We start from the raw sequence: 970524 nt of genomic DNA, 5'->3' as shown, positions 1-970524 counted from the left end.
ATGACTGAAATAACCCCCTTTGTTGGTAGGGCGCATATAAAAACAACACTTCCAGGAGAGTCATTTATGTTGATACAAGTATTTCTTCAGGGTGTTTCTAGAGACCAGCGGCAGTGGCCATGTGACAACCTGCTCCTCATTTTCTCCTTTAAACCGAAATGTTATGTTGCTTTGTGCAGACGACCCTTTGCACTAATCGCTTGATTATTGGATTTTGTATGTAGTAGCTTCCCCAGAGAGGTACTCCTTTTAACATGATAATGGGTACTGACCACTGGCTCTGGACAATGATCAACTGCCCAATATTGATTATTAAAAGCAGTATTCCCTTTACTATTACTACTTTCACCATGCTCTGGTCAATGATTAACTACTGCTGAGGATTGGGTGATAGTATTTTTTTCCCCTACTCGCTCTCCCTGTGTTAATCTGTGAAATCTGCTCGCTTTGGCCTCTATCATTAACTGTGAAGTATCTGCTGTGTTGTAGTGTGTTTGGGTACATGTGGAGTCAGGTGCCCAGATTGCCGTCTTCCCTTGTTTGTAGTTAGCCCCCAAGACGTATGGCGCCCCCTAGAGATTGATCGGCTCCTGTCTCGCTTCCTTGTCTGCCTCCTGTTCTGCTCACCTACTCCCCTCCCTGCAGAAGCCATTGTGAAGCCACATGTGTGTATCTGATTTTGAAATCACATCCACTGAATGGAGTGGAAGGATCTCATGTTCTAGCCTGACTTGGAGGAAGCCAGTTCCAGCCGGCCAGCCTGCGGCCAGTCAGAGCCACCAATTAAAAACCATGGCCAACTGCATGGCCAAGGCTGTACACATGCGGCATTCTTTTACGTGGTCTAACCCCAAATGTTTGCCTTGACTGGTCTTGGTGGCTGTAAAACTCTGTACACCTTACCTTTGATAATTGGTGGTAAAGTGCCTGTGCTCCCCCTTTCAACATGATGATAATGCATACCCAGGGCCTGTAAACTAAATGTAACGAGTAGGGTACAGCACCTACTGTGCCACCCACTCCGGTGACAGTGCAGACATGACTGCACGCCTGTGATGTGTAGCCAGACAGTGCAGGTTTAAACTGCAAAATCAAACGTTCCACTTTTTTGCTGAATTTGTTTTCCTTGGCTTTTAATGCGGCTAACGTGCTGCTTCTGCTCTCTCCCTAAAACATGGTTATATTGGCTTAAACCCCACTGCAATATTTAATTTACTTATAAATCTCTTGTAGAGGGGTATACAACATTCCCAGTGCCTGAAATTCAAATGCCAACAGCTGGCCTGCAGCACTTATTATGCCACCCACTTGAGTAGCACCTAAGACATGTGCCGGATCTGCCCTTTCTCGAATATGCCAATCTAAACCTAGCTGTTAATTTACCCACTCATAAAGCAGGGCATATCATGGACCTCGTCTTTTCTAACATACCGTCTCTAAAAAGCAAAGCCCCAAGAGAGCTGGTGGGATCTGATCACTTCCTTGTGCCCTTTTCCTTCAACCTGGCCAAATCCCATCTTGCAGATAGCTCTCGCTATTTTGTGAAAAGGAACTGGAAAAAGCTCACGGCTGAGTTTCTGGACCCTGTGCTGCTAGACAGCCTACCGAATAATCAATATAGGGTTCTGGCCTGAAATCAGCAAGGCTGGGCCAACTAAATAAACAAAAACACAGGAGAGCCAATGCTGATACCACTGATACAGACAACTCTACCAATCACTCGTGCCACTCATAGAGATCGAAAATAATTTTTCAAATTATTTTAAATTGATTTCTTTTTATTTAATCTTTTACATCTATTATTTGGAACCAACCTGCACTTTCTAGGGACCCCAATGCTGATTCTGCAACCCTTCGTGAATGGATTGCGGAAGCTGCGGAGTCCACTGCTCCAGCTAAAACTATGAAATCTTTTAGAAAACCACCCTCCGCCCCATGGTTCTCGGAGAAGCTAAGGAACATGAAAAGCAGATGCAAGCAGCTTGAGAGAAAGAAGAGTGAATTATGACAGTTTAGCGAAAGCCACCTATAAAATGTCATTAAAAGAAATACATAAATCAATAAAGAAAGCCAGGAGATATTACATAGTCAAATGCATAGAGGAGGTCGATAAACCCGACAAAGCTATTTTTAAAGTTGTAAATGCCTTTCTTAAACCTCGCGAGTTGCTGATTGGGGTCCAACCCTCATTGGCGTTATGCAAGGAAATATCAGATTTCTTCGATAATAAAATCAGGAACATTTACAACTCCTTTTGTACCCCAGGTGAAGCAGTTAAATCTGACGTAGCATTAAGAAAAAACTCCTGGCCCCTTCTCTCAAATTTCCCTCTGATCTCACAGAAGGAGGCTCTGGTGGCTAACAAGGGCTGCAAGTCAGGATCTCCCGAGGACCCTTGTCCTCCAAAACTTTCGAAGGAGTTTAACTTTCGAAGGAGTTAGCCAACTCCTCCTCTCACATGCTGTTTGAAATATGGAGCATCTCCCTGACCACAGGCATCTTTCCGGATCTATGGAAGCATGCAACGCTCCTCCCTCTTAAGAAGAAACCAAATGTGGATTCAAGTGAACTCAGTAAGAAAAAATAGTACAGGAGCAATTAGCCATCTTTATTGAGAGCTACAATATCATGCACGATACACAATCTGGATTCCGTGCGGGGTTCAACACAGAAAACGCGCTAATTGAGGTGGCGGAATCAAGCAAGCTGGAGTTAGATTCAGGGGCATCTGTCATGCTGGTGCTCCTGGATCTATCAGCAGCATTTGATACGGTTGACCACTCCATCCTGATTCAGCGCCTCCGGAACTTTAGGATTGAAGGCAAAGTTTTGCTGTGATTTAACACAATCATGGAAGGTCCGAAAGATATGACCCCACCTAGGCAGCCAGACCAGATGAAGGGTGACAGTTGTGACAGTTGGGACAAGGACATCTGCCCGGTAGTTTCTACGGTCATCATGGATATTTTTCCGATACCCTCGAAAGAGGAGTTCACCTGAACGGTCCTGGGAATTGCATCTGGGTCACCCTTGGATCCCATCCCCCATAAGATAATGAAAGCACTCGAATTAGAGCTGTTCCCCATTCTGCATCAACTGTGCTGCCAATCGCTCATCAATGGATTGGTACCGTTCATTTGGAAGCAGGCCATTATCACGCCACTTCCGAAAAAACCTACCCTAGATCCTGGATGTTACAGGAACTACAGGTCCATCTCCCTCTTACCTTATCTGACCAAGATCGTGTAGTGTCTGGTCAGTAGGGCACTGTCTCTCTGTTTGGAGACAAATAATAAATTGGCTGAGGAACAATTTGGGTTTAGACCGGGTCATGGAATGGAGACAGCCTTGGTGACCGTCTTGGACAATCTCCAAATTCGCATTCGATACGGTCAACCATGATATTCTTCTGACAAGGCTGAAATCCCTAGGAGTGACAGGTGTGGCACTAGGGTGGATGCGTTCCTATCTATCTGACAGGTGGCAAGGAGTAGCACTCCCTCCTTCCCAATCACAATTTGTAAAAAACGAATCTGGAGTTCCACAGGAATCCTCCATCAGTCCAATTTTGTTTAATGTGTACTTGCGACCATTGCTGGGGATCATCAAAATGTATAATATCAGTGTGATTAATAACGTCGATGACACCCAGCTCATTGTGTCCCTGGATGGTGACAAAGCAGATTCATTGGAAAGCTTTCATGCGTGCATGTCTAAAATGGCAAAATTGCTGAAGGGCAAATCGCTTCAATTTAATTGTGAAAAGACAGAGATTTTACACTGCAAAGTGGGAAAGATCTCTTGAGGATTGCCGAATGATTTCTGGCCAACAAACACAAATGGCTCGCTGGCACCAGTAAGCTCTGTACGCAATCTGGGGGTCAGTTTTAATGAGAAAATGAACTTGGAGTCCCTCGTTAATAAAGTAGTAGGAGCTTGTTTTACTGTTATTCGAGGACTGCGCAAAATACTACCATTGCTGCCTGTCAAGGCAAGAACTACAGTAGTCAGGAGCATTATTTTAAGCCGTCTAGACTACTGTAATGCCCTGCTTCTGGAATCCCCGGGGTATTTGATTGCCAGACTCCAGAGTGTCCAGAAAGCTGCAGTCAAGCTTGCACTGAGCCGCCCACGTCGCTCCTCGACAACACAGGCTTTAGCGGAGCTTCATTGGCTTCCAGTGGCACAAAGGATTTTGTTTAAATCCTTGTGCGTAACGTTTAAAGCACTGCATGGACAAGGGCCAAAGCCAGATTTCAATGGTACGTATCCACTCTCAACCTTCACTCTGCATCTGCCTATTCTGTGAGGATACCAAGGACAAAGAGAGCAACTATGGGGGGGGAGCCTTTAGTGTAGCGGCTGCCCGCAGATGGAACAGCCTTCCCTTGGAAATTAGGAGCACACAGAACCTAATGCCGTTCCACAAGAAGGTAAAGACTTGCCCTTTTCCCAAAGTTTGCTCCCCGAGTCTTTAACCCTTATCAGTGGCGCCCAGCTAGTTTGTCTGTCTAGCATTCCGGTCCTTTTTTGCTCTCTCAGTGGCAGGATGCCCGCAGGGTTACAGTTTGCTCTACAAATGGTAAAAATAAATAAATAATTTAAATCTTTTCTTAATTAGCGCCCACAGAGAGTGGCGCTCCAACCACACAAATCCAATCATAAGCCCCTATCCTGTGGGGGTCCCACAAGGTGAGGCCCTTAGCCCACAGCTCTTCAACATTTATTTGGCCCCATTATTTGCACTGATATTTCCTTTTAAAGATTTGTTGAGTGCCTCGTTTGAGAATGTTAAGAGCTACTTAAAAGATATAGCTCACTGGATGAACAATAACAAACTCAACTGAATGTCGACAAAACTGAGGTGCTGTTCTTTGGTAACAGCCAACCCCCCCGTAGACCTCTGATGGCTGGAGGAAATGGGCTGCCCTCCCACCCCAACAGACTGCATAAAAAACCTGGGTGTAAAATAGCAGGCGGACCTACCTTGCTTGGCCCAAATTCAACAGGTGACAGGTGCATGCTTTGGCAGTTTGATAAACTTGCGCAAAATTCTACACCTTCTGCCAGAGAACTGCCATGGAAGTTGGTCCATGCCTTAGTAACCTCTCGTCTGGATTACGCGAATGTCCTGTATTTAGGCCTCCCAGCATACCAGATTAAGAAATTACAGATGGTCCATAAATGCGGACGTAAGATTGATTAAACACGTCTCATTTAAGCAGCATATCTCTTTGTAACTCAGGGAACTGCACTGGCTGCTGGTCACCAATAGAATAAAATTTAAGGCCCTAACCCTAGCCTTCCGGGCATTTCACGGATCCTGCCCCTGCTATTTAAAGAAGAGGCTTGGCTCATAATAACAGCCTTGTTCTCTCCAATCAGGTTCCTTGAACCTGTTGTGCACCCCAGGACTTAGGAAAGCCCGGTTAGGGGCCAGATCCTTTCCACTCAGGGCTGCCATGCTCTGGAACGCCTTGCCAAACACTTTGCGACAAATTCCCTCTGAAACCATTTTTAGGAAAGCAACCAAGACTTGGCTGTTCAATTAGGAATAATTTCTTGTACTCTGTGTTTAACGAAGCTGCCCTGCACACCACCAGTCGCTACAGCGCCGGGACACCTCCTAGGAGGTAGCTGTTTGCGCTCTACAAATGACAGTATTAATATTATTATTATTTTTATTATGATTAATATTATTATTATTACTATTATTATTATTATTATTATTATTATTATTATTATTATTATTATTATTATTATTATTATTATTATTACTGCCTGAATGCAGTTTTAAAATGCTGTTATCAACCTGGCATTCACCCCCCTTTGCCAAGCTTTAAACTCTCATATTATTTATATAATTCACCCATGAGTTAGGTCCTAGGTAGCCCATGGGGCAGGGTGGTGTGACAGTGAGAGATTAGGCATGTACTTTTAAGGTTTACATATCCTGGTAGTGAAAACTTCCTAAATTCACTTTTCAGTGCTTTGAGGCCTACCCTTCCCTTAGGATAACACAGGGGATTACTTACTACATTCAATATGTTGCAGTTGAGAGCAGGTAGATATGTCATGTTTGGTACCTTACATTGTAATGATAAACCTCTTTAATGGTAAAGTCAGATTTTTCATTGCAATTTTTGAAAATGCCTCTGTTTCAAAGTTGGCACTTTTCTGGCCTAAACTCTTTGTGCCTGCAGCCTATCTTGGGTCACGTGACTGGGTATAGCTGACAAATAGACGTTGTGAATTCCTCCCAGACAGTTACACCATGGAGGAATTAGGTGTGCCTCACTGGGCCATCTGTATGCAGAATTCGGGGAAGCTGAGCATAGCGCCACTGAGACCTGAAGAGCATGTGCTCTGCCTTCTAACAAAGGGCCGAACAACCCTGCATTGTCATTGCAGGGAGCTTGGTGCTAGGACAGGAAAGTCAGGGAATTCCTTGAACTTCAGGGAACCTTTCCAGAAGATTCTTCCACCATCAGGAAAAAGGCACCCTGGTATCAAAATAGAACCTTCAGACCCACTCCTCAGTTCACTACTGGATGTGTGGAAGGACTCTCAGCCTGTTCACACAGTTGGTCATGGCCTGCTGCCATGACCAACTGTGCACTGTGCCGAATGGATGCTTTAACTGGAAGGAATGCTTTTCTGCCTGATCTTGCCTTGACCCCTCAGTGGCCAGCACTGCTTTTAAACCCTGTAATTTCAACTGCACCCAGGACTATCAGAAGTGACTTCAAGCCCTAATTTGCTGGCCTACTTTTCAGAGCTAGTGGGACATAAAAATCTCCCATGAAGGCAATCCATCGAAAAGCTAGGTCTTGAGGCCCTTTGTGAACTTGGAGTATGTTGGCATCTGTCTAATGTCGAATGGGAGGGTGTTCCATGCCTTGGCCGCGAGGGAGGAGAATGAACGGCATCCTAGCAAGGGAGAGCTGGACAGAGCAGAGGGATCTTTGGGGTGCGTGGAATGAGAGGGTGTTTTTCAGGTATGCAGGTCTGGTGTACAGGGCTTTGTGGGCATGGGTGAGAAGCTTGGAGGCGATTCTTTTCTCTATGAATGTAGTGTCTGCAGGTGTTGGGGGATGTGGCAGGGGGAAGGTAGGTTGAGGACTAGTCCTGCGGATGCATTCCGGATGTTCTGGAGTTTGCTGGTGAGGTTCTAGTCGAGTCTGCTGCTGATGAGGGCAGGGGTGATGGTTTTTCTGCATTTGAGGAGGATCCATTTGAAGGTCTTTCATAGGAGTCAGAGGGTATGGAAACAGGAGGTTGAGACAGCATTGATTTGGCAGTCCATTTTGAGTTTGGAGTCCAGAATGATTCCAGGGTTATGTGCATGGTCCGTGGGGTAGGGCAGGTTCCCGATGGCGGGGGGCCACCAGGAGTTATTCCAGGCATTGGGGTGTTGGCCCATGATGAGTATTTCGGCTTTGTCCATGTTGAGTTGTAGGAAGCTGTTCTTCATCCACCTGGCAACTGCTGACATTCCTTCTTGAAAGTTGTGTTTGGAGAGGTTGGGTTTGTTGTTTATATTAATGGATTTATAAAGTGCATAACTGCCCAAGGAATGTAATAATTACTTTCCTCCGTTCCATCGTAAGTCTGAGTTTACTATCCCTCTCCCTGCCCCACCCCACCTCCCCAAAACATGCTCTTTGTGAGCCGCCACTGGGTGATGCTTAATGTAGCACACAAAGAAGGAGGAACACCCACAGCAACGCCCATGGAATGCCCTTTTCATGCAGCATTCTGCGTGAAAAGGAGACATATTCACGAGGCAATTAAAAGCCACGGAGAGTGCCTTTGAGTGGTCTCTCAAATAGCGCAAAGGTGCCACTAGGGGCCTCATAAATAAAGCCCATAGCTTTTAGACTGACATAGCACTGTGTTTGTCTCTGTGACCAGGCTATAGACCAATCTCCTATCCGCATTTTTAAATAGAAGAAGCACATTTGATAACGGCTACAATGCTTTTGTTTTTCAAGTGAGAAAACAAAAAGTGTAGTTGCATTTTAGTCACTGTTCTACTCCAGTCAAAGATCTACTATGAAAATTGCTCTTTGCCCTTCTTCAGTATTAACACTGTAGCCTGAACTGCCACGCGATATCCACCCTGAATAGGACCCCAAGCGACCCTATGCCGATATCAGCCTGTTGTGCACCATCATGAGTGAGGTGCAACTTGAGTCCAGTGGCATATTCAGCACAAGGTTTATGTCTGATGTTACCTGTTGCTCTTAGCCTACTGCCTAGATTAAAGCCCACCTACTCGATAAAAATGAAAAAGAAATGTCTAAGCTATGAGGTTAGGTATTAGGTAATATGCTAACACAGGGCAAAGATCATTTGTGTACGCCTGTTGTATATATGCGTTAACATGTTAAAGTCAGATTAAATGCCATTGCCAATGATTGTTTCATAAGGCACTGAATATATTTCTGAAAATCGAATTTGCTTAGGCTACACCATTCCTGTATAACTCTTGTTAGATGGACCTGAGTCGCATGAGAATGTAAGCTCTCTCCAGGGAATTATTGGGTCTTCTGGATACAGCAGTGGCTTGGATTAGATTCTCCCTAGTCTCATCCATGTGGTGGGTAGGTTGCACTATATCACTCTGCAAGCTTCACCACCTCGGAAAAAAAGAGGTGATATCTTGCAAGCCCACCCACCTCTGAATAAAAAGATGCGAACGGTGGCCGTCTTACTAGGCTGGGAGAGGTCTGATGAGCTCAACTTTATTTGAATTCCAAGGCGGCCAACTAGCAGGTATTCTGTTTCGATGAAGAAGGCCCACCAGCTTCAGAAAGCATGTTCAGCCACGCAGCGTGATGACCATTTTGTACAGTTGGAATTGGTTCGTCCGCTTTGTATTGCCTGTGGATTTCAAACATAGTATGCTTAATTGGTAGTGTAGGGGAAAGAGGCTTTACAATCTTAGTTGGAGGGTAAAACTGTGCCTGCCAGAAGCATATTCTCTGATAGGTACACCTAATTCTTTGTCTTCTGTAATGTATACAGTGACAAAACACACCTGTGTGTCTTATAAATGTTAGAAAACAATAATGGTGACAAACACATCTTTATTTTTTCACATACACCTGTGTGCTATACACATATTTAAAGAACAGCAACAATGACACACACATTTATTTGTTATCATACAGACACATTTGGTGACATTGGTGTTCATTTTGTGTTCTTAGATGTTCTTGTCCTTTCAAAATATTATTGCTACTAAATCTACATTTTGTTTTGGTATCGTCTCAAAATGCAGTCAGTGAATTCACCACCGCTATTATTGGAACTGCTTGGGTCACCACCTGTTGCCTGGAAGCAATGGTTTCATGCGTGTGAAATGAATGTAGGATCTATTGGTGCCACGCTTTTAAGACCTGAAAGAAAAGAAATGTGCTTCATTTGTTAGCTTTTCAAGGTTGAGAGATGTATAAACATCTACTTGCTTTAGTAGTAAATGAAAGTGAGTAATAAGACGAAATCTAGAAGGTGGTGATGAAAATGGAGTTACGTTTTGACGTTGAGCCAAGCTTGATAATGTTAGGATACACATTTTTCTAAGGTTCGCAAACCCAAGGTGAAAATGTTGATGCTTTTAATTGTACAGTTGATGGAGCAAGGACTCGCATACGAAGCGACATACTCATGAAACTCGCCTAACGTTAACGAAGTAACCAATCTGTTTGTTTTACTAATTCCGCACATCTTACATTTACATGGGGTATGTCCTAGTGAAGCTTGCTTATGTGTTTTCTAATCCTAATACGCTTGCGTCTAAAATGGCTGCTGCAACGCGGGAATTTCTACTGCGCATGCGTCTGTCATACCCACGTGAAATGACGTACTCGCAGTTGTGGAGGGAAGTCTGTCGCATCTGCGCACTAGTGTTAAAATGGCTGCTCTGTGTTCTCACATGCTAGAAGCTTGCACTGCTGCTTTTGCTAAACTGTTCGTCCTGATTAATCCTAATGCTATAGTTTATTTAAAAGTAATGGGTATAGTGTAGAGATTCATGGTATACAGTGTAATTATTTATTTCTGTGTTCTAAATTGTTTCCTTTTACTTTTCATGTATTGTATTCTTTGGGCCTGGGAGGTGCTTTTTACTTCATCTTGGACGTCCTTTCCGCGCATGACAGTCTGCAGCGGGAAGTTGAAAACATTTGACATTGAATGGGATCCAAGAAAAATCCCAGCCAAGATGCGCCTGGGAAGATGAACCCTAACCCTGCTAGCAGAAGCTGAACTGTACTGAAATTATTACATTGTATTTTATGTTAAATTCAACATTGTTAACTGGAAGGCATATGTCATGAGAACATGACATTTATGGGGTGTAGATGAAATTTGAATAAGGAGACTGAGAAAGTCCAAAATTTAGGTGGTGTGATGACCTGTCCAATCAAAATTGGGGATCCTTACACTTGCAACATTGGGGGGTGGTACAGTGATCTGAAAAACAGTATAATTAGCGTAGGTTTAGCTAGAGAAATCGTCCGACTTGTCTGAATAGCTGACCTGTCACTGACCCAACACACTCAATAGGTGACTAAGAGCAGAGAGCTGCGGAGCACTCTTTCGGGAGGTTCGAGAACCCAATCGGGGTTTTGGGGAAGTAAAAGTGCTGGCGAAGCACTTTGTTGGTGAAAGTTGTAACCCAGTCGGGGTTTTGGCAGATTCCTTGCAGAGAGGGAGTAGCGCAGGCATTGCAACCGAAACTTCGGGTGCTGGTCTTAACCTCTGGTGATCCAGTCCTGATCCAAATTCTGGGGTTATCCTGTCCTGATTTTCCATGAGCTGCACCTGCTTGCCTACTGGCACTGAAGTCTTTGGGGTTTCTCCTGTCCTTTCCAACTGACCCGTGGCCAGGGTTGGTCTTCACACTGTTCTAGGTAAATATAAATTTGTGTGGGTGATTGTCTTTCTAAATCGCATCCTCATCTTTACCCTCCCTGAAATATTTGCAAAGTTTTGATTGCATATGTTCCTTTTCTTTCCCGTCCCTTGGTAAATCAGATTTTCATGTATTACTGTCTATTAGCATGTTCCAATTTTCGACCCACCTTTAGTCAATGATAAATGTTTATATAATAGTATATGTTCCTTTTCTCGCCCTCCCTCCCTTTGGAGATAAGCTTAATCTATAGTGTGTTCCAACTCTTACCTTCCCTATAGTTATTGTGCTAAATCTGATTTTTGAATTGCATAATTGTGTTCTCTTTTTCAAAACTGCCAATGAATAACGAAAGTTCTTTGGTTTAGTATGTTCCCTTTCTTTACCCTCCTTTAATCAAGTTGCGAAAGTCTGTTTTCTAAAATTAGCATATTCCTTGTTTTTACCTTCCCTTTACTTTAAGTTTGCTATATGGTTGGCATAATCTATATTTTACATAGCTATATGCTGTTTCTGATCTTGGTTATTGATAGTTTAATTGTTTTCTATCTGTGGCTCATGACTTTTGATGTTGATTAGATAAAGAGTTTGAACCAACCCTGAGTCTGTGGTTATTATATAAATGCAAATGTTATGGTATTTTGAGTGCCTTTCTGTAATAAGCTCCCTGATTCATCGTGTTGAGGTATCTAGTGACAAGGATTGGTAAGTTACTGGTATAGGAATTAGTATAAACACAAACTGGTGGTAGAGCTTGGGTTACCTGTCAGAGGTAACAAAATTGATATCTTTTGGAATTATGGGCCCAGGTGACTATTGGTAAGATCCTAGTCGGGTGACCTGCACGCTCTATCAAATATAATAATATAATAAGCTTGATAATGTTAGGATACAAATTTTTCGAAGGTTCGCAAACCCAAGGTGAAAATGTTGATGCTTTTAATTGTACAGTTCACAATGCCAGTTCGAAAATTGTACAGACCAGTTGATTAGAAGGCAGTTTATTGGGGAATGCCATAAAAAAAAAAAAAACGAAGCATAAAGCTATTAACCTACACCAGGCCTGAAACCCCCTGGACAGAGTCTTTGCACCTCCTCTGAACCTCCTTTTCTTCACCCAATCTCTCCAGAAAGCTTCAACATCCTTTGAATTACCAGACCCCACCGAGAATATATTCATGTCCTGTTCCCTGACTTTATTCATTTTCTCCCACCAATCAGCAAACCAGGGTATGAGGTCAACCGCCATCCAAGAAGAATCAGGGATCAACCAGCAGCATAGTACTACACAACAATTTCTGAGTTCTTATTGGTATACCTGACATTGGGCTTACACTAACCAGGGACAATGCTTCATTTTCTGGTAATTTGATCCCACAGGTTTTCTTAAATCCCATAAATACCTTCCAAATAATGGCCAAGTTTACTGCAGAAGCAAACTAAATGGGCCCACCCTCCCCACCCTGCCACTCCACACCTAAAGCACATATTCAGGCAGTTCTGGTTCAATTTATGTATAAATTGGGCAGTCTGATATACCAGCCATTTTGTGAAATACTGCATCTTACGGAAATTGTCCCTCCTCAAGGCTAAGAAGTTAAACTAATTGATTTTTTGCCACTGCCCTTTTAATATTATCACTTTCTCTTCCCTGAGCCGTTTCATTGAAATCTGTGGATGCAGGTATGCACTCTCATAGGACACCAGGTAGTGGTACCACTGACCTATGTTACTAATCTTTGAGTTTTTCACCTAATTCAGTAATAGCTCCTTCTTGTTTAGTATTCCTCTCAGATCAATCTTGTGTAAGCCATTGATGAGAGTACTATGAGATCACTGCAACATTCTTATTTTCTAAATCACCAATGGCTCTATCTCATCCAAACGTCCCAGACATCATTCTGTACAAAATCACCCAACTTGACAAATCCATTCCTGCCCGATCTGGCTAAAGTAGCTGGATCCAAATAGACCTGTCCCTCTAGATCCAGGTGGCTCACCAGAGTTTCCAAATTCACATAAGGAATATCAGAAGCCTTATAAAACTGTGCTCTTTCATGAGGAGACCTTGCATGGTCTTATATTAAACTTTTTGGAGGGATTTTTTACATCTTGGCAAATCTCTAATTTGATATTCCTATAGCATCTTATCCACTAATCATCCTGAAAGTAACTAGATGAAGCATTTGTCCAAATAAATCTGAACATTAGCTGTACCAAATGAGCAAAATAGTATATCCTAAAGCAAGAAAGGACAAGTCCCACTTCCTCCGTACTAGGATATATAGTGGGTAGTGCTATCTGTTGTACCTGGCTCATGCTGCCTCACTGTGTCTCGTGGTAATGGTGTGTTCTTTGTAGAATCTACCTGATGATTCTACAATGAGAGTCCATTGCTAGAGAGGCGGTTGAGGAGGACGGCAGGCGGGAATCCCTGTACCTCTGGAGACAATGAAATAAACTACTCTCTACTAACCTTCACTTCATTTTGGCGACGATTGCCTGTGACCTCCATGTTCTTCGAAGTCTCCATTGGCAGTGGATGAATTCACGACGTGCAGTACGCTTTTATCTATAAGCGCATCGACGACCTTCCTTCTCACGGTCATTTCATTTCATTCCTCTCTCCTAAACTTGAGGTACTGTACTATTCATTTATTAAAACTTTTTGTTTGCACTGGAGCCGTTATCAGCGCAAGCATGATAACTGTGGTGCTTCAGTTTCGAAAAGAAAACATTTTGGCAATATTGAAGTTGGTGATTATATTAAGATAAAGTATGGTAGAAGAGAAGATGGTCCAAATAAATGTTCTGATCTGATGAGATAATACACGAAGTGTCTAGAAAAGAAAGAAATAAACTCATAGGAAAGGGACAATACAAAGTAATTGTAAGAAGACATTAGGTCTTTCCAGTGGGAACCCAGTGATGAAGCATGTCACCACTAGGTTGGTGAGTGAGGGTTCTTAAAATTACTTTGTATTGTCCCTTTCCTATGAGTTTATTTCTTTCTTTTCTAGACACTTCGTGTATTATCTCGAGGTTGTCCTTTATTTACTCTTCACTCTTCTGTTGTTTAAAAATATTAGGAAAAGGGGTGCAAGAGTGAACATCCATACCCTTTCTCTCTTGTTGTTCTTGGCTGATCTGATGAGAGTCAGGGAAGTTCATAATTGGCATGTTGTCTTAGAAAATTGACAGAAATTGAACTTCTGTAGGCTAGCTTTGTATAAGAAAAGGAATGATATTGTTCATAATGATTCACATTTAGGAGCTTGTTCTTCTGTTGGTGCCAAAGAAAAGGGCATGGGTGGTGTTAGTGATGTCGACATCAAGCAACTGAGGTTGCGTCAAACTCCAAGAAAATTTCAGGACTTTGTGATGTATTGAGTACATTATATGCTATTGTGTTTTTATATTTCACATTACTATTTCAGGAATTGTATGAATCCTGCTTTTATTTAATTTTCCTATTTTCTAATTTATTGTTCTTGATTCACAATGTATTATTGTTTGCATGTATGCATATTAGTTGTGTTGTGTTTCTAGTTTGGAACAATAGGGGATATGTTTTACCTGGCTCGTGCTGCCTCACTGTGTCTCGTGGTGATGATGTGTTCTTTGTAGAATCTACCTGATGATTCTACAATGAGAGTCCATTGCTAGAGAGGCGGTTGAGGAGGACGGCAGGCGGGAATACCTGTACCTCCGGAGACAATGAAAAAAACTACTCTCTACTCACCTTCATGTTCCGAGTACCTTCACTTCACTATCCTTGTGATGGCTTCGTTTTATTATACAGAAGACATCATGGAGTTTATTTCAGCAAAAAATGTAGAGTTAGTAGTGCATGGTGCTGCGACGAATAAACAAATAAGGGGAGGATTGCCATCTTTTTTTTTTTTGATTTTGAAAAGTTTTTATTATAAGTTACATTGATTACACAGCGTTTTGCCTACAATCCAGGGGCCGGCCACAGTAAATCAAGCACCGTAGGTCTTTATAACACAGCCATTTCGCCGACAACACGGGGGACCAGCAGCAATGTAAGAGCACATAGATGTGTACGCACCAATTCTTATATGTTAATACAATGCAATCAACATATTATGATTTGTACAACCAACCAACTTACAGAAAACCAACAACTCCCCCACCTCCCCCTTGCCATGTCACAAACGCAAACGCAACATCTTCCCATCCCGCAGCCCGCCATGCATGTCAGTTGAAATTCTCGCACCCAGCTACGCATGGTTTACCACAATAAAACTCACCAGTAGGAAACAGAGGACGCATCACATATACATTCGCAAAAGAGTTCATGCCAATTTACCCTTGCTCATCCCTGTCTGTCCAGAGGTCCGATCCCCCCTGGGCCAACCGGCTCACGAAAGGCCCCCATATACTTTGAGGCCTAGAACCAGTTGGCATTAATTCCCAATACTTTGACAATTGATCTTTACAGTATGTGACCGCAGTAACCCAACCTGCTATATCAGGCGGACGGGTCTTTTTCCAGTGCATTGACACTTGACGTTTCGCAAATAAGAGCAGCGTAGCCACCAATTTCCGAGAAGTCTTTGGAATCTCAAACACAAATCCCAGCAGTGCCATCAGAGGACTAACCTGCAAGGTGGCGTTAATAATGTTGCTAATGTGCCGAAAGATTTCCCTCCAGTATTGCGCCACCGGCCTAAAATACCAGGAAAGATGAGCAAATATAGTGTCTGTGGCTCCACATCTCCAGCAGCCTGCGTCTGACAGTATACCCATGCAACATAATTGTAGCGGTGTCTGAAAAACCCTATGTAGGAAAGTAAAGTGTAGGAGTCATACCCTATAGTTTGGCAAAAGGTGTTCCAGCTGTGTACAACAAAACTGCCACTGATTGTCAGCTTTTGAAATATCTATCTCCCTCTCCCAGTCTGCCATTGATGTGTCAGAGGTGATGGGGGCCGTCTCCTGAGTTATATTATATATTTGCGTTATTAATTTACGAGGGGACTTGTTTGATATAATATTTTCCAAACCTGGAAGCGGTTCCAGAGCAGTCGGGAATCCTGCATATCTTGCCCGACATGCTGCCCTAAGTTGATAGTATAGTGCGTCACACATCTGCTGGAGGGTCATGAATTTGTCATCTGGGTATAAATCTCGGCCTTTCGTCAGATTATGTTTCTTCGCTCTTTCAGTAGTAGCCCTATCCATCAATGGCCCCAGGAGTGGGTTACCCCTCAATGGCATAGATGGTGCGAGTAGCTCCCTGCAACCTGCCCTCTTTGCAATGCGTGTCCACGCCCATATCAGCGTTTCCACTGTGTCTATTTCCGAATGCGGACGCTTATAAGGGTGAAATACTGCTACTTCCAAAGGGGTGGGTGCAGTCCTGTCAATCTCTATAGTCATGTGCGGTTGGTATGGTATCAGGTGCTGCCAATAATGTAGATATTGTGCCTGAGCACCATAGGCATATAGCTCTATATCTGGGGCCGCCAGACCGCCCTGAGAGAACGGCAGTGTTAACAAATTCCAAGACACCCGAGGCTGTCTTCCCGTCCACACCAACTCAAGAATACTTGTACGAACACGTTTACAAAAAATGAGTGTTTAGTGGCATAGGTATGTTCACAAAAAGGTATGAAAGCTTATGGAGGATCACCATCTTAGTGATTGCAATACGACCTGTAAGGGATGATGGGAGCTGTCTCCACCTTTGCACTTTTCTCTCTATCCAGTCTACCACTCTCCCGTAATTGGACGGCCACAACTCATGTGTTGACCTGCTTACCCAGATCCCCAGGTAACGTGTTGCTTCGTTACCCATTGAATGGGGAACTCAGTATCGCATTGCTCAGTGTCGTCCATAAGAGGCATCAATACACACTTCGACCAATTAATCTGTATCACCGTAAGCACCTCATATCGGATCAGTTCTCTCATGACGATATCAAAGTTATCCTTCGGATTAACTAAATAAATCATCATGTCGCCCGCATACATGGATATCAAGAGCCCACTAGATGGGAATCCTATGCTAAGCTGAGTATGGTGTTGTCTAAGTCTAGCCGCCAAAGGCTCAGTCGCAATGGCAAACAGCAGCGGCGACAGTGGACATCCCTGTCTCGTTCCCCTTGTGATACTAAATGAGTCTGATATTTTTCCATTCACTTTCACTCTTGCCCATGGATTGGTATAAATTAACTGAATCTGTTTAATAAAAATGGGGATGAGGCCCATCCTGGTGAGCAAGGCAAACAGAAACTTCCACTCCAAAGAGTCGAACGCTTTTGTAGCGTCGAGTAGAGCCACCACCGTCTGAACAGGTGGTGCCAAATATTGTAACAGACCAAAAATGACACGAAGATTATGTGCTGTTGACTTTCCGGTATAAAACTTGACTGGCCCGATAGTGCTATCTGTGGAAGCATGGGTCGCAATCTATTAGCAAGGAGCTTGGCATATATTTTTGCATCCAGGTTAATCAATGACAGTGGACGATATGATTCTGGCTTGGTCGGGTCCCTATTGGGATTTAATAATGTTATTATTGTGGCTTCTCTCAGGGTAGGGGAAAGCTCGCCTGTCTCTATTGCTTCCTGAAAACCTGCAACAGACGGTGGCTACAATGTCAACATATTCCTTATAAAAGGCCGCAGTGAGCCCATCCCCGCCCGGGGCCTTATCTGCGGGCATTCCTGATATCACTTGTCGCACATCCTCCACTGTAATGGACAGTTCCATATATTTCCTAGCACCATCATTAAACCATGCCAGCGCCACAGTGTCCAAGTATTCAGAAATGTCTGAATGAGACGGGTCAATATGCGAGGCGTACAGTGATTTATAAAATTGAGTCATGGTTGCTAGGATAGCCTGCGGAGTTCTAGCCATCCCCCATCCTATGTGTGAAGTTCAGTGATATATTCTGATCCCTTAGGGGGACGGAGCATATTCGCCAACGTTTTCCCAGCTCAATCACACTCACTTGAGTATATTTTTGCATATAGGCTGTTTACCGTTCTGCCTCCTCCGGAAATTCCGTTAATTTGGACCTCAGTGCAGCCTTAGTGACAGGGGAGGGATCGACTCGGAGGATCGATTCTAGCTTTTTAATGTTGCATTCCAGTTTCTGAAGGGTAGTGCATATGTCCCTCAATACTCCTGTTTTTAGTGCCATACAATGCCCTTTAGTGACCACTTTAAATGTCTCCAATAGTGTCCCTTGTGAATCCACTGTACCCTCGTCAGCTCAAAAAATTAGACTAGTTTCTCTCTAAGCTCTTCTCGGAAAACCAGATCTAAGAGTGCTCTTGATGGAAATCTCCAGCTGAATAGCTGTATGTATGGTGGCGGAATTTTCAATGTGATCTACACGGGCGCATGGTCAGAGAAGGTGCACGGGTCGTGTGTAGCGTCAGAGACCCAAGTATGCAAGCCACGAGATGTTAACCAATAGTCTAATCTGGATCAGACATTCCGATGTTGTGTTACACATGTGCCTTCCCAATCCGTTGGGTGTAACGTTCTCCATGTGTCCACCAATTTTAAATCATTAATGATGCCCAATAGCATCTCAGCCGCCCTAGGATGGTGTTCCCGACCCGCTCCCCGTCTGTCAGCAGTAGGCGACAAAACAACATTGAAGTCCCCTCCCCAGAGTGTCGCCACCTTTGCCAGTGATTGAATTTTATGCCACACATGCTGAAAAAATGTTGGACACTCAGTGTTTGGACCGTAGGTATTTATAATCAAGGCTGGAGTGTTGCAAAGTGTGCCCTGAAGCAGTGTATATCTACCTTCATTATCAATCACTGAGTGATGTGTCTTCCATTGCAGCCATCTGCGTATTAATATTGCTACCCCTGGAGTAATTAGACTAAGTGGCCTCCACTACCTCACCCCATCTAGCATGCCTAAGTATGTTGGTAGCTGGTGATGCGAGGTGAGTTTCTTGCAACAAATATATTTGCACCCCATGTCTGATTAAATAAGAGTGAATCAGTCTGGCCTTCCTCCTATCATTCAAGCCCCTAACGTTCCATGAAAGACAATTAACAGCAGTCATAGTTGCCATTTGTGAACCATATACCGTTGGGCGTCTAAGCTCTCCAATACACACGGCTGTGCCATCATAATGTATTTAGGTGTAGAGTGTTGTGTGACCTTCGGTAAAGAACTGTAACGCAAGAGGGCAAAAGAGGCATAAGCAACATATTGACTAAGGTATGTGACATGGCAGTAACAACTAGTAAAAACACTGTCCCTTTCCCCCACCTCCCACTCCAGCCCCCAATTAGGTTGTGACCAACCCACCCAGTTCCACCCCACCAAAAACTCTCAAACCACAATAACAAGCACAAGGGTATCATCCCACAGGGTATGTGAGGCCACCGGCATACAACCCCACACTCTTGGTAGGGTGGCCGAGGCCAAGACATGTAAATTCAATCTATTACTTCTTGTCGGTTTTACCTGCACAACCGACCAAACAACAGTGATCCACCGGCCGTTAATGGGGGAAACGGTGAACAAGATACAAGTGGAAGCGTCCAAAGCACAGAGTACATCCAAATCTGAACAATACATATTTAACACATTTCCACTTATCTGCGCCTCCGATGATCAGGATCTGCTATGTCAATCATTATCACTCAATGTCCTTTCAGAGTGTGAGTCAATTTGTGGAGCTTGCTTCTCATGTTCTTTCGCCATCTGCTTCGCAAACGCAAGTGTTACCTTAGCGTCCATGAAAAAGGTTCCCGTGGCCCTGGACCCTCAACTTGGCTGGGTAAATCAAGGCATACCTGGTACCAATCTGCTGGAATATTTTCCTTGCAGGAATTAACTCACGCCGAGCCGCTTGCACCTGGAGCGTGAAGTCAGAGTATAGCGCTATGTTGTTTCCTTTATATTGGATAGCCCCCTTCTCCCTTGCAAGCCAGAGAATCGTGTCCCTATCTCTGTAATTCAGTACTCGTACCAGAATGGGTCTCGCCGGTGCTCCCGGCTTTGCCGAGGGCCCAGGGTATGGTGAGCACACTCAATCAAGAACATTGCTGACAGATCCGAGCCAAACAAATCACGCATCATCTCCTCTATGTACTTCTCCATATTCTGAATGTCTGTGGATTCTGCCACCCCGTAATACGAATTATGTTCCGCCTTGATCTGATTTCCAAATCCTCATTCTTCTGTTTAATGAGTTGCAAAATCCCATCCATACCGCGTAATTTCCTGTCCATTTCAGTTTGAACCTCTTCCGTTTCCGTGATTCTCATTTCAATCACACTCATGCAGCTGTCGTGTTTTTCTACTTGTTGCGTTATTCTATCTAACCTCTCTGCCAACAAGTCCATTTTCGAATCTATCCCTTGAAGACTGGATTTTAAGTCTTTGAACATCGATCGAATATCATCTTCAGGTGGCTGGACCACAGTGTTCTCCCCCGGCGGTTCCTGTCGGTCAGCATCAGTATTCGTGGGTTTGTTAGACTTTTTGTCAAAGTTAATTTTCGGCTGGCATGTTCCCGGCTTTCCCATGGTGGCACATCACTCCTGTCCGAGATATTGTCTGATGGTACCAGCCCGCAGGTTGTGAGGTCCTATCTCATGGACAGTGTTTCGTGAAGAACAGTTCATAACGCCCACTCCAAGTTTTCCGCTTTCGATGTTTAGCCTTGAGAATTCAAGCAGCCACAATGCACCTCATCATATCTGGGCATATGTTCCAAGGATTGGCCAGCAGTCACTCTCACTCTACTGGACTCCTCTGTACATCTCTACTTCACACCGCAAGTGCTCGTCGCGGAATTCTCAAACATAGTATGACCCCTAACTCCAGCGCACTACATGGGGCCCCTCATCCACAATACAGCAGTCTGGCCAATTGTCGTCTCCGTCCCCAGGACTGGGCCCGTACAATTAAAATACACAATGGGGCACGAGGACGGCCAAACCCCTGTCCAATTTCACTACGCCACAATCCACGACTAGGGAAATGGAACGGTACCAGCAGTGCACCATCTGTCGCCTCTTCACCCCACTATGCACTTATGAGTCTGGGGAGGAGGGGTGTACCATGACACATATAGGCCCACATAAGGAAGGGCGCTTATGTGCAAGCTTTATGGGGGCACAGCCGTTGCTTGTTATAAGGGGCACAACTCGGTGTCATCTGCTGCAGCAATACCTTCAATAAATTCCCTCCAATCTGCTGCAAGCAAAGCGGCCGGATCGCGTTTCCCAAATCAGCTGCCTTCACAAAATGGCGATCTCGCAATTACACTAGGGACAAGGTGTGCTTTAATGAAATGGAGCTGGTGCCCACCTCGTCCTCCAAACATTCCTGAGAGCTACGGCCCGCGTGTAATATCCCAGGCTTCACCGCTCGCTCCGAAATGCCGCCTCACCTCACGGGCGGTGTAGACGCTCTCAAGCGGCACCTCCCGCTCCAGTAAATGCGCCTTCTTACAGTTTAAGGGACCGGCTCACACTACAGTCACGGCTTCCAGCTCCCATCTGGGTCCGCCAGATGTGTCCCCTCTGTGTTGGAGTGCTGCGGCCACTCTGCCTCCTCGGCGGCCCAAACTTCCGGTGGCGGCTCCCCGTCAGCCTCGCTCCCAGCGTGGCTAGGCTTCTTACTTGAGGTCCTGGCATCCTCTCTGCTGTGACGGAGGGAGGCCGCTACATTGGACAGTTGGCTGCAATAATCAGGCAAAAGATCCCAATTTTGCACGTCAGGTTCGGATGTTTAAGCCTCGGCCGGCGGAGCCGCTCTAAAAAGTGGCCATTTGCAGCCCAGCGAAGCCACGCCCCTCCAGGATTGCCATCTTAATGGAGGCAACGCATCCCAGGAATGGAAGAGGGAGCAACATACCTCTAGAAAATTGATTTTCAATCTTTATCAGTATTGGTCTATAATTCAAGTTATATAAATTATTCACCTCTCCCGAAAAATAGACCCCGAAATATTGCTTGGTTCCGGCATGAACATGGTAGCTAAATTCCTGAGTAAAATCAGCGGTAGAACAATTACTCAGTGTTAGACCTGACATCATTGGTGTGAGTCTCCCTTCCATTTTTGACGGATTGCCTCCTCTGTTTTCATATGTTTTTGCTGGATTTATGCTTTGGGCAGTGCGCCACTGCTAATCAGTGCCACAGTTCAAGTGCTCCCTATGTTAAATTGATGTACTGATTGGTTATTCCATGATTGGGGTAAATGGTTTACTGTCAGACCCTAGTACAGTGCACCATGTGTGCCCAGGGCTTGTAAGTCAAATGCTTCTGGTGGGTTTGCAGCACTGGTTGTGCCACCCACAGAAGCAGCTTGTAAAGGGTGTCTCAGGCCTGCCATTGCAGGGCCTGTGTGCAGTCTAGCACTGCCATGTCAACTTGGCCAAGTGCACCCACTTGCCAGTCCCTAAACCTTCCCTTTGCTTCATATTAGACACCCCATGGTAGGCCTTGGCAGGGCGCATCGTAAGTATAAGGTAGGACATGCTCTGATGTGTGTAGCATGTTCTAATAGTGAATTACAGCCATTTTCGTTTTTCACTATTGAAGGCTACCTGTTCTCCATAGGCCAGAATGAGCAGCTAGATTATTACATTCTTATAATACTAACTGACTCAGGGAACATGGTAGAAATTCGAATTTAGTATGCCTGAACTCAGAATAATAAAATACATCTTTTATCAAAGTTTATTTTAATATTCTGTGTTTGCAAATACCACTTTTAGAAGGTAGGTATTTATTTGCCTATTCATTTGAGCCTGCTGGGTTGTGCATTCCTTGTCTGAGTTTGTGTGTGACAGGGCTGGGGGATTCCAGGAGACAGGCTGGGGCAGCCCGATAGTGAATAGAGAGATATGCATCTAGATGGGAGGGAGGTGTTGCACCTGGGACCCGAAAAGGGCTGGTCCTTCCCTCTACAATGCTGGCTCCACCCCCTGTGGTTTGTCTGATGTCTCTGCCCTGCACTGTGAAAGGAGAGGAGGAATCATGTCAACAGAGTTCTCCAGAGCGGTATCTTCCCTCCCCTGTGCTGGCTCCACCTCCTGTGGGACGGCTAATGTCTCTGCCCTGCACAGTCAAAGAAAGAAGAGAGTCATGTAAACAAAGTGCTCAGGAACTGGTTTGGACTAGGCAGAGGCCTCTCTGCCTTCAGAGAACAAAAGATTTTAGGGTGTAAATATTGGGACCCTGATCCCAAGAAATTAGATCACTTCTGGAACAAGAAACCTTTCTGCCATGGAGAAGAACCAAGGAAGCTGCAGGAGTTTGGACTGCCCCTCTGCCAATGTGCTGTTTGCTGGGTTGGCCTGCAGTGGTTGCTTCATTGCCAAGGGAAAGGAGAAGGAAATTTGTAAAGGACTTTCATCTATAGAATATGCTCCAAGGGCTTGAACTGTGCTTGCCTCCTGCTGAAGTCTCAGGGCCAAAAGACTTCACCTCCAGCTCCCCCCTGAATTTCCATGCTGGGAATTCTGACTCCAGTCACTTGCGTGCCGCTGGGAGCTGGAAGCGTGACGCATCGAGAAGAAGCGGGTCGCTGCCGCAGCTGAAATCATCACAACGCCGGAGAAGCGAACCTTCGCCCCATCTCCCTGGAAGCGTATGTTCATCGAAGCTGCCTGCTGTCGCATCACCGGAGCCGTGTGACGCCATCGAGTGAGTCGCCATCGCATTACCAGAGAAGCGTGTCGCAGGGCCTGTCACGGCTCTAAAGTACAGAGTCGTCGCAAGGCTGCCAGGGGGTCATCGCATCGTCATCGCATCCCCGCATCAAGCGTGCCATCTTCTCGCATCACAACCAGATCATCGCATCGCATCAAGGTGCCATCTTGCGCACCGCAACGGGCCCATGGGCCGAGAATCTACGCATCACCTTGGCACCGGTATGGCTCACGGCGAGTCCTCTACTCTGCACAAGCATTGAGGAAGGACGCAACCGTTCCACCGGGTCACGGAACAGAGGCATCTCCTCTTCTGCGAGCCTTTTGTTAAATTTGCGTTACACATCCAGGTACTTTGTTGAGAACTTTGTCGCATTTACTATCAACTTGAACTAAGAGACTTTAATTATCTTTTAAGTAATCTTAAGTGTAGCTTTGAGGATTTTTGTGGTCTTGTGATAAGTCTATATAAAGAATACTTTTTATGAAACCTGTGTTGTGTCCATCTGTAGTGTTTTCACTGTATTACTTTGTATACTTACAAATGCTTAACACACTGCCTCTGAGATAAGCCTGCCTGCTCGTGCCAAGCTACCAAGAGGGTGAGCAGGGGTTATTAAGGAGTGTAGTCCCCTTATCCTGACTTAGAATTAAGGGTCCCTATTTGGAAAAAGGTGAATACCACTGCCAACTAGAGACCCCCAGATCTTACATTGGTGGTCAGCGGTGAGGATTTGGACTTTGCATTTGTGTTTCATATACAATCATTGGTGTACACTACTAGTGAGTACAGACCAAACGTGAACATATACTTTTTTTTGATAGAATCAATTTCTTTGGAACTGGTATTTTTTTATTGAAGACTCCCAATTGTTACTATCATGAGTAAACCAGGATCTGTTGCATCTATGGATCTTGATTTTGAGGAAGAGAAGTTGGAAACCTACACTGTGAAAGAGCTCAAGTATCTCTGCAGGAAATTGAAAGTTGCTAAACCAGGCATTTCTAAAAAGGAAGACTACCAAAAGGTGCTGAGGGCCTGGGTAGAAGCCAGAAATGTCCCGGATCTTGTGGTGGAGCCTGTTGGGGATGCAGATGGGCAAATGGATGGGCCAGAGTTTCCAGCCACGAGAGGGGTGCCATCCCCACCTGGCAGCAGCATCTCTTCCAAAGACCTGTACCCCAGATAATTGGAAGACAGGGAGAGAAATAGGGCACTGAAGCTGGAGTTGGCTGAGCTTAAGATGGAGGGTCAGAGGGAAACAGAGAATAACAGGTTGTCTTTGGAAAGAGAGAGAATGAGAATGGAGCATTAGAGAATGTTGAGGGAGTAAGGGATCAAGGCCAAGGGCTTAGAGATCAATTCCTCTGTTGGCAGTGCACCATCTGTGCTTTCAGAAGGCAGGGTACATATTCCCAAGGATGTCATCAAAAATGTTCACAAGAATGAAGATATTGGGCAGTGGTTTGCAGCCTATGAGATAGCAATGTTGGCCCACCGGGTCCCTGAGAAGGATTGGGGAGCGGGGTTGTGGGGCTGCTTTTTAACTGAAGGTAGGGATACTTTGTTAGACTTGCCCAGTACTCATAGGATATCTTATGTCCACATGAAGGAGGCACTGATGACAAGGTATGGGTTAACTCCAGAGCTCTATAGACAGAGGTTCAGGAATTGTAAGAAACTGGAGAGAACCACTTGGGTAGAATATGTGTCTTTCTTTTGCAGAGCTATGGATGGTTCGGTGAGGGGTAGCAATGTTGATAATTTTCAAGCTCTCTATGATTTGATTGCTAGGGAGCACTTGATTGCTAATTGTTTTCCAGAGCTATGCCAGCACCTTATTGATAGCAAGTTGACTAACCCTAGAAAGCTTGCTGAAGAGGCAGCCTGCTGGGTCAGTACCAGGGTCCACAAGGGTATTGTGGGAGACTCCGCTAAAGGTGGGCAGGGTCCCCAGCAGAAGAGTGGGGGGGACAAGGGTAAACAGAGGGAGTTCCAAAAAGGTCCCCAAAGTAATTCCCAAGGGAACCAGGCTAAGGGCTCCCAGCCTCCCCCTGAGAAGAAGTCAGGACCCCCGACAGGTAAACCTGTTCATAGGTGGCCTGTTACCTGTTCAGTGTAAGCAGGTGGGACACCGTTGGTATGATCCTCAGTGTCCCCAAAAAGGACAGTATGTGCCACCTCATGCACCACCCTGTCAGATAGCCAGTGTAGCCCTGGGTGGAGAGGAGACGGGTGCCCAAGGTGGGTGGGGTCCCGCAGAAATGTCCCTTGTCTCATTAGGAGACTTTGAGATGGTCCCTAAAACTCAGCTGCCTGATAACACTAAGAAATACATGTAGTGGGTGACCATCAATGGCCATAGAGTGGATGCTCTCAGAGACACAGGAGCAAGTGTGACAGCTGTCAAGTGTCACTTGGTCTCTGAAGAGCAGGTAGTCCCTCATGCATTCTTTCCAGTTGTTGCCGCTGACAACAAAGAGAGCCATTGCAAGGTAGCTCAAGTTGCCTTTGAGTGTGGGGGGGTCTCTGGTACTCTTCAATTAGCTGTGAGGCCATCTATGCCTGTTGATTGTCTGTTAGCCAATGATTTAGAAAGCTCCCTTTGGGCTAAGGTGGAATGGAAGGCGCATTTAGAGATGTTGGGTCTGCCTGAGTGGGAATGTGTGACCACTCGGTCTATGGCAGCTAAGGGTGTTCAAGAGACCCTGGAGCCTGAAAGTATGGCCCAGGGACCTGCCTTAAAGAGAAGAGGTAGGGGGATGGGAAACCAGCCCCCATTGTTCCCACGGTCCAGGAGGAGGCAGACTTTGAGGGGGATACCCTGGAACCCACTAGTGAGCAAGTGAGCCTGAACCTTAAATGAATATCAGCGTCTTGCCAGCATTTTCACCAGCGTGTCAGCACACGTTTATCTTATCCAATGACATGGTTTTCAACAGTCCGATATGTTTTGAAGAAGAAAACAATTGTACCGTAACTGACACTTGAGATGTTGGAAAGAGCATTTTGGGGAAAGCTTTGGGCTTGCGCCGGGAACCTCAAAGGAGATCCACAGAGTTTGTCGGTGTGAAGTTAGGGAGTTTGGTAAAAGCCAAAAGTGATCATTTTTACGGAATCATCAAAGAATCTAAAGCGCGACTTTGTTGGACAAATTGAAGCCCCCAAAGAAGGGCTCATCGCCCGAAATGCATTGGGCAAGAATTGAAACTCAAGAATAATATGTAAAATTATTTGCTTGGTATGAAGAAGTTTGGAGCAAGATATTTCAATCGCAAATGGATTAATGTTCTCATAAGCATTTTTGAGAGCATAAATGTGTCTAATGAAATGTAAACATTGTTCAAAAGTTTTATAGTTAAAAGTGAAAACTGTGAAAACGAACATTGCAAAAGCTTTAGCTAATGTGCACAATGGTCAAGACGAATAAACTTGAAATAGAGTGTATGTAAACAGGCGTGTATAGGCAGCACGTATCCCATTGATGCATTAAAATATACAGTTAAAAAACAAGGGTTAGGTTGTGGTAAAAAGAATAAAAAAAAATAGGTGTGCTTCACTTATAAAATATTGTTTATTCATTTTGGAAGGCTACCAAACCCACACATTTCTGAAAAATAGACACCTTGTGGAGTCCAGCGAGGTATGGCTTGTGTGAAACCCCAAAACTTTTCCTACCCAGAATCCCCTGCAAACCTCAAATTCAGCAGAAAAAATAATTTTTTTCTCAAATTTCTGTGTGGGATATTTGTGGTAACACCAGGCTGACCACATTTCCTACCACCTGATTAAAATGGTACTTCACTCATGTGGGTGTTCCAAATAACCGTGACAGGCAAGGGCCCGAAACGTATTGAGGATACCTCAAAATGACGTATCACAAAACAACCTGGTTTTGCAAGAAGGGTCACTTGGGTTTTTTACCTCAAACTCGGCGGCCATCTTGGGAGACTACCAAACCCACACATATCCCAAAACTAGACACGAGGGGAGTCCAGTGAGGTATGGCTTACATGGACCCACCAACGTGTTTCTCCTATAATCCCCTGCAAACCTCAAATTTAGCTGAAAATATAATTTTTGTTTCTCAGATTTCCGTGTGGGAAAGTTGTGAGATCTCTAAGCTGACACAAATGTCCTACTACCTGCGTTCCGCCATGTCTCCTGATGAAAATGGTACCTCACTCATTTGGGTGGGCAAATATCTCACGACAAGCAATGGCCCAAAACATATTGAGGAGACCTCAAAATTGCCTATCACAAATCAACCTGGTTTTGCAAAGGGGGGGTCAACTGGGTTTTTGGGGACCCCCAACATTTTCCTACCCAGAATCCCCTGCACACTGCAAAATTAGCTAAAAATTTATTTTTCTCAAATTTCTGTGGGAAAGTTGTGGGATCAACACGCTGACACAAATGCCCTACCACCCAGAGTTCCCCCAAATCTCCTCATATCACTTGCATGGGTGGTCCAAGTATCCGTGACAGGCAAGGGCCCAAAATATATTGAGGATACATCAAAATTAGTTATCACAAAACAACCTGGTTTTGCAAGAGTGGTCACCTGGGTTTTTGGCCCTGGGCTCGGCGGCTATCTTGGGAACCTACGAAACCCACACATTACTGAAAACAAGACACCCGGGGGTGTAGTGTAGTTCCTATTTCCACAATAGGCTCTGAACATTGGAATAATATACTCTATAGGTTTGGCATTGGACTGAGGTCAGTATGCCCCTATTGAGTATATTAAACTGTATTTACTTTGTACCAACTAACTCAGAGGCCACTGGAAACTCCTTGTAAACAAGAAGGGAGTAGTTTCTGGCAACCGCATAAACATGACAACTTTGTTTCCCTTTTAGAATCGAAACATGTCTCAGAATCGTGGAAACAATACATAACAGTTTCACTCAGCTAATCATGCATGCTTAGTTTCTTCAGAGTTACACAGAAAGAAATAGACGTGCGTTTCAATAACATGATTTATTGAACAGTCTTGTTTCTTGTGTAAGAGATATGAGCTGTAACAATCATAAGACAGTATGCGAGATATATTATGGAAAGCGTAAGCAGTAAAACGAAATAATACTGCAATAGCATTGTCTTATAGCTATGACACATATTCATATAGATATACATAAATAACACAAGCTAAAAAGTGAGTACTCTTATGATGGTTCTCTAACGAGTTCTACACCAGTGTACCTAATTTAAGTGTAGTACAAGGTAAGAAGTAGGTGCTGTATTCTATAATATGGTATGCTATAGTTTGGTATGCCAAGAGTCCCTCTAGGTTCTAGTCAGCTCTATACCTTAGAATGAGAGCGGTGGGAATCTCGTTCCCGGTCTCTAACACCCCGAGAAGGGAGTCAGAACACTGGAAGCTGGATTCTCTGCGAGCAGGGATGACAGTTTCTCTTGTCAGTGCGTCAGGCTGGGACACAAACTCCTCTAAAGTCGTGGTCTCCTCTGAACTTGCCATACTTGCTGTGGCCAGGAAAGGTATATTTATACCTGGAAGGTGCTTAGGAATGTTTGCATTGACGTAAAGGCGGGTAGAGGAAGATGTCATGAATGAACCCTTAAGGAATAGCGGTTCATGCATAATAAATGCGTTCCTGGAGAAATCAATAATCCTGGGGCTAGAGAAACTCCCAACAGCTTAATGGTTTGGTTTTTAAGAACTCGTTCTGACGTTGGGGTGGACAGTTGTAGGTGACCATGCCTGTATTTGAATAGCATGGCTAATGCCTAAATAAGGACTGAGATCTTATGTCTATATAAGGGCAATGCAAATTGTGCCTATATAAGGACATGATTCAGGAAAACCTATATACAGACACCTAAAGCGGAATATAACACCCAATGAACAATGAACGATAGTACTAAATGCTAAACAATAAATGCTGAACATTTAAACTAAGTACCACATGTTGCTAAAAACAATTGTAAAAGCATACTAAAAGCTTTAAAAAAAACGTTTGCTAAACATGAAATGCAAAGGTTCGGTACATAGTAAAGCAGCGTTTCATTCTAAGCATGTTTTGACAGTAAATGCTAAATGAATGAACATAAATAGATACATATGACGAAATGGTTGACAATTATTCAAAACCCAAAGCCATTTCATGTCATGGTACTTAAATGAAATTGTGGTAATCAAAGGTGACAATGTGTCCCAGGAAGTATTCAAAGTAATCCGTTCTATATGAATAGTTCTACTGCAAGCAGATAACATTGCCATGAAAATTCAAATTTGGAAAATGGCAATTTTAGGAAAAAGTTCCAAGGTTTATTTTTGTTTTGAAAACAATGAAGGCCAAATTCATAGCTGTCCCGGTACACTGTGAGCCGAATCAAAGTCAGTGTATAGGTCTGGTGAAAACATGAAATCCTCTATTCCTGTACACAAAAGATTGTCTACCGATGTCGGTGACAGTTGGAATACCTCATTGTTGCGTCTGTGAGATCTCAACGAATGCCGTCATCATGATTGGTAGCCTCTGGGGACAATACAGCGCATGGGCCGTTATCGGGTCCAGCAGGGTATCGATATCCATTGGGTTGACTGATGTGAGTGTTAGACAGGTGTCTAGCACGCATTCTTCACTGCAAAGCAGGCAGCGTAGAACAGATAAGATGCAATTTTGCCAGATTGGTCTGAATGACAGAAACCATGTTGTATATAATTCTCGTAGACGAGGTAAGCCCAAAAGTTGTACAATGCTCTCACGACACTTCCGTTCTAGGAGAGCTTTTTCCAAGTTGCTGGGAGTGACGCCGGTGGATTGGCTTGTCATAGCGTAGTAGTAGGAATAAAAATAGGATTCCTTCAACGAATGCTAGAATTAAGGGCAGACCACCAAACACCGAGTGCACGAAGTTTGGAATGATTCCGAGGACTGCCTGAAAATGTGTTAACAGTCCTGAACATATGGTCTTAAATAGATGTACAATTCCACTCGTATCAGACGTGTTTAAGATACGTCCCATCATTTCCACAAAATGTATAGAACAGTTTGTACGTACCAGAGCCTGTATCTCAGCCAAAGTCCTTGCAATTTGTAGATCATAGGTTTCTTTGGCCGAGGGCAAAGGCACGGTTTGTTTCAAAAGCAACGCTTTCAATCGGCTTAAAGTATCAAACTTATAAAAGAAACATTCAATAAAGGCCATATAGGCGACTACCTGACTGTGTCTATTTGGGGGAACAATACTTGCATGCAACAAGTAACCCTGGAGCTAACCGTTACCAGATATGGGATTCCTGGAAACATGCCACAACAAATCTGAACATTCAACATGAGGCAACTCCCATTTGAAAGTTGGCCAAACGTTGGATCAATCACAGCAGCCGATGAACCTTGCAGGTGGCAGGATGAGTTTGCCACTGAACCATTACAAGCCCCGGTTAAATAAATGTCCGACATATGAGTGAAACGGTCAGTGCATTTTCACAGTGTGTAGCGCTAAGAAACACTTCACACCCCCCCACTCCAACATCTGTGTGTGTAAGGTAAATCTCAGGATGTCTTAATGTATTATTTACCCAACCTTTCATATTTGCCTGCTTGCCTTTGTTTGAGGCAATACTGAAAATGGAAAGTTGAGACAGGACAGAGTTATTTTGTCATGAATGATCCATTCAGTAGCTGTTTTTTCTGCTACTGTAAAAGGCAATTTATCTAGTTTTTCAATGCTCAGCACATTATAATGTTCTCCCCTTTGTGCCAGTTTGATCTGTTTATCAGTGAGATTGTATTCTGAAAACAGAGACGACGTGTTGATGAAATGCCAAGCCACATGGCCAGCATGCAAGGATTGCAGCGTCCAGCCTAATAACATTATAGAACGTAACTTAGATTGGCCTTGTTGCAGCATGAACAAATCTTGTTCCAGTATGTCCATAGCAGAGGATACAATGTTGCCCAGTGAATATATCTTGGATGACAGAGTCGTCAACCCATTGTCGACCACAGCAAGAGATTTCTCTAAATCAATATGAACAACTTCCTGTATTCTTTCTGCGGCTTCTGCTTGTGTAACCTTTCATATTTCATTTTAAGCAGCATAGATGTCAGCATATATGAAACGTTTCTGATATGGTTTTCTTGGTCCTAGCAAGAAATCCCTAAGGTCTGCGCCTTCTTTAAGTAAAGATAAGTGTTGTTTCACATCCTCGAGTGTAGATTTTTGTAGCCAGTCAAGGCATAATTTTCCTACATTGTATGTTGCTGCTACCCATGGATGCCGTCGTTCAACATAAAGTGGGTCTGGCCTATTGATAGTAAAACCCTGTATTCTAGTCAGGAATATTTTGTGACAGATGTTTGTGTCTGTGGACCAGAGCAACCATTTTCCCATTCTGGATCTGATCTGTTGTTTTAAAATATTTTGTCTACTGTGACCGCTCCCTGTTTAGTGGTATTACTTACAGGTGTTGGTACAGAAGGTGTGTTAATGTCTTTGATCTGGGCTAATTCAAAGCTAAACGTTTGTTGGATAGTGTCATTCAAAAACATTATTTGCTGTGGGATGATACAGTGCCGAGACGCCCCTGGGCATTTGCACGCTTTACAAGTATAAAAAAGTAAATAAATAAATAAACAATGCTTCTATCCCCTGCACTTGCCAATCTTTTGAACCCCAGACAGATTTTGTGTCAATTGTGTCTTTCCAAAAGTCGAACCCTTGTCTAGACAGTTGGGCTATAAAGGCTGCCGAATAAATCTGTTTCGTATTAGTCAACATATTTTTAGTTCCTGTTTTGTTTATATTTTTTAAAGAAAACGTTTCTGGATTGGTTGTATTATACAATAAAAAATATGGAGGCTTATTTGCAAACATTTTTGAACTACCCCTTGGTGGTGTAGGACAATGTTCTCATTAGTTAAACATAATATACATTTCTAGGTGTTGCAGAATTATGCATGAAATGATGACTATAGTGGTTGTAACATTAAGCTGTTCATAGTCTGATGAACCCCCTAAGTTGTCATTGTTAGAGAATGCAGCAAACCTTTCTAGATCAGACATCATGTTATTAACAGTCTCAAAGTCCCGATCATCTGAGTAGGTACTTGAGGTAATAAAGTCACTTAACGAAATTTTAAATAAGTGTGGAATCTTCAAAGGTTCTGACGGGCCGAATATATCATAATCCGTTTTGTCCCAAGCTATACTATCTTGTGTAGGAACGGCAGTGATGCTCACTGCTGACAAGTCTCTTGCTTCACATTGGGATGATTTGTGTGGTTTCAAATGTAAGTTGTGTTGCGAGAGGGTATGCAGTTCCTTACTTACACCTACTGAGGTGAACCACTTACGAACTATATGTACCAGAATCCTTAGAGGGGATCCGGAGGAGGGGCTAGCGGTGTGCGATCCATTGCAGTTGATCCTACAAATGGGCTCCCTTGAGTCTTTAAGCTGACGAGCTTCTGGATGACGTACCTGCGTGCCGGTTAGGCATCTAGGCCTGTGACGGTTACTTGGCGGCTTTCTTTTGCACCCTAACTACGTTCTCTACTGATGAGGGAAGATATCCCGAAACCCGGGCCATGTCTCGGGTCTAGAGACCTTGAGAACAACAAGTACTCACTTGCACCTACTGAGGTGAACCACTTACAAAGTATATGTACCAGAATCCTTAGGGGCGATCCGGGGGAGAGGCTAGCGGTGTGCGATCCATTGCGATTGATTCTACAAATGGGCTCCCTTGAGCCTTTAAGCTGATGAGCTTCTGGATGACGCACCTGCGTGCCGGTTAGGCATCGAGGCCTGTGACGGTTACTTAGCGGCCTTCTTTTCCACCCCAACTACGTTCTCTACTGATGAGGGAAGATATCTCGAAACCCGGGCCATGTCTCGGGTCTAGAGATCTTGAGAACAACAAGTACTTACTTGCACCTAATGAGGTGAACCACTTACGAACTATATGTACCAGAATGCTTAGGGGCGATCCGGAGGAGGGGCTAGCGGTGTTCGATCCATTGCGGTTGATTCTACAAATGGGCTCCCTTGAGCCTTTACGCTGAGGAGCTTCTGGATGACGCACCTGCGTGCCGGTTAGGCATCAAGGCCTGTGACGGTTACTTGCCGGCCTTCTTTTCCACCCCAACTACGTTCTCTACTGATGAGGGAAGATATCCCAAAACCCGGGCCATGTCTCTGGTTTAGAGATCTTGAGAACAACAAGTACTTACTTGCTCCTACTGAGATGAACCACTTACGAACTATATGTACCAGAATCCTTAGGGGCGATCCGGAGAAGGGGCTAGCGGTGTGCTATTCATTGCGGTTGATTCTACAAATGGGGTCCATTGAGCCTTTAAGCTGACGAGCTTCTGGATGACGCACCTGCGTGTCGGTTAGGCATCGAGGCCTGTGACGGTTACTTGGCGGCCTTCTTTTCTACCCCAACTATGTTCTCTGCTGATAAGGGAAGATATCCCGAAACCCGGGCCATGTCTCGGGTCTAGAGATCTTGAGAACAATAAGTACTTACTTGCACCTACTGAAGTGAACCACTTACGAACTATATGTACCAGAATCCTTAGGGGCGATCCGGAGGAGGGGCTAGTAGTGTGCGATTCATTGCGGTTGATTCTACAAATGGGCTCCCTTGAGCCTTTAAGCTGAGGAGCTTCTTAATGACGCACCTGCATGCCGGTTAGGCATCGAGGCCTTTGACGGTTACTTGGTGGCCTTCTTTTCCACCCCAACTACATTCTCTACTGATGAGGGAAGATATCCCGAAACCTGGGCCATGTCTCTGGTCTAGAGATCTTGAGTACAACAAGTAGTTACTTGCACCTTCTGAGGTGAACCACTTACGAACTATATGTACCAGAATCCTTAGGGGCGATACGGAGGAGGGCCTAGCGGTGTGCGATCCATTGCGGTTGATTCTACAAATGGGCTCCCTTGAGCCTTTAAGCTGACGAGCTTCTGGATGAAGCACCTGCATGCCGGTTGGGCATCGAGCCCTTTGACAGTTACTTGGCGGCCTTCTTTTCCACCCCAAATACGTTCTCTACTGATGAGGGAAGATATCCCGAAACCCGGGCCATGTCTCAGGTCTAGAGATCTTGAGAACAACAAGTACTTACTTGCACCTACTGAGGTGAACCACTTACGAACTATATGTACCAGAATCTTTAGGGGCGATCCGGAGGAGGGGCTAGCGGTGTGCGATCGATTGCGGTTGTTTCTTCATGATGGCCTCACACACCCCGAGAGGTGTCATGCTTCATCATTGGGCTTTGCTCCTCTGCGGGCCGGCGCTGCAATGCATGATGGGCTCACCGTAAACGGGGCTCTTTGCCGTCACCTTCCCAATCTTAATATTAGAGGTCGACTCCCCACCTGCGCGCCAGTTTCACTGCCAATGGCACTTTACTTTATAGTCTCACTTGATTGAAGTGTAGGGAATTCACAATCCATATTTTCAAGTGCCAATTTGAATGCTTGTAGTTCTGCTCGCTGAGCTGGACAGTCTCCTAGAGATTGTGTTTTAGTGACCATTGGTGGGAATTTACCATCTCGCATGCGACCTTTAACGATTACACACACTGCACTGTAAGCTTGCTTACTTCCCGTAGCGGGTTGTGCTGTTCGGTCAGTATAAATTATAAATTCGTACTGACAAGAGGGAGAATCTCAATAGAAAGAGGACATTCATGTTCATATTGGAGGAATGCTTGTGTTTTTAAATAAGGATCAAAAACATATTCAACGTCCGCTGCAGCAAAATAATAAACTTATTGTATCCATCTTTGATGTAAAGCTTTTGCATTTTGAATGCTCACTTTTGTAACAGCCTCTAAGGCTGGCACTGGAGTCACGACAATAATGCGTTTCTCCTGAGCTTGAGCTCTTTCTTTTGCTACAAGGGTTTGAACTGCTGTCAGGATTATTTCTGTTGAAGTGAAGCACATTTCTGCTTGTCTATACGAATGTGATTTGTATGCAATTGGTACTTTTTCACCTTCATTAAAAGTTAAATAGGTGAATCCGTATTGAACCAAAATCATTTGGATGACTAAATTGCATTAATTTACACGTGTTTGTTAGTGATTTGTGGCTAACATGTTAGCTTGGAGTGAACACAGGAAATCTGTGTGTCCCTGTTTCCAATGTTTTGTTGAAAAATCAGGGTTGATTAATTCTTAGAGAGGTTTAACCCTTTCTGCGTAATTTTGAATTTAACTTCTTCCAAAATTTAGGAAACCTAGAATCACCTGTAAATTTTCAAGCATTTTTGGAGGTTGGAGCAGCGCACACTTTTCTAAAAAGTTAGCTGCCAGGCTTTTGCCTTCAGTTGAAAGCTGATATCCTAGGAAAAGGACATTGAGATGGGCAATTCTGGATTTTTTAAAGTTGAATTGCAGCCCTCAATAGCGAAGCCCAGTATAATGGTATTCACCCTGTTTAAGTGCCAATCTAGGTAATCGTCTGTCAGATAGATGTCATCGACATATGACAATGCCCCGTCATCATACATTTGTAGTAACTCTGTTACCCTTGCTGAGAATAACCCCTGGCTGTTTTTGAACCCTTGTGGGAGTCAACAAAATTGACTCTGGGTTCCCGTTATTGAAAAAGCTGTTAAGTACCTACTTTCAGGTGCAATGCTTTGACAAAAGAACCTCATTTCAATCATCTAATGTGGTTTTATATTTTTTACGTACAATGTTATTTTTGAATGCTGCACTATGTGCATTTTGCACTGCAAATGTGTGGAACAAGTGTTCAGGTGTCTGTAATCCAAAACTAGACAATATGTATTGCCTGGTTTGGATACAGGAAACTAAGGATTGTTCATTGAGGAGGTGCATGTTTTAATCGCCCCTTGGTATTCAGGTTGATCTAAGATCTCCCAGACCAGTTTTTTTAGCTTCTGCGTTAATTTGGTACTGCCTTTGTGCAGTAGGTTTATTTGTTAGTTGTATTTTGTGGTGAGGTGAGTCCTCATCCCATCCTCCATGATTTTTATATAATGCTGCTCCTGGGCAACTGCCCATTTCCTGGCTTAAGTATATTTTAAGTGAATTGGAATATGGTTGGAGAAGGCTTGCATAATGATGTCCTTGCCAAGTGGGTACTCCCTGACAAATTCTGGTGACCAGTCCTGTTCTGCTAGAAGTATATCATTACCCCTTGGAAGTTTCTCCCAAAAGGCTGCTTTCACTTTTCTTGGTATGTCTCCCTCCACCCGGAGAGTTATTTCATATAACTTTTGTTGGATTACTAACCCTGGTGTCTACAGTCTCTACTGTTATGTACTCATTCAAGTCCACTATCTCCAGAAGTTCCTTCAGGTTTGGGCGAGCTATTGTTACTTCTGCTGCACTGTCCAGCATTGTCTGAGCTTATTCTCCATTCTTGAGTTGTGTTCTCAGTATTCTCGACATGTCTGATCTCAGACCTGCTACCTTCTTTTTACAGAATTGAGGTTTTGATTTGTTTTTCTGAATGTGTTGATCGTCTTCGGACTCCACGTGTTCTTCTTTGTGATCTGACCGTCCTCTTCTTTTTAATGTCTGTGACGATATCTGAAAGGTACCAAAGGAATGTGTATCAGTATCCTGATACCTGTCAGTTTTTTGTAATAAAAAAAAATAAAATTCCAGTCCTCATCTCACCTTATCAAGCCGCTGCGGAACTTGTACAGCCATGTTCACTAACTGGGTACCCCTTGGCTTACGGCCCTCGCTTGGGTCGCCTGACTCATCCCCTTTTTTTGTACGGGGACGTGGTGTAATCATTGGACCATCTAGATCAGTCTTAAGCTTTGTCCCCAACTCATTAGAGAATGTCAGATGTTAGTCGGCTTATCCTCTACGCCCCCGTACTCTAGCCTGGCCATAACAAACGATGCTTTGAGCCAGTCTTCTCTTTTTGGGGGGAAAGGGTCTTTCCATCTTCTACAGATCTCTCTCCGCGCCAATAGGATCATATATAGTAAGAGACCTTTATCCCGTCGTGAGGCAGTCTGACAAAAGAGACCATTATCACAAAATAAAACTAAGGAGAGATTAACCTCCACCCTTGATTTAAAAACATCCAAAAGAGTGTCCCCCACCTCTTTCCAGAAATGTTCCAACACTTTACATTCGTAAAAAATATGGATGTCGTTGGCTAGTGGAGTGTGACATCTCGGGCATTTAGGTGGAGGTGTGGAGTGGTGTGGCTCACTGGTTAGAGGCGGCAGACCCAGAAGCAGAGAACGGCCCGGGACCAGGGTTCAAATCCCGACGCTTCAGGGTCAGCGGACTCGATAATTCTCGCCTCGGTGCCTACTCTAACCAGGGATCACACTCGGCAACTCTGGGCATTAGCTTGCCTCATCTCTACAACGGCCTCCCACATTCGCCGGGGATGCCTGGTTTCACCTTGGAGATACCCAGTAGGGACCATCTCACAGGGATAGCCAGGACGGGTTCCCCAGCGGTCTACAGCGCCACAACACCTCAGGGCAGCGGTGCGCTTTACAAGACACATACATTACAAGACACATACATTACAGGTGCAGGGGCAAATTTTGCTATCTTGTAGGGGGTGTAATAAAGTCTGTTAATGACAAAAAAGTGATTCTTTTTCAAACAGGCAGGCTTTATATACTTATATATTAACTTTAAAGATGGCTCAAAAAGGGCATCTACTCGGGATCCCATGGAGGATAGATTCCATACTGCCTCTGAGGGGGGGATCGCGAGATCTTCAACTTTCAATAGATAATTGTACCACATCGATATTTCCTTTTAAATGGTAGGGCGGATTGGCACAGCTTCTCGATTTCACCATTTCCCTTTATCTCCTCCCGTTCCGCGCCATACCAAGATACTAACTGAAGATACTTGAATCTAGATAGTCCAATCCCGCTCTTTGCCCTCAGATATTCCCATGGATGTACTCCTTCTGCGTCTCTCAATTCCATCCAGGTGGTAATTCCCGCCCTCTTTATTGGAAGTGCCAAGGAATCCCTCAAACATTCTGGGGTTCCGGGCGAGTCCCAGATAGGAGCCAGATCTGAGTAGTAACCTATCCCCCAACTGAGCCTTGCCCTGTGCCACAACTCCAGAGCTGCCCTTTGAACCTTCAAACGGACCAGTTTGAAAAATCTGGGTAATCGAAACATATACATAAAAGCCTCGCCTTCACCTCGCCCTTCCTCTATTACCATTTCTCCCAGCAGGCTGCCCCCTGCAGACCCATCTGGTTTCACAAGTAGCATTTGAATGCTCTTAAACTGGAATGCTACTGCATATAGACTAATATCTGGAAGAGCCAACCCTCCTTTAAATCTCCGTCTGAGCTTTTTCCAAGTTAGTGTTACCTCTTTATCCCCCCATATAAAGCTTCCTATCTTACTCTGCACCTTACTGATATTCTTTTTTGGAAAGGTTAGAGGTATAGTGGAAAAAAGATAGGAAAGCTTGGGGAGAATGACCATCTTCACGAGGTTAATTTTCCCATAGATGGTTAAGGGGAGATTTCTCCATCTACTAAACAGAAGTTGTATCTCTCTGGTCACTCTATTCAGGTTTAGCTGGGGGATTTTCTCCAGGTCTTTCACAAAGTATTTCCCCAAATATCTAAACTCTGAGCTCACTGGACCTCCATTGGTCCAGATTCCAGCACATGACCTCAGTTTTTGATCTGTTTGCCGCATGACCTGATAAGGACCCGAATTCTGCCAACAACCCCTCAACCCGTGGAATCATGGCCACTGGATCACTTGTATATAATATCAGGTCGTCTGCGTAGAGGGCCAGTTTAGAACTGTAAAGCCCAAACTGAAAAGGGGCAATTAATTCATTTAGCCTTATGGCCTGTGCCAGGGGTTCAATATAAACATTGAATATTAACGGGGAAATAGGGCACCCCTGCCTAGTACCTCACTGTAAACTAAAACTAGATGTTAATAAACCATTCAGGAGGATCGGCGCTGAGGCTCCCTGGTAGCAATTCTGTAGAGTCTGGATAAAAACAGGACCAAACCCCATTACCTCCAAGACCACCCATAGGTAGGTCCAGCAGACACTATCAAATGCCTTGGCCGCGTCTAATGCGACTACGGCCAAGGCTTCAGATCATTGTATGGCGAGATCTATATTCCCAATTAAGAGGTGGGTCTGATCCTCAATGTGTCTTCCAGCCACAAACCTCTTTTGGTCTGTATGGATCAACTTGGGTGCCAGTTTAGCTAATCTCCCCACGAGAATGCCCATAAAGATTTTATAATCTGCGTTCAGCAGGGAGATTGGTCGATATGAGTCTGCCCTTAACCCCTTCAGCGCGGCGCGAATTTTCGCGCTGTGCTGAAGGTTCTAATGAGCCTATCGGCTAATGACGCAACGGTTCGGTCATGAGCGCAGCTCAACCGACGCTCATGACGGAACCGTTCCGTCATGAGCATGGAAGGGGTTAAGGGGTCTTTACCCGGATTCAGAATTAAAATAATTATAGCCTCTTTCCATTAATTAGGGACTCTGCCCGCGGGAGAGTAAACCGAGTTGAAGATTGTGGCCAAAACAGGAGACAGCTCTTCTGCAAGGTGTTTATATACTGCACTTGGAAATGCATCCGGGCCAGCAGCTTTTTTATTTTTTTATTTCTTAATCTGTTCTGCTATTTCCTCCAGTGTAATGGGGGCATCTAGGCTATTCCTGCCCTCCTTGGACAAAATTGGCAGAAATTTGTTGCGCAGCCATAGACGAATGATGTCTGGGGATGGAGCAAGATCTTCTTTATAGAGATCTGAGAACAGCGAGAGAAACATGTTTGCATATCCTCAGCTTTATTCAATGTTTCCCTGTCGTCATTTACAATAAGTTCTTTAATATTGTTCTTAGCTCAGTCGGCTCTGGCTTTCCAGGCTAGTAATGCTCCTGCTTTTTCCCCATACTCAAAATGTTTCATCTTTCTGGAGTTCCATTGTGCTGTACACCTTGAGTCAAGTTTCCCTCTATAATCTTGTCTTGCCTCGTCTAGGTCCTGCAGGACTTGCAAAAGTCGCTCTGAGTCTTCACTGTTCAGCCCAGTCCTTTCCAGCTCTAACTGACCTATTCTTCCCTCGATGTCCTTTAGCGTCTTGGCCTCAGCCCTGTTTTAAGCACATATAATGCCATGTAATGTTCCCCTTAAGTAGGCTATTTAGGCATCCCATATAAAGTCTAAGGTTGCAGAGCCAATATTTTGTGTGGAAAAATTCCAAAGAAAAGGACTTAATGGATTCGATAACATCAGAGTTAGGAAGCATTACCCTCTTTAACGTCCATCTTGACTGTGCCTGCTGGCCTTTGTTCAAGAAGACAAACTGTAATGGGGCGTGATCTGAAAGGGGACTAGGCATAATAGAAATCTCCTCTATGTCGATAAGAGATTGTCTATCAGTAAAGACATAGTCTATCCTGGATGAATGGCCACATTTCTTGCTATAGAATGTAATGCCCTGCTGCATACCTTTCATAGCTCTCCAAACATCTGCCAAATTTAAGTCATGGATCATGTTTGACAGTGTACGACGTATCTTGGGAGCTCCTATATGGTGGCTCAAATTAGACCTATCATTGGTAGGGTTCAATAAGACATTGAAATCGCCACCAAGAATATGGGGCGGTGGCTCCAATGTCAATATTGATTGTACCTTGAGCAAATAAGAATCATCAACGTTAGGACCATAAAATGAGGCACATGTTATCTCTATATTATTTAATTTCATTTGAGCCACTAACCATCTCCCAGAGGAAATTGTTTGAGTTCTCCCTAAGGAACAAGAAGTACCTTGTTTCACCAGTATTGCTACACCTCTGCTATGTGAGGTCTGATGAGACACACTAAAGTCTTTTATCCAGTGAACTTTAGAGAAAATTGAGCTGCTTTATGATATGCTCAGATGGGTATCCTCCAGGAAACAAACCTGGGCACGAGAGAGTTCCAAGTATTTAAGGATTAATCTCTGCCTTCTGGGGCAACTCATTCCATTAACATTTGATGAGGTGAAGATGGTCCGTCTACCACTCAATCCTTGGTCTCCCGCCATCTTTCCTGTCTACCTATGTAACCCATATATCTAACTCCTTGACTTAACATGGCACAATGTAAAATAGGATGAGATGAGATTATTTTTTTATTTTTTACCCTATTCTCCCCACCCAGGTGTTCCCCCCACCCGACCCCCTCCCTGGACCCCAGTACCTGTGCCCCTTTGCCGCATGAGGAGCTAATATTGCCATCTACAGCACTATGTGATCTGCTAACAAAAGAGAATAGCTTTCTGCTTAATCAGTACTTATCACTATCAAAAGAAAAAACATCCACCTACTTCTTCACCCCCTGCTCCTCTCTGATCTTTACAATGAGGTCATCGGCCTCTTCTCCTGATTTAATCTGATGCATATGATTGTTTTAACATCACCCGGAGCAGTGCAGGGAACTTAAGCTGCGCCTTGGCCTCCATCTGCTTCCCCAGCTCCCACTGTCTAGTGGCTGTTACATGAGAAATATCTGATCTAATTTGGAAGGAAAAGGGATTGGAGCTAATGAATGTAATTGACCTTTCTTTCAGGGCCAAAGACAGGATCTGTTCCTTAACTGAGTACGTCAAAAAATTGAGCGAGATCTTCCTTGGCTTTTGCCTAGTGGGGTTCCTTCGAAAGGGGTCATGGTGGACTCAATCTACATCGTCAACACCTTTCAAGACTGTTCCCTTCAGCAGCGAGATCACATATCCCTTTAGATCGGCCCCTTCTAGAGCTTCAGGAACATTTAATAATTTTAAATTGTTCGGCCAGGAATGATTTTCTAGGTGTTCAATGTTCACTTTCAGCTTTCTGTTCTGTACAGATAGTTTAGCTACTTCCAATTCAGTTGAACGTATCGAATCCCTCATTTTCGGTATTTCTTTCTCCATGACTTCGGTTCTTAATGTAACTTCATCTAGTCTCTTAGTTAACACTTCGCATGAGGCTTGGATTACTGCCTGATTTGCTTCGGACGTTGAAAATCTACTTGCCATCTCGACTTGATTGTTCTCTGAGACAGTGAATCTATTAGTTATTTCGTCCTTCATTGTCAAGAGGATGTCCGCTAATGTGGATGAGGTTACATCCGATTTACCAGTTATTTCCTTAATCGATGGTAATGCCAATGTCTACCGCTTCTCCTGACACTCCTTGTTTTTTCCGCACATACGCACCAGGTCGGACCGTGACACAGCCCTCTGAATTGTTAAGTTCCAAAACTGAATATTTATTCGACAGACTTACTTCTGGGTGGACCGTCATCAGGGCTTCTACTGCATCCTGCTCACTGGATATTTCATTAATCGTTCCATCTGCAGGGGTGATATATTTGCCTGTGCTACCACTATCTGTGATAATGAGTGTCACCTGTTCCTCTTTTGAGTAGGTAGGGGTAATTGCGGCAGTACTAGTGGCCATGACCTTGTAATAGGATTTTAGTGAGGGCGTAACTTTTAGCTTGGGTGGGGTGCCCTTCTTAGCTTTCCCCTTCCTTCTATCCACTACAACGTCGCTCTTTTTTGTTCTGGCCTCAGCACCCTCGTCGGGGTTACAGCCTTTAATTTTACCCTGTCTATTAGTGGCTCTGACCTCTGAAATGGGAGGAGAGATACGCGGGGATAGCCTGTTCTTTCCTGCACTGGGTCTAAAACCAACCGGGCTCGGAGGGCATACCTGTTAATTTTAAGGTTCTGCCCTTGATCTTGAACCTTCTTTCGCGATGACCCTTCAGTGTTTATCGCGCCCTCCAGCCCTGCAAGACTATCGAAATTCAGGACACCATCTACATCCATCCATCCATCAATACCTCAGGGACGCTTTCCTCTTTGTCTTTAAGCCCAGTAAATCGCTCTGAGCGCAATACACTCCTGCAGACGTTTATCAGGGTATATCCTCTAATCTTGCGTCGACTTCCCACCTTCACAATGGCACTCGCCCCGGTTTTACCTCCTACACCGAGACTCACGGTTCTCTCCTTTGCTCTCACCACCACTGTCGAGATGATGCACAATGGGGTGGTCATGCCAGCTCCGCTGCTGTCACTGCTACTCACGACCCGGAACAGAAGGAGGGCCGAGTCGCGTCTCCTTCGTGCTCGGGCTGCCTCCGCCCAGCGCGCACACCAACCGCGTCTGTTGCTACTGTTGCTTCCACGGCCCTCTTCGCTGCTCCCTTCACTCCTCTTGCAGAACGGGGAACTCTCCAACCTCATAATAAGTAAGGATAAGAAGAAGGGGGGTTTGTATATTCTTCTTAACGAAGAACGTTTCTTTTAATCTTTAAATGTCATAAATATCCGCCATAGCAGGAATCGCATTAGATAACTTTAGCTGATGCATCTATCGGGGGGAGCTGAGCCGCAGCTGTTCAGCTCGCGGCCGCCATGTTCCTCCTCTGTCCGGTTCTCTCAAATTATCCCTATTCCTGAGGTGATACCTTCTTTCAGAGGGCTCCTTTTGAGGAGACCTACCTCAGGATTGAGAACATTTCTCTTTTGAATGTTGTTTATTAATTTCCCACTTCTTTTTAGAAGATGTAGGATTTTGTTTAATAGAGTCCTTCTCAGGACCTTCAGACAGTTGTGGCTTCGAAGGTTTTCCACCCAAACTGTCTCTACCTAATTCTGCATAACATTTTTCTATTATTCTGGGTAGTTCTTGTTGATGTTCTGTTACATCAAATTTCCTTAAGCGTTGGCGGATCGCCACTGATGCTGCCTCCCCTTTAATATTAGAATATTATTGTTGAGACCTGGTCGAAATTTTTCAGTAATTTCATACCTAAGCTCAGAGCAGTCTCTGCCCTTTATTAGTTTTGAATTTGTTCCAGGGTATCAGGTATTACCGCAATTGATGGAACCCTTATGTTTCAGTATAGATGGCAGCAAAGACTGTGCCCCAAGTGGTGCAGTCTTCCATTTGTGGTGTGATCCCCATTGGTAAACAGATTGTTAGGATTCTGTGTTTCTCATAAGGGCTAGTATTTGGAAAACCTGCTTCGATTTGAGCTATTTTTTAAGCTAACCAGAATGGAATTTGTTCATGTTTTGTGGGCATTTTACCCATGACTGGTTGTAAAGTCTGTGGAGTAATTCTTTCTGTTTTCCCCTGTTGAGGGGTTTGATTTGGAATGGTTAATGGTGGTTGGACTGTGAAAGTCTGCATGACATATTGGACTAATTCTCTGTAAAGTTTTATTAACTCTTTGAGTTGAGTTAGTAATTCCTCGTCTAACATTGCTTCAATGTCAGGATGAGGTGCGTAGGTGGTTAAAATCTGCTATGTTGCTCCTGGTCTACCTAGTGGACCGAGCCCGGTAATGAGATTGTAATGATTTTAGGCACCTTTAAACCAGAGATTATGCTCCTGGTATGTGAGTGGAATTTCAATACACTCGAAAGAAATATGTTCCTCAGGTGGTTCATCTTCTTTAAAAAAGTGAAACACTTTTGTTACTGGATTTGATTCTGGGAATACGATCCATGAATAGAATACCTGTGTCTGAAAGGATTTGTGTACCTCTATCACGAAAATTGCTCTACAACCTTGGTGTTAGGCCATGTTTTATACGTTTTAGAGTGATGGCTCTCCTTAAATTTGGATGGATGTTTATAACACCCTCATCGGTTTCATTTAAACCTGAAGGATTAAAAGCTGTTACGACTTGGTCAGCCGCAGCTTCACCGGTCACAGTATTAGTATCCCCGTTAAGGGACATGGTTTTTCACCTACTACTGACAGCGGCAGTCAAACTAGTGCTAACGAACAGGGAGGACACCACCAAAACTATCTACAAAGGCTGGCTCAACTGGGTCATCCACCTCAGAGGATGAAATCGATTAGCGCTGCAATACTCCCCCTGGAAAGCATCATCAAGGGAGCTTTGAGAAATTATGGACAAGGCCTTGGTCTCATATGAACCCCCATAAGATACCGATCCGAAAACTCTTGCTGCAGCACACAAGACCGTACCTACCTCGCTAGGAGGGGGAACAAAAAGCAACGGATATGTCGGAAACTAAGAGCTTCTCTTTTGTTTAAGTCAGGATGGTATTCCTATAAATGTCCTTCCTACTCCTATGAGCCAGCAAGGGGAGAACCACACAAAATGTACTGTTTAAATGAAAAAATATATATGTAAAAAAAAATGTAGAACAAGTTTCAAGGAAACAAAGATAAGGTGCACAATATTTTGGAACACTGTATCCTTCAATGTTAAAAAAACCAAACAGCTAATATATAGGATTTTTGTCATATCCAGCTATGGCGGATATTAACCCTACCCACTCCAGACGTCTTATGGAGTATGTGAGTAGGGGTCTCTGAGAAAAGCATGACTGAGTTACTCAGTATCTAGCGTTAAATTAGTGCCTTACCAAACCATTGGGTGTTATGTAGTGTAGTTCCTATTTTCCTTATAGGCTCTGCGTATTGGAATAATATACCCTATTGGTTTGGCATAGGACAGAAGTCAGTATGCCCCTATCAAAAATACAAACCTTAATTTACTTTGTACCAGCTAACTCAGAGGCCACTAGAAACTCCTTGTAAACAAGAAGTGAGTAGTTTCTGGCAACCGCATAAACTTGACAACTTTGTTTCTCTTTTAGAATCGAAACATGTCTCAGAATCGTGAAAACAATAGATAACAGTTTCACTCAGCTAATCGTGCATGCTTAGTTTCTTCAGAGTTACACAGAAAGAAATAGACAGGCATTTCAATAAAAGGATTTATTGAACAGTCTTGTTTCTCGTGTAAGAGATATGAACTGTTACAATCGTAAGACAGTATGCAGGATATATTATGTACAGCGTAAGCAGCAGGAAGAAATAATACTGCAATAGCATTGTCTTTTAGCTATGACACATGTTCATATACATACATAAATAACACAAGCTAAAAAGTGAGTGCTCCTATGATGGTTCTCTAACTAGTTCGACCCCTGTGTACCTAACGTAAGTATAGTACAAGGTAAGAAGTAGTTGCTGTATTCTTTGTATTCTATAGTATGGTATGCTATAGTTTGGTATGCAAAGCGCCCCTCTAGGTTCCAGCTCCATACCTTAGAATGAGAGATGTGGGAATCTATTTCCGGGTCTCGAACTCTAACATCCCGCGAAGGAAGTCAGAACACTGGAAGCTTCTCCTGTGAGTGCATCAGGCTGGGACACAAACTCCTCTAAAGTCGTGGTCTCCTCCAAACTTGCCATACTTGCTGTGGCAGGGGAAGGTATATTTATACCTGGAAAGTGCTTAGGAATGTTTGCATTGACGTAAAGTCGGGCAGAGGAAGACTTCAGGAATGAACACTTGAGGAATAGTGGTTCATGCATAATAAATGAGTTCTTGGAGAAATCAATAATCCTGGGCTAGGGAAAGTCTCAACAGCTTAAGGGTCTGGTTTCTAAGAACTTGTTGTGACGTTGGGGTGGACGGATGTAGGTGACCATGCCTGTATTTGGACAGTATGGCTAATGCCTAAATAAGGACTGGGATCTTATGTCTATATAAGGGCAATGCGAATTGTGCCTATATAAGGACATGATTCAAGAAAACCTATATACGGACACACAAAGTGGAATACAATAGGGGAGTCCAGCGAGGCACAGCTTGCGTGGACCCCCAATGTGTTCCTACCCATAATAATCAGCAAATCTCAAACTTAACTTGAAAAAACACAATTTTTTTCAAATTTCTGCGAGAGAAAGTTGTGGGATCACCTCGCTGACACAAATTTCCTACCACTCAGCATTCCCCCAGGTCTCCCTATGAAAATGGTACCTCACTCACGTGGGGGGGACAAGTACTTGCTTGCATGGACCCCCCGATGTTCTCCTACCCAGAATCCCCTGCAAACCTCAAATTTACCTAAAGAAATCTAATTTTCCATATATTTTTGTATGGGATTTCCTGTTCCGGCACAATTATCCTACCACACAGCATTCATATCTTCGGCAGACCCACCCCTGGCCTCACCCCTAAAAAAAAAGACATATAATCCCTGGCATCTAGTGGGCTTTCTGGCCCCCCAGGGGCAACTGCCCACATCTGCCGACAAGGGGGCAGAAAGGATGGAATTATGCTGGGGGTCCATACCCCTAAATCAAATTTTAAAAAATCCCTAGTTTCTAGGGGACTTTCTGCCTGCGAGGGATGGTTGATTGGGGGTTACTGCCTTGATCTGCCTTTCAGGGGGCAGAAAGACTAGAATTGTGCTGGAGGGGTTGGGGCATTGTCATGCCCATCTTGGGCAGCCTCCACCCCTAAATCATATTTAAAAAATCCCTGGCTTTTAGTGGGCTTTCTGTCCCCCAGGAGGGGCGGATTGGGGACTACTGCATCATCTACCCCCAGGGAGGGGCAGAAAGGCTGATTTTTTCACAAATATTTTGGGCAGAGCAAAGGCCCTTGCTAAGGAGCCCCCTCCCTAGTGCCTAGTAGATGGATCACTAGCGAGGGATACCATTGGAAAGGGGTGATTGTCCCTTTTCCAATGATACCTCTCCTGGTTTTCTAGGTGCTCGGGGGCTGAGATAGCCCCCTGAGCACATAGAAAGTGAAACTAAAATTAGCTCATTTCAGTTTTGGTTTCTGTGTATCGAAGTCTGTGTGATGTGCGTGCTGATCGTCATTGAACAGAGACCAAAGCGACAGCCTCTGGAGCCACAGCCACATTTCCCAGCTCCGGAGGCTGTTTGGGAGAAAAGGGAAATCTCTGGTGCCTGCAACAGAGGGATTTCCTGTGCCTGGTGATCGGACGGAGGGTGCCTTCCAAGTCACCGAAGGGGTTCAAGATAGGTGGGTTGCAAAACTTGATCATTCTAAAAAGCCGGTCATGGTTCTAAGAAGGCTGGGAAACACTGCATTACAATGAAAGATCCCACTAAAGCTGTATAGGCATTCTTCAGTCTTGAGCTATGTTCTGCAAGTTTAGTCTAAAGGGTGGTTGATCATATATATATTATCTTATAAACCAGTCAGACATTTTTAACCAATTTTGGCCATGAGTGAGATATAGTGTTCTAGCCCACTATTATTATAGAAATATATTTAGCATAGTATTAGAGGGAACTCTTAAACAAAATATTCTTGAGGCACCCAAGTACTACAGGAAGTCAACAATGTCTTTATACGATTGGATGACTTCCCAAGTTCACTTAAGGGAGGCACGAGGTGCATAAATCAGAACAGCAAAAGATCTGTGTCTCATAAACTAGAAACTAATTTGACCACATGCTGTATTTAACAATATCTACAACTAAAGATGCTAAGGTGGTGTAGAGCACCTGTGTAAAAAATATTATTTGATTTGCAGCCTTTTCCTACTGATACATGGCAGGAAGCTAAGTAGGAAAGGCAGCAAATGGAAGCAGTAGATCACTTGTTAATGAAGCCGAATGGGTGTATTAATTTATATGTGGAGAGATTCACATGGCTCTGAACTTCTTCCTCAAGTTCATTTATAAGGGTATTGAAAAAAAGAGCCATAAGGGATGTCCCAGCTGAAAAGTTCAAAGTTTACTTTTGTATGGGTCACCCCGTGAATAAAGTCATAATATAGCCTTTGAGCCCAAAGTAGCGATCTCTAGCGGCCGTTAACGGTTCGGCTTGGACCTTTAACAAGGCAGCATGCCTTTAATGGCCAGTAGAGCCCGCTACAGAGGTAGCCAAGAACATTCTTCCCCTAGAGGGCAGACAGTCCAAATTTGTATAACAATGTTGCTGCTCCGGGCTTTTACAAGCCATTAGAAGCATTGCACTCCATTGTCTTCAGTGGAGTGGTCAACATTCCAATGTTCTAGTTTGTATTGTAATATCTCTCAACAACCTATCTCTCAAAGGATTGAACTTCCTATAATTCCTACTGGATAAAGAGAACTCTCTTTTCACTGAATGCCTCTATAAAAGATGCACAGGAGGTCTAGGTGGACCCTATTTTGTGGAGACCAGAACACAGAAATGGGAAGATGTCAACTTTGTTATCTTCCAATCATTCTTTATTTGTTTTGCATTGAAAAGAGTGATAGTTTGGAAATTTAGGAGCATTACAAAATGGCTAAAATAATCACAGAAACTTTGCATGAAAGTTATGAACATGAACTCAAGAACACAGATTATGGGCCACTGATCCAGCTCCTGGGTATTGTTCACCTCCCTGGTAGGTTTATTGCACTGCATCTATTCATTCGTTCATCAATGATTTCATAGGCACCAGGTGTCGCTCGCAGTCCCTCTGAGTGTTCCAAGTTTATTTGCTATATATGGAACCTTTAAGAAAAATGACATGGAGAAAATATTAAGAGAAACATTCATCCACAGCACTGAGGAAATGAGATATGAGAGAAAGCTGTGAGGTGGTCAAGGCTCATAGGATGTCATCTTCTCATAATGGCAAATTCACATAACCTTAAGTTTGAACTTTTCTAATTTTTGCCTTATAGCAATTCAGAAAGCCTGTCCAGAGTACTCCTGGAGAGATGTTCTAAGTCTGTTTGTAGGATTGCAGAGTTGCAATAAATTCACATTTTTGTAGGTGGAATGTGACACAACTAGTGTTTTTGTACCCATGGTTCTTCCTTTTACTCTAAGACAAGGAACACATTCTTCTCTATGGAGAAGCATCTTCCTCTACTATTTTGACCTTTTCAGGTCCAATCCTGAAAAACACTGCTGCCTTTGCCCTGAGAAATATTTTTTTTAAAAGATGCAGAAATTCCTAAAAACGATTGTGGGTGTTCACATTTTTTTTGGTTAGGTTTGACAGAGCAGTTTTCGCCTGACAAAATTGTGTGAAAATGATCAGGTCAGGGGCTTTGGCTCATACAAATGTTGTGAGACAGGAGTGCATGTTTTGAAAAGGCAGAATTTTTGTGCTTTCACAAAAAAAGTATTTGCTCTCCACAGAGTGGTGATCATTTTGTTTATTTATCCAGCTGACAGAGCTTGAATTTTCAGGGGCAGACACATGACACGATACATGACACTGTAATGGTATTAAAGAGTTTTGGATAACTAGATAATTTATGGTGTTTTTCTCTGGCAGCAGCACAGATGGGAGGAGGGCAGTCATTGATCAACATGCATTTTTAGCTCTAGCAAGACAATGCAACTGTCACCTGACCTTTTAACCTATACCAACATTATACTAGAGTTATTAACTTCTACACATATTCATTCCCATGGTATTTATATATAATGATTCATATTGCAATGCACCATTCTATCAAAGCCTGATCTACTGACATAAAATGGGCCCAAGTGATAACACTAACAAAATCTGCCATAATACATGCATGCCAACCCTCTTGATTCAGGCAGAGACTACTGATTCCCAGGCTACTCTCCCACCTAACGATCAAGGCTAGTATCCCGTCTCCCAATTCCTGCATGCGGAAAGCCGATTTGGAGTTTTGTAAAACTGCCAAATATATTATGTTTATGCTGTAAGGCACGCTCCATTTCCCCCTTCCAAGAATTACCTCTCACTACAAATGTTGATATTTTGTCCTTAATTCTTGGACAGGGAAAGAAAAGCATGGACAATCCTTTACATTTTACTTTTGGCAGTCTTACATAGCACAAACAAAAACAGAATTTACAGCTCTACTTTTGTTTGACAGAGTCTAGAACACTGTTTTTGTTTGTGATATGGTACGGTATTAAACTGCCAAAAATGAAATGCTGATTGTCTGTCAACAGACATACCATGCATACCAATAGACCTGATTCAGGTATATTGCCTCTGCTCTAGTATAAGTTACTGAGGAAAATACATTGGGTCTTATTTATGAGCCCATGCGTCACTTTTGCGCCACTGGTGCGTCACTTTTTGTGAGGCACCAGCAGCGTAAAAAATGTGCCATATTGTGTCATATTTACAAAGTGAAGCATCTAGGTAGATAAGTCAGTTTGTAAATCCTTGCGCTGCATTATACCTACGTCAGGCATAACGTATGCAGGGTGGGCGTTCTGACACAAGTAAGCCTCGTAGAAGTGACGCAGTGAAATCTATGAGATTTCACTGCGCCACTTCTAGGACGGAAATGCGTCAATATCTTATGCCTGCTGCGCGTAAGACTGATGCAGGCACATTCTAAATGGGACTTGCCCATGTGAAATGACCCATTGCTGGAGTTGCGTTATTTTTTGACACACTCAAGCAATGCATAATTTTTGTGCCTACAGATATGTCAGAAATACTGACGTATCTGTAACTCCTTGCAACATGATGCGTCATACTGTAAATATGTTGCATCATTCGTGTCGCAAGGAAGGTGCAATGAGTGGTGCATCGCTGTTTTCACGCAGCGATGCGTCATTTTTCATAAATGAGGCCCATTGTCCTGACTATATTTTAGGTCTCGTCTGCTTGGGCTGCACATGCGCAGTCTCGCTGGCGAGATTTTATGTTTTTTGGTCAGCTTCAGTATCGGGCTTTAAGCCCCGCCCCTCTTTCCCATTGGCTGGCATGATCATTTATGCTAAACGGTGGCCAGCCATTGGGAAAGAGCATTCTGTGAAGTAGACTTCTCTCTTTTTGAGACGGCTCACTTGGACGGGCTCGTCTGACTTCCTTTTGGTGTAAAAGGTTTCTTATCTTTATTGGGCCATGTTAAAAAATTGTCTATATTGTCCAAGCATCATTTATTAGCAGTTCCTATGGAGATAATAAAAACAAATGTATAAGGGTATTTTAGAGGTATTTATCTCGCACCCCTGGAGGTGGGCATGTTTCAGGTATTTTCGTAGCTCCTGCGTGGTTTAGTGCTGTCACACAGTGTGTTTTAAATCAGTGATCTTGGGGCTACCAGAAACAAACACATGCACACACAATCTTGTGCGCACAAATAATACATACGAGGTTGAGTCATCTCTGCTTAGGAACCTATACAGAGATATATAATGAGCTGAACACAAACATATAAACAGAGTTATTTCAAGTACACGGAGGATGGTAGCAGCTCTGTGTATGTGACATTGTGCCCAAGATTTCATGCTCCAAACAAGCAACAGAAGCATCAGAAAGTTTCTGCAAAGGAACCTTTGTTGTGAATGGTCCAACCCTCTCTGCTCACATCTGCTTTTATCCAGCTGTCAGGACGTATGTATAATTGCCATGGCCCTCAACCCCTGTGCTACTCCTGGCTTGGAGGCCCTGACACTAGTACTTTGGGATACCTTTGACTGCTCTTGCGATGCTTGGTATTATCGACAGTCATGAAAACAGAGGCAGGAACAGCAAATTAGTATTAATTGCTCACTAAGCCCTGATTAGATTCTGTAGTTTCTACTTTTTGCCCATTTCTCTTGCAGCCCATAGCAAATAGGAGGGCAATTAGTGGTTAACTATGGAATAATTAAGTGTACTCCCGGAAATGTTGGTGAATCCCAAAAAACTAGAAAAGTATATTCAAGCAGAGGCCCAGATTTCTGCCTGTACCTTCCCAGCCTTTTTGTGAATAGGGCCCTTTATCATTTTTGCTTTGCAGTTGTAGTAGATCACATTTTAGTGTGATTTTGAAGTTATGGAATGAGTAGGTTTCATGAATATCAGGTGAAAGTGCGTTCTAGAGTAGGGCGCAAAAAAGACTGAAGGATCAGAACATGGAGGCACCATATGCCTAATGGGTCTGGACCTTTCCCATGAGGCCCAGGGTCAAGGCTGACTTGCATATGGACATGTCTGAACTGGGGTGGTGTGGAGTGCATGGGACTCACGTCTGAGCATACCCATCCCACTCGGGGTGACAAATTGCAAAACAGCAGTTGATGGACAGAATGCATAACAATATCATACATTCATCCCAGTACAGAGATATGGGCCTAAATCCATAGTCTTTTTGTACTCCACACCACCCCAGTTCAGACATGGCCATATGCAAATCATCCTTGACCCTGTGCCTCATGGGAACAGTCCAGCCCGAACTGCCAAACCATGTCTTTCCTGGACCGGAATCAAGCATCCTAGGACCGGTTTCTGGCTATCAGCCGTCTTCAGCCAGGATAGCTTGACTCCAGTCGTGTGGAGAGCATGGGACTCACGTCTGAGCATAACCATCCCACTTGGGGTGACAAAATGCAAAACAACAGTTGATGGACAGAATGCAGAACAATGTCATACATTCACCCCAGTACAGAGTTCTGGGCCTAAATCCATCGTTTTTTTGCACTCCACACCACCCCAGTTCAGACATGGCCATATGCAAATCAGCCTTGACCCTGTGCCTCATGGGGACAGTCGAGACCGAACTGCCAAGCCATGTCTTTCCTGGACCGGAATCAAGCATCCTAGGACTGGTTTCTGGCTATCAGCCGTCTTCAGCCAGGATAGCTTGACTCCAGTGGTGTGGAGAGCATGGGACTCACGTCTGAGCATACCCATCCCACTCGGGGTGACAAAATGCGAAACAACAGTTGATGGACAGAATTCAGAACAATGTCATACATTCACTCCAGTACAGAGACCTGGGCCTAAATCCATCGTTTTTTTGCACTCCACATCACCCCAGTTCAGACATGGCCATATGCAAATCAGCCTTGACCCTGTGCCTCATGGGAAAAGTCCAGCCCGAACTGCCAAGCCATGTCTTTCCTGGACCGGAATCAAGCATCCTAGGACCGGTTTCTGGCTATCAGCCGTCTTCAGCCACAATAGCTTGACTCCAGTGGTGTGGAGAGCATGGGACTCATGTCTGAGCATACCCATCCCACTCGGGGTGACAAAATGGGAAACAACAGTTGATGGACAGAATGCAGAACAATGTCATACATTCACCCGAATACAGAAATCTGGGCCTAAATCCATCATTTTTTTGTAATCCACACCACCCCAGTTCAGACATGGCCATATGCAAATCAGCCTTGACCCTGTGCCTCATGGGAACAGTCCAGCCCGAACTGCCAAGCCATGTCTTTCCTGGACCGGAATCAAGCATCCTAGGACCGGTTTCTGGCTATCAGGCTTCTTCAGCCAGGATAGCTTGACTCCAGTGTTGTGGAGAGCATGGGACTCACGTCTGAGCATACCCATCCCACTCGGGGTGACAAAATGCAAAACAACAGTTGATGGACAGAATGCAGAACAGTGTCATTCATTCACCCCAGTACAGAGATCTGGGCCTAAATCCATTGTCTTTTTTGCCCTCCACACCACCCCAGTTCGGACACGGCCATGTGCAAATCAGCCTTGACCCTGTGCCTCATGGGAACAGTCCAGCCCGAACTGCCAAGCCATGTCTTTCCTGGACCGGAATCAAGCATCCTAGGACCGGTTTCTGGCTATCAGCCGTCTTCAGCCAGGATAGCTTGACTCCTGTGGTGTAGAGAGCATGAGACTCATGTCTGAGCATACCCATCCCACTCGGGGTGACAAAATGCAAAACAATAGTTGATGGACAGAATGCAGAACAATGCCATACATTCACCCCAGTACAGAGATCTTGGCCTAAATTCATCGTTTTTTTGCACTCCACACCACCCCAGTTCATACATGGCCATATGCAAATCAGACTTGACCCTGTGCCTCATGGGAACAGTCCAGCCCGAACTGCCAAGCCATGTCTTTCCTGGACCGGAATCAAGCATCCTAGGACCGGTTTCTGGCTATCAGGCTTCTTCAGCCAGGATAGCTTGACTCCAGTGGTGTGGAGAGCATGGGACTCACGTCTGAGCATACCCATCCCACTCGGGGTGACAAAATGCAAAACAACAGTTGATGGAGAGAATGCAGAACAATGTCATACATTCACCCCAGTACAGAGATCTGGGCCTAAATACATTGTCTTTTTTGCCCTCCACACCACCCCAGTTCGGACACGGCCATGTGCAAATCAGCCTTGACCCTGTGCCTCATGGGAACAGTCCAGCCCGAACTGCCAAGCCATGTCTTTCCTGGACCGGAATCAAGCATCCTAGGACCGGTATCTGGCTATCAGCCGTCTTCAGCCAGGATAGCTTGACTCCTGTGGTGTAGAGAGCATGAGACTCATGTCTGAGCATACCCATCCCACTCGGGGGGACAAAATGCAAAACAATAGTTGATGGACAGAATGCAGAACAGTGCCATACATTCACCCCAGTACAGAGATCTTGGCCTAAATTCATCGTTTTTTTGCACTCCACACCACCCCAGTTCATACATGGCCATATGCAAATTAGCCTTGACCCTGTGCCTCATGGGAACAGTCCAGCCCGAACTGCCAAGCAATGTCTTTCCTGGACCGGAATCAAGCATCGTAGGACCGGTTTCTGGCTATCAGCCGTCTTCAGCCAGGATAGCTTGACTCCAGTGGTGAGGAGAGCATGAGACTCACGTCTGAGCATACTCATCCCACTCGTGGTGACAAATTGCAAAACAACAGTTGATGGACAGAATGCAGAACAATGTCATACATTCACCCCAGTACAGAGATCTTGGCCTAAATTCATCGTTTTTTTGCACTCCACACCACCCCAGTTCAGACATGGCCATATGCAAATCAGCCTTGACCCTGTGCCTCATGGGAACAGTCTATCCCGAACTGCCAAGCCATGTCTTTCCTGGACCGGAATCAAGCATCATAGGACCCGTTTCTGGCTATCAGCCGTCTTCAGCCAGGATAGCTTGACTCCAGTCGTGTGGAGAGCATGGGACTCACGTCTGAGCATAACCATCCCACTTGGGGTCACAAAATGCAAAACAACAGTTGATGGAGAGAATGCAGAAAAATGTCATACATTCACCCCAGTAAAGAGATCTGGGCCTAAATCCATCGTTTTTTTGCACTCCACACCACCCCATTTCAGACATGGCCATATGCAAATCAGCCTTGACCCTGTGCCTCATGGGAACAGTCCAGCCCGAACTTCCAAGCCATGTTTTTCCTGGACTGGAATGAAGCATCCTAGGACCGGTTTCTGGCTATCAGCCGTCTTTAGCCAGGATAGCTTGACTCCAGTGGTGTGGAGAGCATGGGACTCACGTCTGAGCATACCCATCCCACTCGGGGTGACAAAATGGGAAACAACATTTGATGTACAGAATGCAGAACAATGTCATTCATTCACCCCAGTACAGAGATCTGGGCCTAAATCCATCGTTGTTTTGCCCTCCACACCACCCCAGTTTGGACATGGCCATGTGCAAATCAGCCTTGACCCTGTGCCTCATGGGAACAGTCCAGCCCGAACTGCCAAGCCATGTCTTTCCTGGACCGGAATCAAGAATCCTAGGACCGGTTTCTGGCTATCAGCCGTCTTCAGCCAGGATAGCTTGACTCTTGTGGTGTGGAGAGCATGGGACTCATGTCTGAGCATACCCATCCCACTCGGGGTGACAAAATGCAAAACAACAGTTGATGGAGAGAATGCAGAACAATGCCATACATTCACCCCAGTACAGAGATCTGGGCCTAAAATCATTGTTTTTTTGCACTCCACACCACCCCAGTTCAGACATGGCCATATGCAAATCAGACTTGACCCTGTGCCTCATGGGAACAGTCTATCCCGAACTACCAAGCCTTGTCTTTCCGGACCGGAATCAAGCACCCTAGGACCGGTTTCTGGCTATCAGCCGTCTTCAGCCAGGATAGCTTGACTCCAGTCGTGTGGAGAGCATGGGACTCACGTCTGAGCATAACCATCCCACTTGGGGTCACAAAATGCAAAACAACAGTTGATGGACAGAATCTTTGGTTTGCAAAAGTGATTCGCGTGGGGTCTATCTGGCTCTTTTATATGAGTGCTTCAACATCTTCTTTGGGTACCCTCGATGGAGCATTTCATTACAAAATGACTGGGCATGTTGATCATAATCCCCTAGTTCAGAGCAATTTCTGCGAATGCGTAGCATTTGCCCATACGGTAAATTTGCCTTCAGGCTTCTTGGGTGGTAGCTCTTGGGGTGCAAGATTGTATTCTGGCCGTGGGTTTTTTTTTAAAGATGTTTGGAGGACGCCATCCGCACAGGACAGTTCAACGTCTAGAAATGTCATTTTGCTGGTACTTGTCTCAATAGAAAACTGAATGTCCCTGTGCCTGGAGTTAATCCATTCATGGAACGCCAATAGTTCGGTGTGGCTCCACTGCCACAGGAGCCACACGTCATCTATATAGCGCCACCATTGTACAATGTTCGCAATGTATGGATTATTATTTTCCACAAACATGGACTCGTATTGTGCCATGTAGAGACCCCATGGCAGTGCCCTTAATTTGCATATAGAATTGATCATTGAACACGAAGTAGTTCTTCGTCAATGCTATTGCTGCAAGTTGTAATATAAATGAAGTCGGCACTCTGTGAGGCCTGTCCCTTTTGTCTTGGTATAACTCAATTACCTCAAGAGCTTCCTCTTGAGGAATCTGTGTATACAAGGACATAAAGTCCATAGTAGCCATAATTTGATTTTGTGGGTCAAATCTAGTTCCCTCCACCTTCAAAAGGAAATCCGTAGTATCTCTGAGGTATGAATTTACCTCTTTCAGGAATGGTCTTAGAAAGAAATCCACATACTTGGATGTAGGCTCCAAGCAGGAGTCGCATCCCGACACAATCGGGCGCCCTGGTGATTCGGCTAGGTTTTTGTGGATTTTTGGTAGGAGGTATAGAACTGGTATCCGGGGACATTGTTTGTTTAAAAAGTCAAATTCTTTGATCCCCAAAAAACCTTCCTCTTTACCCTGGACCAACACTTTATTGATTATTCCCTGGATCTCAATCGTGGGATCCTCTTTTAGTGCTCGATACCATGTGGTGTTACTTACTTGTTTTAAACCCTCAGCGACATATTTTTCGCGAGGCCAAATCACGACTGCTCCCCCTTTGTCGGCCTGTTTTATGACTAGGGAGGAGTGTGAGAAGTTGGCCCGATATGCAACGTTCGCTATTCTAGCGACCGCTATGTATCGTTCCAACGACCCTTATGGTGTTTGGTTGTAAGTCAACCTATAGACCAGCTATCCTAGTAGCGTGGATACGAGCAGTCTAAGGCTAAAGACTCGAGAGGGCGCGTTAAGCCAGCTGTTTACCACACATGTACCCCTTGAACACCCAGTGAAAGGACACCACACAAGTGTTATGAAAATAAACGGTATATTTATTAAGAATCACAACAGCCCTGTACTCTTTATGAGGACAGGGTACTAAGCACAAACCAAATCTCTTTAGCAAATACTTCAAGTGCACAGTTTAAAACAAGTGTCCGAGGACACGGAAAGTTTAAGGTCTCGGGCGGACCCGATAAGGCAAGTCGGAAGCGAGGGACTCGGGACCCTAGAGTAAAGAGACAATGCAGGCACCGAAATGCCGAGTTACCTAGCCACGAGGGCTGCGGCTGCACAAGTCTTACAGGCGTCGGGGTCTTCGCTGACGAGCCAGGAGCCGGAAGAAAAGGAGTTGCTGGCCGGCGACCAGTGCTGAATAGTTCGTAGAGATCCAAGCCTGGATCGGAGATTGATGAAACCTGAAAGCAGAGGGGACCAAGTTCGTACTACTAGCCAGTAGTCAGAGGGTACCAGGAAGGTACCGGTTGGCCGTCACCTCGACCAGGTGAGTGGGCGACGCTAGGCTCTGCAGTCTCACGGACCAGGAGGCGTTGTCGGCGACCACGGTGGAGGTGCGAGCTGTCCCACGAAGGATGATGCTGTCGGCGTCGCTGGGCCCAGGATGGGGCAACAAGCCTTGGCAGATCTCAGGGCCACGTGGTAGGCCTAAGATGGCGTCTTGAGTGGACCAGGAGGGTCCGGGGTGCTTCTCGCAAAGATGGAAGCAAGGGCCGGTCTGGAGCAACCAGACCAGCAGTGATGATTCTCGGATGTCGTCACAGAAGGGCACAAGCCAGCGGCTAGTGACCAGACAACGTGCTGAGCAGCGAGCAGAAGGGCCCCACGCAGATCGTGGAGATGCTGGGAGACTGCACTTCGGTGCTAGAGCGGCTCAGGGTCGGGGCTTCTCGGACCCCAGAGCACTCACCAGAGAGTTACCTCGATGGTCGTGCTGGTTTTTAAGAGCGTGCAGGTTCTGATGATGGCCGGTCCCTCGAGGTCTCGTCGCACCCACAGATCACAGCTGAGCTGATGACGTGGGTAGAGGTCAGAGGTGCCAGGGAAGCCGGTTCTCGTCGAGCTGGGCCGTCGGATTCCTTGAGGAAGGACTTACAGCAAACCGCAGAGTTCTTAGTTGGTGCCCGCTGATGCAGGGTGACTACTCCTTAGTCACAAGGGAGAAATCTTGAGAAGAGTCTTGAATGTCCTTTCGTAGAAAGTAGTTCTTGAATCAAAGATGATCTAATTTGGAAGGGTCCCCGCTCCGGTCTTTATCCTAAAGAAAGGGGTGGGTACATGACTAGGTCCTGCCCTAAGGGTGGGACCAGGAAGGGGGGTAGTTACACCCCTCTCCCCTGCCGGACTTGCCCCAGGCCAGGGCTGTCGCCCCTGGAACTGGTTCTAACCGGCAGATGCGTAGTGAGCACCGGGGTGCCACTCCGCAGTCACCTTCTCGCCAAAGCCCTACCTACCCAGAATACACAAACCCTGTCTGGGACGGTGCGAACACCGCCCTTGACAGGAAACCCTTTGTCCAAGCGCTCCTCGCTGGAAGGACTCCCAGCAGCAGGAGGTCAGACTCGTGTCTGTGGTGGCAGCATCCATTTTGTGGAGCTGAGGCTTTCGTTAACTTTAACCGGGGTTCACAGTTACGTACATGTCGTGTCCCTCTAGAAGGGCGGAATGCTAACCTCATCGCCAGAATTGGTGAGAGGGCAGCACCCCGATTCGTATGACACCTTACTCGACATGTCTTGATAACGCGACACCGAAGTTACCGATGTGGTACGCGTTATCATGGAACAGCCATTGGGTCTTGATTCCGCAAGCTGCAACCGGGCTCGGCTCGGGCCAGAACACAGTTCACACGAGCCCACGCACTCTGCCTTCAGGATTGTCAAGGCCTGCCATAGGAGTGACTGATAGGAACTCGGGTGTCCATTGTATGGTTAGATATAGAACTACTATACCTAAAGCAAAGGGTGATTACACGACTTCGCCCCAGCTGTCATGCAGCCAGTTGTGTCAAATTTAGGAGGCCAGCCAGGGGTGGCATAATACATGCTGCAGCCCCTGGCGGCCCTGGGTACACCCATGCCCTGAGTTACAGGGTCTGATAAGGTGGCCCAGTACCAATTGGTAAACGCACCTAGGGTACATCTCGTAATTTAGAAAGAGAACAGCCAGGCTGTGGGTCTGATTGGCAGGCCCACAGCCAGAGAAAGTCGTAAACCAGTGAAACAAAAGCAAAAAATCTGGGTGATCATAGGATTGCAGACCCTACTCTCCTACATGACCCCCCCCCAAACGTCGGAACAATAAGCTAACCTTGACCAGGTGAGTCTTCTTGTTCTAAGTGGAAATATCTGGAGAGCCCATCGGCATTGCCATGATCAGTACCAGGTCTATGTTCCACTGTAAAGTCCATCCCCTGTAGGGAAATGGACCACCTAAGCAGTTTGGGGTTTTCACCCATCATCTGATTTAGCCACAAGAGGGGCTTATGGTCGGTCTGAATCTTGAAGTGAGTGCCAAACAAATATGGCCTCAGCTTCTTCAGGGCCCAAACCACAGCAAAGGCCTCCCTCTCAATAGCTGACCAATTCTTCTCTCTAGGGGTCAGCCTTCTGCTTATAAAAGCAATGGGCTGGTCTTGACCATCAAAATTCAGTTGAGAAAGAACAGCTCCCACACCCAACTCAGAAGCATCTGTTTGGACAATGAATGGTTTGGAGTAGTCTGGACTCTTCAGGATAGGCGCCGTGCACATGGCCTGCTTTAGGTCATCGAATGCTTTTTGACAGCTCGCTGTCCACTGAACTTTTTTTGGCATTTTCTTACTTGTCAGCTCGTTTAATGGTGTCACAATTGAACCATAGTTCCTGACAAACTTCCTATAGTAACCAGTCAGGCCCAAGAAAGCTCGAACCTGAGTCTGGGTGGTTGGAGGAGCCCAGTCCCTGATTGACTGTATCTTGCTCTCCAGTGGCTGAACCTGACCTCCACCTACAAGGTGGCCCAGGTATACAACCTGTGTCTGCCCTATCTGGCACTTGGTGGCCTTGATAGTGAGACCTGCTACTTGCAGTGCCTCTAACGTCTTCCGCAGGTGGACCAGGTGATCCTCCCAGGTGGAGCTAAAGACAGCAATATCGTCAAGATACGCCGCACAGAAGTCATCCAGCCCAGTAAGGACTTGATTCACCAACCGTTGGAAGGTGGCAGGTGCATTTTTCAGACCGAAAGGCATCACCACGAACTGATAATGCCCACCAGGGGTTGAAAATGCGGTTTTAGGCTTGGCGTCCTCAGCTAACCTGATTTGCCAATACCCAGCTGTCAGGTCAAACGTACTTAAGTAGTTGGCCGAAGCCAATCTATCGATAAGCTCGTCTGCCCTTGGTATTGGGTGGGCGTCAGTCTTAGTGACTGCATTGAGACCCCTGTAGTCTACGCAAAACCTCATCTCTCTCTTACCACCCTGGGTGTGAGGTTTCGGCACTAGAACTACGGGACTAGCCCAAGGGCTATCCGAGGGTTCAATGACTCCCAGCTCCAACATTTTCTGCACTTCACTCTTGATGCAGTCTCTAACGTGATCAGGCTGCCTGTAGATTTTACTCTTGACGGGCAAGCTGTCACCAGTGTCAACCTCATGGGTGCACCAATCGGTCTGACTGGGTGTTAGAGAAAACATATGTCTGAACGACTGAAGAACCTGTTTACAGTCGCTCTGTTGACGTTCGGAGAGGCTGCCACAAAAGACAACACCATCTACCGAGCCATCGTCAGGATTCTGAGTGAGCAGGTCAGGGAGAGGGTCACTCTCCTCTTCCTGTCCCTCATCTAGGGCCAGGAGCAAACTCATGTCCTTCCTGTCGACATATGCTTTTAGCCTGTTGACATGAAGCACCCTGTGGGGGCTCCGGGGAGTTCCCAGGTCGACCAGGTAGGTGACCTCTCCCTTTTTCTCCAGGATGGTGTAGGGCCCGGACCATTTGTCCTTGAGTGCTGCTGGGGCCACTGGCTCCAACACCCACACCTTCTGTCCGGGCTGATAAACAGTCAAGACAGCCTTTTGGTCATGCCAAGCTTTTTGGAGTTCTTGGCTGGCCTTAAGGTTTTCCGATGCCTTTTCCATGTATTCAGCCATCCGCGAGCGGAGGCCAAGCACATAGTCCACTATGTTGGCTGCAGGCTTTTTGAGAGGCCTCTCCCATCCTTCCTTCACCAAACACAGGGGTCCTCTTACAGGATGCCCGTACAGAAGTTCAAAAGGGCTGTAGCCAACCCCCTTCTGTGGGACTTCTCTGTAGGCGAACAAGAGGCAGGGGATCAGGACGTCCCATCTACGCCGAAGCTTTTCCGGTAGTCCATGAATCATCCCTTTTAGGGTCCTGTTGAATCTCTCAACAAGCCCATTGCATTGTGGATGATAGGGTGTAGTGAACTTGTAGTTGACGCCACATTCCTTCCACATAGCAGTTAAGTAGCTCGACATGAAGTTTGCACCTCTGTCGGAGACGACCTCCTTAGGGAAGCCCACTCTGGAGAATACTCCACTTAGGGCTCTTGCCACAACAGGTGCTGTAGTGGTCCTAAGGGGAATAGCTTCAGGATACCTGGTGGCATGATCCACTACCACCAGTATAAACTTGTGCCCTGATGCTGTTGGTGGTTCCATGGGACCGACGATGTCGATCCCCACCCGTTCAAAGGGCACCCCCACCACAGGCATTGGTATAAGGGGGGCCTTTGTCGTGCCACCTGACTTACCACTGGCTTGGCAAGTGACACAGGAGCGGCAAAACTCCTTGGTATCTTCGTTCATGTGAGGCCAGTGAAAGTGTGAGACGTGTCTGTCCCACGTTTTCGTCTGGCCTAAGTGACCTGCTAAGGGAATCTCGTGGGCCAAGGTAAGTAGGAAACCACGCTGAGACAAGGGGACGACCAGCCTCCTGGTCATGCCAGGCTTGGGGTCTCTTGACTCAGTGTACAGGAGTCCATCTTCCCAGTATACCTTGTGGGTACCTGTGGCGTTCCCAGCAGCCTCAGCAGCAGCCTGCTGTCTGAGGGGTTCAAGAGAAGGGCAGTCTAACTGGTCCTTCCCCAGGTCCTCCCTTGAGGGTCCCCCTGAACCCAAGAATTCAACTTGATCAAGTTCGAATTCCCTAGGCTCAGTTTCCCTCAATTCCTGTAGGTCAGCCTCCTCTGAGACTTGATCCTCGACCTGGGGCAAGGGGGAAGGCGCAGCCTTAACCCTACCGCTCTTCTTCTTGGGAGGTGTCTGGTCCGTTGTTCCAGGATCCAGCACCTGTTCAGTGGGGCATTTCCTGACCTGTGACCTAGTCACCGCGAACACATGTGCTGGCAAACCTAACATTTCCATGTGAGTCCGGTGCTCCACTTCTGACCATTGTGATGACTCCAAATCATTGCCCAACAAACAATCCACTGGGAGGTCTGGACTAACTACAACCTTCTTTTGGCCAGTTACCCCTCCCCAGGAGAAAGCTACAATTGCCATACTGTGATTGGTAGTGACATTGCTTGCATTGGTCACCAGGAATTCTGTACCTGGCATGATCTGTCCAGGGTCCACAAAGTTAGGCGTCACCATGGTGACGCTGGCACAAGTGTCCCTATAGGCCTGAGCCATCTTTCCATTTATGAAAGGCGTCTGTCGGTATTTGCCCAAAGAATTGGGGCTTACGTCAGGGGATACGTCCACGTCCCCTGTACTGACAAGAACAGCCTGAGTGAGTGTGCCAACTAAGTTGTCACGCCCCTCAGAACCCAGGGTTAACCCTACTAAACCCTTGGGAGGCGCACTACCACTGCTGACTGTACTAGGGGGCACAGGTGCCTTAGGGGCTGCAGTGGCAGGAGTCTGCCCTCCTCCTTTCTTGGTGCACTCACTAAACCAGTGAGATTTACTTTTACAGTACTGGCACCATCTTTTGGAGTGGCCTTCTTTCTTCTTTTGGGGAGCCTGACCCCCACCCTCTTTGGGTTGTTGGGGACCTGTCGAAGACTTCTGGTCATTTTGTTCCCCTTTAGAATCTTTACCCTTCTGGTCTGCTTTCTTCTGACCACCTTGATTCTGGCCCTGGTTCTGTTTAACTCTTGTACGAACCCATCTGTCTGCCTTCTTTCCCAATTCTTGGGGAGAGGTCAGATCCGAGTCGACAAGATGCTGATGCAGCAACTGGTTCTGACAATTGTTTAAAATTTGTTCTCTCATCATCAAATTATACAATCCTTGATAATCAGTAACCTTACTGCCCAGCAACCAGCCCTCAAAAGCCTTAGTGGCACAATCGACAAAATCAGACCAATCTTGAGACTGCGTTTTCTGGGTATCCCTGAACAGCACCCTGTACTGCTCAGTGGTTAGGCCGAACCCTTCAACGAGTGTATTTTTCAAGATTTGGTAATTGTTAGCATCCTCCACCCTTGTGGTGAGGAGCTTGTCTCTTCCTTTACCTTCAAAGGAGAGCCACAAGATAGCTGCCCACTGACTCTGGGGAACACCCTGCACAGTGCAGGCCCTCTCCAAAGCAGTAATCCATTTGTGGATGTCGTCCCCTTGTTTAAAGGGGGGCACTATCTTACCAAGGTGTTTCGTATCGAAACTCTTTTCCCTATTACTAGGTACATTGCTGCCACCAGTGGGGATTGCCCCACTTAACTGTTGCTCTCTAGCAAAGGCAAGCCTCTCTTTGGCCAGGGCGAGTTCTTCCCTTTCGATCCTCAGATTAGCTGCCCTTTCCTTAGCTTCGTACACTCTCCGCTGAGGGGACGTCATCCCTCTTTGAGAAGAGTTGTGAGAGCCATTGGTTTGAAGGGATCTGCCAGAACCTCTTGACAGAGATCGGGCTCGTCCATTCCCAATGTTAAGCTGACCTGATAGTGGCCCCAGGGGTCCCCCAGTACCGCTATCATGTTTGCTTAAGTTGGACCTGCTTAGTCTGACGACTTCTACCTGTCCCTTATCTGCCTCATCCCCAGAGAGATCCTCATCCTCATCTTCCTCCCCATCTTCGTTCTCAGTTGCGAGGTGGATGAGGTCAGGATCGTCCCGGGTTCCCTCGAGGGGAGGCATGTCTCCTTCTGGATTAGAAGAGCTACGAAGTTTCTCCGCTCTTCTGGCATCATAAGTCTCCAAGAGACCAATCAGAAAGGACGTTGTGGGGTTAGACCCCTGCTGAATCTTCCTGGAGTGACACAGTCGTCTTAACTCCTTGAAGCTCAGCACAGTATATCCTGAAGGGATGACCTGTGGAGGGTCAACTGACACAAGGGGAGACCCAGAGTTTCCTCCTTTGTCCGACATACTGTTTCTAGTGTGGTGTAAGTGATGCACCTACCTACACTATGTGTTTACCTACTGTTCCCTTGCTAAGAGTTGTAGCCAAGGTGTGCTAAGCCTTGAGGAGCTACAACAGCTGGTTCAGTAGAACTCAGAGTGTTCTAAGCTTTTAGTTATATGTACTAACAGTACTTGTGCGATCTTTCAACAAGATATTCTTAGGATACGTGTGGTAAAACAACAGCAAGCTCAAATCCCAACCGCTGCTCACCAATGTGAGAAGTTGGCCCGATATGCAACGTTCGCTATTCTAGCGACCGCTATGTATCGTTCCAACGACCCTTATGGTGTTTGGTTGTAAGTCAACCTATAGACCAGCTATCCTAGTAGCGTGGATACGAGCAGTCTAAGGCTAAAGACTCGAGAGGGCGCGTTAAGCCAGCTGTTTACCACACATGTACCCCTTGAACACCCAGTGAAAGGACACCACACAAGTGTTATGAAAATAAACGGTATATTTATTAAGAATCACAACAGCCCTGTACTCTTTATGAGGACAGGGTACTAAGCACAAACCAAATCTCTTTAGCAAATACTTCAAGTGCACAGTTTAAAACAAGTGTCCGAGGACACGGAAAGTTTAAGGTCTCGGGCGGACCCGATAAGGCAAGTCGGAAGCGAGGGACTCGGGACCCTAGAGTAAAGAGACAATGCAGGCACCGAAATGCCGAGTTACCTAGCCACGAGGGCTGCGGCTGCACAAGTCTTACAGGCGTCGGGGTCTTCGCTGACGAGCCAGGAGCCGGAAGAAAAGGAGTTGCTGGCCGGCGACCAGTGCTGAATAGTTCGTAGAGATCCAAGCCTGGATCGGAGATTGATGAAACCTGAAAGCAGAGGGGACCAAGTTCGTACTACTAGCCAGTAGTCAGAGGGTACCAGGAAGGTACCGGTTGGCCGTCACCTCGACCAGGTGAGTGGGCGACGCTAGGCTCTGCAGTCTTACGGACCAGGAGGCGTTGTCGGCGACCACGGTGGAGGTGCGAGCTGTCCCACGAAGGATGATGCTGTCGGCGTCGCTGGGCCCAGGATGGGGCAACAAGCCTTGGCAGATCTCAGGGCCACGTGGTAGGCCTAAGATGGCGTCTTGAGTGGACCAGGAGGGTCCGGGGTGCTTCTCGCAAAGATGGAAGCAAGGGCCGGTCTGGAGCAACCAGACCAGCAGTGATGATTCTCGGATGTCGTCACAGAAGGGCACAAGCCAGCGGCTAGTGACCAGACAACGTGCTGAGCAGCGAGCAGAAGGGCCCCACGCAGATCGTGGAGATGCTGGGAGACTGCACTTCGGTGCTAGAGCGGCTCAGGGTCGGGGCTTCTCGGACCCCAGAGCACTCACCAGAGAGTTACCTCGATGGTCGTGCTGGTTTTTAAGAGCGTGCAGGTTCTGATGATGGCCGGTCCCTCGAGGTCTCGTCGCACCCACAGATCACAGCTGAGCTGATGACGTGGGTAGAGGTCAGAGGTGCCAGGGAAGCCGGTTCTCGTCGAGCTGGGCCGTCGGATTCCTTGAGGAAGGACTTACAGCAAACCGCAGAGTTCTTAGTTGGTGCCCGCTGATGCAGGGTGACTACTCCTTAGTCACAAGGGAGAAATCTTGAGAAGAGTCTTGAATGTCCTTTCGTAGAAAGTAGTTCTTGAATCAAAGATGATCTAATTTGGAAGGGTCCCCGCTCCGGTCTTTATCCTAAAGAAAGGGGTGGGTACATGACTAGGTCCTGCCCTAAGGGTGGGACCAGGAAGGGGGGTAGTTACACCCCTCTCCCCTGCCGGACTTGCCCCAGGCCAGGGCTGTCGCCCCTGGAACTGGTTCTAACCGGCAGATGCGTAGTGAGCACCGGGGTGCCACTCCGCAGTCACCTTCTCGCCAAAGCCCTACCTACCCAGAATACACAAACCCTGTCTGGGACGGTGCGAACACCGCCCTTGACAGGAAACCCTTTGTCCAAGCGCTCCTCGCTGGAAGGACTCCCAGCAGCAGGAGGTCAGACTCGTGTCTGTGGTGGCAGCATCCATTTTGTGGAGCTGAGGCTTTCGTTAACTTTAACCGGGGTTCACAGTTACGTACATGTCGTGTCCCTCTAGAAGGGCGGAATGCTAACCTCATCGCCAGAATTGGTGAGAGGGCAGCACCCCGATTCGTATGACACCTTACTCGACATGTCTTGATAACGCGACACCGAAGTTACCGATGTGGTACGCGTTATCATGGAACAGCCATTGGGTCTTGATTCCGCAAGCTGCAACCGGGCTCGGCTCGGGCCAGAACACAGTTCACACGAGCCCACGCACTCTGCCTTCAGGATTGTCAAGGCCTGCCATAGGAGTGACTGATAGGAACTCGGGTGTCCATTGTATGGTTAGATATAGAACTACTATACCTAAAGCAAAGGGTGATTACACAACTTCGCCCCAGCTGTCATGCAGCCAGTTGTGTCAAATTTAGGAGGCCAGCCAGGGGTGGCATAATACATGCTGCAGCCCCTGGCGGCCCTGGGTACACCCATGCCCTGAGTTACAGGGTCTGATAAGGTGGCCCAGTACCAATTGGTAAACGCACCTAGGGTACATCTCGTAATTTAGAAAGAGAACAGCCAGGCTGTGGGTCTGATTGGCAGGCCCACAGCCAGAGAAAGTCGTAAACCAGTGAAACAAAAGCAAAAAATCTGGGTGATCATAGGATTGCAGACCCTACTCTCCTACAAGGAGTCCTCCTTTAGACTTTGTATCGCTTGCACCTGTCCCTTACTTAGGTTAGTGGGCACATACTTTTTTGTTCGCTCCATCTTATTGATGGAGGATAACAAAATTTGCTCGAAAGCCTGTATTTGCTTAGGAATGTTTTTGTATGGAACGAATTTCGATTTGTTCTTGAGCCCTGTTACCTCAGTATTCATAGGGGCCGGTTGATTGAAAAAGAAAGATTTTAATCTTAATTTTCTACAAAAGAGGAAGGTTTTTTGGGGATCAAAGAATTTGACTTTTTAAACAAACAATGTCCCCCGATACCAGTTCTATACCTCCTACCAAAAATCCACAAAAACCTAGCCGAACTACCAGGGCGCCCGATTGTGTCGGGATGCGACTCCTGCTTGGAGCCTATATCCAAGTATGTGGATCTCTTTCTAAGACCATTCCTGAAAGAGGTAAATTCATACCTCAGAGATACTACGGATTTCCTTTTGAAGGTGGAGGGAACTAGATTTGACCCACAAAATCAAACTATGGCTACTATGGACGTTATGTCCTTGTATACAAAAATTCCTAAAGAGGAAGCTCTTGAGGTAATTGAGTTATACCTAGACCATAGGGTCAGGCCTCACAGAGTGCCGACCTCATTTATATTACAACTTGCTTCAATAGCATTGACGAAGAACTACTTCGTGTTCAATGATCAATTCTAAATGCAAATTAAGGGCACTGCCATGGGGTGTCCTTATGCTCCAGAAATGGCAGTGCTCTACATGGCACAATACGAGTCCATGTTTGTGGAAAATAATAATCCATACATTGCGAACATTGTACAATGGTGGCGCTATATAGATGACGTGTGGCTCCTGTGGCAGGGGAGCCACACCGAACTATTGGCGTTCCATGAATGGATTAGCTCCAGGCACAGGGACATTCAGTTTTCTATTGAGACAAGTACCAGCAAAATGACATTTCTAGACGTTGAACTGTCCTGTGCGGATGGCGTCCTCCAAACAACTTTATACAAAAAGCCCACGGACAAGAATACAATCTTGCACCACAAGAGCTACCACCCAAGAAGCCTGAAGGCAAATTTACCGTATGGGCAAATGCTACGCATTTGCAGAAATTGCTCTGAACTAGGGGATTATGATCAACATGCCCAGTCATTTTGTAATGAAATGCTCCATCGAGGGTACCCAAAGAAGATGTTGAAGCACTCATATAAAAGAGCCAGATACACCCCACGCGAATCACTTTTGCAAACCAAAGACAAGAAAGAACTAGATCGAATGGTTTGCGTGACCACTTTTGGTCCAGACACGCATAAGTTGAGGCAAGCTGTGTTAAAAAACTGGCACCTCTTAGAAGATCTAGAATGCCCTTTTCCGCGTCCCATCTTCGCGTACAAAAAGAACAAGAGCGTGGGACAGCAGATAGTGAGAGCTGATCTCCCTAAGCCCAAACAGAAGCATGATCTCCTTGCTCTTTGGAATTTAAAACCAATAGAAGGACTTCATAAATGTGGCAATTGTGTTTCATGCAGTAGTACCATCGAAGGAAGTGAATTTGAGCATCAGGGAGTGAAATGGAAGCATCTTGGTTTTTCAAACTGTAAAACAAAGAATGTTATCTATGTAATAATCTGCCCCTGTCACAGGATTTACATCGGCAAGACAAATCAGCAGGTTAACCTCCGCATTTGCCAGCACAGGTCTAGAATTAAGAAAAAGGTACTTACTGCCCCTATGATCGAGCACTTTGTAGAAATGTCCCACAACGAGAACGACTTTAAATGATCTGTTCTGCATACACTGAGTAATGTGCAGCGCTCTGTTGATATTGACAAAATGCTCCTGGAAAAGGAAGCCTACTTGATACTAAAATTCAATTGCATAACGACCGGCTTGAACAACATGTCGGAGTTGTCACGAATTTGAAACTTGGCGTCATACTGTCAAATCGTTTCCGCTTACATAAGTAACAATAGCGTCATGACACACATCGAGATCCTTTTAACATGATAGTATGGTAATTGATCTATTCATTCAGAAAAAACGCCCCATGTGCCCTGTATGTAATTGATCTATTCATTCAGAAAAAACGCCCCATGTGGCCCGTACGTCCGTATTAATTACCCTTTTAAAACAATGTAATCGGGTAATGTTGACAGTATTGGGTTATCCCTGAACTACAGTCCCCATAATGCCTCATTTACGATCTGGGACTTCTTATCCATCCAAAATGGCGACTTCAGTAAGATACGACCGGCAAGGGAGCCAGTAGCACCGGTCGCATTGGGATGAGTGTAGCGGGAAAAAGAATCAGGTAAGCGCATCGCGCTAAGCAACATGCGATAAACCTTCACAGAGGGCTAACGGGTCTGAACGCGAGCAATAACTCATCGCGCTCCCGTCATTTTCAGATTGGCTGGATAGTTACCGAGCCCCGGCTGGGAGCTTCAGCACACGGACACGAACCTACCCCTTTCTTGGCAATTACAGAGAGAAGTAAGGTAGGGGGCGATTTATTTAAACATGCACTCGAAGCAATTTCTAGGCACCTTTGAGCAGGATCACGGTTGTTCACATTGGACTTAACGGCTGTTTTGTCCATACTAGGTGTAAGGGACTCATGCGTTCAAACAGACGAGGCAGCATGCTTGCAGCGTCACATTGGATGATTTAAAAGGTAGGCGTTGTTCAGTTCATAGGTGCACTATTAGTGATTAACTGCATATCCATAACGCGGCTACAAATAGTATGTGTCCTTTCACTACTAGGACGACTAAACAAGTCAGAAATTCCTCCACTCCTTTGGCAAAGCCAGCCTGCGCATTTGGAGGTAGGAACTTTTAAAAGTAATGATGCTCTTTCTCTCTCTTTTTTTAAAAATGCGTGCACACCTTTATGGGAAAAAAGTGTTAACAAAGACAACATGTTGTTGTTGATCCCTAGACACCCCCTTATTATTGACGAATGAAGCTCAGTAACCAACAGAAGTTATTAATGGCGAACTACTGAAAATACAGGTACATATACATTATGGCCAGGCGGTATACAAGAGGAATGAGGCATTGTGAAGGGTCATTAAAACTTTATGTTTTTCTGCATCCTTAACAGATTACTAAAGAGCCCTGATGAGGGTTCTGGGATTCATTACCCGAACCTGAAACGCGTAGGCATATCCATCAAGAGCAAAATATCGCATTTTATGCCTGTCTTTGATCGATTGAAATGGACATTGTAGCTCTTGTTTCAAAATCTTTTTCTGTTCAGTAATTGCAATTAAATAACTGATTCAGTGAACTGTATAAACTACAAAATGATGAATTGTTACGTTTTTCTGGATGTTTTTATGTTTTTGAGTCATTTGTGAATATTATTTCTTGTATAATTTTTAATTTAAAATGTATTTTGGTAAATAAGAATGTAATCACTTTTTGATATGTGTATTCCTCTTTGTCAATTGAAAACTTCTTTCCTAAAAAACAAATAAGTAAAAGGTATAAATAAATATACTAGACTGGATTTAATGAATGTGTTTATTCAGTCGGCTTAAAAGATAGATTGTAAATAAGGTGAGATGAGGGCCCCCTTTTGTTGATATATTGTATAACGGTCCAGCCCTCCCTCAGCCCCACTACGGACCTAACTCCCCCCTTTTTTTCTCCCTAGGAAAACAAAGCACCTCTTCAGCAGTGGAAAGCAAAGCGCTCCTCAGGACAATGAAGATGTAGCGCTTTGCAGGCGCTTGGGGTGCAGAGTCCAAAGAAAGTATGTCACAATAAAGGGGGGGGCAACGGCTGGGCCCAGGGGCCAGCTCACAGGGCCCTCCAGCAGGGAGGCAGTCTCCAGTGGCAGTACCTCCTGGTGCCCAGCAGCAGCAGCATGCCCCCCTCAAGTTAGGAACACAGAGAGAGAACATTTTCATGGGGTCACAGCCCCTTCTTATATACACATTTCCTTTGTCACAAAGGTGCAGGGCAAGGGGAAAACCAGATGCAACTGGTTTGGGGGAGCTATGGAGCACTTTGTTGTGCTCAGCTCCTCTCTCCTTTGTCAGGTGGGAGCCAGGTGCTCAGATGCACCACAGAGGGCAGAGCCAACATTGTGGAGGGAAGAAACAGCCCTATTCAGGTCCCAGGTGCAACTCCTCCCTCCTATCTACATGCAGATCTCCCTATTCACCACCGGGCAGACCCATCCTGGCTCCTGGAGCCAAGCACACCATCCAGCCCCTGTCATTCACAAGCCAGACATGCACTCCACATCAAGCCGGCAGACACACAGCACACAGAAGTGCCAACATCTAAAAGTGGCACTTCTCCACCAGTCACAGTAAATCTACGCACACCTTTGCGCAGCATTTATTCTCACGAGTTCCCACATACCAAACTCGCCCCTGCACTCCTCTCATACCAGGAATTACCATGGACACACATATCCCCCATGCATTTCTATGGGAGGGCAGGCCAATCTCACCACTCAGAGTGCGCATGCACTTTACACTGGGACACAGTGATAAAGTGCGCAAAGGCCAAAAACTACTAGTATCAAGTCACATTAATAGGCAAAAATTTTAGGGGTGAACCTGCCAAAAGGACCAAGTCCAACAAAGAGGTACTACACATGGTAGTTTCAGCACAGTTGGAAACCATACTTGAGATACCCCAAAAAGTGTTAAGAAAACTATCTGACATCTCTCTCCCCTCACTTTCAACATCACTTTCTGTAACATCGCAAATGGTGGAAATGCATAACCTCTCTTTCCTTTCCAATCTTGTTGGAATGCATCTACTGCACTTGTGTCTGGATCTGGCATCCAACATTGCAAGCTGGCAAGTCCTCCTGCTCTCAAACAGATTCACTTCAACTGGCCCCCACATCTCGTTTATCTTGCAAAAACAACTGTGATTCAATTGCCAGTTGCTGAAATCCCTCAAACGCTTTGAATTCCAGTCAAATACTTTGCCATCTCCGCCAAACTATTCATCAAAGCGATATGCTCCCTCCTAACCTGTTGATATACACTACAGCTGACACAATGCCCATTTTCCTCAACCCTCTCTGCCCCTTCAAATCCTCTTTGAACATTTTACAAGCATACAATCCTACTGTTGACTCTAGGCAGTTTATATGTCTTCTCCTCTCCTCCTTTGCCCACATTCCTCCCGTCTCCTGAGCTCCCAACGAAGCCCCCAACCTCGTTGGCTTGCATCTGTTTCTAAAACAAAACTAGGGACACATCCAAAAATGGCTTACCCATTCAAGGATTGCATATTGTCCAACCACCATAACAATTCCTCCTTCACCTCTGAACCCAGTTCTATCCTGTCTAACTACTAAAGTCCTTTTCTCACAGCCTCCATTTTTAACCTATGCAAGGTATGATAATGGAGAGGTCCTCGAAAAATAGCCTGGTTAGAAGAAGATTACAACCCTAGCATCCAAGCCAGTTCCCTTAGAGATAGAAACGTCCTTTTTAAAACCTGATTAGTCTCCTCCTTATTATCTTCACCTTCCTTTCTGGAAGCTGTAAAATTAATTTCTTTGTGCCAAGTTGGAAGCCCAAAAACTCCAGCTCCTGAATTGGCTCCAATATAGAATTCACTATGAGACCTAAACATATCACCATGCCCATCACCTGTGTTAAATCTCTCTTTAGATCCTCCATATCCTGAGACATTATCAAGATGTCGTCCAAAAACACACAATCAACCGTACTCCTATCTCCCATAAATACACAATCACTACTCTAATGACCTTCGTAAAACACCATTGTGCTGATCCAGGCTGATGAAGGCTGATAGCCAGAAACCGGTCCTTGGATGCTTGATTCCGGTCTGGGAAAGACATGGCTTGGTAGTTCGGACTGGACTGTTCCCATGAGGCACAGGGTCAGAGCTGATTTGCATATAGCCAGTGTCTAACCCAGGGTGGTGTGGAGTGCAAAAAAACGATGGATTTAGGCCCAGATCCTTGTACTGGGGTGAATGTATGACATTGTTCTACATTCTGTCCATCAACTGTGTTTTTTGCCGTGATATCAACAGCACTGAGAGCACAGGAGTGACCACAGGCCTGGAAGGGACGTGGGGCCAAGGGTCGCGAGGCACATCACAGCCACACCCGCATACACAGCAGACAGTTGCGCTAATTGGCGGGCCAGCTCGTACATGGGACATCCTCTGTACCAGTGACACAGTGCGTGCAGGACCTCCCCCCTGTGCCCATATGTTGAGTACCTGGTTGTGTGGTGTGGCACACACGAGGAAGACAGGCCTGCGTTGGTAACGCTTTCAGAGAACCAACAACTGGGAGTATTGCGACATACCCCTGCAGAGAGTGTCAGACACAGGGATAGGAGGTGGGCCCAGATTTCCTGCCGCCCTGGTCGTGGACCCTGGGCAGCGAGTACCTATAAGGAGGAGCGGGAGCATTGTCCCCCTGTTACCACTACGCTGAAGGGTTTGAGTGTCGCAGAAACACCAGAGCCAACAGGTACAGTCAGAATAACACTAAGGCGGGCGGACGTTGCTGGGATCTGGACTAGACAGGTGCCACAGTCAACCTTTGCACAGCGGGATGGACTGGGGGTCCTAACCTCAAATGGTGTGCGCTCCGGAGGCTCTATAATTATCGCATACATGGACTGGATTGCTTCTAATCAGCATCATGGGTAAACCAGACTGCAACCAACCCAAAATCACCTTTGAACAAACTAAGAAACAACAAGATCTCAGCACTGACGAAAAACCGGCGGCCCAAACAGCGACAGGAGCCACAGGCGGGGTGACGAACGACGACATACAGTCCATGTTTACCACAATTCAAACCGCACTTTCGAACAATGATGGGAAAATTGACACCCTGACATATAGAGTGGATAGGATGTAGGAACGGATTGATAAACACACAGAAAGACTGGACATGGCGTAGCAAAGAATATCCGAAGTCGAAGACGGCCAAATGCAGATAGACACAAAACAGTCAAGGATGGAGAAGCAATTGGCAGCCATGACGGTGAAGACTGACGACTTGGAAGCTCGGTCCTGCAGAAGCAACATCCGCTTAATGGGAGTTTCAGAGATGACAAACACGGGTCCAATGGACCGCTACATGGAGGAACTGCTCATCTCCATGCTGGGTCGTGATATGTTCGAGGAGGCCTTTATTGTGGAGGGAGCCCACAGGTCACTGGCACCAAAACCACCTGCTGGATCCAGGCCGATGCCGATTATCGCCAAAATCCTAAATTACAGGGACAGGGATGCGGCACTTCGTAAGGCCAGAGAACTGCGCAAGTTCTCCCATGAAGGTATTGACATATTCCTATATCCGGATTTCATGTCATCAGTACAGGAAGTGCGGAAGAAATTCACAGCGGCGAAACAGAGACTGAGAGACTTGAATATCTCATACGTCATGCTGTACCCGGCCAGACTCAAAATCACTGTCGATGGCAAGACGTGAATATTCGCTGAACCTTCGGAAGTACTGAAGTTTGTGCAGCAGATGGGGCAGACTGGAGCGCGGAGATGATCGCCAAGGAGCATACATGGGGAACAGTCCACCTCTTCTGATGTGGAGTGAACAATATTTGTGGGACACATGTTTGTTAAGACAATGAACCACCAACGTATTGTGCTGTGCTGTGTGGGACACCTCATAAGTGGCCAGTCAGATGGGATGCCTGAAGCCTGCGTTCTGCTGGTCCAGATAAGTCGATGCTCAACTGTTATAATTGATGCTTTATTTGTGAGGTCCTACCCTTTAGTAATATAATTCAGGACAGGGACATTGGCCTCCGCTTTAGAGGGATTTTTCATAGCTTTGTTTAGTAATATTGTGCAATGTTGGAATTGTACTATGCATACTTGGGGCTTTTACCCATGTGGCTTATGCCACAAGCAACAGGTGGGCAGCTCTGATCCCCAGGTGTGTACCACACAAATTGTTGTATTGGGTTCTCTTTTTTCATTTTGTGGGGTAATGTTACTTGTTAATGCTGGGAATGTCTCCACTAGAATGGGGATAGTGGAGTGGGAGGGGGTGGGGAAGGGAGATAATCAGAAAACACTGACCAGCGGCAAAGTAGCACACAGACAATGGGAGACACTTTCAATTATTGTAGACAGATGCACGGGATAGATGGCGGAGAATCGGCACACGACTAATGTCTTGAGCCAATGCAGACCGCTGGCGTTTCTCACATGGAATGTTAGGGGGCTACACAACCCACAGAAAATACGCAAGGATCTAGCATATCTGGACAGATATCAACTAGACGTATCCTGCCTACAAGAGACACATCTGACCGAACTGAGAGAGACACAAATAGGGGCCCGATGGGCTGCATACAGGATGACATCGTCCTATTCCTCCTATGCGAGGGGAGTTCTGATCTGGGTGAAACGCAATACACCTTTCACACACATTAAATCGATGAAAGACAATCAAGGGCGCTATGTTATAGTACAGGGTTGTTTTGGGGGCACAGTCATAACAATCGTGAATGTGTATGGCCCGAATAATGACGACCCTTCCTTCTACCCACAAATCTGGACGCAATTACGTGGATTCCAACCCGGCACTCTCCTCTGGGGTGGTGACTTCAACACCTGCTTAGACCCCACACTGGCTAGGTCAACTGGGATTGATAGATACGGTAAACTTTCGGCCAAAGTTTTGAGGGATGGGATGGAGGACTGGGACATAGTGGATATATGGTGGCATAGATACCCGGACCGGAGAGAGGGTACGTGCTTCTCTTCTAAGCACCTCACGTGGTCCAGACTTGACTATTGGCAGGTAACTCGGGATGCATGCACGTGGGCTACTGACATTGAACACTTACCTAAAACACTCTCAGACCATGCCCCGGTCCGTATCACACTACAAGTCCCGACACACACCCCAAGGCAGTTCACGTGGAGATTGAGGCAAACGGCACTACAAGACCAGGTGTTTCGGGAAGAGCTTCGCCAAGCTATAATAGCCTTTTTTTAACATAACTCTGGATCAGTGCAGAGCACAAGAACACTATGGGAGGCTTTCAATTTCACAATAAGAGGACATTGTATTAGTAAACATGCGGGTATACTAAAGGACATACAGGGACAATTGGGGAGAATAGAAGCTGAAATCACTAGTATGGAATGCAAATTCGAAGACACACATGATGACAAGCTATTGGCTAACATCAGAACACAGATTGATAAATATAATGAGTATGCACAAGATGAGATAAAGTACATCTCGCGAAAATACACTGCGAGAAAATATGGGCCGGGAGGGAGACCTGGCAGAGCGTTGTTACATAAAATTAGGCCCACTTTCACTTTGACGTACATCACAGAGATCCAGGATGAGCAGCACAAAACAGTATACGAGCTATATTGGAGTGCTTCACTAAATACTACACCAAACTGTACACTACCCAGGCACAGTCTTCCACATCAGAAATTCGAGATTACCTAGAGGATGTGGCAATGGCATGGTTATCAGACACCCATCGTGAATACTTCTATCACCATATTACCAGAGACGAAATAATAGAAGTCAATAACTCCCTCCCTAACAATAAAGCACCCGGGCTAGATGGCCTTCCGGGCAAGTTCTATAAAGTATACAGCGATCTGCTGATCCCACATCTCGCCGACATGCTTGAAGAAGCTTACGAAAAAGGCACACTTCCGACTTCATTGAGTGAGGCACTCCTGATAGCACTTCCGAAACCGGGAAAGGATCCCACTGAATGCGAGTCATACAGACCCCTATCCCTGATAAACATAGATGCTAAAATTTTAGCTAATATAATAGCAAACAGTATATAACCGCTCCTTTGCAACCTGGTGCTGCCAGACCAGGCAGGCTTCATCCCAACACAATTCACCACCCACAATATTCATACAAGTTTTGCACTTTACCACCAATTAGACCTGGATATACCGGCGGCTGAGGCCCTTCTCGATGCTGCCAAGGCATTCGAATCGGTGGAGTGGGATTTTATGTTCATCACTCTTCGCAAAATGGGGTTCCCAGAGCCATTCCTAAAATGGATAGCGCTACTATACGCCGCACCTAAGGCACGGGTTAGAATAAATGGTTACACGTCCAAACCCATAGAGGTAACGCACGGCACTAGGCAGGGATGCCCACTATCACCAATGCTTGTCACACTAATCCTAGAACCACTGGCCTATAAGATTCCCCAGAAACACTCTGACTCGGCCTTGCAGTTCGGCCTCCGCCCCATCAGAATAGCAGTGTACGCCGATGACATGGTCCTCTATACCACACACCCAGATAGGAATCTAAAGCCACTTATTAAGGAGTACGTTAGAAATTAACAATATGCCGGCCTCAGTATATACTGGGACAAATCAGTTGTAGTACCTTTAACTGAGGAGACAGCGGAGCCCCAACTAAAATACCCTCTACAATGGCGGACGGATCCAGTTAAATATTTAGGGGTCTGGATGCACCGTGACCCAGAACTGGTCATTAGGGAGAACTATGGAAAGGCACTGGCGAGATTAGAGGATCAGGTAGATAAATGGATAAAAATGCCTCTTTCAATGGCGGACAGAATAGCATTACAGCAAATGATTATATTACCTAGGTTTCTGTACCTATTCTGGAACATACCGATATGGCTGAATACAGCATTATTCTACAGACACTAACATGGGCAGGTGAGCAGGCTAGAACTAGCTAAAAGGTCTAAACCCAACTGTACCACCTAGAAGGTTTTGGGGCACGAGATTTCCACTTATATTATCTCTGCGCACAGGCACAACATGCCCACTATTGGACAAAACCACATGCATACATACCACAAATTGCGGTGGAAACAGACAGCTTGGCCCCTCTGCCACTGTCCACGCTCATAGCTGACCCGATAAGACATACACCATGGGACGAGATTCACACAGCCAAATGCACCTCAAGGGCATGGCATGCGCTAGCACGCAGGGCACGCAAGCTGCCGGTGTATATTCGGGGGCTGCCCACGGCAAGACACCCTAAAATCACTGTAACACAAGAAAAGAAAATGCAAACACTACTGACAGAAATGGGACTGATCTCTATGAGACAACTATACCCTCATAATACTTTCATTGAATGGACGGACCCCTCACTTTGCACTCATCAACTCCCACTGAAGAAATTTTCATATATACGCTTACGCAGGGCGGGTCGGTCCTTATACACCACATTCCCGGACGAGCCCCCACAAATGCAAACAGTACAAATATTGTTAACAGCTCCCAACCGTAAGAACCTGGTAACACGCTTATATAACGCAGCCCAGGAGGAACAGGCTGAGAAACCTACTGCAGCTCTGGGTAGATGGGAGGTAGCGCTGGATGAGACAATAGATGAACAAGATTGGCAATACAGCTGCACACAAATCTCCCTCCTCACGTCGAACTGCAACCTGTGTATCATCCACTTTAAATTCCTTCACCAACTATACTATATGCCAGCCAAGTTACACAGCCTAGGCCTAAGAGAGACAGACACCTGCCAGAGGTGCAAGGCACCAAACGCCAACTTCTTACACACTTCATGGTCATGCCCACAACTGCAGATATACTGGGACGAAGTCCCAACCACACTATCTGAAATGCTATCGGAACAGATCCCCAACACCCCTTTGGTGTGCATACTGGGCGTCAGGAGACTCAAACATGCTAGACGCAGGAAATGTTTAGTTGTAGCATTACTGCTTGCGAAAAGGTGCATAGCGATGAGGTGGGGGAGCAAGAGACCCCCCAGACTTAAAGACTGGATCACGGACATGACCTATTGTAAAACTACACTGTAGACTTATGCAGAGGACATTCCCCACGCTTTGCGACCCAGAGACTTCTGAGAGCCGCTTGTCCGCTACCTACAAGCAGCACAGGAATCTGACTCACGATCTGATTTGTGAAGTAACCAGTACTTAAAATAACAAGGCTAGGGCACCCCACATATAGCGGATGCTGGGAAATATGGAGAGGTGGGCTGTCGGGTGGGAAGTGTAGACACATATACAACGAGTTATCACCTGTTGATGCGGATACTACACACAGAGACAATTGATATGTGTATGTTTAGGACTATAACATCAATTACAATGTGCTCCTGAATGATGTAGATTGCAATATTTGTATGTTATGTGCTGCTGGTTGGTTGACAAATAAAATGAAAAAAAAATGGCAAACATCAGATTAGTTGAATCAAAAGTATGAAATCTTAATGATTCAGGTAAGAAATTGTACCAAGAAGCACAAAGTCGCAATCACAGGATCTTGTAGTGCTGGATTTGTTCAAGGTCAAAGGTTCAGGCCAATTGCGATGGAGCTCAGGTTGGATAAAGGGCCAGATTTGTGCCGGTGGAGAGAATACCTGCTACTCAATCTTGTTCCATGCAAGGAGTCTCAGTTGGAGCTTTGTGTTGGCATGAGCTGTGAGTAGATTGTTGGCGGTTGTTGCTAATGCTAAGATTTGGACTTCGATGGAACTTCACATTGATGGGAGATGCTTGCTGCTGTTTCTGACATGAAGAACCCAAAAGTTCTGGATTTTCACCTACAGTTCAGTTATTGCAATTTTGAAGTAGGAGTACACTCTGACATCAATCAAGTTTCCAGGACATGGTGAGGAACCTCTTGGGGGGCAGTACCAGCAGAGGCCAGCAGCAGTGTCCAGACAGGTTCAGTTTGTGCTGGTCATCTGGGCAGATGCAGGAGAGGCCCCTGCCAGCTTGTTGTGTCTCTGTAGCTCAAACAGGAGGTCAGCCAACTGACCATTAGAGTCACTTCTGCAATCCTGGATTTAAGGCAGACAGTCTCAGTCATCCTTCTACAGACAGTGTTGTTGAGATTCTGCACATACACAGAACTATGTGCAGGACAACAGGACCTTGGTGTATAGGGGTTGTACCTTCCTACCACCTTAGTGCCTAAAATCCCGAAACCGACTAGCTATAGTGTCTCATTTGTTCTCTGACAAAATCACAAAGCTACAAATGATTAGACAACTCAGAACACAACGATCCAGACTCTCTCAGGGATTGCGGTAGCAAGACATACCCTTTCACTCACTCACTCGTACTTGTCCACAATAAGGGTTGTCAGAGTCACTGTATAGTTTGAAATCTTTATTTTAACTTTCGTGCTCTAAAATGCAGTATACGAGCCACTACCAGCAACAAAATGCGCAAACTTAACACAGATAGCATTGTTACAATACCATAAAATATGAAGAGGGATGTCATTATATATAGACAGAGGAAAAAGGAATTCAAAGGCCTAACCACACTCCTCTTGGTAAGCTAAGGTTTATTATATAAAGGATGATCTCTGGGCTTTGTCAGCAGACCCCATACCTTGCAGCCTAGATGAAAGCTTTACATCATAGGGACAGCATAGCTCTTCTCCCCGGATGCAGCCACATTACACCCCACCTGAGAGGCCTTCACTGGTCATCAACAAGATCACCTTAAAACTCCTCATCCACGCACACAAAGCCCTACACAGCACCGGACCAACATACCTCAACGACCATCTCAGCTTCTAACCCCCCACCCCCTCACCCGCAGACTCCGCTCCGCCAACCTCGCCCTTGCCACAGTTCCATGAATCCGGAAAACCACCGCCGGTGGCAGATCCTTCTCCTACGTCGCGACCAAGACCTGGAACACTCTCCCCACTGGCCTACGGCAGACTCAGGACCTGCTGGCCTTCAGAAGACTCCTCAAGACCTGGCTCTTCGAGCAGTAGCAGCCCCCCACCCCAGCGCCTTAAAACCCTCACGGGTGTGTAGCGCGCTTTGAAAATTTTATGATTGATTGATTGAAAGAAAGGTTTCCCTCCAAGTGTGTGTGAACAACATCAATCCCTATGATATGAAAGCACAAGTTTTCAACAACGCAGCTATGTAGCATGTTTTGTCTAGATGCTAGGGACTGACCAGAACAGAATAACAAGGGGCATGTTTATCGACCTTGCACATTGTGTGCAGAATAAACTCCAGGAATTGCAGAGAACGCAGACAGTAGACAGTTCTCATATGAAAGGCACAAACAAAGTCTTGCAAAATAACGTTATGGAGAAACATGCGCAAAAGCAGCATCATGGCAGCAGAGCTCATGCTAACTTAACAATGTCGAGAATGACCCTAATAGACATATAACACCCTCTCCTTGGCAAGGTCGTAGTATATAGACAAAAGACCAAAACAGAGTTCAAAGTTAAGCAGAGTTCAAAAGTGCTTGAAAAAAACAGATTGGAAGAAAAAACATTTTTTGTTACATTAATTTCGTTGTCTCATAGAAAAGGAGATTAAGATGGTGGTGGAAAGTCCATGATATTACGTGAACACAAGAAAGCAATACGTTCCAAAAGTTCATCCCTATCATTAGTGGAAATAAGGGATGCCATCCAATTGAGTATGTCAAAGGAGCAGACATGCTCTTCGTATTGTGATGCTTCCAAGAGCATATTTGGACAACTTGCGTATTCAATGAAACTTCGTTGTAGCGGTTGTGCGCAGCCACACAGACATCCAATTCTGCCAAGATCCCAAGTGCAGAAGCACGCGCCATGTGACCATTCCCAGAACAGGCCTGATCATGGGCTTCTAAGAGACCCATTAACTGGTTAGTATCCGAGACTGTACATGACGTATTGGACAGGCATAGATCCATAGCCCAATGGAACGGGCAGTGCTGACAGTAGGATACAGGTTGCACGCAAGTGAAGTAGGCAAAGCAAAAAGTTAATCCATAACTCACACTAAGCGTCGCTAATGGCAAGCATCCAAAAATGTGTTGTATTCGATCACAGTACAGTTGCAACTGGTCAGGTCTGTGCATTACCACAAGATGAGCAGCCACTGCGGAGTGGAAGCAGAAGGATCAGTATTCCACCAGCAAGTGGCAGTAATAAAGAAAACTCTACGAAGACGCTAGAAAAAAAGAAATGAGTAAAAGCTGGTATTACTCCAAATATCATCTGAAAAGAAGACACAAGGATAGATCTCAAAAGTTTTTAAAAATGTGCAAGGTCTGTGGTATCAGGCGCATTAAAAATGTGATGTATAAGCTCCCCAAAATGAAGTGGGAGGTTAGTGTTCAGAAGGGGCTGAATCTCGCTAGATGTTCTAGCCACTTGCAGCTCGAAGGTCTCGCAGGCCGAAGTGATGGCCACCTCTTGTTGAAATAATAGCGCTTTGAGCCTGCTCAATTTGTTGAAATCTGTTTTCTAAGTTAGACTGGAAGGCCAAATTAAACTACCTACTTTCCCATGAGGGGGTGGAAAAAACACATTGCTACAACAAGTGACGTGTTGTAAAACTGTTACTAAATACGGTATCCCAGCCCGCAAACCAGAACAGTTGTGGTTGTTCAAAATAAGATAACTGCCTTTAGAAAGCAAGGTAAAAGCTGGAATTATAGATGGGACTGGAGGTCCTTTTAAAAAACAAGCAAGATTAGGTGCAGATACATTACAGGCGCTGTGCAACTTAACATGTTTACAAACTAAGGAATGTCCTACTGTGGAGTCGCATTCCTCCCCAGTTAGGAAAACGTATTTTCCTACTGTTGACATCTGTAAGTAAATGGAAGGGACCATAATTATTGTGGAAATGCACAACCTAGGGGTTCAAAGTACCCTATCGGAAAATGTTTCATTCATGATTTAAATTGAAACAGAGGGAAAGGGAGAGATATAACTCAATGAATTAATCAAACTGCCGCATCCGTTTCTGCCACAGAAAGTGGCTAAGGTTCCAACTGTTCAATGTGTAAAGGGTGTATGCAGCATCTTTCATGGACATACATTTCTGTTTATCAGTCAGATTTAATGGTAAAAACAAAGCAGAGGCATTCAAGTAATCCGTAGGGACATTTCCCATTTTGAGAGTCTGTAATGTCCATGCAAACTGCCCAGCTGATCTTATTGATTTTGACCATGGTACAACACAGATACATCATTCTGAACAATATCGATAACAGATGTTATCCAACATGTAAATACACGAGGACAGTGTACTGATGCTATTATAGACCACAGCAAAAACTTTTGCTAAATTTGTCTTAATAATTTGACGCAGACAAAAAGCTGCTTCCATCTGCGAAAGTTTTGAGATGTCATTGTATGCCTAATAAATAAATCTTTTATTTCTAGGGGTTCTAGGACCCAAGATAAAATCAGCCAAATTGATGTAGCTTGATAAGAGTGACAAGGGTTGTTTTACTGATGACAAAGAGTAATGCTCCAACCATTGTTGGCATAATTTACCCACAGAATCTGTTGTTACTGTATGTGACTTGTGAAAATGTGGATCAGGTCCTGATTGTGTGAAACTGTGTGTTACATTATAAAACGTAATTGAGATGCATTTGAATTTGTTTGCCATACCGACCAACTGGATTGGTCAATCCCAGAGATATTGAATGTGTCATTTTGAAACAAAGCTTGTAATACATCATTGGTATAATTGGTCTGGGCATACCAATTGTCATATTCCGCTAAGGCCGGGATTGATGGAATGTTCAAATCTTTAGCAGTCGCCAAGCCAAACCAAGGGGTTTGGTGTAATGTATCATTTAAAAATAAAATTTGAGTCGGACCAGGCAGGCATGATGCAGAGCTTCAGTTCCCTGAACCTACCAAGTTTTAGTGCCCAAAATGGATTTTAAATCAATGGTATCTTTCCAGTGATCATAAACTTGTTTTGACAATTCGGTTCTGAAGGAAGTGGTATAGATCAATTTAGTATGGGTAAGAATAAATTTAGGCTGTGATGTTGAATGAAATTTAAAAAGATATGACTCCGAATTAGACGTGTTGCAATCGGTAAAATAGACAAACTTATCCCGAAGTGCTTTAGAACTCCCCTTGATAGGAGTCGGACTATTTTCCCATTGAGTGTAATCAAAAACAGGTGGTAATGTGCTTGTTTTGTGTAAGTAATGATGCCCTTAATATTGATAATACAATACATCAGCATAATTGGCACAATTTAAATGCAAATCTTCAGCATCAATAGCAGCCTTATATTTAAAATCAAAAAATAATGAATGTACAGCTTGCACATCCCAATCATCAGAACGTAATTCCTGTATTACCACATCTCCTAAGGAGACCCAAAATACGTATGGTATCTTGAGCACTTCCGTTGGATGGGGACTTAAAAATTGACCCATACGATGCCATCTGCAACTGGGAAAGCCGAAATGTTAACAAGAGCTTGATCATGTTTCATGATATCAGACAATGTATGAGATGCCAGAACTCCGTCGACCAAGTTCACAGCTGAGCATTCTGGCAAATACTGACCATTAATCAGTAAGAAAAATACAGTCATAAATCCAATCGACATGAACAGCAAAATCAGGATAAGCACCAACCATATGGAGGTCCAGGGTGGGATCAGTTAAGTCTATTTGAACCAAGAGATGACAATACACAAATTGGAAGACGAGGATGCGAAGCTGGGATTATCTCCGAAATAACCACTAGCACTCATGTTAATTAGAGGTGGTCAGGTAGGATCATCATGATGTTGTTGAGGACTGTTTGGCTTTTCACTATTAGACTCATCTGTAGGGTATGTATACTCGATGTCTGTATTGGAAGACGATGGAGGCAAAAAAGGCGTATGGTCAACAGCAGTGTCTGTTACTCCCTCAACCACATGGGCACTGGTGGAATAGGATGAACTCATTGGATTTAATGAAATTGTGTTGCACAAAACTGCAGGCGTGACACTATTCAGAATCGGCCCGATGGTGTAACTTGACATTTTCCACTGAGATGTATCTGTTCTCTTTGCGGCCAGGGAGAGGGGGAAAAATTACTGTACAAGTTCCCTTCAATCCAAGCACTGGAACTGGTGCACAATAAGAGGGACCAAATTCTATTTTGTTCTCCAGCTTTTCTCATCCCAGAACTCCAATCGTAGGAAGCCAGCCGGCCACTGGAACCAGCAGTGTTGCATTACTGGAAGAAGGTAAATGTTCAATTGCATAGCTGTCACAGGTCATTTGTAGGTCCTGTAACATAGTAGAATGATTATCTACATCAAAGGTTGTGGCAGCCGCCACGACGTCTAGACCATCAAAGTCTGGCACAAACATTTTAATGCCAAAGAGCATTTCGTAAGTGGTCTGCCCACCCATAAATCTTCTAGGGAGATTATTAAGTGCACGTTGAACCCCATACAAGTGGGCAGCCACTTTCCGATAGTACCTAAGACTCTAGCTGTTAAAGATTGCTTTAAGTCACAGTCATTTACTCCATTATGGAATTGCCCTGAAGTCTATATAAAGACGAAAACTACATCTGCCCCATTAACATCATCAGGTCCTTGTACGCCTTAGAGGCAAACGCGGGATCTTGGTCAGAATCGAAGGTGCTACAGGCAAACATTTCAATAAAGACACGCAAATCTCTGATGACATTCTGAGCATCAGCACTGCGTTGTGGCCAAACCCAAAGTAATCTAGAGCCCGAATTAACAGAAACCAAGAAATATTTGTATGCAGTATCAGAAGAGAATGGACCACAGTGATCAAGATACACATAGCCGAATGGCTGATTTGATATACATAGCTGTGTTTGTGGTGGGCGCGAGACTGTACGGAGCTTAATTTAATGACAAATGTCACACGAAAGTACATAATTATGGGCCTGTTTATATAAACCACACCACCAGTAGCGGTGTTGTAAAATAGAAACTGTCGTAGACACCCCAGCATGGGCTGAAGCCATACCTTTGTATGCAGTAATGATCAAAGCAAGTCTTTGATCTTTGTTGGGAATCAGCCGATACCCAACAGTTGTAATTATAGCATAAGTAACTTATTTGGTCGATACATGATAAGAATACTTCGAAGGGAAACCTTGCAGAGGAGCAGTTCTATCCTTCGTAGCAGCAATAGCTGCTAAAATGTCATTATCAATCTTAGTCATGGACTGTGTAACTGCTGCAACAGAACACATGACTACTGCAGACCTGGCCGCTTCATCAGCCAAGGATTTACCAAGAGCACGTGATCCCACACGCTGATGGCCAAGAGTATGGATAACTGCGTGAGTTGGAGATGTTTTTAAGTTCTGACACTCGAACCCAAAGCCATTTATGCTTTACTGGGCTGACTTTAGAGTCTCTATAGTCATATTTTGACCAAAAGAACAAGTTGTCATTAAACGATTAAACACAGTAGTAAAAATTGCATACAATAAGAGTATTCACATTAGGATCTGCAAACTCAAGAGCGAGAACAAGAGCATGCAGCTCCGCTAATTGTGCAGTACAGTCCCCAAGCGCACTATGGAAGACTTGAATTCCCCATTGACTATCGTACCAGACACAATCGCGCAAGCTGCTGAATAAGCATGTTTAGAACCGACGGCCGGTTGATCCGAGCCAAGGGTATAGATTATACTTTTGTACTCATCTAAAGGAAGCAACAACAGTGGAGGTGGATGAATATGTTCATACTGTAAAAACTCCTGTGTCTGAAGCGCAGAATCAAAGGTAAACATGACATCAGACGATGTCAAAGAAGTAGCCCATTGTATCCAATGGGGATGTAATGTCTTGGAGTTTGGTACACTTGCCTTAGTCACCGCTTCTAAAGCAGGGAGAGGCGTGACCATAAGAATGTGCTTTCCCTGCACCAGCGAGCGTTCTTTGAGAATCGCTATGTGGACCACTGTCAAAAGTTTCTCAATATTTAGTCTTGTATGCAATAGGTACTGTGTCTCCCTCATTGAACGTCAAGTGAGTAAAACCCACCGTACCTGGTACAATGCGCATCACCAGGTTGGTGGTTTTGTCACGTGTCAACAAGAAGTTAGTAGCAAGAAAATCAGATTGCAGAATTGAGGTATGTTCCAGAAGCCAGCTGGACTAAGAAAAGGTTGGTTGTATCAACATATATAGTATTTTGTTACGCTGGGCATAATTGGGAATATATGTCCTCCCAAAATTCAAAAATCCTAGCAAAGATTGAAGTTTTTTCAGTGTAGAAGGAGGTCGAAATTGTGCACATGTCTCCAGAAAGTGGGGGGCTAACCCCTTACCTTCATTGTTTAGCTTGTAGCCCAAAAAGAGCACCGCATAATGCGCGATGTGTGGTTTTGCGAAATCGCATTTGTATCCATAGTCAGCAAACGACAAAATAATGCGGTTGACACGTACAAGATGTGGCATAGTTCAAGTTCAAGTTCAGGAATTTGTATAGCGCACTACTCACCCAGAGGGTCTCAAGGCGCTTGGGGGAAGGGGGTGAATTATTTATCGAATAGTCAGGTTTTAAGTTCCTTCCTGAAGGAAATGTGGTTCTGGGTAAGGCGGAGGTGAGTGGGGAGAGAATTCCAGGTTTTGGCCGCCAAGTAGGAGAAGAATCTTCCTCCCATGGTGGATTTTTGGATGCGTGGAATTGCAGCGAGGGCTTGATTGGAGGATCTTAGTTGGCGGGTCGGTGTGTAGAATGACAGTCGTGTGTTGAGGCATTCGGGTCCTAGTTTGTAGAGGGCCTTGTGTGCGTGGGTGAGGAGACGGAACAATATTCTCTTGTTGACGGGAAGCCAGTGGAGGTCTTTCAGGTGACCGGTAATGTGAGCTTGACGCGCGATGGTCAATATTAGTCTGGCTGATGCGTTTTGGATGCGTTGGAGTTTTTTCTGTAATTTGGAAGTGGTTCCGGCGTAGAGGGTGTTTCCATAGTCCAGTCGGCTAGTGACCAGAGCGTGGGGGACAGTCTTTCTTGTTTCGGTGGGGATCCAACAAAAGATTTTTTTGAGCATACGAAGTACGTTAAAGCAAGAGGATGAGACGGCGTTGACTTGTCTGGTCATCGAGAGGGAGGAGTCTAGGATGAAGCCTAGGTTACGTGCGTGGTCTGTGGGTATGGGTGCCGTGCCCAGGGCCGATGGCCACCATGAGTCGTCCCAGGCAGAGGGGGATGATCCCAGGATGAGGACTTCCGTTTTGTCTGAGTTAAGTTTTAGGCGGCTGTTTTTCATCCATTCGGCTACTTCTTTCATGCCTTCATGAAGATTGGTTTTGGCGGTGTTAGGGTCTTTGGTAAGGGAAAGGATCAGCTGGGTGTCGTCAGCGTAAGAGATGATTTTGAGGTTGTGTTGTCGCGCGATGGATGCGAGGGGACTCATGTAAACGTTGAAGAGGGTGGGACTGAGTGATGATCCTTGTGGTACGCCGCAGATGACTTCGGTGGCCTCTGATTTGAATGGGGGGAGGCGGACTCTCTGGGTTCTTCCGGCGAGGAACGAGATGATCCAGTCCAAGGCTTTTCCTTGTATGCCGATGTTGCTGAGGCATTGTATGAGGGTGTTATGACAGACAGTGTCGAAGGTGGCGGAGAGGTCGAGTAGGATGAGGGCAACTGTTTCTCCGTTGTCCAGTAGTGTTCGGATGTCGTCTGCCGCTGCAATAAGGGCGGTTTCGGTGCTGTGTTTGGCTCGAAAGCCGGACTGTGAGGGGTCGAGGGAGTTGTTGGATTCAAGGAAGGCGGCGAGCTGTCTATTGACGGCTTTCTCAATGACTTTGGCAGGGAATGGGAGGAGGGAGATGGGGCGGTAGTTCTTGAGTTCAGAGGGGTCCGCTGTGGGTTTCTTCAAGAGGGCGTTGAGTTCGGCGTGTTTCCAGCTTTCTGGGAAGGTAGCGGAATTGAAGGAGCAGTTGATGACATCACGGAGATGGGGTGCGATGATGGAATCTGCTTTGTTAAAGATGTGGTGGGGACAGGAGTCGGTTGGCGAGCCTGAATGGATGGAGTTCATTAGGCGGATGGTGTCTTCAGTGGTGATTGGGTTCCAGGCGTTAAGGATGTTAGAGGGCGTTTTAGGTTCGGAGGTGGGTGGAGTGGACTGTTCTTTGGAAATGTTCTCAAAGCTGTTATGTATGTCGGCGATTTTGTTATAGAAGAAAGAGGATAAGGAGTCGCAGAGTTCTTGGGAGGGAGTAATGTCGTTTGAGGCTGTGGTGGGGTTGGTAAATTCTTTGACGATGTTGAATAATTCCTTGCTGTTTTGGGCGTTGTCGTCAAGTCGATCCTTGAATGCTGACTTCTTGGTGGATCGGATCAATTGGTGGTGTTTGCGGGTGGCTGCCTTGAAGGTGGTCATGTTGTCGGTGGTTGGGTTTTTTCTCTATGTTTTCTCGAGAGTACGGCATAGTTTCTTGGATTTCTTAAGGTCCTCGTTGAACCAGGGGGCTTTTTTGCTACCCTGTTTGGTTTGGTGGTTTTTCAAGGGTGCTAGTTCGTCAGCACTGTGAGTGATCCATTGTTTGAGTTTGGTGGCCGCTTGGTTTGGGTCCGATGAGAGGGCGGGAGGGTTTTGATTGAGCGATGTGAGGAGTTTGTCGGTGGTGATTTTGTTCCAGTTTCTTTGTGGAATAGGTTGTGGGGGGTTGTGGGTCGAGGTGGTTTTGTAGTTGAAGTGAACACAGCTGTGGTCCGTCCAGTGGAGAGCTGTGGTGTGATCGAAGGAGATGTGCTTACTGGAGGTGAAGATTGGGTCGAGCGTATGTCCGGCTATATGGGTGGGGGTGTCAACAAGTTGTTTGAGACCCAGATTGGCTAGGTTGTCCAGAAGGGTGGTGGTGTTGCTGTCGTTTTTTCTTTTCCAGGTGGAAGTTGAGGTGTCCCAGTAGCATCTAGTTCTCGGAGGCGAGGGCATGTGGGCTGATGAAGTCAGTGATGTCTTCGCTGAATTGTTTACGTGTTCCTGGTGGTCTGTAGATGAGGTTTATTGTCCGTTAGATAGATATCATCAACATACGAGAACGCATCAGGGTCTATCATATCTAACAATGATACAACACGTGCAGCAAATGCCCCGGGGCTATTCTTATACCCCCTAGGCAAACATGTACATTTCTTCTGATTGCTGACGGTAGTGAATGCCATGCAGTCACTGCTCTCAGGAGCCGAGTTGTGACTATAGAAATCATTGGATATGTCCATTTTAGTTTTGTATGTTTTTGCAAATTACTGATTCACTACCGCAGAGCTGTGTGTGTTTTGTACCGCAGATGTACGAGAATAATACCGGGAAAGAGGATTATTCATTGGTGATACACAGGATTCAATCACTGTTTTATTATCCAACTGAGTCAGACTATCACAAACAGGAGCCTTATCTTCTCGTTTGATTGCCTATTGCAGTTGTGGCTGTGGCATAGACAATAGTGGGATCTCATGAGCCGGGGAATCTCTATACCAGCCCACTTAATAATGGTACATTGCAAGGGCAAGGGCGAGAGCCCACTCAGCTGCGAAACCTGTTGCATGTTCCTCAGGCACATAAGGTGAAAAACTTGGAAGTATCAAATATTCCCCTCTTGGAGCAGCTAAAACAAATGGTGGAGACCAATCCAACTCAGCCAACAAAATGTCATAAGAGAAGGGCAGTTTTTCCCCAAAAACGCTGAGCTTGTACGCTGTATATCACCTCAATTTGGAAGAGAATTTTAGAGTCTATCCGGGGGGGGGGGCAACTCGTGTATCTGCTGTTTCTACTGTAATGAAAGTATCAGTTGCTGTCACCTCCAGACAGGGACGCAGGGCCTCCTTCACTATGGTAACCTCTGAAGCACTGTCGAGCAGAGTCACCACCCAAGTCCGATTTAGAACATGTGTTCTCACCGTCTGGGGCATACTTTGCTGTTAAAGCAGCAACGTTCTTCTTCTAAAATAGTGGTCTAAAACAAGGTAGGTCCTCTTGTTTGGCTTTAACATCAAACTGTCGAGGTAGATCTCGTCCCTCTTGAGTGGGCTGACCTTCGCCATGATCCTGGCGTTCTTCACCACTGACTTGTGAGCCTGATTTATCCTGTAAAGAACTAGGAGAGCTCTTATTAGGGACTTGAAATCTATCAGGAGTCTTAATTTTTATGCGATCCTGCAAGTCATAAGTACGCTCAGAAGACTTGGATGTTGGTGAACCAGCATGTGAACCCTGCTTCAGCTGTTGCTGCCTCTTTTTTCTATTACTCCAGTTGCTTTTAGGAAAGAACTGGTGCCCATCTTTATCAGTCTGGGCCTTTTGTTGACCTTGAATCTGAGTTTGAATTTGCAGTTGAGTAAAAGGTTTGACTCCCATACTATTATGCCCTATGGTTTTATAAGCTTCAGCAGTAATTTTTGGCAATTTGCGTTCCTTGTCTGCGTCTGCCACAGTGTGGACAACATCCATACCTCTAATTTGAAAGCACGAGTTTTCAGCAATACAGCTGTGTATCATGTTGTCTCTAGATGCTAGGGACTGACCAGAACACTATACCAAGGGGCATGTTTATCGACCTTGCACATTGTGTTCAGACTAATCTCCGGGAATAGCAGAGAACACAGAAATTAGATAGTTCTCATGTGAAAGGCACAAACAAAGGGGCATATTATCAAGGAACTGCATTAAAATTATCGCTCCGCTGAAACTGCGATAATTGCCTTGATAATATGCCGCAGAGAATTCCAATAGAAGCACATGTTAACACCAGAACATGGGCTTCTATTGAAATTCTCAAGGGCATATTATCGAGCCCATTATCGCTGCTTTAGCGGCAGTTTCCTGCCGCTAAAGCGGCGATAATTTTAATGCTGTTCCTTGATAATATGCCCCAAAGTCTTGAAAAAAAATGTCATGTAGTAACGTGCGCAAAAGCAGCATCATGGCAGCAGAGCTCAAGCTAACTTAGCAATGTCAAGAATGCCCCTAATAGCCATTTAACAACAGTAGGGTAGTCCTTCTTCTGAATATTCTCAGGCCAGGAGTGTCCTGATGAGAGGTTCTGAGGCTGCCCCTTATATACCCAGTTCCAGCCTGTTTAACCATAACTGGTTCTGCTTAGTTCTTCTCCTTCCCCTCAGTCTGGCTCTAATCTCTCTAGGACAACAAAGGGCAGGTTGGTCCATGTGTGGGCTGCGTTTGTCAGTGACATGCTAGCCAGCTTCAGAAGTCAGGAAGGGGGAAGGCACAGGTCTCAGGCTACTTGTTGATACTTGGAAACGGCTGGTACAAACGAAAGACCACCCTGCTCAGAGGAGGACCACCCTTCCCCATATCCAAGGTGCTTTTGTTCCATGTCTGAGAGAACTACATATCACACCACAGGAGATCCATTCAACTTTAAAGTATTTGTACTGTCAGAACACTGTCAGAACACTTAAAACTTAACTACACATTTCCTACTTCCTAAGGGTGACTTATAAGCATTAGAAAGGGAGTTTTAGGCCTGTCAAAAGTTTCATTATGCTAGGTTGAAATGGCAGTTATAAAGCTGCCCTCTCAGGATGCAGATGCAGACCTAGAGACATGTTTTGCAGGGCGACTTTAGTGGGTGGCACAAGGAATGCTAAAGTCCACTAGTAGCATTACATTTACAGGCCCTAGGTACATGTAGTACCATATACTAGGGACTTAAAAGTAAATTAAATGGACCGACACAGTGTGTACTGTAGAAAATGCATCCTTTTTGCCCTGTTCACCCCCATTTCTTGGATTGATGCTGGTGATTTCTGACTCTGTTAACTATGTCCAGAGTCAGTCCTCTATCATCTAAAGGTATGTGTATTTATGTGGTAATTGGTATCATTCTAATTGGCAAAAACAACCTACCTGTAAGTCCTTAGTTAATGGTAGGGCATGTCGGTTTATAGACCCAAGTGGGAAATAATGCATTTAAGTGTGAAAGTGTGGAGTCTGGTATCATTTTAAAGTCAGGCCTGCATTGTAGGATGCATTTAAAATAAAACTATTTCCAAATCTGACTTTGGAATGAAATGTACTTGCCAAGTCAAAAACTACCTTTCTATTGCTTATGCATTACCCCCAAGGGCTACCCTGGGTGCCCCAATATTAGGGTGCATAGTTATAAAAAGCAGGCACAAAATAAAATATGTTTTGTATGCCCTGGTAAGGAAAAACAGACCGACTCATGTTTCTCAATGGGAGGCCTGCTAGCCCCATAGGCAAACATTGTGAAGGCTTTCTTAAATTTTAAAAGGCTGTCTTGGCATTGGAGCTAGCTAGCAATATCTTTCAATGTATCAAGCGTGCCAAAGTAAATTTAATATAAATATTACAGAAAAGTAGGTTTAGAAATCATATGATTGGTCAGACTGAGACAACTGCTCCCTGAGTAGGTGTGAAGAGGTCTAGGGCTGCAACAATACATTCTTTTGGTTGGCAGAGATGTTCTTCCTGGAGAAACAAGGGAGAGGAAGGAGACTGGGGAAATGAGCTGGATTTCAAGAACGGATATCACAGGACCCAGGCAAGCCACTACATCCCTGATCCCCAGACAGATGGAAGCCAACCTAATTAAATTAGAAGGTGGGCTTGAAGGGGAGTGTAGTCAGTAATTAGCAACAGGTCTGGGTTGGGTTACACAAGCACACACACACCAAAGAGAGACTTTCTAAATCTCGATTTTGTGGGACAATAGTGAGGTCTGATATTCAAATGTGCTACACTTCCTAGAAAGTGGTTAAACTAGAGGGAGGCAGGTGTACAAATAAGACCCTCAAGACCACTCTTCATTTCCCTTCTGGACCTACGGAAGAATCTCAGAAGACTATCATGCTTTCTTTGGCCTGCTGTGTGCCTCAGAGAACTTTCTGCTGCTTCAAGAGGACTGTCATGCTAGCTGAAACCTACTCTGTGACCTCAGAGGACTGCCCTGCTGCTTCACTGTTTTGCTTGAACCCAGGATTTCCAGAGTGCCAAGGGCTTGTTGGCTGGCCTCCTGATCAGAGCCTCCAGAGCAGAAAAAGCTCCAGCTATCTTAAACCCACACCTAGACCCAGCCTGAGTACGTCCTGGTTTCATCCACATGGATAGAACATTGGAAGTGGTTCTACCCATGTAAACCTCGGCATGAGACTCAGATACTTCTCTGCCAAAACTTGCTCAGAAAACCAAGAGGAGACCAGAATCTACCTGCTCAACTATCGCCGGTTGGCTTCTCCACAGCAGCAAATCCTGTTCAGCGACTCCCTTCCGGAAGAGTATGCAGCTTCCTGTAGCCCTTATCTCGTACAGCCTGCAGCTTTGTCTTGCTGGAGATTTTCGACTTCCAAAAAAGCACTTAAGTCCTAACTTGGAAAAATTCACAGCAACTTTGTCCATTATCACCCCGTGACAACACCTCCTCCTAGGACACCGCTAGCTGCCTTGTGTTGCTGAACCATACCTAGTTATGTTATGTTAAAAATAATTTACAGGGTGTATGTACAACATGAGGTTTCTTGGTCCTGAGGTACAAAAGAGGTAACACGATCAGAAGCTACAAAGGGAAATACAACTGACCGGTATGCTTGCTGAAATAGCAAGCTCTTTAACACCTGTATAGACTTCATGGATTCAAAAGAATCCTGAATAGCGAGGGGGAAAGAGTTCTAAGTCATAGGTGCCTGCACAGAAAATATGCCCGTAACTTTCTTGTTAGAATTAGGGATCGACAAGAGGAAGAAGATCAAAGTCTCTGGACTGGGATATACTTATTGAGTCTAGATTTGATAAATTAGGGATCTTCATCAGAAAGTCACTCAAATGAAATACTGTCAGGTTCCGCGAGCGCAGCGCGCCTACCACAATGGGAAACTACATTTCCCATGAGCAGGTGGGGTTTCACAGGAAGCATATCACCGATCCCGACGCGCTTCCTGTTGCGCTTTATTCTGATCTTTTGCTGTCTTCGGCGTGAGAGCGGACGCTCTGCACGCCATCCTTCCAGTGCCTCTCCAGCCACTTCCTGACTCCTGTGGGCTCCTTGTTTCCCGTGGGCCCGTAGGGAGTCCGTCAGTATCCTATCCTGGCTTGAGACGGAGTCCACGCCCGCCAGCAGGTACTGTTGTCCTTGCATCGACTGCTCCAGCGGTCAGCTGTTCGTTAGCCTGTTTCCTGGGGCTCGGAGCCTGGGTACTATACCGTTGGGCATTTCTTGGCTCTGTAATCTGATATGGGCAATTAGAAGTGGCGGAACACAGTGGCGGTCGAAACCACGTGTTACCGTCCACTCGGCAATATTACTGAAACTGCACTAGCGGGGCGCTGTGGTGAGGAAACCACGCGTTCCGTTATATACTGCTAATCTCTGTGGAAACAAGGATCAGGGTGTGTAGTGAGGAAACTACAAAGGTTCCCTGGTCTTGTGTACTGGCTTCCAGTGGGGTTATTGTGTGACAGAATACTGTGGTGGTCGCAACTACGTGTTACTGTTTGCATTTTCCATGTACTTCCTTTTTGAGTTGTTCTATTGAGAGCGGAGTGTTGTAGTTCTTGCATCCTACACACTACCGTATCCTGATTTACTTTTGGTGGAGATCTTTACTTCCAGTGGATGCTTTGGACCCCCCTTGTACATTGAGTCCGCTGACATATTCTGTGGTATGTTGTGAGTGTTGGGTTGGTGTCTCAGTACGGTGTGTATGTGTATGTTAACATAGGACTGTGTTCATTTACCTTATATCTATGTGTTCCTTAGGCCTTCCTCACAGATTATGGCAGAAGGATTGTAGATGTTTTCTAACCAAGGTCGGGTTTTCTTTCAGCCCAGGTACTTATTCATGTGCATGTTTTCTTAGTGAGACCATATGAGAGTAGTGGTTCATACTAATAAGCACTTGACTGAAATCTGTCTTGTCTTCTGTTTCAGGCGTCCTTTCCCTGCTGATCCTACCTTTACCCACCCCACATTTTCTATTTTAGTTTGTTATTTTTCTCCCTCGCCTAATGGCTCGAACACCCTGTGTTTATACTTCGGGGTGTTGGTGACATTTGGAGGTGGAACCATCTTTGCATCGGCTGGATCCCGCGGAGTAAACCTGACAAATACAGCCTATTTTAAAGATGATCCTTTTCTCTACAGGCAGCCAATAAAGGTCTCAGGATCTAAAGGAGTGATGTGGCAATTTCTAGGATGTATGTACAAGATGTGTGCTGCTTGAATCTGAACTGTCCGGTGAATAAATATTTCGGTAGACTGATATGAAACAAGTTGGCATAATCAAGTTGGGAGATCACCAAGGCTATAACAACTTGGATCAGAGATTTGAGGGTGAAGGATCTGGCTATTTTTTTTAATCTTTTGAAGATTTAGAAAGCATGATGCAATTAGTGACCCTAACTGCCATCTTAAAGAAAGCACATTCTCCAAGCATTTAGCTTCTTCCTTAGGGGATGGAGGGTTTCACTTTTCTGTGGACCAAAGGGAATCACTACATATGCCTTATTTATTACCCAAGATGACAATTTCTGTTTTATCTGCACTGAGTTTGAGATAGTTTCTACTCATCTAATCAAAGATGAAATGCATCATGTTTTGAAAATTCTGCCCGTAAGCCAAGGAACCATCCACCTGAAAAGTAGCTGTGAGTTGTCGGCATAGTCGTAGAGTATGCAGTTTATATTGCTTAAAGCTTGGATGAGAGGACAGATATAGATGTTAAAGAGATGTGGGGAAAGAGAGGAAGCTTGTGGTACCCTACAATCTAATTGCCCTTCTGTTGCCTTACACAGGGTGAATCAGACTGACTTAGTGAAGTTCTTTAGGAAAGATTTTGTTCAGTTCAGAGCTGAGCTGCTATGCCCAGGTGTCTCAATCACGTCCAAGACAGAGGAGCAGCCTTACTCACACTCCTGCCACGATTCATCTAGAACATACGTTGTTATCACGCATGTGATACATCGTATACCATTACAAGGCTGTCATTGCAACAACCACATTGTTTCATTGCATAGGATTACATCGCGAGGCATTACCACATTCTGCCCCTTACAGGAAGTCGTAGTAATCACTTGTGATGTAATTGTATGTGATGTAACAACACAATCGTTGTAATGGCATGCGATGAATCACATGCAAACTAAAGGATGTCTTCCTTCATCTACAACTGAAAAGATTGCTGTGGCCTAAATCCGGCTTGACAGCAGATTTAAAAATTGTGACTCCTTCAGAAAGAAACACAGACACTGTGCTATATGAACTTCTAGTAATTTTATTAGGAAAGTTAACAGGGAAATAGGACAATAATTTTTCAGTACTAAGGGGCCTTCGTCAGATTCCTTCTGAGGAGGAATTACAACGTCATTCTTAAATGATCTTATAGGCATCCTTGGGATAAAAAAGAATTAAGTAAAGACAATGCAGGACCTTGTGCAACAGAGAGGACAGATTGGAGAATTATGGGTGGACAGAGGACTTTTTGAGAGCCTGACTTCCCTGTAGCCAGTCTACAGTCAAGCAATCTTCACTGATGGAAGGAAAGGTATCTAAAATAGCAGAATTCAAGTGTTCTGATTTAATGAGCTTTTCGCATTTCCCATCAGATATACTATATGTTATGGTTTTTATTATTGCAATAAAGAAAGATTTCAATGTATTACAAAAATCCTGGGAGGGAAAGAAAGGAAGAGAAAGTTTGTTGGGTTTATATAATTCAGACACAATTTAAAAAATGTCATTCGACTTATCTGTAGATTGTTAGACCTGCCATCCTTGGCCTGGTTACCCCAACCTTTTTGCATTCTGACCTCCAGTTTTTGACTGTTTGATGACTTACTTTTTGCTATTTTAGGACTGTGAACATTTTACCACTGCTAATCAGTGCTAAAGTTTATATGGTCTGTATCTAAAATGTTTTCGCATTGGCTAACCCACAATTTCCATATTTGATGTACTTATAAGGCCCTAGAAAAGTTCACTACCTGCTTCCAGGGCCTTGGAATGATATATTACTAGTGAGCCTGCCCTGGTGGCACTAAACAAACATTTCATAGGAGATCGCTCAAGGGCGGCAACTTTTCACAATTCACTATCTAATACCAGAATTCAACTAAAGATAGCATGTATCACCCACAGAGCACTCCACTACAATACTCCTAGATACCTATCCAAGAAAATTGAGCTATCAGGAGGCAACAGACCGGCCAGGAGTGCCAAAGAGTAGGTGCTGCGCCCAGCCATATTCAGAATGAAAAAAACTTATGACAGAGCGTTCTCAGGAGCTGCCCCCAGGATTTGGAATTCATTGCCTCCAAGCATTAGGAAGATTCCTAATACCTCAAAATTTAAGCGAGAAGTGAAGAGCTTCTTAATGAGTAAATACCTTATATAGACAAGGTTATGTCTCACTATGAGATCGAATGCTAGCAGAAAGGGAAGGACTGCAGTGAATTAGATGCAAGATAATGATGGTCTGATACTGTCGACTTTCCTTTTGTAACTAAACTGTATACCAATTGCTACCTCTTGTCAAAACTAATTCATACAACTATCTCACATCCTGAAACTATATAACCGCTACCTCATAGGTATGACAAAAGGGACAAATGACATAACCTCATGTTGTAAAGTTAATTTGTATTATAATGGACGAACCTGAGTGGAATGTAATTACTTAAGCACTCACTATAGCCATATAACTATCTACCTCATATCTATTTGTTTGTTTAATGGTTATCTTCTTGTTAATATTTAAACTACTTTTATGTGAAGCGCTCTGATACCCACGGGTCTTGTTCGCGCTATATAAAACTTTAAATAAATAAATAAATAAATAAATAAAATACAACAATAGATTATACCTTTGTATCATTGTCATTGGCCAGTAAAATTGCAGACTTTTGGGTAGGAATCACAGACATTACCGATCATCTACCTCAAGAGATTACTCTGTACATACAAGGTGCAACATTAACCCAGCCAGTGGGGAATCCAAGCATGATGTACCCAGCCAACAGCAGAAGAATCAAATGCAAACGATCCACCTGGAAAGCTTCCTGGTCGAGGCAAAAAACCTATGCGAGGAAAACAAATTGACGAATACAAGTATTTGAATCTGCTGGGAAACCTTCACCAAAAGTCGCAGGGCAGCCCACACAAAAAGAGAAGAGTCCAGCGTAACAGTAGCAAATTCACTACAGAGGATACTTCCTGTGTCACAAAGCCTGAAATGTATCCAACTTTCAATTGAACAAAAGACCCAACTAAGGCTCCGTAAGAGAGAAATAATAGAGCAGTGCAGAGGCTCCATCAAATGCACCCAGATGATGCCATCCAAGAGAAACAAAGAAACCTAAAAATCACCAAGAAGAAACTCATATGCAATCAAAAGGGGAAACAGAAGGTCAGCTGTAGGCAAAACTTATACAAGATGCAAAAACAAACAAAAGCATACAATTTTTCCGCACAGTGAACAGCTTACAGAACCCAAGGGCACCTGGAATTAATTAATATCTTACAGAAGAAGCCTGGGCTAATTATCTCTGGCATCACTTCAATACAGATCAAATCGTTGTTACGCATACAGTGCAATTTTGCTGCACAGTGAACAACTTACTGGGCTAATTATCTCTGGCATCACTGCAATACAGAACAAATCGTTATTACGCATGCAGTGCACGAAACCAATAGTCACATATCCAATTCGGCTAAACCGCTGGAGGAAGATCTCATTGTCTTCACGAACAAACAGATCATGAATAGGATAGCGAAAGTCAGGGCAGAGGAAGCGCTGGGTCCTAATGGTATCCCACCAATCTTGTACAAGCAAGACCCAGAATACTCAGCGGAAGCAATATTAAGACTTTTCAAAGAGATTATAGAAGTGGAAAGAATACCAGACTTCTGGAAGGGGTCAATTATTTCGCCAAGTCAAAGAAAGGCAGTAAATATTAAGCAAAAAACAATAGGCTTGTCGCCTTTATAGAAAACAACGCCAAATACTATGCTGGCCTTCTACTGCAATAACTCACAGATTGGGTGACCGAAAAGGCAATAATCCCTATCAATGAAACTGCATTTCACAAACTTACCGGAACAACAGCAAACATACTCGCCTTACCTTTCTGATAGAAGCTACCAAAAATGTCAACCAGCCACTCTTTGTTTGTTTAATTGATTATTCATCTGCCCATTGATAATATCAAAAGGAAGAAACTATGGGGTAAGCTATCCAAAAGAAACATTCCACTGAGACTCTTGACTCAGTTGATTCTACTCCACACCGACATATGGGTACAAATAAAGCTGGAATCTGGGGACAGTCTATCTAGAAAGATGACCAAAGAGCGCAAACAAGGCTGTGTTTTGGCCCAGTCTTTGTTTAATCTTTTTATGTCAGATCTTACACCTGAGCTACATAATTGCAACCCCAATGCCCCCAAACTTGGGAGGTCATACCCTTTCAAATTTACTGCACGCAAATGACATTTTAGTAATCAGCTGCACTCCGATTGGTTTACAACATCTAATTGACATCACGCACAACTATTCGGCCCACAACGAATTACGTATAAATCTAGATAAAACAAAAATGATGGGGATAGACCTGTAAAAGAATGCCAGACATCGCTGGCAACTGGGAGGGCTTCCATTGGAAACTGTAGAAGAGTACGAGTACCTGGGTGTAATAATGGATACTAAATGTACGTTCCTGCAACAAAAGGAAGCCATAGCAAAAGGAGGTAATGCAACGGCAGTTGCACTAAAAAATATCCGGCTTAAGTCTCACTCCTTTTCTACAGTTGATTCAAGTGAAGCTCCTACCGACTATCACCTATTGGAGTGAGTGCCAACGAGGAAGAGACACAGGGATCTTGGACCGCACAGTAGCTAGGGCATTAAGAATAATATTCAAGCTACCCTAATATACCTTGCGGGGGCAAATAAGACTGGAATTCAGCTTACCGGGTCAACAAATAGAGCAAAAGGGCACCTTCGTTGAATGCTGGCACAAAATCAAGAGAGCGTAATCTAGGACTCTGAACGCACACCTCTGGATTCAGCTTAAGTCAAAAAAAGACAGCGCGGCCATGACCTACCTTCAAGATTCAATAGACTTTCTGGCCCTATGAGATCTTTGGGAGAGTGCTGGGTCCCAGGAAAGCTTAAAAAAACTGGTAAGGGCACATGGATGGTTTGTCCTATAGAGCTACTCAAGAGTCTCTCCGCAACCATACTTAGGCTCTGGCCTCAACAGAGAAAAAAGGAAAAATACCTTCATCTGTGCCTAGGCATCCTTCCATCATCGCTTCATCTGCCCCCATGGAAACATTCACAGACAACAATCAACTTTTGATTATGCGGAGAACCAAAAGAGGACATGATACACCTATTATGCATATGCAGCAGATTAGACAAGGAACGAAGACTCATATTAAAAGCTGCCCTGAAAAAAATGAGGACAAGAACTTTTAGGCAGGCAGTGAAAGCCTGTTTTGAAGGTGGGAATGTCCAGCTAGCCTTCTGTCTGTTCCAATTTATATGCAAAGCAGAAAAAATGCTGAACTCCAATTCTTAGCTGGCCAATTGGTCCATCACACTAGGCACTTAAGATTCAGCCACTGCTATGTTAGCAACCATGAGAACTTGCACCTGTTTGCTGCTTTAGGTGCTGCTAGCCACACTCAAGATCCCATGGTACCTGAATGTGCTACACAGGAGGAAACATTCGGAAATGGCAAGTTTTACATACTGTCTTCAATCCTGTTTTGCAATAGCACAGCCGTTTTAAACCCTTCACTGTTAATAAACACCTTTAAATAACGTCAGAACGCCACTCTGGCTAAATCGAACTGTAAGCACTGACACATAACTAAGGGTTTTTAATTCGGCCAATTTTACCATTACTGTTTTACCTATGCTTCAGCTAAAGTATGGTTTTACAATATGGAATCATTTGATATGATGTTTTATAGCTGGCTTGGTTTTAAGTAATCAAGCATGTATAGATATTCCTATTACTAATAGTGAGCCTACAGCACTGATTGTGTCACCCACTCAAGTAGCACTTTAAACATTCCCAGTGTTAACCAGCCAATTAACTTGTAAGCTACTTGCCAGACCCAAACCTCCCTTATAACTGCACATAGGGCAAGCATTAGGTAGGCCCTGGGCAGTCCATGGGCAGGATGCCATGCATTTAAAAAGTAGGACATGTGCTTTTAAGTTTTACATGTCCTGGTACTAAAATACAATTACATTTGTTGTTCACTATTACAAGAGCTATCTCTCCCATAGGTTAACATTGAGACTGACTTATTACATTCTAAAGTGCAGTTTCCAATGGGTAAAAGATAAGAAAAACAAATGTAAAAAACAAAAACACAAACACAAAAGAGCAATGCAATGATAAGTTAGCACAATCTTAACCCAACAAAACCCAACATAAAGAAACATGCCAAAATGCAAACCTCAACTGAAAATACAGTAGCACACTGGTGGTGTGTCTTCCTGCTGTGTTGCTGTTATATTGTTAATTGGGTGGGATTTTTTGATTTTCATGCGTAGTAATGTAGTTGTGTTATTGTAATTTAGTGTTGATGTTTAACCTCCACTGCAGCCCCTATACTTAAAAAGTAACACAGTCTTATTACACAATACTCTGGCCACAAACCCATGTTAACGATACAGCAATAGAAACACTATGCTATTTATCACCTAGTTCATATAACTGCATCCAAGATGTTTTTGAGTAATGCTCACAGGTTTAAGCTCATTTCAAAGCATTCTATCTCCCAGCTGGAGCCACTGTGGCACATGGACTAGGTGTGCATCTCCTACCAGCGTGAAGCATTTTAGTAAAAGCTTTTAGATCTTCTGTCTATAGGGCCAAAGTACCCCTTGAACCATTAAAACATCTTCCTGGTAGAGGTCAGCAGGAACATTACCTCCTGTGGTTTGGGTTCTTGTTTTCCTTTTTTGTATTATACTCACCTTATAATCTTACACTGGAAATAACTGCGATGTCCTCATACTGAAAGAGACAACATTACTGATTTAGACCAGTACCATATCAATGTAAGAGTAAACATACTAATACAAAAAATATACCACAGACAATGTACTTACTTTGCAGCTGAACAGAACAGTGTTGACAAAAAAGGAGATGGTGTATAACACCCTTAACATTGACACTACTCAATTCAATTGAATTTCAACTTTAATCGGTTTCAGAAATATAAAACCATAAAAGTTATCATCATATAGAAATTGAATAAAAATAAAAAAAATTCATCACAATTAAAACACATTTTGCAGCAATCCATAAAAATCAAGGATTTAAAATACAAATTTCTTATACCAATGATAATAGGCCATAAATGATAAGCCTGCCAACATTATTGCACCATCCCAGCCCTTTGACTGAGTTTAAAAGCAAATTCAAACCCTGGTGCATGTTAGTATTTAATTGAGACAGGCCCTAGATGTTTTACCACAGATTTCAGGTAACAAAGAACGAAAAACAGTTGTAAATACAGGAGAGCTGGGCGAGCCTGTTTAAAATCCATCCTCTTCAAGATTGGCACAATAAAAAACTTATGGGGGACCTCATAAAATCTACAGAAGAATGCAAAGTGTAGCAAATCCTGGGGGGACACTCCGTCGCAGCCACATGGTACTATCTCTTGCCCTCTACTGCTCCCCCTTGGTTTGGCAAGCAGGAGGTGAAAAAGATCCAGTCGAAACCTGGGCAAGAAAAAACTTTCATAAATAGTACAAAACCCCACGAGATAATGCTCAGCTAATAATTTTGTCCTTAACATTATCAATTTACATATACTAAGTTTACGCAGTTCTAGCTATTCCCTCTCCAGTTTCCTGAGATTCCCAAAGGACTCCCTTGTTATCCCCACAGCCTGTTTGGTTATTAGGTCAGGGTTAGAGTACAGTTTGCCTTGGCCTAACCTGGTTGTAGTGCAACCAGTTGTCGCTGTGGTACTGCGCAAACGCAAGTCCTATCCCACCGCTGCCACCAATGCTAGAAATGGGATTTCTGGTTGGCATGCGCCAAAGCCAGGCAGAAACCACCACTCTAGTCAGGGCCAAAGATAACCCCTGCTTACCCCCTTGGTAGCTTGGCACGAACAGTCAGGCTTATCCCAGAGGCCATGTTATGTTATAAAGTTCTGTTATAAAGGGATTTGTATCGGACACTGCTACTCAAGAGTGTCCTGGCGCGTAGGGGAACAGTTACCTAGGAGGCAGCAAGAACTAGAAGGACTGTTTGAACAGATGAGTTTTTAGAGGTTTTTTGAAGGTGGATAGTACCTTAGTGTGCCGAAGATCATCTGGCAGCGCATTCCACAGGGTAAAGCATTTGCGCACGCACACAGCAACAACATACCAGGCACACCACAAAAGGAACTCAACACTAGGTAATATAAAAATAACCTTTGTATTGTCATAAATACATTAGAAACATAATCACATAATATACACTGGGGCCAACGAGCACTAGGCAATATTCACAAGGGAATTATATCCAGGACAAGGCCAAAATAAACTTGCGCATGAATCATCTTAGGCATAAACTACATTAGGACCAAACCTCATTAGCATACCACATTATGCGATAGGCATCACAGTAGGCATCTCAAGCATCAGTACATTATGTCATACCTGTACGCGTGAGCACCATCATTTAAACACATTGGGCATCGCCTTTGCATAAACACAGTGTGCCCCAATTGGAGGCACCACACACTGGACCTGGCCGCAGGCCAACTAGCCTCTCTCCGGGGCTCAAATGCTCTATGTCCAACAATGTTAGGGCATGCAGAGGCCTCATGCAGCTAAAGAAAAACAATGCCCTCTAGTTGCAGCTGTCGCACTCTGGCGGTGCAGCTATGGCGAACCAGCATAGCACTGGCACCTGCAGTGCCTTGGGGGCCCCACTCCAGGGCTGCTCTCAACACATTGCCCCCAAGTCCCACTTGAAAAAGAAATGGCCCTCAATGTTGCAGCTGCCCAACGCTCCCGCAGGGCAGCTGTAGAACTACAACGGGCACTACGATGCTTTTAGAGGGACCACAGGGCACCGACAATGTTCACTGACACTCCCTCCCAACAACCTGTTTGCCAATGAACCCCACTCACCGGGCTCTCTGCTGTAACGGCTCCTGTAGGCTTCTCCCTCATGCAGGTGAGGCTTCCGCAGCTATCCTGGGATGCGGCGGGGCAGGCGCCGACAATGCGCCTCGGGTCCCCCCTCCACCTCACTCCTTGGCAGCTGCGCTTGTAGGGCTCTCTCCACTTATGAGAGCCCCGTGCCACCATCAAGCCTCGCTTCACCCGGTCCCCCTTCTCGGGACTGGGACTTCGTTCTGGAGCTCGCGAGGCTCCCGGACTGCTTCCGCCTCACTATTTTTGGTCACAGGAACGCAGGTTAGGCTCCCGTCTACTTCCTGTCTTCTTGTGGGCACAGGAGTGAAGGCCACTCTGCCTGGCTTCCGGGCCACCGCGGGCAGCGCGGCGGCCCTCCGCGTTCTCGTGGCTCCTCAATGCAGCGCAGGGTGGGGTACCGTGTCTGGCCACAAAGGGATAACTTAAGCAATTGCGGGGTGGGCACTCACTCAAGTTTATAGAAAACAACAAGGCAGAGATGTGGGGTGGGCTCCCGCGAGGCACGCAATGCAGGGTGGGCACCGGCTCAGTTTCACAGTCATGTGGCGGAATCCATTGCCCAGGATTCCCTTGAATCAAAGGGCAGCTCAGTGCTGCAGAGCACACATGCTCCTTCTCTGCTGTCCAGAGCAAAGCGCTTTTAAGGACTAAAAATACAGCGCTCACAGGGCGCTAGAGTTAAAGTCCAGCAGAATCCTTTGGGATGAAGGGGCAAATGCTGGGCCCAGGCTGGCCAGCTCACAGGGCCCTCCATCAGGGAGGCAGTCCCTAGTGGCAGTTCCTCCTGGAGCCTGGCAGCAGCAGGCCCCCCCAAGTCAAGAGAACAGCAAAACATTTTCATGGGATCACAGCCCCTACATTTATAGGACATTTTCCTTGGTGTCACAGCACAGGGCTTGGGAAACCAGATGCAACTAGTTTTGGAGCACTCTGTTTACCAGGGTCCTCTTCCCTATTGTTAAGTGGGACACATCACAGGGGAGCGGAGCCAGCATTCACTAGAGTGGTGTGGCTCACTGGTTAGAGGCGGCAGGCCCGGAAGCAGAAGTCGGCCCGGGACCAGGGTTCGATTCCCGACGCGGCAGGGTCATGGACCTGCGTCAGCGGACTCGATTATTCACGCCTCGGTGCCTACTCTAACCAAGGGTCCCACTCGGCAACTCTGGGCATTAGCTTCCCTAATCTCCACAATGGCCTCATCAAGGGATGCCTGGCTCCACCTTGGGGATTCCTAGCCGGGACCATCCCAAAGGGAAAGCCAGGACGGGTTCCCCAGCGGTATACAGCGCCAGGATGCCGGCTGGCAACAGTGCGCTTTACAAGTATACATTACATTTACATTACATTTACATTTACATTATATTACATTCACTAGGGAAGGCACACTCCTATTCAGGGCCGGGGACTTCTCCTCCCACTACTCAAAATGTAGATGTCCCATTCAGCCTAGCGCTGACTCATCCTGCCCCTCCTGGAACCACCCACACCTCACCAGCCCCTGTCACTCAAAAGCCAGACATGCAAGTCACATCAGGCCGGCAGACACATAGCACACAGAAATGCCAACTTCTAAAATTGGCATTTCTAAAATAACCACCATAAATCTGTGCACATCATTGTGCAGCATTTCTTAATACCATTTCACACATACCTGACTTGACCATGCTGCGCCTCTCATATCAGGATTTACCTCTGACCCACATTCATCAGGGAATCCCGCATGCATTCCTATGGGAGGACAGGCCAATCTACACTACACAGGGAAAAGGCTAGGAGACAGGAAAAAAGTTTAGGGGTTAACCTGCCAAAAGGGCTAAGTCCAACAGTGGGTGACATGTGAAATGTTATGTTATGTGGTCTTTCATAGATTCTCATGCTTGAATCAGAATAGCAAGCAGTTACTCTATGTATATACTTTTTATAGCATTAGCACAAATAGCGAATGGTGGATAGAAAGATAAAGGCAGAAAATAACCTTATGCAAGTCAATAAGCATGTCATATACTATATTTTGTATAAATACATGAGCAAGCACATGCAACCAAAAGAGGCTCACCTTATTGAAATAAGTGCCGTACTACGGCTGTACAACAGCTGCATCACTGCGCAGCACCAATTCCAGGCAATAATGCTGTGTGAATGTAGGCACAGTCTTCCAAGTTGCAGCACAACATATTTTCCACAGAGTCACTCCCATAAGCAAAGCAGTTTAGATGGATACTGTTCTAGTTTCTAAGCATTGGTTTTCACTGTGAGTGGCTTGCCTGTCTTTGAAAGGCATAACTGGATTGGGGCTGAGATCCATTGATCGATGGTTGCTGTCGTGACTGGGGAACCCTTATGAGTGTATCCATATGAGACCAACAATTTATCAGGTCTCATTACTTGTTTAATGTACTGTAAGTCGAATTTTATGTTTTTCTTAATATCTAGTGTAGGTAGAGACTTCTCTGCCGGTGATGTTGAATCTGGGAAGAACATTTGCAATCTGATAGATTCATTGAGTTTAAAATCCAAAGGGACCTTTGGGATACATTTTGGATTGGTTCTGAGAATTACAGAATCATCTGTAATCTGCAAGGAAGGTTTGTGAGTTGTGAAAGCCTGTATCTTACCTTCCTGGGCAAAGTCACTGCTAGTTGCAGTGCGACCTTCCATGAGGGAAACTTGTGGTCTTCTCTGTGCATGGGTTCAAATGGACTCTTCATGAGTTGAGACAGACCTATGTTCAGGTGCCAGTCACTGGTAGGAGCCCTTACCGGAGGAAAGACTATAAAAAATAATTTCATATATTGTTTTATGATTCTGCTTGAGCACAAAGCGACAGTATCTGGATGAGCATTTATATCTTGATATTGCAGCAAGATGCAGCTTTATAGATGCATGTACCAATCCTGAGTGAGGTAGCGAGAGGAGATAGGATAGTATCAGCTCAAGTGAGCTTGTAGAGGATGTAAATTTGATTTCTGGCACAACAGGGAGAAGCATTTCCATTTCAACCTATATTTTTATTGTGGCAGACACCCTTGCCTTTGAGAAAATATCCCAGTGGTCCGGAGGAATATGCAGACATTCTAGTTCATGGAATTCCAAAGCCATGTGCATAAGTGGAGAGAAGTGTGGTCTGGATGAAGGACCTGGCTTTGGCTCTTTATTAAGAGTGTCATGGATGTTTGCAGGTGAATTTGGTTGGATTCTGATAGTAGGAGTAGCTTCATGAACCAATTTTATCTGGGTCACCTGAGGGATATAAGGATGACACGACAACCCTCCACTTTCATTTTGCTGAGAATGTTTGGTATTAGAGGTATCGGGGGGAAAGCTTATGCATGGATCCCAGACCATCTGTTTGAAAAGGCATTCCCCCACAACCCTGATGTGGATGAAGACGTGCATAGAACTGCCATTTGCGGTTCTTGATTGTTGAATTTATTAATTAAATTCATTACAGTAAAAGTATAAAACATGAAGATAAAACAATAGTCACCAACGAAGTATAAAGGCATCAGATGGAATTTAGTTTGTGTGCCCTCCCCATGACTCCCACTCGTCAGCCAGTGCCAATAGTCATTGACGTGAGTCCTTGCACAAAGTTTCTGAAGCACCTACGTAGACTTTGGTGGTTTCTGCATCAGCAGTCTGTAGGCCAGATCTCCTGTGCAGGGTTCTGTGCTTGTTTGCGTGTAGTCTGCTTCATCCCCCTTATTTTTCCGTGCTGGACGCCATGGTTTCAGTGTTTTTGTTTGCAGCCTTTAATGCAATCCTAATATGATGGATACATTTCCCCAGTTTTGCCAAGGTCATCGTGTTTGTATTAGAGAAGCACAAGGCTGACGCTTCGCTACATGTCTTGGTTCCTTTAGTGATACAAACTGGGCGAAGAAGTCATTTGCGTTTGTTCCTAAAGGCGGGGCAGCAGCATAGGAGATGTAGCAAGGTTTCCCTCATGTAGGAGCACATTCTGAAGGTTGTGGATTTGGCCTTGAGAGTCAATGCATGGTTAAAGTCTGTGATTCCTAATACACATAGTGCCATAGAGAGAATGTTGGTTCAGGTTTGTGGTGTCGGTGCCTTGCTTATGTAAGGTTGTGCTTTGCCTGCCATATAGGAGCTGTTCAGCGGGGCTAAGTGGGGGCTAGAACTAAGAGATTTAAGGTCCTGATCAAATGAAATTTCGCAGACTTGTCTATCTATGGCTTTTTTCCAGGCATTTAATAGAATTTCCGGTAATGGTATACTCTTCTACTCGATCTTTAATGTGCTGAGCGCTTTGCCGAGGCTAGAGTGCCATGCTGATCTTGGCCCCTCAAAGATGACTCTCAGTTGTTGCCTTAAGAAATTTGTTGGGGACCTTGCCGACCTTGAGCTGAAGAAAACAGATTTATACGCTTTGGCTTGGGCTGCAATGAGAAGGGCGTCCTGCTATCCCAGGAAAGCCAGGTGGCCATAACTAATGGTTGGTAGCAGTTTTGCCTTTAGGGCAGTCAGTAATGGTTCAGCATCGGTGCTGGTCTGGTGTACGCTCAATTGTTTTAACAGAAATATGATCTTATTAACCTTAAAGGACTGCTGTTTCAGGTATACTTTTGCCTTGGCCCGTTCCAAGAGCCAAACCCCTAGATAGTTGTAGGATGCAACTGTACTAATTTGCAAATGTCCCATTAGTCAATTCGCTTTTTTAGGTGGTAGCGCCCAAAAACTCTTGCTTGTTGCGAAGAGATCTAATGCTGTTTTCCCCACAGAAAGAAGATCCTGTCCAGAGCCGACTGCCATTCGTGACAGCTGTTCTTGGTTCTACTTAGCATGCCTGCCAAGAGACTGCTTGTCTTGGGAATATGTTTATCCTGAAGAGTTATCTTGTGTGTTGCTAGCGAGCTCCAGATTACCAACTTCCTTAGAAAGAGCCAGTGATCTTGTGCCCCGTTGTTTGCTTACGTAGTGCATGCTGGTGGTATTGTCTGTTCTTACCAACTCTAGAGACCCTGCTTTCCTTGCCAGGAAAGCTTTAAGACTGAGATAGATGGCTATGACTTGCCTCACGTTGGATGTGCATGCTCTTCTGGGATGGAGACTCTCCTCGAATTTGTAGGTCTTGCACATGATAGCCCTCACCCTCTCAGGAGGCATCTGTGGTTATTATGAAGTTTGGTATTTGAGGTAGGTCCGTGAGGCCCTCTGACTGGTGGGTGGTTTTGGAACACCAGGTTAGTGCTTCCATCATACCTAGTGAGATATACTCGCTCTTTGAGCGATCCTTCTGTTTGAATACATTGTTTTTGTAGCTCTTCCTATAAGGGTCTCATCTTTATGCATCATTGCTGAGGATATCATGCCTAGGAGCCATTTGAACAGATGCATTAAAACTGACTTTTTCCACAATAGTTTGAGAGTCAGTTCCTTGAGCCTTCGTTGTCTGTCCTGGGATAAAAAGGTCTTGCCTTGGATAGTATCTAAGGCTGCGCCCAGGAATATTATTCTCTTGGATGTAATAGTTGACAATTTTTGAAAATCTACATTGAGACCTATTTTGTGAAACAACACTAGGCAATCTTCTGTGGCCTTCGATGCTTGAGAAGCCGTTGGTGCTTTTATCAACTTGTTGTAAAGGTAGGGGAATACATGATGACTGACCTTCCAGAGAAAAGCTGTAACAAGGGATGGACTTTTCGTAAAAATGGAGGAGTTGACGTGAGGCCAAATGGGAGGACTTTGAATTGGAATGAGTGCCAGCTACACCAAAAAGTAGGAATTTGTGATGTTTGGGGTGTCAATGAGGTTTATGTAATCAATGCCATCATTGACATGGCTGTGGTAACTCTTGTTGTTATCAACAACATTGTTGCTCTCGATGGTGAAGTGGAAATCAATGCAGAGTTTCAAAGCAGTTTGAGGCTTGATCACAGACGGTCCAGATGAGGACTTTCGAGGATGAGCTCCATGTTTTGCATATGGAGTACTGAGCTCAGATATGACAGCCTCTAAAGAGATTTTTCCCTTTTTCCCCTTTTTCAAATGTCCTTCGCATACCCATGATGAGATTTTTTTAAAGGCCTTTCCGCCTTCCTCTGACATTCCCTTGCCATGGAATCTATCCCTCTTATGGAATCTCTTCTGAGATGTGGAAGAGGTGTTACTATCTTCCTGAAAGAGGGAGATCTATTTGACTTAGCCTTCTGTAGCCATAGAAGAAGCCTCCCCTCCCTGCCCTTCAGGTTTTGGTGGAAAAAGTATGACAGACTTTACAGTCTTTTTTCTTGTGCTGAGGGGAGAGGCGGAAAAGACAGTCCTTTTAGAAATCCTCCACACAAAGTCTTTCCTTTCCACATGTATTGCAGGGCATCAAGAGCTTTTTTTAGATGTCCCAGGCATGACAGAAGTAGTAGAGTAGCTTTCAAAAACTGGTTTTGAAAAATATGGAGCAGAAGTCAGGGAGACTCCCTCCGCAAGACATGCAGAACAAAATCTGAGGGACTAAGCCTCTCTTGGGAGTAATCTAGATGGTGCTTTCACCTGATTGGCTGTAGTTATGTTCCTTTTTTGAAAGGGCACAGATAGGCTATTTAAGTGATTGTTCATTGCCATTATAGCCTATGATAATGACACATACTGCTATGTTATGGTACTGTGGGGTCTCCCACTTTAACAACAGGGAATAGATCAAGCAAGTGAATTGATGCATCTCCCAAGAGTATTTTTCAGACATAAACATCTCACCACCCACACCTCAGATCTCATTTGGACTGGAGAAAGAACCGAAGAAGGACTGCCCTTGTGTTACCTGTGTTGTGTAGTTCTTATAAAAGGTATACAGGATCTGCACGTTTAGGCAACATACACTGTAGGATTGTGTCAGCCGAACTCTGATCACCCCCACCGGTTATGCTGGCCTTCTTGTACCAACTGGCTCACAGTGCCACTATACCAAGGAGGGAATAGCTCTTGGCAACCATCAAACATGACAATCCTGATCCCTCAGGACCTTGGAAACAATATATTACCTTTCGCTCAGACATCTTGTGCTTACTTAGTCATTCTCAGAGATATACAACGAATGAAAATAGCTGGGTGTTTTCAATAATCATTTATTGAACAGTCATTATTCTGGTGTAGAATAGATGTGCTGCAACCGTTAGACAGCATAATATATCAATGATTAACAGTACTATTAAGGTACAATGATGGCATAGTTATACCATCTTACTAAAATCATGAATACATTCAAGTATATAAAACTTATGATAAAAGATGCATACGCCTACGATACCTACCTAACTAGATGTACCTGAGTGTACCTAGCATGGATGTAGGTGTTAAGCCAAGAATTCCTCTAGGATTTAGTCAGCCCCATTACCTGAAGTGAGACAATGAGACCCCTTCCTGGTCTCAAGCTGGACATCCCGCAAGGGATGTTAGACCACTGCGAGCTGGAGTGTCTGCATGCAGGAATCTCAGCGCCTCTGGACAGTGTGCCGGCCTGGAAGTCTCGATCTCCTCTAGCTATCTTAACAAGATGTGATGTATATATATATATATCCATAGGTCTTCCCCGGGGTCCTACCTTAATGCATTACTGTGTTGGGCTATGGATGATGTCAGGCATGAACTTTGTACATAGATTTTATACAGGAAATGGCAGTCCTGCTGTGTTTCCAAGAACCCTCATGCATAATGAAGGAGATTTTGGACTAGGGAAAGCCTGCATTCTGAATGCAGTGTGATATCTAGTTAAAAGGCCAGTCCCTGTAAACTGTGATGTAGGGAGAGAATGTAGGTGAAGGGTAACGAGTTTACAGAGGCCTATATTATAGTACCTTCATGGAATATAACACCTGAACCTGGCAAGATGTGCTGCACCAAAGACTGGAGTGCACCTGCTAATCCTTGGGCTAGCAAAGAGAGGCCTTGACTGTGGTGCCGTCTTATGTAAAGCTTTCTCCTGCGCCCCTAGACAAAAGAGGTGAACTCCAAGACAAAGTTGGCTGATTTTCTATTACAGCTCCAGGGCCACAAAAGCTGAAAATGTCCGTTTTGGCAAGTTATTAGTCACAATCGCTTGACCGCCACTGAATGCCAGTGTGGCCCCTGGGAAACCAAGTCACACTGCTCAAAAGTTGCACCATAGCCTGTTGGACCTGGGAGTGTTGTCTGAGTGCAGTTTGGTTGCCCAAGACGGACACTAGCTTTTACAAAAGGGAACCATTGGTTTTACTGTGACCAGAGACCAGTGGCCTGATTCACATAGGTAAACGTACACTTTTATGTACGTTTACAACTAATTGCTGTTCACAAAGGTTTTTTAGTATTATGACTGTGGAGTCTCCGCACATAAATATATAGGTCTGTTAGATCTTTTTATGTGGGAAAATCATGCTTGACCCCTGGCCTTATGCTGAAACTGTTCCTGCTGCGGTCTATTTTCTGTTGGTGGGCCCTTTTGCCTGATTAATCACTTTTGCATGAGAATGCCCTGACAGCCTCTGATCGCTCATTCCTCCATACAAGGTAAGCTGCCTCTTCCTTCTGGACACCAGATTCCCATGTGTACCTGGCCTGTTAACTTCATTGCTTTGAGCATCTGGCTGATGGTGGGGCACTTTCATGTTCCACAATGGGGAATTATCCCAGACTGAACTGTACTCAATCTTCTTATCCACTAAGCTTTTGCTTGGCTTGCACAGGAAACCCATACGTGTTGCTGCTCCTTCTAATGGATATGCACACACATGCCTGTTGTTGTGCAAGGCAACTTATTGTTTGATTGGAGTACTCATCAGTTTTAATGAGACTTGCTTTCATCTTTTCCACTAAGGGCACAGACCGCCAGAGTGTGTCAGCATCTTCTCCTCTTCCTTCCTCAGACTTGAAAAATATAACATCCTTTGAACTGCAATATGGCAGGTGTGGATCATCTTGCAATGACTGAGTGATGATTTATGTGCAAACAGAAAGAGCAAATGTTTCTAAGGTTTTTGTTGGACATAGTAAATATAATTTTTTTTAAATGCACACCTTCCTTTTAAGTTACCTTCCATTGAATATCACTGTTGAATCCTGTTATACAGGCATCAAAAGGTGTAGAAAATTGTATTGCAGAAGCAGCACAATATACGTACAGTAAGGTGAACAGCTCCAGATCTAACTGTAGTGCATCCAGGGATTCCAAGATCAACATTCACTTGGAATCCAGAATGCACTACAAAGCATAACAGAGCATGTGCCAAGAATGTATGCTAATTCATGTTAATACAGTGGAATGTAACACATCTCCCTCATTATAAAATAAAAGATAACAAAACTAAAACAGGAGAAATAAAATGTAAGTACAAATATAGGGGTCGGAAAATAAAAGAAGTCTACTTAAATAAAATATGTATGTAATAATCAAACATTCCTATTTGACAAAATCAGTCAATCTTGTCTCTCTCTTCCAGCCCCTTTAAATCTAGAGGCTACAGAATCTCTTAATGCATTGAGAGGGTCGCTACATTCATGTGACAATCTCACTCCCATGTTTACCAGTAAGTGATCATGGCTCATTTCCACGTTCTCCCTCCCATCCTCAGTTCTACCTCCCAAATCTCCACCTGTGTACTTAGCAGCCCTCTTCACATTCCACACCTTCCCATCCTGGGTAATTACACTATTAGAAAATACCTTTAGAACCTTCATGGCCTTGCCAAACTTAGCCAACCCCTTATTCATAATTTTAGGTTTAAGAATCCATTCCTTACCCAATAACCAGGTTTTATATTGTGAGGTTTCACCTTCCATTTGTCGTCATACTTGTTTCCTTTTTACCCTTTCAACAACATCAGTTATTTTACAACCTTCCTCCTTACCTCTCATTGAACCACTGTGGACACTGGCTAGAAGCAGGATTTCTGCCCTTTAGCGACTTAAAACGAGTGACTTTGGTGGTGGAGTGAGGAGTATAGCCATAATCTCTCCCTCAATTTGTTCCACCAATTTCCATTTTGGCGATTAGCTTCCATCACATAACCCTTCAACACGTGGTTGAACCTTTCTACCTGGCCATTCTCAGGTGGTTCGTATAATGCAGTTGTAGTGTTTTTAATATTGTAATGTTTCAGGAAATGTTCCATCTCTATACTAGTAAGCTGGACACCATTATCAGTAACCATGCCAGATGGACATCCTTCACGGACAAAAATAATTCAACAACTTCCCCAGTGGTGGCCTGTGGCACAAACGTGACCTCTGGCCATTTTGAGTGGTAAGCAACTAAAACTAAAGCGGATCTAGAATCTATGGGCAGAAAATTGAAAGGACCAGATATATCAAATGCCACCTTTGTCCACGGCAACTCGGGCCACTCACAGCTTTTCATGGGTGGGGTGCTGACCTTCCACATCTTCTCACCATTCTATCAATCATCCTATCCATTCTACACCACCAAAAATGGACACAAACTAAGTGCTTCATGGCAGACGTTCCTGGATGTCCTTTGTGAGCTAACTTAAGGATGGTCTTGCGCACCCCAACTGGTGGAACAAATTCCCCTCTTTAAATAAAATATCCCCTTCAAACACCAATTCTTCTGCTACTTTGTACAATGGCAACCATGCTGGTTTTGTTTCACTCCTTTCTGGTCCTCCTTCCAGAACATTCTTCTTGGTGAATTGTCATGTCTCATCTGCTAACTCACACTCACTCCAGAACTCTTCTGAAATCCCTCCAAATTCACTTTTGGCACTTACTACTTTTGGCATTCACATAATGCACTTACTACTTTTGGTATTCACAGAATGAACTTACTACTTTTGGTATTCACAGAAGTTAGGATTTTGTCTTAAGTTTGTCTTAAGACAAATTTAAGACAGACTTAAGACAAACTTAAAACAGACTTAAGACAGATTTAAGTTAGGATTTTGTCTTAAGTCTGTCTTAAGTCTGTCTTAAGTTTGTCTTAAGACAAACTTAAGACAAAATCCTAACTTCTGTGAATACCAAAAGTAGTCAATTAATTCTGTGAATGCCAAAAGTAGTAAGTGCATTCTGTGAATACCAAAATAGTAGTAAGTTTAGGATTGAGTCTTAAGTTCATTCTGTGAATTGGGCCCAGAGTCAGTTGTTTTTCCCCTCTCTGTGGCAACTGAAACAGCGGTTCCAGAAGTGGTACCCAGAGGTTGGTGAAGTCTTCCCAGTCCCTGAGACTTCAGAACAGGAGGCAAGCTCTTCTTCAAGCCCTGGGAGACACTCAGCACAAGTAAAGAAAGTTCAGTCCAGTCCTTCTTCTGCCCAAGGCAGAAGTAGCAACTGCAGGACAACCCAACAGAGCAACAACACAGCAAAGGGGCAGTACTCCTCCTGGCAGCTCTTCTTGCTCTTCTTCTTGGTAGGGTCCTTGATTCAAGCAAGTTCTAAAGATCTGGGGTCTGGGCCCCAATATTTGTACTCAAAATCCCTTTGTTCTCTCAGGCAGAGAGTGTCTGTGCTTAGTCCAAACCAGTTTGGCCCTCTCTGGTCCAGATTCCCTGCAGGAGGTGTATACAGCTTAGTCCAAGGCAGACAGGGCCTATTCACATGAAAGGGACATCTTCTTCCCCCAATCTAAATTCAGACCAGCCCCATTCAGGTGCTAGTGAAAACACCTTCCACTACTCTGAATGCAGCCCAAGTCTATTAAGCCCAGGTCTGACTCATTCAGGAAAGGCAGGACACACATGACCCCCCCCCCCAGTGGCTGTCTGAGGGAATGCACATCCCCAGCCCCTATCACTCCACAAACCCAGTAGAGGCCCACAGGATGGCTAAGCAAGAAAATACCTACTTTCTAAAAGTATAGGCATACTAAACTCAGTTTCCCTATGTTGTCCCATTGGGAAGTTATGCTTATTAAATATTATAGGTAAAACTCTCATTCTATCCTGTGGGACAGATAGCCTTTCCATAGTGAAAAACAAAATGCACTAAAATTCACTACCAGGACATGCCACACACGCCAGTACATGTCCTACCTTTCACATACACAGCACCCTGACCACAGGGGTGCATTGGGCCAACCTTAGGGGCGGCTTATTGTAAGAAAAATATAAATTAGGGCTCGGCAAGTTGGTGCACTTGCCACATCAAAGAAAAAGAAAAATGGAGGAGGCCCCCTTATTGTCGATTCAGGGACAGGGGAGAATAGATGAAAGAAACAGGGAAGTCCCACTAGTAACCCTAATTGGTTAGTGTTATATGGTAGGTGCCCAAAGTCTTGTTTTTTACTAATACCAATCACACAGTATTATTACCAAACCTTATCTACAGCTACCTTAGATTACATATCGGCCAACATGGTAATACAACAAATATCAGATGTATTTGATACCTACTAAGCTCACACTCTCCTTATATTTTTGTCAGACTTAAAGAGGACAGGACATATGGATTTAGAAAAATATAACATTTGTATGTTTATTTCAGAATCGCATGTAAATCGCAATAATCACAGTTAATAAAAACAATTTATACAGTAACATATTAAAAAACATTCAAAATCATTGGTATACACAATAAACAAACAGTTTATACATTATTAAAAAGTTCACAAGAACTGGGGTCGACGCGGCGTTTCGGTTTTGGAGAAACAATTAAAACCTTCTTCAGGACCAAGTTCTAGAAGGAAACATACAATTACTTTTTTTGCGTTTACAAGTGTTTTATGCATTTACAAATCATTTTTTGCAACAGCCATATATTCCTAAAACATTTCCTGTCATCTAAACAAAACACATTATCGCTATTTACAGTTGGCACTAGTCTGTTTTCAGTTTTTGGTAATGTTATTGGTATATGTAAAAGACTTATCAGTTGCTGGAAAGGTCACCGCTGGTAGATACCAGTGATTGGTTTCCTTGGAAATAGTCTTGCTCTGTTCTCATTTAGTCTATGTATTAAGACTGGCCTTGGATGCCCTAATTAAGTAAATCTAATTCTTGGTAGTATGATTAAGGTTCTCAAAGCGTATTGGATACTACGGCTATCACCATTATTCTCTGGTTTGTGGGCAGATAGTAACACACTCTTATCATCCACCAACTGTAGAAAAAACATTTTTGGGACTGATTACCTTAGTTGTCAGAAACTGTCATCCAGATAAATCATGGAGGACTGGCTGCCCGAATATACTTTCCGGGTCTCAACAATGCTGCATATTACCAGGTATAAGGGTATGTCTTTACGTGATTTTGATACCTGTGAGTAAATAGCAACAGGACCTATATAAGTATCTAAGCAAACATGATTTATGAAATGTTTGACAGATAGTAGAGTAATAAATCTATATATTGTGCAGCTACCTTGTAGTTTCATGGAATGAATTCGCGCTCTGATAGTAGGAGCCACCGATATGGGTTTTCTGTAAAGCTGTAGATGGATGGAAACAGAATACTGTCATCACTTTGCTAAGGGTGATTCCCCAAGGTCCAGAGGGGCTATATTATATTCACTTACCCAGAGTTTGGATTATTGGATCCTTAACTTAACACGACCTTTTCAATTGGCTTGTGTTAATGGTTGCTTCCTTATATTAGCAGGATACTTCTTGCACTGTAAGTGGAAAGAGGGGTAGTCTGTGAAAAAAATAACCCCAAAATGCAATTGGTTCTATATTAGCCTCATCTGGTATTACTTTTAGTGTTATGTTTACATTTTAACTGCAGTTAAGTTTTTGCTGTTCTGGCGGTATTGCTTTTAATATGTAACCCTCGCGCTAATGCATACCCGACAAAAACTAGGAATCCTACAAGCTAGTGCGCTGAGAGTAAGCGAGATTTTCTTGCGCTGGCATATTTCCAACATTAACTATGCTGTTAGGACAAATAGCACCTAACAAAATCAGCACTCCTGCACAAGATTTTTTAAACGCAATGCCGTGACTGACTAAGCGAGAGATATAAATAACACCTACACTAAAAGCCTGCTACACAATATTGCAATACTTAGTTGCCCAAGCTGCAACATATATGCAAGGGGTAGAAATCAATACATTTAAAAAGGGAACCAGACTGCATGTCGTTTTGTTACATATTAAAAGCAATACCGCCAGAACAGCAAAAACTTAACTGCAGTTAAAATGTAAACACAACACTAAAAGTAATACCAGATGAGGCTAATATAGAACCAATTGCATTTTGGGGTTATTTTTTTCACAGACTACCCCTTTTTCCACTTACAGTGCAAGAAGTATCCTGCTAATATAAGGAAGCAACCATTAACACAAGCCAATTGAAAAGGTCGTGTTAAGTTAAGGATCCAATAATCCAAACTCTGGGTAAGTGAATATAATATAGCCCCTCTGGACCTTGGGGAATCACCCTTAGCAAAGTGATGACAGTATTCTGTTTCCAGATGCGAAAAATTCCTAGGACGTCTAGGTATGTCAGTGTACATTTAAGTAAGGCCAGCTATCGAGAAGGAACAATGGAAGTGAAATGGCAAAAGTATATAAAAAACATATTTTTATTTTTTATGTATTAAAAAATAAAAAAAAATTATGTAAAAAAAAAGGCATAATCATCCAAAAGATATGTTCGGCATGAAGATGTATATTTCATGTCACATTTCTCTATAAGTATAACACTCTGCAGAGCTATCCACATGTTATGAACAAGACGTTGAGCCAATATGTTCGTATATAGATTATCAATTCGGTATATCCACCCATTACTAATATTGAACTATCTCATTAGGCATCTGCAAACTACAAAATATTGAGTAAAGGAAGAATCCCCTTCGGTTTTTTTGCTGCATGGATAGAGTCTTTCCGTTGTGAGTATATCTATGTTACCTGAACACTTATGCTGAAAACTGAGTAAACACACCCTTGTGATAAACAGTTTTTTTCAAAATGTTATCTGCAACTGTTATATAACCTTTATATGATTATTGTATGCTAGTAGTACTAAGACTAAGTTCAAACGTTACTTAAAAAAGAACCTACTCTAATCCTTAAATGGGAGTCTGATTGTATTCCTCTCTGCTGTAGAAAGGTACTAGCGAGCACTACTTGTAGTGAAGTCAGTTACTGTACAATCGACAGATATTATTTGGCTTAGTAGAGGCCTTCAGTGTATAAAACAGGAGTCATGGTCAGCTTTTTGAGTTAGGGATAAAGGTTGTTTATCATGTTAGTAATAATATTGATTGTACTAATTCTATGCACGTCGTGATAATAGAAATATTCTTTTTATAACTGTGTTTCAGGAAGTAAATTGTGTCTCCTGAAGAAGGCGGTCCCCTGCCGAAACGCGCGTCGAGTTTTTATGCTTGTTTCATTTTTATGATTAACTGTACATTTTTGTTAATATATTGTGTTACTTTGTATATTTTATAATTTATGTCAACTTTTTATGATTTCTGTATGTAATGTTGTGATAGATATATTTTTACTTATTCATCATATTATGTGACCGTTGGTCAGCTTCAATATGGTTTTTAATACATAAAAAATAAAAATATGTTTTTTATATACTTTTGCCATTTCACTTCCATTGTTCCTTCTCGATAGCTGGCCTTACTTAAATGTACACTGACATACCTAGACGTCCTAGGAATTTTTCGCATCTGTTGCTACCCTGCCCTAGGAGTCTATAGATTTTCACTACCCAGGGGGTCCTTGTTATTCTCAGTAGTATTCTGTTTCCATCCATCTACAGCTTTACAGAAAACCCATATCGGTGGCTCCTACTATCAGAGCGCGAATTCATTCCATGAAACTACAAGGTAGCTGCACAATATATAGATTTATTACTCTACTATCTGTCAAACATTTCATAAATCATGTTTGCTTAGATACTTATATAGGTCCTGTTGCTATTTACTCACAGGTATCAAAATCACGTAAAGACATACCTGGTAATATGCAGCATTGTTGAGACCCGGAAAGTATATTCGGGCAGCCAGTCCTCCATGATTTATCTGGATGACAGTTTCTGACAACTAAGGTAATCAGTCCCAAAAATGTTTTTTCTACAGTTGGTGGATGATAAGAGTGTGTTACTATCTGCCCACAAACCAGAGAATAATGGTGATAGCCGTAGTATCCAATACGCTTTGAGAACCTTAATCATACTACCAAGAATTAGATTTACTTAATTAGGGCATCCAAGGCCAGTCTTAATACATAGACTAAATGAGAACAGAGCAAGACTATTTCCAAGGAAACCAATCACTGGTATCTACCAGCGGTGACCTTTCCAGCAACTGATAAGTCTTTTACATATACCAATAACATTACCAAAAACTGAAAACAGACTAGTGCCAACTGTAAATAGCGATAATGTGTTTTGTTTAGATGACAGGAAATGTTTTAGGAATATATGGCTGTTGCAAAAAATGATTAGTAAATGCATAAAACACTTGTAAACGCAAAAAAAGTAATTGTATGTTTCCTTCTAGAACTTGGTCCTGAAGAAGGTTTTAATTGTTTCTCCAAAACCGAAACGCCGCGTCGACCCCAGTTCTTGTGAACTTTTTAATAATGTATAAACTGTTTGTTTATTGTGTATACCAATGATTTTGAATGTTTTTTAATATGTTACTGTATAAATTGTTTTTATTAACTGTGATTATTGCGATTTACTTGCGATTCTGAAATAAACATACAAATGTTATATTTTTCTAAAACCATATGTCCTGTCCTCTTTAAGTCTGACAAAAATATAAGGAGAGTGTGAGCTTAGTAGGTATCAAATACATCTGATATTTGTTGTATTACTATGTTGGCCGATATGTAATCTAAGGTAGCTGTAGATAAGGTTTGGTAATAATACTGTGTGATTGGTATTAGTAAAAAACAAGACTTTGGGCACTTGCCACATCGACATTGCGTTTACAAACTGTCCACAGACCCTACAGTGGCAGGTCTGAGATACCTTTTCAGGGCTACTCATGTCGGTGGCACAATCAGTGCTGCAGGCCCAACAGTAGAATTTGATTTACAGGCCCTGGCACACTCAGTGCACATTACTTGGAGCTTACCAGTAAATCTAATTTATTTTTATTTATTTATTTTTGGCATTTGTACAGCGCTCTGTTACCCATAGGTGTCCTGGCGCTAATATGCCAATCATGGAAACGCCAATTCATAATAACAATGTACAACAGGAGCACTTGGATTTTAATACTGAACACTAGTGAAAAAGTGCACAGAGACACTAAACCAGAAAAAACAGAGTCAAAATCGGAAGGTCAGAAAGCAAAATGACAGGAGCAACACGCCAGGTCTAACAACATTAAGTTCTCATGTTGCTCTAATGCTTTGGCTGTATCAATAGTATCTTGTAATTTAGGGTCACCCATAACTGTTCTTGAGTTCTCTTATTTTACATATGTACTATGATTTGATCACGGATCATTTCATCAGTAATCTTGCCAAAATTGCAATTCATGGATAACGCGCTTAGTGCAGTTAAACACTCATCAAATGATTCTTTCTATGCTCAAGTATAGAATTTAAATCTGTTCAATGCTAAACATGTGGTCGGTTCAAATCCTAGTTCCATCCTTAATACAACTTCTTTGTATACATTCAACTACTCTTGACAATGAGGTGGTCTTATTTGAGGTAATGTCTTCAATACTACTTGGCCTTCTGAGCCCAAACAATGTAAAAGTATATTTGTTTTACATTCTGCTCCCATACATTCCCCATCTATAGCGTTCATGTAAGTAAAACATTCTTCTTCCCATCTAACCCATTGAATACCCGGTTCTCCTTAGATTATGTTATTTAATGAGTCTAATAATGATTGAGCAGCAAGTGAAGTATAATGTAGTTTGTATACCTTTATGCCCTACCACTGTACTGAGAATAAAATGGAAAACCCAAAAAGAGTTAAAGTGGAGTTACTGACAGATTTGTAAAGTTTGTTGTTACTTCCTTTAAAATGTTTCCTTTAAAATGAACTGTTTTCCAATTTGAATATTCGCAGCTCCCTCACCGATAAATGCTTCTGACCTCTTTACCTTACTTAACATGGCGGCCATGTAGCATAATGATGTAAGCACGCTACGCGGATGTCTGACGATGTAAGAAGGCGTCATCTATTAATAGCAGGATAGTCTGAGCCGCGTTGCCGTGATGAAAGCTATTTATTTATTTGCACTTATTTATTCAGTGCAATTTTATATAGCGCTGACCTTACCTGAAGGTGTCAGAGCGCTGTACAATAGAGCTAGTAACATTACAAGAGAAAAGTGGTATAAAATAGAACATTACAAAGAAAAACAGGAGACTAAAAATGAAGGGTACACAAACTCAAAATCCAACACCCACCGACCACGCACGCAACCTAGGGGTCATCCTCGATTCCACCCTCTCCATGACTGAACAGGTCAACGCCGTCTCCTTCTCCTGCTTCAACACCCTCTGCATGCTCCGTAGGATCTACAAGTGGATCCCCACTGAAACAAGAAGAACAGTCACCCAGGCCCTTGTCCGCAGTAGGTTGGACTATGGAAACGCCCTCTACGCAGGAGCCTCGGCCAAACTCATGAGACGGCTCCAACGCATCCAGAACGCCTCTGCATGCCTGATCCTCGACATCCCTCGCCGCAGCCACATCACACCCCACCTGAGAGACCTGCACTGGCTACCGGTCAACAAGAGGATAACCTTCAAGCTCCTCACCCACGCACACAAGGCACTCCACAACACCGGACCAACGTACCTCAACAGACGACTCAGCTTCTACACCCCCACCCGCCAGCTCCGCTTGGCCAACCTCTCCCTCGCTACAGTCCCTCGCTTCCAAAGAGCGACCTCAGGCGGCAGATCTTTCTCCCACCTCGCCGCAAAGACCTGGAACACCCTCCCCATCCACCTACGGCAGACCCAAGACATGCTGACCTTCAGAAAACTCCTCAAGACCTGGCTTTTCGAGCAGTAGCAGCATTCCCCACCCCAGCGCCTTGAGACCCTCATGGGTGAGTAGTGCGCTTTACAAATGATATGATTGATTGATTTTGAAAATAGATCTTGCATCGATCGGAAGCCATTAAAGAGAGTACAGGATAGGAGTGACATGATCGCTTCCTTTAGACCCTCAAATTAAGAGAGCTGCTAAATGGAGGATGGATTTGAGAGAGGAGGGTGGGATTTGGGTGTGCCCGTCAGAAGAGAATTTCAATAATCCAGTCAAGAGAGAACCAGCCATTGTACCAAGGTCTTTAAGTCTTTCTCCGGGAAGAACCGACAGATCCCACAGAAGGTGCCACTGGTACTGTGCGTTCTTGGCAATAGAGTTGATGTGGGAGATTAGGTTAAGTCTTTTGTCTTTTGTCAAGAATGACACCTAGGGATTTAGCGCTGTCACAATGATGGGTTTATTGATGAGTAAGTTCAGCTGATCCATCCACGATTCAACGGGAGGAGGTGAGAGAGAGGTAGAAAGGCCAGTGGTCGGTGTTCAGAAATAAACAACCTCCGACGGCCGCTTCCTAGTAAGATGATGATGCCGGTATTTCGTAGCGAAGCTCCTCTCAATGGTATTCGTACCGGAATACCTATTGCGGTTTCAGGATCCACAGTAGCCGGAGTAACAAAATTCAAGTAGCACAAACCAATCCAAATTAACATTTTTCCTGTTTTACAGTAAAATTTCCCAAAACATGGGTAGGTGAGGAAATCCACTCCTGTGCTGCACAACAAATGGCAGGACACCTCACCATTTGTTGAACCGTTATATGCAAGCTTCCAAAGTTGTAGAAATCTTTATTGCAGAAGCAGCACAGCATACATGCAGAAAGTTAACATCTCCAGATCTAATTGCAGTGCACCCAGGGATTCCAAGATTAACATTCACGTGGAATCCAGAATGCACTACAGAACACAACAGGGCATGTGCCAAGAATGTATGCTTATTCATGACAATATAGTGGAATGTAACAATCACCTTTCCTGTGGACTACTGTTTCCCAAGTACCACATGCAATAAGATCATCCATAATTCATTTTTGAGTCACATGTCTACATTTGGCTGTGCCTAGATTGAAGTAGAACTTGGTATCCAAGGCTCATAATTCCGACTATCAGACACTGTTATGATCATGAAATAGGGATAGGCAGGCTGTTTCAAGTACCTGTAGGTGCTAATTCCATATATTGAATGACTGTTTCTTCAGAGGTGATAAGAACAAATCCTAACATTTTAGAAGAAATATCAAACTTGACAGTAAACTCATCCTAATGTTGTTGTTGTTGTTGTAATACTTTATTCGATATATACATATCATAAAAGTACAAACAATTCAAACATAAAAACACACATATCTAAAATATCATATTCGATTCATTTCATGATTTAAAAATATAAAAGGATATTTACATATAAAACACATAGTTATATAAAAGGTCATATAGGTCATATGCAGTAGTGGGTTTAAGTGCCACGGTCTAGCTTTTGACAGTTTTTAGCAGCCTTGTTCGTATGAACCATGCATTTTGATAGATACTTAGCAATCCCACATACGACAAACAGAGATGTAGTATCTGATGAGAGAATACGCAGAGCAATCCTAAAATCTCTCACTCCCAACTCTCTACACACAGGTTTAAACCATCTTGTTCTGGGTTTTTTATATGCAATACAAACAAACAAGAAATGGGGTTGAGATTCGCTCATACATGGGCACCCAGGGCAGGTATGAGAATGGGTCCTCAATCCTTTCCATCCCTCCATGAATGTATTCAGAGGAAGTACTCTGTATCTCATTTTCATGAAGAGCGACCTATCTCTTGGGATTTGGATGAAATCTAGGAAGGGTTCGAACTTCTTAGTGGGTTTGTGTTCCAAAAATGTTGTAGATAGATTCCCCCACTTTGTGCTTTTTAATTCCTCCGCCTGAACCCATTCCCAATAGATTTTTTTAATAATTTGCTTATGGGGAGGGGATTGGGAGATCCAAAATTCTCCCAAACCTAGATTTAAAACCAACTGCTTTAGTTTGTTTAGTCAGTGGATCTTATTTGAACTATTCAAGATAATCAACTCATCCAACACCAGGGCATAGTTAGCCAGGTCTGGCGTCCTTCGCAGGCGCACCCAGAACAGCAAGGGACGGGGCGCACTACGTCTGCAATTGAGTGTTTTCCCATGTCTATAAAAAGGGGTTTAAGAGGATATTATTGGCTTTACATTATCTCTTAGCAGCAACAAACAGGATCTGTGCTTTTATAGAGACTAAATGTTGCTCTCATCATCCAAAACCTCTATTAGCTTACACAATTAGATACATAACATCACAGAGAGGCGAAGTCCCAACAGCGTTTGGACGTGGCTGGGGGAGGTTTTTGGTCCTTAGGATAAGAAAATATGTGACTCCATTATTGGCATTTTTCTAATTGTGGTTGCCACATATATTGCTATTAGACTACTATTGTGCTTCCTTCGGTGAGCTTGCAAAAATAAAGGTGCTGCAAAGTTCTTTGCGGTTGCTACTTCTAAGAATGGGAAGTAAAGGATAATGTTGAGATTAATAATACCACAAAGAACTGAAGCCTTTGTTGTGGACTTGTTTCTGGCTACTGCAAAGCAGTAGCAGCAGATCGGAGATATTAGCTTAGGGCAATCAGAATATATCTTCAAAATCTCTGGAGATTTTTCAGTGCCAAGAGGTGTATTGCACAAAGTGAAAAGGGAGTCACGGCTCACCTGATGCCCCAAACTGGCAGCGTGTCTGGCTTGGACGAAGGCCCAGACAGGCACTGATAGGCTTGCCTTTGGCACACCACAGGCATGTGCGCATTGAAATAAGGATCCCCTTTTGAAATACTATGGGGTCAGATGTGTTAAACCAGCAATGCATTATACCAGATGATATAAAAGTGGGTACCTCTGTAGCGTTATATTTATGGGTTGCGTGGCACTCCCTGAGAGAGTTGCCCTCCACTCTAGGATGATGTTTAAGTAGGCAAACTCTATGAACCTGGTTATTTCCTATTACGGAACACACTGTTACTTTATGCATAAATAGCACTATTTCCACTATTTTTATGCACTGCACTTTTACTCTCTAGGTGGGTTGACAAACTGTTTACAATTGAAAAGAAGACAATTCGCAATTGTTCTTATGTTTTTCAATTAAAAGTGATGCATATGTTGTTTTCTTATCCAGGAAGTAGTCTCTGAAGGTAATATGTACAATTCCCATTGCACTCATTGCAATGGGAATTTAAACATGCGCTTTTACTTAGTTAATATGCCTTCTATAAAAAGACACTTTTCTAGCATTTTATTGTATTTTTTTATTTTTTTATTGTTTTACATTTTTTATTTGCAGTGACCAGAGACAGTACAGAGGTTTGATATTTAAACCTCCCACCCCCCGTCCCCCACACCATTAGACTAGCGATACAGCGACAAAGAAAGAAGAAATGAGGGGCCAAGAGTAGATAGAACTTTGATAAAAAGAGAAGGGCGAGAAAAGAGACAATGTGATACGAAAACACTAGGTCAGAGATGCTACACTGAATGGAGGCGAAATAAAAGAAGAAGAGTAGAAGTGTTAGGAGCCAAGAGAAGAAAGCAAGCAGGGGAGAAGTCGCAGGACGGACCACCCGGCTGCTTCAACCAAGACGTGAGAACGTCCCAGACGTCTAGACCCTTCTTCCGCCCTTTACGGCCTTTGCTGGCATAGACAGCTTTCTCTAGATGGTAGGTTGCAACTAGCCTAGCCAGCCACTGAGAGAATGGTGGGGGGTTGACATCCAGCCACGCAGAAGCAATACAAATCCTCCATACTGCCATTGCAATAAAGATTAGTGCCCCACCTTTGTTCTTATTGGTTTCGGGCTGGGTCCCCAGCAAAATGACTGTGGGGGTTAGCGCAATGGCCTGAGTGGTAAATTTCCCCAGGAATTCCTGTACCTTAAAGAGGATTGAAGTGAGTTTAGGTCAGGTTGCAAACATGTGTACTGAGTCGGCACCAAATTCCGAACACCGGGGGCACAGTGTCCCTTTGCTGACTCCCCATTTGGCAATTTTACTGGGGGTAATGTACAGAAAAAAGATGGTTTTAAAATGTTGTGCCTGCAGTTTGGCTGACAGTAACATTTATGAGAAAGTTCTAAAGAGTTATAAAATGTGCTGTGTAGGGCCTCAAGTTTAAAGTGCCACTTGTCAGCTATTTTCGGTAGATCGTCTGGGGTTTGTCTGTTTAGTGCGTTGTAAATATGATCTATCCGAGGAGTAGTGGAGTCTCGCAGTCTCTTTCAGTGAACCCTGCGGTACCCCAACCTTTCTGGAAAGAAAATCACATATGGAAAGGTACTTGAAGGCATCTTGGCATTTCAGACCGTATTTATATTGCAGGTCTGTGAATGATTTAACTCCTTCACTGGTGATTAGGTCCCACAGCTCCGTGATGCCTGCCTTATGCCAATCTGAGAGATAGGACCTACCAAAGATGGCGGGGATGTTACAATTTGCAGTGATAGGAAAATAATAATTGAATCTCCCCAGCCCAGATATTCTGCGGATTAAGGTCTCAAATCTCACACGTTTGTAGTATCCGAACGATGTAAGCCGGAAGAGGCAGCCACGATGCTCTTCACCCAGTAAAAGCTGAAAAGGTGAGGCAAGCCCGGATGAAGGGGAGGGAGAGTGTTTCCTCAGCAGTACAGTACTGTACTGCAGGACTGAAGCCCAGTAGTATAGCATAATACTAGGGAAGGCCCAACCGCCCGCTCTCTGGGAAGAGCCAGCGGCCTTAGAGCCCACCTTGGTTGTGAGTAGGCCCAGGTAAACCGTATAAATATTTGCTGAAATTTCTGCAGGTTGGTTTTGCTGAAGTCCAGGGGTATGGTATGGAAAAAGTAGAGCAGTTTTGGGAAGTTGGTCGTTTTAATTACGTTACATCTGCCAACAAGAGTCAGGTGAATGTGGTCAAAATGTTTAAGGGCTTTCTTGGTTTTTTGCTACAAGGGGAAACAGGTTCTCCGTAACATTTTATCAATGTTAGCAGAAATGAAAACCCCAAGATATTTAGCCTTTGGAACTACCCGGGCGACGTTCCAGGTGATTTTCCTTGTTTATAATTATTTGGGTTTTCTTTTTATTCAGTGCATACCCCGAGATTATCCCACATTTTTGTTCCTTCAATTCCAATGTCAGTATAACATTCTCGGGATTAGGGGAAGTTATGGCCAGGTCATAATTTTAGTGCTGCTGCCCTGCATGCTTGTTGCCATAATAGCGGGATTCTTTTTAATTTTCTTAATGAATGGGTCTATATAGAGGGCAAATAGCAAGGGGGAGCAGGGACAGCCCTGCCTGGTGCCCCGGGAGGTATTGAATTGATCAGTAAGTCGCCCGTTGATAGAAACACAGGCCGTCGGCTTTTGATATGGAGCCCGTACTGCCGTGTAAGTTTTGGCCCAAAACCCATCCTGCCCATGACACCCCACAAGAACCGCCAGGAGACCCGGTCAAATGCTTTTTCAGCATCTAGTAGTATTAATGACATCGGGTCTCCTGCTACCTGTGCTGCGTCAAACAGGGTAATAGCCTGCCTGACGTGCTCTGTAGTGCCTTTTTTGGGGATAAAGCGGTGTTGCCATTCTGAGACTAGGGACTCGGCCACAGAGGATATTCTAATTGCCATTATTTTAGAGAAGACTTTGGAGTCACAGTTAATGAGTGTAATAGGTCTGTATGAGCCCATTTCTAGCGGCGATTTGTCCTTTTTGGGGAATATGGATATTTTCGCATTAGACCAGGAGGCAGGAGCGGGAACCCCATTAAAGATAGAAGTTACTATGTCGATAAAAATGGGTTTAATTTGAGGAGCGAAAATGATATAGAATTCTACAGGAATGCCGTCCTTTCCTGCGGCTTTCCCATCTGGTAGACTAGACAGGGCTTCCATGATAACGTTCCAGGTTGGGGTGAGATCTAATAGCTCGCTGTTATCAGAGGTGAATTGTTCTAGATCGACCTCATTCTGGTAGCTAGTTATCTCGCTTTCTATTGAATCAGCTACCCTGCCGTCTTCTGTGTATAGATCAGGGTAGAATTCTTGGAATCCCTTTTGTATTGTGCTAGGATCGTTAGTCTCAGTCCCTGTTACCAGTTTAATTACGAGTATTTCGCTACTTGTGGACTGTTGCCTGGTTTTGACGGCAAGGTGATGTCCAATGCAAACACTACACTCATAGTTCTTTTCCCGCAATGTGGCCCATTTTGCTGTGGTTTTTTCTGCAAATGCTACCCCTATTTCTGCCTTTGCAAAAATTACTATCTATTAACATTCTCAATATCCTGTCCAGAGTTAACCATTTGGACCAATTACATTTCTGCTCTCCTTATTTTTTCCTGAAGATCACAAATTAGCAACTTCTCCTTCCTATTTTTCCTAATTGAAAACCTCAAAGTTTCGCCCCGAACACCCGCCTTTAGTGTGTCCCAGACAGTCATGGTTGAGGCAGTTCCAGTGTTTATTTCCAGGAACTCCTGAATCCATCCTTGCATGTGTATCCGATAGTCCGCATCTTGCAAGAGGGCTTTCTAAAAGCTCCACCGTGGTGCCTCCTTCCGGTTCCCTAATCCTTTGATGTTTAATGTAAGAGGATTTTGGTCTGACATGAAACGAGGTGCAATGTCTATGGTGCATTTACAAAGTAGTGAGGATGGGATAAAAAAGTAACCTAATCTGGCAAATGTATGATGCGGGCAGAAAAGTAGGTGTAGCCAGGTTGAGCAGGGTTTAAGCTAGCCCAAATGTCGCTTAGCCCATGAGTCTGAGCTAAGTTGGCTAGTGCTTGGTATACTAGGGTCTTTCTGCCTTTATACCTCCATTTGTTGTCTATATTCCAATCACTGGGCAGATGTATGTTAAGGTCGCCACAGAGGATGATTGGGTTGGGCCAGTGGGCTACCTCCCCTGAGATCAAGTCGATGATCCCGGGGTCATCTTTATTACTTCCATACAGTGAACAAAGGGTGAAAGGGAGATTAGGAGGGAGGTGGCATTCGGATATTACCCATCTGCCCAGTGAGTCCGATTTGACATGGGGATTTTTAAGAGAAAGTCTCCTGTCAATCATGATTCCTACCCCTTTCATTTTGGCGCCCCGTGTAGTGGCCCCCACAACCTTAAACCCCAGTGTGTCTAATAGGTGTTTCTGTGAGCCCTCTATATGGGTCTACTGGAGACAGATGATGTTACCCCCCAGAAAGCGCAGACCTAGCGCTACATTTTGTCTTTTTGAGGCATTATTCAGCCCGCAAATGTTGGCAGAGACAAACCTAAGTGAATCTATCTTGGCCATTTAGGTATTTTAAGAAAACATAAGAAAGATATATCTCAAACTTTAGAATGTGTTTCACCTAGTGAGTTCTTTAACCTCCCCCAATGTCTCGATAAGTGATTGTGTAAGTGTGTGCATACAAGAAAGTGCCCTTGGTTCTTCTGTGTCATTTTAGGTGCCCGTCCCCGGCCCGCCCCCTCCCCCTCTTCTGAAAAATCAGGAATAACCTGAATGATGGTGGTCAGTCATGAGTCCCGACTGCCGACCACGCCTAAAAAAACAATTTAATCATTCATTTGGCTAGTGGCCCCTTTTTAGCAAAGAAAGAAAAAAAAAGAAGAGCTGCCTGCTCGGTCAGCCATACATTTTAAATAGAGCTGTCCTAGTGTAGCCAATGCCATAACCCCAGGAGGCTTGAAGAGTTGAAAAAAAACTATAAGAAGAAAATAAAGACATAAAGAAAAGAACAAGGGCCGGAGGGCCCTAAGTGGTGAACTTTTTATCTAAGGCTCTTCTTGGATTTCAGCTCATTCAGGTATTGAACATTACTTTAAGTCTGGCGGGGTTCATTAGGTAGACTTCTGCCCCCAGCTGCTGAAATGGAGAAATTAATTGTCATCTCTGCTCCACTGTCTGGTGGCAAAAGTCGGGTTTTGCGAAGAATGTTATGCCCTTAGCCCCTTTTTGGAGTTTGGGTGAGCCTGGCCGTAAATTAGCTGCCTAAGGAGAAAATTGCTAAAGTATACCAGAAACACCCTTGGCTAACCCCCGGCTGTGTTGCTGCCATTGTGCTGCCACCTCTGATTTAGGTAAAGCGTTGCGCTCTCTGCACCTCATGGTCCCAGTCCCAGCCTGGTTGTTCAGGGAAGGATTCCTGTAAGGTTTTTATGATGAAGCGCCTGAGATCGTCATCATCCTTCCCCTCCAGAATTCCAAGCAGGCGGAGATTATTTTTGCGCTTGCGGTTCTCCTGCTCCTCCGTCTTAGACATTAGATCTTCCAGGCAAGCAGTGTTGGACTCACTCTGCTGTTTCGCTGCCGTGGATTTTGTTTCCAGGTGCTCGGTGCGTGCCGCAACCATGGAGACAGGATCGCTTATATCTGTACAAGTTTTGTTCAGCCACCTTAGGCCTTCCTGCAGTTTCTTAGCAGCGCCTTTGGCTACGATTGTCTGCCCAGACCTCCTCCTGAAACTCTTTAATAGAAGCTAGGATAGAAGCTAAGGAGGGTTCAGCAGTGTCTACAGGCAGGCTTTTTGCTTTTCCACACTGTGTTGTGCTGGGATCATCCTCATCCAGGGGGTAAGACATTTGTGAGTCAGAGTAGTCCCATTTCAATTGGCTGCGCATCTTGCCCTTGCTTCTGGCTTTCTTTGATCGCTGAACCGTACCAGTGTCTTTAGTTGAGACCTCAGTATCGCCCTCGCTTGTGTCGAACCCCCCTCACCCGATGAGGTAGGTGTGCCATCGGGGACTGAGTAGAAGTACTCAGGCCCTGTTTCTGGAGTCCAAGAATCTTGTGCACCAGCGCCAGCTTCTAGGCTCTGGATGAAGTTGGCTATGCCAGTCATATTAGCCGGCGGGGCTGTGAAATGGGTGTCAGGATTGACAATGTCGGAGCCATCACCCAGATTGCCTGCTACAGAGGGCAGGGTTGAAAGAATTTGTTGCTTGGTTGCCCCATGTAGAGGATGTGCAGCAGGAGCACAGGGAGAGATACCCGGGTTCATGACAGAGTAAAATGGTCCAGCTGAGGTACCTGTGTCAGTGCACAGTGCTTCCCCTGGTGCAGCTGCTACCGGGTCAGTCTCTTGGTTAAGTGTTGAGCCGGCCTCTTGCTTCAAATCAGGTGCAGGTGCTGGTGTGGTCAGCCTGGTCAGTGGGACCAAGGGGGCATTCTCAGGGGGAGGCGCGGGCGCAAGGGTTTTGGAGTTAATGCCCGAGGATTGGACTTTAGTACCTAGAAACATTTTCGCTAGAGGTAGCAGCATAGCTGCTGAGTTTTTTAAGTCATTAGGCAGCCCACCTCCCCCTGCTTTCCACAATGATTATTTACTGCCACTAACCTCTTGCCTGGCTTTTTGCAGTGCCCTCTGTGGATGCAGCGTCCATGGGTTCGCTGGGCTCGGGGATGACTGCTGTCTTCTCCTTGCCACCCCGCCTGGCTCCCCGGCTGTCCATGCTGGAGTTACTGCCCAAGTGCCCAAAGTGCAGCCGCCGCCGCGTCCCGCCAAGTCTGTGAGTAAAAGATGCTGTCGGTATCAGTAGATGAGAGTCCGGGTCCAAGAACGTTGTAAGGAACACAATCCAGGTCAGGAGGAGGATCAAGCACCAGGTGGGCAGCACACGGAGGTCCGCCGGGAAAATATCGAGGAAAGAAGCCTCCGTGTCAGTGGCAGCGCGCCGCCAACGATGAGAAGTGTGGCTCAATGGTTAGAGCGGCAGACCTTGATGCAGAGCGCTGGCCAGGGACCAAGGTTCGATTCCCGCCTCGGCGGGATTGGGCTTAAATTCCTCTGACCGGATATTCTCGCCTCAGTGCCGAATCTAAGCATGGGCCCCACGCTGCAACTCTGGGCAATAGCTTGCTTAGTCTCCACAACGGCCCCCGATACACAAGGGATGCCTGGTTTCACCATGGGATGCCCAGGAGTGGACACCTCACAAGGAAAAGCCAGGAGGGGTTCCCTTGTGGTAGGAGTACAAGCGCCGGGATGCTTACGGGTTACTGTTCGCGCTATACAAATACAACACATTTACATTTACATTTACATTACCTCCCGCCAGCAGCCTCTGGGTCGGAGCGAGCATCCGTGCCAGCATCGCAGGGCGCAGAGCGACTAACCGATTGTCAACGCATCTGGCGTGAGCAACCGAGCAGCGCTGACTCCATCTTGCTCCAAAAGGTATTTTATTTTTTTAATTTTATTTATTGATAGACTGCTGCGCTCACATATTTTTAATGAGTTGTTCTTATACTGCATGTTTTTAAACTATTGTTAGGCTGTCAGCCAAAACAATAAATAAAATAACCTGATCTAAATGAGGATCTGTGAACATGGCCTAAGGAGGCAGCCACACGTGTAGCCCGGTATGCTCCCAGTATTGTCAAGGGTACAAAAAGAGAAAAGACTGCCACATTGAAGGAAGGTTTGGGAAAAAGACCATGATCACTCACCTCAGCAGCAGAAATATGGTCGCCTCAAAAAATGAAACTAAAATAAAGTGCAAGTGCTTAATATCAACAGTGCCCCCAATACAAGTAAAGGTAAAATGAAATGCAGATGTCCCACTCGCATCAATCAATCAGAACCAAAACAGCAAGAAATGTGCAGCATCCTGGTTTAAATGAGGATCCCTAAAAAAGTCCAGAGTGTTGATCAACCCTACCTGCAGGATGGTATACTCCCTCTTTGCAGGGTTATCCCTAAACATTTTGCTTCTTCCTCCTATTTTTTCCTGACCTGCTGTTATTAGTTTTAGAACTCTGGGCACTTTATCACTGCTGATCAGTGGTAAAGTGCATATGCTCTCTGGGTAAATTGTGTTATGGATTGGTGTTTCCATGATTGGCATATTTGATTTACTTTATAGCCCCTAGTAAAGTGCACTGAGCGTGCCAGGGCCTGTAAATCAAATGATGTTAGTGGGCTGCAGCACTGGATTGTGCCACCCACTCAAACAGCCTGAACATCTAACTCTGGCCCGCCATTGCAGAGCCTGTGTGTAGTCTGGGACTGCCAAGTAGACTTGGCAGGTGTACCCACTTGCCAGGCCCTAACCTTCCCTTTTCTTACATGTCAGATACCCCTATGGTAGGCCCAAGGTACTCATGTGGGCAGGGTGCAGTGTATGTGAGTAGTAGAACATGCCTTGGTGTGTGTGGCATTTCTTGATAGTGAATTACTGCCAATTTCGTTTTTCCCTATTGCAAGGCTACCTGTTGCCATAGGATGGAATGGGGAGTTTTTTAATAACATCTTGTAAACATAATTGGCCCTGCGAACTAGGTAGAGAAATAAAGTTTAGTATGCCTGAACTCAGAATCTAAAGATGCATCTTTTAGTGAAGGTGATTTTTACATTCTGTGTTTGAAAATACCACTTTTAGAAAGTAGTTATTTTCTTGCACAGGCATCAAGTAGACCTCTGCTGGGTTTGTGGATTGACTGTCTGGGATTTGGATGACAGGGGCTGGAATGGGGCAGTGGCTCCAGATAGTGTAGGTGGGTCAGGAAAGGGTTGAATAGACCTGGGCTGCATTTAGAGTAGAGGGAGATTTCCTTTCATCTGAGTGGGCCTGGTCTGCCTCTGACAATGCTGTCCCATCTCCTGCCAGGAAGATATACCAGAGAGGACGGATCTGGTTCTGGTTGGGCACAAACACTTTCTGCTTGAGATGACAAAGGATTTTGGGCTATTAAAAGGGAGGCCCAAACCCCTGAACTTTTGAACTCTTTTGGACCAAGAAGACTGCAGAGAAGAAGAGCTGGAGAATCTGTGAGGCGGAACTACCACTTTTCTGAGTGCTTTGCTGTGTTGGCCTGCAGAGGCTGCTTCTGTCTTGGGCAGTGAAAGGACTGAACTGAACTTACTCCAACTTCTTTCTTTGAGTACCTCTAAGGGCTTAAGGTAGCGCTTGCCCCCTGTGAAAGAAGTCTCAGGAACAGCAAAGACTTCACGTTATTCTGAAATCAGCACTGGGGACTGTGTGTTTGTGCTACAACAGAAGAAAAAGCAACCTGACCCTGTCTATGATGCTGCTGCCGACTCTGTGTCCTGAAGGCACCACAGAGGGCACCGCCGCAACACTGCACTGCGACCCTGGTCTCAATGATGACGCCATCTGACACCACCTCCGATCCGCTGCCCGCACCGTGACCTGTGGGCACTGCACTTTGCATTGCCTCCCCTCATGACGCCACCTTGGTATCCACGATGTCGCCGCTCTATGCCAAAATCCAGGCCACTGTTTGCACCGTGATTTAAGGGAACCGCTTGTAAAGTTACACGATGCACCGATTTGGCCTACTGACACCAGCGCCCTCTACTCCAGTTCATCAGTCGACGACAGCGATTCAGCAACATCGACACCGTTGTTTGAACCGTGACCTTCCAGCACTGTGATGAGCAGCGCATCTCTTCCCACCGCTACCCTAGTCTCACCAATGACACCATCTGATGCTGCCATCGAGCTGCTGCTTGCTCTGCGAACTGAAGGCTTCGCATGCTGCACTGCTGCACTTCACACAACAGCACCCGAAGCCTGCCGACGCCAGCACTCCTGACTTCAACCACGAGGTTTTGATCTGCAACGCGTCTGACTTCAAGGGCCTGCCGACTCCTGCACTGACCTCCGGAACTGACGCCTGCAGACACCATTGTTTTGTAAGCTTAACGAGAGGGCGCTGATGCCCTGCATTTCTAAAGGTACTGTTTTGTGGGTCTTCCCGACACCGTAGCTGGCCTGCAACTCCACGGTCAGCCAGAACTGTTTGGACCTGTTTGTTCATGAAGCCTTGATAGCCCCGACCGACTGAGCTATCGACTTCAAGGAGCTGTACTTCAAGGTAATTTTGATAACTGAAAATTTCTAAATACTGTATTGTGGATTTGTGTAGTTTTTGGTCTTGTCTTGAGTATATACAAATATTGGTTATTTTTCTAAACTGGTGTGGTGTCCTTTTGTATTGCTTACGCTGTATTACTGTTGGTTATGTGCAGATGCCTTACACACTGCCTCTAAGATAAGTCTGACTACTCGTGCCAAGCTACCAAAGGGGTGAGCAAGGGTTGTTTTAGGAGTGTGTCTCCCTTACCCTGACTTGAAGAATGGGTCCCAACTTGGCAAGATACCTACCTCTGCCAACTAGAGACCCCCATTATGGCAGAGAGTAAAAAGAGAAAACAATACCACTTTAGAAGAAGGCTCCAAATATTATCCTGACTGTTACCTCATGTCAGGCATCCTGTCCTACCCCTTTTAGGAGCACATGCTACCTAGCAATGGGATCAGAAGACTCTCTTTGTTGAGGATAAGGCTCCACTTGTTATTACGATGGGAAGACATATACTATAAAGTAGCCCAGACCAGTGGTATTTAAAGTCTAGGGGTCGCAGATCCAAACCTGATTATCAGGATATCAGCTGGCTATGTAAGTTCCCATCAGATTAAATGCATGTTACTATTACCTTAAAGCTGTATGGTGAAAATCTGATGTGGTTGTGGCCCTCTTTAGACTGCATTAGGCAACTTTGGCTTCCACCACAGATCTATTTATCTCTACATTTGGGTTGCAGATAGGTCAGCCTGATACATTTCTGACATCACACATTACTAAAGTGTTATTCTTCGCATAAAAGTACTCTGTCAATTCTCTCATCAAATATAAGATGCCTGTAAAGGGCATTAAGCTTTCAAGACCAAAAGGTCAAACTTTTAATTGAGCAGACTCTGCCCCCTAAACATGGAAGTATCTATAGAGTAATGGTATTCTGTGCCTTCTGCAATCAACTATTAATCATCCAGGATATTGATTTGCAGGATTGAGGGACTTATGTAAGTAAGTAAATTCTTTATTGCATGATTAAAGTAATTGCTCTAAAAATACATAGTTGAGCACTTTTGCAAAGCACGTAGAAAAGAAAAAAACAAGTCATTTCATTACAATAACATTAATATAAAAGCCTTTCAAAGTTTGCAATATTAATATATGAATGTGTACATATGTACAAAAAGATTCTTAAACATCTTAAAACACTCCTTAGATAAAAAAGTTAGAACCCGAAGTTTCCTGTGAGACACTTGTCAGTTTGTGCTTTTTGTGCTTACAATACTGTAAAAGGTCTCTGACAAACTTGGCAAGAGGAAGTTCTTTATGGGTAAGGATTTTTGCACGGATCTGATTTTTTCCAGTTCAGGTACTAGCAACTGGGTTTAGTACTGTATTCACTGATTTCATAAATGTACCAGTCTGCAGGCTAATTAAATGTCTCCTCACATAAAGCTTGCCAACAATGCCTATCGGTGGGATCGCAGACGTCTTTGGTTCCAAAGCTGTGTCAGTTGTCACCTTCGTTCACTCTCTAGGGCTTTACAGCTGCATAGCAAGTGCAAAACGTCCTCCTTTGGGTCTCTGCAGAGTCTACAGTTTGTGTTGGATTCCGAAGGTCTCCATGGGGGAAGATGTTCTTTTGATGGTATTACCCCCATCCTCAACTGCAAAAAGGATTCCTTTGCCGCTCGTGAGAATCCGGTGCCTAGGTATGTCTGTGGTAGGGACCTGGTGTAGCTCTGGATCACGAACCACCCGTGAGTACTCCTGGCAAGTGCTGATTTATCTTCTTCCAAGGATAGTATCTTCACTGTTTTATTTACGAGCCGCTTGAAACATTTGTGTGTACAGTTCGCTTCCCAGAGATCTTTTAGCACAAGGGAGTTTATTGCTGCTTGGAGATAGACCATTGCAGGGCTGTCCTTGTTTCTTTCCAGCTCTTTCCATAGATAAGTGTTCAAGGTACCTACCTCAGGTCTCTTTATTTTGTGCCAGCATTGACGTAAGCACCCTTGCGTGCTATTTGTTGTTTCTGTAGGCCTTAATTGTGCTGGCGAGGTGTAAGGTGGGAGACTGAAAAGTATTCGCATTGCTTTGGATACTACTTTGTCTAAGATGGACTCGTCTCTCCCTTTCATGCTTTCGCTGCCATAAGTTACCAATGGCAGTAGTCTTGCTTGTAGCACATCTAGCAGAAGGATTAGGTTTGGGCCTGCTATTTTGTTCTTAATGCTCTTTAATGCAAAGGCCAATGATATCCCTCTGTTTCTAATTTCCATTTTTTGTTGTTCGAATGAGCCTTTCGTATCAAAGATTATGCCCAAGTATTTGTATTCTTTGACTATTTCCATCTTCTGGTCGGGTAGAAACCACTGTGGGTCTTGCTTTTTGAATTTTTGATTTAATATCATCACCTTCGATTTTTCTAAATTATACTTTACCTGTTCTTTTCTGAGAAGTCACTCGTTCTGGGTTTTTTATATGCAATACAAACAAACAAGAAATGGGGTTGAGATTCGCTCATACATGGGCACCCAGGGCAGGTATGAGAATGGGTCCTCAATCCTTTCCATCCCTCCATGAATGTATTCAGAGGAAGTACTCTGTATCTCATTTTCATGAAGAGCGACATATCTCTTGCGATTTGGATGAAATCTAGGAAGGGTTCGAACTTCTTAGTGGGTTTGTGTTCCAGAAATGTTGTAGTTAGATTCCCCCACTTTGTGCTTTTTAATTCCTCGGCCTGAACCCATTCCCAATAGATTTTTTTAATAATTTGCTTATGGGGAGGGGATTGGGAGATCCCAAATTCTCCCAAACCTAGATTCAAAACCAACTGCTTTAGTTTGTTTAGTCAGTAGATCTTATTTGAACTATTCAAGATAATCAACTCATCCAACACCAGGGCATAGTTAGCCAGGTCTGGCGTCCTTCGCAGGCGCACCCAGAACAGCAAGGGACGGGGCGCACTATGTCTGCAATTGAGTGTTTTCCCATGTCTATAAAAAGGGGTTTAAGAGGATATTTTTGGCTTTACATTATCTCTTAGCAGCAACAAACAGGATCTGTGCTTTTATAGAGACTAAATGTTGCTCTCATCATCCAAAACCTCTATTAGCTTACACAATTAGATACATAACATCACAGAGAGGCGAAGTCCCAACAGCGTTTGGACGTGGCTGGGGGAGGTTTTTGGTCCTTGGGATAAGAAAATATGTGACTCCATTATTGGCATTTTTCTAATTGTGGTTGCCACATATATTGCTATTAGACTACTATTGTGCTTCCTTCGGTAAGCTTGCAAAAATAAAGGTGCTGCAAAGTTCTTTACGGTTGCTACTTCTAAGAACGGGAAGTAAAGGATAATGTTGAGATTAAGAATAACACAAAGAACTGAAGCCTTTGTTGTGGACTTGTTTCTGGCTACTGCAAAGCAGTAGCAGCAGATAGGAGATATTAGCTTAGGGCAATCAGAATATATCTTCAGAATCTCTGGAGATTTTTCAGTGCCAAGAGGCTTATTGCACAAAGTGAAAAGGGAGTCACGGCTCACCTGATGCCCCAAACTGGCAGCGTGTCTGGCTTGGACGAAGGCCCAGACAGGCACTGATAGGCTTGCCTTTGGCACACCACAGGCATGTGCGCATTGAAATAAGGATCCCCTTTTGAAATACTATGGGGTCAGATGTGTTAAACCAGCAATGTATTATACCAGATGATATAAAAGTGGGTACCTCTGTAGCGTTATATTTATGGGTTGCGTGGCACTCCCTGAGAGAGTTGCCCTCCACTCTAGGATGATGTTTAAGTAGGCAAACTCTATGAACCTGGTTATTTCCTATTACGGAACACACTGTTACTTTATGCATAAATAGCACTATTTCCACTATTTTTATGCACTGCACTTTTACTCTCTAGGTGGGTTGACAAACTGTTTACAATTGAAAAGAAGACAATTCGCAATTGTTCTTATGTTTTTCAATTAAAAGTGATGCATATGTTGTTTTCTTATCCAGGAAGTAGTCTCTGAAGGTAATATGTACAATTCCCATTGCACTCATTGCAATGGGAATTTAAACATGCGCTTTTACTTAGTTAATATGCCTTCAATAAAAAGACACTTTTCTAGCATTTTATTGTATTTTTTAAATTTTTTTATTGTTTTACATTTTTTATTTGCAGTGACCAGAAACAGTACAGAGGTTTGATATTTAAACCTCCCACCCCCCGTCCCCCACACCATTAGACTAGCGATACAGCGACAAAGAAAGAAGAAATGAGGGGCCAAGAGTAAATAGCACTTTGATAATAAGAGAATGTGGAGAAGTGTGGCTCAGGGGTCAGAGGCGGCAGACCCGGAAGCTGAGATCGGCCCTGGACCAGGGTTCAATTCCCCGCCTCGGCGGGTCTTGGGCTCAAAAATTCCACGGACTCGATAATTCTAGCTCCGGTGCCTTCTCAACTCACGGGTTCACACTCTGCGACTCTGGGCAATAGCTTGCTTAATCTCCACAACGGCCCCTCGCGGCGGGATGCCTGGCTTTCACCTTGTGGATACCCTGCTGGGGTTATCTCACAGGGGAATACCAGGACGGGTTCCCTAAGCAAGCGCCGGGAAACCCTTTGTGGGTAGCTGTGCGCTATATAAGCTCAAATACATTTACATTTACAGAAGGGCGAGAAAAGAGACAATGTGATACGAAAACACTAGGTCAGAGATGCTACACTGAATGGAGGCGAAATAATAGAAGAAGAGTAGAAGTGTTAGGAGCCAAGAGAAGAAAGCAAGCAGGGGAGAAGTCGCAGGACGGACCACCCGGCTGCTTCAACCAAGACGTGAGAACGTCCCAGACGTCTAGACCCTTCTTCCGCCCTTTACGGCCTTTGCTGGCATAGACAGCTTTCTCTAGATGGTAGGTTGCAACTAGCCTAGCCAGCCACTGAGAGAATGGTGGGGGGTTGACATCCAGCCACGCAGAAGCAATACAAATCCTCCATACTGCCATTGCAATAAAGATTAGTGCCCCACCTTTGTTCTTATTGGTTTCGGGCTGGGTCCCCAGCAAAATGACTGTGGGGGTTAGCGCAATGGCCTGAGTGGTAACTTTCCCCAGGAATTCCTGTACCTTAAAGAGGATTGGAGTGAGTTTAGGTCAGGTTGCAAACATGTGTACTGAGTCGGCACCAAATTCCGAACACCGGGGGCACAGTGTCCCTTTGCTGACTCCCCATTTGGCAATTTTACTGGGGGTAATGTACAGAAAAAAGATGGTTTTAAAATGTTGTGCCTGCAGTTTGGCTGACAGTAACATTTATGAGAAAGTTCTAAAGAGTTATAAAATGTGCTGTGTAGGGCCTCAAGTTTAAAGTGCCACTTGTCAGCTATTTTCGGTAGATCGTCTGGGGTTTGTCTGTTTAGTGCGTTGTAAATATGATCTATCCGAGGAGTAGTGGAGTCTCGCAGTCTCTTTCAGTGAACCCTGCGGTACCCCAACCTTTCTGGAAAGAAAATCACATATGGAAAGGTACTTGAAGGCATCTTGGCATTTCAGACCGTATTTATATTGCAGGTCTGTGAATGATTTAACTCCTTCACTGGTGATTAGGTCCCAAAGCTCAGTGATGCCTGCCTTATGCCAATCTGAGAGATAGGACCTACCAAAGATGGCGGGGATGTTACAATTTGCAGTGATAGGAAAATAATAATTGAATCTCCCCAGCCCAGATATTCTGCGGATTAAGGTCTCAAATCTCACACGTTTGTAGTATCCGAACGATGTAAGCCGGAAGAGGCAGCCACGATGCTCTTCACCCAGTAAAAGCTGAAAAGGTGAGGCAAGCCCGGATAAAGGGGAGGGAGAGTGTTTCCTCAGCAGTACAGTACTGTACTGCAGGACTGAAGCCCAGTAGTATAGCATAATACTAGGGAAGGCCCAACCGCCCGCTCTCTGGGAAGAGCCAGCTGCCTTAGAGCCCACCTTGGTTGTGAGTAGGCCCAGGTAAACCGTATAAATATTTGCTGAAATTTCTGCAGGTTGGTTTTGCTGAAGTCCAGGGGTATGGTATGGAAAAAGTAGAGCAGTTTTGGGAAGTTGGTCGTTTTAATTACGTTACATCTGCCAACAAGGGTCAGGTGAAGGTTGTCAAAATGTTTAAGGGCTTTCTTGGTTTTTTGCTACAAGGGGAAATAGGTTCTCCGTAACATTTCATCAATGTTAGCAGAAATGAAAACCCCAAGATATTTAGCCTTTGGAACTACCCGGGCGACGTTCCAGGTGATTTTCCTTGTTTATAATTATTTGGGTTTTCTTTTTATTCAGTGCATACCCCGAGATTATCCCACATTTTTGTGCCTTCATTTCCAATGTCAGTATAACATTCTCGGGATTAGGGGAAGTTATGGCCAGGTCATAATTTTAGTGCTGCTGCCCTGCATGCTTGTTGCCATAATAGCGGGATTCTTTTTAATTTTCTTAATGAATGGGTCTATATAGAGGGCAAATAGCAAGGGGGAGCAGGGACAGCCCTGCCTGGTGCCCCGGGAGGTATTGAATTGATCAGTAAGTCGCCCGTTGATAGAAACACAGGCCGTCGGCTTTTGATATGGAGCCCGTACTGCCGTGTAAGTTTTGGCCCAAAACCCATCCTGCCCATGACACCCCACAAGAACCGCCAGGAGACCCGGTCAAATACTTTTTCAGCATCTAGTAGTATTAATGACATCGGGTCTCCTGCTACCTGTGCTGCGTCAAACAGGGTAATAGCCTGCCTGATGTGCTCTGTAGTGCCTTTTTTGGGGATAAAGCGGTGTTGCCATTCTGAGACTAGGGACTCGGCCACAGAGGATATTCTAATTGCCATTATTTTAGAGAAGACTTTGGAGTCACAGTTAATGAGTGTAATAGGTCTGTATGAGCCCATTTCTAGCGGCGATTTGTCCTTTTTGGGGAATATGGATATTTTCGCATTAGACCAGGAGGCAGGAGCGGGAACCCCATTAAAGATAGAAGTTACTATGTCGATAAAAATGGGTTTAATTTGAGGAGAGAAAATGTTATAGAATTCCACAGGAATGCCGTCCTTTCCTGCGGCTTTCCCATCTGGTAGACTAGACAGGGCTTCCATGATAACGTTCCAGGTTGGGGTGAGATCTAATAGCTCGCTGTTATCAGAGGTGAATTGTTCTAGATCGACCTCATTCTGGTAGCTAGTTATCTCGCTTTCTATTGAATCAGCTACCCTGCCGTCTTCTGTGTATAGATCAGTGTAGAATATTTGGAATCCCTTTTGTATTGTGCTAGGATCGTTAGTCTCAGTCCCTGTTACCAGTTTAATTACGAGTATTTCGCTACTTGTGGACTGTTGCCTGGTTTTGACGGCAAGGTGATGTCCAATGCAAACACTACACTCATAGTTCTTTTCCCGCAATGTGGCCCATTTTGCTGTGGTTTTTTCTGCAAATGCTACCCCTATTTCTGCCTTTGCAAAAATTACTATCTTTTAACATTCTCAATATCCTGTCCAGAGTTAACCGTTTGGACCAGTTACATTTCTGCTCTCCTTATTTTTTCCTGAAGATCACAAATTAGCAACTTCTCCTTCCTATTTTTCCTAATTGAAAACCTCAAAGTTTCGCCCCGAACACCCGCCTTTAGTGTGTCCCAGACAGTCATGGTTGAGGCAGTTCCAGTGTTTATTTCCAGGAACTCCTGAATCCATCCTTGCATGTGTATCCGATAGTCCGCATCTTGCAAGAGGGCTTTCTAAAAGCTCCACCGTGGTGCCTCCTTCCGGTTCCCTAATCCTTTGATGTTTAATGTAAGAGGATTTTGGTCTGACATGAAACGAGGTGCGATGTCTACGGTGCATTTACAAAGTAGTGAGGATGGGATAAAAAAGTAACCTAATCTGGCAAATGTATGATGCGGGCAGAAAAGTAGGTGTAGCCAGGTTGAGCAGGGTTTAAGCTAGCCCAAATGTCTTTTAGCCCATGAGTCTGAGCTAAGTCGGTTAGTGCTTGGTATACTAGGGTCTTTCTGCCTTTATACCTCCATTTGTTGTCTATTTTCTAATCACTGGGCAGATGTATGTTAAGGTCGCCACAGAGGATGATCGGATTGGGCCAGTGGGCTAGCTCCCCTGAGATAAGGTCGATGATTCCGGGGTCATCTGTATTGCTGCCATACAGTGAGCAAAGGGTGAAAGGAGATTAGGAGGGAGGTGGCAATCAGATATTACCCATCTGCCCAGTGAGTCCGATTTGACATGGGCATTTTTAATAATTCCTACCCCTTTCATTTTGGCACCCCATGTTGTGGCCTCCACAACCTTGAACCCCAGTGTGTCTAATAGGTGTTTCTGTGAGCCCTCTATACAGGTCTCCTGGAGACAGATGATGTTACCCCCCAGAAAGTGCAGACCTAGCCCTACATTTTGTCTTTTTGAGGCATTATTCAGCCCGCAAATGTTGGCAGAGACAAACCTAAGTGAATCTATCCTGGGCATTTAAGTATTTTAAGGAAACATAAGAAAGATATACCTCGAACTTTAGAATGTGTTTCACCTAGTGAGTTCTTTAACCTCCCCCAATGTCTCGATAAGTGATTGTGTAAGTCCATGCATACAAGAAAGTGCCCTTGGTTCTTCTGTGTCATTTTAGGTGCTTGTCCCCGGGCCGCCCCCTCGCCCTCTTCTGAACAATCAGGAATAACTTGAATGATGGTGGTCCGTCATGAGTCCCGACTGCCGACCACGCCTAAAAAAACAAATTAATCATTAATTCAGCTAGTGGTCCCTTTTTAGCAAAGAAAGAAGAAAAAAATGGATGAGCTGTCTACTCGGTCAGCCATACATTTAACATAGAGCTGTCCTAGTGTAGCCAATGCCATAACCCCAGAAGGCTTGAAGAGTTGAAAAAAAACTATAAGGAGAAAATAAAGACATAAAGAAAAGAACAAGGGCCGGAGGGCCCTAAGTGGTGAACTTTTGATCTAAGGCTCTTCTTGGATTTCAGCTCGTTCAGGTATTCACTTGCCTTAACTTCGGACAAAAAGACTTTGGTGGACCCGTTGGAGATTACTTTAAGTCTGGCAGGGTTCATTAGGTAGACTTCTGCCCCCAGCTGCTGAAATGGAGAAATTCATTGTCTTAGGTGCCATCTCCGCTCTACTGTCTGGTGGCAAAAGTCGGGTTTTGCAAAGAATGTTATGCCGTTAGCCCCTTTTTTGAAGTTTGGGCGAGCCTGGTCGTAAATTAGCTGCCTAAGGAGAAAATTGCCAAAGTATACCAGAAAAACCCTTGGCTGACCCCCAGCTGCGTTGCTGCCATTGTGCTACCACCTCTGATTGAAGTTAAAGCGTTGTGCCCTCTGCACCTCAAAGGTCCCAGTACCAGCCTGGTTGGTCGGGGAAGGATTCCTGTAAGAGTTTTACGATGAAGCGCCTGGGATCGTCCCCTTCCTTCCCCTCCGGAATTCCAAGCAGGCGGAGATTATTTTTGTGCTGGAGGTTCTCCTGCTCCTCCATCTTAGACATTAGATATTCCATGCAAGCAGTGTTGGACTCGCTCTGCTGTTTGGCTGTCGTGGATTCTGTTTCCAGGTGCTCGGCGCATGCCTCAACCATGGAGACATGATCGCTTATATCTGTACAAGTTTTGTTCAGCCGCCTTATACCTTCCTGCAGTTTCTTAGCAGCGCCTTTGGCTACGCCATTGTCTGCCCGGACCTCTTCCTGAAACTCTTTAATAGAAGCTAGGATAAAAGCTAAGGAGGGCTCAGCAGTATCTACAGGCAGGCTTTTTGCTTTTCCCCACTGTGTTGTGCTGGGATCGTCCTCGTCCAGGGCGTAAGACATTTGTGAGTCAGAGTAGTCCCATTTCAATTGGATGTGCATCTTGCCCTTGCTTCTGGCTTTCTTTGATCGCTGAACCGTACCAGTGGCTTTAGTTGAGACCTCACTATCGCCCTCGCTTGTGTCGAATCCCCCCTCACCCGATGAGGTAGGTGTGCAGTCGGAGACTGAGTAGAAGTGCTCAGGCCCTGTTTCTGGAGTCCAAGGAACTTGTACACCAGCTGCAGCTTCTAGGCTCTGGATGAAGTTGGCTATGCCAGTCATATTAGCCGCCGGGGCTGTGAAAGGGGTGACCGGAGCCACCGCCGCTTCCCGCCAAGTCCCGCCAAGAGAGTAAAAGATGCTGCCGGTATCAGTAGATGAGAGTCCGGGTCCAAGAACGTTGAAAGGAACACAATCCAGGTCAGGAGGAGGATCAAGCACCAGGCGGGCAGCACATGGAGGTCCGCTGGGAAAATATAGAGGAAAGAAGCCTCTGTGTCAGTGACAGCGTGGCGCCGAGGATGAGAGCCTCCCGGCAGCAGCCCCTGCGTCGGAGCGAGCATCCGTGTCAGCTTCGCATCGCGGGGCGACTAGCCAATTGTCCATGCGTCTGGCGTGAGCAAGCCAGCAGCGCGGACACTCACGCTGACTCCAGCTTGCTCCAAAATGTATTTTATTTTTTTCAATGAATTTATTGATAGACTTCTGTGCTCACATTTTTATTGAGTTGTTCTTATACTGCTGTCAGCTGAAACAAAAACTAAAATAACCTGATCTAAATGAGGATCTGTGAATACGGCCTAGGGAGGCAGCCACATGTGTAGCCCGGTATACTCCCAGTATCGTGAAGGGTAGAAAAAGAGAAAAGACTGCCACATTGGAGGAAGGCTTGGGAAAAAGACCATGATATCTCACCTCAGCAGCAGAAAGATGGTCCCCTCAAAAACTGTAACTAAAATAAAGTGCAAGTGCTTAATATCAACAGTGCTCCCAATACAAGTAAAGGTAAAATGAAATGCAGATGTCCCACTCGCATCAATCAATCAGAACCAAAACATCAAGAAATGTGTAGCATCCTGGTTTAAAGGAGGATCCTTAAAAAAAGGCCAGAGTGTTGATTAAGCCTACCTGCAGGCTGGTATACTCCCTCTTGGAGATGACCTTTTTTGCAGAGTTATCCCTAAACATTTTGCTTCTTCCTCCTATTTTTTCCTGACCTGCTGTTAGCAGTTTTAGGACTCTGGGCACTTTATCACTGCTGATCAGTGGTAAAGTGCATATGCTCTCTGGGTAAATTGTGTTATGGATTGGTGTTTCCATGATTGGCATATTTAATTTACTTGTCAGCCCCTAGTAAAGTGCACTGAGCGTGCAAGGGCCTGTAAATCAAATGTTGTTAGTGGGCTGCAGCACTGGATTGTGCCACCCACACAAACAGCCTGGAAATCTAACTCTGGCCTGCCATTGCAGAGCCTGTGTGCAGTCTGGGACTGCCAAGTAGACTTGGCAGGTGTACCCACTTGCCAGGCCCTAACCTTCCCTTTTCTTAAATGTCAGTCACCCCTATGGTAGGCCCAAGGTACTCATGTGGGCAGGGTGCAGTGTATGTGAATGGTAGAACATGCCTTGGTGTGTGTGGCATTTCCTGATAGTGAATTACTGCCAATTTTGTTTTTCCCTATTGCAAGGCTACCTGTTTCCATAGGATGGAATGGGGAGTATGTTAATACCATCTTATAAACACAATTGGCCCTGCAAACTAGGTAGAGAAATAAAGTTTAGTATGCCTGAACTCAGACCCTAAAGATGCATCTTTTAGTGAAGGTGGTTTTTACATTCTGTGTTTGAAAATACCACTTTTAGAAAGTAGTTATTTTCTTGCTCAGCCATCAAGTAGACATCTGCTGGGTTTGTGGATTGACTGTCTGGGATTTGGATGACAGGGGCTGGAGTGGGGCAGTGGCTCAAGATAGTCTGGATGGGGCAGGAAAGGGCTGAATAGATCTGGGCTGCATTTAAAGTATTGGGAGGAGATTTCCTTTCATCTGAATGGGCCTGGTCTGCCTCTGACAATGCTGTCTCCACCTCCTGCCAGGAAGCTACACCATAGAGGACAGAACTGCTTCTGGCCGGGCACAGACACTTTCTGCCTGAGAGGACAAAGGATTTTGGGCTATAAAATGTGGGGCCCAAACCCCTGGACATTAGAACTCTTTTGAAGACTGCCAAGAAAAAGAGCTGGAGAAGCTGTGAGGCACCTTGCTGAGTGCTGTGCTGTGTTGGTCTGCAGTGGCTGCTACTGTCTTGGGCAGTGAAAGGACCGGACTGAACTTTCTCCAACGTCTTTCTTTGAGTATCTCCAAGGGCTTGAGGTAGAGCTTGTCCCCTGTTCAAGAAGTCTCAGGAACAGCAAAGACTTCAAGCTCTTCTGCCATTAGCACTGACTCAACGCTGCACCTCACACTGCTGCACCCAATGCCTGCTGATGCTAGCACTCCTGACATCAACCACGAGGAGTTCGATCTGCAAAGCAGGTGACTTCAAGGGCCTGATGACTCCTGAACCGACCTTGGGAACCCACGCATGCAGGCACTGTGCTATCGAAAGCTCAAAAGAGGTCGCTAATGCCCTGCATTTCTAAAGTTACTGTTTCGCGGGGCTTCCCGACACCGTAGCTGGCCTATGATGCCCCGGTCAGCCAGAACTGTTTGGGTTTGTTTGTTCATGACGCCATGATAGCTCCGACTTCAAGGAACTGTAGTTCAAGGTTATTATGATAACTGAAGATTTCTAAATACTGTATTGTTGATTTTTTAAAATCATTTTTGGTCTTGTCTTGAGTATATACAAATATTGATATTTTTCTAAACTGGTGTGGTGTCCTTTTGTAGTGCTTACACTGTATTACTGTTGGTTATGTGCAAATGCTTTACACACTGCCTCTAAGATAAGCCTGACTGCTCGTGCCAAGCTACTAAGGGGGTAAGCAGAGGTTATTTTAGGAGAGTAACTCCCTTACCCTGACTAGAAGGAAGGGTCCCTACTTGTCAAGGTACCTACCTCTGCCAACTAGAGACCCCTATCTCTTACATTGGTTGTTAGCGGTGAGGATAGGACTTGCATTTGCTCTTGACTTACATTGATTGGTGTGCACTACTACCATATCAAAGACCATTACGTGCCACATACTGGTTCTTGTTCTTTCTGGCCTATTTGTATCTTGCCTGTTTGAGCTTGCTACTTCATCATGCCTGAATCAAGAGCATCATCTGCTGCATCGCTGGAAGTTGCCTTTGAGGAGGATAGGTTGGAATCCTACAATGTGAAAGAATTGAAAGGATGTGCAAAAACCTAAAAATCCAAGTCGGAGTACTCACTAGGAAGGAGGTGCTACAAAAGGTGCTGAGGGCCTGGGTAGCAGCCATACATGCTAGTGGGCAATCTGGAGATATCAGTGGAGAGGCGGAGGAGCCAGGGTGGATGTGATTTTCGGGAGGAGGGAACCCTCTAGACCAGGCAGCAGTGGCCTGTTCCTAGAGGAAGTTCGAATTGGAGAAAATCAGGTTGGAGAGTGAAAGGGAAGACAAAAGAATAGCCATGGAGGAAATGAAGATGATCTTTGATCATGAGCTTAAAATGAGAGAGCTGGACTGGGAAGCCAGTAGGGCTAGGTCCAGCCCAGATGGTGGCAGCAAAAGTGATAGGTCCAGTACTGAGGATGAGGTACACACACAGAGAGACTTGGTTCCCTGCTTCAAGGAGGGGGTTGACATACACCAGGTGGATCAGGATTGTGAGGTGACTCCAGGAGTGCTAAGTGTCCCCAAAGTGGATTGGGGAACTGGCACAGAAAATCATATTCCTGGTAGTGGGAGGGACACTCTACTGACTCTAGATGAGAGGTGAAGGTTGAGGGTTCCCCTATGATAGAAGCCCTGTTAAGGCAGTATGGAGACCAACCAGAAGAGTATAGGTTGAAGGACAGCAACAGTCAGACCCTCTCTCACCAGTCTAGTGAGAATGATGTGGGGTACTTTTCTGAGGCACTGGACGGTTGGGTGAAGGGTAGTAAGAGAGCATATTCTAAGCACTGTTCCCAAGAAGCCGCGCGGCCGCGCGGCCGCGCACTTCTCTACCCCAGAGCGCGCAGTCCCATGTGTGGAGCACGCAGAGAGAGCACATCCCGCAAGGGAAATCGTGTCACCGCCGCTTTTAAAAGGCGCACGAAAAGCGGGCATTTCCAGATGGCAGGAGACGGCGGCGAAAGCAGCAGAGGTGTTTCCATGTGGCCACTTGCGTTATGTATTTCCCTGAAGCACCTTTCTTTGCTTTAATGTTTTAGTAGTAACGCGAGGCTGCGGGAGTGCTTTTATTTAAGAATCCATGTTAATTGCAGCCCCTTCAAGAGCGGCCATTAACATGGATATTTAAATAAAAGCACTCCATCTCCCCCGCAGCCTCGCGTTACTATCAGAACAATACAGCAAGTTTAAAAACACTGCGTGTATTTCTAGGCTAATCTGCCTTGTTTGCAGACTTGCTGTATTGTAGTAACGCGAGGCTGCGGGGGAGATTGAGTGCTTTTATTTAAATATCCATGTTAATCGCCGCTCGTGAAGGGGCTGCAATTAACATGGATTCTTAAATAAAAGCACTCCATCTCCCCCGCAGCCTCGCGTTACTACAAAACAATACAGCAAGTCTGCAAACAAGGCAGATTAGCCTAGAAATACACGCAGTGTTTTTTTTGTAAAATTTTTATTTTGAGTTACATAGAAGAACAAACAAAGGGCTGCGGGGGAACCGCACAGTTACTCACAATCAAGGCAAAATGCTAGTATGCACAACAGCAGTGACCCAAACATTACATCAGAAGCATGTCCAGTCCAGGCTCGAGACAACATATCAATTAGGACCACTGTGCACAGTGTTCTACTAGCTTATCATTAGATCGGCCCAGCTAAGATAACCAGCGCTGCAATGTGCCGGACCCCAGACCTCCAAGTTCCATACATGCGGTGCAGATATGCAATTCGTGGATCCTCCACAGCCCAAAAAACCAAACCAACCAACAGCCCTGTCCCACCCCCTCCCTCCCCCCCGGTGGTGACGCCATTCATTCAACACTCAATCATATCCACATTACACTTGAAAGAGGTGCATCGACCTCAAGGAAGCCGGGCATACGGCCGAGGGTAACCCCTTAGAAAGAAACGTAACCAGAGGACCCCACTGATATCGGAAATTCTTATACTGGCCCAGGAAGATGTCCGCCACTCTCTCCAGACTGAGCAACCTCCATAGCCGCGCATGCCACAACGAGACCGCCGGTGCCTCCTTCTTCTTCCAGGCCGCAGCCAGTGTGAGCTTCGCTGCGCCGAGGCATAGCCACAAAATCTTTTTATCCGCCCTGGTCTGATAACAGAGTCCAGGGTCACGCAGCCCTAGTAGGACACAGGCCATAGATCCATCAATGGGATAAGTCAATATGTCCTTCATGTGGGAGAGGATTTCCTCCCAGTACGGACGGATCACCGGGCAGTCCCACCAGATATGGCGGAAGTCCCCCAGAAGTCCGCAACCCCTCCAGCACTTATCTGAGGCCCCCGGAAAAATGCGGTGAAGCCTAGTCGGGCACATATACCATTGCATGACCGTTTTGAGGTGGGCTTCCCTCAGGTGCAAGGAATGGTTAAAGGTCGTCAAGTCGCGCCATAGCGCCGACCATTCCGCGTCCGAGACATCTCGCCCCAGCATTTCTTCCCATTGCCCCATATAACGTGGTCGAGGAGCTATTGTCGATTTAAGCAACAGCTGGTAAAGGAAGGAAATGGCCCCCTTCATGGCAGACGTCCGCAATATAAAGGCTTCAAACGGTGTCGGCGGTCTCGTAGCCGCTTCCACCACTCCAGGTGACGTAGCCCAGTGAAGCAGCTGAACATGCCGAAATTGTTCAGTCTGGGGGACCGCATAGTCTCTCATACAGTTAGCGAAAGTGAGGATGTCCAGGCCGTGGAACAAATGGGTCAACGCCCGACACCCCCCCTCCCTCCACACCGCAAACGGCCCTTCATGTAGCGCCGGTGGGAAAGCTGGGTTGTAGTGCAAGGGCGTAAACGGTGAAGGGAACGTGGTCCAACGGTCATCTCCCGCTAGTGAGTCCCACACCTTCAGCACCGTGCTGGTGGGGGTGCTGATATATGCATTGAGAGGGCGGTCCTTCTTCGGTTTCCAGGCTAGGTCCCAGATGGACCTGCCGGCAACGCATCGATCCATATGGAGCCAGTGTTTCTCGGAGGTCTGTTGCGACCACTCTACCAAGACTCTCAGTTGCGCCGCTTTGTAATATAACTGCAGGTCCGGGAGCCCAACCCCACCCTCAGATCTCGGTCGACGGAGAACTGCATAGGAGACCCGTGCCTGACCCCCCTGCCACACGAAACGCAATAAATAAGTCTTGAGCCGCCGAAAGAAATCGCTGCCCATGGGGATAGGCAAGGCTTGGAACAAATATAAGAATTTAGGGAGGAGGACCATCTTTACAGCATGAATTCTGCCCAGCCACGACAGAAATTTTGGCTTCCACCTGTCCAGTTCCGTCCGGGATTTTGCCAGCAAAGATGGAAAATTGGCCTGGAACAGCCCGCTCACCGTCGGAGTCAGATGGACCCCCAGGTAGACAATCGAACCTGTGGCCCAGGCCAACGGAGTCAGCGGCCGCACCCGGTCCCTCTCGGCCTGCGACAGGGTAAGATTCAGGATGTGCGACTTGCTATAGTTGACCTTAAAGCCTGCCACTCCCTCAAATTCCAACAAGACCTCCCTGATGCAAGGTAGCGAGCTCTCCGGGTCAGCAATAGAGAACAAGACGTCGTCCGCGAAGAGCGAAATCTTATGCTGTTCCCCCGCGAATGGTAAACCCCGGATCCCGCCATGCTCACGCACCGCCACCGCCAGCGGCTCGATGCTCAGCGCGAAAAGCAGGGGGGACAGAGGACAACCCTGTCTAGTGCCCCGAGTGTGAGCAAAGAACGCTGACATATGACCATTCACCGCAACCCGGGACCGGGGGCAGCAGTAATTAGCCCTCACCATAGCGATGAAGGTCTTCGAAAAACCAAAGGCAGTCATGGTGTTGAATAGGAACCCCCAGTCCACCCTATCGAAAGCCTTCTCGGCGTCCAGGCCCACTAGGACCGCCGGTATACGAAAGCGTTCCGCCTTTTCTATGAGATGCACCACCCGACGTGTATTATCATGCGTCTGGCGCCCCTTGATAAAGCCAGACTGGTCTGGATGGATTAGCGCCGGCATGAGGTCTTGTAGCCTACGTGCTAGGATCGCCGAGTATAATTTGGCGTCCAAATTAAGGAGCGCTATCGGGCGAAAGGAGGCGCATTGGGCCGGATCCTTCCCCGGCTTTGGCAAGACCGTAATCATCGCCTCCGCCAGGGAGCCAGTGGAGGAACCAGAGGTGGCCATGTCATTAAAAAGGGTGACCAAGAAATCGCAGAGCTCGGAAGCGTAGGATTTATAAAACACAGCAGTGTAACCGTCTGGGCCAGGCGCCTTGTGAAGCTTCAAGTTCTTAATAGCAGCTAGCACCTCCTCCCTGGTAATCGGTGCCCCTAAGAGCTCGTTCCATTCCTTAGACACCTGCGGAAGGGGCAGACGTCCCAGGTATTCTTTCTGGGCAGCCGTGTCCAGCTGTTCCCCCTTGTATAGGTCCGAGTAAAAGCGACCGAAGATGGCCGCCTTCGTCTCGTCCCGATGCTGCAGCTGACCAGCAGAGTCGCGGATCCCTCCAATGTACTCACGTTCCCGCCTGTCACGAAGCTGTCGGGCCAAGTGCCTCCCCACCTTGTTACCACAAGAATAGGACTGTCGGCCCAACCGCAGTAGGGTAAACTCTGCCCTGTTACTGTAGTGGGCCCTCAGTTTCCCCCGTACCGCCGTGAGAGGCCGGAGGGTCACCCTCGAGGGGTTGAGTTTATGCGCCTGCTCGAGAGAGGCCAGCTCGGCCTCGAGAGCCTCCCTCTCCTTGCGTCGCATCCTATTGAGCTGTGCGTTAAGGCCCAAGCAAGTGCCCCTGATGGACGCCTTAAAGGCATCCCACGTATTGGGTACTGAGGTATCAGACGGTGGATTGAGGGCAAAGAACTCCCTAATGGCCACTCGCAGCGCCTTGTTAGAAGCCTCGTCCCGAAGCACCGAAGCCGGGAAATACCATTTCCGTTGCCCGGCGCCCGCCGACGACCAGCGCAGAGTTACTACCAGCATGCTGTGGTCCGAGACCGAGAGGGGCAGTATGGTGGAGTCAAGGACATCTCCTCTAAGAGCCTGGCTAAGGAATATATGGTCCAGTCGTGAATATGAGCGGTGCACATGAGAAAAAAACGTGTAATCCCTGGATGTTGGATGTAGAAACCGCCACCCGTCCACCAACCCCATTTCCGCAACTTTTTGCCGTGACATCTCTGAGAACACACCAGTATCCGCCCTGCGGGTGCCAGAACAATCCAGCGCCCCGTCCCACACCAAATTACAGTCCCCCATGAGGAACAACTGCCCTTCAACAAAATCACCCACTTTATGCAGTAAGCCTTGCAAAAACTTATTCTGGCCAGCATTAGGAACATACAGTACAACAAAAGTACATAGCTTCCCCTGAACCATCCCCTTCACCATCAACCAGCGGCCCTCCCTGTCCGTGCGTATCGCCACTGGCTGAAAACGCAGCGAAGCATGGAAGAGGAGGGCCACCCCTTTGTGCTTTGTGGACGCAGAGGATCTGTATATTAGGGGATACGCCTTATGCTTAAGACGCAGCTCATCCGCGCGTGTAAGGTGAGTTTCCTGCAGGCCCACAATGTCTAATTGGTGGTCCGTTATATATTTCCACACCCTTTGCCTTTTCTGCGGAGAGTTCAGTCCCTTAACATTCCAGGTCCCTATGCTAACAGGCATTGTGAAACAAAAAACAAGAACCCTCTATGGCTCGGGGGCACGCCCCCCACCCCTGCCGGAAGATGCCCCGGTCACAACACACGTTAAGATCAGGCTCTCGCCAACCCTCCGCCCCACTGCCCCAACCCAGAGTCCCCTGCCTACCCGCCTCGCATCTCCCATACCAACAGCACCTCCCATCCCCCCTCTCACCACCACACAACATCATCCACAACACGACCGCGTCACCACCAACACCCCCCCTCCCCCAACCCCAAAACCCCAAACAGCCCCCCCAAGACCCTCCCCCCCCCGGAACCCCCCTCACAAACCATCGAAAGTCCAAAAGAGTCCTCCACGGGACGGCGAGGAGACATCGGCCGATGTCCCCCACAAATCTCGTACCTGGGCGTCTTCTCACAAAGTACATATGAACCCACGGTACCTGCAGGGGTGCGCCCCTCCGGCGCCAGCCAGATCCTTCTTCAGGAATCACGCCGCCCCGGAACCAAGCTGAGAGTCAGACAGCGTGGCGGTGACAACCGAGGCCACCGCGTCGTCCCGCTCTTGCATGCTGGTGGCCCTGTCAGGCACCCTCCTCCCCCCCTCCCCGCCCACCCTGTGCCAGGAGGGGGACCGTCGCCGGCCCCTTGCAGAGGGACTCCTATCGCCAGGCGAAGCATCCGGTCCGTCGATCCCCAGCAGATCCATTGCCACTTGGAGGGACCTGATCTGTTCAAGCCTGTTGTTCCAGCGAAATATGATGCGAAACGGGTGGCCCCAGGAGTAAGCAATGTTGCGGTCCCGCAGAAAGGCAGTCACTGGTCTGAACTCACGCCGTTTCCGTAGAGTAGAAGCTGCCAAATCCTGGTACAGCTGCGGGTGGTGCCCACGAAACTGGATAGATGTCGCCTCCCGGGCCTTCTTCAGGATGCGCTCTTTCAACTGAAAATCGTGGACGCAGACCAGGATGTCCGGTGGAGGCCCCCCCCCGCGCCTAGGAAGACCAACTCTATGGGCCCGGTCCATCTTGACATCAGTAATTTCTTCGTCACCCAAGATCTGCTGGAACAGCGCCAGGACATAGCCTCTCAGATCGCCGGACTCCCCGTCCCACGGCACCGACTTAATACGGACGTTGTTCCGCCTGGAGCGGTTCTCCAGGTCCTCCGCATGGGACTGCAGGTCCAGGTTCTGTTCCCTAAGACGCAGCATATCCCGTTGCAGCTGATGGACATCAGTAGCCAGATTAAGATCATGGTCCTCTAGGGTGGCTACCCTCTCGCCAACCCCATCCAGGTCTCTCCTCACCTCCCTAAGGTCCGACGCGAGCTGGGACCTCAGCTCTGAGATGTCATCCTTAATGGAAGCAAACAGCTCAGTCATGAATGCCTTGGTGACCGGCGCCTCACCATCCCCCGACGTGGAGGAGGAGCTCGCCCCAGGCGATGATGGAAGCTGGGAGCCCCTGGTCAGGCCATCCTTGTTAGTCTTCCCCCTCCTCTGGTTGTTCGCCATCACAACGTCGGTCGTGTCCAGCCCTTCAAATCGTGCGAAAGCCCCCACCAGGTCGCCTTGAAGTTGTCGCGTGCCCCCAAAGACCAGAGAGCACCTCACGTGTCCAGGCTACTGCTCCCCGATGTTATGGCGCTCAGGTTCGCTGATCGGCACAGGCCCTCCAAGCCGAGCCTCACCAGGTTGTAGGCCGCAGCTGCGACTCCAGGAGCCTCGCTTCCTCCTCCACTATACACCGCCGCCGTCCAGGGTGCCCTGTGTGCGTAGGCTGCTCGCGGCCGCAATCCTCAGTTGCCCCACTCAGGGGGGGACGCCCAACCGGCACCAGGCCGTCCTCAGCTAGAGCTCACTGCCGTCCCACGCAAGTCCTGCCCAGCAGCCCGGCTCAGTCGGCGCCCTCCGCGTGCCAGCTCGTGGTCCAGAGCCCCCACCGGCTGCCTCCAGGCGCTCACCTCCTTCCTTTCCGCAGGGCCTCCGCTCCTCCGATTCTCACCCAGCCCCCAGCTCCGCCGCCGCTCCACACAACGTGACACACGGGAAGGGGGCAGCGGGGCAAATGCTGACCTCCGGAGGTCCCGCCGGCCACAGCGGCGCCGCTCCAGGCAGCGGGCCGACCTCTTCCTCCGCACGGCGTCCGCCCTGCCCGCACTTCCGGTCGGCTCCCCTTCTACGCCAGTCCGGCGTCGGCCAGGCCCTCCACCGCTTCCGCTCCACGAGCGCGCCTCTCCTCGCGGGACGCTCCGAGGAACGAGCTCCGCCACCAGAATGCCGCCACTACGCTCCGGAGCTCCTCGGCAGCAGAATCACCGGTCAAAGCACGGTCCCGGGGGTGCTATTCGGAGCTTTGCTGAAGTCGGCGCCGGAGGGAACGCAGAGAGCGTCTCACTCCGTCGCCATCTTGGCCACGCCCCCCACGCAGTGTTTTTACATTTACTTTATATGGTTTGGTAGTAACGCGAGGGGAGATAGAGTGCTTTTACTGGCAATGGGGACATGCAACATTTCTCAAATATCTGGACCCCAAAATGAAAATGCCTCGAGGAGGTGCCTAGTGAATCGCCAGATTGCCATCTGAGAATTATTACTTCCCTGAATGTATTTCCATCACTGGAGCAGACTCACATTCTGAGAGGCTGAGCAAGAGCTGCAAATATGTCAGACATTTTAAACTCTGGCGGGATCACGTTCCCTCTGCCCAGCTGTCAGTGTTATTCAGTGTTCCACAGAGAATTGCGATAATATAAAACCTGACACTGTCAAGGTTTCAGATTGCATATGTATGACATTTTCATAATTTTATTGTAATTATGAGTGACATTCGACCACTATGAGTGACATCTTTTCGCGAGCAAAATCAAGAAATGAAGACAAGGGCAACATATAAATATCCTAAATCACACACTTTTGAGAAACAAGAAACTCCTACAAGATCTTAAAACTGTTTTAAATCACCAGAAATTGATGGGCACTAACCTAGTTAAAAAGCAGTAACTCACAGCTAATTCTCATTAAATACAGTTTTGAGAATATGCAGGGCTCATGCTCTTTCGTGAAAACTGTTACCAAACAAAACGCTAATCTTGCTCCAGCACTACATTATTCACAAGAGTGATCGTGACGTTTTTATTGGTGCATGAAAACTCTAGGACACACACATAATTCTGCCCCACAATTGACAAACTCCTAGGAGTGTGATGGTCAGTAGTTGCGTGGCTACTATCATTGGCAGCATAAAAGGGGCAATGGGTGGGAAGTTCCTCGCTGCCTGCGCGTTGTTTTTGGACTCGGTACAGCCGTTCAGATGGTTTTGTGGGGGGTGGGGTGTTCACATGATACTGGGTGAAAAGGATCACTCTTGCTTAACCCCATCACGCCCACTAATCATCGCTCTCTTACAGATACCTAGTTTTTTCCTTGATAGAAAGGCGCACTCAATCGATGCTTCTATCCATGCTGCTGAATCCTTCTAAAACACAGGTGTCGAACGGGCACCACTGCACGCGCTAGTGCTATTAATATAATTTAAAAGCACATGATTTCACAGAGAGATACCTCACGAGGCACAACTTACTTCGTTTGCGACGCAACTCTTTATATGGGCCGCATCCAGCCGCAAGGACAACCGCCACAACAAACACCGGCCTGAGCATGAGTGTGTGGCTCAGCAGCAGCTACATGGGACGGGCTTCAATCAATCAATCAATCAAAGCATTTATAGCGCGCGCTACTCACCCGTGAGGGTCTCAAGGCGCTGGGGTGGGGGGGGAGCTGCTACTGCTTGAAGAGCCAGGTCTTGAGGTGCTTCCTGAAGCTGAGATAGTCCAGGGTCAGTCGTAGGTGGGTGGGGAGGAAGTTCCAGGTCTTCGCTGCTAGGTAGGAGAATGATCTTCCTCCGGAGGTGGTTCTGCGAATTCGTGGGACAATGGCAAGGGCGAGGTTGGTGGAGCGAAGCTGGCGAGTGGGGGTGTAGAACGAGAGTCGGCTGTTGAGGTAGTCGGGGCCCATGTTGTGGAGCGCTTTGTGCGCGTGGGTGAGCAGTCTGAACGTGAATACAGGAAGTCACAAAATACTTATCAACAGAGGACGCAAACTCGCGGCAGTAGCGATGAGAGCCTGAGCACACTCACGAGGAGCTGTGCGATGCGTGGAGCGCCGGCCCTTCGGCAGGGTCAAGGTCACAGCTCACCACCACGCGGTCTCCACCATAAATGGCCAAGTGGGAGGGAGGAGCAGCTGGGAGGCGGGAGCGGGCAGCGAATGGGAAGGGGGAGAGGTTACAGAAGAGAAAAGGGGGCGGGCAGTGGCGGGCAGCGGGGAGCGGGGGGGTGCACAAGCGGGAAAAACTGTCCCAAGGGGAAGCGAGGAAGAGGAAAACACAATCACAGTAACAGTGGCAAAATAGCAGTCACAGGGCCAAAACACAGTCACAGGGCACAAAATACTTATCAACAGAGGACGCAAACTCGCAGCAGCAGCGATGAGAGCCTGAGCACACTCACGAGGAGCCGTGCGGTGCATGGAGCGACCGGCCCTTCAGCAGAGGTCAAGGGCTTATGCCGGAGCCCTGGAACCAGAGCAGCAGCGTCACTAAACTTTAAGGGGATTACCCCCGAGCCATTCAGGAGTTCCCAGGCCAGGGGTCCACCGCCAGACCCTAGAGCTTGTGGAGAAAGAAATGTGCCGGTACCTTAGGTGGTTTGTCGCAGATCGTTGAGCCGCTACATAGTTCACAGCAGGGCTCTTCGGAGTTGTAAATTCCTACTGCGAAAATAAACAGAAATTGCCAGATTCTCCGATAACAGTGCTGCACTGCTGGGATTCTTACTTTGCGCAGACAAGTAAGAACTCAACAAGTCCACTCCGAACCATATAGGCGCGGCGCAGAGCGAGCTCAACTGCGGTTTCTGCTGTAATAGCTGCAAACGTGGTCCCGCCCACCCAGTATCTAGTCAGACTATGTTGATTTGCCAAATTAAACTCTGGCTGAGACTCAGCCTCCATGACGATGAAGTCAATATTTTTGCCGTACCGCTCGGTAATTGAAACAATGTAGCCATCCCTGCCAGCTACAGAGGGAGCTACCTGAGCAAGCCCCCAAGCAGGCCACAGCACAACACAGGATGCTCTCTAATACCAAATAGTCAGTGGTCCTTAAGAGCGCTCCTTGAAAGCTGAGGAGGCACTATAATGCGTGACAATGCATTTCAGTGCAGTGATGCGGACCACCACACTGAAATGCATTAGTCTAACGCATGATGCATGCGTGATACTTGGCAGGGCTGACACTATAGTAATGAACAGCATCATGCCCCATAGTTTGAGTTCTGCTTCGAGAGCAGACACACAGCGTCCAATGAGGTTTGTAAAGTTGTTGTGCAGTCCTCAGAGGTCCGATAGGGCTGCAGAGTCTGTAGAGGAGAGCACAGCATGGGTCCTACTTACATTTCTTCACCTGGTCGTGTTAATAGTTCTTGGAAATCAGAGTTTCACTAGAAAACAAAATATGGCCCGCTGTGAACATTATTAACCCTATTCACTTCTGCTAAAAGAAGCAAAGCCTAGTTTATGCCAGTTTACAGTTAAATGTGTAGGAATGCATTAAAAATAGAAATCCTGTAAAACAACAGCCAATATGTGGAAATAACTACTGGAATTTAGTGAGATATGTTACGTTAACAACATTTATAAAGTGTACATTGTACTATTAATATGGCCTTGCAGCGTTATCGGGGCCTCGTAACACCTCCCCCTCCTTCCAGGGTTCCACCATAGACCAGAGATTGGTGGACATGTGACCTATGACGCCCATAGTATGATTCTTGTGTTCTTTACCATAGGTATGTCTCAACATTTGTTGGGTCCACTGAATGAAGTCTGGTGGCTTTCAAGGCATTTTGCAGTTGGTGCACTAATTCGGAATTACGAGGCTGTTCTTAAGTACTTTGAGCATGAGAAAGTTGAAGAGAATGTTCCAGTTGCTAAATATTGTTACAAAAAGCTATCTGACTCTAACTACCATATTTCCCTTGCAGTACTTAATGACATGTCTTGGTCCTGGGTGATTGTGAAACACCAGAAGATGTTGTCCGACAATACAGAGACTATAAATATGTGGTGGCAGAACATGTAACGGTGGGTTATTTACCACATTTCAAGACATGGGGAATTTCACTGTACGCAATGCTGCTCAGTATAGTGTGATGTCTCAGCTTGTTGATGTCTGTGCAACATTTCAAGCATCTAGTGCAGACTGTGAGGGAGGAGTCAGCCTCATGAATACTATCAAGTGTAAATTGAGGAATAGACTAGAGCAGAAGCATTTGGTTATGCTGATGAGGACAAAGGCCTACCTCCTGAATGGGAAAGTTGACCTTGATAGAGTTTATCAGCACTGGAAAAATGGCAAGGATCGCCGTGAGAAGCAACCCTGTCACCCATCTGGTGATGCCACATAACGGCCCTCTTCTGCAGTCCATGTTTGCCTGGATGTCAGAGTTTCACAAACTTTCTCTGGTGGGATAGCCCAACATTACTCAGTAGCTTTCAGATCAAATTGTAAATATGTTATGTAATTGTGTAACTTATTGGTCATATGTGATATTGTATATGCTCTCAACATTTCCCAACCCAATGAACAGTGCTCCAGTTAAGAATATTTAGTAAAAATCTTATGATTGTACCACCGTTGGAGTCTTGTGCTTTTGTAAACCTGAAGTGTACTTGCCTGTGTAATCAATTCATGTCATGGCGTGTTTATCCAATTTGCAAACCGGCCTAAAGACATTTAACGTGGCGCTGTATGTGTGAAAATGCACCATCTTTTCACTTTTTTAAGTAAACGTTTAGAGTGACATTTGGTGCTGTACACGCACGTTGTCTGGTTCCTGGCGCACATAGCCATAGTTGCAGCGCACAGAGACCCTCCACTGCCGCACACAGAGGAAAAAAATTAGAGGGAACATTGATTCTAAGTCCCTGTTTTCCAGAGCTATGCCAACACCAGGTGGCGTGTGAGTTATCTGAACCCATGGAGCTTGCCCTGGAAGCAGACCTATTGGTGGATTCCAGAGGGTCTGGAGAAACATCTGGGGGTGATCCTCAAGGAAGTGGCTTTGGTATTTCCCAACCAAGGGTGGTGCGAAAGGTTTGTGGTAGCCCAGATAGGTCTTGGTGTTGTGGAAAATGTGTAGGGACTCATGTCCTGTCTCCGTAGAGAAGGAGTAGGAATGGGCTGCCGCCCAAGGTGCCCGAAACCCGGTCCCAGAGCCTGGCTGATTCCATGAGGGAACACAAGGGGGGGAGCCTGGGCTGTACTGGAAACCCACCCATGGAGGGGGTTTCCCTAGTGTCTGGGGTATTGGGGGGACTGCTGTAATGAGAATCTCACCCTTCTAGTGTCTGGCAGCACCACTTCAGTTGGGAGGATGCATGAATCCAGAGAAAAAAGTGAGGGGAGGACGCCTTCCCCAGTGGAAGGACCAGTGGGTCAGGCGCTGCCAGTTCGGAGGTTAGAGCACCCCAGGACTGACCCTAGTGAGGCCATTTCTGGTCTGCGGGTCCTCATGCTCTGTCAGGTGGACAGGCGGCTGGATATCTGCGCCAGGCAGACTCTTGCACAACTCATAAGGAGTATGTTCCCCTTGGGGGGTTGTTTGCCCCCTGAAGTCCTGGGTTGCGAGGCACAGGTTCAGCCTTAGAGTACAGACCCTGGGTTGAAAGACCAGGTTCAGGGTATTACTAACAGTGCCCCTACAAGTTTGTCTTCTAGAGTGCTGCTCCAGGTGGGAGGGTAGAGAGCCCCAGGGAGGAGAATCGGGTGTGGGAGAGCCAACCCAGTCCCTTTTTCAGCCACAGGGTAAAGACCCTGGGCTGGTGTACCAGTTGCAGGATAGCACCCCTGAACTGGTGGGCGAAATGTGCAGGACATTTGCCACAGGTGCCCTGACAATTCCGGAGTGGGGTACTGGTTCTGGCTGGGCACAGACACTTTCTGCTTGAGATGATAAAGGATTTTGGGCTATTAAAAGGGAGTCCCAAACCCCTGAACTTTTGAACTCTTTTGGACCAAGAAGACTGCCAAGAAGAAGAGCTGGAGAAGCTGTGAGGCGGAACTACCACTTTGCTGAGTGCTTTGCTGTGTTGGCCTGCAGTGGCTGCTTCTGTCTTGGGCAGTGAAAGGACTGGACTGAACTTACTCCAACTTCTTTCTTTGAGTATCTCTAAGGGCTTGAGGTAGCACTTGCCCCCTGTTTAAGAAGTCTCAGTAACAGCAAAGACTTCACGTTATTCTGAGATCAGCACTGGGGACTGTGTGTTTGTGCTGCAACAGAAGAAAAAGCAACCTGATCCTGTCTATGATGCCGCTGCCGACTCTGTGTCCTGAAGGCACCACAGAGGGCACCGCCGCAACTCTGCAATGTGACCCTGGTCTCATCAATGATGCCATCTGACACTGCCACTGAGCCGCTGCCCGCAGCGTGACCTGTGGGCACTGCACTTTGCATTGCCTCCTCTCACTACGCCGCCTTGGTATCCCCGATGTTGCCGCTCTATGCCAAAATCCAGGACACTGTTTGCACCGTGATTTAAGGGAACCGCTTGTAAAGTTACACGATGCACCGATTTGGCCTACTGACACCGGCACCATCTACTCCAGTTCATCAGTCGACGACAGCGATTCAGCAACATCAACACTGCTGTTTGCACTGTGACCTTTCAGCACTGTGACGAGCACCGCATCACTTCCCATCGCTACCCTAGTCTCACCGATGGCGCCATCTGATGCCGCCATCGAGCTGCTGCTTGCTCCGCGACCTGAAGGCATCGCATGCCGCACCGCTGCACTTCACACCACCGCACCCGAAGCCTGCCGACGCCAGCACTCCTGACTTCAACCACGAGGAGTTCGATCTGCAACGCGTCTGACTTCAAGGGCCTGACGACTCCTGCACTGACCTCCGGAACTGACGCCTGCAGACACCGTGGTTTCCTAAGCTTAACGAGACGGCGCTGATGTCCTGCATTTCTAAAGGTACTGTTTTGCGGGTCTTCCCGACACCGTAGCTGGCCTGCAACTCCACGGTTTGCCAGAACTGTTTGGATCTGTTTGTTCACGAAGCCTTGATAGCCCCGACTGAGATATCGACTTCAAGGAGCTGTAATTCAAGGTAATTTTGATAACTGAAGATTTCTAAATACTGTATTGTGGATTTTTGTAGTTTTTGGTCTTGTCTTGAGTGTATACAAATATTGGATATTTTTCTAAACTGGTGTGGTGTCCTTTTGTAGTGCTTACACTGTATTACTGTTGGTTATGTGGAAATGCTTTACACACTGCCTCTAAGATAAGTCTGACTACTCGTGCCAAGCTACCAAAGGGGTGAGCAAGGGTTGTTTCAGGAGTGTGTCTCCCTTACCCTGACTTGAAGAATGGGTCCCTACTTGGCAAAGTACCTACCTCTGCCAACAAGAGATCCCCTTTTCTAACACTCCCAATATGACAGAGAGTAAAAAGAGAAAACACTACCGCTTTAGAGGAAGGCTCTTGAATATTACCCTGACTGTTACCTCATGTCAGGGATCCTGTCCTACCCCTTTTAGGAGCACATGTTACCTAGCAATGGGATCAGAAGACCCTCTTTGTTGAGGATAAGGCTCCACTTGTTATTACGATGGGAAGACATATACTAGAAAATAGCTCAGACCAGTGGTATTTAAAGTCTAGGGGTCGCAGATCCAGACCTGATTATCAGGATATCAGCTGGCTATATAGGTTCACATCAGATTAAATGCATGTTACTATTATATTAAAGTTGTATGGGCAAAATCCGATGTGGTTGTGGCCCTCTTTAGTCTGTATTAGGCAACTTTGGCTTCCACCACAGATCTATTTATCTCTACATTTAGGTTGCAGATAGGTCAGCCTGATACGTTTCTGACATCACACATTACTAAAGTGTTATTCTTCGCATAAAAATCCTCTGTCAATTCTCCCATCAAATATAAGATGCATGTAAAGGGCATTAAGCTTTCAAGACCAAAAGGTCAAACTTTTAATTGAGCAGACTCTGCCCCCTAAACATGGAAGTATCTATAGAGTAATGATATTCTGTGTCTTCTGCAATCAACTATTGATCATCCAGGATATTGATTTGCAGGATTGATGGGCTTAAGTGCTGAATTTAAAACAGTCTCTGAGGACACTTAGTTTTTCTAGGAGATACAGTTAGCTCACCAAGGGACAAATAAATGCAGAATATATACATATTTTGTAAATAACCTTATTTTTCTCAATCTATATCAGGAGAGTTTGAGACTGAGATTGATTTTCTTCAAATGATTAGGTATAACATTGTGTATTACACTTACCACATTCTCTTCCACTCTGGCAGTGGTCAAATTTGTCATTGTGTCTAAAATAGATACAAAGCAAGTGTTATGTTTCAGTCATTTCTCGAACAACTTCCTCTTGGCTGTTGCCCAGACATTAAAACACCACTTTGATTTCCATACTTTTGATTAATTAAAATGTAATGCATTAATGCATATAACAGTTCATATTTTTTTATTAAGACCTTCAACATTCAACAATGTGCTATATCATAATAAAGAAAAAAAGTGATATTTGACAACTTACTCTGGACTTGTTTTATAACAGAAATCTAAAATGATTATTAATTACAAAACAGTGCAAATTCAATAAAGAAATCCCGTATTTGCAATGTAAATCACTACATATTTGATATTTTGCACTAATTTATGATGTTAAATCCTACACACCTCAGAATGAACATTAACACTGTTATAATTTGAACATGATCTTCATTTCCTGAATGCTTCCAGTTGTTTTACAATAACAAACCTTAAAAAAAGTGCCAATAAAAATGATTTTCTGAGCAAAGAACTTTGGGTAAAGTAAAAGCAATCGAGTGAGATCCAGTGATGCTCCAATCTAGCTATCACATTCTAATATTAATTTGACAGTTCATTAGTTGAGCCAGCCTATTTTAACATTGCAATAGCTTTTTACGGTTTGGATTAAATGTACACTTTTTTTGTCTTTGATCTTTAAGTTTCAGCAGATATGTGTCCTACGGCGTACCCACACTTCCAATGTACTGTAGTGTAGTTCCTATATTCCCAATAGGCTCTGTGCATTGGAATAATATATCCTATAGATTAGACGTAAGACTGAGGTCGACTAGGTCTCTATCGAATATATTAAACTTAATAGTGAGTGCCAGCTAGCTCAGAGGTCACTAGAAAGGTTCTCGAATGCACAAGAAGGGATTAGTTTCTGACAATCGCATAAACATGACAACTTTGTTTCCCAAGAATAAGAAATGTATCTCTAGAGTCCTGGAAATAATAGGTAAGTATTTCACTGAGTCAATTGTGCATGCTTCGTTTCAACCGAGGTGCAGAGAATTAGAGAGACAGGCGTCTTCTTTCTCATGCAAAAGAAATGAACTGCTACAATCGTAATGCTGGCTGTAAAGTATAGTGCGTGCAGCGAGAACAATAATATGAAATAATACAGCGAGAGCATTGTATGATTTCTAAGCCATATAAAAATACATACATAAATAATATTGACTAAAAATACTCAACTGGTGCTTCTAAATACGCCTACTCCAATGTACCTAACCTAAGTCTAGTGCGCGGGAAGAAGTAAGTATTGTGTTGCATAGGTTTAGTTGTTTTTGCCAAGAATCTATCCAAGATTTCTCCTAGGTTCTAATCAGCTCCATACCTTAGGTTAGAATGAAGGAGGTCTGGTATCTCTGTCTCGGTACTCGATTTCCCAACACCCTGCAAGGGGAGCTTGAAAACACTGGAGCTGGATTCTCAGCGAGAGAAAGGACAGCTTCTCGATCAGTGCGTCAGCTGGAGGGTCGGCTTCCTTCTGCACTTGCTGTAGCGAGCTGCGTCGGGCAAGTAGATAGTCGAACTGCTCTGTACCACTGTGTCTTACTAGAGCAAGTGAAGGCATATTTATACCTTGAAGGTGTCTATTTTGACGTAAAGTTGGACATGATAACGTCAGGAAAGAACCCCTAGGAAATAGTAGTTCTTTGCAAAGTACATGGGTTCTAGGACAAATTTATAATCAAGCAAGGGGAACTTCCCTAACTGCTTAAGCCGATTTTCCTAGAAATTGTTGTGACGTTTTTTATGGGTGGAAGTAGCCATGCCTGTATTTGGTGTGCATGGGCTATGTCTAAATAAGGGAATGATTTCTATGCCTATATTAGGGCAATGTTAATTGTACCTATATCAGGGCATTAATCGGGAAAATTAACTCAGAGCCTAAAACGCCACGCAATAGTACCAATTCACTACATATCACTCCACCAATGGATCCCCCACATACCACAGTAGCATATAGTATAAAGAGCTGGGTGGAGCAAAGGTGTACAGTAGACAATTGGAGGTTATCAGAGACAGCAGCTGTTATATCTGCATGACCTTCAATATCATTTCCAAGGGTCTTTCTAGGTTTTGTATCAGCGGTCAGGAAGACAATGGCAGGAACAGAAAGTAGCAACTCTGCATGTGTGCCATTCATCGTCTGTCTTTTCTACTCCCTGTCTGTTTCCTATCCCTATTGCAATAAATGGAGCTGTTGGTGTGTTAAGGGTACAACACGGAGGGTAAATCCTTTACAATTAAGTGTAATGTGTTAAAAAGCTACAGCCAACATAAGGTCTAACACTCAGGGGCCAATTCCGACCCTGGTCGGAAATCGGTCTGACCGACACGGACCGGGACTGGAGTCCGACCGACACGTACACGCACCGTACGACCATCTGAGAACGATGCAATTCAAGTGAATTGCAAACGGCCCGAATGGAGCACAAATCTGCACAACTGAAATGTACAGAAAATTGGGATTCGGCCATAAACTGACCGGGAACCATTCTGAACGACTCGGAGAGGAAATGGGTCCAACCAACACATACAAGCGCTGTGCATCCAGCCAAGTATGATGCAATGCGTGTGAAATACTAATGACTCGCAGGGAGCACATTCCACAAGACCGAAATGTATGGGACATACTGACTACCACGTAAAAGAGCCCGTCGCGATCGACACGTACGTGAATGCTGTAACATAGCATAATATGAGTGCGACAGACTCTAAATAGCCCGCAAGTGCCGCTGTCCCGGACAACTGAACGTGCCCGTCATGCTCACCAAAATGACATAGAAACAAACTGAAAAAGACCAAACAAGCATTGTCAAAGTCAGTAAATAAACACACAAAAAATAATGGAACAAAGACACACCCACAACTCTACCTACATAAAGGGCCAAAATGCCTACCATGATCCTTTGCAAATTCCACATCTATGACAGCAGAAAACACCACCACCCTGCATTCAGAGACACACTCACAACTCACCAACCACCCAACCGCCTCACCATTTGCACCTGTCAAAAACACACTCACAAAAACCCACTCACCCTCACTTTCACCCTCACACACACACATCAATCGCCACAACCACCCATCACCATGACCCCAAAGAAGAATCCAGTACTTCACAGATACTGAGTTGGAAGTCTTGGTTGATGAAATCCTCAGAGTAGAGCCACATTTATTTGGCACATTGGTCCAACAGACCCCCATGACACAGAAAACAAAGATGTGGGAGAGGATTGTCAACAAGGTGAACGCACAAGCACCTTGCATACGCACAATGCAGGATATCAAGAACAGATACTACGATGTGCAAAGGAGGGTCAAGAAGCTGCTTGCCAGAGACCATGCCCTGAGCCAGCGGACCGGTGGTGGCTCTCCTGCAAAAGCAACGCACTTCGCTTCCTGGGAGGAGAAGGTGCGGGCCATCCTTCCACAGGAGGGCATCCATGGATTAACAGGAATACCAGAGCCTGGTGAGTACATAACCAACTAGCCAATATTTTGAGGCAATCACTGTGAAACAAATCACTGTTAGCAAAGTCAAAGCAACCAATAGCGAATTATCCTGCAATGTGTATGCCACTTAAACACAATACCGGCAATCTCTTAGTAATATCTAACTATGTCATAACATGTACAAACATACTAACAAATACAGCAAGGCACAGTGTCAGTCATTTTGTCAGCACTATTTCACCCACTCACAGGGAAGAAGAGTCAAAAGGAAGGAAGGGTGGGTATGCTGGGAAGGTGGGTGTAGCCAAAAGCATGATGGGAGTCGTAGTCACAGACAACAGTCCTCCTCCCACATGACCCATCGAGTCCAACCTGACCCATGCTCACCTCACAGGGAGTGGAAAGAAGCTGACAAGATGGCTGACACTGGGCTCTGATGTGGGGAGCACCAGGCCCTGGTGGGGTTGTGCTCCAACAAACAACAGGACCCCACTGCCTGACATTATGATTGTCAACTGACTCCCTGCAATGGAAGCATGCTTCATATTGGCCCATCTGGCCCGGTGGGGAAGAGGAGTGCTAGCTCTGACTACAACTACCAGCAGGCCCTAACACACACACACACCTCTCACCAACACCAAAAAACAAACCTGAGAATATGCTCTCCAAGAGAGTGAGTCAAAACCCCACTTCCAAGATGTCTGTCACTGGGCTCTGCTGTGGGGAGCACAAGGCCTTGCTAGGAACTCTGCACAAACAAACACCAGGCCACCACTGTCAGACATCGTGCCAGCAGTGTTACACTACCTCCCAGGAAGCTGATTCACAGGAAGCAAAGTTGGATATGCTGGGAAGGTGGGCGTAGATAACAGCATGATGGGAGTTGCTGTCACAGCCAACAGTACCCCTCTCACATGGCCCATCAAGCCCACCCTGAACCATGCTCACCTCCCAGGGAGTGGAAAGAGACTGACAAGATGGATAACACTGGGCTCTGGTGTGGGAGCACTAGGCCCTGGTGGGAGTACTGCTCAACCAAACAACAGGACACCACTGTCAGCCATCTTGCCAGCACTGTTACACCACCTCACAGGGAAGCTGAGTCACTGGAATTAAGTCTTGGTAATCTGGAAAGGTGGGTGTAGCCAATAGCATGATGGGATTCGTAGTCACAGCCAACAGTCCTCCTCCCACATGGCCCATCAAGCCCACCCTGAACCACGCTCATCTCACAGGGAGTAGAAAGAGACTGACAAGAGGGATGACACTGGGCTCTGCTGTGGGAAGTACTAGGCTCTGGTGGGAGTACTGCTCAAACAAACAACAGGATACCACTGTCAGCCATCTTGCCAGCACTGTTACACCACCTCACAGGGAAGCTGAGTCACTGGTATTAAGTCTTGGTATTCTGGAAAGGTGGGTGTAGCCATTAGCATTATGGGAGTCGTAGTCACAGCCAACAGTCCTCCTCCCACATAGCCCACCAAACCCACCCTGAACCATGCTCACCGCACAGGGAGTGGAAAGAGACTGACAAGATGGATGACACTGGGCTCTGCTGTGGGGAACACTAGGCCCTGGTGAGGGGTGTTCCCCAACAAACAACATGACACAACTGCCTAACATCCTGAACGTCAACTTTGACTCCCTGCAATGGAGGCATGCTTCGGGGAGATTAGCTGGGCTCGGTGGGTGAAGGATGACCTGCAATGACTCCAAATACTCCAGATCAACACACGCCTTCTCAGCCAGAACAAATAGCACCCTTGGGACTAGTCACTCTGAAAGTAAGTGTCCTGGCAGGATGGCTGAAATATGGGCCTGATGTATGACTTGGCTGCAAGTCAAGCCTAGGCACTGCCCCCCCCCCCAAACACGATCACACCCACAGCCATCACAAGTGTATGTTTCCACTCACTGTCTTGGAAAGAAGTGTCCCAGGGGTGACCCCTGGTCTGGGTGTGAAGGTGTGTGGGCTACATAACAATTGGGGAGATGTAGAAAAAGCACATATCCAAACACACACACAAAGCTACACGTACATCATTGACAGGGGACATATGACAGTGAATGGAATGTCCACAGCATGATTGCTGACACTGTTGCATGGTGTCATGTACACAAGGTGCTGTTGTGAGCTGCAATCCACTCCTACATCATGCAGCGTTGTCAGCATCCTTGACACAACACTCCCCTCACGGTCATTTACACTTGCAACACAAGGAGTAACCTGGACTGGGTAGGAAGAGGCATACAACTAACAGCAGCATAACTCGAACACACACACCGCTGCTGGCTCTAACTGCAGAGAAAATCACAATAGATGCATTGGTTAACTCCTCTTACCATGGAGGACATTGACAAGATAAATTACATAATCACGTACAACGCTCAGCAGCAACATAATTTGCTACGGTAACACCATCACCGGTGTGCAATGAGATGTAAACAAGGAACATGTACATCAATATGCTAGCTCATATGAGATCTCAGACATACCAGACTGTGACCATGTTGTTCAGGCACACTAATGTGACTCAAATAAACATGCACGAAGGCCAGCACACATGCCACAATCTTGCAACATATCGTAAGAGGAAGTGCATGTATGTCTTTGTTAAAGCACAAATTATGATAAGGAAAACACACCTGTGTCAGGAATGGCCAAGCCGGGCGCATGCATTGGCTCTTGACTGCTATGGAGACGGATGCGTGTGAGTTTTCAAAAGACATGTCGTACATTTACGGGCCGAGCCGGGCGCACGCATTAGTTCTTGGCTGTAATGTTGACAGACGCGGGTGAGATTTCAAGAGACGCGTCGTACATTTCTGGCCCGAGCGGGGCACACGCATTGGCTCTTGACTACGATGTAGACGGATTGGTGTGAGTTTTCAAAAGACGCGCCGTACATTTCCGGGCCAAGCCGGGCGCACACATTGGCTCTTGACTGTCATAGAGACGGACGCAGTTTTGATACTTGTACGAATCGCGTTCTGAAAATTCTGTTGCCACCCAACAACAATGTATGAAAGTCAATGGTGTCATGATGGGGAATATTTGAACGATGCCGAAGGCATGTACGAATCATGCAACGCAATGGATTGGCCAATTTCATAAAAAGCAAACGTCTCTTACCTATCGCTTTGGACGCATGGGACAGATACTGCCTCTGCAGCACAGATATTAGGCTGTCTGTTCCCCAGAGACTTCACTAGCCTGCAATACATGCTACAGGACTACATGTACCACTACTGCTGCTGCTGTCTCTGCATCCTCTGGCTACTGCAATGGCACGTACTGTGGAGATTGCCCCAGCATTCACTGAAGAGAAATACCAGGCCCTGCTGCATAGCCTCCTGCCACAGTACAGCAAGCTGTATGGGAAACCAGGGGAGCAGGTGAGTGTGCAGTCCACTGCCTTTCAAATTGTGCATGTTGTCTAACTATTATTATTATTATTATTAAAAAACATTTGTAACGCGCTCTATCACCATTGGTTTCTTGGCGCTGATAGACAAATGGGGGACCGAAAGCAGGAGGTTTAGTCAAATGCAGCTTGGAAGAGCAGAGTTTTTAATAGTCTGCGAAAACAGTCTAGCTTTGGACAGAGACGAAGGGAAAGGGGAAGGGAGTTCCAAGTGGAGGGGGCCAGGACGGAGAAGCTCAGACCACCGTGCTTTTTCCTTTTAAATCTAGGCACCACAAGGAGGTTTGATGAGGCTGAGCGAAGGGCTCTCGTAGGGATGTGACGGGTCAGAGCCGAGGAAATGAAAACAGGCGCTGCATCAGAAAGGGCTTTAAAGGTGGTACATGCCAGTTTAAAGGTGCAGCGTTTGGATACCGGGAGCCAGTGTAGGCTACGAAGGAGGGGAGTGACATGTTGGTGCTTAGGCTGGTGGTAGATCAGGCGAGCGGCCTGATTCTGCACCAGCTGCAGCCGTTGAAGGTGGCAGGCTGGAATCCCTGCATAGAGAATGTTGGCGTAATCGAGCCTGGAGGTGATAAGAGCAATGACCACTTGGGTCAGGGCTTCTTTACTGAAATACCTGCTGATCTTGCGGATCCGCCTGAGATGGAAAAAACAGGCCGAAGTGACCGCGTTGATCTGGGGTCGCATTGACAGGTCCTCAGAAATAATCACCCCCAGGCTTTTAACAGAGCTCACGGGAGAGGGTGCTAGCCCCAAGGAAGTTGGCCAGAACGTAGGGTTCCAGGGATGATTGGGGCCTCCTACCAGGACGAGCTCAGTTTTTGTGGGGTTCAGCTTTAAGTGGCTGTGGTGCATCCACTCCGCGATGGTCATCATGGTGGTCTGAAAATTAGTGCGGGAAGAAGGAAGGGAGTCTATGGGGAAAATTAACTGAAGATCATCGGCGTAATTAAATATTTTGACCGGGGAGTTGCGGAGGGAAGCTAATAAAGGTTGGAGGTACAAATTAAAAAGGAGGGGAGAAAGTGCTGAGCCCTGAGGGACTCCGCAAGGAAGGGAAGTGTAAGGAGCGGAGAAGGAGGATAAGTGGACAGACTGAGAGCGTTGATGGAGAAAAGATTTGAGCCAATCAAGGGCCACACCCTGAATGCCAGCGTTGTGGACACGGTCGATCAAAAGAGTGTGATCGACCGTGTCGAAAGCTGCCGAGAGGTCTAATAGGACAAGGGCTTGAGAGGTGTCTCTATCCGCACCTTTCCTAAGGGTGTCCATAACAGCTACGATGACCGCCTCGGTGGAGTGGAGGGGTCTAAATCCTGCTTGTTGGGGGTCTAGGAAGGAAGATTGCTCTATAAAAGAGCTCAAACAGCGAGTGACAAAGGTCTCCAGGATCTTTCCTAAATAAGGTAGGAGAGAGATAGGTCTGTAATTGCTAAGTGTTGAAGGATCTGCGGTAGATTTCTTTAGTATCGGTAAAACTGCAGCTTGCTTAAATGAAGATGGGACCTTCCCGGTGGCAAGGGAGTTGTTAAGTAGTGCCAGAGGGGGACCTGGGCAAGCAAGGAAAGCTTCTTTTAAGACCTGCGGGGGGCAGCAGTCGTTAGGAGAGCCCGAGCTGACTTTATGGAGAAGATTAGTGAACTCTACTAGCGTTGTGTTCAGCAAGGGCAAGCATGCTCACTGAGTATTTGTGAGTCTCCAAGTGTGTAGAAACATGTAATGTATAAGTTCAGTTTCTAAGAAATAGCATTTTGTATTTGCTTTGGATTAACATGCACTGTTATTATGTTGTCAATGCTGGTTTGCACACAGGACAACTGCCCTTGTCCATAGTTGCACTCCCTGTTTCCATCATATGCCCTTCAGCAAATAACATCTATGTACAACTGTGTGGTGAACAGACATGTTGCAAGTGAGGCAATGGTGTTTAACTTTGTCATCCATGCAGGTTGATGCCCATCAGAAGCATGAGATTTGGCAGACCATCGTCCCGGCAGTAAGATCGGTGGGGGTCTTCAAACGCTGCATCCATCACTGTCAGAAGAGGTGCAGGACCTTCATGGCTGGACCAAGAGGATAGCGAGAGACCAGCTGAAGCCGTCGCCTCCACGCAGACGGGGCAGACGATGGACACTGGCCCCCTACATGGGGGTCAGTATGCTCCGGATACTGACGGTGGTCTTCCCTGACCTGGATGGGCAATTGAAGGACAGAGAGACACAAGGAGGGGGTACGTTCATGCCTTTTTGGTGAACTATGTCTCACATGCAATTTGCACCCCTTCAGACTGATAACACACCCACAGTTCATCTGTCTGCTGAGACAGGAGTCATGTGGCTAAATTTGGTGATGCACCGTTTTCATCTGATAAACAGGTGTGTCCCTTTCGGTCTGTGACTTGTGTCACTTGGATTGTGTGTACTTGCTGTTGTCCAAGGTTGATGTTGGGAACAGCATCTGCTACAGGTGCATTTATTTGTGCTTCATGAGTGGGGCTATTGTCTGAAGTATTTCAGCACATTGACAGACATCTGACCTGTACTCTTTGTGGGCCATACCTAAATGTTCTAATTGCTGACCTGTGTCACCATGATTGTCTGAGGTATTTAGCACACACCCATGCAGCAGGTAGGACCAACGTTGTGGCCTCAGAGGGATGAAATTCATAATTCATGCATGTAACTAATGCACAGCCACCTGCCAAGTGTTCCTGGTAATCCCATGTTGCACATGGTCCAGGACAGGTATGGCATCTCCAGCCATCGAAAACACTCTGCCCTCCTAATCCTGGGTGTCATCCAACATCATGACCATTGCGAAATGTGCAATCAGGTGTCTGACTCAATCATATTGTGGACTGGCATAGCCTTTGGACTTCAAGAGTGGTAAAATGGTCATAATGTACTAGCATCTGATTTGTGTCTGTTGGATATGCACATAGGGTAAAACATATGTGTGTAATCACTGGACTGTGCTAATGGTGCATTCCACATTAATGTGCAAGCAGCTTTACTTTGTTCTCATCAGGCTGTGATGTGTTCATGTATACTGATTTGTGTTATCACACACTCAAATGTCTCAATTGGATAACGTGTAATCATCAGATTCTTTCAAATGTGGATAGCATGGGGAGTACATGTGTACTAGACCACTATAGAGCTTGCATTCCCCACAAAAGCATGAGTGTGACACGGTGCAGACTGTTGGTTTTGGATGCACTGCCCCTATGACAGGAGCCAGTAAGGACTCATTGGCCAGACAGGCATGTGACATGGTGTACCACAAGGCAATCTGGGGCCTGCAGTGTTGTCAGTTGTCCTGCATGAACTCCATTGTAGCAACTGACTATCAAGATATGAGGCCATCATGGTGTCTGGGGATGGAAGCATATGCATCATATCAACAATGACTACAGCCAGCCCATTTACTCACACAAGTACCGAGCCATTGGCAGGAGATGGGATATGTATGTAATGACACATTACACTCACAATCCTTGCAGATAAGAAAACTGGCAATGTGGTGCATGTTTGCACATATCCTTATTGACATCATACATGCACCAAACAGATGGGTTTGTTGCCGGGATAGGTACAAGGAGCATGGTTGACTAGCAGACTGACAAGTGCCTGGTTCACATATATGTTATTTATTTAAGCAATGATAATGCCAGGGCTTGCTCTGTGATGTGCTGCAATTACAGTCATGTGTCAAGTCAGCACAGTTGACTAATGTGATTCTGTTTTTCCTCCTTGTTTACAGCACCATCTATGACTTCTGGAGGAGATAGCTCCATGGACCAAGAGGAGGCGCAGAGCCAGGCTGGGTCCTCTGTGGATGAGGCAGAGGGACCCAGTGGCACAGAGGGTGAGGGTAGCCACACTGAGGGACACTCAGTAACAGCCACCTCAGCTGAGGAACACTCCAGCTCCAGTGAGGACTCCCTTGTGGAAACAGGTGTTACAAGACCATGGGCCACAAATAGCAGGTCTGTCCCTACCACCACCACCTTTTCCACCCTGCCAGCTTCTCCCATCCCAGATGTCTGCGGAGCCTTCCGTGTTAGGGAGTATGCCTCCTTCATTCCAGGAACCATACCCCCTGCCTCCGTCTACCCGGCTGCCCTGAGTGTGGAGTCTGTGGACTTCCTGAAGCATGTGGGGGAGACATCGAGGCTGAGTGTCCTCCATGCTCACACTGGTCTATTGACACAATTGGTGTCATTCAAGGAGGGCTTCTCAGCAAACATGTCTGCCCGACAGCGGATCACTAAGTCCATGGCCTCCTCACTGACAGCAGCAGTGTCCCTCCTCCAACAGTCCCTCATCCTTCCTCCTACCTCTGCCCCATCTACAATCCCCACTACCCTACTGGACCAACGCACCCTCACACAGGCACCTGAACGCACAATAACAGACACAAGCAGCACACAGCAATGTGAGTCCAAGGCAAAATGCACAAGCACGCACACTCAGGGGACTGATGGCACACACACAGGGGATAGGGTACAGACACTCAGAGAGGCATTCACAACCACTCCGCAGTCGTCAGATACCTCTCCCTCCAAAACCCCTTCCCTTGACTCACCTGCAACCCCCGCTTCCCAGAAGCTCTGCCTCTGTGAGCTTGGCCTCTTCCCCACAGATCTATCAGGTCCAACTCACAAGGGGAAGAGAAATTCACCACAAACAGAGGGTAGACCCCCCCACATGCACACCCTCCCCCAGGAGCAGGAACACTGAGGCCCCCACCCGCAAATCCCCTAGGACCAGGAAGAGCAAGACCCCACCACAATCCCGCACTCCCACCACACAGTCTCTGTCCTTCAGCACCCTGGCCACCACTCCTAGGGATCCAATGCCACACCCTGCCCCAGGTTCACCTACACACAGATACAACATCCCAAAAATGATTGGGCCCTTCCCCCCTTCCACATGCACTTCCACCCCAACCTCACACCATTAGTCTGTTCCTACGACTGCTCTGGAGACTGTGTTTCCCCATCTAACCTACACACTTCATCTGAGCCCCAAACAACACCTTTGGACATTGGCACTGCAGTGGACCCCCGTCCACTCCGTCTGACTTGGGCACTGCAGTGGTGATGGCGCCCACTGTATCAGACACATCCACTGCAGTTGACACCGACACTCCTGCACCCACGACACCTCCCCTGCCCCATACTGCTATCCCCTGATCCTGTCCCTGTGGTGCCTGGCCTGCCCCTATGCATGCCCCTCCAAGGGAAGATGTCTCCTGGCTGTAGCAGTGCAGGCAAGCAATATGTGATGAGTAGTCTCATGTCACACGAAACGGACAATTGCAATGGAATGGCCATTGGCCTTTAGATTGATCATGGTATCAAAATGTTTATTTTTGCAAGCTGAATAAAGCTAATTTTAGTTTTTTGCTGGTTTTGCATTTCATGTACATGATATTGCTGATGAGTGTCATTAAGTTGCTGTTGCTATTGTGTTTGTTGAAAATAAGGGATTTGATGATGGATGGACTGCATGTGGTCCATGGTATATGTGTCCTATTACAGTGTGTAGGCATGACATCCTATGCTGCAAATTGAGGTAGTCATGATCCCAATTACTTGGCACAGGGAGTGTCACCTTCTTTTCACAATTTCACATCTTTGGCTTACACTGTTACACATATGTCGGGCTTAGATTCATGCACATTGTACTTTTTCCTGACTGTGGGCCCATCTCCACTGGACATGCAGATTAGCACATCAATGATGAACAAGTATTCTGTAACATCAGTGATACTTGCTATACATATGTTTTGATGTTGTGCAGATGACTTAAGAGTTACTCATGTAGACAGGCTGATGTGACCAGAGCTTTCAGGGTGTTGTAATTGGTGGCTCACTGACCAAGATTTATGCTGACATGACAGAGCCCTGCACAGACAATGTTTGGCACAGCTGACCTTACACATGATTGGAGTCACCTCATGGCAGTGTGTTATTCCGTGACATTGACACATTGACAGAGCATGTCTCTGTAGGTTACCTTCCCTTTTTCTACACAGCCTATATTCCCTGCAGATGTTTCTGTTTTTGATGCTAGCTGAGCTGTCCTGTGTGTATTCAACATCTTTGAACTAAGTTTTTTGAGATGTAGGTGCATGGAAAACTATTAGTCATTTGGGTGTCATTCGTGGGTGTGTTTGATGTAAGGCCCTGGAATGTGGGCAAACGCACATGGGACATATTCAGTATTTACCAACACACTTTTGTGTTTCCAACATCAGGTTGTTTTCAGTATGTGGTTGTTGGACTGGGCCTTTCCCCTGAAATTTTTCGCTTTTGCCCCCCTAATCTGAAAATGTCTCCCCCATGGGATTAAACCTGAATAGGCCATGAGTGGTGTGAGACACCTTGTTAATATGTGAAGTCATGTAATGGTGTGAGCACTTGTAAATTCCCCCATTGTAAAATGCACCTCACTGAAATGTACTGTGTTTAAAATGGATGCTAAGGCCATGGGTTTTGCCAACGGACTGGCATAGGTCAGCGGTCTAGATAATATTGCCCAGCCACCCCTAGCTTTTGGAGGTAAAGACTGGCACCCAGGGTGCTCTCCCCCTCCCCTTGAGCCAGTTTAGGCCAGCTTTGCCAACATTCTAGAAGGTTTTGGCACTGCCTGGGAGGAGGGTATAAGGAAGGGGGATGTGCCACCAGAGTGTCAGTCAGAGCTGGGACAAGAAAGAGAGGGGACCTGCTGCGAAGTGCTACCGCCACATGGGCCTGTGAGCTGGGCCCTGCACCCCTAGAACCCTCCCTCTGCTGTGCCCACGGGCCCCTGACAAGGGAGGGCCCCTACCCAGGTCACTGACGCTGTTTGGACCGGGTACCACGCCAGCACTGCATGTAGAAGCGCCCAGGAGGTGAGGAGTGTGCCCCTCAGGCTGACTGTGGAACTGTTCGCCCCCCTGTGAGGTGTGCTGCCAGGTGCTGTGCGGCAATAGCGCTGTTTTGGGGAGGTTGATGCCCCCATGGAAGCTGTGGCCCCCTGTGGAAGCTCTGCCGCTGTTAGGCACTGCCTGTCAAGCGCTATAATTGGGAAGAAGCGCTGTGTGAAGTTAAGCGCTGATCTGAACTGTACAGCTGGGGAAGCGCTATAATTGTGAAGCGCTAGAAACTCAAACTGTGCCCTGCATAGCGCTGTGTGTTGAAGCGCTGGAGAAGTGCTAAATTCCTGCCTCCTCTGCGTGGCCTGAGAAAGGAGCTGAGAGCGGTGGGCAGAGGGAGGAGCAGTGCGCTGTGAATAGCGCCATCTGCTGAGGAGAATCGCGCTGTGTGGCCCGAGGAGACTGTGAGGGGAATCGAGCTGGAGGAGCCTACCCTCGTTTTGGCGCGCTGTCCGCCATATAATTAATTAATTAAAAAGGGAGCCTACCCCTTACTGCCGCCGAGGAGACTGTGACGCTGCTGGAAGATTGCGCCTCGTTGTCGCCGATCTCACCGCCGCGGACCGGCGTTTGAGGGACCCCCCCACTGCTGTGGGCATCGTCGCGGCGGCCCCCGGTGCCAGGAGAGGGCCGCCGATGTGAGGTGAGGGCCGCGCTAGGCCCTGAGGCCGTCAGGTCCCCCATCACGTGACGGGGGCCTGGCCGCGCCATCGGCCCGCCCTCGCCAACGCCGCGCACGGATTGGCCTGCACGGCCGTGACCCTGGAAGGCCACGCAGGGATTGGCTGCCGGCCGGCAGCCAGAGAAGAGGAGCCGATGCGAAGCCCTGGGTCCCCGTGAGGGAGGGGGACCCGGGTGAAGTACGGTTGTGGGGCTCCCGTGGTCAAGGAGGAGCCCCGATCGGGAGCAACCGGAGCGGGAGGCCACCCCTCCGGTCTGTGACCCTGAGTGAGGGGCCAGTGAAATAGGCGGGGCCGGGGCACACTGTCGGTGCCAGCCACTCCTCCCGTAACGATGCAGGCCGGAGGAGCAGAGTGCCTGCGGCGCTCCCGTACGGACGAGGGAGCCCTGATTGTGCCGCCCAGAGGCCGGGTTAAACCCCCCCGGGGCCCCGTGGGGAGGAGCGGACCGACTGATGCAGCAGAAAGGGGGGCCTCGAGGCACATTGCCCCCCTCCGCCTCAGAACCGCAGAGTGCCCCGTGTGTTGCTACCGGCTGCAGGAGTACAGAGGGGAGGGCCTCGAGGCACGTGGTCGGTGCCTGGCCCCCCTCCACGGAAAAGAGAGTGAGCCCTGCAGGGGAAGAGGACCCCCGGAGTAGCCGGGTGAGTGGGGCCGTATGCACACTGTGTAGAGGGCTGGTGAGGGCGAGTCGGGGCATATGCCGGTGCCCGCCCCCGGGACTGCTCCTGATTTACAGGTGCCCCGTCGGGCAGTGGGCACCTGTCGCCGAAGAGGTCTGGAGTCGGGGCACAGGGTCGGTGCTCGCCCCCCTCCCCTTCTCTTGGAGTGACTGTTGCCAGGGCCTCGTTGACCCTAAGGGTCCTGTTGAGACGTCCTGGACTGGGCAAGAGCCTGAATTAAGCCCCTATAGACTGGGCTGAAGGAGGAGTAACCCCCAGCTGGGTAGGGATCCTTGACCTATTGTGTTTGTCCCAGGAAATCATGCTAGGGTGTATATTGGCCTAGTGTTAATGCCCCTGGTTATTCTGGCCAACTGAGTAGTTATTGCTGACTAAGGAACCTTTGTTTGTCCCTTTGATGGAATGGGTAGGCCCCCCTAGGGAAGTGTTATTCGCCTGAGGAGACCTTTAGGTTGCCTTAATGAAATGTTTATTCCTGCACAGTGACCGGGTTAGAGGAAGTGCTTCATTATCCCTGCCCATGAATGGTTGTGACCTGTTACTAGTGTATGTTGATGTTACACGCCTGCTAGGTGATCCTACGCTGATGCCAGGCTGTTAGACAACTAAGGTTGTGGTCCCCTGCGGATGTTATATGCCTGCCTAAGTGAGCCTAATGTACGCACTGGTGAGGGGCACAATGTTTTAGATGCTAGGGTATTGTTTAGTGATAATGCTCCAGTGTTGAAATGCTTACGGTTAAATGCCTAATGCCACAGCGTAATGTGTATGCCTAAGGTTCAATTGCATACAAGGTGCCTGCTACCCTGATGAGATGGTCATCTCCCTGGCCTAAGGTGATGAGACCGATATCTAATGTTAATGTGCCCTTTTACTGCAGGTGTTCTGCCCCGGTGCTGGCCTGACGTATCATTCCAGGCCCCTGGTTATATCCCACTGCTGATTTATTACAGGTGTTCCTGTTTGTTGGGATTTACTGTGATGCCCTGAAGTTTTCCTTTACAGGGGTTGGGTTGGAGTCAAACTGCTAAGGATGAGAGTCTGAGTTGGCCCCGCCCATGTGACCCCAGGGTTAATGACAATGTAAACATTCTTCTTTATTTTCAGCTATGGACTTACAGACTCAGCCCTTACTTCCCATGTAAATAATCCCCCCTTGATACACTTGGCTCTGGTGCCAGTTGGCGCCGTGTGTTGATACCACTGTTGATGCATTTTTGCCTTGCAGGTTGGAGATACTAAACTTCTTAATTTTCCAACTCAAACTGGTGTCCTATCTCTTTTTTGGTGTGCCTGGTGTGTTGACTGTGGGTACTGCGTGAGTGCTTCACATGTCCTCCGAAGCTTGGCCTGCCCGCTTGGTTCCATGCTACCCCCTTAGAGATTTGGGTAACCCCATTTCCTACAGTGGTTCTTTCTGTGACTGGATCACTTGTATGTGTGTGTGACTGCTCACATTCATCAGATCCTAGCCTTCAATGTTGAATGATGTAAACATATGTTCTTTGTGGGTCCCCTAGGGCTCTTCATTGGTCTGGGACTGTGACAGTGATCCCAATGTGTCAGATACGTTTTACGTCATGCATATGTACCTCAATACAAAGCAGCGTGGAAGACATTCACAAGGTTTGTTGACTGTCCATTTGTGATGAGTTTGTACACCTTGGATCCCCCCTCCACCCCTGGGATTGTCATAGGTGCATGGGCAATGTCACTAGTCCATGTGGGCTTAGGTGATGCACAGTGGTGCAGATCAAGGTGTGTGGTATTGAGAGTGGGCATATGTGAGTTGTCTCATGTCTAGGCCCCTACCTACATAGTGGCCCTAAACTGTAGGCCATGCCCAGTGAGTTTTCTGTGTGTGAGTATGATGGAAGTTGGTCTGTCACAACATGACACAGTGTGCACATGTGGCTGTGCTCCACAGTATGGGCAACATTTAAATTTGTCATCACAGAGGGATCATCATACAGGCTACTGTCACCACCATGTGGGGTCCTTGTGGGTACTGATGGAGTAGGTCTGTCTCTTGCTGTGTTGGATGCTGTTCCGCCCAGCTTATGTCACATGAGTCTGTTGTGAACCCACTCATCTAACAATGCCAGTTTGCCCACAGAGAGGTACCCAATTCATGTGAAACTTCTGGATTGCACTGTGTGCACATATGTCTCATTGGAGTTCAGCCCCACACCTGGGCACGCTCTTGGAGCAAGGTAGATGTGGCCTCTCTGGCCACCACACTCTCTTCCTCCAGTCCGGGTTTACTCGGGCTACCAACTTCTGCACAAGCCGACTCTATCAACTCCTGGCTTCTGTCTGGCTGTAACTCGGTCGCCCCTCTCAGGCGAGTGTCCTCCAGACGAGCGAACGATGCCAACCGCTGGTTCAACGATGAACTGAAGGCCTTAAAACTTACAGTCCGTCATGCTGAGCGAGCCTGGAGATGTGATTACTGCCCCAACCTTAATGCTCAGTTCACCACCCTCCTCTCTCAATATAAAAAATCGATTCTGACTACTAAAACAGCCTATTTCTCTTCAAAAATCTTGGCCGCTGAAAACCAGCCCAGAAAATTTTCTCCATTGTCCATGACCTCGCCTACTTTGATAGAGCTACCCTTAAACCCTCCCCTACCCAGGATCTATGCGATTCCCTTCATACTTACTTTTTGGACAAAATTGCTAAGATCAAAGCCAATATTCCCCCCCCCTCCTCTTCTTTTCTTGACCCCCGGTGCCCATCAGTCGAAGCACGCCTTGACTCGTTCCCCCTTCTGAGGGAAGAGGCTTTTCTCTCCCTCCTCCCCTTGGTCAAATCAGGTTCCCCTTTAGACCCTTGTCCTGCTCACATCCTCAAGCACATCTATTCGATCTGTGTGCAACCACCTCTTACTTTTCTTGACAGCTCCCTGTCTCAGGGCATTGTCACTCCATCTCTTAAATCAGCCATCATTGTCCCCATCCTCAAAAAACCTGGCACCGATCCATCCGCTCCTGTCAACTATCGCCCCATCTCTCTACTGCCCTTTCTGCGGAAGGTATTGGAGCGACATGTGACCAGAGCCCTTACCACCTTCGTGGAGCAAAACGGGGCGCTAGCCCCCCGTCAGGCCGGTTTCCGCCCCGCACACTCCACGGAGTCGGTGATGTTATCGGTCCTCGACAACCTCAGAGAGGGCATGGACACCAACCTCTCCCAGGCCCTGGTCCTCCTCGACCTCTCCGCCGCCTTCGACGCGGTTGATCATTCCATCTTACTCTCCCGTGTCAGGACGGCCGGGGTTGGAGGTTCTGCCTTGTTTTGGCTGTCGTCCTTCCTCAGGGACCGCACCCAAGCAGTGCGCCTGGGTGACTTCTCGGCGGATCCACGGATGGTACAATGTGGGGTCCCTCAGGGCTCCTCCCTTTCCCCACTCCTTTTTAATCTGTACATTGCCCCCCTTATTTTTGCCCTTCAGCAATTGGAGGTCTCCGTCTATAACTATGCGGATGACCTCCAGCTTATCTTTTCTTTGTCATCATCCCCTGAATCCATGGCCAAATTCCAATCTATCATGATCTTCATCCGGGACTGGATGAATCACAACCACCTGAAATTAAACCCAGACAAAACCGAGCTGGTTTTGACAGGTGGTTGCTCCAGTCCCTGGACCCCCCTCTTTTGGTCCACCTCCCTAGGTTCCCCTCCTTCTCCATCTTCCTCCGTGAAAACGCTTGGGATCAAGCTCAACGATCAACTTACCTTGCACTCCCAGGTTAGTTCAGCGGTGTCCTCTTCTTTTTTTGCACCCCGCACAATCCGTAAGGTTTCTCGCTTCTTCTCTTTCTCTGCCCTCAAACTTATCGTCCTGGCTATGGTTATTTCATGGTTAGACTACGGCAACGCCCTCTACTGTGGCCTACCTGCATACAGTATGCGGCGACTACAGCTGGTCCAAAACCAGGCTGCCCGTCTAGTCTACAACCTGGCCAAAATCCACCACGTCACCCTGCTCCTCAAGTCTCTGCACTGGCTTCCCATCCGTGAACGATCCCAGTTCAAGATGGGATGTATCACTTTTCAGGCTCGGGTCGGTTCCGCCCCTGCCTTTATCTCCTCGGAAATTAAAATCTATGCCCCGCTAGGGAACTACGCTCATCCTCCCAACATCTGCTGACAGTTCCCCGCTTCAGGCGCAAAAAATGGGGAGGCTCGAAATTCTCCACCCTCGCCCCTACCTTCTGGAACTCTCTACCGATCCACCTCAGAACTTCCACCCATTACTCCCACTTTCGGAAGGCGTTAAAAACCTTTCTTTTTCTTCAAGCTTTTCCACTATAAACCACTCTCTTTTTCCCTACCTTCCTGCTCTCTGAGGTCCAGTACACCACAGCGCCATGAAACCGCCAGGTGAACGTGCGCTCTATAAATATTTTAAACTCAAACTCAACTCACACATCATGTGTGTCGTACTAGCCTGGGTACACTGCGACACACTCACACATGTTGTGTTCGATATGCAGTTTGAGGCTGGCTGGTTGTGTTTGTGCATCTGCACCCATGCATTGGTATAGCTTGTGTTGGCCTTTGGCTGGATGTTGGTTGTCCCTGGGACTCCTACATCATCAATCTACACATTCATCATGGTTAGGATGTCCTATTGCTGCCCAGGTATGGGTCTTGATCACCTAAAAGCTGTAGTCTACAGAAGATTCCTTAGAATGGTTGTCTGTTTGCGAGAATATGTGTGTATGCATTATAATAGTCACTTCTTACATTGTCTAATTGGACACTGGAGGCATGGTCAGCCTTCATGTGTGATGCTTCTCTGCACATGACAGAGGGTTTTTAGACGAGACAAACATCTTTCACTCAACAGATCTATGTTTGTTTGCAACACAACCCCTAATTTGCCACTACATTGTTTGTGGTATTAGGACCAGGAATCATACATGCTGGTTTGCAGATGCTGGTATTTTAAGCCCAAACTCACCTTTTGGTCACTGTAGTGAGGTGGGGTTTAACCCCATTACCACAATGTTCCTTATATGCTGGAGTTTTGTACCCCAAACTCACATTTTAGTCACTGTAGTGAGGGGGGGGGGGGTTAAACCCCATCCCCACAAAGTTACTCAACATGCTAGGGGTTTGAACCCCACATTCACCTTTTGGTCACAACTGTGATGGAGTTACAGTATGTGTTCCCTTTCAGTGTCACTGTTGCAGGCAGTTTCCACAGAATACACAATCTTGCCATGATAGTAGGGAGGTTGTGTTTGGCCTACAACCCCTAAGGGTGGGAATGCTAGTGGTGTTAGCCACCTCACCATGAGTAGGTACTACTGGTAGTGATGGTAACCCCCCAATGACTGGAAGTGATAGGCATCAAGCCTCCAATGGACTGGACAATGCTGGTCGTGGTGGCCATCCACCCCCTATGGATGTGGACTACTGGTAGTGATAGCCTTCCCCCACCCTATGATAAGGGACTACTGGTAGTGATAGCCATCAAGCCCCCTTTGGGATGGACAATGCAGGTAGTGGAGTGGTGGCCATCAAGCCCCTAGGGGTGGGGACTACTGGCAGTGATAGCCATCCTCCACCCTATGGGTAGGGACTACTGGTAGTGATGGTAACCCCCCCATTAGTAGGGACTACTGGTAGTAATAGCCATCTAGTCCTTATGGGCTAGACAATGCTGGTAGTGGTAGCCATCCACCCCTATGGGTGGGGACTACTGGTAGTGAGAGCCATCCCCAACCCTATGAGTAGGGACTGCTGGTAGTGATAGCCACCAATCCCCTAAGCTTCTCTTCTTACTTACAAATTGTGTATGCTTTATTCTCTTTTTAATAAAAAATATCTTATCCTTTTTCTACTATTGTTATTACTCAATAAAGCTGTTTTTCCTTAAAAAAAGTTGTTTGTTACTTCTACTACAGGAGGGTTGTTGTATCAACATTAAAGAATCGCCAAGGCAGACCCAAAAATGAGTTAGTCATAGAACAGGCGCTTGATAAAATTAGCAAATATCCTGACAATGACGAGAAAATTATAACTTAATTAACTATGTGTTAATTAATTCCAAGAACATCATCAGAAATGAAGTAGTAAGCAAATGTTGCCTCATACCTATAAAGGATGTTTGCAAACATATATTTTAAGCAATTGTACACAAATAACAAACATAATACTTGAAACTTTGTGGAATACATGACTTTGGACAACTTCTTACTGAACAAAACATCTGCAAAGGGCATGTAGCACATCAGATGTGTGCTTGAAGCATCACAGGAATGCATGTGTGAAAAACATCCCCAATGGGCTTCAAATCAACAAAGCAAGGAAATCAAGAAACATAGTACCCGTTAAAGTGCATGTAGTTTAGCCCAGTTACAAGCAGTCACCTGCTCCCCACTGAACACTCATGAGTTCAATTGCATCCATTCTTGGCACTTAATGTCAAAAAACGTGTCTGCATGTGTTGAGTCTCTCTGCAGGGTCATCCCCAAACTTTGTCTTTCCCCCTCCTGTTTTCAGAACCTGATTTTGTGGATTGTTATGACTCTCTGCACTTTACCTAGTCTAACCAGTGCTAAAGTACTTGTGCTCACTACCCTAAACATGGTAGAATTGGCTTACACCTAATTGGCACATTTAATTTATTTACTTATAGGTCCCTAGTACAGTGGTACTAAATGTTTTTAGGCCTGTAAATTAAATGCTACTAGTGGGCCTGCAGCACTTTTTGTGACATTCATTTAAGTAGCCCCTTCATAACACGTTGTAGGCCTACTATTGCTGCCTGTGGGCAATTTTAAACTGCCAGTCCGAGTAGGCAAAATAATTTTTTAGCCAGGCTTAAACATTCCTTTTTGACACATATAGTCACCCCTAAAGCAGGGCCGAAATACCCCATTAGGTCAGGCTGCAGTGCACTTAAAAAGTTTGATATGTAGTTTTAGGTTTTACACGTCCTGGTAGTAAAAGACTCTTAAATTTGTTTTTCACTACTTCAAGGCCTACCTTTCCCATAGGATAACATTGGGTTGCCTTATTACATTGGTATAAACATCGGAATTTGTGGCACCAAGATAAAGTTTTGTACTGCACGCCCTGCTTTGAAAGCGCAGGTAAGACCGGCCACTAGATGGCGGCGGTTACCTTAAGTAGATTGATAAATAAAGAAAATGAGTTATATAAACGTACTCAGGCGAGCGCATACCTTTATTTTACTTTGTTGAATGATTACGGATCCACTTTACATTTTTTATGAACCCTCAATGAAATAAGGACACTGGATAGGAAGTCATTTCCGCCTAGGAGGTAGGGGATCGTCCTGTTAATATTCAAATTACTGAACAAATGCGCAATGATCAATTTTTGCCTTTTTTGCCAGAACTATAATGATGTATCAAATCGATCTTGTTTCTGTATTAGGTACTAAAGAGTGACATAAAGTCGAGGTAACTACATTCTTGAATGAAGTTTTGTTTACCACACATGGGCTATGGAATGATTAATAACACGAATGTTCTCTGCTGAAACAGAGCACTTTCACACTATGCAACTTTTGGTGGGGCTTGAGTATGGAAGTCACTAACTTTGGAAACTTTATAATTAATTGTTTTCTGAAACTTTTACCATGGGTGAATGCTTTCCTTATAAAGAGTGTATCACAAGGTGTAATTCTTTTGCAAATCTGGTGTATGTTTTCACAGAGTTGTAAGACATCAAATGCACAGGGTTGTTATGGCTACGTGGGGCTCTGCATTATAATTTATCGCGCTTGGAAATGTTATTGTAAAAAGCGCCTTTTGTATCATTTCCAGCCCTGAGGAAGTGGGAAATGTTTAACCACGGCGAAACGCGTTGGCAAGGGATTGGAGTTGAAAATTAATTAAAAAAGAAGCAAGAAATCTTCCAGAGCCTATTGGATTATTTAATGCTTTTCTAGAACGAACATTACTGTTGTGATAAGCGGTGTGCTGCGATTATTGTGATTATTAGGTGTATTTAGCAGTTGACCTTTTTATATTCCACCCAGACAGTATCATGAAGTAGGACTGGGTGATGGCAGATGGGCCATCTAGCCAGATGGGAGGGGAAGTACTACGTACTTCCCTACTTAGATTTTAGGAGTTGCCTCTGCCCCTTCATAAAGGATTTCACACTGGTCCTTTCTGACCCCAGTCATCTTGGGACCAGGGCAAGGAGAAGGAAACTTCTGAACCATCAGTGGGGTTTAATCATAGAAGTTTATTCCACTTCAAAGCTGGTGCCAGGTAGGAAAAATAAGACCCTCAGACCTGCTCTTTAGTTCACTTTTGGACCTGTGGAGGACTCTCAAAGGACTGCCTGAGGCCTCCTGTGTACTTCAGAGGATTGCCCTTTGCTCCTAGAGGGCTGTCCTGCTGCATGAAGCCTGCCATGTGGCCTCCATAGACTGCTGTGCTGCATGAGACCTGTTTTTCTGCTAGAACCCAGGACTACCAGATTGGCTCCATGGGCTAGTTGGCTGGCCTCCTTTTCAGAGCTACAGCACAGAAAAGGCTCTAACTTTCTCAAATCCGCACCTGGACCCAGCCTGAGTGAATCCAGACTCTCCAAAGGGCGGCCATCAGCCATGGACCCTTGGAACTGGTTGTGCATGTGCTGAAACAGTCAAAAAACAAAGTTTGGAACTTCAAACATTTTAGCCCAGAAATGCTCTGAGAGCCGACAGGAGATGGACACCTACGTACTCACCGATCCACCCAAGGTGCATCGCCAGTCAGCCTGACTTAAAGGTAGCAAATCCTGTTCAGGGGCTACTCGCAGAAGGGGCATCCTGCCTCATGGAGCTCTTGTCAGCTACATTCTGCACACTTGTCCTGCTGCAGATCCTTAGACTTCCGAAAAAAGGGAATAAGTCCGAATGAACAAATCTTTATCACAACTTTGTCCAGCGCTCCCTGGATGACACTTCTGCCTTGGACACCAACAAATGCCTTGCAATGTTGAACTTTACCTTCACAGTCATTTTTCATCAAAAATGTCCTAAGGTAAGCTGAGCACACAATGTGAATAACAAGGACCCCCTGTTCAGAATAACGATTCTTAAGGCAGGGAAATACAAAGTGTGAACATCATGGGGGAGGTAGGTACATAAAGGAACCACATTGATTGCCACTGTTTTATATTTTTTATTAATTGATTGTATTGCATGGAAATTGAATAATTTGTCTTTTCTGTAATTTTTGTTTTAATTTATGTGGAATTATTGTTTAGTTTTAACATGAATATTTGTATACCTATTAAATGAAACAAAGTTATTTTTTATAATTGCTTGGTATTGTGGTTCCTTTATGTACCTACCTCCCCCATGTCTTGTTAATATTATGCCATGATGTTCACACTAAGGTAAGCTGAGACCAGGCCCAATTTCACTCCTTGTAGCCGAATTGTGCACATTCACAGTTGGCCTTACTTTCCGACTTAGCCCTGGTCTCGCACAACCAGATACCTGTAGTTGGCTCTTTGATCTTTTTGCCACTCATTTTTACTTTGAACTTTAATATCTTCATACCCATAAAGCCCTTCACACCGACAAACCCGAGTACCTGGTGAAAAAAACTCATAAAACCCCTCCTACTCATCCCACCAAAAACCAGAAGAAAAAAAACTGCGGACCGATCTTTCACTGGAAGCGCTCCCAAAATTTGGAATTCCATTCCTCCTCACATCAGAACCATTCAATCCTTCGTAGAATTCAAAAGCCAACTCAAAACCCTGTTCCTTAACCACTCCCTAGGAAGTGAATAGCTTGGGACAGACAGAAAACATTGAGCTCTGCTCCAACCCTAAGACTCAGAAGAACCTCGAAGCCAAAAATTTCCTGCACTACAATGTGTTGCTCTTTATTTTTGACGCTCGTCGGTTGATATGTCGCTCCTCTATTTGGTATCTGACGATTATATGTTATGCACCTACTGTAAAGCGCTTTAATACCTTTGGGTCTGGACAGCGCTATAGAAAACATATTTAATTTTTTTTTTTAAACTCTGATTCAACTGATTGGATTTTTTTATTTTGGTGGCATTTCGTGTATTATATGTTACTCTGTTTTTTCTATATTGGTGTGGCATTTTTCTTGTGGTGTGTTATCATTTCATTACATTTTGTGTGCAGCATAAATACTTTACAGATTGCCTTTAAGTTAAACCTTACTGCTTTTGTGCCAGGCTACCATAGTGTTAAACACAGATTATTTAGTCACATTTGTGGTTCACCCTAAGAAGGATTGTGGCTGTTGCTTGAGAAGAACTTACACCCCTCTCATCCAACAACCCAATTTCTCACAGCTAATGGCAAATGGAAAGCTTATTCCAGATTGAATGGTGACTTGGCAAATGCCTGGATATTTGCACTACAAACATGGCCACATTAGCTGTTGAGACTGTCAACAGTCAACAGTGTTTTTGCTGACATCTAAATATGTCCAAGACAGTGTTTATGTGACACTTAGTGGAGTTCTTGGAGCAGGGCAACCCTACAGTCTCCAAGGAGCCTCGGAATACATTAATTACAAGAGAAGTGTTCATCTAAGGGCTGCAGTTCCAAGCCTAACAAATAACATCTAACATCAATTTGTAATGTATTTGAGTTCCTCGATGAATCTTGAGGTATGAATATTATTTGAACTAAGAGCTTATGTTAAGTTATTAAAAGTGGATTGGTTAAAAGTGGTTTATGTGTGAAATGGCCAAGAAGATGTGTCATACAGCAAAATCTTTTATACAAACTAATCAGTCTGAGCTCATTTGATAGTTATATTTTTAATGAAATGGAAGTCCAAATTACTTTGCATATATTGCTGTGTTTGTAGCTTTGAGTAATGACTCATGAGGCGTTCACAAATGTCCTGATGATGGCACTGAATGACTCCAAGATCAAAATGTCAACGCTTTATGACTGGGTCTGGTGGCTTAGTGGACTAATGGTTCCATTCTACAGGCATGTGTTCGACCACATGGTCACAGGTTTAAATCGTGGCCGGTCCACACAGCCTTTCACCCTTTTAAGTTGATACAATGAGTACCATTCAGTTGGGTAACAATAAACATCTGTTTTTCAGCACCAATATACCCTTCTGGGTAAATGTGCACTTTACATATACACGCTATGTTATGTTTATGACAGTCTCACGTAGAATTTGTAAATATGTATAATGGCTTTTTTATCTCCAGGAAACATGGTTTATTAACCCATGGTATATGGACGGTAATATTTCTTTTTTCATGCTGCCTACATCTGGCTTTTGTGGTAGGCATGGGGGCATGGGGCTATTAACTCTAATCTCGACAACATTCCCGGCAAATTCAACGGCACCGACCACAACTCCGCTACGATCACACCACAGATATCCGACCCAACCACCTACAATGCATCTTGCTCAGCACCCGATCGGTCCACAGGCACGCCATCGACCTCTGGAATCTACTAGACACCATCTCTCCGGACGTCGCCTTCCTAACAGAAACATGGATGAGCGCCTCTTCCGCCCCAGACATCACCACTGCCATCCCAGAAGATTATAAGATTATACGCAAGGACCGTACCGGCCACACAGGAGGAGGAATCGCTATCGTCCATAAGAAATCCATCCACATCTCAACCAGCTCAGACGTCAATCTCGCCAACTCTGAACACCTTCACTTCCAGATCCACATCGACCCCAACACCACACTCAGAGGCACCCTCCTTTACAGACCTCCAGGACCCTGCGCACAATTTAGTGAGGACATCACGGACTTCATCACTCCACACGCGCTCCCCTCCAAAGATTACATCCTTCTGGGAGACCTCAACTTTCACCTTGAAAACAACAACGACCGCAACTCCACCGCCCTTTTGGACAACCTCGCCAACCTCGGACTTAAACAACTGGTCACTTCCCCCACCCACATCGCAGGTCACACACTCGACCCTATCTTCACCTCCAGCAATCATGTCTCCTTCAGCCACACCACGGCTCTCCTTTGGACTGACCACAGCTGCGTTCACTTTACCTACAACAAGCCCAAACCCAACAACCACCCCCAACCAACTCTGCAAAGAAACTGGAACAAAATCACCATCGACCAGATCTCCTCATCGCTTCTTCTAAACCCCCCAGCCCACTCCTCAAACCCCGACCAAGCCGCCACCAACCTCACCCTATGGTTATCCAACAGCGCCGACATCCTAGCACCACTGAAAAAACGACAAATCAAACTTGGCAGCAAGAAGGCCTCCTGGTTCAACGATGATCTTAAGAAATCCAAGAAACTCTGCCGCTCCCTTGAGAAGGCCTGGAAAAAAGACCCAACCACCAGCACCAAGGACGCCTTCAAAAACGCCATCTGCATACACCACCAACTGATCCGAAATGCCAAGAAAGCAGCTTTCAAGGACCGACTAGATAACAACGCCCACAACAGCAAGGAACTATTCAACATCGTCAAGGAATTTACCAATCCCTCGGCCAACTCCAACGACATCACCCCCTCTCAAGCCCTCTGCGACTCCCTAGCCTCATTCTTCCACAACAAAATTGCAGACATCCACAACAGCTTCGACAACCAACCCGAAGACCAACCCACCCATCCCCCTGCAGGACCCCCACCTCCCTTGAACACCCTCAATGACTGGAAGCCAATCTCCACTGAGGACACCATCCGTCTGATGAACTCTATCCACTCAGGATCCCCCACAGACCCATGCCCTCACCACATCTTTAACAAAGCAGACTCCATCATAGCACCGCACCTCCGAGACGTCATCAACTGCTCCCTCGACTCCGCAACCTTCCCGGAAAGCTGGAAACATGCCGAACTCAGCGCCCTCCTGAAGAAACCCACAGCTGACCCCACCGAACTCAAAAACTACCGCCCCATCTCGCTCCTTCCATTCCCGGCCAAAGTCATCGAGAAAGCGGTCAACAACCAGCTCGCCGCCTTCCTCGAAACAAACAAATCCCTCGACTCCTCACAATCCGGCTTCCGAGCCAAGCACAGCACTGAAACCACCCTCATCGCAGCAACAGACGACATTCGAACTCTCCTGGACAATGGAGACACAGTCGCCCTCATCCTCCTTGACCTCTCCGCAGCCTTCGACACAGTCTGCCAGAGCACCCTTCTACAGCGCCTCAGAAACATCTGAATATAAGGAAAAGCACTGGAATGGATCACCTCGTTCCTCACCGGAAGAGCCCAGAGAGTCCGCCTCCCACCATTCATCTCAGAGGCCACTGAAGTCATCTGCGGCGTACCCCAAGGGTCCTCACTCAGTCCCACCCTTTTCAACGTATACATGAGCCCCCTCGCGGCCATCGCACGCCAACACAACCTCAACATCATCTCCTACGTGGATGACACTCAACTGATCCTATCACTCACCAATGACCCTAGCACCGCCAAAACTAACCTACACGAAGGAATGAAGGAAGTAGCCGAATGGATGAAACACAGCCGTCTGAAACTGAACTCAGATAAAACAGAAGTCCTTATCTTAGGTACCTCCCCCTATGCCTGGGACGACTCTTGGTGGCCGGAAAACCTTGGAAAAGCACCCATCCCGACGGACCACGCACGGAACCTGGGCGTCATCCTGGATTCCTCACTTTCGATGAACAGACAAGTCAACGCCGTCTCTTCATACTGCTTCAACATTCTTCGCATGCTCAAAAAAACATTTCGTTGGATCCCCACCGAAACTAAGAAAACGGTCACCCACGCTCTGGTCACGAGCCGACTGGACTACGGAAACACCCTCTACGCCGGTACTACCGCTAAACTCCAGAAAAAACTCCAACGAATCCAGAACGCTTCAGCCAGGCTCATATTAGACATCCCGCGTAAAGAACATATCTCTGGTCACCTGAAAAACCTCCACTGGCTCCCCGTCAATAAGAGGATCACTTTCCGGCTCCTAACCCACGCACACAAAGCACTCTACGAAATCGGACCCGAATGCCTCAACACACGACTGTCCTTCTACACCCCCTCCCGCCAGCTACGATCATCCAACCAAGCCCTTGCCACTGTACCTCGCATCAACAAAACCACCATGGGAGGTAGATCCTTCTCCTACCTGGCAGCTAAAACCTGGAACTCACTTCCCACTTACCTTCGCCTTACTCAGAACCACCTAGCATTCAGAAAGCAACTTAAAACGTGGATATTTGACAAGTAATTCCCCACCCCTCCTCAAGCGCCTTGAGACCCTCTGGGTATGTAGCGCGCTATATACATTTTTTGACTTGACTTGACTTGACTTGTTAAAACAGATCTAGTTTTCCAGTACTTTTGTCTCATTTGGATTGATTTCCAATCTAAAACTATTCTGTTAATTAACTTTCCCAGCAATTGTTTTGATGTTTGTAGCTGAGAAATTATCAATGATGTGAGTAAGAGAGAGCTCACATTAACTATGATGTGTTTTTCTCACTATTGTGGATGGGTGACTTTAACACCTGAAGTTGTGAAATTCCTGGCACAGGGGTTTGTGGACTGAGGGACTAATTTACAATATTTTGGTAAAGGGCTCAAGCTTTCTTGATGCGCTGCCCTCCATCAAAAGAAATTGGCAGGAATGCATCACATATATGAGAAGCAGCAAATTGCTGTCCTCTTTTTGAGCGCTGGCACACAATTGGCTGCCATGTGCCAACGACACCCTTCCACCATGGTGCAAGGGTGCATACGTTGTGCGAATGCTTGTTTTTGAGCAGGAAGGGAGCCCTCCCTGCACACAAACAATCAATAGAGGCAATTTCCTGCTTCTATGTGTGCTACTGAAGATGTGCGAGAACAATTACATGCTTAAATTGTACACACATAAGGATCACGATTTGACAGATATGTGGGACATCACATACAAACAGCATCCCACGCTGAAAATTTTGCACACTACTGCCCGGATGGACGCTGTCATGTGGTCAGGTCAGCATCCCACAAACAATTACATACACAAACCATTAACTATGTCAATCAATCAATCAATCAATCAATCAATCAATCAAGCAGGGGAACTGTAAGCGTGCTATTCACCTGTGAGGGTCTCAAAGTGCTGGGGGGTTGGGACGGAGTCATCTTTGAACCTAGGACAACTGCACAGAATGCTATATGCCTAGCCCTTAGACATTGTTGCCAAACTGACCATGAAGAGTGTGTATAGATGTCTGACTCAGAAACAAGTTGCCTATGCAGTAAGGTTCTGACACCATGTCATAGTTACTGGTCAATGCCCATGAAAAGGTCAAACTGTGGAAGACGATCTCCCGAAATGTGCACTCCAAGGGATTGGAGCTTCGGCACATCGGTCATTGCCACATGAGGTGGCAGGACCTTTGTGGCTGGGCCAAGAATATGACTGTGGTTCAGCTGGGCCCGTCATATCCTGGCAAGAGGGACGGGCACCGTGAACCCCCTACATGCTCCGCATCCTAGCTGTGGTCTTCCCTGACCTGGATGGGCAGTTGAAAGCCAGACAGCAGCAAGGAGGGGGTAAGTATGTGCCTTTTCACACACCTTTGTTAGACATGCATGGTACCTTAGCCTGCTGCCCCTTTTACTTGTTGTAAGTCAGGCAAACCACTGATCCGTTTTGTAAGATGCATATGCACAGGGATCATTTGATGCCCGGTTATGCCCCTTTCATCAGGGAGATGTGAGTCAGTTATGTTCAGGGAAGTGACCGTGGTGCCATGCTCATGTGGTCACCACAAATCACAGAAACATGTGCATGGAGGTGAAAATCTGGAGTAATGCAAATGCCCAACATGTGCCAGGACATTGACAAATGTATGACCTGTTCTCAGTGTGGTTTCCACAAATGTGTGAGTCATGTTTTATTGGAGTACACAAGTGTGAATAGGCCATGCTATACATCCCTGCAGCAGGTGACATCAAAATCGAGGCATTGGTGAGTTTTGCTTGCTCATTGTGCCACTGTTAGGTCCCAGCTGTGCTGCTCAGTGTCATAAAATATATCCCATGGGCCAATTTCAAGTATGCTAACACTGATCATCTGTCACACTGGCCTGTCACATGATTGTGTGGAAGATTCCATTATCTCCATTCAAAGGAGTGAGTCCATGTGTCTGACTCTGTAACACAGACAACACATATCATTCACTACCAAACACAGTTGGTCACTGGTTGAAACATGGCTGAAAATGTGAGGTCTGATGTTAGATACACATGTACAACAGTTGCAATGTGTGTAAATGCTGTTGACTATAAATATGTTGGGCTTTGTAAACCATGTGTATGATGCATCACTGTCAGCCTGAGAGGTGTAAAATATACATCATCTTGAAGTGAATCAACAAAATGAGATGAGAAATTTTAGAAATGGGAGTCTCTATCTGGCAGAGGTAGACACCTTATCCAAATAGAGACCCTTACGTCTTGTCAGGGTAAGGGGGATACACTCCTGAAATAATCCCTGCTCACCCCCTGGGTAGCTTGGCACAAGCAGACAGACTTATCTCAGAGGCAGTGTGGAAAGCATTTGTGAACACACACAGTACCACAGTGAAAACACTACAAATGGACACCACACCAGTTTAGAAAAATAAGTAATCTTCATTTAAATCAAAAATCCATAACACAGTATAAAAATATGACTTTCAGATGGTAGAAATAGTTCAGTTCAATGCAAGTTGTAAATGAAACACTTTTCACAAAAGTACCTTAGATGCGTCATGCAAAGCAACCAAAAATGGCCGCAGGGAAGGTGATGCGTCTGTTCCTTACACTCAGAGGAGGGAGTGCGTCTGTTCCTTCCATACAGTCTTGGCACCTCGATGTGATGCATTGATCTGGTACGGCACAGCAGACTTGCGACGGGATCGGTGCGGCGGCGGCGAGTTCTCATGCCATGGCAGGCGCTGTAACGGTTTCTTTCGGTGATGCGTTGGAAAACCAGTGCATATGTGACACACTTCTTCGGTTTCCCAGCTCCCAGCAACAAACAGTCTCCAGAGGTCCCAAACATCAGCAGGCACCTCTTTGCAAGTTGGATTTCCCAGGAAGGAAATTCAGGGGAACTGGTGGTGACGTCTTTGTGTCCATAAAACTTCAGAACAGGAGGCAAGCTCAGTTTCAAACCCTTGGAAATCTTCCTCAAGATGACAAAGCACACAGTAAAGTCCTTTTCCCCTTTCCTTGGTAGCAAGCAGCCACTGCAGGCCAACCCCAGACAGCAAAGAGCACAGGGGCAGTATTCCTCCTCAGCTTATCTGGCTCTTCTCCTTGGCGAAGGTTTCTCTTGGTTCCCAGAAGTGATCTAAAAGTCTTGGTTCTGGGTCCCACTTTCTATACACAAAAATGTTTTGTTCTCTGAAGGCAGAGAATGTCTGTACCCAGCCAGAAACAGTTCTGTCCTCTCTGGTGCAGCTCCCTGGCAGGAGGTGGAGACAGCATTGTTGAAAGCAGACCTGGCCCAGACAGGTGAAAGGAAACCTCCTCCCCCTACTCCAAATTCAACCCAGGTCCATTTAGCCCAGCCCTGACTCATCCGACTGCCAAAGCCGCTGCCCTCTTCCAGCCTATGTCATTCAAAAGCCAGACCTGCAATACACAAACCTAGCAGAGGCACACTGGATGGTTAGGCAAGAAAATAACTACTTTCTAAAAGTGATATTTTCAAACACAGAATGTAACAATAACCCACACTAAAAGATGCACTTTAACATTCTGAGTTTAGGCATACTAAACTTTATTTTCCTATCTTGTTACTATGGTCAGTTATGTTTGTAAGATGTTTGAACTAACTCCCCATTCTGACTTAAGGAAACAGATAGCCTTGCAATAGTAAAAAACTAAATTGGCAGTATTTCACTATCAGCACATGCCACACACATCAGAGCATGTCCTACCTTTCACATACAATGCACCCTGCCCCCAGAGGTACCTTGGGCTTACCTTGGCGGTGGCTAACAAGTAGAAAAGGTTTAGGGACTGGTAAGTGGGTGCACTTGCCAAGTCAACATGGAAGTCCCAGACTGCACACAGGCTCTGCAATGGCAAGCCTGAGCCACATTTTACAAGCTGCTTCTGTGGGTGGCACAATCAGTTCTGCAAGCCCACCAGCAGCATTTGATTTACAGGCCCTGGGCACACATGGTGCACTGTACTATGGTCCGACAAGTAAATTAAATAAAGTAAATTAAATACCCAATCATGGAATCACTAATCCATACAAAAATGTACAAAAGGAAACACTTGCACTTTGGCACTGAGCAGTAGTGGCACAGTGCCCAAAAGTATCCAGACCAGCAAAAACAGATGAGGCAACAGCAAAAAAAGTGAAGGGAGACCAAACCCAATGGTGCTAAGTCTAACAGGTAGGAACAGCAATCTAAGCTATAGGAAGTGCGCAATATGTCTAATGGAAGTGAGGGACATTCAGACTTGGCCATACAAATGGGAACCTCTGCAGTCCGGACAGGATTGGTACACAGTGTTGACTGGACTCATGAAGAATGGATGTTCAGTACTAATAGTCTGTACAGACAGTGCACCCATGTGGCATGGTGTCCCACTTCACCAGAAGCATTGTGAAGATGCAGTTATGGGACTAAGAAGTATGTTGACCATTGTCCATATCTGAACATGGTGAGCTGTTTACAATGTGCACATCATTCTGATTCATCCTCATGACACTGTGCATAGATGACACGAGATAGTGGGCCACGTGCCTTTCACCCTAGCTATGCCTACTACCTTGGTGAATCCTCACTCAGAGCCAGATGTGTGACCTGACAGTAGAGACCCTAACTTACAGGACAAATTAGCACAGTCACTGTTATCTGTTTGACATGATTCATGCAATGAGTCAGCAAGCTTAAAGGTGGACAAGGATTTAATTTGACCTATGACATTTGAGCCAATGTTTCTCAATTTGATGACTAGGGTTTGCAGAATGGATACCATGGATACCATCTCTCAATCCTATTCCCATTGTGAGCTCTGTACTCCCTTGCAGGAGATGAGACAGGTATGTCAGCAAATGAGACCAGCAGGAGAAAAAGACAATACATCACCTGCTACTTAGTGAAGTAGTTGACAATGTGGTTGTCTCAACTGATATTGATAACCTCAATGTTGCAGATAACCAGGCGTGAAGGAGCAATGGTTAACTTTCCGAATGGAAAATGTCATGTATGTAAATGTATGAAAAGTCGATAGTACAAGTCAATATGATGTAGTTGTTTGTACTGTGAGGATTTGAGATGGTTAAATCAAGCCCCCCCTCCACTCCATCGAGCACTCCCACTACAGCTGCCCCCCACCTCATTCTGAGCCTCTAACTGCAGTGGTCCCACCGCCCCCCTCAATTGGACACAACCACCTCAATGGAGCCAATGCCCCCTCAATTGGACACAACCACTGCGGCGGACCCAGCCACCTCTCCTGGTTACATCCCTCCCAAAACCCAAAAGTTTGTTCCCTTTGGTGTCTGGCATGCACCATAGATGCCCCTCCCAGGAGAGGTGTCCCTTATCAGAAATTGTGCAGGCAAGACTTGAAAGCCCACGTGTCAGAGATTTTGGGACTGACCATTGGCCTATTGTTATTTATTATCTTTAGTTCTCATGCTGAATAAAGCAAGTATAAAATTGTATTTGCAGATTTCTGTATCGCCCAGAATGGTATTTTAGTTAGCTGCAAAATATGTGTAACGAGTAGTGTAAGTATACAATGATGTTAGTAAAGCATGGATTGCATATGGTCCATGGGGTATGTGGACTTTGACAGTATGTAGTCTAGATTTTGGTGCCTACATTTTCTGGGTGTCAATGTCAAGATTAGTTTTGGCTGAGTGTGACATGAAGTCACAAACCTTTACATTTTTTTATTCACACTTTCACATAGTTTATGCTTTCAGATGTTAACATAGTGCAAGTGTTTCAAAGTGCAGCATTTTTAGGAGAAGCATTCTGCATTAGTTTGTAATGTGCAGAAAGACGCCTGTCTGATCAATGCACCTGGGTACATATGGAGTGTGACTACATGGTAGTTACTTTGAACACACCTATGTACAAAAAGTAATGGTACAATACTTGTATGTGATTGATAGTGGTGGATCCTTGTCTGTGTCTTCTTTAGATCTGTAAGACTAGTTGCAATGACAACTTTTCCACATGTGGCACGCCACTGTAGGCAATTTCCCATCATGGCTGTGTATTCATCTGATACATTCCCTAAGCCCATGGTGAGTGTAAGATGAGCAGTATTCTCACAGTCTTCAGACCCTGTTTCCTCCTAGGACTTAACTTTCTGCAGATATTCCAGTTTGGCAAGGTGTCTGTGGTCTTAATAGTTCCGTTGTTTCTCATTCATATGTGAGTCAGGCCATCCTGCTTTGGTCTGGCTACATCATGTTGATGTTGTGTTTTGCCTGTCCAAACTTGAATTTCAGATGTACTGCCATACATCATTCGTAGTTGAGCATAGGATTTGTCTGTAGGTTGTCATCTGTGCATGTCTATAAAGTAATAGAACACGCACTACAAAGAATTCAAGTTTATCAAGTTGTAGCGTGCCTCGGAGGTATCCCTCTCTGGTCATTTGAGTGTATGCTTGAACTCAATCGGTAGCGTTACCTAAATTTGGGAATGTCCCTCTGGGCACTGCTGTATGGGATCGCTGCAGGTGATATTTAAATGTTCATTTGAGCAAGTGTAATCCAAATGAAACTGTCCAAATGGACGTGGTGGTTGCTTGAATTTTTTCAATTAATGTTGCGTAACGTAATTCAACATTTAATGTTCAATTCATCTTATACATGAGTTTAAACTTTTGACCATGCATTTCGGGCTTTGATTTGCCCTTCATCAGGGGTAATCTAAACAAAAAACATAGAGCAACGTAAACACAAAGAGGATCCACCAAGTATGAGGTTTCTCTACCACCTATGACCAGGTGTATGCGGACTGTGTCCATGCGTGTGCATTAATATAAATCACTACAAGTTACTGTCTTGAAAGAATCTCCAGTTCAATACATTCTGGAAAAAGGATTGTCACCTCTTGGGTGCTCGAGAGTGACAGAATGCAAAAGGTAAACAGCAACTGGTAGGAGCATTATATATAGTGTACATGCAGATTGTATCAGTATAGTGCAGAGGCAGGGCCAAGTGTGTGTTATATCAGGATCAAGTGTTATTAAATTGGGAAAACCAAGTAAAGTCAAAAATATTTACAAAGCGCTCTGTGATCTTAACCTACGAAACTGAATGCACGCTCGATACTGTATAGATGCTTTGTGAAAGCTGAGTGCCGAACGTGATTGGAGGAATACAAATTGCAACATGCATCTTGTTTTAAACGCAAGGAAAAACGGAGGCTGAGGCATAATTTAACCGCAAAAAAAGCCTGCTGGTAGTTTATCCTCATGTTAAGAATATCAATACGATATTCTCTTACCTTTGGCGCGTTGCAGGTGGACGCGTGCTGGTGCCCGGAGTGAATCGAATCTAGTGGCTGTGTAGAATGCCATTAGGACGTGTGTGAGGCACACAAACGACAGATTTCGTTTGACGTCCCGCAAATTCCATGCTTGAACGAGCGCCATCTTTAAAGGTGGTGAAAGCTTTTTGGAAAAACTGCTTCCAAGATGGTGAATTTCAACTGTGGGCCTCAGAAGCAAAAGCATAATCATGGCACACATTAGCCACAAGAGCCTTGACACGTTTAAAAACCTTGTGAAAAATGCTATTCGCAAACTCATCTTCAAAAACCAATCAAAACTACATAACTCAAACACCAAGGAATGCAGCATCTTAAAGAATATGGCCAACAACTAGACCATCATCTGCCAAAAGGCGGACAAAGGCGGCACACTTGTCGTGATGAACACTGTTTTCTTCAAAACACAAGTTTCCAACCATGTCAACGATCCTGAGACCTATTGCAAACTGACACACAATCCTACAGAACAATTCTAGAATCACCTTAACAACATTTTGAAGATGGCAACTGATGATGGCATTATCAGTGACAAAGTTAAAAAATTTCAGATGCAGCCCAATCCAAAATCACTAACCCTATACATGCGCACAACAATTCATAAGGAATTGAAAAATCCACCTTTCTGTCCAATCATATCCACCAGAGGGAGCTTGCACAAACCAATAGGTAAACATTTGGATAAACATTTAAAACCATTCATCATTAACATGCGCACTTACATCAGAGACACAACTGATTTTTTTTAACAAAATCAACCAATTCAGTTTGCAACACAATGAGGAAATTTGGTTGTGTACAATAGACTTTAAATCTCTTTACACCTCTATACCACGCAATCTGGGTATAGAAGCCATTGAAGAAATTCTTCTACACTCTCAAATTGATCATGAGTTTCAACTATTTCTCATGGAGCTTTTGAATTTTACCCTGTATCAGAGTTACTTTAAATGGGAAGAGGAATACTATCTCCAACTAACAGGAATTTCTATGGGCAAATGTGCTGCCCCAGCAAATGCAAAAATCTTTATGCACACATTCATCTTGAGCTCAGAAACATGAAAAAAAACGGGATGATATTTTTGCGATATAGTGACAATATTTTTGTCTTATGGAGGGGATCACACTCGTAACTGGCATCTGCATTGAACAATCTTAATACCATCAAAGATCAAATTCAATTTACCTTTGATATCCCAAACCTTAAAATAGCATATCTAGTTGTACAGCTAATCAGAGGCAAAGAACGTCTGGAAACAACCATGTACTAGAAGCTAACCGACAGAAACAACATGTTGCATTATCAAAGCTTTCACCATTCACTGAAAAATCACATACCGTTCTCACAACTCTTACGAGTAATAAGAATAGTCTCTGACCCTGTTGACCTACAGACACAAACAGACAACATGCTATGCAGATTCCAACAACGCGGATATCCCACCAAGATCTTGGACCGAGCCAAAAGGAGAAGTACAGCCAAATCAAGAGTGGACCTACTTACACAGTCTAAAAAACCTGATCACACACTCATGGTAGTAGTATCCAAATACTCTACTATGAGCAATTGCTACAAACAATCAATCAGTTCTCACTGGTCGATCTTAGCAATTGAAGCAGATTTTAGAGGCATTTTCAGTGATACACCCAGGTTTGCATATACCAGGGGCAAGAACATTCATGAACTAATCAGGCAAACTCTGGTAAAAGACTTCAAAACAGAAAAGTGCGCTTTTCAGCCTCTTGAGGCAATAGCCAGGAGATCTCTCTTTCCCTTTTAATTTTGTTATATTTGCCTATTTTAAAAAGACATTTGAGTTCATTGAACCTTGCGTGTTTCAGCTTGATTAATAAGCGTTTTTAATTCAGGACACTCTGTGGAGACCTCCTAGAGATCTCTCTTCCCCCTCTTGCTACCGGGCCACTGTCAGCCGAGTATCGACGCTGAGAGCCGGTCTCGGGTAGCCGATCCCAAATTAGCAGCCATATTGGGTGTGGGCGAGCGCGGTGACATGCTCCAGCTGCAGATAAAAGGCTATGGACATGCCTCCGTGCAGCGGACACGGTCAGCGGACGTGCCAGACCTGCCCCGGAGTCGTGCCAGAGTCCTGCCCGTCTGCGCCCGTCCGCTGCTGGATGGGGCAAGGGTCCATTACTCCTAGTCCTTTAAACAAAGATCCTATAAACTACAATAACACCCCATTACACCTGTTACGACCTATTGAGATGGCGAAATGTCAACATACATTGGATCCTGCTAAGCCTCTATCATTATGCCAACACTGTCATAGGCATTTTAAAAAGTACGACCACCGGGATAGAGACCACACATCCACCACACAATACAATTTGGCGCTTCTAAATTGTAGATCCCTGCCAAAACATTGCACAGAAATAGGACTTCTAATAGAAGAACATAATTTGGACGCCTTATTCCTGACTGAAACCTGGCTTCAAACAGGAAATGAACCAGATATTGTTTGTGCCCTTCCTCCAGGGTACAATATCTGTAGAATAGACCGTAGTACAGGAAGAGGTGGAGGGCTAGCCATTATTTACAAGGACAAGTATAGCTGTCGCCTCCTGCCTTCAACCTTTAAAGAAGGAGAAAACCTCCCCTTTTCTCTAGAGCTATCTCCTACTGACTGTCTATCGGGCACTCTGATATATCGTCCCCCTGAGGCGCTAAATGATTTTGTTCCAAAATTGATTGATCTAGCCTCAGAACAGGTGATAGCCATGGCTAATTATACCACCTTAGGAGACTTTAATATTCATCTAGATGACTCCTCTTTGTCCACCACCAATAATCTTCTATCAGGCCTCCAAGCCTTAGGTCTTGACCTAAAGTGTCTACTTCCTACCCACGGTAAAGGCCACCTACGAGATCCCGTTTTCAGTAACTTGCAAAATCTTACTTCAGGAGATCCTATCCCTCTACCCTGGACCGACCATGTCTTAATTCCCCTGTTCTGGGTCACTAAAAATATACGAGGGGCACCTCTCCCCAATGTAACATACGACAGAAAGTGGGGCAAGTTACCCTTGGATAAATGGCAGGCCTCTCTTAAAGCTACCCAGCCTGTAATAGGAACTAACATTAAAGAGGCAAATACCAACTTTAACACCTGGATCCAAAACACGTTGGATTCCATTCTTCCCAAAGTCATCACACAGAAATGCAACAGGAAAAACACTGCACCCTGGTATAGCCCTCAACTATGATTGCTAAAACAAACATGCTGTACACTTAAAAGAACCTGGAGAATTACTCCCTCGAAAGACACAAAAGATACATATAGACAAGCTATCAGGAGCTATAAAAGGGAGATAAAAGAAACGCAGGCTAAATTTTATGAGGAAAAAATAGCCACTGCTGCTAACTCTCCCAAAGAGATCTTTCGAATAGCGAAAACTCTGATCACCCCGGCACAAACACCCCCTTCCAGGGAAGGAGCCCTGGAACGCTGTAATAAACTTGCAGTGTTCTTCAAAGAAAAAATAGAGATGATATATAACACCTTTGCCTCTAATCAAACCAACATAGATGGCCAGCATCTCACTGATTGAACCGGAGTGCCCATTTTAGATCACTTGGACCCTTTGACGTTAGAGACACTTGATACAATCATTTGTAAAGTAGTCTCAGGTTCTCCAACAGATGCTGCGCCGCCCAAACAGTTAAAATCAATAATTAAATCTGTCCAAACTACCATAATGCAGATATTAAATCCATGTTGACTGGTATAGTCCCTTTATCATGGAAGTGTGCAATGGTGAAAGCACTAATCAAAAAGCCCAGTCTGGATCCTTCCATTCTATCTAATTATCGACCAATTTCCCTCCTGCCATGGCTTAGTAAATTGGTGGAGAAACACGTAAATAACATTCTCACCAATCATCTGGAATGGAACAGTCTGTTGGATGACACCCAGACTGGGTTTCGACCAAACCATGGAACGGAGACTGCATTGTTGTTAGTAACAGAAGAGGCAAGGTAATTGGTAGACGAGGGAGGAAGGGCGGCTATCATCTTGTTGGAGCTCAGTGCAGCCTTCGACACGGTCAAACATTCCATCTTGATCAACCGTCTCAGAATGAGCGGGGTGTCGGGCGCTGCACTGAATTGGATTACCTCCTTCCTCAGTAATCGCCATTTTCAAGTCTTTGAGGGAAATGTAGTTTCATCTACTCAGTTGCTGTAATGCGGGGTTCCACAGGGTTCGGCATTGAGCCCAACGCTCTTCAATGTTTATATGAAGCCGTTGGCAGCCGTAGTACATCCATTCGGCATTAAGATCGTCAGCTACGCGGACGATAACCAACTAGTGGTATCGCTGGGCCAAGACCTGGGTTCTTCTGATGAGCTGACACCATGCCTTGAAGCAGTGGCCGGATGGATGAAGGACTCCTACCTCCGTCTTAACGGAGAAAAAACTGAAATCATGTTGTTAGGCAATGCCGCCCCTGCTTCCATCATGCCCCCTTGGCCCACATGTCTGGGTCCAGCCCCGCTACCCAAACCGCACATAAAGAGTTTGGGAGTGTGGCTTGATGACAAATTGACCTTCAATCACCAAGCCACAATACTATCATCAACATGCTACAGCCTGTTAAGGATGATACAAAAAGTTTCCCTCTCCTCCCTTTTGTAGCACGAAGGATTATGATTCAGGCTCTAATACTTTCCCGGATAGATTATGAGAACTCCCTATACTTGGGAGCTCCACTGTCCACCATTAACAAATTACAGGTGGTACAAAACAGTGCAGCTAGACTGCTCCTCCTGGTCCCCAGGAGACAATCGGCCAAACAAGCCCTCCGTCAGCTACATTGGCTACCCATGAATGCCAGAATTCAATTTAAAACACTATGCATAGCCTATAAAGCTATTTAGAAAACAGGCCCTAACATTCTTCACCCCTTAATACCACTCTACCTACCATCTAGGTCGCTCCGATTCAGCAACCAATTCTTAGCCTTCACCAGAAAGAAAAAGAAAGTAAGATGGGGGGCGCTCTTTCTAACATTCAGCGGCTAAATTGTGGAATGCCCTTCCCCAGTCTTTAAGGGAGGTACGTAGCCTGACTGCCTTCTGTAAACACATGAAGACATATCTTTTCAACAAGTAGTCTTCACTGAATTGACACTCTTGGTTCTGAAGCGCTACGAGGCCTCCGGGTAGTTAGGCGCTATATAAATATTCTTTCAATTCAATTCAATTCATCATACAAAGGGACAATACCCTGTTACAATTGCAGTAACTGCAACTACCTTATCAAAGACATGATGATCACGCACCCAATTAGAGGCATCCCCATTCGTCTACAGATAACAGAGAATTGTGATACCAGTGACGTCATTTATTTGCTCAAATGTCCCTGTGGCCTGATAAACGTGGGCCAGACTAAAAGGAAAATAAAAGTTTGTATACATGAACACAAAAGCAATATACGCACCAAAAATGCCAAATCAGTGAGAGCCACTCACTTTAATGAAAATAGCCATAACATTTCATTGTTGAAATTCACCATCTTGGAATCAGTGGAGAAAGTAGAAGGGAGAGTTTAGTTGGTCCTTGCAAGAAGTCCCTCAGATCAACACCATATTTAAGTAGAGATAAGTGTTGTTTTACTTTCTTTAGGGTAGATTTTTGTAGCCACTCAAGGCACAGTTTCCCTACACTGTATGATGTTACTATCCCTGGATGTTGTCTCTGGACATATCTTGGATCTGGCCTAGTGAATGTGAAGCCTTGTGTCTTATTCAGGAATCTGTCTTGACAGTTGTTTGTGTCTATGGGCCAGATTAACCATTTTTTCCAATTAGGATCTGTTCTGTAGAAAAATAGGATGTACGTCAACCACCCCCTCTGTAGTGTTGTTACTATCAGGTGTAGGTGTAGGTATGGACGGTTTGTTTAAATCTTTTATCTTAGCTAATCCAAGACAAGATGTCTGTTGAACAGTGTCATTCAAAACAATTATTTATTCAGGGATGATAATGGCTCTAAATAGTGCTTCCAATCCCTGCACCTGCCAGTCTTTTGTGCCCCAGACAGTATTCGTCTCAATGTTGTCTTTCCAAAAGTCAACGCCTAAAGTAGACAGCTGAGCATAAAAGGCAGCAGAATAAATTTGCTTAGTATTAGTCAACATACTTTTCATTTGTGTCTTATATACATTTTGAAATTTGTCATAAAAATATTTTTGAGCTTCCCTTTGGTGGCATAGGACAATGTTCCCTTTGGTTACATTTTAACACATTTTTTGGGTTTGCAGATTTGTGCAAGAAATGATGACCATAGTGATTATAACAATACATTTGTTCATAATCTGATAAACCTTCTAAGTATTCATGATTTGTAAGTTTTGCAGACATTTCTAAGTCTGACATCATATTATCAACAGTCTCAAAGTCCCAATCATCAGAAAAGGTGTTAGATGAAACAAAGTCACTCAAGGAAACCTTGAATTGGTGTGGAATCTTCAACAGCTCTGCAGGACCAAAGATGTCATAATTAGTTCTGTCCCAAGCTATACCACCAAGTAAGGGTGGGTGTAAAATCCGTTTCGCGGGCGAATTTGCGGATTTCCCGCGATTTCGCGATCCGCGAATCTCGCGAAATCGCAGTAAAATCCGCGAATCAGCGGGGACAAATTTTCAGCCAAGCAAGGGTTACAGCAGCAGGTGCAAAAGTTGAACCTAATTTCTTTGTAACCTTTTACAAAAGGGTTACAAACAAATTAACTTCAACTTGGACACCTGCTGCTAATTGCTTCCTGGCGCCTCGTTGCCTACTTGCAACTATTCTCTGACCCTGCTCTGACCCTTGAAGCAGGGCCAGAGAATAGTTACAAGTAGGCAACGATACACCTGTCCAAGGAATTAAACCTCATCAGGAAGCACTTACAGATATAAAAAACAGGAAGAAGGGAGAGGATGGCAAATACACCCATTTTGAGTTGTCAGGAGGGGTTAAACTAAAAGAGACCTTTACAGCACAATTTTCATATGCATTTTGCTAAAAATTAAAAGCTGTATTTTCTGTAGGGGCAACTCAGGAATCTGGCCCTTCAGAGATCCGGCCTCTCTTTCTTTCTCTGGTTCTCTCTCTCCCTCTCTCTTTCCCTCTCTTTCTCTCTCTTTCTATCTATCTATTTATCTATCTCTCTCTCTCTCCCTCTCCCATAAACGACTGCATGGGTAACTTCGCTATGCAAGCGGCTCGCGAAGATGCAAAAAGCCCCGCTAACATGCAAAAAACCCCGCGAACACGCCAAAAACCCCGCGAACACGCAAATAAACAAAAATCCGCAAATTCGCAAATTTTGCGGATCGCGAATTCGCAAATCCGCAAATTCGCGGATTGCGAATTTGTAAAATTCGCCCATGCTTACCACCAAGTATAGGATTGGCTGTGATATTCACTGATAATAAGGCTTGTTGTTGACGATGGGATGATTTGTGTGCTTTGAGGAGTAAGTTGATGTTCTTACTTGCTGTGTCCTTTTTACTATATCTCCCATTCATCAGCATTCCCAAGGTAAATACAAGGGTCAACCATAGGAGAAGAAAAAGTACACCTAACACAACCCAAAGTTAAATCCATGGTGAAGGTTCGGGGGAAGATGGCGGGCGAGTAGGACGCTCGGTCGGGGAGCTCCTCAAACAAGAGACCTGAAGAGCACAATGCACGGCACGGCGGAATTAGCGCTAACTCACCATTGACACCGAAGAGGTTTCTAATTCTAATAGAAAAAACACAGAAAACAACCTGGTCATATAAAATCTATCACGGAGTATGGAGGCGGAAACCTGATATCAATGGGAACATGAGCAGATTGTAGCAATTGTAACGGAAAAGAAAAGAAAGCTTCCTATCAAACCTTCGGGGGATCGAAGTAAGAAAATATTGACTAAGGAATGGTCGGTTACCTGTTCAGAGGAGGTTTTGCGGTGAGAGGGAAATCCGACGAGAAAACTGTGCCATCGGCGGGAGAGACGGGAGATACGTCGGACTGCAGCGCGAGCTTCCCCGGAGTTTGGGCGGAGGCTGGAAAGGCGAGAGCGGTCCACAGGAAGGTGTTCGGAAGGCTTGGCTTCCTGTTCCGGGGCATTAGCGGCAGCGGCAGCGGCAACTGCGAAGGTGAGCAGGGTCCATTCTCATGTTGCTCTGAGACCCGTGAGAAAGTGTCTCGGGAGGTCTTGACAAACAAAAGAAGTCAAGGCAAGAGAGAGGGGTTCCTCAGAGACTTAGTAAGAGTAGTGAAAATAGTGAAATTAAATATAAATACAGATTGCCTAAAAAAAGAGGAAAATACCATAATTGGACATCACATGAATGAAAAAGTGCCAGAGGAGGAGGGAGACATTAAAATAAGCAGGGAAGATAAAGATAAGGGCACAGATAAGGACACAGACATTCATCAAAGGAGCACAGAATGAAAAAACTCAGCCAGCCAGAGAGACACAGAGAAAAAAAGAAGCTCGGTAACTGTGGTCTCTAACTATAGTCTCAGAAACAGGAACTTTCTCAAACAAGAGCAATATCACAAAAATATTACTCCTAGAGAAGTTAATAGAAGGAAGGCAAAAAAAACATCTCTAGAACCCATAAAAAAATTTAAAGAGAAAGTAAAGTTACCCGGAGACAAACTTGACACAACTCAGAAAATAAAAATTACACCTTCACTAAGAACTTTCTTTAAGGTCCAGAGGCAGCAGACAAATCATGCAAAGGACGATACAAATCGACCAGCATTATTAGCAGAAAAACCTGAGCTAGCCTTACCACAGCAAAAAGATCAACCTCCACAAAAAGAACCTCTCTATAGTCCACCGAACAAAAATCCAAATATCCCTTCAAAAACAATAATTAAAGTTGGACTAGAAAGCAAAATAGTTGACAAACCTAGATCTCATCTCGGTCCTCAAGATATGGCCGAAGTAGCCATAACAACAGACACAACAGTCACAACAGGAGAAACAGAAATCATAGAAAAAGCTCAGAACAGCAATAACGAAGAGAGGGAACTAAACAAAGAGAAAGAAAATGATGAGACGAAGAAAAAACAAGAAACCGGGAAGGAAGGAATATCGTGTTTCAAAAGTCCCAGAAGTCAGACAGACGAGTTTCTTGAGAAAATATGGATTGAGATTAGAGATTAATTCGCCATATCTGAAGCAAAACAGGATAACATTCAAGAAGTGTGCGAAAAATTGGACTGTAAACTAAATGCTTTAGGAGAGAGAGTCACAGCTATAGAAGGGGAAGTGAGTAGATTGAACAGTAGGGTGGAAGGTAACAGGAAGGAGCTATACACGCTGAGACAGGAGGGGAAATCTATGAGTGAAAAAATGGAATCTCTTGAAAACCAAGCAAGGAAAAACAATATAAGAATTTTAAATGTTCCTGAAAATCAAGAAGGTACTGACATTAAGACATTTATTGTAGAGCTTTTAGTGGAACATTTTCCATGGAGCGATGCTGAGACGCTGGGAGAAGACATACAGAGAGTACACAGAGACCCGTTCGGAAAGGCCAAAGACAGGAAAACACCCAGGAAAATCCTTATAAACTTTTAGACGTACACATTAAAAGAGAAGATCCTGGGTGAAGCCCTGAAAAAGGGAAATTTCAGTAAAGACTCATGGTCCTTCAGAATCAGATCTGATATGTCCAAAGCATCTCAGGATAGACAATGGGAGTTGGGGAAATTCATGCCAGAATTACAATCTCTAGGAGCCACAGTACAAATGAATTTCCCACCTTCTTTACAAATCATGTGGCGCAACAAAATGAGGAACATTAGAGATCCCGAAGAAGTGAAAAATCTGCTCAGCCTAATGAAAGACACCGTTCAAATGGAAAACTCTACAATCTGAAATGGATTCAAAATATATATATAAAAAAAAAAAACTATTCATAAAAATACCGGAAAAAAAAGTGAAGGCGCTAAGTAAATAAAACATACAATCCAGGTCCAATGTTGAGGAGCGAAAAGGGGTTAAGATGGAAACCCCAAGAAAGAAAGAAGGAGGCTTCCCCAGGGAGGGTAAGAACAAAACACTAAAACAGAAAAGTAAAAAAAAACACAAGATAAAAAATGGGTGGGGAGCAAAATGGGGGAAAAAAAACAAAAAAATAAATCCTTGATATTGAAAGAAAATTGGAAAAGAACAGAACACCAACAATTCACTATCAATGTTATGGAAACCTGCCAAATAAAGACAATAAAAAATAATAGGAGACTCCAGTAGAAACATAAAAATATTATGCTGGAATGTTAATGGCATGAGAACCAAAAGTAGAAGGAGCAAATTCTAGAATACCTTAAAGCATCTGAAAGCGAAATTATTATTCTTCAGGAGACACACCTATTGAAAGAGGAATGGGATCAGATGATGAAAAACCTAGGATGGTAGGATATCCATATTTGCACAAATCAAGGGTGCAATATTAAAGGTGTAATAATTATTCTAAAAAAATCCTTAAATGCAAGTATGGAATCTTCGGAAGTGGATAGTAAAGGAAGATGGGCACTGGCAAAAATAAAACTGGGGAACACCGCCTACACAATAGCAGGCTATTATGGCCCAAACCTTGATGACCCTGAGCCCTTACAGAACTTGTATACTCATTTGCTAACAGCTAACACTCCAGTAATTTTAGGAGGAGACTTTAATCTCATCTTAGACCCTAAAACGGATAGGTCTCCCCTAGGAAGAAATCTCAACTTACCTAATCTACCAAAAATGAGGGAGTGGATTGGTATATACAAGAGAGACTTAAAATTAATAGACGTATGGAAAGAAAAAGGAGATAAGAGTCAACCCTTTACACTACATAATGAAAGACTAGGACATAGATCTAGAATCGAGTTTTTCTTAGTTGATAGAAGCCTACTGGGAAATGTAACAAGCTTAATCCACATTCCAGCCCATCTATCAGACCACTCCGCCGTACAGTTAACATTACAAACTAAGGCAACCCAGATACATAAAAGATTTACGGTGGAAAGAGCCATGTTTTCAGATCAGGAAATTGTACAAGCACTTAAAGAAGAAACAGAAGCCTTTTTTGAAAATAATAAAACGGGAACATCAAAACAAATGGTATGGGACACGTATAAGGCCGTATTAAGGGGCAAGCTACTTAGCATCGGAACATACAAATCAAAGAAAGCGAAACAGGAAATAACAGATTTAGAAAATGCTATAAACACCCTAGACACCCAAATACTAATGGAAAGAGATCCGGACAAGAAAGAATGTCTGCAAAAAGATAGGCAAAGGCAGAAGGACTCCCTAAGTGATATTCTTGAAGAAAGAGTAAAAACTAAGTGGGAAGCAAGCAAGCTGGCATATCACGAATATGGGGAAGGATGTGGAAAGTGGCTTGCATGGAAATTAAAGATTGACTCAGTAAGAAATAAAATAAAAACTTTAATAAAACAAGACCAAACAAGCCCGACCTCAGAGGAAGAGGAAATTAGAAATGAATTTACGACTTTCTTCTCGGAATTATATACTGAAGATGTAAACCCATCTGAGGAACAGATAGATGAATATTTAAGAGACATGCCAGTGTTAAAACTATCTGAGGAGGAGAAAAACGAGTTAAATAGGGAAATTACATCTACCGAGGTTAAAAACATAATAAAAACATTGAAAAAAGGGAAAGCCGGAGGCCCAGACGCATTGCCGAACGAACTGTACCTGTCTTTAATGGACACACTAGTCCCACATATAACAGAATTAGTAAATTTGGTATTTAAACAAAAGGAAAAGCTGCTGGATACCTGGAATGATGCAATAATAACAATTATCTTAAAGCCAGGAAAGGACCCTAAAAAATGTGAATCATACCGGCCGATATCTCTGCTCAATGCAGATTATAAAATTTTTACTAAAATAATGTCAACAAGATTGGGAAAGCTTACACCCCAACTCATACACTCAGACCAAAAGGGCTTCTCGAAAGGAAGGCAATTATATGAACTGACACATGAACTCATAAGCACCATAGACATAGCTACATCAAAAAATATTCCTCTCACAATACTAACCGTCGATGCCGCTAAGGCATTCGATAGAGTAAACTGGGCATTCTTGAACAGTATAATGATTAAAAATAACCTAGGGGATTCCTTCCTACACGCAGTAGGAGAAATTTATAAAAATCCTAGAACAAGAATTCTGATTAATGGCAGCCTTACGAGTAATATCAAAATTGGCAGAGGTACGAGACAAGGGTGTCCTCTCTCTCCCCTGCTTTTTAACTTATATATAGAACCCCTAGCAAACAAACTCAGAAGCTGTAAGGAAATAACTCCCTTCAAATACCAGGGATGGGAGAAAAAGCTAGCACTCTACGCAGATGATCTGATGCTATTCACGGATAAATATGTACAATCTAAACCAGCTATAGAAAAAATCATTAGTAATTTTGGTCAAGTTTCAGGATATTCAGTAAACAACACAAAAACAGAAATAATGACATGGAATACACACCTTAATAGTCCCAATATAAAAAAAAGAGATAAGATACTTGGGCATCTTGGTAAATCAAAATTTAGATAAAATACCACAAAACAATCTAAATAGAGTAGCCCGAGAGGTAAGAAAACTACTTAAAGTGTGGTCTAGCCTACCTTTAAGCTTTATAGGGAGGTCTAACATTATAAAAATGACTATACTCCCAAAATATACCTTTCTGTTCAACACTATTCCACTGGAATTTAAAAAAGCCAAATTGAAAAAGCTACAGGGAGAGCTTGCAAGTTTTATATGGGCCTCCAAGGGAACCAGAATATCATGGAGAAAGCTCAGGAGGAAAAAAGAGAAAGGAGGGATTGCAAGTCCGGATTTGATAGAATACTACAGGGCTTTTCAATTTAAAAATATACGGGCTCTCATAGGAATACACCAATATTACCCTGAATACTTGCAGGTGATGACAGAATCCGAGGACCATTTTCTCTTCAAATTTGGTCACCAAAAATACTTTAAGAAAATCAAGCTAAAGGTTCTAAAGGAGGCAGTAAAACTTTGGATACAAATTAGAACGATCCTAAAAATTCCTTACTATAGTGCAATGGCACCGATATGGAACTCTCCCGGAACTCCGGACTGTCTGAAAGATGTCATGGCCATCCCCTTAAAACAAAACAATATTAATTATTGGGGTCAACTCCTAAATGGGTCAACATCGATCTCATGGGAAGAAATGCATAAAATCTCCAATGGAGCAATATCAAAATTTAAGTTTTATCAACTAAACAGCTGGGCAAAGACAATACCAACACATGATAAAGATAGTAAGACCTTGGAAAAAGAAATGACAAAAATCTTACCCATAAACAAGGAGGTAGCAAAATGGTATTGGACTCTTATAATGGAAAAAGATGAAAGCTCCCAGATAGTAGACCAAATCTGGGGGAAAGATCTGGCTATAGAAGACCTGGTAAATCTATGGGAAGATTCAATAGAGAAATGTTGGTCAACATTAAAATCCGCGGCATTGAAAAGAAATCATCTTTACACTTTGCATAGAGCCTATTGGACACCGAAAAAACTTTCAAAATTTAAAAACGCAGGAATCAAAAAATGCCCTAAATGTGGGGAAGAAAGGGCAGACGATGTTCATATGTTCTGGAGCTGCCCATCCCTGAGAATATTTTGGGAAGAAGTTGGTAAGACGCTAAGTTTGATATTCCGAAAACACCTAAAAGCAAGTACAACTCTTATTCTTTTTGGGATTGGTAACACAATAGAGCAAGTTAAATTAACAGTAATGGAAGCAAAGCTACTTTTTGTATTAATGGTGATAGCTAGAAGGGAGATATGCATTAAGTGGATTGGTCCATCACCCCCAACGCATGGAGAGTGGATGAACTCAGCTATAAAGATAAATAAACTAGACAGAAGGGGTAAATTTAGTAAGATGTTTAATTATTGGGAAATCATGGAAAAACATCTGACCTCTGAGGAAAAGGTATAATAACACTGTCCTATGATTAAAGCGAAAGAACAATCTGGTATATGAGTATGATACTCATAGAGTAGCCAAGGTGGCTAGCTCCCCTCCTCTCGACTACAGATATGTTTATATGTAAATGGCAAGGATCTCCTCTGACCAAACAAGATAAGGGAAAATTCCCATGACAAGAGAGACCATTGGGCAGTGACGGTACAAAAAGGCTTCAGAGGTAGAAACCAAATTTTCCATACACATAACATTTTCGCAATATGAGGATTAAAAAAAAAAAAAAATCCATGGTGAAACCAGATGTCTTTTCCAGGCGATAAAAAAGTACTGTAGCTCGGTCTTTAAAAGTTCTTTTTACTGGTGTCATTTCAGGTTCACTGGGATCCTCGGAAAACGTATCAAAGTTTATGAAATAGCCAGACACAGTTCTGTTATTTGTAGGGATTGCATCAGGATTCATTGAAATAGCTGGAACCACTTGATCACTTGTCATATTCGTATAGTCAGATGCTATATCATTGTAGACAGGCATTTCTTGACGAACTGTTATTTGCGTTTCAAGAGGCACAAGTTCCATGGCTTTGTTGCATAGTCCTTTATTTTTCACTGTAGATTCTTCAAAGGTGATTAGTCTCTCAGTTTGAACCTCTTGGATAGTAGCCAAATTCGGGCATCTGCTACATCTTTGGAGTCCTGTTGACCTACAACTTATGATTGGCCACTTGATGTGGTTTGACCAGGTTGATGGACACAAACCTGTTCTCCTTTTTACCAGCAAGGGGCGGCAGTATTACTGTTCTTGATCCGTCGATTGCTAGGACAGGTACTGGTTGTCTGTAAGAAGGCCCAAATTCCTTCTTGTCCGCGATTTTCTCTCTGACTAGATCCCAAATCTCTGGAATTCAGACAAGCCTTGCTGGGATGGGTGGTTTCTCTTCAGTGGATATTGGCTTCAGTAACATGTTTCTTTGGCTTTTTCTTATTTCATTTAAGTCCTGCAAAACGATATTTGATATCAAAAGGTTTTTGTTCTACCACGGAAGTGTGACGATCGAGGTTCTGCACAATCATTCTAGTTTCAAAAAGGATTTCATATGGAGTGATTCCCCCTAGAGAACTTCTTGGCAGATTGTTAAGACTATGTTCTACACTTATTAGATGTTTGACCCACACGTCACCCGAGCCTAATACCCTAGCTGTCACAGATTGCTTTATGTCCCGGTTTTTTCTCTCCAACCGAATTTCCCTCAGGATGGAAAGGAGTAGAATACCGCAATGCAACGCCCAGATTGGCCATGGCCTCCTTGTAACCTCTTGAGCTAAACGCAGGACCCTCGTCAGAATGTAGCGTGCCGACTACGTATGTTCCGATAAAGACTCGCATATCTTTTATAACAGTTCGAGCATCAGCCGAGCGCAGAGGCCACATCCAAATGAATCTTGAGCATGAACCCACTGCGACCATGATATATTTATAGTTACCATCCCCCTGTAAGTGACCGCAGTGGTCCAGGTAAATGCAAGCTAATAGTTTATCTGAAATTAACAGTGGTGTCTGCGCAGGACGTTTCACTGTAGAGACTTTAATCTTTTGGCAGATTTCACATTCCAAAACATAGTTTCTGGTCTGTTTCCTCATGCGCGGCCACCAGTATCTCCGTTTTAATAATGACACTGTGGGGGAAACACCTGCATGTGCAAATCGAGCCCTTCATGTGCTGCTAAGATTAGTCGTTATCTTTGTTCCGTGTTTGGAATTACTCTATCCCCCACTCCAGGGATTGGAGCAAACAGAACATTATTTGCATCAGTTATGTATGAGTATTTGAGTGGAAAGCCTTTTGGTAATGTTTTACCACTATCTTCGCTTGCAGCATTGACAGAGAGCATTATCTCTCCATCTATTTTTATTTTTGAACAAGTGATTGCACCTATCGAAGCCATTTGCACAGCTGCCTTAACTGCTTCATCAGCCAATGAATTCCCTGCAACATGAACGCCATTACGCTGATGACTCAGTGTATGTATCATGTGAGTCTTTTGTGGTTCTTGTCGTAACTGAACTACTCATACCCAAAGCAATTTATGCTTGATTGTGCCAACTTTTGCATCTTTGAAACCATTTTGAATCCAGTTCTGCAAGTATTCATTGTAAGATTGGACGCAGTAATTGGAATAGCACACTATGAGTGTGGGGAATTCGCGATCAGTATTATCAAGCGCCATCTTGAATGCTTGTAGTTCGGCTTGCTGAGCTGTACAATCTCCTAGAGATTGAGCTTTTGTGACCATTGGCCGAATTTGCCATCTCGCCAGCGACCCTTAACGATCGCACGCAGCACTATAAGCTTGTTTACCCCCAATTTCGGGTTGTGCTGATCCGTCAGTATAAATTATACATTTATACTGTTCTAGAGGCAGAATCTCAGTAGGCAGAGGACATTCTTGTTCATTATGTAGAAATTCTTGTGTTTTCAAATACGGGTGAAAAACGTATTCAACGTCTGTTGCAGCAAGAGAATTAACCCATTGTATCTATCTCGGATGTAAAGCCTTTACATTTGGAATGCTCGCTTTTGTCACTGCCTCTAAGGCAGGTACAGGAGTAACGACCATTATGCGCTTACCCTGTGCGAGGGCTCTCTCTTTTGCTACTGCAGTTTGAACCGCTGTCAGAATTTTTTCTGTTGAAGTGAATTTCATTTCTGCTTGTGTGTACACGTGTGATTTATAAGCTATGGGTACTTTTTCTCCTTCATTAAAGGTTAAGTACGTGAATCCGCATTTTCCTGGAATGATTCGGATCACTAGGTTACGTACCTTTCCTCAGATCTGTTAATGTGTTGTAGATAACATGACTATTTGCACTGAATGCAAAATTTCTGTGTGTTTTTGAGTCCTTTCTGCGTAATGTAGAATGTAAGTTCTTCAAAAATTTAAGAATCCTAGAATCGACTGTAAGTTTTTCAGCGTATTTGGAGGTTGGAGCAGCGCACACTTTTCTAAAAAGTTTGCTACTAGGCTTTTGCCTTCACTTGATAACTCGTAGCCTAGAAAAAGGACGTTGAGGTGGGCAATTCTTGATTTTTTCAAATTGAATTTGTACCCTTCAGAGGCGAATCCAAGTATAATGGTATTCACTCTGTTCAAGTGCCTGTCCAAGTCATCGTCTGTTAGATAGATGTCATCTACATTTGATAATGCGTCATTAACATATGTTTGTAGTAACTCTGTTAATCTGGCTGAAAATAACCCTGGACTATTCTTGAATCCCTGGGGGAGACGACAGAAGTAACACTGTGTCCCCATAATTGAGGAAGTGGTCAAATACCTACTTTATGGTGCAATGTTTTGACAGAAGAAACCGTTAAAAATATCTAATGTGGTTTATATTTTTTACGGACAATGTTCTTCATTAGTGCTGCACTGTGTGCATTTTGTACTGCAAAAGCTTTGCAACAAGAGTTTAAATATCTGTAATTCAAAACTAGACGATATGTACTGTCTGGTTTGGAGACAGGAAACAAAGGATTGTTCATTGACGAGGTGCATGTTTCAATCACCCCTTGGAATTCAATTTGATCTAATATCCCCCTGCCCGTTTTTGTAGCTTTTTGCTTAACTGGGTACTGCCGTTGTGCAGTTGGTTGTGTTTTCAATTGGATTTTACGGTGAGGAGAATCCTCATCCCATCCTACAGGATTTCTGTATAATGCAGGAGCCTGGGCTACTGCCAATTTCCTGGCATAGGTAAATTTTTTATGAATTGTAATATGATTGGAGAAGGCTGGAATAATGATGTTGTTGCCATGTGGGCACTCCCTGACAAATTTAGGTGGCCAGTCTTGTTCAGCTAGTAGAATGTCATAACCCTGAGAGAGCTTCTCCCAAAAGAGTGCTCTTAGTTTCCTATTTATGTCCCCCTCCATCCAGAGTGTTACTTCATATAACTTATGTGGGACACTAACCCTGGTATCTGCAGTTTCAACTTGGATGTACTCATTCAAGTCCACTATCTCCAGATGATCCATCAAGTTCTTGTGAGCTATGGTGACTTCTACAGCGCTGTCTAACACTCTTTGAAATTTCAAAAGAATAACTACAAGTTAAAAAAGGGAAGTGTCAAACTATATCAATGATTACAATCCACTCATTTTAAAAATGTGAAATGCGAACATGGACATTCAGTATGTTGCAGATAACTCAATTGCTGTCGCATGTTATGTTACTTCGTACAGAAACAAATCAGAAAAAATAGAGATGAAAGAACTGTGGGAAGAAATTACACAAGAGAAAAGTCTTAGTAAAGAATTGTACAGCTTTACTTTGAAAATGCTTTCCTACTGAGAAATTGAATTGTATGAATCTTCAGACTGATTGTGCTCTTCAAGTTTAAATTCAAAGTCACAAGGAATCATTTGGGTAAGCTTAGGTTTTGCCTGCAAACGAAATGGAGTCTTGAAATCATTTGAAGAAATCGAAGAATTAGCAGTAAATGAAGCAGACAGTACAGACAATCTTAAAACTAATATGTTGGGCACGTACTAACCGAAAAGGAGTTAACATCTGGAACAGCTATGTCTGTATGAAGTACTTCGAAAAACCAAAGGAAATGATAGACGGAGTGTTGACAATACAAGCACTCACCCCCAGTCAACTGATCTGGGTTTAATCCATCACTGTTCTTTAGCCCACTCTGCCACCCCAGTTCAGACATGGCCATATGCAAATCAGTCTGACCCTGTGCCTCATGGGAACAGTCCAGCCCGAACTGCCAAGCCATGCCTTCCCTGGACCGGAAACAAGCTACTGAGGACCGTTTTCTGGCATTTCAGCCGTCTTCAGCCCAGCTTGCTTGAATCCAGTGGCAAAGTGAGCAAGGGACTCACGTCTGAGCATACCCTGCCAACTTATAGCGAACAAAGAAAAACCAAAGGATTTGATGGACAGACTGTTGACAATACAAGCACTCACCCCCAGTCAACTGATCTGGGTTTAATCCATCACTGTTCTTTAGCCCACTCTGACACCCCAGTTCAGACATGGCCATATGCAAATCAGTCTGACCCTGTGCCTCATGGGAACAGTCCAGCCCGAACTGCCAAGCCATGCCTTCCCTGGACCGGAAACAAGCTACTGAGGACCGGTTTCTGGCATTTCAGCTGTCTTCAGCCCGGATTGCTTGAATCCAGTGGCAAAGTGAGCCAGGGACTCACGTCTGAGCATACCCTGCCAACTTATGGCGAACAAAGCAAAACCAAAGGAAATGATGGACGGAGCGTTGACAATACAAGCACTCACCCCTAGTCAACTGATCTGGGTTTAATCCATCACTGTTCTTTAGTCCACTCTGCCACCCCAGTTCAGAGATGGCCACATGCAAATCAGTCTGACCCTGTGCCTCATGGGAACAGTCCAGCCCGAACTGCCAAGCCATGCCTTCCCTGGACCGGAAACAAGCTACCGATGACCAGTGTCTGGCATTTCAGCTGTCTTCAGCCCGGCTTGCTGGAATCCAGTGGCAAAGTGAGCAAGGGACTCACGTCTGAGCATACCCTGCCAACTTATGGCAAACAAAGAAAAACCAAAGGAAATGATGGACGGAGCGTTGACAAAATAAGCACTCACCCCCAGTCAACTGATCTGGGTCCTGGGAAGCTTGATTCCGGTCCAGGGAAGACATGGCTCGGCAGTTCGGGCTGGACTGTTCCCATGAGGCACAGGGTCAGACTGATTTGCATATGGCCATGTCTGAACTGGGGTAGCGGAGTGAGCTAAAGAACGGTGATGGATTAAACCCAGATCAGTTGACTGGGGATGAGTGTTTGAATTGTCAATGCTCCGTCCATCATCCCCTTTCGTTTTTCTTTGTTCGCCCTAAGTTGACAGGGTATGCTCAGACGTGAGTCCCTTGCTCACTTTGCCACTGGATTCAAGCAAGCTCGGCTGAAGACGGCTGTAATGCCAGAAACCGGTCCTGGGAAGCTTGATTCCGTTCCAGGGAAGACATGGCTTGGCAGTTCGGACTGGACTGTTCCCATGAGGCACAGGGTCAGACTGATTTGCATATGGCCATGTCTGAACTGGGGTGGCGGAGTGAGCTAAAGAACGGTGATGGATTAAACCCAGATCAGTTGACTGGGGGTGAGTGTTTGTATTGTCAACGCTCCGTCCATCATCCCCTTTGGTTTTTCTTTGTTCGCCCTAAATTGGCAGGGTTTGCTCAGATGTGAGTCCCTTGCTCACTTTGCCACTGGATTCAAGCAAGCCCGGCTGAAGACGGCTGTAATGCCAGAAACCGGTCCTGGGAAGCTTGATTCCGTTCCAGGGAAGACATGGCTTGGCAGTTTGGGCTGGACTGTTCCCATGAGGCACAGGGTCAGGCTGATTTGCATATGGCCATGTCTGATCTGGGGTGGCGGAGTGAGCTAAAGAACGATGATGGATTAAACCCAGATCAGTTGACTGAGGGTGTTTGTATTGTCAACGTTCCGTCCATCATCCCCTTTGGTTTTTCTTTGTATGAAGTACTTCAACATTACAGCTTGAAAATAAATGTTTAAGAGAATGTAAAAGAAGAAAAATATGCAGTAGTTTGATGTCATGGTTGTTTAGTAAAACATGCAAAGAGTAATCTCTTAAACCACAAGAAAGTTAGCTGTGAAAGTTTAGATAAGGGAGAATTTTACTATTTAGCACTTCTGCAACTGTTTAAGCCATGGTGTAGTGAAAGTGAATTATTTGGAGACTTTGACTGTTACGATGATTCTTGTAATACAAGTAAAAATAGCATTGCATGTACAATTTTTGCTATATATTTAAAAATGTTGAATGATGAAGTTGAACAGAAAAAGTCTATTACAGCTGAAATTAATAATGGAAGTTCTCAGGATAGTGAATCTAGTGGTCCATGTAGTCATGATCTTCTTGGACGATCAATACTGGAAAATGAAGCAGCCATTTCTATGCATGAAGTTGAAATTGCGATGCAGTACAGTAGGTCTGAACAGTGAAACGGGGTCTTGATTCTAGGATTAAGGATGTCAGAAATTAAAGTCTGTGATAATTTCAGTGTATCCCCTCTGACCAGGTGCAATCAACTCTAGGTCCCAACAGTGGAATGGAGTCCTGATCCCACAACGGACGATGTTACAACTGAATCTTAGAGTGGAGATGAAGGTACTCCCTTTGACTGGGTGCAACCAACTGTAAGTTCCAATAGTGGAACGGTGTCTTGGTCCCAAAATGGACGATGTCCGATATACCTTGCTGCTTGTTTTTCATATAACCCACTCTGTTGAGGTGCATCACAGTGTGTGCTAATGAAGGTAACTGTTGTACAGGATTATTGGGTTTGGTTGACTGTAGTCGTTGGAGTAAACTGTGGTAGAGCAGATCCGAACACTGAAACAGGATCTTGATTGTATGATTGCGGATGTCAGAAGTTAAAGTCTGTGATTATTTCTGTGTACAACCTCCGACCAGGTGCAAGCAACTTTAGGTCGCAACAGTGGAATGGTGTCTTGATCTCACAATGGAAGATATCTGATATTACATGTAGTTTGGTTTTCATAGAACTTCCTCTGTTGAGGTGCATCAGACACTGTGCTTGCGTAGTTAACTGTTGCACATGATTATTGTGCTTGGTTGACACCAGTCAGTGGAGTACACCTCGGAACAGCAGGTCCATACAGTGAAACGGGGTCTTGATTCTGTGATCAAGGATGTCAGAAGTTAAAGTGTTTGATGATTTTGTGTACCCCCTCTGATCAGGTGCAACGAACCGTAGGTTCCAACAGTGGAACGGTGTTTTGATCCCACAATGGAGGATGTTAGAACTGCATCTCAGAGTGGAGATAAATGTACTCTGTTCGACCAGGTGCAAACAACTCTAGGTCCCAACATTAGAACGGTGTCTTGATCTTAGAATGGACGATGTATGATATAACCTTTTGCTGGGTTTTCACAGAACTGTCTCTGTTGAGGTGCATCACACTTTGTGCTTCTCTAGTTAACTGCTGCACATGATTATTGGGCTTGCTTGACTGCTGTCACTGGAATAGACCGTGGTATAGCGGGTCCGAACAGTGAAACGGGGTCTTTATTCTATGATTGAGGATGTCAGAAGTTAAAGTTTGTGATGATTTCTGTGTACTCCCTCCAATGAGGTGCATCAAACTCTAGGTACCTACAGTGGAACAGTGTCTTGATCCTAAAATGGACGATGTCCGATATAACATGCAGGTCAATTTTCAGAAGTCCTTCTGTTGAGGTGCATCTGTTTTTGTGCTTCCGTAGTTAACTGCTGCAAATGATTAATGGCCTTTGTTGACTGTAGTTGATGGAGTACATCATGGTACAGCAGGCCCGAACAGTGGAACAGGGTCTTGATTCTATGATTGAGGATGTCAGAAGTTACAGTTTGTGATGATTTGTGGTACCTCCTCCGATGAGGTGCATCAAACTCTAGGTCCCAAAAGTGTAACTGTGTCTTGATCTGACAATGGAGGATGTTAGAAATTCATCTAGGAGTGGAGATGAAGGTACTCCCTTTGACCAGGTGCAAGCAGCTGTAGGTCCAAACAGTGGAACAGTGTCTTGATTCCACGATGGAAGATGTCCGATGTAGGAGAGTAGGATCTGCTTAAAATGGTTACCCCCACTTTTTGCTGTGTTTTACTGATTTATCAACTTTAGTCTGGCCTAGCTGTTTCCTCTCTAAACTGATTTCATGTACATTAGGTACACTCCAAATTGGTTACTGGGTTACCCTTGTGAGTCCCTGGTATATGGTACCTAAGGTACCAAGGGCATAGGTAGCCCAGTCGCCTACAAGGGGCTGAAACAGGTATTATGTCACCCCTGGGAAGCCTTCCAAAATGGCACCTCAGGTCTGATCTTGCAGCCTGTGTAAGGTGGTGTAAGCACCCCTTACTGAGATATAGTATACCTATATCTACCTTTTAAAACAGACACATATAAACCTATAAGTCACTCCTATGGCAGGCCTTGAAAATCCTGGAGGCAGAGTGATTGGTTTTGTGTGAGAGGGTGCCCAAGCATGAGCTGAGCCCCTCTGCAGCTTTCGGAATCCCTTCCTTTTTTCAGTTCTGTGATACAGCTATACCATATACTCTTAAGTGCATTATAACCTTGCGGTAAATGCTAACTTTGGAATGGTTGCATCAAAACATGTTGTTTTTGGTGTCAAACACTTTGGAATCCTTCCCACCCGCCAGTCCTGGCGCCAACACCCTCGCCCCGATCAAGAAACCTTCCAACAATCATACCAACAAGAAAGCCAGCTGGTTCACTGAAGACCTCCGGACCTCCAAGCAAACCTGCTGAAAGCTGGAGAAGATCTGGCTCCGTGAACGAACACCGGACAGCCATGCCGCCCACAAGAATGCCACCCGTAGACACCATCACATCATCAGATCCGCCAAAAGGGCCTCCTTCAAAGACCGCCTAGACAATAACGCGCAAAACAGCAAAGAGCTCTTCATCATCCTGAAGGAACTCTCCAACCCCAGCTCCAACACCAACGACATCCCACCCTCACAAGACATGTGCAACTTGCTGGCCACCTTCTTCCAACGCAAGATCACAGACATCCACAACAGTTTCAATGCCACGACCGCACCAACAACCACTGAGACCTCCACCACCACGACCACCATCCGCACCAACCGCCTGCTCTACTGGAAAAACATCAACAACAATGACACCATCAAGATCATGAACACCATCCACTCCGGATCTCCGTAATATCTATGCCCACACCACATCTTCAACAAAGCCAGCACATCCATCGCACCCCATCTCCGGAAAGTCATCAACACCTCCTTCGAGACAGCAACCTTCCCGGAGAGCTGGAAGCACGCCAAGATCAATGCCTTACTCAAGAAACACAAGGCGGACCCCGAGGACCTCAAGAACTTCCGGCCCATCTCCCTGCTCCCGTTCCCGGCAAAGGTCATCGAGATGACCGTCAATGAACAACTGACCCGCTACCTCGAGGAGAACAACATCCTGGACCCTTCCCAGTCCGGGTTCCGCATCAACCACAGCACCAAGTCTGCCCTCATCGCCGCCACCAATGACATCAAGTCCCTGTTGGACAACGGAGAAACGGCGGCCCTCATTCTCCTGGACTTGGCCTTCGACATGGTCTGTCACCACACACTACAAACACGCCTCCACAACGCTAGGATCCAAGAGAAGGCCCTCAACTGGTCCACCTCCTTCCTCTCCAGCAGAATACAGACCGTCCCCCTTCCCCCCTTCCGCTCCGAAGCCAACGAGATCATCTGCGGCATACCCCACGGCTCATCCCTCAGCCCAACTCTGTTTTACATCTACATTGCAGTCCGATGATTACAATGTGGATAAGGTTGTATTTCTTATATACATGCCTCTTCCCTCACAGCCTACTCCCTAGCCCAGCTAGATGTCCATCCTGGAGGATCGTAATACTTCAGAGACATCCAGTTGCTCTGACATTTTTATGTGAGTTCCAACCAAAATATTTCCTTTTCCATTTAATTCCTAAAATAAGACGTTAGACAGGGCAACTCTTGATGTACCCTCTCCACCTATCCTTTGCTTAATGTCATGCACTTATTTCGTCTATGCTTTTCCCAATCTTTACTTCTTGTCACGTTTTCTATTTCTTTTCCAGTTCCTATTAGAGATTGCGAAACCGAACCCTATTTTCTGGTCTTCAACACATGACTACAAACACCGCACAATAAGTTTACCTCTTATTTTTGGTAGGTGTTGTCATATTATACATACCTTATCTCATGGTGGCGACCATATGTGATTTCACTTGTCATTCCCCCCTTTTTTCTTCCCCGCTTCCAGCAATGAATTATTGTCGATTGTTTGTTTTGTAATCTCTGTATTAATCAGCAAATTGTCCTTGATGTATATTTGAAATGTGCTTCATCCGCATTATAAATGATATTTTCTGATGCGTTAAGTTTTCAACTATTTTTTCTAGTACCTGTTTTTATCCTGATCTCTTTGGGGATAGCCATGTTCAGATAAACTCTATGAACTTAAGAATGTAGCAACCAAGACTGTTCTTTGTAGTACATTCACATTAATGTATTTTTTTTTAAACTTGTGACTATTTTTGCTCGGCTGAGTTGTTCAATAGTCCATGATTTTAATTGTATGTTTATGTGTCTTTTTGTAAATACAGCCCTGAAGAAGTCCTTTCCAGGACGAAACGCGCCGGCTGTTAGTTTTTCTACTGTTGACAAATAAATCAATCAATCAAACCAGATCTCTGGACGTCACCATTTGTGCCTTTACAATTATTGTGTTGTGTTTGCACATTTCAACTTATGGTGCACCTGAGCTGTTTTTCATTATATGTTTAAGTCCGGTATAGGACTGTCATTGTGATGGCGGGTGCTTTACCGGTGTGCACATAATCCCCCTTTCAATTTCACATATTGGAAGGGTTAAAATACAATAGAGGGAATTTTTGATCAGGTGCATTTTTATGAAGGTTCCGCCATCTGCCACGTTTTAGCATCTACATGGCACCGCTCACCCAAGTCGCCCGTCGGCACAACCTCAACATCTTCTCCTTACCCGATGACACCCAGCTGATGCTCTCCCTCACCAAGGACCCCCACACCTCCAAAACCAATCTTCACGAAGGAATGAAGGCCGTTGCTGAACTCGGACAAGAAGGAGGTCCTCATCCTCGGATCCAACCCTTTAGCCTAGGACAACTCCTGGTGGCCGACCGCACTGGGAACCACTCCAACACCCACTGACCACACACACAACCTAGGGGGTCAACCTCGACTCCACCCTCTCCCTGACTAAACAGGTCAACGCCGTCTCATCCTCCTGCTTCAACACCCTCCGCATGCTCCGTAGGATCTACAAGTGGATCCCCACTGAAACGAGAAGAACAGTCACCCAGGCCCTTGTCAGCAGCAGGTTGGACTATGGAAATGCCCTCTACACAGGAGCCTCAGTCAAACTCCTGAAACAGCTCCAACGCATCCAGAACGCCTCTGCATGCCTGATCCTGGACATCCCTCGCCGCAGCCACATCACACCCCACCTGAGAGACCTTCACTGGCTCCCGGTCAACAAAAGGATAACCTTCAAGCTCCTCACCCACGCACACAAGGCACTCCACAACACCAGACCAATGTACCTCAACAGACGACTCAGCTTCTACAGCCCCACCCACCAGCTCCGCTCTGCCAACCTCGCCCTCGCTACAGTCCCCCGCTTTCAAAGAGCGATCTCAGGCGGTAGATCGTTCTCCCACCTCGCCGCCAAGACCTAGAATACCCTCCCCATCCACCTACGGCAGACCCAAGACCTGCTGACCTTCAGAAAACTCCTCAAGACCTGGCTTTTTGAGCAGTAGCAGTATTCCCCACCTCAGCGCCTTGAGACCCTCACAGGTGAGTAGTGCTCTTTACAAATGATATGATTGATTGATTGATTGATTGATTGATTTATGATGTAACACAGGGCGTGGCAGCGTGCATTCGTGGCATTCGCAATGTGCAGTGGGCACGACCCCATTCGTACATGACGTAACACACGGCTTGGTAGTGTGCACCTGTCGCATACTAAAGAAGCAGATGGTGCAACCTCATACATACATGTTGTTATGCGGGACGTGGTGCCACAAACCCGTTGGATGTGAAATTCGCATCATTTAAATGTGGTGGATAGGATTCGCGTGCTAATTGAGGTTGGTAGACTACCGTTACAAGACTGTAGTTTTCTCAACAAAATAAAAAAGTTTGATATGCATATTTTTGGGGGAAGATATAAACATTACATAATTTTTAAAGTTAAAAAAAGGATAAAAGAGTTGCAAAATATTATAAAAAATTAGAAAAAATATAGATTTTATAAATATTAAAATATGAAATTATCATTTAAAAAAAACCTTTGAAATTCAATGAAAAAACCATAGGTTTCAGGGATGTTATAGTTAGTTGGACATTTGACTCATATAAAACCAGAAAAAACTATGATACACGCACTCTAAAATACAGACTACTATTTTTGAAACCATACACACAAGAATGCCAGATACGACATAGCACCGACTATTTCCTAGGTCTATACGCACATTCAGTGTCTTACACATACAGTTACTCATCAATACAGTACTATAATATGTACTGATACACCTATACATACAGTCACACTCTACCATTTGTCCATAGAGTTAGTCACACACCTAGTCAGTCATGCAAACAACGAATTACATACTCATTTACTCATGTATACAGTTATATACAACAACTGAGTTATTTATACACACACCACATCACTTATTTATGCCGATACTAAGAAATACTTATTGTCTTATACAATCACTGATACAGGCAGACACTCATTTATACACCCACTCTTCAAATAACTTACTCTCACATATACTCATTTATATACTCCAACACTCACATATACAGCCTTAAAACATATACAGTAGCTCACACATATACCACTGAGACATTCATTTATTCACCAACACACCCAGACACACACTAACTCACCCATACAGCCCTTCCCATATGCACTTTTGAATCCATACAACCAATGAATTACCCACTCAGACACCTGTGCACAGAGTCACACCCCCTCCACCGACCCACACACACACTCAGGCACTCGTACAGATACTCAGACAAGAAATCAATAACCCATATAGACACCTATGTAGCTACTTGCCAACCAATGCAGCCGCTTACACACCAACTGAGAGATTAATGCAGACTTTCACACAGTTTGGACACTAACCCATGCATTCATTAAGACACGTTCGGATCCACTCACTTATACAGTCAGTCACACACCTACTAAATAATCCATTCAGGCACTTGTAAACCCACTCATTCTTCAATACACCTTGGCATAGATATATATGAAAAATATTTAAACTTTACAAAAACACACATTCACTGGATGATGTCATCAGTGATGTCATCAGTGATGTCACTGACCATGTCATGAGTGATGTAATGTGTGATGTGATCAGCAGTGCATTGCCGGCGTGCGAGTTATAGTTAGGTCAACTAACTATAACTGGTGAATTTCTCTGGTTTTATATGAGTCAAATGTCCAACTAACTATAACGTCCCTGAAATCTATGGTTTCTTCAGTGAATTACTAAGGTTTTTTAAATGCTAATTCCTAACTACAACGTCTGTAAAACCTATGTATTTTTCAGTGAATATATATATATATATATATGTAAATATATATATTGATGCTCATCCCTTCATTAAGCCAATAGGTATTTTTTTGTGTTGCAGAAGGTCGCGAGCAGCGTAGGGTTTTTTGCTAGCAGGGGGTTGACCCTGCAGCTAGTGCCCTGCTGTGCATGGCTGAAGGGCGTTTGCAATGGGGTAGGGTTGGCCTTATGTATGCTAATAAATTATAACTTTAAGATTTTAAAAAATTATTGAGAAAAAACAAAAGTAAAGTGGCATTATAGTTATATGAACATTTCTGTGACAACGTAACGTTTAAAAAAAAAACACTGAAATTCCCCAGTTATATTGATTTCTACTGCCTATATCTCGTGCCATAAGGTAACGATAACTCGTACCCAGGTATGGACAGCAAATTACCCCACATATTACAATACTCATGATATCTTCTATGACATCATTGATAATATCACTGCAAAATTGGCTGTGGACTACCCTCAAATTGATGGCGCCGCAGTCCCCATCCTGCTCTATGCAGATGATGCGGCCATTATGGCAAGAACCCAATTAGACCTCCAGAAGGTGTTAGTTAGCTTTTCAGAATATATGGGATCTAGGGGCCTGAAAATTAATATTGGGAAAACCCTCACTATGTGCTGCACATCAAAAAATAAGGTTGCTTGTAATATTTTTTTAAACCAGTCAAAGATAGAAAATACTTACACCTTCTCTTATTTGGGGGTTGTTTTTAATAAAAAAGGGACATGGATCACAGCTAAAACTACTAGGTGTTTAGCATTCTCACATGCTATTGGGGCAATTATACAGTTCGCCAACAAGCTGGGAGGTAGGCCGACACGCATTCTGCTTGATATCTATAGAGCTAAATGCGTGTCGACTGCTACCTATGGAGCTGGTATCTGGGGTATTTCAGACTGCCAGGAAATTCAGATGAAGGAAAACAGTTTCCTCAGATATTTGCTGGCTGTTCCCAGATCTACCTCAACTTATGCCTGCCACGTGGAACTGGCTATCGCTTATATTTCTGATATAATCAGGATTAGCCCTGTGCTGCTTTGGCATAAAATTTGGATCTTCATTGAAACTGATTTTAATAGGGAGATTATCATGAACTGTATGCGGCATGAGGGGTCCAAAAATATACAGTGGCTCTCTTATGTCAAGGAATTCTTAATAAATATAGGGCAACAGGAATTTTATGACACGGCCGTATCCCTATCCTCCATATCCAGAAAAATGCTAAAAGAACAATGTTTTGTCTTTTTTGGTCGACCGAGGTTGGTCTATTGAGGGGAAGAAGACCTCTGTTCTGCATCATCATTCTTTAATGAAGGATTCTGGCTAGCAGCTTTATCTGTCTCCTGAGCTGGCCAGCTATGACAGAATGCTTCTGGCTCGGTTGAGAATGGGTATCTATTTCAGGTTGGTTACTTTTCCAGCCATAAATGATTGGTCCAAAAACGTAATTAATTGCCCATGTGACAATCATTCTGTACAGTCTACAATTCATTGTATTCTTTTTTGTAACTGTTTTGGATGGGGAAGAAAAAGATATTTAATTCCCCTGTTAATGCTCTGGGGCTTGAGACAGTGTAGACCGGCACTTTTTAAAATCCTTTTTCTTCAGGATGAATTGACCATATTACCTAATTTTTAATAGTCATTATTAGATGTAGATCCTCTATGGACTGAATGAATTTTGCACTGCGTACTAGCACTTTATGTGTAATTGAACTATAATTTACTGAGGTTAATGAACTTGGATAGAGAAAGCTTTAGTTTGCACCCACTTCCTGTCCCTGCCTTTTTATGATATTTGCTTGTATTTTCTTTTAATTGTAATCTATCTTGTATTAATTCATAATTGAATTTTAAACTTGTATGCTTTTTTATGCTGTACTTATATGAACCTTTTATTGGTATCGAATAAAGCTATCTTTGATAGTTTGACACTGCAACATCTGAAATTACATCATTAATGACAAGACTTTTATGATGAGGCCGCGAGTAATAGTTTTCTTAGGCCACAAGTTAGAGTTCCAAGAGATAACTATCCTAGAAGATAAAGAATTACAAGAAACCATTTTCCAACCAGGGCTGAAATCAAGATTCCAAAAGATACAATGAATCACAAAGAAATCATATATCCAAGAAGGAAGTGACTCACATAGTGGACTCACATAGAACAAAAACAGCAAAGAACTCAGAGTAGTTCCCATGTTTAAGTGGAGGGCGGCTCCTTTATACGGAGCACCCTGCAACACCAGCAACACTCTGAACCTGCTCACCTCAAATGTCTGTTATTGTAGCAGAGTTTTAAATCATAGGAATAGCACAGTGCCATCCATGCCAAGCTAGAAAGGGACAAAGCCATTTTTAAAGCAGTCTTTAAGCATTTTATCACTGCAGACACAGTATTACAGCATTGAATTGGTATAATGTCAACAAAGTCAACCTGAAATGAATACGAGCAACCACTGACACATAGTTAACTCTAGTTAGAGCTCATCAGACAGGTACAGCATTGTCTTGACATAGAGGAGTATCCAGAATAAGTCAAAACAATACTCTTGTAGGCCTAGAATGCTTCATAAATTATTGCAAAAAGGAAGCAAAGAATTCTTGGCAGTGTACAAGTGTAGGTGTAGTGCAGTTACTGCAAATGGAGCACCCTATAACACCAGTGACACTCTGAATCTGCTCACCCAAAATGTTTGTTACTCTAACAGAATTGTAGCAGAGGATTAGCATAGCACCATTCAAGCCAAACCAAAAAGGATCAAATCCATTTTTACAGCAAAGTCTTTAGGCATAGTGTTAACACAGTGCCCTTTATGCCAAGCTGAAAAATGACAAAGCCTTTACCACTCCAGGCACAGTATTTTAACTTTTGATTGGTAAAATACCATCCAACCCAACTTGGAATAAATCAAAGCACTCCTGTGACTCATGTTCTATTCTACTTAGAAGACATCAGAGAGATACAGCTTTGTCCAGACACAAGGGAATGTCCAGTGTAAGTCAAAACAATCCTGGTATACTGTTCTGGATACAACAGTGTCAACATAATGAACTGCTTGATCCATATGTATATTTCTATTCATACTTTGGAGTGTACTCTGCAAAGCATGCCTTACACTGTAAGCATAATGCAACAAACACATTGATGTATACCGCATAGGGATAATGTACATTATGCTAAGGTTGGAAATGTGCAATGGCATTATTTATGAAAAAAAATGTCATCCTGTGCCCTGGGCAACCCGCATTTGTTGCTGACTAGTACTGGTAGTAACTGACTGACCGTCCCTGGTGTTTGCCTAACCTGGTCCAGGGCAAGTGCTATTCCGAAAACACACTTACAATACAGTGAAAACAACTACATACACTAGGGTACATTATGGGTTATGGTACCCGTATGATTAGCATGATCTCCCCTATAAGCTTGAGAACATAATAGGGCAGGGGTTTGAAACTATCTTTAAGTCCCTAGAATATATAAAAGGGCATGACAGATTAGAAGCCAACAGTGTTTTTGCACAAGCATGTGTGCACTGCTGAGTACCGGTGGTCAGTTTAAAAGCAACCCTTTGATGCAGGACTGCTTTTAAAATGTAAATTGTGCCCAAAGAAGTCTTTGGTGTTTGGGGCACTTCAAAATCAATAAACTACAATATTGTGACATATTAGGTACCCACAGGGCTTCAATAGGATCCCAGGAGTGGGATGGGGGAGGTCAGTTACTTATAAGGAGGACCCTTATAAAATAGGTTTTCTATGCCCTCTGGATATCAAAATTGTATTTTCATTTCCCAAATTGTAGTTAAGTGCTTCCCAAAATAAGAGCACTGTAGAGTGAGGATCTGCAATATTTGTACATATTCAGAACCACTAAAGTCTCCTCTAGGTGTTACACGGGTAAGAGCTTCTGTAGATATAGGCAGGCTCCTTATAAATGATGCTTTATAATCACTGATGATGGGGAAATTGTTGAGTTCATTTTCTACATCCCCAGCCACATAGGTTAACATGGAAAGAAGTTATACATTAATAACTCCCACTAAAAATTACCTAAAAATATCATTGACAGATTTAGGAGAATGGTATTGATAAATCCAAACATGTGGTATTGTTGACTTTATCCTAACATGTACAGAGAAGTAGTTATACGACTTTCCTGTCTCCATGCCGAAATCGAGCATTCTAGTGTTTTGCCCTGATTGGCGAGAGTAAAGTGCATTAACCAGGCTGCTTTGAATATGTGGTAAGTGACGATTCAGAAAAGGGGGTGGTGATGAACAGAGTGTCTGAATTAAGCAGACCACTCTTACCCAGTCCAAAGATCAGGGCTTGATCCATCACCGTTATTTATCTCACTGCCCCATCCCAGCTCAGAACCTGGCTATATGCAAATCAGTCTGTCCCTGGCCCAGTGCATCATGGGAACAGGGCAGACTAAACTACCAAGCCAATTCTTCACCAGAAAGGAGACAAGCTACCGGGGACGGTTTCTGGCATTTCAGCCGTCTTCGGCCCGGCTTGCTTGAATCCTGATGGAGCAGTGAGAAAGGGACTCATGTCTGAGTATACCCTGCCACACCTATAGTGGCCAAAAACGATTCAAAAAAGGGGGTGGTGATGAACAGAGTGTCTGAATTAAGCAGACCACTCTTACCCAGTCCAAAGATCAGGGCTTGATCCATCACCGTTATTTATCTCACTGCCCCATCCCAGCTCAGAACCTGGCTATATGCAAATCAGTCTGTCCCTGGCCCAGTGCATCATGGGAACAGGGCAGACTAAACTACCAAGCCAATTCTTCACCAGAAAGGAGACAAGCTACCGGGGACCGGTTTCTGGCATTTCAGCCGTCTTCGGCCCAGCTTGCTTGAATCCTGATGGAGCAGTGAGAATGGGACTCATGTCTGAGTATACCCTGCCACACCTATAGTGGCCAAAAACGATTCAGAAAAGGGGGTGGTGATGAACAGAGTGTCTGAATTAAGCAGACCACTCTTACCCAGTCCAAAGATCAGGGCTTGATCCATCACCGTTATTTATCTCACTGCCCCATCCCAGCTCAGAACCTGGCTATATGCAAATCAGTCTGTCCCTTGCCCAGTGCATTATGGGAACAGGGCAGACTAAACTACCAAGCCAATTCTTCACCAGAAAGGAGACAAGCTACCGGGGACCGGTTTCTGGCATTTCAGCCGTCTTCGGCCCGGCTTGCTTGAATCCTGATGGAGCAGTGAGAAAGGGACTCATGTCTGAGTATACCCTGCCACACCTATAGTGGCCAAAAACGATTCAGAAAAGGGGGTGGTGATGAACAGAGTGTCTGAATTAAGCAGGCCACTCTTACCCAGTCCAAAGATCAGGGCTTGATCCATCACCGTTATTTATCTCACTGCCCCATCCCAGCTCAGAACCTGGCTATATGCAAATCAGTCTGTCCCTGGCCCAGTGCATCATGGGAACAGGGCAGACTAAACTACCAAGCCAATTCTTCACCAGAAAGGAGACAAGCTACCGGGAACCGGTTTCTGGCATTTCAGCCGTCTTCGGCCCGGCTTGCTTGAATCCTGATGGAGCAGTGAGAAAGGGACTCATGTCTGAGTATACCCTGCCACACCTATAGTGGCCAAAAACGATTCAGAAAAGGGGGTGGTGATGAACAGAGTGTCTGAATTAAGCAGACCACTCTTACCCAGTCCAAAGATCAGGGCTTGATCCATCACCGTTATTTATCTCACTGCCCCATCCCAGCTCAGAACCTGGCTATATGCAAATCAGTCTGTCCCTGGCCCAGTGCATCATGGGAACAGGGCAGACTAAACTACCAAGCCAATTCTTCACCAGAAAGGAGACAAGCTACCGGGGACCGGTTTCTGGCATTTCAGCCGTCTTCGGCCCGGCTTGCTTGAATCCTGATGGAGCAGTGAGAATGGGACTCATGTCTGAGTATACCCTGCCACACCTATAGTGGCCAAAAACGATTCAGAAAAGGGGGTGGTGATGAACAGAGTGTCTGAATTAAGCAGACCACTCTTACCCAGTCCAAAGATCAGGGCTTGATCCATCACCGTTATTTATCTCACTGCCCCATCCCAGCTCAGAACCTGGCTATATGCAAATCAGTCTGTCCCTGGCCCAGTGCATTATGGGAACAGGGCAGACTAAACTACCAAGCCAATTCTTCACCAGAAAGGAGACAAGCTACCGGGGACCGGTTTCTGGCATTTCAGCCGCCTTTGGCCCGGCTTGCTTGAATCCTGATGGAGCAGTGAGAAAGGGACTCATGTCTGAGTATACCCTGCCACACCTATAGTGGCCAAAAACGATTCAGAAAAGGGGGTGGTGATGAACAGAGTGTCTGAATTAAGCAGGCCACTCTTACCCAGTCCAAAGATCAGGGCTTGATCCATCACCGTTATTTATCTCACTGCCCCATCCCAGCTCAGAACCTGGCTATATGCAAATCAGTCTGTCCCTGGCCCAGTGCATCATGGGAACAGGGCAGACTAAACTACCAAGCCAATTCTTCACCAGAAAGGAGACAAGCTACCGGGAACCGGTTTCTGGCATTTCAGCCGTCTTCGGCCCGGCTTGCTTGAATCCTGATGGAGCAGTGAGAAAGGGACTCATGTCTGAGTATACCCTGCCACACCTATAGTGGCCAAAAACGATTCAGAAAAGGGGGTGGTGATCAACAGAGTGTCTGAATTAAGCAGACCACTCTTACCCAGTCCAAAGATCAGGGCTTGATCCATCACCGTTATTTATCTCACTGCCCCATCCCAGCTCAGAACCTGGCTATATGCAAATCAGTCTGTCCCTGGCCCAGTGCATCATGGGAACAGGGCAGACTAAACTACCAAGCCAATTCTTCACCAGAAAGGAGACAAGCTACCGGGGACCGGTTTCTGGCATTTCAGCCGTCTACGGCCCGGCTTGCTTGAATCCTGATGGAGCAGTGAGAAAGGGACTCATGTCTGAGTATACCCTGCCACACCTATAGTGGCCAAAAACGATTCAGAAAAGGGGGTGGTGATGAACAGAGTGTCTGAATTAAGCAGACCACTCTTACCCAGTCCAAAGATCAGGGCTTGATCCATCACCGTTATTTATCTCACTGCCCCATCCCAGCTCAGAACCTGGCTATATGCAAATCAGTCTGTCCCTGGCCCAGTGCATCATGGGAACAGGGCAGACTAAACTACCAAGCCAATTCTTCACCAGAAAGGAGACAAGCTACCGGGGACCGGTTTCTGGCATTTTAGCCGTCTTCGGCCCGGCTTGCTTGAATCCTGATGGAGCAGTGAGAAAGGGACTCATGTCTGAGTATACCCTGCCACACCTATAGTGGCCAAAAACGATTCAGAAAAGGGGGTGGTGATGAACAGAGTGTCTGAATTAAGCAGACCACTCTTACCCAGTCCAAAGATCAGGGCTTGATCCATCACCGTTATTTATCTCACTGCCCCATCCCAGCTCAGGCAAGCCGGGCCGACGATGGCTGAAATGCCAGAAACCGGTCCCCGGAAGCTTGTTTCCTTCCCAGTGTAAGAATTGGCTTGGTAGTTTGGTTTGCCCTGTTCCCATCATGCACTGGGACAGGAACAGACTAATTTGCATATAGCCAGGTTCTGAGCTGGGATGGTGCAGTGAGCTAAAAAACGGTGTTGGATCTAGCCCTGATCTCTTGACTAGGTGAGAGTATTCTGCTTAATTCAGAAACTCTGTCCATCACCACCCCTTGTTGTTAAATATTTTGTCCACCCTAAGCGTGGAAGGGTATACTCAGATGTGAGTCCCTTGCTCATTGCACCATCAGGATTCAAGCAAGCCGGGCCGACGACGGCTGAAATGCCAGAAACCGGTCCCCGGAAGCTTGTTTCCTTCCCAGTGTAAGAATTGGCTTGGTAGTTTGGTTTGCCCTGTTCCCATCATGCACTGGGACAGGAACAGACTAATTTGCATATAGCCAGGTTCTGAGCTGGGATGGTGCAGTAAGCTAAAAAACGGTGTTGGATCTAGCCCTGATCTCTTGACTGGGTGAGAGTATTCTGATTAATTCAGAAACTTTGTCCATCACCGCCCCTTGTTGTTAAATATTTTGTCCACCCTAAGCGTGGAAGGGTATACTCAGATGTGAGTCCCTTGCTCATTGCACTATCAGGATTCAAGCAAGCCGGGCCGACGATGGCTGAAATGCCAGAAACCGGTCCCCGGAAGCTTGTTTCCTTCCCAGTGTAAGAATTGGCTTGGTAGTTTGGTTTGCCCTGTTCCCATCATGCACTGGGACAGGAACAGACTAATTTGCATATAGCCAGGTTCTGAGCTGGGATGGTGCAGTGAGCTAAAAAACGGTGTTGGATCTAGCCCTGATCTCTTGACTGGGGGAGAGTATTCTGCTTAATTCAGAAACTCTGTCCATCACCACCCCTTGTTGTTAAATATTTTGTCCACCCTAAGTGTGGAAGGGTATACTCAGATGTGAGTCCTTTGCTCATTGCACCATCAGGATTCAAGCAAGCCGGGCCGACGATGGCTGAAATGCCAGAAACCGGTCCCCGGAAGCTTGTTTCCTTCCCAGTGTAAGAATTGGCTTGGTAGTTTGGTTTGCCCTGTTCCCATCATGCACTGGGACAGGAACAGACTAATTTGCATATAGCCAGGTTCTGAGCTGGGATGGTGCAGTGAGCTAAAAAACGGTGTTGGATCTAGCCCTGATCTCTTGACTGGGTGAGAGTATTCTGCTTAATTCAGAAACTCTGTCCATCACCACCCCTTGTTGTTAAATATTTTGTCCACCCAAAGCGTGGAAGGGTATACTCAGATGTGAGTCCTTTACTCATTGCACCATCAGGATTCAAGCAAGCCGGGCTGACGACGGCTGAAATGCCAGAAACCGGTCCCCGGAAGCTTGTTTCCTTCCCAGTGTAAGAATTGGCTTGGTAGTTTGGTTTGCCCTGTTCCCATCATGCACTGGGACAGGAACAGACTAATTTGCTTATAGCCAGGTTCTGAGCTGGGATGGTGCAGTGAGCTAAAAAACGGTGTTGGATCTAGCCCTGATCTCTTGACTGGGTGAGAGTATTCTGCTTAATTCAGAAACTCTGTCCATCACCACCCCTTGATGTTAAATATGTGGTAAGTGACACCTGGAGTGAAGAGCCATTCTGGGAGTCAAAGGTTCTGCTGAACAAAAATGCCAGAGCTAGGGGGATCTCCACAGTGAGGAGAGGGACAGGCAGAAGAAGCCAAGCCCACCTACCCTCATGCCCTTTGAGCCCATCCAGATCACAGGCTTAAGGGAGGAATGTGCAGATACCAGCGGGAGGGAGTCCATGGAGTTTAGCCATCCTGGAGGTTGGATTAGCTAGTTCTTGCCTCTGTTGAGAGTTCGGCCATATTGAATTTTGGAAGAATAGTGCTTTCTAGGAGGCCATAGTGCCACACTTTGGAGGAAATGCTCATACTCTGGGGTATTGCCCTGCACCTCATTGGACAGGGGTGCCCTCCTTTTTAATCCAGGCAGAGCCTCTTAAATCTGCTGCTTGAAACAAGAAGAAGATGGGTCCATACTAGAAGTTTGATTTGCACCAACCAGGCCCTGCAATTTGAGGACTGCGCCTCCTGCACAATCTGGAACTACAACCCTGTGGACCTAACTTGCATTAAGAGGACTAAAACATTTACTACTTGCAAACTACAGATTAACAGAGCTCAACTCGACCATCACCTCCATTAATCCCCGGCCTGAAGGGACTCCAGTGGAATTGTAAGGGTTTTGTCCAAGTGGATTGTGGGAACTCGAAGTCCCAAACTTTCAAGGACCATCTTCGAGTTTCCAGACCCTTGGAGTAAGGTTTTGACACTTTGGGGCACTCAGAGTTCCAGAGGTGTGGAGAACTTTGGCGCAAAGCTCTGTAAGTGGACCGACTCGACCTGGCCACCCAAACCGGTGGCCCTCAACTGGTAGCCAGCCTGCCCTCCTGATTGGTCCGGATGAAAAATTCTGGCGGTCCGACTTCCTGAGTTTGACCGGGAGCTGGTCAAAACCAAAGCCGGTGAACCCTTACCGAAGCCAGCCTGGTGAAGAGCATTGAGGGACCACTGAGGTAAAGGATCAACCACAAGAGTCAAGTCACTGACCTTCAACCACACATCAGCTTGTATCCCTGCTTCATCCTGCCTGAAAGATCCGGAGGCCTGACTTCCATAGGTTTGACAAGTAGCTTGTTACAAGGCAAGGCGGCAAATGCTTCCAAATAGTTTCAATAACCCTGGGAAGGTAAAAACTTTGACTGAGGCCTACCACGCAGGGCTCCATCGTGGTTGGCTCGAAACATTGACTTGGTCCCTGTGTAGCGTGAGCAGATGTCCCAATAAGCGTTCTGGTTTCTATGTGCTATATAGTGCTAAAGCTTTAAAAATGTATATCTCCTGTTCCCTACATTGTATAATTGCCATTTATGTGTCATTTTAAAGATACATTGTCTTTCTATTTTTATAAATTGGTGTTGAAGTTTGATTGTGAGTTGTCTTAATTATTTACAAAATTGGTGTTTTAAATGCTTTAAAAACCTGTCTTGCAAGTTAAGCGTGCTTGCTTGTTGCTAAGCTATCAAAGGTTGACTATGGGAATAACTTTCTGAGACCTATTCCAATCCCTAGTTTGTGCTAGTGGCCTTATTGCCAGAGGTATATGTATATTTACACCTACTGATCATCCACTTCCCAACTCAATACTACTAGGTCCGTCTTGGCAAGCCTTTGATTTTATTTTCATTTTTATTTTTTGCACATCAATGTAATTGGCATTACAATTTAAAAGTAATCAAAAACTAGAAATGCTGCTTTCTAAAAGTATTGCGAATAGTATAGGACGACTAACAAAGCATGGTCCTCTACAACCCAGATGAAATGATTAATAAAAGGCAATTTTCTTACCTCTCTTGCAACACTTATTACACTTGCAACATCCTGAAAAGTACAAAATGAAAACTTATCAGCAAACGTTTGCAAATGACTTTTAATGCACCCATCAACTCTTTTAATAATGCCAAAATGATATGCTTCTTTACCAAAATGAAAATGTCAGAATGGCAGGCGGCACTTGATGTTATTCATCCAGTGAATGATGTGTGATGCAACAACATTCTAGTGACAGTTTACTTAATGCATTACAAGAAATAGAAAAGAAACACAAAGGGCCTAATTACGATGTGTTCAGACTGATTTCCGACCGTCCAATTATGATGGAGTTGGTTGGAAAGGAATGCGGCCGGTCATGCCGACTGGTTTCTGCTTGGAGAGCCCGTCCACAAGTTGGAATGTGGCCAGTAATCCCAAGGGCGGCTCTTTCCGCCCTTGGGATTACGATGTTGGATTTATTTATTTATTTTATGAAATTTGATAAAGCGCGAACAATTGCCCGAAGGCGTCTCGGCAACCGTTCTGTTCCGGCCTTTCCGGTACAGAAAGGCTGTCAGAACTCAACTCTGGGGGGGCCCAGCAGGTCCCCCTTATGTGCTCCTGTTAATCCCTGCAACCTGTGGTAGGCACCTTGAGGTGCCTGCCACGGGGTGCAGGGGTGAACTGCATTCCGTATTTTACAATGAGAGCATGCATTCCGGCTACAATGCAGGCTCCTATGGTAAAGTATAGGAGTGCAACCGAAAAGTGTTCAGTCGCATCTTAATTAGTCGGTCGGGACCGCCGATCGAGTGTCAGTGGGTCCCTTGACCAAGACGATGTTGGGCGGAGTTTCCTCGTAAGGAGGCCTAAAATATATAAAAACAAAGAAAATTGACCCTCCTCCTTTTAATTTTTGCCAAAAGAACATTTCAAGGAACAATGCTTGAGAAAGTTTTATCAAAAGAATTTTAAAGATTTCTCTTTCACAGGAGATAGCCAATCATCCATAGCAGTGGTGCCGTACCCTGCCATCTGTGAGCCCTATGGCAGGGGCATAACACAGGCCCCTGCATCCCACATGGTGCGGGTGACCCCCAAGCTGCAGTGGGCCCCCTCAGCACAGTACTCATACCTGAGCACTCCAGATTTAATCCAGATCAGGGGCCCCTTCGTGTACATTGCTGGGGGTCCCTGAAAATTTCATAATGCCACTGCCCTATGGTACTGTCCCTGCTTAAATGGAAAGACAGGCTGTCACAATAAGCCCCCCACACAGACCGCTAGAGCCGCAGGAGTTGAATGTCAAACCCCTTGGTGGCGGTGCATAGTTAAATGCACCAATATGAATTAAAACATCAGTTTGACTACAACCCATACACAAGCCACTGAACATCACTGTTTAGGATATCCTTTCTGATTTTTATCAGTCCCACCAGATGAGTTCAGGAACACATTGGACCTCTAAAGCCTTTTTTGTAAATAAATACCACTTCTAAAAGCTATAAGAAACAAGACTAATGCATAACTGGCTAACAAAAACAATATGAACATTCCTAAAATGGTTAGCAGTTTTGTAGTATATTCCTACTCTATCCCTACTGAATTTTAGCAGAATCAGAAAATAGTAGGGCTGTAAATCAAATTTTTGGGGATGAATTGCACAGCATATCTTCTACCAGTGAAGTGACCTCTGGCCTGATAGTTCTGTTGTGAGGCCCCTTCAATTAATGGTCTGAAACCTGGTTTTAATGGTCCGAAAGTTTGGTTTTTATAGTATATGCTCACTGATTTTTTCTCATGATTTAAAAATAATCCATATCATACAGCCACTGAATCTCTAGCAAAACTAAACAAACTTGGCAAAAAAAGTCATCTCGGGAACATATAGATAATATTCTTTTATAACTAAAACAATAAAGACATGTCACATCTACTGTGAGCACCCCTGATGTTAATAACAAAAGCAAAAATAAATATTTCAGCGTAGATAGGAGGTAGGCTTGTTACTAACACATCTACACATGAATAAAGCTTCACATTCCCTATTAAATAGTGGTAAAGATTCTGCAAAGAAGTACATGATAAATAGAGGTCTAAATGGTGATTGTGACAGTGTTCACAAACAATATGCCTGGAACTGGCAGAGCTCATAAAAACAATGATGAAAATATGTAGGTATGACAATGCATCCTATTTTGGGATTCACTGACACAATATCCGCCTATATTAATATCAACACACTTAATATTGCATACAAAGATATCCACTACCTATACTCATAATTGAAAATACACAAACTATCGAAATATACATTTTGTAACATAAAATGAATACTAAAAACTTTTAGTACAAAATTATTGGACACATAAATATTGACAAATTTAATTTAACATATCGACATACACAATATAAACAACATAAACATTGCTTAAATACATTTTACTTTAACATAAACACAAAATTAAAACATTTAAATAAATCTATATAGCTAACCTTTAAAGATACCACAATAAAAATCTACAGGGCTGATTACGATGGCGGACGGATGTATTGGAAACAGAACCATACAACATGCTGTTGGCGGTCCCGTAAGAGGCATTACAATGTGACCACCACCACGTCGGGTACAGTGCCTATATTTTGCATCGCGGGGTGTTGCTGACTCCAGCACCCGCCTCAATGCAAAATAGGGACACCTGACATATCCCTGCACTACATGGCAGCCTCCATGCGGTACCTGCAACAGGTGCAGGGATATGCGGGTGCCCCGGAGGGCCGCCAGCTTAGGGCCTGGAGGGAAGGGGGGCCCGCTGTTCATGGCAGGTTAACCGCCATGAACAGGCGGGTGGAAAGGAACATCATAATCCATATGGCAGTGCCTTATAGTCACAGTTTACGGATATGATGCCCTCCAATGGTCCGACGGGCTCCTTGAGCCTGTCAAAATCGTGGCAGTCGATCTTTCTGACCGCCAAAAAAATGCCTGCCATTGTAAGATGGCGGGCACAAAACCTGCTTACTAGGGCAGTGATACTGGCGGTCTCACCACCATTGTAATAAGACCCTACATTTCAAACAAAAAAATATGTATAACAATTAACAATCATAAGATTTACAAATAAATAAACAACAATAATATTTAAATACATACACAGGGGAGGAGCTTCGCGGGCGACCAAGATGGCCGCGTAAGCTCGGAGCTCCGTGGACCGTCCGACCCACCGCAACTATCCTGCCTGAAATCCTGGTCCACATTGGTGGAATTGTGATGCTGGTGGCCTGCTGAGGTGGGGACTGCAATCAGCTTCCGAATCGATGGCTTCTGAGCAAAGTTACGTCGAGCTGAACTCCGCTCCGTGACGGTGCCATTGTCCCTCCGGACTTCGTCACTTCGCACGATCGGACTGCGTAGTGCCCGCCTGCCGCCCTCGTTGGTGAAGTAATTGCGCTCCTGCTTGAGCCTTCTACACCCTGGTCTTGCCTCCTTGACCCGTCTGCCTTTCGGCTGTGGACCCGGACCTGTTGCCACCTTTCCTTTGTTCTCTTGTACCCATCATGGCGGGCAGAGGTGATCCGGACAGGGCATCTAATAAAGGTGGTCGGGGCAAATCGCAAACGCAACACAATCGCATGGAGCGATATGTGAATCTCAAGTCGCCACCTACATCTGGGGCCGTCTCTAAAGGGACCCCATCGACGAGCCCACCGGATGGATCGGACCCCACCCTCATGGACATCATGGGTGCCATCACGAGCCTCCGGGCCGACATGCAGCAGCAGCACGAGACCCTGACCCACAAAGTGGACTCCATGGCTGTTGATATCACCCTTATAAGGGCCGATTTGGGCAAGACCAACGAGCGTGTGAAGGCTCTCGACATCAAGACCTCCAGCCTAACCTCGGACGTTTCCGAGTTACAGACTGAGGTCCGCAACTTGCGGATGACCGCTGATCTATTCTCAAGGCGGCTGGAGGACTTTGAGGGGCGAGCCAGGCGGCAGAACGTCCGCATAGTAGGGGTACCGGAGGGGTCCGAGAATGACGCAGCTGACCTATTTGTGGAGGACTTGGTTAAGACTCATCTGGCGCCCTCTGGGCTGAGTAATTTTTTCTCAGTGGAACGTGCCCATCGTGTACCGGGGGGCCCGCCGAAATCGGGAGCGACGCCGCGACCGATTGTGGCGCGCCTCCTCAACTTCAGGGACCGGGATGCGATCCTTCAAGCTTCCAGATCGCATGGACCACTTCATTACCAAAATGCGGAGGTGCACTTTTATCCGGACTTCACCAGGCTGGTGCAGCGCCAGCGCTTGAGCTACGCGGGGGTGAAGAGACGCCTCAGGGACTTGGGTCTCAAGTACTCAATGATGTTCCCTGCGAAACTCCGTATTGAGCACAAGGGACGTGCCCTCTTCTTTGACTATCCTGAAAATGTCAGTGAGTGGTTGGACACTGTTTCGCCAACTCGTAACGAACAAGAGGATGAAACTGGAGGCGCCTCTGGCGGAGCGGAGCGGCAAGACTGAACAAGGAGCTGATGCTACCCCCGCTCGAATGACCGCCGGACTTGTGTTTCGTTATTTAAAGGTCTCTCCTTCGTCTACATGGTGGGTGGCGGGACGTTTTCACGGGGATTCCTTACTCCTCTGGGTCTTTCGTAGAGTAGTTAATGGGGCGACAGGCACACTGCTGGTTGGGGGGGCTTTTTAGTCTGCTGCAGGGGTGCAGGGTGGGGGGTATGTTGGGGACAGTTACTTTGTATGTTGATTTTTCCTTTCTTTCTCTTGTGTGGCAACGGGACATTGGTGCTCTTGAACTGTATTTGATGCGGGTGTCCTTGGGCATTGGGTGGGGCGGGCAGTGGGGGGATGGGGGGTAGAATGTTACGAATTCTCAGTTGGAATGTTAACGGGTTGGGTGACCGCATTAAGAGAGGGGTGGTGATACAACTGATCAAACGTCACATGCCAGATGTTGTCCTTCTTCAAGAGACGCACTTGGTGGGCAACGCCTGTAAAGCTTTGAATCGCAAGGGATACAAAATGGTGGCGCACTCGGGGTTCTCTTCCGGTTCCCGGGGGGCGGGCATCCTCGTGCGCGCGTCCCTTCCCCTAGAGATAGATGTCACCTTGATTGACGACAGGGGGCGGTACGCTGCCGTGGCTGGTAGATGGGAAGGGCGTTCCCTCACGTTGTTTTCTGTGTACGTCCCCCCGGGGCTTCAATCCAGTACCTTTCAGGACCTTGGTGGTGCCATCTTGTCTATGCCGGCTGGCCGATTGATAGTGGGGGGTGACCTTAACTCAGTTTGCTCTGGTCTGCTTGATCGCCAACCGCCCCGCGACCTACGTAGCCCGCAGATGTGGCTGCCCTCTTTTCTCGAGTCCATGGGTCTGGTAGACGGCTGGCGGCTTCTACATCCCACGCTCCGTCAATTTTCCTTTCTATCGGGTGCACACGGGAGTCTCTCTCGCATTGATTATGTCCTCACACTGGCTTCGGACGCACTGGCCGTTTCCGAAGCCCGCTTTCTGGCACGAGGCATTTCTGATCACTCCCCGTTATGGGTCTCTTTCGACTTTGGGGTGGTCCTGTCGGAACGACCGGCCGTGGTCAATCCGTGGTATTTTCGTAACATCAAAACCCGCTCCCTCCTGGCCAAAGCCATTGATCTCTACTTTTCCGAGAACGTGGGCTCGGTTAGGTCGGCCATTACGCTCTGGGAGGCCTTCAAGACTGTGCTCCGTGGGGAGGCCAAGGCGCTCATCGCTGAGGCCCGCCGAACTAGGGATTCTGACATGATGGTTGTTGAGCAGGAGGTCCTGCGTCTCGAGGCCCAGTTGGGGCCCGAGCCGGACCCCTCTGTCTTGCACACCCTCTCGCTGAAACAAGCGGAGTACCATGACTTGGCCGCGAATGCCGCACTCGTTCTAGCCAAGGAACAGCAAGGCCGCATCTACGATGTGGGCGATAAGGCAGGGAAGTTACTGGCTTGGTTAGACAGAAGGGAGATGGCCAGCCGTGTGGTGCCCGAACTCCTTGGAGACGACGGTGTGGTCCTTACGGACCCTAGTGCCATCGTCGACTCATTTGCTGGCTACTTCCGGGGGGTCTATGAGTCTGCCTCGGATTTTTCGGAGGCGGACTCATCGGCCTTCCTTTCGGATATTGACCTACCCTGCCTTTCCGAGGATGAGAGAGCGGACTTGGATAGAGATATCACCGCCGACGAGATTGACCTTGCGATCCGCTCCCTACGGACCGGAAAGGCCTCCGGGCCTAACGGCATACCGGTGGAACTGTACAAAATCCGCTCGGACGCGGTTTCTCCGCACTTGCGGAAAATGTTCCGAGAGTCCTTGGAGAGGGGCTGTCTCCCTCTGGATCAACGACTGGCTACCATCGTGGTCATCCACAAGGAAGGTAAACCACGGGACGTCTGTCGTTCGTACCGTCCTATCTCTCTCCTTAACGTGGAACCCAAGGTCCTCGCCAAGCTGCTTGCCAACCGGTTGATTGGAGTTATTGGCGACCTTGTACACCCCGATCAGTCGGGATTCATCCCCCACCGGAACACCGCGCTCAATCTGCGACGCCTCCACGGGGTCATGGCTAGGGCCCACACTCTCGAAGAGCCGGCTGTCCTCGCGTCCCTCGATGCCACTATGGCCTTCGACTCTCTCGAATGGCCGTACCTCTGGGCAGTGCTGACCAAACTCGGATTCGGACCGGTCTTTGTGAGCTGGGTGAAGCTACTGTATGCAGAACCGATGGCTAATGTCACGGTCAACGGCCGCCTGTCGGCGCCATTCCCCCTACATCGGGGTACTAGACAGGGTTGCCCCCTGTCGCCCCTTTTGTTTGCCTTGGCTCTTGAACCGCTTGCAGCTTTACTGCGAGTACATCCTGACCTGCGAGGCATTACGTGGGCCCCTGGCTTCGAAGACAGGGTCTCCCTGTACGCCGATGATATCTTACTCTATCTGACTTCCCCCTGCAGGTCCCTCATTGTGGCCTGTGATGTGATCAGACTTTTCGGGCGGTACTCCGGTCTGGTTATCAACTGGGCCAAGTCCTCCCTATATGTTCTCAAAGGAGATACTCCACGTCTCCCCAGAGGCTGCAACATTCAGATTGCCACACGCGGCTTCAAGTACCTGGGCATCTACATCTGTGGTAACCCCAAGTTGAGACACGACAACAACTTACTCCCCCCTCTCCAGCGGTTACGGCGTGATGTGGACAGCTGGCGAAAACTGCCGCTCTCCCTCCTTGGCCGTGCCGCTCTGTTCAAGATGATGTCCCTGCCCAGGTTCCTATACGCACTCCAAAACGCCCAGGACCCGGTCCCGGCGCGCTACTTTCGTGACCTTGAAAGTCTCCTCCGGACCCTCCTCTGGGATGGTCGGCCTCGCGTTGCCATCCACAAACTCACACTCCCCTGGTACGACGGTGGCATCGCCCTCCCAGATGTGCGCCGCTACTATTGGTCTTCGCAACTTGCTGCCCTCAACCACGGATTCTATGGCCCTGTGGGGAGCCCCGGATATGCCATGGATAGATGGTTGATGGGCGATGGTAACTATTATCGGGCCCTTTACTCGAAGTCTTTCGACTGGCGGTTGACGGGGCCCACCCGTACGACGGTCCACACTTGGCGGGTGGTTACTAAGGCACAAGGGTGGCAAGGCAGACTCACAAGGTTCACTCCCCTCTTTGATTCGGACATCCTGGGTAGACTATGGCACACCAAGGGATTTGATAAGTGGGACCTTATCGGCATCAGCAGGGTTGATGACATGCTCTCCAGGGGCTCCATTAAGACCTTCCCCCAGTTACAAACCGAATACCAGCTGGGCGCGACGGAGTTTTTTCGTTATGCTCAACTGAGACACGCGCTGCTTTCGGCCTCTCCGCCGGACGGCGTCATTCCTGAGAGCTCCCCTCTGGAGGACAGGATACTAGATGGGCACATGCCGGACAGCGCAATCTCCCTCTCCTATAAAAAATTGATCAATGTGCGCACAGACCTCCTCCTTAGTTTGAGAAACCAGTGGGTGGCGGATGGTCTTGAACTGGACGATGAGGATTGGCAGAGTGCAGTTTCCTCCCCTAAGGAGGTTGCCATTTCTTCCCGTCTTCGCCTCGTGCAGTTTAAGATCCTGCACAGGGTGTATATGACTGGACCCCGACTAATGCGCATGGGATTCTCGCCTGACGGTCTCTGCCGTAGGGGCTGCGGAGCTCTTGCCACTTTTTTGCACATCCTTTGGGAATGCCCAGTAATCGCCTCCTACTGGAGGAGAGTTCACCGAGTTATGGAGGAGGTGACTGGCGTGGCTTCCCTCGCGGAAGCCCGTAGGTGCCTTTTGAACGTATGGGAGCCTTCCGACCACAATGTAGCGCAGACTAGATGGGTTACCCTTGGGAACATGGTGGCTAAGAGGGATATAGCCCAGAAATGGGGCGCGTCCGCGGCTCCCCTGCTGGTACAGTCGAAAGCCAACATGGACTGGTGCATGTTCCGGGAGAAAACAGTCTATGTGGCCAGAGGGAGACCTCGAACTTGGACTAAAATTTGGGGAGCATGGAATGAGTACAGGGGAGATGTGTGCTTACCGCCTGAATCAGTCAGCCTGCATGATAATGTGTCTCCCTAGCCTGTGACACCAACTGAGCTCTATTGCACTGTATTCTCCTGTTTACCCTCCCCCCCTCCTCCTTCCCATTCTGGTAACTTATCCTTGATGAACATTTCCCTGCCTTCCTCCCCTACCCATCCCTGACACCCAGCGTCACACTGCCCCCATTGCCACTTTCGCGCCCTCGGGCGCCCTTTTGTTGTACTTCCTCTTAATATAAAATTAACCTTCGATGATTATGTCTAAATTGTTTGACACTAATTCTCTCCTGCTACCACTGCTGCCTTGCCTCCGGGGTGTCAGGCTGAATAGCTGTGTGTTCTGATTTCAATAAAGGTTTTAAAAATTTTAAAAAAAAACAAATACATACACAAAGTGGAGTCTAACAAATATTTATCATTAAAAATAAAAAAATAAACATTTATTGAAAATATTTATTTACAATATAGTATATGAAAACATATAAATTCAAAAGTTTTTATAATATAAAACCAAGGCCCACATGCATCAAGCACTTTTTCATTCGCAAACCGTGCGATTCCTTAAAATCGGCCGTTTGCGAATGCAAAAGTGCTTTTTGGGATGCATGAAGCAGTTTTAGAATTCGCAACATTGTTGCGAGTTCTAAAATTGCGGGTGCTTTTAAGAAGTCGCAGATGTGCGACTTCTTAAAAGCAATGCATCATTACTTTGACAAGTGGAAATTCGCAATTAGGGTTCCAAATTTACCGAGTGGTTGAACCACTCGGTAAATTTGGAAAAAGTGTTTAAAATGCTTTGAATGTTTTTTTTTCAACATTCATGTTTCACACACACATGTCCTTAGGACATGTGTGTGTGAAACATGATGCGAAAAATACATTTCAGGGGTGCATGGGGGGGTCCTTTGGACCCCCCCCTGCACCCATGAAATTTTCTAAGTGCCACTCGCAATTTGCATTGACTCCTATGGGCCTTTTGGCCCATAGGAATCAATGGGAATTGCGAAAATTAACTTAAGAATTCGGTATTTCTTTGGGATTCGGTAAAAATTGCGATTTTTACCGAATCACAAAGAAATACCGAAAAAAATGATGCATAGCATTTTGCACTTCTTAATTTGCGATTCCTTAATTTTCGCAAATTAAGAAATGCAAAATGACACAATGATGCATGTGGGCCCAAATGCACTTTTAAAAAAATACATAGAACATAATATCCATTTCCATATAACTGAGAAAATAATTAAACAGACGCTATTTCTACCAATAGAAAATAAGCAACAACAACAAACACCAATAGAAAACTACAACTAATTGAACAACTACAACTAATTGAACTAACACTATAAAAGTAGCCGATTAACTAAGCAAAAATTACCCTCACACATACAAAGATTGAAGAAGGACGAAACTCTGCTGGATCGACAACCCAACAAAGCACCTTTAAAAATGCTACATCAAGAACTTTAAACCAAAGTAAGTACCATACCTAAAAAATAACTAAATTACCCTAACTAAACATACAATAATATATATAATATACAGATGAATGCATTTCCTTTCGTTATTCCTATTTTATAGACTAAACAAGCAGATTTACAAACCTAAGCAAAAATCCACACTGCTAATAAATTTACCGTGCAACATTCCTCCAAAGAAATCTCAAGAATAAAACAACATTAATCAAAGCTAAAAAACAAAGTAAGTATATCCATTAATTATTTCTAAAACTTAGCTAACTAAACTAAAAACCAATCCTAGCCAACAAAATTAAACTAGTTAACATTCACAACTTTTTTTCTCTACCAAAGGATACAAGATTATCAACCAAAAAACTACATTAACCCCTTGCATGTTGCCGAGATTTTGCGCCTGTGCGGCAAAATCGCAAGTGGGCGGGTTCATGACGGCCCCCAGCCATCATCAGCACACAAGCACTGTGTAGTGTAGTGCATGACGGAAGGGGGCCGTCATCAGCATACAAGGGGTTAAATAAGCAAACAAAATCTACCAAAAATAGTAAGTATTTTTCCAAACATAATTAAAATTAAAACCAAATAAACACTAACTAAGCTGAAATAAACTAAAATGTATAACACTTCCATCATACTAATAAATTCTTGTTTTACCCAACAGTAACAAAAACTTTACAGCAGAAAAAAACCATTTGTATGAATATATTCACAATAGAACTAAGAAAGACTGACGAAATTAATTTCCCCACAAAATGGAAAAGTATTACTGTGTTACATGGGCTACACTTATACACAAGAAAGAAGATCAACTAATAATATACATTGGAAATGTACTAAATAGTACTCTAATTCAAGCTATAGTAGGACAACAACCAGGGAAACAACAGTAATTAATGTAAAATAACATAACCCCCACCCCATGTTACAGAAAATGAGATCAGCGACGTTTTGGAGAACATTAAAGAGGAAAGCAGTAGCTCCCAGCAACCAAGTACAAAAATCTTTTAAAATGTCCTAACCCATGTCCCAGGGCATGTTACTGCTTATTTACCTGCAATCCCATCCCTAAAAGGCCTAATAGCCAGAACCAAAAAATCAACCATCCAAACACCACCAACCCCAAAATCATTTTTAGAAATAGAAATACTACCTGAAGTCGCAGTCAAAACACAAAGATGAAAACTAATTCTTCATGACCCCGAGAGTCATGAAAAAATTATTCTCATGTTTGCCCCCACTACTAACATCTTAAAAATTAAACCACTTTTAAACCTGGATGATCGATGGGACATTAAAAATATGTCTCACACCATTCTAATAATATCCATGATCAATACAAAGAAACCAACATCCCTTTCATATATGCTCTACTCCCCAATAAACAATCTACAACCTATATAGAACTATTAACAGAAATAAAACAACAGACAGAAAATTACTTTCCCCAAATATAATAATAGACTTCGAGTAAGCAATGATCCAAGCAATTCTTAAAACCTACTCACATATAGCAATACAAGGATGCTACTACCATTTAAAAAAAGTAGATGAAAGCGTCTACAAAAATCTACACTAAGGGCCCGGTTAGAAGTTTCTGTAGGAGCGGGTGCGAGGGGTGCAAACCACAGTGTCACAGGTCCCAAGAAACCAGCGCAGCCTGCCTACCCTATTCTGACTATACAGTAGTCCTCCAGGAGGGCAGTGTGGCGGTTCCATGACAGTGCCTCTTTTAAAAGAGGCAGCTTCATTAAAAGTAATGCTGGGCTACACTACACTAACGGAGCATACATAGTTTGTACAATTCGCACTCCACAAATTGCATGTAGTACAGTACAAAAAATGAGCTTAATCATATAGCGTAGCAGCTAAATCAACAACATCCTCAGATGCTTTGAAAACGCAATTTTACATGCTAAAAAGCATACAACCAATTCACAAAAGTTACCCTTTTGAATACAAAAATTAGGCTGTGAGAGAGGTGATGATTTTGGGGTACCCCATAACTTAGGGGGGAGGACCAAGTAGATGCCTTAAACACAAAGAGCATAAACAAAAAGCACATCTTGTTGAACTTCGGTGGTGGTCCCATCCTCTTAGGACCACTACAAACACAGTTATTGGCAAATAACAATCCCAACCAAAGGCCCTGCAAAGCATTATGGTACGAGATTAGAAGTGGGCAGTGAATATTATGGTATACTATATCAAAATATTTCTACAAAGAGCTGCAATTCAACTAGTCATTACTAGATGTCCCTCAAGAGTCAAATGCAAAGTCATTGAAATTATTCTTACATCGAGCTGCAGTTCCACTAGTCGTTACTAGATGTCCCTCACGATTCAAATACAAAAGCATTGAAAGACCCTTTCATGAAGCTTTGCACTTGACTTGTGAGGGACATCTAGTGACGACTAGTGGAACTGCACCTTGATGTAAGAATAATTTCAATGCATTTGCATTTGACTCATTGTAAAAAAAAATGTATACGTTTACCCTGAGCGGATAATGTATTTCTGCTTATGCTTACATCTTCTTTTAACAGTATGAACTGAATACTTATGTATGTTTTGTGCAAATGCTTTTATGGATCTCTTTTCTGCTTCCCAATAAAATTACTAAAGTAAAGTAAAGTAAGACCGGGGTAGGAGTGGAGATCCTAATGAGGAATACCTTTGCAGAACTGATCTTGCTTTTCACTCACACTGTCTTAGTGTACTCTAATATATGCCAATGGCAGAAATTGAAGTGGTCAAACCAATTCTGTCCACAGATTGACAAAGACAGTAAACCTGTTAATAACATATTTCTGCTTTCCTCAGGACCATAATATGGGCTCTATCTAAAACAACAATCTGTTTTGACATGCATGTCATATATAGAAGTGATGGAGTGCACTTTACGGACAAAGGGAACAGGGTGCTTTTAAGCAACCTGAAACTCTGCATACAGTCTTATCTGTAGCTATCATATTGATAACTAGATAGGATGTAGTGGCTCACTGGTTAGAGGCGGCAGACCCGAGAGCAGAGGACGGCCCGGGACCAGGGTTCGATTCCCGGCGCGGCAGGTTTCTGGACCAGGGTCAGCGGACTCGATAATTCTCTCGCCTCGGTGCCCACTCTGATCAGCGATCACACTAGGCAACTCTGGGCATTAGCTTGCCTCATCTTCACTAACGGCCCCACCAGACCGCCGGGGATGCCTGGTCTCACCCTGGAGATACCCACTAAGGGACCATCTCTCAGGGAAGCCAGGAAGGCTTTCGCAGCGGTCGAAGCGCCTTGGGACCCTCCGGGTAAGTAGTGCGCTATATAAATGCCTATACAAACATACATACATAGATACATACGTGAAATTAGCCCTGTAAAGTTGTGGCGCTTACTAATTCTGGTATATAGTTGTGTATAGTGTGCCTATCTGTTGGTGCTCAAGGGAAGAAGGGTCATCCACCCCTCAACATAAGTGAGAATCGACAGCCAGTACTGCGGGAAAGACGCATCCAGACGCACATCTTAGTACGAAAGTGGTATTCTCTTGAAATTTGAATGTCAGAACTGATTCGGTCTAACTTGTGATACACGGTTAGTAACGTGGATAGCGCAACTATTGATGATATGACAATTAGAAGTGAACAGAAATGCCAATCATCCCTGCCCTCTTGGGCGGGACGGAATTATAATCGGTCTAATGGCTGACCGATCTATTACAAGGTCAAGTAGCCATGAGGAAGTCGTGGGTCAATCCCGGCCAAAGAAAATTGTGTTGGCTGGACCAACGGAAAAAAGAACATTAAAGACTAACAATGATACATTGTTGTTGTACATTATATTGCTGTGTGTAATCTCTAATGATATTGTATGTGTGCTCGTGCCTGTGGAAAAAGGCTTTCATAGGGTGCCCTGATGCCAAAATTGTGTCCATTTTCTTGTCAAATACATTTTTCTTGAATCTTTGAAATCTGCAGGGATCGCGTTGTGCAATCACGAAACAAAAGCAGGCATTCAAGGAACACCACATCATTCAAAAAGTTTACATTTGGAAATGTATTTTATTACAATACACACTACTAACCACATCACTGCTTTAAAAACATATTTGGGCACATATATTTTTTAGTAAATTTTTTAAGAAACTGTTTAAACGCTACTTCCCGTTTTCATGATTACACCGAGAGTCGGAAGGACTTCGGTAACAGTGACGATCGCAGCCTTTTTAGCGGATGCAAAACACATATATGCACATATTTAACAGTGATTGGATATATACATTTGACAAAAGAAATTGTAATTTCTGGAGAAAGATGATAGATCTGATTTCTATGCATTGGCTCACTTTTTTATATTTTTATGTTGCATAATATTTAACATTCCATTGTGTGAATAATATGAATGCACAATATGTATATGTATATATATATATATATATATTCACTGAAAAAAACCATAGGTTTCACACCAGTTGTAGTTAGGTGGAAATTTTACTCGCATAGAACCATTGAAATTCCCACTTTATAGTTAGTTGGACTCACTATAACTTGCGCGTGCAATGCACTGCTGATGACGTCACATATTACATCACTCATGACATGGTCAGTGACATCACTCATGACATCACTGATGACATCTCAAATCTAAAGCAGAGGTTCTGGGAGAATGTGAATGTGTGATAAAAGTAAAAGGAAGGAGAGTAAAGGATGGGGAATGACAGGTAGTGACGGAACCAGAGAAAAGGAACAGTGGTGACGGAGGGAAAGAAAATAGCAGTGAGTGTAAGTAAAGAGGAGTGAAATAGGGTGGATAAAAGTGAATAAGGGTAAGACATGGGGAGGGACTAAGTGAACCAGAAAAAAAGGTAAGTGAGGGAGTGTGGATGAGCAGGGGCACTGAAAGAAGTTGAATGTGGTAGGAAAGTAGGGAAAAGAGAAGTAAATATGGAGGATAAGAATAAGTGAGGGAAGCAGAGTAAGGAAACAGGGGTGAGGTAGGGTGAGAGAAAAGTAGTGAGGTTAAAGCAAAGGGTGATGACAAACTACATTTTGTAGTCACACTTACCATATAATTAATGAAAACTTACTTATATGTTTAAACTACACTTTGTATCTGTGAAAGACAAAAGAAAAAACAAGTTATAATTAGTAACATATATAATTAAAAAAAGAAGAAACAGGTCAAGAGGTAAAAAATCAAAATACGTGTACTAGGAAATAAAGCAATAGTGAAGGCTACAAAAACAGAAATAAAGTAAAGTAGAAAGACAAAAAAGAGGGAAAAAAATATATAGAAGGAGAACAAATTACTGAAGATAAGTAAGATACTAAAAGAATGTGAGATACCAAAATGAAATCAGGAAAGAGAAGAAAGTAGAAGGAAAATGAGTGAAAGGGAAAGGAGTCTAAATGAGGATCCATTAATAAGAAATAGGAATGGAAGATGACTGAGAGTGAGTGAAGGGGAGTCACAGAGTGAAGGGATGAAAGGAATGAGGTTAATATAGAACGATAGAAGAAAAAGGAGTGAGAAAGTAAGTACACAGAAAGACAAAGGGATGGACTGAGTGAACTGCAGTACAATGAGTGAAAAAAGGAAAAAGAGTAAAGGAGCAAAAGAAGGAAAGAGAGGGGAAGAGAACTAAAGCAGTGGGATGTGAGAAAGCTGAAAGGTGGTGCAAGGGAGAGAGGAAATGCAGACAGTTGAAATTGGATTGAGGAGTTGTGAAAGAGGTGGAGTAAAGGAACAGCGATGAAACAAAGTGAAAGAAAGGCAGTGTAAGTGAGTAAAGAGAGCTAAATAAGGGTGGAAAAAGGAAAATGAGTGTGAGACAATGGGAATACAATATAAATTACACAATGCAAATTATAGAATGACTTATACAATATGTTACATTGTTTATTTTTGCTGTTCTCAGAATATATTGAATTTCACTTAAATTAGTGAGTTCAAACTCTTCGTCATATAACAGCGGGAAAAAAACACAATCTGAAAGATTGTGTTTAAAAAAAAACATAAAAACTTACAAATCATATATGTACACTAATCTTTGATTCACTTACTTTCCTAGATAGTGAAGGTCCTTTTGGTGGAAAAAAAGTCTGATGTTCTCCATAACTTCCATTTCATCGACTTCCTATGAAAAAGATCTAAGAACATCATACCTTACACTTTCCTTACGGCCAAATCGTGTCAGATATATGAGTATTTTTTACTATGAGATCCACTTACAGTACCTATATGAGATAAATAATTTTAAACATTAGACTAACTAACTAAATAACTTTTATTAACTACTCCAGTCTTCAAATGCCAATTACCTTTACTAAAACTTTGGTTTTAAAAACACTAGGTAAGAATTTTTAAAGTCATAAGGCAAACGTTGTTTATAAGTCAAATGAGAATCATTGCAGTAACTCCAACCTTTTTGACATTTTAAGTAGCATGTATAATGTCCTGATGTTGTCGAAGGACCGTCATGATAAATAATAGCTACAGTTGTAAAGGTTCTTTCTGAAATTGATAACTGAGGAGCCACAACATTTTTGATACAAGTTGTCAATTTAGTTCCATCAGGTCTACATCTTTGGAAAACTAAAATGATATACTGACCATGACTTTGTATAAATAATGTGGATAGCATTGGACACTTACATTGGGTACACACCATATTATGATCTGCTGCTTTATCTAGATTAATAAATGGCACTGATTTACAGTCTGGTAAAGTCAAATATATAAATATTTCAGTGTCTATTCTAGTAGTACTTGATAAACTACAATTCTCGCAGTCATGCTGCCATTGATAAGAAAGGCTAAAAAGATTATCTACATCTACACCTTCATCTTCCAAAACACCAAACATATACATTAAAAATTCCTGACAATCCTGCTGAATGTTCTGTGAAAATTTATCTTGACCAGAACACATATCTAAAATATTTCGAATTTCTGTTACACTTTCTATTTTTGCTCTATCACTGCTATATTTCTCAAACACAGAATTCAATAAACCACACAATCTTTGATCCCGATTTTCAACAATCTGTTCTTGTAGAGTTTGAAGAAAAAAAACAACATTAACCACTACATTAGCATAGCAGTTGACACCAGAACTGTTTTCAAACTGAAATCCAACAATATTTTCATCAGAATCCTTTCTGTTTTGAATTACAGTTTCATCTACTTTTTGTCTTTTTGCTACTACCTCACTGCAATTATTCTCATTTCTTCTTTTTCGGCCTACCACACGTTTTTCAAACAGAGGATATTGAGGCAAATGTGGAGCACACTCTCTTCATAACCTATTGTATTCTTTAACACAATCTAGATCTGCACAAATCTTTGTCTCATCAAACTCAATCAAGTACAATCCTGATAAAGTTCTGACTCGTGATAATGCCACATATGCCATACCCTCTTTAAACACAGATCTTCCAATGTTCACCAAAGCATTATCTACACTTAAACCTTGAGATTGATGAATTGTCACCGCATATCCCAAACAAACAGGAAACTGTTTTCGGCGCACATATAAGTCTTTTACAAGCAAAAATCTAGCAGAACAACGACTGATTTGTTGTACTTGCTCAATGCCATCAAATTTTATTTTTAAAAATTCAATTCCATCTCTATTTCTATAATTCACAAAATCAACAACATAACCCATTGCTCCATTTACCAGACCTCTTTCAACATTTAAATTCCTTCTCAAAATGATACGACAATTTAAACACACAATCAGAGTCTTTTCAAAACCAGCTGTTTTAGAAATACTTTTCTCTAATGAATCTAATTTTGTTTTCAAATTTTCTGACAAAACAATTGTTGCACCCATATGCTCTATTTTATCTATTGCTTCCAGTTTCACAATTTCTTCATTTTCTAACTTTAACATTTTGTTGTTGAAGATGGAGCATTCTTGCAGAGTTGGCATCAAACATATCCCAGATTTCTTCTCAGTCATTTTTTTAAAAATATTCTCTGGAAGAATGTTTTCATTTGGATACAAATTTGAAATTAATCGAGCATGTAAAGCTTCTTTTCCAAGCTCACTTACTTTTCCAATTCTTATATCTTGTAGAATATTTTTATAATCTTCATCCTTTGATTGTCGCATATTTTGAAGCAGTTCAGCATATTTAAAATGTAACCATATATTAACGTTTCCAATGCTTCCAAGGGACATGCTGGTATCTTCAGGTGTAAGCATTTTAAACACTGGTTGTCCTTTTACTGGAGTCAACTGCAGTAGATCTCCAAAAACAATAATGTGTCTTCCTCCAAATAACACATCATACTCTGTTCTAAGAATTTCTTGCATTCTCAAATGCACAAAAGCAAGCATTAGATTTGAGACCATGCTTACTTTATCAATGTTAAGAAGTTTCATTTTCTTCAAGACTCTGGAAACTTCAGAACACGCATCTCCAGATAGCTTGTTGTAATGCAATTTATTATCATGCTCAACTGGCAGCATCAGTAAACGATGTAGAGTAATCCCTTTAATGTTATGTGCTGCCAGTCCAGTTGGAGCAGTTACAACACAAGACAGCGGTGATTCAGTCCTTTTCTGCAAATAAGTTGCAATGGCTTTTATCAGAAAACTTTTTCCTGTTCCCGCTTCTCCACTTACGTACAGTTGAACAGGCTTAAATGATGTACACGAGCACACTTTTTTCTCATGTCTGAATCCATGTTCAATCTGTTCTGTAACTTCGTCATATATCTTTTTCTGCTCAAGGTTTAGTTGCGTTACCAAATCTTCTAAGTTAACTCCATCCTCTTGAGCTTGTTCCATAGCTCTTTCCTCCTCATCCATGGCAATTGCAGCTTCATTTTCGATAATTGGTCCTCCAAGTGGATCCTGACTCAATGAAGTAGAACTCTGACTGTCTTGAGAACTGTCTCTAGCAATCTCTTCTCCAATTGTGGTTTCTTGCTCTATTTCTTTGTTCAACATTTTCAGATAATTTGGAAAAACAGGACATTTTATGGTTTTCTTAGTTGCATTAAAAGAGTCTTCATAACAGAGAAAATCTCCAAGTAGTTCCTCTTCTGTACGCCATGGCTTAAAGAGTTGCAAAAGAGCTAAATAGTAAAATTCTCTTTTGTCTGGAGCTTCGCAACTCAATTTTCGATGATTAATCAAATGGCTTTTTCTCTGCTTCACTAGACATCCTTCATACCCAATGACAGCATATTTTCCATTATTGATATCTTCTGTGATGTTCCTCTTATAACTGTAGTTTTGCAGAACTTCATACAAACAAGTGTTCTAAAGGTGAGTACTTCTATTTGGATAGTATGTATTTAACATGTTTGTCTTCAAAATATCTGTACTGTTTGGTTCTTTCTCCGCCAAATATTCAATTTCTTGTACAGATTTCAAAACTCGGTTTCGTGTTGCAGCAAGACCTAGACTCACCCAAATGATTGTTCTTGATTTGGCATAGAGACTTGCTGATGATAACCGATCAGAACATTCATATGCTCCAATTTCTCGATGCGACAACATCTTCCGACTGAAACTGTATAATTTCTTGCTTACACTCTTTTCATGTGAAATGTCCTCCCACATTGCCTTCAGTTCTGTCTTTTCTTTTTTTGTGATTTAAGATGTCACATATCAGATATCTCCATTTATTTCTAATAGCGACCCTCGTTTCTGTTACAATAGATGCCGCTTTGAACATCCATGGCCTGAATTATCTCGCCAATTCCGCCCTTGTATAGGTGACTGGTATGTGCTTTTTTTCTGAGTGTTTCTTTTAATGTCCTCTTTCATATAATACTGCACAAGTAGTAATAGTTTACTCTTGTGTTTCTCTCTCTTTAGATTTTCATTTGCTGATCCCCTCTTCGGGCAGGAGGTTTACTGAGAATATTGTCCATATGAGATTACGTTATGTTTACCAGATACGCTAGATTTGGTGAGGGTAGTACAATTGTCTACCATTTTTTATGTCCCCTTCATGAAATACAGGAGAAGCAGTGATAGCTTACTCTTATGTTCCTTTCCCACAGACCTGCTGATTCCTTCGCCACGAAATATATGTATCGAGACCATTTTCCACATTAGAGACTGATTTGTTTAACCAGGTATGCCAGATTTTTAGAGGGTATTACGTTAGTCTACCACCTTGAACAGGGGACCGATATGTCTTATTTAATTGTCCGTTTTTTTTAGATGTCTTTTTTTGAAATGTCTTTTTTCACACAACACAGCAGTAGTTTACTCTTGTGGTTCTTTCTTTACATATTTTCAATTGCTGATCCCTTCTTTACGTAGTATGTTTACCGAGACCATTGTCCATATGAGATTACGGTCTGTCTAAAAAGGTAGGCTTGATTTTGCTAGGGCAGTATTATTGTCTACCACTCTAAATCACCCCTTTATGTAATACAGCACAAGTAGTGATAGCCCACTCTTGTGTACCTTTTCCCACAGACTTGCTGATTCTTCCACGAAATATCTGGACCGAGACCATTGTCCACATTAGATACCGATTTGTTTAACCAGGTACGCCTGATTTTGAGATGGTTTCACCTCAGTTTACCAACTGGGCATGGCCACGCCGTATCTCACAATATCGGGCTTAACGAGCGGTGACTATTTTCTCACAGTCTGGTGTTCACCCAACCACAGGGTGTTTGATATTAACGACCCAATTAATTTGGAACCAATACTGGCTCTGAAATCAATTTCTCTTACCGAATAATTTTTGCTACCTCTTTGTACCATCATATTTATGTCAATGTTTTGTCCCCATTCAGAACGACGTTCTTTCCAGTACTCTTCAGTGGTTTTGAGACCAGATGTTTGCCTTTCTACTTAGGCCTTACCTAGCCTAACTATTCTGCTTTGTGGGAGCTACCACTCCCTCTCCGCCTACGATAACAAGCATCTACGGTATTATGGCTGAGATACCCGCCACCCCCTCTCAACACAATCCCCAAGAATTGGGAAACTGGAAACAGTCTGAACTTTTGGAAGGCGGGAAGGGAGTTACCCTTCCCGGCCGTATTTATTAAAATATGAAACAAAAACAAAACATTAAAATAATAGTTTCATATTATGTACAATTTCATATTCACATTACGATGTTTGGCTAACCTTAACCATATCTAATACAACGGTTCTCCTAGCCGATACTAAACATCCTTACTAAAATGCATTTCAAATTGAAATTGTACATCCTAACGTTAAGGGCCAACGGCAAGGTCGTAACCGGTGTCAGATCCCTAAACCAGAACTCCCCCCTCACTTGTGAGAGGCGGTCGCACAGAGGACTGCACCTCATGTGCCATACCAATTTCCCTTGTCTTGATGGGGGCCCCTGTTAACTCAACGCCATGTACGTGGTCGTCCGAGGACTCGTGTGAGGTGTCTAGAAGGTAGCGTAGACCCCCCTCCCCACCCCACACAACTTACCACATCTGCCGTCGCAGATGTCCTGGCCCCGGGAAATTCCCAGGAGGGGCCCGTAGCCCCTCCTATCCAGGGAGGGGCCTTGACCGCCTTCCCTTTCCTTTAGGCGTCCCGTCCTTAGAAGGGACCGCCTCCCCGTTGAGGGGCCAATGGCCACCTCTCCCCGGGCGCTCCCATCCGTAATGGGTGACACCCCCCCCTAGGGATCTTCCAATGACTGCTCACCGATCATGACCTTACCGCCCGACCAAACAATAAATACGACGAGACTATGACTAAGAGAAAGAGACATTCCTACCTTAACAGATAAAGTATCAACGCTCTAAAACATTACTAATCACTCTGATGCAAATCTTTAATAAAGCTTACTGCAAAGAATTATTCACTTTATTGCAACCGAATCACAAACTTTATTCAGAAACAACCTGCAAGAAAAACAGCTACTACGTAAAAACGACTTTATACCACAACAACTTGCTGTCCTCAGGGGATGGTGGGTGGGTTTCAAAATTGGCTCTTCGTTCCGTCTCGAGCTCACTTGCAGCGAGGAGGTGCAGCTTCAGAGCACAGGAACAAGAGGATGCTTCCTTGGATTGTTGCTCCTTTTATTCTTCTCTGGGCGGGCGTAGACCCGCCTCATCCCGCCTCCAGGGGCGTGGCTGGCGGCTTCAGTGTCTAGGACAACCCACTCTTGGGCGGGAAGCAGCGCGCCCCGGCTACGCCACTTCGGGCATACCAGCCGAGACGCGCCTCCCGCCCAAAATGGCTTCCCGGGGGGATCGGGGTACTCCACCATACGTTCGGGGGGACCGAGTGGTCGCCCCTTTCCATATGGCTGAGATACCCGCCACCCCCTCTCAACACAATCCCCAAGAATTGGGAAACTGGAAACAGTCTGAACTTTTGGAAGGCGGGAAGGGAGTTACCCTTCCCGGCCGTATTTATTAAAATATGAAACAAAAACAAAACATTAAAATAATAGTTTCATATTATGTACAATTTCATATTCACATTACGATGTTTGGCTAACCTTAACCATATCTAATACAACGGTTCTCCTAGCCGATACTAAACATCCTTACTAAAATGCATTTCAAATTGAAATTGTACATCCTAACGTTAAGGGCCAACGGCAAGGTCGTAACCGGTGTCAGATCCCTAAACCAGAACTCCCCCCTCACTTGTGAGGGGCGGTCGCACAGAGGACTGCACCTCATGTGCCATACCAATTTCCCTTGTCTTGACGGGGGCCCCTGTTAACTCGACGCCATGTACGTGGTCGTCCGAGGACTCGTGCGAGGTGTCTAGAAGGTAGCGTAGACCCCCCTCCTCACCCCACACAACTTACCACATCTGCCGTCGCAGATGTCCTGGCCCCGGGAAATTCCCAGGAGGGGCCCGTAGCCCCTCCTATCCAGGGAGGGGCCTTGACCGCCTTCCCTTTCCTTTAGGCGTCCCGTCCTTAGAAGGGACCGCCTCCCCGTTGAGGGGCCAATGGCCACCTCCCCCCGGGCGCTCCCATCCGTAATGGGTGACGCCCCCCCCTAGGGATCTTCCAATGACTGCGCACCGATCATGACCTTACCGCCACAGGCCGGATAGTTGACCGGCTATCCGGACCCCCCACAAAAAACTCCTACCTAAAGGTCATGCTGTAAACTCCTTAACCAGGCTACGAAATCTCCTATGAGTAAAGAATTCCCCACCCGGGACAAATGGACCCCATCCTCTAGATACATATTGTCCCCCCTGATACAACCATGAGGAATCGAATGCAATGTACTGGTACGGAACAGCCTAGCAAGCTTGTTATTCACCTTTTTCACAGAATGATTTATAGCAGACACTGAATTAGCCCCCCGCCATACCTTTCGTGGAATCATATGGGACCATGCAATCGTGCACCCTGGAACTCTTCTCGCCAACCAACTTACTGTGGATAGTATCGCCTCGAGAAGTAGTCGTCTACCAGTGGTCACCAAATCATTGCCCCCAAGGTGTACTATGAGTATAGATGGCGGTGACCTTGTCCGCCCTAACAAATCCTCGTAAAAATGTTGAAACTGGTCAATACAGAGCCCGCCCCTTCCGTAGAAGGTCACCCTGTACCCGTATTCCCCAGCTGCGTGAATCATGTCACCTGCTTTGAATACGTCCGCGGCACGCCTCACGTATGAGTGGCCCACGACCCACACCACTCTTTCCTCAGCCGGTGATCTCTGACCGCTGGTTCCCAGGTGTCGGGTCGACTGCACAGTCCGCCCCGCCTCGTAGGTTTGCGAAACTGTAACCAAACAAAGACAAGAAGCATGAGTACATGATATCAGCTTCACAACATGTGCAACCGCACATACCTTTTGTAACAATTCGAGGACCAACGCCCCAACTGTTTCACTTTTTCCACACTCAGACCCCTGGCTGTAGCCTCTGTAGCAGCCCCTATCCGGAAGGAATGAGTCCCAAACTCGCCCGGGTTCAAGCCAGCGGCCGAGACTGCCATTGCAAACACCCGCTGGAACTGAAATCTTGTCAGTGGGGTGGCATCTGCGTGCCTCAGCAATGTCCCCCCCATGATGCCGCCCTCTGCGCCAAATACTCCTCAACGCATGCCACCGGGCACATGGGAGATCCGGGAAACCGCTGGACTACAATACTGTCCCCGATCGCCCCCTGATCGGTCTTGGACCTGACAAACGAGACAATCATCGTCTCCCCTTTTACTTGAATGTGCTCTCGGCACAAACCCCCCCCGTATCCCGCTTGTTCCTTGCCACCAGCTCGCTTACCCGCATAGCCCCATGGAATGCTAATGCGAAAGCGGCCTGGAATAACACTGTTTCCGACTGGGATGAACATGTTGCAGGGAGTACGGACAGTAACAGGGCCAACCTATCCAGACCTATCGGGTGCCTTTCATCTAGTCTGCGACCCTCAAGGGGTTGCCATCCCCGCAGCGCTTTCTGTACTACGAAAGACGCTGTAGGATCCTGGATACCATGGGCCCGCGCCATGAAGGAAATGGCGACCCGATGCCTCTGGGCCGTAGCCACCGATTTGCCTGTCCTGCGTAATGACAGCAAAAATTTTATGACAAATTCCTCCTGGCCCCAAAACTCCCTCCTAGCAGAACCCAAAAAGGACCAATAGGAACGGAACGCCCCTTCATATGCCTTCCTTGTCCTGGGTGCTAAACTCTCTCCCACGAGGTTCTGTAGTTCGGGGCACCGAGAGACCAGAGAGCTTCGGGAAATGGTGCCGCCACTGGGTCCGCTGTGGGCAGAAAACCCCAGAAGGCCTGCATACAGAAACGAGAAAGCGCATCAGCAGCCTGATTCTGTACCCCTGGTACATGCCTCGCTCTAAAGAGCACGTTCAATTGCATACACAGTAAAACAATTTCCTTCAGCAACCTCAGGATCCATTTGCATCGTGCTGCCTGACTATTGATACACTCAACCACGGTCATGTTATCAGACCAGAACACCACAGAGTGATCTCTAAACCCCTCAGGCCATGTTTTCAAAGCCACCAGAATAGGGAACAGTTCGAGAAAAGCAATGTTATTTGTAAGACCACACTCGTGCCACCATGCCGGCCATGTTTGTGCTGACCAGTGATTGCCAAATATGGCGCCAAAGCCCATACTCCCCGCCGAATCTGTCCACAGCCCCAACTCTTCGGAGGACACAGCCGACCATTGAAGTCCGCCAGGAATGCCAACCAAATGCGCATGTCCTGGCGAATCTCAGCCGAGAGCCTCGTTCGGTGGTGCCCCTCTTTAAGACCGACCATGGCTTGTGCAATCGAGCGGGAAAAAGGGCGAGCCATTGGCATTACCCTAAGGGCAAAATTCAACTGACCCACAGTCTGCTGTAATTGATGCAAGTTCACCTTAGCTTCCCTAATGCATGCCTCCAGCGAAGCTCTCCGCACCTTTTCTCCTGGCAACCGGAAGCAACCCTCTTCGGAATCGAGCTCTATTCCAAGAAACTCGAGCGAAGTTGATGGCCCTACAGTCTTGTCTGGCGCCAATGGCACACCAAACTGCCTCATCAGATCACAAAATTCATTTAAAGCCTGCGCACATTCTGTGTCCCCGGCAGCCCCCAGGAACAAAAAATCGTCAAGATAATGCATAACATGCTGAAAACCCGTCATTCTTGTGAATGCCCACTGCAGGAAACAACTGAATTTTTCAAAATAAGCACAAGATATGGAACAGCCCATCGGCATACATTTATCCATGTAATAGCGCCCCTGAAACGTGAAGCCCAGGAGACGCTGATCGTCCGGGTGTACCGGGAGCAACCGGAACGCTGACTCGATGTCGGATTTGGCCATCAGCGCTCCGGGCCCCAGGAGATTTAACATGGCGACTGCATCATCGAAGGATGCGTACCGCACCGAACACACCTCTGGGTCTATCGCATCATTAACTGACAAACCTCTCGGGGCTGACAAATTATGTATCAGCCTAAATTCACCCGGGTCCTTCTTGGGGACCACCCCCAAGGGTGAACAAACAAAATTAGGAACTGGTGGCATGTCGAATGGTCCCGCAACCCGACCCCGGGCTACTTCTTTCTCAATCTTCGCTTAAACCACTGCCGTATTATGTAGGACCGATAGTTGATTCCTACATCGCGCTTCACCCTGAAAATTCCCCACCGGGATGCGGAAACCATAGGAAAAACCGTCTCGCAACACCCGAGCGGAGACATGATCAGGGTATGCACTGAGCCAAGGAATCATCGCCATGGTATCAACTGGTGTAGGTAAAGCCGCCCCTCGGCCTATGTCAGACCTGTTTGGCGCTTCCCCTACTTCCGTTTTGGCTCTGCACATGGTCTCGGGATGCGAGGACTGCCCACACCCCCCACAGTCGTGCCGAAACTTGCATGACCCCTGTGGCCTTGTACACTTTCCCCTGTTAAAGTTCCAGCATACCCCTTTCCTACCTGTATTACCATTCGACCTTGGGTGATGCTCATTACTTGCCCCCGCCCGAAAGGGCGCCCCGGATGGTTGGCGGGAAAACTCACCCCCGCCCCCTCCCAACAATGGCGCCTTTAACATGCCTGAGTTCTCCATTTTTTGCCAAGAAATGGCGTCGTAACAATCCCACGTCAGGCATGTGTCAAACTCTTTGGCCTTACGAAAGATATTATCATAGCAAAACCACTCATTGCCCGCATATGACTGAGAAAATTCCATAATACGTGACTGGTACACAGGTAACTCGGTCAATAGGTCAGGTCTCTGTTCCCCCATAATTGACGTGAATATGCCAAATGCTCTACCCCAATTACCTATCGTCTCATCGACTCTAAAGGCGGCCATTTTTGCGCGCCAAAAACTCGGGTGCATAAGTTCTTTCTGTACTTTCACATGCTCAATCTCGTAATGATCAGTTAGCAAGGAAAACATGTTTACATATTTCTCAGCCCATATCCGTTCTTTGATTTCCATCGGGATATGCTGAGCCAATTTTTCCCTTCTCGAGGGTACAGACCCCTTCCCCGCAATGGGCATCAGCTGCTTACCTGCGCCAGAAGCTGTAACCGCCGTTGCTGCCGAACTCGTGCCAGCTGCGGGTTGCTCTACTGGAGCCTGCGGAGAAACAAACGGACAAGGTGGTTTCGCGGCCGCCCAAGACTGCCGCATCTGTCTCATTAATTGCTTGGCCTCCGCGGCCGTGTCCCCCGGAGCCACAGGACCCCCGCTGCTCTTACCCAACCATGCCGCTAGCTGGGCGGCCAACTCCGGGGGCATGTCCCCATCGTTCACTGGGGTAACCACAACGGGGATCCGCTGGCCCTCGGCAGGAGCCGGCGCGGGAATCTCCGCTGGTCTAGGAGGGCTCGCCGGGGGAGCCTCCGGAACTGGGACCTCGTCCCCATTTGACCCATTCCTGGCCCTCTTCCTTCTTCCAGCCGGGGCCTCCGCCGGGTCGGATCTTTTCGGCCTTCCCGCACCGTCCCTGGCCGCCATTTTCCTCTTCATCTCTGCCATGTCTTTCACCAACATCCGGAGCATCTGGTCGGTGCTGACCTTTTTTGCGACTCTTTTGCCCGGCATTTTCCCCACGTAGGTGAAAAGGTCCTGACGCGATTTGCAGCGCTAGAAGAGAAAAGAGAGAAATTACAAATTTCAAAATTGGCTCTTCGTTCCGTCTCGAGCTCACGTGCAGCGAGGAGGTGCAGCTTCAGAGCACAGGAACAAGAGGATGCTTCCTTGGATTGTTGCTCCTTTTATTCTTCTCTGGGCGGGCGTAGACCCGCCTCATCCCGCCTCCAGGGGCGTGGCTGGCGGCTTCAGTGTCTAGGACAACCCACTCTTGGGCGGGAAACAGCGCGCCCCGGCTACGCCACTTCGGGCATACCAGCCGAAAATGGCTTCCCGGGGGGCTCGGGGTACTCCACCATACGTTCGGGGGGACCGAGTGGTCGCCCCTTTCCAGTCTTGTTGTTTTATCTTTTGATGTGTCTATTTGTTTAATTTTGAAATTTTGGATTGGTTCCTAATGAGAAAATCCTTTTGTACTTAATAGGTTGTGCCGCCCCCCTTTTCTTCTTGTCCTGATGAAGACCCCAATGCAAGGGATCAACTTCTACCTGCCTTTACAATAGGGGTCGAAACGTCGACTATTTTTTGTGTGTTTCTCAGCTTCATTCCATGAACAACGATATTCAGCACATGTATGAAGCATGTTATGTTGCAATAATGATTTGGAACTTATGGTCACTAATAATTTGAATTAGCCTAATAATCTTTGATTGATTGTAGCCTTTGGCTCTGTTTTTATGTCACTTACCCTTCCTACACTCACTGCACCAATCCAACACCCCCTTTACCAGAGCACTTTATAAAAGCTATAAATGTTACTTTAATTGCCTGAATAAGTGGCTGAGCTACATTGTAAATAAAAACAATGTTAGCAGACTGTTGTTAATTTATTTTTGTTGATTGATTGTGTATAATTCTTTGTCTGTTTACTGGGACCCCTCTTTCTCAGCAACATATCGAGCCACAGCAATAGAGTTTTCAGCAACAAACTGAGTATCCATGTTAGCATTCCACATGGCCAAAATCACTGGGTTGTAGTCGTTGATGTACTTGGAGTCTTCGTTTCTTTTTAAATTATATGTATTTTTGGGTGATTTCCTCGTCACAGTATGTCATCAAATTATTTACTCTTCCCTTAGAAATCACTGGTCGTGGAAACGCAAAACGACATTTCGTGTAGTACTTTTCCTTGTTTTTGAATTTTCGACGACAGTACTTTCCACAACGATGAGATTGAAAACGTAAAACTTGTTGCCTTAAACTGTTTTCTTCAGTAGTTTTCGGAACAGCACATGTTGAATACTCTTCAATGAAACTCATCACTGTTTCATCCGAATCTGATCCAAATTTGGGTGCATCTTTAATCCATAACAACATATGTATATGAGGAGCACCTCTCGCTTGATATTCCTTCCTCCAAAAGAAATCCAAAACCTCTCCAAGGGGAGGATTTTTTTGTTGGTAATAAAAGACATCATAGCTTCAAATCTATGATTAAAATATCTGCAAACACAGTTCTCCAGGTGTTTTCAATTCTATATTTTGTATGTTTCCATTTGCGTCTCGTAGAAATTGAAGTAAGTCGTCCCATGCATACTCAGCACAGCTAAGAGTGAGGAACCATGAAGGAGTTCCTAAGTTTCTTAGCATACATTTCAATTCCCCATGACGACGGAACCAATACTCGTTTGTTCCACGCTGACAAGCCATGAGATTGATTAGCTGAGATTCCAAAATACTGTCTTGCATATTGACTTTCTCCATAAAGTCCCTCGCCGAAACATTTTGCAGATGAGCTCCACTTTTCAATATATGATTAATATATGATTAACTGCATAAAAAAAGCCCAGACAAATCACTTTCATACAGTCGATGAAACAAATACGGAATGCATTGACGAAACCTTGGATCTTCAGCATATAATCTTAAAGTCCGGTATTCAGCTGCAGGAATTTGAACTGGTCGATCGTCATATCGTCCACCTCGACCTGTTGGAAATAACTGTGGAAAACAACAAGCTTCCAGACTTTCTTCCCATACACTAATAGAACTTCCTTTTGCTGCTTTCATTTGAAACAAGTCAATTGTATTCCCCATTGCTTCTTTGGAATGCAAAGGATGAACAGTATAATGTTCATATATTTCTTCACTTCTAGACACATCAACTTTTTCAATTTGGCCAACTGAACAATCACTGTCTTCTTCTGTAGCTGTTTCCTCTGCTCCAACACTTACATCTTTATAGTACTCATTGTTTTTGACCAAATACAACGTTGCCTTTTTGACTTTCCTAACATCCACTAAATCTTGCCAGATTTTCTTACTCTTTGTCGGAACTCCATTTACTAGAATAACCAGAGGATCCTCTTCTACTCTTTCTACACCAATTGTATCAATATTTTTCTTGACATCTAGAGGCAAATAAACAACGCTTTCCTTTAATCCTCTTTGTAAATCTGTAGGAGGTAATTCCCCTATCTTAGGCTCCATGCGAACAATAGCTTGAAAAGGATGGACACATTGAATCAAAATTGATTCATAAGTATTTAAATCCATCAATTCAGAAGGAATATCTATCAACTGAAGATTATTATGAGCAGGCTTAGCAGGCATTCTATTTTCATTTCATTTTTTCAAACAATAATTACAAATACGCTGATCAAAATTCAAATCAAAAGAATTCTCCACCAACAAATAACTTACAAAATCCTTCCATTCACTATTATTTTCCAATTCACATTTTGCATATAAATCAACTAACCTAGTCTGAATCCTAAAATGAGTCTGTCGACAACACACACAAGTTAAATTGGAAAGGGGCGACCACTCGGTCCCCCCGAACGTATGGTGGAGTACCCCGATCCCCCCGGGAAGCCATTTTGGGCGGGAGGCGAGTCTCGGCTGGTATGCCCGAAGCGGCGTAGCTGGGGCGCGCCTTTTCCCGCCAAAGAGAGGGTTGTCCTAGACACCGACACCGTTAGCCACGCCCCAGAGGCGGATTTGGGGTGGGTCCACGTCCGCCCGAAGAAGGATAAAAGGAGCGACAAGCCAAGGAAGCATCCTCTTGTTCCTGTGCTCTGAAGCTGCACCTCCCCGTTGCACGTGAGCTCGAGACGGAACGAAGAGCCAATTTTGAGAATTTAATTTTTGTGTTTCTTCTTTCAGCGAGTCCGGAGCTTCCTGACCTAGGACCTTGAGGAGTATACGGGGACGATGCCTAGCAAGAAAGTCGGAAAGAGGGTCGGGACCGATCAGATGCTTCGTATGCTGGTGAAGGACATGGCGGACATGAAGAGGCAGATGGCGGCAATGAATGGGGCAGGGGGACCAAAGAGAGTCGTCGGACCAGCATTGCCGGGAGTGGTCCCTAACGGGAGAGGTAGAAGGGCCAAGAGGGGAGCGTTGGGTGGGGAGGCCCCGGTTCCCGAAGCACCTCCAACGCACCCGGTCACCCCGATCGAGGCCCCGACTCCGGTCCCGAACGCGGGGCAACCAATCCCTGTGGTGGTCACTCCTGTGAACGGGGAGGATATGCCTCCTGAGCTGGCTGCCCAGTTGGCGGCATGGTTGGGCAAAGAGAATGAGGGGGCCACGGCTGAAGAAGCCAGGTCGATAATGAAGCAGTTGCGGCAATCGAAAGATGCTGCGAAGGCACCGTGTCCTTTTGTTTCCCCGCAGGCTCCCGTGGAACAACCAGTATCGGGCGTTGGTTCGGCAGGGACTACGGTCACAGCTACCGGTTCAGGTAAGCAGCCATTGCCGATGGCGGGGGAGGGATCGGTACCTTCAAGGAGGAAAAAAGTTGTTCAGCATATCCCGATTGAGGTGAAAGAGAGGATATGGGCAGATAAATATGTGAACATGTTTTCCTTGTTGACCGATCACTATGAGATTGAGCATGTAAAAAATCAAAAAGAGTTTTTGCATCCTAGTGTATGGCGCGCCAAGATGGCCGGTTTCAGAGTTGAAGAATCGATAGGCAATTGGGGCAGAGCGTTTGGAATGTTCACTGCAATTATGGGGGAACGTAGGCCCGAATTGTTGGTGGAATTAGCCGTGTACCAGACACGTATCATGGAATTTTATGAAACATATGGTGGTAGTCAATGGTTTTGTTATGATAGCATATTTCGTAAGTCCAAGGAGCACGACTCATCCCTGACGTGGGATTGTTTCGACTCCATTTTCTGGCAAAAAATGGAGAAGCCAGGCACGGCGAAGTCGCCATCTTTGGGGGGGGACGTGGTCGAGTATTCCCGCCATTCGTCAGGGGCACCCTTTCGGGCGGGATCAAGCAATGATCGGAACACAAGGAATAATGGCAACTCAGGTAAAAAAGGGGTCTGCTGGGGCTTTAACAGAGGCAAATGTACTAGGCCACAGGGATCTTGCAGGTTCAGGCATGAATGTGCAGGGTGTGGGCAGTCCTCGCACCCCGAGACTATGTGCAGAGCCAAGACTGGTGATACGGGAAGTAGAGTAGGCGCCAAACAGGTCTGAAATAGTCCGAGGGGCGCCTCTACCTACCCCAGTTGATATCATGGCACTGATCCCTTGGCTGAACGAATACCCGGATCATATCTCTGCTGGGGTGTTGCGAGATGGTTTTTCATATGGTTTCCGCATCCCGGCGGGGGATTTTCAGGGTAAAGCACAATGTAGGAACCAACTATCGGTTCAGCAGAATACGGCGGTGGTACAAGCAAAGATTGGGAAAGAGGTGGTCCGAGGTCGGGTTGCTGGACCATATGACAAGCCGCCAGTTGCTAATTTTGTTTGTTCACCTCTGGGTGTGGTCCCCAAAAAGGATCCAGGGGAATTCAGGTTGATACATAATTTGTCAGCTCCAAGGGGTCTTTCGGTGAACGATGCGATTGACCCGGGAGTTTGTTCGGTGCGGTACGCATCTTTTGATGAGGCCGTCGCCATGTTGAATCGCCTGGGGCCCGGAGCGCTGATGGCTAAATCAGACATCGAGTCGGCGTTCCGGTTGCTCCCGGTACACCCAGATGATCAGCGTCTCCTTGGTTTCATGTTTCAGGGACGCTATTACATGGATAAATGTATGCCAATGCGTTGCTCCATCTCTTGTGCGTATTTTGAGAGATTCAGTTGTTTTTTGCAATGGGCGTTCACAAGAACAACGGGGTTTACACATGTTATGCATTATCTTGACGATGTTCTATTCCTGGGGGCAGCTGGGGACATAGAATGTGCACAGGCTTTGAATGAATTTTGTGATCTCATGAGACGCTTTGGCGTGCCTTTGGCACCAGGTAAGACAGTGGGGCCGTCTACTTCGCTCGAGTTTCTTGGAATAGAGCTTGATTCTGAAGAGGGGTGCTTCTGTTTGCCTAAGGAAAAGGTAACGAAATTTAAGGCATCGCTTGAAACATGTATTAGCGAGACGAAAGTAAATTTGCATCAGTTGCAGCAGGCTGTGGGTCAGCTGAATTTTGCCCTTAGAGTGATACCGATGGCTCGCCCCTTTTCCCGCTCTATTGCTCAAGCCATGGTGGGCCTTAAGGAAGGGCACCACCGCACAAGGCTCTCGGCAGAGGTTCGCCAGGACATGCGCATATGGTTGGCATTCCTGGCGGATTTCAACGGTCGGGTCGTGTGGAACAAACCAGCGGTTTCCTCCGAGGAGCTGGGGTTGTGGACTGACTCGGCAGGGAGTGTGGGTTTTGGCGCCATCTTTGGTAATCATTGGTCAGCACGAACCTGGCCGGCATGGTGGCATGAGAGCGGGCTCACAGGTAACATTGGGTTTCTCGAACTGTTCCCTATTCTGGTGGCCTTAAAAACATGGCCTGAGGGGTTTCGTGATCGCTTTGTGGTGTTCTGGTCTGATAATATGACCGTGGTTGAGTGTATCAATAGTCAGGCAGCCCGCTGCAAATGGATCTTGAGATTGCTGAAAGAAATTGTCCTGCTGTGTATGAGACTGAACGTCCACTTTAGGGCAAGACATGTGCCAGGGGTGTTAAATCAGGCAGCTGATGCGCTTTCTCGTTCCCGTATGCAGGCCTTCTGGGGTTTTCTGCCCTCAGCGGACCCGGTGGCGGCACCATTTCCCGAAGCTCTCTGGTCTCTCGGTGCCCCGGACTACAAGACCTCGTGGGAGAGAGTCTAGCACCCAGGACAAGGAAGGCATATGAAGGGGCGTTCCGTTCCTATTGGTCCTTTTTGGGTTCAGCTAGGGGGGAGCTTTGGGGCCAAGAGGAGTATGTCCTGAAATTTTTGTTATCATTACATCAGGCAGGCAAATCAGTGGCTACGGCCAATAGACACCGGGCCGCCATTTCTTTCATGGCACGGGCTCATGGCATCCAGGACCCCACAGCGTCTTTTCTGGTACAGAAGGCGCTGCGTGGGTGGCAACACCTTGAGGGTAGCAGAGTTGTTGAGAGGCACCCGATAGGTCTGGAAAGGTTGGCCCTGTTACTGTCCGTACTCCCTGCGACATGTTCATCTCAATCAGAGACAGTGCTATTCCGGGCCGCTTTTGCATTAGCATTCCATGGGGCTATGCGGGTAAGCGAACTGGTAGCAAGGAACAAGCAGGATACGGGGGGAGGTCTGTGCCGAGAGCACGTTCAAATTAAGGGGGAGACAATGGTAGTCTCATTTGCCAGGTCCAAGACCGATCAGAGAGCGATCGGGGACAGCGTAGTAGTTCAGCGGATTCCGGGATCTTCCATGTGCCCGGTAGCATGCGTTGAGGAGTATTTGGCGCAGAGGGTGGCATCATGGGGGGGAAGCTTGCTGAGGCACGCCGACGCCACCCCACTGACGAGGTTTCAGTTCCAGCGGGTGCTAACAATGGCAATCGCAGCTGCGGGCTTGAACCCGTGCGAGTTTGGGACTCATTCCTTCCGGATAGGGGCTGCTACAGAGGCTACAGCCAGGGGTCTGAGTGTGGAAAAAGTGAAACAGTTGGGGCGTTGGTCCTCGAATTGTTATAAAAGGTATGTGCGGTTGCACATGTTGTGAAGCTAATGTCATGCACTCACGCTTCTTGTTTTTGTTTGGTTTACAGTTTCGCGAGCTTACGAGGCGGGGCGGACTGTGCAGTCGACGCGACACCTGGGAACCAGCGGTCAAAGATCACCGGCTGAGGAAAGAGTGGTGTGGGTCGTGGGCCACTCATACGTGAGGCGTGCCGCAGACGTATTCAAAGCAGGTGACATGATTCACATGGCTGGGGAATACGGGTACAGGGTGACCTTCTACGGAAGGGGCGGGCTCTGTATTGACCAGTTCCAAACTTTTATGGAGGGTTTGTTAGGGCGGACAAGGTCACCGCCATCTGTAATCTTGGGGGCAATGATTTGGTGACCACTGGTCGACGAGTACTTCTCGAGTTGATATTATCCACAGTAAGTTGGTTGGCGAGAAGGGTTCCGGGGTGCACGATTGCATGGTCCCATATGATTCCACGGAAGGTGTGGCGGGGGGCTAATTCTGTGTCTGCTATAAATCATTCGGTGAAGAAAGTGAATAACAAACTTGGTAGATTGTTCCGTACAAGTACGTTGCATTCTATTCCTCATGGATGTATCAGGGGGGACCAGATGTATCTAGAGGATGGGGTCCATTTGTCCCGGGTAGGGAATACTTTACTCATAAGAGACCTCGTAGCTTGGTTAAGGAGTTTGCAGCCATCACCTTTAAGTAGGAGTTTTTGTGGGGGGTCCGGATAGCCGGTCAACTATCCGGCCTGTGGCGGTAAGGTCATGATCGGTGAGCAGTAATTGGAAGATCCCTAGAGGTGGGGGCGTCACCCATTATGGATGGGAGCGCCCGGGGGGAGGCGGCCATTGGCCCCTCAAACGGGGAGGCGGTCCCCTCTAAGGATGGGGACGCCGAAAGGGAAGGCGGCCATAGGCCCCTCCCTGGGGAGGAGGGGCTACGGGCCCCTCCTGGGAATTTCCCGGGGCCAGGACATCTGCGACGGCAGATGTGGTAAGTTGTGTGGGGTGGGAGGGGGGTCTACGCTACCTTCTAGACACCTCACACGAGTCCTCGGACGACCACTAAGATGGCGTCGAGTTAACAGTGGGCCTCCGCTAAGACAAGGGAAATTGGAAGTAGGCACAGAGGTACAGTCCTCTGTGCGACCGCCCCTCACAAGTGAGGGGGGAGTTCTGGTATTGGGGATCTGACACCGGTTACGACCTTGCCGTTGGCCCGTAATGTTAGGATGTACAATTTCAATTTTGAGAAATGCATTTGCAGGATGTTTAGTATCGGCTAGGAGAACCTTTGTATTAGAGATGTGTTAAGGTCAGCCAAGAACATCGTAATGTGTAAATGAAATTGTACATGATATGAAACTGTTATTTTAATGTTTTAATTTTGTTTCATATTTTAATAAATACGGCCGGGAGGGTAACTCCCTCCCGCCTTCCAAAAGTTCAGAACCGTTTCCGTCTTCCCATCCTTGGGGATTGTGTTGAGAGGGAGTGGCAGGTATCTCAGCCATATGGAAAGGGGCGACCACTCGGTCCCCCCGAACGTATGGTGGAGTACCCCGATCCCCCCGGGAAGCCATTTTGGGCGGTAGGCGAGTCTCGGCTGGTATGCCCGAAGCGGCGTAGCTGGGGCGCGCCTTTTCCCGCCCAAGAGAGGGTTGTCCTAGACACCGACACCGTTAGCCACGCCCCGGAGGCGGATTGGGGGTGGGTCCACGCCCGCCCGAAGAAGGATAAAAGGAGCGACAAGCCAAGGAAGCATCCTCTTGTTCCTGTGCTCTGAAGCTGCACCTCCCCGTTGCACGTGAGCTCGAGACGGAACGAAGAGCCAATTTTGACCCACCCACCAGCCCCTGATGACAGCGATTTGTTTGAATAAAGTCGAGTGACGTGATATTGTTTCTCTTACAGGTTCTTCTGAATAAAAGTTGGTAATTTGGTATGTAATAAAGTTGATAATTTTTTCTTTTTCAGCATGTTTTATTCAGCAAAGTAGTTGCAACAGAATTGAACAGTTAGGCTCAGTAGAGATTATACTTTGAATTGCTTAAGTGTAATTGTCTTTTCTCCTCTTTAGTCTTAGATTGTCGTATTTATTTTGGTCGGGCGGTAAGGTCATGATCGGTGAGCAGTAATTGGAAGATCCCTAGAGGTGGGGGCGTCACCCATTATGGATGGGAGCGCCCGGGGGGAGGCGGACATTGGCCCCTCAAACGGGGAGGCGGTCCCCTCTAAGGATGGGGACGCCAAAAGGGAAGGCGGCCATAGGCCCCTCCCTGGGGAGGAGGGGCTACGGGCCCCTCCTGGGAATTTCCCGGGGCCAGGACATCTGCGACGGCAGATGTGGTAAGTTGTGTGGGGTGGGAGGGGGGTCTACGCTACCTTCTAGACACCTCACACGAGTCCTCGGACGACCACTAAGATGGCGTCGAGTTAACAGGGGGCCCCCGCTAAGACAAGGGAAATTGGAAGTAGGCACAGAGGTACAGTCCTCTGTGCGACCGCCCCTCACAACTGAGGGGGGAGTTCTGGTATTGGGGATCTGACACCGGTTACGACCTTGCCATTGGCCCGTAATGTTAGGATGTACAATTTCAATTTTGAGAAATGCATTTGCAGGATGTTTAGTATCGGCTAGGAGAACCTTTGCATTAGAGATGTGTTAAGGTCAGCCAAGAACATCGTAATGTGTAAATGAAATTGTACATGATATGAAACTGTTATTTTAATGTTTTAATTTTGTTTCATATTTTAATAAATACGGCCGGGAGGGTAACTCCCTCCCGCCTTCCAAAAGTTCAGAACCGTTTCCGTCTTCCCATCCTTGGGGATTGTGTTGAGAGGGGGTGGCGGGTTCACTTGATTTCACCTTAAAGTTGGTAATTTCCTCGTCAAACTTTTCTGTACTTGAAATCTGTACATTGTCTTCCACATTACCATCCATTACTATAACCATTTCCTGTAATCCACTATCATGACATGCCACACACACCAGGGCATGTTCTACCCCTCACAAACAATGCACCCTGCCCTAGGGCCTACCTTAGGGGTGACTAACATGCAGAAAAGGGAAGTTTTACGGACTGGCAAGTGGGTGCACTTGCCAAATCGACATAGCAGTACAAGACTGCACACAGGCTCTGCAATGGCAGGCCTGAGACACATTTTACAGGCTGCTCCAGTGGGTGGCACAACCACTGGAATAGCCCACCAGCAGCATTTGATTTACAGGCCCTGGGCACAAGCAGTGCACGGTTCTAGGGTCTGACAGTAAATCAAATAAGCCAGTCATGGAGTCACTCATCCATCCATCAATTTACCATAGGGATAACTTGCATTTTGTCACTGCATAGAAGTGGCAAAGTGTCCAAAGCATCCAAACCAGCAAAAACATATCAACAACAAATGAGGCATAGCGCAAAAAATGAAAGGGAAACCCACCCCAATGGTGCCAAGTCCAACATTAGGTATCCAGGAATACCATTCAGCATAGTGCACACACTTTTGTTGCCCTGGCCCTTGCTTCTATGAAATGAAATGAAAAATTGCATTTGTATAGCGCATAACCGCCCTGGGGCCTCGCAGCGCTTGAAGATAAAATGGTTTTAGCGCAGGCTCGGGGCAGATCAGAGAGATTTAGCAAACAAATGCGTTTTTAGGGCCTTTCTGAACGAGAGGAGGTTGCTGTTACCCCGGATGGCAAAGGGGAGGGCATTCCAGAGTCTGGTCGCCGAATGGGAAAAAGAGCGGCCACCCCAACGGGCTTTGTTAATATTAGAGGAGGTGGCCAGCTGCAGGGTACCAGACCGAAGGGGGCGTGTTGGAACATAAGGCGTAACCAGAGGGTGCAGAATCGCTGGGCCTACACGGTGGAAGGATTTGTGCATGATGCACAGAGCTTTGAACTGCACTCTGGCAGCCATTGGGAGCCAATGAAGGTCCCTCAGAGCCTTCCTCGCCAACTGCCGACGGGACAGATTGAACAATAGGCGGGCCGCACTGTTTTGTGTGACCTGGAGCCTCTGAAGGACCGAAGCCGGTGCTCCCAGGTAGAGAGCGTTCCCGTAATCCAGGCGAGAGAGAATGAGGGCCTGGACCATGATCCTCCTCGCCTGGAAAGGGAGCAAAGGGAGCACCCGCCGGAGCATCCTCATTAGTCCGAAGCAAGTGGCAGCAGTCTTAGTAGCCTGGACAGAGAAATCAAGGGCAGTGTCAAGCCAGATCCCGAGGCTCTTTATCTGGGACTTGGGCGCAGGAGGAGCGCCAAGACATGGTGGCCAGACGGGTGCAAGAGCAGACGGGGAGGGATTTCCAAGGAGAATGATGTCTGTCTTCTCCCCGTTAAGCTTGAGACAGGAGGCTTGCATCCAACTGGCAACAGCCTCTAGACAGGGGCCTAAGGTGTTGGATGATCCATCTGCGTGGTCTAACGAGACCACCAGCTGCGTATCATCCGCGTAGGTGACTATGCGCACACCAAAGGGTGGACTATCCTGTCCAGAGGTTCCATGTAGGCGTTAAAGAGGGTCGGGCTCAGGGAGGAGCCCTGAGGGACCCCACACCTGAGAGGATGTTTAGGAGAGACTGTCTCACCCTCAAAGACCCGGAAAAAGCGCTCACTCAAAAAGGAGGTGAGCCAGTCCAGAGCCGCGCCCGACACGCCCATGCCCACCAGTCGGTATACTAGCGTGGCATGGTTCACCGTGTCGAACGCGGCACTAAGGTCTAACAGGATAATGGCCACCTTTCCTCCCCGATCCAAAGTCGTTCTTGCTTCCTCTGTGACCGCCAACATGGCAGTTTCTGTGCCATGTTGAGGGCGAAAACCTGTCTGGGAGGCACGCAACAGACAGTTGGACTCCAGATAGTCTGTTAAGATATTGTTGGTGTGCCTCTCCAGCAGTTTACTCAACCAGGGAAGCAACGAAATGGGGCGGTAGTTGGACAGGTTGTTCTGGTCCAGGGAGGGTTTCTTGAGAAGCGCCCTCACCATGGCACACTTCCAAGCAAGTGGGACCGACCTGGACACAATGGAGGTGTTTAAAGCTTCCAGGATCACAGGACGAATAACGTCCAGTGCCTTGACAAGGATCCGGGGGGGTGCCGGGTCATTGGGGGAGCCAGAAGAAACTTTGGAGATTAATCTATCCAGGCTGGCGGCATCAAGAAGCGGAATTGTGTCCAGTTTGCAGGGAGCTGAGGAGTCAGCTGGCCTAGGAGGGACGGAGGGGGTATTGACTGTAGGATTACTAAAAGATGAATATATGGTCGAGATTTTCTTGGAAAAAAAGGCAGCTAGCTCATTACATTTGGTCTTGTGCCCCTTCAACAGAGGGACGCTCAGCCGGAGCTGAAATGAGGGACTTAGCTATCCTAAAGATTTCTCTAGGCGCATTTGCTGCAGCACTAATTTTACCTTCATAGAAGGAGGTTTGCGCCATTTTAATCTCTGATTTATGGAGCCTCATTGCGGACCTGTATTCGTCTTTCCTAGACTGAGAATGGTCCTTCCTCCACGCTCTTTCTAGTTTGCGGCAGTCAAGCTTTAATAACCTCAGAGCAGGAGTGTACCAGGGTGTAACTTTAGGTCTTCTGATGAGATTACAAGGGTGTTTGGGAAGGACTTGGTCTAAAGTGCTGGAGATCCAGTGATCAAAGTTGCTAGAAGCTGAGGCAGGGTTCAAGGCCTTTCTCGGGGGGTCTTGAGTAAGGGCCGTTGTCCAATCGGTGAGGGGAAGTGAGGACCATTTCCTGCCCATGTACTTTATAGAGGCTTCAGGAGGGGGACAAGAGTTAGAAAGCCAGGTGAACGGTATCAAAAAATGATCGGTCCAAGGCAGAGGAACAGGGGACTCTACATTAAGGTTGATATTACTGTATATGTGATCGAGAAGATGTCCCTTCTTATGGGTCGCCTGATAGCCTCTCTGGCAGAGGTCTAACGCTTGCATGTTGGCCCGCAAGTTATTAGCTGCCGTATCCTGGGGGTCATCTGAATGGATATTAAAATCCCCAAGCAGAGTGAGGTTAGATGAGGTCACGGCTGCGTTAGCGGTGAGATCAGTAATTTAAGTGATAAAATTGTTGAGGGAGCCTGGTGGTCGATTGAGAAGAATACCAGAAAAAGTGGTGGTAGGGGAGAGATCAAGTGCAAAGTGTAAGCTCTCACAGGTCAGCAGGGAATTAGAAGTGACCCGACACTTAAAGGTGTCCCTATATATAATAGCTAAGCCCCCGCCTCTCCCCGATTGGCGGTCGAGGTGCTTAAGGGTGTAGCCTGGAGGAGTGGCCCATATTAAGGACGGGTCGTTGTCAATCTGAAGCCAAGTTTCCGTTAAAAATAGGGCGTCAGGATTAAGCTCATCAATCAACAAATGCAACTCTGTGGAGTGTTTAGGTAGCGACCGACAATTAAGGAGATACAATCTCCAAAACTCTCCCAACGGGGGGGAGCCGCTACATGGGCGGGAGGTGCTCCATGTACAGTGCTTGCAGTGATGGTCGGTGCTAGCTGGAGAGACGGAATGGCAGCAGGAAGGACTGACAGGGGGGCGTAAGGAGTGTAACCACAAAGAGTTGTAGACAACCTGATTACCGACCATGATGCCGGTCACCACCCCAGACCAGGACCAGCGAGAAGCGTCTGGACGCGGACTGGCGCAGACTGGCTTCTCTTTGGCGCCTCTTCGGCGCGTATACGGCGCTACCGCAGCGCGTCACCGCTGCACGGGATAGGAAGAGGTCATATAGATTAGGCCAGGGTGGAGACTAGCCCGTCAACCTCCCCAAGATGGCTGCCCAGAATGGGACAACCAGGAAGTGGTGTCGCTTAAGCCTCCCTCCACACAATCAGCACAAGCTGTGGTGGACCGGGGAGTAGCGACCAGAAAACAGGTAAGAGGCACAGCAATGTAATTTAAAAACACATATTCTTCAATCAATAGGTTTTTAAATTGTTAAAACGAAGTAGCAGCAATCTAATTTTAAAAACACATATTCTTAGCCAATAGGTCTTTAAAATTATTAAAAACGAAAGTAGCAGCTTGCAGAACTCCTGGTCGCATTCAAGCACTAGCGCTATGATCTTTGTTGTATGTATGAGAAGATTTTAATCAGCTGTGGTAGATTGGATATATATGTGAGTGGACATCATACTGCATGGACAGCATCGTATGAGCACATGGTGAGGGATGGGGTTGGAAAGAGTAGGCTATCTTGGCATAGAGGGTGGAGAAGATTGGCTTTCAGACGTATGACTTATGACACTACATGTAAATATGGGAGACCACTGGTGAGGGAACCGAAGTGGTTATGAGTAAGGAGATAAACTATTAGCACCTGGGAATCTGCTGGTTCTGGTATCCTTGTCTTTTATAATTGGAACAATGTGCAGATTGTGGATCTGACCATTATGTAACAAATGTCTGTATTGTACCTGGAACGTACCACATGTCCATATTGGAATGAAGATAGACTGATTTCGGTCCTGAAGAAGGTGGTTGGAAATCAATATCTCCACCGAAACATGTGTTGACGGTGATCGTTTGCTGAGACGCAATACCTGTAGAATAAAGACTAATAATTGCCTTATTGGGTCGTTAAGGTGTTTTGGGGGCTGCATGGCTGAGTCTGTTTGAGTATGCCTGAATGGTTTGTATATGAGGTGTGGGCGTTGAGTCAGTAGGGGTTGTAAGGAATGAGTAATTGAATTTTATTGGGTTTTTGATTGTATACAAATATATATGATTCATTTTTTAATATGATGTAATGAAGCACTTTACATTGAAATTTGCTAAAAATATATGTAATTAGGAAAAATGTATAAATGTACAAAAAATAATGTTGAATTATTAATTATCTTTTCATTAACTTAGGGCTTGAGTGAATACAAACTAAGCTGAAATCGTTTTTGTCATTATTATGGTCTTCTGTGCTTTCATAAACTTAGCAAAGTTGGAGCAGGTTAATGTATAAAGGGATGTTTTTGCAGATTTTGGGGCTCCCCAGCAAAATGTAGTTATTACACTCTGAAGTTACACTTGCCATGGCCTCCCATGGACATACAGAGAAATTGGCCAATCCAAGAAGGGAAATATCGTTTACAATGCGTGGATTACATTGCGATGCTATTACACTGCGTTTTTTACAATGCAAAACGTTACAACAACTTGCGCTGTATCTAGGACAAGGAATAGTATAATTTACTATCCAACACCTTCCCTACTGTATGTAGACTGGAGTTGGAATAGTAAATTAAACTACTCCTAAGTCCAGCACCCCCCAATGCAAGTCGTTGTAACGACTTGCGTTGTAGAAACCGCAATGTAATGTACAGCGATGTAAATGTATGCATTGTAACGTCATCCATCCATCCAAGAACCCTGAGATTTAGGCCCCACAGAGATTTAAATTCCAGCACAACAAAAGCTACTGGTGTTTTGCTACTAAATCAGGGACACTTTAAACATTATATTACAAAAATGTAGATGACAAAGAAAAACCATATCTAACTATAAAAATTGCCACTTATGAAAAATGTCAAAACTAATGCAAACCGTCTTTAGACTTTGGTGCAATTTAGTGAATGTCCTCCCCTCCCTCCCCTCAAGTGTTTTGTGGTGTGACAAGGTACTATCAACCCCTTTGTGGGCAGATATTTTTAAGGTCTCCATTTGTGCATCCTTATTTTTATGAAGCATATTTTTATATTCTTTCTAATAAGACTCTGCTTGGGGCCTGTGTTATGTGCCTTGACTGAATGCATTGGTGTTAGGATTGTATAACCTACGAGGGAGTGTGTGGGTGAGAAAAACAGTGTCTTTGGTTAGAATAAGTTTTTGGAATAGTGTGCCAGGGTAGGTGTGCCCACCTCAATGCCGGATACAATGAGTGCACCTGTGTGGAACAGGAAGTGGTGCCTAAGGAGCAGAAACTTGTGAATGATCTACCTTAGATCAGTGGCAACAGAAATTAAAAGGCATCTTACTATTTTCACCTCTTGTTTGATCAGTGGCGGTGCATCCATTAGCAGTTGCGGTGCGTCCATTAGGGCGCTGGGACATTGCCCCACAAGCCGCCCGCGCCCACAGCTCCCTCTGCATCTGTGAACTTAAGTTAAGTGGCTCAGTTTACTTAAGTTCACAGACGCCAAGGGAGAACTGACTGACAATCATGTCAGTCAGCATGACGTCGGACCACCCACCGGTTTGAAGTCATGTTGACTGACATGCATTGTCAGACCATCACCAGGGGCAGCAGGCAGCACCACAAGTGCGCATTACTGGTGAAGGTCAGCTAATTTCTTTGCCGTGCCCAGTCATGCGACTAGTGTCTGTTCTGGGTGGCGCATGCCCATTAGGAGAGCGAGGGTGGATCAAAGGCTCAACCCTCAATCTCCTAATGGGCAGGCAGGCAGCGAGTAACCCTGCCCTAAGCCAATATTGGTGCTGCTGGAGCAGCCATCACAGAACAGGAGAAAAGAGGGTAAAGGGGCGCAGGTTACCCTCCACTCACAGTACCATCAACAACAAAACCCGCCCCATCTCTGATAGGCTCTCTCTAACAGCACCTGCCTCCTTAACTAGTGAGAATCTTAACAGTACGCAACAGTTCTGCAGTACTAACAGGGTGTACCTATCTCATTTCTAAAATCAGTTCAGTTCAAAGAAACTTTATTTCGGTCAATGTGACCTAAAAAATTGCAGCATATAAAACATTCATTTATGCAAATACAATTAGAGAGTTTTAAAACATAACAGTTCAAGGGAGTTAAAAACATTACAGACTTGATTTAGAAATTACATTAATTCCATATTAAAAAAGATAGGGCTAAGCAGAATTGGGCAAACATTTCACAAACACATTCTAATTTGTGGAAAGTGCATAGTGCAATAAATGAATAAATAGTTTAGGAAAAAAACTTTGATAAAATGCAACAGGGGGACCCTTCATTATGAAACCGTATACTAAGTTACAGAAGGAGATTATACCAAATAGCAATAATAACCTTATCGTTTGCTATAACTTATTCACTAGATCATTAGATGCTTTCAAGAAAACCCTTCTGGTGCACCACATAGAAAAAAGGAATCCTGACACTGAGTAGACAACTGGGATACTGAGATCGTACTTCAGAACCCTAAACACTTCGATACAGCGTCAGCTGCCCAGGTTCCTGCAAATCTGCACCAACCATCTCTTCCTCGCTTTGTTATAGCCTGGGCAGATGAAAAAGACATGCAGCTCTGATTCAGCGTGGTGATTACAAACAGGACACCGGAACACATTCTGGGTTCTCCAGTTCGATGTAAAACATCGAAGAGGCAAAACCTCAAATCTAAATTGTAGATAAAGCTTTCTTGCAGTCACAGGTTTAATAAGATCTAGCACCTTCTCAAAGTTAGTACTGTCCTTTATTTCTAGGAAGGCTTTAGTTAGTTTGCCTATTTTAGGGCTAGTATGAAGTAAAGCCATTCTATAGTTCTCGTAATGAGCCATCATTTTATTCCTGGAAATCAATGGGCAGGCCAACTCCAGTTCAGTCCAACAATCCCCCAGGCCCATGTCTATTAACAAATGCTTGATGTTGGCAAACCATGGAAATTTGGCAGCACCCCTCATCTTCAACACTTCAGACACTTATTCCTTATAGGAAGGAAGTTCGGGAGTCGACAGACAAAGCCAATACAGTAGGGGCTTAAGACTTAACACCTCTGCTATTGCCATTAATCCTGAATCTAATCTAAGTAGTATTAAAGGGGTACTGCGCAGGAGCCTAAACCGATTCCTAATATAGTGGTTCTCAACCTGTGAAAATGGCTCGGAGCTGAGATGACCCCAGAGCTCTGCGCCATATAATGCGCCCCCTCATGCCTGAGCCCTGTAGATTTCCAGTGCCGGGCTAACAGCACTCTTGCCTGACTTGTTGAAAACCTTCATGATGCCCCCTGTCGACTGAGCCAGTTTTAGTGTCGACTTCAGACATGAGTCCCTTTCTCACTGCTCCATCAGGATTCAAGCAAGCCGGGCCGAAGACGGCTGAAATGCCAGAAACCGGTCCCCGGTAGCTTCTCTCCTTTCTGGTGAAGAATTGGCTTGGTAGTTTAGTCTGCCCTGTTCCCATGATGCACTGGGCCAGGGACAGACTGATTTTCATATAGCCAGGTTGTGAGCTGGGATGGGGCAGTGAGATAAATAACGGTGATGGATCAAGCCCTGATCTTTGGACTGGGTAAGAGTGGTCTGCTTAATTCAGACACTCTGTTCATCACCACCCCCTTTTCTGAATCGTTTTTGGCCACTATAGGTGTGGCAGGGTATACTCAGACATGAGTCCCTTTCTCACTGCTCCATCAGGATTCAAGCAAGCCGGGCCGAAGACGGCTGAAATGCCAGAAACCGGTCCCCGGTAGCTTGTCTCCTTTCTGGTGAAGAATTTGCTTGGTAGTTTAGTCTGCCCTGTTCCCATGATGCACTGGGCCAGGGACAGACTGATTTGCATATAGCCAGGTTCTGAGCTGGGATGGGGCAGTGAGATAAATAACGGTGATGGATCAAGCCCTGATCTTTGGACTGGGTAAGAGTGGTCTGCTTAATTCAGACACTCTGTTCATCACCACCCCCTTTTCTGAATCGTTTTTGGCCACTATAGGTGTGGCAGGGTATACTCAGACATGAGTCCCTTTCTCACTGCTCCATCAGGATTCAAGCAAGCCGGGCCGAAGACGGCTGAAATGCCAGAAACCGGTCCCCGGTAGCTTGTCTCCTTTCTGGTGAAGAATTGGCTTGGTAGTTTAGTCTGCCCTGTTCCCATGATGCACTGGGCCAGGGACAGACTGATTTGCATATAGCCAGGTTCTGAGCTGGGATGGGGCAGTGAGATAAATAACGGTTTTGAATCAAGCCCTGATCTTTGGACTGGGTAAGAGTGGTCTGCTTAATTCAGACACTCTGTTCATCACCACCCCCTTTTCTGAATCGTTTTTGGCCACTATAGGTGTGGCAGGGTATACTCAGACATGAGTCCCTTTCTCACTGCTCCATCAGGATTCAAGCAAGCCGGGCCGAAGACGGCTGAAATGCCAGAAACCGGTCCCCGGTAGCTTGTCTCCTTTCTGGTGAAGAATTGGCTTGGTAGTTTAGTCTGCCCTGTTCCCATGATGCACTGTGCCAGGGACAGACTGATTTGCATATAGCCAGGTTCTGAGCTGGGATGGGGCAGTGAGATAAATAACGGTGATGGATCAAGCCCTGATCTTTGGACTGGGTAAGAGTGGTCTGCTTAATTCAGACACTCTGTTCATCACCACCCCCTTTTCTGAATCGACTTCAGAATGCGGGCCCCCCAATCCATAGATTCAGTAATGGTGATGCCTAAATAAGTAAAAGATGAGATTCTTCCAAGGGGTATACCGTTTTGTAAAGGATTTGGGCAAGTGCTCTTTGAGTTATAAAACACCATAAATTTCGTTTTCTGCAGATTTATTTCTAGGGATCTTTCCCTACAGAATAGCTGAAATCTACCCAACACCCTTTGAATCCCCATAGGTGATTTAGCTATCAAAAGGGTGTCATCTGCAAACATCATTGCTGAAATTCTACGTGAGGCTATATTTGGGGCATCTAGATCTTTTTCTGATGACAGGGCGTCTATCAGGCCATCAATATAAAGGCTAAACAGAGTTGGCGCAAGAACGCAGCCCTGGCGTACGCCACGTTTAATTGGTATCGGTGCTGTAAGTTTTCCGTCCCTACCATATCGTATTTGCGCATAATTATTTTTGTGTAAGCGCCTAATAAGTTGAATTAAATACACAGGGGCCCCCATCTCATATAAAACTGACCACAGTTTTTCCCTTGGCACCAGGTCAAAAGCTGACCTCAGGTCTACAAATATTAGGTAGAGGCTACCCCCCTCCAGGCAGACCGTCTTCCAGTACAGCAATTGTAATCTTATTACTTGGTCTAGGGACGACAGTTTTTCCCTGAACCCTGCCTGGAGGGGGAAAATAACCCCCTTATCTTCCATCCAAGATTGGAGCCTGAGGAGCAAGACTCATGCAAATATTTTTTGTGGGATATCGATTAAACTGATTGATCTATAGTTATTAGGTAATAATGGGGAGCCCTTTTTGAAAATTGGAATTATCTCCGCACCGGCCCAACTGGCAAGAATTTTCATACCCATCATTATTGCATTAAAGAGGACCCACAAATACGGGGCCCAGATAAGTGGTTCACTCCTAAAAAGATCCCGGGGGGTCTTGTCCAAACCTGGGGCTATTTTTGCTATTGCTCCCTTTATTTCCTGTAGGCTTATACTCAGGCCCGGACTACCATAGAGATAAGGATCTGTGTCCCTTGTAACTAGGGGTTGGTCCACTACTGGGGAACTTCCAGCCATTGGGGGTTCCTCAAACTCCCTTTCCTCCATGTAAAGGGATTTGAAGTGCTCCCGCCAAACCTCTTCGTCTAGATTTGGTTTTACCACTTTTTTTGGTACGGTCGAGCCGAAATTTTCAACTTCCCAGAATGTTCTCATGTCTCTATCCCCATGTCATTTTTTAGTAAATCCCAATTTTCCATTTCCCACCTATGTTTTGCTTCTTGGACTACTAATTCATAAGCCCTTCTCAAATTTTTAATTTGAGAGCGATCCTTTGTTTTAATAGAAGCCACTAATGCACCTTTGGCCTTACGGCAAGATGCATTATACCAAGGGTGGGGCGCAGACTTACCCAGCCTACTTGTTTTTTGGGGAAAAATACATTTAATAAAATTTCTTTTAATTTATTGTGATCTAACCCGATCGCTTCGTTGTCCAGGAGGTCCCTATTATAATTATATATGGTAGAGGCTTCTTCAAATATGGGTAATAAAGCATCAAAGAGACTGCTCATGTTTTCTTGTGATTGGTTAAAATTTGCCCAACGTACTTTCTTCCTGCAATTTGAAACAGTTAGTTTGGGATCACTAGGAATATCAGAAAGATGGGCACTCTCTGGATTCAAAATTTGGAGATCCACTACTAGCTCATCATGGTCACTATCTACACGTGGGAGAATTTTAAAATCAACCATCTTGTCCCAAAAGATGTTATTAATAAAAATATAATCTAATAGAAATCCTCGGTCCTTACTGTGGAATGTAAAACCATTTGATGTTTCAGACACTGATCTTCTGTTGCATGCTCTTCACGAATATTTAAGGGCAAGACATTTCATCTGAATTACCAGAGGGGACCATTTACTTACTTTTGGGCATCTAGATTCCGGTATATTGAAAAGGAGGTCCTCTTCAAGTAAACTGTCAAGAAATACGCCCTCAAGAGGCTCGAACTAACAGCTGAAATCCCCTCCTACTATGACCATTTGTTTTGAAGTGATGCTACATAAAAATGTATCTAGTTCCTCCACAGTAGTGGACTCCTTCTAAAATCATAATTGTGTTTGTGTCTCCACAAATTCCCAACACCCTTTACAATTATAAAGGTGTTCTAGAAAAGTGTGTGCAAGGTGGGAAGGAACCTCATGGAAACAACCACCAGGTAGCTTCTAACAGGTACTCGTCAGTGTGTTCCACTTATCATCATCGGCGCCTTCCCACCCAAAAATATAAATAAACGTGTAAGTAATGCGTGTGATTTAATAGTGAAACTAACTACACAAAACCTACTGCAACCTAACCCCTGGGTTAGAACACCTACGGACACTGTTCGAACCAGCTAAAACCGAGCTACACACCACTAGCACTGTGATAAACTTTATTCGCTGCTAGGTGTCTGCTTGCATTAAAAACAAAAATCTACTGTTGAGCTTCGTTTTAATATATATATATATATATATATTCACTGAAAAAACCATAGGTTTCACACCAGTTATAGTTAGCTGGAAATTTTACTGACATAAAACCATTGAAATTCCCACGTTATAGTTAGTTGGACTCACTATAACTTGCGCGCCTGCAATGCACTGCTGATGACGTCACATATTACATCACTCATGACATGGTCAGGGACATCACTCATGACATCTAGTCTAGGAGTAAAGGAACAGCGATGAAACAAAGTGAAAGAAAGGCAGTGTAAGTGAGTAAAGAGAGCTGAAAAATGGTGGAAAAAGGAAAATGAGTGTGAGACAATGAGAATACATTATAAATTACACAATGCAAACTATAGAATAACTTATACAACATGTTACATAGTTTTTTGCTGTTATATATTTAATTTCACTTAAAACAGTGAGTTCAAACTCTTCATCATATAACAGCGGGGAAAAAAAACACAATCTAAAAGATTGTGTTTAAAAAAAAACATATAAACTTACAAATCATATATGTACACTAATCTTTGATTCACTTACTTTTCCGTGAGGCCAAATAGTAGATAGTGAAGGTCCTTTTCGTAGGAAAATACTCTGATGTTCTCTAAAACTTCCATTTCATCGACTTCCTATGAAAAAAGATCTAAGAACATCTGAAATAATTCTCAACGTTTTCATTTTCCTCCTTGTGTTAAGTTATGACTTATTACTCATACCTTGAACTTTCATTACGGCCAAATAGTGTCAGATATATGAGTATATTTTGAATTTTCTCTAATTAAACTCTGAAATTACTGTTTACCCGAAGTTTTCAAAGAGAAGCTCATATGACATTTTCACAACGTTTAAAAATTCATATTCTCTTTTTTGATCACTCATGTTCAACATTTCCTATAAAACTGATATCACTTACTATGAGATCCGCTTACTGTACCTATATGAGATAAATAATTTTAAACATTAGACTAACTAACTAACTAACTTGTATTAACTGCTCCCGTCTTCAATGGCCAATTACCTTTACTAAAACTTTGGTTTTAAAAACACTAGGTAAGAATTTTTTAAGTCAAAAGACAAACGTTGTTTATAAGTCAAATGAGAATCATTGCAGTAACTCTAACCTTTTTGACATTTTAAGTAGCATGTATAATGTCCTGATGTTGTCGAAGGACCGTCATGATAAATAATAGCTACAGTTGTAAAGGATCTTCCTGAAATTGATAACTGAGAAGCCACAACATTTTTGATACCAGTTGTCAATTTAGTTCCATCAGGTCTACATCGTTGGAAAACTAAAATGACATACTGACCATAAGTTTGTATAAATATTGTGGACAGCATTGGACACTTACATTGGGTACACACCATATTATGATCAGCTGCTTTAACTAGATTATTAAATGACACTGATTTACAGTCTGGTAAAGTAAAATATATAAATCTTTCAGTGTCTATTCTAGTAGTACTTGATAAACTACAATTGTGGCAGTCATGCAGCCATTGATAAGAAAGGCTAAAATGAGTTTCTACATCTACACCTTCATCTTCCAAAACACCAAACATATACATTAAAAATTCCTGACAATCCTGCCGAATGTTCTCTGAAAATTTATCTTGACCAGAACACGTCTAAAATATTTCGAATTTCTGTTACACTTTTTATTTTTGCTCTATCACTGCGACATTTCTCAAACACAGAATTCAATAAACCCCACAATCTTTGATCCCGATTTCCAACAATCTGTTCTTGTAAAGTTTGAACCACTACATTAGCATAGCAGTTGACACCAGAACTGTTTTCAAACTGAAATCAAACAACATTTTCATCAGAATCCTTTTTCTTTCTGTTTTGAATTACATTTTCATCTACTTTTTGTCTTTTTGCTACTACCTCACTGCAATTATTCTCATTTCTTCTTTTTCGGCCTACCACACGTTTTTCAAACAGAGGATATTGAGGCAAATGTGGAGCATACTCTCTTCTTAACCTATTGTATTCTTTAACACAATCTAGATCTGCACAAATCTTTGTCTCATCACACTCAATCAAGTACAATCCTGATAAATTTCTGACTCGTGATAATGCCACATATGCCATACCCTCTTTAAACACAGAACTTCCAATGTTCACCAAAGCACTACCTACACTTAAACCTTGAGATTTATGAATTGTCACTGCATATGCCAAACAAACAGGAAACTGTTTTCGGCAAACATATAAGTCTTTTACAAGCAAAAATCTAGCAGAACAACGACTGATTTGTTGTACTTGCTCAATGCCATCAAATTTTATTTTTAAAAATTCAATTCCATCTCTATTTCTATAATTCACAAAATCAACAACATAAACCATTGCTCCATTTACCAGACCTCTTTCAACATTTAAATTCCTTCTCAAAATGATACGACAATTTAAACACACATTCAGAGTCATTTCAAAACCAGCTGTTTTAGATATACTTTTCTCTAATGAATCCAATTTTGTTTTCAAATTTTCTGACAAAACAATTGTTGCACCCATATGCTCTATTTTATCTATTGCTTCCAGTTTCACAATCTCTTCATATACTAACTTTAACATTTTGTTGTTGAAGATGGAACATTCTTGCAGAGTTGGCATCAAACATATCCCAGTAATTTTTTTTAATATATTCTCTGGAAGAATGTTTTCACTTGGATACAAATTTGAAATTAATCGAGCATGTAAAGCTTCTTTCCCAAGCTCACTTACTTTTCCGATTCTTACATCTTGTGGAATATTTTTATAATCTTCATCCTTTGCCTGTCGCATATTTTGAAGCAGTTCAGCATATTTAAAATTTAACCATATATTAACATTAACATTTCCAATGCTCCCAAGGGACTTCCTGGTATCTTCATGCGTGAGCATTTTAAACACTGGTTGTCCTTTTACTGGAGTCAACTGCAGTAGATCTCCAAAAACAATAATGTGTTTTCCTCTAAATAACACATCATACTCTGTTCTAAGAATTTCTTGCATTCTCAAATGTACAAAAATGTACAAAAGCAAGCATTAGATTTGAGACCATGCTTACTTCATCAATGATAAGAAGTTTAATTTTCTTCAGGACTCTGGAAACTTCAGAACACGCATCTCCAGATAGCTTGTTGTAATGCAATTTATTATCATGCTCAACTGGCAGCATCAGTAAATGATGTAGAGTAATCCCTTTAATGTTATGTGCTGCCAGTCCAGTTGGAGCGGTTACAACACAAGACATCAGTGATTCAGTCCTTTTCTGCAAATAAGTTGCAATGGCTTTAATCAGAAAACTTTTTCCTGTTCCCGCTTCTCCACTTACGTACAGTCGGACAGGCTTAAATGATGTACATGAGCACACTTTTTTCTCATGTCTGAATCCATGTTCAATCTGTTCTGTGACTTCGTCATATATCTTTTTCTGCTCATCGTTTAGTTGCTTTACCAAATCTTTTAAGTTAACTACATCCTCTTGAGCTTGTTCCATAGCTCTTTCCACCTCATCCATGGCAGTTGCAGCTTCATTTTGGATAATTGGTCCTCCTAGTGGATCCTGACTCAATGAAGTAGAACTCTGACTGCCTTGAGAACTGTCTCTTGCAATCTCTTCAGCAATTGTGGTTTCTTGCTCTATGTCTTCGTTCAACATTTGCAGATAATTTGGAAAAACAGGACATTCTATGGTATCCTTGGTTGCATTAAAAGAGTCTTCATAACAGAGAAAATCTCCAAGTAGTTCCTCTTCTGTACGCCATGGCTTAAAGAGTTGCAAAAGAGCTAAATAGTAAAATTCTCTTTTGTCTGGAGCTTCGCAACTCAATTTTCGATGATTAATCAAATGGCCTTTTCTCTGCTTCACTAGACATCCTTCATACCCAATGACAGCATATTTTCCATTATTGATATCTTCTGTAATGTTCCTCTTATAACTGTAGTTTTGCAGAACTTCATACAAACAAGTGTTCTCAAGGTGAGTACTTCTATTTGGATAGTATGTATCCAACATGTTTGTCTTCAAAATATCTGTACTATTTGGTTCTTTCTCCGCCAAATATTCAATTTCTTGTACAGATTTCAAAACTCGGTTTCGTGTTGCAGCAAGACCTAGACTCATCCAAATGATTATTCTTGATTTGTCATAGAGACTTGCTGATGATAACCGATCAGAACATTCATATGCTCCAATTTCTCGATGCGACAACATCTTCAGACTGAAACTGTATAATTTTTTACTTATACTCTTTTCATGTGAAATGTCTTCCCACATTTCCTTCAGTTCAGTCTTTTCATTTTTTGTGATGTAAGATGTCACATATCGAGCCACAGCAATAGAGTTGTCAGCAACGAACTGAATATCCATGTTAGCATTCAACATGGATAAAATCACTGGGTTGTAGTCATTGATATACTTAGACTCTTCGTTTCTTTTTAAATTGTATGCATTTTTTGGTGATTTCCTTGTCACAGTATGTCGCAGAGAAGACATCAAATTATTTACTCTTCCTTTAGAAATCACTGGTTGTGGAAACGTGAAATGACATTTCGTATAGAATTTCTCCTTGTTTTTAAATTTTCGACGACAGTATTTTCCACAACGATGAGATTGAAAACGTAAAACTTGTTGCCTTAAACTGTTTTCTTCAGTAGTTTTCGGAACAGCACATGTTGAATATTCTTCAATGAAACTCATCACTGTGTCATCGGAATCAGTTCCAAATTTGGTTGCATCTTTAATCCATAAAAACAGATGTATATGAGGAGCACCTCTCGCTTGATATTCCTTCCTCCAAAAGAAATCCAAAACCTCTCCAAGGGGAGGATTTTTTTTGTTGGTAATAAAAGACATCATAGCTTCAAATCTATGATTAAAATATCTGCAAACATTCACTGGATCCAAAGAACACAGTTCTCCAGGTGTTTTCAATTCTATATTTTGTATGTTTCCTTTTGCCTCTCGTAGAAATTGAAGTAAGTCGTCCCATGCATACTCAGCACAGCTAAGAGTGAGGAACCATGTAGGAGTTCCTAAGTTTCTTAGCATACATTTCAATTCCCCTTGACGACGGAACCAATAGTCGTTTGTTCCACGCTGACATGCCATGAGATTGATTAGCTGAGATTCCAAAATACTGTCTTGCAGATTGACTTTCTCCATAAAGTCCCTCGCCGAAACATTTTGCAGATGAGCTCCACTTTTCAGTATATGATTAACTGCATAAGAAAGCCCAGACAAATCACTTTCATACAGTAGATGAAACAAATACTGAATGCATTGACGAAACCTTGGATCTTCAGCATATAATCTTAAAGTCCGGTATTCAGCTGCAGGAATTTGAACTGGTCGATCGTCATATCGTCCACCTCGACCTGTTGGAAATAACTGTGGAAAACAACGAGCTTCCAAACTTTCTTCCCATACACTAATAGGACTTCCTTTTGCTGCTTTCATTTGAAACAAGTCAATTGCATTCCCCATTACTTCTTTGGAATGCAAAGGATGAACAGTATAATGTTCATATATTTCTTCACTTCTAGACACATCAACTTTTTTAATTTGGCCAACTGAACAATCACTGTCTTCTTCTGTAGCTGTTTCCTCTGCTCCAACACTTACATCTTTATAGTACTCATTGTTTTTGACCAAATACAACGTTGCCTTTTTGACTTTCCTAACATCCACTAAATCTTGCCAGATTTTCTTACTCTTTGTCGGAACCCCATTAACTAGAATAACCAGAGGATCCTCTTCTACTCTTTCTACACCAATAGTATCAATATTTTTCTTAACATCTAGAGGCAAATAAACAACTCTTCCCTTTAATCCTCTTTGTAAATCTGTAGGAGGTAATTTCCCTATCTTAGGCTCCATGCGAACAATAGCTTGAAAAGGATGGACACATTGAATCAAAATTGATTCATAAGTATTTAAATCCATCAATTCAGAAGGAATATCTATCAACTGAAGATTAATATGAGCAGCTCTAGCAGGCATTCTATTTTCATTTAATTTTTTCAAACAATAATTCCAAATACGCTGATCAAAACTCAAATCAAAAGAATTCTCCACCAACGAATAACTTACAAAATCCTTCCATTCACTATTATTTTCCAATTCACATTTTGCACATAAATCAACTAACCTAGTCTGAATCTTATAATGAGTCCGTCGACAACACACACAAGTTAAATTAGGCCTTTCACTTGATTTCACCTTAAACTTGGTAATTTCCTCGTCAAACTTTTCTGTGCTTGAAATCTGTACATTGTCTTCCACATTACCATCCATTACTATATCCATTTCTACACTGTCCTCTTTGTTCCCAAAATAACAAAACTCAATTTCTTCACAAATAGTCTTCACATCTACTTCAGATCCATGCAAAAGAGCACTGTTTAACTGTTTAAGCTTAAGTGCTGGACTTTTTGCATAATACAACCTTCTCACTAATTTCCTCACCGTATTATGATGCACTGCTAACATCCTAAAATGATGAAAAACACTCTGACATACTTTTCTTGAAAGACAAGCCAGTGAATGCCCATGCAAACTTGTGTTTTCTCTCACTCTGCAAGGATCTAACTCTTGCAAGATCTTCACTTTCTGTTTTACACTTTTCTTACTATATGTACGTAAGAAATTTCGAAGCAAATCGATTGAATCCTGTCGCACACTACAAATACTACTGCACTTCCATGTGTACACTGGACCCTTAGTACATCTCCCTAAAACTTCATCAGCTAACACCTCTTCTGCATCTCTAGACACAAGTTTTTCTTTTTCTTTTTCCATCAGACAACCATCTTTCACCTCATGTGCTTGACCACTGGTATCAACTGCATGCACCAAATCATTTTCCTGAAAGTAACTCTCCTCATTAAAAAATGGCTCAGAACTTGAACTATGCATCCATTTTCCAGAAAATACTTCACAAAAGTTAGTCCGATTAATTATTTTCCATCTACTGTTCGATTTGAAAACATCAATTGCCTTGTTAAGTATCCTAATTCTATTGATTACTAAAATAAATATTTTTTTCTTAACTTCAAAAGCCTGATCAACAATCTTCTCTACACTTTTCTTTTTCTTGTAAAAAGCAGCTCTCTGTTTACCTTTCTTTTCATTTTTTAGCAAATTTAAAACTACCCTATTGCGAAACATTCGTCTACGAATGTCCCTAAATTGATTTTGCCTTCTATTGCTATCCATACTCTTCTCTCCTGCTCCAATAGAGAAATTTTTTGAGGGCCTCTCCTTCCTTTTCAAATTTGCTCCCTCCTTCTGGATCTTCACATTACCGTTAACATTTGTTTTTGTTCTACATATGTTGCGAAAAAAAGACTTAGTTGTCTTACCAGGACTTTTTTGGGTGTTTTTTGAAGTACTTGTTGTAGAGGATTCCTTTAATTACGTTGCTGATTTTGTTATTTTCCGTATGGTATTTTTTCTTCTCCTTTGCCTTGACGGCATTTTTCCTTACTTTTGAAATGTTGATTTCAACCTGTGGTAAAGAAAAAAGTAACACATTATAGACCACTATTAGCAAACAACAAAGCAATGACAATAAGCAAACGATATAAACACTAATTTGCAACATATCTAAGTTTATACCACAGCAACTATATAACTAGGAGTAAGACAAAGAAAAACAGCTAGAGGGAGTAACACAAAAACAAAGAGAGACTCAAAGAAACAGGTAGAGGGAGTAAAACATACAAAAGGACTAAGACAAAGAGAGTGTATAATATGTTGAAAGACAGAAAAAGGATGTAATAGGGAGAGGGAGTAAGTCAAAAAAAGGGAGTAAGTCAGAAAAAGGATGTAACAGGGTATAAAACAGAGAGAGGGTGTAACAGGAACTAACACAGAGAGAGGGTGTTAGAAGAGAAAAGGTTGTAAAAGAGACTAAAACAGAGAGAGCCTGTAAAGGAAGAGACAGAGAGTAAGTTTGAGAGAGGGTGTAAGAGGAAGTAAATCAGAGACAGGATGTTACAAGAAGTAGGTCAGACAGAGGGTGTAACAGGAAGAGCGATAAAAAGTCCGAAAGAGAAAGAGAGACGTATAAAACAGACAAAAGGTGTAATAGGGAGTAACTCAAGGCTAGAATATTACAAAGAAAAATGTTGATTAGATAGTATCTGCATGATTCAAAAAATATATTAACACATTTCACAATCATGTCATCTATGTTTCCTCAGATTACTCATATTTTTGGAAAATGCTTGGTTAAAACATTTTGCTGCATAGAGAAATTGTCTTTTGTGAAATAGTGAAGTTTCAGTAGTGAAATTGAATGCTTGTACATAGGGCCTGTGCTGAGTTTCTAAAATGTAACTTTATAAACGACTTTGGGGTAATTGAATGGCTTTTATAGTTTTTGATAAGGAATTAATAGTGTCATCCTCATTAAATAAATATATTTGAACCTTTTACAATGATGTCATCTGCATTACCTAAGATTAGAAAACAGATTGAGCTTCTTTCTTGTTGGTTTGAGGAATTGTATTATGTAAAATTGAGAAGTTTCACCAGTGACCTGGAATGCTTGTACATAGGACCTGTGCTGTGTTTGAAAAATCCTCTATATTGCGTTGCGCCACGGGTGCATCACTTTTTCCCATGTTAAAAGTGACGCACCAGCCGCACAAGGCAATCATAAATAAGGCCTAAATGTAAATACCATTGATTTGCCCCCAAAATCGTTTTTTGAATAACATTTTAGAAACACAGCGCAGGTCCTATGAACAAGCATTCAATTTCACTACTGAAACCTCACTGTTTCACAAAATACAAATCCCCTTTCTTGAAAATGTTGATAGCAAGCATTATCAAAAAGCAAGACACAAACCAACAGCAAAGAAACTCAGGGCCTTATTTATGAAGGCCTTGCGCCACCGGTGCGTCACTTTTTTCCCATGTTAAAAGTGACGCACCGGCGGCACAAGGCAATCATAAATAGGCCCAAATGTAAATAACATTGATTTGCTCCTAAAATCGTTTTTTGAATAATATTTTAGAAACACAGCGCAGGTCCTATCTACAAGCATTCAATTTCACTACTGAAACCTCACTGTTTCACAAAATACAAATCCTCTATCTTGCAAATGTTGATAGCAAGCATTATCAAAAAGCAAGACACAAACCAACAGCAAAGAAACTCAGGGCCTTATTTATGAAGGCCTTGCGTCACCGATGCTTCACTTTTTTCCCATGTTAAAAGTGACGCACCGGCGGCACAAGGCAATCATATATAAGGCCCAAATGTAAATACCATTGATTTGCCCCCAAAATCGTTTTCTGAATAACATTTTAGAAACACAGCGCAGGTCCTATGTACAAGCATTCAATTTCACTACTGAAACCTCACTGTTTCACAAAATACAAATCCTCTATCTTGCAAATGTTGATAGCAAGCATTATCAAAAAGCAAGACACAAACCAACAGCAAAGAAACTCAGGGCCTTATTTATGAAGGCCTTGCGCCACCGGTGCGTCACTTTTTTCCCATGTTAAAAGTGACGCACCGGCGGCACAAGGCAATCATAAATAAGGCCCAAATGTAAAAACCATTTATTTGCCCCCAAAATCGTTTTTGGAATAACCTTTTAGAAACACAGCGCAGGTCATATGTACAAGCATTCAATTTAACTACTGAAACCTCTCTGTTTCACAAAATACAAATCCTCTATCTTGCAAATGTTGATAGCAAGCATTATCAAAATGCAAGACACAAACCAACAGCAAAGAAACTCAGGGCCTTATTTATGAAGGCCTTGCGCCACCGGTGCGTTACTTTTTTCCCATGTTAAAAAAGAAGCACCGGCGGCACAAGGCAATCATAAATAAGGCCCAAATGTAAATACCATTGATTTGCCCCCAAAATCGTTTTTTGAATAACATTTTAGAAACACAGCGCAGGTCCTATGTACAAGCATTCAATTTCACTACTGAAACCTCACTGTTTCACAAAATACAAATCCTCTATCTTGCAAATGTTGATAGCAAGCATTATCAAAAAGCATGACACAAACCAATAGCAAAGAAACTCTGGGCCTTATGTATGAAGGCCTTGCGCCACCAGTGCGTCACTTTTTTCCCATGTTAAAAGTGACGCACCGGTGGCACAAGGCAATCATATATAAGGCCCAAATGTAAATACCATTGATTTGCCCCCAAAATCGTTTTTTTTTATAACATTTTAGAAACACAGCGCAGGTCATATGTACAAGCATTCAATTTCACTACTGAAACCTCACTGTTTCATAATATACAAATCCTCTATCTTGCAAATGTTGATAGCAAGCATTATCAAAAAGCAAGACACAAACCAACAGCAAAGAAACTCAGGGCCTTATTTATGAAGGCCTTGCGCCACAGGTGCGTTACTTTTTTCCCATGTTAAAAGTGACGCACCGGCGGCACAAGGCAATCATATATAAGGCCCAAATGTAAATACCATTGATTTGCCCCCAAAATCGTTTTCTGAATAACATTTTAGAAACACAGCGCAGGTCCTATGTACAAGCATTCAATTTCACTACTGAAACCTCACTGTTTCACAAAATACAAATCCTCTATCTTGCAAATGTTGATAGCAAGCATTATCAAAAAGCAAGACACAAACCAACAGCAAAGAAACTCAGGGCCTTATTTATGAAGGCCTTGCGCCACCGGTGCGTCACTTTTTCCCATGTTAAAAGTGACGCACCGGCGGCACAAGGCAATCATAAATAAGGCCCAAATGTAAATACCATTGATTTACCCCTAAAATTGATTTTTGAATAACATTTTAGAAACACACCGCAGGTCCTATGTACAAGCATTCAATTTCACTACTGAAACCTCACTTTTTCACAAAATACAAATACTCTATCTTGCAAATGTTGATAACAAGCATTATTAAAAAGCAAGACACAAACCAACAGCAAAGAAACTCAGGGCCTTATTTATGAAGGCCTTGCGCCACCGGTGCGTCACTTTTTTCCCATGTTAAAAGTGACGCACCGGCGCCACAAGGCAATCATAAATAAGGCCCAAATGTAAATACCATTGATTTGCCCCCTAAATCGTTTTTTGAATAACATTTTAGAAACACAGCGCAGGTCCTATGTACAAGCATTCAATTTCACTGCTGAAACCTCACTGTTTCACAAAATACAAATCCCCTATCTTGCAAATGTTCATAGCAAGCATTATCAAGAAGCAAGGCACAAACCAACAGCACAGAAACTCAGGGCCTTATTTATGAAGGCCTTGCGCCAACGGTGCGTCACTTTTTCCCATGTTAAAAGTGACGCACCAGCGGCACAAGGCAATCATAAATAAGGCCCAAATGTAAATACCATTGATTTGCCCCTAAAATCGTTTTTTAAATAACATTTAAGAAACACAGCACAGGTCCTATGAACAAGCATTCCATGTCACTAGAGAAACTTCTCAATTTAACAATATGCAATTCTCCTATGCTGCAAAACCTATTTACCAAGCATTATCCAAAAACATGACACAAACCAACCAGAAAGAAGCTCAATCTGCATCCTAATCTGAGGTAAAGCAGGTGACATCATTGTAAAAGGTTCAAATATATTTATTTAATGAGGCAAACACTAATAATTCCTTCTCAAAAATATAAAAGGCATTCATTTACACCAAAATCTTTTTTAAAATAACATTTTAGAAACACAGCACAGGTCCTATGTACAAGCATTCCATGTCACTAGAGAAACTTTCCAATTTTACATAATGCAATTCTCCTAAGCTGCAAAACCTATTTAACAAGCATTATCCAAAAACATGACACAAACCAACCAGGAAAAACCTCAATCTGCATCCTAATCTGAGGTAAAGCAGGTGACATCATTGTAAAAGGTTCAAATATATTTATTTAATGAGGCAAACACTAATAATTCCTTCTCAAAAATATAAAAGGCATTCATTTACACCAAAATCGTTTTTTAAATAACATTTTAGAAGCACAGCACAGGTCCTATTTAAAGCATTCAATTTCACTACTGAAACTTCACTATTTCACAAAATACAATTCCTCTATGCAATAAAATGTTTTAACCAAGCATTATCAAAAAACATGACACAAAACAACATTAAAAAAACAATCTGCTTCCAAATCTTCTCCATAGAGCATACAAGTTTCTATCTAAATTAAATGAATCATTTCTTACCTTTTCAAATGCTTTGGGAGATAGAGAACAATGTCAGACACACACACCAATTTTTCTTTAGCAGAGCAAAAGGTATGCACTCCACACATTGCAACCATGACTGGCACAGAAAAACACTAATTCTACACAGATATGCCTCATTTCAACCAATCAAAACTCTTCCCTCACTATTTTCAAACCAACACCCTCCCCCCCTCAGCCCTTTCTATCTGTTACCATAGCAACTCCCTCCTTACTTAACTCTCAGGTTCAAAAGTTTATTCTACAATGTTGCAAATGCACTAAGCAAGCATGTTTGACCTCTCAATACACCAGCTTATCCGATGAAATTTATCTTTAAATGACTTTTTCTGAACCATTCAAATTGCTTCTTTCACAAAACACAACCATGCACCCTAACTTTTAGTTTTCAACTATCTGAATCCACCAATCATTGCTTGTGATTCGAGAGCAGTGAAACTCCACAATTATTTTTTTGTAAACTCCTACTGTTCCAACTGCCATTTCATTCCAACACTTCATCTGAGTGCACCAGAACCTTCTCTCACCATGTATTCTGTGTGGATTATTGGACATAGCTACATCCACTGGGCTCAAAGGTATGCAGCTAGCAGAAATGTTCACAACCTTGATTTAACAAATGTGGAAATCAAGTGGATTGGCCAGAGAGGATTGAGATGTCACCAATTGATACCATTGGTGAAAAGCTTTTTGCATCTGCCAAACCCTGACCTCTTAATAGTGCACTGTGGAGGAAATGACTTAGGCACTTTGACTGGGGTAGGTCTGGAAATGCTTTTGAAGGACACCTTTGATCAATTGATGACACTTTTTCCACAAACTGACTTGGTATATTCCAATATATGTCAAAGACAGAAATGGAACTGGTCCAACCAATTTTGTCCACAATTTGAGAAAGCACGGAAACATGTGAATAAATCTGTTTCTGCTTACATGAGAGACTATGAAATGGGTTCAATATACAACAATAACTCGCGTTTCAACATGCAAGATATCTATAGAGGAGATGGTGTGCACTTCTCAGATGAGGGGAATAGAATATTCCTCCTGAGTTTAAGACTGTGCATTGGAACCTACTTGTAGGTACCTAAATCAGCCACAGAACCCAAAAGCTCTTTTCAGAGCTACCCTACCTCTGCTCACTCAAAAATGATTATCTTTCTGTAACTTTTTTCATGATTTTTCACCAGAGTACGCTCCCCGGTACGCTCCCCGGTGCGCGTACCGGGCGCTCCCCCCGCGAAATTTAAAAAAAAATTTTGGGGCATATTTGCCCCTCCGAAACTCCCCTCAGCAAACCTAGAGGGTCAAGGGGTGTCTACTGTGCCCCTTTTTACCCATTCCCAACATTGTTTGTCCTCCATCTTGTGTCTCGATTCGACCGAAACACAAAATGGCGGAGTCCCGTAGCACTCCCGGTACGCTTACCGGGGCGCGCACCGGTGAGCGCTCCTCAAAAAAATGTGGGAAACGAAATCACATAAAAACTACTGGACAGACTTTCACCAAATATAGCATAGACCCTACTATATACCGCTCCCTACATTATCCCACATTTGATAGTATTCCATTCAGCCATTTGGGCTGTAGCCCTGTCTAAATATCCGGAGGTAAATTACATGACAAAAACACATATGAAAGTGTTGGAATTTACAACCAATTAAAATGTTTCTTTCATTTCCTACTTTTTTTTCCTAACATTTGATTGGTTATGTACATGAATATAAATGAAAAATGAGAGGGAAACACGGCTATTTTGACTACAACTACCTGAGATACATCTTTAAAAGATTTAATCATTTATCTTCATCACCTTTCTATAAGGTAAGTTATAAATTTGTGAAGGGGCACTTTAAGTTCATTTGTAAAAACGTTTAATGAAAGTTATTTACTGTCCCTCTGTTATAATTACAGATTGAGATAGGCTTCTCTATTATAGTTATAGATTGAATTAGGCTTCTCTGGTATAATTATGAATTATATTAGGCTTCTACACATACACTTTTTTTATATTTCTACTTCCTACCTCATACCATACATTGCCCAAAGATAACTTCACTGTTAAAAACTCACAAGTACCTGTCTGAACTTAAACCCAACAGTGCCCTATCTCTACTGATATATTTATTTTTTATGCAATTTACAGCAAGAAAATGGAAGGAGAACAAAATAAAATTAATATTTCATTTGAAATTGATATGGAAAACAATTCTAAGGAAGACATTGATGAATTAGACTTTTTGGATCAGTCTCTGGACCAAGACTTACTTAATTGTGTAGAAGAAATTGAATCATGGAATCCAAATGAGGACATACCTGACGAATTAACGTTGGAAATTCTATTAGATTTTGAAAAATCACAGCAATACATTTTTATTTAAAAATTAAAAGTTGTTTGAGACATTATTCTTTTTTATATGTAAATTATGAAATAGTACCAAAATAGATATAATATAAAGTGAGACTTAAAATATACTGTGCAACTTTTTTATGTTACATAGTAATTTTGCTCATAGTTACTTCCTTTCTTCCACTATATTATCTCCAAAGTGTATTTAACATCTCTTTATCATCTCCTTCCTCCATGTTGTTTCTGCTTTCCTGACAGACTATGGTATGAATTCCATATACCACAATAACTTCTGTAACAACATGCAAGATATCTACAAAGGAGACAGTGTATATTACATTGGTACCTACATGTTGGTACTTAAATAAAAAAAAAAAACAAAAAGAACAATTAATAAACATACAATTTTTGAAAAGTCTGTCATTCTTTTTCCCCATGGTACCCTCCCCGGTGTGCTCACCGGTGCGCGTACCGGGCGCTCCCACCGCAAAAATGGCGCCTACCATCAATGTTTGTAACATTGAGGAAGGCGGAGCACCGAAACGCGTCTGTTGCGAACTTTTCGCAGGATTTGTAGCTCTGAGGTTGACTTAACAAAGTGCCAAGCAGAAGCATTTGACAGATTCTTAGCCAGAGGCTATGACTCCACGGCCCTCATGGCGGCAATGACTAAGGCTAATGAGCTCAACCGAGCAGAATATCTTAAAACAACTACAGCCATCAGAACTAGACAGGAAGGAGCATCTGAGGTCCCTGAGAGATTGGGATTGATCACTACTTTCAATAGTGAGGAGAAAAAATTGAGAGGCATTCTCAGAAAACATTGGCCCCTCTTGAAAACTGACATCACGATAGCACCCTTACTACCTGAAGAGCCTCTTTTAACTTTCAGGAGGACACCCTCGATGCGGGATGCCCTGGTAAGATCTAGCCCGGAGGTTATCCCCAAAAAGGAGGGTCTATTTGATAAGTCAGGCTTTTATAGGTGTATATCTTGTAGGGCCTGCAAGTTTGGAGTCTCCACTAAGGAGTACAAAACTGCATTTGATGCCTCCCCCATTTCCATCAGGGGGCATTATACATGCCGGTCCGAGTTTGTAGTTTATGTGCTCCAATGTACTTGTGGGCTCAGGTACGTTGGGAGCACTAAACTACAGGCCTTCAATCGAATACTCCAGCATCTCAGGGCCATTATAAATGCAGATGACAAATATCCTGTGGCTCGTCATTTTGGCCTAGTACACCAGAAAAATGTAAGTCACCTCAGCTATTTCATAATTGATGGAGTCCCCAAAAGCATCAGGGGGGGCAATAGGGAGAAATCCCTCAGACAGTTGGAAAGCAGGTACATTTTACTTTTGGACACAAGGATCCCAAATGGACTGAATACCGGGGAGGACCTTCACTGCTTTCTGTGATATCATGGCAGAAGAATTAGCTTTGCTGATTATATTCTATGTAATATTTAGTCTCACCATATGTCCATTCATCAGCTACCTCTATCTCTGGGAAGAATAGCTTAGTTATACTGTGTATGTAAATAATGGGATCAATCTACTGTTCAATCTTTTCATTGTGCATAGGATAAATCTTAGCACTTTATCGCTGTCTGAGTGTCTTATCCCCTACCGATAGATCATTTCCCTTCTCTTATGTTTACACCTCCCATCAAGTACATCATTGAGTGTAATTTAGACAAATTTGATTGATTCCATCTCGAATATTTTATGTGTACCAGCTAAATAAGATTGTCCAGACTATTATGTTTTGGTACCCTTAAGGCACTATGTCTTAATGTTTTCTCCAATGATTGAGATTGTTCATATATTATGGTACTTATTTTTGAGGGGTACTTATTTGCAAAGCACTTGAGTCACATTTAGTGTTGTGGACTAGGGTGAGTAGATATATCAACTCTTGCACATGTAAACCTCCTAATAGGGTATAACATGGTGAAGCATGAGTATCTCCCCATTTTTATAATTTTTGACCAGTGTGTTATTTATATTAATAATCAAGTCTCATAATAATCACATTTTTTGATTAATTATCTGAATCTCAGGTTGGTTCAGATTACACCTTGATTTTTTCTTTCCCCTCTTTTTTCACACTAGGTGGTCACGTTAGGGGTTTTACACGCCAATCGACTTGGGTTTGTGAGCGGGCAGAGTTTATAATTAATAATGAATACGATTGCACATCATCATCTGATTTTTCAAACAAACGGAACGTAGAATCTGTTCAGGATTTGTAAATATCAGGAAACAGCAATTTTGATGGGTTTACATGTATATATTGTACATAATAGCATTATAAATTGACCCATTGTACATAGATTGTACATATGAATATTGTGATCAGTTTATAGAATGTAAATGATCAGGCATGTTTATTTCCATTTTTTGATCTGTTTTTTACTCCTGGATGATATGCATAGTGTGTTTTCTCAGTTTCTATCATTTTTTCCCGCCCTTCTTGTTGATTGGTAACCCTATATATACATTTTCATTGGTTTTGTTCGTCATGTGATCAAGGTCACCGTGGAGTGACCGAAACGCGTCATGCTGGCGAATTCGTGTGAATAAACCTTGTTGATATTTCACCCTTGCGCTGTGGAGTGGTCTGTACTTGTGGTATCCGTTGTGGCAGATTGGATCTTGGTCCTGGTTTGAGGCAGCGGAACAGGACTGTGAAGTGCATATATATATATATATATATATTTGTGCAAGTTCCATATCAAAGGACACAAAACCACAATCCTCGTGGCAATGAAGATACAGACACGGTCCTCAATTCTGTGCTCAAGTTTTATTTTCGGTGCTCAAGCGTCACGACGCGTTTCGGTCCCACCTTGGACCTTGATCACATATATATATATATATATATATATGTATATCGCTCAGTCCCCTGCAGGTTGTGAACAACATCCAATATGGCGTATGATCTAGTCCCTTGTTTGTTTTTACCACTAAATCACACGAGAACGCTGTTAAAAACATGGCGCCTACCATCAATGTTTGTAACATTGAGGAAGGCGGAGCACCGAAACGCGTCTGTTGCGAACTTTGAAATAAACAACATCTGAGAACTGCCCCCGGAGTGCGTGGTTTCTTGGGCAAATCTGGTGGAAACCTTGAGCTGCATATATATATGTATATGTATATATATATTCACTGAAAAAAACATAGGTTTGACACCAGTTATAGTTAGCTGGAAATTTTACTGACATAAAACCATTGAAATTCCCACGTTATAGTTTGTTGGACTCACTATAACTTGCACGCCTGCAATGCACTGCTGATGACGTCACATATTACATCACTCATGACATGGTCAGTGATATCACTCATGACATCACTGATGACACCATCCAGTGAATGTGTGTCTTTATGAAAAATAAATATGTTTTATATATGTATATGTAAAGGTCGATGGAAGAATAAATGTTTAAATAAGTGTCTTAATGGATGTTTTTTTTTTTTTAAATTGATTGGTTAACTGGCTTATTAAGTGTATCTTAGTGAATACATATATTAGCGAGTATTGTTTAAATATTTAAATGTTTGTATCAGTGTTTCACTTTATGTATAAGTGGGTACATGGGTTGGTGAGTAGCTACATGTGTGTGTATATGGGTTATTAGATGTTTTTTTAGTATCAGTATGAGTGTCTGTATGGTTTGGTGGGAGTGTTACTTAGTACATAGATGCATCAATGACTGACTGACTGTTTGTATGTGTTTTGAAAACAGCATATGTGCAGGACTGTATGGGTGGATGAGTGTGTATATGTGTGTGTTAGTGAGCGAATGACTGTCTCATTAGTGTCTTTATCAGTAACTACATGTTTTAATCTAGTATATGTGAGTATTGATGTATATAAGTGAGTATATGTGAGAGTGAGAGATTGAAAGAGTTCTTGTTTAAATAAGTATGTGTTTCTATAAGTGATTGTTTAAGAGAGTGGAAAGGGAAGACCACTCGGTCCCCCCGAACGTATGGATGGGTGCCCCGATCCCCCGGGAAACCGTTGTGGGCGGGGGGCGTGGTTCGGCTGGTATGCCAAAGCGGCATAGCCGGAGCACCCCCTTCCCGCCCAGAAGGGGTTGTCCTAGACACCCGCCTGGAAGTCCGCGCACGGATGGGCGTACCCGAGGCGGGCCCCCGCCCTCCCGCAGACGGATAAATAGAGAGGGAATCCAATGAAGCTTCCTCTTGTTCCAGTGCTCGGAAGGCTGCACCACTCGTTGCTCGTGAGCCCTCGAAGGAACAAGCGGCAATTTTGAGAACTTGTAATCTTTGTTGTTTCTCTTTCAGTGTCAGGCGTGTTTAAGCTCTAGTACCTTGTGGATCGAGTTGGACGGAGTAACCAAGATATGTCTGGCAAAAAAGCGGGAAAGAGCTCCGAAATGGAGAAGATGCTATGCACCCTCGTGAACCGAGTAGCGGTGATGGACCGAAAAATGGGTAAAGTGGATGCGATCGGTCGGGGCTTAGCAGATGTCAAGAAGCAGATAGCAGCGCAGAACAACCTCTCGGGGCGGCCTTAAAAAGTTATAGGGCCGGCCTTGCCGGATGTCCGCCCCAGAGGGTAAGGGGAAGAGGAATAAGAGGAGGGCGGGTTCCAGGGAGGGCCCAGCCCCAGAGGTGCCCCCAGCAAGCCCGGGCGCTATGAACCCAGTCGCACCGGTAGATAGCCCGGTACCAGGTCCGGACGTGGATTTACCAATCCCCGTAGTGATAACGCCAGTCGAGGATGATCAGATGCCCCCGGAACTGGCCCTTCAGTTAGCGGCAGTGTTACCCTGGCTGAAGAAGAAAGCGGGGGGGGGCAGTGGCTGCGGGGGATCCGGCCGAGGAAGCCAGAATAATAATTGAGCAGTTGCGGCAGTCAAGGGAAGCCGGGACGGCGAATGTTCCTTATATTCCCCCACAGGTAACAACGGGGGTCACAACGGATGGTCGAGCGAAGACAGCGGACACGGCGGCTGAACCCGGTAAGAGCCCATTGCCATTGGTGGGGGAGAGTGCAGTGCCTTCAAGGCGGGAAAGGTTGTCTCAGCACATCCCGGCGGCCACGAAGGAAATTATATGGGGGGACAGATATATTAATATGTTTTCACTGTTGACCGACCATCGTGAGATAGAATATGCGAAGACCCAGAAAGATTTATGGCACCCCAGCGTATGGCAGGCCAAGATGGCGGAATTTAGGGTCGATGAGACCATGGTAAACTGGGTCAAGGCCTTTTCTATTTTTACGGCAGTAATGGGGGAGCGTAAACCTGTAGTGTTGCCCGAATTATCATGTTACCGGAACAGGATCATGAATTTTTATGCAATGTACGGGGGAAACGAATGGAAGGGTTATGACGTTAACTTTCGAAAAGCTAAAGAGTTTAACGAGGCTTTAACGTGGGATTGTCTGGACACGGTGTCGTGGCATAATCAGCTTTTGCCGGGACCGGCGGGTACGTCGTCGCCAAGCACGAGCGGGTCTGGGACATTCCAGCAGAGACCGGCACAGCCCTTTCGGGCGGGCGCCGGGGGGGAGTCACATCCCAAGACCGGCGGGAATGGAGGCAAGCATGGGGTTTGTTGGGGTTTCAACAAAGGTAACTGTAACAGGCCTCAAGGAACATGTAGGTTCCGGCATGCTTGTTCGGGCTGTGGGAACTCCTCACACCCAGAAATTAGCTGTAGATCCAAGTCCGGTAGTTCGGGAGGAAAGGGGGGATACAAGCAGGATTGAAGTGGTGCCTTGGAAGCAATCATCTTCGCCCATCGATATCTTAGCTTTGACCCCCTGGCTGAACAAATACCCTGATCATGTATCCGCCGGGATTTTGAGGAATGGCTTTCTGTATGGCTTCAGCATCCCAGCGGGAAATTTTCGGGGGAGCCCCTTCTGTAAGAACCAACTATCTGTTCAACATAACCCGGTGGTGGCCGCCAAGAAAATTGCCAAAGAGGTCAGCTTGGGACGGGTAGCAGGGCCGTTTGGCTGCCCGCCAGTGGCGGAATTTGTGTGTTCACCTCTAGGAGTCGTTCCGAAGAAGGACCCGGGGGAGTATAGACTCAATCACAATCTGTCGGCCCCGAAGGGGGCCTCGGTGAATGAGGCTATTGACCCTGAGGTATGTTCAGTTAGATATGCATCGTTGGACGATGCCGCCGATCTACTGAATCGCCTGGGCCCCGGTGCTTTGATGGCGAAATCAGACATCGAGTCGGCATTCAGGTTGCTCCCGGTACACCCTCGGGACCAGCGCTTGCTGGGATTCACGTTCCAAGGGAAGTATTACATGGATAAATGCATGCCCATGGGTTGTTCAATTTCATGTGCCTATTTTGAAATGTTCAGCTCCTTTTTTTGGGTCCGGCAGACACTACGGAATGTGCACAAACACTGCAGGACTTCTGCACACTCATGTGGGAGTTTGGGGTCCCATTGGCACAGGGTAAGACAGTGGGGCCATCTACCTCACTGGAGTTTCTGGGAATTGAGCTCGATTCAGTTGAGGGGTGCTTCCGTCTGCCAATGGAGAAGGTGGCCAAGTTCAGGGCTTCCTTAATACAATGTCTTGGTAAGGACAAGGTGACCCTACACCAGTTACAACAAACAGTGGGCCAGCTTAACTTTGCATTAAAAGTGATACCGATGGCTCGCCCCTTCTCACGTTCCATTGCACAAGCGATGGTAGGCCTCAAGGAGGGACACCACCGCAAGAGACTGTCGGCAGAGGTTCGCCAGGAAATGCGCATTTGGTTGGCATTCTTGGTGGACTTCAACGGTCGAGTGGCGTGGAACAAACCCCCGGCAACATCTGACGAACTTGGTTTGTGGACCGACTCAGCTGGGAGCGTGGGATTTGGCGCAATCTTTGGTAACCGATGGTCAGCGCAAGTATGGCCAATGTGGTGGCATTCCAGCGGCTTAACAGGTAACATCGGGTTCCTGGAGCGATTTCCCATTTGGGTGGCTCTATTGGCATGGCCGGAAGACTTTAGGGACCGCTCAGTGGTGTTTTGGTCAGACAACATGACGGTGGTCGAGTGCATTAATCACCAGGCAGCACGCTGCAAGTGGGTCTTGAGACTGTTGAAAGAAATTGTATTGCGATGCATGAGATTGAATGTACAATTCAGGGCAAAACATGTGCCAGGTGTACTAAATAATGCAGCTGATGCACTCTCTCGTTCACACATGCAGGCTTTCAGGGGTTATCTACCCGCAGCGGAACTAGTGGCGGCACCGTTCCCCGAAGCACTATGGCAGATCGGTGCCCCGGATTACAAGACCTCGTGGCAGCCAGCTTAGCGCCCAGGACGAGGAAAGCTTATGAGGGAGCGTTTTGTTCATACTGCGCCTTTTTAGGGCCGGTAGGGAGACATAGCTGGGGGCAGGAGGAATCCTTCCTAGGGTTCTTAGTGGCGCTTCATAAGGAAGGCCGATCAGCCGCAACTGCCAACAGACATAGGGCGGCCATATCATTCATGGCACAGCTCCACGGCATACGGGACCCGACGGGTTCCTTCTTAGTCAGGAAGGCACTCCGCGGTTGGCAGCGCCTGGAGGGTCGCAGACAAGATACAAGGCACCCGATTGGTTTAGAAAGATTATCCTTGCTACTAGCAAAACTTGATGAGGTAATTCTGTTCCGAGTGGCTTTCGCATTGGCATTCCATGGGGCCATGCGGGTAAGTGAACTCGTAGCAAGAAACAAGAAGGATGTGGAGGGAGGTTTATGCAGGAATCATGTCCAAATACTGGGTGATTCTGTGTTGATCTCGATAGCCAGGTCCAAGACAGACCAGGAAGCTTTGGGGAGTAGTGTTGTTTTGCAGCACGCCCGAGGGAACCCCAGTTGTCCCATAAGGTATTTGAAGGACTACCTGGCACAGAGGTCGGCGACTTGGGGGGGGGGGCCTGCTTAGACACCAGGTCGGCACCCCGCTGACGAAATTCCAGTTTCGGAGGGTGCTGGCAATTACGATTGCTGCGGCGGGCTTGAACCCGTGCGATTTTGGGACCCACTCATTCAGGATAGGGGCCACTACTGAGGCTACGGCTCGGGGTCTGGGTGCGGAAGAAGTGAAACAGTTAGGCCGTTGGTCCTCGAACTGTTTCAAGAGGTATGTGCGGCTGCACATGTTGTAAAAGACTGATGAAATGCACTCACGCTTGTTGTCTTTTGTTTGGATTACAGTTTCGCAAGCCTGTGACGCGGGGCGGAATTTGGGATTGACCCAACACCAGAGGACCAGCGGTCAAGGATCACCGACTGGAGAGCAAGTGGTATGTCTCGTGGGCCACTCATACGTGAGGCGCGCCGGGGACGTATTCATGGAAGGTGACGCGACTCACGCATCTGGGGAATACGGGTTCAGAGTGACCTTCCATGGGAAGGGAGGCCTCTGTTTTGACCAATTTCAAGCCTTTGTGGAGGGACTCTTAGGGCAGCAAAGGTCACCGCCATCTGTAATCATAGTGCACCTGGGAGGCAATGACTTGGTAAGACTGGGAAGACGGGTGTTAGTTGAACACATATTGTCGGCAGTCAGCTGGTTGGCTAGGAGGCTCCCGGGGTGTACGATTGCATGGTCCCACATGATCCCCAGGAGAATCTGGCGGGGGGGTATCTCTGTAACGGCCTTGAACCACTCAGTAAAGAGGGTCAACAACAAAATTGGGAAGTTGTTTCGCTCCGCGCATTTGCAAAGCATTCCCCATGGGTGTATTCAGGGCGATCACTGTTACTTAAATGATGGGGTTCACCTGTCCAGGGCTGGGAATGATTTACTCATAGGAGACTTCATAGCATGGCTAGTGGGATTAAGGAGACATGACCTTTAGGAGGTGTGGGGGGCCGGATAGTCGGTCAACTATCCGGCCTGTGGCGGTAAGGTCATGATCGGTGAGCAGTGATTTCAAGGTCCCTAGGGGGGCGCCACCCAGTACGGATGGGAGCGCCCGGGGGGAGGCGGCCATTGGCCCCTCCCAAGGGGAGGCGGCACCCACTACGAATGGGTCGCCTAGGGGGAGACGGCCATAGGCCCCTCCCAAGGGGGAGACGGCTATATGCCCCTCCTACGAATTTCCCGGGGCCGGATATCCGCTCCGGCGGAAGAGAGTGTGGGAAAGGGGGGGAGTCCACGCTGTCCTTCTTACGGATACCTCACACGGGAACTCGGACGACCTTTAAGAAGGCGTCGAGTGAAAGGGGGCCCCCACGACAAGGGAAGTTACAGTTGGCAACGAGGGTAAAGTCCTCTGCGCATGCGCCACTCACATCGTGAGGGCGGGAATTTGGTAGTAGGGATCTGACACCGGTTAAGACCTTGCCGTTGGCCCTTAATGCTAGGATGTACAATTTTATTTTAGAATGTTATGCATTTTCAGGATGCTAGACTCGGCTAGGAAACCTTTGTATTAGAGATCTGTTAAGGTTAGCCAAAGAACTTGTCTTCATCAAAATGTAATGGAAGTAACATTGTACATAATTCATGAAACATTTTAATTTAAAGTTTTAAATTTTGTTTCATATTTTAATAAATACGGCCGGGGGGGTAACTCCCCCCCTCCTTCCAAAAGCTCAAACTTGTGTCTGTCTCCTCCCATGGGGAATTGGTGTTGGGAGGGGGTGGCGGGCATCCCGGCCCATATGGAAAGGGAAGACCACTCGGTCCCCCCGAACGTATGGATGGGTGCCCCGATCCCCCCGGGAAACCGTTGTGGGCGGGGGGCGTGGTTCAGCTGGTATGCCCAAAGCGGCGTAGCCGGAGCACGCCCTTCCCGCCCAGAAGGGGTTGTCCTAGACACCCGCCCGGAAGTCCGCGCACGGATGGCCGTACCCGAGGCGGGCCGGCGCTCTCCCGCAGACGGATAAATAGAGCGGGAATCCAATGAAGCTTCCTCTTGTTCCAGTGCTCGGAAGGCTGCACCACTCGTTGCTCGTGAGCCCTCGAAGGAACAAGCGGCAATTTTGACCCACCCACCAACCCCTTTTTTTTTGTAATGTTTGTTTGAATAAAGTAATTGTTGGTGATATTCGAATGTATTAAAAAAGATACAGTCAATTTTTGCAGCATGTATGTATGCCTTTGATTGAATAAATGTTTGTAGGCCTTTTTTCCTTTGTAGAAAAGTAGAGGAATGTATCAAATAATAAAATTGTCTTGTGCTTTAGGACTTTTTTCCCTTTGTAGCGATGTGAATTGATGAATTATCAAGCTGTTGCAGATTAGGTGTATTTTCTTTCCTTAGTAGGTAAAACAACTGTCGTATTTATTTTGGTCGGGCGGTAAGGTCATGATCGGGGAGCAGTGATTTCAAGGTCCCTAGGGGCGGCGCCACCCAGTACGGATGGGAGCGCTCGGGGGAGGCGGCCATTGGCCCCTCCCACGGGGAGGCAGCACCCACTACGAATGGGTCGCCTAGGGGGAGACGGCCATAGGCCCCTCCCAGGGGGGAGACGACTATATGCCCCTCCTACCAATTTCCTGGGGGCCGGATATCCGCTCCGGCAGAAGAGAGTGTGGGAAAGGGGGGGAGTCCACGATGTCCTTCTTACGGATACCTCACACGGGAACTCAGACGACCTTTAGTAAAAGCATCGAGTGAAAGGGGGCCCCCACGACAAGGGAAGTTACAGTTGGCAACGAGGGTAAAGTCCTCTGCGCATGCGCCACTCACATCGTGAGGGCGGGAATTTGGTAGTAGGGATCTGACACCGGTTAAGACCTTGCCGTTGGCCCTTAATGCTAGGATGTACAATTTTATTTTAGAATGTTATGCATTTTCAGGATGCTAGACTCGACTAGGAAACCTTTGTATTAGAGATCTGTTAAGGTTAGCCAAAGAACGTGTCTTCATCAAAATGTAATGGAAGTAAAATTGTACATAATTCATTAAACGTTTTAATTTAAAGTTTTAAATTTTGTTTCATATTTTAATAAATACGGCCGGGGAGGTAACTCCCCCCCGCCTTCCAAAAGCTCAAACTTGTGCCTGTCTCCTCCCATGGGGAATTGGTGTTGGGAGGGGGTGGCGGGTATCCCGGCCCATATAAGTATGTGTAAGTTTCCTTAGAAGTAAGGTGGTAGTGTGTGTATAGCTGTATATGCAAATAAATGGATGTTCAATAGTTTATTTTCATGTGTGATTATGTGTGTGAGTAACTTTTGGATGACTGTCGGTGTGTAACAGGATGTATAGGTGTTTCAATACATATGATGAGTGAATATATGTATGAGTGACTATATAGAACTGTTGGTGAATGAGTGGCTGTGTATGTAGATGGTGGTATAATCTGGTGCTTTCTTCATTTTCCACACAAGCCTCTGAGGAAGAAGTTATTTCAAAACGCGTCAGGCAGTGGGAATCTGATTGTGAAAGGTGGGCAGCAAGACGCTTCTGTATCAGTAATTAAAGGCTTATGCCTGAAGCCTTGTGTGTGTTTGTGTGCCTTTCAATAACCGGAACAAGCCGGAGCATGATATGTGTATATATGTATATAGATATATATATATATATATATGTATATTCGAACCTGCTTCCCATCCACCTCAAATAGCTGGACACAAAAAAAGGCACACCAGGAAAATCCAGCACAAATCCTTTTATTGTGCACTTATGGAACAAGGACGACGCGTTTCGGCGTCTGCCTTTATCAACTTAATAAAGGCAAACGCCGAAACGCGTCGTCCTTGTTCCATAAGTGCACAATAAAAGAATTGTGCTGGATTTTCCTGGTGTGCCGTTTTCTGTGTTCAGCTAATGGAGGTGCATGCTCAATTAGCATAGAGAAAGCAGCGCCGAGATGTCAGGTGCAGTCCCAACGGCGACCGCTCTCAGCTGTTGATTTCCGTGTTCAGCAACTGGTGCTGCTTTCTATATGCTAATTGAGCCCTGCATACTCCGTCCGTGACTCACTCAGAGTAATTATAAAATAAAACACAAGTAGATCACAAATGAACTTATTAAAGGAGATTTACGGTATGTGAAACTCCATCCCCCATCATGCACCAGTGGGAGGTGGATGTCAACACGCCCCTTGGAGGTGGGATGGATGACTAATAAAATCAGAAATCACTATATGCTGGCTTCGTTTGTGTTTCTTCAGCCCAGGAAGAAGGGGCGTCAAGCCCTGAAATGCGTTGGCAGCAACTATTCAAACGGAGGAAATTGGAGGGTTGCATCTTGAATGCCGGAGGGCAGAAAGCAGCAGTGTGCGATTTCAATGCTGGGGGCATTTTGTATGGATATATATATATATATATATATATATATATATATATATATATATATATATATATATATATATATATATATATCCAAAGCCTCCTCGCCACACGCCCAAGCGTTTCCCAGCAATTATCTCCGGAAAAGAATGACGATGAGCAAAACCCAGGTCTGGTGCAATTATTTCAGTGCTTTATTTTCGTGCATGAAAATCGCCAGCATGTTTGCCACAACGCGTTTTGCCTCTCTCCAGAGGCTTGATCACATGACATGTTGCATAGCAATGGGGAGGGTACTTATAGTCCACAAAAGAGCGGGCTTCCATCACCACGCTCAAACTAATTAATCATGAACATGGAAAATATACGTGCATGGAATAATTTATCAACGAATGTAAGACACAGTGTCTAAAATTCGATAAAGACTCCCATATTAAAAGCAATATATACAGGTAATAAATATGTGCAAATATACAAAATGTATCTAAGTATAAATACTTTACAATTTATATACATTCCATTGAGTTTTCCACGTGTATCGATTAAAAAAACGTAATATATATATATATTCCCACCTTGCACACACTTTTCTAGAACACCTTTATAATTGTAAAGCGTTTTGGGAATTCGTGGAGACACAATTATGATTTTAGAAATGAGATAGGTACACCCTGTTAGTACTGCAGAACTGTTGCGTACTATTGAGATCCTCACTAGTTAAGGAGGCAGGTGCTGTTGGAGAGAGCCTATCAGAGATGGGGCAGGTTTTGCTGTTGGATCAGCTCCAGTATTGACTGAGGGGTTGCCACTCCAGTGAAGGTGCCAAGGGCCCAGCAGAGGCAGCGAGGACCGGTCGTCAGGTAAGTTTTCTTTGTGTTTTTTCTTTTATTCCTCACTCCCGCGCGACCCACCGCCCCCATATTGTGATGCTGCTGCGACTTGTATCTGATCAGTGACTAACTGTAATACTATGTGAACAGTACATATGACAATCTAGACTAAGGGGCAGATTTATGATACCGTTGCGCCTCTTTGCGCCGCAATTGCGTCATTTTTTTGACGCAACTGCGGCGCAAACAATGCACCCTATTTACAATGTGACGCATCTAGGAGATGCGTCACTTTGTAAAGCACTGCGCCATAAGGAGGCGTTCCTGCGCAGGGGGGGCGTTCCTACGCAGGAACGCCTCCTGAAAGTGGCTGAGTGAAATCTATGAGATTTCACTCAGTCACTTTCAGGGCAATGCTGCGTCAAAACCCTGCGCCTGCTTGAAGCAGGCGTAGGTCTTGATGCAGCATTAGTAGAATGGGGCACCCACGAGCCTTGCTGGAGCTGCGTCGCGCTTGCGACGCAACTCCAGCAATGTGCCACATTTCCGGCACAGATGCGTCACGCATCTGTGCCGTTTTTGCACCATGGTGCGCCGCATTATAAATGCAGAGCACCCTGGGTGGCGGAGCTGTGGCGCACTGTGGCGCATGTTAACTGGCGCATCCCTCGGGATGCGCCAGTTAACATAAATCTGCCCCGAAATCTCCAGCTTTCCATGCCAAAAAGTGTTCTTTTCATCTGGCACACTCAGATTTGCCTATCATCTCCTTTTAGAAATGCCCAAAACGCTCTCTGAAAGCTTTGGAGACGCCGCTTTCTTGCTCACTGCAGCCAGACAACGGAATAAGCTGCTCCTGGCTCTCCGTGCTAAAAAAAATATCTGTACTATTCCAGGTGATCACAAAAACGTGGCATTTTAACCTGTAAATGATCTCTTTGTTAAGTTTTATTAGGCTTTTATGCTTGATATGTTGATTTTCACCCTTAAGAAACGTCGGTGAAAGCTTGCGCTCTAAAAATAAATACAACGTAACTTGAGCTGTCCATACTGGACACAGTACTCCAGGTACAATCTCCAGAACTAAGTGCAATTCTCCAGAAAAGGACACGTCAGTGTAGATGATGGCTTTCAATTTGTGCACCCGTTTTATTCCTGTTTACTCCTGTGGTGTGCGCTCTAGTCTATGGGCGTGTACGCGATGACGCGTCACGCCATAGACTGGAGCGTTAGGAGCGCGCGCATGCGCAGAGCGAGAGAAAAGCGAAGGCGCGAAAGGAGAACCGGCAGTTGGCGACCGGAGCTAGGCACAGTAAGACGCTCGGCGCCCTGGCTCAGTAGTTTGTATCTTTAAGGCAATAAATACCTGTTACCACTACACAGGCTCCAGTGTGTACTTGCAGGGGGAAGAACCAGACATTACATTGGCGACGAGGCTGGCACCTAGAACATCACCGTGCACACAGAACTGGATCTACATCCTCCTAACAGCCCCACATCAGCCAGAGGGACAGGACAACAACCAGCACGAGCACAGGGCGTGGCAGCAGCGCAGAAACCACGAGAAAGACCGGAAAACAGCGTAAACCACCAGGTCAGTGCTGCCCAAAGTACAGAACTAATAGCCAGCACCCTGGCAACCAAGGGCATCACCCCCAAGTCAGAGGAAGAGACACAGGAAGATAACCTCACGCTGCCCATAAGGGATAGTACCCCAGGCAGTCCCAGGAGTCAAGGGGATGCAGCAGGGAGTGCAGGAGCATCCAGGGGGTCCAACCAGCCCGGTGCCCAGGAGGCAAACCCCAGAGGTGAAGCCAAAATGGCAAACCAAGCCTCAGCCTTGATGGCACCAGTACCATTCCTACCCAGACCGGGTGAGCTGCAGTTAAAATGGGAGGACTGGAAAGAATACTTTCTAAACTACATTGAAGCCCTGGAAGATGAGGGTGAAGTGGAATACACCCCAGCAAGAAGGAAGAGATTGTTGCTTCATAATTTAGGCCCAGAAGGGGCGAGGGTATTCAAGAATCTAGTACCCAAGGAGAGGGGTGCAACAGAGACAGACGTCTTCAAGAATGCACTCGATGACTTGGACAGCCACTACCGTCCAGCAGTGTGCGTCTCCATAGATCGCTACAACTTTCAGCAGAGAAAACAAGAGGTAGGCGAATCCGTTGATGATTATGTGGCAGCCCTACGACGCTTGGCCATCACGTGTCAGTATGGTGTTCTCCAAGACGAATACATAAAAGATCAGATCGTGATGCACACGACCAGCAGAGCCGTCCAAGACAAATTATGGGCAATGAATGAAACGTCTCTCAAGGAAGTGGTGGCGATGGTCAAGAAAGCAGAAATGTCCAAGCGAGGAGCCGATGCAGCAAAACGGGAGAGCGTGCCAAGGCAAATGATCAACAAGATTGACGAGGTACCTCACTCCAGCAATCCCAAGGGCAGGTATGGAGACATGAGGAAAGACACCAGAGGACCGGGAAAGCAGATGAGTCGCCCCAGCCCCGGCAGTAAATTCGCGTGCTACAGGTGTGGCAGCACGGCGCACACGGCTCAGGACCAAAGATGTCCCGCGTTCCGCGCCAGGTGCGCGTTCTGTGGTTTGACCGGGCATTTTGAAAAGGTATGTCGGAAGAAAGGGTCGAAATCCTCCGTCAAGTGTGTAGAAGCAGCCACCGTAGACGTGAGCGGAGAAGATGATCTGGACGAGGGTGATTTGGTGCTGTGCATCGAGGACCAAGTGCTGGAGGTGGCAGGGAAGCGAAGTGATAAGCCCCGCACGGACATGCTCATTGGAGGGGTGAAAGTACATGTGGCGGTGGACTCAGGATCCCCCTGGACCATCGTGCAAAGGTCCATCTGGGAAGAAGATTTTGCTCCGGTTGTAGGGCCAGACTTATGGCCTCCGGACATCAGGCCCATATCGTACACAGAGAACGCCATTCCCCTGGTGGGGTGCCGGGACTTCGAATTTGAATTCAGAGGAAGGACGGCCACGTGCACCCTGTATGTGGCGGAAAAAGGCCCATCTGTGCTGGGATGGAGAGACGCTGGGGACCTGGGCATCATCCTCAACCCTGGGGGGAAGGAACAGATACTGTTGACGGATGAGTGGCCCCTCCACAAAGACGAAGATTGGAGATCAGCATACCCGAAAGTCTTCGAGGGCACAGTGGGCAAACTGGACAAATTCGTGCACAAGATGGTCCTCAAGGAGGGAGCAGTACCAGTGGTGCACAAGGTCCGGAACATACCCATTTCCACGAGTGAATTGGTACAACAAGAATTGATGAGACTGGAAGAACAGGGCATTATAGAGCCGGTGGACAGTGCGGAGTGGCTCTCACCCTTGGTGGTGGTCAAGAAACCTAACGGCAAGGTCCGCCTCTGTGTGGACCTTCGTGAACTCAATAAAAATCTCATCGTGGAGAGGTTTCCACTCCCCAGAATCGAGGAGATGCTGGCGAAAACAAAAGGTGTCACTCATTTCACCACCATAGACCTCACGTCAGCGTACTACCAGATAGAGCTGCACCCGGCGAGCAGGAAGTACACGGCCTTCATTACACCCTTTGGGTGTTACCAATTCAGGAGAATGCCCTTCGGCCTAGCATCCGCTGCGGCTGTGTTTCAGAAGCTGATGCATAGATTGTTCAAGGACATATCAGGGGTGCAGTATTTTCAAGATGACATCCTGGTGATGGGCTCATCCAAAGGAGATCACGACAAAAAGCTGCATAGGGTCCTTGGGGTGCTGCAGAACAAAGGCATGACGGCGGAATGGAGTAAGTGCCGGATTGGGACACAGGCCGTGACGTACTTGGGTCACGAAATAGGGACGCATGGCATCACACCGAAGGTACAGAATGTGGAGGCAATCAAGAAGGCCAAGGCCCCATGCTCCAAGGAAGAAGTGCGGTCATTCCTGGGAATGGCCGAGTATTATAGCAAATTCGTGAGACACTTCACCACCCGAACACACAAAATGAGGCAACTAACCAGGGACAAGACCAAATTTGAATGGGATGCGGAAGCCCAACTAGAATTTGACACCGTCAAGGATTGCATCAGCCAGGCCATCCCACTGCAAGGATACATGCCCGATGGCAAGACCATAGTGACTACAGACGCGAGCGACAAAGGCTTGGGGGCGGTCTTGGCGCAAGTGAGAGAAGATGGGTCCACGGAGACGATCAGCTTCGCATCGCGAGCACTGTCCCCAACGGAACAGAGGTACAGTGTGATCGAAAAGGAGATGCTGGCGGTCACCTGGGCAATGAACAAGTTTCGCCAGTTTATATGGGGCACCAGATTTAAACTCCAGACAGATCACAAGCCACTCGTGAAAGTCTTGACTTCCTCAGGCCATGATACAGCGACCCCAAGAATTGCTAAAATGACTTTAAAACTGCTGGACTACACATATGACGTGGAGTATCTGCCTGGGACACAAAACAGGGTCGCTGATTACCTCAGCAGGGCTGCGGCCATGGAAATGGCACCGGAAGATGCCCAGGACAGGGAAGAGATGGTAGCCAGCATGGAAGACCATGAGACAACGATCAGTGCTCAGGAATGGAAGGCCGCCTACGAAATGGATGTGGAGAAGACGGAGGTAAAAAGGCACCTCACCTCCGGCTGGCCGAACAAAAAGGAGCTTGCAGAAGGAGTGCGGAGGTTCTTCGAAATGAGGGAAGAACTGTCCATAAGTGATTCAGGGATATTCTTGTATAGAGGTGAAAGGGTCGTACCCCCGGATTCCCTAATACCCAAACTGTTGGAGCAGCTGCATGAGGGTCATTTGGGCATAGTGAAAACCAAGGCACGAGTCAAGCTGATGTACTGGTGGCCGGGTATGGACGCACAAATTGAAAGACAAGTGAGGGAGTGTGGGCAGTGCCAGGGAGCAGACAAAGTGTTACGACCACTTAGACCAGCACTGGGGAAGTTCGACACCCCTCAAGGCCCCTGGGAAAATGTGGCTATAGACATTTTAGGGCCCATCCTGGACAGCAGAGGAGTGAACAAATACATATGTGTCATGATGGATAAGTACTCCAAATGGCCCGAAGTGGACATACAAGAGTCCATGGAAACGGAAACAATTCTGAAATTTCTGTCGTCTGTCTTCTTGAGAGAGGGCATACCCAAATCTATTCTCAGTGACAATGGTCCGCAATTTGTATCGGACAAATGGGTCCGATTTATGAGGAGGAACGGGATTGAGTCGAGGCACACGGCGGTGTACCATCCTGCCTGCAACGGCCAAGTGGAGCGGTTTAACCGCGTGTTAATGGGATCCATACAGGCAGCTATCTCGCAGGGAAAAGACTGGGAGACAGAAGTGATGAGCATGCTGTGGGCCTACCGGATCACCCCCACGGCCGTGGGGTACAGCCCCTTCCAGGTACTAAGAGGCCGACATCCATTCACACGGGACAACGTAGTGTGGAGGGAAAAGACCATCACCAGCAAGTGGTCTCCTGCAGTGGTGCAGCACAACCTGGAGAAGGCCCAGAAGATCTATGCCGCCCACTACGACAAACGACATAATGTAAAGGAAACAGGGCTGGAAGAAGGAGAGTGGGTCAGGGTCAAACTCCCTACCATGCAAAGGAAAGGCGAAAGCAAGTTTAGCCAGCCCCTACAGGTCAAGGAGGTGCGAGGCAGAGCGGCCCTCCTTAGCGACGGGAAGGTGTGGTCCCAAGACCGCATGGCCAGAGTTAACAAGATAATAGTGTGGCCCAAGTCCGAGGAGGAAGAGATACGGATGGACTGCCAAGTAGCAATGCCCCAACCAGAGTACAATGCTGTAGACCAGTGGGAAGGAGCAGAAGTGGACAATGAGATAGATGCGTCCAACCAAGAGTCTACCGACAGAGAAGAGGCACCAGCGAGTGTAACACAGAGAGGAGATTCGAGAGATGGTGAGAAATCACGGTGTGAGACAGAGGGGGAAGAGAACATGCCGGTAAGACACACCCGCAGTGGCAGGCCTGTCACCGCGCCCTTGCGATACAGGGACTTTATAATGGATGGACAGTAGAGAGAGGTCACTCCCTGTGCCCTCCTAGACTCTGACTCTGTCCACCGGACACCCAGCATGCTGGGGGGAAATGTTGTCTTGTTTATATTAAAAGGGGGGAGATATGTGGTGTGCGCTCTAGTCTATGGGCGTGTACGCGATGACGCGTCACGCCATAGACTGGAGCGTTAGGAGCGCGCGCATGCGCAGAGCGAGAGAAAAGCGAAGGCGCGAAAGGAGAACCGGCAGTTGGCGACCGGAGCTAGGCACAGTAAGACGCTCGGCGCCCTGGCTCAGTAGTTTGTATCTTTAAGGCAATAAATACCTGTTACCACTACACAGGCTCCAGTGTGTACTTGCAGGGGGAAGAACCAGACATTACAATTCCCTTCCACTATTCTTGCTGTGCCTTTCTCCACATGAGCTTACAAGGTGGAACTGTCAAGTGAAGGTCCTAAAACCCCATCAACATTCCTGCACGCCTCCCTGCCCCCATATACATGCTTTTTCCCATCGATCAGGAATTGAAATGCATGTTTTATCGCGGTGATACACATCTAAGCTGTCTGTTTTACTCAGTTTGCCCCTGCTCAAAGCATTTTTCAGATTTTCTAGAGCGGCATTGCCTAGTTTTGAATGAGCGCAGGAAGAGGGGTTCTGAATTTGCTGCAGTTCGATCACAGCAACATCTTGTAGCCTGCTTAAACAGATGTCAATATAATTTAGTATTAAAATGTCACTTTAGTGAACGAGCCTGTAATTGTAAAGTCTTGTCAGCGACGCCTGGATTGTTTCAGTTCATTATTTCATTTTTATTTTAAAACTTCTCTCCGTATGTATGTCACAGAATTAGGCCAAACCAGTTTTGTCATTTTAATTTAAAAATAATTTTCTGTGTTTTTCTAGCAGTAGGCAAAGGCTGACTAATGTCATGCATGTGAGCTGTAGAGATCACATTCTAGGGCTTGGCTGCCTGTAGGTTTGCAGAGACGTGTTGGAAAAATATTTTTACTGTAGATCTGGCTCGTTCATGGCACAGTTCCAGTCTGACAGGTGCTTCACTGTTCATGTACTATGAATGCTTTACCACAGCCCTGCAAAGAGGGAACGCAGGGTCATATGGTTAAAATGCCCGAAAGGTCAGGCTGTCGTTATTGGGGAATGTGTACATGCAAAACTGTGGTCTCACTATTCGGTGGTATCACAGCAATCTTAGGCTTGGCTTTTGTGTCTCTGTGTGGAACAACTTTCTTTGAATCACAAAGTTCATGTCTATTCGCAATGCTCTCTGTACATCATTTCAGCTAAAGTGTTTATTGCATTTCAACCTCACTACGTGCAAAGTTCACATTCCTCTGATGAATGGGAGCTATTTGCATCGGTTTACCAATCATTGTGTGATAGGCACTGTCGTGCCCACACAATGGCACTAGGACCCTGGGGACTCAGTGCTTGGGGACAGGGACACCGGACACCACATCCGGTCAGGGGAGGGGATGAGGGCAGTCGGGACCAGGACCTCGGGGCGAGAGGTCAGGGGCCCAGGGCACGCTGCACGACAATGCTATTGTCGCAATAAAGGAACCACTCACCATAACCTCTTTGTCTCCTGTGTGGTCTGTACGGGTCAGCGACGTGACAGGCACCTCCTCCTAAATCAACTTCTTCAGCTAATCTGGCGACCCCTCCGTGTCGCTTTAGGAATGCAATGCTTGTAAGAAACAAATAAATGATGTGTGAATGAGCACGGTTGCCTATTACTGTTTACGGGTGATGAAATGCTGTTGCTTTAGTTCCCTGTGATGAAATATATGATCATGTCCGGGTGATTAGGAGGCTAATCATGTCTGTTCTTGTGCTTGAGGTCATCGTCTGTGCATGATAGCTGTCCCCTCAGCTCTGAGGGTGTACTGTGGATTTTAAGGACACCTCTTCTCTACTTCTGCTATGCCTCATATCTGCATGCCTTTTTAGGTCTCGGCTAGGCAGCGCATTCGCTGTCTCGTCAAGAGGTGATGTACACAGTATAGAGGGGGAAGCTCCACCCACTTTCCACCTATCATTTTCATTGGCCACAATTCTAAATGCTGGATTTTGATTGTTTTTCGGGAACTTAATCCCGCCTCCTGACGACCATGTTGTCATTTTCCTCCTTCCGAAGCTATCAGCCCTTTTACTTTCAAAACTGTTTAGTCCCGTAGTCCGTAACTTCTTGGACCATCACCGATTCGGTAATTGGGGGAAACATTGAAGGGTGGCAAGTTGTCACTTTGACACCCTCTTGCACCCCTCAATCGTGTATGGGTGCACATGTTGCAGACATACATGCCCTAAGGGCATGTATGTCTGCAACATGGCAGCGTTTGAAAAGCAAAAAAAATGCTTTTTCAAGGCTTTTCATTATTTACCACCAACTTCTAGTTGGTGGTAAATAAAGAATTCTGAAAGCCCTGTAGCACTGATTACAGTGCTACCTACATCACAAAATACAGATTTGGTAATTTTACTGATTCGTAAATTTTACCGAATCGGTAAAATTACCGATTCGGTAAAATTACTGAAACTGTATTTTAGGTGGCCCTACATCTCATTTTCCAAATACCGGTTGGTAACGGCCGAAATTACAGAATTTCAGCCGTTACCGACCGGTATTTGGACACCTACATCTGGCCCATATTCTATTAAATTGCATTATTTATATTATTTTATTTTATTACCCTTTGCACCCTAAAAACTAATCCCACCCTGCTCCGTTTAAATACCCCTGAACCCCATAATCATAACCCACCCTTACTCCTTAAAATACCCCAACACCCTTAAACACTAACCAATCTTAACTCTATAAATATACCCTGTACCCCAAAACCCAAACCTATCCCTAAACTCTAAAAATACCCCTGAACCCCAAAACCCAAACCTAGCCCTGAACTCTATAAATACCCCTGTACCACAAAACCCAAACCTACCCCTGAACCCTAAAAATACCCCTGTACGCCAAAACCCAAACCTACCCATGAACCCTAAAATACCCCTGTACCCCAAAACCCAAACCTAGCCCTGAACCCTTAAAATACCCCTGTACCCCAAAACTCAAACCTACCCCTGAACCATAAAAATACTCCTGTACCCCAAAACCCAAACCTAGCCCTGAACCCTAAAAATAACCCTGTACCCCAAAACCCAAACCTACCCCTGAACCCTAAAATACCCCTGTACCCCAAAAACCAAACCTAGCCCTGAACTCTAAAAATACACCTGTACCCCAAAACCCAAACCTGCTCTGAACCCTTAAAATACCCCTGTACCCCAAAACCCAAACCTACCCCTGGACCCTAAAAATACCCCTATACCCTAAAACCCAAACCTAGCCTTGAACCCTAAAAATACCCCTGTACCCCAAAACCCATACCTATCCCTAAACCCTACAACTACCCCTGTACCCCATAACCCAAAACTATATCTGAACCCTTAAAATACCCACACACCCCAAAACATATACCTCAGTACCCCAAAACATATACCCCTATACCCATACTTACCTTATCCAAACATAAAAGAACATGCTTTTACCATTCATGCATTTACAACGAATTTCGTTGTAAATGTATGCGTGGTAAAAGCATATAAAATGTAATGCCATGCGTTATAATGGCATTGTGGAGTCATGGTACTTTTGTAATGAAAGCATGCGGAGTGATAGTATGCGGAAAGAAAGTTGCGGAACAATGGGTGTTTACCCTCCCCCAGTAAGTACATTGGTGGCACGGCGGCCCACATCTCCAGCAACATACTCATATTTTTTCACCACCCATTTGAAAAATGCACAGGTCTCTCTCATTGATGCCCGATATACACTTTTAGACACACCTCCCGCCACAAGTTCTAGAATTGCGAACTTTAGAGCTGGGGAGCTACGTTCGAATCTCGGCATCAGCTCAACATCCTGTGATTTCAGGCAAATCGCTTTGTCTCTCCGTGCCTACCACAAATGAATGTTTTCTTCTGTAATGTAAATTGTGTCATGCCATGTTGCCGAGTTCGCGCTATATAATATTGCAAGAAAAAATAATGTAGGGAAACTTGAGTTCACACACTACTGAACGCTCACTCTTAAGTGCATCAGCAGTGCACTGTGAATCGGAGCGTTTCACAGGCCTGTCACAGATAAGAAATGCTATCAAAACGAAATCCTACAAAACAATATACTACTGTCCGGCAGCAATTCATACCCGGACAACGTCGGGACGGGCTGCTAGTTATGAATAAAACAACTACTTGCGAGGCCAGAACTGATCGGATACCTTGCACTGTAGATATCCTTTACCGGAAGAAATAGCTCAACCCATGGCCTCCTCCCAAATCGTTTTTAACAGTGTTTTTTTTTTTAAATCAACTTTATTACGATTATTAAACGCTGCTTGTTGCCAACGAGCAGTTTCGGAAAAGGGGAAGCTACATTTGGCACTGACATCTGTCCGGACAGAAAAATACCCATCTGGTAAGAAAGAGGGGCAGCTCTTTCCATCTTATACCTCAAGTGTTTTTACAAGAATTGAAAGAGCCTGCCATGAATTTCCAATGCTGAGCGGTGTAATTCGCTTTGCTTTAAAAGTTGGTTTTGCAGTTGAGGGCGGGCTGGCAAGGCCCTGTGGTACCTGGAGCATCGCATCTGCGCTAAAAGAGGTTCCCAGGAATTAGGGGAATACACGCAAATCAATGACCATTCTGATATGGACATAACAGGCTCTCATCTGTCAGGCATCAAACGCAATATTACAAGGATGTCTTTTACATGCTGTTTTAACCCTCTGATAATGATGGTGTCACCCTCTTTTCCTCTAACTCTTACCACTCTTTAGCGCCTTGAGACCCTACGGGTATGTAGCGCGCTTTACAAATGTCACTGATTGATTGATTGATTGATTGATTGGTTACGTAAAGCACACGTTTCATTTATCTTTTGCCGAGGCCTTGCTTCATCCTAAAATGATCTCTTGGCTCAAAAAACAAGAAATCTGGTAGGAATAAATGTGATTACTCAATACATGTCTATTTCAAAACGTTTAGTCTGTGCGCACTTAAATAGTAAACACGCTAAACACATGATAAAACACTAAACAGACTCTGATATCTATAGTGTGAAGACTCATATGTTCCTCAACAATTCTCATTTTTTTTCGCTAGGCATCAAAACTAAATATTGAAGGGGATCTATAAAATTGCAAGTAGCGTAAATTAAAGAAAACATAACTGAATGCTTCCGATGCCCGGATCTGCGAAGTGGATCGCTGGAGGTGCTTTTAGCATACGTCAATACCTGTACACGTAAACGTTATATTACAGAAACTATATACATTACAGTATTCCGGCAAACAAGTTGCCCTGGCAGTGTGGGCCTGCCCATGCCCACAAGGACCCCCTCGTAGCGAACAGGGGTACAACCGGCATTAGGAAAAGGTCCAAGTACTTGTTAACGTTTTTCAAATATTTTATCTTGCTCTGCAATTTATTTTGGCAATAGCATGACAAAATTAAGGAACAGTTCAAAGAAATACATCTGGGTAGTGGCTGTAGAGCAGCGGATGCAGCGACATTTGAAACCAGGGGTTGAAGGGGCAATTGCACCTCTAATTACTTCTATATTAGGGCCCCATTTATCTGGCTAGCATTAGGGCATGTAACATGCCCTCTACACTACTGTAATATAAACAACAGATATCCCAACAGGTATCATTCATAGGCAAATATTAAGGATATGCAAGCAACAATATCCACAAGGAAAAACAAGGAGCCTCTATTTAGTTATAGTATGTGCTCTTGGCATTATTTATAGGAGCAATTTAAGGAAAATTGGTAATGGAAACAAGTTGGATAATACAGTTATAACAGCACTGTAGTACATAAATGAAAGTAATTGAATTAACCCAAGTGGCACAAGGTGCGCGTGGTTTGTGAGTGAAAACCAAGGTAGCAGCTCTGGTGACAGTGTGAGCAGTGTGAACGGCGCATCTTCGGAGACCAGTCCACCCCACCCACCTCCGAACTAAAACACCCCTCCAACAACCTTTGCGCCTGGAAACCAATCACCACTGAAGACACCATCCGCCTGATGAACTCCATCCACTCAGGATCGCCAACCGACCCTTGTCCTCACCACATTTTCAACAAAGCAGACTCCATTATCGCACCCCATCTCCGAGACGTCATCAACTGCTCCCTCAACACCGCTACCTTCCCGAAAAGCTGGAAACATGCCGAACTCAGCGCCCTCCTGAAGAAACCCACAGCAGACCCCACTGAACTTAAGAACTACCCCCCCATTCCCTGCCAAAGTCATTGAGAAAGCTGTCAACAGTCAGCTTGCCGCCTTCCTCGAATCCAACAAATCCCTCGACCCTTCACAGTCCGGCTTCCGAGCCAAACACAGCACCGAGACTGCCCTCATCGCAGCAACAGATGACATTCGAACTCTACTGGACAACGGAGAAACAGCTGCCCTCATCCTACTTGACCTCTCTGTAGCCTTCGACACAGTCTGTCATAGCACCCTTATACAACGCCTCAGCAACATCGGAATACAAGGAAAAGCATTGGACTGGATCATCTCATTCCTCACCGGAAGAACCCAGAGAGTCCGCCTCCCCCCTTTTAGATCAGAGGCCACCGAAGTCATCTGCGGTGTACCACAAGGATCATCACTCAGTCCAACCCTCTTCAACGTATACATGAGTCCCTCGCATCCATAGCGCGCCAACACAACCTCAACATCATCTCCTATGCAGACGACACCCAGCTGATCCTCTCCCTCACCAAAGACCCAAACACCGCCAAAACCAACCTACACGAAGGGATGAAAGAAGTAGCCGAGTGGATGAAGAACAGCCGTTTAAAACTGAACTCGGACAAAATGGAAGTCCTCATCTTAGGATCATCCCCCTCCGCCTGGGACGACTCCTGGTGGCCATCGGCCCAGGGAAATGCACCCTTACCAATGGACCACGCACGTAACCTGGGCTTCATCCTGGACTCCTCCCTCTCGATGACCAGACAAGTCAACGCTGTCTCATCATCATGCTTCAACATCCTACGTATGCTCAAAAAAATCTTCAGTTGGATCCCCACCGAAACAAGAAAGACGGTCACCCATGCACTGGTCACAAGCCGGCTGGACTACGGAAACACCCTTTACGCCGGAGCCACAGCCAAACTACAGAAAATACTCCAACGCATCCAGAACGCCTCAGCCAGACTCATCCTAGACATCCCCTGCCATGCTCACATTTCCAGTCACCTGAAAGACCTCCACTGGCTCCCCGTCAACAAGAGAATAACTTTCCGTCTCCTCACCCACGCACACAAAGCCCTCTACGACCTAGGACCCGAATACCTCAACACGCGCCTGTCCTTTTACACCCCCACCCGCCAACTACGATCGTCCAATCAAGCCCTCGCCGATATTCCATGCATCCAAAGATCCACCATGGGCGGAAGATCCTTCTCCTACTTAGCGGCCAAGACCTGGAATTCTCTCCCCAACTACCTCCGCCTTACACTAAACCACCTCTCCTTCAGAAACAACTAAAAACTTAGATATTCGATAAGTAAAGTACCCCCTCTCCCCAAGCGCCTTGAGACCCTCTGGGTGAGTAGTGCGCTATACAAATTTCAAACTTGAACTTGACGGCGTTTCGATCCATACAACTCAGGATCATCTTCAGGACAAGGATGGGTTGAAGACAGTGCGGTGGTGACAATGGTCCGCTGTGGAGTTCAATGGCAGCGGAGGTTCGCTGTGGACCAGCCGGTGCGTACCTCAAAGGCCGATCCTGCCGTTGTGGCAGGCCGGTGGAGGATGATCGCGGTCCGTCTCTTGGAGGAAGTCCATCCCGAAGTGATCGATCTCAGGGGAGTGAATCTCTCCTCTGCGTGTGATCGGCTGAATGTTCGATTGCAGCAGCCGGTTGATGGGTTACGCTCCTGTTGTTTGTTACTGTACACCACTGAGCACGGCCCGTGACTTCATATGTTGTGATAAAGAAGGTACCCCCAAAAGTGTACCTTGAGTGGAAGAGGCTTAAAACAACTCTAAAATATCTTTTTATTTTTATTTTAATAATTCACTTCCCTTTTATTATATATGAAATTGTGCATAGATTATTTCTATTTGCACTAATTAATGCACTTTTCAGGGTGTCCTCTGTAACGGTCTGTCACTGCAGAGGCAATTTATTATATTACAAATATGCTAATTCGGACTTTGGGTCATGACATGGTGCTCTGTTGTATCACTATTCTACTCTGATGTAATGTGTCAGAGGCGCTTGCCAAATGCAAGAATGAGTGGCCCACCAGACAGCTTGCTTATCGTGTTAAAGGGTTGTGTGTGTATATTTATGCCATTGCATGTTATACCTCAGTGCATACACCTGAGAGACCTGGTGCCACTGCGGTCAGTGGCCACCATGTGATATGCATAAAAAAGAAATGTGCATCCAAGAAAGCCAGTATGCATTCCCGTGATCCTGCGTAATTTATTTGCAATGTCACAGTAAATACATTTCAGCGATAGGCGTTACTCACAACAACAAAAACTAAGAACTAATGGAAACTGAAGAAATCCTAACAGTGGTAAAGGCCAGGCCCTCCACAAAACTCGCTGCTTTGTGCATGTATCCTTTGGCCAAGCACGACTGACAGATGCTGCTGGCAGCCAACCTCCCAGTCCCAAATTGACCATGCAGTTTGCAAGTAATTACCAAATTTAAGAACTCTACTTCTGTGCAGATATGTCAAATGGTGCCAAACATATTGGCATATCAAAGCTTTTTTGACCCTTCCCCATTTATTCATTGTATTCGCATTCAAACTGGAATCCCTGATCTGGCCATAACCTGATATGGCACCAGAAAACAAAACCTGTAAATTCCTGTCACCCGGTGTGCAGTTTTAACCAAGGGTGCCAAAGTTGATAGCAGAATATTTGTTTTGTCCCTGCACTATAACGCTGGCCCCACTTTACGTGCCCCAGTCTGTGCTGTATTCCTCCTGTGACTTGGTTCTGTATTGATGCAACCCTGGAAATGTGCGGTGTTGTAAAGGTTCTTGGGGACCAGTGCAAACAGAAAGACATGCCTTAAGTACCCTGGTTGGATAGTACATGTTTGTCATATTTAGCATGCTGTGGGTGCTTTTTACCCCTGGGTCCCAGTTCCATTGCACATGCTGCACTGATCATACCTATGCCCCTGAATTCAACACAACTTTAACTGTAACAGGCCCTTTGCCACCTTGAACGGCATCTTACAGTTGAGCCTTTTGCAAGTTACAGGTGTCAGGCATAGCGGGCGCCGCAGGCCGACGATCAGATGTCGGTGTTAAAATGTAGGGCTAGATGGCTGAAACAGTTGTATCAGCCTAAAAGCACTGTGATAATGTGCCTATTAGTGTCAAAGCTTCCATGTTAAAGAACAGTAGATGTTGCAGCACCCAGGATAATGTGCAGCATGGCTAAATACTTATAAGGTCCCAAAGGCGAGACCGGTTGCATTGCAAATGCTTGTTATTGTTACCAACACAGCGTTCGAGCTATGCAGTTTTAACAAGCCTACCTCTGTGAGTATGGCCTAGATGTATAAGGGTTCCAATTTGCGATTTCTTAATAGCGATTTTTACCGAATCGCTATTAAAAAATCGCAATGACACGCAGCGGGCGGCTGGTGGCGCGCCAAAGGCAAGCCCGTCCGCGCCCAGGAGCCAGGGACCCTGGTCATTTTTTCCAAGCCATGGTCCTCCTTTGAGATTGGTATACTCCAACAAAGAGATGGTAGTGATGAGATCTAATCCTGCTGGCAGGTTGGACTCTTGGCCTTCGTTTGAGGGTCTTTTTTCATGCTTAACTTTCTGATTTCAGGGCACTTTTAGTAAGAAGACACCTATTAATTAAACCACTGCTAACATTCTACATTATGCCCCCACATTTAACATAGGTAGACCCCCAACCAACCCTCAGCAGGGGTGGAGAAGTCTACTATGTAACGTGCGATCCCTCCCTAAGCATTCTGCCGAGGTTTGGGATCTCCTCTCCTCGATGCAGCCTGATCTCGGGTATTTAACAGAAACTTGGCTGAAACCTCATCCAGTCCCCTCCATAGCCCTTGCTCTGCCTGAGAGATATAGACTTGTTCGTATGGACAGACAGAATAAAATGGGGGTGCCATTGCGCCTAGAGACAGTATTAAGATTACCATGTTGGAACAACACAGCGACTCGACTATGGAAGTGATGGTTTTTCGCATAGACTTCTCGCCTCAAGTGAGCTGGAAGGAGGCGTTGGTTTATTGGCCACCTGGACCATTAATTGGTTCCCTCTTCAAATCACTGAACTCATTGCACCAAATTCGATCGCAAGCAGCAACTTTTTGCTGCTTAATATACACAGTGAGTGTGGCTCCAACGTGGATACAGGGTAATTCCTTACGAATTTGGCTACTCTGGGGCTAACCAAACTTAATGAGGGCCACACACATATAGCTGGTCACACCATAGACATTATTTTCTCAAACTCTCCTAATGTCTCCTGGAAATCCCCCCAGTCACTTCCATGGTCTGACCATGCATCAATTGATTTTTGCATTCAGGCCCCTAGGAAGAGAACAAACACCATCCATGCCACCCCTCATTTTTGTAGACAGTGGAAGAGAGTTACCCCAGAGGGCTTTAAAACCTCTTCTGTCGAGCCTCGGATAAAGATTCAGATAACATCGAAGTGGCGCTCCCCAAGTACAATCTGGCAGTCTCTAGCCCTGTGGATCAGCTAGCCCCATTGAAATCTTTCCCTAGTACATCTAAGCATCCCCAGAATGCCTGGTATTCCCCCAACTGCATGCCCAGAAACGCATTTGTAGGAAGCATGAAAAACCCTTGATGAGGAAGACAGGGACCGGTTTTATACAGCTGTGACCGGTTACCACAGGGAAATCAGGGCTGCACGTAAAGCCTATATAGCTTTACAATTACCCTAAGGTGCTATACCGTGAATTACAGTCTTTTACCAATCCTGAAGCGTGTTAAAATCCAGTGGCCCCTACACAAAAATTGTGCGATGACATCGTCACCTTCGTCACACAAAAAATGGAGATAATTTATGACAAAATAGTCCGATCAGAGGAACACTCTACCTCTACTTCCCGAAGTGCCTGTGCAGATAACCACTCAACAGTTGGAAAGTTTTCCCCCAGTTATGCAGGGAGAGTGTATAGTGACTGATCCGCTTAGTAAAATAAGGATCACCTCTGGGCCACATACCAGCAAAAATCGCTACTTCCCTTGCCTGTTACCTGTCCCCCTTCATTACACATCACCTCAATCTCTCCCTGCAAGAGGGCCTGGTCCCTTTGGAATAGAAAGAAGCACAGGTTATGCCTATCCGTAAGAGCACCAAGGCCCCGCTAACTGAGTTCTCCAATCTCCGTCCTATTTCACTCCTCCCTTTCCTGGGCAAGCTACTGGAGAAACACATAAATATACATCTTTCCAACCATGTCAAACGTACGGGTAGTCTTGACCCATCTCAATTAACCCTGGGCGAAGAACTACGCTCCGTTCACGGAGTTTGCGGAGTTTCGGCAACTCCGCGCTCCGCGGAAAATGCAAAGTTGTCGAATACTCCGCAAACTGCTGCGTAGCGTAGTTCTCGCGCGCTCAATAGCATTTTCGCTTGCGCGAGGATGCTTGTCGGTAAGATTGAGTTGCCGAACACGCAGAAACTGCAATCTGGCACAGAATAACTCGCAAACACGTTAGTAGTGACCGGAAATAAGGGGACGCGAGCGGGCGGGACAAACCTCATGGGTAACTTCGCGCGCTACACATCCCGAGCATGCAGGCAATCAATCAATCAATCAATCAGGATATTTGTATAGCGCGCTACTCACCCAGAGGGTCTCAAGGCGCTTGGGGGAGGGGGGTCCGCTACTGCTCGAACAGCCATGTCTTGAGTTGCTTCCTGAAGCAGAGGTGGTCTTGGGTCAGGCGGAGGTGGATGGGGAGGGAGTTCCAAGTCTTGGCTGCCAGGTAGGAGAAGGATCTTCCTCCCATGGTGGATCTTCGGATGCGTGGCACGGCGGCGAGGGCGTGGCTGGTCGATCGTAGCTGGCGGGTGGGAGTGTAGAAGGTCAGGCGGTTGTTGAGGTACCTGGGGCCCAGGTCGTGGAGGGCCTTGTGTGCATGGGTGAGGAGTTGGAACATGATTCTCTTGCTGACGGGGAGCCAGTGAAGGTCTCTCAGGTGTCCGGAGATGTGGCTGTGTTGGGGGATGTCCAAGATGAGTCGTGCGGAGGCGTTCTGGATGTGTTAGAGTCTTTTCTGGAGTTTGGCTGTGGTTCCGGTATAGAGGGTGTTTCCGTAGTCCAGTCGGCTGGTGACGAGTGCCTGTGTGACCGTCTTCCTGGTTTCGGTGGCGAGCCATTGGAAGATCTTTCGGAGCATGCGTAGGATGTTGAAGCATGATGATGAGATGGCGTTGACTTGTCTGGTCATCGAGAGGGAGGAGTCCAGGATGAAGCCCAGGTTGCGTGCGTGGTTCGTTGGTTTGGGTGCGCTGCCCAGGGCAGGGGGCCACCAGGAGTCGTCCCAGGCGGAGGGTGATGATCCAAGGATGAGGACTTCCGGTTCAGTTTCAGGCGGCTGTTCCTCATCCACTCGACAACGTCTTTCATCCCTTCGTGTAGGTTGGTTCTGGCAGTTCCTGGGTCGTTGGTGAGGGAGAGGATCAGCTGGGTGTCGTCGGCGTAGGAGATGATGTTGAGGTTGTGTTGGCTTACGATGGCTGCGAGGGGGCTCATGTAGACGTTGAAGAGGGTGGGGCTGAGTGATGATCCTTGTGGTACGCCGCATATGACTTTGGTGGCCTTGGATCTGTACAGGGGGAGGCGGACTCTCTGGGTTCTTCCGGTGAGGAACGAGATGATCCACTCCAGTGCCTTCTCTTGGATTCCGATGTTGCTGAGGCGCTGCACTAGGGTGCGGTGGCAGACCGTATCGAATGCTGCGGAGAGGTCCAGGAGGATGAGGGCCACTGTTTCCCAGTTGTCGAGCAGTGCTCGGATGTCGTCAGTGGCTGCGATGAGGGCGGTCTCGGTGCTGTGGTTGGCGCGGAAGCCGGACTGCGAGTGGTCGAGGCTGGTTGGGCGAGCGCAATTGGTGATCCACTGGGTGAGGTTGTTGGCTGCTTGGTTGGGGTCCGTTGAGCTGGCGGGAGGGTTCTGGCTCAGTGAAGTGGTGAGCTGGTCAGTGGTGATCTTGTTCCAGTTCCTGCGGGGAACCTGTTGTGGGTGGTGGTGAGTCGTGGTCTTCCTGAAGCTGAATTGGACGCAGCTGTGGTCTGTCCAGTGGAGTCCGGTGGAGTGGCTGAAGTAGATGTACTTGGTGGAGGAGAAGACTGGGTCAAGCGTGTGTCCGGCGTAGTGGGTGGGGGTGTTCACCAGTTGCATGAGTCCGAGGTTGGCGAGGTTGTCCAGCAGGGTGATGGTGGTGTTGTGTTGTTGTTCTCCAGGTGAAAGTTGAGGTCCCCTAGGAGGATGTAGTCAGCGGAGGCGAGGGCGTGCGGGCTGATGACGTCTGCGATGTCTTCGCTGAATTGTGTGCAAGGTCTGGGGGTCTGTAGATGAGGGTGCCTCTGAGTGTGGTCTTGGGGTCGGTGTGTATCTGGAAGTGAAGATGTTAAGCGGCTGTGAGGGTGTCGTCTGAGTTGGTCGTGATGCGGATGGTGTTCTTGTGGACGATGGCGATGCCTCCTCCTGTCTCGTTGACGCGGTCTCTCCGGGTGATCTTGTATCTGTCCGGGATGGCGACGGCGATGTCGGGCGCTGAGGAGGCGTTCATCCATGTTTCCGTGAGGAAGGTGACGTCTGGAGATGTGGTGTTGAGCAGGTTCCAGAGTTCCACGGCGCTCCCGAAGACTAAAAAATGGCTCGCGAACGGGTCAAGCAAGCTACTACGCATGCTCGCGGAGCTATGCGTAGTTCGCGGAGTGCAAGTACATCTTCGCGCAGCTCCGCGGAGTGCGGCTACGCGAACTACGCCCAGGCTTAATCTCAATCAGGTTTTCAACCTAAACACAGCACAGAATCTGCCCTACTAGAGGTCACCGACAACATCAGGATGACCCTAGATAGAGGCTCTACTATTCTGTTGCTGTTGGATCTATCCACCGCGTTCAACATGGTTTCCCATAAGATTCTGCTCAGGAGACTGGAGGAGATCGAACTTAGAGATTTGGCCCTTCAGTGGCTGCGAGTTTTCTATCTTCTCGTTCACAGGCGGTTAACCTTGGTCCCCATTGTTCTGCGGCAACAGAGTTGTCCAAGTGAGTACCACAGGGCCCTTGTCTGAGCCTGACTTTGTTTAACATCTATGTGACTCCCTTGGCTAATCTGTTAAGGAGCTGTGAGTTTGTTCCCATCTCCTACGCTGACGATCCCGAGCTACTTTTTCCATTTGCAAAGTTCACTCCATCAGTGCGGGCCGCCTTCTCTTTGGGAATGAGAAGCATCTCACAGCGGATGAAGAGTAATTTTCTCCAGTGCAATTTAGGAAAGACGGAGATAATGCTTTTTGGTGAGGCTCAACTGTTGTGGACCCCTGATTGGTGGCCCACTGACCTAGGTACCTCTCCCATTCCAAAGACCTGTGTTAAAAACGTAGGCGTTCGCCTTGAGCAGGCTCTTACCATGAAGGAGCATGCCGCTCAGATAGCGGGCTCCTGTTTTCATGTGCTGGACCTGCTGCGCCGCATCTTCCCTCTGCTCCCTGATTCGCCTTGATTATTGTAATGGTCTATTGCTGTCCGCCAACGAGGCTGTACTCGACAGATTACAGGTTGTCCAGAACACGGCGGTACGTCTGATCCTGAATGCTTCCCCCAGGACTGCCTCCTGGCCTCTGCTTCATCAGCTCCACTGGCCCCCGATACGGGAGCCAGTACAGTTTAAAGTTTTCCTTACCATACACAAGGCCTTGTCGAATTCCGGCCCTAGATATCTTGCTGATAAATTTATCCCCTATATACCTCAGCGGGCTCTTCGTTCAGGATCTAAATCCCTTCTTGTGGTGCCGGAATTAAAAGGTCCAGACTAGGTGGGAGGTCCCTATTCTATCTAGGCCCCGGCTACTGGAACAAGCTACTCTTACAATTAAGACAGTGCAGGGAACATCTCCACCTCGGGAAACAGCTTAAGACCTTCCTCTTTTGTTTCTGATTTTCAGCAGACAATTTCTCCACATGCTGCCCATTTCGAGCACTGAGATACCCCTTCGGGGGTCGATTCTGGCTCGTTACAAAATGAACAAATACATTGTTGTTACTCATTTATCTTAAACAGCTAACACCCAGTGACAAAGCCAATCATACTGACAGGCTTTAGGCGTATGTCAGTTGCTGTGCCATTTATCTGGATAAAATTACATCTCAGAGAGAAACCACATTTCTGGTCTGATGGCACTCTATGGGAATCACAGAAATGTATTTGGCATGTTCCTTTATAGGGAGTAGTCACTATTTTCATCTCACTTAAAGACCTGTCTGCAACATTTCTATATGACTGGTTACAGCCAGCAGCTGCGGGTGCTTCCCGAAGTTTGGTTAGAGCATATTTTTCCAAAGTTAATGCTGCATGCAGTGCAAGACACTGGGCAAGCATACATTTTCATGGGCTAAAGTTGTCATGCAGAACAATTTACATATTACAGTGACTGTTGAACAAATTAATGCAAGAAGATACGGGGCAGTTTTTAATGTGTTTAATATTTCCTTTGCCGTGCCTTGCTATATCACTGCATTAATTTGCTTTAAAATGCACCATTTGCCAATATTTTTTGAATTTCTTTCTCAGGCGAGGGACTCTCCCTGGACCCCAGGTTTGTCCATTTAACTTGTTCGCATCACTAACTAGTGTTTTCTAAAGGGTAGAGCAAATGCAGTCTTGCTTAGTATCCTAGCCGTCTTCAGAAGTCAGACTTGCTTGGCAACACGAAAATTCTCTGAAATAATGTATGAGTTTTCTTTTAGAAATGCCTACAAGAACTGAAGTTTAAGTCCATTTATCACAGAAATTGTGCTGAAAATTGCACCAAAAAGATGCAATTTTTTTTTTATTTCTTCACGGGGGAGAACTCCCCCGAACTCCTCTTATTGCCGTCGGCCTCGCTCGCTGTGCTCGCTCGCATACGTTGATTCGTTCTGCATGCACCTCACCAGGCTCAAATTCCACCAGCCACCACTGCTTTTGATACACACACAATAAATAACAGAGCAGCAGGTTACCTTCGCAGCAGCACATCCAGCAACAGAGAGCAACTAGGAGGATTGCAAAAATCCCCATTGGGATTCCCATTCCTAGTGGTACGCCCAAATAAGAATTCACAGATGATGAGCCTGAAAAAAATAAGTAAGCGTTTTATGTTACAACCAGTATGCTCTGTTAATATGTGTGATTCTCATAACATACATACATTGGTATGAACGACTGATTTTAAAATCTACTCTAAGATAATTAGCAACTCATATATATATATATAACATTGTTGGAATATATTCAAACATTGTGACTCAAGTAGCATTTTAATCGGTCATGTAAAAAGTTTATTCTGTCCATACAAACAATATTCAGTGCCTATATATAATGTAAATCTGTGCTTTTTATGAGGTATGTAAGATTCTTTTAGGGCGTGACTCCTGTGCACAGTTCCACAAGGACCCCGGCTGTACCTCACTGACAAGGCCTCAGTAGGGTGGACCGGTCTGAGGATGCCTTTGTTCCCATCTGGAGAGGACCACAGCCCAGCAGTTCACGGTGCACTGGTCTTATTGAACTGCTTTGCATATTGGGGTCTCTGTCTAGAGTGTCATAGTGAGTGAAATGTGGCCTGTGCAATCGACCGAGGCGCCTGTGATTCCAGGCATTCCATCCATCACATTGTACTTTAGGTGTTTGGACAAAATATTGGATGAAAAATATATACGGAGGCAAAAATATCATAAGATAAATATCCTGATACAGAAATATTATGACGCGCAAATATCATGGCAAGAATTTCGTTTTTGTAGTTAAGTAATATTGTTGTTAGTAATATCAATGTTCGTAATATGTTTTCAATAATGTAGTGGTAAAAATATTCTTTGTTACTTATTTGAATGTGTTTTAGTTGATATATTCATTTTATTTGTTACTATTGCTTATAAAAACAAGTATTTGCAATGAAATAGGTCCCGCATTTACGCAAGTTTAAGCAATTGGCATTGTAAATGACAATGCGTTACATTTATGTTTTAAAACCAAAACATAAATAAAACACATTGATAATAATAATAAGTATAACTTTATTTGGATATAAAATATCGATAAAAGTACAGGGCTGAAGATACAATGCCAATAGCTCAATCTCACTTAAATGCGAGACCTATTGCATTGCAAATGGGGAGAGGATGTAGCCTTACAGCAAGAGCTGTCGAATTTGGAGCTGGGGAACCAGGTTCGAGCCTCGGGTGTCAGCTCAACATCCTGTGATTCTGGTCAAATCACTTAATCTCCCCAAGCCTACCAAAATATGAATGTGTCCTTGTGTAAAATAACTGGTACTCATGTAAACCACTCCAGTACTTTCGGGTTGCGGTCGCGCTATATAAAATCTGTAACTAAAAAAAAAAATAGGTCGTGCGGACACCTGCCTTGTCAAGTCTGACTTAAAAATAAATAAAATATGCACAACATCACTTTTACTTGATGAGCTGGGGAGGGAAAAGAAACGGGAGAACAAGGGCGGTGTGGGTAAGTAGGAGGAAGCAACACAGTGACGAGGGGCAGGAGTAAGAAAACCCTTGCACCCCCATGGAGTGCTAAGGAAACAAGTTGTTTACAAGGAATTAAAACAGTGGAAGAAAACAACTCAAAAAAAGTTGGTAAAGCGGCTATGCTCCACTGGAAGGATTAGCACAATAGGACGAAAAAAGCCATCAAACAAGTAGCAAGAAAATGAGATTAAAAAGAAAGTCAATCAATGGTAAGCAATGTGCTGGCTGGACGCCCACTGTGAATTCTAGTACAATACGAATTAAGGGCCCCATTATGATGGCGGGCAACGGAAAACGGGACCAACCGCCAGAGATGCGGCAGTCCCACGAGGCCAATTAGGATGCGACCGCCACCCTGGCTGTCACATCCCGCATCTTCAACATTGCGGCAGGCGGTGCTGTAAGCAGCACCCACCACAATGTTGAATTGGCATGCAGTGCATTGACATGCACAACGTGACAAGCACCACCTTGTGCGTGGCAATGAAGGGGTACCCCCAATGCAGCCACCCCATCCCCCCAAAGGCCCGCAACGGCCCCTAAAGTGATTTACCTTATGCCTTGGAAAGGCATACCCACGCTAGCATCCTAATATGGATGACAGTGCCAGCAAGACATCGCCACCATATTGGGGGCCTTTCCGACTAGCCGCCGATCGGCGGGAAAAGCGTCGGACAAACTTTCCATCCGCCGAGGTACACCCGCCATAGTAATATGGAGAGGGGGTAAATTGTGATGTGATCGTGTGCGGATCACCACCGCCCGCCACCATCAGTAATAATGACCCCCTTAGTATTTGCGACAAGTAGCAGCTAAGGTTTGTTGTAGGTGAGATCTATTAAGCATGCATTAAGTGTTGTGAACCTTAAAATCCCAGTCCAACACTAATTCTGTGTGTGGTTAAGAATATTTGGCGCATTGCACATTTTTTTGTCGTAGCTGTTTCATCTTGTGTAAGTCCCTAGTGTGTGTAAAAACAGTAATTCAAGACTGTTGTCAAGCTCTACAAGATGTTTTTCTTCATAGTACAGAGGTGGCCTAAAACGACCAAACTATAAAACTAAAATGCATAATAAAAATAGCATGGATATGCTCCTGGAAGACGGTTCTATTTTGGAACTGAACTTTACATATCCTCTTCCGTGCGGTGCAGATTCTTCCCCGGTGCTGGACATTCCAGAACAGGGTGCGGTCATGACGGAACCATTCCGTCATCAGCACAGCTCAACCGTGACTGATGACGGAATGGTTCCGTCACCAGCATCGAAGTAGTTACTTTAGTGCCCTAGGCAATTTGTAAGGGAATAATGTGTACACAGACTGACAGTAAAATGAATTTCTGGTAATAACCAATCATGTAGATAAACAATACAGCATATTAAATGCATAGAGGCACATTGGAACAGCCGAGCCTGTGTTGCAGAACATTGAAAAGCTTGTACAAGTTTGGGATTCACAAATAGTAAAACACCTCTCAGAGAGACAGTAGATCCGCCACCAATAGCAAAAAGAAATGGTTCCTTTTCTTACTGTCCAAGACATTTGCGATCAAGAGATACCAACAACAGAACGGAAAAAATGTCTGATCACAGCAACCGAATAGAGGACTCCTAATGCATCTGTGTAGAAAAGATCCTTCACGCTCCACCTTCTAGAACTTGAAGGAGAGTGGGGTTAGATGTTTTTGAGGAAGTGAATCCACTGGTGATCACTCATATCTAGGAGTGTGAGGAAGGACAATTTACAGTCAACTAAAGGTACACAACTTAAGTCTAAGGGAGGCAACTAGCTTACATAGGGGATGCAAAAAAGTCAATTGAGGGTGACATTAGCTATGGGGGCGGGGTGGGGGTCATTTGCGAAATATGTGTGGTTCCACTATGTTTGATCCAGTCAGGGCTATAAGTGGGATGAAAAAAACTGGGGGGGGTCTCTCAAAGAGGCGTGGCCGATGTAATTAAGGACTTGGCTTAGAAACAAGTACGCAGAAAATCTGGGCTTAGCATAAGGTGCAGCTCGATTGGTATTTTGATTCTTCTGTTATCGCTTCCAGATAAATAATACAACAAGTAACAAGCCAGGGTTATTGCTTTTGTAAATGGCTGTTAGTTACATAAGATGAAGAAGCAACAATCATGGCTTCGTTGTAGAGCATATTGAAAATGTGTCAGTTCTGAAATGATGAGACTATGAAAGAACTATAGCGAGTCTCTGAAGTTACATCTAAGGTAGTGGAGGGTGGTCCTGCTGCAGAGTTAATATATTTTTTTTAACCGGAGTGCAAAAATGGAGAGCCCGATAGGGACCCGTCTCAGAACCTGCTTTTAGCACCGACATGGCCAGGTCAACTTAAAGCTCTAGATCCAATGCACCTCCCCACCGCCCCCTGGAACCCACCCCCAAAATAGGCACGCACATCTGCGGCTCCCAACATTTACCATAACAGACGACACTAGAACACTTACTCCCCAGCCCTTTGGTTTGGCTCAGCAGTGCCTCCTGTCATCGGGGTTTCCTGGGTGCTGAGAGTATCAGTTCCCCTCCTCTTCGGGCTGCTGCTGCTCAGGAAAGTTTACCCCGCTATTAGACTACACTTGACCCGGGCTGTGGGCAGAGTGATCCTCTGCTTCCAAACTGAGCCATCTGCCCAGGTTACGCAGCATCCCTGCGGTTTGTGAGCGTCATGCCCGTGCCTATTGCAGTGTCTTCTTGTGGTTGTTAATGTTGATTCCACTTCCTCATTCACAAGCTTGCTGTGTGTATGACGTGGCAGCAGGATTCAGGAAGTCACAGTAGGAAGTGAACAGTGCATGAACATAGAAGATGGACATGAGTAGAAGCGAACTGTTCAGCGTCCATCTGTCTATCTAATATGGTGGCGACCATCTTAACAAGCATTTGCAATGCAATATGACTCGCATTTAGGTGAAACCTATTGCATTGCAAACAGCAGTGTGTACGAGCGGGGGCGAGAAGTCACAGATGTCGGAAGTGCGTGGGGGTGCGAGAAAGCAAGGACATCGGGAGTGCGGGTGGTGGAGAGGGTAAAAATAGTGTTTATAAATAACACGTATGGTACAGTGTAACACTCCAAGTAAAGGGGCCAATAGCCATGGGAGGGTACAAATGATGACATGGACATAAAAAGGCAGGACTAACAAGCCTCACAATCAGTCAGAAGACAGAATTTACTAAGGACAAAGACAGAAGCCAATGAAAATATGGGCGGAGAATGAGGGAGCTTGTCTCCCCTTACTGGACTACTGCATGCCTCGCAGAGCGAGCAGTTCTTGTGTGCTGCAGCTAAAGCTCGACTTAAAGATATTTAGCTAGTAATTTTAGATGATTTAGATGTTTTATTTAATTTTTTATTAATTTAAAGTGTAGCGAGTTGTTCAATTTATAGAGGAGAGTCTGGGAAGTTAACCAGTTAAAATTAATAATAAATTAATAAATACATTTATATGATTGATATTTATTATGTACATTATTTAATAATGATTTATTTTCATTGTATGGTATTTGCGGGCTGCAAGGTTTGTAGGGTTATAGGGTAGGAAGCAAATTAAGTAATACTTAATTAGATATTAATTGTTATTTAATTATATAATGGATCTTAATTATGTAATTTTTGGAATACTGATTTATTTTACTTATATTTTAGTTGCCGATACTAGGTTTGTAGGGTTCCAGGGTGAGAAGTCATTCAAAATATAATTAATTAGTATGTATTATTTTTAAACGGAATTTTAAATATTTAAATGATGTAATATTTAACTATTTTAGCTTGTTTTAGATGCGGGGTGCTAGGTTCCTACATTTCTAGGCTGGGAATGTAATAAAGTAATAATTGATTATTAAATAATAATTAATTATTTAAAGCATTTTAAAAACGCAAATTATGTAATACTACACTGCACTTGGGCTGCTGTTTTTTTGCCATGATCTGGCAGGAGTTCTGTGGGATTACTGCAAAATCCTCCAATTTATTTAACATTTTGGCCTTGGGATGCATGGCAAATCTAACCTTCCCCCATACATATATCGCTAACAGCAAACATTTTCTCATGTTGTTGGCAGCCATTCAGAGCCTTTGCTCCCACAGGGGTATATCTTGAGATGGCCAAAGAAAAAAAGATCCCTGGACAATCAGAATTCTTTATTTATTAAAACTGGATTTGGGGGACTCATGTGCAACTCCCTCGAACCCAACCATCAAGATATACAAATGGATTTCAACCTTAAATTTTCAAAAGCTGCTGAACGGATTGAAACTAAATCACAAAAAGCACAATCTGTGGACCAAGATCTAGGTTCCTTATAAATTGGGTATAATTTCATTCAGGTAGTGCTGCCTAAAGAAGTCTATGGAAAATGCATGGTGATGGGGACTCTCCTTTTGTTCTCAATCCTTGCTTGATGGATCATTCTGAAACTTTCAAGGCACAAACTAGTCAAGGAGTAGCACTTTTTTGGAATGATTTGTGGGGATTTCTCAAATGGGGCCAAAATTAATACCAAAAAACAAAGCATTTCCTATGGAAACACTGACCTAACTACTATACCTACCCAGTGGTGACTGCATCCAAGAGGACTTTATTCATCAACCAGCAGTGCACCAGCCCGCACGTTTGCAGAGGGGTGGAAAAAAGGTGTGTGGCCTCCAGAGACCTCTCAGCAGTTTCACTGTGTGAGACTTACTGGAATTGACAGGAAGGTGTGTTGGCTCACAAGCATCCAAGGGGATTTCATCCCCCAACCAGCAGTGCTCCAGGAGGTGCGTTTACAGAGTGGTGAAGAAAGGTGGCAGCACCTTCAGTGACTACCCGATCTTTTTTTTTTTACTTATTCAGGGAGGGAGGGACCTGGGCCAGGCCTATTTTAAATAGTGGATTGGAGGACACATGCCCCCCTCCAAGGCCTGATTTTGACCCCAGGGACCCCATCCCACGGGGCCCAGCCATTTGTAAAAAAACAAGTTTTAATGAACTTGCAGGTAGGTGGGCCGGGTGCCTCCCCGGAGGATTTTGGCACCGGGGACCCCATCCCCCAGGGTCCTGCTTTTAGTGTGGGTGATTTGGTCCCACCCAGGGCACCCACATTGTAGTGCTGGGGACCAAGGGGGGTGCCTCATATATATATAAGCCAAGGTTAGGCTGAAACACATTGGTTTGAGTGCAAGAAGTCTCATTAAACTAAGCTAAAATACCAAGTCTCGAGTGCTGCGTCCTTGGTTTGAAAATTGATGGTATTGCGCCATAGTCCGGCCCCCACGCAGAGCACCCGTTGCGGAGCACGCAAGATCTGAGGATCACATTGTTTGGAAATATATATATACATATATATACATATATATATATGACTTGACATTTTAATATGGTAAATAACATGTACCCTCTGATTGTAGGCAGTAAAAGCCTATCTGTAGGTGGAATATATCAACAACATGTTGGCAATGTTATGTCACTCATGTACACTCAAAGATGGCGCCTGTGGTGTTTCAGAGAGGTTTTGTCCTTTGTCTATGTCCAGTAATGTTAAGAAACTTTATTAACATGTCAAACACTAAGTGTCATTGACACTGACTAAGGCAGTACGCTGAATCGCGTTTGTGCGGTTCCTAACAATAAACTTGTGGATCGATGATTTACCCTCCTGAGTGCTGTGATTTCTGGTAAAGCAAACGGAAATAGTGAGCAGAATATATATAAATATTGCAGCTTGCTTCTGTCCCTATCGTGCACCTCAGAGAAATGGCAGGCCACCGGGTAGCTGGATCTGCTTTTTCAATGGCCCTAAGGTGTTCTAAAATCCTCATTTTGAGTTGATTGATTGTGCTGCCAATGTAGCGTAGGCCACATGGACAGACCAGGCAAAAAACTGCATACGGGGTACTGCAGGTGATGAATTTCTTGATATGCATTGTTCTCCCTGTACCAAGTATCTCGTACGATAGGACTCTCCTGCTGCCTGCACAGGCCTTACAGCGACCACAGGGGAAGAAGACCCTCATTTCCCGTAATGTATTGCTCTTGGATGCTGGCCCTTCTAAATGGCTGGTTACAAGCATGTCCCCTAGTGACCTAGCTCTGCTAAAGGTCACCAAAGGGTATGTTGGCAAATCATTCTGTAGTACACTATCCGTTTGGAGGATGTGCCAGTTTTTCTTCAGCATGGTTCTTAAATCTTTTGCCCCCGTTGAAAAGGGAGTTATCATTCTGAATGTGCCTTTACTCATGTCGCCCTTACTTTCTGGATGTTTCTTGGAGGAATTGGCATTAAGTAGTTCCCTCCTCTGGATCTTTCTCACCTTACTTAAGGCATTTTACAGCAACGTCTCACCATACCCTCTTACTGCGAAACGTGCTAAGCACTCCGCGGTAGCCAGCTCGAAGTGCTTATCTCTTGAGCTATTCCTCCGGAGTCTCAATAACTCCCCAATACGGAATGCTCTTCACTAGCTGGGGTGTGTGACTGCTGCTGGCAAAGAGTATTGAATTGCCAGCAGTCTCTTTCCTGTATAGTGCAGTCTGCACCTGGCCATCCTCTATGAACACCCTCAGGTCTAAATACTCTGCTGCCACCAGACTAATAGTCCCAGAGAAGTGCCGGTTGTACTAGTTTTTATTCAGTACCCTGATATATTCTTCCACTGTATTTGCTGCCCTGTGCCATACAATAAATAAGTCATCGATGTAACGATGCCAGCACACTGCTTCACCCCTATCATGCCCCACCGCACAGCTCCTGGGCACCTGCTCCTCCCACCAGCCAACGAACAAGTTCGCGTAGCTGGGAGCAAAGCAGGTGCCCATCGCCGTTCCAGACCTTTGCTTGTACAGTTGATCCTCAAACAAGAAAATATTATTATTGAGGCAAAACTCTACAAATTCCAGTATCATAATATTATGCTGTGCAAACCGCATTTGTCGTTGCTCCAGGAAATGCCAAACCGCCTCCAGACTGTGACTGTGCTCTATGCATGGATATAAGCAGATAATTAGAGTCCCATCTCATATCCTGGATCTTCCGACCACTTCTGTAACAATAAAGGGTCAGGATTCTCATAGGCAGGGATCGTATATATCCTTAAGCCCCGCGGGACCCTCTTCACTTCTACGTAATTCTGCAGGGATGTACCTTCCCACCATTTACGTATTTCCCGCTCATAGAGTCTCTCCAGTGCCATGAATTGTGTTGCCAGTGTTGTGGGTTTTTCGTTGGCTACCCGGGGCATCACTGTCCCCGACAATGGTTTCTTTTTAAAGGCTTCAAGGGCAGCCTCTCCGCGCTCCGCCTCACTGTACATAATTCCTCGGATGTACTTTTCACCCGAATACACTTAACCAAAGGGTATCAGCCCCCCTCACACTGCCCTGAGTATCACAGTTCTGTTAACACGGTCTCCTACCTGAGACAGAAGCCTTCTCATACGGTGCAAATACTTCACGGCGGTTCACGGAAATGTCTCTCACTGCTTCCTGTTTCACCTTGGCCGTGAAATATTTAGTTGGATGTCGGCTAACCAACTTAAATTGAATGGAGAGAAAACAGAGATCCTCCTCCTAGGGAATAGTAAAGATCTTTGGAGTGATTCCCATTGGCCGACGTCGTTAGGTAAGCTCCCGCCACCAGCTTCTCAGGTCAGAAACCTTGGGGTCATCATAGATGACAGTTTATCTATGACACAGCAAGACATAAAAAGTGGCAGGCATATGCTTTACCATCCTTAGATGGCTACGCAAAATTGTCTGGATGTTACCATCTACCACCCAGAAGACCGTAGTCAATGCCTTAGTGACATTTCGGCTTGACTACAGTAACATCCTGTACCTGGGCTCAAACAAAGCAGTAATAGGACGCTTGCAACTCGTGCAAAACGCTGCTGCCAGACTGCTGTGCAAAATCCCCAGATCCGCCAGGATCACCAAACATCTTAGGGACCTGCATTGGCTCAGGGTTGAAAACCGGATTCGCTTCAAAACCCTGAGCTATCTATTTAAGACCAAAGCTGGTACTGCCCCCAAGTATCTACAAGACCTTGCCAAGCCTTACCTCCCCAATCGCAGTCTCCGTTCTTGTACATCAGCGAATTTCGCGGTGCCAAGGTACAAACGGGCTAGAATGGGGGGGAGATCCTTTTCATACTTGGGTCCAACTCTTTGGAACACATTGCCCATTCACATACGCAAGGAAGAAAATTATATGAGATTCAGGAAAAATGTAAAAGCCTGGTTGTTCGACAAATAATTGCCTTAGGTTTATACTCTCTCCAGTTGTGTTCTGTGCTCTGCTAATTCTGGCGCCGGGAAACCCTTTGTGGGTAGCTGCGCGCCTTATAAGTGCTATAAAATAAAATAAATAAACTCTCATGTCGGTGCTTCTCGCGGGTGATGCGCCCGCATATATTACTGCTCCACTCTCCAGCTTTAAACAGATTTATACAGCGGAAAAAGCATTGAAATTGAAGCCCATTAGAGGGCTCGATGTACAAACGTAGGCTTTTTTCTGTGGTCACATGAGTATTCTGGGAATTGTAGTTCTCATAGGCTCGTCTGACAATGTTGTCGATACTCATAAAACTATTTGTGGTTTTAGAATTGAATGTTAGACAACGGATATGGATGTTATATTGATAAAAGCAAGATAATGTATGTTGTCTATTTGAAAAGTATTGTGGTAATGAATTTGCACATTTCAATATGTCTGCCAACTTTGGTTGCAATGCCGCTCTCCATGTCGAGTAAAGTAATAGACATAAAAGAGGGCCGTTTCGTGCACGCTGCATCACCATCGACAAAGGCGACGGCCAAAACGCGTCTGGTTACCGTGAGTCCAAATAAAATAGTTTCTGGACTCGCCCGAGAGTGCTTTTTCTTTGTGCTGTGGAGTAGCGTGGAGAGTGGAGCAGTAATATATATATATATTTAAAAAGGAAAAAATGAGGGGGTTCATTTTGCCATAGACAGTATGATTAATGCTTCAAAAAGAAAAATTAGGGCACATTTTGAGTGACTTCTCAAATATTCTTCTACTTCATTAAAAAAATTCAGACACGCAGACTGATACATGCACTTTGAATACCAGTAGCAGACTTCCCTGGTGAGCAGTAGCTTTACTACAGTGATCTAATGATCAACTAGAGTGCTAACATTCAGAATTTATGGCAAATGTGTGACACATCTGAATGCCTTCTTGATGGAACCAAAGTAAACAAGCATTGAAATTAGAAATGCTAATTCCTAACTATATAAGGCCTGAAACCTATGTTTTTTTCAGTGAATATATATATATATATACATACATATACAAACATATATAATCTGCATATCTATATAAATACAAATATAAATGCATGCATACATATACATATATGCATACAGATGCATGTTATTTACATGAAAGTTTTAAAAACACTAATACAAGCAAAGCTAAAAAGCCACCTCATTACAAACAGAATGGCTTTAACTTAAACGAGGGCGAGATCTAATTTCAATGCTTGTTTACTTTGGTTCCATCAAGAAGGCATTCAGATGTGTCACACATTTGCCATAAATTCTGAATGTTAGCACTCTAGTTGATCATTAGATCACTGTAGTAAAGCTACTGCTCACCAGGGAAGTCTGCTGCTGGAATTCAAAGTGCATGTTTCAGTCTGCGTGTCAGAATTTTTTTAATGAAGTAGAAGAAGATTTGAGAAGTCACTCAAAATGTGCCCCAATTTTTCTTTTTGAAGCCATAATCATACTGTCTATGGCAAAATGAACCCCCTCATTTTTTCCTTTTTTAAATTAAATGTTTTCAGACTTACCACTTCATTCCAATCAAGATGGCTTCTGGTGTGCCATACTTCTGTCATAAATAAGACTATAGCGCTGCTCTAGTTGTTCTCTAGAACACTCTGGGACATTCTGTCATTGGGCTACACTTGGGCTACATCTGGGTGATATTTGGGCTACATTTGGGCTCTTTTGTCTCTGGTGGCCATCTTGGGAGACTGCATGTCAGAATTTTTTAATGAAATTGAAGAGGATTTGAGAAGTCACTCAAAATGTGCCCTAATTTTTCTTTCTGCACCACTAATCATACTTTCTATGTCAAAATATACCCCCTCATTTTGTTCCTTTTTAAATTAAATGTTTTAAGAGTTGCGACTTTATTCCAAAAAGGATGGCTTCAGGTGTGCCATACCTTTGTAATAAGTAGGACTGTTAGCGCTTTAGTTGTTCTTTCGTACACTCTGGGACATTCTGTCATTGGGCTATACTTGGGCTACATCTGGGTGATATTTGTGCTACATTTGGGCTCTTTTGTCTCTGGTGGCCATCTTGGGAGACTGCATGTCAGAATGTTTTAATGAAATAGAAGAGGATTTGAGAAGTCACTCAAAATGTGCCCTAATTTTTCTTTCTTCAGCACTAATCATACTTTCTATGGCAAAATATACCACCTCATTTTGTTCCTTTTTAAATTAAATGTTTTACGAGTTACCACTTTATTCCAATCAAGATGGCTTCAGGTGTGCCATACCTTTGTAATAAGTAGGACTGTTAGCACTCTAGTTGTTCTTTAGAACACTCTGGGACATTCTGTCATTAGGCTATACTTGGGCTACATCTGGTGATATTTGGGCTACATTTGGGCTCTTTTGTCTCTGGTGGCCATCTTGGGAGACTGCATGTCAGAATTTTTTTATGAAATTGAAGAGGATTTGAGAAGTCACTCAAAATGTGTCCTAATTTTTCTTTCTGCAGCACTAATCATACTTTCTATGGCAAAATATACCCCCTCATTTTGTTCCTTTTTAAATTAAATGTTTTAAGAGTTACCACTTTATTCCAATCAAGATGGCTTCAGGTGTGCCATACCTTTGTAATAAGTAGTACTGTTAGCGCTCTAGTTGTTCTTTAGAACACTCTAGGAGGCTGCAGTAGAACACAAAGGAATCAACTGACAGTCTCTGCCCTTGTTGGATGTACATGTTTTACTGAGAATGTCAGACTTCATTCTCACATGACTGAGAAAGATAATTTGAATTTACAGAAAATATGCTTTCAGTTTAGCTTTTATATCCCCTTCAAAACCACTGTGGGAAAAGCATGAGATAATAGTTTTCTTTCAAACATGATTCATAATATCCTATCAGAAGGCTTTTTCACATGGTAAAATCACCTTAGAACACACCACAATTCCTAAAATGAGTATGGTGCCATCAACAAATGATTTATAATGTAACTAAAGACCTAAAACCCTCTATTAACTACAACGTTTTTTAATGAGGTGCTATCATGTATATTGGTCCCAAGATGGCTGCCAACACTTCTTGGATGAAGTGCTGACAGCCAATCAGATTTCACCATGAGATGTGTGGTTAGGCTCCACCCAGATATTTATGTGTTTTTGAAGTTGATTTTCATAAAAACTGCTTCAGCAATTTTCACCAAATATAGCAAAGGCACTTCTGCGTACCAGTCCCTACAATTTTGCCAAGTTTGGTGTAATTCCGTTCAGCGGTTCGGGCTGTAGACTTGTCAGAACGTCCTATGGAAATTAACATGTGGAAAACACGTTTTGGGACCCCCCTTTTTTCTCAGCCCCCACTTCACGAATCCCCCCGAAACTTTCAGGGAAGGAGCGCAGCAGAGCTGGCCAAAATTTTGGAAAATTATAAATATATATATATATATATATATTCACTGAAAAAAACATAGGTTTCACACACGTTATATTTAGGAATTAGCATTTAAAAAACCATGCAAATTCATTGGAAAAACCATAGGTTTCACACGTTATAGTTAGCAGAACATTTCTCTCATACAAAACCTTTGAAATTCCTCCGTTATAGTTAGCTCAGCTAACTATAACTTGCGCGCCCGCAATGCACTGCTGATGACGTCACATATTACATCACTCATGACATGGTCAGTGACATCACTCATGACATCCCTGATGACATCACTGATGACATCATCCAGTGAATGTGTGTCTTTCTGAAAAATATTTTTTTTTACATATGTATATCTAAAGGCCGATGGAAGAATAAATGGGTAAATAAGTGTCTAAATTGGTGTTTTTTTTTGTAAAATTCATTGTATAACTGACTTATTAAGTATATCTTAGTGAATAGGTGTACTAGCGAGTAATCTTTAAATATTTAAATATCTGTATCAGTGTCTCACTTTGTATATAAGTGGCTGCATGGGTTGGAGAGTAGCTACATGAGATTGTATATGGTTATTAGTTGGTTTTTTGAGTACCAAAAGGTGGATGAGTGTGTGTATGGGTGTGTTAGTGAGTGAATGACTGTCTCAATAGCATCTTTATGAGTAACTACATGTGTTTTAAACTAGTATATGTTAGTATTGATGTATATAAGTGAGTATATCTGAGAGCGACAGATTCTAAGACTTCCTGTATAAATAAGTATGTGCTTCTACAAGTGATTGTTTAAGAGAGTAAGTATGTCTACAATTCTGTAGAAGTTAGTGTAGTGGTGGGTGTATAGCTGTATATGCAAGTAAATGGATATTTGATGTGTGAGTATGTGTGTGACTAACTCTATAGATGAGTGTTGGTGTATAACAGGATATATAGGTGTATGAATACATATGATGAGTCAGTACATGTATGAGTGACTATATAGAACTGTTGGTGAATGAGTGGATGTGTATGTAGATTTTGGGATTACTCAATAGGTTGTTCTAACTGGAATTGGTATCTCCATTTTTTGGAAAATGTTAGTTTCTATTTTGAGTGTGTGTATCAAAGGTTATATATATATATATATATATATATATATATATATATATATATATATATATATATATATATATATATATATATATATATATATATATATATATATCAGTGATGTCATCAGGGATGTTATTTGAGATGTCATCAGCGATGTCATGAGTGATGTCATGAGTGATGTCTCTGACCATGTCATGAGTGATGTAATATGTGACGTCATCAGCAGTGCATTGCGGGCGCGCAAGTTATAGTTATAGCTGAACTAACTAAAACGGAGCAATTTCAAAGGATTTGTATGAGAGAAATATTCAGTTAACTATAACGTATGAAACCAATGTTTTTTTTTAATGAATTTGCATGGTTTTTTAAATGCTAATTCCTAACTATAACGTGTGTGAAACCTATTCAGGGAATTTCATAGGTTTTGTAAATGATAATTTATAAATGTATTGATTATTATGTCTTTCTTTTCATACTAATTTCTTATATTTTTAATATAAATATTTATATTTATTTTATTTTTTAGATTATATTTCATATTCTTATTATAAAATAATAACAAAACTAAATTGCAAAGTGATTTTTCGATGAATTATTGCTTGACGTCGATTGCAAGTATAACACAGCTCCAGCCATTCTCTTGGGGCCCTATGCTCACATTGCTGTATCAATCCTTACACCTGCTTCAAGCATGTGCAAGGTTTTGACGCAGCATAAGCTCAAAAGTCACTGAATAAAATGTTATACATTTCACCTAGTCACTTTTAGGAGGCCTTGCTGCACCCCTTTCTGCACAAGAAACCCTCTTCTGGTGCAGCGCTTTACAATGTAATACACCCTCTAGATACGTCACATTGTTAATGCCACACACCATGGCACATCTTTTGCACCACCGCTATGTCACAAAAGTGACACAACGGCTATGTAAAAGAGGCACAAGGGGATTGTAAATCCACCCCTAAGACATACAAATTCACCCAGGCACTTTCACCAGCAGCGCAAATTGAAACATAGACTTGTAACATATTTATGTACATATGATACATTCAAGTGCTTCGGACATACTACAGTATACTATGGATAAACACCTTATAGATTTATGCTGTAGCAGTTCCTTATAGTTCTGCACTTTCACATTCTCCATACACTAGTAACATATTCATTCATTCATTTATGAACTACACATTCATTCTGACAAACTTTTACACACTAACATAGAAATATAGTTCTTTCTTTGACCAGTGAAGGTAGTTGTAAAAAGAACAGGTTTTTTTGTTTTGTATTTTTTTTTGTGTTTTCTCAACAAATTCCTAACGGAACAAAAGAATGAAAAAAAGAACAACTAATGTCAAAGACAGCAATGATCCAGCATCCTGCGTTTCATCAAGTCTATAGACTGTTCCCCATAACACAAAAGTTTATCGCAATAAAAACATAGAATTTTAACTTTAGCAAAGTCAGAATCAATATGTGGGTGTGGACTGCTTGCTGAAAATGCTGCTGCCGCAGTTGATGTGCTTGGTGTAGCAGCAGATGGGTTTGCGTTCAACCTCCGTCTTGCAGCTCGAGCAAAGTTCTTGGGGTGCAAATTCTTCATGTGTCGCACCATATTTGCTGTGCCAAAGGAGTATTTTTTACATGGATCACCCCTTGAGAAAGTTGTTTCGCAAATTTTACAAGTTACTTTTGGAGCATTAACCTTTTTTTGACCTTCTGGAAAAGTGAAAAACTTCCAAATTAGAGCTGCTTTCCTCTTCTTTGGAGGTTCTTCAGGAATGAAATCTCCCTCTGAAGAACTGCTGGAAGATGACTCCATTGCTCTTATTATTGTGATCTTCCTTCTATTTGAGAAGATTCTCAGAACAAATGCGTCTTCTTAGAAAGTCAAAGTCGAATCATTATAATGGGACGGAACTTTCAACAGTCGCAATAGGAAAAGTTATGAACCAATCAAATCTCTACATTTTAAGTCACATGGCTTTGCGTACGCTTATGATGCGCTTGCGCATTTTTTTCAATACGAGTACGCATGATGTTCAGCCACGATTTGTGTAATTCTTTTTAAAAGTAATATATGATTATTACAAGTATTAAAAAAAAATCATAGTTATCCCAAATTTTCGGCCTTTAGTATGTACATTAAATACATAAATGTTTTAAACCAAGTAGAAACATTGCCCCCTTTCGCATACAGAATGCCGTAGATGATATCACACCGAAGCTTTAATGCGACGCGTAACGTCAAAGCATATTCGTACTGTATGCACGGGTACACGCTGAGTATGATAAGCAGTACAAACTATGGTGCGATCGCCCTCTCAGTGACAAATCAGAGCTCAGGGCGCGCTAAGGAGAATGATTAGAAGTGCTGACTCATTGAGGATCCGATTCTGGGCCTGACTCTGCGTACAATATAACACTGCCCCATAACTCTATGTTGTTAATTGTTAGTGCACACACTCATACTTGCACATGCGCGGCCTATCGAGCAACAGCAATTGAATTCTCTGCAACTTATTGAATATAATTTGACGTATAGAAGCAGAGTTCAAGTGGAGTGGTGAACTCCGGTGGCCGCACTCTTTATACAAGGTAAGCACAGCAGCCTAGATCTACAAATCCTTCATAGGAATGCATTAGAAATAAGTCGCCATAACGGGCGTCAGTAATGCAGTAGGCACTTCCATATAGACACCACTTGAACGCGGCACTATAACAACTGAAATATACCAGGTACACCTTACTCGTAAAACTGTAGTGTTATCTTTATTTGTGAAACGAGAGAGGGCCATATTATCAAGCCTGGGTGACAAAATTATCACCACTTTATCGGCAGGAAAGTGGTGATAATGGGTTTGATAATATGCTCTATAGCAGTGGTTCCCAAACTTTTGACTCCTGAGGACCCCCATTGAGTTACCACTGGAAGCCGGGGACCCACAAGCAATTTGTATGAGTTAAATTTCAAACATTTAAACAGTAATTTTAAATGAAATACACACGTGTGCACACAAAACAAATACTCAAAGTACTAAGGATTTTGGGGCGAGATGTACGACCATTTCATTTAGCGCCTCGCAATTGGCGACACATTGCGAGTGGCAAATTGCGAGTCGCTAAATGAAATGTACAACAGTGTGTTTAACACTGTATGGGATTCCCAATGGGGTCGCAAATTGCGAGGTTCATTAATATTATTGAGCCTCTCGCAATTTGCAAGTCCATTGGGAATGCCAGCCCTCCCAGGTATGGTGGCCTGCTGGGCTCTGCAGGCCACCATGTCCGGGACTGCTTTTAAATAAAGCAGTTTTGAAAAAAATGCAGCCTGTTTACAATGCATTTAATAAAAAGAAAAAAGAAAATGAAAAGTTTTCTTTACATTTTCTAAGGGCAGGCAGAGGTCCCTGGGACCACTGCCTGCCCTTAAAAAATAATTTTGCATGCATTTGCAAAGGGGAAGGGGTCCCTTGGGGACCCCTTCGTATTTGTGAATGCATTAACATCTACTTGAAGTAGGTGGTAATTGTGATTGTTTCGCAATCACAAACATTTGTACATGGTTTTGAGACTTGCTATTTGGAAGGGAATGCCCCTTCCAAATAGCAAGTTGCAAAACCTATTTAGAGAGTTGCAAACAAATTGCAACTCGCGAAATCGGCTATGTACATGGCCCAATAGGTTTTTGCATGCGCAAACAGGTTTGCAAACCCGTTCGCGTATATTAAAACCGATCGTACATCTGGCCCTTAGTGTTTTATATGGAAGTAATAGGCCCTCTGGCAAATGTATTTCATTTGTTTTATAGCATCTTTCATACCAATGTAGAAGGTCAGAGCACTTTAAATCACACACATATAGAGACATTGAATCGTACATGTAAATCAGTGTGTATATAAAATGTTTAAAGAGTGCTTGGTCTGGAAAAGCACAAACTTAGGATTCAGAACATAACACAGTGGCTAGCATTGACTTTAGCATAAAAAATGTTTTTCCACCCAAATATTTCTTTTTAGCAACATCAGGATAATTAATAACTGGGACAAAATATAAGTTACTAACTGGTACCATGCAGTTTGCAAACAGCTCTTTGATGACAGTTTATAGGTCCCTCTGCTAGATTACGATTGTCACTTATGAAGTGCACAGTAACAAAAGAATCTCTGTGACAAAAGCAGTAACCACAAACCAAGGCACATACAATACTGCTTTTTAAGATGCATTTTATACGTTCTTTGCAGTAGGCACATTAACTCTCTGTGCTACATTAGTTAAATCAAAGCTGCCACTGAACACAATTCTCATCATGCTCCAGCAGGTACATTAATCACTGGCATTCTCTTGACACTTTTATTGTTGCTGGAAAGCTGCTAATTATACAGGAAAGTTTCTGTGCTTTTAAAACTGTTGCCTACGGACCCCCTGGAAATGTGTCACGGACCCCTGGGGGTCCGCGGAGCACAGTTTGGGAAACACTGCTCTATAGAATTCCAATCGAAGCTCATGTTAGATGTGAAGGACATCAGACATGAGCTTTGATTGGAATTCCATAGAGCATATTATCAAACCCATTATCACCACTTTAGCGACACTTTCCTGTCCATAAAGTGTCGATAATTTTGTCGCCCAGGCTTGATGTTATGGCCCAGAGAGCGTACTGTACAGCAGCTTCTTTTTAAATTCTATATTTACCTCCGAGCAGTGACAACAGATAGGTTACAACAGTCTGACAAACAGATCTACAACCTTATTACGCTACTTTTGAGTCACTTTTAACATGGTTAAAGTGATGCAAGGAAAAAATCTCAACTCCAGACTCTGCGACACAGTTTTAATGTTGTTGTCTCTCTCTCTCTCACTCTCTGTGACATCATTTCTCTTTCTCTCTTAAACTTAGACACTGCTGTCTGCTTAAGCAAGTAGAAGAATTGTTGAAATCAAGTTGTCAATCCAACTGCCTGAAGTGTTTGGCCGCAAGGTTTATACAACGGTAAGCACAGAGGCCTAGATATAAGAATCCTTCATAGGAATGCATTAGAAATAATACGGCATAACGGGCGTTAGTAACGCAGTAGGCACTTCCATATAGACACCACTTGAATGCGGCACTATAACAAATAAAATGTACCAGGTACACTACACTCGTAAAACTGTAGTGTAACTTTTATTTATGAAAGGAGAGAGGACCATATTATCAAACCTTGGAAAAAAACTATCGCCACTTTATCGGCAGCCAACTGCCTCTAAAGTGGCCATACTATGTTTGATAATATGCTCTATGGAATTCCAATCAAAGCTCATGTTAGATGTGAAGGACATCTAACATGAGCTTTGATTGGAATTCCATAGAGCATATTATCAAACCCATTATCGGCACTTCAGGGACACTTTCCTGCCAATAAAGTGGCGATAATTTTGTCGCCCAGGCTTGATGTTATGGCCCAGAGAGCGTACTGTACAGCAGCTTCTTTTTAAATTCTATATTTACCTCCGAGCAGTGACAACAGATAGGTTACAAAAGTCTGACAAACAGATCTACAACCTTATTACGCTACTTTTGAGTCACTTTTAACATGGTTAAAGTGATGCAAGGAAAAAATCTCAACTCCAGACTCTGCGACACAGTTTTAATGTTGTTGTCTCTCTCTCTCTCTCACTCTCTGTGACATCATTTCTCTTTCTCTCTTAAACTTAGACACTGCTGTCTGCTTAAGCAAGTAGAAGAATTGTTGAAATCAAGTTGTCAATCCAACTGCCTGAAGTGTTTGGCCGCAAGGTTTATACAACGGTAAGCACAGAGGCCTAGATATAGAAATCCTTCATAGGAATGTATTAGAAATAATTCGGTATAACGGGCGTTAGTAACGCAGTAGGCACTTCCATATAGACACCACTTGAATGCGGCACTATAACAAATAAAATGTACCAGGTACCCTACACTCGTAAAACTGTAGTGTAACTTTTATTTATGAAAGGAGAGAGGACCATATTATCAAACCTTGGAAAAAAACTATCGCCACTTTATCGGCAGCCAACTGCCTCTAAAGTGGCCATACTATGTTTGATAATATGCTCTATGGAATTCCAATTGAAGCTCATGTTAGATGTGAAGGACATCTAACATGAGCTTCGATTGGAATTCCATAGAGCATATTATCAACCCCATTATCAGCACTTTAGCAACACTTTCCTGCCAATAAAGTGGCGATAATTTTGTCGCCCAGGCTTGATATTATGGCCCAGAGTTGTAATGTTTTCTCTCTCTCTCACTCTATGTGACATTATTTCTCTTTCTCTCTTAAACTTAGACACTGCTGTCTGCTTGGACGTGTGGAAGAATTGTTGAAGTGAAGTTGTGAAGTCTACTTCCTTATGTTTTTTGCCCGAAGTTTATACAACGTTAAGCACAGAGGCCTAGATCTACAAATCCTTCGGAGGAATGCATTAGAAATAATTCGGCATAACAGGCATTAGTAACACAGTAGGCACTTCCATATAGACACCACTTGAACGTGGCACTATAACAAGTGAAATGTAAAAGGTACACTGCGCTCGTAAAACTGTAGTGTTAGCTTTATTTGTGAAACGAGAGAGGGCCATATTATCAAGCCTTGGCGTCAAAATTATCGCCACTTTATCGGCAGCAAACTGCCGCTAAAGTGGCTATAATGGGTTTGATCTATAATTACCTCTGAGCAATGACAACAGATAGGTTACAACAGTCTGACAAACAGATCTCAACTCCAGACTCTGCGACACAGTTTTAATGTTGTTTTCTCTCTCTTTCTCTCTCTCACTCTCTGTGACATCATTTCTCTTTCTCTCTTAAACTTAGACACTGCTGTCTTTGACGTGTAGACGTGTAGAAGAATTGTTCAGAATAAGTTGTGACACCAACTGCCTGAAACGTTTACTCGCAAGGTTTATACAACGGTAAGCACAAAGGCCTAGATCTACAAAGCCTTCACAGGAATGCATTAGAAATAAGTCGCCATAAAGGGGGTCAGTAACGCACTAGGCACTTCCATATAGACACCACTTGAACGCAGCACTATAACAGAACTGGAATGTACGAGTCACACTACACACCTAAAACCGTAGAGTTAGCAAAACTTGCAGGGGCATAGTATCAAGAACGGCGATAAAATTATCGCCGTTTCAGCGGCAAGAACCTGCAGCTAAAGTGGCGATAATGAGCTTGATAATATGCCCTTGTAAATTCCCATAGTAGCCCAGGTTAACACCAGAACGTGCACTGCTATGGGAATTCACAACAGCATATTATCAATCTCATTATCGCCGCTTAAGCTGAAGTTTCCTGCAGCTGAAACAGCGATCATTTTATCGCCGTTCTTGATAATATGCCCCCTAATGCTTCAGCTCATTTACTCATATCTACATAATTCTAAACTCTAATGTTCTTTGTTCTTTTGCAGATTAACAATCGGACACCTTTTAGAATGCATTTCACAATTTGTTTATAACATTGTTTAAGTTATTTTTCCAGTTCTAATATAGTTATAATTGAGTTTCGTTTATATGTATTGTTTAATAAAACTTAATTTAAAAAAACTACATACTTCTTTTATTTTGTGGGGGAAGGGTATGACGGCCCATAATAAAAATAACCTTGAAATACTATAGTAAGATAGTCAAGACTAGGATTGAAAACTTCTGAGTTCTACTAAAATGGGGATGGACAGAGTACGTAATCAACGTTTGGCTCCTCGGCACTACCTTTCAAATAAATATATAAAAAAAATGACTATTAATAGTGTACAAAAGTACAGCAGCGGATGACACACGAACCGGGAAAAGAAAGCAACAGATTTACTAACTGATATAAAGAAAGGTTTGCTTGTTAAACTTGAAGAAAAAGAAAACGTGGGCTTCGAAACGACGCTGAGCATGCAAAGACCGTACAACTGCTACACCAAAAAAAAAGGAAAGCTTTTCACACTATCATAGAAATGAAGGAGCATATTATCAACAAAAGACAATACATTATCACCGCTTTTATCGACAGGAAACTGCTGATAAAGCGGCAATAACGTGCTTGATAATAGGCCCTTGTAACTTCCCATAGCAGCCCAGGTTCTGGTGTTAACCTGGGCTCCTATGGTTTTTCACTAGGGCATATTATCAAGCCCATTATCGCCGCTTTATCAGCAGTTTCCTGCCGATAAAAGAGATGATAATGTATCTCATTTTGTTGATAATATGGCTCATTGCTTTTCTTTTGACCAGTAAACTTAGGTGCATATTATGAAAGACCGGTGTTAAATTATCACCATTTTATTGGCAGGAAACTGCCGATAAAACGGCGATAATGAGCTTCATAATACGGCCTTGTTATTTCCCTTAGAATATGACTATTAATACTGTACAAAAGTACAGCAGCGGATGACACACACGAACCGGAAAAAGAAAGCAACAGATTTACTAACTAATATAAAGAAAGGCTTGCTTGTTGAACTTGAAGAAAAAGAAAACGTGGGTTTCAAAACGATGCTGAGCATGCGAAGAGAGTACAACTGCTACACCAACAAAAAAGGAAAGCTTTACATACTATCACAGAAATGAATGAGCATATCATCAACAAAAAGCGATACATTATCGCCGCTTTTATCGACAGGAAACTGTCGATAAAGCGGCGATAATGTGCTTGATAATAGGCCCTTGTAACTTCCCATTGCAGCCCAGGTTCTGGTGTTAACCTGGGCTCCTATGGTTATTCACAAGAGCATATTATCAAGCCCATTATCGCCGCTTTATCAGCAGTTTCCTGCCGATAAAAGCGATTATAATGTATCGCCTTTTGTTGATAATATGGCTCATGGCTCTTTTTTGACCAGTAAACTTAGGTGCATATTATCAAGGACCGGTGTGACAATTATCGCCGTTTTATTGGCAAGAAACTGCCGATAAAACGCCGATAATGACCATGATAATACGGCCTTGTTATTTCCCATAAAAGCCCATGTTAACACCAGAATGTAGGCTTCTATGGCAATTAACAAGTACGTATTAACAAACCCACCCTCCCAGCATTAATAAAAAACCATAGGCGCTTGTAAATTCCCATAGCAGCCCAAGTTCTGATGTTAACTTGGGCTGCTATGGTTATTCACAAGGGCATATTGTCAAGCCCATTATCGCTGCTTTATCAGCAGTTTCCTGCCAATAAAAGCGACGATAATGTATCGCCTTTTGTTGATAATATGGCCCATTGCTTTTTTTTTTTGAGCAGTAAACTTAGGTGCATATTATCAGGGACCGGTATTAAAATGATCGCAGTTTTTTTGGCAGGAAACCGCCGATAAAACGGCGATCATGAGCTTCATAATACGACCTTGTTATTTCCTATAGAAGCCCATGTTAACACCAAAACATAGCCTTCTATGGGAATTTACAAGGACGTATTATCAAGCCCACCCTCCCAACATTAATAAAAAACTCCAGACAATGCAGATACCCGGAGCTGGATGGTCATTTTACATAGTACTGCCCCAGAAATATGGTGTTCCCCGTGACGTGTACGGGGAGAGAGAGAGAGCTCAAAACATTTTTTTTTTTCAAAAGACCGGAGGGGTGCCGCTCACCGAGACTGCGGGGAGTACGACCGTAACCCCCCCTGCATACTTCAAAATAAAAGCAGAGGATTTCCGTTCCCCAGTGCTCGGGGCACCTTACAAGCCCCCATTTAGCAGAAAAATTGTCCCCGTAATTTGCCGACCCGGGACCTAATGAATTAAAAAGGACTTCTACTTTTTTTTCACCTTTTCCAACGCGTACAACTACTGCAAGTGTACCCCGCCATTTTTTATTTTAAAAAAAATAAAAATTGAGCCTAAAGATCCATGTACCACCCCCTGACCAAGACTATAGGCTCAGAATGTTTCTACCCTGCCCGTTTCCTTATTTCTCAACTTTGTTTTACTGTTTTCTTCTGACTCTGCTCTCCCGACAAACAACATGGCTGCCGACACATCCTGGTTTGGAGTATTAACAGCCAATCAACATGCAGCTCCTGCTCGTAATTGTACGTATGACCATACGCGTATGCCACAATTTTTCTTTTAAAAAAAAAAATAGAGCCTAAACTTCCATGTACGACCCCCTGAGCAAGCCTAGAGGGTCAGAATGTCTCTACCCTACCCCCTTCCCTTATTTCTCAACTCTGTTTTACTGTTTTCTTGTGACTCGGTTCTGGCAAAGCACAAGACGGCCGCCAACACTTCCTGGTTTCGAGTGTTGACAGACAGTACACAGCCAATCAGCATGCAGCTCGCGCTTGTAATTGAACAGATTTCAGTACGCGTGCTGAACTCCGTCTCTAGATATCGCTATGATTTTACTTGCAATTTTCTCAGAAACTACTAAACAGATTTACACCATTCAACAAAAAGCACAATCTGCGAACAGAACTCTACCTCTCTGCTAAATTTCGTGTAATTCCGTTCAGCCGTTCGGGCTGTAGCCCTGGCTAAAGGTCCATATGAAAAAATTGCATGGGGAAAATATGTTTTGGGACCCCCCTTTTTTCTCGGCTCCTGCTTGACGAATCACCCCTAAACTTTCAGGGAAGGAGCAGAACCGAGCAGGCCAATTTCTTTGAGAAATTCACAAAGATTCGTCCACCAGAGCCAAAGTTATTCCAAATAGAATGTTGTGGATTTCCTATGGAAACTAGGTCCTAACTATAACTACCTACTGGCGACCGCCAGTAGGTAATATATATATATGTATATATATATATATATATATATATATATATATATATATATATATATATATATATTTTTTTTATTTTTTTATTTTTTTTCACTGAAAAAAACATAGGTTTGACACCAGTTATAGTTAGCTGGAAATTTTACTGACATAAAACCATTGAAATTCCACGTTATAGTTAGTTGGACTCACTATAACTTGCGCGCCTGCAATGCACTGCTGATGACGTCACATATTGCATCACTCATGACATGGTCAGTGACATCACTCATGACATCACTGATGACACCATCCAGTGAATGTGTGTCTTTCTGAAAAAAAATATGTTTTATATATGTATATGTAAAGGTCGATGGAAGAATAAATGTTTAAATAAGTGTCTAAATGGATGTTTTTTAAAAAAAAAGTTGATTGGTTAACTGGCTTATATCGTAGTGAATACATATATTAGCGAGTATTGTTTAAATATTTAAATGTTTGTATCAGTGTTTCACTTTGTGTATAAGTGGCTGCATGGGTTGGTGAGTAGCTGCATGTGTGTGTATATGGGTTATTAGATGTTTTTTTAGTATCAGTATGAGTGTCTGTATGGTTTGGTGGGGGTGTTACTTAGCACATAGATGCATCAATGACTGACTCACTGTTTGTATGTGTTTTGAAGAGAGCATATGTGCAGGACTGTATGGGTGGATGAGTGTGTATATGTGTGTTTTAGTGAGTGAAAGACTGTCTCACTAGTGTCTTTATCAGTAACTACATACGTTTTAATCTAGTATATGTGAGTATTGATGTATATAAGTGAGTATATGTGATAGTGATAGATTGAAAGAGTTCTTGTTTAAATAAGTATGTTTTCTTTAAGTGATTGTTTAAGAGAGTAAATATGTGTAAGTTTCCTTAGAGGTAAGGTGGTAGTGTGTGATAGTTGTATATGCAAATAAATGGATGTTCAATAGTTTATTTGCATGTGTGAGTATGTGTGTGAGTAACTTTTGGATGACTGTCAGTGTGTAACAGGATGTATAGGTGTATCACTATATATGATGAGTGAGTATATGTATGAGTGACTATATAGAACTGTTGGTGAATGAGTGGATGTGTATATAGATGGTGGAATTACTGAATTGGTTGTTGTAACTGGTATGGGTATCTCCATTTTTTTGAAAATGTTAGTTTCTATTTTTGAATATGTGTTTCAAGGGTTACATTACACTGAAAGGAGGTCTGTCACTCTGTCACAAGGATGGTGTCATCAGTGATGTCATGAGTGATGTCACTGACCATGAGTAAAATTTCCAGCTAACTATAACTGGTGTCAAACCTATGGTTTTTTCAGTGAATTTAATAGGTTTTTTAAATACTAATTCCTAACTATAACTGGTGTGAAACCTATGGTTTTTTCAGTGAATTTCATAGGTTTTTTTAAATGCTAATTCCCAACTATATCGAGTTTGTAACCTACAAATGTTTTTTTAATATGCTGTTTGGTGTGAGTATTAATTAGTATTTGTTTTCATAATAATATATATATATTTTTTTTAAACTATTTTTTCTTGGGGCGCTCTGGGTCCGCGCACATGGAAGCTCTCCGGAGAGCGCACCCAGAGTGCTACCTGTGTTCGTGTAAAAAAATATGAATGAAAAGTAAATAATAACGCAAGACATTTAGTACCATACACATAAAAGCAGTTTTTTTGAATAAGGAAATTAAAATAATTTTGCATTTCCGTGAAACTATCAAAACGTCACTTCGGCGCGCCGCGTAAGCGCCCCCGGAAGCGCCTACGTTCGCGTCGCATATGCGCCCCAGGAAGCGCCTACGTTCGCGCCGCGTATGGGCCCCCGGAAGCGCTCTGGTGCGCGCAGCGTCAGCGCGTCAAGTCATGTGACCTTAAAATAACACTTTTCATTGGTTGCTAACAGTTTTTTTTACTAAGAATGAAATTCACACCCATTTCCTTCACTTCTTCTTTCACTTTTGTGACTGAAAGACCTGCCTTTTTTCTCTTCGATCTTGCTTGGTTAATCATGGCTGCCAGACCATCCAGTAGTGAAGATGAGCCTGAATTCATCGATGAAGAGACTCCTCAGCCAAAGGTGAAAGAGCATTTCATCTGCAAAAAAATTTCCATACCAGATGACCAGAAAAAGGTGAATGCTCCAAAAGTGGAGTGCAGTATCTGCCATACAGTCCTGTCACGGCGTGACCCCCCAAAAAAATATTCTTTTGGGAACTCTACAATGCTTCGCCATGTGGAGAGGAAGCACCCCCAGAATTTTACCCGGGAAAGTGTCAGGGCTCTGGCACAAGAGGTTCCCAGTGATGGGGCCTCTACATCCACCGGAGGAGCAACTACTTCTGTGAGGGGGCGATCGCAGGAGCTGGTTCCAAACATTCACCCTGCATTCAACAAAGGTGTCCTGAAATGCAGAACTGCGATCAACTTCTTTCCTTTGGGGAGCAAAGTGTCCTGCTCATGGTTCGAGCATTGGAGAACCCTCAATGCCGTTCTCAGCCCTAATTGTTTTTGTTTTTTTTGCTCCTGTTCAGCAGTTTCCATTCCCTTTTTTTGTTTCTGTTCTAAAAGAAGAAAAAAGAAGAAAAAAAAAGTTCTTTTCAGAACTACCTTCAAGTCTCATCAAAGAGCTATATTCTTAAAAAAATGAAAAAGAGTAAGTGAAGTGGAGTGCATTGATAATGGAAAGGAAAATGAGTAAGAAAGAACAGAAAGGTATGAGAGGAGAAAGGAAGTGAAGTAGGGGGACTGAAAGAAGGTGAGTGTTGGGAAGGAAAGTAAGGAGAAGGAGAGTGAACATGGGGAATGTGGATATTCAAAGAAAATGTTGAAAAGGAACGGGGGTGTGGAAGGGTAAGAAAATATGCATTGCTGGAGTTGCATCATTTTTGTGACACACTCCAGCAATGCATCACTTTTGCGCTTACAGATACGTCTGAAATACTGACGTATCTGTACGTATGCAAAAGGGACGTATGGACGCAAAAAAAGGGTCGTAGAGGTGACGCAGTGAAAATCTATGAGATATCACTGCGTCACTTTTATGGCGCTGTGGCGTCCAAATCTTGCGCCTGTATCACAGCAGGCGTAAGACTGATGCAGGCTCTTTCACATGGGGCCTGGCCCCATGTGAAAGGATGCATTGCTGGAGTTGCATCATTTTTGTGACACACTCCAGCAATGCATCACTTTTGCGTCTGAAATACTGACGTATCTGTAAGTACTTGCGACATAATACGTCCTATATTTAATATGACGCATGACTAGAAGACTGAAGGCCTCATTTATGAGGCCATGCAGCACTTTAACGTCACCGGTGCGTCACTTTTTGTGACGCACCAGTGCTGTAAAAAAATGCACCTTATTCAGTCATATTTACAAAGTGACGCATCTAGGTAGAGATGCGTCACTTTGTAAGCCCCTGCACCACATTATTTCTACGTCAGGTGTAATGTATGCAAAAGGGACGTATTGACGCAAGAAAGGGTCGTAGAGGTGATGCAGTGAAATATATGAGATATCACTGCGTCACTTTTATGACGCTGCTACGTCTTTTTGCACCGCAGGGCCCTTTTATAGCCCCCACATCAAACCTAGGGGGTCGGGGGGGTCTACCCTGCCCCCTTATGGTCATTTCCCCCTTTTTTTTTGCCACCTCTTGTGTCTCGATCCTACCGAGACACAAGATGGCGGCCGCTCCGGCCTGTTTCGAATGTTTACAGACACCTGAGAGCCAATAAGCTTTCCGTACGCAAGTCGCGTGGCACGGCCGGTGCTCTCCCCGGTACCGGGGCGCGCCTATAGATCCACTGGAGCACATATCTTGAGACATAGCAAAGGTACATCGGCTACCAGTCCCTACAATTTTGCCAACTTTGGTGAAAATCCATTCAGCCGTTCGGGCTAAAAGTGAGTTCGACCGCCCTATGGAAATTAACATGGGGAAAACACGTTTTGGGACCCCCCTTTTATCTCGGCCCCCGCTTGACGAATTTCCCCCACATTTTCAGGGAAGGAGTGGAGCGGAGCGGGCCACGAAGTTTGAGAAATTCGTCCACCGGCGCCAAAGTTATTCCCAATAGAATGTTGCGGATTTCCTATGGAAAGTAGATCCTAACTATAACTACCTACTGGCGACCGCCAGTAGGTAATATATATATATATATATAGTAGGTATATATAGTTAGGATTGGCTACCATAGGAAATCTGCAACATTCTACTGGGAATAACTTTGGCCCCGGGTGAGGAATTTACGTGTAATTTTCCAAAATTTTGGCCAGGTCCGCTGCGCTCCTTCCCTGAAAGTTTCGGGGGATTCGTGAAGTGGGGGCTGAGAAAAAAAGGGGGGTCCCAAACCGTGTTTTCCCCATGTTAATTTCCATAGGAAGTTCTGACAAGTCTACAACCCGAACCTCTGAACGGAATTACACCAAAATTGTAGGGACTGGTACGCAGAAGTGTCTTTGCTATATTTGGTGAAAATTGCTGAAGTAGTTTTTATGAAAATTAACTTCAAAAACACATATATATCTGGGCGGGGCCTAACCACACATCTCATGGTGAAATCTGATTGGCTGTCAGCACTTCATCCAAGAAGTGTCGGCAGCCATCTTGGGATCAATATACATGATAGCACCTCATTAAAAAACATTGTAGTTAATAGAGGGTTTTAGGACTTTAGTTACATTATAAATCATTTGTTGATGGTACCATACTCATTTTAGGAATTGTGGTGTGTTCTAAGGTGATTTTACCATGTGAAAAAGCCTTCTGCTGGGATATCATGAATCATGTTTGAAAGAAAACTATTATCTCATGCTTTTCCCTCATTGGTTTGGAAGGGGGTCTAAAATCTAAACTGAAAGCATATTTTCTGTAAATTCAAATTATCTTTCTCAGTCATGTGAGAATGAAGTCTGACATTCTCAGTAAAACATGTACATCCAACAAGGGCAGAGACTGTCAGTTGATTCCTTTGTGTTCTACTGAAGCGCTAATAGTCCTACTTATTACAAAGGTATGGCACACCTGAAGCCATCTTGATTGGAATAAAGTGGTAACTCTTAAAACATTTCATTTAAAAAGGAACAAAATGAGGGGGTATATTTTGCCATAGAAAGTATGATGTGCTGCAGAAAGAAAAATTAGGGTACATTTTGAGTGACTTCTCAAATCCTCTTCAATTTCATTAAAAAATTCTGACATGCAGTCTCCCAAGATGGCCACCAGAGACAAAAGAGCCCAAATGTAGCCCAAATATCACCCAGATGAAGCCCAAGTCTAGCCCAATGACAGAATGTCCCAGAGTGTTCGAAAGAACAACTAGAGCGCTAACAGTCCTACTTATTACAAAGGTATGGCACACCTGAAGCCATCTTTTTTGGAATAAAGTGGTAACTCTTAAAACATTTAATTTATAAAGGAACAAAATGAGGGGGTATATTTTGCCATAGAAAGTATGATTAGTGCTGCAGAAAGAAAAATGAGGGCACATTTTGAGTGACTTCTTTAATCCTCTTCAATTTCATTAAAAAATTCCGACATGCAGTCTCCCAAGATGGCCACCAGAGACAAAAGAGCCCAAATGTAGCCCAAATACCACCAGATGTAGCCCAAGTATAGCCCAATGACAGAATGTCCCAGAGTGTTCTAAAGAACAACTAGAGTGCTAACAGTCCTCCTTATTACATAGGTATGGCACACCTGAAGCCATCTTGATTGGAATAAAGTGGTAACTCTTAAAAAATTTAATTTATAAAGGAACAAAATGAGGGGGTATATTTTGCCATAGAAAGTATGATTAGTGCTGCAGAAAGAAAAATGAGGGCACATTTTGAGTGACTCTCTGAATTTGACCTGCAGTTTGCCTCCCTGCCCGAGGACGGGCTTGACGTTGCACTTTCCCGCACTTCGGCTGTACCATCGGAAGGCTGACCGGCCGGGCTTCGCTCTGCCGGTCAGCTAGGGAACTACAGTCCCCAGCAGCCCTCAGGGCAAGAGACCCGTCACCGGAGCGTGCCAGGAGGCGCATAAAGCGGTGACCGGTGTAGAGTCCTTCGTGATCTCTGAATTTGACCTGCAGTTTGGCTCCCTGCCCGAGGACGGGCTTGACGTTGCACTTTCCCGCACTTCGGCTGTACCATCGGAAGGCTGACCGGCCGGGCTTCGCTCCGCTGATCAGCTAGGGAACTACAGTCCCCAGCAGCCCTCAGGACACGAGACCCATCACTGGTGCGCGCCAGGAGGCGCATAAAGCGGTGACCGGTGCAGAATCCTTCGTGCTCTCTGAATTAGACCTGCAGTTTGGCTCCCTGCCCGAGGACGGGCTTGACGTTGCACATTCCCGCACTTTGGCTGTACCATCGGAAGGCTGACCGGCCTGGCTTCGCTCCGCCGGTCAGCTAGGGAACTACAGTCCCCAGCAGCCCTCAGGGCACGAGACCTGTCACCGGAGCGCGCCAGGAGGCGCATAAAGCGGTGACCGGTCCATCGTCCGCGAGGACGTGCGCCGGACGCGCCGGGCTAAGCCCGGGCAAAGGCCGGGCCGTCTGTGGCCGTCAGGAGCTGCAGGAGGCTGGGCTGGGCCCCCTCTCTGACTTTTTGCCCCAGACTCTATCTCCCAGCTGGGAATGCATGACAGTAAACTGTGCTCTGCACGTATTTCACACTTTGTTTAGCAAACAACCCAGTTACTGGGTCCACCTCATATCTGTCCAAGACAGGTTCATATTAGAATATTGTCTGTATTTTTATTGTATTGAGGACCCAGGATGTCTACAGGTGTTCCAAACTCCTTACCATCCATTGTAGGGGTGTCTATACTTGGGGAGTTAGATAAATACTTTGCCAGGGCCACTAGAGAAATAGACAAGGAGACTACACAATTAAATAATATCATGCCTGTTGATGCAGAAGCAGAGCTGTTTAGTACAGAAAATATCCCGCTAATATTTCAAGACAGGTCAACATTGTCACATGCTACGGAAAACACTAATGATCTTATTACTAATGAGCCGCCAGTCACATCAAATTCCCTAATAGATCTAAATTCCCCTATACTCTTAGACGCAGTCTCCCAGTCCAACAGAAATGCACCTTCTTCTGTTTCTAATCCTTCAGTAGAGGTGTTGTATCGTTGGAGACACAACCGCCTATAGTGGTCAGTGGAACCAAAGATAAATTACAAACTAAGAAGTACACGGGAGTACATCGTTCTCCACCAAAAAAAAGAAGGAGAAAGGGTGGGGTCAGGAAAGGGGATAAAACCTCATGTATATCATCACCCCTTATGGATCCAATACATAAGTCACCTAAGGAAAAAGGGAAGGATGTATCAATAGGGCCTCCAACAGTAATAACTTCTTTTTCTGAAGCCTTGCCAACTAAAGGGCTAATGGAGGCTATTGAATGCCTTCTAAAATCTCTCATACTCCCACTCACAGAGAGAGTTAAAAGGCTGGGGGAAAAAATGGATTGCATTTTGGCAGCCTCTAATCTAACTGAAAACCCTAAACTAACCAATCTAAGTGAAGCCTGCTCTAAAATCAAACATTCAATACAGAAACTATAAAGGCAACAACTGGTTACATCCGTACCCAATACCACGCTTGCTGACACAAATTCTACTAAATCGGCGGCCACGAAAGACACATGTAAAGAGAAGGTTAAACCAGGTGCCCCGAAAGTCCTTCCTACCAGAAATGACCCTCCAACGAAGATAAGTCAAACGACTAGAGTAAAATCTAATTTTAGAAATATAGCAGACTTACCCCCAGAATCATCCAACTTTGTCATTATTTTAACAGGAGTTCCGGTCGTGCCAGTAGGAAACATTGAATCTAATACTAGCCTTAAAAATAAAGTTATCCACTGGCTGCGTAACAACAGACCTCTCCCATTACATCTAAATAGAGACATAGTATCGGTGAGACGGTGTAATTGGGTGGGCTTACGCCCTAAAGACATTGAAGGGGATGTGGTGATAGTAAATTTTAGGGATCATAGGGTGGTCACGTACATCAGTGATTGGTTCCCAGGGAGAAGTGAGGGTGGAGTATCATCTTGTAACTTGAGCTATTTTTATCCTGAAGCTCTGAGGATGCCCCCAAAAAACTCTCCAACCTTGCGCAGTTTTGATGCTCCTCATTTTCCATATCAAATCCCACACTCTACCGCCCTTGAACAGGACAATAACAAATATATCCCTTTTCTTCCACCTCAACGCTCAAATAGGTACTCCATTCCTTTTGGCAATAACTATCACCCGATGAATCCAAATGAGTACTTGAACATCCCACTACACAATTTATTCGAACCCGTCTCTGGATTAGACGCAAACGAATGACTTACCTCATCTACTTCTTATGAGGGATTCACCCGTGAGCACATGATTAATTGCAATGCTTTAGTAGAACCTGATAATCTTGTGCCAGGGATGGTTCTTCCTGTAAATTTGGATGGTGCATTGACAAGGGAAGAAATTCGAAGTGGGGGGAATATTAGTCATAATTCTGACCACGGGAGAGCAGAAACTAACAGGTCCTTTATTGATCCTGTATCCCCTGAAAAGCCCAATGTAACCAATGTAACCACTGTGAGGAAGGTAAATGCGGGGGGGGTCCGCTGAACTCCCTAAAGAAAGTGCGGTGTGCCATAATTCAGGTTTAAATGGAGGGCCTGGAGAAAAATGGTCCATTACATTTTGGAACATAGCTGACCTTAAGGCCAAATAAATAACCCAAACTGGCAAAAATTAATTAATAACTACAATGTCATATGTTTGCAAGAGACATGGGCTACGTAAGAATATCATATGAGTGGTTTTTAAACTATATTCATCCCAGCCATAGGATCTGTACATGGCCGAGCAAAGGGGGGATTATGCATGTACATTTCAAATTGTTTTCTATGTAAAAAAATTGAGCTGTATTTCCATAACTATTTTTATCATATTGTCTGGTTACATATTAATACCACTGTTTGTATATTGTTAGTAAATTTCTACAATAATATCCCTGTATTAGATATACCAGCGGTGCTTAAAACCTTGAACTCGAAACTTTATAGCATAAACAACAGTTCTCATAAACAGTTCATTGTCATATGGGACGGCGATTTTAATTGTGCCCTGTGTGATAGAGCAGGAACAGGAAATTGTGGGTTAACGGTGGATAGGGATACCGCTTCGTCACATTTGGAGCACTCAGTAACGGGGACTGCTCTAAATGAGATCATGTTTAATAATGATTTAGGGTTCTCGAACGAATTATGTAGCACTGAGACCTCCTTCTCTCCTACTTTTAACGGTAGAGGTTTATTCTCTACAATTGACTTTATCCTAATTTCCTCTTGTTATAGGGATTGCATTACAAGTTATAATGTTTTAAAATCTCCTCTAAGCGACCATTTCCCCATCAGGGTAGAATTATCCGACCCACAATTGATAGTGCATAAAAGAGCTGAGGTTTTTTCTGAAAACGTAGAAATTGCCACACAGAACGGATACGCTTTAAAATGGACTAAGGTGGTCCCCGAGGAGTTTCTTAGCAATTTAATTAATGCGTGCAACACAAGTTTTACTGTTTGTTTGGATTTGGCATCTGATGATGCAGACATTATAAGTAACTTCAGAGAAATAACTGCTTGTATAAAGAGGGGTCTGTGGGTAAACGTTAAGGAAAATACGACTCAAAGGAAAACAAGAGGCTGGTTTAAATCAGCATGCAGTAAGGCCCACAAGCAATTAAAATTGGCTTTGCATAGGCATGACAGAAACCAGACCCTGATAAGGGCCCTACACAAAGAATATAAAACTGCACTTAAAGTTCAAAGAGACCTGATGAGGAGGGAAGCATGGACAGCTATTATGGAGGCCTCTGAATTAAAGGATATGATGGACTTTTGGAAAGCAGTGAGTGCCCCATTTTTTAAAGATAGTACAAAGGCTCGAATTGAGATAGCTGTTACCGAGGACGAATGGGTCAAGCACTTTGAAACACTTTATAGCCCAGTATCAACCACCACAGATACACGGAGAGAACCCACGTTTAAGGGGAAGGGCACTGAAGGGTTGCAACTTAACTTTTCCTTGGATGAGGTAATTAAGGGTATTAACTCTAGCCTAGGGGGAAAGGCGCCTGGCCCCGATGGTGTCCCAGTGGACATTTTTGTAAAAAATGTACTCCTCTAGGCACCATTGCTTACCAGAACTTTTATTGCTGCTTGCACAATAGGATTGATTGGTACTTGGTATAAGTCGATCATTATCCCTATTTTCAAAAAGGGAGACAGAGCAAGCTGTGTGTGCTATCGGCCCATATCCTTGCTTGACTCCACCATCAAAATCATTGGCAGAGTCATTTTAGATAGACTGCACTCATGGGCAGACGAACATAACATTATCAGCGACCTCCAATATGGTTTCCGCGAAGGAGTTGGTACCATTGAACAAGCACTTAATTTATCAATATTAATAGAGATATATACTAAGGCTAGGGGAGGAAGACTGTTTTTAACATTTTTAGATTTGACATCTGCCTTTAATTATGTAAATCATGGCAAATTATGGATAATTTTAACCCGGTTGGGAGTGGAGGAAAATATCATCAAATTTCGGAGAGAACTGTATAACGGGGCTAGTGCAATGGTTAGATACGGTAAAAATGGGGAGTGCACAAGAGAGTTCAGCATAGGGAGGGGCGTTAGGCAAGGGTGCGTCCTCGCACCGTTTTTATTTTCTATTTATATTAACAACTTGGAGGAAACCCTATTACAGGATTGCACTGATATGCCAATTGTTTCAGCCCGTCGTATACCTGCTATTATTTATGCAGACGACACTGTTCTCATGGCAAGAACCCCTATAGCCATGCAGACTCTGATTACCTCTTTTAGCTCCTTTATGACCAGATTAGAACTACAAGTAAATTGTACCAAAGCTTTCTCTATGAACTGTTACAGCAACGCGAAACAATAGAAAAAAAACATGTTTATAGGATCGATTCCTTTAGACCATACCCCAACATTCCCATATTTGGGGATTTTGTTTGATTGCACTGGTAAGTGGAGCAGTGCGATCAAAGCTAGGGATTTACTATTTTCTAAAGCTATAATGGCCCTTAGGTTGTTCAGCAAAAAGATGGGAAAAATGCCAGATAAAGAGCTTTTTCATATATATAAAGCTAGTTGTGTTACGGTGGCAATATATGGGGCAGGAATCTGGGGAGATTCTAATGTCAGTAGCTTACAAGTAACTGAAAATGGTGTCTTGCGATATCTTCTAGCTGTCCCAGAGAGTACGTCCAGTTATAATTGCCACACCGAATTGGGTATTACTTATCTGGAAGACTTAATTAAAGTGCAACCGATCCTTCTATGGCATCGGGTATGGACTACCGAAAAATGCCACCTAAATCGCCTTATTCTGGGGGATGTACTGAAATTAGATGGTGGGAATAGGATAAAATGGCAATGCTATATTAAGGCATTCTGTGACAATATCAACCAGCCGGAATTTTATTTAGACCCTATGTCGATGTTTAATATCACTAGCAAAGCATTGAAACAGCTAAGTCTAAACTTCATAGAGTATCGAAGAGAACAAACAGAACTGCTAAAAAAGACAGTAATCGCCCATCAAATGATAATAAAACCAAGGGTTATCCAGCCTTATTTAAACCTTCAAATGAACGATCAAGAAAGGTTCTTGTTGACCAGATTTAGATTTGGGATACTGTTTAGACTGCTGAGCTTTCCTGTTATAAACGATTGGTCAAAGGAAATTTGTAAATGTCCATGTGATAACGTCTCCACTCAATCGGATATCCATATTTTATTTTTTTGTAGATTTTATGTAATATCTAGGAAAAGATGGATTATGCCTATTTTAAAATATATGAACATGAGACAGTGCCGCTCAGCTTTTTAGCTATACAATTCTTGGATGATATTTTCTCAATGGCATCTGTCTCGACATTTCTTAAAAGTATTTTTTATCTACGTAAGACATTGATTACATGAAATCCATTATTTTACATTCTGGCCCATGTTAAATACTGTGTTTACTGATTTTATAATATTAATTATGACGATGTAATAGTTGATGTACTTTTATGGTTATTTATGAAATATAACCGAATAAAGTCTTTTGAATTTGAATTTGAGTGACTTCTGACATGCAGTCTCCCAAGATGGCCACCAGAGACAAAAGAGCCCAAATGTAGCACAAATATCACCCAGATGTAGCCCAAGTATAGCCCAATGACAGAATGTCCCAGAATGTTTGAAAGAACAACTAGAGCGCTAACAGTCCTACTTATTACAAAGGTATAGCACACCTGAAGCCATCTTTTTTGGAATGAAGTGGTAACTCTTAAAACATTTACTTTAAAAAGGAACCAATTGAGGGGGTAAATTTTGCCATAGAAATTATGGTTAGTGCTGCAGAAAGAAAAATTAGGGCACATTTTGAGTGACTTCTCAAATCCTCTTCAATTTCATTAAAACATTCTGACATGCAGTCTCCCAAGATGGCAACCAGAGACAAAAGAGCCCAAATGTAGTCCAAATATCACCCAGATGTAGCCCAAGTGTAGCCCAATGACAGAATGTCCCAGAGTGTCCTAAAGAACAACTAGAGCAGCGCTATAGTCTTATTTATGACAAAAGTATGGCACACCAGAGGCCATCTTGATTGGAATGAAGTAGTAAGTCTGAAAACATTTAATTTAAAAAGGAACAAAATGAGTGGGTTCATTTTGCCATAGAAAGTATGATTAGTGCTTCAAAAAGAAAAATTAGGGCACATTTTGAGGGGCTTCTCAAATCCTCTTCTATTTCATTAAAAAAAATTCTGACATGCAGACTGAAACATGTACTTTGAATACCAGCAGCAGACTTCCCTGGGGAGCAGTAGCTTTACTACAGTGATCTAATGATCAACTAGAGTGCTAACATTCAGAATTTATGGCAAATGTGTGACACATCTGAATGGCTTCTTGATGGAACCAAAGTAAACAAGCATTGAAAATATAATAGAGCTCGCCCTCGTTTACGTTAAAGCCATTCTGTTTGTAATGAGGTGGCTTTTTAGCTTTGCTTTTATAAGTGTTTTTAAAACTTTCATGTAAATAACATGCATATGTATGCATATATGTATATGTATGCATGCATTTATATTTGTATTTATATAGATATGCAGATTATATATGTTTGTATATGTATGTATATATATATATTCACTACAAAAACCATAGGTTTCAGGCCTTATATAGTTAGGAATTAGCATTTAAAAAACCTTTAAAATTCACTCAAAAAACTATATGTTTTAAGGGTGTTATAGTTAGCTGGACATTTCACTCATACAAAACCATTGAAATTTCTCCTATATAGTTAGTTGTACTAACTATATTTTGCGCACCCGCAATCCACTGCTGATGATGTCACATATTACATCATTCATGACATGGTCAGTGACATCACTGATGACATCTCAAATGACATCACTAATGACATCACTGATGACATCATCCAGTGAATGTTTAGGCAGTGTATGTGTCAGTTGTATATAAATAAGTATACATACGACTCAATGATTGTGTGAGTGACTGTATGGATAACTTTATACTTGTAATAATGATTTTATAATTCACTAAGTATGACTTACTATCTAAATGAATAGATGAAGTTGTGTTTGTATAAGTCTGTAGCTAAGTAAATATGTAAGTATGATCCATTGTTTGCATAAGTGAGTAGGATGACTTCATATGTGAATAGGATGTGTGCTGGTGTGTAATGTCGATTTAGGTGTATAAGTATTTTTGATAGTGTGCTATTGTTCATTGTTAGCATGTATGAGTGAATATACAGGTAAGTGATTAGATGTGTGTATACATCTATGAATCACTGAGTGGGTCTTTAGATACTTGTATTACTGTAACAATGGATTCAAATATGATACTCTGTATTTTACAAAGAGTGATGAAAGATTTTACTAGTGTATGAAAAGGTGTATGTGATTGTCACGTGGATGATGTCATCAGTGATGTTATCAGTGATGTCATTTGAGATGTCATCAGTGATGTCACTGACCATGTCATGAATGATGCAATATGTGACATCATCAGCAGTGGATAGCGGGTGCGCGAAATATGTTTAGTACAACTAACTATATAGGAGCAATTTCAATGGTTTTGTATGAGTGAAATGTCCAGCTAACTATAACACCTTTAAAACATATAGTTTTTTGAGTGAATTTTAAAGGTTTTTTAAATGCTAATTCCTAACTATATACTGCCTGAAACCTATGGTTTTTTCAGTGAATTTCAAAGGTTTTTCAAATGCTAATTCATAACTATATAAGGCCTGAAACCTATGGTTTTTTCAGTGATATATATATATATAAATATATATATATATATACCAGGGCGATCTTCTTCTTTCGAAGTAGAAGAGGTGACACAGCAGGGATTTGTAAAAAACATTTATTTAAACTGGCATGACTCGTTTCGGAGTTCATCCTTTATCAAATGCCTTTCAGTTTAAAAAGTTCCTCTGGTGCTAACAACTTCTCAGTAAGTCTCTTAATGGCTTAGTCACTGAAGTAGGGTTGAGTGCACCTGGAAAACGTTGCACGGAATCACCGGGGCCTCCGCTATTCGGACTGCATTACCCAGCATGCAGTGGATCCGACTTGCTGGTTGGTGGATCCGTTCAGTCAGTATTTGCTTCATGGTCCCAATTGGAAATCCGACTTGCAACCTGGCCATGTTAAGGCTGTGGCACTTGTACGGGGCTAAATGGAATTCGCATCCCTCACTCCCAGCCTCACAGTTCCATCGGCAGCAGAGTCGGAGACACCGGTAAAGTAACAACGTCTCTCCATGAAGCTATGGACTGCCATTTGGCAGCGTTTTTTCTCTGTTGCCTCCGTTGTGCGAGGCGGTCCGGGAAAGAACAATTGACTCCCTTCTTAGGACGCATGCGGGAGGGCCATCCTCGCGTGTCAATGGGAACACACAATATATACCAGGGCGATCTTCTTCTTTCGAAGTAGAAGAGGCGACCCAGTGGGGATTTGTAAAAACCATTTATTTAAACTGGCATGACGCGTTTCGGAGTTCATCCTTTATCAAATGCCTTTCAGTTTAAAAAGTTCCTCTGGTGCTAGCAGCTTCTCAGTAAGTCTCTTAATGGCTTAGTCACTGAAGTAGTGTTGAGTGCACCTGGAAAACGTTGCACAGAATCACCGGGGCCTCCGCTATTCGGACTGCATTACCCAGCATGCAGTGTATATATATGAATATATATATATATATATATATATATATATATATATATATATATATATATATATATATATATATATATATATATATATATTATATATATATATATATATATATATATATTCACTGAAAAAACCATAGGTTTCACAAACGGTATAGTTAGGAATTAGCATTTAAAAAACCTTGCAAATTCATTGAAAAAACCATAGGTTTCACACACGTTAAAGTTAGGAATTAGCATTTAAAAAAACCATGCAACTTCATTGAAAAAACCCTAGTTTTCACACGTTATAGTTAGCTGAACATTTCTCTCATACAAAACCTTTGAAATTCCTCCGTTATAGTTAGCTCAGCTAACTATAACTTGCGTGCCCACGATGCACTGCTGATGACGTCACATATAACATCACTCATGACATGGTCAGTGACATCACTCATGACATCACTGATGACATCTCAAATGACATCACTGATGACATCCTCCAGTGAATGTGTGTCTTTCTGAAAAATAAATATTTTTATATATGTATATCTAAAGGTCGATGGAAGAATAAATGGGTAAGTAAGTGTCTAAATGGATGTTTTCTTTGTAAATTTCATTGAGTATCTGACTTATTAAGTGTTTCTTAGTGAATACATGTATTAGCGAGTAATGTTTAAATATGTACATATCTGTATCAGTGTCTCACTTTGTGTATCCATGGCTGCATGGGTTGGTGAGTAGCTACACGAGTGTCAATATGGGTTATTAGTTGGTTTTTTGAGATTCAGAATGACTGTCTGTATGGTTTGGTGGCGGGTATTACTAAGAGCACAGATGCATGAATGAAGGACTCACTGTTTGTATGTATTTTGAAGACAGCATGTGTGCAGGACTGCACTGGTGGATGAATGTGTGTATGGGGGTGCTAGTGAGTGAATGACTGCCTCAATAGTGTCTTTATGAGTAAGTACATATGTTTTAAACATGTGTGAGTATCGATGTATATAAGTAAGGATATATGACAGTGACAGATTCAAAAAGTTCCTGTATAAATAAGTATGTGTTTCTATCACTGATTGTTTAAGAGGGTAAGTATGTGCACGTTTCTGTAAAAGTAAGTGTAGTGGTGTGTGTATAGCTGTATATGCAAACAAATGGATGTTTGATAGTTTATTTGCATATGTGAGTATGTGTGTGAGTAACTGTATGGATGAGTGTCGGTGTGTAACAGTATTTATAAGTATATGAGTACATATGATGAGTGAGTACATGTATGAGTGACTATATGGAACTGTTGGTGAATGAGTGCATGGGTATGTAGATGGCAGAATTACTGAATAGGTTGTTGGAAAGTGATATTGTTATCTCCATTTCTTTTTTAATTTTTACTTTCTATTTCTGAAGATGTGTATCAAAGGTTATATTACGCCAAAAAGAGGTCTGCCATTCTTTCACAAGGATGATCTCATCAGTGATGTCATCAGTGATGTCATTTGAGATGTCTGCAAAAACAAGAGTTGATGGACAGAATGCAGAACAATGTCATGCATTCACCCCAGTACAGAGATCTGGGCCTAAATCCATCGTTTTCTTGTACTCCACACCACTCCAGTTCAGACATGGCCATATGAAAATAAGCCTTGACCCTGTGCCTCATGGGAACAGTCCAGCCCGAACTGCCAAGCCATGTCTTTACTGGACCGGAATCAAGCATCCTAGGACCTGTTTCTGGCTATCAGCAGTCTTCAGCCAGGATAGCTTGACTCCAGTGGTGTGGAGAGCATGGGACTCATGTCTGAGCATACCCATCCCACTCGGGGTGACAAATGCAAAAACAACAGTTGATGGACAGAATGCAGAACAATGTCATACATTCACCCCAGTACAGAGATCTGGGCCTATATTAATCGTTTTTTGCACTCCACACCACCCCAGTTCAGACATGGCCATATGCAATTCAGCCTTGACCCTGTGCCTCATGGGAACAGTCCAGACCGAGCTGCCAAACCATGCCTTTCCTGGACCGGAATCAAGCATCCTTGGACCGGTTTCTGGCTATCAGCCGTCTTCAGCCAGAATAGCTTGACTCCAGTGGTGTGGAGAGCATGGGACTCACGTCTGAGCATACCCATCGCACTCGGGGTGACAAATGCAAGCTGGAGTCAAGCTACACTCAAGACATCATAACAAAAGCTGAGAACCGGGTATCTCTAATTTCAAGAGAACAAACGCTGAAAAGAACAACTCAACTGAAAGACAACAGAATGGTACTGGTGTCAAAATTTTCAACTCTAAGCAACAGGTACAAAAAAATAAGCATGAAACATTGGCCCATACTGACGGCAGAACCTGAATTCAAACAGTTATTTACACATCCCCCGATTTTTGCGTATACACGTCATAACAACATCAAGGAGATACTATCTAAAGAACAACCGAAACAGGGAGAATGAAAAGGTACACGTCCATGCTTGAATTGTAACAGTTGCAATAACGTAATCAAAGGCAACACTATCGCCCACCCTATGAAGGGTCACAACATCAAACTCAATGTTAATGCCACATGTGACTCATCAAATCTAATATACATGTTAAAGTGCCCATGTGGGAAAATTTACATCGGTAAAACTGAAAGAAAAATAAAAACCCGATTAAATGAACACAAATCGAACATTCTAACCAGGAATGAGAAATCTAGTATCGCTATACACTTTTTGGAACACAAGCACAATATTGCGCAATTGAAATATCTAGTTCTGGAAATAATTGAGAAACACGAAGGGAAAGACAATAACACGACATTGCTACAACAGGAGATATCATGGATATATCGCCTTCAAGCAATGAAGCCCTTTGGGCTTAATGACAGGACTGAATTTAGTTGTTTTCTTTAACCACCTTTTGGTGGCTCTCTGATGATCATGTCTTGAATTGTGGCCTGTTTAATAATACCATCATTATTTTGTTCATGATTTTATTTATGTCAACTGAACACATTGTGATACTAGTGTCAACACAACTTTATTGTAATCATAACTTTATTGAAAACACAAATTACTCGTGCACTTTTTGGCTCCTAAGATGCACAGATGCATGAATGACGGACTCACTGTTTGTATGTTTTTTGAAGACAGCATGTGTGCAGGACTGCCCTGGTGGATGAATGTGTGTATGGGTGTGCTAGTGAGTGAATGACTGCCTCAATAGTGTCTTTATGAGTAAGTACATATGTTTTAAAAACATGTGTGAGTATCGATGTATATAAGTAAGGATATATGACAGCGACAGATTCAAAAGGTTCCTGTATAAATAAGTATGTGTTTCTATCAATGATTGTTTAAGAGGGTAAGTATGTGCACGTTTCTGTAAAAGTAAGTGTAGTGGTGTGTGTATAGCTGTATATGCAAACAAATGGATGTTTGATAGTTTATTTGCATATGTGAGTATGTGTGTGAGTAACTGTATGGATGAGTGTCGGTGTGTAACAGTATTTATAAGTATATGAGTGCATATGATGAGTGAGTACATGTATGAGTGACTATATGGAACTGGTGGTGAATGAGTGAATGGGTATGTAGTTGGCAGAATTACTGAATAGGTTGTTGGTAAGTGATATTGTTATCTCCATTTCTTTTTTAATGTTTACTTTCTAGTTCTGAAGATGTGTATCAAAGGTTATATTACGCCAAAAAGAGGTCTGCCATTCTTTCACAAGGATGAACTCATCAGTGATGTCATCAGTGATGTCATTTGAGATATCTGCAAAAACAACAGTTGATGGGCAGAATGCAGAACAATGTCATAAATTCACCCCAGTACAGAGATCTGGGCCTAAATCAATTTTTTTTGCACTCCACACCACCCCAGTTCAGACCTGGCCATATGCAAATCAGCCTTGACCCTGTGCCTCATGGGAACAATCCAGTCCGAACTGCCAGGCCATGTCTTTCCTGGACCGGAATCAAGCATCCTAGGACCGGTTTCTGGCTATCAGCCATCTTCAGCCAGGATAGCTTGACTCCAGTGGTGTGGAGAGCATGGGACTCACGTCTGAGCATACCCATCCGACTCGGGGTGACAAATGCAAAAACAACAGTTGATGGACAGAATGCAGAACAATGTCTTACATTCACCCCAGTCCAGAGATCTGGGCCTAAATCCATCGATTGTTTGCACTCCACACCACCCCAGTTCAGACATGGCCATATGCAAATCAGCCTTGACCCTGTGCCTCATGGGAACAGTCCAGCCCGAGCTGCCAAACCATGTCTTTCCTGGATCCTGGACCGGAATTAAGCATCCTAGTACCGGTTTCTGGCTATCAGCCGTCTTCAGCCAGGATAACTTGACTCCAGTGGTGTGGAGATCATGGGACTCACGTCTGAGCATACCCATCCCACTCGGGGTGACAAATGCAAAAACAACAGTTGATGGACAGAATGCAGAACAATGTCATACATTCACCCCAGTACAGAGATCTGGGCCAAAAGTAAACGTTTTTTGCACTCCACACCACCCCAGTTCAGACATGGCCATATGCAATTCAGCCTTGACCCTGTGCCTCATGGGAACAGTCCAGCCCGAGCTGCCAAACCATGTCTTTCCTGGACCGGAATCAAACATCCTAGCACCGGTTTCTGGCTATCAGCCGTCTTCAGCCAGGATAGCTTGACTCCAGTGGTGTGGAGAGCATGGGACTCACGTCTGAGCATACCCATCCCACACGGGGTGACAAATGCAAGCTGGAGTCAAGCTACACTCAAGACATCATAACAAAAGCTGAGAACCGGGTATCTCTAATTTCAAGAGAACAAACGCTGAAAAGAACAACTCAACTGAAAGACAACAGAATGGTACTGGTGTCAAAAATTTCAACTCTAAGCAACAGGTACAAAAAAATAAGCATGAAACATTGGCCCATAATGACGGCAGAACCTGAATTCAAACAGTTATTTACACATCCCCCGATTTTTGCGTATACACGTAATAACAATATCAAGGAGATACTATCTAAAGAACAACCCAAATGTGGAGAATCAAAAGGTACACGCCCATGCTTGAATTGTAACAGTTGCATTAACGTAATCAAAGGCAACACTATCGCCCACCCTAGAAGGGTCACAACATCAAACTCAATGTTAATGCCACATGTGATTCATCAAATCTAATATACATGTTAAAGTGCCCATGTGGGAAAATTTACATCGGTAAAACTGAAAGAAAAAGAAAAACCCGATTAAATGAACACAAATCGAACATTCTAACCAGGAATGAGAAATCTAGTATCGCTGTACACTTTTTGGAACACAAGCACAATATTGCGCAATTGAAATATCTAGTTCTGGAAATAATTGAGAAACACGAAGGGAAAGACAATAACAAGACTTTGCTACAACGGGAGATATCATGGATATATCGCCTTCAAGCAATGAAGCCCTTTGGGCTTAATGACAGGACTGAATTTAGTTGTTTTCTTTAACCACCTTTTGGTGGCTCTCTGATGATCATGTCTTTAATTGTGGCCTGTTTTATAATACCATCATTATTTTGTTCATGATTTTATTTATGTCAACTGAACACATTGTGATACTAGTGTCAACACAACTTTATTGTAACCATAACTTTATTGAAAACACAAATCACTCGTGCACTTTTTTGCTCCTAAGATGGCTGCGAGTTTAGTCCAACCTTTATGTTGGTCAGACACGTGACACCCCGCCGATCCAATCGTGATCATTCACTTCTTCACGTCGTTGTAGTTTAAACACGTACGGTAACCCTACCGCATCACCCCTATCATGGCCGACAGCCGAACATCGGTCCGGTCACCAGGCAAAATAGAACACACTACGTATACTTGGTAAGTCGGCTTTTCGGGCCACCATGCTATCATTATTCCAATTCGTTGAACTCACCCGAGTTCTGATAGCGTCTTTCTACTTTTCGTTATAGCTACTCTTAAGCCCTTGTGAAATTCAGTCACGTAAGTTTTTTCTATTTTCGTTTAGCACACGCTGCCCCTCACGTGTCGGTTACATTTCACAAGCACTTTTTTAAACACGTCGCATTCACCCCGGTCACTTGTACACTGACAGCATGAAATCAGGTCACTCATGAACAATTATGTGCATGCTTTCTTGTATTTATAAAGTAATTGGCTATATCTCATTTTCTTAAACCGTAGACCTCCTTGATAAAGGGCTAGATGAGCCCGAAATGCAATAATGGCTTAAACGTATAGCTGGTGGATTTGATATGAAGTAAAATATCCCACATGAACTTTTGACAAACTGCAAATAAATGACAACATTCAAATAGAACGAAAAGGAGTCTGTTATATAGAACCCAAGAAGTGCCCTATATCAGGGATGCATTCACAGTTGATGTATGCACTTATGATAATCAATTAATAGCGTAACACGGACGAATACGTTACCTGCAGGCAGCACCCTACCTTTGGAAAATACAAACAAAAAACCTTAAAACTAGTTGATGAATACTGGCTGTGCACCTAACCGACTTCAGAAACTTCTACACACTGACATAAAAATATAGTTCTTTCTTTGACCAGTGAAGGTAGTTCTAAAAAGAACAGTTTTTTTCTGTTTTGTATCTTTTTTGTGTTTTCTCAAAAAATTCCACGCGGAACAAAAGAATGAAAAAAAGAACAACTAATGTCGAGGACAGCAATGATCCTGTATCCTGCGTTTTATCAGGTCGATAGACTGTTCCCTATAACACAAAAGTTTATCGCAATAAATGCAAAGAAATTTAACTTGAGCAAAGTCCGAATCAATATGTGGCTGTGGACTGCTTGCTGAAAATGCTGCAGCAGTTGTTGTGCTTGGTGTAGCTGCAGGTGGGGTCTCGTGCAACCTCCGTCTTTCAGCTCGAGCAAAGTTCTTGGGGTGCAAGTTCTTCACGTGTCGCACTATATTTGCTGTGCCAAATGAGCATTTTTTTACATGGATCACCCCTTGAAATAGTTGTTTGGCAAATTTTACAGGTTACTTTTTCAGCATTAACCTTATTTTGACCTTCTGGAAAAGTGAAAAACTTCCAAATTAGAGTGTCTTTCCTCTTCTTTGGAGGATCTTCACAAATGAAATCTCCCTCTGAAGAACTGCTGGACGATGATTCCATTGCTCTTATTATGGTGATCTTCCTTCTATTTGAGAAGATTCTCACAACAAATGCTTCTTCTTAGAAAGTCAAAGTCGAATAATTATAATGAGACGGAACTTTAAACACTCGCAATAGGAAAAATTACGAACCAATCAAATCTCTACTTTTAAAGTCACATGGCTTTGTGTACGCTTATGATGTGCTTGCGCAGATCTTTCAATACGAGTACGCATGATCTTCTACCGCGATTTGTGTTAATTATTTTTAAAAGTAATATAGGATTATTAAAAGTATTTTAAAAAAATCATACTTATCCCAAATGTCTTCCCTTAGTATCTACATTAAATACATAAATAAATGTTTTAAACCAAGTAGAAACATTGCCCCCTTTCGCGTACAGAACACCAGACATGACGTCACACCGAAGCTTTAATGCGACACGTAACATCAAAGCATATTCGTACTGTATGCGCGGGTACATGCTGAGTATGATAAGCATTACAAACTATGGTGCGGTCACCCTCTCAGTGACAAATCAGAGCTCAGGGCGCGCTAAGGAGAATGATTAGAAGTGCTGATCATTGCATATCCGATTCTAGGCCTGCCTCGGCGTACACTATAACACCGCCCCCATCTCTCTCTGTTGTTAATCGTTAGTGCACACACTCATACTTGCACATGTGAGGTCCACGCCCGCCCACACTACCCACATGCCACCACCAAGCATGCTTGGTTATATTTAGCCTAGAAACCAATACATTAGCCAATGTGATCTCCCCCAGGGCCATCATTCTTATAGACCGTGAAAACGCTACCAATGACGGCCCTGGGCTTGGTTTGGTCAGCCCCCGCGGTTCCCATATAATGCGGGCACCGACGTGAGCACGCTCTCCTTTGCCTGCCTCTGCTGAGATGAGACACAGACTGTTGTAAACACCTCAGACTCAGCGAAACCACAGCCTTTCAAGACACGACAAAAGACGACAGAAACAAAGGTAAGAGAAGACGTCACAACATCAGCCTCCACTGTAAATTGTATATGCATAATACTATTTTTTTATCCTTCATATGGCTTTCCTACCCCTCAATGGTTTTAAATTGTACTTACATAATTGAAATATTTCTTTATAAGTCACGAGGTCCTATACACCTCTAATCTTAAAAATTGTGCGTGCATAAATTTCTGTGTCATATTTTTGTACTGCGCCACGTGCTTAGGCCTCTATTATTATTAATTATGCTTCCATGATAGTTTTTTTTTTTTGCGTCACGACGCCGTCCCAGGCCTTTATGAACTTATTGAAATTCCTTTGTTTGCTGGAGCTGCAACAGTCTTAACTACAGAATATTAGGAACCCACATTAAAATTCACTTTTGATAGTAGTTACAGAACTCAGTTTTAATGACTAATTAAAATCTCCTTTTGTTTCCTTCACCAAACATCGTTCAGAAGCAACTACGGCCTATCGAGCAACAGCAATGGAATTCTATGCAACTTATTGAATATACTTTGACGTATAGGAGCAGAGTTCAAGTGGAGTGGTCAACTCCGGTGGGCGCACTCTTTATACAAGGTAAGCACAGCAGCCTAGATCTCCAAAGCCTTCATAGGAATGCATTAGAAATAAGTCGGCATAACGGGCGTCAGTAACGCAGTAGGCACTTCCATATAGACACCACTTGAACGTGGCACTATAACAAGTAAAATGTACCAGATGCACTGCACTCGTAAAACTGTAGTGTAACCTTTATTTATGAAAGGAGAGAGGGGCATATTATCAAACCTTGGCAACAGAATTATCGCCCCTTTATCGTCAGGAAAGTGGTGATAATGGGTTTGATAATATGCTCTATGGAATTCCAATCGAAGCTCATGTTAGATGTGAAGGACATCTGACATGAGCTTCGATTGGAATTCCATAAAGCATATTATCAAACCCATTATCGCCACTTTTAGCAACACTTTCCTGCCGATAAAGTGGCAATCATTTTTGTCGTCCAAGCTTAATATTATGGCCCAGAGTGCGTAGTGTACAGCAGCTTCTCTGTAAAATGTATAATTACCTCCGAGCAGTGACGACAGATAGGTTACAACAGTCTGACAAAGAGATCATCAACCTTATTACACCACTTTTGAGTCACTTGTAATATAGGTAAACTGATGCAAAGAGCTAGTAAATCTACGTCTGGTTCAACAAAAAAATCTCAACTCCAGACTGTGCGACACAGTTTTAATGTTCTTTTCTCTCTCTCTCACTCTCTGTGACATCATTTCTATTTCTCTCTTAAACTTAGACACTGCTGTCTGCTTCGACACGTAGAAGATCTGCTCAACTAAAGTTGTCAACTCCACTTCCTAAATGTTTGGTGCAAAGTTTACACAACGGTAAGCACAGAGGCATAGATCTACAAATACTTCATAGGAATACATTAGAAATAATTCGGCATAACAGGCATCAGTAACGCAGTAGGCACTTCCATATAGACACCACTTGAACGCGGCACTATAACAAGTAAATTGTACCAGGTACACTGCACTCGTAAAACTGTAGTGTTAGCTTTATTTCTGAAACGAGAGAGGGCCATATTATCAACCCTTGGCAACAAAATTATCGCCACTTTATCGGCAGCAAACTACTGTTAAAGTGGCCATAATAGGTTTGATAATATGCTCTATGGAAATCCAATCGAAGCTCATGTTAGATATGAAGGACATCTGACATGAGCTTCGATTGGAATTCCATAGAGCATATTATCAAACCCATTATCGCCACTTTAGCAACACTTTCCTGCCAATAAAGTGGCAATAATTTTTGTCATCCAGGCTTGATATTATTTCCTAGAGTGCGTAGTGTACAGCAGCTTCTCTGTAAAATGTATAATTACCTCCGAGCAGTGACAACAGATTGGTTATAACAGTCTGACAAACAGATCATCAACCTTATTACGACACTTTTGAGTCACTTTTAACATGGGTAAAGTGATGCAAAGAGCTAGTAAATCTACGCCTGGTTCAACAAAAAATCTCAACTCCAGACTCTGCGACGCAGTTTTAATGTTTTCTCTCTCTCTCACTCTCTGTGACATCATTTCTCTATCTCTCTTAAACTTAGACACTGCTGTCTGCTTGGACGTCTAGAAGATCAGCCCACCTATAGTTGTCCATCCCAGTGCCTGCAGTGTTTGGCCGCAAGCTTTATACAACGGGAAGCACACGGGCATACATCTACAAAATCCTTCATAGGAATGCATTAGAACTAAGTCGTCATAATGGGCGTCAGTAACGCAGTAGGCACTTCCATATAGACACCACTTGAACGAGGCACTATAACAGAACTGGACTGTGCGAGTCACAATGCACATGTAAAACTGTAGAGTTAGCACAACTTGTAATGCTTCAGCTCATTTACTCACATCTACATAATTCTAAACTCTAATTTTCTTTTTTCTTTTGCAGATTACCAATCGGACACCTTTTGGAATCTATTTCACAATTTCTTTATAACATTGTTTAACTTATTTTGCCAGTTCTAATATAGTTATAATTGAGTTTTGTTTATATTTATTGTTTAATCAAAGTTGAAAAAAAAAAATACATACTTCTTTTATTTTGTGGGGTAGGGGTATGACGGTCCACAATAAAAAAAAAATTGAAATACTATAGTAAGATATTCAAGACTAGGATTGAAAACTACTGAGTTCTAACTAACTGATATTATAAATACAACAGTGAGAAACTACTAAAATGGCGGTGGACGGAGTACGTAATCAACGTTTGGCGCCTCGGCACTACCTTTCAAATAAATATATAAAAAATATGACTATTAATACTGTACAAAAGTACAGCACCGGATGAATCACATGAACCAGGAAAAGAAAGCGACAGATTTACTAACTGATATAAAGAAAGGTTTGCTCGTTGAACTTGAAGAAAAAAACGTGAACTTCGAAACAACGCTGATCATGCGAAGAGAGTACAACTGCTACACCAAAAAAAAGGAAAGCTTTACATACAAAAAGCGATGCGCTATCGCCGCTTTTATGGACAGGAAACTGCTGATAAAGAGGCGATAATGTGCTTGATAATAGGCCCTTGTAACTTCCCATAGAAGCCCAGGTTCTGATCCTAATCTAGGCTGCTATGGTTATTCACAAGTACATATTATTAAGCCCATTATCTCCGCTTTATCGGCAGTTTCCTGGCAATAAATGTGACGATAATGTATCGCCTTTTGTTGATAATATGGACCATTGCTTTTTTTTTGACCAGTAAACTTAGGTGCATATTATCAAGGACCGGTGTTAAAATTATCGCCGTTTTATTGGCAAGAAACTGCTGATAAAACTGCGATAATGAGCTTCATAATACGGCCTTGTTATTTCCCATAGAACCCCATGATAGCACCAGAACATAGGCTTCTATGGGACTTTACAAGGACATATTATCAAGCCCACCCTCCCGACATTAATAAGAAACTCCAGACAATGCAGATACCCGGAGCTAGAAGGTCATTTTACATATCACTGCCCCAGAAATGTGGTGTTCCCCGCGACGTGTACGGGGACAGAGAGAGAGAGCTCAAAACATATATTTTTTTTAAAAAGACCTGAGTGGTGCTGCTCACGGAGACTGCGAGGAGTAGGACCATAACCCCCCCCCCGCATACTTCAAAATAAAACCAGAGGAGTGCCCTTCCCCAGTGCTCGGGCACCTTACAAGCCCCCATTATGCAGAAAAATTCCCCCCGTAATTTACCTAAATGAAACCTAATGAAAAAAAACCTTTTCCAAAGCGTACAAGTACTGCATGAGTACTCCGCCATTTTTTTTCAAAATAAAAATAAAAATTGACCCTAAAGATCCATGTACCACCCCCTGACCAAGACTATAGGCTCAGAATGTTTCTACCCTGATACTCATGACTAAGGTGCGATAGCACTGAAACGCGTCGTGTGTACGTTTGCCTTTGTGTTAAAATAAACAACACGCTTACGCATTTGGGCTCAAGTTGGCTTTCTTTTGAAGGAAAAAAGGCTGGTGAGTTTAATATATATATATATGTTTTTATTTTTTTAATTTTTTTTATTTAGGACAGGGACTAAGGGGCAAATGCATCAAGCATACCTTTTGCGATTCCAAAATAACTCTTTTTGCCGAATCGCTATTTTGGAATTGCAAAATGCAATTCATGTAGAAATCCCAAAATATTTTGCAATTCGTTTACATTATCTAATAGCGATTTAGTAAAGGCTCATAGGAATAAATGGTTTTGCATTTGCTAATTTGCAAATACCAAATTTGTAATCGCAATTAGCGAATGCCAAGCCAAGGTTGCCTAGGGGCCCCCTGAATCACCCCAAACAGAAAGTGTGCACATGTAAAGCACACACATGTCCTAGGGGCATGCGCACGGTACATGGAACTATGAAAAATGCATTTTTGTGCTTTTTTCAAAGTATGCACATGGTTACCATTAATTTAAAGTTGATGGTAATTAGCGTTTCCTAAATGCACAGTTCTCATTTAGGAAAGGCGTGCTCCATGTGCATTAGGGAATTGCAAATTGCAATTCCCTATTTGCATTAGCAATTTAGGTGATCGAAAAAAATGTGGTTACCTAAATTGTGAATGTCAAGCCTGTGATGCATTAAAAATTTCCTTTTTCCATTCGCAAACTGGTTGATTCTGGGAATTGGCCTGTTTTAGAACAGAAAATAGTTTGGTGCATCTGGCCCTAAGTCCATGAGTTCTATAATGGCTACCAGCAAACATTTTCTCATGTTGTTGGCAGCCAGTCAGAGCCCTTGCTCCCACAGGTGTATTTCTTTAGATTGCCAAAGAAAAAAAGATCCCTGGGACAATCAGAATTCTTTATTTATTAAAGCTGGGTTTGGGGTACTCATGTGCAACTCCCTGGAACCCAATCATCAAAATATACAAATGTTTTTTCAACCTTAAATTTTCAAAAGCTGCTGAACGGATTTACACTAAATCACAAAAAGCACAATCTGTGGACCAAGATCTAGGTTTCTCACGAATTTGGTGTAATTCCATTCAAGTACTGCTGCCTAAAGAAGTCTATGGAAAATGAATGGTGATTTTGCGTTTTGGGACTCCCCTTTTGTTCTCGATCCTTGCTTGATGGATCATTCTGAAACTTTCAATGCACAAACTAGTAAAGGAGTAGCACCTTTTTGGAATGATTTGTGGGGATTTCTCAAATCGGGCCAAAATTAATAACAAAAAAACAAGCATTTCCTATGGAAACACTGACCTAACTACTATACCTACCCAGTGGTAACCACATCCAAGAGTACTTCATCCCTCAACCAGCAGTGCACCAGCCGGCATATTTGCTGAGTGGTGGGAAAAGGGGGTGTGGCCTCCAAAGACCTCTCAGCAGTCCCACTGTGTGGGACTTACTGGAGGTAACAGGAAGGTGTGTTCGCTCACAAGCATCCAAGGGGACTTCATCCCCCAACCAACAGTGCTCCAAGAGGTGCATTTACAGAGTGGTGAAGAAAGGTGGCAGGGCCTTCAGTGACTTCCCGATCTTTTTTTAAAACTTATTCAGGGAGGGGGGCCGCGGGCCCCCTTCCCTGGGCCAATTATGGCCCTGGGGACCCCATCCTCCAGGGCCAGGCCTATTTTAAATAGAGGATTGGAGGACACATGCCCCCCTCTAAGGCCTGATTTGACCCCAGGGACCCCATCCCACGGGACCCAGCTATTTGTAAAAAAAACAAGTGTTAATGAACTTACAGGTAGGTGGGCCAAGTGCCTCCCCCGGACGATTTTGGCACAGGGGACCCCATCCCCCACAGTCCTGCCTTTAGTGTGGGTGATTTGGTCCCACCCAGGGCACCACATTGTAGTGCTGGGGACCAAGGTCGGGTGCGTCATTTCCCCTTCGGTCCCTGCATGCACCCCACCTCCTGCTGGAGCCAGCTATGCTTTGACAGATAGGGAACTGCTAACATGAAGCTCCCTCACTGTCTAAGTAATTGTGGTCACTTTCAGCAAGAGAGAGCTTTTTCAATGCTCTCACTTGCTGAAAGTGACGACAGTTTGCTATTGGTTGGCACCCCGGGAGTAGGAAGGTGGAATCTGACTGCATGGTTGCCCCTACTTTTTTCCTGGTGTTTTGATGGTTTTTGACTTAGTTGTGCTGGGATCCTGCTATTCAGGTCCCACCCTATCTGTTTCCTTGGCTAAATTGATTCCATGAACCAAAGGTACACTCCAGTTTGGTTACTGGGGTACCCCTGTGAGTCTCTAGAATATGTTACACTGGGTACTAAGGGCATAGGTACCCCAACGGCCTAACAGGTGCTGCAGCATGTATTATGCCACCCCTGGGAAGAATTCCAAAATGACACCACAGGACTGCTACTGCAGCCTGGGTAAGGTGGTGTGTGCACCCCTTACTGAGATATAGGCTCCCTATATATACTTTAAATCAAGGCACATAGAGACCTATCAGTCACCCCTATGGCAGGCCTTATCTATCCTGAAGGCAGGGTGCTTGGTTTCGTGTGAGAGGGTGCCCATGCATGAGCAGGACCCCTCTGCAGCCTTCGGAACCAGTTCTCTGGGGCTGTTCTGTGATGCCACCAGACCATATACTCTTAAGTTCGTTATAACCTTGCGGTAAATGCTAACTTTGCAATGGCTGCATGGAAACATTTTGCATTTGGTTTCAAACACTTTGGAATCCTACCCCTCCACCAATCCTGGCAGTGGGGGTAGAATTCCATCGTACTAGAGGGAGAGACATGTCCACACCGGTATATCCAGTAAGAGTTTAAAAGAGCCCTGGCATCACAAAATGGATGCTGCAGCCACAGACACGAGTCTGGCCTCCTGCTGCTGACCAAAACTCTGGCAAGGGAGGTATGGAAAATAGGTTTCCTGTCACAGGGAGGTGTAACCACCTCCAAGACAGGCTTTAGTGTATTGGGGCAGGGTGGGTGCACACTGAGAGTGCTTTGAAGTCTGCACTGGAGGCGCATTTGGTGTCCCTGTGCATAGCCCAATTCAAACCAGTTGCAGGGACAACCAGCCACTGCTCTGGCGCGAAACTGGACAAAGGAAATGGGTGTAGCCGACCCTCTTTCAAAACCCTCCCAAAAGTGGTTCCCCAGAGTTAGTCCAACTCCTTTCTAGGGTATAAGTAATGAACCCCTGGCAACAGCATTTTAGATTACATCTGGATGAAACTCTGCTACAGATATCCTGGAACTTTGACGCTCTACTAAAGACTAGAGGACGGTAGGTCGCTCCCCCTCCACACAGCACTGCCTGTGTATCCATGCCCCAGCTGCCGCAGCAGATTAAGCTCTAGGCCGTAAGTCAAGTGCCATTTATTGCCTTCATTGTCTCAGTTCTGTGACTGCCGTTATCTGTCCTTCCCCGCTGCCTTACATGGTCTGTGCCCGTTTTGCTTTTTGTTCCTTCGTTGCCTCTGGTTCTGTGCCCGTTTTTGATTTCTGCTACTTCGTTGCCCCGTATTCTGTGCCCGTTTTTTGCTTCTGTTCCTTTGTTGCCCCTGTGGGTCTGTGCCTTTCTCATACTGTTCCTTTCACTGCCCCTCACCGCTCCCACCCCAGCCACTGTGTCCCCTTTGGCCCCACCCCCTGACTGCCCATTTGCTGCCCCTGCCTCCCGCCTCCCACCTCCCAGCAGCTCCTCCCTCTCTCCTCCCCATATATGCCAGCCAATGCATGGCCGCACAGTAGACGCGCGCAGTGGGTACACCGCTGGTGTGCTGAAGGTGTGCCTAAGGCAAGCCCGTCTGCAGCCATCCACGCCTGGACTGCGCCCAGCACCAGAACGCCTGGTCCTCGCACACCCACCACAACGACTGCCGCCACTACGATGCCAGCACACTGCACCCTCTCAACTCCGGACGGATGCACACCGGCTTCAAGGCCGCCCGAAACGCACACACAGTGCCTTCACCTGCCGGAACTTCAGCTACACCAGCCTCAGAGCCAATGAACCACCCGCCAAGAAAGACCGCAATCACCTCCGATGCATCCTACCGAACGCCTGCTCCGCACGCAAACACGCTGTCGAGCTATGGGACGTGCTCGACACAACAACCCCGGACATCGCCTTCCTGACAGAGACGTGGATGAACGACTCCTCCGGACCCTACATCGCCATAGCCATCCCTAACGGTTACAAGATCACCTGCAGAGACCGCACCAACTAAGTCAGAGGAGGAATCGCGATCGTCCATAAGAACAGGGTCTCGACCAGCACAGTCGACACTCTCAGCACCGCTAAAACACATGCATTTCCAAATCCACACAGACTCCCCGGAACCCAATCCCAGTTCAGCGACTCCATCGACAACCTCATCAGCACAAACACCCTGACCTCCACCGACTACATCCTCCTCAGAGGACTGAACATTTTCCCCTTGAGAACAACAACAGCAACTCCACAACTCTAATCAATAACCTCACCAACCTCGGACTGAGGCAACTCGTCACAACGCCCACCCTCTCTGTCGAACCCGTCTTCTCCTCAAGCCCGCACATCTCCTTGAACCACACCACCGAACTCCCCTGGACCGACCACTGCTGCATCCACTTCACCTTCCAGAAACCCACCACACAACAGATCCCCCAATGTTGCTGGAGCAAAATGACAGAACAACTACATGCAAACCTCGCTCTCAGCCCACCCACTGAACCCTCCAACACTGACGATGCTGCCCTCAGCCTCAGACGCTGGATCAACTACTGCGCCAACACCGTCGCTCCGCTAAAGAAACGCCCCCACAAAGACACCAACAAGTGAGCCAGCTGGTTCACCCCAGAACTCCTAGCCTCCAAGAAAGCCTGCCGGAAACTAATGAAGAAGTGGCATTGCGAACAGACCCCGGACAGCCACGCAGCCCACAAGCACGCCATCCGCAACCACCATCACCTCATCAGGACTGCCATGAAGACCTCCTTCAAAAACCGTCTCGACAACAACACACACAACAGCAAGGAGCTCTTCAATATCATGAAAGAACTCTCCAACACCAACGGCATCTCGCTGTCCCAAGCCCTGTGTGACTCCCTCACCACTTTCTTCCACCACCAGATGTCAAATTTATAGTTTATAAGTGCTTGGGTTTTCGTAGAGTGATTGGATACACACTTGGGTACTTATTGGATGATGAGAGTATTGTAAGAAGGGAGCATGGTGAATTTATAGGTGCTTATATTTTCGAAGAGTGATTAGAGAAGTACATTGTGCTGACTGGGTGATTAGAGAAGTGCAAGGGTACTGACTGGAAGAATGGAGTACTGCAAGGAGAGTGCATGGTGTATTTATAAGTGCTTGGGTTTTGATGTGTGATTGAATAAGTACATGGTGCTGGCTGGGTGATTGGAGGAGTGCATAGGTTCCGCCAGGGTGATGGCTAAACTGCATGGGTACTACCTGGGTAATTGGAGGAGTGAATCAGTAGTGTGTAGGTGGTTAGAGGACTGCATGGGTAGTTCTCAGGGTAATTGTAGCAGTGCATGTGTTACTGCCTGGGTCATTGCAAGAGTACATGGGATCTGATTTGTTGATTAGAGTACTGCAAGGAGAGTGCATGGAGAATTTATAACTGCTTGGGTTTTGGCAGATTGATTGGATAAGTACATGGTAGTACATGGGTAGTGCTCATGATATTGTAACAGTGCATCAGTGAGTGCATGAGTCATTGCATGAGTGCATGGGTAGTGACTGGATGATTAGAGTGCTGCAAGGAGAGTGCATGGAGAATTTATAGGTGCTTGGATTTTGGTGGAGTGATTCGATAAGTACACACATGTCACATCAGGCCTCACCCCTTCCCTGCACCACTGTGCAATCCTGATGGTCCCTGGGGGCCAACTAGCTCACCAGGTACCTCTAGTAAGTGCCACAGAGCTGTGTTGCAGAGAGGTGGTCCAAGGCCATGCCCCTTTTAACACCTCTCTTCAATGCAGCTCTCATAATTCAAGTGGACTTAATCTCCCAATTGCAACGAGCCAGAGGTCCCGTTTGCACAGTGGTGAATGGAGGGGTGGGGCCTGATGTGACAAGTGTGCAAACGCACCCTGTGGCACATTTTAAGTTGAGGTATTAAGTCCCCTTGAATTCTGAGGGTTCATTGGGCGCAACTAGAACTCCAGGTTCCTCCAGTAAGTGCCACAGAACTGCGTTGCAGAGAAGTGGTCCAAGGCCACGCACCATTTTACACCTCTCTGCAACACAATTCTGTTGTGTTTACTGAAGGTTTCTGGTGGGTACCTTTTTATATTTGGAGTGGGCCACATGGCCCCCCTCCTCAGGCCATCTATGGCCCTGGGGACCCCATCCCCCGGGGCCGGCCTTTCCTTTTTATTGTTTTAATTTTTACATGTTTTTAGGGGAGGGGGTCGCATGCCCCCTCCCGGGCAACTTCTAGCCCCGGGGACCCCATGCCCCAGGCCTGGCCACTCCGTTGGGGACCTTGGGAGGAGCCCCAATTCCCCCATGGTTCCAATGGTTCCCCACCTCCTGCGGGAGCCGGCATTGCTTTCCCAAACTGTGAGCTGCTAACTAGCAGCTCCCCTTGTGGAAAAGCAATCTGGTTTGGATTTTGGAAGAAAGAGCAGAAAACCTGTTCTTGCTTCCAAAATTCAAATTAGTGTTTGCTTTGGCAGGGCAGGAGCCGCTCGGCTCCCACTCTGCCATAACAAATAGCAGTGCCCCGGGGTGGGCACCCCAGGACACTACATCAGCCAGCCCTGGGAGGTGACAGTCCCCAGGGCCATTAAGAGCACCAGGAGGGGGGCCATGCTGCCCCCTCCCAATGTGTTTGAGACCCCCGGGTGGTGGTGGTCCCGGGGCTCGGGGTCCATAAATACCCCCGCATTTACATTTTTAGTGCCCTGGGGAGGAGGCAGTCCCCAGGGCGTGTGGGGGCTCGAACCCCCCTTAAAGGTTTTGATATTGAAAAAATATGCCCTGGGGAGGTGGCAGTTCCCTAGGTTACGGGGAGGCATGTGCCCCCACACATATTTAACAAAACCCCTGGGGCTGTGGGGGGCATGTGCCCCTGCGCATATTTATCAAAATCCCCGGTGTAGGGGTCCACAGGGCTGCGGGGGGTGTGTGCCCCCAAACATATTTAACAAAAGCCCAAGGACTTGGCCCACCCGGGGGCTTTGAAAATGAAGCGCAGGAGACTGTGCTTCGTTTTTTAATTTTTTGGAAGGATTTATGCACCAGGCGTGACCCCGCCTGAAAATTAAAAAAATAAATGATTGTTTTTTGCCTGGGGGGTCCCTGTTGGACCCCCTGAGCAGACCTGGGGGGTAAGGGTGTTTTTACCCTGCCCCCTTTTCTTGTTGGAGAAGTTTGGCTCACTGGTTAGAAGTGGCAGACCCTGAAGCAGAGATCAGGCCCGGGACCAGGGTTCAATTCCCGACGCGGCAGGGTCTTGGGCTCAATGTCCGCGGACTTGATAATTCTCGCCTCGGCGCCTACTCTAATCATGGGTCCCACGCTGCAACTCTGGGGAATAGCTTGCTTAATCTCCACAACGGCCCCAACAACACTGGGATGCCTGGCTTCACCGTGGGGGTGCCCAGGAAAGGAATCTCACAGGGAGAGCCAGGAAGGGTTCCACAGCGTTATACAGCGCCGGGACGCCCTGTTGCTGGGACAGCTGTGCGCTTTAAAAGTATACTACATTTACATTTATGTTTGTCTTACCTTTTTATTTCTCCCTTCATCCGGGGCACAAGATGGCTGCCAACACTTCCTGGTTTGAAGTGTTGGCAGCCAATCTGAGGCAAGCTCATGCTTGTGTGGTTAGGCTCCGCCCAGATATCAAAACTCAGGAACTACTGAAGGGATTTACACCATTCAACAAAAAGGACTCTTTTGGTGTAATTCTTCTTAGCAGTTTGGGCTGTAGCTTTGTCGTTAATTTCCAAATTTACATGACGAAAACGAGTTTTGAGACCCCCCTTTTTTCTAGGCCCCCGCTTGTTGAATCACCCCAAAACGTCCAAAATAAGAGCTGACCGGAGCGTGCCACTGGTTTTGAAAATTTCATGATAATTTGTCAGCCGGCGCCAATAAACTATTCACACACCCATACCAGTACTTACACAGCTACTCACTGATTCATAGATCATAGATCAACACACACTTCCAAGGCACTAAATCACACTTGCCCAGCATACCTCACCAATCACATGTGCTTGAGCCTTTTCCTTAATCACTCATAAAGCATGGAATGACTTGCACTACATATAAGTGCCCCCTCCTCACTTCATGAAATTCCACCAAAAAATGAAGAAGTCCCACTAGGCCCTACGTTTTGCTAGACTCACACCAGCTCAGAACCAAGATACCCTCCCGAATGATAGTGTGCTCTATTAACCTGCATAACATAACAATATAACAAGTCTCCTCCACCTGCTCCACTCTGAGCAGACTCATCTGGCACAAACTTAGTCACTCATAAAGCATGGAATGACTTGCACCACATATAAGTGCCCCCTCCTCACTTTATGAAATTCCACCAAAAAATAAAGAAGTCCCACTAGGCCCTACGTTTTGCTAGACTCAGAACCAAGATACCCTCCCGAATGATAGTGTGCTCTATTAACCTGCATAACATAACAATATAACAAGTCTCCTCCACCTGCTCCACTCTGAGCAGACTCATCTGGCACAAACTTCAGAAGTCCTTTAGACTACATTTTCCTCTAACAAAAGCAAAACGCAAGGTCTGTGGCACACCAGATGCATCCAGGACGGACCCAAAAAAGCATTACCAGAGCCAATACATCTTGCCTTTGAGCCCCACTGGCTTCGGCAATAATTTTGTAACACTGCTGTGCAACATTTTCGATGCTGTGCAGCAAGGCTGAAGCATTATAATAAAATTTGCCTAAGACCTGCCCCTGCTCATCATTTTGTAGGTAAGCACACCTTGCATGCATAAACAATTATGTACCAATATGTTTTTCTCTTTTGTTACCGATCCAAATTGAATCGATAATTAAAATAATCATTGGTAATGTCAATGTTCTGCACCCTCAAACAAGCACAACTCTCATCCTGCAAAAACACAAAACCACTGGCACCATGACGTTCATCAACTCAGGGGCCCCATCGGACTCATGCCCCTCCCACGCCAACTCCAGAGAACTACAACCCATAAGTGCCATCCTCTCACCTGTTCGTGGGGCCCGATGTAGGTAATCCCACATTACCGATTCTTAAATACCGAATCATACCGAAAAGTGGGTAAATTGGTAAGAATTGGATCAGAGGTGGTATGGGAAGTAGTGATATCATGGTTAAGATTATTGAATTTTGAATAAATGTCACAAACTTTGTCTTGAAAGTAAGTGGCCAAGGCATCGCACATGGATTGAGAGGCCTCTATAGAAGTAGCTTTGTCCTGACCTGTAAGATGTGATACAACCTGGTAAAGTTGTTTAACTGAGTCTTGTGCTGACTCTATTTGGTTGTTAAAGAATAAACTTTTCTGAGTAATGATCATATGTTTGTATTTAGTTAATTTCTCTTTGTAGCAGATCTTTTCAAGAGGGTCATATTTTTGACACCATTTACGTTCTTGTCGTCTACAACTTTGTTTTTCCAGCCTGAGACACTCAGTGAACCATGGGGCAGAGTTGGATTTTCTATTGGTAGATTTCTTTTAGTAGGAACAGTAGTGTCAACTAGGCTTTGAATGCAATTAGTGTCAATGATGGCTACAGTGTCGGGATTAAGGGTGTTAATATCCTGCATCATGTGTAATTTATTCTCAAAGTCATCAATATTGATACTTTTCCATGATTTGAAATTATTAGTATTATAAGATTTGGTGGGAGGGGACGTGGACGGGGGAATTTTAAAACATACAGCTGAGTGATCGGTCCAAGTGAGGGGTAGTATTTTCTCTATGGAGAGAGATTTGAGTTTGGAAAAGATTCCATCTAATATATGTCCTGCCTTATGCGTAGGAGAATGGATAAGTTGATTTAATCCTACTGCATCCATTTCAGTAAGAAGGGTGATGGTTTCAGGATCGTCACAGAGATCGAGATAAAAATTGAAGTCACCTAAATTGGTGAAATTGTTTTCACCTGCTACAGGTTCAAGGAGGTGACTCAGAGAGGATAGAAATGCTGAGCGAGAACCGGGTGGGCGGTAAAGCAAAACACCTCAAAAGGAGCTAGAGTATGGGGTGAAAAGTGTGAAGTTCATAGCCTCACATGTGTTAGTTATTATTGGCTCTATTCGTATAGCAAAGGTGTTGCGATATATTATTGCTATTCCGCCTCCTTTTTTTAAAGGTCTATCATGTCTGATATTTGAGAAACCCTCCGGCGTAGCCGTTGTAAAATCAGGATCGGAGGACTGGTCACCCCAGGTTTCGGTTAGAAATACAATATCTAGATCCCAGTTATCAATGAGGTTGGCTATTTCGTACCTATGTTTGGGGAGAGATCGGACATTAAGAAGTGCCACTTTAATAGTTTTGATAGACTTTGTATGTTTAAAATTGGTGGAACCCTGTGAATACAAATTATCCAGAGTTTGGAAAGAGCAGTGGGGGCAAATGTAGGGAGAGTCATTTAAAAGACACAGGTCTGTGGGAGTACAGGATTTGATAGTTGTGTTAAGCGTTTTGAGATAAGAAGCTTCATACTGGATTCGGGGGGATGGAAGGCAAGAAGTAAGGGGAGCAGGGGGAGTGGCCCTAGGCCCGGAACTGGCGCGGACGGGCGCAGACGGGCTCGCCTTTGGCGCGCCTGCTGCGCCCGCCCGCTGCGCGTCCGGGATGGGGGAGTCATTTTATGCTGGTGAGGGTGGGAGGGTCGAGCAAGTAATCTACTCTCCCTCTGACTCACCCAAGATGGCGTTGAAAGTGAATTGGTCCAATGCCGCGCTTCATCGGCTGCTGTTGGCTAAAATGAAGAAACAGGCGTGCGTGCAGATATTGCAGTGGGTAAGTAAGTGCCCAAAGTAAAGTTAAAAATGCAGATTTGTGATTTAAAAATTCGGTAATTACAACGTTCCCGGCTTCCGCCTCAGGAACCTAGACTCTGACTGTCAATACATATGCATGTAAGGGCATGTATGTCTGCAACATGGCACTGTTGAAAAGCAAAAAAATGCTTTTTCCAAGGGTTTCATTATTTACCACCAACTTGTAGTTGGTGGCAAATAACGAATCCTAAAAGGGGAAAAACACTCATTTGAGTGCTCCCTACATAGCAAAATCAGTAATTTACTGATTTGGTATTTTAAGGAATCAGTAATTTACCGATTCCTTAAAATACCGATTCGGTAAATTACCGATTCAGTAAAATGCCCACCTACATCTCATTTTTCAAATACCGGTCGGTAACGGCCAAAATTACCGAATTTCGGTCGTTACCGACCGGTATTTTCCTACCTACATCTGGCCCTGAATGTCTCCAAAACTTCCACAACTTTTGCAAATTCTTGGAAACAAACAACTGCCCTCCAATTGATAAAGAAACCCTCATTTAAGCTGCAACACTGACAGGATCAAAATCACAATCTTTCTGAAGTGTACTTCACTGTGGGACACCACTGGTGACCACTAGAGCTAGGACCAACACCCACCCCCACTACCCATACCAAGAACCTCTGGATCACCATTGATAGCAAACTTGACTCGACTTCCCAAGTCAACACCTTCACCGCTTCCTTCTTCCAAATCCTGAAGCTGCAGAGGAAGATTGTCAAAAGTCTGTCATGCACACCTTTTTCACAAGCAAGCTGAACTATGGGAAAAACATCTATGACAGATCAACAAAAAACTCACCAGAAAGCTGCAGGCCATTCAGAACTTGGTGGCCAGGGTAACTCTCAACCTCCCAAACTCACATCACACCTAAAGGAGCTCCACTAGCTCCCATACATACACTAGGACAATTGTAACACCTTACTCACACTTTCAAGGAACTACATTACACTGGCCAACATACCTCAATAATCGCATCTGCTTTCAAAAACAATCCAGACAACCTCTGCTAACCCAAACTCCTACTTGCACACATCCCACACATATGGAAAGTCAAGCTTTCTCCTACAATGCTCCTAAAGTTTGGAACAGTCTGCCACTACATCTAAGAGCCTCCTCCTCACTTTTGAATGCGGCAAAAAGCTGAAGAACTGGCTTATCGAATAGTCCCACTAGGCCTTAAGTTTGGCTAAACTCACAACTGCTCTGTACCTGGATACCCTCCTGGGTGATAGTGCACTCTAAAAATACGCAGGACATTGTAGGAAGCTGGCTCTTCATATAGGGGACAAAAAGAGGTCCACGGTGTAAAGAGTCCAGGCAAACCCCAGGCACAATTGACACGCCGACATCTCTCTTTGGTGTAGGTGTGGGCAAGCAGTACGGCATATCAGAGGGTAGTGTTAAGCATCTATTGCAAACACAAAGGCAGTAAGTGAGACACATACTCAATGAAGATATTTTAAACCAATTTATAAAAATAACACAGATTATTTTATGACTTTAGATACCAAGATCAATGGCATATGGTAAATGCTTTTTGAGTTATGAATGTTAACAGTTTTTACAATACGACAGTTATTTTGGTAATGATGTCTTTTGGGGGAAAAACATGTACTGCTTTCGGCCACTTAAAAGGCAGCATTGACAGGTCACTGTGGGAGGTACTGGGGTGCCATGGTCATTGTCCCTATTTCTGCCGTATCACATCACAGTAAAGTACCTGCAACCATCCCAAAGTATTGTTTGATAAGACTGTGAATACTAGCGCTTATGGTATGAAGGCCAATCAATGTGCTTTGTTTATGGACGCTGCATATATCATGTACACCAACATGCTTTTGTTTATTATATGCGGCATATCATGTTATGAATTATGTATTTGTGAGCCATCATGCATGTACTTCTGAACCCTTCTGGCAGTGGTAGGTACTAATCACGTGTTTAATGTTTATACACACGTGAATGCCATTTCCTATTGGGTACATGTGAGCATGTGCAAAGTGTCTGCACATACTTACCCCTTCTGGAGCGGCACTTGAAAACGTGCACCGACTGCTGGACACGAACACGAGTATTGGACACCTGCGAAAGCGGATATCGAAACTGCATAATCTAAGGCTCGGGTTTAGTAGTCTGCAATTACCTGGATCTGGGTCTACTTTGGTAGTGCTCCTCTCCTCGGGGCGAGTCCTCACCAGTGGCTGCACCTGCCCTGCCAATCTTCCGTCTCTTCTTCCTGCATCAGGCATAATCACTGTGGTACCTGTGGAGGAAAGCGCAATAGATTAGAGCCTTCATCTCGATAGAACTTACAACACGCTCTTTGCGTAGGGATTGGCGAAGCTCTGAAAAACAAGGTAAAAACAAGCATTTACAATGCAATCGGTCTTGCCTTTGGGACATTATTAGTATATTTAGCCATGCAGCATATTATCGCACAGTATTGCAAAGTAGCCTATCTATGGACTGTGTGGCAGTTAGCATGGGTCTTGCAGTAGATTTGGCAACAGACAAGTGTGGCGACATCCACGCGGTAATCTAGAAGCATGAAATCTGAAGGGATGGGCCAATGACATTGGTTGGTGCAAGGAGGGGCAGAGTTTGGAACAGCACTTCCCTTTATAACGAATATGTGACGTTTTTCCGCAAACAATTACCCCGCATACCAACACTCCGCAATTATTATTCCGTAATTACAATCACTCCGCAAATTATAACAACGCAAACTTTTACAACGACTATGCCTTTACCACGCATGCCATTACATTGCAAAGGCATGCATGTTAAAGGTATACTCATTGTAAAAGTTTAAAAGGTAAGTGAGAGTACCCTACTCTACCCTACACTACACCATAATGTAGTACCCCTGAAAAACCCACCCTCGACACACAGTCATTTTCCTATATTTACACTACCCAGCACAAAACCACCAAGACTACCATAAACCACTTTTCTTCCCTACACAAACACTACAACACTACCTTAATACACTACCCCTGCACGACCCTACACTACACAAACACAACATCACTACCCTACACTATATAAACACTACCCTAAACCCTAAAACACTACCCTACACTAGGGTATGACCCTACACTACACAAACACTACAACACTACCCTAAACCCTAAAACACTACCCCCAGCATGACCCTGCACTACACAAACACTACAACACTACCCTAAACCCTAAAACACTACCCCTGCACGACCCTAAACTACATAAAACACTACAACACTACCCTAAATCCTAAAACACTACCCCAGCTTGACCTTACACTACACAATTACTACAACACTACCCTAAACCCTAAAACACTACCCCCAGCATGACCCTACACTACACAAAAACTACAACACTACCCTAAACCCTAAAACACTACCCCTGCATGAACCTACACTACACAGACACTACAACATTACCCTAAAAGACCAAGGGCCAGATGTAGGTAGCCTAATACCGGTCGGTAACGGCCGCAATTCAGTAATTTCGGCCGTTACCGACCGGAATATTGTAAATGAGATGTAGGAGTTAAAAATCTACTGATTCGGAAAATCTGAGTCGGTATTCTTCCGATTCGGAAATTACCGAATCATTAGTTACCGAATTCTTATTTACCGGTAAATAAGAAATGGTAAAAAATGTCTATGGAGATGTAGGTAACCAAAAAAAAATACTGAATTTCATGAAATTCTTTATTTAAGAGTCAGAATTCACCATGGATTGAAAGCAGGTGGTAACCAGGTGCAGGCTATAAAATAAGGCTCCAAAATGGAACAGTGTAACCAGAATGGCGGCATTCTACGTCATAGCAAGGCGGCTACGGCTAGAGGCAGCAGTAGAGAGGGAATGGAGAAGGGAGGAGCAATTGTAGAGGCAGAGGATAACACTCTTCCAACTGACTGAAGCAGAGATACTGCAAAGGTACAGGCTACACCCCCAAACCATCCTGGACCTGATCAGGGACCTGCACCCACTCCTGGAGCACCCAACACCAAGGGCGCACGCCATCCCACCCCATGTGCAGGTGTTGTGTAGCCTACACCTGCTTGCCTCTGGTAGTTAACAGAATGTGATTGCTGCAGTAGGTGGTGTGTCCCAGAGCTGCCTGTCCCATTTCGTCAGGAAGTTCCTTGAGGCCATGATGCAGAGGATGCATCATTATATTAATTTCCCTGACACACCCGCGGAACTTGCGAAGACCAAAACAGATTTATATCTGGCATACTTCCCTCACGTTATAGGCTGCATAGATGGCACCCACATCCCACTCTGCCCACCTGCAGTCACAGAACACATATACCGGAACCGGAAGTCAACACACTCCATCAATGTGCAGGTGATATGCAACGCTGGCAACATCATTACAGACATTGTGGCCAAATTCCCTGGGAATACCCATGACTCGTACATATTCCAGAACGGTGGGATTTACACACGCCTTGTTGCTGGAGAGTTTGGGGACGGATACCTGCTAGGTAAATGACTGTGACACACCCTGATAGTAATAGCAGATGAATGTATCATGAGTATGAAACTAATGGCACTCTCTTTTCCACCTAGGCGATAGTGCATTTGCCCTGAGGTCCTTTGTGCTCACCCCCTACCTCAATCCATCTAGCAGGAGTGAGAGGCGTTACAATGTGGCTCACAGATCGACTCGCAACATTGTTGAATGCACATTTGGACTCCTCAAGAGCAGGTTCCACTGCCTCTACAAGAGCAGAGGTGCACGCCAGTATACTCCAACCCTGTGCTGCAAAATGATAGCGACCTGTGCCATGTTGCACAATCTTGCCACCAACGAAGGCACAGAGGTGGAGATCACACATCATGAGGACATTGATGATGACACAGAGCAGGCAGAGCCCTATGCAACAGGAGCAGCACCAGCAACAGATGGGAGACTGAGACGGGCAGAGATCACTCGCCGATATTTCTAAGTAAGGAGACACAGACAGGCTTAGTATTTTGAAGTACGTAGTTTAATTGTCTCTACGGAATTTAAATATTACAACACCATGGTACTACAGTGTCTATTATCAGGAGTGGGTGGTCACATTTAACCTCACTGTGACCTGTCCTGTGGGTTGAGGGCATGTACAACGTTTGCGCCCACTCACTACAGTGCGGGATGCAGGAGGCTGGGTCTCAACGCTTTCGGTGGTGCCTGGGTCAGCAGATTGGTGCCTGCTGCTCCTACCCATTTCAGGGACATGAGTGCTAGAACCGCTCCTGCTGGTGGAGTCTTCTGTTTCCCCGACACCTGTGCCTCCAGCAGTGGCTACTTGTTGTGTGAGCATCAGCTCCATGGCAGAGGTGACTCTCCCCATCCCCCTTGACAAATCCATGCAACAGTGCCCAATTGTATCCTGCATGGCGACAAAACACCAGCACAGCAGGGAGGTCGCAGTAGCAAAGCGGTTCATTGCTTTTGTCTGTTGCCGCATACACTGGCGATCCCTGCACCTCTCTGAGTGGGCTATATCTAATTTATCGCAGAGAGCACTCATGTAGTGGGTCAGTCCGTCATCTCCTTTGCCATGGACTGCATTGCCTCTGTCATGTTGCCAATACCCTGGTCTATGTTTGACATCTTGCCATTTATACTGCAAACCTGCCTGTGTACTGCTAATATTGCCTTTGCCTGCAGGCGCTGAACTTTTACCATGGTGGCCTCAATACAGCAGAAGACCCCCTCACCATCATGGCCTTCGCCTCTCTCCGGTGCCCTTCGGCCTCGGACACTGGCCCGCACAGCTCCTGAAGTAGTCTGCTGCCCAGTGTTGTCAGACACAGGTGGATTACTTGCCATGACACCCTTCTCATCTTCCTCCTCTGTTGTTTCAAGAATCCTGAGAGGGGGCACATCAAGCCTCTTTGACCTTCCCTGCACAGATGACTGTGATGTTGGTGTGGGGGATAGTGCTGCTGGTTCAGGCTCTTGTGTCCCGAACAACAGAGGTGACTGAGGCTGTGGTGTGGTGGGTCGCTCAGGTGTAGTGGCCACCTGCGCTGTGGTTGTGTCTTGATGAACAGCGCTATGACCTGCTCTGTTTTTTGTCTTCTCCCTCCTCTCAGTTGTCGGTGGCCTCTCCTCCCTCTCCTGTGCTGTACTGCGCGATGACTCTCCTCTGGAGAGATATGGACATTGGGTCAGTGGTGTAGTTCACCTGTGTGTCATGATTAAATCACATTCCTATCACACAATTACCTAGTCTCCCTCAGCTTCTGGAAGTAGTGTGTCGCATACCTTGCTGAATTCTATGGTGACTGCATTGATGTATGTACCTATGACTACATCTCCCATGATGAATTGCTGGACATCAGTGAAACCTGTTCTGGAGTGTGATGCAGACACACACAGTGGGGAAGGGGGACAGGGTAATGGGTGGGGATTTATGTCCATGCATCTTACCTTGTTTCCTTGCAGCTCTGGCAGAGCTGTCAGTGTCCCCAATCCCAGCGATACTTTCCGGATCCAGGGTGGATTCAACCAGCTCCTCAAGGTCTGTCAGTCTTGGTGCTCTGTTTTTACCTCCACCTGTGGCTGCAGCTTCTTTTTTATGTGCCAGAAAAGGGGGTGGTGATGAACAGAGTGTCTAAATTAAGCAGACCACTCTTACCCAGTCCAAAGATCAGGGCTTGATCCATCACCGTTATTTAGCTCACTGCACCATCCCAGCTCAGAACCTGGCTATATGCAAATCAGTCTGTCCCTGGCCCAGTGCATCATGGGAACAGGGCAGACTAAACTACCAAGCCAATTCTTCACCAGAAAGGAGACAAGCTTCCGGGGACCGGTTTCTGGCATTTCAGCCATCGTCGGCCCGGCTTGCTTGAATCCAGATGGTGCAGTGAGCAAGGGACTCATGTCTGAGTATACCCTGCCACACCTATAGTGGCCAAAAACGATTCAGAAAAGGGGGTGGTGATGAACAGAGTGTCTGATTTAAACAGACCACTCTTACCCAGTCCAAAGATCAGGGCTTGATCCATCACCGTTATTTAGCTCACTGCACCATCCCAGCTCAGAACCTGGCTATATGCAAATCAGTCTGTCCCTGGCCCAGTGCATCATGGGAACAGGGCAGACTAAACTACCAAGCCAATTCTTCACCAGAAAGGAGACAAGCTTCTGGGGACCGGTTTCTGGCATTTCAGCCGTCGTCGGCCCAGCTTGCTTGAATCCTGATGGTGCAGTGAGCAAGGGACTCATGTCTGAGTATACCCTGCCACACCTATAGTGGCCAAAAATGATTCAGAAAAGGGGGTGGTGATGAACAGAGTGTCTGAATTAAGCAGACCACTCTTAACCAGACCAAAGATCAGGGCTTGATCCATCACCGTTATTTAGCTCACTGCACCATCCCAGCTCAGAACCTGGCTATATGCAAATCAGTCTGTCCCTGGCCCAGTGCATCATGGAAACAAGGCAGACTAAACTACCAAGCCAATTCTTCACCAGAAAGGAGACAAGCTTCCGGGGACCGGTTTCTGGCATTTCAGCCGTCGTCGGCCCGGCTTGCTTGAATCCTGATGTTGCAGTGAGCAAGGGACTCATGTCTGAGTATACCCTGCCACACCAATAGTGGCCAGAAACGATTCAGAAAAGGGGGTGGTGATGAACAGAGTGTCTGAATTAAGCAGACCACTCTTACCCAGTCCAAAGATCAGGGCTTGATCCATCACCGTTATTTAGCTCACTGCACCATCCCAGCTCAGAACCTGGCTATATGCAAATCAGTCTGTCCCTGGCCCAGTGCATCATGGGAACAGGGCAGACTAAACTACCAAGCCAATTCTTCACCAGAAAGGAGACAAGCTTCCGGGGATCGGTTTCTGGCATTTTAGCCGTCGTCGGCCCGGCTTGCTTGAATCCTGATTGTGCAGTGAGCAAGGGACTCATGTCTGAGTATACCCTGCCACATCAATAGTGGCCAAAAACGATTCAGAAAAGGGGGTGGTAATGAACAGAGTGTCTGAATTAAGCAGACCACTCTTACCCAGTCCAAAGATCAGGGCTTGATCCATCACCGTTATTTAGCTCACTGCACCATCCCAGCTCAGAACCTGGCTATATGCAAATCAGTCTGTCCCTGGCCCAGTGCATCATGGGAACAGGGCAGACTAAACTACCAAGCCAATTCTTCGTGGTTCAACTCTCCTCCTGGTTCCATCTTCATGAAGTCTGTTTTTTTCACAATGCGTGCCCATTTACCATACATGCTTTTACAGGGAATTCGTGGTAAATGCAGACGTGTTTTGAAAAAATGCATAGTGATGGTATGCGGGGGTCAAAGACCTCGTGGAGTAATGGAATACGGGCTCAAAGTCTGCGGAAAAATAGATTTGTTATAAATGTGGATTACCCTTAATAACACGTACCAATGTTTCATAAAAGAGGGTTTTCAATAAGCGTCTCAATGCTTAAAAATTTGCTTTTTAAACCTCTGTGGTATATGAGGGCCAAAGGCTCACAAATGGGAAGTGAGATTCTGCGTTGGAATACTGTTGAAGCAGTCAAGTGCATAGAACCCTTCCTATATATAGTGGAGTGGCGTGGCTCACTGGTTAGAGGCAGCAGACCCAGAAGCAGAGAACAGCCCGGGACCAGGGTTCAATTCCCGACGCGGCGTGGTCGTGGACCAGGGTCAGCGGACTCGATAATTCTCGCCTCGGTGCATACTCTAACCAGGGATCACACTCGGCAACTCTGGGCATTAGCTTGCCTCATCTCTACAATGGCCCCCCACATTCGCCGGGGATGCCTGGTTTCACCTTGGAGATACCCAGTAGGGACCATCTCGCAGGGATAGCCAGGACGGGTTCCCCAGCGGTCTACAGCGCCACGACGCCTCAGGGCAGCAGTGCGCTTTACAAGACACATACATTTACATATATGGGCAGGGACAAGAGGCTGAACTGAAGCATTTTCAAGGAAGCCTTATAACAACCCAAATTCGAAAATCTAACAATGAGCCGGCCCATAAAATCAATTAGTCAAATGTGCCTTTTGTTATGACAACCTGTATTTCACTGGTAAAGATCACAGAGAAATAATGTGGCCTGGAACTTCCCACCTCGAGAGACAGACGAGGTGAGGTCTTCAAAGTTCCAGAACCCTCAGACAGTGATTCCTGTGTCCAAGAAGCGACTAATGCCTTGTCTGGGCCCCTACTTGAAGTTTCCTTCACTGTATCTGAATGGATTGTGTATTATGCAAACATAAAGTTCTCCAGAAAATGCATTGAAAAACTGGACTACACGATCTGGGAAAAATCCATATAGGCCGAAAATGAGCAGTTTACATTATTCAATCCCAACCTGTGAATGACCGATTCATGAAACAGACTGTAAAAAATAGAAAACCTGGGTGGTCTTAGCTTTTCTGCTCAACCTATATTGTGTGATCTTAGGCAAATATTTCACTGAACCACGTTTTTCTTCATTATCACATATGAGAGCACCTTCAAATACATGAGTTTAGTGAATGCGTTGCCCCAAAATCTATTGTATTTGCTGTAATATGATGCTCTATATATAATAGGAATATAGGTCAGGAATTGGGTGTACATGACAACGTACGCGCCTCTTAGTTCACTAATGGGATTGTTGTAAGGGGGAGGACATGAATGTTTCCAAAGAGCGCATGTTTAAAAACTAGCATTTTTTTTTATAAAAATCACTGAATGCAGTGAAAGAAACTGATTTACTAAGGTGAAATGCTTAGGTATGTTAAAATAATTTAAAAATACACTTATTTGAATTTTGAAGAGGCTACATCATGTGTGTTATTATTTTTATTATTATTCTTAATATTAAGCTTTTATTTTTCGAATACTTAAAATCATTACAATATACTAACAATATTAAAAGAAAGAGAGTTAAAATCTCATGCATGTTACTACAACCTGGTAGGGCATAAAACCTTAAAACTAATATCACAATCTGGTTATAAAGTACAAGTGCAAATGCATTAGACTTAAAAGGGAGAATTGCCCGAGACTCTATTTCTTGATAGCCGACTATTTTCTTTTTACATCATGTGTGTTCACGATTTACATTGCACTGAATTTCAATGACTATGTGTTAAATGGCTTTCGATATTCCCAGAGAATTCATATGTGTATAGACTTTTGTCTACAGGCTGCCTGAATTCCAGCCCAACGACTGCTCAAGTAGTATCCTCTGTCACTGCTTGGTTAGCCAGAGAGATGAAAGACACATTTCACTCTAACTAAGATTTCACTGCCCATGATCATTACGAAGGTTGAAAGCAGCTGCCTCTTCAAAGTCAGTATTATTGTGTTTTAATTGACTATCTAAAAAGAAGAAAATGTTCATGAGATTGGCAGATAGTTTTTTGTTTAAAATAATTAAGGTGTTCTGTTATCTGACACACAGATGGAGTGATTCAGTTTTCAAGAAAATTATTGACTATCACACACTGAAGAATGAGCAGCAGCTTAAGCGACTCCCAAAAAAAACCCAAACTGCAACATCATGCAATACATCTCACCCACATCCATGCAGATGCAGTAGAAGCTGTGATAAAAAAAGGCAGCAATTATACTATTATGCTTCATATGAGGCCTTACCCACCCAGTTTTGGCATAAATCACATTTATTTCAATTACATTTTTACTTAAAAAACATTACCAATTGGTCCGGTACTTAGCCAAATATATGTTACCGAAATTGCTTACTTAATACATTTAAAGTTAAAGTGATATTTTCGCATCCCCGAACTTACCATCATATCTCACCACTAAGTATATATATTTTAATTAAATAACTTTTAGCTTTATTGATTTTAATTATTGGAACCTTGTTCTAAATGTAAAAGTAACCCTAAAATGTGCCATAAAGAAAAATAAATATTTCATTCAAATAAAAAATGCATTAATTTAATTCAATCAAGGGTTTATAATGCACGCTACTCACCGGTGAGGGTCTCAAGGCTCTAGGTGAAGGGGGGGTGCAGCTCCTGGTCAGTCGAAGAGCCACGTCTTGAGACTCTTTCTGCAGGTGTTTAGAATGGTGGAGCATCTGATGTTGACTGGGAGCTCGTTCCAGGTCTTTTCTGCGATGTAGGAGAAGGCCTGCTCTGGTTCTGCGTATGCAAGGGCTTTCTGCTAGGGCGAGGTCGGTGAAGCGGAGGTTCCTCTTGGGTACGTGGAATGAGACTCTTTCATTGAGGTATTTGGGCCTGATGTTGTGGAGGGATTTATAGGTGTGGGTGAGTAGATTGAAGGTTACTGTCTTCTCGATGGGGATCTCGTTGAGGTCTCGTAGGTGTTGGGTCATGTGGTCATGTTGTAGGGTTCCAAGGACAAGTCTGGCCGCTGTGTTCTGGATGGTTTGGAGCTTGTGTAGCAGGGATTTGTTGATCCTGGAGTAGAAGGAGTTGCCATAGTCCAGTCTGCTGGTTAGAAGTGCATGTGTGACGGTCTTTCTGCATTCGTGGGAGATCCAATTGAAGCTTTTACAGAGGATGCAGAGGGAGTTGAAGCAGGTCGACGTGATGGCATTGATCTGGCAGATCATGGTGAGGGATGAGTCCAGGATGAGGTTCCGGGCATGGTCTGTCAGTGTAGGAGGGTTTCCGAGAGCAGGGGGCCACCAGGATCTGTCCCACACCTTGGAAGAGGGTCCTTGGAAGAGGAACTCGGTCTTTTCCAAGTTCAGCTTGTCTTTTGTATTGGTTTTACCTTTGCACTGTGTTAAGTTAGCATGTGCTGGTTAGAAGTTTAAACACCATTTTTCCTTTCTTGCTGCCTCTGCACACAACACATTTTGTTATTAATGCTTTTCGCCTAGTTAGGTATTTTGCTTTACACGAGAATAACATGTTTGCTTATAATATCAGTCTTGCTTGGTAAGCTATGTCTGTACAGTGAGTGCAGAGGCCTTCAAGGTTATTTCAATACAGCGCTTATTGTTTGGATTGAACAGCGCACAGAGTAGACATAATATGGATGCAGCTGTGGCCAACTTTGGATTTAGGCGCAAATAATAATGCACTGCGCAAGGTAGAAGACACACACTTGATGAATATCCGTATGTAGAGAGTTGGTGCAGGAGATGATGTCATCCATTTCTACTGAACCCAAAGGTATGAGCCCGCCCTTCTAAACCCAAAGAGACCTTCTGTAGATATGATATTATATACTAGCTAGGGAGGGTAAACTGAGGTTCTACTTAGACCTGTTTCCTATAGCATTTTAACATGCTTTCACCTTTTGTATTTTATGGAATAGTAACCATGTTGTTAACCTTGTTCCTTATAATACGTTTGCCTGTACTAGCTAAGATACTGCGTTTGAGAACACTGCATTAGAAATAAAGATTTCAAACTCGCACGTGTCCTCATTGACTCCTCGTTCTGGATTGATATGTTAGTATAACTAAAGAGTGTTCATGTGTTCCACGTTACCTGAGGTGTTCTAAGTCCATGTTCTGGTTTGTCTAAATCATTGGGGTTTGTAAGTACCAATGAGACACTGATAGCTAGTCTGGTAGGGGATTTTGGATGCTGAGGAGAGTTTTGGCACACCCTAATTCACTAAAGTTCCAAGTCTCTATGCACAGTTCTGTATATGCGGTACAAAAGGGGTTGGTAATGGACGGAGCATCTGAACCAATCAAACACTCACACCCAGTCAAAAGATCTGGGTTTAATCCATCACCCTTCTTTAGCTCACTCTGTCACCCCAGTTCAGACATGGCTATATGCAAATCAGTCTGAACCTGTTCCTCATGGGAACTGTCCAGGCCGAACTGCCAAGCCATGCCTTCCCTGGACCAGAAACAAGCTTCGGAGGACCGGTTTCTGGCATTTCAGCCGTCTTCAGCCCAGCTTGATTGAATCCAGTGGCAAAGTGAGCAAGGGACTCACGTCTGAGCATACCCTGCCACACTTATGGCGGCCAAAAGCGGTACAAAAGGGGGTGGTAATGGACGGAGCATCTGAACCAATCAAGCACTCACACCCAGTCAAAAGATCAGGGTTTAATCCATCACCGTTCTTTAGCCCACTCTGCCACCCCAGTTTAGACATGGCTATATGCAAATCAGTCTGACCCTGTGCCTCATGGGAACAGTCCAGCCCGAACTGCCAAGTCATGCCTTCCCGGGACCCGAAACAAGCTTCCGAGGACCGGTTTCTGGCATTCCAGCCGTCTTCAGCCCGGCTTGCTTGAATCCAGTGGCAAAGTGGCAAAGGGACTCACGTCTGAGCATACCCTGCCACACTTATGGCTGCCAAAAGCGGTACAATAGGGGGTGGTAATGGACAGGGCATCTGAACCAATCAAACACTCACACCCAGTCAAAAGATCTGGGTTTATTTAAATCACCATTCTTTAGCCCACTCTGCCACCCCAGTTCAGACATGGCTATATGCAAATCAGTCTATTTGATCTCGCTGCTCCGAGAGGGGAGGAGGTGATCCTCCCTAGCTTCGCGCACACAGTCCCAAAAGAGCATGCGCTGAATTTTGCAGAAGAATGAGCTAAGGCCCTTGCGCCAGCTCTGTACCGTACACATTGTGGATGGGACATTTTTTCCCCACACCACCAGATTCCCTTACGGTCTATGCCACAGCCTCAACCTCAATATCCCATACGGCGTGAAGTTAAGACTTCCGTTGCGGAAATCCTTGAATAATTGGAATATCAAGGTGTAATTGAAACTAGTGTGTCACCGATGAATAACCTTCTTTTTACTGTGACCAAGCCTGACGGCTCATATTGTTTGGTATTGGATTACCGGCATTTGAACTCGCTTTGCAGTACCTGTGCAGTACAGAATACTCACGGCTCTGCTCTTGTGGATGGTCTTGTACGTAAACGGTTTAAAACCACACTTGACATATCCAACGTTTTTTTTGCCCACAATTTGGACAGACTGAGTTCCCAGTGGACTAGTTTTGCCTGTGGCGGCAAACAATGCCAATATAAACGTTTACCTATGGGCTATAAGAATAGTCCAGGTGTTTTTGCTGCCCGTATAGTCTCTCTCTTGGAGAGGATTGACACGGATGCGTGTTTGTATGTGGATGACATTTGTCTCACAGATGACGAACTTTGGGCGCATCTGTGTCGAGTTGACCGCATAATTTGTAACACAGTGTTGTTCCTGGGCTATGAGCTCAATAATGAAGGTCGAGGATTGACTCCTCACTTCTTGGAGAAATGCGCACAACTGCGCGCTCCGACAACTCTGAAAAAATTACAGTCCTTGCTGGGATTTTTGAATTTCGGGCGTACTTATATGCCCAAATATGCCCAGCGTAACAAGCCTTTGTATGCATTGATACAACCAACTTTTACCAAATCTTGCTGGCTGCCGGAACATTCAGCTATTTTGCAAACTTTGCAGGCTGATCTTCTAGAATCTAAATTCTTACTGACCCGTGATAACCATACCAACCTGGTGATAAGAATCATCCCTGGGGCGGTGGGTTTCACATACCTTACTTTTAACGAAGGAGACACAGTACCTATTGCTTACAAGTCACACTTGTACACTTCAACTGAAATGCGGTTTTCCTCTGTGGAAAAAGTTTTGACAGCAGTGCAAATGGCGATTCTCAAGGAACGTGCGCTGTCACAGGGAAAACGCATGTTGGTTGTAACCCCGTTTCCTGCAATAGAGGCAGTGACGAAAGCCAGCGTGCCAAATTCTAAAGCTTTGCACCATTGGTGGATACAATAGGAAGCATCATTGACGTCTCCGGATGTCACGTTTATTTTTGATGCCTCCTTACAGTCGCAGGAGTTTTTGCAGTATGAATTTGTTCATCCTGCCCCTTTGGCTATGCGTCCTTTGGAGGACTTCCATTGCATCATATACACTGATGGTTCCGCTCAGGTTGCGCATGGGTCTAAGCACGCATGCGTTTCCGCTTGCACTATTGTGGTGGTTGCCATGGTGAATGATGAGTTCAAGTCCAGAGTCGTGCACACGCAGACTCTAGGGGACTGCACTGCACAATTGGCAGAGCTTCGTGCTCTGATGCTTGCATTGGAGTACACTGATCCTGATGTGACAACTCTTATTGTGGGTGATTCTTACTACTGTGTCCAGTCTTACAATGAAAACCTGTTCTTTTGGATTCAGAATGATTTTCGTGATTCCAAAGGTAGCACAATAACACATAAAATAATCTGGGTCCGAGTGGCTGAGCTTAAAGAGCAGTTGCCCCTCGTGTTTGTGATTCATACTCTCGGCCATCAGCGTGTAGGAGTCCACGCTGTTGGCAATTCGCTTGCCTATGAGGCAGCAAAATCAGCAGTATCGACATATTTGGTTGCTGCGGTTACTCGTACCAAAAGTAAGGTTGATGATGATATCTTGGCAGCTGTTGCTGCAACTGAGAAGGGAGGTAAATATCCAAAAGGATTCGCTTCGAAGTATTCATAGCACTTAAGTCCTGATAAAGTTCCTTATGTGAAAATTCCTGACGTTGGTGAGAGGTTACTTCCCAACACGGACCGCAGGCCTGCTCTGATTACCGCAGCCCATGAAGGTGTTGCGTCTTACGCATGCGGGAGCTTCAGGTACTGTAGCTCAGTTACAACAACGTTTCTGGTGGCGGGGGCTGTACAAACATACGCGTGATTATGTCCTTCAATATCACATTTGTCAGCAGATTAAGCCTTCAACTGCTGCGCGTCCGCCCCAGACTCAGTTGTACACTTCTAATAAACCCCTTGGGTGTGTTTATTTAGATCACTGCGGTCCCTTTTCTTCTGATACTGCGTATAAGTACATCTTAGTAGCAGTTGATTCATGCACACGCTTTGTGTGGGTCTGGCCTCACCGCAGCTCTGATTCACAGACTGTCATAAGAGACTTGCGTATCTTTGTAGGGATTTTTGCCTGTGGTACCTTCCATTGAGATCAGGGTCCGGCTTTCGCCTCCAAGGCGTATAAGGATGCCATGACTTTGTTAGGGGTCCAAGTCAAGTTTGCGTCTCCATACAGACCTGTGGGTAATAGTGTTGTGGAAAGGATAAACCGAGATTTAAAGCAGTCTTTGACGGCTCGAGTTATAGGCACTGGCAGGAATTGGCTGGCATATCTCAATTGCGTGCAGCGTGCTCTTAATAATCTCCCTCGAAGGTCTCTGGGTGGGCAGCCCCCATACGAAATGCTCTTTAATATCAAGATGTATGTACAGGACCTTGACGGTCTAGACTCGGTGGCTCAGGCTGCCTCCTTTGACGTAGATGAACATTGCAATGTTTTACAGGATCTACAAAGGAACATTTGCCCTCCACCTCGGATGATGCTTTGCAGATCCCGGTAGTTGGCCGGCTACCCAAAGTTGGAGAACTGGTTCGTGAGAAGATCGATAACAAGAAAGAATTTGGTCCCTCTTATCGAGCTCCGATTCCAGTGCTTGGAGTGAAGGGCACAAGACCAGTCATTTTACCACCACTTCCAGGTCATTAGGAGAAAAGGTATAACTCCATTGACAATGTCAAGATACACAGAGTGGCCGATTCTTCTTAGTATGACACCAGCAGTCTCATGTCCTTCGATTTTGAGAAATTCTGTTTTGGCCCCGGTTTCCAGTCCTGTGCCTGATGTTGCTCTTGCATTGCCTGCAATTTCCAGTCCTTTATTGAGTATACTGCCTGGTACTCAGCATGATGATAATAACTATATTTATCCTAATGACTTATCGATGCCTGATTTGCAAACTCGCTTGGCTACAGAATCCAGATTTTCATTTGACACTGTTTCCCACACATCTAAAAAGCCCTCTAAGGTTTCTGTTTTGGCAAGACTGTTTAAAAAGCTTTTTCTGAATCCACCTTGGGCTTATATTTGGCTGGTGCTTTTTTCAATTTACATTTTTATGACAATTGGTTTTGTGTTTTATTTTTTCCGTCTCATCAGTGGACACTATGTCGAGGAGAGAACTTACATTCGACATCTCAATGGAACTTTGGCACCCCATTCCTCATCACACATATGGAAGAGAGACTTGGCCTTTGTTAACATCACTGATTGCCCTGTCTTAGATGGGATTGTATGGGATGCTGTTCGATTTCATTTTCATGGGCCCACTGATGTTATAAATGTCCCTAATGTGCTTAAAGTGCCTATGGGGGATGCAGTTAAACAAAATATACGTTCTGATGATTGGGATGTTCAGGCCGTAGAATCATTGTTTTCTGATTTGAAATATTATGCTGCCTTTGATGCTGAAGATTTGTACTTGGAGTCTGCTAATTATGATGATTTGTATTGTTATCAACATTTTGGCAATCACTAACTGCATAAAGCTAATACCAGGAGACTCACTGTAAATTACACCCAGTGGGAACACTGTCCAGCTCCTATACAAGGCAGTTCTGCTACCTTCTTGAAAAGGTTCACTTACTTTACAGATTTTAATCAACCTAATCCCAATGCATTTTATTTTAAAATGACTGAAAAGTCCATATCCAAATTTAGACTTACTAATACTAAATTATTGTATTCAAAGTCCTTTCTTGACCAGTTGGCTATTGGGGGCTACGAGTTGTGGAAGGATACCATTGACCTTAAATCAGTTTGGGGTTCTGAAAGCTGGCAAGTGCAAGGCACTGAGGCTTTGCACCGTGCATGCCTCATCCCGAACCATATGTTGCTTTTGAATTCTACTATTTCACAGACAAAATGCTTTGGATTGGCTACTCCTAAAAGATTGAATGCTCCTTCTTTTCCTGATTTAGAGGAATATTCCGGTTGGAGTAATACTACTAAATTTTCCATGAGAGAGTTACAAACTCTACTGGTAAATTCCTCCTTTAACATATCCAGTTTGGATCCCGAAGGCTGGTTGCTCTGGCACAGAAGTGCTGACTTATGCCAGCATCATTTTCTGGGTTTAGCACATGGCTTAAGACTTGGTCAGGGTAGATTCCCGTTTTGAAAGTGACCACCTATTCTGTCTCAGCTTTCTTCTCCTCAGATTCTATCTTTTACTCCATATGTAGCTTGAGTTTCCTCTCCTGCCTCCTCTCAACCAGCTCCCCAGTCGATAGGCCATGGAAAGAGACACACTGCTTCCTTCTCTTGCACGGAGCTCAAATTCAGAGACGTCTCCCTTATCTGCTACAGGTAGTTCGAGAGAGCTATTTCCTGAATCTCCTACTCCATCACTCTCCATGGAGCTGGTCACTGCCCAGGCGCTGAGCGCCTTTTGAAACTTAACTGTTTTGATGGATCCCTTAGCAAGCATTCCCATCTCCTTGCAAAAGTCTTTAAGTAGGACCACTGTATATGGCCAGCTCGAATGCCATGGCTCCAGTTGCAGAACAAGCTTGAGAACTGATGGTAGAGGATAACAATTAAAAATACAATTGAAAGAATATTTGAAGAAAGATCTACAATGGTCTTCGGTTGTGGATGGTGGTGTACACCAAATTACTATATGTTGTGCAAACACAATACCTATCTCCACAGCTGATCACCAGTGTTTGAAATTGGGGGCCTTATCTACAAGACAGTGATACAGTGTGCACTGCAAGCATTTTGACTGTCCCGTGCTGCCTCACTTTCATAGTACTTCACTCACCTCACTTTCAAGTATAGAGATGCGTCAGATTTAAAAGCATTTTGTTTCATCCGTCTGTTTTCCCCTGTGCTGGTGCACAATTGGCTATCATGCGCCAAACTCAGGCAACGTTGCACCATGGTGCAAAGGTGTCTGTATTTTAGGGGATGTCGTTTTGTGCTGGAAGGGACACATTCCTGCACAAAAACAATTGCAAGAGGTGTTTTCCTCTTTCTATGTGTGCTGCAGAATGCAGCATGCTTAGAAAGAGGAAATAATATGTGGAGAAATAAACGTATTTCTCCTTGTTGCGCCTCCTTAAGCCTCCCTTGGCGGATGTAGGATTCCGACACATTCCCAGGTTTACTAAATGTTGTAATTCTGGGAATGTGGCAGAATCCACCCACAGCAACACCCCTGGAATGCTATTTTCACGCAAAGTGCTGCATGATAAGAGGTCATTTACAATGCCACAAACAGGCACACAGGGTGGTTTTACCTGGCTTTGTAAATATGGAGGACTAAACTGCACCACCGGTGTGTCAAACAAATGTGACACATCGGGGGTCAAGGGATTGTATATATGCCCCTGGGTTTCTGGTCATCAGATGTGTGCACTCTGACCAAGCAGGAACCACAATACTAGTCAGGGTAAGTCACTACACATCCTAACCTATCATGTGTTCACCCTCTGGTAGCTTGGAACAGAGCAGTCAGGATTAACTTAATAGGCAATGTGTAAAGTATTTGTGCACACAAAAAGTATCCACACCAGTATAGAAAAGGTAAAGTTATATATATATTTGTATGAGTAAAATCAGCGTGTAGTTCCCAAAAATACACAGGATCTGCTCGTTTGTTGGACACATAAATTGAGGGCTTAGTGTCAAGACTGATTCTGGACAGCCCCACAGGATATGTCGGCCTATAGACCATCTAGCTCACAGTCCCAATATAATACCACAAACTCTACCAAGGAGCGAATAGTAAATGGCAACCACTGAACATGACAACCCTTACCCCTTCAGGGATCGTGGAAACAGTACAGTACTTTTCGCTCAGTCGCTCTTGCTCACTTCGTCTCAGAGAGCTACACAGAATAAACGTTGGGGAAGTGTTCAACAAGCAATTATTGAACCAGTGTCATTCCAGTATAAAATATATTTGCTGCGACAATCATTAGACAGAAGCAAACGTAAGAGATTACAAGCATCAAGCAACGAATATATGCAGTCATATATAAAATCAGTAATCCTTGCGTAGAGGCAGACACTACCTAAGTGTACCTCTATGTACCTCGTATGTGTGTGGGTGTGGAGACAATAATCCCCTAGGAAACAGCCAACCCTATTACCAGGTGGGAAAGAAAGTAGGACCTCATCTTGGTCACAAGTTGGACACCCTGCAAGGGATGTCAGACTACTGTGTGTTGAAGCTTCGGCATGCAGGACCTCAGTGTCAGCAGAGAAGCACCTGCTCTAATTACCTAGTGAAGGTGTAGCCTCAGGGGTTCTACCACAATCGATATGATCTTAGTATGATTATGTAAATGAGCTTAAATCAATAATTATAATTATGAAAAGTAGACCTGTTGCCCAAAGATGAAAATAGTGACGACTTTTGGACGGAGTATATTAATCCTGTTATGCATGTCATGTGCAAGGGATTAAAATATGATGCTATGAATCCTCATTAGGCAAGTTTCAAGGAAACCAATCAGCATTTATTTAACACGCATCTGGATAAAAGGTTATTGCTTAAACCGTTATGTAGGACAAGGTAGGTACAATGTAGGTAAAAAGTCACTTTGCTACTTAGGCCTGGGTTAGGGAACATAACACCCCCTCTTCATCTCAACATCTAAAAATATATTATATGTAAAAAACGTTAAAAGGGTGCTATTAAAAATAAAAAGCTCTATTAGTCCACTAAAGAGTCAATATAGGATTAGACTGACTGAGCACATAGAACGCCATTGTGGTTAGTGAGAGCAGAAGAGAAAAAATGATGTTTTTTTTCATTCCAATTTGATTTGTTTTAAAAACAGGCTCAATTGTTCCCATCACACGGAGAGCCAAATATTTATGTGTCCTGTTTGTGAGACGCAACTTCACTGTTGCACACATTCTCAGACAATAGTCCCTCTAACACCTCATGTATCAGGTCAATGGAGCAAAGATGATCTTCTCCGGTTCCCACAGAAGCCGCTGAGGAAGCACTCAACACCTGTGAGCCTGTTCTAGAGCTGGTGTTCATTCAACCAGGAGCTGAAGCATCCTGTGGAGGGCCTAAGAATGCCGTCATCAACATGGGAATACTCTGAGGTCATCGATACATATGGGCCTGTAAGGGGTCCTATAGTACGTCTATTTCCGGTGACGCAACTGATGAAAGGGTCAGACACAGCTCCAACACACAATCATAGCTGCAGAATAGGCAGCAGAACACAGACAAGATGCAGTCAAACCAGACTGGGCTGAAAGATAGGATCCAATTCTCGTTTAGCTCCCAAATCCGAGGTATGCCCAGATGGAGCACCATGCGTTCAAGACAATGTTGCACCAGTAGTGCTTTTTCTATCTCTCAATGAACTGGGATGTCTATTGCGAAGCAGAAAAATTAAAACCAGGATGCCCACTATAAGTAGTAGTACCAGCAGAAGGCCTCCAAAAAAGCTTCACAGTACAGAGTGTATGAATGCTGGAATTGTTCTAAAGTCTGAAAGGTGCTCAATAGTCCAGAACCTATATGTTTAAATAGGTGCTTGATCCCCCTCATATTAGACATGTTTAAAATACAAAGAACCACTTCCCCGAAATGGAGTGGTAAGTTCTTACGGACTAGTGCCTGTATCACAGATGAAGACCTTGCAACCAGGAGATCATAAGCTTCTCTGGCTTAGGTTAATGCCGCATCCTTCTGGAAAAGCTAGGCTTTCGGTCTGCTCAGTGTATCAAACCGTAAAAAGGAAGTATTCAATGAAGGCCATAGCATTGCCTCCCTAACTGTGTATGTGGTGGAAACAATACATGCATACAAGTAGCCATGGAACTTACGGTGCCCAGATATGCGATGCCCGCCACCATCCCACAACATCATTTAGCATCAAATAACTCCCATTTGAGAGCAACGCAAACTGCAGATGAATCATGGGACCTGAGGAACCCTTCAAGTAACAGGAGAGGTTAGCAACCAAAGCGTTAAAGGCCCTGTGAAGCGAAATCTCTTTGCAAACTAAGGACTCACTTAAAGCACTTCCAGAGTTTGAACTGATGAGAAAAACTCCAATGTCCTCCTTCCTGCATCTAAATCTGTATGGCATTTCCCTACTCATGTATGTACCCTTCTCCTAGTGCTTCATATCTGCCTATCTGATGGCATCTGAGACAGTTTTGGAATTGGAATGTCGTGACTTGCCATTCAATTACCCCAAAATCGTTTTTTAAATTACATTTTAGAAACACAGCACAGGTCCTATTTACAAGCATTCAATTTTACTACTGATACTTCACTATTTCACATAATGCAATTCCTCTATGCAGCAAAATGTTTTAACCAAGCATTATCAAAAACATAACTAATCTGAGGAAACATAGATGACATGATTGTGAAATGTGCTAATATATTTTTTAAATCATGCAGATACTATCTAATCAACCTTTTTCTTTGTAATTTTCTGTCCTTGAGTTACTCCCTATTACACCTTTTGTCTGTTTTATACCCTCTCTCTCCCTCTTTCTGACTTTTTTTCTCTCTTCCTGTTACACCCTCTGTCTGACCTACTTCTTGTAAAATCCTGTCTCTGATTTACTTCCTCTTACACCCTCTCTCAAACTTACTCTCTGTCTCTTCCTTTACAGGCTCTCTCTGTTTTAGTCTCTTTTACAACCTTTTCCCTTCTAACACCCTCTCTCTGTCTTACTTCCTGTTACACCCTCTCTCTGTTTTACACCCTGTTACATCCTTTTTCTGACTTACTCCCTTTTTTGACGTACTTCTTCTCCTTATTACATCCTTTATCTGTCTTTCAACATATTATACACTCTCTCTGTCTTAGTCCATCTCTATGTTTTACTCCCTCTACCTGTTTCTTTGTCTGAGTCTCTCTGTGTCTTTGTGTTACTCCCTCTAGCTGTTTTTCTTTGTCTTACTCCTAGTTATATAGTTGCTGTGGTATAAACTTAGATATGTTGCAAATTAGTGTTTATATTGTTTTCTTATTGTCATTGCTTTGTTGTTTGATAATAGTGGTCTATAATGTGTTATTTTTTTCTTTAACACAGATTGAAATCAACATTTCAAAAGTAAGCAAAAATGCCGTCAAGGCAAAGGAGAAGAAAAAATACCATACGGAAAAGAACAAAATCAGCAACGGAATTAAAGGAATCCCCTTCAACAAGTACTTCAAAAAACACAACAAAAGATCCTGGTAAGACAACTAAGTCTTTTTTTGGAACATATGTAGAGGAAAAAAATGTTAACGGGAATGTGAAGATCCAGAAGGAGAGAGCAAATTTGAAAAGGAGGGAGAGGCCCTCAAAAAATGTCACTACTGGAGCAGGAGAGAAGAGTATGGATAGCAATAGAAGGCAAAATGTATTTAGGGACATTCGTAGACGAATGTTTCGCAATAGGGTAGTTTTAAATTTGATAAAAACTGAAAAGAAAGGTAAACAGAGAGCTGCTTTTTACAAGAAAAAGAAAAGTGTAGAGACCCCTGAAGTGCCTACTTCTTAACTGTCGCTCAGCGACGAAACATGCATCAGACATAGCTGCCTATATCATCAACAATGAAATTGATTTGGCCATCCTCACCGAAACATGGCTCAATGAATCATCATCGCCTACCATGGATCTCCTAATACCACCACAATATAACATCGTCAGGTTAGACAGACCATTGAATGTAGGAGGAGGCATAGCGTGCATTCATCGCTCAGAGATCGAGGTCCGTGAATTCCAGTCTGACCCCCTAGAATCCTGTGAATACCTTGGTATTAATGTGAGATCACCAAATAATCAAAGTTGCAACTTGCATGCATTTTACCATCCACCAGGAGACAACGCAAAGTTTTCAGAGCAATTGATAGAGATCATAACGACCAACTCTAACTCGGAGGCCAATAACATTTTCCTAGGCGACTTTAACCTCCACTGGAACGACGACAATGACAAGCTGGTCAACTCGCTTAAAGACTTCCTTTGTGAGCTAAAACTTACACAAGCATGCAACCAACCCACTCACACACAAGGAGCGACCTTAGACTGGATTATTTCAAGAAATACAGAGACATCAATCCTCGCTATAGAACCATGTGATTGGTCCGACCATCACATCATAACATTCACGATACCTACAATGAAAAAGGGAAAGACCGTTCAACCACGCAAGCTCAAGAAACTGATCCGAGACACAAAAGAGGCTAATATTGAACTACTGGTTGAAAGGTGTGAGAAAGACCTGAAGCCTCCCATTAATAAGCAAAATGTCAATGCACTGACCGATCACTACACAACGGTGATCGGTAATATCGTTAATGACACCATGCCCCAAAAACTGAAAAACTGCTCAGAGAAGCCAAAAAATCCTTGGTTTAGTGAGTCACTGAACGAGGACAGGCGCAAATTGAGAATGGCCGAAAGGAAATGGAGACAACATCCCGCCTCACCCGAGCTGAGAGCGCTCAGGAAAACAAGAAAAGATTACAACAAAAAGATAATCAACTCCAAAAAAGAATTTATCAGAGCTGAACTGGACAATGCCAGAAATAGACCACGAAAACTCTTCGAGATCTTAAAACAACAATCAAATAAACTAGCCAAAACGGTTCGAGAGAACACAAAAATCCCCATAAGCTGCGAGGAATTCTCATCATTTTTCACAGAAAAATCGAAAATGCTTGATGTTGAACTCACAAACGCAGCAGCCAACCTTATGACCCCTCCTCCATCGATATATGAGACCAATGCGGCAACAGAGGGTCTTCAAACAAAAAACAAGGCAAACTGGGACACATTCGAATTATACGACCAAGAAAAGATCGCCAAAACGCTGGCCGAAATGAGACCTAACAACCACTATCAAGACCCTCTACCGGGAAAATGTGTAAGAGAAATCAGCCACACGCTAGTTCCAATTTGGACCGAGATAATAAATGCCTCACTTGCGCAAGGGATCCTTCCTGACTGCCTAAAAACAGGGCAGGTAGCACCCATCATCAAAAAACCGACAGCTGATGCAACAGACCTAAACAACTATCGACCAGTGACTAACATCCCTCTACTGGCCAAGGTCATTGAGAAATGTGTGCAGGGCCAACTAAGCCAACACATCACCAAGTTCTCGCTGCTAGATGATTGCCAGTCAGGTTTCAGAACAGGGCACAGTACTGAGACTGCGATTCTGCATATCGTTTGATGTAAATAAATAATTTACTCTTAATTTCTATGCAGGTAAGTACTTAATCAATAATAACTCAGTTCGGATGAAAGAAGACAGAGTCCGTGGTGTTAGAGTTCTAAGGGGTTTTATTCCTTAAAAAGGAATGGTCTGAATCAGAGTATCATGTTCTGAACACCACACAGGGTGTCAGAAGGGATAGAGCGCGCTACATTTTATTTACAGTACATAGCTTATATACTTATTGTACAGCATTAGAAACAGTATAGGAGGCGTAACAGCTGAGAGAAGACAAGATAACAGTATACACGTGGTACAATTACGTAGGCAGAAGGCGTAAACTAGGCGTAACTGGAGGTGTGTTCTAGAAGTGTCACAAGTAGGTGACACATGTGGGTGGCACTAAACTAGTAATGTTGCAATGTCAGCAGAAATCTGAGGCTTGGATGCGCGCGCAGCTGCATGACGTGAGATGCACGTGGGACTGGAGGGTGCATGGGGACTTGACATTTACACTGACGGAAAGAGACAGAAGTCTGGCATGTCAGATCAACTTGTGCTTCTATCATATCTGATATCTGATGTTTAGGAACTAAGCTATCTGGGCGGAAAGGTCTCTAGAGCAGAAGCTATTCTATACTAACTGTGAGTGCGTGTATAAGCGCCTGGGTGTCTGCATGAGGAAGCGTGGGGGCCTGGACCTTCCATGGAAGCATGGCAACGGAGGCTATGAATTACTTGAATTAACTGCATAAAGACAGGTCGGCCCTTTGGCCCTGCAGCTGAGGAAGGATGTTTACTGAAGCTAGCAGACAGGAATGTATTTTCAGGGAACGGAGCAGATAACTCGAAGGTTATAGTCAATCTTGGCAGGCAGCAGGCTGAGCTGAGCACGGAGGGCCGCGCTAGAAGTAAGTCAGAGTTCACGGGTACGGGGGGCAGCCTGGGCTGCTTGCTCTCAGAGTCAGAGAACAGAGAGATCTGGATGGCAGAAATTCAGGCCTACTTGGTCAGAGCTGAAAAACGTGTAGGGTACACCTTAAAAAGACGTTGGCAAGGCATACTTCGGAACGAACCATTGAACCCATTCATGGTGGGTCTGAAAGAAGACATGTTAACGGTGGACGCAAATGTATCTGCGTCTTCACAGCTGGCACAGGAGGGAAGTTACATGCACTTTAATCTCGTACATGGAGTCGGTGGGGTACGCGCTAGGGAACACAACTTGACCATAAAATTTATATTACCTCATTCCCTCCTTGTTCCCTACGGACCCTTCATGATATATCGATCCTCATGAATCGATCAGTCTGTTCTTGTAACATTATTTGTTCATCTTTCTTTCTTTGACTGTTCAAGAGAGAACTGGAATGCTCAATACATGACGTGGCACACAGTCCACATATCGCTGGCCCACACTGTAGGCACAGGCAGCAACTGAATACTATGACTAGACCAATGCCTAGGAAGGATAGGATCTTCCATCCCCAAGCGGATAACGTTGTCCAGAACCAACCGGACCAAGTCCAGGTGCCTGGATCCTGATGTATCAGACTTGCAATTTTATGAAGACGAGTAATAGCTTTGTATACAGATGGTGCGTTTTGTGGAATGAAAACACAGCAACTTGACCCGATGACCTTACAGGCTCCACCTCTATCTGCCAAGATGACGTCAATCACGAGACGATTTTGAAGGACAACAGTCCGTATAGCAGACTGTTCCTCTGTCAAGTTACCTAAAGCGGAGGCAGTTTCATTCACTACTGCTTCAAAGGTTCTGGTTAATCTGCGTATCAGTTTACTATTAGTAACAGTACCTAAGTAAGGGAAGAAACCTTTATTGAAATCTGTGTATTGCTCCCATGCCGTTTCAGTATAGTCGACAATCGGGAGATCTCTTCGGAGTCTGCTCTTTACTAGATTAGTATTTCTGTGATAATCTGGAGGAGCTAGGAAAACAGGTGGCAATAGGAATGCAATGTAACAGGTACCATCCCAATCTGGGGGCAAACGTATGTATGCGGTGTGACCACAAACAAAATAAGAATGACGGATGGCTTTAAAAGACGATTTACCATGATCACTGAATTCGACCACAGTAGTGCATTTACTATGACCTAAGTGTACTGAACCTTTCTTGCTAACACATAATTCACCGGTGACTGGTAATACAGACATAGCGGGCAGAACTGGTTCGGCTTCGGATTCTACAGTAAGAATCATAAGGCTAATTGTGTAATTACCTAATCCATATACTTCATTTTCTAGATCAGTTCCTATTCTAATGGGGAGTCCCTCCTGGTCAGGATGACAGACGTTGAGCAGAACTAAGTTCAGGTTTCCCCAAACCCAGCTCCCATCGAAAACTGCAATATCAGGATCTAAGGAATTAATTATTTTAAACCATGCGCCACATGAGCCATTGTGAGTGAACGGGTACGGAAAGAGAGGCAGAGCTCCCTTGTAATTCTGGTAGGGAGGGAGTCGGCCACATATCCAGCAGTTTGTAGCGTTATTAGTCTGATGGGAATGATGCAGCATACTAATGAATGTGTTATTGCGCAGCGCCAATCTGTAAGAGAGTTCATGATGCGGTAACTCACTAAAAGAGTGTTCAGCAGAGACATTATAAACAGACTGTTCATGCTTGAAGATAGGACAGTATATAGGAAGCAGTAAACTGGCAATGATAACTAGAACACTTAGAAAAAACATTATTAACAGTGTCACTATACAGTGACTACGCAGTGATTTGCAGTATGTACGTTTCTTTGCTTCTCTCTCTCTCTCTCTATCTCGATCTAGGGGATACATGTCAGAAACTATTTAACCGATTCACCTAGGGGAGGACTTAAACAATTAAACTGTCTGACTTGCTAGATCGGAGTTTCATACGATATATTTCTTGGGGAGTTTTCTCCCGTTCGGAAACTGTAAAGTCTTTCGCTTTAACACAGTCTTTGGTGGGGGTGGGCGAGTCAGAGTCCTGTTTCAATTCGGTCTTTAGTTCATTACAAAGTTTTATATGACTCGAGTGGACCCACCCCTTTCTTCCTTCCAATTTAACGGCGGTCCTGGTGGTAAGGAGGACGATCTTCGGCTCCTTCCAGCGGGGCTCCAACGGACTTTTCCTGTCGAAATTTCGGACGAGCACTACATCTCCAGGGCGGACATCATGAGGCTTTACATCAGTGTTGTCAGGGAAGGCTGCGGCAACCTGTGAACGACATGATTGGAGTGCAGACATCAAGGAGGCAAGGTAATCTGTCAACATATTACTATCAACATCAGTTATTTTTCTCGGACTGGGCGTCCCCCACATATTCGGTGGTCTGCCAAAAACCACCTCGTACGGGGATAGCCCTGATCTAGAATGGGCGACCATTCTCATGTAGAATAGTGCCACGGGCAGGGCGACTATCCAGTCGACCCCTTTATCCTGACATATTTTAGCAAGGCGTATCTTTAATGTCTGGTTATGCCTCTCTACAAGGCCAGCTGCTTCGGGGTGTCGGACACAATGGAACCTCCACTGATATCCTAACAGTAAGGAAACTTCTTTCATTAAGGCAGATGAGAATGGCTGACCGTTATCTGAGTACACGACACGGGGCAAACCGTACCGTGGGAAGAATTCACGAACCAGCTGCTTGGCAGTGGTCGGAGCAGTGTAATCTGATACTGGGTATGCTTCCGTCCAGCGGGACAGAGCACAGACAACTACGAGAACATATTTAAAACCTCGACAACGGTCCATCTGGATATAATCCATCTGGAGGACTTCAAAAGGGTGATCGGGAGGATGAAATCCACCTTGCTCTACAGGAACGCTTTTACCTGGATTGAACTGACAACAGATCATGCAAGTACGCACTTTCTGTTTTGCGGCTGCTCGTAAGTGTTTGTTACTCCAGAGATTCTGTAAACTGTCTAACATGGCCTTCTCTCCTAGATGTGCCGGGCTATGTGCTGTATTTATCATGCTTTGAACCATTGAGTCGGGGAGAAACCATTTAGATTTTTCCTTCGTCATCCAACCTTGATCTGTCTGGATCCCTCCTAGTTCAGTCCATTTCTTTATTTCATCTGGAGTAGCATGTGTCTGGATATCGATTACGTCTAGGGTGGGATCTCTGACTGCCATACACTGTGACGGTACTATTGTCTTTGTCACATCAGTAGTCTGGGTGTGAGTCAATGCTGTATGTTTTGCTGTCTGGTCTGCCAGGTCGTTACCCTGGGAAACAGAATCTGTAACTTTAGTATGTGCTTTACACTTCATGACGGATATGCCCGAGGGCAAATGTATTGCTTCTAACAGTGCTTGAATGAGTGGACCATGCTGAATCTTGGCACCATGGGAGGTCAAGAAACCTCGCTCTTGCCAGAGGACTCCGAAGTCGTGTACAACTCCGAATGCATAACGGGAATCTGTGTATATGTTAACATTTCTGTTCTTGGCTAGAATACAAGCTCGGGTCAGAGCGATGAGCTCTGCTGCTTGAGCAGACAGTGTGTCAATACGATGTGTTTCTTTAATTTCAGTTTCAGTGGTCACGGCATACGCGGCCACTAATTCTCCTGTACTTGTTCTCATGCATGAACCGTCCACATAAAGTGTCAGGTCTGGATTTGTCAGTGGGACATCTGTTAAGTCTCGTCGGGGTTTTGTTACTGCATTAATGATCTCTATACAGTTATGCGGGGCTGGATCTGTCATATTTGTAGGTAACAGTGTTGCTAGGTTCAGAGTACTGCAGCGTCTGATTTCTATGTGTGGCTGGAATAGCGTTAATTCATAACCTGTCAGTCGTGCTATAGTCAAGTGCTGAGTCTGGGTTCTGTTTAACAGAACCTCTACAGAATGTGGAACTTGAACAGTTAACTGATGTCCTAAAACAATTGAGTCGCTTTGTCTGATTGCTAGTGCTGTTGCTGCTACTGACTTCAAGCACGCAGGGAGTGCCTGAGCTACTGAATCCAATGTACTAGAAAAATAAGCGCAAGGCTTATGTGAACCTGCTTGATCTTGAGTGAGGACAGACAACGCTGTACCATCACGTTCTGTAACAAAAAGTGTAAACGGTTTGCTGTAACATGGTGTCGCTAAAACTGGTGCTTGGCATAAAGCTTTCTTTAATTCTTCAAAAGCCTGTGTATGTTCTTGAGTCCAAGGGAGGGCAGTCGATGTTGCTGCCTCCTGCGTTGTTAACTGAATGAGTGGCTTGGCTAGAAATGCATACTGAGGAATCCATTGTCTGCAGTACGAGGTGAGGCCTATGAAGGCCCGCACTTCCTTTTGTGTCTGGGGCTGCGGCATATTTACAATTAACTGAATGCGATCGGGAGTGAGCTGTCTCCCCACTTTGGACAGCAAGTGACCCAAGTACACAACTTGCTGAACACAGAATTGTAGCTTCGAAGGGGACACCTTATGTCCCTTGTCGGCCAGAAAGTGTAAAACTGTCAGTGATGCTTGTTCACATTCGGGCTCACTTCGTGCGGTGATCAGCAGATCATCGACGTATTGCAGTAAAGCTGTATTAACTGGCATTGTGATACAATCGAGCTGTCTTTTCAGTGCTTGACTATAGATGCTGGGGCTTTCTGTGAATCCTTGAGGTGCGCGTGAAAATTTGAAACTTCGTCCATTTAAACTGAATCCGAACAGATATTGGCTCTCTGGGTCAATAGGTACACTAAAGAAGGCGTTCTTGAGATCGATTACAGTAAAGAACGTCGCTTCGGAATCAATAGCAGTCAATAAGGCTGATATATCGGGGACCACAGGATACTGTGGAATAATGCATTTATTCAGTTCTCGAAGATCAATCACCAGCCGATATACTGGCGGTGCATTGGGATCAGTACGTTTAAGGATCGGAATGATGGGTGAATTACAGATGTTGGAGTCGGTCTCGACGACCACTCCTTGGGCTATGAGCTCTTCAATGATTTTCAGTAAAGCCACTACAGCATCGGGTGGTAACTTGTATTGTCTGATTCTGGGTAAAACTACACCTACTTTGAGTGTGACCCGGTATGGTGTAATGTGCATACAACCTACATCAGTTGGGCCTTTTGCCCACAAATGATCTGGTACATTTTTCAGTCTGACATCGAATTCTCTCAAGACATAGTGTCCCTTGAAATCCTGCAGAAAGAGTCTAACTCCCTCTGGGGAACAGCATATTATAGCTCCTAAAGCCTTTAATGTTTTAATTCCTAACAGATTTTCTGGACATGATTTCGTAAGTAACAAGTCTGTAACACGTGATAATGGACCTACAGCTAGGGGAACTGGTTGCGATACCTCATTTACAATAGGCTGTCCTGAAAAACCAAGGGAAACATTCTGTGAGCCTGAGAGGGGTGCCCCTGGAACTTCGTCATGGCTGATTGTTGTGCGACTTGCCCCTGTGTCAATTAAGAATTTTCTGTCTTTTCCTAATACCTGACTATGTACATAAGGACCTTCTTGATCTACAGGAATCTCAATAAGAGGCAAGTCACCTTCCCTCTCTAGGCTGTTTCATGTATATCGGGGATAATCGGGATAAGCAGACTGGGCATACTGATACATCTGTTGTGAAACTTGCTGAGTTGCAGCAATGGGCTGTGGCTGTGGTACCGCTACTGTCTGTGCTGTCTGTGCTGATGCATGCATAGGCTGTGTATTCTGTATGTGCTGTTCGCTCTGCGAAGACTGATGCTGGTTGTGGTCTTGTCTAGGCGGATGCGGTCTTTCTTTAGTTTTACCTGTCGCTATGTTATGTTTCAGAACTGGGCATTCATGTACATAATGACCTGGCTGTTTACAGTAATTGCATGTCCCTTTAACGGGAGCTGCAGTGTGACTTGTCTGGGTCCCACCCTTTCTGTGACCGTCGGATGGGACCGTCTGGGCTACTAACATTTTCATCTTTGTGTCTTTCATGCGTTTCTGTTCCTGATCTTGTTCTTCTCTAATTCTGTTCTGATGGTATTGTAACATCTGTAACATCTGGGATGGCGTATTTGCTTGCCAAGTACTTTCAACCTTGTACACTCTATTTTTAACTAACGGTAGGGAATTCTCGACTAACTTAGATACAAAAAGATGCGGATATGACTCGCTACTTGGTTTGAGGCCACTATTAATAATGAAACATTTCTCGAATCTTGAATAGAAGTCACTAGTATCTTCATCATGTTTCTGTTTACAGGACGAGATGGCGTCCCAATCCTCCTTTCTAGTTGTCAATAATCTGGGCAGGACCTGTACTATCAAACCTGGTAATGCTTTAGTTTTGTCCCCAAGGCCTAACCCTGGCACCCGTTTCTTTTCTTCGTCCTCTATTTCTGCCCATGCAATCTTTGTGTCCCCCACCTCCCATTCCTTTTCCTTTAATTTCTCGAATATGCCCGTGGGCAACAGTACCTTTAACATTTTCATAATATCATCATACGTGTAATCCCCCATCAGTAACATGTCTTTAAGCTCTCTGTGGAAACCTGCAGGATCTTTATCATGACACGGAACTAGTTTCTTCATTTCTAACAGTTCTAACTTAGTCAGAGGCGTGTGTACATACACGCGTTTCAAGATTTTATCCTCACCCATAACTGGGTGTACTTCCCGTAAGGGGTTCTGTCTTTCAATGACACCCCCGCATTGCATGTGGTACATTTTCCTTTCTGGAGGCGGGGCGGGAACATATTCAGACTTTATAGCAATTTCATATCTACGGCGTTGTTCTAGAATTATCTGAATCAATTTGGTACTTAAACCTCTCCATCTATCCATAAGTAGGGCTTCTAATGTTTCGTGTAAGAGACCTGGATCGGAATGATGGTTTCTATACTTGATGAGGAGGTGCTGAATCATATATACACCTGCTAATTTCTGCTCGTCTGGAGAGAGGTTCAGGAATGTCTGTGCTACGGTATCATCGTTGTACATGTCTGGATTTTCGGCCCATAATATGGCGGACCGAGCTAGTTCTTGTTCATCCATAGAATTGAGTACATGGTACCCCATTCGGTCTCAGAGTCTTCTATCTGTCTCCTGAAACTGATGTTCAGAAGAATTCGGGTTCGTTAAAGCAGAGAGAAAAACTCTCTTGCTTTCTGGACGGATGCCCTTCCTAAGGTAAGTTCCCTTACCTACATATGCTATAGTGCCTGTAGTCTGTTCTGGTTCTTCAGGTTCTTCTTCCTCCTCGGAGGAAGCTTTTTCTTTGTCTTTCTGGTGTACTGCTATCACTGTTTTTCTGATTTTCTTATACATACTGGCTATACAAGTCCCCTTGTCATGTTTTCCATCGGCTATATTTTGGCCCCACTTATTCAGTGCGTCTAATTCACTCTGATCTGTTCCAGGTCTATCTCGTTCTCTTATTAAGCAATTTATGAAAAATCTTAGTATCTGTGCTTGAATGTCAACTTTCTGTTTCTCCATGGCATCCCTGATACTGTCAGGGTCTTTCCCTGTCTGAACAAACTCATATATTCTATCTAGACGGTCCTTCATTCCTGCATAACATAGCAACGTGTCTGTGGCAGATCTTATCCGTAGTGATGCCAATAACATTAGGTCTTCTTTACCAGGTACTGGGTCATATCTGCAAACGGAGATGTTTTCTCTGAATGCGTCAAAACGGGGTGACTTGAACGTGAGAGGGCTCTGTGTACCTCTGAGATTGAATCTGTGAGTTGGTGGCGGGGTCCGAAAACCCGCGGTCGCACCTCCTGAAGCGGAAGCTTGGGCATTACCTCCCTGTGGAGTCTGTATCTGAACTTGTCTTTTGGTATGATCTGATTGAAGTGATTTCGGTAAGTCAGTTTTGGTTGCGGGAAGTGGTGGAGCTGGCGGAACAGGACTGGTCTTTTGCGGTATCGGCTGAACGTGATCTGGGGGCGGAGTACCACCCCCGGCCCTGTCAGTAGGCAGGGCACGAACAGGCAGATTGGTGTAAGCTGGAGCTACATCTTCAAGATAGGAATTTAGGAATATATCTTTAGTAGTCTTGTGCATTACTTTAGTTGGTACTAATGGCGGCGGCAGATTTTTCGGTATTTCTGAAATGGCGTCGGGTGTACCCTCGGCCATAAGATACATGCCGTTTACCTGACCATGTCGGATACGATCTATTTGTTCTGATTTTACTCGGATTCCTTCAGTAACTAACTCGTTTTCTTGAGCTTTATCTGATTCTCTAAGTCTGTCTTCTCTACGGAGTTCTTTTTCAGTACGCTTGTGTGATTCTTTACGCCAAAATTCTATGGCGTCCTTCTGAGATTGTCTGGCTTTCTTTTTCCATAGTGCTTCTTCTTCTCTTCATGATGCACTCGGCATCCCATGTTCCATTGACTGGCCATCTGTGCCTTTCGTCTAGATGCTTGGTGTAATCGGTCCATAATTCTAGATACAGGATGGCATCTAAGCCATGCTTATTATACATAAAGTGACCTGGAGTGTCCCTAGGGGGAATCGGAATTTCTTCCTCAAGTACCCCTTTTCTGGTTCTTATTTGCTTTAACTTACTGAGGAACGGCATTTTGCTTTACTTAGTACTGAACGTCTGATTCTTAACTGCTTAGTTCTAGACACAGCTAATTTCACGAGAACACAATAATACACATTAGAACAGTCTCTCATACAACGACATTGATCACATAAAAAGACATTTAAAACATAGATAACTACCCCCTATACTGGATGTACTGCTCAACAGTACAGATACACTGGTGTAACAGTGCAAAAATTCAGAATACTAGATATACTGCTAAACAGTACAGATACACTGCCCAAAAACAGTGCAGACCGGACTTGTGTACCCAAACCCGTACAGATACGTCCCAGCAATGGTACTCACCGGGAAGCACGGAAACAGAAGGCCTCGGAAAACTCGACTGGACTGGACTCGGCTCGACTCGATACTTCGGAAACTTCGGAAAACTTCGGAAAACTTCGGAAAACTGGTGGGCCTCTTGACACCTCGGACCTTGCTTCTTTCGGCTAGGCTCTGGTCGGGATCCTCCGCACTCCTTACCGCCTCGTCTGGGTACTGATCGCAATCTTCGTCACCTCCGTGGGCCAGAGGGAGATACAGGAAATCCTGCCGGTACGCGTAGGTTCCTTCTAGCTGATGGCAGGGGACAGAGTGTGCAATGCACCAACCGGCGCGTAAGGTGGGGGAGGGGTCCCTATTCGGGCGCCAAAATGATGTAAATAAATAATTTACTCTTAATTTCTATGCAGGTAAGTACTTAATCAATAATAACTCAGTTCGGATGAAAGAAGACAGAGTCCGTGGTGTTAGAGTTCTAAGGGGTTTTATTCCTTAAAAAGGAATGGTCTGAATCAGAGTATCATGTTCTGAACACCACACAGGGTGTCAGAAGGGATAGAGCGCGCTACATTTTATTTACAGTACATAGCTTATATACTTATTGTACAGCATTAGAAACAGTATAGGAGGCGTAACAGCTGAGAGAAGACAAGATAACAGTATACACGTGGTACAATTACGTAGGCAGAAGGCGTAAACTAGGCGTAACTGGAGGTGTGTTCTAGAAGTGTCACAAGTAGGTGACACATGTGGGTGGCACTAAACTAGTAATGTTGCAATGTCAGCAGAAATCTGAGGCTTGGATGCGCGCGCAGCTGCATGACGTGAGATGCACGTGGGACTGGAGGGTGCATGGGGACTTGACATTTACACTGACGGAAAGAGACAGAAGTCTGGCATGTCAGATCAACTTGTGCTTCTATCATATCTGATATCTGATGTTTAGGAACTAAGCTATCTGGGCGGAAAGGTCTCTAGAGCAGAAGCTATTCTATACTAACTGTGAGTGCGTGTATAAGCGCCTGGGTGTCTGCATGAGGAAGCGTGGGGGCCTGGACCTTCCATGGAAGCATGGCAACGGAGGCTATGAATTACTTGAATTAACTGCATAAAGACAGGTCGGCCCTTTGGCCCTGCAGCTGAGGAAGGATGTTTACTGAAGCTAGCAGACAGGAATGTATTTTCAGGGAACGGAGCAGATAACTCGAAGGTTATAGTCAATCTTGGCAGGCAGCAGGCTGAGCTGAGCACGGAGGGCCGCGCTAGAAGTAAGTCAGAGTTCACGGGTACGGGGGGCAGCCTGGGCTGCTTGCTCTCAGAGTCAGAGAACAGAGAGATCTGGATGGCAGAAATTCAGGCCTACTTGGTCAGAGCTGAAAAACGTGTAGGGTACACCTTAAAAAGACGTTGGCAAGGCATACTTCGGAACGGACCATTGAACCCATTCATGGTGGGTCTGAAAGAAGACATGTTAACGGTGGACGCAAATGTATCTGCGTCTTCACAGCTGGCACAGGAGGGAAGTTACATGCACTTTAATCTCGTACATGGAGTCGGTGGGGTACGCGCTAGGGAACACAACTTGACCATAAAATTTATATTACCTCACGTTGATGATGCCCTTCAGGCTCTAGACCGAAATCAAACATGCCTACTGATCCTCCTAGACCTGTCATCAGCATTTGACACGGTAAAGCACGAAATACTAATGACCAGGCTACAAGATAGGATGGGCTTGTCCGGAAATGTGTTGAAATGGTTCAACTCTTTCCTACAGAACAGGACTCAGCGATTCCAGGTTAACCAAGTAATATCTTCCCCGACACCCAACATAATCGGGGTCCCACAAGGCTCAACGCTATCCCCTGATCTATTCAACTTGTATGTTGAACCTCTCACAGAGATCCTTCAAAAATCTCAGATATCCTATCATATGTATGCAGATGACACGCAAATATACATGAAGATCACCTCCCTTGAGGACATTGACCGAATAAACGAGACATTAAAGAGAGCCCTGAGATGGTTAACAACGAACCATTTGAAACTAAACACCCAGAAAACCGAATTCCTTCTAATCTCACCGACAAGGATCCAATCTGAAGTTAAGGAATGGACTAAACTGGTGACGTTGCTAAATTGCACCCCGACCCTAGTTAACTCAGCTAAATCACTAGGAATCACGCTAGATGAAAACCTCGACATGAAACAACACATTAACTCAATGGCCAAGAGCGCCCGCTTCCACCTGAATTACTTAAGAAAACTGAAACCCTTTATCTCAGTGAGGGATCTAAAACTGGCTATCCAATCATTAGTGATCTCGAGGATCGAATACGGCTGCACCACATTATCTGGCCTTCCGAAAACATCCACAGCACCACTAAAAGCCTGCCTCAACGCTGCGGCTAGACTCATCACGGGATCGAAGAAATTTGATCACATATCTCCACACCTGAAAGCACTAAACTGGCTACCTTACGAGGCCAGAATTCAAATGAAGATGGCCTGTATTACTCATAAAGCGGTCCATTACAACACGCCTAGTTACCTAGCCAAGAAACTTAAGCTATCAGGAGGTAACAGACCTACCAGAAGCACAAAAGAGTTACTATTGCGACCAGCCTTTTTCCACAAGAAAAAGACCTACAACAGAGCATTCTCAGGAGCTGCGCCCAGAATCTGGAACTCACTCCCGCCAAACCTCAGGAAGATTCAAAATACAGCAACATTTAAACGAGAACTGAAGTCCCACTTGATGAGTAAATACCCTACCTAAAAGAAGCCGATGGACTATTGGGATGATCATTTTCGCTACCAGAGGGTTGGCCGCGGCATGAAAATTGGAGGATCAATAACTGATATCGAACTGTATTTCCATGGTCAAGCCGAGGCTAGACACGTTATTGCTACTTAGTATTTTGTGAACCTATAACTACCTCACTTGTTTGAACTTATAACTATATCTCACAGATATAATATATGTAACGGCTTTCTCACCCTATTTACTAATCCATCTTATCCTTGATATGCACTTGATGGCCATATAACCCTACCTCATCGAGCTTGTTATTGGTTCTAGGACACAAGCTAAACCTCGTGCGTCACCTAATGCTAATTGCACAGACACTAGTAACTATATATCTAAACATGTCCTTACGGTATATTACCCTCTACCTCATATCTATTTGTTGTTGTTGTTATTACTGTTACTATAATGTATACCTGGAACTCTTTTCCCTGTTAAGCGCTCTGATACCCACGGGTCTTGTCCGCGCTATACAAAACTCTATAAATAAATAATAAAATAAATAAATAAATAAATAAATAAAATAAAGATTGTTGATCAGACTTTTGAAGTTAAGAAAAAATTATTTATTTTAGTAATCAATAGAATTAGGATACTTAACAAGGCAATTGATGTTTTCAAATCGAACAGTAGATGGAAAAGAATAATTAATCGGACTAATTTTTGTGAAGTTTTTTCTGGAGAATGGATGCATAGTTCAAGTTCTGAGACATTTTTTAATGAGGAGAGTTACTTTCAGGAAAATGATTTGGTGCATGCAGTTGACACTAGTGGTCGAGCATATGAGGTGAAAGATGGTTGTTCGTTGGAAAAAGAGAAACTTGTGTCTAGAGATGCAGAAGAGGTGTTAGCTGATGAAGTTTTAGGGAGACGTACTAAGGGTCCAGTGTACATATGGAAGTGCAGTAGTATTTGTAGTGTGCGACACGATTCAATCGATTTGCTTCGAAATTTCTTACGTGCATATAGTGTCACGAATTAGGCTCCTTTATGCAAGACTACAGTTCCCAGAATGCCTGGTGGCTAGTCTGTTATCACTTTGTCTTGCTTTTCCTTTCTTACTTCCTATATCTGCTTCCGTGTGTATGCCCTCGGTGCTTCTCACCTGTGTTTGGCCGCTTCTCTGAATCTGGACCTTGCTGGAGAAGACGTGTTTGTTTTCCGACTTGCATCCCGATTTTGGTTCTTTACACTCGGAATCACCACGCTTCCTGGAGGCATTTTGCTGTCGGCGTGTTGACTGCTGAGCCGCGCTGAGAACCACGCCTTCCTGAACCCTGTTAGTCCGGGTGAAGATTTGACTTCGGATTTTTCGCACCTCGAGCATTCCCGTGTTATGGGAGCTGAGGCTTGCTGTTGTGCAACAGTAGAGAGTGCCTTATTCTCTATTATTTTTTCAGTTTAGTTAACCACTTCCTGGATTGTTTTTGGGCCGAACATTTGGATTTCCTCAGAGCAGTTGAGAGGCTCAGAAATCTTTCTTGAAGAACACTGCAGCAAGACCTAGGACAGGTCGTATGGAATAGACTGCACTAAGATAAGTAGTGTTCTTAATTGACTGTGAGTGACTACGGAGACAGTATCCTTCTCATTCATGAACTGGGGTTCTTGGGCAGTTCCCTGCATCTTTTTCTATTTTACTTTATTTTTGTTCTATTTTGCCCTTGTTTTTGATGGAGTGACTGTGGGAGCCTTATTGTGTAAGTGTACTTTACTAGCATTGCATATACATATAGAGGTGATACTGGCATTCTAGAAAGAGTGTGATTTTCGTGCCTTTGTGTTTCCATACAGGAACCAGTATACAGATCCACGACTTGGTGTCTCTCCTATTGTCGAGCCCTGTAGATGGTTTAAGGCTGCCAGCTCTTTCTGTTTTCTTTATCCACTTTTCCCCTTCCCTGGGTGGGGTCCTCCTAGGTGAGTGTTATACTAGAACTCGCTTGGGGTGCCGCATCTAGGGAGGAGAGAAACTAGCAACTACATCGCTCCCGCTGTACCTGAAACATAAGGTTAGTCAATCTGCATAAGGCGTGACATATAGTAAGAAAAGTGTAAAACAAAAAATGAAGATCTTGCAAGAGTTAAATCCTTGCAGAGTTAGAGAAAACACAGGTTTGCATGGGCATTCACTGGCTTGTCTTTCTAGAAAAGTATGTCAGAGCGTTTTTCATCATTTTAGGATGTTAGCAGTGCATCATAATAAGGTGAGGAAATTAGTGAGAAGGTTGTATTATGCAAAAAGTCCAGCACTTAAGCTTAAACAGTTAAACAGTGCTCTTTTGCATGGATCTGAAGTACATGTGAAGACTATTTGTGAAGAAATTGAGTTTTGTTATTTTGGGAACAAAGAGGACAGTGTAGAAATGGATATAGTAATGGATGGTAATGTGGAAGACAATGTACAGATTTCAAGTATAGAAAAGTTTGACAAGGAAATTACCAAGTTTAAGGTGAAATCAAGTGAAAGGCCTAATTTAACTTGTGTGTGTTGTCGATGGACTCATTATAAGATTCAGACTAGGTTAGTTGATTTATATGCAAAATGTGAATTGGAAAACAATAGTTAATGGAAGGATTTCGTAAGTTATTTGTTGGTGGAGAATTCTTTTGATTTGAGTTTTGATCAGCGTATTTGTAATTATTGTTTGAAAAAATTAAATGAAAATAGAATGCCTGCTAGAGCTGTTCATAATAATCTCCAGTTGATAGATATTCCTTCTGAATTGATGGATTTAAATACTTGTGAATCTATTTTGATTCAATGTGTCCATCCTCTTCAGGCTATTGTTCGCATAGAGCCTAAGATAGGGAAATTGCCTCCTACAGATTTACAAAGAGGATTAAAGGGAAGAGTTGTTTATTTGTCTTTAGATGTCAAGAAAAATATTGATGCAATTGGTGTAGAAAGAGTAGAAGAGGATCCTCTGGTTATTCTAGTTAATGGGGTTCCGACAAAGAGTAAGAAAATCTGGCAAGATTTAGTGGATGTTAGGAAAGTCAAAAAGGCAACGTTGTATTTGGTCAAAAACAATGATTACTACAAAGATGTAAGTGTTGGAACAAAGGAAACAGCTACAGAAGAAGACAGTGATTGTTCAGTTGGCCAAATTGAAAAAGTTGATGTGTCTAGAAGTGAAGAAATATATGAACATTATACTGTTCATCCTTTGCATTCCAAAGAAGTAATGGGGAACGCAATTGACTTGTTTCAAATGAAAGCAGCAAAAGGAAGTCCTATTAGTGTATGGGAAGAAAGTTTGGAAGCTCGTTGTTTTCCACAGTTATTTCCAACAGGTCGAGGTGGACGATATGACGATCGACCAGTTCAAATTCCTGCAGCTGAATACCGGACTTTAAGATTATATGCTGAAGATCCAAGGTTTCGTCAATGCATTCCGTATTTGTTTCATCTACTGTATGAAAGTGATTTGTCTGGGCTTTCTGATGCAGTTAATCATATACTGAAAAGTGGAGCTCATCTGCAAAATGTTTCAGCAAGGGACTTTATGGAAAAAGTCAATCTGCAAGACAGTATTTTGGAATCTCAGCTAATCAATCGCATGGCATGTCATGTGGAACAAACGAGTATTGGTTCCGTCGTCATGGGGAATTGAAATGTATGCTAAGAAACTTAGGAACTCCTACATGGTCCTCACTCTTAGCTGTGCTGAGTATGCATGGGACGACTTACTTCAATTTCTACGAGAGGCAAATGGAAACATACAAAATATAGAATTGAAAACACCTGGAGAACTGTGTTCTTTGGATCCAGTGAATGTTTGCAGATATTGTAATCATAGATTTGAAGCTATGATGTCTTTTATTACCAACAAAAAAAATCCTCCACTTGGAGAGGTTTTGGATTTATTTTAGAGGAAGGAGTATCAAGCGAGAGGTGCTCCTCACATACATATGTTGTTATGGATTAAAGATGCACCCAAATTTGGAACTGATTCGGATGACACAGTGATGAGTTTCATTGATGAACATTCAACATGTGCTGTTCTGAAACCTACTGAAGAAAACAGTTTAAGACAAAAAGTTTTACGTTTTCAATCCCATCGTTGTGGAAAGTACTGTTGTTGAAAATTTAAAAACAAGGACAAGTTCTACACGAAATGTCGATTCGCGTTTCCACGACCAGTGATTTTTAAAGGAAGAGTAAATAATTTGATGTCTTCTCTGCGACATACTGTGACAAGGAAATCAACAAAAAATACATACAATTTAAAAAGAAACGAAGAGTCCAAGTACATCAACGACTACAACCCAGTGATTTTATCCATGTGGAATGCTAACATGGATATTCAGTTCGTTGCTGAGAACTCTATTGCTGTGGCTCGATATGTGACGTCTTACCTCACAAAAAAAGAAAAGACCGAACTGAAGGAAATGTGGGAAGACATTTCACATGAAAAGAGTATAAGTAAAAAATTATACAGTTTCAGTCTGAAGATGTTGTCGCATCGAGAAATTGGAGCATATGAATGTTCTGATCGGTTATCATCAACAGGTCTCTATGCCAAATCAAGAACAATCATTTGGGTGAGTCTAGGTCTTGCTGCAACACGAAACCGAGTTTTGAAATCTGTACAAGAAATTGAATATTTGGCGGAGAAAGAACCAAAGAGTACAGATATTTTGAAGACAAACATGTTGGATACATATTATCCAAATAGAAGTACTCACCTTGAGAACACTTGTTTGTATGAAGTTCTGCAAGACTACAGTTATAAGAGGAAAATCACAGAAGATATCAATAATGGAAAATATGCTGTCATTGGGTATGAAGGATGTCTAGTGAAGCAGAGAAAATGCCATTTGATTAATCATCGAAAATTGAGTTGCGAATCTCCAGACAAAAGAGAATTTTACTATTTAGCTCTTTTGCAACTCTTTAAGCCATGGCGTACAGAAGAGGAACTACTTGGAGATTTTCTCTGTTATGAAGACTCTTTTAATGCAACCAAGGATACCATAGAATGTCCTGTTTTTCCAAATTATCTGCAAATGTTGAACGAAGAAATAGAGCAAGAAGCCACAATTGCTGAAGAGATTGCTAGAGACAGTTCTCAAGACAGTCAGAGTTCTACTTCATTGAGTCAGGATCCACTAGGAGGACCAATTATCCAAAATGAAGCTGCAACTGCCAAAGATGAGGTGGAAAGAGCAATGGAACACGCTCAAGAGGATGTAGTTAACTTAAAAGATTTGGTAAAGCAACTAAACGTTGAGCAGAAAAAGATATATGACGAAGTCACAGAACAGATTGAACATGGATTCAGACGTGAGAAAAAAGAGTGTTCATGTACATCATTTAAGCCTGTCCGACTGTACGTAAGTGGAGAAGCGGGAACAGGAAAAAGTTTTCTGATTAAAGCCATTGCAAGTTATCTGCAGAAAATGACTGAATCACCGCTGTCTTGTGTTGTAACCGCTCCAACTGGACTGGCAGCACATAACATTAAAGGGATAACTCTACATCGTTTACTGATGCTGCCAGTTGAGCATGATAATAAATTGCATTACAACAAGCTATCTGGAGATGCGTGTTCTGAAGTTTCCAGAGTCATGAAGAAAATGAAACTTCTTATCATTGATGAAGTAAGCATGGTCTCAAATCTAATGCTTGCTTTTGTGCATTTGAGAATGCAAGAAATTCTTAGAACAGAATATGATGTATTATTTGGAGGAAAACATATTATTGTTTTTGGAGATCTACTGCAGTTGACTCCAGTAAAAGGACAACCAGTGTTTAAAATGCTCACGCATGAAGATACCGGGAAGTCCCTTGGAAGCATTGGAAACGTTAATATATGGTTAAATTTTAAATATGCAGAACTGCTTCAAAATATGCGACAGGCAAAGAATAAAGATTATAAAAATATTCTACGAGATGTAAGAATCGGAAAAGTAAGTGAGGTTGGGAAAGAAGCTTTACATTCTCGATTAATTTCAAATTTGTATAAAATTAAAACATTCTTCCAGAGAATATTTATAAGAAAATTACTAAGAAGAAATCTGGGATATGTTTGATGCCAACTCTGCAAGAATGTTCCATCTTCAACATCAAAATGTTTAAGTTAGAAAATGAAGAGATTGTGAAACTGGAAGCAATAGATAAAATAGAGCATATGGGTGCAACAATTGTTTTGTCAGAAAATGTGAAAACAAAATTGGATTCATTAGAGAAAAGTATATCTAAAACAGCTGGTTTTGAAAAGACTCTGAATGTGTGTTTAAATTGTCGTATCATTTTGAGAAGGAATTTAAATGTTGAAAGAGGTCTGGTAAATGGAGCAATGGGTCATGTTGTTGATTTTGTGAATTATAGAAATAGAGATGGAATTGAATTTTTAAAAATAAAATTTGATGGCATTGAGCAAGTACAACAAATTAGTCATTGTTCTGCTCTAGATTTTTGCTTGTAAAAGACTTATATGTTCGCCGAAAACAGTTTCCTGTTTGTTTGGCATATGCGGTGACAATTCATAAATCTCAAGGTTTAAGTGTAGATAGTGCTTTGGTGAACATTGGAAGTTCTGTGTTTAAAGAGGGTATGGCATATGTGGCATTATCACGAGTCAGAACTTTATCGGGATTGTACTTGATTGAGTGTGATGAGACAAAGATTTGTGCAGATCTAGATTGTGTTAAAGAATACAATAGGTTAAGAAGGGAATATGCTCCACATTTGCCTCAATATCCTCTGTTTGAAAAACGTGTGGTAGGCCGAAAAAGAAGAAATGAGAATAATTGCAGTGAAGTAGTAGCAAAAAGACAAAAAGTAGATGAAACTGTAATTGTAAGCAGAAAGAAAAAGGATTCTTTTCAAGATGTTGTTGGATTTCAATTTGAAAACAGTTCTGGTGTCAACTGCTATGCTAATGTAGTGGTTAATGTTGTTTTTTTTCTTAAAACTTTACAAGAACAGATTGTTGAAAATCGGGATCAAAGATTCTGCGGTTTATTGAATTCTGTGTTTCAGAAATGTAGCAGTGATAGAGCAAAAATAGAAAGTGTTTCCGAAATTCTAAATCTTTTAGATATATGTTCAGGTCAAAAAAGAATTTCACAAAATATTCAGCAGGATTGTCAGAATTTTTAATGTATATGTTTGGTGTATTGGAAGATGAAGGTGTATATGTAGAAAATCTTTTTAGGCTTTATTATCAATGGCAGCATGACTGCGACAATTGTAGTTTATCAAATAGTACTAGAATAGACACTGAAAGATTTATATATTTGACTTTACCAGACTGCAAATCAGTGTCTTTTAATAATCTACTTAAAGCAGCTGAACATAATATGGTTTGTTCCCAATGTAAGTGTCCAATGCTGTCCACATTATTTATACAAACTTATGGACAGTATGTTATTTTAATGTTTCAACGATGTAGATCTGATGGAACTAAATTGACAACTTCTGTTAAAAATTTCGTGGCTTCTCAGTTATCAATTTCAGGAAGAACCTTTGTAACTGTAGCTATTATTTATCATGACGGTACTTCAACAACATCAGGGCATTATACAGCATATTTAAAATGTCGAAAAGGTTGGTCTTTCTGTAATGATACTCATTTGACTTTCAAACAACGTTTGCCTTTTGACTTAAATCATTCTTACCTAGTGTTGTTAGAACCGAAATTTAACTAAAGCTAATTGGCCTATAAAGACAGGAGCAGTTAATAAAAGTTAGTCTGCTATTTAAAATTATATTGTGAGTAAAATTAATGAACATACTATAAAAAATGCAGTTCTAATATAGGTACTGTAAGTGGATCTCATAGTAAGTGATATCAGTATTATAGGCAATGTTGAACATGAGTGATCCAGAGATGGGAATATGAATAGTTATACATTGTGAAAATGTGGTATGAGCTTTTCTTTCAAAACATCGGGTAAATGGTAATTTCTGAGTTTGAAAATATACTGATAAATCTGACACTATTTGGCCGTAAGGAATAGTGTTGGAATTAGGAAAGAGTCATAACTTAACACAACGAGAAAAAGAAAAAATTGAGACATATTTCAGATGTTCTTAGAGTTTTTTTTATAGAAAGTCGATGAAATGGAAGTTTTAGAGAACAGTAGAGTATTTTCCAATGAAAAGGACCTTCACGATTTACTATTTGGCCTCATGGAAAAGTAAGTGAATCAAAGATTAGTGTAAATATGTGATTAGTAAGTTTACATGGGTTTTTTTAAACACAATCTTTTAGATTGTGTTTTTTTTCCCCGCTGTCATATGATGAATAGTTTGAACTTACTGTTTTTAGTGAAATTCAATACATTCTGAGAACAGCAAAAGTAAACTATGTAACATGTTATAGAAGTTATTCTATAGTTTGTTTTGTGTAATTTATATTGTATTCCCATTGTCTCACATTCACTTTCCTTTTTCCACCCTTTTTCAGCTCTCTTTACTCACTCACACTGCCTTTCTCTCACTCTGTTTCATCCCCATTCTGTTACTCCACTTTTTTCACAACCCCTCATTCCCATTTCAGCTGTCTGCATCCCCTCTGTCCCTTGCACCACTTTTCAGCTTTCAGTCACTCTGCTTTATTTGCCTTTTCCGTCTTTCCCTCCTTTGCTCTTTTACTAATTTCTCTTTACTCACTCATCTCTTTTTTCGTACTCTGTCACATTCTTTTTGTATCTTACTTACCTTCACTTCATTTCTCTCATCTTCTCTTCCTCTTTGTCACTGAATTTATCTGCCTTACTCTTAGTAATTTGCTTTTCTTCTATTTCTTTTTCACTCTTTTTGTCCTTCTACATTACTTTATTTCCTTTTCTGTATCCTTCACTCTTGCTTTATTTCTTTATACACTTTTATGATTTTTAACCTCTTGATCTGTCTCTTTCATTTTACATATATATATTACTAATTATAACTTATTTTTTGTTCTCTCTTTCACCGATACAAAGTGTAGAAAAAAAATATTATGACGTTTATATTAATTATATGGTAAGTGTGACTAAAAAAATGTAGTTTGTCATGATCCTTTGCTTTAACCTCACTACTTTTCTCTCACGCTATGTTACCCCTGTTTCCTTACTCTGCTTCCCTCACTTATTCTTATCCTCCATGTTTATTTCCCTTTTCCTTACGTTTTAACCACATTCAACTTCTTTCAGTCTTCCTGCTCACCCACACTCCCTCACTTTCCTTTCTTTTCTAGTTCACTCAGTCCCTTTCTGTCACTCCTTCCTTTTCTCTCTCTATTCTTTCTCTCTGTCACTCCCCATGTCTTTCCTTTTCTCAGTTACTTCCTCTAACACCTTTTTTTTGTCTTACTATCTATTACACAGTCTCTCTGTGTTCCTCCCTCTAGCTCTCTTTCTCTTTACACCACTCTTTCTGTCCCCTTTCATTATGCTCACTCCTTCATTATTTTTTTGTTTTTTTTAAGGGGGTGCTCTAACGGGACGAGTCCCGGTACGCGCATCGGGGCGCGCCGGAATACTGCGCTTACCGGCCCTCTTACCGGTACGCGCACCGGGAGCGCTCCATGGCAAAAAAAAATAATAATAAAAATATGAACAATATACATAAAAAATAGTATTACATAAATATACAATATAGGATTCTTTTTAAAAAATATTACATTTCATAGCTATAAACATTTGCTATTAAAAAACCTTTTAAATTCACTGAAAAAAAACATAGGTTTGAGGCCCTATATATAGTTAGGAATTAGCATTTAAAAAACCTATGAAATTCACTGAAAAAACCATAGGTTTCACACCAGTTATAGGTAGGAATTAGCTTTTAAAAAACCTATTAAATTCACTGAAAAAACCAGAGTTTTCACACCAGGTATAGTTAGCTGGAAATTTTACTGATATAAAGCCATTGAAATTCCCACGTTATAGTTAGTTGGACTCACTATAACTTGCGCGCCTGCAATGCACTGCTGATGACGTCACATATTACATCACTCATGACATGGTTAGTGACATCACTCATGACATCACTGATGACACCATCCAGTGAATGTGTGTCTTTCTGAAAAATAAATATGTTTTATGTATGTATATGTAAAGGTCGATGGAAGAATAAATGTTTAAATAAGTGTCTAAATGGATGTTTTTAAAAAAAAAAAAAGTTGATTGGTTAACTGGCTTATTAAGTGTATTCTAGTGAATACATATATTAGCGAGTATTGTTAAAACATTTTAATGTTTGTATCAGTGTTTCACTTAGTGTATAAGTGGCTGCATGGGTTGGTGAGTCGCTACATGTGTGTGTATATGGGTTATTAGATGTTTTTTTAGTATCGGTATGAGTGTCTGTATGGTTTGGTGGGGGTGTTACTTAGCACATAGATGCATCAATGACTGACTCACTGTTTGTATGTGTTTTGAAGACAGTATATGTGCAGGACTGTATGGGTGGATGAGTGTGTATATGTGTGTGTTAGTGAGTGAATGACTGTCTCACTAGTGTCTTTATTAGTAACGACATATGTTTTAATCTAGTATATGTGAGTATTGATGTATATAAGTGAGTATATGTGAGAGTGAGAGATTGTAAGAGTTCCTGTTTAAATAAGTATGTGTTTCTATAAGTGATTGTTTAAGAGAGTAAGTATGTGTAAGTTTCCTTAGAAGTAAGGTGGAAGTGTGTGTATAGCTGTATATGCAACTAAATGGATGTTCAATAGTTTATTTGCATGTGTCTGTATGTGTGTGAGTAACTTTTGGTTGACTGTCGGTGTGTAACAGGATGTATATGTGTATCACTACATATGATGAGTGAGTATATGTATGAGTGACTATATAGAACTGTTGGTGAATGAGTGGATGTGTATATAGATGGTTGAATTACTGAATTGGTTGTTGTAACTGGTATGGGTATGTCCATTTTTTTTTAAATGTTAGTTTCTATTTTTGAATATGTGTTTCAAGGGTTACATTACACTGAAAGAAGGTCTGTCACTCTGTCACAAGGATGGTGTCATCAGTGATGTCATGAGTGATGTCACTGACCATGTCATGAGTGATGTAATATGTGACGTCATCAGCAGTGCATTGCAGGCGCGCAAGGTATAGTGATTCCAACTGACTATAACGTGGGAATTTAAATGGTTTTATGTCAGTAAAATTTCCAGCTAATTATAACTGGTGTGAAACCTCAGGTTTTTTCAGTGAATATAAATATATATATATATATATAAAAATTAACAATCCATAAATTTAATATATCAGGAGATGGGAGAGGTATGGTTGAATTTGACCAAATGGAATATTCCTTAGATTTGTAAAGTGCACCTTATGAACATGGTGATCGAAAAGCTTCTGCTTAAATAAACACCGTTATCTACAACCTCTAGTTTTTTATGTCCCACTTGCAAATTATATGATAAACCTCTTTGAACCTTTGGTTTTGCAATACAAAAACATACCTGCACCATAATTACCTAATCTTCGCAGGTTTCTTTTGATACCCAATTGGATTAAATCAAGCAAGATGATATTATCAGTGTGCATGAGAGAATACAATGATTAGGACCCCAATTGAGGTCAAAATTATTCAGTTGGAAGTTTTTTAGTTGATCGGGACGTTTAAACTCAGGGTGTGGATACGTAACGCCACTTTGCTTCACTCCAGCTGCCTTAGTTGCCCCATGCCCAGCATATATCCATATGCACCTGTCAATCACTTTATACAGAGCAGGCTGCATGTCCCTGCCCAGCTGTACGCAACACAAAAGGGGGTAGAAAAAAACAGAGTGACTGTCACATACAGGCAGAGTTTGGAAAGCTGTATTTTGCGCCCCCACCTACCCAATAGAATCAAATGTCAGAAAGGAATACAGCCCAGACTCTGCTTACAGCGGGCACTGTGGCAATGCCAATGTAAATCCTCACTGGGCAGCGTGAGATTTTAGTGTTACATCACATTGCTGCAACAATGCTGCTCTCGATAAACCAGGCCCCCAGTAATTGCTGCTACAGCTCAGCACTGGTTGAGTTAAATTACAGGAAGACCGATGCCTGTCTTCGACCTACGGAACTTGACACACAACTGCCTGTTCGTGCCCTTCCATTACTGGTGCTTTACAGCAGTTAAAATCTTCTTTGGGTTTATGTATGCAGTCTAGTCATCTCCTCAGGTCTTGTCATTCTACAGGGCCCTCCAGCGTCTTCCAAACCCTGCCACTTGAGTATTTGCAGCTACAAGAACCATCTTTACTGAGGCCACCACCTATAGACCTCCCATCAAGCGCTATATAAATACAATTGCAACGTTGAATTCATTCAGAGGAATTACAGCAATTCCAATAACATGCTACACGTAAAGACAGATACCGGGAAGAAATCCGTTAATGTAATGATGAACAAATAATGTTTTGTTTCGAAATTGTGTTCATCACAAACATGACATTAACGTATCTGGCAATTTCTTCCATTCTTCCGGATTTAACAGCCAGCACTAGCTTGGGTACTGACGTAGACCATTACGTCAAACTCTGGTTTCACCTTCTAGTTTCGGTCGTCAAAAGCAACACTGGACTCAGACGGACAATTCAACCACAATTGTGGCTGGCGATTCGTTTCCATTTAAAGCTGTACCTAACATGTAACGTAATACGCGGCACACAAATGAAAGGCAGCAAGTCTACAAGCACGACGTGGTTGTAGACATGCTGCCTTTCATTTGTTAATAGGGCACAACACTGAGCAGCCGGGCAGATTGTGTGCCTTTGTTAAACTAATCATGTTAATCGCAGCGCTTGACAGGCGTCGTGATTAACATGATTAGTTACAAAAAGGGACAATCTGACCATTTTTGCGCCGCACACATTTTAAAAGCTGCGGAGCGAAGTTCCTCAGCTTCCTGTGCGCGGTTAGTAATTTACAATGCGCGCTCCAGGCAACAGATGTGCGCGGCCGCGCATCCACGCAGCTTGGAGGGATTAGTGCTTATAACCAATCGCTATTACAAGCAAAAAAAAGTTATTTTCAACACAAATAGCACAATCCAAAATGAATTCAAAAGAACGTTTTTAAAACTATAAAAAAAGTATTGTCTACCCCGAACGCTCCTAAGAGCCAGGGCAACACAGAATTCCGCAATAAAATTGCTGACTTCTTTAAACACAAAGTTGAAATCATATTTTCTTCTTTTATTAAAGCTAATGAAATGACACAGATGAGCTCAAATTCGAAGGGGCAGGACAGTCGCGGCCCTCCACTGGTACTGACCAATTTTCACCTCTGGAGTTGTCAGAGACATTTAAGGTCCTGAACTCGATCAGTTCAGGAGCCCCAAATGATCCTTGCCCTGTCTGGGTTATTAAACAACTTCCAGAAGTGATTGGAATGGCACTGACCCCCCTACTGAACACTGTTTTTGCATCTGGCATATTCCCCAAAAACTGGAAGAAAGCTTCTGTTCTTCCATTGTTGAAGAAACAGACGTTGGACCCTAAAGATCCCAACAACTACAGGCCGATCTCACAGCTTCCTTTTCCTGCCAAAATCTTGGAAAAGGCAATGCACATCCATCTCAGTGCATTTCGTCATCTTAACAATTCTCTGGACCCATCGCAATATGGGTTCAGAGCATATCATAGCACTGAGCTGGCTCTGTTGAAATCCACGGAGGAAATTAGAGAGGCTGTAGACGAAGGAGGCAATGCCGTATTGATCTTACTGGATTTATCTACTACCTTTGACACGGTCCATCATAAAGTATTGATGGACTGATTGTCTGAGATCGGTGTTGAAGGCTTAGCATGGAAACTCATACAATCCTTCCTGTCTGATAGGTTCCAAACCGTGGATATCACCAGACAGAGGTATTCTATTCATGGATAGTATTCCAAGAATCAAATCCAGTAACACCTTTGTTTCACTTCTACAAAGAAGTTGAACCATCGGATGAATATATTCCTTTCGAGGATATTGAAATTCCACTCACATACCAGGAGCATGAACTCTGGTTTAAAGGCGCCCTAAAACGTATAAATCACATTAACAGGCTAGGTCCCCTAGGTTGACCAGGAGCAACATGGTTGGTTTTAGCTGGCTATACACCACATCCTAACATGGAAGAAATATCAGACGTAGAGTTACTAGCTCAACTCAAAGAGTTAATCAAAATCTACAGACAATTGGTTCAATATGTCATGCGGACTCTTGCAGTCCAACCTCCTATAGTTATTCCACAACAAACCTCTCACCAGCGGGAATACACTAAAAATAACACCACAGACTTTACACGCAGTCATGGGTAATTACCCGCAAAACGTGAACAAATTCCATTCTAGGTAGCTCAAAAAATTACTCAAATAGGAGCAGTATTTCCTAATTCTAGCCCTCATGAAAACACAGAATTTTAACAATCTGTTTACCAATGGGGATCACACCACATCTGGAGGACTGCACCACTTGTGGTACAGTCTTCGCTGCTATCTTCACTAAAACACATGGTGTTCCGTCTATGGCGGTAATACCTGACATCCTGAAACAGTTTCAAAATGAATACGGGGCAGAGCCTGCTCTAAATTTGGGTATGAAATTACTGAAAAATTTTAACCAGGTCTCATCAATAATATTATCTAATATTAAAGGAGAAGCAGCATCAGTGGCAATCCGCCAGAAATGAAGGGAATTTGATGTAACAGAACAACCACAAGAACTAGCCAGAATAATTGAAATATCCTATGAAGAATTAGGCAGAGACAGTCTGGGTGAGAAACCAGTGAAGCCACAACTGTCTGAAAGCCCTGAAAAGGTCTTTACTAAAAACACTCCTACCTCTTCTAGAAAGAAGTAAGAGAATAGCAAACAAACTTCCAAAGAGAAGAGTTCTCATTTCCGAGGTAGGTCTCCTCAAAAGGAGCCCTCTGAAAGGAGTTATGATCTCAGGAATAGGGATAATTTGACAAAACCTGATAGATATCAAGATAATGATACAGGTTTCTCTTGTATCTTTCAGACTTCGTCACAGAAATCCGAAAGAAGAGGATGGTCAGGAAACAAAGAAGAACGCGTGAAGTCCAAAGACAAACACGTTCAGAAAAGTAAACCAAAAACTCAATTCACCAAAAAGAAAGTAGGTCTAAAAATCAGACATGTAGAGGATCTTGACGACACACCTCAAGAATGGAGAAAGGGCTCAGACAATGTTGGACAGTGCAGCAGAAGTAACAATAGCTCGACTGAACCTGAAGGGACTTCTGGAGACAGTTTACATGAATGAGGACAATCAAGTTGAAACTGTAGATACCAGGGTTAGCTCTACACATAGGTTATATGAAATAACACTCCCGATGGAGTGAGACATACCAAGAAAAGTGAAAGCACTCTTTTGGGAGCGACTTTCTAAGGGTTATATATACTTCTGGCAGAAAAAGACTGGCCATCAGAATTTGTCAGGGAGTGCCCACATGGTGAAGCCATCATTATGCCAGCCTTCTCTAACCATATTCCAATTCATTTAAAATATACTAGTGCCAGTAAATGGGCAGTTTCCAAGCACCAGCATTATACAAGAATCATGTAGGATGGGATGAGGACTCGCCTCAGCATAAAATAAAGTTTAAAAAAATCAATCAACTGCACAAAGGCAGTACTCAGTTAAGCAAGAAGCTAAAAAACAGGCCAGGGAGATCTTAGATCAACTTAAATACCAAGGGGTGATTGAAACATGCACATCATCAATTAACAATAGTTTGTTTCCTGTTTCCAAACCAGACAATACATATTGTCTAGTTTAGGATTACATACACTTAAACTCATGTTGTAAAACATTTGCAGTGCAAAATGCACACAGTACAGCATTAATGGAAAGGGGCGACCAATCGGTCCCCCCGCACGTATGGCGAGGACCACGATCCCCCCGGGAAGCCATCTTGGGCGGGAGGCGAGTCTCGGCTGGTATGCCCGAAGCGGCGTAGCCGGGGCGCGCCTTTTCCCGCCCTAGAGTGGGTTGTCCTAGATACTGACGCGGCTGGCCACGCCCTCGGGGCAGGCAGGGGCGGGTTTACTCCCGCCCTGAAGACGGATAAAAGGAGGATCAAGACCAGAAAGCATCCTCTTGTTCCTGTGCTCTGAAGCTGCACCTCCTCGCTGCACGTGAGCTCGAGACGGAACGAAGAGCCAATTTTGAGCGTTGTAATCCTCTTGTTTGTTTTCTAGATACTCTGCTGGAGAATGCCGAAGAAGGCGGGAAAGCGAATGACTACCGAGCAGATGCTGCGTGTTCTCATGAAGGAGATGACCGACCTAAAGAGGCGAATGGATAAAAGCGAGGAAGGGGGGCCGAAACGTCCGTTGGAGGGATCAGCCCCGGGAGGAAAAGGCAAGAGGCCTAAGAGAGGTGCGGCTGGGGGAGATATTCCGGGTCCCAGTGTCCCGCTCGAAGCACCCACTCCCGTGCCGGAGAAAGGGAATCCGATTCCCGTTGTGGTCACCCCCGTGTCCGGGGAAGATATGCCGCCCGAGCTGGCAGCACAATTAGCAGCGTGGTTGGGTAAAGGTAGCGAGGGCGCCACGGCTGTCGACGCGCAGGTATTGATGAAACAACTGCGTGAGACTCGAGAAGCAGCGAGGGTGTCCACGCCGGCTGCGGTCGTAGAGAAGCCACAGGGGACGGTTCTTGTCGCAGAGACAGCGTCCGGTTCAGGTAAGCGGCCATTGCCGATTGCTAGGGAGGAGTCTGCACCCTCTCGTAGGGAAAAGTTGGGTCAGCATGTCCCTTTAGCTGTTAAGGAAAAGATATGGGCAGGTGAATATGTAAACATCTTCTCGTTGCTTACTGACCATTATGAGATGGAGCATGTTAAAAATCAGAAGGATCTAATGCATCCGAGTGTTTGGCGCGCAAAGATGGCCGCCTTTAAGGTAAATGAAAACATTGCCAATTGGGGCAAGGCTTGGGAGGTTTTCACATCGATCTTGGGTGAACGAAGGCCCGAATTACTGCCCGAATTGCCGATTTATCAGTCACGGATCATGGGGTACTCGATATCACACGAGGGTAATCATTGGTTCTGCTATGATAATCTTTTCAGAAAAGCAAAGGAACATGATAAAAGCTTAACTTGGGATTGTTATGACTCTGTGTCCTGGTCCAAAATGAAGGATACTGGTATGTTGAAATTGCCATTAGTGGGGAGTAACGTGGGCGAATCCTACCGTCAGTATGCGGGGACGCCCTTTCGACCAGGTACGAGTACCGACAATCACTCGAGACCTACCGGTAATGCAGGTAAAAAGGGGGTTTGTTGGAACTTTAACAGGGGTAAATGTACTAGGCCCCAGGGGTCGTGCAAATTTAAACACGAATGTAGTGGGTGCGGGCAATCATCCCATCCTGAGTCCACGTGCAGGGCAAAAACGGGTGATAACGGGGGTAGAGGAGGTGCCAAACAGGTCTAACATAGTCCGAGGGGCGCCTTTACCTACCCCGATTGATACCTTGGCAATGATTCCCTGGCTCAGTGAATACCCGGATCGTGCTTCTGCTGGGGTGGTACGGAACGGGTTTTCATATGGTTTCCGCATCCCAGTGGGGGACTTTCAGGGTGTGGAAAAATGCAAAAATCAGATATCGGTCTTGCAGCATACGACTGTGGTACAGGAAAAGATACGGAAGGAGGTTACTCGAGGTCGAGTCGCCGGTCCGTTTAGTGTACCCCCGGTTGCTAACTTTGTTTGTTCGCCTTTGGGAGTGGTCCCCAAGAAGGACCCGGGTGAGTTTCGGCTGATACATAATTTGTCAGCCCCACGTGGTCTTTCCGTAAACGAAGCGATAGACCCGGAAATGTGTTCGGTGCGGTACGCATCCTTCGATGAGGCCGTAGCCATTTTGAATCGCCTGGGGCCCGGTGCGCTGATGGCAAAATCTGATATCGAGTCAGCGTTCCGGTTGCTCCCGGTACACCCAGACGATCAGCGTCTACTAGGTTTCATGTTCCAGGGTCAGTATTACATGGATAGGTGTATGCCGATGGGATGCTCTATTTCTTGTGCCTATTTCGAGAAATTCAGTAGTTTCCTACAATGGTTCTTCACTAAGAAGACGGGTTTTCAACATGTGATGCATTATCTCGATGACTTTTTGTTCTTGGGGGCAGCCGGGGATCCGGAATGTGGGCAAGCTTTGGCTGCATTTTGTGTTTTAATGAATCAGTTTGGCGTGCCACTGGCACCAGGTAAGACGGTGGGTCCTTCGACTTGCCTAGAGTTTCTGGGGATCGAGTTAGACTCCGGAGAAGGTTGTTTCCGTTTACCAGGTGATAAAGTAGTAAAGTTCAGGGCATCCCTGCAAATGTGTATGAGTAAATCTAAAGTTACGCTGCATCAATTACAGCAGTTAGTGGGACAGTTGAATTTTGCCCTAAGAGTTATACCAATGGCTCGCCCCTTTTCCCGTTCGATCGCTCAAGCCATGGTCGGACTGAAGGAGGGCCATCATCGCACAAGGCTCTCGGCAGAGGTCCGCCAGGACATGCGCATTTGGTTGGCATTTCTGGCGGGTTTCAATGGTCGAGTCGTCTGGAACAAGCCGGCCGTGTCCTCTGAGGAGCTGGGGCTGTGGACAGATTCTGCAGGGAGCATAGGTTTTGGTGCCATTTTCGGCACTCGATGGTCTGCACAAAAATGGCCGGTATGGTGGCATGACAGTGGACTGACAAGTAACATTGCCTTCCTGGAACTTTTCCCCATTTTGGTGGCCCTGAGAACGTGGCCCGAAGGGTTCAGAGATCACTCTGTGGTGTTTTGGTCTGACAATATGACCGTGGTGGAGTGTATCAATAGCCAGGCAGCACGATGTAAATGGATTTTGAGACTGCTCAAGGAAATTGTATTACTGTGTATGCAATTGAATGTGCTATTTAAAGCAAGACATGTCCCGGGGGTATTGAACAAGGCGGCTGATGCCCTTTCTCGTTTTCGTATGCAGGCTTTCTGGGGTTGTCTTCCCACATCGGACCCGGAGCCAGCACCCTTTCCCGAAGCTCTTTGGTCTCTCGGTGCCCCGAACTTCGTAACCTCGTGGGAGAGAGTTTAGCACCCAGGACGAGAAAGGCATATGAAGGGGCGTTCCGGTCCTATTTAGCCTTTTTGGCGACTGCTAGGGAGGAGCTTTGGGGCCAGGAAGAATGGGTAGTGAACTTTCTGATGTCATTACATCTGGCAGGAAAATCGGTGGCCACGGCCCAGAGGCATCGGGCTGCCATTTCCTTTGTTGCTAGGGCTCATGGGTTTCAGGACCCGACAGCGTCTTTCGTTGTACAAAAAGCGCTACGTGGGTGGCAACGCCTTGAGGGTCACAAAGTAGATGAGAGGCGCCCGATAGGTTTGGATAGGTTGGCCCAGTTACTATTCAGACTCCCTACAACATGTTCATCTCAGTTTGAGACAGTGTTATTCCGAGCCGCGTTTTCGCTGGCATTTCATGGGGCTATGCGAGTAAGCGAATTAGTGGCGAGGAACAAGCAAGATGTGACGGGAGGACTGTGCGCAGAGCACGTTCAGATCAGGGGAGAGGCAATGACTGTCTCGTTGGTGAGGTCCAAGACCGATCAGAGTGGGATGGGTGACTGCATAATTATGCGCAGGATTCCCGGGTCGTCCATATGCCCAGTGAAGTGTTTAGAGGATTATTTAACACAAAGGGTGGCATCATGGGGGGGGACCTTGTTGAGACACGCGGACGCCACCCCACTGACAAGGTTTCAGTTTCAGCGGGTGCTTGCGATGTCGATTACGGCTGCGGGCTTGAACCCGGGCGAGTTTGGGACCCATTCCTTTCGGATAGGGGCTGCTACGGAGGCTACAGCCAGGGGCCTGAGTGTGGAACAAGTTAAACGGGTAGGGCGTTGGTCCTCCAATTGTTATAAAAGGTATGTGCGGTTGCACATGTTGTGAAGCGGTAATGATGAACTCACGCTTCTTGTTTTGTTGGCTACAGCCAGGGTTCCGAATGTGGAACAAGGTAAACGGTGGGGCATTGTCCTCCAATTGGTATAAAAGGGATGTGCGTTTGCACATATGGTGAAGCTGTAATGATGTACTCACGCTTCTTGTTTTTGTTTGGTTTTCAGTTACGCAAGCCTACGAGGCGGGGCGGACTATGCAGTCGACCCAACACTGGGCCAGCGGTCAGACATCACCGGCTGTGAAAAAGGAGGTGTGGGTCGTGGGCCACTCATACGTGAGGCGTGCCGCGGACGTATTCAAGGCAGGTGACATGGTGCACGTAGCTGGGGAATACGGGTACAGTGTGTCCTTCTACGGAAAGGGCGGTCTCTGTATTGACCAGTTTCAATCATTTTTCGAGGGTTTGCTAGGGCGGATGAGGTCACCGCCGTCTGTAGTCATAGTACATCTTGGGGGCAATGATTTGGTCACCACTGGTAGACGACTTCTCCTGGAGGCGATGCTTTCCACTGTAAGTTGGTTAGCGAGGAGAGTTCCAGGGTGCACAATTGCATGGTCCCATATCATCCCACGAAAAGTGTGGCGGGGGGCCTTTTCGGTTTCCGCTTTAAATCATTCTGTGAGAAAAATTAATAATAAAGTGAGTAGGTTGTTCCGGTCCAATACACTGCATTCTATCTCGCATGGGTGTATTAATGATGACAGTATGTACTTGAGGGATGGTGTGCATTTGTCTCGAATGGGGAATGAGTTACTCATAGGAGACTTCGTAGCTTGGTTGAAGACGTTAAAACATGACCTTTAGGTAGGAGTGTGGTGGGGGGTCCGGATAGCCGGTCAACTATCCGGACCTGTGGCGGTAAGGTCATGATCGGTGAGCACTAATTGGAAGATCCCTATGAGTGGGCGTCACCCATTACGGATGGGGGCGCTCGGGGGAGGTGGCCATTGGCCCCTCAACGGGGAGGCGGTCCCTTCTAAGGATGGGTCGCCGAATGGAAAGGGAAGGCGGTCAAGGCCCCTTCATGTGTAGGAGGGGTTACAGCCCCCTCCTGGGGAATTTCCCGGGGCCAGGTCGTCTGCGACGGCAGATGTGGTAAGTTGTGTGGGGTTTGGGGGGGGGGTCTACGCTACCTTCTAGATACCTCACACGAGTCCTCGTACGACCTTTAAGTGGCGTCGAGTTTTATTGGGGCCCCCGTCAAGTCAAGGGAAATTGGTAGTTGCACTTGAGGTATGCCTCCGTGCCGCCCCTCACAAGTGAGTGGGATATGTCTGGGTTAGGGATCTTGACACCGGTTACGACCTTGCCGTTGGCCCTTAAACGTTAGGATGTACAATTTCAAAAATTAAGTAAATGTTGGTAGGATGCTAGTTCGGCTAGGATAACCTTTGTATTAGAGGATATGTTAAGGTTAGCCAAACATCGCAATGTGGTAATGAAATTGTACATAATATGAAACTGTTGATTTAATGTTTTAATTTTGTTTCATATTTTAATAAAATACGGCCCGGGAGGGTCACTCCCTCCCGACTTCCAAAAACTTCAGAACGGTTTCCGGTTTCCCATCCTTGGGGATTGTGTTGAGAGGGGGTGGCGGGTATCTCAGCCATATGGAAAGGGGCGACCAATCGGTCCCCCCGCACGTATGGCGAGGACCACGATCCCCCCGGGAAGCCATCTTGGGCGGGAGGCGAGTCTCGGCTGGTATGCCCGAAGCGGCGTAGCCGGGGCGCGCCTTTTCCCGCCCTAGAGTGGGTTGTCCTAGATACTGACGCGGCTGGCCACGCCCTCGGGGCAGGCAGGGGCGGGTTTACTCCCGCCCTGAAGACGGATAAAAGGAGGATCAAGACCAGAAAGCATCCTCTTGTTCCTGTGCTCTGAAGCTGCACCTCCTCGCTGCACGTGAGCTCGAGACGGAACGAAGAGCCAATTTTGACCCACCCACCAGCCCCTGAAGACAGCGAGTGGTTTTAAATAAAGTTTGATGGTTAATTCTGAAATTCGTTTACAGGTTGTCGTATTATCGTGAAGAATTTTGAGTATGCAATAAAGAATGATCGTTTGGGGTTATGTTTTGCAAATAAAGTAATTCTGCTTTAGTGTTCATCAGTAAGCATGCTTTGAATAAAGTGTTATTGCTACTGTCTGTTATATTTAGTCTTAGTTATTTATTTAGCATTGTCGTATTTATTTTGGTCGGGCGGTAAGGTCATGATCGGTGAGCACTAATTGGAAGATCCCTATGAGTGGGCGTCACCCATTACGGATGGGGGCGCTCGGGGGAGGTGGCCATTGGCCCCTCAACGGGGAGGCGGTCCCTTCTAAGGATGGGTCGCCGAATGGAAAGGGAAGGCGGTCAAGGCCCCTTCATGTGTAGGAGGGGTTACAGCCCCCTCCTGGGGAATTTCCCGGGGCCAGGTCGTCTGCGACGGCAGATGTGGTAAGTTGTGTGGGGTTTGGGGGGGGGTCTACGCTACCTTCTAGATACCTCACACGAGTCCTCGTACGACCTTTAAGTGGCGTCGAGTTTTATTGGGGCCCCCGTCAAGTCAAGGGAAATTGGTAGTTGCACTTGAGGTATGCCTCCGTGCCGCCCCTCACAAGTGAGTGGGATATGTCTGGGTTAGGGATCTTGACACCGGTTACGACCTTGCCGTTGGCCCTTAAACGTTAGGATGTACAATTTCAAAAATTAAGTAAATGTTGGTAGGTTGCTAGTTCGGCTAGGATAACCTTTGTTTTAGAGGATATGTTAAGGTTAGCCAAACATCGCAATGTGGTAATGAAATTGTACATAATATGAAACTGTTGATTTAATGTTTTAATTTTGTTTCATATTTTAATAAAATACGGCCCGGGAGGGTCACTCCCTCCCGACTTCCAAAAACTTCAGAACGGTTTCCGGTTTCCCATCCTTGGGGATTGTGTTGAGAGGGGGTGGCGGGTATCTCAGCCATATGAATAACATTGTGCGTTAAAAATATAAAACCACATTAGATATTTCTAACGGTTTCTTTTGTCAAAATATTTCACCTGAAAGTAGGTATTTGACCGCTTTCTAATGGGGAAACAGGGTCAATTCTGTCACCTCCCTCTAAGAATTCAAGCATAGTCCAGGGTTATTCTCAGCGAGGGTAACAGAGTTACTACAAATTTATGATGACGAAGCATTGTCATACGTCGATGATATCTATCTGACAGACGATGACCTGGATAGGCACTTGAATAGGGTGAACAAAATTATACTTGGCTTCGCCTCTGAAGGGTCGAAATTAAATTTTAAGAAATCGACAATTGCCCATCTCAACGTCCTTGTTCTAGGATATAAACTATCAAGTGAAGGCAAAAGCCTGGCAGACAACTTTTTAGAAAAGCGTGCGCTGCTCCAATCTCCAAAAACACTGAAAAACTTACAGTCAATTCTAGGTTTCCTAAATTACATTCTGAACTACGCAGAAAGGGTTATACCTCTCTACGAATTAATCAAACCTGATTTTAAAACACTAAATTGGACGCAGGAACACAGAGAAATTTTGCGTTCACTCCAAACAGACATGTTAGCAACAAAACATTTGCAAACACGGGTAAATGTACGCAACTTAGCGATCTGAATCATTCTGAGTTAATGCGGATTCACCAATATAACTTTTAATGAAGGTGAAAAGGTACCAATCGCATACAGACCACATTTGTATACACAAGCAGAAATGAAATTCACTTCAACAGAAAAAATTCTGACAGCTGTTCAAACCGCTGTAGCAAGAGATAGAGCTCTAGCACAAGGGAAGGCATTATGGTCGTAACTCCTGTACCTGCCATAGAGGCACTGACAAAAGCGAGCAATCCAAATGCTAAAGCTTTACATCCAAAATGGATACAATGCGTTAATTCTCTTACTGCAACTAATGTTGAATATGTTTTTGATCCATATTTAAAAACATAGGCATTTCTACAATACGAAAAAGAATGTCCTCGCCTACTGAAGTTTTCCCTCTAAGCCAGTATGAATGTATAATTTATACTGACGGACGGGCTCAGCCCGCTACGGGGGGTAAACAAGCTTATAGTGCTGCATGCACGATAGTTAAAGGTCATATACGCGAGGGCAAATTCAGACCTATGGTGACAAAAACGCAATCGCTAGGAGACTATACAGCTCAGTGAGCTGCACTGCAAGCATTCAAACTGGCACTTGAAAATACGGATTGCGAATTCATAGTGTGCGATACTTTCTATTGTGTTCAATCTTACATTTAATATTTAAAGAATTGGTTTCAAAACAGTTTCAAAGATGCAAAAGGTGGCAAAATTAAGCATAAAATGCTTTGGGAACAAGTAGTTCAGTTACAAGAAGGACTACAAATTACTCACGTGATATACACACTGAGTCATCAACATGATGGTGTTCACGTTGAAGGGAATTCATTGGCTGATGAAGGCGTGAAGGGGGTTGTGCAAACGGCTTCAGTAGCTGCAATCACTCGTTCAAAAACTAAAATAGACAGTGAAATAATGCTGGCTGTCAATGTTACAAGCAAAGGCAGCTGTAGTATGTTACCTAAAGGGTTTCCACTCAAATACTCGTATATAACTGATGCGAACAATGTTCCGTTTGCTCGAATCCCTGGAGTGGGGGATAGGGTAATTCCAAACAGGGAACGTTTAGCAGCTTTGATTTACGAAGCACATTTGGAAAAGGGTATAATACATCAAGGGATCTCTAAAACAGTATTAACTGTAAAAGAGATGCGCTGGTGGCCAGGAATGAATGCACACATTCACATTTTTTAAATTAATCGCATAGACTGCAATAGAGATCGCAGCACAGAACGCCGCCAGATACATGACTATAGAATAGCCACCCAAGTACAGACACCATTGTTAGACAGCATTAGACTTTCTACACGCAGACGTCCCGGTGGATAAATGCGATCCCACTAATATTAAGAGAAGGTTCCTTTGGATGTGGCCTCAGCGCTCGGCTGACGCTGGAACTGTTCTAAAAGATTTGCAAGTCTTTATAGGCACATAAGCAATTGGTACACACATTTCTGACCAGGCTCCTGCGTTTAGCTTTCGAGCTTACCAAGACGACATGGCCAGTTTGGGCATTGCATTGCGGTACTCTTCTCCATTCCAACCTGAGGGAAATTCGGTTGTGGAAAGAAAAAACCAGTACATAAAGCAGTCTATAAAAGCTAGGGTATTAGCTTCGAGTGATGGGTGGATTAAACATCTAAACATCTAATAAGTGTCCAACGTAGTCTTAACAACTTTCCAAGAAGTTCTCTAAGGGGTATCACTCCATATGAGGTCCTATTTGGGACAAGAATGTTGGTCTTGGACATTGATTGTCACACATCAGTTGTGGAACAAAATAAATTTGATATCAAAGATCGTTTGGCTGTTTTGCAGGACTTAAATGAACTAAGAACAAAACAAAGCAACGTGTTCCTGGAGCCAACCACCTCTGGGGAAAAACCAACCGTCTGAGCAAGGCCTGTCTGGATCCCAAAGCTTGGTGATCTAGTCAGAGAAAAGATCACGGACAAGAAGGAATTTGGGCCTTCTTACAGGCAACCATTATCTGTCCTAGCAATCCATGGATCAAGAACAGTTTTACTGCTGCCGCTTGCTGGTAAAAAGGAGAACAGGTTTGTGTCTATCGACCTAATCAAACCACACTATGTGGCCGATACTAAGAAGTAGGCCAAGTGGACTCCGACCAAGTAGCAGACGCACTCCTCTAGCTACAATCCGAGAGGTTCAAACTGAGAGACTCATCACCATTGAATAATCTGCAGTGAGATAAGAAGGACTAAGCAAAAAAGCTTTGTAACTTGTTCCTCTTGAGACCCAAATAACAGTTCATCATGAAACATCTGTCTACAACGAAGTAACAAGTGATCAAGTGGTTCAGCGATTTCAACTAATCAGGATGCTATTCCAACCATTGACAGAACTGCCTCTGGCTATTTCATTAACTTTGATACATTTTCTGAGGATCCCAGTGAACCTGAAACAACGCCAGTAAAAAGAACTTTCAAAAAACGAGCAACTGAACTTTTTCATCACCTGGAAAAGACTTATCTGGTTTACCATGGATTGAACTTTGAATTGTGTTAGGAATATATTTTTTTCTACTTTAAATGGAAGCTATGTCAAAATAGACACAACAAGTAAGAATGCCAACTTACTCCTCAAGCCACACAAATCATACCATCATGAACAAAGAGACTTGTCAGCAGTACACATCACATTCGTTCCTATACCTGATAGTTTAGCTTGGGACAAAACAGAATATGACATTTTTGGCCCGTCGGAGCTGTTGAAGGTTCCACACCAGTTCAAGATTTCATTAAGTGACTTTGTTTCATCTTGTACCTTTACTTTCTACTTCGAGACTGTTAATAATATGATGTCAGACCTGGAAATGTCTGCAGTATTCACAAATCATGAATATTTAGAAGGTTCTTTAGACTATGAACAAATGTATTGTTATAACCATTATGGTCCTCATTGCACAAATCTGCAAATCCTAGAAATGTATTTACGTGGAACCAATAGGAACATTGTCCTACGCCACCAAAGGGTAGCTCAAACACTTTTGGGAATAAGTGTCCATACTTTTCAGGCTTCAATGTATCCAATCCAGAATCATTTTACTTTAGGAATGTAAACAAAACAGCACTGAAAAGTATGTTAACAAACACCAAGAGATTTATTATGCAGTCTTTTCTGCCCAACTGTCTAGACTAGGTTTTGACTTTTGGAAAGACAACATTGAGACAAAAACTGTCTGGGGTACAAAAGATTGGCAAGTGCAGGGGGAAGAAGCTTTGTTTAGAGCATGTATCATTCCTGAGCAAATGATGTTTTTTGAATGACACTGTTCAACAGACGTCTTGCCTTGGGTTAGCCAAGATCAAAGACATGAAAAACCCATCCATACCTACACCTACACCGGAGGGTGATAACACTTCAGAGGGGGAGGTCGACGTAAATACTATTTTGGCTTCACAACAGAACAGATCCAGATTGAAAAAAAATGTTAATCTGGCCTACAGACACAAACAAATGTCAAGATACATTCCTGAACAAAACACAAGGGTTTGAAATCAATAGGCCAGACCCAAGACATTTACATTTACAAGATATGTTCAAAGAAAGCATCCTGGAATAGTAACAACATACAGTGTAGGGAAGCTCTGATTTGATTGGCTACAAAGATCTACACTAAAGGATGTAAAGCAAAACTTATCTTTACTTAAAGATGGCGCAGATCTAAGGGAATTCTTGCTAGGATCAAGAAAACCGCATCAAAAAACGTTTCATATACGCCGGTATATATGCTGCATATAAAGAAATATGGAGATTACGCAAGCAAAGACTGCAGAACGAATACGAGAAATTGATCGTATTATTTGGAGAAATCTCTTTCTGTAGTTGACAATGGGTTAACAACTCTGTCATCCAGGATATATTCATTGCACAGTATAGTATCTTCTGCCATAGACATCATGGAACAGGACTCGGTCATGTTGCAACATGGTCAGTCGCAACTACATTCTATCATGCTATTAGGCTGGACGTTACAAAACCTTTGTTCAGGCTATGTGCCTTGGAGTTTAATCAATACCACCTCACTGTTTTCAGAATTAAATCTCACTGATAAACAGATCGAATTGGCACAAATGGGAGCAGACTATACGGTGCTGAGCTTTGAAAACTGGAAAAATTGCCATTTATGGTAGCAGAAAAAACAGCTCCTGAATGGATAATACATGGAACAATCACTCTGCCTGTTACAATTTTTCATTTTCAGTATTGCCTAAAACATATACCAGAAGGCAAATATGAAAGGTTGGGTAAAGAATACATCAAGACATACTGGGATTTATCATACACACACAGATGTTGGAGTGGGGGACGTGAAGTGTTTCTTAGCAGTACAAACTGTGAAAACACACTAAGCGGTTCTTTCATTTGACAGGGTATTAATTTACACGGGGCCTGCGATGGTTCCTCTAACAACTTATCCTGTCACCTGCAAGGTTCGCCAGCTGCAGAGATTGATCCAATTTTTGGACAACTTTGGAATGGGAGTTACCTTATGTTGAACGATCACAGCTGCTGTGGCATGTTGCCAGGTATACCATATTTAGTAACTGTGTCATCCAGGGTCACTTGTTGTATGCAAGTATTGTTTCCACAAACCAAGACCGCCAGGGAGCCGCCTCTATGGCCTTCACTGAACATCTCTTCTATACAAATTGATACTCTAGGCAGAATGAAAACAATTCTTTTACAAATATCTGTGCCATTGACATTGGCCACAGAGACCTATGATCTACAAGTCGCAAGGACTTATGCCGAGATACATGCCCTTTTGAATACAAACTGCCCTATTCATTTCTCATAAATGTTAAGTCGTATCTTAAGCATGTCTGATATGAGCGTTATTGTACATCTATTTAGGATGTTCCAGACTGTTAGCACCTTTTCAAGCAGTCCTCGGAATATTTCCAAACTTTGTGCACTCTGTGTTTGGAGGACTGCCCTTCCTTTGAGGACTCATTGCAGGGATACTATTTTTTCTCCTGCTGCTACAATATGGCAAGCCAAATCACCAGCGTCACTCCAAGCACCATAGAGAGAGCTCTATTGGAGATGAAGTGTCGTGAGCGCTTTGTCCAGATTTTAGGGTTACCTCCTCTACGAGAATTAAATACTATATAGTTTCTGTCATTCAGACCAATCTGGAAAGATTGCAACATACCTGTTCTACGCTAAATGCTATGTGGAGAAGAATGCATGCTAGACATCTGTCTAACATTCCCATCAGTCATGCCAAGGGATGTTGATACTTTGCTTGAACCGGTAATGGCCCATGATCCGTATTGTCCATAGAGGCTACCAATTCTGATGACGGCATTCATTGGGATCTCACGGACTCAAAATGTTGATGCTGAGGTATGAAAGGAAATAATAGGCACAAAGGTAACATCCGCTTGGAACATTGCTGATGCGACCAATGCTGACACTGGAGCAGAAATTAAATGGTCGGTATACCCCGCTACAGTGGGATATTAGCCAACACTAGAACACCCCACCAGAACAGCTGCAAAACTGTGTGAAAGATCTAACCAGAACATACATGGAAGAATACACACTAGAAGTAAATTCTACATGTTTATAACAAACATACCAATATCAAAATATAATATATGTTTATACTATTACATTACTTTCGGATACATTGGCAGGGGTAGCAAAATGTACCACCTCACAAAAATGGAAACAGTTACTAAATCACAAAAATAAATTGTAATGCATGTAAGAGCGCACAACCACCCTCCAAATGTGGCAGACATCGAAGTAATGAGAAACTGCAGGATATAAGAGAGGCAAGCACTAGCTCTCAAAAACCAACAAGAAAAATCCCTAAAGATATACTGGCTAAAGTCCCCGAGCACATAACAGGCCAACCTCTACTGACACCCACTTTATAGCACAAACTAAAGAAAAACCCCACTGATACTAAACCTGCCCATAGAATATAGCAAGACATAAATGTACCTGAACATTTAACAGTTACACATATTGTAGTACCTTTCCTTTTAGATGGTAAACTAAATAATGAGAAACACATCAGAATATTCTCTACAACAGATAACTTAGAAAAACGTAGACATTGTCAAAATTGGATGATGGATGGTGCCCTCAAAATTGGTCACAAATCATTCTCTCAGATATATGATACATGGTGAAAAAACAAATATTCTTTTTTTATGTGTCCGAATATCAAATAAACAAAGCAGCCCTTACTACAACCTCTTAAACAATATAAAACATAAACAAATTAATACTACCTGCAAAAAAATAATCATAGATTTTGAGGAAGCCATGATTCATAACCATTTAAAAAATGTACCCCACAGAGCCATACAAGGTTATTAATATCATTTCAATCAAAGTATATGGAGACATATACATTGAATAATCAATAAATATCCAAAAATATGTTGAATATTCTACAAGTATCCAATTTGCCTTTGAAATAAAAATAATTATAGCACTAGCCTGTGTCCCTGTCATGGAAGTAGCCAACCAGTAAAATGTACTAATAGAAATTCCTTTCTGCCAACAAAATGAAGACGAACTTAGGGGCTCATTACGATGGCGGACGGACTGGCTCCGTCCGTCATGGTGGTGTAAACCGGGACAGTCCGCCATGCATGCGGCGGTCCCGCATAGCCGATTATGATGCGACCGCCATCGCAGCAGTCGGAATCTGCACCTTTAATATTGCAGCGGCAGCCGCACCGCCCAATGTCAAAAAGAGAATGTTGTGCATTTCACTGCACTACTTGGCAGGCACTACACTGTGCCTGCCACTTGGTGCAGTGAAATGACCACCCCAGTGCACCCACACCTCCCCCAACCAAACTCTGCATGCCTTTCAACAGCAGTTGCACCTCCGCGGAAAGGCTGGCTGGAGACCTCATCCTAATTTGGGGTATGGTGCTTGGTATGGTGCTTACTTGGCACCGCCACCTTTTCATGGATGCAGACCGCCTTGCCAGACAATCATAATGATTGCCCGTGGTGGTTCCTTGGCGGATGGGCTTTGCCTCCGCCGTGGTTACGTTCTGGGTGCCACTGCTATTGTAATCTGGCGGTGGGAGAATCGCGGTCTGCAGGGCCGGCAGACCGCACCGCCGGCCCAGCGGTGGCAGTACTTCCGCCATCGTAATGAGCCCCTTAGGGACATATTCACAAGAAAACTGCCAGAGTGCGGCGTTAAGCCAAAATTGCTAACACCACACTATGACAGTTTCCAAGCACTGAGGTGCACCGCACAGTATATACAAGAATGCGATGCACCCCTGGTGCGGAGGTTAGATTTAGCTGCCTAGCGCCAACGCAGGCACCCTTGCACAATGGCAGGGTAAGATTGTTTATGTGCAGGAAGTATCAGTAATGTTATTAAAGTAAAGTTATTTGCAACTTCTTTGTGTGCTGCTTTGCGCAGCACACACAAAAGTTGTAACTCGCCATTATTTAATGATTGTTCATGTGGAGTAAGGGCAACCCACCTTCAAAAATCACTAGTGATTATTTACTGAGTGCAGCACACAGAAAAATAGCAAAAACGAGGAGCCAGGTTAAGACTAGGTTTCTACCTGGTTTTATTTTTGGTGCCCCCCCATATATACACCACACTTGTAAATGGGGGCAGTGTAAAAAAGCAATGGGTGTTGCGGCAGAATGTCTACTGCAATACCCATTGCTCGTCTCTTTCACGTAAATGCTGTGTTGAAAGGGCCTTATTTACAATGCTTCAGAAAAGGGGGTGGTGATGAACAGAGTGTCTGAATTAAGCAGACCACTCTTACCCAGTCCAAAGATCAGGGCTTGATCCATCACCGTTATTTAGCTCACTGCACCATCCCAGCTCAGAACCTGGCTATATGCAAATTAGTCTGTCCCTGGCCCAGTGCAACATGGGAACAGGGCAGACCAAACTACCAAGCCAATTCTTCACCAGAAAGGAGACAAGCTTCCGGGGACCGGTTTCTGGCATTTCAGCCGTCGTCAGCCCGGCTTGCTTGAATCCTGATGGTGCAGTGAGCAAGGGACTCATGTCTGAGTATACCCTGCCACACCTATAGTGGCCAAAAACGATTCAGAAAAGGGGGTGGTGATGAACAGAGTGTCTGAATTAAGCAGACCACTCTTACCCAGTCTAAAGATCAGGACTTGATCCATCACCGTTATTTAGCTCACTGCACCATCTCAGCTCAGAACCTGGCTATATGCAAATTAGTCTGTCCCTGGCCCAGTGCATCATGGGAACAGGGCAGACCAAACTACCAAGCCAATTCTTCACCAGAAAGGAGACAAGCTTCCGGAGACCGGTTTCTGGCATTTCAGCCGTCGTCGGCCCGGCTTGCTTGAATCCTGATGGTGCAGTGAGCAAGGGACTCATGTCTGAGTATACCCTGCCACACCTATGGTGGCCAAAAACGATTCAGAAAAGGGGGTGGTGATTATTTACAATGCAACATTAAGCCACGTTAAGTGGCTTAACACTGCCTTATAAATAAGGCAAAGGGCTTATCACCACCAGAATGCCGTAAAAAGTGGCGTTCTGGTGGTGATAAGCCCTTGAAAATATGGCCCTTAGTCCCTTTATGGACTACTTGTAGGACACTTGTGTTGTCAGACTGCATCACTCTGAAAGCAGACGACAACTCAAATTCCAAATACCATGGAAATATATACTGATTCCCAAAATATCTTGTAATGCAATCCAAAGTATGTGAGAACGATAAAAAAATAAGTGTTTTAATAAAGGAAAGGCTCCAGGAAACCCTTAAAAAAGGAAATTAAAGTTACAAAAAATTGGTTTCTCATATGTCAATTCTCAATGCCATAGGATACGTTTGTATACATAACTTGAAAAGTAAATAAAAAGATTCACTGGCAAAACACATAGGGGCTGATTACAAGTTTGGTAGTCCTTCTGTCATCCCTCCACCACTACACCAACAGGACGACTGCCAAGCCCATTGATACACTGCCTGCCAGAATACAATTCTAATCTAGGGCAGGTAGATTGGAAACTTGTAATATGCTTGGCGGTGTCACATCGGCACCAGCAGAATATTGATTCCCCTCTCTGCAGTGTCTCCATCGCATGGGATTCTTGATCTTGTATGAGCCAGCGGTGTTGTGGTGGCCCGACTACCACACGTAAAATACTGAGGGTGGTCCCGCAGTGTGGCGGGGGTTGGACCGCCACCAGAGGCATGATTAGGTCCATGCATTCTCAAAAACAGATATACATAAGAATCATCAAAATATAAGTACCATCATCCAATATAACATTAAATACTGAGTAAAAGAGTATACAACAATCTAAAATGACAAACTAGTGAAAAACATTAATACTTATGCATATAAACATACAAAAAAAACTGAAATATATTTTAACTAGCGCCTAAACCTCCACCCTTGACTTCCCCTACTTTCAAAACCCTTCCAACCCACAGCCTGGTTCTGGGGAAATCGACCCAAAAAATAAAAAACGGTTCCAAATAGAAGGTAGTGGTAAACAATATGGGTACTATACTAATTTTAAAAAAAGACTTTCCCCCATAAAAACAAATGGGTAGTATTGCCCAAATGTTTAATAAGTGTATACAAATGTTAAAAAAATATTAAACATATAAATCCTGTCTGAAATGTTATATATGTTATACTTAAGTGTGAAAAGACTATAACGTATATATTAAATAATAGTATAAAATTAACACAAATATTTAATTTATACATAAAAAAATTATGTTAAAATAAAGTTGAAAATATGTATTTAAATTATTAATATTTTTTTAATCTGTTAAACAATGGGAAATAAATGTTGAAAATATACAACATACAATTGTATTTAAGTAAAATGTACACATTTTCTCATCTAAAAAAAGTAAAAATGATGTACTCACTTACCTTTATATAGAAATGTATGTGTATCTTGAAATATATGTGATTAAAAATGTACAAATATACAATAAATAAACTTTGGAAACATAAATAAAAGTAATATGATTAATAATAATATTGATGGCAAGCATAAAACTCACTCTATATTGTTTATATTTTCAATCACCAACAATACCAATAAAGTAACACAAACCATTTCTACTCCATATAAATCAATCAATCAGTCAATCAATCAGGGTTTTGTATAGTGCGCTACTCACCCGTGAGGGTCTCAAGGCGCTGGGGGCAAAATTAAAGATTTTGAATAAAATGATCTCACTTGAGAGATAAACCTTTTAAAAACAGTTGTTAGACAAATAAAGAGGTGACACTTACTAGTGTCATTCGAATCTAACCATATTGGGAGAAACTGGGGACACTATAGCGGTGACATTTACTATTCCCACTCCAATCATACTATACTGGGGGAAGGTGTAGGACACTGAAAAGGTGACATTTACTTTGCCCACTCCAATATAAATTATTTTGGAAAGGTGTTGGACCGTAAATGGTTTATATTTACTATTCCCACTCCAATTGAGACCAATTTTGTGAATACATTAGACACAAAAGAGGTGAACTTTACTATTCTGACTCCAATCTAAACCAATTTGGGGAAGGTGTTGAACACATAGGGGCCGATGACAATGGCGCTCGGAAAACCTCCGACCTTTTTCTGTATGGTGGTCTGATATTGTGAACAGAGGTGCTCTGTAGTCTTTGCTTCCATTCATGGCCAGGAGTGATCTTTAGTGATGGCCTGCAATTGTGGGCAGGTGTATGTTGTCATAATTGCGTGCAAACAAGGCTAGCAATAAAATCCAGCAACAAAGTAGGGGATGACCACCCAAACAGGGCATTTTCTTACAGCATACAAATAAATGTGATTTGTTCGCCCTAAAGTATGTCAAAACACATGCTGATCATTCACTGAGGCAGATTTTTCAACTTAATGTGATTTTACAGCTTAATGTAAATTTGCTTTAAATCTGTTAGTACGGTCCAGCTTACTTTTCACAAATGATGATTTTGCACCGCTAAATGTGTTTGCTATGATGCTGTACTAAGAGAATGGTATTCTGTCACACATTCCTCCTCAATTCCTTGCAGTCAACAACCTACTACAACATTGCACTTTCCCTATCCAGAATAAGGAATCCGTGGTGAACCTAATTTTCATAAACACTGCATTCTAATTTTTAAACATCTAAATTTGTATTGGTCCGCTCCCCTGCGCTTGTCTGCCAGCGCCGCTCTTACCTGTCAGGAGCACCGCATCTTTCGCCAGCAATTCCCGTGGGGTGGACTCTGAACTTTCCCTTGACTGGCTGCCCTTCCTCCCTCCCGCCGCCGCCGAGGAACACCAGGTGGCCGCTGCGCGGAGGGAAAACTACTACTCCCGACATCCCCTGCGGGCGCTGACGCCCGTGACGCGCCTGGAGGCGGTCAAAAACACACGGGAGGTCCGGCAGAGCGGGCTCCCCTGCGCTTGTCTGCCAGCGCCGCTCTTACCTGTCAGGAGCACCGCATCTTTCGGCAGCAATTCCCGTGGGGTGGACTCTGAACTTTCCCTTGACTGGCTGCCCTTCCTCCCTCCCGCCGCCGCCGAGGAACACCAGGTGGCCGCGGCGCGGAGGGAGAACTACTACTCCCGGCATCCCCTGCGGGCGCTGACGCCCGTGACGCGCCTGGAGGCGGTCAAAAACACACGGGAGGTCCGGCAGAGCGGGCTCCCCTGCGCTTGTCTGCCAGCGCCGCTCTTACCTGTCAGGAGCACCGCATCTTTCGCCAGCAATTCCCGTGGGGTGGACTCTGAACTTTCCCTTGACTGGCTGCCCTTCCTCCCTCCCGCCGCCGCCGAGGAACACCAGGTGGCCGCTGCGCGGAGGGAGAACTACTACTCCCGGCATCCCCTGCGGGCGCTGACGCCCGTGACGCGCCTGGAGGCGGTCAAAAACACACGGGAGGTCCGGCAGAGCGGGCTCCCCTGCGCTTGTCTGCCAGCGCCGCTCTTACCTGTCAGGAGCACCGCATCTTTCGCCAGCAATTCCCGTGGGGTGGACTCTGAACTTTCCCTTGCCTGGCTGCCCTTCCTCCCTCCCGCCGCCGCCGAGGAACACCAGGTGGCCGCTGCGCGGAGGGAGAACTACTACTCCCGGCATCCCCTGCGGGCGCTGACGCCCGTGACGCGCCTGGAGGCGGTCAAAAACACACGGGAGGTCCGGCAGAGCGGGCTCCCCTGCGCTTGTCTGCCAGCGCCGCTCTTACCTGTCAGGAGCACCGCATCTTTCGCCAGCAATTCCCGTGGGGTGGACTCTGAACTTTCCCTTGACTGGCTGCCCTTCCTCCCTCCCACCGCCGCCGAGGAACACCAGGTGGCCGCTGCGCGGAGGGAGAACTACTACTCCCGACATCCCCTGCGGGCGCTGACGCCCGTGACGCGCCTGGAGGTGGTCAAAAACACACGGGAGGTCCGGCAGAGCGGGCTCCCCTGCGCTTGTCTGCCAGCGCCGCTCTTACCTGTCAGGAGCACCGCATCTTTCGCCAGCAATTCCCGTGGGGTGGACTCTGAACTTTCCCTTGACTGGCTGCCCTTCCTCCCTCCCGCCGCCGCCGAGGAACACCAGGTGGCCGCTGCGCGGAGGGAGAACTACTACTCCCAGCATCCCCTGCGGGCGCTGACGCCCGTGAAGCGCCTGGAGGCGGTCAAAAACACACAGGAGGCCCCGCGACGCGGGACGCGCGCGGGACCGAGCTCGGGGCTAAGCCCGGGCAAAGGGCGGGCCCTCTGTGGCCCTCAGAGGCACAAGGAGGCCGGGACGGGCCACCCCTCTTGGCTACAACGAAGGAGGAGGTACCGAGCTGGTATATTGTCCTATCTTCCACTGGATACAGGAGGTAAATCATATTGACTCATAATCGTGACTGCCTTGATACCCTTTCCGCCTAACAGAATTGGACTTATGACATTGTACACTGGTCCAGTACTGGTGTCTGTCGTTGCTACCATATTGCTGCTTTATTCGAAAGCTATCAACATTATGGATGGTAAAGGGGTCATAAATAATACTAACTCCCGTGGGGGGCTTGGAAACGGGAGTTTGGATAACTTAAATTTCTACCGTCAATCCCCTTTAGTAACAACCAACTTCTGCCAATCGCTATCACTATTGGAAGAACTTAATGCGCTTTGCAAAACTAATTACATCCTGTTTCAAGAGGGTAACGAATCAACTGGTGCCCCATTAAATATAAGTCCTAGTCCTAACAAACTACCTAACACCCAAGTAACCCACCAGGGAAACCACTCCTCAATTACAGTTAAAGATAGTATTTTTATTACGAACCCTCAGATACCCCCCACCAAAAGAAAGCGGGATGCCAATCCCCCTTCGGTCTGTACTATTTCTCCGCAATCATTCAGGGCATGCTCTACCTCTGATTCTCCCCAACCTTCAACACCAACTGACCCTTTGACCCTGATTGAACACATCATTAAATCTTTAATATCCCCTTTGGTTAAAAAAATCATGGTTATCGGGGAAAAAGTTACCTATATAGAAGAAACAACGAAGGCGAACGCTATCGTCTTAGAAAGTCCAGTAAGTGCTAACAAAGCTGAACTCACAGCCACTGCCGATCTACCTATAATTATGACACAAAGCAGTACTCCCCCAACCAAGCCATCTGCACCTAACAAATGTAAAAAGTCATTACCATCTAATACTCGGCAAACTACACTAAACAGAAGTAGTCCAAAAAAGGTAATACCACTGAACTCTGATAAAGGAGTAGGGTCATCCAAAGATTCAACGCCCTTAGTGGGGACTCTCTCAAAAAATGGTTATAGGCTAAGAAAAAATAATCAAATTGACCTACCGCCGGAGGCAGCTCCATTTGTCTGCATTCTATCAGGCGTGCCTGAATTAAGCAATGGAAAAATCGAGGGACAAACCGAGCTGGCAAACAAGGTATCTTTTTGGTTAACAAAGAATAGGCCCCTTCCACCAAACTTAGACGGGAAAATACTGAATGTCAGAAGGGTGAAATGGTTGGGTCCTCTAACCAAAGACATAGCGGGAGATCTGATTCTTGTAAACTTTAGGGATCCTTGGGTTGTCCATTATCTTCTGGGCTGGCAGCCTCAAAGGGGGGACGGCCCAATAGTTGTAAGGGAATTGAGAGATTTTTACCCCAGAGCCGCATATGTGCCCCATGTAAGATTTAAGACAGGAAATAATTACTGTAGGGGCAACAATACACTCAGCAACCATAAGCTACCCACTTGGAAACACTTTTTGCATTGATCTGATAATTCGACCCTTGAAAGGTCTGATAACAAATCTCTGATGCCTGGGGCTGCTTAGAATTGCAGAGGAGGCGGCACTAAGTGGGGGAATGATGTTACGTTTAGACCGGTTACATGCCGACTGAGTTAGGGTTGAATCCCCCTTTTTTATATGAATGAAATTCCTTGTTAACGCACTTTGCACTTTTCTTGTATAATCTAAAAACTGTTTGTTATATTTTTGTAAACTTATTGTATGTATGTGCATATTTACTCTTTGGCATGGTATTTCCTTTTAATGTATAGATATGAATGTATTTTAATAATTGTACTGTGCTTTTATGGTTGCTTTGTTTCAACCGAATAAAGCTTATTGAAATTGAAATTGAAATTGTGTATTGGTCAGACCACTTCCTCATTACTTTCAAAACCTTGATCATAAAATACCCTTTACTTCCTAAAAATCTACAGACCTCAAACACTTTACAGCAAGCATTGATACAGAAAAATGTTTTAGGTTTAATGTCGTAAAACATGCAAAGATAGGCATGCATCCTGCACACATACTATTTGGTCTATGGTTCTGTGTAATCTGTCTGTTTCTGTGCTTCCTATGTCTGTGTGTTGTTTTTAATCCCCAAGCTCGTAGTAGAGCTGTTTTTTGTACTCCCTGGGCATGTGTTTGCTGGTGCCATACATCACTGCAAGCTTGAACAAAAAAACTCATAGTCCAGACTTGGGAGGGACAGAAAAAGGCATATTGTGCTGAAAGATGACAAAAATAATATGTTTGCATTTGTCCATGCTTGTATTTGCACATTAAAACCAGACCTGTAAACTAGAGACTGATTCTCATTATGGAAGCACCAGCATGTAATCATGTGTTACTAACATAACATGATCCTTCAATGATGTGGAAATGAGTTCAAATTTCCTTTAAACAGAGAAAATGTTAGGCCAGGGATGGGATAGTTCCAGGGCTGAATGACATTGTTCTATGTGTAGCACCACAATCTGGGGTAAGACAGGATTGCATACATCGATCACTGTGTTAGGGCACCAAGGTGATGTTGTATTACCTTTCAGTTTAATGCGTTTAACTTCTCCTCGACTCTCATTGTGGTTAGATCTTCGACGAAGGGATATACTCCTGGAAAATTGAAGGACAGACTTAAGGTTCCATAATATTATAAATATCAGACTGCAAATAGAGAAACCTTTGCAGGTTTCCCAACAAGCACAATTTGAAAGACCAGAGGTAGTGGTGGACAGTCAAATACAACATATTATCAAATCTATCTATGTAATTAATCTCCATCCACAATTCTCGTCAAATACATATGCAACAGTGTTAGGAAATGTATATCTGTTTCTGGGGTGAAAAAGTGAATCAAGAATCTTTGTGGCTGATGTTCAGTTGTTGCTAGCAGGAATACCTCCATAGGTTACAAGCAAACAGACTCTGAGGATAGGTAGGAGATCTTTATTTGTGACATTGGATCGGGCTGTGATTGATACACTACGGTCTCTTTGTGCTTACCTGCATATTAAAAGCTATAAATAAAAAAAAATACTTTATACTTTGAATATTAATTGAAAAATCAGGCCTTTTCACTGCCCCTTGCCAAAAACAAATCAGTCCATGTCCCTGCCTCTTATTCGCTTGCATTCTTCTTTTGATTGCTACATATACCCATACACTGCTTCTTGGTAAGATGTAATGGTCTGGTCATTGATAGTGGGGAGTGTAGCGTCCTCTCCAGCCTGCGGACCCGACAATGACTTTGCCACACATGACGCATGGTACTACATGTCTTTATTTGTTTGTGACTAAGCGCAAACTCAACATTTTAAACCTACATTCACTTGACTACGTTCTAACACTTACATCTCAGTCCTATAGAACCCATCAGGAACCAAAAGGGTTCTGTCATTGCTAACTTACACAACACTACATATCCCCTTCTGTTAAATTACAAATTTAAATATTTTTAGAAATATATACACAATCACGCTCTTTGATGAGCCTTTGTGGCACTATGATTACTTATCCAGATCTGGTCTTTGGAAACTGGGAACTGGCAGTAGATCTCCTGTGACAAGGCAGAAGCAACAACAGAGAGTCTACAATTGTCCTTCCAGAACCAGTCTCTACATTGACATCAGTACCTGACAAGTATTGAGCCGCGTGTCAGACATGCGAGGAGTCTCGCATAATGGACTTCCCAGGATGCCAGGCAGTCACCATTTGTCCTTTGGTGGTCACGATGTGGGATGGTTCAGCATCGCAGGGAGCATCAGACTTTACTTTTCTCAACTGATGAACAAGCACTTGATCTCATCTAGTGAAAACAATGTCTTTTGCATTTCAGTCCTTGTCTTCATTTGCCTTCATTTCCCTTTTACAAAACAACTTCTTTTGTATGGGTTTCTTCCTCAATATTTGATCTTTTGTTGGTCCAATGAGCTAACTTGGTCATCATTGCTCTCCTGGACATCAAGGATGTGGGTCTTTCACCTGTGGTTGAGTGAGGGTTGAATAATAAGCTTACAGAGTAGAATTCAACACAGTTTTAAGGTCGAGCTTTTTCAACATAGCACACTGAACAGCTTTCTTTAATGTACTCATGAAACGTTTGACAAGGCCATTGGGCTGGAGCCATAGAGGTGTATTTTTCTGATGCTACACATTATGATGATCAAGAAAGTCTCTGAATTTTTGACTGTTGAAAGGTGGGCAATTGTCAGATTTTAACATAGCAGGAACTCCTCATGTCGCAAAGATGCCATCTAATTTTTCAATGACTCTTTCTTGAGTGATAGATGAAAGATTTTCGGTCAACCGAAAAATGGGAGTAATCGCCCTCAAGAACAGTTATTACATACATTACGACCTGCGCCCACTCTTGCATAGTTTGACACTGAGTAGTCAGGCTTGTCACATAGGCAATGTGTAAAGCAAAGGCACTGTGCTCATCTACGGTAAATCCACTTCCCACAGAATGTGGATAAAGTATTGTTTATATTCAACTAACACATTCATCGATGCAACATGAAAATCATGTATTTCTGGGCCTAAATCATGTTTGGCAATCCTATTACTAGTACTAGGAACAATTGTGTTGATAAGATATCATTAGTATGTACACATGGAATAATTCCCATTCTAAATCCCATGTCTGCACCAGGCACACCCACAAAATTCTCATAATTCAATGTAACTCAGTTATAGGCTGCAACCTGGGTCACAACGACATCAGACATATGTACATACAAAAAATGTTAACACTTTTTAGCAGCACTGTGTGCCTGGGCCGTGCAGATAATAACCAATGTTAAATGTAAGGTGCTTTTGGCAAAGAATAATCTGTTAACCACACTTGCCAACCAGTGTCATGAATCATAGATGGTCCACTGACTGTCACTCCCATGCACACACACTCTTCTCCGCTATATGGTGCCACAGGTACCAGCCTGGTCCATATGGGACACTCATTCACACATATGCACTCTACACCTTCATGTGGTGAAAATGATACACAGCAGGTCAATGGTCAACATGCTACAGACCTCATGTCTCCAAGTCTCCCACCACCCTCCAATTCACACCTACTTTCCCAAAACCCTCCAGATGGAATATCACCAGCCACCCCCTACAGACACTAATCCGCACACAGCCGAGGTCACACTTAGTCTGGGTCCCTGGAAAGAATGTGGGGATAGGTAGCAAGAATAAACACGAGGCAGATGTAAATAAGAGGGAATCTGGCCCCACTCAGGAAGTTCACTAATAGATTATGAAGCAGAAGTCAGCTGAGGCAATACAAGCAGGGGTTCTGCAAGGCCTTCTGGCACCAGCACTGTTCTGTGAAGCACAATGGGGTCAAGCAGTTTCTTGACCTGCTCCTGAACTTTCTGGGAAGTGTTCCCCAAGCTTAGTCAATCGTTCTCACTCATACCTGGCACCAAGAAGCCTTCGGGAAGGGCCAGGTGAGGAGGAGGAAAGTGGTCCACTGTGATGGGGCCAGAAAGATAACAATCAATGGATGAGTGTGAACCAGGGCTTCTATGGGAATTCACAGGGGCATATTATCAAGCTCATTATCACCGCTTTAGCAGCAGTTTCCTGCTGCTAAAGCGGCGATAATTTTAACGCCGTTCTTGATAATATAGCCCATAGTTTGTTGCAAAACCCCCAGAGCCTTGCTTAGCTGTTTCTCATTTCAGAGAAAGGAGGTGCTGAAGACTGAGGTGGCCTGCCTCTCATTATTTGTTTTAGAAGCCCAGGAGTGCAACAATGTATCACGTTGCTGGAGTCACGATCTGCAAAATACTTTCCTGTCTGTTGTGTTGTTCTAAAAAACTCAAGATATTCTACATTTTGGAGGCAGATATATGCATTTGTGTTTGCTGAACCACAGGATCTGTATAATTATTACACAGTGAAGTGCTCATATTCTACATAATCTTCATTTGCTGCCTTATCAGAAGAGACTTCTATTTTATGGGGATGCAAAGACTTTATTTACTTTACTTAAGCCTGAACCACAAGGTTCCAACCTTCAGTCATAATTGTGAGTATGTGGCGGTGCAAAATCAGAGTACAAATAATTTTGTTAGGTTGTTACCACTAACTAAGTTTAGAGTTTCTGATAATAATTAATTCTTCTTCTCTTCTTTATTATTTTCTGTTTATGCAGTGCCTGGGGAAAGGTGTTGAGGAGCATTACTGCATCTAAACCTGTCCCACTTATTGGCATCCCCTGGTGATCCATTCCTTTGTCTCTTCCCTCCAGGGAGGCAGTATTCAATACTAGAGTGATTAATAATACTCTATTTGGCTCTACCTTAGGGGAGAGTAGGGGTACATCTTCGCTTCTGTGGATCCTGGCTCTGTCGCAAGCCTGAAGTAAGTCTTGACACTGAAAAGGCCTTGCCAATGTCCCGCAGGAGGTGAGCATAATAGAGTGTGTAGACATCCCACGTAAGGGGTCCATTGGCCACTATCTGTCACTTCCTTATAAACATCCCTAAATTTAGTTTAGATGTGGCACCCCAGACCCTGAACAGTAGAGTCCAACACAAATGAAGAAACGCGGTTGAACTGAGAACTGCAGACCCCTGTGGTGGACTTTGGGAGCAAAATCCTGCCTGCCACCACAAAATCAATAATTGCCATCTTGCAAATCATCATTGTGTGGCCTTCACAAACCCTGGAGGGTCATTAGCAATTGGTAAATCACCAAAGAACTCCCTCAAGATGGAGGTACTATCTCTTTGCAGCTGTAGGTCTCCAAAACAGCAACGTCTTGTCCAGTGTCATCCAGCTACCCAGTCCGACCAACATCTCTGAGTCCCAGCCAAAGGTATGCCTGCTCTAGAGGGTCATCTCGGTCTCTGCATCTAGTCTTGAGGCCCCAGGTGCCACATGAGCTGCAAGACACCAATATCTGGGATACTGGACCCCTTGCTGCAAAAACCTACAAATCCGATTCCAGGTGGACTCCATCTTCACAGTAAACCAGCACCTGATGAGGGACTTCAGGACTCCAGTGACCCACCTCACCAGGAGCCCAACAGCTACAGAATGATCATGCCAGTGTGCCAGCTCCGGACCGCAAGATGTTTCTTTGCGCTACTTTGTCCAGCTGCAAATGTTCACTGCACCTAGCCCACCCAGCCAGGGCATCTTCAATCCAGCTGGGCTCCTACGGCCCCAGAGCCCTTGTGATCCCCAATTTCCCTTGAGAGCCTTTGAACTTACCTACAAGTCCACCTGTTCTTTGCTTTTACAGGTGGTTCCCTGTCTTTGTAGCATGTCAGCTACAAAGTACCCCCCTTTTCCCTGCTCCTGAGAAGCCCTGGGAGCTCCCTAGAACTTGGTCTTGGAACTTTGGACCTTCGCCCCCGAACCTTTTGATTTTTAGAGATGATCAACCAAAGTGTTTTTTCATTGCGTGGATTTTCCAATACACTTTTTTCTTTGATAGGAATCATCTTGAGTGTAATAGTGCACAACTGTGATTACTGCGTTTTACTATGATTTTTGGTATTGCAAAAAGTATTTACCTTGTACCTGAAGTTCTTGGTCTAAATATTAATATAATATAAAAGTACTACTTATTTTGTCTCTACTTGATTCATTGAATGTGTGTATCATTTCTTGCCCCTATGAGTACAACAAATGATTAGCACTACCCTCTGATAAGCCTAGCTGCTCACTCAAACTACCACAAAAATAGAGTATTATTTACTTTCACCTCTGTAAACCAATAAGGGTCTTATCAAGCTCTCTGCACATCAAGATGAGGAAACCAGACTCTGTCTAAGAGATCTTGTTTTGTGGCAACTATTCTACGATGACCTTCATTGGACACTTCAATTATCTTGTGTCATGGGCTTTCTGGAATGACAATACTCAAACCTCTCAGGATAATGCCTTCCTGAGTCATGGACAGTTCATCTTTAACATTTTTAAACTTCTGGTATTCACTGTCACTGGCAAGAGGCTGAGTATGATGGTTCCAAGACTTATGTGCAATACTTCCCTTTAACTTTAACATGTCACTACATTGACTCATGGCAGTGACAATGTGTTCTATCGAAATAACAGTTGATGTGTTTGATTTCACAATAAAATTCATGTAGACTTCATTTGTCTTAAAAAGGGTACCATGATCTTGTATAGGCACTCGGGAAAAGTACTCAGCAGGGTTTTTATCTTTCCCGGACAGTGCACAACAGTGTAATTGTATTCTTGTAATCGTAGAATTCATGTGACCTATGAAATGAAACATCTCTTTTTGTACATGTCTCTCAACAGAGCACTTACAGTGGCAAAGTCTTGGATGTATCTAGAACAGTAACTGGCAATGCCTAGGAATGAATGTAACATATAAACATTTTGTGGGGGACTGGCAGTTGACAACGCTTGGGGTTGTACTGGGGAATGATATCCTCCAGAGTGTTCAGGACCACCTCTCCTCTCTCATTAACTGGGGCTTTTATGGAGTCCAAGGATGCGACTCTATTGAGCCTTTCTTGGACAACATAACAAAGCCACTGGACAGAAAATTCTACTTCCAACTGAGACTATGCAGTATCCCTGTCAGAGTATTTACATATAGGTGGTCCAGTGGCGGAAATGCCTCATGCCCATGTTGCCCAGATCCAAAAGAAACAATTAGTCATCTGATCTTTGGATGCCCCGCATACTCTGCCCCGCGTAGAGTGTGGTTGCGTCCTATGGCCAAATTGCTGGGCACACGGAGTGGAATGGTGGCCGTTCGAATTATTTGCACAAGTCCAATTCCCTTTATATACATTGCAGTGGCAAAATTTTTAGGATGGGCGTGGGTCATCAGAAACAAAAGTGTAAATGTATGAGCTACAAAATGCCTAACTTCCCATCACTTTGTGTATTTAAATATGATGAAATTTATTCTTATTGTGATTTTATCTTTTTATGTATTTATCTAATTTTATTGTAAATGACTAAATTGTAATTGTTATGCTTTTATGACAATTGTCGAATGAAGCTTGTTTTGACTTTGACAAAGCTTGCACTTTAGCTGGATTGGGTGTCATAACGGCATCAGAAAAGATATGACCTAAGAATTTTAGCGTGTTCACATTTATCATCATTTAAAGTTAAACCTACATCAGCAATTAAACACGCTTGAGTGAAAGCTTTTATCATGCCCCTCCTGAGTAGCTCTGAAAACTAATATGGCATCACTATAATTGAAAGCATTCATGACAGGCTGTATATTACGTCGAATGACATATTGAAAAAGCTCGTCGGCACAAAAACTCAGTCTTTTATATCAGAACAGACCAATATGTGTAGAAAAGGTTTCACTGTACCTACAATTCTCCTAGAGTACCAACTGATGATGTCCTTTATTCAAATCAAGGCAAGAGAAGACAATTGCACATTTCAATTGTGTTATCATGTCGTCAAACTACGGACCTGGATGTCCTTCTATTTCAATTGACTTGTTCGCTTAATGCATGTCTACACAGATGCATACAGCTCCTTCACTGTCCTCGGAACAACTACAATGGAAGAAACCCATGGCATTCGACTAGTGGAACGCTTAATGATATCATGTTTGAGGAACAATTAAAGTACTTTTTCAGCAGTTTCTTGTAAATGAAAGGCAATATGTCTGTCCTCAGTAATATGCAATTGTACTTTCATAGTTTTCCTAACCCATGAAACAACAAAGGGAACTGACTTAATATTTTATGGGGAGCATACATGTTGTAGTTTATCTGATATCACTCTCATATCAGCAGCTTTACTGAAACTGAGCAGACAGGCACTTGATGCTGTACCTTGAAGCACATGAATGGTTGTTTTTTTTCGGTTTTCTTGTGTTTCATCATTGCTACAAAGAAATATTGACTTTTTAAAGGCGTTGATTCAGCCTTTGAAAAAACTTTTGGTTTAGCAAGATGACAGTTCATTGTTTTTTTCCTCAGGTTTATTGATGCACCACTGTCAATAATGAAAGGTATTGAACTACTGTTTATTTTCAATGTAATCTTCAGGCAAGGTTTGAATGACTTTGGTGCATTTTAATTTGTTTTTCTTAACATGCAGCTAGTCCATCATGTGCATATTTTTCTGAGGTAAGCATCAATATATCACAAATATCTTCTTTACTTTCACTTGTTATTGATACTGAAGAACTTTTTAACAATGATTGAGATGACGATAGACTCCGGTTGGTGGCGGATTTGCGTCCTCTGGTGTTGTCGCTTGGCCTTGTGAGCATGCGCTGTATGCAGCTTTTGGAAAGTTCAGTCAGCCATGTTATCTTTGTGACATGAAACACAAAGTTTTTCTTTCTGCAAGGATGGCCTCCTTTACAGTGAGCCTAAAGTTCCGGTGCATGGATCCTAGAGGGCCTTAGTGGTCCCCCAATGCTACAGGGCCTTTTTATTGGAACTGGTGCATGAAATACCCTTGGCTGGACACCTGGGCTAGAACAGGACCTTTGCGAGACTAGTCCCCCATTTTTATTGGCCCAGGAAGAGAGTTGCCCCTGACACCTATTGCAAGACCTGCAAGACTTGCCAGGCAAGTGGCAAGACGGGGACCAAAGTGAAGGCCCCGTTGGAACAACTCCCGGTGGTCGGGACCCCTTTTGAGCAGGTCGGTTCGACATCGTTGGGCAGTTGGACCCTCCGACCTCTGCGGGGCACCGGTTCTTGGTGTTAGTGGACCATGCCACTCGATACCCAGAGGCTATTCCACTGAGGACCGTCACTGCACCTGTGGTGGCGAGGGCCCTGATGGGGATATTTACCAGAGTGTTATTCCCCAAGGTCGTGGTGTCAGACAGGGGCACAAACTTCATGTCGACCGACATGCAGGCCATGTGGAAGGAGTTCAGAGTGACCTATCGGTTCTCCACTCCTTACCACCCCCAGACTAACAGCCTCGTAGAGCGCTTCAATAAGACCTTGAAGGGGATGATCCGGAGCCTGCCAGAGGACTTGAGGCAGAAATGGGACATCCTCCTCCCTTGCCTGCTGTTTTCATACCGCGAGGTACCATAGAAGGGAGTCGGGTTCAGCCCCTTCGAACTGCTCTATGGCCACCCCGTGAGGGGGCCCCTCAGCCTTGTCAAGGAGGGGTGGGAGAAGACTTCGAAGAAGCTTCCCCGTGATGTTGTCAGCTAAATGCTGGCGTTCCGCAGCCAGATGTCCAAGCTGTGGAAGGAAGCCTCAGACAACTTGGAGGCTAGCCAGGCCGTCATGAAGGAGTGGTATGACCGCAACGCTCGGAAGGTGGAGTTGGACGCTGGACAGAAGGTGTGGGTCATGAAGCCTGGGGAGCTTAGTGCCCTCCAGGACCAGTGGACTGGTCTGTACTAGATTGTGGAGCGTCGAGCCAGACCACCTTCATCGTTGACTTGAAGACCCCCCTTCAGCCCCATCGGGTGCTTCACGTCAACCGCCTAAAGCCTCACCATGAGCGATCGGAGCTTGCTCTCCTCATGGTGACGGATGGGAGCGAGGAGGAGGAGCGTGAGCCTCTTCCTGACCTTCTGGCGGCCCTGGAGAAGGATGGTTCAGTGGAGGGAGTTGTCCTCTCCCCATCCGTGACCCCAGAGCAACAGAGGGACTGCCGCCAGGTATTGGCGCAGCACGCCTCGTTGTTCTCCCTCACGCCTTGAATTACACATCTGTGTACCCATGATGTGGACACAGGGGACAGTCCGCTAGTAAAAACCAAGTCTTACCGGCTGTCCAAGAAACTGTAGAACAGCATCCAGGGTGAGATGGCCAAAATGCTGGAGCTGGGGGTGTTCCAACCTTCCGGCAGCCCGTGGGCTAGTTCGGTCATGTTTGTGCCGAAAGCGGCCCCACCGGGCACCACATCAGAACTTCGGTTCTGTGAGGACTATCGGGGATTGAACTCAGTCACCAAGACAGACGCTCACCCGATCCCACGGGCAGATGAGCTGATTGACCGGCTGGGAGCAGCCAAGTACCTCAGCACCATCGACTTGACATCAGGGGGATGTACGTTGTTACAACGCTTGCTTTTAGCACGCATGCTGTAACAACGCAAGTTTTAAAACGCATTCCATGACAACGCATTACACTAAGGGGTGTTGGATAGTGAATATTTTAATTTACTATTCCAACACCAGTCCCCGTGGACACTAGGGAAGGTGTTGGATAGTAAATGAAAATAATTCCCTATCCTAGAGCGCCCCCCAGTGTAATGCGTTGTACTGGAATGCGTTTTAAAGTCTGCGTTGTAATAGCACTGCGTGCTAAAAGTTGCGTCGTAAACGACATTTCCAACATCAGGGTACTGGCAGATTGCCATGGCCGATGGAGCGAAGGAGAAGACAGCGTTCTACTCCCCCGAGGGCCACTTCCAATTCAGAGTGATGCCCTTCGGGCTCAAGAATGCTCCGGCCACCTTCCAGCGGTTGGTGAACCAGGTGCTGTCTGGCCTGGAGTCCTTTTCAGCGGCGCACCTGGATGACATAGCTGTCTTCAGTAGCACCTGGGAGGACCATCTGCAACATCTCCAGGAGGTGCTGCAGGCTTTGCAATGTGCTGGTCTCACCATCAAGGCTTGCAAGTGCCAGATTGGACATGGATCTGTCGTGTACCTGGGACACCTGGTGGGCGGGGTAAGGTAAAACCCCTTCAGGCCAAAATTGAGACCATCATGGCCTGGGAGCCCCCCAAGACCCAAACGGAGGTCCGAGCCTTCCTTGGCCTCACTGGCTACTACGGCAGGTTCGTCAAGGGATATGGCACCATCGTAGCCCCCTTGACCGAGTTGACGTCCAAAAAGCAGCCACGCAAGGTGATATGGATGGCTGCTTGTCAAGAGGTATTTGAAACACTGAAGTGCGCGATGTGCACCGCTCCGGTGCTGGCCACTCCTGACTTCCAGAAAGAATTCATCGTGCAGACGGATGCCTCAGAGCACGGCGTAGGCGCTTTGCTTTCGCAACTCAACAACGACGGCCAAGACCAACCTGTGGCATTTATCTCCAGAAGACTCCTCCCTCGGGAACGGCGATGGAGTACCATCGAGCGAGAAGCCTTCGCTGTGGTCTGGGCCTTGAAGAAGTTGAGGCCATATCTATTTGGCTCTCACTTCCTGGTTCAAACTGACCACCGACCCCTTCGCTGGCTCATGCAAATGAGAGGCAAAAATCCCAAGTTGCTAAGGTGGTCCATTTCCCAACAGGGGATGGACTTTCGGGTGGAACATCGGCCGGGAGTTGACCACGCCAATGCTGACGGTCTCTCCCGGTTTTCCGCCTTAGGGGCGAGAACTCCCTAGAGGTTGGGTAGCTCTCCCCTCTTTCGGCTGGGGGGACGCATGTTAGACCTGTCAGCCCTAGGGTAGTCTGTCCCTATTTATTTTTCACCCTTGCCTTATTTTTCCCACCTTTTTTTTCTATTGGCCTTAGGTCTCCGGGCACCTACCAATTGCCAATCAATGCGAAGGTGCAGGTGCTCTCTACTTCAAACATGGCTGCCACTGGCCCCTGCTACTGCAGCGTGGTCTTTTTCTAGTAGCACCCTAGTTGCCAGGAGCTGGCTGGGACCCCAAACATTGTTGCAATGCCAGCCTTCCATCGCCTGCCCATAGTTAGAGTGAGGAAGCTCCTGGAACCTTCCAGAATAGAGGCAGAGCCTATTTTTGCCACCTTAGGGAGTAGTCACCTGACCTGGGCATATATAAGGAAGGGAGGGAAACATTTTAGTCAGTTGGGGCATCACTGACCTGGGGGACCCACGCAGGAGATTTAGGCGGTAGGGCCTAGTCAGGGACCTATGCCACTGGGAGTGACAGAGCTTAGGTGCTGCCTTCCAAGTAGAGTGAGGAACACTGAGCTAGCCCACTGTTCTGGCCCGGCGGGAGGGGAACTCAGAGACCCTCTTCAGTGACCTTCTGAGGGAACTTGACCAGCATTCAACTCAACCTTCCGCCCCCCCTCTCCCAGCAACCAAGAACCACCTCCTAAGGGTGCCAGAACAACCAAGTGCCGAGAAGACTATTTTCATGTGTTACCAGGACTACTGGGGATCAGCCAGGTACTGTGCTGTGCCACTTCTGCGCCCCTCTGTCTTCATCTGGGCCTGCATTGTCCTACCTTGCTTCCATGCCTAACTGCCTGGACTGCCTGCTAAGCGCTTCCCCTACTTAGCGCTAGCCTCCTGAACTGGTTGTCCTGATAATTCGAACTGTGCCCTCTCCAGCGCTCCCCTCTGTGCCTGGAGAGCGCTCAATCCCTGCCTCCTGGTGCCTGCTGAGAGCTCCCTTCCTCGCGCTCGAACTCTATACTTTTGTACCCACGAGGCACTATACGTATCAAGCGCCCTCCTGCCTGCCAGCTGCGGGCCCCACAAAGTGTTGTGCCGGGGAGCGCTGCCAGGGAGATCTCACCTCTGCGGCCCGGGAGTCCGTGGGGCCTCTGCGACATTGTCGTGACATGCCGCCCTTTAGTGGAGCCTGCACCGGCGTCCTAGCCCACCCACGGCGGCCCTCGGAGCCAGGAGAGGGCCGCCGCATCGTCGACCACCGGTAGGCCGCACTAGGCCTCACTAGGCCCGACGAGGCAGGGAACCACCATCACGGGACGGGGGCCGACGGACGCGTCACTAGGCCACACCCCACCGCACATTGATTGGCCGCGTGGCCGAGCCCCTGGCAAGCGAGCCTCGGATTGGCTCTGGGGCTCGGCACACGCTATTGCGGCCCCGCCATTGGCACAAATCACCGCACCCCTTCCCTGACGTGCCGAACTGGTCCTGAGGCCGGAGGAGACAACAGGAGGCCCAGGACAGGCCTTTCAGCAGCGCTTGGCCCCTAGATATCTTCACCAACCTGGAGAGAGCGGGTCAGTGGGCCAGTCACCGAAGGGCTCTGTGAGAAGAACGAGGGCCCTTCCCTTCCGAATTACCGCTGCAAGGGCCCGGGAAGGGCCGAAGAGTAAAGGTAAATCACTGGGGGAGGGCGGAGGACCCAAGTAGACGCTGGGCCTCCCAGGAGTGAGGAGGAGGCCACGGAACCGCCCCATCCCTGGGGAAGATTATCGCTGGGCCCCATTGGCCCCCTATTAGTCCTGGGACTGGGCCAAGGCCCCCAAAACAAAAACCACCGGAGGGAGGGCTGCAATTGATAAAAGTTAACCCCTGGTTGGGGAATGGCTCCTGACAGGCGGGGACAATGTTTATAACTGATGAAATGCTTCATTCCAGGAGAAATATTGGGATCTGAAGAAACATTTTGATACCTGTTTATTCCTGCCTGATGAACGGGCCATTACTGCTAAATGAAATGTCTTTATTTGTTCAAGGAGTTGGTTATTCCTATGTAATGAAATGGTTAGCCCTGATTTAGGAAATGTTCATTACCGGTGAATGAGATTAATGAAATGCTTATTCCTGCTTAAGGAAACGTTTTATTCTGGCATAAGTAGTGTTATTCCTGCCTAGTGTGATGTTGCCTGATCTTTAAGGAAATGAGTTCCTGCTATTGTGATTTTTGAGGGCTCTACCTGAAAAATACTTGAATGTCGCTTCAATTACTTCCTTGCAGGGGCGGGCTTCATGGAATGTTCATGGTGGTAAGCTACAGTGAATATTGAATTGCACCCCTGATGAAATGTTTTAATAGGGGAAGAAATGAAGAAATTGAGTGATTGACTACCTTGCATTTTATTCCAGATAAAAGCATATTGTTTTAAATCACAACTCAGTGGTGTGGACCCAGTTATTGCATGCATTTATTGTCTCGATGGATGCGTGTGCTGTGTAGTCACTTAACACCTGAGCTTTCGGGTGCCTACCTGCTCGTGTCAGGCTACCCCCGGGGACCTGGTGACACCAGTTCCTACACTGGGGCACCTGGGGGATAGAGTCCTATGCTGTTTCCCTCACGGCACTTAGAAGTCAGGAGTCAGCTCCGCCGCCGTTGCCCTCATGGCCGAAACTCAGACCAATGGTTTGTTTGCTTTCTTTGCAGAGCGATCGGCGCTCCGGTGTAAAGTAGCACCTCCGGGCGCAGGCTATGGTGTCACCGGTGCGCGGGTGTTCGCTGGGGCACCTGGGGGATAGAGTCCTCTGCCGTTTCCCTCACGGCGCTTAGAAGTCAGGAGTCAGCTCCGCCGCCGTTGCCCTCACGGCCGGAGCTCTCACAAGTGGTTTGTTTGCTTTCTTTGCCCCCCAGAGCGCTCGGCGCTCCGCTGTAAAGTAGCGCCTCCGGGCGCAGGCTATGGCGTCACCGGTGCGCCGGTGTTTGCTGGGGCACCTGGGGGATAGAGTACTCTGCCGTTTCCCTCACGGTGCTTAGAAGTCAGGAGTCAGCTCCGCCGCCGTTGCCCTCACGGCCGGAGCTCATACGAGTGGTTTGTTTGCTTTCTTTGGCCAATGAAACAATAAAACTGAACCTAAGGTTCAGTTTTGATGTAATGACGTCAGCACACCATGCGCACGATCGTCGTTACATTGAAGGGAAAAAAAGCCTCAGGAGGTTGGGGAAGCTCTTACTCATCTCCTGAGGCAAAAATTAAAAAAAGGTCATTTTGTGCGCCTCTGCACATGACGGAATGGTTCTCTCATGAGCACTGAAGGAATTAAATTGAAGTTTGGGAGTCTCTTGTTTGATAATGTAGTTTGAAGTGTGATGTGTCTCCCTTTTGGGCTTGACTTGCTCTTCTGATCTTTGTTCTGACCATCCGCCTCTCTCTGGGTGTTTGTCGGACAAATTGTGTAAGGAATGAGAGGAAGGTGTATCAGTATCCTGATACCTGTTAGGTTTTCTAATGTTAGCACGGTTTCTAAGGTTCCTGTTGAGGAGATCCACCCATGACTGTGTTTTGTTTTGTTTATTTTTTTGTTTAATATCTTATTTGTTTTTTTGCGGAATCTGGTGTTTGCTTAGAGTTATCCTTTTCAACCTGTGGTTTCCCAGGTCTGGCCCCAGATTAGCTCTACCCAGTGAAACAATGAAAGAAAAACGTTGCAGCCTGGATGCAAGATGGTTGCTTGAAGCTCAAATCAGAAAAGTTCGAGGTCCTCATCCTCGGACCCTGCACCTCTGCACGGGACAACACCTGGTGGCCCTCTGCATCGGGAACCCACCCAACCCGACAGACCACGCTCAGAACCTCAGCATCATCCTTGACTACTCCCTCTCCATGAGCCGCCAAATCAACGCAGTAGCTTCCACTAGTTTCAACTGCCTTTGCATCATCCGTAAGACCTTGCAAATGGATCCCCCGACTGCAGAAAGAACTGCCACACACGCACTCATAACCAGCTGACTGGACTACGGCAACGCCCTCTATGCAGGATTCAACTGAACTCTTCTACGCAAACTCCAAACCATCCAGAACGCTGCAGCCAGACTCGTACTCAGGACTCCGTTTCACAAGCACATGACCCAACACCTATGAGGCCTCCACTGGCTCCCCGTCGAGAAGAGGGTCACCTTCAAACTCCTCACCCACGCCTACAAATCCCTCAACAACATCGGACACAAATACCTCAATGAGAGAGTATCCTTCCACATACCGAAGAGAAACCTCCGCTCAGGCCCTGGCCGTGTTCTCCCGCATTCGCAAAAACAGAACCGGCAGGAGAGCTTTCTCCTACATCGCAGCCAAAACCTGGAACATGCTCCTGGTGAACACCAGATGCTGCCCAACCCTGAGCACATTCAGGAAGGACATCAAGATCTGGCTGTTCGACTGACCCGGAGCAGATCACTCCCTCCCCCACCCCCAGCGCCTTGAGAGGCCCTCATGGGTGAGTAGCATGCTACACAAACCCCCTGATTGAATAATTGATTGAAACATAGGTTTCTTCGATAATCTTTAGTAATTCTCGCTCCTACTGTGCAGGAGGGAATTCCATCAGGTGTTGACGTATAGCCACTGCTGCTGCCTCCTCTTTTATGTTAGTTAACATATTAGCTGAGACTTGGTCAAAGTTGCCCATCAGTTTCATCCCCAAGTCCAGGGCAGGCTCTGCCCAGTACTGATTCTATATTTGTTTCAGTACATCAGGTGAAACTGCACTTGAAGGGGTACCATGAGTTTTGGTATAGACAGCAGCAAATGATGTACCCCATTGGCAAGCAAATGTTAATACTATGGGTTTTTCCTGTGGGCCCATATGGAGAAAAACTGCTACTTTCTGTGCTATCCAGAACAGGATCTGTTCCCAACTGGTGGGAATGTCTCCCAATACTGCGTTCAGCATTTGTGGGCTGACATTTGGTGTAGCCAATTGAGGTCCTGTAGCTTGAGCATTTCACTCAGGTTGAATTGTTAGTATTTGCATTACGCACTTTGTGAGACTTCTGTAAAGTTTTACTAAATCTCTGTAGAGTGAATATATTTCTGCTGCTGTTAATCTAGAAATGTCTGGATGTGGTGTGTCCGTAGCTAGGACCGGACAGGTTGCTCATTCTTTAATGAGTGAACAGTTTCTGCTGGGAGTGGGAGGGCGCCTTTAAACCAATTAATATGCTCTTGGTATGTTAACAGGACTTCTATGTCCACATATGGAACATTTTCTTCAGATGTTTCATCTTCAATGTAAGTGTGAAACAGTTGTATGTGTGGATCTGTAGGTGGGAATTTAACCCAAGAATAGAATACTTCTGTTGTGAAGGTATTGTGTGCCTCACTCACGAAGGTAACGTCACCACCCGTAACATTTAGAGAAACTTCCTGCTCTTCCTTCTCATGACTCTCAATGTCTACTCTGTTATTAGACATTGTTTGAAGGAGGTAAGAAAAGGAAAAATAAATTGTAAATAAATGTGAAATAGGGTTTACACAGTGTGGGAAATTTTAATCCTACAAGCTTGAATAACCTACAGCCAATTTTTTCAGTATACGTACTCAGCTGAGGTGGATTTCCCTTCCCAATACTGACGTCTCTGGTTTAAATGTGAGTAGGGGTCTCTGAGAAAGCATGACTGAACTACTCAGATTTGACGGTTATATAAGAACCAAACCAACATTTGCGCCCCATGTTGTGTCTTTCCTACCAATCTGTAGGAGCTGCACATTTGTTGGAAAACCTAAACTAAGGGCTTGGTGTCAAGACTTATTACAGACACCCCCACAGGATATGTTGGCCTATGTACCAGCAAGATCACAGTGTGCCAGTAAGCGCCCCTAACCTTACCAGGGAGTGAATGGTTTCTGGCAAGCACTGAACATGACAACCCTGACCCCTCAGAGATCGTAGAAACAGTACAGTACCTTTCGCTCAGTCACTTGTACTTACTTATTCGCAGAGAGGTATACAGAATACACAGTGGGTCGGTTCAATATATTTATTGAGCCAATTTTATTCATGTGTAAAATATATGTGCTGCAATAATCAGGAGGCAGAACCTGATGAAGTGATCACAAGTACCAAAAGCGTAAATAGCAGATATAGTTCTATCATGGTGCTAAAAACAGTGTATATATGCAAGCATAAAACAAGGCAGTTGTATAGTGTACTCCTACTATCCGGACCCTACTATAAGTGTACCTAGAGTGTGTGTATGTGAGAGCCAAGAATCCCGCCAAGGGACGATCCAACCCCCTTATTTGAAGGGAGAGAATGAAGGAACCCGTCATGGTCACAAGTTGGAGACCACCCAAGGAATGTCAGACTGCTGCATGGTGAATTCTCAGCATGCCAGGACCCTCAAAGTCAGCGGAAGTGCCTCCTCTGCTAATCTATCAATTGTGTTGATCTTTTATAACAGAAAAGTGCCTTGTGATGTGTATATAGATTAGTGATGTTATAGATTGTAGTCGATAGCCCTGTCTCCTGTGGATGAAAATGGCAATGACATTTTTTCATGGTGAGGCCAGATCTTATACATCATGTACAGGGGATTATGATAATGTTGTGAGGAGCCTTATGCATAATGAATTTAGTTTCAAAGAAACCAATCAACATCGCCACCTATGTAACTGAGCAAAAGGTCACAGCTGAAAATGTTATTATGAAAAAGGAAGAACAATGTAAGCGATTAGCCTCTTCGCTACATGGGCTTCCTTAGGGAATATAACAAGGTGTGGTCTGTAGTGTGATCTGCATTGTGGGCAGGTGTGTTTTGTAGTAGTTGCAGTGTGTAATCTACGTAGGTTGCCTGCAGTTGTTTGTTGGTGTGTTTTGTAGTGGTTGCGTACAGTGGTGCCAAGGTGAGATCTTTAGTAGAAGCTTTCAGTTGTGGGCAGGTGTGTTATATAGTGATTGTTTGCGGTAGTGGCTAGGTGTGATCTACATCGTTGCCTGCAGTTGTGGGAAGGTGTCTTGTTTACTGGTTGCTCACAGTGGTACTATGTGTGTTCTGGAGTGATGGTCTGCAGTTGTACAGGTGTGTTTTGTAGTGGCTACTTGCAGTGGCATCCAGGTGTTGCTTGCAGTAGTGGTCAGATGTGATCTGCAATTATATTTTGCAGTTGTGGTAAGGTGTGTTCTGTTGTGGTTGCCTGCAGTGGGGCCAGTTCTGATCTGCATTGGTGGCTGGTAAAGCCAGAGCAGTGTGATTTTACATTTGAGACCCCACTATTCAAAACAGAAAGCCTATACCTCTGGGCACAATATGCTCTCCTGGGTGCCGGCTGTCACCCTGAAAGGGTATATGTGGTTTATCACTCTCCACTTGGATTCGCTGCAGGAAAGATGCAGCATGGTGGTGTTTGGTGCTGTGTGACCAGCCTCCACTGCCGAAAAGTGGTTTCCGGGCTGGGTGAAGACCTCTTTGACCTAAGCCATTCAATGAAAAGTTGAGTACTGCATCTCGGAAGCCCATCCCTCTTTCCAGGGAATTTAGTTGCAGATCATGGTCTACTGCGTCAAATCCTTCCACAAATTCCAGTAATACTCAAAGGCAGGATTCACCTTCATCTAGGATGCTAAGAATGTCACCCAGTACCTTCAGCATAACTATTTAAGTCTTGGTCTTTTTGTGAAGCTTGATTGTGAAGAGTCTAAGAGGAATATTTGTTTGCAACTGTAGCTTCAGTGCCACATATTTCTCTATTGCCATACCCAGCATTGAGAAGTCTGAGATAGGCCTAACATTGTTCGTGAGACCGAATCCACATTAGATTTCTTTAAGATCAGAGATGTCCGGTCCACTTTTTGGTGGTTGGGATAAATTCCTTGAGACAAGGATGCACTGAAAAAAATCAAGCTAGTAGTGCCAAACAAATGGAAATTTGATTTGGACCTGGAGTTTGTCCTTGCTGCTAAGGGGGAATTGTGTGTCATAGTTGGGTCAGAATGTTCTGCTTGCATACCTAACACTTGACTCCGCATATGTGAACAAATAGGCCACATCAAGAGTAGCGTGAGTGACTTGCATGAGAATAAAAGAGTCTTTGAAATTAACAATGGTATCATCTGGTAGTGGATAGCTGGAATATCTGGATATTGGGGAAACATTTTGTAAAAATAATACTAGACAAAATGCTTGCTGTGATCTTTTGGCTCTACTAAGCATAGCCACCATTCAACGTATCAACAGAAATAAAGCAATTTCCCCTACTTATCCACTTGCTCTAACTATAGAGGCTAACAGTTGTGTAGAAGATGAAAACTGTCATGATGCTAATATTCATGGTATGTTATGTTATGTTATGTTAATAACCTTTTATATAGTGCACGTACACCCAGAAGTTTCATGGCGCTGACTAGCAGGGCCCCAGGTGGATAGAAGGGTTATGCCTAGGCCTGAGGGAAAAGCAAGGTCTTAAGCTGTTTCCTGAACATTAAGAGGTCGGTGCAGGAGCGGATCCCGAGAGGAAGGGAATTCCAGAGTCTGGAGGCAAGGGTCGCAAACCTGAGTCCTCCCTGAAGTTGCAGTTTGAAAGAGGGAGTAACCAAAAGATGAAGATTGGCAGACCAAACGTTACGGGAAGGGATGTACCTGGGCAGAAGAATGTTAATGAATTGGGGACTGTGAGCATGGGGAGATTTAAAAATGATACATGCAGTTTTAAGTTCTACTCGTTGGGAGATAGGGAGTCAATGGAGTTGTTTTAACAGGGGCCTGGCTGATTGCTAACGAGGTTGCTGGTGGACCAATCTGGCTGCTTGATTCTGCACCAGTTGAAGGCGTTTACTGAGAAAAAGAGGGAGGCCCAGATAGATGGAAATGGCATAATCCAGGTGTGACAGTACTAATGCTATCACCACCTGGATCAAGGCCGACTGGGTTAGTATACAACTGATTTTCTTGATCCTGCGAAGCTGGTAAAAGCAGGAGGATACCACCGTGCCTACTTGAGTTTTCAGTGACAGATCCCTATCAATGACTACTCCTAGGCTCTTTACTGAGGTAGAGGGGGTGGGGGGGGACCGAGTTCGGGGGGCCAATAGTGTGGACCTCAGAATATTTGGCTTTTGCCGATAAGAACTAATTCGGTCTTGCCGGGGTTAAATTTTAAGTGATTAGAGTCTATCCAATAACAAATGTGCAGCATGGTATCCTGGAACTCCCTGATAGATTCGGGAGAATGGTCTATGGAAAAAATAAGCTGAAGGTCGTCTGCATAATTGAATGTGACAGCCTTGAACCTTTTCAGGGACTGGATCAAAGGGACAAGGTACAAATTAAACAAAAGGGGAGACAACGAAGAACCCTGAGGAACCCCACAGGGGGTCCGAAGTTTGGGGGCAGTGAGGGGGCAAGGCGGACCGCTTGAGTGCGGTCGCTAAGGAAGGACCTAATCCAGCTGTAGGCTGAGTTGCAGATGCCGGCCTGGTCGACACGGTCCAATAAGATGGCATGGTCGACCATGTCGAACGCGGCCGAGAGATCCAATAGGACCAGAGCCTGAGGTATTCCCTTATCTGCATTGTCGCGAAGAGAATCCATGACAGCGGTGATAACAGTCTCGGTGGAATGAGCAGGGCGAAATCCAGCTTGATGAGGATCCAAGTAGTTAGATTGTTCAATAAAATTGGAGAGATGGGTGGTTACATGGGCTTCAAGGACCTTAGCCAGGTAGTGGAGGAGAGAAATTGGTCTATAATTGGAGAGGATTGAGGGATCCGCAACCGTTTTTTTTAAGAGATCAGACCGGACAATATTGATTTGTTGTGAGTTTTCATGATGAAAAAAGAGGGAACTGCAAAATTATTTTCATACCTGCTTAAAGTACTAGTAAAGTCCTTGTATAACTGCACATTAAGACACATTTTAAATATCTTGCCTTCTTGTTTTCTGATGTTGTACATCACACATTTAGCCTAACTGTTCAAGTTAGGGTTGCCTTGTTTTGAAGTTGGAATAGAAAAGTGAGAACTATTAGCTCAGAGAAGTCAGCTTCTACTGTACTCCACTGTGGTAAGTCATCAATGTCTTCACACATTATTCCCAAGAGAAGAGCTAGGTACGTGCTTGTTGGCTGCATTATAGTGGGCCACATATATTCACGCGCCCTATCCTCTGCTTTCTGCTTTGTAGAAATACCATATAAGAAGTGTGTAATCGAAGTGAATTTAGAATTATTTGCTGAAACTGATTTTTTGTTGCAAATATATGCCTGTTCCATCTCATAGTTGTATAGTATTCCTGTGTAGTGAGGAATCTTATGTGCATATTTATGATCAGATAATCCATCCATTCATCCATCATGAATTAAGGCTGCCTTGGAAGATTAGGCCTCCAGTTTTGACTAAAACAAATCCATATTAAGCAACATACCTGGAATTGCCGGGCTGTACCATGAAGAGCCTGGAGAGGGGAGAAGAAATAATGGCTGTTATCCTCAGGAGGTGGTAGAGAAAACAAAAAAGGCGGCTGACACTGAATATTACTGAGAGACAACCCAAGAGAGGAAAGACCATGGGAAGATGAAGAGAGATGCACTGGAGAAAACTGAAGAGGAAGAGGAGAGAGTGGACACAAGGATGTGAGAATGGAGGACACCACAGAGAGGATGACAGGGAAAGGATGAAAAATAAGAAGAGAGTCCTACAAGCAAAATAGGAAAATATAAGGCTATGGACAGATGAGGTGTGAGATGGATCTAGATAGTGCAGAGGAGGAATGGGAGGCTACTGGAAAGAAGAGGGGCTAAGATCAGAGAAGGAAATTAGGGAGTTAATAGTGTACTGGGGTACTAACTGAACAAACCGGAGATCTTGGAGTTAGACCTGAGAGAAATCAGAATGGTAGAGAGGAAATTGAATTAAGGTAGAAGAAAAGTAATAGAGGCAGTGGAGAGAAATGAAGGAATGATTACTAAAAAGATCTCCTTGGAAAAGAAGAGCAAATACAGGAAATTAAGAAACTGTAGTAGAAAAAATGGAGATAGCTGAGAAGCAGCAGAAAGAAAATTAGGATATATATAACGTGTAACGTGTAAGAGCCCGGATATGGGTAGGATTGTTCAATGGAGAAGAAAGAGTAGCGTAGGCAAAAATAAATAAACTATGTGGGCTGACAAATTGTGTGCTTTATTATTAGTTTGCTACTCCATACTGTTACCCCAAAGGCTATCTTGGCATTAAGACTGGACAAAAGGAGAACTGTCCAACAGAAGCCAAAATAAACCAAGCAGGAAATAGGAAAGTCTTTAATGGCTGAATGAGCTGACCTTTACCCTGGACTGCTCTCCTGCAAACATGTTTAGGCATGGTGACACAAAGGTGAGGTTTCAATTGCAGAAAATGGTGGCCTGGTGAGGCCCTGGGTAAAGCCTGTGGGGCTTAAGGTAATTTTAGTGGCAAAAAGTCAGCCAGATAAAGACTGCACAGTGGTGAAGCAGTCTATACCCCCATCTGGGTAAGCAATGCCAACTGGGGGCTAAACAAATGGGCAGTCTAGCAACCAGAAGTAAAAAATAGGGCAGCTACTGGGATTCTGGCATCTGTTGAAATCCATGACCAAATGTAACAATGCAGAGCAGTTAAAAAAGGGAGAGATCACCCCAAAAATGCTTTTGATAAAATGGGCCTTAGAGGCTTACACAACTTTGGTTTATTGACTGGCATCCCAGATGTACAATCAAGTGTTTTCTGCTGTGCCTATGTATCTAAGAGTTTTATGAAAATCAAAATAGGTTTTCCGTTTGATATTGCAAAACCTTTGAAATAATTTATTATCAATTGCTATTTTATATATCCATACTACTATAATAAAGAGCCCAAACCTTAGAGGCGGGTGATCTCAGGAACCACGGCACCAATCACAACACCCAATACAGAGTTGGAAAGGGCAGTTGCAGCAGAAGGACATAGGCTATGCAGACGCCCACCATATACATTTAAAAGGTAAAAGAACCGTGCCAGCAAAGTAGTCCCTTGTGGGCGTGTCTGCGTTGTGCTGTGGGCGTGTGCTGGGGGTGTGACAAACGCTGGGGGTGTGTGGTACGTTCCACCCTTCATGCCATGTCTCATATTGTGTGCTAATCCCATCCTGCTCCCTTTAAATACCCCTGCACCCCATAATCATAACCCTACCTTACTCCTTAAAATACCCCAACACCGTTAAACACTAACCCATCTTAACCCTATAAATATACCCTGTACCCCAAAACCCAAACCTATCCCTAAACCCAAAAAATACCCCTGTACCCCAAACCCCAAACCTAGCCCTGACCCCTATAAATACCCCTGTACCTCAAAACCCAAACCTACCCCTGAACCCTAAAAATACCCCTGTACCCCAAAACCCAAACCTAGCCCTGAACCCTAAAAATACCACTGTACCCCAAAACCCAAACCTACCCCTGAACCCTAAAATACACTTGTACCCCAAAACACAAACCTAGCCCTGAACCCTCGAAATACCCCTGTACCCCAAAACCCAAACCTACCCCTGAACCCTAAAAGTACCCCAGCATCTCAAAACCCAAACCTAGCCCTGAACCCTAAAAATAACCCTGTACCCCAAAACCCAAACCTAGCCCTGAACCCTTAAAATACCCCTGAACCCCAAAACCCAAACCTACCCCTGAACCCTAAAAATACCCCTTCACCCCAAAACCCAAACCTAGCCCTGAACCCTAAAAATACGCCTGTACCCCAAAACCCATACCTATCCCTAAACGCTAAAACTACCCCTGTACCCCATAACCCAAAACTATATCTGAACCCTTAAAATACCCAAACACCCCAAAACATATACCTCAGTAACCCAAAACATATACCCCTATACCCATACTTACCTTATCCAAAAATAAAAAAAACATGCTTTTACCATTCATGCATTTACAACGAATTTTGTTGTAAATGTGTGCGTGGTAAAAGCATATAAAATGTAATGCCATGCGTTATAATGGCATTGCGGAGTCATGGTACTTTCATAATGAATGTATGCAGAGTGATGGTCTGCGGAAAGAAAGTTGCGCAATAATGGGTGTTTACCCACCCCCCGGTAAGTACATTGGTGGCACGGCGGCCCACATCTCCAGCAAAATACTCATATTTTTTCACCACCGATTTGAAAAATGCACAGGTCTCTCTCATTGATGGCCTGCACCGACATACACTTTTAGACACACCTCCCGCCAAAAGTTCTAGAATTGCGAACTTTAGAGCTGGGGAGCTACGTTTGAATCTCGGCATCAGGTCAACATCCTGTGATTCCAGGCAAATTGCTTTGTCTCACCGTGCCTACCACAAATTAGTGTGTTCTTCTGTAATGTAAATTGTGCTCATGCCATGTTGTCGAGTTTGCGCTATATAATATTGCAAGGAAAAATAAAGTAGGGAAACTCGAGTTCACACACTTCTGAATGCGCACTCTTAAGTGCATCAGCAGTGCACTGTGAATCGGAGCGTTTCACAGGCCTGTCACAGATAAGAAATGCTATCAAAACGAAATCCTACAAAACAATATACCACTGGCCGGCAGCAATTCATACCCGGACAACGTCGGGACGGGCTGCTAGTATGTATATATATATATATATACACATATATATATGGCCTTATTTATGAGCCCTTGCGTCACTTTTACGCCGCCGGTGCGTCACTTTTGGTGATGCACCAGTGGTGTAAAAAATGCGCCTTGTTGCGCCATATTTACAAAGTGACGCATCTAGGTAGATGCGTCACTTTGTAAACCCCTGCGCCTCATTATAGCTGCGCCAGGTATAATGTATGCAAGGGGGGTGTATTGACGCAAGAAAGGGTCGTAGAAGTGACGCAGTGAAATCTATGAGATTTCACTGCGTTACTTTTAGGAAGCGGTTGCGTCAAAATCTTGCGCCTGCCTCACAGCAGGCGTAAGACTGGCGCAGGCCCTTTCACATGGGGCTTGCGTCTCTTTTGCACTTACAGATACGTCAGAAATATGAACGTATCTGTAACTCCTTGAGCAATGATGCGTCATAATGTAAATATGACGCATCATTGGTGTCGCAAGGAGGGCGCAATGAAAAGTGACGCTTCGCTGTTTTCACGCAGCGATGCGTCACTTTTCATAAATGAGGCCCAGAGCATCTTGCTTCACATAAACTGCCATATTTTTTATAAACCATATTTTATTGTGTACAGAAACATACAACATAACATAAACTCTCATAGGGATGATTGGAACAATAGAATTTGAATGTTATGCAGAGCAAAGTCAACATCACACCTAAAATATGTCATAATATTACCACCACTTCCCCCAAGTCTGTTAATGTTTAAGAGGGCAACCTCTGTCCATTTAGATGCGGTCCATGAATACCACACATCTGTCCACTGCTCCCAGCCATTCTGAAAATGTAGGAGTTGTGGTAGATTTCCAATATATGGCAATATCCCTTTTTGTTATTACTCAACATTCACCATGACTGCCCAATGTCATGTAGTGTTCACAGGACATCAATCTGTGGTGAGCGCTAAATTTATCTGCTTAGTCTTTTCAGTAGGGTAGACAGAATAGTACATACAAAATATATTCCAACGTCTAGAGAAAGAGAGAACAAATAAAGGAAGTTCCTACTAAGAATCAGAATTGTGAAATGGCAAATAGACATAGACATTTATGCATATGGATTCCCATCATTCACCAAGCCTGGTGATCAGCTTCATCATTTGGGTATCCTTTGATATAAGAAATGACAGACTAGCTCTATAAATCTCAGAGCTTACGAATGTCAAAAAAGGTATGATTACCAAGATGAGCAGGATAGAGTGTGTATGTGTATGGGAATATATTTTGTATGTACAAGTCAGTCTGGGGCTACATATTCCATTCAGTCTTTAAACTTTGGCCTCTGACCCTAATCTATCTTTTTTGTGTGTGTTGTGGTTAAGTGCAGCCTCGGCTGTGGGTCATTTTGTCGTCCTATATTTTACTAGGTTTGATTACACGCAAAGTGTAACAGTAGCTCCGTTATTATAGTACGTTAGTCCTTGGCAACCACACTGGTCCCTTTGTGCACGGATACACTCACATTTTTTCTATCTTCTTTATATTATATTCTAGACCGGACCATGGCAGAGATTCGTGGCCTGTCGTATGATGACAATGAGTTAGAATCCATTCTAGCATTAAACCCTAGCATCCTTGATAATCTTCCGTCTTCCTCAGCTGCTATCAACGAAGATGAATGGTATAAAGTACTTGGCCTTAAAAAATCCCATTCACGTACAATAGTTCACGGTCTGGCTATGGCAGAATATCTCAGAGTGAACTGCACCACTTCAGGGCTTATAGTGACAAATGCACCAAGATTGTTTTTAAAGGACAAAGAATTCCTTAAAGATTGGTCAATGATTGCCTGGCGCTGCACACGCGATTGGTTAATCTTAATTATTAAAACTGCAAAACGCGTGGCAGACACCATCCTAATAGAGATACAGGTGCTTGAGAACCAAATTAAGACCACTATCAGCACGTCCTTTAAGAAAAATCAGGAAGAATCGAACAAGACCAACAAAGAATTTAAGGAGAATATTCTTTTCTCAAAAATGGAAAAATTTAAAAAGGACTTAGCGAAGTTTAAATTTGAGAAAATATACCCTTACACTAGTGATGGATATGTTCCACCTGATCTTAATACTAAAGGCCGCAGACTTGGATCGGGCTATGGTTCATCAACCGACAATAAAACTGACTGTAGCGATTCTGACTCATCCGCTCAAAGCGGTAAACAAAGGGGAAGAGGTAGAGGGAGAATGTACCAACAAAATTGGCGAGGAGATTCTTACAACCAATTCCCTCCTTGGTGGCAACCCAATCCCTGGCAACCGCCCTTTCCCCCTGGCCCCATAGGTTCAATGGGCCTAATGTTACCCTATCAAAACTTTCAAGGTAATTTTCCTAACCAGCATTTTTTAGGGTTTGTCCGAGGACAACAGAGAGGCAGACGCAGAAATCAGAGAGCTCAAGTCCACTGGAGTCCACCTCCCTCACCCCGGACTCTGCGCAGCTCCAAGAAGAACAAACAGGGGCAAGCAGGGACGAGCAACGAGTCGGATTAGTGATAAATCTGAGCTCATGGGAATTGACTGAGAGTGAAGAAAAAGATACTCAACAGAGGCTTGGGTTTCGTAAGTACCACTCATGGTGATCCTTTTAAAGTGACCTGGGAAATGGATAACTTTTTTCGTAAAGTGAGATTACACTTTTTCTTTAAAGACAAATAATCTGGTGCAGAATCTAGTGACTCCAATACTGGGCTGAGACAACCGTCTACGTCTGTCCCCCTGTCAATCTTGTACCCCCACAAGTACTTACTTTCAAAAGAGCAGTGAATAGAGATCTCACCTTCACTTTACAAAAAGAACGTAAGAAATTCTCTAACCTTACGAAGGAAGAACATCTAGCCCTTCGTAGCCTTATGTCTGACACCACTGTTACCATTAAGCCGGCAGACAAAGGCGGAGCGATAGTTCTCCTTGACACCGAAATCTATCGTAATGAGTGTTTACGTCAGCTAGGTATGAGAAATGCTTACCGACCCCTCAAACAAGATCCCACTGAAAGAATAAAAAGAGAAATCTCTATTATAGTGGAAGAGGCTGAAAGTGAAGGGTGGATAACAGCACATGAAGCCAAATTTCTCGTTACCACTAAACCTGTCATGCCCTATTTTTATGTCCTCCCCAAGGTTCATAAACCAAATCAACCACCCTTGGGACGACCTATCATATCAGGGATTGGGTCCTTACTAGAACCCCTCTCCACATTTGTTGATTTCTTTTTAAATCCCATGGTGAAGGAAACACCTACCTTCCTTCAGGACACTAAAGACGTCCTCAAGCTCATCCCCAGCATTGAATATAACTATGAGACAGACATACTTGTGTCATTCGATGTAGAGTCCCTCTACACCTCAATCCCACAGGATGAGACTCTGGATTCTGTGAATACTCTGTTGTCACAACGCAACTTAGATTCCATAACACAGCCGCATTTCATCATGGTGTGTGCACAAATAGCCATGACAGAAAATTTCTTCAAATTCGAGGACACCCTCTACCTCCAAACATCTGGTACGAGCATGGGGAGCGTTTTTGCTCCCAGCATGGCTAATCTCTATGTCCACGTGTTCGAGCAAGAACATGTCCTCAATCAGAACAACCCCTATCGCAACTCCATCCGCCTTTGGAGGCGATATATTGACGATATCTTGGTTATTTGGAGAGGGGACATCGCAAGTGTGAACGAGTTTCTCATGTGGCTAAATGCCAGGAACAACTTCTTGAGGTTTACAGTAGAGATGGATAAACATACACTGCCCTTTCTGGACTTTCTGATTACGGCCTCACCTGATGGCCATGAAACTGAACTGTACACCAAACCCATGGCAAGGCACTCCTTGTTGAGCTACAACAGCCACCACCCTGTAGCCCTCAGGGATAACTTGCCTTACGGGCAGTTTCTCCGCATTCGGAGAAACTGCTCCACAAAAGAGAGCTTTCACAAACATGCCAAAACTCTGACAGCTAATCTGTTAGAGAGAAACTATCCGAAGAAAGTTGTTAGGCAAGCGATCAAACGGGCCAGCAATAACAATCGGGAGAGTCTACTTGAGGTCAATACCAAACAGACCTCGCCTCAGAGGTTGACATTTGTGAATACATTTTCAACAGTGTCCAACGATGTAAAAAAATCTATTCTGAAGAACTGGGAAATCCTCAATGTTGAAGGTGACAACCTGCCCCCCCCCCTCTCTTTGCTTTCAAAAGAAATAGCAACCTACGAGACAAGCTGGCACACACAAGGCCACGTGCCATTGAAGCAGCTACACGAGACACCATCTGGGGTATTCCGAACCTACAGGGTAATTTCCCTTGTGGCACTTGCAAGGTTTGTCCCATGACGAAGAAATCTAAGACTGTTGACATAGGCACCGAACGCCCATGGGTACAGAAGAAGATGACCAACTGTAACAGCGAACGAGTGGTTTATCTTATTTCCTGCCCCTGTGAACTACACTATGTGGGTATGACGGCACGTAAGGTTAAGCTGCGCATCATGGAACACATGAGCACCATAAGGTGCAAAAAACAAGCTACAAGATTAACTGCCCATTTTCTAGAATTGAACCATAAACCTGAGGAGATGACCTGGACTATTTTAGAACAACCCTACATCCCTCAGCATGTCACCGACATTGCAAAGTTCTTGTTCCTTAGAGAACAGCGTTGGGTTTTTAGACTCAAAAGCGACTGAAATGGATTAAACGACTCCATTCATTGGTCATTGCTTTAAATCCTTCTGTTTTGTTAATATCTGCGAGCAATGCCAAAAGAGTACTGTCTCCATTACATCTGGGCACTACCTCTAATTGATCTTATCATGGATACACATTATTAGAAAAATAATGGAGTGCCATGTTGGTATGAAAAGCCTAGGTTAATATCCCATGTAGAGAGTAGGATTTTGGGTACTACATTTCCCACATGTCTTAACAACTCTTGACAATTCTGGACATGATCTCTACCACTTGGGGGTATTTCGGGAAATAAACTTAACATGTATAAATTCTGTGCATATTTTGTGCTAAGCAGGCTTCCTCCATTTGGGGGTATTTCGGGAAATACACTTGACATATATAAATTCTGTGCATATTTCGTGCAAAGCAGGCTTTTCCACCTCTAAAGGCCAGACTTGGGCTAAATTTCCCTTCCTTTTCGTAGTTCCGATTGAAGTCCCGCGGGATGCGTAGTACCGAGAGACTTCAGATCGGGACCCGGAAGCCTGCCGTGTACACACAAGGTACTAAACCGATGGCGCTCACCCGTTCGGTACCTCCCCGACGGCTCTGCTGACCGTCCGAGGTACCGACGGAAAGGTAGGCAGAGATCTTACTTTCATTTCTGATTGAATGCCGTGCTGATATGCCGCGCTGTTTGGTACGCTGCGCTAGTAGATTCACGGGGATAGAGAGGCCATCTATAGAATACACGGGACAGTGATACAGCTCAGAATTTATGGGCTGATTCAAGTTCCGTCTCACCATTACGTAGATCTGTGAGCTATGGGACCGCTCTGGTTAATATGCTATGCTAGGTGTATCACGGGGACACAATAGTATAAACTCTCAGCAATACTCTTGTATATAAAACGCGAGACATTGTGCTGTCTAGAGACAGGAGGCTGAGTCAGTTTTATTTTTCCATTGCAAAGACCTATGAGTTATAGGAATGGTTACAACCGCGCTTGTCAATGCGCCACACTTGATTAATCAAGGAAATAGAAATGCTCATTTACATGACACGCGAGATAGTGTAGCTGCTTAGACATAAGGGGCTGATATAACTTTTTCCATACTACAAAGCTCTATGAAATATGTAAGTGAACAGGACACTGTAGATCACCTATGCAGCTTGTTTGCAAAAAGACTGATAAAATTCTAAGTGGACAATGGAATGTGGGCAATGTATTTTGTGTGTTCATAAAGAAAAGAAAAAAGAAAAAACAGCTCTTTTTCCTTTGAGGTGTACCCCATTGGTCGAGAAACTTATGCTGATATATTGATGTAGAATATGTTCTTGAGCAGATCACATCTTCTTGGGGCTCTGTTTTTACCCACCAACAAACTACATAAATATAATGAGAGTGTATCTAATGCTTATTTGGTTGTGTGCTGGTGTGCTTGGGACAATTGTTACTGATTTTAATGTAAAAGTCCGATACACCACATGAATTCTAGTCTGGTGTATTTTTCTTTTTAGAGCGGTGCCTCCTATATCCTGAGCCGTTGCCAGGTGGGGTGAGGCTTTGTCTTCCATACTACAAAGGTAAGATGGAGTTTTGTACCATTCAGGGACATATATGATGGCATAATACTTTGTGGCCACATATTATGAGAGAACTAGTTGGTTGTTTTTTTCTAAGAATCACATGTGTTCTGTGCTTGTTCATTTATTTTTTCAGAAAATTGAAGACATCAAGAGGAAAACGGGAACGTGAGATTCTGTACTCACACCATATCCTTTTTTTGTATTGTGAATAGCAATAATTGCCTTTTGGTTTTTTGAGGTCCTGACAAAAGCACATGGCTCTATCTGTTGCCTAAAGTGCTGAAACATGTTGACCACTCTGGCTTAGGACAGCTATTTGTTAAAACTAGTCCTGGCGTTCACGTTTTTAATCTTTGATCGTGACTGACACGAATAAGAACTGTTAGTCTGTTCACGCGCCAATTTTATATTTTTGCACCCCACAATTTTTCACTGCATTCACAAAAACTTTTTCATAAAAAACTTGGTCCCACACACTCTATCCTGCTCATCTTGGTAATTATACCTTTTTTGACATTCGTAAGCTCTGAGATTTATAGAGCTAGTCTGTCATTTCTTATATCAAAGGATACCCAAATGATGAAGCTGATCACCAGGCTTGGTGAATGATGGGAATCCATACGCATACATTTCTAAGTCTATTTGCCATTTCACAATTCTGATTCTTAGTAGGAACTTCCTTTATTTGTTCTCTCTTTCACTATATTTTGTATGTACAAGTCAGTCTGGAGCTACATATTCCATTCAGTCTTTAAACTTTGGCCTCTGACCCTAATCTATCTTTTTTGTGTGTGTTGTAGACATAATAGTAGACACATATTTTGTGATCCCTGAACAGACCTCTGTCACATGAAACAGGTGACAATCTGCATAACTACATCTAAAGCATGCCATAGATTTTACTAGCATGCTATAATTTTGAGAGAGTCAAATAGGCGAATGTAAGTCTTTTAATTTTATTAATCTTAGGGGCTGATTTAGTCAGCTCAGTGGACAACTCTTAACATTGCCTGGAACCCCTGACATGATGGTTCCTGTCAATGTTACAAAAGTTTGACAGACAGCTCCATCAAACATGAAGGCCACCTATTAAACTTCTAGAAATGTTTCAATTTTTCATAATCAAATTCCAAAACTGGAAGTTTATTTTTGAAAAATGAAAAACTAATGACCCCCACAATATGAGAGATTCTGTCTATGTTGTTCATTATATGTTTTACCGGCCCTCACCAATAGGTTTTACCTGGTGGTGACAGACAGAAACAAATGCCATCTGATTGCCCATTTTAAATTGGGTGGGAAGTCGGCTGGCTATCTTTTGACGGTCCATACTCTGTCTGGCCATCGAAGGAGTACACCTGCAATCTTTAAATCTGGTGGAAGGACATTGAGTTTAGCGGAGGGTACTCCGTTGCCATTGACATAAAGTTCCCTCTGTGCTAAACTCTGAATCTGCCCCTTAGTCGGGATGAAACAACCAACTCTCTCAATTGGACATTCTGAGAATAGCTTTTATCAAGCAGCCTCTCCCACTCCTCTCATTTCACCACAAAGTTTGAGAAATGGTCAGGCAAAATAATTCAAAGGATGTATATGCAAGATAGCTGTGGTTTTGTAGCCAGTGAAACTCTCCTTTCTGAGTACTTTCGTTTTTTCTATTTTATATGCTCTCTCCAATTCTCTGCAGTCAAACCTTGTTTGGTAAGAAGCTATTACTGCCTGCAACAATTCCATTTCACACAGAACAACAATGCAGATATGAAAATGTCTGGTATTTAGTCCCTGCTATCTTTCAGAGGCAGGCTAGGGAGAGGCAGTCATGCATGCAATAAAATACAAATTACATTAGTAGCATCACATGTTAATGCACAGTTCACATATTGCAACATATTTCAAGTTAGTTCATCAGTGGAGTAACTTGATTCAATACACTCACGCAGAAGAGGTCAGAGCAAGGTCATTGACAGCTGACCCTTACATTTCCAAGCCCGTGGAATTTCAAAAGTTCAAAAGAATCAAGGTCTGAACCCCAGTTTAACTTGTGTATAAATCTTCTTCAGAGTGGGTGGGGATTCATATTGAGGCCTAATCTCATTCACGTCTAGATCTAAAATTTGTATCACTTGCCTACTTTCGGCATTGTATTAATTTCTACATCAGGGCGAGATGAAAAAAGGATCACCTACAATTATCTCAGGAGAACTCAAAAAAGTTAGAATTCAACAAAAGCATATTCTGTCATCTTCCAATAACACCCCACATGACTTAGTTTTACTCAAAATTTTCACACACTCATCCAAAATGTAGCATGCTAGGAATCCCGGTAAAGGAGTCTCTTTTTAAGGAGCCTTATCAAACAAATCAATCAAAGGCAATTGAATTGTTTCTGATTGGAGTGACTAGAACTAAATACAAGGTGAGATAAATGCATCTTTAGCAGCTCCCTATGTTTGAGAGCAATGCCAACTACTGCAGGAAGCAGTGAGCCAGCAGTGACCACGGAGGCTGCAGGGGCTCCCTGGGTCCAGAAGGACAGAAGAGAGCAGAATTAGGCAGAATTAATGTCAGAAAGGAGCAGAAAGAGGCAGAATAAATGGCATCAATTAGCTGAAAGAGGCAAAATAATATAGAGAAATGAGCAGTAAGAGGCAAAATAGAGATCAGTAATAGGCAGCAAGAGGCAGAATAGAAGTCAGTAAAGAGCAGTAAGAGGCATCAAAAAGGTCATAAAAGAGCAGAAAGAGGCATAATAAAGTTCAGAAACCAGCAAAAAGGGTAGAATAAAGATCAGAACCAAGCAGAAATGGGTAGAATAAAGGCCAGAATAGAGCAGGAAGAGATAAAATAGAGTTGAGAAACCAGCAGCAAGAGGCAAAATAAAGGTGAAAAACAAGCAGAATGAGGAAGAATAAAGGTCAGAAATGAACAGACAGAGGTAGAATAATGGTCAGATACAAGCAGACATAGGCAAAATAGAGGTCAGAAAGGAACAGAAGGAGGCAGAAAAAAGTTCAGAAAGGGGCTGAATAAAGATCAGAAATAAGCAGAAAGAATCAAAATAAAGGTGAGGAACGAGCAGAAAGAGGCAAAATAAAGGTCAGAAATGAGCAAAAATAAGCAGATAAAGGAGAGAAGGCAGCAGAAAGAGAAAGAATGAAAGTCAGAAACTAGCAGAAAGAGGCAAAATAAAGGTCAGAAACAAGCAGAAAGAGGCAAAATAAAGGTGAGAAACGAGTACAAAGAGGCAAAATAAAGATCAGCAACGAGCAGAAAGAGGCAAAATAAAGCAGGTAAAGAAGTGGAAAATGACCGAATAAAGATCAGAAGGGAGCAGAAAAAGACAGAATGAAGATAAGAAACAAGCAGAAAGGCAAAATAGAGGTCATAAACCAACAGCAATAGGCAAATGAAGGTCAATAACAAGCAGTAATAGGCAGCATAGAGGTCAGAAACAAGTAGAACAAGGCTAAACAGAGGTCGGAAACAAGCAGCAAGAGACATTGCAGCGGTCAGAAACAAGCAGAAACATGCAGAACTAAGGTCAGAAACAAGTGGAAAGAGGCAGAATAGAAATCAGAAAGAAGCAGAAAGAGGCAAAATACAGTTGAGAATCACGCACAGTGGCAGAATAAAGGTCATAAATGAGCGGAAAGTGGCAGAATAAAGGTCAGTAACAAGCAGAAAGAGGCAAAATAGAGGTCAGAAACCAGCAGGAAGAGGCAAAATAAAGGTGAGAACCCAGCAGAAAGAGGCAAAATAAGGTCAGCAATGAATAGAAAGGGGCAAAATAAAGGTGAGAAACAAGCAGAAAGAGCTAAAATAAAGGTCAGCAATGAGCAGAAAGAGGCAAAATAATAGAGAGAAATGAGCAGTAAGAGGCAAAATAGAGATCAGTAATAGGCAGCAAGAGTCAGAATAGAAGTCAGTAAAGAGCAGTAAGAGGCATCAAAAAGGTCATAAAAGAGCAGAAAGAGGCATAATAAAGTTCAGAAACCAGCAAAAATGGTAGAATAAAGATCAGAAACAAGCAGAAATGGGTAGAATAAAGGCCAGAATAGAGCAGGAAGAGGTAAAATAGAGTTGAGAAACCAGCAGCAAGAGGCAAAATAAAGGTGAAAAACAAGCAGAATGAGGAAGAATAAAGGTCAGAAATGAACAGACAGAGGTAGAATAAAGGTCAGATACAAGCAGACATAGGCAAAATAGAGGTCAGAAAGGAACAGAAGGAGGCAAAAAAAGTTCAGAAAGGGGCTGAATAAAGATCAGAAATATGCAGAAAGAATCAAAATAAAGGTGAGGAACGAGCAGAAAGAGGCAAAATAAAGGTCAGAAATGAGCAAAAATAAGCAGATAAAAGGAGAGAAGGCAGCAGAAAGAGAAAGAATGAAAGTCAGAAACTAGCAAAAAGAGGCAAAAATAAAGGTCAGAAGCAAGCAGAAAGAGGCAAAATAAAGGTGAGAAACGAGTACAAAGAGGCAAAATAAAGATCAGCAACGAGCAGAAAGAGGCAAAATAAAGACGATAAAGAAGTGGAAAATGACCGAATAAAGATCAGAAGGGAGCAGAAAGAGACAGAATGAAGATAAGAAACAAGCAGAAAGGCAAAATAGAGGTCATAAACCAACAGCAATAGGCAAATGAAGGTCAATAACAAGCAGTAATAGGCAGCATAGAGGTCAGAAACAAGTAGAACAAGGCTAAACAGAGGTCGGAAACAAGCAGCAAGAGACATTGCAGCGGTCAGAAACAAGCAGAAACATGCAGAATTAAGGTCAGAAACAAGTGGAAAGAGGCAGAATAGAAATCAGAAAGAAGCAGAAAGAGGCAAAATACAGTTGAGAATCACGCACAGTGGCAGAATAAAGGTCATAAATGAGCGGAAAGTGGCAGAATAAAGGTCAGTAACAAGCAGAAAGAGGCAAAATAGAGGTCAGAAACCAGCAGGAAGAGGCAAAATAAAGGTGAGAACCCAGCAGAAAGAGGCAAAATAAAGGTCAGCAATGAATAGAAAGGGGCAAAATAAAGGTGAGAAACAAGCAGAAAGAGCTAAAATAAAGGTCAGCAATGAACAGAAAGAGGCAAAATAATAGAGAGAAATGAGCAGTAAGAGGCAAAATAGAGATCAGTAATAGGCAGCAAGAGGCAGAATAGAAGTCTGTAAAGAGCAGTAAGAGGCATCAAAAAGGTCATAAAAGAGCAGAAAGAGGCATAATAAAGTTCAGAAACCAGCAAAAAGGGTAGAATAAAGATCAGAAACAAGCAGAAATGGGTAGAATAAAGGCCAGAATAGAGCAGGAAGTGGTAAAATAGAGTTGAGAAACCAGCAGCAAGAGGCAAAATAAAGGTGAAAAACAAGCAGAATGAGGAAGAATAAAGGTCAGAAATGAACAGACAGAGGTAGAATAAAGGTCAGATACAAGCAGACATAGGCAAAATAGAGGTCAGAAAGGAACAGAAGGAGGCAGAAAAAAGTTCAGAAAGGGGCTGAATAAAGATCAGAAACAAGCAGAAAGAATCAAAATAAAGGTGAGGAACGAGCAGAAAGAGGCAAAATAAAGGTCCGAAATGAGCAAAAATAAGCAGATAAAAGGAGAGAAGGCAGCAGAAAGAGAAAGAATGAAAGTCAGAAACTAGCAAAAAGAGGCAAAAATAAAGGTCAGAAACAAGCAGAAAGAGGCAAAATAAAGGTGAGAAACAAGTACAAAGAGGCAAAATAAATATCAGCAACGAGCAGAAAGAGGCAAAATAAAGACGATAAAGAAGTGGAAAATGACTGAATAAAGATCAGAAGGGAGCAGAAAGAGACAGAATGAAGATAAGAAACAAGCAGAAAGGCAAAATAGAGGTCATAAACCAACAGCAATAGGCAAATGAAGGTCAATAACAAGCAGTAATAGGCAGCATAGAGGTCAGAAACAAGTAGAACAAGGCTAAACAGAGGTCGGAAACAAGCAGCAAGAGACATTGCAGCGGTCAGAAACAAGCAGAAACATGCAGAATTAAGGTCAGAAACAAGTGGAAAGAGGCAGAATAGAAATTAGAAAGAAGCAGAAAGAGGCAAAATACAGTTGAGAATCACGCACAGTGGCAGAATAAAGGTCATAAATGAGCGGAAAGTGGCAGAATAAAGGTCAGTAACAAGCAGATAGAGGCAAAATAGAGGTCAGAAACCAGCAGGAAGAGGCAAAATAAAGGTGAGAACCCAGCAGAAAGAGGCAAAATAAAGGTCAGCAATTAATAGAAAGGGGCAAAATAAAGGTGAGAAACAAGCAGAAAGAGCTAAAATAAAGGTCAGCAATGAGCAGAAAGAGGCAAAATAATAGAGAGAAATGAGCAGTAAGAGGCAAAATAGAGATCAGTAATAGGCAGCAAGAGGCAGAATAGAAGTCTGTAAAGAGCAGTAAGAGGCATCAAAAAGGTCATAAAAGAGCAGAAAGAGGCATAATAAAGTTCAGAAACCAGCAAAAAGGGTAGAATAAAGATCAGAAACAAGCAGAAATGGGTAGAATAAAGGCCAGAATAGAGCAGGAAGTGGTAAAATAGAGTTGAGAAACCAGCAGCAAGAGGCAAAATAAAGGTGAAAAACAAGCAGAATGAGGAAGAATAAAGGTCAGAAATGAACAGACAGAGGTAGAATAAAGGTCAGATACAAGCAGACATAGGCAAAATAGAGGTCAGAAAGGAACAGAAGGAGGCAGAAAAAAGTTCAGAAAGGGGCTGAACAAAGATCAGAAATAAGCAGAAAGAATCAAAATAAAGGTGAGGAACGAGCAGAAAGAGGCAAAATAAAGGTCAGAAATGAGCAAAAATAAGCAGATAAAAGGAGAGAAGGCAGCAGAAAGAGAAAGAATGAAAGTCAGAAACTAGCAGAAAGAGGCAAAATAAAGGTCAGAAACAAGCAGAAAGAGGCAAAATAAAGGTGAGAAACGAGTACAAAGAGGCAAAATAAAGATCAGCAACGAGCAGCAAGAGACATTGCAGCGGTCAGAAACAAGCAGAAACATGCAGAATTAAGGTCAGAAACAAGTGGAAAGAGGCAGAATAGAAATCAGAAAGAAGCAGAAAGAGGCAAAATACAGTTGAGAATCACACACAGTGGCAGAATAAAGGTCATAAATGAGCGGAAAGTGGCAGAATAAAGGTCAGTAACAAGCAGAAAGAGGCAAAATAGAGGTCAGAAACCAGCAGGAAGAGGCAAAATAAAGGTGAGAACCCAGCAGAAAGAGGCAAAATAAAGGTCAGCAATGAATAGAAAGGGGCAAAATAAAGGTGAGAAACAAGCAGAAAGAGCCAAAATAAAGGTCAGCAATGAACAGAAAGAGGCAGAATAACTGTCAGAAACGAGCATAAAGAAGCAGAATACAGGTCAGGAGCGAGCAAAAAGAGGCAAAATATTGGTCAAAATGAGCAGTAAAGGCAAAATAGAGGTCAGAAATTAGCAGCAAGAGGAAGAATAGTGGGCAGGAGTGGGCAGAAAGAGGCAACACGACAGGCATAACAAGCAGAAATAGGCAACCTAGAGGGCAGGAGTTAACTGAAAAGAGGCAGATAAACTAGCGGAAAATAAATACAGGATGCACAAAACCAAAGGCACTGCAGGGTAGCAGACTGCAGGCAACTTGGACAGGAGGACCGTCACAGCAGGAGCTAACACTTTGACCTGCTCCCATGTGCCCACTACTTTTTTTGCTTTGTACCCACAGACAGACCCACTCATACACTCACACACCCTCTCACACACTCACTCACATTCTCATGCACCTGCTCACAGATGTACTCACAGACTCACTCATCCACAGACAGACACACTCAGACACTCCTGCACCCACTCACAGCTCCATTCAAGCACGTGTTCATGCACTTACAGACACACTGAGAGACACACACAAGTACTTGCACCCACAGACTCACTCAGAGACTCACACATCCACTCACAGGCTCACTCAGAAACTTATGCACCCACTCACAGATCCATTCAGGCACTCACACATCAACTCATGGACTCACTCAGAGACTCATGTTCCCATTCACAGACCCACTCTGAGACTCACACAACCGCTCACATAGACACTCAATTTCCCACTCACTTACCAACTGAGAGACACACACCCACTCACCTACCTATATAGCCACTCACACAGCCACTCTAAAAAGGGAACAGTTAGGAAATATAATATAAAAAAGTCAAAATTCACTGAAAAAAACAAAGGTTACAGAGACGTTATAGTAAGGAAATAGAATTTAAAAAACTTTAGATATTCACTGAAAAAAACAAAGGTAACAGGGATAGTATGGTTAGGAAATAGAATTTAAAAAACCTTAGAAATTCTGTGTGATGTGATGACTGTGTTGCAAAGGTTGTTTCCTGCTTATATGGGATTGAATTCTATGATTGTTCTTCCCCCATCATTACTACACAGTTGTTATGGATTATGATATAATGAACCATAAATGAACGGGATGCAATATTTTTTCCTCCCCCTTTTTTACTGTTGACAGTCATTATAATGTAACAATATTTTAAGGAAGAAATGTACTATGTACAATGAATTATGATATGTTGGTAATCTATACGTCTGTGTGTGTAAAGTCTCTCTATGTTTAAGTAGTCATTGGTCATGTGCTAGCTCTCTATTAGAAAAAGTTCTTTCTTCTGTACATCAGTTATTTAGAATGTATATTGCTTTTAAAGTTTTGACTTTTCAAGTTAGATTTCAAGGGATTTCCCAGTCCTTGGGGAACAAATTATATGCATTGTTTTCCCGGTGTAATTATGTGTTGTTCACATGCTTATTGTATGTATTTGTATAGATTGTGTTAGTACATTTATATTTATGTATTATTTGGGGACTCTTGGCGGACCACCACCACTACCCTTACCTCTGAGGCAGCAGGAATTGCACTGGAAGCAGCCTGGTTTCTGCTTCATTACTCGGCACCCATCTACAGCTAGCGGTACCCGCTGCGCGGGTCCCGCGTCGCGAGGGAGGTGACATCAAGCGTCCTGTTGCTCCTTTGGACGTGGAGCGATCCGAGGCTCCTGGACTCTGCAGGGCTGCGAGCAGGCGGGGAGGCGCAGGACTACCTGTCCCAGGAGCGCCCGCCCGCCCTAACTCACACCACCTGGCAAGCTCTCCCTGCAGGCTCCTCCCCCTTTTTGCCGATTGAAAAGAGAGCTGCACTGGACTACTGGTGGGACTCTTGGCGGACCACCACCACTACCCTTACCTCTGAGGCGGCAGGAATTGCACTGGAAGCAGCCTGGTTTCTGCTTCATTACTCGGCACCCATCTACAGCTAGCGGTACCCGCTGCGCGGGTCCCGCGTCGCGAGGGAGGTGACATCAAGCGTCCTGTTGCTCCTTTGGACGTGGAGCGATCCGAGGCTCCTGGACTCTGCAGGGCTGCGAGCAGGCGGGGAGGCGCAGGACTACCTGTCCCAGGAGCGCCCGCCTGCCCTAACTCACACCACCTGGCAAGCTCTCCCTGCAGGCTCCTCCCCCTTATTGCCGATTGAAAAGAGAGCTGCATCGGACTACTGGTGGGACTCTTGGCGGACCACCACCACTACCCTTACCTCTGAGGCGGCAGGAATTGCACTGGAAGCAGCCTGGTTTCTGCTTCATTACTCGGCACCCATCTACAGCTAGCGGTACCCGCTGCGCGGGTCCCGCGTCGCGAGGGAGGCGACATCAAGCGTCCTGTTGCTCCTTTGGACGTGGAGCGATCCGAGGCTCCTGGACTCTGCAGGGCTGCGAGCAGGCGGGGAGGCACAGGACTACCTGTCCCAGGAGCGCCCGCCCGCCCTAACTCACACCACCTGGCAAGCTCTCCCTGCAGGCTCCTCCCCCTTTTTGCTGATTGAAAAAAGAGCTGCACCGGACTACTGGTGGGACTCTTGGCGGACCACCACCACTACCCTTACCTCTGAGGCGGCAGGAATTGCACTGGAAGCAGCCTGGTTTCTGCTTCATTACTCGGCACCCATCTACAGCTAGCGGTACCCGCTGCGCGGGTCCCGCGTCGCGAGGGAGGTGACATCAAGCGTCCTGTTGCTCCTTTGGACGTGGAGCGATCCGAGGCTCCTGGGCTCTGCAGGGCTGCGAGCAGGCGTAGAGGCGCAGGACTACCTGTCCCAGGAGCGCCCGCCCGCCCTAACTCACACCACCTGGCAAGCTCTCCCTGCAGGCTCCTCCCCCTTTACGTTAGCTACCTATAAACACCCAGGGCAGACCCGCTGCGCGGGAGCGACCGGGAGAAGCCCGGGACAAAGGCGGGACTGTCTGTGGCCGTCCGGGGCCGGTAGAGGTCGGGTCGGGCTACCCCCCTAACATCATCTTCCCATCTTTACTGTAGCACCTGGTATCCACTAGCTGGTGTTTTTTAAAGTGTATTACCAGGCCATTGTCACAGTAGCTGCTACACTGTTGGTAGAACTCATTTCATTTGACTGTGGGATGTTGAATTGATTGTTTGTTTGCATATTGTGATTAGTGTCAGATCTGTTAGTGTACGGCTCAAAAATGACCTTACGGTCAGGTAAAGAAAGGCAAGTCCAGGTTTCCACCTCCAATGGTACTTTTACAGGTACGATTGACCAGTTTTTTAAACGCACCACAACTATATTGGAAAAGGAAATAGCTCTTGCCGAAAAACGTCTATCGCTTGACCTAATCACAGGCAAGCGATCCTCACTTGGTAAAATTAATGAGGCTGTCTCTCCTGTCCCACTTTCCCTACTGAATGAAGATAGCTCCGATGTTAATGTGGACTTAGTGGTAGTGACTGCCTCCACAAGTCAAACACTGGATTTAGAGGGGGCTAGTAAAGATAATGTATCTGTCACGGCCCACGATAACATGGTGAACGGAGGGACTATTTACCATGACCTGTCTGGTGAAGAAACAGGTCTTTCAGACTCCCCCAATCTTGCCTTAAGCAATGAGCGAGCAAATTCATCTATCCACTCCCAACACCCACCCACTCACAATCCTGGGAAACGCAAAAGGGTAGATTCGCATGATTTAGGGGAACATACTGAGGGTTTGATAACTACCTTTATATCCCCCACACAGATACCCACTTCCATTGCAGTGGTTCATCCTGAGGAACATAACACCACAGTTAACATCGTAGAAGGAATACTTCTGGCTAAAATAGAGTTATTGATTAAATCTTTACTCTTACCGTTATTCGAACGGACCAGATTATTAAACACAAAAATGGATTCTTTAGAGACACTGGTAAAAGACAATATAGCGGCAACCAATAGAATTCACGCCACTATAGCCTCTAAGGGTACAGCCCCAATAGCCCCAACCTTTCCGAAGACTAACATTGTAAATAATAAAGATGGGGGTAATAGATTGAAAACGGGACCACCTATCACAAAAGTTCCACAGCAAAAACCCGTTCCTGTCATAAAGAAAAAACCTACTACTGAGAGTATACCCCAGCAAAAAGTCACGGAAGGCTCTACAACACATTCCCCTGCTAGGAAACATCCTATCCCTACCAGTCATCATGACCAAAATACACGGCCCAGGATTAAATCTGTTCCAAGAAAACAATGTGTGAACCTTCCCCCTGAGTCACTACCTTATACCATCATCTTAACTGGCGTGGCTCCCCTAGGGGATGGTAAGAGAGAAACACACAAAGACCTTTACAATAAGGTAACATTCTGGTTAAACAAAAATCGCCCACTCCCTCCAAACTCGAATATTGAAATCCTTAATGTTAGGAGGGTGGACTGGGTAGGTTACAGTAAAAAAGATCTTGAGGGGGATTGTGTGGTAATCAGCTTTAGAGAGCCATGGGTTGCTGAATACATTAGTAGGGAACCTAGATATGGCAGACTTGGGGATGTACAGACTCTATCTCTGCATTATTTTTATCCCGCACTATATTCTATTAGAGCCCAAACACCGTACCATCACTATAGAAGGGAAAGACCAAGAGACAGATTTCATTTTGAAACACCTATCTACCCATTGTTTCAGCCCCACCTCTCGAACCGGTTTGCCCCCTTATCTGGTCTGGATGGTGTGGACTGACTTGATACTGAGCCTTCGGTAACTGAGTTGACTGGTGTCATAGTGAATTGTTCCCCCACCAATCATATATCTAAAACGGACAGGATCGTACCAGAGTATAGAGAAAGTACCCAGGGGAGTATAGGAAGGGGTGAAACCTCAAACTACACTCCTAGACCCTTGACCCTTGGGGAGAATGTGGATCCAGTTGATATTTTGCCAAAGACATCAACACATACCCTTACGGTCGTATCCTGGAACATTGCAGGGTTAAAGGGGAAATTGTCAGAGGCTGACTGGGGGTCTTTTGTGGATCTACACGATGTAATCATACTACAGGAAAGTTGGTCAACTGATGCCATTTATCGGGTTGGTTACCTCAATTATTACAAACCAGCCTGTAAAGGTTTAAAAGGTCGCCCTTCTGGAGGCCTTGTTATTTGGATTAGACAATCCTTAGGCTTTAAAATCATAGACCTTCCTACTCCTAGTAATGATATATTAGTCCTGAAATTAACCAGCAAAAATAACCAAGACCTCATCCTGATTAATATATACGCAAGAGGGCGACCTGGGGGGAAGTCAATGAGAACGGCAGATGACTTAGATTCCCTACTGAATAACATCGACAGAGACAAATGCGTAATGGTGGCAGGGGATTTCAATTGTTCATTTGAACCGATTCCCAATTTGGAAAATGGGGGATACGGGGAAGTTGATCAAATTTGGAACATTCCCCATTTAACTATTCCACCTGTCAAAAAAGTAACAGAGGCTGTTATGCAGTGGTTAGGTCTTTGTCTTGAATGGGATCTACGAGCAGCGAATGGGAGGACAAAATCAGACCAGATGGGAAATGCTACATTTGACAACTCCCATTATTCTAGCCGCATTGATTACTTCTTAATTAGGATGGAGTTCTGGAACCTACTAGAGGATATGGAAATAGTCTCAAGGCCAGAAAGTGATCATAATCCTCTAGTAATAAACCTATTATTAAATGGTGATCCACATACAGATACTGTAACCAATTTTGCAACTGCCGAGGCTGTTCTTACGAATGATTGTAGAAGGGTACGTTGGGCTAGGTTTCTGGATAATCCCACCATTATTGATAAGGTGTCAAAAGAGGTTTTAGCAGCTACGAATCTGATAGCGCCCATATTAAACGAAGGTACATCACTGGAACAAATTGGGATGATTCATGAGTCCCTTTTTAACAAAATCAAAACTTTTTTTATTGAACCAGTAAAAAGAAGGGAAAATGGCTCGGCTCAAACAGGAGCGAAATGGTATAATAAGACTTGCCGCCTTGCCCATAGCTCCCTGATAGCTGCTATTAAATCTAAGTCAGCTATTGATATCAAACAAGAAAGGGTAAATTACAAGAAGGTGCTTAAACAGGCAAAAATAAATTGGGATGAACAACGTTGGTTAGACTTATATAATGCTAGTACTTCCACTAACCAACAAAAATTCTGGGAGGTTGTGAAATGGGGAGGGACTGGGGACCAGCAAGTACCTGTCAATTATGTCCCTGCTGAGAAATGGGTCAAGCATTACTCGGCACAGTTTAGTAACACGGAACGGATCTCCCTTAACACTAGGGAAGATACCAGTGTTCCGACTGTGGTACCCTCACATGATCAGATTGTCTTCACAGAAATGGAAGCTATTAAAGCTTTAAAACAAGTGCAGAATGGTAAAGCTCCTGGAATGGACTGTGTCCCTGCGGACCTTTTTAAGCATGCTCAAGTACACTGGTTCCCTTATATAACCATCTTAGCGAATGCCATAGCTAGAGGGGTCGGAATACCAGACTCGTGGAAAGGGGCGGAGATATTACCCGTGTATAAAAAAGGGGATAGGACTGATGCGGGAAACTATCGACCCATCAGCCTTATCGACGCCCTACAAAAGGTAATCGCCAGAATGCTGCTAGGCAGAATCCAGCTCTGGATGACAGAAGTTGACATCCTGTCGCCACTGCAGGCTGGCTTTAGGGCTAATGTTAGCACAGTTGACCAAATACTTAGATTTGCTATGATTTACTGGAAGACTGTGTTCTTAAGAGGAGGCACTATATTCGCAGCATTTGTGGATCTCAAATCTGCGTTTGATTTGGTCCCCAGAGGAAAGATGTGGGCAGCTTTAAGGAGAATGGGTGTTCCTACTGCCCTTCTAGAACTTACAATCAGGATGCATGAGGAAAATTTCGCCAGAGTTAGATGGGGTCGTCAGGGTCAGGTAACGGACTCCTTCCCCGTGACCCGTGGAGTGAGACAGGGCTGTGTCTTGGCCCCCACCCTATTCATACTTTTCATCAACCAGGTGGTCAAGTTCCTCTCAGCTACCCCGACAGATGCACCAACACTGGGTGGGACCAAATTTCCCCTTTTAATCTTCGCTGACGACACCCTAATTCTGGCTAAAACTCAGACGGGTCTTCAGGTGGCTATTAATAAATTTGTGGACTTTTGCAATGAAAATGACCTCGAAATTAATGTTTCTAAAACCAAGTTCATGGTCCTGACAAAAAATAAACCATTGAGGGGTCATGTAACGATGAATGGGTCTAGCCTAGAACAGGTTGAGGTTATGACATATTTAGGTGTTGCAATAGACTATAGGTTACGCTGGAAAGAACAAATAGCGGCACTTAGTCTAAAATTTGCTCGTTTATCTGGTTGTTTAGTGAAAGAGCAACGTTGTTCCCTGACCAAAAGAGTTTTACCAGCGCTTACAATTTATAGCGCCAAAATCAGTACTGCCATACTCTACGGGGCTGACATATGGGGGAGTGTGGATCTGGCTGTTCTAGATAGGATCCAGAACAAATTCTTTTGCAACCTAGTCAGTCTCCCCCCTTCCACGCCAGCACTACCACTCATGCTGGATATGGGCTTTTATTCTATTAAACATCAAGCCCAATATAGGATGGTGGCGTTGTGGAGACGCATATGGTCTACCCCGGAACTTGCCATGTTTGCCCAAGAGATACAGGACGTAAGAGAACAACAGGGGGCAGGGGATATACCCTGGTTTAAATCTATTAAGATCACTCTTACTAGAATGGGTCTTTATTCGCTCTGGTCCGAGCCGGGTGCTCACATCTTCCCATCAAAGAAAGATTTTAAACTTCTCTTCTGGTCCATGGTTAAAGAAGAACATGTTGTGCTCTCGGAGAAATCCAACCTGACAGGCTTGTTTTTGATTCACAAAGTAGTTCCGCATACAGAGACCTACTGGGACATTATCCTAAAAAGTTTAGACTGGAAACTTTATCATCAGTTTCGTATAGGTACTTTGCCACTAAGGGATTTTACTAGTGGATGGCAGAACTCAGAGTCTGCATCTTGTCCCTGTTGTTCTGAAAGCAAAGAATCAATAGGTCATTTTCTATTTGTATGTACTGCTTACCCCAAACCACGCCATAAGTGGCTGAAGCCAATCTGTAAAAGATTAAACACTCGGGTGAGCAGGGAAGCGCTGATGACCCTGAGATACAACACAGCCGAATGGCTATCCATAGGGCTGGCAAAATTCCTTGGGTGGGCCTGGATAATTAGATCAAGGTATGTTCGTAGCACTTTAAGTTGAAAAACTAAAATAACCTGCCATAGCCTATCTATCATACTTGGGCAGTACTAATGTATTGTTTGTTTTTTATACATACTTGTTTTAATCTTTTTATGACGTCTTCATATGTACATTTAATTGAGCTTTTTAAACAAATTCCTTTTTGTCTGTTTAAAATTTTCATATTTTTGATGTATGTCTTGTATTATTATGCTTGTCTTTTATGAAGAAAATCCGAAATAAAGACGTTAAAAACTGAACTGAACTGTATTATTTGTACTTATTGCATTACAGACCTAAAGAAGTACATTTTAATGGCGAAAACCATTTATCAATGTAATCTCCCACCAAATATTTGGGCACCAACTCCTTGGGCATACTGAACTTTTTAATCCTCCGCAGGTGGTTCTTCCTCAGGACGGGGTGAGGGAAAACAACCTGTTGGTGCAAATAGACCAATTCGAGACATGAATTCATTCATACCAAGAATTATAGATAGGTGTGCCTACTCACTGACCTATGATGAATTGAAGTCAGGATTACAGCCCCTCTGATGGCGATCCGTTAAGAATGAGGATATAGAGGTTAAAATTATATAATGTATATATCATAGATAGAAAGGTATTATTGTTGCAGCCCAGTAGACCACTGTCTACTTACCCGCATTAATTCAGCAGTGAAGGGAACTTTATTAGGCTGCAGTATTGCTGGAATCAATCACAGGGGAGTAAATCACCCATTGCATCTCAAAATAACCAAAAGTAATACGCTGCAGAGTACAGGGTGCGTCCCTTGTTGAACATTTCACCTCGTTTGGACACTCGGCTGAGAGTCTTCAGTGGTGGGGTATTGAGCAAGTCAAACCCAACCCAGTGGGGGGGGGCAATTTTTAACACATTCAGTATCCGTGAGTGTAAATGGATACACACTTTTGACACTGAATCATGGGGTCAGAACGAATATCAGGAGATCACAAGACAGGAGGCCTCCCTAAACAATAGCTAGATCCCCTTTTAAACTGGTCTGCACTCCTTAGCACTCTCTTGAGCTCTATTGTACCAAATAATTCCCCAGTCACTGTATATAATTCACTGCTTCAAATACATATTGCAATACAATACACTTGATCACTTGCGTATCTCACCAATGTATGATAAACTGTATTATTAAGACTTGTTCCATCTTTACCATCATGTACATTATCTTGGGTGTGCTATGTATACTATTGCTAATAGCCATCAACCAATGTGATCTTCTATTTAATAGCTTCAATATTATGTTACAGCCTTTTGTCAACTGACACTACCAGTATTGTTTAAAACCGATATTTGTAACCTTGTGATCTTCATTACACTTGTGCCAGCATCATTTATGCCATTATTTACAATGTCCTGTGTCTTGTAAAAAACATGTTTTAGATTGTTAATTTTCATCTTGTAAGTAACACTTTATGCCCTTCTTGCACACGCTGGTATGTCTTTTTTTATGAAAGAGCAGTAGGTCTCCCTAACTGATTATGAAAGCAGCAACATGGCATGGTAGAAATTCGTCATGGTTATGTTTTTTTTACAAATGTTATTCCGGTAATTTAAATGCAACTCTTATGCATCCAGGACTTTGATTGAGCTAGGAACAGTCTGTCTTCTGACATCACAAGATAGTTAAATGGCACCTTTGGCAGCCAACCAGCTACGTGTCGCAGTCATACTGCATGTCAGCGAAGTGCACACGCTCCCAAGCAGATTCTAATCTATTTTTAGCCCGCTGACTCACTCGCAGTCTCTGACTCGAGGAGTACAGCACCCATCCCCCGGACTGCGCCTTGAATTCCAATGAGGTCTTCTGGGCTGCGACAATAATACCTTTCCATCTATGATATATACATTATATAATTTTAACCTCTATATCCTCAATCTTCACAGACCGCCGTCATAGGGGCTATAATACTGACTTCACTTCATCATAGGCCAGTGTGTAGGCACACCTTTCCATAATTCTTGGTATAAATAAATTCATGTCTCTATTTAGTCTATTTGCACCATCAGGTGGTCTCCCCTCTCCCCGTCCTGAGGAAGACCCACTTGGAGAGGATAAAAACTACGCTTCATGCGCAAGGGTCGAAACGTCGACACTCTCCCCTAGTGGGCCTGTACCTAACTTCACCCTAGCCCTGCCTTTGTCACAGATGAATAAACTCTGTGCACCATCAGGAAACATCAAACATTTGTAAATCCAAGAGAGACAGGCCCACTGTGCTATTGTAAACCACAACCAGGTTACTAAGGACATTAATATGTGAAACAGATTGATTAGTTTATACTCTGATTTCCCTCCCTATATATCTGTTCTATTTCACAAGCACTCTTCTACTGTTTTTGAAGCATTGTTTACAGTATCTGTTATAATAACTGTGAAATTAAACAGTCACTATTGGAGCTATTTATGGTGCTCTTGTGTCATTTTGAGGATATATTTAAATTGAATTGAGAAAAAGTTGGGATACATTTATGATGCAATTTGATAAATATGTGTACCATGTATATGGATTTCGACTTAATGAATACCTTTCAGAACTAAAAATCAACTAGAATTAGTCTCGGACCATTGTTTTCTATACCATACAGGACTGTCAGGCAGGGAAGGCACCGGGACCTAACAGTCTACAGGCAGAACTATTTAAGTGCACGGCCAATACGATAGCCCCATACCTTTTAGCTATATTTAACGAGGCGAAAGAGAGGGGGTGCTTGCTGCTCGAACAGAGGACAGAAACTATTGAGGTAATTTCCAGGACAGGTGTGCTGGCGGACCAGTATAGTTCGTACTGGCCGATATCCTTACTAAATTTAGAGGTTAAAATATTGGCTAATGTCTTAGTAAACAGATTATTAGTGCCAATCACGACACTGATACACCCAGACCAATCCGGTTTTATGCCTCACCAAAGCACCAGGCTCAATCTTTGTCGACTCTATGGATTGATGCACCTGGTAAAGACCAAACTGGAGGTGGGGGCAGCACTACTGTCGCTGGACGCTGGCATTGCATTTGATTGTATAGAGTGGCACTATTTATTCAAAGTCCTTAAGAGGTTAGGTTTTGGCCCTGAATTCCGGTCATGGATTGAGTTGCTGTATTCACAGCCCCTGGCCAGAGTGTGAGTCAATGGTTCGGTGACCCGCTCTTTTGCTCTCCAGAAGGGCACGAGACAGGGGTGCCCTCTATTGCCGATTTTATTTGCACTGGTCCTCGAGCCGCTGGTGGCATGTGAGAGGGGGGACCCGATGATATTGAGCATTACCGCGGATGATCAGTGGGGAGAGAGTATATCATTATATGCTGATGAGGTCCTCCTGTATGCAACAAGACCACGGTTTACAATCAAGCGACTACTGCAGATCTATCTTTGAGGGATACTCGGAATATCAGATCAACACCCCCTGTAAAATTTCGGATAAATTCTTTAAGGAGGTGGATAGCAAATTGAGAAAGCTGTTATGGGATGGCAAGGGAGCGCGAATCGCACTAGCTAAGCTAGCCATTCCAGATTTACAAAAGTACTACTGGCCCTCTCACCTAATGGCCATTAATGCTTGGGTGTTTGAGAATAGGAATGACCCGGCGTCTAGGGTGGATCACTGGGTGATGGGCACTGCCGTCTATTTAATATATGGGCGAGGAAGGTACAGAAGCATGCCGGCAAACCCACAGATTGTGTTGGAAGTGTGGTTGAGGGCCAATCGATTCCTAGGTTGGGTCGACCACCTTATGGAACAGACCCCTTTATGGAACAGTGAATATCTTTGAGAGGTTGGTGGGTTGCGGGGCTTCTCTAAGTGGAAATTAATAGATTTCATATGCCTTGGAGATGTCTGGAAGAAGCAGGCAATGCTATCATTCGCAGAATTACAGACAGAATATCAATTAGCACCCACAGAACATTATAGATATCTGCAATTGAAACATGCGCTGGCCAAGCACCTCAAAGAAGAGAATCGGATCCCTGAAAATAGCCCGTTAGTGGACAGAATTGGACCCACTCCCAGATAAAGCACTGTCATACACATACAAGAAGATAATTAACAATTCCCTGGATCTACTCATAAAGATGCGGGAGGCATGGGAGTCTGATGTGGGCTTGCTGAAGGATGATGATTGGGCGGAGGTGGTGCAGAGTCCTAGAGAGGTGTCGATCCGGGCACGATTTAGATAGGTCAAACTAAGGATCCTGCATAGGTCATACTACACCAGCACACTAATGTTCAGGTTGGAAAGTATACCAACAGAAGAATGTCAGAGTGGATGTACTCAGAGGGGCGCCTTCTTCCATATAGTTTGGGAATGCCTGGATATACAACGACTTTGGGAGAGGGTGACTCGGATTATGTCAGACGTGATTGCACTAGCGGTCCCTATGGATGCCATGTGGCATGTACTAAGCGTCTCAGGGGAACAGGTGTGGCCCAAATATCAAAGAATGTGGCTAATGGTGGCTGCAATGGTAGCCAAGATAAATACTGTGGGGGCTTGTGGGGCTGTTCAACCGCCAAAGGTGTCAGAATGGAAAAGAGCCTTGGACTGGTGATGTGCTGCGGAAAAGGCGACATACGATAGTAGAGGCTGCACCAAAAAGTGGGAGAAAGTTTGGCAAGGGTGGGGAATGTGCAGGGGGTATTGGGGAGCACCTGATAACTAGGAAGGGATGGGGAGGTAGGTGGGAGGTAACAGTGCAGAGTATAATATATTGACTGTGCCCAAATTGGTATCTGAAAATGTTAATGCTCGATGATGAAACATTTGTATTTTATCCGTTGTTTGTGCTGAAATGTATATTGCTGCTGACACTTGTTTAATAAAAAGAAGTTTACAAAAAAAAGAGTGTGGCCCTTGTGTGCTGGAGAGAAAATAAAAGGGGTCAAATTGCAGGCCAACATAGTTCCAAACAAAGTGGTTACAGAATGATCCACTGACTTCTCCACATGTATATTAAAGTCTCCCAAAAGGAGGAGGTGGTTATATCTAAGGGCTAGAGGAGTAATAGCTTCATTAAGCGAAGTAATTAAATTGCCCAGCGCCCGTAGAGGCCTATACAGTAGGATTGCAGTAATACGTTGCTGACGGGATAAGGTGCAATGAAAGCCCAAGTTTTCTGTGCCCTCAATAGGATCTATCAGAAATGAGGTGTAGTCTTGCTCTTGTTTAAAAATGATGGCAACACCACCACCTTCCCCCTCAACGGATCCTTGCTCATAATTTTATATCACCTAGGTATGGCCAAGCGATAATTGGATTTGAAGACTCAGATAGCCATGTTTCTGTGAGAAATAAGAGATTCGGGCTGTCATCCAACAAGAGGTCACACATTTGTGATGCTTGTTTTGCTGCGAGTGTGTGTTAAGAAGTATTGCTCTAAAAGATTTCCTATGTTTGTTTGCACTGTTTTCCTCAAGGCTTAGGACAAGTGGCTTACAAGGCACCTCTGAGATCTGGGGAAAGCTAGCTGTTTAAAAACAATTAAGAATGACCCACTCCCCGAGATACTTGAAATGAGAAATAGGACAGCATCAGCAGACCCTACTTTTGTCTGCTGCACATCCGCTCTGACATAGCTTATAAATAGGTGGTGGCAGCAAAACTAGAGTGCGCACCACCCCGGAAGTAGCCGGGCGGGAGTGAGGCTCAGAACTCCTTACTGCCCTCTGCACAAACTGCACTGCAGCTGTGGCAGCACAGGGCAGGAAGACAACAACGAACAAGTAAGTATGGAAACATTAAAACAACCTTAAAATATCAAAAGGAAGCTGTTTAAAAACAATTAACAATGACCCACTCCCTGAGATATGTGCAATGAGAAACAGGACGGCATCAGCAGACGCTACCTCACCAGGGGTGCCCCCTCCAACTGCTGCAGAATGCTCCCCAGATGAGGCATTTCTAGGCTCCTCCAACTCCTCTTTTTTTTGGGTGGGAGCAAGCCTCTGTACAGACCTTCAGTGCCTTTTGAAACTTCACCTTGTTGGTGGCACCTTAGGCAGCTACCACATCATTATTGCTGATTTTTTTGAACTGGTTTACTACATAAAGTTGTTGCTTGCCCATCTCAAACTCAATGGTTCCCGTTGCAGAACCAGCCAGATATATGAAGGAGAGGACGGATCAAAAAAGCAAAGCAGGGAACATGAAGAGAAAAAATTGAAACGGTCTACAATGTGGATGGGTAGTGTGCACCAAGTTACTGTATGCTGCAACAACATGAGCCTTGTCCTCACCGCTGATCACCAATGGTAGAAATGGATTTCTTGTTGGTAAAGTATGCACCCTGTCCAATCAGAAGCCACAATCATAATCAGGGTAAGTAACTATACAACCTAAATGATCCTGTGCTCACCCTCTGGTAGCTCGGCACAGAGCAATTAGGGTTAACTAAAGAGGCAATGTGCAAATAAATGTGTGCAACACTTAAACAGTAAATCTGTGAAGACACCAAAAAAAGACACCTCAATTATTTAGAAAAATAAAGTGTTTATAAATAAAGCAAGATCAAGATGATAAGAATCTTTTCAGTAGATGTTCAAGTATAAAGTTGTACAGAATCCAAAAGTCAGAGGAGCGCTTAGAGACAGTAGGTGCTTAAATGAGTTGTCAATCAAACTATACCAGGGCAAAGTTGAGAGTTTAGGCCAGCCATGAGGGAGCACGAGACGGCAGGTGGGAACTCTCTGGGTCCGCTGAACCCAAGTGAATTTGATCCAGTCTATATTGTTGCTACACAATTGCATAGATAACGGTGTGGAGAGGTCTTCCATGTAACTGCGGCAAGGCATTAACTCACTGCACCTAACAGCTAGAGTGGCTGGTTCCAACCACACTGCTGCATAGAGGCACCAAATCCCATGCAGATTTCTGAGTGCAGGTTGTCGAGCACCTTAGGGCCTCAATTCAAAGGCTCCAGGACTCGGATGACACCACTTGTCAGGGCAGACTCGCAGCTTGTAGAGTTCAGGTGCAGAAAAAGGTTTTTCAAGTCCTTGATAACCATGAGACCTGGAAACAAGAGGCAAGCTAGCAAGCCCTTGGAGTCACTCTGGGTTCAAGTGATGCCTCAACCAGTCGGTTGAACAGCTGGCAGAAGGGCGGCTCATTATGGCAAGAGCACAGCAAGGCAGAGTTCCATAAATCTATGGTCCACCAGCATAACAGCCCACTTAACAGCACCACAACCCTTCATCTTAGTAGAGTGGTCACCAGTTCAGAAGTATATAGTCTTGGTAGGGTCAGCACCCCAGTACTTATATACAAATGTGCCTTTGAAGTGGGGGAAATTTCAAGGAAAGATCTTTGAAGTGCACATAGGCCCTTTCTTATCAGCCCCGGCTCCAGAACTTCAGTAGGGGTAATCAGTCCTTTTTGTGGGGTCAAGCATACCTATTGAAGTAAAAGTGTCCATCCTTCCCTCCCTCCCTGCCCGAAAAGAGTCATCAGAATGCAGATGTATGTAGGTGGGTATTCACACCTAGCCTTCATGTGTTTATGGCTGTCTAGAGGTGATGCACAAAATGTAGCTGTCACCCACCCCGGACAAGTATTGAAGACAGGCTACAATTCACAAAGAGCTGTAAGAGCAGAGATATGTCCACAATATAAAACCGGTATTTCTAAAATAGTAATGCAAAATCCAACTTTACCAGTAAAGAGGATTTATCAATACCATTCCAACTTAATAAACATGAAATAACTACTCCTTTCTAATCACGATTTACAACTTAATAGTGAATTAAGGAATTCACAATGTTAGCCTATGAGAGGAGCAGGCCTCATAGTAGTGAAAAATAAATGTAGCTGTTTGTCACTATAAGAACAAGCAAACCATAGAGTACATGTCCTGCATTTTACTCACACATCACCCTGCCGTTAGGTTAGTCTAGGGCCTATCTTAGGGGTGACTTATGTGTAAGAAAAGAAGAATTTAAGGTTTGAAAAGTCGTCTTCAATGGCATTTCGAAGTAGCAGTAAACTGCACACCCAGACCCTGTGTTAGCAGTCCTGAGACAATGTTAAGGGGCTACTTATGTGGAATGCATAATCAGTGTAGCAATCCCATGAGTAACATTTAATTTACAGGCCCAGGGCATATGTAGTGAACTTTGCAAGGGACTAGGGAGTTAAATATGCCAATTAGGGATGAACCAATACTACCATGTTTTCATGAGAGATCACAAGCAATTTAGCAAGTTTAGCAGTGGTAAAGTGCCCATAGTCCTAAACCCGCAAAAAAAGATCAGAACAATGGAGCGAGGCAGGCAAAAAGTTGGGGAAGACCACCCTAAGGCTGTCAGATCTAACAGAAAGGAAGACAAGGAAAGATCTATTATTGCCCACAGACTGCCATAAAGTACATTATTATTGTTAATAACTAGTCTGTGGACAGCATACACAAGAATTAAATCTGAAATTTGTTTTTTTTTTCACTTCCACATACCTTGCAATTTTAACTAAATGTAGAACAAGAAAGTGAAATTGTGTCTACCAGATTGCAACCAGTTGCTCTTGCCATTACCGTACTGTAATCTGAGTGCAGGTGCTATGTCAGATACTCTGACCTATTATTAATTAATATCATAATTGATTATTTGTAGATTTAAAATGGAGAACATTAAGTGTGCTGGGTCTGACTTTTAAACAGATCCCGAACGGCTCTATGTTCATGTCCTTATCCCCATTGGTAAAACATTGATCGATTTCACAACATTGACTGCAAGAACTAATATGGTATTCCATGTCAGCAATGCAGTCCTTGATAAGATTTCACGTTTTATCTTAGCTTGCATTTCATAATAGTATTCTTTCCAGATGTTGAGTTTCTACAGTTGTTTTTTGCATGTAACATAGGGCTCTTGTGTAATGCATACCATAATCGGAATTACTTCCAGGATTCTAGGGAAACCCACATTCTGGGCGGTTGTCAATGATTGGGCGCGAGGCAGTGTGAGGTTATCTTTCTGCAGTGCGAGCAGAACAATGGGAACGTGTGTGCCAATTTTACTTGTGGTTTATGTGTCAATGTTTGAAAGAGGTAACATTGATTGCACCTAATGCTAAGAAAATGCACTGTTTATAGGTGATTCAAAGCGTTAGATCTGAGCTGCATTTGTCTCTCACCTAATATTGATTCAAAGAATAAAGTATTGAAGTGGTTTATCATCTATTTAACTATCTATAATCATTCAGTCAGAATGTCCTCCTTCTCTTCTAAAGAAGAGTTCTGCCATGACATGCCTTGCAATGTGGAGTTCCACAGAGCTTCACATTAAGCCTAACTTTAGTCAATCCGTATAATTCTCCTTTGGCCAAATTGATACAGAGCTGTGCGTTGTTGCTGATGTGATACACAGAAGACACGCACATCTAGTATCAATAGTAGATGAAGTAGAGACCGCTAACAACTAACATGACTGTATCCAGAGGGTAGCAAAATGGATACTATGTGAACCCTACCCACTCCCACCAACCTTACCAGCCTGCTAATTTCATCTACCAAAGACTACTAGCTGATGACACGGAACCGTTTATCCATCGAGGATACTGAAGCAATAATGAATACAGTCCATGCAGGGGCCCCCACAGACCCACACCCCACCATATCTACGATCTGGAAAGAGCGAAGGGGACCACTTCAATCACTTCCATTAACAACCCCTTCCTAAAGATGGCTGGAAGCACGCTAAAGTCACCACCACCTCAAACAAAAAACAACAGCAGACCACAAAGTACATAGCAATTACCGACCCATCTCAGGCTCCCCTTTTCAGCCAAAGTCATTGAGAAGACCATCAACAGACAACTCTCTGAACACCTAGAATGCCACAAGCTCCTAGATGACTCTCAATCAGGATTCGGAAACAACCAGAACACCAAAACAGCCCTCATCTCTGCCACAGATGACATACATACTCTCCTCGACCAAGGACAGTCTGCCGCCCTCATCCTCCTGGACCTCTCCGCTGCTTTTTACACCATCTTCCACCACACACTCATCTTCCGAATGCACACACTGGGATAATAAGAACCAGCACTCAAATATATAGCTTCCTTACTCTCTGGAAGAAAACAACAAGTCGGCCTGTTGCCGTTCACTTCAGAAGCCAAGGACCTCATCTGCAGAGTCTTACGATCCCCGCACTCTTCAACATGTGCATGATGCAAACTTCATCAGATCCCACTGAATCAACATCACCACTACGCTGACATCACCCAGTTAATTTTTTGTCTCCCAGATGACATGGACAATCAACAAGACCCCCTTCAAAAAATGCCTGACCAGCATGGCTAATTGGATGAAAAAAAACTGTCTTAAACTCAAAACTGACAAAACTGAAGTACTGATCTTTGGGAGTAAGAATTTGTCCTGGGACTTCACCTGGTGACGCACGAATCTTGGACTCACACCCACCCCAACCAACCAATCATGCTAGGAACCTAGGACTCATTCTGGACACCAACCTCCACATGACGTCCCAGGTAACCCTGTCACCTCCTCATGCTTCCACATCCACTGCATGTTATGCAAAATCTTGTGGTGACTCCCAATGTACACCAGATGTACCATCACAAGCAGATTTGATTGCGACAATGTACTCTATGCCGGCATCCCAACCCATCTCCTTCACCAGCTTTAAACCATTCAAACCAGACTCGTCCTTGTCCTCCGTGCTGAACCCACACTATTCCTCAAAGAGCTCCCCATCCAGAAGTGCTGACAGCGCAAACTTTTCACACACACATTCGAAGGGGGAATATTTACAAGGAAGTGGCGGAGCACTGCATTAGCCTCCTTGGCTTAATGCAGCGCTTCACCACTTCTGAAATGTATGGCTGCACCATATTTACAAGAATTCAGTGCAGCCCTGCATTTGCCCCTGTGCTGGCACTAATTTAGCTGCATAGCGCCAACGCAGACACTCTTGCACAATAGTGCAATTGTGCCTGCGTTGAGGGGAAGGATTGTTTATGTGTAGGAAGGTATATCCTTCCTTCACATAAGCAACCTTTAAATTGAGTGTTATAACTTCTATGTGTGCTGCAGAATGCGGCACACAGAGAAGTTGCGACTTGTCATTTTTTTTAAGGATTGTTTATGTTTACCTTCCTGCCCATAAACAATCTATGGCAGGTTGCTGTATCTATGTGTGCTTCACAACGCAGCACAAATAGAAACAGCGTAAACTAGGAAAAATAAAGCATTTCTACTCCTTTTGCCAGGGTAAGACCACTTTTTTTTGGTCTTAATTTTGCCACTGCCCCATATTTACGCCAGCTTCTTAAATATAGGGCAGTGTCAAAATCAATAGGTGTTGCAGTGGAACGCCCACCGCAACACTCATTGCCCTAAGCATAGCGTGAAAGGGTGCCTTATTTACAAGGCAGCGTTAAGCCATGTTAAATGGCTTAACGCTGCCTTATAAATAAGGCAAAGCCCCTATCACCTCCACAAAGTCAAAAGAAGTGACGCTGTGGAGGCAATATGGGCTTGTGAATATGCCCAAAGTCTCTACACAATACAGGGCCTGACTACCTGATTTACTGGCTTAACTTCTACCAACCCACCAGACAACTTCGCTCAGCATCACTCACAGACAGACTCTGCAGCCACAGAAGTGGAAGAAGAGGTTGATCGCTCTCCTATCAAGCTGCCAAATCCTGGAACGACCTCCCACAGCACATCAGGCCTTCCTTCTCACTTCTTGCAATACTCAGGAAGCTGAAGGCTTTGCTGTTCATTGAGTCTTCTAGCAGGAACATTGAGGCTGCCTTTATGCAGACCCAGCCTCATTACATGACTGCACCCACCTTCTCACCTCTGGGATACCCTCATAGATGAGTACCAGTGCTCTACAAATCCACATTACATTATGTTACATACTGATTTGAGAAAGAAAAAACAAGTACATTTTATCTCTGCCTCATGCTTCATACATCTGAGACTACCTGCTGAAAGTGCTCCCCATGGTACCGAAAAAGACACAGAAATCAATAGTCAAGGTGATGATGTTATCCTGCTTGGACAATTGCAATGCTTTGTACATGGGTCTCCTGGATAAAGCCGCAGGAAGGGTGCAAAGTGTACAAAAAAAAGAAACACTGCTCATTTTCTCCCACACTTAAGGATCTACCCTGGCTCCCTATAAAACAATGAGAGGCTTTTAACATACCCCACAGGGCTGTTACGAATACCGACCAGTCAATCTTATGGAAAAACGAATTATTTGATCTAAAGAAGCACTAGTTTTATAAATCCTCCGAAATAATCTTGAACGGAAAGCTGGGAAAGCGTTCTCACTCCAAGCCTCATGGTTGTGGAATAACCTCACATATCATTGAAAGCCAAACCCATTCATTAGTGATTTAACAAAACTCTAAAACCGTGGCTATGTCAACAAGCATACCTTCCTGCAGAGCTATTAGCACCAGGGCAGCCCTCACATGATCACAGTTGCGCTCATCATTGTTAGGCGGGATTGTGAAGTAGAGGAAAAGAAAAGAAGTTCATGCAGAAGGACAGAATAAACACCTTCAATCAAATGGGTTGTATGGAGACCAGCTTATCACTCATGAGGGTATTCAGGAGCTCAGAATACAGCTGCTAAGGGGGTTGGTTGAACAACAAGGTCTTGAGTCCTGTCCTGATTTCCAGAAGAGATGGTGCATGCAAATGGGTGAAGAGGGAGGTCTTTTCAAGACTGTGTCACCAGGTAGAAGATTGAGCATCCTCCACTGTGTCTTTGGCGGATGATGGGGTGTGTGCGAGGGAGAGGGAAGTGGAGTGCAGGTGTCTGGAGGGCTGGTGGTAGTTCAGGCGGTGGTTGATGTATGCTGGTCCTTGATTGTGAAGGGCCTTGTAGGTGCGGATCAGCACCTTAAATTGGCATCTCTTCTGAATGTGGAGCTAGTGGAGCTCCTTGAGGTGGGGGTGGTGTGGGTCTGTTAGGAGAGGTCTAGGATGATTCTCGTTGCTGAAATTCTATATGGTCTGTAGCCTCCTCAGGAGGTGCGTGGTCATTCCTACGTAGAGTGTTTTGCTGACTGGTGACTATGGCTTGAGGGAAGGTTTGCCTGATGTTGACAGGGAGCCATTTGAAGATCTCTGGTTCTGAAGATTTGATGGTACTGATGTCCATGATTGATGGGAGAAAATGATCTGCAGAAGTGCCCGGGAGATGCTGACCTCTCTGCTTCCACCCGAGCCCAAATTATGCCCTCACAGCTTTGTGTAACCAATTGCCCTTAACTGGCTACTTTGGGTGCTCTTATGAGCATATCAGCCCAGAGGTATCTCTGCACAGAAACAGGGAACATTTTCAAATGTTAAGATGTCGTTTAATATCTTAAAATGCCATCTATGCTCGTTTAAATTGAGCGGTCTATTGATGCCTGGTTGGGTCAGGAACACCTGTTGTTCTGCTCGTGTCTCTTAGGGTCAGGAACCCCTCGTGGGTCGGCTCTGGCTCGGCTCTCTTCGTGCGTTCAGTTCTTTGCTCTCCTCTTGTTCACAAGAGGGAGACAGGACATGCACCCTCAGCACCCCCTGATGTAAACTCCCTCCCAGGCGCTGCCACTCGGGGAGCAGCAGAGAAAGGTCACTTGGAGGTCACACTTACCACAGTCCGGCCAGCACCAGGATCCAGAGGGCCCTTCCTGAAGGTGACGGCCTGACCACGTCCATAGCGGTGTGTGCTTCTTTCAAGTAACCCCAGGGCGCGCGCTTCTCCTTCCTTTGGGGTTTCCTCACGAGCCTCTGCGCTTACAGACGTGTGCACGTGTGTGCCTCTGGTTCTCATGTATTTCTCTCCATCTGCCCGTGTGTGCGCGTGTTCTCTAGCTTCTGTCTGTGTTGGGTTGTGTTTCTCTAGGCAGTGTGTGTTTGCATGTTATCTTCCTTCCTCGCGTTTCGTTGACAGTCCGTCTCCTCCACGCCACGCGACTCCTTTCTCTGTCACTTCTCTTGTGTTGTCAGTGTTTTGCGTCCACCGGCCTCTCTTCTTGCGCACTCCCGTCACCGCTTTACGTTATTGTTGAGCGCGAGTTGTAGGACTGAAGGGCTCGGTGACGCAGACCATATTCACGCGGCTTCTGGTAAAGTGATGGCGGTTCCTGCCGAGTGACATTCCGCTCACAAATGATGGAAATACCCTCCCTTTCTCGTCTAGGGCGCACCTCAACACTATGCAACCTTGAGAGTCGGTTATGTTGTTTCGAGGATTCAGGGTATTGGTGGCACCTGGTGCGAAAATGTTTGTTGGCGCCCCCCTCATCCCCCGTAACCCCTCCATGACCTACGTCTGGAAGGATTCCCACATCACCAAGCTCCAAGGGTGCTATCATATCGTCATAGCCCCTTCTCACATTTATTCTTTAATTTCTTTTATGGTGCTACTCGTCCCAAATGGGGTGTCGGAGCACATTACTTGATCTATACATGTATTATGCTGAGACAATGATTGATGCATGTGTAAATCAATGCATAGAAAATGTTGCATAAGAAAATAAGAGATACGGGGTGTTGTAGTCACATAGTCCGTACTGGTAGGCGTTGTATACTACGACTGCTTGGTGTGGAAAAAGACAAACTCAGGTTTCAGAACGTAGCAAAGTGGTTGGGGTTGTGTAAACTAATAAGAACGTATCACTACCCAAAGGAACGGTATTTAGTACCTTAGAATGAGGAAATATTGAGGAAAAAAATCACTTTCTAAACTAGCATCTTGCAGTTTGCATGCAGGGGTTTATAGCTCACTGTGTTATATTATAGGGATTGTAACTCATGAACTGATAGTAACCAAACGTTTCTCTATGACAAAACCCACTAACCTATCTAGAAATAAATACAAATCTGTGATAGGTATGTTGCACATTGTGCTTTGCGAGAGGCACCTTAACTGACTATGCCACTCTATGATGAGTGAAAACTGTCACTAAACAAAACAGTCCTCTTCACCAAGTACATGAACCACTAGACTCATCATGCCAATATTATTATGCTCTAAAAATCACTAGGCACACAAAGATCTCTTTAGCGGATGATTTAACACCTCAAGATATTTTTAAATGCACCACCCTTGTGTAAAGCCAGCAAACACATTTCATACAAAAGGGTACTTCCTCAACTTACAGGAGCTCACTCATGGCTGGGATGCATCACAAAAAATGTGTCCAGTTAATTCCGTGATGGCCTGGGTTGGGTCGAAGGTGGTGGCCTTTGCAGCCCTTAGTAGCGTTGAATGACGGGCTTTAATGTGGGCGAGAACCATAATGTAACTTGTAGCTCAAACTCTTATCCTTCTAATGTTAGTAAAACAAAGACTGCTGGTTAATAAGTGACCCTACTTTTAAATCTATGACTTGCAGTTTTACAGTGTCAGCTATGAACCCATTTATTATTATATGAATAATGGTATTAATAATAGCAGCCAGGGCCAGACTGGGGATTCCAGTCCAAATCTGTGAGTCACACAGAAGATGTAGAACCTCACTGATGACTGTCCCTAGACTATGGCATCAATCAAAATTGACACCCTGTCACCAATGCAACTTCAGTGTGTTCACATCTAAGGGATCCTGAACCCAAACATCCTGCTAACTTACATGTCATGAGCAGACTTAGACTCTGAACTTTGGAGCAAGGATCAAATCACCACTTTTTATTCAGAATCATAATCCCAACGCCATCCACATTAACAGCCGTAATTGGCATCCTCAACCTCCAATGCCAATTCCAACTCCCAATCCTCCGCATTACTTTCAAGCTTCAATCATGCATCAGAATAATTACAGAGATAGGCCTTACCCAGTCTCTAATCGTTCCAGTTTACACCGATGACTGAAGCTAGGTCAATGTACAACATTCCCACTTACAATCGGTTTGATTATTTATCTACACTAGATGAACAGGATTGACTGTGTATATCGGCCAATAATGTAATGTGCAGCGATGTGAAAGCTTGTAACTCAGAGGATCTCACAACTCCAGCTGTATTGTACCAGGACCAGATTGGTTCTACAGAAACTATATCGTCTGACAGTATTCTGCCCACTCCCAATGAACTACTTCACCACGATAATGGGAATACTGGGAACAGACTTGTTAAACATGGAACCAAACATGGTTTATCAATACTAAGCTGGAACGTTGCAGGATTAGAATCCAAGCTCTCGGACCCTGCATGGATTGAACTAATTAATGATGCGGACATAATTATGTTTCAAGAAACTTGGGCTGTTGATAATTTGTACATTGAAGGCTACCACTGCTTTAGCCTGACGTCAGCAAAACCTAGTTTTGGTCGAGCAGTGGGTGGTCTTTTTATGGGGATCAGAATCCTGGCTGGTGGTATAATCAGAGATCTGAAGATAGATAACCTTGCTAATCCCAATATTCAAATTCTTGAATATAAACTAAAATCAAAGACCACGATTTATTTAATTAATTTTTACAACAATGATTTTTATGGTGTACCGAACAAAAACTTTGTTGCATTATCTAAGGTTCTAAATATGATTGATTGTTCTTTATCAGTAGATACAAAGACTGGCATTCTGATAGGGGGTGATTTTAACGTGAAACTTATAGAGAACTATGGATCTACCAACTCTGTTTATTTTGATGACCGCAGGGGATTGGAACTGATTAGAATACTATCCGACTTTGATCTTGCTGATGCAATGAGTGTTGGGTATGATATGAATTTCCCTTATGCCCCCACGTTCAATGGCAGGGATAGCGGTTCCATTATCGATTACATATTTGCATCACCACCGCTAACAGATTGTATAACTAAAACTTCTGTGGTGCAAACGTCTTTCAGCGATCACAATCCATTGTTAGTTACTTTTAATTTTGTACCCAGTCCAATTTTTATGAATCTAAATGGGGCAAGGGACATTACACCCTCAATTGATGGCCTTCGCTTAAAATGGAGGGGAATTGATTGTGGGACCATCATAGATACTGTTCAGGAGACATATCCTGATTTGTTGAAATCTTGTTCGTCCCCAAGTACAAATAACGAAAAATTGATTGTAGACTTTGAAGCTTTATGCTCAAATATTAAAACCCTCCTGTCAGTCCCACTTCCTAATGAATGCAAAGAGCCACGGTGGTTTGACTCATCTTGCTCACTGGCCAACAGAGAATTAAGAAAGGTACTCTCAGCTAAACCTAGGTGCAAAGATGCAGTTCGAGCCGCCAGGAAAAACTACAAAGATAAGATATCGGAAAGGAAGGCAAACTTGCTCTCCGAACATTGGGAAAAGCTGGTTATTAGCGCCAACCTGGGTGGCAGCGGCCCATTTTGGTCGGCTGTCAGGAGAACGAGGGAAATGGGCAAAGAGCTTACACAAATTAGCTGCAATATAACAAGTGCAGCCTGGGAGACCCATTTTTCTTAAATTTATGCTGCCCCCTCTGATGAGCAATCTCTCCCTAATACAGGTCAATCGGAGGGTTTACAGATTTTAGATCAAGAAGTTAGGAAAGCCATAAAAGAGAGCTTAGGCAACAAGGCACCCGGACCAGACGGTCTTCCTATCGATATTATCAAATACAATGTCGAGCTATGGTCACCAATACTCCTTAACATCTTTAATAGTCTCCCAAAAGTAGCCATGCCTGCCACCTGGGCTACTAGTATCATCGTTCCTATTTACAAAAAGGGAGACAGATCAGATCCAGCAAATTATCGTCCCATTTCCCTTCTGGACAATACGTTTAAAATACTAGGACGTATAATTTATAATAGGGTATTGGAATGGGCGGCTGATACTGACTTTTTAGATCCCTGTCAGATGGGGTTCAGGAGTGGGGTAGGAACAGTGGAGCAATGTTTAAATCTGAAATTGATAATCGATAAATATTGCATTGCCCGCTCATCCCCTGCCTACCTAGCTTTTATGGATCTCTCATCCGCATTTGATCTTGTGAACAGATCTAAGCTCTGGTCAATCCTCCTGTCCAATGGCCTTGATGACACTCTCGTTAGATTTTTAGCCTATCTCCATACTGACCTGAAAGCACGGGTACGTATCGGGATGGGTGGAGAGGTCTCGGGAGCTATTGAGATAGCGAGGGGGGTGAGACAGGGGTGCGTTTTAGCACCCCTGTTGTTTATCATTTATATCAATGGCCTGTCTAACTGTTTAAAAAAAGCCACCCCTGATGTCCCAACAATTTTAGGCAATACCCCACCTGTGCTTTTATATGCAGACGATGCTGTCATTATGGCACGCACACCTAATGCACTACGTCTGCTTGTACATAGTTTTGTAAATTTTATGGAGGGACTGGACCTGAAAGTACATTTTAAAAAGTCTTTTATTATGTCCTGTGGGCCGGGCAAAAGGAAACTCAGTACAATTCGAATTGGTACGGACAAACTAGAATCTGTTCATAAGTTTTCTTATTTGGGGTTGGTTTTCGCTGCGAACAGCTCGTGGAGTGGGCATTTGGCCCACGCCACGAGCAAGTTCTCGAAAGCCAACAATTCTGTTCTGAGTCTCCCCCGGCCAAAGAAAATTGGTGCCACAAAGGCTATTGTAAAGATTTTTAAATTACAGTGTTCACCTGTCGCTACGTATGGAGCTGAAGTTTGGGGATCGGATAGTAGCATCTGTATCCAAAGAGAGGAAAATCGTTTCTGTAGAAAAGTGCTGGGTGCACCGATTTCCTCTTCTGATTTTATTTGTCATAATGAACTTAACCTCCCCTATATAACTGATTTTATCAAAGCAAGACCAGCTCTCTTCTGGATTAGAATCTGGAGGAATGATGCTGCTGTCCTTACACAAAATATCATCAAGGACTGCCTAAATTGTGAATATGGTATGCAGATTCCTTGGTTTAAATAAGTTCTTGAATCACTTAATGAAATTGGCAGAGGCATTTTGTTCACTGACCCAACGGCAATTGAACCAAAGGATAAATTTGAGTTACAAAAAGCACTTTATGCACTTTATCGCAATGGGCGCATAGGAAGAGAATCTCAGAAATCAAGGGTCAAGAAATACATAGGAAATGGTCTTTGTATGCAAATTCTGCCGCCCTACCTTTCCCTCCCTATGTCAAACTGGGAGCGATCTCTATTGTTTCGTTTAAGGGCAGGAACTGTGAAATGTTTGCTGTCTTTTCCTATGGGGTACCGACATAGTACAGACCTTACTCCATGCCCTTGTGATGGTATAAGCACTCAAGATGACCTGCACTTTCTATTTTTCAGTACATTTTATGTGAGATTTATTAAATGGCTTTTAACCCCATATTTTAGAAAACATAGACCTCTCACACTCCAAGAATCGTATATGTTGCTGCTTACCCTGGATACTGATGAACTGACCTTTCGCACTAGCACTTTTTTAAGATTAGCCATACGTGCGCGCAAGACAATGGAAAGTCCCTGAAATCAGAAACTAGTCGCAATGATACTACTGTAAAAATTTTATAAGGAAATGAAATCTACTGTTCAATCACTGCATGAATTATTTTGTTATTATGGAATGTTATTTATATAACTGTTTGTATTACATGTATATGTGTGTTTTTGCTGTACTCGGTACTTTTATGAATTTTATGAAATTCGAATAAAGGTCTTTTGAACTTGAACTTGGAGCAGACTTAGCTAGTCCAATGGATAGTCCAGTGGTGGCAAAAGTTGCATACAATGGAATGTCCCACACCACTACCTCATCCCTGACATAAGTGCAAGCCGATATCCAAAGTATCAAAAACTGTAATAGAACAGTCTCAATATGCAAGTTAACTAAAGTACCACTTATCACTATGACTAATACTAAAATAACTATCAACCAATCTTACCTGTCTAAACTATCTACCCTAACTAATCCTAACCATGCAACAGCTCTTCAGAGACATTACCCTTCCTTCCACCCTCCAGGCACACCACGAGACAGGACATAGACACCTAAGCTATACATAAACTAACTTAACATGGAATCTACACAAAGATATGTTTTAATTTTTTTTTAAAACAATAATTTATTTTGCAAAGAAAAAACACATCAACCCCCCACCCAAAGGAAACGGAAACTTATGCCCAAATATGAATGATTCATTGAATACTAATACCTACCTAACAAGCTAACACTGACTAAAATCTACTCTAAAACTATAATACCTAACTAATACATAACTAACCTAACACCACATCTTAATCTATTCCAAACGTTGGTGGGCGGGAGAAGAGTGGGATGGTGGCCAACAGGTCCACCGATCATAGCAGTCCCAAGTGTTTTTGTATGTACGTAACTCGTCTGTTGACATCAGACACTTCACGCCTAAGCTCGGCCAGCAAGACAACAATGTCCTGGAGCAGCCTCTTGTCCTGCAATGTGAACTAGACCACAGGTGGGACAGAGCCTTATGGTGGGGTGACATTGTAGGTAAATGCACAACCTGTACCCGCTGTGACACACCACTGATGCCTGATGGTCTGGAGGGAGGGCTGTGCGACATCCAGGGCATACTCAGGCACCGCCTTCCATCTGCCCTTCCTACGCTCCTCATGGTAACTCTTGGACATGTTGCGGTACCCCTTAGCAACCTTCTTCACATGCCAGTAACGGTCCCTCCACATCTGGAAGGCATGAATTTGCCCAGGCGTCATGTTGTCTGTAAAACATACACAAAGGCAAATTTGAGTACCTTGGCCAATGTAAATTTCCTCCATACACATCTGTAATACAAGTTTACTTAAACATGGGAACATACACTGCAACTTAACTATTTGAAGTCGGCAAGTGACCTGGACATGGTACATGCACTGTCACTAAGAAAGTTTGGTGACTGTGCCAAACGTTTTTGACATAACATACATGTGCAGAGGATGAAATGTACAAGCAATGGAATGAGGAAAGCATTACTCCTCCATGTGTAGCACTACCCTCATCCTCACCAGTGACACTGGGCTGCATGATAGGTACAGTGTCCATGTGCAGGCATCTGTGTCTCACAGTACATGTTTGCAGTTATTCATGACTGTGGAAACACATGCAATCATGTACCAGAATGCAACAGTGTCTGCCAGCAGGGATGTTTGTGCATGTGTAGGGAGGACTTACTCCTCACAAAATGGCATTATGTAACTATCATGTGTGCAGCGTTGTGCAGCACACATGAAAGATACATCGTTGGAAAATGAAGTAGGTCAATGTCTGTACTGGAAGGGCCACCTTGCTGTAATTCTACACACCATGCCAACTCTCTAATCTCATGTGTGCTGCACAAAGCAGATCACATGTACAAAACAAACCTGATGAGCAAAATGCAACCCTGTTCATATGGCCAGAATACAACCTGGACGTAACTCTTGGGAAGTCATGTGCTGCCAACTATGAATGACGCACTTGAACATCAGGGGCAGGTTCTGATACAATGGGTGTTGCCCTGGCACGCAAAATACAACCCGCAAAGCACGCCCCGTTCACACTCAACACAGCATGACACTGTGCCTCTCTGACAAGTAAGCGTTAATCCACATGGAATGTATTAACGCTGCCTAGATAATGATGCTAGGCTGGATTAACAACACAGCATGTGATGACACTTAAGTTTACTTTGCAAAATGGCCTTGATGATATGCACCTCACTTTCAATGTGTGTCACTGACTGGGGATGTGCCAAGTCACAACAGTGAGACCAATGCATTTGTACAGAGTCATTTACCGAATAGTCCACACTGCTGAGAACCACAATACATCATCACACTGTAGGCAAGCTAGATGTGAAACAAATGCATACTTCATGATGCAATGGTGATCATGTGACCCAGACATCCATGCCAATGCAAGATGCTATTCAATTACGTTCCAACTCACCGTTGACGTGTGGGTCCTCGAAACTGTCAATGTCTCCCTGTGTTATTGGCGGTCGTCCATCTGGGGGACAAGGCAAGAAATATGTATTGGAATCGGATCACTGAAATAATATCGAGAGACAGAATATCGACCATCAAGAATATCGTTGACAAAATATCGACTGAAAAAATATCGAGTTTCTATCTACAAACAGGTAACTACAAAAATTTCGAGTTAAAAATATCGTTTACAAAAATATAGTTATAAAGAATATCGACTTTACTAAAAACAATGTTAAATTAAATCAATATTAAAAATTAATTACTAAAATATACTTTAAAACACTTAAATTAACTTATAATATTTAAATAATTAATGAATGTGAAAAAAAATGAATTCATATTTCTTACAACATATATACATAGTAACGAAATATAATAAAAAATAGCCAATATCATTAACGTACAATAACAAAAGTGTAAAAATTACTATTCCCACTCCAAAGAGTGCAAGCATAGGGTAAGCGTTGGATAGCGTAGGGGTTAAAATTACTATTCCCACTCCAATGGGTGCAACAGTAGGTAAAGCCTTGGATTGCGTAGGGGTAAAAATTACTATTCCCACTCCAGTGGGTGCAACAGAAGGGAAAGCGTTGGAAAGCGTAGGGGTTAAAATTACTATTCCCACTCCAGTGAGTGCAACAGTAGGGAAAGTGTTGGATAGCGTAGGGGTTAAAATTACTATTCCCACTCCAGTGGGTGCAACAGTACGGAAAGCGTTGGATAGCGTAGGGGTTAAAATTACTATTCCCACTCCAGTGGGTGCAACAGTAGGGAAAGCGTTGGATAGCATAGGGGTTAAAATTACTATTCCCACTCCAGTGGGTGGAACAGTAGGGAAAGCGTTGGATAGCGTAGGGGTTAAAATTACTATTCCCACTCCAGTGGGTGCAACAGTAGTAAAAGCGTTGGGTAGCGTAGGGGTTAAAATTACTATTCCCACTCCAGTGGGTGCAACAATAGGGAAAGCGTTGGATAGCGTAGGGGTAAAAATTACTATTCCCACTCCAGTGGGTGCAACAGTAGGGAAAGCGTTGGAGAGCGTAGGGGTTAAAATTACTATTCCCACTCCAGTGAGAGAACAGTAGGGAAAGCGTTGGATAGCGTAGGGGTTAAAATTACTATTCCCACTCCAGCTTGTGCAACAGTAGAAAAAAGCGTTGGATAGCGTAGGGGTTAAAATTACCATTCCCACTCCAGTGGGTGCAACAGTAGGCAAAGCGTTGGATAGCGTAGGGGTTAAAATTACTATTCCCACTCCAGTGGGTGCAACAGTAGGGAAAGTGTTGGATAGCGTAGGGGTTAAAATTACTATTCCCACTCCGTAGAATACAACATTAGGGAAAGTAAATATTTCATATTTTATTCAAAAATCTAAAAATGAATATCTATTAATAATTAATTAAAAACAAAATGTTATCTAATATAATAATTAATATTTTTAAATTACTAATTAACAATAACTATTTCAATTAATCACCTATTAATACAAATTAATTAAACATTAACAATTAATTATTTAATAATTAAAAATTAGTTTACAATTATATCTAAATAAATAAATTTTAAATAATTTTATTATTTTATTAATTATTAATAAATTACTCCCCACCCTATTCCCCTATAAACCCACAACCCACTACAGAAATTAAATTAGTACAATTTACATAATTACCAATTAATCAAGTAATACAAATTAATTATCAATTATATATAAATACATTCACAAATATAATTTAATTAACAATTAATTACTAATTACTATCAATAAATACATTTACATATTTAATTAAATATAATTCAATTACTTCACACCCTATTCCCCTATAAACCCACAACCCGCTACAGAATTAAATTAGTAAAATTTACATAATTACCAATTAATCAATTAATAATAATTATTTTCCAATTACAAATAAATTAAATAACACATATAAATTAATTACCAATTAATTACAAATTACTATCAATAAATACATTTACATATTTAATTAATTATAATTAAATTACTTCCCACCCTATTCCCCTATAAACCCACAACCCGCTACAGAATTAAATTACGCAATAATTATAAAAACAACAATCATTAAATCAAAATATTTATAACATAAATACACACTTTTCACACATATTATAACATAAAAATACACTATAAAAAATTATATATTATTAAAAAATCGATATTTTTAACTTTTTATATTATATACTTCGATATTTTAACTATCTATATTTTTAACAGTCGATATTACTTTAGTTACCTTAAAAACAATATTTTTGTTATCTATATTCTGTCCTGTCGATATTTTGTCCAGTCTGTATTAAAAACTCGATATTATGTCCAATCGATATTTAGGACTCGATATTATGTCTGTGCACCATTGGAATCAGACTTGAAATCATATGTGACGTATTCCTCATACCAATCATCACCATGACAGCAAATGCATCGTAACTGTTGTGTTGCGTCTCGTGTTGACTACCTGATTGGTTCAACTCTGACTGCCATCCACACCAGGCCATGTGACAGATGATTTTGGACAGACGCAGCTCTAATGCTAGCTGACATGACCATAATCGTAGTGTGAGATATCCACAAGGCAACATTACTCCATGCATCCTGATGTTCTATGTGCACTTTGTACAATTGTGTAGCTGCATATTGCACAAAGCAGTTGCACAGAGGTTGTTGGTGTATGACAATCTGAAGATGTCCACTTTCCTTAGACCATTTGGACCCTAAACATAAGTTTTTCACACATCAACTATGTTCACAGGGCAGCATAGGTATTATAACACACTTCATGAGGGCAGCTATTTTGTGACTACCGTCTGGCCAGCACACAGCTGACAGACCCACTTCCCTGGACAGTTAATAGACAGTCATACATGCCGTAAACAAACAATCGTCTGCCTGCAAGCACAATCTGCGCCGGTGTGCCAGCTTGGGCAGTACTGTGCTAAGTGTTGTCCCTGCGCAGTGGGTGACACAGACTTGCTACATATTCTAGACAATGTGGTTCAGTGTTGTGTATCGGATGTGCCAACAATATGCACAAACACTTTTCCTCTCCCACCTCATTCAGCAACAATTTTTCACTTTGACAGCAATGCCACACACGTCCGAATTTTCATTCCTCACAGTCAACAAAAAATATTGTGGAGGTAGTACTTACCACCCTGTAGGCCTGTCACGACTCCCACGTAGTCCAGGAGGTCTGCCTCATGTGCAAGCATGTCCTGCCATCGGTGCTTCCACTGGCGCATGGTGCGGTCCATTCCAAAGTAATGTGGCAAATGCGCAATCACAAGCTCCCACCGTATCTTACGCACAGCCACATGTACCCTTGCAGGGTGCGTCCTCCCCTCTCCAACATCAGTGGCAGGTGGAATTTGAACAGGAACCCCCCACTGTCCCCTCCGACATCCTGCCCACAAAACAAAGGACAGGAGACAGTAAAACACGATACATAAGTACACAACACTTCACAGACACTATACACTATAAACAGGACACAGCAACACTCTGAAAATCACCAAACTGCAGCACACACCACCAAGTAACTCCAGCACTCTCCACACTAACCAGCAATGTGCTCAAAAGAGAAACTGAAACTGCAGAACACTACTCCAGTAGACAGGAAGCATTCATACATCACTTCCTGTCTCTTCGCGGGCCATTTTAGAGTTTGCAGCGAAAATTTGCACTCTAATGGTCAAATGAGTGAACTTTCTAATGGGAAAAAGTGTTGCCTGATGATTTTAACATTATGCATATGGGGGAAAAATATTGCTTTACCGGTTAGTGCCAAGATCTGAACGCTAAGAGGGAATAGATGCACTGATGTACAGTCTAACTGCAATTTGTATGTCAGAGCCATGCAACAACATGTTGCGGTTGGTTGGCACTCAATAATGTCATGAAAAAGAGGTTTCACAACACATGACACCCTAACTTGCAGCATTCAACAGGTCACACCACATTCGCATATCTAACGAGAGGAGCTTCATTGAAGCATGCATCTTTAAATTGTGCAACTCACCGTAGAGGTCACAAGGCATAGGGACATGACTTTCTTCAGAGTTCAAGTTGTCTATGTACGTGCATGTGTTGAAGGCGATGTTGATGTTGCGTAGTGGTACGTGTGCGATGGCAGGTGTGGCTCTGTGGTAGATGTGAGGGGGCCACGGGGTCGGTGTTGCCCCACGAATAGATGCCTTTCATTTCGGAGGAGGAGTATTCATCCGTGCGTGATGTCCATTTGGACATGGCGTTCTGGTTGTTGGTATCAAACGTGTATCAGACACAAGATGCAACCACCCTTTGGATGATAAAAAATCATCGTAATCCATTTTTAGTCCATTTTTGTTTGGAGGTTTTATTGAGTTCATGAAGGTAAAAACACGGTAACTTCATTGTACAAATGCGTGTATCATGCCAAAGCCTTTAAATACAGCACGTTGAGTCCCCATGCTTCATATAGATGCGTTCAACCCAATGCATTTCGGCCCTACGGCCTTCGTCAGGGGTACATCTGCAGTAAAGAATAAACATTATATCAAGAATTGATTTTGGTGTCACTAAATACACTAGTTTCAATTAATACCTTTAACAGTGCTTAACATAACATGCCATCCCCGAATGAAATAATTACTCACAAAATAAAAGTTTTCTCGTTGTACTCGAGCTACAAAATAAACTGTCAGTTTGAACCCATCCCATTTAAGCCAACATGGATTGTTAAACCCTCATGCGGCACAACACGTGTGCTACATTGTAACCAACTCCTACCTTCAGCAACCACCTTCAAAAGCGTTCATGTATTCGCTCCAGTTTGAAAACAAGCTCTTCCACGCTCTACCTCCCACTATGGCTTATATTCCCGATGTCACACCCCCTGTTGTCACGTGTTTGTATTCCAAAACATAAACAAGATACTTAAATAAAATACTTAAACGGAATGCTTAAATGCACAACTCAACCGTGCTCATGAAATAATACATTTGTATCAACATAATTCAATCAGAATTCCCAATATCAGTTCAAGACGTTGCTCATTCGAAATAAATAAAGTGAATGTCCATGCAAATTGTAATACGGTACCTTTCGGTGCTGGGTCAGTTTGGGACATCAAGTTGTACAAAACATAAATGAGTGCGACCCACACACGCGTTTTCTCAAAGTTTATCCGATGTAATCGCTTGGGGTGCTATCCTGGTGAGTGCTATGCCCTGAAGCACTCTGGGAGACGTAGTCTTAACATATTGCTGATATCAAACGTGTATCAGACACAAGATGCAACCACCCTTTGGATGATAAAAAATCATTGTAATCCATTTTTAGTCCATATTTGTTTGGAGGTTTTATTGAGTTCATGAAGGTAAAAACACGATAACTTCATTGTACAAATGTGTGTATTATGCCGAAGAGTTTAAATACAGCACGTTGAGTCCCCATGCTTCATATAGATGCGTTCAACCCAATGCATTTCGGCCCTACGGCCTTCGTCAGGGGTACATCTGCAGTAAAGAATAAACATTATATCAAGAATTGATTTTGGTGTCACTAAATACACTAGTTTCAATTAATACCTTTAACAGTGCTAAACATAACATGCCATCACCGAATGAAATAATTACTCACAAAATAAAAGTTTTCTCGTTGTACTCGAGCTACAAAATAAACTGTCAGTGTTTTTACCTTCATGAACTCAATAAAACCTCCAAACAAAAATGGACTAAAAATGGATTACGATGATTTTTGTATCATCCAAAGGGTGGTTGCATCTTGTGTCTGATACACGTTTGATATCAGCAATATGTTAAGACTACGTCTCCCAGAGTGCTTCAGGGCATAGCACTCACCAGGATAGCACCCCAAGCGATCATTTATGTTCTGGTTGTTGGATCAGGGGTGCGGGTTGTCCATCTGCTGCGTAAAGTTAGTGCTCCACATATTTGTTGTAGTGCTTGTTGGTCTGGAGTTGGTCGTGGCATCAAGGCTAACTGGTCCGGACACGCTTCTAAGATGATTCTCCCCCATTGAACGCCCATCTTTCATATTTAGCACCATTGCACTCCCATCTCTCCTATTTAGCCCCATTGCACGCCCATCTTTCATATTTAAACCCATTGCATGTCCATCTTTCATATTTAGCCCCATTGCACGCCCATCTTTTAAATTTAGACTCATTGCACGCTCATCTTTCATATTTAGCCCCATTGCACGCCCATCTTTCATATTTAGCCCCATTGCACGTCCATCTTTCATATTTAGCCCCATTTCACGCCCATCTTTCATATTTTACACAACATAGTCAGTGAGTCCCCTGACTCTGGTCAAGGCCTCACTCTCTCCCCAGCAGCTCCGTGCATTATACACCGCCGTTGTGCCTCCCCTCCTCCTCCTGGGTGGTGTTCAAGCCCCCAGCTTGCCAGTGTCATCAGCTGAGCCTCGGCCAATTTCCTCTGTCTGATTGTATTATTGCCATTTTTGTGTGTGATCCATCACTTCATTGTGCTAATTCTAAATTGTTATCCTTTGTGCTTTCACATTAGTGTCTGTATCAGTAGCTGTCAGTTGGTTGTTCGTCTGCCCCACGTCCTTTTTCATGCCGCTGCTGGCCCTGCGGCCACGCACCCTCCACAGCCGATCCCCCCGCCCAACCGATCCTCACTCACCCCTCCCCTACTCTTGGCATCCTCTGCACGGTCACACAGCGGACGCGCACAGTGTGCGTGCCGCAGGCGCTCCAAAGGTGTGCATAAGGCAAGCCCGTCTGTGCCCGTCCGTGACCTGACCACGAGCAGTGCAAGTACCCCTGGATCGCTGAGGAACCACCAATATGACTACACTACCCTCCTTGCACTCTACCCCGGAAGACACACCAGTGGCCAAATATCCACACCCAACACAACCCATGGACAGTTCTCCTGCAGAAACTGCCTGCAATCCCACAGAAGGGCCACGGTACGCTTGCAACACCATAGCCCTGACATGCATCCTCCTCAATGCGCACTTCCTACACAGACAAGATCTGGGAGCTGATCGACAGCCTTTCGCCCGACCTCGCATTCTTCACAGGAACCTGGACCAACCCCACCTCCGGGCCTGACATTGCCACAGCCATCTCTGACGGATATAAGATTCAGAGACAGGACCGCCCCCAACACCCAGGAGGAGGACTCGACAGAGTACACAAGACACCCCTCCGACTCTCCACCTTCAGCCTGAACGACCCCATCTCCAAAACCAAACATCTCCACTTCCTGATCCGGAACAACGCCAGGACCACGCTACATGGCCCCCTTGTCTACAGACCCCTGGGACCTCGCAGCCAGGCCGCAACCACCATTCCCAACATCGTCGTACTACACACAATCACCTCTACGGACTACATCCTACGCGAAAAGCTGGACTTCCACCTCGAGAACTGCAGCAAACAGACACTGGACATCACCCCTCTCCCCACCAACGACAACAAGCCAACCTCATGACCTGGAACCCCGGCAACGTCTAACACATCACCGCGACCATGAAGAGCATCCACTCATGAGCCCCTCCCAGATCCTGTCGCAGGGATTCCGTGCTCAGACAGTACTGTGCAGAGAGGCTTGGAACCTCAGTGAATTAGGGTGTGCCAAAACTCACCTTAGTATCCAAAAATGAACACTCTTTCGTTATATCATCATTTCAATCCAGAACAAGGAGTAAAAGAGGACACGTGCATATTTGAAATGTTTATTCACTAATGCAGTGTTCTCAAAAGCAGTATCTTAGCTAATACAAGCAAACATATTATAAGAAAAATAATAATCAACATAGTCACTAGTCCATAGAACGCAAATGGTGCAAGCATAGTATAATGCTAAAATGAATAGGGTTTAACAAAACCTAATTCTCACTCTCCCTTGCTAGTATATTATATTATATCTAAGAAGGTCTCTTGTGGGTTTTAGCAGAGCGGCCCCATACCTCAAGATCCTAGTGGTAAGGGATCACATCATCAGCAACCAGCTCTCTGCATGCGAAGCACCATCAAGTGTGTTTGTATGCTCTTGTGCAAAGCAATATAAAACGGGCCTAAAGCCAGAACTTGGCTGCAGCTGCATGTATGTTATGTCTAGGAACGTGCGAAGATCAGTGCTCATAACATCTACTGTGTTGAGATATCCTTGAAGGTTTCAGCACTCACTGTACAGACACAGCTCGCCAAGCAAGGCTGATATCAGTGTAACAACATATTATTCTTGTATGAGTAGAAAACATTCCACTAGGCTCAAAGCTAAAGCAGCAGCTTATGTGTCATGTGCAAAAGCAGCAGAAAGGTAAAACTCCTAAAAAGCTCATGTCAACTTAACACAGCATACAGGCTCTATATATCTATATATCACCCTCCCTTGATCCGTCAGAACAAAGCAATTATGAGCAACTAAGGGACTCATGAGATGATCATAATCCACTTCAGGAGACACCAAATTGCAGAGACACAAATCCAGCCCCACATGAAATCACAGCTCAGGCAATGAAATACAGGCTGGACACAGGTGAAATAGGAAAATCGAAAAACGATAATCCATATGATGTACTCAGGGTGACAAGTGGCAGCACACCATAGTATTCAAGCATCCTGTTGCGAAACAGTGTTAACTGCTCCCGCTCGTTTGCGAACACAGAACGGGCATCCATTTTGAATTAAACAAAACAGCAACAAAAAGCCAGTAACCAGCGCCAGTATCACTGGAAATCCACCAAATAGGCTGGAGAAGATAGAATGGAAGAAAGCAGGAATGACTCCAAATATCTTTTGGAAAGAAGTCACTAGACCACTGCTCACTACTTTAAAAAAATGAGCCAGCCCTAAAGTGGAGGATGCGTTAAAGATTGTATGAATTAGCTCACCAAAATGTAAAGGAAGGTCAGTATTTAATAAGGCATGCACTTCTGTGCTGGTGTTAGCTACGTGAAGGACAAATGTTTCGCTAGCAGATGTCAGGGCAGCTTCCTTCTGTGACAATAAGGCTCTTATTCTGCTCATCTTATTGAACTCAGACTTCAAGGCCGGAATCCTCGGCCAGATGGAAACAACCAGTTTCCCATGCGGGGGTGGATACAGCACATTTTTACAGCAAACCACACGCTCACTGACTGTTAAAACATAAGCTATGCCTTTCAATAACCCACAACAGTCCTCATTATTCAAAAGTAAATAACTCCTGTTTGCCAACAAGGTGAAAGTCGGGACTATAGCAGGCTTTGGTGTACCTTTCAAAACACATGGCAAATTAGGGCGGTCTTGATTACAAGAACCATGCAATTGGATGTGTCTTCACATCAATGAGTGATCTGGCGTTTCTGTACACTCATCACCTTTCAGATAAACCTCTTTCCCATCTCGAAGACACCTATAAGTGAAGGGTAGTGACCAGGCTTCATGTAAGTAGGAGGTGCCTAGCGTTTTGTACCTGCCTATCGCAAAATACTTCATGCAATTTGTAAACTGGAAAAGTGTAAAAGGTAAAGTAATCAACCCCTGGATTAGCCACGTTGCAGCTGTGGCCTCTGCCACTGAAAATGGTAAAGACTCTAATCGTTCAATGTGTAACATGGAAAAAGAAACATCTCTCATGGAAAGCAAACGTTTTTCGGTTAGATTAAAAAGTGCAAACAGAGATGTGACATTAACATAGGTCCAAGGCACTTTTCCATTTTTCAGCGTCTGCAAGGTCCACGCAAACTGCATAACAGAACGCAATTGATTTTGTCCATGGTACAAAACAGACACTTCATCTTGTACAATTTCAACAACAGACAACACAATATTATCCAATGTGTAAATTTGGAGGAAAGGGTATTTATGCTGTTGTCTACAACTGCAAGCACTTTTTCTAAATTAGCTTGGTCGATAGCTCTAAAGGTGGGTAGCCGCTTCAATCTGTGATGTTTTCCAGAGTTCATTATAAACGGCATAGATCCATCTTATAAATCTACCTTTAGCCGGGCCTTTTATGAAATCATTTAAGTCAACCTCGTCAGTCAGTTTAGACAAATGTAATTTTACTGATGCCAATTTACAGTGTTTTAGCCAATTCTGACACAACTTGCCTTCTGAATAAGTGGTTACAGAATGGTCACTCTCAAAACGAGGATCTACTCTAATCCATGTAAAACCCTCAGTCAGGCTCAGAAAACGATGCTGGCATGAACCAGCACTTCTGTGCCACATTAACTAACCCTTTGGATCCAAATCGGATATGTAAAAGGAGGAATCTAGCAAAAGGGTTTGCAACTCTCCAATTGAAAATTTTGTAGAATTTTCCCAACCCGAATATTCTTCCAAATCAGGGAAGGAAGGAGTATTTAATTTTTTAGAAGTAGCCAATCCAAGGCATGTTGTCTGTGAGATGGTAGAATTCAAAAACAACATATGATTTGGGATGAGACTTGCACGGTGCAAAGCTTCAGTGCCTTGTACCTGCCAAATTTTAGAACCCCAAACTGATTTAAGGTCAATAGTTTCCTTCCACAACTCGTAGCCACCAACAGCTAGTTGGTCTAGAAAGGACTTCGAATACAGTAATTTAGTAGCGGTAAGTCTAACCTTGGACATGAATTTATCTGTCAGCTTAAAAAAAAAAGAATTCGGATTGGACTGATTAAAGTCCGTAAAATAAGTGTACTTTTTCAAAAACGTGTTTGAGCTGCCTCTTAAAGGAGCCGGGCAATGTTCCCACTGGGTATAATTCACAAAACTTCTCCTAGAATTAGTTTTGTGCAAGTAATGATTGCCAAAATGTTGGAAGCAAAACAAAACCCTATAATTAGCAGATTCTAAATACAAATCTTCAGCATCAAATGCAGCATAATACTTTAAATCAGCAAACAAAGCCTATACGGCCTGAACATCCCAATCATCAGAACGTATGTTTTGTTGAACCACATCCCCCATGTTAACTCTAAGTACATTAGGAACATTAATAACTTCAGTCGGACCATGGATTTGAAATTTAACTGCATCCCAGACAATTCCATCCAGGACAGGCCACGCGGTGATGTTAACAAAGGCCAAGTCTCTTTTCAATATGTGGGCTGAATGTGATGAGGAATGGGGAGCTAATGTTTCATTCAAATGTCTAATGCATGTTCTCTCCTCGACATAATGGCCATTTATAAATTGAAAAAAATAAAACACAAAACCAATTGACATAAAAAGATAGAGAGTAAAAAGCCCCAGCCAAATGTAAGTCCAAGGGGGAATTAAAAAATGTTTTTTAAACAATGTCACGTAGGCTCTCAGCCTTGTGGGCTTCTCTGAAGTATGTGAAATAGTGTCAAATGACAATCTGGATTCTGTGGCTAAGAGAGTTTGTAAATCAGGCATTGATAAATCAGTTGGGTAGGTGTAGTCTGTATCATCAAGGCGAGTACCAGGCAAAGCACTCAATAAAGGACTTGAAACTGCAGGCATCTCGAAGACCACCTCCGGTTCACGATCTGAAGCGCTGGTTAAAACAGAATTTCTCACTATTGATGGACATGAGACTGCCGGTGTCATGCTAAGAAGAATCGGCCACTCTGTGTATTTTGACGTTGTCAATGGAGATATACCTGTTCTCTTTACGACCTGGAAGTGGTGGTAAAATGACTGTTCTTGTGCCCTTCACTCCAAGCACGGGGACCGGAGCACGGTATGAGGGATCAAATTCCTTTTTGTTTTCGATCTTCTCCCGAACCAGTTCTCCAACTTGGGGTTGCCAGCCAACTACCGGGATCTGCAACGCATCATCCGAGGTGGAGGGCAAATGTTCCTAGTAAAGACTGTCTCTGGTCTCTTGTAGAGTCTGTAAAACATTGCAATGTTCATCTACGTCAAAGGAGGCACCCGAACTGACCGCGTCTAGACGGTCAAGGTCCGGGACATACTTCTTGATACCAAAGAGCATTTCGTATGGGGTCCGCCCACCCAGAGACCTTCTAGGGAGATTATTAGGAGCAGGCTGCACGCCATTGAGATGGGCCAGCCAGTTTCTGCCAGTGCCTATAACTCGAGCTGTCAGTGATTGCTTTAAATCCCGGTTCATTGGTTCCACAACACTATTACCCTCAGGTCGGTATGGAGACGAAAACTTGACTCGGACCCCCATCGAACTCATGGCATCCGTATGTGCCTTAGAGGCGAAAGCAGGACCCTGATCCGAATGGAAGGTACCACAGGTAAAAATTCCTACAAAGACACGCAAATCCCTGATGACAGTCCGTGAATCAGCGCTGCGATGAGGCCAGACCCAAACAAAGCGTGTGCATGAATCAACTGGTACTAAGATGTACTTATACGCAGTATCAGAAGAAAAAGGACCGCAGTGATCTAAATAAACACAACCAAATGGCTTATTAGAAATAAACAACTGTGTTTGGGACGGACGCGTAGCAGTTGAAGGCTTAATCTGCTGGCATATGTCACATTGAAGGACAAAGTCACGCGTCTGTTTGTACAGGCCCCGCCACTAAAACGTTGTTGTAACTGAGACACAGTAGCTGAAACGCCCGCATGCGCAGACGCAGCCCCTTCATGGGCTGCCATGATCAGTGAATGTCTGCGATCCGAGTTGGGAATCAATCTCTCTTCAACTTCAGGTATTTTCACATAAGGAACCTTATCGGGACTTAAGAGGTATGTGTACTTCTAAGGGAACCCCTGAGGATATTTATCTCCCTTCTCAGAGGCAGAAACAGCCACCAAGATGTCGTCATCAATCTTACTTTTGGACCGTGTGACTTCTGCAACTAAATATGTCGATACCGCTGATTTCACTGCTTCATCAGCGAGGGAGTTGCCGACAGCGTGGATTCCAACGCGCTGGTGACCGGGAGTATGAATTACAAACACGAGTGGCAACTGCTCTTTAAGCACAGCCACTCGGACCCAGATCATTTTATGTTTTATTGTGCTACCCTTGGAATCATGAAAATCATTCTGAATCCAAAAGAACAAGTTCTCATTGTAAGACTGGACACAGTAGTAAGAATCACTTACGATAAGTGTGGTCATACACAGATCAGCGTACTCCACTGCAAGCATCAGAGCACGAAGCTCTGCTAATTGTGCGGTGCAGTCCCCTAGAGTCTGCGTGTGCACGACTCTGGACTTGAACTCATCGTTCACCATGGCACCTACCACTATGGCTCAAGTGGAAATGTAGGCGTGTTTAGAATCATGCGCAACCTGCGCCGAACCATCAGTGTATATGATGCAATGGAAATTCTCCAAAGGCCGCATAGCCAAAGGTGCAGGATGAACAAACTCATATTGCAAAAACTCCTGCGACCGTAAGGAGGCATCAAAAACAAACGTGAGGTAGTGTGGCTCACTGGTTAGAGGCGGCAGACCCGAGAGCAGAGGACGGCCCGGGACCAGGGTTCGATTCCCGGCGCGGCAGGTTTCTGGACCAGGGTCAGCGGACTCGATAATTCTCTCGCCTCTGTGCCCACTCTGATCAGCGATCACACTCAGCAACTCTGGGCATTAGCTTGCCTCATCTTCACTAACGGCCCCACCAGACCGCCGGGGATGCCTGGTCTCACCCTGGAGATACCCATTAAGGGACCATCTCTCTGGGAAGCCAGGAAGGGTTTCGCAGCGGTCGAAGCGCCTTGGGACCCCTCCGGGTAAGTAGTGCACTATATAAATGCCTATACATACATACATACATACATACGTGACATCCGGAGACGTCAATGATGCAGCCCATTGTATCCACCGAGGGTGCAATGCTTTAGAATTTGGTACACTGGCTTTCGTAACTGCTTCCAAAGCAGGACACGGGGTAACAACCAACAAGCGTTTTCCCTGTGACAGAGCGCGTTCCTTTAGAATCGCCATCTGCACAGCCGTCAAAACTTTCTCCACAGTGGAAAATCGCATTTCAGCCAAGGTGTACAAGTGTGACTTGTAAGCAATAGGTACTGTATCTCCTTCGTTAAAAGTAAGGTACGTGAAACCCACTGTCCCTGGGATGATTCTTATCACCAGGTTGGTGTGATTATCACGAGTCAGTAAGTATTTAGAAGCGAGCAGATCAGCCTGCAAGGATTGCAGTATAGTTCGATTTGGTAACATTTGGTTGTATCAACGCATATAAAGGCTTGATACGCTGAGCATATTCCGTAATGTATGTCCTCCCGAAATTCAAAAAGCCCAGCAAGGACTGTAATTTTTTCAGAGTTGGCAGAGCGCGCAATTGTGCGCATTTCTCCAAGAAGTGAGGAGCCAATCCTCGTCCTTCATTGTTGAGCTCGTAGCCCAAGAACAATACTGTGTACTTTGCAATGTGCGATTTTGCAAAGTTGAATTTGTAACCAAAGTCCGCAAAGCTACAAATTAAGCGGTCAACTCGACACAGATGCTCCCACAGTTCATCATCCATGAGATAAATGTTATCCACATATAACCAAGCATCTGGGTCAATTCTCTCTAAGAGAGAGACTATGCGGGCAGCAAACACTCCAGGACTATTCTTGTAGCCCATCGGTAAACGTTTGAAATGTTTTTTGACACCGCCGCAATTAAAGGAGGTCCATTGGGAACTAAGACCATCCAAATGGTGGGCATAAAAACCGTTGGAAATGTCAAGCGTGGTTTTAAACCGCTTACGCACGAGACTATCCACTAAAGCAGAGCCGTGAGTATTCTGTACTGCCCAGGTACGGCAATGAGAGTTTAAATGCCGGTAATCCAATACCAAACGATATGAACCGTCAGGCTTGGTCACAGTAATTAGCGGGTTATTCATTGGTGACAAACAAGTTTCAATAACACCCTGATATTCCAATTGTTCAAGGATTTCCGCAACAGAAGCCTTCGCTTCGCGTTTCAAGGGATATTGGGGCTGAGGCTGAGGCATAGACCGCAAAGGAATCTCGTGGTGAGGGGAAAATTTATCCCATTCACAGTGAGTACGGTACAGAGCCGGCGCAAGGGCCTTAGCCCACTCTTCTGCCAAATTCAACGCATGCTCCTTCGAGACTGGGTGCGCAAAACTAGGGAGGATTACCTCCTCCCCTCTCGGAGCTGCGAGCACAAAAGGTGGGGGCCAGGCAGCCTCCGCTAACAAAATATCATAGGTAGTCGTAAGATTCTCCCAAAATACCCCTTCTATGGTGCGTTGAATGTCACCTTCAATGAATAAGACTATTTCATAGATCCTGTCAGGGGGAGCTACTCTAGTGTCAGCTGTCTCCACAACAACATAACGGTCAGTCACTGTCACCTTCAGTAGTGGACGCAGGGCCTCTCGCAGTATGGTAATCTCCGCTGCGCTGTCCAGCAAGGTCAGAGCCCATGTCTTATTCCGAAGCTGGGTTCTCACTATCTGTGGCATATCTGTGTGCTGTTAAAGCAGCGACTTTCTTTTTCTGAAACTGGGGTCTCTTCGGTATAGATTCGTCCTGCTTGCCTTTGCCTTCTTTCAGGCGGGGCTGGTCGCGTCCTTGCTGGCTGCCCCGACCCCTGCCGCCTCCTCCACCACCGGAAGAAAAAGCCAATTACTCCTGAAAAGAACGAGGAGAGCGTTGCTCAGAAACCTGAAAACAATCAGGTGATTTTATCATCGCGTGATCGCGCAAGTCATAAACACGTTCTGTGGGCGCAGGCAATGGAGACACAGGACGAGACTCATGTTTCTGTTGTTGCTGTTGTTTTCCCTGTTTCTGTTTTTTAGGCCAATTTTGTTTTTTGGTCTTGGGCTGTTCGTCGCTTTCCGACTTCTGCCCTTGGGGTTGTTTTTTCTCTTTAGTAGAAAAAGGCTTGAGGCCCCTACTATTACGGCCCGCGGTTTTATAAGCCGCCACAATAATGTTCGCCAACTGTCTGGGTTTATCGGCATCAGGAACCACCTGCAAAGCACTGGCAACCTGAAAGTTCACCGCATCTCCCTTGACAGAAAGTATGAGATCGGAAACCACATCAAAAGAGCCACAGAGGCGCATACCCAATTCAACCGCAGCCTCCGGTCCGTGGTCATCCTGAACACGTTTAAGGACCGTCGGCAGGACAGTCATTGATGGGGTGCCGTAACACCTCGCGTAGACCCCCGCAAATGTTTTACCCCAGGTCTCACAGTCACCGATTTCGGGGGTCAAATCCTTAGGTAAGCTAATTGTCAGAATCCTGTGTTGTTCACCAGGAGACTTGTTAGGAAATACAGCTTCCAGCTGGTCAAACTTCTCGGCAATCCAGAAAGGAAAATTATCCTGTTCCTGGGGACGCTTGCCCATCACTGCGTTGACCATAACGGGACTTAGCTTCATACCGCCCTGTCCGGCAGGAAGCGCCACACCACCCGGGGCCCCGCCCGGGAGATTGCGGGTGATGTATTGCACTAACGACCTAATCACGCAAATTGCGACTACATGTAGTCGTCTGATTTCAGCCACGGGACAAGCTCCGTGCTGAGGATGAGGTGTAAATCCAACCAAGACAGGCCAAGTTGCGCCTGGAATGGACAAAGGACCTAACCTCGGAGCTGATAACGAATGGGGTAGGGCACCATTAAACCAAACGCGGTGCTGCCAAGTATCAATAGGAATTTCCTGTGCCCTATACGGAGTATACTCATTGGGCACAGTAGTGGGAGTGTACGTATGGAACACACCTGAAGTTCCGTCCACCGCCGGGAAGGTCACCCACGAATATAACATTTCGTAAGGGTAAGCCACCTCTGCACTTACCACCATTATTACTGCCATGCCATCCACGGGAACATTATAATTTTGCAAATGATTGCGCACCGCAATGCGACTATGCTGCGGAATGTCCACCGCGGCCATAGTGACACAGAAAGAAAAAGGTACAAAGTCAACCCTGTAGCACAACTGGGTAGTAATTCAAGGAAACCGTTTAGAAAGATTCAAGCTTGAAAAGACCTATACTAATATAGGTAGGTTTGTCCGACACCACAGTTAACCGGAAACTATAGTGAAGGTGTTAAGGACTGAATGATGTATTACTCAAGCATCACGCTATAAGACCACCAACGATTGGGCGCCATGTCGCAGGGATTCCGTGCTCAGACAGAACTGTGCAAAGAGGCTTGGAACCTCAGTGAATTAGGGTGTGCCAAAACTCACCTTAGTATCCAAAAATCCCCTACCAGACTAGCTACAGTGTCTCATTGGACATCGTAAACTCCCAATGCTTAGACAAACCAGAACATGAACTTAGTACACCTCAGGTAACGTGGAATACATGAACACTCTTTCGTTATACCATCATTTCAATCCAGAACAAGAGTAAAAGAGGACACATGCATTTTTGAAATGTTTATTCACTAATGCAGTGTTCTCAAACGCAGTATCTTAACTAATACAAGCAAACATATTATAAGAAACAAAATAATCAGCATAGTCACTAGTCCATAGATCACAAATGGTGCAAGCATAGTATTATGCTAAAATGAATAGGGTTTAACAAAACCTAATTCTCACCCTCCCTTGCTAGTATATTATATTATATCTAAGAAGGTCTCTTGTGGGTTTTAGCAGAGCGGCCCCATACCTCAAGTTCCTAGTTGTAAGGGATCACATCATCAGCAACCAGCTCTCTGCATGCGAAGCACCATCAAGTGTCTTTGTATGCTCTTGTGCAAAGCAATATTAAACGCGCCTAAAGCCAGAACTTTGCTTCAGCTCCATGTATGTTATGTCTAGGAACGTTCGAAGATCAGTGCTCATAACAACTACTGTGTTGAGATATCCTTGAAGGTTTCAGCACTCACTGTACAGACACAGCTCGCCAAGCAAGGCTGATATCAGTGTAACAACATATTATTCTCATATGAGTCGAAAACATTCCACTAGGCTCAAAGCTAAAGCAGCAGCTTATTTGTCGTGTGCAAAAGCAGCAGAAAGGTAAAATGGCGTTTAAACTTCTAAAAAGCTCATGTCAACTTAACACAGCATACAGGCTCTATATATCTATATATCAATCCCTGCCCACCACACATTTACCACAGGTCCACCGCTGCCATTGGCCATGAACTAGGATGGACCATCAGCGCCTCTTTCAAATCCGGCATCTTCTCAGATAGCTGGAAGTGGGCAGAGGTCAAACCCCTACTCGGGAAAGCAACAAGCGACCAGACATACCTGAAAGTCAACTGGCACATCTCTCTCCTCCCCTTGGCTGCCAAAGTCACATCGAGACTCATGAACGCCCAGCTGACCACCTTCATCAAAGTGAACTCCATCCTAGACTCCTCCCAGTCCATATTCCATAGCAACCACAGCACCAAGACCACCCTCCTTGCCGCCACTGATGACATACGCAAGCTACTCGACTAGGGACACACTGGGGCACTCATCCAACTAGATCTCTCCGCAGCTTTCAACAACGTCTCACATCGCACTCTTGCAGCCAGACTTCACAACGCAGGGATCCGAAGGACCACCCTCAACTGGATCTAATCCTTTCTCTCCGGCAGAACCCAGAGGATCAGACTGCCTCCCTTGCTCTCAGAACCCATGGACACCAACTGTGGAGTACCCCAAGGATCATCGCTCAGCCCCATGCTCTTCAACATCTACATGGGCCTCCTCGCCACCAGCGTCCGACAACATGGGCTCAGCATTGTGTCTTATGCCAACCACACCCAGCTCATCCTCTCCCTCCTGAAGAAACTCAAAGGCACCAGATGCTGCCCTCAGGAAGGAATGAAGTACGTTGTGGCCTGGTTGAGAGATAGCTGGCTGAAGCTCAACTCAGAGAAGACTATGGTCCTCATCTGCGGACCCTCCACCTCAGCCTGGCCAACATATGTTGGCCCTCCACCCTCTGGATACCACCCACCCCTACAGACCACGCTCGGAACCTCTGCATCATCCTTGACTCCTCCCTCACCTTAACCCACCAAATCAAATCCGTTGCCTCCACCAGTTTTAACTCCCTTCATACCCTACGTAAAACCTTCAGATGGATACCCCCCGGAAGCAGAAAGACTGTCAGCCACGCACTCATTACCAGCAGACTCCACAGAGGCAAGGCCCTCTATGTCGTAATCAACATGACTCTTCTACACAAACTCAAAACCATACAGAACGCCACAGCCAGACTCATCCTCCGGACCCCACAGCACAAGCACATGAACCAACACCTACGGAACCTCCACTGGCTCCCCGTCAGGAGGAGAGTAACTTTCAGACTCCTCATGCACGCCTACAAATACATCTACAACATCAGACCTAAATACCTCTACGATAGAGTCTCCTTCCACGCACCCAATAGGATTCTCCACTGCGCCAAACAAGGTTGGGCAGAGACCCCTCGCATCCACAGAGACGGAGCAGGAGGAAGAGCCTTATACTACATCACAGGCAAGACCCACACCTTAATAAAGAACCTCAAGACCAGGCTCTTCGGCTGAAGTGGAGCTGCACCCCTTCTTCCCCCCAGTGCCTTGAGCCCCTCATGGGTGAGTAGCCTGCTATGTGAACCCCCAGATTGATTGATAGATTGAATCTACACACTCCCATGAATTTATGACCACTGCCAACAGACTACAATTTTGCATTTATTCACAGACAACTACACATATTAACTGATTTGCACAAAGGACACTGAAATAATTATGGATTGGGTAGCCCAATTTGCACCATATAGACTTGTGTTACACATTTGACACACTGGATAGCATCTCTGTACTGAGGAGACATTCTCAGCATCGAGGCATTTTTTTATTTAGATTGCACTTTTTGTGCAACGTACCCTTTTCATACTGATGTACCCATGCTGCACAACAACAAACAGACAGGGTATGTGTGTATAATTTATTATTGGCACACACCATGTTGCAATAATTTTTCTATGGGATACATTGGAGGGGGACTGTAACAATGTGACGTGATCAGTTGAAGTAATTGTTTTTGATTTGGTCGCTTCATGCAGTTCCTGCTGCATTTACTGTGGAGTGTGCACCACCTGCCTCATCTTCAGCTACATCCTGGTTGTCGTATGGTGCAGCAGGCACTTGGTTCCATGGAGCATTTGTGCGCACACATATGTTGTGCAATACACAACATGCAAGGATGATTTTGTTGACCATTTCAGGGCTGTACAGCAGTCTGCCACCTGTGATGTTCAGACAACTGAAACATGACTTTAGTATGCCAAATGTGTGCTCAACGATGCACCGGGTACATCTGTGGGCTGCATTATACTGCCTCTGGGCCTTGGTGGTGGGGTTTCGGATGGGTGTCATCATTCACGGGAATAGTTCATATACTTGGTCACCTGTAACATGTAATAGAAAGATGTTTACGTTATTGGTTGTGCCGGCTCTGTTGGTGAAGATGGTTTTGTTTTGTGTTATGTTGGAAATCGTGTTAGCCATGTCTTGCTTAGGATGGTTACAAGCATCACTGCAAATTGGATTAACTCACTGTTGATACTCCCTCCCCCGGGCCTCATCAATTGTGTGTGCTGCGCGGTTGCATGTCTGGCTATTCTCCCATCTATTTATGGCACTCATCCCCCATCCTCATAGTCAATGCCATGTGAAGGTTAAAATGGCAATGGGCCACAACAGACACGGATCACGTTCAGTTGTGCTGCTCTCACTGCTGCAAGACATGCCCCAATTCAAAACAAATGCTGTTTCCTGTCCCCAGCAGCCACATAACAACATTCATCAGCCCCCTCACATGCAGGGACCATTTTCATGCATGAACACTTCACCCACACCATCAGCATCATCAGATGCAACACTGTACACTCTGTGGAATACGTACTCATTCGTGAGTGTAGCCTCCAAGTCACATGCCACGGCTACTCATGGTACATTTGACTCAGAATGTCCCAGATCTTCAGCACACTGATCCTCAAGGCAGGGCACACCTCTGACATCTTCTTTGCATATATAGACTTCATCAAGTACATCGGGTCCACTGAACACACATGTCCACGTGACCACTTACGCATGTTCCACGTTAATGTTATGTTATGTTAATAAGGCATTTATTAAGAGCACTATCACCGATTGGTTTCTTGGCGCTGAGATCAACAGTAACATAATCGTGGATGTAGGATGGGGAGTTATTGGTATGCTTGTCTCTAAAGCCAGGTCTTCAAAGCTTTCCGAAATGAGAGGAGGTCCTGGCAGGTACGAATCTCGAGAGGGAAAGTGTTCCACAGACAAGGAGCCAATGTTGCAAACCTACGACCGCCAGAGTGCCTGAGTTTAAAAGAGGGCATCTGAAGGAGGCCATGATGGGATGAGCGGAGGTTACGAGATGGTACATACTTTGTATTAAGTTGGTCAATGAATTTGGGGCTTTTACTGTGTAAGGATTTAAAAATCATGCATCCTATTTTAAAAGTACAACATTGGCTCACTGGAAGCCAGTGGAGTTTCATGAGTAAGGGAGTGGCTGCATGCCACCTAGGTTGATTCAAAATCAGTCTTGCGGCATAGTTCTGCACCATCTGGAGACGTTTTGACAAGTAAAGGGGGAGACCTAAATAAATGGAGTTCGCGTAGTCCAGATAGGATAGAACGTTGGTGATCACTACCTGGGTAACTGCCTCCAAGGTGAGAAGATGCCGCACCTTCCGGATTTTTTTTAATTGGAAAAAGCACTTAGAGACCACCTGGCCCACTTGTGCTTTTAGGGAGAGATCGCAATCCACGGTGACCCAGAGCATTTGTGCCGATGGTGAGGGAGTCGGGGCTTTACCCAAATCCGATGGCCAATAGTGGGGGCCCCAGTGTTTGGCGCTATCTCCAGTGAGGACTAACTTGGTTTTTCCCGGGTAAAATTTCATCTGATTTTGGTCCGTCCATGCTTTGATGTACCTCATGGTCGATTGAAAGTGCAAGATGGAGGTTTCCGAATTATCAATCGTAAATAGCAGCTGTAAATCATCAGCATAGTTGAATACCATCACCTGCTTATCTCTAAGGGCCTGAATCAATGGGAGGATGTAGAGATTGAACAGGTGAGGTGACAGGGAGGAGCCCTGTGGAACTCTGCATGTAATGGACAGTTTTGAACCAGCTAGGTCTCCAAGCGGTACTGCCTGGGAGCGGTTCTCCAAGAAGGACATCAGCCAGCAGGCCGCCGTGCCCCAGATGCCGGCCTGTCCGACACGGTCGATCAAGATGTTGTGATCGACCGTGTCAAACCCGGCCAACAAATCCAGGAGCACCAGAGCCTGAGGAGAACGCCTGTCTGCACAGTCCCGGAGAGTATCCAGGACTGTGGTTACCACCGCCTCTGTTGAGTGTGCCGGCCAGAACCCTGCTTGGTGGGGTTCAAATCAGCCAAAATCCTCTAGGAAGTTAGAGAGGCATTTAGCTACGTGAGCCTCCAAGACCTTTGCCAGATAGGGCAATAAGGAGATGGGCCGGTAGTTTACCTTACAAGATGGATCAGCCCCAGGTTTTTTCAAGAGCAGTATGACTGTGGCTTCCTTAAAGGCCAGAGGGACTAGTCCGGAGGCCAAAGAATCATTCAGGAGCGTAAGGGAAGGGGCCGGGAGAACGGAAAAACACTCTTTCAGGATGTAAGGGGGGCAGCTGTCCGAGGGGGCACCGGATTTAACTCTTATTAACAGTTCCTGAAATTGCTCCTGGGTGATAGGTGGGAAACTGCTGAGAGTGCCAGGGCTGTTATTGATTGCCATACCGGTAGTAATTAGATTCACAGACTGGGGAATGCTAGCTTTAATGTCTATAATTTTCACACTGAAGTAAGTATTAAGTGAGTCACAGAGGGACTGGGTTGGAGTTATCCTAGGACGGACATTATCCAAGTTGGTTAATTCATTAAGGATGGTGAAAATGTCCTAGGATCTATTTGAGGATTTAAGGACTCGAGAAGGAAAATAAGCCACCGTCGCAATGGAAATGGCATTCATATATTCCTTCCTGACCCTTGTATATTTAATCTTTAACTCAGGGTCATAGTCGCGACGCCATTGAAGTTCCAACTGCTGCAGGGCTGATTTCCTGGATTTTAAATCAGAGGAAAACCATCTTTGGGCGTCAGCGCGCCGTGCCAGTCTGACTTTTTTATAGGGGGCGTGCAGATTACTAGATTGATTCTGCGGAGTTAATATCACAATGAAGGGTGGGAGTAGTATTGGATAGTGACTGTAAGAATGCTGCTCTATCCATAGCATTCCAATTCCTAGCTAGACCACCTGTGGCCAGTGTGGTTGTCCTAGCTAGGGGGAAACATAAATTAAATTTAAGGATTAGGTGATCTGACCAAAGACAGGGCAGGGTTATCGGGGTTGTTACACATGTGGTGTTGGTCCACACCTGATCGACAATGTGGCCCTTGCAATGAGTAGGAGAGAGCACTAATTGTGAGAAGTTTAAATTTGTCATAAGTTCAGTCAATTCGACTGATTGAGGGCTTTCCATAGGATCATTTAACCAATAATTTAGATCACCTACTAAGAGAATCCTGGCATGATCCAGTGCTAAATTAGCAACTTGATCACTTAATGCCAGGGGAAATGTTGGCATTGAGTTAGGAGGTCTATACAGGAGGACGCATGCCACGTGATATGGGAAAAGTCAAACTTTAACACTAAGTTTATCCGTGTTTAATACCGTTAGGCAGGTCAGAGTGGTAACTTCCAAACGTGTTCGGAAAACTGCCACTACCCCCCCGCCCACTTTCCCCGTGTCCAGATCTGCATGGGTAATATAGTTATTAGGTGGGAGGGCTGCTATTATATCAGGGGCAGAATCAGGAGTCAGCCAAGTCTCGGTGAGTAAGAGAATGTCCAGTTTCTCCATGTCCAACAGAAGGAAGTTATCCATCTGGTGTTTCACCGGGGAACGAGTGTTTAGATAAAGGATTGCCAGTGAGTGGGGATGCAGACTAGGATTGACCTGGCTATTTACAGGGGCTACCGGAGAACAACCCTTAGTCAGAATGCCATTTCTACTGACCCCTCTGAGTGTCTCCGTCGGCAGATGGCCCTGGCCTTTATTGTATTCCATAAGGTCTGCCCTGGAATAGTGGATAGGACGGGCATCATGGTCTACCCCTAGTCCCGGCTGGTCGCGGATGGGCGCAGACGGGCTTGTCTTTGGCGCATCTTCGGCGTGCCGTCGACGCGCCCGCTGCGCTTCCTGGGCGGAAGAATCATTTTATGGATGTAGAGGTGGGAGGGGCAGAGCACTGTACTGCTCGCCTGCTCCTCACCTAAGATGGTGCCTTCAGCTCTGGACCCCGGCAGCACCTAATCGGCTGCAATGGTTCGAGCAGGGTCGGAGGAGCAAAGGACAGTAAGTACATTTTTAAAATAATGCCCAGAATTATCAATGGGTCAGTTAAAAGAACAAAGTATCACAAGTACGCTTTAAAAAACGGTTCTGCTGCTCACTCATACCTCATACTTCCACCAAGTTGTTGTGTCCCAAACCACTGTTGACCACATGTAGGCCCCAACGAAGTTGGTGTAGATCATTCACCGATGAGATGCTACACACCACCATCAACTACAACAACAAAAACACTGCAGTCATCGACAATGGCGTAAGTCCATATTTTCAGGACATGTATCTACAACTATGCATGCACCCTTGTCCCACTATGCAACTGCAACATACGTCAGGCAATGAGTGCCACCTCGGTCCGCACCAAGTCCATGGTTGGCCGATGCAGCTGCTGGCACATGGAGTGGATCTGGTCCATGCTTTGGGAAACCAGTAAACAGCAGCACCAACACGTACAGAATACTCATATTCAACTTCAACAATATGACCACACTGCTCTTCTGGGTGGTGTTGCTGTGATTTGCAAATTGTATGATCAACAGGTGGGGCAAGCTATACACAGGGGAGACATGAGTCTTCATCCTCGTAACAGAAAAATAAACATGTGGCAACACCTGGTGTTCCAACACTTTCTTGTGCCCCATCCCCAAATCTATGTACCTGTTCCCCATTTTTAACTGCTCCATCCACATGTACCTACTGGTGCACACAGTGGCCTGCAGCTGCTTCACCAGCCTCTTCATCCTCCATGCAACCTTCACATGGATCCACACATTGTCGGGTGTAACAGTGACTCACACAGTCATTGCCGTCAGGCTGGGCTACAAGGACACTCAATATGACCACATGGGCACGTCTGCAGTCAGCTTACTCCCAACTGTCCAGCACAACACATAAGCACTGTGCCTTGTGTTCCTACTTTCCTTATGGATTGTGTGCCTCCATTGCACATTTATGGTTCACACTTCTCACCACATTAGCTTATGGTTGGGACAGGGGCTCAGCATTTGAGGATGGATTGTCTACATATCTTACCATAGTACAAACAGTTCTTGGTGTTGTTGTGTCTGGTTTGTGGGTATGTTGATTGACATGTTGTATGTGTGATGGTAACATGTCCAATCTCAGAATTGTGAGTTGCATGAATGTGAAGTTGAGGTGTATGGTGTGTTCAGTTAGTACTTACCAACAAGGACTGCATTTACTTAAGTGCCATCCTGGAAGTGCTGGTTTATGATGAACTGTCGGAAGATTTATGAATCATGCACACTCCCTGGGAACTTGGCTATGACATTGGTGAATGGTCCCCGGTGGTCCACTATTGCCCGCACATTCATGGAATGTCTGTGCTTTCTGTTGCGGTATATGTGGGCACTGTCCGCAGGGGGCACAAATAGGACATGAGTGCAGTCAATTGTGGGAATCCGGCTATGCCATAGAATCCTTGCTTGGTCTCAATCTGTTCCTGCATAGTGTTGGGGAAGTGAAGTTGCTTGGGTATTAGGCTGAGTACACCATCCAAGACAGTTGGGAGGAAGATAGAGAAGGCTGCCTGTGAGACTCCTCCTACTCTGGCTATTGTTGGTTGAAAGGTGCCAGAGGCCAACATATGCAGCATGGCCAGCAGCTTTGTCTGAGGAGGGATGTTGGTTCTTGTTGGACTTGTTGGCTCTGGGCACTTTACCACTGCTGACAAGTGCTAAAGTGCATATGCTCTCCCTACTGTAAATTGATGTATTAATTGGTGATTCCATGATTGACTATTTGGTTTACTTGTCAGACCCTAGTACAGTGCACCAGGAGTGCCCAGGGCTTGTAATCCAAATGCTGCTAGTGGGCTTGCAGCACTGGCTGTGCCACCCACAGAAGCAGCCTTGTAAAAATGTGCCTAAGATCTGCCAGAGCCTGTGTGTAGTCTGGTATGTCACACTGACTGGGCAAGTGCACCCACTTGCCATTCCCAAACCTTCCCTGTTCTTCATATCACACACCCCCTATGGTAGGCCCAAGGGCAGGGTGCATTGTAAGTATAAGGTAGGACATGCCCTGGTGTGTGTGGCATGTCCTAATAGTGAATTACAACCATTTTCATGTTTCACTATTGCAAGGCTACCTGTTCTTCATAGGCCAGAATGGGCTGTTAGATTATTAAAGTTTATAATCCTAACTGACTCAGAGAACATGATAGAAATTCACGTTTAGTATGCCTGGACTCAGAATGATTAAATGCATCTTTTAGTGAAGTTGGTTTTAACATTCTGTGTTTGAAAATACCACTTTTAGAAAGTAGGTATTTTCTTGCCTAACCTTTCAAGCCTACCTCTACTAGGTTGTGTATTCCTTGTCTGGAGTTTGAGTGACAGGGCTGGGGGATTGCAGGAGACAGAATGAGTCAGCCCAGTGGTGAATAGAGAGATCTGCATCTAGATGAGAGGGAGGAATTGCACCTGGGACCTGAATAGGACAGTGCCTACCCCCCACAGTGCTGGTTCCACCCCCTGTGGTGCGTCTGATGTCTCCACCCTGCACTGTGAAAGGAGAGAAGGAATCATGTCAACAAAGTGCTCCAGGGCTGTGCTTGCCTTCCACAATGCTAGCTCCACCTCCTGTGGGGCGTCTGATGTTTCTGCCCTACACTGTGAAAGGAAGGAAGGAGTCCTGTAAACAGAGTGCTCCAGAACTAGTTTGGACTATGCAAAGGCCCCTCTCCCCTCAGAGAACAAAGGATTTTGGGGTATAAATAATCCCAAGAAAATAGGTCACTTTGGGGCTACAAAAAGAAACCTTTGCTGAGGAGAGGAACCTGAAGAAACTGAGGAGAGACTATCCCTAAGCTGAAGTGCTGCTAGGGGGATTGGCCTGCAGTGGTTGCCTGACTGCCAAAGAAAGGAGAAAGAACTTTGTGTGCTTTACTTTCAACTTGTGAAGGATCTCCAAGGGCTTGGAACAGAGCTTGCCTCCTGCTGAAGTCTCAGGGACAACAGATTTCACCCACCAGCTTCTCCAAAGTCTTCCTAAAGTGCCTACAGCTGTGCTGGACTTTGTGGGGTATTTGTGTGTATGCAAGGAGTTAGAAGTGTGACTCAAGATCAAGAAGCGTGTCGCAGAACCGCTGCTGTCGCTTCACAACCCGAAGCGCCCCGCATCGCCGGAGTAGAGAATCCACATTGCCGCAGACGCCGCCGCATCCCTGAGAAGCGTGTCACAGGGCCTGTCGTGGCTCATCACCGGAGAAGAGGATTGACGTTGCCGCAGATGCCGCCGCATCACCGTGAAGAGTGTCGCAGGGCCTGTCGCGGCTCGTATAGTTGCTGAAGCACCTTGCATCGCCAGTAGAGAGGACCGACATCGCTGCAGATGCCGCCTCATCGCTGGGAAGCTTGTCGCAGGGCCAGTCGCGGCTCGCATCTTGTAAAGTATCTTGCATCGCCGGAGAAGAGGACTGCTTTGCCGCAGAGGCTGCCGCATCACCGGGAGGCGTGTCGTATCAAGGAAGGAGCATCATCTTTATTTCTTGGCACCCGAACTTCACCGCATTTCCATCACTGCAACATTGCTTGTTGTGGAAGCGCAACGCATCGTAAGGTACATTGACGCAAAGTGTTGCATCTTAAGAACTGAACTGAACTAAGCTATAACTACCATCTTAAAGTAACAATATTGTGGATTTTTGTGTTTATGGTCTTTTGCTAAGTCTATATAAAGAATACTTATTTTTTATATAAAACCTTGTGTGTTGTTCATCTGTAGTGCTGTCACTGGGTTACTGTATATGGTCACAAATGCTTTACACGCTGCCTCTGAAATAAGCCTGTCTGCTCGTGCCAAGCGACAAAGGGGGTGAGCAGGGCTTATTTTAAGAGTGTAATCCCTTTATCCTGACTAGAGGCAAGGGTCCCTATTTGTCACAAGCACCTACCTGTGCCAACTAGAGACCCCCAAATCTAACATTGGTGGTCAGCGGTGAGGATTCTGGACTTGCATTTGTGACTTATGTACAGTGATTGGTGAACACTACTTAGTGAGTGCAGACCAAAACACGACCACATACTTTTGGTAGTTTGTTTTTCTGGGACTTTCTATTTTTGCAAAGAACTGGCAAGTTTAATCACCATGAGTAAAGCTGCATCCACAGCATCTGCTGATAATGATTGGGAGGGGAGGAGAGTAACCTCCCCGGCAGTTAGCAGTGTCACTACTAGAGGCCTGTCCCCAGAGGAGTTTGCTGACAGGAAAGAAAACAGGATGCACAAATTCGAGCTGGCCAAGCTCAAGTTAAGTGGGCAGTTAGAAAATGAGTTGCAAACTAGGAAATTGGCCTTAGAGGAAAAGAGGATGCAGTTTGAGCATGAGTTGACAATTAGGGAGCTTGATATGGAGCTCAAGAGGTTTGAGGCCATGAGTAAGCATGGGCGAATTTTGCGAATCTGGCGTTCGTGAATTTGCGTATTATCGAACTCGCAATCCGCAAAATCTGCGAATTCTTGCCAATTTGCGGATTTTTTTTTGTGTGTTCGCAAGGGTTTCTGCCAGTTCGCAAGGGTTTTGTACCAGTTCGCAATTGCGAACTTACTTGTCGGCTCGCAACGGTCGCGACTTTGTTGTTTCTACATCTGGTTCATCATCACAGGTTCACAGCACCCTCTGTTTCACCACTGCCACCCTCTGATTCACCCATGCCACCCTCTGGTACATCACTGCCACCCTCTGATTCATCACTGTAGATTATGGGGGGGAAAAGCAAGCACACCGGCCCTGCTTCAACTGACATGAATTAATTTGGGGTTGATTTATTAATGTGTCACTGTTTTAAAATTCCAGTCTGGCACTTGCTTCCTTATCTGTAATTTGCTTTCTGTTGCAGAGGAATTTTTTTTCCCAGGAACTTTGTGGCCTACTTGTAGCTATTCTATGAGCCTGCTGTGAGGGTCAGAGCAGGGTCATAGAATAGTTGCAAGTAGGCAACTGAACTCTGGAGGGGCCCCTCAGGAAGCACTACAGGGAATGGTTGCTAATGATGAGTTTGAACTTTTGCACCTGCTGACTGCTTTCAGTTTTGCAAAACTCGTTTTTCTGCAGAACAGCAACTGTAATGCCCCAAACAAACATAGGCAACTGAACTCTGGAGGGGCCCCTCAGGAAGCACTACAGGGAATGGATACTAATGATGAGTGGACTTTTACACCTGCTGAGTGCTTTCAGTTTTGCAAAACTCGTTTTTCTGCAGAACAGCAACTGTATTGCCACTTACTTGTGAAATTTGATTTCTAATCCAAAAGTGATCCAAAGAAAGTCAAAAAGGCCTCAAATCCAAAAAAGTGCAGGCAAATGTCAACCTGAGGAGTTATTCTGATAAAAATCATCATTTTCAGAAGGTTTATGCTGCTTGCTAGTGGATTTCTGGTGCAGAATTGCAAATTTTGTAATTTTGCGAGTGCGAGATTGTTGCTGCTCACCGCATCTACATGTTCGCAATTGCGAACTCTCGCGATGCGTCGCCAAACTCCTGCGGGATCCCGCAGCAAGATCCAAAATGGGGCAGCACTCGCAAATTATCGAGAAAAACAACTCGGCAAACGCTGAATGACGGTAAGTGAACGCCGCACGCGGCAATATTGTATCACCAAGCAAAAAAATCCGCTGCGTGCAAATTTGCGGATTTTCAGTAAATTCGCGAGAGTTCGCGGATTGCGAATTTACCGAAAATCCGCAAAATCCGCGAGCGGAACGGATTTTCCGCCCATGCTTAGCCATGAGTTCAGCGTCCCTGAGGAGAATAGGGTAACTGGCGCAGGGGTTCATGGTCCGAGTGGTGGGAGGGAGACTCTACTGACTCGAGATGCGCTTGTGGGCCATCTGGTTCACGATGTGTTGAATGGATGTCCTTTTGAGCCTGTAGTGGGCAATGACATCATCTGGTGTCAGGTCTGCGAGGCTAAGACATTTGCGCAGGGCATGCTGTCGTCTTTGGCACTGCCTTGGTGGTGGTCCTGGGGGAGGTGGCAGTGGTGGTGGTGGTTGTTGCCATCCTGGGACTCCGAGCTGAATGATTAGCACCTCCATGCTGTCTGAAGGTCTTCAGGTGTGAGCCTGGGCTGGTCTCCCTTATATACCTCCATTTATCTCCAAATTTCACATGTTAGACCTTTTTTTCCGGGTCTTATTTTCCTGCAGCTAAGGGGCCTTAGCAGGACTTTGTTATCGCCTCGCGGGTCCTGGATATCATTGGTAATAGTGAGATGGTGTGTTAGCGACTTTTTTCATGACATTTTGCGAGGGTACGCCTATTTAGAGTATCATTAGCTGTAACTATCGCTGCCATGCACGGCGATAGTAAAAACAATTGCTATCACAGGAAAAATTTTGCTGACGCTTTTGCTGGCGTTGAGGAGGATCATAGCCATCTGGCCCCGGGTCCCGGTCATGATATCAAATAATGAAATAGCCCGTCGAATATGATCTGTTGTTTCTTTTTCAGGTATAAAACCATGTTGCCAGGGGGAGACCAAACGTCTTGTAACCCTCCCCAACCGATTAGCCAATACCATTGAAAACATTTTTGTATCTGAATTAGTCAACAAAATCGGTATATAATATGATGGATTATCTATTGGTTTTCCTTTCTTTGTGAACATTATAATATTAGTCTCTCTCCATGATTCAGGAGTTTTCCCACTATATTGAACAACCCTGAACAGGTCCAATAAAAGAGGGGTTATCACTACTCCTAATATCTTATACATCTCTAATGGAATCTTATCAGGACCAGCAGCTTTCTCTGATGCCATTCCTTGCAGTGCTACCTGGACTTCCTCTAATGAGATTTCTTTATCTAGATATTCTTTAGTTAAATCATCCAACCTTTCTCCAAATCCGGTGTTACTTACTAAACAGGATATATCCAGTAGTACTTTGGCTGCATTATCATATTGATATAATTTTTGATAGTAATCCTTAAATCCCTTAATAATATCATCTGGATCTGTGAATGTATGTCCATGTCTTCTGCCTAGTACGGAGAGCTAACCTCCTATCAACTAGCTTGCCATTTACATAGGAATTTTTCCACTGGGATTGGTATTCCTTTGCAGATTTTTGCATTAACCAACTATTAATTTCCGTTTTCAGAGCAGTTATTTGATACTGGATTTAAACCCCATCCTGCCCTTGTTCTATTAAGGAGACATGTTTCTCTTTAGCGTCTGCTAATTCCCGCATTAATTGTTGATTCTTAATCTCACGTGAGGACCTAGCCATTGCGATGAAGCTGATGGTCTCCCCTCTAAGACCAACTTTAAAGGAATTCCCGCACAGTCCCCCTACTAGCACTATATCTATTCATGTCAAAAAATTATTGTGACCAATTAATTTTTAATGTGTTCAATATCATCATTATCTAAAAGGTGTTTCCTGTCAAATGTCCATTTCCTTTGGGTTCTCATAAAACTTTCAATTTCAAACTCCAAAATTAGAGAGTTATGATCGGAAATCACCTTTCGGAGTTTCTTAATATCTGCATCATTTAGTACATCCTTCGTGCCAAAAAAATAATCAATCCTAACATATTTCCTGTGTGGACAAGAATAATATGTATAGCCAGCATTATTTGGATTGTTCAGTACCCAGATATCCACTAAGCCATGGCTAATAATAAGAGAGGTTCGTGCTCTATAGACTTTAGGTTTCCAACCATGATATTACCCTTGATTATAGTGTCCTTGTCTCGAATCGAGTGAGATATTAAAGTCACTGCACAAAATTAATGGTCTGGGCCATGCGCAAGCTCCATCTTCAGATCTTCAAATATCTGATGATCATCCTGGTTTGACCCATAAATCATGTGATTCCTGCCCCTATTTCTACTATAGCCCACCTCCCCAAAGTGTATGCTGCCTTTTGTTTAGCAAGTCCCAAAGTACCCTTTGCTAATAGCCACTTCTTGAATGTTTGAAGTCTTGGAAGTACAAACTAGTGTGTTATATCCTCTGATACCCAACAGTTCTCTTTTCCCCCAGGGAATTTGGATTTCTTGTAGACCCACTGCATCAAAAGCCTTTGTCATCACTAATTTGGCCAAGCTTACCCTTTTCACTCTATCGTTCAACCATGCTACATACAGCGAACATATGCTTATCCTCCTCATCTATATGCAGGTTTAGGTACTCCTAGTAATCCTCTACCTCTTTTTCTTTTCTGTCCCAGCATTAGTTTAACAACCTGTTTGCTCTCCTTAATGTTTAATAATACACACTTTACATCATCAGTTCTGAATATGTTTTCTCCACGAATTTTCCCAGCCCCCAACCACCCCCACCACCTCTCCCTCAACCCCTCCATTCCCCCTCCCACTCCCTCGCTCAACACCCCCAGAAGTGGAAGCACCCTTCTTTCTTAGGACCGAACAAGACCATAATATCAGCAGCACACCATTTAATCTTGGCCACAAAAGGGCCTAATTGAGCCTATCTCTGTAAAATTAACTTGGCGTCTGCACTCAAATACATCCTCTGGAGAACAAATCTATAATCTGGGGACAAATGTTCCTAATATGACAAAAAAAGTCTTTTAGACTACCAGCTCAAACACCTCTTTTATTTCCAAATGAAAAATTGCTGCAGGGGTCTGATTAGTAAGAAATATATCCAAGGCCTCTATTAGGCAAATAGTATTAGTGCTCAATTGACTACCAGCTATAAAACCATTCTGGTCCTTATTTATTAGATACAATGCAACTTTATTAATCCTATTTGCCAATAGTTTCAGTATGATTTTATAGTCCTAGTTTAAAAGAGTAATCAGACGGTAAGAGCTGGGATCAGTTGGACCTTCGTCCTTTTTAAGAAAAATGCTATTCCATTGCTTAAAAGACGGGGGAAAACCACCCTTGTAAATAAAGTTAGCAACCTCCAATAAATAAGTGTTTAAAACCACTGAAAAGATGTTATAGAATTCCGTATGGAATCCATCAGGGATGAAAACATTACACCCGGGCTGGGTACGTATTACATCGGCTAGTTCGATTAGCAAAAGGGTCTATCTATCAAGTTTCAAGTTTATTATTCTAGAGTTTTAGTCTGATTAAAACCATTACACTATATAAAAAAAATAATAAAACCTTTTGTGCACTTATTTTACAAAATTTTAAAAACAAGTATAAATATAAGAGAACATTTGTAATGTCGTCTCATTAAAATTCATAATATACTTCACATATCTCTCATGCAACCGAACATTGGCAAAATATGTTTCTTTACAGTCAGAGTAAGATGTAAAATTACTCCTTTTCATCTAGGATGGGATAAAAATTTCCCGTCAAGATTGTTGTTCATGATTGATTTCAGTATTGTCCTTGAGCCCAGAAGTTACTACTTGATAGGGTACCATCCTTCATAATTTAGTTTTGGATCGCTTAACTCTTGGTCGATTTGTAATCCAAGTGAACTTCACATATTTACCTTTTGTGTTGTTAATCCTTTATGTGGGCTATTTCTTTAAATTGACTTGAAAAATGTTACCCCTCTGCAGACAAGTGGGAGTGAGATTCTTCCCAGCCAAGAGGTTACCGCTTGCCTGCAGGTACGGATTTTCAACATTATAAAAATTGTTTTCAACAGTTTTTTCCTTTCTAATCCAAACTTTCGGTACACACTGAAAATGTGCACTAAAGACTCTATCTTATATTTGCACAGTTGACATTCTTGGTTTTGAAACGGATATTTCCAATTCGGAGCGAGATCTTTGGTTTCCCACATGCCGAAGTGAAATTGCATGAACTGTTGTTTTATGTTCAGTGAGAAGTGAGCTGAGAGGAATTCCTGTGGCTGCCATGTTTTATAGGAATTGATCACTGTCCAGATGTGGTGTCTTCATGTGAGGATATTCTTGTCAGTTATATGGACCACCATTTTAACTGTTGCTTTATTGCCTGATAAAAGGCTGCTTTTCCTATTCTCGCTACCCAAACTTCGTGCACGCCCAATTCTTTAATTGCCTACATTAAGTAAGATCCCCAGGATCCTTTTTTATTGATCAGTTTTTGTTCTTCTATTTCCTGCCAGCACAAGTTATCAATAGTGTCTCTTTCAAATGTATGCAGTGTCCAGCATAACTTTACAAAGGTTGCTTTACTTTAAAATTTTTGATTTGTCAATCCAAACTCAAGATGGACTTGGGCCGGAGAATATATCTTTTATTTTTTATTTTTGTGTTTTATAGAGTGCAAACTTGACCCGTGAGGGTATCAGAGCTCTATACATGGTATACAGTGATACAAATAAAAGTTTAAAGTGCAGAAATATACAAGATCAGCATGTAGGGTTACAATCACTAATAAAGTTTGTAATAGCACAAGGACCCATAAGATCTCGGCGTGAGGAGTTGGTGATCTGGGAAAGCGGTAGTCTTGGATTAGTCAGGCAATGCGTGGTTGCGAGTAGGCCTTAGACGAGGAATTTACCCATGAGGAAGGTTTTGGCCTCGTTTTTGAAACGTGCTAGAGAAGGGATTCTTCTGATAGCAGGTGGGAGAGAGTTCAAAATTCTTGGTGCTGCTCCGGTGAACGCCCTGTTGTAGGTTCTATTTTTCTGAAAAGAGGCTGGTTGGAGTAGGAGGTTTCTAGCGGACCGCAAGTTCCTGCTTCTTCCAGATATCACTAATTTCTGTGCCAGATAGGTGGGGGAATTTGTGTATAGGGCCTTGTGTGTAATGCATGCAAGTTTCAGCTGAATTCTGGCCTCTAGAGGGAGCCAGTTCAGTGCTTTCATGTGTGACGAGATGTGTTAGAACTTCCTGGTGCCTGTAAGTAGCGGCCTCGTTGAGGCAGCCTTTTAAAGGCGCTAAGGAGATCTTGAGCAGTCCAGTGAGGGTGGAACAGCCATATTCCAGTCTGGAGCTGACTAGTACTAGAAACCGCCAATTTTAGGTCAGGAGCATTGATGAAAGGTTTCAGCTTCCAGAGGTAGCTCAAGTGGAATCTGGCTGCTTTAGCCATTGAGTCAATGTGGTCTTGCATGTTCTGGTTGCAGTCGAGGATTATGCCCAGGGATTTGGCAGGGTCCACCGTGGTCGGTGGTCAGTTCAGAGCTGTGATGGCCTTGTTCCAATTTTGAATTTTTGGGGTGGCTTTTGAAGGGGAGATTAGGAGAAATTCAGTTTTCTTTGCATTAAATTTGAGTTGGTTATTGGCTAGCCACTGGACAGTCTCATTCAGGTCTCATTCAGGCAGAGGATCTTCTTGAGCGAAGAGATATTGATGTATATTTGGGTGTCGTCCGCATACATATGGTAGGAGATGATGGCAGTACGGAGAACTTCAGTGAGTGGCTCTAGGTAAAGATTAAAGAGGGTGGGGGACAGGGTTGAGCCTTGGGGGACTCCGACTGTGACCGGGGTAGGAACTGATAAGTTGCCGTTAATGAGGAATTTCTGAGAACGGTTGTGGAGGAAGGACCTGAACCATTCTAGTACCACACCATCCAATCCCATCCTAAATTTGAGGCGTTCAAGTAGATTTTCATGATTGACTGTATCGAAGGTAGAGGATAGGTCAAGGATGATTAGAAGGCAGGTTTTGCCTTGGTCTAGGTCTTGGAGGGCATCATCCACGATGTGGAGCATAGCAGTTTCAGTGCTGTGCCCTGGTCTGAAGCCAGATTGAAAGTCATCAAGTAGGTGGAATTTGTTGATGTGCTGACTTAGTTGCTGTTGTACACATTTCTCCAAAACTTTGGCTAAAAGTGGGATATTGGAGATAGGTCTGAAATTGTCAGGGGAGGACTTGGCCAGCTTTCAAGGGGTCTGGGATCAAGCCTTGCTGAAGAGAGGCATTGATAATTGTAGTCCAGCAAGGGACGATGTATTGGAGGACAGCAGCGAGGCAGTTTGAGGGTAGCAGGTGTTGAAGTGGTTATTAGGCTTTAAGGTAGAGAGGATTTTTGAGATAGTATCTTCGGTATAGTATTAGAAGTTAGTCCAGTGGGCTTTGTTCTTTGGAGGGGCTAGGACGGCTGGTGCGGAAGAATGGGGCAGGACGGGAAGAGGTTGGGAGTAGGTGGTGGTACTGAGTTCAATTGCTAGTGCCGATATTTTATCAGCGAAGAAAGAGGAGAATTCATCTGACTATATTAGCGATTTGGGGGATTCTTTTGGTGTTTTTGCCAGTTTATTAGATTGGAGTTTGACCAGTTCGAAAAGCTTTTGTTGTCTATTCTTGGCATTCCCCAGTTCCGATCTGAAATATTATTTTTTGCAATTGAGGAAGTGCTTATTGTAGGCATTTCTCTTCTGGCGGAGGAGTTTTAGATGCGTTGCAGAGGGGTGTTGTCTCCAGATTCTTTCAGATTGCTATAGGGATCTACTCTCCATATTGAGGGAGCCAGTGAACCACGGGTTTCTGTCTTTGATTTGAGTTCTTTTTAGTTTAAGGAAGGCAAGGTCGGCGAGAATGTTTGAGATGGATCACGAGTAATTCTCATTGAGGTCGCTGACCATGGTTATGTGCGAAGGAATTTGCAACAGGACTCTAGTCTCATCAGGTGGAGATTCTTAGTATCTCTGGTCCAGCGTTTGGGAATCACCGTTGAGACGACTTTGTCTTGCGGGCCCCAGGTAAAATGAAAGAGATGGAGTGATAGTCAGACCAGTCACAAGGGTCTATGGAAATGAGCTTGATTGCGGTGTCCTTAGAGATGATCCAGTCGAGGATGGCCCCTTTTGAGTGGCTTGAGTCAGTGCTAGGTCACTTAAGAGGTCTTTGATGGCATTGACGTGGGGATATTTAGTGTCATTCCAGTGCAGGTTGAAATCACCCAAGAAAACCTCTGTGGCATTGGAAGAAATGTTTGTTGTCATGATTTCCAAGAGGTGATCAGTGAAAGAGTCATTGGAACCTGGGGGGGGTTGGAAAATGTGCAGGTTACAAAGGTGTAATGAGTTGCTGCTGATGGAGAGTGCGAGATATTCGCAGGAGTCAGTGGAGACTGTGTGAGTTCTGTGACAAGCAGGGAGGATTGGTAGATACAGGCAATGCCTCCTCCTTTCTTGTTGGAGTGTCTGTCCAGTCTGGCGATGTAGTAATTAGGTGGAATTAATAAGTCCAGACAGGGGGAAGAGTATTCGTTTAGCCAAGAAACCGTTATATGGCTAGGTCTAGGTTTTTGTTCAGGACGAGTTCAGCAATATCAGCGGCATGTTTGACTGCTGAACAGCAGTTGATTAATAGACCAGATAGGTGGATGTCTGGAGGAGTGTCTGGAGGAGTGTCAGGAGTCTGGGTGGATAGAGATACAGTCGTGAGGTTGCTTTTTACCACACTTCTGTTATGGAGAGTGGCTCCCCTATTAGGGTTGATGGTGACTGTGCTGATGGGATGTTCAGGACTCATATCTAGCAGACGAGGGATCGCTGGGATAGAGTTGTGGTCTTGGAGGATGGCTAGGATTTCGCTTCCTGTGAGGTCTAGAGGATTGAAGGAGGCGGTAGGAACTTTGTAGGGGAGTGCAAGAGCACGGGATTTCTCCTCATAGAGGAGGCAGGGCAGTTTATGTGGGCGAAGATGTCTCAGAGGCAGTGGGAGTGAGTGCTTGGGAGGCTCGGCGTTCGGTGAGGGGGAAGTAAGCGGTGGTTTGAGGTTAACAAGTGAGATCTCGGCAAGGTGAAGGAGGTGCAAGAGGTCTAGAACGGAGCTATGAATGCTCTGGGTGAGTTTAGCCGCTCTGGAGTGCAGAGTATCAAGGTTGTTATAAACAGGGGGAGCTAAAGGGCAGGGGTTCAAAGTTTCAGGAGCCGTCACAGGGGCATGTAAAGGTGGAAGGGGAGAAGGATTGGCTAGAGCAGGCTCCGGGGTCTTTGGGGGAGGAGTATCTAGCTCACGATGTTGGCAGATGGCTCACAGGGAAGAGCTCAGAGGTCTAGGGCCATTGCTGTTATAGGTGCCAGGGGACAAATTATAATGGACGAGGTGAACGGTGGTGGGAGCTGTTGGAGGGTTATCTTTCTCAGAGACAGGGGACAATGGGAGCGTATCAGTCTCCCCATCAGTGGGGGGCACTAGGTGGGAGGGGATCATAGGTGTAGGGGACATTTTGTAGTCAGGGACAGGAGACATGTTGGGGGATAGGGTGGGCAGAGGAAGAGGCCCTTGGAGGGTTGGCCTGTGGATGGCTAGGCATATTAGGTTGGCAGTACGGAGGGTCATTGGTGCAGGTGTTGGTTACTCTATCCGAGGTATTCACGTGGTTTATGAGGAGGGGGAACAGGTCTGAGCATTTATTGAGGTTGTTGGTTGAGGATTGATTTAGAACAATGCCGTTTTTGTAGAGGGTGATGGTGAGGTCAGCTCGCAAGATAGGGGAGGGTGCTATTGTGAGCTTGGTGCGGTATGGAATGTTCCTAGTTAAGCGAATATTGAGAAGGTGCGCAAGGGTTTTACACCAGGAGGCAGTTCTTCTGGAAAAGAAGATAATGTCATTAAAGACAGTGCCTATATCCGTGCTGTAGCGCAGGTTGATTATCAGCGTCTCCGGGTGTATTTTTAGGGTAGCGTGTTTGAGTGATTTAGTGTCAGTTTTGGAGAGCTTTGGGGGGTAGACTATGGTATAGAGTTTTCACCAAACATAGATAGGTCAGGGCTCAACATGATGTTTGTGTGAGGAGGAGCAAGTGTCTCCAGGTAGCGCGGCGTAATGGAGCTAAGGCGGCTGAGATAGGTCACTCGAGAGAGATGCTCGTCAGTCACCAAGAGGGCGACAGCTCAGGTGAGCTGGGGATGATGAGGTCAACATAGATCAAATTTCGAAGAAGGTCATCAGAGAGGGCAAAGACAGACAGGAGTGCTGCTTTCCAGCAAACCGGTAAAAGAGAATGAGTCGGAGTTAACCTTAACAAGATACCTGCTGTACTAGTTGTAGTCCAAATTAGAGGAAGGGAGCTGTTTAGGATGTCCGTTGGGTGAGAGTTAACCCTTGTATGATGGCTGCCAATTTGATAGGGGGCGCCTTTATGCCCTGTATGTGGTAAATTTACTTTAGTTTACACTGCTACAATAGCAGTATCTCATGTCTCTTGACACTGTAGAGTTGTTGGAGTATTTTTATCCCAAACTATTTGTTCCAGGCTGTTGTTATGCACCATTGCAAGATGGCCGCCGCTTTTCCTTTGTGTATATAGTCCTCTTTATATGGTCATTACTGTGGGGTCTTCCCATGGAGCCGAGTGCTCTTATGGCAGCAGAGACCCCAAAATGGAGGATTGGAGTCCTGGTCACCAGGGGCCCCTCTCCCCTTGTAGACCGTAACTAGTGGGGGAGCTGGCCCAGACCTAGATTGAGGCAGCAGGGATTTCCGCCGGTGCAGGGAACTGTGGTTTCAACGCAGATCCTTGGCTGATGGGAACACTTTCTCCCCACCTCAATCTGCCAGATACAGTCTCTGAGGCATGGTTATTAGCCTCTTATCCCCCAGAGCCCATCCTCACAAAGCACTAGGGCTCAGCCGCGCTGCTGTCTCACCTCACACGCTGAGTCAGAACACCAGGGCTCCACTGCCGATTCTGCCTCGGTGCGCGCCTCAGCCTCCACAGATCCTGGAGCTAGTTCTGGCTTCCCACGGCAGGGCAGGGCTCTGGCTTTCACAGCTGCCGTTGTCTGCATCCATTTTAGGTCCAGGCGGAGATACGGTGCAATACTCAGGTGAAGCAGTGTTGTATGCAACAGTTAATGAACGAGGGGGAGATGCGTTGCAGTAACCAAGCACTGTTGCATTGCACCGCAAGCTCACGACTCGGCTCAAAAACCAATCACGGACCAAGAGGAGCTTGTTGGAACGGCATCGGCGAGATCGGGTCACGACACCAGGGCGGGAGGAGCAGGTACGCAATGGGCGGGTATCACCGTACCGGCCGATCTCAAGCTTGGTGCAAGTCGCAGGGCCAAGGCTGTGATTCCTCGGGCCCGGTGCAGGCCGCAGGGTTCAGGTCAATGGGCCCAGGTTGATTCACCGATGGTGTCACAGCAGGGACCAGGAACCAGATGCCTTCAGTCAGGGTCTCGCCATTGGAGGTCCGTCCTCCCCGGGTAATGGGCATCTGCCTGGCAACGTGCAGATTACTCTGGAGGCTTGACACTAGCCAAGTTGAGCAGCGCTGGTGTCCGGCGGCACTGGGGTCCGGGCGGTGAAGGCACCGATCAGAGCTGCAGTGGACGAGAATCCAGGTACGTTCCCAGCCGAACTTCGTTTTAGTAGTATGGATCGGAGGATACAACAGTCTGGTTCAGGTAGCGGGCAAGTGGTGTGCTGGTGATATGGTTTTACCGGGGATTCTCACCAGAAAGTGATCCCCAAGCCAGGAGCTCCTCGGGGTGCTCCTCCTCATGCAGCGCAACGATTTTGATATGTTGAAACTGATTTATATACTCTGGTTTGAATTTTACCCAGGATGGTTGCTTTATGACCCTTCAGCATTTCTGTGCCATCTTAACTGTTGGCATTAACTGGGCACGCATTACAGATAGTAGGTGGGCAAAGGACTGACAGCTCAGTTTCCTTTTGAATAGCTTAAAAACATAAGTTAGTGATTGAGCTTTTGCAGTCATTTCTGCAGAATGCTCTTTGTACTTCATTTGATGTCCGCTATTGACTCTAAGATATTTATATGTTTCAGCTACCTCAACTTTTTTGCTGTTCAGAAACCAGGAGTATGACTTGTAGTTGCAGTCTACCAGTCAAACCACTTTAATTTTTGGCTGATTTAATTCTAATCTTTGTTTGTCCATATACATGTTTAGAGCTTTCATGCTGCAATGTAGTCCTATCAGAGGTTGGCTTAATAGGACAATGCCATCTGCCTACTGAAGATAACTTATTTCCTTGTTCATCAGGGAAAGCAGGTTGCAGTTATCTTCCTGAAGTGCTTTTGCAGGATCGGCAAAATACAAATTAAACAAGCCTGGGGCAAACACACAACCCCTGTTTTAATCCGTTCCTTGTCTCTATTTTGTTTGTCACTCGTCTATCATCTTCAATTTTGTATATAACTCAATGATTGCCCCATATTGCCAATTTTCGCCATAAGAGCCCACAAGGCACTCTGTTGAATGTGGACCTAAGTGTTGCAAAACAGGCAAAGAGCCGGATCTTCTTCTTTTCAGCTAAAAATGTTAATGCTGTTGGATTTGTTGATGTTCTCATCCCGGCCCTGAATCCTGTTTGGAACCATGGTATTAGATTTTTGTCCACTGTCCATGATTTGAGGTGCTCCAATAAACAAGAGGCATAGACCTGCACTTCTACGTCAATTAATACTTTAAAGCATATAATTTGTTGTTGATGATGGATTTCCACTTATGAAAATTGTCTGAAAGATGTTACCGTTTCCATGAATCCGGGATTCAATTTGTACAGTACGGCTCATTAAATAGAGGAATAAAGTAGTGAGCCCAATATACATGTCTCCTTTAAATTGCGCATTTGGGATTCTATTTTGTCCTGCTGCGCCTTCTGGCTTTTTTTTTATGAGTCTTATCAATTGATCTATGTCTGGTATTAACAATGTATTTGCATTGTGATGTATATTATTCACATTTTCCTTTTCGTGAACCGTGTTGTCTGTCTAGGATTCTGGAATCTGTGCTGCCTTTGTTAAGTTTTGGATCGGGATCAGCGTGCATTCCTTGAACGTGGGCTTCCCATGAGGCAGTATTTATCCTTGCATTTTGTTGTCTGTTCTTTCCAAGAGCAAATCTGTTTCTCAACTGTCAACATTTTTTACTCTTCGAGTGTTTACTTGCCAGTTTATTCCACAAGTCAATTTTGGATCTTATTTTCCTTTTCCAACAAATTTTCCTGTAGTGAGTTCTTAAATTTTGCTATCTTTTTTTGTCCGGTTGAATACCTTGTCTAAGCTGGTTCCTGATTTTCCTAATTTCTTGGATTAATCACAGCAGCTGGTGAAGCTTGCAGGTGGCAGGACAAGTTTGCAACTGAACCATTACAAGCCCCGGTTAAAAAAATGTCCGGACATATGAGTGAACCGCTCAGTGCATTTTCACAGTGTGTACCGCTAATAAATACTTCGCGCCCCCACTCCAACATCTGTGTGTGTAAGGTAAATCTCAGGATGTCTTAATGTATTCTTTACCCAACCTTTCATATTTGCCTGCTTGCATTTGTTTGAGGCAATACTGAAAGTGGAAAGTTGTGACAGGCAGAGTTATTTTGTCGTGAGTGATCCATTCTTTAGCTGGTTTTTCTGCTACTGTAAATGGCAATTTTTCCAGTTTTACAATGCTCAGCACTGTATACTTTGCTCCCCTTTGTGCGAGTTTGATCTGTTTATCAGTGAGATTATATTCTGAAAACAGAGATGATGTGTTGATGAAACGCCAAGGCACATGGCCAGCATGCAAGGATTGCAGTGTCCAACCTAATAACATCATGGAACGTAACTGAGATTGGCCTTGTTGCAGCATGACCACATCTTGTTCCACTATGTCTATAGCAGAGGATACAATGTTGCCCAGTGAACTCTGGATGTCAGAGTTGTTAACCCATTGTCGACCACAGCAAGAGATTTCTCTGAATGAATACAAATAATTTCCTGTATTCTTTTTGTGGCTTCTGCTTGTATAACCCTCCATATTTCATTATAAGCAGCATAGATGCCAGTATATATGAAACGTTTCTGACGCGGTTTTCTTGATCCTAGCAAGAAATCCCTAAGGTCTGCGCCTTCTTTAAGTAAAGATAAGTGTTGTTTCACATCCTCAAGTGTAAATTTTTATAGCCAGTCAAGGCATAATTTTCCTACATTGTATTTTGCTACTACCCCTGGATGCTGTCGTTGAACATAACATAGGTCTGGCCTATTGATAGTAAAACCCTGTATTCCATTCAGGAATCTTTCTTGACAGGTGTTTGTGTCTGTGGGCCAGAACAACAATTTTTCCCATTCAGGATCTGATCTGTTGTTTTGTAAAACTGTGTCTACTGTGACCGCTCCCAGTGTAGTGCTATTACTTGCAGGTGTTGGTACAGAAGGTGTGTTCATGTCTTTGATCTTGGATAATCCAAGGCAAGATGTTTGTTGGACAGTGTCCTTCAAAAACATTATTTGCTGTGGGATGATACAGGCTCTAAACAAAGCTTATATCCCCTGCACTTGCCAATCTTTTGAACCCCAGACAGGTTTTGTGTCAATTGTGTCTTTCAAAAAGTCGAACCCTTGTCTAGACAGTTGGGCTATAAAGGCTGCATGATAAATCTGTTTTGTATTAGTTAACATATTTTTCATTCCTGTTGTGTTTATATTTTTAAAGTAAAACATTTCTGGATTGGATGTATTGTACCATGAAAAATATGGAAACTTATTTGCAAACATTTTTTAACTACCCCTTGGTGGTGTAGGACAATGTTCCCAATGGTTAAACATAAATACATTTCTAGGTGTTGCAGATTTATGCAAGAAATGATGACCATAGTGGTTGTAACAATAAAGCTGTTCATAGTCTGATGTACCCTCTAAGTTGTCATTGTTAGAGAATGCAGCAGACCTTTCTAGATCAGACATCATGTTATTAACAGCTTCAAAGTCCCAATCATCGGAATAGGTACTGGAGGTAATAAAGTCACTTAACAACATTTTAAATAAGTGTAGAATCTTCAAAAGTTCCGACGGGCCGAATATACCATAATCCGTTTTGTCCCAAACTATACCATCTTGTATAGGAACGGCTGTGATATTCACTGCTGACAAGTCTCTTGCTTCACGATGGGATGATTTGTGTGGTTTCAAAAGTAATTTCACATCAGTGTCTAAATAAATATATATTCCATTTATCAACACGCTTAGGTCATTACTAAAGCTAGCCAAAGCAGAAAGAAACATATTCCAGAAATAATCCATAGTTTAATCCATAGTAAAACCAGATAAGTCATTTTCAGGAAATGAAAAAAGTCTTGTACTTGATCAATGGAAGTTCTTTGGGTTGGCGTCATTTCAGGCTCACTTGAATCCTCAGAAAACGTATCAAAGTTAATGAAATAGCTAGAAGCAGTTCTGTCAATTGTTGGAATTGCATCAGGATTCGTTGAAATCGCTGGAACCAGTTGATCACATGTTACGTTGGTGTAGACAGGTGTATCATGACAAACTATTACTTGAGTTTCAAGAGGGATGAGTTCCATAGCATTGTAGCTTAGTCCTTCATTTCTTACTGCTGACTCCTCGAAGGTTATGAGTCTTTCAGTCTGAACCTCTTGGACAGTAGCAAGAGGAGTTTGTCTGCTACTAGGTCAGAGTCCACAAGGCCTACTGCTTAGTATTAGCCACATAGTGTGGTTTGATGAGGTTGATTGACACAAATCTTTTCTCCTTTCTTCCAGCAAGGGGCGGCAGAAGTACTGTTCTTGTTCCGTGGATGGCTAGGACAGGTACTGGTTGGCTGTACGAAGGACCAAATTACTTCTTGTCTGCAATCTTCTCTCTGACTAGATCTCCAACTTTTGGGATCCAGACTGGATTTTCCCCAGTGGAGGTTGGCTTAAGGAACACATTGCTTTGATCTTAGTTCATTTATATTCTGTAAAACAGCCAAACGATCTTTGATATCAAATGGTTTATTTTACACCACTGTGCCTTTACATTCGAGATCAGGAAACCACATTCTTGTCCTAAATTGGACCTCATATGGAATGACACCCCCTAGAGAACTTCTTGGCAAAATATTTAATGAGCGTTGCACCCCATAAAGATGTTTGACCCACCCATCAAAACACACAAGATGATGGACGGAATGTTGCACGATGGCAAAACATTCACCCCCAGTCACAGATCTGAGTTTAATCCATCGTTATTTTGCTCACCAGGCCACCCCATTTCAGACATGCCATATGCAAATCAGTCTTGACCCTGTGCCTCATAGGAACAGTCCAGTCCAAACTGCCAAGCCATGTCTTCCCAGGACCGGAATCAAGCATCCTAGGACCGGTTCCTGGCTATCAGCCATCTTCAGCCAGGATAGCTTGACTCCAGTGGCGTAGTGAGCACGGGGCCCACGTCTGGGCATACCCTTCCCACATAGGGTGAACAGCAAAACACACAAGATGATGGACGGAATGTAGCACAATGGCAAAACATTCACCCCCAGTCACAGATATGGGTTTAATCCATCATTAGTTTGCTCACCAAGCCACCCCAGTTCAGACATGCCCATATGCAAATCAGTCTTGACCCGCTGCCTCATGGGAACAGTCCAGCCCGTACTGCCAAGCCATGCCTTCCCTGGACCGGAATCAAGCATCCTAGGACCGGTTTCTGGCTATCAGCCATCTTCAGCCCGGATAGCTGGACTCCAGTGGCTTAGTGAGCACGGGACCCACGTCTGGGCGTACCCTTCCCACAGAGGGTAAACAGCAAAACACACAAGATGATGGACGGAATGTTGCACAATGGCAAAATATTCACCCTCAGTCACAGATCTGGGTTTAATCCATCATTAATTTGCTCACCAAGCCACCCCAGTTCAGACATGGCCATATGCAAATCAGTCTTGACCCTGTGCCTCATGGGAACAGTCCAGCACGAACTACCTAGCAATGTCTTCCCTGGACCGGAATCAAGCATCCTAGGACCGGTTTCTGGCTATCAGCCATCTTCAGCCAGGATAGCTTGACTCCAGTGGCGTAGTGAGCATGGGACCCACGTCTGGTCACACCCTTCCCACATAGATTTAGATTTAGTTTATTGTACAGTTAATAAAAACTCACAATTTTAAAACGTACATATATATAAAAGAAGTCAATGGCTACATGTAAAACATAAAAAGAGCAGGTGACTCACATATTTAAGATCATGAAATTCTCAATTTGGATTAAATAAAGTCCTTTGGGGTTAGGGGGCTGTAGTGCTTGCAGATTTAGGAGACAAGGGTCTCCGGGGAGGTTAGCACTGTTTTAGTTTGGCTGGTGCTTCGAGTAAACCCTCTGGCTGTTTCGTCTAGTCTGGTGGCCACTATGTCGAAGAATTTTGTTACTCTGCAATTTAGCTGGGTTTCTTCGGGAATAAAACAAAGCATCACAGCCTGCCTGCAGCTTGTTATGCCCTTCTGGTTCCATAGGACCCGAAGCAGAGAACACCTTATATCCAAGAGGTTTGTGCAGATGCAGATGATATGTATGAGGTCCTCTTTCCCAGAAAGTCAGAGACGGCAGTGGTTTGCAGAGTTTTCCCTTTTCCTTGGTGCCAGGTGGGGTGCTATAGGTATGTTGCCGAGGCGCATGTTGAGAAACTTGTTTTTTGTCTTTTGTGTGAGGCCCGTTGTTAAGTACTGTTGTGGTTTCAGAGCGTTGTAGCCTTTCAACACTACCCATCCATGTGCTCTCTTGGCTAGGGTGGCTTTGTCCTCAATTAATGAAACCATCTTGGTGACTTTCGACACCACTTTTTGAAGGTGCCAGGATCATTTGACAACTCCCATAGGTTTGTTAATTCTAAGGTCTCCAGTGATTCCATTAAATATTTGCTCGCAGGTAAGTTATCTCTAACGGACAGTTCAGTCCAGAGGTGGGCATTTAAGGATCTGCGGTCGGCGTCTCTGATTTTCCGCCAACTTTTTATGTATACGCCTCTTCTCTCCACCGTTTGTTTCTGCAATCCGAATTCAAGACAGATTTGAGCGGGCGATGAGTTGGTGGGAAGGTGGATTATTGCCCTGTATGCTCAACTGATGGTGTTGTCTAATGTCGTTACGTCTTTGCCTCGCATGGATTCACTGCCGTAAGTGAGCATAAGCTGTAAGCGAGCTCTTATTACCTGTAGGAGAGGGCCTAGTGACCGGTCAGAGAGAGCTTTCTGCAAAGGCTTTATCGATAGATAGAATGTCATGCCCTTCCGGCGGATGGCCTCTAGTTGATGTTTGAAAGAGCCATTGCCGTCTATTATGACACCTAGGTATTTGTAAGAGGTTTAGTAAACTTTGCACTTTGGCAGACATGTATTGTGAGTCAATTTGTGTGTAAATTATTCATATATTTAAAAGGGCAGGGAATGCAGGTTATGTTTATAGTATGCAAGGTTAGATAGATATGTCGGAGTAGAAAACTGGAGGACTAACATGGGTTTTACTTTATTAAAACAGCACCCCCTGATGAAGAGCGAGAAAGATGCTCGAAATGCATTGGGAATAAGTGTTTTGCTGCCATTCATGAATTTAAAATGTCCTGACGCAATGTAATAAGAGGTCTGGATGGGCACAATTATTTTGTGTGAAGCTTATGGACATTTGGACAGCTTTTTCGTGATTAATGAAGTCAAGATGGATAATTTATGAACACTTCCAAATAAAATGAATTTACAGTTGAAAAGTTGGTAACACATTTTTCTGAAGCAGTGCGAATGGGTTTGCGACACCGTTATGTTGCATTCTTTTGAATTTGTAAGAGGCTACCTGATCTAGCCTCTGTCCGTCCAGGAACCATGCAAATTTCCGTTGTTTGTGGTAATTCATTGTCATGACTTTTGTTTTGTTCAAATTGATTGTTAGTGAGTTAGCTCTGGTAAATGTGTTAGCTTTGTCCAGAAGATGTTGGAGGCCGATGGGGGACCGGCTGATGAGGACTAGGTCGTCTGCATAAAGGAGGTTTGCCTAGCCGTGGTGCGTGAGATTTTGCTGTCTCCAGCTCACCAGGGAGATCTGTGAGGAAGAGATTAAACAACATAGTGGCTAGGACGCAGCCTTGTTTCAAACCTTTGCTGGTCCTGACTTGTCTCGAGAGGTGTGTGCCGGGTCCCAGTTTGATCCTGACCCATGTGTTGGTGTATAGCATTACCAGCTGCTGTAAGAGTGGGCCTGGAATTCCCCATCTATACAGCTTCCGCCAGAGTTACTGCCGGTCTATGTGGTCAAATGCGGAGCTGTAGTCGATGTAGCACAAAAAAAGTGAACTCTTGGAGGCTTTTGCTGCGTCTGACAAAAGGGTTAACTCCATGATGTTTGTCGTGGTGCCCTGACGGCTGCGGAATCCGGTTTGGGTTGCTGGGATTATGTTCTTTGCAGTTGCCAAAGATGTTAGATCCTCCAGGATGAGGCCCGCATAATACTTTGCCTCAGTATCGATTAAGGCCATGAGGCGAAAGCTACTTGCGTCATTACTGGCGCCCTTTTGATAGATCGGGCTTATTATCGAGCCGCACCAGGATGTTGGTGTTTTTGCTGATTCCCTTATTTCGTGAAATACCAGTGCCAAGATGTTATTCCTAAAGACAGCATCACGCTTGTATAATATCGTCAGGATCCCATTGGGACCAGGGGCCCCCTTGAGTTTGCCCTTTGAGATTTGTTTTCAAATCCTGTCTGCTGTTTCCAGGTTTGGATTTTCTTCTCCATTTGCGGTTGGATCAGGAGTTGTTAGTGGATCTTCGTCCACAGTTAGGATATAGAGCAGGGATGATTTCCTCATGTGGAATTGGATCTCATTGTTATTAAGTATGCCGGTCTTGTCAAGGCTCTGGCACGCACCATCTAACCAGTCTCCCCCTCTAGACTTGACCATTTCTGGGTCAGCTGTTCAAAATGGCTTCCGACAACCATAGTCAAGATAAGGGAAATTCGTGTAGCAAAAGCTTAACGCTAACCCGATCACCGTCAAATTACGACAGGAGGCTGGCCCCACTGGGTGATTGCTTTTTGTGGTTTTTTGCCGTTTCCTGGTGCCCTTTTATTAGGAGGACTGTCAGACCCGGCCTCTGTTGAGGGGAACTTTGTGGTGTTTGATTTTATGTTAGACCTGTCTGACCTGGCCTCTGTTAGGGGGAACTTTGTGGTGTTTGATTTTATGTCCTCCAAGAGGTTGTCCAACATCATGGGTAATGATGATAGTTTTTCAATGATTGGTGAACAGACACAGTTTGTTCTTTCAATTTGAGTTAGTTTAACTGACTCTTGTCCTCTTTTTATGAGGCCGTTAAGATCTGCGAGTTTTCTGTCTATCCCCATGGTGGCCTCTGCTAGCCTTTGTAGGACAGTCAGTTGTAGGTCTAGTTTGTCTGATTGGTACTGAAGTGCTGTTTATGACAGCTGTATTGTGTTGAGTAAAGTTACCCAAAAGGTGTTGACGGGGTCTCTGGTCCCCTCTGTGGGTTGATGGAAGCTTTCTTAGCTGGTGCTGTTTGTAGATTGCTAAACGTTGTATGCTGCCACTAGATCGGTCCATGCTTGTGATACCAGGAAGGTCATGGCCCTGTCTGAAGAGCATAAATCCCCTTCTACCATGATTGGAGAGGATTTGCGGGGTCAGGTTTTGTTCCCTGTGTGACATGAGCCTCAGTGTCGCCTTGAGTTTTTAATTCTGCATTTAAGTAGGCTTTGTGTACATGAGGGGATATTGTTTCTGATTATTTATTACCTCTGCCGCTGCCTGCTGGGTGAATAAGGAGGGATGAGTTGGGGATGACTGGCAGCTTATTGTGTTGTTGCTGGGGGGCCCGAGGACCCTTCCAGTTCTTGGGCGTATTTGCTCGATGTGTCCACCTTTGGCAGTGAGATAATTAGGTTTATTTCCTCAATGCCTCCCTCTATTAATGGGGCTTGGCTGATGGCGCCTTCTGATGTTATTGGCCTTCTAGCTTCTTGTACCCGTTGATCACCAGCTCCTGCTGCGCCTCCGGTATGATATGTACTCTCCCTTGGCGTCGGTTCCGTGTGTATTTCTGCTGCTGTGTAGCTTGTAATTTGGGGCAAAGCGTTGTTTGTGCTGGCAGGTTGCAATGGGGATTGGAGGCCTGTGATAGAGTCATTTGAAGAGTAGATGACAATTCCTGGGTTTTTTAAAAAGGTGAATTTTGTGTAAATTTTCGGCTGGAAGTTATATTTTGTTTTCGTTGACTGACCTGCTAAGTTAATTAATTGATGGGTATTTTTCCTTTTGTTGCTTCTAGGTTGTTCTGGTTTTGGGGTTGTGCTGTGGTCTATGTCAGTTGGCAGACCTTCATTTGTGCTAGTGTTGGTTCCATTGGGGCTACTTTCCGGCAGGAGGGTATTGCTGATTGTTTTGCCGGTTTCCTTGGTGTTGTTCGATGCTCGCTTGTTTTTTCCTGGTGACGCTGAGCTCGTGTTTGTGTTGTTTCTTTTTCGTTGGATTAGTTGCTTTATTGGAGGTCTTCTGCCTCTTCCCGACCTCATGGTGGTCCTACTGAGTCCCTCTCAGTGTCTCTCCCAGTGGGTAATATTCTTCTATCTCCTGGCACCAGCTAGTTGGTGGCTGCTCGAAAAAATGGTCGGGACTAGGTAGAGGCTTTTTTCAAGGGGTAAAGTTCTTGGTTTTGATTCTACCGTTCAATCCTTCTGCGGCCCCCTCTGGTGCTCTGGTGCTCTGGTGCTCACTAGCACCCTAGATTCCGGGCTGTTCCTGCCAGAGTCTCGTCTTGGTTACCACTGCTGCTGTGTTGCTGCCTTATTGCCGGGTTGACAGGTTGCTCCCTGGTTACTTACCGATGGGGGTCTCACTGCGGCTCCTGCCGCTACCGGGATGCTCTCTGGGGGATCTTGTGGTGGCTCCCCCACCACTGCCGGTGCCGAGCTTCTCCCTCATTTTCTGGGGTGGTCGCTGTGATTCCTCTGCGCCTTTTACAGGTATGCAAGTAGTACAGTGGCTTAGAAAATATTGATACAAAGGACAAGACACATTTTATTTATCGGTTTGTGTCAGGGCTAAAGCCAGAAATTTCACAAATGATTAAAGATCATAAGATCTGTTGGCAGGCCACACCGATAGATGATATTTTAAAATATGCAAAGTATTGTGGAGATGAAATTGACAATAAACGAAAGAATTTAGAGAAAAAGGTGATGTGGGCACAGGTAAAACTAGCAGAGCAACAATAACTCCAATTAAGCCAAATGAAAAATAATCAGACCCAAGGAGATGGAAGTGGGGGTGAACTAAGGGGAAAATTTAATAGAGATGAAGCCAAAAAGAAATTTCCCTGTCACAGGTGCGGAAAATTGGGGCATTGGAAGAACGAGTGTAAGTCTGTATTGAATAATAACGTGTCAACTAACACTTTGAATCCACAGATGCAGAATGAGGTGTCGAAAAAATAGCAACAACAGGTAATACAGAACCAGTTACCACTAGCACCTTTGCCAAATTCTGGGAGACAAGTCTCATACAGTGTGGATACCACAAATTGGGAGGGAAGTGCTAAGAAAGACACAGTGGCACCACAATTTCTTTTGAGTGACACCTACTTTGATGAAGACAGTTTCTGACGGTGCCTGAGAGGGGAGGACGAGGAGTGCGTACTTGGCGCATCCTTGCCGGTACAGCAGTCAGATCCATATATTGTGGGAAAAGTTGAGAGAAATTATATTACCTTTTTGTTGGACACTGGCGCTACCCGTTCTACTGTGAGAACAGCAGACGTTCCAAACCTACCCCTCTCGGGAGAAGCGATCCAATTAGTGGGCGTTTCTAATAAACAAATTAGTACCCCAGTTACAGAACCAATGGAAGTTAGAATAGGCAATTTTAAAGAAATGCACAAGTTTGTTGTGTGCGATTCCAGTCCAGGAAATCTATTAGGTAGAGACTTGTTGTGTAAAATGAATTGCACTATCTTTGAATTGAAATTCAAACCCCAGATGAAGATTGAATTTATAAATTAATGTTAGCAAAACAGGAGACTGGAAATAAAAGTTTAGCGGAGTGAGCTAAAGAACAGTGATAGATTAAACCCATATCAGTTGACTGGGGGTGAGTGTTTGTATTGTCAACGCTCCGTCCATCACCCCCTTTGGTATTTCTTTGTTCGCCCTAAGTTGGCAGGGTATGCTCAGACGTGAGTCCCTTGCTCACTTTGCCACTGGTTTCAAGCAAGCCCGGCTGAAGATGGCTGTAATGCCAGAACCCGGTCCTGGGAAGCTTGATTCCGGTCCAGGGAAGACATGGCTTGGCAGTTTGGGCTGGACTGTTCCCATGAGGCACAGGGTCAGACTGATTTGCATATGGCCATGTCTGAACTGGGGTGTCGTAGTGAGCTAAAGAACCGTTATGGATTAAACCCAGATCAGTTGACTGGGGGTGAGTGCTTGTATTGTCAACGCTCCATCCATCACCCCCTTTGGTTTTTCTGTGTAGTAATATTACTCATAGTATGGTTAGGACTGACAGTAGCCATTCCCTTTTTAATGAGCAGAAACCTGCAGAATGACATTAATGCACATGAAAAGGTAAATACACCTGAAAAGTTAGATACACATGAAGGAATAGATAGTTTCAAACAGCACAAAGTAGATTACATGCATTTAACATGAAAAGGAGAGAATATTTCTGAATTTAGTTGAGAAAAGCAGGCAGGATTTCCAGAGAAAGGCCACAGAACAGAAACAAAAGATCCCTTAATGGGCTGAAAGTAAAGAGTATACCATAAATGGCAAGACTCAAGCGGCTATGTTGCTGGATTTTAAAAAAAGAAAGGGAAACTCTGAGTCCATAGAAAGAGAACGAGTTATTATAACAATATATTCATTGGTTCCAGTGAATGCGAACACAGTTTTAAAGGAATTGGGGGTTGAAGTTTTAAAGATGGAACTGAACCAGTATTTCCTTTAATTTAATATATATGGGGAAAGAAAGCCTAGTATAAGCTGCCAGATCATTGGTTTGGGAGTTGCTATTTTGGAATATTATTGCCAAAGGTATATCATGTAAATAAAATCACTGGAAGCAATGAAGAAATTAATGGAATAATACGTAGAAAAAGAGATCGTTTTTCTGAAATTGTAGGTGATATATTTAGTGAATTGATACCTTCAGTGGGAGTGGTTCTGGATACTCAAAGAATATGCAAATTGTCAACAGTGGTGGATCGTTTATCGACTGACACCGCTGGAGGATTATTGATGATCAATACCGAATTGGTTGCAATAGGATCAATGGTTTTACAAAATTGACTTGCTCTTGACACCTTATTGGCAAAATAAGGCAGAGTCTGTAGAATGCTGAAAGCGCAACATTGTTGCACTTACATACCTGACAAAAGTGTTAAAATTAAAGGGTATGTAAAGAATATTACACATTTGGAAAAATAACTCAAACCACTGGAAGTTGACAGTGAATGGAAGAGACTGACAGATGGTCTCTCCTCGATAGGTAGTTGGTTTACTAATGTAGGAAATGGTTTTGAAGGTAAAATACTAATGCCAATGGTAGGAATAGCCCTGCTGATTTTAGGGATAGTAATCTGTTGCAAATATCGTAAGCACAAAAAGACATACACAGTAAATTAGACAGGAAAGAAAATACATTTTGAAGAGATGGAGCTTGAAGAGTTGAATGGAAATTTGTACAAGAAGGTTAAAAATCTTCAAATGAATAATGAAAAGAAACAAAACAGAAAGTTTGAAGAAATTGAGTTGGGAGAGATGTGAAAGTTGACATCTGGTTTCATTAATTTGGTGATGATATAAAATATCATCAAAGAGGGGGATGATGGAGCAAGGTTGCGCACGTAAAGCGACTTTCTTGGACTCAGCCCTCTCAAAATAACTCGTAATGAACTAACCACTATGTTTTGTCTTATTAAAAATGCACCACACGACATATGTAGTAAGCTGGGGAAGCTTGTCAATGTGCTTTTACTAACAAGTAACTCTAGTGTCCTAAAATGTCTGTAGCAATGTGGGAGCCTTTCTGCACATGCATCTGTTATACTCACGTGACATGACATGCGCTCTGCTTTGGTGGGAAAACTTTGCTTCGGGCCACTAGAACTAAAGATGGCTACTCTATGTTTTCACATGCTAACGCTTGCATTGCTGCTTTTACTAAATCGATTGTTCTGCTTAATTTCTAATGCTGTAGTTAAAATAAAGTAATGAGACTAGAGTAGAGATAAGTGGTATAGAGTGCACACATTTATTCTTTGTTCTAAAACTGTTTCTTTTTGACTTTGCTATTAGCTCGTATTTGGGCCTGATGCAATCTTGCTGCACTCCATCTTTTATAACCTGCGACTGCACAGAAGAGCTCCAAGTCGACAGGCCATGGCATTGAATTTGTGCCAAACCTCTGACTGGCAAGAAGATGCTCATGAGAACCTCACCTCCTGACCCTTTGGAATAAAAGCTGAATGAACTGATAAATTACATTGTAATTCTTATGGATACATTCACTACCGGGTGGAATGTAAGTGCATGGGAAAATAAAGTTATGGGAGGGAACGTAATTTGAATACAGAATGCAAGTTACCTCATATTAATATGGTGTGATGACCTCTCCTCGTCTTTTTGTCCAATCAAATTTTGGGATTCACACACTTGCAACATTAGGGGGTGGTACACTGCCCTGGAAAATGCTATATCTAAGGTAGGCTTAGCTACCTAGATTGTCCGACTTGTCCGAATAGCTGACCTGTCACTTACCCAACGCACTCAATAGGTGATCGAGAGCAGAGGTGCTAGCGGAGCACTCTGTCAGAAGATTCGATAACCCAATCAGGGTTCTGGGAAGAAGATCGATTACCCAATCGGGGTAAGGCTGTTAGCTGCAGAGAGGGTCGTAACGCTGGTGTTGCACTTTAGCTGTGGGTGCTGGTCTTAGCCTGAGGCGGTCCTGTCCTGATCCAAATTGGTCCGTACTTGTCCTGATTCTGATCTGCACCTGTTCTTTCCTGCTGGCACCTGCACTTTGGGGTTCTGTCCTTTATCCCAGCCCGTGGCCAGGGTGGGTCTTCACACCATTCTAGGTAACTATAAAATCTATGTGGGTACATCTTTGTACTGTTTTCCCTTTTTTAGCCTTCCTATGTTTCAATGCTTATTGACCGTTTCTCAATTCATCTTACTTTATTCATATTCTTGTTGATTGATCAAGTTTCAATTAATACAGTATGGACATCGACATTTAAGAATTTACATAGATAAAGTGTTTAAACTTTTCCCAGAGTTTGTGGTTATTTGCAAGATGCAAGTCTATTGATTAACTGCCTCATTACTCCAGCACTGATGACAAGGATTGGTAAGTCAAGGTTTATTAAATGTCATTAATAAATAAATAAATAATAAGGTGTATAGGTAAAAGTCCTAAAAGTAAATAAATCACTGGTTAGACCAGAGAAGCAAAGGTTACCTGACACATGTATTTAGTGTGTTTGTATGGGCCCAGGTGAGTATGGTAAACTAGTCGGGTGACCTGCGTGCTCTATCGCACCAGCTGGTATTTTGCTGCTTCTCTGTGTTTTGTTGTTGCTTTCAGAAATATAACGCAACTGACATACACCTGCAAGAAGTAATGGCTTTGTCAACGGTTGTCAGCTGTGCTAAATGAGTAGCAATGTTTTTGTTGTAAATATTGAAAAATGTTTCATTCTGAAAAGGGGTACATAAATACATTATATTAGAGTAATATCTCACAAAAATACTGAAATAAAACAGCCAAGAAAGACCAAACACTCTTAGGGAATGGAAACACTTGAAATAACAAGCATTGGCATAGCCAATAGGTTTCGCCTTTGGGATTTTATAAGTGTTTAGTTATCCAGCACAATATTCTTGGTGCAACAACATCCACTGTTGTATGGCTAAAAACTTATAAGGTCCCAAAGGTGAAACCTATTGGCTACGCCAATGCTTTTTTTAGTTACAATCCATTTTTCTTAAAGCTATTCCTAGCTACTGCTGTACACAACTCTGTAGTGGGCTGCCTGCTCTGAACTAGACTGCTGTTTGTAGAGCTCTTAACCTGGCTGCTGTCTGTACCGGGATATCTCTATGCAGAACTCTGCACCAGGCTGCCTCTACCTTTAATCTAATCGAAGCACTACGCTACGCATGCGGAGTTTGCGCAACTTCGCACTACGCGAGCTGCACGTAGCACAGTGCGAACACGCGTAGTGCAGCGTAGCGTAGTGCAGCGCTCATTTTTTGCTTGTTCGCGGTCCTGAACGTCATGTTCGCGACCGCAAGCAAGCAAAATGACATCCCGGCGAGATTCTCAACGTGGGGAGGTAAGGTTTCTCATTGTGAGTGGTTGCGCATGCTCCCGACCGCTCTCAATGAGAAACTACCAGTTCGCGTTGAGAAAGCTGCAGCTCGAGTAATTATCTACGCGAGCAGCAGAAAACTACAGCTCGCACTGTGCAAGATGCCGTTTTCAATGATTGCACAGTGCCGAATGCTTATCCGCACTGTGCAATCATTGAAAACGCATCTTGCACAGTGAGAACATGCTACTACGCAGCTCGCGTAGTGCTACGTGAAGTTTGCGTAGTGCGAAGTGAACTTCGCGTAGCTTCGCGTAGCGCTACTTCGCGAACTACGCCCACCCTTACTTTAATCTGCATGGTTCCTGTTGGTGAACAGGATTTTCTGTGTAGAGAGCTCTGTACTGGGCTGCCTGTCTACAGCCCGAGTCTACATCTTGTGACGGGCGTGTGTTTTTAAGTTGTAGACACCACAGTGCATCAAAGACTCCGAGGATTACCCCTCAGATAAAGCCTGAGCGACTGGAGACAACAGGTTGCTTATTTTTAGTGAGCAAAGATGAATATGAAATGTTTTCTCTCATCGACGGCTCCCTCGACTATGGCGCAGGTTGTGGCAATGCAGCCTTACAGCTCCTCTGAACCGGCGCATTGCTTCAACTGCTTGACGCATCCTCAATACTGGACTTTGTTGATGGGATCCTTAACAATGATGCGGTACTATGCATGCAGTCTCACAGATCCTTTGAACTGACATATCACTTCAACTTACTGGCGCATCTCTGATGCATGACCTCGCAATGCTCTGCAACCAGGATTTAAGGTACTCTGTTCAGCCGGCTTAACTAGGTCCCTGTAACCGGCTCATGGTCCATCGTGGTTAGGCTGAACTTGTGATTTTGCCCTGGTCCGATGCAACCAGATATCCACAGTTGGCTGTTAGTGCTTTGTGGCAGTATTTTCAATAGAATCTTTAAAATTGCATATCTCTGGATCGACTGACTGGATTTTTGACATTTCTGTATTGTTTTTTTAAATTACAAATTACTCTATTATTATAACCTTTTCTGATTTGTGTTTTCACTTTATTACTGTTTAAAGTATTGCACAGATACTTAACACATTGTCTCTAACTTAAGCCGGACTGCTCTGTGCATATGGTTGAGCACAGTTTAATTTGGAGGTTACCTGTGACTTCACCCTGAAAAGAATTGATTGTGGTCTCTGCACGAGTAGGGTTTCACCCCCTCAACCAGTAACTCAATTTCTTTCAATGATTGAAGTCAGTTGTGTATGTATTGGGGCAGTGCTTATTCAAGACCACAATGGTAGATCACAGACCATGGCATGTGAATTTAGGTCATTGAGAAGTGCGGAAACTAATTATTTTACAATTGACAGAGAAGCATTGGTGTGTTGTTGGAGTATACAATATGTTCACCAATATGATTGGCTCACTCATTTCTCAGTATTTACTGACCATCAACAGGGGAGAGAAATTCCAGCATCAACATTCGCAGCATCGGGAAAGCAAGGACTGCTAAGGAAAGGATGTCTCAGTCCAAAAGTCAGAGAGCATGTCTCTGAGCATTGAGAGTCAGAATTTGCAAGGAAAAAAGTATCCAAGAGCTGCTGTGTCAGCCTCTGCTCTCTCCTGTCTCTCTTCCATCCTAAGAGTCTGCTTAATAATATATAACTTGCTGTATCTGGAAGAAACATCAACAGTCACCCACAATGGTCTGTCATCCATGTGACCAACATCCACTAACCAGGTGCAAAAAGAGATACTTTAAAGAAATTTTCCAAGCATGAGGATGTGGTCTAACGGTTAGAGCAGTCAACCTCAAAGATGGGGAACCACGTCAAGTTTCTGCAGGGACGCTCAACATATTGTGATTCCGAGCAAATCACGTAATCTCCCGGGGCCTCATTTATGAGGCTGTGCGTCACTTTTACACCGCCGGTGCGTCACTTTTTGTGATGCACCAGTGGTTTAAAAAATGCGCCTTGTTGCGCCATATTTACAAAGTGATGCATCTAGGTAGATGTGTAACTTTGCAATCCCCTGAGCCACATTATACCTGCACCAGGTATAATGTATGCAAGGGGGGCGTTTTGACGCAAGAAAGAGTCATGGAAGTGACGCTGTGAAATCTATAAGATTTCACAGCGCCATTTCTTGGCCGTTAATGCGTCAAAACCTTACGCCTGCTTCATGGCAGGGGTAAGACTGACGCAGGCACTAACAACATGGGACTTGCCCATGTGAAAGTACACATTTCTGAAGTTGCGTCACTTTTGTGACACACTCCAGCAATGCGTCACTTTTGCGCCTACAGATACGTCAGAAATACTGACGTATCTGTAACTCCTTGCGCCATGATGCATCATACTGTAAATATGACGCATCAATCATGTTGCAAGGAGTGAGCACTGAGAAGTGACGCATCGCTGCTTTCACACAGCGATGCGCCATTTCTCATAAATGAGGCCCCTGGTGCCTAACAAAATGAATTTGACCATCTGCAACGCAACTGGTGCTCATGTAAAGCGCTCTGATACCTTCGGGTTGAGCATGCGCTATATAAAACTCTAAAAAAAATACATGGGAATCGATTGTCTGTTCCGGCCAAACAGGTTAGTTCACAAAGAACAATTCAGAAATGTTGCTTTCCATGAACTGGTGTCAAAAATGTTAGTTCCTGTATATTGGACTGTATTGAAGTGTCGAAAAAGTATCCTTAAGGCATCAGGAATGTCGTGTAAACAGTACAGTAAAAGTTATGTGAATAGGCAAGCAGAATCCTTTCACATCGGTCCATGCAGTAAAACGCAATCCTAAAGTAAAAAGTCACTTATTGAATATAAAGGCAATGCAATTCTAATTAATAATGAATATGAAAATAGTTTCAAGTTTAATAAATTCAATCAAGTATTCATGTCAAATGATCTAGTGTTATAAATTGTCAAAACTTATTGCATAGAAATGTTCAGTCCTAACTCCTGTTACCATGAGCCACAAAGTACCTACATGTTGAATATTTTTTTATAAAACATATCATTTTTGTCGTTTCAGTAAATATATGTTCTTATCAATGTAAAGCAACTACACAGAAAGTTTAATTCATGTAAGTTGAAAGGCAAAGTTTTTGCACCAGATTTTCGATCACCATGCTGTTTTACAATAGAAGCATTAAAAGATTAGTTATAAACATTGCACAATTAAATTGCGACTCATGTATATGATTTATCATTTTATTTTACATTAGTTCGCATATTATCAGTGAACATTTTATTTCAACATTGCTAAGCCATCAGTAACAATTATTAGACATGTTAAACACACAATATGTGAACTCTTTCTACTTCAACATCTTAAAGCATTCTTTTACGGTGCTTGTATTTTTTCTTTAAATGATGTACTTTTCATTTCACTTGTAACTTAGAATGCTCCTTTCAACTTTCCCTCCCCCCCCCTATCTCTCCTGTACTTTGGTACAGACCATTCTGACAGCCAGGCGCCTGCAATCGAATGTTGAGATAGCAGTCGCACCCAGGGTTGACAAGCTGGCGGCATCGTTATACTTAATTCAATAAAGTGAATCTTATTCAACCTATCCGTTTCCTCCTTACTACATTTGATGGCGACGAGGTGAGGAGACTGTGCCAGGGACAGTGGATGCCGTCCCCTGGAGGGAGTTTATTGCTTGTCGACGGAAGTAATTGCGAGAAAGAGCCCACGGCAAACAGCGGGAGAGCTTGAAGTGAAACAGCTGTTGTGGTGAGACGCAATATATCAGATGAGATTTTAAGTTCGTGAAAGTCTACTTCAAAGTGACCGTAACATTAAGACTCGGGAGAGTGTGAGTCGATTGTGAGAAAGCTGTGTGAAGGCACGGAAGAGAGCCGAGAAGGAGAGCTTCTCGTGTGTCAGGTCGGGCACAGGTGTGGTTGACCGTTTGTGAGTGCAGCGTCGTGGCAAAGGTCAATATCAGACTCTGGCGGTGCACAGGCGTTGGGAGAGTAGCGAGGCAAGGAGCTGGCAGGCGGAGTTAGACGGACTGACTTACCAGGTTTGGCGCTGCGCCAGGGTAGCCACACGGCTCTCCGGTTCCCAGTATCGGTTTGCCCAGGGAACTCGCCATTCTTGAGAGGCAACTACGGGAGGCCAGCGCGAACTGGGACAGGTTCTTTCCGGCGGCACAGCGTTTTCCTCCGACATCATTCCTCTAACCTTTGGTCTCCGTAATTGGCAGCAAACGAGCGCAAAGGGCAATTTGGTTGAACTTTACGGATACTAGTTAAAATAAAGAAGTAGCGGAACGATTACACCCCTGTAGCTATCCTAGGGACGATCTCTTCACCGGCAGCTCTGCCCTGAAAGGAACCTTCTCCTCAGAGACTTCTCCACAGGAAGTTCCCGCCAACAAGGGGAGGGAGCCTGTATCCTGATTGGTTCCCCTAACTAAGACCGGTGGCAAAAGAAAGGGGACTATAACCTGCATAGGGGTTAGCAAAAGTATACACAGGTTTAGGAAACAGTGCACGGTATGAGAGAGTTGGAAGTTTAATAGGATAGTGTGTAGGGGAAAGACTCTGTGTGCTCTGTATCAGATCTCAACAACTATCTCTTCACTTTCGTATCCTTTCAATAGTGTATTGGGAGTTTAGGACAGTTCATGGCAATGGCTGGAGCAGGCATGAGTCAGCCTCCTCCCTTCCTGAATGAGCTAGGAGAACCAGTTATTCCCTGGAAGAGGTGGGAGGGCATTTTTAAATCATATCTCATTGCCATAGGAGGAGTAATTATTCTAACATATTGAAGCAACACATACTACTACACAATTTAGGCACACATGGAAGGAAAATATATGCAGATATTACAGGGACGTTGGTGGAGGATGATCAAGAGGAAGTAGTGGAGGGAATCAATGTCTATGAGAGCACGTTAAGGGAGTTGGAGGCTCATTTCAAGGAAAAAACTAATGTGGTGTTGGAAAGTTTTTTAAGAGGGTGCAGAAGAGAGAGGAGAAGGTGAGCGCTTTCATAGCAGTGTTGAGAGGCTTATCAGCCACCTGTGAATTTGGGCAACTCACAGACTCATTGATTAGAGATCAACTTGTGAGATGCACCAACGATATAAAGACTCAAGAGGAATTGATCACTAAGAACGCAAACTTAGAGGAAGCTATCAACATAGCTAAGAGCCTAGAACACACTGCGTGGTGTATGAGGGAAATGAAACCACAGGAGGGGACTAACAAAGAGAGGGTGGAGAACAAGACCCACACAGAGGGAGAAACCATTTGCAAAGTAGGGGACAAGAGTAAGGAGATAGTTCGCAGTAAGACAAGCACCATGGTGTGTTTTAACTGTGGTAGTCCCAATCACTTGGCCAACAACTGGAAGTGCCCAGCGAGAAATGTACAATGCAGAAAGTGTAACTAGTGGGGGCACTACTCCAAGGTGTGTAAAACAACCGGAAAAGCAGTACATGCCATAGAGGAGTCTCCCCAGGAAGAAGCAGGGGAGAAATCTTATATTTTCCAAGTGGGGGAGGATGATGAAAATAATGATGATATCTATCCTAAATGTGATGTTTTACTTGATGGTGTAAAGTTCAGTATGTATGCTGATTCATGCTCACCCTACACATTGGTAGACAAAAGTGTGTTTGAGGAAAAATTTGCCAATCATCCTGTCAAAATGATGCAAGCTGATATCAGCCCGAAGGGGTACAACAAGGGAAGAATCTCATTAGAGGGCATGGTGACGATGAGAATTTCATTTAAGGACAGGCACTCAGTGGGGAAAGTGTATGTATCCACTAGCGGCTCGACTCTGTTGGGTTGGAAGCATCAGAAGGAGTTGGGAATGAAATTAGACCCGAACAACAAGGAACAGGTGTTACTTATCAACCCTGCAGGCATAGCGGGGGACCTCACCGAAGAGTTTATTTATTTATTTAAGGTTTTTGTAGAGCGCGTAGTAACCCTTGAGCATCTCAGGGCTTGAACCTGAATTCAGGAGGGAACAGCAGCGGAAGGGGCTGAGAATCAGGGGAAATGAAGAGTTTTCAGTGCCTTCCTGAACTGAAGGAGGTTAGGTTCAGTTCTTAGTCTCCGGGGGAGATTGTTTCAATGTTTGGCCGTGTGTACCGAGAAGCGGCGTCCTCCAGACCGAGCTTTTTTTACTCTGGGGACAGTGATGAGGTTCTCTCCGCGTGATCGAAGGGCTCTTGTCGCTATGTAGGGGGTGATGAATTCATTGAAGATGGGTGGACCTTTGTTATGGAGAGTTTTGTGGGCCAGACAGAGGGCTTTGAAAGCAACCCTTTCTCTGACTGGGAGCCAGTGAAGGAGCTTCAGAGCTGGCTTTGCCGAGGATCTGGCTGGGGTGTGAGTAAGTAGTCGGGCCGCGCCGTTTTGGATTCTCTGCAGAGTATTGAATGTAGCTTCAGGGGCACCCAGGTAGATTGCGTTGCTGTAATCTAGCCTCGCCAGGATGAGGCCCTGGATCCATAGTTTCCGGGAAGTGGCAGGAAGCAGGGGGAAGACCTTCCTGCAAGCCCTGAGGAGACCGAAGCATAATCCTGCCGTCTTTTTGGCCTGAGTTCTGAAGCTCAGATCCTTTTCGAGCCATATGCCCAGGCTCTTAGCCTCCTCCTTGGGTGCAGGGGGTCACCTAGACAGTCGGGCCAGATGTTAGGCGGCAAGGAGGGCCCTTTATGTCCGAGCAGCAGGATCTCGGTCTTGGACCCATTCAATTTCAGCGCTGAGTTTAAGGAGGTATTTAGCGAAAAGTTGGGTGTATTTAAGAACTACATGCACAGAATTATTCTTAAGGAGGGGGCAGTACCTGTGGTACAAACAACTAGATCCATACCATTGCGAATGAGAGAACCTCTCCAGCAAGAACTCCACAGGTTGGTTAGTCAGGGAGTTATTGTGGAAATTGAAAGTTCAGCATGGTTGGCCCCGATTGTGATCACGGCAAAGGATGGTGGAAACAGCATAAGACTCTGTGTGGACCTGAGAGATCTAAATGCAAATATCCTAGTAGACAGGTTTCCCCTTCCCCGTATCAGTGAAATGTTAAGCACAATCCGGGGGGCCAAATATTTCAGTGTATTGGACCTGTCCTCTGCATACTACCAAATTAAGATACATCCAGATTCACAAATCCTAACAGCATTCACCACCCCATTTGGCAACTTCAAGTTTCAGCGTATGCCATTTGGTTTGGCGTCGGTGGCCGCGGCCTTCCAACGAGTCATGCAACATGTGCTGAAAGACTGCAAGAACACGATATGTTTCCAAGATGACATTCTGATCTATGGTGGAAGTGATGGAGAACACAATGAGATGGCAAGACAGGTGTTAGAGAAATTGAAAGAGGTTGGGTTCACCACTAAACCAAGCAAGTGCAAGCTGGGGGTAAGCTCTGTGGACTACCTTGGACACACCTTATCGGAGGAAGGCATCAAGCCAAAGTGCGACTTGGTCAGAGCAGTGAGAGATGCTCCCACGCCAAATAACAAAGAGGACATACTATCGTTCTTAGGCCTTGCAGAGTACATGGCTAAATTTATCAAGGACTTTGCCATGGTGTCGCAGCCCCTTAGAGAGTTGATCAAGAAGGACAGTGTCTTTACATGGGGGAAGGAACATGAGAGGTCCATGGAAAGCATAACGAAGGCGATCATGGAAGCCCCGTTCATAGGCAAATTTGACCCGAATGGAGACAGCATCATCTCGACTGATGCCAGCAACAGAGGAATCAGGGCCACATTGGCGCAAAGAGAGGGTAACAAAGTCAAAGTAGTGGCTTTTGCTTCAAGAACCCTCACTTCATCGGAAACAAACTATTCAACCATTGAGAAAGAGGCACTAGCAGTCTACTGGGCCATCCGACACTACAAGTTCTTCATCTGGGGAATTCCCTTCGAAGTACAGACTGATCATAAACCTCTGGTTTCACTTTTTACTAAGAAGGACATGGAAAGCATGACACCCCGTATAGCCAAATGGGCGGTGGGACTGCAAGCCTACAATTTCAGAGTTACCTACATTCCAGGGCAACAAAATAGAGTTGCAGATTTCCTATCGAGAGCACCAGCCGGTGGAGAGGAGGTTGAAGAGTTGAATGGTGACTCAATCCTGGAGGTGCGCCTAGCAGCGGTGGAAAAGAATGAATGGGTAACCCAGATGGAACAAGATGGTGTACTGAAGAAAGTGAGGAAACACATCCTTACGGGATGGCCAAAGAAATGCAAAGATACGGAGACAGAGATCCAACCGTACTGGAATGTGCGGGAAGACTTATCAGTTGAAAGGAACTTTATACTCAAGTCCAGGAAGCTGGTCCCTCCGGAAGCTTTAAGGAGTCAGATCGTGGAACTAGCACACGAAGGACACCTGGGCCCTAGTTTGAGCAAAGCTAGACTACGTATGGACTACTGGTTTCCAGCAATGGACAGTGAGATGGAGGACAAAGTGCAGGACTGCTACGCATGTAGCCTGAGTGACAAGTCCAAAATCACTAAACGAGCACCATTGTCACCGGTGGAAGTTCCCAATGTTCCATGGGACAAGTTAGGTTTCGACATAGCCGGGCCCATCCATGGCAAGGGGCCCCAGGATTGGTACTTACTGGTTCTGGTGGACTACTATTCAAGCTGGATAACCTGCAAGATCGTCCACAATGTGAACACTAAGTCAATCATTGAGTTTCTGAAAGAGGTGTTCTCGAGAGAAGGCATCCCATTAACGCTGGTTACGGACAATGGGGTACAACTGGTCTCTGAAGAGATGAAGGAATTTCTGAAAGACTGCTCCATAGCTCATATCCACACGCCACTGTATTGCCTCAAAGCAAATGGCAAGGTTGAAAGAGTGAACCGCATGTTGAAAGAGTGCATGCAATTGGCAACTCAAGCTGGAGAGAACATTGAGGAAGCAATAAGAGACATGCTATGGGCATATCACACTACGCCAAAGACCACTACTGGACGCACCCCATTCGAGCTACTGAGAGGGAGGAAAGCTGGAACTAAGCTGACCCCCAATTGGATGGGAAGGAAGCAAATAGAAGAGACTGATCCAGAAGAGATCAAGAGGAGGATCGAAAACAATCAATGGAAATACAAAGAATGGTACGACAAGAAGTGGGGAGTCAAGGAGAGAGATTTGCAGCTAGGACAAAAGGTCTACATCAGGAAACCGGAGAGACTAAGGAAAGGAGGGGACAAGTTTTATGGCCCCAGTACCATCAGAATTCCGAAGAGGAACACGGTGGTCATGGAGGATGGAAAATTATGGAGCCATGACCGAGTAGTGCCAGAAGGGGGTGGTGAAGCCAGGTTAAGCACTAGAAGGTTGGAGGGTGGAGACATCAACAGAAGTGTCAGACAGGACAGGAAAAGTGATAGACTAAGGGCCTCCCCTCACTGGCACAAACAATACATAATGAGAGCATGATCTGCAGTGTGAACTTAATGTGGGTTGGAGTTACAGAAGGTCTTCTGTGAAAGACCATGGGCCAGGATGAGGGGTGGGGTGTTTTCTTTCCTGCCTTCATTCCTTGTTCCCCCCGGCTCCATTTCTTCCCCTTCCCTCTCCTCCTTTTCCCCTAGGGAGGATGATGTGTTGTAACTTAGAATGCTCCTTTCACCTTTCCCTTTCCCCCCCCCCTATCTCTCCTGTACTTTGGTACAGACCGTTCTGACAGCCAGGCGCCTGCTATCGAATGTTGAGATAGCAGTCGCACCCAGGGTTGACAAGCTGGCGGCATCGTTATACTTAATTCAATAAAGTGAAGCTTATTCAACCTATCCGTTTCCTCCTTACTACACATTTGTGTGTAGTTTTCTTGTCATATCTAGTGTTTAATGTTAAAAAGCATTTAACAGTGCATCACTAGTTTTCGTGAAAAGCCATGCCATATATTAGAATCACACTTCAGTTTATAATCCTTAAACAGGGCTGCTGGAATTATGCGGCAGGAGAAGGCCATATTATGAGGCAAGAAAAAAACAAATTATGCTGCCTAACATGGTCATTATTTTGTCATTTTTAAACTAAGCAACACTGTCTTGGAATAGAGTGCACCTCATTGCTACAAGTTTAACACCCATATATAACAATAAGCAATAGAAAGGTGACTAGTCGAGTTTTGCAAAAGGCGTTCCACCATGTGGCAACATGTGTTGCTACATTCTTAGTAACTTTTGAACCATTTGATCTGGAAATCTGCAGATTATGCAGCAGATGAGGGAGTATATTGCTAAAGCGGCAACTGTATAATTATGCAAAAATCACTGGTGCAGCACAATTCCAGTGGCCTTGCCCTTAAAGCAACGGTTAAGCAGAAAGATAGTACAGAGTTTTGAAGGCAGGCATGCAATTGGCACTATGTGATGTAGACCAATGGAGAAAGACAGGCAGGATGGGGTACATTTCTTTTTGAGAAAATGGGGGAGAAAGGACAACTAGTTCTACTTGGATGCAGTCATGGATGTTGGTAAAGGCTGATGACACAAGTGGCAAGAAGTAAGTAGGAGTTTGGTAAGTGAGAGAGTGAAACAGTTTAGATTGGTGAGGAAGGGATGGTCATGGTTGTCAGATTGCCAAAAAACAGCAGGAAGGTTTGCATTAGAATTTAGGGACAGTAGCGTGTGGAACAAGAGGGAGTGTGTCTTGGTTTCTGACTGCATGAATGGTATGTCCAATTCCGTACTTGAATCTGTATCCCAAGGCAAGGGTGCGGAATGTTAAAAAATTTACTTTCAAATGGCTTCTGTCATTACGTGACTGACTATGGGGGATATTCTCAAGAATGTGTGATGAGCATTGCAAAAGTAACTTAGCGCAACATTCAACATCGCTGTCTATTGGGGGGAAATTATGCTGTGTTAAACAAGTATTCACAACACGGAGGCACCATACGATAGTCTTCAGCAAATTCATCAAATTACTGCGTTAAATCAATGCCACGCAGCAAAAATGCGAAACACAAATGCAAAAAAAGCTGCGATGAGGCCTATCGCGATACAAAAATCATCAAAAACCAGCGACAGGCCTGCAATTCACATGCCTCAGGTGGGAAAAATCACCATAAAAGTAGGAAAAAAAACAAATGCCAAACAACAGTGAAGCACAATGGATGTTGCTAGAGCAAGTACGGAGGAGAACCAGAACCCCACATGCCCTCTGGAGGACTAGCCTGGGACCTTGGGGTCAGGGAAGGCCAAGGAGAAGAAGAGTAGGAAGAAGCGGTTCAGTCCGCAGGAAAACAGGTTCCTGATAACGGAGGTGGTAGAACACCATAAGCAACTGTTTGTCACCTCCACTGTGTCGTTGGTAACCAAAAATGGATTATGGCAGTCCATTGTGGACAAGGTGAATGCAGTGGGAGTGCTGAAGAGGACAATGGAAGAGGTCAAGAGGTGCTGGAATGATGTCAAGCGCAAACTCAAGCTGTAACTCGCCAACAACCAGAAGGCAGCAATGCAGACAGGAGGTGGGAGTCCAGCGCCACAGGAGAAGCTGGATGATATGGAGGAAATGGTGTCCACAGTCATCAGTGGGGAGACGGTGGCAGGAGTTGGGGGACCGGACACTGCTCAACATGACTGGACACAACAGCACCAGGGTGAGTAACGACCAGGGACTGGGGGGACGGGGGGAGGTGGGCACAATAGCACACATGCACAATTAAGTATAGCACATCTGTGGACAAACCTTGCTCCAGACCCCCAACTCCCACCAAGAGACCAACATACCCAAGTATGCAACATCTCAGCACTGACAAGCACAGAAGTCAAAGGCACACCCCAAGAAAGGGATAAGGGGCAGCAAAATCAGAGCTGCAGGGGCGACTCCCCCAAAATGCTGCACACACACATAACATGCAGAGCAAATCAACACTGACAACAATGTGGTACAAACTGCAAAACACCTACAACAGAACACAGGACACAACTGGTGCCGCTTGGGTGTAGACACTGTCCAATCACAATTGGCATTAGAGGGAAATGTGAGTTGATAATGTACAAGTACAAACATACACTGTCTGTTGTCAAAATGTCCACTGTCACCCATCAAATAGGCAGCTCCTCCCAAACAGCCACAATGTACAGTCTTGCGGTCTGTAGGAAAACATGTACATAGCGACAACATACATGTGGGCACATTGCTAAACTGCATCTCCCCCTCACATTGCAGAGGGAGAATCAACACCTCCTGCAGAGCAGCACAACCCTCTCTTCTCTGATGATGAAGAGGACCACCACTGCTTTGAGGTCCTTCAACAGCTCGTGGAGAGCTTATGCAGCCCACTTCCAGGAGCTGGGCAGCCCAGCAGCTACGAGGAGACCCAACTCCCTGCACAAACCACACAGCAGGCAGCACCCACCACCACGGCTGCCTCCCAGGACTCCCACTCCCACGAAGAACACATGGCCTTCCAAAGCTGTTTGTTGGGGTGCCAGGAGCAGCTGGTATCTCGCTTAACTAGATGCCATACATGGGCGTCTAAGTCCCATCAGGGACCACTTACTGTCCCTAACAGACTCCCACAGTCCACTGCATGCTCTCCAATGGACCATGGCTGACATCACTGGAGCCCTGACTCAGAGAATGGAACAACTGTCCAGTCAGAGTGGTTCTAGCGATGTCACACAGGAGTTGGGAAACATGCAGAGGTTAATGGAGACCATGGAGCAGGCGAATACGGAAAGAGCTGCTGCCATGTTTGCACACAAGCCAGTGGTAGCTGGGTTCCTCAATGACCTCAAAACCATCCTCATGGCCTTGCTGCCACAATGCCTGGCGCTGATGCCTGCTGCTGCTACCACTACATCCACATCAACTGCCCCCTGAAGTGTCAGTGCCACACAGTGCGGCAGACATTCCACCTCCCGCCCCTGAGGTGTCACTGCCACACCGTGCAGGAAACAGAACACCACCACCCACATGTGAGGCACATTCAACAGCAGAGGACGAAGATGCAGATGAAACAGCCTTACAGGTATGAAGAAAACTGTAGCATTCATCTCCGCCATATGGCCTGTTTCTGCTTGGTTCTGCCCTCTGCATCATCACCTTCCACTCTCAATCGAACAAATCTGCGACACTCACTTTGGACCTTGAAATGGACTGCCATATTCTGTTTGATTGCCAATGACACAGCAATCAGACTGCGGACTGAACTCTACCCCTTCCTTTGAACTTGTCATTCCCTGAAGGACTCTTGCTGTCCCTCCATGGGCCAAACATCGTCATGTGGGGTTTGCACGGCCCTGTACTGCTCCAGATGCTCAACACTCAACTGAATGTGCATTAAACATTCCTAATCACACAGATGTGTCATGTCTATGGTCTTTCAAGTGTGAAAGTATGGATGAATGTAGGGTCAGTGATTTCCTCTTACGTCCATGTGGCTCATGTCGTGGGACTTGGGTCACAGAGTGACACAATGCCAAATGCCGCCCGGGTGACATAGACACACGCATTAGTTACTTCCTTGTCCAGCCCCGTATGAAACTGTTGGACTTGGGCCTCTTTGTCAGGTTCACCCCTAAACTTTTTGAGTTGAGTTGGCCTGCCTTCCCTTAGGAATGCATGGGGAATATGTGTGTCCATGGTAGTTACTGATGTGTGGGGAGTGCAGGGTCGAGTTTGGTATGTGCGAACTCGTGAGATTAAATGCTGCGCAATGATGTGTGCGGATTTTTTGTAACTAGTGTAGAAGTGCCACTTCTAGAGGTTGCCATGTTTGTGCAGTAAATGTGAATTGGCTGTATTCTGGAGCCTTGGCCATGAGGGGAACGGCCAACGCTTGAACTCACCTGTTGCCTGCCACTCGGTCATTTTCCTTGTTGCCGCCGTGAGGGGAAAGGCCTACGAGAACCCGTGCCTGCAGCCCCCGTGCCTACAACTCCCAGGGTGCTGCGCGAGGCGCATCTATTACACGTCAGAGGAGAGAGCAGGAGGCCTTCAAAGCTGGCCCGGCCCTACCACAATGCGGACGCGCACAGGTACGCGCCGGGCAAAGCCCGGGCCAAGGGTGGGCCCGTTTGAGAATGGTTGAGGATGGGACGGGTCCCCCCCTTACATCTGCAAACAAAGGTTAGTACACGAGCAGCAGACTGCCAGTTTTACGCCACCAGATCTATTCCGTAATAATTACTGCATTGATTACAGTAGTGGCTGTCTCTCAACCCACAATTGCAATGACTAACTCCAAGGCGGGGAAGGGTAGGAAGTCCACCAATGGTGGGTCAATAGTTGGTACTTTGGACCAATTCCTTACGAGGGCATCTTCCGTGTTGGCCCACAAAATAGAATTGACTGAAAGGAGGGTATCTCTGGACCCTGCCTTTGATAAAGGGTCACCTATGGGTATATTTGTACAGGTACTGTCACCAAATCACAAGTGACAGAATCTGCCTCGTTAGGCGCCAATGGCAAGGGGAGCGAGCCACCACAAGCCATTGGAGATTTGCCTACTGTCTCTGCTAGTATGGATGCTGCCTCAGTCACCCTAAGTACTTCTGATCACAATCATGAGTATTCCGGATCATCGACCCCAAGACCGAAAACGTGATCTACATATAGTTCTAAAGCAGGGGCAATACAATCTGCAGTAGATCTGATTCCGAAAAGGAAGCAGGGGGGTGCCCCTTTGAAAAACAGTAAAGCAAAAATTCAGAGACGCAATAATGAGGGGAAAGGCCAAATTACAAGAACTCCAAATAGTCCTGCTGTATGCCCGCCCATTGTACAAGGGACTACACCTACAACGAGCTTTAGCGCTGTGTGCCCTACTGAGTTGGGAGCAGACTTCTGGACCAAATTGGAACTTATTTCTACTAAGACATGTTTCCCTATCTACGATAGACTCAATACGATAGAAAACAGACTTATGCACCTTGAATCACTGTTCCGGCACAGGATGGATCACGGGACAAAGGGGCGAATGGAAACCAAGATAGGCTGCCTAGGCCAACCAATGGAGATGGCAACCATCTCGCCCCGCCTACCACAAACAATATACCTGATTCAACTTTCACTGCTGTAGCATCAAATGACCCCCTACCTCAACCCAGTAAAACTGTTGCAATTAATAACACTGTAATGACCAGAAGTGTAAAGCCTGGGGGTGGCAGCGGGTCTGAGAACCTACAACCCCAAGCAAACAGTAATACGCGCCATGATGCATAAATAAAAGGTCTACCATGCATTGATCTCCCTCCCGAGTCTGTACCGTATGTGGTGGTGCTTTCGGGAGTACCAGTTTTGAGCCAGGGAAAAAGGGAGGTTTATATTGAACTCAAAAACAAATGCATCCAGTGGCTTAACCCCAATAGGCCACTTCCCATGCAGGTATTTGGCGAAACTTTGTTCGATAGATGAGTGAAATGGGTGGGGTCGCGTTATAATACATTTTAGGAACAGATGTGCTGTTGAACATATCTGTAACTGGGGCCCAGCACGTTCTGAAACGCAAATCCAATCCCTACCCCTACCCTACTTTTACCCCGCTTCTCATATTGATCCCAGTGGTAACCGAGGAGGGCAGTTCTGGGGGGCCCAGGCTACGTTTGGTCGTAGCGCTCAAGCCGGGTTGGCAAACTGGAAGGGAGCTAATATCTATACCCCCATACTAGCCATGTTTCCCCAAAGCAATAGATTCAGCACTTTGGACCAAATAGATTGACAGCCGAGGAGCCGACTGCCCTCACTTCCATTGATTGACGGCCAGGGCTCACTAGTAGTTATAGAAGGATCTGATGCAAACGATTACCACATTCTTACAACTAGTCAACAGGAGGGCGTACGTGCAAGGGAGGTAATAAGGGCCAACGAGAGGCGGGTTATGGGGTGTAATTATGCGGCCACAATGCGTGGAGCTTTGTCTCAAACATAACAGGTGGGTGCTGGTTTTGTTCCAACTCCGCTGTTAACAGGAAGGGTCCAGGACAGAGATCAAGGGGACATGCGGCCAAATTGTGATAGAGGGAGGGAACTTAGGGAAGGTTCACTCGCTGGGGACGTTAGTTGCCCGAGGGCACAAGGTGAAACAATGGTAAAGGGCGACTAGCAGAAACATTGAAATTCTCTCCTGGAATTTGCCTGGGATCAAAAGTAAACTAGCTTGCCCTGATTGGGGTTTGTTCGTAGAATAGTGCGATATCTGCTAAATGCAGGAGACGTGGGCGCTGGAAGAGATTTTGAGGGGAGGTTTTGCTACTTTTAGTATACCTGCTACAACGAAGGGCAGGGGTAGACCATTGGGGGGTCTAAGTACCTGGGTGGGCACACATTTGGGTGCTAAAGCAGTCCATATACCAACTAATTCGCCTGATGTCCAATGTGTCCTCCTAACGCTCCCAGATTCTACACAAATTGCCCTACTTAACATCTATTCGAGGCCTACGCAGAGCGGGCAAGAATCTGGAACAATTGATGAACTGGGGCAGTTCATCACGACCCTTGACCCAGCAGTTGCTTTAATAATAGGTGGTGTCTTTAACTGCCAGTTTGAGCCCCTTACCAACGCAAGCTTAGGTGGATTCGCTGATGAGGACCAGTACTGGTGCATCCCTGAACCGCAGATTGTACCAGTTAGAGCATGGATGCCGCTGGTTCTTCAAATTAACTTTCTTACCCTTTCATCTTCTTTGAGGGCATGCAATGGGAGGACAAAATCAGACATACCTGGTTTATCAACCATTAATAGAGAAGGGCATAATTCCCCTATTGATTACATATTGGTTGAACTCAGAACTTGGGCTAGTGTCCTGGATTTCCAGGTTTATCTGAAGAAAGACAGTGACCACGATGCCCTGGTTATGACACTTAAACCAGGGAGTTTGGGCCTGTCTAACCCCGTTCCAGAGATCAACCCAGTACAACAGCCTCTCTTGCTAACTAACAACAGGCAGAGAGTTAAATGGCCACACATACAGGGTTCCCCAAATAAACTTGCAGGCATATATCAACAGGCTTTGCCACAGTTGAGAGACATGGGAGAGATTGGGGATATGGCCACACATTCAGGATGGTATGTAACTGTTACCACGGATTTTTTTACAACGCATACCATTACAACGCATACTATTACAACGCAGGTCATTTTACAATGGATACCTTTACAACGCATTACATTACAACTCACATACTATTACAACGCATACCATTACAACGTAAGTATAATTATAGGTACGTTTATCTTTTTTTATAAACATTTATTAGTGGTATTTTGTTATGGGGTACAGGGGTATTTTTAGGTTTTAGGGCTGGGTTTGGGTTTTGGGGTACAGGGGTATTTTTAGGTTTTAGGGTTGGGTTTGGGTTTTGGGGTACAGGGGTATTTTTAGGTTTTAGGGTTGGGTTTGGGTTTTGGGGTACAGGGGTATTTTTAGGTTTTAGGGTTGGGTTTGGGTTTTGGGGTACAGGGGTATTTTTAGGTTTTAGGGCTGGGTTTGGGTTTTGGGGTACAGGGGTATTTTTAGGTTTTAGGGTTGGGTTTGGGTTTTGGGGTACAGGGGTATTTTTAGGTTTTAGGGCTGGGTTTGGGTTTTGGGGTACAGGGGTATTTTTAGGTTTTAGGATTGGGTTTGGGTTTTGGGGTACAGGGGTATTTTTAGGTTTTAGGGTTGGGTTTGGGTTTTGGGTACAGGGGTATTTTTAGGTTTTAGGGTTGGGTTTGGGTTTTGGGGTACAGGGGTATTTTTAGGTTTTAGGGTTGGGTTTGGGTTTTGGGGTACAGGGGTATTTTTAGGTTTTAGGGCTGGGTTTGGGTTTTGGGGTACAGGGGTATTTTTAGGTTTTAGGGTTGGGTTTGGGTTTTGGGGTACAGGGGTATTTTTAGGTTTTAGGGCTGGGTTTGGGTTTTGGGGTACAGGGGTATTTTTAGGTTTTAGGGTTGTGTTTGGGTTTTGGGGTACAGGGGTATTTTTAGGTTTTAGGGTTGGGTTTGGGTTTTGGGGTACAGGGGTATTTTTAGGTTTTAGGGTTGGGTTTGGGTTTTGGGGTACAGGGGTATTTTTAGGTTTTAGGGCTGGGTTTGGGTTTTGGGGTACAGGGGTATTTTTAGGTTTTTGGGCTGGGTTTGGGTTTTGGGGTAGAGGGGTATTTTTAACATATATTTACAAATAATAAAATTAAAATTAATTTAATTAATAATTTTAATAAAAAAATATATAACAAATAATTAAATTAAATAATACATAAATAAATATTTACATTATATTTTAAAATTATATATTATTATTATATACTTACCTATACTTACGTTGTAATGGTATGCGTTGTAATAGTATCTGCGTTGTAGTGTTTTGCATTGTAAAGGTATCCATTGTAAAATGACCTGCTTTGTAAAAAATCTGTTGTAATGGTATGCGTGCTAAAAGTACGCGTTGTAACATCATATATCCATTCAGGATTAGTGGATAGGCCTCTGGAAATTCATAAACAGTTGGCTTCTAAACTGTTTGATGTGTTCTATCCGGAAGGAAGCAAAAAGGCAAGTCCGGTTATAACTCATCCCTGGTACAATGCCAACTGCAGGGAAGCTAAAAAAGATCTGTTAATCACTGTTAAAGCGAAGGATAAGCCAAGTATCAAGCAATTTCGGCTTAAGTATAATCAGGCTATCAAAAGGGAAAAGAAAGCATGGGAAGCCAACAAATGGGAGGATCTTAGAATAGCACTCAAGTGCAAGGACTCGAAATCCTTTTGGGCGATTGTTAGCTCGGGGGGAAGAGAGGGTAGATCAGCGATCAAACCTAACATCGCTGCAGCTGTTTGGGAAGCACATTTTGGAGCCCTGTATGAATATTCTGGCGAAGAGGGTTCCTCGATCCCAACCCCAGGCCTCCTCCATGAGTATCGATTGGAGGGGGCCTGGGATATCACCTCCTGTGAGGTTGAAGCCGCCATAGTCAAACTTCCACCCAATAAGGCGCCTGGCCTGGATAAGCTTCCGGGGGATCTATTTCGGTCTGAACCGAAAATATAGGCACTATAACTGGGTGTTCTTTTTAATGCCATACTAAAGGGAATGGATCTTCCAGACACCTGGCATGGTGCAGAGATAGTCCCTATCCACAAAAAAGGTTGTCCCCTTTTGCCATCAAACTATAGGCCTATCAGTTTGATAGACATCACTCAAAAACTGATGGGAAGGATCATATTAGATAGAGTCCAGGGTTGGATAGAGGAAAATGAGATCTTGAGTACTCTGCAGGCCGGTTTTAGGATGAGCATTTCGACTCTCGACCAGATATTTAGACTCCAGGTATTGTACTGGAAAACAGTGAGTGTGGAGGGTGGCAGCCTCTACCTCATCTTTGTTGACCAGCGGTCAGCTTTTGATCTGGTACAGGGGGTTAAGTTGTGGAGTGTACTGCTCGATCTGGGTCTACCAATTTACTTATTGGATTTGTAAATTAGACTTCATACTGACACCTATGCCCAAGTTAGGTGCGGGAAGCATGGAGAACTGTCAGCCCGCTTCCTGGTGAAAAAGGGGGTGGGCCAGGGGTGTGTCCTGGCCCCTACCCTATTTTGTCTATATATGAATGGGCTTATAGACCACCTACTTGGAATCAAGGATACCGATGCCCCGAGGTTAGTTTCAGGTCGGGTGCCCACGTTGATGTTTGCGGACGACACCTTGTTGTTGTCCAAAACATCAACGGGCATCCAACGAACCTTGGATGGTTTTGCTGCTTTTTGTGCATCAAGAGGGCTAGAGATAAATTTAGCTAAGACCAAATTTATGATTTTTAATCCCCCCAGGCAGACTCGCCCAAATCCACTCTTGAATGGAACCCCATTGGAGCGAGTAAAGACCTTTGAGTACCTTGGTATCATCCTGACAGACCATCTCGACTGGGATACCCAGTTAGCTAAGGCTGCTCTTAGGTTAACTCAAGTGGCGGGGGGGAATTCGAAAGTGCACAGAATGTCTGAATTTAAGCCAGCAGCCCCGGTTGTAGAAATCTACAAACTACAGGCTAGAGCGGCCTCTATGTACGGGGCAGAACTTTGGGGACATCAGAGCTCATCCAACGTCATGAAGGTAGAACATACCTTTATGAGGAATCTACTGGGTTTTCCAGTTAGTACACCGCTAGTGCCCCTAGGTATGGACTTGGGGCTAGTCCCCATTGTGGAGGAAGTAGCTTTACGGCCACTGAACTAGCCTCCTATAAAAATGCATTTCGGGAGGTCTGGGCTGTACTGAAAACAAAGAAAACCTTGTGGCTCTCACACATTAAGGTAGTTAGCAGTAGGATCGGCCTACCTGAGCTTTGGGATACACCTGAAGTAACTTGCCCATTGCTATCCAGGGAAGATTTGGTTCATCACTTCAGGCAATATAATTTACTGTCTCTTCATAGGTGCCCTACAGTGGGAAGATTAACAGCTGAGTTTCTTCAGGTAAAAATAGAACCAAAAAAGGAGGATTTTTTAGACCTGATTTACCCTTCATTGGTGAGGAAACTCTATAAGCAATTTAGGATTAGCAGCCTCCCGCTCAGGGCATTTACTAGCAAATGGGACACTAGTGAGAACACTGAATGCCCAGCATGTAAATACAATCATGAAGATGAACTCCATGTCTTTTTTTTTGCCCGGCTTACCAGGCCACACGGAAATGCTGGTTGATACCAATTTGTAGAAACTTAGGTTTCAGACAGTGCCCCCAAGCCTTTAGAGTCTTAAAGAATACCCAGCAAGTAGTGGGCAGCTGCCACGTTTAGGTTTGCGCCGAGTGCGCCCCCGTGACTATCGCTGCTCAGGCAGCAGGCCTGACTTTATGGACAGAGGGCATTTGAGCCCCTTAGAGATGGCCACTTGGCCCAGCGGACTTTTAGGTTTTGTATGGCGCAAGGCCCTAATGTCATTTCTTTTTATAGGTGCTAGGAAATGTAATGCTATAGTATGTTTTATGCCCCTTGATTTATGCTATAGATGGGCTTTTTATGATTACTAGGTTTTGCCTACTGTCTTATGTTTTATTTCTCTACTGTGGTCTAGGTTTGACTTAATCCCTATTTTAGGTTGGGTTATTAAGTTTATTTCCTAATGCCAGTTATGCTTATGAGATGATGGTTTATCCTATTTTGGCTTATGAGGTTGGCGCAGAATAGAGTTCTCGCCTTATGTGATACTATGCCTGTTATGATTTATGTTACAGGTTGCAGCTGAGTATAGAGTCTTCCAGTGATTACTGGTTGTGTTATGAGAGTATGATGTGTTCTTCTTTGCATTATGCTTTACCCAGTGCTAATTCTGACAGTGGCCCACGTGCTCCTGTCATGTGTAAATAGTCCCTGTAAATATTGCCCATGCCAGTTGGCACAGTATATATTGTATGATTACCATCTAATGTGTTTATGATAATACAAAGGCTATTTTTATATATATGTGTGGAGTTCCTTTTTGTGGTGGGCCTATTATGTTGTTGCTGTGTGTGTTGTGCAGATGCTTTACAGATTGCCACCAGGATAAGCCTGACTGCTCGTGCCAAGCTACCAAGGGGGTGAGCAGGGGTTATCTTAGGCGTGTAACTCCCTTTCCTGACTAGAATAGTGGCCTCTGCCTGTCTTTGGCGCAAGCCTCGGCCAACCAGAGATCTCCATTTCTAACAGGAACCATGCCCAGAGCCCCTGGGTCATTGTTCAAACCCTTACGCTGGACTGGAATACACCAGGCCATCCCACTCCACTTACGTTCACAGGGGGAGACGGCATCGCTACATGTCCCAGGTCTACCCTGTAGTAATCTGCTGATTACAGGTCTAGTTGTCAGCATGCCATAGCCACTCCCTCACGGCTGGTATACCACACCCATCCAGCACAGGCGTCACAGGACATGTGACCCTGCCAATAAAAAGGGCTGGGTGCACGTGCTCGACACCATTTCTAACCTCTCTCTGGGTGTATCCATGTGGTGTTCATGTAGGCATGAGGGCCCAGGGCCCTGCAACATCACATTCCCCCGGCCCAGGGGTGACATGATGGCGTCTGCACAACAATACCCAATCATACAGGGTTCATGACTAGTGGGGCACAGGCTTGCTGGCACCGGATACACTGCGGTGGCACAGGCAAACCACCACGGGACGGTGACTTTCGGTACCCTGAGGTAGGGGCAGCTTAAGTGCTGAGCGGGTGTGCAGCCTGCGATGATGCCCCATCCCGGTGGTCCAGACTGCTCTGGATTTGTGTGCCCTGCTGACCGCAGTGTAGGCCAAAGCCAGTGGACAGCACGGCCCTACCGCTACGTGGTGTCGCCTCCTGGATTACAGAGTTAGTGGCATCTCAAGGGCTGAGCAGGTGTGCAGCCTGTGATGATGCGGGGTGCACTGGTATGTCCTCTGCCATGGCAAAATTAAGACCCAGAATCAAATGTGAGACCTGGTGGCCTGCGGGGTGGGCCTGTAAGATTTGGAGGGTGCCATGTCTGTGGGCCCTGGGCTTGGAGCTTACACCGGCACGTGGTGGGCCCTCATTGATACACACCAGTGGTGAAAGGTGAACAGCGAGGCCTGGGTGTGTAGGAGCGTGCATACAATGCTGGGCGGCGGGAGGGGCTGGGGTGCATCTGCCTGGGTGCGCAGGGGCGGGCATGCAATGCTGGGCAGCGGGAGGAGTTGGGGTACATCTGCCTGGGTGCGCAGGGGTGGGCATGAACCGCTGGGTGGCGGGAGGGGCTGGGGTGCATCTGCCTGGGTGCGTAGGGGTGGACGGGCGATGATGTCATGTGCAATTGCATGTACTTTGCCATTCATGTATCTGGACGGATCTTTTTCAGATGTGGACATGGTCAACTGCACCACATACCGGCACGTGGTTGGAGACACACCAGTGAGAGAACAACATGAAAGGGGTGTTTCCCAAATAGAACAAATCAAAATTTAATAAAAATTAACAGAATACCCACCAAATCACAAAGAGAGTAAATATATTCAAAAAAAGTTTTTAATTTTCATTTTGACAATCAACACGATTTTTTTTGGATAATAAATAAAGTTTAAAGAAATGGAGACACACCAGTGTCAGCAGATGAGCCGTGAGGCCTGGGTGTGCAGTGTTGGCACTCTCTCTCCCTATCCATCTCTTCTGTTTTCTGTGTCTCTCTCCCCCTCTCTGTCCATCTTTCTCTCGCTCCCCCTCTCTGACTGTCTTTTTCTCGCTCCCACTCTCTATACGTCTTTCTCTCGCTCCCCCTTTCTGTCCATATTCCTCTCTCTTTCTCTCCCTCTTTTTCTCTCTCTGTATCTCTGTCCTTCGCTCTTTCTCTGTCCTTTGATGAGCCCAAGACACACCTTCTCATCTGGATTTTTGTCTTGCAGCCTATGACCTACAGATTGTCCCGAGGAGAACCCCTATGCGTCTTCATTTCTTCTCTGTGTTTCTTTGAATAAATATTTTTTTGTTGATTTGAAGGTGAATGTGTGATGCTCATTTTGTGACGACACATGCATGTCACCAGATGTGATTGTGCGGCATGAGGCTGATTATTTGTTGTGGCATGGCTTTTCCTGAGGGTGGGGTGTCCAGGGAGGGGGGCTCCTGGGGGTGGTGGTGGTGGTGGGTGTTGTGACCCTGTTGGGGCTCCCATTTGCATGATCATTGGCTCCATGGCATCTGTTGCCCTTCAGGTGTGGCTCTGGACTGGGCTCCCTTTTGTGGTGCAGGCTGCCATCCGACTTTACACCAGAACAGAGCAGGTGTTAGTTCCTGCTGCTAACGCACCTTATCGCCTGTTTAGGGTTCTTAATACCAATCTGACCGGTCATTGAGAATGTTGCGGAGTGGTGTTGTCGTGGCTTTTGGCACGGGAACGCCTACTCTGCACATCATTTGCGATAGTTGCGGGGGTGATCTGTGGTGAGGTTTTTTGCGGCTGCTATCGCAGTTAATCTGATGATATAATCTGTTAACACCAGCTTGTGAATGGGATGATAAATTCATCGCCACTGTGGCTGTGATAAAGTGCCGTTAACTCAGCAATAAGTCCTTGAGAATTTGCCCCTAACTGTATTGACATGCACGTATTTATACTAAAGCAGTCATATTGTGTGATTAGAAATGACATTGTATTTGTCCTTTTAAAAAGTGGCTTTGCAGATTTCTTGCTGATATACTATCAAAACTGTGATTTGTTTTCATCAATGTTATCAATTACACATATGATAATTTATATTTTCTGTTTATTTCCTTGTTTTGCAGACTTTTAATGTGTATGGTACTGTTGATTAATTTTACCAAGGGTGAAATGTGGTATTTCCCCCTACATTTTATGCTTGTTGGTTGGTCCTCTTTCCATTCTGGAATGTTTCCAAAAAAGATTTCAGATTTGACAGTTTTTGACAGTCCACTCTATTAATGCACCTGATTGCTGTCTCCGCCAGGTACTTTTCACTCATGAAGCGCAATTGCTAACAAAAAGCTAAGGGGCAGATTTATAAGCCCCTTGCAACAACTTTACTCCACTGTTGTGTTACTTCTGTGATGCAGCTGCGTTGTAAACAATGCGCAACATATTTACAGGTTGACGCATCTAGGGAGATGCTTCACGTTGTAAAGCCCGGTGCTACATTGTACTTGCGTCAGGTATAATGTATCTAGGGTGGGCGTTCAGATGTAAGAAAGCCTTGTAAATGTGACGCAGTGAAATCTACAAGATTTCACTCTGTCATTTCTATGACGAAACTGCGTCAAAACCTTGCACCTGCTTGAAGCAGGCGTAAGGAGTGATGCAGCATAATAGGAATAGGCATTCCTGATCATTGCTGAAGTTGCATCATGCTTGCGACACGACTCCTGCAATGCGATGCCTTTATATCAAAAGATGCGTCACGCATCTGTCTATCCTTGCACCACGGTGTTCTGCATTGTAAATGCAACACATCGATGGTGGCGCAAGAGATTTTTTTACGTGTTACAAATGGTGGTGGGGTCGCACACTACTCACACACCGGCGATGTCGCCCCTAAGGACTCTGGTCAATGTAGTAACGTGTTCGCAATGCATCATCTTTCGATCTTCTGCTATACTCGCTGTCTTCGCCATCCCTGGACACGTGTTTCGGGGTATCACCCCTCGTCAGCAAGGATAGGCAGTGTTCTGGGGTTGCCGATGGCTGCCAATATTTGCCAGGTATAGTACCACACAGGCGCGTAGGTGCAGGATCCCAGGCTCGTCAGCCCGCTGCTCAAGGGAGCTTTAAAGTTACAAATGGTGGAGGGGTCGCACACTACTCACACACCGGCGATGTCGCCCCTAAGGACTCTGGCCAATGTAGTAACGTGTTCGCGATTTATTATCTTTCGATCTTCCGCTATCTTCTCTGTCTTCGCCATCCCTGGACCCGTGTTTCGGGGTATCACCCCTCGTCAGCAAGGATAGGCAGTGTTGTGGGGTTGCCGATGGCTGCCAATATCTCTCAGGTATAGTACCACACAGGCGCGTAGGTGCGGGATCCCAGGCTCGTCAGCCCGCTGCTCAAGGGAGCTTTAAAGTTACAAATGGTGGTGGGGTCGCACACTACTCACACACCGGCGATGTCGCCCCTAAGGACTCTGGTCAATGTAGTAACGTGTTCGCGATGCATCATCTTTCGATCTTCTGCTATCTTCGCTGTCTTTGCCATCCCTGGACACGTGTTTCGGGGTATCACCCATCGTCAGCAAGGATAGGCAGTGTTCTGGGGCTGCCTATGGCTGCAAATATCTGCCAGGTATAGTACCACACAGGCGCGTAGGTGCGGGATCCCAGGCTCGTTAGCCGGCTGCTCAAGGGAGCTTTAAAGTTACAAATGTTGGTGGGGTCGCACACTATTCACACACGGGCGATGTCGCCCCTAAGGACTCTGGTCAATGTAGTAACATGTTTGCGATGCATCATCTTTCGATCTTCTGCTATCTTCGCTGTCTTCGCCATCCCTGGACACGTGTTTCGGGGTATCACCCCTCATCAGCAAGGATAGGCAGTGTTCTAGGGTTGCCGATGGCTGCCAATATCTCCCAGGTAAAGTACCACACAGGCGCGTAGGTGCGGGATTCCAGGCTCGTCAGCCCGCTGCTCAAGGGAGTTTTAAAGTTACAAATGGTGGTGGGGTCGTACACTACTCACACACCGGCGATGTTGCCCCTAAGGACACTGGTCAATGTAGTAACGTGTTCGCGATGCATCATCTTTCGATCTTCTGCTATCTTCGCTGTCTTCGCCATCCCTGGACATGTGTTTCGGGGTATCACCCCTCGTCAGCAAGGATAGGCAGTGTTCTGGGGTTGCCGATGGCTGCCAATATCTGCCAGGTATAGTACCACACAGGCGCGTAGGTGCGGGTTCCCAGGCTCGTCAGCCCGCTGCTCAAGGGAGCTTTAAAGTTACAAATGGTGGTGGGGTCGCACACTACTCACACACCGGCGATGTCGCCCCTAAGGGCTCTGGTCAATGTAGTAACGTGTTCGCGATGCATCATCTTTCGATCTTCTGCTATCTTCGCTGTCTTCGCCATCCCTGGACACGTGTTTCGGGGTATCACCCCTCGTCAGCAAGGATAGGCAGTGTTCTGGGGTTGCCGATAGCTGCCAATATCTGCCAGGTATAGTACCACACAGGCACGTTGGTGCGGGATCCCAGGCTCGTCAGCCCGCTGCTCAAGGGAGCTTTAAAGTTACAAATGGTGGTTGGGTCTCATACTACTCACACACCGGCGATGTCGCCCCTAAGGACTCTGGTCAATGTAGTAACGTGTTCGCGATGCATCATCTTTTGATCTTCTGCTATCTTCGCTGTCTTCGCCATCCCTGGACACTTGTTTCGGGGTATCAACCCTCGTCAGCAAGGATAGGCAGTGTTCTGGGGTTGCCGATGGCTGCCAATATCTGCCAGGTATAGTACCACACAGGCGCGTAGGTGCGGGATCCCAGGCTCGTCAGCCCGCTGCTCAAGGGAGCTTTAAAGTTACAAATGGTGGTGGGGTCGCACACTACTCACACACCGGCGATGTCGCCCCTAAGGGCTCTGGTCAATGTAGTAACGTGTTTGCGATGCATCATCTTTCGATCTTCTGCTATCTTCGCTGTCTTCGCCATCCCTGGACACGTGTTTCAGGTATCACCCCTCATCAGCAAGGATAGGCAGTGTTCGGGGGTTGCCGATGGCTGCCAATATCTGCCAGGTATAGTACCACACAGGCGCGTAGGTGCGGGATCCCAGGCTCGTCAGCCCGCTGCTCAAGGGAGTTTTAAAGTTACAAATGGTGGTGGGGTCGCACACTACTCACACACCGGCGATGTCGCCCCTAAGCACTCTGGTCAATGTAGTAACGTGTTCGCGATGCATCATCTTTCGATCTTCTGCTATCTTCGCTGTCTTCGCCATCCCTGGACATGTGTTTCGGGGTATCACCCCTCGTCAGCAAGGATAGGCAGTGTTCTGGGGTTGCCGATGGCTGCCAATATCTGCCAGGTATAGTACCACACAGGCGCGTAGGTGCGGGTTCCCAGGCTCGTCAGCCCGCTGCTCAAGGGAGCTTTAAAGTTACAAATGGTGGTGGGGTCGCACACTACTCACACACCGGCGATGTCGCCCCTAAGGGCTCTGGTAAATGTAGTAACGTGTTCGCGATGCATCATCTTTCGATCTTCTGCTATCTTCGCTGTCTTCGCCATCCCTGGACACGTGTTTCGGGGTATCACCCCTCGTCAGCAAGGATAGGCAGTGTTCTGGGGTTGCCGATAGCTGCCAATATCTGCCAGGTATAGTACCACACAGGCACGTTGGTGCGGGATCCCAGGCTCGTCAGCCCGCTGCTCAAAGGAGCTTTAAAGTTACAAATGGTGGTTGGGTCTCATACTACTCACACACCGGCGATGTCGCCCCTAAGGACTCTGGTCAATGTAGTAACGTGTTCGCGATGCATCATCTTTTGATCTTCTGCTATCTTCGCTGTCTTCGCCATCCCTGGACACTTGTTTCGGGGTATCAACCCTCGTCAGCAAGGATAGGCAGTGTTCTGGGGTTGCCGATGGCTGCCAATATCTGCCAGGTATAGTACCACACAGGCGCGTAGGTGCGGGATCCCAGGCTCGTCAGCCCGCTGCTCAAGGGAGCTTTAAAGTTACAAATGGTGGTGGGGTCGCACACTACTCACACACCGGCGATGTCGCCCCTAAGGGCTCTGGTCAATGTAGTAACGTGTTTGCGATGCATCATCTTTCGATCTTCTGCTATCTTCGCTGTCTTCGCCATCCCTGGACACGTGTTTCAGGTATCACCCCTCATCAGCAAGGATAGGCAGTGTTCGGGGGTTGCCGATGGCTGCCAATATCTGCCAGGTATAGTACCACACAGGCGCGTAGGTGCGGGATCCCAGGCTCGTCAGCCCGCTGCTCAAGGGAGCTTTAAAGTTACAAATGGTGGTGGGGTCGCACACTACTCACACACCGGCGATGTCGCCCCTAAGCACTCTGGTCAATGTAGTAACGTGTTCGCGAGGCATCATCTTTCGATCTTCTGCTATCTTCGCTGTCTTCGCCATCCCTGGACACGTGTTTCGGGGTATCACCCCTCGTCAGCAAGGATAGGCAGTGTTCTGGGGTTGCCGATAGCTGCCAATATCTGCCAGGTATAGTACCACACAGGCACGTTGGTGCGGGATCCCAGGCTCGTCAGCCCGCTGCTCAAGGGAGCTTTAAAGTTACAAATGGTGGTTGGGTCTCATACTACTCACACACCGGCGATGTCGCCCCTAAGGACTCTGCTCAATGTAGTAACGTGTTCGCGATGCATCATCTTTTGATCTTCTGCTAGCTTCGCTGTCTTCGCCATCCCTGGACACTTGTTTCGGGGTATCAACCCTCGTCAGCAAGGATAGGCAGTGTTCTGGGGTTGCCGATGGCTGCCAATATCTGCCAGGTATAGTACCACACAGGCGCGTAGGTGCGGGATCCCAGGCTCGTCAGCCCGCTGCTCAAGGGAGCTTTAAAGTTACAAATGGTGGTGGGGTCGCACACTACTCACACACCGGCGATGTCGCCCCTAAGGGCTCTGGTCAATGTAGTAACGTGTTTGCGATGCATCATCTTTCGATCTTCTGCTATCTTCGCTGTCTTCGCCATCCCTGGACACGTGTTTCAGGTATCACCCCTCATCAGCAAGGATAGGCAGTGTTCGGGGGTTGCCGATGGCTGCCAATATCTGCCAGGTATAGTACCACACAGGCGCGTAGGTGCGGGATCCCAGGCTCGTCAGCCCGCTGCTCAAGGGAGCTTTAAAGTTACAAATGGTGGTGGGGTCGCACACTACTCACACACCGGCGATGTCGCCCCTAAGCACTCTGGTCAATGTAGTAACGTGTTCGCGATGCATCGTCTTTCGATCTTCTGCTATCTTCGCTGTCTTCGCCATCCCTGGACACGTGTTTCGGGGTATCACCCCTCGTCAGCAAGGATAGGCAGTGTTCTGGGGTTGCCGATGGCTGCCAATATCTGCCAGGTATAGTACCACACAGGCGCTTAGGTGCGGGATCCCAGGCTCGTCAGCCCGCTGCTCAAGGGAGCTTTAAAGTTACAAATGGTGGTGGGGTCGCACACTACTCACACACCGGCGATGTCGCCCCTAAAGACTCTGGTCAATGTAGTAACGTGTACGCGATGCATCATCTTTCGATCTTCTGCTATCTTCGCTGTCTTCGCCATCCCTGGACACATGTTTCGGGTATCACCCCTCGTCAGCAAGGATAGGCAGTGTTCTGGGGTTGCCGATGGCTGCCAATATCTGCCAGGTGTAGTACCACACAGGCGCGTAGGTGCGGGATCCCAGGCTCGTCAGCCCGCTGCTCAAGGGAGCTTTAAAGTTACAAATGGTGGTGGGGTCGCACACTACTCACACACCGGCGATCTCGCCCCTAAGCACTCTGGTCAATGTAGTAACGTGTTCGCGATGCATCATCTTTCGATCTTCTGCTATCTTTGCTGTCTTCGCCATCCCTGGACACGTGTTTCGGGGTATCACCCCTCGTCAGCAAGGATAGGCAGTGTTCTGGGGTTGCCGATGGCTGCCAATATCTGCCAGGTATAGTACCACACAGGCGCTTAGGTGCGGGATCCCAGGCTCGTCAGCCCGCTGCTCAAGGGAGCTTTAAAGTTACAAATGGTGGTGGGGTCGCACACTACTCACACACCGGCGATGTTGCCCCTAAGGACTCTGGTCAATGTAGTAACGTGTACGCGATGCATCATCTTTCGATCTTCTGCTATCTTCACTGTCTTCGCCATCCCTGGACACGTTTTTCGGGTTATCACCCCTTGTCAGCAAGGATAGGCAGTGTTCTGGGGTTGCTGATGGCTGCCAATATCTGCCAGGTATAGTACCACACAGGCTCGTAGGTGCGGGATTTTTTTACGTGACCCAAGTTTACTGATGCATCTCTGCTAATATGCAGAGAAGTGCCAGTTCTTGTAAATCTGCCCCATAGCTTTTTAAACTGACAACTTTGTGCTTGTCTCTGTGACAAGGTTACAGAACAGTCCCTTTTTTAAAACGAAGAAGCACATTCAATATAACAGCTATGTTGCTCTGGTTTTTACAGCGAGAAAACAAAAAGTGAAAATCGCTCTTTGTCCTACTCTGGTATGAACATTCTGGCCTGATCTGCCAGGCCATGTCCATCCTGAAGAGGAACCCAAGCAGATAATGACCTATTTCAGTCTTTTCAGTATTGCCATGAGAGAGGTGCAACACAAGTCCAGAAGCACATTCAGGCCGAAACCGATGTCTGATGTTACCCATCGCTCGTTGCCTACCGGCTAGATAAACGTGCACCGCCTCAATATAAATGAAGACGCACTGACAGAGCTTAGAGGTTAGGTCTTAGGTAATGTGCTAAAGCATGCCAAACATAATTTGTGCACGCCTATTATACATGGGCTAACATATTAAAGTCAGACATTTTGAGAATGCCAGGTTCTGTTGTATGATGTAAGGGGGTTCGAAGGAGCAGTGGGTGGGTGGCGCCGGAGAGGTGTGCGATGGATCCTTGTTGTATAGATACTCATCTTTAAGCTTTCATGTTTTCTGCTGTTTGATCATCACATAACTTGTTTCCCCCTCTTCCCCTTCTTCACTTTCATGGCCACATGTGAAAGCCATTGTGAAAGTCACCGAAGGGGTAATCCCAGATCATGCTTGCAGTGTGGGCCTCCTTGCTGCCCCATTTCCATTTGCACCTCTGACCTTGCCCCCCCATTGATGTTAACATAGATTCTTCCTCCTCTCAAGAAGCCCAACCTCTCAAATGCTCAAAGAAACGCAAATGTTCAATTAACCCCCTCTACTCTGTCCCCTTTCAGATTTGACCCTTCACACATTATACACCGCAGGTTCTCAGATTGGTTCCCTGCCCCAGCAGTGACAAAGTACATGCAGCTGAACCTGTGAAAGGTTTTGACAAAGAAGTCTGATCTCAACTTCGCTCCGAATACCCTATCCCAGATCTCCGTCACAAAACTGCCCTCACACCAGATATCGACATCTTAATGCAAACTTTCCTGAAGAAATATAATTAAGGATTCAAAAAAAGGTATTGATAGTGCTAAGAGCTTGTCAGGACAAACTCTGTGATGTTGTTGGGCCCCTTGCTAAGATTTTAGAGTTGGCCCTCCAATCCCAAGAAACAGGGGCGGCTATCCACCCAGAGGTGTTAGCGGGATGGACCCAGAGGCCTATATGCCTCTTGGGCAACGCTAACTTATCTCAGGACAACGCAAATCCGTTCTTCTACGCATCAACCCACAACTGGTTGAGCTGGCCTCAGCAGAACCAGGCCCCCGGCAGAAACCAGCTGTTTGGAGACCGATTTGTCAAGGACATAGCTAAATTTGTGAATGCTTTCACCTCTCTAGATAAGGCACAGATTTCACTCAAGCGAGTTTTCAATCCCCTTTCTGGCAGGGCAGGGCATGGCAGAGGACACTTCAACCAGCAAGGTCCTCAATGTGGATTTCACTCCAGATGTAGAGGATATGCCCAAGACTCGGTCCAAGCAGGTTTCTATCCTACCAGGTCCAGAGGTTTCAGAGGCCATTTCAACCGAGGAGTCAACAGGGGGTTTCGTAACAATGATAACCAATCTACAGGTAATGGCTCCCACAATCCTTCTGATGCTTTGTTTGGGGGCAGACTGAAATGTTTTGTAGATAATTGGACAAAGATTACTTCCGATTCATGGGTTTTGAACAATGTTCAAGGTTACCAAATATAACTGTATCACCTCCCACTTTCAAGACTCATTCTTCCCCTCTTCCCAACAAGAAGAATATTTTATAGACCCAAACTGCGAAAACTTTTGACAAAACAAGCTATTGCTGTGACGGCTCCTCATCCCGAGGGATTTTGCAGCAATGTCTATATAGTACAAAAGATAGGAGGAGGCCAAAGATTGGTCCTGATCCTCAGGCATTACTACCCCTTTGTGATTTATTACCATTTTAAGATTGAAGGCATCCATCTATTGAGAGATCTTTAAAAAAAGACGATACTGGATGGTACAACTAGATTTTAAGTTTGCTTATCTGTCTGTCCCCATATATCCTCATCACCGCTATCTTCAATTCCAATGGAAATGTCAATGGTATCAATATCAATCTCTGCCCTTAGGACTCTAGTCTGCTCCCTGGGTGTTCACCAAGCTCTTGAAACTGGTAATAGTTTGATTAAGAGAAATGGAGGTTCGCATGATCATCTACCTAGATGACATTCTACTTATAGCTCAAGATCACTCACTCCTGTTACGGCACCTGTCTTGGACAGTGTCCCTTATCCAGAACCTAGGATTTGTGATAAACTCCAAGAAGTCTCTGGTGACCCCTGCTCATCAGGTGGACTTCCTGGGTTTTCAAATAGACTCCCCGTCAGCACAATTACTTCTCCCTCCTGCGAAGGTGAAATCTATCAAGAGAAAACTGAAAACAACGTTTTCGGAGCAGATGTTATCTTTGAGATCCCTAGCCAGGATTGTGGGATCCAAGAAATGTTCTCAGGCCATCTTCACTACAGGGCTCTGCAATGCCTAAATATACCGTATTTACATCAGGGCTTCTGCTACGATCTTTTGATCCCGCTGAAGAGCGGGGCTCAGGAAGAACTTCAATGGTGGCTTCTGCATATGGAGGCATAAAATGGCAAGGCCATTTTCGGAGTTTCGCCAGACGTGGTCATCGAGTCCGATGCCAGTCATTGGGGCTGGGTCGCGCAATGCGGAGAATTTTCTACAGGCGGTCGATGGTCAGCTGAAGAATTAAAACTGCATATCAACTGTCTGAAACTACTGGCAGATTCCTTTGCCATCAGGTCAATTTCTCCCATAAAGAGAAACTGCTACATCCTTCTGTCGACGGCCAATGTGTCGGCGGTTCGATATATCAATGGCCGAGGAGGTGTCAGATCTTGCCTTTTGGCCAACATAGCCCGAGACTTCTAGTACTTTTGCCTCTCACAGAAGATCACATTAATGACAGAATATCTTCCAGGCAAGAACAATCTAGTTGTCACGATCCCTGCCAGTTTTGTTGGTTGTGTACCACAAAAACTTTCAGCACCCATCTTGAGCTGCAGTAACAATGCCTTGGTTTTATTTCCATTTTTGTCCTCTTGTTTTGGCCACAGCTTTTATTGTTTTCTTTACTGCTTTATGGTCATTTTCGTTTTACTGACTATGTGCACAAACTGGCAATTGCATGTATTGCACAAAATAAGCAGTTAACAAGGAATGCATGTATTTCATTTTATTTTGTAGCAGGTGTTTTTTTATTGTGTTCGCATTGTGCAGCCTTTTGGGACATGGAGGTTGCGATACATCACACGGCCACGTCCATCTGCCCCCAGGAATTAATCCTTCTCGTCAGCTCGCGGCAGGAGAATCTCAGATGCTCAGAAGAATCCTTGTTCCGGTTTCTTGAAGTATTGTAGTGGACTGCTTGTCCGTTTCCAGCCAGCATCCCAGGTCAAAAAGAGCTCTCTGGAACTTGGGTTTTTAGGTACAAGACAACGGTTCTTTTTCTTTGAAGTGTCGTCGTGAAACAGTCAGGAGTGGGCATATGCTTTATTATGTAATGCGCAGGTGAAAAATACAATGTGTGACATTCTGAAAAACATTTTGAGATAAAGACACAATGCGCATGTGAAAACAAAATGTGTGACATTATTCGAGACGCCTAAATGCAGTTAAACTTATGAAAAGACCCATTTAAGCACCAATGGATGAAAGTGCAAAGACAGGTGTTACTTTAGACTTCTGTAGGAAGCAGAGAACTTCAAACACTTGGCAGTTTGGATTCAGCAATAACTTTAGTTCTAGTGAGTTACAAACGTATCTGTTGTTTTCCTTCATGAACCAGAGTTACAGATTCTAACACTGGGGAAAGTGCTATGAAGAAAACCTGTTCAAGTGCTCTACAGTATAATAAGTGACTAAATGACTGCTTGGTTCCTTGCATTCCATGGTGACTTTTGTTACAGGAAACAATTGTTTCATTTCTATGCATATATTCATATTACTAAAGAAAGAAGAGAACTAAACTCAACTGTTGTAATATCTTCATTCAGGATCTCCCTCCCCGTATTACCCTCCCTAATTCCCTTCCCCTCGTCTGGCCATTTTGATCCTCTGGTGTTTTGCATGCAGAGTCAAAGCTGCCGGAAGGTGGGCTTCCTATGGGTAGTGCTCCTGAGGAACTAGGAACCTGACACTAGTGGCGGACTGGAACTCCAGATTTCTGAGGGATTACAGCAATTGGAAACCCCACCCTTCCATCGTCCACGAGACAATGGCAGTTCGGGGCGCGTGTCATGTATATCTGTTTGCCTCCCAATTCAATGCTCCACTTCCTCATTTCTACAGTTGGAGACCGGACCGATGGCCTTGGGGAGAGATGCTTTCCTTCATTTCTGTGGAACTTAAATGATTTATGCTTTCACTTCGTTTGCCATGATACCGAGAGTGGCAGCCCCGGCCCGTCGTCAGTCAGCAACGCTGTTGTTAATTACTGCATTGTGGAAGACACAATCCTAGTTTCCAACTCTCTTGGAATTGTCTGTAACCCTTTCTATTCACCTTCCAGTTTTTCCTCAGTTGCTCCTGGAGCCAGTAGAGTGCCCCATCCTCTTGTTCTTCAGGTTCAATTGACTCTCTTGGTTTGGAAAATTTCACCAGACATGAGCAAATTGAAGGAAGTTCAGTAGCACCTGCTGACTTTATACAACAAGCTTGGGATCCTTCCACCCATAAATGTCTGCATGGAATTGCTGGGTGAGTTTGAGCCTTAAACGGGTGGTGGATCCTGTGGGATTCGAATTAAAAGATGTTCTTAATTTCCTCTCATAGTGTGCTAAATCTGGTTTATGTTACAGGTCACTAAATAATTTTCGTTCAGCATTATCAGCTGGTGTGCACCCTGTGGTATGTAAACTCTTGAAAGTGATCAGAGTGGCTTGACCCCTGAGACTTTAGATACTCTCAATTATGGGATGTTTCGAAGCTGTTATCCCTGTTGGAGTCTTGGCCTGAAAATAAAGTCTTGACTTTGAAACAACTTTCAGCTAAATAAACCATGGTGTTATGTTTGATTTCCTGCTGACAAGTGTCGAATATACGTGCTCTAGATATACCAGGTAGGTTGTTTACTCCGAATAGTGTCTCTTTCATTATATTTAAACCAACAAAGACTATGCCATGACCCATGATTATCCTGCCTTACCTAAAAATGGTAAACTATGTGTAGTAAAATGTTTAAAGGTTTATGAGGAACTTACTTTGACACATAGGGCTGACCTCTTGGTCCCCTTACATCTTGTGAACCAGGAGCCGTTCCGCTCTATGTCAGCTGCTACCTTGGCATGTTGGGTGCACTGGGTCATGTTTGACCATCATTTCTGTCTATGGAGCTGATTCCACTGGATGTGCTATGGCCTCCTAAGCCTTTGTGATGGCTTGTAGGGTAGACAATATTGTCAGAGCTGTTGATTGGTCATTCGACTCCATGTTTAAGATCTTTTATAACAAACCTATTGTGCATGCCTACTCTATGGTTGTAGGTGAGCTTTCAACCAGCATAATTGTAGCCTCCGGTCCTGTCATAGAATAGAAAATTTTCTAGCATATTGCAAGAAGAATTTTAGATTCTATTAAGGACACAGGGGCAAAGATTATCACACCCATTGGGACAGGTAAGATTTATATATCTGAACTGCTATGTTTTATATGGCTTATTTTTGGCATTGTTGTCCAATCCTATCTTGTTCATGATTAAGATGCGCTCAGACACAAATTTATTTTTTGATTTCAGGAGTGGACTCGAAACAAAGGTAAATCTCATGGGTTAGCTGTGCCTACATTGGATGTTCTTTTTGCTGGATCAGTGAAAGTTGCTTTCCCCTTGGATTTCCTTTTTCCCTTGAGTATTATTTACCTTTGAGAGTTGAAACTGTAAGTTGTTCTCGTTTGGACTTGTTATGGACAGCTTGTTCACAAGGAAAGAGGCAGAAAGATGGTACCTCTTTATTTTGTAAATGCTGGACACTGTTGATTGGTGGTTGAAAGAGGCGTGGTTCAAAGCCTCTTGGGAAATGTAGTGTTTTTCCTGTTTACTGTTTCTTCATTGGCTGCTGTGAATTTGAGTAGTAAAAATTGAAAAGCATAATCCTCGCTTCTGTGTCCTTAACAAAAAAAAATTCTTGTTGCAATATGCTACGACATTTTCTATACAACTACATCACCTTGCAAGTCCCACCACCTTTGAAGAAAAAGAGGTGATGACTTGCATGCTCCTCCATCTCTGAAAACAAGACACAAACGGTGGCCATCTTGATAGGTTGGGAGAAGTCTGGTGAGCTTGGGTCATAGGAACATCTCCCTGCATTAGTAGTAAATTAAAGTAAGGAACTATATAAATTCTAGGAGGGGGTATTGGAACTGCGTTTTGATGTTAAGTCATGCTTGATATTCTTAGAACACACATTTTTTAAGGAAGCGCAAGCCCAAGGCAAAAATGTTGATGCTTTTATTTGTGCTCTTAGAAAATTGACTTCACACACAATGCCAGTTCAAAAATTATATAGACCAGTTGATTAGAGAACAGTTTATTGGAACTGTTACTACAAACATATACAGCAGAAATTACTTACCATGGGTAATCCATCTCTCGCAGAAGTCATAAGAACAGCTCAGAGCATATAAATATATACAATTTATATTAAAGAGGTAAATGGCTCACACAAGGAAGCAATTGTAAGTATACAGTCTGAACATTCTAAGAAACAAAACAATTACACTGAAAGCAATCTATTTAAAACATGCAATGTTTTCTTTAGGTGTGGGAATGTTCCCTATATTAAAGGTGGAAAACTATGCTTGCCTGAATTATTGCTTGTAGAAAATATTCAAAAATTCTGAGGAGCAGCTTATTCAAGAGCTTTAAGAGATTGTCATGGCAGTCTCAGATGATGGTTTCGTAAGAGGAGATCCGGTGGAGTGCACTGGCCCATATGTTGATAATGTATTGATGATAAACCATTACATCTGCTGGTAGATTCGGATGTCAGAATCACTATCATTACCGCTGATTTCTACCATGAAAAATGGTGCAACAGAGAAATGTTTCCCCCATACCGGTCTCCATAATGGTAGAAAAATAGAATTGGAAATTTTCATTGAATATGTCCTAGAGTTAAAAGGACGTAAAATTCAATGTAAAATCTACATTGCTTTTGAACGTCTCAAAATCATAGAATGGTATCACTAAAGGTTGTTTGGTTTGGTATTAAGACCAAGTACTTAAGAACAGGTCTTGGTTGTTAAGGAGGATACAGCATCCAGTAGCTTGGAACAAAAACGTCCTTCTGTTTTCTCTAATGAGCTGGGTACAAAGAAAGGATCAAGCTTTTTTTTTAAGGTCAAAAAGGGAGAAATACTGATCAAACACAAAGTATGAGTAGCATAATTCAGCCTCAGAGCCTGAAGTTGTTGTTGAACAAAGGTATTATTTCAGGAGGAATTGTTAGAATGACTTACACCTTTGTTCATAGCTCATAAGCGTAATGGTGATTTTAGAGTATGTGTCGATTTATGTTGTCTTGATAAAGAGATACAGGTTGATTCTCATCCTTTGCTAAATATTGGTGATTCGTTAAGCAAACTGGGTGGGGCGAAGTGGGTTTCAAAGATTGTTTTAGCTTCAGCATACCACCAGGTGGAACTAGAGGAGCCATCAAGACACAATACTGCATTCAACCACATAAAGGGGCATTCCAATACTATTGTAAGCCATTTGCCCTAGAGTCAGCTGCATCAATTGTTTCAGAAAATCATGTTCCATCTTCTGGGAGAGATCAAAGGGGTGGTTGTTTTCAGGATAATGTGCTTGTTTGTGCAAACAATTTGAATTAACTTGACAGTGCTGCTGAAGGTTTTGCAGATTCTTGCAGAATGAGGTATAGCTCAGGACTTAGCAGTACAAAAGGGGGTGGTGATGGACGGAGCATCTGAACCAATCAAACACTCACACCCAGTCAAATAGCACAGGGTTGAGCGAAGATGACCGGCAGGTGAAGAGCTCCGGCCGGGAGCTCCCGGTAAGGGATGGCCTTTTTGGCCTCTAATCCCCTGTTATCTACCTCCTACCTGGGGTCATGTTCGACTGCTGTTCTCGTCTCTTCAATCTCCCGCTTCTCGGCTCGAGAAGCTCTGAGTAAGGCGTGATTGATGCCCTTACCACGTAGACCAAGCTATCTTTGCTGATGCCAGGTGGAGCTGCTAGATCAGCTATAGGGGAGATTGGCTCTGGCTTCTTTGCCTCAGCCGTCATCTACCCAGCCGGACTTCGGGCACAGCTCTCCTCAACTCTCCACTGTGTCGCTTTCCTTCCCCTGCCTTCGTGAAGAGACACCAGGGAAAAGTGGATCATCTTTCTTCCCAGATGGCTGCTGGGGACATGGTGGAGGATCTCTCTCTACTCCGGCCGGCTCCTGACTCTTCAGGACCTGAGATCCGGTTTACTGGTGTCCCACTGTACAGAAATGTAAAATGAATGTGAAAGCAACAACAGACCACTTCACAAAGCTGCTGTATTGCTCCATTGAGCCCGCTTTCCTTTTTTTCCCCGAGTTGCTCACCCTCCTGGCTCAGCTACTGCCTTCCTCTTGTGGGACAGCTGCCATGATGCCTGTGCTGACTTTCCCGGACTTGGAGGACCCTGAGAGCGATTTGTGACCCTCCACCTTTTCCTCCATCCTGAACCTACTGCCGCCTTCCCCATTCAGCTCTGCTTTTGGGGTAGGATTTTGATTGCTGGCTTTTTATTTTATTTTTTAGTTCTACCAGCATTCCCTCCATCTTGTTTATGGGGTCTTTGTTCTCAGTCTTCCATCTTACGCATCCTAGCCCTTTCCCAACAGATTGAACTTTCGCCCTATTTTGACTCCCTCTGAGCCTCCAGTCTTTAAGACCGAATTTCTAAAACTGTTTTTGTATCCACGGTAATTCTCTATGCAATGACTGGACTACCTAGACTTGATACGTATTTCTACTTTTCCCCCTCTCCACCTGTGCTTCTTAAGACATGTTTTTCTATTTTACTTTTTGCTCTACCAACAGATGTACTTATTTAAAAATGTCTTGCCACATGTCAGCGCCCTTTTCAGCCAGACTGACCATTCGCACGTTTTTTTAACCCCTCTGAGCCTCCAGTCTGTTCGACTTACCTTCTCTAACTTTTTTGTATCCAGGGAAGTTCTCTTCGCCATGACTGGACTACCTAGACTTGATGCGTATTTCTATTGCCTAGTGGTGTGGTGACACATACAATGAAGTATTCTTGGGACTCATTGTGACATATTCCGTAGATGTAGCGAAATTAAGATTGACAGATGGTTTACATGAAATTTTTCATGATATAATATTCCAGCTGCCCTTGTTTTAGAGACTGTGATTTGGACACAATTAATACCCGACACCTAAATCTTTTGGTCTACTGCCTGAACTCACATTGTAGTCGCTCGCTCACTTTAAACACTTTTCTCTTGCACTCACACTGCAATTATTTGCTCAATGTAAATACACTTCTCCTTCACTCTACTCAAGATCACGTTCATATGGTCTTACCCTAGCGGTTAATAGACTGTGTACTAAACAGTGACTCACCACCACTCCACACCAACACCACGCCATACTATGGCAGATAGTGATCAATGTTCACACACAATGTTGTAACCATGCACGGACTTCATCTCAATGGGTGTCATGACGTACCTTATGAATACTGCATTCTATCATTCTGGTGCTTCACCTTAAATGCTAAGAGTTCTCAATTCACAGTGCACCACTTAATGTATCACCTTTGAAGGCGCTGACTTGTGACGCATTGCTGCGCCTTCATTGCAACAGTATGGATGTGTCATATTTTACTGTATGATGCATCTTGTCTCAAGGAGTTACATATACATCAGTATTTATGATGTATCAGTAGGCGCAAAATTGACGCATTGCTGGAGTGTGTCACAAAAGTGATGCAACTCCAGCAATTTGTCCTTTCACATGGGGCAAGCCCCATGTGAAAGGGCCTGCAGCAGTCTTACAGCTGCTGTGAGGCAGGCATAAGATATTGATGCATTTGCTTCCTAGAAGAGGCGCAGTGAAATCTCATAGATTTCACTGTGTCAATTCTACGAGGTTTTCTTGCGTGGGAACGCTCTCCTGCATACATTATACCTGACGCAGGTATGATGTAGCTCAGGGGTTTACAATGTGACACATCTGCTAAGACACGTCACTTCGTGGATAGGGCACAAAAGGGGGAATGTTGTACGCCACTGATGTGTTCCAAAGTGATGCAACCGCAGTGCAAAACTGCTGCAATGCCTCATAAATAGTTAAGAGGGAAGAAACCTGTGCAGAGCAGTTAGAGAAAAAGGATGAAAAGGATGAATGCGGAAAGAGTTGCTAAAGCTTCATCAATTGATGTTGTTGATGTTTCTTCTTCTCTCTCTATGAAGGTATAATCATCTACTTCTGTCTACATTTACATTTTCTGATGGCGAATTATGCAGATCTTCTCAAACCATGTGTCTTCCAAAATAGGTTTGGAAAATCGAACCATATACTCCTCAAAATAAATGTGTAGTGTTTGTCTTTCTGTAATGATGACTCCACATAGTTTGTAATGATAACAGCAGGTTTATTCAGAAGAATAAATCTCTTCATGAAGGGGCACTGGAGCAACTGCTTACAATCAGAATGCAGAGCTCCAGTGACCGTATGAAACATTCTAAGCCTAGACATTCCAAGCGAGAGGTTTGCACATTACCACACATCTCCCTTTTTATAAAACAAAGAATGATGCAAAGTTAACAACGGATTAACAATAAAGATGAAATGAAACAAGTTATTTTTGAAACAATTTCAACAGTTACAAAACATAGTACCAGTAACCCATTCCAGAAATTAGAAAAGAAAGAAGAAAAAGAAAAAAACCTGAAAGAAAGGAAATCAAGTTAATCAACGTATAACAAAGTTGTTCAACTTTTTTTTTAAAATAACTTTATACTTTATTGCGTATACAATTGACACACAGCTTTATACAGCCTACAACCCTGAGGCCGGCAGCAGACCACATCATCACAGTACTTCGATCCATGAATAGTTTACACAGCCTGCGTGCCAGCATCCCGGGGGCCTGGCGGCAATGAGAGCAAAGAACTGAAATGCATAATACATTAATGCCCTGAGCCGGACCACGACCGTCATTCCCTGATGTTAAATAGTGTGTTCGTGATGTGCCAACCACCACCGGCCCCGCCGATGTTGTTGACCAGGTGCGATGGGACCTCCGAGTATGTAGGCTAGAATGTAGCGCAACTTAAAGAAAACTGTAGAAAGAACCCTCTCATTAACAAAACTCCCACCCCCTCCCCAGTTGAACCCCCCCACCCAAAGTGTGCCAGTCTCCTCAGCGTGTGTCACGATGGACATCCCGTCCGTACGCCTGATGTATCAGTCCTTGTGTGCCTATCAGCAGTATGAGCCCAGAGTAGGACCCAGGCCCCAGTCCGCACCACCCCCACCCGGAGTAACACCCCCCCCCCCCCCCATCACAGCCAGATCCGGTCCCCTTCATGTAACACCTGGCCCCCGCATGCCAAACCTCCCACCTATATGTCAGCGGCCTCCTCAATCCAGAGGGCTGTCGCACTCCGGGTGCACCGTCTCCCCTTCCTGAGCATCACCTTCCTCCGCGTCCTCAGGGTCAGTTCCAGAGCCTGTGTTGTCTTTGGCGTCCAGATAGGCCCTATACAGCCCCCAGAAGTTCTTAGGGCGACTCTTGGGGGGAAGCAATTCGTTATAGGTCATCGACTGTGTGTTGCAGTACAGCAGATCAGTTTCCCATCTCTTCTTCATCGGTAGGGGCCCTCTCATCCAGCATATGGCTACAGTGCGTTTAGCAGACAGCAGAGCAATATCTGCCAGCTTACGCAGCGCCACCGGGAGATTTTTGGAATAACCCAGCAACGCTATGGCCGGGTCGGGCCGTATGTCAATGCCTAATATCAGGCCTAACTCCGTGAAGACCTCCGTCCAGAACCTGTAGATACCGGGGCAGGACCAGGCCGTGTGCATGAAGTCCGCGTTGGGGAAGCGGCAGCGTTCACATTCCGCAGACTCCCTCAAGCCATACCTATGGAGTCTTTCCGGGGTGTAGTAGACTCGCTGTAAGTATTATTTAAAGTGTATCAATCTATGTCGACTGTTCAATGATATTTTCCTAGTGTTGGTGCAGCAATAGCGCCACATCTCGTCAGAGATCTGCGTTTGGAGATCAGTCTGCCAGGACGCCCTAGCCGAAGACTGGGGACAAGTCCTATGATTGTCCCCCATTTTTTTAAGCCTGGAGACCAGTTTGCTGGATGTGGGGTTCTTAATAACATAGGTGAGTTCCGGCGTCTCCTGAGGCTCCGTCAGCTCCGGGCCAAGCAGTCCCTGCAGAGCACTGCGCACCCTATGGTATTGGAAGCAGTGGAGGAGCGACTTCCCCGTCTGCGACTGGAGAATCTGGGGGAGAGTCTTCAGAGTGCCGTCTAAGAACAGATCCCCTAACTTTGCGAGTCCGAGTTCCTGCAGTGCCTTTACCACCCCTTTGTCCACGAGAGGGGGGATCCACACCGCCCACTCCACCAGCATAAGAGGGGAGTACAACTTAACACCATCCTGCCTTTTCAGTAATTCGTGCCATGCATGATTCGTAGCCGTGATGGAATCCAAGACTCCCTTCCTACGGTCCACCGGTTGACATATCGTGGCCGGGAGTGGAGTCGGTTCCGCAAACAGCTTTTCAAGTTTTACGTGAGGTATGTCAGGGGACCCATGGATCCACGTATGGAGGTGCGACACTTGCGTGATCCGATAATACTGTTCTAGGTCCGGTGCTCCCAGGCCCCCCTGTTCATAGGGAAGTAAAAGTGTCTTCCATTGTACTCTGGGCTGTTTGCCTCCCCACGCTAGTCGAATAAGGGTCTGTGTGAGACGTCGGAAAAAGGATTTATGTGTAACAACAAGGGTTTTGGAAAGGGGCGACCACTCGGTCCCCCCGAACGTATGGTTGGGGGCCCGGATCCTCCCGGGAAACCGTTTTGGGCGGGGGGCGTGTCATTGCTGGTATGCCCAAAGCGGCGTAGCCGGGGCGCGCCTTTTCCCGCCCAAGAGGGGTTGTCCTAGACACGTACACCGATGGCCACGCCCAGTAGGCGTACCAGTGGAGGGTTCACGCCCTCCCGATGAGGGATAAAGAGAGCGGGAATCCGAAGAAGCATCCTCTTGTTCCTGTGCTTGGAAGCTGCACCCACTCGTTGCACGTGAGCCCTCGACGGAACAAGGAGCAATTTTGAGAACTTGTAATACTTGTGTTTCTCTTTCAGCGACTCCGAGGCTAAGGATCCAGGTCCGTGTTGATCGACTCGGAGCGAATATTGGAAAACGATGTCTGGCAAGAAGGCAGGAAAGAGTTCCGAGACTGACCAGGTGCTTCGCATGTTGGTGAGCAGAATGGCGAAGATAGAACGAAACGTTGGTCAAGTCCCAGCGCTTAGCCGTGATATGGCAAACATGAAGAAGCAGCTGGCTGCGATGAACAAGCCGGGTAAACTGAAGAAGGTAATAGGCCCGGCATTGCCGGGAGTCGCCCCTGAGGGTAGGGGGAAACTGGTCAGGAATAGGGCGGCAGGGGGGGAGGTTCCGGTCCCCGAGGTACCCCCGGTGAGCCCTGCCATACCAGTCGAGGCCCCGGTACCAATCCCAGACGCGGGTCAGCCGATTCCGGTTGTGATTACGCCCGCCAACGAGGAGGATATGCCTCCTGAATTGGCCGCCCAGTTGGCCGCATGGCTCGGCAAAAAGACAGGGGGTGCTACCGCGCCCGGAGACACGGCCGAAGAGGCCAGGTTACTAATTCAGCAGTTGCGGCAGTCGCGAGATGCCGCAAAAGCGAATCTCCCTCTTGTCCCCCCACAGGTGACCCCGGAAGGACCGGCAGCTGGCATCGGAAAAACGGCGGGAACGACAACCGAACCGGGTAAGCTCACTTTGCCAGTAGCGGGGGGGGCTCATTGCCCTCAAGACGGGAGAGAGTGGTTCAACATATCCCGTTGGCCACGAAAGAGTTGATATGGGCAGACAAGTATGTTAATATGTTTTCTCTGTTGACTGACCATCGCGAGATGGAGTATGCTAAGACGCAGAAAGATTTGTGGCATCCGAGTGTCTGGCGAGCCAAGATTGCGGGATTCAGGGTGGATGAGACGATAACAAATTGGGCCAAGGCCTTTGCAATGTTCACTGCGAATATTGGGGAACGTAAGCCCGAGGTTTTACCTGAATTGTCTTGCTATCAGGCACGAATAATTGATTTTTATGAAACATATGAGGGGAATGAATGGATGGGTTACGACATGAAATTCCGTAAGGCTAAAGAGTACGATTCATCTCTGACGTAGGATTGTCTCGACTCGATTTCTTGGCAGAAGCAGCTCCTGCCTGGCGTGACGTAGACGTCCTCGCCCGGCGGGAATGGGTCGGGGTTTTCCCGCCAACAGCACGCGGTGCCCTTTCGAGCGGGCGCCGGTGGCGATCACCAACCAAGGACCGGTGGGAATGGGGGAAAGCAGGGGGTCTGTTGGAACTTTAATAGAGGCAACTGCACCAGACCGCAAGGGGCATGTAAGTTCAAACATGCGTGTGCGGGTTGTTGTGGGAATTCCTCGCACCCGGAGAGTTCGTGCAGATCAAAAAATGGCGGGTCGGGAGGTAGAGGAGGGTCCAAACAAGACTGAGGGGGACCATTGTGTACCGTTACCTAACCTTGATATCATGGCAATGATTCCCTGGCTAAACAAATACCCTGATCATGTCTCCGCTGGGGTGTTGAGGAATGGATGCTTATATGGTTTCCACATCCCGGCGGGGGAATTTCGTGGGGAATCACTTTGTAGAAACCAGCTTTCGGCTCAGCATAATCCAACTGTGGTGGAGAGAAAGATTGCAAAAGAGGTTACCCTGGGCCGGGTTGCGGGCCCATATCGGCACCCGCCAGTAGCGAATTTTATCTGTTCCCCATTACGAGTAGTCCCCAAAAAAGACTCAGGGGAATTTAGGCTGATCCATAACTTGTCAGCTCCAAAGGGTTTCTCGGTGAACGATGCGATTGACCCGGGAGTTTGTTCGGTGTGGTACGCATCCTTCGAGGATGCCGTCACCATGTTGAATCGCCTGGGGCCCGGAGCGCCGATGGCGAAATCAGATATCGAGTCGGCGTTCCGGTTGCTCCCGGTACACCCACAGGATCAGCGTCTGCTAGGCTTTGTGTTCCAAGGACGTTACTACATTGATAGATGCATGCCAATGGGTTGCTCCATCTCTTGTGCTTATTTTGAGAAATTCAGCTGTTTTTTAGAATGGGCATTCACCGAGACCACTGGGCATAGCCATGTTATGCATTACCTAGATGACTTTCTGTTCTTGGGGGCAGCCGGCGACACAAAATGTGCGCAGGCGCTACAGGACTTTTGCATCCTCATGAGGGAATTCGGAGTGCCATTGGCACCAGGTAAGACGGTTGGACCATCTACTTCACTGGAGTTTCTGGGAATTGAGCTCGATTCTGTGGAGGAATGTTTCCGTTTGCCGGTAGGGAAAGTAGCGAAATTTAGGGCTTCCTTGGAACTGTGCCTTAGTAAGGAAAAAGTGACCCTGCATCAGCTACAACAAGCAGTGGGTAAGCTTAACTTTGCCCTGAGAGTGATACCAATGGCCCGCCCCTTTTCACGCTCTATTGCACAAGCAATGGGTGGTCTCAAGGAAGGACACCACCGCACGAGACTGTCGGCAGAGGTTCGCCAGGATATGTGCATCTGGTTGGCATTTCTGGCGGACTTCAACGGTCGAGTAGTGTGGAACAAGCCGCCAGCGTCTTTGGACGAGCTGGGTTTGTGGACTGACTCGGCGGGGAGCGTGGGATTTGGCGCCATTTTTTGGTAACCGATGGTCGGCGCAAACGTGGCCGACATGGTGGCACACCAGCGGTCTCACAGGTAAAATTGGGTTCCTCGAGCTATTCCCTATTTTTGTGGCTCTGATGGCATGGCCGGACGAGTTCAGAGATCGCTCTGTGGTATTTTGGTCCGACAATATGACTGTTGTTGAATGTATTAACAATCAGGCAGCACGCTGCAAGTTGATCTTGAGATTGTTGAAGGAAATTGTACTACTTTGCATGAGACTGAATGTACAGTTCAGGGCGAGACATGTGCCGGGTGTACTGAATCATGCGGCTGATGCACTCTCTCGTTCACATATGCAGGCGTTCAGGGGTTATCTACCTACTGCGGACCTAGCGGCGGCACCGTTCCCCGAAGCACTCTGGCTACTCGGTGCCCCGGATTACAAGACCTCGTGGCAGCAAGATTAGCCCCCAGGACGAGGAAGGCATACGAAGGAGCGTTTCGTTCCTATTGTGCATTTTTGGGTCCGGCAGGGGATCAGAAATGGGGTCAAGAGGATTGCTTCCTAAGGTTCCTGGTAGCACTGCACAGGGAAGGCCGATCAGCGGCAACGGCCAATAGACACCGGGCGGCCATTTCATTCATGGCGCAGGTGCATGGCATCAAGGACCCAACAGCTTCCTTTGTGGCAAGAAAAGCCCTTCGTGGCTGGCAGCGCCTTGAGGGTCGTAGGCACGACGAGAGGCGCCCGATTGGTTTAGAAAGGTTGTCCCTGCTTATGGCGATACTACCCACGACATGCTCCTCCCAATTCGAAGCAGTTCTGTTCCGGGCCGCTTTCGCATTAGCGTTCCATGGGGCTATGCGGGTGAGCGAACTGGTCGCAAAGAATAAGAAAGATGTGGAGGGAGGCCTGTGTCGGGATCACATCCTAATTAGGGGTGATTCAATGGTAGTCACGATAGCTAAGTCCAAGACTGACCAGAGAGCTATGGGAAACAGTGTTGTTGTCCAGCGCATGCGAGAGTCCCCCACGTGCCCGATAAAGTGCATTGAGGAATATTTGGCGCTGAGGGCGGATACATGGGGTGGGAGTTTGCTGAGACACATCGATGCCACCCCACTGACGAGGTTTCAGTTTCAGAGGGTGCTAGCACTGGCAATCGCAGCGGCGGGCATGGACTCGTGCGATTTTGGGACCCACTCCTTTAGGATAGGGGCTGCTACTGAGGCTACAGCCAGGGGTCAGAGTGCTGAGGAGGTGAAACAGTTAGGACGATGGTCCTCGAATTGTTTTAAAAAGGTATGTGCGATTGCACATGTTGTGAAGTCAAGTTACATGCACTCACGCTTCTTGTCTTCTGTTTGATTTACAGTTTCGCGAGCATGTCATGCGGGGCGGAATTTGCAGTCTACCCAGCACCAGGGGACCAGCGGTCAGAGATCACCTGCTGAGGAGAGAGTGGTGTGGGTCGTGGGCCACTCATACGTGAGGCGGGCCGGGGACGTATTCCATGCAGGTGACGCGACTCACGCAGCTGGGGAATACGGGTACAGAGTGACCTTCCACGGAAGGGGCGGGCTCTGTATTGACCAGTTCGAATCTTTTGTCGAGGGACTCTTAGGGCGGCAGAGGTCACCGCCATCTATAATCATAGTACATCTGGGGGGCAATGACATGGTGACACTCGGTAGACGAGTATTACTCGAGCGAGTTTTGTCTACCGTTAGCTGGCTGGCGAAAAGAATCCCGGGTGCACGATTGCATGGTCCCACATGATTCCCAGGAAGGTATGGCGAGGGGGCCTCTCGGTGTCAGCACTGAACCATTCAGTGAAGAAGGTCAACAACAAAATTGGTAGGTTGTTTTGCTCGGCGCAGTTACACAGTATTCCGCATGGGTGTATTCGAGGTGATCACATGTATCTCGATGATGGGGTTCACTTGTCCCGGGAGGGGAATGTCTTACTCATAGGAGACTTTATGGCATGGCTAAGGGGTTTAATGAAGCATGACCTTTAGGAGGAGTTTGTGGGGGGGCCGGATAGCCGGTCAACTATCCGGCCTGTGGCGGTAAGGTCATGATCGGTGAGCAGTAATTTCAAGGTCCCTAGAGGGGGGCGCCACCCACTATTGATGGGAGCGCCCGGGGGGAGGCGGCCATTGGCCCCTCCCACGGGGAGGCGGCACCCACTAAGTATGGGTCGCCTAGGGGAAGACGGCCATAGGCCCCTTCCAGGGGAGGAGGCGGCTATATGCCCCTCCTACGAATTTCCCGGGGCCCGGATATCCACGACGGCGGATGTGATAGACAGTGTGGGGTGGGGGGGAGTCCACGCTGCCTTCTTACAGACACCTCACACGGGTCCTCGGACGACCTTTAAGATGGTGTCGAGTTGAAATAGGGGGCCCCCAACAAGACAAGGGAAATTGGAGTTGGCACAGAGGGTACAATCCTCTGCGCGGCCGCCACTCACACCGTGAGGGTGAGAGTTTTGGTAGTAGGGATCTGACACCGGTTGCGACCTTGCCGTTGGCCCGTAATGCTAGGATGTACAATTTTAATTTAGAAAGTATGCATTTGCAGGATGTTAGACTCGGCTAGGAAAACCTTTGTATTAGAGATTTGTTAAAGTTAGCCAATGAACATGTCTTCATCGAAATGTAATAAATGAAAATTGTACATGATATGAAACTTTTATTTAATGTTTTTATTTTGTTTCATATTTTAATAAATACGGCCGGGAGGGTAACTCCCTCCCGCCTTCCAAAAGTTCAGAACCGCGTCCGTCTTCCCATCCTTGGGGATTGTGTTGGGAGGGGGTGACAGGCATCCCGGCCATATGGCAAAAGCACAGTAAGGCTGTGCCAAGAACAGAATGAACAAAGGGAGTTGCCAATACTGTGCAATGATTAGGATGTTTGAAAAGAAGTTGAACGCAATGCCGCTCAACCCAAAGACCACTATTTCAGTCCAGATACTTTAGAAAAATATTTTATTTGGTTCATTTGATTTTGTCATTTTTGTATTTTTAAATACTTATACGAAAATTATTAAAGAAAACAAAACTTCTTTCACAAAAAATGTTTTGGGGGTAAACGTGAAATCAAACAGTCAATAACTGCAACTTGTATCTAATACAACACCAATCCACTACTCTGATACAATTATCAGAGTGTTAAAAAAGGGGGGGTACAAGGGTGTATTTTGACACAGAAAAAAGAGGGGTACAAGATACCCAAGTTATAATTCAAAAAGTGAAACGTGAAACATTAACACTCATAGACAACAATTTGACAATGGACAAACACGTAAATAGGATGAGGCAAGAGGAAAATATACCTCTATCAAAAAAAGTTGTTTAGTTTGGGGGCCCTATACACAAGTCCTGCTCACAACAGGGGGGCCTATACAGCTAAATGAAGACAAACAAGGTTGAAAATTTCATTAGAATGGACGACCAACAAACATGTTTATACTTTAAACATTTTTAGATAATGACTGGTCGCAAAGAAACAGAATAAATCTGAAACATTGGGAATAAGGGGGGTCAACGCGTTTCGAATCTCTGGCAAATTCAGAGATTCTCTTCAGGACCAACAGACATAATCTGAAAAACAAAAATGAACAAACGCTCTGTCAAATGCACACATGAGCGACCTTCAACTCACATACGGGTCAGCATGTTCTTCAATCATACTTGGGTAGTCTTGTGTAAATGTCCAAGTCACGGTATCTGAAACAGAAAGATTGGACATGTCTAACAATGTGCTATATTAAAAACCAAAGGGGGGCTTGAATCGCTTTAGGTGCAATGAAATACCCACTTACATTATTGGATGATCCCAACATTCAACATGGATGGAAAAGCAGGTGATGAATTACTCGAATTTCCAAGAAGAGGTTCTTTGATTTTCTGTAAGACACAACACGTGGTTGCTTAGTTGATGGAGCCCGTGGGTCTAGAGAGGGTATAACTAAAACTATATCTCGATGGGGGAATGTACCTCATGTGCAAGAATTCAATGAAAACATTAGTTCAGACTGCTCCCATAGCGTCATGGCAGGGGGGCACCAAGGTCACATTGCCAGTGCTAGGACCTCGTGGTTGTCACATAAACAAACTCGCTTGGGGCGCTTGATAAGTCTTGAACGTCGCGTTATGGCAGGGAGTTCCTTAGCCGGTAATGATACATCGTGATTATGCTCAATTTGCGTGTCGCTTGAAACACCATGACGTGAGGCGCTTAATACGTCTCAGAAAAGGCAAAATGAATCGCCTATTTACCTCAAGTGTTCCTGAATCCTCCTTAACACGGTGTGGCCCTCAGTGTGATCGCCGTCAATCTGGCATGTCCGGTTCGGCGTGTGTTGCAGGAAGTTGTTATTAGCGTCTTCTCTTGCGGGTATTCATGGGAGTTGTAGTCGTTGATGGGAAATGTCGTTTTATAGGGAAGTTGTGCAAGGGGACGGTTGGAAGGCTGTGAACATGTTAAAAGGTGGCTCAGTCGCTCCTTTTCGTTGCAACCAGAACGAGGGGTGTATATTTTACAAAAGAAAAAGTAATTTATTCACGAGTGCAAAACTGATCCATCTTCATTTGGAAATCGGACGACTATGTTGCAAGTCCTAGTTGGAACAATAAAATCGGTGCACAAGTAGTTCGAGATTAGGCATGTCATAATAATTCATTACCGCTGGTGGTCGTGTAACTCTGGGTTGAAGTGGGTTGAACACAACCCTATGTAATGTAGTATAGTGGCAAATCATGTGCTGTCAGATGGATATATAATTGTTCCATTTGAGAGAGCCACAACCCTCGGTATGTCAGTAATTGGTGTAAAAGTCGAACGATTAATAATAGTCACACAGAATGCTAGATACTCAAAGACGCTTCAGAGATGGTATAATTCAGACATCTCATTTAGGCCTGTAATTGTGGTGTTAAATTTTAAGATAAGCATCGCTTCTCTCTGTCTCAATTTGGCCTCCATATCTCCACCTCTTGGATCTGGATCGATTTTTGATATAATTGTCCACTTGAACTCCTCCTCCCCATGAGATTGATCGATCCAATGTTGGACCAAAGTGGCTGATAACACTTTCTTTTTTAGTCGAGATTTTTGTTGTGACATTCTTTGTCTGGCCTCCTGATTGGTTTTGCCAATGTACAGCTTGTTGCAAGGGCAAGTGATCCCATATACTATATTTCGCGTTTTGCAATTGGTAAATTGGTCATGTTTCCAATGAACGCCCTCATGTTGGAAGAGGTTGCCTTCAACAGTTGAACTACAACACAAGCATGTGCCGCATTTTCGATGGCCAGTGATTGGCGGAAGACTTACATAGTCGCATAAGGTCTTTGTCCTTGATTTGGGTACGGCTGCTCGGACAATTTGGTTGGCAATACTTTTGTCCTTTTTGAAAGCAAAAAGGGGGACTTCTTTTAACTGTTCATCAATTTCTTTTTGATTAAGTGCCAGTTTTGGTGAATGGTCTTTTTCAAAAAATTGGATGAGGGACAGAAGGTTGAAACACAAACTGTACGGTATAGTTGTTTCTTTTCTCTCTTGTTGAGCAACTCTTCTCGTGGGGTCCACCAGGCCCGCTTGATTGCTTGTTTCAGTAATTTGGCCGGGTACCCGCGATCCAATAGTCTTTCCTTCAGAGTGTTGGCGTGGATCATATATTCATCCTTGAAGGTGCAGTTCCTGCGAATGCGGAGGAATTGTCCCACTGGTAAGTTTTGTTTTAGATTCCTCGGATGGCTGCTAGAATAGTCCAAAGCTTTATTACGGTCAGATTTCTTCCTGTATAAAGTGGTTACTAATTGGCCATTGGAGCAGTATATCTCAATGTCCAGGAAAGAAAGACGTGTTCTTGATGACTTAAGACTAAATTGGATGTCTCTCGTTCTGTTATTGAGCCATTCATGGAATTGTAAAAGTTGTTCATTATTTCCAGACCATGTGAAAAAAACATCGTCTATAAACCGGGCCCAACCTCTGATCCACTGTTGGAAGGGGTTATTGTTGTAAATGTATTTATCTTCATACTGACTCATGTACAATATATCCAGCTCCGGGGCAAATGGGCAGCCCATTGCAACTCCCTTGATTTGGAAGTAGAAGTCATCTTTGAATTTAAAATAGTTTTTGGTAAGCACCATTTTGGCTAACTCCAGAATAAATTCAGTCGGAATTTTCTGATGGCATTTCCCGTTTATTCAAGAAGATTTCTAAGACTTCTAGAGCTTGGTCTTGGGGGATTTGGGTATACAAAGAAACAATATCCATACTGACTAAAAAATCTTGTTCTGAATTGAATGGAATTGAATGAAAGTTCTTGTAATCTATTCAGAAAGTCCGTTGTATCTTGGAGAAATGACCTGACTGTGGTGCAGAAAGGTTTTAAAAAGAAATCAATGAATTTAGAAACCGGTTCAAACAATGAACCACAGCCCGAGATAATCGGTCTCCCTGGTGGTGTTTGCTCGTTCTTATGTACCTTAGGGAGTACATAGAACAGAGGGATGCGTGGATTTTTATTAGCAAGATAGTTGTGTTCATGTTTGCCTAAAAAGCCTTGCTCCAGTCCTCTAGTCAGGATTTTAGAAAGTTCATTTTGGAGTTCCTTAGTTGGATCATAATTGATTTTACGATAGCATTGATCATCCGACAGTTGTCTAGTAGCCTCTGCTACATATTCGGTTGTTCCCCAAATGACGATCGATCCGCCTTTGTCGGCTTGTTTTACAATGATACTGGCATCATTTTTGATAGATAGCAATGCTTGTTTCTGTTCCCGAGATAAATTGGGTTTGGTAAATCCTTTTTTCTTTTTCTCATGTTAGGCGATAGCAGATAACACTGTTTTCTCAAAATAAATACCCTCCTTTGGTATTTTGTGAATGGGTTGGGTGAAATTTGATTTATTTCTTAATCCAGTAGTTTCTGTTTGAGGCCCCATTTCTTTGTCAGCGAAGAAAGTAATCAAACTAATCTTTCTGCAGAATTCGAGGAATTCTAGTTTGAGCCTAACAAAATCAGTTGCCTTAGATGGAACAAAAGTAAGTCCTTTTTGAAGCACACTTATTTCACTTGAGGTGAGGAGTTTATTTGAAAGGTTATAGATGGAGGTGTTATTTAATTTTTGTAATTTTGTCTCCTCGTTGACATTTCCCAAGGTTGTTGGAATCTTGTTTTGCCTCTGGTTTTTTGCTGGCCCTGTCCTAAAAAAGGTTGTTGTTGTTGCTGTTGGTTGGATTGTTGGTAATTAGAGTGGAATTGTTGTTGGTATTGATTTTGGTTTTGATAACCACCCCTCCGTGTGAATTGAGGGCGTTGATTAGATTGGTCTGAATCACTGCCTGCTGATGATGAGGAGGTATCTGAGAATGTCAAATATTTTGTACGCGATCGTCCTTGATTGTCCGGGAGAAAACGCCGCGCTTCTGGGCGCGAGTAAAAGTCTTGTTGTAGGTAAGGGTATGCTTTTTCGTAAGTGAAATTCCTTTTATCTCTATCAAAATTACTTTCCTTTTGGTGCACTGTATAGTCTTTAAAGTCAAGAATCTCCTTCTCTACTTTGTCAAGTACGTTTTTTGAGTCTTGGATCAAAGGGTTTGCTTTTATTTAGTTTTCAAGGGCTTCAATTTCTTCCAGTTGTAGTTTGGATAATCTTTGTGCTGTTTCTATAGTTAACACCATTAGATCTCTACTGCATTTCGTTTCAATATAACTGAAACCTTTCTTTTAGATGGCGTCTTCCGTAAAAATCACTGGTATATTTTTTACAATAAGTCCAGATGGTATTGTGCCAGACCAGAGGTGTTGAAGAAGGATTTATGCATAACCACAGGTATGTTGGTAAAGAGGAACAGGAACCGAGGCAGCACCACCATTTTCATTATCGCTATTCTTCCCATCAGGGACAGCGGTAATCTACACCAACCCTCCACATCGTCTTTGAGTTTGCTGAATGCCCTCCCATAGTTCTCCCGGACCAATAGCTCGGGATCAGTATGAAGACAGATCCCCAGATACCGTTTGGGATCTGAGGTCCACTGCAGCGGATATTCCATCGCGAACGGGGCTGTGACTGGAGTGAGCGGGAGAGCCACCGATTTATCCCAGTTCACCCGCAAACCGGAAAGCGCTCCAAATTTCACCACCTCCCTCAGAACGGAGGCAAGGTTAATCTCCCTGACTTAAAGTAACGTATCATCCGCGTACGTGGATATACCGATCTTATACGCAGGGAAGTTAATCCCCTCGTGTTCATGATATTCCCTGACTGCACACGCCAGGGGCTCCGCCACTAGTGCATACAGTAGCGGAGACAGGGGGCAGCCCTGTCTGGTACCTCTGCTGATTTCAATTGGGTCAGTTACCGTATCTCCCATTTTCAACCGCACTGAGGGTTTGTACTAAAGGGCACCTAGCATTTGTAGGAAGGGTTCTCCCAGCCCATACTTCCGCAACACTCTTAGCATGAAGGGCCACTCCACGGAGTCGAATGCCTTCTCCATGTCTAGGAATATCGCCAGTGCCTTGTTGTCCTGTCGCACATGCTGAATTGTGCCTAGGACAGTGCGGAGGTTATAATTCTGGTTCCTAGCAGGTGCAAAGCCCGCCTGCTCCGGGGCAACCATTTCTGGGACAATTATAGCCAATCTGGCCGCCAGTACTTTCGCATATAATTTGGCGTCCACGTTCAGCAGAGAAAGCGGCCTGTAAGAACCACACTCCCTGGGGGACTTCCCCGGTTTAGGGATTGTGATAAAAAGGGCCTCACGCATGGACTTTGACATGCTACCTTGCTGACATATATTGTCAAAGAGGGACATTCAGTGCGGCACGAGAGTATCCTTAAAAGCCTTATAAAAGGCTACCGTGAGTCCATTAGCGCCTGGCGGACTGGATGACCTCATACCCTCCAGCGCCTCCAGAATCTCGTCTCGTTGGATGGGCATCATTAGGAATTCTCTTTGGAAGTTTTCTAGGAAGGGCATCCTGATATAGCTCAGGTAATCATCGATTTCATCCTCCATTTGCCCGACCCTAGATCTGTAGAGTTTAGAGTAATAGTCCTTAAATTCCGCAACTATGTTGTCTTCCTCCGTGACTACCTCTCCCGAGGACGTAACCAGCTCCTCCACCACTAGTTGGGGCCTGCCACTTCGCATCAACCTGGCTAACAAAGCCCCCGGGCGATCCCTCTCCCCATACCGCGCCAGGATACTCTTGAGTAATAGAGCGCGTAACAAAAGGCTTTATAACGTAACATAACATAACATACACTCGGGCTGTGGCATACTTCCCCATATGTTTGACCTCCCTGTCCGCCTCCTCATTAAATTCCCTAAGTAGGTTCTTAATCTTTTCCTCTGTGTCCCTGTCCGATGTACGTCTATGCTGGTTCTCTAAATCTGCCAGTTGAGCCTCAAGATGTTTGAGCCTATGTCTGATAGAACGGAGTACCCCAGAGTGTTTTGCTATAGTCATCCCGCGGATATAGACCTTAAATGTGTAGTCGTCCACAGAACCCAGGTTGGTTGCGAAGAACGTGTCTATGTCCTCTGCTAACTCCCCTCGGAATACCTCGTCCAACAGAGAATATGGGGGAAACCGCCATGTGAATGGGGGAATTTTCCTAGCAGGTGCAGTGAGGGACAAAAGCAGCGGAGAGTGGTCCGATATCGTGCGGGGGAGAATAGAGCAAGTCGTCACAGATCTCAGGAGCGAGGTCGACACAAACCAATAGTCAATCCTAGTGTGAATATCATGGTAAGAGGTGTAATGCGTGTACCCCCCCCTCCCCGGATGCCTGTGTCTCCATACGTCTACCAGGTCCAACTTGAGCAATTCAGAGTGCATGAGAACTGCAGCCGCAGCTGGGCTGCGAGCTGACCCCGTTGACCGATCCAGATCAGGGTGCATCACAAAATTGAAATCTCCCCCCCACAACATTCTGGAACCAACATGCAGTCTGCACAGATCCGCCAGTGCTGAGTAGAAAGCAGGATTGTCGAAATTCGGACCATACACATTTACCAACAATAAATCGTGACCTTTACCTGTGCACCGGGCAATAAGGTACCGGCCCTCCGGATCAGCAGACAGGGGAGTTAGTTTTAGAGTCGATCTGGGGTTTACCCACATCACCACCCCCCTCGAGTGGGTAGTGAAGCCCGCCGCCACACTACAGCCATTCAAACCTCTAGCAGCCAACATTTTGCTGGAGAGCGGGAGGTGTGTCTCCTGCATCAGGGCTACATCTATACAGTGCCTGTGTGGATAGCTCATAACCTTCCTTAGCTTCCTGTAATCGTTCAACCCCCGCACATTCCAGGTCAGCACCCTTAAGAGACCTGGGCTACCTCTCAGACTCAGGACTTCATTGTCCTCCATTCATGTTACATACTAGGAGATAGTTACACACAGGGTGTCTAGAACCTATAGTCTCTGTAATCTGGACCACAGAACTCGCCACATCACCCCTGACACCTGGCACATCCCCCCCTTGAAGCAGACTCCCCCAACCCATCAAAACAAACAACCCCAACCAGTTCAGACAAGAAGCTCCCTCCCCCCGCCCACAGCTGACCGCCCCCAACCTGGTCAGACAGATCTCCTTACCTCCCCCCATCGCCCCAGTAACCCAACTTCTACAGTCCCTGAGGTGGCTCTTTCCGGAGCCTGTAAGCCAAAAGCACAGGGGCAGACGTTGCCAGCAAAGTAATTGTTTATCAGTCAAAAACCACGCTAGTACTTCGCTCCAGTGCCATGCCCCTTTCGAGCGTTCCGTGCCAACTTAAGATGCGGTTCAACAAGTGCGCAGTGTCACTCCCCTCCTACCCCGGCAATGCAGCTTCCCACTGTGTCCCAACAGCTGCACGATCCCTCCACTCAGATAACAAAAGGTGTGTTGTGGCCCTGCCACTCCGGACGAGGAACCCCCCCGGGCCCCCGCATGGCAAATATAACTCTGTATGATCTCACCCAACCGGACAGCCATAGTTCAAAGCCAGGACTCCATCCATGTTGATGACACACAACACCATTGTCACACCATATGCTGCACGGCGCTGGGCAGCATCTTCCCAGAGGTGGAGCGACAGCCACAGCCAGGCCGTTACTAGGCCAGACAGTTGTGGAGCGCTCAATCCTGCTCCTCCAATAGCGACGAGGAAGCAAGGTCCTCCTGATCTCTCCTAGGGCTATTCCTGCGCTCCCTGGACCACTCCTTCAGCAGCTCCCTGGGGTCCATGAAGAAATGCGAATGCCCTTGCCTGTTAATCCGAAGCTTTGCCGGGTATAGCATCGCGTAGTCCAAACCAACATCACGCAGCTGTTTTTTGTACGGTGCAAATTGCCTCCTCTCCTCTTGAACCTTAGCAGTGAAGTCCGGATAGAGCGAAATATCTATCCCTTCGTATTGCAGCTTGCCCTTGTCTCTAGCCAGGCGAAGTGCGGTGTCTCTATCCCGGTAGTTCAGGAGCTCCGCTATGATGGGTCTCGGATTTGCGCCCGGCTTTGGTTTGGGACCCAGTGAGCGGTGGGCCCTCTCCACAATGAACATGGGGGAAAAGACCTCTTCTCCGAGCAGGACCTTTAAAAGTTTTTCCACAAAGAGCTCCATTTTGCCGGTTTGTGTGGTCTCCGCCACTCCTGTAATACGGATGTTGGATCTTCGTGACCTTGCCTCCAAATCCTCCGATTTATCTTGGATCACCTGCAAGAGCCTGCCGAATTGCTTACGATCCTTGTCCCACTCCGACTGAGCTTCCTTCGCCTCCGTCAGCCGGCGTTCCGCCATATCAAGACGCTCAGCATGTTTATCCACTCGCTCAGACATGCGATCCATGCGATAGGACAGGGCATCAATTTTAGTCCCAACCGATGCTATACTGTTCTGTATCCCTTTCTCCATCGCGACAAGCAATTCACAGATATCCGAGCTCATGGTACCCACTGAGGTCGCTCTCCGGAGCCGGAACTTCAGACCCTTTGGCACGTCTCCGCTCCAAAGTGAGTTTAGATTGTGTCCTATCGTTCTTGCCCATGGTTAGTCTGGTGGACATACAAGCGATCCGCACCACTGGTGTCTACAGCGCGGTAGTACGTTCTAGCGACCTTCCCAGCCTCGGCGCAGACCCCAAATGTCAGGTGACAGTGCACAGTTTCCACACGATACCAGGACTATGCGGGGTCACTACAACAATTCGCTCCCCTCATACACTCCAGGCAGTGGCGCACCACGAGTCCCTGCTGATGTCTCCACGGCAGTGCTTGTGCGGCGGTCCCCCCTCATGCACAGCGCTTCTCAGTGAGGGCACAGAAATAATTCCGAGTTAGGTGGTCACCAAGCCTCGCAACTACTCAGGCCCCGAGTAGTGGTAGGGGCACCCTCAAGCAGCTAAACACTTCCTCCACACCTGTTCGTGCCGGCCCAGACCTCCTCTTCATGTGTGGATCCGCAGCGCAGCCAAGGCCAATGCCAAGTGTTGTGTGAAATGGCCGCTTCGGGGCAGACCTACGTTCAAAATGGCACACGGCGCGCGTTTTAGCGTACGCTAGCCGGACACCTTCAGGGCGCCCTTTAGCACACTGTCCATCAAGTCTCCCACCCTGAGTGTTATTAGGGGGGGCGCAGAGTCCAGCAGTAGGCTCAGTAGGGGAGGCAAGGTCACTGGCCGCTTTGCAGGATTACCGGGACCCCTGGGGTACTTACATGCCCATCCACCGATCGCAGGGGTCTCAGGTGCAGGCTCCCGCCGTCATATGCGAGTCGGAGCCATTAAGGCGCCAGTCAACCAGCAGTGAGCAGTGGCGGTCAAGGGCTTCCCATGGCCACAACAGGCACTAATGGTGGTGCAGGTGGGGGGGCCAAGGCAGCGTCACCCGACAGGAGCCACCTCAAGAGACCCACAGCCGCCCCACAACAATCGCCCGCTAAAGTCCCGGGCCGCTCCAGTGCAGGCCACCGCCGCTGTGGTGAAGTGTGGCAGGAAGAGCAGAGGGCTCGAGGAAGCGGGCGCCCCACCTCCGACACCGGGTCCCCTTGACCGGATCGCTCTGGGCCTCCCAGGCCGCACGCAGAGTGACGTTGACAGGATGCTCCCGCAGGCAAGGTCGCGGCTGCAGGCCTGGTCCGGGTCCAGCAGGGTCCTCCTCCGTGGCGCCTCAAACGGCCGCAAAATCGCCCGGATTTGGTTTGTACGGGTGCTCTGCAATGCTCAGGGAAGCCCGTCACCACAAACTAGGCAATTACGGCACTTCCAGGATGATCTTGAAGGATTTTTTCGGGGCAACAGCGAGGAGCTCAGCGCTCACACGTCCGACATGGACGCCGGCAAGCTCCACCACCCCGGTTGTTGTTCAACTTTTTTGGCCGCACCACGGAAGTATGAGCACTCTTTCTGATGCTTTGTGTCAACAAATTATTTTTGAATATCTCTTAGTTTTGTAACGAAACGAAGAGCACTGTGGAAAACACTTTCAGTGTTACCAGACATGACATTGTGAGGAACCAAAGCTACACGAGAAACCCCACACCAATTCCCATTGGAGAGTTTAACAGAATTCTTCCTAGCTCACAAATTTGAACAGGATCTTTGAATTTGAATAAACCAAGAAGTGGCTTTTTCACATGTACCCAATCACCTATTTTTAGTTTACATTATTTCCTTAAACCAGGATTGGATTTAACAGATCTCTTTAAATTGACAAGATTGGAATAAACTCAGCTGAATTCCACCATTCGTCCACACTTCAAACATTCTGTGAAATGTTTGTGTTCCAAAAAGGACAAAGTTCAGTGGTAGATACTCTACTGCTGATCAACTTAAAAGGAGATTTCCCAGTTACAGAATGTGGTGTGGTGCGGTGAGACCAAACTAGCTCTTAAATAGGCTTGGCAACACATGAATTGTTTTTGATGGATTGAATACAGTCTACAAGTACTTTATTGAAGAGTTCAACTTTTCCATTACTTTGAGGATGGTAAAGAGGTATCCTCAAATGTTTTATAGCACAATTTTTCAGGAATGAAGACGTCTCAATTGAAATAAACTGAATTTCATTATCAGTAAGGCTTCCACCATGGAGACCATCTCTTGAAAATACCCTTTGGAAACACTCAATTGCTATTTTGGCAATAGGTTCTGAGATTGCTTCAATTTCAACCCATCTAGAAAGATGATCAACCATGACAATAGAATATCTCATGTAGTTAGGAAGAATTTGATAGGGACCTAAGAAGTCTACACCAGTGCGCTGCAAGCTCTCTTGGGAAAAATACTGACCGATTCAACTTGAGGTTCAGTCATTAAGACCTTTCCGATAAGTTTGCATTTGACACAGTTGGAGAAAAATTCCTCGACCTCAAAGTCCATGTGAGGCCACCAAAATCTCTCTATAATCTTTCTCTTGGTCAAGGTGGAACCTAAATGACCACCATGTGCTAAACTGATTAGATGTTTACAAAACAAGAGGATGCCACAAGTTTATCTCCACGTACTAAAATGTCACTCTCAGGGGACAATTTTTCTAAAACCTTCTTAAACATCTGAACTTGATGTTGCAATAAAGTTTCTTTGGGCCAACCAGATTTTACAAAAGCAATGACTTGGCTGAGAATGCGGTCAGATTCAATAACAGAAACCCAATCTTTTTCACAAAAAGTGGCATACCCCATATAGGCAATAAAGCACTCCTCAATTTCTGTTTCCCACTCAAGATTCTCAGGTTCAACAATGGGAAGTCTGGACAGGCAGTCTGCATGATACTTTTTCTCACCAGGAATGCACTCAATAGAGAAAGTGAATTCTAAACCTTTTGCTGCTAATTTCAAGATGCTGGCCATGGTGCGTTTGATCTTTCTGCCAGAAAGTATGTTCACTAAAGGACAGTGATCAGTTTTGAGTATAAAAGGTCTGCCCCATACATATGCTTTACATTTTCTACACTCCAAACACACACTAGGAGTTCTTTTTCGATTACTGAATACTTGTTTTCACAGGTCTAAGTGTCCTAGATGCAAAGCCTATGGTAAATTCACGCCCATTATCAACTTGGGTAAGACAGCTCCAAGATCATATTCACAGGCATCAACAGTTACAACGGTGGTTCTACCTTCGAGAAAAGGCTGTAGAGCAGGAACATTCACAATTCTTTTCCTTTTTTTTACGCAAAGTGCAGAACTGCGTAATTTTTGTGCAACATTTTTAGAAATTTTTTATTGAGCAGAGCACCGAGAAAATTTAAATAACATATGAACAAACATTAGCACAAATCAACCATGAGTTTAAACAACAGCTCCATCATCATTCCAAACATTGACCAATGGCAAAATAGAGAGCTAGCATAAATATCTGTAGCTAAGTAAAACAAAATCGTAAAATACCATAATGAAAGAGTGCAAAGGATAAAGTGCTAATGTGCCCCCAAAAAGACCCAATCTTGGACATGTAAAACAAATATGTAGCCAGCCCCCTTCTCCTTCCGCCTGGCATCGAAAGCAACTATTTTTGACTTCCAGGTACCTTTTATTAAGTGCTTATGGAGTGAAGTATGCCAGCCACCGGGATAAAAATGCCATTCTTTTAAAATTGGCTGCTCTCAGGGCCTTACTCCCTTGCCAACATATAGCTTCCCATTCATTATTAAAGAAGGTACATTGTGTTTCACGGCCACCCTTTCCAAATGGTTCTCTATCAATGGAAGTTGGCCCTGATTCTGTAGCAAATGATACCAATTCCCTATGAAGAGGGCCATCACAAGTTTATTTGGTGTATCAAAAACAAAATTCATTTTTTTAAAGAAATGGACGATTTGTAAATATTCAAATAAAGCTGGCTTCCACTGATTTCAGCTCCTCAGCAACACCTCCTGCCACTTAATGACTCTATTTTGAATTTAAAAAAATCTTAGCTCTCCTAGCCCGCAGCCCTCCCAGTTTTTCAGGTGGCCTAATTGAATTTGAAGGTCAAGATTTTAGCATTCCCTCAATTTTAAGTATTGCAACCTGGAGGAGCCCGTCCCCTTAAAAAAGGATTGGAGTCTGGTGGAGTAGTCCGTCAGTGTCTTATATCTTGCTTTTTTCGGAAGTTTGGAGGTTTTTAAGAATATCTAAATCTGAGAACCGGTTTCCTGCACAATTTTATCCACAAAACAAATATCTTTAAACCCATTAGAGACCAATAAACCAGCTAGTAAATCTAAAAAAAGCAGTATCATAGTCAGTCCGAATATGCGGTAGAGCCAGACCTACCTGCTCAATCGTTAAATGCAGTGATGGGAGTTTGATCGTTGGTGCCTTTTTCCCCAAGACAAACTGTCTAATCAGAGTTTCCATCTCTTTAAAAAAGACTGCATCAATTTTAATGGGTATGTTAATAAAAAGGAAAATGGGCAACGGAAGTATGGACATCTTAAGAGATACACATCCCACCAAGGTCAAAGGGAGTAATAGCCAGTGCTCTACCAATCTCTTAATTTAACCGTGCATTCTTGGATAGTTCAGATTACATATCTGTTGATATTGATTAGTCACATAAAACCCCAAATATCTAATCGGGTCCGACTTTGCGGCTTGCACCTTGAGGGTGGGTGGGAGAAAGTTTGTATCTGTATTCAAAACGAGAACTTCAGTTTTGTTTTGATTTATTTTATAGCCCCTTATTAATTCAAATGTACTGAATTCCCTCCTCACTACTTCCAAATTGTGATTGTTAGGCTTAAGATATAAAATAATATCATCCGCAAAAAGCTGCAATTTGGCCACACCCATAATTGGGGGCTTTATTGCTGTGTTATCTCACATCCTAATGGCTAAAGGTTCTATAAAAATTGTAAAAAGCAATGGGGAGAGCGGACATCCTTGTCTCATCCCCTGATCATTTTTACTGTACTTTTTGTATTAATCACCACCTGAGCTTGTGCCCCTGAGAGATGTTTCGCAACATTAAAATTACCTGGGGAGGGATATCGAATCTACCAAGGGCAAATAACAAAGTGTTCCAGTTCACCAGGTCGAAAGCTTTCTCAGCGTCGACCATCATGATATAGGCCGGGGTAGGGTGGCTTAGCAAGCCACGATGGCGGCTGTGTCCTGCTGAGGCTCCGCGATCGGGCTAGCATCCTGCCCAGTTCCTGTGATCGCCGGGAGCCTCAGCTTGCCGAAAACGCACCTGGGAGTCCCCCGCACACTGGGGCGCCATTCGGACGAACCCCGAAAGCGGCGGACGAACGACACGGACTGACTCATCCAACACCAGAGCCGAGCGCCGCAACTCAAGATGGCGGGCGGGGCTCCGTCCTGCGGGCACATACGCCGCCGGGAGCCGACCCGGTGACCAACGGCCCGAGAGACGGGACCAGCAGACACCTACGAGGAGTCCCAGAGCAACAGCGGGACCGGCCCCCAGGAGTGTGCACCGGACAGCGCCCTCTCTCGCTCCAGCATCCCGGCGCGCAAGATGGCGGCCGCCGCACCGGGGCTCCACTGCACCGACCCTGTTGCATCACCGGGAGCCTGATCACCCTCCGGCATCGGCCGACTTGCCACCACGAGGTGAGGAGGGCCGGCGGACGTGCTGTCAGCGCGGTGGTGTACCATTCAGTGGCCCACACCCTATCAACGAGGGCGGTGAGTGCCCATCTCTCTCCCCCCCTCCCCCGAGGATCTTGGTCCCGGCGGCCCCCCTACCTCCACGGGGGCCCCGTGTGAAGACGCGGAATGCGCCGCCGGCTGGCCTGGGGACCCAGGGCGCTCCCACTGCCTTGCGCCGATCGACGGACCCGAGCGCCTGACCCCAAGATGGCGCCCACAGAGGCCCAGACTCCGAGAGCAGCGCGAGCCTCGCCATAAGAGCAGGGGTGGCCCCCCCCGAACTTGAGACACTGCCGGTGGCCGTCCGCCGCCCGGACCCCCTCGGATTCACATCACCTGACCTCTGGCCCTCCCGGCCGGTATTGACACTGCGCCACATGCCGGGGGGGGCCCGCAAGGCCTTCTGACACCGAGGCTATCGGCCCCAGCGGCCGCGGACCACCTCTGACGCCCTAAACTGGTGGAGGCTCCCTGGGACGGAGGGGAGCCGCCCCAAAGCCGGGGGAGACAGGGGGGACCGGCTGACACTGAACTGCCTCTAGCCCAGCTACGTCGACCTGCTGTTCCCGGAGTGCACGGAGGCCCGGTGGCCCACTTGACGACACCTATGGGGAAACCAAAGGCCTCGCAGGTGACGGCTGTCCCTGAAACGGCCGTTGAGAAGATGCCACACACCAGGACGTGGACGCAAGCCAATGCGTCGCAAACGGACCCTACACTGACGGCGAAATTGGACCAGGTGTTAGCGGCGATCGAAATGTCTCGCCTCTCAATGGAAGAGAGATTGGGCGCCCTGACGACGGACATTAGCTTGATCCACGATGAACATCGTAAGCTGGCGGACAGGGTGAAGGAGGGTGAGTGAACCGTGACCGAGTTACAACCCGTGGTGAAGATGCAAGAGGAAGACATGAGAGAGGTCCTACGTCGCGTGGAGGCCCTAGAAGAACGCACGGTGGACTTAGAAGGACGCTTGAGAAGATGTAACATCCGCGTCCTGGGCCTGCCGGAGGGGATTGAAAATTCAGATCCTCTGACCTATATGGAATCCTGGACCAGATCGTTCACCCCGGAGAGTGAGCGAACGCCGTACTTCTCCATCAAAAGGGCCCACAGAGTCCCGGCCCGGGCACCCAAACCCGGCCTCCCTCCACGACCCATGCTAGCTAAATTCCTGCCCTTCCGAGACCGAGACGCGGTGCTCCGAGCGGCCCGGACAGCGGGCCCCCTGCAGGTGGAGGATCAACATGTTATGGTGTTCCCAGACTACGCCCGGGAGGTCCAGCAGCGGCGATCCACCTTTCTGGAAGTCAAAAGGCGCCTTCGTGCTAACGATCTGCAGTACTCCTTGCTGTTCCCAGCCCGCCTTAAAGTGCTGCACAATGGGAAAGCCCTCTTCTTCACTACGGCGGCGGAAGCACAAGATTGGACTGAATTTCACTGCCCACTGATCCCTAAACCCGAACCCCAGAGGACTCCAGACGATCTAGAAGACGGGGTGCGAGCCGTGCCCGATCTGGCCGTCCCAAAAGCCAGGCGTCCTCCCCCACGAGTTCACCCGACCTCACGCAAATCATGCAAGAGCGACGAGACGCCTTGCGAGCGGTGACCGAACTTCACACGTCACCCCCAGCATCGGACCTGGAGAGTCACCCGCACCTGTTCACCCCAGAGAAAGACCGAGACAGCGATGGAACGATGTCGGGATTTGGCCCGATCTCTTCCCCCCTCCTGACGGCACCTACACTGGACGCTACCCTGGCCGGCCAACCTAACACCTCCTAATGAACAATGAACTATCGATTACTGTATCCTTCTAATGGTTGCCCACTGTATTGCGCGACGTCTAGGTGCCTAGACTGCTTTGCCTGATTATTGTATGCGCTACCGAGCGATGGACTCTTCTCCTACAAGAGCCCGACCCGCGCACAGGCCCAGCAGCAACACATGCTGCCACCCCCGCAGTTACCTGTTGTATTTCTCCCCTAGTGGGACACTAGTTTGGATATGCCACCTCCGGTGATATATCCTCAGTATTGGGACTGTTGCCCACCCAAGGTTTTACTTGTTGTTAATCCCCTTAGTCCCTCCCCTACGATTGTGGAAGCTCGGCGCGCAGAAACACACGTGACACATACACACTGGCGGCCCTCGGGTACTATAGGGGGGCCCTCATCCCAACCACAACACCCCAGGAATGGCAGTCCCACGCTCAGACATTAATGTCCTTACATTGAATGTACGGGGCCTACACACGCCCAGCAAACGATATTCTGTTTACGCCTACATTAGACGCATGTCAGCCAATATTGCACTCTTACAGGAGACACACATAAACGCTACAGAACTCACTCGCCTACAATCTAAGTGGTGAGGGACCCTCAGTGCCACACAATACTCAGCGTTTGCACGCGGCGCCCTAATCTGGGTCAGACCGGGTACTCCCTTCCGGGTGCTCCGACGGGTGGTAGACAAAGAGGGCAGATATGCGCTTCTGGAGGGAATACTGGACGGGCAGGGAATACTCCTTGGCAGCATTTACGCCCCTAACACAGACCAAGATAAATTCTGGGATCACCTCACGGGCGTTCTGGCCCAGTTCACCACAGTCCCATGGGTACTGGGAGGCGACTTTAACTGCACACTGGACCCCACCCTGGACTGCTCACATCCTCCTCCCGCACATTCCCCGGCCCCCCGGCAGGCAGAGCGCTTTAGGACATGGGTCACACATTGGGCGCTCACTGACGCATGGCGACACCTACACCCACTGGCTCGCATTTACTCCTTCCACTCGATCCCACACAACCTCTGGGTCCGCCTAGACCGCCTCCTCTGTTCTGCACCAATTCTCCCTAAGATCACGTCTACGGACTACCTGGGCCGGATCCTTTCGGATCATGACGCTCACATTATACGTCTAACCTGGCGCCCCCCCCACCCACCGGTCCCCACCTGGCGCCTCCCTAGGGATTGCCTGACTGACCCAGTATTCAGAGACACACACAAAACCAGCATACAGGACTACTTCACACATAACGCGAACACGGCGTCGTCGGTACTAGTGGAGCATCAAACAGGTGGTGGGGGTTCGCCGCACCTTGGAGCGGACACTCCAAACCTCGGAGCAGGCTCTGGCCGCACTCACTAAATGACCTGACGACTCGGAGGAGCACGCTGTACTCACGGCCGAGGCTAAGACGGAATACCAGGCCGCCTGCGCTGATCTCCGGAAGTATAATTTTAGGGCTTAGCCTCTAGGGTGCATAAGGACAGGGACAAAACTGGGGCGCTGCTGGCTTGGATGGCAAGGCAGGACACCGAAATCAAGCCAATCACAGATATTATCAACCCGGACGGTGTGCTGGTGCGCTCACAAGCCGAGATTCTCCTGGCGTTCCAGCGTCATTATACACAAGTGTACGGGTCCCCGACCCAGTACTCCCCGTCTTCGGTTGACAATTTTCTAGATCCTCTGACTCTACCCACAATATCGGACGTCGACAAGCACTCCCTCGACGCCAAGATTGTCCCGTCTGACATCACCCAGGTGATACGGGCCATGTCTCGTAACAAAGCGCCGGGGTTGGACGGCTTCCCACTAGAATACTACTCGACATTCTCCCCCCTAGTGGTCCCCCGTCTGTCACGGGTGTTCGGGGCGTCTCTTCATCTGGGTAGGTTGCCCCAGTCACTACGGGAGTCCGTGATCGTCACCTTTCCCAAGCCCCACAGAGATCCACTTCACATGGGGTCGTATCGCCCCATCACGCTCCTGTCGGCCGACTGTAAGATCCTGGGGAAAATCCTGGCGGATCGGTATGCGCAGATCATTCGCCCATTGGTCCACCCCGACCAATGCGGCTTCGTGCCGGGAAGAAACACCTCCCAGAATCTCCACCGAGTCTTCCATGTTCAGGATCAGGTGCGTGACCAATTTCCTCGCGCCGCCTGCCTCATTATGGACCTGGAAAAGGCATTCGACACCCTCACTTGGCCCTATCTCTTTTCTGTCCTGCGGCGACTTAATATCGGCCCGACACTCATGGCGTACACACGCCTCCTGTATACTGATCTCACCACTCGGGTTCGAATCGGGAAACGTATATCACCAGCATTCGGAGTTCGGCGGGGCACAAGACAGGGATGCCCCCTGTCGCCGCTCTTATTCGCGCTGGCGGTCGAACCGCTGACGGTTCGGCTGCGCCTGGAGGGTGTGGATTGGGGCATCCCTCTCGCGGATGACATGCATTGCGTGTCCATGTACGCGGACGATCTCCTCATATACGTCCGGGACATCGAAGCGGACCTGGCCCCCATAGGAGCGACGTTGGCGGACTTTGCAGACGCCTCGGGTCTACAGGTGAACTGGGACAAGTCCACAATTTACCCCTTACACCCGAGCCTACCCCCCCGGGAAGTCGAGCTCGGTCCGCATAAACTCTCGTGGTCCGCGGAGGCTCCCCGGTACCTCGGTGTCCGCTTGTACCATTCTCCGGCAGCCATGTTTGAGGGTAATCACCGCGCAGTGCTTGCTAGTCTGCGCCCGACTGTCGCCTTCTGGAATAAACTCCCACTAGCCCCGATAGGACGGATAGCCCTAGCTAAAATGGTGATGCTTCCCCGACTCCTTTACCACTTCACAAACTTGCCGGTTATACCACCCAGGTCCTTCTTCCGCGATGTCGACTCCCTCCTAGGGACCCTTATCTGGGGCGAGGGCTGACACAGGGTCGCCCTGAAAACCCTCCAACTTCCCACGACGCAGGGTGGACTCGGAGCTCCATCCTTCGAGGCATATTTCCTCGTGGCACAACTCCAATGGCTGTCTTACTGGACGGCGGACCGCTACCCTCAGGAGACTGTCACTTCGGCCGGCAGAATCGCAACCCCAGAACTCACCCGTCTCCTCCTCCCGGGCACCAAGCCTCGGGGCACATACCCCCTTCACGTGGCGATAGCTGGCCGGTGCATGATGCGGATCCACCGGATGTCCCCCAGTAGACCTCCGTACTCCCCGCTACTACCACTGATGGGCAGCCCCAGGCAGGACTCCTACTTTACCGCTCCACTGTTCACCGAATGGTCACTCTGTGGCATCACGGATCTGGAATCGCTCTTCGAGGAAGGCCAGCTAAAATCGCTGGACCGCCTGACCGCTGAATACGGACTCCCCCCAGGCCAATTCCTCAGATATAGACAGCTACTCGATGGATACCGGCCCCATTTTAATCTCTGCACTGGCGAGCCAGACACGAATCCAGTAATACATACAATCCTACATATGGGGGTGGGACGCCACTTAATCACCTGGTTATATAAATCCATCCGGGAACTCTCACACGCTCCCCTTATGACTTTGCGAGCCACATGGGAGGAGGACATAGGTCGCGCACTACACGATTCTGAATGGACTAAAGCACTTGAGGCCCCAAAACGCGTCTCTAGGAACGCCCGCTTCAAGAACATCCAATACTATATCCTACACAGGGCATACCTCACCCCAGCGCAACTGCAGACGTTCTATCCCTCCACACCATTCCTTTGCCCCAGATGCTGCTCCCCTACGGCAGATTTTCGGCACATGTTCTGGAGTTGCCCCAACCTTCACCCCTTTTGGCGGGCGGTACACGACACTCTGGCGGACCTTACAGGTCTCACTACACTAGCCACCTGGGAGTCCAGCGCACTAGGCATCTTTCATGTTCCTAAGCGAGACCCGGTGCACAGACGCTTCGTGTCATTAGCACTCCTGTTGGCAAACAGATGTATAGCCATGCGCTGGCGTTCCCCGGAGGGTCCCTCTGCAGCGGCATGGAAGGGCGCAGTCGGTAAATGGGCGGCGGCGGAAGAGGATGCCCTTAGAGAGGAAGAAGCCAGGGGTGCGCGCAAAATTCCCTTATCCATGGAATGGGCCATGCTCCTCCACAGCTTTCGGCAGTCCACACATACAGAAGACCAGCCTACTCCTCCCCTCCCCCCCGCCCGAGAGAATCAGTAGCCTCTACATGGCATCAACCATCCCGGGACCGTCTCCTGGTACCCTCTACATCCTGATCAACCTCTCATATGTCATGCCACCCACCTCGACGCCCGCATACACGGGGGGTACTCACCCCCTGCTCACTCCTCTTCCCCGCCCCTCTCTTGGAGCGCAGACCAACTAGCTCCGTGGCCCCCCCCTGACGCCCGTCGCCAGTATCCCCCTGCTTAGACCCTGCTAGCGCCCACACGCTTCTCTCCCACAGTTTTGTCCCCCCCGTTCTCAGGTGCCACCACTGTATAGACAGTACAGACCTCGATCCTACGCTCTCGAGGCGGGATCTTACGTACCTGCTATTATCCACTGCCCTATTGGCGATGCAGATTCACTGTTTCCCGGCCTGCGGACATGTTTGTACGATCTACACTGATTATTCAAGGAAATGTATATTTGCACCAGTTATATAAAAACAAGAAAACGTTGCACGCTTGGCTGTTTGTGGCTGAATGTTGAGGCCACGTCAGCAGATCATTTACACTGTACCTGTATACTTTGATGCAACAATAAAACAAATTTCAGTAAAAAAAAAATGATATAGGCCGGGGTAGAATTCATATTACAATAGTCCAAAGCCTATATTCAAAAATCTGTATTAGCTGCCACAGATCTTCCTGCTATGATGCCGGTCTGGTCTTTGTGAATTGTTTCCTGCGCTACAGGTAAAAGACGCTGTGCCCAAACCTTCATTCATAATCAGAGTTGAGGAGGCTAATAGGCCTAAAAGAATTAACCTCCTTCGGGTTCTTATACTTTTTTAAAAGCAGACAACAATCGCCTCTTTGAAAAACTAGGGGACCTGTCTACCATTTTTAACATAGTTGAAAAGTTTTAGCAGGGGTGGAATCAATTCTTCTGAAAAATCCTTATAAAATCCTATAGGGAACCCGTCCTCCCCACACGCTTATGCCCTAGATGAAGATTTGATGGCCGCAAATATCTCCGAACTTTCTAAATCTAATTTTAACTGATCTACCCACGAATTAGATAGTCTAGGAATGTTAACTTTCTCAAAGTACTCCTGCATTATTGTGTCTTCCCCCACCAGATATTCCGTGGTGTAGAGTCGCTGGAAATGCTCCAAAAAGATCTGTGGAATCTTGTCACTATTACTTCAATTCTGGTCTGGGGGTAGATCACCTTTTAAACTAAAGCCCCTTCTTGTTTAGTTTTTGTACAGCTGGCTAGCAGTTTACCAACCATCTGGCTATCTTTGTAAGACTTTTGTTGGTAGGAGCGGGAGCTGCTAATCTCTTTAAAAAACAAACAATTCTCTCAGGGCCTTGCTAGTACTATCCAATTGGAGTGGACATGACAGAATCCTCTGAGCCTGAGCCCTTTCCACTGCCCCTGCAATTCAGCTATTTTGGCCTGTCGAGCTCTTTACTAGGTGGCCGAGAAGGAAATGCAATTAATTTCTTTGATAATTTTGAAAAATTGATCACAAGAATCTGACCATAGATATTCTGCATTTTTTTTTAAAGGAGGCCTGAAACATTCTGTCAAATTGGCAAACTTCTTTAGAAATTTAGCATAAAATTCACACATACCTAAAAAGGAAAGAAACTACTGTATTTTTAGGAGCAGGTGCATCTATGATACGCTTTACATGACAAGGCTAGGGTTTAACTCCTTGAACGGAAAAAACTTGACGCCAATACTCAATCTCCTTGGCCTTGAAAATGCACTTGTCTTTCCTCAATGTAGCACCTCTGGATTCAAGTATGTTCAAAATCTTGGTAGTTAAAAGATCATGTTCAGACCCACTTTTAGTGAAAAGTAAAATATTGTCTTGGAAAACAGCCACCTGTGAAATACCAAGTAACATTAATGACATTAATCTTTGAGGCTATACCAAAGGGCATTCTGTAGAACTGGAAGGTAGCATCAGGCGTAACAAAGGCAGTAAGATAACAAGAGGCTTTGTCTAATTCTACCTGATGGTAAGATAATCAAAGATCCAGTTTGGTGAACGAGTTAGACTGACCAATTTTCGTGATATGATCTTCTATCCTGGGTAATGGGAAATTGTCCACCCAGATGGCCTCATTGACACTTCTCAAGTCCACACACATCCTTAGTTCTCTTGTCTTCTTCTTGGCTAAAACTATGGGAGATAGCCATAGGGTGCCCTCCACTTTTTCAATAATACCTTGTACACACATATCAAATAGCATATCAGATATTTCTTTCCTGACACTAAAAGGAATATTGTGTAACTTGTGTGTGACAGGTACTACATAGTGTTTGCCTTTCACAGAATATACAAAATTTGAAATTTTCCCCAAACTATCCTGAAACACGTTTGGAAATTTCTCTTCCCAGTCATTTTAAACATTAGGAACACATTTAATGTCATGCTTCTGGTAAGCAGAAGTATGGATATTTGTTACATCATGCTTCTCAATAGTAATAGGATTACTTGAGCCAGGTCTAACAGTTAAGGTAAACTCAGCCTGATGAATAAGACCTAATACATTAATACCTTTATGTGCTACATAAACTTTTCCATTGAGAGAAGAATGTAGTAGCCTGATGGATGACCAAAAATAACCAATGAGGTCCATTTTACTATCCTCAAAAGCCACTGCCATGACATCCGGAGGCAATACATATTGTGTACCACAAAACTGTGTATACTTCATATGATCTATCATGGTCATACGAGCTCCAGTGTCTACCAGAAGTTTGATTAGAATACCATTTATCCAAACTTCAATTTTGGGATCAGCGACTGAGGACGTTTTCTCTTGTTTGACACATCTCACACCTAATGCTAACTCTGTAAGTAAAACATCACTGTTGCTGTCATCAACATCATGATCTTCACTGACTACACAGTGAACAGGGTTGTTAAACCTACCCCCCCTGCATGCTTCAAAGAAATAGCCCATTTTCCCACATTTCTTGCATTGTTGTCAATGTGCAGGACAATATTTGGACAATATTTGAAAGTGGAAACATGATTGGGTGATCTACATCTAAAAAAAAATAATCTTGCAGGTTTGACAAGATGGTTTTGAATTTTGATTAGTGGATTTAAAAACACTTTTACTCTTTTTGTTATCACTTTTATCATTATTATGAATGGGTTGGTTGATAACAGTGCCAGAAATGGTTGTTTTGTTAAGTGATTCCTTTAAAAATTTCACGTCTTGGCATGAACCCTCAATACTCTTAGCTATATCAATAGCTTTATCTAAGGACAGATTTTTGCAGGTGAGAAGACATTCTTGGATTTTTGGGGAATTACACAAGCTGATCTCTTATTAACTGCAAATTAAACTCTTCAGATTCACAAGTCGCAGCTAGTACCTTCAAAAGTAACATCAATACTCTCTGTGGGTTTTTGAACTCTCGTAAAGAATTAAAATCTATGAACAACAAGGTTTTTTGTCTTGGTAAAATATTTGTCAGGTTGAGCAATGGCAAGTTAAAATTCATCAAGATCAGTCTCATCTATATCTGAATAATCAGGTAAGTGGTCAAACTTATTTTATTTTGCCCTTCAACTCCTAAATGATAATACATGAAACCTTTTTTCAATCCGGTTTCTATCCGGTTTCAATGTTGTAGCATCAATGGCTACTAAATAAGCATTGAAAGAACAAATCCAAAGTTTCCATTCCAGGAGAAGTTCACCTGGTTCTTGCAAGAAAGGTTCCGGTGGTGAAATGCTCTGCATGGTCTTTGAAGAAAGAAAGAAACTTGGTGTATAGTGAGCAAATCACTGAAAAATAAAATGAACCTGATAAAAAGGGTGCAGATCGCTTAGGAATTTGCTTGCAATTCTAGTGTGCAAATCACTGAAATATGAATTTGCTCAAAACGTGCTGATCGCTGACATCTAAAAAAAAAAATTTGCACTTGAAGAAGTAAATCTTTATTTAAAGCGTGCAAATCACTGAAATAAAAACTTGCCATGAAGACCTACCATAAAGAGAATGAACATTGCAGTACTGCTGCAGACAAAAGGTGTTAACTTGAATAAAGCGTCAAAATCGCAAAAAAAATTATTTGCACTCAATGCTGAAAGTGGGTGCCCATCACAGGAGTAAGTGAAAATCTGCAACTAAACTGTGAGCACATCACAGAAATGTAGAGTAGATGCTGAGAAGGACCACTAAAGAGTGACTGGAAACTCTATGATCTTCACCAAGAAGCAGTAAGGAAAACTTGATTGCAAGGCTGAATAACATCAATTTCCACAGGTGAGAATCGCCGTAAATCAAGTCTGCATTTACGTCAAGTTCCACACGGGAGAATCGCCGGTAATCAGAATTGCATTTATTTCATTAGGAATGTGCTCTGAATTGGTATTTGAATGCTGTAAGGCAGAAGCTTACAAGCGATTAATGAGCCGTCGGGAATGGTTCTCACGAAAGAAGTGTCAGATCCCCTTTTTTTAAAAAAAATTCCGACTATTCAGCTTATAATGCTTATGCTCCCCTGATGAACATTGACAGTTAAGTAATATTGCCGCCACACAATGCGCCCCCACTCCTCAACTTCTGCCTTTCGCCTTTCGCTCACTGGGATGTCCTTATGCAAATTGGATGTCAAGTTCATTGAAGAAGGAGCCAGAGAGCAAACCATTGATTGCTTCATGTGCTTTAAAGACATTAATATACACTAGTAAGTGAATAACCAAGGTGAGAGACTTTCATTTTTTTTAAAACTCTCTTTAAGTCGTTTGCCATTGAGGTACGTTAAAATGTGCTATTTTTAGGGTTTTTGTAATGTTGCGATCATTACCTAGCAACTTCTGCTTTTAAGTGTATCATGCGAGTAAAGCGCAAGCACACTCCACGTGAAAGTTTTCAGTAGAACTTCAAGTGAATGCTCAGCGTGAGTGTGCAACAAAGCATTACGGGCCATATGTATCATAGTTCCGTTTTGCGTATTTCGGCCTTTGCGAATTGCAAAAGGCTAATTAGCATGAATTGATATGTATCAAACAATCGCATCTTATGGAATCGCAAATACTTGCGATTCCTTAATTTGCCATAGCATTTAAGGAATCGCAATTTTGCGACTCCTTAAATGCCAGTTGGTGGTAAATTGCGATTTCTGTTCAAAATACACTAATTTGTATTTTTTAATGTGGCATGTGACGCACATACATGCCCATAGGGCATGTATGTGTGCCATATGCACACACGTGTGATTTACAGGGTGCAGCAGGGTGTCCTTGAGACACCCCTGCACCCTTGCAATAATTCTCAAATTGCGATTAGAGAATTATTTGGAAATCATTCCTATGGGCCTCCTGGCATTGGAAATTATTCCTTATTTGCGAATTTGCAAAATGCGAATTCGCAATCAACTACTTTGCAGCCTAGTATATTAAACATCTTTAGCCCACTGCCCAAAGCTGGGGTAAATAAAGGGCCAAGTCAAGAGCTAGTAGTCCAGGATCCAACGATAAAGAACGGGACAACTCAAAAATGTACTCAGGGGATGAACCCTCATGTAACATCGAATCCCCCAACGAACAAATTGCCTTCGCCAGAAACTGATTCACACTCAGATGAATCTGAAGCAGATATATACGAAACCCCGAAAAAACTCAAAATCCAAAAATAAATTAAAGGAAAAAATACTGGCTCAAGAAAGCGAGGAGGATCCAACTGGGGACATCCCTCAATATGATGAGGAAATAGGAGAGGCGGCCGAGCCGTCACTGAAAGATATATTAAGCTCAATAAAAAAACTTCATTAAGTTGTTAAAATGGAAACCCAAAAGCATCATTCAGCCATCCAACAACTGCAAGGTGCTGTAAATAAGGTGGGAAGTACATGTATAGAGATATCTGAAAGAATGGTGTCAGTTGAATCACGAACCAACCATCTTGAGAATGAGGTTACTTACCTTCAAAAGAAGGAAAGAAATCAAGAACGAATCATACAGGATCTATTGATAAAGGTTGAGGAACAAGAGAATAGTTCAAGACGAAACAATCTGCGCTTCCTGGGGCTCGCAGAAGGCGTAGAGGAAGTCTAATTACATACCCCCGGGGGGTATGTAATTAGACTTTTTAAATCAGCTTTCCCTGAACTTCACACCTGGGAACTAGAGAGAGAAGTTCAAAGCGCCCATCGGTTCCCCCTCACTCACTCTAAGAAACCACAGAATCAACAAAATTTCCAAGGGCAATGCTGGTGTTTTTTGGAAACGTTCTACTTCGTGATACTATCTACGACTTAGCGCGTCCCACAAGTAACAGAGAATATAACGGCTTCACATTTTTTGTGAGACCAGATTTTGCCCACGCTACCATTGAAAGGAGGTGGAGGCTGAGACAGCTATTTTCTCCTTTTGAGCAAATTGGCGCTAAACTTTTTTTACAGAACCCTGCTCGACTGAAAGTAATTTTTAGGGAAGCAACTAGCAGTTTCACCAGCGAAATACAGGCTAAAAATTACCTTAAAGAGATCTCAGAGACGGCAAAAGATAATACCGGAAAATGATCAAGAACTACATTTTCTCTTAGGATGTGGACTGGATAATAAGTTTCAATTCTTTATATCAATATTAGGTGTAGAACTTTTGTTTTTCATAGACTCTCTCCCAATTTAATTATAATATTCACGCGGGGCTGGGGGGGAGCGCACTGAGGCGTATTGGTCAACGGACAACCACACCTGGATCCGGCTGGACCCAGGATGCCTCAAGGGAAGGGGGGGAGGGTGAAGGGGCACAGGACAAATATAGGGAAAAGGACTGGGACATATCAAAACAAGGAAATTACACAAAAGGAACTCAGGATACATGTAAGGGAAACAAGGGCTGCATTCACGTTTAAAGAGTTAATTTTGGCTAGACTAAACAGCTGGATCTGGCAAAAACTAGACGAAAACTTAAAGGCAAAGACATTGGTATTAGTAGCAAGGGTGGTATTGAGGGTAGAAAAGAAATGTTGTCTCTTCGGTTTAAAAGGCTCAGGAATAATAAAGATTAAGGATGAGCTCAAAAGTTAAGGTGTTAACAATGAATGTATGTGGGCTGAATGATAGGCTGAAAAGACACAAGGTAGCTTTCTTAATTAAAAACACCCAGGCAGAATTTATAGGTTTTCAAGAGACACACATAGAAGGTAAAAAGCCTTTCTTGTTGGAACAATTGGGGCTGCGCGTGCTGGCATATTCAAAACATGGGGCAAAGGTCAGGGGAGTGGCCATTTTAACTAAACTACTTAACGTTAGCACTAGGAAGAAACTAGAAGATCCTTGGGGCAGGTGGGCCATGATTAAGTGTCTGATTGGAGAAGTCTGGATTACTTTAGGGTCCGTCTATGGGTCAACGGAGGCTGACCCCGAAGTATTCGAGTTCCTAGATATAGAACTGGCTACTTGGGCACCAAGAGTGATCCTCGCAGGAGATTTCAACATTGATGGGGCATCAGGTTTGGGACTGAATAATAGGGGCCTATACCAAGGAAGGAAAAAGAGGGTGTGTAGAGCAATCCGAAGTATGGCCAGTAACAATGCCTTTATGGATGTCTGGGAAGAGCTTAAAGCGGGCGAGGACGGCTTTACTTACTACTCGGCCCCCCATAGGAAGTGTGTCCGTCTGGATTACTTCTTCACCTCCAGGTTACCTTCAAATACCTTCACGATAGCGAGGTTACCCCGTATTCTGTCTGATCATAACCCCCTATTATTGACAATAGCGGGTAGTGGGCTTAAAAGACAGGCTAAATCATGGACATTTGAAAGGGAACTCCTGACGGATATAGACTATATTACACACATGCACGTTTGGATAAAGGGCTTCTGGGACATCAACAGAGGGAGTACTAATCCAGGAAATGATTGGGATACCTTTAAAACCGGGGTGCCAGGTGAAACATTGAGCTTCAGCCTAGCCAAACAGAAAAAGGAGAAAGCCAAGGTAGATCGGGTAAACAGTGGCCTGTTGAAAGCAGAGCAGAGACTGGAACAGGCTATTACTGAGGGGCGGGAGTTGGAACAATATCCAATGGAGACCATGATGGCTAAAGCGGAAGCAGAAGAGAGTATAGCAATAAAATCAGCTAAGATTTACAATGCTAAGAGGAAGCAATGCTATGAATACAGCAAAAGGGTAGGGCGACACTCGCAACACGCACGAGACAGAGGATGGCAAAAGGTGAAATTAAAGAGATAAGAGACAGCGGGAGTAATATGGTTTCAGATAGGGAAGGTATTCCCGAGGTCTTTAGGGAGTTCTATAGCAAGCTTTATGAGGAGGAGCAGGACAGGGATCCTGCCAATATTCAGAGGTACCTGCAAGACCTACCAATTAAAACCCTACAGGAGATAGATAGGGACTCTCTCGAGACCTGCTTAGAGGCAGAAGAAATTAAGGAGGCTATGCTCAGCCTGCCTTCCGGCAAGGCTGCCGGGCCGGATTTGATAGTCGGGGAATATTAAAAGTGTTTTTTGCATCAATTATCTCAGAGCTAGTCAGGACACTTAGGGAGGCGCAGGCGGGGCATTCTATACCAGCCAGCTGGGCAGGGGCAGATATTGTTGTAATCCTTAAAAAAGGGAAACCCCCCGCAGAGCCCGGATCATACCGCCCGATTACACTGATTAATGCTGACCTAAAAATCTTCTCTAAAACATTAGTGAACAGACTTGCTAGGGTAATAGAGCAATTAGTAAGCAATAATCAGCATGGCTTTATTCCACACAGAGGAACTACACTCCATGTTAGAAAAATGATCACGCTATTTGACATAAAAGGGGCGGAGGAGAAACCTATGGCAGCTATGTTACTAGATGCCGAAAAGGCCTTCGACCGCGTGGCGTGGGAATTTCTGTGGGCAGTGCTAAGGAAAGGGAGAATCGGAAAAGTATTTATTAAATCGATACAATCATTGTATGTAGGACCAAAGGCGTGTGTAAGGGCGAATGCAAGCTGCACTACCCCATTTAGATTTACACGGGGCACACAACAGGGGTGCCTGTGCTCCCCCCTGCTCTTTGTACTTTACATAGACCCATTAATTAAGAAATGGGAGCTAAATGATGGAATTAGGCGCTAGATACTTAGATGGGACTGATTAAGATACTAGCATACACAGATGATATCGCGATTATCACACCCTTACCAGCAGAGGCCATCAGTAAAATAGAACAGGAGGCGGAGCAATTTGGGTGGGTCGTGGGGTAGGCGGGGTACGCACTAAATAAAACTAAGACTCAAATTATAAAGAACATATACGCAACATGCACAGATTCACGGGTGGTGGCTGAGGGGGTTTACTTAGGAATAACAATCACTGCTGACCTGTACTTAAACACTTCTCCTATCATCGCGAAAGCGAAGAAGGATTTGGATAGGGTACATAATCTGCACATGTCCATAGTTGGCAGGGTAAATTTTATCAAAATGAATCTCCTCCCGAAATTTCTATGTATATTTAGAACTATACCACTATTTTTTAGCCCACTTTTGTTTAGTAGAATAGAGCTCATAATAAACCGGTTTATTTGGTCACAGGGTAAAACAAGAAGGGCACTAAAATTTATGGCATTACCAAGAGAGAGGGGGAGGTGGGCACTACCGGATCTGAGACTCTATTACTGGGCAGCAGTGCTGCAGCAAATAACGGGCCTCATTGGCGGGGCCGAGATGGAAGCAGAATTCTATACCGGCTCATTAGAGATTTTCGGTTTGATTTTAGGAGAGGAGGCACAGAATGTGTTCCTGAGATACACTGAACCGAGCTACTTAAAGAGGACCAGATTCAAGACCCTGGAGGCAGCCTATAAGGTGTGGAAGGCTTTAAAAAGAGCTTTGGACTGGGTTGATACCATGCACATACTAGGTTAGGGAACGACCCCACATTACCCCCAGAGATCTTTGCTGATACTGCTTTCAAGGAATGGGGACGGTTAGGAGTGAAAAGAATGGGGGATTTGATAGGCCCACCAGGAGTGCGCCAATTCTCAGAGATACAGAGAAAATTTGGGGTCAGTACAAGGACATTTTTTAAGTATTTACAGATAAGAAGCATATTGGCTGGAAAGAGAGGAAGACCTCTAGGATTTGGAGACAATGCAATATTACAAGTAATAGAAGGGGGACACGGCTGCACGATAAAAAGGTTCTATGCCGAACTTATAGCACATAGGGGAGATGACTTGGGTAAATTTGAAGCAAAATGTATGGATGCGCTAGGGATTACGGAGGGGATCTTTGAGAAGTCATTGCAGATGGGACAGGAGGTTCTCCGCTCTTCTTCATTGCAAGCCCAGCATTATAAGACCTTGTACAAGCTATACTACACCCCAGCCAGAATTGCACAGTGGGGGGGAGGGGCACACAAGGGATAACATGCCCAAGATGCGACATCCAGGAGGGAGACATAGTTCACATGTTTGGCGAATGCCCCAACCTGGTTCCTCTGATAAAAGAAATCGAAGGGTTTTTAGATAGATCGTTGAATTGTAAGTTAACGGTGACACCCAAAGTAATATTAATGGGATTGGACGGGACTGGAGAGCAATCACAGTTGGAGAACTTTCTGTTTGTAGCCATGGCAGTATTTCGTCTATGCATAGCTTCAGCATGGCGAGACAAGCTCCCCCCACTATGCAGCAATGGTTGGCCAGGCTTTTATATATATACAACATGGAAAAAGCGTTATATGCCAGAAAAGGGAAGAAGGGCAGATCCCTTGGTCTGCAGATCTGGAAACCAGTAACAGATTGGAAGAATAGGGTGGCAGGAAACATAGAACCTCCATAGGATCTCAAGGCGGGTGTGTAATGTAAATCAGGAATATTATTCAAGCTGTATGCATGGGGTTATGTTTAGTTGTTCGCCCTTCACGGGGTTTTTACCAGCTGTTTTGATTGATGCTCTAGCTTACCCATTATAATTTGCCAGGCTGAATTATTGTAACCTGAGATATAATAATGTTGTGGAAAAAACAAAACTTGATTGTATTTTTTTGCTTTTCTCATGTCCTGTGCAGGGGGCGGGGGGGAGGAGTTAGGGGAATAAACGTTGTAAAAATTTTTGAATACAAATATTTAAACAAAAAAAAAAGGACATCCAAGTGATCCAAAAATGTCGCCAGTTTTGTAATGATGACTCCACGTAGTTTGTAGTGGTTACAGCAGGTTTGTTCAGAAAGATACATCTCTTCATGAAGGGGCACTGGAGCAACTGCTTACAATCAGAATGCAGAACTCCAGTGACCGAATGACACATTCTAAACTCTAGACATTCCAAGCCAGAGGCTTGCACATTACCACACTTTCCTTTTCCAGAATGTTTGTAGAATGTTTACAATGGTGACAATGTATTTGGTGAGTCACATATGTTCATATTGAAGGCATAAAATGTTCAATGGCATACAATTCAAGGTAATAACATCCAGACACATTACTTTCCTGTTAGGTGGTAACTTTTAGGTTTTTATTCATGACAAGTATACTTTAGTTTTCTTTTATTCATGATGAACATTTATTCAGTTTTAGTTATGCTTGTGTCAATCTTTCACAACATATATCTTTAGCAATATCCTTAACTAAACGTGGTGTAGAGCACCTGTGTACAGATATGATAGTATTTTCTGGTGAGGAAAAGTGGCTCACTTTAAATATTATCTGGTTTGCAGCCTTTTCCTACTGATACATGGCAGTTAGATAAGTAGAAAAGGCAGCACAAGGAGGCAACAGATTACTTGTTAATTAGGGGTTGATGGCCACATCACTCTGAACTTGTTGTTCAAGTGCATTTAAAGGGGCATTGAGAAATGAAGCCACAAGGGTTGTTCCACCTGATCTCTTTTGAATGGTCCACCCAGTGATTGATTTCATAATATGTATTATAATATGTCTCAACATCCTTTCAGACCTCCTCAAACGACGGATCATTCTAGATGTCTTACTGATGGCGACTCTTACTGATGCAGGACTGGGTTAAGAGAACTCTCTCTTCACTGGATGCCCCTATAAAAGATGCAGATGCATTACCGACAGTAGAAACAGCCATGTGCTGTTCAGTTGGACTAACACCCCCGATTTTGTAGAGAACAGAAGACAGTTGTGGGAAAATACCAAGTTTATTATCTATCAATCATTGGTTAATTATTTTGCATGGAAAAGAGTTATAGATTGGAAAATCAAAAGCATTACATTCTGGATCAAATAATCACATCATCTTTGCATAAGAGTTATAATGATGCACTCAAGAATACAGAATATAGGGCACTAGGCCAGCACCCGGGGTCTCTTCTCCTCCCCAGTAAGTTTGTAGCAGATCCTCTATTCATTCGCTCATCAATGGTTTCGTAGGCACCACGTGTCAGTCGCAGTCGTGCTTTCTGGATGCACCTTGAATCTTTAAAGATAAAATGAAAATTATGACTGACCGAAAAGAATATCAAAGACTTATATACAGAGTTCTAAGGAAATGAGCCATGAGAGAAAGCTGTGGGGTGGCCACAGGTCATAGAACATCGTCCTCTTAATGGCTGATTCACAAAGCCTTAGAAAATGACTTTGTTAATAGTTGCCTGTTAGTGATTCAGAAAGCTTGTCAAACGTGTTACACATGTTCATGGGTTTGTATTCTTGTGCATCATTAGCAATGTGCAGAGTACATTTTCACAAGTGATTACACATGTACACACCAATATAGTGTTGTTGTCTTTCTGTGATGTGTTTTTCTGATATGTTGACTAGGCCACATTTAGTGCAAACACCATCTTGTCTAAGATGGAGTCATCTCTGTCCTTCATTCATTGCTTATCTCCTGCCCTCACACACAACTCCTCTCACACCAACAATCTGACATGTTCTCGTTTATTTCCACTGTTATTGTTGTTCTGCTCTTGATGAACCTTCTACAGTTCAGCAGTAATTTGAAACATTTACAAGGTCTTCTGTTTCTTCACCTATTCATTCACATAACATGTTATTGTTAATATATCTTGTTCTGTTCCATTCGAGCATCTACTGATGACATTAGCAGTGATGGTGCTGAATTATTATTCATGTAGTGGGTAAGTGCTTAGGTGATAAAGCAATGTGAAGTGCATTTTTATGTGCTCTAAATTGCTGAGAAAGTGTTGCATTTTCTCGCACCATGATGACTCTGCAGAAATTGTGATTTCATATGAAGAAAAATGTCACCCCTTTTCATCTTGGGGCTCAACTAGAAGACATTCTGGGATTTCGGAGATCAACTAGAACATGGGTACTCACAAACTTTCTCTCGGGGGCCAAATTTACAGTATGGTTTGGGTCCGAGGGCTGCACCGGTGGGGGTGGGGTCGTGGGGAAGGGGCAGGGGCTAGAGCAAAAAAAATCCTGTGACCATGAGGTTGATCACAGGTTCCTGCAGCGGACGCCTTCGTCCACTGAGCCACCAGACCCGGCATACACACATCTATCTCTCTCTCTCTCTCTCTCTCTCCCTCCCTCTCTTTCTCCCTCTCCCTCCCTTTGTCTCCCTCCCTCTCTCTCCCTCCCTCTATCTCCCTCTCTCCCTCTGTCTCTCTTCTGTCTTACTCTGTCTCACTCACTCTGACTCTCTCACTCCCTCTCTCCATCTCTCCCTCTGTCTCATTCACTCTGACTGTCTCACTCTCCCTCTTCCTCTGTCTCACTCACTCTGACTGTCTCACTCTCTCTCTCTGTCTCCCTCTCTCTCTGTTTCATTCTCCCTCACTCTATTTCCCTCTCCCTCACTCCATTTCCCTCTCCCTCACTCTATTTCCCTCTCTCTCCTTCCCTCTCTCTCCTTCCTTCTCCCTCCTTCCCTCTCTCCCTCTCTCTCCTTCCCTCTCCCTCATTCTCTCTCTCTCTGTTTCCTTCTCCCTCACTCTCTTTCCCTCTCCCTCACTCTATGTCCCTCTCTCCCCTTCCCCCTGTCTCCCTCTCTCTCCTTCCCTCTCTATCCTTCCCTCTCCCTCACTTTGTGGTCTCCCTCACTTTGAGGTCTCCCTCACTCTGAGGTCTCCCTCACTCTTAGGTCTCCCTCACTCTTAGGTCTCCCTCTCTCTCCTTCCCTCTCCCTCACTCTGAGTTCTCCCTCTCTCTCCTTCCCTCCCCCTGACTCTGAGGTCTCCCTCTCTCTCCTTCCCTCTCCCTCCCTCTATCTCACTCCTTCTGTCTCCCTCACTCTGAGGTCTCCCTCTCTCCTTTCCTCCCCCTCACTCTGAGGTCTCCCTCTCTCTGAGGTCTCCCTCTCTCTTCTTCTGTCTCCCTCCCTCTGTCTCCCTCACTCTGTCTCCCTTGCTTGCTCTCCCTCGCTCTCCCTCCCTCCCTCTCCCTCCCTCCCTCTCTCTCACTCCCTACCTCGCTATGTCTCCCTTGCTCTGTCTCCCTCGCTCTGTCTCCCTCGCTTGCTCTCCTTCGCTCTGTCTCCATCGCTCTCTCTCCCTCCCTCCCTTGCTCTCCCTCCCTCCCTCTCCCTCCCTTGCTCTCCCTCCCTCGCACTCCTTCTCCCTCCCTCCCTCGCTCTCCCTCCCTCGCTCTCCCTTCCTCCCTCGCTCTCCCTCCCTCTCCCTTGCTCTCTCTCCCTCGCTCTCCCTCCCTCCCTCCCTCGCTCTCCCTCCCTCGCTCTCCCTCCCTCGCTTGCTCTCCCTCCCTCCCTTGCTCTCCCTCCCTCTCCCTCACTCTCTCTCCCTCGCTCTTCCTCGCTTACTCTCCCTCCCTCCCTCCCTCGCTCTCTCTCCCTCGCTCTCTCTCCCTCGCTCCCTTGCTTGCTCTCCCTCCCTCCCTTGCTCTCCCTCACTCCCTCTCCCTCCCTCCCTCGTTCTCCCTCGGTTGCTCTCCCTCCCTCCCTCGCTCTCCCTCCCTCTCTCTCCCTCGCTCTCCCTTGCTTACTCTCCCTCCCTCCCTTGCTTGCTCTCCCTCACTTGCTCTCCCTCACTCGCTCTCCCTCCCTCGCTTTCCCTCACTCGCTCTCCCTCGCTTGCTCTCCCTCCCTTGCTTGCCCTCCATCCCTTGCTCTCCCTCCCTTGCACTCCCTCTCCCTCCCTCCCTCGCTCTCCCTCCCTCACTCTCCCTTACTTGCTTTCCCTCCCTCCCTCGCTCTTCCTCCCTCGCTTCCCTCCCTTGCTCTCCCTCCCTCCCTTGCTCTCCCTCCCTCTCCCTCGCTCTCTCTCCCTTGCTTCCCTCCCTTGCTCTCCCTCCCTCCCTTGCTCTCCCTCCCTCTCCCTCGTTCTCTCTCCCTCGCTCTCCCTCCCTCCCTCCCTCGCTCTCATTCCCTCGCTCTCCCTCACTCGCTCTCCTTCCCTCGCTTGCTCGCTCTCCCTCCCTCTCTCTCACTCTTTTTCCCTCGCTCTCCCTCGCTTACTCTCCCTCCCTCCCTCCCTCCCTCTCTCACTCCCTCCCTCTCCCTCCCTTGCTCTACCTCCCTCGCTCTCCCTCCCTCTCCCTCCCTCCCTTGCTCTCATCCCTTGCTCTCCCTCGCTCCCTTGCTTGCTCTCCCTCCCTCGCTTGCTCTCCCTCCCTCCCTCGCTTGCTCTCCCTCCCTAGCTCTCCCTCGCTTGTCTCCCTCCCTCGCTCTCCCTCGCTCCCTCGCTTGCTCTCCCTCCCTCGCTCTCCTTCCTCACCCTGCCTGTGTGTGCCCGGGCTGTGACAGCTTCCAGGCGCACACAAAAAGCCGCACCCAAGCACTTCACAGGTCTTTAAAAGATCATTGGCATGTTTATGAGGCTTTGTTCACCTCTCAGCGCCCCTGCACCCCCACTCTGACTATGGCGGGAATCGCCCGGCCCCCACAGAGCAGCAGAGTCTGAGTCGCGCTCTGGTTGCAGACACTCTTAAAAAAAATAATAATAATAAAACTTGGGTATTATGTCTGCAAGGTCCGCGGGCGCCAGGGAAGGCTTGCTGGGCCGCCAGTGGCCCGCGGGCCATACTATGAGTACCCCTGAACTAGAAGAATTACCTGAAGACTTAGATGCTGCTTTGGATACTGTCCGTTGTTTCTATTGATTTGGCTGTCTTATGTGCTTTGCACTACTAGCATTCACGGCACTGTATAGCCTTATTTTTTAACTCTGTTTTAACACTGAATGACTTCTGTCGATCTAGAACTCAGCTATTGAGTGTACACAATAAATTGCGACTTAACTATTTAATGAATTTCATTTTCTGACTTTGTTGTTTTGGGAGGTGCCTTAACGCAGGGAAACATTGCCTCAGGAAATTAAGATCTAACACTGTCTCCAATGCAATAACATTTGGAAAAACTGATTTAGGTAAATTTTGAGGTTTCCAGATTTTGGAGTAATAATAATAATCCACATTTGTAAAGCGCGAGCAATCACCCGTAAGGGTCTCAAGGCGCTGGGGGCCGTTGGGAAGATTAAGCAAGCTATTGCCCAGAGTCACATGGTGCTGGGCTAATCTGCCACCGGCGCCGGGGTTCGAACCGTGATCCTCAGATTCCAGTATCAGTCGCCTTGGCCGCAGCGCTACACCTCTCCGTGTTTTGCTCCCACAGGAGTACTCCTGGGGAGGTGGACAAAGTCCTAGATAAGCATAAACACTGACTTGTAATACCGCTTTCAGAACTGCAATAGATGTACATGTTTGCAGGTGGAATGTGGCACAATTAATGATTTTGTACCCGCAGTTCTTTCTTTTTTCCTACGGGACAAGGAACACATTTTCTCTCTGTAAATATCTTCCTCTACTATTTTCACCTTTCCAGTTCCAATCCTGGAAAACATTGGTGCCTTTGCCATGAGAAAAGATTTTTTTAACATGATGTGAAACTACCATAAATTGTGTGCGTGGGAAGTCTCCATTTGTATGGCCAATCAATCAATCAAACAAGGACTTGTAGACTGCGACAAATCACCCATGAGGATCTCAAGGTGCTGGAGTTCTTCTAGCTGTTACGTGGTGACCTGTTCATTCAAACAGCCAGGTTTTTACTCCTTTTCCCCACTGCTTGAGTGATGAGGTGGTTCTGAGGTGCAGAGGAAGGTCTATCCAAACTGTGGATGCTAGGTGTGAGAATGACCTTCCTCTGTTGAGGCAACAGCATATCTGGGGGTTTCTGCGAGAAAGAGGGAGGCGATTTGTAGGAGTGTGGTCGATTGGTGGTAGGTTATGTGTTTGTTGATGTATGCTGGTCCTCCGGTGTGCATGGTGTGGTATGCTTGGGTCAACATCTTGAACTGGCATCTCTTCTGGTTCCAGAGCCAGTGTAGGTTCTTGAGGTGGGGTGTGATGTGGGTTCATCTGAGGTGTTCGAGGATTAATCTTTCTGTTGAGTGTTGTATTGTTAGTAGTCTCTTCAGGAAGCGTGCAGTCAGGGCCGGCACTAGGGCGGTGCCATCTGTGCTACTGCACCCGGCGCTGATTTGGGGTGGGGGCGTCATTTTTAAAAGTAATATTATAATTTTAAAAGCACCAACTAGCCTCCACACTCCTGGCCTCCAGCAAATTTTGTAGTCTTCAATTAAAATGTCCAGATAACTCTGGTGATTTATTGTGTTCCTGGAAAGAGATTTGAGGTTTGTCTGGTGAAAGTTTTGACTCATCCAAAGGTAGCGCAGAGGGTTAAAATGCCTCCTGCTAAGAACTTGTACCATGCAGATAACAAAGTGCATGTAATGTGGAAAGGTCAGTGGGTTAGTGCTTCTGTAAGAGAGCTCCTTTTGTTAGTTGTCATTTGTAAGTAAAAATTGAAATATAGAACATTGAGCTATTAACTGTAATCAAAGAGCTGTGTATAAATTGCCAGGTATATGTTAGAGCTATATATGTTTTTTTGCCCAGTCTTTCATTGGCACTACACTGGCTTCCAGTATCCCAGAGAGGCGCCTTCAAGGCAGGATGCATCATATTCAAATCCTTGAACAGTAAGAACCAAAAATTCATTAACAGCTCGATCAACAGATTCATTCCCACCTGTAATCTACGAGCCGCCCACATGCACATCCTAACTATACCATCCTTCAGGCTAAAACGGACTGGGGGTCTAGGTTTGCCACCCTGGGCCCAAAACTCTGGAGCTCCCTGTCACTAATGATCAGATCCTGCTCAAACCTTATGAGCTTCCGTAAACTGCTAAAAACATGGCTATTCAAACAGGCATACTAGTAACATCTTAGCCTAACCCATCAGAGCAGTGCCAATAATCCAACCTGGTGAACATGCGCTATACAAGTAGAGTTTAACATAACATAACAAAACTTGATATATCCTAATCTTGGCAAATGGGTTCAATTGGGTGGAAAACAGTTCTTGTTATTCAAGAGAACCCCTAACAATGGTGTTACCTTACACTGGTATGAGTGGTGCTATAAAACTAAATGAATCAGAGAGACAGTGGTTCTGGGGACTTGAGGGGCACTGTTAAAGGGAGGTAGTGAGGGAATCCATCCGTGGCAGAGGTGGTCATTGTGAGGGGGGGCACCAAAAGACATTGTCGCACAGGGCGCCACCAGCGCTAAAGCCAGCCCTGCGTGCAGTGATTCCTATGTAGATAGTGTTCCCATAGTCCAACATGCTTGTGATTAGGGCCAGAGTGATGGTCCTTTTGGTGTTGACTGGATGTCACCTGAAGATCTTGCAGAGCACACATATGGTGTGGAAGATGGAAGAGATTACGTTTACCTGATTCTTCACAGATAGCTTTCTGTCCAAGATGATGCAGAGATTGCGGGTTATGCAAGTTCAGCATGCCACCATGAATCATTCCAAGAAGAGGTGTTGTTCCCAAAGCAGAAGACTTCAGTCTTGTCCGTGTTGAGCTGGAAACAGTTGTCCTTCATCCAGTCAGCGACGTTCATCATACATCAGTCGAAGGTAACTGTGGTGGTGGAGGGGTCTTTTGACACTGAGAGGATGAGCTGGGTTGACAGCGTAGCTGTCAGCAGATAATTATGTGGGAATCAGCAGGAGACGGGTTTGGCTCTGCTCACACGTTGGGAGCCAAGAGTACCTGTATTGATTGTGCAGAAATTATGTGCTTCCACAAAAGAGTGCTTGCTCTCCACATAGCTGTGATCATTTTGAATATTTATCCCAGTACCTGAGCTTGAATATTATGGGGCACACACATGATATTGTAATGGTGATATTGTGTGCTTTTTCCCAGGCTGCAGGACCGATGGGAGGAAGAAAGCCATTTACCTATTTAAAGATTTTAGGTCTAGCAAGACAGTCCAACTGTCACCTGACCTTTTAACCTAAACCAATAGTATTCTACTATTTTTCTATTTAACACATTCATTCCCACAACCTATTGGCCCTGAAGAAGTCTCTTAATGAGACGAAACACGTTGGCTATGATGAATCCGTCTGTGAAAGAAGATTCTGTTTTGTGAATAATAAAGAGAACTTTGGAACAAGAAATACATCTATCAAATTTGGATGCCTTTTTTTCCTTATGTGCAATCATTTCCTTAATACTTATTTAAAGTGGACTGTGATGAGAAGTATTGTTAATCTGTCTATAGAGTGCTGAAACCTTTTTTTTGTTGTATTAAATTTGTAGGATTAGTTCCTATACTGTGGGGAGTATAGGGGGAAGTACTCCTTGGTTTCGTGCACCTTCATTAAATAAGGGGACACTACTCACATGTTGGGTGTGGATTCTATTAGCCTCTGCCCTCTGTTCTGTCGCTTTGATTTAGTTCATGACGTACATGGTACTCTGTCACAAAGGTGATAGATATCCCATCCAGCGAAATATAAACATAATGGCAAACTGGATATCTGTGACCATTGTGATGGAGTACCCTGTCCACGAGGTCTAAATCAGGCCCTATGTGACACTTCCAGAAGACAGCAGACATCAATGTGTTGTACTCGCACTGAATCCTTTACAATGGCTCCCCTTCATCAGAGCCTTCCTCAACACAGGGCTTTTCAGAGACCTTGCTCTACGTCAACAAGCTCAGGATATTTAAGCTTTGATCCTGATGTTTCAAACTTTCACCTAGGTCTCAGTAAGAGCAGCTCTTGGGCTTCTTGGACTTTTGGCCTCTTGCATTCTGCTCATGGATCATGCCAGGTGGCATATGCGTGCTCTAAAGTCTCTGTGAACTCAGAATCAAGAGTGACAGAGGAGGACTGTGAAAGACCTGTAGTGGTGGCTGCTTGACCACAACTGGACCAGGATTTGAATCAGCAACAGACACCTCTCACTGTCCCATCAGAACTAATGGTCCTTACGGATGCATTGTTGCGGGATTGGGCAGGTCACTTGGGAAAGGTGGAGATCAGAGGACTAAAACCCTGTGCCTCCACATCAACTATGAGAGTTTTGAGCAACTCACTTGCTATGAATGGTTTCTTCCCGACAATCAAGGAAAACACTTCTGCCATGTGTTATTGTAACAAACAGGGTAGAGTGGGATTTTGGACCCTGTGACAAAAGGTTCTGGCCTCTGGAGGTGGCTGAATGCTCTGTGCATTTACCTGATTACCCTGAACCTGGCAGGACCTGTAAACACCAGGGCAGATGAAGTCAGACACCAATGGCTAGCAGATCTCAAATAGCAGTTACAGTTGGTGGTGGCACAGGGCATCTTGCAGCAAAGGGGAGAACCCTGACTTGATCTGTTTGCCACCACATTGAAAGTGCAGTGTACTAACTTTTGTTTATTGGAGTGCCCAAGGCAGTACTCCCTCAGAGATGCTGTCTGTTTCACCGGGGTTTGGACACCTGTTTGCCTTTCTGCCTTTATCTCCTATAACCAGAGTGCTGATACAGTTCGAAAAGAGGATCGAGACATCATAGTGGAACCACCTGGGACACAAGAGGGTGATACCCAGAACTTCTGGCAATGATCAATTGTCCCCCTATGAGGCTACCACTTTGTAAGGACTTTATATCTCAGCAACAGGATTGGGTTCTGCATCTGAAACTGGACAACTTACAACTTCATGCGTTTAATTTGAGCGGTGACACTTGATGGCTTTTGAACTCCCTCACAAGTTGGTAGGTGTCCACCCACCAAAACTGTGTACGTAGTTAGGCATCCATTTACTAAAACTGTGTATACAGGAGGGTCAGCCAAGTATGTTGTCTAGTGTTCCTCAAGTGACGTCCAATCCTTAAATGCAAAGTTGGCTGATATCTTGTCGTTTTGTTTGTTTTTAGCCAGTCGAAGACTTAAGGGTTATCTTCCAGCTCATTTATCAGATTAACCATAATTTTCCAAATCACTGGTTGTGATGTGTTTATTGAAAGCATCACCATTACTTTTGCAGCGAGTGAATTTCAGTCCCTGCCTATCCAGCAGCTATACACATTATTCTTACCAGACAAATTAGTCCCTGGAAGAAAGCAGCATTCCTGCTGAAGGTGGTTATGCCATTCCACATCAGAACAAAGCGGACCCATGCTATCACTTCTTCTGATGCAGGGATTTACTCGACTTACCTGACCTCCTGGACTTCGAATACAAATGGTCATACGAGCAGCCCAGGGAGCGAGTGCATGACCATGCATTTAACCGGTACTTTTTCATCAATAAGCATTGATATCAACAGAGATCGGCACGCCCAATATCAGCACGGTCCATGACATGTTAATAGTTATAACAGTCAAGAACAAACCAGCTCTCTCTGGTTCATGATGAACACCAATATAATGGCACCGCATTTTTTCACATTTTTAAAAGATAAGATTAAGAGCAATTCACACATTACTTTAAATAAGACTAAAAGCATCTCATATATTGAACCTTGGAAAGGTTTCCTCATTGTATTTCACACCCTGCTTTACGTTACAGAGTTGTTCCCTGATGAAGGGCAATCTGCCTGAAACTCGGAACGCGGAACTCCATGAGAGACGCCACCGTAAAGGCATCATTAGGGATACTGAGAGGTTTGGCAGGCGTCCCTCTACAAAAAATTAATTAGAAGCTGGATTTACAAGACTCTGTGGACACATCTATTATCTTATAAAGCTGTATATTTAAAAAAAAAGTCAAGAATCGTGCCACATGAAGTGATTTCAGAAATCCAAATAGATCTCAGGAACTATCTACAAAGGGATTGTTAATTGGAAGACGTACACAATATGAATACCTAATCCTAAAACAAGATCATTTCACTAGAATTTTGCCTGAGTCTACAATACTTGCTCTTCTATATCCCCTGGATAATTGGGTTGTTTCATTGGAAGTGGTCCTGAAGAAGGTGGCCTTGCGCCGCCGAAACGCGCGTCGACAAGTGCGGGGTCTCACACTGATCTTGGAGACCTGTACTCATGATTTTACTTCCTTGTTACAAATGGTGTGGTGATGTATGTAGGTAGAGTGAGAATGTTGAGATTGTTCTGAATGCGTGTATATGTTGGTACTTTCTTCTTCTACCAGGGGGTTAATGAATTATGTATTAACTTGTAGCAATTCAATCTTGTATATAGCCATGATTTGTATGCACTTTTTATGCTTTTCTCTGTTTACACTATTTGAAAAAAATGTTTTGTCTTTATAAAAATTGGTAATTTTGTATTATATGAAGAACTGAGGAATTTTAATTGATGCAAACTAATAGAATTTATATTTACAAAAATGAAATAAATTATATATTTTTGAAAGAATGTAAGTCATTGTTGAGCCTCTGTCACCAATACTTGATTATAATCTGAAATACCATTATACTAAAATCATGTGGTAGGTAAGGGAAATTTGTTCTCTCTGTCATGTTGTCTCATTCCCCTCCTTCCCTGACTTGATCAAGTCTTGAGGGGGTCACATCATCTCTGCTATCACTAAACTGGGATTTATACTTATAAAGTGCAATAAGATAATCCCAATGTTATCCTATGAGAGAGATAGGCCTTACAGTAGTGAAAAGTTAAATCAGGAGTTTTTCATGACCAGGACATCAAAAGTTTTAAAGTACAAGTCTTGCCTTTTTAATACCTGGCTCCCCACCCTGTGGGTTGACGGGGCCTACTTTTCGCCCTCAAATCAAGGAAGGATGCACTAGATATAGCCCAGACTCTATATCGTCTACGACTATATTAAACTGCAAGCACTGTCAAGCGTCCATTCCCCTATTAAACAAACCGGTGGGAAGTGACAACCCAGATCAGATAATACAAAATGTTATAATAGCCCTCATTAATGTGCGTTCTCTGGCCAAACACAGGCAAGAAATTGCAGATGTACTTCTAGACAGGAACATCGATATAATGTTCCTGACAGAGACCTGGTTGGATAAAGCATCGGATCCAGATCTTGTAATAGCCGTACCAAAAGGATTTAAATCCTACAGGCAAGATAGAACTGGCAAAATAGGAGGTGGGATAGCCATAATTGCCCGTGATACTCTTAAAATCCGAATCACGGCAATTCCCTCCACAGCATGCGAGGCGTTTCAATTTGACATTTACCTGTCCCCCTCCTATAACTTTAGAGGCATACTACTATACAGACGACCAGAAATTCGGTCGGGATTTCTTACAGAAATCGCCACTATCTTAGAAGCCTCAGCAAATGATAAATCCATAACACTCCTAGGAGACTTCAATTTCCATCTTGACTGTAGTGAAGATAAAGACACCATGTCCCTACAGTCCGAAATGGAGGTCTTCAGTTTATCACAGCTGGTGAAGGGACCTACCCACAACGCAGGACACACTCTAGATGGAATATTCACCAATCTAGAGAATCTGTTGGTAACCAACGTCCTGCCTATGACTTGGACTGACCACTACTTGGTACAGGCCACGATAAAAATTAACAAATCTTTTACCATTACAACGCCTGACCCCAAACAGGAATCGTTTAAAGTATGGAAAGATAACAACATTCCTAACCTTAAGGACGCATTAGACATCTCAAAACCCACTCTGTCCAATGACCCAGAAACTGCAACTGAGCAATACCAAGCATGGCTAGATCAGGCTGCCAATAAACTAGTGCCAGTAAAAAGGATGTCTAGAAATAGAAGTTCCCCTTCAGCTCCTTGGTACACAGAAGAGCTCAGAAAATTCAAACAGCAATGCAGAAATAAAGAAAGACATTGGAGGAAAAACTATGACAACGAAAGTAGAAAGACGTATAAGGAACTTCTAACTCAATATAAACTCCTGATCACAGAGGCCAAAAAAAAGTACTACAGTGAGCAAATTGAAAGTGCTAAAAACTCTAACAAAAAGCTCTACGAAATAACCAAACAGCTGGTGGGATGCGTTCCTGACCTGAACCCTCCTTGCTCACAAAGCTTTTGCAACTCATTGGCATCTTTCTTTTTCACCAAAGTGAATGATATTTTCTCGGCATTCAATTCTGGTGATAATCAAAGTACTGAAAATATAACTACTCCACTCATAAGCAATAACTTGTCTCACTTTGCAGAAATCACAGAAGACCAAATCCAGGATATCATCAAAACCATTAAGTCTGGATCTGCATTGGATCCCTGCCCCCTGAATACCCTCCGTTCACTAATGGATACCCTGATTCCTGTTATAACCCAAATATGCAATCTAATGTTCCGTACAGGCATTTTCCCTAATCCCTTAAAAAAGACTTTATTAAAGCCACTTTTGAAAAAACCCGGCCTAGATAAAACTGAATTGAAAAATTATAGGCCTATAGCCAACCTCCCGTTTCTTGCCAAAATAGCTGAGAAAGCCATGAATACTCAACTTGCGGAATCCATCGAGCAACACCATCTGCTCGATGAAACACAATTTGGATTCCGCAAGTTTCATGGAACTGAAACAGCGCTCATCAAAGCGGCGAACGACATCCGATGTATCAGAGACCAAGGTGGTGCTGCACTATTGGTGCTTCTAGATTTATCGGCCGCCTTCGACACGGTCGACCACAAGATCTTAGTCGATCGTGTCGAAAAGATGGGCGTGCAAGGCCTGGCAAAAAAACTACTGGCATCTTTTCTGACGGATAGATCCCAGGCAGTCATCCTGGGACAATTCGAGTCTGCAGAGTTGTCACTGCCATGGTGGGTACCTCAAGGTTCATCCCTTAGTCCGACACTTTTCAACATCTATGTGTCGGACCTCGCTAAAACCATCAAAGCGCATGGGTTGAACCTTACCTCATATGCGGATGACACCCAGCTGATTCTGGCCGTCAGAAACGATGGGGAAACAGTAGCGGAGAGTTTTAAAACAGGTATGCTGGCCATTGGACAATGGATGGCAGCAAACTGTTTAAAACTGAACTCCGATAAAACTGAGGTGGTAACCTTTGGCCATCTCAGTCCTAACTGGTCTCCAATATGGTGGCCATCATCCTTCGGAGCCTTGCCTAAACCTGCCACGAAGGTGAGAAATTTGGGCGTCATCTTCGATGACAATTTAAACTTCATGGCCCATGCTAATCAGACAGCCACCACTGGGTTTTACAAACTAGGCTTGATCAGGAAGATTCTTCCCTTTCTTCCCAAAAATGTAGGCAAGACATTGGTCAGCGCTCTTGTCCTGTCGGCATTAGACTACTGCAATGGCTTATTTGCCAATGCCCAAGCTAGGGTTATCAAGAAAATGCAGACAGTCCAAAATGCAGCAGCCAGACTTCTCTCAGATATTCCTAAATTTAAGCCTAAAACTGAGACCTTAAGGAATTTTCACTGGCTCCCTATCAGGAACAGAATTAAATTCAAAACACTGTGCATTGTGTACAAATCGCTACATCACCAAGCACCTCAATTCCTGAGAGACCATCTTGTTCCATATATTCCTTCTCGGACACTCCGTTCAGCTAAACTGAACGATTTGGTAGTGCCACGGACTAAGCTGGTCAACTGGGGAGACAGACGTTTCCTGGTTGCCGCCCCAAAATTATGGAACACACTCCCGCAATCCATAAGATCCAGCCCAAATCTTATGTCCTTTAGAAAGAATCTGAAAACATGGTTATTCAACCTCTAAATACTCATAAGACCGCACAGGGGAGCATACAAAGTACAGCGCTGAGACGCCTGCGGGCAATTGTTCGCGCTTAAGAAATGTTAAAAATAAAATAAATAAATTTAGGACTGACTTATATGTATGAAATTGGAAGGTTTAGGCCTAGCATGAGGGTTACCTTTCCAGGTTGAAGTGGCAGTTTAAAACTGTATTTATAGGCTCTGCAAGGGCAGTTAGAAGGCTACTTAACTGGATGGTACAATTAGTATTTCAGGCCCACTTGTAGCATTTATTTTACAGGCACTGGGTACATGTAGTGCATATTACCAAGGACTCATAAGTAAATTAAATATGCCAATTGGGAATAAGCCAAAGTTACCATGTTTAGGGGAGAGAGCACAAGCACTGTAGCAATGGTCATTAGTGGTAACTAGCAAAAATTTGTTTGGGAAAGTGGCGGGAGGGAGGCAAACGTTGGGGGAAGACCCCCCTACAGCTGTCAGGTCTAAGAAGAACACATTTTTTAAAGCGTACTCCAGTGGTTCAGGTTGGGTTTACTAATAAGAATGGATTTCTACCCAAGCTATCCCTTTTAGCAACATTAGGGACGTAAGAAAATAGGGGAACAATATAATGCACTAACCTATAGCATGCAGTTCTTTGGTGACAGTTCATAGGTCACTGTGCTATATTAGGATTGTAACTTATGGCCTTCAAGTAACAAACGGATCTCTGGGGCAAAAACAGCAACTCCATGAGCTATCCACATAAAATACTGTTTTGTGATCTGCATGATGCACGGTCTTTGCAGCAGGCATATTAACCGTCTGTACTCATGATGAATCAGTACTGCCAATAGACAAAACTCTGATATATCTTATGCATGAACATCAACATTATCCTGACAGTTTTATTGTTGCCTCGAACCTGCTGGACAGACAAGGAACTCTGCAATAGGTTCTTATTAACCGATAAGTTATTTTATAATACAGCATCCCCTAAAACTTAGCTCCAGACGCGACTGCTCCGGTCATAGTACCCTGTAGCCTACCCTGCCCTAACATGCAAACAATAACCAGCCCATGTTCTTAAAGCAGTAGGCTGCTTTTAAAACAAGCACTGGTAAAACCAGTAGTGTGGCTTACACTTGAAAATGCATTTTTTTCAGTCCATGCAATTACTCATTCTTTCACTCTTGCAATTAGTCTTTCATCATCTTTGCACTTGCCCTTGCATTCCTCCATCTATTCACCTACCCACAGTCTCATTTGTCCATTTTCACACTCACACATTCATACTCTCACAGTCACAAACTTACCAATCAATAAAAAAAGGCCTTTCACTAACAAGCCGGACATTATTCACTTTCCTGCTAGATTATGAGAGGTGTGAGATTGCATCAGGTAGGGTGTGACTGCTGGTCTTTGAGGGGTGTGACAGTACTCTGTGGTGCACTGCTAGTCTAGGAAGGGTGTGAATGTTGTCAGTAGTGAGAGACTCCTACTGCAAAGGGTGTAAAGATGGCCCTGTGTGTATGTGGGGGCTGTATGATTGGTTTAAATAGTAAAAGGCTGCTACTAAGGGACTGATAACATAGGTCAGTATGGGTGCTATTTATTGCACATGGTAAATTACAATATCATGGAGTATGTTTATTAATCGGGTGTGATAACGCTCACACCTAGATCGACTCAATAGCTCTTATACAGCTGGCAAAGCACAGCCTTACCTAAGCGAAGCTCTCACTCCATTAACGAGAAGTAAAATTCTCTCTATGAGATTAATCACTCTAGGAAATGCGAATTTGAAACCTGCATGGGCACGAAGGGAGGAAACCACAAACTGTAGACTGTGTCCCTACGAGAGGGAATCGTGGCTGCACCTCTTATGCTGTTGCCACAATCTCATTGACGAACGCCTGCGTCTTCTGCACCCGATTGGTATCACCAACGGGAAAAAATCTTGCAGTGAAGCATTAGCCATGTGCTTTTCTACTTCCAGCACAATGACGCTAGCAAGACTAGGGAAATTCATCCACTACATCAGGTCTGCCTTAAAAGCTGCCAACGGATGCAATAAAACTTCGGAGGAGAGCACTGTTAATCCAGCGGAAGATAGCTGATGGGGTCTTTATTGAGCACAGCCGTGTAATGCTACCCAATTGCCATAGAACATTGCGTGACTCTGGACTATGAATAAGGCCACACATCCATGATCACAAACTCTGGGTAAGGCTGATCATGGTGGCACTGGGGAAGGCTGGTAACCCCTTTAATCAACTGAAGTTTTATTATTGTTTTAATAGGTTGTTTACTTTTACTGTAATGATTTTTATTGATTGTAGTGCCGCACCCTGATTGCTGCAGCCATTTAGGTAAAAGCTGTGACAAGGGAATAGCAGTGAACTCCTGAGGGCTGGGCCCGCCATGGTGGCAATAATTCCAGCCGTCTATATGCTGAGTGGTGTGCAATAACAATCGAGCTTCATAGCCTTCTTCAAAAGTGCAGCTTTGTGAAGTGCCTCAAAGTCAGGAGGCTGCCATTTTGACATCTGGCAGCAATGGGCAAGTGCCTGCTACGACAACGTGGCAGATTGGGAAACTGGTGGCACTCCACAGGTTGAGTGAGTGGGGTAAGTGCGCCAATAACCCCATCCATCCGAGATCGCCCCTGCGAGCCGTGCTGTAATCCTACTGGGGAGACGCTGCAGCTATCCAAAATGGCAGCCGACACTCTCCCGAATGATGCGGGGAGAATCGGGTGTTGAGACCTCACCACTGGCAGCCGTAGATGCTCCCAGACACCCACTACGATACAATGACACCTGAGGTGAGGGTTATGCTATTGAGGTCATCATGTGGTGCAGCGATACGATGGCCCCTGTCCTGGGAGAAACTGTGCAGGCGGGGCGGAGCGGAAGACTGGAGGGACCTCTATAAAGGCACACGCATGGAATACAGCAGCAAACCCCGAATGTGTTCCATCTGACGGGCGAAGCGTGTTCTGCTCTTCCTACTGACATATTAGGGAGACGCACCTGTCCCTAAGATGGCGGCCAGACTTGTAACCGGCACCATTCCATCTCCTACTTCTCCCTCTGACTACTTCCTGCCGGCAGCGCTTACCCCAATGATGCTGTAATGATCGGGACTTAATATTGAATGCCAGTAGCTGCCTGAGGTGTGTTTGCGGACTACAGAGGTGGTGCCTTGCGGTATAGGAGAGGCTCTAGCTATCACTGGGAACGCATCACATCTTCACTACTGCTTTGCCTGTCACTTCTCTCCTGTCACCTCTCTGACGTAATCTCAACATGTCGCAGGTCTGATTATGCACTGAGCCCTGCGGAGCTTTAGCTATCCCCGCCAGTGGAGCAACCGAACAGGCCATTCGGGCCATTGGGATATCCGGTGCACGCAGCTTCTGAAAGTCCTGAATACGCAATGGGGCCTAACACATATATCCCGCTCCACGCCTCCTACTAATCCACTGGGAAGTTGTCGCTTCGTAAGAACTGATCTAGCAAGGACCTGGATAGCCCGCAATTGCCGAGTTCCCTCGACGGCCAACAACCAAGGGATACATTAAGACCTGGTCCCCCCGCTCACGCTTCCCAATGCCAAAACAGTGGAGAGCGGGCTAGGTCAGCCTCTATGCCACAGAAGAAGACGGTAACTAGAGCATCGAATAAGGTCTCTAGCTTTTTCCCGCCAGTAGAAAAACTCTGGCCTCTAGACCGTGATGAAGGGACGACCGCCAGGGCTCTCGCCAAGAAAGATCTTATGTCATCCCTAAGGGATTTTAAAGCAGAATTGAAAATGGAGCTAAACCTCCCACCTTATGCCACCCAAAAGAGCCTCAAAGAACAAGGTCTTGCAATTATTCGCTGCTACCGTCACTAGGTAGAGAATGTGCCTGGGACCGGTGCGCCTGTTGGGACCCTGCGGCAGCGTAAACAGACCAAAGAGGCAGCCATGGAGCAGAGGTGAACGAGGGGTGGAAGTGACCACCACCTAATCAATGCACAATGACAATCTCTGAGCATACTCCTGATCTCCATCCTGACAGCGGAGTCCGAACACTATGTCCGACACCCGGTGGAGCTGCTCTTTTCAGCTATTGAGGAGATCTGCCTTGGTTCATCCCCTGACCGTCACCTACCCATCCGGACTTTGGGCACAGTTTATCTCCCCGTCCCCCTGTCTCGCCCCCCACATCATATTTCTGTTACTCTGCTTTTTCCTTGTCTCCTATCTATGTATCTGTTCCCATTCAACATTCTTTCATTCTTTGTCGTCTTCCTTTGCTCCTATCCCCTCTCACCTGAAACTTCCCCTTGCCTGCTACGCCGCATAGCCCCCTGTCCTTTTGTGCCCTTTAATTAAGCACTCCTTCTCCCCTTGTTGGGGAAAGATACAAGATATATACGCTGGAGTCTCAGGGTACCCGCTGAGAGAGTCCACAGTGCCAAGGGAGCCACTCACAGTTGAGGTATGGTATGACACCCCTTGCCAAAGCACTCTCTCTCCCTTTTTTGGGAAAGGATCCAGTAGGTAGGCCTTGGAGTCTCAGAGATCCCTCTGAGAGAGTCCACTGCGCTTAGGGAGCCTCTCTCAACAGAGATGAGGAAATGATACCACTTCCCGAGGGATCACAGCTTACTGGACTTTGGGTGCAGATTTTACTCATCAACCGGTTTGTGTATCTGTCACCCTCCCCCTCCTCTTGCCATGCAGTGTCTCTAACCCTCCCCTCCTCATTCCCTCCTCAATTCTCTGTCTACTTCTCCTGCTCCTACCCCCCTCCCTGGAATATCTCCCCATACCTACTTTTTCTCTTACCTATATGTTCCTTTTTGTTTGTCTCAACCTTACTTGTCACTATGTTGCCATGCTCGAATACCTGTTTAACGTTTGTAAAGATGTAACCTGCAATTATTGTCTGATACTCATGTAAAGTGCTCTGATACTTCCGGGTCTAGCCAGCACTATATAAAATCTTTAAAATAAATGAAATTAAAAAAAAAAATACTAAAAATACATGATTGAACCTGTGAGTATCAGTACCAATAAGCCATCATATGTGGCTGAACCATACCCTAACAAATATTCATGTTTTACCATTCCTTTTATTTAAAAACAAAGGGCCCGATTCACAGATCTAACTTAAGACAAAATCCTAAAATTACTACTAATGGTATTCACAGAAGTTAGGATTTTGTCTTAAGTTTGTCTAGTTGTCTTAAGACAAACTTAAGACAGGCTTAAGACAAACTTAAGACAGACTTGTCTTAAGTCTGTCTTAAGTTTGTCTTAAGACAAACTTAAGACAAAATCCTAACTTCTGTGAATACCATAAGTAGTAAGTTTAGGATTTTGTCTTAAATTATTTCTGTGAATCAGGCCCAAAATGCCTCATACCATATCTCATCAATGCATCCTTAGCTCTAGTGGAATGATCCCTGGCACATGATGGAGGCAGTGCTCCAGGTAAAGGGTAACAATTATGACAAATTATCAATGAAGTCGACGCAGCCCTGAAACTGTTTGAGTCGGATGCCCCTAGGGTGGATGAGAAGTCTGTCCGAATCCTCTTATACGCCGATGATGCAGTTTTACTAACTGGCACCCCTATTGGGTTACAGCGCCTTATAGATAATTTTACTGGTTTTATCGCCAAAAGAAAACTTTTAATTAATAAATCAAAAAGTTTTGTTATGGCTTGAGGCAGGAACCCTATAACATCTAGCTCTTATTATATTGAAGGTCTCAGGGTTCAGACAGTCAAGACATTCTGTTACTTGGGCATTATATTTGCAGGGAATATTTAATGGGCCCAGGAACAAAAAAATGCCTGTTCTAAGATGCTTAGAAATATAAATGGTATTTTTAGATTTGTGGCCAAATTGGGCAATCGACACATCAAAGATATGTTGACAATTTATGAGATACGATGCGTCATCGCACCTCTTTATGAGGCAGGTGTTTGGGGTCACTTTCAGGGTAATACAGTACAACAAACCGAAAATGTGTTTTTAAAGTGTTTGCTTTGTGTCCCTTCATCTGCCTCCATGGAACTGATTCATCGTGAGGTGGGCATTAAATATATTTCAGATCTGGTTTCAACACGACCCCTCTAATTATGGAAATCTATATGGTCAAAAGAGGAAACATTATTTACTCAATCTATATTACGGGACTGCCTCAAACTGGAGAACTGCTTAAGAATACCCTAGCTTAACAAAATTATTTATTGGTTTAAAATGTTATTCAATTGTGATATCCAATTGGATCCTGGGTGTACTGCCTCTGTTGCTAGAGCTGAGATAGAACTAACCTTGCTAACAAATAAAATAGAGGCCCGTTCCCACTTTACTAAGAATCAATCACCTCTCCTCTTTTATCTGCAATTGGATCTTAAACAGGGTTTCCAAACTTACTTGTCAGTAGTGACAAGAGCCTCGCATCGATTTGTGCTGACACGCTTAAGATTGGGCATTGTACATCATCTTCTTAATTTTCCAATTATGAAACAGTGTTCTGCTCACGCATGCCCATGTGATGGAGTTTTACGACAAAGCTGCTGCCATATGTTATTATTCTGTATATTTTATTCTCATCTTAGGAAATTTTATCTAAAACCATTCTTTTTACACTATAATATAAGATCTACTACAGATGCCATGAATTTGCTCTTCAGATTGGATGACAAACGATTGTGCTTTTATTTAGCTACATTTCTTCTAAAATCCATTAGTATTAGGAAATCTATGATTATTGACATTTGACTGTATGTTTTTAAGGGTATCATGTAATTATATGCATTTGCACTTTCGAATTATGACAATATATGTCCTAGTAAATGCTTGTATTCCCATGTGTAATATGCACTTGCACTTTTGTATCTGTACCAATATGTTTACGAACTTTGATGTATTGTACTTTCCAATCCACTGTTTGATATTCTTTTGATTTTATTGTAGATTACTTGTTTATGACTGTACTGCTTATATGGTTGATTTATTTAACCAAATAAAAGCTTTCAAATTGAATCGACAACTTATATTAACACCTGACAATGATGGCCTTAGCATCAGCTCAGCTGGCCTTCTTGCCTCCAGAAGTCATAAGTAGCAGCTCTGGTTAACAAAGATCCCTGAGTCATTCAAGATAAAAGTGCAAGTTGTGCCTCATGGTCAAATCATGTCACCTCAGCAGAGACAGGATGGAGACAGTAAAATAATTCAGAGATAAATGTATCTTTCATGTAGCACTCCAAGAGCACTTTTGTTATGAAGAAAGAGTGAATCTGGACAACAACCCTGTCCCCATGGGAACCTCAAAAAGGATGCGATGCAGAGAAAGGCCCGGTCGCCTATAACTACTGATGGATAACAAGGCCACCAAAAAAGGCACCTTCCTCGAAAGAAGCTTAATGTCACAGGAGGCAATTGGTCCAAAAAGTCTGCGATTTGATCTGGTCATGGCAAGGATCAGGTAGGTAACAAAATGTCATGTAGCAAATTGACAGAGGAAGCAAGAGCATGAGACTCCTTACATGCCTCTTAATGAACTGGCTGACAAAGAGGAAGGATTTCCAAGCCAGCTGCAATGGGTCCAATTGGCTTAGAGGTAAGTCTTGCAGTCGGTCACCAAAACCATTGTCTCAGCCACGGGGCTTGAAAAAGGGTAGAACATCTTCTACTGAGAATGGTAGACCTTACTGTTCATCAGTGGTGTTCAGTGACAGAACCACTGCTATATTGTCTTGTAGTAGATTCCGGTGGGTAATGTTTTTGAGAGTCACAAGAACAATATGCTATCTGAAGACAGACCTATATGTTCAAAGGTGCGCTCCTCATGAACCATTTGTTCAAGTTGAATGGTGCTTCTGGGTGGGGTAGCACTTTCCCAACTAGTGTCGCTCTAGAGTCTCTGGGGACAGCAGATGCGTCTTTTTCAAGACACATGGAGCAGATAAAAAAATTACATTATTTGCAAGGCTAGGTCAGAGACACCAAGATGAGTGAGGATCCCAGAGGCCATACCATGAACAGCTTTGTTTGTTCAAAGAAGAGCTAAGTGCCTTTTTTCACTTCTTAGTATCTAAAGTGCACATATATAGCTGTGCCTTCATCATCAAATGCTCTAAGTTTAAATTACACATATGTGGGTAAAGCACATAAAACAGGTGTTTGGATCTGCGCTGAGTCACAAATATTTTCATGATAATGCCCATGATAATTGCGAGGACTGTTATTATCAGTGGAAATCAGGGAAGGTGCACTGAGACTCACCGTTCACCAGTGCAGTTTAACCTGAGGTAGACCTCTGAGTACTAGGACCCATGGGATTAAAGAACTAAAAAAATTACACTTATCATTCTGGTTAGTTTTCAAACCATCCAAGAGTAGGCAACCACCAGCTCTGAAGCTGAGGCATCTGGACAGCCTGCATTTCTGCCCTCGCCACCTGCTGCTGTGATAGGAGCGCTGTAGTTTCGGCACTGTGGTTCTACCCTATCGAGGTGAGCATGGAGTCAACGCACTACACTGTTGACCTGAAACAAAGTCTTCTTTATCTGATTTCACCCTTTTGCCTTAGGCTACTTTTCAGTAGGAAGGATTGGGCAACTTACTCAGCAAAAATCATATTTGGAATAATTCTTCAGTTCTTATTCGGCTGTCTCTTAAATTGGATTGTGTTTTTGGGCTACTTTTTCAGTGGTTTTATATTTCTGGACTAATGTAACTGTACTTTGGGCTTCCTATTCAGTAGGATTTCCAGTAACCACCAGTTTCTGTCTGTCATTTGGCTACCTATTCAGTTAAAGTGTATTTTTATCATCTTCCTCAGCAGGACTCAGGCCAATCTCCAGTTTCCGCCTACAGTCTGGGCTACTTCTTCACTGGAGTGCATCTAGGTCACTTCGGCAGAGGATTTTATACCAGTTGCTTATCTCACTTCTACTCTATGGCTTGGCAGTGACATCTGCCTATCATATGCCAATTAAGACTAAATCAATACTTGCCACTGGTTGATGTCTGATCTTAGCAGTGTGTGCCTACACTAAAACTAGTTTTGTTTGTTTCTTCACACATTCCGTTCCCTGAGCACACACCAGGATTTCACATTGATGCTGCTATCTACTCCCTTAAATTTGACCTGTTACCTATCCCACCTCGTTCCAACAGTAGTGACCCAACTGGTGTGATGATTATTAGTCCTTATCCTCCTTTTGTACGCCTGTATCATTATCTGCACATTTATTGTGATTTTTTACACATACTTCTACATATGATTATATTTATAATTACCTACCTTACACCAATACTGGAACCCTCTGCACCCATCGTGTAAACATGTGAATGATGGATACACTGTGGTTCTGTTTACCCCCGGCTTGATCATATTTATGTCAGCAACTGAGATTGTATGCCTAGACCATTATTTCTTTGTGCATACTCCTACATATCCCGTTAAGATACCTTTGTCTATCAAACAGCAAGATTGGTTACCTCACACCTTCTGCATTCTGCAGCATTCATAGAAAGAGGAAAATGCCTTTAGTGATTGTTTTTATGCAGGAAGGTGTCCCTTTCCGCCCAAAAACAACCATCCTCTCAGCACAGGCACCCTTGCAAATTGACGCTTGAGTGTCTGCTCTGGTGCATGGCTGCTGTTGGTGCACCTGCATAGGGGAGAAAGACAGGAATGCACTGTATCTTGTTGATACTGTGCATTCATGACCTTTTATTTTGATGCACGGCAGTGCAGCAGCAAGGATTGCAATCCTTTGCATTTCCTTGCAATCACAATGTAAGATATGGCAGTGGGAAGTGCAGAGCTTGTTATTCTGAGTGCACTCCAGTTTGTTTGGAGCAGCCACTCGCCTGAAGTAAACTAGATAGGAACAGAACAACTAACCCCAGACTGATATCCCTCCACTGCAACTGGCGCGCACAGCTTGCGCCTTGCGATTTTGCCCTAATCTTGCCCAAGATTCACAAGAGCTGGGACAAGGAGTCACATAAGCAGCACACTGACACCTCGTTCTGGAGGTGGGTGAAACTGCCTGAACGATGTAAATAGGAATTAAACAAGCATCATACATTATTCATGTATATATTGGTGGTGGTAATATTTAACAAAATGCATACAAGTAACATAACTTCAGGCCAGAGCTAATCTCATATCCAATTGCATGCATGGATGCTACAAGTAATGGATGCATCACCATCCAGGAATTGCAATGGAAGCACTTTTTTATTTGTGAATAATCTACCAGCCTCCATATGCTGAGTAAAATAAACAATACAAAATTCTGTGCCTACTAGTCAGTCAGTCAAAATAGTTCATTTCGGGAACAAGACCATAAAACTTCAAACATGTTCACAAAAGCAAAGTGTATATTCGAAATACAAGCACTTTTGTGTACTGACCAAGAGAACAATATAGATTATTTAACACAGGTACCATCTGTGCCCAGGAATTTAGTGGAAAAATAAAAAGCAAGATATCCTTCCCAAGTTAAACATATCTCACAGTTGGTCCAATGAAATGCATGTATGGATGTTGAAGATTGAAACTTGTGTCATGAATGGCAGTTACAAACAAGCAATTACAACAACCAATGATTGAAGTGAACTACCTAGCCCCAGTGCAGGGACCCTGCTGCCATGTTGCAAAGGTGCCTGTACTGCAGAGATGGTTGTTTATGTGCAGGAAGGAACAGCTTCCTCCACATCAATATCAAATAATTGAGATTTGCACCTTCTATGTGTGCAAAAGCTAAACGTTTATCACCATTCTAACACCTGGTATTGCACAGTGTTAGTTTTCGGCCCTGCCTCAGCCTTGTACATGTGGGGCAGCATCGAAAGCAATGAGTGTTGTGGTGGAACGCCCACAGAAAGAACCATTGCACACTCCTTCGCCACACAGGGCTGTGACGGAAAGGGGCATATTTACAAGTGGCATTAAGCCAAGCAAAGTGACTTAACGCCGCCTTTTAAATATGTAAAATAGTGCTGCTCCACCGGAGCGTTAAAAAAAAGTGATCCTGCGGTGGCTGCAATTATGCTCTATAGAGCTGGGGGTCCACTGTACTTTTGAGTCTTTGACAGTGGGTATCATTTTGGTGCACGTCTTCTGCCAGCAAACTTAGCATTATTTCTAGCAGTTTATAAACGTAGCTATCCAACACAAAAATGACATAAAGCAACAGTAATGAAACAAAACAAGCCTGCACCAAAACAAAAACAAAATGGTGAACAAACACCAATGAGCAATAAAATAGCAAGACAGCACCATCTCAACCCAACCCAACACAACATAAAAAACAAGCCAAAAAGCATAACTCAACAACAAAAAATACAGCACCACATTGGTGTTGTGTTGCTGGTATAGGATGTATTTAAAGTTCTGTTGGTGTGTTTTGCTGGTATGTTGTGTTGTATTACAGTTGTGCTACTGCAATGTAGAGTTGTTGGTTTACTTCCACCACAGCCCCTATATTAAACATGGACAGTCTTGCTACACAATACTCTGCGCACAAACCAGTTTTCATGATACAGTGAAAGACACACTATTCTATTTATCACTGTGGCACATGAACTAGGTGTGCAGCTCCTACCAGCATGAGGCACTTTAGAAAAAGCCATGGGGCCAGAGCACTCTCTGTACCATTAAGACTCCTTCCTCGTGGGAGTCCAGTAGGAAGATCACCTCCTGTGCTGTAGGTACTTTTAACCCTTTCTCGTATTATTCACAACTTACCATTTCCCAGTAGAAATAACTGCAATATCCCCGGACTGAAAAAAACAACATTAGAGAATTAGACTAATACTTTATAAAAAGCATCTTAAATAGACTGTTTAAGCGTTATTGTTGTGTGCCTGCGAATACAACAAAAGACACAACCAACATTGCAGTTACATTTGCAGATAAATAGAATGCAATGCTACCAAAAAAGAAGATAGCGTGCAACTCCCTTAACATCGGCACCATCCCATGGAAAGAAGAGAAGGCAGGGTTAATTTATCAGTACAGAACATCTGAATATCACTGGTCATGATCAGCCTTCCTTATCAGAAGAGTGATCGTGATGGTGAGTCATGTCCAGAAAATAGACAACTGTACTAGCCATTGAAAGTCACCTGTTGGGACTTAAAAAGTCTCTTGCATAGTGACAGATGTGTACTCCTGTCCTGAGTGCCCCTGCTGCAACGATTTCTGGATCAACGGTGCTGATCTTTGTTGGCATGGGCGAATACAGATTGCATTCTTGGACCAGGACGGGCGTCCGAAGTGCTCCCCTCATAATGGTGAAGGGTTATTGCCTTTGCCACAAGTTAAGTAACATGAGTGTGGTTGTCGCAGCATACCGTGTAGTGATCAATGGAGGTAAACAGGCCTTTTTGCCTGTGTCACAGAAATGAGGCTTACCGGTCATGTAAAGTTCCACTGCTGTGTGCTTTGCTGACCCTTAGCCTACATCACATTAGTTTGTAGCACTATGCAGTACAGTGTGTGTGTGTGTGTTGTATGCACATACTGGGTGTATATGTGCCTGTGAATTGTATACCCACAACTGACTGGAGGGGCATAGGGAGGTAGAGGAGGCCCCCAGACAGATTGTTGATTGCTGCATTCCTGAGAGCTGGGTGGGAAACACAGAGGAAGAAGAAGAATTGAGCTTCACTATACTTCAAAGGGTGCTCTTCGATTCAGGAAGAGGTCACGGGAAAGGGGCCTGGGCACATCTCAGGAAGGATAGTTGATTTTATCCTCACACTTTTCACCAATCTTCTCACATTGTAGGACACACCCTTCCCTGTCCTACTTTGGTCAGTCAGTAAATTTTTGAGAAGAACTCAAACAAAAAGCCCTTTGGCGGGGCCCACCAGGTATTGCAGAGCCGGCCTGCTGAGAAGCCCAGCCCAATGATGAAGCATGTCACCTTCCGGTGAGTGAGGGCAACTGTTCTCTCTAACTCACACTTCTCAGTGTACCTGCATTCAGTTAAGGATAAATTCCGCGGGACTGAATCTCCTCGGAATAGTATTTTGTCATTTGAATTCGGTTAGTTGGGGAGAGTGTATACTGTACTGGTAATGTCCCCGTCCTTTCTTGTGATGTGTAACTTCTTAATAAACATATAACTGTGGCTGACATCCAAGTGTGGATGTCTAGTCACTCACATGTCCTGTGCCTTGGAGCTATCGGATGGGTTTAGTAGATTCTGTTGTTACAGATTGCTTTTTGATGGCAGGGCAGGTGAGAGGAATCATCAAAAGAAAGCAGATCCCAAACCAAAAGTTCAAAGACCATAAATAAGATTTGGTGTCTGGAAATAGATTATAAGATAGGGTTCTCGAAACCCCCAAAATCTTCAACTGAAAAGCAGCCAGTCGAGCTGTGTGAGGAGGGAAATCTCTGCAAGACAGCTGCCTGTGAACAGGGGTGGAGGCAAAGACCCACCACTCTCCCAGCTAGGTGAGGGGAAATCACCCAGGGCCATTTAAAATCTCTTGCCTCTGGAGCATCAGTACCTGCCTGCTTGCCAATGCCATTGTGCCCAGTGAGGAAGAGGAGAGCACTGGGGAGGAGAGTGGTCCTGTGGGGGATCCTGGTGAGTGATCCCTGTAGCAAGGTGTAAGGAGACAGCTGCAGCACCTATCAGTTCCTCACCCGTGTGCAGCTTCAAGTCAGAGACCCCGAATACCAGAGGAGGTCACCATGAAGTTAGCCATGGGTAGTGTACTGCCATGCTAATTCGGCCATAGCCCTTGAGCGTTGCGAAGATGGCGACCTCCGCGTGTCTGGTGCGACTGCTGTACAGATTGCTGCCATGCTGATCAGGCCAAGGTCTATTGGCAGGTGTAATTAAGGGACCCTGTATGCCAGGTGGGACTGCCATGAAGTTTACTGCTGTCCCAATCGAATAATAAGCAGTGAAGTCAGTTGCTCCTTGTGCCCGGTGAGGATGCTGTCATGATTCCTGCTGTGCTGCTTTGGCTGTTGCCCATGTGTAAAGTAGGGTCAGTGATGCTGTATACCAGGTGCAGCCACCGGAAATGACAAGAACCATTGCCAAGTTCAAGCCATCGTCATGAGGAGAGGCCGCTGTGTAGATCTGAGTGGTCCCAAGTCCATACTGAAGAGGAGGCACCTTGGATTCCCAGCCACTGCTTCAGCCAAGTCGAAAATAATACTCATTATGAGCAGCCACTGCCACTCTTCGCGGAGACTTCGCGCGCACCATCCTTGCAGGAGTGTGTAAGATAGATCCCAGGGTAGAAAAATGCTGGGTAACTTGTTAAACAACATAGCACTGCTGCGCAGGAAGGCTTTTAACTTTTATCAGAGTTGGAGTGGGACTCCTAAGACTCATACTAATAGTGAGGTCTAACTTGAATAATGCCTGTTGTGAATGGGGAATAAACACTACCGCTAGTGAGAGGGAAGTGGAACTCAAGGATCACCCTATTGAACACTAGAGCCTTGACATCAGGTGGCTGTGTGTATTGTTTTTGTACGCAATATTTATCTTTTTATTCATATACAAATCAGACATTTTTCATAAACCTTGACTCATTTTCTAACCTTCTTGGACTTTGTAGTGGGCTTGGTTAGAGCCACTTTGACCCTTCCATCTCGGAAAGTAACCAAATCAGCCACAAGCTACGATGGATGATGGCCAGATCATCCACATCCCTGAGGCAAATTGCGTGGCAGTAAGCCTCCTTTCCTCTTTCATTCAGGTCATTTTCTCAGGCCCCCTTCATTGTTCGGTGCTCCAACGACCAAAGATCTCTTATCTCGGGAAAGGCTTCACGTACTCTCAAAGAGTTCCACTGTCTGACGAGGTAGAAGCAGGCCTGGGCGTAGTTCGCTGAGTTGGGCTATGCGGAAGTGACAAAAAAAGTAGTTGCGGAGTGCAGTGCCAATTGCCGTTCACGCTGATCCACGGAGCTTGGAGTGCAAAAACTCTGCAAACGGAGTGGAGTTCATCGCACAGGCTTAGGTAAAAGCGGAAATTCGCTGGTGGTTGGCTCACATGGAAGCCTAGAACAGCTGAACCATCTTTGGGTCCCAACTAGACTTTGTGATAGAGTCCAACACCGGCGGCACAGGCTGTGGGGCATTGTCTACCAACGGAAAATGGTCTGATCAAGAACGTGCTCTTCCCATTAGCTTCTTTGAGTTCCTTCGTAGTGAAATGCTGGACCATGAACAAGCCTCAATGCAATATTTTCCTCAAAATCAACAATGTGAAGGCGGTCTGATTTATTAATCATATAGGGTGAATGAAGTCCAGACCCTTGTCGGACTTTGCTCAGAGTTTCTGGGATTATTGCCTCAAGGACCAGATCTCAGTCACGGTGGATACCTTTTTGGGTTCGGCCAACCAGTTGGCAGATTGGCAGTCAAGATACCTCAAGACCTCAGCTTTTGGAGGATGGATCATTCCCTGTTTCAGGTGCTTGTGTCCAAATGGGGTCCATTCTTGGTGGATCTTTTTGCTTCCAGCCTGGATCACCAAATGGAAAATACTCCAGCTTGAGGCCTAATCCCAATGCACCTGGACAGGAGCCTACCTATAGGACTGGACGACAGAGGTAGGATATGCGTTTCCTCCATTCTACATTATAATGAGACTTTTGGCTCAGGTCAGGAGGCAGCAAGAAAATATGGTGGTAGTGACTCTCACCTGGAGATCTCAAGTCTGGTATCCAATTCTAATGGAACTTTCTTGAGGTTTTCCAATCTGTCTACCCATGTTTTCGGGACTCCTCAGAGATCCTTCCGGGAATCCCCACCATCTAGTTTTGGAGGTTTCTCTGCAGCTCCTGGTGTAAAGGACTAGCAGGTTAATAGAAATGGTAGAAAGTCTCAGGACGGTTGAGCCAGGCTGCAGACTTACACTCAAAGGCATGGGGTGACAGTATTTTCAAACGCTATTGATTGGCCTGGTCCAGATGGATGGGTTGATGTTATTAGAGGCACCTGGATCCCGTGGGGATAGGAATTGCCAATATCCTGGAACTCCAAGCTTCTCTCATGTCTGAGGGAATGGCTTACTTGCTGGTCAATACCTTCTATCAGCAATATAAGCAGGACATGCCTTGATTGAGGGCCATTCAGTGGACAAACATCCACTTGTTTTAAAATTACTCAGGGGCATCTGACTGCTGTTGCTCTCTGAACCAAGATATTGGTGCTGTGGGGTGTCAACAAGGTGATCAATCTGTTTCTCTCCTGGCCTCAGTACACATCATATTTGTCCTGAAAGGAATTGTCAGCAGAGTTGGCAACCATGATAAGCTAGGTCTCCTGCAGACGGGTATCAGATGTCAGAGCTTTGGATGGCACAGAAAGAGTCTTTACCCTGGACAGGGTTACTTTTCACATTTCCAGATGGGCAAAGACTAACACTCAGATTGTCTCAAACCGGGCATTCGCGAAGTCTCCCAAATTATGCGTGGTTTACTCTATAAAAGCTAATGAGGCCACGACAGAGGAACTTCATCCCTCAAGAGTAAAACAACTCCTCGTAGACATCCAAAAGCCCCACCGAGGGGTTTTCTCCCATAATGAAATCTGGCAATCTGGAAATTGGCTATTGGATAAGATAATAAACAAGGCTTCAAAAGAAAAATTACTGCTCTGCCTTCCATGAGCTAAATATCTAGGCCATCAGAAACAAGCTGTCAAATGCCATCATCTGGTGGCTTGGATCTACTGTTTCCACTGCAAGTGAGTTGCTCCTCATAAGGACTATTGCACTGCTGCTGCTGTGACCCCGGACCTTCTTCTGAAATTCCTCCTGCTGCGGGACTGTCATCAGTTTGTGGGCCATGTTTTGTGTGCCCAGTCCCTATGCCTGCTTCATAAATTGTGTGTGAGGACCCCCTGACAGATGCTCATCCCTACTGCCAGTTCGAGGTAAGCAGCCTCCTCTTTCTGGATACCGGATTCCTATGTGTGTTTGGGCTCCTCTTTCCATCATTGATTTTAGCATCTGGCTCAAGGTGCGGTAGACTGCAAAATGGAAAATTACCTGAAAACTGAATTGTACTGCATCTCCTCATGCATGAATATGACGCTTGGCTTACAGGAAACTCCTATGTTTTGCTGCTCCTACTGTTGAATTTCCAAACACTTGCCTTTTGATGTGGGAAATAGAATTCCTTTAATTGTATTCCCCATCAGTTTTTATGACAGTTGTCTTAATCTTTCCTACTTTAGTGTGCCAGCATCTTCCATTCTTCCCTCTTTGACTTGTAAAATGTAATAGTCCTTTCAACTGAAATATGCCAGATGTGACCTATCTTGCAATTACTGACAAATCATTTTTTTCCAAACTCTTAGATGAAAATCTCTCCAATTTTTTTGTTGGACATAGCAAATGTGATTTATTGATGGAGAACATTGCTTTTGAGTTACCTTCCATTAAATGTCACCTTTACCATTGACTATTGTCTCAAACTCAACCCGCAAGGAGGTCATGCATACGTCATTTGCAAGTCAAGAGCCTAAACTTTGCTGGCTCCAGTTTAAAGTGGATTCAAGAGGAACTTGCGGTCTCATATTAAAGCCCCTTGCACTGCTGGAACATCACTTTTCGTGACGTTCCGTGGCTTAGAAGCCTAATCCATATTTACAAGGCAGCACTAATCCACTTTTTTAGGCTTAATGCTGCCTCGTAAAGATCATTTTCTTTAACTCAGTTTCTGCGTTAAAGGGGCATGCAATGGGTGTTGGTGGGGGTGTTCCCAGCACAATCCATGGCTTTTTGACACTGCCTCAGATTTACGAGAAATCGTAACTCTGAGACAGCGCCAAAAACGGGGAGTCGTAAGGGTGGAACAACAAGAAGAAATATCTTTATTTATCCTAATTTTTCCTTTTTTCAGCACACATAGCAAAAGGAAATATCCTCTTGTTATTTATTTTGTGCAGGAATGTTTTCCTTCCACCACAAAAATAATCATCCCTGCAACGCAGGCACCGAACACCATGGCACAAAGGTACCTGCATTGGCGCATGGCAGTGCATTGTGCACTGGCACAGGGGAAAAGGACAGGAATGCGAAATATCTGATAGCTACTGTGCATTCCTGCCCTTTTCTTTTGCCATAGAAGAGCGCCACACCTCATAAATGAGGCCCTTAGTATCTAGGGTAAACCGGTCTGGCTATAATACACTTGTGGCCTGACTATGATGTAACATTCCGTCCATCAACTGTTGTTTTTGCATTTGTCACCCGGAGTGGGGCAAGTATGCTCAAACATGAGTCTTGTGCTCTCCATGCCACTGGAATCAAGCTATCCTTGCTGATGATGGCTGATACCCAGAAACCGGTCCTAGGATGCTTAATTCCGGTCCAAGGAAGACATGGCTGGCAGTTTGGGCTGGACTGTTCCCATGAGGCACAGGGTCAAGACTGATTTGCATATGGCCATGTCTGAACTATGGTGGTGTGCAAACTAATGATGGATTAAACCCAGATCTTTGACTGGGGTGAATGTTTTGCCATTGTGCAGCATTCCGTCCATCAACTGTTGTTTTTGCATTTGTCACCCCGAGTGGGACGGGTTTGCTCAGACGTGAGTCCCGTGCTCTCCATGCCACTGGCATCAAGCTATCCTGGCTGATGACCGCTGATAGCCAGAAACCGTTCCTAGGATGCTTGATTCCGGTCCAGGGAAGACATGGCTTGGCAATTCGGCCTGGACTGTTTCCATGAGGGACAGGGTCAGGACTGATTTCCCTATGGCCATGTCTGAACTGAGGTGGTGTGGCCAACAAAATAACAATGGATTAAACCCAAATCTGTGACTGGGGGTGAATGTTTTGCTGTTGTGAAACATTCTGTCCATCAACTGTTGTTTTTGCATTTGACACTCCGAGTGGGACGGGTATGTTCAGACGTGAGTCCCGTGGTCTTCATGCCACTGGAATCAAGATATCCTGACTGATGACGGCTGATAGCCAGAAACCGGTCCTACGATGCTTCATTCCGGTCCAGGGAAGACATGGCTTGGCAGTTCGGGCTGGACTGTTCCCATGAGGCACAGGGTAATGACTGATTTGCATATGGCCATGTCTGAACTGGGGTGGTGTGGTGAGCAAAATAACAATGGATTAAACCCAGATCTGTGACTGGGGGTGAATGTTTTGCCATTGTGCAACATTCCGTCCATCAATTGTTGTTTTTGCATTTATCGGAAAAGGCTAAGTATTTCTGACTATAGCATATTATTACAATGAAACGGTCATCAAGGAATCTGAACGATCATTGTGACTGTCTTCCAATAGGCTTGGAGAGCATGTCCACCAGTCGTAATGCTGTCAGTAATCACAAGGGTGGCTCTTTTCGCCTGGGGGATTATGGCTGTTGGAATTTGACTTTGGGGGGCCCCCAGGAAGGCCCCCATGGGTGCACTGTCTCTGCTTCGCCCCCTTGAGGTGCCTTCCAGGGGTGCAGGGATGTACTGCACCTCCCATTTTACAATGGGAGCATGCACTCTGGCTGGAATACATGCTCCCATTGTAAAGAATATGCAGGCAAACAAACAGTGTTTGGTCGCATCCTAATCTGTTGGTCGGGAAAGCCGACCGAGTGTCGGTCGGTCCCTTGACTGAGACGCCTGACACCATAATGAGGCCCTTTGTTGATCATCCTTTAGGATGAAAAAGGGGTAAAAGGACTGTTTGAACTACATTTCTTTTCTTTTCTGCTTTAATTCCATGTATGGAATAACTGTGTCTATAGATGAAGAAATTCAGATTTTTTAAAAAAGAAAATGCAAACTCGACCGCACTAAAATGCTGAAGGTTAGCTCTTAGCATCAACAGAGGTGGTCTTTGCAATGGTCGGTACTGAATGTTGCACTGTATACAAATCTCTTAGCATACACAAGCAGATAGACATCACTAAGGAGGGTATAAAGTAATGACCTGACATTCAGTGAAGCCTTGACCTAACTCCCAATGGCATTTGCATGTGTTTGGAGAGACTGTCGACCTACGTGGTATGAAAAAAATTGAATCCAATATCGGTATTGTAATAATTGTAGTTGACTCATTCATTGTTATTAGGTTAATATTGTGCATCATCCATTGCTCCTCAAAAATAAAGGTATTGCAATGCTTTTGCGCTGGCCTAACAACAAAAGTGCCTCAATAAAATTAAAAGTTACAATTAAATGCAGATGTCACAGAGGGTAATCAGAACCAAACAGCATGAAATGTGCAGGGTCCAGGTTTAAATCAGAGTCCCTGAACAAAGGCTAGAGTGCTGACCAAGCTTCCCTGCAGCCTGCTATAAGGCACACTCGCAATTTGTGGAGGGTAAAAAGAGAGGAACGACTACTGCTTTAGAGGTAGGCTCTGGAATAAGACCCCGGCCGGTACCTACTGTCACGGACCATCACCTATCCCTTGTAAGAGCTTCTGCAAACTAATGATGGGCTCAGAAGACCCCCTTTCTTGAGGATATGGCTCCGCATGGCATTACGATAGACAGGAATCTTCGAAGAAATAGCCCGGTGGATAGTATTAAATGTCCAGGGGTGATGGATCCATACATGATTACCAGGATGGCAGCTCAATATGTAAATGAGCTCACATCAGATGAATTGCATGTACATTTATCTTAAAGGTGTATGTTTAAAATAGGACATGGTAGACGCGCGGAGCGGCGACCCAAGATGGCTGGGACTTGAGGAGCTCCGTTCCGACGAGCAGCGCTCGTGAACGAAGGGCTGACTTTGTGGTGGCATTTCAGAAAAAAAACAGCTTATTCTGTCGTTGGATGCTTCCTGCCACATATGGAAGTTTTTGAATGAAAATGCGGCTGCTTAAGCGAGATATGGCTTAATAAGTCTCCCCATGATTTGCGACCGCCATTTGTTTTTTTTTACTACGCAGCGTTTTTCTTCCTTTTTTCCTCACTGCTACCTCTGTGCTCCACCTTCATGGCTTCCTTCTGCAACAACTGGATCTGGATCTTATGTTTCTCCCTTGGACACTTCTATTTTGAGTTTTAAGCTGCTAATTGTGTCTCAGCTGTGAAGATTGTTAATCACTTCAGGTATACATCTGCTACAGAGGTTTATACTCCACCGGTAGTGGATCCTTGCTTCATCGCCTCTGGGTTAACTTCATCAACATGGAATATTCGCACTCATCTAAGGCTCACGGCACCGCCTCTGGTAATCATAAAGATTCTGCTGCATCTGGCAAACGCCTTAAAAAAGATCCTCCATCCCCCTCAAAATCTCCGCTTCCTGTCACGCTAGAGGATATTATGGAGGAACTATGTCTCATTTGTCCATTCATGACAGATACGGCCACAACTCTTCAGCGACTGGATTATAAATGGTCTAGTTTGGATATGAGACTTACAGACGTTGAGCAAAAGGTTAGTGATTCTCAGGATGTTGTAGCCAAAGTTGCTAGCCTTACAAAAGAGATTGATCAACTTAAGAAAACTTCAGAAGATTTGGAAAACCGCAATAGACGCAATAACCTCGTTATTTATGGTATTCCAGAGGGCTCTGAAGGGTCTGACAATATCCAATTTTTGAAGACTCAAGTCCTTCTAATTATTGGCCTTCCTAAGCACATGGATGTTAATATTCAAAGAGCTCAGCGCCTTGGATCAAAGACTTCATCTTCTACTTCTAAACCCAGAGGTATTATTGCCTACTTCCTTCTCTACTCTGACCTCATGACGATTCTCCATTCTGCTAAACAATACGAGCAGTTGCTCTGGTCTGGTCTTAAAGTATTTCTTACACAAGATGTTTCCAAACCTACAGCTGCTCGTCAGAAAAAATTCCTGGACCTGAGACCTGCGCTTAGATCGATGAATGCTCGATATGGTTTGATCCATCCTTGTTTTTTCAAAGTGACTTATGAAGAAAAAAACTTTTAGCTTTGATGATCCTGCTGACCTTCGGAAGTTCATCCATACTCAAAAGGGAGAACTCATGGAACTTAGCAAACCTTAGTTGTTTTGTTGCTTGTTCAATGTTCTGTTTTGATAAAGTTTTTCATCGGTTTTATTTGTTTATTGCTGTAACAATTTATCTGTTCTTCTCTTTTTGTTTCACAGGCCTACTCCTTGCAGTTTAGTTGTATATTCCTCCTGTTCACGTTGCTCTGCTGTTTGTGCTGTGCTACCCATTTTGCTGCCATTCCCTCCTAAGTGTTGATAAGTCACCTTCATTTCTCTTATTTGGTTCACCGTTAGTCTTCAGACTTTTTTTCCCTTCATTTCGTTTGTTATATTCATCGTATTGGTGATTTCTGTCTTTGTCTCCTGCTTGTGCGGTTGTCTGGTTTTTCGCTGCCCCCCCCTCCCACTTTAATGTCTTCCGGTTCAGTGTTTTCTATGACTAAAGTCACTTGCCTTTTTCTCATCTTTCTTTTGACTTCATCTCTTGGGAGATTTTGTCTCCCTACCTTCTTTCTCCGTTCCCCTTTCTCTCCCTGGATGTCTTTTTTCTTATCACTTTTTTTCCTTTCATTCAGGCACTCTTCTTCCTATTCAGTCTACTATACTTTATTTCTTTTTTTAATTCTGCTTCTGATTCTCTCTTTTTTTTTATTGAACCAGATCCAGACAGACAATATAAACAGAGAAACAAATTACAATCAGCTCGTTACAAATAATAAATCAATAAATTAATCAAAACAACAATTGAAGGAAACAAGACATGGTTATGTAAAGACAGCATATCAAATTTTTAAGCAATATAGATTAAATTAAATCACAGTTACAACTCCAGTTTTCCAATTTGTAATTGGATGCCATATTGAATCCCCAAGTTTCTTTAGTCTAGTAGCATAAATAGCCGTCTCAAAACTATAAACTGCTAAGAATTGAGCGAGCCACATCTGGAAGCTAATTCTTTCCAGCGAGCTGACAAAACAATTCTAAGAACAGTCGTTCCAATAAATAGCAGTCTTTCCTCATGTTTTAAAAGTTCTAACGAGGAGTTATAACCAAAAATAGAAAGTGTATTGGATTCAGGAAGTCTACGCCCAAATATCTCTTTCCAATAATCACTTATCACTGTTTTAATAAGATCGAGTTTAGGACAGCTACTAAACATATATATTCGTGTCGCTGGGCCCTGTAAGCATCTAGGACAAAGATCACTTTCCCTTTTGCCCCAGATGAATAATTTGACAGGTGTATAATAAAGGTTGAACACCGTTTTATAGGTCTGTGCTTTAAGGTTGCTAGCGGTGAAAATTAAGTCTCTTAGTTCCAACACTTTATAGATATCAACATTAGGATTACTAAGTTTAATAGCCCAGTTTATTTCGGTTTTCTCTAAATCATCTGGGATATTAGTTAATAAAATGTCATACAGCAATCCAATTCTTGTACTTGATCTATTGACGGCTTCGATATTATCCACTCTCATTAAGCTTAAGGCTAGTCCTTTAGCTTTAAGATTAGCATAGACTTGTACATATTTAATATAATCACCATTTGATAGCAGATATTTATTTTTTAAGTCTATAAACGTAGTTTCAAAATTATTTAACAGATAGTCCTTTATCCTACAAATTCAAAGTCTTTGCCATTTCCTGGCTATAACATCATGGAAGAGACCGTGAGTAAGATTCGGTTGCCATAATGAGGTATATCTATTAAATTTTGTGATGTTCATATGCTTAGTAATCTTAGCCCATACCTTTCAGGCACTGCTTACGATTTCAAATTTACATTTCTTTCTAATATCCTTAAATTCTATTTGTTGTAAAAACAGCCCATTTGCATCTCTCCCAAGAGCTAATTAATATATTGAAGGCAGAACATTAGTTTCTACAGTAGCAATCTCAGGAATAAAATTGACCAGGGATGACATTTGTTTAAGAAGTGATGCCCAGTGATAAAGTGTGTCTTTGCCGGTTACCTGCTGCTGTTTGGAGTTCCCTAACTGTCCGCTGCTGCTGTTTGCTGGGCTTTCCCTTACCACCGCGGAACCTGCTTGTAGCGCCCAGTACGCTGCCCTGACATCGCCGGTCTCCTCCCCCCGCTGCAGCCTCTGACCATCCGTGCTGCCGCCGAGCGGGGGAGTTGAGACTACAAGCCCCACAGCCTCCGCGACCTGGACGGAAGTCGCGTCGAGGCTGAGCGCGCCAGGAGGCGCACAAAAAGGGGCATTCCTTCCCGCGTCGCGGGACGCGCGCGGGCAGGCGCCGGGCTAAGCCCGGGCAAAGGGCGGGCCCTCTGAGGCCCTCAGAGGCTCGAAAAGGCCAGGCTAGGCCATCCCCATTACATTTATCTGCTGCAAACTAAGGTACTGTACCCATTGTGACTTTCTGGTCTTTACATTGCATTACTGCTACGTGTATTGTTATCGCATCATCATTGCCAGCAGTACATCTGTTCTACAACCTACTCGGCTCGACTTGACGTTAGGGTTTCTGCTTTTTCTTCTGCTATTATCCCAAGAATGGGGAAAAAACGGGTCCCTGTCCCAGCTGAGTCTGTGAACACCTTAGACTCATATCTTGTGCAAGTAGTTAACGATATCAATAACAAGCGTAGGCAATCTCTTGGGTTGAGTCAATCACCCATTTTGCCGTCAGCAAGTCCATCGACAAGCGCCCTAAGCTCCGAGACATCTGAACTACTGCCAGATAATCTTCCAGGGATTCCAGAAAATCTGATTTCTCAAGATCCGGACTCCGAGGATAAAGCTGATTCTGACCTCCAATCAGATAGACAAGATCTGATCGACTTATCAGATAACACCACCAATGATCTAAATCAGCAGACAGCTGCCACAGAAGTAGTTTTACACTCTCCGCAAATTGCCACAAGGGCTGTCAGAGCTTGTCGAAAATCTGCTGCGAAACGTGGGGGCAAACATCTTAGCAGGAAGAAGGCTGCTACACCACCCCCGACTCGAGTAAGGAAACAGCTCGATCCCGTCACTGATATTGAGCCAAGAAGTACCATCGACGAGGACCTCTTTAACAGAATCCAAGATATGATTGATATTAAAATCAGGACCATAATCAAACCCATGATAGGGAAATTGGACAAGTTAACATCTGAGGTAAAAAAGTTGGGTGCGGCACATAGTAAGCTGGCAGACGAGGTTGAAAATGTATCTTCCCTCGTCACAAACTTAATACCCACAAACGTAGAAGCCACCCCTAATGAGAGTAGCTCGCAACCCATACAGCAAGGGCCGTCACTCCCGCCCCCATCACCCTCACTACCACCATTACCTGCAGCGGGCCAGGTTGCAGATACTGCAGTCCCTAGCATTAGTACATCTGCTGCTATAGCGGAAGCACACCAAGTGGACATCTCTGCCCAATTTATCTTGGAAGCCTCGCCGGTTGTCCTGGTGCTGGCCAACGTCCCAGTTTTAACACAAGGCAAAGTAGAGTCCAACCAGGACCTAAAAGACAAAGCGTTACATTGGCTAACCAATAACATGTTTATGACAGAACAGGGTTTTGATAAGCTGGCAGGGGATATTGTTATGTCAAGGAGGGTTCCATGGATCGGTAGCAAGCCCAAAAAGTTTCAAGGGGATTGTGTCATCTTAAATTTTGCCAATGCCTAGGTCCTCCCAGACATTTTAAACAACATCTTCCCGCCCCAACGACGTAGTGGCTCTATAATTCCTCTCACCCTCAAGTTCTTTTTCGACAAAAATAGGTTTACCACCTTACCTAAACTTCCTACCTACAAAAGATCTACCAATGCTGACAGATGGGGAGGGGGCCCTAGACTTCGACATCATAATGACTGGTCTCAACCAATAGCTTATAGGGAGCCAGGTAGACCCTATCGCCCAAATGACCTAAACATCAGGCCACCTTTGGTACAAGAGCCAAGAGGGAATGTTCGGGGTTCTGGTATAAGGGGCATTGATTATAACACCAGGGGTTTTAGGCCAACACAATGGTTGGGAAACGATCAGTTCCCGGTACACCCAATAACCCCACAACCTCTGTGGAACTTAGCTCCATTTGGACAGGCCCAGGCAGCCACCCCTTTTGAGTGGGGATTTGGTACTGGCAACAGATTTGCTCCTCTGTCAGACTTAAATTCCTGCGACTGACTCGAACCAGAAGCAGTCCAAGAACGGGAGGAGGCGTTCGACTCATTAGTTACAGGTGGCGGTCAGGTATCGCAACAACCAATAGCTGAAAGTTCAGATGAGATTGCGATAGTAGACTTAAGGCCATCTACTGACCACTGTAAGATAATGAGTTGGAACGTGGCGGGCTTAAACGCTAAACGTCAGGATCATGCATGGCTAAGTTTTATATCTAAGTATCATATCATCGCCCTGCAAGAAACCTGGGATACGGCGTATAACCTTTGGTGGGATGGGTACATTAGTTTCACTAAACCTGCAGTCCCTAGTAGAGCGGGTAGAGCCAAGGGGGGCTTGGCGATCTTGTTCTCACTGGCTCTAAAAGGCAGCTATAGGCAGATCAGCTCTGATTCCGATAACATTTTAATGATTGAGAGGGTGACCAGTAAAGACTGTAAGTCATTATATGTAAACTTCTATAATTCTAGGAATAGCGATTATAATGGTCGTAATATCGCAAGCCTAGATAACATTTTAAATACAGTACTTCAGGATATAAATTTTGTATATGAGTTAATTTTATTAGGCGATTTTAATATTCATTTGTGTGAATTAGCCTGCAAGGGTAGTGATGCAAAGGATGCTGAGGATGCAGCCATACAGGGCCCTCATTTCGAACATTCTGTAGAGGGGCAGGAGCTTGAGGAACTCCTGGCCAACTTTGATTTAATTGAACCTGACTGCGCCCTGAGAATTCCAACTTTTACCGGCACCCTACATGGCACAGTCATTGATTATATTTTCGTGACTCGGGGAATTCTAAGCAGGACTATGGCCTATTGCACTGTACCCACTCACTTCAGCGATCACAACCCAGTTCTTCTTGAAGTGGCCTGGGGTGCCTACATGGGGGCACCCCCAGCAACGGAGAAAGTGGCACATCCTCTGAGGACCGCTGATCAAAACAGACGAGTGAAGTGGGCTAAAGTGATCCCGGACAATTTCTATAAAAAATGCTTCCCCAAAATCAAAGCCCAAGTTGAGCTTTGTAGAAACCCGGATACACAAGGGCATACCATAGTCGCAGCCTATGAGGCAATCTGCGCCCAAGTCTCTAAGGATCTCCTGGTTAAACCCACCCCGGGAGCACAAGGTCATAAGCACTGGTTTGATCATGAATGCTCAAGAGCACACAGAGAACTGCTAGCGGCACTAAAATTTGTACCCAGGGATAAAGCTGAAATCTCTAGAAAAAGGAAGATCTACAAAGCGGCCACAAAAAACCGCAAAGACACAATCAAACGCGAAACCTGGGATAATCTCCTTTCCGTGGCTGTATTAAAGGACAGTAGGAGATTTTGGGAGATCTTAAGGCAACCCCTATTTGCGGAAGATAACAACGCACCCATGGACTGTGTGATCGCTGACGAAACATGGTTGTCCTTTTTCAAAAATGTATATGGGGGAGATGATGACGAAGGCAGAAACAGGGGACAGCTGTCTAGTAAAAACGTACACCCAATTATCTTCAACTCGCAAGAAGTGGAAAAAGCACTCCTGGCAACCACCAAACATAAGGCACCTGGTCCGGATGGAGTCCCGGCTGACTTCTTTATGTTCTCTCCCAAGCTATGGGCCGAGGTTATGGCAAATTTGTTTAATGCAGTGAACGGCAACCCGGCGCCTGCCTCATGGGCCATATCCACTATCGTCCCCATCTTCAAAAACAAAGGGCGCAGGGACGACCCCGCTTTCTACAGGCCCATATCCCTACTGGACTCGACTATAAAAATATTGGGCAGAGTTCGGTTAGCCAGATTGAGGGAGAACATCGAGGATCGTGGAGGCCTATCTGACTTGCAATACGGTTTTAGAGAGAGAAAGGGTACCATTGAACAATGTACTAACTTGCATCTCCTCATTTCCAAGTATACTGTAGCCAAGGAGGGGTCTGTGTTTCTTGCCTTTATGGACCTTTCATCGGCGTTCGATCTTGTTAATAGATCAAAATTGTGGGTGATCCTGTTGGAGCTGGGCATCGAAGAAGCCTTGGTCTCGTTCATGGCCACTATGCATCAGGAGCTCTTCGCAGCAGTCCGAGTGTCAAACAATGGTAGATGTACCCCATTATTTAAATCCTTAAAGGGGGTACGTCAAGGCTGCATCTTAGCCCCCACGCTTTTTACCATCTATATCAACAGCTTGGGGGCACATCTGCGCGGCCTGAATGCGGACGTCCCACGTGCAGGGGATGTGCAAATTCCGGCACTCCTGTACGCTGACGACGCCGTGCTGATTGCTCGAACTGGTGTTGGCCTCCAGACTCTTTTGGACGCATTTGGCATTTTTATGAATAATTTGGATTTGAAGGTGAATGTATCAAAATCACACACTATGGTAATGGGGCCCGAGTGCACCAAAAAAAGGCACAAATCTTTCTTTTGTAGTGGGGTCCCCGTCTCAATGGTAACGACATTCCCCTACTTGGGTGTTTTATTTGATCAAAAGGGAACATGGGGACCAGAGATAAGAGCCAAAAAGTTGGCGGTAATTAGATCCTCCTCAGCGATCCTTGGTTTTGCAGGCAAGCTGGGAGCCCGGCCCATGGAAGCCCTTCTAAAGATCTATAAGAGCAAGCCAGTGGCTATTGCACTTTACGGCTCTCCTTTGTGGGGCTACGCTAATCTTGACCCTATCCAGAGAGCGAAAAACAGATTTATTAGATCCCTTCTATCTGTACCTCAGTCTACCCCAACCTACTCAATCCATCGAGAGGTGGGCCTACCATATTTGTCAGATCTACTGAGCTTAGCACCCCTGATTCTATGGTTGAAATTGTGGTTAAACGAAGACCTCCCACTAAACCATACAATCCTGAAGGATGTTTTATCTTTAGATAAACATAGTAGTATCCCATGGATGGCCTACCTAATTAAATCTTTTACCGACCTGGGCCGCCCTGAGCTCTTTCTACGCCCAGACAAAATCAGGGTTGAAGATATAGGTCACATAAAAAAGGCATTTATGGATAGGAAGGAAGCGCATCGCGAGGATGCAGAATTATTGAAGCCATCAGTCAGGTCTCATAACCTTTTGGTTAGCGCCCCTTCAATTGCACCTTATCTTATTTTTGTAACCGTTCCCTACCATAGGTTTCTGCTAACCAAGTTCAGGTTCAACCTGATACACTACCATCTTGGTTCATATAAGGGATGGCAGAAGCCAGATGAAGCTCCACCCTGTAGATGCGACGACTTCTCGGTGCAGGACACACTGCAATTCGTCATGTTTTGCAGCTTTTTTCATGAGCAGAGGAAAAAATACCTACTCCCTGTCCTGAAAGAAGCGGGCTTCACTCAGGTTTGTCCAGCCTTGCTTTATTTACAGCTTTTGTCAAATCCCCGCACTACCTTTTGCATCGCGAATTTCTTAGTTGCCGCAGCTAGGGCAAAAGCTGTCGGTCAAAACTCGCCTTAGCAATTTTTAAGGGTTTTTTATCAGAATTACTTTTGCCTCTTATGAATGAATTTGTATAGTCTTAACATTTGTATAGTATTTAACTTTTATCTGTAGTTTTAATGCTTTTATGAAAATGCTGGGCTATGTATGTATGGGCATATGTATCCTATGTTATGTTTTATTGTTTATTGTTTATGTTTCTTTGTATGACTTGTAATAAGTCGAATAAAGATATCCTGACTGACTAGTATTGGGAATGGCAAGCCTGCCTCTATCTCTAGGTAGTGACAATAACTTATGAGATCTCCTGATCTTTCCTTGTTTCCATAAAAATGTACTCATAGGAGAGTCAAGTATTTTTAAGGCCTTGGAGGCTACTGCAAAAGGAATTGCACGGAACAGATATAAGCATCTAGGCAACACATTCATTTTAAGGTAGTTTCCTCTTCCAATGATTGATAGGTGTAAACCATTAACCCGATCCAAATCTTTTTTAATTTTTTCAATAAGAGGGTTAAAGTTAAGGCCATTTATGAATTTGACATCAGAGCTAATAATAATTCTCAAATAAGTAGCCTTATCAGCTCTTCTCTGATCGATATAGTTAGTGTTATCTGTACAGAGTACAATTGTCTTCCCCCTATTCAGAGAATACCCTGAGTGGATACCATATTCGGAGGTTAGGGTCACGATTTCCTCCATAGCCTCAAACGGGTCAGATGTAATAACCGCGATATCATCGGCATATGCCAAAACCTTTGTCACATATTGATTAGATATAACTGGGTTGATAGATTGGCTCTCGAGAAATTTTAAAATTAACGGGTTTATATAAAGTGCAAATAAGAGAGGGTGAACAAGTGCACCCTTGTCTGGTGCCGCTGGTGATGTTAATATGACCAGATTTGGATCCCAACATATGAAGTTTTGCTCTAGGTGATATATACATAGATTTAATGGCTTTGATAAATTTGGGGCCAAAATTATTGTGTAACATAACTGCCCAATGGAAGCTCCACGAGAGACGATCAAAAGCCTTTTCGGCGTCAAGTAGAATCATTGACATCCGACCCCCCGTGACTGACATGGCATCGAAAAGGGCTATCGCCCTACAGATATGATCGGTGGTGCCTTTACCGGGAACGAAGCCATCACTTTGGCGTATAATTTGGAGTCCGAATTGACTAAGGAGATAGGACGATATGAAGTTAGCTGGTCCGGGGGTGTTCCTTTCTTAGGAAAAACAATTATATTTGTTTCATTCCATGAACACGGAGATACTCCATTCCATTGTATCCCTAAAAAAAGATCAAGAAGCAGAGGAGAAAGTTCATGGCTTAGTATCTTATATAAATCTATTGGTATTTTATCGGGTTCAGCTGCTTTACCCGATGAAAGTGACAGCAAGGCAGTTTCCACTTCTTGTAAAGTAATTTCAGCTTCTAAATCTTCCCTGGTGATATCATCTAGGGTTTTTAATGCCTCATGATTGTAAAGAAGGTTATTCAGAAAACTAAATATTTCATTTTCAGTAGATTTAACTTCTTCAGTATAGAGTTTCTGATAGTTTTGCTGAAATTGTTGAATAATATCAAGAGTGTTAGTGTATGTTCGGTCGCTATCAGTTATCTGACTGATAAAATTAGATACATGTTTTTGTCTTGTACGCAAAGCTAGCTGCCTACCAACTTTCTCCCTGCTCTCATAAACATCTTTCCTATATGCTTTATAGGTTTGGGCCGCTTTTTCACTAAGACTTGTATTCAACTCTGCTTTCAACATTGATAGTTGATACATCGATTGTTTTGCATCTAATCTTTGCGAGATGATCATAGTGTGATATTCTTCCGCCTTTGCTAAGGCCGCCATTTTCAAGCTGTAGTTGCTAATATTTTGTTTTCTAGCCCTGGCTTGAAAGCTTATGGTTTCCCCCTAAGAGCTGATTTATATCAGTCCCATACCACATTCCTTGTGACGCTAAAGCGATTTATGTTGAAGAATTCCTCTGTCCAGCTTTTAATATGTTTAATATAATCATTATTAGAGAGCAATTTGCGATCAAATGTCCATTGTCTAGATTTATTAGCTGAAGCTTCTACCATTATCGTGAAGACAAGGGCGTTATGGTCTGATATGATTTTAGGGCTTTTACTGATAGAGGATTGTGCAGCTAAATCCCTAGTTGAAAATACATAATCTATACAGACGTGCTTTTAGTGTGGGTGCGAGAAATAAGTGTACCCAGCGTTCTGGATGTTCTGATTTTTTGCTTCCCATATATCAATTAGCCCCAAGCTATTCACCAATCTCCTAATTGCTTTGTATACTTTGGGTTTTCGGCCCATATAGGTCTGCTGTATAAAACTGTTGCTATTAGGCAAAGTTTAAGAGAAATATTGAAGTCCCCACAAATAATTAGAGGGCCCTGCCAAGTAGCAAGTTCTGATTCAAGATATGTAAAGACCGTGGGATCGTCCTGGTTAGAGCCATAAACAGTGCAGATGGTTATGCCTAAAGCAAGTTTCACAATTGCCCATCTTCCATGAGAATCAGAAAAATGACGTACAGGCCCACCTAAATGTGATTTGGCTAGGATTGCGACCCCTCTTATATTTGATGTCTGCGTAGATGCCGCTAGCAAATTATAGCCTCTTATTTTCAAAAGTGATCTCCAAGCCCATGGCACATGTGTCTCTTGGAGACACAATATATCTACTGGGTTCAAGCCTATTAACTCAGAGAGTCAACGTTGTTTCTCATTATTCAATAGTCCCCCTATATTCCAGGTTTGTATAACCACTTTACCCATTATTTATCAAAAAAAATTGACCAAAAGACTCTCTAGGTATTTTATAATTACACTCAATTATTATCCAATTCATATATTTTTCAGCATGTTTATTGAGAAGGAAATAGAAGAAAAAACATTTAGTCGTCAAATCTGGTTCTTTTTCATTTTTTGCTTGAGTAACCCACCAGCCGACCCCCCACCCATCCCTAGCTACCCCGCCCACCCCACCCACTCCCCCCCCCCAAAGTGTAGGCCGTCAGACTCAACCAGAGTCTGGGTGATGAGTGCAGTGTAACACCTAAGCTACCACTTCAACAAATTTAAAGAAACAATGAATAGTATTAGAGCGTATTAAATATTGCAAAGGGTTAAATAAACCAAAGAAGGAGAAAAAAAAGGGAAACCCTCCTTTGAGGAGAAGGGGAGCATGCTGCTCACCATAACTAAACATATCTAATCATACCTAGACAAGACAAGGCATGAAAGACACGAAAAAACATGCAAATTATTATAAGCTAAGGTAATACGCTGAAAAGAAACAAGAATTGCAGATCTAGTTTTCCATTAATACTCTATTTGAGTTTATTAATGCAATTCCTCTAGGCAAGTTTTAGCCTTTATCTCAGAAAGAAAAAATTTGGTTTGGCCGCGCCAGACGACCTTAAGCTTAGCCGGATTGTTCAAGAATGCTTGGGCTCCCTTCTCTTGAAAAGGCTTGATTAATGATCTTAGACGCCAGCGTCTCTCAACAGTAGCATGACAAAAATCAGGCCTAGTAAAAAAAGTAATTTCATTAAATGCTAATTTGTGATCCGGTCTCGCCTTTTCTGCTACTGTTTACCTTAACAAAAAAATGCCAAAGTACACTAGTATAGCACGAGGATATATTCCCGGTTTGGGAGGTAGGTTGAAGGGCATTCGATGGGTGCGCTGTACTTCAACGCCGCAATTCCAGGTTGTTAGTTCAGGCATAGCCTTGCTAAGTAGGTTCACAACAAAAGTACGTATATTTTCACCCTCCATCTTTTCAGGGACCCCTAATATGCGTAAATTGTTTTTGCGCTGCCGATTCTCAAAATCCTCCAGCTTCCATTTGATGTCGACTAACTCAGCGTTTTGCATCTTGATTTTCTCTGAGTTTGCCGTTGCCTCGTTTTCTGTAGAGAGTACCCTTGCTTCTATTTCAGTGACTCTTTCCCCAATTTGGTTACATGTCTTAGTCAGTTTTTTAACCACCCCTTGAACCTTGCGTAAGGCTGCCCGGGATCGCTTACTGTCTATAGCTGTCTGTTCCCTATGAGCAGCAATAGCCTGTAATATTGTTTCAACAGCTTTCGAAGGGATTTCACAGCTATCAACCATGTCTGCATCTACATCGACCCTTGTGTAGCTTGTGTATTTTGTATATAGGTTTCGAAAGATAGCGGGCTGTTCGAATGGCGCTCGTTGACTCATCCTGGATACTGTTTTAGCTTTAGACCTGATTGCGTTAAGTTGTAAATCCTCCTCGAGACTTCCTTCCTCCGAAGTATTAAAAAAAAACAGAGTCATCATTTTCATCTTCAGATTTGTCGCTAACCTTTTCATTGCTGTCTTCAAGCAATCTCGATTCTAATTCTGACTCAGCCTCAACTCCTGTCCCATCATAGAATGAATAAAATACATTTGTCTCTTTTTCACCTTCAATAAGAGCAGGGAGATTAGAGTTTATCAGGTCAGCACCAGACATTAGTTGTTCACCAACAATAAGCTGAATGTCTATCGGGTGGGCGGAGGTTCGGTAGCTAACTGCCCATGAGCTGTAATAGCTGGGATAGATGGTAGCGTGTTTATTTTGGTTCGCGCAATACCAGTCTCGCCTAACCCCTGGCTAGGAGTATTTATTATAATTCTTTTAATTCTGCTTCTGATTCTCTATTGTCTTTTCAATTCACTGTTATCTTTTTTCCTATGATGGTCATGGGCTTCAATGTTTCCCTTCCTAGTTTTTCTCTAATTCTTTTACCTTTCCTACCTTTTATTTATTCTTTTTATGATTCTACCAATCCTCAATCCTTCTCCCCTATCTGTTCGCCTATTTTTCTGTATTTTCCAAAGATGAATGGTCTCCGTGTCATTTCTTGGAATATTAAAGATATTCGCAACCCTGTTAAGAAACAACGGGTTCTGTCTCATTCAGCAAGATTAAAATGTCATGTTGCCTTGTTGCAAGAAACTCACCTTACGCTTAAAGATTTGCCTTTATTACATAAGCAATAGGTGGGGGAAGCCTTTTGCTCCCCGTCAGTAAACAACAATAATAGTGTTATTATTTTGTTCCATAAATCATTATCTATCCAGTTAAAAAATTAGTTTTATGATACCAATGGTAGATGGTTGTTTTTTGGATGTTATGGTTGTTATTACAAATGTATCCTTCTGCAATGTTTATGGTCCCACTGATATAGACTTAACTTTTTGGAACGATTTCTCTATACTTCTCTCCTCACATGCAAATGATGTTGTTGGTGGCAACTGTAATCACTTATGGATACCGTCTTAGATCGGAAATCTCAAGCTAAATATGTACTCAATAAAATGCAAAAATCCTTCTACAAAGCTATATCCTCTAGAGGCCTTATAGATTCCTGGAGGATCTCCCATCCTGACACATTAGAAATCTCCTTTTTTTCTTCTGTACGTGCATCACACTCTCGCATAGACTACATTTTTATTTCACAACACACTTTCCAATTCATGACAAACTCTGAAATAGGTTCTATCCTTATCTCAGATCATGCCCTTGTTTTCCTGGATATTGATTACCCCTCCTCCAATCCCAACCACTTGACGTTGGCGCTTTAACAATTCCCTTCTTTTAGATCCCAAGTTCACCGAACAATTTACTATCTTCATGGATTAATTTTTTCACAATAATCTCCACTCCACATATCAATTTCATTTTGTTTGGGATGCCTTCAAGGCTGCTGCCAAAGGCTACATTATCGACTTTGTTTCTCGTAAAAAGAAAAAAGTTCTCTCTCAATCTTCACTCATTCTCAAACAAATAAAAGAGCTTACACATCTTTTTTTCACTACTAACTCTGCTGATGCCCTTTCTTCTCTCATTAAAGCAAAAATACAATACAACAAATATTCTTGGGATGCCGACTGCAATAACCTCCTCAAATCTAATGCAAAAATGTATGGTGGGTGCAATAAAGCTGGTAAATCCCTTGCAGATTATCTAAAAATCAAAAAACAAAAATCACTGTTATTACTGATGTCCATGGGAATCGCCATTCTACTGATGATAAGATTCTTGATTGTTTCGTCCAATATTATTCCTCTCTATACTCTGGAATCAACTCCATCTTCTACTCAAATTGATTCTTTTTTCAATCTATTCCTAAATCCCCGGATGCTTGTATAGATCTCTCCTCCCTTGATGCTCCTATCTCCGAAAAAGATCTACTTCATGCCATTACCCTTTTACCTAAAGATAAATCTCCTGGTCCAGATGGCTTCACTTTCCGCTTTATTTTCATTTTAAGAATGTTTTAATACCTCATTTATTCTCCTTGATTAATAATTTTCTTACCCTGGGGGAGTCCAGGGGTTCGTTCACTGAAGCGATGTTATGTTTACTCCCTAAGAAAGACAAGGATCCATCTCTTTGCAAAAATTATCGACCCATCTCATTAATTAAAACAGATTGTAAAACATATGCAAAAGTTCTGGCTATTTGATTAAATACTGTTATTCCTGACCTTATTAATATCTATCAATCTGGGTTTGTTAAAGGCAGATCTATTACAGATCATTCTAGAACTCTCCTTAATATTATTCATCTTGCTTCAAGGATGGATTCCCCCCTTGATGCTGAAAAAGCATTTGATAGGGTTAGCTGGGATTTCATGTTTGGTGCACTTAGGTTGCATGGTTACAGTCCTCACATTATCAAGCTAATTCATTTGCTTTATTCAGCTCGTTCTACCCCTATTTGGGTTAATGGAGCTCAATCTTCTTACTTTCCTTTACATAGAGGTACCATACAAGGTTGCCCCCTATCTCCCCTCATTTTTATTCTGCCTTAGAACCTTTTTTAGAAAAAAAGTGACGCTCTACATCTTATACTGTTTTTTATATAAGAAAACTGATATTAAATTCACTGCATATGCTGACGATATCTTACTCTATATCTCTAACACACTCACCTCCTTATCTGCTCTCTCCCTTTTATTAAAAGAATATCCCTCAGATCAGGATATAAATTGAATATAGATAAATCAGAAGTATTACCCCTCAATAAATTTTTCCTTCCTCACATGTTTCATGGTTGTTGTTTTGAATGGAATCCTAAGAGTATTAATAGTTTAGGTATCCTTTACACCAATAATATTAAAGAGACTATTAAAATTAACCACAAACATATTCTTCTAAAGCTTTTCTCACTTATTGATCAATGGTCTCCTTTATTTCTTTCTTGGTGGGGAAGATTGACAACATTAAAATGATGCTTCTCCCCATTGTTAATTTCTATCTTTCAATGCTACCCATTTATCTTCCCCTTTACTTTTTTACACTTATAAATTGCACTCTCATCAAATTCTTATGGAATATTTGCAAATCCAGGATTTCTCTTTCTCGTCTCCAACAACCAAAGGAGTTGGGCGGAGTCAACTTCCCCAATTTGTCTCGCTTTCATTCTGCTTTTACATTAAAACAAATATGGCCTTTCTTAGCAGATTCTTCCTCTTTTCCTGTGACTGCATGGAGTACAATAGAACTGGAACAACTTTCTCCTTTCTCTTTTCTCACAGCCACTCGCTTAACTCAATCCCTCAAGCGTTTTCTTACACCCACCTTCAAACATTCAAAAGCACTTGCTCTGTTAATTTTTGTCTCTTTTCTCTCACAGGCGCGGTTACATTCTCTCACCCCGATTTGGCATAATCAATCTCTAAAGATTAATAATAAAGCACTCTTTGGAAAAAATGGATTGATAAAGGCATAATCCTTTCTGATACTCTTCTCAAAGATGATTCTTTGAGGGACTTTTCTGACATTCGTACATCCTTTAACTTATCTAAAACCTTTTCCTCTCAATTTCCTTTACTTACACATGCCCTGACCTCTTTCATATCCCAACGCAGTTCCATATCACTACTGATCCATCTGATTCCCCTTCACCAGATGTCACTATTCCTCTCAAAGCTGCTGTTATTTACAAAATGCTTTCCCTTTCCACTCTAGACCGACTCAAACTTGAGCTTACCTGGGAAAGGGATTTATCGCAAGAATTCTCCTTTCCAATTTGGAACTCCATTTGGTCTAAAATACACACTGTTTCTCGCTCAGCTAGTACCACACAGACTTATATTTTGTTTATAATCGACAATTCCTCACACCTGCTGATTTATTTAAATTTATTGCTCCCGAATCTAAGAAATGTTGGTCCTGTTCTTGTACTGATAGTGATTTTTTTCATATGTTTTTTCAATGTCCATTGGTTAAATCCCTTTGGTCTCATATACGGTTCAAGCTTAATGATATTTTGTGTTCGAATCACCCATTTGATATTGTTCATATTTTTCTGGGTGGCTCTTCCCCTATTTGGAATGTTCCATGAAATGTGCGTAAATTTATAGATCTCTATATATAGCTATTTCCTTGCAGGTCATCACATCGAACTGGAAGAATACCTCTAATATCTCGTACAGTGCCTGTTGGAATCTGGTATGCCATAACCATAGACTTGATCGTGCTTTTGCTACCGCTGCTCCCCTTTTGATAAAAAAAGATCTGTTATAGCTACCTTTAACCAACTTCCTTTCTAGACATGTTCCCCACGTTTCACTTATAATGTGTGAATTGCTTGCCTTTTTATTTTCTGCTCCTCCCCCTTATCTCTCTCTCCCCTTTTTCTTTCTCCCCCCTCCTTATTCCCCATCAAAAAACACTTTTAAAAGCATCTTTCCTTAATATAATTCCTAAATTTCCTTTGTTTGGGATTTTTTGGTTCTACCATTATATTGTGTAACCTTTTTATTTACTTTCATTGCTATTTGTTTTGTAATGATGTTTTACTTGGTTTATCTGATTTATTAAAGCTTTCTAATCTTAAAATAGGACATGGTTGTGACCTCCTTGAGGAGTAGACAGCTGTGGCTTATACGAAAAATCTGAGCTACAGAACTATTCATCTCCAAATACAGGTTACAGATAGGTGTGTGATGGCAAGATACAATTCTGAATTCACACATTACTACAATATGTCCCTGTAAAAATACAATCCTGTCTCAGAACAGTTGAAAAATATTAGATGACTGTTAAAGAATTATTATCTATCCCAAGCGCGTTAAGCCTTCAGGACCTAATGTTGTACCTTTTAATCAAGCAGATCCCCCCCCCCCAAAACATAGAATGAAGTACTTACAATGCCACCTACAGTGTCATGCAAATCTGTGCCTTCTGCAGTCAGTCACTATTGATCTACACATATTGATATCCAGAAGTGCAGGGCTTAAATAGGGTTTAAATATTGAATTTAAAAAAGTCTCTTGGAACACAATTGTTTCCTGGTAGGTACAGTTAGCTCATTAATGGAAATTAAATATAGAATATTTACATTTTCTCTAAAGGGAATTAATCTTATCAAAATGTAGCAGGAGGACCTGAGACTGAGGGGTAATGTCCTTCAAATGATTAACCGTTATTAATGTGTATTCAACTTACCACTCTGGCAGGGGCCGATTTGGTCTTTGCTTCTAAAATAGAAACAAAGGAATATTAAGGATCAGCCATTTCTTGAACAACCTTCATTCGGCCATTGTACAGACATTAAAAACGTCCCCTCTATTCCGTTTTCTCGTATCAATTTACTTTATTTGCATTGCTTGAATTCATTCAAATGTACTTGTATATAGTTGAAAATATTTTTCTTAAAACTTCAGTATTCATCAGTGTGCTATTCCATACAACAGGATAGAAAAATTGCACATTTTTTTTAAACAGAAATGGAAAATTATTATTAATCCCAAAGAGTGCCCAGTTCACCACTACAGATTTAGGGCCAGATGTAGGAAGCCTAATACCAGTCGGTAACGGCCGAAATTACCTTATTTCCGCCGTTACGACCGGTATTAGGCATTTTAGATGTAGGGGCCTAATTTAAGGATTCGGTAATTTACCGAATCGGTAATTTAAGGAATCAGTAAATTACCGAATTCTTAAATACCAATTCGGTAAATTACTGAATCCTTAATGTAGGAAGCACTCAAATGAGTGTTTTTCACCTGTAAGGATTTGTTATTTACAAACAACAACAAGTTGGTGGTAAATATCAAAAACCCTAAAAAAAGCAAGTTTGTGCCTTTTCAACTGTGCCATGTGGCACACATACATGCCCATAGGGCATGTATGTGTGCCACATGTGCATCCATGCACTATACTGGGGTGCAACAGGGTGTCAATGTGACACCCTGCCACCCTTGTAAGTCTACCCCCTTTTAGCGATTCAGTATTTACAGAATCATTAATTCTCATTCATTCCTATGGGCCTCAAGGCCCAAAGGAATGAATGGGGAATACCGAATCGGTATTAACCGAATTTTAACAATTTGGTCAACTTTACCGAATCATTAGCTACATATCATTTACCGATTCTAAAATACCGAATCGTAAAATGCGGTATTGTAGAATCGGTAAATGATATTTACCTACATCTGGCCCCTAATGAAGTGATCCTGTATGAAAATCGCCACATATTCGATATCTTGTGTTAACATGTGCAACTTCTACGAATTAATTTCCTACACAGCTGAGAATAAACAGTGATGCTTTCACGTTCACATGATCTTCATTTATCCGAAGGCTTCCTGTTCTGTTGCAATTCCATATCTTCAAAAAAAAATCCTTATAAATCTGGGGGCATATTACAAATAAATAGCAATACTTATCGCTAAATAAGCTTAGCGACAAATTTTTTATTGCTGTCTATCGCTGGATATGTTAGCGGAGAAAACATGCTATTAGCAACGTTGGCGCATATTACCAAGGGGGGCGATAGGCAATTATCGCCGATTTAGTGGCCGTTTTCGACCACTAAGCGGCGATAATTCTATCGCCCTATTAGCAAGCTGTTGCTAACTGATGTTAGCGCCAGCTTTTAGGCGATAGCGAGCATTTTGGAGCCCACTTTGCATGTCAGCGATGTTTATTGCTAATGACATGCAAAGTGGGCGTACCCAACCAGTTAGCAGCTGAAAGCAGTCGCTAACGTTGCTATCGCCTATTAGCAAGGCAGGCATAGCGTTGGAAATATTCGTGCTAAGCAAAAATATTTCCAAATACTAACACCTGCCCAGACCAGTTCTTAGCTATGGTATCCAATGGGAGCTGGATAACATGGCTAAGAGCATTTTGTCGATAATGCATGAATATCGCTGTATTCTCAGCGATATTCACGCATTTCGCCGCTATCGCTGGATATTTTAGCCCAATGGAGAAAAACGTTGCTGCTAGCATTTTCTCTACGCTAACATATCCAGCAATAGGCAGCGATAAAAAATTAGTCGCTAAGCCTATTTAGCGATAAATAACGCTACTTGTTGGTAATATGCCCCGTTTTTCTCCATTGTGCTAAAATATCCAGCGATAGCGGTGAAATGCGTGAATAGCGCTGAGAATACAGTGATATTCACGCATTAGCGACAAAATGCTCTTAGCCATGTTATCCACCTCCCATTGGATAACATGGTTAAGAACTGGTCTGGGCAGGTGTTAGTATTTGGAGATATTTGCGTTTAGCGCAAATATTTCCAACTCTACGCCTGCTTTGCTAATAGGCGATAGTGACGTTAGCGACTGCTTTCAGTCGTTAACTATTTGGGTACGCCCACTTAGCATGTCATTAGCGTTAAACATCGCTGACATGCAAAGCGGGTCCCAAACCCCTCGCTATCGCCTAAAAGCTTTCGCTAACATCAGTTAGCGACAGCTTGCTAATAGGGCAATAGAATTATCGCTGCTTAGCGACCGAAAACGGCCGCTAAATCGGCGATATATGCCTATCGCCCCCCTTAGTAATATTCCCCCGGTCTTCTGTGCAAAGCATTTTGGGTACAGTGAAAGTAAGCAGGTGAAATCTAGTGATACTCTAATTCAAGCAATCCCGTTTAAATATTTATTAGACAATTCATTGGTTCATTTAACTTATTTATACATTACAGTTATTAAAAAAAAATAGTTTTACATTTACAAGTCTTCTATCTCAGATCTTTAAGCAGAAATATGTACTGTGACGTACCCACACTTTCAGTGTACTATTTCTGTACATATTAATTCGCCATGTTATCGCCCTGTTCATACCAAAGGAGCATGCTTAGAGAGCTGGTAGGAGCAAGGGCATACAGTAAATTAGAGGCCTCTGTATGACCCTTGGTATAGTTGCAAACTGCACCCATTTTTGCAGGGACATGCCCGGCAAGCTTGAGACTGTCCCGGGTAATATTTATTTTTTATTTCAAATAGTTTTTATTGGGTTTTTCGAAAAGGAAAAACAACAAAGAAAACATGAAATTGCATATATGATAACGCAAGTAGGTGTAGATTAAAACATCTTACATAAGCCATGTAGGTTGTCAAAGAAGGTATGTCATAGAGGAACTGATGTCATACAGGAACTGATGTCATACAGGAACTGATGTCATACAGGAACTGTCAATGGCATTGAGTGCATTATTTGTAAGATGGACTAAAATGCATATTTATGCTCCACTGAAGGTAAGGCCGTAAAGGCGCATACATTCCTAGTGGTGTTAAAACAATACAATTACTTGGTACAGAATTTTCTGATTAAAACATAGGTTGGATATCAAAACCATACAATAAAGGAGAGTAAAGTATCGTAGAGTATAAGAAAGAAAGAGAAAGAACATAAAGAAAGAAAAGAACAATATTGTTACAGAAAATGTGCTGCAAAGTGTCCCGAGAATTTTTTTTTAAATGTTGGAAACTATGCTGCCACTGCTCTTTCTAGGTTTGGTGTCAGAAAAAAAAAATAGACGAGGAAGTCGAAAACTTAAAACTTAAATTTAAAATCAACTGCTCACCTTATTTGATCCCGTCTGAGACGAATAAGTAAACGTTATGTTACTGCGCTAAGGGTGAAACACGGTGGGTAAGTGATATAGTGTAACAAGAAGTCCAAAGTAGTGTGTCCTTTCTGTGAACACAGGCATGGTGTTGAATCAACATTAAGGGAGTGAATAGGGGGACCCAAAAATTAGTTAGTAATGGAATAGAAGCAAATTATTTGCAAATATCCAGACAGTAAGAAGCAAATGACAACTTAGTTCAATTCTTGTTACATAATTCCGGGACATAAAAAAATATGTGTGATCCTTGTGCTCTGTCACTGGAACCAAGCTACACTGGACTGAAGAGCACCAATCAATGCAAAATCGGTCTTGGATTGCTTCTGCTCCAGTTAAAAGAGGACCTGGTTTTGCAGTTTGGACAGGGTTGTTCCTGTTGGAGCAGGGTCAAGACTGACTTGTAAATGACTGTTTGAGAAATTGGGTTGGTGGTTGACTGGGGTGTGAGCCATGGTAAAACTACAACCACAATTCCTTAGATGGTGAGCTACAAAAAGTCACTAAAAATACAGTGCTTATCCCTTCATAGCTTGGTACAAAAAAATAGTCAGGCTTAACTCAGAGGCAATATGTTAAGTATTCATTCAACATGCAAACAATAAGAAAGTGAGAGGGAAAAGAAGAAAAATCTCAAAACAATTTAGAAAAATAGGGTACATTATAATCATTTATTTTACATCAAAGCAATAGAAATCCAATCACTAGACACAAATAACGTTTTTAGTAAATACTAGTGCCTAAAATATGAAAGCGCCAAGCGGAATCATCTAGTTGCGCAAGACCTGGTCAATGTAAAAAAAAATATGGCTGACTGTGATGGAGCATGGGTCAAATACAATGAGTGGATTGGGCCCAGTCAGCTCTTACCATCAGACATAGTAGAAATTATAAGAAAAATGTTCTGAGAAGATTCAATAGGGCAAGGCTGCAGGCGGTGTCCGAGAAGGGAGTGTCACCATCCAGCACCCTTGGGTGAAACCTGGAGAGAAGATTTTCAGAAAAAAACTTAGGGACTTATTACAATGCCAGTCGGTAAGCCTCCACAGGCGTTTTGCAGTCGGTCTGCCCGCCTGATCTCGCGTTGAAAGCGGTAGTTTAAACCAGAATATTATGATGCACTGCAACATCAGAGATGGTGAAAGAGGATGCTCATGAGGCCGAAAGTCACCACAACATGCTTCCACAGTTCCAGAACAGTTATGGAGCCATTGAACATGTCATACCACTTCTGTACCTAACCAATGACAGGCAAAACCAGGACCGTTGCCGCCATTAAGTGACACACCTGCCCTTACAACAGTGGGCTTCAAAATTATCAATGCTGTGCCCCCAACACCTTGCTAAAATAAATAAATCCTCGGGTCCCAATCAATTTTTAAACAATTACTCAGCTAAATTGGTAATGTCTAAAATTGGCTAAACCAGGAATCTTGTGTTGCAGATGGCTTTCATTCCATTGGCTCTCAAAGGGACAAACAAAATGCCCTTAACAGCACTTGGCCCATATCTATTAAGTCACATGTTGCAGTTTACACATTGCTCTATCTACTTGTGTGGCTAAAGTAACTATCATATATGGAGAGTCACAACGTCAAGGTGTATTGACAAGAAGATTAATTTTGTACACATTAAATGCATATGCAGCATATATCTCATTGAGAGTGGTCTGTTGATACACTTGCACAATGGACTTAGCAAGCTAACTAAACTATGAATGCATACAATGTCCAATGGAAGTTTTGGGCCTTCACCCCACACTCCTACACAAACCTCATGCAGTCATTGACAAACAGCAAATGTAGGTTCACAAATTAACACACCATCCCAATAGACTTGCCTACTCTAGGAACAATATGCTATGTCATACTAAAAGAACGGTACTCGCGCATATCAAATTACACATGAATTAAAGTTAACAACAAGAGATTTGTTTTGACAAAGGAATACCGAAAACAAACAAAAAAGTGCTTTATGCAGTCTCCAGAGTTCAAGTATGAAAACAAAGGCAAATGTCTATGTTGTATGCTAGCGAAGAGTGGCCCATTCAAAATTGCCTTCAGTAATGATGCTGAGGAAAACTCTTGTGTGCATGCCAGGCACCAAAATAAAATACCTAAGGGGGGCAGGGTTGGTCCTTTGGAGGGCTGAACTCAATATTGGGGTGTGGGGGGGTCAGCCGGGCCAGTGGGAGGGCAAGATGTAGGAGGGTAGAGGCTGGGCTTCACCATTTCGGGTATTTCTTTGTACCCCTGAAAGGTGGTGAAGATAATAGGGAGTGGGGTCCTTTCTGCCTTCTGGGTTTATGAGGGGTTGGGAATTGGAAATCTCAGTAGGGGGGTGGCTAGAAGTTTTGGTGGTGGATGTTGAAGAGTATGGCAGGGACACAAGGGGTTTCTTTTTAGTTTGGGAGGGGGTTGTTGAGTTTGGGATGGCAATAGATCCAGAGCGATGAGGTGGAGTTTCTGGGCTGATTGGGTACGAGGAGCGGCTAGGGTAGGGGGTGTGATGGCAGAGAGAAGTGAGGTATGTGATATGTCTTTGATCGCTGGTATAGTGCCTGTTATGGTTGTGTTTGATGCATTGCATTGTGTCTGCATGCAAATCAGTGGATGTGGAAGTCAGGCTGTTTTGTACCTGTGAGTGCGTGTGTGTCTGTGTCTCTCCTTATGTAAGTGTTTGTGTGCTGCGTGTGGATGTTGCTGTGGATGCGTGGTCAGGTTTTCAGGCCTAAATACCAAACTATCCCAATATGCACAACCTTTCCTTGGTAAACGAACATATAATCTATATATAATCTATCCTGGAGAAAGTTCTATGAGGTGGTGAGAATAAGGAATAGGCCCCCCTCTTGACTATATTGTGCCCTCCATAAGTCTATGAAGTTCTGAGTCTCCGTGCCTTCTAGTAACTCTATTTATTAACTTCCGCGTGGCCTCGTGGTGGACTTAGACCAGCTAAAAGATAACATTATAAAAAAACAATAACAGAAAAATCATTGCAATTTTGAAATTCCTTATTTCTTCTTCGTCAATCATTATCGATTCAAACATTTCTTATAAACACCTGCTTAATTTCTCTTTATTTTCAAAAAATAAAAAGAGAGCAGGATACTATCAAAATAACAGCGGAATGCTAATAAATAAATAGAATATGATAGTACATACTGCTGTATACTCAAAATTCAAACAAGCTTGTCAGTATTATTTAAAGAATCCAAATTAAACTTAAAACTAGGTATTCATTCTGTCAGAGCAAGTTGGTCCATTCATATTGATAATGGCCCAGAGATTCTTTTACCTTTGATCCTACTTTTCCTGCCTCTATGATTATATAGTGTTTTTTCAAGATTAAATATATGTAAGAAGCAACCTTTCCACTGATAGAAAGTTGGCGGAGAGGGAGCTAGCCAGGCTGACACTACGCAAAGTCTAAACACTGCCATTGCTATAAATGAAAGCTCCTCCCCAATGTTCCCAATTCATTTATTTCCCCCTAGAAGATACCCCCGGTGGAGAAAAAAAAAAGAATAGCAGAGATAGCCATTAAGGGTGGGCGTAAAATCCGTTTGGCGGGCGAATTTGCGGATTTTCCGCGATTTCGCGATCCGAGAATCTCTCGAAATCGCTGTAAAATCTGCGAATCAGCAGGGACGAATTTTCAGCCAAGCAAGGGTTACAGCAGCAGGTGCAAAGGTTGAACCTAATTTCTTTGTAACCTTTTACAAAAGGGTTACAAACAAATTAACTTCAACTTGGACACCTGCTGCTAATTGCTTCCTGGCGCCTCGTTGCCTACTTGCAACTATTCTCTGACCCTGCTCAGGGTCAGAGAATAGTTACAAGTAGGCAACGAGGCACCTGTCCAAGGAATTAAACCTCATCAGGAAGCACTTACAGATATAAAAAACAGGAAGAAGGGAGAGGATGGCAAATACACCCATTTTGAGTTCTCAGGAGGGGTTAAACTAAAAGAGACCTTTACAGCACAATTTTCATATGCATTTTGCTAAAAATAAAAAGCTGTATGTTCTGTAGGGGCAACTCAGGAATCTGGCCCTTCAGAGATCTGGCCTCTCTTTCTTTCTCTCGTTCTCTCTCTCCCTCTCTCTTTCCCTCTCTTTCTCTCTCTTTCTATCTGTCTATCTATCTATCTATCTCTCTCTCCCTCTCCCATAAACAACTGCATGGGTAACTTCAGTATGCAAGCGGCTCGTGAAGACGCAAAAAACCCCGCGAACAAGCAAAAAACCAGCAAACACGCAAAAAAACAAAAATCTGCAAATTCGCACAAATTCGCGAATTTTGCGGATCGCGAATTTGAAAATCCGCAAATTCGCGGATCGCTAATTCGCAAAATTCGCCCATGCTTAATAGCCATAACCGTTCCCCCAAATAGTGACTATCTAACAATCCCCCCTGTCTTCAATATTTCATCCCGAATACATTTTACCAACTGATTATACATTTATTTTCTCTGCTTGAGCCTGAGCCAGATAGTCTCTTGCCTGTGTTTTGGATGTGAAAAACTTTACCAACCCTTTCGCCATAGATATGACCCCAGGCCACCCCCCACGCTGCAAGGCTCCTCCATTGTGACGAGTCTCTTCCCCCGGCACCGCAGGTTCGCTCCTGGCCTCGGTGTCCCCCTGCTGCTACCTTCTCCGTTTTTTTTCTGCTGTTGCCCACCTGTGAATTGTGCATTTAATTTGTAAATTCCATTTCTCTGTTGCCCGCTTGTGAATTGTGCTTCTCTCTTGTTTTTTTGTGTGTAATTTTTGTACTTGCTGTTGGTATCCCTGCCCTCTGGGTGTGCCCCCCCGCTCCGTGCTTCCCGCCGCTGCTCCCTCGTGGCACCGCCCCTTTTCTTTTGTACCCCCTGCCCATTGCCCGCCCCGCTCCCGCCTCCCAGCTGCTCCTCCCTCCCACTTCGCCTCATATGGAGGCCGCACGGTGGCAGCGGACACGCGCAGCGGGCGCGCCGCTGGTGCGCCAAAGGCAAGCCCGTCCGCGCCTGGACCGAGCCCAGTGCCAGGGCCCCTGGCCCCCGACATTGCCAACCGACACGACGGACTTACGATGCATCCACCCTCCACGCACTCAACGCCGGCCGAAAGCCCGCCTGCTACCAAACTAACCCGAAATGCACCCACGGACCCTTCACATGCCAAGCCTGCAAATTCACCGGCCTCCGAACCTGCAACGCACCCGCCAGGCCAGGCACCAGCAACAACCACCTCAAGTGCATCCTGCTCAACACCCGCTCTGTCCACAGGCACGCCGTCGAACTCTGGAACCTCCTCGACACAACAGCGCCGGACGTCGCCTTCCTCACGGAAACCTGGATGAACGCCTCCTCAACCCCCGACATTGCCATAGCCATCCCGGATGGCTACAAGATCACCCGGAAGGACCGGGTCAACCAGACCATAGGAGGCATCGCCATCGTCCACAAAAATACCATCCGAATCACAACCAACTCCGACCACACTCTCACCGCCGCCGAGCACCTTCACTTCCAGGTACACACCGACCCCAAGACCACCCTCAGAGGCACTCTCATCTACAATAAGAATTGTTTTTAATTGTCAATCTAGATGGGCGCACAGCCTGTATGTAAGCACTGACTATGAAAGTATGTGGTGCAACTGGGTGAGTGGAAAACCATATAACCACCCAATGGAGATGTCAGCAAGCTGAACAAGTCCTGTGAATACTGAAAAGACGTACCCTATGCACACACTCCCGGGTCGCCGTGTTCCTGGTGTGGTCCACACCAGGAACACGGCGACCCGGGAGTTACGCGTTTTTCAAATACTTCGAAACACAATCTTATATCACGGGAGCATAGAGCAACCTCTATTGCTCGGGCAATACACGACGAACCTACTGGATACGAAAGTTACCTGCCCATCTTCTCCTTTCACACAACATCTCCCGGGTGACTTTACAAGTGCATTTCGCTTTAAGTCTATATTTAACCATTGGATATTGGAGCAATTGCCGGTCTTGGGCCCTTCCGGGTCAGAATTATCACCGGAAGAGCGACCGATTGGCTTAAACACAGCCACCTAGAGCCCTGAAGATTCGCATGATGCGATGAAACACGTGTCAGCTGGTTGTTGTCAAGCCTTGATAATTAAACAAGGACATTAAGATTCTATCTAGTTATCTTAATCATTTGAGATTATTGTCTACGTGATGTTACTGTTTACTACTGCTGTCTCTCTGCATAATTGTCCAACCTTTGAAGAAACTTTTACATTAACCAATGTGTAGAACATAACTGAGTGTGTGCATAGGGTACGTCTTTTCAGCACTCTCATCTACAGACCACCGGGACCACGCACACAATTAATTAATTCAGCGAAGCCATCGCAGACTTCATCAGCCCGCACGCCCTCACCTCCTCAGACTACATCCTACTAGGGGACCTCAACTTCCACCTGGAGAACAACAATGACAGCAACACCACCACCCTGCTGGACAACCTGGCCAACCTCGGACTCAAGCAACTGGTGGACACCCCCACCCACTACGCCGGCCACAAACTATTCCCCATCTTCTACTCCAGCAAGCACATCTCCTTCAGCCACTCCACCGGACTCCACTGGACAGATCACAGCTGCGTCCACTTCAACTTCAGGAGAACCACGAACCACCACCACCCGCAACAGGTTCCACGCAGAAGCTGGACCAAGATCACCACCGACCAACTCACCACCTCCCTCAGCCAGCACCCTCCCACCAACACAAGGGACCACAACGAAGCAGCCCGCAGTCTCACTCAGTGGCTCACCAACTGCGTCGATAAACTCGCACCATTGAAGACCCCTCCCAGCAGATCCAGAAGCAAGAAAACCTTGTGGTTTACCAATGACCTCAAAAACTCCAAGAAGACCTGCCGCACCCTTGAGAAAGCCTGGCGCCACGACCAGCCAACAGACAACATGACAGCCCTCAAGAACGTCATCCTCAAACACCACTAGCTGATCCGCACCACCAAAAGGACAACATTTAAAGAACGACTGGACAACAACACCCAAAACAGCAAGGAACTCTTCTGCATCGTTAAAGAGCTCTCCAACCCCAACACCTGCAACAACGACATCACGCCCTTGCAAGACCTCTGTGACTCATTCGCCTCGTTCTTTCACCGCAAGATCGCCGACATACACAAAAGCTTTGGTGCACATACCACGCACCCAACCACCGAACCAGCGCCCCCCACCACCCCCTCTGCACCTGGACCCCGGTCAGCACCGAAGACACCACCCGCACGATGAACCACATCCACTCGGCTCCCCAACCGACCCTTGTCCACACCACATCTTTAACAAAGCCGACTCCATCATCGCACCCCAACTCTGGGACATCATTAACAGCTCCTTCGCATCCACCACCTTCCCGGAGAGCTGGAAATATGTCAAGCTCAGCGCCCTCCTGAAGAAACCCACCGCGGACCCCACGGACCTCAAGAACTTCTGCCCCATCTCGCTCCTCCCTTTTCCTACCAAAGTCATTGAGAAGACTGTCAACAAACAACTCTCCACCTTCCTTGAGACAAATGTATCCCTCGACCCCTCATAGTCCGGTTTCCGAGCAAACCACAGCACCGAGACCACCCTCATCGCAGCCACCGATGACATCAGGTCCCTGCTCGACAACGGGGAAACAGCTGCCCTCATCCTCCTGGAACTCTCAACAGCCTTCGATACCGTATGCCACCGCACCATAATACAGGGCCTCAGCAACACCGGAATCCAAGGAACGGCCCTGGAGTGGATCATCTCGTTCCTCGCCGGAAGAACCCAGAGAGTCCGCCTCCCCCCGTTCCAATCCGGGGCCACTGGAGTCGTCTGCAACGTTCCGCAAGGTTCCTCGCTCAGACCCACCCTCTTCAACTTCTACATGAGCCCCCTCGCAGCCATTGCACGCCAACACAACCTAAACATCGTCTCCTATGCTGACGACACCCAGATGATCCTCTCCCTCACTAACGACCCCACCACCACCAGAGCCAGCCTCCAGGACGGAATGAAAGACGTCGCCGAATGGATGAAGCTCAGCCGTCTGAAACTGAACTCAGACAAGACGGATGTCCTCATCCTGGGACCATCCCCCTCCGCCTGGTATGACTCCTGGTGGCCCCCTGCCCTGGGCACCTCCTCCAAGACAACGGACCACGCACGCAACCTGGGCTTCATCCTGGACTCCTCCCTCATGATGACCAAGCAAGTCAACGCCGTCCCGTCATCCTGTTTCAACACCCTGCGCATGCTCCAAAAGATCTTCCGGTAGATCCCCACCGAAACCAGGAAGACGGTCACCCAGGCCTTCGTCACCAGCCAATTGGACTACGGGAACACCCTCTACGCTGGCACCACAGCAACTCCAACGGATACAGAACGCCTCTGCACGACTCATCCTGGACATCCATCGTCACAGCCACATCTCTGCCCATCTGAGAGACCTGCACTGGCTCCCCGTCAGCAAGAGGATCACGTTCAGACTCCTCACCCATGCACACAAGGCTCTCCACGACATGGGCCCCAAATACCTCAACAGCCGCTTGACATTCTACACACCCACCCGCCTGCTCCGGTCCACCAGCCTTACCCTCGCCACCGTCCCACAAATTCACAGAACCAGCACCGGAGGAAGATCCTTCTCCTACCTGGCGGCCAAGACATGGAACTCCCTTCCCACCCACCTACGGCAGACCCAGGACCATCTCTCCTTCAGGAAACAACTCAAGACCTGGCTGTTCGAGCAGTAGCAACTCCCCCCTCACCCCCAGCGCCTGAGACCCTAGCGGGTGAGTAGCGCGCTTTACAAATTTGCTGATTGATTTATTGATTGATTGAGATTTTAGCCTGGCCGGGGCCAACAAAAATGCCTCAAAACCAGCTGATAATGTTTAATTAGCTGCCGTAAGTGCCAGCTGCGTTCCACAGTTATATGACCTCGCTTCTGGCTCGAGTGATCACTCCCCTGCCTGCGCTCCCTGTACAACTTGGTATCGTTATTTCTAAACTGCTCTGCTAATAAGCTTTGCGTCCTTAGAGCGTGTGCATTCAGTTCTCATTACTTGATTATTTCTCATGCTGCACTGTGTCCAATTCTGGCGATTTGAGAGCGCGTGCATTTAGTTTTTCATATCGTGATTATCTCAAAGCTGCACTGTGACTAGTTTGCCATTTTAAAAGCGTGTGCATTCCGTTTTTCATTCTCGCTCATTTTAACCCGACCTGCGCATTGTTTGTAAGATCCCCCGGCGCCCTGCTCTGCCCTCCCCTCCATTTTGAGCTTGTTGTTGTTGTGCTCCGTCCCTTGAGCCCGCCACGCCTCCCAGCTGAGCCGCCCTCCCACTAGCGTTAAAGCGCATCTTCTGACCACGCAGCGCTGTGATTCACTCCTCGCTTCTGGCTCGAGTGATCGCTCCCCTGCCCGCGCTCCCTGTACAACTTGGTATCGTTATTTCTAAACTGCTCTGCTAATAAGCTTTGCGTCCTTAGAGCGTGTGCATTCAGTTCTCATTACTTGATTATTTCTCATGCTGCACTGTGTCCAATTCTGGCGATTTAAGAGCGCGTGCATTTAGTTTTTCATATCGTGATTATCTCAAAGCTGCACTGTGACTAGTTTGCCATTTTAAAAGCGTGTGCATTCCGTTTTTCATTCTCGCTCATTTTAACCCGACCTGCGCATTGTTTGTAAGATCCCCCGGCGCCCTGCTCTGCCCTCCCCTCCATTTTGAGCTTGTTGTTGTTGTGCTCCGTCCCTTGAGCCCGCCACGCCTCCCAGCTGAGCCGCCCTCGCCCCTCCCCCTCCACTAGCCATATATGACAGTAGTTCCCGCGCACAGCGTCCACGCGCAGCGACCGCGCCCAATCCGCGCCGAAGGTGCGCCAAAGGTAAGCCCGTCTACGCCCGTCCGCGCCTGGACCGCGCCCAGCGCCAGACCCCCTGCCCCTCGCGCTCCCCAGCCCCCCCGCATTACCTATGATGCTGCCACCCACCTAGCCCTTGACCCCGGTCGCGCCCCCACCTGCGTCCAAGCCGCTCCTGGACACACCCATGGACCTCTCTCCTGCTACTCCTGCAGATTCAGCGGCACCGACAACATCTCCGCCACGACCACACCTCAGAGTCCCGATCCCAACCACCTACAATGCATCCTTCTCAACACTCGATCGGTGCACAGGCACGCCATTGACCTATGGAACCTACTAGACACCTTCTCTCCAGACGTCGCCTTCCTTACGGAAACATGGATGAATGACTCCTCCGCACCAGACATCACCATTGCCATCCCTGAAGACTACAAAATCACCCGCAAAGACCGTACCAGCCACACAGGAGGAGGAATCGCTATCGTCCATAAGAAATCAATCCGCATCTCAACCAGCTCTGACGCCAACCTCGCCAACTCCGAACACCTTCACTTCCAGATCCACATCGACCCCAAGACCACACTCAGAGGCACCCTCCTCTACAGACCACCAGGACCCCGCGCAAAATTCAGTGAAGACATCGCGGACTTCGTCACTCCACACGCGCTCCCTTCCAAAGACTACATCCTTCTGGGAGACCTCAACTTTCACCTTGAAAAGATCAACGACCGCAACACCACCACCCTCTTGGACAACCTCGCCAACCTAGGACTCAAACAACTAGTCACTTCCCCCACCCACATCGCAGGTCACACACTCGACCCCATCTTCACATCCAGCAATCATGTCTCCTTCAGCCACACTACGGATCTCCTATGGACCGACCACAGCTGCGTTCACTTCACCTACAACAAGCCGAAACCCATCAACCACTCTCAACCTACCCTGCAAAGAAACTGGAACAAAATCACCACGGACCAAATCTCCGCATCGCTCCTTCGAAACTCCCCAGCCCTCTCTTCTAACGCCAACGAAGCCACCGCCAACCTCACCCTATGGTTATCCAACACCGCCGACACCTTAGCTCCACTGAAAAAACGTCAAAGCAAACCTGGCAGCAAGAAGGCCTCATGGTTCAACGATGATCTCAAGAAGTCCAAGAAACTCTGCCGCTCCCTCGAAAAGGCCTGGAAAAAAGACCCAACCACCAGCACCAAGGACGCCTTCAAAAGCGCCACCCGCACTCACCACCAACTGATCCGAAAAGCCAAGAAAACAGCATTCAAGGATCGACTTGACAACAACGCCCACAACAGCAAGGAACTTTTCAACATCGTCAAGGAATTTTCCAATCCCTCGGCCAACTCCAACGACATCACCCCCTCTCAAACCCTCTGCGACTCCCTAGCCTCTTTTTTCCACAACAAGATTGCAGACATCCACAACAGCTTTGACAACCAACCCGGAAACCAACCCACCCTACCATCTGCTGACCCTCTTCCCCCCGTGAACACCCTTAACGCTTGGAACCCAATCTCCACTGAGGACACCATCCGCATGATGAACTCCATCCACTCAGGATCCCCCACAGACCCATGCCCTCACCACATCTTCAACAAAGCAGACTCCGTCATAGCACCGCACCTCCGAGACGTCATCAACTGCTCCTTCAACTCCGCTACCTTCCCTGAAGACTGGAAACACGCTGAACTCACCGCCCTTCTGAAAAAACCAACAGCGGACCCCACCGAACTCAAAAATTACCGCCCCATCTCGCTTCTTCCATTCCCGGCCAAAGTCATCGAGAAAGCCGTCAACAACCAGCTCGCCGCCTTCCTCGAAGCCAACAAATCCCTCGACCCCTCACAATCTGGCTTCCGGGCAAAACACAGCACTGAGACCGCCCTCATCGCAGCAACAGACGACATTCGAACTCTACTGGACAATGGAGACACAGTCGCCCTCATCCTCCTCGACCTCTCTGCAGAATTCGATACAGTCTGCCACAGCACCCTTCTACAACGCCTCAATAACATCGGAATTCAAGGAAAAGCACTTGAATGGATCACCTCGTTCCTCACCGGAAGAACCCAGAGAGTCCGCCTTCCTCCATTCAAGTCCGAGGCCTCTGAAGTCATTTGCGGCGTACCCCAAGGATCCTCACTCAGTCCCACCCTCTTCAACGTATACATGAGCCCCCTCGCGGCCATCGCACGCCAACACAACCTCAACATCATCTCTTACGCGGACGACACTCAACTGATCCTTTCTCTCACCAATGACCCCAGCACCGCCAAAACTAACCTACACGAAGGAATGAAAGAAGTTGCGGAATGGATGAAACAAAGCCGTCTGAAACTGAACTCAGACAAAACAGAAGTCCTCATCTTAGGTACATCCCCCTCTGCATGGGACGACTCTTGGTGGCCGGAAGCCCTTGGAAAAGCACCCATCCCGACAGACCACGCACGGAACCTTGGCATCATCCTGGATTCTTCACTCTCAATGAACAGACAAGTCAGCGCCGTATCCTCTTCCTGCTTCAACATTCTTCGCATGCTCAGAAAAACATTTCGCTGGATCCCCTCCGAAACAAGGAAAACAGTCACCCACGCTCTGGTCACGAGCCGACTGGACTACGGAAACACCCTCTACGCAGGCACCACCGCTAAACTCCAGAAGAAACTCCAACGAATCCAAAACGCCTCAGCCAGACTCATATTAGACATCCCACGCAACGAACACATCTCTGGTCACCTTAAAGACCTCCACTGGCTACCCGTCAATAAGAGGATCACTTTCCGTCTGCTTACCCACGCACACAAATCACTCTACGACATCGGACCAGATTGCCTCAACTCTCGACTGTCCTTCTACACCCCCTCCCGCCAACTACGTTCTTCCAGCCAAGCCCTCGCCACGGTACCTCGCATTAACAAGACCACCATGGGAGGCAGATCCTTTTCTTACCTGGCTGCTAAGACATGGAACTCACTCCCCGCTTACCTTCGCCTCACCCAGAACCACCTAGCGTTCAGAAAGCAGCTTAAAACGTGGATATTTGACAAATAATCCTCATCCCCTCCTAAGCGCCTTGAAACCCTCTGGGTATGTAGTGCGCTATACACATTTTTATGACTTGACTTGACTTGAAGTCTGGTCATGATGATTCCTTGTACTGCCTTCTTGCATCAGGCTGAGCTTTCTCAAATATTTCCTGCCTTAGAGAAAAATTGCCGAAAAAGAAAAAATGGCCCTTTGCTGATTTAGCCCCTGACTGTGGGTTTTGTTACGAACAAAAGGAAATCTATGAGCCCTCTGTATTTCCTGCTCCCAATGCCACCCTGAAAGCTCGGGAAAAGCAGTTCTGAGAAGGTACATCGGCCCCTCTTGAATGCCTAGGAAGCGGAGGTTATTTCTTCTCTGTCGGAATTTGAGCTCTTCCAGCTTCCACGTAACGTCCGTGAGTTGAGTCTCATGGTTCTTTGTCTGCTCTTTCACAAAGTCCAAATCCTTTTCTACAAGGGAGGTTCTTTCTTCCATAGCATCCATCCGTTCTCCAATCTCCAGACAGGTTCTACCCACTTTCCTTACTGCGCCCTCCAGTTTTTTTGTGGCCTGTCCCACTTTTTTTCCCTCAGCCTTGGTTTCTGCTCGGTGTTCACTGATTGACTCCAAGATCAGGTTCAAAGCAGGATTTATATTCCCCGCAGCCTCATCCTGTTGCTCAACTGAAGAGCTGCCATTTTTCATAGACTTTGAACCCATGGGGCTTATGATCCTTGAAGGCGAATAGTCCCATTTCAGCCCTGCTCCAGAACTGTATATTCCTTTCTTTTTTTGGGCCACGGACTGAATTGTAGACCCTCTAGATCCCCTAGATCTCCTTCGAGATTTCTGGTGTTTTAAAGAGGTCTCGGGCGCCTCCAGTGTACTTGAGCCAGAGGCTGAGACGCTATCTTCGGTGTCACTTTGCCCAGTCTCAGATGTACCTGAAGGTGAATCCTCTGATAGGAAAAGAATTTGCCTGTTCCATCAGATATGATATCGGCTCCTAGTGACCCCTCAAAATTATGTGAATCTTCAGGCTGAGGAGGCTGCACATAAGATTGCTAATCTACCATACTACAGGGTTCAGCCATTGTATCGACCTGCATACCACCTCTCAGAGTGTCTACTGAGCTGTCTCTTGTTACATGATCATTGATCCCAGTTTTAGGGGGCGTACTCGAGGCAATGCTTTGAGGTGCTTGAACTATTTCATTATCCGTCTCAATGTATAGGGTTTCAGTACTTTCAGAGGCTTTCTCGCCTGGTGCTCCTGTCATACCCCTCACATTTTTGCTTAAGTTTGACTCTATTGTCTTCTGGTCATTTTTGTATAGTGATTTACTGGAAGTCTGATCTGAGCCGGGAACCTGTTCCCTTACCCCGTCTTTAGTCTTGAATAAATCTGTAAAGGCCTGCTGTGGTGGGATTGGTTTGATCGTTACAGTGTCCACCACCAGTATTGCACCATGATCCTCTGTAGTTCTATGAACAGTTATTTTCTTGCCCCCAATCTGCCCCTGCTCTGTTTAAACTCTCCGTTTCCCGACCCTTCCATTATCCAGTTGTTTTTTGGATATACAGGACTCACTAGGCTTACCTACTATATCTTCAGAGCCTGCTGGTGGGGACTCCTGTCTTGCTCCTTGTTGTTGAGCTAGATTCCGAGCCAGTGTTTCTTTTAATTGTTTCAATGCTCTAGGAGGTATTGCTGAAATCCCTTTGTTATCTGATACAGCAGACCATGTCCTCCACGTCTCCCAGGCAAATGCGCGCCTGATAGAAGCTGCGTGACCCGCCCCTGACCTCAAGGTGTTACATTGAGATCAGGCGAGCCTGGCAGTCAGGACGCTAATCCTGCCAAATCGTTGCATCCAGTCAGCAGCAGCCAGGGCGAGCACCCCCGGGACCTCCGATGCTCGTCCCGCTGATCCACTGGCAGCCTCCGCTCTTCGTCGGGGAGACGAACCAGCCACCGGTGCCCGCCAGTTGATCCGCATCCGTGACCGGCCTTCCCTAGACTCTAGACTCTCTGCAGGTAAGCCTGCGGGGATCAAACATAGTGCCTTCGGGAGAGTGCGGTGAGTAAGGTGATTGCTCCGCTACTTTGAAACTAGGCCAGCACCATTTTGCTTTCCACGCAAAGACCTAATTGGAAGATTCTTACATCAGGACTTAGACCTTTCTAGAGTTCTGTCGAATATGCAATTACAATCGCTCATCAAAATTATACCATATTTGGACATGTCCCAGGGCCATCTCTCCACTGAACATCCTTAGCAGCCCTTCATTCTCTCCCTTAACCCTGTTTTTAATTTCAGATTCCTCTTAACTGTTCTCTTTGTTTCAGATTTCCCTTAACTATTCTTTTTAGTTCAGATTCCCCTTAACTGTAGGTTTTATTTCAAATTCCCCTTTACTAATCTTTTATTTCAGATTTGTCATATCCACTGTTTCTCTCTTTCAGAGTCCTCACTTTCCCGCCAATCTTCTCCCCTTACCCACTTCCCACCTCCCACTGTCCCTGCCCCCCTCCCGGATAACCTATTTAATTGAGGCCACTGCGCAGCCGCACTGCAAATACGGTAGCATGCCTACTGCGGCTGCCCGCAGTAAGCATGCTACTGGCATGTCAAAAAATCCCACCTGCACCCATCCACAGCTGGACTGCGCCCAGCACATGGATCCATGGTCGTCCTCCCCTCCAAAGGTACCTGGGTATCAAGATCAGAGTTCTCAACCCAGGGACACGCAAAACTGCCACTGGGCTTCCCTAAAAAACACAGCGTACCCGATTACCTGCCAACACTGCCCCTCCACTGCAACAGATAACCCTCTGCCCCAAAACACCCTCCGACTGACACATCACAAGTCAACTCCACCGAATGTTTATCAACACCTGTTCACTCCACAATCAGGCCAGCAAGATCTGGGACACCTCTCCTCTCTCACACCGGACATCATTGGGTATATGTACAAGCCCCTATCCCCACCACAGCACCACTTTTAGTGATGTTGTGGTGGCTATAGGGACATTGCCTAATTACAAGGCAGCGTTAAGCCACTTAACATGTAAATAAGGCACCCTTTCATGCTGTAATTAGTGTGAAAGAGGAGGGCAGGGTGTTGCAGTTGGCATTCCACCGAAACACCCATTGATTTTGACGTTGCCCCCTATTTACTAGAATGGCGTAAATAGAAGGCAGCGCCAAAATTAAGACCAGGGAAAACCTGACCTTAAACAGGAGAAACACAGAGAAATGCTTTATTTCTTCTTGTTTTTGCTGTTTCCTTGTGTGCTGCATTGTGCAGCACACATAGAAACAGCAACCGGTCATTGATTGTTTATGTGCAGCAAAGGGCACTCTCCCTTCGCATAAACAATAAAAAATAAATATGCATTAAGCAGCACACATAAAAGTTACAAAAAGCCATTTAAAGTTTGTTTATGTGCAGTGATGAGACCTTCCTGCACATAAACAAGCTTCCCCTCAATGCAGACACACTTGTACAATGGTGCATCGGTGCCTGCATTGGCAGTAGGCTGCTAAATTAGTCGCCAGCGCAGGGGGAAACGAAAGCTGTGCCTTATTGTTGTAATTATGGTGCAGCACTGCATTTTTGAAGTGGTGGAGTGCGGCTTTAAGTCAAGGAGGCTAATGCCACGCTCCACCACTTTGTTGTAAATATGCCCCCATTTCTCACCAAGACATGGCTCAACCCATTTTCAGCACCCGTCATCGCCTCCACGTGTGCAAGATAATCCACCACAACAACAACGCTTAACATCCTGTGATTCTGGGCAAATCACTCAATCTCTCTGTACCTAACAAAAATTAATGTGTCCTCATGTAACGAAACTGGTGCAATGTAAAGCCCTCTGATACCCGATAGCAAGTATGGTGATGGAATAACTATCATCCAAATAGAGCACATCAACTGCACAGCCACCACAGATGCCCCCATCATGGAACACCTTAATTTCCAAGTCCACACCAATGGCAAAACTACTTTCAGAGGCACCGTTGCCTACAATCCCCCGATCCCTGCCCTGCCTTCTGCGAGGCCATCTTGTACTTCACCACTCACCTAGTCATCCACTTGAAGGACTTCCTAGGGGACCTCAACTTCCACCTGGAAGACCCCACTGAAACCAACTCATCTAGCCTCCTCAAAATCGTGGACATTCTCGGATCTCGCCAGCGAGGTGACCTGGTCTGACCACTTAGTAGTGGACTTTTACATCTCCTCCATGATCAGCCCTGCTAGCAACCCCTCCATCGCTAAGTGACTCAGGTAGGCCCACAAATAATCAATGCATCTTTCAACATGAACATGTTTCTTTAGTTGCCTTCCCTTTCACATACTAACCTTATACACACATTTGCGAGTGGGACAATGATGGATTCGTTTCTCTAAAACTGCGTTGCTTACAGAACCCGCTTCACCTAACATTATCACGATTCACATACACCATGTATATGTTAATGTTAATGTTAATGTTAAGGGGATTTGTATAGCGCGCGGCTGCCCCAGCCAAGGGGCGTCCCGGCGCTGCGAGCTAACCAGAGTGCGGAATGAAGGTGCATAGAGAACAGATTATTGGAAGAGATGGGTTTTGATGGCCTTTCTAAAGGCTAAGAGATCATGCATCCCCCGTATGGTTACAGGCAAGCTGTTCCATAGCTTGGCAGCAAGGAGGCTAAAAGAACGTCCACCAACTCTGGCAAGTCTAGTGCGGGGAATGATCACTAGATGTTGTCCCTCTGAGCGGAGAGATCGGCTGGGTGTGTACTCAGACAAGAGGGGACTCAGCAGTGGGGGAGAGGCGGTTTTAAGGATCTTGAAGGCTAAACATAGAGCCTTGAACTGGATCCTTTTTCCCACCGGAAGCCAATGGAGTTTTCTTAAGGTTCCTGAAACTGAAGAGTGGCGAGGGAGGCCGACCAAAGCCCTGGCAGCCGCGTTCTGGACTCTCTGCAGTCTGGTGGTTTCAGCCAGGTTCGCTCCCAAAAGGAGAGAACTGGCATAGTCCAATCTAGAAAGGATCGTCGCCTGGACGATGAGCTGACGGGTGCGACAGTCGAAGAACTTCAGGATAGGCCTGATGTTGCGTAAAATGCCGAAGCATGTGGCAGCCACTTTTTTGGTGTGGGTGGTGTATTTTAGATCCGAATCGACCCAGACACCTAGATTTTTAACACAGTCTTTAGGCTTGGGGGGTGAGCCCAGAATGTCAGGCCACCAATTATCTCCCCAGGAAGCGGTGTTTTTTCCCAAGAGGAGAATCTCGGTTTTACCGGCGTTTAATTGGAGGAAATTCGCCGTCATCCAGTTGGTGATGTCAATGAGAGTCTGTTTAAAGAGATGGGCTTCCAGACCACTGTTGTTATTCAAAGCCACCACCAACTGGGTATTGTCAGCATATGATACCAAGGCCATTCCATTCCTTCTGGCCACCTCCGCTAACGGGCGGACATAGACATTGAACAGGGTAGGGCTAAGGGACGAGCCCTGCGGCACTCCCTGTCCAATGCTATGTTCCTTCGAGATGTAAGGGGGGGTGGAGACTTTGAAGGACCTGTTAGACAGGAAGTCTCTGAACCACCCCAAGGCTACTCCTGTAACTCCAATTTCCTCCAGTCTCATCAAGAGGACCTCATGTGACACCGTATCGAAGGCAGCACTGAGGTCCAATAGGACCAGTGCTGCAGTACCGCCGGCGTCAAGAATGGAACGGAGGTCTTCAGAAACACTGAGCAAGGCTGTCTCGGTGCTATGACCAGCTCTAAACCCGTGTTGGGAGTCATCCAGGATGTTATTGGTGAGGAGGAAGTTGGACAGGATGTTATTGACGTGTGCCTCGGCCACTTTAGCAGGCCAAGGAAGCAGGGAGATCGGCCTAAAGTTCTCCGGAAGTGAGGGATCTAAAGTAGGTTTTTTTAGAATAGGGGACACCCATGCCTGCTTCCATTTGATAGGAACACTGGCAGTGGAGAGTGACCGATTGATGATGTCACGGACGTGATCTGTGATGAGTACATGAGCGTCACAGAAAAGGTCCGGCTTTAAGGGATCTGCCGGAGACCCGGATTTAATCTTTCTATGGCCTTGACACACATTGTGCAAATGTCTTTCTATTTTTTCATCCATGGGGTAACATGGATATCTAAAAACAAAAACAATGCTGGCATGCACAGGACTTGCAAGGATGCCTTTCAATCTAATTAAACAGGCATTTCCGGGTTTAGTGAGAGGAGCACTTTGCTGATATTGGTGAGGTCTCTATAGACTGAAGCTTTGGCCCATCAGCTTGCTGATTCTCTCTGCAAGGGTGTCCAGCTCATGACCAACAAGAGGACTTACTTTTTTTCAAATCAGGTATCCAGGGTTGGATCATCCAATGTGGGGATTCTTGGCAGTACATGCACACATATGTCTAAGACACTTAGGTAAGGGACTGCTTAGTAGGAGTACCCCCAATCTTCCAAATTGTTTTATATGCTTACATATATTCACTGTTTCTGCACCATGGTTGAGCTTTTTATTCTTATCACCACTTTGGGACTTCTAATACCTATCATTTGCTTACTGTATATTGATTATTGCAGCACATACATTATATACAAGAATCAAACAATCAAAATGTCCCTTTGTGTATTCCTTGTATATTTATGGTGGTACTGTGAGCTAACTGGTCTGTAGGACAACATATCCAGAGGGGACGCATAGAATCAGTCTGGCACCATCCCAAATGTAATGTTGTCCACACACATGCAGCTGCTACTATAGGGTGGAAACTATATGGCACCTCTGTATTCACATCCTCAATACATCACAGCCACACTCCTCCCTTAAGCCCTCAAAAACTTCAAAACCTGGATTACCAACCACACCAACATAGTTTCACCCCCAAATCTCACAAAGCTAACAGGCACCCGGAACACACCAACTGGTTCATAGATAAACTTAGAAAAGCAAAGCACAACTGGAAACAAACCTAGCTGTAAACAACTACCAAATTTAACTAAAGACTACCACGAAAGATGCCCTCAACACCCGCCTCAAAGCCAGATCTAATCAAAGCAAGAATCTATTCTCTATTGTCAGGGAATTCTCCAATCCACAGCAACACAGAACGCCATCACACCCTCCCAGGATCTCTGCTACTCCCTCACAGAATTATTTCTCAACAAAGTTGCAACCATATACAGACACTATAACCCTCAATGACCCCTAGACAGTATCAACACACTCCCCATGATCAACTGCCACCATCATGGGCTTCATACGCTCGAGAGCACCCAGAGATCCCTGCCCCCATCATATGTTCAACATGGGTATCAACTCCATCAGCCAGGAGCTCACCACTATCCTTACCATCTCCATCTCCTCTGCATGCTTCACCCAGAAGATCTTAAAAACTTCCAGCCCATCTCCCTACTCCCCTTTCCAGACAGCACAGGGGAAAAACAATAAACATCAAACTCACCGACCAGCTGGAAACCAACAAAATCCTGGACCCTTTACAGTAAGGATTCCATGCTAACCAGAGACTGAAACTGCCCTTAGCATAGCCACAGTCGACATTAGAGTACTCGTGGATCAGGGAGAAACCACTGCCCTTATCTTCCATGACCTCCTAACAGCATTCAAAACTGTGTCCCACTACAACCTCCTACATGGTCTCTACCAGATGGGAATCCCCCCCAAAAAAAAGCCTTCAAGTGGTCGCTTCCTTTCTCACAGGAAGAACCAAGACCATCCACCTCCCACCAAGCTCCTCGGCACCCAAGAACATTGTCTGTGGTGTCCCCCAAGGATCATCTTTAAGTCCAATGGTCTTCAACACCTACATGGCCCCACTAGCCACCCTGGTTAGATTACAAGACACGTACATCATATCGAACATGGATGACACGGATCATGTCCCTTTCCTCAGACTCCAAATTCCACAGATGCATGACCAGTTGGATATAGAGAAAGTGCCTCAAGCTCAACTCTGACTAAAGCGTGAAACTCATCTTCAGAAGCACAACTTTCCCCTGAAATGACACATGGCGAGCAGTCGAACTTGGCCCCTATCCCACACCGACAGAGCATGCTAAAATCCTAGGTATCATTCTCAACAGCAAGCTATCAATGAGAAAACTGGTAAATGCATCCACATCCCCCACAAGCTGAAGAACATTTTCAAATGGTTCACCACAGACACCAGAAACACAGTCATCCAAGCTCTTGTCACCAGCCTCCTGGATCACGGCAACACCCTATACATAGGGTTTACCACCCATCTATTAAAAAGGCTCCAGGCAATACAGAATGCAGCAGCAAGGTTCGTCCTTTACCTACCAAGAGAATCTCACATAACACCCGCCTCAATGCCCTGCACTGGTTCCCCATGAACAAACAATGTCAGTTCAACCTCCTCACCCACACCTACAAAGCCCTACACAACACTGGCCCAGCATACCTCAACCACTGAGTAACAGTCCACTTACCCACCATAACGGTGCTCCTCATCCCTCTGTCTTGCCCACATGACTCACATCCTCAAAAGCATAAGTGGCAGCTGCCCCTTCTCCCATGTTGCCAAAAAACACTGGAACAACTTCCCTCACCAACTCCGAACAGTCCCAACCCTTCAGGAGTTCAGTAAAAAGCTGAACACTAAACTATTCAACATTTCACTTGCAGCAGAGGCACCACCCCACCCAGCGCCTGGATACCCTCATGGGTGATAAGTAGCACTTTATAAATCCTCCTTGATTTAATGTACTTGAGGTATTAAAAGACACACCACTCCCTCAAATAAATCTTTAGGTGCATATGTGTTTAATAGTAGTTTTAGTTTTGCCACAGCTGTACCCCACCACTCCGATATATCTGCCATAAACAGCCTTTAGCTCACTTTTCACCTTCAGTGGCACACTTGCATCCACCCACAGTAGTACCCTGTGTGCCCATGATGTGCTTCTGGCATACCACAACCTGCCTCCCCATGATCCTTTATCAGTGTGAGTATCTCTCCTGCCTGGCAAACCATTAGAGCACCAGTTTTACTGTGCTGTGTGTGGACCAAACCTCTTTCTCTCAAACCTAGAGAAAATATGTCCCTAATAACATCAAAATCCTATACTATCTCTAAGCCGCTACACCACCCTAACATGGTCACCACAATTGACACATGTAGTGCCGATCCCGTGGTACATTTTAATGTCAGTAAAACAGTTAATACGCTGTAATCGGAATAGCTCTTCCTTGTACTTCAGAGGACAAGTATCCTGCGATCTGTTATCAGCCAGATTAATTTACTATCCACTGACCCCACTATGCAGAGCTTTAGTAATGGATCACTATCCAAGCAAAACTAGACATGGGTGCCCCCTCTTTCCCATGCTCTTTGCTCCAGCACTCGAGCCCCTTGCATGTAAATTTGACCAAAACTACTCAAACAGCACCCTACATTTGATTGATCACACCTCCTTATATCATTGTATGCGGATGACACAGTATTTACCTACAAACACAAGGGACAATCTTTCACCTTTCATTAGGGAATATATAAAGTATGGGCTTCTCTTGGAAGTATATATACATAAAACTCTCATACTGGCTCTAATCTTGTCCACTTTAGAGTGACCGTAAGAATACCCCAATCGTGACTAGCAGTGCCTTGTAAAATATCTCGCCATACAGACCAATCAGGACCCCATGGTTGTGACTCAAGAAACTACGGTGTAGACATCACAAATCTTTACGGACAGGTTCATCGCTGTACACCCCTCGCACGGTCCTTAGTGGACATAATAGCTCTGATAAAGATGGTTGTTCCTCCAAAACGTCTATACCTTTTTCATAATGTTCCAATGCCTGTGTCTAAACATTTTTTTAGTACTACCAGGTCACTGCTGATTAAACTTGCCAGGGCCAGTAAGCAACATTGGCTCATATGGGAGGTATTTACCCTACCATACCACCAGGGCGGCTTTGGAGCCCTAGACCTGGAGCTCTACTATTTGTATACTCAAGTACACATTACTCACTATTGATAATTCCCACTCCATTTATGCCTCACCTCACAACTGAGAGAGACAGAGGCACCAGTCCAATTAAAAATTAAGTTGGATACAAAAATGGCAAACAGGAGTTCAGAATTGCTGCAGTAGGTTGTGTGAACCTAGCTTGGGAAAATTCAACAGGATGACTTGCTAACCTCTATGTAACCTCCCACTCCATCATCCATGGCTATCACTGACCTGTGAAGAACACTCATTGAGAATACTACATAAATCAACTTAACTAAATTTGGATATCTCTTTATGAAGCGCTAACTTATTCAGTGTCAGAACCTTGATGACACTGTACAGCTCGCCCTGTGTGTAGTATTCCATTTTGTCCTCTTTACCGCAAGAACCATCCGACATTTAGGCTTTATCTCTCCTTCTCATGGTATCTAGACTAAAGGTCTCATAACACTGCTTTAGAACACAATCCAAGTTGAGGGCCCACTCCTGACACTTACTTCCATTGTTAAGAGGAATCTTGATCTGCACAGCCCAGTATCTGAAGAGACCTGGACATATTGCTGCTCTCAGGCTAGTGTCTTAACAGTATAGAATTCATTCCAAATGACTTCGTAGAATATACCGCTCCCGGCTGATGAAACATGGCCTTAGGGAGGACTCAGTATGTACAAGATGCAGAGAATGCTACCTTCTTATATCCTGCATTGGAGTACCCCTAGATTTGGAAATACTGGCAATCAATTATCAATCAGTTATCAGTGCAGTTATAGAAATGATAGGTTCTAGGATTCCATTGGATCCCAGAATTTGTCGGTTGTGTCTGCTCAAGCTGCTCCCTGTCAACGATTCAACACACTAGCACTACTGCTAGCTAAGGGGAGAATTACAATGTGCTGGGTGCTTCACACTGCAATACCTTTACAACGCAGGCATTACAACCCAAGTCATTATAATGACTTGCACTGGATGGCGCTATACACGAAGGAATTGTATGATTTACTATTCCCTACTGTTATGTAGGCTGGAGTTGGAATAGTAAATCATGCTATTGCTAAGTCCAGCGCCCTCCAGCTCAAGTTGTTGTAACAACTTGCATTGTAATGCCTGCGTTGTAAAGGTATTGCGGTGTGAAGATCGCGATGTAACATCACATATTCGGCTGAAGGATCTCATAGTTTGCAGTAAACTGTAGGGGATGTGTTTGTAATTATTCCTCCTGACCCAAAGATATTTGGGGTCCGCTAAAACACTACCTAATCTGTCAGACCACCGAGTTATTGGGGTAGGACGCAAGCCTAGGGCCCTGGTATTGCTGGACCTTGAAAGTGTTGTAGCTGATGGGTTTCAGAAGGATGCATATCCTTGGGACACACACAACATGCATGTGCCATGAGAAGGAGTCATGGATGCTGCACCTCAACATGGCTGAAGTAGGCTGAAGTAGTGTCTAACCTGAACAAAGTATACATATTATATTATTGGAAATGGTAGGGTCAGAAAAATATGCTCCTAATTAAAAAAAGGGACTTGCTCATATTTCCAGCTCTCACATAACAATTGGTTGACTTGGGGACGAGAACTCAGAAGCCCACTTTAAAATGTTCTAGATAGTGTACGCATAATTGCTTGATGCTTACATATGTATAATTTTAGTCATAGAACTCTTTATCTTTCAGTCTTAGGCAATAAGAGGCAGAGGCACTGTTCCGGAAACACTTGAAAACATGACTTTTCAGATTACTGTTGGTTTTATTTAGTCTTCTATAAATCTCCAAGTTTCAGACTATCGAGCTCTGTGACACTTCTCTCGAAGGGACTATTGCTATTTAGAATTTCCATTATTCTTATTGTAACTGTGGAAAATCTCCATGGGCAAATTTATGACTTTATTGCACAGCAAGTCACCTTGCTGCCCTGCACTGGGCTGCGTGATACGGAACGCGCAGGAATGTTGCGTACTATAGCCTTATAGCCCGTCGTAGCGGGTTATACCAGCTATTATGCAGCATCAAAGGCCCGAGCCGAAGCCGAGGGACTTTAACAAGGCTATTAGAAATAAGGCTATTAGAACATTCTGCCACTAGAGGGCAGAATGTTCTAACAAATAAAACAAAGCCTTCAGGGAGCGGGAGGGGATTGGAATCCTCTCAGGCTCCCTGAAGCCTTTGTTCACAGCCAGAGCTGTGAACAAAGAAACATTGGAATGTTGGAGCTCCGGGCTTATACCAGCCATTATAAGCATGGAGCACTCCATTGTTTTCAATGGAGCCTCCAACGTTCCAATGTTCTAATTAACATTATACGGCACATTCTTGTTATTTCCCAGCATAGGCGCGCAATGCGCAGCCTAGCGCCAAATCTGGCATCTTTGCTCAATGGTGCAGGGGTGCCTGCATAGCAGGCAGGATTGTTTCGGTGCAGGAAGGGACACCTTACTGCACAAAAACAATCCTAAGAGGCATTCTCCCCTTTCTATGTGTACTGTAGAATGCTGCATACATAGAAAGAGGAGGTCACAAGGAGAACTAAAGATATTTCTCCAACATAGGAAGGCGTAGCATTTAGACGCAGCCCAGCCATTTGTGCTGCGTTGCTTTACTCTAGATTTATCAAGCCATGCAAGTCCACACAATGTTAATTCAAACATAAAGGTTGTGCTGCACATCTTTAATTGGTATGCTCCATAATTTGCCTAGTTTGGAAATGTTCGATGGTATTATTTACAAAAAAAAAAGAAAAAGCTTTGGCAAAAGCTACTAGGTCTGCCTTGACAAGTCTGAGATTTCATTTTTATTTGTATTTTTCCAAGTATACGTAATAGGCACTAAAATGTTAAACAGGTAAAAATGCTGCTATCTAAAAGTAGTGTGCATAGTATAGGATGTTGGAGTAAACAGGATACTTTACATACTAGATGAAATTTTTAAGAAAAAGCTATTTTCTTACCTCCATTCGGGCAAAGGCAGCAACAATATTCTGAAAAGTACAAAATGAAAACTTATTAGCAAACACTTACAAATGAGTTTCATTTGCACCCGTCAACCCTATGAATAATGCTAACGTGACATGCTACCAATGGATGACGTGTGATGTATTTGCATACCAGCGACAGTTTCATTAATGCATTACAGAGAAATAGGAATGAAACACAAAACATGTGAACACAAAGAAGATCAAAACTTATTCTTTTAATTGTTTGACCACTCAAAATTTCAAGGAACATTTTTTGAGGGAAAGTTTCATCAAAATAATTTCAAAGAGTTCTACATGACAGAAGCTGTCAGTTCATTTAAGGGGGCCATGGGGCAGTGCCCTGCCCCCTGTGAGCCCTATTTCTCTATCTCTGCTCACAGTGATGGACAGGTTGTCACGATCAGTCTCCCTGGACCTAACATCAATCTCCAAGCGTGTACTGGTCCAGAGACCAGTAAACTGTTGTAGAATATGGGATCTAGTCTACTCTTAAGGACGATGCAGTAGGACACAGGTGAAGTGCATTCACCAAGAAGGGTAGAGGGGAAAAGGATGTCTAACGAGGTGGGTAATACCTTAAAGGACATATACAGGTACATACACCAAGGTAGACTTTTGCGATTCCTTTATTGTGAATATTAAGGAATCACAAACGCCTATGCATGTAGAAATCGCAAAAAAATGTGCGATTTCTAAACATTCCCTAATTGGGACTTGCAAATTGTGAGTCGCAATAAAGGGATGTCTTCCCATTCATTTCTATGGGCTTAGAGGCCCGTAGGAATGAATGGGAATTGCATTCGCAATTTGCGAGTACCCAATAGGTACTCGCAAATTGTGCATCCAATTTCAAGGGTGCAAGGGTGTCAAAAGGACAGCTTGTTGCACCCCTGAATTCCGCATATGAGTACATGTTGCACACACACAAGTGTAAAATGGAGCTTTGAAAAATGCACTTTAGTGCATTTTTCAAAGTTTTTGCAAATTACCATGAAGTACAAATTGATGGTAATTTGCTACTCCTATTAGCAAAATCGCTATTTTTTTTACTTTGTTGCACTGCATTGTAGGAATCTCAATATGCAATTCCTTAAATGCAATCGCTATTTAAGTAATCGCAATTTAGAGATTACTTAAATTGCGATTTTTGCATCCCAAATGGAAAAATACCATTCGCAAAGGGGCAGATTCTGAGAATCTGCCCGTTTGTGACTGGTTTTTCTTTTGATCCATGTGCCTGAAAGTGATCTCAAGGCTTCTGGTAGGAGTGAGACAGAGCAGGGGAGTGGAAGGGACTTGACACATAAACACAGGGGATCTCCATGGTGTGACCCCAATGGTTCCAGCCACCACCCTTGATGAGAATCATCATATTAATCCTCCACAGATGAATCATCATCATCATCATCATGGGGGTAGCAAATAATAGCCTCTCCTCGCTCCCCTACAGCCCAGCCCAATCCATATCAACAATGAAGGCAGCTTGCACCAAATGTGGACTCATTTTAGGCAGGATAACGCTGATATCAGAGCTATTGGTGCTGTTCAGTCCACATCCTGTTTCATCTCCAGAAGTGGTCGCACCCTCACGATCGCCTCCGTAGCACTCCACCATGCTGTAGCAAGAGCCTCATCTCTACCCACTTGGATCTGCCTCTGTGATGGCCTCCTAGCTTCATGTCTCCTGGAGCATGGGCGTTTACATTGGTGCAGTGCGGGGATGTCATCTCAGTGATCCAAATTAACCCTGGGCATAGAACAACGCTTCGCTCACGGAGCATGCGTAGTTTGCACTACTACGCACTATGCAAAATGCATGTAGCACAGTACAATAATTGTGCTATAACACATAGCGTAGCAGAAATATCAACAATACTCACAAATGCTTTGATAAAGCAATTTTACATGCTAAAAAGCATATAACCAATTCAAAAAAATTAACTGTAAATGAAATTATTAGGCACTGAGAGAGGTGATGATTTTGGAGTCCCCCTAACCTAGGGAAAGGACCAAGCAGATGCTTTGAATACAAAGAGCATATCATGCTGGTAAATGTTTCAGTGGTGGTCCCTTCCTCCTAGGACCACCCCAAGCATAGTTTTGGGCGAAAATACAATCCCAACCAAAGGCCCTGCAAAGCATTATGGGACGAGATTAGCATTGGGCAGTGAATATTATAGTATCCAATATCAAAATATTCTACAAAGAGCTGTAGTTCAACTAGTCATTACTAGATGTCCCTCACGAATCAAATGCAAATACATTGAAATTATTCTTACATCAAGCTGCAGTTCCACTAGTCGTTACTAGATGTCCTTCATGAGTCAAATACAAAAGCATTGAAACCCTTTCACTCGTGAGTGACATCTAGTAACGACTAGTGGAACTGCAGCTTGATGTAAGAATCATTTCAAAGCATTTGCATTTGACTTGTGAGGGACATGTAATTTGAGTGTCAGTCCTCATATTTCCCAACACTTCTTTCAAAGCAAGTCTGCATATATTTTTCTGCTTTAAATTTAGACTATCTTTTTGATGTGATAAAATCTCCTTTAACTAAAGGTTAGCAATTACGTTTTATAATAATAATAATAATAATAAAGAAATTTGTAAATCGCATGGTTACGCCATCTCAGCGTGTCCCCGCGCTGGGTGAGAAGGAAAGACATTGCGCAGTGACTGTGTGGGTGTCAGAGACTTCTGGAGAGACCGTGATGAGGACTACGAGACCCAGGAGGCCAAGGGTTAGCCTTGCACCACTCGACCCTCCCACCAGCAAAGCAGGAGTATTTAACTAAGTTCTCTACCCCGCTACGCGGGACGAGCTGGGCAAAGCCCGGGCCAAGCTCGGGCCCGTTTTAGCCCTTTTGAGCCCCCCCTCCAAGCTCTTGGTATCGGGTAGACACATCTGCCCGTTGGCTCTATTATGTCTGTCATTGTGGTGCCAAGTTAATTACCGGGTAATATGTCTCTGAGAACTAGCACTGAGAGGAAAGGTGTAGCTACAGGAAGCGTTGCAGGGACCCTTGATCAATTCATTATAAGAGCTTCCTCAGTCCTTTCACACAAGATCGAGCTGACAGAGCGTCATCTCTCTGTGGACCCAGCCTTCACAAAAAGATCATCTTTGGGGGCTATTGAGCGTGCATGTACACCGGAAAGACAAAGACAAAGAGATACAACCTTAGCCCCGCAAGAGGTGAATATAGTAACCCAGACAGTTCGGGACCCTGAAACCCCTCAGAGTTGGGAGGCAAACTTAACATTACAGGGGGATGAAACCCCTGAGGAACCAGGACTATTAGTCGAGCGTTTGCAGGGGGCAACCAGTAAAAGAAAGCGTGGAGCAGCCCGAGTAGGTCCTCACCAGAAAGGGAAAAAGGCAAAAAAAGGACGGAAAAGTCCTCAAAAATAAATCATTGCTGAGGACCATAGAACTGGTGAGAACTCGCAGACCACGCAAGAAAAGGGAACTGCCCCGGAGATAGCAGGTAATCCTGCGGGAAATGAGGACTTTTTTTTGGAGAAAGTTAGAGACTGTTTTTACAGCTCACTTACAACCGCTGGAGGACAGACTTAAAGCAATTGAATATAGACTTGGGAAGTCAGAGGAGGACATAAAGGACACCCTAGGAAGTCTAACTGAGAAGTTAAGGAGGGATGACCAACAGAAAAATATAGAAAGAGGGAATGTAAGAGAAGGAGAAATAGACGTAACCCTCAATGAAACAGCTAGACCTCCCAACATAGTAAAACCCCACTGAAGGGAAAACAGGGGTGGTGGGGGAAGGTAAGAGAGTGGAGAAGGATGTTAATGGCTTGCAGAAGGGCCTGGATAAGGAAGGGCAGGGAAATATCATGGGAAAAAAATTGCAGTCTACTCTAAATCTACCCCCAGATTGTGCCCGCACGTTGCAGGTTAATGGGGGTCCCAGAATTGAATGCAGAAGGGAAGGAATCCTATGACCAATTAAAAAACAAAACTATACATTGGTTAAACTGTAATAGGCCCCTGCCCTAAGAAGCTAAATGCAAGATATTGCACGTAAGGAGAGTGGGCTGGGTGGGAATTAATAAGAAAAATAAAGCTGGTGACTGTATTGTGGTAAACTTTAATGATCCAAGGGCAGCCGAGCATGTTACTACCGCCCAACAGAAAAACACGCGTACCAGTATAGAGGCGCAAGAGCTTAGTTACTTTTATATGCCTTATCAGCCGTGGGACCAGCGATGAGGACAATGGGAAGAGTGGGAGGGGTGGAATCAGCAGTCTAACAGAGGGAGGGGCCGGACAAATAGAGTGAGGAATGAGAACCCGGTTTATCACCCTGATGGGTTACAGTCACTTGAGTGTTGGGAAGTAGAAAGAGAAGGTTTCCCCTTACCCTTATATAATAAATTTGCTCCACTGAGCTGGGGCTCAAACCTCAGCGAAGTGGATTAACTATCCAAAACTTTAACATTGAAGGAAAGCGACCCACAGTTAATGATATATGACAACGCAGTAATAAAGGCTGTGCTCCCAAATATGATAAAGGGGGCACATGGTAATATATCGCGAAGGATAGCAATCAACAGTAATATAGCTAATGGACCCTCCTTAGTCACAGGCTCTATATATAGTTGAGCGAATGGAACACCTTAGAATTACTGTCCTGGAACGTGGCGGGACTCTCAGCCTAATTTCAAAACACCAAGTGGCTGGAATACGTAAACAAATATAATGTAATTTGTGCTCAAGAAACCTGGGAAGTTGAACCAACTAATTTTAATTTGGAGGGGCACAAATTGTTCGGAACCCTAGCTGCCAGATCCACGGCAGGTAGAGCAAAAGGGGGCCTTCTTCTCTGGGTCCGTCTAACTCTTGAGGGGACCTGGAAGGATCTTAATTGGAAGTCAGATTGTATGTTAGCGGTACAGTTCAAAACTAGGGATCTTAATCTGATCATAGTCAATTTTTACAACGCGGGAGGTTGTAAAGTGGGGAAGTTGGAGGAAAGACTAGGGGCACAGAGAGAGCAGATGAAGGATGCCTTAGCTTCACAAATTTTAATCGCAAGGGATTTTAATTGTCACTTATGCCCTCAGTTGATACCTTTTACGGAAAACTGGTCATCCTGTAATATAGAGGAGGGAGCCCACTTTGACCACACAATAGAGGAGGCTAAATTTAGCATTATGATGACAAATTTTGATTTGGTACACTCAATGGACCTTCAATCTCTTAACACTAACAGAGAGGTCAACCCTACCTTTAAAGGAAGAGGGTGCTGTTCCTACATTGATTTTGTAATTGTGTCGCACCTACTAAAACATAGAATTCTGGGATTTAATATTGACTGCAGTGGTTTTAGTGACCATAACCCCCTCACAGTGACAGTGGCAGTGTCACGGGTGAATAGGGAAATAAGGAGGAGAACAACAGATGTTTGAGAGACGGTCACAGACCAGGGCAGATGTTTAAAATGGGCAAAATTGGATGGTGAAATCTTCTACAAATCATTATTGGCAGAGGGGAAACAGCACCTAGAGGTGTGCTTAAACTTAGAGATAAATGGGTCCCCTTTGGTCGAGGCATTTGAAGATATAGGACTGCTAGTAGATAGCCTAATGCACAAGACTGGGAAAGGCAAGAAAATAACTAACCCCAGATGATTTGATAGAGGACGCTCCTTAGCCCAAAGAAATCTTAGAGCAGCCCTTAAACATAAACCCAGAGATAGCCTAAGGGTTATCTGCTGCAGATTACAATACAAACAAGAAGTAAGACGCTGCAAGAAAGCCCTCCAAATCGAAACGTGGGAAGACGGGATCTTTCCAGATTCTGGTCAATAATTAATAGACCCTGCTTCCAAGACAGGAATAGCCCTAATATAGCATCAAATGTACTCCCCGAACAATGGGTGGAACATTTCAGTGGCCTATATAATAGAGGGACCCTGATAGAAGGAGAACAGGATGATAGTAGGGAGATTAGCCCAGAGGCTACAGTATTTACACTAAAGGAGATAAAGGGCCTCACCCGAAATAAAGCCCCTGGTCCAGATGGGATCCCGCCGGACCTCTTCCTAAGTATCACAGATTTATGGGGTCCGGTATTGACAAGAGTTATAAATGAAGCCATAGTTTCGGGCCTACCCCGCTCATGGTCGACGGCCACAATAGTACCAATATTTAAGAAGGGCAGTAGGGATAGCCCCCAATGTTATAGGCCCATTTCTCTGATAGATTTAACAGCTAAAGTAATCAGTAGGGCAATCCTGAACCGACTCATGAGTTGGGAAGAGGAAAACCGTATCCTAACAGAAGTCCAGTATGGTTTCCGGGCTGGCAGATCCACGGCAGACCAGTGTTTAAACTTATATTTATTGGTCACGAAGTACACAGTGGCTAGTAATGAGAAAGTATATCTAGCCTTCATGGGCCTGGCAGCAGCATTCGATTGTGTAAATCGAACAAAGCTGTGGGCCAAATTGTCTTTGGGTTGATGTTGGTCTCATCCTTATCCTGGGAGCCCTTCATCAAAACACAACAGCAAAAGTGAGGTACAACTTGGAGGGAGGCCAGACTGAGTCTTTTAAATGTACGAGTGGGGTTAGTCAAGGATGCATTCTGGCACCCTTTCTGTTCTCTATTTATATTAATGGCCTTGAAAGTATTTTAACCAATCTAAAAGTAGACACACCCAGAATCGGAAGTAGATCAGTCCCAGTATTGCTCTACGCGGGACAAACTTTTTAAGAACTTCAGTTAGATTAAGGACCACCATTGGAACGTGATAGTTGACACTGTAACAATTTTGACTCATAAGGGCAGAGAGAAAATATTCCTTTTTAAACAATTGATGAACTAAGTGTAATGTTTCATAGTGGATGTCTTTTTTTAAGAAAAGTTCGTATAGTTTTAATATTGTACTTTTATGGTGTACTTTTATGGTGTTATTGAAATGCCGAATAAAGAATATTTGACTTGACTTGACATTAACCAGAAATTACAGACCACTTAATACTAGCCGGAGAACAGATATGTCTTAAGCAGCTTTCTAAATTTCGCTTCAGAGCACTCCAACCTAAGTTTTTGCGGGAGCTTATTCTAGTTCTGAGCAGCCCAGATACTGAAAGAACAAACCCCATTCTGGCCTTTTTTACTTTAGGAATTACCAACAGCCCTGTCCCACTGTATCTAAGAGACCTCCTTGGCACATACCTAGTGACCAGGCTGCTCAGGTAGACAGGGCCAGTGTTCTGAGAAATACAGTGACAGATGCATAAGCTCTTATGCATGACTCTTTCCCTAACTGGGAGCCAGTGCAGTGAGTCCAGGGCTTCTTTTGAAGCTCTCTCCTGGGCTGCATAGGAACCAGCCTAGCGGCCGCATTCTGCTAGATTTGTAGTCTACCAAGACCCTTTGCCGTGTCCCCAAGATATAGGATGTTGCCATAGTCAAGGCGCGATGTAATTAGAGCATGCACCATCGTCTTCCTAGCCCCTAACGGTAGGAGGTCCAATGTTTTACGGAGTTTTTTTAGTACTCCGAAACTTTCCTAACTACCCGCCTAATATGTTCATCATAGGAGAGAGTAAAGTCCATCCATATACCCAGATTTTTTACCTCGGTGCAGGGTATGGGGGTGGGGCTCAGATTAGGTGGCCACCATTCTGACGTCCAGCTTGATGAATTACCTCCCACCACCATCACCACCATCACCTCGGTCTTGCTGCCATTCAGTTTCAGGCAGTTCTTATCCATCCAGGGGGCAAGCTCCTGCATGCAGGCCTTGAAATTGGAAATTGGAGGCTACAATTTCCGGTGATTGGGATAAGGAGATCAACAGCTGGGTATCGTCAGCATAAGATACCACCTCTACTCCAAAACCCTGAACTATCTCTGCCAAAGGAGACATGTACAGGTTAAACAGGGTGGGACTAAGGACAGAGCCCTGGGGGACTCCCTGATCCAGTTAAAAACCCTTGGAGTAGTATGCAACCTGTCTAATCTGAACACCGAGTGAAAGGCGCCTGTGAGTTGCTGCCTGTGGGAGACGCTTTCCGTGGCTGAGAGGAGGAGTACCTTTGCACGCTGCTTTCCCTTGCTGGGCTTGCCTTTCTTTTGCTGAACTTTTTGTAACACCTCGCGGTCCCCGCTGCGCGGGTCCCGCTTCGCCTTCGTGTCAAGGCGCCAATCGTCTGGATTCCATCACCAGGGGCAGGAGGAGGAAGCACAGGGCTGCGAGCGCCAGGTGAGGAACAGGGACTCCATTGCCCAGGAGTCCCTGCGCTGTAATCACCTACACCTGGTCGCTCTCCCTGTTTGCCCCGCCCTGAACACCGAGTGAAAGGCGCCTGTGAGTTGCTGCCTGTGGGAGACGCTTTCCGTGGCTGAGAGGGGGAGTACCTTTGCACGCTGCTTTCCCTTGCTGGGCTTGCCTTTCTTTTGCTGAACTTTTTGTAACACCTCGCGGTCCCCGCTGCGCGGGTCCCGCTTCGCCTTCGTGTCAAGGCGCCAATCGTCTGGATTCCATCACCAGGGGCAGGAGGAGGAAGCACAGGGCTGCGAGCGCCAGGTGAGGAACAGGGACTCCATTGCCCAGGAGTCCCTGCGCTGTAATCACCTACACCTGGTCGCTCTCCCTGTTTGCCCCGCCCTAAACACCTCCTATCTTTATCAGGAGTAGTCCCTGCCGCTTCGCGTGAGCGCGCGGGAGCGCGCCGGGAGAAGCCCGGGACAAGGGCGGGACCGTCTGTGGCCGTCCGGGGCCGCTGGAGGCCGGGCTGGGCCACCCCATTAACATCTACGGGCCAGGTATTGATCAAACCCACTGTTGTTGGAAAGGCTTTGTGACCTATTGTCCTATAGGTGGGTAGAAAGGGGGTCCCTTGTATTATGGCTAGCTCAATAAGTACTTCTACTCTGCTGCCTCCCCTGGGGGAAGCTGAGCCTGCTATCATGGGCCCCCTTGACTCCTACTTCAAGCGTCTGCCGCAGGATATCGACAAAGAGATCGCCTTGGCAGAAAGGCGAGCCGGGCGTAGGCTTTCGATTGAGCTTCTGAAAAATCCTCTGGAGAAAAACCAAGGCTTGAACTATCCTGCGCTGGTTACACCATTATCATCCATTGTTTTACCAGCCCCCCATGACTTATTACTTGACGTACCACTGCTTACTGAGTTAGTAGCTAACCCTCAATTGGACATTGTTACAACAAACTTATCTGTTGTGCATCATGAGGCACCTAGCCAAACAGTAACAAGGGAAGGAGCCTCAGAAAATCACTGTGTACTAACAGAAGCGGGCAAACTTAAGCCTGGTGTCAAAAGGAAATGGGGAGCTACTTTAAAAAAACCACAACCAATAAAACCTGCTAGAAAATACAGGAAGCTAGGTACTAAATCGACTTCGAATCATGTCCCTCCAAAGCATGATGCCTTAATGACAATAGGGGAGGCTGAAGTAGCTCCAGTTGTAGTGGAGCCTATAAGTATGGTGCACCCGACAATAATGGCGGTGCCTGTCCCAGATCCATCTGTTATAGTTCCCCCTGGTTCGCTACCCTCCAACCACGATCTTTTGATAGAAGTGGAAAAAATAATGCGTTCCCTCCTTAATCCAGTGGAAATAAGACTTAAAAAGCTAGCTGAGCAACTTGACCATCTAGAACAAGCTAGCCTAGATAACTTTTTTTCTATTAAATCTTTAATTAAGTCTGGCAAAAAAATGGGTGAGGTTGGGAACAACCAGCAGAAGGGTGATAAAGTTCAAGGAGCCACGTTGGTTGACCTACAATCTCCGCCTGTAAGTGGTATTCCTGCACAGGTCAATTATAAAGGGGGGAATAGCAAGAATGTACCTGATCCAGTGTCTAGCAAAACCAGTAGTAATTGCGGGAAACCGAAGCCCAATAACACTAGAAATAAGGAAAGCAAGGACAGTGTTAAAAACCCACCTATAACAACTAGCAAAAATGCCACACCCTTGACGACCGGATCGGGAATAACTTTGGCCCAACGGTCAGGAAATGATAAAATTCACCCTAGTAATGGGCATGGGAATAATACCTGTGTGACAGTGGTAAAACCTCCCACACAGAGCCATGTTCCCCCACAACAAGTCCATACACAGGCAGATAAAATTCACCCGAGTAATGGGAATGGGATTAATTCCTGTGTGACAGTGGCAAAACCTCCCTCACAGAGTTATGTTCCCCCACAACAAGTCCAAACACAGACCCAAATAACCAAACTGCCAACTAGAATCCCGCCAGTACAGCTCACCCCTGACTCCTTCCCATATGTGGCCGTACTTATTAACGTCCCACCCCTAACGGAGGGCCAAAGAGAAACCTATGAGATGTTAAAAAACAAGGCCATGCATTGGCTCTCAGTCAATAGACCGCTCCCAGGGGGGGTGGATGGCCTGATAATCGGGGCTAGAAGGGTCCTTTGGATAGGGAATACTATAAAAAAACAGGGGGGTGAGTGTATTATAATCAATTTCCAGGATCCAAGGGTCGTGGGGCTGATTACGGGACAGGGTTGGAACACTAACATTGGAGGTATTGGGGTTGTTGACCTCACTTTCTTTTACCCAAGACCGGCGATCTATCTAGGGGGCTCCAATGAGCAACCGAGACCCAGTCTTTGCACCTGGGTAGAGGCTGTCCCACCCGCTGCTCCTATATTTAGATCGACTAACTGTTATACTGAGGCATTTAACCCCTATAAAGGGCAGGGGCAGATGAGGTGGGGTTGCTGACAGAGATCAATTGAGCAATTACGACAGGATGAGGTCATGGTTAGTGGGAAGTTCCCTGATGTAATACTAAGACCCCACGATGAAATGACCGGAAAACTCGTAGTGGAATATGTGAGGGATGTGGACATTATTGAATGCTCGGGGGGGTGTGTGGGTGAACTGAGTTTGCAAACTATTGACTGCTCCAAAGATGGTACAGATGTTAATTGTATAAATATTGCTCTAAGTGAGGTTTGTGATTGTGGGAAGCAGGAAGATCTACCGCCTACGACACCTAATGACAAGGGGATTTGTGTAGAAAATATCCTGGAGAGATTTTTGTCATGGAATGTTGCGGGGTTGGGGGCAAGAATGATGTCGCAGGATTGGATTGACTTCGTAACCGGGTTTGAAATGTGCCTATTTCAGGAGACATGGGCATGTGAGCCAATCCACTTCCAGGGTTACTTAAACTTCTGCATACCGGCAACGAGAGGCCACAGGGGTAGACCTATGGGAGGCCTTGCAGTCTGGATTAAACAAAACTTAAATGTAAAGGCAAAAACGATTGATCTAGGTTGTAAGGATATCCAGTTACTGAGATTATCTGTAGCCAAGGGTTCAACAATAGATATCTACAATATATATGCCAGGGGCACGAGTCCAGGGAATTCTGTTACCCTAGAAGTACTATCCGCTTCCCTTGAATCCCGGTCACTTGGAAACAGTGTAATTTTGGCAGGTGACTTGAATAGGACATTCGAGCCCCTAGAACATACTGCATTCCCAATAGGACTAGAGGAAGATGCCCTTTGGGACATCCCCAACCTAGACCTCCTACCAGTGAAGCGGTGGACTAACGACATCTTGTTGTTGAATGCATTATGTTTGGAATATGGTTTGAGGGCCCTCAATGGCAGGACAAAAAGTGATCAAGGTGGTAGTTGCACATACGATAATGGACACAATAAAAGCAGGATTGACTATGTCATCTGCAGTCTTGAGTTATGGTGTGGCGTGGGTGACATGGAAATTGTGGCCAGAATAGAAAGCGACCACAATCCTCTCTGTGTCTCCCACTCATGGTGGAAGGCCGCACGAGCCAACTCAGTGTCAGGTAGTGGGAGCGTACCTGTTATGGCCAATGACTCAAGAAGGGTGAAATGGCCATATGTCCTGGCTAATTTGACCACCTTGGAGTTTATTAATCTGGAGGTTGACAATGCCATTGCCGCCATGGAAAGAGTAGACCCTGTACTACCAGGTTCTGTCCAAATAACTGACATACATGAGACTTTTTTTTCTCTGTTAAAACCACATTTCACTAAACCTCTGAAGGCTAATAGGAAAGTACCAATCACAATTCCAACCTGGTTCAACAAACAATGTAGGGTAGCTAGGCTGGAGTTGGGCAGAGCACTCAAAAGCAGGGACAAGGCCTCGATTAAAGCTACAAGGAAATGTTATAATGACAGTATTCGAAAGGCTAAGAAGCAGTGGGATGAGGAGTACTGGGAGGAGCTACTGGAGGCCTCAGGTCAAAGGGACTCCAGAATGTTCTGGAAAATTGTGAAATGGGGAAGAGGGGGCGCCCCCAACAACCCCGACAACAATGTCGATGAGGCATTGTGGGTCGAGTATTTTAAACCCCAGTATGCTGAGTGTAGGGATATAGTGGTTAAAGAACCTATCCCTATGGTATTTTGCAAGGGTGATTTTTTTAACACTAAGGATGCGGAAATTGTAATCTCAACACTGCAGGGGGGAAAAGCCCCCGGGCTGGATGGAATCCCTTCAGACATTTTTAAGCATGACAAGGTTAAGTGGGCAAAATATGCGACTTTGTTGGGAAATGGCTTGGCTAAAGGGGCAAAAATCCCCAATATATGGAAGGGGGCCATAATTATACCGATTTTTAAAAAAGGCGATCGGTCACTCCCAGCAAACTATAGACCAATAAGTTTGCTGGCTACTATACAAAAAGTAGTGGGGAAGATGCTTGTCGACAAACTTATGGCCTGGGTAGATGACAATAATGCCCTATCCCCTTACCAGGCAGGATTCAGACGTGCAACCAGTACGGTCGACCAAATTTTCCGTTTCACCATGCTGCAGTGGGGGACTGTACTCCTGGGTAAAGGCAGCCTTTATGTAGCATTTGTAGATCTAAGGGCTGCCTTTGATTTGGTGCCCAGGTGCACGCTGTGGGAGGTTTTATCCAAAATTGGGGTTCCCCTTGAATTGCTCTCGCTGATAATGCGTCTCCACAAGAGCAATTATGCCAAGGTCCAGTGGGGGAGGAATGGGGAATCCACTACTAACTTCCCGGTTGAGCGGGGAGTGCGGCAGGGTTGTGCAATGGCACCCCTGCTGTTCTCCCTGTTCATCAATGGCATCGTGGACAGGATGTTGGACGCAATGGTTGACGCACCTTCGTTAGCGGGCATCAGAGTCCCAATTCTGATGTTCGCGGACGATACCTTGATTGTGTCCAAGACTCCGTCGGGCCTGCAGAGAGCCCTGAACATTTTTGACGCATTTTGCAAAGAACGGGGTCTTGAGGTGAATGTAAATAAAACCAAGTTGATGGCCTTTGGGCATAAGCGCCAATCTCAACCTAGGGTATTTTTGAATAATGTTAAGTTGGAGCTAGTAAATGTTTTTACATACCTCGGGGTTGAGATCTCAAGCAAACTTGGTTGGGCAAGACACATAGAGAAGGCGCTGTTGAAGCATCGGCAAATCTCAGGAGCCCTCAGGCTTGAGCAAGTAAAATCTAAGACCAGGCCCATAAAACCAGTTCTTATGGTTTATGACGCCAAAGCCTTGGGCGCAACCCTTTATGGGGCCGAAGTCTGGGGCTTTGAGAGTCTTATCAACATACAAAAATCGGAGAACAAGTTTTTGAGAGGGATAACTAGTCTTCCCCAAAGCACCCCCTTAATACCGCTTGTCCTTGATTTAGGTAGAAAATCGCTCAGGGACCGAGCCCGACTGAGGCCAATCCTTTATTGGAGACGGCTTTGGACAACCATGGAAATAAGGCACTACGCCGAGGGCTTCCTAGCATTAGCCAAATTAGATGTTTTTCGCAAAATTAAATGGCTAAAAACACTCAAGGACGTTCTTGCGGAACTTGGGCTCTCCAAATTATGGGAAAACCCCCTCGGGGAAGTATTCCCCAGCAAAACCAACATTAAAGAAATATATTGGGATTACATAGATCAGAAATTATGGAGGAGTGCAACCTCGGATTCAATGGGGGGAAGATTCCTGGAAATCAAACAAAGCCCATCCCTGGAAAAGTATTGGGACAGCATAACTGTCCCATTAGACAGGAAATTATTTTTCCAGCTAAGGGCGGGCTCTCTCCCCCTGAGGTGCCTGACGTCAGGCTGGAGAACTAGTGGTGGTTTGTGCTGCCCGTCATGTGGGGCCCCCAATGAGAATATTGCACACTTCCTGTTTATATGTGAGTCCTATGCAATCCCAAGAAAATCATGGTTGGCTCCAGTATGTAGGAATCTTGGTGTCCGAAGTGGTGTGGAGGGGCTGAGAATTATCTGTTCCTCCACTGAAATGCCCATCGTAGTTGGAACAGCTAAATATCTGGGGTGGGCATGGTCCATAAGGAGGCGGGCTCTACTCCCCAATGTGTTTTGAATTCCACATTTTTATATTTGTTTGACTAAACCTTGCAAATATCCACTGGGTGTTGTATATGAATTTTAACATCACAAAATGCGGGCAATATGTATGGTACGAGTTTTAATTTGTCCAAACTTTGGGAATGGTCTGTAACGCGGAGGTTCCCATACCTCAGCATGCATTTAGTATTCGCATAGTATGAAAAAGCTTATTTTATTCCAATTGGTAAAAATTTTAATGCTTTGGTATTATGTATTTTCAATTATAAATTGTTGTTATAGAATGCTTGATGTTTTAAAATGTATGAATTTATATGCCAGTGCTTTTATGAGTGTATAACTCGAATAAAGCTTTTTCAATCACAATCAATCAATGTCTAACCTGAAAGCTGCGATCAAATAGAAAAGATTTCAGCCACTTCAGGGTAGGGCCCGAGATGCCTCCTTTGTTCAGACACTGCAGCAAGTTGTAATGGGCTACAGTGTCCAAGGCGGCACTAAGATCAAGCATAATTAAAGCTATGGTGTGCCCCGCATCAGCCCCCTGCCTGATGGTTTCAGTGGCATGTAGCAGGGCGGTTTCCGTAGAATGCCCTTCCCGAAAGCCCGATTGTGACAGATGGAGGAGACTAGCGAAATGGGGCGCAGATTCTTTAGTTTATCGTGACTGACATTAGGCTTTTTCATGGCTGGTAGAAGAATGGCTCGTTTCCAGTTCCCTGGCAGTGTGTGTCTACTGAACGAGACATCTAGCACATGCCTAATGAAAGGATCCAGTGTGTCCAAGCTTTCCCCCATCACCTTAGGTGGAGCAGGATCCAGATTTGACACTAAGGCAAATGCTCCTTAGGGTCTCAGAGGGGGGGACCGTAAAACTATTCAGTCTCAACCCAGTCTTGCTTTCTCCCATCTGTTCTTCGAATTCCGCACCTTTCATTACAGTCCCTGAGAAAGATGAATAGATAACCTTCACCTTCTCCGAGAAGTAATTTCCCACCCGATTACAATCGAACATCGTTTGTCTTTAATCTTATCATTTTTTTAACAGATCAAATTCTAGTTTGATTTAGGCATAAGTTCAGTTTTCTATTGTCTTGAAATTGTTTTATAAAAGAATAAACCGGTTTTTTTTTATTATTAGTACATCTGTTTTACCTTTAGGATTAAAACGTCCGTAGCAGGTTGTATGCCTGTACTTACTTTCAAATTAATGGTATCACATTCTTGTCCAACATTCACAACATTTTCTCTTTTCATTGACTGGTGATTAAACTCAATTTTATATTTTCTTTATCTGTACCATCCTTGCCTTGACATGCCCTTCCCTGGTGATTGCTTCTAAAAAAAGATGCAGGTTTTGTACTTATGCCTTCATCTGTGTCTCTGATCACTACTGTGACAATATTTTTAATCAAACTACTTTGAATTTGCAGAACTAGTATTTATTTCTCTGGTATCACACCATTTTTTACAGTCTTATCTTGCTATTATCATTTTGTAGCCTAAATCACTGACTAATTATAATTGATATTATTTGTATAATCATCTGAATCTCTATTAAATATCCTCTATTACTCTGTCTCTCTCTGTTCAACCTCTTGCTCAAATTTTAAAAACATTTCATCTAGCAGTTTAACTATTCAATACGTGTTTCTCCATATACAAATCTAATACCTCTTTGATGCAGGGAGTATTAACCTTGCCTGCTGTTTATATATGATTTGTCTCCACAACGTTTTTTCTATCTTATACCCCAGCACAGGAGCACATCTCTCCCAGCACAGGAGAGATGATTGAGGGGTATCATATCAGAGGGATTTGTCTGACCACTGCACTGAACACATTCATTGATTGGAATGTTATAGGATTGCCTGTAGAATGACATAGCCAACACCAAGAAGACAGTTTCATTGTATGTCTTTTGTCTCCCATTACAGTTGGTTACAATCCCTGGTATCACCCCAAATCTCTTCTCCTAAGTTTAAAGACCGCTGTATTTTCCTTTACAGGTAGGGGTGAGGATATAAAGTACATCACGATAAAGGAAAGAACGTGGGTGGTTCTGCTCTGGGGTCACGGGGGTGTATTCTAAATAATAACTATCTGTTATTGTCATTTCAGATCTCCCTCCCCGCTGACCCCTTCCTTTCCTTCCCTCTCTGGACTACCCTAGCAGTCTGTGTTTGTAACTTCAGACTCTGGGGAGGTTGTATGGGGGAAGCCATATGTAATTCAGCACAGCCCCTAAAAGACCAGAAGAAGGAGCCTGACAGAATTATCGGCCCAAGATTGCTTTTTTCTTCTTGGCTGTGCGGAAACAATTATGGCTACCTTAGACAACGTAATGGCGGCTCTGGTTCAAACAGAGCCAGCAGCCTCCAACAGAGAAGTAGCAGCTTCTAGAGCTGCAAACTACGGGCTAGGGTGGACAGAATACAGGTGAATCCTTTCAATGTTGGGGGGAGCCCTACCCCTTTCACCCCTGTGGTTGTAGTGATGCCCGCAAAAATACCCCTGGCACCCCCTGAGCGTTTCTATGGGGATAACAAGAAAGTGCAGGTATTACTGCACTTTATGTGCAAACCAAAGATGTTCTCTACCAACCAGGCTAGAGTAGCCTTTCTAATCTCGTATTTAGGGGGTGAATCAGCACAGGGGGCAGTCCCTGTGGTCAGACGTGATGACCCTCTGCTCTACGATTGGGATGAGTTCCGATCGGAATTCGAGAAAACGTTTGATAGAAGGGCTGAGACTTTTACCGCTGACAGCAAGCTACTGGAATTGAATCAGGGCAATAGAGAATTGGTGACATACATTAACAGCTTTCGTTGACTGGTGGCAGAGACCGATTGGCCGGAAGCCAAACATGAATGAAAATGGATGAAAGACGGAGCCGAGTGGATGATGAACAGCCGCCTGAAACTGAACTCAGATAAGACGGAAGTCCTCATCCTAGGATCGTCACCATCCGCCTGGGATGACTACTGGTGGCCCCCTGCCCTGGGCAGCGCTCCCAAACCAACGGACCACGCACGCAACCTGGGCTTCATCCTGGACTCCTCCCTCTCCATGACCGGACAAGTCAACACCGTCTCCTCGTCATGCTCAACATCCTACGCATGCTACCGAAGATCTTCCGGTGGATTCCCACCGAAACCAGGAAGACGGTCACACAGGCCCTCGTCACCAGCCGTCTGGACTACGGCAACTCCCTCTATGCCGGAACCACTGCAAAACTCCAGAAAAGACTCCAGCCAATTCAGAACACCTCAGCACGACTCATCCTGGACATCCCCCGACACAGCCACAACTCTGCACACCTAAGAAACCTGCACTGGCTTCCCGTCAACAAGAGAATCACGTTCCGACTCCTCACCCACGCACACAAAGCTCTCCACAACCAAGGCCCAAGATACCTCAACGACCGCCTCAAATTCTACACTCCCACCCGACCAGCTTTCATCGACCAGCCATGCCCTTGCCACCGTCCCCCGCTTCTGAAGAGCCACAACGGGAGGAAGATCCTTCTCCTACCTGGCTGCCAAGACGTGGAACTCCCTCCCCACCCACCTCCGCCTGACCCAAGACCACCGCGCCTTCAGGAAGCAACTCACGACCTGGCTGTTCGAGCAGTAGCGGACCCCCCTCCCCAAGCGCCTTGAGACCCTCCATGTGAGTAGCGCGCTATACAAATGCTTTGATTGATTGATTGATTCAACAATCTGCTCCTATTTATCAAGGCTTGAATGACGAACTGAAAGATGCCCAACCCCACACCTGCTCCGCTCTTATCGAACTTACTTTACGCCTGGACCATAGGATGAAGGAGCGGAAGGGAGACCACAAGAAGAAAGAACGGTCTGTTATGCCCTATGAACGAGGCAGACAAGGGGAGAAAACAGCAACATCACCTGAACCTATGGAAATCGGAGCAGTGCGGGCTTCATTAACGCTGAGTGAAAAGGATCACCGCCGAAAACAATGCCTCTGCCTTTATTGTGGTAAAAAAGGGCATTACTTACGGGACTGTCCAGTGAAACCTTAGCCTGGAAGGTTTAGAAATTGGTAAGCTGCAGCAGGAATCACAGTTAAGGGGAAGGAAAACTACAAAGCTTGAAGGTGGGAGAAGGGGAACCATCAAGCAGAATCCTCATCCCTTCCATAACGCCACGCTGTGATCAGGAGAAGAACCACTTGTTTCTTAACATGTCTTTGGTTGTCGCTTCTGAAGAAAAAGATATCAGCTCAGCGCTATGGTGGATTCCGGCGCTACTGGCTGTTTTATGGACTTCGCAGAAGCCAAACGTCTGGGAGTGCTTCTTATTACCAAGAGTCATCCCGAAACGGTGTATGCTGTGGACGGAAAAGAATTAGAAGCCGGGCCCATAAAATACCACACCCCTGAATACGAGCTTACTCACAATGGAACATTATCAAAGCCCAAAAACTTATAGAAATGATTGGTCTTCTATGTGTTGCTGTTCTAGAAACTGAGAAAACAGGACTTATGCAAATAGTGAAAGAGTTACAGCTGGCTGAGATATTCCCATCAGACCACCCTTCTGGCGGAGTTTCATCATATGGGATGTTTGTGAGTCCATCCAAACAGCCACCCAATCCATCAGATGATGGTGCGGATATGGATGTGGAATCAAACACTCTAGCCAGACTGTTACTCAAAGGTTAGTGCTCAGGGTGCGTGGTGCAGTGCTGTGGTGAAAAATTTAAAATTAACGACTCAGACAGAAAATATATTTAATGGAAAGTGTCTAAGTGTTAAACTTAAAACCGGGTACTGGGTATTTTCTGACAAGCCCCTAATCTAACCTTTATTAAATACCTATCTATTTTGTAATATAGAGCAATCAGTGTGCTTCTCCTGTGTTGCTGTGACTGTAGTTTAGATTGACTCAGTCCACATTTGGAAAGTTAGTGGTAGGATGCAATAGCTAATAGCTAGGGCATATAACCTTGAGATTTATGCCCTTTCTTCCCTTTGCACCTTAGAGCGGGGCCTCATATTTCCCGAGCGGTTGCCGGGCGAGGTGAGGTCATCTCCCACGCAAAGCACGGTGAGTACACACAGATAGATCATTTGTTAATGTTTTTCTGTGTAAGAGTGAGTATACTCATGAATAAGCTAAGTACGAATTTCTTATGCTTTTTGTGTTGTCTGTACAGTCTCTTGTGAATATTTGGATATATATATGAATATGTGTTTGTTCTTGTGCTTTTTCTCAACAGGATTAAGACACAATGTACATCTCCCTTGTGAACATTGGGGCTCCAAGTTCCTGGTAGATATATGTACTCCTATAATTTAATTTAATAATTGTTTTTGCACTCACGTTTACATTGTTGCAGTAGCTCACCATCTAGGTCCTGACGAAAGCCGGATAGATTCCAATTTGGCTGAAACATGTTGACCGTCCTGCACAGCGCCATAGTGTAGTTATATATTCAGGCTACCAGGCGTGGTTGTAAGTTTAACACTTAGACACTTTCCATTAAATATATTTTCTGTCTGAGTCGTTGATTTAAAATTTTTCACCACAGCACTGCACCACACACCCTGAGCACTACCCTTTGAGTAACAGTCTGGATAGAGTTTTTGATTCCACATCCATATCAGCACCATCATCTGATGGGTTGAGTGGCTGGTTGAATGGACTAACAAACATCCCATATGATGAAACTCTGCCAGAAGGGTGGTCTGATGGGAATATCTCAGCCAGCTGTAACTCATTCACTATTTGCATAAGTCCTGTTTTCTCAGTTTCTAGTACAGCAACACATAGAAGACAGATTATTTCTATATGTTTTTGGGTTTTGTCTATGATGTAGGGAAATGAAATGATAGGTTGTTAAATATATTCCCTTAAATTTGGTTATTGATATTATCAAAGCACCACAATACGGCATCATACGGGGGCTTCCCTGGCTACAAAACACGAGCCCTTTATACATTGGGCTTCCAAATCTGTACAATTCAAGTCCGAATATTTTAAGGAACATTGTATTTCTGAGTCATATGGTCCCTCGTGGGCTTTGGCCTCGATACAACATATAGCCACTGCCGCTGAAAAGGAAGTGTCTCTACCTTCTTGCTACAAGGCATTCGAAACTATATTCAGTGACACACAGGCCGAGGTGCTCCCGCCTCACAGAGCATATGATTGCCGAATAGACCTTCTCCCAGGGGCTGTAGTTCCATACGGAAGTATTTACGCCCTCACAGTGCCAGAGAACGTGATCTTACGCGCTTATCGGGATAAATACCTTCCTGTTGGATACATAAGACCATCAAGATCACCAGCAGCATCGCCATTGTTTTTCATTCCGAAGGCCAATGGGGAAAAGAGATGCTGTATTGACTACAGGGCGCTAAATACAATCACAGTGAAGAACCAGTATCCCTTGCCGTTAATCCCTGTTTTGTTGGAACAGGTGCGAGCCGCCAAGATATATACCAAACTTGATCTGAGAGGCCCCTATCACCTTGTTCGCATACGGCAAGGTGATGAATGGAAAACGGCATTCAAGACGCGGTATGGGCTTTTTGAATACCTGGTAATGCCCTTTGGGCTATGTAACGCCGCGGCCGCATTCCAATACTTCTTAAACAAAGTATTAAGGGAATATCTCGACCATTACGTTGTAGCATACATCAACGACATCTTGGTCTATTCGAACACGACAGAAGAACACGTGGAACATGTGAGTCAGGCGTTACAAGCTTTTTTAAACCATCATCTTTACTGCAAGATCACCAAGTGTGAGTTTCATGTGACCACAGTGGAATTCCTAGGAGTGATGCTCACACCGTCCGTTCAGGTGATGGACGAAAGAAAAGTCAAGGCAGTGAAGGAGTGGCCTCGCCCTTGTAACGTCAAGGATATTCAGAGTCTGTTGGGATTCGCCAACTTCTACAGACGTTTCATACGCGGATTCTCGGCTATGGTAACACATTTAACCACAAGGAAGAATGTTCCGTTTGTATGGAATAGGGAAGCACAATAAGCTTTCGATCGGATGAAAGCAGGTTTTTTAACGGCTCCTGTTCTCACTCACGCCAACCCAGAGTTACCTTTCATAGTAGAGGCCGACGCATCCGAGGTTGCACTAGGTGCGGTACTGTCCCAAAGAGAAGAAACCACAGGATTACTACATCCCATCGCGTTTATTTCTCGGAAACTTAATCCAGCTGAGATAAACTACACGATTGCGGAGAAGGAACTATTGGCAATCCGAAATGCATTCTTGGAGTGGAGGCATTGGCTGTTGGGAGCTAAACATCAAGTGACGGTATATACAGACCATCGCAACTTACCGTTTATGCGAGCAGCCCGTCATCTTACTTCAAGACAGTTACGCTGGATGTTATTCTTTGAAGAATACCGGTTCATCGTCACCTACAGACCAGGCGTAAACAACAAGAAAGCAGATGCTTTGACGAGACAGAAAAACCCAACTCTGCATACCACAATGCCAATCAGAGCTATCATCGAACCTTCAAATGTTGTGTGTGTCGCCCAGATAGGGGATTTTTTGTTGGGCGTAAGAACAGGAGTAAAAACCTGTGTATGGAGAACCTGGCTTCGGCATCATCCAGAGTGGAAGATGAAACATGGTGTACCCATGAGAGGAACACAAGTGCTCATACCTACTAGACCATTGCATAAAATAGTGTTTTCCTGGTGTCATGATACTCCTTGTGCTGGCCACATGGGGTATGTGAAAACACTTGAAAAGGAGCTGAGACAGTTTTGGTGGCCTCCCATATGGCCTGACCTTCGTCAATGGGTGAAGGAGTGTACGAGGTGCGCCCAAATGAAATCCGATGGACAACAACCTCAGGGATTCTTACAACCTATGCCCACGCCAGAAAATCCATGGGAGAGATTCTCGGTGGACTTTATTGTTGGACTCCCCAAAGACCATGGGAAGACAGCTATCATTGTGGTTGTAGATTATCTTACAAAAATGGGTCACTTTATAGCATGCAATCAGGTCCCCACAGTGGGTCAATTGGCTCACCTCATTTTAGTGAGCATAGTCAGGTTACATGGTCTTCCAAGGGTTATATTGTCGGATAGAGGGGCCCAATTTACTGCTCGATTTTGGAAAACCTGGTGTTCTGAGTTACAAATAATCTCATCCTTATCCACCAGTTTCCACCCACAGACCGATGGTCAGACAGAGAGGCTGAACCAAACTCTGAAACAATTCTTGCGTTGTTATTCAAATCAAATCATACTTTAATCGATTAATTAAAATCATAAAAGCAGTTCCATCACATATGTAAGAAAGCAATTCATGTATTAAAAACAGTTATTACAATAAAAACAAATAAATTTCATATATTTACATAGGGTAGAACATTTCAGCCTAAGAAAATAATTACAATTTAAAATCACACATTAGAAAACATTTAGCATTGATTTTTTGGACTTAATACGCGTAGCAGCAACCAGAAAACTTGCGACCCCAAATATTACCTTGGCACTGCTCAAAAGCTGTAGGTAGCGCAGTGCAGGCCGGACTTGTGTGAAGCCTGCTTCTCTCAAAATAGGGACCAGAAACTGTTTCCTACAGTCCTCATAATGACCACAGAACATAATAAAGTGCATGAGTGTCTGTTCTGAAAAATTATCACAGCTACAGGGGATAGATGGATCTGGTTTCCCCCATACCGGATAGTTCCCCAGGGAATACTGGATAATGTTAAGTCTGAATCTCACAAGGAGGTTGCGATGGAACGGTCGGGTAACAATTTTCAAATAAGGTTCCATTAGGGGAGTAGTCTGCAGTATGTAATTAGCTCTAACACCCGGTTTTTGTACCTCTACTGCCTCCCGTTCCTGCTCTGCTCGACCCAGAAAGTTTTCCTTGATCCATAAAACATCACCCTTCTGAACCGAATTGTGGACAGAGTATAGATCAGGCCTCCCCAGTTTTTAAAAAGTGTCCTTGATATATACCAACCAGGGGATTTTATTAACTTTATCATAGGATGAAGGAGCGGAAGGGAGACCACAAGAAGAAAGAACGGTCTGTTATGCCCTATGAACGAGGCAGACAAGGGGAGAAAACAGCAACATCACCTGAACCTATGGAAATCGGAGCAGTGCGGGCTTCATTAACGCTGAGTGAAAAGGATCACCGCCGAAAACAAGGCCTCTGCCTTTATTGTGGTAAAAAAGGGCATTACTTACGGGACTGTCCAGTGAAACCTTAGCCTGGAAGGTTTAGAAATTGGTAAGCTGCAGCAGGAATCACAGTTAAGAGGAAGGAAAACTACAAAGCTTGAAGGTGGGAGAAGGGGAACCATCAAGCAGAATCCTCATCCCTTCCATAACGCCACGCTGTGATCAGGAGAAGAACCACTTGTTTCTTAACATGTCTTTGGTTGTCGCTTCTGAAGAAAAAGATATCAGCTCAGCGCTATGGTGGATTCCGGCGCTACTGGCTGTTTTATGGACTTCGCAGAAGCCAAACGTCTGGGAGTGCTTCTTATTACCAAGAGTCATCCCGAAACGGTGTATGCTGTGGACGGAAAAGAATTAGAAGCCGGGCCCATAAAATACCACACCCCTGAATACGAGCTTACTCACAATGGAACATTATCAAAGCCCAAAAACATATAGAAATGATTGGTCTTCTATGTGTTGCTGTTCTAGAAACTGAGAAAACAGGACTTATGCAAATAGTGAAAGAGTTACAGCTGGCTGAGATATTCCCATCAGACCACCCTTCTGGCAGAGTTTCATCATATGGGATGTTTGTGAGTCCATCCAAACAGCCACCCAATCCATCAGATGATGGTGCGGATATGGATGTGGAATCAAACACTCTAGCCAGACTGTTACTCAAAGGTTAGTGCTCAGGGTGTGTGGTGCAGTGCTGTGGTGAAAAATTTTAAATTAACGACTCAGACAGAAAATATATTTAATGGAAAGTGTCTAAGTGTTAAACTTAAAACCGGGTACTGGGTATTTTCTGACAAGCCCCTAATCTAACCTTTATTAAATACCTATCTATTTTGTAATATAGAGCAATCAGTGTGCTTCTCCTGTGTTGCTGTGACTGTGGTTTAGATTGACTCAGTCCACATTTGGAAAGTTAGTGGTAGGATGCAATAGCTAATAGCTAGGGCATATAACCTTGAGATTTATGCCCTTTCTTCCCTTTGCACCTTAGAGCGGGGCCTCATATTTCCCGAGCGGTTGCCGGGCGAGGTGAGGTCATCTCCCACGCAAAGCACGGTGAGTACACACAGATAGATCATTTGTTAATGTTTTTCTGTGTAAGAGTGAGTATACTCATGAATAAGCTAAGTACGAATTTCTTATGCTTTTTGTGTTGTCTGTACAGTCTCTTGTGAATATTTGGATATATATGTGAATATGTGTTTGTTCTTGTGCTTTTTCTCAACAGGATTAAGACACAATGTACATCTCCCTTGTGAACATTGGGGCTCCAAGTTCCTGGTAGATATATGTACTCCTATAATTTAATGTAATAATTGTTTTTGCACTCACGTTTACATTGTTGCAGTAGCTCACCATCTAGGTCCTGACGAAAGCCGGATAGATTCCAATTTGGCTGAAACATGTTGACCGTCCTGCACAGCGCCGTAATGTAGTTATATATTCAGGCTACCAGGCGTGGTTGTAAGTTTAACACTTAGACACTTTCCATTAAATATATTTTCTGTCTGAGTCGTTGATTTAAAATTTTTCACCACAGCACTGCACCACACACCCTGAGCACTACCCTTTGAGTAACAGTCTGGATAGAGTTTTTGATTCCACATCCATATCCGCACCATCATCTGATGGTTTGAGTGGCTGGTTGAATGGACTAACAAACATCCCATATGATGAAACTCTGCCAGAAGGGTGGTCTGATGGGAATATCTCAGCCAGCTGTAACTCATTCACTATTTGCATAAGTCCTGTTTTCTCAGTTTCTAGTACAGCAACACATAGAAGACAGATTATTTCTATATGTTTTTGGGTTTTGTCTATGATGTAGGGAAATGAAATGATAGGTTGTTAAATATATTCCCTTAAATTTGGTTATTGATATTATCAAAGCACCACAATACGGCATCATACGGGGGCTTCCCTGGCTACAAAACACGAGCCCTTTATACATTGGGCTTCCAAATCTGTACAATTCAAGTCCGAATATTTTAAGGAACATTGTATTTCTGAGTCATATGGTCCCTCGTGGGCTTTGGCCTCGATACAACATATAGCCACTGCCGCTGAAAAGGAAGTGTCTCTACCTTCTTGCTACAAGGCATTCGAAACTATATTCAGTGACACACAGGCCGAGGTGCTCCCGCCTCACAGAGCATATGATTGCCGAATAGACCTTCTCCCAGGGGCTGTAGTTCCATACGGAAGTATTTACGCCCTCACAGTGCCAGAGAACGTGATCTTACGCGCTTATCGGGATAAATACCTTGCTGTTGGATACATAAGACCATCAAGATCACCAGCAGCATCGCCATTGTTTTTCATTCCGAAGGCCAATGGGGAAAAGAGATGCTGTATTGACTACAGGGCGCTAAATACAATCACAGTGAAGAACCAGTATCCCTTGCCGTTAATCCCTGTTTTGTTGGAACAGGTGCGAGCCGCCAAGATATATACCAAACTTGATCTGAGAGGCCCCTATCACCTTGTTCGCATACGGCAAGGTGATGAATGGAAAACGGCATTCAAGACGCGGTATGGGCTTTTTGAATACCTGGTAATGCCCTTTGGGCTATGTAACGCCGCGGCCGTATTCCAATACTTCTTAAATAAAGTATTAAGGGAATATCTCGACCATTACGTCGTAGCATTCATCAACGACATCTTGGTCTATTCGAACACGACAGAAGAACACGTGGAACATGTGAGTCAGGCGTTACAAGCTTTTTTAAACCATCATCTTTACTGCAAGATCACCAAGTGTGAGTTTCATGTGACCACAGTGGAATTCCTAGGAGTGATGCTCACACCGTCCGTTCAGGTGATGGCCGAAAGAAAAGTCAAGGCAGTGAAGGAGTGGCCTCGCCCTTGTAAATTCAAGGATATTCAGAGTCTGTTGGGATTCGCCAACTTCTACAGACGTTTCATACGCGGATTCTCGGCTACGGTAACACATTTAACCACAAGGAAGAATGTTCCGTTTGTATGGAATAGGGAAGCACAATAAGCTTTCGATCGGATGAAAGCAGGTTTTTTAACGGCTCCTGTTCTCACTCACGCCAACCCAGAGTTACCTTTCATAGTAGAGGCCGACGCATCCGAGGTTGCACTAGGTGCGGTACTGTCCCAAAGAGAAGAAACCACAGGATTACTACATCCCATCACGTTTATTTCTCGGAAACTTAATCCAGCTGAGATAAACTACACGATTGCGGAGAAGGAACTATTGGCAATCCGAAATGCATTCTTGGAGTGGAGGCATTGGCTGTTGGGAGCTAAACATCAAGTGACGGTATATACAGACCATCGCAACTTACCGTTTATGCGAGCAGCCCGTCATCTTACTTCAAGACAGTTACGCTGGATGTTATTCTTTGAAGAATACCAGTTCATCGTCACCTACAGACCAGGCGTAAACAACAAGAAAGCAGATGCTTTGACGAGACAGAAAAACCCAACTCTGCATACCACAATGCCAATCAGAGCTATCATCGAACCTTCAAATGTTGTGTGTGTCGCCCAGATAGGGGATTTTTTGTTGGGCGTAAGAACAGGAGTAAAAACCTGTGTATGGAGAACCTGGCTTCGGCATCATCCCGAGTGGAAGATGAAACATGGTGTACCCATGAGAGGAACACAAGTGCTCATACCTACTAGACCATTGCATAAAATAGTGTTTTCCTGGTGTCATGATACTCCTTGTGCTGGCCACATGGGGTATGTGAAAACACTTGAAAAGGAGCTGAGACAGTTTTGGTGGCCTCCCATATGGCCTGACCTTCGTCAATGGGTGAAGGAGTGTACGAGGTGCGCCCAAATGAAATCCGATGGACAACAACCTCAGGGATTCTTACAACCTATGCCCACGCCAGAAAATCCATGGGAGAGATTCTCGGTGGACTTTATTGTTGGACTCCCCAAAGACCATGGGAAGACAGCTATCATTGTGGTTGTAGATTATCTTACAAAAATGGGTCACTTTATAGCATGCAACCAGGTCCCCACAGTGGGTCAATTGGCTCACCTCCTTTTAGTGAGCATAGTCAGGTTACATGGTCTTCCAAGGGTTATATTGTCGGATAGAGGGGCCCAATTTACTGCTCGATTTTGGAAAACCTGGTGTTCTGAGTTACAAATAATCTCATCCTTATCCACCAGTTTCCACCCACAGACCGATGGTCAGACAGAGAGGCTGAACCAAACTCTGAAACAATTCTTGCGTTGTTATTCAAATCAAATCATACTTTAATCGATTAATTAAAATCATAAAAGCAGTTCCATCACATATGTAAGAAAGCAATTCATGTATTAAAAACAGTTATTACAATAAAAACAAATCAATTCCATATATTTACATAGGGTAGAACATTTCAGCCTAAGAAAATAATTACAATTTAAAATCACACATTAGAAAACATTTAGCGTTGATTTTTTGGACTTAATACGCGTAGCAGCAACCAGAAAACTTGCGACCCCAAATATTACCTTGGCACTGCTCAAAAGCTGTAGGTAGCGCAGTGCAGGCCGGCCTTGTGTGAAGCCTGCTTCTCTCAAAATAGGGACCAGAAACTGTTTCCTACAGTCCTCATAATGACCACAGAACATAATAAAGTGCATGAGTGTCTGTTCTGAAAAATTATCACAGCTACAGGGGATAGATGGATCTGGTTTCCCCCATACCGGATAGTTCCCCAGGGAATACTGGATAATGTTAAGTCTGAATCTCACAAGGAGGTTGCGATGGAACGGTCGGGTAACAATTTTCAAATAAGGTTCCATTAGGGGAGTAGTCTGCAGTATGTAATTAGCTCTAACACCCGGTTTTTGTACCTCTACTGCCTCCCGTTCCTGCTCTGCTCGACCCAGAAAGTTTTCCTTGATCCATAAAACATCACCCTTCTGAACCGAATTGTGGACAGAGTATAGATCAGGCCTCCCCAGTTTTTAAAAAGTGTCCTTGATATATACCAACCAGGGGATTTTATTAACTTTATCCATTGCCATGCAATCTTTAAGAATAGAGTGGTTTAAACTAATTTCAGTGTTCAGCCAGGTCTTAGCCCAGCAAGTCAGTGGTGCCAGCTGTACCTGATCGCTGATAAAACCGAGGCCCAGCTCTGTGTGTACTGAAAGTACTGGGGTCGATTTGGGGGACCACTAACAAAGGAATTTGTTTTCTACCACCTGGAGTTTACCTTGTGGTAGGAATCCCCACAGGGAAGCACCATACTTTGCTATTGAAAGGCATTTTGACTTGTAAACTGTCAACAGGGCTTCTATTGGGCGTGATCCTAAACGTTTTGCAAAGCCCAGTAAAGCTGAAGTCGATCTGGTGAAAGCTATGCCTTTCGCGTTTAATTGGGGACTCCAGGTGCCCCTTTCGTCAAAAATGACGCCCAGATAAGTAAAGACCGGGACCCTGGAGATCTCTTCTCCATTGCATAAAAACTTTTTTATCTTGGCAATTTTTGGGTGTTTCCCTGCCACCATCACATGAGATTTTTTGTAGTTTATCTGTAAGTCCAAGGAGAACATAAATTCCTCAAAATCATCTGGGAGTCTCTGCAGCCCTATCCCCGTACGGGCCAGTAGTACCGCGTCGTCCGCATAGAGGAGTACTGGTACTGCATAATCCCCCACGCGCGGGATGTCTGGTGTGGACCCCTTCAAGGATGTTTCAAGGGAGTTTATATGTAAGGTGAATAGGAGGGGTGCCAAGATGCACCCCTGTCTAACACCTCGTTTGGATCTAAAGAAACTGGTACTTCCTCCCTCTCTGTTAGTTCTAATCGAGGCTCGTAAGTCTTGATGCAAGGCCGCTAAAAAATTCACCGGGGGGGGCGTGGCTTGGCCAGCAAACATGGCGGTCGTGTAGAGCCGGAGCTCCGACCAGCCGAACATCATCCTGCTGTACATATCCTGACCCTGGTCAAACTTCTAAGCTCCCTGCGGTTGGGTCCGGTCCCTAACATCGGGACACTTGAATTCCACGGCCGTAGCCGCCCGCACTGCGCCATCAGGCAGTGAGACGTCCCGGAGGGTGATCGCGAGCCGGGCTGCGTGGTGCGGCCTTTGGAGCCAGGGCCTCGATTTCTGGGGCATCCCGCCAGCCGAGAGGGGCCGCGCCGAGAGTTGCTGGGGAGCAGGCTCTGATTGCTGCCGGAGCTTCGACACGGCAGGGTGGCGGCTGCAGAGCGGGCCTGGCGGGTCCCAGCAGCGGGGAGAGCTGAGAGGCGCGGCCGCCATTTTGCCCACGAAGAGAGCCACCATCGGCGCTGGGAGGCAGCGCTGCCCTAACAGGTGCCTATTCCGGGCCTGGCGAGAGACTGCGGCAGATCAAGGTCAGAGTGGGACCCAGAGGGTGGACAGGAGGAGAAGTTGTGGTGCCGCGCAGCCATTCGGGGGTCGTGTCGGGCCCCGGGCTCACCTCTGCCTATATCCCTGCACGGCAGCTTGCTGCGCTACCCGAGAGACCCAGGCCCAGCTAGGAGGAGGGCAGGACCGGCGCTTACTGGTCGCTGCGGAGGGTCTTGGGAGGCCGGACGGTGGGGCTGCCGGGGTCGACAGGGCCCTGCTACATTTCAGAGGTCGGATCGGACCCCAGAGCCAGATATTCGTGGAGTGGACTGCGTGGTGGGCCCCCTCCCACCCCCCCCGGCGAGAGCCTAGTAACCCTGTACTGCTTCCTGGAAATATTGGGGCACTGGCTGGGGTCGAAGTCACTGTTGACAGACTATAGTGAGTGCATCCTTCCCGGGACCGACGCCTTGTCGCAGGGTATCTGGTCACGGGAGTCACCGGCTGAGAGGTTTTAGCTGCGGCCGGCCGGTGAGGGGCCCCACTCCCCCACGACACCATGCCACGGGGTGGCAGTGGAAGCCAGGGCAAACAGGGCCCCATCGATAAGTTCACCGAGGCTGAGGGCGCAAAGGGGACGCAACCTCTGGTGCCGGATAATGCTACCCTCTTGGCCGCGATCACGCAGTCCAGGGATGTCCTGGATGCCAAGATTTGGGCAGTGGGCTCCAACTTTATGCTCCTTCGGCAGGACCTGCGAAACGCCGAGGAACGCATAACCGGTGCAAAGACGCGCATTTCAGCCGTAGAGGACGACACGACTACCCTAAAGAAGAGGGTTGTGGCCCTTGAGAGGACGCAGAAAGGCCTGGTGGCGAGAGCGGACTAGGCAGAGGGACGCGCCAGGCGCAGTAATCTTCGCTTCCTGGGGTTTCTAGAGGATTGCGAAAAGGGCAATGCCGAGCGCTTCCTAACACGATGGCTGGAGGGGTGGATGCCGGCTGATACCCTCTTGCGTTGCTTCGTTGTGGAAAGGGCCCATCGAGCCTTGACGCAGTAGCCCCCGGTGGGAGAACTCCCTCGTCCTATGATCGCTAAATTGCTGAATTATGCCGACAGGGACGCTATCCTGAAACAGGCGAGATTGAAGGGCCAGCTCATGTTCGAGAATTCTCCTATTCTTATCTTCCAGGACTACACGAAATTGGTGCAACAGCAGAGACAGTCCTTCGCTGCGGCCAAGGCCCGCCGGCGGGGCCTGAAGCTGCCTTATGCCCTACTATACCCGGCTCGGCTGCGGGTTGTCTTCCAGTCCCGTACCCTCTTCTTCGATACCCCGGAGGACGTCTTTCAGTGGACGGATGAGACTGTCAGAGTGCGGGTTAATACGGCAAAAGGTGGTGAGTCCGACTCCTCGACCGGGGGCCCCTCGGGTAGGGGTCCTGAAGATCAACGTAAGTGCCGAGGCAGATCCCGATCCAACCGCAGCTCAAAATCGAGATTCAACACACACAAAGACAAGAACTCGCAGGAAGCCACTGAAGATGTGCCCTGGCTGTGGGGAAGGAAGAACAATTGCTCATCTGATCGACAGCTCTATTTGACCAGGGCGCTTTAGCTTGGCTGGAAGCCACGGTTACTCAGGGTTGGGAAGGGGCCACAGCCTTGTTCGACATGGGTTCTGCTGAGGGGATACATTGGAGGGGGTGCTCCCTGGCTCCCCGTTGGGGCCGGGACCATTCCCCGACCACGACAGGTGCTTCCATATTTGGGAGGTGCGGGGTGGGGGTGGGAGGGGTTGTTGGGGATTGGGGCTGTTCTAGTTCAGGTGAGGGGTCTGTGCGTTATGTGCTGCGTCCGATCCGTGGTGAGTGCTGCTGTTGTTGCCTGTGGTACGACATGTATGAGTTATATGCCTTTACATAAAAATCATCTGATGCTGGGGGCTCGTGGTTAGGTCCCTGTGGGACATGCATACTGAGCTGGAATGTGCGGGGAATGCTGGATAAGGTGAAGAGAGGGGCTGTGTTTACATGGGCCAAAGGCAGGGGAACTGACATATTGCTACTTCAGGAAACCCATCTGTTAGGTAGTAAGGCGCTCTGCCTCCAGCGTAATTGTTTTACGCAGACATTTCATGCAGGCTTTACGAGGGGGTCGTAGGGTGTGGCTGTTCTGGTCCATCGAAGAGTCCCCTTTACTCATAGACGCACATGGCTAGATGCGCAGGGCAGGTATGTGTTCATACAGGGCGAGATTGGTGGTGAGATGGTTATCCTTGGTAGCGTGTATGCGCCGCCCCCACTGCAATGGGCCCTGGTGAAGAAGCTGATGTCCCTATGGGTTGATATGCCAACAGTTTTATTGATTGTAGGGCGGGACTGGAATGACGTTATGGACATCTCATGGGACAGATGGCGGGACGCTGCAGGCGAAGTGGCGGGGAGGGAGGGGCAAATGTCTTGACTGAGGGCAATGGTCATGGGGTTGGACTGGATTGACTCCTGGAGGTACAAGAGAGGAGCGCATAGGGACTTCATATACTTCTCCTCTGCGCGAGACTCGTTCTCGCGCCTGAACTACATCTTCCTTCCACGGGCGATGGCCGGCAGGCTCATGTCGGCTGACATCTTGCCACGGGCGCTCTCTGATCATTCCCCGATCTCTGTGTTGGTCGACACTGAGCCACCAGGCAGCCATTCAAGTGGCGCCTGTCGCCCTGGCAGTTAACACAGCCCTCCTATCGCGCCCACATTACTTGTGAACTTGCGCACTTCCTGTCCGCCAATGTGGGCTCAGTGGCATCCCCGGCAGTACTATGGGAGGCCATGAAACCCACCATGAGGGGTGTCAATATCTCGTGGTGTTCAGCAGCGCGGAGGGAGAAGCGTAGGGACCTTGTGCGACGAGAAGCAGACTTGGAGGACCTGGAGCGCAGGGGTCGAGGGGAAGATGGCGAATGGAAAAGACGTCAGCTAGTATTGGCACAACAGCAGTATACCTCGATATTATTGGATGAGGCCCGCCAGGCCTGGCTAGCCACACAGAGCCGCATATACCAATGGGGCGATAAATTGTGCAAAATGCTTCATCGCCTGTGTCAGGGCATTATGCATGCACAGCCATTGCTCCAGATAGTCTCCCCAGATGTGGAGCCGCTGTTGGAGCCCGGAGCGATAGCGGGTAGCTTTGCCTCCTACTACGAGACCCTGTATGCGCCCCGGGAGTGCCTAGATGCCGCCATGGTGCAGCGCTTCATAGATGATCTTCCGCCACGCGCCGTTTCGGATGAGGTTTGCGATATACTAGACCGGCCACTGACTGATGACGAGCTGGCCATGGCCCTGGGTGAACTAAACCTGGGCAAGGCACCGGGCCCGAATGGGTTCCCATGCGAATTTTTTAGATACGATGCAACGCAGTTGACACCCCACTTCCGGCCGGTTATCGAGGAGGCACATGAGAAGGGTATGCTGCCTCCGGACTGGAGACATGCGGAGGTAGTTGTTTTTTTTAAGCTGGGCGCCCCCCGGAGAGACATGAGTCCTACAGACCTATTTCACTGCTCAATACCGAGGCCAAGATTTTGGCGAAGGCCCTCGCCAACAGGCTCAAGCCCCACATCACGGACTTGGTCCATCCGGACCAGGCCGGCTTTATGCCCCAGCTGGCCACATAACATCAGGCGAGCTCAAGTTGCGATTTCGGCCTGGCGGGGTCTGGGAGAGCGGGCTGCGTTGCTGCTGGCGGACATGGATAGGGCAATCAACTCTTTGAGCTGGACATATCTGTTTGCTCTCTTGGGTCGCTTGAATCTGGATCCCCGATTCATGGCATATATACAGCTCCTCTACACGGACCTGACGGCAGCGGTACGTGCCGGCGGTGGTGTTTCCCGTTCTTTCAGTATCCAGCAGGGGACTAGGCAGGGGTGCCCCCTCTCCCCGTACCTCTTTGCGCTCGCAATGGAACTCCTCGCAGCGTGGGTGCGGATTGATGCCCAGTTGAGGGGCTTTCAGTGGTCTTCGGGTGTGGCGGATAGAATAGCTCTATACGCCGACGACGTGTTATTTTTTCTCACCAACTTGGATCGCTCGGGGCCTCGCATTATGCAGATCCTGCATATTTTTGTAGAAACATCAGGGCTATGTATGAACCCTGGGAAGTCCTCACTCTGGACTCTAGGGGGTCCGCAACCACTGGGTGAGTGGTCCGACGGGCTGCAGGTGACGGTAGACGGTGTGAAATAACGCGAGGTATACCTCACGAAAGACGCATCTGTAGCCCGGGAGCGTAATATTACCCCGGTCTGGGAACGTACGCGAGATGATCTCAAGGCATGGGCCAGGATGCGGCTTTCCATTCAGGGCAGATCCGCCATTTTTAAGATGGTCACGCTCCCACGCCTACTGTATCAATTACAGAAGCATCCGGCGTTGGTCCCACACATTTGGTTCTGACGCCTTAATGCGGCATTGAGTGGCTTTTTGTGGGAGGGGGGCGCGGTACGAGTTGCGTTGCGGACTTGCTTCCGCTCCACCTATACAGGGGGCCTTGCCACGTCTGACGTACTGTCATATTATCAAGCATCCCACCTACTGGTACTGAACGACTGGTGGTACGCGGACAAGGGTGATCCTGCTTATGGGGTGGAGCGTTTCCTCATGGGCTCTGCCTCCCTACACACACTATTTTACTCGGCATCGCTTCGGAGATCTCTGCCGTCCGTCACGCGGGTAGTCTTTCAGATCTGGTGGCAGGCCCTGCGCAGGGTGGGCTGGTGGGATGTCCTGACCCTGGAGACCCCATTGTGGCAGATTGCCTCAACTAGCGGCCCTAGTGGGCTTTCGACATTGGGACCCGATAGGCATCTCTACTCTGGATGATGTCATGTCTGGGGGGGGTGCTCAAGTCCTTTGCCACGTTGCGGGAGGAGTTTGAAATGCCACATGCCCAATTTTACAAGTACCTCCAATTCCGGCATGCTCTAACCCCGTATATCCAGGGAGTGGAATATATGCCAGAATTTAGTCCCAATGAGGCCAATGTCTTCAAGGGGGAACTGCCTGACAAAAAGATTTCCCGCATATACCAAACCCTTGTGCACCACAGCGCCTCGGACCTTGCCCATCTCAGGACCCAGTGGGAGCGGGATGTTGGGGAGCTTGACGAGGAAGATTGGGTGGAGGCCCCGGAAGGGCCCAGGGGAGCGGCCATTTCCACTTGTTTGCGATTGATACAATTCAGGTACCTTCACCGTACATACTATACTAGACAGCGCTTGTGGAGAGCGGGATTGATTGCATCCCCGAATTGTCTTAGGTGCAACACAGAGGTGGGGACGCTGATACATACACTGTGGGGCTGTGGGGTTCTTCAGCGGTTTTGGGACAGAGTGTTTCAGTGTTTGAATGAGGTACTGGCTTGGGAGCTGCAGAGGGACCCTAAACTGGCTCTTCTTCATGTACTGGCTGGGGTTGGGGGCAACCGATACAAGCGTCATTTACTACTGTTGGGGCTGACCTTGGCCAAAAGGGACATTGCGAGATCTTGGAAGGCCCCTTCCTTCATAGCTTGGCAGAATGGAATGGACTTTTGTATGGGCCTGGAACAGCCTGTATATGTCGCACGGGGTGCCCTCTCAAGCACTATAGAATTTGGAAGCGGTGGGCAGACTATCGAGGCCTGGACCTAGACCCACCACCGGAGGAGGGGGATGTAAAGTTAATCTGACAGTATAATAACCTATGTTATGGCGAACATTGCAACGCGCATAGCACGACACGGATGGAGTAGGCAGCAGCACGCATGGGAGGGAGGGGGGAGTTGAGGGTGGGTGGGGAAGGGCAGGGGGAGGTTTCTGCACAACTAGACATTTCTTTGTTTGATTATTCTACTGCTTAATTGCCTATAAAAATGTTTGCATGTTGCAGTCATTGATCATTTGCTCTAGTGATTGTCTCTGGAGATCAGAGAATTACTTGATATATTTCTACCATGCAACTAATAAAATCTGTTTTAAAAAAAAAAAATCACCAGGGAAGGGTCTATCCCTATACTAGTCAAAATAGCCCAGAGCTTGGCACGGTTGACCAGATCGAAGGCCGATGATAGGTCCATAAAGGCCATGTATAGCAGGCCCTCCTTAGCCAGAGTGCATTTGCTAAATAACATATGGAGGTTAAGGCATTGGTCAATGGTACCCCTTTTAGCCCTGAACCCATATTGTAGTTCAGAGAAGACCCTCCTCTCTTTCAAATGTTCTCCGAGTCTCTGAAGAATGACTCTGCCCAAAATTGCGTTGTTAAGTTCAGGACAACACAAACTCGTGGGGGGACTGGTTGTGGGTGGCGGAAATTGACTATAACAGCACTCAACACTCCTCCACGCTTCACACCCCTTTTTTTTGTTCCTTACGACATCATCCTAGATTCAACCCCCTGTTGCTCCCGAGTGCCAACGTCAGGCTGCCGAACGTCAGAGAGAGGTGGTTACGTGTTCGCAAGGTACTCCTTGCCACACGTAAGAATCTTGTACAAGCCAAAGCCAGGTACAAAGGGCAGTCTGACAAACACCGCAGGCCTTGCCTGAATACAAAAAGGGTGATCTGGTGTGGTTGTCTACAAAACACATTAAGTTCAAGAGGCATAGTGTGTTTAACCCTAGGTTCAAATGGCTGTATAGGGTCGTGAAACATGTGAACCCGGTGGCTGTAAAGTTGTGTTTGCCTGCGCATTTCAGGATCCACCCCATCTTTCATGTATCACTCTTAAAGCCCTCTCATTGCCCGGTACATCGTGCTCCTCTGCCTATCTGGGTGCAACAGGACCGTAAATATGAGGTCCAGGGGGTGCTTGACTCCAAGTGGGTGAGGGGGCGCTTGCAGTATTTGATTTCCTGGAAGGGTTGTGGCCCGGAGGAGAACTCCTGGGAACCGGCCAGATCCGTGCACGCTCCTCGTTTGGTGGCTAAGTTCAACCATTTGTATCCAGACAGACCTGCTGCCGGTCAGCGTCCCTTGTGAGGGGGGATGTACTGTCAGAGTTTGACTCATCTGCGGATCGCTGACCTTGCATAGCGCTGACACGGAGGTTCCGAACAGGAAAGACTACCACTCCCAGCATGCCGGGAGGCACGTTACGTACATGGCGCAAGTCACACAATTCCCGGAAATAAAGTCCTTGCCGAGGACACTGGTGTTGCTTATAATTCTTGCTGGATACTGCAACGGTTGGTATTCCTGACAAGCGGGAAGATCCTTTGTTACGTACTCCTCCAAACCCTTGGTACCTCGCTCTTGGTTGGGTACAGAAATCACGTGGTTCCGTGTTGGAACACGCTGCTTGCATGTTGTTTGGACATAACAAAAGCTCTCTCGGCTGAGCGAGCATTATTTCCCTGTTGGACGAGACGGGCATTCCGCCGTCTCATTGCGGGGAAAAAACAAAGATCGGGGGGAAAAAGCTTCCTAGTAGGAAGAGACCATTGGTCATGGTCTCTTGAGAGGCATTCATTACCTTTGAGAATGTTGAAGGGACAGTTTGGGCTCAGACTGTTCATTGGCTTAACTACTTTGTACATGGATTACTGATATGTCTAGAGGTTGTTAGACGCCCGTGGAATCCATGAACTATTCAGTTTCAGCAGACTACGTTAAGGGAGTATTAACCTTGCCTGCTGTTTATATATGATTTGTCTCCACAACGTTTTTTCTATCTTTTACCCCAGCACAGGTGAGACGATTGAGGGGTATCATATCAGAGGGATTTGTCTGACCACTGAATTGAACACATTCATTGTTTGGTATCTTATAGGATTGCCTGTAGAATGGCATAGCCAACACTGAGATGAGAGTTTCATTGTATGTCTTTTGTCTCCCATTACAGTTGGTTACAATCCCTGGTATCACCCCAAATCTCTTCTACTAAGTTTAAAGACCGCTGTATTTTCCTTTACAGGTAGGGGTGAGGATATAAAGTACATCACGATAAAGGAAAGAACGTGGGTGTTTCTGCTCTGGGGTCACGGGGTGTATTTTGAATATCTGTTATTGTTGTTTCAGATCTCCCTCCCCGCTGTCCCATTGCTTTCCTTCCCTTGCTGGACTACCCTAGCAGTCTGTGTTTGTAACTTCAGACTCTGGGGAGGTTGTGTGGAGGAAGCGATCGGTAATTCAGCACAGCACCAAAGAGACCAGAAGAAGGAGCCTTACAGAGTATACAGTGACTGATAGTTTGTGGTTGCAAGTACATACATACCTAAACCATAGGATGCATGTCTTCCAAGGATGGTGACCTATGTGACCTATGTACAGACTTATTATATAGAAGGAGCAGGGGATTAAGATATGGTAATGAGAATCCTTATACATAACAAATGAGGAGGCATTTGGAGAAAGCCACACATTTGTCTGGAAGAACCATCCATTTGAAATTTGAAGGAGACTGTAACAATAATCATGTTATATACACCATCAAATGTCCTTGTGGACTTTTATATGTTGGTAAAACTGAACGCAAACTCAAAATTCGTATTTCAGAACATAAAAGCAGAATACTAAATAAATCTATGACATCATCCTTAGCAACACATTGGCTAGAAAATAAACACAGTATAGCCCAACTGAGATTCACCATTCTTGAAATAGTATCGCTAAAAGAGGGTAGTGACAAAAATAAAAAATGCACTGTTTTTTTTAAGAGTTGCTTTGGACCTAAAAGAAGAGAAGCTCATAAGAATCATTTACTCGTGTGTAAATGTGAGTAGTATTAAAACGCTCTCTGATGGGATTAGGTGTATCTTTATTTATGCACTTTGGGTGTGATCTCTTTCGGTGGAGGAAATTAAAAGAAATGCAATGAACCATGTGATCTTGACATATATACCATCGGACTGTACATGTTATTTTGCAGCATTTCCCCTGACGAAGGGACCCTACTTTTGTCCCGAAATGCATTGGGCGAACTACGATGCACACAAGAAAAACTAAAGTTCTTCATTGTATATAACGTTTTATATTGCTTTGTAAATGGAAAATCATGTGTATATCAATAAGCATAGAATGTTGTGTTAAAAAAGTTTGACTGATTGTCAAAATACATATGAATAAAAATATGTGCTTAAGGTTAAAAGTAAAGTTTGATCAATAAATTTCATTAGTGTTGTGCGCAGCTAAGCCTGTGTTAACAGTTTGTTAACCAGCCATATTTTCATGTTACTTTGCAGAGTATTTGGGTATACTCTATTAGTCGCAGCACACAGATCATAATATAAGTTTTAGGTTTAGTTCAACTCATTGAGAAAAATAGGAGTGCTCGGTGCACAACAGCTTAGATTACCTAAGAGTAATAGAACATAAACTTGCCTCCCTAACTACAGACCTCTCTCATGTAAAATCTGGTTTTGAGAGCCGAGCTAAATCACCACCCTACGTTGCCCTAAGAATAGAGTCCTGCTCTCCCCAAAACAGATCTCCTAGCGACAGCCAACATTCCATCCTGTCCACTATACCCCTAATCCACCGATCACATAGACCCCCGTAACCCCAAACCCCTATCTCCCTTGGAAGCAGAATCACTTAGCAAATCCTAGAGCACAAATACCTCACCTGCACACCTCAAACCTCTCTCTAGAATCCCAGTAATCTTGGGGATGAACCAATTCACCCAAGCCAGCACATCACCCAGACTACCCGCTCAATAAACCACCATCCATACTTTACACTCCTTGAATGCTAGTCCTAGCTCACGATCCTGCATGCTCCTTAAATGCCAATCAGCAGTTAGACACACCACAGAACTATCCAAAACGATACTTGAAGATGACATTAAAATTGCATTTCTGACTGAAAGCTGGCTCAACAAACACTATCCCACTACTAGACCTGCTCATTCTGCCAGGCTATTGTAACCTCAGAAAAGGACCAGGACAAACAGGGGAGGGGTTAGTGATCAACTACAAAGAGGAAATGCACCACATTGCACTACAAACCATTACATTCTGGACCTTCGAAAACCTTGGGGCTCGTAATCACAACAAAAGCCACCACTCCCATCAACCTCTATACCATCTACCACCCCTATGGTGATTGCATAATCTTTGCCAAAGAAGTAACTGACTTCAGCATACAGCAATCTCTTACTGACTCCAATCACATTTTCCTTGGTGACTTTAACCTGCACTGGAACAATATTGCTGATATTTCAGAGCTTGCATGCAAGAACTGGCAGCCTGGATGTCCGCCAACTGCCTGAAACTTAATGGCAGTAAAACCGAGGTGCTCGTGGTGGGGGGATGCCCATCTGTGTGGACGTCGGCGTGGTGGCCATCTTGCCTTGGAGAGACACCGGTTCCTTGCCAGGAAGCCAGGAATCTTGGGATGTGGTTGGACACTAAGCTTGACTTCGAGTCCCAGATTGGTCGTGTGGTGGGGACATGCTTTGGAGTCCTAAGAACTCTGAGAAAGGTCTTGGACTTCCTGCCCACTTCCGCTCGTCGGACGTTGGTGCATGCCTTAGTCACCTCACGCCTAGATTATGGCAATGTGCTGTATCTGGGGGCCACGGGAAAGGCTCTCAACCGCCTACAGGGGCTGCAAAATGCCGCCGCTCGCCTTATTTTAAGGCTTCCTAGAAGATCTTCCTCCAGGGCAGCGCTTCAGGCTCTGCACTGGCTGCCTGTGAGGAGCAGGGTGGAATTCAAAGCCCTCGCTACGTGTCACCGAATTCTGGGTGGCAAAGCCCCTGCCCCGCTACAGAGCCTGGTGACCAGGTATGAGCCCACTAGAACTTTGCGCTCCTCCTGTACAGGCCTCTTGAAAATTCCTAAAATCAGAAAAGCGCGTATGGGGGGAAGGTCGTTCAGATTTTTGGCACCGAAGCAATGGAATGACCTTCCGTCTGAGATACGCCAGGAGGCATCAGAACCTCTGTTTAGATCTAAACTTAAGACCTTCCTTTTCAGACGGTAGTTGGCTGCGCTAGCTGTCCTACTGCTTACCCCACTATCATAGCGCGGGGACACGCCTGCAGGCGTACACCAGGCGCTCTACAAATGCCCCTAATAAATAAATAAAATAAATACCACACTTCGTAACTTAACCAACCTTCTAGATATCATTGACCTCAAACAACTATGCAATGATCCAACCCACGAGAAACGCTCTACTCTTGATGCAACATTCTACAGAAAAGAGTTTGTCTTCCTCCGATGCATCTAGTCTGTTGATTGGACCGACCACCATTTCGTACTTTTCATTCTCAATGTCCCTCCCAGATTTCATGCAAACCCCTGCCAACAAAACCATGCACTGGGCAAGAAACATCAAAGGCATCCCTTTAATAGACCTGGAATCCATGGTCCACAACCATCTATACTTGCAACCTCTCCTTCACACTATTGATGACCTTACTGCCCACCATAGCTCAGCCATTACCACTGTGCTGGACCAAGTCACACTGCTTAAACTTAAGTGATCCAAAAAATTTCAATCCAGATCCTGGTTCAACTCTGAGCTCAACATCACCAAGAGACAATTAAGACAAATGGAAACATGCTGGAAACAAAACCCCTCACTGGCTCACCTCTCCCTAGTAAAATCTGAACGGCTATCCTAAAGGAAACACATCTTCAGAGAAAAAACACCTTCTTTCACAGTCAACTGGATTGTGGAAAGAGCAGACCCAGGGAGCTCTTCAACATAATCAAACATCAAACGACCACTACCTCCCAACCAGATACACCAGTCACATTGAACGCTGTGAAGAAATTGCTAAGTACCCCACTAAAAAAGTTTCAAAAATCAAACAAACTCCTATCCTTGATACCAGTCTGTCATCCTTGCCCACCTCGTCATTGACCCCTTGGTTGCAACTGAAACTCCCTCCCAGGGCTCAATCAACGACCAGCAAGTCCCAAAATAAAGTGTAAACAGGATCACCATCAGCTAAAAAACAATGCACAGTGTACAGATGTCAAACCTACTCAGACCTCATTCCATACTATTTCTTCTGATGCCTTACTTTTGAAACTTTTAGTCTGCAAATCAGGTTCGTCTAAGGATCCCTGTCCTGCTCACTTTTTCAATATCTTAGCCCCCCTCATAAATCCTTCACTGAACCAGATCTGGAATTCTTCCCTTAACACCGGCATATTACCTTCAGCCTGGAAACACGCCCTTCTAGTGACTATTCTTAAAAAACGAATGCCAACCCACAATTCCTAAAAACTACTGTCCTATTTCCTTTCTACCTGCACCAGCTAAAATATTAGAAAAGATAGTGCAGGAACAACTTTCCAGCTATCTTGAATCCCACCACCTTTTCCATGATTCTCAGTCCAGGTTTAGATCAGGCTATAGTACGAAGACCGTCCTTCTAGAAGTTACTGATACCATCCGTGAATGCGTGACTCAGGCAAAGCAGCTATGCTTGTGCTCCTTGGCATTCAATACGGTCTCCCACTCTATTCTTCTTGATAGATTACACCACCTGGGTATCAGGGCACCCCTCTGACCTGGATTCGATCCTATCTGAAAAGTTGGACTCAACAAGGACAGGCACACTTACATCATCCTTCCTGGAATTCAAACAGGAATATATTTTAGGGCCTAGCATAGATGCCATACAACCCCCCTTGCTAGAAAATCCTACATGCAGATTAGGCATGGTGTACTCCCTTTAAGCGTTGTTACTTATAAATGGGAGGAAGCTCCACGAAGGATTGTCTGTTTTGCAAAAACTGTACGGAGACTGACCTGCATGTGCTATTCTTTTCCCTAAGTACAAGGCAATAAAAGTTTACTGGCTGGGACAGCTTTGTAGGAATCTTGGAACCCCTCCTTGCCTACAGGCTTATAGGACCCTCAAATATGACACTGCCATGCCAATTGTTTATTCAGTCTCCCGATTCATGTGCTCAATGTGGTGAGCTCGCTGTGTGCTTCTAAAGAAAGCCCAAACCTAAATTATCTTCTTTTGGCACCCATTACGTTCTGGGTTTTTGTATTTTTAATCGATCTTAATATATAGGAAATTTGTATTTTATGCCTGAGATATCTAGTGCCTATTAGCATACTGAATATTTTTTTTAACATAAATGTCCTTGTATTTTTATGTGTTTACTAGCTGTACCCGGACACGCGTTGCTGTGGCTCAGTCTGGTTAAATGGAAGAGAAAGAGCACATTTCTAATATATTTATTTTCACAATGCTTGTGGGTATACAATATGATTTTGTGACTATTGTCTGTATGCGTCCCTTGTAGTTGTTGCGCAGGGTCTGTTCGGCCTTTCGATTAAAAACACGCGCCTATTCGAATCCAACGTTGTGTATATATAAACACGCGCTTAATCGAACCCAACGTTGTGTCAAAATTTAGCGTCTCTTGTAGTTGTTGTGCAGCAACCAAATCAATAGGGTCTGTTCGGCCTTTCGATTAAAAACACACGTGTATTGGACACACGCGTATTTGAATCCAACGTTGTGTATATATAAACATGCGCTTAATCGAATCCAACTTTGTGTCAAAATTTCAAAGCAATCGGTGAAGAACTTTGGAGATTTAAGATTTTGAACAAACGAACATTGACATTTTTATGTGTCTGGTCGGGGTTTCGATTAAAAACATGTGCTTATTCGACACAAACGTATTTGAAACCAACGTCGGTGTCAAAATTTCCACGGTGTCAAAATTTCAAATCAATTGGTGAAGAACTTTCGGAAATTTACGATTTTGAACAAACGAACATTTACATGTTTATTTATATAGAAGATAGATGAACTTTTCTACAGACCAATTGTAATGAATTTTTCAATGTTTTATCTGTGCTTTTAAGGTCTTGTGAGGCCGAAATAAAGTATCTCTTGACTGACTGATAATGTTAACTGTTTTATTTCTTGACATCATTTGCATTTGTGATCGTAATGTTTCATTTGTCATTTTTATTCTAATGCAAAGCTTTTGTTTACAATGAGTCTCCTGCTTGCGGTTTCATCACAGGTTGACCTGCAATTTGTGTGATTGCATCTGTTTGGTAAGAACAAGTTTTTGTACTGTTAACTCCAAATTAGTTTTATTACCCTGTAGGAATGAGTTTGTTGTAAATTCTGTAATAGCAGAATATTTAGCTTTTGTTTTATTGTGCGTGAAATTTTCCTTCTATTTGTGCACAATGTGTATTCAGTTGTCTTGATTGCAAAAGTTTATTTTGTTTTTCCTTTCAACTGGGATATAATTGGTCTGTGTCTGTGCAGTGCAGTCCAGCTGTCTTCAGCAAGAGAGTGGTATTATTTTTTCAAAATGTAGTTCTTTGTGTGGTTGGTATTGATTTACTTTTCCTTTCAGACTCCCAGTAGTTTTACTTTCCGTTTAAAAAAGCCTAACTTTGTTGATTACTTTTTTTACACAGAGTTGGTCATTGTTAACTTATTTGTCAAGTTACTTTCCTTTGTAAGGCTTATGACTAGCCAAAGGACGACTCTGCATCTAAGGCAGAGGAGGAAGTCGAAGATTCTGGCAGTGAATTTTCTGTCTGACAGGAATCATCTGATTATGAAGCCACTCTCAGTACAGATGAAGTGCTGCTTACAGAGGCGGACACTGATGTACCAACAGTACAGCAAGAGGCATTTGAATTGCAGTCTGGGGCTAAAAGACTTCCCTCTGGAAGTGCTGGTCTCTGGGTTGCCCCAAAGAGGGTGTATCCGCTGCTGCCTGCCGTTAGTGGTTTTGCAGGGTACACCATAAACAATTTGCATATAATGTTTTCAGTTGTTTGTGCACAATGTATTTTTGGATGAGATTGTTGAGCAGACTAATTTGTATGCTGAACACTATTATAGGGACAACAGTGCCAGACTTCAGGCCCCCTCTAGAACCACCCAGTGCACTCACACAAATATGGATGTGTTGAAGAAGTTCTTGGGTTGAACTTTTTTGATGGGCTTGATAAGGAAGCTGTTGCTGGTGTCTTATTGGTCTGTTAGTCCCTTCAAGCAACAGCTATTTTTCCTGCAGCCATGAGTATTGAATGCTATTTGCTTCTTCTTCACATGCTGCATATTGTTGAAAATGCTTCAGCATTGCCATGAGATCACCTTGACTGTGACCATCTCTTCTAAATTCATTGTGTCCTTGATCACTTTGTAGATCGATTTTAAGAGATCCATGTTTCAGGGAGAGAAATAGCTGTGGAAGAGTCGTTGGGTTTGTTCAAGGACAGTTTCGTTTTTAGGCAGTACATTCCTAGCAAGAGGGCACACCATGGAATGTATATGATGTCTGAGAGTAGGACAGGATATGTCTATAATTTCAGAGTTTTCACAAGTAGGGATTCCAGTATTTATACCCTGATTGTCCATCCACTTCCAGACTTAGTGAGAAAATTGTGTGGGAAACTGGTAGAGGACCTTTTAACAAAGGTCAATATTTATTCATAGAAAGCTTCTACAGGGTGTGCAATTGTTAAGGGAATTGTTTAGAGTGGGCACTGTTGCTTATGGCACAATCTGCTCGAACTGTAAAAGTTACCCAAAAGAGCTTGTTTGTAAAAAACTTGAGATAGGGATAGTGCAGTGGCTTATGCAGTGAGGAACTTCTGGCTGTGAAATTGTCTGACAGGAGAGATGCTTACTACCATCCATAATGAATAACTTCACCTATAACTGTTTGAGATCAGGTTGCTGAAGTACACAAACATATGCATTTTAGACTACAATAAGCAAATGGGATGCGTTGATAGAGTAGATCAGACGTTAGAACCTTACACTGATGTATGTAGGGCTTATGTTTGGTATAAGAAGTTGGCTAACCATTTATTCAATGTAGCAACTTTTAATGCTATTTTTGTATTCAAGGATTGTTCTCCAGAGTCAAAGGTTTATTTTTTCAGTTTCAGCAGTCTGTGATAGGCAGCCTTGTTGTAGTGGACAGGCAAGAGTTCCTGGAGTTGCAGCAGTGGAGGGTGTGGTGGGAATGAAAGACCACAACAAGATGATGGATAGAATTCTAAAACATTCCAACCACTCACCCCCTGTAAAGAGACTTAGGTTTAATCCATTGTTCTTTTTCTCACTATGCCACCCCAGTTTGGACCAAGCCATATGCAAACCAGTCTTGACCCTGCTCCTCATGGGATCAGTACAGCTTGAACTGCCAGACCAGGTACTCCCTTGACCAGAAACAGGCATCCTGGGACCAGTTTTCGGGTATCAGCACTTCAACAGCCAGGCTAGTTTGAATAAAATGGCACAGCTAGCAAGGGACCAACATTTGGGCATACCCTTGGTCACTTAGGGCGCACATAGCAAACACAACAAGATGATGGATGGAGTGCTGAAACTTCTCAACCAGTCAGCCCCCGTCAAGAGATCTGGGTTTAATATGTCATTCCTTTGCTAACTATGGCACCCCAGTTTGGACCCAGCCATATGCAAACCAGTCTTGACCTTTCTTCTTATGGGAATAGTCCACCCCAAACTGCCAGGCCAGGCCAGGTCTTCCCTGCACCGGAAACACGCATCATTTGGACCAGTTTCAGGGTGGCAGGAATGGTGGCCGATTTGCATGTCCCCCCCTTCCTCCTCATCCTTGGTCGCTAAAAACCTCGGGGTTAAAATTGATAACACCCTTGCCTTGAAAACACAGATCACAGGCCTTACGGGCACCTGTTTTGGTCTATTAAAAATGATGCGCAACTTCCTTCCTATGCTCTCTTTGGCCCACAGGAAGCTGACAGTTCAAGCTTTGATCTGTTCCAGGCTTGACTATTCAAATATCCTCTACTTGGGATTGCCAGACTATCTCTTGCACAAACTCCAGGTTGTCCAAAATTCTGCGGCAAGAGCCATCTTCGGCCTACCCCGGCATGCCAGATCATCTGAGTTGCTTTCCTCCCTGCACTGGCTTCCTATTAAGAAGCGTATCATATTCAAAGCACTTACTCTGGCCCATAAGGCACTCCATCGGGTAGGGGCCTCATACATTCAGAAACGGATTTCTTTCTACAAGCCCACCAGATCTCTCCGGTCGGAAAATCTTGGCCTGGCAATTGTACCTCCTATTAAGAAAGACAGAATAGGTGGACGTTCTTTTAAATATCTCGCCCCCACATTATGGAACTCCCTTCCCGTTGATCTCCGCCATACTCCCAATTTGTTTGCCTTCAGAAAGGCCTTGAAAACCTGGCTTTTTCATTAGTAACTGTGCTTTGTTTCTGTTGTCCTTCTCCTTTCTTTCAGTAATGGGTCAGAAAGCGCCGGGACACTCCTTGGAGTAGCCGTGCGCTATATAAGTCACCCATTAACATAACATAACCTGTCATCAGCCTGGCTAGCTTGAATCCAGAGGCACAGCGAGCAAAGGACCCACATCTGGGCATACCTATGGCCACTTTGAGCAAACATAGCAAACACAACAAGAGGATGGATGGAGTGCTAAAACTTTTCAACCACTCACCCCATCAAGAGATCTGGGTTTAATTCATCAATCATTTGCTAACTATGCCACCCCAGTTTGAAGCCAGCCATATGCATATCAGTCTTGTCCCTGCTCCTCATGGGAACAGTCCATCCCAAAATGTCAGGCCATGGCCAAGACTGATTTGCAAATAGCCAAGGGTATATAATATTGCCACTCATATACCTAGCCATGTACCAGTACAACCACTCACACACACATCCCCACAACAATACAGTTACTTACACACTGAGACACACTGACACACCCAGCCACAAACCATTACAGCCCCTCACAAACCCACTTACACTGATACGTATGATATGTGAGGGGGAGTATGAGTGGCTGTATGGGTGTGTGAGTGATCATACACCCATACAGACACTCACAAATCTACTGCTAAACTAATACAGACACCCAGTAATGCACGTACACACTGATACAACAACTCACATGCCCAGTCATACACTGACACAGGCACTCACACACCCACTCACATACCAATATAGCCATTCTCACACTCATGTACATACCACTACAGCAAGTAACACACCTACTCAAACCGCAATATAGCCACTCACATACCAGCCGCACACCGATACAGACATTCACATATCCACAGACACCTATATAGCCACTCACACAGACACAGACATTTACTCTCACATACCCACACAGGCACTCACACACACATTCACACACTGATATAGCAAATCACACACTCACAAACACTCATTTACTGATACTGACAACCATATACCTACTCACACACTGATACAATTACTCACACATCTACTCACACGCCCATTCACATATTGGTAAAGACACTCACCCAGCCACTCACACACCCATACAGCCACTCATGCACCCCCTCACAATCCAATACAGCCACTCACACACCCACTTACAAACAAATACAGCCAGTCACACACCAACTAATACACTGATACACCCACTGACTCACCCAGCCACAAACTGATATATACACTTATACACCCACATCGATACAGCCACTCACACATACGGCCACACACCAATACAACCACTCACACACTGATACAGCCACTGATTCACCCAGCCACAAACCGTTACAGCCCCTCATACACCCACTCACACTGATATAGACATTCACACACCTACTCATACACCCATACAGACATGTACAAATCCACTCCCAACCTAATACAGGCACTAAGGGATGCTCATGCACACTGATACAACACGCCCAGTCACACATTGACACGGACGCTCACAAACCCATTCATAGACCCATGCAGCCACTGAGACACCCACAATATACTTACACATCAATATAACCATTCTCACACCCATATTCACACACCAATGCAGCAAGTAACACACCTACTCAAACCCCAATAAAGTCCCTCACACACCAGTCACATACCGATACAGACATTCACACACTCGCTCACACACCTATACAGCCACTCGCATACCCACTCACACAGACATTTACACATATACAACCACACAGACACTGATATAGACACTCACACACTTATTTACACACTGATATGGCAAATCACCCACTCACACACTCACATACACTCATTCACTGATACACACAATCTTATATCCACTCACACATTGATACACCTACTCACACACCATCTGAAACATTGCTACAGATACTCACACCCAAATAATATATTGGCACAGACACTCACACACCCACTCACACACCCATACAGCCACTCATGTACCCACCCACATGCTGATAAAGCGACTCATACACCCACTTACAAACAAACACAGTCAATAACATACCAACTCATACACTGATACATCCACTTACACTTCTAGTCACAAACCAATACATACACTTATACATCCACTCACACATTGATACAGTCGCTCACATAGCTACTCATACACTGCTACAAACATTCATACACCCACTCACACGCCCATACAGACACTCACTTACACACCTACTGTGCGCTTAACAACTACTAAACTCAGCTCTTACCCAGGAGAGAGTAGTTTGCTGATAATCCTGTCTCTAGAAATTTATGGCTCTAAAAACTCATAAAGTAACAAATCAAACAAGCATTGGCATAGCCAATAGGTCTCACCTTTGGGACCTTGCAAGTGGTTAGCTAAAGCTATTGGCTTTGCCAATGTTTTTAAGCTATGGTGTAGAGCAGTATGGCTGCTATGCAGCATGGTGGAAAGTTATAATAAACAAGATTTAGAGCTATTGGCTTTATAAATGACAATGTCTTTTACCTATGTTTTTTAGTTTGCAGTGGAGTGGATGTATGTGGTTTGGAGTAGAATTATATATGTTGTATTGGAATTGGAAGTTGTGGAATTGTGTGGGGTTGAATTGTCTGGTGTGGAGTGGAATTATGTGGAATGATGCATAGATAGAGATAAGGGTCTTTAAGGATTATTTAAAAAGACAAATGTGCTAGCTGCAGCAGCAATAGGGAATTAGGGGACCAACAGAGGAGCTGGGTGGGATGTGGGCTGTGTTTGCCTAAAACTAAGCATTCACCTTGTAAATGATAATGTGTTTACCCCTGTGTTATGGAATGGAGTAGATGTATGTGGTGAGGAGTGGAATTATGTCAGTAGGATTGGACTTGTCAGTTGTCGAATTGCGCAGCTTAAAAAAGCATGGCGCAGAGTGGATTTGTGGAGTGGAATTAAGTGGCATGCTGTATAGTAAAATTATGTGGATAGTATTAAGTGAGGAGTAGAATTCTGTGGATTTGTATTTTGTGGTATGTACTGAAGTTTATTTATGTGGTATTCTATTGAAGTTTGTGGAATCATGTGGAATTCTATGGTATCATTTGGATGTATGCAGCATGTTGTGTAATTGTGTTGTAGAGTTGATATATGTGGCTTGTTGTCGAATTATGTGGTGTGGAATGAAAATGTGTGGAGTTGAATTGTGTAGCATTGAGTCAAAATATGCTGATTGGAATTATGTAGCATAGTGTGTATTTTTTGTGGTTTGCTGCTATATGGTATCATGTGGTTTTATTGGGGTATACTTATCCAGTATTGAGGTGAGTGTAATTATTTGGAGTTAAAATGTGTTGTGATGAGTGGTACTATGGAGTGTAGTTATGTTGGGTGGGGTTAAATTGTGTGATCAGGAATTGTGTGTGCAGTTCAGTTCATTATATCGCAAACTTATCTGATGCACAGAAATTAGGAAAAAAGCTTTTTTTCCTTCTTTTTTTTCATGAGATGCTGACAATCCTTTCTGTGGACTGGCTTAGGAATGTACAGCAAGAGGGCAGTAGTCTATAGAAGGCTTTACTACCTGACAAATAGTGTCCTTTTCCTTATTCACGGCTCAGTCAACAGTGATTCGAAGTAATACTGCTCCGCAAAGACATAGATAAAAAAAATCAGTTCTTCAGATCAGACTCGCTGTCAGAAGGAGAGAGGAATGCCCATGCCTCTCCCACTAAACTTGCCCCCTTGCCTCCAAGACTGCCGAAATAATGAATGAACAAGAGTCCCCTATCCCAAGCACCAATAAACAACTTGCAGTTACATGCAGTACTGACTGCCCATAACTAAAAGCAACATCAAAAGAAATATCCAAAGGGAAATGCTTGGAAAAAGAATAATAGACAAATGCAGAAGTAGATTAGCTATATATAGAATTAAAGATATTTGCATAACCAATCAATACAGAGATGCCATTTTTAACCCCCTTTGTGTAGTAAGGGAGCACAGGGCATTTGCGGCTGTGTATAATTGCTGAGACAACCTAAAAGTGATCTGACCGCTTGCATCTGTAAACAAAAGGTCAGCTTTTGTCACTGTTTTTGTTTAAAAAAATAAACAATTACCATGTTGTTCCAATTGTGTCAGGTCATTGAATACTGATCTCATCTGAAGCTGTCCCATATAAAGCAGGAGATGTTTGTCCACCTTAAGTTTCTGGTACATGTTACATCTCACAGAAGCAAAACTGACAGGGTTTGCATGAAAAGTAATGTGGAACATTCTGGGATCATTGAGAAACTAGGCATACCCTGAGGTAACAGCTGTCAAGTCCTGTGTGTACTGTTACTTCTGGGCCACAGGGCACTTTTGGAAATGAAGGCCAGCGTGAGACAGGTTTGCAGTGACAAAGGAGCTAATATGAGACAGATGGTATCTCAGCGTGTCAAACCCCACCTTCCAGAAGCACTCAGTGGCTCAGATGATCCGGTTTGGTGTTCATTCTCACAAATATTGAACAATTAAATGATAATGCACACAAAAATATGTGACGTCACAGGGACTCACATGCACAGCTCCGTAGTAGGTGCTTAAAGATATCTGTGGTGGAACATGTAAGTGCAAATCTGTCAAAACGTCTGAAACAGCTGGAGAAATCAATTCTTACTGTGGGGAGTTTTTTTACTTGGGTTGTGCTGCATGCCCACTCCCTCTCCTCATGGCAAAACCCTTGGTCTGGACTTGAGGTAATACACACGTTTCACCTAGACTGCCCAACCGCTGTTTGTGATAACATATGATGTGTCGCAGCTATGAATTATTTTCTGTAATTAGCTTACCTGTTATGAATTCTATATATATTACCAACTCAGTGGCACATATTTCATCAGCGCGGGAAGGATGAAAGGCTGCATCTGTAGAATAAAACAAACCTACCCCCTTTACGTCAGTCACAGATCTTTGCAGGAAGCTTGGCATGCCTTACCTATGCTATCATAAGCGCTTTGGGAAAACGGGCAGTGATGCATTCCTATAAATATAAAGGGTAGGGGTGTCGCTTCTGCAGTGCTGACCTTTGATGTAAATAGTTAGATCTGTGCTAATATTATATTTATAATGCATTTCTGAGCTGCACATGTCAGCTGCATTCGGCATCTCACGAACACTGTGATATGTGATGGCCAACAAAAATGTTGATTGAGTGAAATCACCTGCCAAGGAACTAAGAGGGAAAGGGAGGGACATTTACTTAAATGCACCAATAACAAGCCAGCATTTCTTAATGCCAAAGACAGTAACCAATGGTAATCTGTGGGTTTGCCAAACCCCACAGTAGAGACATAACAGGTCAATCGAAGCTCTACCTAAAAATATAGGTTACTCTATTGCAAACCAGAACACCACCATTTATCATGGAAAGAGGTTTTGGTGGATATGTCAGTTTTACACATAGCAGTACAACACACACCCAGTACAAAGGTCTGAGTGGACAAGGTACTTTCTCAAAAAAGTACTAGTAAAATCACTCTTGATCATAGAGAAATGAGTGAGCATAGTGTCCAGTCTGTTCCAATATTCTACTACACTGACCCACAACCCCACATAAAGGTCTTATTACAGAAATTAATTTTGAATATACTACTAGTACAGTTCTTCATCACAAAAGAAACTGGTCTGAGGAAACATGTCAGTATGTTATAAAACAGAACTATACAGAGCCACCACTACAGAATTAAGTAAGGGGACACCAGTCAGTGTACATGCTAGTCAACTGATAAATAGTACACCTAGTTTAAAAACAGAATTATACTTAATATACTAACTGTCAAAAATAATGAAACCCATCAATTCTGCACCCAAAATATGAATGTATTTATACAATAATTCAGTACTGTATAATATTATATTATATATATTATTCTGTGTGCAAAGTATTTCAAAACACACTCACTGGATGATATCATCATTTGAGATGTAATTAGTGATATATATGTCTAATATTAAAATAAAATAGATTAAGCATGCTAATCGACTGGGTTCATGAGTTGTGGTGCACTGAGGTAGGGGCATCAGCAGCATTCAGTGTGTGCACAGCCAACGATGATGCGTGGTCTGGGAGGGCTGCACAGGGAGCCATGTATGTTGCATACTGGATTGTATCATCTGTAATCGTGACTCGATCTGAATTGTGAGCCCTGCTATCCGCAGTGTAGATCGAATGCAGTAGTCAGTACAGACATCGAGGAATGCTTTTTGTCACATCCTCTTGACAAAATCCGAGGACAGAGTACAATTCTCTCTACAAATAATAAATCAAGTCTGAATTCAAATTGTGAGCTCTGCTGATCGCAGTGTAGGCGTATGGAAGAAAAGCTGAAAGTATGTATGGACTACATTGTCAAAATATGTAGGTTTTCAGGGACGTTATAGTTAGTTGCCTACTGGACTCTGAACTTAATGAATCAAGATTTAATTTGAATTGTGAGCCCCACAGTGTAGGCCGGGGGCAGCTGTCAGCAAAGGCAAAAAGGTATGTCGAGTTGACTTGAGCTGCACAGAGCTAGTGGCACCTGCAACACTCAGTGTGTGTATGTCAGATTCCGTTTATTGTGCTTCAACCACTATACGCAGGAGCAGTATGTCGCAAGTTCCCAATTCTCTCATGAAGCTCCCTCAGCCACATACAATATTAAGCATGTAAGCCAGTTGAGCTCCACGGGGGAAAGGGTATGGGACAGAGAAGAGACTGCCACACACTCATCTGAGTGATCTCCTACTCTTCAGACTTCTGTCTTCAATCGTTTCTTCTTCAAAGGCTGCTTATAACTTCTCTTTCAACTTCCTATACCTTTCCTTATTTTTCTGGGGGATTCAGTCTTCTCTATCCTACCTGCCCTTGTGTGGCTTTTGCTTCTCTTCTATATCTTACTTGATTTCTTGTTCTTCTTTTCTGTGTGCTGCAAGCTGTAATGTATTTAAATGATTATTCTTGCATTCTCTACTCTGCCATTAATATTGCTTTCATTTATTCTCTTGCAGGGATTTTCACCTATTATTCTGCTGCACAAGCGTCTATTGGATTCTGTCTTGTAGGTAAGTATTTAATGGTACGTCACCTGAGCGTGAACCTTCCTGTCTTTATTGCCAAGAAACTCAGTATTATTTCCTTAAGGGAGTTTCTATTGAACTCTTAACTATTGCAACATGCATTTATTTCTCCTTACCACTAAAGAACTAAACTAAGATTCTTCTCTCTCAACTATGACCTTTTGAAAATGAACTCAAACTCTCCTTACTTCTTCTCTTCGTGTTAATATTCTCGTGACCTTAATACTTGTTCTGTCACTAGAAATAACTCGGGGCGCGCTATGCTCTAATGCGCATGATCTGCTCGAGCGCACTATGCCCTTCTCCTGTGCACTCCTGACAAAAACACCACAGGAATAATTCATAGGACAAACGGAACGGGCTTACTTGATGCGGATGTATTTGCTTACTCTCTCCAAACGAACTCGGTAAATTCTCTAGTTTAAATAACGCAACACATTTGATTCCCTAAACTACGCGGCACTTCTTGGAGAATGTCTTCTTTCCGTCGTTACTCAGGTGAAGTGCGACACTCTTCACGCGCTTCACCTGCTTCATGAAAATTGGGGCTGGAGACTAGACTGCCAACCTTCCTTCTATCGGCATAAACTTTAGCGGCCATTTTGATTGTCACTCGAGATCGCTATTTAACAGGCAAAAATGTTTTTCTACATTTTCTGAACTTGCCAGTTGTAAGTACATTAACTGATTGCCTTTTTGCCCTTTGTGATCTTGCGTTCCTGACAGTGTACAGCCAGTGATGATGAGTGGTCCGGGCGGGCTGCACTGGTAGCAATGGGTGTTGCCTACTGGACTGTGTCATCTGCAAACGTGACTCTATCTGAATTGTCAGCCCTGCTGACTGCAGTGTAGGCCGGAGGCAGCGGTCAGAAAGGGCCAACAGTCACGTAGCCTTCACTTGAACTGCACAGAGTTAGTGGAACCTGGCACACTCAGCGTGTGCACAGCCTTCAATGATGCATGTCCACACAGGCTGCCCTGGGAGCAATGTATTTTGCCTGCTGGACTGCATCATCTGCAATCGCGACTCAATCTGAATTGTGAGCCCTGCTGTCCACAATGTAGATCGAACTCAGTAGTCAGCACAGACATCGAGGAATGCTTTTTGTCACTTACTCTTGACAAAATCCGTGGGCATAGAGCACAGTTCACTCTGCAATTAATAAATCAAAACTGAATTAGAATTGTGAGCTCTGCTGTCCGCAGTGTAGACTGCCATTCAGAGTTCATTTGGACTTGTAAGATGAATTTGGTCATTGTACTAAAACTATAACTAATATAAAACCAGTTCTTGAAGGCAGGATGCTAAAAGAATATTCTGTAGGTTTTAGGGACGTTATAGTTAGTTGCCCACTGGACACAGCAATGAATTAATCAAGACTCAATTTTAATTGTGAGCCCTGATGACCACAGTGTAGGCTGGAGGCAGCAGTCAGCAAGGGCCCACAGCCATGTGGCGTTGAGTTGAGCTGCACAGTTGGTGCCACCAGAAGCATTTAGCTTGTGTGCAGCCTGCGGTGATGTGTGGTCCAGGCGGGCTGCCCTGATAGCACTGTCTTTTGTCTAATGAATTGTGACTTAATAAGGCTATGTGGCCAGGACTTGTAGTGCACTGAGTAAGTGGCACCTGAACCACTCAGCGTGTGCACAGCCTGCGATGATGCGTGGTCTGGGCGGGCCACACTGGTAGCATTGTCTGTTGTCTACTGGACTGCGTCATCTGCAACAGCGACTCAATCTGAAATGTGAGCACTTCTCCCCGCAGTGTACATCGAAGGCAGTGGTCTGAACAGACATAACTCTGCAGTACTGTGCCGCTGAGTTCACAGGGGGCCTGTGTAGAGGAGGCCAGTGGTCAGGGTGGCGGCCTTGTGGCAGGGTGAGGGCCGCTACTCTGGCAGACGCGTTCACCTTCCCAGAAGTGAACCACACCCAGAGCCCCGGCCTATTTATTCACACTCCTATGTTGGACCAGTCCACTCCTCTTCCGCTTCTACTGACAGGGGGGAGAGGGCACAGCTGCCTGACCGAGATCTTCCCCACTACCAGAGGCAACATGATTGCATCCACTGTCCACAACACTACAACCACCAGCAGTATATGTACACATGGGGACGTCTGCGCTCTGCATAGTGAGGTCTGTCCCGCACATCACCGCTACACTTGGCATTGTGTGCATTGTTATTTATGGGTGACTTGCACCCTTCACACATACTTGGTTGTCGCATCTCCCAACATTCAGCTATTGTGTGGCTGAGGGGCCATAGGTGGTGGCGGTGGATGTTGTGGCCTTCTTGGGAGTCAGACCTGCATGATCAGTAGCTCTATGACATTTGTTGGTCTTCGGATGTTGTTCTGGGCCGGGCTCCCTTTCATGCTGGAGGTAGTCATCCTGCTTTACACCAGTAAAAGGCAGATGTTAAATTCTTACTGCTAACACGGATTTTTGCCTGTTTTCGGATTGCATCACAGATTTGGCTGGTCGTTGAAAATATCGGAAATTGATGTTTTTCGTGTTTTTTTTGCATGGGTACGCCTACTCTGCATATCATTAGCGTTAGTTGTCACTCTCATTTGTGGCGATGTTTTTTGCGGAAGCTATAGAAATCTGGCGATACCAGCAGTTTTCACCAGGTTGAAAATGGGATGATAATTTAAAATTACTGAAAAAAACATAGATTTAATGAACAATATATTAAGAAATTAGCATTTAAAAGCCTTTAAAATTCACCCAAGAAAACATAGGTTTCAGGGACATTATAGTTAGAAATTAGCATTTAAAAAACCCTAGAAATTCACTGAAAAAAACATAGGTTTCAGGGACGTCATAGTTAGAAATTAGGATTTAAAAAACCTTAGAAATTCACTGAAAAAAACATATGTTTCAGGGACATTATAGTTAGTTGGACATTTTACTCATACGAAACCAGAGAAATTCGGCCGTTATAGTACCTATTTTTTTTCAGTGGATATATACAGCCTTGTCTTGTGACAAAGAGCTTTCGCTCGAAACGCGTCAGCCGATATTAACTAAAATTACACAGCAGCGTGGAGTGTGAGTCTCGTCTTTCCTGCGGGATATGACACTGACAGGGAATCCTTCGCTCATATATATATAAATATATATATATATATATATATCATCGTTCCAGAGCACTAAAGCAATGCACTTGCAGGCGGGTGCTTTCCAACGTGGGGGTGCACCCACGAAATGAATCACCGCTCCAATATCCGTACCACAGGACTTCTGCCGCCGGGAAAAAAAAGACACTTGCGGGGGAGTTTCATTAGGTTTTATTCACCAACAAATGGACACTCCAAACAAACAGGCGCGTTTCGGTAAAGAACCTTCATCTATGTTTACCGATGCGCGGTCTTCGAATTAATTTAAACACCCGGTGTATAAAAACCAAGGAAGGACTACTGGGAATCAGAGTCCTAACTCCAAACGAGCGCCATCTTGAAATGTTCAAATAAACAGTTCATAATGCAATTCATAATGCAGTTCATCGAGCCCCTGGATGGGCGAGTATACACATCAAACAAAATGCAATCTAGTATACATCTATATACAATATTGCCCTGGATGGGCAAGCGCTCACATACTACACCAGTGTATGATATTGACCCCAAATATCAAGTAATTCTCAGTAAAAAGGAGTAGAAGAACACCAGAGGAGATAGACTAAGAAAGTTAGAGGGGTGAAAGCACAAAGAGGAAAAAGTAGAAAATTCTATATACATGTCACATAATTTCACCGTCTATACAGCAACAAACCTACCCCTCATAATGTACAATATATACAATTTATACATTTCTATTCACAGACAATTATGTCTCAACCAAACTGACCTAAGATCCTTTAAACAGACTCTACCTAGTACTTCCAGAAATGAGGGTCCAAACTTACTCTCCCAAATGTATAGCCAATTCTTCGCTGCTATTCAAACCTAGAGGATGCTTCGTGTGCATGTCAATGATGTATCTTGAATCCAATCTCCGCAGTCTTAGTAACCTGTCGCCCCCTCTAGGGTTGCTGGGAACATGGTCCAGCCCAAAGTAGCTGAGTAAATCCCTGTTGCGTTGATGGACTTTGTCAAAATGATGCGCAACAGGGTATGCCTCATCCCCCTTGGCAATGGCTTGCATGTGTTCCAATATTCTCATTTTCAAGGGATTGATTGTACTGCCTACATAACGAAGCCCACATGGGCAAGTAAAGCAATAAACACTGTAGGGAGTAGTACATGTTAGGAAACCTTTGATCTTTTTGCGGACTCCTACATGTGGGATTTCGTACCTCAGGATTCGTTTGCTGATTTTGCAGGCTTTACATTTCCCACATGGGAAAAAGCCCTGCATGGGACCAAAGGCTGATTTTGGGATTTCAGCAAAATGACTCTGTACCAGCTCATTTTTTAAGGATCTTGCCTTTCTGAAAGTCACAAGTGGATTAGAGGGAAGATCATTACTCAAGATCTCATCTGTCTTTAATATGTGCCAACTCCTTTTCAGAATCTTTTTCAAATGAGTAGCATCTTTCGAGTAAGTAGTCATTAACCGAAATTTCCCGCCATTTTTAGAGTCATGTCTCTTTCTTTCTTTGATCTTTAGGAGATTTTCTCTTTTGAGCTTGTTGGCTCTATCCAGGGCATTGTCCAAAATATCCTGACTATAACCACGTATTCTGAAACGTTGCATACTTTTTTGGGCAGCACTCTGGAATTCTCTCTCATCTGAGCAGTTCCGTTTGATTCTCAGAAGTTCCCCGTAGGGAATACTTCTAATCAAGTTGGGGGGATGAGAACTCAATGATCCATATACGTACTGTTGTTTGGACATTCCAAGCTCTATCATTCAAGTCACTATGATTTATTAGTGAGCACCCGTGGTGATGGTTACCATACTATCGCTCACTAGTGTCCCAATGAACGATGTCCATTGGTACAAAAATCTTTATTCCAGCATAGCAAGTAGTATAAAGCGTTCAGTTCCATTAAGGCTTAATCATATGCTTTCCCATCTGTAGCCAACAAGTGGCCACAGATGGGAAGGCATATGATCAAGACTCAATGGAGTTAAAATGCGTTATGCCACTTGCTATGCTGGAATAAAGATTTTTAAACTATGGACAGAGGTTGGGCTTGATTTCGCGTTCAAGAGGGTAGAACGTGATTTTCTTTTGGAATATATTGAGACCGATGCTACTCAACAAGCCCCCGTCTGCTAGGCTGGGAATCCTGAAGCGTTGCTGTTCATTTGCACTGCTTATGACCTCACATATTACATCACTCATGACATGGTCAGTGGCATCACTGATGACATCTCAAATGACATCATCCAGTGACTCTGAGTCTTTTTTAAATGTTTATGAGTGTTAAATATATATACCAAGGTGCATTGAAGAATCAGTGAGTGTAGGAGTGCCTGTATGGATGATTCAGTGTGTGCATGACTGACTGCATAAGTGAGTGGGTACGTGAATGGCTGCATGGGTGATTGATTGGTTGTTTGAGTACCGGTAGGAGTGTATGAATATATGTATGGGTGAATGAGGGTGTGTGTGTGACTGGTTGCATAGATGAGTGAGTGGGTGAGTAAGTAGCTGTATGGGTTTGTGAGTGCATTTACAAGGGGCTGTATGGGTGACTGAGTGTGTGTGTATGGCGGTGTCGGTGAGTGAATGGATGTGTCAGTGCTATATGGGTAAGTAACTGTATATGTGGAAGGCAGTATAGGTGAGTGTTGGAGTAAGTGAGTAAATTATTGTGAGAGTGATTGTGAGAGTGGTTGTATGAGTGAGTGTGTGCTTCTGTCACTGACTGTATAAATGAGTGATTATGCGTTAGTATATGTATGAATTGTTGAATGTGTGTGAGCATAACTGTATAGGTGAGTAAGTGGCTGTGTGATTGACTCTATGGGTATCTGATAATTTGTGAGTGACTGAATGGGTATATGAGTGGATATATCAGTGGCAGTATTAGTGAGTGAGTTGGTATATGAGTAGCTGTATCGGTGACTGAGTAGATGGTGTAGACCTATGAATCAGTGAGTGGGTGTGTAAGTACTGGTAAAGGTGTGTCAATGGTTTTGAGAATGGTAGTCTGGAAGTTGGAGTGGGTGTATGAAAGGTTATATTGGGGTATGAGTGGGTATGTCAGGGATTCTGTACATGATGTCATTAGTGATGTCATTTGAGATGCCATCAGTGATATCACTGACCATGTCATGGGTGATGTAGTATTTGAGGTAATAAGAAGTATATTTGAAGGGGGCACGAGTTATAGCTCAGCTAATTAAAACTGCTTTATTTCTCCAGTTCTGTATGAGTGAAAGGTCAGCCTATCAATAATGTCAATTTTACCTTAATTCTATTTCCTAACACTGATGTTCCTGTAAACTTTGCTTTTTTCACTGAATTTCTAAGGTTTTCAAACGCTAGTTCCTAACTGCAACATCCTTGTAACCTATGGTATTTCCAGTGAATTACAAAGTTTAAAAAAAAATTCTATTACTTAATTGTAACAGCCATTTTTTAAGCCATTTTTCTTTCTATATTTGGATATTGTAAACTATACTTATAATATATACCACTAATTTTTGATAATGTATGTGTTTATCAGAAAGTGCATTAATAACTGGCTTTATTTTTAAGAATTTTTTGAGACAGCACATCCTTGTCGCATTTACTGTGGAGAATTTGTAATCAGCAAATGTATTTCACATTCTGAAAATAATACTTGCATTTTTTTTAAATCAAAGTTACTCGAGAGGCCAAAATGTTGTTCATTTTCTTGTCAAATAATTTTTTAGGGGAAATTTTAAAGTCTGCGAGGACCTTGTGATGATCGTGATTACCTTTTGAAATCGCAAAATAAAAGACATTCATCCACCACCACCACATTCAAAAATGTTAACTTACAAAATTCATTCTAACTAAGTATGGGCAAATTTTGCAGATTTGCGTTCCGCAAAATGGCAAAAAAATCTGCAAGTTTGCGGGAAAATCTGCACAAATATATGTGACCACGTGTGTCTGTAACTTTGCCACTGCGCCGAAAGGGAGGAAAGGGTGGGAAGACATTGCATACCCTAGTGTGTGTGGGGAGGGGCCAAATTGGTGGGGCTTCCATGTGAGTTCACATGCCTCTTGTTTATAAAGGGTCAGAGACCGATCAGAGCAGCAGATGAGAAGGAAGGAACCTCCTTGTCACAGGAAGTACACTGTGATTGGGCTCGAGAAACTCTTGGATGCAAAGACCTCTATCAAGGATTACATCTAATTGTAGACAGTAGATATAGGGAGGAAGCACACCTGCCTAGCCTTGACCGTGCTCACTAATTTTAAGGGCTGAACGTTACTGAATTTGAGCTTCAACTCAGGCATGTGCAAAAAGCGAGCGGATTTGCTGATTTTTCGGGAAATTAGCAAAATTGCCGAACATCTGCAAAATTCCACAAGCGGAACGGATTTTGCGCCCATACTTGAATTCTATTACAATACACACATTACTAACCACAAAACTGGCTTAAAAATTTTTTTGTACATGTCCCTGTCAATACCTCTCATTTTCTGATATAGCTGTGCTCCACAATCCATAGTCTAAGCATTTTGAAGTGAACTAGCATTATTTGCCAGGAAAATTAATACAAATAGGTAGTGGTTTGGATGCCTCAGCAAGAAGTCTTATTGATGGCTATTGTTTAAGAAACAACATATTTTACAGACATGGATATGCTTTTGAATCTGTGGAGTAAAGTACACCTTCTGAATCTTATAGGGAAGTAGCATGTTCCTTCTAGAATGTGATATCAACTTGTGACATACTGGTTGCACTTGGTTGCTAGGCACACTAAGCTAAGAGTGTATTGGGAAAGGTGTTAAAGAGACAGATCAGTTTTTTAAAGTTGAGGAGTGATGATACAATTTAAGTGATGGCAAGCTTTAATTTCCAACTCAGTACTATGTAATAAACTGCTGTGTAGTATTTCAATTTCTTTATAAATGAAGCTAGATATAGGTTTGAACTCGTTTTTCGCGATTTCTCCACTATCATCACAAATACAAGTGAAGATAGTGTAGTATAAAATCAAACACATGATTTCATTTGCTACCTTTCTTATGAACACAGATTGCAACGTTGAAGAGGTTGCCACTTCATGGTTGCTTTGTATGAGACTGATGCACCATTCTTGTGCTTAGTTTTTATAAATCCTAACAATGTCAAAACCATGTAAAAAGAGCTAAAACAACAATATAATCTACAAACTCAATTCACTGGTATGTACATAACTTTTTAATCCATTTTTAAGATTACATTAGAAATGGGGATTTATATGGGAGATTGATAAAAAAGAGTATCACAGTTATATGAACAAATATATCAGATGAATAATATCTATTAGAGGGTATGTGTTTAAGAAGTTTGTGGTGAATGTTTTGGGAAGTAGGAGAAAAATGAATTAGTGCCTCTTTATTACATTGTGTACTTTATTGAAAACTAATAGTATACTGTAGTGGAAAGTTGCAATGAGAAAATAAGAATATTTTAAATGTCTAAACATCATGTGCAGAAGAGATTCATATGTTATTTGCATCCTGTGAGTTGCAGTACTATTAGTAACAATATTAAACAGGAGTAGTCACAAATAAAAGATGAGAACATGTTGTCTGCCTGTATATGAATAAGAAAGAAGCAATACTTGTTAGGTATGTATTGGGAAGTGTTTTTCAATGTGTTTTTTTCAACTTATATGATCGTTTTGCATATGCTTAGATGGTGAGATATGGTTCTTGTGGTTACCGATAGCTATATATACAGTGGGACTTTTGAGTTTACTTCAAGATGCGGAGAGGTATATATTTTTGGAAAGATGGCTTTAAGGTGTGCCTCTGTTAAGAAATCACATATATTTCTCATGGTGATCTTTATTCAGTAGGGCTGTTGAAAATGTCAGCTATGTGGTGAGGATGGTGTTGTTTCTTTAAACATAATTTGTTTAAATTTAAGGAGGATTAATAGTGCAGAATGCCTTGAGAGTTCTTGCGCTACATTTATTCGGAGTGTAACTTTTGTTTTAGAAATTCTGAAATATATGTTTTAGAAGCAGAAGAAGTATTTGAGAAATTATGTAGGTATACCATTCACAAATGGTTTTGTGCTTGGAAAATTAAAAAAATCTTTTTTTCAGTTTTAGAAACTTACTGATGCATGTGCACACTCAGTAACAACGCAATGTATGCTCCTAGAGAGCCATGTATGCAAGTATGTATCAACTGTGATATCTAGACTCCACTCACAAATAGCTCTACAGAAAAGCATATATACAGTAAAATAGGTAGTTTGATACTGACATAAGGAGATAACTAATGAGTCAGAGATATAGTCAACACTATTATGTATCTAACAGCAATGATGGTGCTTCACAGTCAGTCAGGCAGTATTCAGGCACTCATGCAATCACCCATCTACTAATGAGGCAATCATCAAATCAGTGATTTAGTATCCATTGAGTTAATGGATTACCTAGACACTACACATGTACTCTTCGAATCAGGCAGGCAGAAATGATGTGGTCATTGAACTATGGAGACACTACCTACACATTCATCTAATCACCCAAGCACTAACTATTTACTTATGCAATTAACAAGGCTGTAAAATGTAGTCATTGTAGATCTTGTGCAGAAGCTATGCAGTCATCTAAACACACAATTACAACCCACGCAGTGATTGAAATACTGAGGCACATGCATGAACTCATACAAACACTCAGGTACTATTCATGACCTCATCTAATTACGTAGAGTACCATTGTAGTAAACCTGCTATCCATCCAGCAGCTATGCACTCATTTAATTACTGAGGGACTACTCTTGCAATAATACAAACACCCCAGCAGTGCACTTACTTTTCTCCAATCTCTCAAGGTTTAACATTAAGTCATTGAATCACTCAGGCACATGTCATGCACTCATGTAATCAGCCAGGCACTATGTATGCACTTATTTAATTATGCAGGCACTACCCATGAAGTTATGTAAACATCCAGGCACCACCTGTTCACTGAACCAAAAACATCTGAGCAGCAGCCATGTTTTTACTGTAACACTACTCATGCACTCATCTAACCTGTGATATACATGTACTTAAACAATCATATATGCACTATCCAAGCACTCTATAAATCACCTATGTATTTTCTATAAAATCCTGCAATCATTCGGGCACTAAAGTTGCACTAATTTATTCATCCAACCACTATCTATGCATGTATTGAATTATTGAGCCATTAGTCATTTACTTATCTAATCATTCACATACTTTTTATGCACTCATCCAAACACCCAGATAGTAGTGATATACTCATACAAACATTCGGGCAGTAACTATCCAGATATGGAGCGACCCATGGAGTTCTGATATACTCAGGGAATCATCTAGACACTACTTGTATACTCAAAGAATGACCTAAGTACTACCTATGCACCAATTCAATCATCCAGGGAGTATTCATGTATTCATCCGCAAACAAGTTTTTACAAGTTTTACTGATGTATATGTAGTCTTTTAGAACCATCTGGTGAATTATACATGCAAGCTGCAACTCACTCTTTGTATGTAGTTGGAAGATTAAGTGAGCTTTATGCTTTGATAGAGATTAACGGGCAGATTCTTATTTGCAGCGTTTCCCAAAATCTGAATAGATACATTTAAGTAGAACAGTACTGAAATACTAAAAAATACTAAATACTCCACTAACACAGTGGTAGAGAGGCATCCAATAGCTCTTATGTTGTGTTTTTGTGTTTAAAGTGTTGAGAACCTCTATGTACTTGTACACTTGGGGTGAATTTATAAGAAAGTAATGCAATGTGGACCCGCACACCATTTGGCTGCGCCATGCTGCATTAATTTCAAAGCACAGGAATGTGTCATATTTACAACAATATGATAGATCACTATGCTCTCCCCTGTGCTGGCGCACAACTGGCTGCCAATGGCCAAAGGAGGCACCCTTGTACCAGGGTGCAATGGTGCCTATGTAGATGATTGTTTTTGTGCAGGAGTGGATACCTTCCTGTACAAAACAATCACAAGAAGTATTTTTCTCTTTGCATGTGTGATGCAAATGCAGCACTCATAGAAATAGGAGAAAATAAGGAGAAAGAAAAGTATTTCTCCTCATTGTATCTCACTACACCTCCTCTGGGGAGGTGTAGGATTCTAACGCATTCCTAGATTTACGAATGTGGGAATTTGGGCATGTGGCAGAATCTTTGGGCTTGCATGGAACATCCACAGCAACAGCCATGGCATGCTCTTTTCACGCCAGAAAAGGGCCCATATTTATAAGACCATGAAAAGCTACGCATAGTGGCTTTACGTGGCTTTGTAAATATGGCACACCACATTACGGCGCCACTGTGTCAAAAAAAGTGATGCAATTGAAAGTGCATGGGGCTTGTAAATATTCAGCCGTGCCTTGATGTTCATTTTAAAATTTACTCCAGAAGGGATCAACTGTTCTTTCACCATGTATGAGTGTAAAGTTAGATATGCTGTAGCTGTGTTGTACGACAGGGTGCTAAAATGTTTAACGGTAACTAATAAATAACGTTTTTTATTTTGCTCTGGGTTTGTTTATTGAAGCAAGTGCATGGTGTCATATATCTAGGTTCTTGGGTAGATTTAAAACTGCAACATAACATGACAACTGTTTTTTTATTATATGTAAGTCAGTAGTAAAGTAGTTGGTAGATTGACTGGGGTAAAATTAAAATATACTTTTTGTTCACATAACAATATTTACATAACTAACAGTTAGTATGCCTACAAAAGCTCAGATGAAAAAGCAACAAAAGTAACTATGGTATTTTTGCACAAATGAGTTACAAAATGGGAAAAATGTAGAAACAGTGGTAAAAAAAGCTGTTGTTAAGAGGACAAAGTCATTTCTTTAAAATATATGAGCACATTTGCAAAGATTACAAAATAAAGAAAATTTAATTCTGACTATGAAAAACAATAAGAGTAGACAAAGTGTACATTGCAGGAACAGAAAAGATTGTAAAGAAATGGATACACCTTAACCAGGAGACAGAAGCAGTTTCTGGAATTCAGAACCAGGATGTTTTTTCGTAGAGTTGTTGTACATCTACTGAGAAAGTAGAAGCACTGAAGCAGAATGAATGAGTTGGGAGGGTAGTTGATAAGGCTTTACATTGAAGAGGAAGCGTTTCATTTTGAGACTGAATACAATGAAGACTCTTGACAAAATAGTGTTGTGCATGAGCAGTCAAAACCAGAAGAAAATATTATTGAATAGAAGTAACTTGTGTACAGGTGTTAGTGGAGAATGGATACATACTTCTAGTACAGAGTCTTTCTATAATGAAGAAAGCTATCCCCAGGTTAACAGATTAGTTCATGTTATTGATTAAAGAGGAGGATGTTATGAAATGAAGAATCTCACAAAACAGAACAAAGTAGCTAGTCAGGTTTATTTTCTAGTTAATTAGGAAACACCCAGCCTGTCTGTACTGCGTGAACCACAAATCTGCTTAAACAGAGATTTTGTATTTTATTTTATTCAAATATTGTTAGTTCATCTGTATGTCTTCGAAGGGCATCTTTGTCAAAACAATCAAGTTAACATTCAGACAAACAATGTGCGCAATATATATAAAAGTGGAAATAGTTCACAAAACATACTCAGATTAACAAACACCGAAAAAAATATGCTATATACAAATACATTGGAACATGAAAACATTTAGCAAGACACCAGTCCTTTAAATAATGAACCAATGGACAGGCGGACACACAAATTGAATGCAACTGCCTGCCTGTCTCAATACACCTGTGATTAAGTCTTTTTTTATGAATGAACAGCTAGGGAGAGTAGCAGTGATATTAATAATTCCCTGGCTGCACCCTTCTTCCTTATCACAGATTAGTTCATGTTATTGATGAAAGAGGAGGATGTTATGAAATGAAGAATGGCAGTCCTATAGCAAAAGAGGTGATGGTACCTAGAAATGTAGAAGAAGTTATAGCAGAAGAGGTACAAGGAAGGCATAGTCAGTCCCCTGTATACAAATAGAATTGTAGTAGTGCTTGTAGTATTAGATAGCAATTCATTGTTATATTAAGACAATTCGTATGTATATTTCCATGGCAAAGGTTAAAAACAAAATAAGTACTTTACAAGGTTTGGGTCCTTGCAAGCCTAAAAAGCATATACACATGCAGGGACACTCACTACCTTGTTTATCAGCGAAAGTGTGCCAAAGCACCTTTCATCATTTTAGAATGTTAGCTGTACACCACTCAACAATGCAAACTTTAGTTAGGAGGCTGTACTATGTGATAGCTCCTGCTTTATGTTTAGGAGAAATTAATAGGACACTTTTGCATGGTAAAGAGGCAGAGGTAGAAAAGGTTTTTGATGATGTGCACTTTTGTTTCTATGGTCCAGAATAGGATTGTAGGGAAATTGAATAGTTGATAACAGGGGGAGTTGCAGATCAGGACACAGGTACTACAGTTGATAGTTTTGAAGGAAAGATTACAACATTTAAGACAGTATGTTCTAAAAAACCAGACTATCTTTGTATATTGTGTTGACACACTCAGTACAAGAATCAAACGCTGTTGACTTATATTTAAAAAGTGAAAAAGTGGGAAATGCTAACTGGCAAAAGTTTGCACTGTACTTATTTGTAGAAGAATTCGACTTTTCCACACAACAAGTTATATGTAAGTACTAAGTATGGGCGAATTTTGACGATCTGCGGTCCGCGAATTCGCGCGAAATCACAAAAAAGTCAGAGAATTCACGGATTGTCCCCCCCAAAATCGCTGATTTTTTTGCGATTTCCATCTACTCAACTAGAGTACTTTCTACTGGCTAATCAGTAAGTGCTAACTCGTTGGGTAAATGTATAGTGCTTTTCCTACACTGTAGCTGCGTAAAGGGCCAGAAGATTTGTCTCCACTGACCATGTGTGCCTGTAACTTTGCCACCGCACCAAAAGGCGCCGAGGTCCCTTGAGTGAGCTGTCCATCATAGTTGGGAAAGGGCGGGAAGATGTTTGCTACTGCTAGTGTGTGGTGCGGGGCTTCTATGGCCGAGATACCCGCCACCCCCTCTCAACACAATCCCCGAAAGGAGGGAAACCGGAAACAGTTCTTGAAGTTTTTTGAAGTGGGATGGAGTGACCATCCCGGCCGTATTTATTAAAACAAAATTAAAACATTAAACGTTTCATGTTATGTACAATTTCATTACCATATTGCGATGTTTGGCTAACCTTAACAGATTCTCTAATACAGAGGTTCTCCTAGCCGAACTAGCATCTTACAAAACATTTCTTGACATATTGAAATTGTACAACCTAACGTTTAAGGGCCAACGGCAAGGTCATAACCGGTGTCAAGATCCCTAACCAGACTTACCCCTCCCACTTGGGCTGGGCGACAGCACGGAGGCGTACCTCAAGTGCAACTATTACCAATTTCCCTTGACTTGACGGGGGCACCTAAAGACTCGACGCCAGTTAAAGGTCGTTCGAATACTCGTGTGAGGTATCTAGAAGGTACCGTAGACCTTATCCCAACCCCACACAACTTACCGCATCTGCCGTCGCAGATGTCACTGGCCCCGGGAAATTCCCCAGGAGGGGGCTGTAACTCCTCCTACAAAGGAAGGGGCCTTGACCGCCTTTCCTTTACTTCCGGCGACCCATCCTTAGAAGGGACCGCCTCCCCACTGAGGGGCCAATGGCCACCTCTCCCGAGCGCTCCCATCCGTGTTGGGTGACGCCCACTCATAGGGATCTACTAATTAGTGCTCACCGATCATGACCTTACCGCCTACCAAAATAAATACGACAGTGCAAATTAACCTACAAATCCATTGGCCACTATGACCGAAAGAGCATGCATTAAAATTCAACACTGAACTGAATATCTTTAATGGCAAACATACTCAAAACGACCATTCTTTATTAACTCAACATGGCACTACAACCTGTATACGAAAACCGAAAAATTAATCAACTTTATTAAACACAACTGGCTGTCTTCAGGGGCTGGTGGGTGGGTCAAAATTGGCTCTTCGTTCTGTCCCGAGCTCACGTGCAGCGAGGAGGTGCAGCTTCAGAGCACAAGAACAAGAGGATGTCTGCTGGTCTTGCGTCCCTTTTTATCCGTCTTCAGGGCGGGCGTATACCCGCCCCTGCCTGCCCCGAGGGCGTGGCTGGCTACGTCGGTGTCTAGGCCAGCCCACTCTAGGGCGGGAACGAGCGCGCCCCAGCTACGCCGCTTCGGGCATACCAGCTGAGGCGCGCCTCCCGCCCAAAAATGGCTTCCCGGGGGGATCGAGGCACTCGGCCATACGTTCGGGGGGACCGAGTTGGTCGCCCCTTTCCATATGGCCGAGATACCCGCCACCCCCTCTCAACACAATCCCCGAAAGGAGGGAAACCGGAAACAGTTCTTGAAGTTTTTGGAAGTGGGATGGAGTGACCATCCCGGCCGTATTTATTAAAACAAAATTAAAACATTAAACGTTTCATGTTATGTACAATTTCATTACCATATTGCGATGTTTGGCTAACCTTAACAGATTCTCTAATACAGAGGTTCTCCTAGCCGAACTAGCATCTTACAAAACATTTCTTGACATATTGAAATTGTACAACCTAACGTTTAAGGGCCAACGGCAAGGTCATAACCGGTGTCAAGATCCCTAACCAGACTTACCCCTCCCACTTGGGCTGGGCGACAGCACGGAGGCGTACCTCAAGTGCAACTATTACCAATTTCCCTTGACTTGACGGGGGCACCTAAAGACTCGACGCCAGTTAAAGGTCGTTCGAATACTCGTGTGAGGTATCTAGAAGGTACCGTAGACCTTATCCCAACCCCACACAACTTACCGCATCTGCCGTCGCAGATGTCACTGGCCCCGGGAAATTCCCCAGGAGGGGGCTGTAACCCCTCCTACAAAGGAAGGGGCCTTGACCGCCTTTCCTTTACTTCCGGCGACCCATCCTTAGAAGGGACCGCCTCCCCACTGAGGGGCCAATGGCCACCTCTCCCGAGCGCTCCCATCCGTGTTGGGTGACGCCCACTCATAGGGATCTACTAATTAGTGCTCACCGATCATGACCTTACCGCCACAGGCCCGGATAGTTGACCGGCTATCCGGGCCCCCCACAAAACTCCTAGCTAAAGGTCATGCTCCAACGTTTTTAACCATGCTAAGAAGTCTCCTATGAGTAACTCATTTCCTACCCGAGACAAATGCACACCATCCCCCAGATACATACTGTCATCATTAATACAACCGTGCGAGATAGAATGCAATGTCCTGGAACGAAACAACCTACTCACTTTGTTATTAAGTTTTCTAACAGAATGGTTCAAAGCAGGGATCGAAATAGCCCCCCGCCACACTTTTCGTGGGATCATATGAGACCACGCAATTATGCACCCCGGAACTTTCCTCGCTAACCAACTTACAGTGGAAAGCATTGCCTCCAGGAGAAGTCGTCTACCGGTGGTGACCAAATCATTGCCCCCTAAATGTACTATGACTATAGACGGCGGTGACCTCGTCCGCCCTAACAAACCCTCAAAGAATGTCTGAAACTGGTCAATACAGAGACCGCCCCTTCCGTAGAAGGACATTCTGTACCCGTATTCCCCAGCTACGTGAATCATGTCACCTGCTTCGAATACGTCTGCGGCACGCCTCACGTATGAGTGGCCCACGACCCACACCTCCTTTCTCACAGCCGGTGATGTCTGACCGCTGGCCTGGTGTTGGGTCGACTGCATAGTCCGCCCCGCCTCGAAGGCTTGCGTAACTGAAAACCAAACAAAAGACAAGAAGCGTGAGTACATTATTACAGCTTCACAACATGTGCAACCGCACATACCTCTTATAACAATTGGAGGACCAACGCCCCACTCGTTTTACTTGTTCCACATTAAGACCCCTGGCTGTAGCTTCAGTGGCAGCCCCTATCCGAAAGGAATGGGTCCCAAACTCACCCGGGTCCAAGCCCGCTGCGGTAATTGACATCGCGAGCACCCGCTGAAACTGAAACTTCGTCAGTGGGGTGGCGTCCGCGTGTCTCAACAATGTCCCTCCCCATGATGCCACCCTTCGTGCTAGGTAATCTTCTAAACACTTCACCGGACACATGGGGGACCCTGGAATCCTGCGAATGACTATGCAGTCTCCCACCCCACCTTGATCGGTTTTTGACTTAACAAAGGATACAGTCATCGTCTCACCCCTGATCTGAACGTGTTCCCGGCACAAACCCCCCACCACATCCTGTTTGCTCCTTGCCACCAGCTCACTTATCCTCATCGCCCCGTGAAATGCAAGCGTAAAAGCAGCTCGGAACAAACAGGCCTCGAACTGAGACGAGCATGTGGCGGGGAGTGTGGCCAGCAACTGGGCCAACCTATCCAGACCTATCGGGCGCCTCTCATCTACTCTGCGACCCTCAAGGCGTTGCCACCCCGTAACGCTTTCTGTACCACGAAAGACGCTGTCGGGTCTTGGATATTATGAGCCCTGGCAACAAAGGAAATGGCAGCACGATGCCTCTGGGCTGTAGCCACCGACTTCCCAGCCCTACGCAAGGACATCAGAAAATGTACGACCCAATCCTCGTGCCCCCAAAGCCCCCCTCTCTCAGACCCCAAAAAGGCTAAATAGGCCCGAAACGCCCCTTCGTATGCCTTCCTCGTCCTTGGTGCTAGACTCTCTCCCACGAGGTAACGAAGTTCGGGGCACCGAGAGACCAGAGAGCTTCGGGAAAGGGTGCTGGGTCTGGGTCCGCTGAGGGAAGGAAACCCAAGAAAGCCTGCATTTGAAAACGAGACAGTGCATCAGCAGCCTGATTCATCACCCCCGGGACATGTTTTGCTCTGAATACCACGTTCAGTTGCATACACAGTAAGACAATTTCTTTAAGCAGCCTTAAAATCATTTTACAACGTGCTGCCTGACTATTGATGCATTCTACAACGGTCATATTATCAGACCAAAATATGACAGAGTGATTTTTGAATCCATCGGGCCAGGTTCTGAGAGCCACCAAGATGGGAAACAGTTCAAGGAAAGCAATATTACTCGTCAGCCCCCCTTCATGCCACCATGTTGGCCACCTTTGTGCCGACCATTTTGTGCCGAAGATGGCGCCGAAACCCATGCTTCCCGCTGAATCCGTCCATAGACCAAGCTCTTCAGAGGACAAGGCCGGTTTGTTCCAGACGACTCGACCATTGAAATCCGCCAAAAATGCTAACCAAATACGCATGTCCTGGCGGACCTCGGCCGATAATCTCGTGCGATGGTGACCCTCTTTTAGGCCGACCATCGCCTGGGCGATTGAACGGGAGAAGGGGCGGGCCATCGGGATTACCCTCAGGGCAAAATTCAACTTCCCCACCAATTGCTGCAATTGATGCAGCGTAACTTTAGATGCAATAATACACATTTGCAAGGCTGCCCTGAATTTCGACACTTTGGCAGCTGGTAAACGAAAACAACCCTCACTAGAGTCCAACTCGATCCCGAGAAACTCGAGGCAAGTCGTGGGACCCACAGTTTTACCTGGTGCCAATGGCACGCCAAATTGATTCATTAAAACACAAAATTCAGTCAAGGCCCGGGCACATTCATCATCCCCAGCGGCCCCAAGGAACAGAAAGTCATCGAGGTAATGCATCACATTTCGAAAACCCGTTTTCTTCGTGTAAACCCATTGTAGAAAACTACTGAATTTCTCAAAATATGCACATGATATAGAGCACCCCATCGGCATACACCTATCCATGTAATACGAACCTTGAAACATGAATCCCAAAAGCCGTTGGTCTTCCGGGTATACCGGGAGCAAACGGAACGCTGACTCGATATCAGATTTCGCCATCAGCGTCCCGGGCCCCAGGCGATTCAAAATGGCTACGGCCTCATCGAATGATGCGTACCGCACCGAACATATCTCTGGGTCAATTGCGTCGTTTACAGAAAGGCCATGAGGCGCTGATAAATTGTGAATCAATCGAAACTCACCTGGGTCCTTCTTGGGGACCACCCCTAAAGGAGAACACACAAAATTCTGTACCGGGGGAACACTAAACGGGCCGGCAACCCGACCTCGGGTAACCTCTTTCCGGATCTTATCCTGTACTACAGTCGTATGCTGCAAGACGGAAAGTTGGTTTTTGCATGACCCGACACCCTGAAAGTTCCCCACCGGGATGCGGAAACCATATGAAAAACCGTTTCGTAGCACCCCAGCTGAAGTACGATCTGGGTATTCGCTGAGCCAAGGAATCATCGCCAGGGTATCAATCGGGGTTGGTAAAGGCGCCCCTCGGACTATATTAGACCTGTTTGGCGCCCCCTCTACCCCCATTTTCACCCGATTTGGCTCTGCACGAGGACTCAGGATGGGGTGCCCCACAACCACTACATTCGTGTTTGAATTTACAGGATCCTGGGGGCCTAGTACATTTACTTCTGTTGAAATTGAAACAGAAACCCCTCCTCCCTGTATTGCCGGTGGGTCTCGGGTAATCATCTGTACCCGTACCCGACCAAAAGGGCGTCCCCCCATTTTGGCGGGAGGATTCACCAACAGTACTCCCCACCAACGGCACTTTCAACATCCCCGACTCTTGCATCTTATTCCATGTCAAAGAATCGTAACAGTCCCAGGTTAAACTTTTGTTATGCTCCATCGCTTTCCTGAAAAGGTTGTCATAACAGAACCATTGGTTACCTTGGTGCGTTGTCGAGTACCCCATAATTCGTGACTGATATACTGGAAATTCAGGGAGCAATTCAGGCCTACGTTCCCCCAAAATTGACGTAAAAATTCCCCAAGCATTACCCCAGTTGCCAATATTCTCATTCACTTTAAAGGCGGCCATTTTTGCGCGCCAAACACTTGGATGCATCAGATCCTTTTGGCCCTTAACAGTTTCAACCTCATAATGATCAACGAGCAAGGAGAAAATGTTTACGTATTCCCCCGCCCAAATCTTTTCCTTTATTGCCAAAGGAACATGTTGCCCCAACTTTTCCCTACGAGAGGGTGTTGACTCGTCCCTTGCGATCGGCAATGGCCGCTTACCTGCACCGGACGCTGCCTCCGCCACTCGTGGCTTGTCTATCACCGCATCCGACGCGGGCACCTTGGCTGTATCACGTTTCTCGCGCAACTGCTTAATGAGTGCTTGCGCTTCGGCAGCCGTGGCGCCCCCGCTACCGTCCCCCAACCACGCCGCTAACTGTGCCGCCAACTCGGGAGGCATGTCTTCAGTGGATGTCGGGGTAACTACTACGGGAATCGGATTCCCCTCCTCCGGTACCGGGGCCGGTACCGGGGCTGGCGCCTCGAGCGGGGAACAGGGAACCGGGACGTCTCCCCCGACCGGCCCCCTTCTCGGCCTCTTTGGCTTCCCTCCGGCCGGTGGACGCCCCGATCCCTCCTCGCCGTCTCGCTCCGCCAACCGCTTCTTAATTTCGGACATGTCCTTCATGAGGGCCCGAACCAACTGGTCAGTCGACATTCTCTTCGCGCCTTTCTTGGGCATCTTTTCAGACGAAGTATCTAAAAGACAAAAAGAGAGATTAAAACGCTCAAAATTGGCTCTTCGTTCTGTCCCGAGCTCACGTGCAGCGAGGAGGTGCAGCTTCAGAGCACAAGAACAAGAGGATGTCTGCTGGTCTTGCGTCCCTTTTTATCCGTCTTCAGGGCGGGCGTATACCCGCCCCTGCCTGCCCCGAGGGCGTGGCTGGCTACGTCGGTGTCTAGGCCAGCCCACTCTAGGGCGGGAACGAGCGCGCCCCAGCTACGCCGCTTCGGGCATACCAGCTGAGGCGCGCCTCCCGCCCAAAAATGGCTTCCCGGGGGGATCGAGGCACTCGGCCATACGTTCGGGGGGACCGAGTTGGTCGCCCCTTTCCATATGTGTGTTCTCATGCCTCTTGTGTATAAAGGGTCAGAGAGTGAGCAGGGCAGCAGGTGAGGAGAAAGCAGCCTCCTGGTCACAGGAACGGGGATTGTGCTTGAGAAACTCAGGGATGCAAAGACCTCCCTCGGGTATTACAGCTAATTTTCGGCTGCAGACATGGGGTTGAAGCACACTTGCCCAGCCTCGACACTAATGTTTTGGGATGATTAAAACGTTACTAAATTTTAGCTTCAACTCGGGCACCTGCTTTATTTATATCTGTAAGTGCTTCCTGTTGAGGTTTAATTTTTGACCCATAGGAAGCACTTACAGAGTTAAGGCAGGTGCCCGAGTTGAAGCTAACTTTGTAACCATTTTAGAATGGCACCAGCAAGCACTCTGGCAGCTTGCCGGTGCCATTCTAAAATGGTTACAAAGTTAGCATCAACTCGAGCACCTGCCTTAACTGTGCTTCCTGTGGGCCCAAAAAATAATCCACCCGCTCGCGAATTCGTGAATTTTTCGGCAATATCGCGAGATTTGCGGATAGCGAAATTGCCAAAAATTCGCACATTTCGCGAGCAGAGCGGATTTTGCGCCCATACTTAGTAAGTACTGCTACAAGGAATTAGAGCATAATAAAATGCCTGCTAGAACTGTGCATTATAAGTTAGAACTCATTCCATTTCCAAAAACAATTCAAGGTTTAAATATGTATGAGTCCATTCTTTCCCATACCTTACATCTTTTTCAGGCTATAGTTCGGATGATGCCAAAGGCAGGCAAGTTACCCCCAACAGAGCTGCAGAGCTGCAGAAAGGTGTACACGGAGAGTAGTGGATTTGCCATTAGATGTCAAGAAAAAATATTGAAACAGTAGGGGTAGGCAGAGATTTAGAGGAAGGACTAGAAATTATTGTAAATGGTGTGCCTACCAGGAAGATGTGGCAGGAGTTAGTACATGTTGTCAAAGGTACAAAAGCAAGTTTATATTTAGTACAAAACATTGTTTACAAGAGAAATGTGGAAAGCCTGCAAGATATCACACATATGGAGGATCAGACAATCCCATTAACAGGTTAAATTGAGAAGGTGGATCAGTCCAGAATAGAAGACATTATTGAACATTTGAGCATCCTCCCTTTGCAAGAGGTCTGTTGAGCTGTTTTAAATGAGGGAAGCAAAAGGAGCTACATTTAGTGAGTGGGAAAAAAGTTTAGAAGCTAGGTTATTCCGCATATTTTTCCTACTGGAGTAGGTGGTAGGTATAATGAGCGGCCTGTGCAAATACCTGCAGCTGAGTATAAATGTAGTAGGGTTTATTAGGAAACCCTAGATTTTGGCAGCGTATTCCATACATATTTCTCCTACTATTTGAGAATAACTTGTCTGGCCTCTCATATGCCTTCAATGATTTTCTAAAAACAGGAATTAATTTGCATAATATATCAGTCTGAGAACTTTTGGAGAAAAGTCAAGGAAAATAATACAATTTAATAAACCTAATGACTATCAGCGTAGGGCCAATGAATATTGGTTTTTGTGCCATGGTGAAGTGAAGTGCATGTTGAGGAACCTTGGAGCACCTACCAGGTTCCTGACGCTGAGTTGTGCTGAACAAGCAAGGGATGACCTGCTAGAATTCTTGAATAAGGCAAATTCAAATATAAAAGACATTCATCTGAAGACGCCAGGAGAACTGTACTCACTGGAACTTGCAAATGTTTGCAGATATTTTAATCATAGATTTCAAGCAATAATGTCTTTCATCTTGAACAAACCAAAACCTCCAATTGGTGAACTGATTGATTTATTTTGGCATAAAGCGTACCCCCTATATTCACATGCTGTTGAGGGTACAAGATGCCCCAAAGTTTGGAACAGACAGTTATGGGTCTGTGTTATCTTTTATTGAGTATTATGTTACTTGCTCCATCCCAAAGGAGAGTAGTGACAACATATTAAGACAAAAAGTACTAGAATTCCAAAATCATAGATATGGGAAACATTGTCAACAAAAATACAGAGCAAAAGGGAGATTGTATACAAGATATCAGTTTTCCATGACCTGTCATCTCACAAGAAAGAGTCAACAGCTTTTTGCCACAAAAACAAGCATACATACAACCTAACTTTAATTATTGCAATCTTGTGATTCTGAAGATGTGGAATGCAAACATGGAGGTACCATTTGTTGCAGACAACTCAATTGCTGATGCTCGGTATGTTACATCTTATATATCAAAGTCAAAGACAGAAAAAACTGAGATGAAGGAGATGTAGAATGAGATTTCATCAGAAAAGAGTCTTATGATGAAATTGTACACTTTTTGTTTGAAAATTCTTTCTCACAGAAAGATAGACTCCGAAAAATGTATATTCTGGTTAAGCTTAGCTATTATTTTTTCAAAATCTAGAGGAGTTCTATGGGTGAGTTTAAGGCTTGCTAATACTGAAGAAATGTACTGAAATGTAATATCTTGAGGAATTTGAGCCACATAATACAGATGTTCTGCAGAGCAACATGCTGCATCTATACTAGTCAAGAAGAAGACCTCATCTTGAAAGGATGTGTCTCTATGAAATACTTCAACATCACACTTTCAGTTGTAATGTCAGTGAAAACATAGATGAAGGTACAATTGCTGTTGCTGGATGTCAAGGATGTTTGGTGAGACATAACAAATAAATTGTAATCAACAATCAAAAGCTAAGTTGCCCAACTCCAGACAAAAGAGAGTTTTTCTATTTAGCCTTGTTATAGTTATTTAAGCCATGGTGAACTGAAAGTAAGCTACTTACAGAATTTGAATGTTATAAAGACTCATTCAATGCTGTGAAAGACAGCATTGAGTCCTGTGTGTTTCCAGTGTATCTTTAAATGTTGAAAGAAGAGATTGAACAAGAAAAAACAATTGCTGCTGAGATAGCCAGAGAGAGTTCTCAGAGCAGTCACATTTCAGCAGGTCAAAGTCAAGATCCTCTGGAACTGACAATCATTGAACATGAAGATGCAATAAATATGAATGAAGTGGGTAATACAATGTAGCCAGAAATGCCAATTGAATGCAGATCAGAAAGTGATCATGTTGAACATACAAGCCAGTTCTATTGTAGATATGTGGCCAAGCTCATACTGGAAAAAGCTTCTTGATTAAAGTACTGACAAGTTACCTACAGAATACAACAGATTCCAATTTGTTGTGTTTAGTGACTGTACCAACAGGCTTAGCTGCTCACGATGTTAACTGAGTTACCCATCATTGATGATTAATGCTGCTGGTTGAACATGACAACAATTTACAATGCAACAAATTATCGATTGATGAAGTAAGCATAGAGTAAGCATGGTGTCTAACCTAATTTTAGCTTTTATACATTTAAGAATGCAGCAAATATTAAAACCTGACTTTGATGCACTTTTTGGGAGAAAACACTTAATAGACTTTAGAGACCTGCTACAACTATCTCCCGTACATAGAAAAGCCTGTATTTAAGAAAATACTACACAATTAAACAAAGAATTCACTAGGAAGTATTTAAAATGTAAACATTTGAGATAACTTTCAATACAAACATTTAATCCAAAATATGCGCCAAGCATCAGTCAGATATGCATTATGCAGATATACTAAAGAATTTGAGAGTGGGAATCCTCACAAACAAGGAAAATACATTATTTCAAACCTGTCTCATCAAAAATGTGTTTCCAAGTAAAGTTTTGCTGCTGAAGTAATGTATCATTTTGTTAAGAAAAAGAAGTCTATTGTTTGTTTGATGTCAACTCTTGAGGAGTGTAGTAAATTAAATGAACAATTATTGTTACTCGAAAAAGAAGAGAGCGTCAAAATTAGAGCAAATGATAACATGGAACATCAACGAGTTACAGTGCTGCTAACAGAAAAACTGCAATCAAAATTGGATAAATTAGAAAAGCTTGTGTTGAAACTGCAGGAATAGAAAAACAGTTATGTACCTGTAAAATTGTTGTGTAATCTTACATCATAATTTAAATGTTGAAGAAGGGCTAGAGAATCGCACAATGGGTAAAGTTAGGAAATGTAGTAATTATCCAAACAGAAATGATTTGGAATACTTAGCTATAAAAGTTGATGATATTGCTAAACTTAAGGAGATTGGTAGATGTATGTACATTTCCTACTTGTAAAAGACTTGCATGTCCTGCAAAAACAGTTCTGGGTGTCTTCAGTGTATGCAGTAAACTATTCTCAAATCACAAAGTGTTAATGTAGATGCAGGTCTTGGTGGTAGTGTTTTCAAAGAAGGAATGTCATATGTTGCTTTGTCATGAATTAGAACATGTTCTGGTGTATTTCTTATTGATTTTGATGAGAAGAAAGTAAGTGCTGATGTGAGCTGTGTAACAGAGTAGCTTCGGTTAAGAGCTCAATATGCTCCTCATTTAGGCCAGTATCCTATGGTTAAAAAAGAAATACTGAGTCCAAAGCAGAGATTATCAAAACAGTCTATCAGAGTTGAACAGAAAGATGAACAAAAAGAAAATCAACAAGGTTTATTAAGTTGTTGATATTATTTTATTATGTTGAAGTGAATTAGTTTTCTTCTAATGTTACATTAACTGGAGTTGGGATAGTAAATTCCACCCCTCTGCAATCCGACTCTTTCCCTACTGTTGGACTCAGTGGACTGGGAATAGTAGATTTTACCCCTCCCTAAACCAACACTTTTCCTGCTGTTGGACTGACTGGAGGGGGAATAGTAAATATTACCCCTACGCTATTCAACACTGTCCCTACTGTTGCTTGGATTGACGTGGGAATAGTAAATGTTACCCCTCCCCCATACAACACTTTCCCTACTATTCCCCTGTGTAATAGTTTTTCTGCTGCTACAATGCATGAAGTGGGACTAGTACATTTTATTCATATTTACTCAAATAGTGGGTGCACTTTTGTATATATTGTAGTGGGAATAGTAAATGTATTAAATGTAAAATATTACAGTTTGTTTTAGTTTATTACAATCTATATCATTATGTTTTCATACTTAAAATTATAATAGTTTTAATTATTCATGTTTTATTGTGTATAATATTTTTGTGAATTGTACTTTTTTATGTTGGTTTGCATTTTTATTTGTTATTAAAATGGCTTGTTTTAAAAAAAAATACATATATTTTATTGGTTATGTAGAGATATATTTATTGTTTATATTTTTTAAATATTTTAAAAGTTCTTAAACATATTTGTAACTAGATATATGTAAATATTTAGATTTATATAGTTAAAAAATAATATTTTTTACTGACCATTATAAGTATGGGGTGGTGATATTTTTGACATCGATATTTATGTCACAATATTTTTGTATCTCGATTTCTCGAGAGGCGATAGTTTGTCCATATGCCTTTGGTTATAAATAGTGTTTGGGTTAGTGTGCCAGAGCTTGGGTTAGTGAACCAGTGTTTGGGTTAATGTGCCAGAACTTGGGTAAGTGTGCCAAAGGTTGGGTAAATTACTTCACAGTTTGGTTAATGTGCCAGTGTCTGGGTTAGTGTGTCAGGGTTTGGGTTAGAATGCCAGGGATGTGTGTTTGGATGAGTGTGCAAGGGGTTGGGTGAGTGTGCCAGAGGGTGGGTTAGTGTGCCAGGGTTTGGGTTAGCGTGCCCAAGGTTGAGTAAAGGTGTCACAGTTGGGTTAGTGTGCCTGGGTCTCTGTTGGTGTGCCAGTGTTTGCGATAGTATGTCAGGGTTTGGGTTAGAAAGCCAGGGATTGGGTTTGTGTAATAGGGTTTGGGTTAGTGTGCAAGGAGTTGAGTGAGTGTGCCAGAGGTTGGGTGAGTGTGCCATGGTTTGGGTTAGTGTTTACGGGTCTTTGTTAATGTGCCAGGGTTTGTGTTATTGTGCCAGTGCCTGGGTTAGTGTGCCTGGGTTTGGGTTAGTGTCCCATTGTTTGGGTTAGTTTGCCAGTGTTTGGGTTAATGTGCCAGGGCTTGGGCAAGTGTGCCAAAGGTTGGGTAAATGTGTCACAGTTGGGTTAGTTTGCCAGGGTTTAGGTTAGTGTGTGCAGGTTTGGGTTAACATGCCAGGGATTGGGTTTGTGTGATGGGGTTTGGGTTATTGTGCAAGAGGTTGAGTGAGTGTGCCAGAGGTTGGGTTAGTGTGCCAAAGTTTGGGTTAGTGTTCAGGGTCTGGGTTAATGTGTTAGGGCTTGTGTTAGTGTGCAATGGCTTGGGTTAGTGTGCCTCGGTTTGGGTTAGTGTCCCAGTGTTTGAGTTAGAGTGCCAGGGCCAGGGTTAGTGCACCAGGGTTTGGGTTAGTGTGCCAGGCTTTGGGTTAGTGTGCCACGGATTGGGTTACTGTGCCAGGGCTTGGGTTAGTGTGCAAGGTTTGGGCTAGTGTGCCAGGGTTTGAGTTAGTGTGCCAGTGTTTAGGTTAGTGTGCCAGGGTCAGGGTTAGTGCGCTAGGGTGTGGGTTAGTGAGGCAGGCTTTCGGTTAGTGTGCCATGGGTTGGATTAGTTTGCCACGGTTTGGGTTATTGTGCAGGGTTTGGGTTAGTGTGCCAAGGTAGGTGTGCCTGTCTCAGTGCCAGATACAATGAGTGCACCTGCATGGTGCAGGAAGTGGAGCCTGAAGATCAGAAGCTTGTGAATGCTCTATGGTATGTCAGTGGCAGAGGAAGGGTTAAAGCAACTTTCTACTTTCACTTCTCCTTTGTTACACACGCAAAATATCCATGCAGTATAGTACCTTTGCCGCAGCAGCTGGAAAGAAACATGACTAATACTGGAAGGAACAAAATGACAAATACGGTCCCAATTGACTCCTCATTTGATAAGGCTGAAAAAAAAAGAAATATGTGTTTTATGTTAGGACCACTCTGCAGTGTTAATGTGTGTAGTTCAGATAATAAACATTAATTTGTATGAACAACTGATTGTAAAAGTTACTCAAAGATAATTAGCACTTCATCCATATTTGACGTTTCTAGAATATATTCAAACATTGTGAATCAAGTAGCATTTTGTTCAGTCATTTAAATATTTGATTCTGTCCATTCAAACTATATTCAGTACCTTTCTGTAATGTACCCAGTACTTTATTTGCCATAGGTAAGATTTTTCTTGGACATGGCTCCCTCATGCACAGAGTCCCGGAACCCCAGCTATACCTCACTGACGAGGCCTCAGTAAGATTGACAGATTTGAGAGTGCCTGTGATCCCATCTGGAGGGGATCCAGCCTGGTAGCTCAGTCTAAGACATGGGTACTCACAAACATTTGCCCATGGGCCACAAAGTACGGTTTGTAGTGTGCCAGAGGGCCGCACTGATGCCAGCAGGGTGGCTGAAGGGGGACTGTGTGAGTCATGCATTGTGTAAGGAGGTTCAAAAACATGTTAAATAAACAGGCACGCATTTATTTGCAGGTTAATAAATGCTTGCCCATTTTATTTAACATCTTTTTGTAAATATTAGTGCTGCTGTTCTCAAGGGGGCCGCATTTAAAGGTCAAGAGGGCCGCAAGTGGCCCCTGGGCCGTAATTTGAGTATCACTGGTGTAGGATGTTCCTATTGGACTGCTTTGTATATGGCTCGTCTCTGTCTAGAGTGTCAAAGTGGGTGAAAAATGAGTGACGGAAATGTGGCCCATGAGACTGCCAGAGGCTCTGATAAATCCTACCATTAAATCCATCATCTTGTTGTTTGGTGACATTTTCTAATAGAGAGCGCTTCCTCTGCCTTGCTAATTTAGGAGTGTGCAAAACCAGAAGTTGTAGTGGAGGACAGCGCTATGCTGCCATGGTTCCGTGCTGGTTGTGGGGAAATGAATAAAATAGGTACTGGGAAGGCGCAGAGCTCAAATAAAAGACAAGCCCTTAATGGCTGATTGCTCGTTCCTCTGTGTGCGTTGGAAAAATTGGGTTTCTGGAAAAGAAGCCAGTGTGTGAAATCGGAAGTGTGGTAGATGGTGCTATGCTTGTCACTCCGCTCGTTGCAGGCAACTTAAGGATTCAGGAAAAATGAAAAACTGGTTAAATAAACAAAAGTAAAATAAAAATTAATAAGTGAAGCAAGCGCTCAACTGTAGCTTGCTCTCATGAGAGATTCAAATTTGTAATACAGGTGATTGCGGAGCCATAATTGTTTAGAGATGAGGACCTAATTCCACTGATGTTGCACCACAGTAGACTCGAATGGCCCAGAGTGAATATAGTGGTTAATGTGAGTCTGATAGGCATTGGACTATGTCAAAAGGTCAAAATAAAGTGTTCCTTAAGGAGATTTTTACAAACTTCCTGTACTGGGTGGGGTGACACCCATTACGACACAAGGGTCAAAGTTGGAAATTTTATAAATCGATACATCCTGTCCAGATATTCCCCCTTTAGATATCGGTGAGTAGGGTCATACGTAGATGGTAGGGACGTAGTAAATGATCACAAGGCCTCACTGGATCCAGGTTGATTCCGGAATGATAAATGAAAGACTGTGATAAATGGCCATCGCTTTAACCCTTTCAGTGCGGCGGCTATTCCGCCGCAATGCTAAGGGGCGGGGGGGGGCGCGGCGCTCCCACGCTGGTGACGGAACCGCTCCGTCACGCCCCACGGGTGAGCTGTGCTTGTGATGGAACAGTTCCGTCACAGCCCCGCCCACTCAATAGAACGAGCGCGCAGGCGCAAAATCAGCGCCGCGCAGGCACGGCAAGCAGGCCGTGACGGAACGGTTCCGTCACCAGCACAGCCCACCCTAGGGGCGTGACAGAACGGTTCCATCACCAGCATGGGAGGGGTTAATGGGCACAGTTTACAGATTCACGTAAACTAGCCCCAGGGTATTTTGTCATTTAGACCATTTATATGGGTGTCCAGATGGAACTCCCATCATTGTCCTTTCTCTAGCAGTCCACTCTTGCCATGTCGTTGTTCAATGGTAGTCCATTTAAGATCTCCTATGCTATGTGCTGAGTTCAGCTAGTGCGCCGCCATCTGGGTGGTGCTCATCTTGCATCGGACAATACTCTTATTTTCTCCTATGCGGATCTTGTTCGATCTTGATGTCATGGTGATCTACTCTAGGCCAAATGGGCATGTGACCATGTGAACAACAGTTTTACTATAATAGTTGGTAAACCTTCTTTGCTCCCACTCTGTTCCCTTTCTGAATTTAATGTGTCTACTCCTCTTAGTTAGGTGACATGTACTGCAATTCCCACATGGGTGGTGTCCCTGGACTGGTGGGAGGAGAGTATTCATGATGCTCGTAGATTGCCCCATATGTGGTCTGGTGTGAACAAGCATATCTCTCAGATTGTGTCCCCTCTTGTGCGCAGACATGGGTTTTGGTAAGAGGAGTCTCCCACAGTTCAAGATTCTCCAGTGTTTGTTCACTATTTTGGATATGTGATTAGAATGAGGGTTGTATGTATGTATGTATGTATTGGCATTTATATAGCGCACTACTTACCCGTAGGGTTCCAAGGCGCTTCGACCGCTGCGAAACCCTTCCTGGCTTCCCTGAGAGATGGTCCCTTAATGGGTATCTCCAGGGTGAGACCAGGCATCCCCGGCGGTCTGGTGGGGCCGTTAGTGAAGATGAGGCAAGCTAATGCCCAGAGTTGCCGAGTGTGATCGCTGATCAGAGTGCGCACCGAGGCGAGAGAATTATCGAGTCCGCTGACCCTGGTCCAGAAACCTGCCGCGCCGGGAATCGAACCCTGGTCCCGGGCCGTCCTCTGCTCTCGGGTCTGCCGCCTCTAACCAGTGAGCCACACTACTTCACAGGGTTGAATGTGGTCACACAAATTAGTCTCTCCTCTTGCTCCCTTGGTATTCTGTCTTACAAGAGTGCCTCTCTATTATTTTTCCTTGCTCTCTTCATGCCCTTGTTAATGACAGCAGCTGGGTAGTTACGTCTTTCCAGTTTGGTTTTCAGATCTGAGGCTGCTCTCTGATACTTATTGCCAGTTTTTACCTTGTCTACAGATATTGACTGTAGACACCCTTCCACCCGATGTCAGGCACATGGGGAATTGTCTCTATTTAAACAAGTATGTACGCTCGAGTATTTCTTTTCCATTGTACATACCGGGGTTAATATTTCAGACCTAGCAGTCAGTATTCAGAGTGTGTGCTTTTTGTTACGTGTTTGTGTTTCTTGTATTGTCCTTTGCATTTACAGGACACAGCACTAATGCATTTCTTCACGATAATGACGATATGACTGTATGATGACATACAGCCTGATTCATCAAAGACCCGTTTTGCGAGTCTATAATAGCGATGCATAAGGAGTCGCTATTACAGACTCGCAAAACGGGATTCATGTAGGAATCGCAAAAAGAATTGCGATTCCCACGCATTCCTTATTTGCGATTAGCAAATTGCTAATCGCAAATAAGGAATAACTCTCCATTCATTCCTATGGGCCAAAAGGCCCATAGGAATGAATGGGGAGTATTCCTTATTTGCGATTAGCAATTAGCTAATCGCAAATAAGATAGCGATTTTAAGGGTGCAGGGGTGTCCAAAGGACACCCTGTAGCACCCCTTAAATGCAAATTGAAACAGGTGTTGCGCACACACATGTCCAAAGGACATGTGTGTGTGCAACATGCAACTTAGAAAAATGTTTTTAAAAGCATTTTTCTAAGTTTTCGCTATTTACCACAAGGTTTGACCTCGCGGTAAATAGCGAGCCGAAATTGCGAATTCGCAATTTTTAAATGGATGATGAATTGCATTTAAGGAATCTCAAATAGAGATTCCTTAAATGTAATTCCTCGCAAAATTGCGAAATCGCTATTACCGATTTTTGCATTTGGGATGATGAATCCCAAATGCAAAAATAGCGCTCGCAAAGGGCCAGATTCTCAGAATCTGGCCCTTTGCGAGCCGATTTCGGCTTGATGAATCAGGCTGTTTGTGATTTATTTCATCACCACATATATCACTTTTTTACAGTACACCACTAATATCGCCGTTTGCAGCTCTTGTCTTGCTGTTTTAATTGTGTGCTTTTTCTTACAGATTCTCACTTAAATTATCTATTAGGTACTGTTTTAAATGCATGTGTATGTGCCTTTTTTCACGTAATTAGCAACATACATATTTTCTCTGATTTCCTACTTTAACAACAATGAATTGTTAGAGTAGCGAGATAAGAAGTGATCAGTTTTTTGTCCTGAAGAGGAAGCTGGTGCGCTTCGAAACTTGTTGACAAACACAGGAGGGATCGCTCATTAAAGCAGGACACCTTGGAATCACCCATTTAATAGTACGAGCTCCTCAGGAATATTAAAATAGTTTTTCCACTTGAGCCAGGTACTTTTATAGACACTTTTTTCACTTTCCCTTGAGCATTCCACTCACACTTCTCTACATAACACATAGTACTGATCGTCAGTGCTCCGGCGCAGTCGGAGGTAGTAGCACGCCCCATCCTGCAGCGGGGCGGGAAGACCCCTATGATGAAACATGACACCAAGGGCCCTATTGGTGTGTGAGGGGTGTGTTAACAAACACTTTGTGCTTCCAATCGTTGTGGGATATGTACACGGCTAGTAAGTTCATTTGTCCTGATCTTTGTTTAGGGGTGGAACTACATGTTTATGAGCATTTATAGAGGAGGAGGTATCCACCTCCCAGTGTTCTTTGTGGACACTACCGCTTCACTCCCTCTTTTGGTTTTTGTAATTTTGAAAAGGTACCTACACGGGCCATTAGCTCATCAGTTTCTAACTTGCGAATTGTTATATACGCTTCCTTTAGATGTATAGATCGGGTATTCTTAAAAAATTGAAGCAAAAACTGATGGGTGTATAGGCTATAAAATTGCAAAAGAAGGAGAAATGGAGTGCTGGCTGCCTACTCCTGCCATCACATGGGGAAGGTGTTTCATTCAGATTCGCAGTATACCCTAAAGGAAAACACAGAAAATGTAACTGTGCCATCGCTTAAACGAAACAATAATCCCCTCTCCCAATGTCCAATTGGCTTTAGTAGTTACTGAGGGGGTTATTTGATTCTTCCATAATTGGCAAATAACTTTCTACAGAGTTTTTCTGGATCTCCCTTTTGAATCTTAAAGTCCTGTAGTGCTCATATAAAACACCCCAGGTCACTTTTTTATTTCTGCCAATGGATTCATCCGGGTTTGTGAAAATCTGTGCGTGGTTGATACTACTCAGACCATCCCTTACTGCAGCGAGCCATGGTATATCTTTCCCCTTGTCACACTTGAGGCAGTCTCTCATGAACTCTCTAGTCAGAGATGCTGCATGATTCTTCCAAATCGCAAGCCAAAAGAGAACGGGTTGTGCCTTTACGAAGTCTTCAACATAGTGTAATTTTTGTTCTGCATGGCAAATAAACTGTGAGGTAGGAATCGGGGCATCCATTATTTTCCTATATTTTTTTTTTCTTCAAGTTCAATACTATAATACTTGTGTGTCCCCATTTTTCAGCGCTGTCTGTCACAGTTGGAATGCACTGTGTTTTGTAAATTTTCAAAAGTGCTAATATTATCCCTGTCTTTTTAGTCTGCGGTAGACTAACTTTAGCGAACTTGTTCCTGCTATGTGCCACATGGTCATTCCATTACCATAGGCAGAGAAAATAAGCCCAAGGCAGGGGAAGTGCTAGTACAATAACGTTTTTGATCATCTACAGCAATAGAATTTAAAAGATGCTTTCTTGGCCCGCAAGACATAATAAATGATTTTTTTTTAAATTAGTACTCAAATCTAGAATACCCACAAAATCCACAAAACCCTGGACTAAAATTCGTAAACCATCGGCGTTCGTCCCATTAAAACAGCAATATCAGCATACACTAAAGTGGGTACTAAATTTCCATTAATTTTGGGGACATCATCAGTAAGTACAATAAGGTATTTATGCAAATTGTTAACATATAAAATAAAAGGCAGGGAGGTCAAAACACACCCCTTCCTTACACCTCTATCAATTCTGATGTTGCCTGAAACTTCCCCACTAGTGTTAATCCTTACACGAGCACGTAGGTCTCTATGCAAGTATGCTAAAAACAGACCAAAACCTAATCTAAACCATACTCTAAAAGACTGACCATAAACGGGACCTATTAACAAAATCAAAGGCCGAGGTAAGGTCCAAAAAAAACAAATATACGGGTTTGCTTGGCTACAGTATATTTCCCAATGATTAATTTAAGGTCAAACATTGTTCGACAGTCCCTACTTTGCTTCGAAATCCCAGTTAGCCCGATTGTATAGTACAGTCATCCTTGGCCCAAGTCCTTATTCTGCTATACAGAATCCTACCTAAGCCTGTAACAGTTGGGTTGCAATTGATCATACTTTTTAAAAACTGGCACAATAATGCTTGTCGACCAGGTGCTTGGGAGTGGAGCATTGATTACATTTTTTTAAACATTTAATAAGAGGGGCGCCCAGAACTCAGGTTTAAGTTTAATCAGATCAAAAGGCAGCCCATCAGGACCTGGAGCTTTATTACTCAGACTTTGATTACCAGCATATTCAACTTCCTGCAAAATTATTTCAATCGCGAGTGGTCTTCAAGCTCTAAAAATGCTTCGCTCTGTGGAGGCAATGAAAAAATCATCAAAATGTGAGCTTCCCAAGCCTCACTTATCTCATTACAGCTTATGGAAGATAGTGGTTGAGCGAGGGATCTCATATTTTTGACTGCAGCCCAGAAAGCGTTCCCGTCTGCTCTTTCCTCTGTAAGACGGCTACCGTATACTTTTTCCTTAAGGATTTAATCAGTAAAACGTCTCTTGGGGTTTTTGATAATGCCTCTCGCAGCTGTCTAATAATTAGTGAACATTCACCATTAAACCATCTTGACCCAGGTTCCACTCTCGACATCGGTCTCGCAAATATAGACTTAATCCCCTCACATAATTTTCCAAAATCTCCAACTACCTCCAGATTAGGGTCCTGTAATGTCTGACATGAGTCGATAAGACTCGAGTAGACCCTATCCATCTTGGCGAAAAGATCGAGATAGTTAACTCCACCTCAAACCAATCTTAGGTTATTGGTGGAGGGTGTCAGACTCCGTGCACCACACTCATTGTTATAATATGGTTTGGTGGTGATTCGTACTTCTATCGTAATTGGGTTATGGTCGCCATGGATGGCAGGGAAAACCATAGCTTTAGTTAAACAATCCTCGAGGGTGGGAGAAATTAAAATATAATCAATGGTGGTGGCTCTACCCCTTCCTCTAAATGTTGGTTCCGGGGTGTCCCCATTGTATTTTACTTAAGCAATTTCCAACATGTTTACCAAGTTATGTTTATACAGATGGTCATGTAATTTAATACCCCTTTTGGCATTGATGTACCTTGTTACTAGTCCCCAAAGGTGACATTGTATCATTGAGTATTTTAGCACTAAAATCACCCCTCAGACAAATACCCATATTCTTACAGAGCTATAGGGATGTGTTGAAATTAAACAAATTGATAAAATTCATATTTGGTACTGAAAAAAAATCATTGTTATAAAAATTGATTAAACATATAGATTCACCCCTTTTATATATTATCGCTTGGAATTTATCATCCTTAGTATCTAACACCTTTATAGTACCCCCAACCGCAATGCTCACCCTGATTGAAAGGCCTCCAGATGGGCGGCCAAGCTTTGGGGTGAGGGCAAGTGCATTATACCATTCAAACTCGTCAATATATAGATCTTTTGTGGCCCAAGTATCCTGAAGCATAAGGATGCCCTGCTCCTGTACAACATTTAATCACTCTGGTAGAAGCACTTTGGACTCTAAGCCTGCAACATTCCAAAATAGTACTTTTAGGTTGCAATCATGAATAAGCTTGAAGGGTAACACAAAGCAATTCCCATCTGCAATTAGAAGGGGGCCGGCTACATTAGACATTACATCATTTGTATGTTCCCGCTGGCACACTTCTGTATTTGTTTGTAGATCAACTTTATGAGACAGAACATGGATCATTGGATCAGGGAGATACACATATGCGCTCATTAGGGGGTCTACTTCTGTGCTTAACAAGTGTGATGTTAGTCAGTCCTGACTATCTAGGTTGGATAAAGGTGAGAACCTATTGTGGAGGGTTAAAAAGGGAGCATTATTTGTCAAAGGTCCAGGAACCGGCCTAAAAAAGTAGCCCAGCCGCAATGTGCAGATGTGTGTAGAATTAAAAGTAAAGTCTTCCTGTGCCCTCAACAGTGATATGACCATGGGCGGGCTGCAAAAGTTGATCATTATGCAGTCCCCCTCAATATTCTCTGGTGACACCCCCACCCAACCAACTCTTCGAACCATAATGATATTATGCATATCTGACACCTTGAATCTCCTGTGTTTGGATAGCCAATCCACACGTTTGTTCTCCAATTGTGGCCAGATTTCCCCCTGTTCTTGAGAGTTGGTACCCCTGCCAACACTAAAACAAAACATATGGGCAAGCCTCTGGCGGTAATCCCAAAACCTCCACATTAGCGTCATTGTGACCCTTTCTCATAGTATTCAAAGAACCCTTACCTGACTTAGAGCTCTCTCTTGGCAAGCTAAAAGCTGAGTCAGGCAGACTTTTAAAGGGCGGGTTCTGAGAGGTCCCGGGTATATTAAGTGTGTTGGTAATGTGAAGCTGATTTCCCGGTGCTTCATTGGGTTTAAATACAGGAAGAACATTAACTTTGCTATAGGTTAAACATGTTACACAAGAATTGCCAGTTGGAACACCTGTAGACATTACTGGTAATGAGATCAGAAAATCGGGCACTGTACCACCATCTGGACCAGTAGGTTGCATACCCCCACTGCAATAGTAACATTCTGTGATAACTCCCTTTGACCACTCATATTATTCATCGCAGTCTCCAAATGAACTCAGCAATCCCAGAGGGAGGTGAAGTTCCTATCTAATAATTCCTTAAGCCGTGCAAAACCAGAGTCCAGGGCAGCATCTATGGTGGTATCAAGAGTAGCATCTAAGGAAGTACTCAGTGTTAATAGTGAGGGAGTAGTATCAGTCTATGTGCTGTTAGAATTAGTTTGTAACTCAGGCTGCACCGCTCGTTACCCTTTTTGGTATATTTGTTTCTGGGTACCCATGCACTGTTTTCTATTTTCCAAAGTCACTCTCTTCTTTTCTTCCATGTGGGGTTTAGGAAGTCCTGGCCCTTGTGACAGTACTAGGGCCATCTAGAGTAACCACAGTGGGTGCATCCGAAATTGGTACATGAGGGTGCTGAGGCGAACTTTGTTGCATGCTTTGTGGGTTTGCAGTCCGTCAGGTTTGTAAAACACCATCCATGGTAGAAGTACCTAGTATTAAGGATTTATGCAAGATGATAGGGTCTAATGACAATCGCCGTTCCTTCAACTCAATCTCATGAATGAGCATTGATTGAGCCCTGATAATAAAGGCATCCAAAGTCCCCACAACTCATGCTGAAAGCCAGACTTCAGGAACTAAGAATCCTACCAAGCAGGAGTTACAATAATCAATAGGGGCTTACAACCATTAACACACAGTACCTGATATCTGTTGATTGTGAGGCCTCAATCCACTCTATTGCTTATTAGATGTTAGAGGGGGGGCCCAGCCCGGTCTCCTTCGGGCGTGGACGGGCCCACCCTTGGCCTGGGCTTCGCCTGCGCGTGTCTCACGCTGCGTGAGTCCTGCTGATATTTTAAAGCGCCTCCTGGCGCGTGATGCAGGCTCCGGGGGTTGTGATGGCAGTGAGGGAGCTTGGGACCTGTGGTCCTGTCGCGCTCCTGCTTTCCCTTCAGACGATGGCAACCAGGCAAGTTACTGGGCGTCCTGCATACTCAACATCGGTGGGTATTTGTCTACTGAGCCCCCTGGTCACCCTGAAGTGACCCAAACTCTGTCCCCTCTGCTTTCAGGTTCTTCTCACCCCGGATCCCGGATTTGAGTCCACCACACACTTTTCATGTTCCCAGCAGAAGCACTTCGATGAATGTTTCCGACACCACCTGACCACTATGAACCCAGCTCTCCTGGGATAGGTGACACGGGTACCGCGGTACTTACATGGGTGCTGGCCTTAAACCTTCTTGTTCCAAAGGGTTTGCTTGAAGTCCTCAACGTAGTGTCCTCAAACTGTACTTTTCCAACTGCGACTTTCCCATAGAGTAGTACGGAAAACATGTCTGTGTTCACACACTGCACCCATTCTTCGTGGGCTCCCTGTGTCACTACTTTGGGTGGTTCCTTGGGGTACCAGCGCTTCTTTGTGCTCTGGGCACTGTGTCTAGTTAAGTCATTGTTGTTATACCATTTTGTTAGTATATGGTTTGGTCTCCCACTGGAGCCCGCTGTGTATTGTGCTATTAACTGTTGTTCTATTGATTAAGTATTGTGTGCCTTGTCCACTAATCTCTTAAAGAGGTTAGTAGAGAGTAATTAGAAATAAATACATATAGTTTATATAGCTCTGGTGTGGTTCTCCTTTCAGTTGATTATTCAGGAGGTTCTGATCTGGTAAAACAAGCTGCTTTGCATTCCTTCGAGACTTAGCCTGAAGGCAGCTCTCCACAGCTACTAGGAAAGCTTTCTATAAAGGTTGTCTTTAAAATAATAATCAATAAGCATTGTTTGGACTGGTACAGGGTGCGCACTTTAATTAGTGGACAGCATATACCAGGCCACCTTCTCACACCAACTACCTGTAAGTATGGAAGGAATTCGGAGCAAGGTCAAAAACAACCTTGCGCACGATGTCCGGCCCAGGATCCCTGTAACTAAGACATTAGATGTGGAATCAACTCTCACTATGAAGGTGCCTCAGGGGAAACAGGAAGAACAGCCCTAAAGGGTTATTGGACAAAAGGGTATAGAAGTAAGGGAGCAAAATAAAGAAACCTTAATTAGGCATCAAAAAGATCTCATTGAAGAAAGAAATGTGATGCAGAATAAACCTCTCATGCTATCTCAACTTACTAAAAGGGAAAGGAAAAGTGCAAGGAAGGGTAGGAGTGAAGCCTATACTGGGCATGCAGGAAATCTCTCCATCTCGTTAACATCACAACATGAAGGTACAGGTAACTCGGAGAAGGCCTCTACTGAGCTGAATGCACTGCGGATCAATACGGTTCCAGTATGTGAGAATGTACTCAACAAAACTGTGATTCCTGCGAAATACATGATGGCGATCTCCACTTCTACCAGTGCGAATCTGGTGATACACAGTTCGTCAGATGGGGGATCAGTAGGAATACAAAGAGGACCCCGACAAGATCATATTGTGGAGATGGAGTAGCTACAAGCCAAAGAGCTCTTGGAAGAAGCAACTCAAACCCAGTGCATAGGAGAACTGGGGCCCCCAGGAAGTCCAGTCATTGCTGGGAAAAAGTGAAAACTTCGATCGGAAACGAATGACATTAGGAGATCAATTTGGATCTGGAGCTATTTAGCACACTCACCGGTACACCAAAGCAAACCTGGACAGCGGCTTATCCCTGAATTTAAATCAAGAGGTCTCCAGGATGTTCTAAACGATTAAGTGTCTCAAAGGCCATACCGAGTCTAGATCATGTCAAGGATATTTTAGCTATTAGGTTTCTTACAATAGCATACAGATCCCACCCTGGTTACCTTTGCTACCCCGGATCTTCAGGCTTGAGTCCTGGAGAAGAGAAAGTATCTAATAGCCTGGAGGATCAAAGTAATAGCACATCAGGGGGATGTATACTTTCACATGTTATCAGAGGGGCTATACCCAGTGACTACCTCCTCAGAACTAAGAGGAGCAAGTGGAGGGTACTCCTCTAAGGGTCATAAAAAAAAGTGTGCAATATCTCACAAAGGGCAGAATTGAGGTAACCAAAGAAGAAGGACCCTGCAAAGAATGATAAAAATTTATGAGCACCAAAACAACTGGGTTTGGTTACCTACAGTCCTTTCACGAGCTGGGAATATTAATGTCTGAGTGGTGGGGTGGCCACCTACAATCAAACAGGGGGCCTGACAATGTGTTCTTGTAATGTTAGTAGCTTGCAGAAAAAAATCGAGAACCCAGCGGCTGTACAATACCTGGGAACATTTGATATATTAGTGCTCCATGAAACCTTGGCCCAAGACAGCACTCCACTAATCGGCTGTAAAGAATACACAACATTGGCTGAAAGAAGCCGTACATTTGGAAGGGCAAAAGGTGATCTGGCAATTTATATCAATATTAATATATCAGTTGAGGCTGTAGAGCTGTATGTGGATGATCCAGGCTTGCTGGCACCGAAAATGGATGGTTGAGCTAATATTCTAGAAAAATCCATCGTTCTTGTTAATCTGTATATTAATCCCAAAAAAAGCAGTAACAGCAAGAAGAATAGCAGCACATTTATCCCTTGTAAAACATATATCGCTAATCGCATCTTAATTTATTCCATCAGCCAACTGAGGAACACACTGATGCAGGAGGAATCCTTCCAGCGCAAACAATGCCACCTCGCAACCGAAAGAACAAAAAAGGAGAAGAATCTAATAAAGGTCATTGAATCAATTGACCCACTTGTCTTGGATGGCAGGAAGCCAGGCGACACCTCCCCCGCCTGGACAAGAGTCTTGGGTAACTCGCTCTCCATTTTGGACTATACACTTGTAATATTGCCCCTAAACAACCATGTACGTGATTTTAGTACAGTGTATTCCTTGGAGAATGATCACAATCCTCAGGTGATCACGGTAAATACACTCATATGTAAACATGAAGTGGCATCTGAGATTGGCACAGGAAGCCAGAAACTCCTTAAGTGGTCCTCAAGTACAGTCAAGTGTTTAGCAGATGAAGCTGTGGCAAGCCTTGAAGAGAGACATTTGGAGGCATTTGCCAACAATCTGACCAAAACCCAAAAAGACAATAGACATAATAAGGGAGTTCTCCTCGGGCACCCCAAGCTCATTGTTATGTCACAATTTATTTGACAAATAAAGTAGGCAAGCACTTCCGGCATTTACGCCAAAGCCCAGAAGACACAGAGGCCCACATGCATCAATGTAGGATTTTGCATTTCTTAAATAGCGAAAATTAAGGAATCGCTATTTAGGAAATGCAAAATGCTATGCATCATTTTTTTCGGTATTTCTTTGTGATTCGGTAAAAATCGCATTTTTTCCGAATCCCAAAGAAATACCGAGGGGCATATTATCAAGCCTGTGCGCTAAAATTATCGCCGCTTTATCGGCCGAAAGCGGCCGATAAAGCGGCGATAATGGGCTTGATAATATGCTCTATGGAATTCCAATCGAAGCACATGTTAGATGTGAAGACATCTAACATGGGCTTCGATTGGAATTCCACAGAGCATATTATCAAGCCCATTATCGCCGCTTTATCGGCCGTTTTCGGCCGATAAAGCGGCGATAATTTTAGCGCACAGGCTTGATAATATGCCCCCGAATTCTTAAGTTAATTTTCGCAATTTCCATTGATTCCTATGGGCCAAAAGGCCCATAGGAGTCAATGCAAATTGCGAGTGGCACTTAGAAAATTTCATGGGTGCAGGGGGGGGGTCCAAAGGACCCCCCCATGCACCCCTGAAATGTATTTTTCGCATCATGTTGCACACACACATGTCCTAAGGACATGTGTGTCCGTAACATGAATGTTGAAAAAATAACATTTTAAGCATTTTTAACACTTTTTCCAAATTTACCGAGTGGTTCAACCACTCGGTAAATTTGGAACCCTAAGTGCGAATTTTCACTTGTCTAAAGTGATGATGCATTGCTTTTAAGAAGTTGCACATCTGCGACTTCTTAAAAGCACCCGCAATTTTAGAACTCGCAACAATGTTGCAAATTCTAAAATTGCTTCATGCATCCCAAAAAGCACTTTTGCATTCGCAAACGGCCGATTTTAAGGAATCGCACCGTTTGCGAATGAAAAAGTGCTTGATGCATGTGGGCCAGAATTCTTAAAACGTTTCTGCAATGAAAGACGAATGAAAACAGAGATGTGGATGTACAAAAAAAGTCAAATAGGAAACACTGTGGGCAAAGTTGTTAATTTCTATAAAAACAAATGACTCAAAATGATTCTGGAAACATATTAATAACATTGAGCAGGGTTCTGAGCACCTAATAATGAAAATATCAGTAAGTCTGACTTGGTTCAATAACTAAAACTTCATTATAAGGCAAGCACTCTGGATGCAACTAGCCTGACTGGCCCCAAAAAGACAATATGGATAAGTATGACGGCACCTTGCATATACACCCCAGGGGAGGTAGAGAAAGTCATCAAAACGTCGCAGGCAGACTGTGCCCTTGGTCCTAAGGAGCTACCATAGGCACTCATTAAGTATTTTACATCAAGGTGGGCAGCTGTAGTATTGTGTTAACAACAGAACGTTTACTATGAGAAATCTCTCAGGAATTCTCATGGTTCATTCTTTGTAGAATGCTCTCTGTACAATGTTCTTTGCATGGCTTGTATATCTTTAAAAAGGGTTTGTTATGTTACATCTTGAAAGATCAGTACTTGTCAGTTGCATTGCTGATCTTCAAGAAGGTGGATGCTCCATTAAACCATTCATAGATGTGGATCTTAAATTCTTTTCTGCTCTATTGCTACAGGGTATGACTTCCTGGGTGTATGAAAATGGGAGACTATATAAGATTTCAAGGCACTATAACTAAACTTATGTCCGCGGGTCTCATTTTAAATAGAGCAAAGGTAACAGGCACGTTGCTTTAGATGTGCTTTGTCGACTTTGACTTTATTCCACATAATAGGTTATGGTCCAAGCTCCAGCGATTAGGAATCCGTCTAACATCCTGCGAGCAATCAGTTAGATATACTCAGACACGAGGGTCAAAATAAAGATCGGAGATGGTACCCACATGTCAAAGACAGTTCAAACATCAACTGGCCTAAAACAAAGCTATGTGTTAGCACCCCTTTTGTTTCATCTATATATTGTAGGTATTGTGGATCTTTCAACAGATTTTGTATGGGCGGATAGCTTATGCCCCGAGATTTGGTGATCAACAATTGTCAAGCATCCTGACTTACTACTTCTTAGTAATACACGAATAGGCCTTCAAAGGCTACTTAATTGTGTTGGCATATGTGCAGATAAGAATGAACTGCAATTAAACTGCAACAAAAAATGTTTTATTGCATTTAATTAGTGCATCAAAATATTTGCAAAAGGCATATTTGTACCCCAGAGTAGGCTATCAAGGGGAAAATCGCAGGCACTCAATTATGCGTTTACATTGTTGGCAAGAACCATCCGAGGCCACGACTTGAAACCTGTGGGAGCCGTAATGAAGACCAAATTGATACCAACTCTTGCGAATGGATTAGAGATGATGCCAGGTGCTGAGGCCAGCCTACTTCACAAACTGGTGATAATATTGCATAAACAAACCTTCCGGCTACCCAGATCACCCTTGCCTGCTTAAGTTCAGCTAGAGCTTTCGATAACAAAACCGACACCTGCTAGCCCTGCAGCATTAGTTAAGCTCTGCATATTGCACTCAGCTGCTGATGACACGCTGGCCAATCGAATTTGGATTGAAATTAACCTCCAGCGGGGGAATGGAGTCTACAAGAAATATTTGGAGAGTTGCATTGGGAGGCTTGAGTTGGGTAATCTATGGAATGCCAATATATCTGGGCACATTTTTAAGAAAATGGTATATAAGTCGATTAAACTGCAAAGTTGGATAGCAGATAAAGAAAAGCTGTCCAATCGTCTTCATCCTGGTTTTCCCTGGTCTTAATTTTGGCGCTGCCTCCAACTATGCCATGCTTGTAAATAGGGGTCAGCGTCAAAATCAATGGGTGTTGCGGGAGAACGCCCACCGTAACACCCATTGTCCATCCCTTTCAGGCTAAGTCTAGCGTGAAAGGGGTCTTATTCACAAAGCGGTGTGAAGCCATGTTAAGTTGCTTAATGCCACCTTGTAAATAAGAGGAAGTCCCTATCACCACAGGGATGTCGCAAAAAGTGACGTACCAGTGGCGATGGGGGCTTGTAAATATGGTGCTGCAAAAATGGCCCTGTAACAAAAAAGGCCCGCAGGGGCCCAAAACCAGCCCCCACCCTTGCGGCACACCAGGGGATGGCCCGGTGCCCGCAAAGGCCAGTCCGGGCCTGCCGTGAAGGCTGAGGTGATTGCGTCCAATAGAAGGCAAAACTACCGGTACTTACGTTATGAGCTGAGTCTTCTCCATGAGGTGGAAGCTAGGTCATGATGACAACATCAGGCCACCGTTGATGAAGAGATACATGTGTCCATTTTTGCTTGCAATGATACTGCTGCCTCGTGCAACATGGTGAGAAAGCCCTTCAATCAATGAACACTTCAGCATCATCATATTTTGACGTAATGTCTGTGTTAGGCAAAGGGAAACCCTCCAGCAGCCAATAGGAGTCAAATACAAACAATCTTTGACAGGAAGCCCACCATATCTGCCCAATCAAATCCTGTAAACTTTGCTCCCAATATCTGAGAGAGCCAAAACCCCTCTCCTGATAATTCTCACCTTATTGTCTGATGACAGCTGAGCTGTCCCAGTAGACAATAAAGAAACAAAACGCTAGGAAGCCTTTTTTTCCAAAGTGGGTGAGGGAAAAGCATGATGAGTGAAAGCAACATAGGTATCTGCAAGCACCATGGGGAACATGGGAGGGCAATCAACACAGAGGGTATTTTGTGGGGGGGTAACATGGGGCACTGGAGGAGGAAAGCAACAGAGAGGGCATGGGGATGCAAAGCACATGAAGAGAGAGCAATGTGGAGTGCGGGAAAAGCAAACAGGCAAAAGAATACTAGATGGAGCTGGGGTGAGAAGCACATGGTCAAGAAAGTATCGATTGAGAAGCACACAAGGGTGAGAGCATCATGGTAGAGCGGTGGGGGAACAACTTAGAGAGAAAGTAGAATACAAAGAGGTATAAAAAGCACATAATGGACGCAGTTGGAAAACAAAAAAATCAATAATAATGCTTGAAAAACAGCATGTGCTGTCTGGTAGGCAAGAACTGAAAACAAGAGTGTCAGAAAGATCACTTGTTGCTGATCAACTCACCATCTTTGCTGCTTGAATGCATGCAACCCTGGGGATAAGCCTATTCCATGCTATGACTTCACAGCATCTGCCTGGCTCTGCCCCAAGGACAGGTGCAGTGTTCACTTTTAGTGGTGCGGAGGGTTGGGTACAGCTCACAGGAGAGTGAAATGGAACAAGTAGGAAAATGGAGCAGTGTAATTTACAGGTACCATGATTCTGGCTGGTTGAGAGTGGATGGGCAGCCTCAGGTTGTGGGTTTTGGCCCCAGTATTGGTGATGAGGCCATCAACAATGACTACTTCAAGAGACAAACTGGATGAATGCTAACCCCAGGTTACTAGCAAGAAGTCCAACTCGCAAGCAAATTTTGGCAGTAAAACATATTTTTCCTTGGCAGAGCATTTAGTACATATTTAAGTATTGTTTCGTAAATGTTTGTATGTATGTGGTATTTTTATAGTGTAAAGCAAGCCAAAAGACAGCGAAGAGCTGCACATGGTCAAAGACAAGCATGAACTCAACTAGTAGGAGGAGATGAAGCTGAATTGAGGATGAATAATATATTGTGATGTAGTGTTCTTTAAAGAGGTGAGTCCTCAACTATTTCCTTAATTGGAGCAGCATTGGAACAGTCCTGATGGATACAGGAATGGTGTCCCAGATCCAGGATGCGTAGATGGAAAGGGCCTGCTCTCTTATTTTTTCTTCTTTACTTCTTAGTCTACAGTATGGTAGTGTCCTGAGTGCTGGTTGACATAGTTTGGTAAATGATGCAGCAGACTTTGATGGTGCAAGCTGGCAAGGGGAGTTCCATCAAGATGAGGGCAATGTGATCATTTTTCTTCTGGTCCTGGATAAGACATGCTGCTGCATGTAGCATGCCCCTGAGGTGTGCAATTTGAGTCTGGGAGAACAGGGATTAGAGCATCACCGTCTTCTAGATGTGAGTGTACGAGTGCTTGAACAGGAGTTGTGAGGTTGCCTTCTGGAAAAAATGAAGAGAGAGCTGGTACCAATCAATAATTGGATGCCAAGATGGCCATCTCACAACAAGTCTTTGTCGATGCCTTGCTCACTGGGGCATCTCCTTGGTGCAGGTTAAGAAAGACCTGTGGATTTGAACTCGCCTGTGTTGTGTTTGCTCCGCGAGGGGCACGCACAGGCGAGGATTGTGGCTCTTTGAGCACTTGCTATGCTGAGCACGTCGCCTCCACTCACGAGTACTGGAGCGGGTGCGGTTGAGACTCTAGTCCGGGAGCACTCTGCCCTCCTTAAGTGTAACAGCGGTTGCGGCTGGAGCACCAGACCTGGAGCGCATCTGCCTGACTCTGAGCGGTGACCCGCAGTATCTCTTAGGGGGCATTCGATGAATGGTGAGACCGGAGAGCCCATAAAACGGAGTCCTTTGGCCTTTCACGGGCAGTGTGCTAGAAATATTTGACTCATTTGAACTAGCTGCCCCGTGCACGACATGGAGTGGCGAGGATTATTATTCAACCTAGTTTGGTCGGCAGCATTTTGGTGGCATACTGCAAGACCGAGGTGCTTATCACACACAGCCCTTTTAACTTGACTCAGCCCCTCATGAGCATTTTCACAAATTGCTGTATTTGAAACAGCTGCAGTGAGTGGCTTGGTTTGCTCTCAGCTTTTACTGGGCTGCATATGTATATGATGCTACACTGTATGTGGGAATTGCCTCTTCCTGACCATTGACACATCCTCTCTCTGGTGGTGATCCCGACGACCGATTGACCACCTTGCTTATTTCCAACAACATGATGGCAACATTCAACCATCCTCGCCTCCCAAAATGGCCGATGAGACGTTCCACCCCTGATGAGAATAGGGTGAGTCGTTCTCTCCTCCCTACAGCCCGAGCTTCAATGCAACCCTTCGATGCCACCCTCTTAGCAGAGTATCCTCATCTGACCCCGATGGTGGCCGCCTAAGCACTTCAACGCAGCAGCGCAGGACACCTATACATGGGTGACCTAAGTGAGTGTTTTTTCCTCTCATCGCTCAAGACATCCTCGAGTAATACTAACATACTTCCAACTCAATCCTAACCAAAGCCATCCCCCCTGCCCACACAGCACACTGCACCTCTGAACTACCTGCGGCATCTCACTACAGACAACGAAGGATTAATCCAATATGCAAGCACTCCAATCCTTGGCAATCCCAGGTTTATCCCTCCTTACCCGCGGCTGAATCCTTGATCTATGTTTTTCCATTTCTGCGAATGAGCTACTACCTTAATTATTGTTTCCTTCTTGAAGTATATACTGAGTGCTGAGGTAAGTAAAGTTTTATTGCGCAATTAATTAAAATCGTTGCAATGTACATACACTGGGATGAACGTTACATATTAAAAGTAAAAGGATAGACAAAGCAGTTAAAACAGAAATGTTGTAAATTAAAAAAAAGAAAAAAGAGAGAAAACTGAGTGCTGATATTCCATCATTATTATGATCTTTTCTCTATCACTATTATTATCTTAATATTGCTGTGTAGGCAATGTGACTTATTTGGTGTGTTTTAACTAGAATGAAGCTATATCTATAACTATTGTCTCTTTTGTTGAACTTTACATAGAATACTGATTTATTGATACTAAACTGATACCCATACTTTTGACTTTCCTACCCCTTCTTTTACTCCCTCCCTTCTCTCCCCTGCACCACTTACTCCCCTCCCCCTCAGGCGATTCTCCCCCCAGGTGTCCCATCTCCAATTCCCCCTACTACTCCGCTCTTTATGTCCTGCCCCCTCCCCTCACCTCCACCCAAATCCCCTTCTGACAATCCATCATGTCCCCCATCTCCTGTCCCCTCCCCCCAGACCCTGCCCTCTCAAAACATGTTCCCAATTCCTGGAACATAATATACCCATCCAATCTGTCCAAAAATGCCAACGCCTATACAAACTAACATTATTTTCTATTCCAAACACCCTTCCAAATGGAAAAGCATCTTCATTGCGACGGTGAATCTCGGAAAGACATGTTGCCGCCTAGGAACTTTGTATTCTGACTACAGCCCCCGTTGTTTTGGAGGGAGCTCTGCTTTCCTCAACCCTCTGGGACCTGCTGGGTACATCGGAGAGTCTACGTATTCCTTATGGCCCCCTGTGATTTATTTGATCAGCACCACGGTCTTTGCTAGTTCCCCTTACAGTCCTTACTGACTAGCACCTTATTGAAATCGACGTCCCCTTTGAGAGAGTTTTTGAGGGCATGTTTCCCTGGATTTCAGTTGGCCTCCTGCTATACTGATTAGAGGCCGTTTCGATCTAGACCTCTTGAGACGGTATATTCAAGAAATAGCCCTTGTGATTTTGGTATCGCCTATTTAGTACTGATTAAATGAAAATTGAAGAAATCCACGCCTTGAAAAAATTGTATATATGATATGGTATTCCTTGCGCCCTGACGAAGGAACTGTGGAAGGAACTGTGGATATTTGTCCTTTCCGAAACGCGTGTCATCGCTTTTTGTACTTGTAATATTTTATTCCTTTTCCTTGTACCTTGTCTTGCTTTATTTGCATTGTTTTTGTGTTATTGTGTATGGCGTTGTGGTTGCTTGAGAGCATGCCTGGATGTATGAGAATGATTGGGGGCTATATGATGTGTTTATTTGATTGAATTGCATTGTACATATATAAATATCTTTTATGAAACAGTTATTATTGATGGATTCTAAAGAATAAAACTATATGTCTTTCTAAAAAACCTTGTTTGTGTGGGACTATGATGATATATATAAATTAATGGATATATTACCTATAGATTTATAATGTTCTAGGAGAGGTTCTCTGTGTTTTTTGATAGTTATTCCCTGCCTTCTTCTCCTAGCATTGTTTAATTCAGGGACCCTCGCTTGTTTTTGACTAAAGCATCTTCCTGGGCCATCTCCCAATCATTAAATCTGGCAATACCCCATACGGTTTCAAACTTTCTACATCTCCATCCCCAGCTTTTAGTGGAGAAATTGGCATCTCTATTTTCAAAACTAGCAACATTCTCATCAAAGCATCCGGACACCACCTCAACACCTTTGATCACCATTACAGCTCCCTTATAGGCCTTCTATCCAAACCCACACACAATCCCTCTCAAATGTCTGACACCGCCATGACATCCCCACTCCCCCAACCTGTAGCCCACACCCCGAATACACCCTTAATGCACATTCCACCACTGTAACCCACACCTTATCTAATGACTGACATCCCCAAACCCTCCCAACTGCTGACTACCTATCCACATCTCCCGGAGCCCTCCACCCTGAACGTCCCCCCTCCCTTCCCCCAGTGCCTACAACACCCTCTACTAACCTCACTCGTCCCACAGATGCGGAGTTAATTATTTCCCGGCCCCGCCACTCACTGCCCCTGATTGCGTCGCCCCACTACACTTATATCTCCACCACTGAATCCCACTCCTCCTCCTCATAATGATCTTACCTCACCCTCCTCCTCTCTCACCAGCATATCCTCTCCATCGACCTCACAACCTTCCTGCAGGAGTGACCTCACCACCTCCACGTCCAACCTCCCTAGCTCCCCTCTGACTCCTCCCTGCTGCATCTCCTCACCTCCACCTAACAGGCTCTCATCACCGGCCAACATTGACCCATCATGCTCCGCCCCCTCCTCGCCGCCCAAGCTAACACGCAACCTTATCGCCCTGACTCTTTCCAACATTGAACTTAATCTCTCTACCGTTCAGATTGTACTCATAAAACTCCGAGAAGATTTTAACGCCCTTAACAACAAGACCCTTCTCAATCATAATGGCTCTGCCTACCCTTGCCCCCCACTCACCCCTCCCAACCCAACCTCTGGAAAACTATTCCCCTCCACAACAGATCTCTTAGGCCGCTCCTCGCTAGGAATGGCCTCTCCTCCTCTGTCATCACTGACTTATGCATCTCTTACCTCACCAAACCCCGATTCCCAATCATCCCTCCCTTATTCCAGCATCCCAGTGATTTTGGGGACTAGCAGAACCCCCTCCTCTGCCACCTCGCTCAGACCCCCAGCCCAACTCACCGCCATACATGCAGACCCAGACACGAAAGCCAACCCTAAACCTTGTTAACTGCAGTTTAGCAATCTGACATGCAACTGAAATATACGAAACCTTCCTCAGTGAATCCATCGACATCGCCTTGCTGACAGAAACCTGGCTTGACACCTTTGAAGCTCATGACGAGCTCAGCTCGTCATGAGGCACGGTTGAGCTGTGCTGATGACGAGCTGAGCTCGTCATGAACAATGGTAAATCTGAAAATGCATCACCGGGGGAGAATACCTCTAGCAGCCAAGGTGTTAATGACCACTCAACGCCCATCCTTGACCTACTCACCCCTCCTTACTACTATATGATTGCAAAGGACAGACCCGACAGAATCAGAGGCAGCCTAGCTATTACTTACAAAAGTGAACTGCAACTCTCCTGTGTCAAAAACTCATTCCACCTTACCTTTGAATAGCTTAGCGCTGAACTCACTATACAGGATTCTCCCCCAATTTGCCTACATAACATCTACCAACCTCCGGGTGACCCACTTCGCGTTGCTGAGTAACTATCCGATCTTCTCTCTCCAACTCAAAAAACCTCTTCCTAGGAGAATTTAACATCCACTGGAACAATACTGTTGACCCCACAGTCACCCGTCTCATCAGTCTCCTTGAGATCAATGGCCTTGTTCAACTTCGTCACTCGCCCACTGATACCAAAGGTGCCACTCTCGATGCCATCATATCCAATAACGACCTGGCTTCCATCTCTAACATCATTCCCATTGACTGGTCTGACCATCACCTCATCCTGTTCAAGATCGAATCCACTACCCTCCTCCCCCCTATTAAAAATCACATACCCATGAAATGGAGAAGAAACCTCAATCAAATTCCTCCTGGCCAACGTGAGTCTAAGTTACAAACCCATCTTCGCCTCACCTCTCTCTCCCAAGACAAAAATCATCTCACCAAACTTTTCAACAAGACCGCCAGTGAGGTTGTGGACCTCCTAGCCTCTCCCAAACTAAAAAAGCAAAAAACCATTCCATCCAAAAACAGACCCAGAGAACTATTTAACATTGTTCGCAACCAAACATCCATAGCCCCCCTTAAACTTACTGCCTCAACTAATAACTGTGAGGAAATTGACAACTTCTTCTCTGATAGAATCCCCTAAAATGATCTCTCCTTCCATCTAACTGAGATCCCACCCAATTCCTCTTCTGTCACTGAGCCCACACTGAATGATCCTCCCGTCCCGACTCTGACTCTGTACCCCTCCAGTCTCCCTCTCGCCTCTCCCCCTCCTGAATTTAGCCTTCCCCCCTACAACTGCATTGTGGACTAACTTCCACCCTGTGACCGAGCTCAAAGTATTTAACGTCATCGCCAAATTTAAGCTGTCCTCACACACCAAAGGCCCTATCCTCTCTAGCCTTATTCAGAATCTCAACCACATTCTGCCCCGTATTGTTCCAATACCATCAACACATCCTTCTCCAGAGGGTGCGTCCCAGACTCACTTCAACTCGGTCAAATCACGCCTATCCCTAAAAATCCCACCGCAGACCAGACTGACCTGAAAAACCTCTGCCCTATCTCTAACCTACCACTCCTTTCAAAAGCCCTGGAAAAATGTGCCTTGCTTCAATTTGATAAACACATTAACAACTTCAACCTTCTAGACCCCTTGCAATCCGGCTTCAAAAAAGGCTGCAGCACTGAAACTGCCATGCTAAACATAATCGATGACATCCACTCCTCACTTGACAATGGTGAATCCTGCCTACTCATTCTCCTTGACCTCTCGGCTGCCTTTGATACAGTCAACCACAACTCCCTACTCAATTCACTCAAGTCCGGCTTTGGCCTTAAATGGAACAAATCAAAATGATCGACTGTCAATCGGACCCCTCTCCGGTGTTCCTTGGCATCCCCCAAGGTTCTATTCTCTCCCCCTCTCTCTTTAACCTCTTTATGGAAGCCCTTACCCGCATTCTGAAACAAGCTGGAATCAACTACCACCTCTATGCTGATGACACCCAGCTTTACTATAAGATTTATACAGATTTACTATCTGATGTGCTTCATCTTAACCATACCTTAAACAAAATCCAACACTGGTTCCACTTTAACCATCTCAAACTTAATTCTAAGAAAACTGAAATCATCCTCTTCTCCCCTAAAAACAACCGACTTCCCATCCAAACCTGAATCTCTGACCTTAATGCACTCAACTGCTAGCTCTCTTTGTCCAATTCAGCGAAATCACTCAGTATTACCGTTGACAAAAATCTAACCCTTAACTACCACATACAAAAATTGGCTGAAGGAACACACTTCACTCCCCGTCACCTAAAGAAAAACAAACCCTTCAACCCACCGAAGACTTCAAATGGGTCGTCCAATCGCTGGTACTCTCTAAAATTGACTATGGTAATGCTATCCTCACAGGAACCCCCACAGTACACCTAGCCCCTCTCAGATCTGTGCTCCACCTTACAGCCAGCCTCATCACCATAAATGCTTTGACATACAAACAAACTGGAGAGGGGAGGTAGAGTAGTTCTGAAGGATTCGTACTCCACAGACTGATATGTATAAACACAAGGAATCCTCCTTGAAATGACAGGGAAGTGTTCACCACAGTGGTATGGGAGCACTTAGTGTTTCTTAACATACCCCTCACACACCAAAAGGCCCCTTGGTGTCATGCTTCATCGTAGGGGTCTTCGCACCCCTCTAGCGGGATGCGGCGTGCTGCGACCTACGACTACGTGGGAGCACTTTTAGTTATTGACTATATGTGGTGCATGTGAGTGAGTATGTTTTTTATGTGAGTGGTGGGATTTTAGTGAAGTGATTAAAAAGTACCTGGCAAGTGGGTGTAGTAGAAAAAACTTTTATTCATGGCCCCGGGCTGGCACTATTAAAAGAAGTGAAGTGCAAGGTGTGTATTGTCTTGATTATGGACAACACCTCATGTGTGCGTTGACATGTTTCAGAGGCAAAGCTCCTTCAGGACAGGGGCACAACTTCCCCACCTTACTCACATCCTTCCCTAACTCCTGCCTCACCTACAGCTCTGCCCCGAATCCTGTTCCCACAGCAGCCACTTTATATATAAATGTATCTGCTTTAGCTGTATATCTATTTATTAGTCTTCAATTGGAGTGTTTGTATTTACTTATCATTATATTGTACCCTTGAACTTTTTCTGTAATTCTTTCCTTTGCACATTTAATTGGAGTGTTGTGTTTTACCACTGCTATACTGTGCCCTTGAACAACTCCTGCAATCCTGTCTTTGCACATTTAAAGCGCTCTGATACTCCCGGGTCTTGCCAGCACTATATAAAACCTTTCAAATAAAAATAAATAAATCATCTGTTTTTAGCAATGTGTTCATTGAGTGGAAGGTTGGTGTCCAGGGGGAATCCAAGATTCTTGGTATTCAGGGTAAGTTGAGGTGTAAATTGGGGTTCGAAGCCATCAAGGTTCAGGTCTTTGTATCTTGTTCTTGGTAAATAATAGGAATCCTGTCTTGGTTGGGTTGAGCTTCAGAAGGATGTTGGAGATCTGGTATGAATTATGTTCAAGTAGTGTTTAAGATGTTGAATGTCTCATGTAACCCGGGGCAGAAAACTACGCTACGCTTGCGGTGTGTTCGTAGTTTGCACAACTACGCGCGGCGCGAATTGCACATAGCACAGTGCAAAAATGCTTAGCGTAGCATAGAGGGCATTTTATGCTCACTCGTGGTCCTCAACGTCAAGTTGGCGACCACGAACGAGCAAAATCAACATCCCGCCCAACTTTTTCCTCGCTCGCGATCGGCAACATCAAGTTGCTGATCGCGAGCGTGAAAAATAAACCTCCTGACGAGGTTCTCAACGTGGGGTGGTCAGGTTTCTCATTGCGAGTGGCCGCGTATGCTACCAGTCCGCGTTGAGAAAGCTGCTGCTCGAGTACAAATCTACTCGAGCAGCAGAAAACGACTGCTCGCACTGTGCATGACATCGTTTGCAATGATTGCACAGTGCGGACAAGCATCGGGCACTGTTCAATCATTGTGAAAAGCATTTTCCCTTCTGCACTACACAATTTGCATACCTAAGCGTAGAATGCGTAGTGCGAAGTGCACTTCACATAGCTATGCGTAGCGCTACAATGCGAACGACACCCAGGGTTAGTCCCAAGCAGAGGGTATTTTCAAGAGTGGTGTATCATTATCATCATATTGCTGACTCTTGATGTTGTTATGAATGAGTAGAGCACCAAGTGGGCACATGTATTGGTTGAAGATATTAGGTGGCATTATTCAACGCTGTGGTACTCCACAGGTGACAGGCTACAAAAGCACCCAAGATCACTTAATGGAGAGCATAGTTCATAAAGTGGGCAGAGCTAGACACAGGGTCCCTTCGGATGGGTAGATGAAAGGGCACAATTTACTCAGAAAAGGTCTAAGCTTGTGATATCCTTATCCTGCGCTTCACAGTGGATGAGGGCCACAGCAAAAGTACAAAATACTACCCCATAAATAACCAGGTGGATACCCCCCTGGAGAACTTAGGAGCAAAAACATGGCTTGCTGTGTGTCCCCCTCGGGATCCAGCTCCTAACTACTGCACTAACTCTTGGCCTTCACCCCATCATCTTTCACTCAACTTTCCTTATTCTTTCTTTCATCTCTTGGCACACACGCTGGAATAACCAAGTGAGGGGAACATCCAGTCTTAAATTGACTCATGCAGACAGTCATGCTCAGACTTTGTGAATGAGCATGGTACCAGCCATAAACTAGGAAATATAGTAATTAGAAACAGTTATTTCCTATTGGTTGACGGAACAGTGGAACACAAACTCCGGCAAAAACCAAGACGTAGAAAGCATGATCTAGGTATTCCTTATTAGAAATAGCACACAGCAGGAGGTAATTCAGCTCAATAGCTCAACTCAAAAATAACTGAGGATGGACTTCATTAGGCTCCAACTAGGGGCCAGATGAAATTATGGACTATGACATATGCCCTAAGTTATTAATCACAATAGCATGTTAAGTTGTCTCTGGTTTATACTGATTTCTGAATGTTATTTAAAGCAGTATCCTACCAAAGTATAAACTGTGGCTGGTATGTATGTAAAATCTAGTTAAATCTATTACTGCAGGATGAAATACTGGTAATTAGCCTAGAAGCAAGTTGCTTGATAGCCACATTGTATAACTGTGTTTAAAAACACTGAGGTATTGTCATGGAATCTTTTTACGGTGACCTCCAAAATTGTGAGTAGTTGATCTTTAAGAGCTAAGATATGTGCAAAACATCCACAAGAACTTAAGACGAAATATGATTGTTCAAAATTAAGCATGACCTGGCTCTTTGTACCATTTCTGTACCAGTTGAAATGGACCACTCCACTGTGCCCTTTTCTAGAGACCACAGCAGTTTCATCAACCTGTGGGTTACACTCGCATATTAGAGGTAGCATGGAAATTTGACACTGTGGAATGGGGGCTTATTTGCGGTTTATAATTTGCTTTAAATAGCACATGTTCTTAACATTCAAACAAGAAAAGGGGATGGAATTGCTGAAGCTACTGTGGTTGAAATCTGATCTCCTAGTGGACCCCAAAGTGTTGATTCATTGCCACCCACAGGTATTATCCACAGTCAACGCATCCTTAGAAGATCACTATTGTAGATGTCACACTCAGCATCAGACACATCAGGCAGTATCACATGCTACGGGTGTAATGGAAGGTTCATCATGAGGCATATAGTATGCTTTCATGTTTGTGCCTATCATATCATCTAATCTTGGAAGCCATGCATGTATCTGTATTTTGTTTTGTAGACATCATCTCTTTGTGGATTTTGTGCACAACTGCAGTCAAATAAATGATTTTATGGAGATAGGGCTAACACAATGTGGGAACATGTTATCCTACAAGCTTGAATAACCAACAGCCAATACATAGGGTATACCTACTCAGCTGAGGCAGATTTCCCTTCCCACCTCAAATGTCTCTGGTTTGGAGATGAGACAGGGTCTCTGAGAAAAGCACAACTGATCTTACTCAGATAGACTGCTAAATAAGAACCAAACAAAATTGGGCGACATGTCGTGTAGTTCCCACTAATCCGTAGGACCTGTGCATTTGTTTGGACAACATAAACTTTGGGTGAGGTGCCTAGACTGATTCTGGGCACCCACACAGGATATGTTGGCCTAGAGACCAGTTAGCTCACAGTGCCCCCTCTAACCTTACCATGTTGCAAATGGTTTCTGCCAACCACTAAACATAACATCCCTGAATCCTTAGGGATCGTCGAAACAGATCAAAACCTTTCACTTAGTCACCCATGCCTACTAGTGTTCAGAGAAATATATAGAGAATACACGGTGGGATGTTTTCAATACATTAATTAAACCAACGTTATTCTTGTATAGAATACATGTGGTGCGATAATCAGTAGACAGAAGCAGAGGAAAGTGAGAACAAGCTGCAAAAGCATTGTGAGAAGTGATGTCCAAGCATGCCAAGGACCATCTATGTGATTTGAGACCATTGGAATTGTGTTGTGGACACCTTCTGGAAGGACCTGTAGGAGTGTGGGAAAGTTTGGAAAACGTTTGTGAAAAGCTCCATTAGAGCCAAGCCAGCCACCTTCAACCCCGACTCAGCCCAGAGTTCAGGTTTGTCCCACTGAAGAGCTCCGGAGGTCCAATTTCCAGGGATTGACCAAAATCTCACTGAAAGTTAAGCCGGTGAACCTTCACCAAATCCAGATTGGTAAGAGCAGCTAGGGTCATTGGCAGACAAAGCTCCAGAAATGTTTCCAAGTGCTAAGGTCACATTTTGACAGAAGGCTCCCGCTTGGTGTATCTGAACAGGACTTCATCTCCGTGGAACTCAAACTTTGACTTTGTCCGGTCAAACATGCCCAGATGTTCGGAAATGGCACTATTGATTTTCAGCACTATAGCATGTTCTTTACGTATTCATATCTCTGGTTCCCTATATTGGATTTTTGTTGCTGTGGTGTCATTTTAAAGATACAAATATTTCGTACTTTTAAAAATTGGTGTGGGAATTTTATTGTGTGTTGGGTCTTACTTATTTAAACTATTGTTTTTAAACATTTAAACAATTTGTCCCTGGGAGGCAGTAAGCCCACTGGATAGCAGGACTTTCTTTTTTTATAAACTGAATATTATTGATTTTTGAACACATAAACACACTGTAACATCGCCACCGGCCAAGAGAGGGCATACCACCATGGATTACACAATGTAACACATTAATCACTCATTCATGTCAAAGCATCCAACTAAATGCCAACCATTTCCCCTAAATGTTCTTGTGCTTCTTGGGGCAACCCTGGGATATGTATACTACTCTCTCTAGTGTGGTACACCAATCCATTGCCTGACTCCATTTATTTTTATATAGGAATGATGGGGTGCCACTGGCCCACTCTGAGATCAGGCCCGACCCTCACCCCGAAAGTCTCAACAGTCTTTTTTCTCCCCTGCAGGTTAAAACGTACCATCCCAATGACAAGGAAGAGGATATTAGATTATTTTGGGTGTTGTTTTTACATATGGACCAGGAGAGTGGAGCTAATCTCAATTTTTCCCCACTTGCATTGGTGAATGGCTGCACTTTTTGGGCTTTGGTAGGTCGCTACCTGGAAAAAAAGTACTAAACCAAGACATTTCGGAAAACTAGACTTTGAAGGGAATCTGGGGTGGTATGTCTTCCGTAAATCCCATGAAGTTTTCTTGGCCACAATGCTTTGCATACCTCAAACACTGCCTAAAATCTCTCCTTTCCTTGCATTCTGTAAAATTCTGGGGTACACAGGAGATCCACAAAATTCCTACTGCCCACTATTCCACTACTTGTTCCTCTAAAAATGCTACCTCACTGGTGTGGCTGGATCTAGTTAGTAGCTGGCGTGGGTAAAGGCAGGGCTGCGGTTCTGGTAGGCAAAGTATCCATGGGTCTGCTCCGGTGACACGAGGGGGCATGGCATCCAGGGTTTAGGGTGAGGAGGGGGCTGGTGTTGTAGCGCTGAAAGGTCCGAGATCCAGGGTTCCTATCCCTGTGCGTGGTCCAGGTGCGGATGGGCGCAGATGGGTTGCCTTTGCCACACCAACGGCCCAGCTGCACAACATACAGTAGTGCTGTGGGGGAGCTGGATAGATGGGCGATGGGAAAACATGGGTGCAGAAAGAGACACTGGAGGAGAGTTATTGGGGATTGCAGCAGCAGGAGTGGCAAAGGGTAAGACAGGAAGAAAACAGAAAAAAGGAATGAAAGGCAAAGCCAAAAAACAGAGGCAGAAAATTGAAAAGGAGAAAGAGAAAAGCAGAAAAGAGAATGAAGAATCAGAAAAAGGGACAAAAAAGCAAGAAAAGAGAGAGAGAACAGTAGCAGTAGCAGCAGAGCATTGACGCTATGCTACTAGACCAACAGGGATGAGGCGCAGGCAGGAGCCGCGGGTGGAGGAGGGCCCTATGGTTAGCTGAGTAAACTACAACATGTGAATTTCAGCTGTATTTTGGTTTTATCTAATTTGTACACCTAACTATAATGTCACTTTAAACTTAGTTCTTTCAACTGAATTTCAGGTTACTTGGTACTGCAGTACCGGCACCGTAGTACCAAAATGGAAGACGGGAGAAAAAGCTCTATGGGCCAACAAGAAGGCCCTTTTTGTTTAAGTTTTTGATAACACAGGACCCGTACAGACATAGCTAACATTTTCTGAACTATAACCCCTTCATGCCTGAACAGAGCCCAGCCTTTCTTTAAATGCTAATTTCTTGAAAACCAGCATTTGGCCGTTTTTTTCTTCATGGGAGGCAAAGTTTTCCTGGGGATGTAACATGGAAAATTTTATTTTTGGAACTCCTCCCCCCCCCCCCCCCTCCTCCCTTTTTCTTGGACCCAACCTGACAGATAAGTGGAGAATTTACCATGATGTAGCCAAGGTGAATGAACTTCAGAATCGTCAAACAGCAGCAAAGTTGCTAACTAATCAAAAAATCATTCTTCCTGTTGAAACTCTGACCTATCTATAACTACACAGTGGGGACCACATATACATATGAACCAATATAAATCCATATGTATAGAGAGAGAATACATAATGGGTAACAGTGTAATACAAATAGACAACTCAGAGGCCGGCCTGTTCACTCTCAAATTGGGACCCCAGCTTACTGTATCGGGAATCCTGATATATAGACCCCCCCGGGAATCTGAAGGAATTTAAACCCAATCTAGTGAAGGCTATAGCTCACCTAGCCATCAGAAAAAGTAGACTTTTGATATTAGGCGATTTTAATATCCACCTGGAAGATGACCTATCCAGGGAAGCTACAGACCTAAAGCAAGACTTGCTGGCCTTACAAATAGAACTAAAAAATAAGGCCCCCACCCATAGACATGAACACTTATTAGACCCTGTTTTCAGCAGCTGGAATGGTGTAAGCGTGAATCAGCCCGTTCCTGTTCCCTGGTCAGACCACTTCTTAATCCCTTTCAAAATCCACTGCCCAAATATAGATATTCACAGAGGAGAAAAAAACAGCTATCCAAGACGTAAATGGAAGCACTTCTCACTAAACACTTTTAGTCAACTACTAGAGTTTGGAGGTCCACCAGGAGGTGATGATTGCGAAAGTGCAAATAGCAATCTTGAGAAGCGTATTTTAGACACGCTAAATGAGTCAGCCCCGATGTGTCCATCAAAGACTAAACCCGAGATAAAAAGTCTGCCCCTTGGTTTACGTCTGAGTTGCAGAAGGCCAAATCAGAATGCAAAAAACTAGAGCGCAAATGGAGGGTTGATTTTTGCCCACAAATTAAGAACACGTACAAGGCGGCACAGAGAAAATATAAAATCACACTTCGAAGTACTAAGGCTGTACATTATAAAAGTTGTATTGAGGAGGCAGAAAATTCCTCGCGAGAATTATTTAAAATTTTTAAAGAAATCTCTGTAGTAGCTAATAGTAACACTCCAGAAAAAGATTCAGTTGAGGAATGCAACAGAATAGCTAACTACTTTGCTGGAAAGGTCCAAGATATCTACACCACATTCTCAGGCGACATAATCTGCGGACAAGACTTTGAGGAAAGTGTAGGCGCAAGCAGGGTAGAGAACTGTCTCAGAACCTTTTCGGTACCCCCTACAGAGATGCTCACCAACATCTGTCGGAGTATCAAATCGGGTTCACCTAGAGACCCTGCACCTCCACGGGTGTTGGGGGAAAGTATCTCGGTGCTAGAACCTTATATCAGGCATGTACTTCAAATCTCTTTTGCCTCCGGTACTCTCCCTGCTGACTGGAAGAAAGCAATAGTTCTTCCTATCAAAAAGAAACCAAACGTTAGTTTGGAAGTGCTTGAAAACTTGAGACCCATTCCACTACTGCCCTACATTGCCAAAGTGGCAGAAAAAGTAGCCAATATACAACTTATGGCTCACCTGGAGAACAACTGCCTCCTACACCCCTCTCAATCAGGCTTTCGACCGGGCTTCTCCACTGAGACGGCCCTACTGGGAGCTACTGAGACCCTGCGGCAAAAGGCGGACTCCGGACATACCATGGCACTGATAATGCTTGACCTCAGTGCAGCGTTTGACACTGTAGCCCACTCCATCCTGCTACAGTGTCTAAACAAAGCAGGGTTCACGGAGTCCGCGCTAAGCTGGCTTAAAGCGTTCCTTACTGACCGCAGTTTTCAGGTCCAAAGGGGCTCCTTTAAATCCTCTGCCATTGCGCTTGAACAAGGGGTGCCTCAGGGCTCGGCTTTGAGTCCTAGCTTGTTCAATCTTTATATGGCCCCCTTGGCAGGAGTGGTGCAAGCGTTTGGAGTGGAGTTAGTCTCCTACGCTGACGACACCCAACTGCTGATCTCTCTGTCCCAAGCCCCGGACACAGCTGCATCCAACTTCAAGGCCTGTATGCAGGCCTTAGCAGGTTGGATGAATTCACACTGTCTAAAGCTTAATGGCTCTAAGACTGAGGTCGTGGTGATTGGAGGTAACAACTCCAGATGGACTGGGGACTGGTGGCCAAAATGCTTGGGCCCCACGCCCAATCCCAGCAAGGAGGCAAGGAACTTGGGAATATGGGTTGATCCCAAACTGTCCTATGAGGGCCATGTAAATCGCTTAGTGGGAAAATGTTTTGGTATACTGAAAACCCTCAACCACACATTGAATTTACTCCCGCTAGAGGCCCGAAGAACCATGGCCCAAGCCATAGTCACGTCCCGCATGGACTACGGCAATGTGCTGCTTTTAGGCACTACGGAAAAAAACCTAAGACGAATGCAAGTCCTCCAGAATACTGCTGCTCGGTTAGTGTTGAGTGAGACTCCCCAAAAGAGCAGCGTCCCAACCAGCTTTGGCGTCGCTACATTGGCTTCCAGTCAGAAAGAGAGTGTTGTATAAAGCACTCTTAATCTGCCACAGGATTGTTTGGCAGAAAGCTCCATCCTATCTCTCTGACCAGGTACAGATCTATGAACCTACCAGAGCACTACGCTCAATAGGAGCTGGGCTACTAAAAATTCCCCATGTCAAAAGAGCAAAATGGGTGGACGCTCTTTCAGACTGCTGGCAGCCGCCAACTGGAGCAAACTCCGATCAGCTTAAGGATAGAAGGATCTGAAATTAATTTCAGAAAAATCCTTAAGACCCACCTGTATAATAACTAATTCCTCCCAACTTAACGCTGGATCCTTGCCCGCTTCTGTGACTTTCTCTCTCCGTAGCGCGGGGACACGCCGAGATGGCATCACCAGACGCTTTATAAATCCCTTTATTATTATTATTATTATATTAATATGAGCCTGTACAGCCATTGAGAGGTCTGGTAACATTTGCACCTAGTTGTTTATAAATGTCACCCAAACCCGGAGACAGTAAAATAGGAACCAATTACATGTTAATCGTTATGTATATTTATATATCATGATTTATTATTTGATTTTAGCCCTTTTTAGAAATATTTAGAGTCTTCGAGTGTCATCCCTTTAGTACTTATTGTTTGCCTGTGAGTGCAGATATGTATGAAATACTTGGAGAAGTTTGTGTTTTTGTAGGAGTTAATATACAAATAATATAAAATGTGTTCTATGCAACAATTTGTATACTTATAAATTAGCTTTTAAACATGAATTCTAAATTGTTGTTTTGCTTTGCAATACATTACCAATATATAGTGGTTTTAAAAAGAAAAAGATGAAGGAAAACATTTTGTGCAATGTAGGACGATAACTTTTTGCCGACAGGGGTCCCGTATTTACAATGATTACTGTCACGCACTGGGGAGGATTCATTGCAGGATGATTGAAAAAAAGATGGCCAGGGGCTGCTCCTCCACTTGGGTGAAGGAGTGTCACCCTACTGCTTTCTTGCAGCGTGAGAAGCAAAAACATAAAATGGTAATAACTTCCAGTTAATAGCAGTTTATGTTTGGTTGCGGGCTGGTGGGTGGGCGGGGCTGCTCTGCAACCTGGGCAGGGGAAGAGTGGTGTGCTTACTACTCCCGAGTGCACAAAGACTGTTTGGTCAGCCCCCTAGGGCTGCCCAAACAAGTCATGCGCACTCTGCCCTTCTCCATGTAGGCTGCGTTGCAGCCTGCATGGAGAAGATGGCCTACCCATAAGCCGCTGGCTGGGTGGCGGCCCGAACAATAGCGTTGTGATTGGCCTAGGGGAGGGAGCCTGGCTGTCTGCATCCTGTTCCTGCCGGAGGCAGGAAAGTAGCTGAGCAGGAGCAGTCAGGACGCAGGACCCCTCCGAGTGAAAGGTAAGTTTGATTTTTTTAAAATAATTATTTTAAAATTAATCCCCCGTGCGACCCCTCACCCGCGAGCCATGCCGGCTGCGACTCAAGATGGCCCTCGGTTTCAACAAAAGAATTATTAACTTGAGCTGGCAGCCAATTGGGAAGCCTTGCTTTTTTCAAAACCCTGTTCTTCTGTTACAAAGTCCTCTGTAATTAATTGCATAGATATTGCTGAACATCCCTTTATACTTCCTACATTCCTACTGGTGCTCCGCACTCCAGTGCTGCCCCTTTTGCTGTGGTTGTTTCTATTCAACATCCATCCATTCAGAACTCTCTCTTTTTGCCAGTGCCAGGACATGTTATACCAGGGCAATCGTGCACTCAGTAAAATACTTTCATTCATTCATATGACTTTGGATGCACAGAATACATTGCACAAAGCCACAGTGCCGACATAACCCAGCAAAGTGTCCAGAGAGAGTTCACTTTGGGTTTTCATGTATTTATTCTAAAATTAATATTAATCTGCTAATCCAAATTCCTTCACCCTACCCCAACCTATTCCTAATTATTTACTTAATGTATTCTATTCTTATGTTTAACTCTTCCCTTTATCCTATTCTATACCCTAGAAATTACCCATATCCAAAGCTTTAATATATTTGTTACATCAATGTATAACTGTACTATTCACACTTGTATTACCGTGAATATTATTATTCTCCTAATTTTATTACTTCAAAATGTTTGCATCCTGTAGTCTTTCTTCCAATGAAAATGTATGCCACTGTTAAAACATTTTTTATTATCGCCCTGTTTCTGGCAATGTAAAATCTATGAATACATTTTGTGTGCACAAGTGTATGATACAGATCAATATACAACCTAAATGGTTTCCTTTAATTGTAGCCATTATGAACCCTTTCCAACCACCTATTTCTGCTTACCTTCATTACAGGATGGTCCTGTGAATTCACTGTTACAACTACAATTGCCAGATGGCAAACATGAGCCATGAATGCAAGTGCTCGAAGTGCAAAATGCCACTGAAAAAAAGAAGAAGTTGCATTAACACAAAACATAAAATGAAGTGGATAATCATTCTCATATTACTGAGTAAGCCCCCCATGTTTGGCAGTCACACTTGAGTTAATGTCCCTAGAGATGGATATTGAGCCAAATTATCTGCGGCAAAAGGGACAACAGGCACAGTCAGGGGTATGACAGCCTGCGAGGGAATCTCACACAGCACATATAAAGGGTTGTACCACAGACACGCCTAAGGCAGTATACACACCTTTTATTTCAGAAAATAATTTTGTATATTATGTATATAAATCATATTCTTTTTTATATTATAGTTCTTGGTCATTGTGTGATACTTTTCATAGAATGAACAATACAATGAAAGCATAATTCACAAAAGTTCAAATAACTAAGTAGATTTCACTTGATTAACAGCACACATTTAAAAAATAAAGTAAGACTAAATATGATATGACAAGGTGGATGCGCTCTTCAGTCTTACAGAAATTATAAATGTCAATCAACTCTCTTCTGCAAAGCACTATGGCCCTAATTATGACTTTGGCAGTCTGCCAGTGGGGCTGACACTGCACCGTCCACTGGAGGACTGCCAAAGCTGTGGGGCGCCTGCCCGCCGGATACTGGCTTGAATACTGGCCTGGCAGGCGGTGCACCGCTGGTCCCGCCACGTCGTTCCAGTGGGGCTGACACTGCACCGTCCACTGGAGGACTGCCAAAGCTGTGGGGCGCCTGCCCACCGGATTCTGGCTTGAATCCTGGCCTGGCAGGCAGTGCACCGCTGGTCCCACCACGTCGTTCTAGTGGGGCTGACACTGCACCGTCCACTGGAGGACTGCCAAAGCTGTGGGGCGCCTGCCCGCCGGATTCTGGCTTGAATCCTGGCCTGGCAGGCAGTGCACCGCTGGTCCCGCCACGTCGTTCCAGTGGGGCTGACACTGCACCGTCCACTGGAGGACTGCCAAAGCTGTGGGGCGCCTGCCCACCGGATTCTGGCTTGAATCCTGGCCTGGCAGGCAGTGCACCGCTGGTCCCACCACGTCGTTCTAGTGGGGCTGACACTGCACCGTCCACTGGAGGACTGCCAAAGCTGTGGGGCGCCTGCCCGCCGGATTCTGGCTTGAATCCTGGCCTGGCAGGCAGTGCACTGCTGGTCCCACCACGTCTTTCCAGTGGGGCTGACACTGAACTGTCCACTGGAGGACTGCCAAAGCTGTGGGGCGCCTGCCTGCCGGATTCTGGCTTGAATCCTGGCCTGGCAGGCGGTGCACCGCTGGTCCCACCACGTCGTTCTGTTAGGCTCATATTGTGGCCTAACATGTAGACTGCCGCGGGGAGAGTGCCGAATGCAAGTTTCTGCAGTATGTGGCATGCACCATGTGATGCATGCCACAGTAAAGAGGAACATGGGTGCAGTTCCAGGAGGGCACACCATGTGCCGCACCACATGCACCCCCAGGCTCAGAAGCAGCAGGGGGCCCTCATAGGACCTCCTAAGTTGTCTCCACACCATGACAGTCTCACAGTGAATTAAAAGGGTGGTGGACAAACAACTCCTAATATGCTTGGTGGTGACTCAGCGGCACTGCCCGCATATTTGAGCTCCTGACCAATGCTTGACCGCCGCAGGATCTCGAATCTCCAGCAGACACAGATGCTGTGGCAATGCGACCTCCACACTCATAATACTGTAGGCGGGCTGCAGTGAGGCGCCGGTCGGACTGCCACTGCTAGTACTGCGGTCTTATGTTAATGAAAAGTCATAATCTAAGTTGTCAGGCATCTAATAGTTCTTTGCAGCTATCTTAGTGAATCAGAGCTTAATACCATGTTACATTTCACACTAAAATAATATATAACATAACTGCACTACGTGTAGTCCTAGTGAATGTTAAATTAAAGGTAAGTCACATTGGTTTTGCCCTGGAGATGAATCCAGGCAAACGCAACATGTATCATCATTTTGAAAATCAAACTGAGAAGTATGAACACCACAGGGTCACACAATGAACCTTCACCCTGGAAGCTAAAATCCCATCAAGTTATAGGTGCCTTCACTCCTGACATCTATTCTAAATAAACACAATGCCTTTCTTAGTTTGATGTTGTTGTATAACTTATTTGAAGGATTTATTCCCAGCTAATCTTCGTAGTAGATCTCCTAAGGCTGCATCTATATATATATATATATACATATATATATATATATATTGATAATATTTCCCAGGATTCAGCATCTATATGTTTACTTCAAATATAGAGACTGCACCGGAAAAACAAATGAGAAGTCTTTATTGTTTCTTGTCCTAATTATGGTTTAAAAAACTATCTTATTCAGTCACATGCTTGAATCATTCCCTGTTGTTGAACTGGGAGTTCTTTGGAAATCTTTAAATAGCACAATATTTGGGCCGATTTTTTCAGCCATCCTGTGTTCAGCAAAACATAAATTGGCATCTAGGCTGCAGACAGCTTCCATCCAGCTGTGTACTCGAGTAAAAGATGGCCACGGGAGCCTTTAAGTTCTCTTTGGTTTGGAAACAAGCTGGAAAAGAAAAAAGAACCCAGATCTGCTGCAGGTTGCTGCTGTGAATCCATGTATCTACTGATTTGTTATTAAGGAGAATACTCACCCTACTTCTGGTCAACAATGCACCATAATCTCCAGGTAAGAAATGGAATACTCTCCCCAACACAGTAGAAAGTCTGGGGATGATTGTTTTGTATTTGCTGTCTGGGGTATATTTCATATTTCCACCATGTAATATGCAGCCCTCACATTTATCCATAGGTTATAAGTTAACCTCAGGATGTTTAACATACAATATAATGTTGTCCATAAAAAGCAAAGTCAAAATACTGCAGAAGTTTACATAGACACCCTCTCTATGACCATTATGGAGGTTGCATGTCAGATGGAAATAGCAAACAACAGAGGTGAGAGAGGGCAGCCCTGTCTGGTGCCCCTCACAATTTGCAGCTACTCAGCTATCAGCCCTTTGATCATTACCCTTTTGGGTTGTTGTATGATAGCATGATCTATTGGACAAAGCTGGCTTCTCCCCGAAGTGCTCTATCATCTTTCATATAAAAACCCAGGATGGTGAATCAAATGCCTTTTGAGAGCCCGAAAACAGATAATTCGGTTTCAGTCTCATTTAATAACCCAAACAACAATATCAGTAGACATACACATATTATTGTCTGCACCTCTTTCTCATATACTGGACACGTTTTTCTTTCTTCTTCACTGGTGAGAGAGATTCCAATCCATGGAATGGAAGCAGGTATAGCCCGAATTAGGGGTACCAGCTACTTGCTTAAATTTGAGAAAATTTGGGCCAACTTTATTTAAAATGTGTGCGTCCATATGAATACTTTTAAAATGGTTTGAATTGTTTATCTCACATTGTATATTTTCTGTATTTTGTATTCTTTTTGCCATTCTGTATATCTTTTTGTATAGTTATTATTGGTATATTAGCTATGGTTTTGCTATGTTTTCACTCGGTGCTGTCAATAATTTTTTTTTTTTTAAAAGAGAGAGATTCCAATGATGAGAAACATGGGCAAACTGGTGAGAACCAACCTGTAGTTCTTCTGGTGAAGCACACGCGAGAGACTCTCTCACCTTCACACAGTTTTTTGTTTTCTTTCACAACTTTTTCATTAGGGGGTATGTTTGCATTGAGGGGATTGATGAACAGTTGTTTTCAAAGAAATCCTTGGGGCATTTGAGACTGGATAAGACTGCGGATTATTAGTAACTAGCAGGTGGCTTGAGGGTAAAAAATGTATTTGCTCCCCCCCTCCAGTGTCATGAAAGTAGTTGCATGTTTGCCCTCTTCTATCAGGTCTTTGTGTTTATTGTTATTTGTGAGTGGAGGGTGACCTGATGGATTTCCCTCTCTAGCTCCTTGTTGTAGGTGACATGTGATCAATCGGGCCAATGCTCAATGAGGTCAGTCCCCCTCCCCATATTGTCTTGCTATTGCATATTTCTGATGGATACTTTTACATGCAGAATCCTCATTCTCATCACAATGCCCAGGTGTTAGACTGGATCAACAAAACTTCAGTGCAACAATGGTGTGTAGGAAGTGCTATCGGAAGCCATGAGGCGCCCACCCCAGACTGTTAACATTAGCTCCCTTTTTTCCTTGACTTTGATGCAGATCCGGAACTTTACTCCCATGAGAAATGTTCCTCAAAAATGTAATGCATAGTACCATGACTCCTCCCAAGAAGTCTGGTTTCAAACCCTCCAGGCATTGTGTGGACCAGATGTCCATTACCGACCCCGTTTAGTTTGCCTGTGGTGCTTGAGGTCTGACCACGATTCAAAGTCCAGCTCCTCGTGCCTCAGCAGGCTTTTCAAGGCCACCAAGGAGTGGTAGGCCAATCTCTTTATGGCCCCAGGAAATGAACTTCGAAACCAAAAGTGCTCCGGGTGCTGTTCCCACTCTCCATCTTCATCTTCATCCAAGAAGAGAAAGCACAAAAAGAAGGAGAAAAGGAGCTCAAAAGGCAGACCTCCTCATCTCTTTCCATCTCCCACAGGATCTTTGTTGTCAGAACTGGAGCTTGCTGATTTAAAGCCGATGGAGCCTCCAGACAGCCGTACCACTTCTGTGGTGCAAGCGCCAGACAGACCAGAGTCTTCAGCACCCACGCAGCCATATGTTGAGCCTTACGAGACCAAGTCTGGGCTTTCAGGAGTTTCATACTTCAGGATCAATCATGGTTGCATTCCTCACGTGATGTACTCAATCTTTACAAATCCTTCAATGCCATCCAAAGCAACTCAGAGCTCAACAGCCCCATTGATAATGCACTCTTCATTGCTTTCTAGCCGACATCCCTAGGCGCCACACCACCTGTTTCGATAAATCAATTTCATTGCTTTGACCCAATGCTCCACTTCTCGGTGCTATCCCCACTCCCTACTCCCGCTTCCACGCCCTCCACTTTCACACTTCCAGCTTCAGACAGAGGGCCAATGTCCTTCAACATGCCTATTCCTATAGTTATTACTTAATGCTACATATGGACACTATTGATAAGTCCCCTCTACTCCACGAACCTGTACAGCATTCCCTCCCTTCCCTGATTGGCACCTATACATTGATATTGATTGTACTACATTCACTGTGCAGATCTCTGTAAATCTGTAAAGCGCTCTGCTACCCGCAAGTGTCAAGTTTGTGCTATCAAAATAAATACAAATAAATCAAGCCTCATATTCATTCCTAACAAAAAGCCCAATTTAACTTGAAGAAATGGGTTATAGATCTTTCTTCCATGATTTACTGGGCATGGATTCTGCCCCTGTGAATTATTTCTCTGGTGCTGCCCAAGATCAGGACCATTTTGAATTTCAAGGCCTATCTTCAGCCAGTGGTTTAGATACCTCACCAGATCTGGCTATGGACTTGCCCACTAGACCACCAAAGCCAGAAGTTGTATCTCTACAGAAAGTCTTGCTAAAGGCCACTGAGGTGTTAGATCTGCAATTGCGAATGACAGACACTTAGACGAATGTCCCCACTAAGGTGCTCCTGCCCTCACTGGATTCTTTGGAACCCCTTCTCCCCTTCAATGACGCACTACTGAAACCTGTCATTGCACCATAGTCAAAGCCACCTTTTGCTTCAAGCGGTCAATCAGCTTGTTGCCTGCCTTCATTGGTCCGCTTCTGTTGATCTCTCCTTCTTTTCTAAACACCCTTTGCCAGAGAACTTCCTGTTCAGGGACCCAGTAATGAGGTGCCTTCTCTACAGCCCCTTCCAATAGGTGTCAAAACGGTTGAAGGCCTAGGACAAGATGGCCTTTTCTGTAGTGAATATGGCCTTGAAGTCTCTGAAAGCCTACTGCCTGCTCCTTACAACCTCCTCTTGTGGAGCAAGCCCCACATGTTTCTCCCTGACGCTCCTGCCAACATGAAAGACCATTTCAAAGAAAAATTGATGATGGACAGAATGTCTTTGGCATATCATCAAATCTACACCAGACAGATACACCAAAGTATTTGTCACCTGAGACTTGTCTACCTCTGTGACAGAAAGGCGCCATGCTTGGCAGATAATGAGGAAGTATGGTCTCACCTCATTAGTCTGGAAGCGATGAGACTGTGGTCTTGGGCTCACCATGAAAGGGTCTGGCTCACCACCAATCACCTTGCTCTGAGTGTCAGAGCCAACAGCCTCAGAAGGCATCACCTTGCATATCTTGTGTGGCGTCTTCTGCCGGAAGAAGCCCAGGAAATATTTGCCCAGTGGGGCACACCTCAGGGGGACTTATTTGCCTACTAATAAATTGCTTAGTGCCAGAGTTCTTTGCCCTCCAGTAACCATTGAGTGGAGCCTTGGGATGAGTTTCGGTTGAGGTGAAACTTTAAGCTGAATTACGAATCATCTCCATACCCAAGGTTTCTCAAGCTCTTAGGAAGGTTTGCCAAGATAGGGCCCAAATCATTCTTATTGACCCTGATTGGCTGAGAAGGGTGTGATATTCAGACTTCCTGTGCTTCTCTACATGTTCTCCAATTCTCCTTCCCCTCCCCTTTCTCTCAAAGTCAGGGGGGGGGGGGGTTCTGCAGCCTTGTCTTTGAGACCTACACCTATCTGCTTTGAAGCTTGAGTGTGGACAACTCAGCTTCTTACAGCTGCCAGTGGTGGTGGTAGGCTTCACCTTGGTTGATCATCATCTACTAAGTCTGATTAACCTGCGCATCATTGTAGCATAGTGTGGGACAATGGCGTTGATCCCTTTCATGCCAAACTATCTTAAGTGCTGCAATTTGTCCTTTCCCTTGCACACAGAAGATGTGTCATTGCCACTGTAAATGGTTATTAATCCACCTTGTCTGCTTTCCATTGTCAGCCCAAATAGCCATCCCTGTTCAAATCCCCTGCTATCATTAGTGTTCTTAACACCTTAGCTGCGTGTAAACATTTCTCCCCAGTGCTGCGCTGTCCATTAGAACTAGTGCTGAATGGACGTTCAATGGTCGTGCGCAGCACTGGGGAGGTAGCGCTGCTGACGACCATTGGCCGTCAGCAGCACTTAAGGGGTTAAAGGCCTGGCCACCATTTTTCCTCCAACTCACTTTGTAATCCCTCAGTGGGCTTAAATCAGGTTCTTACTTTTAGGATGCGGTTTCTCTTTCAGTTCATGTACAGTTATACCCTTCCTATGTTTTTTATATCTCGCCTACGCAGCACGCATGCGCTGTAAAGGAAAAAGACCTTTAGAAATTGCTCCGGCTTTTCAGCCAAAAACGTGCCTGCACTGCATTGCTTTCAATGGCAATGGCAATGCGTGCACGTTTGGTGATTCCCTTGCAGGAGTGAACATTGGCAAAATATGTTTGTAATTAACTTCTAAACAGATGTTGCCCAAGGCTCACTCCTGCAAGAGAATTGCTGTGCGTTCTCTCGCACTTTCCACACCCCTCCCACTTGTTAGCCCAGTACTGTTTCACTTTTGCGGGGCCACGTCGTTGTATTCTGAGGATGGCAGCAGCACGCAGAGCCACCCAAAGCCTTCCTCGGCTATTGATCCTCGCTGTTGTTTGGCTGCAAGGAACCCAGGGTCAGTGCAGGCACCGGGGGGCCTTTAGGTAGAACCCTCTTTTAAACTGGGAAGTGCACCCCCGAATCTGTGACCTAGAGCAGGTCAGCAGCCAGGCCACAACCTTTGGATGCCAAGCGCATGCCCCTACGCGGGCCCCGACACTCCTGGGCCGAGCAAGTGTAGGAGAGGCTACTTCACAGAGCAAAGGTACGTTTTTATTTTCCTGAGGAATGTAAGTGAAAATTGAACGGGTACCAACGTCCACTGTTGGATTGCGAAAGCACAGGCAATCAGATGTAATGGGATTTGTTGCAAAGAAATGCAAGGGCTTCATGCAAATTGTCCCGTCAGTGATGTAAAAAGCACATCAAGTCTCACAACAGCCCCACCTCAGTTTCTTGGCATTGCAGCCAGCTTCTGAGAAACCCGTGTGTTGCAAACAGTAAACTGAAATTCCTCGGGTTCCTTCATATTTATTTAAAACATATATAGCTAGAGGAGAGGATCAAGGCAGAGCAAATTTGCCAAGCAAATTTTAGGACGTGGGGATTGGACAATGGTGTCTAAACTTTTAACATACTAACGTTTTTGCCCTTTGACTCGCTTTTTAATGACATCACTGTTCTTGTTTTCACTCTTTTTCTCCTCTATAGTTACTTTTGTGCAGATACTCTTCTGTTCCCAATAAAATACTGTTCACGTACATGCTTACTTCTGGCCATGACAAATATGGGTACAGGGCATTTTTATGTGTTGAAATGTTGCTGTACTTGAAGACAGTCTGTTTGGTTTGATGTTTATATTTTAGTTAGAGTAGCATGCTCTTGCCATGTGAAAACAGTCCCATGGAAATCCTCTCTGGATGAAAATATCTTGTAAACATCCAGCCCTTGAAACCCTTAAACCATGGCCAGGCTGTCACCTCTGTGTATGGGGTTTCCCCGTGGCTGAATTCCAATGTTCTGAGGCTGTTCAGCATGTCAGCTGCTCGCTCTAAACTTCAGCCCTGCTTCGCAACACCCTACAGATAGCACTGTATGTTTACAGACTACACACTCTCTGTATGCACTGGTATTATGTAGCGTTTGTATTCAGTTTTGGGAATTTCTTTCACTGTAATGTTATACGTTCTTGTTGCCTTGCAAGTAGACTGTGGTCTGTGTTTTTTTTTTCCATTTCAGTTTTGTCTGACTTTAATTTGTATGAAATTTCTTGCGTTTTTTGTCAATGACTGTACTTCTCCCTAGATTAATGTAGATACATTTTCTCTGCTCATATTTTAAAAGGCAGCCTGGGTTATCAATCTAGTATGATCTTACAACAGATTAGGTCTAGAATTGTCCTCGACACCCACCATGTCACACATGCACAGTCACCAACACACACAGGTTACATACAATTCATGATGATGTCCCATGTGTCGGCAGATGTGAACCTTGAGTTGCTACATTGCCACGCTGCAGTTAATATACCACTGTCTTCTTACAGAAGCTGTAAGTGACATCCATGTTTCCAAATGAGGAAACTTAGGTGTCAGATTTGTGTGTCAATGTCTTATTATGTTTTCATGCCCATGTAGCAATTGTATTAAGTTAACCCACATTCCACCCTGCCTCCCTGTGGGTTGCATGTAATGTTGACTGAACAGTTCAGCAACAGATGTCATATTGTTCATACATTGATGATGACATATTCAGACCTAAGGCTGGGCTAACAACATGTTACACACCACTTTAGAACTTAAATAAGCATTGGCATAGCCAATAGGTGTCGCCATTGGGACCTTATATGTGATTAGTTATCCAGCACAATATCCTTGGTGCAACAACATCAACTGTTGCGTGGCTAAACACTTATAAGGTCCCAAAGGCGAGACCTATTGGCTATGCCAATGCTTGTTCTTTGGGGTATCGGGGAGGAGGCCCATCACACACGGTTTAATTGTATGCATCAACTCTCAGCCCGTCATCAATTGAAGATTGGGCAAAGTGGTATCAAACGCCTATCAGTGCGGAGCGAGCATTAGATGTGTGTAGTGAACTTGCGCCCTGCCATAGAAAGAAGTGTCACCAAAGTCTGAAAAGGCTCAGGGGCCTCTGGGAGGGGCGTGGCTGCTATTTTGGCATATTGGAGTTATTTATCTTTTACCAGCTCAAACCTCTCCATTGCATCCATCCAGGTAACAAGGTAACCGACTGGGTTCAAATACGACAACATACTGCACCTTCCCTCCTGCCACAGGTCTACTGCAATCATTCTGGACATCTGTTTAAACTGGCTCACTATCTAGTTCTGGTGCATTTGGCCCAGTTGACGCGTCAGATGCGGAAACACCTCAGGCATACCTCCATCACGCATCAGCAACACACTGAGCTATTGGCCAACATGAGGGCCTCTAAAAAGGCCCTTTCCCAATTATGTTCCCCATCCAGCCAGTGGATCACATGCTGAAAATTTTCTGCTAAATAAAAAAGTTCCAGGTCAGGGACCTCCACCCTGCCCTTACCCCATTCTCTCTGGAGTGTTCTAAGGCTCCACCCACTGCTTCTACCAGTTCAAAGGAGCTCCACTAGCAAGCTCTTGGAACACCTTCTTTGGTATCTCATACATGGCACCCTACAGCACATACGAACATCGGGGAAGGACCACCATCTTTTTGGAGATATTTTCACCACCAGGGACAATTTCAGCATGTTCCAAAAATGCTAAAAAGGTGGCAGATTTGCGATCACCCACCTCACATTTAGAGGGGAGGTTTTAGCCTTACGGCTAGAGCGGTCGACTGACTCCTGCTTATTTTCTGTGGCCACATTCTCTGGCGGCCTACCTACATTGGTGTTTATGACCAGCCTAGTGGTGGACTTGACTTAAAAGTAATAATAATATATTATATAGTATAATATTAATCCATACTTGTAAAGTGCAAATGTATCACCCCTTAAAGTTTCAAGGCAATGCGGACATTAAGTGAGCAATTGCACAGAGTCACATGAGGCTGAGCTGCTGCCAGCACGGGTATCAAGCTGTGACACCCTACGCTCCTGAGTCACACCCTATGGCCACTGCGCCACAAATCTCTCATGTGTCGCTGGTTGGATGGTGATCCCTTAGGATTTTGCTGAGGGCGTCTCACTGCTGCAGAGTGTGCCACCAGCATCTACCATTTTTACAACTGTTTACTGGTCTGTGACACTAACCTCCTTGCCACCTTGCTGTGTCTACTTGTTGCTTGCCAATTAAGTGCTGTACTGTCTGACTGGGGGTGCCCTGCCTAAGCTGACTGGGGAACTTGTTTCACATACATCCTCCCCAATCATGGATAGAACTGACCCAAAGCAACCCAAGCTAGGGTTCGAACCCCATTAGTAAACATCCCACAATATTGAAGAGGACTAGGGTGAGATGAAAAATGCCGACAACATCTCTAATGAATTTGACATTCACACTTGCTGCTTCAGATGAGTGCTAGTCTACAATGTATATACACTAAAATTGATTATTTGACTGGTCGCCTGGACAAATAGAAATCTCATCTTACTAGACAGAAGAAGTGAACAACTGACATAGAAGACAGCAATCCTCACTGGAAGCGGTTTAAGCCACATTGACATCTAATTATCAAAAGCTCCACACTGAATTCCTTAAAGTAGCAGCTAAGAATGTAGACCTGGAGGCCTGCTCTAGAAGGTATAACTTGCATCTGGTGGGCATCATAGAAACTACCAGCACTTGGAAGTTGGTAACAATCACAGAAAGTTGCAGTGTGAACTATTTGCGCTGATTCCTTCTCCGCCGAGCGCTGATTCCATCGCCAATTAGCCAGCGACCATGATGGCAAAGGCTCCGTAGGCGCTCCCTCTGGAATCTCATAGGGTGTGCAGCAGGCCACCGGGATCCATCCTGGGGGAAAGGAAGGCTCTGGAGTGTGGGCAGAAGATCCGCCGTAGGTTATGAGGCAGAAGGGGGAGAGAGACCCAGGCCAAGTGCAAGAGGCAGTGCCCAGTCGGAGGAGCTCCCAGCGCGAGCTCCTCACCCGGCAAACATCTTGGGCACAATGTTGAGTCTTCATAAAGAAGCCCATCAACACTAGACATGCCCACTGGTGTGAATTGCTAAATGTAAGAGCTGTGCCTCCCTATGGTGATTGACACTCTGCATTCTTTCTCCCTCCTTTGGACCTGAAGATGGTACTAGCAAATTAACTCGACACGCAGGGTGCTGCAGCATCTCATCAGATACCTGTTTGCGTTTTCTCATGCTTCTATGTTGAGATCACATGTCAGGACAATCAATTGATCAATCAGAATTTGTAGAGCATGCTAATCACCTTTGGGGGTATCCAGGTGCTGTGTGAGATGGGCTATTCGAACAACCAAGTCTTGTGAGCTCTCCTGAATTTTGCGTTGGAGGTGGAGGTTCGTAAGTGGATAGGTTGGTCATTCTAGGTTTTGGCAGCAAGCTGGCAAAAGGAGCGTCCTCCGGCTCAGGTGCGATGTATGGGAGCAGTGGCGAGGGCCAGAGAGGCAGACTGCAGGTGGCTGGTGGGCTGGTGGACAGTCAGGCAGTTGTTCAGGTATTCTGGACTTGTGTTTTAGAGGGTCTTGTAGGTGTGGGTGAGTGTTATCTCTTATTGACAGGGAGCCAATGCAGGCTGTGGTGCAGAGGTGGGGAATTATGTGGGGTCATATAGGCAGGTCCAGAATGACTCTTGCTGCTGCGTTCTGGGTAGCCTGGAGTAGCTTGATGAGGAGGGTGATGGTATCAGCATAGAGGGCGTTCCTGTAGTCAAGATGACTGATGGTGAAGGATTGTCTGACAGTTCTTCTGGTGTCAGTTGGGAGCTATCTGAAGACCTTATGGAGCATTCTGAGGATGTTGAATCAGGTTGAGGGACCATAGTTGACCTGTTCCCCATGGAGAGCTCGCTGTTGAGGATGATACTGAGGTTGCTGGTGTGGGTGGTGGGGGGGGGGTTGCTGCTCCGAGGGCCACCAGGAGTTGTACCACAAGGAGGGGGGACTTCTAAAGCGGGAGAGTATGAGATGGGTGCCAAACATGTCCTCAGTTGGATTGAGAAGAGGGTCATAAAAATGAGGGAACATTCACCTCCAGGAGTGTGCAAGCAAACATTGTTCAAATTAAATTATTAGTACAAAATGCAGGTGCAGCTATTTATTTAAATACCAAACTGAACTGAGAGTGCTCAGACAGATCCAGTCTCTCCTTGTGCGCATCCTCAAATCCAGAAATATTGTTAGTGAGATCGAGAGAGGTTATAAACTGAATGCAGAAAGTGGAATGAGATTTCTGATGGGGTAAACAGAAACTGAGACAGATGACTGAGATGCTGTAGACCTGTTTGTTACCTGACTGGTGAAAGGAGAGTTTACAAGAGAAATAGAGGATACATGTGGTATATCTGATGTGTATGTGTTGCAATGTAAAATAGTACTTTGTAAGGTAAGAAGATCCAGTAGTCGTAGGTATTCTTGAAAAGGTGTTTATTAATTAAAAACTGGTAAATAGGTAAATAGGAAGGCCCCACCGGGAGCAGCATCCAGCTGCTCAGCCCCACTCATTCAAACTGACCACACATTCAAACCATGCACACAGGAACATTCTAATGACATCACACATACAGGCTGAGCAGCAGGGAAAGAGATGATCAGGATATAACACATCTCCCTCTTTTAAAACAATGAACACAAAAGAAAGAAAGAGAAACTAAATACAGTATGTCCTGATGATGACAAAGTCAGGATTTCAAATTTCAAATAAGCAGTCAACATAAGAAAAAGAATGACTGTAAATAATATTATGAAATAGCAATATATCATAACATAAAAATTGTTGCATAAAAGATGAAGAGAGGAACAATATCTTCTCGCACAAAACCAGAGAGGAATCACATAACAACCATCCCCCATCACAAACAAAACCCAAAATATCACCAATCATGGCAGTTGGCCAGACTGTCACGAAAAGCAATAAAAGGGAATCAAACTAGACAAAATGGCGTCCCAATAGAATAACAAATTTAGGACGTAGGAGTTCCCACGCTACCCGACACACAGTTAAAATAAAGCATAAAGAACAAGGCGCATAACACCTAGTGCAAGGGGCACATGACACCCTAAGTGAATGTACTCAAATTTCAACATTCCGCACGAGGTACATGACTCCCTAGCGACTCTCTGTAAAACTGAACACCTCTAACTGAATAGAGCACTTTCGTGGTTCAACAATATAAATCATGAATAAACAGAACTGAGGACTCTGCAGCCTCATATAATTTGATCTGAAACAAATGGAGCACCTCAAACCATGAGCACGTATGTGGCTCCGCAACATATGCATCCTAAAAATCCAAACTGGAGAACTAATCTTCAGAAAATACACTTAAACAGATGGAGCGCCTCAAACAATGAGCACCTATGTGGCTCCGCATAATATGCATACTAAAAATCCAAAATACACACTAGCATTGAACTCCTCAAAACATATGAGCACTTAATGTGGTTCAAAGCAATAAATGTAGACTCTGCACGACTCTTCGCAGTAAAAATGTGAACTCCTCTATTAAAATAGAGCACTATTAAATAAGTGGTTCATCAAAAATACACAAAATTAAATCACAAGACCTACCTATAGTAGTTCCAAACGCTCCAACTAAGAATCACAAGAATTAATTTAAATTTTTGCATCTCAACTCAATTAACGCACTCCTATGGCTCAACTAATTAAAGCCAATTCTACAAAGAATGAACTCCTCAAATAAATTGAGCACAAATGTGGTTCATTTCCATAAAATAAAAATCTAGCACTCCCACGACTTTGCACAGTAAAACATGGCCACTAAAAATTCAATACATAAGTGACTAAATTCAGTAAGGGTAAATTAACCAATTAAAATGACAGTAAAGGAGCACATTAAGAAAAAATCTCATTATATAAATATTTCATGTAGTAACAGTAAATCAAATCATATTATTTGAACATATGTAAACAAGCCTAAACATATCATCACAAGTACACATGTGATTATCAAATAATCCAAAACAAGAAACTAAAACAATAAAAGTAGTCACCGTTGTCATGTTGAACAGCTCCACTTCTTCAGTAAGGCAGGTAAATGACATTCACAAAATTGAATCCAAAGTGTCTAACTCGAATGGATAATATTTCCTGTATTCGTGCCATAATGAAAAATAGACACTAGATGGCGCAGATTGAACAGAATTAATGTATGCAGTACGTAATGTAGGAATTTTTCGAAGAAAACAACTCCGGTGAGCAACCTGTGGCAGTTTCGAAATCAATTTCAGTCAAATTGTTTAATAACAGTACCTTTCTCATGAAGAACAGTTTGAAAAAACGCCCGATGTTATTGTGGAGACAGGAGCACAATAAAAGAACTTAGACAGTCAGTCATTCGTAATCTCGACGCTCTTCGAACTTGCCATGACAGTTTTTTCCAATGATGCACGTACGTGCGCATAAACCCTGCTTGAACTTGACCCTTCATGACGCCGATGCACGTTTATGGATGACGGCGCGTTCTACAGAATCACCAATACTGTGGTAGTATTCTGTTGCGTCATCATTCAGTATCCAGCCGGCCAAGAAACAGTTCTTCAGCTGATGAAAACGACCGTTGGAAATACGGTGAGTAAAATACAGTCAGGGTCAAAATTTTCACTAAGCCAGTAATCAGTACACCGGGGCTCGATGTTAACCCCCGATATGCAATCTTGCCGCCTCACAAAAATTGCTGAAAGGTTCACATCTTTTAATTTAATATTGTTTTTTTGATCTATGCCCTTGATAATATAAATTGTCATTTTAAGTTGGGATCTGAACATCGTAGCACGAACGGTAATAAAGTTTTCCACTGTTTCACTCTGACACTCAATCATAACTTAGAAATTTTGACGCTCTTGTTTATAAATCTGCCATTTTTAAAATTCAATAAGCCACACAAAGTCCAACGCTTGAAACATACCTTTATGGATGTTTTCAGTAGGCTGTCAGATGTGACATGACACCGGTGGGGCATCAAAAAGCGTTGCTTGTCTTCATTTAAAAACTTTTCTTCATATCTTGTAGTTCCATGTTTCAGAAATAGTTCCTGCACGCGTAGTTCTTTCTTCATCGTCGCCATTGTTGCAATGTAAAATAGTACTTTGTAAGGTAAGAAGATCCAGTAGTCGTAGGTATTCTTGAAAGGGTGTTTATTAATTAAAAACTGGTAAATAGGTAAATAGGAAGGCCCCACCGGGAGCAGCATCCAGCTGCTCAGCCCCACTCATTCAAACTGACCACACATTCAAACCATGCACACAGGAACATTCTAATGACATCACACACACAGGCTGAGCAGCAGGGAAAGAGATGATCAGGATATAACAGTATGTTAGTTAATCTAGAAGAAGTCGAGTTTTTAATTTGTAACAGGAAATGACACTTTATGTAGGAGTTAGTGAGTCACAGAGCTACATTGTATATGCTAAGAAAAGGTACCACTGATGTTAAAGAAATAGCCATGTCAGTGGAGAGTTGGAGAGGTCTGGTGCAGTGGCCAGGGCAGCTGACTTCGGGTCACAGGATTCACGATTCCATCCCCGGCTCCGGCAACAGGTCAGCTCCGCACCATGTGACTCTGGGCAATAGCTCACTTAATTTCCACAATGGCCCCCAACGCCTTGAGACCCGTAAGGGTGAGTAGTTCACACTTTACAAATACGGATTTACATTCAGATTTAGTGACGCAGATCAACACAGATCAGTTTTTTGTGCGGAGAATCAATCAGCTTCTTTTCATTGCATTCACTGTGAATCTGCCCCACTCACACATTTCTTCTCACCTTCGTTACAGGTCGGTCCTTTGAATCCATGGTTACAAGTGCATGTGTCATTCATAGAACAAACGCCATAAATGCAAGTACTTGCATTGCAAGATAGCACTGGAGAAGAGAAGAACACATTAAATTGAAACAAGGTAAAACGCATAAACATCCCTGTAAAATAAACGTAAGGCATCTATTCTCAAAAAGGACAATAGGGCTGTTTAAATGAGCTTCCTGAGTTGTAATCATTTAAGATATGACTTTCCCTCACACAGTCATCAATTCTGGGAGTGATTACTCTCCCTGACAACATGGAAAGAGAGTTACTCCAACCATGGCAAGAGCAATTGTCTGACCATTTGCAGGGTAGAAAAGGATCAGAGGGAAGTCCTGGAATTCCCAGAAACAAACTTCAATGTCAGACCACATGTTGGAACACCTAGTTCCAACCCATGAGAGTGATTTATTACTGTGAATTTCTCTGCAATTGTAGCAGAAAAATCTTTAACATTAAATGCTGTTATGCCTGCCGGGAATCACTTTGTGGATCCTGGGAGGATTCAAAAAGTAAATTCAATTGTTAGATTATGTTTACAACCAATTACCTTTCTAAATAGAACTCTTAGATCCCTATCATTGAATACATTCCATAGACCTGTCATCAAAGATGTGAGCTGTACTTTTATTTCGTGAAGGACATACAAGGCCATATCCACAGTAAAATCGTTGAATTGATGGTGCTTCCTTCCTCACTGTAAACTCATTCATCTTGTAGGTATGTAGGAACACTTGTAGAGGATGGAGGTGAAAACAAGCAACAAAGCAATGGAGCAAAGAGCAAGAGTGTGGGATCCCAGAGGAATATGTGTGTTGGGGGGTTTCTTTTATTGCCACCAATATCTAAATAGATGATTACATAATGATAATTATGTTCCCTGAGATGTTGTGTGTTGAATTATTTTTTTGGGTGTAGTAGAAAATGGTGGCTGTTAGTGGTGATGGATCTGCAACAGGAAAGGTAGGAGAAGCCTGGAAGATATTGTTCCAATTTCTAGGGATAAGAGCTTAATACAAAATGAGAATCAACCTTTAAATTTACCTCCAACATCATACCCCTATGGTGAAGGATATTCAGCTGGGGATTCTACTCATATTATCAATCCCTCCTGACAGTGAAGGGTTTGCATTATAAACATACTCTATATTAGGCCTCTAGTATCTAAATTGTGCACATATTTCTTGCACATTCTGCTTTTTCCTGGCCAAATTTTGGAGTTGATGTTGCAGGCGCACATGAAGGGGTGCTTCAATAATGGCCTTGAGGGCTGATGTAGCAAACATTGAAAATCATGCAGGTAGATATAAAGAGTCAATGGAGTACTCAGAGCAGTAGGGGATCCTATACAACGTATACAGTCCCCTGACTAGACCAGCCACTACATAAAGTATCCTGTTCAGAGGGTCATGGTGACATGAGGAAACCCGCAAGTGGAGAGATGACCCTGTCTCAGTACACTTCTAGACCTTTGGATACTCTGCCAGGAAGGAGGACAGGTGTGTTGCTGAAAGACTGCCACTCTTATGGACTGCTCTCTATTGGACTCCTGATTTGCTGTGCTGACTTGCTACCTGCTGCCCTCTACCTGGGTGAGAAGGACTGGACCTTTATCACTTGACCCCTGTACCCCAGAGTGACTCCAGGGGTTAGTTGGCAGACCTCCTGATCCAGACCAACACAGACCTGTTGTTTGTTCAGAGCCTCAATAAGCTTCTTTTCATTACATTCCCTGTGAATCTGTCCCACTCATGCATTCCTTCTCACCTTCATTGCAGGACGGTCCTTTGAATCCATAGTAACAAATGCACATGTCATTCAAGGTGCAAGAGCCATGAATGCAAGTACTTGAATTGCAAGGTTTCACTGTAGAAGAGAAGAACATATTACATTAAAATAAGGCAAGATGCATCACCATCCTCATAAATGAAACTTAAGAGATCCACTTTCGCAAAGGTTTATAGGGCTGATTAAATGAGTTCCCTGTTCCCTACTTAGTGCTTTCTGCCTCTTTACTCATCTGGTCTAGAAATGCAGACTGAGCAGCAGCTGTATCTGAAGTATGTGGTCATAGTGTCTAACAAGCACTTAACGTAAACATTCTCACATTTTACATTAAAAAATATGTTTTCCCAAAATGTCTCATGTAAGTGATAGCACCAAAATGCATGAATATTGCTGACTTTTCAGCCATATTCATGCATTGCGGCCGATTTTTATTGCATTTGCGATAAACCTTGGTAATACCAAGGTTTATCTGCGATAAAAATCGCCGCAGCTCAGCGATAATTTTTTCATGCTAACCAAGCAATAGCGATAATTATTGCTATTGCTTGGTAATATGCCCCTGTGTTCCTTGACATGGCTGTGGAAGATCATGACATATTTTTAGGAAATAACAATTTATAAAGGGAAGAAAAGAAAGGTGGCAGGCGCAGGATTCCAGGTGTACTTTTGGGGATGTTATGTCACTTTTTGTAAGGGTGTCTATTACCCCTGTGCTGAGTTTTCTACGCTGGAGAACTAAAAACAGGGGAATGGAGAGTCATATGCAAAGTTTTGTATTTTTTATCTCCAGAGAACATTTGACCCCCATTGAATAAGCTCTTCCCTTGCACCCCTACCAAATCCGAAGGGAGGTGCTCTCCTTCCAAACCTGGAAAGCTAGTTACACAAGCCCTTTTCTGGAGTAAATGTTTGACCAGTTCCAGGGTGAAAAGAAGTCTGAGGGACGTCTGAGCATGCCCAGAAACATACAAACTTCCAAGGCAAACCACCGTGGAAAGCACAGTTTCCACCCCTAATGAGTGATTTATTATTACAAGTTTTCTGTCCTTGTGGTAAAAAAAAAACCTCAAGTAGTAAATACATTTATGCATTTCAGGAATTGATTTTGTAAAAATCAGCATGTTCAGTTGTGAACTTATGTTCAGATCCAAATTTACCTTCCCTAGTTGCATCACTTTGTAAATGGGCCGCATTTTTACACCGCGGCTGCGCCACAAAAAGTGATGCAATGCTGGCATAAAAATGATGCGCGGGGCTTGTAAATCTGCCCCTTGGTTACTGCAGAAGCACTGGTTGAATAAACAGCCTGATGCACAAAGCACACGTTTTTTGAACGATGCGATTTTCGGGTAGGTAGTCAACGAAGGGAGGATAAAGCGCCTGAGATAAGATCTCTAGCGTTAAGGTTGGGCACCGGCCTAGCTGCATAACTTTGATAGTCAGGTAACCCAAAATCTACCACCCTACAGTAATTGATCTGAGCAGATATAAACTCATTTACAATAATTACCTAACACAGGAAAGAGCACATTTAGAGGATTCTCTTTATTGCAATTGAATTTACATAGCAAGTACTACCCCGATGAGGCAACAAATCGCTTTTCAGCGAGTATTGGTGAGTTAGTATAAGGAAATATAAAATGTATTTTAGCGGTGCACACAAATCTGTTACTTAGATTGAAAAGGATAGTGGAGGGATAGAAGAGAGAGGGGTTTGCATTCATATAGTGCTTGGTACACCTGATCTGATGAGGCATCGAAGCACTTTTTGAGGAGTATCATGCTACTCCGCAAACCCAAACATGATAGTGGTGAATTAGTTTAAGGAAATATGAAATTATTTGAGTGGTGGACATGTGAGTCTGTTAGTTGGGTTGAAAACAATAGTGGAGGGATAGAAGAAGAATAGTCTGGATAGTGTTTATTTGGAAATCATAGAAGCAAGACAGGTTTGGGATGAGTGGAGGGCGGGAGAGTCAGAGGGAAAGGTTTGGAAAACCTTGTTTGGGAGATAAGAATGAGAATAGTAACAGAGGTTTGAGATGGTGCAAGGCAGGGGTAGAGGAGGGAAGAGTCTAGAAAGAGTTATTTTGAGGAGCATTGTAAGGGTGGGTAGTGAAGAGCCTTGAAAAGGGTATTTTGGGGCGTATAGTAGTCAGAGAGTGGAGGCAGAGGATATATTGAGAGAGGTAATGCATTGGAGATGCTGAATTAGGAGTAAAGTAATAATATAAAGTTAATAAGTGCCTGGAAGGTATGTATGTATAAGTAAGATAATAAAAGTAGATTTAAGTTGTATTAAATAAACTCAGACTTTTCTTTAAGCTATTTTACTCGTTTTTTTTTTACATATATTATTTTCTGCAATAGTGAAGCAACTGTAGATTAATAGTTATTATAACAATCTACATATTTATTAAGTAACGTATATACATGTTTAAACATAGAAAAATGTAACCATAAGTAATATGTACATTTGTTAAGCAGAACTAATGAATATCTATATATTTATAAACATAATTATTATGCATGTTCATACAAAGGAATACACATATGAAGGTGTACATATATAGTCCAAATAAATGCTTAGGCCCTGTTCCATGTATCGCTTTGTGGGTGATGTAAGGCAGCTTGAATGTTGATTGTCTTGCAACCATTAACCAATGTAGGGCCTTAAAGGCAGGGGAAATGTATGCTTGTGGTTTAAATGTAAGAGTAGTTCCATTGTAGTCTTTTTATAGTTGTTACAGATTTTTCTCATGTCACACAGAACTGGCCACCACTCTAGTTTGTTCCCATAGAGTTATGGCAGTATCTACTGTGGCCCCTAGTTTTTTCACACAAGGGCCAGGGTGGGATTTTGGCCTCAATGAAGATGGACTCCCAAAAGAGGTGGCCATCAGGAAACCTAGAATTAAGGTTTTGAAAGCATTCAGCATAATATACTGGTCCTGCTACCTTGTTTCTACTTTGGATAGGCAGGACAAAAGTTTGAAAGCATTACCAATTAGGTCTATGGTGACCTTTAGGATGCCCTGAATATCATTGCCACATGGGAGCAGTTGAACACTTGAGATTGAGGCAGCCCCATCAGTGGAGCCATGTAAGGACCTGTGGGATTGAACTAATAAATTTACAAAACAAGAAGGGTATGGCAGCATCTCATCAAATGTTTATTTTGTTTGCCCATGCTTCTGTGCTGGGAACTCGTGTCAATACATATTGAAGTTCCTCATTTGCCATGAGACGAGGAACATGTAAATGTATGTAAATGTATAGGCATTTATATAGCGCACTACTTACCCGGAGGGTCCCAAGGCGCTTCGACCGCTGCGAAACCCTTCCTGGCTTCCCTGAGAGATGGTCCCTTAATGGGTATCTCCAGGGTGAGACCAGGCATCCCCGGCGGTCTGGTGGGGCCGTTAGTGAAGATGAGGCAAGCTAATGCCCAGAGTTGCCGAGTGTGAACGCTGATCAGAGTGGGCACCGAGGCGAGAGAATTATCGAGTCCGCTGACCCTGGTCCAGAAACCTGCCGCGCCGGGAATCGAACCCTGGTCCCGGGCCGTCATGCAATGGAGAATGCACCCATCTTCAAAAGTGTGCAGCCAAGCTTTGTACAAGTTTATTTCTAATTACAAGCAGCAGAGTGCAGACACATCTGAAATGCCAAATTGCACTTGTAAGGCTAACACAGATCCAGTCGTCCCTTGTACGCTTGCCCCAAATCCAGAAATATTGCTTGTGAAATTGAGAAGGAAGAGAAATTGAAGAAACTGATGAAAAACTGAGGAAGAGGTTATAATATCTTTGATGCGGTAATCAGAATGGATACAGAGAAGAGTAAAATGGCGGGAACCCAAGTAATAGCAGATGTACACGCCTGATACCTGCCAGATGTAAGGAGAGGCCAAATTATATGTCTGATGTGTATGTTTGTAAAGTTAAAGGAAATAGAGTTTTTAATTTGCAAGAAGAAATTACACTTTCTATTGGAACCCGTGAGACCCATAGCTAGGTTCTACATGCTGAGAAAAGATGCTCAGTATTTCAGAAATCGTAGAAGTACCGCTATTGATAAATGTTTTTTTTCCACACGTCATTTGTTATGACATGTGGAAAAAAAACATCCAAACCAATTAGGGCTTTTTATCTAAGAATGCCAAAGTGCAATCGGTAAAATCATTTTGCTACCTAGGTGTAACATTTGCAGGAAATGGGAAATGGTCATGCGAATATGATAATATACTGTATAAAATGGGCATTTTTAGATTGTCAACAAAAATTGGGGACCGAAGAGTCAAAGATATGGTGGCCATTTATAATCCTAGGTGTGTATCTTCTGCACTCTACAGGGAAGGAATTTGGGGCCATTACTATGAAAAGTCATTGCAGCAAGATGAAAACACCTTTCTTAAACATTTGCTGAGTGTGCCACCATCGGTTCCACCGATTTGATACACCAGGAAGTGGGAATTAATTATATTTCAGATTTAGCTGCCTTACAACCTTCTGTTATTATGGCGATCTATTTGGTCCAAAGAGGAAACATTATTCACACAACTAAATATTAAAGATTGTCTGAAGATAGACCATTGTTCTTGTATTCCCTGGTTACGTTTTATCCGCCACTGGTATAGCCTTTTGTTTAATTGCAAAATTTATGTAGAACCAGAGTATGCAGCTTTGGTTGCAACAAAGGAGCTTAAAGTAACTTTCCTAGCCTATAAAGGGGAGGCTCGAGGGAGATTAATTGGGGAACATCCTCCCCTCGTATTTTACCAGCAACTAAACCTTAGAGCTGGTTTCCAGGCATTCTTGACCGATGTAACAAGAACCTCCCACCGCTTTGTACTGACACGCTTAAGGCTAGGGATCATTCACCATCTGGTGGCCTGCTCAACTATGAAAAAAGTACCAGTTCTGTATGCCCATGTGATAATATATCCAACCAAAGTTGCTGCCATTTCTTGATGTTTTGTAAATGTTACTCTTTTTTAAGGAGGTTTTACCTGAAATCCATGTTTTTAAAATAGAATGTTCAATCCACTAAAAATGCTATGAGGCTAATGTTTACTTTTGAAAGCCCGGATATCTGTTTTTATGTGGCATCCTATATTTTAAAATGTATAGCTGCTAGGAAATCTATTACTTTTTGAGTTTACTCATTAACATGTTTTGATGTAATTAACTCAGTACCAAAGGCATTTTGTACTTTCCGCATAATTTGCACGAAAGGTATAATGTTGGCACGTGACACTTTATTGCAAAATTTGCACATAATGTAAAACGTTAGCACTTGTCACTTTTGGTAACATTTGTATGATATGAAAATTAACTATATATGGTATTTTTCTGTGTCATTTACATATTAAGCAACATATAAAGTATTTGGCCAATTTTACTTGAAATGTATAATGCTGGCACATGACACTTTATTGCGAAATTTGCACATGATGTAAAATCTTGTTAGCACTTGCCACTTTTTAGAATGGAAGCAGTGTATCTATATATGGTACATCATGCAATCTGTACAGCACTTTTCTGCTATTTTGCACGAATGCATTTTGCTTATGTTTTACATATAGTCGAACATGCTGTATTATAAATATTTCGAGAAGGTAATGTTGGCTGTTACTAACAGCTTTATATTTTGATGATTGCTTACATGGTTGTTATCAACAAACCGAATAAAAGCTTTTGAACTGAACTGACATCATATTTACCCATTCCAATGCCACACACCCAAATACTCTGATTCCTCATCACATTACCCATCTATAACCGTGAAGAACAGAGCGGTACTCTGATACTATGATTCCATCACCCATCTTATAGCCACAACTACTAGAGTGGTGTTTTGATACTATGCTCCCTGACCCCATTACCATGACATACCCTATAACCACTAGCACTAGAGTGAGACTTCTTAAACACAATTAGAGATCAACCTTCTTAGGTAATCCACAGAAGAATCACCTCCTATCAGTTCTATGGCCAATATCCTACACATGACATCAAAATTGCCTGCCAGAACTGTAGGTGTGAAGCCTCTAATGCAACTTATATAATTTTTGTCATCCGTGATAGTGAAAGCGATGCTGCTGCACTCATAGAACGCTGGTCGTGTTAATCCTTCATACTATGGGGCTCATTATGATCGCGGACGGACTTGAGTGCGTCCGCGACCATCGAGGAGGAGGGAACCTCCGCCTGGCCTGCGGAGTTCCCTCCTGTCCAATTAGGATGTGACCGCCACCCTGGCAGTCACATCCTCTATTTTTAACATTGCAGCGGTTGCGGCTTCAAGCTGCACCCGCCGCAATGTTAAAAATGCATACATTGCATTTGTATGCAGAAAGCAGCAGGCACCGCTGCATACAAATGCAGGGGGGTACCATAGGTACCCCCCATGTGCACCCCCCACCCTCCCTTCACCCAGGGGCCCGGCAACAGGCCCCCGCAGTGAACCTCCGTATGCATTTCTTTTCGGGCATCCTAATATGGTTGGCGGTGTCTGAGAGATACCGCCACCATATTAGGGCTTTCCGCTGTGATTGTAAGCCAACCGTGGCAGAAAAGCTGCAGACAGAAACCAGGACCCACCAGCCATCCTAATGTGGCGGTGGGTCTTTGGTGGGTCCACTGCGGTTTTTCCGTATCCTTCGGGCCGGCGGTCGCTTACGCCGGCCCGGAGGATGCGGAAAACCCACTATCCTAATCTGCCCCTAAGTATTTTTAATACTGCGATACGTCATCTCCACCTCAATAAAGCAATAAAAACTAGCGGGTGCATGCCTCTTTCCACAAAGCATCCCAAAAATCCAAAATGATCGGTTCAAAATCTCCTTGTTCCAAACATGATAACTAAACAACTCAGGCTGAACATGTTATATCACCCATGTGAAAAAAATGCTTCATCTGTAACAGAATAAGTGCTTGGGCACAAAGTTTTGCTCAGAAGCCCGCAGCCGGCACAATTGAAAGTCAGGGTCCGGAATAGCAAGGTTAAGTAGTTATGATTCTACGTCATGCCTCTTTCATCCACCTCAAATCCTAGCAACAGTCAACAACATACTACAACTTTGCCCATTACCTGCCCACAATACGGGATATGATGTGAACCTGATATTTTATAGAGAAACTGTATATCAACCTCCAGCTCCTGCAATCTAAAATTTTATTCAAAATGTTGATCCTAACACATCCTGTATTTACTAAACCTGGAACAGAAATTGTAAAACTTGCAAACCTCAAACACATTGACAAGTAGCGTTGGTAAAGTAAAAAATTGTAATGTGGTAACACTTGAAAAGATAGCCATGCAACATCCATGTATACTATTCGTTCTGAGCGGCTGTGCAGTCTGTGTCTTTCTGTGCTTCCTATGCCTGTTTGTTGTGTTTATTCTGCAAGCTTGAAGTACTGCTGTTTTTACTCCCTAAGCTTATACTGCTGGTGCCATGAAGCACTGTAACCTAATGAAATAAAACGTATGACTCACACTTAGCAGGCTAGACAAAGGGCAGGTCGTATGGAAAAGGACAACAATAGTATGTTTTCATTTTTACATGCTTGTATTTGCACGTTGAAACCAGACCTGTAGTCTGCAAGTGCTTCTTTTTAATAAGCAGACTTGTGCCAGAATCTCACTTTTAGTAATGGGCGACTGCCCCTCATTCTGGAATCTCTACATTTAAGAATGTGTTACTAATACCTTCTCTTTTGTGATGAGGGAATTATATAAATTTACATTAGAATGATGCTCTTTATGACATTGTCAGCCTAGGGGTAGTTTGGTTGCAGGGGTAGTTGTCATTGTCCTGCAGGTACTCAGACAAGACGGAAGTCCTCATCCTGGGCTCCTAGCCCTCCGCCTGGGACGACTCCTGGTGGCCCCCCGCCCTGGGCACCGCACCCAAACCGACAGACCACGCACGCAACCTGGGCTTCATCCTGGACTCCTCCCTCTCCATGACCAGACAAGTCAACGCCGTCTCCTAGTCGTGCTTCAACATCCTGCGCATGCTACGAAAGATCTTCCGGTGGATCCCCACTGAGACCAGGAAGACGGTCACCCAGGCCCTCGTCACCAGCCGACTGGACTACGGCAACGCCCTCTACGCCGGAACCACCGCCAAGCTCCAGAAGAGACTCCAGCGGATCCAGAACACCTCAGCCAGACTCATCCTCGACATCCCACGACACAGCCACATCTCCGGACATCTGAGAGGCCTGCATTGGCTCCCCGTCAACAAGAGAATCACCTTCCGTCTCCTCACCCACACACACAAAGCCCTACACGATCAAGGCCCGAGCTACCTCAACAACCGCCTCAACTTCTACGCTCCCAAACGCCATCTCCTATCAACCAGTCACGCCCTCGCCGCCGTCCCCCGCATCCGAAGAACGACAACAGGTGGAAAGTCCTTCTCCTACCTGGCCGCCAAGACCTGAAACTCCCTCCCGACCGACCTGCGCCTGACCCAAGACCACCTCTCCTTCAGGAAGAAGCTCAAACCCTGGCTGTTCGAGCAGTAGCGGACCCCCAACCCCCCCCCCCCCCTCCCCCCAAGCGCCTTGAGACCCTCTGGGTAAGTAGTGCGCTTTATAAATGTCTTTGATTGATTGATTGATTGATTGATTGTAGGAACAGAGTCTGGGCAGGATAGGTCTGTCTGCATAGATTCATCATGGGGTTTAGGCACAATGGTGGTGTTGCGTTACCTTTCAGATTGGTGCTTTCACCTCCTTCATGCCCATCTGGGTTAGATCTTCGATGAATAGAGATCATCCTGGAAAAATCAAAGACAGACTTAGGAGACATGAAATTATAAGCAGTAAGCTGCAGGTTTACCAGCATGCATAGGGAGAAAGAACAAAAGTAGTGGTGGACAGTAGAATGTAACATTAGTAAATGAATCTGTGTAAGCTCTCCAGGACCTTTGTCATAACACAGCAGTGTTAGGAAATGTGTACCTTAATCATGATTCAAAAGGGAATCAACAATATTTGTGATTGATGGAAGAACAGTGTTAAGGTAGCTATGGAGAGGTAACATTTGTTGCAACACTGCCTCTCCATTACTGACCTGACCATTATATCCTACCAAGGGGCAGGGTATGGGAAGGTGTAAAAAGAAATAGGACATGCAAGAAGAATGCAAGACAAGAAGAGACTGAACTGGCATGACTTTTTTTCAAAAGAATTGGTATTGTTGTTTTCAAAAGAAGCTTTGCATAGCTTTTAACATACAGGTACTGTTATCACAGTGTAAGCACTAAAAGGCTGTAGTATATCAATGTTATAGTCCCGTACATTGTTAGAAATAAAGATTGCTTATCTATCAGCGGAGTCCGCTTCCTCATTACCTATGGAGGTTTATTACTTTTTGCTCTAGCTCACACTTCCCCCCATATGCGTATGATTTAACTAATATACCATGCAGAGCTTTAAATGTACCTATATCTTTTTAAACTTCTGGGGGCAGCCCCAGTCCTCATATGCAACTTTCTGATATCCCATACACCAATCCATGTCCACTTATGTACCATAGGGGTGAAGTGGGGCCCCACAATTTGATCACATTATGTCTTGCCATCTGTCTCAGGGAATTCAGGCTTGTTAAAACTGGCAGGAGCAACCAAAGCGGTCAGACAGTCTCCCTACAGAGTGAAGGGATATCGGCCTTGTAAATAAAGACCTGGAGCCTGGAGCAGACCTGGGGACTCTGTGAGGAGAGCGTGGGAGATTGCCTGGAGGCAGTGAGGTCCTGTGGGGAGCCTGGCACCTGGATCCTGGTAGTAACGTGTGAAATTCAGCTCCACATGGAGACCACCACACTGATCTGGCCATCTGCCTCTGTGCCATATTCACAATCTCTGTATGCCAGTTTGGGCCTGTAGTGAAGGTTAAGGGCAGTCGCTCTGGTGCTGCAATGTGGTGAAGAGGGCAGTTGCCCTGGGCAACATTGTACCAAAAGGTGGATAACACCCTAGTTTGCAACCCCCCTCACATGTCAGGTGAGGGCTGCAGTGGATCTTCTGGGTTATCGCACAGGTCCAGCTTTGTGGTGAAGAGGGCTGCTGCCCTGTAGAGAACTGTGACTTAAAGTGGAACTCCGCCGTGAAAGCGAGTTTGCAACCCCTATATGCAAGATGGAGCCCATGGTTCATCTTCAGGACCGTCACCCTGGTACAATGTTGTGATCTGCAGAAGGACATTGCATTAAGAGCACAAGACCTGACCACCGTTTGCACGGAGGGCCCTTTAAAAGAAGCAGTGGGCTGTGACCCACAAACCAGGTATGAACTGCGAATTCTGAATGTTCGGAATACCTTCAGTCTTCCATCAGGGCTCAAGGGCACTTATCACAAATAAGGAGGAGTGACACATAGGTCCAGACATTGTTTTGGCTATGACCTTGGACAACTTAATTCCCTCAGGCTCTCTGAAGTGTCTCCAGTGGGAGTGAATCAGACCAAACCTTGAGCTGAGCCTAAAGGTGGGGCAAGTGCTCTGACTGCAGCGTTGAAGGCGCTTGGACACTTTGGATTTAAGTAGCCATTGTAGGACTTCTAAGGCCCATATTCTATTGTGAGGCCTAATTTGGGTTGTGCCTCAAGTGAACCGGGAATAACGCAGCCCATAGTTAAAAGAGCAGGACACTGTTGCCCATGGGGGCCCTGATAGAATGCAGACGTTACAAAGAGTGTGTTATTATTTAGTGTGTAATATATTTTTGCTTTGGACATTCAATTGTAGTGCTTGCTAAATTTATGTTATGTTGAAAGCCTGTGTTCAAATAAATAAATCGAGCCCTAAATCACATTTGTGTCTGGAAATGAATTATAAAAAGGGGAACTTGAAACTCCAAACTGGTCAAACTGAACTAATACATCAGCATGGAGTACCTCAGCATCAGTTCTGCCTGTTTGGACCAGGACTGGAGACTAAAGGTCTACCAGTCTTTCTGCTGCCTGAGAGAATATCTTCCAGAAGAATCAAAACCACTTACAATGGAACCTTGAGCAGCAGTTTCTGATTGCCTCAAGACCAGTAAACCCTGTGAGTAGCGGAAGATTGCCTGGAGGGGATCAAGTCTAGTAGGCATCATGTCAAGTTAATCCCGGGTACAGAGTGTGAGGTTCGGGTCCACGTTGGGACGCCACATTGATCGGGCCATTCGCTCACAAGCAATGTTCATGACCCCTGTATGCCAGGTGGTGCCTGTGGCAAAGATAAGGAGCTGTCACTGTAGTGCAGAGCTGTGATGAAGAGGGCTGTCACCCTGAGCAGCATTGTGACCTGAAGCATTAGGCCACTTTAGCTGAGTTTGTGACACCTGTATGCTAGGTGAGGCTGCAGTGAATCTTTGCGCTGATGCAGGGTTGTGGTGAATAGGGTGGTCTTCAGGTACTTTGTTTTGACCTGTTGCAGTATGCCGCCTTATGTGTGTGTGGTGACACCCATGACACGAGGGGGGCTGAGGTGAATCTTAAGGTCCATTGCCCTGCTGCTGCATTGTGGTAAAGAGTGTTGAAGAGGGTCATCGCCATGTACAGCATTGTGACCTGAAGCGGGATACCACCTTAATTACACGTGGCGCCCCTGTATGGCAGGTGGGGGCCACAGTGAATCTTGAGGGTAGTCTCACTGGTGCACCACTGTGGTAACAAGAGGACTGTAGCCCTGGCTAACAGAGAGACTGCAGGTGGGTGAACATTGCAAATAGTTGCCTGTGGCTCTTGGTCATGGATCGCTTGGCTCACCCATTGATAAAGAACACAGTTAGCTCTTAGAATTAATTGTAAGACACATTGATATTCAACACTTTGAATGTATATGTAGATGGCTTGCGAGGGGGAGCTCTAGTGAGGAGCGCTGGGGCCAGGGATCTCCAACTTTGGATTAAATCCCTATGTAACCCCAGAGCAACCCCTAACACAACACATGGACGAAGCGGAACAACTGTTGCTTGTCTCAGAGTGAAGAGAAAGCAAAAGCCTGGGAAGCAGGACGCAGGAAAGAAGAATCTGCTTACCTGCTCGAGGGTCAAGACTGCCTCCGCCCCTCGGACGACGGACTCCACAGGATGGGAACCGCCTGATGTGGAGCGGCCGGGGAGGACACTCAACCGACCCAAAACAAAGAAAGAAGGAGCCACCGGTTGTCACCCCGGTCTGCGTGTGGCCGGGACCTCGGAGGAGACATACGGGCAGCAGCGCCGGTGCCGGCAGGAATAAACGGACCATCGCGGAGGCGGAGCTGAGAGACCCTGGTGACCTCAAGAAAGGTATGGTCTTCCTCTCCCCCTGCGCAGCCCCCTTAGCGCACAACTCGCCCTGACTAATGAAAACGGAAAACGAGGGATATTGGCAGTGAAAGAGATCGAAAAACGTCGCGCCTGACCTTAAAATGGCGGCCGTATGAGACGAATGCTGATCAACAACCCAGGGGCATTGACAGGGAAAGGAGACTGGCGACTTCATTTGGAAAGGAAGTAAGACTTCCCAGATGCCCTAATGGACTAGGAACAGCGACAAGGGACAACTATCCTGGTCTAAAAAGAGAGAAGGGACCAACCAAGTTGGAATGTAAAGAGAGTAAGAACGAAGAAAGTGATAAGGGACTAAAGAACTGCAAGAAGGAAAGAGAGAAAGTACTTTCCCCTCAGGAAATAACATGTTGATTCGGCCAACATCCGACACTGACTGAAGTTTCTTCAGACAACACTTCTCACAAAGAAAGTCAGTCAATCAAGTCATTTAATTAGACAAGCCATTAATTTAATAATCAATAATACCTACCACCATGAAACTAGAGCCCGGAAGTCACTCAAACCTCTTTATTTGACATGATCACAATGGCATAATAAGAGCTAACCAAACTACAAAGAAACTACAGCTACCGTCAAGGAAAAGTATTACTGGATTTACCTAGATTCTTATATCTACCAAGATATACCAGCAGGAAAATACATAATACAAAACACCAGCAGGAACTTCACAGTACAAAATAGTCAATAGGCTTCTGAAGACCCACAACGTGCAGGTGAAACAGAAATGGAGGGAAGATACAGAGGGCCGACCGGGTCTCACGCAAAGAATATAGAATATCCTTCCAATATATCCAAAAATGCGGCCAAAAAATTCAAACATTGCACATTGAGAAAAAATGCGGACACTCTGTTTGCTGACCCTTATTATGACAGAGTTAAAGGTATCATGATGAATGACCTGATATTCTACACGGACAAAACAGCTAAATGGCGCAACGCCTTTACAAAAATGCTGTTCACAAAAACCGAAAAAAACATACCACATGGCACAAAAATAACGACCTCAATAACTAAAAGATGTAACACAGAAATATGCATTACTATGTATAAAACAGGAATAGTGCTGATACAAGCAACCAACAAAGAACTCGAGAAATTCGAGATAACTTTCCAAACCCTAAAGGAATCCATAGTAGGACCAAATCACCACCAAATCATGACCCCACCAGACATCACACCTGACAACGACGACCCTGTGACTAGAGATGCCAATACAACGGACTGCCAGAATAATATAATCTCTAACTCTGGAGATTTACCTGAATCTGCGATGGCAATACCGGAGACTGAGATTGAAAGGATAGAGATATACAATACCCTGGGAAACAAAGAGATGAGCCAGACCTCACTGGAAGAGCCGCTGCCACCACCATTCGATGCCACTTCACCTGAAGAGGGTAGCTCAGTTCAGAGTGAGCCCCCGTTTGAAGAGATCTACGAAAGGAACAAGGTAGAGGTTACCTACCTTCCCCAACCTCCCTCGAATACGAATCTAGAGCCCCATCGATACCTATCCACAAAAACACCCCTTACACCTAACAACACAGGAAAAAATGGCGACACCACTAATAGAGCCAGGAATCACAACCTAACTATGGATACAACGACAACATATGTGGCAACGAGAACAGACCAGCCACGGAGGAGAGCAAAAGGCCGAACGCTAACAGCCAGATCTATCCCACATAAGAAACCATCCCGAACACAGAAAGAAGTCAAGGAGCTCAAGAAACTAATAGGCAACCTGGCACTAGACTCGTTGAAAGTCTCAAAGACAATCGGGAAAATCTGGGAGATGACGATAAATACGCACACCAAGGTCTCACACATCCAGAATCTTGTACTCCGACACAACAGACCAAACAGGACCAATCCCTTACCAAACGAAGAAGCCCTGGCCCTACTCCGATCCTATGAACAATCTGCTCTACGAAAGGAGGAGAATATCGAAATTGTACCTATTGACCCTAATAGATCGTCCAGAAAGAACGATAGGAAAGTAATCCACCACAACTTACAACATATCCAGGTAACTGCAACTGAAACAGAAAATGGAAAGAGCGCTAACTCACAGAAAACCCTGAACTGCCTACTACTTAACTGTTGTTCAGCAACTAAACACGCATCAGACATAGCCGCCCTAATCATTAATAAAGAAATCGACTTAGCCATCCTCACGGAAACTTGGCTCAGTGAATCATCCTCTCCTTCCATGGATCTCCTAGTACCACCACAATATAACATTGTCAGATTAGACAGACCGAGGAAAGTGGGAGGAGGTATAGCGTGTATTCACCGCTCAGAGATCGAGGTCAACAAATTCCAATCTGACCCTATAGAATCTTGTGAATACCTTGGTCTTAATGTAAGATTACCAAAAAATCAAAGCTACAACCTACACGCGTTCTACCACCCACCTGGAGATAACGCAAAGTTCACAGAGCATCTTATAGAGATTATAACGGCCAACTCTAACCCAGATGCCAACAACATATTCCTAGGGGACTTTAACCTCCACTGGGACGACGACAATGACAAACTAGTTAACTCGATCAAAGACTTCCTCTACGAGCTAGACCTTACACAAGCATGCATCCAGCCCACTCACTCACAAGGAGCGACTCTAGACTGGATTATTTCAAGAAACAAAGAGACATCAATCCTTGCTATAGACCCGTGTGATTGGTCAGATCATCACGCCATAACATTCACAATACCTACAATGAAAAAAGGCAGGACCGTGCAACCCCGTAAGTCCAAAAAATTGATACGAGATACAAAAGAAGCTAATATTGAACTTCTGGTCGAAAGATGTGAGAAAGACCTGAAGCCTTGTAACAACAGGCAGAATGTCAATGAGATGACGGATCACTACCTAACGTCGATCGATAAGATAGTTAATGACACATTGCCTCAAAAGTTAAAAAGAGTCTTGGAAAAGCCAAAAAATCCTTGGTTTAATGAGGCACTGAACGAGGACAGGCGAAGACTGAGAATGGCTGAAAGGAAATGGAGACAACATCCATCCTCCCCCGAGCTGAAAGCCCTCAGGAAAATAAGGAAGCAATATAACAAAAAGATCATCAACTCCAAAAAAGAATTTATAAGGGCGGAACTGGACAATGCCAAAAACAGACCACGAAAACTTTTTGAGATCCTAAAACAACAGTCTAATAAACTAACTAAAACGACTCAAGAGAACCCGAAAAATCCCATAAGCTGCGAAGAATTCTCCTCATTTTTCACGGATAAAACTAAACTGCTAGAAGTTGAGCTTACAAGTGCCGCTGCTAATATCACGACCTTTCCCTCATCTGAAAATGAGGCTAATGTGACCTCGGAAGATCTCCTAACAAAAAATAAGGCAAACTGGGACACATTTGAACTATACGACCAGGGAAAGATCGCCAAAACACTAGCTGTACTTAGACGAACAACCACTATCAAGACCCGTTACCGGCAAAATGTGTAAGAGAAATCAACCACACTCTAGTTCCGATCTGGACTGAGATAATAAATGCCTCACTTGCACAAGGGACCCTCCCTGACTGCCTAAAAACAGGGCAGGTAGTTCCCATCATCAAAAAACCGACAGCGGATGCAACAGACCCGAACAACTATCGACCAGTGACCAACATCCCTTTACTCGCCAAACTTATTGAGAAATGCGTGCAGGGCCAATTGAGTCAACACATCGCTAAGTTCTCATTACTTGATGACTGCCAATCAGGTTTCAGAACAGGGCACAGTACTGAAACCGCGATCCTACATATTGTTGATGACGCCCTACAAGCCCTTGACCAAAATCATGCGTGTCTACTGATCCTTCTAGACTTGTCATCTGCATTTGACACAGTAAATCATGAGATCCTGATGACCAGGCTACAAGACAGGATGGGTTTATCGGGAAACGTACTGAAATGGTTTAACTCCTTCCTGCAGAACAGGACTCAGCTATTCCTGGTCAACCAAGCAATCTCCTCCCCATGCCCTAACGCAATGGGTGTACCACAAGGCTCAACATTATCCCCAGATCTTTTCAACTTATATGTAGAACCCCTCACGGAGATTCTTCGAAAATCACAGATCTCCTACCATATGTATGCAGACGACACGCAAATATATATGAAGATCACCTGCAGTGACGACATGGACCTACTGAATGCAACTCTAAAGAAAGCGCTGCAATGGCTAACAACCAACCATCTGAAACTTAATGCCAACAAAACAGAATTCCTGTTAATCTCACCGACAAGGAGTCAACCAGAGGTAAAGGAATGGGCTAAATTGGTGACTGCGCTCAACTGCACTCCGACCCTAGTTAACTCAGCCAAATCACTAGGAATTACATTAGATGAGAACCTCGACATGAAAGAACACATCAACTCAATGGCTAAGAGCGCCCGCTTCCACTTGAACTATCTAAGAAAACTGAAACCCTTTATCTCAGAAGCGGATCTAAAACTTGCCATCCAATCGCTAGTTATTTCAAGGATCGAATATGGCTGCACCACGTTAGCTGGCCTACCGAAAACATCGACGGCACCCTTAAAGGCCTGTCTCAACGCAGCGGCAAGACTCATCACGGGAACCAGGAAATTCGACCACATATCTCCTCACCTGAAGGCACTAAACTGGCTACCTTATGAAGCTAGAATCAAAATGAAGATAGCCTGTATTTCCCACAAAGCGATCCACTTCAACACGCCTAGATATCTAGCCAAGAAAATTAAACTATCGGGAGGTAACAGACCAACCAGAAGCGCTAAAGAGTTGCTATTGAAGCCGGCCTTCTTCCGAAAGAAAAAGACATATGACCGAGCATTCTCCGGAGCCGCCCCCAGAGTCTGGAACTCAATCCCTCCTAACATCAGGAAGATTAAAAACACTGCAACATTTAAACGGGAACTGAAGAACCACATGATGAGTATATACCCTACATAAAGATCCCTACAGACTACTGGTGTGAACATTTATGCCAAAAGAGGATCAGACTCATCTTGAATAATCTGAAGATCGACAAGACAAAGGACTGATTACCGCGCAAACACCGGCTGTACACCTTACTGCTACCTCATATTTATATGATCTCTACACTGTATCTCCCACCTGAAAGATACTACCTATACCTTACTTTGTTTATCTTTACGATCCTCGCTACTATCTAAACTATCTCTACTCTCAGTGCTAACTACCTAGATAATTGTACTTACAATACTATGTAACCCTACCTCACCGAGCCGAATATTTGACTATGACTCAAGCTTTACGTTATGCACCTCTTAATGCTATGGCACAGGCGCTAAGAATTTATTTATCTAAATCGCCCTAGATAGTATATCACCATCTACCTCACCTGTTTTGTTTTGTTGTTATAATTGCTACTATAATGTCAATCTGTAATCGTCTATGTTAAGCGCTCTGATACCCACGGGTCTTGTTCGCGCTATATAAAACACTATAAATAAATAAATAAATAAATATCGAGTGGCTCCGGGATCTCCCCAGGGCTATACCAGTCTGTGGTTTGCTTGATCATCAATCGCACCTCTGCTCTCCCAGGGCATAACTGGTGCCACCACAGAGTATCTTGACTCCCTGCATCCCCTTTAAGGTCAGACACATTATCAACCATCACAGGATCCCAACCCCTAGTCCTGACACAAAGGTACACCACTGACTTACCTGGCCTTTCACCTCCCACCTCGGTGGGGTACAGACAGGCAACTAGTCCACCACAGGTGTGTCCAGGGATGCCTGGCTGTGTGCTGCACATGGCTGTCTGTGGTGTCCCAAGGGTGTCCAGGTGCACAACCTCTGGCCTCTTCAGGACAAGGCAGAGGCACCCTTGTTGCCCGTGTGTGTCAGTTCCCAGGCCGCACTCCCACCCGCTTCTGACTCTGATCTGGTAAAGGGTATACTGTCGTAATCTAAGTCCTTGCAGCGCAGGGACTCTCCCCATGCTTCAGCCTCTAACTATGACTTCAGATCAGACTGGGCCACCCACTAAATTTAAGCATATGCCCTAAAGGAGAAAAAGTAAGTAAGCTCAATTCCCTCAGTAAAGGTAAGTGAAGAGCCCAGCGCCGAATCAACACCCTGCGACGATGTCGCTTACGGGTGCCACAATCCTTCTGATCGAGGCTCACCCATAGGATTGTGGTGAGCCAGTAGCAGCCCCCGGAATGAGGTTGCTTGCAAATGCAGCCCAAAGGTGTGTGTTGTGGTGTTTATAGGTGTAAATAGTAGGAAGGGTGGGAGGTAATTTACATTTTATTGATGCCTTATTAATTAGCTGTTATTATTTAAATTATGTATTTAGTAATTAATTATGGTAATAGTGTAATTATTTTAGGTATGTGTTGTGGTGTTTATAGGTATAAATGGTAGGAAGTGTGGGAAGTAATTTATTTTTTATTGATGAATCAATAATTATTTGTTAATTATTTTAAATTAATTAATTAGTAATTAGTATTCATAACTGTACAATTAATTTCAAAGGTTTGTTGTGTAGGTATAAATTTTGGGAAGGGTGGCAAGTAATAAATTTTTTATTGATGAATTATTTAATTAATTCAAATTAATTAATTAGCAATTATTAATCATAATTGTGTAATTAATTGTAGGTGTGTGTTGTGTTATAGTGTTAAGGACTGTGTAATCAATGAATGTTTATTATCTTTTTTTATAATAATATATTTTAAATGTATTATTAATTACGCTAATTATGGAAATACATTTTAATAAAAATGTTGATATCTTTTTTATTGGTGTGGTGTTATAGGGTAGGAAATAAAATAATCACATTTAAGTTCTTAATAATTTGTTTGTTTGTGAATATTTAATTATTTTAAATAAATATTGTTTACACGTGTATTTATCATATTTTTTAATATCTTATTTGTAGGTTTTTATTATATGTAATTAAGATTATAATATGTTTTATGTTTATATATTTAATATATTTAATGGAATACTTTTTAAATATTATTTATTTATTTTTAAGAATATATATATATATTTATCAGGGTTTTTTTATGTTATAATGTTATTAGTAATTTTTGATTTTCTGCTATCTAATACTTTCCCTACTGTTTCACTCACTGGAGTGGGACTAGTAATGTGTACCCCTCCGCTATCCAATGCTTCCCGTACTGTTGCACTCACTGGAGTTGGAATAGTAATTTGTACCCCTCCGCTATCCAATACTTTCCCTTCTGTTGCACTAATTGGAGCGGGAATAGTAATTGTTACCCCTCTGCTATCCAATACTTTCCCTACTGTTGCACTCACTGGAGTGGTAATGGTAATTTGTACCCCTCTGCTATCCAATACGTTCCTTACTGTTGCAATCACTGAAGTGAGAATAGAAATGTTTACCCTTCCGCTATCCAGCACTTTTCCTACTGTTTCCACTCACTGGAGTGGGAATAGTAATTTTTACCCCTTAGCTATCCAATATTTTTCCTCATGTCGCACTTACTGGAGAGGGAATAGTAATTTTTACCCCTCCTGTATCCAATACTTTCCCTAAAGTTGCACTCACTGGAGTGGAAATGGTGGTAGGAAATAAAATAAATTCAGTTATGTTTTTAATAATTTGTTTGTTTGTGAATATTTGTGTATTTAAAATAAATAGTGTTTATAAATGTATTTGTTATATTATTTAATATCATATTTGTAGGTTTTTATTTGATGTAATTACCATTATAACATGTCTTATTTTTATATGTTTAATATATGTAATGGTATATTTGTTAAATCTTATTTATTTATTTTAAGGAATGTATCTATAAATTTTTAATTGGTATAATATTATTAGTCATTTTTGTTTTTCTGCTAGCCAATACTTTCCCTTCTGTTGCACTCACTGGAGTGGGAATAGTAATTTTTACCCCTACGCTATCCAACGCTTTCCCTACTGTTGCACTCACTGGAGTGGGAATAGTCATTTTTACCTCTTCGCTATACTAAATTTTCCCTACTTAGCTGTGTTCTCTTATATTAAGATTTTGAAAATAGGGTTGCCTTTGATAAGGTCGCATTGGCTTTTTAAGAATTGGATGTATATATTCTTCACTGCTCTCCCTCTCTCACTTACCTTCACATTTGCACATTGCTGCTCTCTTCCCTCCCTCCCTCTGGGGCACCTTCTCACGATTGTATTTAAGAATTGTGATGGTTCTGAACATAAGGACCTATTTTTTAACATGAAATAAAATGTTTAACATGATCACTATTGGATTCATTTGACTTAACAAGTGTTGTTAAGCTTTAAATGTTAAATTCAAGTCTGTTTACACTAGGACCATTGTTTCCTTGTACTGCATGTGTCTGTAGGCTGTGCCTCTCCTTTGGGCATACACAGTTTAAAGCGTCCACTTGTTTGAAACAGGACCCATAGAGCTATTCTGGACAAGCACTCCAGTTACATGATTCAGGCTAGACACATCTGCTCCTTTTCAAAACAGAGGTATATGGGGCCTCATTTATGAGAATTGAGGCATCGCTGCGTGAAAGCAGCGATGCGTCACTTCTCAGTGCGCACTCCTTGCAACATTCCTGATGCGTCATATTTAATGTATGACCCATCATGTTGCAAGGAGTTACAGATACGTCAGTATTTTGACGTATCTGTAAGCGCAAAAGTGATGCATTGCTGGAGTGTGTCACAAAAGTGACGCAACTCCAGCAATACTTCTTTTCACATGGGGCAAGCCCGATGTGAAAGGGCCTGCATCAGTCTTACGCCTGCTGTGAGGCAGGCGAAAGATTTTGACGCAACGGCGTCCTAAAAATGACACAGACGCATCTACCTAGATGCGTCACTTTGTAAATATGGCGCATTTTTTACACCACAGGTGCGTCACAAAAAATGACACACCGGCGGCGTAAAAGGGCTGCTCAGCCTCATAAATGAGGCCCATGGCTTTTAAAAGTGCTTTTAATTTTAGGGCAGCGCTGCAGTTGATCCATTTCTCCTTACAACCCATGTCCTCAGTCTCATATGTATCCAACTCAGTTGTGGTCCTGCCAAGCATTTTACAAGTTTTATCTCTGCCACTTATTTTATGGTGCTCTTTCCTCTATTTATACGGTGGTGGAGATGCAAGTAAGAGGGTCCTGCAGGGCCCCCTCGTGCCTCATGCCTTGTGGATGCACACAGGGGGGCACAACATGTGCCCCCCTGTGTGCATGCAAAGAAGTTCCAGCATGGCTTGCCCTTTCGAGTTCATGAAATGCTGGAACTTCCTTTGATATTCCAATTGATGTTCCTTTTATATAGGCACTGCTGTGTGAACGGCAAAGGAACCGCCCACCAAAGACAAAAAAAGTCACTATTTGCCGGGCGGTTCTCAAACGGGTTTAGAGGTGTATCTGTAGAGCGGACCCGCCACCGCACCATCAAACTCGTAACCTGGCCCTAAATAGACAGCATAAAATGCCCACCATCTCATTGGATACAAGGCTTATGTGAAACTGTTTTCATACCTGCTAAAGCTTTGCATATGGAACAAGAGCACACATCTTAAATGTACTGCCATCTTGTATTTCAACGGTGTGCTCTACACATTCTGCCTGAATACTGTTCAAGTAAGTGTAGCCGTGTTTTGAAGTTGGCATAGACAAGCCAGAAATACTGGAGGCAAGATGGCGACCGCGTTGAACCCGTGAGTTTGCTGCTCCTGCTGGACCTCTCAGGGTCAAAGGATTTATGGTGAAGAACGGAACTGAAGCGAGCTAAAAGTGAACAGTTATACAGAGCCAACGAGTTCGTCAATAGTGGGATCTTTACTCTTCCATGACCGTTTTACAAGCTGCGGCGGAGATACTGACCTGGACTCGGCACGCCGGACGTGGGCGTCTTTTTGGCAGCACCTGATCCGGCTTCTGACTCACCACACCTGGAACGCGCGCCGCCTGCGAGTGAAGCAAGGCAGCCCAGAGAGGGAGCCGAGCAGTCAACGGTCGGCGCCGGTTGCAGTACCGATTGCAGAGATTGGGCCGAAAGGTAGGAGAGCCCGGGCCAGGGGGTTGCCACGGAGAATCTAAATGGAGTGGAGATGGCGCCAACATCAACTACATAATTAGTTACTCCCACATCAAGAACAGCGCCGGCGCCAGCTTCAACCGCTATTCCCCCTCCCACTGTGAGTAGTAATGCAGAAGTTGATGCGCTATTGGACAGGGAGGGGGAGGCTGTTTGTACGCAGACATGTTTCGGTAACTAAAACTAAGGATGTAGGGAAGTTAAAGCCACAAAAAGCGGTCGGGGGTCAGGAGCAGAGGGTGTACAAAAGACTGTGTCAGCGCAAGTAATCCCTGCTTTAACCCCTGTCTCCACCCCTGGCTTAGGACAAAGGGAGAACAGAAATGAGCTTAGTATAGCTGTGAGTTCAAACAGCACTATTACCTCAGAGGGCACATCACTGGCTTTACCTCCATCGTTAAATACGTCTAATAGCTTCCCTCAGTCTGATGATAGTGCTCCCACTACTTCTACTATGCAGAGGGGAGGTGAAGTGGATTCATTCAGTAATGCTGACCCAGCAATACTTACTGGGGGAGAGTGATTCGATGGATTTCTTTTCCCTCTCAGAGCATTCTATGTCCTCCGACGAGGATTTAGCGGAATTATATGCGACACGTATAAGAACGGAGGATGGTTGCTTAGAGGAAGGAAGTGTGCACAGTAGCCTGAATGAAGTCATGGAGAATGATGGGACAGAGCCTGGTACTGTTCGCAGGATTTGTTTGGATATAAGTGGCAAAGAGAAAGAGAAAGAAGAGGCTTTGAATGCGGAGGCTGGACCCATTGATCTGGATTTAGAAATGGAGGATATTTCCTTGGGATTGATTTACCAAACCATGATGCAGCATAGAGAGGAAACGCGCGAGGACAGTCTGAGGGTACAGAATTCTTGTAAAAAGCTGCAAAATTCCGTGAGGAGGCTGGTAAAATCACATACAGAATTTTTGACTAGGGCTACAGAGGCTGAATTACGCATTTCTTCATTAGAAGATGAGGTGGCGCAACAATGAAAGACTATAGAAACGCACATGGCCACCAAGGAAGATGTTAACTGGAAGCTTGTAGACATTGAGAATAGGTCCCGGAGAAATAATTTGAGATTTTTGCAGATTGAGGAGGGGAAAGAAGGGTCTGATACTCGTGGTTTTATAGTCTCACTCTTGAAAGAAGCAATGCCAGAGGTTGAGAAATGGGATTGGGACCGGGAGGTGGAAAGGGCCCACAGATTCCCTTTCAGAGGTAATACACGAGATCAGAAACCACGAGCTATAATAGCGGCTTTCAATAGTTTTCAGGCTCGCGAGGAATTATTTATGAAAGCGCGTCCTGATAAGAAATGTAAGGCTTTCGGTTGTGAATTTTTTGTTAGACCTGATCTCTGCAAACAATCAGTTGAGACTAGATGGCAGCTAAGACAGCTTATATCACAATTTCAAGGGAAATGTGCGCAGGCATATCTAATGTTTCCTGCTAAGCTTAAAGTCATTCACAAGGATCTCACTAGATTTTTTATGACTGAAATTGCTGCCAAAGAATGTTTGTTGACATTGTAATTGTAATTGTAATTGCAGAGAGATATTGAATTGAATTGTTCTATGTTCAATTTTGATATATAAGTTTGCTCAGGAGTTTTCATCAGAATAGGGGGGTTATGTTTTATTAAGAATAATGGTAAAGCCCTGTAGGGGGACGGCAGGGGGCTGTTGGGCAAACTTGCATCACAGGACCATAAGTCCTAAAGCCTCTATCAAGGAAGAAGGGCAGGGTGGGGAAGGGTGGGGAAAGGGGACACTGGGGGGGTGCGAAATAGGGGAAAAAAAGAGTTCACGGCAAAATACATGGAAACAAGGCTACTTGAAAAGAAGTGTTCTGCTTTACTTATTTTTGTTTTTGTTTATGGGAGAAAGGGTGGTAGACAGATTGGCAAAGCTATGGGTGGACATTTTGAATTAAAATGGCGGGAAAATGGTTAAGAATCTGCTCAATGAATGTATGTGGATTGAATAATCCGATGAAAAGACAGAAAATTGCTGCAGAATTGAAATATATACAACCTGATGTCGTATATATTCAGGAAACTCACATTCCGTGGTCAAAAAGAGAGGTACTAAAAGATTTGGGATTTATATTAGTTGCTGCTTCTAGACAGACTAGTATGATAAGGGGGGTAGCTATATTAATTAAAGACAATTCTACAACTGTTAGTCGGAAGGCTGTGGACAAAAATGGGCGTTGGGCTATCGTAGAGTGTAAAAGTGGGGGCAGGCAGGTAACATTGGCTACTGTTTATGGGGCTAACTTGGATGACCCTGCCCCGCTGATTGAAATTAATTTGGAATTAGTTAATTTTCCACAGCCGATAGTGATTTGTGGGGATATCAATATAAATTTGTTGAATAATGCTGTACTGGAGCGGTATGGTAACTATAAAGGCCGCAAACCGAGAGTGTACAAAGCTCTTGTTAATTTACTACAAGATCAAGGCTTAATTGACGTATGGGGAAAGCTTTGTGAGGGGGATAATGGATTTACCTTTTATTCACATCTCCATAAAAAATTAGTCAGACTAGATTATTTTTTTGCCCCAGAAAATTTGCTGGAAGGGACTAATATAAGAACTTATCCTAGAATTACCTCTGATCATTCTCCCATAATGATTGAAATACCGAGTCAAACGAAGAGGGCAGCACCATCTATTTTTTCTTATGATCGGAAATTAGGGCTGAATGAAGAATTTAATACACATATGCAAAGTTGGATCCAATTTTTTTTTTTAATAATAATGGCACGGCCAATACTGGTATAGTCTGGGATACTTTTAAGGCGGGCTTCCGGGGAGAGTGCATTAGTTTCTCATCCTGGCAACGTAAAAGATTTAAAAAAATACTTGATAAACTATATGAGCTGCTGGCTAAAGCAGAGATTCTGTTAACTAGGGAAGTTGTTCAGGGTAAATAAGAGCTTTGTGAGGTTGAAAATGAGGTGGCAAAGGCTAGAGTTAATATTCTTGGCTTGTGGGATACGGAAATCGCAAGGAGATATTTAACATCCAAAATGCTAAACTATGAATTTGGTGAAAAAATAGGTAAAAGACTGGCGACAAGACTACAAATGAAGCAGACAGCCCTGAATATCAGTTCAATGAAAGACGCTCAGGGTAAATCGCACTCAGAACCGGAATGTATTCTCCGAATATTTCAAAGTTTTTATGCTGAACTTTATTCAAAAGATGATAGTTTAGATACTAATATGCAATGTGTGACAGAATGGAGGCAGGTTTGAAAGTTTTAGAACCCCTAATGGCAGACGAATTGGATTTACCAATAACTATGCTAGAGCTAGAGATAGCAGTGAAGAGTCTTGCAGTTGGTAAGGCCGCTGGACCAGATAGAATACCTGCTGAAGTATATAAAATGTTTTTCAATATTTTAAAGGATGAATTGCTCCATGTAATACTCGAAGCTCAGCAGGGAAACCCACCCATTACATGGTCTGATGCAACAATTGCGGTATTTTGTAAAAAAGGTAATCCTGCGGATAATGTCGGAGCTTATCGTCCAATATCTTTATTGAATGTGGATAGTAAGATCTATTCAAAGATTTTGGCCAACTGATTATCCAAAGTGGTATCATCTCTAGTTTCTCGACATCAACATGAGATTATCCCTAAAAGAGGAACTGTGGATCATATCAATAAAGTAATTAAATTGTTCGATATGGCGGCTGTAAATAAACAGAAGTTAGCGCTTTTTCTGTTAGACGCAGAAAAAGCATTTGACCGGGTCTGTTGGGATTATTTGTGGAAATTAATGGATAAAATGGGTTTTGGACACCAATACATTAAGGGTATTAAATCTTTATATGTCAAACCTACTGCTAAAATTTCGGCCATGGGAGCACTTTCTGATTCTTTTAATATTACTAGAGGGACTCACCAAGGTTGTCCATGCTCTCCGTTACTATTTGCTTTGTACATCAACCCGTTTGTAGAACAACTTAGGCAGAATCCCTTAATTCCTCCCTTTATAGTATCTGATTTTTGTTTTTCTGTGTTCGCTTATGCGGATGATATCGCAGTGGTTACAGACAGGCCAGACACTGCTATTTTAGAGATTGAGAGGCTGGCGAAAGAATTTGGAACTATAACTGGTTATAAACTCAATACGTCAAAGACTCAGATTTTATGTTAGGAAGCCATATTTTGGGAGGATGAGAGAGTGGTGGGGGAGGTTATTTACCTTGGGATATTGATCAAGACTAATGTGTCTGAACTGGTTGATGTGAATTGGAATAATGTATATGATAAAATTAAGGTTTCTCTTGAGAGATGGGAACGTTTATACTTGACCATCATTGGACGGACGAATGTCATAAAAATGAATGTCTTATCTAAAGTGCTATATTTGTTTCGGTCAATACCCTTGGAATTTCCAAAACCCAAGTTACAGGCCTTACAATCATTATGTGGAAAATGTATCTGGAGCCCTGGGAAACCAAGACGGGCCATGAAATTTTTGATGCTACCATTCGAAAGGGGAGGGTTAGGAGTACCAGATTTTTTTCTTTATTATACAGTTTGTTTTTTATTAAGAATGAGAGTCTTGACCATAGGGGAATCAACGGAGTTCATTTATAATCACCCATCAATATTTGAGATTTTGATAGGGCCACATGTGAGACAAAGCTTTTTTATTGAAATAGATGGCAGTTATTACAAGCGAACTCGATTCAAAGTATTAATAGGCGCCTATAAGACTTGGAAATGGCTGACTTGCACAATTGGAATTGGGAAGTTGGCCTATTACACTCCCTTTACCAGATCAAGATTATTGCCTACTATATTCCTGGATGGAATGGCCTTGAAATGGCAAAATAAGGGGGTGACTTTGTTGGGGGATTTTTTTTGGCGGATGGCAAGTGTAAATCATTTGTGGAATTAAGTGAGCAGTTTGGCTTACCCAGAAGCTATTTTTTTAAATTTCTACAAATTAGAGATTTTCTTATTAAACAAAAATTAAGTTTACAAAAGCACCAAGTTGTTGAGGGAATGAGTCGCCAGGTGAAGATTGGCAATTTGTACAGAATGCTTGTGGAGGATAAACCAGATGATATGGAGAAAATAAGGCTAAAATTGGGCAATACTTTAGGGGATACTGAGGTAGATATAGAAGATCTCATCTCGCTCTCCAAAGAAGTTTTAATGTCGGTTAATTTAAAGGCACAGTTTTTCAAAACCCTATTTGATTTATATTATACACCCCACCAAATGTCAAAATGGGGAGAGGGTTTTGATGGAAAATGCTTTCGGTGTAAAGCTTATCATGCAGATAGTTTACATATTTTCTTTTCCTGTCCCAGATTGGGGGGGTTTATAGAAGACATCGAAAAATGTATGTCTTTAGTGCTTAATGTTCGCCTGATGATTACTCCCTCTATGTTGGTGCTGGGGAAAATTCCTAATGATAACCCTGCTGATAGACTATATCGTTTTCGTTATTTCATTTTCTTTACAATGACTGTAGCACGAATATATATTGCCACAAAATGGCTCCAGGAAAATCCACCACTATTTCAGCAATGGCGAGCACGAGTGTATAAGTTATACAAATTGGAGTGGGGTCTAGGAAAAGGAAAAAAATCGGACTGAAAATCTGGGGGGCTTTTTCAGATTACTATGAAGATTGAGAATGCCATTTTAATTTCAATGAGATTATAATTATTATTATATATGTTTTGTATATAAAGTATATTATGGTCTTCGCTTTGGATGAAATGAGCCATTTTCCATTTGTATTTTGATGTATTTTTGAGTTATGATGATGTATTTATGCCGTGCACCAATATATTAAATAAAAATAGAAAAAGACAAGCCAGAAATACTAGTTTAGTGATGTTATCTTTCTACGATACCCCAATGTATTAAGTCATCAATGTCAAACATTATTCCAATGAGAAGAGCTAGGCACCAGCTCGTTTGCTGCCAACTAGAAGTTCACATAACTTTACGTCTCCTATCCTGCCTAATGCATTGCAAAAAATGTATAAATGAAGTCTGAAATTGGAGTGAATTTAGCATTATATGCTTCAATTTCCCTTTGTTTCACTAATAAATGCCTGTTTCTTTCCACAATTGTAGGGTATTCCTGTGTAGGTAGGAACTTTATATAAGTATTTACAAGCAGATAATCCTAACATCTGTCTATCATGAGTTACAGCTGAGTTGGAAAACTCTGCCTCCAGGTTTGACTAAACCAAATCGATATAGGTCAACATACCTCGAAGAGTCGAGCTGCACCATGGGGAGCCTGGAGAGGAGATAAGAAATAATGACTGTTAACATCAGGAGGTGGGAGAAAAACAGTGGAGTCAGCTGACACAATAATATTGAGATATACACCAGTAGAGAGAAGATCGTGGACAGCTAAAGAGAGATGCACTATCGAGAGGAAGAAGAAGAGAGAGCGGAGACAGCTGAGAAATTAGTGTTTGAGATTGGAGGCCACCACTCAGCGGATGGCAGAGAAAGTGTGAGAAATGAGACAAGAGACCTGCAAGTAAAATAAGAAGAAAATAGGCTATCAACAAATGAGAAGAGAGAGGGATCAATATAGTGTAGAGCAGGAACTGGAGGCTATGGGAAGAAGAGCAAGAGAGGGTAAGATCAGAAAAGGAAATTAGGGAGTGTTAAAGAAGGGGGAGTTACTAGAGCACTGGGATATTAACTGGAGAAACTGGAGATCTTGGATAAAAACATGATGGGAAAAAGGTGATTAGGAGAAACCTGAGATAGAATAAAAATACTAGAAAAAACATAGGAGTGCCAGCATTTGCTAGAAATGTCTGTAGAGGAGACTATAGACAGTGAGGAGAAAAGAATAGGAGCCTAGTGGGTGAGGAATGTTTTCTAAAGAGAGTTATTTGGAAAAGAAGAGAAAGTGCTTGAGGGCAGCATGAGAACAAGTGACATGGAATATGTGAAACTGTAAACACTTGAGGAGAAACAATGAAGAAAGGAGCAACAACAGAGACTGATCTTTAAGAATGGACACTGGAGAAATTTGTAGAATAAAAGGCAGTATCAGGATCCCTAAAGAGTATGAGCATTGGAGAAATAAAAGAGGAAGAACAGATATCTCTAAAGCTGCAGGAGAAAAAATTTACACAGATGAGTAACAGCAGCAAGAAAAACACGATATAGCATGTAGCATTTTTTAGGCAGTAGCACTATTGCCGATGACTGGCCCAGAAAGGTAGGGGGTGAAGAGTAGGGATGCAAAGGGAAGTAAGTGTGTATAGGGGTATGGCCGGGATGCCTGTTACCCCCTCCCAAAACAATCCCCAAGGATGGGAAGACGGACGCAGTTCTGAACTTTTGGAAGGCGGGAGGGAGTCACTCTCCCGGCCGTATTTATTAAAATATGAAACAAAATGAAAACATTAAATAAAAGTTTCATATCATGTACAATTTTCATTTATTACATTTCGATGAAGACATGTTCATTGGCTAACCTTAACAAATCTCTAATACAAAGGTTTCCTAGCCGAGTCTAACATCCTGCAAATGCATACTGTTATAAACAGAAGTCCATGAGCCGGGAATATAATCAGGTATTCTTTATTCAAGTAAAGTTGTTGAACAAGTTACCAAGATGGAAAGGTAAAACCCCACCAGGAGTGACCTCCTGGCCACTCAGCCTGCCTGCGCCAACTGCCAGTTGACACACAGGCTGAGCCCCCAACATTCCATGATGTCACTGAGGATTCTGGCAGTGACACCATGTGAGGCACAGGGAAAGGAGACATAGATGAATATAACACATCTCCTTTCTTTAGGGAAATTATAAAAGAGCAATTAGAATAAACAACATCAACACCAGTGTACACATCAACATCTGTGCACACCATACTTAGAAAATAAAGCATTTATACTGAAAAGGAGATATTAACACAAGATTCACAGATAATCAGTCCCATCCCCTTCCCTTGGGAAACACAACGCAACACAACCACCAAGAGGACTAATTCGGTTTCTTCTCCTTCCCCACACCTGTAACAGGGTATGAATCACCCTGTGAACTGCTCCGCCAACAAAACATAATAGGGTACACACTTGGCACAGACATCACCCACACAATAAAATAACCCACACACTATTTCGCCCACGCATCACAAACTAAACCAGAAGCCAAAACTGACCGCTAAATGACACTCACCACCCTAGTCAAACAACATATGACTCAGACCATCTTCAACAACTTATAAGGCACTCACCACTTAAATACAACAGCACGGGCACTCACCACCCAAATATTGACACTATAAGGCACTCACCACCCTAATACAACTCGAGGGGAACCCAATACCCCAAAACTGACACCATAGGGCACTTACCAGCCAAGACAAACAACAAACGACATCAACCAACCTAAACAACATACCTACTACCCTAATACAACTACACGGGGCACTCACTGCCCACTATAGACACTCACCACTGAAAATCCGACCCTATAGAGCACTTTTCACCCTAGACTTCAACATGGAACTCAGACCACCTTAAATAACACATACAACAGCACAGGGCGCTCACCACTCCAACACTTCACCACCCTAGACTATCAACATACAACACAGACCAACCTAAACCAGATATAGGACACTCACCATCCTCTTACAACTGCCCAGGGCACTCTCCACCTCAAAACTATTATAGGGCACTCACCACTCCAAAACTACTATAGGGCACTCACCACCCAAAAACTACTATAGGGCACCACCCTAAACAATTGTTCACTATAGGGCACTCACCACCCAAAATACTTTAGGGCACTCACCACCCTAGACAATTGTTCACTATAGGGCACTCACCACCCATTAAACTACTATAGGGCACTCACCACTCCAAAACAACTATAGTGTACTCACCACCCTAGACAATTGTTCACTATGGGGTACTCACCACCCAAAATACTACAAAGCTGTCCGCTATAGGACATTCACCACCCTAAACTAACAACATTCAACACAGATCAACCTAAACCAGATATAGGATACTCACCACCCAAAATACTATAGGTTACTCACCACCCTAGACATAGGACACAGATCAACCTAAACAACATATAGGGCACACACCACCCCAATACACTTGCATGGGGTACTCGCTACCCCACAACTGACCACTACAGGCACTCACCAACCAGAAACTGACACTATAGGGCACTCACCACCCTAGATAACACCCTTCCACACGGACCACTTTCAACAACAATTCCTACAGCACAGGGCGTTTCTCACCCCAAAACTGTTCGCTATAGGGCACTCACTATACAAAATAACACTCAGCACCTCCATACAACTTGACGGGGCACTTACTACACAATAACTGACACTGTAGGACACTCACCACCCTAGACAACAACATACAATACGGACTAAGTTGAACCACAAATATAGAGCACTCACTACTCTATTCAACTGTACGAGGCACTCACCACCCCAAAACCAACACAATTGGGCACTCACCACCCCAATACAATAGTACGAGCACTCACCACTCCAAAACTGACCATTATTAAGTACTCACCTCCCAGACAAATAACATAGACATTCTTATCCATAAATCAATGACTATTACAAAGTGCGCAAGACACACAGGCACCATCCATGGGCCCTCTCCACTCCAAAACACATTAGCCAAAAATACAAAAGCATCATCACGTTGAATTAATCGGCTACAAATTCATCAACAACCACACACAACCCACGAGATAAACACTCAATGCCCAGCATAGCAATGCCAGAAAATGTTTCGTGCTCCGGTGAGCGATCTCTCACCCGAGGCCACTTTTAAACAGCTGTCTAAATGGCAACTGCAATATCCATGTTGCATTAGTTTAAAAAAAAAAAAATACCTTCATATGCATCCTTTGCCGCATCCATTCAACGCAACATGGTACCCAAAACAACTTCTATATCGCTCTCTGTCCCGGTTCTGGGCACTCTGTACTTGTTCTGGGCTCTCTGTCTTTCTCAGGGCTCTTTGTCCTGGTTCTGGTTATCTGGGCCTCTTTGTCCCTGATTTTGGCCTCTCTTCCCCGGTTCTTGGCCTCTCCTCTCTCTCCCTGTTCTGTCTCGGTTCTTTGCCTCTCTCCCCCTGTTCTTGACTTGTCTGTCCCAGTTCTGTCTGGGTGCTTGGCTTCTCTTTCCAAAGTTCTTCCTTTTGAACTCCTTACATTATTACACTCTCTTGATGTCCCTCCGCAATCGGCGTGCAAATTACTCTTCCCTTTTTAACTTGCAAGAAAACCTGTGATGTTACTGAAAAGCTTCTTTTAATGCCCCCTGGATTCCGTTACGTTCAGCCAAACAAGATCAAATGTCAGTTTCTTCCAAAATGGCGTTACGCATTGCACGCAGTACCGGATGGCTCTCCTCACGCACCGCTGATAACACATGTATCAGCAGTGACTTATGCGTCACTGAAGACTGTCAACATTAGCGCGTGAATCAGTAAGTAGCGCGTGTTGTATTCCTTTTTTTAAATGTCAACTGTTAGGATTTTCTAGTCTCCCAACACCTCCTTGTATCAAACTAAGCAGACTCTCTAAGCACACCCTCTGCTTTTCCACTAATTAATTATACACTCTCTTTGTTGTTCCAATTAATTTCGAACCGCAAATAACGTCAGTGCATCTGCTTTTCCCTTAATAACAAATGTGTTCCTCTCACCGTCAAATAGAAACGGTTGTATCTATTTGCTTTTCACCCTCATGGCATTGTCATTTGCTCCGCTCATATGGCACTGTACACACTCTGTGGCATGTCTTTGCTTTTTATTCTTAAGGCATTTTCAATTGCTCCGTTCATACGGCACTCTTCCCTCAGCCGCTTTTCCACAAATTTTAAACGTGTTGCTTTGCTCATCTACAGAAGCGACTGCAGGTTTTTCTTTGTCACTGTCTCAATCTTTTCCAGCCTGTGATAAATCTCATGCTTTGAAAGCGCGTTGTTTACTTTACAAATGGCAGACTTGTGCTCTCCTTCACGCTTCACCACACACAGTGTGTTTACATAGAATTTGAATGCTCTTCCTTGCTTTTGCGCTCCATTGCATACAACGTGTTTTCCAGGCTTGAGCTGCCTTTCGCCTTCACTGCACACAGAGTGTTTATTTTTTAAATAATTGTCTCGAGCTGCAGTTCGTGCTTCCCTTCACACACTGTTTTTATTTCCTGTCAACAATGCCGTTTAAATGCAATTACCACTGCTTGCACTCCTGAAATTAACTCTGCGCTCTTCTGAAATTGAATAAAGTTCATCCATTATATATATATTCACAGCTTTTCAACACTTGTGCTCAATATTCAGTAATCGCTGCTCTTTGTTCCGCTCAGCTCACAATTGCTGGTCATTGTTCTGCTCTGCTCAAGTGTCATAAACTCCTCCATATAGTGTCACACAGCGCTGCCATTTACTACTATAAGCACATTCACAGCTGCTTACCGGGAGTCTCTTTTCACAACGGTGTCAAACGCCTTGGGCAGCAGGGTGTCCTGATCACTTCGGACACTGGTGGGGTTTTCTTTGCAAGGCGTTTCTCCGTCTGTAAGATGCTCACTTTCTTAAAGCTCCTCCTTTTATTCCTCACAGCTGTAAGTTTCAATGGTTCCAGTTACTCTTGTCTTTGTTGATACCTTGTACCTTTTCCCAAGGCATTTACTTCAAACACAGACTCTTCTCTTTCCCTTGTTCCATCTTACTTCCACATGTTTGCACGCTGTTGGTTCTTTTATGGTTCACCAAACGTCGCCAAAAATGTTATAAACAGAAGTCCATGAGCCGGGAATATAATCAGGTATTCTTTATTCAAGTAAAGTTGTTGAACAAGTTACCAAGATGGAAAGGTAAAACCCCACCAGGAGTGACCTCCTGGCCACTCAGCCTGCCTGCGCCAACTGCCAGTTGACACACAGGCTGAGCCCCCAACATTCCATGATGTCACTGAGGATTCTGGCAGTGACACCATGTGAGGCACAGGGAAAGGAGACATAGATGAATATAACACATACATTCTAAATTAAAATTGTACATCCTAGCATTAAGGGCCAACGGCAAGGTCGCAACCGGTGTCAGATGCCTACTACCAAAATTCTCGCCCTCACGGTGTGAGTGGCGGCCGCGCAGAGGACTGTACCCTCCGTGCCAACTCCAATTTCCCTTGTCTTGTTGGGGGCCCCCATTTCCGCTCGACGCCATCTTAAAGGTCGTCCGAGCACCCGTGTGAGGTATCAGTAGGAAGGACAGCGTGGACTCCCCCCCACCGCACACTCTCTATCACATCCACCGTCGCGGATATCCGGGCCCCGGGAAATTCGTAGGAGGGGCATATAGCCGCCTCCTCCCCTGGAAGGGGACTATGGCCGTCTCCCCTTAGGCGACCCATCCTTAGTGGGTGCCGCCTCCCAGTGGGAGGGGCCAATGGCCGCCTCCCCCCAGGCGCTCCCATCCATAGTGGGTGGCGCCCCCCTCTAGGGACCTTGAAATTACTGCTCACCGATCATGACCTTACCCCCCGACCAAAAATAAATACGACATTTGTTTACCTACTAAGGGAGAAAATATCATCCTGTCTACTTGTATCAATTGTTTACTCCTAAAGAAAAAACAGTACCTACAGACAGAAGTCACATCCTTAAACTAGACATTCATTTTCTTCTATACGGAGGGAAAGAAGATGTTATCAGAGCAAAACTTTATTGCAAAACTAACATTGCCATCAGGGGCGGGTGGGAGGGTCAAAATTGCTCCTTGTTCCGTCGAGGGCTCACGTGCAACGAGTAGGTGCAGCTTCCAAGCACAGGAACAAGAGGACGCTTCTTCGGATTCCCGCTCTCTTTATTCCTCTTCAGGGGTGGCGTGTACCCTCCGCCGGTACGCCTACTGGGCGTGGCCAACGGTGTAGGTGTCTAGGACAACCCCTCTTGAGCGGGAAAAGGCGCGCCCCGGCTACGCCGCTTCGGGCATACCAGCCGAGACACGCCCCCCCGCCCAAAATGGTTTCCCGGGAGGATCGGTGCACCCAACCATACGTTCGGGGGTACCGAGTGGTCGCCCCTTTTCATATGGCCGGGATGCCTGTCACCCCCTCCCAACACAATCCCCAAGGATGGGAAGACGGACGCAGTTCTGAACTTTTGGAAGGCGGGAGGGAATCACCCTCCTGGCCGTATTTATTAAAATATGAAACAAAATTAAAACATTAAATAAAAGTTTCATATCATGTACAATTTTCATTTATTACATTTCGATGAAGACATGTTCATTGGCTAACCTTAACAAATCTCTAATACAAAGGTTTCCTAGCCGAGTCTAACATCCTGCAAATGCATACATTCTAAATTAAAATTGTACATCCTAGCATTAAGGGCCAACGGCAAGGTCGCAACCGGTGTCAGATCCCTACTACCAAAACTCTCGCCCTCACGGTGTGAGTGGCGGCCGCGCAGAGGACTGTACCCTCCGTGCCAACTCTAATTTCCCTTGTCTTGTTGGAGCCCCCATTTCCACTCGACGCCATCTTAAAGGTCGTCCGAGCACCCGTGTGAGGTATCTGTAGGAAGGACAGCGTGGACTCCCCCCCAACCCCACACTCTCTATCACATCCGCCGTCGCGGATATCCGGGCCCCGGGAAATTCGTAGGAGGGGCATATAGCCGCCTCCTCCCCTGGAAGGGGCCTATGGCCGTCTCCCCTTAGGCGACCCATCCTTAGTGGGTGCTGCATCCCAGTGGGAGGGGCCAATGGCCGCCTCCCCCCGGGCGCTCCCATCCATAGTGGGTGGCTGCCCCCTCTAGGGACCTTGAAATTACTGTTCACCGATCATGACCTTACCGCCACAGGCCGGATAGTTGACCGGCTATCCGGCCCCCCCACAAACTCCTCCTAAAGGTCATGCTTCCTCAAACCCCTTAGCCATGTTATGAAGTCTCCTATGAGTAAGACATTCCCCTCCCGGGACAGGTGAACCCCATCATTCAGATACATGTGATCACCCCGAATACATTCATGCGGAATGCTATGCAACTGCGCAGAGCGAAACAATCTACCAATTTTGTTGTTAACCTTCTTCACCGAATGGTTCAGTGCTGACACTGAAAGGCCCCTCCGCCAAACCCTTCTGGGAATCATGTGGGACCAGGCAATCGTGCACCCCGGGATTCTTTTTGCCAACCAGCTAACGGCAGACAAAACTCGCTCGAGTAATATTCGCCTACCGAGTGTCACCAAGTCATTGCCCCCCAGGTGTACTATGATTACAGATGGCGGTGACCTCTGCCGCCCTAAGAGACCCTCAACAAAAGATTCGAACTGGTCAATACAGAGCCCGCCCCTTCCGTGGAAGGCCACTCTGTACCCGTATTCCCCAGCTGAGTGAGTCACGTCACCTGCTTTGAAAACGTCCCCGGCCCGCCTCACGTATGTGTGGCCCACGACCCACACCACTCTCTCCTCAGCAGGTGATCCGTGACCGCTGGTCCCCTGGAGCTGGGTCGACTGCAAATTACGCCCCGCATGATATGCTCGCGAAACTGTAAATCAAACAGAAGACAAGAAGCGTGAGTGCATGTAACTTGACTTCACAACATGTGCAATCGCACATACCTTTTAAAACAATTCGAGGACCATCGTCCTAACTGTTTCACCTCTTCCGCACTCTGACCCCTGGCTGTAGCCTCAGTAGCAGCCCCTATCCTAAAGGAGTGGGTCCCAAAATCGCACGGGTCCATGCCCGCCGCCGCCATTGTCAGTGCTAGCACCCTCTGGAACTGAAACCTCGTCAGTGGGGTGGCATCGATTTGCCTCAGCAAACTCCCCCCCCCATGTATCCGCCCTCAGTGTCAAGTATTCCTCAATGCACCTTATCGGGCACGTGGGGGACCCTCGCATGCGCTGGACAACAACACTGTTTCCCATAGCTCCCTGGTCAGTCTTGGACCTAGCTATCGTGACTACCATCGAATCACCCCTAATTAGGATGTGATCCCTGCACAAGCCTCCCTCCACATCTTTCTTATTCTTTGCGACCAGTTCGCTCACCTGCATAGCCCCATGGAACGCTAATGCGAAAGCTGCCGGGAACAGAACTGCTTCGAATTGGGAGGAGCATGTCGTGACTAGTTTCGCCATGAGTAGGGACAACCTTTCTAAGCCAATCGGGCGCCTCTCGTCTTGCTTACGACCCTCGAGGCGCTGCCAGCCGCGAAGGGCTTTTTTCGCCAAAAAGGAACCTGTTGGGTCTTTGATGCCATGCACCTGCGCCATGAATGAGATGGCCGCCCTGTGTCTATTGGCCGTTGCCGCTGATCGGCCTCCCCTGTGCAGTGCTACCAGGAACCCTAGGAAGGAATCCTCCTGACCCCAGTTCTGATTCCCTGTCGGACCCAAAAATGCACAATAGGAACGAAACGCTCCTTCGTTTGCCTTCCTTGTCCTGGGGGCTAAGCTTGCTGCCACGAGGTCTTGTAATCCGGGGCACCGATTAGCCAGAGTGCTTCGGGGAATGGTGCCGCCGCTAGGTCCGCTATAGGTAGATAACCCCTGAACGCCTGCATATGTGAACGAGAGAGTGCATCAGCCGCATGATTCAGTACACCCGGCACATGTTTCGCCCTGAACTGTACATTCAGTCTCATGCAAAGCAGCACAACTTCCTTCAACAATCTCATGATCCATTTGCAGCGTGCTGTCTGATTGTTAATGCATTCGACAACAGTCATATTATCAGACCAAAATACCACAGAGCGGTCTCTGAACTCGTCCGGCCATGCCATCAGAGCAAAAAAAATAGGGAATAGCTCAAGGAACCCTATGTTACCTGTGAGACCGCTGGTGTGCCACCACGTCGGCCATGTTTGCGCCGACCATCGATTACCAAAGATGGTGCCAAATCCCACGCTCCCCGCCGAGTCAGTCCACAAACCCAGCTCGTTCGAAGACGCTGGCGGCTTGTTCCACACTACTCGACCGTTGAAGTCCGCCAGAAATGCCAACCAAATGCGCATATTCTGGCGAACCTCTGCAGACAGTCTCGTGCGGTGGTGTCCTTCCTTGAGACCAACCATAGCTTGTGCAATAGAGCGTGAAAAAGGGCGGGCCATTGGTATCACTCTCAAGGCAAAGTTAAGCTGACCCACTGCTTGCTGTAACTGGTGCAGGGTCACTTTCTCCTTACTAAGGCACAGTTCCAGGGAAGCCCTAAATTTAGCTACCTTTCCCACTGGCAAACGGAAACATCCCTCCACAGAATCGAGCTCAATTCCCAGAAACTCCAGTGAAGTAGATGGTCCAACCGTCTTACCTGGTGCCAATGGCACTCCAAACTCCCTCATGAGGATGCAAAAGTCCTGTAGCGCCTGCGCACATTTCGTGTCGCCGGCTGCTCCCAAGAACAGAAAGTCATCTAGGTAATGCATAACATGCCTATGCCCTGTGGCCTCGGTGAATGCCCACTCTAAAAAACAGCTGAATTTTTTGAAATAAGCACAAGAGATGGAGCAACCCATCGGCATGCATTTATCCATGTAGTAACGTCCTTGGAACGCAAAACCTAGCAGACGCTGATCCTGTGGGTGTACCGGGAGCAACCGGAACGCCGACTCGATATCTGATTTCGCCATCAGCGCTCCGGGGCCCAGGCGATTCAACATGGTGACGGCATCATCGAAGGATGCGTACCGCACCGAACAGATTCCTTGGTCAATCGCATCGTTCACTGAGAAACCCCTTGGAGCCGACAGATTATGGATCAGCCTAAATTCCCCCAGGTCTTTTTTGGGGACCACCCCTAATGGGGAACAGATGAAATTCGCTACTGGCGGGTGCTGAAATGGGCCAGCGACTCGGCCTAGGGTCACCTCTTTAGCGATTTTTCTCTCCACCACACCTGGATTATGCTGTGCCGAAAGCTGGTTTCTACAAAAAGGTTCCCCACGAAAATCCCCCGCCGGGATGTGGAAGCCATATAAGAATCCCTTCCTCAACACCCCAGCGGAGACATAATCAGGGTATTTGTTTAGCCAGGGAGTCATAGCCATGATATCAACGGGGGTAGGCAATTGTACACAACGATCCCCCTCATTCTTGTTTGGACCCTCCTCTACCTCCCGACCCGCTATTTTTTGACCTGCATGAACTCTACGGGTGCGAGGAATTCCCACAACCCGCACACGCATGTTTGAACTTACATGCCCCTTGCGGTCTGGTACAGTTGCCTCTATTGAAGCCCCAACAGACCCCCCGCTTTCCACCATTCCCGCCGGTTCTTGGCTGGTGATCGCCACCGGCGCCTGCTCAAAAGGGCACCGCGGGCTGCTGGCGGGAAAACCCTGACCCATTCCCACCTGGCGAGGACGTCCTCACCGCACCAGGCAGGAGCTGCTTCTGCCAAGAAATCGAGTCGAGGCAATCCCATGTCAGAGAGGAATCATACTCTTTCGCTTTACGGAATTTCATGTCGTAACCCATCCATTCATTCCCCTCATATGTTTCATAAAAATACATTATACGTGCCTGATAACAAGACAATTCGGGCAATACCTCGGGCTTACGCTCGCCAATAATCGCAGTAAACATTGCAAAGGCCTTGGCACAATTTGTTATCGTCTCATCCACCCTGAATCCCGCCATTTTGGCTCGCCAGACACTCGGGTGCCACAAATCTTTCTGTGTCTTAGCATACTCCATCTCACGATGGTCAGTCAACAACGAAAACATATTAACTTACTTGTCTGCCCATATCAATTCTTTCGTGGCCAACGGGATATGTTGAACCACTCTCTCCCGTCTTGAGGGCAATGAGCCCTCCCCCGCCACTGGCAAAGCGAGCTTACCCGGTTCGGTCGTTGTTCCCGCCGTTTTCTCGATGCCAGCTGCCGGTCCTTCCGGGGTCACCTGTGGGGAGACAAGAGGGAGATTCGCCTTCGCAGCATCTCGCGACTGCCGCAACTACTGGATTAGTAACTTGGCCTCTTCGGCCGTGTCTCCGGGCGCCATAGCACCCCCTGCCTTTTTGTTGAGCCATGCGGCCAACTGGGTGGCCAATTCGGGAGGCATGTCCTCGTCGTTGGCGGGCGTAATCACAACTGGAATCGGTTGACCCGCGTCTGGGGTTGGTACCGGGCCATCGGCTGGTATGGCAGGGAGAACTGGAGGAACCTATGGGACAGGAACCTCCCCTGCCCCCGCCCTCCTTTTGACCCGCTTTCCTCTACCCTCGGGGACGACTCCCGGCAATGCCGGGCCTATTACCTTTTTCGGGTTACCCGGCTTGTTCATTGCAGCCAGTTGTTTCTTGATGCCCGCCATATCCCGACCAAGCGCTGGGACTTGTCCAATGCTTCGTTCCATTCTCGCCATTCTGTTCACCAACATGCGAAGCACTTTGTCTGCCTCGGAACCCTTTCCTGCCTTCTTGCCAGACATCGTTTTGATTATCCGCTCTGAGTCGATCAACACGGTCCTGGATCCTTCGCCTCGAAGTCACTGAAAGAGAAACACAAGAATTACAAGTTCTCAAAATTGCTCCTTGTTCCGTCGAGGGCTCACGTGCAACGAGTGGGTGCAGCTTCCAAGCACAGGAACAAGAGGACGCTTCTTCGGATTCCCGCTCTCTTTATTCCTCTTCAGGGAGGGCGTATACCCTCCGCCGGTACGCCTACTGGGCGTGGCCAATGGTGTAGGTGTCTAGGACAACCCCTCTTGGGGGGGAAAAGGCGCGCCCCGGCTACGCCGCTTCGGGCATACCAGCCGAGACACGCCCCCGCCCAAAATGGTTTCTCGGGAGGATCGGTGCACCCAACCATACGTTCGGGGGGACCGAGTGGTCGTCTCTTTCCATTCTTTGGCTCTGGTGCTGGATGTGTGTGGTGTTTATGAGCCTCATCTCAGAACCTCTGTGGCGTAAAACGTCTGGAAATAGATGGAATTGTTCTTTGAACAGGAAAGATTTGAGAAGTAAAACATTACGATGGTATATTGTTTTATTATGTGTTTGCTACAACAAGTTTTTAAAGAGCTAAGTATTAAAGACTAATGAGAAACTACCAAGAAGGAAACACGAAAGTCCGTAATGAGTTGGTAAACAATAAATATCCAGTCTATTTGTGTATAAAAAGAAGAAGTTGCATTTAGTAATTGGGGGTCAAGCAAGACAAGCATTTGTAAATATATTAGGTTTTGCTTATGGGATTAATAATAAGAGGTGTTGGAGCAGTAAACGAGTGCAGGGAAAGTGGTGTAGAGCTCTCTGTATAGGGTGAGTAGTGCATGAATGAAGGTTGGTAAGTGTCTGAGTGCAAAGTAAAAGTGCTGCAATGCATGGCGATTGATGTATGTTCAGTGCAGACTGAGAATTGTGTAAGGGTACAGAGTGAGAAATGTCAATTTGAGTTTAAGGTGAGAGGTGTGGGTGAAGAGTGAGAGGAATGTGAGGAATGTGAGTTCTGGGTCAGAGACACGTCAATGGTGTGTGTGTGAAGTAAGCATTGTGTGAGTGGTGGGTGAGCAGTATGTGACTGTCAGCGCAATGTCAGGGTGACTGTTCAGAGTAAATGTTGGGTGAGTGTGCAGAGTGAGAGGTTTCTGAGAGTAGGAGAAAGGTATGTAAATGTTGTGTTTTATAATACGGAAAGATTACCTATTTCAATAAGATCTAATTCAAACAATGCACAATTGTGTCCTCTAATTCACCCTATCCGGGAACACCTGCTTGTTGTCATGCACTGATTCAGGGCCTCATTTATGAGGCCTTGCTTCACGATGAAGCTGTGGTGCGCTGCATAAAACATGTGCCATGTTGAGCCCTATTTACAAAATGATGCACCTAGGTAGATGCATCACTTTGTGGACCCCTGCGCCACATTATGCCTGTGATTATTGGAAGAAATATGGTTTATGCTGAGAAAAGTTTCTGCATTGCCGCTGTGCAGCAGCAGGGGCACAAATGTTGCCCCTTTGGAAGTATCACATTGAATTTCTGTGACAAGGGACGGTCACGGCGCTGTTAAGAACGCATTTATACATATACACAGTTAAAATGTGATCATCAGAGAAGGGAAGGTGTGCACTTACTAAATATAACTCTCTTGCTTTGCAAATTTGTCTTGAAAGTGAGTTGCACCCCAGTGTTCATTTAAATGTTTAAAAATAAACTTCTGAAGGATTGTCACACGGGAGACAGCATCATAACCTTTGAACTCGAGCAGACTGCTGAGAACATGATTCACTTTGGACTGCATACACGATCTGATCGAAGAAGAGACTTATCAGTGGGAGATTCTTTAAAGGGAAATGCATTTCTTTTTATCATTGTTTCATATACCATTACACTTTTGGTGTGCATGTTTTTTATACATTTAACACACTTTTGCAAGCTGCGAGTATTTTTAAATATGCGGTGTTTAATTTTCATTCAGTTATTTTGACGAGGATTCTGGGATGGAGTTATTTTCAGTTTAGTTCACTGGTTTCAATTACTGTTGAAGTGGGTTATGGGAGTGTAAGTTTTGCTCGGCCGATCATTGTGAAGGCAAGAGGCCACGGGTTTGGAGCTAATTAAGGATGATTTAGCACACATGTGCGTGTGGGATTTAAAGGAGAGCATTATTGACGGTGGGTTTGATCACTTTTGCTACACATGCAAGAAGACATGTATATCTGAAGCCACTGGGATTGGCAGCAAGGTAAAGGGAATTACATTGAACGTTGAAAAATGTTAGAACAACATGGGGAAAGGGGAGAGCATTTGAATGATATTGTGTCTTTTTTCTGTAATGAGTTCTGGGCGAGCAAACAGGATGTATTAGCATGAAAAGCTTTGGACTTTATGTTTTAGAGCATTGGGGTTAAAGTGTGGATTTTACAGCATTTTGTTTCACGCTAAGGCATTAATGGGGAATGTAGTAGAGGGTGGGTTAGGTTAATTGGACTTTCATGATGAGGTTTTGTTCATATTATTTTATTTTCAGTTAGATTATAATTTGCGCTTCAGTCTGATTATTATACATCTCTTTTTGATTAATTACAGTGCCCCTGAGGAAGAATTTGGAAGAGTTCGAAATGCATTGGGCTTTTACTGTGCTGACTCGAAGGAATGTTTAAAGCACGTATCATTGTTTAAGCATGTTTGGCGACACATGATATCTGAAAATGCAGAATAAACATTCTAGCACCATCTGGCTGTCTCCGGAGTGACTTGATAAACTGGGATTACTTAGATTACCATGTGGGTTCACTATGGATTAAGATTGATTATTGGAAGAAATATGGTTTTTGCTGAGAAAAGTTTCCGCATTGCCGCTGTGCAGCAGCAGGGGCACAAATGTTGCCCCTTTGGAAGTATCCAGGTAAAATGTATGCAGGGTGGGTGACCCAAGAAAGGGTCGTAGAAGTGACACAGTGAAATCTATTAGTTTTCACTGAGCCACTTGTAGGACGCAGGCGTCCTACAAGGTGTTACTGACGCAGGCATATTTAACATGGGACTTGCCCATGTTTAGTGACCCATTGCTGGAGTTGTGTCATCATTGGTGTCGCAAGGAGGGCGCACTGAGAAGTGACACATCGCTGTTTTCATGCAGCGATGCGTCACTTCTCATAAATAATACCCTCAATGATTCCTCCAATGGGAGTGAACCAGCTAGCTTTCTTTGAGTGCTGTTTGTCGGGTGCCTTCTTCAGGGGTGCCACATTGTCGCTCACTTGGAGATCCATTGATGAACGTTGCATGCTGAGGTGTTGGTGTCTGCTAATGTTGGCAGTACAGTACTGCTGAGGAAGGCAGTGAGGTCTTCTTTGGTGGCCTTGAACCAGCTATGACGGGGGCAGTGAGGGTGGTGGTGCACCGTGGGAGTAGTGAAGGTGAAGTGCACGCAGTGGTAGTCGGTCCAGAGGAGTTCAGTGGTGTGGCTGTAGTTGATGTTTCTGCTGGTGGAGAAGACGGGGTCGAGCATGTGGCCAGCTGCTTGGGTAGAAGTGGTAACTAGCTGCTTGAGTACTATGCTAGCTAGGTTCTCCAAAAAGGATGCAGTGTTCTGGTCACTTTGGTTGTCCAGGTGGAAGTTGAGGTTGCGGAGCAGGATGTAATCAATGGATGCAAGAGCCTGAGGTGCAATGAGGTCTACGATGGCGTTGGTGAAGGGTGAGTGGGCAGGATACCTGTAGACAAGGGAGCCATGGAGGGTGATGTTGGGGGTAGTCAGGATCTGGAAATGGAGGTGTTCCATGGATGGTGTTGAGTCGCTCGAGTAAATGGTTGGGAGAAGGATGTTCTTATGGACGATGGCGACCTCCTGGTCAGTTGATGCAGTCCTTGCTGATGGTTTTGTAGCCATTGGGGATGGCAGTGGCAATGTATGGACCAGTGCTGGGGTTGGTCCAGGTTTCTGTGAGGAAGGCAATGTCATGAGAGGTGGCATCAAAGAGGTCTTAGATTTCTGTAGCGGACTTGTGGAGGGAGCATATGTTGAGGGAGATGCAGCTGAACCGGTCGGGTGCACTGTTGGTCAGCTGGACACAAGAGGAGCTGGGTTGTGGTGTGGGCGAGGGTTTAGCTGCAGTTCTGGCAGGAGAAGGGTCCTTGGGTGATGGAAGGTGATGTAAGGTAGCAGGCGGTGTGATGTCCTGTGTTTAGAGTGAGTAAGGTGCAGGCCTCGTATCAGTGGAGGGTCTGAGAACCAGGGTCTGTGGCACTAGGCACAGTCCAGGTGCAGACGGGCCCAGATGGGCGTGCCTTTGACGCGTCAGCAGAGCAGCCACAAAGCAGCTGCCATTAAGTAGTGTGTGGGGGCATGACATCTGGGAGGCGGTAAACGCGAGGAGGGAGAAAAGGTCACAGGAGGGGTGGGGCTATGGGGGATCACTGCGGCAAGGGCGGCAAAGCAAAAGAGCGAGGGAAAAGAAAAAAGTGCAAAGGAACCGAAAAAAGGCAAAAGGAGTAAAAGGCAGGAAGAGAAAAAATGCAGAAGCAGAAAGAGGCTGTAGAAGCAGAAAAGCAGAGAGAAAGAGAAGGGCAGCCTAGCATCAGAGCAGTGACGCTCTGTCCCTGGACCACCAGGGCCTCCAACTCCTTACCAGAAGGTCAGCAGCAGAAACAGGGGCAGCAGCAGCTGCAGATGGAGCTGCTCAGGGAAGGGAGCCGTCCACTAGAAAGGTCAGTGTGGTTATCTGTGTGATGTAAAATGCTCTGACAACCTACACTGGCATTAGAGGTGCTATAAAACAAGTAAACAACATGTGAGAGAGGGGCTATGGAGAGATGAGAGGCACTGTTGGAGCGTGACAGTGAAGGAATCATTGGGATATCCTGGTGTGCTGTAAGGTCATCATTTACTATGCCTTAGAAGCTAACACAGTTGAATATGTAATGAAAAATTCATGGTAGAATGCACCATTTTTAGGTCTCGCGACCTATCAATGCGCGCATGCACATTGAGCGGAGCGAGAATTCAAGTGCTCAAACTGCTCATCAAACCAAGGGCTTTTTCGTGCGGTTTTCTTGGAGTTCACGTGGCCACAGGCACGCGCTTTTGGCCCCTCCCCAGCCAGCTTTCCCCAGGCCGTAGCAGCACTCCTCCCACACCTTTGAAGTTAAGCTTAGCTTCACTTCAAAGGCCCCTGCTGCTTCACACCCTCATCGCCGCTCTCCCCGCTTGGCCCCCTCCCCTGCCTGCCGTGTCGCATTTCTCCTCCCCCCTCCCCTTCTCTGCCTTCCCTCCATCTTGTTACATTTAAGTGTCTAGCCTTGATAATATATCCTTGACTTTACCCAGCCCTTCTGGACTCTCAAATTTTCATTTGACTTACTCGGGCAAACCTTACAGGCCTTCCATAGTTTGGAATGTGACTGACTCTGTCCAGCCCTGTAGAACGGTGTTTGCCCGGCCCTTCTGGCCTTTCAAAGCACGTCGAAAAATCTCCAAATCTGCCCAGAAACTTCAGCCCGACAGATGACTGATTCTGCCCATCCTTACCGTCCCTTCGCTAGCTTGACATTCGCCAGATCTACCCAGTCCTGCTAGCCATTCAGAGCTGAACATGTGATTGACTCTGCCCATCTCTTCTGGCCTTCCATAGTTTGCTGTGCACCTGACCTGACCTCCCTTACCTGCCTTTCAGAAGCATGTCGAAAAGCCTTTAGATTCCATCAGGTCTGATCGCATCAGCACCTCTGCAGAAATATAGTGCCCACCTGCTTCTAGCGCTTCTTCTCCAAGCGCGTGCTTTAATCTCCTGTTTGACCACCTTCTTGCCGAATGTCTCGTGCACGTGTGGTGGAATGAAGCTCACCACGGTGTGAGTTCACATTTCACTGAAACCCCAGGAGTTCCCGGCAGTGACACCGCTCTGACCTTCTTCTGTCCTCTCACACAGCTGTGGAGCTGCAGATACGAGGTAGAGCACAGAGGCACGGTCACAGCTCGGAGGGGTAATGCGCCTCCTGCAGCGCACTGGACGTCATCTTCAAAAAAGGAGTTCAAACTCGTTGGACTCACTCAGCCTTTCATGCTTTCCAGGTCGATTACAGGAGTATCACTAGTTAGGCAACAATGGCACTGACAAGTCAAGCGCCTAGAAACATTGAGATGTTAATTAATGCCGTGTTCGACTATTGCATAATAAACTACATACAAGGATTCTGGTTTCTTCTCTTTGATATTCTGAGGGAGCCGGACAGCCCCCCTTGCATGAGGAAAGACTGTTGTGCTTCGGGGACCCCTGACATCAGTGGAAAACTGTTTATTTAGAAGGCAACATTTTGTGAGTTGTTTTCACTTTTGCTGGTTTTACCTTGGTGAGTGCATTCTTGAAGCCCTCTGACGAGGGTTTGGCTGGCAGCACCTGATAAACTCTAGCCATGGGGAAAGCGATTGGAATATTACTTTTTCTGTGCGAGCTGGGACCAGCATTTGCCGATCATGGTGAGTAAATGGTTAATCAAAGTGCGTTCACTCTGTAAAGACATTACCACGCAAGCCGTATGGTTGGTACATGGAGCGTGCGTAAGTGTGAGTGGGTATGGTAGTACTAAGTGCTTTAAATGGGCAGGTGCTGCTCGGTACGGAGTACCACACTTTTTTCTATTTTGAGAGGGAGAGTACCGGCATTTCTCAAGACCGACATAATACTTTTAATTAGAGACTACCGTCACTTCTCAGGAACAAGCAGTACCTGCAATTCTATATTTCCATTTCACGGAGTACTGGCACTTTGAACCATCCGTAAGTCTATCCTCACCAGGCACTGGTATGCCACTGGTGATGCCATTGTGCAAACTGTGAAAGTGCAAGTGTCCCGTTTCGCCTCTCCATTGTATGAGGCTTCTAGATGAAATGTGTGCCTTTTGCTCAAAAAGTGACTACTACAGAGTAGCCTCCATCTTTATTTTGCATAACACACCTACAAGTGCAGATGTCGCAGTGAACGTCCTCCACCCGCTTTTTCGGGATCTATGACACCCCCACAACCCTCTACCCATCCATGCGTTGTGTATTGATATACGGCTTGTGGTGCACTGGTACATTAGGCCAGGATCTTAATGGGTGGATGAAAAGCGTGTACAACTTGGGTATTGCGTGTTTAAGTGCTTGTGGACTGGCTCAATAGATGCTGATGACAAGCCATTGACAATGTAGCTCAGGTTCACTGAGGGAGCAGGGCGCTGAGCAGTCACACTGATCCTGCTAGAGTGATGTGAGTGAGGTCTGGGTGTGTGAGGTGCACATAGCATAATATGGAAAAATTGCTCAGCGAGTGATTGTGCCTGCAGATGAGAGCTGTGCACAACCTATGAGCCATAGCGATTTATAAAGAGGCTAAACTCGATTTCTTTCTTCAGACGTTGATAAATAAGTATCTCTGGGAAAGCATACACACATTTGCCTAGAACGGTGCAAAGATAGAATTGCAGTCGCTGATGAATGTTTATTATTCCATTGTTGAAACCTCTGAACTTCTCAAGTTCGACCTGCTCTTCTGTTTTTTTTTAACAGCTTTTATCTGATGAACATATGATTTGTAAAGTCGTACATATTTATTAAAAGTGCTGAGAGATTGAAATATACTTGGATTCATTCCTTTTGTGATATATGATTTTAGACCATTCCCACAAGTGTGACCCACTTTTCTGTCTTCACACTTTTATCTGATGAGCTTGTTATTTTAATGTAGTGTGTTTTAGGTCTTGCGCCTAGCGCGATACATTGCACAGCAGTAATCGTGCAGCGAGAGTCCACCACACCCACACCACACACACACACACCAGACACACACACACACACCACACACCACACAAACCACACACACACACACGCCAGACACACAACCACACACACACACACACACAACCACACACACATAAATACACACAACCACACCTAACCACACACACAAACACACAAATAAACACACACACAACCACACAAATACACACGGCCACACCAAACCGCAAATCCACACAACCACACACACAACCCCACTCACACACACAACCCCACACACACACACACACACACACAACCACACACACACACAACCACACACACAAACGCACGCAGACACACGCACGCAGACACACGCACGCAGACACACGCACACAGATGCACGCACGCAGACACAAGCACGCAGACACACATACCCACAATCCCTCACACACACACACACACCCACAATCCCTCACACACACAATCCCTCACACACACACACAACCAAACGACACACACAACCACATGCACAATCACACAGCATCAGTGCACAATTTCTACTGGCACACACACCACCAGCCATCAGTGCACACATCAATTGTTAACGCATCCACAATCACTATTGTAGCAATCGCAGTTTGGTGCACTTTACTTTTAAACATATTCATTTAAAGCGCAGCATAGCACCATTGCTACAAAAATACACATTTTGTTGGCCTACAATTTATAGACTTGTTGAAATTGGTGTTGCAATATTTAGCAATGCCATTAGCTCAAACTTAATTAATGCGAGACCTATTGCATTGTAGATTGCTGCTGGACTGCGTTCCCGGAAGTAGAGAGGAAGTAGGCTCAGCCCACGACCCCTCCTGTTAGAAATCACATACTTTTCATTCTTTTCCGTCAACGTCCTTTTACGGAAAGAAAGAAGTCCAAGGCAAATTCCAGGAGTGTCTGCAGACAACTCATTTATAATCCCTCAAATGACTGTATGTGCAATCTCCATGTGATGCAGGGATGAACAATATGGCTGACAGTGGTGCTTAGTTTTCCCCTACATCGTGAACTTTCTGTGACCGAGTGTGTAGAGTGGGGCTAAACCACCCTAAGAGAAGGGGGTGTCGAATTCATGATTTAAAATGTCATTTGTAAATCAGTGGTGAGAGGTGCTGCAGCATGGACACTACCTCCCAGTTCGAGGTCCTGGTAGTTAAGTTATATGCTGTTTCAAATTAGCACATGAGCCCCAGCTCTCCCAGGCGGACAATTTGTGTGGCCTTGTGCCGATCACTATATGTCTCCCTGTCCCAGCCAGACCATCTCTCAAAAACTGATGGAGCCCAATGTGATTCAGTTCCCCGTGTGCACCACACCATACATTTCCTTCATTGTTATGGTGGATGGGCCCAATTCACAAAAGTAAACTGAGACAAAAGTAACTTTTACTACTCGTAAATGCCCTTTGTGAATACCAAAAGTTGAACTTTACGACTTTCGATATTCACAAAGGTCATTTATTAGTAGTAAATGCGCTTTGTGAATACCGAAAGTCGTAAAGTTAGACTTTCGTCGTATTTTACTTTTGTGAATCGGGACTGATGTGTTTCGTGTACGCCATAAACCGAATTGCCTATTTGATCTTGAATAAAAGCTTCTGTTGGGATTGCGGACCATGGCACAGTGGTAGCAAGACTTGGCATAAGGTGGGCATTCCTACTCACTACCCAACTCTTGTGTGTGGATAGCCTTAACTTAATGGAAGTCATTCTTGGCTTACTGGTGGAGCTCACTCCTGGTAGTGCTCTGTGCTTGGCATAAGTATGGTAATTGCCCAACACACTGAAGGCAGTCCTTGCATCATGGTGCCCATCCATGGTGTTGCTGGCCCTGGCAGAACGCTAATAATGTGTTGCAAAAGGTGGACATTTATGTCCACTTGCCACCCTTGCAAGAGTGTTGGGCCTGGAATAATGGTGGCAAAGCCTGCGGTACCATGTGCAACTACGGTGTCAGTTCCAGCAAAAACGCAAGCAGTGTTATAAAGGCGGTAATTTGAGGCCTAAATTGAGAACTTTGATGGTGCCAATTCTAATTATTATGATAATCCTGCCATAATTATGGTAATTATTGTCATATTTTGGGAATCTGTGGCCTCAGATTGTGATACTTGGGCATATAATACAAAATGTACCCGTGTGTGGCTGTGGTACATGTAGATGCTTGATGAAAATGATAAACTGATGTGTGTAACTGACAAAGCTATTAATTTTGCTATTTTCAAAACCAACACATACATTAAAAAAGTGTCATTTACAATACCAATCGCTCAAACTTTCCTAATGGGAAAAGTTAAAAGTATGGGCATTGTAAATCACAAAACAAAAAAATAAAATGTAATTTAGAAAACCAATAACTCAAACTTTCCTACTGCGAGACCTATTGGCAAAGCCAGTGCTTGTTGCATTCGTTCCCAAATTTTCTTGGGAAATGAACTCCTCTAAGGCCCCTTGTAGTGGTCTGGTTCACTCGCTGCGCTTCCTCGCTATGCACCATATAGGGGCTGGTCTGAAAAAAATTACAGGGTTCCCAGTTTAAGTTACCAACCCGGCCAGTCAGGGTCGGAATGGGTTATGGGGTAATCTGGCAGTGTGAGAAGGGCTGGTCTGACTGCTAAGTGTATGGGGCAGTTAGTGGGTTTGATTTATGGTCCTGTGGGTCGGTTTTTACTGTTGATTTGCCTAATATTGCCACAAACATTGCCTGTAACTGGAACAAATGCATGCAGATTCCAAATAGTTGCATAATTGCTTTATAAGTTCAAATATTGACCCTACCTTTTTTACATATATTTCTCATTTATGAGGCTCACTTTTATATTTGGGCCCACATGCATCATTGTGTCATTTTGCATTTCTTAATTTGCGAAAAATAAGGAATCGCAAATTAAGAAGTGCAAAATGCTATGCATCATTTTTTTCGGTATTTCTTTGTGATTCGGTAAAAATCGCAATTTTTACCGAATCCCAAAGAAATACCGAATTCTTAAGTTAATTTTCGCAATTCCCATTGATTCCAATGGGCCAAAAGGCCCATAGGAGTCAATGCAAATTGCGAGTGGCACTTAGAAAATTTCATGGGTGCAGGGGGGGTCCAAAGGACCCCCCCATGCACCCCTGAAATTTATTTTTCGCATCATGTTGCACACACACATGTCCTAAGGACATGTGTGTCCGTAACATGAATGTTGAAAAAAAAGCATTTTCAACATTTTAAACACTTTTTCCAAATTTACCGAGTGGTTCAACCACTCGGTAAATTTGGCACCCTATTTGCGAATTTTCACTTTTTAAAATAATGATGCATTGCTTTTAAGAAATCGCACATCTGCGACTTCTTAAAAGCACCCGCAATTTTAGAATTCGCAAACATGTTACGAATTCTAAAATTGCTTCATGCATCCCAAAAAGCACTTTTGCATTCGCAAACGGCCGATTTTAAGGAATCGCACCGTTTGCGAATGAAAAAGTGCTTGATGCATGTGGGCCTTGGTGTCCGGGCGTATTTTCTGTCCAGTCCAAATTCCAGTTACATTTATTTGGCCACGCCCTTTTTCAGACAACCTGACCTTCATCTGAGTTGAAGCACCGGCTGCAGATGAGTTCCATTGGACACAATGTAGCAAAGCAACAGTCGAAGGATAACTATGCAAAAAACCCATTGTACAGTACAGTAAATATAGAGGCGGCAACTGTATTGCAGACTGTGAGGCGAAAAAACCTGGGTTAATTTCCCACCGTCCACCATTGGCCAAATCATGCACTCATTGGTCAACAGCTTTGCATCAGAGCCACTCATTGCCCTTAACTGGCTGCTTTTGGAAGTCCCTACGACAACAGCCCAGAGGCAGCCCTGCAGAGAAACAGAGAACTTATTTTCTAATTTCAAGAGGAATTTGGATATTTTTAAATGTCGTCTATGAGCGTTTTAGTGGATAGGTCCGTGGCTCGGCTCGTGTCTCTTAGGGTCGGGAACACCTCTGGCTCGGCTCTGGCTCGTGTCCTCTCATGCATTCAGTTCTGTGCCCTGCTATAGGTCCCAAGATGGAGAACGGACGAGCACCATTCCATCTCCGTGATCTAACCTCCCTCCCAGGCGCTGCCAATTGGCGGGGTAGTAGGGAAAAGTCACTTGGAGGTCACACTCACCACAGTCCGGCCAGCAGCAGGATCCAGATGGCCCTTCCTGAAGGTGACAGCCTGCACACGTCCATAGCGCTGTGATCTGGTGTTGTGTGTGTTTCTCTCTCCCCCCCTGGGCGCGCGCTTCCTCGTTCCTCTGAGTCAACGAGCTGCGTGTTCACAAACGTGTGCGCGTGTGCGTGCCTCTGGGTATCATGTCTGTCTCTCCATCTGCGCGTGTTCTCTAGCTTCTGTCTGTGGTGTGACTTTGGTCTTTAGTCAGTCTGCGTTTACGTATTATCCTACTTCTTCCTGTTACATTGACAGTCAGTCCTCCACGCTATGTGACCTCTTTGTTATGCTCTTTTTCTGTCACGTCTCTCTTCCTCTAGGTATTTTTCCCATCAGCCTCTCTGACTGTGCATTCAATTAATGGCGTTGCATTCTTTTCGAATCCTAACTCTGAAGACGTTGTTCCCTGCCAGCATGAAGCAGCTGAAGGGCTCGATGACGAAGATGCTATTCTTGCTTCTTCTGGTAAATTGATGGCGGTTCCTGCAGAGTGACATTCCGTTCACAAATGTTGGAAATACCCTCCCTTTCTCGACAAGGGCGCACTGCCTTGAGAGTTATCTTTGTAACAGGTATTTTTTTCAGGAAGTTCCAAGAATAGAAAATCCAAGACACAATGGTGTTTATATTTTTATACATCATTAACAGTGTGAAACAGATATTTAAACACATAAAATACAACTTACATTCTGCTATAATGTGCTTTTTGTTCAAAAGGAAATTCTTATGATGTGTAGAAATGCGTATTTCGAATCTACGTAAACTACGTCGAATCTCGATAAAATCGCCATCTTGTTCAACATGGAGGTCATCTTTGGTCACTCATTCAATGCTTCCAACTACCTCCACCCGCCAAACAAACACATAATCTTCCCACAGGCTCCACAGAGCACAGCCACTATTTAATGTTTTTTTATACTTATTATTATTGTTCTGTTCACAAAGATCTTTATTTAGTTTAGTTCTTGTTACATGTTGCAAAATCTTCCACGTGTTCACTTGAGGCCCATTCAATTCAATTCAATTCAAAAATCTTTATTCGATTGTAGATTTTACAATCATAAAAGTACAATTTTTAAATACGCATTTAAAAACATTACAAACAATTCATTTCATATGGCAAATAATGACATGATATACAGTACGAAGGAAATGGTGGTACATCAGACACTGTGAGCATGGGCAGTATTTGGTTAAAAGTATAAATAACTGTATTCTTAAAAAAGTACCTAAAACATTGCAGCGTAATTAGCCATCCATACTTTTCCTAAAACAGATGGCCTTTTTTAAAAAGTTACAGACAAATAATGTACATTCACTGTTCAGTAGTTGTAAATAGTAAAGTGCAGGCTTAATTTGTGCAAAACTCAATTTTTTAAGGCACGGTTTAAGATATAATTTCCGTGGGATGGAATAATAGGGGCAGATAAAAAGAAAGTGTGCCATATCTTGAGGAGACTTTCCGTCGCAGCCACAAGCTGGCAACACTTCACCCCGTTGAGCCCCACTTGGTACTGCCAGTAGAAGATGGTATAGATCAAAACGGAACCTTATTAGCAGAAACCGTTCATAACTAGTCATGGGCCATGTCAGGTAAGGTTCCATTTGTGGACATGTTTTTAATAGTAAGTGTTTCCTTACACTGGCCTTCTGTATCTCAACCTCTTCTCTGTCAGTACATCTTAACAATAGTATAGCGTTCTTGACAGAGATAACATCAGATTTTATAATTGAGTTTGGAGCGTGAAACAGGTCCGGCCGACCAATTGCCGTTAAGCAATCCTTTATATACTTCACCCATGGTACTTTGAACCTCCCGTCTAGCTGTAAGGCTTCTTTAAATAGGGCATGTGTTAGTGGAATGTCAGTGTTAAGCCAACAATTCAGCCAGCACAAAACAGGACTTACTGCTATTCTATCGCTTAAATAGGGAATCCCCAACTCCTCGTGTACAGAATAGTTCCCAGTAACCCTTGGCAGCCTCAGAGTCTTTTTTAGGAAGTTATTTTCTGTAACCTCTAGGTCTTTAATCTTGCGATAGCCCCAGAGCTCGCTCCCATAGCAGGCAACAGCAACACTTTTTGCCTGGTACAGTTTAAGCAATGCGGCCGTAGGGCAATTGCCGATTTTTTTTGCGAAGCCAAGAATGGCCGCATTAACCCTTGTTATTTCTCCCTTCTTTTTAGAGACTGCTGGGCCCCATGATAGTTTATGATCTAGCAGGACCCCAAGGTATACTAAAGGAGTCAGTTTTCCGGGTGCCCTTTCCTGTTTTCATGACGGAGGATTTGGAATTATTTATACTTAGACCACGTGACTCCATAAATTTATAAAAGGAATTTAGTAATTTCTGGAGACCGATTGCTGTTCTCGATATGAGAACAGCGTCGTCAGCGTAGAGTAATACAGGCACCCCTTTGCGCTCAACAAGGGGGTAATCTGCTTCTACGTTTAAGAGAAATTCCTCCAATTCATTAATGTACAGGTTAAAGAGGAATGGGGCCAAAATACAGCCTTGTCGAACACCCCGGTTTATTTTAAATTCGTCCGTTACTTTAAGATCTTGAGTGTAACGGACGTTTGCTCTTGTATCTGAGTGCAGATCGGCAAGGAAGTTGACAAGATTCCTCTCTACACCCATTCTCAGCAAGGTAGCCCATAGTAAGCTTCTGTCTACACAGTCAAAAGCGGACGACAAGTCCATAAATGCCATGTAGACAGTGCCTTGTCTCGCCAGAGTATATTTGCTTAGAATCAGGTATAGGTTCAAGCACTGTGTGATGGTCGAATGGCCTGGTCTGAACCCATATTGTATAGGTGAGAGGATGTTATTATCTTTAGCCCATTGAGGCCCATTCATTTACGTAAAACGTTATAGTGAATATACCCTATTGTTCGAACATCTCCTAATGATATTAGCATAGAGGATGCTGAATAATTATTCATGTAGAGAGTTAGTGCATAGGTGTTAAAGAAAAACAATATTTAAATCTTATGTGCTCTGATTGCTGAAGAAAATACATATTCGCTCACACCACGACAAATCTGCAAATATTTTGATTTAATATGCAAGGTAATGTATAAGCATCTTTGATTTTGGGGTGAGCCAAATGAGTTTCCAGGAGAATTATATGCTGCTAGACATGCTGTCGGCGTTCTATTGGTTTTACTACCCATCAGGGAGTAAGGGGCTTATTATTAGGAGCTTGACAAGGAGACCGCAGCACCAGCGGACTTCCAACCGTCATATTACGAGTTTACCCTAATGCCTGCAGTGTGGCTGTGGAGATTTAGCAGCAGTGGTGATTACTTTTCCATATATATCGATGCCTGTGTGAGCCTTTGACTGCATATGTGTTGGATGCATAGATATGCATGATACATGTGGAAAAATAACACCTGCCCTTTGCCGGAGTCTGGCCCATATGTTAGAAGTCCAGGCAATGGGTATATGGATCTGAAAATGACTTACCTGTATATTGCCACAAACACAGTTGTAATCCTCTGGGTGAAGATACTGCTGTGAAGGGGGGACCTAGAGAAAGGGATCCACATGGAACTCTGACAAATAGAACGGGGTGAGTACGCTCAACAAATTCTTCGTTTCTGCCAACTCGAAGCTGGCGGTCTCACCGCCACAGTCAGCTTGTGGAAAAATCAACTCATAATACAGACAGTGGTGAAACTCCCCTGTATCATTCAATCCAACTGCTTTTCCCCAACCGCGATCTTGGTGGTCTGCGGTGTGCTGGCTGTGTCGCCGGTTTAGCCACGGTCTTTCCAAATGCAATTCACATATCTCATAATACAGCGGTCGGATCGCAAAGCTTGTGGCGTTCAGAACGCGACGAAGGGTTCGGAGATTTCACGGACTGCCAATCTCATATTAAGGCTAATTAAATTAATCTTGATCTTTGCATACTCTGCATACCTCTGCACTGAAAACCTTCATGGAATTTACTAGGAGTGAGCGCAAAATCCATTCCGCTCGCGGATTTCGCGGATTTTCGGTAAATCCGCAATCAGCGAACTCCCGCAAATTTACCGAAAATCCGCGAATCAGCGAGCGGCGGATTTGGGGGGCAAAAGTTCAAGTTGTAACTATTTTAGGATGGCGCCGGCAAGCTGCCAGCGCCATCCTAAAATAGTTACTAAGTTAGCTTCAACAGGAAGCACTAATAGATAAAATAAAGCAGGTGCTCGAGCACCTGCTTTATTTTATCTATTAGTGCTTCCTGATGAAGCTAATTTAGTAACTATTTTAGGATGGCGCTGGCAGCTTGCCGGCGCCATCCTAAAATAGTTACAGGATGATGGGCACTGGGCAGCTCACTCGAGGGACCCCGGCGCTCTTTGGTGTGATGGCAAAGTTAATCAGCCCCCCAAAAATGTGTGTTTTGTCGAGGCTGGGTAGGTGTGCGTTCTCCCCATATCTATCGTCAAAAATTAGCTATGATGCTTGATGGAGGCCTTTGCATAATTGACTCTCACAAGCTCAATCCCTGTGCAGTTCCTGTGACCACGAGCTTCTCTGATCCGTGCCTGTCCTTCTATACACACAAGAGGCATGTGAACTTGCATATAAGCCCCGTCCGTTTGGCCCCTCCCCACACACTAGTGGTGTGTGCACCGTCTTCGCGCCCTTTACCCACTTGATGGACAGCTCACTCGAGGGACCCCGGCGCTCTTTGGTGTGATGGCAAAGTTACACACAGACCCCCCCCACATTTAAGAAATCCGCAAAATCCGTGAATCCGCAAATTCGCAGATTTTGCGGATCCGCGAATACACAAATCCGCAAATTCGCGGTTCGTGGATCCCCGAAATCCGCCCATGCCTAGAATTTACTCTATACCACATTATTTTTTATTTTGTAATAGAGCCCTTTACCTTTTATTGGTCTAGAACTCAGTTAATGAGTGGGTCCAATTAATCTCAATTGAATTACTATTTTTCCTAATGTTGAGGTTTTGGGTAGGTTCCTTAACACAGGGTCACATTGCCTCATGAAATTGAGAATCAACACTGTTGCTGATGCAGTGAAGTGTGGAACACTGATATCAATTTTGGGGTGTCTTGATTTTTGGGGTAGAGTGTTTTGCTCCCATACAATTTTGGCATCAGATGATACTAAAGCGCACTCCCTTTTCTGCTCATAAATTCTTTTAGTGCCCCGTCCCTGGAAAATGTGGATTTTTAAGTGTGGATTATCCGGGTGAATTTTTGCTGAGAAACCTGACTTGCAGCTCTGTTCCTGAACAATTTGGGTTGTGAGTATGAATACGGGCAATATTTCTCATGTTCTGAGAGCATGTTGGAGGAGTTTTTGATGTACATTTCAGATTTTGAAGCTTGTGCTAAGAGGTGAAATGTTATGGTGCATGTCAAGTTTTGGATATGTGATGCTGATACTGGGTTCAGTGGTTTTATTACTGATGTTCTGATGTATTATTCAAATGTGTGATTCATATTGAAGACAATTTTGTTTTATTGTTACTTGGTATTGGTTATCGGATTCATAGAAATTCAAGATCTTGAGATATTACGATTCAACCTCTCTGTTTGGCGATGTAGCGCATATACACAGATAGAGTTTTCTAAATTAATGTGTCCTTCTTCCCAAGAAAGTGCTTTTTATGGTTTGATTCTTTTTATTGGGTAATGCAGAAGGCAAATTCACACGCAACGGACCACGCAGGGCCCACTTCAGATGTTAAATAGTGCATTGACTTTACAAAAATCAACAGACAGGTACAATCCCGGCCCCGCACCCCGAAAGAGATGGTAAAAGAAAAGAAAGAAGAAGATTCAAAGAGAGCCACCCCCCACCCTCCCCAGTCCATTCTGTCTCTGCAGTGTTCTACTAAGCATAGTGTCGTTCAAGCAGCTAAGTCATCTTGTGTGGAGGGATCTGGTGCACCAAGGCGTAGGAGACGTAAGTATCTCAGACAGGACAATTGCCTAAAGTCTTGCGCTAGGAAAGCGAGGAATGGCTGCCATAGATCACTGAAAGAAGAGCTTTTCCCAGCCAAAGTAAGGGAGATCTTTTCCATGCCTAATGCATGTCACAGTCGCTGATACCACCCGGTATGTGCGGGAGGGTGAGGTGTTCTGGAGTCAAGCTATCCTGGCTGAAGACGGCTGATAACCAGAAACTGGTCCTAGGATGCTTGATTCCGGTCCAGGAAAGACATGGCTTGGCAGTTCAGGCTGGACTGTTCCCATGAGGCACAGGGTCAAGGCTGAATTGCATATGGCTATGTCCGAACTGGGGTGGTGTGGAGTGCAAAGAAACAATGGATTTAGGCCCAGATCTCTGTACTGGGGTGAATGTATGACATTGTTCTGCATTCTGTTCATCAATTGTTATTTTTTGCATTTGTCACCCCGAGTGGGATGGGTATGCTCAGATGTGAGTCCCATGCTCTCCACACCACTGGAGTCAAGCTTCCTGGCTGAAGATGGCTCATAACCAGAAACCGGTCTTAGGATGCTTAATTCGGGTCCAGGAAAGACATGGCTTGGCAGTTCGGACTGGACTGTTCACATGAGGCACAGGGTCAAGGCTGATTTGCATATGGCCATGTCTGAACTGGGGTGGTGTGGAGTGCAAAAAACGATGGATTTAGGCCCAGATCTCTGTACTGGGGTGAATGTATGACATTGTTCTGCATTCTGTCCATCAGTTGCTGTTTTTGCATTTGTCACCCCGAGTGGGATGGGTATGCTCAGACGTGAGTCCCATGCTCTCCACACCACTGGAGTCAAGCTATCCTGGCTGAAGACGGCTGATAGCCAGAATCCGGTCCTAGAATGCTTGATTCCGGTCCAGGAAAGACATGGCTTGGCAGTTCGGGCTAGACTGTTCCCATGAGGCACAGGGTCAAGGCTGATCTGCATATAGCCATGTCTGAACTGGGGTGGTGTGGAGTGCAAAAAAACGATTTAGGCCCAGATCTCTGTACTGGGGTGAATGTATGACATTGTTCTGCATTCTGTCCATCAATTGTTGTTTTTGCAGAGTGAGGTGTTCTCCAATGGTTTAATATATTCTGGCAGGCGGTGCCTAGGGCTCTGGCTATCTGCTTCCCTCGCCTGGATTTTAGGGGATAGGTAAGCAGGTTTGGCACCTCTAAGAGGACGTATTCATGTGGATGTAGCGCCGGGACACTTTGAGTAGCTGTGCGCTGTATAAATTGAATATAACATAACATATTCAGAGAGTCTAGGAATTTCTGTGTGTTTGTCGACTTCATCAAGAATGTGCTTCCAGTAACTCTGGAGGTGTTCGCAGTCCCACAGGAGGTGAACCTGTGTGTCCCTCTTCCCACACCCTCTCCAGCAGTCAGGGGTTTGCTACACATCCAGCTAATGTAATCTCTCTGGTGGGTATACACCAGTTACAACAAAACTTTTACAGCACACTACCATTACAACGCGGGCATTACAACGCAAACCATTACAACGCATTGCGCTGGGGGGCGCTCTAGGATAGGGAATAAGTTTAATTTTCTATCCAACACTTTCCCTAGTGTCAACCGGGACTGGTGTAGGAATAGAAAATTAAACTTTTCACTATCCAACACCTCAAAGCGCTATGTGTTGTAATGGACTGCAATGTAAAAACCGTGTTGTGAAGGCAGGCGTTGTAATAGCCTGCGTTGTAACGTCATACATCCCTCTGGTGTATATTACCAGTAATGGACAAACTCGGTTAGTGTCTCAGTGAGACTTGCATGTGTGGCTGTGTGCCGCGCTCTATACCATGCTTCCTCTCACTCCTGGGGGAGAAGACTACGTCCAAGTTCCCTCTCCCAACGCGCTTGCCCTGCATGGTAAGTGTGGATGTTTCGGGCCAGGAGCATCGTCTACAGGTGGGAAATTAGCTTTTTGTCTGAGGACTGCGTAATGAGCTATCTCTCATAGATAGTGAGAGGCTTAGCCGCCTGTGTTCGGTTGCCTGGTTGCATGGCCCAATGTCGCACTTGTAAGTAGTGCAGGCATTCGGATTCTGGGAGGCTGTGTACAGTCCTAATCTGCGAGAAGGGGAGAATGTCCCCTTTATCGAATAAAAGGCCTAAGGCTCAGCAGCCAGCGTCTCTCCCCAGTCGAAAGGATTGCGGCTCCATCCCAGGGTTAAAATCCAGATAGTCAAAAAGTGGAGTAAGTGGGGAAGGTAGTGAGGCCGTGACGTATGTTAGTCCGGTTCCAAACTGTAAGGGTTGTGTTTGTCACTTGTGAAGCGTGTAAGTTAGGTGGACGGTGAGGCTTTGGAAGAAAGGGAACACGCATCAGTGGTGTACCTGCCATTGCTCGATCTTGGAAGAGCCAATGTTTCTCGGATTCAGCTCTACTCCATTCGACCAGATGTCGAAGCTGCGCAGCATTATATTAGAGGGTGAGGTTCGGGATCCCCCATCCCCCTTCGCGTGGAGGGAGGAAGCTGACCATTATTGGTTTATGCCTTGCCAGATAAAGAGTGAGAGTTCTGATTCCACCTTATGTAGCCAGCCAGTTGGAGGCGGTAGGCGGAGCGTTTGGAAAAGGTAAAACTTTGTAGGGAGGACTGATATCTTAATAGCTGCAACACGACACATCCACGAGATCTGGTGATGTTTCCATCTTTGTAGCTGAGCACGAAGGTGTGTGTGGGCAGTTGGGCCAAATTAGCCATCCTCATGGCCTGCAAGGTCGGGACCAATTGGATACCCAAGTAAGGGATGACATCATCAGACCACTACAAGGCGTGTTGAGTCTGAAGGTCCGCCTGGTCTTGGGCCGACAGTGAGAGATTCAGCACAGTGGATTTCGTGAAGTTAACCTTGAATCCAGAGGCACTCATGAAGGTGTCCAGTTCCTCTAGGAAGCTCCCCAAAGACCGCCCAGAGTTTGTTAGGGTAGCTAGCATGTCATCGGCATAGAGGCTTACAGTATGAGTATCACCTCTGAGACGTATGTCTGTAATCCAGGGGTGGTCCCATACTCTCTGCGCCATAGGTTCCATGTAGAGGGCAAAGAGCAGGGGTGACAGGGGGAACCCCTGCCTCGTGCCTCTGTGGATTGGGAAGGGAGTGGATGTGTGCCCGTTGATCCGCACCGTGGCTGTGGATGAGCGATAGCAGTTAAAAATGTGTGTATACATCTTTTCCCCAGGCCCACCGGAGGCAGCACCTGCTCGAGATAGGGCCAGTGGACCCAGTCAAAGGCCTTCTCTGCATCTATAGTGAGGAGTATGTAGTCCTCAGCGATACGGGGGGCCTTTTCTTTAAGATGGGTGACACGTTTAGTATTGTCACTCATCATCAAAGTTCATAATACATCTCGTCACAAATTAGAAACATACCCACACTCACTGTCATGACTACACAAATAATACACATCCTAAACATCCTTATCCCCAATTTTTTAATCTTCAACAACACTAACAAGAAATACTCCGACAAAAGAAATCTCAGTCACCCGTCTCTCATCCATTACATTATTTAGGGCCTGAAACATGAGCCACATGTTCCACCACCACCCCATACACATGGACCTTCCACCCTAAGAAAACAGAAAATAAAACAACATGGCACTTATCACAGTTTTGCATATTTCATGTTTATTACACAACAAGGCTACTGTACACAAACAACACAATTCACCAACTTACTCTCAGCCACTAACTCTTGCA

The 970524-nt window shown here is 44.6% G+C and overlaps 2 protein-coding genes across 2 annotated transcripts; both read right to left on the bottom strand.

Annotated features, from left to right (window-relative positions):
• Nucleotides 1-49751: 49751 nt before the first annotated feature.
• Nucleotides 49752-543002, bottom strand: LOC147740929 (uncharacterized). Its single transcript, XM_086936080.1, has 9 exons — nt 542644-543002; nt 503885-503914; nt 482736-482806; nt 408446-408565; nt 342843-342953; nt 243517-243549; nt 167622-167665; nt 104463-104502; nt 49752-49895 (listed from the first exon to the last, which is right to left on the bottom strand). Exons 1-8 carry the CDS (start codon nt 542706-542708, stop codon nt 104464-104466), a joined length of 513 nt encoding a protein of 170 aa, XP_086792206.1. The 5' UTR covers nt 542709-543002; the 3' UTR covers nt 49752-49895; nt 104463.
• A 145859-nt stretch (nt 543003-688861) lies between these two features.
• On the bottom strand, nt 688862-961153 carry LOC147740928 (uncharacterized). Its single transcript, XM_086936071.1, has 11 exons — nt 960807-961153; nt 936619-936648; nt 916698-916765; nt 907951-908049; nt 906147-906245; nt 889611-889709; nt 853517-853606; nt 771603-771632; nt 742267-742298; nt 714982-715016; nt 688862-689731 (listed from the first exon to the last, which is right to left on the bottom strand). Coding segments are annotated over exons 1-11 (648 nt in total). The 5' UTR covers nt 960872-961153; the 3' UTR covers nt 688862-689730.
• Between the last annotated feature and the right edge of the window lie 9371 nt (nt 961154-970524).

This window comes from Lissotriton vulgaris, chromosome 1_1, assembly GCF_964263255.1.
Source record: "Lissotriton vulgaris chromosome 1_1, aLisVul1.2, whole genome shotgun sequence".
Taxonomy (NCBI): Eukaryota; Metazoa; Chordata; class Amphibia; order Caudata; family Salamandridae; genus Lissotriton; species Lissotriton vulgaris.
The sequence above is the reverse complement of the archived record's forward strand: the minus strand, read 5'-3'. Positions and strand labels throughout refer to the sequence as shown.

Excerpts from the sequence above, each read along its gene's own strand:
- LOC147740929 (XM_086936080.1), bottom strand. The coding sequence starts at position 542,708 with ATGGACGTGGTCAGGCCGTCACCTTCAGGAAGGGCCCTCTGGATCCTG. Across the intron at positions 408,566-482,735 it reads TAAACGCATTAAACTGAAAG|GTACCACAGTGATTATGCCT; the intron begins GTAATACAACAT and ends TTTCCTCCACAG. Across the intron at positions 342,954-408,445 it reads CAAAGTAGACCCAGATCCAG|GCTCATCATCTGTGAATTCT; the intron begins GTAATTGCAGAC and ends TATTTTTTTCAG.
- LOC147740928 (XM_086936071.1), bottom strand. The coding sequence starts at position 960,871 with ATGGACGTGTGCAGGCTGTCACCTTCAGGAAGGGCCATCTGGATCCTG. Across the intron at positions 908,050-916,697 it reads TGAAAGCACCAATCTGAAAG|TGAAACCTTGCAATTCAAGT; the intron begins GTAACGCAACAC and ends TCTCTTCTACAG. Across the intron at positions 906,246-907,950 it reads AGGACCGTCCTGCAATGAAG|TGCTATCTTGCAATGCAAGT; the intron begins GTGAGAAGGAAT and ends TCTCTTCTCCAG.